At 42.4% G+C, this 1,111,938-nt stretch overlaps 2 protein-coding genes and 3 non-coding genes across 6 annotated transcripts; 4 read left to right on the forward strand and 1 right to left on the reverse strand.

Annotated features, from left to right (window-relative positions):
- Positions 1 to 193,889: 193,889 nt before the first annotated feature.
- On the forward strand, positions 193,890 to 871,707 carry LOC124794862 (Na(+)/H(+) exchanger beta-like). Of its 2 annotated transcripts, XM_047258533.1 has the most exons (23): positions 193,890 to 193,940; positions 354,139 to 354,223; positions 491,897 to 491,949; positions 586,786 to 586,825; positions 680,029 to 680,137; positions 698,800 to 699,093; positions 714,441 to 714,486; positions 724,165 to 724,206; positions 727,763 to 727,882; positions 750,120 to 750,201; positions 750,280 to 750,307; positions 750,609 to 750,827; positions 776,084 to 776,266; positions 783,001 to 783,082; positions 795,560 to 795,655; positions 797,460 to 797,581; positions 801,525 to 801,727; positions 808,382 to 808,471; positions 831,457 to 831,522; positions 847,749 to 847,849; positions 848,058 to 848,307; positions 852,697 to 852,895; positions 869,290 to 871,707. In XM_047258533.1, exons 6-23 carry the CDS (start codon positions 698,832 to 698,834, stop codon positions 869,514 to 869,516), a joined length of 2,418 nt encoding a protein of 805 aa, XP_047114489.1. In that variant the 5' UTR covers positions 193,890 to 193,940; positions 354,139 to 354,223; positions 491,897 to 491,949; positions 586,786 to 586,825; positions 680,029 to 680,137; positions 698,800 to 698,831; the 3' UTR covers positions 869,517 to 871,707. The 2 variants fall into 2 exon arrangements, with proteins under 2 accessions (XP_047114489.1, XP_047114490.1); XM_047258534.1 differs by lacking the exons at positions 193,890 to 193,940; positions 354,139 to 354,223 and adding an exon at positions 363,179 to 363,195.
- Positions 641,962 to 642,035, forward strand: Trnas-cga. Its single transcript has one exon. It is a non-coding gene; the product is annotated as a tRNA-Ser (tRNA).
- Trnas-uga lies at positions 857,054 to 857,128 on the reverse strand. The gene has a single exon. It is a non-coding gene; the product is annotated as a tRNA-Ser (tRNA).
- A 32,308-nt stretch (positions 871,708 to 904,015) lies between the features above and the next one.
- Positions 904,016 to 904,088, forward strand: Trnaa-cgc. The gene has a single exon. It is a non-coding gene; the product is annotated as a tRNA-Ala (tRNA).
- An 89,315-nt stretch (positions 904,089 to 993,403) lies between these two features.
- On the forward strand, positions 993,404 to 1,111,611 carry LOC124795647 (pyrimidine-specific ribonucleoside hydrolase RihA-like). The gene is made up of 6 exons (XM_047259720.1): positions 993,404 to 993,525; positions 1,041,821 to 1,042,028; positions 1,050,131 to 1,050,305; positions 1,076,193 to 1,076,309; positions 1,079,831 to 1,079,988; positions 1,111,294 to 1,111,611. Exons 1-6 carry the CDS (start codon positions 993,404 to 993,406, stop codon positions 1,111,609 to 1,111,611), a joined length of 1,098 nt encoding a protein of 365 aa, XP_047115676.1.
- The last annotated feature ends 327 nt before the right edge of the window (positions 1,111,612 to 1,111,938 follow it).

The raw sequence follows: 1,111,938 nt of genomic DNA on the forward strand, positions 1-1,111,938 counted from the left end.
CGTAACATGGACTCAACAAGTCGTTGGAAGTCCCCTGTAGAAATATGGAGCCACTATAGTCGTTCATAATTGCAAAAGTGTTGCAGGTGCAGCATTTTGTGCACGAACTGACCTCTAAGTTATGTGCCATAAATGTTCAATGTGATTCATGTCGTATAATCTGGGTGACCAAATCATTCACTCAGAATGTTCTTCAAACCAATCGCGAACAGTTTTGACATCATTATTTGGGAACGTACAGTCCATGAATGACTGCAAATGGTCTATAAGTAGCCGAACATAACCATTTCCAGTCAATGATCGATTCCGTTGGACCAGAGGACCCACTGCATTCCATGTAAACACAGCCCACACCATTATGGAGCCACCACTAGCTTGCACAGTGCCTTGTTGACAACTTGGGTCCCTGGCTTCGTGAGATCTGCGCCACACTCGAACCCTACCATCAGCTCTTACCAACTAAAATCGGGACTCGTCCGACCAGGCCACGATTTTCCAACATAGCGTCCAACTGGTATGGTCATGAGCCCAGGACAAGCACTGCAAGCGATGTCGTGCTATTAGCAAACGAACTCGCGACGGTCGTCTTCTACCGTAACCCATGAACGTCAAATTTTGCCGCACTGTCCTAACGGATACGTTCGCCGTACGTCCCACATTGATTTCTGCGATTATTCCACGTAGTGTTGTTTGTCTGTCATCATTGGCAACTCTACGCAAACACCGCTGCTCTCGGTCGTTAAGTGAAGGTCGTTGTCACTGAGTTGTCCGTCGTGAGAGATAATTCCCCAAATTTGGTTCTCTCGGCACACTCCTGACACTGAGAATCTCGGAATATTGAATCCCTTAACGATTTCCGAAATAGGTTGTCCCATGCATGTAGCTCCAACTACTCTTACATATTCAAAGTCTGTTAATTCCTGCTGTGCAACATAATCACGTCGGAAACCTTTTCACAGCTCCTCCAATGCAAATTCACTGGCCTTTTATACATTGCGTAAGCGATTCTACCACCTTCTGTACATGTGGATATCACTATCCCATTTTTGTCACCCCACTGTATTCAATATCATAGCACAAATTTTGAAAAATGTCCGAAAGCGTGAGATATAAAGCTTACGAGAACATTAACTCAACTGAAATTTACAATAACAACTTCATTTTATTCTTATTCAACCATCCAAACACGAACTCTCCAGTTGGCTGTGCAACGCCACACCCAGTTGACAGCTCTCAGCTGATCTGTCGCCTGCTCTCTGTTTTTTCCGTTCACTTGTCTGCGTACGCGCACTACGCTACTCGCGGCCAGACAGCCACGCCCCTCTTGGGCTGACAGTCATATCAACAGTCAATACTCTTCACTGTTTCGTGTCCTGCCCACCGTCACTGCCGAAGTCAATGAATACCAACTGCATCTCTATGAAATCTGACATGAATTTGTTCTTTCCTTTCATCTTCTCTCAATAAACAGTCTTCCACCTTCCGTTAGGGACATATAGCTGATACCACCCAACTGCTAGCTTTACTTGATTTATCAGATTGCTTCTTGATTCTTTTCTCGGGACTGATTCTGCTTCTTTGAGGTAGTAGTACGTACCTGTGTATATTAGGTACCCTTGCTTTCTCACTCACCTGCTCTTCATTGGCTAGCAAATGAGTTTTTGCTGCTCTTTGTGATTCTTATTTACTCACTGAAAGCAATCTCAGTCCTCCAGTTATTGTTGACTCCGTCTGACGAATTTCAACGCTGTTTTGCATTTTCAAATGCATACCACTGCTCATTTAAGTTGCTCCTGCTGCTAATTCTTCCCTTTCTTCATCTTCTACCTTACTAAGCCCCCACTATTTCACTTTTTCTTCGTCTTCTTCCTTCTTCGTCTTCGTTCTTAACATTTTTTCCATCTTCTTTCTTATCCTCCTCCTCATTTTCATTCTTCTACATCTCTTTATGTTCCCTTTTTCATCCTTGCTAATATTATCTTCTTCAGAGAAATAATATCCTTCTCTATTGCTCACTGCACTTTTTAACGTACTAGTTTCTTTATTTTCCTCTGGACCCGCTGCCCCCCCCCCCCTTTCCATATCTACATTTTTGCTCTCATAACATCCAACAACAACAAAACATCAACATTACTGTTGTAAGTAGCCTGTTTATGTGTTCGTGTGTTGGCAGCGCTATAGACTGCATTAATATCACTGACAGCGGTGTGTGCCCCCGGTAAGAGACCCCGTGGCTGGTCGGACTCGCAGTTGGAAGTGAACAGCCAACAGCGATGGCAGTTTTAAGTGTACAGCCAGCAGTGACGGCAGTTGGAAGTGAATAGCCAGCAGTGATGGAGGTTAGAGGTTAATAATTAGCAGTTTTTGGAGGTTTGCAGTATTAGCACGAGCGGACTGTCTGGACGTGTATCCGTCACGGAGATATAATGTAAAATGATAACGGAATTACTGACGATTATATAATTTTTCGAACTGGTTGTCACATGATTAAGGTAAAATCTGCTAAATACATTGTTTGCTGTGCAACAAAATCTGTCCTTTGCTAACCACATGCCTATTAGTAGTTACAGCCTACAGTAGTTAGAATCTTTTTATTTAGCTGGTTGTATTGATGCTTACTGTATTGCTGTAGTTCGTGTAATGAAGGTTTTCTGCGAGGTAAGTGACATATGAAATGTATTGGTTATTGTTAGGATTTCTTCTAATTCAGGGCCATTCTTTACAGTTAATTTTAAGGCAGTCAGATCGCGTTATCCTTGAATATTGTGGGTAATTAATGAATAGGAGAAATTTGAGTTGTGTTTGTCAGGGCAAATTCTGTAGCTCAGTGATAAAATGATAAAGACTAGCAAAGTGACAGTACGTCAGTTTCACTCAGCAGTTTAAGGAGGTTAACTGGCATTCAGTGTCACTCAGCAGTTTCAGAATTAAATAAATTAAGAAGTTTCGCTGTCTTCTTGAAGCAGGCAGGCAGTATACCTTCAGCCGTAAATTTCGAACTCTTCATTCTCTACCTGTTATAATACAATATTGAAACCGGTAGCATAGTGAATATTCGAAATTTATGGCTGGAGATGTACTGCTATTTGCTTCAGATTGACGTCGCAACCACCATCTCCTACAAAGACAGACTTACAAAGATTAATATCTTTTCTCTTTCCGCTTTCTACTATGGCATCTCCTTCCTCTTCATCAGTAGATTTTTCTCACATGTTTTCTTCCCGTATATCAAGCAATCTAACTAATCCCACTTTTATTGTTTCATTTGCTATAACCCCGGGCAATTGCGCTCTTCGCCCGCCGAAGTGGCCGTGCGGTTCTAGGCGCTGCAGTCTGGAACCGCGAGACCGCTACGTTCGCAGGTTCGAATCCTGCTTCGGGCATGGATGTGTGTGACGTCCTTAGGTTAGTTAGGTTTAACTAGTTCTAAGTTCTAGGGGACTAATGACCTCAGAAGTTGAGTCCCATAGTGCTCAGAGCCATTTGAACCATTTTTTGTGCTCTTCTTTACGTTCTTCTCTCATGTCTACTTCTGGTTCTCGTTTATTGTCCTCCAAAATACTAATATTAGGCGTATCGTCTCACCACGAATCGCTACGTTGATTGCCGTATCTGACTAGTTGGCTCCCGTGCCAAATTGCGTGAGATGTCTTTCGTGTACGCGTACAGTTACACACTTTGCGTCGTTTATTTGACATGGATGATTCCTTAAAATATTTCAAATAGTATTGACAGTTGTGTCTGTAGTTCCTGTTCCGAGGCCGGCTGGTGTGGCCGAGCGGTTCTAGGCGCTTCAGTCCGGAACCGCGCGACCACTACGGTCGCAGGTTAGAATCCTGCCTCGGGCACGGATGTGTGTGATGTCCTTAGGTTAGTTAGGTTTAAGTAGTTCTGTGTTCTAGGGGACTGATGACCTCAGCTGTTAAGTCCCATAGTGCTCAGAGCCAGTCCTGTTCCGACACTGATTTCTTGGCGCAGTGAATTACATCTACATCTTCTTTATACTCAACAAGGCACCTTGGCGGAGGATTCTTCTGGTATAACACCTGATTCCTCCTTTCCTGTTCCATTGGCTGAAGGCGCATTCTCGATAAATCTCTGTATCGCTCTAATTTCTCAGATTTCTCGCTGTCGTCGTTTCGCGAGACGTATGTTCGAGGAAGTAATAAGTTGGCAGACTCTTTCCGCATGTCCTCTCTGAGAATTTCAACGATAAACTTCTGCGTGACACGTAACATCTCTTAGCGCTTGCCACTGCATCTGCTGAGCAGCTCCGTTAACGCTCCGCGGCGACTGAACGATCGTTGGCTCTTGCTTATTTCTTCTATTAATCCAATCTGGTAATGGTCCAAGAAGGACGAGGAGTACTCAATAATAGGTCAAACAAGTGTTTTGTGACTTTCAGCACAGTGTCACATTCTACAGCTGACAAACTTGAGGTCTCCTTTATTACAACAGTGTCATGAGGCAACTATCATCATATTCTGCCAGTTCTCTCTGAAGTGCTCTACCCCTTCAGCTTCTGCCATAGGCGGTCTATTAAGTGTCCAAATACCACGTTGGACCCACCTTTAATGCTTAAAATGACCCAGATTATTTCACATACAGAATTCTTTACTGCAATAAATACACTACCACCATTGACGTCTAAACTATCCCTGGTGTATATCACTCTCAGTTTCAACCAGCTTTCTGTTCCTGATACTATCTGGACATTGTGACCTTTAATAAACGACACTAGTTCTGGGACCTTATCATGGACGCAATTCCGAGCCGCCAGGACGAACGTTCTCTGAGAATAATTTGGCCGATCTGTCTTCGATTTCGGATGTAATTCATCACTGAGCCTACTTAGAGAACGAAAGTTCGCTATAATGTGTTCTATAGACCCTAGATGTTCGTCTCAAACACAAAAAATACGCAAGCGCTTAGAAAATGTAGTGAAATATTAATCGAACCAAATAAGCTCACACATAATGTTCAAATCTTGACAGACTCTCATCATTAAAAAAAACTTTTGTACAACGAAGTCTGCCCAACGTTGCTTCGCAATAGAAGGGAAAAAAAACAGTGCGTGGGCGGAGTTTCTGTAGTACGCATTTCTGCCGCTAGGCGTGCATAGCGCTGCCTGTTTTGTCGACCTGGCTTGTTCTGTTCATCTGCAGTGATTGATTTTGATGGCGCTGTTTTGTTTTTGTTTCGTGTTTTGTGATGGCAAGTTTACTCGGTAAAACTGCTGCTGAAACTGTTTTAATGTTGAAAACAGCTTACCATGACGGCGCTATGGAAAAACTCAAGTGTATGAGTGGTTTGATCGATTTAAAAATGGCGACACGTCGATTGATTACAGACTTCTTTCTGGATGTTCATCAACTGCCTGAATTGACGAAAATATTGAAAAATTTGTTCCCCCAGGTCAGACCGTCAATCAGACCTTTTATTTGATAGTTTTAAGAGGATTGCGCAACAGTTTTCGTCAAAAAACACCCGATTTGTGGCAGACAGGAGATTGGTCCTTCCACCACGACAACGCCAACTGCACACATAGCCATCTCTCTTAGACAGTTTTTGGCTAAAAATGGCATGGTTCCAGTGCACCACGCACCTTACTCGCCTGACCTGGCTCTGTGAAACTTATTTTATTTTCACGCATGAAAAGGTGTACGAAAGAACACCGAATTGACAACATATGAGACGTACAAGGAGTCTGTAAGCAGTCACATTTTCAGATTGACAGCGTTTCTTCAGTATCCCGTCAATGAACAGATGTCTGCTACCTGCCTACGTGATCAATCCAGTTCATATCCTCACAAATTGTTATACTCAGGAACTTGAAGCTGTGGCTTCAAAAAAAAAAAAAACCTTGATAGTCGAGATCGCAATTTATTTTATTTGATAACTACCCACGGCTCAGACACAAGCCATCTTCACATTTATAATATAGAAAATTGTATCTGAAAGGTATAGAAGTTCAAATTGTTGATACAATAGTTCCATCAAACGGTACATACCAAAACAATATACACTGATTAACCTGGATCGTTCCTTATGCAACACAACGGAACAATGATGTAATATATCCTAAAACATATTTAAATCGTGACAATAACTTCTACAGTGCAACAATGCATGACAAGGAAGTATAGGATGGAGCTGCCAGTCTTACCCAATGTAATAGTTTGTCATGTGTGATGTATACAGGCAGAATGACGCAGTTTACATATGTGGACACTGTGATCATATTTACCACATCATCTACTCTAAAGTAACTTTAGACGTTGCATATTCGTAGCTAGGACACAAACATCCTGTGTCTCTCATGACGCAAGCCTTCGTAAACAAGGAAGTGTCCATGTCAAAGAAGACAGAAGACTGGTCGATGCTATGCGCCAAGCCTTATAGGAGTTCATTAGACTGTTCAACAAACGAGCCTGCTCACACGAATTATGACGATGTATTCCGCCGTTTGGGAGTGGTACACTAAACAGTGTATGTTGTTTTAGTATGTTTCGTTCGCTGGAATTCTTATATTGACAACTCGGACTTCTATGCCTCTTAGATGCACTTCGCTGTGTTATAGATCTGAAGACGGCGCGTATACAGGGTGGTCCATTGATCGTGACCGGGCCAAATATCTCACGAAATAAGCGTCAAACGAAAAAACTGCAAAGAACGAAACTTGTCTAGCTTGTAGGGGGAAACCAGATGGCGCCATGGTTGGCCCGCTAGATGGCGCTGCCATAGGTCAAACGGATATCAACTGCGTTTTTTAAAATACGAACCCTCATTTCTTATTACATATTCGTGTAGTACGTAAAGAAATATGAATGTTTTAGTTGGACCATTTTCTTCGCTTTGTGATAGATGGCGCTGTAATAGTCACAAACATATGGCTCACAATTTTAGACGAACAGTTGGTAACAGGTAGGTTTTTTAAATTAAAATACAGAACGTAGGTACGTTTGAACATTTTATTTCGGTTGTTCCAATGTGATACATGTGCCTTTCTGAAATTATAATTTCTGATAACGCATGCTATTACAGCGTGATTACCTGTAAATACCACATTAATGCAATAAATTCTCAAAATTATTTCCGTCAACCTCAATGCATTTGGCAATACGTGCAACGACATTCCTCTCAACAGCGAGTAGTTCGCAATCCGTAATGTTCGCACATGCATTGACAATGCGCTGACGCATGTTGTCAGGCGTTGTCGGTGGATCACGATAGCAAACATCCTTCAACTTTTCCCACAGAAAGAAATCTAGGGACGTCAGATCCGGCGAACGTGCGGGCCATGGTATGGTGCTTCGACGACCAATCCACCTGCCATGAAATGTGCTATTCAATACCGCTTCAACCGCACGCGAGCTATGTGCCGGACATCCATAATCTTGGAAGTACATCGCCGTTCTGTCATGCAGTGAAACATCTTGTAGTAACATCGGTAGAACATTACGTAGGAAATCAGTATACATTGCACCATTTCGATTGCCATCGATAAAATGGGGGCCAATTATCCTTCCTCCCATAATGCCGCACCATACATTGACCCGCCAAGGTCGCTGATGTTCCACTTGTCGCAACCATCGTGGATTTTCCGTTGCCTAATAGTGCATATTATGCCGGTTTACGTACCGCTGTTGGTGAATGACGCTTCGTCGCTAAAGACAACGTGTGCAAAAAATCTGTCATCGTCCCGTAATTTATCTTGTGCCCAGTGGCATAACTGTACACGACGTTCAAAGTCGTCGCCATGCAATTCCTGGTGCATAGAAATATGGTACGGGTGCAATCGATGTTGATATAGCATTCTCAACACCGACGTTTTTGAGATTCCAGATTCTCGTGCAATTTGTCTGCTGCTGATGTGCGGATTAGCCGCGACAGCAGCTAAAACACTTACTTGGGCATCATCATTTGTTGCAGGTCGTGGTTGACGATTCACATGTGGTTGAACACTTCCTGTTTCCTTCAATAACGTAACTATCCGGCGAACGGTCTGTACACTTGGATGATGTCGTCCATGATACTGAGCAGCATACGTAGTACACACCCGTTAATTTTGATCACAATAGCCATACATCAACCCGATATCGACGTTTTCCGCAATTGGTAAACGGTCCATTTTAACACGGGTAACGTATCACGAAGCAAATACCGTTCGCACTGGCGGAATGTTATGTGATACCACGTACTTTAACGTTTGTGACTATTACAGCGCCATCTATCACAAAGCGAAAAAAGTGGTCCGACTGAAACATTCATATTTCTTTACGTACTACACGAATATGCAATAAAAAATGGGGCTTCCTATTTAAAAAAACGCAGTTGATATCCGTTTGACCTATGGCAGCGCCATCTAGCGGGCCAACCATAGCGCCATCTGGTTTCCCACTTCAAGCTAGACGAGTTTCTTTCTTTGTAGTTTTTTCGTTTGATGCTTATTTCGTGAGATATTTGGCCCTGTCACTATCAATGGACCACCCTGTATAAGTCGAAACCAGCTATCAAATAAATTAAATTGCGATCTTGATTATAAGTACGATATTGCAATTCCATTGTTGTTTAGAAGTACGATGCAATGTCCCTCTGGACATTCATCCATGGACACATGGTTGACGACGTGTAAAAGTTTGGGTCTGGCCGTGGAGTGTGTCGGTTAGCCAAACGATTAAAGCAACCGCTCGCGATAAGCGGGAAATAGGGGTTAGAGTCCCCATCCGCCACAAATTTTCATTGTCCTCATTCCATCATACACAACTGCGCATCAATTTCATGTATCCGACTACAAAGGTCGCATACCTCCGTTTTGATCATGTCAGACAATAAGACTCAGGAACGTGTTTGAGTTGACTGACTCCAAATGTGACTAACTGATATTGTAGACATAGGACTGCGTACGTTTCGTTTCGTGATGCGAGCAGTTTTACATTTCTGTGCATTCAAACCACGTATCAATCTTTGCACAACTTAAAAACCCTAATATAGTCTAACTGGATATTTGTACAGGTGTTTTTTCAGATAGCATTTAATTCTACGTAACTGCATCATCTGAAAAAAGTATTAGGCTGCTGTTAATATTGTCTGTCAGATCATTATTTACGACAATCACAACGAGTACTGCAGGACACTTTCCTGTGGCATGCCTCAGTTTAATACTCTCGATGACTCTCCATTCAAGATAAAATGTTGGGTCCTTCCTACCCATAAATCATCAATCCAGAATAAATTTGGTTTAATACTCCATTCGATCATATTTTGCAAACCTGTTGTGGCACTGAGGCAAATGCTTTTCGGGAATCAAGAAATGGTTGCCTTGATCCATGGCTTTCAAGATGTCATATGAGAAAAGCACAAGTTGGGTTCAGCATGACCGATACTTTCGCAGTGAATGGCGGTTGCCTTAGATGTGGCCATTCTGTTCGAGATACCTCGAGCACAGAATATTTTCTAATGCCGTATAAGAGATGGAAATGTTTTCTAATACTGTATAAGAGACGGACGTCAATGAAGCTGAATGGTAGTGTGTGCGTGTGGGTGCTATTCTGTTATTCTGCGCAACGGATTAATCTGAGATGTACCCTCTACCCTGTGGCTCCTGCAAGATGAAATTTCCACACCCACACTACTACAGAAGTCAGACAGACGCTCCTAACGTTCTAAAGAGAAATGCCTGAAAAACTTTCAGCAGTAAATATCTTCTGGAGTCGTCCACTGTAAGGAAATGACACAAAAATTCACAAAATTTCTTACATAACTAGTGGGATACTTGGGTACTGGAGTAGTGCTAGTCAGTGTAAGAAAAACATGAAACTAACGAAAATTACTATTTATTTTGCAAAAATTCTGAGAAATCACAATGGCACTTTTAGTTATGAACTGAACAAGTTATTTCCGGGTTCTTTTCGGAATGTGAAGTTACTTCTTAAGGATAGGATTCACTAATGAAATTTCTATACAAAGTTTAAGATTCTTATTGACTTGGCATAATGGCTGAGAGCCACGCCTACTCAACTTGAATAATTACCCGTTAGAATGTTGCTAGGTATGTTTGTGGCTGTCACGTGTGAAATGCAGTGAAGTGTACTGTCGTGGAGGAAATATGGGGCTCGCAAGAGCTGTAGCGCACTATACCGTAAGCTGCAATGACTGCTGTCTGCGCCGCTCGCTGCTGACAAATAACATAACTCTCATTCTATCTGGATTGACCTTCGCCAATCAAACTCTCCCTATGCCTTTATGAAGTCAAGGACTCCTATTCGCCCCTAGTCTAACTGTTGGCGTGGTACACCAGTCAGAGAACCAGTCCACCGCGATGCCACTCAAAAATTCGCTCGCAGGCGTTTAACTATAACTCTGTCTGTTCACACCGCACAAATAAGTGTGGCGGCCAACACAGTGAACAATGCTTAATCGCAAGGACTCAATATAGAGTCGCACTCCGATTCGCTTTCGACAGAGGTGCTCTCCCAGTGAAGTACTGAGGAGAGACTTGTTCCTTGCTCTTTGAGTATACGTACGAACGCACATGCTCTCGTTATGTGTTCTCGCTCCAAGAGCGACAACAGAAAGGCCCCTCTCCATGCCAGACGTAATGGGGTATATCTTTCGGTCTCTTCCGTTACTTCTTCAGCTCAAGGCGTCAGGAATATCGTCTGCCAATCAGCATTGCTCTTCTTAAACGGGAGAATGATGTTTCGTTTAAGGTGATAAATCCGGAAATCTGTAGCATCGGCGTTTGGCGTTTGCTGTCTCCCTGTGAAAATCTCTGAAACTGCGTGCTACATTTGTAAAGAATGAATAGGCTGGACGCTCCCACACAATGTAGCGGAATTTGCTTTTAAGCCGAACACGGGGTCGTTCTTCCTTTCACTCGGGCAAACGCTGTCTGCTCTATGGGTGGTCGCCAACCGACATAGATAGGTTGAGTCGTCCTCTGAAGGGACTGGCCCCCGGCATGCGGTTTGTGTCTCCCGACTAATTTTGTGATTTACTTGTTATTTGCATATCGTTTACATGAATTCATGCAACATTGACTTTATCTTATCGAGTTTGGGTTCGAATGAAGCGTCTTGATGTGCAGAATATGATTGTGAGGGCGGAATATGTAAGCAGTGAAGGTCAGGAGACCACGACGTCTTACAGTAGGTTTGTCGATCATTACTGCTAACGCAATTTGCAGGTCTATTGACTCACAGTCGACACGGATTTAGAAAACATCGTTCTTGTCAAACGTAACTAGCTCCTTACTCACACCAAGTGTTGATGGCTGTTGTCAAGGGGTTTCAAATTGATTCCACATTTCTAGATTTCCAGGTTTTCGACACTGTACCTCACAAGTGGCTAGTAATAAAATTGCGCGATTATGGAATATCGTCTGTTATATGAAGGTTGGAACTTTAATAGTGGCAACTATTTATTTACAGCTTGTACAAAATATATACGTGTTTCAAAGACTTACTGACCTTCAAAGTAGTCACCAGCATTGTGTGTAACCCGTCGCCAGCGATGTGGTAGTTGTAGGATACTCTTAGCAGTGCCAGTTGTGTTGACAGTTCGACAGATGCGGTCTGTTGCCCAACAAATATGTTGTTCATTTTTGGAACACAACCTACGACAAGCTTAGAGACAGAAGTGATGACACTGTCTGCAGGACCTGACCATTATTTTGCAGGACAATGCTCAAGCACGTACAGTGCAAGTTGTTACTGATTTGTTTGACTGATGGGGCTGCTAAGTGCTGTACCACCTGCTGCACTCCTCGTGAGTTCAACTCGATTTGTAAACTGAAGGAAACACTATACGGCATTCGCTTCAGAACTGCTACAAATTCGTCGCGGCGCTGAACTGTCGACACAAGTGGCACGGCCAAGAGTATCCTATGACTTCTACATCACTGGCAATGGGTTATACACAATACTGGTGATTACTTTGAAGGTCAGTAGAACTTTGAAACACGTATCTGTTTTGTACAAGCTGTAATAAATTGTTGCCACTATTAAAGTTCCAACCGTTGTATGACTGGATTCGTGATTTCCTGCCAGTGAGGTCACAGTTCGTAGCAACTGACGGAAAGTCATCGAGTAAAACAGAAGTGATTTCTGGCGTTCCCCAAGGTACTGTTATATGCCCTTTGCTGTTCGTTATCTACGTAAACGATTTGGGAGTCTTAGGTTGTTTGCAGATGATGCTGTCATTTATCGTCTAGTAAAGTCATAAGAAGATCAAAACAAATTGCAAAACGATTTAGAAAAGACATCTGTATGGTGAGAAAATTGGTGATTGATCCTAAATAACGAAGAGTGTCAGATTATCCACGTAGTGCTAAAAGGGACCTGTCAAACTTTGGTTACACAATAAATCAATCAAATCCAAAGGCCGTAAATTCAACTAGACGTCTAGAAATTACGATTACGAACACCTTCAATTGGAAAGAATACACTGAAAATCTTGTGGAGAAGACGTACCAAAGGCTGCGGTTTATTGGTGGGAGACTTGGAAGATGCAACAGATCTACTAAAAAGACTGCCTATGCTACCCTTGTTCGTCCTCTTTTGGAGTACTGCTGCGCGGTGTGGGATTCTTTCCAGATAGGATTAACGGAGTCAGTCGACGAAGTTCAAAGAAGAGCAGCACCTTTTGTGTTATCAAGAAATAGGGAAGAGGTTGTCGCCAACAATATACAGGATTTTGGGTGGACGTCATTAAAACAAAGGTATTTTTCATTGCGACGGAATCTTTTTAAGAAATTTCAATCACCAACTTTTTCCTCCGAATACGAAAATATTTTGTTGACGCCGACATGCATAGGGAAAATCGATTATCATAATGAAATAAGGGAAATCAGAGCTCGCACGGAAAGATACAGGTGTTCGTTTTTACCGCCTGCTGTTCTAGATTGAAACAAAAGGAGCATTATTGTGAACGTGGTTCGATGAACCCTCTGCCAGAAACATACGTGTGATTTGCAGAGTATCCATTTAGACGTAGATGTAGTTTTTCCGTGGGTCCTCGGGGCCTTTTCTAATTTTGCTGACTTCAGCTGTTTCTCCGTGCCATAGACACGCAACAGGAAACAGCATTCACACTAGCTTTCGAGCTCTTTCTCTTTCTCTAGAAAATGTACACACATTACGGGAGTGTGCTTTAGATGTCTGTGTGGTTGTGTGTACGAATTTGTGTAATTTTTCCAGAAAAGGGCAAAAGATCGAAAGCTAGTGTTAATGCTGTTCCGTGTTATGTGTCGCTGTCATCCACTGATTTTCTTGTATTTCTGGATAGTGTCTTCCGCCCACTCCTAGATCTGTTAATATATATCATGACCCAAATATTTAAGTGAAACATTATTTCCTTCTTAACCTTTATAGCTGACTACTGTAAATATAGCGGTCAAAATAAATGTTGCATATTGCCGAAAGTTTAATATTGAACGTTGTGATCCAGAAATGCGTTACGATATGAATACAGTGATTTATTTGTAATTTAATTATAGCTGAAACAGTCCATGTCTCTAACTTGAGGAAGCAGTATGGTCACCTGTAAACGTTCCAGTACCTCTGCTGTGTGTCATTACGGGTTTGTGTTGCATCAGGATCGTTCGGACAGGAAAAACGTACCATCACAGACTCCGTATAGTCACTCTAACGGAGCAGGGAATGAGGCAGGTGGACGTCGCAGATAATCTCATTATGACTCAAAGTGATGTCTCTGGAATCTAGAACCAGTTTCTAGAGACAGGATCAGTTGAGGATTGTAAAAAAATTGTAAATTAAATTTGTGATAAGATAGCCGGTCGATGTGGCCGACCGGTTCTAGGCGCTTCAGTTCGGAACCGCGTGACTGCTACGGTCGCAGTTTCGAATCCTGCCTCGGGCATGGATGTATGTGATGTCCTTAGGTTAGTTAGGTTTAAGTAGTTCTAAGTTATAGGGGACTGATGACCTCAGATGTTAAGTCCCATAGTGCTCAGAGCCATTTGAACCATTTGTGGTAAGATCTTATGGGACGAAACTGCTTAGGTCATCAGTCCCTAAGCTCACACACTACTTAACCTAACTTATAGTAACTTACGCTATGGACAACACACACACCCATGCCCAGGGAGGACTCGAACCTACGAAGGGGGAAGCCGCGCGGACCGTGGCAAGGGGCCTTAGACCGCGCGGCTACCCCGCGCGGCAGTGGAGGATAGTCGCAGAGGTGGCCACAGATGTAAAACAATACCTGTGCAGAACCGATTCTGCTTATAACAGAAGAAAGAAACCCTGAATACAATGTTACGCATCTACGGTGGCAGTTCCAAGGAGCTTCACAAGAGCGTTGTCAACACAAACGACACAAAATAGCTCCACGTGCCAAAAGACCTCTCAAGTCTCTTCCGCTACAAGGCATTTTGAGAGGGATAAGTGTCACGTGGGCACGAAACCACTCGTTCCGGACTTGGCACCGGTGGGACAGAAAGTTCTTTTCTAATTAGAGCCCTATCATCAATACTGATATTCGAGTGTGAAGGCAAAGAGGACAACATTTGCACCCAAACTGTATCATTGGTCGCCTCCCTTATCAGGGTGGGTCAGTCAAGTTTTCGGGTGGAATTATGTGTGACCGCAGAACACCCCTTGCGCCAATACGTGAGAGAATGACATCTTTGCACGCATTGTGGCTCCATTTGGTGAACGTAATGGAGAAGGATTCACGCTGATGGACGACAGTGCACGCTATCTTCGTCACAATCTTGTGAACACCTTCCTAGTGAAGCGTAGAATCAGTCGGATGGAATTGCCTCCATATTCTACAGATTTGAACTGCATTGAGAATGCACGTGCCGTGCTAAAACGAGCGGTTCGCAATCGCCATGTCCCACCAGAGACCTTGCAGGGAAATGTAGAGGCCGCTGTGGACGAATGGGACAATGTCCCACAGGTTTATCTAGACAGTGTGGCAAGGAATATGCCCAACCACATTCAAAAGTGAAAAGAGGACCAGTTGGTTCGTAAATAATGTATTATGGTATTATGCAAGATGACAGTGAGAAGAAACTGTAATGTTTGAAGTGGAACATATTCCGAGGTACTGTTTTTGTTTTTATGTTTGTTTTTATCAATTGGAAACGTGTGACTTTCCAGGTTTTTTTCCGACGGATCTGTTGCAAATACACTTGTATGGTTTGCCGCCGGATTGTACTGTGTAAATCCCACAATGCTTCACCGGTGCAACTGCTCGAAATCTTCAGGTGGTCGTAAATGCTGCTGTTACTAACGCAGTGCTGCACTCCTGCAGTGACAGCAGCAGCTATCACCACCTGAAGACGTCGAGCAATTGCACCGATGAAACATTGTGGAATTTACGCAGTACAATCAGGTGGCAAACCCGACAAGTGTATTTGAAATTGGAAATTTGTTTATCTTTTAGTTTTATTATCTTATGACTGTAATTGACAGAACAAAATCAGTTTTGTCTCCTATTACGTCTGGTATTGACATAAAGCAATATGCAAAATTTATTTTGACCATTTTATTTTTCTTGCATACCTATTTATTGTGATTTGCAGCTCGATATTTTCTTGAATTTTATTCAGTTTTGTTAAAATCTGAGTTTGTCCCAAGCCACTGCTTTAGAATCTTCTGTACAAATCAAACAACACAGGCAAGATCGTGGCCTTCCCTCAGTCCTCGAGTAACTGTTACAGTCTTACTTCCTGTAAATATTATGCCTGTTTGATCACATACAACAATACACGTGTTTTGAATATAAAGTTTAAACGTTATTAGCATTATACTTCTCGTTAAGACCGTGATACCAGCTTCGTTTCTCTATATATAGACTGCACAGCTGTCCTTCACTGCTAACTGGACACACCGATTGTTGTTTCCTCGCAATGCGAACTTTGGTAAGGTCCCTTTAATTGTCAGTTTGTAGCTTGCTAGCCTCTAACCTTGCAGTTGTGTGCATAGTGACGTACATAAGTCTCAGCACACAAAATGCCATTTCTTATCTTACGGTTGCTTGCTGCAGATATTCGTCTGTTTGCCTTACTGTCGAGTACCTACGATGCAAGTTATGCATCTAACATTTGCCTTGACAAACAACATCTCTACAGTACAGGGTGATTCAAAAAGAATACCACAACTTTAAAAATTGTATTTAATGAAAGAAACATAATATAACCTTCTGTTATACATCATTACAAAGAGTATTTAAAAAGGTTTTTTTTTCACTCAAAAACAAGTTCAGAGATGTTCAATATGGCCCCCTCCAGACACACGAGCAATATCAACCCGATACTCCAACTCGTTCCACACTCTCTGTAGCATATCAGGCGTAACAGTTTGGATAGCTGCTGTTATTTCTCGTTTCAAATCATCAATGGTGGCTGGGAGAGGTGGCCGAAACACCATATCCTTAACGTACCCCCACAAGAAAAAATCGCAGGGGGTAAGATCAGGGCTTCTTGGAGGCCAGTGATGAAGTGCTCTGTCACGGGCTGCCTGGCGGCCGATCCATCACCTCGGGTAGTTGACGTTCAGGCGTTCAGGTAGTTACGGACAGATAAGTGCCAATGTGGTGGCGCTCCATCCTGCTGAAATATGAATTGTTGTGCTTCTTGTTCGAGCTGAGGGAACAGCCAATTCTCTAACATCTCCAGATACTGTAGTCCAGTTACAGTAGCACCTTCGAAGAAAAAGGGACCAAAAACTTTATTGGCTGAAATGGCGAACAAATGTACAACTAAATGAAACTTTATAGCTCCCTTAATTCGCCGACAGATAGTGCTTAGCTCTGCCTTTTGTCGTTGCAGAGTTTTAAATTCCTAAAGTTGTGGTATTCTTTTTGAATCACCCTGTATTATGTTCATTGGAGAAATGAGATTCCCGTTGACCAGGTCAGAAAAGTTATTGGTGTGGACAAAAAATGGCTACTCCTCTGATTAGTCTGGTCGTTTATCTATATCTGTTTTCAACCTTCTCACACAACACCAGCTGCAAATAATAAATACAGTTAGATACATAATGACCAGTTTTTAACAACATACGTTCAGTGTAATATGCTCCTCTTTCATGACAACTTACCCAGCTCTGCTTGCGATCTACAGAAACTCGTATAAATTAAAAGATATTGGTAACACTTTCTTTTTCGTTTGTAACAGCAATAAAGTAATCAAATAGAAGGGAGTAATCACGTAAAAGGGCGTATCGTAATGAACTATGATAGTTTCTGTCACTGTGTCATTAGTGAGACGTTCGTTTAGAAAATGCTCTACCCTCTATATAAATCGGTGTTGTATACGTTAGCATCAATGATAATGATGTCAGCTGGTGAGAAACTTGTGTGTGAAATCGTAAAAGGTAGTTGCTAAGCAGTTTTTTTATTTGGACTGAGCACGGCTACCTGAAGCTTCCAACATTTTGGGAGATGTCTAACGTTCATCCCTCGTTCTTCTGTTTCTTTAGGGTTAGAACTGTAGACACTACCAATGAGCTTGCCTCAGTAGCTGCAAGTTCAAAGCCAGCGCTTTTTTATCGAAGAATATCAGGACACACTCTGTTTTACATGTTGTTCTTAGAAACCGCGCTCTTCTGGCTTGTAAACAGTCATTATTATTCTTCGCGATGTATTTATCATTTGTTTTTCGTAGTGCTCAGAATTATTTTTCTATATTTTGTTCAGCAGTGCAGCTGTTATACTTCAGCGAAACGCTAAAGCAAAACTGTGGTCCAGCAAAGGAGGAGTGCAATAATTTCATACGAAGAACTTATTTCGTAACTTTTTGGTGGGATGAATATATCCAGTCGAAGACGAATTTGGAAACAAAACTTCCCTGGAAGAATTCGTTGACAAGTCTGAAGCCACATTGATTATGATACGTAGTAAACTACGTAACCTCTAGTTGCTGAGGGTTTAGCTGGGACCGGACATCAGTCAACTCTTACTGTACCTGCTTACACTGCTAGTTTCTGCATGTCTGGATGCTGCTCATACCGCAGCTGTTGTTCAGTTAATGAAAAGCAGTTTGAGTTGCTTAACTGGAACTTTATTATTGGGGTACTGCTTAAGTACGTAGCGTTTTTCAAAAATTGGTTCAAATGGCTCTGAGCACTATGGGACTTAACTTCTGAGGTTATCAGTCCCCTAGAACATAAACCTAACTAACCTAAGGACATCACACACATCCATGCCAGAGGCAGGATTCGAACCTACGACGATAGCGGTCGCGTGGTTCCAGACTGAAGCGTCTAGAACCGCTCGGCCACTCAGGCCGGCCGTAGCGTTTTTCCGTAAGTTTAATAAACATAACAGTTACACATAAGAGAGGCTTTAGTCGTTAATAACATATTCTCCTTCACTATTTACAACAGTCTCCTGACACTGGGGTAACATTTCGATTCCGCGACTGTAGAAATCGCATGGTTTCGAGGCAAAGAACTCGTCGAGCCATGTTCGGAGCGCATTTTCATCCGGAAAGGAAGTTCCTTGAAGATTGTTCGATAGAGAGTGGAAAAGACGAAAATTTCAGGGCGTAAAGTAGGATGAATAAGTTAGATGCGGAATGTTCTTTGTCAGTTTAGCAGAATGGGAGCGGGCGTTGTGGTGCAGCATCACTTCACGCTGCCTTTCTAGTTGTCGTTCTTGGATTGCGTGTGAGAGATGGCTCAGCTGTTGACAGTAAGTGCCAGCAGTGATGGTTGCATCACGAAGAAGCAATTCGGAGTACATCACACTGTCGCTGCTCCACCAGATGCATAACATTATCTTTTGTGGAGGCGCCGAGGCCTTTGCACGGGCAGTTGGTGCTCTGTGTGGTTTCAGCCACACCTTTCTCATCACTATGTTAGCATAAAGACAGTATTTCTCGTCACCAATAACGATACGAGATGGGAATTGTAGGTATTGTTCAGGATCCAATCGATGACGAGCACGTAGAGATGTACATATGGCCACGCACTGAATTTCGTGATTTGGGCTTAGAACTTGTGGTACCCATACACTCGATTTTTTAAACCTTTCCCATTGCGTGCAAAAGACGCACGATGGTGGAATGATCACAGTTCCTCACGTCTGCCAGTTCTCGAGTACATTGACATGGGTCATTGTGGATCTGTTCGTTGAAACGATCTTCATCAAACCCCAAAGGGCTTCCTGAACGTGGGGAGTCACTAATGTCAAACCGATCCTCCTTAAAACGAGGGAGCCACTTTCTTGCCGTGGTCTGTCCAATGGCGTTATCCCCATACACGGCGCTAATGTTTCTGGCTGCCTCAAATGCTCTCACCCCTCTTTTGAACTCAAAACAAAAAAATCTGTCGGAAATGTTCCGATTTCTCCTTTTAGCACGCCATTTTCTAGCGTCCACAACTCCAGTCACTATTTCCAAATGACAGTATGTAAACTAAAATAGCAATAGTAGACTACAAATAAAAATGACAATCGGTAGAAGTTGCTTCTCTACAGTATAAACTACGTTAGACAATATTTTTGCATTAATAGTGGACATATATAAGCGTTGCTTCTCACCTATTATATAAAATAATTGTATATCTATATTATGCATTACAGTGGCAGTTTCAGATACATTTGATAATGAACTAAACTAAACTAAACTCCTCCCGAACAGGCCATGAAGGCCCAACGGTACCGACCGGCCGCCGTGTCATCCTCAGCCCACAGGCATCACTGGATGCGGATATGGAGGGTCATGTGGTCAGCACATCGCTCTCCTGGCTGTATGTCAGTTTACGAGACCGGAGTCGCTGCTTCTCAATCAAATAGCTCGTCAGTTCGCCTCACAAGGGCTGAGTGCACCCCGCTTGCTAACAGCGCTCGGCAGACCGGATGGTCACCCATCCAAGTGCTAGCCCAGCCCGACAGCGCTTAACTTCGGTGATCTGGCAGGAACCGGTGTTACCACTGCGGCAAGACCAGTGGCACATTTGATAATGACCTAATATAAAACCTGAAAGCTGTAGTGTGGACTTAATGTAGTTCTAGCTAAGTAACAGGAGAGGATTTACATTAAATTCTTACGTTGTAACGCAATCTCCATGTTAAACTCAGATTCCTTTATATCGATTCTTGAAACTCAATTTTAAATTCACAAATGACTATTGTATCTCATCTTTTAATGTATTCTTTATTTCCATTATATGTTTGCGTCTAATTTATTGTTTATTTCGTGGGTATTTGCGTTTAACTTATTATTCATTTCGAGGGCGTTTGCGTCTAATTTACTGTTCATTTGTCTCAAATACTGAAGAATTACTTAATTACTGTCAATTACTATCAACGTTCTAGAATCGCTGAGAATTGTGTCTAAATGCAACGCACTAGAATTTGAATTTACAATACATTCTCCGTCGCAACTGAATCTGAGAGATCATTATTGGCATTTCATCTACTGCACGGTCATTATCTGTTCTCAATTCTTGAGTATTACTGTATTTTACAGCAATTAAGTGACCGCCGTTTTTGATACTGTTATCTCACACACGAAAATGCACAAAATCGTAGAAATACGAGCATCGGGTACAGTTCATGCATCCACTATCTTTTATATTTTTGAGGCAGTTACTATTACACAGCGTCACCGGTTCAGATCCCAACTGTCGCGCTGGACAACAGGTCCCATGTTCATTATATCCAACGTCGTAGCACGTACCACTGCGAGACGCCGCTGAAAATTTTAATTCAAACTCATCGTTTCTTCCAGTCGGCGATCGGATTATGTCTCCGAAGGTTTCATGCATAATCCATGTCCTAAAACCATTACGTAACACTATCACGAAGATATTAGCGACAGTGTTACATTAATCCTTTCCACAGCCATTTCTCCAGTCGCCAGAGCATACGTATACCTTCAACAGCGCACTGTGAAACCTATTACAAAGGATTTAATCGATAGCAGTCAATGATGGATCACAATATGTATTATTTATTATTGGACTTCTTCCCTTTCAAAAAAACAGTTCAGCTAGATTTTGATTTGGAAAAAATCCCGCATGGCACAAAACATGACTAAATCCATCAAACTGAAACTTCAGACACAATGAAAATAAGGCTCCAGCATTTAGACTGAACATATTCTCGAGATGGGTGCAGTTATACTGGGTGGTCCATTGATAGTGATCGGGCCAAATCTCTCACGAAATAAGCATCAAACGAAAAAACTACAAACAAAATGGCTCTGAGCACTATGCGACTTGAGGTCATCAGTCGCCTAGAACTTAGAACTAATTAAACCTAACTAACCTAAGGACATCACACACATCCATGCCCGAGGCAGGATTCGCTCGGTTCCAGACTGCAGCGCCTAGAACCGCACGGCCACTCCGGCCGGCACTACAAACAACGAAACTCGTCTAGCTTGAAGGGGGAATCCAGATGGCGTTATGGTTTGCGCCATAGATGGCGCTGCCATAGGTCAAACAGATATCAGCTGAGTTTTTTTTTTTAAATAGGAACTCCCATTTTTTATTACATATTCGTGTAGTAGGTAAGGAAATATGAATGTTTTAGTTGGACCATTTTTTTCGATTGGTGATAGATGGCGCTGTAATAGTCACAAACATATAAGTACGTGCTGTCACGTAACATTCCGCCAGTGCGGACGGTATTTGCTTTGTGATACATTACCCGTGTTAAAATGGACCGTTTACCAATTGCGGAAAAGTTCGATATCGTGTTGATGTATGGCTATTGTGATCAAAATGCCCAACGGGCGTGTTCTATGTATGCTGCTCGGTATCCTGGACGACATCAACCTAGTGTCCGGACCGTTCGCCGGATAGTTACGTTATTTAAGTAAACAGGAAGAGTTCAGCCACATGTGAAACGTCAACCACGACCTGCAACAAATGATGATGCCCAAGTAGGTGTTTTAGCTGCTGTCGCGGCTAATTCGCACATCAGTAGCAGTCAAATTGCGCGAGAATCGGGAATCTAAAAAACGTCGCTGTTGAGAATGCTACATCAGCATCGATTGCACCCGTACCATATTTCTATGCACCAGGAATTGCATGGCGACGACTTTGAACGTCGTGTACAGTTCTGCCACTGGGCACAAGAGAAATTACGGGATGATGACAGATTTTTTCCACGCGTTCTATTTAGCGACGAAGCGTCATTCACCAACAGCGGTAACGTAAACCGGCATAACATGCACTACTGGGCAACGGAAAATGCACGATGGCTGCGTCAAGTGGAACATCAGCGACCTTGGCGGGTTAACGTATGGTGCGGCATTATGGGAGGAATGATAATTGGCCCCCATTTTATCGATGGCAGTCTAAATGGTGCAATGTATGCTGATTTCCTACGTAATGTTCTACCGATGTTACTACAAGATGTTTCACTGCATGACAGAATGGCGATGTACTTCCAACATGATGGATGTCCGGCACATAGCTCGCGTGCGGTTGAAGCGGTATTGAATAGCATATTTCATGACAGGTGGAATGGTCGTCGAAGCATCACACGGTGGCCCGCACGCTCACCGGATCTGACGTCCCCGAATTTCTTTCTGTGGGGAAAGTTGAACGATATTTGCTATCGTGACCACCGACAACGCCTTACAACATGCGTCAGCGCATTGTCAATGCATGTGCGAACATTACGAAGGCGAACTACTCGCTGTTGAGAGAAATGTCGTTACACGTATTGACAAATGCATTGAGGTTGACGGACATTATTTTGACCATTTATTGCATTAATGTGGTATTTACAGGTAATCACCCTGTAACAGCATGCGTTCTCAGAAATGATAAGTTCACAAAGGTACATGTATCACATTGGAACAACCGAAATAAAATGTTTAAACGTACCTACGTTCTGTATTTCAATTTAAAAAACCTACCTGTCACCAACTGTTCGTCTAAAATTGTGAGCCATATGTTTGTGACTATTACAGCGCCATCTGTCGCAAAACGAAAACAGTTTATTCTTATTTCTTTACATACTACACGAATATGTAATAAAAAATGCGGTTTCCTATTTTAAAAAATACGCAGTTGATACCAGTTTGAGCTGTGGCAGCGGTGATTTTGTTTAAAGTCTTAATCAGCAGACTCGCGTATAAGAAATCTGATGAATACTTTCGGCTACAACGGGTCATCTTCAGATCGAAATATACACAGCAACGACTAAGATAAGAGAACACTGTCAATTCGCAACAGAATGCCAGCTTCTAACTCATACTCGAACCACGAGGAAATCATAAGTACAGACAAGCACTGTTGTCGTGCATACCAAGTGAGACGCACAGTGCAGTAGCCATGCTCTCTGATGACAGGGACAGAGCCGCGCGGAGTGTCCGCGCGGCTAGGGGCGCCATGTAACGGATTGTGTGGCCGCTCGTGCCGGAGGTTCGTTCCTCCCTTGGGCAAGTGTGTTTATGTGTGTTGTTCTTAGCATAAGTTAGCTTAAGACAGTTAAAGTAGTGTGTAAGTCTAGTGACCGATGACCTCAGCAATTTGGTCCCTTAGGAATTCTCACACATTTGAATAGCGACAGTCAGTTTCCACGAGGCCGTCGAACAAAAACTGCAATCCCATATGAGATCTTGGCTAGTATAGCTTTTACCAAAAAAAAATCAAAATTCATTATCCCATTACATCGAAGGACACACTTCTAAACCCTACTCTATCTCAAGAGTGCTGCCGACCAACTGCGCTGCTTCAAGCATTATACCCATTGCGCTAGCGACATGATATCAACGACGATTCACAGACTATTTAGCAGGCAAAGATTTTTTTTTTTTACTTCTTGATAGGGGTTAACCAGTTGTTGCTGCATGACTATCGACACACAATATAAAGCAAGACCAAGAAAGCTTAGAAAATGCTAAAGAAGTAGTGAATTACACGGCCTGTGAGAATACAGAATCCTCACAACGCCATTGTTTGGAAATGAATCAGTGGCCTAAAACAAACGGGGAAAGTTTGATACAGAAACGTTTAGGATGTGGTGTCATACAAGCATCTTCAAAATAATGCGGACTGATACCATAAGAAATGAGGAGATTCTCCGTTAAATCGGTGAGTGGAAAAAATGTGTGAAAAACAGTGACAAGAAGAAGGGACGGGACGTCACGATCTGTGTTCAGACATCAGGAAATGACTGCTATGATACTAGAGGGATCTGTACAGTGTGAAAACCCTAAGGGAAGACAGAGACTGGAATATGTCCAACAAGAACAAATAAATGAGGACGTAGGGTGCAAATACTACTCATGCACGAGAGGAAAAAGTGGCGAGTCGCATCAAACCGAACAGAACAGTGGTGACCAGAAATATGCAGTATTACATAAATGTACGCAGCAGAAAACTAGGCTGTTGCCTTCAAATAACCGTACACAGTCCAGTTATATTAATGTGGCCACCTGTCAAAAGCTTGAATAACCACCTTTTGCAGCGCGGACGTGCAGGAAACAGAGTCAATGAGTTTTTGGAAAGTACCGTCAGGGATGTGGAGTCAAGCCGACTCCAGTGCTGTCGTCAGATGCTAAGGGTTTCGCGGGCAGGGATCCATGGTGCGAACAGCCCGATCGAAGTGACCTCACAGATTCCCGATTGAGTTTAAATCTCTGGTGTTTGGTGGCCAGGGGTGCGTGATAAATTCATCCTGGTGTTCTTCCAACCACGCATGTACACTGCGAGCTGTATGCCACGTTGCATTGTGCCTTGCGGAATGACAAGATCACCGAGGGAATGCCATGAGAAGTCTCCCCTTTCGCTCCTGCGGCTTGGACGCTTCCGATGATTGTTAAAGCAACTTACACGCCAACAGCCATCTGTCCGACAGAGCATAAAACGTAATTCGTCTGAAAATCCATCTCTCACCAGTCAGGGGACCTACTGTTGTGGTATTGGCTTACAAATACCAGCCTTCTTCTTTGATGAACAGCAGTCAGCATGAGTGAGTGAACCAGGAGCCCGCTGCAGGGGCCCATACTATATATCGATGTATATAGGTGATTGTTTTCCCCAATATATCGATATCGAAATGGCAATAACGACTGGAGACATTTTTATTTTATATTACTTTTCCTCAATTTTCGGTAAATATTTGAAATTGTTAATTTGAAACTGTTGTAGAACATAATTTAACTTTCACTGTGTGAAGGAGTCTTACTACTCATCACGTCCAGTCTTTCTCTTTGCCTGTGTGATGCAATCATAGGTGGCACAGTAGAAGTCCGATTGCACTAGTGGGAAGGGGGAGGGGGGGGGTTAAGGGTTGGCAGTGTGAATGGAATGACATGATCCGAAGAAATAGCACATCTGTTGCTTAAAAAAAAAAAAAAAAAAAATTAACGCGACTAGTGAGCTATTCCTTAAAGTCGAAATTCTTCAAAAACAGTTGGTGAAAATGATGAACAAAAATCTCAATGACAAGATTGGTCTTTGGGGTGAACGGAGACGTGCCAGGGAAAATGCTGACGTAATCGGCAATCGGCGCTACCAACAGAAACCGCAACGTTTAGCTTCGCCACACAGTTTTGACACTACAAATGCTAGATCGCTTACGCTGACACAAATGAAAAAACAGGGAAGTCGACGTAACGTGTTCCGGAATAATCTGATATGTTACGAAACCGAACGACGGACCCATAGGACACCTTTTACTGTGCCACTTTCAGACAGTTACCATTGGTAGCAAAGTGGTTATCGCCAAGCCTGAACGTGCATCCTTTTCCTTTCAATTCTTGCTCTAAGGGAGACAGGCAGTCTGCTACCTTGCTGAGGTACAAAATATCTAACAATAAATCAGGACTTAAATATTCAGCTCTAAAACTGGCTGTATATTTACAATGTGAAGACGATATATTTATTGGCCGGTAATTCGACATTTTTTTCGTCTACATATCGATTCTTTTTCTCCATATTTCAAGGTCCTACTATGATATTTTTAAATATCGATATATCGGTTTCCAGATATTTTCAAAAATACCGACAGTCCTAAACCATATGCAGCAACGTTCGCTGGGTCGTTGAAAAGATGTTATTGGTAGCCCCTTGGTTCATCAGGTCCATCTGTTCACCGGCACGTATCTCCACAGCCGTCGTTGAGTCCTGTCATTTATGGCCCATGGTGTATCATAGTTGCCTCGGCGCTGGTTTCGGAGAGCGCCATTTTGCCATCCAAGGTATACTTTAAACGCAGCAGCATGCCAAAAGTTTACAAATTTAGCCGTTTTGGAAAGCACCTACCCTTGACCTGAAAGCCAATGACGTCGAATGAATCGCTCCGTTTCCGCATTACATCGATTGCCCTTCATTACACGCAGTTCAAGGTTCTAAGCGACATAGACTCTATGTGTCGAACTTTCAGCAGAATGCGTGCAGTAGCAGGCTGAAGAGGATGCGAATCTCTTGGAAGAAGCTGGAGACGGCGTAGTCACACGATGTCCCTTTCAGATCCGGCCGCGTGGCCATTCACCTCGCTTTCTCCGGCCGAATTCGCAACCTGGCCCGCTTCTGCCAGTCGACAGCTTTCTCCCACGATAAGAGGCCTCAACCACCTGGCACCTGGCACCCAATGTTTACTTCAGCGTAGCCCGCTCTGAGCTTCATTACAGTCTGCTTACACAGCTCCCGGAAGTTGCTGCTGTAAGGCGCAGAAACCACCCGCACAAATTAAACCTGACACAGCGCTACTCAGCCTCTTTTTGTTGCAGCTGCACACACACACACACACACACACACACACACACACACACACACACACTCGCACATTGCTTTGGAAAATAGATACATCACTTTTCTCTCCGTCATAAGTTGACAGCGGGTAGGAAGAATACTTTACATCGATGAATTTCTCTGATTTGTAATATGCTTCTTCATGTCTTGCAACGTTTGCTTCCGGAATGTTAACGGTAGCATTTTTGTGATGCGCTATCGCTATGTGGTTCTGTCAGAGAGAGGTGGTCGCGGGGGGGGGGAGGGGGGGGGCGGAGAAAGAGAAATAAAATTTTCTGTTGGAGTAAACATAAAAAGTGTTAGTCACTCACCATAGTTCTCCTTTAAAAAAATCATTTCTCTTATCACTCTTTCGGCAGACTGCAATATTTATAAATACGAGTTGGTAACCTAATATTTTCAGGTACTAGCATTAGCACATGACGTTGTTCAGAGAGAGGTCTTGTTTTTAAACGAATGTATGGATGATGTTATTTGAAATTCGCACGCTATCCAAGATGACCACAACGTACCGCAACGGGCGTTTCCTTACTTTCTGCGGCGCTGGTTGTCCTGTGGTTAGACTGAATCATCGTCTCGCATGTCATTACCTGTTTCGCCAGTCTGTTGTTTGACGCATAGAACGAGCCGATATAACCGCTATTTTAGTAATTTACAAAAACCACATAGCTTGCGAGGAAATAAGATGAGGACAAAAGAAGGTATCCTCGCAAATTGGAGCTTCGCCAATGCAGCTTTGTTGCGGAAGTTTTGATGTCCAAGAACTGAATATGATGCTGTATTCACACAATGAAAAGTAGTTACTCTCTGAAATACCATCATGAGTGATAAATTGTTCTCATTTTGAACACTGCAAACTAAATTTCTCAGTGATAATACTATTGACAGAGTATAAAGAAGTATTTTGAGACAGTGAAATTGGAACTGAAGTACAATTTGTTGGTTTGCGCGAATTAAAGCCAGAAAATAAGGTTAAAGAAATGTATCCATTAACATTATCTCCGCCATTTTGAAGAAATATTACAAAAAATCCTTAAAAGAACTGATTCCATTTTCTAAAACTAGAGGTGTGAACCGTGGTTTTCAACTGACTGCTGGATATTAATAATAAATGTTGCAAATTAGCAGCGCATATCGTCTCACTGGCTCTTTATTCCTTTGTTTGATAATACAACAGCATATATGCGTGTTTTACTTCTTTGTGCGTTGACTGTGTATATAGTATGTACGAGGAGCCGTCGTACGCCTATGTCAATACCGTTTATTGTATATTGGAGAACATTTACGTAACAATATCCAGCGAGCCTTTACTTGCATCATCGTGCGTTATACAAAGATCTGTGCGTCCCATGTCCTACATAGTATCTCGAGGAGCATATCAGGCGTTATGCTTCGAAAGATTTCCTTAACTCTTTGGAGGAATTCTTCGTTAGTTTTGAACTGACGTTGAGGAACATGGTACTTCATTATTCCCGTAACGAGTTGTCTAGTAACCTGGATGTTTAGCAAAAAGCAAGAAAACCTTATTCAGGCACAAGAAATGAACTTCCTGGGACGAGTTAAAGTTTACACAGTAGAAGACAGACTAAGGAATCAAGGTACTAAAGAAGAACTAAAAATGTTTAGTCTAAATGATAAAACTGTAGAGTATAGGAGAAAATGGAACGAACATCTAGAGAGAATGGAGAGTGACAGAGTTCCCTTAAATGCTAGAAAATTTAGGTGCCAAGGAAGAAGAGACAGAGGAAGATCCCGACAACGATGAGTACCGTAACAGGCAATTTCTCCAATACCTGAAGACAAGAAGAAGAATAGTTGTCTAGTAGCGTGAGGTTGGGCATTGTGGTGATCATTTCAATAGGGCTGAAGATGCTGCTGAACCACGCCCAATCCAGCGGCTCGAAATTACTCATCGAGGAAAGTGTTATGGCTCTCTTTTTATTGTAACTATACATGATCCATGATTCCCTTGTCTTCGAAACAAGGTACTGAGTACGTTCGTAACATGGCAAAATAAGAATTTCCAAACACGTATCCATCAACAAAAGTAAATCCCAATCATTAGCATAATATGAGGCGGGTTCCTTTACAACTCTTCCAATTAATGGGGATTTGTCTTCGAACAGGAAACCAATTCCTCCAGTGTAATCTGCGATATATTGCACATTCACCAAAAACTAACACTCTTGAGCGAAACACGGCATTTCGAAATTGAGCCAACAAAGCGCGATAGGCTACAACTCACTGCTTTAAATAGTTGTCAGATAATTCGATCAGGAACATCAGTCTAAATCTTACCATTATAATTTTTAATGCGGCTATCCGTTGCTGACCGTGATAATTAAAAGTTCAGCTGCCGTTCTGCGTTTTTTCGAGCGATGGCAACACACATTTTCTCTCGTGTTTTCTTACGTGTACTTCTCGGCCTGCCTCTGGCATTACCTGAAACCAAAGTAGGCTCTCCCGAGCCAAGCAGCACTGATTTACAAGATGATGCCTTGCCAAAGCCATCTCCAAACGCACTCAGTATTCCGTCATTGTTTTCCCTCTCTGTAGACGTTCGTGCACACACAGATACCTATCTAATCGTTCCTGAACAGTGTAACTGTGTCCGCTCACATCATCCATGTTTACACAATTGAAACGTTGCAATACTGAAACAAAGTAACGCAATACTGACAGCACTCCTTTTCGTCAGCTTCAAAACATGTACACCAGCATAACAGCTATTTATTTTCTCAGGTGTACAGAGCCAAGAGGGGTACAGGGACTTCTCAGGCACCTTGCAGTATTTACCTATCGTCATTTTTAAAATAGAAGTTTTAAACAATTTAAGCGAGGGCTTATTAAGGTGTTACGTTTCGTTGGGGCTATTGGCAGACGTCTAATATCGCTCATGGATAACTGGTGCAGAGCTGCTGGCGTAGACGAATCTTGGAAACGAAAGAGGGTGTTGTTAATCAGTCCCTATACTTGTACAATAGCGACGTTTCACAGAACACCTTCTATCAATACCAGCACTTGCAAAGTAGGTTAGAAATCAGATTAATAATGTTGCTCACGCAGCATATGTTCGCTTTATCGGGCAACAACAAAGTTATTGACTGTGGATGGTATGGTCATAATGGAAATAATGAAGTCACTGTAAAAAAAGTCATTAATTTTGGCACTTATCTTGAGTGGATTCCCAAGTAGATTTCGTCGAAATTGTTATGGCTCATCTTGTTGATTCTAGGGCGATTCCACTTTGACTGCTAGAAGGTCCAGATCTGTATTTTAGCAATATTTGAAGACCTAACAAATGCGTTTTTCAGGAAATTCTTAATGATCAAACAATCCCAGATCAGAACAATGGTATGGTAGAAATAATTTTTGACTTGGTGTTCACGATCCACATTTTCATTAAACTTCTTGTAAATTCACATATACTTCTTTTTAACTGTCACATCATCAAGAAAACAGTTTTGTATCAATCTTCATATATTTAATTTCCACTTTAACCAAACACAAGACTTGACTGTTCTTTTACAAAGCGAAATAACAACTTTACTTCTGCAAAGTGAACAAAGACTGCGCCAAAACGGTTACAAGTAAGTCAAAGACAGTCTCACAGAAATGAATACACACAAGAACCATATCACTGTAATATATCGATACATCAGAGTACCTATACATTAATAAAACCAAATGTGAATATTGTCACAAAAATATGTCTGTTACTTCGCAGAAAAGTAGTACGATATTACTGGTATGGAGAACTGGGGTTGGAGTCCCGTAATGGTCACGTAAATAAAGAACCATTTCAACCTGCAGACGTTCCGTTTATAGGGCGAGTCAGGAGGAAAGGTACATGATTTGAGGGATAATAGTATTAGTGATTCTGAACAAGAAACATCGTACAAACAGATGTCCGGTTCTCAACAACTTCAGAGGAAACTAATGAAAACAGTGGAGAGTAGTACAAATACAGATGGTAGTAAATGAAACATTGTGATCTCATGTTTTGTTTTATTGTGTACATTTCTTTACAAACGGTCTTCGAAAAGTCCACCGTCAACTACAATGGATTTTAAAGCCCTTGTAGATAGCTGCTTTGTTGCTGATGGGAGCTCCTTGGTATGGTCCTTTACTTGAGCACACGCATCAAAAATATGAGTGAGAAGTTCCTCCTTTGCGTCCACTCTGCGCTTGTAGACTTCGCTCTTAAGTCAACCTCACAAACATTAATCCACTGGAGTAAGATGGGGCCATCACGGTGGCCGAGAAATGACTCCACGACGACCGACGATTCAACGACCTGCATACGTGTCAGTGAGGTTCTGCGTCACTGGCCGTACAAATGTGCAGGAGCTCCGTCGTGCTGAAAGTACAAACGACATGTTGCCAAAGAAATAGCACCCAAGTAATCTGGTGACATGTTTTGAGAAATCCAGATATCGTGCTCCAACAATAAAGTCGTCTAAAACGATTGGACCGATGAGCTGGTCATCATTGGTACCACACCACACGTACACTGAGAAACGTCGTTGAAATTACGTTTCCACGGAAGAGTGCAAATTTTAATCAGTCCAAAAGTGAGAGCTGCACTGCTACGGTCGCAGGTTCGAATCCTGCCTCGGGCATGGGTGTGTGTGATGTCCTTAGGTTAGTTAGGTTTAAGTAGTTCTAAGTTCTAGGGGACTGATGACCACAGATGTTAAGTCCCATAGTGCTCAGAGCCATTTGACCCATTTGAGAGCTGCACGTGTTATTGATGATGTTGCGTTTAAATTTTGATTTGTCAGCGAACAGAATAGTCGAATGCAGCGTTCATGATCCATTGACAGAACTCCTTTCGTTTGGCAACGTCTCCTACTTTCAGATGTACACTGTGATGATGATACAAATGCAGACCCTGCTCGTGTACTGTCCGCCTCACTCGCCTTTGTGGAATATCAAGCTGTGCAGCAGTTCTTCTAGAGCTTGTACTTGGACTGGTGCTCTACCATTTCAAGAATGTTCTGAGCTTCTCTGTTGATCGACGGGACTTTCAGATACGACATGTAAGCTGGGAAGCTCACGCAATCTGTCGAACATCCTGCTGAATACGCCGCTATCCGGAACTCAGCAATTAAGAAATTGTATTCGCGAACCGCAGCTCTGGAATTACCGTTGCAAAACCCGTAGGCGAAGTTCCAAAGTTCATCTCACGATACTCCACACCTGTACACGTAACAACATCATTATATACTGGTGTATCGATTCTAGTGCTGAGGCGTGAGGTAAGCAAGGTGTTCACTTGCAGGACCCCATGCCCCACCATGCGAAAGTGCAGTGCCCTTTAAAATGGCCAGTAGAGACAACACTACGTCACCTAATGTCACATTGGTTGTGTCGCGGTGAAGAATATGGGACTGACGTACCTGATTTTCAAACAGATGTACGTCAGATATGTCGTTGTTGTGGTCTTCAGTCCTGAGATTGGTTTGATGCAGCTCTCCATGCTACTCTATCCTGTGCAAGCTTCTTCATATACCAGTAACTACTGCTACCTACATCCTTCTGAATCCGTTTAGTGTATTCATCTTTTGGTTTCCCTCTACGAATTTTACGCTCCACGCTCCCCCCCAATACCAAATTGGTGATCCCATGACGACTCAGAATATGCCCTACCAACCGATCCCTTCTTCTAGTCAAGTTGTGCCACAAACTCCTCTTCTCCCCAGTCCTATTCAGTACCTCCTCATTAGTTACGTGATCTACCCATCTAATCTTCAGCATTCTTCTGTAGCACCACATTTCGAAAGCTTCTATTCTCTTCTTGTCTAAACTGTTTATCGTCCACGTTTCACTTCCATACATGGCTACACGCCATACAAATACCTACAGAAAAGACTTCCTGGCACTTAAATGTATACTCGATGTTAACAAATTTCTCTTCTTCAGAAACGCTTTCCTTGCCATTGGCAGTCTACATTTTATATCCTCTCTACTTCGGCCATCATCAGTTATTTTGCTCCCCAAGTAGCAAAACTCGTTTACTACTTTAAGCGTCTCATTTCCTAATCTAATTCCCAAAGCATCACCCGATTTAATTCGTCTACATTCCTTTATCCTCGTTTTGCTTTTGCTGATGTTCATCTTATATCCTCCTTTCAAGACACTGTCCATTCCGTTCAACTGCTCTTCCAAGTCCTTTGCTGTCTCTGACAGAATTACAATGTCATCGGCGATGCTCAAAGTTTTTATTTCTTCTCCATGGCTTTTAATACCTACTCTGAACTTTTCCTTTGTTTCCTTTACTGCTTGCTGAATACACAGATTGAATAACATCGGTGATAGTCTACAACCCTGTCTCATTCCCTTCCCAACCACTGCTTCCCTTTCATGTCCCTCGACTTTTATAACTGCCTTCTGGTTTCTGTACAAATTTTAAATAGCCTTTCGCTCCCTGTATTTTACCCCTGCCACCTGCAGAATTTGAAAGAGAGTATTCCAGTCAACATTGTCAAAAGCTTTCTCTAAGTCTACAAATGCTAGAAACGTAGGTTTGCCCTTCCTTAACCTATCTTCTAAGGTAAGTTAGTATTGCCTCACGTGTTCCAACATTTCTACGGAAACCAAATTGATCTTCCCCAAGGTCGGCGTCTACCTGTTTTTCCATTCGTCTGTAAAGAATTCGCGTTAGTATTTTGCAGCCGTGACTTACTAAACTGATAGTTCGGTAATTTTCAGTTCTGTCAACACCTGCTTTCTTTGAGATTGGAATTATTATATTATTCTTGAAGTCTGAGGGTATTTCGCCTGTCTTATACATCTTGCTCACTAGATGGTAGAGTTTTGTTAGGCCTGGCTCTCCCAAGGCTTTTAGTAGTTCTAATGGAATGTTGTCTACTCCCGGAGTCTTGTCTCACTCTTCACGCAGTATAATATCTCCTATTTCATCTTCATCTACAATGTCTTCCATTTCCATAATATTATCCTCAAGAACATCGCCCTTGTAGAGACCCTCTATATACTCCTTCCACCTTTCTGCTTTCCCTTCTTTGTTTAGAACTGGGTTTCCATCTGAGCTTTTGATATTCAACGTCAGATATATATTCAGGAAAAGGGGCCTGATGCCCATTTCCTGATGTCAGATATATAGTCAGGAAAAGGGCATAAGTTCATTTGAAGTTTTTATCCAGGATCACCCATCTGAGCTTTCCTGTTGACCCATCCTGTATTCTGTCCACGTTCTTTCATTGTAGGTAGCGAAGGTCTGCGTAATGCCGGTTATTCACGAAACTGCCACAAATGAATGGGGCTATGCTGCGCGCCTGGGCTCGACAAGCGGGCGCCACCTGTTTTTCCCTGTGCGCTCGTCTTTCAGGTTGGTTTTTGTCGCTACGCTAACGCATATGTTTCGCAAGCAGCCAAGAAACGCGACGAGGAACACAAAAACAGTCTGGCGTCGCAGCTGTCGTCTCTGGGGCCTGTGTACGACTGCTAAGGCAGACAGCTCTGTCTCACGGGACTGATAAGCTGGGGCACAGGCTTCTCCTGGGTACAACCAGCAGTACCATTACACGAAACCTGGACGAATAACTGGTACATCGAAGCGTAGCCACAATGACATACAACACGAAACGACCGTCTTTTCACAGTTCTCGTCATTAAACTCAGGTGCGATCAGGCAAATTCAACAGTTGTTATAACTTAACGCAAACTGAGCATACATTTATATTGACCGTAGTGGTAAACTGTAGCAGTATTTCCATTTTTTTCTGGCTGTGGAAACCTCAGCTATTACTACTAGAAAAGACGGGTAAGTCGTTATTTTCTTCTGTATGTTTAAAACCAGCTCATTGACATTTAGGTCTTTCATTGCTCTATCATTTTCTTCTTGTACTACGATACCTCCCACCTCAACTTCATCTACGTCCTCCTCCATTTCTATAATTATTGCTTACATCTTCCTTGAACAGATCCTTTTATACTCTTGTCGCCTTTCATCATTTCCTCCTTTGCTTAGGACTGGTTTTCCGTCTGACCTTTTCATGTTCATACAGCTATTTCTTTTTCCCAAGACCCTCTTCAATTTTTCTGTAGGTAGTATCTGTCTTTCTCCTTATGAATTATACTTCCAAATTCCTATATTTGTCCTCTTGCCATTCCTGCTCAGCCATTTTGCACTTACTGTCAGTCTCATCTTTAGATGTTTGTATTCGCTTTCACCTGCTTCATTTACCCCATTTTTGTATTTTTTGCTTTAATCAATTAAATTTAATATCTCCTGTGTTATTCAAGGATTTCTTGTAGGCCTTGTCATCTATTTGATCCTCTGCTGCCTTCACTGTTTCATCTCTGAAAGCTACTATATTCGTTTTCCCTGTTCTAGTCATCCGTTGCCTAATGCTCCCACTGAAACTCTCAACAACCTCACGTTCTTTCAACTTATCTAGGTCCTGTCGCCTTAATTTCCTATTTTTTCGCGATTTTTTAGTTTTAATCTATAGTTCAGAACCAATAGATTGTGGTCAGACTACACATCTGCCCGTGGAAATCGCTTACAATTTAAAATCTGGTTCTGAAATCTCTGCCGTACCATTATATTCGTACAATAAATCTGAAACCTTCTGTGTCTCCAGGTCTGTTCAATGTATATAACCTTCTTTCATGATTCTTAAACTAAGTGCTAGCGATGATTAAATTATGCTCTATGCAAAATTGTAACAAGCAGCTTTCTCTTTCATTCCTCTAACCCAGTCTATATGCACATAGTATTTTACCTTCCCTTACTTTTCCTATTGTCGCATTCCGGTGCCCCATCACAATTACATTTTCGTCTTCCTTAACTATCTGAATAATTTCTTTTATCTCATCATACATTTCTTCAATATCTCCATCATCTGCGGAGCTAGTTGGCATTTAAACTTGTACTACTGTGGTGGGTATGTGCTAAGTTTTTACCTTGGCTACGATAATGCGTTCACTATGCTGTGGTGCTACAGAAGAATGCTAAAGATTAGATGGATAGATCACATAACTAATGAGGAGGTATTGACTAGAGTTGGGGAGGAGATGAGTTTGTGGCACAACTTGACAAGAAGAAGGGACCGGTTGGTAGGACACGTTCTGAGACATCGATGGATCACCAATTTAGTATTGGAGGGCAGCGTGGAGGGTAAAAATAGTAGAGGGAGACCAAGAGATGAATACACTAAGCAGTTTCAGAAGGATGTAGGTTGCAGTAAGTACTGGGAGGTGAAGAAGCTTGCACAGGATAGAGCAGCATGGAGAGCTGCATCAAACCAATCTCAGGACTGAAGACCACAACAACAACATGCTGTTCTTAGCAGTTTACCCGCATTCCTATTTTCTTATTTACTAAACCTACTGCTGCACTACCGTACTTGATTTTGTATTTATAGCCCCGTATTCACCTGACCAGAAGTTCTTTTGCTCCCACCAGACCGCGCGGAGTGGCCGTGTGGTTTGAAGCGCCATATCATGGATTGCGCGGTTCCTCCCGCCGGAGGTTCGCGTCCTTCAAATGGTTCAAATGGCTCTGAGCACTATGGGACTTAACATCTGAGGTCATCAGTCCCCTAGAACTTAGAACTACTTAAACCTAACTAACCTAAGGACATCACACACATCCATGCCCGAGGCAGGATTCGAACCTGCGACCGTAGCAGTCGCGCGGTTCCGGACTGAACCGCCTAGAACCGCTCGGCCACAGCGGCCGGCTCGCGTCCTTCCTCGAGCATATGTGTGTGTGTGTGTGTTGTCCTTAGCATAAGTTAGTTTAAGCTAAAGTAGTGTCCGATGACGTCAGCAGTTTGGTCGCTTGCGAATTCACACATACACACACACACACACACACACACACACACACACACACACAACTCCTACCAGCTAACTTCACTAATTGTCACTATATCTAACTTCAACCTATCCACTTCCGTGTACCTGCCGATATCATTTCTTCCCCTCCTTTTTCTTTCTTAGGCAGTGAGAAGAAGAATCGTTAGCACGCTTACTTATAAAGCAGAAAGGCTCTTATTTTCACCCCCATGCTATTACGCGATTTTTACGTGCAAGGAAGCAGAACGTTTCCGTACTGGGTTTGGGACATCAGTTTTTAGATTGTTTCTGTACGCGCGACTTCTCTCTTAGAACGTCAACGATGAATGTTCACTGAGCGTTTGTGTGACACTCTCTGGCTGACTGCAGAAGCCAGTGGCGAATCATGATTTTCTGCACATACTGCCTGTTGGCCTCTATCTCGGGGTCTTCGACCTATGTTTCATGATTTTTCTGACATTTCGTCTGCACGAGTGGCTGGCATTGCCCCTCAACTGCTGGTGGCGAATTGGAATCGATACCAAGGTGGGAGACTGTATGTACCAGTCACGGCAAAGACTCAGGACCTTTCACTGGTCAGTACTGCTGTGGTTCTTCCACTCGTAATTTGTAACGGTCGTTAGCTGTAGCGCGGGAACCCATGATTCGTTTAGCTTGAGGTTTTCTTCTCGCTCTGGCGATACGTCAGAACAATCTTCAAACAAACGTGGGCAGAGGAACCGGTGACAAAAGCTATCAGGCACTATATCATGTGTCCACGAAAGCGTCAAAAATTTCGTACAAGTTACTCTTTATTAATTCTTCTCTGCCAATTCTGTTGATAGTTTGGTAAGAATGCCAAACAGTAAATAGATCTGTGAGTAATTTCCTACATCTGAGTGGGCCACATTTTTCCTACGGATATATTTCAGTGACAATGGCTCCAGTTAATCTGAGTACATACTCAGAGATATCTGTGACATACTAGAAATTGATCAGCAATAGCTTGAGTGGGCTGCTAAATTCTGCACGACGCGTTTATCATCTGAATATCGTGCTGCGCTTTGCAAGAAATTTCTAATGATACGAACTCCCTGCACGCAACTGAGTCATCAAGCCGCAGAAAGTTACTTATTGTGTCAGTGCTAAAATACTGCTTATTATTTTTCAGTTCAAGCATTTACAGAATACAGATGTATAATTAAGAAATCTGACTTCAAGCAAAAGACGTAATCAGAGTGAAATATAGAAGAGAACATAATAATTCCAACTCCAAAGAAAGCAGGTGCTGAGAGGTGTGAATATTGCCAAATTATCAGTTTAAAAGTCATGATTGCAAAATACTAAGACGAATTCTTTACAGACGAATGCAAAAATTGGTAAAAGCCAAACTCGATGAAGATCAGTTCTGATTCTGAAGAAATATAAGAACGCGTGAGGCACTTTTAGAAGATAGGAAAATAGGTTAAGGAAAGGCAAACCTACATGTATAGCTTTTGTAGACTTAGAGAAATCATGGATGTAGCAGGGGTGAAATACATGGAGCGAAAGGCTATTTATAAATTGTACAGAAACAAGACACGAGTTATAAGAATCGAAGTATGAAAGGGAAACAGTGATCGAGAAGCGAGTGAGACAAGATTGTAGCCTATCTCCGATGTTATTCAACCTGTACATGGAGCAAGCATAAAAGAAACCAAAGAAAAATATGGAGTGGGAATCAAACGTTAGGGAGAAGAATAAAAACTTTGAGGTTATCGATGTCACAGTAATTCTGTCAGAGACAACAAAGGACTTGGAAGAGCAGTTGAGCGGAATGGACAGTGTCTTGAAAAGAGGTTATAAGATGGATATCAACATAAGCAAAACAAGGATAATGGAAAGTAGCCGAATTAAATCAGGTGATTCTGAGGAAATTAGATAAGGAACGAGACTCCTAAAATACTATATGAGTTTTGTTAGTTGGACGGCAAAATAACTGATAACGGCCAAAGTAGAGAGAATATGTAAAATGAAGATTGTCAAAAGAGAAATCTGTCGACATCAAGTAGACATAAGTGTCACGGAGTATTTTCTGAAAGTATTCCTATGGAGTGCAGCCATGTATGGAAGTGAAACGTGGATGTAAAACAGTTTAGACAAGGAGAGAATAGAAGCTTTTGGAAAGTGATGCTACCAGAATGTTGAAGAGTAGTTGGCTATGTCACTCAACTAAAGAGGAAGTACGGAACAGAACAGGGAAGAAAAGAGATTTGTGCCGCAAGCTGACTAGAAGGAGGGGTCGATTGGTAAGACAGATTCTGAGACATCAAGGAATCACCAATGTAGTTTTGGAGGGAAGTGTGTTTGTGTGGGGGGGGGGGGGGGCAGGGGGGAGGAGGAGGTAAAAATCGTCGAGAGAGACCTAGAAGTGATTAGAGAAAGCAGATTCAAAAGGATGTAGGTTGCTGTATTTACTCAGAGATGAAGAAGATTCCACAGGATAGAACAGCACGGAGGGCTGCATAAAACCAGTCTTCGAACGGGCCACAACAGCATCTAACCCGAATCCCGAAGATCTAGACCACAGACATAGTAAAAAGCACAACCATCAGCCGGCAAGTCTGTAATTATCAACAAGCCGTGGAATCCAGTAACAGTGAATATTAAGGAAGAACGAGAACAGAATGGCAGCGGACGTCAGCGGCCCGTTTAACGTATCCGGCAGACATGAATAAATCTACGTAATGTTAGTAGGGAGTACGAAAATGTAGCAAATGATGCAGGCAAAAGGAAATACAATGTCTAAAAATGAAATATGTAGTAAGAGCGAAGTGGCAAAGCGGGAATGATTAGAGGAGAAATGCAGAGTTGTAGAATCACTCTTGGCCATGAGAAAGATCGATTCCATTTACAAGAAAATTAAATATACGCTTGGGGAAACGAGAAGCGACTGTATGAGCAATGAGGACTCAGACGGGTAGTCAGAAGGCTTTCGATACTATTTGCTGTCACAGAGGCCACAGTTCATAGTAACTGACAGAAAGTCATCGAGTAAAACAGAAATGATTTTTTGGCGTTCCCCAAGGTGGTGTTGTAGCCCCTCTGCTGTTCCTTATCTACCGTAAACGATTTAGGAGAGAATCTGAGCAGCCATCTTACGTTTTTTGCAGATGATGCATCGTTTGTCGTCTAGTAAAGTCATCAGAAGATCAAAACAAATTCAAAACGACTTAGAAAATATATCTGTATGGTGCGAAAATTGGCAGTCAACCATAAATAACGAAAAGTGTGAGTGCTGAAAGGAATCCGTTAAACTTTGGTTATATGATAAGTCAATCAAATCCAAAGGCCGTAAATTCAACCAAATACCTAAGAATTACAATTGCGAACAATTTGAATTGGAAAGAATACACAGAAAACGTTGTGGGGAAGGCAAACTAAAGACTGCTATTTATTGGCAGAGCGCTTAGAAAATGCAACTGATCTACTAAAGAGAGCCTACATTGCGCTTTCCTTCCTCTTTTGGAGTACTGTTGAATGGTGTGGGATCCTTTACCAGATAGCGTTAACGGAGTACATCGAGAAATGTCCAAAAACATCAGCACGTTTTGTATTATCAAGAAACAGGGGAGAGAGTGTCACCGACATGATGCAGCATAACTGAAACAAAGACGTTTTCGTCGTGGCGGAATCTCCTCACGAAATTTCAATCTCTAACTTTCTCCACTGATTGCGAAAATATTTTGTTCACACCGACCTACATAGGGGGAAAGGAGCCTCGTAATAAGATAAGGGTAATCAGAGCCCGCGCGGAAAGATATAGGTGTTCGTTTTTTCCGCGCGCTGTTCGAGAGTGGAATAATGAGAATTCTTGAGAAGGTGGTTCGTAGAACCTTCTGTCAGGCACTTAAGTGTGATGTGCAGGGTATTCATATAGATGTAGATGTACTAGAAAAACAAGGGGACGCTGGAAGGAATATGTAGAAGGGTAATACAAAGGAAAGAAAATTAAAGACAATATGGTTAAAAGCGAAGAAAGGTAGATGAAGATGAGATAGATGTGCTACACAGAGAAGAATTCGACAGAACATTGAAAGTCTAAATCGAAACAAGACACTATGAGTAGATGGTATTTCCTTAGAATTATTATTAATTTTGGGAGAGCGTATCATAATACCTGATATGCAAGATATTGGACAGGCGGAAGTGCTTGAGCTGTCCACAATCCAAAGGTTGGTTCAACACATTTGTCATCCTGCACAGTGCGGAGGAAAATGATGTTAATGATCTAAGAACATTGTACTCGATAACGGGGGTGAAAGCCAAAATCAAGCTTGGAAAGAAGAAAAATGCAGTACCATACTGTCAAATGACGGTGTATTCTTTCGAAAAATACTGTATTACTGTGTCTCAGCGCCATCGAAAACTTTTCGGTGAGCAAATTTGCGAGTATCAAAATATGTGACAGAAATAGCCGTATCCGTCGATTGCGTTGACTTAGAAGTTTTAATTTTTTAGACAGACCAGGAACCGTAGACCTTAATTTCAACTTGATTCGTCTGTCTGTTCCTTAGAAAAATAGTTTTTAACAGTCGGGCAGAGATACACATGGACAGACGGACAAGAAAGTGAGGCTGTAAGGGTTCCGTTTTTACCGATTGTGGTACAGAACACTCGAAAAGAAGAATGAAACGAGCTCGTTAAAGATGGAGCACACAGTCGAATCGGTTAAAGGATGGGGAAGGAAACAGGCAGTGTCCTTTCAAAGTAACCATCCCTGCATTTGCCTGGATTGATTTAGGGAAATCAGTGGAGACCTAAATCTCGGTGGCAGGACGCGGATTTGGACCGTCGTCCTCCCGAATGCGAATCCAGTGTGCTAATCACTACACCACCTCGCTCGATAAAAGGAAAGGAGGGAGACGATTTAGGTCGCAGCCGGAAGACATTTAATATCATAAAACGTTCCGTTACTGTGCTAGTCAACACAGGCTGGCAGGTTGTTGGTGCTGGGCTGCAAATTCACATGTGACGTCAGGACACCGGCGAGGCGGTTCATGTTCGCCGTCAGCCACTTGACCTCCAACGCGGAGATCCCAAATTAGTACCGGACCCGAGGAGCACCCAGAGAGCGGTCAAGGATACTTAATGACAATGGCTTGCGATGAGTTACTTCCCCTGAGCACCTACAAAATGCGACGAGAAAAACCGGAGTAAGGTTTAGATTTTCAGATAACGTGAGCTTTCTAGTTGTAAACAAAAGGGGGAGGGGGAAAATAATATATTTATCTTTTAGTATTGTGAGGATACAGGTATTTTTACCTTGATATGCTACAGATGGAGTAGATATTGATACGTTGATGTGGGCATTGTTGGCAGTTTCTGTTATATTACATACATGGGGTGTTACGGTATCCGTGCAAATATTTGCTTTATTTTTAGATGAACAATTACAGCTATTACGAGTAGCATGTTTTTAGGTTGGTTAATACCTCCAAGTACGCGCAGCATGGATAGTCTATCCTGACAGGTTTAGTCCACTTCCCGGTGCAGTTACGAACGTACAGAAAACATCAGGTAATAAATTAAATGATGCGCTAGCGGAAAGATTGTGAGATGCAGAGAAAAACGGTTTACACACCCAAGTTGGCCATTAAAACTGCTACACCACAAAGACGACGCGATACAGACGCGAAATTTAACCGACAGGAAGAAGATGCTGTGATATGCAAATGATTAGCTTCCCAAAGCAGTCACACAAGGTTGGCGCCGGTGGTGACACCTACAACGTGCTATCATGAGGAAAGCTTCCAACCGATTTCTCATACAAAACAGTAGTTGACAGGCATTGCCTGGTGAAACGTTGTTGGGTTGCCTCGTGTAAGGAGGAGAAATGCGAACCATCACGTTTCCGACTTTGATAAAGGTCGGATTGTAGGATATTGCGATTGCGGTTTATCGTATGACGACACTGCTGCTCGCGATGGTCGAGATCCAATGACTGTTACCAGCATATGGAATCGGTAGGTTCAGGAGGGCAATACGAAACGCCGTGCTGGATCCCAGTGGCCTCGTATCAGTAGCAGTTGAGATGACAGACATCTTATCCGCATGGCTGTAACAGATCGTGCAGCCACGTCTCGATCCCTGAGTCAACAGATGGGGACATTTGCAAGACAACAACCATCTGGACGAACAGTTCCATGACGTTTGAGCAGCATGGACTATCAGCTCGGAGACCGTGGCTGCGATTACCCTTGACACTGCATCACAGACAGGAGCGCCTGCGATGGTGTACTCAACGACGAACCTGGCTGACCGAATGGCAAAACGTCATTTTTTCGGATGAATCCAGGTTCTGTTTACAGCATCATGATGGTCGCATCCGTGTTTAGCGACATCGCGGTGAACGCACATTGGAAGCGTGTATTCGTCATCGCCATACTGGCGTATCACCCGGCGTGATGGTATGGGGTGCCATTGGTCACACGTCTCGGTCACCTCTTGTTCGCATTGACGGCACTTTGAACAGTGGACGTTACATTTCAGATGTATTACGACCCGTGGCTCTACCCTTCATTCAATCCCTGCGAAACCCTACATTTCAGCAGGATAATGCACGACCGCATGTTGCAGATCCTGTACGGGATTTTCTGGATACAGAAAATGTTCGACTGCTGCCCTGGCCAGTACATTCTCCAGATCTCTCACCAATTGAAAACGTCTGGTCAATGGTGGCCGAGCAACTGGTTCGTCACAATACGCCAGTCACTACTGTTGATGAACTATGGTATCGTGTTGAAGCTGCATGGGCAGCTCTACCTGTACACGCCATCCAAGCTCTGTTTGGCTCAATGCGCAAGGCGTATCAAGGCCGTTATTACGGCCAGAGGTGGTTGTTCTGGGTCCTGATTTCTCAGGATCTGTGCACCCAAATTGCGTGAAAATGTAATCACATGCATGTTCTAGTATAATTCTCCAATGAATACCCGTTCTGCATTTCTTCTTGGTGTAGCAATTTTAATGGCCAGTAGTGTATTAAGGTACTAATGATCCAGTATCTGTACATAGGCTATAGGGTGTTTGTTTTAACTTGAGACAACTGAATGTCTTGAAAACGTCATATTGTACGTAAAAAGTGTTCTAGGTAAAAAGTTAACTTCAGTTAAGGGGACATCTGTCTGTATTACAACTGGCCACCTTCTAACCCCCCCCCCCCCCCCCCCCACCACCACGACCACCCCAGCGCTGCGTGGACGTTGTCAAATTTGTATTTTCAAATGAGACCTTTCTCCCCTCCCTCCCATTTTAGGATATTCGGGTTCGAAGCCAAAAAGTACGTACTGTTCACTCAAACCATGGTTTCCCATTCGTGGTAGCTGGTCCTTCGTTACTCTTTATCGACATGTGTTAGCCGGCGTGGAACCCAGCAGGCACAAACCTTCGAATACCCCAACTCGAGGACGAGTGTCAGCACTACCAACACAGACGTCCAGTTGAGCAGCAACTTGTTTAATTGTTATCCGCCGATCACTTTGAATGAGTGTGTCCACACATTCAAACACTGCAGGAATCACAGTTGTGTGCGTCAAGTCGGCGCTCGGGAGATCGGATTGATTTGCGCGACCTTGTTGCAATGATGACAGACGCCTCCCCAAACGACTCACTGTGCTTCTGTTCACTGCCAGGTCTCCGTAGACATTCTGCAAGCGCCTATGAATGTCTGCGACGCTCTGGTTTTCCGCCAAAAGAAACTCAATGATAGCTCTCTGCTTCGACAGACGCCATTTTGAAGGCTACAGCTCCGCCACCCATTGGAACTTCACGAAATTATAGGGGCTCAAGCGGGAATATTTATCGATGTCTTACAACAAATTCCGCACTTTTTCAATCGAAAGTGTCCGAGAAAAAATGTTTTGCATTGATTTTTGAGCGCGCCTCGTAGAAAAGAAGCACTTCTGACCAAGAAACTGTCACAACATGCTTGGCAAAGGGAGAGTATGACACTGACATACTAATATCAACATTTGAAAATGTCTCTACTGTGGCGTCTGATGCTGGGGGCTGTTTGAATGCAGAAGTTACGGTGAATATGGAAATGTAGCTTGGGTCATGACGTGCGTACTGTTGTGTTCCACTTTGCTTTGACTACTTTACTGCAGTTGCTCACCTGCGCTTTGAAGACTGAATAGCTGTACAGCACCATTTGGTCAGTAGAAAACGTTTGTTGTTCAGGCAGCGTAATTATTTTAAGCAAAGGGAAATATAGCAACAGGTCATCTCACTGAAATACGTGTGTTTTTGGACCATTTTCCCTTTGCGTTACCGTAGTTCCTCTTTAGACCTTGAATAGGAGAGCATTCAAAGGCTCTTGTGGTCAGACGAGCAGTTTTGTAAAGAGAGTGACACACACTGCTATTTTTGAAAGGAGCGATTTACATTCTAAGCACATTTTCGTGCGGTTCTGACTCTTCGACGTCACGCTCTTCCCTTGCAAGAGAACTTCCAAGTTATTGAGTTCCTTTCCCACGTGCTGCCCCGAACAAATTAAATTCTAGCGTAGTAATGATTATACCTAGGTAAAAGTTTTCTTTCGGAGAGTCTTATTTAACGGACGGAACCAGAATAAAGAGAAGCCGTAGGAACGAGAACAACTTCAACAGAAAAGGAGTCTAATGAGATAAATTGTGAGGCTTGATGTTAATTAACGCAAAACGTTCTTATTTATCCGCCGATTTAACTCCAGGACACTTTTCTGATCGACTTGCTACCTTTTGCATAGTTCGCACGAAATCACGACGGGACAACGTATATCAATTAATTCTCCGTCTGTACTTTATAGCAGTACGTGAGGAAATTTTAAACGTCATATGAGTATGGGCACTTTTTTGGTATTGGGGAAATTTCCACTGCGGTGAAATTTATGTTTTAGGGGCAGTTTACAAGTAAGGTTTACGTTAGAGGTAACTGGGAAACGAACCTTTGAATCAGTAGCCTGATTCAGGAGTAACCGAGACACATGTTTACGAACATCTGTACTCGGCAAGCCGCCTTATGATGTGAGACGGGGCGTAGTTCTAGTCCTATTCCGTTCCATTCACGAACGGCGGGTCGGAAGAATGTGAGTAAACCTCCGTATTAGCTCTAATATCTCGGATTTTTTGTTACGATCATTTTTCGATACCTAGATGGGAGGAAGCACTGTGTTGTCCGACTCTTCCGGGGAAGTGCTCTAAAACATTTCATTAATAAACTTTTAGCGTCAGCCATTGGAGCTTGTTTAGCAACTGTGTTAACGCTCCGTGACATATTAAACGATCCTGTGACGAAACGTGTGACTCCCCGTTGGAATTTCTGTGTATCATCTAAGGGTCGCAGACTAATGAGCAATACTGAAAAGTCGGCCGAACAAGTGTTATGTAGGCCGCTTTTTTTGTGGGCGAATTACACATTCGTAAGATTCTAACAATTAATGCCTGGCAATTGTTTTTCATGCTATTTGTTTTAAATGTTCATGCCACTTCAAGTTATTCCTACAGTTTTACGGTACTTACTGTTTCCAGGGATTTGTCTTCAACAATGTAATCGAACAGTAATGCATCTCTTCTCCTATTCACACCAAGTACGTTTCGTTTATCCGCGTTCAGATTCAGCTTCCAGTCCTTGCAGCTATCATCGATGTTCTGCAACTCATTCTGAATTTCACTACAGTCTTTTTCCGTTGCGACCTTTTTATACAAAACAACATCATCTATGAACAGCCTGATGGTGCTTCTAAAGTTAATCACTAGAGCATTTATAAACCTGTTGTAAAACAATGACAGTTTTATCATACTTCCTTGTCCTGCTTCTGAAATTACATCTGTCACTTGTGTTCCATTAAGGGCGATGTTTGAATGATATCTCCAAGAAAGTCCTGAATCGGGATATGAACGTGGTTCGATAGACGGTAAACTCGTGTGTGTTGATTCACGTTTCCCTTGATACAAGCCGGCCGAAGTGGCCTTGCGGTTCTAGGCGCTGCAGTCAGGAGCCGAGCGATCGCTACGGTCGCAGGTTCGAATCGTGCCTCGGGCATGGATGTGTGTGAAGTCCTTAGGTTAGTTACGTTTAATTAGTTCTAAGTTCTAGGCGACTGATGACCTCTGAAGTTAAGTCGCATAGGGCTCAGAGCCTTTGAACCATTTCCTCTGATACAATAATTGTGGCGAAGTCATTTGAAAATGATCCGCCGAACTTAAACAGGCTACTTGTGTTTGTAAAGATTAATAAAATTAATTTTAGTAGTCGAGGCGATTTTCTTTACAAGGTTTTCCTGCTGTAGTACATCATGCGAATAATGAACACGGGGGCCCTTAAGTGAGTAATGCAACACTTTTTTTCGACAAATATGATTTGAAAAAAAATTGGAATTTGTTGTGGGACATCGTGGAATATTCCCGCTCCAGCTCCTACAGTTTCATTGAGTTACGATAGGTGGTGCGCTTCAGAAAGGCGTCTGTAACGGTGAAGCGTTCCAACCAGAGAGATGTCACTGAGTGTCTTTTGACGGAAACCGGAGCATCACATATATTCATAGGCACTTCCAGAACTTCCACGGAGACCTGGCTGTGAACAAAGGCACCCTTAGTCGTTGGTCGAGGCGGCTGTCACCATCGTAATAAGGTCGCGCACACCCGTCTGATCCTTCTACGTGCCTGCCCGCCGCACACAGCTGTGATTCCTGCAGTGCTGGGACGTGCGGAGACTCCCATTCGAGGTGATGGGCGATTCACAATGAAACACCGCGCTGCACAACTGGACATCTACATCTACATTTACATCTACTCGGATACTCTACGAATCACATTCAAGTGCCTGGCAGAGGGTTCATCGAACCACCTTCACAATTCTCTATTATTCCAATCTCGTATGCCGCAGGGAAAGAAGGAACACTTATATCTTTCCGTACGAGCTCTGATTTCCCCTATTTTATCGTATGTAGGTGTCAACAAAATATTTTCGCACTCGGAGGAGATATTTAGTGATTGGAAATTCGTGAGAAGAGTCCATCGCAACTAAAAACGTCTTTCTTTTAATAATGTCCAGCCCAAATCCTGTATCATTTCTGTGACACTCTCTCCAACATTTCGCGATAGTACAAAACGTGCTGCCCTTCTTTGAACTTTTGCGATGTACTCCGTCAGTCCTATCTGGTAATGATCCCACACCGCGCAGCTGTATTCTAAAAGAGGACGGACAAGCGTAGTGTAGGCAGTCTCCTTAGTAGATCGGTTACATTTTCTAAGTGTCCTGCCAATAAAACGCAGTCTTTGGTTAGCCTTCCCCACAACATTTTCTATGTGTTCCTTCAAATTTAAGTTATTCGTAATTGTAATAACTAGGTATTTAGTTGAATTTACGGCTTTTACATTAGACTGATTTATCGTGTCACCGAAGTTTAACAAGTTCCTTTTAGCACTCATGAGGATGACTTCACACTTTTCGTTATTTAGGGTCAACTACTACTTTTCGCACCATTCAGATATCTTTTCTAAATAGTTTTGCAGTTTGTTTTGATCTTCTGATGACTTTATTAGTCGATAAACGACAGCGTCATCTGCAAACAACCCAAGACGGCTGCTCAGATTGTCTCGAAATTCGTTTATATAGATAAGGAACAGCAAAGGGCCTATAACACTACCTTGGGGAACGCCTGAAATCACTTCTGTTTTACTCGATGACTTTCCGACAATTACTACGAACTGTGACCTCTCTGACAGGAAATCGCAAATGCAGTCAAATAACTGAGACGATATTCCATAAGCACGCAACTTTACTACGAGCCGCTTGTGTGGTACAGTGTCAAAAGCCTTCCGGAAATCCAGAAATACGGAATCGATCTGAAATTCCTTGTCAATAGCACTCAACACTTCATGTGAATAAAGGGCTAGTTGTGTTTCACAGGAACGATGTTCTCTAAGCCCATGTTGACTGTGTGTCAATAGACAGTTTTCTTCGAGGTAATTCATAATGTTTGAACACAATATTTGTTCCAAAATCGTGCTGCATATCGACGTTAACGATATGGGCCTGTAACTTAGTGGATTACTCCTACTACCTTTGTTGAATATTGGTGTGACCCGTGCAACTTTCCAAAATCTCTGTTGGTAGTGCTGAGTCCACCAGTTGGGGTACTCAAAAGGGTGTGCCCACTGGTTTCCTCGCTACGTAACGGAAGACAATAAATTGCAAAGAAAGACCTATCTGTGCGGAGTTGCTTGTTCGTTACGAGGCTGATGGCGAGAATTTTTTGTCGCACATCATCACAGGCGATGAAACATGGGTTCATCACTTCTAACCGGAAACGAGACGGCAATCCATGGAATGGTGCTACACTACCTCTTCTTCGAAGAAAAATTTCAAAGCCGCGCCATCAGCCGATAACGTCATGGCGACGATCTTCCGGGACTCTGAATGGGTTATTCTGTTTGATGTCCACCCTCATGGTGCAACGATCAACTCTGAAGTGTATAGTGTCACCCTCAGAAAAATCAAGAATCGACTTCTGCGTGTTCGTCGCCAAAAATATGCAGACGAACGTCTGCTTCTCCGTGACAGCGCAAGGTCTCACACAAGTCTCCGCACCCGAGAGCAGCTCACAAAATTTCTGTGCACTGTTCTTCCTCATCCACTCTGCATCTCGGATCCCGCACCTCGCTCTCTTTGGCACAGTGAAGGATGCACTCCGCGGGAAGCAGTAAGTGCATAACGGGAAAGTTTTTGATGGACTAAGAGGTTGTTGTTGTTGTGGTCTTCAGTCCTGAGACTGGTCTGATGCAGCTCTCCATGCTACTCTATCCTGTGCAAGCTTCTTATCTCCCAGTACCTACTGCAACCTACATGCTTCTGAATCTGTTTAGCGTATTCATCTCTTGGTCTCCCTCTACGATTTTTACCTTCCACGCTGCTCTCCAATACTAAACTGGGGATCCCTTGATGCCTCAGAACATGTCCTACCAACCGATCCCTTCTTCTTGTCAAGTTGTGCCACAAATTCCTCTTCTCCCCAATTCTGTTCAGTACCTCCTCATTAGTTACGTGATCTACCCATCTAATCTTCAGCATTCTTCTGTAGCACCACATTTCGAAAGCTTCTATTCTCTTCTCGGCCAAATTATTTATCGTCCATGTTTCACTTCCATACATGGCTACACTCCATACAAATACTTTCAGAAACGACTTCCTGACACTTAAATCTATACTCGATGTTAACAAATTTCTCTTCTTCAGAAACGCTTTCCTTGCATTGCCAGTCTACATTTTATATCCTCTCTGCTTCGACCATCATAAGTTAATTTGCTCCCTAAATAGCAAAAGTCGTTTACTACTCTTAGTGTCTCATTACCTAATATACTTCCCTCAGCATCACCCGAGTTAACTCGACTACATTCCATTATCCTCGTTTCGCTTTTATTGATGTTCATCTTACATCCTCCTTTCAAGACACTGTCCATTCCGTTCAACTGCTCTTCCAAGTCCTTTGCTGTCTCTGACAGAATTACAATGTTATCGGCGAAACTCAAAGTTTTTATTTCTTCTCCCTGGATTTTAATACCTACTCCGAATTTTTCTTTTGTTTCCTTTATTGCTTGCTCAATATGCAGATTGAATAACATCGGGGAGAGGCTACAACCCTGTCTCACTCCCTTCCCAACCACTGCTTCCCTTTCATGCCCCTCGACTCTTATAACTGCCATATGGTTTCTGTACAAATTGTAAATAGCCTTTCGCTCCCTGAATTTTACCCCTGCCACCTTCAGAATTTCAAGGAGAGTATTCCAGTCAACATTGTCAAAAGCTTTCTCTAAGTCTACAAATGCTAGAAACGTAGGTTTGCCTTTTCTTAATCTGGCTCCTAAGATAAGTCGTAGGGTCAGTATTGCCTCACGTGTTCCAACATTTCTACGGAATCCAAACTGATCTTCCCCGAGTTCGGCTTCTACCAGTTTTTCCATTTGTCTGTAAAGAATTCTCGCTAGTATTTTGCAGCCGTGACTAAGAGGTAGAAAAAAAATGACGCAGGCTCCGACGTCGACCAATATAGTGGTACCAGGCGGGCATAGAGGCTCTCCGAGTAAGGTGACTTAAGGCTGTCGCATTGAACGGATATTAACTTCGAAAATACGGTTTTGTAGATAAAAGAGTGGGGAATAATATGGTGCATTGCAATCCTGAGCTGCGGTCGCCGTGTTTCCTTTTATAAGTTGGTTCACTCGAACGGCCATTTGTCAGCAATCATCTGTTCCAATAAAGTGGCTAAAAGAAATTTCTTGTGTGGCAGTTGCTGGGCTAGTTAGGCGTGTTAGATAAAATGAGTGCGCGGAAACCGAACGGTCTTGAGTCTGACTCTAGCTTCTCAGTACATGGGATTTCAGTCAATTTGTCCTCCCTGTGCGCGAGATCTTGTACTCATTTCTCGAGGTAGCAAAGACTTACCACAGCGACGCAACCGGAGAAACTCGGCTTTTGAGTCGTTTTTCAGTCAAGACTGAAATATGTAAAGTTTCGTTCTAGGAAATGGTAAGATCCTACTTTCCGCAAACAGTAATTATCTACCCAAATGTATGAGTACTCACCGCCGCCTGTTTAATGACCACAATGAACAAATAACTCACTCACATACCAAATTATCAAGATCCGACACGCGGTTTAGCTTAAAACAGAGGAGCAATCAACTTAATAACGCTAAATTCCTCTCGCCGTCTGAGAGACAGACAAAAAACTTCATTAGTGGCGCATAACCGTGACTTCATTACAAAAGCACGCCAATAAAAACATGTGTTCGGAGGTACCTCTCACTAACGACGTTAATTAAGAACATGGGAAATCAACTGATGCTATCTGCTACCCGTGTTACACTGCAAAATAACATCGTTTTATAAAATGTTGTACTGGTGTAATTTATGATATCTTTTATAAATGTTTCAGAGTGATCCTAACTTTTATAAAAGATTTGTCAGGGACCTTTGACTGTGTAACACGGGTCGGAGGAACGCCGACTGTACCACAGAGCGAGGCGTCTCAGTGGTTGAGGTACTAGGCTTGCACTCGATGGGCCAGGGTTTACATCCCGTACCGATCACCCACATTAAGGTTTTCAGTAGTTTCCCTCAGTTGCTGAAGGGTAGTGCCGGGACTGCTAATGATAAGCAGGAAATTCGAGTTACTGTGTTACATAACGAAATGAACCTGGCAAATCCTGAAAAAGATGGACGCCGTACTAGACGACATACTAAAAACTAAATTATACTCCGTCCGAACAGGACTCGGAAGACGCTGACGGTATTGACCGACCGCCGTGCCATCTTCAGTCTATAGGCGTCCCTGGATGCGGATACGGAGAGGCGTGCGGTAAACACACCGCTCTCCCAACCGGTGTCAGTTTTCGCGATTGGAGCCGTTACTTCTCAGTCAGGTAGCTCCTCGATTTGCCTCAGGACGAGGGCTGAGTGCAACCCACCTGCCAGCAACACACGGCAGACCGGACAGTCACCCATCCAAGTGCTAGCCAAGCCCGATAGTGCATAACTTCGGTGATCTGACGGTAACCGGTGTTACCACTGCAGCAAGGCCATTGGCCTATATGTGAATACCCCACAGAAAAGTAAGAACAGTAACAGTGAGGGGGGAAGCACCTTCACCTCATGACCGTGAGCAGCTGCGTTTGCATAGAGTTGTCAGTGCTATCAGGCCAGCAACACAACCGTAGAAATCAATGTGGGACATAAGACGAACGTATCCTGTTAGGAGAGTGCAGGGAAATTTGGCGCTAATGGGTTATGGCCGCAAACGACCGACACGAGTGTCTTTGGTAACAGCACAACATCGACTGCAGCGCCTCTGCTAAGCTCGTGATCAAATCGGTTGACCCCCAGACGATTGGAAAACCGTTGCCCGGTCAGGTGACTCCCGATTTCAGTTGGTAAAAGCTGATGATAGGGTACGAGTGTAGCGCAGACCCCACGAAACCATGAACCCAGGTTGTCAACAAGGCACTGCGCAAGGTGGTGGTGGCTCCATAGTGGTGTGGGCTGTGATGCATGGAATCAACTGATCACTGACTGGGAATGGTTATGTCCGACTACTTAGAGATCATTTGCAGCCATTCATGGATTTCATGTTTCCAAGCAATTATGTAATTTCATGCATGACAATCCGCCTTGTCACCAGACCGCAACTCTTGTAATTGGTTTGAAGAACATTCTGGACAGTTCGAGCGAATGGTTTGGCCACCCAGATTTCCCGACATGAATCCCATCAAACATTTATGGGGCATAATCGCGAAGTCAGTTCGTGCACAAAGTCCTGCCTGCAACACTTTCGAAATTATGGATGGTTGTAGAGGCAGCATTGTCCAACATTTCTGTAGGGGTCTTTCAACGACTTGTTGAGTCCATGCCACGTCGAGATGTTGCACTACGCCGAGAAAAATAAAGTCCAATACGGTATTAGGAGATATCCCATGACTTTTGTCACCTCAGTGTATAGTACTAAATGTACATTCTCGTCGGGCATGCGATTACATCGTTTCCAAATTGCCTTTCTTTTACGTTCCATTTCTACCGAAAATACGCACGGGACAACATTTTGTGAAGGGGATTTTTGCACACAGAGACTGCAAGGAATCACGCTATGGCGCCCGAGGGCGTCAGTTTTGGTTCACCCTGCATATTCCAAAAGTTTGGAAGAAGGAGATGAGGTACTGGCGGAAGTAGAGCTGTGAGGACGGGTCGTGCTTCGGAAGCACAATTGCCAGAGCACTCGCCCGCGAAAGATAAAGATTAGGAATTCGAATCTCGGTGGGGAACACTGTTTTAATGTACCAGAAAGTTTCAGATCAGCGCAACACTTCTCTACAGAGTGAAAATTCGATTCTGGTAAAGTCAAAGCAGTTCCATACCCGGAGACTAAGGGCTGTGGAGCAGCGGCAAGAATCCTGCGTCGCTATTCTAGGCAATGTGCTAGTGAAGGTGGTTTGCCATTGGGCCATATGAATAAAATCAGGCAATGACTTTTCCTTCGATTTTCGAAGCTTAAGCAAGACTGCAAGAGCTGACAAGTGGGAGAATTATTGCACAATCAGTTTAACGGATCAGAAAAAAGAACTTCCCTCAACACAACCCCTGCCACATCATGTCGCCCAGGAAAGCTGCATACAGAACGATCATACACAGACCAAACAAAATATCTGTGAAAAAAGAATGATTCCGCAGCTCAGTGATAGACAGCATGCAGAAACAAATGAACAGAAAGAAATTCATGGCTCTTTAGGTGGCACCAACAATACAATCAAATGTAAGGCTAGCATACCTTACGTAGGTAACATTTCTCAAAAAATGGCAAACCTACGCAGATCACATAGCCAATGGCCTTGCCGCAGCGGTAATACCTGTTTCCATCAGACCACTGAAGTTAAGCGCTTTCGGGCTGGGCTAGCACTTGGATGGGTGACCATCCGGTCTGCCGAGCGCTGTTGGCAAGCAGGATGCACTCAGCCTTTGTGAGGCACATTGAGGAGCTACTTGATTGAGAAGTATCGGCTTCGGTTTCGGAAACTGACATACGGCAGGGAGAGCGGTGTGCAGACCACATGCCCCTCCGTATCTGCGTCCAGTGACACCTATGGGCTGTGGATGACACGGCAGCCGGTCGGTACCACTGGACCTTCATGGCCTGTTCGTGAGTAGTTTAGTTTTAGTTACTCAGATCACATAAAGCGAAAGTCCACAAACACCAAACTACAACAGAAACTAGTGAACACCTTAAAGAATAAAAAAGATAAATTCTCAGACTTAGGAATACACAAAATAACACATAAAACTTGCTCAAGCTACTACATAGAACAAACTGGGAGGAATTTTCAAATTAGATACAATCAACATACCAGGTGTTCACACCTAACCAATTTACAAGATCAGCAACAGCAACATACACAAAAAACACTGGACACCCAATAGAAAACGTAGAAGGGGACCTTAAGATACTCCACCATATCCAAAAATCTCATACAATTATGGAGGAGCTTGTAATTTTTGTACACCACAGAAAGTAATGAGAAAAAATTTCTCTAATGACAAACTAAATAGTGAATCAGTTAATTTTTTTAATGTTTATCTTGCATATGGTAACAGTAACAATTTTCATAAAAGAAATCGATAATTTTGTAGTCAATAACGGCAAAAATACGCTTTACAATTTATAACCTTATATAAATACATAATGCAATCCAGTAACACTGTAACAACTCTGACTGTACAAACTCTTTGTGAAGCTATAGTGTCGTAATACAGTGTGTCCCACTCAAACCTCCCTGATTTCAAAGACCCAGGAAAAAAACCACAGTAGATACGACAACAAAAAATGCACCACATTGTAGAGCATCTCAAAGAATTTATTTATTTATCATCAACACACCTCTACATGTGAACCATTTGTCGCATGAAGAATATCGAGTCTATATTCAATTTATTGCCAAGTTCTTTGTAACATTTCCTCTGTTATTGTTGCAGTCGCATTAGTGATACGATGTCTTAACGTGGGAATAATGTCCACTTTGGTCGCATACTAGCGGTCCTTCAGGAATCCCCACATGAAGAAATAAAGAGGCTTAATGTCGGGTGAACGTGGTGGCCAGGCAATGGGTCCTCCGCGTCCGATCCAACGATTGGGAAATTCCCTATCCAGGAACTTGCGAACAGCCGTTGACCAATGCAGTGGAGCTCCATCTTATTGAAAAATGATGTTGGGTTGCAAGTCTTGTATCTCAGGTTACACAAACTGCTCCAACATGTCCAGATACACTGACCCATTCACTGTTTGTTCTGCAAAGATGAAAGTTCCAACAATCCTGTCGTGCATTAGCCTGCACCAGACGTTTAGTTTAGGGCTATCACGAACATGTTCAATGACAATGTGTGGATTTTGCGAACCCCAAATCCGAACATTATGCCTATTAACCGTTCCCGATAGAAGAAAGGTCGCCTTATCTGAGATAAACATCTTTCCAGTAAACTGTCATCCATATCAATACCCCCCTATGAACCATGGACCTTGCCGTTGGTGGGGAGGCTTGCGTGCCTCAACGATACAGATAGCCGTACCGTAGGTGCAACCACAACGGACGGGTATCTGTTGAGAGGCCAGACAAACGTGTGGTTCCTGAAGAGGGGCAGCAGCCTTTTCAGTAGCTGCAGTGGCAACAGTCTGGATGGATGACTGATCTGGCCCTGTAACACTAACCAAAACGGCCGTGCTGTTTTGGTATTGCGAACGGCTGAAAACAAGGGAAAACTACGGCCGTAATTTTTCCCGTGGGCATGCAGCTTTACTGTATGCGTAATTGATGATGGCGTCCTCTTGGGTAAAATATTCCGGAGGTAAAATAGTCCCCCATTCGGATCTCCGGGCGGGGACTACTCAAGAAGACATCGTTATCAGGAGAAAGAAAACTGGCGTTCTACGGATCGGAGCGTGGAATGTCAGATCCCTTAATCGGGCAGGTAGGTTGGAAAATTTAAAAAGGGAAATGGATAGGTTAAAGTTAGATATAGTGAGAATTAGTGAAGTTCGGTGGCAGGAGGAACAAGACTTCTGGTCAGGTGAATACAGGGTTATAAATACAAAATCAAATAGGGGTAATGCTGGAGTAGGTTTAATAATGAATAAAAAAATAGGAGCGCGGGTAGCCTACTACAAACAGCATAGTGAACGCATTATTGTGGCCAAGATAGACACGAAGCACATGCCTACTACAGTAGTACAAGTTTATATGCCAATTAGCTCTCAGATGATGAAGAAATTGATGAAATGTATGATGAGATAAAAGAAATTATTCAGGTAGTGAAGGGAGATGAAAATTTAATAGTCATGGGTGACTGGTATTCGACAGTAGGAAAAGGAAGAGAAGGGAACGTGGTAGGTGAATATGGATTGGGGCTAAGAAATGAAAGAGGCAGCCGCCTAGTAGAATTTTGCACAGAGCATAACTTAATCATAGCTAACACATGGGTCAAGAATCATGAAAGAAGGTTGTATACATGGAAGAACCCTGGAGATACTAAAAGGTTTCAGATAGATTATATAATGGTAAGACAGATATTTAGGAACCAGGTTTTAAATTGTAAGACATTTCCAGGGGCAGATGTGGACTCTGACCACAATCTATTGGTTATGAACTGTCGATTAAAACTGAAGAAACTGCAAAAAGGTGGGAATTTAAGGAGATGGGACCTGGATAAACTGAAAGAACCAGAGGTGGTACAGAGTTTCAGGGAGAGCATAAGGGAACAATTGAAAGGAATGGGGGAAAGAAATACAGTAGAAGAATAATGGGTAGTTTTGAGGAATGAAATAGTGAAGGCAGCAGAGGATCAAATAGGTAAAAATACGAGGGCTGGTAGAAATCCTTGGGTAACAGAAGAGATACTGAATTTACTTGATGAAAGGAGAAAATACAAAAATGCAGCAAGTGAAGCAGGCAAAAAGGAATACAAACGTCTCAAAAATGTGATCGACAGGAAGTGCAAAATGGCTAAACAGGGATGGCTAGAGGACAAATGTAGGGATGTAGAGGCTTATCTCACGAGGGGTAAGATAGATACTGCCTACAGGAAAATTAAAGAGACCTTTGGAGAAAAGAGGACCACTTGCACGAATATCAAGAGCTCAGATGTAAACCCAGTTCTAAGCAAAGAAGGGAAAGCAGAAAAGTGGAAGGAGTATGTAGAGGGTCTATACAGGGGCGATGTTCTTGAGGACAATATTATGGAAATGGAAGAGGGGATAGATGAAGATGAAATGTGAGATATGATACTCCGTGAAGAGTTTGACAGAGCACTGAAAGCCCTAAGTCGAAACAAGGCCCCGGGAGTAGACAACATTCCATTAGAACTACTGACAGCCTTGGGAGAGCCAGACCTGACAAAACTCTACCATCTGGTGAGCAAGATGTATGAGACAGGCGAAATTCCCTCAGACTTCAAGCAGAATATAATAATTCCAATCCCAAAGAAAGCAGGTGTTGACAGATGCGAAAATTACCGAACTATCAGTTTAATAAGTCACAGCTGCAAAATACTAACGCGAATTCTGTACAGACGTATGGAAAAACTGGTAGAAGTCGGCCTTGGGGAAGATCAGTTTGGATTCCGTAGAAACGTTGGAACACGTTAGGCAATACTGACCCTACGACTTATCTTAGAAGAAAGATTAAGGAAAGGCAAACCTACGTTTCTGGCATTTGTAGACTTAGAGAAAGCTTTTGACAATGTTGACTGGAATACTCACTTTCAAATTCTAAAGGTGGCAGGGGTAAAATACAGGGAGCGAAAGGCTATTTACAATTTGTACAAAAAGCAGATGGCAGTTATAAGAGGTGAGGGGCATGAAAGGGAAGCAGTGGTTAGGAAGGGAGTGAGACAGGATTGTAGTCTATCCCCGATGTTATTCAATCTGTATATTGAACAAGCAATAAAGGAAACGAAAGAAAAGTTCGGAGTAGGTATTAAAATCCATGGAGAAGAAATAAAAACTTTGAGGTTCGCCGATGACATTGTAATTCTGCAAGAGACAGCAAAGGACTCTGAAGAGCAGTTGAACGGAATGGACAGTGTCTTGAAAGGAGGGCATAAGATGAACATCAACAAAAGCAAAACGAGGATAATGGAATGTAGTCGAATTAAGTCGGGTGATGCTGAGGGAATTATATTACGAAATGAGACGCTTAAAGTAGTAAAGGAGTTTTGCTATTTGGGGAGCAAAATAACTGATGATGGTCGAAGCAGAGAGGATATAAAATGTAGACTGGCAATGGCAAGGAAAGCGTTTCTGAAGAAGAGAAATTAGATAACATCCTGTCAGGAAGTCTGAAAGTATTTGTATGGAGTGTAGCCCTGTATGGAAGTGAAACATGGACGATAAATAGTTTAGACAAGAAGAGTGGAAGCTTTCGAAATGTGGTGCTACAGAAGAATGCTGAAGATTAGATGGGTAGATCACATAACTAATGAGGAGGTATTGAATAGAATTGGGGAGAAGAGGACTTTGTGGCTCAACTTGACTAGAAGAAGGGATCGGTTGGTAGGACATGTTCTGAGGCATCAAGGGATCACCAATTTAGTACTGGAGGGTAGCGTGGAGTGTAAAAATCGTAGAGGGAGACCAAGAGATGAATACACTAAGCAGATTCAGAAAGATGTAGGCTGCAGTATGTACTGGAAGATGAAAAGGCTTGCACAGGATAGAGTAGCATGGAGAGCTGCATCAAACCAGTCTCAGGACTGAAGACCACAACAACAAGAACAATCAATACGCTGCAGCATAACTGGAGCAAATTGTTGTTGGCATAGTTTGTCGTTCGGCGTCAGATGTTGCGGAATTTCCACTTCGTAAGCACACATACGAAGACGCTGGTGAACTACACGATGCTATGTTGATCGAGGTACATAAAGTTGCCTGGAAGCTAGACGAATTGGCTTATGTGGGATCCTGAGAAACGTTTGTGTGATGTCTTCCACTGTCTCTTCTCATACTCCATAACGTGCACTGCCAGAATGTTTCAGAAAACTGCATGTTGCCAGAAACTTCCTATACCATTTCTTAATCGTTTTCACATCAGGTGGATCACATTAATAGATACGACGATAACTTCTTTGTACAGTAATCGGCGATTTTCTTTCGGCAAACCACACTACTGCTGGAGTCGCCATTTTCACTTCATGCGACCATGCTGCACTGTGGCGACGACACTTGGCATTTCTGATGCGGGAATATAAATTCTTTGAGATGCTCTTCAATGTGGTGCATTTTTTATTGTCGTACCTACTGTGGTGTTTCTCTCCTGAGTCCTTGAAATCAAGGAGGTTTGAGTGGGACACACTGTATCTTTGTAGAATGTTTTGTAATCAAGCAGTGTAGTGATGATTTGCGTGTGTGTGATATTCTGTATAATGGAGGAGGCACAATGCCTGTAAGTAGCCAAACAAAAATATCATTTCTAACATCGGTGTTTAAAAACACTCAAAGATTGATTTTGCCCGATTTCAGATACTTCAAAAACACGAAAGAGAGGCAGAAAATCATACATGCAAACATCACCAAACATATTCATGTAAACAATGCACAAATGCACTTGAAAATGAAAATAAATTCCAGAAATGCGTATTGTTAAGCATCAAAAATAAGTAAGTAGTGCTGTTTTCTTTGTTTAAATCATTCATAAAAATTAAATTATTAGTGTTTAACCGTATAGTTAATGAAACAAGTAAAAGTGTTTTCTATGCTACATGTGTTACCAGATTATAACTAAAACTTCAATGTATTTTCCCTAAACAGTGCTACACAGCTTCTGTGTATTTTGAAGAACGCAGTGACAAAATCACCCAAAGCTGCTGTAATGTAACCAGTTTCGCCTTCAAAATCACGGGTTAAAATTGCAACAGGGTAAAGGGAAGTTTCTTGGTGTCAGACACGTAATTATGCAACTGATAATAATTCTGCATCTGACGCCGATGTGCTTCCCTTTAACCTAATGTAATTTTAAACTGTGAATTGAAGGCGAAACTGATCATTTGTAAATAAATACACATTACAGCAGCTCTGGGTGGTTTTTTCATGGCGTTCTTCAGTTAAAAATTCATCCGTGGAATAAAACGGATTTTGCAAAAGAAACTGATAGGTTTTTCATTTCGTCTCGGAGCTGCTAGAACGGCTAGAATTCATGCCTTCTTCGCAATGTATAGCGCACGAGACAGCTAGTGCGGTGTAGCACCACTGATTCGCATGGAAACGCTTATCGAACGATCTGGATCGATTACATACTCTACTAAATTTGTGAAACTACCTTTATAGCCGGCCGATGTGGCCGAGTGGTTCTAGGCGCTACAGTCTGGAACCGCACGACCGCTACGGTCGCAGGTTCAAATCCTGCCTCGGGCATGGATGTGTGCGATGTCCTTAGGTTAGTTAGGTTTAAGTAGTTCTAAGTTCTAGGGGACTGATGACCTCAGCAGTTAAGTCCCATAGTGCTCAGAGCCATTTGAACCTATCTTTATAAGGGTGGCAAGCTTATTCAAGTCAAGAGTCACACTAAACACAAAACACTAGAAATACGCAAGGAAACACATGCAATTCGTTGACTTCAGTTTGTCCTCGGCAAGCTCGTCTCTATTAGTTGCTGCTTCCAGTCGTCTAACGACCCTCCTCCCTTCCGAACACCAGCAAGTGACTAACCGTAAATTCACGCTCCTGCACGGAACCGCGTTTGCGAATTACATGATAGGTGTCCTTAGGATAATTTAGGTTATGTAGTGTTTAAGCTTAGGGACTGATGACCTTAGCAGTTAAGTCCCATAAGATTTCACACAATTCTTTTTTTTGATCACAGACTCCCAAACTGAACAATATGAAACACTTTTAAACATCCCTTTGAGCCCAGTAGACACCTGCCTCCCTCCTACACCCTGTAGCGCATCTGGTCGGATCCTAGATTTTGTGAGTTGCAAGATACCCTGGCTATGTTAAAACATTCAGACGTTTCAGACAGTCAGCTTCAGGAGCAGATTATCGGTGTTCGCATTAGTCATCCACCAGTCCCCGCTATGGTCATTGCTCTACAAATGGTTGCCTCCTTCCAGAAAGTTTCATAATAATACGAGTATTAATGATGACGCCAGAATACCTACGGTCAGCCGGAATGCAAGGGAAATCCTACACTGCCGGAAAAAAAATTTGTGGACGTGGAAAGACGACGTCGATTTTGATCCGATGACAGCATATGCCACATAGGGTATAGCAGATGTACCGATAATGGTTTCAACGTTTTCCGCCACCAGATAGCGTACTAGGCATAGCTACCAGAGCGCCATCTGTTTCTACCCTTTAATAAGGAATGCTCACAGCCCGAAGGCTCAAGATGATGCAAAAGTGTGCAGCAAGCTGGCATCCGTGCCACGGAGAAGCACTCGTGCTTTCTGCAGCCAATTGAGAAAGTTTGAGAGGGGTCAAATTGTCAGAGGATCACTTGGAAGATGGAATGGGGCGCTGTGGTCTTCGGCGATCAAAGCAGATTCTGCCTGCAAGCAAGTACGAAGTAGATCTGGTGCGCGCTGTCTCATAGAATGAGACAGGCGTTATCTACATCTACGTCCATACTCCTCAAGCCACCTGACGGTGTGTGGCGGAGGGTACCTTGAGTACCACTATCGGTTTTCCATTCTATTCCAGTCTCGTACAGTTCGTGGAAAGAAGGATTGTCGGTATGCCTCTGTGTGGGCTCTAATGCTTGACTCCGCGATGAAGGTTTGTTCTCGAAACTTCAACAAAAGCCCTTACCGAGCTACTGAGCGTCTCTCTTGCAGAGTCTTCCACTGGAGTTTATCTGTCATCTCCGTAACGCTTTCGCGATTACTAAATGATCCTTGAAAGTCTCTTCGGGTTTGCTGCCGGATCCTAAAATGAACTTGAGTCGATATTTCGGCGATCCAACTGTTCGCCATCTTCAGGAAAATGCTGAATATGCTGATTAGTCCCGCTGAGAACTGACGCCAGGTTGCAAAGCGACGTCCTATATAGGCCACCGTTCAGTACACGGCGCATGCGCCGCCCATCACAGTTCCTCCCTTCCAAAACAGGAAGGTGGCGCCGCCCTTAGTGAAACACTGCTGGCAACGATATATCGCAATCAAGGCCGCACAAAAGAACGTTCAGCTTTGATGCGAGATAATACAGGATTCCACGTCTTGCTAAGAGGAAACCCATTGTCTCTGTTGATTAAATTATCAGTCAACCTAATTTCAATCGCCTCTTTATACACACTGTTCCGAAAATCGGAAATGTTGTCAAGCACAACAGTTTCCTCAAATTTCATTTTGTGTCCCTCATTTAGGCAGTGTTCTGCTACCGCCGATTTTTCCGGCTGTTGTAGCCTCGTATGTCGGCGATGTTCCACACACCTGTCTTGCGCTGTGCGATTAGAACGGCCAACGTAAGCTTACGTGTACTGTAAACTACTTCCTTTGTTTTCGGATTGCATTTCCTTAGGGTTCTTCCAATGAATCTGTCTGGCATCTGCTTTACCGACGATTAATTTTATATGCTCATTACATTTTAAATCACTCCTAATGCGTACTCCCAGATAATTTATGGAATTAACTGCTTCCAGTTGCTGACCTGCTATATTGTAGCTAAGTGATAAAAAATCTTTCTTTCTATGTATTCGCAGCACGTTTCGCTTTTCTACATTGAGAGTCAATTGCCATTCCCTGCACCATGCGTTAATTCGTTGCAGATCCTCGTGCATTTCAGTACAATTTTCCATTGTTACAACCTCTTCATATACCACACCATCATCCGGAAAAAGCCTCAGTGAACTTCCGATGTCATCCACAAGGTCATTTATGTGTATTGTGAATAGCAGCGGTCCTACGACACTCCCCTGCGGCATACCTGAAATCACTTTTACTTCGGAAGACTTCTCTCCATTGAGAATGACATGCTGCGTTCTGTTATCTAGGAACTCTTCAATCCAATCACACAATTGGTCTGATAGTCCATATGCTCTTACTTTGTTCATTAAACGACTGTGGGGAACTGAATCGAACGCCATGCTGAAGTCAAGAAACACGGCCTCTACCTGGGAACCCGTGTCTGTGGCCCTCTGAGTCTCGAGGACGAATAGCGCGAGCTGGGTTTCACACAATCGTCTTTTTCGGAACCCGTGCTGATTCCTACAGAGGATATTTCTAGTCTCCAGAAAAGTCATTATACTCGAACATAATACGTGTTCCAAAATTCTACAATTGATCGACGTTAGAGATATAGGTCTATAGTTCTGCACATCTGTTCGACGTCCCTTCTTGAAAACGAGGATGACTTGTGCTCTTTTCCAATCTTTTGGAACGCTACACTCTTCTAGAGACCTACGGTACACCGCTGCAAGAAGGGGGGCAAGTTCCTTCGCGTACTCTGTGTAAAATCGAACTCGTATCCCATCAGTTCAGCGGCCTTTCCTCTTTTGAGCGATTTTAATTGTTTTTCTATCCCTCTGTCATCTATTTCGATATCTACCATATTGTCATCTGTGCGACAATCTAGAGGAGGAACTACAGTGCAGTCTTCCTCTGTGAAACAGCTTTGGAAAAAGACATTTAGTATTTCGGCCTTTAGTCTGTCATCCTCTGTTTCAATACCATTTTGGTCCCAGAGTGTCTGGACATTTTGTTTTGATCCACCTATCGCTTTGAAATAAGACCAAAATTTCTTAGGATTTACTGCCAAGTCAGTACATAGAACTTTATTTTCGAATTCGTTGAACGCCTCTCGCATAGCCCTCCTCACACTACATTTCGCTTATGGTCTGGGGTTGCGATAAGCTACAACTCTCGTTCACCTTTATCGGTATGTCCATCTTTTTATAGATGGTTGCGGGACTCGGCTGTTCGATGCAGGATGTCAAATTAAACACCAGTGCAATGCTGGCCGATAGATTTGTCATGTATAAAAAGAAACAACTTATTTTTCTTTACAATAATCGGGATGACCATGGATTGGAGAAATTAGTAAATTCTTTAAATTGAGATGAATGATTGTCAAAAGTTAATTTTTATAAGAAAGATTATTACTCAAAGGTTTTTTTAAACATTTACGTGGGACTTGATATAACGCGATATGCGCGAGGCTGCTATTACCTTATACACATCGCTCAGGCACCGCCATCGCTCCACACGACCGTCCCAGCCAACTCCATACACATGACTGCTAGCTAGCAACTACTTACTCCAGCTGCTACACAGTTCCTACTGCAGTCAACACTGCTCTCCGGTCTGAGATTCTCTTACAGCTTACATACCGCAGGCAGCGTGTGAGCAATCGATCGAAATTACATCTGCTCGAGTGCGCTAGCAATAAATTCCTTAGTCATCGACCTCTTACAAGGTGTTTAATTTGACATCCTCCTCATTCACCTTTGGTTTCTCTGAAAGGGACGCTAACCAGTGGTCTGTTCGTGCAGAATGTTTTGCCGTTCTAGCAGCAGGAAGGTGAAGTGTTGTTCCAACGGGATAATGCTCGAACACATACTGCCCGTGAAACTCAAAGTGCTCTTCAAGACGTGCAGCAACTTCCCTGGCCAGCACGATCTCCGGAATTATCTCCACTCAAGTACGTGTGGGATATGATGGGACGAAAAGTGACTTGTGTGACTCGACAACCACAATTTCTACAGAACAACGTGAACAGGTCGAGCAGGCGTGGCATAACGTATCCCAGGGCAGTAGTCACATCTGTGCAATCGACTGGATGGCAGATCAGCGACCGCATTGCCGCCCGTGGAGGCTGCGCAGCGTACTGGCATTGATGGTTCAGCATGGGTCGGTACCTGGTACCTCAAAACCGCTTACGCTATTGAACTGTAAATGTAATCACTTTACGTTCTCCATATGCATTGTTGCAGAATAAATCTTGAGTGAACTGGAGACCTCTAAAAGGGTGTGCTAATTATTTTCAGCGATTTATAAACCCTAACCGACTCTACAACCAAAAATTCATCCGGTACTGTGTCTCTCCCCTACAACACACAGTATGTGTTCCAAAACCCAATGGGTCAACTACATTACCGGCGCCAAAACGAGCGCGTTCACCTGAGAAGCTCAGCGAAAACCCTCTTGTGGACGACTCTTTCGTCGCTGCCAAAATGAATTACTCAAAAGGCGACCGTCTTTCAGGCCAGTCTCAAAAAGCAAGAAAGCTCTTGCCTCAATAAAGATCCGAAACGGATCATTTCTCGTGAGAACCCTCCCCACAACAGGCTCGCGAATGATTTCAGTTCAAACAGAAAAACTCATAATCTACCAGTCAGGCTTGTCGTATTTCTGTGTACTTTATCGAAGATTTCTGAGGCAAAATATTGAACTTATTTCTAAGCCGCTGACAGCTGTAGTCATAAGAGGTGGAGATCACTTTGTATTCTAGTGTTCATGCTGCAGATATTACGATTCCTTTGGGCTGTTTATGATGAATTTAATTTACACATGTTGCGTGGGGGCTTAATTATTAAGTTTGAAAATCATTTTTAATTTTGGTGGCTGTATATCCGATTACGCTGTGTCTCGTAAACGTTTGGCCCTGACTAGTATTATTACGCAATCTGACTGCATAGAACAACAACAAAGAATGAAATGAAAATTTCCTGTTAACACAATTAATTAATTAAGTCCCCAGCAACTATAAAACCTACGAAACCAAAGCACAAGTGTAATTGTTCTGTGTGTGGGAGTGTGACTCAACGTACACATCTGGCACGGTTCTTCTTAAATAAGACAAGAAATTTTAAATATCATTTATACTGAAGTGATAAAAAAATAGGAATACTATAATTGCTCAAGAAAACCAGAATTACACTCTAATACAAGAACACAAGCCAGATGCTTTGTTGACTGAACCTGTAACGACGCATTATTTAAGACATTGAGATAATAAAAAGAAAAGGAAAATTTTTTTTCTTTTACCTTCATATATTGACGAAAAGCACTCTAATCATTACAATATATCTCCACACCGACTTGCTACTACCACATCTCAACAAGAACTCTCCACCACGACCTCTCGACAAGCACTCTTCACTACCACATCTCAGCAAGCACTCTCTGCTACGAGTTCTCCCCAAGCACTCACTACTACGAGTCCTCGACAGGCACTCTTCACTACGAGTTCTCAACAGGCACTGTCAGTGGAGGCGGCTGAATAATACTCTTTGGCGCAATCTCTGGCGCTGTGGCTCAGTGTAGCCACCTTTCAGTGTACGTTAGAAACTTCATTGTTATATTTACATAGTGCCTTTTGCTACATTAATCGACCGATTTCGTTCAGTTTATGATAATCTTCATGTTAACCATACCATAAAGCGAATGTAGTTACGAAATTTGCATGCATAATGTACACATATGCAGATACACATTTAAATGTATACAGACTGAAACCAAGTTTTAGTAATAGTTATATATGAAGTGAGTCGCTGAGCATCGTATATAAAGTTCTTTTACGAAGTGTGGACCATTCCACGGTATTATAAATACAAAACGGGTTGAAAGTCACGCATAGTATAGTAAAGGTAAATACAACTATTGCACATAATATTCAAGTAATTTTCTGATATTACATCAGCCATCCTGGTAAAACTGCGCGTTTATTGTGAGAGTTACAGATATGCTATTATAGTCTTTTATATTCCGTAGTGAATCACAAACAACCGTCACATGCGAGAAGACCGCTGATCTACCACCACTCAAAAACCATCAGTCACGGGTTAACGTTTTTGTTTTTGGGTTGAAAGATTGCACAGACTTTTAAACTGCGAATAAATTACATTTAATTAATATTAGTTTCTGGAGCAGTCACACTTAATAAAAAAAATACATTTAGTAGCCTAAATAAAAACGAAAGAACATCAGAGTTTAGCGCCTCGTTGACAATGACGTCATTAGAGATGGAGCACAAGCTCGAATTATGGTAGGCTTGAAAGGAAATCACCAGTGCCCTATCAGAGGAACCATCTCGGCATTTGCCTTAAGTGACTTACAGAAATCACGGAAGACCTTAATCAGAGTGGCCGGACGCGGATTCGAACCGTCTTGTAGTCTAATCTGACAAATCATGCAGTTGACCGAAATAGGTTATTTAACAAAGCACAGCTCTGTAAACATGCAACGAAGATTCTTAAATACCTTAAAGCTGTCAATATCCACCCACCCAAACTATTAAATATAAATCTTTTATGAAGGTACCTACTCGAACAGGTGTATTGACATCTTCAACTTTTGTAGTCCTGTCTTCTTCAGTTGCGTGTAATATTACGGTATATTGATAATTTTTACTTATCGACCGTCTGACAGCACCTGAATAAAACACAATTTTAGTGCCATGGCACTAAAATTATCAATATACAGTAATACTCGAACAGGTGCCTACAATATGACTCATTGTTAACATCAAACTTTATTTACTTCTGCTCTCTTTTGTTGTAACTATTGTGGTCCTCAGTCCGAAGACTGATTTAATACAGCTCTCCATGCTACTCTATCCTGTGCAAGCCTCTTTAGCTCCGAATAACTATTGCAACATACATCCTTCTGAATCTACTTACTGTACTCTTGGTCTCCCTCTACGATTTTTTTCCCACACTTCCCTCTAATCCTAAACTGGTGATTCCTTGAAGTCTCAGAATGTGAAATACCAACCGATCCCTTCTCTTAGTCAAGTTGTGCCACAAATTTCTTGTCTCCCCAGTTCTATTCACTACTTTCTCTTTAGTTACATGATCGCCCCATGTAATGTTCAGCATTCTTCTGTAGTATCACATTTCAAAAGTTTTTATTCTGTTCTTGTCTATACTGTTTATCGTCCATGTTTCACTTCCATGCATGGCTACACTCCAGACAAATACCTTCAAAAAAGACTTCCTGACAGTTAAATCTATGTTCGACGTTAACAAATTTCTCTTCTTCAGATACTTTTTCCTTGCCATTGCCATTCTACATTTTATATCCTCTATACTCAGGCCATCATCAGTTATTTTGCTGCCCAAATAGCAAAAATCAACTATTACTTTTAGTGTATCGTTTCCTGATCTAGTTTTCTTTTCCTGATTTAATTCGACTACACTCCATTATCCCTGTTTCGAGTTTGTTGACGCTCATCTTATATCCTCCTTTCAAGATACAGTCCATTCCATTCAGCTCCTCTTCAAAGTCATTTGCTGTCTCTGGCAGAATTACAACGTCATCGGCAAACCTCAAGGTTTTTCCCTGGATTTTAAACCTACTCCACATTTTTCTTTGTTTTCCTTTACTGCTTGCTCCATGTACAGACTAAATAACATTTGGGGTAGGCTAGAATCTTGTCTCACTCCCATCTCAACCACTGCTTCCCTTTTCATGCCCCTCGACTCTGATAACTGCCATCTGGTTACTGTACAAGCTGTAGATAGCCTTTCGCTCCCTGCATTTTATCCCTGCTACGATAATTCCAAAGGGGGTATTGCAGTCAACATTATCAAAAGCTTTTTCTAGCTCTAAAAATGCTACTTATCTTCAAAGATAAGCCGTAGGATCAGTATTGCCTTACGTATTCCAGTATTTATCCGGAATCCAAACTCATCTTACCCGAGGTCGGCTTCAACCAGTTTTTCCATTCTTCTGTAAATAAATCGTGTTAGTATTTCTCAACCATACTTATTAAACCGATAGGTCAGTAATTTGCCCACCTGTCAGCAACTGCTTCCGTTGGAATTAGAATTATTATATTCTTCTTCAATTTTGAGGCTACTTCGCCTGTCTCATACATCTTGCACACCAAATTCTTGCACACCAGATAGAACAGTTTCGTCACAGCTGGCTCTACCAAGGTTGTCAGTATTTCTAACTGAATCTCGTCTACTCCCGGGGCCTTGTTTTGCGAAAGGACTTTCAATGCTCTGTCAAATCCTTCGCGGAGTATCATATCTCGCATATCAACTTCATCTACGCCCTCCTCCATTTCTATAATATTGCCTTCAAGTTCGTCTACCTTTTATAGACTGTGTATATACTCCTTCCGGCTTTCAGCTTTCTTTTCTTTGTTTAAGACTGGTTTTCCAACTAAGCTCTTGATATTCATATCGCTGTTTTTCTTCTCTCCAAAGGTCTCTTTGATTTTCCTGAAGACGGTATCTGTCTTTCCCCTGGTGAAACATGCTTCTTAATATTTACATTTGGCCTCTGGCCATTCCTGCATGCCATTTTCCACTTCCTGTAGATCTCATTTTTTACATGTTCGTTTACATGCTTCATTTACCGCATTTTTATATTCTCTTCTTTCGTTCTTAAATTCAATATCTCCTGTGTTACCCAAGGATTTATACTAGGCCTTGTATTGTTACCTATTTGATCCTCTGCTGCCTTCACTGTTTCATCTCTAAAAGCCATTCTACAGCCTCCCATTGAAACTCTCAACAACCTCTCGTCCTTTTATCTTATCCAGTCCCATCTCCTTAATTTCCTATCTTTTAGCGATTTCTTCAGTTTTCATCAACAGTTCGTAACCAATAATTGTGTTCAGATTACACATCTGCCCCTGGAAATGTCTTACAATTTAAAATTTGGTTCCGAAATCTCCGTCTTCCCATTATATAATCATTCTGAAACCTTTTCGTGTCTCCGGGTCTTTGCCGCGTATATAACTTTCTTTCAAGATTCTTAAACCACGCGTTACTGATGGTTAAATAAACGTCTGTGCAAAATTATACCAGGCGGCTACCTCTTTTATTCCTGCTCTCCTGCAATCAATACTTTCTTTCACAGTGACGAATTACCGATAAAGTAGGCCATAAGATAATAGTGAATGGGAAGATGCCACATATTTCAGTACGTTGAATTTTGTTTCCGAAACTCCCAATCTGATGAAGAGAAAAAGTTGCTGAACTTAGATAAGAATATGTATTTAACAAACTCAACAATAAATTTTCGTAAAAGTATACATCTAAGAAATTTGAATATTCTGCACAATTCACGAACTCCTGTTCATATGCTAAGCTGATGCCACAGCTTCTTGTAAAGTGGAAGACATAATTAGTTACTTGGGCTCAAAAAATGTAATTTCCAAAATTTGTCCCAAAAAATTCTTTGTTCCTTTAACTCTACATACTGAAGATTTCAACAGTAACTCTTTGTTGGTTGAGTTGTAGAGGAATATATATGTTGCTGCGTGTGTGACATTTAAACAGTCCACACTCAGTTCCTCTGTCAGTTTCAAAGTGTTAATTTTCTTGCTGTCGGTTTTTCTTTGATATCTATTTCTCATACTTCTGTGTCAGAGAACGGCACTGTCAGTTTCTCGTACTTGTTAGGCATAGTTCAGTGTTTCAATTGTTAGCCTTAGAACTGTTTGTTGTTTGAATCATACAGTGTTTCTGAGTGTTCCAACTACTGTCTGTAACTGGTATAGTCCGTCTACTGATGTGATAATTTTTTATTTAAAATTGAAATCTCAAAACAGCTTATAAAAATGAAAAAATATGCTTTCATGGAAACGCTTATAGCAATCAGCAATGCAATCGTAACCACACTCCAAGTTCTTTCATGAAAAAAATGAAATCCTTTTTTTTAGTTCTACGGTATCTACAGCATAAAGTGCGAATGTGATTTGTAGTAAATAATTACTAGTTAAGGAAATGAAAAGATGTTTGCGTGGATTCACTCCATATAGTAATAAGTCATTTAATTCCAAAATTTGGAAGATATGGCCAAGGAATGGCTACTTTGGAAGAAAAATAGTGCAAATAGGGACTTTTCATGCTGTGATTAGTTTCAGTGATGGAATGGATGGGAGATTAAAAATTATGTAGGGCAGAATGATCCTCCAAAGAGGCAAGGAAAGCGTAAAAGAGGCTGAAATTACAAAACGAAGCTAGGAATCAATACGAATGTATATTATACAAGTCACCTTGAAATTTTTATTTCATAGAAGTCATCCAAAGGTAAGATAAAGTAACTTTAAATATTCAAAGCTGATTTTCTCGGTTTTCTTATTTGCAAAACGGTCCCTGGTACGTTTTCGTCTAAGGCATGAATCATATTATAATTTTCAGACGATACCCTATCTATGATGGTCTCCAAAATACACTAGAATTTCAGCTGAAAACTAAAAACTTCTATGTCACAAATTTTAATGTGTGTAAAAATGGTACCAAAAATGCTTAAGGAACTAAATTTATTATAAAACACTTTCCACAGGTAGTGTTTTGACGATTCTAGTGAATTATAGCTATAAACAACAATTTGAATAAATGTGAATTGTTTATTACTAGTTGAGTTATCAAGCAAACACAACATTGTTTCAAGAATAAATGTGAGTTGTTACTTAAGACATTTCCATTCCGGTTTTTTATCCAAATGTCTATCTTCCTCACTGCTAGTATGCATATATCTTCATTTAATAAATTTCATTGAACTATCTAGTATTTTTTGAGGAAAAAAAATTAGAAGGTATCCTAACTTTACTGTGCGATAACTGTATCTACTCCCTTAAATAGGCGCATATCGTTAGCAACAGATTTTGTCACATAAGTGTAAGGATCTACAGCATATTATATAGAGATCTACATTAGATTCATGTGTTAACACCAAGTATCCCACGATTTTCGTTCAAAAGTATTACCTGCTAAGACATAGTGGAGTAAACAAGTTGTATAAGATTGCAGAGAGATAGATTTCCCCCCGTCAGACGTAACTTGTGTTGTTAACGACACTGCTACATCACTACCAGGAAACCAAGTCGGTGTTCGCTAGACGCTTCGTTACCGCCAAACGAGATTTTAATTGCGCGCTGTAATATCCGGGCAGTTATTTCCCTTAACGAGGCTAGTCTACTCGCCCTGAGGCAAAGGCGAAGAATGATGACACATCAGTGTACCTCCGGCATTCTGCAGACTACGGGTGCGCCTGGAAGCAAAATTGACCATATTTTGAATTCATGAATCGGACGTTATTCACTGAAGCGCCAAATAAACCGGTATAGGCATGCGTATTCAAATACAGAGACATGTAAACAGGCTGAATACGGCGCTGCGGTCGGCAACGGCTATATAAGACAACAAGTGTATGGTGCAGTTGTTAGATCGGTTACTGCTGCTACAATGGCAGGTTATCAAAATTTAAGAGAGTTTGAACGAGGTGTTATAGTCGGCGCACGAGTGATGGGACCAGCATCTCCGAGGTAGCGATGAAGTGGGGATTTTCCCCTACGAATATTTCACGAGTGTACCATGAATATCAGGAAACTGGTGAAACATCAAATCCCCGACATCGCTGGGGCCGGAGAAAGATCTTGCAAGAACGGGACCAACGACGACTGAAGAGAATCGTTCAACGTGACAAAAGTACAACCCCTCCGCCATCAACAAGTCTCAGTGTGCGAACCTTTCAACGAAATATCATCGATGTGGGCTTTCGGAGCCGAAGGGTCACTCGTGTATCTTTGATGACTGCACGACACAAAGCTTTACCCTCGTCTGGGCCTGTCAACACAGTCACTAGACTGTTCATGATTGGAAGCGTGTTAACCTGGTCGGACAAGTCTATGGCACTTAACATCTGAGGTCATCAGTCCCCTAGAACTTAGAAATATTTAAACCTAACTAACCTAAGGACATCACACACATCCATGCCCGAGGCAGGATTGGAACCTGCGACCGTTGCCGTCGCGCGGTTCCGGACTCAAGCCGATTACAGTTCAACAAACTGAGGGGACGGACATGGGTAACCAACACAAAGTTTCAATTTACGTTGGAGAAAAAGAGCAAGAAGGAACTTAATTTCTGGGGTATGTCAACAATCAAACTGGCGGACGGAACTCTACGCCATAATTTAGATTAAAATCAACAGTCGAGATTGCAATAATATAAACAAATATTATTGCGATCTTGACTGTTGATTTTAACCTAAATTGTTTATATTATTGCAATCTCGACTGTTGATTTTAACCTAAATATAGCACCAGGTCGCTGTAGTCCATGAACAATTTTGTCTAAGTCGACATAAATCTTTTCTGGGTTTGGTACCGCGTCATAATGTAAAAACTACTGCTGCTATAGAAAAGCCAACGTTTCGGCCACGATTGCAGCGGCCTTCCTCTGGGTCTATAGCAGCAGTAGTTTTTACATTATGACGCGGTACCAAACCCAGAAAACTTTTGTGTCGACTGACTCTGGCCGCGGAAGCCTACGCAATTATAAATGTCGTCTAAATTTATCTGTGGCATAAAGTGCACAGGAAAACAACACACGCAGATAAATAGCTCGGTACCTACATAAGGAATATAACCATCTTCAAAGGCAAACAACAGATACAGTAAAAGCATTCGAGGATAGGGCTAGTAAAACATTCTAGTCGGTTTATTTAGAAGAACAACTCAGATAGTTAAGGTCGGCTTTGAAGAAAAATGGTAATTTTAGTAAGAGGAACGTGCACTCCTTGCAAACAGAGAGAATTGCAGGCCTACTAAGGAACAACAGTCGTCCACAGGAAACCAATTCCTTAAAACGGATATTGGTCGCATGGTATTGATTTTGGTCAAGCACGATGTTTTAAACGGCGCAGAACTTAAAAATAATACCTGAGAACAGCAGATTGTTAAGAGGAAACAATAGCAAAACTAACGGGAATCGAACCAAGGTTCTATTAGTAATCAAGCGGACTGCAGTTACGTAAAAAGAAACGGTCGCCAGCCAAATTAGGCAAAATTGTACCTAGTAATAGCATGGTTCATAAAGAAAGTTAAATGCGTGGGTTTACTTTACTTGATAACAAACTTCTGTTTTGCTGATAAAATAGAAGACTGTTGTGCAGTTTAGCAAGTAATATACCAGCGAATTGACTTGAACTACACGGGAGGATTATTAATGCGTTTCGGCAACAGCTGGCTATCAATAACGCTTACTATTTCTACATTACAGCAGGAAGACAATGATAATTATAGGTAAATGATTACTAATGATGGAGCACTACTGACATGGACAAGAGGTTCTTTTGTTAGTTTAATTATAGGAAATTACTACTGTTGAAACAGTTATGAAGTAATTTTACCTTTTGTACTGATTGTTATTTGCATTCTCATGGAATATTCACTACCTTATATTTTTTAGTTCACATGGATTATGTGGCTCCTGGATCTATTACAGCTTGAATAATTGTGGTCAATTGCTTATTCTTGATTGCTGTTATTGTAATATGGTATTTAAATTTGGCTCAACAATTAGCGTGGGGACCCACAAACTAATTTATCGACAGATTCAGACCGTGGCTGAACACTTTAGTCACAACACAATATGGCAAACACTGTTAACTACTTAACACATGACAATGCAAACACTATTGTTTCAATAAAGTGAATCTTTGAACTGAATACTTTAACTGTCCATTTATGAAAATAACGTGGAGTACTTCAGAACTACGCTCACCAAATAATTTTGTACCTTACATCTCCACAAAGTTCATTAACTTTTGTTAAGGTAAGGTAATTGCTTTTCAGTTCAGTAAAATAGCGTACTCGGATTTAACGTAGCATTTGGGATATCACCCGATCTACGTAAATGACTAAGGAGAAAATACGGTCGCTCACACAGAGTTTACAGAACACAAAAATGTTACTGAAAACGAAACCATATAACAGGTCCATGCAGCTATACAGTACTCAACTGATAATGCGAGATGAAAAAAGTGCAGCAAAAGTATCCATGGCTCTTCCTGTGCAACAAGCTCTGAAAATTCTCTTCTTAGCGTCGGATTTTCATAATACAGATCTAACCAACGTATGCCATGAATAATAAGCCCATTACTGCAGCATCTGAGACTATATTATATAATCTTCCAGTTCTTCTCACCTCTTTCAGTTCACAAGATGGGCACTCTTCGTCTGCTAGCTACCGACTGACTCATGCCACACAGGAACCTTGCAGTTCGACCGCCATATCCACCATTTCTATTCTCCCCTAACTAGTTCTGTTGTGGAGGGACTTCCAAGTTTTTTATGATTACAAGCCTACTTTCACTATGCATGAACCAGTAAAATATAACAATTTCATTGTTTTAAGCACATTACTTTTAACATTATACGCCTAGATCAATTAAAATTGTATAAATCATCATAAATAACCAATACAACATTTACATGGGCGTTACATCGAAGAGCATAGTTATACAGAAATCACATTAAGTAAAAACAAGGAAGTTAGATAAAACCATTGCAGATAATATTGATAATAATGTTAAACACGTACGACAAATTTTGTCAAATGACAAACCTCTTGTTTTCAAGATTCGTCTACGGAAACCTACTCTAACACCCAAATATAAATAGACTGGATTGGAGTCTGCTGAAAAACATGTGTCATGGACTTCAAAATAGGAAAAAGTGATTTTGAGTGATGATAAGAAGTTTAAATCATTTGGGACGGATGGATTTCAGTGTTATTGACAGGATCTGAGAACAGAGCAGCAGGTAAGAACGATAGAAATTTAGGTGGTGGAAGTGTTATAATTTGGTCAGCCTTCTGCACTAAAGGCAAATCACGCATTGTTTGGCTGAACACTAGAGCTAACTCTGACTTGTACAATGCGATGCTAGAGACAGAATTGATTAGGATATATGAGAACCTAGGTCACGAGAGTCCAATGCCTCACCAAGATAATGCATCTGTGCATGTTTCTGCTACAACGTGCACGTAGCCCGGATATAGAGCCCGTGGAAACCGTAGGGGAATACTTGCAAGGCATGTTTATCACAAAGGAATGCAGTTTGAGGCCACATGTGAGAAAAGTGCGATAGGAGGAGAATGGCGACAGTTTCAGTGGAAAAATTATAAACCCTAACAAAATCAATGCCGAACAGAATTTTTGAGGTAATTATTAAGAACGGAGGCTAAACAAAGTACTAGCAATTCAATAACACAACAGGACAGTGAGTGCCTTTTTACCAGTTTCCATCCAGGAAATGCAAACGCCTTATTTTGTGACTCATGTTATGACAGAAACCATGTAGTTATGAGATGATTGTTTACGTCTGATATGCATCTACCACTTTTATAATAAATTCGATACAGTATGCTACAGATATTGTACCGTTACTTTTGTAGGACTTTATACTGATTTCCACCACTGTGTTACATCTTGTCACGGAATGAGTATGTAATTCTCCTTTGAATGATGTTCGTTCTTGCCGTTTAATGCCATGCATTTCACAGGTGATTTTTATAGTATGGACGTCGATGTAGATGAGAATGTTTTGTAGTCTTCGTGACCAGAGCATTCTTCCCATCAGATGCTAAAAATATAACGGCAGGTAGCTACGCACATGTATTCACACTTTATTAACATGCACTACAAACAAAACGTTTCAGCAGAAATCAATGTACTACAACCATCCTCTCACTCTAGTCAAAATTTTGGAGTTCTCCATAACATTCCATATAGAACCAAAAATGGATGCGAACAAAAATAACTTAGAATACAATCGATATACTTACAAACCATTTAAATCCAGCAGTCCACACACGGATTCGTATTCAGTAACCTATATGCACGAATACATAGAATATGCGAGAAAACCAACTTCTGTTTTATATGCCGGCCGTTGTGGCCCAGCAGTTCTAGGCGCTTCAGTCTGGAACGGCGCGACCGCTATGGTCGCAGTTTCGAATCCTGCCTCGGCCATGGATGTGTGTGATGTCCTTAGGTTAGTTAGGTTTAAGTAGTTCTAAGTTCTAGGGGACTGATGACCTAAGATGTTAAATCCCATAGTGCTCAGAGCCATTTGAACCATTTGATGAAACCAGCTTCTGTTTCAAGTCATCTCAGATGATTTTTAGGTTTTGACAAGTGACAAAGTGCAACTATTTTCACTTGATAGTGGCCACACGGTCAAATTTGCATTATTGAGTTTTACGTATAAATATTTTTACATCAAAAGGCGACCACGAAGTCGTTTACAAAATTTTACATGACTGTGAACGCCATCTACTAGAAGTTAAGCTTAGCTTTGGATAAATATTTCTTGAATATATTACTTTATGAGGCCATAAAAGGTTTCCGAGTAGTGACGTTACCAGCAGACTGCGAGGCCCACCCATATAGTACAAAAGAAAAATATTAACATCTAATACTCGTATTTCGCAAAGCAAGAATACGGATTTTCACGACATATTTTCCCGTAATCGAAGTTCATTGCTAGGCCACTAGGAGCGGTACCGTCGTCTGTTTCCCTGTCGTAACACGGGTCTTGCATTTCTTATAATTTGGTATTCTGTGATTGCCATACCCACGAACATGTTTCAAGTTATGCATTCACTGCCATTGGTATGCGACACTGCACATCACTCAGATTATTATAAAATTATTTAAATCAGCCAGTCTATTACTGTTCTTACGGGGACACCAAAAATTAAAATAAAAAAATCATCTTGCATCACCGAAACTACCACCAATATTTAAAATCATTACTGCAGACAACAGTGAAATTCATTAGGCAATACAAGAAAATTATCTTCCTATATTAACTCATTTTACACTCTACTTTTAACGCATGTTACTGTTGATAACAGTTACTGTTGATAACAGTATCAGTATTATTATTATTATTATTATTATTATTATTGTTGTTGTTATTTAAAGCCCCACTACAAACTTTACCATACAGGCTGTTGCAAATAATTTAGTGTTACTGGCAGCGAATAAAGGTTTATTTCATCAGCAGCTCGTAGTGATACTCAAATATGATATTATTAAAATGTTCCAATGTAGTACTCAGATACAGATAGGTAGCAATTAAAAGAGATGGTCCAATTATTCTACTTTCTGATCGACAAATATAGATGTCTACGCCCTTCTAATTTCATCCTCTTTCACAAAAATTGCGTATCTTTCTTATGAAACATTAAGCTATTTTTATGCAGGATCTTCACAGAATTGATCATGAACATTTCAGATATGGAGATAGGTAGATAGGTGCAGCATAAAGTTCACATACACGTAAATATTTAGCAGCCATATACCAGAGCTCAATATGTGCGCGAACTGTAATACACAATACGTCTAAACGACATTCCATTTCCTCCCATCTCCGACGGAATTTGTCCTCCTTAAAGTGTCCTCTGACGCGAACTCGCAGTTTGTGCAGGTTCCTCACTGGAGTCTGGAAGACATCATCCTTCACAAAGACCCCAAAGAAAAAAAATATTGTCGTGTTATGTATGAAGGCCCCGAGGGGCCAGGAAATGAATCATCTTCTATTATTCAGCGATTTGAAAATGTGAAATCCAAAGTCTTCCTAACGATCTAGGTCCCAGGAGGAGAGCCACGATACTGCTGCAGCATAATGTCAGGTTGTACTTCTACCTACGGAAATGCAAACTGTTCCAACATATTCCGACACACAAACGAGGTTACTGACTGACACCTCGACAAAGAAAAGCGATGCCAGCGCACTGTCGTGAAGCAGATAACACCACACATTTACCTCTGGACTGTCACGCACAGTTTCCATGCTATATTCGGGGTTTCTCAGAACCTTAGAACCTCACGCTGTGTCGGCCTACCTTCCCCGACGCCCGAAAGGAAGCTTCGTTCGTGGACGACTCACTGTTCAGATGGTATCGATCATTGTCGATGCGACTGAGAAATCAGCAATTGCAAATGTTTTGCGCTCCCGATAAAATTCCTGCTGTGCCCGTTCCACAACTGCATCACTTGCGCTCCGACACTCAGAACTCGTCCTCTTCACGCCACTTTCTGAGTACTTGAACCTCGTGTACCACTGTCTGGTGGTCCGACGTGCTGGTGGTGTGCTTTTGCGACACGTTCGGAAGTTCCGTTGGGCCTGGGTGTCAGATCTGTTCTCGTTTCACACACCATGCCGTCTGCTTGGCTGCTTGGGGGTGGCCAATTTCGTCAATAAGTAAACTGAAAAAAAAAAAGAGTTGTGTGTGTGTGTGTGTGTGTGTGTGTGTGTCAACATTATGACGAAAAGTGCACCTTACTACCCACACACATTTCTTAAATACACGAGACCAAAGTTGTAGCATAGTTTAAAAAATACAGCAACAGATTTTAGACACTTTCATTAATTCAATCTGATTGGAATCCCAAAAACTCGAGCAGTACTCAGTAAATGGTCGTGGAAGTGTTCTATGCGCAGTCTCCTTTACAGACGATCGACACCTCCCTACAGTTTCCCGCATGATCGAAGTCGACCGTTCGCCTTGCCTACAATCTATCTTTCGCGCTCGCTCCATTTCATGTATGTTTGCAACGTTGTATGTATGTATAGTATTCTGCATTGCGGCAGTTCTTGTCATGAGTTAAGCCTTTTCCACTTTTGTCTGTCCATAGCCAGTCTTTTCATTTCTGAATATTTGCCTCCTTTGATATTGATGTCGAATCCCGTTTCGTTTTCTCTGTCTGATGACTTTCAGCATGTTTCCTTCTTCTTCAACTCTTCTTAACCCTAGGACGCCCAAGCCTTTTTTTCTAACTTGGATGTCTAAGGGGAGGGGGGGGGGGGGTTGACGAGCCCACAGGTATTAAATAAGTTTACTGACGAAAAATTACAACTTTCAAAATGGTTTATGTATTTTAACTAAGGCATCGGTTTAATAATGTTGTTAATTGTTATAAATACTGGATTGACTGAATAAAAAATTGACATATTACATACAAAATACAGATGTGTTCATATATAATAGACTACTCTGCAAGAGACACACTTCACAATTTTTTCTGAATGTGTGTTACACACATGTTGATGACACTGCCCACGATACTGTTTTGGTTTACTTAAATTGTTGTACTTGTGCTTCTTTGTTTTAGCTTTTCTTACACAAATATGGCACCGACCCTTCCCTGCAGGAGGCTGACGTGCTTCTGTTGTCGCTTCTTTTTCTTTTGTAGAATAGTCTCCACTGTTTGAACAATTTGGTTAGATGACCCTCTTGCATTGGCACTTCTTTCTTCTACCTGCAATTTCACTAGTTCCATCCCAGCTTGCAGAAGATAAAGTTTCCGTTTGTTGTGTTTCTTCTCATTCCATTTTGGATGTTGCTAGATGAATATGGTGGTTGTATTGATAGCACAAATGTCGATGAGAGAGTAAAATACAGATGGAGGCCATCTCTTTGTTCCCCTCTTGCAGGTGTACATACACGCCATTTGGTCAATGGTATCAATTCCACCTTTAGTGGAATTATAATATTCAGTTATCTCGGTTTTATTCTTCTCTTCTCCAACTGTGCCTTTATCTTGGTGCATTGTTGACAACATCAGTAAGTTTTTACTTGGTTTCCTTTTTGCTGTGTAGGACACCAAAGTTACTGGAGGCCTGCGTGTTGGGAACTGCACTAACTCACTGCAAGTTTACAAGATAAATAACAGCTGACTGACATCAACAATCACTTCCTTTGAAAGTAAACCGATTGTTGTGAATATCAAGAATACCAACCAACAAGAAACTAACTTGCATTGTGTTGTGGACTGACAAGACAGCCAGTCCACAGTGACGGGTAACCGAAAGGCACGCGTTTAACTCACGCAGGCTGGCGTGAGGTCTGAAACAGGATACGTAATGAATGCTATAAAGAAAAGTACGTAGCTGCTGGAATACTTAACTTTAATCCACAATTGGTGAACATTGATCTTGTTACTGTACATGCTTCCTTAGATACATAGCAAAGGATAAATGGCGCCTTGCTAGGTCGTAGCATTTGACTAAGCTGAAGGCTATGCTAACTATCGTCTCGGCAAATGAGAGCGTAATTCTCAGTGAACCTTTCATAGCAACGTCGGCTGTACAACTGGGGCGAGTGCTAGTAAGTCTCTCGAGACCTGCCGTGTGGTGGCGCTCGGTCTGCGATCACTGACAGTGGCGACACGCGGGTCCGACATGTACTAATGGACCGCGGCCGATTTAAAGCTACCACCTAGCAAGTGTGGTGTCTGGCGGTGACACCACACATTGTTGTAGAGATGAGAAATATGAAATCCTACTAAGGGAAATTTTCTATAGCATGGAAGCCTAATGCGGGGGGGGGGGGGGTTGTTGGACCCATAATAAGTTTATTTATTTATTCTTTCAAAGCAGAAATTCTCTATAAAATATATTGAGACTAACGTTTCATAAAATAGTCAACAAACAATAACTCAAAGGGAATATGTAGTATGAAAGTTACTTGGGCAAAAGCAGGGGACATAAAAAAGTTATGGATTCAACGAAACCCCTCACCCTTAGGCGTCCTAGGGTTAATACTTCTTCTTTCTTTACTCGGTCTTCCCACTTGACTTTTTCCATTCTTCTCCATATCCACATCTCTAGTGCCTCCAGTCTTCTTCCATCTTCCTTCCTGAATGTCCAGGTCTCCACACCATATAGTGCAACGCTCCAGATGTAGCATTTGACAAGTCTTTTCCTCAGATCTTTGATTAGTGGTCCACAAAGTAATTTCTGTTTTTCCTCTTGAACCATTCTTTAGCCATTGCAACATCGCGGTTAATAATTTCAGGAGAACACATCAGTCGTTGTTATATGAACCCACCTTGACTATTCGTCGAAGTGAAAATAAATTATCAGTATATTTAGCGTACCGAAAAGTGCTTCGAATAGAGGAAAGGACGCCAACTCAAGACCACGGAAGCCAGCTGTTTAACATCTGCTCGCTCCCTGTTCAACCGAAGGTTGTTAGATACTACTGCTAAAATGTCGCCGAATTTGGGCCACGGAGGAAAACCACTCTGTGAGCCACCGATAGCCACTACCACCTATTAAGAAGGCAAATTGGCGACTGCCTGTCGCACTTTCTGGCCTGGCGAAGCAATAAAGAACAGCAGCTCTCCCCCTCGTCTACTTTCTATCGATAAAACATATCTTGGCAAAAGCATTGCATCTGGCGATACTATACCTTGTGCGGGCTAGATTATCTTGTTTAGTCTTTGTGGTTTTCTGGAAAGTAACTGCGTGGATTGCACGTCTCCTTTTACTGGGGTACCGTCGAGCGCTTTTGGCAATACGGTTCCGTTTCTTGTGGTAGAGGGAGGTCTGTAGGGACGGCAATAGTGAGCGCTCATATATCAAGCGAGTGGGCAGGACAAAAGTGATGTGACGTGACGTTCTAAAATTAAGATTAATGCCTGCGGGCCAGAGATGGAGCGATAGCAGCTGTTATTTAATGCGGCTAATACGTTTCCAAACATTCGCGCGCGAGCTGTAGTAATGTACTCCCGTAGGCGGCTGAAGTACAGAGACTAAGGTTTAAACGAAGTTAGTATCATAAGAGCGGAACTAGAGCCTGAATTACCAATTCGTCAGCTACGTGCTAGTAACGTGGCTTATCACAGAAGGAGAACAGTTATGCTAAAGACTAAACAGTACTAGGGAACGGTGTATTTCTACATCTACATCTACATGGATACTCTGCAAATCACATTTAAGTGTCTGGCAGAGGGTTCATCGAACCACCTTCACAATTCTCTATTATTCCAATCTCTTATAGCGCGCGGAAAGAATGAACACCTATACCTTTCCGTATGAGCTCTGATTTCCCTTATTTTATCTTGGTGATCGTTCCTCTCTGTGTACGTCGGTGTCAACAAAATATTTTCGCATTCGGAGAAGGAAGTTGGTGTTTGCAATTTCGCGAGAAGATTCCGTTGCAACGAGAAACGCCTTTCTTTTAATGGTGTCCAGCCCAAATCCTGTATCATTTCTGTGACACTCTCTCCCATGTTTCGCGATAATACAAAACGTGCTGCCTTTCTTTGAACTTTTGCGATGTACTCCGTCAGTCCTATCTGGTAAGGATCCCACACCGCACAGCAGTATTCTAAACGAGGATGGACAAGCATTGTGTAGGCAGTCTCCTTAGTAGATCTGTTACATTTTCTAAGTGTCCTGCCAATAAAACGCAGTCTTTGGTTAGCCTTCGCCTCAACATTTTCTATGTGTTCCTTCCAATTTAAGTTGTTCGTAATTGTATTTAGTTGAATTTACGGCTTTTAGGTTAGACTGATTTATCGTGTAACCGAAGTTTAACGAGTTCCTTTTAGCAGTCATGTGGATGACCTCACACTTTTCGTTATTTAGGGTCAACTGCCACTTTTCGCGCCATTCAGATATCTTTTCTAAATCGTTTTGCAGTTTCTTTGGTCTTCTGATGACTTTACTAGTCGATAAACGACAGCGTCATCTGCAAACAACAAATACGGCTGCTCAGATTGTCTCCAAAACCGTTAATATAGCTAAGGAACAGCAAAGGGCCTATAACACTACTTTGGGGAACGCCAGAATCGCTTCTGTTTTACTCGATGACTTTCCGTCAATTACTACGAACTGTGACCTCTCTGACAGAAAATCACAAATCAAGTCACATAATTGAGACGAAATTCCATAAGCACGCAATTTCACTACGAGCCGCTTGTGTGGTACAGTGTCAAAAGCCTTCCTGAAATCCATAAATACGGAATCGATCTGAAATCCCTTGTCAATAGCAATCAACACTTCATGTGAATAAAGTGCTAGTTGTGTTTCACTGGAACGATGTTTTCTAAACCCATGTTGACTGTGTGTCAATACACCGTTTCTTCGAGGTAATTCATAATGTTCGAACACAAAAAAATGTTCTAAAATCCTGCTGCATATCGACGTTAAGGATATGGGCCTGTAATTTAGTGGATTACTCCTATTATCTTTCTTGAGTATTGGTGTGACCTGTGCAACTTTCCAGTCTTTGGGTACGGATCTTTCGTCGAGCGAACGGTTGTTTATGATTGTGAAGTATGGAGCTAATGCATCAGCATACTCTGAAAGGAACCTAATTGGTATACAGTCTGGACCAGAAGACTTGCTTCTATTAAGTCATTTAAGATGCTTCACTACTCCGAGGATATTTACTTCTACGTTACTCATGTTGGCAGCTGTTCTCGATTCGAATTCTGGAATACTTACTTCGTCTTCTTTTGTGAAGGCTTTTCGGAAGGCTGTGTTTAGTTTAACTAACATTTCATTAAAAAACTCGGCACTTGTTAGCCATGTTGGGGAGGGATGGGGCTAAAACAAGGCTTACATCTACCTAATACCCAAGCAGATGCGACATACGCTAAGCTCTGCCATCGTGACAGTCCCATGGCTATACAGTGTATCGAGTAAATAGGATGGTAGGCTTCGAATCCAAACGGTTCATGACAGTCGCTTCATTGGTAAACATGACTGCTCGTGGTGTAGCATCTACATCTGCATGGGTATTCTGCAAATCACGTTTAAGTGCCGGGCAGAGGATTCATCGAACCGGCTTCACAATAAATCTCTGTTATTCCACTCTCTAACAACGCGGAGAAAACGAACACCTGTATCTTTCCGCGCGAGCTCTGATTTCCCTTATTTTGTTATGATGGTCGTTTGTCCCTAAGTAGTTCAGCGTCAACAGAATATCTTTATAATCGGAGGAGAAAATCTGTGATTGAAATTTCGTGAGAACGTCCCGTCGCAACGATAAACGCCTTTGTTTTAATGGCTTCCACCCTAAACCCTGTATCACGCCCATGACACTCTCTCCCTCATTTCTCGATAATAGAAAATGTGCTGCTTGTCTCTGAGCCTCCTCGATGTAATCCGTTAATCCTCTCTGGTAAGGATCCCACACCGCGCGACAGTACTCCAATGGAGGACGTACAAGCGTAGTGTAGGCAGCCTGTTTAGTTGATCTGTTGCATCTTCCAAGTGTTCCGTCAATAAATCGCAGCCTTTAGTTCGACTCCCCACAACATCTTCTGTGTGTTCTTTTCAATTTAAGTTGTTCTTAATTGTAATTTCTAGGTATTTAGTTGAGTTTAAGGCCTTTAGATTTGATTAATTTAGCGTGTGACCGCAGTTTAACGGATCCCTTTTAGCACTCACGTGGATGACCTCGCTCTTTTCATTATTTAGGGTCAATTGCCAATTTTCACACCAAACAGATGTCTTTTCTAAATCGTTTTTCAATTTGATTTGTTTTTCTGATGGCTTTGGTTCACGATAAACGACATCATATGCAAACAACCTGACTGTACAGATTATCTTCTAAACCATTTATATAGATAAACATTACCTTGGGGGAAGCCAGAAATCACTTCTGTTTCACTCGATCACTTTCCGTCACTTACTACGAACTGTGACCTCCCCGACAGGAAATCACAGGTCCATTCGCATAACTGCAACGATATTGCACTAGCGCGCAATTTGATTGCAAGCTGCTTTTGAGGAACGGCGTCAAAATATTTCTGGAAATCTAAAAATACGGAATCAGTTCGAAATTCCATGTCAATAGTACCCAAAACTTCGTGTGAGTAAAGAGCTAGTTGTGTTTCACAAGAACGGTGCATTCTAAATCCGTGTTGTCTGTGTGTCAATAGATCCTCCTATTCGAGGTAGTTCATAATGTTCGAACACATTATGTGTTCCAAAATCCTGCTGCATAACGACGTTAATGATATGGGCCTGTAATTTAGTGACCTACTCCTATTGTCTTTCTTGAATATTAGTGTGATCTGTGCAACTTTACAATCTTTGGGTACGTATCTTCCGTCGAGCCAGCGATTGTATATGATTGTTAAGTACGGGATATTGCATCAGTATACTCTGAAATGAACTTGAATGGTATACTGTCTGGACCGACAGACTTGCTTTTGTTAAGTGATTTAAGCTGCTTCACTACTCCGAGGATATCTACTTCCAAGTTACCCAGCCTCTTGTAATGCTCTGTAGGCGTCCTCCCTGCCACAAAATTCATTCACGGTCGACCTTCGAGTATCGGAGTGTCAAAGTCGGAGTTATACACACCCCAGTAAACGAGTCGTCCTTCAATGCTCTCAGCAGCGGACCCCACAGTAATCACTACCGTAATGACCATCGAACAGACTCCCGTTTGGACCATACAGTTATAAGCATCCCTGGCATAGAAAAGTAGCTGAAAGAGTGGAAAATAAATTGGTCATCAGGTCCGGACAAAATCCCAATTCGGTTTTACAGAGTAATCTACCTCGTTGGCCCATTACCACTTTGAATTTATTGCGAATCTCTCGACCAATGCGAAGTCACAAACGACTAAAAAAAAGTGCAGGTGACTCCATTATGTAAGAAATGCAAAAGAACGGGCCCGTAAGATTACAGACCAACATCCCTATCATCGGTTTGCTGCAGAATCCTTGAACATATTCTCAGTTCGAATATTACAAATTTTCTAGAGACTTAGAAGCTTATGTCCACGAATCAACATGGTTTTAGAAAGCATGGCTCGTGCGAAACTCAGCTTACCCTTTTCTCACACGATAAACAACGAAGTATGGATGATGGACAACAGACGGATTTCAAATTTCTAGATTTCCAGAGAGCGTTTGATATGGTGCCCCATTGCAGGCTGTTAAAGAAAGTGCGAGCATGTGGAATAGATACGTGAGTGGTTCGTAAGCTTCTTAAGTTATAGCACCCAGTATGTTGTCCTCGACGGCGAATGTTCACCAGAAATTATGGTGTCGTCAGTAGTTCCCCAGGGAAGTGTGATGGGACCGCTGACATTCTTTATATACATAAATGATTTGGCGGAAAGAGTCGGCACCAACTTCGGTTGTTTGCTGATGATGCTGTGCTGCACGGTAAGGTGTCATCGTTGAGTGACTGTAGGAAGATACAACATGACTTACACAAAATTTCTAATTGGTGTGTTGAATGGCAGCTACCTCTTAATGTAGAAAAATGTAAGTTAATGAGGATGATTAAGAAAAACAAACCCGTAATGTTCGGATACAGCATTAGTAGTGTCATGCTTGACACAGGCAAGTCGTTTAAACATCTAGGTGTAACGTTGCAGAGCGAAGTTAAATTGTACGAGCATGTGAGGATTGCAGTAGAAAATGCGAATGGTCGTTTCGGTTTATTGGGAGAATTCTAAGAAAGTGTGGTTCATCTGTAAAGGAGACCGCTTATAGGACGCTAGTGCGACCTATTCTTGAGTAGTGGTCGAGTGTTTGGGATCCGTACCAGGACGGATTAAAGGAAGACATCGGAGCAATTCAGGGGCGGGCTGCTAGATTTGTTACTGGTAGGCTTGAACAACACGTGTTACAAAGATGGCTCGGGAACTCAAACGGGAATCCCTGGAGGTACGGCGACGTTCTACTCGTGGAACACTACTGAGAAAATTTAGAGAAACCGCATTTGAAGCTGACTGCAGAACGATTCTCTTGCTTCCAGCAGACATTGCCCGTAAGGCCACGAATATAAGGTACGAGAAATCGGGGCTCATACGGAGCAGGAAAGGAAATGACTAGTGGTGGTACGGGTTACTTTACCCCATGCGCCGTAAGATGGATTGCGGAGTATCGGATTAAATGGTCTCTCCGGGGTGTGACAAATTTTTGTCCCCAGGTCTTAAATATCATATGAGATCCTGAATTTTGTGTGCGAATGCTCTAGATATGCCAGCAAGCGAGACAAGAGATAGCGCGATGTGAGGAACAATGTTTGGCTTTCAGCAGCGTCCGTGCTCCAGTTTCACTGCTACACCTGCAGGCAGCTTTGTTCTCGTAAACTGGAAGGCCTCGCGTGACGGGGGAGCTGACAGCTGCCTGCCGGATGTTGTCACCCACTTGTTGATCCGCCGTCGCAGCGCTACTGGACCGGTGGTCTAGGAGTAGCATCTTTGACTATAGCTTTCGGCGGGGGGTACTGGCAGATGCCTGCAAACTCGTTGATGCCGCACTTGTGCCTAATATCACGTAGCGGTCTCTTTCTAATGTTAGAGAATGGCGGAGCTGAGCATCTGTAGTTGCCTAGTTCGAGCGCCGGTAAGGCATCAGTAGCGAGGCGGTGTGTAGATTTTCGCGCAGTTCTGGTTTTTTCCATTGTTTATTGAGTTATTAGTCTCCGCAGTTTGGTTAGAAGTACAAAAGTGTATTTTGTGGTATTATTTGCGCAATTTATTTACAGTGTGGAAGCGCTTGTTCGATTGTAAATGGAAAAGCAGGAAGAAAGAGAGATTTCTCCTGTGCTATGTGAGTCGGGTTTGCAAACAACTCCAACAAGACGCATTTCGACAGCAGGAAGAATGCGACTCACAAAGACAACTGACTATCGACACAAAGCAAATCCAAAATTCACAATGTCTATAGGTATTTAAACATATTGCAAATAATGCTGGTGAACGTTTAGCATCTACTTCCACGCTCATTAGGAAAGATTTGTAAAAGGTAGACATAATCAGCAGCGATGATATCAAGAAATGCAGTGAAACGTTACAGAAAAAACAATATTTGTAAAAAACAAGGGAAAGAAAAAACTTCCTGACGTACAGGCTATTTGTGTTGCAGATTGCGGCGTTGGTTTAAGAACTATCCAGTGTGTGTGTCATGAGGGAAAATACCCAACTTTTGATTCTTCCAGGAAAAGTATTAAACAACACATATTTTTGACAAAACCAAACCACTTTGATAAAGGCGTTGTCAAGCGAACCAACATAGATTTTAAATGGATTCCGATGGAAACTAGTGTGTCAGCAACTGTACGATGTTTTGAAAAACAAGGTAGGTATTTACAGCAATCTGTCCCGTAGTAATCTGGTTTTATTGCAGATCTAGAGTTCAGCTATCTTATAGTTGACATTAGGGCCTTTAGACTACATCGTATTAACTAATTACGCATTTTCGCTAGCTCGATAATTTACTTGAAATTCCGATAGTTATATTCTTTTGTCTTGATATGAATTTTTGTCACTGATTTACGTATATCTACACTTGATATAAATATATAACATCACATGTTGTCTGTAATATTTTACACATTGTAGGCCGCAAATAACGAATTGAATGATAAGACTTCTAAACTGTTTTTAAATTGCTTACATAACAGTATGACTGACATAAACTAAATCAATATTTCACGGAAAAAACGCAATTATCTGCTGTTGTTTGACACACGTGTCTTTCTTTATTGTTACTTTTAAACTCAGTAAAATAGAAGGTGTACAACTTTGCTTCCACCGTTTGCCGATAGGTGGTGACAACGGTAAGTAGCGGTCGAAAGAAACAAATCGCAGACGTCAGACAGTTAGGTTGGACCACGGGCAACATAGCCTCATTCAAACATTAGTTGATTTGTGTCTGCATCATAATGTTGTTCTTGATTGAAAATGTCAGTTTACGAGCCTAACTCTCGTCATTTGCGGGAGGTGTTACTGTTTTGTTTCAATATGAAGAAAACAGCGGATGAGTCTCATCGAATACTCTCGAGTACGTATGGTAAGGACGCTATTAGTGAAAAACGTATCGTGAGTGGTTTCGACGCTTCAAGAACGGTGATTTTAACATTGTAGACCGACATAGTGGTGGAAGAGAGAATGTTTTCGAAGATGCAGAATTGGAGACATTGCTGAGCGCAGACTCGTGTCAGACTCAGGAAGAATTGGCACGATTAGTGGGAGTGACATAGAAAGTCATTTCAAAACGTTTCAAGGCTATGAGCATGATTCAGAAAGAAGGAACTTGGGTCCCGTGTGAGCTGACACCAAGAGACGTTGAACGGCGTTTGTGTGTTTGTGAACAGTTGCTTCAGAGGCAAAAACGGAAGGGATTTCTGCATTGCATTGTGACCGGGGACGAAAACGCAAAAACTCATGGGGATATCCTGGCCATGCTTCCACGTCGACGCCCAAACCGAATATTCACGGCTCCAAGATCATGTTCTGCATTTGGTGGGACCAGCTCGGCGTCGTGTACTATGAGTGAGGTGTTAAAACCAAGTGAAACAATCACAGGTGCTCGTTATCGAATGTAACCTGCGCTTGAGCAGAACATTAAAAGACAAACGGCCGCAATACAGCGAGAGTCACTATAAAATGATTTTGCAGCTCGACAACGCTCGACCCCACGTTGCAAAAAAGGTCAAACCGTACTTGGAACCGTTAAAATGGGAAGCCCTACTCCACCCCCTCGAGAAGATGTTATTGATGTTCAATCCCTGCTAATTCCCTTCTGTTATTTGCATTTTCCTGGTGCAAGAGGCTGTTTTGAATACATATATATATATATATATATATATATATATATATATATATATATATGTGTGTGTGTGTGTGTGTGTGTGTGTGTGTGTGTGCAAAATTACAAGTATATATACCTGTAATTTTGCACACATATCGGCGACCCTTAAAGATAAAGTCAGTGCATAGCTTCGATTTACCACATTAAAACAAGATAGACGCATTTCAGAACACTTGGACAGAGAAAGTGGATAGAATGTTCAAGTGCGTAGCTAATAGATAACAGCCAGGAATTGCAAAGAAGGCAGCTGCTAACGGCAATAGGCTCGTTTTACTCAAATAAAACTGTAATGAATGCGCGGCAACACATGAAGAGACGAACATCCGTAATAAACGATTAATATATCACGCAAACTCACGCAGATAATTTCTAAATCTGACTTGAAATCTATAATTACTATTCTTTAGCTACATACATATCGATCCTTTGGAGGCTGGCAAAAATAAACAACTCATAAGGACGAATACAAGCAGTTTCTTAGCGCACGTACCTTAACGCAGGATGTAATGAAAACTTTGTGACACATTCTTCGTACAGTGAAGAGGCATAAATGTTAAACAACGGCAGGCGTCAGGGAGCGATTTGGTTCCCTGTTTATAACTTTTTGCAACTCTTTATAGTACGTTAATCATGAGAAACGTACAGGAACAGAAAGCACGCACCTACGTAGCATATGAAGCGTTTTTTACAAAAAATGTTCAAATACTCTCTGTTAAGACCGATATACGCCTCAGTCCGTCGTCCCGTTGAAACCCGGATGTGCTGACTTATCCCTGGAGTTTTTCGCATGGCCCCACAGCCTTCCACAGTGCGGACACGAAAACACTCCGCATTCCATAGTGGATTTCAATACCCAAGTGCTTTCAAAAGCCCCCAATAAATACAAGACTGGCGTAAGACCAACGACTTCATTTTTAACTTGTTCATATTATCAGAAACGTAAATACACAGTATTAACGTTCCACAATAATGTTTATTTTGTATTTCGTTGTGAACCGGCTTTCAGCTTTATAGGCCATCATCAGAGAACTTAAAACGGTCCACACAACATCAGAGATAACTTACACATGTACAAAAATGGTTATTTTTAAAAATAAGTGACCATTTTATGACTACAAGACGGAAAACAGCAATTGCAGTGAAACTTCCTGGCACATTAAATTGTGTGCCGGACTGAAACTCGAATTCGGGATCTGTGCCTTCCGCGGGCAAGTGCTCTACCAACTGAGCTACCCAAGCACGACTCACAAGCCGTCCTCACAGCTTCAGTTCTGGCAGTACCTCGTCTCCTACCTTCCAGACTTCACAGAAACTCTCCTGCAAACCTTGCAGAACTGGAACTCCTGGAAAAAAGGATATTGCGGAGACATGGCATAGCCACAGCCTGGGGGATGTTTCCAGAATGAGATTTTTACTCTGCAGCGGAGTGTGCGCTGATATGAAGCTGTGAGGACGGGTCGTGAGTCGTGCTTGGGTAGCTCAGTTCGGTGCCGGCATGGTAGCTCAGCGTGTTCGGTCAGAGGGTTAGCTGCCTTCTTAACAAAAAAATTGAGTTAATCGATCAACAACGAACTTAAACCGATGTCTTACGACGTTCGCCCCAAGCAGATGCAACGAGCAAAAGCGAACAAAATGAGATTAAAAAAAAAAAAAAAAGGTTGGTAGAGTACTTGCCCACGAAAGGCAAAGGTCCCAAGTTCTAGTCTCGGTCCGGCCCACAGTTTTAATCTTCCAGGAAGTTTCATATGAGGGCACACTCCGCTGCAGAGTGAAAATCTCATTGCAGTGCATTCAACTGGCTCTGAGCACTATGGCACTCAACTGCTGTGGTCATAAGTCCCCTAGAACTTAGAACTACTTAAACCTAACTAACCTAAGGACATCACACACATCCATGCCCGAGGCAGGATTCGAACCTGCGACCGTAGCGGTCGTGCGGTTCCAGACTGTAGCGCGTTTAACCGCTCGGCCACTCCGGCCGGCGCAGTGCATTCCCCACTCCCCACAACACAGTGACTTTATATTACCAAAATTATTATTAGGACATTTTTAAAACATTTGGATGACAGTTCAGATACATTACTAGATATGCGCGACGCTGCTTCTTTACCTTATACAACAATACTCCATCTCCAGATTCCCGACCAGAGCAGACTGCAGACGAGCGCAGACTACCTCAGTCAAGCGACTAGCAACAACTAACTGCTACAGTTACACAGTTATTACTGCAGTCAACACTGCTCTCTGGTCAGCGATTCTCATATCGCAGACAGCGCATACCTCTTACAAGCTACTAAAGATTTTTTCTCTCAGAGTTGGGAAGACTATACGTGTAGTGACCCACGTTTAACATTGGGTTTTAAAAGTAATCAAACTGATACTTAGCCGGGACAGTATTAAATAAAAGTAAAACCCTTCAATGACAGTCAATGTGTAAAAAATAAAATCAAACTTTCACCTATTAGAAGAAAAATCGAAACAGAAAAAGGGCTGCTACAGAAGGTCGTCTCCTGAAAATCAGAAGGCTCCACTTTGTCACACCCTTTATGTGACGCACTAGAAATCGCACCCTAACGCCCACTTTATAGAGATTTACAGTGTAGACATGTCGGTAGGACGCACTTCGTAATGCTCTTTTGATAAACAGTCGAATTGTTAAGTTGGTGTGATTAACATTTAGTTATGCGGTATCTGTCCCTAAATGTGATAGCTTCTTTGGCTGCTACAAGAATCCTGCGAAGCGTCCTTCCGGATTCTGACCTCCCTAAGGGCAGACTTCCCACACCTTGCACCTTTCAGCTCGCTGAACTCCAGTCCCCGCCGACAACAGCCTTCAAAAGGGTCCCTGGCCCACGCTTTTTCTCGCAGCACTCATCGCCACCTTCTTTAGCCTTTCCTCGGAAGGCCGCCCACTGCGGGCGCCTCCTCGGCCCCCCTTGTTAGAGTGATTCAGAATGCCCGCCGGAGCTCGACCATCGATAAAAGAGCTCTTCTTAAAGGAGAGTTCTCGGAGCCAGCGAGCAGGAACTGTTCGTTCGCCGAAAGCAGCTGCGTGTCCGATCCCAGAGCCCGGAAAGCTCCAAAAGAAACAGCGCCCTTTTTGAGGACGTCGTAATAGGGTCGCCAGCAGGGAGACACCCGTCGTCCTCAAAGTTGCCACAGTCGGCAGATGGACACTGAGCAGTCGTGAAGCACCTATTCGTGAAGCGACATATATACAAACAAAGCAGAATCCCCAGTCTAAACAACGGGTGGGCAACTGATGACTCGCGAGTCGCACCCGGCTATTCTGCTATCATGGGTTTCACCAGTTTCAGCCATTCCGCGCAGTTCTAACACCGTTGGATTCGTTCCTCTCGTCTGCTATGGTAAAAATACCACACAGAAATTAAGGGGCCCTCATACTCTCAATGTTAATATCAATCACGCATATATAAAATTCGCTTATGGGCCCAATGGGACCACGCGAGGTACAATCCATCAATCTCGCTTTTGATGGTTGGCCTTCAGATTCATCCTTTCTGTTGTGTTGGCATAAGAGCCAACACCGTGTTACTAGAGGAGGCCGAAATACACGCGTTTTAGCTCACGCAGGCTGGCGTGAGGAGGGAAGAACTATACTGCCGTGAGGTCTCGAACATGACAAGGAATTAGAATTCAGAAAGATGTAATTAGTTTGATACTTAACGTTAACCCATTAATGATGAACGTCGCTCTTGACGGAACATAATACACAATATTATCTGTTTCAGAATACATTCATAATAACTGGATATGGCGCCTTGCTAGGTCGTAGCAAATGACGTAGCTGAAGGCTATGCTAAACTGTCGTCTCTGCAAATGAGAGCGTATGTAGACAGTGAACCATCGCTAGCAAAGTCGGCTGTACAACTGGGGCGGATTGCTAGGGAGTCTCTCTAGACTAGACCTGCCGTGTGGCGGCGCTCGGTCTGCAACCACTGATAGTGGCGACACGCGGGTCTGGCGTATACTAACGGACCGCGGCCGATTTAAAGGCTACCACCTAGCAAGTGTGGTGTCTGGCGGTGACACCACACTTTCAGAATGAAGTCTCTTTCTTTCATCAGACTTCGTGTTCCACTCCGTTTTCTACTTTCCTTCTACTTCTCAGCCTATAAGTTCGCCGGCCGGTGTGACCGAGCGGTTCTAGGCGCTACAGTCTGGAACCGCGCGACCGCTACGATCGCAGGTTCGAATCCTGCCTCGGGCATGGATGTGTGTGATGTCCTTAGGTTAATTAGGTTTAAGTAGTTCTAAGTTCTAGGGGACTGATGACCTCGAAAGTTAAGTCCCATAGTGCTCAGAGCCATTTGAACCATTTGAACCTATAAGTTTCTCCATCGGTAATTTTGGGGCCTAATATTTCCCTAATAATCTTTCTTTTTTCTTTTGGATTTCTTCAGTATCCCCCTTTCTATTTAAAATTAAAATTTCTGCTCCATAAAGACATTCAGGTTTGATTACAGTGCTGTAATGCCTAATTTTACTGGACTTAGAAAGTGATTTTTTATTGCAAATATTCTGTGTGAAACTGAATGGAGTTACCATTTATTGAGAGCGATCTTCGTTTGCAGCTTTTTCCAGACAGTTTTCTTGTATGATTTTCCCCAAGTATTTATTTTTCCGTATTTTGTGTTCAAAAACTTTGGTGCTTGTTTGTCGCATGTCATGTATCCCGTTTTTTCGAATGATATTTGAAGTCCTACTTTTTCTGCAACTTCTTTAAGAATTTCAGTTTGTTTTTGAGCAGTGGTGATATGTCTAGTTAAAACTGGCAGATCATCTCCAAAGGTGACGGAATCTACTCTAATATTATTTCTACTTAATTTCGTTTATATATATATATATATATATATATATATATATATATATATATATATATATATCTGTGTGTGTGTGTGTGTGTGTGTGTGTGTGTGTGTGTGTGTGTGGGTGTGTTTGTGTGTGTGGGTGTGTTTGTGTGTGTGTGGGTGGATGGGTTTGTGTGTGGGTGTGTGTATGTGTTTATATGTTCCACATCTCCTGAATTACTCGACTGACTTGAACTTAACTTCGTCCACATATCCCTTACTGTTAGGCAGCAATCGCAACCGCCTAATTGTCATAGTTCAGGACATACGACGCCATAAACAGTTAGATGCGCGAAAAATAGTCGCATCATGCGTGACGTTTAAATGTGTGACTTCTGTGCTACTAACTGTATTCGCAACAAACTTCGCAGGCAGTACTGACATTGCCGCAAAATTGACCTGCAAAAGTATACCATGGTACCAAATGCAGTTCAGGAGATATGACATTATAAAGATTGATATGCGTGAAAAATGACCGCATTATGCAGTACATTAACTGTATTACTTCTTTCTTACTATGTTCGCAACACATTTTCTAGACAGTATTCACATGTGTCGCTGAATGTGCCTAGACAAATATATGATTATGCGAGATATGACGTCATAAACACTGAGATCCGTCAAAAAAATACCACATCATGTATGAAGTCTTAATACATTTATTCTTCACAACTAAGACACTCATACGGTCGAGTCAACTTAAGGAAATCCTTGACAACTGGCAGCGCTTTTGACAAATATCAACTGCGAAGCTGTGGGGGACAACACAAGCCGTCCATAGACCTATTAAGACGCGTTGCCGTAGACGTTTACCAAATCAGCGTTGTAGACATGCGAAACAGCTGCACCCGGCGTACAGAAACTGTTCAGTATCATCTCGCACCGAGGCTACTTCAGAAGTACATGCAAGGTTTCGTCTCTAATAGAAAATTGGCGAAATGAGTACCCGGTAACGCTGGGATTGTCAGCAAGTACGAAAATATAAGGACCATCTGAGAGAGAATATTGTTGTACTGTCAGAAACATTCACGACCAAAATATTTTCAGTATTATCATTGAGTACTGAGCGTGTGAGGGTGATTATTATCAGTTGGACTGTTCGCCACTTCACATTTTTCGCCGGCCTCGGTGGCCGAGCGGTTCTAGGAGCTACAATACAGAACCGCGCGACTGCTACGGTCGCTGGTTCGAATCTTGCCTCGGACATGGATGTGTGTGATGTCCTTAGGTTAGTTATGTTTAAGTAGTTCTAAGTTCTAGGGGACTGATGACCTCAGATGTTAAGTCCCATAGTGCTCAAAGCCATTAGAACCATTTTGTTCACATTTTTCCTGTTTGGCTTCTGCATAATACAGCCGATATTTGCTACGTTCAAGCGATTTACATTTTTAAACTTTTTTTAAAACGAACAATACGTAAACAACTTGTGCTTATGCATTCATTCATCACAAGCATTTTTGGCCAGATATTTAAAAATTCTTTGCTAATGGTATTCGTGGCTATTAACACGCTAAATTTCGAACATGGAATGACCAGCATGTGGCCAAAAATCGCAAAGTCACTCCTAATGGCTTGTCGACTGGGTCTGCCTATCTCAGTGCCGTATTTTGTATTTCTGTTCTTCCTCGTATTAACATTAGTAAATAATCTTTGTCCATTGTCGATGTATTAGAATAGCGCACCTGTTGAAACTAAAGGTAATTTATAATGAATTAGCTGCAACCAGTTCCTTTTATAGGCGTTTATTTTTCCAAGAAGACATTTCAAAGTGCTTGGGATCCCATCTTCAGATTTATTTATTTTTTTTTTTTTTTTTTTTTTTTCGCGCACGTTGAACATTTTTTCTTCACTAATAGCGTTGCAGAATTTTGCCACGAAAATTTTCTAAGACAGCTATTGTAAAACGTTGTAAGTAAATATACAATTATCTGAAGCGTAAATGCCGGCCGTTGTGGCCGAGCGGTTCTAGGCGCTTCAGTGCGGAACCGCGCTGCTGCTACGGTCGCTAGTTAGAATCCTGCCTCGGGCATGGATGTGCGTGACGCCCTCAGGTTAGTTAGGTTTAAGTAGTTCTAAGTTCTAGGGGACTGATGACCTCAGATGTTCAGTCCCATAGTGCTTAGAGCCATTTGAACCATTTTAACACTGCCGCATACTGGATTATATTACTTAAGAAGCCTTCGAGCCAGTCACATATCTGTGAATTTATTCCAAATGCTCGTACCTTCGTTAACAGCCTGCAACTGGGCAGCGTGTCAAATGTTGTGCGGAAATCTCTCTCACCTTCTTTTCTATATAAAATGAGTGGTCAAAAGGCTAGAGGGGCGATCCCATTTGAAAATGTACTGTGTATGACGCCAGAATGTTCAGGCTGGGTGCGGCGCACGGTATCAATGTGAAAAGGATGTCTCCACAGTCTGTTATACACATATGTGGAGCGAACACTGCGGCAATTCACGAGTCAACCGACTTTCAACATCGGATGAAAATCGGTACAATTCGTTTGGCTTATAGCACCATCGAAGAGTACACATTAGTTCAAGTTCTCGAGATCAACGGTACCCAGGATTTGTCTTCAATATGGCAGAAATAATGTTTCCGCACATGCAAACCAGTGCAAACGACGACCACAGGTGTTTGGCTAACGGAAGTCACATCTTATCTGAAGATCTATCCGTGGCGAGACCGCCGCAGATTTGAATTTGAGGCTCTAGGAACCAATTTCACCCAAAAAAAACACACACTTTTTTTAAACATTAAGCCCCATCGAGAAAAAGTTTCCAGTCCTTACACGAACTACTAACGGTATTTCAGGGGCACCTGTGGTCTAAGGGTAGCATCTTTGAATAGCAATCAAAACGCCCTCGGTCCCAGTGCTTAAATTTTGAAGGAGGAAGAATCAGCAGTGATCAACAGCACAAGGATTCAGAAGGCAATGGAAACCACTGCATTAAATACATATTATATATATCCACAGGACATGTGGGATGTAATTCAAAGTGTCATGATAGTCTCTCCATTGGCAAAAGATTCTGCACTAATCCTCAATTCGGATCTCTGTGAGGGGACTGTCGAAGGAGAGATGACCATGAGATAAAGATTGAATAACCAATGAAGGGATAATGCTATAGGAAATGGAGGAGTCTTGTGAAAGCTGAAAGATGGCTTCTTATAGCTTTCCAAGATTCTGTAATAATTCACAGTCAAGTATTAAAACAAATATGAATAAATGAGGAACATTGAATGACACAACAGTATTTCAAGATCTTCAAAACCACACTAATATTTCTCAGTGAACAAACATTTACACAGTGAACCTCTGAATTAATAGCTTTTAATTGGTCATGCTATGTAAGCTTTCACGTCTGGTACTGACGTTACGTAAAACTTTCGGGCTATTAGGCCATGGTCGATGTATAAAACTTTCTCCCAACATTTCCTCTCTGACTGCGAGGAACGTCTTCAGAGGTAAAATGGCGAACTGCAACCAGAACTCGAGGGAGCGCCGAACACATAGGAAGTGTAAAGGGCGCCACAGTCTATCACGTGACGTCGGCTACGAGATTATCGGTGGTAACGCCAACATTCTCGGCTGAAAGTAATCGATTGTCATTCTTACGCTGTAGTGTTGACATACAAATTTTACCTAGTTTAACACCTTCGTCATTTCTGTAAAAAATATTATTGTGTTTAAAACTCTCAGTAGCCTCTCTATAAATACGCCCATGATAGTGAAATGTTTTCAATGTGACTCTCGTCTCAGTGAATTTTATTTCATGATCATCCTCTTGGTAAAGATGTTTTGCTACGGTCGATTTATCCTCCTGTCCCAGGCGTAAATTCTTCTTGCGTTCAACGGTACGGGTGTTAACATTTCTTTTTGTAGTATCAATATAAACCAGTCCACAGCTACAAGGAATTTTACATACCTCGGTGCAACCAAAGGATGTGGTATATCATTTGCCGATCTTAAATATTCTTTTATCTTCCTGGTGGGTCTGAAGGTAGTTTCCACATCGTACTTGCTCAAAACTTTCCCAATGCGACGTGCAATCGTACTGATGAACGGAAGGAAAACATTTCCTCAGGGTGGCCATAGTTCCTCATCGGTTCTGATTCTCTCCCTAGGGCGAAGTGCTCTATCTATTTCCTTGTCAGAATAACCATTCTTCTTGAATGTCGACCTTAGATGTTCAAGCTCATCTTTTAAGTAAGCCGGTTCATAAATGTTGTGCGCCCTATCCACCAAGATTTTGATCATCCATCTTTTTTGTCAGGGGTGGTGGTGGTTAGAATCTTTATGAAGGTAACGGTCACTATACGTGGCTTTTCTGTATGCTCTATAGCTCAGCTTCCCGTCCCCTCACTTGATAACACACATCTCAGAAAGTCAGTTAGCCCTTATTTTCAGTCTTCATAGTAAATTATATTTTCAGATTGATGCTGTTGAGATGTATCAGGAAGGCATTAAATTACTCCGCACCGTGTGTCTATATTACGAAAGTATCATCGCCATAGCGGTACTACCTGGTTGGCCTTTTCCTGGCAGTCTTCAACACCTGTTGTTCAAAGTTCTCCATAAACAAATTGGCAACAGCCAGACTAAGAGGACTACCCATAGTCATCCTACCAATCTTTTCGTAAAAATTATTATTTATATATACAAAACAGGTCGTGGTAAGGCAGTGTCTGAATGACTCCAAAATAATATACAAAATAGGTCGTGGTAAGGCAGTGTCTGAATGTCTCCAAAATATCTGCTGTAAAAATATCAGCTATACGTGAGATAGCTTCGTTCACTGCAATCACGACACAACATCAAAACTAACATGGGTATCACCTTGGCCCAAGTGCATTTCTTATAATTTGTTAATGAAATGAATTCTCAGAAAATTTCACTGCACTATAGCTAACTTCCCTGAAAGCCGTGTATCTGTATCTATTTCATTATTTGATTTAAGATGTCTTTTACATCTTTCTCATTATGCAAATGTTTGTCAGAACGTCGTATTCTCCACAGTAAAACAATGCAAATGCATGTAGTATAAATATCTCGCATTTTGGCATACCTGTGTATTTATTTAATCAACTAATTTTGCTAGTGACTTTATTTAAAACGTTGATTGCAAGAGCTATTAAAAAACTGTGTTAATTTAATAGTGGTCAGTCGCATGTGTTAGCTGACAGTACAGCTGAAAACAGAAACAAAAGATGTTTCTGTCAAGAAGGCATAAATAATTGTTTACACAAAATTGAACAACAGTTCACACACTTGTGCAAGAATGCTGGCTTATTTATTTCCGACCAACTATTACTTACATTTTACGTAAATGATCTGAGTGTAACAGAATGTTTACGACTTTTACATATTATTATAACGTATTAGTTTACTCCAGAAAGTGGTTATGTTGAGTCAGATCATGTCTATAGAGCTTAAGAACGATGTGTTTTTCGTGGGGACGCTCTTCGGCCAATGGTAAAACAGACAATAGCAGAATACTATGGGAGACAAGTGGAGACTGGGACTTTTCGAGTGAAGACCTCAAGGGAGAGATTCGGCAGACATGGATGTTCGTTCTAGAAGAAGGCAGAACTGCCACTACTACCGTGTGGTTTTTGATGAAGTGGGTGAGACATTCTGGGCAGTGAACTGCTGCTACCAATCTTTAGTTTCCCAAGGGGCTTTAGTCCGCAGTTCGTGGTCTCGCGGAAGCGTTCTCGCTTCCCGAGCACTGGGTCCCAGGTTCGGTTCCCGGCGGCGTCAGGGATTTTCACCTGCCTCGAGCTGAATGGGTGTTGTTGTGTCGTCTTGATCATCATCCTTGCCTAGTACAGCGGTGCGGGTCTCCCGCATCGTCTCCTAAGCTCTGTCAAGGTGTATGGGACTTCATCAGCATCAAGGGACTTTATAATTCGAGAGGTCTGAATGTGCTCTAGAGTAGGACTCTAATTTTTTCCGCTGGCATTACAGAATTGAGGATAGAACACTATGAGTTACCATCCTTCGTATCGTGTGTGTGAGTTAGAGAATCATCATGTTGAACAAGAGGGAATAATAAATGTGGAAGACTAAGAACAAAGTGCACATATTAAAAAGAATGTAAGACAGAGATGTAGTCTTTCGCTCCTGCTTTTCGATCTGTACATTGAAGAAGCAATGACGGAAACAAAGAAAAGGTTCTTAAGCAGGATTAAAATTCAAGGTGAAAGGATATCAGTGTTAAGATTCGCTGATGGCAATGCTATCATCAGTGAAAGTGAAGACGAGTTACAGGATTTGTTGAATGGAATAGACAGTCTAAGGACTACAGAACATGAACTGAGAGTAAATCGACGAAAGATGAAGGTAATGAAAAATAGCAGAAAGGAGAAGAGCTAGAAACTTAAAACCATAATTGGTGATCATGAAGTAGATGAACTTAAGCAGTTCTGCTATCTAGGCAGCAAAATAAACCATGACAGACGAAGCAAGGAGAACATAAAAAGCAGACTATCACTGGAAAAGGGCATTCCTGGCCAAGAGAAGTCTACTAGCATTAAACACGGGACTTAATTTGACGAAGAAATATCGGAGAATCTACGTTTGGTGCACAGAATTTTATGAGAGTGAAACATGGACCGTGGAACACCGGAACAGAAGAGAATAGAAGCGTTTGAGAAGAGGTGGTCTAGAAGAATGTTGAAAATCATGTGGGCTGATACGGTAAGGAAGAAGAACTTCTCTGAAGAATAGACGTGAAAAGGAATATTTGGAAAACACTGACAAGAAAGAGGAACAGTATTATAGGACATCTGTTAAGATATCACAGAATAACTTCTATAGCAATAGAGGGAGCTGTAGAGAGTACAAACTATAGGAGAAGATGAGGACCGGAATACATCCAGCAAATAACTGAGGACGTAGGTTGCAAGTGCTGCTCTGATATGAAAAGACTGGCACAAAAGACCAATTCCAGGAGGCCCACATCAAAGCAGCCAGAAGACTGAAAGGAATTTTCCTACGTTCACTCTGTGATAAACAAGTGAACAAGTAGCAGTCATAAACAATTGTTATGCCTGTGCTCTATGAATATGTGCCTTTGCTAGATCCAAACCTTCAACGTTCTCTACACGATTGGTTGTCACCTACAGGGATAACGAGTTAAACAACGTAAGTCGTAGTGTTAATGCCTAACTTGAAGTACGTTTTGCGTTACTGTAAGACTAATGTTTAAATGGATTAAAAATGTTCGTGAATCATTTTGTTCGCTGATTTTATCATTTCTATCAGAATACTTTCACTCTTGCGTCTCAGTTCTACCATGTGTACGCAATAGTGATCCTGCTCTGTTTTTCCAAGTGATTATGGCATATGAATTACGTTGACGGATTATGAAGTACCTGGAGGACGAGAATCGAACATATAACAATCAACGGCTTCCTCAAACAGAGATTTCGAGGAACTCGATTTCCTATGTGGGCCCATGTGATACGCAGTCCCGTAGACAACAACGTCCATGTCCACAGCACTAGGAAACGGTTGAGTAGACGTGTGGCCATGGTGTGACTAAATTGTGATGACACAACATTCATTAGCTCTGGGAAAGACATAGACAAACTGAAACTGGAAAACAAAGAGTGCCTTAAACTGTTTTATACATGGTTCAAAGCAAATGAGCTATCCGTCAATTATGAAAATACAGTGAACGTCATTTTCAGTTTATCAAGCAGTGAAACCGAGTGCTCAACTGTTAAACTACTCGGTATATACTTGGTTCAAAATAACCTTGTGACAAATACAAAGACCAAGTGTGCAAAATCTCTCACGTGTTACCATTTTATTGACTAAACTATGGGCGTATGTAACAACGCCTCTGTTAGTTAACTCCTCCTATGCGTTCTTGCATTGCAATCTACAATATGGTATCCTTTTATGGGGTAATTCTGCAGAGGCCAATAAAATTTTCATCCGTCAAAAAAAGGTTATCAATTCTATCTCTGGAGCTACAAACTCTAAAACCTCCTCCAGGTCAATTTTTAAAGGCTTAAAAGTATTGAAAGTCCCATAACATTTTATGTACTGTCGCCTACTAAGGATTAAAGAAAATTTGAACAACTACATCTCTATGTCTTAAGAGGAGCTGCACACCAATATAATATTAGACAAATGAATAGATACATATGCCCACAGCTAGATTGAAGAAAACACAGCCCGGTTGTGTATACTTGGGCATAAAATTATTTAATATTTTACCTTTACAGACGCATCATGTCTCACATAATGAATTTAAAACAAAAACTGAAAAATGGTTGAAAGAAAAGGCTCTCTACAATATTTCAGAATTTTAAAACTGTTCTAAGAAAGACGTGAGATATTAAATTATTTCTAACCGTATACTATTTTGTAACTACCTTAGTATGTAAATAGTTTAGTTGATACTTCTGTTTATTATTTTCCACGCAATTTAAAATTAAGAAATTGTTCTCTAGTGTATATTTTATGTGCCTTGTATTATTATTAGTATATGTACTGTAACTATGTCGACAACATGTATTTGTACTGTACAGAGGGATTTTCTCCACCGTGTACAAACTCCAGGGACTGATCGGTGACATGAGAGGAACAAAAAAAAGGCCAATGAACTTATGTCCGGAAATGCCTGGTTTCCATGCTAGAGGCCATTTATTCAATCATACTTTGTTACAGAGACTGCAGTGTAATATGCGCTGTACCACGCGGCCACCGTTGTAGGAAGCGTGGTTTCCTCCTAAAGGGTGGTACGGTTCCTGATGCGTTATGCCATAGCGCCCTCTCCTGCCGCAGTAATTGGTAATATTGTGTCCGATTCATTTCTCTTGGCGACTCATCAAGTAGTGGACGTGATACAGCGTTGTACACAATGGTTCCGTATTCGAGTCGAGAGCTTGTCGAAATGGCGTTTACTTACGGAAATGCGATTAGCAACGGGCGACGGGCAGCAAGGTTGTATCAGTTGTATCAGGAGACCTATCCCCGCTGACAACAACCACACCATTCAGTATTGGCAACAGTGTTTCGCCATTTGTTTGAGATAGGGTCGTTTCAGGAAGCAGGAAATCATGAAGATCGTACACGAAATGTGCGGACACCAGGAAAATGTGATAACACTGTGGAAGGCAACCACCGTGAGAGTACCAGGCAGCTAGGCCGCCAGTACAGGGTAAGCCATACGACCGTGTGGAACATTCTCCATGAAAATTGTTACCACCCTTATCACTTACAGCAGGGCCGGCCAAACGCTGCACAGTGTGCAGACGTGCGGAAGTGCTGCACATGTGCGCACGTGTGCGACAGCGAGCGACAGCGACATCTGTTATTAGACATGTGTCCTAAATGAACGGCGGCGGCTGCACTTCCCTGTTTATGTGGTACAAGCAAGAGCGCAACATACCCAGTCTCGTTTACCCCTGGTAACCGTAACCTTAACAGAGAAGTACTGAGCAATGGTAAGTAGTGTGAAAAGCAAAGGACGAGAGATCTATGTTCTCAGTCATTTAAAAATGACTGAGAACTGCAATTCTTTTTTGTAGCCGTTGGTGAAAACCCACAGTGTTTGCTATGCCGCCGAATAATAGGCGGCCAGGGTAAGTTTTCAATTGAAAGACACTACAATACATATCACAAAGACGAGTGTAGTGTACTCAACAGTGAAGGACGGCAAGCAAAATTAAATGTCCTTAAGAAAATGGATGAGACACATCAACTCGATTATCATTTCTCATGACCAGTGATAAACGTGTTTGGATTTATTCCTTTCATAATTAAAAATTATTGTTTTCTGACTGTGCATTAGTGCCTCATTTTGGTCCATGTTACATTATTATCAGGAAAGTTGGTCATTAAACCGATCGTTCCAATCTATACTTACATTTACGGTTTTTTTTAATGTGTGAAGGGCTACGCTCAGCTGAAGTCGATAAAACGTAACATTCATCTAACTGTCGATTTCAGACGGAGCTGATGAAAGATGTAGCAATAATGGTATTGAAATAACAGGTGATCATAGAGAGGTCTGCGGTTATTCTGTTCAGAGGTCAGTGAGACAGAAATTATGTGGGCGTAACTGAGGGCACCGAGAATTAGTTATAGGAAACTTTGCATTAGTTTAATGTTATTTGAAATCATGAATAAGGTTCGTTGGAAGTCGTTAAGTGCTCTCTTTCTTAAATACTAGATCAAAAACATTACTCGTATTTACGTGCCGTCAGTCAAGCTGCCTTAAGAAAAACCCACGGTTGTTAACTGTATTACTTGTCTTACTGGGCTAAACTGTTAACATAGAAGTAGACGTCTCAATGAGTAGACTGTGACAGTATTTTAAATGTTTAATACGCGAAATACCTTCCCATGGTTGGCTTGCAAGCTGTGGAAAGAGCACTAGAATGCGCCATCACAGAGTATCCCAGCAAGTGGATAAAGCGACATCTGTGGGTAGACACATGCACTACATGAACGCTGACGGCTGCGGCGTGCACGCTGTGACCCGGAAGTTGCACATGTGCAGGAGCACCGCACGCGTGCAGAATTTCTGGCCGGCCCTGACTTACAGCGTGTATAGGGCTTGCTAGCGATACACGTTCCACATCGGGAGCAGTTTGGTCACTGGTTTCTTCACCACGCAACCACGATTTGTGGCTACCTTTATGTGGAGTGGTAACTTCAACTTTCATAACAGTTATCTGTGGGATAGTATGTAGAACCCTCCATGGTATGGTGACAGCGAATCATCAGCATCGGTGCAGCCGGGACGTGTGGGCCGGGATAATTGGCGACCTTATTTTGGGACCAGTCTTCCTTCCACGACGCCTAACAGGACGGAACTATCGGCGTTTCTTGCGGGTGGCTTTAGCTCCCCTGCTGGAAGGGGTGTCATTGATGATTCGGAGGGCTAGGCGGCTGCTACATGATGGTGCTCCAGCCTGCTTTGTCGTTAGGGTCCGGACGCATCTCAGACGTGTCTTCCGTGGCCGATGGATCGGACGACGGGGTCCAGTTACATGGCCTCATCACTCACCGGATCCAAACCCGTGCGATTTCTGGTTACGGCGCCACCTCAAAAGTATCGTGTATGCAGCCCTTTCCGGATGTGGAGACAATGGAGCAGCGTATTAATGCTGTCTTCGACACTGTTCGGATGCAGCGTGGCCGATGTGCACGCATGTACACACAAGCGTTGAGGCACATGAAAACCATTTTCAGCACATACTGTAACTGTCGCTACGTCGTACAATGCTTATTAGACCGCAGTCTCTGTAACAATGTATGAATGAATAAATGGTCTTTAGAATGGAAACCATGCAATTCCGGACATAAGTTCATTACACCTTTTTGTTCTGTAGCCTCTCATAGATCATCCCCTAGAGTTTGTATAAGGTGGGCGAAAAATCACCCTACATATGTAAACTCCCATGACGACATAGACTGCATAGAAATGCTCAAAGATGGATCAAAATAAATAAATCAAAATTTTTTCCTCAAGTACTAACCAGATGCTAGGAGTGAGACAATGTAATGAGGCTTACAGTTCCACAAAGTGTGCCAGATAGACCATAGAGAAATGACCTTTGGGAATGAGCAGTATAACTGAATATTTCCTCATTGTAATCAACTTATCGTGGTAACGACCCTGAATATCGCTTAGATCTGGCAAAGTGCGTAAAGCTGTTGCATCTAATCAGCAAGTTTTTATTGCTTATTAAATACATATTTCTTCCATATTCAAACGCATTATGCCAGACGTCTCTAATGACGTGTAAAGTAGCTTCTGTATTTGTGAATAATACATTAATTTATGTCATTTATTTTTTCTACTTCTTTATCGCTTCAGTTATTTTAAATTAATGTAATATTCTGATTTTCCAGTTTACGACAGTCATTTGATTTTGTCTATTGTAAATGGATTTGCTACAGCCTGCGACTCCGAAAACAATGGGTTTGTTTATGTACAACTGTTCTTCTACCAGTCACGATTTTCGTTTAATTACATTTTACACGTTTCGGAAAATAATTCCCATTTTCAAGTGTGTTTTCTCTTTGTGCTACGCCATATTTAGGTAATGTTTTCGATGTGTGAGATTCTGCTTTCTTTTGTTGACCTTACTGCAAGGTATAAAAACGAGCAAGTGTTAGTTAGTTATCGATTTTTATATGTAGATATTGGAGGAATATAAAAGAACTTCCAATCATGGAGAGTCTCACGCATTTTAAACATCAGACACAATTTTCAGTGCACAGTGTACATCGATAATAACTTACATAAACAAACAGTTACAAAAATGTTTTCAGATGTGGTTGACAGAGGTAACACTACAAGTCTTCCACAGAGTATGATATACTTGTATACAGAGGATAATTACATTAACAATATTGATTATAATTTACTTATATCTGTTTTACAATGGTGGTTCTTTAAGTATATTGTCAAAGTATCTGAAGAAATACACTGATTCACTTTCAAGTTTTTCGTTTAACATTTTATCTTCATATTTTCTGTAATGACAGTATATCTCCAGTTCTTCTAACAAATCCATTTTACGCTCTTTATTTACTCGGTGGAGTACTTTGACACTTTTCCCTACTTTTACAAATCGGTGCTCTGTATTATGTATGTGTGTGGCCATTGCTGATGTAATGTGCCTGTTGCGTTTGTAGGCTTAAATGTGTTTTGAGTACAGGGTCGAAATTTCGGCCTGTTTGTCCTAATTAGATCATAGAGAGTCGTGGGATGTTACTTTGTATATTTCGGAGTCTTAGTATGGGTCATCTTTACACTTAATATTACGCATTAGTTACTGTTGTAGTTTGATGTAGAAACCCAACATTTACTTTGTGATTTTTGATAATATTTCCAGTTTTCTATGATATATTGCCAATGTGTGGATGCTAGATATACATTTGTTTTTGTCTTTTTCTTCTGTGGTGCACTTTGTGTTTGGGCCTCTCTTCGTTTTGTCTAGGAATGAGTCAATCATGTAAGCAGTATAATCATTGGCAACTGCAATCTGTTTCACTATATTTATTTCTTGTTGCATATTTTTTCGGTTCAAAGGTATTTTAGTTGTTCTGTGTAGTACCGACCTGTATGCTGCCTGTTTATAGATGTTCAGGTAACATGAGGTTGCAGAGATTGTGGTATTAGTCATTATATTCTTCCTATAAATTTTTATGTGCGTGTATTGTTGTGTCTTGTAATATTTAGGTCCAGGTAATGAATGCTTTTGTCTTGCTGGTGGTGCACTGTAAATCTAATTTTCTCATGTAGATTACTGAAGCAATTTAGAATATCTGTTATGTCTCTGGCTTCCCCTTTCACTAACTGTAGCGTGTCATCTACATATCTCCTATAAAATTAAGTTATCTATGGGCAGGGTCTGGACTGATAAATAATTTTTGTTCCAAGTGATTTATGTATAGTCAGCTATGGTACCTAATATACATGATGCCATTGTGTGTAAAGTAGTAGTAACTTAGAATTAGCTGGAGAATTACCATAAATTCAATCATATCTGTGTATGCAAGTTCTTTATGTTTCATAAGGTTCTTTTGATTTAGCATTACAGCTTCTTGTATGGGTATGTGTAAAGGTTGGTAGTGTCAAGATAACAACTGAGCATCTCGGAGGCCTTTTTGCCATTTAGTTCTTCAGTTAGTATCACGCTTTTTTTATAGAATATGTTATTACATACCTATAAGTTTTAATCAGTATGTTATTCAGTATCTCCAACAGTTTGTATACGGCGCTATTTATATAGGTGCACCATGAGGCTTATCGGATCACCTTTTTTTGTACCTTTCGCTGTGCTCTTAGGTGTAGTGCCATTCTATTCATGCGTGTAAGATATTTCCTTTCAGGTTCTGGCTAATGTGTGTTTTTTAGTTGTTCCTTAATTTTACTCTGAGATAGTTTTGTTGGGTCTTTCTTAATGTGTTGAATATTATTAGCACAAGAGATTCATGCGTTTTGTCTGTGTACTCTTTTTCGTTCTTCATAACTAATGTACTGCGGTTGTCTAACTTTGTAACTATGGATTGGTTGCTTTTCAGTTTATTATTTATGGATTTTAGGGTTTTGTATCATTTATTGCATATTTAGATAAAAAATTTATCTTTCTTCATTTCTTTTCAAGAATCTTGCTTAGTTTGTTACCTCTTGCTGCTTCTAGATTTGAATTTAATTTTGCAGCATCTCCTGCATTTTTAGCTGCAACTACTTTCTGGTTTAGTGTATGGTTATTGAGGTTAGGCTTTATGTTGCATTTCAGCCCTTAGTGGAGCAGATTATTTTCTCTTTGACCGGAATGTATGCCTGTTTTGTTCACCACTCCGCTGTAAAATATGTGGTCTTCTTGTCGGTTATTACAAGGTTGTATTTGTTATTTTGTTTGGATGTCATGGTCTGCAGTTACTTGTAATGTTTACTGCAAATAGTCATGTACTCCTTGACGACTATGTCTTGGATGTGCTTACCTATGTTGTCATAAACTGTGGGTTCCACGCTCTTTGCTGCTTCTATCTGCATGTTGAGAAGATGTCTGTTTAGCAAATCCTTATTCTTCTGTAACAGCCTTATTTCGGTTTTCAGCCACAGTTTTTCTGCTTTGTGCTTTATAAGTTTTGATCAAGTACTGCTTGAACTTAATTTCACTTTTTTGTAATTCGGATCTACAACTAGTTGATGACAGTGCTTTTTGAATCTTATACGTGCAGCTGTTTTTAGTATTTTCAGTTTAAGTTTTTTGTACTTATTTATAGCTTTTACAGTCTAGCTTGGCACTAGTAATCTGATTTTGTCCTTTATAAATGGTTTTGTGAAAGCCTAGGACTATGAAAACTTTTCTGATACCAATCACAATTTTCTTCATTCATATTTCACACGACGCGTTTCAGGAAATGATTCCCGTTTACAAGTGTGTTTCCTCCTTGCACTGTGCCATTTTTTCGTAATGTTTTCGATGTGTAAGGTTCTGCTTTGCTTTGTAACTTTACTGCAATGTATAAAAACACGTAATTTTTAGTTATTTATCGATTTTTACATGTAGTTAATGGCGAAATTTGGAAAAACTTGTGCTTACAGTACTCTGATGGTCCATTTGTACAGAAGAATAAGACAAAAGCATCAATTACCTGGACCTAAATATTACAAGACACAACAACATATGTACATTCAAAATTTATGGGAAAAATACAATGACCAACACCACAATCCCTGCAAATTCTGTCTGGATGATCATCATCATGTATTTCTCTTTCTAAACTAGTATATGAAACATAAGAAGTATATAGCCAAGATAAGCGCCATCAAAAGATATAACGCGTAATACTACTATTGCCTGTCGTGTATCATGCAGTATAGTTTAGAAAGGCACAGCTGACACTCATCATATAGATAGAAACCTGTTATAATGTAAAATTTCCGATGAAAGACTGTTTTAAATTCTACAACTTTTAATCATTAGGTTGCTATATCCTTCACTATGATCGCCTTTTTTTGTTTTGAGGCATTTCTTGCTCCGTCGCAGTTTTACAAGTAAAATGCGGTATATTCCATCTTATTTGACTGCAAATTTTTTTTTTTTTTTTTTTGTTTGGACCAGTCGCGTTTCGCTGTTTTTGAAGCACCTTCTGTGATACATTTTTTTCGGTTTTTAGTATACTGAACTACACTCACACACAACATTCTCCATGTGCACCCCGCTTACTTTATACAAAGTTCACAAAATTACGGGATGCAATCGAAAAAATGTATTACTTGTTCACAGTGGGTAGGTCACATTTAATCGGGAGTAAATAGGCGTTTCAATAAAGAAACTGGGGTTCTTTGCTCAATTTTCAAGCACCGTCTACATTTTAAACCTAGTCAGCACGTTGAACCACAATAGGTAAGATCAGATATGACACAGAGATAGAAAAAAGGCTTCATAATATTTGTTTATACGCGTCCTCAGAAATTTATGCAAGAGAAAAGTGGAGGGGGAGACAAGACTAAGATTACCATTTTTTTTATAAATGAGTTGATCAGTTTCGAGATGTGTTACACCATAAGAACTAAATTTTGTAGGTGATATAAAAAAAATTATTATTTCTCGGAGAATTGATGGTTATCTATAGTGCGTGAGAATTCTTTAATCAATAAAAAGTCTATACTCCAGGTTCCAGGGAGGACTAAAAATGGTTCAAATGGCTCTGAGCACTATGGGACTTAATTTCTAATATCATCAGTCCCCTAGAACTTAGAACTACTTAAACCTAACTAACCTAAAGACATCACACATCCATGCCCGTGGCAGGATTCGAACCTGAGACCGTAGCGGTCGCGCGGTTCCAGACTGTAGCGCCTAGAACCGCTCGGTCACTCCGGCAGGCCCAGGGAGGACTGCTATACTGCTTGGATTCCACATGGAAAATAACTTTTGGAGTGACTGTAACTACTCATGAACCAACATTTTTACTTCATCACTATTGCTAAACATTTTGCCTTCTTGGGTGACACAGACTCAATGTGCAAGATAATGCAGTACGCAGGTTGTGGTAGACAGTCAAAATGAAGTCTGTTATCTGAATCGTCTACTGCAGGGTATTATGCTGCAACACTACTTCAATACTCCGCAAAAAGCATTGTTTCCTGGCGTATTATGAGTATGTTCCTGAACGACACGTCAATGCTCTCTGAAGTTTTAAAGTTGCAGACTCAGGCTATGAGTACGAGTCTGAGTCGTGATTCAAATGGCTCTGAGCACTGTGGGACTTAACATCTGAGGTCATCAGTCCCCTAGAATTTAGAACTACTTAAACCTAACTAACCTAAGGACGTCACACACATCCATGCCCGAGGCAGGATTCGAACCTGCGAGCGTAGCGGTCGCGCGGTTCCAGACTGAAGCGCCTAGAACCGCTCGGCCACTCCGGCCGGCTCTGAGTCGTACATGGACTTTTTTTTAGAATATTGTACTTGGAAGGCGGGCCCTGCTTCTAGTCGCAATCTGAAACGCAGCTTCAATCTTCCACGACGCTTCTAAGGAATGATATCTCCGTGTAATTACGAGTTTCAGATGTTTGTCTAGCGCATCACGGTATGAGCCATTCTTTACTGTGAGTTAAAATTAATTTTAAGTACTGTCACATTCATAACATTTTCGTGAAATTAGTCATTGCGCCAGTATTAGGCAATATTCAAACTCTACTCGCATGTCGAGTGTCTAGGAATCATTGTCTGCCTGCATGCTGTTTGTTCATCGGGACTTGTCTTCGCATTACCTACACAGTTAAACATAAGCCGCTATAGACTTGTTAACTAACGCCTTTAGCGAGGTATGTTGCGTCACTCTAACCTATTTTCAAGAGTAGTTGAAATTCTGCTACCGTGTCACAAATAGCTTCATCGGAATCACAAATTGCTGCTCAGGCTATTTATTGTCGTGAGATGCAAAACGCATTCAAACAGGTCATCATCCGAAATTACGTTCCTACATTTCTTTTCCTCTTGCATAAATGTATACAAACTGTGTCATTGCAACAAACATTCAGTTCCTATTATACTACACACTCACACATTCAACTTGCATCTATTCGTGCGAGCACGATATTTATGGAAGAATTCAAAGGGTCTATGCCCATAATGCATGAAACCGCACTCTTGCACTTACTGCCGCCTCCATGTATTGGCAAATAAAAAACACTACCAAATTAGCATCAGTGGCTGCTACCGTCAACGTCCCCTGAAACTAAAGGCAATCAGGGAGAGCGGTTTATCTTTTCCATTAAACCAATTTAAATTTCTTCAGAAGGTTTTCGATAGGTAGTCTGTATCTTCCTTCAGATTTTCCTGAAAAACAGTTTCTTATTAATTACTGCAATTCTCTCTCTCTCTCTCTCTCTCTCTCTCTCTCTCTCTCTCTCTCTCTCTCTGTTCACAGGTTAAGCTCCTCCGATAGCACTCCTTTCAGGAAAGGTCATTCAACTGTGTATGAAGGTTTTTGTTCTTAATAAGATGAATTTTGCTAGCATCTTTCAACGAACCCAAGCCTCCTGTTTGGATTAGCCCTACGTAGAGAGGATCTCAACGAAAGCTCCGCTGCGTTTATAATCCTATTTCTACTTCTGTGTAACGCTACGGCTTCGCTCGTTCGGTTGTACTTAATTAATTCTGAAGCAAACCAGCTTTTTAAGTTCTTCGAAATCTACATAATTCGGGAAAAAAAGAAACATATCAACAGCTCATTTCCGGCACGCGGCTCCTTACCTTTCTGTCATGTACAGACGCGTCTTGCTTTCCGTCTGGACTATAACATGAAATGCCTTAGGCCGTCATCGACTAGTTGCGTTGAAGTGCCCTCATATCGTACCTCACTGATATCTAAGGAGGGCTGTTGATGTCGTTCTATGTCGTTCTGATTGGTGCATATATGGCAACAGTCTTGACGCCACACAAAGTTCGTGTTTTTTTTTCTTTATTGTTATTTTGAGACCTTTACATGAAAGGTAGGCCGGCAGCGGCCAAACTATGCCGCTCTTCGGCCACATATAACACAGACAATATAAAAAGAGACAGGAAACAAAACAAACACGGTGGATAGAAAGGGTAGACAGACATATTAAAATACATGTAGCCGTTCACAGGCGCATTGTCCGAATAAAAAACGTTCAGCACTTGTACACAAACGGAGAAGACAGAAATGATACACGTGAATGTTGGAGCCCCAAGGGTGAGACACTTAAGCACTAACACAAAGACACACACAAACATTGGCGATGATCTCCGGTGGACGAAGAGTCACTGTTCATGCACAAAGCTGGGGACCTGCCAAAGGGAAGAGGTGTGGGTAGGAGGGAGAGGGGGAGGGTGTTGATGCCAGTGGCAGAGGAGAAGGGAGGGGGAAGGGAGAAGGTAGGGGCATAGTGGAAACCCAGAGGGGAGGGAGGGAGGAAGAGAGGAGGGAGAGAGGGTGCCCTGGGGGAAAACCACGGGGGGAGGAAGGGGAGGATCAGAGTTGGTAGGAGGCATAGATGGAGGGGATGAGGGCATCATCAGGGAGGGGGAATTGGCGGAAGCCACCTTGGGCAAGGGTATGGAGTGTGGTGAAAGGATGGGACAGACAAGCGAGTGAGGGGGATCAAGTTTGTGGGAGGTATAGAGGATCCGTATCTGTTCGAGGAAAAGGAGGAGGTGTGGGAATGCAATGAGGTCATACAGGATCCACGTGGGGTAGGGGAGGCGGATGAGATAGGCGAGGCGGAGGGCATGGCATTCCAGGATTTGAAGGGATTTGTAGAATGTAGGAGGGGCGGAGATCCAGGCAGGATGGGCATAGCATAGGATAGGGCGGATGAGGGATTTATAGGTGTGGAGGACGGCGGAGGGGTCCAGACCCCATGTTCGGCCAGAAAGGAGCTTGAGGAGGTGGAGTCAGGAGCGTGCCTTGGCTTGGATCGTCCAGAGATGGGGGGGGGGGGGGGGGGGGTCCAGGAGAGGCGACGGTCAAGGGTGACGCCAAGGTACTTGAGAGTGGGGGTGAGGGTGATAGGACGGCTGTAGATGGTGAGATAGAAATCTAGGAGACGGATGGAAGGGGTGGTTTTGCCTACAATGATCGCCTGGGTCTTGAAAGGATTGACCTTGAGCAACTACTGGTTACACCAAGTGGTGAACCGGTCAAGATTGGATTGGAGAAGGTGCTGGAAGACAGTGTCATCGGCGTACTGGCGATGTTGTAAGGGAGGTGAAGGCGACGGCATGTCCGCCGTGCAGAGAAGGTAGAGAAGAGGGGAGAGGATGGAACCTTGGGGCACCATGGCGGAGGGGAAGAAGGTGTAGGAATCCGTGTTATGGATAGCGATGACGGTGGGATGGAAAGGAGGCGAGCAGACGGACATAGTTAACAGGAAGGGCGAAGGTATGGAGCTTGAAGAGGAGACCGGAATGCCATACACAGTCGCAAGCTCGTTCAAGGTCGAGGAAGTTCGTGGGAAAGCATCACTTACTAAATGCATGGTGAATGAAACACTAAAGGCATTGACATAGATAAAACGATATTACTTTTTATTTCTACAAAGGAGACCACTATTATGAAAGTGATTAATTTTATCGTAGAGAATACACTGGCAACGAGAGCATTAGTGGTAAAGCTTGCATACCGTGCAGTAACATTAATGTGACCCGAATAATCATTCATTTGCGGCGCGGACGTGCAGGAAGAGAGTCAGTGAAGTTCTGGAAGGTACCGCCAGGAGCGTGGAGCAATGCCGACACCAGTGACATGGTCAGCTGCGCCGGCGCGATAGCCCGATCGAGGTGGTCCCACAGATTCTCGATTGGGTTGAAATCCGGAGAGTCTTGTGGCCAGAGGAGTACGGTAAACTTATGCTGGTGCTCTTCGAATCACGCACGTACATCGCGGCCTATGCGACACGATGCATTGAGCTGCTGTTTACATGCCAAAAAACAAACAGCATGTAGGGGCGGACGTGGTTCCCAGAGAGAGGTGTATAAACGTTTTGGTCCACTGTGCCTTCTAGAACGAAGAGACCACCCAGGTAATGCCACCAAAAATATTCTCCCACGATTTTTACAGGGTGTTTGCTCTCAGACCTTCCACGCCGATGGAGCATAAAGCGTGATTCGTTTGAAAAGGCCACCTGTCAACCCTCAGTGGACGTCCAGTTGCGGCAGTGGCGTGGATATTCCAGCCTTCATCGCCGATGAACAGGTCAGTCTGAGTGCGTGAACCAGGCACCTGCTGAAGAGGTTAGTATGTAAGCAACGTTCGCTGAACGCTTGTTGAGGAGACGCTATTGGTAGCCCCTTGGTTCATCAGGACAGTCAGTTGCACAAGAGCTGAACGTCTATTCGCCCATACACGACTCCAGCCTGTCATTGGTCCGTGGTGCACTACAGTTGCCTCGGAACCGATTTAGGATAGCATCATTTTGCCATTCACGATGTATGATAACCACAGCGACACACGAACAGTGTATACACTTAGCCGTTTCGGACGTCAGATAAATGTTTCCGTTTCCGTATTAAGACAACGATGGTACTGCCTTCCGCATTCCCCGCGACACGCTTTGTATACCCTCTACTGCTAGTGCCGAGACCTGCCATATGTGGGTGGTTACTGCACGTTGACGTCGAACATAGGTAGTGGTCACATTAAGGTGACTCGACCGTGTACATCAGACGATCAGACGATGGGGAGGAAGCGTTCTCATGCAAGAAGCACGATATAAGCACTACTGACGAATGGAATGTGGTAATGAGGTCCGTCTACGTCTATTCTATCTTATATCATATTTACGTATGGGGAGGTGGCAAACTATAGACGTCTTCCGCTAGGTGCGCCGAACGAGGTGGTGCAATGGCTGGCTCACTGGAATCGCATTCAGATTGGTGTAGTGGATAGCGTTGCTGCCACTGGATCACGGGGTCCCGGGTTCGATTCCCTGCCGGTTGGGGATTTTCTCTGCCCAGGGACTGGGTGATAGAGTTGTCCTCATCATTTCATCATCATCATCATCAACATTCGTGACAGTGGCTCGACTGGACTATGTAAAAAATAGGGGTGTGAAAAAAACTGGAACTTCGCACGGGCGCTGATGACCGCGCAGTTGAGCGCCCCACAGACCAAACATTATCTTCATCATCGCATTCAGAGCACCCAATTCGTGTCCGGCCATACTGATTTCGCATTAGGCTGGTTTCCCTAAATAGCACCAGGCAAACGTCCAGTTGGCTGTTTGAAAGGGCATGGCCGATTTCCTTTCCGATCCTTGAACCATTCTGTGTGTGTGCTCTGTCTCGAATGATCTCGATGTCGAACGGACGTTATTCCCTAATCTCCCATCCTGCTTCCTTCCTTTAGCTGGTAACAATGGTGTTATTGTTGTTGTGGTCTTCAGTCCTGAGACTGGTTTGATGCAGCTCTCCATGCTACTCTATCCTGAGCAAGCTTCTTCATCTCCCAGTACCTACTGCGGCCTACTTCGTTCTGAATCTGCTTAGTGTATTCATCTCTTGGTCTCCCTCCACGATTTGTACCCTCCACACTGCCCTCCAATACCAAATTGGTGATCCCTCGATATCCCAGAACATGTCCTACCATCCGATCCCTTCTTCTAGTCAAGTTGTGCCACAAGCTCCTCTTCTTCCCAATTCTATTCAATACCTCCTCATTAGTTATGTGATCTACCCATCTAATCTTCAACATTCTTCTGTAGCACCACATTTCGAAAGCTTCCATTCTCTTCTTGTCCAAACTATTTATCGTCCATGTTTCACTTAAATACATGGCAACACTCCATACTAATACTTTCAGAAACGACTTCCTGACACTTAAATCTTTACTCGATGTTAACAAATTTCTCTTCTTCAGAAACGCTTTCCTTGCCATTGCCAGTCTACATTTTATATCCTCTCTACTTCGACCATCATCAATTAATTCTGCTGCCCAAATAGCAAAACTCCTTTACTACTTTAAGTGTCTCATTTCCTAATCTAATCCCCTCAGCATCACCCGACTTAATTCGACTACATTCCATTATCCTCGTTTTGCTTTTGTTGATGTTCATCTTATACCCTCCTTTCAAGACACTGTCCATTCCGTTCAACTGCTCTTCCAAGTCCTTTGCTGTCTCTGACGGAATTACAATGTCATCGGCTAACTTCAAAGTTTTTATTTCTTATCCATGGATTTTAATACCTACTCCGAACTTTTCTTTTATTTCCTTTATTGCTTGCTCAATATACAGATTGAATAACATCGGGGAGAGGCTACAACCCTGTCTCACTCCCTTCCCAACCACCTTTCATACCCCTCGACTCTAATAACTGCCATCTGCTTTCTGTACAAATTGTAAATAGCCTTTCGCACCCTGTATTTTACCCCTGCCACCTTCAGAATTTGAAAGAGAGTATTCCAATCAACATTGTCAAAAGCTTTCTCTAAGTATACAAATGCTAGAAATCTAGGTTTGCCTTTCCTTAATCTTTCTTCTAAGATAAGTCGTAGGGTTTGTATTGCCTCACGTGTTCCAACATTTCTACGGAATCCAAACTGATCTTCCCCGAGGTCGGCTTCTATCAGTTTTTCATTCGTCTGTAAAGAATTCGCGTTAGTACTTTGCAGCTGTGACTTATTAAACTGATAGTTCGGTAATTTTCTCATCTGTCAACACCTGCTTTCTTTGAGATTGAAATTATTATATTCGTCTTGAAGTCTGAGGGTATTTCGCCTGTCTCATAAATCTTGCTCACCAGATGGTAGAGTTTTGTCAGGACTGGCTCTTCCAAGGCTGTCAGTAGTTCTAATGGAATGTTGTCTACTCCGGGGGCCTTGTTTCGACTCAGGTCCTTCAGTGCTCTATCAAACTCTTCACGCAGTATCATATCTCCCATTTCATCTTCATCTATATCCTCTTCCATTTCCTTAATATTGTTCTCAAGTACATCGCCCTTGTATAGACTCTCTATATACTCCTTCCACTTTTGTGCTTTCCCTTCTTTGCTTAGAACTGGGTTTCCATCAAAGTTCTTGATAATCATGCAAGTGGTTCTCCTTTCTCCAAATTTCTCTTTAATTTTCCTGTAGGCCGTATCTATCTTACCCCTAGTGGGAACGATGGTAGTGACTCTGTCATCGTACCGCCGTTCGTGTCGTGGTTTTCACTTTGCCCATTAGTGATATGAGGGATTAGTGGTTTACGAAGTAGTCTGGAGTAGTGCTGACACAGTAGCTCAGCATGTTCGGACAGGGGCTGACCACCGTCCGTAATAAAAAACTGAGTAAAGGTGTCAAAGTTAGACTCTGAGAGACATCATGGGACGTCCAGACAATACCAGTCTCCTAGGAATAAAAAGAAGAAAAGGGGGGAGGGGGCAGTTGTGTCGCTCACTAGAAATCAAAACGATTTTGAATAAAAATCATAAGCGGATGCAATCAGAGACTTCTGGTATAATATATAATGCGTCTCGTTCTGCCAATGGATTTATCGAAGAGGGCAGTGGAACGCACAGTGTTTCGGGGCAGCCTCCTGCCGTTGATGTGGGAAAGTGCCCCTAAAAGGCGGAAGACTCAGCAATGATCAACGCCACGATGATACAGAGAGCAGTGCAAAGGACTACATTAAAAGCACACAGTGTGTAGCCACAGGACTTGGGGCCTGTAATTGAAAAAGCGTCGTGATATCTCCGTTGGCAGTAGATTATGGATTAGGTCGCCATTCGGATTTCCGGGAGGGGCTGAGGGGATTGCCAAGGGCGAAGTGACCATGAGAAAAAGACTGAATAATCAACGACGGGGTAACGTTCTGCGAATCAGATTATGGAGTGTCAGAAGTCTGAATATGGTGGCGAAATTAGGAAATCTGATAAGGAAACTGTAAAAGTTCAATCTAAATACAGCGCTGGTCAGGGAAGTGAAATGGAAAGAATACAAGGATTTCTGCTCAGACGACTTTAGGGCAATATCAACAATAGAGGAAAGTGGTATAACAGGAGTAATATTCATTGGAAGATATGGCACAGAATGGGGTAATGAGAACAGTTCGGTGAGTGGGTTGTTCTGATCATAATCGATAACAAGCCAATGCCAACAACAAGAGTTCAAGTATACACGCCGACGTCACAAGCAGAAGATGAAGAGATGTTGTTGTTGTTGTTGTTGTTGTTGTCTTCAGTCCTGAGACTGGTTTGATGCAGCTCTCCATGCTACTCTATCCTGTGCAAGCTTCTTCATCTCCCAGTACCTGCTGCAACCTACATCCTTCTGAATCTGTTTAGTGTATTCATCTCTTGGTCTCCCTCTACGATTTTTACCCTCCACGCTGCCCTCCAATACTAAATTGGTGATCCCTCGATGTCTCAGAACATGTCCTACCAACCGATCCCTTCTTCTAGTCAAGTTGTGCCACAAGCTCCTCTTCTCCCCAATTCTATTCAATACCTCCTCATTAGTTATGTGATCAACCCATCTAATCTTCAGCATTCTTCTGTAGCACCACATTTCGAAAGCTTCTATTATCTTCTTGTCTAAGCTATTTATCGTCCACGTTTCACTTCCATACATGGCTACACTCCATACAAATAATTTCACAAACGACTTCCTGACACTTAAATCAATACTCGATGTTAACAAATTTCTCTTCTTAAGAAACGCTTTCCTTGCCATTGCCAGTCTACATTTTATATCCTCTCTACTTCGACCGTCATCAGTTATTTTGCTACCCAAATAGCAAAACTCCTTTACTACTTTAAGTGTCTCATTTCCTAATCTAATTCCCTCAGCATCACCCGACTTAATTCGACTACATTCCATTATGGATAGAAAAAGAATATGACAACACTGAACGAACACTTCAATACCTAAAGGTAAATGGTGCTCTAATAATGATTGTCGGGCTGTAATGCGGTAGTAGTGGAAGGACTAGAAGACAGATTACGGGAGAATACAGGAGTGGTAATTAGAAGGAAATTGGGGATAGACTAATTGAGCTCTGCAGTAAATTTTATCTAGTAACAGCGAATCCACTGTTTAAACATCATAAGTCAAGCAAACGTTGAACAGGCAAATATAGTTATAAGAAAGGTAACGATGAAGAAACCTTGGGTAACAGAAGGAATAATTCCATTCATATAAGGAAGAAGGAAGTGCAAAAATGTTCAGGCAATTACAGAAATAGAAGACACATAGGAATGAAATAAATAGGAAGTGCAGAGAAGCCAAGGCCCAATGGTTGAAGGCAAAACGCGAAGAAATCGAAGAAGAAATGGTCATCGGAAGGACGGATTCAGAATATAGAGAAGTCAGAACAACTTTCGGTGAAATGAAAAGCACGGTGCCAACAATAAGAATGCAAAGGGAATGCAAATGTTGAATACAAAGAAGAGATCAGGTAGGTGGAAAGAGTTCATTGAAGGCCTCTACGATGGAGAGGGCTTGTCTGATGACGTGACAGAAGAAGAAATGGAAGTCGATTTGGAAAATATAGAATATTCGTTACTAGAATCATGGTTTAACTCAGCTTTGGCTCAAATAAGGCAGAAGGGATAAAATAACATTCCTTCGGAATTTCTAAAAGATTGGGGGAAGCGGCAACCAAACGACTATTCAAGTTGGTGCATGGACTATATGATACTGGGGAAATGCTAACAGGATTTCGGAAAAGTAGCGTCCACATAATTCCAAAGACTGCAGGAGCAGGTAAAAGTCAGAACTATCGCACGGTCAGTATAACAGTTCACACATCAAAGAGAGAGTTCTGACGTTGCGCTTGATAATGAAAGCAAGACTTTCGAAAAATCAAGAGACGTTCACAGGATTTGTCGACCTAGAAAAAGCCGTCGACAATGAAAAATTGTGAGACATGCTCGAATGTGTGAGAGAACTGGAATAAGCTGTAGGAAGAGACAATACGTACAAGAACCAAGAGGGAGCAATAAGGATGAAATACCAAGAACAAAGTGCTCGGATTAAAAATTGTGTAAGACAAGGATGCAGTCTGTATATCGAAGAATTAATCATGGAAATAAAAGAAAGTTCCAAAGGGGGGTAACATTGTTATCCTCAGTTTCTGTGGGGGAACTTGAGAAACTGTTGAATGGAATGAAGTCTATTGAGTAAGGAATATGATTTAAGAGTAAAGAGAAGGAAGACGAAAGTAATGAGGAGTATCAGAAATGATATTAACGATGAGCTTAACATCGAAATTAGAGATCACGAGGTAGGCGAAGGATTCAGCTAATTAAGAAGAAAAAAACTCATGAGGACGAAAAAAAGATGACACGAAAAGCCGACTAGTACACGCAAAGGGGGCATTCCTGGTCAATAAAAGTCTGCTAATATCAAACATGGGATTTAATTTGAGAAAAAGATTCTGAAAATCGAACACTGTTATGTGGTATTTGATCGTGAACTATGGAAAAACCGGAAAAGAAGAAAATTGAAACATATGAGAAATCATGTCACGGAAGGACGTAGAAAATCCTGATTAGGTAAGGAATGAGGAGGTTCTCCGCAGAATCGACGAAGAAAGGAACATGTGGAGAACACTAACGATAAGAAGGAATAGTATGATAGGACATGTCTATGTTAAGACATCTGGAGTAACTTCTGTGTTACTAGAGGAGCTGTAGAGGGCAAAGACTGTGGGGAAAGCCGGAGATTGGAATACATCCAACAAATAATTGAGAACGTAGCCCGAAAGATCTACTCTGAGACGAAGAGATTAAATTTGTGGTGGTCCGCATCAAATCAGTCAAAAGACTCAAGACTCAAAAAAACAGAGCTGCATGAATCAATTTTGGGTGACTATGTTCATTTAATGCTGCGTGCTTTCTCCACAATATTTCATTTTCCAAATTGATGAAGACGCCAAGAGACTGCTGGAAATATCAAAGGTTAATTTATAGTGCATTGGATGAAATAATACATCTACTCTGAGCCTCAAACCTAGTTTCCTTTTTCTGTCCTCTATATGTACAGTTTATATTGTATGTAATAAGAAACAGGACCAATGATTCCTCTAGTGCTGTTTAACTTACTGTTGTAATATCGCTTGTAAATAAAGGAACGCACAGAATTTACTTTCTTCTGCGAGCAACGAGGAGAAGCCGTCCCTCTTCGCGCTATCTTTTTTTATTCCAGCTACATTGTGGAAGCATCAATACATTAGCTTCTCATTAACTAATAATATATCGAATTCATTGATCTTTCATTTGAACAGTTTATTTCAAAATCAGACCATATCCTTGTATACTATCTCTGTGCAATTATCAGCTCTTCATCTACAGCTGTTACGTAAAAGGAAACGCAAAATTTCGGATGTGGAACTTGTCCGCCCCTGGCGTAATGTGAAACGCCATTATATCAGGTCATTTTCTTTGACTGTGCACCAATGAACCTGCAGTCTCTCATAAACGAAATACGACACATAATTAACCTTACAGTATAACGTGACTGACCAACCGCGTTATGTCCATACTTTTCAAAATTACAACAGTCCACATCTTTAACTCAGTGAATCCTTCCACTACAATTTTGAGGTAAACTGCAATGATCAGTAGCAGCATTCTTTGTGAGTGATGTTCTTCGTAGTCCGAAACTTTTCCAGAAATTTAAGTGGTTGGCTCCTAAGGAAGCGAAAGTAATTATAATCCTTATTCTTTACTTCTTTTATCTTCCTTCCGTCTTCCCAGGTAGCGTTCAACTCACTAGTTGAATATTTTCGAAGGATGGTGCAGGAAAAAAAAGGTTGGAGCCGTTTAGTTTCCTCCTGCATAGAACTGGAAGATTCCCTTCCAAGGAACCAATACTGAGTCTTCGTTGGACAAGTGTGAAGTTTTAGCACTGGTAGTTCGGCCCTTACACTGTGTGCACAGAAAACTGACATATTTCGGTGTGACTACGTTTTGAATCTCTTAATGTACTTCAGTGTTTCGGCTGAGATGGACTGCCAAAAGCACGTCTCGAGGTGCAATTGCGTAATTTGGAATGTGAAAGAAATACCTACCATCAATAAAACACCTGAATCCATTATCTAAAACAATGCACTGATGAAATACATCTCAACGTTCCTAAGTGTCATCTCACTAAAAATGAAAATGAATCACAATAAAAAATGCTGTCAATATCTTTATTCTATGAAAAAGTATTTAAAGTGAAATAGATGTCATTCGAGGACCACATGCAACATAATGATAATACGCACATATATCTGATATAGCTATTTTAGTTAATTATAATGTATCTAAACATTTTTTGTACGTTATTGTGCACACTTGTAATATAATTTTACTATCGATTAATGAAGCAGCTCTATCACGAGTCCTAGTAAAAGACTCTTTCGCTCCAACGTAAACTGGTATTATGTAAATTCTGTTTTTTCATACGAAGGACATAACAAAAGCACAACATTACTGCTTGCTTGCTGATTCCATATTCACCATGCAAGCCATCTGAAACAGTGTTTGTGATTGCTGTGAGAAATTCATACTTAATGTTGAAACCAGTGAAGTTCATCACTGCATATTTTTCGACCATAAACTGAGTTTCTATAACAACTAAAGATCATAATGGGATGACAGGTTTCATCAGCAACCTGCTCACTTGGCTATTTCCGACATAGTATCACAATTTAACGAGAGAAGTTATGATACAACATTGAAATTCAACTAAACAACTGTTTCCAAAACTAACGTTCACTTATCTGATACTAGAGAACAAAGATGTTTTACACATGCAATTGTAATGCAAGAGTATCAGTTAATTAAAAAATATCAACCATCATGAAATAATACAAATTCAAAAACTTCACTAGACTCATACAGATATGATTTTAAATATATATAGACCGAAGTGGCAAGTGAAAATTGAACCACACTCGTGAATCGAACCCAGGTCCTTTGCTTACTAGGCATGTGCTTTAGCTACTGAGCCACATTGTCACAGTTCTTCACAGAGCTGGCTCATCTCGCTCCTCGATCCAAATTAGTCTATATTCATAAATTCATATCTGTATGAGACCAGTAAAGTCTCTGAAATTGTTTCATTTCATTTCTACACTGAAGCGTCAAAAAAACGTGTAGACATGCGTATTCAAATACAGAGGTATGTAAACAGGCAGAACACGGCGCTGCGGTCGGCAACGGCTATACAAGAAAACAAGTGTCTGGCGCAGTTGTTAGATTGGTTACTGCTGCTACAATGCAGATTATCAACATTGAAGTCAGTTTGAACATGCTGTTAAAGTTGGCGCACGAACGATGGGAAACAACATCTTCGAGGTAGCGATGAAGTGGGGACTTTCCCGTACGACCATTTCACGAGTGTGCCGTGAATATCAGGAATCCGGTGAAATATCAAATCTCCGACATGGCTGCGGCCGGAAGAAGATCCTGCAAGAACAGGACCAACGACGACTGAAGAGAATCGTTCAACGTGACAGAAGTGCAATCCTTCCGCAGATTGCTGAAGATTTCAGTGCTGGGCCATCAGCAAGTGTCAGCTGCGAAACATTCAACGAAACATCGTCGATATGGGCCTTCGGAGCCGAAGGCCCACTCGTGTACCCCTGAGTACTGCACGATACGAAGCTTTACGCCTCGCCTGGGCCCATCAACACCGACATTGGTCTGTTGATGACGGGAAATATGTTGCCTGGTCGGACGAGTCTCGTTTCAAATTGTATCGAGCAGATGGACGTGTATGGGTATGAAGATAACTTCATGAATCCATGTACCCTGGATGTCAGTAGGCGACTTTTCAAGCTGGTGGAGGCTGTGTAATGGTGTAAGGCGTGTGCAGTTGGAGTGATATGGGATCCATGATACGTCTAGATATACTTCTGACAGGTGACACATACGTAAGCATCCTATCCGGTCACCTGCATCCATTCATGTCCATTGTGTATTCCGACGGACTTGGGCAATTGCAGCAGGACAATGCGATATCCCACACGACCAGAATTGCTACAGAGTTTAAACACCTCCGGTGGCCACCAAACTCTCCGGACATGAACGTTATTGAGCATATCTGGGGATGCGTAACAAGGTGCTGTTCAGAAGAGATCTGCACCCCCTCGTACTCTTACGGATTTACGGTCAGCCCTGCAGGATTCGTGATTTCAGTTGCCTCCAACACTACTTCAGACATCAGTCGAATCCATGCCACGTCGTGTTGCAGCACTTCTGCGTGCTCGCGGGGACCCTACGCGTTATTAGGCTGGTCTACCAATTTCTTTGGCTCTTCAGTGTTAAGTATCTGCACTTGGGTTCCAGGCTGGATCCCCCATTTACGTTCGATGCTGAGATGCTATTCCAGAACATGGAGAGACTCGGCAGTTCTATTCATGTGTAAGGGATACTTTAAAGTAGACTGGAGCGGCAGTGAGAATTTGGATCAAGGAGGCAGGCGTGCCAAGATAACCCGTGCAGTTGTGTGAATCACTGTGGCAAGATGGCTTAGTGGTTAACGACAGTAATCATCGTATTAAATTCTCCATAACGTCGGAAACAGTGCAGAGTCGCGAAATGTAACGCCAGTTTTGAAGTCAGCATAAAAATTCCTTAGGACGAGATATTTCACACTCGAAAAAATCAGATTGATTTTATTTCTCTGATTTGGCATAATTACGTAGTTGTGGAAGGAATAGTTGCCTCAAGCGTGGTTGGTACCACATTTGTATACATTTCGATTGATTTAATACACAAAGAAAAGCTCTTTTAGTCATGGACTGTGCGGCTGGTCCCGGCGGAGGTTCGAGTCCTCCCTCGGGCATGGGTGTGTGTGTTTGTCCGTACGATAATTTAGGTTAAGTAGTGTGTAAGCTTAGGGACTGATGATCTTAGCAGTTAAGTCCCATAAGATTTCACACACACAAAAGCTCTTTTGAGTTAAAATTAATATAAACTTAGATAGTGGTGGCCCTAGTCAGCTTAATTCTACTGTAAAGTACACATTTTACCTCCTTTTTGGGACTTCACGTCCCGTAAATTGCTGGGAGCAGGCATGATTATACAGATATTTTTGAAGAGCTGCTAAATGGGCAGTTCTGAGTTTGTGATCGTCTTTCAAGGTTATTACGGAATCTTATTGCGACCTGTATTTTCATAATTTAAGTAATTCTATAAAGACATGTTTTGACTTACTATCTGGTGCTTGGAACACAGCGCATCCTATAACAGAGTACTTCAGGTTTTTTTTTTTTTTTCCTTACTTGTAAAAGTCGCCCAACTATACACGGATAATCCGTACACCGATGGTCTGGAGTTTGCTGTAGTGTTGAAACCGCAAAGCTGTTACACACGAAGGCCGGCTGTTTGGAAGTCTCTTGGTCCCTAATCGCCTGTAGCTATTCATAGTTGCCGAATGAAATAAAGCGAAAGCTTCAAGCTCCACCTCAAGAGAAACTGTACCAGTCCCTGTAAGAGTAACAACACACCTTATCACTCCCAGTAACCCGCCGCTCCATGTGTCAGGGTGGACTGCTGGCAGGTGTCTGGAACGTCGCGACCGCAGCTGACTGCTCCCAAGTGATGGCTGTCTCAGATAACACAACCAGCTCACCGATAGCGGCGCCCCAGAAGTGAGGCACTTGAACGCGCCAGTAGACTGCCTGCTGAGTTAATATCCGCTGTCGGCTCCCGTGGGCTGCGAGTGCGTGTAGTGTCCTCCCGCGACTCTGCAGCTTCACCGCTTCCTGCTGTGCCCTCGAGCGCTCGGACGGTCGCCATGTGCGCCTCACACTGAAGACACTTGCCGACGCTCTTCCCGTTCCAGGCAAGTTGCATATAACATCTAATCTTCAGGCTGTTAGCCGCCTTCTACATTGCTCTCCATTAAATACTGCATTCCCACGAGGGCGGCATGCAATAACAAACAGCTCGGCTTGGATATGCAAACGATTAGCACTTAACTGCGACCGCACAAAGTAACAGATGTGGCATTGAAACGGGAGATCTTGAAACCTCCACCAGCGATACAACTTTATTCACAGCGATGTAAGAGAAGTACAACATGAATTGACTATGAGATTTTCACTCTGCAGCGGAGTGTGCGCTGATATGAAACTTCCTGGCAGATTAAAACTGTGTGCCGGACCGAGACTCGAAATCGGGAACTTTGCCTTTCGCGGGCAAGTGCTCTACCAAGTGAGCTACCCAAGCACGACTCACGCCCCGTCCTCACAGCTTTACTTCCGCCACTACCTCGTCTCCTACCTTCCAAACTTTACAGAAGCTCTCTTGCCAGGAAGTTTCATATCAGCGCACACTCCAGTGCAGAGTGAAAATCTCATTCTGGAGACATCCCCCAGGCTGTGGCTAAGCCATGTCTCCGCAATATCCTTTCTTTCAGGAGTGCTCGTTCTGCAAGTTTCGCAGGAGAGCGTCTGTAAAGTTTGAAAGGTAGGAGACGAGGTACTGGCGGAAATAAAGCTGTGAGGACGGGGCGTGAGTCGTGCTTGGGTAGCTCAGTTGGTAGAGCATTTGCCCGCGAAAGGCAAAGTTCCCGATTTCGAGTCTCGGTCCGGCTCACAGTTTTAATCTGACAGGAAGTTTCATGAATTCACAATGCTTCCAATTCAAAGTGCCCATCACAGTCGTTTACGGAAGTTAGCCATCCCATCTTGCCTGACTCGCACTGAACTCGATTAACCTCCTGCCGAATTCGATCTTTCTGTTGCTGGGTGGTTTGTGGTGGATCACACCAGAAGACCTTAGATTTAAAATCACCCGACAATCACACGCCGAAAGGTCACGTCATCTTGGGAAATAGGACATGAGATGACCAGGAAAAATGTCCTTTATCGCGTTAATTGAATGCCGCGAGGTGGGACATGTGGCCCCGTCTTGTTGGAAGACTGTGTTTGCAGTTACAGGAAGAGCAGCAAGCTGTCGCATTAAGAATGGTTCAATATGTGAACGTAACGTGTTACATTCACAGATGATACGTAGCGCCACACTACCACCACCTGACTGTGGAGTGGCATTTCATGTAGCGTTTCAAGGTTTCCACATGACCGGTATCTAAAGTTCTGCCTGTTAACAAAGCCTGACGCATAAAAATTGGCCTCATCGTTCATGATCAGATTGTCGCACAGGCCTGGATTGTCGTTCATCACTTCCAACAATTCCTGGCAAAAGTGTAGTCTCCTTAGGAGGTCGTCCACATTCCGTTTCTGCATTATCAGAATTTCGTATTGCAGTTCCTTGTGCAAATTTCGCCGTACATTGCGATCAGGTATGTCAAATTTCAGTTCAGGCTTGCGTGCAAAACGCCTGGGAGTTTGACTGAAGTTCTGTACATATACTTTGATAGCATGTGCCGACGGGACTAGGGGCATGGCGTGAGCGATTGTAACGAGCACGAAATACGCGCTGCGCTGCCTGCCACGTAGCTGTTGTTGTTTCTGTAAAACACATTCAGAGCAACAGCACACCTAGACAAGACATCGATATCAGAGTCAGTGGCAAAGCTATGTTGTCCAGATGGCACCACTGCTATTTCCATGGCTACCAAACCGCCCATTTCATTGCCACACCTGTGAGGGCTACAACACCAACATTCTCTATACGAGGAATAATGCACGGTATAATGCATCACTAGACCAACCGCCGTTCATTTAAACTTTATGCTGTGAGTGCATTCTGTTGGGAAACAACATAACCTATATAGAAAAAAAACCGTTGCCATGAAAAACTGGAAAAAACTAAGATCATCATCGCCTATGTTTGATTTTCAGTTTTGCATCAAAAATAAACAAACCACAATCGAAATTGTAGTTCTGCAACAGTAGACCAAGCACCACTTACCAGTCTGCGTCTAATATGTAGCAATGCTGGTTCACAACATCGGCCGTGTGCACAGACCAAGCGCCGGCCGAAGTGACCGTGCGGTTAAAGGCGCTGCAGTCTGGAACCGCAAGACCGCTACGGTCGCAGGTTCGAATCCTGCCTCGGGCATGGATGTTTGTGATGTCCTTAGGTTAGTTAGGTTTAACTAGTTCTAAGTTCTAGGGGACTAATGACCTCAGCAGTTGAGTCCCATAGTGCTCAGAGCCATTTGAACCGCATTTTGAACCACAGACCAAGGAAACAATATCAGGTTATGTATTATAATGTCGTGAATGTTACGATTAATAGATGCGATAATGGATGCTTTCAAAACAAGGACACAACATATTATTGAAAGTACAACAAGGATGTCGAATGGATGTGGAGCTTTAAAGGTACGAAAACATTAGTTTATTTTCAAGGGCAACCTCAAAACTACTCCAAAAAGACCTAAAAAATGACAAAGACATTACGCATTCCGTTCTTCTTCCGTCCATTAAGGGGAATACACATCTTGACGCGTGGACAAGCCACATTCCAACCAAAAATTCCTCTCTGAATGAAAATAACCATAACAATGATTTACTCTCGTGTGAAGTATTGGGTAAGGACTCGTTGATGGGGCTGTAACTTGTTTTGAAGATACTTATTGCAGATCTGGCAGTAACCATGTTGACAATGATGAAAGGGAAATAAACGTAAATGAAGAGATCCCACAGTAGAATGTTTGTACTAATGATGTACAAAATAACATTCCTGAAGCAAATAGATATCATTTACTGAAAGGGAAACCAAAAGGGGACTGAAATGTAAGTATGGAAACGAAACGAAAAATTATTGCATCCAAAACAAGGGCTATTTTATTCAAAGAAATCTCGCCAAAGAAGCTAAAGATATCCTACATTACCTCCGCCGCTGCAATTGTTTGGGTAAAGTAGAAGAGTAAAAAGGTAGTAATGAATTTGAGAAATATTATAATGTTCAATCTCCTGGCGCCCATCGTGCATTGATTTGCTCAATTGTTTCTGAGTTTGAAACAAAACGGAAAAGAGTGGAAACACCAAGAAAAAAAGTTTAGTAGGTCATACGATCTCTGTGGGGTGGGTATACGTAAAACGTTTATTTATTTACTTATTTATTTTTACAAACGTTGAGGATATCAAGTGAATACCGCGCTACGGAGTAAGAAACGCTCTGAAGGCGTTCGTGATTATCACATAGTAGGTGGTGGAAAAAAAGACATTGATGATTCCCGTGTACAAGAGAGAACTGAATACATTAAGAAATTACCTAAATATAAATCTTTAATGTTATTTGCATTATTGCAATTATTTTGTGTTGCATAACTATCAATAAAAGATACGTCCATGCTACAATAACTATACAGAACATAATTTGCTATTTATTTATGTTTCGATACAATAAAGTGACCTTATCAAGCTATATCAGACTCTAAAAGGCACGTGGTTTACTAATACTCTGTTGTTGTATTAGGCCTAATAAACTGTCCAGCTATGCATAATGACACATAAGGACTTTCAAGCCTTTTAAGATAGTCTACTAATGCTTAACAGAAGCTCACAAGCGGCTATTAAGCATCAGTAGGCTAACGACCATTTTCCTATTATTTCATTTGTTTAATTACGTTGAGGTTTCACTGCTGAGTTAAACAATAATAACCCTTCTTCGGTACAAAAAATGGAAAAATTCAACAATAAATACTTTTTAAGGGAATGGAAACCTTGGGCTCCATTATCTCACTTATGTCATTTTGCTGCTTGGTCTTGTGATGCACAACACTGTCAAGATTACAGAGCGAGTTTCTCATTCAGAAATATCATTTGAATGTTGGTTATTTGTGAAAAGATAGTGTTATTCGAGTATGGAATCGATGGGTTCAGGAGGGCCACACGTTGTGTGTGACAGGAGTGATGAGCTGTTTTTCGGATATTTCCTCAGATGGCAATAAATTTATTCCACGTAGGACTGCATCTCTCATGAAAGTTTTCTCTGTACATACGTTCAACTTTGCAGGCACCCTATCCTGCCGCACCACTCATTAAAAGCATGTCTGCAAGTGCCTGTTGCGAGTATTGCTCCTTCGTCGACAACCAGTCAGGAATGGTAAGGAATAGTAAACTCAATCACGGAGTCACTGCTGACAATTGTATAGTGTTTTATGAGGTAAAGTCACACTATGGGGCGAGACTTTCAGAGAAGCAGACAAAGCAGCTTAGATAAATAATGCGACACAAAGAACATAATATGATAGGTAAGGAACAGGATTAACGTGCTCAAATTGATACGCAGAAGGATGAACTTATCCAGTAACGACACACTACAACACAGGTACGATATATTTTATCAGACCAGTTCTTGTGTACGGATCTCAAGTACGGATCGCGAGCGAGACAAACACCTACAAAATTCAACTGAGGGCGTGACCTTGAGTATATATGGGCGACCAGAGCCCAGGGAAAGATATGACTCTTGACTCCATCTATATCTATACAAACGTCGCGCGTCTACAAATCGGATGGAGACAGCTAATGGCTTATGTCGGCCAAAATCGACAAAGACGCTCAAACCTAACAGCTGAGTTACTGACAGAATTCACTGTCGCGCTGCTTTCCCATGTTTACAAATGCCCTACACCCAGCAAATGAAGATGGCCATCCAAGGCTAATCGACACAATGTGGCTCCTACCTGTATTTTAAAACTTGGACAATTTAGTTTGGAAGAAGAACAAGAACAAGAACAAAAATGAGAGCAACAGATCAGTAGAAGAAAACGCCAACTAGTGTAAGAAGAACAATAGAACACATTATAATTGGGGTTATTAATTGAATTCAAAGAGAATTTACTGTAGTATGTCTTCAGAATTTGATACTACTCACCCGATCGTCGAAAAGCAAGAGAGTCACTGTCAAAACGTAAACGTAGAAGTTTTCTATTTTCAAAAAAAAAAAAAAACAAAAAAAAATGGATCAAATGGTTCTGAGCACTGTGGGACTTAACATTTGTGGTCATCAGTCCCCTTGAACTTAGAACTACTTAAACCTAACTAACCTAAAGACATCACACACATCCATGCCCGAGGCAGGATTCGAACCTGCGTCCGTAGCGGTCACGCGGTTCCAGACTGAAGCACCTAGAACCGCACGGCCACACGGCCCGGCTTTCTATTTTCCAACGGCGTACGGCGTCTCCAAAGCATCCATCCATACGTGTTATAAAACTGGATGTGTGTTTGTCTGTGTGTGTGTGTGTGTGTGTGTGTGTGTGTGCGCGCGCTAGCGCGCGCGCGCATATGTGTGTTGCACTTTTCCTCCTAACCAACTGGACCGATTTCAACAAAACTTGGTGCACATATGTACATCTTATTGTCAGGCAACAATTGCTGAGGGGGTAAGAACCACCTACCTGTCAGAGGGGTGGGGGTGAAAAGAAAAACGTATTCCGCAACGCATGGATTCCCAGGCTTCACTCATCAAGTATTTGAGAACAAGAGCACTAAGCGACTTGCAAAAATTTTTGCACGTAATATCAAACCTTTAAAGAAGTTTTTCTCGCTGAAAACCCCTACGAAATTATCGAAGGAAGAATTTTTATTGCCTACTACTTTTCCGCTGTTCATACAGTAAAACTGCCGCATCAGGAATGACGTAATTCATTACTGTTTTTACTACTAACAATTTCCAGACAGTATGCACATATACCACCGAATGGAAAGTGCAGAATTACATCATTATACGACTCATAGTTCTGGAGATGTGACGTCATAAACAATTAGATGCGTGAAAAACTGCTGCATCATGCATGACATTTAGAGATATTACTTCTTTTCTAGTAATTCTATTCGTAATAAACTTCGCGGACACTATCCATATATGTTGCTGAATGTACCTACAAAATCTTATCTTGTACGACACATATTTCAGAAGGTATGACCCCATAAACATTAATCACAAGGCCAGACGCTGCGTGGTACGGACGTGGCCGCACAGCTAGAAGTAAATACCTGCGGAACTCTGGGTTTCTCCGCTAGTAAATTAAACAAAATCGTCGAGAAAGCGAAACCTTGTCGTAAAAATTAACAGGCATATTCAAATGTACACTATGGTGATCAAAGTATCCGGACACCCCCGAAAACATACGTTTCCCATATTAGGTGAATTTTGCTGACACCTACTGCCAGGTACTCCACATCAGCGACGTCAGTAGTCATTAGATATCGTGACAGAGCAGAATGCGGCGTTCCTCGGAACTCACGGACTTCGAACGTGGTCAGGTCACTGGATGTCACTTGTGTTATACGTCTGCACGCGAGATACCCTCACTCCTATACATGCCCTAGGCCCACTGTTTCCGATGTGATAGTGAAGTGGAAGCGTGAAGGGACACGTACAGTACAAAAGCGTACAGGCCGACCTCGTTTGTTTTCTGACAGAGACCTCCGAGAGTTGAGAGGGTCGTAATGTTTAATAGGCAGACATCCATCCAGACCACCACACAGGAATTCCAAACTGCATCAGGATCCACTGCAAGTACTATGACAGTTAGGCGGGAGATGAGAAAACTTGGATTTCATGGTCGAGCGGCTGCTCATAAGCCACACATCACCCCGGTAAATGCCTCACTTGGTGTAAGGAGCGTAAACATTGGACGACTGAGCAGTGGAAAAATGTTGTGCGGAGTGACGAATCACGGTACACAATGTCGCGATCCGATGACAGGGTGTGGGTATGGCTAATGCCCAGTGAACGTCATCTGCCAGCGTGTTTGTGCCAATAGTAAAATTCGGAGGTGGTGGTGGTGTGGTGTGGTCGTGTTTTTCATGGTCTGAGCTTGCAACGCTTGTTATTTTGCGTGGCACTATCGCAGCACAGTCCTACACTGATGTTTTAAGCACCTTCATGCTTCCCACTGCTTAAGAGCTCTTCGGGAATGGCGATCGCATCTTCCAACACGATCGAGCACCTGTTCATAATGCACGGCCTGTAGCGGAGTAGTTACACGACAACAACATCCCTGTAATAGACTGGCCTGCACAGAGTCCTGACCTGAATCCTATAGAACACCTTTGGGGTGTTTTAGAACGCCGACTTCGTGCCAGGTCTCACCGACCGACATCGATACCTCTCCTCAGTGCAGCACTCCATGAAGAATGGGCTGCCATTCCCCAAGAAACCTTCCAGCACCTGATTGAATTTATGGCTGCGAGAGTGGAAGGTGTCATCAAAGCTAAGGGTGGGCCAACATCATATTGAAATCCAGCATTAACGATGGAGGGCACCTCCAACTTGTAAGTCATTTTCAGCCAGGTGTCCAGATACGTTTGATCACATAGCGTATGTTTTGTTTCTATCTTATTTGAAAAGTTATTCGTCTTTAATGCTTCTCAGACAGAATCTTTTTAAAGAACGGTAATTTGGTGATGTGATTCGATCCATCCGTAACACAGTTCCCCCCCCCGCCACTTTTTCTCGCAAGTTAGCGCACTTCACTGTAAGGTGCGCGACCAACTCCAATATTCGTCGTGATTTACGACGAATTAACTACGCGATTCTTTGTTACTGTACACAATTTTCCAGCGTCTACTCCATTAGTATTTCCAGCGTCTACTGCGTCAGGCAGACGGCTTGGTCGTCACACGTAGGGTTACTGCATACTGTGCTGGAATTTCACATGCTCTCCTACCATATATTGCATTCCGCAGTGCCACAGCCTGGTACCCACGCTGCTTTCCAACTCTTCCTTGACAACAACTTGCTAGCGGCGTGGACGTCCAAGACCTTGGCAGTTAGCGGTTTCAGTGTTATTAACCCACATTCGGTAGTAGCTAATGAGCGTTTGACGAAACTCACCGTTTGCATGATAATTATTCCCAGTCAATGGCCGTCGTTATATGCTGACAGTTATACCGATTTAAGAACTTCGCCTATGTCCTCACACATCAAACAGGCAGGATACGGCGCTGCGGTCGGCAACGCCTATATAAGACAGCAAGTGTCTGGTGCAGTTGTTAGATCTCTTACTGCTGCTACAATGACAGGTTTTCAAGATTTAAGTGAGTTTGAACGTGTGCCTTTGATGACTGCACGACACAAAGCCTTACACCTCGCCTGGACTGGCCGCTGTGGCCGAGCGGTTTTAGGCACTTCAATCCGGAACCGCGCTGCTGCTACGGTCGCAGGTTCGAATCCTGCCTCGGGCATGGATGTGTGTGATGTCCTTAGGTTAGTTAGGTTTAAGTAGTTCGAAGTTTAGGGGACTGATGACCTCAGATGTTAAGTCCCATAGTGCTTACAGCCATTTTAACCATTTTTTGAGCCTCGCCTGGGCCCGACATTGGGCTGTTGATGACTGGACACATGTTGCTTGATCGGACAAGTCTCGTTTCAACGGGTGAACGTGTTTGGGTATGGAGATAACCTCATAAATCCATGGACCTTACATGACAGCAGGGGTCGTTTTCAAGCTGGTGGAGGCTCTGTAATGGTGTGGGGCGTGAGCAGATGGAGTCATACGGGACCCCTGATACGTCTAGATACAACTCAGAGAGGTGACACGACAGGTGACACGTACGTAAGCATCCAGTCTGATCGCCTGTATCCATTCATGTCCATTGTGCATTCAGACGGACTTAGGCTATTACAGCAGGACAGTGCGATAGCCTACACGTCCAGATCTGCTACAGAGTGGCTCCAGGAAGACTTTTCTTAATTTAAACATTTCCACTGGCCATCAAACTCTTCAGACATGAACATTATTGAGCACATCTGGGATGCCTCGCAAGTGCTGTTCACAAGAGATATCCATCCTCCGCACTCTTACGGATTTATGGACAGCCCTGTAGTATTCAATTCTCTAGAGCGCTACTTCAGACATTAGTCGAGTCCATGCCACGTCGTGTTGCGGCACTTCTATGTGTTTGCGGGGGCCCTATACGATATTAGGCAGGAGCACCAGTTTCTTTGGCTCTTTAATGTAACTTTAATTTGCGTCACGACGAAGACTAATATGTATATCTTTATGATAAGGAGGATATCTAAACCGTACTGTTAAATTACGAGGTTTCTATAACTCGACGCTTGTACTCATATTCTTGAACTTTTAACTACAAAATTTTTCTCATGTAGTATTTATTGCAAGAAATTCACAAGAATAATTAGTAGGCAGTGCGTAAAAACTGGCATTCTTTTATGTGTCCTGCAGCAGACGTAAATGAAAATATTTTGCGTGTATGACTACAAGAATGGACTGGTTTGGTCCGTTCCTAAAATCACGGAAACGAAACACATTCATTGATAGAAAATCATTTCAATAAGTCATAACAGGTTTAAAGATCTCCTGCCGATCACCAGATCTTGTGTTCCTTTGTGTCTCTCAGTTACCCCTTAAACAGCCGTTAACTCACTTTCTCACCTGAACGGTAGTATTATTTTGTCAGTTAAGTTAGACGCAGTTATTTTTTACACTCACAGTACTCAAGTAAACACGACACTCTCTAAAATTAATGACCGTGGCTCTCAAGCAAAGAAGAATGGAAGACAGGTAGGAAAAAAAGAAGGGAGGAATTTAGGTTGTTGGCCCCGTCAATGTCTTTAGGGACGGACAACAAGCTCGGATTTGGGAAGAAATCGGCAGACTTCTAGTCACAGGGATCAACCCAAATCTCAAAGGCCTGCCGATGATTTGTACTATCGTTCTAGATTATGCGAGAGCGGTTTTTTAACTACTGATCGTGATACTGAATACGACAAGAACATCGTCATTAGTACGTGATGCGCAGCAAGTTAAGAGCAATTGGATTTTTGTGACAACGTCATCATAAAGAACTGCCGTTGAATTTGCAACCTTCCGCCCGAGCTTTGGCTTTCATTGCTTTATGTCAATTACTGAGGGATATTTTTTCAGTCCGTGATTAGTACGTAATGAATTGGTCTAAATTAATGTCTAGCGACTTCCTCTCTATATTTAAAGCTCCGTTATTAGCTCCGATCTTATCTGATTGTGTCTTCAGATGTACTTATTAGGAAGTTTATGAATGTTTCCCGTAGACAGGACGTATCATTTGACAATGGAAGTCTGTAATTTCCATCACAATTTCAACTTACCAGATTACTGCTGTCACTTACTTTGCGATGGGTTCCACTATGAAAGAATCCGCTGGGACTGTAGGCTTTCTCTCAAAGTTACCGTTCGTTAGCTGTTCCGGGCTTGGATGCCATTCTTCAAGAGCCACTGGCACACTAATGGGTCCTTTCTCTTCAGTCAGGCTATAAAACGGCCGATAATAACGACTTGCTTTTTTAAAAACTAATGAAGCAAGCAAAGTAAATCTTTTTGTACATTACTTATTGATTCTTGGACAACATTTTCTGATTTTTTTAAAGAAATTCAGTCACCATTAAGCCCCTCATCTGGAAAGTTTCTCTGTTCAAGATGAGGTGTGCCCATGACAGAAGTCGTGCAGCCTGCAAATATTATCTGAAATCAAAAAACAAACAGTTTTCTTAATGTATGGGATACTGCACACAAAGTAACAACACACTTTATGAAATTTTAAAAAATAATAAAATATCGGACATCTGAAACAAAGCTGTAGTTTTGTCGTGTTGTTGGTCACATTTTTGCAATAACTAAGTTAAAATAAAAAAACAGCCTATTAGTCATTGCGGACATGCCCGAGCAGTAATTAAGCCAAATTTCAGAAAGACATATTCATTAGTGTGCCCGCAATGCATTCCGTTAGCTTGAAATATATGTTAGGATAAATGCGTCAAAAGCAATTCTGGTGGTGGACAGCCTTTAAATGTGAGAGATGTTACACTGACGAACGAGCCGCCTGAGAAAACCTGCACAAACACTCAGATCGATCTTGATAAAATTTTAAAGAGATGTAAATAATTGAGAAATGTAAAACTGGCCACTTCACAAAACGAAAGTAAATTACCAAATCAATGAACTACAGTTGAAACCAGTCAACTCATACAAATACCTGTAAGCAGCAATATGGATGGGCACAAAATGCAATTTCCTCGGTGAAGCAGGTTGAAGACTTCGATTCATTGACAGAGAATTGGGAAAATGCAGACTACGGAAAAAGATGCAGTCTTGCGGTAAATCTTGGAATATTGCTCAAGTACAGTACGTGGGAGTCACATAAGACAGGACCATCAAGGGATAAGAAATGTCTACAAAGGAGGACATCACTAATAGCAACCGCTTTGTTAGACAGGAAGTATCGATATCTACTCAAATGAGTAGTAAGCACGTTATCTTGCGATGTGACTCATATGAGTATTCCAAAAGCATCGAAACCTGCTCATTTCGATACTTGTTAAAAAATTTTATGTGAATGAAGTAATGCTGATTATATGTGACATTTTACTTGATTGCTTACTTTATGTAGTCTAATAAACCATATTAAATACTTCTATTTCTTTGTTATTAATAATCCTTAATCGAAAAGTTTACTTTTGGAAGACTTCCAAAAAAGAGCAATTGTTGTAAATATTTAGGAGACAACTTATTTCGGTTCTGAGTCATAGCTGCACTATTTTTGAAAAAAAATCTCAATAGGCACAGATGTTGCAACGACGATAAGATATTGTGCAGCGTATTTTATACAAACAAGGATAAATGATTTTTCATGTCTTCTCATTCTGTAAATGGGTTGCTCTTTAAATATATTATCCAGGCGGAGCCAGGGATTTTCTCTGCCTCGTGATGACTGGGTGTTGTGTGCTGTCCTTAGGTTAGTTAGGTTTAAGTAGTTCTAAGTTCTAGGGGACTGATGACCATAGATGTTAAGTCCCATAGTGCTCAGAGCCATTTGAACCATTTTTTTAAATATATTACAGTGTTTGACAAATAAAGAGATGCTTCTTCACTGTAGGGTCTTTACTTTCTCTTCTTGCGGCCGTGCGCTATCTGTTTACGACGTATCCAAAAGTCGCATTCCCTTGTTACAGCACACACTACGTGATTCTAAACCACGACAAACAATATGGTCGATGAACAGATTAGAGGACCCGGCGCATGAAGGCCAGCGCTAAAAATCGATTCGATTCAAATTCCATTCTTTCGATAGCCAATATCGAAAGACTGATTCGATTCTCGACATCGAAACAAAAGTATCAAATACTTCATCCGTACTCACAGGAAAGCGTCACAGAGTTCTCTAAAAAAGCTAAGCTGACAGGCCCTAGAAGTTAAACTCCAACATGCCACGAAAGACTGTTTACAAAGTTTCAGAAATCAGCATAAAGTGAGGAATTTATACTACAACCTGCTACGTGTCGCTCCAAATGGACCGCGAAGACAGACCAATCAAGGCGCGAACAGTCATTCATCACGAGCTTCATATGCGAAATGAACGAGAAGGAGCCCAATAAATATTGAAATGGCAAGTACCCTCAGCCAGGCACTTCAGAGCTTTTTGCAGATTGTAGACGTGGATGTAGGTGTAGAAATTTCCAAATACATCAGCAACCAGGATCATACGAACTAGAACAAAGGACTTGTGGAGTCATACTCGGTCATCACACGTGACGAACAAGAAAGTTCACTGGCAGAAGTGGCTTTTGACGCACATGTTCCTAAGTACAGAAGCATTATTTGAAAATGGCTCTAAGCTGGAAACTATCTGTGGTAGTCTGCCTATCGGGAGGTCAATACTGGAGGTTCTTACGCTGTCTGTCTACTTTTACACTACAAATCCTGGACGCTCAGAGAATATTAATCCCCTCAATTGGGTCCTAATATATATCCCCAGTGAATGTGCAACATTTAATTAAAAGGATGGACTTCATTGAAATGATCGGCACCTGAATGCATTAAATTAATTTAATGGAAGCAGATGCCGATCATTTCAGTGAAGACCATACTACACATGGTAATGCTAATTTCACAACAGTTCCCGCAAACGTGACCTCGTTTTGACGTGACGCGCAATATCGACAACCGCATGATGGGTTATCGACTTTTGTTACTGTTAGATACGGGCCTCTAACAAGGTTTAATGCACGCGTGCCGGAGATTTACAAAAACACGTTGTTCTTGGAATGATATAACATAATTATTGCTATAATAAAATGTTACACAATGATTTATCGAGGTTTAGTACCTTCATATAAGAGTGCTCTCTCAGAAGTGAGTTATTATCGTCAATAACTTACAAATTAGCTATGAAACACATTTGTTTTATAATTTTCAGTAAGCCGTTTCAAGCTACTGGAGAATTCAAAATTTATCACAAACTCATCTCATTATCATTAAATGTCACTTCACATCAACGAAAAAAACCTTCAAGAGGGAATATGATAACCAAGACAGGGACAGACACTACTTGATTAAGTGCTAGCGTAGGTTCGCATTCCACTACATGCAATTTTTTTTTTTCATGTTAGCGTTGTTAACACATTCTGGGCCTTTCTTGTGAATGTGATATAAGTATGTTCTGCAATATTCAATTTTATTTACATTCCGCCTGATCTGAAAACGAAGGATGAAATAAACATTTAGCGATTTGCGGGTGTATGGATCGGCAGGGCACTAAGAGTACAGCTTTAAATGCTGCGACTAAGATGAGCTGCAATAAAATCCATATTCTGCCATTTCACAACTATTTTGCTCTTTATTTCCGAATATGTGGCGATTTCTAGTGTATGGTTAAGCAGGAACGTAAGAAGACACCTTAATCTGCAGCGAGTGAATCGAGGAGAAATAACATTCATATTTTTCTTTGTCACAAAGTCGACAGCCGGTCATGCGGTTATCGATATTGTGCGTGACGTCAAAATGGCATCACGTTTGCTGGAACTGTTGTGAAACGAACATTACTTCTTACACACGATCAAGATTTTCTATAAAATCCGAAGGACAAACATTTAGTATTGTTCGGAATTTTTTCTCCACACTGACCTAAATAAAACTGATCAGTTTCAAATCTTATAACGATAATCAGTGCTACTACTATCACTTCATTAAAGTTCAAATTAGGAAACACGCATGGGTCTGACGGGACAGCAACATCGCTGATCAGCGAGAGCCACTGTATGGATTCTCTGTGACTGTTTAGTGAGCGCTGTAACTTTGCCATGTCCGGATGTTCTGTGTCTACTTGCGTCAGTAAAATTGTTATTACTTTATATACGCGTTGTTTATCGAGTATTCCACGCCCATCCGTATTCGAGTTCCTTTTAGTCTAAATGCTGTAAGTAATTGGTTCAAATGGCTCTGAGTACTATGGGGCTTAACATCTGAGGTCATCAGTCCCTAGAACTTAGAACTACTTAAACCTAACTAACCTAAGGACCTCACACACATCCATGCCCGAGGCAGGATTCGAACCTGCGGCCCTAACAGTGGCGCAGTTCCAGACTGAAGCGCCTAGAACCGCTCGGCCACACTGGCCGGCTGTAACTAATTGTTTTGCTTATATTCTGAAATCATCAGATAGCTTATATGAAATGTACCGTATTTCTCCAGCTATCTTGAAGTATTTTAAACTAATTCAAGTTCAGTATTAATACAGTAAAAGACTGGCCTGTCCCAAATTATAACATAACGTCAGATGATCACGAACACATAGCAGGGACTCACTGTACATAATTTCGATCTTCTTGAAGAGCAGCAGCGGCATTGGATACCGGTGTATTATCGCCCTGCTGCAGTTGCTGACGCAGCCGAGAGCAGCTGATTTCACCTTTGGCTCGAGACAAACATTAGGACATGACATTTACCCCACTTCCAGTTTCGCTTTGCAACTCAGCAACATTGATCAATAAAATTTCCTATCTTATGTACATGACGATTAAAATTACATTCTGGTAATCGTCATACGCGAACCCTCATATGGCCAGTCGTGATGAGCCAGTAAACTATGATTTTTGACAAAGTGTCCGGGACCAGTGGAAACATGGTTTTTCATACTATTCGGCGCAGCTAGGCGACAGTTTATGTTCACTCGCACTAACAGTGACAAACAGTGTGACAAACAGTGTAACAAACAGTGGCAGAGACCACAAAGTAAAGTTAAGAGGTTAGCGAAAGACGTTGTAGGCGTACACAGTCCAGGGAGCAATCCGAATCGAAAACATAACCTCAGGTAAGGTCAGTCCCGCTACTATCTTTGGCGCGTATCAAAGGCTTCAGCGAGTAGCGAAAAGCTGCCCGAGAATGTCGTGTCTGCGCATAGGACCACGTGCACGCACGTGGTGGCGACAGAGACCGCCGCGGAAGCAAGTTGCAGCCGTGATACGAAACCCGAGTACCTCTGGCCCTTTCTCCAGAACGAGAATCGGCTGGGAGGGAAATCCGTACCAATTTCTGATATTAAACATGATTTCAACCCTTAGTAGACTACACAGTCCAGTAATGTTAATGTGACCACCGCCTATGTTCCACGTCGATGTACAATAACCATTCACATACGGTGTAAGACGTGGTCTCCTGACCTTCATTGCTTACATATTCCGCCCTCACAATCATATTCCGCACATCAAGACGCTTCATTCGAACCCAAACTCGATAAGGTAAAGTCAGTGTTGTATGAATTCGTGTAAACGATACGCAAATAACAAGTGTACACTGGGGTTGAGATACTCGAGGCTGGTGTACACACACACACATTCAAGACACGACGGTCACAAGAGCTTTTAGTTCGGGAGAGGCGGACTGCACGCTGAGAGGCCAGTCCCTTCAGAGGACGATTTAGCCTATGTCGGACAGCGACCGCCCGTGGAGAGGACAGCGTTTGCCCGAGTGAAAGGGGAGAACGACCCCATGTTCGGCTTAAAAGCAAATTCCGCTACATTGTGTAGTAGTGCCCAGCCTGCGCATTATTTACAAACATAGAACGCAGTTTCAGAGGTTTTCACAGGGAGACAGTAAACGCCAAGCGCCGATGCTACAGATTTCCAGATTGGTCGCCTTGAACGATACGTCATTCTCCCGTTTTAGAAGAGCAATGGTGATTGGCAGCGATGTTCCTAACGCCTTGAGCTGAAGGAGTAATGGAAGAGACCGAAAGATGTACCCCTTCACGTCTGGTGTGGAGAGGGGCCATTCCGTTGTCGCTCTTGGAGCGAGAACACGTAACGAGAGCATGTGCGCTTGTACGTGTACTCAAAGAGCGAGGAACAAGTCTCTCCTCAGTACTTCACTGGGAGAGCACCTCTCTCGAGAGCGAATCGGAGTTCAACTCTGTATTGAGTCCTTGTGAGTAAGCGTTGTTCACTGTGTCACTGTGTTGGCCGCCACGCTTATTGTGCGGTGTGAATGGACAAAGTTATAGTTAAACACCTGTGAGCGAATTTTTGAGTGGCATCGCGGTGACTGGTTATCTGACCAGTGTACCACGCCAATTGTTAGACTAGGGGCGAATAGGAGTCCTTGATTTCAGCAAGGCATAGGAAGAGTTTGATTGGCAAAGGTCAATCCAGATAGAAAGAGAGTTATCTTATTTGTCAGCAGTGAGCCGCGCAGACAGCAGTCATCGCAGCTTACGGTATTGTGCGCTACAGCTCTTGCGAGCCCCATATTTCCTCCACAACAGTACACTTCACTGCATTTCACACGTGACAGCCTCGACTGTACCTAGCAACATTCTAACGGATAATTATTCAAGTTGAGTAGGTGCGGCTCTCAACCATTCTGCGAAGTCAATAAGAATCTTAAACTTTGTATAGAAATTTCATTAGCGAATCCTATCCTTGAGAGGTAACTTCACATTCCGAAAAGAACCCGGAAATAACTTGTTCAGTTCATAACTAAAAGTGCCATTGTGATTTCTCAGAATTTTTGCAAAATAAATAATAATTTTCGTTAGTTTCATATTTTTCCAACACTAACTAGCACTACTCCAATACCCAAGAATCACACTAGTTACGTAAGAAATTTTGTGAATTTTTGTGTCATTTCCTTACAGCACACGACTCCAGAAGATATTTATTGCTGAACGTTTTTCAGACATTTCTCTTTAGAACTTTAGGAGCGTCTGTCTGACTTCTGTAGTAGTGTGGGGGGGGGGGGGGGGGGTGGAAATTGCATCTTGCAGGAGCCACAGGGTAAAGGGTACATCTCAGATTAATCCGTTGCGCAGAATGACAGAATAGCACCCACACGCTCACAGAACGGGAGGCTGCAGCACTAGTAATGGAAGGTACATAAAGCGCGTCGGGGGGATGTAGAAAATTGTGCAATCGTTGTCGTAATGCTAAAACAGAGCGATTTATCTGATGACAAAAGGGTATGATCATTGGCTTTCGGGCAAAGAGTGGAAGCAATTCCGAAACGGCTAAGTTTGCAAACTGTTCGCGTGTCTCCTTTGTTAAAGGAAACAGCGCATTGCGAAATGCCACTATCCGAATGCAGCGCTGAGGCATCTGTGCTGCACCACAAGTCATATGTAACGAGAGTGAATGACGCTTGCGGAGTTAGTTAGTTAGTTAGTTAGTTATGTGTTCCATTGATCAACAGCACGGAAAAGCCGTTATGATGTGGAACGTGTCAAATGCACAAATGCACAAGAAATGCGCACAGGAACAAGGTTTTTTTTGTGTTATAGCCTTGTACCTAAATATCTATCCCATTCCCTTAAATGGCACAAAATGCATATATTATATCTCCAGATTTATTTACTCATATTCATGAATTCATCTATGATATAGAAGGAGTTGTCAAGGAGGTATGATTTCAATTTGTTTTTGAAACTATTACTGCTGTCTGTGAGACATTTTATTTCATATGGTAATTTATCAAAAAGTTTTATTGCAGCATATTTTACCCCTTTCTGTGCCAAAGATAGGTTAAGTAAAGGATAGTGTAGGTCTTTCTTTTTTCTGGTATTGTAATCATTAATGTCGCTGATGTACTGGTCCATGTTGTTGAGAAAAAAATTCATTACTGAGTAAATGTGCTGTGAAGCAGTTGTAAGAATTCCCAACCTTTTAAACAGATGCCTACAAGATGTGCGACTATGAACCCTATACATTATTCTAACTACTTTCTTTTGAGCAGTAAATACCTTTTGCCTAAGTGTTGAGTTGCCCCAGAATATCATTCTGTATGACATCAAAGAGTGGAAGTATGCAAAGTATGTTAGCTTACTAATTTCTACATCCTCAAAATTGGCAATTATTCTGATTGCAAAAGTTGCTGAACCTAGTCGCCTTAGGAGATCCAAAATATGACTGTTTCAATTAAGATTCTCATCTATATGTACACCCAAAAACTTAGTATGCTCTACCCTGGCTACTGACTTCTTTTGATGCGTTATGTTTATTGAAGGAATTATACTTTTTGCAGCAGAAAATTGGATGCACCGTGTTTTTTTAAAGTTCAGAGCAAGCCCATTCGCAGAAAAGCAATTAATGACTTTTCCAAAGACCTTATTTGTATCATTTTCTATCGGACTTTCGTTTACTGGATTAATAATTACGCTTGTATCATCAGCAAACGGTGTCAGTTCAGCATCTTGTTTCACATAAGAAGGGAGGTCATTTACATATATCGAGAACAGGAGGGGACCCATGATCAGGAAATGTGTACTGGTGAATAAACATGCAACTGTTGAGCTACTGACCGTCCAGATGAACCAAGGGGCTACCAGCAGTGTCTCCTCAAAGACCGTCCAGCGAACTTTTCAGCGTTGTGGGCCTCTCCAGCAGGCGCCTGGCTCATGTACTCATGTTCATCGGCGACGAAGTCTGGAATTTGCACGCCAGTACTGCAAATGGGCGACCACTGAGTGACGACAGGCTGCTTTGTCAGCCGAAACACGTTTCGTGTCTCGTCGGTGTGAAATGTCTGAAAGCAAACACTGCAACAATCCGCGGATTGGTCGGTTTGACTGTGGGAGCGTTATGGCCTGGGGAATGTATTCGTGACGTTCCCTGAGTGATCTCGTCGTTCTGGAAGGCACAATGGACGAACACAAGTATGCATCTATCCTTGGGACCATGTCCACCCCTACATACAGTTTGTTTTTCCTCAGCACGATGGCATCTACCAGCAGGACATTGCAACGTGTGTGTGAAATCTTATGGGACTTAACTGCTAAGGTCATCAGTCCCTAAGCTTACACACTACTTAACATAAATTATCCTAATGACAAACAGACGCACCCATGCCCGAGGGAGGACTCGAACCTCCGTCAGGATCAGCCGCACAGTCTATGACTGCAGCGCCTCAGACCGCTCGGCTAATCCCACGCGGCGGACATTGCAACGTTTCAATAGATCTCAGTGTACGAGCATGGTTCCAAGAGCACCAGGATGAATTTTTCCGTACTCCCTTGGCCACCAGACTCCCCCTATCGTAACGTACTCGAGTATCTCTGGGACCACCTCAGTGGTCAGTTCGCGCCACGGATCCTCAACCGAGAAACTTAGCGAAGTTGTCCACGGCATTGGAGTCGTGGGTACCTTCCAGAACCTCACTGACTGTCTTCCTGCACATCTCGCTGCACTCCGCCTGGCAAAAGGTAGTTATTCATGCTTCTAACAAGTGGTTACAGGATTAAGTTGCCCTCCACGTTAGGCAGAAAGCATGCACGTGCTGTAGACCTACATGTGTAAACCACCGAACGAATCTTTGCACCTAAAAACGAGCCAGATAGTCTCTAAAATGTTAATAATGGTAATGTAACAGTAAATAACAATATAATACAAAGCGATTATTTGCTAATTCATGCAAAGCTTAATGAGATAAATGCTAAGACGCTTAACAAATTTATACCAGATCGCTCACCCTGTCTTGAAAATCTTAAATGTTAATGTCTTCTGAATATCGTTTTTACTGACACAACAGTTACGTTGAATGTATGAAGCGCAAGCAGGTATAGTCTGTCTGTAAACCTCAAAAGCGAGCAGCGCTTTTGGTGGGGGAAGTGGCCTTTCCCGGAAGAACGCTGCCACCGGCCTAGAGGGGCACCCAAAATCTGTTGCCTGTTATCTGTCTAGCGGTGTAGATCGGCGTGCAGTGATATTCGTCGTTTCTGTTCGTGGGATCTAAGGTGCCAGTGTCAGTGAGTTAACTTTGTGTACTTACTAGTATACTTCGATATCCGAAAGTGATGGATTATAGTCTAGCATTGTAAGAAAATGTGCACAATACTAAGAAGAGTAACGAGCGTTCGATCGTCTCTAATGTTATTACATCGTGTATTAAAGAGGCGACCCACAAAGAACTGTTGGCTAATATTGCCAGTCCCAATCAAAGGGCTGTAATTTATGCAAACGTCAGCCTCACCCAATAGAACGCATAAGGAAGGAACGCAAAAGTAAGCCGCATGGTTTACTGGAATCGCCACGAAGGAAAACTAATAATTTTGGGAGGAAACCCATCATTATAGACAGTTTCAAAATCACGTAAGACCTTTTTATGCTTATGGAACACTAAATCTCTATCTCGGTCACTATTCACCTGATTCTAAGACATAGTGCTTAAAACATCTGCGCAATAGCTATTCTAAACACGGGTGAAATATCCTTCGAAACATGTACACTGATTCTGGATTTCTAAGCAAACAGCTTTACATACGACGTACGTTCGCATATTAATTTTAATTTTTTGGTAAGAACTTTATTTGTTAATCTACAGCAATGTTATCCTCTTCAAAATATTCCTCGTTACATACTATACATTTATGTCAGTGTATTTTCCAATTCCCGAAACACTTTGGGAACTGTTTCTTTGGGATAGTTTATAGGTCTCTTAACTGTGCATTTTTAATCTCATACATGCTTGTAAAACCGCTGTCCTTAAAGGCCTGCTTTGAAATGTTTGTACCACTTGTCCTCCCTTTGTTTACCCATAACAGGCTCATCAAAAGCAATATTTAACATTTCTAAAAGTTCCATACAATTTAATCCATTCTTATAAGAAAATATAATACAGATTCTCTAATTTATTACCGAGCGAGGTGGCGCAGTGGTTAGCACACTGGACTCGCATTCGGGAGGACGACGGTTCAATCCCATCTCCGGCCATCCTGATTTAGGTTTTCCGTGATTTCCCTAAATCGTTTCAGGCAAATGCCGGGATGGTTCCTTTGAAAGGGCACAGCCGATTTCCTTCCCAATCCTTCCCTAACCCGAGCTTGCGCTCCGTCTCTAATGACCTCGTTGTCGACCGGACGTTAAACACTAACCACCACCTCTAATTTATTTTTATACAAAACAGATAAACGTTGATGCTACATGTAACCTTTCTGACAGCTGACAACAGGGTAAATAACCCGTATGGATAACATTGGATAACATTGTACACATACTTTTGAGGCATGTTTATGAAGACAGTGACAAAAAAGTAGTGCAAATCTAATACAACACATAAAATTATAAATTTCTGCTTACTTTTGAAACACTCTTCATGTTGCAAGATTTGTTAAGTTTCAATGCAGTCCTGTAAACAAAACTTCTACCTTTCAGTAGAAACACAAAGTAAGAACAAGCCTTAAATTCTACAGACTGATTACATTATATGGGGTTCGTTTTACGAATAGCAAGAGAGGAACACACATTCAGATGAACAGGCATTTGGTTCTATGTTTGTAGTAGAATCCTGACTTCCGTTCTTATGTTAATATTATTTATTCTATAATGTTGTGTTTCGGAAGAAGCTATCGTTTTTTTTAATTCCATACGGTCCTAATGCATTTGTATAAAAATAAACGCAGCCGAGATGTATCTATTGTACACGGCATCGCCACAGATTTAAAGCGCGCGCCGCGGCAGGGCCGGTACTATGGGTGAAACGGCCTGTAGAAGCGCCATGTGACGTAGCTGGTTTGGCAGAGTGGGGACTCGCTCGCTCGCTCTTCAGTTTACCAACAAACTACAGGCCAGGCTGCTTGAACCCACGACTAATTGCAGCGAGTGAGACCGCCGTGACGTCACGCGGCGCCACTGTCGCGTCCCACGCGCGTGTGCCGTGACTCACAGCGGCTAGCCGCGCGTCTGCTCTCCTATGTTCTGCAGTCAACAAGTTCCAAGCGCACGTGACCGCTGCACTGCAGCCAAGTCTATTTCCGTCCACAATCGCGTCCGGCTTTGATGCCACCTACCTCTATACCTGTTTCTCCCATTCAACGATGTTTAACCAAAGGCGAGTGCAGCGCCCACGTGCGACCTGTCCTTCCTTTCATGAGGTAAGCATTTCCCCGCATCACTTTCATGACATTTATCGCTGATGCCTCTTTGATCTTCTCAAATTCCTTTTTTCCAACGATTGAGGATGCTGGGTTTCTTTGCTGCTGCAACTTCCTGAAGCCATTTTCCATTTGAATATTAGGTCTTGGTTTTATTAAATTCTATTTCAGTCCTCACAGTCATCGCTTTCCATCTAATTAAGCCACCTTCACACGGGACGGGTTTCTCATCATGGTTGCTACACGCTCCTACGTCTCACGGAACGTAACGTGCTCCTCATCGTGATTTGCGACATTAGCAGTCTCCACCAGCAGCCTGCGGCAATTGGCGCGTAAATCACACAGTTTCTTTACTAAAATCGAAGCGCGCAAAACATCTGCGTTAACTCTGTTATCGATTGTCAAGAAGAGCGCAGGAAACAGCAAAGAAAATTCTCGACTCGTCGATGGCTTGAGCAGCGAATAATGCTGTACAGCGATCTGACATACATACCAATAGAAGTACAGTAGAGCGTCGGTTATTCGAACGTCGGTCAACCGAACGACCGCTTAAGCGAACTGTGTACTCGCTCGCACCTGTTACTCTCCCACCCTACCGTCCATCATCCCCCTCACTCCCAAACCAAGTTTCCCACAGTAGTCGCCGCACTGGGCACAGAAGAAAATTCACAAGGTATGATTGAAAATGACGAACAGAATGATATTTCCGAAATTCTCGGTATGCTAAAAGAAATAGGTTGCCACGAATGTGATGAAGAAGAGGTTCATGAATGGATGAATATCGATGATGCAGATCCAGGACACCAAATCATGCAGGACAGCGAGATTGTAAACGTCGCCACTGTTAAAGATAACGCCGCCAGCATCTCATCAATCAGTGCTCCAGAAAGTGAAGATGAAAGTATACCAACAGCTTCTGAGGCGTTCACTTGTTTAGATACTGCCTTGCGATGGTTTGAAGCCCAAGATGTAAGTGACCAGTTTCAGATATCTGTAATGAAAAAAGTACGTGACTTAGCTGCTAGTAAGCGTGAAGGCTTGCTTAGACAGACCAAAATAAAGGATTTTTTAAACGTTAATTTTGTATACTGTGTGTATTGTTCATGCAAAATATGTATGTAATATGTATATATTTTTGTTTAATAAACTGTGCCACATACTATATATTCCTACTGAAGTTGCCTTTGTATGTTACTTCGTAATACTAAAAGAGATGCCCGTTTTTATGAATAAATTTACTGTACAGTAATTCTTTTAGCAAATAAACATGTACAGTTCGATTATCCGAACAAACCAGTTTTCCGAACACCCATGTCCCCCAATTACTTCGGATAATTGACGCTCTACTGTAATACGTTAACTCAGTTGAATCTCCATCCCATTTTCAGTTTTAGACTGAACATAGTTATGGTGCCTAATTTCAGTTTATGCATGTTGCACTGACTACCATCAGTCTGAAGTAAAGTACTTCATCATATATATTTCCAGATCGAGATTCGTTTCCTAAATTCATTTGAATGGAGGCGGTGATTTTTTCGAAGCGGCTCACCATCACTGAAGAAGATTTTCACCGACAAGATACAAAAAAATCAGGCAGTCCATGTAGCCAAGAGGTAGATATAAGTACTTCACACAAAGTTTCATAAGAGCAAAATCTTCCAGTATGTAACTTGTGTTTACTTTCCGACGGGCTGACAGTTACATTAAGGTTTTTGGCCGCTGGGCAAGCATTCCAGTCGTTGGTCTTTGCAACGAGATTGCAGCAGGTACATTATTTATAATAATACCATTGATTACTGCGGGTAATACTTCTATTAAAATTATAAGAAAGACCCACAATCACAAGATGGAGAAAGGTGGAAATAATTTTTTGAAGCTGCTATCTTTTGCTTCACATCTCCCGACGCTTTCCGCTTAGCTAAAACTTCAACATAGCAGCTGGGCATCCGCATATGGCGCACACTCTCCAAAGACTACATCTGCAGATGTCATTATTTGATATTTAACTATGATAAATTGTATGAAAACGATGTGCTTTTTATAGATCATCGTAGTGCCTTAGAACTGAAACGGTATACTTGAGTAGCACACAAACTACAACAGTAAAAACATCAAATAGAGATAGAGTTTAATAAAATATTCTCGGGTTTCAAGCCGCGTCAAATGGTTTACTGCCCACGAGCTTTCGGCAGGGATCTCCTTGCCATTGCCAAGTCATCCACTTGACAATGGCAGAGGAGATCTCTGCCGAAAGCTCGTGGGCAGTAAACCACTTGACGCAGCTTGAAACCCGAGAATGTTTTATTAACGGATATCGCCGCGAAAGCAAGCATTCGTACAGAGGTAGCCTTTATCTAAAGATACATAGTTTCCTGTCATTTTATTATAACAAATCGTAGCTAGCATGGTACGTTTTCGAGAGACCCTCAATTTGCTGATGCTCAGAAACAGCTTACATTCACACCACGTACACTGTGATAAAGAAAACCCACCAAATACGTAGTTTAACGCAATATACTATGACGGTTCGTAAGTTCTGCTTGTGACGTAAATCAGTGTCGCATCTCATTGGCCACATACCTCTCCACGAGGCAAAAATCTGACATGCCAGAGTCTTCATTTCACGTTCCACGGTGTAGTGGAACGTGCAATTTCACGCTGTGACGTCACCAGCTGCTCGTCCACGTGCGTTTTCACGTCCCATGAGATGACGGCTTTAGCGGATACTGTGCGATGTGACGCAGTGGTTAGACACAAGCTCCCAGTCGGGAGGGCCTGGGTGTAAATCCCTGGGTTGAAATTCCTGTACTGAGATGGTTCCTTTCACATAGATTGTTTCCAGTTGATCCTTTTCCCATTCCAACTTGCGTTTCGACTGTAAAACATTTCTTTGTCGATGGGACATCGAACCCTAATGTTCCCTTTCTCTTCTATATTTACATCAATGCACCACAAGGCACAACACAGTTCATGATTTGAGTACTTAACAACAATAGTATCGATTTTCTGTTGTATTACATTCGCTTATTGAGCGAAGGAAAAATGACTGACCATGTGCCGCTGTGGGCGCCCTATCCTAAGCTTATTCCCATGAGCCTTACGAGAGCCATACGACAGTGACCAGAGAATGGAAAAATAGTGTTCGCGAATACAGGTTCTCTAAATTTAACGAAGAGGATTTCGTGAGAACTGCGTAGTCCTTCTCCCAAGAATTCCCATTTTCAGTTCCTCGAGCATTCTCGTAACACTTCCCTACAGGCTAACCATCCTGTTACGGTTGTAACTGGAGCAATAGAATTTGTCGCACTTATTTCTCGTATGCAAATTTTTTAGAGAGATGGACAGCACTTTTCCAGAACTCTTCCAACAAACCCACTATTCAACTTCCCTATCACTGGTACATCATCGTAGCATTTCATACCGCTTCTTGGTACTACCCCTACTTAAATAATGTGACGTGCCCCACTAACCTGACCTGACTTTTTTGATGTTATCAGGCATGTTCTAAGAATATGCCAAGCCAACACTGAAGGCTATAGCAGAGCGAAAGGTGATATCCTCTCCAAAATTATGAAAGAAAATGAGGTAGACGTACTGGTACTTCAAGAAACACATACCAATGAGAGTGCAACTTACCAACTGAAAGTGCAAGGATTTACCACAGTTGCCTCCAAAGGCCATGAAAAGCATGGAATCGCGATACTTATTAAAAATGAGCTATTGAATAATACTACAGAGCTTCCCATGCCCCCTGATTTTGCCGTAGGGATAAAAGTAAATGACTTAACGATAGTCAACGTGTACAAACCTCCACCCAAAAAGTGGGCATCTCCTGTCCTTCCTTATGTAAGCTACCCAGTAGTTTACAGTGAGGATTTCATATCTCACCAGAGAAGCGCTGTTAGTGGGAGAAGAGAATAGACCACTCCAAATGCTGAATTCTAATTGTGAGGCTGATTGATTGAAAGTGTTTAATATGGAAACAGGTTTGGGAGTTGTGAGGAGCTAGCAAAATCGATGAGTCGGCCAAAAGTTCTCATGGGTTAGGGGCAAATAGTGGATCTTATGAGACAATACATCATGTCGGGTGTGAATGATCCTCAGGGATTAACTAAGTTGTTGAGCCAGTACGGAAAGCTTTGAAATCGTCTGCAACCGTGAAGCTGCGTGTGTTGGCGTATAATTCTAGTTATTCTTCTGGTTTTCTTGGACAGAGTTACGATGTAGTGAGGGGGATATGTCTGCTAGGAAGAGGTCTCATAGCAAAGAGTTGGGCAGTAACTTGCTGGCGGGAGTGTCTTGGTGGGGTTTAATTGCAACAAATAAATTATATTTGCTTTTGGGTAAATCTGAAGGTTGGTGTTTTCGTGTGACTTTGAATTGTTATCCAGTTTCTGTTTCTGTAGGTATTACATATTATCGGGAGACATTTGCCTAAGAGCCAGCTGGAGGCGGAGAAATGCAGAGAATTAATCCGTTAATGATCGTTTACGGGTAATAAGGTAATACGTTGTGTAATTTCATACGTGCACCGCATAGCGCTAAGTCTGCGTGGATACTGACCACGGATGCATGCGCGTGGACGCTATCGACGCTCCGGCAAAGAGGCGAAATGAGCTTTTCAGACTGATGATGTTTAAGATTTGTTCCATTGCCCTAGAACAATATTCACTCTTAGTACATTCGACTGTCAGCAGAAAATAAATCTGCTTCGTATTACTATGCGGTACATCTCAGGTCACAGTCTCTGTGTACATCCAACTTGTTGTGTAACACAGTGATAAACCACGGGGCCAATCACTGACTCATACTAGCACAGTTTTCTTTATTCACGGCACGCCATTCCCAAATGACAGACGTAAAGCAAATATCAGGCGAATCAAACTTAATCTCTTATCTGTCATATCGACAAAAATGTCGGCTTATGTTTCCTCACACGTGATATACGCACATTCGTTTCTGGCCGTGAGCGGCCGTATAAAGATTACAGTAAAATCAGGTCGACATACAGCTCACCAGAAGTGGAGCTCTAACTTTATATGACGACAATGGGGGACGGACTAAGCCACTGCCTTGCTTAAGACTCTATCCTCAGAAACTACTGAGGTGAACCACGATGACCCTAAGTCAAGCTGGCTAGTGGGGATATGAGCCTCGCTTCGCCAGTACGAGTACGAGAAGTTATCCATTGACCATCAAATTGGATTTCAACAGGCGACGAATACCATTAGTTAAAGGTCCTTCCAGTATAACTGTACTATGATCAAGAAAGGAGTAGTTAACATTGATAGCAAATTAAGGCTGCATCATTCTATTTGTGTTGCTGCCCAAACCGAAAAAAATTGTTTGCCGAGTGGTTCGCCCTTCTTTCTTTCTTGTTTTGCTGTTCCCCATCTCTCGCATAAATTATCACCGTCACGTTGTTTGCTGTGTAATCAGTTACCATGGCCACCGTCGAGATGTGAGTCGATGATGTGCATATCACTCCGTTTAGGCTCAGTGATAAGGTAAGGTAATCTTTAGCCCGATGGAGATTATGGCAGTTGTGCAGAGCGACACTTGTGAGATGACGTTGACTTTCTGCGGACCACAAGACACTGCACGCAGTTATTTTTGCTTTCGCATTCGGTGGCTTCGCCGTCTCACAACCAAATTGTCACCTTTCAACTTGATCTAGCCTTCGGGCTAAGGTACAGATCAGCCTGTCACCACAACCAGGTTTTTTGCTTTCATATTCATTGGCTTCGCCACCTGACAATCAAACTATCCAACCTAGTCTAGACCTCATCTGAAGACGGGCAAGCCAGCCTGAAATTGTTGGAGCCAAACTACACTGAAGAGCCAAACGGGTAAACCTGCCTATATTGTGTAGGGTCCCCGCGAGCACGCAGAAGTGCCGCAACACGATGTGGCATCGACTCGACTAATGTCTGGAATAGTGCTGGAGCGAATTGTCACCACGTATCCTGCAGGGATGTCCATAAATCCGTAAGAGTACGAGGCGGTGGAGATCTCTTCTGAACAATACGCAAGATATCCCAGATATGATCATTAGTATTCATGTCTGGGGAGTTTGGTGGCCAGCGGAAGTGTTTAAACTCAGAAGAGTGTTCCTGGAGCCACTCTGTAGCAATTCTGGAAGTGTGGAGTGTCGCATTGTCCTGCTGGTATCGACCAAGTCTGTCAGAATGCACAATGGACATGAATGGATGCAGGTGATCAGACAGGGTGCATACGTACATGTGACCTGTCAGAGTCGTATCTAGACGTATCAGGGGTCACATATCACTCTAACAGCTCACGCCCCAAATCGTCACAGAGCCTCCATCAGCTTGAACAGTCCCATGCTGGCATGCATGGAATCGTTAGGTTATATCCATACTCGTACTCGTCCGATCAGGCGTCTTATTTCCAGTAATCAACAGTCCAATGTCGAGGTTGATGGGCCCTGGCGAGGCGTTAAGTTGTGTGTCGTGCACTCATCGAGGGTACACGACTGTGCCTTCAGCTCCGAAAGCCATATCGATGATATTTCGTTGAATGGTTCGCACGCTGACACTTGGTGGTCCATCATTTAAATCTGCAACAATTTGCGGAATGATTACACTTCTATTAAATTGAACGATTCTCTTCAGTCGTCATTGGTCCTGTTCTTGCAGGATCTTTTTCCAGCCGCAGCGATGTAGGAGATCTGATGTTTTACCGGATTCCTGATATTCACGGTACACTCGTGAAATGGTCGTACGGGAAAAACCCCATTTCATCGCTACCTCGGAGATGCTGTGTCCCAACGCTCGTGCGCCGACTGTAGCACCACGTTCAAACTTACTCAAATCTTGATAACCTGCCATTGTAGCATTAGTAACCGATTTGACAACTGTGTCAAACACTTGTGTTACATTAGCGTTGGCGAACGCATCGCCGTATTTCGACTGTTTACATATCTCTGTATTTGCATACGCAAGCTTATACCAGTTTCTTTGACGCTTCAGTGTAAATAATCGTATAACAAATTCCACTGGTCACAGTTTCCGAACCTGATAATATGTATTAAAACTCATTCGTAATAACACATTTCGTAAATGGTTCAAATGGCTCTGAGCACTATGGGACTTAACATCTATGGTCATCAGTCCCCTAGAACTTAGAACTACTTAAACCTAACTAACCTAAGGACAGCACACAACACCCAGCCATCACGAGGCAGAGAAAATCCCTGAACCCCTCGGGAATCGAATCCGGGAACCCGGGCGTGGAAAGCGAGAACGCTACCGCACGACCACGAGATGCGGGCACACATTTCGTAGAAAACGATTCAATTGTTAAACTGAACAGTGTGCTTTACGGCAAGACAGGAAATATATTCTTAAGTAAGCCTGCATGCTACCTGCGAGAAGCTGCTGATCCCAACAAGAGCCTCAGGCTCCGCAGAAACCACTTTCTGCGGGAGTGTCACTTGGCACAAGCGTTCTAACACCAGTGTCAGCACTGGGCGTGGTCTTTGGCTTCGTCCGGTCTCTGAGCTGACTGACTTACAGTAAGACGTCCACCAGATTGTGGAGTCCGGACCTCGGCAACTCGCTATTTTTCACATGAAAATAATAGCCAGAGTTGAAACAAGCTGCAAGCAATAGAATGACATCCTACTGAGAACTGAACAAAGAGTCTTTAGATTTATAGTCTGGCCCCTGGTTAGCCACACGTCCAGGCATCCAAATAGGGACCTATTCAGAGTCTTTTAATCTTTTCCCAATGCAGTAATCATGGCACTTTTTTGGAGCAGACCACATTTGCTGTGGATACACATTAGATGAGCATCAGTTTGCAAGGACAGGCACTGTACAATATGCCCAAGAAAAAAGCGCGAACAACAGGAATGAGAGACCGAAAGGGGGTGTTTGGATAATCATCTTGAGGTTGAAGCTCTTTTCTTCCGTGTTTGGTTTAACAATACATATGTTTTGGATAGGGTCCGCCTTTAGCAAAACACAATTTATCTACTTTAAGGCATAAGTGGTTGCAGATGACAAACTGTGCAACAAAACGGTCACTGTAGAAGCACAACACATCAGAAAAACCACACCAAGTGGTAAAAAGGTATGAATTCGTAATTTATGTGTTTTTTCAAGTATCTGTAATTACGACTTACAAACTAGTAGCTACATGTATACAAACAGCAAAGAACACTCTTTATCTTTAACAGATGAAAAATAAAAGCCCACTGAAGATGCTGCAACTGCAGTGAAACATGTTTGGGTCAAAAAACAAAATTGTGTTTTGCTAAAGGCGGATCCTATTAAAAAACATACGTAGAAGTGTTTCGATTAAAAAGGGCGTCAGGAAGGAATGGTGTGTTTCTCTATTGCTCAATTTGTGCGTCAACGAAGCAGTCACAGCAAGTTTCAGAAATGGAGCTAGAATTCAGGATACAAGGATGAGTTTTACTGATGACTTTGCTCTTTTCAGTGAAAGGTAGAAAGAGTTACTGGGACCTGTTGAATAGAATACACTGTCTAATGAGCACATAATATGGACCGAGAATAAACCAAATAAAGACGAAAGTGCTGCGAAGTTGCAGAAATGAAATTAGGTATAAATTTAATATCAAAACTGGGAACCACAAACTAGATGAAGTGAAGGAATTCTGCTACTGACGGACAATGCAAAGGCAAAGTGGTTATTCTTCGTAAAAGAACACTGCTAAAATCAAACATTGTCCTTAATTTGAGGTCACAGATTGTGGAAAAACCAGAAAACAGAACTGAAACTGCAGGGTAATGGGATTAGAGCTGTCAGGAGACTGACGATCAAATGAACACGTTATGTGTCTCTATAGCAGTGGTTTCCGTCGACCGCTGATTCTTCACGCTATGTTTTGTAATCGTTCAAATGGTTCAAATGGCTCTGAGCACTATGGGACTTAACTTCTAAGGTCATCAGTCCCCTAGAACTTAGAACTAATTAAACCCAAGTAAGCTAAGGACATTACACACATCCATGCTCGAGGCAGGATTCGAACATGCGACCGTAGCGGTCGCGCGATTCCAGACTGTAGCGCCTAGAACCGCTCGGCCACCTCGGCCGGCTTTGTAATCGTACGACGTTTATTAAAGTAATCGAATTTGTTCAAAACATCTGGCGTGGTGAAGTCACATAAATGCAAACGTAAAAGAAATTTAGCATTTTATGAAATTATTCGTTCATTGATAATTTCTCGTAGGCTATCTACCGTCGTCTTTACAGCGTGTGCAGTAACTCTGCACTGTCTGAGCCCTATCTCCATATCATCTTCGCCCCTTGAGAGTAAGGGTATTTCTAGCATTGTCCCACAAAAAATTCGTACTTTTTTTGTCCATTTTATGTAAGTATGGACGGATAATTTTCTTCGTAACCACTGGTTCAAATGTTCCATTTTTGAGGATTCGGTTGATTATAAGGCTATACTCTGGAATATCGGCACTGAAATTCTGTAGTTTTCTTTGTTGATATAGCTGTTTGCATAAAAATGAGACTCATCGTCCATTGCAAAGTTGTTCAAGTTGGTTCTACCTCTCGCTAGTTTTTGAAATTGAATTGTAAGCAGCAGGCCCTGTGCAGTATCTTGGGACAGTACAGCTTGGATCGTATGGTTCTTGGTTGCAAACATTTTAAAATAGAAATTCAGGACCACCTGACGCAATTGTCAGGCGATGTCTAGTGTGGCAGGAAGACTACAGGTAGAGACAGTTAATGTTTTCAAGGACATTCTTTTGTACAGTCTCGGCCCCTGCGTCAGGCCTCGCTGCTCGCTTAGGACCTCCTCTGGTACGATCACTGTCTTATCCACGTCTTTCAAACTGTGAGATTGGGTTTCGGATCAAGATATCATCTGGAAACACTCTGACATTAAAATGTTGTTGATATCTTCTTCGAATTTCATTATTTGATCTTCCACTCGAATTGCGAAACCATCTACTCGTCCCTGGACATCATAGGTAACCATTTTAACCCTGAAGTCATCCTCTATAACCTTTTACAAAAAGCTTGAAAGTCAATAAAATTACGTAATTTTTTTCCAAACCCCATGTCTTCCATTGATCACCCTGCACATTTCCACCAAAATTTTCCCCGTTTGACACAAAACTTTTCACAGATATTCCTTTTGCTTATGCAAACCAGTTACGCACTCGTCTCACCCTCCACTAATTGTGCCCAATTATTATGTAAATGCGTTTGTAATCAAGGGTAGGTAAAGGTACCAGAAAGGAAATTCTGACGTTGAGGATGATAATGGAAGAAAGAACAAAGAAAAATCAAGAAGCAGTCATAGGATTTGTCGACCGGAAAAAGTATTCGATAATGGCAAATGATGCAAGATGTTCGAAATTCTGAGAAGAATAGGGATAAGCTATGGGGAAAGACGGGTAATATTCAATATGTACAAGAGGGAACAATAAGAGTAAAAGATCAAGAACGAAGTGCTTGGATTATGATGGGTGTAACACAGGGTTGCAGCCTTTCGCCCTTACTGTTCATTCTATACACCGCAGAAGCAATGACGGAAATAAAAGAAAGTTTCAGAAGTGGAAATAAATTCAAGGTGAAAGGATATCAATGATAAGATTCGCTGATAACATTGCTATCCTCAGTGAAAGTGAAAAAGAATAACGATATGAACTGAATGGAATGAACAGTCTAATGGGTACAGAATATGGACTGAGAGTAAATCGAAGAAAAATGAAAGTAATGAGAAGTAACAGAAATGCGAACAGTGACATACTTAACATCAGGCCTGGTGATCACGAAGGAGATGAAGTTAAGGAATTCTGCTACCTAGGCGTAAAAAAACCGTTATGGACTGAGCATGGAGGACATCAAAAGCAGACTAGCACTGGCAAAAAGGGCGTTCCTGTCCAAGAGAAATCTACTAGTATCAAACATAGGCATTAAGTTGAGGAATAAATTTCTGAGAATGTATAGTGGTGAAACATGGACTGTGGGAAAACCGGAAAAAGGAATTGAAGAACTTGGGATGTGGTGCTACAGAAGAATGTTGAAATTTAGTGGACTGTTAAGGTAAGGAATGAAGACATTCTCTGGAGAATCGTACAGGAAAAGAGTATGTGGAATACACTGACAAGAAGAAGGGACAGGATGGTAGGACTTCTGTTCAGTCATAACAGAATAACTTCCTGTAGAGGGAAAAAACTGTAGAGGAAAACAGAGATTGGAATACATCCAGAAAGTAATTGAGGACGTAGGTTGCAAGTGCTAGTCTGAGATGAAAATGATACCACAGGAGAGGAATTCGTGGTGGGTCGCATCAAACCAGTCAGAAGACTGATTACTTAAAAAAAAAGTCAAGCCGAGGAGTTCAGACTCATCGTATAAGTTACGATGTTTACTCGGATTGCTGCAGTAGACGAGGTGATGCAGTCGTCAGCACACTGGACTCACTTTCCGGAGGACAACGGTTCAAATCCTCCTCCGACCATCCACACTTAAGTTTCCCGTGACTTTACTAGATCGCTCCAGGCAAATGCCGAGACGGTTCCTTTGAAAGGGCACGGTCTATTTCCTTCACCACCCTTGAAACATTCCGAGCGCGTGTCCCACGACTAATGACCTCGATGTCGACGGGACGTTAAATCCTTATCTTCCATCCTTCTTCGTGACTGCTGCAATCCGTGACGCAGATTCTAACGTATGACAGATAACCGCTGCTAACTTTTGCCGACAGTGACCCTGTAGAAGTATTCGCTACACTCGAAAAGAGTGACATGACGACTTCACTAGACGAGAATCACACTACCTCTCGGTACCAGGGTAGCTGCTAGAAGTTGCGTATCACAGTGTGTTTACTGGCTTATCGCTGCTAGCGGTATTTCGCCGTTGAGTTGGTAGATTAATCATGCCCTGTTATCTCCAACATCCCCACTCCTCTGGACTGAACTGATATGCAGCAGCTGGCGATTTCATCGTGAATGAATTTTTTACGTCATGCACAAGATAAACAGAGTACCTTGCGACACACGTATGTTAACAACATTCCAAGTAATAGTGCAGTGTCAAATAACAGCTCACAAATCGCCGTGAAGGGTTTCTTCAGCGATAGGGACATGAATTTGATCTGTAATCTCAGTATCATGATTAGACTGTGAAGTAGTACAGACGTCGTCAGCTTCTCCCAAAACTAATACTGTCAAGGTGTAACAAACGACAACAAATCTTCTGGATTATGGTAAGCGTTATGGTTTCGGGCCTATATTCAACGGAAACAAAAATATCATGTGACATTATCGAGCTTTCTAGTACAGGTTAGATTAGATTCAGTTTTAGTTCCACAGACCAAAAAAATGAGATGATTCTCATTGGTGTGGAACAGGTCAGAAAGTTCAATATAAAAAAACACTTGAATGTAATATCTACTACCCTGATCATTTGCCAGGAGATTGTCAAACTAGGTGAATACAATACATTAAACTAGAACAGCCAATATTTACGGAATTAGTACGCTGTCAGAATGAAACATTTTATGCACTAATAATAAATTCATCATACACAAAATACCTAATGTTGACTGGTACGACAAAGTGCTGTCAAAACTTAAATCTAACAGTCATTTTTACTTATGTTGGCCTAACAGTCTCTGTTAAGAATCAAAAGCAGAAGCGACAGACGGATCCAAGGCACTCATTGTTCGGAACTCACACGTATCTATCACGACTGAAATCCGGAAGAAGCTTCCTTCTTAGAACTGCACCAATTCCAAGTCAAGCAGAAACCCGCTGAACTGAGCTGTGGAGAATAAAGTATTCTGGAGGATTAAGAGACTACTATGAGACTGCCATCTCGAATACGGGACCTGGAAAGCGCTCAACAAGTTGAGAACAGAGTAACAAGGCACGAGTCTAATTTGAAGAAGGGGGTACCAGAAATGATCAGTGTTGTGAATGTGGGAAGAGACAGTACTCTGTGTACTTGTTGGTCTCCATTTACCTGAGCGAAAACTGTGACATAAAACTGTGACATGAAAGACTTTTTTTTTCAGCGGATAACCGCGTCATTCTGGTTTCTTAACATTGGACTCATAAAGTGCGAAATTCTCAGTAATTAAGACTAGATTGTCTTTGGACTCAGACAAATAGATAAAATTATAGATGACTACATCATCTGTAAGAGGTCATTAATACACAACGTGAGCCGCGCGGAGTGGCCGAGCGGTTTGAGGCCCCATATCACGGACTGCGCAGCCCTTCCCGCCGGAGGTTCGAGTCCTCCTCGGGCATGGGTGTGCGTGTTGTTCTTAGCATAAGTTACTTTAAATCGTGTGTAACACTAGGGACCGGTGACCTCAGCAGTTTGGTCCCGTAGGACTTCACACGCATCTGAACATCTGAACACAACGTGAACAGGAAGGATCACAGCATAGTTCCCTGGGGCACACACAACAAATCGATGTCAAGGACACTGGACAGTAAATTTGTGGATCGGTTATGACCTGTGCTTTCTACCAACTACTGACACGTTTATTTATTTATTTATTTATTTTGAGGACTCAACGATAAATTACAGTTAGAAGAGGTGCTAAATGAGCATCAAATTCAGTATAGAATCTGTCGGGCCCTGGAACTTTGTTCAATTTTAACGATTTCAGCTGTTTCTCAGCACCACTGAAACTTGTCTCAATCAACTTTTAATCGGTGCGGGGATTAAACTGGGGCAATTCTATTGGGTTTCCCGATTCTGACGTTAAGAGTCCGCGCAATATACGGTGACCGACGCGCAGTGACCGTCCGAAGCTCTGGGCAAATTCACTCGTCTGATCGGAACGGGAGGCCGTCATTGTTTGCTTACTTTAGGCCAGCTGACAACGCGCTGGGATAACAATATCGAAGCGCGCGCCCTGTAATCTTTATTGAACAATTTTACAGATATTATTCGATAAAAAGATTCATTTTTGCCTTACTTATAGCTTTATATGTCAGTTTTATGATGACGTGCCCATCATTTCGTTAATGGTCATAGTTACTGTGATACTGCATATAAATAAGAGATTGAAGGATACTCGAAAAATTTTGCAATGAAAAATAGGGGTCGCTATGGTTTTACGTTTGGTGCATATTGAACAATATGTTCCTGCATATGAGATTTATGTGACGTATTTAATTTTTCCTTAGTCTTGGGTGGAGGTCCCTGTCTGTCACCGATCTCGAGAAAATTGAAATTATGTAGCACACACATTTGCGAACGGCACGCTGGCGATAAGACCAGAATGAAATAGCCACAACCTTCATTCATTGTAGAGCGAGGTGGTGCGGTGATTAACACTCTGGAATCGCATTCGGGAGGACGACGGCTCAAACCCGCGTCCAGCCATCCTGATTTAGGATTTCCGTGATTTCCCTAAATCGCTTAAGGCAAATATCGGGATGGTTCCTTTGAAAGGGCACGGCCCACTTCCTTCCCCATCCTTCCCTAATCCGATGAGACCGATGACCTTGCTGTCTGGTCCCCTGCTCCAAATCAACAAACCAGCCTCCCCCCTATTTCGTAAACGGTTTGAGATACTGAAAAGAGATTAAGGCAAATGATAGCACGCACAGAGGAGAATATTTTGCCATACGGCTGTTATGCATAAGTTCATTACCTACTGTGTTCTTCCACTAACTATAGCTGGCGAAACGAGAAATTCTGTGAATTTTGGAACAGCATAAGTGAAGACATTACACATGTATTTCTGTACTGAGGATGTACTCTTTCGTAAGCTGTTGATCTTACCTTTACTCAGTTCCTCACTTAATAAATTTAATAAACCACTATTTCAGAAGTCCATGTAAACCCTGCTGTGTTTTGTCAAAAGATACAAATTTGGTCGTTGTGACCGAGCGGTTCTAGGCGCTTCAGTCCGGAACGACGCGGCTGCTACGGTCACAGGTTCGAATCCTGCCTCAAGCATGGGTGTGTGTGATGTCCCTATGTTAGTTAGGTTTAAGCAATTCAAAGTCTAGGGGACTGATGACCTCAGATGTTAAGTACCATAGTGCTCGGAGCCATTTTGAACCTAAAAACGTACCAGCAGAGTTCTTCATTAAACGCAAGAAAGTACGGAAAACGGAAGCCGAAGCAGAGGTGACAGTAGATCTTTTTGAATGGTCACCACGCAAGTGTAGGGGTGGAGGGTCTCCACTTAATTTTTACAAAAAATGTGAATGTAGGCATGGGTTTTGAAGGGCACTTCCCCTCCAGTGCCCGGCATTTCTCCTACGGCTCCTGCCAGCAATCCCAACCACTACCTCCTGGCGCTGCAGTCCGGAACCGCGGAACCGCGGGACCGCTCCGGTCGCAGGTTCGAATCCTGCCTCGGGCATGGGTGTGTGTGATGTCCTTAGGTTAGTTAGGTTTAAGTAGTTCTAAGTTCTAGGGGACTTATGACCTAAGATGTTGAGTCCCATAGTGCTCAGAGCCCTTTTGAACCAACCACTACCGCTCTAGCAACTGCGTGTTTGTCGGCCACGTTATTCTGCGCGCACTCAAGGGTCAACTATGTCGAAACACGGGCTCTCCAGTGGCTATAAACGATATTTCATATGACTGTTGTGATTCTGGAAGCAGTGTTGGCTCTGCATTCTCAGCATGGGAAGGCCGAGTGCCGTACCTCGCACCTGGGGCAGACCACGCCGGCGATTCATGGCGGATGTTGTGGCCGGCGCGGCGCTTGTTTGGCGGGTTCGATGGCGATGCTGCGTTAATCGACGACTAATGAACCTGCATCCTGCCAACACGCACAGCCACGGGTAAACACAGCCGCTGTGCTCACACTACCTCCCTACTCTCTGTTGTCAGTAGCAGGAGGGAGAAACGGTTGTTCGAAATTGGTTCTAAGAAATAATGAAACCCCTGTCACAGTATACCAGGAAGAGGCCGGTTAATCCCCTTTCCTGAGAGACACCAGCACTGATACAAATTATCAACTTATCTGACAAGTTTCTAGCGCTGTACAAATGAGCGCTCTGGAGTTGGTTGACACAAGAATGACGCAACCGTTCGGGAAATTTGGACTGCAGCAGTTGTCTGACAAAGCAAAGTGTACTTTAGGCAGTGTGGAGAGCTACTCCGAGCAGAAAGTCACGTACCACTTCAAAGTGTTTTTCATTGTTAGGCTGCAGGATTAACAGGAAAAAAGATTGTGGAAAAAGATTTCGTTGGGAAGCAGTGCGGGTTTGTTACTAACTCTTACAGTAACTGAATATGAGAAGAGGAAAGTAATGATACCGTCGATAAGGAAAGCGACTGAAACGTGTTTGCCATTTTTTTATAAAACAAATGAAGCTCTGCCAAGCGGAATGACTGTTCCCTGTTGCAAAGATGAAGAAACGACAAAATCACAAGAATTATTGCATTGATGGCATGTACAGTCGTTCTATAAAACTGCTGTGACGAAAACAGACTAAAAGTTTAATAAATGAACGATTATTATACAGAGTATCCCAGAAGGGATGGTCATTATCCAGCGATACGACGGGAGCGATCATTCGAAGCAAACATGTCTAGTGAACATGACCTCCGAAATGTATACCTTACGAGCTACCTTGTTTTTCTTCGCTGCTGTAAAATGCATCTCTTCTACGGATCAAGTGCTCATTGTTAAGGTACGAATTTTAGAGCCCATAGTTAATAGTGAATTTTTTCTTGTTTTGATGCGTATTACCTCCTCCCATAATAGAAAACCAAAGAGCTTGCAGTAGAAGAGATTTGTTTCAGATTATCGAAGATGAAGACGTGCTCATAGGTCTTAAGGTATGTATTTTAGAGCCTATGTTTGCTAAGAGTTTTTGCTTCGAGTGATCGTTCCTGCCTTATTCCAGAATATTACGTTCCTCCTAGGACACCCTGTATGTTGAAAATTCCGTTTTAAACAGTGCTATATTATAAGAATGACAATATGAACTGTTATACATAGATGAAAATATCGTCATTGTGGTGAGGTACTGTGTAGGTTGTAAGTAGGCTGTTTAGGTTTTCTTATTGTATGAAAATCACTGGCTGTGCTGTGTGCAGTCTGTGTCTAGTTTGCATTGTTGTCTGCCATTGTAGTGTTGGGCAGCGGCAGCTGGATGTGAACAGCGCGTAGCGTTGCGCAGTTGGAGGTGAGCCGCCAGCAGTGGTGGATGTGGGGAGAGAGATGGCGGAGTTTTGTAATTTGTCATGAACTGCTATATATATTATGACTATTAAGGTAAATACATTGTTTGTTCTCTATTAATATCTTTCATTTGCTAACTATGCCTATCAGTAGTTAGTGCCTTCCGTAGTTTGAATATTTTATTTAGCTGGCAGTAGTGGTGCTCGCTGTATTGCAGTAGTTCGAGTAACCAAGATTTTTGTGAGGTAAGTGATTTGTGAAACGTATAGGTTAATGTTAGTCAGGGCCATTCTTTTGTAGGGATTTTTGAAAGTCAGATTGCGTTGCGCTAAAAATATTGTGTGTCAGGTTAAGCACAGTCACTTTTATAATTGTTCTAAAAAGGGGACGTTTCAAGGTAATTAGGGAATTGCTATATTGAGACTTACAGCATTAAAACCTATGTATGAAAGTGTACTTCGTCAGGGAGACCTTAACTGACTTATAAACCAGCACGTAGCACCGAAAGCAGGCAACAAATTCTCCTCGAATACCAGGACCATAATGTCAGCAACGATCCGCAGAATTTTACACTACTAACTTTAAGGAATCTAGATTAAATGTAGCGCGGCAGTGTGCTGAGCTTCTCGACAAAATTGTGTGCCCATCTCCGTCTCTGCGAATTGTGTGAGAGTAACTTCAAGTGGAGCAATGAATGAAGTAATAAGCTGTGACAGTAAAGCTGTCAACCTGAAGGTTGGTTGAAACATAAGAGTCCCTTCGAAGGCATGGTCTTGTTCGAAGCCCTTGCCTTCCTCCGTCATAACTAGACACTTTAGAGTGGGTCCTAAGGTTTAACATGGACTCGGCACCACTCTGCAAATACTCATGTTTCTATAGACAAGTCATGTCAGAGGTGTCAGAAGCCTTTTGAAACTGAAAAGAAAAAATCTGTACTGTAAAAATAAAAAAAGATAATAACCAAAATAAAGGCAGTCTGTTCGCAAATGCTCATCTTTGAAATCAAGATCTTCTGTTGGGTAATTCAGCGCCGTGTTGCACAACCATTCGGTTGTAAGATATTTGACTCCTCATTGACACGCTGTCCGCAAGATGGCTGAGACAGTGCTATTCAAGCCTGTTCTACTCTTCGACGACAGCCCACCTGAGGTCGAATATGTGCAAAGTCGAATGTGTGAAAAATAGTCCCAAGCCTGGTCAACCGGATTCATGCTAGTAGGTACCGAAGTCATACCTTTTGGCAGATTCCCGCATCTACATAGTATATACACTCCGCGAGCCACTGAATAGTACGTAGCAGGTAGTGCCTCGTACCAATAGCGGCGATTTCCTGTTCTGTTCCATTCGTATAATTGGCAACCGAAAAAATAACTGTCTGCAGGGCTCTGTAAGCACCCTAATTTCAATTATCTTGTTCTGCCGATTCATACCCAGCTATAGGGTGATGGCAGCAGAATAGTCACCTTGCTCTAATGCAACTACTCTAAATTTACCAAACACGGTTTCTCCGGAACTACGTCATCTTCTTCCAAGGATTCCTATTTAGGCTTCCCAAGCATTTGTCTTCAACTTTCAAATCCTCGAAGAAAACGATTTACTGATAAATAGCCAGCAGGGATCAAAGTATGCTGATACAGTAGTTCCATATTCAGCAATTATATACAACCGCTCGCTCACAGAAAGATCCTTACCTAAAGACTGCAAAATTGCTCAAGTCACACCAATACCCAAAAAGGGAAGCAGGAGTAATCCGCTGAATTACAGCCTCATATCACTGAACGTCGATTTGCAGTAGGGTTTTGGAATACATACTGTGTTCGGACATTATGAATTACCTCGAATAAAACGTTTTATTGGTACATAGCGCGGATTCAGAAAATATTGTTCTCGTGAAACGCAACTAGCTCTTTATTCTCACGAAGTAATGAGTGTTATCGACAGGGCACGTCAAACTGTTTGCATATTTTTAGATTCCAGAAGGCTTTTGACACCGTTCCTCACAAACGACTTCTAAATAAATTGCGTGCTTAAGCAGCATCGTCACAGTTTCTGGAAAAATTCTGGATATCGCGTACAGTACGGTTGTACACTATTTGTAAAGAAAATTTTCCAGCTTATGTGCTAAAGCGCGTATTATCCTTGTCAATTAGGTATGACAGCATAAATAGAATGAATTCAGAGACACGCTGCTAGAATCGTAACAGTGCGATCTGCATTTTCATCTACATCTGCAATCCACAGTTAAATGCCTGGCAGAAGACTCGTCGAACAACCTTTAAGCCACTTCTTTACCGTTCCCCGCTCGAACAGTGCGGGGAAAAAACGAACATTTAAATCTTACCGTGCGAGCTCTGATTTCTCTTATTTTACTATGATGATCATTTTTCACTATGTAGGTGCGTGCCAACAAAATATTTTGACACTCGAGGAGAAAGCTGTTGACTGAAATTTCATGAGAAATTCCTGCTGTAGCGAAAAACGCCTTTGTTTTAAAGACTGCCACTCCAATTCGTGTACCCCTATTTAGCAGCCCTTCTTTGAACTTTTTCGATGTCCTCCATCAATCCTCCCTGATGCACATCCCACACCACATACTAATACCCCAGAAGAGGACGGACAAGCATAGTGTAAGCAGTCTCCTTAGTAAACCTATTACATTTTCTAAGTGTCCTGCCAATAAAGCCCAGTTTTTCGTTTGCTTTCCCCACAACATTATCTATGTGATCGTTCCAATTTAAGTTATCTTAAACTGTAATCCATAAGTATTTAGTTGATTTTACAGACTTTAGATTTGTGTGATTTATCGTATAACTGAAATTTAGCGGTTTGTTTTTAGTGCTCATGTGGATGACTTCACACTTTTCACGACCTAGAGTCAATTGCTTGCCATCTTGTCTAAATCGCCGGCCAAGGTGGCCGAGTAGTTCTAGGCGCTACAGTCTGGAACCGCGCGACCGCTACGGTCGCAGGTTCGAATCCTGCCTCGGGCATGGATATGTGTGATGTTCTTAGGTTAGTTATGTTTAAGTAGTTCTAAGTTCTAGGGGACTGATGACCTCAGAAGTTAAGTCCCATAGTGCTCAGAGCCATTTGAACCATAAATCATGATGAGAGAAATATAGGGTGTCGAATAAAAAGACGGAGTGACAGTCGCAAGGTAGAGAGAGGTGTACTAAAGAAAACAGGCTTTAGTCTAAGAAGAAAGGTGCAGGAATAAGAAGAATAAGAATATTCTGAGATCATTGGAAGTCACAATACGCTTCCTTGAGACAACCCCGATGTTACTTCCGTTTCTATTACAAATTTACCAGCCTGTGAAACGTATTGTATTCTAGTAATGAAATATTCGTGTTGTAGAAGCCTGCCAGATGGGGCCTCCTACATGACTGTCGAAGAATCGAGTGCAGGTAAGGTTGTGGAGTCCGTTGGAGTGCCGTGGCGCTATGAAACATCATTGAATTAACAATCATTTATTAGCAAGGGTTTTACACTCACTCCGTCTCCTTCACGGCAGTGCCTGGCAGCGGCATCGCACGAAGGCGCAGAATAGACAGCCTATATAGGGAGAGAGTGGCCAATCGGCCCGTAGCTGCCCTGTTTTTACCAGATCCGCGCGGGACGTGCAATTAGGTAGCGACGCAAGCAGAAAGCTAGCCACTTCACGAGTAAAATAAGGAATGTGTTTGACGCATGAGACCAAAGCAGATCTTCTAGCTTAATACTCGGTACATAATTAAAACAAATGCCACTCGTCTATGTTTCTATAGGCCTAATAAATATGTGAGCAAATGGTAGTATCGTGAAGCAGTGTATTCTTGTTATGCTACACTATCCTGTGGAAGCTTCTTCATATCCCAGTACCTACTGCAACCTACATTCTTCTGAATCTGCTTAGTGTATTCATCTCTTGGTCTCCCTCTTCGATTTTTACTCTCCACGCTCCCCTCCAATACTAAACTGATGCCGGCCGGAGTGGCCGAGCGGTTAAAGGCGCTACAGTCTGGAACCGCACGACCGCTACGGTCGCAGGTTCGAATCCTGCCTCGGGCATGGATGTGTGTGATGTCCTTAGGTTAGTTAGGTTAAAGTAGTTCTAAGTTCTGGGGGACTTATGACCACAGCAGTTGAGTCCCATAGTGCTCAGAGCCATTTGAACCATTTGAACTAAACTGATGATCCCTTGAGCCTCAAAACATGTTCTACCAACCGATCCTTTCTTCGAGTCAAGTTGTGCCACAAACTCCTCCCAAATTCTATTCAACACCTCCTCATTAGTTATGTGATCTACCCATCTAATCTTAAACATTCTTCTGTAGCACCACAATTCGAAAGCTTTTATTCTCTTCTTGTCCAAACTATTTATCGTCCATGTTTCACTTCCATACATGGCTACACTCCACACAAATACTTACAGAAACGACTTCCTGACACTTAGATCAATACTCGATGTTAACAAATTTCTCTTCTTCAGAAACGCTTTCCTTGCCATTGCCAGTCTATATTTTATATCCTTTCTACTTCTACCTTCATCAGTTATTTTGATCCCCAAATAGCAAAACTCCTTTACTATGTTAAGTGTCTCATTTCCTAATCTAATTCCCTCAGCATCACCCGACTTAATTCGACTACATTCCATTATCCTCGTTTCGCTTTTGTTGATGTTCATCTTACATCCTCCTTTCAAGACACTGTCCATTCCGTTCAACTGCTCTTCCAAGTCCTTTGCTGTCTCTGACAGAATTACAATGTCATCGGCGAACCTCAAAGTTTTTATTTCTTCTCCATGGATTTTAATATTTACTCCGATTTTTCTTTTGTTTCCTTTACTGCTGGCTCAATATCGGAGAGAGGCTACAACCCTGTCTCACTCCCTTCCCAACCACTGCTTCCCTTTCAAGCCCCTCGACTCTTATAACTGCCATCTGGTTTCTGTACAAATTGTAAATAGCCTTTCGCTTCCTCTATTTTACCCCTGCCACATTCAGAATTTCAAAGAGAGTACTCCAGTGAACATTGTCAAAAGCTTTCTCTAAGTCTACAAATGCTAGAAATATAGGTTTGCCTTTCCTTAATCTATCTTCTAAGATAAGTGGTAGGGTCAGTATTGCCTCACGTGTTCCAACATTTCTACGGAATCCAAACTGATCTTCCCCGTGTCGGCTTCTACCAGTTTTTCCATGCGTCTGTAAAGAATTCGCGTTAGTATTTTGCAGCCGTGACTTATTAAACTGATAGTTCAGTAATTTTCACATTTGTCAACGCCTGCTTTCTTTGGGATTGTTATTATTATATTCGTCTTGAAGTCTGAGGGTATTTCGCCTGTCTCATACATCTTGCTCACGAGATAGTAGAGTTTTGTCAGGACTGGCTCTCCCACGGCTGTCAGTAGATCTAATGGAATGTTGTCTACTCCCTTGTTTCGACTTAGGTCTTTCAGTGCTCTGTCAAACTTTTCACGCAGTATCATATCTCCCATTTCATCTTCATCTACATCCTCTTCCATTTCGATAATATTGTCTTCAAGTACATCGCCCTTGTATAGACCCTCTATATATTCCTTCCACCTTTCTGCTTTCCCTTGTTTGCTTAGAACTGGGTTTCCATCTGAGCTCTTGATATTCATACAAGTGGTTCTCTTTTCTCCAAAGGTCTCTTTAATTTTCCTGTAGGCAGTATCTATCTTACCCCTAGTGAGATAAGCCTCTACATCCTTACATTTGTCCTCAAGCCATCCCTGCTTAGCCATTTTGCAGACTGTGTATTCAACGTAAAATGTATTTGAAATTCCATCAGAGTCTGGCACCTTGCTAACTTTAAGCAGTCTTATTTGTTTTTTAGTAGCGGGGGTGCATATATCAATATCATTTGTGACCTGTGCAGCGGTAATATCCTCATTCTTAAATACGTTTTTAAATGTGGAGTTAAATATTTCAGCTACGTGTAAACTACGCGACACCACTCGGCCGTGTCTCTTGTCTAGCGCAGCACACAGAAAACCCAGGGCACTGAATTCAGGATTCTCACATCTTTAATTTATATATTCAGTGGCTGCACTGGAAGCTCGTGCCATTGGAGTGCGGAAAATTGTATAAAGACATTCAGCTACTAACCATAAGAAACCAGTTCGTTTTTACACTATGCCTGCTTTGTTGAGTGTGTGTCGCACTACAGATCTATTCCGTCACTTACCATTTCTTTCCCCTTTTGCATTCATCTTAGTACTTGAAAAAGCTAGTTGGATTCACTTGAAACTAAGAATTCCTAAGTAACTGGCTCTATAAGTCGTTTTGATGGAGAGAGGAGGCAAGGACATACCAGCTCGAATGCAATCGAATCGTACCAAGTAAAGTACTGTACTGTACAAACCAATCTTCTGATTGTGGATAATGTTACCTTACTACCAAACAAATAATTGCCTTTACTTTAGTGTAAGACTGTATGACTTCGAGGGATCACCAGTTTAGTATTGGAGGGCAGCGTGGAGGGTAAAAAGCGTAGAGGGAGACCAAGAGATGAATACACTAAGCAGATTCAGAAGGATGTAAGCTGCAGTAGGTACTGGGAGATGAAGAAGCTTGCACAGGATAGAGTAGCATGGAGAGCTGCATCAAACCAGTCTCAGCACTGAAGACCACAACAACATCAAGACTGTATAACACCACACAAGTAAAACATCATGTGTACTTGCAAATTTACCTCCTCTAGCTGATAACAATGCCAACGGCCTTGCCGCTGTGGTAACAGCGGTTCCCGTCAGATCACCAAAGTTAAGTGCTGTCGGGCTGGGCTACTACTTGAATGGGTGACCAAAAGGTCTGCCGAGTGCTGTTGGCAAGTGGGGTGCACTCAGCCCTTGTGAGACAAACTGAGGAGCTACTTGATTGAAAAGCAGCAGCTTCTGTCTCTGAAATTGACATACGGCCGGGAGAGCGGTGTGCTGACCACATGCCCCTCCGTATCCGCATCCAGTGACGCCTATGAGCTGAGGATGACGCGGCGGCCGGTTAGTAACGTTGGGCCTTCATGGCCTGTTCGGGAGGAGCTTAGTTTTTTTAGGTGATAGCGATAAATGTTCTTTATAAAATTGTATAGCAGAATACTTCCAAATGGTCCAGTGGAAAAAAACTACTGGTGTGGTTAAATGTTTTGGGAATTATGAGTACGGAAGAAAGTTAGGATGTTTTTTTCATTTCCCGAAACAGAATTATTGTACAGGCCGTCGCTGGACGTCATTAGCAACGAATGGCGTGTTAATTCGAACGCTTCAAACTGTACGCTTGATAACTGTGGGTGCCCCCAGGGGCTCAGCATTCATTTGCTGGGTACGGGCTTGGCGACCCCGGGGTTCCTGAGCTGGGGACTGGTAAGCGCCGCCAGTCGCCTGTCACCGTAAGCTCTGGGCATACTTCAGCGACCACCGTGCGGCGCGGCGGTGGAGTGTTGTGTGTCTCAGGGAATGGGGATCTTGGCTTGACCGCCTGGATCGCGAGGATGGAATAAACCTCTATCAACAACCCCTCAATCTCAAGGTGTGCTGTGCACTGATGAGATGCATGGCTGTTGAGGTGGAACAGTCGTTAGCGGCAACCTCTGGGGAACCTGCCGCACCTCAGTTGTATAAGGCTTACCTAGGCACGCAGGGCTCTGTCTAGGTGGACTTCTAGTTCCCTAGCTGCTCGTGGGAACGAAATGGAACCCTCGAACTTTTATTCTTGTCCTCCCAGCGGAAAGGGTGGACCGCTGGTGGGTTCTAACACCCAATTCAACAAGAGGGCTCGTGTAGCCAGTCCTCCTGATTCAGTTACTAGTAACAGAACACAAACTGCTTCGCAGAATGTGTTTCTCATAATTAAAAGAAAGGAGGGGAGTTTCGATAAAGTTTCACCATTTTATATACAGAAAGGCTTAGAAGGCATTGCTGGCACCTTAAAATCTGTCAAGCGCTTGCGAAATGGAACCTTGTTTGTGGAAACATCTAGCTTCCAGCAAGTCCAAAACCTTCAGAAAGCACAATTTCTTGGGGAGTTTGCGATAGAGACTGAATTTCACAACACCTTGAACTACAGCAAGGGTGTTGTGACTTGCAGAGATCTCGTTGACATTCCCCAAGACGAAATGAAGGCTGAATGGTCCCAGGAAGGAATTGTCGACGTGCAACACGTTATGAAATGGGTGGATGGTGCTCTCATGAAGTCTGACTCATTTATCCTTACGTTTAACAGCACCAAATTGCCAGAGCATGTGAAGGCAGGTTTCCTACATCTCAGTGTACGGCCGTATCACCCCCAACCCCATGTGGTGTTTTAAATGCCAACACTTTGGACACACTACTCTCGGCTGTAGAGGGGAAGCCACTTGCGGGAAATGTGGTAAAGCCGCTCATGAGGGAGTTGGTTGCTCCACTCGTCCCAAGTGTGTCAACTGCTCTGGGGATCACCCTGTGTGGAGTAGGAAATGCAGAGTTTTCCTTGAGGAACGGAAGATCCAGGAACTTAAAACCACAAAACGCATCCCATATGGTGAGGCAAAGAAAATATACAAGTCCATGCAGCCGCCCACGTTCGCTGCCTCCTTTTCTTTCATTCTGAAACAGCCAGTCTTGAAAACTGATGCCGCTACACAAACGGAGGTTGCTACTGTCAGCACTAGCACCTGCGTTTGTCAATGTACGTGTGCTGCTGCTGTTCCTGTGAAGCCTGCTGCTCCCCCCGCCCCCCACCCCCCTGGCCTTCTGCTACACCCCCTACTGCTTCTGAGGTTTTTGTTCCAGTGCCACCTCAGGCCAACAAATCTAAGCCAAAGCCAAAGGTAAAGACCCACCCACTGAAGGAGACTGAAGTTATACAGTCTGCTGATGTTGTCATTCTCTCTGACGTCTCTCTTGCCTCCTCTTCAGAGGCGATGGAGGTTGATGTCAGACTGGGACAATCATTTCGCCCCAAAACTGAGCCTCCACCTGTTGTGGGCTGTCCTCCCCGACAGAAAGTGAGGATGAAGGTACTCCCACCCTGATAAATGGCTCCCATTATACAGTGGAACATGAATGGATTCTGGGCACATATGGAGGAACTGAACCTCCTAGCACAGCAACGCCCCCTGTGCTTGTGTTTACAGGAAACGCATTTAAAACCATCTGATGCTCCTGTACTAAGGGGCTATACGTTATATTGCAAGGATGACCTGACTGGGGAAAGGGCCAAAGGTGGAGTCGCCATATTTGTCGATAATGACCACCACTCCTCTGCTCTCCCCGTGGATACTGACCTGCAAGCAGTTGCAGTTGAAATTCATTCACGTCGGAGGCTTACCGTTTGCTCCCTTTATTTACCTCCTCTTTCCCAGTGAACTTAGACGCTCTCACAGATCTTATCGAACAACTCCCCTGTCTGTTTCTCCTCCTGGGCGACTTCAATGCCCATCATGTCCTGTGGGGCTCCACTTCTCTTTGCGCTCGAGGTCGAGTTTTGGAGAGCCTCCTGACATCTCAAGTGTTGTGCATCCTCAACACAGGTACCCCGACTCGTTTCTCTACTGCTACAGGGTCATTCTCAGCCATTGACCTATCTTTCTGCTCTCCAACCCTCACTGACTCTGTTCATTGAGAGGTCATTGACGACCTTCATTCCAGCGATCACTTCCCCATCCGAATTCATCTCCTGGATGGTGTATTGCTAGAGCAGAGGCCGCCATCGTGGCTGATTGGCAGGGCTAACTGGCCACTGTTCAGTCGGCTGGCTGTCTTTGAACGCCGCAACAGAGTACAGGAATGGGCGCATCACGTCACACTTGATCCATACCAAAGTCTTCTGGCCCCCTTAAGCGGCGCCTTGTGCCTTGGTGGACAGAAGAGTGCCATTCAGCCATCTGGTACAGGCGTGTGGCTCTTCGACGATTTAAATGCCGCCCAAGAGCAGTCAATCTTACCGCCTTTCGAATCGCGAGAGCCAGAGAACGCCGTGTCATTAAGGAGAGCAAGAAAAGGTCATGGCAGGAGTTCCTGGACTCTATCAACCGTTCCATTTGTTCCACAAAAGTATGGGAAGCCATCCGGAGGATTTCCGGTAAACGCAGCCGTTTACCAATAGCTGCAGTCCTGAACCAGGGATGCCTTCAAACGACACCCAGAGCCATTGCTCAGACGCTGTCAGAGCATTTTGCACAAAGTACTGCCACTGCAAATCAGAATCCAGCGTTTCGTCGCTACCGTGCGACTGTCGAGAGAGCAAACTTGGACTTCCGGTCGAACAGTTCTGAGGCCTACAACTCCCCTTTCTCCATGTGGGAACTTGAATCAGCACTTACTGAGACTTCTGATACTGCACCAGGTCACTACTGCATCCGGTACTCCATGCTTCGTCATCTGCCAACGGCGTCAAAGGAAATCCTCCTCAAATGTTTTAATCTGATATGGCAGACAGGAGTGTTCCTCACCTCGTGGAGGGAGGCAATTCTCATCCCTCTCCTCAAACCAGGAAAGGACCGCACATGTCCCAGTAGTTATCGGAGTATCGCCTTGGCGACCTGTGTCCGAAAGACCCTGGAATGGATGGTTAACTGTCATCTGGTCTGACTGTTAGAAACTAGACAGCTCCTTAGCCGCTCTCAGTGTGGATTCCGAAAATTTCGGTCCACTGTCGACAACCTGACCCTCCTAGAGGTGGCTATTCAGCAGGCTTTCCTCCGTCAGCATCACTGTATCGGTATCTTCTTTGATATCAGTAAGGCATATGATACTACTTGGAGACACTGTATTCTTGCACAATTGCATCAATGGGGCTTTCGTGGCCGCCTCCCCATTTTCATTCGGTCTTTCCTGTCTCAGCGGTTTTTTCGGACCCGAGTTGGTAACACACTGTCTGATCGCTTTGAGCAAGAGAACGGTGTCCCCCAGGGCAGTGTTTTAAGCGTTATCCTCTTTGCCATAGCCATCAACAGTATAATGTCTACAGTGAAGAGCCCAGTACAGTGCTCCTTGTTCGTGGACGACTTTGCTGTTTTCTGTTCCTCGTCCAGTGTTGCAACCGTGAGCCGTCAGTTGCAGCTAACAATGCGGCGGTTAGAGGAGTGGGCTGCAAAGACAGGTTTTCGGTTTTCTGCCTATAAGTGTGTTTGTGTTCATTTTAATCGTTCTCGTCGTCTTTTTACTTTGCCTGCCTTGCATGTGGGGGATACTGTCCTACATTTTAGAGACACAGTGAGGTTTCTGGGCCTAATTTTTGACTCCAGGTTGTCATGGCTGCCACACCTACGCGACCTGAAAGCCAGAATCCTGAAGACACTGAACATCCTCAAGTGCCTCAGCCACAGGTCTTGCGCAGCGGACAGGGCGCATCTCCTTCAGTTTTATCGAGCTTTTGTGCGTTCACGGCTATACTATGGGTGCACAGTGTATGGGTCAGCGAGACCGACTTATTTGCAGATCCTTGACGCTGTCCGCCATGCTGGGATTCGACTGGCCACGGGTGCTTATCGGACCAGTCCCGTACCCAGCCTCTGTGCTGAGGCTGGGGAACCGCCACTTACCATCCGGCGGCAGCTCCTGCTGGTGCGCCAGGCTTGTAAGTTTCTTGCAGCTCCCACCTCGCCTGCTCACCATCTTGTTGCTCATCCACCTCTGGACCGCCTTTTTTCCCACCGTCCCCGGGTTACGTTGCCGTTTGGGATCCGTGTGCAACGTGTGCTAGAGTCCCTCGGTGTGGAGTCTGTACAACCCCAAATCCTGGGTTTTAACCGCCTGCCACCCTGGTTACTGAAGAGGCCCGGAGTGATTTTAGATTTATTGCAGTACAAGAGAGATTGCACCCCTGCCACAGCTTTTAATACAGCATTTTCTGCCATTTTATTTGAGCACTCGATTATGTAGCTGTTTCTACGGATGGGTCGAAACAAGGGGATTCCGTTGGTTGCTCTGTTGTTTTTCCGGATCCTGTCCTCAAGGTCCGACTGCCGCAGACTTTTACTGTCTTTGATGCAAAATTGTCTGCGATCTTGCGGGCACTGGAGCAGATGAGGCATTATTCCTGTCCTAAATTTCTTGTCTGTTCCGATTCACTAAGTGCCGTTCACTCTTTGCAACGTTTGTATCCAGCAGATAAAATAGTCGAGACCATCCAGGATGCCCTCCTCCACCTACAGCGACTGGGGAAGGTGGTGGCTTTCTGCTGGGTTCCGGGGCATGTCGGCATTGCTGGAAATGAAAGGGCAGATCTCGCAGCCAAGGAGGCGTATCTTGATCCACAAGTTTCTCAGTGTGCTATACCCCTGCACGCACTCACCTCGCTGTTGAGCTCACGAGTCATGCGTCGGTGGGAGGATGAGTGGCTGGAAGTGACTGACAATAAGCTGCTATAGTCAAGCCCACAACGCGTGTGTGGTGTACTTCCTTTCAGCCTCGTCGACGGGACGAGGTTCTCCTCACTCGGCTTCGGATAGGCCACAGCCCTATGACGCATGGCTTCCTGCTCCGGCGGGAGGACCCTCCACTGTGTGGTGCTTGTGGCGTCCAGGTCGCTGTGCGCCACGTATTATTGGATTGCGTATTATTTTCTAACCAGCAGGCCGCGGCTGACTTGCCAGCGGACATGCCATCTCTTTTAGGCAACACTCGGACGAATGTGGTAAAAGTTTTAAAGTTCTGTGCCATGTCAAATGTTTTTACAAAGATTTTAGGGAGAGGATCTTAATTTGCTCACTGTGTGGCAACCTCGCCCATATTTTATGTAAGTGGCCAGCCAATGACAATTTACTGTGGCATTCTTGTTGCTACGTTATCCCTTTCCTTACGTTCTACTTTCTTATGTCGCATTTTCCTTCTTTTCCTGCTTTCTTTGCGTGTGTGTTTCAGTTTTATTAGCTATGTCCACATTCGTTCCCTTTAATGTGTGTCAGGGCGCTGATGACTTCGACGTTGAGCGCCCATAAGCCCCAACACACACACACACACACACACACACACACACACACACACACGATAACTGTGGGAGGAATGAGGTCAAAGAAATTCGGAAGATGCGTGCAAAAAAGAGATCGGAAGATGTAAACTGCCCCACCTCCGCTTATGAGCAGATGACCCAGTTCTGGTAGGAATACTGTAACGTTTCTTAATTAATGTATTTTTTAATGGAAGGACTGGGGTGGCGTGCTCTTGCCTGGGTCAACAACTGGTGTCAACGGTACACAGGCCACACACTGATTCATACTAATGTATTGTGACACTGATGTCAACAGTGGGATATCAGTGGTCGGTGAGCAGCGCGTGGGTTTCTGATCCTATTAGTAGAATTATCATACTATTATTATTGAAGTACAAGGGGACAGTGAAATGAAAACGAGACATTTGGAAAAAAGTAAGTAAACCGTTTATTGTTTCAAAAGTAATAACCATAACATTTAATACATTCATCCTAATGAGAGACAAGGCGGTCAATGCCTTCATGGAAAGATGTTTGCGGTTGCCTAGGGGACCATGATTGTATCCCGGCGTGCTCCTCTTCGTCCGAAGCAAATCGGTGACTCGATTGTCTTTCTTCAGGGATCCAAAAATATGAGATTCGTATGGGGAGAGGTCGGGACTATATGGACGATGTGTAAGCACTTCTCTGTGAAACTTCTGCAGCGTGGTCGAAACAGCCGTTGCATCATGTAGGCCCTACAATTCATACATATTTCTTAGAGTAGGCAGGTAGCAGGTTTCGGTTCATTGGTAGGATGCTGGGAAAATGCAGACCATCTACAAAAGATATTGCTTACAAAACACTTGTCGAGAGTTTCACGAAAATATTGATACATTTATCCCACTGGGATAAAGGCAGAATGTCCCGCGAAAGCCTAATTTCAGAGTTTCAAGAACCAGTTTCAAAACAGACATTTAAGCGGTCATTCTCCCGCGCTTCATAGCACAATGCAGAATACGTAGTAAACTGCCAAGAACCCTCTCGCATCCTTTTCACAATGATTTGCAGATTATGGATTTAGATATGGATGTAAAACTGCAGTGCTTGACGTGATGTGATGAGTGGTTAAATCCGGACGTCAATGACGGCTGTTTAACGTTTTTAAGGACATTCGCCAAGCAGTGTCACACATTTTGAGAGGGACTCCGTAAGGGAAAAAATCCGGAACTGTCAGAATTACCAGACCTGTCGAATTGTTAAGGAAAGTAAGCACCATGTTTTTAAAACGAAAAACGTAATTAAATTGTAGTTTCACTGTAGTAAAATGGCACTTTGCAAAATGACAAAGTGGTAACTGCACTGCCTAATTATTTTTAAGAAATTCATTGCTTATTTCATGAAAGAATACTGTATTGGTCCTGAAAATGACAAACTACCCGGCCATCAAGTATAGAACATGCTACTCGCGTATGTCTATAACAAAATGTTTCACTTGAAAATGAGTAATCACATCAAACATAGACACAAATATTGATTTTTTTGCCTGAAATAACATTGAAAACCCGATTAAACCTCTGACATACTTTCTTCATTTGGGTAAAAACTAAAAGAAAACGGAAGGTAGAATCCGAACACAACATTGATTTCGCAAATATGGAAAAATCCGACGACACGAGTTTCAGTATTCAAAACAAATAATTATTCTTTCAGACATTCTTGTGGTGCAGTGAGGATCTAGTAATCATTGCAACTCACATTGTTTCACAACCATTGCAAGTTGCTGCGCCACATAAATGATTTTGTGACACGATGTTGGCATACGTAGAATCCTTGTATGCTCTGGTGCGTCGGGACTGCAGGAGAATATTCTGGTGAAACCAGATCGTAAGTGCCTCAGGCAGCTTCTGTGAGTGTGCGAGCAGGGGATTAAGGGATTAAGACACTGCAAAGCGCGGAGTACGACGGCTTTATGTATCTGGCATGAAGCGATTATATCTCTCTTGCGAACACAAAGCGGAGAGAACACAACGCAAAAGGATTATGCATTGACACGCACTTCTGGAAGCGGACGTTTTGCTTCTGAACTCAGATACCTTTCACTTTCACACGATATAATACGTGATGTTACTTATCATTTACCTGTCGTTTCATATTTCGTCAACATACTCAACATAAACGTAACGTATTGCGAATACATAGACAAAAAGGACTCTTCATTGTCTGATCACATTTCAGAACATCATTGGAAGCAGGATGTCAAATCAAACACCTTTCAGCCGTCTAGTTTCCAAACTTATTTTATTTGGCTACCAGTTTCGGCGATTTACTACGCCATCTTCAGGCTCCTGATCGACGTGTAGGAAGATTGCCGACGTCAGCAGATGATGGTTGAAGTGATCGCTGTAGCAAGCAGAAATCTACTAATACCAGTATTGCTGGACCCGTTTTGACCAGAACCGAGGTGGAATACTCCTACACGTCGGTCAAAGACCTGAAGATGGCGTAGTAAATCACCGAAAATGGTAGCCAAATAAAATAAGTTTGGAAACTAGACGGCTGAAAGGTATTTGATTTGACATCCTGTATCGAACAGCCCAGTCCCGCAACCATCTCTGAAAAGATGGACATACAGAAAATCATGGGAAGCAGTAACTTCCATTAACTTTGCTACGGTACGATTTGAAGTGGAAAGGACAAGTAGAATTAATCGCGAGTAAGGCAGATGCCACACTGACATCCATTGGAGGAATCTTCAGGAAATGTAGTCGACCAGCAAAAGGAAGTAGCTTACAAAACTCTCTTTCGATCAATACATGAATACTGCTCTTCAGTAAGGGAACCGTACTAATACGACTGACAGAGGAGACGGAGAAGATCCAAACAAGAGTAGCACGTTATGTTACAGGTTCATTTACAACAGAAAGCGCGAAAGCATTAAGGAGGTGCACAGCCAATTCCAGTGGCAGAGGCTGCAAGAGAGGCGTTCTGCATCACAGTATGGTCTACTGTTTAAGTTTCGAGAGCGTACGTTCCTAGAAGATTTAACCAAAACATTTCTTCCACCGAAGTATAGCTGGTGAAAGGACCATCGGGATAACATGAGAGATATTCGAGCCCACACGGTGGCTTACCAGCAATCGTTCTTCCCGCAAAACATACGCGACTCGAACAGGAAAAGAGGGAAGTGACACTGGTACACGAAGTACCCTCCACCACACACCATAAGGTGGCTTGCGAATTACAGATCTAGATTATCAAGAAGTATCTTTAGCTTAGAGATGCAGATGCAGGAAACAGAAAAACGGCTTGCTTCAAGGAAGAGTGCTGATGCTATCTTCGTTCAACGTTTATTTATATATGACCAACCTTTTTCTGAGGAAACCCGAAGCTTCATTTTTATTTATGATCGTATCGTCACAGCTCAAGATAAGAAAGTCGAGGTAGCAGAGAAGAAATTACTGATACCCACTCTGCATATTATCAAATGAATCAGTTCAAACTGAACTCACTGGAAACCAAATATGTCTCTATCATCTGAGAATCATGGAGGCAAAAAAAAAAAAAATAAATAAATAAATAAAAAATTACCCTTGGAAGGTAAAACAGCTAAACACCTAGTAGTTCAGGACTCTCTGTCACCCAATACGATTGTCAGTAAATTAATAGTAACAACCTAGGAATGACAGCCATTAGCTGTGACGATTTCTGCTCTAGCACAGTACTACCTTACAAGTGAAAAACCATGTCCTGTATAGTACAGATCCCACTATATCAAAGCAGTGGATGCGGGTATCAAAGAGAAATGTCGCTTGCTATGTACGGTCCATTACTCTAGAGAAGGTATATTATCTCAAAGAAGTCGCAGCTTCCGGCATTTGACTAGGAGAAAGCGAGAGAAAAGAAGACGTAAGTAACAGCATCAGAAGCTCATTCTATCTTTAGCTACCGGCAAGCACGTCCCTACTTGAAGTCGAGAAAGCATTTCCTCTAGAGCAATGGTTCCCAACCTGGGCATAATTACCCACTGAGAGATAAAATAAAATTTTCTGAGGGGTAAAAACCAAACAAATCGATTTTGTTTCAGTCACTAAACTAAATTATTTTCGAAAGATCATCACCATCACAATTTTATGAGGCTCTAATATTGATAGTAAAAGTTACCAATAATTACTTTTTTCCAATTATTAGCGTTAATGCAGTGGAGGTTGCAGGTTCCTCACATCGTCCGCTCACTACACACAAATGTTGTGCTTTGTCCCGTACATTGCCGAGGATACAAGTAAGACGTATACGTAGCAAATGCTAAATATCTCAAGAAAATGTCCTCTCTAAGTTGTAGGTAGTACCTGCCGTAGTCTAGAAATTGCTTCACTACTCGCTTCGAAACAGATAAGTGAATTAATTGACAGCACGACACAGCGGTAACTACGTAAGGGCTGCTATGGTGCTGTAGACAGTATTATTATTATAAATTATTATTAATATTGGAGTGTTTAGACACAAATCGTAACAGCCTGAAGTCGTCCAATTTCTGCCAGTTCAAAAGTAAGGAGTGCAGCACTGAAGTGATTTAAGAACAGTAATATAGTACACACATCTGAACTTCTTAAATTTTAAATGGGGTTGCAGTGTACAGGTGAAGCAAGTGCCGCAGAAGAGAGGAGTAATGCAGGGGAAGCTCGTTTTGTGACAAGTGTATACTCTTACTGTGGATAGTTAGCTTTCTTTTCTGGGAAGGTGTTGTGAGTAGCACTTACGATGCACCACGAATTCCTTTGTCATTCGTTCTAGCACACAAACACACACACACACACACACACACACACACACACACACACACACACACACACACAAACTAAATATCATTCATCTTTCATCATTTTAAAACTAAAAGTGTTCCAATAAAAGTCTGTCATTCTACAGTTTAGTTTGGTGTTCAAGTTGGTGATAATGTGCGGGAGGGGTGGGGGAGGTGGGGGTAGTAGCTAATAGACATAGTGCAAGACAAATGCTGCAGTTATTATAACTGCTGCACGATTTACTTTTACTGTGAGTCCTAAACTCAAACAGGGATATCGTCTTTTTACTATCCCAGGCATTTCTCATGTTTCCACCTGAGGATATACACGTGAGTGTCCGAAAATATTGCTGTCGTGGGCACATCCTGGCCATTTAGGTACGATGTTTAAACATTGACACTTGGTGTCTGAGATCGCTTGTACATTTAAAGAAAACCACCTATGATGAAAACCACCTGTGACGATTTCTAAAAATCTCAGCTTTGTCGCCAGCAGGCGATTTGATGGGGATATGAGTGCGGTCAATAGCACCTGAAACGCCAGGAAAATATGCTGTTTGATAAAAATCACGCTGGTTGTTCGTAACGTCATTTTCATCCATTGGCATTTTGATAAATTCATTTTTCAATGAGGCAATGCAGGCCGATTTCTTATGGATAGCTCTGCAAGCTGTTGCTATGTGTAATTCAACTGATAAGTGAAAGTATCCTCTGGCGTGAAATCTTAGCTTGAACAGCAACTTGCACATTGGAGTCAGTGGCTGGTTTCTTTTGGTTGATTTTATCAGATAGTATACAAGCCTTAGTTCCAACTGCTCTACAGTTATTAAATGGCTTGTTATTCGATTCCAAGAGTGGGTTGACCCTTCCACGGAACGTGTGGGGAGATCGCTGAATCTCGTCGTCGTCATCCTCTGAATACTCAGATATCTGTAAAGTAAACGAAAGGAAACAATGTAATTCACATAGAATAGAGTTGTTGCACACAGAATTTTACCCAACAATGGTCCCGAACGCTCGGAAAACGGAGAGGGTATGGTATGGTTTCAATGGTATGGAAAGGATTGGCGTTGTAATGTTGTTAAAATTATCTTTACGAAGTGGAGAAAGTAGTAACAAACGGAAAAAAAATCTCTGAGATTCGTCGTGGGTTCAAAAACGTGATCTATTGCACAATAGTCACTAATCCAGGTCATGACAGGTATTTCAAGACACGTGTTCGGTCGTTAAAATTTAATATGAATTGCTTAGTTACTGCAACTCGAGCCGAGAGAGAACATATATGAGATGTTGAATAGTTATTGACTGCCATCAAAATTCTCATACTTCTGTTCTCTGCAGACATTTCGACTCTACCTTTCTCACTTTCTGCCAAGTATCTATAAAATACCTTTGAACTAACCGCATTTATTAAGAGTCGTCTCCCAAGTGCTGTTACGAGATTGATCATTACGTGCACATGGTAGCCGGTAATTCCCTTTACCTAACCTTCCAGATTGAAGAAACTATTTCGAGCATCAGCGGGGTGAGAGTGGCTTAGTCACATATTTTCTTACCATTGTTTGTGTTAATAACAACTTTTTTATTATTCTCTACAAAAAAAAAGTGATGGACTGTAATCCCACAACACTAAAAACTACGATTGGAGGTGAACCTGACATTTAACCACGAATTTTCGCCATTCAAATGAGATCCGACTTCACGGCGATACGATCTGGGATTAACGTTTGTACAACGCACTTTCCAGGTTAAGTTTGATCTGAGGTCAGTTTCGTAATCTACGGTTAAATACTTTATACAATCGGTCCTTAGTCGGCGTACTGCATACTGTAATTCAATGGTGACGTCTGTACTATTTATTCACCACGTCTTGAACAAGGCTTCGTTAGTTGCCGGCCCGAGGTGGCCGAGCGGTTCTAGGTGCTTCAGTCTGGAACCGCGCGACCGCTACGGTCGGAGGTTCGAGTCCTGCCTCGGGCATGGATGTGTGTGATGTCCTTGGGTTAGTTCGGTTTAAGTAGTTCTAAGTTCTAGGGGACTGATGACCTCAGATGTTAAGTCCCATAGTGCTGAGAGCCATTTGAACCATCTTTTGAAGCTTCGTTAGTTCTGGTCTGGCAAGTCAGTCGACTTCGCCCCTTTAATGTTTTGTGTCTGGCTGTTGCCAACATTGAAGATCTAACAAAACCTGTGTGTACGGTAGCCGTTACGAAGCGACTATTACGACGTGCAGTGCCAAACCAGCAAGGACACTATGTGTAGTGCATGACAGAAGCATGGGTTGTTCCCCGCACCCCCTTCACCCCCCCCCCCCCAAAAAAATGTGTCCAGATTGCTGGTGGGCTACAGTTATCGTTCTGTGCGGCGAGAAACTGAGTGTTCGGCATGAACAACAAACTGTAAATATCACCAAAAGGTTAATTTGCACCTTGAAACACTTCGTTCTACTACCAGCATAGTTCTAGGTCTCAGTGTATCCAAAACGAAAACACTTCACCTAACACGTTGTTTAATCTGCAGGCTTCACGTGGTAGGCTACAAAAAGAACACACGAATTTGATGTAAGATTCTGATACAGAGTTCGTTACACCACGAACAATTCGTTCACTTGAAAATGTCTTTTAGTTCACAGATTATGTCTGGAGTTGCGCATTCAACTGAGACTTATAATAACAATCAACACGCAAAGCGTATGTGTCCAAAGTTCAGTCAGTTGCACTGCAGAAAATAACTTACCGGAAAAAGTCTTTTAGTTCTGCCTGTTTGCGGAATTCTGTATATTAATCCAGTTACGAACAATAGTAGCAACCGGTGTACAAAGCAGGAGTAATAATAGCCAGTGCAAGAAACACATGTGAATGCCTGGGTTACAGTTCACAGCGCCATTGACATCATACCGCACACGGCACTCCCAGCGCAAACCTTATAAAATAGTAACCAGAGTACAAGTCACATGCAAACGTCCAGACCACAGTTCGTCGCACCACAGAAAATTGTTCACTGCAAAAGGCTGCTTTGATGTCACAGTCTGTTCGTAGTCCTTCACGTAAAAATGCAAGGAGATGTGCATATGACGATAAACAAGTAAACACACTTAATTATGCACTTGTCACTCCGTGTTTTACAACTAAATAAAATGCACTTTCTCATGCGCTGTAACAGTTATTAGTCTAACCACCTCATTACAGACTGGTTTGTTACCGCTTCACATAGCGACCTAACAATACATCACAAAGCTCGACTCTCTCGCAAAATATTACATAAATTACAAACTATTAAATATCTCATGCGAATATACAGTTTTCTACACACAGCAATACAAGGCTACTATAAATGATTCATTCGTTTTCGAATCCCTTCATTTTCCAACGTATAACCTGTACAAATATGATTGATGCATGAATTGAATTCGTAAACTCACCAAGTTTGCATTTTGGTCTCTACAAACCTATGAGTGTCCCTATGGTCAGAAGAAACACGCCCAAGCGTCAGCCAAGTTCGTTCCATACCTGTTGCAGCAACATCCTCCCGATGGACATCACACCAGCATTTATGCGTTCTCTCAGCTGCTGCACTCTTATTGGCAATAGGGGCATGTGAACACGGTCCTTAATGTGACTCCAAAGGAAAGAATCACAAGGCGTTAGGTCAGACGACCTGACGGGGGGGGGGGGGGGGGGAGGCAAGGGAACAGAGCTTTGTTACCTCTCCACCACTATACCCAATACAGCGATGCGCAAGTTCGTCTTTTAAATAGCGACGAACATCGATGCTCCAATGACAGGGCGCGCCGTCTCGTTGGCAGACGAAATTGTCGGAATCATCAGTCAGTTGTGGAAACAAACACGACTGCAACGTATCGAGGTGAGAGGTAGCCGTCACAGTCTTCTCACAGCAGAAAAATAGTCCATATATCTTCGTCTTTGACACTGCACGACCAATCTCGTTCATGCGGCATTAGTTCATGAGGATTTTTCAGTGCCCACTCTCTTACATTGTGGCCATTAACCTTCTCAGATAAGAGGAAGGTTGCTTCGTCGCTGAATGTCAGCTTGGAAGTGACAGTGCCTCAAGTGCTTCGTGCATTGTGGCGCAAAATTGAAGGTGCCGGACATAATTTTCCGGTTTTAATTAGTGCACGAGATGCAGACGGTAGGCTCTGAAATGAAACCAACGTCGCAAAATCTTCCACACAGCTGCTGCGGTATTCGAAGTTCGTGTAGGGTTGCCATTCGTCCCGATATATCGGGACCGTCACCGCTATGTAGCCGCGCGGGATTAGCCGACCGGTCTCGGGCGCTGCAGTCATGGACTGTGCGGCTGGTCCCGACGGAGGTTCGAGTCCTCCCTCGGGCATGGGTATGTGTGTTTTTCCTTAGGATAATTTAGGTTAAGTAGTGTGTAAGCTTAGGGACTGATGACCTTAGCAGTTAAGTCCCATAAGATTTCACACACATTTGCACATTTTTTGAACCGCTATGTACCTTCTTGTCCCGACATCCCGACAAGTCCCAATTTATTCCGATTTTGCAAAATATTGTTACGAGCTTGACGCAAGTTCAAAGAAATGGCTCTGAGCACTATGGGACTTAACTGCTGAGGTCATCACTCCCCTAGAACTTAGAACTAATTAAACCTAACTAACCTAAGCCAGGACATCACACACATCCATGCCCGAGGCAGGATTCGAATCTGCGACCGTAGCGGTCGCCCGGCTCCAGACTGTAGCGCATAGAACCGCACGGCCACTCCGGCTGGCGGAAGAGTGGTCTTTTGGCAACAGAGGACGTAGGGATCAGGGACCATTGTGTGAGATCTGCAGCCGTTTCACCTCAGTAACTCGCAGACCTAAGGCAGATGTGAGGCATCACATTTCTAAGAAGAATCATACAAATAGATTCGCGGTAGGATCAACATCAAAGCCTATTTGCACATTCATGATTAAAGAAGATACCCAAGAAGAATTACTTGTTGCTGCTGCAGAGCCAGCCACAGCTTATAAAGTTGTCAAGCATCATCAGTCCTTCTGTTCTCTCGACTGTACCGTAAAAATGAATGCCGCAATGTATCCTGACTCTCAGATCGCCGCAAAGCAGTCTACAGTCAGGACCAAACTTACAGCGATTGTTAAAAATATTCACGCACCACACTCCACGTCCGATGCATAAAACGATTTGCAAGAAATTTCATTTTAGTCTTAGGGACCGACTCATCGTACCACAAAGCTGAAAAGATGTTTCCTTTAGTTATTCAGTACTTTACTGAAAATGGCGGAATCCAGCAGAAGCTGTTGACGTTTGATTCGCCGAACAACGAAACATGGGGGATAACTGCAAAGTCTTGTCTACACATTTTAAGACAACTGCAAATCATATTAGATAAATTAATTGCTTTTTGTGGAGCCAAAACCAGTACCAACATCGGAGGGCTTCATCGACGCGGCCAGAGGCAAGTGTTTCATCAAATTAAAGAAGAACTAGGGAAAAATGTAGAAGGAAGTGGATGCCCTGGCCGTATTCTCCACATTACCATACCAAGCGCTGCTGGAGTCTTAACTGTCAACATTCAAATAATCGCCATGAAAGTATTTAATTATTCTTCAATATACAGGACAAGGACAGAGAATCTGAAAGAGTTCTGCATATAGGTTCATGTCAATCTCCTATCTCACTCAAAAACAAGCTAACTATCGCTAATGCCTGCAGTTGAGAGGATTCTTAAGCTTTGGATTCCATTAAAGAACTTTTTGATGCCGAAGACTGGCCACCTAAAATAATTTCAAATTTCTTTAGTAGTCCGATCAGTCAAATTTACTTCACGTTTCTGCAGTCAAACTTGGTCCTGTTTGAAAAAATTATAAAAAAAACATGGAGAAGAATAAAGTCTCTATAATCGAAATAAGAAATACACACGTCAAAAAAAGTTCTGCATCATCCCGGTTGCCAGAACTTCGGAAGACAGATGTTGACTGTGGATATTGTAGCGCAGACACAGTCCCTTTGACTGTTCAGAGATGTCACTAAACACGCTCAAAGATGCAAACAACCATGCATGAGCAGTGCCTATTAAACGCAGGGGGTCCGACAGCCGATCAGTTCCAGTCATTCCACCAGGTAGCACGTACACGGCTCGTGTTGTCTTGTAGTTCAATCATGCCTAGACGTCCGCATTGTTACTTTGTGCCAGGAACCAAGCGATGTTGTTCGGACATGGAGGAGATACAGAGAGACAGGAACCGCCCAAGGGCTACTACTGCAGTGGATGATCGCTACTTACGAATTATGACTCGGAGGAACCCACCATGTTGAATAATGCTTTTCGTGCAGCCTCAGGACGTCGTGTTACGACTCAAACTGTGCGCAATAGGCTGCATGATGCGCAACTTCACTCCCGACGTTCATTGCGAGGTCCATCTTTGCAACCCGGTAGAGATGGACCCAACAACATGCCGAATGGACAGCTCAGGATTGGCGTCACGTTCTCTTCACCAATGAGTGTCGCATACGCCTTCAACCAGGCAATCGTTGGAGACGTGTTTGGAGGCAACCCGGTCAGGCTGAACTCCTTAGACACACTACCCAGCGAGTGCAGCAAGTTGGTGGCTCCCTGCTGTTTTGGGGTGACATTATGTGGGGCCGACATACGCCGAAGGAAGGCGCTGTAACTGCTGTACGATACGTGAAAGCCATCCTCCGTCCGATAGTGCAACCATATCGGCTGCATATTTGCGAGGCATTCGTCTTCATGGACGACAATGCGCGCCCCCATCGTGTACATATTGTGAATGACTTCCTTCAGGATAACGACATCGCTCGACTGGAGAAGCCAGCGTGTTCTCTAGACATGGACCCTATCGAACATGTCTGGGATAGATTGAAAAGCGCTGTTTATGGACGATATGGCTCACCAACCACTCTGAGGGATGTACGCCGGATCGCCGTTAGTAGTGAGACAATCTGGACCAACAGTGCCTTGATGAACTTGTGGATAGTATGCCACGATGAATACTGGCATGCATCAATGCAAGAAGACTTGCTACTGGGTGTTAGAGGTTCCGGTGTTCACAGCAAGCTGGACCACCACCTCTGAAGGTCTTGCTGTATGGTGGTTTTGATGAGCAATAAAAACGGTGGAAATGATGTTTATGTTGATCTGTATTCCAATTTTCTGCGCAGGTTCCGGAACTTTCGAAACCGAGGTGACGCAAAACTTTTTTTTGTGTGTGTACACTAATCGACACTCAAGGATGTCTGAATGAAAGGAAGACCACCAATTTGACTGGCACGCAAACGAAGATGAATTTGAACAATTACAGAATTATAGCCCTAACCAAGAAATAATTAATTTGATGTTGAAATTTGAGGAAGAGACAGTAGCTTTCTATATCATATCATTTGATTACTGAGAGAAATGGGCTGTCTTTTAATAAATATCAAGCATTTGACTGGATGATGCTGTCTTAAACTCCAGATTGCGTGATGGCTGAAAACACTACTATATACCTGGCTAAAAATGATGTGAAGATTTCAGACGCCAGTTGTTTTTAGGAATATATGTAACTGAAGAGCTTCTTAGAAACTAAACGTGACTCGGAAGAATGGAAGTCTAAAGCCTCCGTGGAAGAAAGATGGATTTACTTTCTGAAGACAATTGAAAATCCTGAACGCAAATACCAACTGATGAAATTATGAGAGTATTTGTTTTCTATTCCCGCACACGACGCCACTGTGGAAAGGGTATTTTCGTCGATGTCGGCCCCGTGGACTGTTGAAAGAAATCGACTGCTATCAGGGTCTGTGGAGAAAATCTTACAGTGCCAGTTTAACTACCAGCTGACTTGCATGGAGTTTTATAAATACAGAAAGTGGAAAAAAAGACTTGCAGAAAAAGTTGAAATCTTCCGAAAAATATTGTGTACCAACTACCTCTGCTGCAATAAGTTCCATGTAATTGTGTTCTAAATAAAAAGTAATTATAGTAAATAAGTTTTTTACTTCATTTGTACACCCCTTACCTCAGGGTGTCCCGACGATGTCCCAGCTACATATGTCTTGCGCAGACAGTTTATATATACATATACTGCATACGAAAATTTCTCTCGTCCTTTCCACGATTGCATCTGGCACACTTGGTCGAACTGCGCTTTTCTGTTTACAGGGACAACCAGTATCTTTAAATTATCTATGCCAACGCACAATACTCTCTTTGCGTCGCGGTTATTTACCTTTGTTCCTTCTGAAAGCATAGTGCATTGTTGTAACAGATAAACATTTCGTAAATTTGTTGCTTTATCGCGATTTTTTCAAGGCACGCTTTCGTAACGCTAACTGCTGGGCCCAACGCAGACTTGATGAGTTTGTGGTTCTGTTCACGCACTAATCGTATTTGTGTATTTAATACGTTAGAAAATATAGAACTCTGACAATGAATGAAACATTTATAGTAGTACTGTATTTTGTTAGAAAGTAACATGTTAATAACTGTGTAAGCACACAATAGCACAAAATGAAAAATAATAATTTCATAGATGGTAGTTGCAGAACGTATACGGAAATACAAAACCCGAAATTCTGTCTTTGATGTGAAAGAGAATAAAATAGAACATACAGAATTATAATAGTGTCTTCACAGTACCTTCCGCCATGTACTGTATGATAGTTCGCGGAGTATGTATGTAAATTTAATTGTAGATGTAAATCAACCTGTGGCTCCCATTCATTGTCTTGAAATAGTATAAAACTGTTTTTCCCCAATGGATCACGATCTAAAAAATCTTTACTTCAACATTCGACAGTAACTGAATTTCCACCTAGGCCTGCACCATTTTAAAGAAATTGTTTTTACTTTCGAGATACCCGAGCCTCACCCCGTTTGATATCTGCCAACGGGGTTTCCTCCAAGAGAAGATTTTGTGCAGCCGATGTCTGTTTCACTTGGAAAGTTGACCCTTTGTTTTGGCGGCGTTCTGAACCCCACGACTACAGCGTGAAATGGACTGTTATTTTGTTCGTTGTGCCACGTGTAGCATTTGTGTAGAATTCGTAAACCAAACAAGTACCAAACTTCAATGCTTTTCGTCATTGACTTTGTGATTAATATGTTTATAGTGTATATAGTTTCCTCACAATAAAATTTTCAATCTTGTTTGATTTTTAAGTTACTCTACATTCAATCTTTGGGATAATAATGTCAAAATTTATATGATGCAGAATTTAGTATTAAAGTAATTTCAGTATTCACAAAATGCTTCTGGGTTGTAGACCGGATTATGTTATAAAAGGCTGTACCAACATACGGTGTTGACCACTATTACAATTCTCTTTCGTCAGATTATGTAATACTGGTACATCATTTTACAGTAAGATGCAGTCTACATCCCAGAAGAAATATATGGAAATTAACTTGGGCTGCGGAAGCCTAGGAACGTATACAAAGCTAATTTTCACTTCAGCTTTAGTAAACTATAGATAACACATATATTTTTGTCGTCTGATGATAGAGCGTTAGCGACTAGGATAAACAGTACTAACATTGCTGTGGTTCTGCAGGAAAAGGCGCTTCGTGTCACTCAACGGAAGAGCGGGTACTCCCAGAGGGGTAAGTAACCTGTCTGCTGTAGATTCAGACAAATAAATTCTATGAAAATGTAGCAGAAAATGTAAGAAACAACTTTTGTGGATAATTTTTAATTGTGTGAGCACCAATAAAAACTTTGTTGTTTCGTATTGAGTCTCACAGTAATGTAAGAAATAGACTTAAGCAATTTGTTAAGTTTGAGGAGAATAAATACGTTACTCCTGTAAGCGGCGACACAGTGAAGTAAGCTCTGGAAATTTTCAGGCTGGTAACTCTACGAACAGCCTCAGAGGACTCCTCGAAGGTAAGGAAATAAACTCTGTAAAGTCGACACGCGATTCGAACAAGTCAGCCTGATAAAGTTGTACCACAGCGTATCAAAGACAAACTACTCCTTAACTAACGACTCCGTCTTCTATCCGATTTACTGATCGTGAGCAACTGTAGCACCATTTATTACAAAGGTAAAAATGTCTACGTAGTCTAAATACCTTACATTTTCAATAAACTGCATAAGAAAACAATTGTTTCTTTTGTCAGACGGTGCTAGTCATTTAACTCTGGCTGCGAACATTTAGAGGTACTTTGCCTAAGGTACATGTGAGTAATTAATGAAACTCTACAAAAATTTGTAAGTAGGAGACTAGGAAAATTTGACAGATGTACGCCACGGTGTTCAAATAACACAGGGAATTCCAGGGGCGTTTGAAATGTCCGTACAAAGTCCGAGAGATGGCACCACCGGCGCGTATCGAGGTAATGTTTAGTTAGTAGCATCTTTGGAAAGAACGCACACCAAGTTTCAGCCATATTGGTCTATTTCTTTGTGTTTGGCATTCGTGTGAATCAAGGAAGTCGAGTGATTGTCAAAAAATGGACAAAAAAGAATTTCGTGCGGTGATTGAACATTACTTTATAAAAGGCAAAACGCCTCAGGAGACTAAAGAGAAGCTTGATAAACATTATTGCGGTGACTCTACATCTTCGGTTAGAACAGTTTATAAGTGATTTTAAAATGTCCACATGGGCACAAGTGATGCTGAACGTTCTGGACGCCCTGTGGAGGTTACGACTCCAGAAATCATTGATAAAATTCATCATATGGTGATGGATGACAGAAGAGTTAAGGTGCATGAGATTGCTAGTGCTGTAGGCATCTCGAATGAACGGGTACATAATATTTTGCATAAACATTTGGACATGAGAAAGCTATCAGCAAGGTGGGTTCCGAGATTGCTCACGCTTGACCAAAAATGGAATCGTGTGAAGTTTGCAAGGATGGTTTGCAGCTGTTTAGGAAGAATTAAGCATCGTTTCGTCACTGTGGATGAAGCATGTATACATTACTATACTCCTGAGACCAAACAACAATCTAAACAATGGCTTACCAACGGAGAATCTGTACCAAAAAAGGCGAAGACCATTCCTTCGGCTGGAAAGGTTATGGCGACTGTATTTTGGGATTCGCAAGGGATTATCCTCGTCGACTATCTGGAAAAGGGTAAAAGTATTACAGATGTATTTTATTAGTCGTTATTGGACCATTTGAAAACAGAGCTGCAAGAAAAACGCAGGCGATTGGACCGCAAAAAAAGTCCTTTTCCATTACGGCAGTGCACCAGCACACAGCTCAGCAACTGTGGTCGCAAGATTATTGGAAATAGGATTCCAACTCGTTTCACATCCCCCCTGTTCTCCAGACTTGGCTTCCTGGGACAACTATTTGTTCCCCAATTTGAAGAAATGGCTGGCGGGACAAAGATTTTATTCAAACGAGGAGGTGATTGCAGCAACTAATAGCTATTTTGCAGACTTGGACAATTCCTATTATTCGGAAGGGATCAACAAATTAGGACAGCGTTGGACGAAGTGTATAAGTCTAAAAGGAGACTATGTCGAAAAATAAAAAAGGTTTACCCCAAACACATAAGTAGTTTTTATGTATGCACGGAATTTTCAAATGGCCCTCGTATTCTTTAGGGACAGTACCTAGTACTCAATAGGTACAGAGTGAAGCATGGACCCAAACCGCAGGACACCCGTACAGTGTGCGAAGCATTCAGTATCTGACGTAGTGAATATTGTCGTCAGAGCTCTGCTGAAACGATAATACACTCTGGTAATATGTTCAGTTGATTACCTTCATAGGAATTCCTGTACAGACACGGCGAACAGGGGTGGTTTGAGTGACTTATCTTTCGCCTTCCCCCCTCCCCTTCTCTCTTTTTCCTTCGACACTGTAACCCGTGTCAGCTGTCGCTACTAATTGTGACACATATTGAATACGGATTTAGCCCTTGGGCGCCATTCTCAGCTTGGCGAACCAAATGGCCGATGCTAATTGTGATACGATCCGTATAGAAATCTTATGATTGTGGCGCCTTTGACATCCCTCTCAGTTTGTCTCCCAATACGGTGACTTGTGTCGCTTGGGCTTAAACCGACCCTGACAGCGAACTAAATACAAGACGTAAATTTATCAACTGTAACTGGAGTGGTTTTTTGTTAATTCAATAAAAAGTTGTGGTATCAGCACATGGAGAAACTTGTAAATACACAGCAGCCATATGAAAGCCAAAATATCAAATTCTGTCTTCAAATGAACTTGCGTAAAGGAAAATCAGGGAATGTCATTATTCTAGTTCTTCGATAAAATTCTTCAGGGTATCAGACCGCATTGTCATAATTTAAAATGCGCCAACGTTTCGGCCAGCGTTGCAGCTAGCCTTCATCAGGGCCTTACGTTAACGTAGGGCCCTGATGAAGGCTAGCTGCAACGCTGGCCGAAACGTTGGCGCATTTTAAATTATGACGATGCGGTCTGATACCCTGAAGAATTTTATTGAAGAAGACAACGGCCGCGGAAGCCTACGCTTACATTATTCTAGTTGTTTCATCCTCCATTCCAGAGATGTCAAATCAGCCGGCGCAGACGTCGCCTTTGCGGCTAGGAGACTCTGGCAGCAAGCCTCCACCCCCCCCCCTTCCCCCGCCACCCCATCCCCCACCGCAAGTCGTCAACCACGATAATCTACATTACTATCACTTGTAACCGGCGTCGCTCCATTTGCCGCCCCGCTGTCATTCGGGAGTCTTGATTGTTTGAGATGACCATACTATTCGCATTTGTGGACCAGGGTACGAATCTGATTTGGTTTTCTCACTAATTGTACTCAGTGCTGCGGCACCCACTGGCTATCTTGGTTGTTTCCGTATCCAGAACTGCCATATATGTTACAAAGGTCTTTGGTACTACAGCCATGTTTAAATTAGTTGGCAGTTATTATCTCACAAGGGGAGGCCGCCAATTGTGAAATTCAGATTCGATTCATACTGCGCATAAAATATACACTCCTGCAAATTGAAATAAGAACACCGTGAATTCATTGTCCCAGGAAGGGGAAACTTTATTGACACATTCCTGGGGTCAGATACATCACATGATCACACTGACAGAACCACAGGCACATAGACACAGGCAAAAGAGCATGCACAATGTCGGCACTAGTACAGTGTATATCCACCTTTCGCAGCAATGCAGGCTGCTATTCTCCCATGGAGACGATCGTAGAGATGCTGGATGTAGTCCTGTGGAACGGCTTGCCATGCCATTTCCACCTGGCGCCTCAGTTGGACCAGCGTTCGTGCTGGACGTGCAGACCGCGTGAGACGACGCTTCATCCAGTCCCAAACATGCTCATTGGGGGGCAGATCCGGAGATCTTGCTGGCCAGGGTAGTTGACTTACACCTTCTAGAGCACGTTGGGTGGCACGGCATACATGCGGACGTGCATTGTCCTGTTGGAACAGCAAGTTCCCTTGCCGGTCTAGGAATGGTAGAACGATGGGTTCGATGACGGTTTGGATGTACCGTGCACTATTCAGTGTCCCCTCGACGATCACCAGTGGTGTATGTCCAGTGTAGGAGATCGCTCCCCACACCATGATGCCGGGTGTTGGCCCTGTGTGCCTCGGTCGTATGCAGTCCTGATTGTGGCGCTCACCTGCACGGCGCCAAACACGCATACGACCATCATTGGCACCAAGGCAGAAGCGACTCTCATCGCTGAAGACGACACTTCTCCAATCGTCCCTCCATTCATGCCTGTCGCGACACCACTGGAGGCGGGCTGCACGATGTTGGGGCGTGAGCGGAAGACGGCCTAACGGTGTGCGGGACCGTAGCCCAGCTTCATGGAGACGGTTGCGAATGGTCCTCGCCGATACCCCAGGAGCAACAGTGTCCCTAATTTGCTGGGAAGTGGCGGTGCGGTCCCCTACGGCACTGCGTAGGATCCTACGGTCTTGGCGTGCATCCGTGCGTCGCTGCGGTCCGGTCCCAGGTCGACGGGCACGTGCACCTTCCGCCGACCACTGGCGACAACATCGATGTACTGTGGAGACCTCACGCCCCACGTGTTGAGCAATTCGGCGGTACGTCCACCCGGCCTCCCGCATGCCCACTATACGCCCTCGCTCAAAGTCCGTCAACTGCACATACGGTTCACGTCCACGCTGTCGCGGCATGCTACCAGTGTTAAAGACTGCGATGAAGCCCCGTATGCCACGGCAAACTGGCTGACACTGACGGCGGCGGTGCACAAATGCTGCGCAGCTAGCGCCATTCGACGGCCAACACCGCGGTTCCTGGTGTGTCCGCTGTGCCGTGCGTGTGATCATTGTTTGTACAGCCCTCTCGCAGTGTCCGGAGCAGGTATGGTGGGTCTGACACACCGGTGTCAATGTGTTCTTTTTTCCATTTCCAGGAGTGTATATATATATATATAATTCCCGGCAATCAGTTGCAACAATTGTGTATATAATAAGTTGTTGAAAGTCGTTTGTCGTGGAAAAACTGGCGACTTCGAACATCATTATGTTTTCCGCAAACAAAGTTGTATTTCACAAATCTTATTAATTGTCTTCATAGTGTTAACCACGTATAGTTAACGGAAGACGTAGAAACGATATTCCGAAACGAATACGTATAGCGTAAGTCAAACGTTCGAATTAGAATAGAGACCCCACGAACACAAATTTGCTGTGGCAGGTATGAAATATAAACTCTGTTACTCGCTAGTTACACTTGAAGGACAGATGTTGAATGGGCCGAAACGAGCCGCCGCATAACAGTGTAGTTGCCTGCTAACTTCCAAAGAAGGTAGATGCGGTCCCTAGCGCAACTTATAACATCGTCGAAAATCAGTGCGGACGGGAGAGCTTTGGTAGACCCTGTTAAACAAACGGAAAAATGGAGGCGGTACAATTGGAGAGCGATCCGCCTTCACCAACATGCATAAGCAATTCATATATATATATATATATATATATATATATATATATATATATATATATATTGCAGTAGTTCGAGTAACGAAGATTTTTGTGAGGTAAGTGATTTGTGAAAGGTATAGGTTAATGTTAGTCAGGGCCATTCTTTTGTAGGGATTTTCGAAAGTCAGATTGCGTTGCGCGAAAAACATTGTGTGTCAGTTTAAGCACAGTCTTGTACAATTTTTCTAAGGGGACGTTTCATTATATATATATATATATATATTATATATATTTTAATAACAAAATACTAATAATTAAAAAAAACTGCATGGCGCGAGATTCGCTCCGGCGACCTTCGGATTACGAACCCGAGCGCTTACCGCTGCACCAAGACGCTGTAGAAAATTACTAATCGTAGAGAGTATTTGACCGCAACGGTTTCTTTTAACTGTCGATTTTCACGACAACGGCTGAGAAGTGCATCTTGGTGCTTTGCCACATTACACCTCTGGCCATGAGCTTTTATTATGCGCAGTATGAATCGAATCTGAATTTCGCAATTGGCGGCCTCCCCTTGTCAGTTAAAGATATACCCGTAAAGAAATGGCGTTTGCTTTATTCTATTATCAAATAATGGAGTAGAAGCGCTACTTTGGAGTCACTTAATAAGTTCACGGCCGTTTTCTGTATACACTGAGGTGACAAAAGCCAGGGAATAGCGACATGCTCATATACAGATGATGGTAGTATCGAGTCCACCAGGTATAAAAGGACAGTGCATTGGCGGAGATGTCATATGTACTCAGGTGATGCATGTGAAAAGGCTTCCGACGTGATTATGGCCGCACGACGGGTATTAGCAGACTTTGAGCACGGAATGGTAGGTAGAGGTAGACGAATGGGAATTTCCATTTCCAAAATCGTTACGGAATTTAATTTTTCGAGATCCACAGTCTCAAGAGTGTGGCGAGAATACCAGATTTCAGTCATCACCTCTGACCACGGACAACGCAGTAGCTGAAGGCCTTCGCTTAAGGACCGAGAGCAGCGGCGTTTGCGTAGAGTTGTCGTTCCTAACAGAAAAGCAACACTGCGTGAAATAACAGAAGAAGTTAATATCGGACGTACGATGAACGTATCCATTAGGACAGTGCGGCGAAATTTGTCGTTAATGTCCTTGGCAGCAGACGAAGGACGCGAGTGCCTTTGCCAGTTGCACGACATCACCTGCAGAGCCTGTCCTGGGCTCGGGACCATATCGGTTGGATTCTAAATTAAGCCTGCCAAGCCGTGGCCTGGTCAGATGAGTCCTGGATTCAGTTGGTAAGAGCTCACGGTCTGGTTCGAGTGTGACACAGATCCTACGAAGCCATGGACCCAAGTCGTCAACAAGGCACTGTGCAGGCTGTGGTCGCTCCATAATGGTGTGGACACTGTTTACATGGAACGGACTAGATCCTCTCGTCCAAATGAACCGATCATTGACTGGGAATGATTATTTTCGGCTACTTGGCACCGTTTCCAGCCAATCATGGACTTCGTGTTCCCAAACATGTCACCAGTCCGCAGTTGTTTACGTTTGATCTTGAAACGGTACAGTAGTTTCCGCTCCATAAGCAGCAGGTTTCGCTGCTCGCTCGCACCGGGAAATACAAACGGAAGCGGCTCCGCCGCCAATTTTATTGCACGCCGCGGCCGGCCGCGGGTGGAACAGAACCCATGTGGACGGGTGGAAAGAAATGCGTCAGGCTTCATAATACGTACAGGGTTATTACAAATGATTGAAGCGATTTCACAGCTCTACAATATCTTTATTATTTGAGATATTTTCACAATGCTTTGCACACACATACAAAAACTCAAAAAGTTTTTTTAGGCATTCACAAATGTTCGATATGTGCCCCTTTAGTGATTCGGCAGACATCAAGCCGATAATCAAGTTCCTCCCACACTCGGCGCAGCATGTCCCCATCAATGAGTTCGAAAGCATCGTTGATGCGAGCTCGCAGTTCTGGCACGTTTCTTGGTAGAGGAGGTTTAAACACTGAAGCTTTCACATAACCCCACAGAAAGAAATCGCATGGGGTTAACGCGGGAGAGCGTGGAGGCCATGACATGAATTGCTGATCATGATATTCACCACGACCGATCCATCGATTTTCCAATCTCCTGTTTAAGAAATGCCGAACATCATGATGGAAGTGCGGTGCAGCACCATCCTGTTGAAAGATGAAGTCGGCGCTGTCGGTCTCCAGTTGTGGCATGAGCCAATTTTCCAGCATGTCCAGATATACGTGTCCTGTAACGTTTTTTTCGCAGAAGAAGAAGGGGCCGTAAACTTTAAACCGTGAGATTGCACAAAACACGTTAACTTTTGGTGAATTGCGAATTTGCTGCACGAATGCGTGAGTATTCTCTACCGCCCAGATTCGCACATTGTGTCTGTTCACTTCACCATTAAGAAAAAATGTTGCTTCATCACTGAAAACAAGTTTCGCACTGAACGCATCCTCTTCCATGAGCTGTTGCAACCGCGCCGAAAATTCAAAGCGTTTGACTTTGTCATCGGGTGTCAGGGCTTGTAGCAATTGTAAACGGTAAAGCTTCTGCTTTAGCCTTTTCCGTAAGATTTTCCAAACCGTCGGCTGTGGTACGTTTAGCTCCCTGTTTGCTTTATTCGTCGACTTCCGCGGGCTACGCGTGAAACTTGCCCGCACGCGTTCAACCGTTTCTTCGCTCACTGCAGGCCGACCCGTTGATTTCCCCTTACAGAGGCATCCAGAAGCTTTAAACTGCGCATACCATCGCCGAATGGAGTTAGCAGTTGGTGAATCTTTGTTGAACTTCGTCCTGAAGTGTCGTTGCACTGTTATGACTGACTGATGTGAGTGCATTTCAAGCACGACATACGCTGTCTCGGTTCCTGTCGTCGTTTTGTCTCACTGCGCTCTCGAGCGCTCTGGCGGCAGAAACCTGAAGTGCGGCTTCAGCCGAACAAAACTTTATGAGTTTTTCTACGTATCTGTAGTGTGTCGTGACCATATGTCAATGAATGGAGCTACAGTGAATTTATGAAATCGCTTCAATCATTTGTAATAGCCCTGTATTTACATGTGTCGTGTATTATGCATTTCTTATACGTGAATGTGAATCTGCACACGAACTTTCCTAATCCTTCTCACACCTTTCTATAAAGCGTGGCCAAATCTTAGTTGGGAAGTAGTTCTGTAATATAGTAGTGCCAACCTTACTCCTGGGTAGGGGATCAGAGAGACAGCACAGGCAGGTAAAAGTCAAAGACGTTCCAGTGTCACAAGATTTGGGGTGGAGAGGTTGGTCACGGCCAAGTGGTTCGACCATCCCCTCCACCAGGGCCCAGGAAGACCTCTGGGTTTTTGGACAACATGGTTGTAGAGATGAAGCAGCAATTAGTATGATTAATCAATTATTCAAAAACAGTCTTAATGGCATTTATTATTATTATACCGCCAACCGGTTTCAACCCGACTTGGGGGTCATCTTCTAGGCGTTTACACCATTGGTCGACTGCTGGTGGCAGGAACTATGCTGCCGTTATGTAGACAGGAGTGGCATCACCAGCAGTCGACCAATGGTGTAAACGCCCCTACGTCGGGTTGAAACCGGTTGGCGATATAATAATAATAAAAAATGCGATTAAGACTGTTTTTGAATATTGGAGACCTCCGGGTGCCCGCGATATTCTGGGAGTGTTACAGAAGACGGGTAAGTGGGCAGATATGCCCTCAGTGCGTCTGTCTCGATGTTTACGCGTGGAAGAGAGGTATTTGAATATTTGCACTAATTCTTTTATTTCCAGCTTCGGATTGTGTAAGGAACTGAATGTTCTCGTTTAATTTCGTAAAGTTGAGTCCCCTGTGTTAATGTATCTGGTTCCCAGTTTGCCAGTTATCCTCCTCACATAGTGGATGTCCTATGCAAAAATTGGGAGACTTTGGTGGTATACATTCGGCCAACGCAATTCCGTCTTGCCCGTAGAAATTTGCGTGCAGGTTAGTATATAATATACCCGAGCTGTAAGTTGTAAAATTGTAGTATCTGTAAACTGGAACAATTGCTGCAATCGCTGTAAAGTCGAGTGATAATGCTTAAAATAAATAAGTAATCAAGTGTCTTCAATCTTTAACATACGCTAAAAATCACATAGGAGTCAAGTTAAAGGAATTCATTTAAAATAAAAGATATAGAATGCAGGGACCCACACATCAGCGTGTGAGCCCTCCAGCCCCTTGCCTAGTATCGTACAGAAAGGGCACGCTCTCTAAGTAGCGCTCACAAGCTCCCCTCCCCAGTTATCCGTTGCGCAATTTTCATTCAGGGCTTGACGACATCAGCTTTCATCTGGCGTCCCAAGGCAAGGAGGTTTGACGGTAATCTTTCAATCTGAAGAACATTCTGGAGAATTCGGGGTAATGATTTCGGCATCCAGATCGGCCGACGTGAATTCCATAGACCATTAATGCGACATAAATGAGATATCAGTTCATTAACAAAATCATGCAGTGACGACAATTTCGCAGTTATAGAGGGCAAAAGAGGCAACATGGCTCCATACTTCTGCAAGGGACTTCCAACGGACTGCTGAGCCCACGCCACGTCGAGTTGCTGCACTGCGCCGGGCGAAACGAGGTCCGACAAGACACACTACTGGCCATTAGAACTGCTACACCAAGAAGAAATGCAGATGATATACGGGTGTTCACTGGACAGCTATATTATACTAGAACTGACATGTGATTACATTTTCACGCAGTTTGGGTGCATAGATCCTGAGAAATCAGTACCCAGAACAACCACCTCTGGCCGTAATAACAGCCTTGATACGCCTGGGCGTTGAGTAAAACACAGCTTGAATGGTGCGTACATGTACAGCTGCCCATGCAGCTTCAACACGATACCACAGTTCATCAAGAGTAGTGACTGGCGTATTGTGACGAGCCAGTTGCTCGGCCACCATTGACCAGACTGTTTCAGTTGGTGAGAGATCTGGAGAATGTGCAGGCCAGGGCAGCAGTCGAACATTTTCTGTATCCACAAAGGCCCGTACAGGACCTGCAACATGCGGTCGTGCATTATCCTGCTGAAATGTAGGATTTCGCAGGGATCGAATGAAGGGTAGAGCCACGGGTCGTAACACATCTGAAATGTAATGTCCACTGTTCAAAGTGCCGTCAATGCGAACAAGAGGCGACCGAGACGTGTAAACAGTGGCACCCCGTACCATCACGCCGGGTGATACGCCAGTATGGCGATGACGAATACACGCTTCCAACGTGCGTTCACCGCGATGTCGGCAAACACGGATGCGACCATCATGATGCTGTAAACAGAACCTGGATTCATCCCAAAAAAAGACTTTTGCCATTCGTGCACCCAGATTCGTCGTTGAGTACACCATCACAGGCGCTGCTGTCTGTGATGCAGGGTCAAGGGTAGCCGCAGCCACGGTCTCCGAGCTGATAGTCCAAGCTGCTGCAAACGTCGTCGAACTGTTCGTGCAGATGGTTGTTGTCTTGCAAACGTCCCCATCTGTTGACTCAGGGATCGAGACGTGGCTGTACGATCCGTTACAGCCATGCGGATAAGATGCCTGTCATCTCGACTGCTAGTGATACGAGGCCGTTGGGATCCAGCATGGCGTTTCGCATTATCCTCCTTAATCCACCGATTCCATATTCTGCTAACAGTCATTGGATCTCGACCAACGCGAGCAGCAATGTTGCGATATGATAAACTGCAATCGCGATAGGCTTCAATCCCACCTTTATCAAAGTCGGATACGTGATGGTACGCATTTCTCCTCCTTACACGAGGCATCACAACAACGTTTCACCAGGCAACGCCGGTCAACTGCTGTTTGTGTATGAGAAATCGGCTGGAAACTTTCCTCATGTCAGCACGTTGTAGGTGTCGCCACCGGCGCCAACCTTGTGTGAATGCTCTGAAAAGCTAATCATTTGCATATCACAGCATCTTCTTCCTGTCGGTTAAATTTCGCGTCTGTAGCACGTCATCTTCGTGGCGTAGCAATTTTAATGGCCAATAGTGTATTAGAAGGTATGCCACGACTTTCGTCACCTCAGACAAGTGCATCTGACGGAGCGTTCATGAAGCACTACGAATGTATGTGGCCGCACTGTGATGCGCTTACTGCGAGTGATACTGACAGGCGTACGTGCTGTCCGGTGCTGGTCGCGTCGACTTCCCGAGGAAGCGGCGGGTGTTGCAGCCACTGCTGGGACCGCCGCACCGGTCAGATAAGACACCTCGTCACGCGCTGAGTCGCCGCTATTTTAGACCTGGCCTCGTCTGGCGCCTCTTCCACAGCTGTAAGTTTTCGATGCGCCACGTCTGTTCTCTGCCACTGCATTTTCGGCGCCGATAGTTTTCTTCTTTTCTTTATTTCACTGCTTTGCTCAGTCGCCTTGAAGGGGACCACACCGTGGATCAGGTAAAAAAAAATCGATTTTCGGTTTTTATCATATCTCGATAGATTAAGGCTAATTAAGTACTCTGAACAGGATTTTGCTGAAAAAATTTTTTTCGAGCATTTAAAGAGCATTTTCCTACCACGTGTGTTTATGTGCCACGACCACTTTTCTGTCACCCACAATTCTGCATATACCGGATGATCAGAAAGTCAGTATAAATTTGAAAACTTAATAAACCACGGAATAATGTAGATAGAGAGGTAAAAATTAACACACATGCTAGGAATGACATGGGGCTTTATTAGAACCACCCCCCACTTTGCTAGACGCGTGAAAGATCTCCTGCGCGCATCGTTAGGTAATGATCGTGTGCTCAGCTGCCACTTTCGTCATGCTTGGCCTCCCAGGTCCCCAGACCTCAGTCCGTGCGATTATTGGCTTTGGGGTTACCCGAAGTCGCAAGTGGTATCGTGATCGACCGACATCTCTAGGGATGCTGAAAGACAACATCCGACGCCAATGCCTCACTATAACTCCGGACATGCTTTACAGTGCTGTTCACAACATTATTCCTCGACTACGGCTATCCTTGAGGAATGATGGTGGGCATATTGAGCATTTCCTGTAAAGAACATCATCTTTGCTTTGTCTTACTTTGTTATACTAATTATTGCTATTCTGATCACATGAAGTGCCATCTGTCGGACATTTTTTGAACTTTTGTATTTTTTGGTTCTAATAAAACCCCATGTCATTCCAAGCATGTGTGTCAATTTGTACCTCTCTATCTACATTATTCCGTGATTTATTCAGTTGTCAAATTTATACTGACTTTTTAATCACCCTGTATTTTAGATCTTTGTATCCTTTACATTGCAAGTTAGGCATTTTTTTCACTTCCGAGTGTGTTACCTATCCTTGGAATGCAACTGTCGGTATTCTTTTGTTTCTGCTGTTTGTAAAATTGTTCGTAAAATTGTTGACCGGAGCCGGCCGGAGTGGCCGAGCGGTTCTAGGAGCTTCAGTCCGGAACCGCGCGACTGCTATGGTCGCAGGTTCGAATCCTGCCTCGGGCATGGATGTGTGTGATGTCGTTAGGTTAGTTAGGTTTAAGTAGTTCTAAGTTCTGCGGGACTGATGACCTCAGAAGTTAAGTCCCATAGTGTTCAGAGCCATTTGAACCATTATTTGTTGACCGGACAGGGTCGGTTAACTAAAACTGAAATAGAAAACTTGCAGGTATACTATAGGCAGGCAATTAGGAAAAATAAAGAAAATCTGGAGGCAATGAAGAGAGATGTTTTGCCATATTTTTCCATAAGTCTCCTACTGATGATAAGGCATGTCGTGGATTGTGTCCATCAGAAGAAAATTCGTGGTGCAAATACAATGGGGCCCAGGTAACTGGAGAATCTTATTCTTACCAGCATTCTCGTCCTGCTGCTGTTATTACAGCAATGAAACCTATTTTCAGAGACTTGGCTCATCCTGACCTTCTAAGGAAATGTCTCAATGGGCAGACACAGAACCCAAATGAATCTTTCAGCAGCATAATTTGGAACCGCCTTCCTAAAACTGCATTTGTAGGCAGGCATACAATGAAACTAGGAGTTCATGATGCTGTTATTACATTCAGTTGTGGCAATATTGGAAAGTGTTGGGTACTGAAACAGATGGGAATTAATCCTGGTGAAAATATGATCACTGGGCTGCAACATTGCGATACATGAGGATAGCCGATGCAGACAGGTCTGCACCTAATATGGCAAAGAAAGCAAGACAAACATCCAGGAAGGTGAAAAAGGGAGCTGGGAGACCTGCTAGAGGCCAAAGAAGGGCCATAATATGCAACAGGACAGTTTTCATTAACTGTCAGTAACGAATTTCAAAAGTTTTTTCTCTGAAGTCAATTTCCCGCAAACTAAAATTTCCAGTACATATGCCCCATTATATCAGAAACTATCATAGATAAATGAATGAAATTTTGAGAGACTCTTCATAACATAAAAAGCCACCTCTGGTACTACGTTCATTAATATTTCCCAATTAGGAAGTACTCAAAAACATATTTTCTGCAGAAAAAACTTAATATTTTTTGTTAATAAATTTTAAAAAGTATTTCTTAAAAACTATATAATGGATAGATTGGGTTTTAGTACAGTTGTAATATCCAGTAAAAATACTAAGGTCCTGCATCAAATAGTTTTTTTCAGAAATGGGACAAATACTTGCCTAAATTAACACAGGTTAGATAGGCAGGGTGGGGCCCCCTTAACTTGCTTGTCTTCTAACGTGTTCTTATACTCTCTCTTTACGTTATAATCTTCTCTTGTTAATCTCTTCTCATCTTCTGTATTCTCATTTTCCTCGGTACCCACTTCATCATTTTTCTGTCTCCTTCACATACTCGACGCTACACGACGTACAGTGATAAAGCAGAACATTATGACCACAGCCCATCGCCCTAGTGGTGCTGCAGGCATGTGACGCGGTAAGTTAACTATACTCTATGAGAAAGAAAGAAAGAGAGAGAGAGAGAAAAGGAACAAAAGACGCACTACGAAGGTACTAAAGAAATTATCCGAATGGGACGGAAGTCGCTAAATGTAATATACGTGAACAGAGAAACAAATTATTACAGTTTCAGAAAAAATTGAATGTTTTATTCAAGAGAAAGTGTTTTCACTAATTGAGCAAGTCAGTAATGCTTCGGTCCACGTCTTGCACTTATGCAAGCAGATATTCGGCTTGGTACTGACTGACAGATTAGTTGGATGTCCTCGTAAGCAATATCGTGCCAAATTCTGTCCAGTCGGTGTGATACACTCCTGGAAATTGAAATAAGAACACCGTGAATTCATTGTCCCAGGAAGGGGAAACTTTATTGACACATTCCTGGGGTCAGATACATCACATGATCACACTGACAGAACCACAGGCACATAGACACAGGCAACAGAGCATGCATAATGTCGGCACTAGTACATTATATATCCACCTTTCGCAGCAATGCAGGCTGCTATTCTCCCATGGAGACGATCGTAGAGATGCTGGATGTAGTCCTGTGGAACGGCTTGCCATGCCATTTCCACCTGGCGCCTCAGTTGGACCAGCGTTCGTGCTGGACGTGCAGACCGCGTGAGACGACGCTTCATCCAGTCCCAAACATGCTCAATGGGGGACAGATCCGGAGATCTTGCTGGCCAGGGTAGTTGACTTACACCTTCTAGAGCACGTTGGGTGGCACGGCATACATGCGGACGTACATTGTCCTGTTGGAACAGCAAGTTCCTTTGTCGGTCTAGGAATGGTAGAACGATGGGTTCGATGACGGTTTGGATGTACCGTGCACTATTCAGTGTCCCCTCGACGATCACCAGTGGTGTAAGGCCAGTGTAGGAGATCGCTCCCCACACCATGATGCCGGGTGTTCGCCCTGTGTGCCTCGGTCGTATGCAGTCCTGATTGTGGCGCTCACCTGCACGGCGCCAAACACGCATACGACCATCATTGGCACCAAGGCAGAAGCGACTCTCATCGCTGAAGACGACACGTCTCCATTCGTCCCTCCATTCACGTCTGTCGCGACACCACTGGAGGCGGGCTGCACGATGTTGGGGCGTGAGCGGAAGACGGCCTAACGGTGTGCGGGACCGTAGCCCAGCTTTATGGCGACGGTTGCGAATGGTCCTCGCCCATACCCCAGGAGCAACAGTGTCCCTAATTTGCTGGGAAGTGGCGGTGCGGTCCCCTACGACACTGCGTAGGATCCTACGGTCTTGGCGTGCATCCGTGCGTCGCTGCGGTCCGGTCCCAGGTCGATGGGCACGTGTACCTTCCGCCGACCACTGGCGACAAGATCGATGTACTGTGGAGACCTCACGCCCCACGTGTTGAGCAATTCGGCGGTACGTCCACCCGGCCTCCCGCATGCCCACTATACGCCCTCGCTCAAAGTCCGTCAACTGCACATACGGTTCACGTCCACGCTGTCGCGGCATGCTACCAGTGTTAAAGACTGCGATGGAGCTCCGTATGCCACGGCAAACTGGCTGACACTGACGGCGGCGGTGCACAAATGCTGCGCAGCTAGCGCCATTCGACGGCCAACACCGCGGTTCCTGGTGTGTCCGCTGTGCCGTGCGTGTGATCATTGCTTGTACAGCCCTCTCGCAGTGTCCGGAGCAAGTATGGTGGGTCTGACACACCGGTGTCAATGTGTTCTTTTTTCCATTTCCAGGAGTGTAGATTGTCAAAATCGCGAGCTGGTTGGAGAGCCCCGCCCATAATGCTGCAAACGTTCTCAGTTGGAGAAGGATCTGAGACCTTGCTGGACAATGTAAGATTTGGCAAGCACGATGGTAAGAAGCTCTGGCCACGTGCGGGTGGTAATTATCAAATGTCTCTGACCACTATGGGACTTAACTTCTGAGGTCATCAGTTCCCTAAAACTTAGAACTGCTTAAAACTAACTAACCTAAGGACATCGCACACATCCATGCCCGAGGCAGAATTCGAACCTGCGACCGTAGCGGTCGCGCGGTTCTAGACAGTAGCGCCTAGAAACACTCGGCCACTTCGGCCGGCTGGTAATTATCTTGCTGAAATGTAAGCCCAAGGTGGCAATAAAACGGGGTGTAGAATATCGTCGACGTACTGCTGTGTTGTAAGGCTGCCGCGGATGACGACCAAAGGCGTTCTGCTCTGAAATGAAATAACACCAGAGACCACCATGTCGGTCTGTATGGCGGGAAACAGTCAGACTGGTATCCCACCACTGTCCACGACGCCTCCATACACGTTTTCGGCCTGGAAACTCACTGACTTAAGAGATGAGTGCCGCTTCAAAATGATTCAAATGGCTCTGAGCACTATGGGACTTAACATGTATGGTCATCTGTCCCCTAGAACTTAGAACTACTTAAACCTAACTAACCTAAGGATATCACACAACACCCAGTCAACACGAGGCAGAGAAAATCTCCTGACCCCGCCGGGAATCGAACCCGGAACCCGGGCGCGGGAAGCGAGAACGCTACCGCACGACCACGAGCTGCGGACAGTGCCGCTTCAAATTGAGCCCAGGTGACCAGTCTCCAACCATCTCGGGACTCTGACGACCTACCACAGCAGTAGCATAGGATTTGGCACGACACCGATCGGGAGAACATCCAACATATCTGTCAATCAGTACCAAGCCGAACAGCTGATTGCACAATGACCAGAGGTGGACCAACACGTTACTGACTGCCTAACTTGGGAAGCTCTTTCTCTTGAATAAATCGTCCAATTTTCTGAAATTGTAATCATTTGTTTGTCTGTACATGTACATTATATCTACCGATTTCCGTCTCATTCGGATAATTTCTTGGTGACACGTGTCTATAGCGACGATATGGGCCACAGTGTACATTATGTACTGGCAAAACAGACTTTGCCGAAGGGCAGATAGTTGTGGTCCGGAGTCTTCGAACGAGGATCTCGGAAATGGCAACGCTTCTCGACTATCAGCGTACTACTGAAGGACAGTCAGACCACGCGTAAGCGACAAGGCATTCTACGTCAACACCGCATAATGGAGCGGGAAGGTCGGAGGCTTACCCCCTCCGTAAAGTAGGACAGGGGGAGATCTGCGGCAGATCTGACAACAGCGTGCAATGTTGGTACATGTGCTTCGAGGAATACATTTCACTGCATATTACTCGACATAGTGCTCCGCACCAGACGACCTCTATGAATTCCAAGGCTGACTCTACAACATTGTAAATTCCATATACATGAAGATGGTATCTGTTCTTTCGGACGTGCCCGAAAGAACAGATACCATCTTCATAACCGAGCGAGGTGGCGCAGTGGTTAGCACACTGGACTCGCATTCGGGAGGACGACGGTTCAATCCCGTCTCCGGCCATCCTGATTTAGGTTTTCCGTGATTTTCCTAAATCGTTTCAGGCAAATGCCGGGATGGTTCCTTTGAAAGGGCACGGCCGATTTCCTTCCCAATCCTTCCCTAACCCCGAGCTTGCGCTCCGTCTCTAATGACCTCGTTGTCGACGGGACGTTAAACACTAACCACCACCACCACCATCTTCATATATATAGTTAAGGCTCACCGACCATTTGACCATCTTCTTCCGTGCAGATGCACAAACAGTGCCCGAACTCTTACGAGAATCGGCAGTAAAGCCGCGAGTTGTGAGTATAATGGGCAGGGACACTATGAATATAGTGCCAGACAATAAGTTGCGAATTTGGGTCCCACGGGAGGCGTGCCAGAGATAAGTCCCTGCAGTAGCACTATCGTCTGTGCCCTCGGTGGCTCAGATGGTCTGCCGGCACGGTAGCTCAGCGTGTTCGGTCAGAGAGTTAGCTGGCCTCTCTAATAAAAAAAAAAAAAAAAAAAACTGAGTAAATGGATCAATAACGAACTTCAATGGGCGTCAGGGGACGTCCGCCACGAACAATTGCAACGAACCATAACGAACAAAATGAGATAAAAAAAGATGGATAGATCGTCTGCCATATAAGCAATGAGATCCCGGGTTCGAGTCCCGGTCGGGGCACACATTTTTCAACTGTCCGCGTTGACTTATATCAACGCCTTTATGCAGCCAGAGGTATTCATTTCATTGTAATTTCATTGTAAATTGCGACTGCAGTGGATACGAGATCATCGAGTTTCGACCATGGATCAATCGAAAAGTGTCACTTGGTCGGATGAATCACATTTCTTGAGACACGAAGTTGACGATCATGCCCAGATACCCTGTCATCGAAGTGAATGGCTGCTCGAAATAGGCCGATGAAGGCGATGTTATGCTATGGTGGACGTTCACTTGGCAGCCATGCAACGTGTGGCAGTAGTCGAAGGCACTATGCCAACAGTGAACTATATGAAGTTAATGAGGACCGTTTGCATTCCTCCTCGCAGAGTCAACGAAACCTCTCATGAGAACAGTCAGAACAACTGTCCTTGTCGCAAGGCTACAGTTGTTTCAGGAGCGTTATAGTGAACTCACTTTGATGTCTTGACCACCAAGTTCGATACATCTGAACCCGATGGAGCACATCTGGGACGCTATCTGGCAGCGGCTTCGCGGTCAAAAAACACAGGCCCATAATTTACGAGAAATGTGTGACTTGGCGTAGACGTTTCATACGGTATACCGCCGGAAACCTTGAAAGGTCTCTGTTGGATTCCTTTCATGTTTGATTTCTTAAATCTGTTGTCATTTATGGAATAAATTCCTCTTCTAAATTTACTGTGGCGTTTCTGACTATCTGGGAGAAGACTGAGTAGTGGAACGTGTTACTTTTACACGTAAACAAGAACGATCTGACACACTACTACACTTTAAAACACAGTTTATATGTAATTCATGTCACACAGTCTCATACGGAACCTACACCCGCTTTCTGTTATATACTGTATATGATAAGATACTGTCATCCCCCTTCCCTTCTGTGTGAGAGGATGAATGATCAAATGTGTTTGTAGTTGCATGCTTGAGGGTAGCAGACAAGGCTGTCTGCTAGAGAACAGTAGGACCAACGTCGGAACAGGTAGCTACGCTTCCTAAAAGCAAAGGGTTTCTATCCTTAGTATGGTCCTGTCCGTCCGTTGTCATGTTGGTATAGGAAGCTGCCCCTCTGGCCACTTCCGTTGGTCTTTGTGAGCGACCCTCAGGAAGCACGCTGGGCGGTAGACAGTTGCAGTCTGGCGGTGGCGAGCGTCTGAAGTGGTAAGATCTCCGGCTAAGCGCGTGTCTGCTAAGTCCATAGGACAATGGATTTGTTAAGTTCAGCCTAACTGAAAATTTAATCATCTTTATCTCGGGTTTAGCTCTAAAATATCTAAGGTTATCTTAAATTGCAGCGTAGTGTAATTCTCGTGTGAAGTTCAGATTATTTTGGGGTAGTTGGTTTGTCATTACTTTGCGAGTAAAGTGGAACCACGTGTTGATCAGTAACTCTAACTAAGTTCATCAATCTTAAATGTGAATGCTTGTGTGATTATAACGTCTCGTCTGGACAATATTTTACAATATAGCAACTTTTCTTTATGCTTTTCTTTATGTTCAACCCACGTGGAGTGTACTTTGCGAGACCAGTACCACGTGCTTATATAACTGTTTGACCCATCAGGTTAATAGTAAGACGTTAGTAACCAGTTCAAGGTTTTGCTTTTGTCAATTGCTTTTCGATCTAATGTATTTTAATTATCAAAATTATTGTGGAGTTGTACGCTTTGTGTAAACCAAATTGACCACGTGGAGCATGTGGTGTAATCATCAAAGTAGCCCTCAGCTATTCTTTTTGCGAAGACTTCACAAAGAGTTAATATGAATTTAGTATACCAGTGTGTGGTAATTACATGACGGACAGGATTGTGGTATGAACGTAATTTCTTTGGGTATAAAAACTGAATCTGTTGGTTGTGGTTAATTTCTTCTTGCTTATGTTTCAATGTTCTTCGTGAGTTATTTTATGAATGCAGTGTCGTATGCAGTCTCCCAATCTTGGCTCCATATTTTATGTGTTCCGTAAGATTACAATCTCACATTTTTCAATCGTAAATAAGGCACCAGCTCAGTTATAACTCACGTATAATATGCTGAAATTTCAATGAACAATCTTAAAATAAATTTCCAAATATAAACTGATTTCTTTCTTTTTATTTAAATTCTCTCTCTCTCTATATATATATATATATATATATATATATATATATATATATATATATATTACCGGTTTTGTATGACTATTAAAAGATTATCATTAATGTTAGTCTGCTTGGTAAACCTAGACTAAATATCTGATGAAACAGTTGCCCAGTAATCCACGGTTAACGTCCCCAGACAGATCACGGCTTTTAACGCACTTTTATTCTACTATTAGCACCCGATTTCAGCATAGCAAAATTCATGTAGCAATATTACAACCTACCAAGGACTTCTAGTATTCATGCCACGCAGAATCGCTGCTATATTGCGTCCATAGGTGGATCTTCATATTGTTAAACATATGGTCATAATTTTTTAGCATATCAGTGTCTATGATCAACAGTCATCTACTCCAGTCCACCAGACAATTACAATTAAAGTACCTCTGTACAGGCACACCACTCAAGAGTGTCAGTGAGGTAGATTTGCATTAGGTCGTTATTAGATATGGAAAAGGAAAAAATTATATATTGTATACTGCCTGTAATTAGGATTCTGACTTGTAACTCTTCAAGCTTTCCCGGCTATCTAATGACATCTTGGGTTGTCGGGTGTTCTGCCGGATATCAGCGTCGTACTTGCACGATATTTCGGTCACGTAGCTCGTAACCTTCATCAGGTGCGACCTGAGACTGCTCCTCGAGCTGCGTGGCTTCTTCGCGAAGAAACTTCATTCTTCGAGTAAAGCGGAGTTCACAACATATACATGCTTTGCCTCCCATTAATTCTGGTGGTGCGTCTTCTAGGGGTGATTGGCTTCTGGTTGTTTCCACTCTTGTTTCTTCTTCAGTGACAGCCTATGCTGTAAGGAGCTGGGGCCAGCGTGTGTTGGCAATGCGCCGTATCTTCTGCCCCAGAGAGCGTATGTACCGGTTCTCGGATTGCCGCGCCTGTTCGTAGAAGCGGCGGGCAACCGTACGGACGTGGTCCTTGACTTTGCGGACCTCAGCGAGGTCGTGCAGTGGTCCACATGGGAAGTCCCGCGGCAGGTGCAGCGCGAGGCGGAGAGCCCTGTTCTGCAGAGATTGTAGTTTCTTCAGGTGGTCGTCTGCCGCATTCCCCCAGACGACAGCCGTGTAATCGAAGACAGGGCGGATTAGCGCCCAGTACAACGTGACGCCCAGTCGCGGAGGAAGAGTCGACGTCGGGTTGAACAGGGGGTAGAGCTGGAGAAGTCGACCCCTTGCTTTGTTTACGACGCCCTTCACGTGTGGGCCCCAGGTGAGGCGGCGATCTATGGTGACCCCAAGATACTGCGCTGTCGGTCGCCAGTTGACAGGACTGCCTCCAACGACGAGTGGGGGCAGAGCGGCTGGGATGACACGACGGGTTGCAATGAAAAATTGCGTCTTGGCGCTTTTGAACTGCAGTTTGCACTTGACGGCCCAATCGGCTAGGGTGGCGACAGCGTGCTGCAACCTCTGGCGAAGTGTGGCCGCGCTCATACTACGTGAGTAGAGCGCAGTGTCGTCGGCGTACAGTGCTAGGTGCACACGAGGGACCGTCGGCGTATCAGCCGTGTAGAGCGTGTACAGGATCGTCCGCAAGACCGACCCTTGTGGCACGCCTGCTCTGATGGGACGGACTGTCGACAGGCCAGTTTCTGCACGGACGTGAAAAGTCCGTCCATCGAGGAAGGACTGTAGCAGACGGATGTGGGATCCAGGGACCCCCATTTCGAGAAGTTTGAAGAGCAGCCCATCGTGCCAGACGCTGTCAAAAGCGCGCGAGACATCAAGGAAGACTGCTCCGAAGTATTCGCGCCTCTCCAGGGAATCGAAGGCTTCTTCCACGAGATGGAGAAGTTGGTGCTCCGTAATGTGGCCCTTACGGAAGCCGAACTGGGCATCTGGGAGTAGAGCTTCGGCGGTGACGTGTTGCTGTAGCCTCTTCAGGTAGATGCGCTCGAAAACTTTCGAGATGGCAGGCAGCAGACTAATTGGGCGATAGCTCTTCGGCTGCCGGAGATCTTTTCCCATCTTAGGAATAGCCACGATCTCAGCATGCTTCCACTGCAGGGGAAAGTGACCGGTGCGAAAGATCTTGTTGAAGATCGCAGCCGGGTAAGTGGAGGCGTCCTCAGGCAGTTGTTTCAGCATGGCAGTGGAGACGGCGTCAGGGCCTGCAGCTCTCTTTGGATTGAGGGCCTTCAGAGCCGTCGAGACTTCTTCAGGAGTTGTGGCCTCAATGTCATCATCGCCCTCCGTTTCCAGATAGCGAGGGAGCCGGTCGGCGACCATCTCTTCATGTTCTGCGTCCAGTGGATCCTCTACAGGCTTGAAGTTCTCTTCAAAAACATCGGCGAGGGCATCAGCCTTCGCATTTGGTTCACAGACAGTTCCGGTTGCAGTTCGGAGAGGCGGCATACGCTGCGTTCGCCGTAGGAAGTGTTTCGTGGTCCTCCAGGCAGACCCGTCGTCGAGCTGAAGAGTCGCCACACGGTTAGCCCACTCCCGGTTGCGGTGATTGTCCACAGCCACCGTGATTTCGCGTCGCATACGGTTGAGTTGCCGTTTGGTGGCGGGGTTCCGTGTACGCTGCCATTCGCGGTACACCCTGTTCTTCTCGGCAATTTGTGCAAGGAGATCGGGGGGCAGCTGTCGAGAGTGGTCCTGGCGCTCGCGTCTGGGCGGAGCCGCTTCTTCGACTGCGGCGAGGGCGGCGTCCGTGAAGTGGAGGAGGGAATCTTCAACTTCTGCGTCGTCTACAAGTGGCATCCTAGCTAGGGACTCGGTCAGGGTGCGGCGAAAGAGATCCCAGTTGACTCCAGAGAGTGACACCCCACGCCTGGGTAACTGCAGTGGGTCGAGATCGACGTCAAAAACAACTGGCACATGGTCAGGGGAGAGAACATTACGGGTCGAGACGAGGATGCGGTGCGGAATGCCTTTCACGACCGCGAAGTCGACGATGTCCTGTTGTCCATTAGCGGGGAAGATGGTGGGATCATAGGGACCCACTACTACGGCGTCATTGCGATCCACGATTCGTAGGACGCGGCGTCCGTCTCTGTTGGTGAGGCGTGAACGCCAAGCGACGTGCTTGGAGTTATAGTCTCCAGCGATGAACAGCTTGCCTCCGATGGAGAGAAGAGATTCTAAGTCCGCATCTACCCATGGATGCGACGATGGTTTGTAGATGGCAATGAAGGTTATGGCTCCCGCTGACGTGTGCGCGACAACTCCAATCGCCTCCAGAGTCACGAGCGGCGGCAGTTGAATCTGGTGGTGACGGATCCCATTCCGTATGTAGATGGCCATTCCTCCACCGGCAGTTGGCCTGTCAGCACGGTAACAGGAGTAGTTCGGCGCTTTGACTGCAATGCCTGGTTTAAGGCGGGTTTCGCTGAGCAGACAGAAATTCGCCAGCTTGTGTGCGTAGACAGAGGGTGTTCCACGCGAAGACCGTCAGTCCTCTAACACTTCCCATAATGAGTAGTGGAGGAGCGTCTGGTGGCTGCCGGAGCGGCAATCTTCTGTGCAGCGGTCAGGTGCTGCGTGAGGACATCAAGCAGTTTTGTTGTGCTCGCCACAAGTGCGGTGAGTTGAGTAATCAGGCTTGCGATGTTCGTGGCGGAGGCGGCAGGAGCCGTATCTTCTCTGGCGCCGATGGGAGTGGCCACCTCTTCGCTATTGTAAGTGGCTTCTTCTGGAGCGATGGTTGTGCGACCCCCCATCTTGCGCCGGCCGCCGCGGCGTTGGGGGCGTGCACCAGACGTCACGGGTAGGGCAGCAGAGGAGGGGCCCGGTTCCGGTTCCGACGAATTCTGCACAGGTGGAGTGGCGCAGGTTAGTAGTGGATGTCGTGCCCCTGCGTCTTCAAAAAGATCGCGGGGTTGTGAGTCTTCACTGCGGCGACGTGCTTGTGGGCCTGCATGGTCGGCGTCGTCGCTGTTGGGTCGGCGGGGCGCCAGTCCTCTGGCGACAACCGTGGCGTGGGAGATTGTAGGTTCAGCCTTGGCAGACTTCTTCTGTTTTGCGGCGACTGGCTGGCCTCGCTGACGAGCACTGGCGCGTCTCCAACCTTCACAGCCGCGGCAGCTGGCAACGTGAGCGCCCCCACAGAGGGCGCACGTTGGCTGCTGCTTCCGAGGGATGGGGCAGTCCTTCGCTGGGTGTGCACCGGCACATTTCACAAATTTTTCAGGCATGGAGCAATGCCGGGCGACATGGTTGATGCCCTGGCACCGGTAGCACTGAACAGGGCCTCTCTTGGCGCGCAAGTCTTCTGTGATCACCGAGACGTTGGCGAGTCGGGTGAGCTGGTAGAGCTTCCTGTTCTCGATTGTATCCGTCGCGATGACAAGAAACAGGGGCATTTAGTCACGTGATTTGGGCTGCTTCATCTTGACCACAGTTCTGACACTGAAGTCGAGCGAGTTCTTCTTTAATGTGATCCGGCTCCATGTTGAAGGGCAGATGCCGGATGACAATCTTCAGGACGCGGTCCGGTGTGGTGGCGTGAGTGAAGAAAGGGATTGCCCTTTCAGACGCCTCCTGCGTTACGCGTCGGTAGTCGTCTGCTGAGCGCAGCGTAATCTTGTACATGTCTCTTCCGGCGACCTTCACATTGTAGACTGCCGTCGTCCAGCTATTGAGAAGCTGTTGCAGCTGCCGGAAGGTCCCTTCGTATTTCAGAACGATCGGCGGAAGTGGCGCATCCCTCCTTGGCGCCGTGGAAGGGCGCGGTGGGTCCTCTGGGGCATCCTCAAGGGCAGCAAAAGTGTTGGCGGTGGATGCCGGCTCGTGGGTGGACAGCACCTGTCGTCGCGCTGTATGGCGTCGCTTCGGGCGAGTGAATCCGTCAGCATCGTCAGCAGGCGTTTGTTTCGATCGCTTCTCAGCCGGTGAGCTGCGCACGCCGGTAGGGGGTGTATCTTCTTCTCTCCTGCTTTTGCCGGATTGCCGACGAGGTGGTGGTACGGCAGACGGCTCGTCTTCTTCCGACTCCGGAAGCGGAACTGTAAGCGCATCCATAGCGATATCCATCATGTCCTCATTCGTTGCGTGGTCCGTCATAAGTGGGGGGCCAGATGGGGCCGCCGACGTAGCAAGCTCCGCCGGACGGCGATCTGCCACACCCTTCGCAGTACGTAGCTCCGCTCGCTTCGACATCTCTCGCGCGAATGCCTTGCTCCTAGAGTGGACCTGGTCCAGTATTTATGCCTATGGCCTTCCCCCTCCACCAACTGCTGCAGGCGCTTCCTCTGTGGTCCGCGCCCATTCCCTGCGACTTGCTGGAGCGTTGCTGCTCCGTTTTCCGTCCGCTGCGGTTCTAGGTGTTCCCTCTGCGGTCCGCGCCCACCAAACCCGCTCCTGGGGGTTTCATATACGGTCTGGGGTACCAAGCGTTCCCTCTGCGGTCAGCGCCCGCTCACCACGACCTGTTGGAGCGTTGCCGCTCCGTTTTTTGTCCGCTGCGGCTCTGGATGTTCCCTCTGCGGTCCGCGCCCACCAGTCCCACTTCCGGGTGTTCCATCTTCGGTCTGGTGCGCCTGGCAGTCCGTCAGGGGCTCGTTTTCCATCTCCATGTCTCTGGTTCTTCCGTTTGTGTAGTGTTGCAGCTGGCCCCGTTGCTCCTTTAACAATTCCAGAGCCGGATCCCAGGCTCTGCTTAGCTGGTACCCTGTGCCACGGTTCATAAGATCGTCAGCCATTTTAATTTCTATCGATTCTCTTATAACACTGTCCCAAAATCTGGGTGTTTGTGCTAGAATCTTGGTATCCTCATACTTCATGGCATGATCTAGTTCTAGACAGTGTTCAGCAATGGCTGACTTAGTCACCTGTCTTAATCTAGTGTGCCTCTGATGTTCTTTGCACCTGATCTCCACAGTTCTTGTCGTCTGGCCAATGTAGGACATGCCACATTGACAAGGTATATTGTAAATCCCTGGTTTTCGTAACCCCAGGTCGTCTTTGACACTCCCCAAGTCCCCCAATCTTGTTGGATGGATGTTTACGGAGGATCCTACTGATTCTGGCAGAAATAGAGCCAGCATATGGCAGATATGCCACCTTCTTTGCTTCATCTTGGTCTTCTTCAGGAACCTGTGGTATAGTGGCTGGTTGGAGTGCCCCCTCAATTTGTCTGTCCGTGTATCCATTCTTGGAGAAAACTGTTTTGAGACGTTCTATCTCTATAGGTAGATTCTCTTGGTCTGACAGGGCCCGTGCTCTGTGGACCAAAGTCTTCAGAACCCCATTCTTCTGTGCAGGGTGGTGACAGCTGCTGGCCTGCAGATATAAATCAGTGTGTGTTGGTTTTCGGTACAGACTGTGGCCAATTGATCCATCTGCTTTCCTCTGGACTAGTACATCCAGAAATGGCAGCTGGCCATCTTCTCCAGTTCCATGGTGAACTCGATATTAGGGTGGCATGAGTTAAGATGTTCAAGAAACTCATTGAGCCTGTCCATCCCATGTGGCCAGATCACGAATGTGTCATCCACATACCTGAAGAAGCATGTGGGTTTAAATGTGGCTGTCTCCAATGCCCTCTCCTCAAAACTCTCCACAGGGGACAGTGGGCTGCCCATAGCTACACCTTCAGTTTGCTCGTAATATTGGTTTCTGTACAGGAAATACGTGGATGTCAGTGTAAGACTGAACAGGTCCAACAGAGCACCGTCAAATTTCTCTGCAATCAGTTCTAGTGAGTCCTTCAGTGGGACCCTGGTGAACAGCGATACCACATCAAAACTAACCATGATGTCCGAATCTGTGATGTGCAGTTGCTTGAGGCGTTGCAGGAAATCTTCTGAGTTGCGGATGTGGTGAATACATTTCCCCACATATGGAGACAGGAGACCTTTCAAGTACTTGGCTGTTGTGTACGTAGGTGCCCCAATATTACTGACAATTGGACGTAGGGGCACGCCCTCCTTGTGTATTTTAGGCAGACCATACAGTCTAGGTGGCACTGGCGCTTTTTCCCGTAGTTGTCTGATGATCTTATCGGGCATCCCTGTTTCCTTCAAGAGAGCACTTGTCTTCTTGGCCAACTTGTCCGTGGGGTCGCACTCCAGAATTCTGTATGCAGGGTCCTCCAGAAGTTGGCGTACTTTCTCATCATAATCCACCCACTGCAAGATGACAGTGGAGTTCCCTTTGTCTGCTGGCAGTACCACAATGCTGTTGTCTTCCCGGAGTTTCTTGAGTGCAAGCCTCTCCTCGGTTGTGGTTCTCGATTTCGGCGGCCTGGCCTTGGTGAGGGCCCTGCAGGTCTCTCGGTGGACTTCCTCTGCCACATTAGGTGGAAGTGTGGCTGCAACTTGCTCTACTGCACTGACGAAACCTGAAATGGGTACGTTTCTAGGGGTCGTAGCAAAGTTGAGACCCTTGCTGAGTACGTTTAAGGTTATATCATCAAACTGTATGCCACTCAGATTCGTCACAATGCTACGAGCTACGTGACCGAAATATCGTGCAAGTACGACGCTGATATCCGGCAGAACACCCGACAACCCAAGATGTCAGGATTCTGACTTACTATCCTATCAAATTAAAGTTTAACTTTCTTATATGTCTGTATGATCACCTTTCTCCTTTGATTTCAGTTCTTTCCAAAATGTATCTCGTCTTCTCACTACTCTCTGTTCTGAAACTTTCTTCGTATAATTGATACGTACCCTACAGCCACATCACTGCCACTAAGTCTTCCCTTTCCACCTGCGTATTTACTGCAGCGATGTTTCTGTGTCACGGCGTCCGCGTGGTTCCTGAGGACACTGGTCGGCAGGATTCACCACTGGCTAAGTTTGCTCCTCTTCGGGGGTACAATTCTTCACAGGGTGTTTTTTCTAGGCTAGATTTCGAAGCGACTTATGCTAGCTACTTTGAATTACGCGCTGTTTAGTCTGCAGGTACAGTCTGCGGCGGGTCAAGCCTCTCTGAAAATGAAAAAAAGGCGTAAGTCCCTTGAAATTGTGACAGCTAGCTGTTACAGAACGTTGGAGAAAAAAAAATCTGAACCATTATGTGCGTTATGCTATAGATTCACATGCACTTTAGGAACCTTCATCTTAAGCTATGCCACAGACTACGAAAATAACTCAGATCGTTAAAAAAAAGGATCCAGCAGCTAACAACTCAACCCGTGTGCTACCAGACAGAGGAGTATTAACATCACTTTGTATAGCACAATGGCACAGATAAATAAGACGAGTTAAACTAAGTATACAAAATTATTAAGGCTTTCGTGGCCACTTGTTGACAAACTGCCTATTGGCTTCTGTCTCGGGTTCTTCGGCCGACGTTCATCTAATGATTTTTCTGACGTTTCGCCAGCACGAGTGGCTGGCATTGTCAAAGCTTCACCCTCCATTGCCGGTGGTGAACCTCGCGGCCGCAGACTATATGTACCTGGCGCGCCAACGTCCGAGGGCTTCTCCGCGGTCATTTCCGGTGCGGTTCTCCTCTTGCTACCTGCGACGGTCGTTCGCTGCAGTACGGGAAGCCAGTATCCGTTGACCTTAAGGCTTTTCTCTTTCTTGTTCAAACTGTTCGCGTGTTTATGTATTTCTACAGCTTCTCTGAACAAGCGCGTGTGATAGTGCTTCTCTACAGCCAGAACTTCCGTGTCGGCGAATTTTATTACGTGGTCGGTCTCATTGAGTGCGTGCTCTGCCACGGCCGATTTCTCCACCTGCCCCAACCTACAATGTCGCTTATGCTCGTTGATCCTGGTGTTGATGGATCGTCCAGTCATTCCGACATAAACTTTTCCGCATGTGCATGGTATACGGTATATTCCCGACATTGCAAGTGGGTCTCTTTTCTCCTTCGCCAATCTAAGACACTCTTTGATCTTCCTTGTCGGTTTGAAAATCGTCTTTACGCCATGTTTGCGCAATATACGGCCGATTCTGCCCGTCAATCCGGGAATGTATGGCAGAAAGGCCGTACCCGACATTTCTTTTTCTGGTTCCTTACTTCGCCGAGTGTTTGGCTCTGTTACACTTCTAATATAATTTTTGGAGTACCCATTGCTCCTCAGGACAGTTTCCAGGTGTTGCATTTCTCGTTTGAGGTGTTGCGGCTCACATATTCGTCCTGCTCTCGTTACGAGCGTACTAATCATTCCTCTTTTCTGGCTCGGGTGGTGGTTTGACAGTTTGTGCAGGTATCGGTCCGTGTGTGTCGGCTTTCGATGCGCGCTGTGTCCCAGGTTTTCGCCGTTCCTTGTGACCAGCACATCTAGAAGTGGCAATTTCTTGCCCTTTTCTACTTCCATGGTAACTGTTATGGTAGCATGGAGGCTGTTCAAGTGTCTTAGGAAGTCACCGAGCTGTTCTTCACCATGGCTCCACACCACGAAAGTATCATCGACGTACCTGTACCACACCTTAGGTTTGCAAGCCGCCGAGTCCAGTGCCTGTGCTTCGAATTGTTCCATGAAGAAGTTGGCCACCACTGGACTGAGAGGACTACCCATGGCCACGCCTTCCAGCTGTTCGTAGAAATCGCCATTCCACGTGAAATAGCTCGTGGTGAGACATGCATGGAAGAGCTTTCTGATGTCCTGCGGGAAAATGGAACCGATGTGCTCCAGAGCGTCACTGAGTGGCACTTTCGTAAATAACGAAACAACATCAAAGCTGACCAAGATGTCATTTGGTGCAAGTTTCAGTTTCTTCAGCTTCTCAATGAAATGTCCTGAGTCCTTAATGTATGTGTCGGTCTTCCCCACGTGTGGCTGGAGCAGAGAGGCCAAGTGTTTTGCCAGTTTATATGTCGGTGATCCAGGAGCGCTAACGATCGGTCTCAGTGGAACGTTGTTCTTATGAATCTTGGGTAAATCCATAAAGCCGAGGTGGTAGGGCTTCTGTGTTGCGCAGGTTTCTCTGTATGTCCGTCGGCAGAGAAGACGCCTTGATTAATCGATTCGTATTCCGTGTGATTCGCTGCGTCGGATCTGCGCTTAGTTTTCTGTACGTCGTCGGATCTAATAGGTCTCGGATCTTTTGCTCATAATCTTCGGTCTTCATTACGACGGTCGCATTCCCCTTATCGGCAGGCAGCACCAATATACTCTTGTCGGCGTTGAGATTCTTAATGGCTTGTACCTCTTCTTTCTTCAGATTGCAAGCTGGTGGTTTTGCTCGGCGCAGTATCCTGGCTGTTTCCGTGCGTATTTCCTCTGCCCTTTCACAAGGAAGGGTCCGAATGGCTGCTTCGGTGTTGGCAATGATATCCTCCATAGGTATAGTTCTCGGGATGATAGCGAAATTCCCTCCTTTTTGAAGAACAGACACTTCCTCTTCGGTCAATTGTCGTTCAGTGAGGTTGACCACTGTGTGTGACATGTCGGGAATCGCCTTGTCGGTCTGCTTCCGGCATCTTTCAAACTTTTTCTTCTGTCTCTCGGTGCAGCGCTCGAGTTCGTTCTGCGTGCTCCTGTGAGTGATGCTGTCGATCTTGTCCCAGTCGTCTCGATGCATTCTGCTATTTAGTTGATAGAAAATGTCCAGAAGTTCCTGATCCGTTCTTGCCAAGTCTCTCCGTGTTGTATGTATTCGCTCACGAAGAAATGCTCGTTCCATTCTGTCGTAGATACGATGCGCTTGGGCGGTAGTGAATAGGCCCTTACACCTCAAGAACTTTGGTGTAGCACATTCATCTCGGCACCGTGACAGAAAGGGGAGAGAGGACATCAGTCGCGCTTTCTTCTTCCGTCGTTGGTCAAGGCGTCGGTACAATCTGCAAATCTCCTCCCCGTAGAGGCGTAATACAAAATTGTTAAGGCTTTCGTGGCCACTTGTTGACAAACTGCCTATTGGCTTCTGTCTCGGGTTCTTCGGCCGACGTTCATCTAATGATTTTTCTGACGTTTCGCCAGCACGAGTGGCTGGCATTCATGTACTTTATAAGTTTGGCTCGGTGGGTAAGCGTTAGACTACAACATCAAAAACCCGAATTCTACCGCTAGTCGCTGATTTCAACTTACGCAGTGATTTGCGTATGTGAAAAATTGGAAGTTAATGTCAAGCGAGTATGTATTCTGGTATGAATTTTGAAATATTTCCTTCATTCTTCTGGTAGATGTGAACTTCGTCTGATGTTATGAATTACGATGTGTGCTTCCATGTAATTTAGATCTATATTTTTAACTTTTTAGATTCGAGTTGTTTAACGATGACAATTGTTCAGATATGTGATTACATGGTTTGTAATGTTACTATCCTTTACTCTGTCAATCACTGCAACATTTTTTTATTCCTGTGATTCAGTAGCTAATATGAGTTTTTGAGTTCATGTATTTTTTCTGCACTCAGACGCTTGAAAATGACTGACAAGGTCATAATCACTTGTGATGCAATGATATAAAGGACTGTAATGTTTCCAGCCTTTAGTGTTCTTCCATAACATCTCTCATTACATGCATTAAAGTGTTTAGTGAATGCTATCATGAAATTTGTCTTTCGTAATTGGAAAGGAGTCTAAATTCTCTGAGATTTTGAGGAGATTGTATTAAAGTCAGGTTTTTGCTACAGAAAATTAGTTTGAGGAGATGGCTGTGTTATGTAGAGGCAAAGACAGAATTTTGCTTTGTTCAGAGCGGCTATTTGTGCTATGTTGTTCAGACTTAAATGAGAATGCATGCAGTGACTGAAGAGACTGTAAAGCAAACAGAGACTTTGACTGTCTCTACGTTTATCTGCATGTAGCAGATATGATACAGTCGAAAAAACGAACATCACAAATATACCACACATAAATGGTTGAACCGCCAGTTCCATATTTCGTGAGCTAACCTATGAAAGCTTTTGTAGAACATCACCAAAATCAACAATACTACAGATTCGACTAGTTTCATTTTAAGTCAAAGAAACCTGTAGTGCATGGAGAGATGGAGCAGTACGAGATATCGCTCGAAATTTAGTAAGGCACGCCTCATTAGTGACTTTTTTTTTTTAAAAAAAAACTTCATCCCCTATTTCATCCCCTCAAGGTTGGAATTTCGAAAAATCGTTCTTAACCAACGCCTAAAGTATAAGATCCACAATTTTCTATATTTCAAGTTTGTGTCCTTAGCGGTTTGTGCTGGGCGATGATGCGTCATTCAGTCAGTCAGGACATTGTCTTTGATAGATAATGACAATGAAAATTTGTGCCGGATCGGGACTCGAACCCAGATTTCACATTTGACTTGAGCGGTCGCCTTAACTGCTTTGGCTATCCGCGCGCGACTCACGGCCATACCCAAACTTCCATGCGTCGTCGTTCCTGCGTCACAACCTGCTCTCGTACCTATTACGTATTTCCCATGCATGAGGAGGTCATTGTAATTAAAAGTCGTTGCCTGATATCGGCGTATAGTGCAGTACCTGTGTTGTTAAGAAGAACATGCAACGTTTCTTCTAACATGTATGCACGACCGAAGGAACACAGCAGCGTTCTTCTTAACATCACAGGCACTGCACTATCGCACTTTTGAAATATGTGTGTTGTGGTCTTCAGTCCTGAGACTGGTTTGATGCAGCTCTCCATGCTACTCTATCCTGTGCAAGCTTCTTCATCTCCCAGTACCTACTGCAGCCTACATCCTTCTGAATCTGCTTAGTGTATTCATCTCTTGGTCTCCCTCTACGATTTTCACCCTCCACTCTACCCTCCAATACTAAATTAGTGATCCCTTGATGCCTCAGAACATGTCCTACCAACCGATCCCTTCTTCTAGTCACGTTCTGCCACAATCTCCTCTTCTCCCCAATTCTGTTCAGTACCTCCTCATTAGTTATGTGATCTATCCATCTAATTTTCAGCATTCTTCTGTAGCACCACATTTCAAAAGCTTCTACTCTCTTCTTGTCCAAGCTATTTATCGCCCACGTTTCACTTCCATACATGGCTACACTCCATACAAATACTTTCAGAAACGACTTCCCGACATTTAAATCTATACTCGATGTTAACAAATTTTTCTTCTTCAGAAACGCTTTCCTTGCCATTGCCAGTCTACATTTTATATTCTCTCTACTTCGACCATCATCAGTTATTTTGCTCCCCAAATAGCAAAACTCCTTTACTACTTTAAGTGTCTCATTTCCTAATCTAATTCCCTCAGCATCACCCGACTTAATTCGACTACATTCCATTATCCTCGTTTCGCTTTTGTTGATGTTCATCTTATATCCTCCTTTCAAGACACTGTCCATTCCGTTCAACTGGTCTTCCAAGTCCTTTGCTGTCTCTGACAGAATTACAATGTCATCGGCGAACCTCAAAGTTTTTATTTCTTCTCCGTGGATTTTAATACCTACTCCGAACTTTTCTTTTGTTTCCTTTATTGCTTGCTCAATATACATATTGAATAACATCGGGGATAGGCTACAACCCCGTCTCACTCCCATCTCAACCACTGCTTCCCTTTCATACCCCCCGACTCTTATAACTGCCATCTGCTTTCTGTACAAATTGTAAATAGCCTTTCGTTCTCTGTATTTTACCCCTGCCTCCTTCAGAATTTGAAAGAGAGTATTCCAATCAACTTTGTCAAAAGCTTTCTTTAAGTCTACAAATGCTAGAAACGTAGGTTTGCCTTTCCTTAATCTTTCTTCTAAGATAAGTCGTAGGGTCAGTATTGCCTCACGTGTTCCAACATTTCTACCGAATCCAAACTGACCTTCCCCGTGTCGGCTTCTACGAGTTTTTCCATGCGTCTGTAAAGAATTCGCGTTAGTATTTTGCAGCTGTGACTTATTAAACTGATAGTTTGGTAATTTTCACATCTGTCAACACCTTCTTTCTTTGAGATTGGAATTATTATATTCTTCTTGAAGTCTGAGGGTATTTCGCCTGTCTCATACATCTTGCTCACCAGTTGGTAGAGTTTTGTCAGGACTGGCTTTCCCAAGGTTGTCAGTAGTTCTAACGGAATGTTGTCTACTCCGGGGGCCTTCTTTCGACTCAGGTCTTTCAGTGCTCTGTCAAACTCTTCACGCAATATCATATCTCCCATTTCATCTTCATCTACATCCTCTTCCATTTCCATAATATTGTCCTCAAGTACATCGCTCTTATATGGGCCCTCATCAATTAAATTCAATACTCCTTCTGTTAGCCAAGGGTTTCTGCTAGCCCTCGTCTTTTTACCTATTTGATCCTCCGCAGGAAATATCGAGCTAGCCTCAATTTTAGACCCTTGCGGAAATTTGGATCACTTCCTCTAATACTAGTTGGAATTTGATTTAGTTTTATGTAAAACGAAAGCTGGTATCGTCGCAAGTCATGGTTTTCTGTAAACTTATGTCCGTTCATTACTGCTTACGAGTCTGTGTGCGACCTGTTCGATTTAAATACACTGTAAGTAAATTGCTTAATTGCTTTTACTCTACATTATTTTTTTTTGCATCCGTTTTCAGTAATTTCTCGCGTTTAATGGAGAACTCTGCTGGTAGGTTTTGAGGGACTTGATTGCATCTCGTCCTGGAATGAGTATGTAATGGTGCTTTGAAGATGCTGCATTTTTCCACTGAGTGCCATGCATTTCACAGTGGTTTGCAGAGTATGGATGTAGGTGTAGATTAGTGATTTTGACTACACCATTCTTCCTTGCAAATGCTAAAAATGGGGCAGTAGCTACGCAAATGTATTCACACGTTATTAACGCATACTATATACAACACATTTTAGCAGAAGCCAATGTACTAGAATCATCTTCCCAAAGGAATCCCCAGCCTTACTCATCCTGGATAGGGATTTCACTAATACCGTAATGTCGTTCTCACCGATAATGTAAGAATTAATAGCGTGGTTATTGTGTCACTTCACTCACTGCACATACAAACTGCAGCCCCTAAACAAAACTTTAAAAGTTTACTATAGCGAAGAGGTAAGGCAACGGCTTCGCCATTCAAATGACCACTAACAATTTACGAAATGTTGGAGCTGTTTGGAAATCATATCAGAAATTGAAAACAAGAGAAATTGTGGTCGATGATTTCCCAGACACAGGGATACGTCCTCTTAACAAAAATATCTTTGCTGAAGCTGACTACTTGGAGCCCACGAATGAAGCAGCGAAAAGTTGTAGCTCGTTGTGAGTACCTCAGCAAAACAACGAACAACAACCTTCTCAAGAACTCAATCCAATTTCGCTTAGTCTACGCCGGATAATCACGCGTATCAGCCCCTTTAATCCAGGAGCATCAGCCAAACAGGTCTACCTCATCGGCTATTGATCCTTCCGAAATTGCTCCTGTTCCTAAAGCAACGAAGGACGTAAAGCCATAGGATCTGCCCTGATAAATGGCATGCCGTACAAAACAATGTTCTAAAAATGTGCTACACCTCCTGAAGAAAAAATTTCTGCCAATTCTCCCAAAGGAGACGCCGCGAAAAATAAACTGAAGTTTGAAAAAGAAGGTGGAATCTCATTGAAGAAAGAGAAGGCTGAGAAAAATTAAAGAAAAAGAAACTCTAGAAATGTAAATGGACGAAAAATGCAAGAAGATAGTTCAGATTACTCACAGATAGATGAACTGACCACGCCAACCATTGATGACGACTAGCATGATTATACTTCCTGCTGGAAAAAACAAGCCAGACACTGAAGATGAAAAATGTAGTTTTTGTAAAGGAAACTTTTCTGATGACGTTCAAGGAGAGCTATGGGTTATGTGCATCGTGTGTAATATGTGGCCACACAACGAATGTGCAGGAGCTGATAAGGAAATTTGTCGATCGAATAGAATTTTTATGTTATGTGACCTCATTTTTTAATGTACGACTGTGATTTAAAAATAGAAACACATTATTTTTCAGTTACTTTATAAAATGTATTTCAAACTGATTTTTTAAATAAATTGTTTGTTCTTCATTTCACTGAGTTTTCTCTAGGATATCTCAATATTTTTAGGACTAGCCCAATTTAGACCACGCCTCAAAATAGTCAGAGTGTGTTACATTACATCATAATGATTTAAATTAGGACACTTCAAAGTCTTGTTTACAGAAACATTTGGAACAGATCTTTAAATCTTTAAAAGTAAATGGGAGCCCAAATTTAGACCACTTTCTCGACAAATGAAGGCAGAATTAAGTCAGGATATGGGCAACATATTCACAATGCAATTCAAAGATTGCAGTATACGCAAGAAGTATTAGAAGCAAAACGTGGTGAAACCAACTTCCATTAACTACGAAACAAAAATAAATATGAAAGACTACAAATCACCCCATAAGACTGCGAGACGATGAACTGATAAGCATGTAGCGCTCCAAGTGGCCTGACAGCGAACCACGGTCGTGTTAGCGGAAGTTACTATATGAGTTTCACAGTTTCACCCCCCTGGTCTGAAGCACAGAACGCCAAACAACAGAAGGGCAAGGACCATGTTACGACACGGAAACATGAACCGACAGTAGCGCTCATACTGGCCTGACAGTAAACTTCGAATTCAGGAAAATCTGGCGCAATAATATGCGTTCTTTCTTCGCGAAATACAACTGTTAGATGATAAGACTTTTCATGTATAGGTTATGGTTAGGTCTGGTAGTCTGGTGGTAAAGTGTATTTATTTGTAGAACCCTGTATTGCAGTTTCGACCAGATGGATGTTGTCAAGTGGAAATTATGTTCCTGATTGCGATCTTCTTGAGTGTACTGCACACTTTGAATTACGTTGTAAGTATGTTGCTCGTATTCTGCTCATATTTTTCATCTCATCCGTAATACTGGTTGGGGTAAATGATTCCATATTGGTTTTTGTTACATCAAACAGAAGCAGGTTTCTTCACTGGGTATTCTGTAGACTCCTTGCAACGAGCAATCAGAATACGAGCAACATACACACATCAAAAAAAGTTTTGCATCACCTCGTTTCCGAGTGTTCCGGAACCTGTACAGAAAACTGGAATAGAGATCAACATAAACATCATTTCCGGCCTTTTTATTGCTCATGAAAAGCACACATTGCATGTTCTACCACCATACAGTGAGACTTTGAGAGGTGGTGGACCAAATTGCTGTACACACCGGTACCTCTAATACCCAGCAGCACGTTTTCTTGCATTCGTGCATGCCTGTATTCGTCGTGGCATGCTATCCACAAGTTTATCAAGGCACTGTTGATCCAGATTGTCCCTCAACCGCGATTCGGAGTAGATCCCTCAGAGTGGGCCTGCCGAAGTGGCCGTGCGGTTCTAGGCGCTGCAGTCTGGAACCGCGAGACCGCTACGGTCGCAGGTTCGAATCCTGCCTCGGGCATGGATGTGTGTGATGTCCTTAGGTTAGTTAGGTTTAACTGGTTCTAAGTTCTAGGGGACTAATGACCTCATAAGTTGAGTCCCATAGTGCTCAGAGCCACTTGAACCTCAGAGTGGTTGGTGGTTCACGTCTTCCATAAACCGCCGCTTTCAATCTATCCCAGGCATGTTCGATAGGGTTTATGTCCGGAGAACATGCTGGCCACTCTAGTCGAGCGATGTCGTTATCCCGAAGGCAGCCATTCACAAGATGTGCACGATGGGGGTGCGAATTGTCATCAGTGAAGACGAATGCCTCTCCAGTATGCAGCCGATATGGTTGCACTATCAGTCGGAGGATGGCACCTACGTATCGTACAGCCGTTACAGCGCCTTCCTTCAGCGTACGTCGGCCGCACATAACGCTGGACAGTGTGTCTAAGGCGTTCAGCCTGACCGGGTTGCCTCCAAACACGTTTCCGGCGATTGCTCGGTTGAAGGCATATGTGACACTCATCGGTGAAGAGAACGTGATGCCAATCCTGTGCGGTCCATTCGGCATGTTGTTGGGCCCAATCTGTATCGCGCTGCATGGTGTTGTGGTTGCAAAGAAGGATCTCGGCATGGACGTCAGGAGTGAAGTTGCGCACATTCAGCCTATTGCGCACAGTTTGAGCCGTAACACGACGTCCTATGGCTGGACGAAAAGCATTATTCAACACGGTTCCCGTGCTGTCAGGGTTCCTCCGAGCCATAATCCGTAGGTAGCAGTCATCCACTGCAGTAGTAGCCCTTGGACGACCTGAGCGAGGCATGTCGTCGACAGTTTCTCTGTATCTCCTCCATGTCCGAACAACATTGCTTTGGTTCACTCCGAGACGCCTGGACACTTCTCCTGTTGACAGCCCTTCCTGGCACAAAGTAACAATGCGGTCGCGATCGAACCGCGGTATTGAGCGTCTAGGCACGGCTGAACTACAGACAATGCGAGCTGTGTACCTCCTTCCTGGTGGAATGACTGGAGCTGATTGGTTGCCGGACCCCTCCGTCTAATGGTGCTGCTCATGCGTGATTGTTTACATCTTTGGGGAGATGTAGTGACATCTCTGAACAGTCAAGGGGACTGTGGCTGTGATGCAATATCCATAGTTAACGTCTGTCTTCAGGAGTTCTGGGAACTTTTCTTGATGTGTGTATTTACGATACAATTCAAAGGGTGCAATGCACACGAGAAATCGTAATCAGAAGCGCAGTGTGGTGAAACTGCCTTCTGTTAAGTACAAAACGAAAACAAACATGGAAGACTAAAAATCAGCCAGTAAGAAAGCGAGATGATGGACTGATCAATTTGCAGCGCTCCAAGTGGCCTAGCATTGAACCAATGTCGTGTCACCGGAAGTCCCTATATGAGTTTCACCCCCGTGGTCTGAAGACCCTTATCTGACGAGACGAAAAGAAACAGTAAACAAAAGTGCTGCCACCTACCTGTGCTGTCTGGATGCTAGAGCGCTCCGATGTGTGTGGAACAGAAGGCAGTATGTGTTGGCAGCTAGTCAGGGAGCCTGTGCCTGCAGCGCGGCGTTGTTTTTTCACCGCGGCCTCAGTGGACGCAATTACGGCTTTATGGGCGCCCCTGCTTCTCGGAACAGACGAGGTCACGTCCAGCCTCCGGCCTACCCGCGGATTGGGCCTGCACCCTCTTAATGGCCCCCATTAATTGTGCGGAGTCGCTGTCAAGTATTTCATTTACAGCTGTACTTGCTGGCAACAAGCGCGGTAAGCTATTCAGTCGGGTGCTGTTTACTACCGAAAATGATCTCAGTAAAGACATTTTTATGGAAAAGCTTGATTGGCCTAAAGCAGTGGTTCCTTAGCTGGGGGCTAATTACCCCCTGAGGAGTAAAATGAAATTTTCTGGGGGGTAAGAACACGAAGATTCACTCAGTAACGAAACTGCTTAAAAAAATCAATTTCACTGCCTCATTAAACTAATAACTTTAAGATGGGTTGCTAATTCTAGAAGTGTCAAAAATCAGTATTAGCGAGTGACGGTACATGGCGGAGGCCAACGTGACTGTGTTAACGACAAACATTATTTTATCTTTATCTTCGCGCGCAGTAGGCGAAGACAAGTAGTTGCAGGAGTTGCCTGTATCGTTGCGGCAGTTCATTATTTACTCCACTAAGTTCATTGGTCAGTTGTTAGCTCGCCAACCAAGTCGATGGACACGGAGTGAGTGTCTCCGATTTCACTACGTTCTCAAAGTATTTCGGACTGAAACGAGAAAGAGAAGCAGGTGCGTGGAGTTTTTCCTGTTCAAGCGCTAATTGTTTGGTAAGAAATTCCTAATGAACACCACTGCCTTTCGTTTACTACTGGACACAAATAGCTGAGTCGATAAGATATAAGTAGGTGTGTAAGTTTCTTTTTTATCGTTAGTTCTGTTGCCACTGAACAGTAATCCTAAAAAAAGTTACTATAAATGAAGAACACAGCTATAATCTAAGACAGTAATGGATTCAGAATGTGCCTCAAGCTGACTTTTTCAGTGCAAAATGAACTTTGTAGAGACAGGTGATGATTTCAGACATGGGCATAATCGTTATCACAAGCTTGTGAGTCGAGGAAATATCGGGCGAGAAAAATCCTTTTAGAAGTGTACGAGACGTATTTTGTTACAACTTCCATTAACATAAAAAGAGAAAGTAGTCATTGTCATCATAGTGTGATGAATGGCTTCGCTGGAGATCAAGGCTACAACAGATATGACATACGTCCATGTTTCGAAAGAAAACGAACACTTTGCGCTACATACTGCCGTCTCCCCTCCAACATTTTTTCCAAATGCTTGTGCTCGCCAAGCTGCCTCCTGAAAACGCCTGATCGAAGTATGAACAAAAAAGGTGACAGCACTGCTCCCGTGAATGGCAGTGCGCAGTGGTTCACTGTTCAAACTCATTGTCACAGTTCTTTCTGACAAAGGTTTTCGTCATGCCACGTAAAGAATTTAAGTTTGATTCAAGGAAAGCACAAAGCTGAAAGCTTAGTCATCTGTTGCGCAGCTTTAAAAAAATCTTTGTTTAAAAGAACAAAATCTGCATTACTCGGTCAAGTAGTTTTCTTTCGGAAAGTGATTTACTTTTTGCATAAAAAATTAAAAGCGACAATTTTTGAATTCGCAAGTTTTTTCGCTATGCATTCGTTGTCAAACTACTGCAGAGAAACTATTCGAACCATTCGGTAAAAATGTTTGATTCTTTTGCATCTTAGTCTCATATCACAATCTGATGATGACGTGACTATGTTTTCATTAGTGGTCATATATATTACGATTCTTCGAAGTCCAGTAACTCACTTCCTGTTGTCCGAAGAACATGCAGTGAATTATGGGTGTATGCAAAGTGCGACTGCTGATCCGTGGGAGTCAGTAATTGGAAGTCTGAAATTGCCGTCCTTTATTCGAAACGCAACCATCTCTACAAGCATTTCGGAAACTTTTGCAGTCACCCACAAGTAATTTCTGAATGCCATTTCATCCTCCATTTTTTATGTATCTAGAAGATAGTGTAGTTTTGTATTATCGCAAAGCCGGGAGATAGTACCACAGACCTGATACGTGGATTGGAGTTGCAGTCATTAAAGCAAAGGTGTTCTTCGTTGCGACGGGATCTTCTTATGAAATTTCAGTTACCTGTTTTCTCCTCCGATTGCAAAAACATTCTGTTGGCACCCACCTACATAGGGAGTAATGATCATCACGATAAAATAAGAGAAATCAGGGCACGCACAGAAAAATTTAAGTGTTCATTTTTCTCGCGCGCCGTTCGTGAGTGGAACGTTAGAGAGACAGCTTGAACGTGGTTCACTGAACCCTGTGCCAGGCACTTTACTGTGAATAGCAGAGTAATCACGTAGATGTAGATGCAGATGAGTTTTATTGGTTGAACGTTGGTAAAATGTTGTGTATTTTCCTGTAATTTTAAAAACTGGAACGTTGAAATCTTTTTCTTTCAGTAATAATGGATTAAGGATGGAGGTCTGCCTTGCAAGCATAAAATTGGTTTGTTTTACTACCCAGACATGTTTCACCACAACTGCGACATCCTCAGTGGGTTTTTTCAAAAATGGCTGTGAGCTCTATGGGACTTAACATCTGAGGTCATCAGTCCACTAGAACTTAGAAATACTTAAACCCAACTAACATAAGGACAACACACGCATCCATGCCCGAGGCAGGATTCGAACCTGCGACCGTAGCGGTCGCGCGGTTCCAGACTGAAGCGCATAGAGCCGCTCGGCTACAACTGCCGACCTGGTTTTTTTTTTTCTTTTATTGTTTCTTGCCATTTACACTGTGTGAGTCCTTGTGGCTGTTTATGGAAATTGTCCACAGGTCTAGATTAGTAAACTATATCACACTTGTTGAATTTGGATTGTCCTGAGCTGTGGCGGGATTGTATTTTGTACAAACTGTGCTTTTGTTGGTTTTGTGTTTTCGGAACGACGTTTTCTTCTGCTTGTTTGTGAATAACTGAGTCTTGTTGTCATTTCACTCTCAACTTTAGTTAGAAGCTTAACTCAGTTAGGGGGTACTGGTTTCTATATGATCTCGTTCAGGGGTAATTGTCTCAAAAAGGTTGGGAAGCATTGCTCTGAAGTGACATTCGTTTTTTCTCTTCAAGCATTACGCAACACGTTTTGTAGACAGAAATGTCATCATAGTAAAATCATGTGTTAAAATAATAGCTATTAAGGTGTGGTTCGTCTAATAATGTAACTAAATGAAAGTCTGTTTGTATTGTGCCAAACGCGTTTCACTTCTTTTTATTTGTGATGTTTCTCCAGTAGCCTGTAGAACTTGTTTGTTTTAGTACACAGGGTGTTACAAAAAGGTACAGCCAAACTTTCAGGAAACATTCCTCACACACAAATAAAGAAAAGATATTATGTGGAAATGTGTCCGGAAACGCTTAATTTCCATGTTAGAGCTCATTTTAGTTTCGTCAGTATGTACTGTACTTCCTCGATTGAAGGAAGGTAATGTTGACTTCGGTGCTTGTGTTGACATGCAACTCATTACTCTACAGTACTAGCATCAAGCACATCAGTACGTAACATCAACAGGTTAGTGTTCATCACGAACGTGGTTTTGCAGTCAGTGCAATGTTTACAAATGCGGAGTTGCCAGATGCCCATTTGATGTATGGATTAGCACGGGGCAATAGCCGTGGCGCGGTACGTTTGTATCGAGACAGATTTCCAGAACTAAGGTGTCCCGACAGGAAGACGTTCGAAGCAATTGATCGGCGTCTTAGGGAGCACGGAACATTCTAGCCTATGACTCGCGGCTGGGGAAGACCTAGAACGACGAGGACACCTGCAATGGACGAGGCAATTCTTCGTGCAGTTGACGATAACCCTAATGTCAGCGTCAGAGAAGTTGCTGCTGTACAAGGTAACGTTGACCACGACACTGTATGGAGAGTGCTACGCGAGAACCAGTTGTTTCCGTACCATGTACAGCGTGTGCAGGCACTATCAGCAGCTGATTGGCCTCCACGGGTTCATCCAACAATGTGTCAATCCTCATTTCAGTGCAAATGTTCTCTTTGTGGATGAGGCTTCATTCCAACGTGATCAGATTGTAAATTTTCACAATCAACATGTGTGGGCTGACGAGAATCCGCACGCAATTGTGCAATCACGTCATCAACACAGATTTTCTGTGTACATTTGGGCAGGCATTGTTGGTGATGTCTTGATTGGGCCCCATGTTCTTCCACCTACGCTCAATGGAGCACGTTATCATGACTTCTTACGGGATACTCTACCTGTGCTGCTAGAACATGTGCCTTTACAATTACGACACAACATGTGGTTCATGCACGATGGAGCTCCTGCGCATTACAGTCGAAGTGTTCGTACGCTTCTCAACAACAGATTCGGTGACCGATGGATTGGTAGAGGCGGACCAATTCCATGGTCTCCACGCTCTCCTGACCTCAACCCTCTTGACTTTCATTTATAGGGGCATTTGAAAGCTCTTGTCTACGCAACCCCGGTACCAAATGTAGAGACTCTTCGTGCTCGTATTGTGGAAGGCTGTGATACAATACGCCATTCTCCAGTGCTGCATCAGCGCATCAGGGACTCCATGCGACGGAGGGTGGATGCATGTATCCTCGCTAACGGAGGCCTTTTTTAATATTTCCTGTAACAAAGTGTTTCAAGTCACGCTGGTACGTTCTGTTGTTGTGTTTTTCCATTCCATGATTAACGTGATTTGAAGAGAAGTAATAAAATGAGCTCTAACATGGAAAGTAAACGTTTCCGGACACATGTCCACATAACATATTTTCTTTCTTTGTGTTTGAGGAATGTTTCCTGAAAGTTTGGCCGTACCTTTTTGTAACACCCTGTATAATAAGTATTTCATAAAATAATAATTGCAGATTTGTTTCTGCACTATGATTTTTTGTTATTCCTTTGTTGTTAGGCGAGAAACAACTTCTTGTAGTATACTTCCGTGAGGTAAATTACTATTCGTTTCTACTTACCATTTGTGATCGCATTGGTGCATATGTGGTGTCCAGGAGTTGTACTTAGTCTTTGTACTCAAGATGTCCGAGTTTCGGCGTTTTAAGAACACTTTTCGACTTAACACCTCACTTACACTGTTTTCTGTGTTGGGATTTGTTGTGTTTGCTGATGCACTGTTGTCCACGGAACATCAAAATATCAGAAGCGAAAGGCCCGTTACGACACGGAAACAGGCAACAACAGCAGCGCTCCTAGTAGCATGGCAATGAACTTTGAATACGGGAAATGTGACGTGGAAACCCGTATTATTGCTTTTGGAAATACGAGTACTAGATAACAATATTTTTGATTTACATTTTATGTATGGATCTGGCAGTCTGGTGGTAAAGTGTGGGTGTTTGTAAAACACAAAATTACAATTTTGACCGTGTGGATGATGTCAAGTGGATATTACGAGGTGCATTCAAGTTCTAAGGCCTCCGATTTTTTTTTCTCTGGACTGGAAAGAGATAGAAACATGTGCATTGTTTTAAAATGAGGCCGCATTCATTGTTAATACGTCCCAGAGATGGCAGCACCGTACAGCAGATGGAATTTTACCACCAGCGGCGAGAATGAGAACTGTTTTAAATACTTAAAACGGCGACGTTTTCCTTACTTGAACAGCGTGCAATCATTCGTTTTCTGAATTTGCGTGATGTGAAACCAATTGAAATTCATCGACAGTTGAAGAAGACATGTGGTGATGGAGTTATGGATGTGTCGAAAGTGCGTTCGTGGGTGCGACAGTTTGATGAAGGCAGAACATCATGTGACAACAAACCGAAACAACCTCGGGCTTGCACAAGCCGGTCTGACGACATGATCGAGAAAGTGGAGAGAATTGTTTTGGGGGATCGCCGAATGATTGTTGAACAGATCGCTTCCAGAGTTGGCATTTCTGTGGGTTCTGTGCACACAATCCTGCATGACGACCTGAAAATGCGAAAAGTGTCATCCAGGTGGGTGCCACGAATGCTGACGGATGACCACATGGCTGCCCATGTGGCATGTTGCCAAGCAACGTCGATGCGCAACGACAGCATGAGTGGGACTTTCTTTTCGTCGGTTGTCAAGAATATGAAAGCAATTGCGGAGCGACGGAAAATAAAAAAAAATAAAAAAAAAACAACACTGTATTCTTTACAACTGTACTCCGCACAGGTCCGGTTGAAAGCAGCACTGATGAAATGTGGGGTCCTTATTCAACAATACGTACTCATTTTTCTTTTTAAATTTGTTTTTATTTTCATACAAAATGTGAAAGTAAAGTCTAATAAAATTTTATGTACCTTGATTTTTGAACAGTTATCTGGTGACACAATCAACATTATGAATGTCACTAAAACTAACAGTCACAGTTGACTCGTACTAGTATTATTCACATAACAAGGTTGAGATCACCTCTCTCCATGATAAAACTGAAATAAAATCATATACTACTACCTACTTAGGACGCGTAAGCAATAAAAATGGTCAAGTGACCTTACTCTTGGTAAGTTTCAGTGTTCAAGGTTTCTTCCATTGCTCAAATTACCGACAAGCAAAACTGACAGTTTCCCACCGTTGCAGGCGCTGATTAACGCAATATATCTCGAAAACTGATTATAAATTATTAAAGTTTTCGATAAAAAGTAAAAGACATCGTATGGCCGAGCGATTCTAGGCGCTTCAGTCTGGAACTGCGCGACCGCTACGGTCGCAGGTTCGAATCCTGCCTCGGGCATGGATGTATTTGAAGTCCTTAGGCTAGTTAGGTTTAAGTAGTTCTATGTCTCGGGGACTGATGACCTCAGATGTTGAGTCCTATAGTGCTCAGAGCCATTTGAACCATTTCCTGGTGCAGTGAACCATTTACATCAGCGCAAGCTTTTCCGACCAACGTGACAGAGTTGCCGTATGCGCGGACCAGTAAATTACAGGCCAATATCGTAAACATCGGTTTGCTGCAGAATTCTGTAACATATTGTGAGTTCGAATATAATAAATTTCCTGGAGACCTAAAAGCTTATGTCTACGAAGCGGCACGGCTTTAGAAAGCATCGCTCGTGTAAAATTCAGCTTACCCTTTTCCCATATGATATACTGCGATCTATGGATGACGAGCAGTAGACAGATTCCTTATTTCTAGATTTCCGAAAAGTATTTGACACGATACCTCACTGCAGACTGTTAACGAAGGTACAAGCATACGGAATAGGTTTCCAGATATGCGAGTGGCTCGAAAACAAGTAATAGAACCCCTCGACGGCAAGTATTCATCAGAGACATGGGAATCGTTGGACTGAAGGCGACGTTCTTTTCAAGGAACGCTACTGAGAAAATTTAGAGAACTGACTTTTGAAACTGATTGCAGAACGATTCTACTGCTGCCAAGGTACATTTCGCGTAAGAACCACAAAGATTCGAGAAATTAGGTCCCATACGGAGACATATAGACAGTTTTTCCCCCCTTGCTTTATCTGCAAGCGGAGCAGGAAATGAAACGATCAGGTGGTACAGGGTACCCTCCGCCGCTCCGTACGGTGGTTTGAGGGGTATGTACGTAGATGTAGATGTACACAACAGGGCGACCTCATTCAGCATGAAAATAGAGGTAGGTCACTTGGACGATGAAACTGTCAATTTGGAACTTTAATGTGCCGCTGACAACCACCGTTTGACAATTATTTAGGACATAACAAGTTCCAAAAAGTTCAACAGTCATATTAAATATCACAAATATCACTTGTTGTGGGGCCAGTATTGACAAATAGACTATTGCAATCCATTACTGCACAGAACCACAGTCAAAGACTGAATTGGCTGTTTGGCACCTCAATTGCGGAGTTTCTGCTGCTTATATCTACATCTACATCTACATCCATACTCCGCAAGCCACCTGACGGTGTGTGGCGGAGGGTACCTTGAGTACCTCTATCGGTTCTCCCTTCTATTCCAGTCTCGTATTGTTCGTGGAAAGAAGGATTGTCGGTATGCTTCTGTGTGGGCTCTAATCTCTCTTATTTTATCCTCATGGTTTCTTCGCGAGACATACTTAGGAGGGAGCAATATACTGCTTGACTCTTCGGTGAAGGTATGTTCTCGAAACTTCAACAAAAGCCCGTACCGAGCTACTGAGCGTCTCTCCTGCAGAGTCTTCCACTAGAATTTATCTATCATTTCCGTAACGCTTTCGAGATTACTAAATGATCCTGTAACGAAGCGCGCTGCTCTCCGTTGGATCTTCTCTATCTCTTCTATCAACCCTATCTGGTACGGATCCCACACTGCTGAGCAGTATTCAAGCAGTGGGCGAACAAGCCTACTGTAGCCTACTTCCTTTGTTTTCGGATTGCATTTCCTTAGGATTCTTGCAATGAATCACAGTCTGGCATCTGCTTTACCAACGATCAACTTTATATGATCATTCCATTTTAAATCACTCCTAATGCGTACTCCCAGATAATTTATGGAATTAACTGCTTCCAGTTGCTGACCTGCTATTTTGTAGCTAAATGATAAGGGATCTATCTTTCTATATATTCGCAGCACATTACACTTGTCTACATTGAGATTCAATTGCCATTCCCTGCACCATGCGTCAATTCGCTGCAGATTCTCCTGCATTTCAGTAAAATTTTCCATTGTCACAACCTCTCGATACACCACAGCATCATCCGCAAAAAGCCTCAGTGAACTGCCGATGTCATCCACAAGGTCATTTATGTATATTGTGAATAGCAACGGCCCTACGACACTTCCCTGCGGCATACCTGAAATCACTCTTACTTCGGAAGACTTCTCTCCATTGAGAATGACATGCTCCGATCTGTTATCTAGGAACTCTTCAATCCAATCACACAATTGGTCTGATAGTCCATATGCTCTTACTTTGTTCATTAAACGAATGTGGGGAACCGTATCTAACGCCTTGCGGAAGTCAAGAAACACGGCATCTACCTGTGAACCCGTGTCTATGGCCCTCTGAGTCTCGTGGACGAATAGCGCGAGCTGGGTTTCACACGATCGTCTTTTTCGAAACCCATGCTGATTCCTACAGAGTAGATTTCTAGTCTCCAGAAAAGTCATTATACTCGAACACAATACGTGTTCCAAAATTCTACAACTGATCGACGCTAGAGATATAGGTCTATAGCTCTGCACATCTGCTCGACGTCCCTTCTTGAAAACGGGGATGATCTGTGCCCTTTTCCAATCCTTTGGAACGCTACGCTCTTCTAGAGACCTACGGTACACCGCTGTAAGAAGGGGGGCAAGTTCCATCGCGTACTCTGTGTAAAATCGAACTGGTATCCCATCAGGTCCAGCGGCCTTTCCTCTTTTGAGGGATTTTAATTGTTTCTCTACCCCTCTGTCGTCTGTTTCGATATCTACAATTTTTTCATATGTGTGACAATCTAGAGAAGGAACTATAGTGCAGTCTTGCTCTGTGAAACAGCTTTTTAAAAAGACATTTAGTATTTCGGCCTTTAGTCTGTCATCCTCTGTTTCAGTACCATTTTAGTCACAGAGTGTCTGGACATTTTGTTTTGATCCACCTACCGCTTTGACATAAGACCAAAATTTCTTTGGATTTTCTGCCAAGTCAGTACATAGAACTTTACTTTCGAATTCATTGAACGCCTCTCGCAGAGCCCTCCTCACACAACATTTCGCTTCGCGTAATTTTTGTTTGTCCGCAAGGCTTTGGCTATGTTTATGTTTGCTGTGAAGTTCCCTTTGCTTCCGCAGCAGTTTTCTAACTCGGTTGTTGTACCACGGTGGCTCTTTTCCATCTCTTACGGTCTTGCTTGGCACATACTCATCTAACGCATATTGTACGATGGTTTTGAACTTTGTCCACTGATCCTCAACACTATCTGTACTTGAGACAAAACTTTTGTGTTGAGCCGTCAGGTACTCTGTAATCTGCTTTTTGTCACTTTTGCTAAACAGAAAAATCTCCCTACCTTTTTTAATATTTCTATTTACGGCTGAAATCATCGATACCGTAACCGCTTTATGATCGCTGATTCCCTGTTCTGCATTAACTGTTTCAAATAGTTCTGGTCTGTTTACACCAGAAGGTCTAATATGTTATCGCCACGAGTCGGTTCTCTGTTTAACTGCTCAATGTAGTTTTCAGATAAAGCACTTAAAAAAATTTCACTGGATTCTTTGTCCCTGCCACCCGTTATGAACGTTTGAGTCTCCCAGTCTATATCCGGCAAATTAAAATCGCCACCCAGAACTATAACATGGTGGGGAATTCTACTCGAAATATTTTCCAAATTATCCTTCAGGTGCTCAGCCACAACAGCTGCTGAGCCAGGGGGCCTATAGAGACATCCAATTACCATGTCTGAGCCTGCTTTAACCGTGACCTTCACCCAAATCATTTCACATTTCGGATCTCCGTCAATTTCCTTCCATACTATTGCACTTCCTATCGCTATAATCACCCCTCCCCCTTCACTGTCCAGCCTGTCTCTGCGGTATACATTCCAATCTGAGTTTAGGATTTCATTACTGTTTACGTCTGGTTTCAGCCAACTTTCTGTCCCTAGTACTATATGGGCGTTGTGACCGTTTATTAATGAGAGCAGTTCTGGGACCTTTCTATAGATGCTCCTGCAGTTTACTATTACCACATTAATATTGTTATTCCCTGTTGCATTTTGCCTGCTCCTACCTTGCCGCGTCTCAGGAGGCGTTTTGTCGGGCCTAGGGAGGCAATTCTCTAACCTAAAAAAAACCCATGTGCACTCCACACGTACTCCGCTACCCTTGTAGCCGCTTCCTGCGTGTAGTGCACGCCTGACCTATTCTGGGGGACCCTACATTTCTCCACCCGATAGCGGAGATCGAGAAATTTGCCCCCCAGATTTCCGCAGAATAATCTGAGCCCCTGGTGTAAGCCTTCCACTCGGCTCCAAACCAGAGGACCGCGATCGGTTCTGGGAACGATACTACAAATAGTTAGCTCTGATTCCACCCCGCGAGCGAGGCTTTCCGCCTTCACCAATTCCGCCACCCGCCTGTACGAACTGAGGATGACCTCTGAACCCAGACGGCAGGAGTCATTGGTGCCGACATGAGCAACAATTTGCAGTCGGGTGCAACCAGTGCTCTCTATCGCCACCGGCAGGGCCTCCTCCACGTCTCAGATGAGACCCCCCGGCAAACAGACAGAGTGAACACTGGCCTTCTTCCCCGACCTTTCTGCTATTTCCCTAAGGGGTTCCATCACCCACCTAACGTTGGAGCTCCCAATAACTAATAAACCCCTCCCCCCGTGTGCCTGCTCGGACCTTGCTGAAGGAGCGGCCACGTGTCCAGTCACAGGCAGAGCGGGCGATGCCACACGGCCAGCTTCCACATTGACCCTCCGCCTCGTGCGCCGCGAACGCCGCTGAACCCGCCACTCCCCTTGGGGAGAGGGTGGCCCAACCGCGCCCGGTACCCGCGAAGATGTCTCGACAGCAGGGACAGTGGGTGAAGCATGTAACACCTGGGGTGTACCATGCGACGCACCAGACTCCCCACTGCCGCTACACTCCGAGGCAGCAGCCTGAAGGCGGCTGACCGCAGCCATCAACACGTTCAGCTGTTCGCGAACAGTGGCCAGCTCCTCCTGCGTCCGTACACAGCAGTCACACATCCTATCCATCCTAAGAAATCAATTTACTGTAGAGAGTTAATCAACTTTTAACTAGACTGCTAATTCACTAAAGGCGGCTGATAGTTGACTAAACTGTGGTTGCTAGACACTTCTTGTAGAAAACAATGAAAATAGCACTACCTGTCTCTGGACTGTATTGAAAACAAACACTAGCACTACTGGCACTATGGTTGACTGTATTCAAAACAAGCACGAAATCTATGAAACACTATAACTAGCACTCGACAATTAAAGCTTCCTAAAAGCAAAAACACACGGAAGAAGAAGTGACAAGTAAGAAAAATACAGTTAATACTTAAACTAACGTAGCTCGCTGCACAGCAGACGTGAAGCAGACGGCAGTTACGACGACACTGATACTACTAAGCACAAGTTGGTGCTTTGATAATGCCCTCGGCCATCACGCTACTTCATCGTCATTATTATTCCCGTACCAAAAACCAACATGTTGAATACTGGTAAACAGATCGTACGATTTTGGACCACAACCTGGGCCGCGCGGGGTTGCATATCGTTCTACATAACTAAGTAACTATATGCATACCCGTGAAAATTTGTTGATATGGAATGGAGAGTTGAGTATCAGTTCTGCGTGACAATTTTCTAAGCCAGCAGAATACAGGCAAGATAATCCCAGACGTTAGTGAGTCATAATTGTGTATTATGCGATTTAACGACAAAGACTTAGTTGATGTGGGACAGGATGGTTCAAACTGAGCGACGGTTCAGACTGAAACGTAACCTACTGTTTTTCTTTCGTATTTTTTCCATAATGTGGGCCACAGTCATAATATGTTTTTTTACAGTCAGTACCGCCATTAGACTTGTTTTTTATTTGCAGTGCTACATTTACACCATCATGATTTCGGCTTTAAAGTGCCATTATCAAGTGTTTTAATGTTATACAGTGCTAAGATGGCAAAATGTCGTACTTTTCTTTCGGAGCCGGCCGCGGTGGCCGTGCGGTTCTGGCGCTGCAGTCCGGAACCGCGGGACTGCTACGGTCGCGGGTTCGAATCCTGCCTCGGGCATGGATGAGTGTGATGTCCTTAGGTTAGTTAGGTTTAAGTAGTTCTAAGTTCTAGGGGACTAATGACCTAAGATGTTGAGTCCCCTAGTGCTCAGAGCCATTTGAAGCATTTTTTTCTTTCGGATTAATGAACTTGAAAAAACTTATTATAAACAGCGTTAGGGTGGTATCGTCCTGGAGAACTCAAATGTTCAATATGAACTCAAAACAGTTGTACCATTCTCATTTTCCCTGATATTTCGTGATGATCCAAACAAGAAGATTTTCTTTCCTGGCCGATGTGAGTCCCACGCTAACGCGTAGGCGATGGTGATGAAACATGCATCGGTCAGAATTAGCCTAAATCCGGGAAAATAATCTACGTAGACAGTCAAAGCATCTGAATATGTGCCCCAGGGCTCGAAATGCATCGTGCATTGAAATAAAATCACGATTGTAATTGAAGGCGGTTGTTCTTTATTTTACGAAGGTAATGTAGTCACGGAATAAACACTGACAGAAATGGATAAAATCAAAATATGGAGTAGTAGAATTTACGATGCTTTAGTATCAATTTTAACATTTTCCTTCCTTTAGTGTTACAGCTTCAACCAAAGTGCTAATAGTGTACAGTAGTGATGGATTGCATAGGAGAAAAGAAATGGAAACTCCAGGGTTTCCTCATAGATAAACGAGTACGATTACAAAACGGATTATTTGTCCCAGACTTGTGCGAAGCGCAGAAAAACAATCAGAAATACGTTTTTGACACTGCGTCAATTAACAGTTTATCTTTCTCGGTACTGAATCGGGCTTGTAGCTTTTCGGCACACTTTTTAAACGTTTTCCACACGTGACTTCCCGCAACTGCTTCACTAGAACACAGTGTACGAGAGGAATTGGATTCGTCCTGAACCAATTGGCCTGTCATACCTGACATAGAGCGCTGGCACGCTACGCATTGCGCCCTGTCGGGAAACGCCGTCACTATTTCGTCACTGTCGAGGAGGGGACGACGCATTACGCCAGGCACGTTGCGTGTAGAGCGGCGCAAAATTCCTGGTCCTTGGAAAACCCGCCGTAACATTTCAGTCCGGTAAAGGCACACATTCACTGACTGTCAACAATAATTCCGACACGATTCGTGGCTTCACAGATAATTGGCAACCCACAGGAAATGGGACAAGGTAAGACAGAAGGGAAAGTTCCTCCATCAAGGAAACGAAAGAAAAAAAGCACTTCCCAAACGGAGGAGCAAACGACAGAAAGAGATAGTGTTCCTATCATTTACACGCTCGCACCAGCAGACTTGCGTTCATAATCGTAGTGCTAAGTGAAAGTCTGATAATGTTGAGTGCAGTCGGCCTGGGTGACCGAGCGGTTCTAGGCGCTACAGTCTGGAACCGCGCGACTGCTACGGTCGCAGGTTCGAATCCTGCCTCGGGCATGGATGTGTGTGATGTCCTTAGGTTAGTTAGGTTCAAGTAGTTCTAAGTTCTAGGGGACTGATGACCTCAGAAGTAAAGTCCCATAGTGCTCAGAGCCATTTGAACCATTTTTTGCTACGTGTTTCTCAATAACAATTTCTTACTAACCACTGATTCAAACTTCTTCTTCTTATTATTATTATTACTATTATTATTACATTAAAACGTTTAATACGTGGTACTTAAAATTTTCTAGACACTTTAAAGTCCACGTAAAAAGTGTTTGCATTATGTTAAGGTATTACATGTCACATGTTTAGAAACAGAAACTCAGGAGTTTACTTATTTATATATTTTACAGTGATCTCGAGCAATATGGCTGCCACAGCAATAGAGAACGCATCTTCCGTTGATCTACTCCAGCAAGAGCGAGTTCGCAACCACATATCAATGCAAAACTGTTTCCGCAAACGTGTGTCGCCACTGTTTCATTTGCAGGATTTTTCTCAGCACCCACCAAACGGCTGTCTAACTTCGATGTCGCGCCTGGCACGAGACGTTGATTTTTTTGGACTTTGTGAAATGTTTCCTTCATCAGGTCAGGTTATTCCTCAGATGTTGTTGGCTGCACTGAGCTTTTCCCCTTACAAAGATATGCTGTTTCATTAAACGTCTGTATTGCCTGGTAGTTAGAGCCTCGTTAAATATGGTCCTCACTTTCCGACGTACTGGGTTTTGGATTCCCTGTTGCAGAACTCCCATGACACAAGACGCCATCTACGTTGGTTTGGCAGCCATGTTGCTGGAGATCACTATAATACAAAAAGGTGCTTCTTGAGTTGCTGTTTCAATACACATAATCATATAATATCTTACATCCAGACAAACATCTTTTACAACCACTTGAAAGTATCTGGTTCATTTTCAATAGCCCCGTACACGTCCTTATTATTAAAACCATAATAGAAAAGATCGGAGTAGGTATTAAAATCCATGGAGAAGAAATAAAAACTTTGAGGTTCGCCGATGACATTGTAATTCTGTCAGAGACATCAAAGGACTTGGAAGAGCAATTGAACGGAATGGACAGTGTCTTGAAAGGAGGGTATAAGATGAACATCAATAAAAGCAAAACGAGGATAATGGAATGTAGTCGATTTAAGTCGGGTGATGCTGAGGGAATTAGATTAGGAAATGAGACACTTAAAGTAGTAAAGGAGTTTTGCTATTTGGGGAGCAAAATAACTGATGATGGTCGAAGTAGAGAGGATATAAAAGGTAGACTGGCAATGGCAAGGAAAACGTTTCTGAAGAAGAGAAATTTGTTAACATTGAGTATAGATTTAAGTGTCAGGAAGTCGTTTCTGAAAGTATTTGTATGCAGCGTAGCCATGTATGGAAGTGAAACATGGACGATAACTAGTTCGGACAAGAAGCGGATAGAAGCTTTCGAAATGTGGTGCTACAGAAGAATGCTGAAGATTAGATGGGTAGATCATATAACTAATTAGGATGTATTGAATAGGATTGGGGAGAAGAGAAGTTTGTGGCACAACTTGACTAGAAGAAGGGATCTGTTGGTAGGACATGTTCTGAGGCATCAAGGGATGACCAATTTAGTAATGGAGAGCAGCGTGGAGGGTAAAAATCGTAGACGGAGACCAAGAGATGAATACACTAAGCAGATTCAGAAGGATCTAGGTTGCAGTAGGTACTGGGAGGTGAAGGAGCTTGCACAGGATAGAGTAGCATGGAGAGCTCCATCAAACCAGTCTCACGACGGAACACCACAACAACAAGAACAAGCATCTGTTGTACGCTAGAAGTTAATAGTGAGTCTGATGGCAAGCTATGCTAGCGGCTAAGAAGGAAAGAGAGATAGTAACAAACGGCGAAACACCCCAGAACCGAACCCTCGACCCGCGCCTGGTCCTGTTAATTGTTTTATTGTTTAACGGTTGCACAAAACAATGGCGAAGATGGCGCGCAGCATCTACCGTATACAGTTTGATTCAGCGATGTCAGATCTACTGTTTTTGCAGGAGATTTCCTACTTTTTAACAAAATCTATTGCTCTGCTACTGAAAAGTAAATAAAAAGGTAAATCTATTTTTTAGTCACATTCGTGTTTTTTCCTTCAAAGTAATTTTTATTTTGGTGAATTTTGTTATTTCTTGAGATATTAATTCAGTTTCGGACCTCCCTTCTGTGAATTCCTCACTCCCAGAGACTTTTCTTTCATCAGCTCCAAGCGCTGAGTGAATTTGCTCTAAGTTACTCCTCGCGTGGATGTTATTTAAAACCTCCGTTTATCTGTTTATAATTTCCCAAAGAAAGCAGCTGCTGACAGATGTGAAAATTACCGAACTATCAGCTTAATAAGTCACGGCTGCAAAATACTAACGCGAATTCTTTACAGACGAATGGAAAAACTGGTAGAAGCCGACCTCGAGGAAGATCAGTTTGGATTCCGTAGAAATATTGTAACACGTGAGGCGATACTGACCCTACTACTTATATTAGAAGATAGATTAAAGGAAGGCAAACCCACGTCTCTAGCACTTTTTGACTTAGAGAAAGTTTTTGACAATGTTGACTGGAATACTCTCTTTCAAATTCTGAAGGTGGCGGGGGTAAAATGAAGGGAGCGAAAAGCTTTTTACAATTTGTACAGAAACCAGATGGCAGTTATAAGAGTCGAGGGACATGAAACGGAAGCAGTGGTTGGGAAGGGAGTGAGACAGGGTTGTAGCCTCTCCCCGATGTTATTCAATCTGTATATTGAGTAAGCAGTAAAGGAAACAAAAGAAAAATGCGGAGTAGGTATTAATATCCATGGAGAAGAAATAAATACTTTGAGGTTCACCGATGACATTGTAATTCTGTCAGAGATAGCAAAGGACCTGGAAGAGCAGTTAAATGGAAAGGAGGATATAAGATGAACATCAACAAAAGCAAAATGAGGATAATGGAATGTAGTCAAATTAAGTCGGGTGATGCGCAGGGAATTGAATTAGGAAATGAGACACTTACAGTAGTAAAGGAGTTTTGCTATTTGGGGAGCTAAATAACGGATGATGGTCGAAGGAGAGAGATATAAAATGTAGACTGGCAATGGCAAGGAAAGCGATTCTGAAGAAGAGAAATTTGTTAACATCGAGTATATATTTAAGTGTAAGGAAGTCGTTTCTGAAAGTATTTGTATGGAGTGTAGCCATATATGGAAGTGAAACATGGACGAAAAATAGTTTAGACAAGAAGATAATAGAAGCTTTCGAAATGCTGAAGATTGGATGGGTAGATCACATAACTAATGAGGAGGCATTGCATAGAATTGGCGAGAGGAGGAGTTTGTGGCACAACTTGACTAGAAGAAGGGATCTGTTGGTAGGACATGTTCTGAGGCATCAAGGGATGACCAATTTAGTATTGGAGGGCAGCATGGAGGGTAAAAAACGTAGAGGGAGACCAAGAGATAAATACACCAAGCAGATTCAGAAGGAGGTAGGTTGCAGTAGGTACTGGGAGATGAAGAAGCTTGCACAGGATAGAGTAGCATGGAGAGCTGCATCAAACCAGTCTCAGGACTGAAGACCACAACAACAACAACAATATGTGCCTGTACAACGATAACCCACGCTGTGCTTGACTGCGTGAAGTGAAACAGATTCTTATATCACATTGTAATAACTCATAACAGAGTAAGTTGAAATTAAAACATGCGTCATTTATTCCCCTTATATTATCGAAGTATGTTTGCAGTAGCCTCTTCTTTATTCTTTCCAAGAAACTAAAGCTTTTCACATAGTATCTCAATTTTTGTAGCTAAAAATTATGCGAGAAACGTGGGTAACAATAACTGAGATGCTTGCAAAGCTGTGATATCGTAGTTTCATAGAGTAATGACGATGATAAAATGTGTCACTTGGTGTCAGCTATCGCGAGTTATTGGAAATGTGGTGTCACCGCCAGAAACCACACTTGCTAGGTGGCAGTTTTAAATCGGCCGCAGTCCATTAGTACATGTCGGACCCGCGTGTCGCCACTGTTAGTGATCGCAGACCGAGCGCCACCACACGGCAGGTCTCGAGAGACGGACTAGCACTCGCCCCAGTTGTACGGACGACTTTGTTAGCGACTACACTGACGAAGCCTCGCTCCTTTGCCGAGCAGATAGTTAGAATAGCCTTCAGCTAAGTCCATGGCTACGACCTAGCAAGGCGCCATTAGCCTTACATAGCAATTGATACTTATCGTATAAAGCATGTCTCATCAAGAACGATGTATACAACAAGGATGGATTAAAGTTAAGTATTCCAGAAGCTACGTACTTTTCTTTATAGCATTCATTACGTATCCTGTTTCGAACATCACGCCATTCTTCGTGTGTTTATAGCGTGCATTGCGGTCCCCTCAAATCACACTGTGTCGGCACTTCTGTCGACACATCAGGAATGGTACGTGGGACGAATTTGGAAACGTAAATAACATAATCGGCTGTCGCTGTGCGTACTGCTAACGGTTACTGGCTTACTGTGTTTCACTGTTGAGTTTAAGATGCCTCAGTTCGGTGTTAGTTGTGGGTGCTGTATTTCTAGCCCTACACTTGGTGCACGAAGGTTTGAAACAGTTTTCGTGAAGTTAAAACGGGGGAAACGAGTGGATCCAGAGCTCGGGAAATACGATAAGTACACAAAACTACAAAAGTAAGTGGGAAAATGAAGCTAAATTTAAGTGTTATCTACAACGTGTAAAAAGAGCGATAATTTTGGGTATTTTAAGCTGAGTGGAAGTGAAATAAATATTTTTCGGGAGGAAAAACTACCCTTGTTAGACAAGTAGAAATGCAGAAGCATGTGCAATGTGCTGCAAGAGTGGTAGTGCAGAAAACTTAACTTCATTTTCATTCCTGACTCAAACGTGAAGATCAAAGTTGAAGAGTCGGAAATAAGACTCAATGCATTTTTAGCTGAACGCAGTGTATATTTCAACGGGTGTTTATAGTTGAACCCAGCGTATCTTTCAACGTTATAGGGCATTTGCCTGCGTTACTGAAGTCAGTATGTTCCGATTCAGAAATTACCAGAAAAGCTATATGTAGTATAGCGAAGGCCATTGCTGTTGTGAAACACGTTACAGCTGGTGAAAGTAAAGACACGCTATGTAGTTCGCTTCTCAGACATGAGTTTTCAGTAATTGTTGATGAATCAGCTGATCTCAGTAATACCAAACAGTGGTGCGCTGTCGCTAGGGTGGACCTAGGAAGTATTAGAACAGACGATGCATTTTTCAATCTCATTCCTGTAACTGAGGCCAATGCTGTTTATATAACAGTGCTGTCTCCCGACAGCGAGGAACAGTAAACACACTTTTCAATCTTCTGTGGCAAAATTTCGTGACGAATGTAAATGATGAGTGATTTTTATCTGTTTTCTTACATTGTTGATATTCTAAGGGCAATAAGTATTATTACAGACATAACTTTTAACCATATTGTTTAATTATATGAACAAGTAAACGCGCCTGCTGAAGAAAAATTCAATAAATTATGTGTAAAATGTCTCATAAAGCGCAATAATGAAAATCATGTACAGTGACACTTGCGCACTTATAGCGCCGAATCGTTATATATTATTGCTTCTGTGTGCATCTCATTAAAGAGGTACTTAGATTATTTGTGACATCCCTAGAGTAGTAATTTTCTAATTTAGCGCAATTTTTGCTTATTATCATACTTATTAACGTACAACAGCCGAATATTAGCATCGGGAGTAGGCTATCTAGTATCTGCTGCTACTTCCTGGTTTTTCGAGTATACCTACTGATTTTTGTTACGTCTAGCAACACTGGTTTGATTGGAGTCCAAAAATAGAGCAACGAAATCTGCGGCCACAAGGAAAATTATCGAAATGTTGTGATAGGGACAATGAGAAGTCAGCTGAAAACCCAAAAGCTTGTAAACCATAAATGCATTGTTCGTAGAGAGACCCTCGGGGGAGCAAGGATTTGTGTGAACAGGTGGAATAAGAAAAGTAGGAGAATGAGGTATGTGCGACGGTAGAGCGAGTGTAGGGAGCAGTAGGGACTGCCACAGAGAGAGGGCAAAGGGCGGGGTCTGTGAGAATGCGGGTGCCGGAGGGGGAGGGGGGGGGCAGCTTCTCGGAACGGAGAACAGGCAGCGGGTGCCCGCGCGTAACGGGCCACGGGAGGCCGGGACATCATGTCAGATCACGGCCCAACCCAGCTCCGTGGGGGACCCACCGCAGCACACTACACCCACACCGAGCATAGCGTCGTCTTTTTACAGCACCTGAACCGTAAGTTCCGATATTGATACTGGCGACATTGTGGTCACCATTGTCGTTGTTGTGGTCTTCAGTACGAATACTAATGGGACAGATCTTTCTTCGCTAGTCTACCATGTGGAAGCCTCTTCATTTTCGTAACTTTTACAGCCTACAGGGTGGGGGAGAATTCCCTGAACCGCGGTAACCCCTATTTAGAGTCAGATGTTACACTAGTGGCCATTATGCTACACCAAGAAGAAACGCAGATGATAAAGGGGTTGTCATTGGACAAATATACTAGAACCGACATGTGATTACATTTTCACGCAATTTGGGTGCATAGATCCTGAGAAGTCAGTACCCAGAACAACCACCTCTGGCCGTAATAACGGCCTTGATAGCCTGGACATTCAGTCAAACAGAGCTTGGATGGCGTGTACAGGTAAAGCTGCCCATGCAGCTTCAACAAGATACCACAGTTCATCAAAAGTAGTGAGTGGCGTATTGTGACGAGCCAGAACCTCGGCCACCATTGACCAGACGTTTTCAGTTGGTGAGAGATCTGGAGAATGTGCTGACCAGGGAAGCAGTCGAACATTTTCTGTATCCAGAAAGTCCCGTACATGTCCTGCAACACGTGGTCGTACATTATCCTGCTAAAATGTAGGGTTGCGCAGGGATCGAATGAAGGGTAGAGCCGCGGGTTGCAACACATTTGAAATGTAACGTCCACTGCTCAAAGTGCCGTCAATGCGAACAAGAGGTGACAGAGACGTGTAACCAATGGCACCCCATACCATCACGCCGGGTGATACGCCAGTATGGCGATGACGAATACACGCTTCCAATGTGCGTTCACCGCGATGTCGCCAAACACGGGTACGATTATCATGATGCTGTAAACAGAATCTGGATTCATCCGAAAAAATGACGTTTTGTCATTCGTGCACCCTGGTTCGTGGTTGAGTACACCATCGCAGGCGCTCCTGTCTGTGATGCAACGTCAAGGGTAACCGCAGCCACGGTCTCCGAGGTGATAGTCCAAGCTGCTGCAAACATCGTCGAACTGTTCCTGCAGATGGTTGCTGTCTTGCAAACGTCCCCATCTGTTGACTCGCGGATCGAGATGTGGCTGCACTATCCGTGATTCGAGGCCGTCGGGATCCAGGACGGCGTTCCGTATTACCCTCCTGAACCCACCGATTCCATATTCTGCTAACAGTCATTGGATCTCAACCAACGCGAGCAGCAATGTCGCAATACGATAAACCACAATCGCGATAGGCTACAATCCGACCTTTATCGAAGTCAGAAACGTGATGGTACGCATTTCTCCTCCTTACACCCGGCATCACAACAACGTTTCACCAGGCAGCGCCGGTCAACTGCTGTTTGTGTATGAGAAATCGGTTAGAAACTTTCCTCATGTCAGCACGTTGTAGGTGTCGCCACCGGCGCCAACCTTGTGTGAATGCTCTGAAAAGCTAATCGTTTGCATATCACAGCATCTTCTTCCCGTCGGTTGAACTTCGCGTCTGTAGCAATTCATCTTCGTGGTGTAGCAATTTTAATGGACAGTAGTGTTATGCAGGTTGATAGCTATGTTACTTCTTCTTATCAATTGTTGGAATTCATATTTACATGTTTTCGCAGTCGCAGTCGAGTTTCAGTTTGTAGCCGTTGCACATGCAGGTCACAGTCACACTTTTGGGGGGCGCTTAGTGACAAGTGTGTGGCTGTACGCACGACAACAGTCAGGACAGACAATGAGAGAGATTATGGGAGCATTCCGGGAAAGATTTAATAAGGCTCCACCGCGAATGGCTACACTTGTGGACTGGGAAAGGTATACTTTTACTTTTGGCAGTGTTAAAGGAGAACCGCTGAGTGGCATGGAGAAGAGACGAGAAAACTCTCTGCTCCGATTGGACAATCTCCTATGAAGTCGATACGTAAACGCGCTTCGGAACTCGGTATACCGGAGATTAAAATGCGAGATCACGAGAAAAAAGATCTTGAGGTCAGACTTTTTCTGCCGACGTTCGTAAACGAGTAATCGGATACAGATCGGAATGAGCACGTTTTAGCATTCCGCGCTTTATTAACTCATTTCTCAAATGCAGTGGTCCGTGTCAAGGTTATGTTTTCAGATGAATGTGCCTTTTATCGCAGCTCACGTGCTAGAAATATTGCCGTTCGTGCCAAAGAGAATCCTCTTTACATAGTCGACATAGATAGGAGCCTGCGTTAAGTAGTAATATGGACTGTGATAACATGACATCTGCCTGGGTAGCACGTTTTTGAAGAGACTCTGAATGGCTCATGTTGTTTACACATGGTACTGTCAACTGTGTGTGAAATCTTATGTGACTTCACTGCTAAGGTCATCAGTCCCTAAGCTTACACACTACTTAACCTAAATTACCCGAAGGACAAACACACACACCCATGCCCGAGGGAGAACTCGAACCTCTGCCGGGACCAGCCGCACAGTCCATGACTGCAGCGCCTCATACCGCTCGGCTAATCCCGCGCGGCGCACATGGTGCAATCATTATTACTACCTCAGCTTCAGGAAACGGACCTCACGAAATGCATACGATTACAGCAGGACTCCTCACTACGCTCTTGCAGTACGCGAGTTTCTAAATGAACACTGTCCAGGACGGTGGGTAGGTCGTCGTTCATCAGCAACAGCAGCTTCCTTAAAATAGCAACCAAGAAGTCCTGACTTCACCAAACTGACAACTCATTACGGGGAGTCATTAAGGCGCATGTACCTGCAAGTCGTTATGCTACAAACGAAGAACTGTGCAATGCTGTTGAGGATGCATTTCGTACTGTAAAACCAGACATGCTCAAAAATATGTCAAGAAGAATATGGAGACGCATGTAAATGTGTTTACAGTATAAAGCGGAACGTACCGATATACTGGACACTTATTACGTAAGTAAGTACTTGTGTTAAATCAAATCAGATCAGTTAGCATTCGATACTTGGGCGGTGAGGGAGAGGGGGGGAGGGGGCGGGGGGGGAAATCAAATCTCTAACATGTTTGACCCCCCCACCATCAGATGGTTCATATGGCTCTGAGCACTATGGGACTTAACATCTGAGGTCATCAGTCCCCTAGAACTTAGAACTACCGGGTGATCAAAAAGTCAGTATAAATTTAAAAACTTAATAAGCCACAGAATAATGTAGATAGAGAGGTAAAATTTGTCATACATGCTTGGAATGACGTGGAGTATTACTAGAACCAAAAAAAAGCAGAGTTCACAAAATGTCCGACTGATGACGCAGGACAGCAAAACGTCAGTAACTGCGGGTGACAATCGTGTATAAAAGGAGCTGTAATGAGAGAGAGAATCAGATGCGCCAGCAGTCGCAACATGTTGACGTTACCTAAAAAGGCGCTTTTAGTGAAGCTGTATTACCCGAATGGGGAATGTGCTAGTTCAGCGTTACGATCCTATCGCCATAGGAACGGCATTCGAACGGGTAAAGTTCCGTTGACAAATGCAGCTGTGGCGAGAATGATTTCGAAGTTCGAAGCCACGGGTTGTTTAGACGATAGACCCCGTAGTGGCCGACCGAGCACAAGGCGTAATGCTGCTGAGACACTTCAGGAAGAATTGGAGACTGTAGCGGGATCGTCTATGCACGGGGAAGTCAGCGCTCGTGCAGTCGCACGTAGCACCGGCATTCCATACACTACTGTTTGGTTGGCACTTCGGCGTACCCTCCGATGCTATCCGTACAAAATCCATCGGCATCATGAACTGTTACCTGGCGATTTAGTGAAGTGGAGGGCATTTGCGGTGTGGGCGTTTCAAAAGATGGCAGGAAAAGACGTTTGTTTGAGTAACTTGTTGTGGACCGACGAAGCTCATTTTACGCTCCGAGGGTCTGTCAACGCCCACAACTGCAGAATTTGGGCTTCCGAAAATCCTAGAACTGTCGTGGAAACTCCATTGCACGACGAGAGAGGTGCGCCGATATGTTACAGAATCGCATCATCACCAGCTGACTGATAAAACACCTGCTGGAACGTACGATGTTTATCAGAATGACGCTCCACCCCATATTGCTAGACGCGTGAAAGATCTCTTGCGCGCGTCGTTTGGTGATGATCGTGTGCTCAGCCGCCACTTTCGTCATGCTTGGCCTCCCAGGTCCCCAGACCTCAGTCCGTGCGATTATTGGCTTTGGGGTTACCTGAAGTCGCAAGTGTATCGTGATCGACCGACATCTCTAGGGATGCTGAAAGACAACATCCGACGTCAATGCCTCACCGTAACTCCGGACATGCTTTACAGTGCTGTTCATAACATTATTCCTCGACTACAGCTATTGTTGAGGAATAATGAGGGACATATTGAGCATTTCCTGCAAAGAACATCATCTTTGTCTTACTTTGTTATGCTAATTATTGCTATTCTGATCAGATGAAGCGCCATCTGTCGGACATTTTTTGAACTTTTGTATTTTTTTGGTTCTAATAAAACCCCATGTGATTCCAAGCATTTGTGTCAATTTGTACCTCTCTATCTACATTACTCCGTGATTTATTCAGTTTTCAAATTTATATTGAATTTTTGATCACCCGGTACTTAAACCTAACTAACCTAAGGACATCACACACATCCATGCCCGAGGCAGGATTCGAACCTGCGACCGTAGCGGTCGCGTGGTTCCAGACTGAAGCTCGTTTAACCGCTCGGCCCCACCGGCCGGCTCCCTCCCCCCCCCCCCCCCTCAACACCACACACAATCCATTCATAATGAAACTTACTATTTCTTCACGCGTGATCCCTCCGTTTCGCCAAGTAGTTTTATAGCACCCATTTCTGCCCAATTCGATTCGGTAACTATTCATTAGTTGTTCAGAAGTTTAGGATTTAACCCTCCGTCAAAGACGACGTCATTAAAGACGGTATAAAGCTAGAATTTTAAGTCCAGTGTGGTAACAGCTGCACAATTGGTGCACCATATGGCTTTGTGACCTCCCATATTTTTACATCAACAGAGAAAATTTTGCATTATCTTTGAACATTTTGTTCTTGGTTCTTTTAGAATGCTACACATTTTCCACATTTCATGCGATGCTACACATTTTCTGAATTTCTTGTGCTATCTTTCCGGTCCTGCGTTCCCATAACCTCACTTCCGTAAAGCAAAGTTTACAGGACGTCTACCATTACAAACAGGTATCTGGGCGCCATTTCGCAGCGCCACCCTACCCAGAAGCAATCCACTCTCAACATACCGTCTTCGCGTGTATTCCGCATCGGCGACAATCAGAACTTAAAGATGGGAGCTAGCTTTACTTAGCGAAACATCGATGGGCAACTGCTGTGATGACCTTTCCGCAAACTGGATCTCCAAAAGCAGTGGTAATATAAAGCATATTTCTTAGGTAGGTACCGCTTTGAAATAAAAATATAGCATGTAGACGTTTCTTGGCAATTTCATTTTTACATGAAAGCTTGTACGTTAATCTACTTTTTGATGTAATTCCCACCAACTTTAAGGCACTTACCATATCGTATAACCAGCTTATGAATATCTTCCTCGTAGAAGTCTGGTGCCTGATTAGGCAAGAATTGCATAGAGCATATTTCTTGAATCTTGAGGAAACTCATCACATAACGTCGAAATCGTAAAGCGTCTGTTCTCTCTCACTTTTTCATCAACTTTCTGCCCAAATCGTTAGTAATGACTGAAGATCGCCCACTTGTTTCCTCATTGTGCACATTCTTACGGCAAATGAATTTCAGTAGCCTTCAAGACTTTAGCGCTAAGACAACGAATCACAGAGCGTATTTCACAGTCGGCGGGATTCTCAATCGGAGGAGGCATTTCAAATACGAACAAGGAAACGTAAACACACCTAATATTGGTAGGACATATTTAGAAAAGCAGATTAAAGTACAGGTTTTCGTGTTAAAATAAAACTGCTTACAAAAATCCACTTGTTTCATTTTAATTTCAAAACAGTTCTTACTTTTAAAAAAACACACCTCGTACTAACAATGTAAACACGAAGAAGAACCTACCGCGCAGTTTGTAATATTCCGGTTTGTTTGCTAGATTTACGGACCGCATAGACTGCATTCCCCGAAAGAATGCCAGAAGAACTGTTTTTTCCAACACAAAATACTTCTTCCAACCTACACCAGACGTGCCCCACCTCCGCCGTAATAAGTGAAATTGGAAGGACAACAAAAGAATACGGCACACGCATTTAAGACAATCTGTAAAATCAGCAGTAGCGGAGCACCAAGAAGAATGTGATTAGGTTATTAATTTAACACTACGACAAAACTAATCATTCACAAGAACAGAATCACCATCACTTTGCCGGAATCACTTGAAAACACTACCGTCTTAAGTTTTGCTGCCGGCCTAGTGACGTCACTGTCACTGGAATCGCCCTCAGAACCACATAGATATTCATTCACACAGTCTTACGGATCTTTCTTACGGATCTTCCTTCTCAATAGGTAAACATCTGAACGGTCATGTCAGAAATCACCGAGATTTGTTCATTTCCTTCCGTTTGCTTAACAGGGCCGTCTTTAAAAGCAGGAATAATTTCAAGACGAAAATGGTAACTACACTCCTGGAAATTGAAATAAGAACACCGTGAATTCATTGTCCCAGGAAGGGGAAACTTTATTGACACATTCCTGGGGTCAGATACATCACATGATCACACTAATAGAACCACAGGCACATAGACACAGGCAACAGAGCATGCACAATGTCGGCACTAGTACAGTGTATATCCACCTTTCGCAGCAATGCAGGCTGCTATTCTCCCATGGAGACGATCGTAGAGATGCTGGATGTAGTCCTGTGGAACGGCTTGCCATGCCATTTCCACCTGGCGCCTCAGTTGGACCAGCGTTCGTGCTGGACGTGCAGACCGCGTGAGACGACGCTTCATCCAGTCCCAAACATGCTCAATGGGGGACAGATCCGGAGATCTTGCTGGCCAGGGTAGTTGACTTACACCTTCTAGAGTACGTTGGGTGGCACGGGATACATGCGGACGTGCATTGTCCTGTTGGAACAGCAAGTTCCCTTGCCGGTCTAGGAATGGTAGTACGATGGGTTCGATGACGGTTTGGATGTACCGTGCACTATTCAGTGTCCCCTCGACGATCACCAGTGGTGTACGGCCAGTGTAGGAGATCGCTCCCCACACCATGATGCCGGGTGTTGGCCCTGTGTGCCTCGGTCGTATGCAGTCCTGATTGTGGCGCTCACCTGCACGGCGCCAAACACGCATACGACCATCATTGGCACCAAGGCAGAAGCGACTCTCATCGCTGAAGACGACACGTCTCCATTCGTCCCTCCATTCACGCCTGTCGCGACACCACTGGAGGCGGGCTGCACGATGTTGGGGCGTGAGCGGAAGACGGCCTAACGGTGTGCGGGACCGTAGCCCAGCTTCATGGAGACGGTTGCGAATGGTCCTCGCCGATACCCCAGGAGCAACAGTGTCCCTAATTTGCTGGGAAGTGGCGGTGCGGTCCCCTACGGCACTGCGTAGGATCCTACGGTCTTGGTGTGCATCCGTGCGTCGCTGCGGTCCGGTCCCAGGTCGACGGGCACGTGCACCTTCCGCCGACCACTGGCGACAACATCGATGTACTGTGGAGACCTCACGCCCCACGTGTTGAGCAATTCGGCGGTACGTCCACCCGACCTCCCGCATGCCCACTATACGACCTCGCTCAAAGTCCGTCAACTGCACATACGGTTCACGTCCACGCTGTCGCGGCATGCTACCAGTGTTAAAGACTGCGATGGAGCTCCGTATGCCACGGCAAACTGGCTGACACTGACGGCGGCGGTGCACAAATGCTGCGCAGCTAGCGCCATTCGACGGCCAACACCGCGGTTCCTGGTGTGTCCGCTGTGCCGTGCGTGTGATCATTGCTTGTACAGCCCTCTCGCAGTGTCCGGAGCAAGTATGGTGGGTCTGACACACCGGTGTCAATGTGTTCTTTTTTCCATTTCCAGGAGTGTATTTGAAACATCAAAATACTAAATCTGCAAAAAGTAGGTGACGGCAACAAAGTTTGACACACTGACTGCTGGTGTAAACATGTAAATCAGCAAAAGGTAGGTGACGGCAACGAAGTTTTATACGCTGACTACTGATGTAAACATCTAAATAAACGAAATAGCTAAAATATGTATACCGCAGACAGCGTGTGGAAAACAGGGTAATACGAGCTCTAGCCAGAGGAAGCAATATTTACAAAAGGAAAGTGCAGCAGATGAAATCCCAAAGAAAGTGCAATTGCAATAGAGATGATGGCTGCAGCCTACAGGCGCGACTTACAGCTACCAGTAAACAACCGAGCGACACAACGATAATATTTTGGATTCCGTCTCTCATTCAGTATTACCCTACCAAGATATTATTGCGCTTGGCCTTGTAAAGACATTACTTTCCCCGAAAGTCGATAATATTTTCTTTCTTTTGTGCATTACCTTGTCATAGTACGTATGTATCATTTATTTCAACTATTCTTTATTTGTTAATACGTCACATTGTTCCTTCATTCATGTTACTACTGTCTTATATTTCATATTGTACGATTATGAATGTTTTGGTTTTATATGTTTTGTAAATCTTTGGTTAGGCTACGAGAAGTATTGTGTCAGAGAGAGAGAGAGCGAACGACTATCGATAGAGAGCGTGCGAGTTGTTGTGGTATTGTGGCCAGTTCGCGGATGGAGAAACGTTGAAAAGTTCGGCGTGAAAGACGGTGATACGCGGAGGAACAATTAATTACAGTGCGTCCGCTGTGTTAATAGGAGATCGTGCATTATTAAGTGAACAGTAAAACCTGAAAAGTATATCGAGTGTTTGCGGTGACGATTTTACATACTGTGTGAACTTGTGACAATTAGCCGTGAACCAGACACCATTATCGTGTGGAGACACTAACTGGTAGAATTGCGTGAAAGTGGAACAAACCAAAATGTTAAGTAAAAGAACAGTGCTGTTATTTGATCAAGAAAAGTATATTATATCATCCAAACTGTCTTAAAGACGACGACGTAAATTGAACTGATGTTTAACGGACTGTTATAGTGATAAACACATGTGACTGTTTTTCTGTGGCAACACGGTGAAAGAACTGTACGAAGTATTGGCATTAACCGGCTATATATCGTAAATACTAAAGATATTGCACAATTCCGACCTACCCGCACCGCGTGACTAACAAACTTTTAATAATAAAACGTCGCGCGCGTAACGACAACGCACACACTGAAACTATTATTATCGCGCCAGTGCTGCCAGCTGATTCGACTACATCGGAGACGTTGACCACCGCCGTAACTGGAATATTAATGAAAATGGAGGATCCATCATTATCTTCACGCCACGAACCAGGATTAACTTCACACATCGTCCGCGCGGACCACCGCTGACGTCATCGCACTGCCTGCATCAACAGTTAAGACATTGAAAGAAAATTATTACGCTCTCTCTCATTTCAAAATTAAAGACAATTGCAGTAAATTATCTATTTTAGAAATACTGTCACAATATCAAGGTTCAATTATGGCTCTGAGCACTATGGGACTTAACTGCTGAGGTCATCAGTCCCCTAGAACGTAGAACTGCTTAAACCTAACTAACCTAAGGACATCACACAAATACGTGCCAGAGGCAGGATTCGAACCTGCGACCATAGCGGTCGCGCAGTTCCAGACTGAAGCGCCTAGAACCGCTCGGCCACACGGGCCGGCCACTCTATTCTACAAAGTCGTGCAGATAACTGATAACAGCCGCCATGCAAACGACGCAGTTTCTAACCATTTCACTTCATTCGGCGTCATATACACTAATGAAAAGGAAACTATTAGTTCATCTGGAAAGATGACGTCGATTTTGATCCAATGACGGCATATGCAACCTGGGGAACGGCATATGTGCTGATGACGGTTTCAACGTCGTCCGCAACCAGATAGCATAGTGGTATAGGTGCCAGAGCGCCATCTGTATCTACCCTGTAACAAAGAATGCTCACGGCCAGGCGGCTCATTGTGGTGCAAACGTGTGAAGCAAGTAGACAACCATGCCACGCAGACGCACTTGTGCTTTCTACTGTCGACTGAGTTAGTTTGAGAGGGGTCAAATTGTGGCCTTGCGGGATGGCCCTTTTGGAGAACTGCCACACCATTTGAGCGTACTGAGTCAGTCGTGCAAAGATGCCGGTATCGGTGGTCACGTGAACATTCTCACACCCATAGACGAGGTGCCAGACGTCCGTGCAGCACAACGCTCGACAGGATCGTCGTATTGTAACGGCAGCAGTGGCAGGTCGTGCACTATCACATCACAGATAAGACGGATTGTGAGCCCAGACGTGTCAACACAAACTGCTGCGAACCGGGTACTAATAGTGGGACTAACGGCACTTACACCTTAGCCCGCCGGCCGCGGTGGCCGAGAAGTTCTAGGCGCTTCGGTCCTGAACTGCGTGACTGCTACCGTCGCAGGTTGGAATCCTGTCTTGGGCATGGATGTGTGTGATGTCCTTAGGTTAGTTAGGTTTAAGTTAAATCTAAGTTCTAAAGGACTGATGACCTCAGATGTTAAGTCCCATAGTGCTCAGAGCCATTTTTTGAACCTTTAGCCCGTCTTCCACTCACGTCACAGCATCGAGGTGCGCGGCTGGGCTGGTGCCGTCTCAGGATCACTTGGAAAGTGGAATGACGCGCCGTGGGCTTCAGCAATGAAAGTAGATTCTGCCTACATGCAAGTGATGGTCGTTTGCGCGTACGACGTAAGCCCGGGGAGCGTTGTTTCGTAGAGTGAATTCGTCCAAGACACACTGCCTCCCCTCCCCCCCATACCTTATGCTCTGAAGTGAGATAAGTTACAACTATCGCTCACGTCTGGCGTTTCTGGAGGGGATGCTAACCAACGCTCGGTACGTGCAGAATGTTGTTAGACCCATATTGGTTAAAAACAGTCTTGGTTGAAATTTTAGTTTAGTTTTTTTATTTTTCAACTACGCGTTTCGCCTTATTTAGGCATCTTCAGGTTATCTTAATTTGGTATTTCCTAGAAGGATCCTTTAGTCAGTGTAGCCAAAGGGCATCGTCGAATATATGAGGCCAAAATCGCCTTCGTTAAAGTCAGTAAAAACTTTTCTAGAACACTGACTAAAGGATCCTTCTAAGAAATACCAAATTAAGATAACCTGAAGATGCCTAAATAAGGCGAAACGAGTAGTTGAAAAATAAAAAACTAAAATTGCAACCAAGACTGTTTTAACTAATACTGTTAAGCACTGGTTTGCTGTACGCCAGATATGGATTGGAAGAATTTCTCTTGTTACACCCGTTCTTTTGCCATTCTTGCAACAGAAAACTGATGAGTTGTTCCAAGAGGATAATGCTCTTCCACACACGGCCCGCGAAACTCAATGTGTTCTGCAAGACGTGCAGCAACTTCTCTGGCCAGCACGACTCCGGAACTGTCTCCAATCGAGCACATGTGGGATATGATGGTAGGGGAAGTCACTCGTGAGATTCGTCAACCAACAACTCTTACAGAACTACGAGAACAGGTCGAGCAGGCATGGAAGAACGTGTCCCAGGACAGTATTCGCCATCTTTAAGGTCGACTGGATGCCACAGTCAACGCCTGTATTGCTGCACACGGAGGCTACACCGCTTACTAATACGGGTGTTTCAGCATTGGTCGATATCTGGTACTTCAGAACCGCTTGTGCTATTGATCTGTAAATGTAATCATTTCATGTGCTCCACATGCACTGTTGCAACAATAAATCTTGAATAAATTGTAAACCTCTGAAAGGATGTACTAATTTTTCTCCGGCACTGTAGAATACTTCGGAGGGCGGTTGTCTGATAATCTTCTCATTGGAACGGTAGGTATTAGCTGTGCGTTGAGTCTCCCTCTGCCTGTTCAATGAAACAAGTTGTTGTCATACGAAAGCGGGCTTAGAGCACAAACCATTGTAGGAAGTTAAGTCCAGGCGCCCACAAAAAGTGAAAGATTAATTACATTTGGAATGAGCATTTGTATATCACGCAAAAACTCCATACGGGATCAACGCTTACCAAGAGGAAACAGTGATGATGTTAAAACGCGATAAATTCTTGAATAATTGCAAAAGAAGCGTAGAATGTACCCAACTGAATGAGAAAAGAAAAGACACGGAAAAGAAGAAATGTGAATTAGCTTTCTAATCCCTAACTTGTATTCCGGACGGAGTGCGTGCAATCGGTCCACGCTGTTGTAAGCACGGAAACGCGACAATGCGGCCGGCGGACTTCCCAGCGCCTACTGTGTTACCGCTCTCCTTGACCGCCACGCGGGGAATGGGCGACTGCCCCCTTCCCCACAGCCCCTCCCCTGCCCCCCCACCCCAGCTGTCTTCCAAAGCCGCTAGGCATTCTGGGAAGCGGTTCCTGATGACGTCTCGCTGCGCCTGCTGCATAAAACAAGACGGAGCAGTGCCCCCTCCCCACTCACTGTTATCTCCTCCGCGAGTGTCTGGAATACTGAGGCAAGTCGCACCCAAACACTTTCTAGTGGCGAGGCTCGCTGTTGCTTACAGACTGTACGCCGTCCCACAGGTGCCTTACCACAGAGTGAGGCTTCTAACACAGCATATACTGGACCAGGGAACGCGGTAACAAGCGGCAGCAACTGATGTCATGTTAGTGTTGCGTAGAGTAGGAATATCTGTGGAGTGAGTACAAAGTACACCGCATGTCGTCAACATCATACGGGAATTGTCACTCGACTTGAATGAACGCTGTCTGTTACACAAAATTAAATCGCACAGCTCCAGCAATTGCATGTATCAGTTATCTTCTCATCTCTGATGTGTATGACATCTTTCTGTAAAGTAAACGCCTCACACAAAGTGAAGAGCACCTGCGACAAATAACAGTGTCCAGCATCTACTTCGCCTGTAAGTACACATTTACTCTTGTACAGTGTACCCTTTGAAATTTACCCACGTGGAAGACTTTCTCCTCTCGGACACTGGGTGTTGAGTAGTCCTTAGTTCGTATCATCATAATTGACATTCCATACTGAGACGGCTATATGGGCACATCCAGAAAGCCAATAAATTAAAATAAATAAATTACTTAAAATAAATCTGGAATAAAAATTATTGCCAGCCAAAGACTACACCTCCATCTGATGATGATGGTATGAACCATCGAAACACACAGTAATACAATAAACTGATGCAGAAAACTGTTTTATTTATACGAGGGTTGGAGCTTTAATAGTGGGAACTATTTATTACAGCTCGTACAAAATAGATACGTGTTTCAAAGTTTTACTGACCTTCAAAGTACTCACCAACATTGTGTATAACCCGTTGCCAGCGATGTGGAAGTCGTAGGATACTCTTAGCAGTGCCAGTTGTGTTGACAGTTCGAGCGGCGCGGTCTATTGCCCGACGAATTTCTAGCAGTTCTGAAGCGAATTACGTGAAGTGTTTCCTTCAGTTTAGAAATCGAGTTGAACTTACGAGGGCTTAAGTCAGGGGAGTGAAGTAGGTGGTATAGCACTTAGCAGCCCCATCAGTCAAACAAATCAGTAAGAGCTTGGACTGTACGTGCTTGAGCATTGGCCTACAAAATGATGGCCAGGTCCTGCAGAAAGTGTCATCACTTCTAAGCTGGTTGTAGGTTGTGTTCCAGAAATGAACAGCATAGAGACAGAAGTGATGACACTTTCTGCGGGACCTGACCATCATTTTGCAGGACAATGCTCAAGCACGTACAGTGCTTGGACTGTACGTGCTTGAGCATTGTCCTGCAAAATGATGGCCAGGTCCTGCAGAAAGTGTCATCACTTCTAAGCTGGTTGTAGGTTGTGTTCCAGAAATGAACAGCATAGAGACAGAAATGATGACACTTTCTGCGGGACCTGACCATCATTTTGCAGGACAATGCTCAAGCACGTACAGTGCTTGGACTGTACGTGCTTGAGCATTGTCCTGCAAAATGATGGCCAGGTCCTGCAGAAAGTGTCATCACTTCTAAGCTGGTTGTAGGTTGTGTTCCAGAAATGAACAGCATAGAGACAGAAATGATGACACTTTCTGCGGGACCTGACCATCATTTTGCAGGACAATGCTCAAGCACGTACAGTGCTTGGACTGTACGTGCTTGAGCATTGTCCTGCAAAATGATGGCCAGGTCCTGCAGAAAGTGTCATCACTTCTAAGCTGGTTGTAGGTTGTGTTCCAGAAATGAACAGCATAGAGACAGAAATGATGACACTTTCTGCGGGACCTGACCATCATTTTGCAGGACAATGCTCAAGCACGTACAGTGCTTGGACTGTACGTGCTTGAGCATTGTCCTGCAAAATGATGGCCAGGTCCTGCAGAAAGTGTCATCACTTCTAAGCTGGTTGTAGGTTGTGTTCCAGAAATGAACAGCATAGAGACAGAAATGATGACACTTTCTGCGGGACCTGACCATCATTTTGCAGGACAATGCTCAAGCACGTACAGTGCAAGCTGTTACTGAATTGTTTGATTGATGGGGCTGCTAAGTGCTATACCACCTACTGCACTCCACTGACTTAAACCCTCGTAAGTTCAACTAGATTTCTAAACTGAAGGAAACGCTTCACGGAATTCGCTTCATGTGTGAAGGTTTTACAGTGTGTAGATACATCCTTCCCGCTTGTTTTCAAATTTAGTTCAACCTGTTCCCGTGAGTGACGCCGTCACAGCATGGCTTCAAGCTGGCTGCTACACTTGACGTTCGTCAGAAGCAACGTGCTGTCTTAGAATTCCTGTGCTGTGAAAACGAGACAGTGGGAAACATCCACAAGAGGTTGAAAAAGGTGTATGGAGATGCTGCTGTCGATCGTAGTACAGTTAGTCGGTGAGCAAGCAGGTTACGTGTTGAAAGCGGGCACGGCAATATTGAGGATTGTCCTCGCAGCGGCAGGCACACACTCCACACAATGTGCAGAGAGTTAACGAATTGGTGACTGCTGACAGACGCATCACAGTAAACGAATTGTCACGGTACGTTGGGATAGGGAAAGGAAGTGTTTGCAGAATACTGAAAGTGTTGGTGTTAAAAAAAGGTTTGTGCCAGGTGGGTTCCCAGGATGTTGACAGTGGCTCACAAAGAAACAAGAAAAACGGTATGCAGCGGACTTTTGGAACAGTACGAGAATGGTGGAGATGAATTTCTTGGAAGAATTGTGACAGGTGATGAAACATGTCTCCATCATTTTCCACCAGAGACAAAGAGGCAATCAGTGGAGTGGCATCATGCAAATTCACCCAAGAAAAAAAAATTCAAAACCACATCTTCTGCTGGAAAAGTTATGGCTACGGTATTTTTCGATTCCGAAGGACTCTTGCTTGTGGACATCATGTCAAGTGGCACCACCATAAATTCTGATGCATATATGACGACACTGAAGAAACTTCAAGTTCGACTGAGTCGTGTTCGACCACATCGGCAAAAGCAGGATGTTTTGCTGTTGCACGACAATGCACGGCCACATGTCAGTCAAAAAACCTTGGAAGCGATCACAAAACTCGAACAGACAACACTGAAGCACCCGCCTTACAGTCCTGACCTGGCTCCAAGTGACTATCATCTCTTTGGGAAACTGAAAGACTCTCTTCGTGGAACGAGGTATGAAGATGATGACTCCCTTGTGCACGCTGCCCAACATTGGCTCCAACAGGTTGGTCCAGAATTTTACCATGCGGGTATACAGGCGCTGGTTCCAAGATGGCGTAAGGCAGTTGAGAGGGATGGAAATTATGTGGAGAAATGAAAATATTGTTCCTAAAGGATGTATCTACACACTGTAAAACTTTCAAACATATAGAATAAAAGATGGATTTTTTTTAAAAAAAATAGTGTGCATTTCTTTTGGAGTGACCCTCGTATATGGTCTCAAGCTTTCAGCGACGTCGTTATACAGCCTCGAGCTTCTGGCCAAGTGTTACGCGGCCACAGTGAAGTGGTAACTGAATGTCGCGTGGTTCATAAGAAGTGGAGACCACCAAGCTACTGTCGCCTCTGCCATGTGGCTATATTCAAATGTAGGCTTCACAAGGGCGGGTCTGTATGTTGTCCGTACGTCTGGGCACGGTCTCTCACTTATGTGGTCCCAATTAGGAGACAGTTGACGGAAAGCTATTGAAGGATAGCGGTTTTAAAGCCAAAGGTGGCAAAAAAGTGCCATGGCAAGTGCCATGGAAAAAAAACCTGTGCGATGTTCTGGGTGGATACTAGGACTACTCGCGGGTTTGTACCAGTAGCGACATTTCAAGCTTGGGTTTTAGGATACTTTTAGTGCAGGGGTATTACCGTTGTAGCTGGTCACAAACGAAATCTCCTGGGCCAGCTGCAGCATCAGCGTACCTGTACCATACCAAGTCGTCATCTGAGTGGTCAGTTAGACTGGCGGCTCGTTTTGTGGAATTGTGTGGGGTTTGTTTCTCTTCTGAGGATTCGGATTCCCTGTCTGAGCCATCTGCTTGGCTTTATAAGTACAGCTGGCAGTGCCAGTCAGGTTTGCTTCGTATTACGGGAGTTCGTCTATACAGCGTCGTTGGTATGCTCAATTTAAGGCTTCCGTAGGTGATTAATTTTCTCCAAGGAAAAATGTTTTTGGCCTATTATGCTTTCACCTGTCGTTGTGGTCGAAGTTCCCAAAATTTTAGGACGAAGAGGCTGTTTGACCGACTGCCGTGTGGTTGCTGGTCTCCTTGTACAACCGTGGTACGGCTATAACGTTACTGGTGCTAAGACCATTGCCTTATCAAGTCTACGGAACGGAACGTCAATACATTCCACAGTGCATTTCATACGACAAACTGCCGGAATTGAACGGGTCAGACGGCACGTCAATGTCAAGATTTCTCGGGAAGAAAGATTTAATGTTGACATTGATGGGCGGTCGGTGGCGTCCTCTGCTAACATTGCAAGTTAACCTGTTATCGGCCTGCTCACTCGCGTTATGGTAGCGGATCTCGGGGAAGGGGTGCTACAGAAAGAGCATCCGGCCACTCTCTACCACTAACATTGCCAAATCCAAAAGTAAGTAATGCGACGCATTTTCTTTGTGAAATCAGGTTGGTTTCATGAAGGATTCCAGTACACCATATTATTCCCCACTCTTTTCGGTACGAAACCCTATTTTTGAACATAATCTCCGTTCAATATGACTGGGAGATACCCGCATGGTACCACTTTACTGGTGGACACCGGAGCCTACTTTTTGTGCATCAATAACCTCCCCATCTTCCACGCACTGCCTTTCGCGGAGTGCATCCTTCATTGGGCTAAACAGATGGAAGTCGCAAGGTGCGAGACCTGGGCAGAGTCCCAGGAGACCGTAACCATGACTTTCCGTCATAGCTAAGGCGTGGCTTTGAACTTTTTCTTCGGATGAGAGGTGGTGTGGCGCCACTACATGGACAGCCGTTTTGTTCCAAGTGATGAACCCATGTTTAATCGTCAGTGATGATCTTCGACAAAAATTATCACGATTAGACGTGTAATGGGCAAGCAATTCCGCTCAGATGATCTCTTCATGGTCTTTCGTCAGGCGGCGAGAAACACAGTGGGCACACATCTTTAAGTACCGTAATTGGTGAACGAATTTGTCAGCAGTACCAACAGAGGCGTCCAATTGCGGAGCGCGGTGTTTGTGACCCGTCGTTCACCTCGAATGAGAGTGTCCGCACGCTCCAACATTGCAGGAGGCACAGCTGTGTGCGGCTGGCCGGCCAGTGGCATATCGGACAGGTTCGCAAGAAACTTGTTGCGCTGATGACAGACGCTTCGCCCAACGACTCGGCGTGCTTTTTTTCTCTGTCGGGTCCCCGTAGACATTCAGCAAACGTCCAGGAATATATGCGATGCTTTGGTTTTCCGGCAAAATAAACTGAGCTCTCTCCTTGCAACCCATCTTCGTTACAGACGCCATTTTGAAGGCTACGTATAGTGCCGCCACCAGTCTGAACTTCATAAAACTATAGAGGCTGAAGCGAGAATATTCCGCGATGTCCCACAACAGATTCCGCATTTTTTCAGCCGAAATTGGTCGAGAAAAAAAATGTGTTGCCCCGTGTAACATGCCGATCCGGGCGCGGGATAGATCCAGGAAGATCAAGGAAAACTCTGAAGTTAATTACTTGGCTTTGCCGGCCGGTGTGGCCGAGCGGTTCTAGGCGCTTCAGTCTGGAACCGCGCGACCGCTACGGTCGCAGGTTCGAATCCTGCCTCGGGCAAGGATGTGTGTGATGTCCTTAGGTTAGTTAGGTTTAAGTAGTTCGAAGTTCTAGGGGACTGATGTCCTCAGATGTTAAGTCCCATAGTGCTCAGAGCAATTTGAACCGTTTTATTTGCCTTTGCTTAACAACTTCTGTGAGTATTTATTTGCTTTAGATTTCAATAGATGTATTTCTGTAACCGATAAAAATTACACACATGCAATATTCATTTTTAATCCCAATTAGTCTATACTACCACCTCCTAAAATGTTTACTTTTCGTCCCGAAGCCAGACGCAAGCCTAGTTTTTCGCGGCAATATTCTTGACAAATCTGACGCTGCAAAGAGTTCCGTGAAGTATTTATTCAACATCCTGTGTGTCTGAAATATTCCAATCAGCTGTCTTTACTTATGACGTTCACATTTAGACCTATAGTATTTTACAGTTCTACTCCAGCCTCGGAAGCCCACAGGACTGTCCAAATCAATTCGCCATGGAGCACAACGCAGTACTCCATGACCGTGTGATATGGACAGTCATACGTGCGTTGAGCCGGACCTAGGTAATTCCAAAGAAAAAGAACGTATTTGTTATGTGAACATGATAAATGAAGACAGCTGGCTGGAATATTTGAAACCCAGAGAAACTGTTAATATTGAATACTATAAATAAAAATTAATAATGAAATTACAGGATACCCCATTTCACTATCAGTTCTACACTACTGGCGCCGGCCGTTGTGGCCGAGCGGTTCTAGGCGCTTCAGTCTGGAACCACGCTACCGCTTCGGTCGCAGGTTCGAATCCTGCCTCGGGCATGGATGTTGTCATGTCCGTAGGTTAGTTAGGTTTGTGTAGTTCTAAGTTCTTGGCCATTAAAATTGCTACACCAAGAAGAAACGCAGATGATAAACGGGTATTCGTTGGACAAATATATTATACTAGAACTGACATGTGATTACATTTTCACGCAATTTGGATGCATAGATCCTGAGAAATCAGTACCCAGAACAACAACCTCTGGCCGTAATAACGGCCTTGATACGCCTGGGCATCGAGTCAAACAGAGCTTGGATGGCATGTACAGGTACAGCTGCCCATGCAGCTTCAACAAGATACCACAGTTCATCAAGAGTAGTGACTGGCGTATTGTGGCGAGCCAGTTGCTCGGCCACCATTGACCTGACGTTTTCAATTGGTGAGAGATCTGGAGAATGTGCTGGCCAGGGCAGCAGTCGAACATTTTCTGTATCCAGAAAGTCCCGTACAGGACCTGCAACATGCGGTCGTGCATTATCCTACTGAAATGTAGGGTTTCGGAGGGATCGAATGAAGGTTAGAGCCACGGGTCGTAACACATCTGAAATGTAACGTCCACTGTTCAAAGTGCCATCAATGCGAACAAGAGGTGACCGAGACGTGTAACCAATGGCACCCTATACCATCACGCCGGGTGATACGCCAGTATGGCGATGACGATTACACGCTTCCAATGTGCGTTCACCGCGATGTCGCCAAACACGGATCGCGATAGGCTACAATCCGACCTTTATCAAAGTCGGAAACGTGATGGTACGCATTTCTCCTCCTTACACGAGGAATCACAACAACGTTTCACCAGGCAACGCTGGTCAGCTGCTGTTTGTATATGAGAAATCGGTTGGAAACTTTCCTCATGTCAGCACGTTTTAGGTGTCGCCACCGGCGCCAACCTTGTGTTAATGCTCTGAAAAGCTAATCATTTGCATATCACAGCATCTTCTTCCTGTGGGTTGAATTTCGCGTCTGTAGCACGTCATCTTCTTGGTGTAGCAACTTTAATGGCCAGTAGTGTAGATACTGAAATACGGGTTCGGACTAGCGTTAGTATCTAAAAGGTCCAATAGAAGACTGTGGAACTAATATTCGTGTCTAATGCCAACTAATACATTGACGGAAGTACGTTTTTTAATTGATCACCTAATCTTGAAGACATTCTGTAGCTCTTACAACACGGCGTACAACTGCAAAACTGTCATTCATGTTTGGCAACAGTTTTCGCGAAAGTAGTCCGGAAATTTACTGTATTCGAGGACATCAGCATGCTACGAGCCTCATTATACTACATTTACATGACAATGTATGTAAAACTGTTCTCCACAGTCGGATTTAGCCCTCACGTAAGGCACGCTCCATGATTATTTTCGTCGGAGAATTCTTTGAATACTTTAAAAAGGATTGTATAACTGTGGCCGTCTTTGCTGTAATTCTTAGGTTGCAGGAGAACAGCAGACTTTTTGAACATTGGTTACAAATTTTTGTCGTATTTCTACATTTTCTTTGAGAATATACGTGGTATTATCTGACGGCAGTTTCATTGTAAACCATTATTTTTCATTATTCGTTGTTGTCTGGGATATGTCCCGTGCCCTATTGCTCTATTTAAGAGCCCGAGTATCACAAGGAATAGAAAACCAAATGAAAAGGCCGTCACCAGATTTTTGTTATTCAAAATTTATCTCTAATTTCGTAAAAGGGTGTAAAAATTTTTGTGATAGAAGTAATTACCTGAAAGCTATTTACCTTAAAATCAGAAACACTAAAAATTATAATGAAATAATGGCAAAAATATTTTAAAGAATTTTTAATGTTAATTATTTTGCTATATACGTGTACTGTGCCTTATGTATTGTTTGGCATGCAGTATTTAAGTTAATTTTGTGATGTCACTTCAGAACCGATTGTTACGATAAGATTTTATCTGTAACAACCTTAGCTCCCGTTGCTTCGCTCACAAAAACTGTACGAACAGTACAGATTTATTTTCTTCAATCGATTGCGGCACCTTCTAAATTTTTCACGTTAATTTAAGTCACAACGGCATAGTTTCCGCTATGTACTTCTGACCAAAAAGCGATTCTGGTAGGTGGAGTCCAAGGCTTTATTTCATCATGCCTATTTCTATTCCAATTTCTATAAATCTACCCGAAACGTGAATTATCAATTTTCAGAGATTTAGTTTTACAAATTTCTTAATATAACAGAACACTTTCTTTAAAATTTTCATTCTCTGTTTCACCCCATTTGGGGTGGAATTTCCAAAAACAGCGAAACACGTATTTTTTAAATTCTAACCGATACGCCAATGATTTCACAATCAAATATTTTCATAAAACGTTTCACACCCTATTTTATCTTCTTATGAGTTAAAATTCCAAGAACAGTGAAATGCATATTTTTTTATTTGTAACAGAGAAATCAAATATCAGTACTCGTAGATGTAACTTTAAAAATTCAGTAGCAGTTATTTAATATTGATTTTAAAATACTTTCACGCACTATTTTACCCTCTTAGTGGTTGAATTTCCATAAATGCTGAAACTGGTATTTCTTTATTTTTGACCGAAAAACCAAATACCAATTTTCGTAGGTCTAACTTCAAAACTGCTTTAATTGTGACATAACATTAAAAATAAGAAAAAGCCTTTCATCCTTTGTTTAACCCCCCTTTGGACTCGAATTTCGAAAAATCCCTTCTTAAACGACGCCTGCAGTGTAAGAGAAATAAGTCTTCAAATTTCAAGTTTTTATCTTTAGCGGTTTCGACTGAGCGATGATGATAAGTTAGTCAGTCAGGAAATTGCCTTTTGTATAAATAGATGACACTATTACATTGTTACGTGACAGTATTCACATTCAGTATTAATGGTACAGCTTGCTAGTACATACTTCTTTCAAAAGTCACTGTCTCTGAATCCAGCTTTGAGATTTTGAGATTATTATTATTAATTATTCAGATTTTTTGCGTCGAAATAGAGCATGAAGAGAGTAAATCAGTACAGTCCCAATTTCAGAAAGCTGCCGGAGGGATTACTGCCGTATACAACAGTAACTTATACACGTTCCCTACTTAGATTCGACTTAAAATAACTTATACCAACAGGCCAAGTTGTTCGAGTATTTCAGGCATACAAAAAAATTAAAATGAAAATACTGTAACATCAGTATGACCTTATTGTAAAGTTGTTTTTCTAATGCCATTTAGCCTCAAGATGAGGTATAACCCTCGAAACATGTCGCTAAATAAATAAGTAATACAGTAGTTGGCAAAGTTTGTGATTGGTAGCGGTAATTAAAAAAAAAAACTTAACATAAAGCTTGTTTCCTACCCATTCGGTGGACAATCAAATGATTTTTTGATTAACCTGTCGGATCTACACTGAAGCGCCAAAGAAAATGGTTGGTTGGTTGGTTGTTTCGGGGAAGGAGACCAGACAGCGAGGTCATCGATCTCATCGGATTAGGGAAGGACGTTGAAGGAAGTCGGCCGTGCCCTTTATAAGGAACCATCGCGGCATTTGCCTGGAGCGATTTAGGGAAATCACGGAAAACCTAAATCAGGATGGCCGGACGCGGGATTGAACCGTCGTCCTCCCGAATGCGAGTCCAGTGTCTAACCACTGCGCCACCTCGCTCGGTAAGAAAATGGTATAGGAATGCGTATTGAAATACAGAGATATATAATCATGCAGAATAGGTGCTGCGGTCTGGCGCAGTTGTTAGATCGGTTACTGCTGCTACAGTGGCAGGTTATCAAGATTTAAGTGAACGCGACGTCCCAGTCGGCGCACAAGCGATGGGACTGGGCATCTCCGAGGTAGCGATGAAGTGTGGATGTTCCCGTACGACCATTTCACGAGTGTACCGTGAATATCAGTAATCCGGTAAAACATCATATCTCCGACATCGCTGCGGCCGGAGAAAGACCCTGCAAGAACGGGACCAGCGACGACTGAAGAGAATCGTTCAGTGTGACAGAAGCGCAACCCTTCTGCAAACTGCTGCAGATTTCAGTGCTGGGCCATCAACAAGTGTCAGCGTGGGAACCATTCGACGAAGCATCACCGATATGGGCTTTCGGTGACGGAAGACCACTCATGTACCCTTGATGACTGCACGATAGAAAGCTTTAAGCCACGCCTGGGCCCGTCAACACCGACATTGGACCGCCGATGACTGGAAACATGCTGCCTGATCGGACGAGTCTCGTTTCAAATTGTATCGAGCGGGTGGACGTGGACGGGTAAGGAGAAAACCTCATGAATCCATGGACCCTGCATGCCAGCAGGGGACTGTTGACGCTGGTGGAGGCTCTGTAATGGTGTGGGTCATGTGCAGTTGGATTGTTATGAGACCCCTATTATGTCTTGAAACGAATCTGACAGGTGACACATGCGTAAGCATCCTGTCTGATCAGCATTCATGTTCATTGTACATTCCGACGGACTTGGGCAATTCCAGCAGGACAATGCGACATCCCACAAGTCCATAATTGCTACAAAGTGGCTCCAGGAACACTCTTCTCTGTTTAAACACTTCCGCTGGCCACCACACTCCCCAGATATGAACATTAATGAGTATCTCTGAGATGCCCAGCAACGTGTTATTCAGGAGAGATCTCCACCCTCTCGCAGCCTTATGGATTCATGTACAGTCCTGCAGGATTGATGGTGTCAGTTCCCTCCAGTACTAGGCGCTACAGTCTGGAACCGCGCGACCGCTACGGTCGCAGGTTCGAATCCTGCCTCGGGCATGGATGTGTGTGATGTCCTTGGGTTAGTTAGGTTTAAGTAGTTCTAAGTTCTAGGGGACTGCTGACATCAGAAGTTAAGTCCTATAGTGCTCAGAGCCATTTGAACCATTTTTGAACCTCCAGTACTATTTCAGCCATTAGTCGAGTCCGTGCAACTTCGTGTTGCGACACATCTTCTTGCTCGCGGGGGCCCTACATGATATTAGCCAGGTGTACCAGTTACTTTGGCTCATCAGTGTAAAAGGATTACGTTACAATCTCAAGGAACCAGACTGTAATCACTTTGTCAAAATGTGCAGCAGCTTCACCCGCCCTCCGCAGTTTACTGTTGCAGAAAGCCCAGAGCGACGTGAAACGCAAGCGTCTGGCACAGCAACGTGCCAGGCGCTTGCGTGCCCGGGCGGTTTCGACACGGCGCGCCTGCCATTCGGTTCCCACCTCGCCTGCCTCTGTTGTGGCGGGCACTCCCTCTGCACGCTATGGGTCTGCCCTGGTGCACACACAGTCAAGCTCTGTGACGCGGCGGCCTCGCCCGCCATTCACTGTGCAGCTGCACAGCGGAGCAAAACACATCTGCCTGCTTTTTACCGCAGAGAGTACTAATATATAGATTTACCAAGTACATTCACAACACACACACACAAACACACACACACACACACACACACACACACCCAAGCACACACTGTGAGGTGTCGACTGTGCTCTTTAGCAAACCCCTGAGATGCTGCACAACGGCTTATCAATTAGAAACTACACTACTGGCCATTAAATTTGCTACACCACGAAGATGACGTGCTACAGACGCGAAATTTAACCGACACGAAGAAGATGCTGTGGTATGCAAACGATTACCTTTTCAGAGCATTCACACAAGGTTGGCGCCGGTGGCGACACCTATAACGTGCTCACATGAGGAAAGTTTCCAACCGATTTCTCATACACAAACAGTAGTTGACCGGCGTTGCCTGGTGAAACGTTGTTGTGATGCCTCGTGTAAGGAGGAGAAATGCGTACCATCACGTTTCCGACTTTGATAAAGGTCGGATTGTAGCCTGACGCGATTGGGGTTTATCGTATCGCGACATTGCTGCTCGCGTTGGTCGAGATCCAATAACTGTTAGCAGAATACGGAATCTGTGGGTTCAGGAGGGTAATACCGAAGGCCGTGCTGGATCCCAACGGCCTCGTACCACTAGCAGTCGAGATGACAGGCATCTTATCCGCATGGCTGTAACGGGTCGTGCAGCCACGTCTCGATCCATGAGTCAACAGATGGGGACGTTTGCAGGACAACAACCATCTGCATGAACAGTTCGACGACGTTTGCAGCAGCAAGGACTATCAGGTCGGGGAGCTTGGCTGCGGTTACCCTTGACGCTGCATCACAGGCTGGAGCGCCTGCGATGGTGTACTCAACGACGAATCTGGGTGCACGAATGGCAAAACGTAATTTTTTCGGATGAATCCAGGTTCTGTTTACAGCATCATAATAGTCGCACCCGTGCTTGGCGACATCGCGGTGAACGGACATTGGAAGCGTGTATTCGTCATCGCCTTACTGGCGTATCACCCGGCGTGATGGTATGGGGTGCCATTGGTTACACGTCTCGGTCACCTCTTGTTCGCATTGACGGCACTTTCAACAATGGACGTTACATTTCAGATGTGTTACGACCCGTGGCTCTACCCCTCATTCGATCCCTGCGAAACCCTACATTTCAGCAGGATAATGCACGTCCGCATGTTGCAGGTCCTGTACGGGCCTTTCTGGATACAGAAAATGTTCGACTGCTGCCCTGGCCAGCACATTCTCCAGATATCTCACCAATTGAAAACATCTGGTCTATGGTGGCCGAGCAACTGGCTCGTCACAATACGCCAGTCACTACTCTTGATGAACTGTGGTATCGTGTTGAAGCTGCGTGGGCAGCTGTACCTGTACACGCCATTTAAGCTCTGTTTGACTCAACGCCCAGGCGTATCAAGGCCGTTATTACGGCCAGAGGTGGCTGTTCTGGGTACTGATTTCTCAGGATCTATGCACCCAAATTGCGTGAAAATGTAATCACATGTCAGTTCTAGTATATTATATTTGTCCTATGAATATGCATTTCTTCTTGGTGTAGCAATTTTAATGGCCAGTAGTGTACTAGGGCTGACCCCGTTAAACATGAAAGTGTGAACACCGCACCTCACATAGGCATTTTAATAACGGGATCCACCAAACCGTGAAAGGAAACTATTACAATCTGGTTTATTACCAAGAGATATAACAAATGATTTACCCACTAAATCAAGAATACAAACATTTAACAAGTGGATTGTAGCCTTAGCACTGCTGGGTGGATACACAACAGCGATATAAAACGATGTTACAAATACAGCCAATCATTGTGGGAAAGGTAAATGATTTAAAAGAACATGCCAGAGAAGCATCAACGAACACCAGTTCTCTTGCCTAAGCGCATGATGAGTGCAATTAGCTGGCTATGAAACTTAGATCTTCGAAATGAGACCCTTATGCGAATTGGCTTCATCCTCGCCTAGTCTGTATGGCTGCGAGGGCAGAAGAGGCTGCGGTGGTGGCTGAAAATTCTAAGTTCAGTTCGGCCTTCGCATTCGGCTGTAACTTGGGACATTTTACTGTGCAGCTCTAAGACTCACCGTACTTGTCTTAAGCTTTGGAGTAAGTGTCGTCTGCGCTGCCGTCGAACAAGTGTCTACAAAACATAGCACAGCTTAGCTTAGCCAGCATCGGAATCTCGGCAGACGTAGCAAGTTCTGACCAACGATAAATTAATAAACAATTTCCTGATAATTAACAGTTTCCTACTCTTACGGATTTAGTCGTGGTTAACGAGCAAGATATGTTTCTTCCATGGTGCAGGGAAGAATGCAGAAAATCTCTCCCACTACATGGGATATTTCAAGTATTTCGAATCAGAAGACATCCAAGTACACACGTGTGAGAACTCGCCACCGTAAAGAAATAATTACTATGAGTAAACCAGAGAACCACCTAAAAACATTCCAGCCACCTCCGCTGAGTTCAACAGCGGTTCCCACATTATACAGCTTCATGTTTTCTCCTGTCTACCAGGTCATTACCTTAATTAAAAAGGATTCCTTTCACTTTTCGCACAATGAAGTTTTATGGCGCACTGGCTGTTCTCACTCCATTCTCCTGCTGGGCTGGGATGGCAGACTGTGTCCTCTTCTGCTGTAAACCTGGTGTTCTCAGCAGAAAACATCTTTATTCGTTCCCCGTGAGTGAATGTTCCCTTTCATGAGCCAATTCAAAGCCTCAAGGCTGTCGTAGTTACAACACCCCTCACCACACCATGAGGAAAGGAGATATAGAATTAATTAGAAATGCAACCATTCGCAGTAGTGAATATTCCTTGCAGTTCTCATGTAGTATTAGTGATTTGACTTTAATGGCTATTGAGAGCTGCGAATGAAATTCTACAACAGGTTACAAGACAGTTTGGCAATAAAGTGCGAAGTAACAACACACAATTTTAAGTTTTTCTTGACAGTGTTGGAATAAGTTAAAATGGTTCCAATCCCAAGTTTCAACCGAGGTCTTAGGAACGTTTCCCTCATTTCGAAAGCAAATGGCGGAACCATAAATCCGCCCCCCCCCCCCCCTCTCCAAAAAAATTCCCAACAGGCAGACTCCCTTTGCTCCTCTACCAGATCGAGTGGTATGTACGAGTGTAGCTTCATAAGACGATTATGGGGGAACTACAAGACATACAAAAAAAATAAAACATATGAATGGACACATCGTATCTCCATGTTTCTATTCGTAATAAGCGAGGCAACTTGGTTGCAGAGCACACACTTACCATGTAGACTTGTCAGAACAAGGCATTTTGAGCCTTGAATACGCTAAATGTGATTCAGCTGTGATACAGCTCATACCGTGAGACTGGTTTTGAAGAAAATAGGCTAGCTAGGACTGTCATCAGGAAAGGTAGAGAGTGTGCGAGTATCATTCGTCAGTAACACGACTCGTTCAAGCAGAGAACTGCAGATAAGGCAGTCAACCATCTGGCGTATTCTACGTGAATTGCTGCGTGAAACCGTACCGGCTGCAGTTGTTACAAGCGCTGCCTATTCAGGGCACAGAGTTTCGCTCTGACTTCTGCAATGAACGGCAATGGCTACTGGAGAAAGACGGCTTTTCACAGAAGTTGGTTTTCAGTGACAAAGCCACTTTTCATGTGACTGGAAAGATGAATCGTCATAACTTGCGTATTTGGGGTACACATCAGCCTTACTGTAGAACACATTCGTGATTCACCTTAAGTCAACGTCTTTTGTGATACGTCTTCTTCAAAAGTTTATGGACCATTTTTTTTTTTTTTTTTTTGCGGAGAAAACTGTGAGTGGTTTGGTGTAACTAGGCGCGCTGCAGCAATGGCTTGCTATAAGGCGGTGCTCCACCATACTTCTTTCAGACGTGTGTGATTACCTCAATGTTGAACTGCCTTAGGGTGGGATTGTACGTGCTTCATGACACTCCTTTTCAGTGGCCTCAGCGGTCACTTGAGTTAACCACATATGATGCCTTCTTATGCGGTCAGGTCAAAAGTAGTGTGTTCCTGTCTCCGGTGTCATTTTACTTGAAAGAACTGCAAGAAAGGACAATTAATATGGTTACTGATATCGACTATGATGCGTGGCGACGTGCACTGGTTTGAGGTTTTCTTCGTCACAAACGGTACCTGTGTTGAGCATCTGTAATGTGGGCTAGAAACTTGCAGACAGCCTCTGTCCACTGATGTGTCTCTCTTTTCTGTATGTCTAGCAGTTTTCGAGCAGTAGTCTTATGAAACCCCAGATGTTCTTATGAGCAAGCCTGTACATAATTTTCCTTTGCTGAGTTATCAGTCTTCTGGCTGATTTGATGCCACCTGCCACGAATTTCTCTCGTGCGTCAACTTCTCCAGCATTTTAGACCCAACGTTGTCAATTACTTGTAGGTTATATTCCAATATTTGTCTTCCTGTGGCACAGTGGTTAGCACACTGGACTCGCATTCGGTAGGACGACGGTTTGAACCCGCGTCCGGCCATCCTGATTTAGGTTTTCCGTGATTTCCCTAAATTGCTTCAGGCAAATGCCGGAATGGCTCCTTCGAAAGGGCACGGCCGACTTCCTTCCCCATCCTCCACTAATCCGATGGGACCGATGACCTCGCTGTTTGGTCCCCTCTTCCAAATCAAGCAACCAACCAACCCATCTGCGGTATTTAACCTCTACAATTCTCTCTAGCACCAGGGAATTCTTTCCATGGTGTTTACTACAAGTCCTATCATCTGTCCCTTCTTGTCAATGTTTCCGCGAGTTCCTGTCTTTGTCGATTATGAGGAGAACTTCCTCATTCCTAATCTTAACAGTACACCTAATTTTCAACATTCTTCTGTAGCAACACGTCTCAAACGCTTTGATCTTTTCAGGTTTTCCCGCAGCCCTTGATTTACTTCCACACAACGCTGTGCTCCGAACTTTCATTCTCAGGAATTTCTTCCCCAAATTAAGGCCAATGTTTGATACCCGTTGATTTCTTTTAACGAGTAGTACCCTATTTGCCTGTGTTATCCTATGTCTTATATTCTGCTTGCCTTGTCCGTCATGAGCAATTTTCCTTCCCAGATAACATATTTCTTTCACACCGTCTATTACGTGGTTTCCCATTTCATATGTAACGTTCAACGCTAATCTGATTTCTGTTACTCGTTATTACTTCCATCTTTCTCCGGATTCTTCTCATAATCTGTGCTCATTAGACTGTTCTTGCCATTTACAGGACTTTTATTCTTCAGCGCTTTCACTGAGGATGGAAATACTTTCAGCAGATCTCATAATTGGTATCCTTTCACCCTGAATCTTGAAACTTCCTGGCAGATTAAAACTGTGTGCCGATTCGAGACTCGAACTCGGGACCTTTGCCTTTCGCGGGCAAATGCTCTACCAACTGAGCTACCCAAGCACGACTCACGCCCCGTCCTCACAGCTTTACTTCTGCCAGTAGCACTCCTGAAAGAAAGGATATTGCGGAGACATGGCTTAGCCACAGCCTTGGGGATGTTTCCAGAATGAGATTTTCACTCTGCAGCGGAGTGTGCGCTGATATGAAACTTCCTGACAGATTAAAACTGAATCTTGTATCCTACTCCTAAACCTCTATTTTATTTTCGTTATTATTTCTTCAAAATATACATTCAACAGTATCCCTGTCCTCTACCTGGCCTAAGTAGAGCACTTCATTCTCGGTCTTTCATTATTCATGTTTCTTTTTGGTTCTTGTACATATCGTGTATTACTCACCTTCCCTACAACGTACACCTCTTCTTCTTCTTCTTCCTCTTTTTTCTTCTAGAATGTCGAACGTCCTACACTTTTATTCCCTTTCGAACGCTTGTTATAGGTCAACAGATCCTATTAAAGTGACTTGATTTTTCTTCAGTGTGGCTTCCATTATCAAACACAACGTCAGAAATGCCTCTTTAGTGTCTGTACCTGTCCTAAAGCGAAACTGATCGTCATCTAACAGATTCTCACAAGGAACTCCTTGAGTGCAAGGTCGCAAGTTCAATCTTCAGTAAGGCTCATTGGAAAGCGTTAACAGTTATGACAGGAAAAATATTAACTGCACGTACAGCTACTGTTCGTAGTTCATTGAGCTGGGGTTACTCGACCCACGTCTTCTTGGGTCTGGGAGTAGGGTTTATTGGCAGAGCTGCCTTCAAAGTCTAATCCATTCATCAAATTTCAATGGATGTTTCTCAGAGTTTTTATTATTAACAGGTATTGGCAACCTGAACAGATTCTGGGATCCTATGCCAACCTTTCACCGTTATAGACAGAAAAGGAAAATGAACGACACCCTCAGGCCTCGAAACCTAATATCATTGGGGTCGAAACGAGCAAGAATTGGCCATAGGAGGCCGACAGAAAAGAACAATATAAAAACAGAAGAAGCGTGACACAAGTAAGTGGAAGTAATTTCAGACTTAGTTAGGGGTCCATGTGGTTGCCACCCACATAGTCCCTAGAAGGGAGCTCCCTAGGGGGCTTCGGGATTGTGTGGACGATATTTGTTCTAAAGTCTGGTGGTACGTCTCTAGCCTCTTAGTTTCTACACACCAACTTGAACAGTCGTCTGGTTACCACTTCCCACAACGATTTTAGGAAATCCAGAGGGATACTGTCTGTCTGTCCTGCCTTATTTGATCGCCGCGAGTTTTACAAACTTTGAAACTGTGGCTGCAATACTCAATCACTTACGTCTTCCAACTTTAGAGGATGGTCATAAATTTATGTAAATAGTTTTCGTTTGATTGCAGGTACATGGCTGCATTCCTGGCAGTCACTGGAATCCGTCACAGTAGCGTAGTACCCACTAGAGGTGCCAAAACAAGTCGCACAGCGCACTTCCACTCAATTTTGAAAAACAGTTTGTTCACCAAAAGCGCTCCAGGTCATTTTTATACCTGATTATTCCTTTTGCAGTGCCCTTGATTTCAGTGGTCCCAAATATTAAAGCTTTGTCACTTGCTTTACCTTCCTAAACTCCCAAAACATTGCCAAGTCTTCACGATGTTCCCCCAACTATTCTGTTATCCTTTAATATGGTTTTCGTTAGTTGTCTTAGCTGTGACGTTTTCTGACACATTAAAAATGTATGCAGACCAGAACACGAACCAGGTCCAACATGAATATATTCAGTTTTAAATACAGCTAAAATCTTTGAACTATATGAGAAATATGACATGATAAAGTTAAATAAATTTCTTAACCCAATCTTTGGTTAACCATGTAAAACAAAATTTTTTATCTCTTCAGTGCGCACTTACAAACCTCTCTCAGTTTTAAGTCCGTGTCATATCAAGAGAAGTATACAAGCTTTCAAGAGTTGTCACCACCATTGCCATTAAAAATATAGTTATTTACAGGGGGCATTGCGACAGTTTCCTTCTTTATAGCTAAAACAGCAGAATCTAGAATTTTCATTACATTTACATTAAATGAATTATATTTCATGAATCTCCCAGGGAAAGGTATCTGAGATGTGAAAAATACGTAAGGATGTACAATTTATTTGGATGCGCTGCTAGGGACTAACTAAAATGAATGTAAACTACACTATTACAATGTTAATATACAGATTGAATAACACCGGGGATGAGCTATAACCCTGCCTCACTCCCTTCTCAACCAATGCTTCCCTTTCATAAGAGATGAGAGGCATGAAAGGGAAGCAGTGGTTGGGAAGGGAGTGAGATAGGATTGTATCCTATCCCCCATTTTATCCAATCTGTATATTGAGCAAGCAGTAAAGGAAACAGAAGAAAAATTCGGAGTACGAATTAAAATCCATGGGGGAGAAATAAAAACTTTGAGGTTCGCCGATGACATTGCAATTCTGTCAGAGACAGCAAAGGACCTGGAAGAACAGCTGAACGGAATGCACAGTGTCTTGAAAGGAGGATATAAGATGAACTTCAACAAAACCAAAACGAGGATAATGGAATGTAGTCGAATTAAATCCGGTGATGCTACCGCAATTAGATTAGGAAATGAGGCGCTTAAAGTAGTAAATGAGTTTTGCTATTTGGGGAGCATAATAACTGATAATGGTCGAAGTAGAGAAGATATTTGTAATGTAGACTGGCAATGGTAAGGAAAGCGTTTCTGAAGAAGAGAAATTTGTTAACATCGAGTATAGATTTAAGTGTCAGAAAGTGGTTTCTCAAAGTATTTGTATGGAGTGTAGCCATGTATGGAAGTGAAACGTGGACGATAAATAGTTTAGACAAGAAGAGAATAGAAGCTTTCGAAATGTGGTGCTACAGAAGAATGCTGAAGTTTAGAAGGGTAGATCACATAACTAATGAGGAGGTTTTGAATAGAATTGGAGAGAAGAGATATTTGTGCCACAACTTGACTAGAAGAAGGGATCGATTGGTAGGGCATATTCTGAGGCATCAAGGGATCACCAATTCAGCATTGGAGGGCAGCGTGGAGGGTAAAAATCGTAGAGGGAGACCAATAGATGAATACACTAAAAAGATTCAGAAGGGTGTAGGTTGCAGTAGGTAGTAGGAGATGAAGAAGCTTGCACAGGATAGAGTAGCATGGGGAGCTACATCAAACCAGTCTCTGGACTGAAGACCACAACAACAACAACAACATGCAATGGCATGATGTACTATAGCAGCACACTAAAAGTGTTTCAATTGAACTTCTCTTCCCTATGTCCTTGACATTAATGCTACCAAGTTTGCTCGTCGTACGGTAATAAGTTTCCGTGTTATAAAGTGTTAAATAGGGAAAGTTTCATTATAACCATCCGCTGTGAATGGTACAAGTTTCATCGAGCTATGTTTCACGTCAGTGACACATCAAGCAAATGTTGCTTGGGTCCTAAATTTTTGTGCGCTAGTGTATTAATATACATGCGTAGAAAGCGTATAAAATAGTGTTCAGAGCAGTTATGATAAAGAAGAGTGGACGAACGGCGACGCAGTCTCTACTTCTATTATACCATCACATATTTTAGCGGAAAGCGACGATCGCTGTCTTCAGAGGGAAACTAGCAATCGCATTCACGAGAATGTGACATGTATCCCGTCTTGTGAAACAAAGTTCTGTTTTGAGCAGACCTGATTGCGCGTGGCTTATGGCCTGTACAGAGCAGACCCTATACGCTCTTACAGGAGAGATCGCAATTTCAGTCGCTCGCTGACGGGTTCTCTCTCGCTCTGTGCGGACGGCTGCCAGACTGTACGAGAGCCAGACCACCGTCCCAGGAGGGCTGCCCGCGCGGTTACTCTGCCGGCTCCCTGTTCAATTAGACGAGCACGTGACCCCCCATTAAACTGCCAGTCAGTCTGTCAGCGGCGAGTAGTCTCCGCATGTCCTCTCTACCAGCGGGATTTGTGCAGCACGTGAGACTACCGCCCTCGTGAGTATAGCTGCCATTGAGTAATGGAAAAGAACGAAGGTAAGCCACTTTTTCAAAGAACTCAGGAAACGAATTTTTAATTTCGAAACGGGATAAATACTTCTCGTACAAAGTAACGTTTGAAAGGCAAGTCTCGTGTTTGGTGAACAAAATAAGATGGTTTTTAAAATGTGTAGCATCAATAATACGAAACTAAATCAGAAAATTCACTCAAACTACCAACTTTTCTGGAAAGAAACCTTGGAAGTCTCGTGAAACAGAAATGCAACCAAGCATGATTTTATTTGTATGTGTCAATGTTTCACCATCATTTCAAACTTTTTTACTATCATTTCTAGCATTATTAGTATCATTTATGATATTATTATTAACGGTTCTAATATTTTTGTTGTAGCCATGGAAATTCACAGTGATCTTCCAAGTTACCAGTCATGTGACAATCCATAGAAAACCTTCTTTGCTGCCTGGCCTCAGAACTTCATGAGACTCATTAAATCCTAGTATTTGCTGTGCAAATACATTAGCGACTCCTGGATAATAGAAACTTCTGTTACATATTTTTACACATAAATAATTTTAAACAAAAATTTGAAGGATAGCGTTAGTTAATATGTCTACTCGAATTGCTCTGCCTTATGTCCTGATGTACCTTTGTCAGACTTTCTTATGATGCAGGATACCATGAATCCACTACGTGTGTCTCTCTCCAGTTCACATACACATACACACACACACTTACACACACACACACACACACACACACACACAGACAGAGAGAGAGAGAGAGAGAGAGAGAGAGAGAGAGAGAGAGAGAGGTATACATTCGTCATCATATCATTGGCGCAACAGCCCTCTGTGAGCCTTGGCCTTCTGTAGATGGCCATTTCATTCTTCCCTGTTTAGTGCCAAACTACTCCAATTTTGAATTCCAATTTTCTTTCCTTATACCTCCTCTGACACCCTCCTCCCATTTTAGCTTGTCTTCCAACTCTCCTGGTTCCCTCGGGCTGTGCACTGAATATCTCCTTAACCATTCTATCGTTTGTTCTCAGTATATGTAGTGCCCATTCCAGACTTTAAGTCTTAATGTAGCTGACAGTATTTGGTTCATTATACAGATTATATAACTTGTAGTTGAACCTGCTCCTCAATACACCATTATCTTCAACTGCCTCAAGAATTTACCTCAAGATCTGTCAAATATACCCAGTTGCTTCTCATCAAATTTTGTCAATGTCCATGTTTCAGCACCTTCCTTACTAAAACTTTATACAACATAACTTTAGCTTTCCTGAACAGCGACTTAGATTTCAGATACTTTCTAAGGCCGTCGTAGCATTTGTTGGCGGATAAAGTTCGTTTTTTGGATTGCAGAGCTGATATTGTTCTTACAGTTTACTTCTGATCCAAGGTAAGTGAAACTTCGCACGGCATCAGACTAATATGAACCAATTTCTATGGCTGGGGGCTCTTTTGGATAATCTTTCTTAGCTACAGGTATATACTTAGTTTTTCTTTCGTTTATCTGTAGGTTCATCTTTCTAGCTGCTCTTTAAAGACTTATAAGGGCTTCCTTCATTGCTCTTTACGTTCTTGCAACTAAATCAATATCATCTGCACATGCCAGCACGTGATCTGACTTGTACAGGATAGTCGCTCTAGTATTGACACCGCATCTCTTATAACCTTTTCCAAGAGTAAATTAAACAGAAGGCAGACTAATGCGTCACCCTGTCTTACTCAATTTTTTGTGATCATAGCACTTCATAATACTTTCTATATTCTGACTCTGGATATTTTCCGTAGTAGCTTCCATTAAGGCGATCAATTTGTTAGAAATGCCTAACTCTTCCATTGATGTATACAGCTCCCTTCTGTCAATACTGTCGTAGGCTCATCTGAAGTCTATTAAGAGGTGATTGTCAGTCCTAAAGCCTTTGCATTTTTCTATTATTTGTTGTGTCGTGAAGATATGATCAACAGCAGATCTTCCTTGAGGAAACCCACATTGATAATCACCAACAACATTTTCATCATAGGGATTAAGCCTATTAAAGAGGATGTAGGAGAATATTCTGTATGCTGTAGCTAACAGGCAAATTCCCCTGTAATAAGAGCACACCATAGTATTGCTTTTCTCGTGTCTTTGGACATGTGATACCTATGTTCCATTCATCACGGATACTTTCAGCTATCCAAATCTTAACTATAAGCTTGTGGAAATATTTGACAAATTCCTTTCGTGCATTTTTAATGAGATCGATTTCTTATTATTCTTCAGCTTCTCGATGGCTGCCTCTACTTCCTCAGCAGTTGGTACTTGCTCCACTGTTTCTGAGGTCCTTGTATTTACAGAGGGTAAGATTCCTTGGTTCTTAGCTGTATCATCATTCAACAATTCGTCACTATTCAAAACTGAAACATCTGTATTTCTACATAACTTCGTCCTTGGCTGGAAATCCTTTCGGCTCTTATTTAACTTCTGATAAAAAGCTGTCACTTCATACATCCCCTTCAGCTGTTCCAGTTCTTCCAGTTCTTTCCATTCATACTCTCTTTTTGTGCAGCCTCTTTACTTCTCTTCTTGATGTTCTGTGATCTTCTACAGGTCTTGGGGTATGGTTTATCTGATGCATTCTTTTGTACACTTCATTTTTAATTGCTGCTTCTAGTGTGCACTCTTCATCAAACCAGCCATTGTGTACGGCCCGATCTACTCTTCCTAGCCTTTTGTGAGGGTGCCTTGCATAATCCCCTGTATTTCCTCGGCACCCCCACTGTCGGGAAAGTGTGATCGGTCTTCCTCGAGAGGGTCGGAAAAACTTTGAGCAGACTCGATCGTGTTCGCAATGCTGGACGCACCCTCAAATGGCGAGAGGTGGTAACACGTAATGTACCGAAGAACATTGTCGAGCAGGTTCGTTTTGGTAGTCAGTTGTGGTGTGCGGAAGCATACTGTTGCACTGGCGTGCTGACCTCCAAGTCTTTGAACACAGTACACTCATTGATCAGTGTTATTGTGACATGTACTGTACTGTACTGTCTGTACTGTACCTAGCAGTTGTTTCTACATATGGTCCAAGTTTCACAGAGCTATGTTACTTGGCAATGACACATCACGCGAAAGTTACTTCCGTCCTTAAGTTTTGCACGTCATTCTATTTAAAGATCACCATGTGCTCCTGGATTTCACCACTAGCCTTGTAATTGGGTACTCACGGATTCTTTCTGTGTGTGCAGAGTAGGTGCGGCAGTAACATAATCAAATTTCGCGTAATATGCTCTCTTTTCCGAAGTTATTAGTGTTTGATTATTTCTCCCTAATTTATGTCTGACCATCACAAAGTATTCCACGATGCTTCATCTGTAGTAGATACTTCGTAGGCATTATCGTGTGTCTACCGCAATCGTGATAAATTTTTAACAACTCTAGCTGTTACGCAGGGCGCCCGTAAATCATAGCTAGTGAAAATAGTGTTAAAATTACTTAGCGACTCTTTTACCGAGATTCTCTTTACTTTCGTCTCTCACAGTCAGACGTAAACAGCAAATTAACTCTATCCCTAACCGCTCATGCGATGTATGAAATCACAACTGCAGTAGAATCTGTTTCAAATTTTCGACCACGAGAGTGCAATGTGATCGTCGTTTATTCGTAGCCCACCTATACTACGTCACGGAAACGCTTTATTTCAAGGGACTGTTCTTAGACCACACGATGATTCACTGAACCCAAAGTGCACTGGTATGAATTTTGTTGCCGGCCAGAGTGGCCGTGCGGTTCTAGGCGCTACAGTGTGGAGCCGCGAGACCGCTACGGTCGCAGGTTCGAATCCTGCCTCGGGTATGGATGTTTGTGATGTCCTTAGGTTAGTTAGGTTTAAGTAGTTCTAACTTCTAGGGGGCTGATGACCTCAGAAGTTGAGTCCCATAGTGCTCAGAGCCATTTTTGAATTTTGTTAGCAGATTTAATAAAAAATGAAGGAAATCTCAGATGACTTAATTCGTTAAGCTTATATAGGCTGACTCTTACACAGAAGAAAACATCAACCAGCCACATTATACAATGCTATTTATTTATTTAAATAGCACCGCTAGCGGTTTCGAACCGACAGGTTCATCTTCAGAAGGCTAGTTCACGTCTGAAGATGAACCTGTCGGTTCGAAGCCGGTAACGGCCCTATTTAAATAAATAAATAGCAGTGTGAAAAGTGGCTGGTTGTTGTTATCTGCTCTGTAAGAGTCAACCTATATTTTGTACACAGCCGCGGGTTCAAAATGTCAGTTTTTGACAAAATAGCGTTAATTGTTAGGTGGACCTGTATTAAAACAACAACTTTGCACTGCAGTGTATTTAATAACAACAAGGTATATAAAATGTTTGAATATAACAACAAAAATTTGCTTAGATCAGTATTTAGAATATCACTTTAGGATGACTTTCAAGAAATTGCAATTGAGCGAAATACCCTTTAAAAAATATTTGTTCAAACAACTGAGAAGTAAATGTATCAAGCAACTCACTTAAGACCTGTAACACCAATAGACGCGAACAGCGTCATAATTTACAAATATAAAATCGAAGTGTGCGCTCACCGTTATTAGTATGAGGCGTGTTTTTTTAAGTAAGGCCCGTTTGAACATTACTACACAACGAAAGGTTATTTCAAAAAAGAAAATTTATTTTCAGGAAGTACATACTTCACCCTATTCTTCGACTTAGTTGCCAAGTTTGTTCAAACACGTATCATACCTCTCAACCAATTTTAAAATACCGTCTTTATAAAAACTTGCCGCCTCCTCCGATAACCAAGAGTTCCCTGCCGTTTTCACGTCGTCGTCATCATTGTAACGGTTGCCAGTGAGGTGTTGTTTGAGGTGGAGGAACAGATGGCAATCGCTCGGCGCAAGACTGTACCGTGGGTGGTCTAGAACTTCCCAGCCAAAACTGTCCAATAAATCGAGGGTCTGACCTGCAGTGTGAGGTCTTGTCATGGAAAAGGACAATTCCCTTCGTCAGCATGCCGCAACTTTTGTTTTGAATCGCTCTGTGCAGCTTTCTCAGGGTTTGGCAGTATGCTTCTGCATTGATAGTGGTTCCCCGTTGCATGAAGTCGACCAACAAAACACCATGCCTATCCCAAAACACCGACTCCATGATTTTGCGCTGGGACAGAGTCTGTTTGGCCTTCACCTTTACAGGCGAGTGTGAGTGTCTCCTTTCCGTGCTCTGTTGCTTCGATTCGGGTGTGATATGCGAAACCCATGTTTCGTCTCCAGTTACGATCTGACTCAAGAAGCCGTCACTTTCTTCGTGATAACGAGTCAAGAACTTCATCGCACACTCAAATCATTGGTTTTTGTGATCCTCTGTTAGGATTTTCAGGACCCAACGGGAGCACAGTGTCCTAAACTTTAAGTGTTCAGAAACAATGTTGTAAAGCACTGATCTCGACATGTCAGGAAATTCGTTTGAGAGACCTGTTGTTGTGAAGCGCCTGTCCTCACGAGTCCTTCAGCTGAAGCCACCAAATCGTCTGTAATCAAAGAAGAGCGACCGGAGCGGTCCTCATCATGGACGTTGTCACGGCCATCTTTGAATTCTCGTACCCACTTACACACATTGCTTTCACTCATAACAGTATCACCGTACACTTCGCAAATCTGTCGATGAATTTCTGCAGCAGACAGGTTCCTTCCTGACAAAAACCGTATCACTGAGCGAACCTCACACGCGGCCGGCGAGTTGTCAGTCTCAAACATTTTGAAAGCACAGAATAGAGCCGTACAGGTTAGGTACAGAGCTGAAACTGAGCACAGTTGTTCCCGAGGCATGCCGGTACATGACGTACGCGCTCGTTGCGGTATGCACGCGAACTGCTAGTGTCTACAACAAAAAGGACCTTACTTAAAAAACACGCCTCGTATTTGTCAAGTGTAAATGGGGAGAACGCTGTTTGTTTCAGTCGTTTCCGTCGATTCGAGGGCAGCCAGTCATTCCCTTATTTTTGTCTTACTTAAGTATCTTTACCTTTCTGCGTTACCTCACTTAACTTCCTGTGGCTTGCGGGTTCCACCCGTCGCCTCACAAACCGTTGTCGACGGCAGATACGGTCAGTCTGTGAGCGGCCGCCCATGCGTGGCGGCAGTGTTATCTTCTGCCGGCCACACCACAAACATTCTGACGTGGGCTAGCTTCAGACTTGCAAGTAAAAGGCGTTTCGCTAAACACAATTTATAATTTTTCAGAATTTTTGCAATTTTCGAAATTCTTAACTTCCACGCCACTTTATTTATTTATTTATGCATTCATTTTACCTGGCAAGATTAGGGCCTTCAGGCCCTCTCTTACACCTAACCAGGCAAACTCAGATTGAACGAATTACAGTTTCTACAGAACATTAAGGACATATAACGTGTTATACAGTATTGATGATAAAGAAAAAAAATAGAGATTATAACAGTAGTACAATGATAATTATAACAATCAAAAAAATAATTATAACAATCAAGAATAATAATAATTATTATAATAGTAATAGTAATGACTATGTATATGAAAATAAACATATTTTTCTTTCATGAATGTCAGTCCTATTGCTAGTTGGGAATTTTCTCGTTATGTTCTTGCAGCTTGTGAGTTATTCTCATCGAGTAGAGACATAAGACGATAGAGTGGGGTGAAAGAGATATAGAAGAGGTAGATAGGTTAGAGGAAGAGAAATAGAATGGTAAAATTCGAAGCTATGATGGAGAGGAGAAAGAAAGAGATGACAGAGGCACAACAGTGGTGGCTACACCGTCCCTAATATGTAAGTTTTGAGTTCCCTCTTGAATGTTGAGTGGTTCTGTATAAGACGCAGATCACAGGGGAGCGCGTTCCATAGTCGTATGGCTGAGATGGAGAATGACACAGAGAAAGATTTTGTGTTATGTGAAGGTACAGCCAAGATGATAGACGTATCCGATCTGGTATTGCGGTAGTGGGATGATGATAGGTGTTTAATGTGAGAAGATAAGTATTGAGGGCACCAGTGGCTAAGAAATCGATGAAGTAAGCACATCGTGTGGAGATCGCGTGCCTTATGTGGGCGTATCCAACCTAGCTGGGAGTATGAAGGACTGATATGATCATACAACCGTATATTGCACACGTATCTAACGCAAGCATTCATCACTAGCTCGAGGCATCTTGAATTTTCACTATTTGTGCCGTGTTGAACTACATCACAGTAGTAAAGATTAGGCAAGACTAGTGTTTGGACTAATTTTTGTTTAACATGGGTTGGAAATATTTTTCTAAATTTTTGAATTGCATGTAGGGAGGAGAGCGATTTCCGGCAAGCTGTCACTGTTTGTTCTTCCCAGTTTAGGTGTTCATCCAAGATTATTCCAAGGTATTTTACTGTTTTTTGGTACGGTAGTTGGGTACCATTGAGGAGTATTTGAGGGACTGTTTCGCGAAAGTACCGGCTGATTAACTTTGGATGAGATATAAGTATGACCTGGGATTTCTTGGGGTTTAGTTTCAGACCTAGGTTCTGTGCCCATCGAGAAACAGAGCAAAGATCTGCGTTCATACTCGCTACTGCGTCAGCAATGTTCTTGGGGCTTGCACTTATGTACAGTTGGATGTCGTCGGCATATAGATGGTAGTTGCAGGAGTGAATCACTGAAGAAATATCATTAATCTACAGTGAGAAGAGTAATGGACCAAGGACGGAGCCTTGGGGAACTCCAGAGCGCACGTTTTTCCATGATGACTTTTCCGACCCACAAATTACTTGTTGACTTCTGTTTTTGAGGTAGCTGTCGAACCAGTGTATTGCGCTGTTTGAGAAATTCAGCTGTTTCATTTTAATTAGTAATATATCAAAGTCAACTGTATCAAAAGCCTTGCTAAAGTCAAGCAGTGTTAGGATGGTAGCTTCACGTCTGTCCATAGCATGTTTAATGTCATCAGTTACTTTGAGTAATGCAGTTGCTGTACTATGGTGCTTTCGAAAGCCTGACTGGTATTTGTCGTGGATGTTATGAGTTTTGAGGTAATCCGTCAGCTGTTCATGGGCGATGTATTCTAGGGCTTTAGATATTGCAGGTAGTATGCTGATCGGCCTGTAGTCACCTGGCGACTTAGGGTTGTCAGTCTTGGGTATAGGTGGAATTAAACTTTGCTTCCACTCAGTGGGATATGTACTACTGACAAGAGACAGGGTGAAGATGTCTGTGATAACTGGAACAATAGTGTCTACGACGTTCTTAATCATGCCAATGCTCACTCCATCATTTCCTACTGCCGCGGAAGAGATTCTGATAATTGCCTTGTGTACTGTGCCGGTAGTGACATGTTTTAGGAAAAACTTGTCTCTCGAGAGATTGATATCTTGGGGCTGGTAATTTGTCGCTGCGTGGCAGTTTAGAGCTGTTGAGAAGAAATCGTTTAATTCATCTGCAGACGGTTGATAAACAGCGTCAGATCATCGCTTCCCTATACCGAAACTGCACAGCTTTTTCCACAGTGCAGCAGGTTTTGATATGCCGCATACGACAGAGCGGGCATGTCTGATTTTGGCATTCCTCACGCTTTGGTTGGTTCTGTTTCGGAGTTTCCTATAAGCTTCGTACGCCTCGGGAGTTGGGTTACGCTTGAAGGCCCTATGTGCAGCATCACGTTTATTCATTAACTGGCGTAATGCAGTGGTGAGCCACGGAGCGGGAGCTCTCTTTACCTTGACAGTGCGTTGAGGAGCATGTTTATCATACAGTGCAATAATTTTGCGACATAAATCCCGAGTTTTTCCGTCTAAAGTCGGTTCATTGCTTACATCATGCCAAGGGATGTCTGAGCAATCCTTTTGAAGAGCGTCATGGTTAACATTTTTTGGGTTTCTGTAGGTTACCAGGTGAGATTTTTCTTTGGTAGTATGCATTGAGTAATTTAAGAATATCACAAATTCTGAAAATGGTACACGTAAAAATATAAACACTTTAAGCTGAATGTTCTTTGGAAGGGGGGGGGGGGGCTCAACGCCAATGTTCACTCTCGCTCCAATTCCCTTAGGAAAAATATCGATGTCCCAAAGTAAGGACTCTGAATAATTCACACAAGCAAACTAGCGGCTATTACACCTTTCATCAGATAAAACTTTCTCCTAACACAGACTAACACAGGCTGACCGTCTCCAACGTCGTCTGAAACCGCGGCTCCCCTCCAAAATGCCGCTGTTCACCTAGGAAACCTCGGTGAAGCACCACTAAAGTCAGCTAAACTACTGAACACGAAAAATGCTGAAATTCTTAATTTTGAGCTTTCGTACATATATGATACATCAAATCACATGGAAATTTTCCGAGAAATATTTTGCTGTTATCAATTTCTTTTATTTGCCATAGGTTATTTACAAATAGTAATTTCTATGATTTTCCTTCGTTTTCGGTTTTATAAGGGTAAATATTAACAATTTAATTTAATAATAATAACTACATTAAATGATTTCCTATTTATCTAAAGGTTATAGTACTACCGCTAATTTCTCCATTTATTTAGTAAGAAAATCTGTTTTTTATCTGTACAAAATCCACTTTTCGGTCTCTAATTTAAATCTGTAAATAATTTCAGTAAAACTACTGTCACAGTCCGAGACAGTTCTATCAGATGTACCTGTAGATACCTCATTTGTTGCAATTGGATAATGTGTTGCCGAGATATTCAATTTCACCGTTCAGGAAATATTTATAACATTTAACTTACAATAACTTATAAACTAATGCGAATACCAAAGGCTTGTCCGCAACGCGTAATCGTCCATCTTTTCTGCTTCAAATGAGACTACTGGCTCTTCAGTGACACATATGTTTCAATAGTCATTGATTTTGGGATAAGCTTTAATTTTGCACTCGACGGGAAAAGCGCCCACGAGAAACGAGCAGCCATTGTGCTCCTCAGCGGTAGGGTTTTTCCTCTCACGCGGTGACCTTAGCGGCCGGTGGAAGTCCAGAGACAACCCATCCGTAGTGCATAGTGTGAAAGAAGCCCCGCACGTGCTCCTGTCAAGCTGATTTCAGCTGTCAACACGAACATGGTCCGATATTAGCCGCCGCCTCTGCGTCCGCGGTTGCGTGTTTGTGATTGAATAAAGTGTCTCTTCCCTTTACAATAGGCTGCCGTGTTTCATGCTAAAGACACCACATTATAACTGCTAACGTTGTTTTCCAAGAAGTTTTGTGAAATAAAGAAGTTTTAAAAAATAAAATTGATCTGACAAAGGCACTATCTGCTTTTTATATGTTTTGCAGTTAACCATATTGTATTCTATAATACCGAGTTTTTACAGTGAGGCCAGTCCTTGTTGTTACTACTCGAAATATAATACCCTTTATTAATGAATGCCGCATTTACCTATTTCTCCATTACAATTTTACCTACTCCGAATTTTCTTTTGTTTCCTTTATTGCTTGCTCAATATACAGATTGGATAACATCGGGGAGAGGCTACAACCCTGTCTCACTCCTTTCCCAACCACTGCTTCCCTTTCATGCCCCTCGACTCTTATAACTGCCATCTGGTTTCTGTACAAATTGTAAATAGCCTTTCGCTCCCTGTATTTTACCCCTGCCACCTTCAGAATTTGAAAGAGAGTATTCCAGTAAACATTGTCAAACGCTTTCTCTAAGTCTACAAATGCTAGAAACGTAGGTTTGCCTTTCCTTAATCTTTCTTCTAAGATAAGTCGTAAGGTTAGTATTGCCTCACGTGTTCCAACATTTCTACGGAATCCAAACTGATCCTCCCCGAGGTCCGCTTCTACCAGTTTTTCCATTCGTCTGTAAAGAATTCGCGTTAGTATTTTGCAGCTGTGACTTATTAAACTGATAGTTCTGTAATTTTCACATCTGTCAACACCTGCTTTCTTTGGGATTGGAAGAGACAGCAAAGGACTTGGAAGACCAGTTGAACGGAATGGACAGTGTCTTGAAAGGAGGATATAAGATGAACATCAACAAAAGCAAAACGAGGATAATGGAATGTAGTCAAATTAAATCGGGTGATGCTGAGGGGATTAGATTAGGAAATGAGACACTTAAAGTAGTAAAGGAGTTTTGCTATTTGAGGAGCAAAATAACTGATGATGGTCGAAGTAGAGAGGATATAAAATGTAGACTGGCAATGGCAAGGAAATCGTTTCTGAAGAAGAGAAATTTGTTAACATCGAGTATAGATTTAAGTGTCAGGAAGTCGTTTCTGAAAGTATTTGTATGGAGTGTAGCCATGTATGGAAGTGAAACATGGACGATAACCAGTTTGGACAAGAAGAGAATAGAAGCTTTCGAAATGTGGTGCTACAGAAGAATGCTGAAGATAAGGTGGGTAGATCACGTAACTAATGAGGAGGTATTGAATAGGATTGGGGAGAAGAGAAGTTTGTGGCACAACTTGACTATAAGAAGGGATCGGTTGGTAGGACATGTTTTGAGGCATCAAGGGATCACAAATTTAGCATTGGAGGGCAGCGTGGAGGGTAAAAATCGTAGAGGGAGACCAAGAGATCAATACACTAAGCAGATTCAGAAGGATGTAGGTTGCAGTAGGTACTGGGAGATGAAGAAGCTTGCACAGGATAGAGTAGCATGGAGAGCTGCATCAAACCAGTCTCAGGACTGAAGACCACAACAACAACAACAACAATTTTACCTACCAGTGACTGATCAGGATAAAGTGCGAATTATTTGCATTGATCGACTTGTTAAGTTTATTAAGATCCATCCAGTGAATCTCACTTTTGCTTAAGCCTTTCCTATAATAAGTTGTGTGTGGTCATTCCACCTTATAAAGCTTCGACTTGATGCTTCGAGATATTTATCAGTTATTACTATTTATAGTAACTGGTCTACAGCCACTTAAACAAAAGTGATCAATAAGATCATTCTGGATTTGTAACTGTCCTATATACACTGAAGCGCCAAGAAACTGGTACAGGCATGCGTATTCAAATACAAATACAGAGATACATAAACAGGCAGAATACGGCGGTGCGGTCGGCAACGCCTATATATCAGACAAGAAGTGTCTGGCGCAGTTGTTATAGCGGTTACTGCTGCTACAATGGCAGGCTATCAAGATTTAAGTGAGTTTGAACGTGGTGCAGTAGTCGGCGCACGAGCGATGGGACACAGCTTATCAGAGGTAGCGGTGAAGTACGGATTTTCCATTATGAACAGTGTACCGTGAATAACAGGAATCCTCTAAAACATCAAATCTCCGACATCGGTGCGGCCGGAAAAAGATCCTGCAAGAACGGGACCAACGACGACTGAAGAGAATCGTTCAATGTGACGGAAGTGCAACTCATCCACAAATTGCTGCAGATTTCAATGCTGGGTCGTCAGTAAGTGTAGCGTGTGAAACATCATCGATATGGGCCCACTCGTGTGTCCTTGATGACTGCGTGACACAATGTATTACGTCTCGTCTGGGTCACCAACACCAGTATTGGACTGTTGATGACTGGAAACGTGTTGTCTGGTCGGAGAAGTCTCGTTTCAAATTTTATTGAACGGATGGACGTGTATGGGTATGGAGACAACCTCATGAATCTATGGACGCTACTTGTCAGCAGGGGACTGTTCAGGATGGTGGAGGCTCTGTAATGACGTGGGGCGTGTGCAGTTGGTGTGACATGGGACCCATGATACGTCTAGGTAGGACTCTGAGAGGTGACAAGTACCTAAGCATCCTGCCTGATCACCTGCATCCATTCATCCCACTGGCATTCCACACGTACTTGGGCAATTCCAGCAGGACAATACGACACGTCCAGAAGTGCTACAGAGTGGCTCCATTAGCACCTTTCTGAGTTTAAACACTTCCGCTGGACACCAAACTCCCCAAACATAAACATTATTGAGCTTATTTGGGATATCTTGCAACGTGCTGTTCAGAAGAGATCTCCACCCCGTCATAATCTTACGGCTTTATGGACAGCCCTGCAGGCTTCATGGTGTCTGAAGATTCCCTCCAGCACTACTTCAGACGTTAGTTGAGTCCATATCACGTCGTATTGCGGCACTTCTTCGTAATTGCGCGGGCCCTACACGATGTTAGGCAGGTGTACCAGTTTCTCAGTGTACGATAACATCGTAACCGGTAGCACTCCTTTGGAGTGGATCCGAAACAACTTTCGCATATACAATATTTCCTCGTTAAGAACGAACTGCTGAGTTATACTGCTTCGGAAGTGTTTTATGCACTCACAAATCCGGTCCGTCATTCCATAAACGTATTTGGTTTAACCTGTGACGGTTTGATACGCTACGAACTTTTCCCAGAAGTCAACGAACATAGCATCATCCTAGTCGTCTTTATCTACTGCCTTCTGAATCTCACGAATGCACAGAGCGTGAGGGATTTTCAAAAAATGGCTGATTACGCAGATGAAGTTTATTCTTCGGGGAATGTTGTCGATCTCCAAGCCCCATTCTACGCGAGCTTAAAACTACGAGGGGATTTTAATAAGAATGCAACATTTTTTCTCGGCCAATTTCGGTTGAAAAAATGCAGAATTTGTAGCGGAACATCGTGAAATATTACTGCTTCAGCCACTGCAGTTTCACGAAGTTCCGATAGGTGGCGGCAGTGTATGTAAGCCTCTAAGTGGCGCCTGTAACAGAGGTGCGTTCCAAGCAGGGAGCTGTCATTGAGTTTCTTTTGGCGGAAAACTAGAGCGTCGCAGATATTGATACGCTCTTGAAGAATGTGTTCGGAGACCTAAAGGTGGAAGAATCAGCAATGATCAACGACATGAGGATGCAGAAGGCAATGGAAACCACTGCATTAAAGACACGTAACGTGTATCCACAGGACATGTGGCCTGTAATTGAAGAAGTGTCGTGATGATCTCTCCATTGGCAAAAGATTCCGGAATAGTCCCCCATTTGGATCTCCGGGAGGGGACTGCCAAGGGGGAGAGAAAGATTGAATAATCAACGAAAGGATAACGTTCTACGAGTCGGGGCGAGGAATGTCAGAAGCTTGAACGTGGTAGGGAAACTAGAAAATCTGAAAAGGGAAAAGCAAAGGCTCAATCTAGATATAGTAGGGGTCAGGGAAGTGAAGTGGAAGGAAGACAAGGATTTCTGGTCAGATGACTATCGGGTAATATCAGCAGCAGCAGAAAATGGTAAACAGGTGTAGGGTTCGTTATGAATAAGAAGGTAGGGCAGACGGTGTGTTACTGTGAACAGTTCAGTGACCGGGTTGTTCTAATCAGAATCGACAGCAGACCAACACCGACAACGATAGTTCAGGTATACATGCCGACGTCGCAAGCTGAAGATGAACAGACAGAGAAAGTGTATGAGGATATTGAAAGGGTAATGCAGTATGTAAAGGGGGACGAAAATCTAATAGTCATGGGCGACTGGAATGCAGTTGTAGGGGAAGGAGTAGAAGAAAAGGTTACAGGAGAATACGGGCTTGGGACAAGGAATGAAAGAGGAGAAAGACTAATTGAGTTCTGTAACAAGTTTCAGCTAGTAATAGCGAATACTCTGTTCAAGAATCACAGGAGGAGGAGGTATACTTGGAAAAGACCGGGAGATACGGGAAGATTTCAATTAGATTACATCATGGTCAGACAGAGATTCCGAAATCAGATACTGGATTGTAAGGCGTACCCAGGAGCAAATATAGACTCAGATCACAAAATAGTAGTGATGAAGAGTAGGCTGAAGTTCAAGACATTAGTCAGGAAGAATCAATACGCAAAGAAGTGGGATACGGAAGTACTAAGGAATGACGAGATACGTTTGAAGTTCTCTAACGCTATAGATACAGCAATAAGGAATAGCACAGTAGGCAGTACAGTTGAACACGAATGGACATCTGTACAAAGGGCCATCACAGAAGTTGGGAAGGAAAACATAGGTACAAAGAAGGTAGCTGCGAAGAAACCATGGGTAACAGAAGAAATACTTCAGTTGATTGATGAAAGGAGGAAGTACAAACATGTTCCGGGAAAATCAGGAATACAGAAATACAAGTCGCTGAGGAATGAAATAAATAGGAAGTGCAGTGAAGCTAAGACGAAATGGCTGCAGGAAAAATGTGAAGACATCGAAAAAGATATGATTGTCGGAAGAACAGACTCAGCATACAGGAAAGTCAAAACAACCTTTGGTGACATTAAAAGCAACGGTGGTAACATTAAGAGCGCAACGGGAACTCCACTGTTAAATGCAGAGGGGAGAGCAGATAGGTGGAAAGCATACATTGAAAGCCTCTATGAGGGTGAAGATTTGTCTGATGTGATAGAAGAAGAAACAGGAGTCGATTTAGAAGAGATAGGGGATCTGGTATTAGAATCGGAATTTAAAAGAGCTTTTGAGGACTTACGGTCAGATAAGGCAGAAGGGATAGATAACATTCCATCAGAATTACTAAAATCATTGGGGGAAGTGGCAACAAAACGACTATTCACGTTGGTGTGTAGAATATACGAGTCTGGCGATATACCATCTGACTTTCGGAAAAGCATCATCCACACAATTCCGAAGACGGCAAGAGCTGACAAGTGCGAGAATTATCGCACAATCAGCTTAACAGCTCATGCATCGAAGCTGCTTACAAGAATAATATACAGAAGAATGGAAAAGAAAATTGAGAATGCGCTAGGTGACGATCGGTTTGTCTTTAGGAAAAGTAAAGGGACGAGAGAGGCAATTCTGACGTTACGGCTAATAATGGAAACAAGGCTAAAGAAAAATCAAGACACTTTCATAGGATTTGTCGACCTGGAAAAAGCGTTCGACAATATAAAGTGGTGCAAGCTGTTCGAGATTCTGAAAAAAGTAGGGGTAAGCTATAGGGAGAGACGGGTCATATATAATATGTACAACAACCAAGAGGGAATAATAAGAGTGGACGATCCAGAACGAAGTGCTCGTATTAAGAAGGGTGTAAGACAAGGCTGTAGCCTTTCGCCCCTACTCTTCAATCTGTACATCGAGGAAGCAATGATGGAAATAAAAGAAAGGTTCAGGAGTGAAATTAAAATACAAGGTGAAAGGATACCAATGATACGATTCGCTGATGACATTGCTATCTTGAGTGAAACTGAAGAAGAATTAAATGATCTGCTGAACGGGATGAACAGTCTAATGAGTACACAGTATGGTTTGAGAGTAAATCGGAGAAAGACGAAGGTAATGAGAAGTAGTAGAAATGACAACAGCGAGGAACTTAACATCAGGATTGATGGTCACGAAGTCAATGAAGTTAAGGAATTCTGCTATCTAGGCAGTAAAATAACCAGTGAAGGACGGAGCAAGGAGGACATCAAAAGCAGACTCGCTATGGCAAAAAAGGCATTTCTGGCCAACAGAAGTCTACTAATATCGAATACCGGCCTTAATTTGAGGAAGAAATTTCTGAGGATGTACGTCTGGAGTACAGCATTGTATGGTAGTGAAACATGGACTGTGGGAAAACCGGAACAGAAGAGAATCGAAGCATTTGATATATGGTGCTATAGACGAATCTTGAAAATTAGGTGGACTGATAAGGAAAGGAATGAGGAGGTTCTACGCAGAATCGGAGAGGAAAGGAAATTGTGGAAAACACTGATAAGGAGAAGGGACAGGATGATAGGACGTCTGCTAAGACATGAGGGAATGACTTCCATGGTACTAGAGGGAGCTGTAGAGGGCAATAACTGTAGAGGAAGACAGAGATTGGAATACGTCAAGCAAATAATTGAGGACGTAGGTTGCAAGTGCTACTCTGAGATGAAGAGGTTAGCACAGGAAAGGAATTCGTGGCGGGCCGCATCAAACCAGTCAGTAGACTGATGACCAAAAAAAAAAAAAAAAAACTGACATGTGATTACATTTTCACGCAATTTGGGTGCGTAGATCCTGAGAAATCAGTACCCAGAACAACCACCTCTGGCCCTAATAAAGGCCTTGATACGCCTGCGCATTGAGTCAAACAGAGCTTGAATGGCGTGTACAGGTACAGCTGCCCATGCAGCTTCAACGCGATTCCACAGTTCATCAAGAGTAGTGGCTGCCGTCGGTTGGAAACTTTCCTCACGTGAGCACGTTGTAGGTGTCGCCACCGGCGCCAACCTTGTATGAATGCTCTGAAAAGCTAATCATTTGTACGTAACATCATATTCTTCCTATCGATTAAATTTCGCGTCTGTAGCACGTCATCTTCGTGGTGTGGTAATTTTAATGGCCAGTAGTGTAGCTTGCGCGTCGCGAGGCTGAAGGTGGTAATTTTTTGTTGAACGTCGTCACAGGACACGAAACACGGGTTCATCACTTGCAACTGGAAACAATACGGCAATCCATCGAGTGGCGCCACACCACCTCTTCTTCGAAGCAAAAGTCAAAGCCACACTATTAGCTGATGAAGTAATAACGACGGTCTTGTGGGACTCTGAAAAGATTATTCTGTTTAGTGTTCTCCCTCATGGTGCAACGATCAACTCTGAAGGGTATTGTGCTACCCTCAGGAAACTATAAAACTACTTCAGCGTGTCACCCCAAAAAAATGCAAACGAACTTCTCCTCCTTCATGACAGCGCAAGCCTCATACAAGTCTGCGCATCTATAAGGAGCTCACAGTACTTCATTGGATTGTTCTTCCTCATCCACCATACACCGCGATCGCCTACCTTCCGACTTCCATCTGCACAGTCCAATAAAGAATGCACTCCGCACAAAGCAGCACATCGATAGTGGAGAAGTTATCGATGCAGCAATAAGTTGGCTCCGAAGTCGACCAGTAGAGTTGTATCGGCGTACAGGATCTCCCAGTAAGGTTGCGTAAGGCACTCAACGGGGAATATGTTGAAAAATAGAGTTTTGTTGCCAAAAGAGTGGGGAATAACATACGAGAGTAATCCCAAAAGTAAGGTCTCCTATTTTTTATAAGTACACTACTGGCCATTAAAACTGCTACACCACGAAGACGACGTGCTACAGACGCGAAATTTAACCGACAGGAAGAAGATGCTGTTATGTGCAAATGATTAGCTTTTCAGAGCATTCACACAAGGTTGGCGCCGGTGGCGACACCTACAACGTGCTCACATGAGGAAAGTTTCCAACCGATTTCTCATACACAAGCAGCAGTTGACCGGCGTTGCCTGGTGAAACGTTGTTGTGATGCCTCGTGTAAGGAGGAGAAATGCGTACCATCACGTTTCCGACTTTGATAAAGGACGGATTGTAGCCTATCGCGATTGCGGTTTATCGTATTGCGACATTGCTGCTCGCGTTGGGCGAAATCCAATGACTGTTAGCAGCATATGGAACCGGTGGGTTCAGGAGGGTAATCCGGAACGCCGCGCTGGATCCCAACGGCCTCGTATCACTATCAGTCGAGATGACAGGCATCTTATCCGCATGGCTGTAACGGATCGTGCAGCCACGTCTCGATCCCTGAGTCAACAGATGGGGACGTTTGCAAGCAACAACCATCTGCACGAACAGTTCGACGACGTCTGCAGCAGCATGGACTATCAGCTCGGAGACCATGACTGCCGTTACCCTTAATGCTGCATCACAGACAGGAGTGCCTGCGATGGTGTACTCAACGACGAACCTGGCTGCACGAATGGCAAAACGTCATTTTTCCGATGAATGCAGGTTCTGTTTACAGCATCATGATGGTCTCATCCGTGTTTGGCGACATCGCGGTGAACGCACATTGGAAGCGTGTATTCGTCATGGCAATACTGGCGTATCACCCAGCGTGATGGTATGGGGTGCCATTGGTTACACGTCTCGGTCACCTCTTGTTAGCATTGACGGCACTCTGAACAGTGGACGTTACATTTCAAATGTGTTACGACCCGTGGCTCTACCCTTCATTCGATCCCTGCGAAACCCTACATTTCAACAGGATAATACACGACCGCATGCTGCAGGTTCTGTACGGGCCTCTCTGGATACAGAAAATGTTGGCCTTCTGCCCTGGCCAGCACCTTCTCCAGATCTCTCACCAACTGAAAATGTCTGGTCAATGGTGGCCGAGCAACTGGCTCGTCACAATACGCCGGTCACTACTCTTGATAAACTGTGGTATCTTGTTGAAGCTGCATGGGCAGCTGTACCTGTACACGCCATCCAAGCTCTGTTTGACTCAATGCTCAGGCGTAGTAAGGCCGTTATTGCGGCCAGAGGTGGTTGTTCTGGGTACTGATTTCTCAGAATCTATGCACCCAAATTGCGTGAAAATGTAATCACATGTTAGTTCTAGTATAATATATTAGTGCAATGAATACCTTTTCATCATCTGCATTTCTTTTTGGTGTAGCAATTTTAATGGTCAGTAGTGTACATAGACTTGTTCATTTCTACAATGGTTAACATCAGTTTACAGCTTGAACATTTAGCTATTTTTCGACATTATCACCATTTCTGTCGATGCATTTTTGTAGACGCTGTGGCAGTTTTTGTCTGCCCATGTCACACCAGCACGCCGCCATGCTGTTCAGAAAGTTATGAACTTCTTCTTTCATCTCGTCGTCGGGGCTGAATCGCTTTCCGGCCAAATTTTCTATTAACCTAGGGAACAGGTGATAGTCACTGGGTGCCAAGTCAGGTCTACAGGGTGAGTGGATGATTATGATCCACTGAAACTGTTGCAGGAGAGCGTTTGCCGAGCGATGTGTGGGCGAGCGTTGTCATGGGGAATGTGTCCGCCCTTGCTCAACACTCGTCTTCGCTGGTTCTGAATTGCCCGTTTGAGTTTTTTCAGAGTTTCACAGTACCTGTCAGCGGTAATTGTGGTCCCAGTGGGCATAAAGTCGACCAACAATACCCTTTTCCGATCCCAAAAAACAGCTGTCATGACTTTACCGGCAGACTGTGTTTGTTTGAATTTCCGCGGCTTTGGCGAAGAATGATGCCGCCACTGGCGTGATTGTTCTTTGGTCTCAGGTGTAAAGTGGTATGCCCAGGCTTCGTCACCCGTGACAATTGAGTCCAGAAAGTTGTCCTGTTCGGCTGCAAGGCGGTGAAGAAATGCGCAGGAAGCATCAACTCGCCGCATGTGGTCCTCAGTCAGCATGCGTTGCACCCATCTTGCGCACACCTTCCGGTAGTTCAATGTTTCCGTTAAAATTCTGTGAGCGGTGCTTCGAGAAACCTCAGGAACCATCGTGCATTGTGATCCGCTGATCTTCACGCATGCTTTACTCACCCTTCAACACTGTCTCCTCAGAAACTGACGGTCTCCCGCTCCTTTGTTCGTCGTGAATTTCGGTCCGACCAGCTGCAAACTCTCTACATCACTTACGAACATTTTTGACATCCATGCACGACTCACCATACACTTCCGTCAATTGGCGATGGATTTCAATCGGCGAAGTGCCCTTTGCGTTCAAAAACCGCACTAGGCGGTAACGGAAGCTGCATTCCCAACGGCTGCCAAGCCAAGACTGAGCGCCTCAGCGCGGCGTGCCAATGTTTACACACAGCGCGTGAAGCACCCTTCATAACAGTGTGACCAACTGCCACACAAACAGAGTTCTGTACTTATAAAAAAAAGCAGACCTTACTTTTGGGGTTACCCTCGTAATGTATTGCAATCCTGAATAAAACCAGCCTGCTGTCAGAGAAAAAATTGTTGCGTTAGCTATTGATCGCCCCTAATGCAGCTCATCAAGAGTAGGCGCCTCGCCTCAGTTGAGCGATGTCAGCTGATTTTTCTACTCTGTTGTGACATATGTCAACTTACGTGACTTTGGTTTCATGTGGCTTTTAAAGAAAATGTCCTCACTATGATTTCCCGCGATGCTGCTGTTTTAGAAGGCCCTTTCCAGAGCTTTGGCTCTGAGACATTGTCCGTTTCGGTGTTAGTATAGACAGTGAATGCCCTGAGAGGTAACAAGTTTACGCTGTTTATGGGAAACCAATAATTTGGAGAGTTTTCGTCAGAAAATTTGACAGACATATGTTTTCCGATTCAATGAACGCTCACGTAATACTTTAGCTTCGTTTTTTTCTTCCTGCGACCTAGGGTGTAATGTGTGAAGAGTCCAAATGGCCTTTCATTGGTTCTCAACTTTCAGAAACAATGTTAGCTGTAATAGGAGATATCGCTTTATTCAATACAAGTGATTGCGTTTTGTTACAGTAACCCAGTTTGTTGGAGGTGACTAATGACGGTAATTTTAAGAATCAATGTTGCTTGCTAGCTTTCTTGCTACGTGTTTGGTGTCAGTGGCATGTTCCAGTACCTGGAATCTGCGACAAAATGACTGGAATTACTTCAGTTACTAATTTTCTGCGGATGCTCCAAGCTATTTAATCAGCCGCTTTGTTTTGATGATTGCCGCTAGTCCTCAGTAGTACATCAGATATCTTTATCCTCCATATTTGCATTGGTGCAGAATTTGAATCTTGGCAGAATTTTTAGGTTTTCATTTTGCAAGGGACATTTCAAAACGTAATTTTAAGAAATTAAGTTTTTTTCTGCTGTTGTCTATTTTGGCCCCGCTGACGTCATTGTGCACATTTCGATGTTTTGTAACGTCAGGATCGAGTAGAAGGCATGTAGTAGCTAGCGTGGAACCGGACGAAGACTGACGTGACGTGTGGCGTGTGTGAAGTTCCCGGCCAGGTCGTGGTGGCACTGGCAGAGACATCTAGCGGCGAACGCGTTGCCGCATTCCGCAGCTCCACAGTTCAGCTGCCGCGGCCGCAGCAGCAGCTGTGGCAGGTGTGGCGAAGCGGGCGCGTATGGAAATGTACCGCTGAAACGGGAGAAACTAAATCCGCTCTGCGGGAAATTCGTTATACGCAGGGCTACCGAATTATGTATTTCGCAATGGTCTTGAACTGCCGGCCGGTGTGGCCGAGGAGTTCTAGGCGCTTCAGTCTGGAACTGCGCGAGCGCTACGTCGCAGGTTCGAATGCTGCCTCGGGCATGGATGTGTGTGATATCCTTGGTTAGGTTTAAGTAGTTCCGAGTTCTACGGGACTGATGACCTCAGATGTTAAGTCCCATGGTGCTCAGAGCCATTTGAACCATTTGGTCTTGAACTAGCCAGTTTGTAGCAATAACAGGATACATTTGTTTCATCGACTGTAAAATGGTGGTTTGGAACTATTAAAACAATGGTTTTATTTGTTATACAGAAACTTTTGCCGCAGCCAATCATGATTGTTCTTTGTTTTTCGCGCTACATGTTTCGGGACATTATTTACGTTATCTAGCGCGTTTTTAGGGTCTCGTACTTAATAGGTAAAAACGGAAGCCTTGCAGGATTCCTTCGTTGTCCATCTGTCTAATAGTTAGTGCGAATGTTAAGACCCCATTTTCTCAGGAACGGGCACACATATCAGCTTGAAATTTGTGTCACATATTAAAGGCTACGGTCCCTTGTCGGTGAAAAAAATTTAATCTTCACGACAATGCAATCAAAAGACACGGCCATTTGTGTTACATACTGTATTCTGATATCTTGCCAGTATCGATATCGATAACAGGCATAAACTGTCGAATTTGTGTATTCCTGGGATGAATGAATCATCTATATACACAGTTAAGTTCGTACGGAACCCTCGGTGCGCGATTCCTACTCACACTTAAACTTTTTTTTTTTTTTTGCCGTATAGTAAAACATTTCTGAGCGTGTTGTTCGCGATGTGTGAGCTGCTGCATTATTGTGGTGATTGTGCTGTAAACTTGCATTATCTTGTAATTACTACTGCACATTTATCTACACATACATCGACTTTGGAAGTACAACTCGGCAAAGCGAAACGTATAGCCGGTAGTAGCGGGAACCAACAAGGTCACGTGACTGATACAGGCGTAGCATCGTTGTAGCTAAAGTGGCGCACGCCGCTACCAGGCAGCGGAAGCTTGCCGGTAACAAAATTAAATTTACTGGCGGTGAGAAGGAGAAACTATTGGCATGCAGGTGGCAAGGAGCAAGCAGTGTGTTAAACCTGAGCAAGTCGATAGTGTGCAAATTACGGAAGGGGGAGGGGGGGGGGGCGTGCTGAGATGAGTCGCACTGGAGTACTCAGTAAAAAAATAAAAAACAAAAAAGAAACAAAAATAGAAAAGCAAAGTGCTCGCAATATGTTTTGTTTGAGCAGATGTGGATAAATGTATTATCCGAAAGTAATTTATGCGATATTATGAATGTGGAAATACAAACTTTATGTCGTAAAAAACCGATCGTCAAAGCTAGCCAACTTACTTTAAAGGCTTGTGGTCGCGGACAAGGGCGTACCCAAGATCTGAACTAAGGGGGGAGGGGGGCGGGGCAGGTCATACTAGTCTCAGGAAACAAGGACTCGAGACAACATACAGCACTTCTTATTAAATAAAACAGTAAACTAGTGAAAAACTGCTTTCAATAAACATTTTAAATATAAGAATGCACTTGTTTAAAAATACAACTTTTTAATTCAGTAATAATCTTCTAGGATTTGCCGACAGTAACGTGCCGAAGATGAAAAAATTACTCCCGGATCTGCGCGAACGAGTTCGAATATCTTCTAGGGGTGGGGGCACCTTCCCCCCCCCCCCCCCCTGCCCCTCGCTGGGTACGCCCATGGTCCCGGATGAGGTGCGGACTGAATAGTAATGTGATTTAAAGTACCTAGTATCTAGTATCTTACCCAAAAACCATTCATCATATTGAGGTTTCGTCCAGAGCTGATATGCTACTACGAACTGATTTTTCTTTTTTCATCTCTCTTTTTCTTTACTCTTTCTCAACTTTCATTTTCTATGACAGTTGGAAACCGAAATTATTGCGTTGATTGCAAAACTGATGCCAAAGAGATAAAATACAATTGATTTCATATTCAATATACAGGAGGCGCACACGAACTTATTTTTTAGTGTTATGGTTTATAACTTTTAGAGTTGTAACCGTCAGAGAGACATTAAGGTAAATTACTTCTGCACCACGAACAGTTGAGTAACTGAGAACAATCAAAGCCCGAAGCACAGAAACTAAGTTTTGAGAAAAATATATGTTCGTGAAAAAGTCAAGTTTATACACAAACCATCCGTCTCATAGGTCTGAATGGGTTTTTAACCTCAACATCCCATACTGCCTATAAAAATAATATGTCCACTGTATCTTATGAAATATTAATTAATATTTAAGAGTATATTTATTGTTAATGTTTATTCACAAAATTATCGTTCAAATGGTTCAAATGCCTCTGAGCACTATGGGACTAAACATCTGAGGTCATTAGTCCCCTAGAACTTAGAACTACTTAAACCTAAGTAACCTAAGGACATCACTCACATCCATGCCCGAGGCAGGATTAGAACCTGCGACCGTAGCATTCGCGCGGTTCCGGACTGAAGCGCCTAGAACCGCTCGTCAACGCGGCCGGCCAAAATTATCGTATATAGGCTAGTGACGGTAGTATATTTCGACAGTTGTAAAGTTTGTAATTAATATGAAACTAGAATCAGAACATAAAGCACCACAAACACAGTTATGACCTGTTCAGACACTTCATGGTCTTCGTTACCATCATGTTCACATTCTGTGGCTTGAAGTCGAGATAAAACTGCCGATACGACTCAGATTATGGAGTATTACTATTGTGTACATGATGTAGACACAAAATTATGCCGGCCGAAGTGGCCGTGCGGTTCTAGGCGCTGCAGTCTGGAACCGCGGGACCGCGACGGTCGCAGGTTCGAATCCTGCCTCGGGCATGGATGTGTGTGATGTCCTTAGGTTAGTTAGGTTTAACTAGTTCTAAGTTCTAGGGAACTAAAGACCTCAGAAGTTGAGTCCCATAGTGCTCAGAGACATTTGAACCACAAAATTATGTTGTCAATCCTAGATAACAGCTGAGCAGTGCAGATCAACAAAATTATACTTTGTACTTTGGCCCTATATGGAAATAAATATCCGAGAAATCGGTGAGACAGCTTTCGGTGAATGTTCATGTACGCAGTGTAGGGTTAAAGATATAAACACAGCTAGTTTACCATAACATCAACAGATATTAGGAGCACACACGTATCTACATCTACATCCACACTCCGCAAGCCACCTGACGGTGTGTGGCGGACGGTACCTTGAGTACCTCTATCAGTTCTCCCTTCTGTTCGAGTCTCGTATTGTTCGTGGAAAGAAAGATCGTCAGTATGCCTCTCTGTGGGCTCTAATCTCTCCAATTTTATCCTCGTGGTCTCTTCACGAGATACACGTAGGTGGGAGCAATATACCGCTTGACTCTTCGGTGAAGGTATGTTCTCGAAACTTCAACAAAAGCCCGTGCCGAGCTGCTGAGCATCTCTATCGTAGAGTCTTCCACTGGAGTCTATCTATCATCTTCGTAACGCTTTCGTGATTACTAAATGCCGGCCGCGGTGACCGTGCGGTTCTAGGCGCTGCAGTCGGGAACCGCGGGACTGCTACGGTCGCAGGTTCGAATCCTGCCTCGGGCATGGATGTGTGTGATGTCCTTAGGTTACTTAGGTCTAAGTAGTTCTAAGTTCTAGGGGACTGATGACCTCAGATGTTAAGTCCCGTAGTGGTCAGAGCCATTTGAACCAATTACTAAATGATCCTGTAACGCAGCGCGCTGCTCTCCGTTGGATCTTCTCTCTCTCTCTTCTATCAACGCTATCTGGTACGGATCCCACACTGGTGAGCAGTATTCAAGCAGTGGGCGAACAAGTGTACTGTAACCTACTTCCCTTGTTTCCGGACTGCATTTTCTCAGAATTCTTCCAATGAATCTCAGTCTGGCATCTGCTTTACCGACGATTAATTTTGTATGGTCATTCCATTTTAAATCACTCCTAATGTCTACTCCCAGATAATTTATGGAATTAACTGCTTCCAGTTGCTGACCTGCTATATTCCAGCTAAATGATACATTGAGATTCAATTGCCATTCCCTGCACCATGCGTCAATTCGTTGCAGATCCTCCCGCATTTCAGTACGATTTTCCATTGTTACAACCTCTCGATATACTACAGCATCATCAGCAAAAAGCCTCAGTGACCTTACGATGTTATCCACAACGTCATTCACATATATTGTGAATAGCAACGGTCCTACGACACTCCCTTGCGGCACACCTGAAATCACCCTTACTTAGGAAGACTTCCCTCCATTAAGAATGACATGCTGCCTTCTGTTATCTAGGAACTCTTCAATCCAACAACACAATTGGTTTGATAGTCCATATGCTGTTACGTTGTTCATTAAACGGCTGTGGGGAACTGTATAACATGCGTTGCGGAAGTCAAGAAACACGGCATCTACCTGGGAACTCGTGTCTATGGCCCTCGGAGTCTCGTGGAGGAATAGCGCGAACTGGGTTTCACACGATCGTATTTTTCGAAACCCATTGCGATTCCCAAAGAGTAGATTTTTAGTCTCCAGAAAAGTCATTATACTCGAACACAATACGTGTTCCAAAATTCTACAATCCCAAAATGGGTTGGTTGGTTGGTTTGGGGAAGGAGACCAGACAGCGTGGTCATCGGTCTCATCGGATTAGGGAAGGATGGGGAAGGAATTCGGCCGTGCCCTTCCAGAGGAACTATCCCGGCATTTGCCTGGACTGATTAGGGAAATCACGGAAAACCTAAATCAGGATGGCCGGACGCGGGATTGAACCGTCGTCCTTCCGAATGCGAGTCCAGTGTCCAAAATAGGTGACGGTGTGCTTAGGCTCTTATGGTTCTCATGGTTCTCAGCACCTCCATTGTATGAAGGAGACTTCGCCATAGCAGCATTTAACTGCCAATAAATTCAAGGGGGAATTACGTCCTGAACATTCTGCAGTAGTGGTTTCTCATACTAATTTTGCAGCCACAAATCACCGTCTGATTTAAATTCAACAGTAATCACCCATTACTTTCCTCATACACAACAACACACTTCGACATCATTAAAAGTGCAATACTTTTTATACGACTAGTATCAAACTTATGTCTTATGTCGCATCAGTTTGACACTGCAGGCACACTACTATCTCAGTACTTATAATTAATTCGGATGCTGTTGTTGTGAATGGTAGGTAAACTGACCTCGTCCGGTTATTGAGAATGAAGCGCCTGGCCTCTTCAGGCTAAACTGTGAGGTAGTTAGCACCTTGAGAGAAATCACTAATTAAATCGTTCTCCTATCTCACCTTGACCTCTTCCTTCACTTGCGAGAGGCCACACATCTGTACGTCGTTCTCTCTACGAAATTTGTTTTTAAATTATGCCCCAATTAACAAGTTATCATAAACAAACGAGACGAAGATTACTTTTCCTTGTGCCTGTGTCCTGAATCTGCGCAAGGTCAGCATCGTTACTGACGGTTTGGTATGGTTACTTTAGGGTGTGCCCTTCCTATCGCCATCCGTTACCGGGCGAGATGCTCGTGCTCACAAAACCAGTCCTGGACGATGCGAGCAGTGTGCATACCTGTCGCCTTAGAACACAGCATCACCATTGGGGATCAAATATTTTACCACGGGATGCACCTGATCCTCCAGAGTACTTACATAATCATTGGCAGTAATGCGATCTTGCAGAGTAGCCATGGGGCCCATGGAATACCACGACGTGGCTGCCCAAATAGCCGCGCGGAGTGACCGTGCGGTTTGAGGCGTCATGTCACGGACTGCGCGGCCCCTCCCGCCGGAGGTTCGAGCCCTCCCTAGGGCATTGGTGTTTGTAACTCTAGGGACCGATGATCTAAGCAGTTTGGTCCCTTAGGAATTCACACACATTTGAACATTTTGATGCCCAAATCACTACCGAACCCAAGCCATGTTTCATTCTTGGGGCGTAAATTCGGTCATAAGTTGAAAATAATGTGAAACGAGATTCATCAAACGAAATGAGATTCTTCCATTGCTCTATAGTCAGGTTTTATGGCTTCAGCACCACGGTATCCTCTTACGGGCATTTGTGACACTCATGAGTGGTAATGGAATACCAGTTCGCCCTGCAATCACTTGCTTACGGTCCTCTCTCCGCGTTGTTTTGGTGCCAACAGTGTTCGCGAGTTCGACATTCAGTTCTGCAGTGACTTTTGCAGCTGTCGTCCTCTTATTCTTGGTCACATTTCTCTGCAATGACCGTCTGTCACTACCACTCAAACACGCACTTTCGTCCGCGCTCTGACTTGGCGTATGATGTTTCTCCGCTTTCCCTGTATGCGATGTAAATTTTCGACACGCTGCCCTCCGAAACACCAAGCACCCCCAACAATTTGGCCACGTTTGAATTTTAGCTACGACATTATGCACTCACAAAGACACAGAATACTGGTGTAACTACGACCGACATTTGTAGCGTATTGAGAAGATTGTACAGGTGTCGTTCGAGGACAATTCGACAACGCGAGCTTCAGCCTTGGCTAGCATCTGCTTTTATGTTCAAGGGTGCAGTCCTCGCTGTCTTTTCATATATTTGTCCCACCCCTGTAATTTTACCTGTTGCTACACGACCTGCGCTTTCTTATTTCTCATCTAGTTCTTTTCGGCAAAGAGAGCTTTAACTTCGTCATTTTCGAATGTACAGTGAGGGCCATAACAGCGCTTAAGTTTAACCCGAGTTGGATATTATGTTTTAGGGCTTTTTCTACAAGTTCTCTTTCATCGTTGTTAAACACTATATTAGTAATCAAAAGTGTAGAAAGCATCAGGTGCAGTAAACAGTGTCAACCGAACTATTTAGGAAAAACAGAGCATCCCTGTTTGCAATATGCGTAGCTGAGTACGAAACAAAGAAATGTATATGGAGGCTTACGACATATCGCTTGACGCGAAATAAAAGCCGAAGACAGCTGCTTCATGAAACGTAACGGAAGAGGTAATGCCGATAAATAACAACCGCAAACTGGGGCATTGCGGACTCTTGGGTTTCAGTCTTTCATACAGTGTCGATTGCCCCCAGCAGTAGGCCACTGTGAGAAACGGTGCAGGGGATCACTATTTGTGGCCTGGCGCTCGTGTACGGGACTCTGCCCCCAAAATGGACATATCCACCGATCGGTAAACTGCCAGTAAACTTTCGCTAATGTTTTTAGACACGTGCGGCAGAATCTTTCTCTGGGTTGGGTTGCTACTCGTGTTAGGTACTGTGACTTCGTTAAAAGAATGAAGTAGAACTGCTAGCATTGCAGTCAACTTCAATCGAGATCTAATAACACTTATCGGCAAGTTTCGTTGATGTAGTTCCGATGATTTTTCACGACTGTTAATTCAACTTCCCACGTGAATTGGCCGTGTTCGGAGTTTGGAACAAAGTTATTTGCAATGGTGTGGTTGGCAAAACGGACCTGCTCGTCTAGATAAAGCCCGGTGTGCTGTGGCGACTTGCTAGTCGGGGTAGAGAGACAATTACGTATTCAATCAGAATAACGAGCATTGATTGGCGACTTCATGGAGTGTTCTGTGCACCACGACCAAATAGTGGATAGAATTGGAAGGAGAATCAGCATTGGTCGTATTTTTTGTTTTGTTTTATTATCCGCAAAATCGATTTTCGGTCACTTAGTGACCATCGTCAGTGCTACAAGTTAAAAATTTCACATAACGATCACAGAGTATAAAACAGAAAATCACAACTACACCTGCGTATGAACATAACAGTTGGTAGCAACATACCTGTAATATACAATTAAAATTGGTAGGCACTGGTATCAACAAGCTTAGAGCGATCACATAAACTGAGGCCGCTGTTTACATGCACCTGTTCAGCAGACCTCGGTGTGACAGGGCTTGGAGCGCCGTCTGTGTGACGTGTGTCACGTGAAGACTTAATATTACTGGTTTTGCAAGATATTAACACAAAATAACTCTTGTGCATTTGTGAATCATGAAGTAATTCAAATTTAAAATGTACGTAAAAAACATAGCAGACGAAAGGGGAAGGAAACATCTAAAATACATTGGTGTATTGTTTTTAAAAAACCAACTTACAAAGCATAAAACAGATCGATAATAAGTTGTCAGAGTGCAGGACAAGTAAAAGAGAAAAAGACAAGGAAAAAGAATAATATATGAATAACATGAAATGAGGTATAACACAGGTTTTTAAAAAACGTAATACCAACCATCTGGCGTGGGAAGGTAGAAGTACAACGTTCGTGATTTACGTAAAATGTTAAGTTAAGACTAAGGAGTCAAATATATAAAATATATATAAAATGTCATTTTCGTACTATTACTATTTTTTATATACACTCCTGGAAATGGAAAAAAGAACACATTGACACCGGTGTGTCAGACCCACCATACTTGCTCCGGACACTGCGAGAGGGCTGTACAAGCAATGATCACACGCACGGCACAGCGGACACACCAGGAACCGCGGTGTTGGCCGTCGAATGGCGCTAGCTGCGCAGCATTTGTGCACCGCCCCCGTCAGTGTCAGCCAGTTTGCCGTGGCATACGGAGCTCCATCGCAGTCTTCAACACTGGTAGCATGCCGCGACAGCGTGGACGTGAACCGTATGTGCAGTTGACGGACTTTGAGCGAGGGCGTATAGTGGGCATGCGGGAGGCCGGGTGGACGTACCGCCGAATTGCTCAACACGTGGGGCGTGAGGTCTCCACAGTACATCGATGTTGTCACCAGTGGTCGGCGGAAGGTGCACGTGCCCGTCGACCTGGGATCGGACCGCAGCGACGCACGGATGCACGCCAAGACCGTAGGATCCTACGCAGTGCCGTAGGGGACCGCACCGCCACTTCCCAGCAAATTAGGGACACTGTTGCTCCTGGGGTATCGGCGAGGACCATTCGCAACCGTCTCCATGAAGCTGGGCTACGGTCCCGCACACCGTTAGGCCGTCTTCCGCTCACGCCCCAACATCGTGCAGCCCGCCTCCAGTGGTGTCGCGACAGGCGTGAATGGAGGGACGAATGGAGATGTGTCGTCTTCAGCGATGAGAGTCGCTTCTGCCTTGGTGCCAATGATGGTCGTATGCGTGTTTGGCGCCGTGCAGGTGAGCGCCACAATCAAGACTGCATACGACCGAGGCACACAGGGCCAACACCCGGCATCATGGTGTGGGGAGCGATCTCCTACACTGACCGTACACCACTGGTGATCGTCGAGGGGACACTGAATAGTGCACGGTACATCCAAACCGTCATCGAACCCACCGTTCTACCATTCCTAGACCGGCAAGGGAACTTGCTGTTCCAACAGAACAATGCACATCCGCATGTATCCCGTGCCACCCAACGTGCTCTAGAAGGTGTAAGTCAACTACCCTGGCCAGCAAGATCTCCGGATCTGTCCCCCATTGAGCATGTTTGGGACTGGATGAAGCGTCGTCTCACGCGGTCTGCACGTCCAGCACGAACGCTGATCCAACTGAGGCGCCAGGTGGAAATGGCATGGCAAGCCGTTCCACAGGACTACATCCAGCATCTCTACGATCGTCTCCATGGGAGAATAGCAGCCTGCATTGCTGCGAAAGGTGGATATACACTGTACTAGTGCCGACATTGTGCATGCTCTGTTGCCTGTGTCTATGTGCCTGTGGTTCTGTCAGTGTGATCATGTGATGTATCTGACCCCAGGAATGTGTCAATAAAGTTTCCCCTTCCTGGGACAATGAATTCACGGTGTTCTTATTTCAATTTCCCGGAGTGTATTTGACTCCTTAGTCTTAACTTAACATTTTACGTAAATCACGAACGTTGTACTTCTAACTTCCCACGCCAGATGGTGGGTATTACGTTTTTTAAAAACCTGTGTTATACCTCATTTCATGTTATTCATATATTATTCTTTTTCCTTGTCTTTTTCTCTTTTACTTGTCCTGCACTCTGACAACATATTATCGATGTGTTTCATGCTTCGTAAGTTGGTTTTTTAAAAACAATACGTCAATGTATTTTAGATGTTTCCTTCCCCCTTCGTCTGCTATGTTTTTTACGTACATTTTAAATTTGAATTACTTCATGATTCACAAATGCACAAGAGTTATTTTGTGTTAATATCTTGCAAAACCAGTAATATTAAGTCTTCACGTGACACACGTCAGACAGAGGGCGCTCCAAGCCCTGTCACACCGAGGTCTGCTGAACAGGTGCATGTAAACAGCGGCCTCAGTTTATGTGATCGCTCTAAGCTTGTTGATACCAGTGCCTACCAATTTTAATTGTATATTACAGGTATGTTGCTACCAACTGTTATGTTCGTACGCAGGTGTAGTTGTGATTTTCTGTTTTATACTCTCTGATCGTTATGTGAAATTTTTAACTTGTAGCACTGACGATGGTCACTAAGTGACCGAAAATCGATTTTGCGGATAATAAAAGAAAAAAAAAAACACGACCAATGCTGATCCTCCTTCCAATTCTATAACGAGTATTTATTTGCTACACGGGCTGGCATAGCTGATTTATTTTGTCAGTAACCCACACTTTACTCCGTAACTGCAGAGCTGGACTGTATCCGCCGTCCTAGAGAAAAAAAAGAAAAAATGCAGATGGTTCAAACAGCCAGAACAAAGTTTACACGATTTGCTTAAAGATGAGGTTCTACAGTTGCCGTATCTTGTCAAAATTAAAAAAAGAAAGGTTATCGACACCCACTACACACCTTTTCGACTTCTGAAAATATTCAAGTGGAACATAAAATATAATATGTGCCGAATTTATTCAGATGAGAACTAACATGTAAGTAAAAACTTTAAAAACATAAAAATGGTAAGGGCAAAAAATACTTTTCAAGCAGTGTCATTAAAACTTACTTGTTTATAGGTGCAAGATTAACATTTCAACAGTGATCACTTTTCGCTTTGGCAACGTATTGTTTGTGGGAAGAAAACTTTCGCAACTGCGTACAGTCAGCAGGCAAAGCCAGTAACATGCATACACAACGTAGACGTTATTTATGCCCATGTACAAAGCGTTACTTTGCATCGACAGGAGTGTTGATACGTATATCAGAGTTCATTCATCGACTCGTTTATTATATGTAGAACTGACAATGTTCCAGATTTTCAAGGGACGCTCATTTCCGCCAGCGCACATGGAAGAAAACTTCCGCAGCGACAAAGAGTTCCGTTTTGTCAGCATGTTTTTGACGTTGTCTCTATGTAGCTGCTAAAGTTTCTGTTGATGCATACGTACGATATAATAAAAACGTAATCATTTCAGAAATTCTATTGCGCAAATTTGTTTGGTAGTAACTTTTAATGACATAACCTGAAACTTATTACATGCCGTGAATATTTTTATTGCCTTAACATTATAGCTTACATATTTTTTTACACGTGGATGCATTCGATGTATATTTTTGATGGTTTAAGTACACTTGACAAGAGCTCAAAAGCTGAAATAGATCTGTCATGGTTCTTAATAAATGTTTAATTTTGGCCAAAGGTTACAACCCCGCAAGAGAAATCATGTTATTAGCAGTTGTGGAAATCAACGTAAAGCAAATGACTGGCTTACCGGAAAGAGCCTGAGGAAGTATGGTCCATCTGCTGAGGAGATCGTCTACGAAACGTATGTCCGAATTGTTCCGTAGTTCGTCCGTGTAAAGCTCTTACAAGGTTACTTTAATAAAAGAGATGAAGAAGATTCTAGAAAGAGCTTTTATGTTCGTCATGGCTTTGTTTAGTCAGCCTGACAGAGCCACAGAAATGGTCAACAAAATCCAGTGAGACACGCTATCGTAAAGGCATATCGGGAAGAATATTTCGCTCCGCAGCGGGGCGTACATTGCCTTGAGACTTACTGTCAGTCTGAAAGGGTCAGCCGGCCTGAAGATCAAATCCAGGCAGTGCTCCTACCGACTGAGCTAGCAACGCACAACGCAGTTTCAGGTTAATCATCTTTTCAAATTACACAGCCTGTCGTACAAACTTGTTGGCTTAAAGGAAACATAATTCTGTTTCATCCACCATAAACGATGTGTTTGGAAGACCTGCAATTGTGGCAGCAATGATTTAAATACTGAGGTACTGCATCAATTACGTTTTTCATGCATACAACGATGTGTTTCAGTAATTTTGTTCCATTTTGTGAATTAGTTAGTTGTATAACAGTTGATGTGTTCACTGTACCTATTATGAATAGCTTGAGCAAGTTTTACATGTGATTTTGCAGATACCCGAATATAAGAGTTGTTATGTGTTAGTGTGTAAGAATACAGGGGAAGTTTACATGGTTATTGTACGTAGTGTCTGCGTGTTTTTGTTCTGCCTTTCCTTCCAATCAGTCATCTTTTTAGGATCTCAGTGTATTTTGAATACAGGAAAATATAAGTCTTTGAGAAGGAATTGGACAGCATAAAGCAAACTGAGTTGGCCAATGACTCCTCTAGTTCAGTGACAGATCAACTGCTGCAACAAACAGGAAGAAGGAACGAAAATCCTAGTTCCGTGGAAGAAACTAACGATACAATCAAATATGTGGCCAGCATTCCTTTTGTAAACAACATTTTCCCAAAAATAGAAAACCTGCTTAGTTCACGTTAACTGGAAGTACCTATTTCCACAAAGATATTTTTAAGGCTTTCACACTTTCACAAAGTCGCATGCAGTGGATCTAATGGAGAAATTAGAATTTTTTGTTCACAAAGATCCGTAATGACAAATAGTGAATCGATTATTTATGCAGATGTTACTCTTGAATATTATTCCACATTCACACATCTCTTTCGTATATAGCATATATAGTCACAGTGAAAAAAGATCTTTTGCAACAGATAGAATATAAGGCATAATTGTTACTGAAGATAGTTTTTGTTGTTATTGAGCGCAGTTATCAGGGGCAATTTAATGTAATGTTTTTATATTACGTTATGAATTTATGCAAACAAACACTACGAAAGTGAAGTGTATGTGTTTCAACGTGTAAGTGATACTGGAGGCAGGATACTTGTAAGCATAAGGAACTCTAACCTTCAACATCAGCATCCAAACTCCAAGATTTGTGTTTTCCGTTTTAAGATGGCGGTGACAACATAGAAAGGCCACTACAGGAAACATAGGCAGAACTGCAGACACGGACAGATATCACATTCAGTACTCACAACAACAGAAAATGTGAATAAATTTCTGAATCGCGATATGCCATTAAAACATATAGTTATTGTAGTACCTATTTAATTATTTAAATCAATATAATCTGCTTCTGCCGCAGTGTTATTTATTAAAGTCTATCGGATTGAAGTATCAAACTTCGGGCATTTGATCGCGGACATTTGAAACCACATGGCGTGGGATGGGTTACCAGCCTCCAGTTACATGCGCGGTGGCATTAGGAAAGCTGTTTATGAATCCACATATACAGGGTGGTCCATTGATAGTGACCGGGCCAAATATCTCACGAAATAAGCATCAAACGAAAAAACTACAAAGAACGAAACTCGTCTAGCTTGAAGGGGGAAACCAGACGGCGCTATGGTTGGCCCGCTAGATAGCGCTGCCATAGGTCAAACAGATATCAACTGCGTTTTTTAAAATGGGAATCCCCATTTTTAATACATATTAGTGTAGTACGTAAAGAAATATGAACGTTTTAAGTCAAACAGTTATCAACTGCGTTTTTAACATGGGAATCAGCATTTTTATTACATATTAGTGTAGTACGTAAAGAAATATGAATGTTTTAGTTGGACCACTTTTTTCGCTTTGTGATAGATGACACTGTAATAGTCACAAACGTATAAGTGGTATCACGTAACATTCCGCCAGTGCGGACGTTATTTGCTTCGTGATACATTACCCGTTTTAAAATGGACCATTTACCAATTGCGGAAAAGGTCGATATCGTGTTGATGTATGGCTATTGTGATCAAAATGCACAAAGGGCGTGTGCTATGTATGCTGTTCGATATCCTGGACGATATCATCCAAGTGTCCGGATCGTTCGCCGGATAGTTACGTTATTTAAGGAAACAGGAAGTGTTCAGCCACATGTGTAACGTCAACCACGACCTGCAAAAAATGATGATGCCCAAGTAGGTGTTTTAGCTGCTGTCGCGTGGTGCACAGTTCTGCCACTGCGCACGAGAGAAATTACGGGACGATGACAGATTTATTGCATGCGTTCTATTTAGCGACGAAGGGTCATTCACCAACAGAGATAACGTAAACCGGCATAATATACACTATTGGGCAACGGAAAATCCACGATGGCTGCGACAAGTGGAACATCAGCGACCTTGGCGGGTTAATGTTTGGTGCCGGCCTGTGTGGCCGAGTGGTTCTAGGCGCTACAGTCTGGAACCGCGCGACCGCTACGGTCGCTGGTTGGAATCCTGCCTCGGGCATGGATGTGTGTGACGTCCTTAGTTTAGTTAGGTTTAAGTAGTTCTAAGTTCTAGGGGACTGATGACCTCAGAAGTTAAGTCCCATAGTGCTCATAGCCAATGTATGGTGCGGCATTATGGGAGGACGGATAATTGGCCCCCATTTTATCGATGGCAATCTAAATGGTGCAATGTACGCTGATTTCTTACGTAATTTTCTACCGATGTTACTACAAGATGTTTCACTGCATGACAGAATGGCGATTTACTTCCAACATGATGGATGTCCGGCACATAGCTCGCGTGCGGTTGAAGCGGTATTGAATAGCATCTTTCATTACAGGTGGATTGGTCGTCGAAGCATGTTCACCGGATCTGACGTCCCCGGATTTCTTTCTGTGGGGAAAGTTGAAGGATATTTGCTGTCGTGATCCACCGATAACGCCTGACAACATGCGTCAGCACATTGTCAGTGCATGTGCGAACATTACGGAAGGCGAACTACTCGCTATTGAGAGGAATGTCGTTACACTTATTGCCAAATGCACTGAGGTTGACGGACATCATTTTGAGCATTCATTGCATTAATGTGGTATTTACAGGTAATCACCCTGTAACATTATGCGTTGTGGGAAATGATAAGTTCACAAAGGTACATGTATCACATCGGAACAACCGAAATAAAATGTTTAAACGTTCCTACGTTCTGTATTTTAATTTAAAAAACCTACCTGTTACCAACTGTTCGTCTAAAATTGTGAGCCATATGTTTGTGACTACAGCGCCATCTATCACAAAGCGAAAAAAGTGCTCCAACTAAAACATTCATGAAACTTCCTGGCAGATTAAAACTGTGTGCCCGACCGAGACACGAACTCGGGACCTTTGCCTTTCGCGGGCAAGTGCTCTACCAACTGAGCTACCGAAGCACGACTCACGCCCGGTACTCACAGCTGTACTTCTGCCAGTACCTCGTCTCCTACCTTCCAAACTTTACAGAAGCTCTCCTGCGAACCTTGCAGAACTAGCACTCCTGAAAGAAAGGATATTGCGGAGACATGGCTTAGCCACAGCCTGGGGGATCATTCTTAAAACATTCATATTTCTTTACGTACTACACGAATATGTAATAAAAAATTGGGGGTTCGTATTTAAAAAAACGCAGTTGATATCCGTTTGACCTATGGCAGCGCCATCTAGCGGCCCAACCATAGCGCCATCTGGTTTCCCCCTTCAAGCTAGACAAGTTTCGTTCCTTGTAGTTTTTTTGTTTGACGCGTATTTCGTGAGATATTTGGCCCGGTCACGATCAATGGACCACCCTGTATTCTGATAGGCGTAGTCCACTTACAAAGGGGCTGTATAAACTGCCCCTCACCGATTTGATTCATATTGTCAGGGTGTGTAGGCCAAGACGTCACCACATGTAAATAGCAAGATGCAACTCCCACATTATACTTGCCACACATGTAGATAAAACAATATAAATAAAATGAATATTGTGATTGAAAGCCCTTGCGTATCCATTTTTTCAACTCTCATTACGAAAATTTTCTTCTTCGTTTGGATGAATATTATGAAAATAATAAATGAATCATTCAATAATGACCATCTGCAGAGAGGCAATAATTACTTGAAAGAAAAAAAGGAAATGCAGGCAGGGATATTCGATCCATCGACGTGGCGCTTATGAAAGTAAGCGATTATTTCACTGAAGCATCAAAGAAACTAGTTCAAAATGTTCAAATGTGTGTGAAATCTTATGGGACTTAAGCGTTAAGGTCATCAGTCCCTAAGCTTACACACTACTTAACCTAAATTATCCTAAGGACAAACACACGCACTCATGCCCGAGGGAGGACTCGAACCTCCGCCGGGACCAGCCGCACAGTCCATGACTGCAAAAGAAACTAGTATAGGCATGCGTATTCAAATAAAGATATACGTAAACAGGCATAATACAGGGCTGCAGCCTGGGTCCGACAGCACCGGCATTGGACTGTTGACGACTGGAAACATGTTGCCTGGTGGGATAAGTCTCGTTTCAAACTCTATCGAGCAGATGGATGCGTATGGGTTTGGAGAGAACCTCATGTACCCATGGACCCTGCACGTCAAAAAGTGACTGTACAATCTGGTGGAGGCTCTGTAATGGTGTTGGGCGTGTTCAGTTGGAGCGATACGTCTAGATATGACTGTGACAGGTGACATGTTCGTAAGCATCCTGTTTGATCACCTCCGTCCATTCATGTCCACCGTGCATTCCGGGGGACTTGGGCAATTCCAGCAGGACAATGCGACACTCCACACGTCCAGAATTGCTACAGAGTGGCTCCAAGTACACTCATTTGTGTTTAATCACTTCCACTGGCCACCAAACTCCCCAAACATGAACTTTATTGAGCATATCTGGGAGGCCTTGCAACGTGCTGCTCATAAGAGATCTCCACCCTCTCGTACTGTTACGGATTTATGGACAGCCCTGCGGGATTGATGGTGTCATTTCCCTCCAGGACTACTTCAGACATTAGTCGAATCCGTGCCACATCGTGTTGTGGCACTTCTGCGTGCTCGTGGGGGCCCTATACTATATTAGACAGGTGTAAAAGTTTGTTTGGCTCTTCAGTGTATTCCACAAACCCAGTGACAAAAATGACTAGCTTATAATGAAACTAGGCTGCATACGTATATCAGCGAACATACAAAATATATAACACGTCTAAAATTTTCTCAGCGATGGTTGAGAGTTGCATCTTCCTGTTTACATATGTTGAAGTCGTAGTAGTGCCCTACATATCCTGTGAATATGAATTAAACTGGTGCGGAGAAGTTTATAGGCTCCCTTTGTTAGTGGTGCAATTACGGGCATGCCGAAAACATCAAGTCGTAAGGTTTCTGACATGTTGTGGGAAGACTGTCCAATGCAGAGGAATGACAACCAACGCACTGATATGTCCACATATTAAGGTTGTTGTTGTTGTTGTTGTGGCATTCAGTCCTGAGACTGGTTTGATGCAGCTCTCCATGCTACCCTATCCTGTGCAAGCTTCTTCATCTCCCAGTACCTACTGCAGCCTACATCCTTCTGAATCTGCTTGGTGTATTCATCTCTTGGTCTCCCACTATGATTTTTACCCTCAACGGTGCCCTCCAATACTAAATTGGTGATCCCTTGATGCCTCAGAACATGTCCTACCAACCGGTCCCTTCTAGTCAAGTTGTGCCACAAATTTCTCTTCTCCCCAATTCTATTCAATACCTCCTCATTAGTTATGTGATCTACCCATCTAATCTCCAGCATTCTTCTGTAGCAGCACATTTCGAAAGCTTCTATTCGCTTCTTGTCGAAACTAGTTATCGTCCATGTTTCACTTCCATACATGGCTACGCTCCATACAAATACTTTCAGAAACGACTTCCTAACACTTAAATCAATACTCGATGTTAACAAATTTCTCTTCTTCAGAAACGCTTTCCTTGCCGTTGCCAGTCTACATTTGATCATTTGATATAATATCTACTTCTACCATCATCAGTTATTTTGCTCCCCAAATAGCAAAACTCCTTTACTACTTTAAGTGTCTCATTTCCTAATCTAATTCCCTCAGCATCACCCGACTTAATTCGACTACATTCCATTATCCTCGTTTTGCTTTTGTTGATGTTCATCTATTCTCCTTTCAAGACACTATCCATTCCGTTCAACTGCTCTCCTAAGTTCTTTGCTGTCTCTGACAGAATTACAATGTCATCGGCGAACCTCAAAGTTTTTATTTCTTCTCCTTGGATTTTAATACCTACTCCAAATTTTTCTTTTGTTTCCTTACTGCTTGCTCAACATACAGATTGAATAACATCGGGGAGATATAAAAATATCTGCCCTTATAAACGTTACACGCTGCATACTACAGCCCCCTACGTATCGCTCCCATAGAGATCGGGAGGACAAGGTTAGTCACAGAGCGGAAAGCTACATTTAAAGGCAGTCTTTCGCACTTCATACGACAATGGAACGGGAAGATGGACTAATTAGTGGTAGAATAGGAAGTGCCCTCTGCCCTGCACGTCACAGTGGTATGCAGAGTACGGATGTAGGTGTAGGTTGCGGTGGCACTAGCGCAGATGTACGAAAGAGTGGTTGGTGTCGTGGGAGTGGCAGAGCCAGTGGCGCGTTGCTGGTGGCGCCAGCAGACGGCTGTGGCACCTACACGCACGGCTGCAGCGCGGCCACGACAGTGGACTGGTGGCTGGTGGCTGGTGGCCGGTGCCTGGGGGCTCGTACTGGCACGGGCTGCCTTCCCGTTAGGCGGCAGAGCGCGGCCGCATTCTGGGTCAACGACACGCCGGCCGCGGCTGCGGCTACCTGTGCTACCGTGCCGCCGCACCGGCGTACGCAAACAAGCTCGCGGTACACCGCGCACGACGTCCCCATCTACACAGATGAATGCCGGACATTTGCCACACTTGCCCCTTCGCCAGGTAACGATCCCTCAGGTAAGGGACGCCCTTCTTCGTACTTCTTCTGTCCGCTTTCATACCGCCGTCTCCACATCTCACTCGATGCAACCATTCCGTAAGGGACCTTCTTCTTCGACACCTTGGCCAAATACAGAGCTTTTTTTCCGAAATCGAAATATTTATAACTTTTGGGAAACGAGAGCAATACCGACGATTATGTCAGTATGTAATTAGTTCTACCAAGTATAAATATAGATCCCTCTGTCTGTTCGGTAGCTTCCTTTCACGCTTACTGATTGCGATAGAAACAGTCCATCGCTATGGGAGCAACAAGAAAGGAACGATGTAAACAGAATGCGAATGTACGCTAGTCATTTCTTTTTTACCACTGCATTTGTGCCTACTTTAATTACTACAACTGCATGCCCAAAAGACAACAAGGAAAGAAGAAATGGGTATGTGAATGTTTGAAAAGAAGTACGACATACTCCATGTTAAATGTACTCTCTAAAATGCGATATCTGTTGCGGCGAAACATTAGTGTAGCGGGACAATGCTCAAAACATGACTGAAAATACGTTCACTAAATAGAGATAACAACATCTATGACTGACATGTCACCTGAAGTCGACGTACAATTTTAAAATGTTAGAAATAAGGAAATGAAGTAATACAGAATGCTATGCTAGTAACGTACGCTGTTGTTCTACATTGTTTAGCTCTGGTATTTACAGGGTCACAGAGAAAGCGTGCTAGGTTTTGGAGGGAAAAGCCGTAATTGTAATGATCTGCACTAGAACAGAAACAAGAAGCACAACTTAAGGAAAAATAATGTAATGTGTGTTCCAGCTCACAAGCGACATTGAAGCACGTAGTTCCTGTGACTTAGTATGGGCAGAGGTTATATTCGACAACCGGAATAAATTTATAACTGGCTCCTTTTACCGACTCCTGGTCTCAGATGAAACAGTTGCTGAACAGTTCAAAGAAAACTTGAGTGTCATCACAAATAGGTTGGCAGTGACTTCAATCTACCTTCCGTTTGTTGACAGAAATACGTTTTCAGACCCTATTGTAGATAGAAAACAACTTCCATAATTGTTCTAAATGCTTTTTTAAAATTATTTTAAAGAATTACTTCACGAGGCCATTCAAATTCTAAATGGTTATGAAAGCATACTTGACCTCTTAGTCACAAATAATCCTGAGCATCACGACGGACACAGGGATTAGTGAACACACAGTCGTAGCGAGGCTCAATTCCGTAGCAAAGAAATTCACCAAAACCAAAGGCGAAATATATCTATTTGTAAAAGCAACTAAAAATTCGGTTGACATCTTTCTAAGAGACAGTCTCCTCACTATGTAAGTGAAGACCATACGTAGCTTAAGTTAGGGCCGGCCGAAGTGGCCGTGCGGTTAAAGGCGCCGCAGTGTGGAACCGCAAGACCGCTACGGTCGCAGGTTCGAATCCTGCCTCGGGCTTGGATGTTTGTGATGTCCTTAGGTTAGTTAGGTTTAACTAGTTCTAAGTACTAGGGGGCTAATGACCTCAGCAGTTGAGTCCCATAGTGCTCAGAGCCATTTGAACCATTAGCTTAAGTTCAAAGAAATAGTATCAACCGCACTCGAGAGATTCACACCAAATAAATTAATAAGAGACGGGCATGATCCCCCATGGTACACAAAACACGACAGAAAGCTGCTGCAGGAGCATCGAAAAAGGCAAGTATAATTTAGAAGAACGCAAAATCTCCAAGATTGGCGAAGTTTTACTGAGGCTCGAAATTTGGTGCTGATTTCAATGCGAGATGCATTTAATAGTTTCCACAACGTAACTCTCTCTAGACATGTGGCGGAAAATCCAAAGAGACTCTGGTTCTATGTTAAGTAAACCAGCGGAAAGGCTCAGCAAGTACCTTTACTGCGGGTTGGGCGGCAGGTGAGGTGGAGGAGGAGGAGGAGGGGGGGGGGGGAGGGGGAGACAAGGGACCCAACCCGTCGGAGCAGGTAAAATCGTGGCAAATGTCCGGCGTGGCAAATGTCCGCACACCACACAGATACTCCGCAAGCTACCGTACTGTGCGTGGCGGGGAGTAAACTGTACCACTACTCCACAATGAGATTTTTACTCTGCAGCGGAGTGTGCGCTGATATGAAACTTCCTGGCAGATTAAAACTGTGTGCCGGACCGAGACTCGAACTCGGGACCTTTGCCTTTCGCGGGCAAGTGCTCTACCATCTGAACTACCCAAGCACGACTCACGCCCCGTCCTCACAGCCTTACTTCTGCCAGTATCTCGTCTCCTACGTTCCAAACTTTACAGAAGCTCTCCTGCGAACCTTGCAGCACTTTCCCGCGAAAGGCAAAGGTCCCGAGTTCGAGTCTCGGCCCGGCATACAGTTTTAATCACCCAGGAAGTTTTGTACCACTACTAGTCATTTCCTTTCCCGATCTACTCGCAAATAGAACGGGTGGAAAACGAGTGTCTGCATGCCTCCGCATGATCTCGTTATCTTATCTCCGTTGTCCTTACGCGAAATGTATTTTGGCGACAGTAGAATCGTTCTGCTGTCAGCATCAAATGCCAGTTCTCTAAATTTTGTCAATACTGTTCCTCGAAAAAAAATCGCCTTCCAACCAAGGATTCCCATTTGAGTTACTGAAGCATCTCCGTAATATGTGCATATTGTTCGAACCTGCGCCTCTGAACTGCTTCGATGTCTTTCTTTAATCCGACCTTCTGCGGGTCCCAAGTACTCGAGCAATACTCAAGAATCGGTCGCACTTGCGTCCTATACGCTGTCTCCCTTACTGATGAACCACACTTTCCTAAAATTCTCCCATTAAACCGAAGTCGATCATTCGCCTTCTCAACCAAAATACTAATATGCTCGTTCCATTTCATGTCACTTTGCAATGTTACGCCCAAAACATTTAAACGACGTGAATGTGTCAAGTAGCGCACTACTAAAGCTGTATCTGAACATTATGGGTTTCTTTTTCCTGCTCGTCCTCATTAACTTACATTTTTCTACATTTAGAGCTAGCTGCCATTCATCACACTGACTAGAAGTTTTCCTTCGTATATCCATAAATGAACGGACGACTTGGGACGTCAGCTAGTATAATATATGTTAAAAAATGACGAAATTCCTCCATCTGTATTAAGGTGTTGGTTTTATTGGCAACTAGTTTCGATGTTGATACATCATCACCTTCAGGCCCATACTTGTTGACAGTAACCGTATGTGTCTAACACTGGTAGTCAGTGGTGAGATAGGTGTGTTCCATGCGGAAGGCAGGTAGTAACTGAACTTCATATCAGTTACTACCTGCCTTCCGCATGGAACACACCTATCTCACCACTAACTACTAGTGTTAGACACATTCGGTTACTGTCAACAAGTATGGGCTTGAAGGTGATGATGTAACAACATCGAAAGTAGTTGCCAATAAAACCAACACCTTAATACAGATGGAGGAATTTCGTCATTTTTTAAAATAGACTAGGAGTTTTGTCTAAGTCATCTTGTACCCTACAGTCATTCAACTTCGACATCTTCTCGCATACCACTGCATCATCAGCAAAGAACTGCAGACTGCTGGCTACCCAGCCCGCCAGATCACTTAAGTGTATAAGAAATGACAGCGGTCCTATCACGTTTCACAGGATCGCACCTGGCGATACCCTTGTCTCTGATGAACACTCGCCGTCGAGGACAACGTACTCGTTTCTATAACTAACGAGTATTCGAGCCACTCAACTATCTGAGAACATATTCCACATGACCACTCCTGCGTTAACAGTCTGCATTGGCGGAATTGATACCTGTTGCCATTCTGGAGGAGCTTTGCGAATCCTTACATGACGATAAGAGAGAGAGAAATAACAATCAGCGAAGCCACAGCTTTATTTTTCATACAAGTGATGTGATTAATTGATGGGGTGTGCACTGGATTAGCCGGCCGCTGTGGCCAAGTGGTTCTAGGAACTTCAGTCCGGAACCGCGTTGGTGCTACGGTCGCCGGTTCGAATCCTGCCTCGGGCATGGATGTGTGTGATGTCCTTAGGTTAGTTAGGTTTAATTAGTTATAAGTCTAGAGGACTGATGACCTCAGATGTTATATCCCATAGTGCTTAGAGCCATTTGAACCATTTTGCTCTGGATTAAATAAGGTATACTGATTGCTCTTTATACTAAAAATATATTTTGATTAAAGGGATCGTAATTCGTGGTTGGATGTTTGCTTTCAGTGGAATTTTTTCGATGCAAGTGTTCTGTTCATCTACTGCAATACTAATACGAACAGTATACTTCGAAGACAGATCACCTGCCTCAACCGTTAGAGAATAATATCCCTGCACAACTTTTGACAGAAACTGCCATCAGCTGTTCGTTTTATTTATCGATATTCAGGTAAAAAAGCTAACGGAACCACACTTTCAAGAAAAACTTGAAGCAAAAGTCCTCTCATGACCAATCTAGTAATTTTATTTATTTATTTAGTTTGTTTTATTTGTCATCAGTCAATACGTCCTCCCAAGAATTCCTCTCTTGTGCTAACCTCTTCATCTCTAGAGTAGCAGTTGCTCCTTACGTCGTCACATATTTGTTGGTTAATTCCATTCTCTGTCTTCCGTTCTAGTTTTTACTCTCCACAACTCCCTCCAGTACATTGGTTCCCAACCTTTCTGCGACCATTACCCCTGTCCGTCAACAATAGCGCCTAACTAAAGTGTAGAATAAAAATAACTTTCGTTTGAGCAATTGTTATTTTAAAAATAGGCCAAAGATAAATGACATTTAGTTTTGCAAGTGTTTCGCTAACCCACGATCTAACGAGTCAATGAGACCTTTGGTACTGCTTACTTCTAAAAAAAATTTGTTATACAACGATGAAGCAGTTCTAGGTGAGTCGGGAGCGTTACGTACAATTCTTTCTCAGAAAAGAAAGCTTGAGGATAGACGTTACAAAACATGCCTCTTCTCCACCATTCCTCTTCCTAGTGACACTTTATTCACCCACACCCTACACCCCCACATAAAATCAACCAAGTTAAATGGTGTGCATTGCACTTCTTGTTGGTAAATCACTCGATTCGTGGACTCTTCACTTTTAAACAGACAGGAAGTGGAAGACTTCAGGCACCCATTCCCTTGTGTCCGACCATTTCCACTGATAATAATAGGTTCGCTATTGATCTGATGGCGGTCCAATCCTCACCCTTCGTTCTTTAATTTCTTTTCCTCATCTTTTATTCCCTCCAGGGAAGGAGAGGGTGGGCCCTTCTGAACTCACTTCTTCTGAGGAAACATTGTTGCAAGTACATCTATATATGTTAAATACAATGAATACTTGTGAAACAAATTATGTGAACTAATTGTGTATACAGCTTCCTTTTTTTCCGACACTAATTCGCAGTCCCACTGAGTGGCTTGCAGCGAACAGTACTACCAAGTCTGTACACCTCTGGCATAGGCCGTATAACAATGTTGTAGCCGTTAGATAGTTACAGTTCTGTTGTACTGTCAATTAGTTCGTTCATCTGGTGCGAAGTGAATACTGAAGCAATTTCTGGTCCATTGTGGGTGTCACCTTCAACTCGTCGAAGACATTTTCAAAGGATATTGAACTATATGTGACATATGTCTCAGTTTTTGTGGAACCACAACCAACAGCGGGAACGCCTTGGGCTGCGGATCGGAGCCGCCAGGCGGGGAAGCCGCCGGAGGTGGAGCACGCACCACCGGGTAAACACAGGACGAGTCGGACGACAGACCAATGACAACTGACAACAACCGACCACGACCGACTATGAACGACACAACGAGGAAGAGATAACCAACGGAGGCTTGTGGAAACCACAACACCAAACACCAAACGTAAATCCACTCGGAACCAGAGCCAGGCAAATGTCAACAACGAGCAACGACTAGAATGCAGTACCGCCGAGATAGAAACGAAATCCAGAGCGAGTACCAGACTGCTGGACTAGGTTTTTTTTTTCTTTATTGTAATTTTAAACACCTTATACAAAGGCTGCTTTTCAGCCTTGAGTTTGACAATAAGTATTACAGATAGGTGGCACTGAGAATACAGTCAAAACGGCGGGCAAAAAATGTAGACATTAAAAAAAAAAAAACATGGAGCCGTTCACGCTGGACGAGAAACATCACTGACACTAGTTGACACGGCGCACATAACATGGATGATGGCGACGGCAAACGTGAACACAGGTGACGTGACGGCGAACAAACACTAAACGCAAACGAAGGCACACGCACGAGACACTGATGGCGATGATCTCCGGCGCGCGAAAGTCCACGTAGCGTGTGCGAGTCCGGGGACCTGCCAAGAGAGGAGGAGGAGGAAGGGGAGTGGGAGAGTGAGAGGGGAGAGCAGAGTTGCCATGGGCAGGGGAGATAGGGGGAGGGAGGAAGGGGGAGGGGAAGCCCGGGGGAAGAGGGGTCGAGGGAGGGGACAGGGGAAAAGAAAAAGAAAGGAAGGGAAGAGAAGGGAGGGAGGGTGCCTAAAGGAAAGGACACAGGAAGTGGGGGGGAGGTTCAAATGGTTCAAATGGCTCTGAGCACTATGGGACTTAACAGCTGTGGTCATCAGTCCCCTAGAACTTAGAACTACTTAAACCTAACTAACCTAAGGACATCACACACATCCATGCCCGAGGCAGGATTTGAACCTGCGACTGTAGCAGTCGCGCGGTTCCGGACTGCACGCCTAGAACCGCGAGACCACCGTGGCCAGCGCGGGGGGGGAGGGGACGGGGGAGGGTCAAAGTTGATAGGAGGGGTAGATGGAGGGGAGGAGGACATCATCAGGGAGGGGGAGCTGGCGGAAGCCACCTTGGGAGAGGGTAAGGAGGGTGGAGAGATGGAGACCGGGTGGGACGTGGGAATACAGGTGCGGCAGCGGGCAGGGGTGGGAGAGGATGGGTGAGACAAGTGGGTGAGGAGGATCGAGTTTATGGGAAGTGTACAGGATCTGTATCCTTTCAAGGAAAAGGAGGAGGTGGGGGACGGGGATGAGCTCGTACAGGATCCGCGTGGGGGAGGGGAGACGGATGCCATAGGCGAGGCGGAGAGCATGGCGTTCGAGGATTTGGAGTGATTTATAAAAGGTAGGGGGGGCGGAGATCCAGGCCGGATGGGCGTAACAAAGGATAGGGCGGATGAGGGATTTATAGGTGTGGAGGATGGTGGAGGGGACCAGACCCCACGTACGGCCGGAAAGGAGCTTGAGGAGACGGAGTCGGGAGTGTGCCTTGGCTTGGATTGTCCGGAGATGGGGAGTCCAGGAGAGGCGACGGTCGAGGGTGACGCCAAGGTACTTAAGGGTGGGAGTGAGGGCGATAGGACGGCCATAGATGGTGAGATAGAAATCAAGGAGGCGGAAAGAAGGGGTGGTTTTGCCTACAATGATCGCCTGGGTTTTGGAGGGATTGAACTGAGCAACCACTGGTTGCACCAAGCGGTGAACCGGTCGAGATGGGATTGGAGAAGGTGTTGGGAGCGCTGCAAGGTGGGGGCAAGGGTAAGGAAGGCGGTGTCATCGGCAAACTGGAGAAGGTGGACGGGGGGGTGACGGCGGCGGCATCTCCGCCGTATACAAAAGGTACAGAAGGGGGGAGAGGACGGAGCCTTGGGGCACACCGGCGGAGGGGAAAAAGGTGTAGGAGTCGCTGTTATGGATGGTGACGTAGGAAGGACGGTGGGAGAGAAAGGGGCCGATCAGACGGACGTAGTTAAAGGGAAGGGCGAAGGTTTGGAGCTTGAAGAGGAGACCGGAATGCCATACGCGGTCATAAGCTCGTTCGAGGTCCAGGAAGAGGAAGATTGCGGAGCGACGGGAATTAAGCTGTTCGGAAAGGAGATGAGTGAGGTGAAGGAGAAGATCGTCGGAAGAGAATGACGCCCGAAAGCCACACTGGGTAACGGGAAGGAGGCGGTGCTGGCGGAGATGCTGGTGGATGCGGCGGGTGAGAATGGATTCCAGGACCTTGCTGAAGACCTGGACTAGGGCAGAGCGGGTCGCTATACACGAAACCGGAGGGAGCAGCTATTGGCCGCTGTCTGCACGTGGCTTAGCGGTGGCGCCCTCGCTGCGCGAGAGCCGCTGCGCGAAATAGCCGCCGCGGAAGCGGAGCCCTCTATGGGCTGACCACGTCCATTTGTTCTGCCACGTGTTCGACTTCCGCGGCGGAAGGTACTAGAGTTTTACTGTTATGTGTGGTTCAAAGTACAAAGTAAGTGTTGAGTGGGTGGATTGTTAGGGAAATGATGCTCATACATCCGTTTGAGAAGCTGTAACCTGCTCCACATTGTGTCACGCGTTAATATTATTATCAACAAAAATTGTAATTGTTATCAACTTATTTTATCAGTATTAGAGTCTTACGAAATAGCGACAATAATGATGATCTTTTAAAAATAACCTAGTTTCGTGACCGAAACACCTTCGAATCATTTTGCTTTTTCCTCTCCGAAAATTTTATTTTACCCCTCAGGGGTAACTACCCCGTAGTTGCGAACCACTTCTCTATCACGACGTGGTAAGGAATGCCCTCTGCCTAGGCTGATCTGCCTCATGTTCTGCTTGCTTCGCTAGCTAAGTGTTTTTGTTTCTGAGGTAGCAGGATTCCTTAACTTCGTCTTCGTCGTCGTCCCCAATCTTGATGTTAAATTTATCGCAAATCTCATTTATGATACTCCACATTACTTTCTTCTTCGGTTCACTCTCAATCCATATTCTGTATTGATTAGACTGTTCATTCCATTCAACACATCCCGTAATTCTTCTTCACTTTCACTGAGGGTAGAAAAGTCACCAGAATATTATCACTGATAGCCTTTCACCCTGACTTTTAATTCCATTCTTGAACCTTTCTTTTATTTCCGGCATCGGTTTTTCATTGTATAGATTGAACAGTGGGGGAGGGGGGGGGGCGAAAGACTACGTCACTGTCTCCAGTCCTTTTCAATCCTTAATCCTAGCACTTTGTTGCTGGTCTTCCATTCTTTCTGCTATTTAGCCTATTCGACCACAAAAAGTAGTCGTACAGATACGTTAATTATAATTCTTTTCTCCTGATCAGTCCGTCTGTTCATAAATTAGTTAATTCCAACTATTCACTGGTTATTTATTTACTGATAACTTATTTGTGCTAAATAAATGGCACAACGTGTGTTAAACTACAGGTGTATACGCTGAATGCAGTGAATGTCGTTTACACCCTGGTACCACATAGCAACGAGCGTAATATTAAATTTGCAATTAAACAGAATTATTAATTAAAATGCCAGTCATAAAGAAAGGAGATTAACAGCGACGAAAACTTCATCGCAGATTCGACTTTCAAGTTGTCGAAATTTTTTAAATACATGTATACCAATTCTCCCTGTTATGCGCTCATAGGCAGCACACCGCGCGTGGCAAACGCGGCGCTCGGGGCCCACAGCACAGCTACGACACCTGAGGATGGGCTTATAACAGTCCGAAACTGGTCGTGTGAAAATAGAGAAATCTATAACTGAAGCGGTATTTTCAACATCTGCTATACCAATTTAAGCAATAGCGAAAGTTCCTAACATGACAAATTTGAAAGTGGGCTTGAAAATACATTATAAGACTAAAAACCATACAAAGAACACATCGACAAAAAAATACTACGACATACTAACGACGTTACAGAACGAGTTGATAAGCCTCTGTATACAGGACAGCTGAAGTGTACGACTAAACTGACAGGAAAAGAAAAATTCAGGAAGTGGCCATAAGTGCTTTTGGTAAATTAAATAGGGTTTTCAAAACTAAGCTTTCACTCTGTCTGAAAAGGAAAGATTGCCGTCATTGATTATTACAAGTTTCGTCTTGTGGTGTGAGACAAGAATATGGAACGCTAGCAACCGAGAGACAGGCAAGAGAGAAACAAATCGGTCTGCAATCCTACTGGAGCGGCGTGCGTAATTACAGTTGTAATGAAGATGAAACACAGACTTTGGGAAAATGTAGAGAAGCAGATAGGTTTTAGACAGACCAAAGAAACCCTTTGCTGGATTCCTGGAAGTAACAAAAGACAGACACGACGAAGTAATGGGAGGAGAAATATGCGCACAGCTGGAGACAATGAAAGCCCTGAAGATGCCTTTAACCACTATTAGATGTGAAATTGATGGTCAAATCTTTGCTTTCTGTTAGAAAGGCAGGGAAGTTCTTCGTGAGTTCTAGTTTACTGCTGAGATAAACATCTGACCTGAACGCGGAACTTAAAGCGCAGAGCCCTGCATTGTTAGGCAGGTAGGCGAGACAGACGGTTGTTGTTCTGAGCCACCAAACAGCCTTTGTGTTGTTTTTAGGCGTTTTTCTACCGCTCATGAACGAAAGAGTTTAAATTAACTATGTCGGGATAGAACTGTCCGGAGTGGTCTTTCTTCTTTTACCCTTCGTTTCCCTACCTGCTGGTAATCAGAATGCACATCCACGAATCTCCCCTCCCTTGATACTGAATACGCCCCACTCCAGGACGCAAACATCCTAAATTCTGAACTCCTAACGGTAAACTGTGCGAACTGCGTCGCATCGGAAGACCGAAACCGTTCCGTTGATTCACTTTTTTATTCCTTATTTACCCTATGTCTAAATATTTTTAGCATTGTAGGAAGTCATTTTTGTGAACTATTAAATAAGTTTTTCTTTTTTCCAGATACCATCAGATAAGAAAGAAGTAGGAAGCCCTTGATAACAATTGGAATAATTTGATCTTTAGTGGTTCCCACTACCCAGGTTCCCTAAGTAAAGGCTTGGCTTAAGACTGAAATGGCTCAACCGATTCCAACAAAGAGATTGCACGTAAAAAAAGAAAAAACTAAAAAAAAAAAAACTTGGAAATTAGCACACTGGGTTTGTTTCTTGGGGTCATTCAATTTCTGTAGGCAGTAAAATTTTGATTCGTGATTTATTGGTTTAAGGGTTTTTCTAAGCGGTCTTATTTAACGGTATTTTAACATAAAAAATTAAAAGAATGTTCATTTGAACAAGTTCATCAGTTTAATTCAATAAGAAGAACAATCTCAAAAGGAATGGTTCCGTAAAAACAACGACTTAGACCATCTCTCCTCTCTGTTCACGCTTACGCTAACTCACGAGTGTAGCGACAGGAAGGTCATCAGGCCATAACGTGAAAATAAATTTTCCGTATCATCAAAAACGGAGCGAACCCCGTAGACAGGATGAACGCAATGGGAGAGACTGCTGAGATAAAACAGTTACATCTTTGTAATTGAGCGTTGGGCACTAACATATCGTGCACGTAGTTATATTTTGGAATACATTATCGATTACGCTAAAATAGCTGTGCTGCTGTTAATTATCGTCTGTCCATTCAGCAAAGAATTTTTCATGACCAGTAACTTTTTAACCAATCATTCTTTAACGCAGAACAGCAGTTAATATTCTCCTCAGATATTAATATACGTAGAATACTTTCAGGCTGTACACCGTTCAACATACTCCTCTATCTTTCAGCAACGAGTTTTTAAACCTCTAGAATCCAATTAATCTGTTTCTAAGAAGAATGTTTTTCCTTTGTCGCATCAGATACGTAGTGGATTTCCGCAATATGCACAGTCATATTGGCAGAATTATTAGCCACCCCTTGGTATTAAGTGTAACGACAGAATTAGCAAATTACAACAACTGTTAGTCGCGTAAACTAAATTCTATGTATTATCGTGTTTCGGCTGTCTAATATTTCCTGAGGCGGAGATTGGGGAGCAGCCCAGCCTTTGTTGTTAATCGTACAGACGGTAATATGTTAATATTTCTTGGCTGGGGTTCACAGTCATAAAAAAACTTTTCGAAAGACGTAATGGTCGCCTCTGATTCTTAAAACTATATATCTCTTAATCCTTAAAATTTCATCAATCGCTGAAGAGAGAGATTTTGGCTTCTTTCCATTTGAAAATGGCTAAGCAGCTGAAATTACAGTAGTAAATTTTATAAATAAGAAACTTTTTTCAAACATGTAATCAGGTAAATGCACTAGTTGCACTTCTATTTGTACTGTAAGTGCTATATCTCCACAGTCGTGCGAGTAAATAAATTACATAATAAAACAAACAAGGTGATTATTTACACAAAGTACAGATTTCGATAATGTTCTACTTGTTATGTTACAAAGGCATCGCCTGGGAGTCTTCTGATTTACATTGCTTTGCTGTCAGTCACGTGGATTCTTCCTCTCAATCAGCTGTAAACTTCAGTACGACGGCGCACAGCTTCCATGACATATGCAAGGGAAAATAAGAAATTAAAAAAAAAAAAAAACTTGTGTGCAGGCTTGTAGCTCAAACGTCTTGTGCGCCAGTTTGAATGTTTCCTGCCATCTCTCTGTAGACGGGCCTATCAGTGCACCACCCACGTCATATCAACATGTTGTCTACCTACAGAGCACAATTGAAAATTTTTGTTGGGTCCAGTTAAATGTTCTTGCAATATACGTATCAGTGTTTCCATAAGAATCGATAACATCACATAGATTCCCGAAATACAGTTAACTAGTCTCAGTTGTTGAGGCATAGAACTGTGTCTAGTGATCACTTTCACAGTAATGGACTGTGCGGCTGGTCCCGGCGGAGGTTCGAGTCCTCCCTCGGGCATGGGTGTGTGTGTTTGTCCTTAAGATAATTTAGATTAAGTAGTGTGTAAGCTTAGGGACTGATGACCTTAGTCGTTAAGTCCCATAAGATTACACACACATTGATCGCTTTCATCCTCTCAGAAAACTCTTGATTCGTCCATTGCATCAAATTTCAGTTGAACTGGCTGTTACTTGCGATCAGCACCCAACAACCTCCAGAGAGAAATGTCGTGAGATGACAAGTGAAAACACTTCATCCTCCAAAGAGACTACAGCAAACCTAGTCATGTTCCTTCCATAGACTAGATGCCTTTACAAGCTTGCTCTTAGCTATACAACCTATTGTGTCAATGCCACCGAAAACTGACGTAATAGGCCTGCATTTCTGCCCACACGTGGCTGATGACAAACTAGCGCACTTCTTGGAACTAAATCTTAGCTCTGGTATTTCAGTACTCATTTTTGCATCCGCAGCATGCAAAATCAAAACTTACGAGATACTTGCACCTCATCTGTTCGCCATGCACGGGGAGGGGTGGTGGTGTGGTGAGACATTAGACTCGCATTCGGGACTTAAATCCTCACCCAGAAACAGGCGTTTCGGATTCCTGTGGTTGGTTGATCAATTTGGGGGAGGGGACCAAACAGCGAGGTGATCTGTCCCATCGGATTCGAATAGGATAGGGAAGGAAGTCGGCTGTAACCTTTCAAGGGAACCATTCCGGCATTTGACTGATTTAGGTAAATCATGGAAAACCTAAATCAGGATGGCCGGGCGCGGGTTTGAACCGTCGTCCTTCCGAATGCGAGTCGAGTGTGCTAACCACTGCACCACCTCGCTCGGTGATTCCTGTGGTTTCCTACATTCGTTTAAGACGAATTCACTGGTCGTTCCTTTGAAAAAAAAAAAAATCGGCCGACTTCCCTCTCCACCCGAATTCTACTGCATCTTCCGCCTCTAAAGAATTCATCGTCGACGGAAAGTGAAACGTATAACTTCCTTCCTTCCTTCATTCGCCTCGCCCTGCAGGGCGCCAACCCTGTCCGCTTCACTCCGCAACACACTCCAGCTCCTTGAGTCCGGAAACTGTCCAGCTTTTACCCTTTCACCGAATCATTGCATCCATACTCAGCAGATCGCTACACGATGCGTGCGGAGGTTACTTCTGCTACCGCTAACATTCTCTCTGCCTCCCCCCCCCCCCCCCTCCCCGGTCAGCTCCCACCCATCCCCAGTTTCCCCTCCTCCACCCCCCCCTAACAATTACCACTTTTCCTCTACCGTGCGAGAATGGCTCGTGGGATGACCGACTGACGGTAGCCCTCTTTATTATCTCGCATTCTCTGATTCTCCCTTTATGGCCATTTCGAGAGGTGAATGCGAGGAACTCTTCTTGGAACGGTAAGCTCTCAGAATTTTAACAGTAAGCAATCAGTAAGCCATTAAACGTCGGTGTGGTTCACAATGCCTGCCTTGTAGCGTCTGCCACTGAAATTTGACGAGCATCTCAGCGTCTCCGTGAAAACCTCGCCCTTACTGAATTCTGCTATTATTCTGCCTGGCAAGTGTCTTAATGTAACAATCAGTTCACAAGAATCGTAAAAAACAGAATTTGCAACCAACCTCTATCTTGGATGGGTTTCGTTTTCTTAGGACTCTATCAGTGAATCTGGTGTTCTAGTTTTCCTCTCAATCAATTGTTCTATTCGTGCACCGTAACTTTGCACTTCACATGGGAACTACTGGTAACGAATGTTATTAATTCGTATCATGTTCCCCGTTGACTGTAGAAAACTATTTCACTTCACTATTGCAAGTTCGTCCTTAGGGCCACTATCAAATAGTGTGGCAACATACTTTGCTTTAGCGCACGTCAGACGTTTAAAAACCTCCGACACGTATATATGTCATTGTCAAAGCTAAGCTTTTCACTATAGCAACACAGTAGCATCAAACGAGTATTTCTACAGTGGAAAGGCTTAGCCTTAACGATGAATGGTTACGTTCGGTTACTTGGAGACCATTTTCAGCCATTCATGGATTTCATGTTCCCGAACAACTGTGTCATGTCACCGGTCTACATGTGTTCGCTGTTGGGTTGAAGGACATTCTGGACAATTCGAGTGAATGATTTGGCCACCCATTTCGCCCGACACGAAACATAATCGAGAAGTCAACCCACGCACAGCATCCTGCACCAGGAACATTTTAGCGAATAACTGCGAAAGTGTTGCCAGTGCAGGATATTGTGCATGTGACTGCTATATAGGCTGCATGGCTCAATACTTCTGCAGTGGACTTCCGACGTGATGATACCCCGCCACATCGGAGTGCTGCGCTACGCTGGGAAAAGGGAAGGTCCGACATGATATTAGGAGGTATCCCAAGGCTTTTGTAACCTCAGTGTATTACGCAGGAATAAGTTAAGATGAAAATCAGTATTCCACTCACAGCATGCAAGCGCAAGTGCAATGAAATAAAAAAATCTAATTTCTCCTGTTCTTATCCGGACGATGTAGTTAGGCTATATGGTCCCATGCTGCGGTATTTTAATGAACTGCCAGTAGAAGACCAAGTAGTAGAGAATACATTTTCCCGCAGTTGTGTGTTCTTTTTCACCGTGAGGGCGCTGTAACTCTGGACAAGCCATATAAAGTTCCACTGTCCTTTCGCAAAATGTAGATGTAATCATCAGGCTCCGAGTGTAAAATTTCCTTTAATAGGTTTTCATGTGTTTATGACGGTTCAATCCCGCGTCCGGCCGTTCTGATTTAGGTTTTCCGTGATTTCCCTAAATCGCTCCAGGCAAATGCCGGCATGGTTCCTTTGAAAGGGTACGGCCGACTTCCTTCCCCTAATCCGATAAGACCGACGACCTCGCTGTCTGGTCTCCTCACCCAAAAATAACCCAGATATGCTCAATAATGTTCATGGTTGGGGAGTTTGGTGGCCAGCGGAGGTGTTTAAATTTAGAAGAGTGTTCCTGGAGCCACTCGGTAGCAATTCTGGACGTGTGGGCTGTCGCATTGTCATGCTGGAGCTGCCCAAGTCGTCGGAATGCACTATGGGCACGAATGGATGCAGGTGATCAGACATATGTGTCACCTGTCAGAGTCGTATCTAGAAAAATCAGGGGTCTCATACCACTACAACTGCACACGCTCCACACCATTAGAGCCTCCACAGCTTGAACAGTCCCCTGCTGACATGCAGGGTACATGGATTCATGAGGTTATCTCCATGCCCGTACACGTCCATCCGCTCGATACAATTTGAAACGAGACTTGTTCCGACCAGGCAAGGTGTCGGTGTTGACGGGCCCAGGCGAGGCGTAAAGCTTTGTGTCATGCAGTCATCAAGGGTACACGAATGGGTCTTCGGCTCCGAAAGCCCATATCGGTGATGTTCCGTTGAATGGTTCGCACGCTGACACTTGTTGATGGCCCAGCATTGAAATTTGCAGCAATTTACGCCAGGGTTGCACATCTGTCATGCTGAACGATTCTCTTCAGTCGCCATTGTTCCCGTTCTGGCAGGATCTTCTTCCAGTCCCAATGATGTCGCAGATTTGATGTTTTACCGGATTTCTGATATTCACGGTTGTTGTTGTTGTGGTCTTCAGTCCTGAGACTGGTTTGATGCAGCTCTCCATGCTACTCTATCCTGTGCAAGCTTTTTCATCTCCCAGTACCTACTGCAACCTACATCCTTCTGAATCTGCTTGGTGTATTCATCTCTTGGTCTCCCTCTACGATTTTTACCCTCCACGCTGCCCTCCAATACTAAATTGGTGATCCCTTGATGCCTCAGAACATGTCCTACCAACCGATCCCTTCTTCTGGTCAAGTTGTGCCACAAACTTCTCTTCTCCCCAATCCTATTCAATACTTCCTCATTAGTTATGTGATCTACCCATCTAATCTTCAGCATTCTTCTATAGCACCACATTTCGAAAGCTTCTATTCTCTTCTTGTCCAAACTATTTATCGTCCAGGTTTCACTTCCATACATGGCTACACTCCATACGAATACTTTCAGAAATGACTTCCTGACACTTAAATCAATACTGGATGTTAACAAATTTCTCTTCTTCAGGTACACTCGTGAAATAATCGTGCGGGAAAATGCCCACTTCGTTCCTACGTCGGAGATGCTCTGTCCCACCGCCCGTGCGCCTACTATGAAACCACGTTCAAACTTACTGAAATCTTGATAAGCTGCCATTATAACAGCAGTAACCGAAGTAACGATTGCATCAGAGACTTGTTGTCTTATATACGCTTTGCCGACCACAGCGTTGTATTCTGCCTTTTCACGTAGCTCTGTATTTGCATGCTCATGGCTATACCAGTTTCTTTGGCACTTCAGTGTAATAGGGAAACAACCGAAATATGCTGAATCCAGTATGGCGGCTTAGAAGTAGTAAGCAAGGGACGCGACAACTGTGCGATTTCAGCGGAATGCCAGACACACTTCCGAATTTCAGTCAATCGTGGTGGCATGGCGCGGCGAGCGCCTTGCAGCACCTGACAGGTGGAGCTACCCGCAGAGCGGGGACAGCAGCGGGTGGCGGCTGCAGGTTCCGGTGTGAGTCACCTGGAGGCGCACCCAGCACAGCGCTGGCAACGCCCAGGTCAGCTGCAGGCGCAGCCGCGGTCCAGCTCTGTCAAAAGCTTCGAACAGCGCGCCCGCTTCACGTTCAATGTAAGTGTTGTTATCGGTAGAGGAAGAGCAAATCTACAATAATTTTCAAGAAATTCATCCTCAGTAGAATTGATTAACACTTCGTATAGAAAACCAGTTGTATACATAGAAGAACCCTGGAGATACTAGAAGGTTTCAGATGGGTACATAATGGTACGAAAGAGATTTAGGAACCAGGTTTTAAATTGTAGGACATTTCCAGGGTCAGATGTGGACTCTGACCACAATCTATTGTTTATGAACTGTAGGTTAAAACCGAAGAAACTGCAAAAAGGTGGGAATTTAAGGAGATTGGACCTGGATAAACTGAAAGAACCAGAGGTTGTACAGAGTTTCAGCGACAGCATAAGGGAACAATTGACAGGAATGGGGGAAAGAAATACAGCAGAAGAAGAATGGGTAGCTTTGAGTGATGAAGTAGTGAAGGCAGCAGAGGATCAAGTAGATAAAAAGACGAGGGCTAGTAGAAATCCGTGGGTAACAGAAGAGGTAATAAATTTAATTGGTGAAAGGAGAAAATACAAAAATGCAATAAATGAAGCAGGCAAAAAGGAATACAAACGTCTCAAAAATGAGATCGACAGGAAGTGCAAAATGGCTAAGCAGGGATGGCTAGAGGACAAATGTAAGGATGTAGAGGGTTATCTCTCTAGCGGTAAGGTAGGTACTGCCTACAGGAAAATTAAAGAGACCTTTGGAGAAAAGAGAACCACTTGTATGAATATCAAGAGCTCAGAAGGAAACCCAGTTCTAAGCAAAGAAGGAAAAGCAGAAAGGTGGAAGGAGTATATAGAGACTCTGTACAAGGGCTTGAGGAAAATATTATGGAAATGGAAGAGGATGTAGATGAAGATGAAATGGGAGAAACGATACTGCGTGATGAGATTGACAAAGCACTGAAAGACCTGAGTCTAAACAAAGCGCCAGGAGTAGACAATATTCCGTTAGAAGTACTGATAGCTTCGGGAGAGCCAGCCCTGACAAACCATCTGGTGAGCAAGATGTATGAGACAGGCGAAATTCCCTCAGGCTTCAAGAAGAATATAATAATTCCAATCCCAAAGAAAACCGGTGCTGGCAGATTTGAAAATTACCGAACTATTAGTTTAATAAGTCACAGCTGCAAAACACTAACGCGAATTCTTTACAGACGAATGGAAAAATTGGTAGAAGCCGACCTCGGGAAGGATCAGTTTGGATTCCGTAGAAATACTGGAACACGTGAGGCAATACTGACGCTACGACTTATCTTAGAAGAAAGATTAAGGAAAGGCAAACCTACGTTTCTAGCATTTGTAGACTTAGAGAAAACTTTTGACATTATTGACTAGAATACTCTCTTTCAAATTCTGAAGGTGGCAGGGGTAAAATACAGGGTGCGAAAGGCTATTTACAATTTGTACAGAAACCAGATGGCAGTTATAAGAGTCGACGGACATGAAAGGGAAGCAGTGGTTGGGAAGGGAGTGAGACAGGGTTATAGCCTCTCCCCGATGCTATTCAATCTGTATATTGAGCAACCAGTAAAGGAAACAAAAGAAAAGTTCGGAGTAGGTATTAGAATCCATGAAGAAGAAATAAAAAATTTGAGGTTCGCCGATGACATTGTAATTATGTCAGAGACAGCAAAGGACTTGGAAGAGTAGTTGAACGGAATGGATAGTGTCTTGAAAGGATGGTATAAGATGAACACCAACAAAGGGTAAACGAGGATAATGGAATGTAGTCGAGTTAAGTCGGGTAATGCTGAGGGAATTAGATTAGGAAATGAGTCACTTAAAGTAAAGGAGTTTTGCTGTTTGAGGAGCAAAATAACTGATGATGGTCGAAGTAGAGAGGATATAAAATATAGACTGGCAATGGCAAGGAAAGCGTTTCTGAAGAAGAGAAATTTGTTAACATCGAGTATAGATTTAAACGTCAGCAAGTCATTTCTGAAAGTATTTGTATGGAGTGTAGCCATGAGTGGAAGTGAAACATGGACGATAAATAGTTCGGACAGGAAGAGAATAGAAGCTTTCGAAATGTGTTGCTACAGAAGAATGGTGAAGATTAGATGGATAGATCACATAACTAATGAGGAGGTACTGAATAGAATTGGGGAGGAGTTTGTGGCACAACTTGACTAGAAGGGATCGGTTGGTAGGACATGTTCTGAGGCATCAAGGGATCACCAATTTAGTATTGGAGAGCAGCGTGGAGGGTAAAAATCGTAGAGGGAGACCAAGAGATTAATACACTAAGCAGATTCAGAAGGATGTAGGCTGCAGTAGGTACTGGCAGATGAAGAAGCTTGCACAGGATAGAGTAGCATGGAGAGCTGCATCAAACCAGTCTCAGGACTGAATACCACAACAACATAGAAAAGCATTAGTGGCAAACAGTTTATATATGAAAAAGACTGTCAATTGAAGAGTCTTTATTTGTCTCGACTCAAGATCTACTAGAAACAATACGGTACGAGGGTACATCAGCACTTCATAAAACGCCCATAAAGGACCAAGTGGAAGGACTGGACATTGGGGGGGGGGGGGGGGGGGAATTTCGTTCACCTTTTATTGCAAGCAAAGTTTTATCCATGCAAAGAGTTAATTTAAATAACATTTCTGATAAAAAAAATTCCAAATGAGAGGTTGCCAGATGTCTAAACAGGCACAAGTTTGACCTTGAGACAATAATTATGTTGCAGATAGAATCAGTAAATGCAACAAACCAGGTTTAAATAACTACACTCTGAACAGCTTGTCGCTATATTGATTACTAGTTGCACATCAGATAGCAGTAGCCGTAATACTCTAATGCAACTTTCACTGAATTATTGTGCCATGATTAACAGTAGAATGATAGCGATCAGTGGTTACAGATCAAACGGCAGAAACCAATTTACATTAATGAAAATTTCATTGGATTATAGTAATGCGATTACAATAACATGCTTTCGATGTTAAGCATCTCGAGGACTAGACTGAGGACAAACTGAACATTGACAAAATTATTTTTACAAACAATAAATGACACACTTGGCAAATGCATTCGTAACTAAATAAATAGAATAAGTAACTTTAAACATGCAAGTCTTTCTTCTGAAGCACAACTAGGCACACACCTGGAAAGGATAGGCAAGAACTACATAAACAGAAATTCCTTTTAAGTTTGTGAACCTCGGACCACTAGACCACACTTAAGTCCGTGTCCAACAGCGTCGGAAAGGTAGCCCACGAGTCAGGACCCGCAACAACATACACTGCAGAGCCAAAGAAACTGGTGCACCTGCCTAACATCGTGTAGGGCTGCCACCAGTACGCAGAGGTGCCGCAGCACGACGTGGCACGGACTTGACTAATGTCTGAAGTAGTGTTATATTGAATTGACACCACGAATCCTGCTGGGCTGTCCATAATTCCGTAACAGTACGAGAGGGTGGAGATCTCTTCTGAACAGCACGTTGCAAAGCATCCCAGATATCCTCAATAATGCTCATATCTGGGGAGTTTGGTGGCCATCGGAAGTATTTAAACTCGTAAGAGTGTTCCTGGCGCCACTCTGCAGTAATTCTGGACTTTCAGGGTTGCGCATTGTCCTGCTAGAATTGCCCAAGTCAGTCGGAATGCACAACGAACATGAATGGATGCAGGTGATCAGACAGGATGCCTGCGTGCGTGTCACCTGTCAGAGTCGTATCTAGACGTATCAGGGGTCCCATTTCACTCCAGCTGCACTCGCCCCACGAGCTTGAACAATCTCCTGCTGACAAGCAGGGTCCATAGATTCATGAGGTTGCCTCCATACCCGTACACGGCCATCCGCTTCATACAATTTGAAACGAGACTCGTCCGACCAGGCAAACATATTTCCAGTCCAGTGTTGGTGTTGGCGGGTCCAGGTGAGGGTTAGTGTTTTGTGTCGTGCACTCGCCGGCCGGTGTGGCCGAGCGGTTCTAGGCGCTTCAGTCCGTAACCGCGCTGCTGCTACGGTCGCAGGTTCGAATCCTGCCTCAGGTATGGTTGTGTGTGATGTCCTTAGGTTAGTTAGGTTTAAGTAGTTCTAAGTTCTAGGGGACTGATGACCACAGATGTTAAGTCCCAGCCGGCCGAAGTGGCCGTGCGGTTCTAGGCGCTACAGTCTGGAACTGCGAGACCGCTACGGTCGCAGGTTCGAATCCTGCCTCGGGCATGGATGTGTGTGATGTCCTTAGGTTAGTTAGGTTTAGGTAGTTCTAAGTTCTAGGGGACTAATGACCTCAGCAGTTGAGTCCCATAGTGCTCAGAGCCATTTTTTTTGTTAAGTCCCATAGTGCTCAGAGCCATTTGAACAACTTTGTCATGGACTCATCAAGGGTAAACGAGTGGACCTTCAGCTCCGAAAGGTCATATCGATAATGTTTCGTTGAATGTTTCGAACACTGGCACTCGTAGATGTTCCAGCACTGGAATCTGCCGTAATTTGCGGAAGGATTACACTTCTTCACGTTGAACGATTTTCTTCAGTCGTCGTTGGTCCCGTTCTTGTAGGATCTTTTTCCGGCCGTAATGATGTCGGAGGTTTGATGTATTACCAGATTCCTGATATTCACGTTACACTCGTGAAATGGTCGCACGGGAAAATCCCCACTTCACCGCTGTCTCGGAGATGCTGTGCCGCGCTGAGTGGCCGCACGGTTTAAGGCGCCGTGTCACGGATTTGGCGGCGGTTCGAGTCCTCCCTCGGGTGTGTGTGTTGTTCTTTGCCTAAGTTAGTTTAAGTAGTGTGTAAGTCTAGGAACCGATGACTTCAGCAGTTTGGTCCGTTAGGAATTCACAGACGTTTGAAAATTTAGACGCTGTGTTCCTTCGTTCGTGCGCCGACTATAACACCACGTTCAAACTCACTTAAATCTTGATAGCCTGCCACTGCAGCAGCAGTAACCGGTCTAACAACTCTGCCAGACACTTGCTGTCTTATATAGGTGTTGTTGACCGCAGCGCCGTATTCTGCCTGTTTACATATCTCTGTATTTGAATACGTATACCTATACAAGTTTTATTTCTTTTTTTTCTTTTGGCGCTTAACTGTAGGTACTCCCCAACAAACCCACGGTGCGTGGAGCCGGTCGTGGTGGCCGAGCGGTTCTAGGCGCTACAGTCTGGAACGCGCGACCGCTACGGTCGCAGGTTCGAATCCTGCCTCGGACATGGATGTGTGTGATGTCCTTAGGTTAGTTAGGTTTAAGTAGTTCTAAGTTCTAGGGGGCTGATGACCTCAGAAGTTAAGTCCCATAGTGCGCAGAGCGATTTGAACCACGGTGCGTGGTGGAGGGTACCCTGCACCATGTTCCATTCGCAAATAGAACGAGGGAAAAACAACTGTCTACATGCCTCCATATGAGCCCTAAGTTCTCGTATCCTATGTTCGTGGTCCTTACGCGCAGTGGACGTTGGCGGCAGTAGAATCGTTTGGCAATCAGCTTCAAATGCCGGTTCTCTAAATTTTCTCAGTAGTGTTTCTCGAAAAGAACGTCGCCTTCCCTCCAGGGGTTCCCATTCCAGTTCCCGAAGCATCTCCGTAACAGTTATGTGTTGTTCGAACCTACCGGTAAAAAATCTAGGAGCCCGTCTCTGAATTGCTCGGTGTCTTTCTTCATTCCGACGCGGTACGGATCGCAAACACTCGAACAGTACTTAAGAATAGATCGCACCAGTGTCATACATGCGGTCTCCTTTACAGGAGAACTACTCTGCAGTAAAATTCTCCCAATAAACCGAAGTCGACCATTCGCCAATACTTTGTAAGACGCATGTTGTAATATTTAGTAAAAATGGTTCAAATGGCTCTGAGCACTATGGGATTTAACATCTGTGGTCATCAGTCCCCTAGAACTTAGAAGTACTTAAACCTAACTAACCTAAGGACATCACACACATCCATGCCCGAGGCAGGATTCGAACCTGCGACCGTAGCAGTCGCGCGGTTCCGGACTGAGCGCCTGAACCGCTAGACCACCGCGGCCGGCAATATTTAGTAGCTGATGTGCTTATGTGTACCTGACAGTGCACTGAATAATATGGAAAATAAATGACGATGTACATTAAAAGTGTTCTATCTCGAAAACCATTCAGAATAGGGTATATGTTTATAAAACGTTTTTTGCTTCAGATGATAGTTCCTGTCTTATCCCTGAACATTGACGATTCCTTCTGGGAACCCTGTACAACTGTGTCTCTGAAAGGAAGAGGGCGGGTCTGGGGAAGAAGTCGTTGCGAACCGCCCAAAACCAGGCCGATGACAAAAGAAAGAAAGGCGTTTTAGATGTTGGCACACTATGTTGGCACGGTTACACTGCCGGCGCATGGCATGACGTCACAGAGCGTCCGGTGGACTGTGTCGCATCGAGACCTTCAGTCACAGAGCCAAACGTGCTATGATTTTTCCGTCGGTTTGTTCCCCGACATCAACACAGTTTCTTGTGTGCAAGTAGTTTTGCGTAAGGACTGAAAAAATTGTCTTTCGTGGAACCTAGGCTGTAAATCAGATTGGTCGATGGGTTAGTCGAGTAATGATTCAACGATCTGGCCGTTTTCGCTAGTGTAAGACCTCGCATATAAGTAAATTTAAGTACGTAATGGGAAGTGTATTTTGTATCACTTTTTCATAATCTACAACTTCATTTCTACGTGGAGAAAAACTCGTGTCAGTGTGTATGGGACATCAAATAGAGCGTAATTTTCCAGGTAACAATAAATCTGAAATGTGCCGTTTTTTAATCACGGCCACAAAACATACCCAATTATCGACCAGTGAGCGGAGATCGACAGTCTTGACCTCAAGAATTTTAGACACCGTGCCATATGACAACTTCGTAGCATTAACTGTAAAGAGTAAATGATATTTTGAGGAAACAAAATTGTTTAAAATTTAATTTTCGATTGCTTTTCCATCAGTAATTACAGTTACTGATCTATCGTAATAATTCATTCCTGCTTTCCGAAAATTAGCTCAAGTTAATACACTTAGCCTTTAGATCTTATTATTAAAAGTGTTGCACTTTACAATACCTAATGTTGACCGTTTTACTGTCAAGCTATAGTGAAGTTTATTTAAAAAATCAATGAAATTAGATTAATTATAGAGTAGTTGATTTAAAAGCTTTACTCAGTAAAGGCCACAGAAAAACTGGTAACATTTTAAAAACACTGCTTGAGTTTTGCAGAGGACACTTTTCGTAATCGTATTTATTTACATAAATAGCGCGAGCTGCCGGTTTCGAACCGACAGGTTTATCACCAGATGGCTTGTTCACTTTAAGATACATTTATCTTGCAGTTTACATTAATTTTATTCCCTCATATGACGAAAATTCCTTGGGGTGCTGGTGCTCTACAACCAAAATATGATGTGCGAAACTATTTAACTGTAATTTGCCTCATAACGATTTCAGAAGATGTAAACAATTTATTAAAGTGAAAATGCTTTAGTTGCTTAAGTCCGCGCCGCTCCTGACACACCATGAATAGCCGATTTTGAACAGAACGTCGCTTATTTAAACAATGAAGTAAAAAAAAACTTCTGTCAGAAGGAAAGACTGTAAAAAGGCCAAATCCCACGGTGAAGAAAATGCTGCATTACATAAGTAGCCATTCATATCATAATGTGTAACAAAAAGGTTTTAGGTTACATGGTCTCGAGAATTTGCAGAAAGGGCTTCAGTTTCAAAGGGTGCGGGACGAAAACAGGAAGAGGGTAGACATAAGAACAATAAATATTGTAGTTGTAAACTGTCGCAGCATTGCTAAATAACCGTAGCACCAAGCGTTAATAGAAAGCATTGAATCTCAAATCGTTATAGGTATGGAAAGCTGACTAAAATCGGAAATAAGTTCAGTCGAAATTTTTACCGAGGACCAAACCATATTCCGGAAGGATAAAGTACAGTTGATGGTGGAGTATTTATTGCCGTCAGAAGTAGTTTACGCTATAGTGAAATTGAAGTAGATAGTTCCTGAGAGTTAGTATAGTTAGAGGTTATACTTAACAACTAGAATGAATCAATAATTGGTTCCTTTTACTGATCCACGACTCAGATGATACAGTTGCTGAAGACTTCAAAGGAAACTTGAATCTCATTTCAAATAGGTACCGCACTCATATAACTGTAGTTGGTTCGTGACTTCAGTCTACCCTCGATAATTGGCGAAAACACATGTTTAAATTCTGTGGTAGACATGACACGTCATCCGAAATCGTACTTCTCTGCAAGCATCAACCCGTATTTTGTACACCGCCAGAGGCTCAAAATGTCAGTTTTTGACAAAACAACAACTTTTGAGGACTTCGAGAGTTCAGCTGAAAAAATTAGCTTGGGCTAATGTGATCAGTAATTGCAGTCTCTGGGATAACATGTATTCGTTGGGGACTGTTAGGTTAAAAGCACACATTTTCGCGCTATCGTTACTGATTACTTGTGATTTTGTGGTTGTAACACGGCAACGGTGCATTTGTGACCTTTCGCTGAGTGTTTGCTGTTACTAGCTGCAATAACCCCTTCCCTGATCTCGCGTCGGGTTTTTCTTTCTGCACGACTTTCTGTATGGCTGTAAGACCTGAGTATATCTGACAGACACGATGTTGAACTGCACTAAAATTTTAGAATTGTTCAGCGAATCAGACCGTGAATAACATTCGCCGTTTATTTGCAGGTGCTTCTGCTGTGTATAGCAGACGGCGCAGTTACAATATTTCAGCGCCAGTTCTCAGAGGCACAAGTGCATGAAACTTTCCACTGTAAGTATTGAACCACTCTTAACTATAGAACATCAGCGCTGCTAGCGACACAATTTAGTTTTGTACCTTCTTACAGAAAACAACACTGTAATTGTTCGATGTTACTAGATTGCAAATATACGCTGTGCGTTTATCTTAGGCAATTGTTTAACTATGTTTATCCACTGTTGTACAGACTCGTGTAATATTAATGTCTCCGTGTATTATATTAACTATGTTTTATATCCTGACTTCATTAAAGGTGGATTATTTTAGAAATTGTATAACTTTACGCACCAGTGCAATGTTTCTAAACAGTTTTTAATTGCGCTGTTGATGTGACGTTTTTTTTTAGACGCTCGCGTATGTCACTGTTTCTCATGATAGATTTGTGAACAGGACGAGGCGCCTAGCTTTTCATTTCTAACTACTTTTTACCCGTTAAAGGCATCTGTAATTTGGTGTGGCGTTCGCTGTGTTATTCGGTGGTTTGGTATTTAACTAATTTGTAAATGAAAATGATAATCTTATTTTATTACACTGAGTAATTACTAAATAATTTTTCTCCCGGCTAAAGATTTGATCAAGTTGCTAAAGAACTCCAAGTTAACGTCGTGTTGAAGTGTTGTCTGCAAGTTGTGTAAGTGTCACTAAATCACAGTTCACACAACAGATTCTATACAACTATGGATTATGATGGAAACAGTTATCTTCAGCAAAATGATCATTGAAACCACCGAATATCAGCCGCGCACAACACTGACGTATGTTACCTGAAACAATATTCTTCGCAACTCGTGCGTAATTAATTTCGGCTCCATACATCAGCTAGAAAAGTTTGCTATAACGATCGTGCTATGAGCACTATTTTTAAAGAACCAATCTGATTCGAATCATTTTCATTAAAATGAGTTCGGAACCACCGGTGCACATTTATTTTTACACATTTGTGTTACGTTCGGCATTTATGTCTGCAGAGTTGTGTAATTTGAATTTGCCGCTGAGATAATTGTTAAGATGGCGGCAGACAATTAATAGAGACTTTCTATTGTTAGACCAAATAAGTAAGTATTTGAAATGATTATTAAATTCTATAAACTATACTTTCATATTGTGCACTATTTAGACCTCATCAAGCAAACATTTGATTTGTTTCTAAGGAAAACACAAACAAAAACGCGATACAAATAGCTATCATCAATGGCTGCACTCCTTGCAGCGGAAAGAAATAATTAACACAGATAATGCTTACTGAGAGAGGAATTAAAGTTACAAATAATTATTCACTCATATTTATAATAATAATGAACTCTATTTTCAAGTAATAATTAACAAATAATTACAATTTCTTAACAGACCTCAGTTTGATATGCGTCCGCAACTTACAAAAGCCAACCAACGAAAGGTAAAAACAAAGGAAGACAAACGCAGATCATAAAAGGAGTTTAGAATTATCATTGTCTTTGTATGATACACAGTCTAATTACATCATAGAATATTATATAAATAATTAATATTTATAAGTTTTCACTGTTTTTTCATACGTCGAATACATAATGTTTATAACTGTTAGAGGCATAATTTCCTCTCGTCGCACGGTAGCCAAAAATTTATCACGTGGATGTTACATTGGTTTCAGCCACGCGAATAGTGACCAGAGGCTCATGAAACAAACAGCAGTGCGCTCTCGCAAATTCGCTAATAAACGAGAACAGGTATCAACTTCGATTTTGAATAGAACTACGCTATTTTTGCCGCCAGAATAGAAGATCTCATGAGACGAATTCAGTGGTATCTCTTTTATAGATCTAGCAAGAAGTCACTGAGTAGAAATACATTTGACTTTATGGACTTACGTGGCATTGTTGAATACTCCACCACCCGGAAATTTAAGTTTAGGCCACTCTCCAAGGATACAAGTGGCGCCGGATTAAGGAGTAACGTCATGCCAGTGCGTTAAGCTTTACGAAAGTTGAAACATCTTTCGTACCACAGAAAATGTCAGCATTAAGATGAGACAGTTATATTCATGTGGTACAAATTTACTGTAAAAGAAGTGCCGTTTGCTTTGTGATTAGTGCACGCTGCAGTCAAAACTTCTTTTCCAGCATTGTTCTCCACACTGTATAATTAATAACACGAGCAAGCTGAAGTTTTAGACCATAAACAACGCTTCATAAAAATTCTGTGAAAAGTTAAGCGATCAATTAGAAGTTACGGGGTGACAATTATTGAACTATATGAAATAAAATCGTCATAACTTCTCAACGGTTTGCGTTAGCATGCTCAGACTGTATGGTTGGTCGTGGGACATGGGAATTAGTATGCGCTTGCGCACGCACCTTGTTGTTGTCGGTCATTTGAACGTGAATATGTCACGGTACAGCGTACCTGAGCGTATAGCGCTTGTGAAGGCCTACTATGCAAGCAATAACAGCCGGATTGCGACTGAAGGGAAGTTTGCAACCGTGTGAAGCTGAAGGCAACCGGTCAAAGTCTGCTAACAATCAAGAATTTGCTTCGCAAGTTTGAGAGAGCGGGTAGTGTTCGTGATGACACTGTAGGCAACTCCGGTCGTTCAAAAAGGGTGAAACCGCCTGAAAACATCGAGAAGGCACGCGCTGTGTTTGAAACCAACCCCAGGAAATCGATCAGACGAGCTGCACAGCACGTGGAAATAAACCGAGAAACATTGCGACAAATTGTTGTTGGAGTCGTGCATCTCTTCCCATTCAAAATTCAAACTCTTCAGCCATTAAACCCTAGGACCATGGAACAGCGGTTCCGATGCGCCTACGCTAATGTCCACAGAATTGACGAACAGGACTTGTGAATATTGTTTGGTTTAGCGACGAAGCCCACTTTCATTTGTATGGGTTCGTCAGTAAGCAAAATTGGCACATTAGAGGGGCTGAGAATCCGCACTTTGCGATCGAGAAGTCTCTTCACCCTCAACGGTTGACTGCGTGGTATGCAATGTCCAGTTCAAAAATGTTCAACTGTATGTGAAATCTTATGGGACTTAACTGCTAAGGTCATCAGTCCCTAAGCTTACACACTACTTAACCTAAATTATCCTAAGGTCAAACACACACACCCATGCCCGAAGGAGGACTAGAACCTCCGCCGGGACCAGCAGCACAGTCCATGACTGCAGCGCCCTAGACTGCTCGGCTAATCCCGCGCGGCCAATGTCCAGTCACGGAATAATCATTGCGATATTCCTTGATGGCACGGTGACTGTCGAACAGTACGTCAAGGTTTTGGAGGATGATTTCATCCCCATTATCCAAAGTGACACTGATTTCGACGAGATGTGATTCAGGCAAAACGGAGCTCGACGCCATCTAAGGAGGAGAGTATTTCATGTCCAAGAGGAGCACTTTGGGTACCGCATTCTGGCTCTGGTTTACCCAGAGGCCACTGACATGGGCCTCGACTGGCCGCCATATTCTCTGGCTATGAACACATGCGACTCCTTTTTGTGGGGCTACATGAAAGACAAGGTGTACAGCAATAACGCCAATCGACAGCATCGATATTCCGGAACTTCAGCGGTTTATGCACAGTTTCGCTCTTCGTCCCCACCACATCAACGATGATGATGGCAGTAATGTCGAACATGTCATAACCTAAATCCGAATATCTGTAGTGACTTTTACATGTTGAACAAAATGTAACCACGCCATAGTTTATAACTAATTTACGCTTTTTTCGTGTAGTTCAATAATTGTCGCCCCGTATAACCATTTATTGATGACATAGAGGGATGCCATTCCTGATGTGAAACGTTTTATCTGTTGTGTTCGTTTCAGGTCGAATGGTGATAATAGTTCGAAAGACTAAAATTATGTAATGTGCTTCAATTTGCAAACTCCAGTGGACATTGCATGTACGTTTAGAATCGTTGCAAGATAATGAAGATGTGCATCGCGTCCGAAACAAGTAATTCGAGATAAAAATTAAATTTGGTTCTTTTCATCACATAACGAGAGACAGTAGTGGTGTCCTACCTGGCCATTGTGGCAAGTATAACTTAATAACGGTAGATTCCTAGTAGTACAGTAAGACAGTGTATTCTGTTTGTGATCTATTTAATGATGAAGCATATTTATTCTAGGTTTGACGCCACAGTGTATCAAGAATTTGATAGGCGTGACAAACACTGTTGCTGACAAAGCGGTCGGTCATTACCATCAGCAGTGTTCTCGAGAACGAGTAGCCGTTCGACCGTCCTAAGTGCATTTAAATGCCGCTAACCAAAGCTACGCAAGTAACTGGGCTATGGTAACTTTCTGGAGTCATCTGACCACTTTACGCCTTCGTACAACGCCTCACAACATCTATCTTAAATTGTCTCAAAGTTCATGTATTGATGCAAGTCGGTACCATTGCAATACATTAGCATAGTCTTTGTCCTCCGTTAATTTCGCCTTCAAGCCTTAAACGGTCATTAATAATACTGACATGTTCGGCACTTAAGTTTCACCATATGGCATGGTCAGTGCCTACGAGTGCAGGATACAGGGTTGGTTAACAGAAGCCTGTCGAAGTGACACAGTGATTAACCACTGCGTCCGCCTATGGGGGCGACCAAATACCCCACATGTCATGATGATATGGATTTTCTGTGAAATCGCTAAACTGATTAAGTTAAATACTAGGATAATACTTCCAAAAAGGACGCCACTGGTCTCCGTCCACATCCTTGTCTATCCCTTTGCGAGCACACGAATGTGCACAGAGCACAATTTAATAACAGCTGACACATGCTTTAAGAATCTTGAAAGGAAGTTGTATAAGTGGAAATTTTCAGATAGATTGTTTAATAGTAATAACATATTTCTAAACCAAATTACAAACCGCAAAACATTTCCAGCTGTAGATGTGAACTCTGGCCATAATTTATTTGCTGTGAACTACAGACTAAACTGAAAATACAGCTTAAAGGAAAGGAATTAAATAAATGGGAGCTGAATAAATTATATGAACTAGAGGTTGCTGAAAATCACGAACACAGCATTAGGCAACGATTGACTGAAACAAGGAAAAGGAATACAGTAGAAGATGAATGGATAGCCCTGAGAGGTGAAATATTGATGACAACGGAGGATCAAATAGGCAAAGAGACAGTACCCAGTAGCAATTAATGTGTAACGAATTTTACTGACGAAAGGACAAAACACATAAATGGAGCGAATGAACCAGGAAAAAGTGAATATAGATGTCTAGAAATGACACTTACAGAAATTGCAAAATGGTAATGCAGGAATTACAGGTGCAGAAATACAAAACTGTAGAAGCATGCATGAATACAGGAAAATTAATGAGAGAGGAGAAGCACCTGTCCGAATATTAACAGCTCAAATGCAAGCCAATATTAAGCAATGGTGGCAACTCTACAAGGGGTAAGGAATATGTAGAAAGGCTATACAGAGAAAACGAACGTCAATACAATATTATGCAAAGAGAAGAGAAGCAGATGTAGGTGAGATGGGAGATGTCACTCTGAGAAAAGAACATGACAGACCACTGAAAGACTTAAGTCGAAACAATGCACCTGGAGCAGAGGAGATTCCCTCGGATTTATTGATATCCTTTGGAGAACGTATTCAAGTTGGTATGGTAGGAGACAGCCAAATGCCCACGTATTTCAAGAAGAAAGTAATAATTCCAGTACAAAATAGACAGGCACTGACAGTTAATTTTTTCGTAACATCAATTTAAGAAGTCGTGATTTCAAACTATTGAAATGAAATGTATATGGAAGAACAGAAAAATCTCTTTAGCTCACTGCGTCTGGATACACAGCCCTTAGTGTGAGAGGGGACTTTCAGTGTCGAACTCCATGACTTTACTTAGGAATGGCTATTAAAAATATACATCGATGTTTTTTTCAATGCAATATATCGCATCGAGCACCGATTTTATGATGATATAAATATATAAAAGTATATGTAACTGCCCGCAGCTCGTGGGCGTGCGGTAGCGTTCTCGCTTCCCACGCCCGGGTTCCCGGGTACGATTCCCGGCGGGGTCAGGGATTTTCTATGCCTCGTGATGACTGGATGTTGTGTGATGTCCTTAGGTTAGTTAGGTTTAAGTAGTTCTAAGTTCTAGGGGACTGATGACCATAGATGTTAAGTCCCATAGTGCTCAGAGCCATTTGAACCATTTTTTTATATATATAACTGAATATTGACATGGTTTAGATAAGCGTGAAACTGAAAAATCTGTTCTCTCCTAATGTCCAAAACATTGCATTATAATTTGCAAAGACATTTATAACAAAAATCCAATTATTAAACAATCCTAAGCTGTGAGCTACATCGTCATAGTTACAGCCCTACCAAGGAACACCGAAGCTTCGAAAATTAATCCATGAAACTCTGTTGGAAGTCTTAGGTTTCAGGTACGGAAGGGTTGAAATATTTCAGACCACTGGCTAAAAGTAATGCCTTTAGTGTCCATAATTCTTTTTATGTCGTCGTTGATATATCACTAACATGCTTCTTCCCCCACACTTAGCTCACTCGTTTGAATTACATTCCGCGTAATTCAATTTAATTTTTCAATTTGCTATTATCGCTTATGACTGGACACGATCGAGCGTGGTTATTTGAAGGGCTTATTTCAATAGTGGTACAAGTCCATTGCCTCCACTTTTCTGTCTATAATGCTTGTGAAATTAATGAGCCAAACAAACAGAAGGAAAGGTTCATCTCTAGCAAGAAGCCATATGATTGAATATTTCTAGTACCTTAACTGCAGATTTTTCAGCGCTTATTTAACTTGAGGACTCTGTATCTCAATATGAACAAAAATGGACTTGTACCACTATTGAAATAAGCCCTCCATTGAAGCCTCGGAGTTATGCGAAAAGTTGGACCTAACCACTTAACAGGTAATGCAGAAAGATATATATTGTAACGTTTACATCTGTGTTAAGTTTACGATAAACAGAGTGCACGTAATTCAAATTTTCAAACAGAATTACTTATAATTAAATAATGAAATGGCCACTTACGGATTTCAAAACAATTTGCACTTGTGAACAAGCTGACAGAATCGGAAATAGGTGAAGATAGTAACAAAATTCAGCAATAATACATACTTCTCAGTTATGAGTTTTGCTTTGTCTTCGGCTTGACGCATGCGGATTTGGGACGGTAGCTAATTTGTCGCGTTCTGTCAGGCGACGAAAAAGATTTACACTACTGGCCATTAAAATTGCTACACCAAGAAGAAATGCAGATGATAAACAGGTATTCATTGAACAAATATATTATACGAAAACTGACATGTGATTACATTTTCACGCAATTTGGGTGCATAGATCCTGAGAAATCATTACCCAGAACAACCACCTCTGGCCGTAATAACGGCCTTGATACGTTTGGGCATTGAGTCAAACAGAGCTTGGATGGCGTGTACAGGTACAGCTGCCCATGCTGCCAGCTTCAACACGATACCACAGTTCATCAAGAGTAGTGAGTGGCGTATTGTGAGGAGCCAGTTGCTCGGCCACCATGCATCAGACGTTTTCAGTTGGTGAGAGATCTGGAGAATGTGTTGGCTAGGGCAGCAGTCGAACATTTTCTGTATCCAGAAAGGCCCGTAAGGACCTGCAACATGCGGTCGTGCATTATCCTGCTGAAATGTAGGGTTTCGCAGGGATCGAATGAAGGGTAGAGCCACGGATCGTAACACATCTGAAATGTAACATCCACTGTTCAGAGTGCCATCAATGCGAACAGGAGGTGACCGAGACGTGTAACCAATAGCACCCATGCCATTATGCCGGGTGATGGGCCAGTATGACGATGACGAATACACGCTTCCAATGTCCGTTCACCGCGATGTCGCCAAACACGGATCCGACCATCATGATGATGTAAACAGAATCAGAATTCATCCGAAATAATGACGTTTTGCGATTCGTGCACCCAGGTTCGTCGTTTGAGTACACCATCGCAGGCGCTCCTGTCTGTGATGCACCGTCAAGGGTAACCGCAGCCACGGTCTCCGAGCTGATAGTCCATGCTGCTGCAAACGTCGTCGAACTATTCGTGCAGATGGTTGTTGTCTTGCAAACGTCCCCATCTGTTGACTCAGGGATCGAGACGTGGCTGCACGACCCGTTACAGCCATGCGGATAAGATGCCTGTCATCTCGACTGCTAGTGATACGAGGCCGTTAGGATCGAGCACGGCGTTCCGTAATACCCTCCTGAACCCACCGAATCCATATTCTGCTAACAGTCATTGGATCTCGACCAACGTGAGCAGCAATGTCGCGATACGATAAACCGCAATCGCGACAGGCTACAATCCGACCTTTATCAAAGTCGGAAACGTGATGGTACGCATTTCTCCTCCTTACACGAGGCATCTCAGCAACGTTTCAACAGGCAACGCCGGTCAACTGCTGTTTGTGTATGAGAAATCAATTGGAAACTTTCCTCATGTCAGCACGTTGTAGGTGTCGCCACCGGCGCCAACCTCGTGTGAATGCTCTGAAAAGCTAATCATTTGCATATCACAGTATCTTCTTCCTGTCGGTTAAATTTCGCGTCTGTTGCACGTCATCTTCGTGGTGTAGCAATCTTAATGACCAGTAGTGTAAGTTAAAACGACAAAACAACTACAAAAGTAGGATCGCTGTCGATGCATCGAATAAAATATGAAATATCCATGCACCGAATATATCGAAAAGTTAAGAGTTCACAGTTTCAATTCGATGCATCGTTACCATACATCGAGTGTTTTGATACATCGACGTACGAGTGTGTGGTCCAACTGCAGCCTAGCTAATGTCTGCCTGGCCGTTCCCGACCGTTGTGACGCGCCGGCCGCTTCTTCTGGCAGCGGCGCAGCCACGCCTCCGTGGTGGCACAGCGGCGGAGCCTGCCAACTCAACAGCGCAGAGGAAGCGACCTCGCTAATCGCCTCAGTAGTGCACAGCGCCCACACCTCGCGGCCACGCAGCCGCAGGTAAGTCAGTCTCTCGCGGCGCGCGCTCGGCCTTCCTCTGTAGCAACACTAGCAGGCAGGCTATACGGCAGGTCCACTACCTGCTATGGGGATTGCGCAGTTCCCTACGAAGGAGGTCAGCACTACGTCATCTACATCTAGAATTCTCCGTCCGCGAGGGAGGTCGCTTCAAAACACTCGTGCCACGAAAGCTATGGGAACTTTAGGTGCCGCGCGGGATTAGCCGAGCGGTCTAAGGCGCTGAAGTCATGGACTGTACGGCTGGTCCCGGTGGAGATTCGAGTCCGCCCTCGGACATGGATGTGTGTGTTTGTCCTTAGGATAATTTGGGTTAAGTAGTGTGTAAGCTCAGGTTCAAAATGGTTCAAATGGCTCTGAGCACTATGGGGCTTAACTTCTGAGGCCTTCAGTCCCCTAGAACTTAGAACTACTTAAACCTAACTAACCAAAGGACATCACACACATCCATGCCAGAGGCAGGATTCGAACCTGCGACCGTAGCGGTAACGCGGTTCCAGACTGTAGCGCCTAGAACCGCTCGGCCACCCCGGCCGGCTAAGCTTAGGGACTGATGACCTTAGCAGTTAAGTCCCATGAGATTTCACACACATTTGAACTTTTTTTTAAATTTTAGGTAAACCAAGTGCGAAAAGTCACGAGAAGATTTGCCCCTATTGAAGATGTGCCGAGCTGTTCCCTGTTCCGTAAGGAAACCCATTTGACGCAGTTCACCACGCTGGTCTATCCTGTGTGAGTATTTCGATTTCCCCGCGCCCCTCCCCCCCCCCTCCCCCCACACACACACACTGCTCTACATTATTAAAATTGGCTATTGACTGATGCCTCAGGATATGTCCTATCAGTTTCTCTCTTCTTTTTGGCAATATTTGTTATAATTTTATTTCTTTCCCATTCTTATTCAGTACCTCTTCGTTAGTTACGCGATCTCCCTACATAATTCTCAGCTCTCTTCAGTAGCACCACACATCAAAACTTTTTATTCGCGTAGCCGCGCGGGGTAGTCGCGCAGTATAGGGCGCCTTCCAATGGTGCACGCGGCTCCCCCCGTCAGAGGTTCGAGTCCTCGCTCGGGCATGGGTGTGTGTATGTGTATTGTCCTTAGCGTAAGCTAGTTCAAGTTAGATTAAGTAGTGTGTAAGCCTAGGGACCGGTGATCTCAGCACTTTGGGCCCATAGGAACTTACCACAAATTTCCAGTTTTTTTTAATCGGCCGGCCGTGGTGGCCGAGCGGTTCTAGGCGCTTCAGTTTGGAACCGCGCGACCGCTACGATCGCAGGTTCGAATCCTGCCTCGGGCATGGATGTGTGTGAAGTCCATAGGTTACCTAGGTTTAAGTAGTTCTAAGTTCTAGGGGACTGATGACCTCAGAAGTTAAGTCCCATAGTGCTCAGAGCCATTTGAATCATTTTTTCTTTATTCGCTCTTGAGGGTATGCTGAAAAATGATGCCTCTGAATTTTTTATGTGAATATTGTTAAAGGTTTTTAAATAAAATAAACGTTATTAACATTCGTTTCGTGCATAAAAACCGCCTTTTCTTGCTGCAATGTATTTTATGTCTTCCAGGCGCGTTTCGCCTTTTACCTTAAGTCATCGTCAGTGGAATCTAGAATGACACAGTGATGTTTTTAATGTAATTAAGTGATTGCTTACAGTTCTCATTTATGTAAAAACGTAAGATGTGAACTGCTTTACTACCTACAAATATCGCGTATTAAAACAAAACTGTATCATTCTAGCGTCCACTGACGATGCCTTGAAGTAAACGTTGAAACACGTCTGGAAGAAATAAAATACATTTCAGAAATAAATGACGGTTTTTATGTACAAAGCGAATATTTCCGTTCCTGCTTCGGATGGTGACCAAACAAACAAACTTGTTACTAACATTATACGTAATTATTTTTCACGTGTACAAATTTGCACTCCTCTGCCGCTAGATGGCTCCGAATTGCAGCGTGTAGCATGGCGGTATTTAACATAACTATGTTGGTGCATGAAAAACAGCGTGCTGTTATCGAGTTTCGAATTCGAAGAGTTCGTCCACACATGGAGCACCGTCTCTCAGCTTGGCAATGCCGGGCCACACAAGAGCGCTACGACAACAGTAACAATCCTTGCCTTGGGTTCACTGTCGTTGATCATTCTACATACAGTCCCGACTTAGCCATATCCTGTTTTTATCTGTCTGCAAAACTTAAGAGACACTTTCGAGGACTTCACTTAAAAGATAGTGATGAAGCAGTGCAAGCAGAGGTGACAACAAAGTCAAACATTCTACAGTGATGGTATCATCAAACTGGTCTCTAGTTGGCAAAAATGTTTTCGTCGCTAGTGTGTCTAAGTTGATAAATAACTATAGATATGAAGAATGAAGACGTAGAAGAAGGTTAATAATGTTTGTTTTATGTAAAAAGGTTCAAGAGTTTTCACATGAAAAATTCTGAGGCATTGCTTTTCATTATAGCATCGTATTTATCATTCACGTTTCTTCTCTGACTACAGATTTTAAAATCTTTTATTCGTATCTTGACTGAACTTTTTATCATTCACGTTTCACTTCCGCGCAAGGCCACCCTCCGGACAAATAGCGGCAGAAAGGGCTCCATAACACTTAAATTTACTCGTATACTCAATGTCAATAAAAGTCTCACTTTCAGTAACGCTTTTCTTGCTATTACCAGTGCGCATTTTACATCATCAGCATCAGTTACTTAGCTGCTCAGACAGTAAAGCTCGACTACTACCAAATCAAATGGTTCAAATGGCTCTAAGCACTCTGGGACTTAACATCTGAGGTCATCAGTCCCCTAGACTTAGAACTTCTTAAACCTAACTAACCTAAGGACATCACAAGCATCCATTCAACGACTATCTTCAGAATCTCATTTCCTAATCTAATTCCCTCAGCATCGCCTGATTTGATTTGACTAAATTACTTTATTCTCGTTGTGCTTTTGTTGATTTGTATTTTATAATCTCTTTTCAAAACACAGTCCATTCCGTTTAACTGATCTTGTAAGTTCAATGCCATCTCTGAGAGAATTACTATATCATCGACAAACCTCCGAGCTTTTATTTCACCTCCCTGAACGTTGATTCAGTTCCAAAATATTCTTTGACTCTCTTTTAGTTTGTTTAGGGTACAGATTGAACAACAAGTGGACTGGCTGCAACTATCTATCAGTCCTTTCCCTTCTCAACCACAGAGTCCCTTCCACACGCTGTATGAGCAGGCAGTTACAGCCGGGTGTGCGATAGACATGGCACCGTGTTGGCACTTTACCGACTACGAACGGCGCAAGACGCGTGGGTCACAACGTATCATAGATGATACGGGAATCAGCGTTTCCGAGCGTAGTGTTGCCTTTTTGCTTGCCGCCCTTTCCCGCCGCAATTTAGCAGCAATAAGCAGGCGAGAGCAATGGAAGTAGGTGCCAAATCTCATCGTCGTATTCACTACACTGTTTCGGAGTGTCACTATTTACGGACATTAGTCATTTGCCTTACTGCACAGCTATATTTGTGACCTGTTCTTGCTAGGCTCTCGTGGAGTTAAGCCAACGCGAGGACAAAACATTCTTGTCGTTAAAAATTCCATTTCGTCTTTTTGAGTAATTTGTAGCTACGAAAGGGTACAGTGATTCTCTTGCTTTTGCTGCGCCAAAGATATCGCTAAGATCATAACGTATTGCCAACGACGTGTTATTATTAATGTTTTGTTTGTACAAATTCTGCTGCTGATTACAGACCTCGGACGTATCTTAGTAATATAAATAGGTAAAAATATATATCGTGCACTATTCATTTCCAATCCTTCGTTAATATTGCTTTAATCGCTGTAAGATTGATTCACTAATCGAGCAAGTTTATATAAAAATCAGTTAACCATATAGTTCATTTAAACACTTCAAACTTTTTCTGAAAAATGTTTATATTGTCTTTCGCTTTCAGAGGAGGTTCCACCCAAAAGCTTAACTTTTCTTCCTCTTTGCCGATTTCAGCCAAACTTTAAAATCATGCTACCATGTAAAGGTGTAGCCATATCCAATTTATGAAGTCCAAAACTTCAATGGCCTTTGAGTTCTTAATATTTTATATGATTGCATGGGTATTTTTCAAAACCAACTTTTGGTACTCAGACCTCAGTTTCCACATTCCTGACTTTTTCTGTGCATTCAAAACATAGTTCAACAGTTCTATGCATTCATTTTTTTAAAAACTGTCGTTAATTTATTTTCAGTTTTTTTTCATATTTCTTACTTACAGCGTGGCAATTACTGAACTATTTGTACTATATGAAATAAAAGCGATGGGACTTCTGAATGGTTGCGTTAAGACTTTCAAACTGCGCGGTTGCCCAAAGGACACGATGAAATCAGTATGGTTTGTTTTAGCGACGATGCCAACTTTCATTTAGATGGTTCGTCAGTAAGCAAAATTGGCGCATTTGGGGGACTGAGAATCTGCATTTCGCGATCGAGAAGTCTCTTCACCCTCAATGGGTGACTGTGTGGTCTGCAGTGTCCAGTCTGGGAATAATCGGTGCGGTATTCCTTGATGGTACGGTGGCTACCAAACGGTACGTGAAGGTTTTGGAAGATGATTTCATCCCCGTTATCCAAAGTGACACTGATTTCGACAAGATGTGGTTCATGCAAGACGGAGTTCCACTCCATCGAAGCAGGAGAGTGTTTGATGTCCTGGAGGAGCACTCTGAGGATCGTGTTCTGGCTCTGGGGTACACAGAGGCCACTGGCATGGGCCTCGATTGGCCACCATATTCTCCGTATCTGAACACATGCGACTCGTTTTTGTGGGGCTATATTAAAGACAAGGTGTACAGTAATAACCACAAAACCATTGCTGAATTGAAAACAGCCATTCAGAAGGTCATCGACAGCATCGATTTTCCGACACTTCAACGGGTCATGCACAATTGGTCTGCGCCACATCATCGCCAATGATGGAAGGCACATCGAACAGGTCACAACGTAAATCCGAATATCTTTAGTGAAGCTTACATTTTGAATAAAGTGTGTGCACGCCGAAGTTTGTAACAAATTTACGTTTTTTTTCCCTCCCTATAGTTCAATAAGTATCACCCTGTAAATTTATTTCAACTATCGGAACACAAATGTGATGACAAAATAGACAAACTACAAAAGTATGAAAATACTTCAGAACTACCTCCTGTAAAAATATCATTGTAAATGTTTAATATTTATGACAAAAATTTGGACATTGAACTTGTAGAAACAAAGTTACGGCAGAATGGGTTTTAAATTTTTATTAAAATGTGAATACTAGTGCAAGACATATATCCATTAAAATTCACCAGCACCATACGTTTTCCTTTCCTTCTCTTGTAAGACTTCTTGTATTTTCAAGATCACGGTATCTTTTTTCTTGAAATTTTCCTTCTCCAGGCGGAATCTTATGACCTGCTTCGTTCATCTCTATATAAAGAGATCTTCTTCTGTGAAGTTGATAAAGGGCTTCTGGAACCGCTCCTCTCTTCGGTCTTCAAACTTCCCATACTTAACAGAGAAACGGCTTTTACAAGACTGAAAGTATCTTCTTTTTAGACACAAAAATTTCTTTGGGACGACTGGACAAATGACACTGTGCGAACTTTCATTTTCGTTCTGTATGTTGGCATTAGCGCATCTTTGCAGTAGTGTATAAGATGCAAGTCTCCGATAGAGACGTACTATCTCCACCACAGCATCTGTACTAACGGTAGTGTGAATATTGTCTCCATGAGGTCGTGGTACATCACATACCCAAATGGTTAACAATCCAAAGATATGAAGTAAACACTTAAATAAGCAGTTTCACAATTAAACAGCCTGCCGGTAATGCTACCCACAAAAAAAAACTCTTCAGTTTCTTTTATGTCATTAATAAGAAAAGTAGGCCGGTCGTTGTGGCCGAGCGGTTCTAGGCGCTTCAGTCTGGAACCGCGTGACAGCTAAGGTCGCAGGTTCGAATCCTGCCTCGGGCATGGATGTGTTTGATGTCCTTCGGTTAGTTAGGTTTAAGTAGTTCTAAGTTCTAAGGGGCTGATGACCTCGGATGTTAAGTCCCATAGTGCTCAGAGCCATTTGAACCATTTTTTGAATAAGAACAGTCCTTCAGCTTGTGTGAATAGCCAACTTCATTCCTTACAGGATTCTACTTCATTAAATAAAACTCTTCTCGTCGTATATGGTAAAAATGTTGTGAATTAAATTCATTATACTCTTCAAAGGTAACCACGTAGCCTACAATGTACAAACACTTTCTGCAGCGATAAAATGTTTGACTTCTTGCAGTACATTTAGTATCTCGGCAGATAACTTGAGACATTACCATTCGACAGATTGACACAGACAAACTGATTTGTAATGTACGAAAGCATTTCATCCATTACACGATCTTTCTTTTTCCTTTAGCACCGTACAATAGATAAATATCAGCGACACTGACGACTCCAGTGACATCTTCATCTTCCGATGACTGATCATAGGCGGAAAGTTTTTCCAAGACAAAGGAATTATACAACACTGGCCTTCTCTGCTCTCGGTTGGTGATGTGCAGCAGACCAAATAAACACAATTACGTAGTTTGATTTATTAGTTTGGCCCTAATACATTAGTGAAGTTACTTGACAATAGCACAAACTCACTAAATGTCAGTCAGCTCTCCAGGAACGTAGTACGCCGAAAAGTTTGACACTCTGTGACAGAGAACGTTGTCTAATGTGGATCTTGTGTCACAGACAGTGTTTTCACACTCGTAAGTCGCTGCACAAGACGACCTGACGAACGGGTATCACATCACCTGCTGCGATCAGCGATCTACTGCAAACCAGATCGACACCGAGTTGAATGTGGGCCGTCCGGAACCCGTTTCACTAAGGACCGTATGGAGAAAGATGGACCGAATAGACCTCAGTAATCGACTAGCGAACATCAGTCCAGAGCCTCCTCTCTACTTTTGGTCGCTTATTGTGTCCGGCGTAACAGAACGAATAAAGATTACACAGAGAATAAAAATTAGAAAATGAATATAAAGTTCAAAAGTTTTGTGAATTGATATTTCTAAAAATAAGAAATAAAATAGATTAGAGAGACATTTGACGCACCATTGAATGACGCTCGAAACGAAGTACAGCAGCTGAGATGCTCATATGTTAGTGAAGTAAGAACACTGTGTGAAATATCATCCCTTTACTACTGTTCAAAATTCTAAGAATTTTAAGTTAAATATACTATGAAAAGGATAGACTGCTACTCACAGTAGAGATAAAGCCTTGAGTTGCAGACAGGTACAAAGAAAACACAGTTACAAAAAAAAATAAAATAAAATAAATCAAGATCAAAGATCAAAGAAAGAAAAATATTGAGAAAAATTTTAGGCCCCAAATTTCATAACGACAAACTAATTCATACCAAAAATGAAACACTCTACAAAACCACAGAAAAACTTTCGGGTACAATGAGGAAAAGAAGAATTGAGTTTTATGGGCACATTCTCAGAATGAACCCAAATAGACTTACAAAAAGAATGTTTGACTACTTCAGGAATAAAAAATCCAAACCAAATTGGTTTATCCAAACAGAGAAAGACTTAAGAGAACTTTTAGACAAATCATTTCACAAAACATTTGACTAGCTTTTCTTGGAATTTCTTTAATTGGGAAGTTTTGTTCAGAAAGCATGAAATATATTTAAATATCCATCGGTAGTCTGTTATCATTAAGAGTATATACATATTCTAATATGATATTTCTTACGATTTAGGCCGTACATAGATAGCTCTGAGCAGCAGTCTGTGAAATATTTCAGTTTCCCCGAAAATTGCTAATTAAGTTTGACTTAAATTCTCCGATCACTTTTAAGCAGTTAAATAGTTCTTTTTTTTCTTTTTGCAAAACTAGATCTCATGCTGGTCACTTTCATATTCTCATTTGATTCATTTCTGATTCTTCGTCTGACTATTCGGACAAAAATCCATTGTGTAATTTATGTGCAGTCTTGTTTTCTCACTGCTCAAACATTTCACCAAAAAAGGTCGCATCGTATTGCGACGCAGAGCCGTGTTGTGTCTGCTAAACCTATTCAGAGATTGATCATATTCGATTTTGCACATCAGAGGATACTGCATTGCTGATAAATTAAAACACCAGCAAAAGTTAGTAAGTATCAATCTTCAACATTTTTTATATATATGTGAGTGACGATTTAGTAAGATAAGAAGCTTCAGAACGTCTTATGTGGCTAAGTCAGTAAGTGTCAAACTACTGAGTAATCCTGAGTTGATCCTAGGATTTTTCTTGTCACATCACTTCATTTACCCCTGATAATGAGTTACGTACGTATCAAATGGCCAAGCAGCATCGTCCTTCAGACGCCAAGAGATTCTGTAGGTCCTGCTATAAACGACTGAGGGGCTTAGTTCAAAGCTTGGAAGAAGAGAACAATGCCGAGTACAGCATTGTGGTGTTGAAACCTACCTTCGTGTTGAAAACGGCCTTAATTAGTTTAGGCTTCTTAAGCAATTCGGTTAGTCAGTTTCAGACATCGTACCACTGCATGTGTTGGGGAGAAACAGATTTGTAACTTAACTTACAATGTTTGTTTTTATTCAGTAAAACAGTATGGAAATTGTATTTCCACAAGGAAGAAAGTTTTGTAGTCTTGTTTCAGGTTACCTTCTTTTCGTCCTTCAAAAACAAACTAAAAAGGTTTGTTCCTTTTTCCATTACAATTTACATAAAATCTCGTAATAGTAAGAAAATTATAGCCTTTGACAGCAATTTAGGCTCTCCAGTGTCGCATAACCGTAGAGTAGATCGTCTATAAACGAATATCATTAGTCACTTAGAAAGTCAGTTTTTTTTTCAATTTTGCTTTCTTACGTTTGTGATGATATGTGTACAATAAAAAAGCAAACAATCTCGAGGAATTTCTCATGTGAGAACATGCAGGTATTGTATAGCCATATACACTCCTGGAAATTGAAATAAGAACACCGTGAATTCATTGTCCCAGGAAGGGGAAACTTTATTGACACATTCCTGGGGTCAGATACATCACATGATCACACTGACAGAACCACAGGCACATAGACACAGGCAACAGAGCATGCACAATGTCGGCACTAGTACAGTGTATATCCACCTTTCGCAGCAATGCAGGCTGCTATTCTCCCATGGAGACGATCGTAGAGATGCTGGATGTAGTCCTGTGGAACGGCTTGCCATGCCATTTCCACCTGGCGCCTCAGTTGGACCAGCGTTCGTGCTGGACGTGCAGACCGCGTGAGACGACGCTTCATCTAGTCCCAAACATGCTCAATGGGGGACAGATCCGGAGATCTTGCTGGCCAGGGTAGTTGACTTACACCTTCTAGAGCACGTTGGGTGGCACGGGATACATGCGGACGTGCATTGTCCTGTTGGAACAGCAAGTTCCCTTGCCGGTCTAGGAATGGTAGAACGATGGGTTCGATGACGGTTTGGATGTACCGTGCACTATTCAGTGTCCCCTCGACGATCACCAGTGGTGTACGGCCAGTGTAGGAGATCGCTCCCCACACCATGATGCCGAGTGGTGGCCGTGTGTGCCTCGGTCGTATGCAGTCCTGATTGTGGCGCTCACCTGCACGGCGCCAAACACGCATACGACCATCATTGGCACCAAGGCAGAAGCGACTCTCATCGCTGAAGACGACACGTCTCCATTCGTCCCTCCATTCACGCCTGTCGCGACACCACTGGAGGCGGGCTGCACGATGTTGGGGCGTGAGCGGAAGACGGCCTAACGGTGTGCGGGACCGTAGCCCAGCTTCATGGAGACGGTTGCGAATGGTCCTCGCCGATACCCCAGGAGCAACAGTGTCCCTAATTTGCTGGGAAGTGGCGGTGCGGTCCCCTACGGCACTGCGTAGGATCCTACGATCTTGGCGTGCATCCGTGCGTCGCTGCGGTCCGGTCCCACGTCGACGGGCACGTGCACCTTCCGCCGACCACTGGCGACAACATCGATGTACTGTGGAGACCTCACGCCCCACGTGTTGAGCAATTCGGCGGTACGTCCACCCGGCCTCCCGCATGCCCACTATACGCCCTCGCTCAAAGTCCGTCAACTGCACATACGGTTCACGTCCACGCTGTCGCGGCATGCTACCAGTGTTAAAGACTGCGATGGAGCTCCGTATGCCACGGCAAACTGGCTGACACTGACGGCGGCGGTGCACAAATGCTGCGCAGCTAGCGCCATTCGACGGCCAACACCGCGGTTCCTGGTGTGTCCGCTGTGCCGTGCGTGTGATCATTGCTTGTACAGCCCTCTCGCAGTGTCCGGAGCAAGTATGGTGGGTCTGACACACCGGTGTCAATGTGTTCTTTTTTCCATTTCCAGGAGTGTAGTTTGGTTTTACGAGCACTCATGTGGCCCGAGCTCCCAGCTGGTGCATATCGACAGCGCAGAAAGATACGTATATAGCTTCTTTTCTGTGTTTACTTCGAAGATTCCTACTTAAATTGCGTTTGAGTTTCGTATAGGAGGTGTAATTTCGAGTTTTAGTTACTGTAATCGTAAATTCAGGCAGATTGCAGCGCAGTCGTTAGGCATTTGTACAGGTTAGTTCATACATTCTTTGCGTATTTCCCTTGCGTTATCTAGGCACGTACTCGTGTTTCAGTAACTGTTGTTCAACATCGATTAGAATGGACAGGGACTGTGATTGCTGTGTTCGGATGAGGGCTGGGCTGGCATCCCTTCGCTCACAGATGTAGGCGGGACTGACTTCGGTCGCGCAGCTTGTGGCTGTTGCCAATGGGCACCACTGTGGGGAGCCGGACTTGGGTATCATGGGGATGCCAACCTCGTCCTATCTGTCCCCAGATCGATCTGCCGCTGTGGTTGAGCCCTCGCCTGTGGTTGGTTGGGAGGTCGTTCCAAGGCGTGGCAGGCAGCGAAAGACGTCCCCGGAGGCTGATCAGAAAGCCTCCCCGGTGCGTCTGACAAACAGGTTTCAGGTACTGTCTCTGGCTGAGCCAGATGCAGCTGCCTGCCCTGTTTCAGAGGATGATTCTCAGCCTTCAAGGTCCGGGCAATCGCAGAGGGTGGGGTTATTGGCAGTTGGGAGCTCCAATGTTAGGCGCGTAATGGGGTCCCTTAGGGATATGGCGGCTAAGGAGGGGAAGAAATCCAGTGTGTACTCCGTGTGCATTCCGGGTGGAGTCAGTCCTGATGTGGAAAGCGTCCCTCCGGACGCTATGAAGAGCACAGGGTGCAGCCAGCTGCAGGTGGTGGCACATGTCGGCACTAATGACGTGTGTCGCTTTGGATCTGAGGAAATTCTCTCTGGATTCCAGCGGCTATCTGATTTGGTGAAGGCTGCCGGTCTTGCTTACGAGATGAAGGCAGAGCTCATCATCTGCAGCATCGTTGACAGAACCGACTGCGGACCTTTGGTGCAGAGCCGGGTGGAGGGTCTGAATCAGAGGCTCAGACGGTTTTGCGATCGTGTTGGCTGCAGATTCCTTGACTTGCGCCATAGGGTGGTGGCGTTTCGGGTTCCGCTGAATAGGTCAGGAGTTCACTACACTCAGCTGGCGGCTACACGGGTAGCGGAGGCTGTGTGGCGTGGACTGGGCGGTTTTTTAGGTTAGAAGGCCTCGGGGAACTACGGGGTGGGCTGCAATCTCAAAGGGTGCATAACAAATACAGGACGTGCTTGGATCAAGGAACAGTCGGAATTGTAGTTGTAAATGGTTGTAGTTGTGCTGGGAAAGTCTCTGAGCTTCAAGCGCTAATAGAAAGCACAGAAGCTGAAATCGTTATAGGTACAGAAAGCTGGCTAAAGCCTGAAATAATTTCTGCAGAAATTTTTACGAAGTCTCAGACGGTGTTCAGGAAAGATAGATTAGGCAGAATTGGTGGTGGAGTGTTTGTGTCTGTCAGTAGTGGTTTATCTTGTAGTGAAGTCGAAGTAGAAACTCCGTGCGAATTGGTATGGGTGGAGGTTATACTTAACAGCCGAACTAAGTTAATAATTGGCTCCTTCTACCGACCCCCAGACTCCGGTAATAAAGTTGCTGAACAGTTCAGAGAAAATTTGAGTCTCGTAACAAATAAATACCCCACTCATACGGTTATAGTTGATGGGGACTTCAACCTTCTCTCGATATGTTGGCAAAAATACTTGTTCAAAACCGGTGGTAGGCAGAAAACATCTTCCGAGATTGTCCTAAATGCTTTCTCCGAAAATTATTTCGAGCAGTTAGTCCACGAACCCACGCGAATTGTAAATGGTTGCGAAAACACACTTGACCTCTTAGCTACAAACAATCCAGAGCTAATAGAGAGCATTATGACTGATACAGGGATTAGTGATCACAAGGTCGTTGTAGCTAGGCTCAATACCGTTTCTTCCAAATCCACCAGAAACAAACGCAAAATAATTTTATTTAAGAAAGCGGATAAAGTGTCACTAGAAGCCTTCCTAAGAGACAATCTCCATTCCTTCCGAATTGACTATGCAAATGTAGACGAGATGTGGCTCAAATTCAAAGATATAGTAGCAACAGCAATTGAGAGATTCATACCTCATAAATTGGTAAGAGATGGAACTGATCCCCCATGGTACACAAAACAGGTTCGAACGCTGTTGCAGAGGCAACAGAAAAAGCATGCGAAGTTCAGAAGAACGCGAAATCCCGAAGATTGTCTAAAATTTACAGATGCGCGAAGTTTGGCACGGACTTCAATGCGAGGTGCCTTTAATAGGTTCCACAACGAAACATTGTCTCGAAATTTTGTAGAAAATCCGAAGAAATTCTGGTCGTATGTAAAGTACACAAGCGGCAAGACGCAGTCAATACCTTCGCTGCGCAGTGCCGATGGTACTGTTACCGACGACTGTGCCGCTAAAGCGGAGTTATTGAACGCAGTTTTCCGAAATTCCTTCACCAGGGAAGACGAATGGAATATTCCAGAATTTGAAACACGAACAGCTGCTAGCATGAGTTTCTTAGAAGTAGATACCTTAGGGGTTTCGAAGCAACTCAAATCGCTTGATACGGGCAAGTCTTCAGGTCCAGATTTTATACCGATTAAGTTCCTTTCAGATTACGCTGATACAATAGCTCCCTACTTAGCAATCATATACAACCGCTCGCTCACCTATAGATCTGTACCTACAGATTGGAAAATTGCGCAGGTCGCACCAGTGTTTAAGAAGGATAGTAGGAGTAATCCATCGATCTACAGACCTATATCATTGACGTCGGTTTGCAGTAGGGTTTTGGAGCATATACTGTATTCAAACATTATGAATCACCCCGAAGAGAACGATCTATTGATACGTAATCAGCATGGTTTCAGAAAACATCGTTCTTGTGCAACGCTGCTAGCTCTTTATTCGCACGAAGTAATAGCCGCTATAGACGGGGGATCTCAAGTTGATTCCGCATTTCTAGATTTCCGGAAAGCTTTTGACACCGTTCCTCACAAGCGATTTCTAATCAAGCTGAGGGCCTATGGGGTATCGTCTCAGTTGTGCGACTGGATTCGTGATTTCCTGTCAGGAAGGTCGCAGTTCGTAGTAATAGACGGCAAGTAATCGAGTAAAACTGAAGTGATATCAGGTGTTCCCCAGGGAAGCGTCCTGGGACATCTGCTGTTCCTGATCTACATAAATGACCTGGATGACAATCTGAGCAGTTCTCTTAGGTTGTTCGCAGATGATGCTGTAATTTACCGTCTAGTAAGGTCATCCGAAGACCAGTATCAGTTGCAAAGCGATTTAGAAAAGATTGCTGTATGGTGTGGCAGTTGACGCTAAATAACGAAAAGTGTGAGGTGATCCACATGAGTTCCAAAAGAAATCCGTTGGAATTCGATTACTCGGTAAATAGTACAATTCTCAAGGCTGTCAATTCAACTAAGTACCTGGATGTTAAAATTACGAACAACTTCAGTTGGAAAGACCACATAGATAATATTGTGGGGAAGTCGAGCCAAAGGTTGCTTTTCATTGGCAGGACACTTAGAAGATGCAACAAGTCCACTAAAGAGACAGCTTACACTACACTCGTTCGTCCTCTGTTAGAATATTGCTGCGCGGTGTGGGATCCTTACCAGGTGGGATTGACGGAGGACATCGAAAGGGTGCAAAAAAGGGCAGCTCGTTTTGTATTATCACGTAATAGGGGAGAGAGTGTGGCAGACATGATACGCGAGTTGTGATGGAAGTCATTAAAGCAAAGACGTTTTTCGTCGCGGCGAGATCTATTTACGAAATTTCAGTCACCAACTTTCTCTTCCGAATGCGAAAATATTTTGTTGAGCCCAACCTACATAGGTAGGAATGATCCTCAAAATAAAATAAGAGAAATCAGAGCTCGAACAGAAAGGTTTAGGTGTTCGTTTTTCCCGCGCACTGTTCGGGAGTGGAATGGTAGAGAGATAGTATGATTGTGGTTCGATGAACCCTCTGCCAAGCACTTAAATGTAAATTGCAGAGTAATCATGTAGATGTAGATGTGGATGTGTTTCTTACATTTTTTAAATAGAAGTTCATTGCATTTCAGGAAGAATATTTAGAATACTATAAAAATTAATTTTAACTTTTAACATTTATTACTGTTCACTGAAATTAACTATAATTTATAAATAAGTGCATAATGCTGCGACCATATTCTTTCATCATATACCCAAAGATATTAAATTCCTTAAGGATAGTGAGGTTAAATTTTAAAGTAAGACAAGGATTTCGTTCTGGAAACTACATCCATTCCACAGAAGAATTTTTAATTGGAAAATTACCTCTGCTGCCAAACGGAATATTACTTTTATTTATTTATTTATTTATTTGCTACGTGAACCCCTCCGTAAATAATCGTATCTAAAAACAAATTATGGATTATCGTGGAAGTGATTCGTGTAGAGAAAATTACCTAACGCGGTCAGCTGAGAGAATGACTAAGGGTATGTTTATCTCGAAACTGCGATAAATAAGTAGAGCGTCTACGCTAGCGAAACGGCGAAAAGAGTAAAGATAATTCCAATATATTAGTAGTATTCATACTGAAGCATCTCCCTGAGCCGCGCTATTTAATTGATAAGCGATAAGATAGTCGATAATCCCTGCTTGAGGTTTTTCTCTAGCGTTGAGTACGGATGTCAAGAGTTTGCGAAATACTTGCGAAACCATCATTGTGGAGCCGCCAAGATAAAAGGTATCTGAAAAGTAATCAAAACCGAATAAAGCCCATGCACATTAATCATGAATTTGTAGTTACGCATTGCAGTTTTCAAGAGTATTGTTAATCGAGCATCCTTTGTACTGCTACAGTACGAAATGAATGAAAAACCTTGCGTAATAAGATCATATTTCTTTGGCTTACATTCCAGAGCCAACATCTGTTGTTAACCAATCAACATAAAAAGTTTTTCTTCTTAAAGAAACAGTTCACCCCTAGAAAACATAGTAGCTATTTCTTCGAAGGATATGATGTTGACTGTACCTCTGAATAATCCAACAATGAACTGCAGGACACAAATGACAGCGATAACAAAATCGGAAAAGAATTATCATTGTAAGAACACAATAACAATACAGCATCTTCGTCCCGACCTAGAAAACAGTTGCAAAACATTCAGCGAAAGAAGATGCAAGCCAAGTATAACAGCAAACTGAACAGGAAAAACTGCGATATGTAACGGAGGAACATGGGGCTAGTTCAGGCGAAGATGATTTTTTTAATTCTCCGTATGTCAACATTTTCCTCTTACGAAATAATGGAGTACCAAATAAAGTTAAGGAAATAACTCAACAAATTACTGTGCGTCGCAATTATGAGAGACAGTTATACATATAAGTATTAAATTCATATGAACTGAATTCATAACAAAATATTTTAAATTCAAAAAAATGTTTCCGCAGTACATGACCTTGTTATAGGCCAGGTGCAGCAACAGCCGAAACATTGATTTTACCAACAACATGACGACTCGGACAAACCCAGAAATGTATTACTAAGGACGAAATTCTTGGCAGAATGTCCTCTTAGGTTTACTTCATTCGCATACGGGCAGTAAATTTTACTGGTTGCTGCTCTATTTTCCATTCATCAGTCTTCTGAATGATTTGATGTGGGCCGCCATGAATTCCTCTCCTGCGCCAACCTCTTCATATCACAGTAGCACTTGCAACATGCGTCCTCAATTATTCGCTGGATAAATTCCGGTCTCTGTCCACCTCTACAATTTTTATCGTCTATATCTCCGTCTAGTACCTCGTAAGTCATTCCGTGATGTCTCAACAGATGTCCTAACATCTTGTCCACTGTTCTTGTCGACGTTCCCAAATATTCCTTACCTCTCCGATTGTTCGGAGAACCTCATCATTCTTTGTCAGTTGACCTAAGTTTCAACAATCTTCTGAAGCGCCACGTCTCAGATGCTTCGATCCTCTTCTGTTCCGCTTTTTCGACAGTCAGTGTTTCACTACCACACAACGCTGTGCTCCAAAAGTACACTCTCAGAAATTTCTTCCTCAAAGTAAGGTGTATGTTTGATACTAGTAGAGTTCTGCCAGTGCTAGTCAACTTTTTATGTCCTCCTTGCTCCGTCCATCTAGAATTACTAGATTTGGGTAGATCTAGGTAGCAGAACTCCTTAATTCCCATCTGCTATGTGATCGTCAATCATGATATTAAGTTCTAGCTGTTCTCATTTCTGCTGCTTCTCAGTATTTCTCAATCCATATTCTGTACTCAGACTGCTTACTCATTTTCACTGAGGATACCAATGTCATCAGCGAATCTTATCATTGATATCCTTGCACATAGAATTTTAATTCCACTCTTGAATCTTTCTTTTATTTCCCTCATTGCTTCTTCAAAGTATAGATTAAACAGTAGGTGCAAAACACTACATTCCTGTCTTACACACTTTTCAATCGAAGCACTTCGTTCTTGGTCTTCCACTCTTATTATTCTCTCTTGGCTCTTGTACTCGTGCATATTATATATCCCTTTCCCTATAGGTTACCCCTATTCTCCTCAGAATTTCAAACGCCTTGTACCATTTAACGTTGTCAAACGCTTTTTACAGGTAGACAAATTCTATGAACTTGTCTTCATTTTTATTTAGAACTGTCTTTACCTTTCCTAAAGCCAAACTAATCGTCATCTAACTCATCCTCAATTTTCTTTTCAATTCTTCTACATACGAGGGTTGTCCAGAAAGTAGGTTCCGATCGGTTACGAAATGGACACCACAGTGAAAACCCAATGAAGCTTTGCACAGATATGTTGGGTAGTGTCTCGAGTATGACCGTCGGTCGCATCAAGATGCTCTTTTCAGCTGTGAGTGCACTGTGAGTGAGTATAGGTGCCTAGAACAACGATGTTTCCCGCCAAGTAGGGGGGGGGGGGGGGGGGGGCACTGAGAGGCATCGCCTTAATGAATGCAGCCCACCTAACACAACTGCCATGCACTTCCTTCTTCATGGCAATTCTCAGCTGCACTCACCAGGGGCAGTGAAGACTCTCCTGCAGCCTTTTCTGTGGGAAGTGTTCGATCACCCACAACACAGCCCTAATTGGCTCGTCCTGAGTATCATCTCTGTTCACATGAAATGCTGGACACAAAGACAACACTTGGCCGCAGGCTGCGCGCTATAGACAAGCGTAGAGAATTATCGGAAAGCATAGGCGGCTGCCTTCTATGACGATGGTGTTGTAAATTTGGTATAACGCTCCGACAAATGTCTAAGTCGGAGCGGCGACTATGTAGAGAAATATCTGGCAAGTGTAGCCAACTCTTGCAAATAAAATATTTCTGATTTTCATTGTGGCTGGCATTTAGCGACCGATCGGAACTTACTTTCTGGACAACCCTAGTATTATTATTGTCAGCAACTTGGATTTATTGACTGTTATCTGACTGAGCAATAATTCTAGCACTTGTCAGCTCTTGCAATCTTCGGACTTGGGTGGATGATGCTTTTCCGAAAGTTAGTTGGTATAATGCAATCTATTCCTTCTGCTGTTTTCGATTTTAAGTTTTCCAAAGCTCTTTTAAATTCTGTGTGCAATATTGGATCCCCTATCTCTTCTGTATCGACTGCTGTTTCTTCCTTTATCGCGGCATCAGACAAGTCATCTCTCTCATAGAGGCCTTCAGTGTACTCTTTCCACCTATCCGTTTTCTCGTCTACATTTAACAGAAGACGTCCCATTGCACTTTTGATCTTACCACCCTTGCTTTTAATTTCACCGAAAGTTGTTTTGACTTTTCTGTATGTTGAGTCAGTCCTTCCGACAATCATTTCTTTTTCGATTTTTTCAAATTTTTCATGGAACCATTTCACCTTAGCTTACCTGAACTTCCGATCTATTTCAGTACTAAGTGACTTGTGTTTCTGAATTCCCTCAAACATTTTTTAACTTCCTTCTTTCATCGACCAGCTGAAGTATTTCTTCTGCTACCAATGGTTTGTTTGCAGTTACCTTCTTTGTACCTACGTCTTTCTTTTCAACTTCTGTGTTTGCCCTTTTTAGAGATGTCCATTCCTCTTCAACTGAAAAGCCTATTGTGCTATTCCTTAGCACAGTATCTACAGCCTTAGGGAACTTCAAGCTTATCTCTTCATTCCTTAGCACGTCCATATCTCATTTCTATGCGCATTGATTTTTCCTGACTAGTCTCTTAAGCTTCAGCCTACTCTTCATCACTACTAAATTGTGATCTGAGTCTATGTCTGTTACTGGATGCCCCTTACAATAGAGTATCTTATTTCTGAAACTCTGCCTGACCATGATGTAATCTAACTGGATCTTCCCGTATCTCAATCTTTTGCAAGTATACCTTCTTCTCTTGTGATTCTTGAACAGAGGGTTCGCTATTACTAGCTGAAATTTGTTTCATACCTCAATTAGTCTTTTCCTCTCTCATTCCTAGTACGAAGCCCATATTCTCCTGTAACCATTTCTTGTACTCCTTCCCCTACAACCTTGTTCCAATCACCCATGACTATTAGATATTCATTTCCATGTACGTACTGAATTACTCGTTCAATATCCTCATGTAATTTCTCTATTTTTTCGTTTTCAGCTTGCGACGTCGGTATGTACACCCCTATCGTCGTCGGGGTTTGCTGTCGATTCTGATGACAAGAACCCAATCACTGAACTGTTCACAGTAACTCAATCTCTGCCCTATCATCACATTCAAGGCGAATTCTACTCTCGTTATACCATCTTCTGCAGCTGTTGATATTTCTCTGTACATATCTGACCAGAAATCCTTGTCTTCTTTCCATTTCACTTCACTGATCCCCACTATATCTAGACTGCACCTTAGCATTTCCTTTCTAAGATTTTCTGGCTTCCCTACCACGTTCTGACTTCTAACATTCTTTGGTTGTTGTTGTTGTTGTTGTTGTTGTGGTCTTCAGTCCAGAGACTGGTTTGATGCAGCCCTCCATGCTACTCTTCCTGCGCAGCCTTCTTCATTTCCAAGTAACTACTGCACCCTACATCCTTCTGAATCTGCTTAGTTCATTCATCTCTTGGTCTCCTTCTACGATTTTTACCCTCCACGCTGCTCTCCAGTACTAAATTGACGATCCCTTGATGCCTCAGAACATGTATTACCAACCGATCCCTTCTTCTAGTCAAGTTTTGCAACAATTTCCTCTTCTCCCCAGTTCTATTCAGTACCTCCTCATTAGTTACGTGATCTACCCAACTAATCTTCAGCATTCTTCTGTAGCATCACATTTCGAAAGTTTCTATTTCCTTCTTGTCTAAACTAGTTATCATCCATGTTTCACTTCCATACATGGCTACACTCCATACAAATACTTTCAGAAATGACTTTCTGACAAATGTATACTCGATATTCTTCAGAAACGCTTTCCTTGCCATAGCCAATCTACATTTTATATCCTCTCTACTTCGACCATCAACAGTTATTTTGCTCCCCAAATAGCAAAACTCATCTACTACTTTAAGTGTCTCATTTCCTAATCTAATTCCCTCAGCATCGCCTGATTTAATTCGCCTACATTCCATTATCCTCGTTTTGCTTTTGTTGATGTTCATCTCATATCATCCTTTCAAAACACTGTCCATTCCGTTCAACTGCTCTTCCAGGTCCATTGTTGTCTCTGACAGAATTACAATGTCATCGGCAAACCTCAAAGTTTTTATTTCTTCTCCATGTATATTATTTCCTACTCCATATTTTTCTTTTGCTTCCTTTACTGCCTGCTCAGTATACAAATTGAATAACATCAGGGATAGCTACAACCCTGTCGCACTCCCTTCCCAACCATTGCTTCCCTTTCATGCCACTTGACCCTTATAACTGCCATCTGGTTTCTGTACAAATTGTAAATGTTGTGGACTGGCAAGACAGCCAATCCACTATGACAGGTAGCCGAAAGGCACGCGTTTAAGCTCACGCAGGCTGGGGTGAGGTCTGGAAAATGACAAGGAATTGAGACTAGCAAAAAAAGGTACGTAGCTTCTGGAATACTTAACTTTAATCCATAATTGGTGAACATCGGTCTGACGGTACATGCATCACAAGATAAATAGCAAATGATAATGGCGCCTTGCTAGGTCGTAGCAAATGACGTAGCTGAAGGCTATGCTAACTATCGTCTCGGCAAATGAGAGCGTAATTTGTCAGTGAACCATCGCTAGCAAAGTCGGCTGTACAACTGGGGTGAGTGCTAGGAAGTCTCTATAGACCTGCCGTGTGGCGGCGCTCGGTCTGCAATCACTGATAGTGGCGACACGCGGGTCCGACGTGTACTAAAGGACCGCGGCCGATTTAAAGGCTACCACCTAGCAAGTGTGGTGTCTGGCGGTGACATCACAGTAAATAGTCTTTCGCTCCCTGTATTTGGCCCCTGCCACCTTCAGAATTTGGAAGAGAGTATTCTTGTCAACATTGTCAAAAGCCTTCTCTATGTCTACAAATGCTAGAAACGTAGGTTTGCCTTTCCTTAATCTATCGTATAAGATAAGTTTCTTTGGTTATTTAATCTTTTTCCCATGGTCACCTCCCCTTGGAATTCTCCTCCCGGTTGTCTGAATAAGAGAGTATTCGGAATCTTTTACCAATGGAGAAATCTTCATGACACTTTTTATGTTACTTACCACAAGTCTTGTGGATACACATTATGTGTCTTTAATGCAGTGGTTTCCATTGCCTTCAGCATCTTCATACCGTTGATCACTCCTGATTCTTCTCCCTTTAGGGGCAGTTTCCCATCGCAAGGACAAGAGTGTGCCCTGAACCTCTGTCCGCTCCTCCGCACTCTTTGGCAATGCCGTTGGCTGAATGAGGGAGAATTCTTATGCCGGAAGTCTTGGGTCACCACTGCTGATGATTTTTATTCAAAATTTAGGCGGTGGCGGGGTTCGAACCCGGGACCGAGGACGTTTTTATTGTTAATCAAAGACACTACCCCTAGAGCATGGGTGCACTAAAGCGCTGTAAAGATGGGTAAATTCCCCAAACATTGTACTTTTCAGTTAGTACAGGGGGCACCTTCGTGCTCCGTGTGCATACACGCATGAACAGTAGCACTTTAAGTCAAAAATGTTTTCTCTTTTCTGGAATCGCTCATTTTTACTGTCTCCTTCAACTAGATTGCTTAGACTGAGCTCCACTCTGTTATCAAAGTTCCGACCTGAATGCCTCATAAAAACTTAGAGCCACACTTTCTTCAGTCGCGGCTCATTTCGACACTCGTATCGTTTTATCACGTCCCCGACGTACATACCGCTTAAGACACTCGGCTGGCATCAGATGCATGACACCGTGTCAGTCGGCAAATAGGAGGGAGACGTTTCGTCGATATCAGGGCACTGGGGCTTAATCGCGTGTGGTCTGTGGCGTCCGAGTGATACATGTGACTGTACAATAGGGAGGCTAAATGGAGAAGTGTGTGACACCGGTGACCGGTGGCAGAATTATTTGAAGCGTTTCAACCAGCTAAATATTAAAGACTAAGGCGAACGTAGTACCCGACAAGGAATCTGCAGGGGCGGGCTCTGTCGTTGCGTGTGGTTAGTGCCGAGGCCCTGTCGTGAGGGATCCGGTGATGGCGCGTCGCTACAGCTGTGGCTGTGGACATATGTCGGAACGTCGGCGATCTCGTTGAGTGAAGTTGCACTTAAGCTCGGCACCAGAAATCTGCATGCCCATGCTGTCGGTTGTCAAGAGGGTGTCTAGTCAGAAGACCCAACAGTGACTCTAAGGATATCCCGAGCGGCGGTCCCAGCTTACAGCCGGTAAGGCGATACTTTTACTGTCCAGGAGTAGCACCACTGGTGTCCTACTCCCAAGTTGAACAATTCGCAGATGGGCATATCGGTCCTTCATCCACGGAATATTGGCTTGGCCCTCAACTTCAGTCAGTCACCGTTGTGACCGGCAGGAATGCAGCTAGCAGAGTGGACTCCTAGAAGTGGACTCCAAGATGGCGGAGGCTGTAAACACTGTGTTGTATTCAACAGGGCATCCGGCAGCTAGTATAGCTGACCTTCCGTCGGTATCAGTAATGCAGATGGAGTGACGTAACTCTGAGAGTGAATGAAAGGAAGGCGATGGTTTTATAGCAGTCGTAATACCCCCCATACTGGTGACCGAATATGCTCCTGTTTTCCCAGTCTGTCACTGCTCTCGGCTGCCCTAATGTTTAACTTTAGGGGTCGCAGCACTTTTTTATGCAAAGTTTGCAGCTTCAAAGGCGTTCTCCTGTCATCCCTAGGTGAAGTTACTAACGTAGCCCCATTCATGTCTGCTCTGCACTGTTTAAGTGCTGAATCAGATGTCCTTGATACACGGCGGACGTGTTCCACTTAGCATCAACCCAGCCGATTCCAACAAAATTTACTATTCTGCTGTGCAACAACATCCATTGGGCACATTTCCTTTGCCAAATGTGAATGTTGTGTTGAGTCTTTGATCAGTGTAACTATGGTGAATGTATGATTGGGTAATGCAGTATCGAGTCGTTTTAGTGCTTTTCATTATGATGAAAAAGAAGGGCCATGACGAAACCCAGTGCTGGCATATATCTACCTCTGTCGATTAGCACCGTGGAGCCGCTTAGTTTAACTTACCTGTGCCACATACTTTGACCATTCACAGTACCGGATGGCTTTACTCCCTGAGACACTGCGGATACGTTTGTAACTTAATCCTTGAAACTGTCACGCAATCTGGTGATGCGGTGCCATAAACCACCATTTCTCCTTTCCGTTACGACCAAATCTTTCTGGGAAAAATTTCTTCCTCCAACACGATTCAAACTGGTTACCCTAGAGTAGAGCGCTGCGGCACAGGCGAGTTCGGAGATGCTTTTTGCTGTGGTTTCTCTGTAGGTAACCTGTTTATGGATCATGTCTTGTCAGTACTCGTAAGACAGCGCTTAGTTCCGTCTGACCCATCTGAAGTTCTCTCCCTGACATTTGCAAAGAAGCAGTGGCAGAAGAAGTTCATCTCTCCTGCGATAAATCCATAATATGCTCTCTAGAGGAGTTGCTGCTGTCTTGGGATTACATGTTTCATTTATTCATGTGTCCTGTCATTCTTCATCCACTGAATGGCAGCTTTTCCTTCTGTCTTACGGATCGAGAGGCAGGACTCCAAACACTACTTGCAACAAGTGAGTTGATGTTGTGGCGATGCATCCGAGCAATGCCGTAGAACCAACGCTTCACCCACACCACCAGTCTCAATCTTTGCGCCCATATTCTTGCACCACAAACCATCACAGGGGATGGGCAAAAATGTGGAAACATCAGAAGCGTAATACAATACCGAGCCTAATACAGTGTACCGTTGACATTCTAAACAGCTTCCATGCGTTTCGGAATGGATAAATACATGCCTGGTATGAATTTAAAGGTAATCTCATACCGTTCTTCCTCTAAAATAGCGGAAAGATCCGGTAACGATGACTGAGTTGGACAACGGTCAGGCATGCTTCTCTCCAAAGTAGAGATCGAGCGAGGTGGTGAAGTACTTAGCACACTGGACTCGCATTCGGGAGGACGACGGTTCAAACCTGCGTCCGGCCATCCTGATTTAGGTTTTCCGTGATTTCCCTACATCGCTTCTGGAAAATGCCGGGATGGTTCCTTTGAAAGCACACGGCCGACTTCCTTCACCATCCTTTCCTAATCCGATAGGACTGATGACCTCCCTGCTTGGTACCCTCCCCCAAATCAACCAACCAATCCAAAGGAGACCACAAATGCTCAATAACATTGAGATTTGGTGACAGTAGTGAACAGTAGAGATGCGACAATTCACCCTGGTGCTCATAAAACCATGTGAACTATCTGAACGATGCGAGCTATCTGAACAGAGACCCTGTCGTCAATGTGAAACATTTTTCCGTGGAATGAACCAAAATGATCACATAAACCTTTGCAATGAGGCGACCCTGCAGAGTAATCACTGGGCTCATGGAATACATCAATATGGTTTCCTAAATCGTCCTCCCGTTGCTGGGCCCAACTTCGAACATGGAACACGTCTTCGGATGTAACGCGTGGTTGATCCACCTGCGAGCCCTATCTCTTCGCTCACAAGAGAATAACAGAGTAACGACCACAAATACTAGCTAGATCCGAAAGGAACCAGGATGCAGTGGGTCGCACCTTAGTTAAGGACAAAATTACTCTAGTTACAGAAAAGTGCTCACCATCAAGCCTACAATATAGGCACGCAACGGTCCCCTGAGCGTGCTCGCTTCCTCCAACGGTCAAGTAGCTGATAGTTAAAACTACAATCGGCGTGGTGGCACCAACAACAGTCCACAGGCTAGACTCCCACCTCCCAGCTACGTTGGGCCCAACAGAGCGCTCACACGTCCTACGTGAAACCGGACCACCAACTCTCCATACTGCTGCCAGAAAGTCACTTTCATTCCGCTTGCCGCACACGACCCTGTATTCCATCCCCCGCTGATAATGCATTCTCTTGCAAACCGGCGTCCTCCAGTTTCCCAGCAGTGGAGCAGAGATATACATCGGGCAGATACTATCTTAACCGAGCGCCGAGGATGCTGCAAGCGCACGGCACACATATTCTTGATACATTCTGTTCAGTTGCAACTTTATCTATTAATTACTTTTCTGCAGAATATTTACGCAAAATTTGAAAGTCAAATTAAGTGTGAAACTGACGACACACACGGCTTACAGTTTCACTGGCAGGAAACGGTGTTATTAGGAAAGAGACTTGCATTAAGCTATCAGGCATCATCCAACTGTTTTACATGTGGTGTCCCACAAGGTTCCATCTTAGGGCCCTTACTTTTTCTTGTGTATATCAATGACCTTTCAACTGTAACATTACCAGATGCCAAGTTTGTTTTGTTTGCCGATAATACAAATACTGCAATAAATAGCAAATCAAGTGTAGTCTTAGAAAGATCGGCTAATAATATATTTGTGGATATTAATCACTGATTCTTAGCAATTCTTTGTCACTAAACTTCGAAAAAACACACTACATCCAGTTCAGAACTTGTAAGGGGTGTCTCACGAGTATATGCCTAACATATGTAGACAAGCAGATAGAAGAAGTGCACAGTATTGAATTCTGGGCGTTACAGGTTGATAACAAATTCAACTGGGAGGAGCACACCACAGAACTGCTGAAGTGTCTAAACAAATATCTATTTGCAATGTGAATTTTGTCAGACATAGGGGATGTAAAATGCTGGCATACTATGCTTACTTTCACTCCATAATGTCATATGGGATTATTTTTTGATTGTACTTATTCTAGCCAAGCTAAAGTTTTCTGGGCACAAAAACGAGCAATAAGAGTTATGTGTGGTGTGAACTCAAGAACATCCAGCAGAGGCCTGTCTGGGGAACTAGGGATACTAACTACTGCTTCCCAATATATTTATTCCTTGGTGAAATTTGTCATTAAAAATATATCACTTTTTCAAACCAACATCTCAGTTCATGGTCGCAATACTAGAAATAAGAATAATCTTCACAAGGATTTAAAGTCACTTACTCTTGCACAAGAAGTTGTGCATTATTCAGGAACACACATTTTCAATAACTTGCCAGCAGTCATAAAAAGCTTAACAATCAATGAAATTCAGTTTAAGAGAAGCCTATAGGATTTATTGATGGCCAACTCCTTCGACTCCATTGAGCATTTCTCAGTAGAACCAACTGATTTTGTGTGTGTGTGTGTGTGTGTGCGTGTGTGTGTGTGTGTGTGCGCGTGTGTGTGTGTGTGTGTGTGTGTGTGTGTGTGTGTGTGTGTGTGTGTGTGTATATAAAGTCCAATCTAACTTCTGCACCATTTCAGTGCAGTAACGTGTTCATTGTAAATAAGTATTGTAGTAGTTGTATGTTTATTACCTTATAAATAAATAAAACATTTTTTTAAGTTTTAAATTCAGTGCATTAATGCAATCTTAGTAAATGAGTGTTCATTAAAAAAAATGACGATCAGTCCAGTTGGGACCTGTGGCTTATTTGTTTTAGTTGTAAATATTTGTCATGCATTATTGTTTTTCTGACATGTTCTACATCCTGGAGGACCTCCTCACTACGGATCAGTTGGAATGAAAGTAAATCTAATCTAATCAAAAGTTAGTCATATAGTTCATTGGTTAAATTTACTTTCAATTGCCCTAATTAACGTGTTACATTTGTTAGTATATCATGAAATAGCCTATATCTCTTAAACAGCATTAAGGGAGCCACTAAGTTTAATGTCACCAACCGATGAACAGGTCGTCATTAATAGTGCCACGTGCCCCAACTCCATGAGACACTGTGGAGAAGTTATAAATGTAATCCAATACATTCTCATAAAGTATACTGAACAAGAATTTTATGCCATCATCTCTTCTCGCCTCCCCTACCTGATACTGACAGTGAAAATTTCTTGTACCACCAGGATTCGAACTGACCACATCCGAGTCGGGCGCCACTACAAAAGCGTGCGTACACGAGCTCAGCAACGGAGGAGGGCTGCAGTTCGGAAGTCCTGTCGTTAGCAACGCTTAGCGAACACCACACTACCTTCCTGCTGACGTAGCGAACGTCGTTTATCATCTCTCAGTGATGAGTGAACGTGAACTAATTATTTCGCACAGGAAGCTCGCAGGCTTTGCATTATGGAGGGGCTAAAACTGTGGGCGTGGCACGAGAATGTGGCACGGGAAGGGTGCAACAGGAAGGACCAGTTAGCATACAAGATGCTAACAGCGACAGCATCATGTCGTCCGTAAACACTGGGTAGCTTACTATGCACGAGGCAGCCGATGCTGTCTTCTCCACGAGATTCGCTGTGTTGTGTCTCTCACCATAAACATTTTAAACATTGTCTAAATGTACAGGGTTTGAACAAACCAGTGTTCATCCCAAACCAATATTGTTTAGCTCCGTAACAATCAAAATACTACTGCAAATCGTTGCATGTAAAACTTGAAAGATCGGCTGAGAGATTTTACGCCCTTTTTACAACTCCTCGTGGCATTGTAAAGGAGCGACAACAGATTACAGAAACTCAATAATACTAAGATCTTTCAACTTTCGAGACTAGAAATAAAACGTGTTATTTGATATCTACGCTCTCCAAATGACCTGGGACCATTCCCGCCTTTTGGATGAATGGATGCTTCACCGCTTGGCAGATTCAATCCTTCCCCAAGAGAAATGTTTTCTCCAGTGAAAGAACATTACAACTGAAACGCGTTCGCAGAACTTTTAAGTTACAGTACAGTTCTGAGTTTCGCTACATGACTATATAAAAAGTATTATACCACCGTCTAGACTACTGTAGAGACCTCACTATGCTTCACAGGTAGAAGGCATTCTTGCTCATTTGCTTCTTCCAAAATTTTTCACTCGTAAACATTTCACACAGTAGGATTTTAAGTAAAACTTAATTCATCTGATCACATCAGTCGGTAGTCCAGTTCTTATGCTCCTTTCACCATTGAAGCCTCTTATTTGCACTCGTCATTATGAGGTTTGGAAACAACAGCTCCAGCAATAATGTTTCGGTTATGTAGTTCCCATCACACGTCTCCACTGTGTAATGTCGCGCTTCAGTTTTTCTTATATTACGCCGTCATTAGTAGTTCTCTGTGTCTCCTTCAATCTATATGATTTTTTTTCCATCATTCTTCTGACTGGTTTGATGCCCACCACGAATTCCTCTCCTGCAGCAACATCTTCATCTCAGAGTAGCGTGTGGAACCTACATCCTCAATCATTTGCTGGATGTATTCCAATCTCGGCCTTTCTCTACAGATTCTATCCGCTACAGCTCCCTTTAGGAATTAGTCCCTGATGTCTTAACAGATGTCCTACGATCCTGTCCCTTCCTCTTTTCAATGTTTTCCATGTAGACCTTTAGTCTTTGATTCTGTGTAGCCCCTCCTCATTCCTTACCTTATCAGTCCAACTAATTTGCAACATTCGTCTACAGCACCGCATTTTCAAAAGCTTCGATTCTTTTCCGGTCCTGTTTTACCACAGTACATGTTTCACTACCGTACAATGCTGTGCTCCAAACGCACATTCTCAGTAATTTCTTCCTCGAATTAAGGCCTTTGTTTGATACCAGTAAACTTCTCTAGGCCAGGAATGTCCTTTTTTCTAGTGCTGGTCTGCTTTTGATGTCCTCCTTGCTCCGACCGTAATCGGATACTTTGATGCCTAGGCAGCAGAATTCCTTACCTTCATCTACTTAATGTCCATCAATCCTGATATTAAGTTTCTAGCTGTTCTCATTTCTGCTGCTTCTCGTTACTTTCGAATTCCTTCAATTTACTCTCAATCCATGTTCTGTACACATTATGTTCATTCCATTCAGCAGATACTGTAATAATTCTTCTTCCCTTTCACTGAGGATAGCATTCATCACGAATCTTAATTCGACTCTTGAACCTTTGGGTTATCAACGAAACATCCTCTGATCTATCTTGCTGCCCTATAGTATACTGTTACTGTGCTTTTGATCGGCGCCAACACAGGCAATAGTAGCTAATGAGAACTTACCAGATTCAGTAGTTAGGATTAATTATAACACCAAATACCGGTTCCGCTACTTATATTCTTCGAAATATGCATGTTAACACACATTCCACTACGAATAAGGAGTGCGACTGAACATCCTACACTGACCGAAACTCCTTTATTTCGCTGTTCATGGGCGTCACTTCATGTTATCTTCACCGTCTGAACAGTCTAGCGTACAGAAAAAGCGTTGCATTTCGTTAGCCGACAGATGATGTCGGCTTACGTATTGGAGGACATAGCAAAACGTGTTCGTTTCGTAAAGTCACTGCATAGTGTTGTACAAACTGCAAGATGAACGTAATCAGAGAAGCGTATACAGGAGGACGAGCAGGAAAATCTGGAAAAACATACATAAAGAAGGTAGAGGGGAAAGATAATATAAAGCAGAAGCTGTGCACCTGTTGACAGTCTGACAGTGTACAACACTTGTACGTTCAAGTAAAAAAATTTCACATGAAACTGACACATTGTATTTATACAGTGTGAGTCAAAAGTCACGAAGGGGCTATAACTACGAATAATTTTTTTATTTATCATTAGTTTCCAACCGGCCGGTGTGGCCGTGCGGTTCTAGGCGCTTCAGTCTGGAACTGCGTGACCGCTACTGTCGTAGGTTCGAATCCTGCCTCGGGCATGGATGTGTGTGATGTCCTTAGGTTAGCTAGGTTTAAGTAGTTCTAAGTTCTAGGGGACTGATGACCACAGACGTTAAGTCCCATAGTGCTCAGACCCATTTGAACCCTTTAGTTTCCATTGATAGACATACAGACCACCAACGAAAGGAGTAAAGAATAAATGAAGTTATTCACACTTATAATCCCATCTTAACATTTGATCTGCGATGTACAATGATAAATCCTTGTTAATTACATATTATGAGTTACTCACTTCGACTACAACTGGTTTCGAAAATATGGGGTTAAGTGGCGTATGAAACTGGCAGCAACAAGCAGAACGCTGACCAGCAACATTCAGACAATAGAAATGTACATTTTGCCGGTAATTGGGGAATATAGGGCTTCATAACCCTGTAATTGTTCGAAGTCAATTTGCTGCTCCAAATGACGCAAATTCTTCCCCGGACTGCGGTTGGCAGATACTGGTAACGACTATGCAAAGTGCTCATTACTTGCAACTGCAGCTGAGCTTATCCTTTCGAACTGACCACGTTTACCCGAATCGCAATAAAGCATACTTAGGCGATGAAAGCAGCTGCAGTCGTCGTTAACAAACGGTGATGTTTGGCACAGGACGTGTACGTCGCATCCAGACTTCGCAGAAAACGGCAGACTGCTTTATTACTGTGTCTGTCAGGGAAATAATGGATAGTGAAACTACCATACAATAATATACTCTAATTACATACATATGCGTCGGTTCGTGTACGACAAACGTAATGCTAAACAAAGCTAACTCGCACACGTACGGTCAGCCAGCGGACACCCAAGTCGCTTTCTTTCTATCTCCGTTGTTCTGGAAGCTAATTGTTTCGACATGGTCATTTATCGATGCATTATTGGTTTCCACTCTCCCTCGGCAAGGAATTATATCTGCAGATTACCTATTTTTAATTACCTTTACTACCGAAAGTTTAAATGAAGAGAAACATTTCAGTAATGACAAAACCATATTCGTCAGTTTGTGCATATTCGTCGCCAGGTTATGTGAAGTGTTCGCAAGTAAATATAGAGATGAGGCTAATAGCTTCGACATAGATCATGTTACAATAAAATTAAAGGTCATTTAAATGCAGCCAGAGACAAATCTATTATTAAATATTCCCAACACACCAATAAGATCAGATAAATAACTTGCTTCGGTTTACAAGCCCGCATTTGTCTGCCAACAGTACGAAGTTCCATCATCAGGCCCTCCCGTCGCTTTAACGTCAAGCTCGGATACGCAAGAAGGCGTATCATACGCATGATGATGGCACGCACTGCCGAAACCTATAGTCAGTTGGCAAAATAAATGTGACACTACAAACTAAGGAAGATAATTTACCCAAATTCATTCTTACTCTCAGTTTGTCACACGATTGCATTCCTGTGACTCCATCAGTCATGGAAAGTTTAAATACATTTGAAAGACGCAAATATAAACCAAAAATATTTTCACAACAGCGTCGAACGTCCTTGCAGTCTGACCTCTAATCCGAGAGAGATACAATTTTTTACATCATTTTGAAATGTCTTTTTCTTCCTCTTTAGATGACAAATGAAAACGAGCCAGTGGCAATGAAATAAATTCTCAAATGAGCTCCCAATCGGTAAGAAAATGCGCCAAGACGGAAAAAATGTAAACGTTACTGTACCTTATTGTAAGTCACATAACTAAACGGATCTATTCAATATATCCATTGTGGATGAGAAACCGCGACTGTGATTTAAAATAGGGGTTATGTAGGTTACGCGCAACCAGTCGCTTTTTGAATTTCATAAGATTTATTGATAATAATTAGTTTTTCAGCCGGTGTGTTATTGGATGGAGGTGTTACAGCAACATTATTATCAGTACCATGTGCAGACAAACGATAGCGTCGTGGTGTTTACGCCGCCTCGTGGTATCGGTGACAAATTAAGTCCGATACATTACATTTCAGCCAGGTGAACACATAAAATCAGTATTTATGTGGTGTTGTTTCACACTAAACAAACACTGTTTTTTTACACGAGATTGTGTGTGTGTGTGTGTGTGTGTGTGTGTGTGTGTGATCTGAAGGACATTATACCTGTAAAATCTCCATCTATTGATGAGTCTGCAGTGGCTCGGAAACTAGTTAACTGTACCATAAATCGCATCACATTTCCAAAGCGAAAGGCTGCATATAATGTACAGTCCTACACGAACTGCCAATATGAACGAATTTACGTCATAGGTGGTTGAGGCATAATATGGATAAATGAAAAGAACGAGGAGGATCAAAGAAACGGTGAACACTCAATGAAGATATGGATATCATGGCGGTTGATAAAATTCCGATGTATCGATAATTTTTCCGAGAGGCATCGAACATAGCGGCGACATATTAAACACTGATATATCGATATCTAAACGACTATATCGAGTGCTGATATTTTTATTTCACATCATATTTTTTCACAATTTTCGGAAAATATTTGAAATTGTTCTATTGAAATTGTAGAACATAATTTTACTTTCACAGTGAACAGTTAACTTACTACTTTTTGAACTTTTATCACATTCATTCTTTCACTTTGACTTGTTCAAGCAAGTGTAGGTAGTACAAAGAAGAGGTCCAATTGCTCTGGGGAGTGGCGCTGTGAATAGAATAACAAGATTTCCTATGTGAAGAAATAGCACATCAGTTCCGTTAAAAAAGCAATTTTAACGCTACTAGTGTGCTATTTTTTCTCATCGGCATTCTTCGAAAACAGTTGCTGAAAATGGTGAACAAAAATCTAAACGACAACATTGGTCTTTGCAGTGGGTGGAGACGTTTGAGGGGAAATGCTGACGTAACCGGCGCTCGGCGCTACTAACAGAAACACCAACGTTTAACTTCACCTCAAAATTTTGACAGTGAAACTGTCACGTTGCTGGCGCTTGCAGAAATGAAAAAAAAGGGCAAGTCGCCTAGAAGTATTCAGGACAAATCTCATATATGACGAAACCGGACGACGACGCAGTCGGACACCTTTCAATGTGCCACTTCATGCAGTTCCCATTGTTAGCAAAGTGGTTATCGCCAAGCGTGAACGCGCATCGTTTTTCTTTCAATTCTTGCTGTAAGGGGGATAAGCAGGCTGCTAACTCGTTGATGTACAGAGTATCTACACTACTGGCCATTAAAATTGCTACACCACGAAGATGACGTGTTACGGACGCGAAATTTAACCGACAGGAAGAAGATGGTATGATAAGCAGACGATTAGCTTTTCAGAGCATTCACACAAGGTTGGCGCCGGTGGCGACACCTACAACGTGCTGACATGAGGAAAGTTTCCAACCGATTTCTCATACACAAACAGCAGTTGCCTGGTGAAACGTTTTTGTGATGCCTCGTGTAAGGAGGAGAAATGCGTACCATCACGTTTCCGACTTTTATAAATGTCGAATTGCAGCCTATCGCGATTGCGGTTTATCGTATGGCGACATTGCTGCTCGCCTTGGTCGAGATCCAATGACTGTTAGCAGAATATGGAATCGGTGGATTCAGGAGGGTAATATGGAACGCCGTGCTGGATCCCAACGGCCCCATACCACTAGCAGTCGAGATGACAGGCATCTTACCCGCATGGCTGTAACGGATCGTGCAGCCACGTCTCGACAGATGAGTCAACAGATGGGGACGTTTGCAAGACAACATCCATCTGCACGAACAGTTCGACGACGTTTGCAGCAGCATGGACTATCAGTTCGGAGACGATGTCTGTGGTTACCCTTGACGCTGCATCACAGACAGGAGCGCCTGCGATGGCGTACTTAACGACGAACCTAGGTGTGGCAAAACGTCATTTTTTCGGATGAATCCAGGTTCTGTTTACAGCATCATGATGGTCGCATCCATGTTTGGCGACATCGCTGTGAACGCACATTGGAAGCGTGTATTCGTCATCGCCATACTGATGGTATGGGGTGCCATTGGTTACACGTCTCGGTCACCTCTTGTTCTCATTGACGGCACTTTGAACAGTGGACATTACATTTCAGATGTGTTATGACCCGTGGCTCTACCCTTCATTCGATCCCTGCGAAACCATACGTTTCAGTAGGATAATGCATGACCGCATGTTGCAGGTCCTGTAGGGGCCTTTCTGGATACAGAAAATGTTCGACTGCTGCCCTAGCCAGCACATTCTCCAGATCTCTCACAAAACTGAAAACGTCTGTTCAATGGTTGCCGAGCAACTGGCTCCTCACAATACGCCAGTCTCTACTCTTGATGAACTGTGGTATCGTGTTGAAGCTGCATGGGCAGCTGTACGTGTACACACCATCCAAGCTCTGTTTGACTCAATGCCTAGGCGTATCAGGGCCGTTATTACGGCCAGAGGTGGTTGTTCTGGGTACTGATTTGTCAGTCTCTATGCACCCAAACTGCGTGAAAATGTAATCACATGTCGGTTCTAGTGTAATATATTTCTCTAATGAATACCCGTTTATCATCTGCATTTCTTCTTGGTGTAGCAATTTTAATGGCCAGTAGTGTAATAATAAATCAATACCTAAATATACAGCTCTAAGACCGGCAGTATATTTACAACGTACAGCCGATATTTTTATAGGTCACTACTTCGATAATTTTCCCGTAGATATATCGATATACCGATTACTCCCCCCGATATATCTATGGTCAATTATGATACTTTTTATGTATCGATACATAGGGTTTCTGATATTTTTAAAAATATCGGCGGTGCTAATGCTTTTTACGAAACTATTTCTTATCTTCAGGACAACGTGAGGAAGAAGTAGAAGAAACCAATTCTCCAAGACCCAGTACGAGTCCACTTATCATGAGGGCTGAGCATCTCGTCTCGTCCGGGTGCAAGCACTGACTCTTTAGGAAGGGTGTCATGAAGCCGTTTTGTCCTCTCCTGAGACAAACAGCATCTTAGATACTGGCAGTGGGACGGAGTTCACGTGGAAGTCGGTCAAACACATGCTCCATCGGCGACAGATCTGGCAATCTTGCTGTCCACGGTGGTACCTCAAGGTGACACAGACATTTCATAGAGACACGTGCCATGTGTGGACGAGTAGCGCCCTCTCTGAACCTTGCACCACCATACTGTCACATGATAGGTAAAACACGAGGTCGCAGGTTGTCTGTGACGTAGCGATGAGGCCCTAGATATCACCCAGTAACTTCCAGCCATCGCCTGAAGTCATACCTGGTGAACCCCACGCCATGACGCCCACAGTAGATTAGATTAGATTAGTACTTGTTCCATAGATCATGAATACGAAACTTCGTAATGATGTGGAACGTGTCTGGTTAATAAAAGGTGTCTATACAAGATATTACATTACACAAAATATCACATGACACTTAATATTTTTATTTTTTTTCGTGGGGGTTGGGGAAATTACCCACTTACTATATCCAAAAATTCATCTAATGAGTGGATGGAGTTGCTATTAAGAAATTCTTTTAATTTCCTTTTAAATGCAATATGCCTATCTGTCAGACTTTTGATGCTATTAGGTAAGTGACCAAAGACTTTTGTGAAGCATAATTTACCCCCTTCTGAGCCAAAGTTAGATTTAACCTTCAGTAGTGAAGATCATCCTTTCTCCTAGTGTTGTAGCCATGTACACTGCTATTACTTTTGAATTCGTTCATATTGTTAATAACAAATTTCATAAGTGAATGTATATATTATGAGGCTACAGTCAAGATCTCTAGCTCTTTAAATATGTGTCTGTAGGATGATCTTGGATGAGCTCCAGCAATTATTCTGATTACACGCTTTTGTGCAATGAACCCTCTTTTACTCAATGATGAGTTACCCCAGAATATGATGCCATACGAAAGCAGAGAATGAAAATAGGCGTGGTAAGCTTATTTACTGAGATGTATATCGCCAAAATTTGCAATGACCCTAATAGCGTAAGTAGCTGAACTCAAACGTTTCAGCAGATCTTCAGTGCGTTTTTTCCAATTCAACCTCTCATCAATGGATACACCTAGAAATTTTGAATATTCTACCCTAGCTACCGATTTCTGATCGAAGTCTATATTTATTAATGGTGTCATTCCATTTACTGTGTGGAACTGTATGTACTGTGTTTTGTCAAAGTTTAATGAGATCCCATTTGCAGAGAACTACTTAACGATTTTCTGAAAAGCATCGTGTACAATTTCACCAGTTAATTCTTGTCTGTTGGGTGTGATAGCTATACTTGTATCATCGGCAAAAAGTACCAGCTTTGCATCTTCGTGAATAAAGAATGGCAAGTCATTAATATATATTAGGAACAGCAGAGGATCCAAGACCGAACCTTGCGGCACAGCATTCTTGATTGTTCCCCAGTTTGATAAATCACCAGTTTTTTGCATATTATGTGAAATGCTTATTTCAACTATCTGCACTCTTCCAGTTCGGTATGATTTAAACCGCTTGAGCTGTCCCATTCATACCACAGTACTCGAGCTTATCTAGAAGTATTCCATGATTTACACAATCAAAAGCCCTTGAGAGCTCACAAAAAATCCCAACTGGTGACTTTCGGTTACTCAGAACATTTAATATTTCATTATTGAAAGTAGATATAGCATTTTCCGTTGAAAAACCTCTCTGGAAATCAAACTGACATTTTGTTGAAACTTTATTTTTGCAAAGGCATGAAGCTACTCTACAATACATTACTTTTTCAAGAATTTTGGATAAGGCAGTCAGGAGAGAGATTGCGCTGAAAACAGTGCAAGAAAGTGACTTTTACCCATGTCGCCACCATACTCGCCGATAATGGTGACCTGGGGTACCACAGAACCGCAATTCATCGCTGAACTCTGTGCGATGCCATTCATCAGCAGTTCACGCAGCCGTTTGTGTTTTGGTGTTAACGGCAGCCTACGCATGGGCTAGTAATTGCCTATCATGGCTGCTGCTAGTCTCCCGTCAGGGGTGCGGGGAAAAACAAAATGTTGCAGAGGGTAAATAACTTGTTTCAGATGACCCATTATTAAAGTGGATATGGGACTGCGGATGGTCAAAAACTTGTAGGAATAGTGAATGTCCAACATCGGTCAACTGCCTCATCGGAGTACCCCACATATCTGGATACTTCATGATTATACCATTTGGCCAAATGGAGACCTACAATGAGCCACCTTTCAGAGTCTGCCAGAACCTGATAAAACGGTCTCATACGAGAACGCGGCTTCAGCGTGTCCTTCCCAATGATCACTCAACATCCGACGGTGTTCACATCCCTTACACGAGGTGCGATCCAAAAATAACGGGACTTCTAGTTTTTCTTAAAGAATCTGTATTTATTCATCATCATCAGCACCTTTCTCCCCTTCAAAGCATTCCCCCTTAGATACAATACACTTGTGCCAGCCCGCTATCCAATCTTCGAAGCACTTCTATAACTCAGTTTTCGTTATTATGTTTAAATCCTTCAGCGATTCTGTTTTTACCGCATCATTGATGGCGAAACGACATCCTTCCATGGTTCTCTTCAGCTTCTGGAATAGAAAGTAGTCGCAGGGGGACATTTCCGGCAAATGCGCTGGCTAAGAGAACATAGCGGTTTTTTTTTTTTTTTTTTTTTCGGCAAAAAATTACGAACAAGCATTGCCTTCGAAATGCTTCACGCAAACGGCGCGTAACTTCGAGGTAGTATTTCTTATTGACCTTATGACCATAAGGCAGGAACTGATGATGCCCTCTCCCGTTGTAATCAAAGGCAACAGAGAGAGACGAACCTTCACGTGTGTTCGACCTTGTCGAATTCATTTCGGTGTTGGCTCTTCAGGTAGTTTCCATTGAGACGATTGGGCCTTGGTTTCGACATCTTACCCGTACACCCTAATTTCGCCATCTGTTATAACCTTCTTTAGAAGTCCGGGATCGCTGTCGCAGTCATGCAGCAGTTCCTGAGAAATGTCTACATGACGTCGTTTTTGGTCGAAATTCTACAATTTCTGAACAAACATCGCTGTTATACGTTTCGTGCCGTAAACATCCGATAAAATTGCTTCGCATGAGCAACAGGATATGCCGGCATCATGAGCAACCTCTCTGATGGTGATTCGGCGATTTTCCAGAACTATTTTCTTTACTTCTTTCACATCGTCGCCAGTAGTTGCTGTGCTTGGGCGATAGCTGTCTTCGACGCTTTCTCGAACCTCTTCGAAGCGCTTGTCTTACTCATAGTAGATTCGCCAAAAGCCACAGTAAACAACATCTCCAATGGGGTGCCGCACTTTATTCCATTTCTCAAGCAAAATTTAATGCAAATTCTGTGATCCACCTTTTTGGACGTTACACTACTGGCCATTAAAATTGCTACACCAAGAAGAAACGCAGATGATGAACGGGTATTCATTAGGCAAATATATTATACTAGAACTGACATGTGAATACATTTTCACGCAATTTGGGTGCATAGAGCCTGACAAATCAGTACCCAGATCAACCACCTCTGGCCGTAATAACGGCCTTGATACGCCTGGGCATTGAGTCAAACAGAGCTTGGATGGCGTGTACAGGTACAGCTGCCCATGCAGCGTCAACACGATACTACAGTTCATGAAGAGTAGTGACTGGCGTATAGTGACTAGGCAGCTGCTCGGCCATCATTGACCAGACGTTTCCAGTTGGTGAGAGATCTGGAGAAGTGCTGGCCAGGGCAGCAGTCGAACATTTTCTGTATCCAGAAAGACCCGTACAGGACCTGCATTATCATGCTGAAATGTAGGGTTTCACAGGAATCGAATGAAGGGTAGAGCCGCGGGTCGTAACACATCTGAAATGTAACGTCCACTGTTCAAAGTGCCGTCAATGCGAACAATAGGTGACCGAGACGTGTAACCAATGGCACCACATACCATCACGCCGGGTGATACGCCAGCATGGCGATGACGAATACACGCTTCCAATGTGCGTTCACCGCGACGTCGCCAAACACGGATGCGACCATCATGATACTGAAAAAAGAACCTGGATTCGTCTGAAAAAATGACGTTTTGCCATTCGTGCACCAAGGTTCGTCGTTGAGTGCACCATCGCAGTCGCTCCTGTCTCTGATGCAGCGTCAAGGGTAACCGCAGCTATCGTCTCCGAGCTGATAGTCCATGCTGCTGCAAACGTCGTCGAACTGTTCGTGCAGATGTTGTTGTCTTGCAAACCCATCTGTTGACTCAGGGATCGAGACGTGGCTGCACGATCCGTTATAGCCATGCGGATAAGATGCCTGTCATCTCGACTGCTAGTGATACGAGGCCGTTCGGAGCCAGCACGGCGTTCCGTATTACCCTCCTGAACCCACCGATTCCATATTCTGCTAACAGTAATTGGATCTCGACCAACTCGAGCAGCAATGTCGCGATACGATAAACCACAATCGCGATAGGCTACAATCCGACCTTTATCAAAGTCAGAAACGCGATGGTACGCATTTCCCCTCCTAACACGAGGCATCACAACAACGTTTCACCAGGCAACGCCGGTCAAGTGTTGTTTGTGTATGAGAAATCGGTTGGAAACTTTCCTCATGTCAGCACGTTGTAGGTGTCGCCACCGGTGCCAACCTTGTGTGAATGCTCTGAAAAGCTAATCATTTGCATATCGCAGAATCTTGTTGGTATCGGTTAAATTTCGCGTCTGTAGCACGTCATCTTCGTGGTGTAGCAATTTTAATGGCCAGTAGTGTAAAAATGCTCCAAACTCCAGAAAACACGTATTACCTTTACAACTGTCAACAAGAACTAAATATTCGAAGCAGCTGAAAATGCAAACATACATCCCGGAACATGTGTAGCAACAGTATAAAAAATATGAAAATCGGATATATAAAGCCCGCGAAATTAAAAAATTCCCATTACTTTTTGAACACACCTCGCGTATCCTATCAGGCCACGAAAGAATCCTGAACACGAACAACACCAATGCATTTTAGTGGCCATTCTACCTCATCATCATCATCATCATCATCATCATTTAAGACTGATTATGCCTTTCAGCGTTCAGTCTGGAGCATAGCCCCCCTTATAAAATTCCTCCATGATCCCCTATTCAGTGCTAACATTGGTGCCTCTTCTGATGTTAAACCTATTACTTCAAAATCATTCTTAACCGAATCCAGGTACCTTCTCCTTGGTCTGCCCCGACTCCTCCTACCCTCTACTGCTGAACCCATAAGTCTCTTGGGTAACCTTGCTTCTCCCATGCGTGTAACATGACCCCACCATCTAAGCCTGTTCGCCCTGACTGCTACATCTATAGAGTTCATTCCCAGTTTTTCTTTGATTTCCTCATTGTGGACACCCTCCTGCCATTGTTCCCATCTACTAGTACCTGCAATCATCCTAGCTACTTTCATATCCGTAACCTCAACCTTATTGATAAGGTAACCTGAATCCACCCAGCTTTCACTCCCATACAACAAAGTTGGTCGAAAGATTGAACGGTGCACAGATAACTTAGTCTTGGTACTGACATCCTTCTTGCAGAAGAGAGTAGATCGTAGCTGAGCGCTCACTGCATTAGCCTTGCTACACCTCGCGTCCAGTTCTTTCACTATGTTGCCATCTTGTGAGAATATGCATCCTAAGTACTTGAAACCGTCCACCTGTTCTAACTTTGTTCCTCCTATTTGGCACTCAATCCGTTTATATTTCTTTCCCACTGACTTTACTTTCGTTTTGGAGATGCTAATCTTCATACCATAGTCCTTACATTTCTGATCTAGCTCTGAAATATTACTCTGCAAACTTTCAATCGAATCTGCCATCACAACTAAGTCATCCGCATATGCAAGACTGCTTATTTTGTGTTCACATATCTTAATCTCACCCAGCCAGTCTATTGTTTTCAACATATGATCTATAAATACACTCCTGGAAATTGAAATAAGAACACCGTGAATTCATTGTCCCAGGAAGGGGAAACTTTATTGACACATTCCTGGGGTCAGATACATCACATGATCACACTGACAGAACCACAGGCACATAGACACAGGCAACAGAGCATGCACAATGTCGGCACTAGTACAGTGTATATCCACCTTTCGCAGCAATGCAGGCTGCTATTCTCCCATGGAGACGATCGTAGAGATGCTGGATGTAGTCCTGTGGAACGGCTTGCCATGCCATTTCCACCTGGCGCCTCAGTTGGACCAGCGTTCGTGCTGGACGTGCAGACCGCGTGAGACGACGCTTCATCCAGTCCCAAACATGCTCAGTGGGGGACAGATCCGGAGATCTTGCTGGCCAGGGTAGTTGACTTACACCTTCTAGAGCACGTTGGGTGGCACGGGATACATGCGGACGTGCATTGTCCTGTTGGAACAGCAAGTTCCCTTGCCGGTCTAGGAATGGTAGAACGATGGGTTCGATGACGGTTTGGATGTACCGTGCACTATTCAGTGTCCCCTTGACGATCACCAGTGGTGTACGGCCAGTGTAGGAGATCGCTCCCCACACCATGATGCCGGGTGTTGGCCCTGTGTGCCTCGGTCGTATGCAGTCCTGATTGTGGCGCTCACCTGCACGGCGCCAAACACGCATACGACCATCATTGGCACCAAGGCAGAAGCGACTCTCATCGCTGAAGACGACACGTCTCCATTCGTCCCTCCATTCACGCCTGTCGCGACTCCAGTGGAGGCGGGCTGCACGATGTTGGGGCGTGAGCGGAAGACGGCCTAACGGTGTGCAGGACCGTAGCCCAGCTTCATGGAGACGGTTGCGAATGGTCCTCGCCGATACCCCAGGTGCAACAGTGTCCCTAATTTGCTGGGAAGTGGCGGTGCGGTCCCCTACGGCACTGCGTAGGATCCTACGGTCTTGGCGTGCATCCGTGCGTCGCTGCGGTCCGGTCCCAGGTCGACGGGCACGTGCACCTTCCGCCGACCACTGGCGACAACATCGATGTACTGTGGAGACCTCACGCCCCACGTGTTGAGCAATTCGGCGGTACGTCCACCCGGCCTCCCGCATGCCCACTATACGCCCTCGCTCAAAGTCCGTCAACTGCACATACGGTTCACGTCCACGCTGTCGCGGCATGCTACCAGTGTTAAAGACTGCGATGGAGCTCCGTATGCCACGGCAAACTGGCTGACACTGACGGCGGCGGTGCACAAATGCTGCGCAGCTAGCGCCATTCGACGGCCAACTCCGCGGTTCCTGGTGTGTCCGCTGTGCCGTGCATGTGATCATTGCTTGTACAGCCCTCTCGCAGTGTCCGGAGCAAGTATGGTGGGTCTGACACACCGGTGTCAATGTGTTCTTTTTTCCATTTCCAGGAGCGTAATATGAACAACAGTGGAGACAGGTTGCAGCCTTGTCTTACCCCTGAAACTACTCTGAACCATGAACTCAGTTTACCGTCAACTCTAACTGCTGCCTGACTATGCATGTAAAGACCTTTCTACCTGTGACAGAGAATTTGCAGCTGCGCTATGTACGGGTCTACGTATGCTGTTTAAATACACGAAGTTACCTTGACATCCAAACACGTCCTTGAGTGCTTCCGTTTTTTGTTGCAGAGTCTATTTAGAATGTTGTTTATGCAGTTGAGTGACGGGCGAGTGTTCCCAGATGAAAGTTTAAAATATAGGATCAACTATACGTCTCTATGACGGACGTCCTTGTGATGGCAAAGCATCAACACATCACCTTTCGCAGAGTGTTGACGCGAGCCCCGACAGCGGCCGGCCGCGCCGGCGGGTCTATTTGTCCGCCGCCCACGTCCCACGCAGCCGCTGGCGCTGCTGAGGAGTGCTGGCGACTTCCCAGAAGCCGCCGCCGCCGCCGCCGCCACCGCCGCTTAGGGCCGGCCGTTGCACCCGCGCTCACCTCCCGGACGCCTGCCGCAGCCCTGCCCGGAGCGCAGTTCCGGGACCGCACTTTGCTCCCAGCATACCTTACACTGAGCTGACAAAAGTCGCCCATAGCGACGTGCACATATACAGAAGGCGGCAGTTTCGCGTGCTCAAGGTTTCAAAGCGCAGCGGAGCTGTCACGTCTTATACTGGGGTGATAAGCACGAAAAGGTGTCCGACGTGATTATGGCCGCTCGACGGGAATTAATAGACTTTGAACGCGAAATGTTAGTTAGAGCTAGACGCTTGGGACATCTCATTTCGGAAATCGTTAGGGAATCATATCCCGAGACAGCAAATCCTAGGAAGTTCTGCTCTTACGTTAATTCAGTAAGGGGATCGAAACAGCATATCCAGACACTCTGGGATGATAATGGCATTGAAACGGAGGATGACACGCGTAAAGCTAAAATACTAAACACCTTTTTCCAAAGCTGTTTCACAGAGGAAGACCGCACTGCAGTCCCTTCTCTAAATCACCGCACGAACGAAAAAATGGCTGACATCGAAATAAGTGTCCAAGGAATAGAAAAGGAACTGAAATCACTGAACAGAGGAAAGTCCACTGCACTTGACGGGATACCAATTCGATTCTACATAGAGTGTGCGAAAGAACTTGCCCCCATTCTAACAGCCGTGTACCACAAGTCTCTAGAGGAACGCAAGGTTCCAAATGATTAGAAAAGATCACAGGTAGTCCCAGTTTTCAAGAAGGGTCGTCGAGCAGATTCGCAAAACTATAGACCTATATCTCTGACATCGATCTGTTGCACAATTTTGGAACACGTTTTTTGCTCGTGTATCATGTCATTTCTGTAAACCCAGAATCTACTCTGTAGGAATCAACATGGATTCCGGAAACAGTGATCGTGTGAGACTCAACTCGCTTTATTTGTTCATCAGACCCAGAAAATATTAGATACAGGCTCCCAGGTAGATGCCATTTTCCTTGACTTCCGGAAGGCGTCCGATACAGTTCCGCACTGTCGCCTGATAAAGAAAGAGCCTACGGAATATCAGACCAGCTGTGTGGCTGCATTGAAGAGTTTTTAGCAAACAGAACACAGCATGTTGTTCTCAATGGAGAGACGTCTACAGACGTTAAAGTAACCTCTGGCGTGCCTCAGGGGAGTGTTATGAGAGCATTGCTTTTCACAACATACATAAATGACCTAGTAGATAGTGTCGGAAGTTACATGCGGCTTTTCGCGGATAATCTGCAGCGGATAGGCACTTGGTGCAGGGACTGGCAACTGACCCTTAACATAGACAAATGTAATGTATTGCGAATACATAGAAAGAAGGATCCTTTATTGTATGATTATATGATAGCGGAACAAACACTGGTAGCAGTTACTTCTGTAAAATATTTGGGAGTATGCGTACAGAACTATTTGAAGTGGAATGCTCATATAAAATTAATTGTTGGTAAGGCGGGTGCCAGGTTGAGATTCATTAGGAGAGTCCTTAGAAAATGTAGTCCATCAACAAAGGAGGTGGCTTACAGAACACTCGTTCGACCTATACTTGAGTATTGCTCATCAGTGTGCGATTCGTACCAGGTCGGGTTGACAGAGGAGATAGAGAAGATCCAAAGAAGAGCGGCGAGTTTCGTCACAGTGTTATTTGATAAGAGTGGATAGCGGTACGGAGATGTTTAGCAAACTCAAGTGGCAGATTCTGCAAGAGTGGCGCTCTGCATCGCGATGTAGCTGGCTGTCCAGGTTTCGAGAGGGTGCGTTTCTGGATGAGGTATCGAACATATTGCTTCCCGCTACTTATACCTCCCGGGGAGATCACGAATGTAAAATTAGAGAGTTTCGATCGCGCACAGACGCTTTCCGGCGGTCGTTCTTCCCGCGAACCATACGCGACTGGAACAGGAAAGGGAGGTAATGACAGTGGCACGTAAAGTGTCCTCCGCCACACACCGTTGGGTGGCTTGCGGAGTATAAATGTAGATGTAGATGTAGATGATTTACAGTGTCAAGAGTGTGCCGAGAATACCAAATTTCAGCATTATCTCTAGCACGGACAATGCGGTGGTCGACGACCTTCACTTAACGACCGAGGGCAGCAGCTTTTGCGTACAGTTGCCAGTGCTAAAGACAGGCAACACTGCATAAAATAACCGCAGAAATCAATATGGGGTGTACGACGAACGTATAAGTTAGGACAGTAGGGCGAGATCTGGGGTTGGTGGGCTATGGCAGCAGACGACGACGACATTACTTGCAACGCTTCTCCTAGGCTCGTCACCATATCGCTTGGAACCAAGACGACTGGAAAACCGTAGCCTGCCCGGATGAGTCCCGATTTCGGTTGGTAAGGGTTCGAGTGTGGCTCAGACCCCTCGAAGCCATAGACCCCTATTGTCAAGAAGGCACTGTGCACGCCGGCGGTGTTTCCATAAAGACCTCGCCTGTGTTTCCATTTAATTGAGTAGTCCCCTGGTCCACCTGCACCGATCGTTGACTGGAAATGGTTACGTTCGGCTACTTGGAGACCATTTGCAGCCATTCATAATTTTTATGTATGATAATGCGACTCGTCACCGGGCCACAATTGATTGAGCGAATACACTACTGGCAATTAAAATTGCTACACCACCAAGATGACGTCCTATAGACGCGAAATTAAACCGACAGGAAGAAGATACTGTGATATGCAAATGATTAGCTTTTCAGAGCATTCACACTAGTTTGGCGCCGATGGCGAGACCTACAACGTGCTGACATGAGGAAAATTTCCAACCGATTTCTCATACACAAACAGCAGTTGACCGGCGTTGCCTGGTGAAACGTTGTTGTGATGCCTCGTGTTAGGAGGAGAAATGCGTACCTTCACGTTTCCTGCTTGATAAAGGTCGGATTGTAGCCTGTCGCGATTGAGGTTTACCGTATCGCGACATTGCTGTTCGCGTTGGTCGAGATCCAATGACTGTTAACAGAATATGGAATCTGTGGGTTCAGGAGTGTAATACGGAACGCTGTGCTGGATACCCAACGGCCTCGTATCACTAGCAGTCGAGAAGACAGGCTGTAACGGATGGTGGAGCCACGTCTCGATCCCTGAGTCAACAGATGGGGACGTTTGCAAGACAACACCAATCTGCACGAGCTCTTCGACGACGTTTGCAGCAGCATGGACTATCACCAGGGAGACCACGGCTGCGGTTACCCTTGACGCTGCATCAGAGACAGGAGCACCTGCGATGGTGTACTCAACGGCGAACCTAGGTGCACGAATGGCAAAGCGCCATTTTTTCGGATGAATCCAGGTTCTGTTTACAGCATCATGATGGTCGCATCCGTGTTTGGCGAAATCGCGGTGAACGCACATTGGAAGCGTGTATTCGTCATCGCCATACTGGCATATCACCCAGCGTGATGCTATGGGGTACCATTGGTTACACGTAACGGTTACCTCTTGTTCGCATTGACGGCACTTTGAACAGCGCACGTTAAATTTCAGATGTGTTACGACCCGTGGCTCTACCCTTCATTCTATCCCTGCGAAACTCTACATTTCAGCAGGGTAATGCACAACCGCATGTTTCAGGTCCTGTACAGGCCTTTCTGGATAAAATGTTCGACTGCTGCCCTGGCCAGCACATTCTCCAGATCTCTCACCAATTGAAAACGCCTGGTCAATGGTGGCCGAGCAACTGGCTCGTCACAATACGCCAGTCACTACTCTTGATGAACTGTGGTATCGTGTTGAAGCTGCATGTGCAGCTGTACCTGTACACGCCATCCAAGTTCTGTTTGACTCAATGTCCAGGCGTATCAAGGCCGTTATTACGGCCAGAGGTGGTTGTTCTGGGTACTGATTTCTCAGGATCGATGCACCCAAATTGCGCGAAAATGTAATCACATGTCAGTTCTAGTATAATATACTTCTCCAATGAATACCCGTTTATCATCTGCATCTATTCTAGGTGTAGCAATTTTAATGGCCAGTAGTGTAATTTGACCACCCGAATCGCACGACTGAATCCCATCAAACATTCATGGGACATAATCAAGAGCGAAGTTGATGCACAAATTCATGCACTGGCCATGCTTTTGCAGTTATGCACGACAATAGAGGCAGCATGGCTGAGTATTCCTAAAAGGGACTTCCAACGTCTTGATGAGTCCATGCCACGTCGGGTTGTTGCGGAAGGAGGTTCTAAACGGTATTACGAGATATCCCACGGCTTATGTTATCTCAGTGTATTTCACTCTAGATCTAACGGGAAGGTGAAAATTTGTTCACTGACACTGACAGACCCGTTTTTCCTACAGCTCAAAAATGTTTTTTTTTCTTTTCTACGTGTTCTCCTTTTATATCTGTCTTCACTGCCTGCTCAAAAGTATCCGGACACGCCTATGTAACGCGGAACTGACCGGTAGATTTCGCGAGTCACGGACCCGGCAGCGTAAAACAAGGCGGAGAGTGTTGTGTTATCAGCAGAGAAGTACTAACAGCACAACACCACAGCGACTTCTAACTTGGACTAGACATTGCACGATACCTGAGTAAAAAATCCGTCAGGGGCATATCGACACTTCTGAAGGTGCCCGCGTCAGCTATTACCCACGTGATTGTGAAGTGGAAACCCGAAGGAAGACACACAGCTAAACCAAGATCTGGCAGAGCCATGTATTGACGGACAGGGAACGTCTACCACTGCGAAGAGAGTTTATAGTTAGTCACATGGAATCAGCGGAGGAAATCGCTTGTGGGTTCCAAAATGTTACCCGCAGTCCAGGTAGCGCAGGGAGTTAGAACGAATGGGTTGCAATGACAGAGCAGCTCCTCATAAGCCGTTGGGTCGTTTTTTGGGAGAGGAGGCCAGACAGCGAGGTCATCGGTCGCATCGGATTAGGGAATGATGGGGAAGGAAGTCGGTCGTGCCCTTAGAAAGGAACCATCCCGGCATTTGCCTGGAGCGACTTAGGGAAATCACAGAAAACCTAAATCAGGATCAGGGATTGTACCGTCATTCCCCCGAATGCCAGTCCAGTGTGCTAACCACTGGTCCTCATAAGCCACACATTTATGAACCCAATTTAAGAGCGTCGCTATTGGACAGTAGATGATTGGAAACGAGATATTTGGAGTGTTGGATCACTCTATAACCTCTGGAAATCTGATGTAGGCATTTGGGTTTTCCGAATGCCTGTAAAAATTACCTGTCATCATGTGTGGCGTCAACAGTGAAGTACAAAGGTGGTGATGTTGCGGTGTGAAATATTTCTCGTGGTTAACGTGCAGTCCCCTAACGGCGCTTAAGAAAGCGCATAATGCGGAAATATGAACAGAAACTGCGAAACTGCAAAAAGGTGATAATTTGAGGGGATGGGACCTGGATAAACTAAAAGAACCAAAGGTTGTAGAGAGCTTCGTGGAGTGCATAAGGGAACGACTGACAAGAATGGGGGAAAGAAATGCAGTAGAAGAAGAATGGGTAGCTTTGAGGGATGAAGTAGTGAAGGCAGCAGAGGATCAAGTAGGTAAAAAGACGAGGGCTACTAGAAATCCTTGGGTAACAGAAGAAATATTGAATTTAATTGATGAAAGGAGGAAATATAAAAATGCAGTAAATGAAGCAGGCAAAAAGGAATACAAACGTCTCAAAAATGAGATCGACAGGAAGTGCAAAATGGCTAAGCAGGGATGGCTAGAGGACAAATGTAAGGATGTAGAGGCGCATATCACTAGGGGTAAGATAGATACTGCCCACAGGAAAATTAAAGAGACCTTTGGAGAAAAGAGAACCACTTGGGTCAATATCAAGAGTTCAGATGGAAACCCAGTTCTAAGCAAAGAAGGGAAAGCAGAAAGGTGGAAGAAGTATATAGAGAGTCTATAGAAGGGCGATGTTCTTGAGGACAATATTATAGAAATGAAAGAGAATGTAGATGAAGATGAAATGAGAGATGTGATACTGCGTGAAGAGTTTGACAGAGCACTGAAATTCCTAAGTCGAAACAAGGTCCTGGGAGTAGACAACATTCCATTAGAAATACTGACAACCCAGGGACAGCCAGGCCTACCAAAACTCTACCATCTAGTGAGGAAGATGTATGAGACGGGCGAAATACCCTCAGACTTCAAGAAGAATATAATAATTCCAATCCCAAAGAAAGCAGGTGTTGGCAGATGTGAAAATTACCGAACTATCAGCGTAATAAGCCACGGCTGCAAAATACTAACACGAATTCTTTACAGACGAATGAAAAAACTGGTAGAAGCCGACCTCGGGGAAGATCAGTTTGGATTCCGCAGAAATGTTGGAACACGTGAAGCAATACTGACCCTACGACTTATCTTAGAAAATACGTTAAGGAAAGGCAAACCTACGTTTCTAGCATTTGTAGACTTAGAGAAAGCTTTTGACAATGTTGACTGGAATACTCTCACATTCTTAAGGTGGCAGGGGTAAAATGCAGGGAGCGAAAGGCTATTTACAATTTGTACAAAAACCAGATGCCAGTTATAAGAGTCGAGGGCATGAAAGGGAAGCAGCATTTGGGAAAGGAGTGAGACAGGGTTGTAGCCTATCCCCGATGCTATTCAATCTGTATATTGAGCAAACAGTAAAGGAAACGAAAGAAAAATTTGGAGGAGGAATTAAAATCCATGGAGAAGAAATAAAAAAAATGGCTCTGAGCACTATGGGCCTCAACTGCTGAGGTCATTAGTCTCCTAGAACTTAGAACTAGTTAAACCTAACTAACCTAAGGACATCACAAACATCCATGCCCGAGGCAGGATTCGAACCTGCGACCGTAGCGGTCTTGCGGTTCCAGACTGCAGCGCCGTTAACCGCACGGCCACTTCGGCCGGCTAAGAAATAAAAACTTTGAGGTTCGCCGATGATACTGTAATTCTGACAGAGACAGCAAAGGACCTGGAAGAGCAGCTGAACGGAATGGACAGTCTCTTGAAAGGAGGAAATAAGATGAACATCAACAAAAGCAAAACGATGATAGTGGAATGTAGTCGAATTAAATCGGGTGATGCTGCGGGAATTAGATTAGGAAATGAGACGCTTAAAGTAGTAAATGAGTTTTGCTATTTGGGGAGCAAAATAACTGATGATGGTCGAAGTAGAGAGGATATAAAATGTAGACTGGCATTGACAAGGAAAGTGTTTCTGAAGAAGAGAAATTTGTTAACATCGAGTATAGATTTAAGTGTAAGGAAGTCGTTTCTGAAAGTATTTGTATGGAGTGTAGCCATGTATGGAAGTGAAACGTGGACGATAAATAGTTTAGACAAGAAGAGAATAGAAGCTTTGGAAATGTGGTGCTACAGATGAATGCTGAAGATTAGATGGGTAGATCACATAACTAATGAGGAGGTACTGAACAGAATTGGAGAGAAGAGAAATTTGTGGTACAAGTTGACTAGAGAAAGGGATCGGTTGGTAGGGCATATTCTGAGGCATCAAGGGATCACCAATTTAGTATTGGAGGGCAGCGTGGAGGGTAAAAATCGTAGATGGAGACCAAGATATGAATACACTAAACAGATTCAGAAGGATGTGGGTTGCAGTAGGTACTGGGAGATGAAGAAGCTTGCTCAGGATAGAATAGCATGGAGAGCTGCATCAAACCAGTCTCTGGACTGAAGAGCACAATAACAACACGTTACAGCGTTGTGCACTGCATACAGTAGACTAAATATTCTTAGATGATAACTGTTGGTATCTGCATGATAAGGCACTCTGTCATAAAGCAGCTGCTGTGAGGCACTCATTTCTCGACAATAAAACCCCGGAAAAGGACAGGTCTGCCCAGAGTCCCACTGTGAACCCAATGTAACATCTTTGGGATGAGCTAGAACGTCGACTTTCTTCTAGGTTTCAGTATCGAACATCAGTACCTTTTCTGGTTTCGGCTCTTGAGAAAGAATGGGCTGTCATTCTTCTACAGACAACCAGACTCCGCATTGCGAGTGTCCTCAGCAGAGTTCAAGCTGTCGTTAAGGAGGAGTGTGGACACGTTCCACATTATGTCCTCTAACAGGTGTCCAGATACTTTTGATCAAGTAGTGTACAGTGAGTTAACTGTAAATTGGCCGATTGCCTAAGCAGGTTGAGGGCAACGGGGAACGCAGATCCCATATACGAGGTATGGCTGTAACATTGCGGGACTATTGCTGTAAGACATTTTATTTGAAGAACGTACGTATTTAATTATTGTCACCCTCAATATACCTTCCTCCTCTATCCCTACAACGTTTCATGCGAACGTTCCACTCATAAAACACTGCTGGTAGTCTTCCTCTGTGAGCTCCTTGATGATGCGTGCTGCTTTCTCTTTGACTGCTTCAGTGGGCAGAAATCTTGTACCTTGGGGAATGGATAAAAGTCATACGATGCTAGGTCATGCGAATAAGGCAGGTGGTCTAACACTGGCATGCCGAACTTCGCTAGAAACCTCTTAATAGACAATGCCGTATGAGCAGGTGCGTTCTCTTGATGCAGAATCCATGACTTGTTCTTCCACAGCTCGAGCCTTTTTTTTCTTATTTTCTCACACAGATTAGCAAGAATGCAAGCTAGTAACGTTGGTTCATGGTTTGACATTCGCGAACTCATTGAAAATACACAAATCTATGAACATCGAAAAAAAAAACAATCATCATCGCTTTGTATGTTGATTTGCTCATTCGAGCTTTTTTCGCTTTCTGTGAAGTTAGGTCCTTCCAGGGCATGGAGTGGCACTTACACTCCTGGAAATTGAAATAAGAACACCGTGAATTCATTGTCCCAGGAAGGGGAAACTTTATTGACACATTCCTGGGGTCAGATACATCACATGATCACACTGACAGAACCACAGGCACATAGACACAGGCAACAGAGCATGCACAATGTCGGCACTAGTACAGTGTATATCCACCTTTCGCAGCAATGCAGGCTGCTATTCTCCCATGGAGACGATCGTAGAGATGCTGGATGTAGTCCTGTGGAACGGCTTGCCATGCCATTTCCACCTGGCGCCTCAGTTGGACCAGCGTTCGTGCTGGACGTGCAGACCGCGTGAGACACCGCTTCATGCAGTCCCAAACATGCTCAATGGGGGACAGATCCGGAGATCTTGCTGGCCAGGGTAGTTGACTTACACCTTCTAGAGCACGTTGGGTGGCACGGGATACATGCGGACGTGCATTGTCCTGTTGGAACAGCAAGTTCCCTTGCCGGTCTAGGAATGGTAGAACGATCGGTTCGATGACGGTTTGGATGTACCGTGCACTATTCAGTGTCCCCTCGACGATCACCAGTGTTGTACGGCCAGTGTAGGAGATCGCTCCCCACACCATGATGCCGGGTGTTGGCCCTGTGTGCCTCGGTCGTATGCAGTCCTGATTGTGGCGCTCACCTGCACGGCGGCAAACACGCATACGACCATCATTGGCACCAAGGCAGAAGCGACTCTCATCGTTGAAGACGACACGTCTCCATTCGTCCCTCCATTCACGCCTGTCGCGACACCACTGGAGGCGGGCTGCACGATGTTGGGACGTGAGCGGAAGACGGCCTAACGGTGTGCGGGACCGTAGCCCAGCTTCATGGAGACGGTTGCGAATGGTCCTCGCCGATACCCCAGGAGCAACAGTGTCCCTAATTTGCTGGGAAGTGGCGGTGCGGTCCCCTACGGCACTGCGTAGGATCCTACGGTCTTGGCGTGCATCCGTGCGTCGCTGCGGTCCGGTCCCAGGTCGACGGGCACGTGCACCTTCCGCCGACCACTGGCGACAACATCGATGTACTGTGGAGACCTCACGCCCCACGTGTTGAGCAATTCGGCGGTACGTCCACCCGGCCTCCCGCGTGCCCACTATACGCCCTCGCTCAAAGTCCGTCAACTGCACATACGGTTCACGTCCACGCTGTCGCGGCATGCTACCAGTGTTAAAGACTGCGATGGAGCTCCGTATGCCACGGCAAACTGGCTGACACTGACGGCGGCGGTGCACAAATGCTGCGCAGCTAGCGCCATTCGACGGCCAACACCGCGGTTCCTGGTGTGTCCGCTGTTCCGTGCGTGTGATCATTGCTTGTACAGCCCTCTCGCAGTGTCCGGAGCAAGTATGGTGGGTCTGACACACCGGTGTCAATGTGTTCTTTTTTCCATTTCCAGGAGTGTAGTTTCTGGATCGGAAGTGAAAAACCAAGATTCCACACATGTTATTACTCTGACACGAAATGTATTTGCCACCTTCGCCTGTATGTATTACCACTCTTTCCAGAAATGGGAGCCATTTTCAATGGTGTTCAAAGTCTCAGTAAAAACATTTTCGTGAGCTTCGTTTTGTTCGATCGTGCGAATTTTCGGGACCAGTTTCGCACATACTTTGCTCGTGTTAAATTGGATATGTAACATTTCCCTTGCGCATTCTTTGTCAGTTCCTGCAGTTTCAGCAATCAGTCAGATATTTCCATCCGTTTTTGACGCTGAAGGGCGTCCCGGGCGTGAATCACCTTCTGCGTCTTCTCGTCCATCTTGGAAACACTTTAACCACTCAACAACTCACGTCGTGATAAACAGTGTTTGCCATATGCTTCTTTTAGTAGGTTTCAGTAGCTGTTTTTCCAAGTTTCATGTGAGATTTCACAATTGGCTGCTCTGTTATTACAACTATCGTTTTTCTGACAGCCAAATAACAGCTCTTGCACAAACGAAAGCCACGACCACTCTGATTTGTCACACATACCAGAGATGCTGCATTCGACTGAAAAAGCTTCACGCTTCATATCTATTGGTCGTTCATCTTTGGCGCATGCGTAGTTACTCTGTGGCAGCAGAAGTCCTGTTATTTTATAGCCACACCTCGTAGACCGCCAATGGTGAGGATCGGTGCGGTGGGAACAGGCCACGCCTATCTGCTGTAGTCGAGGCAACTTACCTATGGTTCGTGCTTCCGCAAACCCACAAGACATGCACGAAAGTAAAAAACGCTTAAATTTTTTTCGTGAATTCACATATTGACATGTTTACTACAGGTGTAATTGGAACAGACACTACGCTTCTCACAAGGAAAGGATACAATGCAAAACATGGTGAAGTACAAAAGAGTAACAAAGAAGACAATAATGGCAATCTCACACAGACCTCACAAATGACTACCGGCGGAAGCCTTCCGACTTCAACGATTCAGGTCTAGGGAGCTGATCGAGAAACATCCAGTTCACGCACCTTACCTTTGTTCAAGGAAATATGAGCTTAGAAGTTTGACAGTGAGAAGTCTTCCAGACGTACACTTAAAAGATAAAGCTGTTATCAAACGGAAGGCTAGTTTGAACAGCACACTGCTTCACTAGGCTATCGTGTATCATAGGAAGTCTGATCTTTCTTTCCTCCGCCGTATGAAGTGACTAACCTAGTCAGTTGTCGGGGACCTACATTTTAACGTGGATTCCGAATCACGGCGCAGTTCGGTATTTTTCACATTAGAAAACTCTTCCAGCGGTGAATGTATTAATAAGTGACTGTAAAAAGACCTAGGATTCACCGGAATTCGAACGCCAGACCTCTAAATCTGTAGTCTTGCTGTAAACATATGAAAGGTTTATGTATCATAGAAATGGCAGTTTGCTTGAAATGTTTGTCACTATGAGCGTCTCTGGATGCCGCAGCACTTGAGTTCTTTGGCTACCAGGAGTTGTATTATTAGTAGAGCACGAAAGACTACTTGAGTCAGTTGCAGAAAGTATATTCAGTCATCACTGGGTGAGGAACTTTAATGGCGGACGTGCTGAATAGAGAATAAATTTTATTCGAGATGCTCCCTAGCGTGATTAACGATAGAGGATGATTTTGACATGGTGTTACAGGCAGATGAACTTTTGGAAAAACGTAATATGCAATGATTTTTATTTCCTGCAACCACTAGCTGGATAATTATTTTAAAGATAACATTGTATTTAATAATATCTACATTTTGATATCCAGGGCGAATTTTCAGTCATGTGTTCACAATCTTAAGTATTTTTCTTCATCCTATACCTTTAGCTGAAAGTATAGCATTACAAAAGGAAAGAATAAATTTTACGTATTTTAAATGTTTATGTGAATTAATTTTTGTGGTGATAAAATTCCCTCGGACTTCCAGCCGCGTCAAGTGGTTTAAAATCCAAGAACTTTCGGCCGAGTACTCCATAGCCACTGTCAAGTGGTGACTGCCTTCGGTGACGTCACTACTGCCTAATCCATTGCCGTGTTGGTAATGTTTTCGTTGCGCGCTTGCCGCGCTCTCTTCAGCCTTCCGATGGCCAGGTTCCATGGTGTGATAAGCCACAGGTTATTCAGCGTGTTGTCACAAATTTTTACCTCGATCGGTCCTTTCATGACATTTCCCAGAACCTACTACCTCGTGTAATAACAGATGTATTGGCGAATGCAACACGACGTCCGTTTTCTAGAGCATGTTCTGCTACCGCTGACTTCTCAGGGTACCGTACTCCCCCCGTCGGTGGTTGAGTCCTCCCCGTCGGGCATGTGTGTGTGTGTGTGTGTGTGTGTTGGCCTTTGTGTAAGTTAGTTTAAGTTAGGTTAAGTAGTGTGTAAGCTTAGGGACCGATGACTTCAGCAGTTTTGTTCCATATGATCTTACCATAAATTTCCAATTTGCAGATTTGCAGGATACCGTAGGCGAAAGCATCTCTCGTGTTCTACGAGGCGTTTCTCAATAATACGCGTAGTGTTTCGGACATGAAACTGTCCACATCCACACATACATATAATCTGGGCGTTCTGAGGCCTACATCGTCTTTCATAGGCCTCATTACTTGTCGATTTTTTGCTGAGGCCCTGACGACAGAATCGATTTTGTGCCTCTTTAGGAGCCGGCTAATCGTTCCTGTTATTGAGCCACAGAACGGCAGAAGCGCAAGCTTCTTCTTTCCTCCTCAGCGGCCTTCTGCTTACGTTTCTTCGGCAAAGTGGCTTGCGTAATCTGGAGGTCGTTGTAGCTCTCACTTCGAAATATTCGCACACCGAGAAACATTAGTGACTAGAGCGTTTATTGTCCAATGAAGAGGTTACTGTAACTGTCAGTTTTTATCTCGGTCGCCCAGTGTTGAACTTTTACGCTTAAACTTAATAATAATAAACTGTGTGTGCCAAAACCTCTCGTAAGTACATCCAATTACATTGTCGCCCCTGTATGCTGATCTAGAATGGCTGTAGCTACGCTACTTCTGAACACAAACTTATATATGTAAATCAGTTTTAATGTGTGTGATGCGATTACAGTAAATCCAACTATTCGTAAATTAAACTGAATGCAAAGAATGGTTATCAGTTCGAAATGGTTCAAATGGCTCTGAGCACTGTGGAACTTAACATCTATTGTCATCAGTCCCCTAGAACTTAGAACTACTTAAACCTAACTATTCTAAGGACATCACACACATCCATGCCCGAGGCAGGATTCGAACCTGCGACCGTAGCAGTCGCGCGGTTCCGGACTGAGCGCCTAGAACCGCTAGACCACCGCGGCCGGCGGTTATCAGTAATATGTTGAATGGTTTCCTCACTAAACAATCACACACAATGACTAACTGCTGCGAAATGAAACTGTTGCCTGTTAGAAAAACGCATCTACTGAATAATACAAAATTTGCAAATGAATACAGTTCGTAATTACATCTGGGAGAGGTCGTTTAGGCCCTACGATTGATTCTTACCTTTTCAACTGATAACTCAGCCCTGCCCTGTCAACATACTGCAGGAGTATGAAGTACTAAACTGTATGGCCCTCCAATAAATCACTGCGAGGCTTTTTGCCTTATCTTACTTTAGCCTGCCTTGCCAAATGAGAATTTTCCTATCTTTCCAAAATGCAGCTAGCTGTCCACGCAATAGCGCAAGGTGTGACACTGCAGTAAAGTTACGATTGCATTCAAACTGTGAGGATAAGATTCAGTGAAATATTTGCAAACGCATAAAAGAGTACTCTGAAATTATATTAAAGCCCTTTTAATTACACAGTAGTGACTCGTACTAACATGAGCTAAGTTTTTCTTCCTTAGCATTTTCATGTACCACAAAAATTTGCGAATGCATAATTTCGCTACGACGTATACTGATAATATTCTCTCGGGCTTCCAGCTTCGTGCAGTCGCTTACAATCCACGAGCTTTCAGCCGCTTTCTCCTCGGCCGTTGTTGAGTGGTGACTGTCGAATGTTTGCCGCTGCCGTCGTTACATAGCCGCGCTGCCTTCAGTGACGTCACTGGTGCTCGCACTAGCGCCATACATGGTAATGTTTTCGTTGCGCGCTTGCCGTGACCGCTGCTACTTTCCGACGGCCTGATACCAAGCTTTGCTTAGCTGCAGTTTGCCGTCTTCATTGAAGGTGTTATCAGGAATTTTTATCTCGATCGCTCCTTTTATGACGCTGAACTATTAGTCCGTGCAGCATCAGCTGTCTCGGCGAATCCAATACGGCGTCAGTTTTCTAGGACACGTTCTGTTACGGCTGTTCTCTCAGGATACCGTAGGCGAAAACATATCTCGTGTTCTACTCGGTGCTGTCCAATATTGCCCGCAGCACGTCCAACATATCTGCATGCTACCAGCAATTACCACCCTTCGCAGAAATGTTCTGTTCTGATGAACTCGGTGCATCGATTGGAAGCCGTTTCAGACGCCGAAAACCTTCCGAAGCTACTGAGACACTTACAAAAACTAGTCAAGGAAAACGGCGACAATGACCTCCAGATTACGCAAGCCATTTTGCCGAAGAAACGTAAGCAGAAGGCCGCAGAGGAGGAAAGAAGAAGCTGGCTGGATGTTCCAAATGTAAAGTTTGGGAGTACAATAAGAGAGTTGTATGAGACAGTTACTGTTCAAAAGTCAGAAAACAGTAGCAAAATGCAGGTAAACTGGCAATGGAACGATGACAGTTGAGCCTGAATGAAAATAGTGTAACGTGTTGCGGATAAAAAGGGGAAGAGAGTCATGTTCTTCGATTAAACTACTAGCGTAAAATTACTGGAAACAATTACTAGTAAAATCATCAGACAGTCGATTCCAATTACAAAATGATATAGAGAGAATTTCTGTATGGTGCGAAAAGTCGGAATTGGCACTAAACAAAGAAAATTGCGAGATCATCCACATGGGTACTAAAAGAAATCCGATAAATTTTGTATATACGATAAATCGCACAAATCTAAGGGCTGTCAATTCGACTAAATACTTCGGAATTACAATTGTGAGCAACTTAAATTGGAAAGACCACATATATAATATTGTAGGGAAGGCGAAACAAAGACCGAGCGGTTCTAGGCCCTTCAGTCTGGAACCGCGCGACCGCTACGGTCGCAGGTTTGAATCCTGCCTCGAGCATGGATGTGTGTGATGTCCTTAGGTTAGTTAGGTTTAAGTAGTTATAAGTTCTAGGGGACTGATGACCTCAGAAGTTGAGTCCCATAGTGCTCAGGGCCATTTGAACCATTTTTTGAACTGTTAATACGAACAGTACCGAAGACTGGTGTGGTTTCTCGATTTGGTTACGTCTATTTCGTCACTGTTAGACAAAACAAAACAGGCCTTTCTAATATTGCAGCAATTGTAACACACGCCAAATAAACGAGACTGTTTTGGAACAAATAGCTATTTTTATGTGCCTCATTTACATAAATAATACGACATAATATAATGCACACGGAACCAATATCAAATGCCTATTAGACCTACTACAAGCAAAAGGTTTTATGTTAGAAAATAGTTTCACATGTCATTCATATGTGCCAGTTTCTCGAGCATGAGATCGAAAAGTAGTAGTACGAAATTTTTATGTAAATTTGAAATCTTCATATCCTTCCATATAATTTGTGAGATGTCCCCGCTTCTTCTCCTTCCTAGTTCTAACAAATAGTCTTGGCATCACTAATTGTGTAACTATTCCTGAAAATTTCAGAACTTATTCTCTGGTTAACTTCACAAACCCTGTCCGAATCACCGGGGTTGGCGTTATTACGTTTTTACAACGCGTTTGCGTGCTATTCCGAGAGTAGAACTCAGAAGCGGCGGCTAACAGGGGAGTGCACAACTGGTCCTTAGTAGTGTAGCAACCTGACAAAAATCTTCTGTCAAAATTTCATTTTCTTGGTTACACCGAGAAGATAATACGTAACCATCCTAACCTTTTATTGCTGTTAGTCGTTTATTTCCATTCTGGTAGTCTGAATCTATGGATTTCGCTAATAACTGCAACAACACTGATCATTCACTCGTCCAGTCAACCACATAAACAAACAGCGATTGGCATTTAGCCGTCTGGGTTTACTTGGCTCAGCTGGTACAGCCCATTCCCCTTTTGTTTGCGGTCAAGCTTTTTACTTCTAGATGCGCGGGGATTCCCCTGGCAGAGACATCACAAACACTATGCACGTATTCAAAAATCAACTTCCGATTCGTTCAGATATCAGCGTAGAGTGTGTTCTAAAACGTTGAAAAACCAACTAAGATGCGTTTCAACATCTTACGAATAATCGATAGACCAACGTGCGCTGGATGCTAGGCGCTTTGTGAAACAAGTTTTTTTTCTTCAAGAATATGAATTTGGTACCCCCTGGAATTCCCGCCCGGGGCCAATAACCCGGTTTGCCCCTCCCCACCTCCCTTCCGTGGATCTGGGCCTGATTAGAAGGCAGCTCTAATAGGTAATTGGAAGAAGACTGCGTATCGGTTGTCTGATACCTGTCACACTCTGACAATTTGCTAAGTGACTGGTGTCAAACGCTCGTTGGTGATTGTAAAGCAACAGCAAATGGGCAGCTTGTATCCGGGGGGGAGGGGGGGGGGGGGTTGTTTCCTGCAATGAGGCGTTAAAGTCCGCTCTCTACGCTGCCAAACACAGGTCAAGTGGAAAGACTACGCGAAAGAACTTGATCCCCTTCTAACAGCCGTGTACCGCAAGTCTCTAGAGGAACGGAAGGTACCAAATGACTGGAAAAAAGTGCAGGTAGTTTCAGTTTTCAAGAAGGGTCGTCGAGCAGATGCGCAAAACTATAAGCCTATATCTCTGACATCGATCTGTTGTAGAATTTTAGAACGTTTTTTGTTCGCGTATCATGTCATTTCTTGAAACCCAGAATCTACTCTGTAGGAATCAACATGGATTCCGGAAACAGCGATCGTGTGAGACCCAACTCGCTTTACTTGTTCATGAGACCTAGAAAATATTAGATATAGGCTGCCAGGTAGATGCCATTTTCCTTGACTTCCGGAAGGCGTTCGATACAGTTCCGCACTGTCGCCTGATAAACAAAGTAAGAGCCTACGGAATATCAGACCAGCTGTGTGGCTGCATTGAAGAGTTTTTAGCAAACAGAACACAGCATATTGTTCTCAGTGGAGAGACGTCTACAGACGTTAAAGTAACCTCTGGCGTGCCACAGGGGAGTGTTATGGGACAATTGCTTTTCACAATATATATAAATGACCTATTAGATAGTGTCGGAAGTTACACGCGGCTTTTCGTGGATGATCCTGTAGTATACAGAGAAGATGCAGCATTAGAAAATTGCAGCGAAATGCAGGAAGATCTGCAGCGGATTGGCACTTGGTGCAGGGAGTGCCAACTGACCCTTAATATAGACAAATGTAATGTATTGCGAAAACGTAGAAAGAAGGATCCTTTATTGTATGATTATATGATAGCGGAACAAACACTGCTAGAAGTTACTTCTGTAAAATATCTGGGAGTATGCGTGCGGAACGATTTGAAGTCTAATGATGATTTAAAATTAATTGTTAGTAAGGCGGGTACCAGGTTGAGATTCATTGGACGAGTCCTTAGAAAATGTAGTCCATCAACAAAGGAGGTGGCTTACAAAACATTCGTTCGACCTATACTTGAGTATTGCTCATCAGTATGGGATCCGTACCAGGTCGGGTTGACAGAGGAGATAGAGAAGATCCAAAGAAGAGCGGCGCGTTTCGTCACAGGGTTATTTGGTAAGCGTGATAGCGTTACGGAGATGTTTAGCAAACTCAAGTGGCAGATTCTGCAAGAGAGGCGCTCTGCATCGCGGTGTAGCTTGCTCGCCAGGCTTCGAGAGGGTGCGTTTCTGGATGAGGTATCGAATATATTGCTTCCCCCTACTTACACCTCCCGAGGAGATCACGAATGTAAAATTAGAGAGATTCGAGCGCGCGCGGAGGCTTTCCGGCAGTCGTTTTTCCCGCGAACCATACGCGACTGGAACAGGAAAGGAAGGTAATGACAGTGGCACGTAAAGTGCCCTCCGCCACACACCGTTGGGTGGCTTGCGGAGTATAAATGTAGATGTAGATGAGCCCCTGGACTGCAGGCGCCGGCAGCCAGGCCGTAAGCAACTGTAGCCATCATCAGTGTTCGTGTTGTTAAGGGGTTTAATTATTTCAGTAGTCTCTGTTATTTTCCGTTGCTGCATCCACGGCTGCCGAGCAAGCACGCGAGGTTCTAAAGCTTTGATAGGACGGCCACACTCCTGGTGGTGTTCTGCTACATCTGAATTGTTGTTCTGTCCCAGTCGTTCAACGCAGATTTCGCGATCACCTCACTAGCTTACACAAGAATATACAGTTCACGCCAGAATTAGAAAACAGCGGTGCGATTTCTTTTCTGGATGTGGAGGTTTACAGAACATCTAGCGGCAAACTACGCCATAAAGTCTACATGAAGCCGGCGCACAACTACAGATAGGTACGCGCAGATTCGCACCATCATCCAGTACGTTGACAAGCCGAGCTCACCGGATTAGTGACACCAAACGCATACAACAGGAAATCAACGAGCTGAAGACAACATTGTGTGCGAATGGATACAATAACGGTCATACAACGAGCTAAGGAGTAATGCGAAGACAAAATAGACAAAGATACAGAAGATGCTCTTCCTGTTGCCCTCATACCTTATGTGAAAGGCTTCAGCAACCACTGTAGACAGGGTTCTGGGTCGCGCGGGCATCAGACTTATATCTCAGAGTGATTGCAAGATCCGAGATTTGTTGAGGCCCACTAAGGATCCCGTGAATGCTCTCCAAACTGCTGGTGTCTACGAAGTTCGGTATGAACACTGGGCGAGGTCTGTATTGGTGAAACTGGGAGACCCATTAGCACTCGCGTTTCCTAGCATGAACAGGGACAGGACAATAAGTCAGCTATAGCAGAATATCACAAGGAATGTGACCGTCCTATCAATTTTGAAGAACCTCGCGTGCTTGCTCGGCGGCCGTGGATACAGCAACTGAAAAGCAGACGGGCTATGGAAATAATTAAACCCCTAACCGCATGAACAGGGATGATGGCTACGAGTTACCTGCGGTCTAGTTGTTGGCGACTGCAAGCCGGCAGAACGCGTGTGTTCGCCTGCCGGCGGCGACACTCGACCAGCTGCAGTAAAGCACCATCCCCTGGATACGAGCTGCCGATTTGCTATTGTCTTCCAATGACAAACGATAGTTTGCCACCAATCACTTAGCAGAATGGCACAGGCAACAGACTTTCTACCGATCACCTACTAGATTTGCCTTCCAATTAGCCACCAGGGTACCACAGACAATAGCTTGTCGTACAGCCACCCCTCCATAACGGCGTCTTCACGGTCAAATGGCTCTGAGTACTATGCGACTTAACTTCTGAGGTCATCAGTCGCCTAGAACTTAGAACTAATTAAACCTAACTAACCTAATGACATCACACACATCCATGCCCGAGGCAGGATTCGAACCTGCGACCGTAGCGGTCGCGCGGTTCCAGACTGTAGCGCCCAGAACCGCTCGGCCACTCCAGCCGGCTTCACGATGTCCTGCGACATCTCAGATATGTGACGGTGGTAGCCTCCAGATAACCGAGAATGATAGTGTATAAAGGAAGACATTTACCAGTACACCCCCCTGAAGACGACCGCAGCAAGTCGATCGACACGTCGACGATTTGGCTGTTTTCGTAGTTTACAAAGACCCTGCCCAATACCCTAAGTTATTTTGTCCGAGATGAAACCGGCTGTGGAGGCCTAGAAGCTTATAAAAACCTCTTGTTCGGTTTATTTTGTTGAGTACCGCAAATTAGTCTTGCGCCGTCACCTCAAGTGGGTTAATTTAAGAGAGAGAGTGTGTGCGCGTGCGCGCGTGTGTGTGTGTGTGTGTGTGTGTTATGTGTGAGTGAGAAAGAAAGAGAGAGAGAGAGTGAGGGGGGGGGGGAGGGAGACAGAGAGAGACAGAGAGACCGACACAGAAAGAAAGACAGAGAAGCTCCAACGAAGATCGACGCGTTTCGTCTCAGTAAAGTTTAGTCGCAGCGAGGACATTATGGAGACGCTCAACAAATATCAGAGGCAGACGCTATAGCAAATGCATTGTGCACCACAGAGAGATTAAATGCTGAAATTCCGAGCTCGGACGTTCCAAGAAGAGTAGAGCAACAGAAAGCTGCCTCTCACAAGCGTTGTGCGAAATGCCCAATAGGAGAAAAATCAGAGAAATTAGAGACCATGTGAAGGTTTATTGACACTCACTCTTCCCAAAATGCGTTCGCAAATGGCACAGGGAAGAGGGGAAAAGGTAGTGTTACAAGAAGTACTCTCTGTCACACACCCTAAGGTGGCCTGCGAAGCATATAGATTGTCCCAGGAGGAATGGTCAATGTTCATGAATATGACAGGAACAATCACTCGAAGGAAAAAAATTCTACTAAACATGAGCTCTAAAATGCACATCTTAAGAGCTATGAGTACTTGTTCAGTAGAAGGGAGGTGGTTGACATTAGCGAAGTTGAATAAGTGCTCATAACTCTTAAGGCAGGCATTCTACAGTTCATGTTTACCTGACCTTTTTGCTTCGATTGATCGTTCCTGTCACATCGCAGAATATTGACGACCCCTCCTGGGACATCCTAGAGATGTAGACGTGAATCGTTGTGCGCTGTGTTTATCTACCATCAACAGTCGCCCTACAATCTTCCAAAGCGTAAAGTGTCAGAACCTGCTTCGTTGGTTCATTCGCACAATCAGCCTCACATTTACTGCAGGTACCTATAGATTGTCTGTTCTCACGACATCACAGAGAGGTCGTTAGAAAACGTCGTCACCCACGACATCGTACGAAAACTAAAACTTGCAGATGGCTTTAAGGTAGTTACTTAGTTTCATGTTCCATGGATCATTTGCACGATACATTCTAATGATGTGGAACGCGTCATTTTACATGCACATCTAAATTAATTTTTAAATTCAAGAGGGAATTAGAGAGGGTTGCCAACTTATTAAGAGGGAACCAAAGAGAGTCTTTGTTTTCAGCAATATCACTGCCACGTGAGTGAGTGCTAAGTTTAGTTTGTGCTGTAGAGGAATTATGTCTTCCTGCGTTTCGGTAGAATCTTCCAGCGTTGCAATCTACCTACAGGCAACAGCACCGTCCACGAAAAGCCACACGCAGCCTCGAATGATGTCCACTAGATTATTATCATTTGTTGTAAATTGTAACGTTCCTGTGACACTCTCTCGGGATACTCCAGAAATTTCCTTGCAATTATCGATTTTGGTCTGTGGCCTAGTCAGCACGGTATCTCAGCGTGTTCGGTCGGAGGGCTAGCTGCCTTCTGTAATTAAGAAAAAAAAACCATGTGAACAACAAGGAGTGTCGTATTAAGTCCATCCAGACCAAATGATGAAGAAAAAATGGAAGGTAGCGTCTTTACTTGTAACCTCCCCCTCACTTACCGGCCTTAATGACAGTGAAAAATTAAACCGCGTGTACCTAATGGTAATTTTGGAAAAGCAATCGTCACCGAAGTTAACCTGTCGGTAAAGAGGGAGGAAAGGGTTACATCTAAATGAAAGGAAAAATGCAAGTGAAACTGGTGGAAATTAATTTTGAAATAGGGATAAAGTTAATAAAGAAAGTAAATGTGCGGCCGTTACGTTAACAATTAACTAGCGGTAATTAGATATTTGAGATTTGGAGGAAATCACGGTCGCCAGTCCTAAGGACAATTGCTATAGTAACTGAAAAAGTAAGGTTATTACACATATAATTAGCACTAGAAGCGTGGCAACTGAAGGTTGACACGTGTAGTGTGAAAACTGAAAGTTTGTCAGAAGTAATAAATTTCGCTACACTCTGACTTAATTTAGCAGAAGAATTAATAAAACCAGAAAACTGAAAGTTAATTTAGTGACTGAAATTAATAAGAAGCTTTCTTTCTGAAGCACATCGAAATCCAGTAAAATACGGTTAGTCTTGGACTACCTCAACAATCATTTCAAAAACTACTTGAATCTACGCAATTTAGAAATAAGAGATTTAACTTTGAACTTGAATTAAACGATTCTGAACAATTAACAATAGTAAAATTTAGTACGTACCAAGCTGAGCTGCAGTCACAGGTAAGCTAAAATACGGTAACAAAACTCGCACTCTTAATTTGTGCTTGTGTAATCTAACTATTGTAGCCAGCTAATGCTTGAATTGAACTTTGAAATTAAAGCAGTGAAATGGAATTATGCTGGCGTTTGAATTTCAACGACACTCGGGTTCATTTCGGAAAAGGAAGGGACCCTGCTTGGCAATGCAACTGGGACAATGAGCAACAGAGGTTCATGCTAAGTTGCTGTAATTTTGCGAGGCAAATGGAACAATTTGAAAAGCTGAGGTCTGCCATACAGTTCTGAAACTTTACGTGCTTTTAGTCTTCCTTGTTGGTTGATTGAAGGTTTGAAGCCGTCGATCGAGGAGGTGGCGACAGTCACTCATTGTCGGCCGTCGCTGTTGCAGAAGCTGGATGTTGGCGCGCCTTCTTCTCGACACGGTCACCAGGCGAAACGGGCTCTTGATGTGCGCCAGCTAATGCTTCCCGTCCGCGACACCATGTCAGAAACTATCATCGCGAGTCGAGCGCAATTACATGCTGCCAAACCCCGAAAGCGCGGCAACTCGCGGGAGCGTCACACAACACACCTGCTCCACTCGCTACCCCAGCCAGACTCTCACTCTTCTGCCCGCGCTCCACGCGGCAGAGTTAACACTACCAAAGATCCTACACACTTTGATTCGTCACACGACCTATCGACGTAATCGTTCGATAGCAGTTTTCCCTAGGCAAGACCCAGCGTAAAAATACAAATAATATTTACGAAACAAACCAATTATACATCGACATGAGTGCATAAATATATATATACAAACAGTAAAACAATTACAATATATAAAGAGACAGAAATGTCATATCTTGAGGTAACAAAACAAGGAAAAAAAATAATAGTACAATAGATGGAAATAGGAGTATATGCATTTCCGGCGTTACACGTGCCCCACATTGTCTGAGGATGTTCGTGTAACGTAAACAGACTCAGAAAATGTCCCAAAAAAGAAACAGCGGAAATGCATATGCTCAAAACATCAATAAAATTTAGCAATCGTCTAATTAATCATAAATCAATTTTTAGACCATAATAATTGAGTGGGGACACTCCTAATCTTATTCCACTCTGTCATCTCGCACAAAATAAAACAGGTTGACAACATATTAAAATTCATAGAAGATATAGAAAATGGTTTAGCTATTCCAAAATCATTAAAATTCGTAACACTATGAGAAATGGAATACTATTTGCAAAATTAATCAGAGTACATGGTCATAAAAACAGGTAGATCAAAATACGCAAACTAATAATTAATTACATAGAATACACATTTTTACATAACCTTTTCATAATTAATATCTCGTCATGAGATTCCACTTAACGCTAAACAAGAAAATAATATTCAGTAGATCGAAAAAAACATAAATATTGACAGCAGAATTCTTTCACATCAGCTGTCCGGGAAGAAAAACTATTCCGCCTTTCATACTCGCAAGTACAAAGAATGCCGACAGCGGCCCAAGAGCCAACAGCGGCACAAGAGCCGACAGCGGCTCGCCTCGCCAGTATTGTTGCGCCCGCGTGTGCGGCACGCTTGATCTCACTCGCCCTTGTGGCGGCGTTTCCAGAACGTCCGTTTCACTGAATTCTTTAGGAAAAACTCACTCCCGAGTAATCTCAAGGAGTCCCTTAATACTATCACAGTGGATAACTCAACACTGTCCATCATCACACGCATGTACTAGCCTGAAACTTAAAACAGCGTCTAAGTACATCGGCAATGACTAGTAAAACACATATTCATGAAATCTTACAGCTAGTTACAAAATCAGAAATCTTACAGCTAGTTACAAAATCATATTTACGTTGCTTAATCTACTGTGACTCGGCTGAAAACTTAAATTAGCAGCTTGGATTTTTCAATTGATAAATAATCATGATTAAATTGATTAAAATTAAATTGATTAATCAAAACGCGCTTTAGTGTCATGACGACGTATGCGAGCATCGGCTTTTAGCTTCATTACTTCTCGCAAACGATCCTTTTTCACACCAATACTAATGTCAATCCGTGGAGGGAATTTGATTCTCTCTTCCACTAAACTTTCTACACTATTGTCAATGCCGAGGTTCCTCACATTACAGTAGTTCAAATTCATACCTACGTCAATACCATTCGGCCAGTTAACAATGTGTATAGGCTGGTATTGCCTATGCACACCGTCTCCTGCCTCGTCAAAACTAACTACTATTGTTTTATCTTGGGACGTACATGTCAACGTGTTGCTTTCGCAGTTAATCACTGCACGGTACTTTAACAGCCAATCTAACCCGATAATTACTTCCGTAGTTAAGTCTGGCACGACGACAAACTCTTGTTCAAATCGTGCCCCACATATCTCGAAGTTGACAAAAATCTGTTTTGTGACCGGTTTACTGGCCTTCCCAGTAGCACCGATAATTTTCACTCCTGTTACTGGCATAACTACGATGCCAGGTCTGTCTTTCAGTAACTCAAATATTTTCCCAGATACAGCACTCAATTCTGCACCGGTGTCAATCAACACGTTTAGTTGTAGGTCGTGCATATTAACAGACACTACTATCTGTCTACACTTGTCCTCGACTGTTTCTTTATTTTCCCACAGTAAACCCTCGTCTATATCCAGGTCATTCCAGAAAAAACCATCCGGCTTTGATCCTAAATCCGATTTATCTGGCGGCTTTTTCAGCCTCTTTTCACATACAGTTTTAATTTCAACACGTTTGTCCTGAGGCTTAGTCTGTAGCGTCGCCTCCAATACCGAAACCTTTTCCTGTAACTCGTCAACTAGTGAGTGTTGCTTTGCTATCAATTCACTAATTGTCACCTTCGTTGATTCCTCTTTAGTCAGATTGATCTCATCTGCCAATCTACCTGGAGGAATGTGCCCAGTAGTATCTGCAATTACTTCCTCTAGATCTGCGCAACCCACACTGTTATCGTCTGACCGTATAACGTCAGCTCTAACCTCATACACTCTGTAATCTGCGTGCTTTTGTACCAATCGTGTCCGGCTATCACTAAAATTTTCATAATCTTTCTCCTTAATACTCTCGCAACGTTTAAACTGGAGGTTTGCGTCAGATGGGTCGGCTACTTCTATCACTATAACTTTCGGTAAAGTCTGCCGGTTAGGGCCAGAACTTTCCGTTACTACTTCACCATTCAACTCCTGCGGGACGAAACACGACGCATCTTGCTCGTGCTCCCCATTAACATCAACTATTTCTGGTAAAGTCTGCCGGTTAGGGCCAGAACTTTCCATCACTTCACAAATACTACCTTCCTGTGGGACGAGACGCGGCAAATTCTGCCCGCGCTCTCCATAAATACTTCTCCCGTACAGGCCCCTATAATCTCTTAGTTCGTCGTATAAGCGACCGAACTGCCTTAACCAGACCTCATCCCTCTCTGCATCCCCTCGCTCAATGACGGACGTGTTATCCGACATCTGATCTTCTCTCAACAATTGCGAATCATTCTTAAACTCAATCTCCAGTTCCGCTGTGGGTATTACAGCTGGCACCTTATAATCGATTTCCGGAACACTACTTAAATTGTTCTCACTGACAGTGAATGTACCTTCTACTGCCGTGTATACAGCTGATCTACTACTTGTGGGCGCACTCCTTTCTCTTAACACTGGCACACTCTCCCGCCGTTGATTATTCCACACGGAATTTTCATACCGACGACACCTGGGTTTTCTCCTGCTATTGGGCCGCCAAAATTTCTCCACGCCCGGTCGGCCCCTCACCGGCGCGGCTAATGGTTTCCCTGTCTCGTCCCAGCAGATACGGTCCCCGGATGCTGCTGAGGCGGCTGATCACACCCTCTGGCGTTATTACTATTCTGTGAAGCCCGTATCACGTTAGTATGATACTGGTTTCCGTCATTCCTGTTATTATTTGCATTGTACCGATTGTTATTACGATCCGAACCATTATTGTTATTGCTGCCATGGTTGCGGTATGCATTATTCCCATGGTTATCGTTGCTGTGGTACCCGTTGTTGTTACCACGGCCTCTACCACTGTCGCGATTATTGCGCCAATAGTCCTCGTCCTCAACTCTTCCCAGGAAATCATTGATTGTCCTGTGATTGCTCCCTACGTAGCGTTTTGTATCATCTGGAAGCTTTTTGTAGAGTTCCCAGACTATTTCGGATTCCGTGCGGCGATCACGCAAGTATTCCAACTTGCGGATCCAGCCCTCACAAAACTCCTTCATCGAACCGCGCGAATTCGCATCGAAAGGCCTCGATACGACAAATTCGCGCCAGACACTTTGCTGTTTTTGCTCTGACCAGTATTCAGCCAGAAACAAATTTTTAAATTCGTCAAAAGTCAGGTCCGTAATGTTGAGCTTTAAGCCCCAACGCTTGGCATCACCAGCCAACACATCAATAATCGCATTAATTTTTCTCTCATTAGTCCATGATCTGGGTAAAACTCTTTCACAATTTTTAATGAAATCCGTCGCATGTATACCGCCTTTTTTCAAGGGGTCGAACCGCTCCTCTTTCGTCAACAATTCCGAACTATGTGCACAGATTGGCACATAGCTCTGTTTTTCGTCAAGTTTCTTTTCTAATTCCGACACTCTCGTAATTACTTGGCAAGTGGTTGTCGCAAGCGTTTCTACTTCCTTTTTTTGTTCTTCGCAGGTATTAGCCTGCTTCGTCACTTTGGTATCTACTTCGGATACTAAAGCCTTTAAAGTTTCCACCTTCTTTTGATCCTCTTTTTTCACTAATTGAATTTGTTCCGTCACCTTATTCTCGATGATCGAAGCAACTGATTCTCCTACACTTTTCTCGATTCTGCTAATTTCAGAATTAAAACGAGTATTTATGCTCGCAATTTCCGCCTGAACGCCTATCATTTCCTGTTTAAGATTACCGATTTCGGTATTAATCACGACAATATCGTCTTTGATTTTATCAACTTTTGTGTTAACAACTTTAATAGCTTTGTTCTGACTGTCTAGCTTTCGTTCAATTTTTTCAGACTGAGCTTCTTGCTTGGCCGATTGACTCTTGATTTCGCTAATCAAAACATTCAATAAATCAGTTAAATTCCCGGAAACTACCGGTTTTACTTCCGTAGCGGCTTCCTCTTTAATTGTCCCCCCGTATTCGTCATCAAGGGATTCAGATTTAATTTTCACTTCCGATTCCGAAACATTTTCTAAAGTTTGGAATTCCATTTCTGCTCTTTGTTGCGTTTCGGCGGTCGCGTCTTTCATGTTCGCCGCCTGCCCCTGAACAATGGGTACCGCGGTGCGCGTTTCCCACTGTTCGACCGATTGTTCCGTATCCAAGTCTACCAAATTTTGGTAATTGTTGCCTTCACTCATTTTAATAATTTTCAATATAAATGCCAAATCTCAAATCTAATTAGGATTCCTCACACTAATATTCTCGCTGACGTATCGACCATTTCGTAACCAGTACTTTGTTACGAGATTTGTACAATGCAAAATTCGTATCCAGAACAACCTCAAATTTGAAGATTGTCCTGTCACGAGGTCGCCACGTGTAACCTCCCCCTCACTTACCGGCCTTAATGACAGTGAAAAATTAAACCGCGTGTACCTAATGGTAATTTTGGAAAAGCAATCGTCACCGAAGTTAACCTGTCGGTAAAGAGGGAGGAAAGGGTTACATCTAAATGAAAGGAAAAATGCAAGTGAAACTGGTGGAAATTAATTTTGAAATAGGGATAAAGTTAATAAAGAAAGTAAATGTGCGGCCGTTACGTTAACAATTAACTAGCGGTAATTAGATATTTGAGATCTGGAGGAAATCACGGTCGCCAGTCCTAAGGACAATTGCTATAGTAACTGAAAAAGTAAGGTTATTACACATATAATTAGCACTAGAAGCGTGGCAACTGAAGGTTGACACGTGTAGTGTGAAAACTGAAAGTTTGTCAGAAGTAATAAATTTCGCTACACTCTGACTTAATTTAGCAGAAGAATTAATAAAACCAGAAAACTGAAAGTTAATTTAGTGACTGAAATTAATAAGAAGCTTTCTTTCTGAAGCACATCGAAATCCAGTAAAATACGGTTAGTCTTGGACTACCTCAACAATCATTTCAAAAACTACTTGAATCTACGCAATTTAGAAATAAGAGATTTAACTTTGAACTTGAATTAAACGATTCTGAACAATTAACAATAGTAAAATTTAGTACGTACCAAGCTGAGCTGCAGTCACAGGTAAGCTAAAATACGGTAACAAAACTCGCACTCTTAATTTGTGCTTGTGTAATCTAACTATTGTAGCCAGCTAATGTTTGAATTGAACTTTGAAATTAAAGCAGTGAAATGGAATTATGCTGGCGTTTGAATTTCAACGACACTCGGGTTCATTTCGGAAAAGGAAGGGACCCTGCTTGGCAATGCAACTGGGACAATGAGCAACAGAGGTTCATGCTAAGTTGCTGTAATTTTGCGAGGCAAATGGAACAATTTGAAAAGCTGAGGTCTGCCATACAGTTCTGAAACTTTACGTGCTTTTAGTCTTCCTTGTTGGTTGATTGAAGGTTTGAAGCCGTCGATCGAGGAGGTGGCGACAGTCACTCATTGTCGGCCGTCGCTGTTGCAGAAGCTGGATGTTGGCGCGCCTTCTTCTCGACACGGTCACCAGGCGAAACGGGCTCTTGATGTGCGCCAGCTAATGCTTCCCGTCCGCGACACCATGTCAGAAACTATCATCGCGAGTCGAGCGCAATTACATGCTGCCAAACCCCGAAAGCGCGGCAACTCGCAGGAGCGTCACACAACACACCTGCTCCACTCGCTACCCCAGCCAGACTCTCACTCTTCTGCCCGCGCTCCACGCGGCAGAGTTAACACTACCAAAGATCCTACACACTTTGATTCGTCACACGACCTATCGACGTAATCGTTCTATAGCAGTTTTCCCTAGGCAAGACCCAGCGTAAAAATACAAATAATATTTACGAAACAAACCAATTATACATCGACATGAGTGCATAAATATATATATACAAACAGTAAAACAATTACAATATATAAAGAGACAGAAATGTCATATCTTGAGGTAACAAAACAAGGAAAAAAAATAATAGTACAATAGATGGAAATAGGAGTATATGCATTTCCGGCGTTACATACTGTCCTCGTTGCTTCTTAAGTTTTGAGTAAAAATCATCAGCAATGGCAGCCGAAAATTACCGGCATAAGAAGTCACCGCGTTATGTGGATAAAGCGGTCAGTCTACCAGGGGTTCATGTGTGGTATGGACTATCATCCAGGGGTTTAGTAGGACCCTTTTTCTTTGATGCTGTCACTGGAGAAGTGTACTTGGAAATGTTATGCACATCAATTTTGCCAGGCATACGTGCGCTTTATGGAGCTGACGAAGAGGTCTTCTACCAACAGGACAGGGCGCCACCACACTACCACCTAGCTGTACGAGCTTCCTGGATGACAATTTTCCGGAGCATTGAATTGGACGAAGAGGGCCCATTGAGTTCCCTCCACGGTCGCCAGATCCAACACCTACGGACTTTTACTTGTGGTGAACTGTGAAAGATAACGTCTATGGACGTAAGCCACGCACGCTGGAGGAACTTCGCCAGAGGATTACAGCGACGTGTGCAGCGATCTGCACTGTAACACTGACTGACATAGTTGCGGCGACCGCTCGTCGTCCTGTTATGTGTGTAGCCGCCAACGGTGAACGTTTTGAACATTTACGGTAACCATGCGCTAAACTGAAGGTTGTACAATATGTGTTCTGAGGTGTCACCGCCAGACACCACACTTGTTAGGTGGTAGCCTTTAAATCGGCCGCGGTCCGTTAGTATACGTCGGACCCGCGTGACGTCACTATTAGTTGATTGCAGACCGAGCGCCGCCATACGGCAGGTCTAGTCTAGAGAGACTCCCTAGCACTCGCCCCAGTTATACAGCCGACTTTGCTAGCGATGGTTCACTGTCTACAGACGCTCTCATTTGCAGAGACGACAGTTTAGCATAGCCTTCAGCTAAGTCATTTGCTACGACCTAGCAAGGCGCCCTATTCAAGAATGTATTATGAACAGATAATATTGTGAATCATGTACCGTCAAGAGCGACGTTCATCATTAATGGATTAAAGTTAAGTATCAAACTAATTACGTCCGCTTTCTGAATTCTCATTCCTTGTCTTGTTCCAGACCTCACGTCACTATAGTTCTTCCCTCCTCACGCCAGCCTGCGTGAGCTAAAACGCGTGCATTTCGGCCTCCATTAGTAACACGGTGTTGGCTCTTCTGCTAACACAAAATGTTCAATTATTAACTGTAAAATAAAAACATAAGTAATAGTTTCCTTCCTTAAAGTGTGTATACATTTTTCTGGTGGGGCTCTGTATAAGGGTAAACTGTTCTAACAGTTAGAGCCGTGCACAAACGCAGCCGTAACTACAGGGTTATTACAAATGATTGAAGCGATTTCACAGCTCTACAATAACTTTATTATTTGAGATATTTTCACAATGCTTTGCACACAAATACAAAAACTCAAAAAGTTTTTTTAGACATTCACAAATGTTCGATACGTGCCCCTTTAGTGATTCGGCAGACATCAAGCCGATAATCAAGTTCCTCCCACACTCGGCGCAGCATGTCCCCATCAATGAGTTCGAAAGCATCGTTGATGCGAGCTCGCAGTTCTGGCACGTTTCTTGGTAGAGGAGGTTTAAACACTGAATCTTTCACATAACCCCACAGAAAGAAATCGCATGGGGTTAAGTCGGGAGAGCGTGGAGGCCATGACATGAATTGTTGATCATGATCTCCACCACGACCGATCCATCGGTTTTCCAATCTCCTGTTTAAGAAATGCTTCTGCTTTAGCTTTTCCGTAAGATTTTCCAAACCGTCGGCTGTGGTACGTTTAGCTCCTTGCTTGCTTTATTCGTCGACTTCCGCGGCTACGCGTGAAACTTGCCCGCACGCGTTCAACCGTTTCTTCGCTCACTGCAGGCCGACCCGTTGATTTCCCCTTACAGAGGCATCCAGAAGCTTTAAACTGCGCATACCATCGCCGAATGGAGTTAGCAGTTGGTGGATCTTTGTTTAACTTCGTCCTGAAGTGTCGTTGCACTGTTGTGACTGACTGATGTGAGTGCATTTCAAGCACGACATACGCTTTCTCGGCTCCTGTCGCCATTTTGTCTCACTGCGCTCTCGAGCGCTCTGGCGGCAGAAACCTGAAGTGCGGCTTCAGCCGAACAAAACTTTATGAGTTTTTCTACGTATTGTAGTGTGTCGTGATCATATGTCAATGAATGGAGCTACAGTGAATTTATGAAATCGCTTCAATCATTTGTAATATCTCTGTACAGCAACGACACTATGGGCCAAATATAACATTGCTTGTACCCAGAACCATTGTAGCATAACATATCGATTGTTGAAAACTGTTCGAAAAATATCCATCATAGAGATATGGAGCATGACACATCGAATGAAAATAGAGCTTACGTCACTTTTCCTGAATACTAAAAAGAAGTTAGAAACCTTACGAGGTAAGTAAGGAAACAAAATCCGTAAATGAGGTGCATATAGCGGGATGTTTTTAATACTTTGCCCAGCCCTTGTAAGTGACAGGCCCTCATAAATACCACTGCAAGGACTGGAAATTAGTTTGCCACAGAGGACGTAAAAGGGCCACCACGAGACGACAAGTTAAGCTGACATAAAGGGGCTGCGGTAATCACTTGGTTGCGCGGTCTTCTGATTGCCTCCCGCGGCGTTCGCCGGGCCGCGGCCCCCAGTGGTTCCGGAGAAGGCTGCGCTCGGAAAACGCGCCGTCAGCGCTTTTTAGGGGATCTCGCCTGTCGCCGCCGCCGTGGCTGCGCTTCTCGTTACACCTCCAAAGGGCGCGTAACGAGTCGTGTTTTCTGTTTGCTCCCTTCTCCACGCTAAGCTGCCAGAGTTTCGTGCGCCGGCGACCGCTATTATGTCGGAATGACCAGGCGGAAACCGACCGTCCTATCTCAAACACGACAAATCTCCGAGACCCGCAGCTTCCGAGAAATTGTGGAGCCTCCCAAGCTCGCCAAAAGGTCCCGCGTGTTTCTCACTGAATAAGCTCTTTCAGGAGGAACGCTAACTACATACGCGGGTTGCTATGTGGAAGATTTCGAGTTAAAAGGTCATATACAATTTTCAGTGTGTGTGTCTCGATTTATTACTCGACCAAGCCCAGTGTATTACACCATGTTGGTCTACAGCCGCATTACAGTGAAAAGTGTTACGAGTTGTTACTTCGCATGGAAGAGCATCGACAGCGATCACAGAAAATGCTATAGGCACAGCACTCTCTTGACGTATTAGTTCACGACGAGAAAAATACACTACTGGGCATTAAAATTGCTACACCACGAAGATGACGAGCTACAGACGCGAAATTTAACCGACAGGAAGAAGATGCTGTGATATGCAAATAATTAGCTTTTCAGAGCATTCACACAAGGTTGGCGCCGGTGGCTACACCTACAACGTGCTGACATGAGGAAAGTTTCCAACCGATTTCTCATACACAAACAGCACTTCACCGGCGTTGCCTGGTGAAACGTTGTTGTGATGCCTCGTGTAAGGAGGAGAAATGCGTACCATCACGTTTCCGAATTTGATAAAGGTCGGATTGTAGCCTATCGCGATTGCGGTTTATCGTATAGCGACATTGCTGCTCGAGTTGGTCGAAATCCAATGACTGTTAGCAGAATATGGAATCGGTGGGTTCAGGAGGGTAATACGGAACGCCGTGCTGGATTCCAATGGCCTCGTATCACTAGCAGTCGAGATGACAGGCATCTTATCCGCATGGCGTAACGGATCGTGCAGCCACGTCTCGATCCCTGAGTCAACAGATGGGGACGTTTGCAAGACAACAACCATCTGCACGAACAGTTCGACGACGTTCGCAGCAGCATGGACTATCAGCTCGGAGACCGTGGCTGCGGTTACCCTTGACGCTGCATCACAGACAGGAGCTCCTGCTATGGTGTACTCAACGACGAACCTGGGTGCACGAATGGCAAAACGTCATTTTTTCGGATGAATCCAGGTTCTGTTTACAGCATCATGATGGTCGCATCCGTATTTGGTGACATCGCTGTGAACGCACATTGGAATCGTGTATTCGTCAACGCCATGCTGGCGTATCACGGGGCGTGATGGTATGGGTTGCCATTGGTTACACGTTTCGGTCACTTCTTGTTTGCACTGATGGCACTTTGAACAGTGGACGTTACATTTCAGATGTGTTTCTACTCGTGGCTCTACCCTTCATTCGATCCCTGCGAAACCCTACATTTCAGCAGGATAGTGGACGACCGCATGTTCCAGGTCCTGTACGCGCCTTTCTGGATACAGAAAATGTTCGACTGCTGCCCTGACCAGCACATTCTCCAGATCTCTCACCAATTGAAAATGTCTGGTCAATGGTGGCCGAGCAACTGGCTCGTCACAGTACGCCAGTCACCACTCTTGATGAACTGTGGTATCGTGTTGAAGCTACATGAGCAGCTGTACCTGTACCCGCCATCCAAGCTGTGTTTGACTCAATGCTGAGGTGTATCAAGGCCGTTATTACGGCCAGAGGTGGTTGTTCTGGGTACTGATTTCTCAGGATCTATGCACCCAAATTGCGTGAAAATGTAATCACATGTCAGTTCTAGTATAATATATTTGTCCAATGATTACCCTTTTATCATCTGCATGTCTTCTTGGTGTAGCAATTGTAATGACCAGTAGTGTAGTACATGAACAAGAGCATTAGTTCTTCTAATATTTCGGCTGTATATCTTTCAGCCATCTTCATAGAGAGCCGTACGGCTCTCTCTGAAGATGGCTGAAAGATATACAGCCGAAATATTAGAAGAAGAAGCAGAATTTATGCGGCTGCATTCCCGAAATTTAATGGAGCAGTCTTTGCGCCGCGAAAACCTGAAGATTCACAAGAGCATTAGTTGGTTACATTGTCTGTTAGAGAGTTAATGAGTTAGTTAGTTAGTAGTTGGTTGGTTGGTGGGTATGACTGGTGTACAAATTTAGCAACAAAATAAGCATCTTTCTGTACTGTGCCACACATGCTAACAGCGTTTAAATAAATATTCTTTTATGGAATAGTAGTGGTAGAACAGAACTCTATAAACATAATGTGGGTAGTATAGAATAGCAGATAATGGAGTGAGACAGGGTTGTAACCTATCTCCGACGTTATTCAGCCTGTACATTGAGCAAGCGGTAAAGGAATTGGAGTAGGAATTAAAGTTTAGGGAGAAGAAATAAAAACCTTAATGTTTGCCGATGACATCGTAATTCTGTCGAAGACATCAAAGAATTTGGAAGAGCAGTTGGACAGAATGGAAATTTGTGGTAAGGACTCTACTTAATCTAAATTAAACTAACTTACTCTAACGACATCACACACACCCATGCCCGAGGGAGGACTCGAACCTCCGACGGGGGAAGCCGCCTCAGACCACGCGGCGGATAGAATGGACAGTGTCTTGGAAGGACGATATAGGCTGAACATCAACAAAAGCAAAACAAGGACAACCTACAGTAATTTTGTACGATCCTCCTGCGTTAATGGTTTCTTAAATGTGAAATTCAAAACTTCAGTTTTTCTTTTGCTGTCTTTTATTGCCATTCCCGACTGGTCGACGAGTAACGGGATAGAAAAGCTACAATAATGATGAAAGCAGAAGAAACGCATCAAAATCCTTCGACCCGCCTAGTGATTCTGCGTACGACCACAATTTTCTAGGGTTCTCGGAAAGATCTTTCGCTAAGGTATGATCATCAGCACAGACATTTGTCTGATGATAGTGCACTAACCGAAAACGCTAAAATCATTAGATAAGCTCGACTGAGGCCGTTTCTTACAATCAAAATATTTTTGTGGTGCCATATTGAAGTATTCTGACTCAATGCCAGGTAGCACAGAGTAATAGCGAATTTTCTGTAGTGTTGTAGCACTGGGAAAAATTAAGCTTTTAGATAAAATGAAACAAGGCAAACCAATCAACAAGTTTTCGATTTTCAAGAGAAGTTAATACATACATTACATAATTATCAAATTGACTCCTTGTCAGATAGCACCGTTAGTTGAATATTAATTGTTGCTCCATCTTCTAGATATTACAAAGCTTTACGCTTGGAAACAACAGACTTAGAGATAAAATAAAACTTCTCCTAACGAAAAATGAATGTCCTAGGACTAAAATATCTGTGAGTCACATTTGGAGTTATTTCACTCAAACAAATATTTGGGTATAGCAGTTTGTAAGGATATGAAAAAGTATGATCAAATAGCTTCAGTAGTAGGCATCCTACACACATCAAAAAAAGTTTTGCATTACCCCGGTTCCCAGAACTCCTGAAAATAGACGTAGACAGTGGATATTGCATCACAGACACAGTCCCTTTGACTGTTCAGAGATGTCACTAAACCCGCCCAAAAATGTGCGCAACCATGCATGAGCAGCGCGTATTAGACGAAGGCGCTCCGACAGTCGATCAGTTCCAGACATTCCACCAGGAAGGAGGTACACGGCTCGTGTGATCTGTAGTTCAACCATGCCTAGACGGTCAATACCGCGGTTCGATCGCGTCCGCATTGTTACTTTGTGCCAGGAAGGGCACTCAACAAGGGAAGTGTCCAGGCGTCTCGGAGTGAACCAAAGCGATGTTGTTAGGACGTGGAGGAGATACGGAGAGACAGGAACTGTCGATGACATGCCTCGCTGAGGCCGCCCAAGGGCTACTACTGCAGTAGATGACTGCTACCTACGGATTATGGCTCGGAGGAACCCAGACAGCAACGCCAATATGTTGAATAATGCTTTTCGTGCAGCCACAGGACGTCGTGTTACGACTCAAACTGTGCGCAATAGGCTGCATAATGCGCAACTTCACTCGCGTCGTCCATGGCGAGGTCCATCTTTGCAACCACGATACCATGCAGCGCGTTACAGCTGGGCCCAACAACATGCCGAATGGACCGTTCAGGATTGGCATCTTGTTCTCTTCGCCGATGAGTGTCGTATATTCCTTGAACCAGACAACCGTCGGAGACGTGTTTGGAGGCAACCCGGTCAGACTCAACGCCTTAGACACACTGTCCAGCGAATGCAGCAATGTGGAGGTTTCCTGCTGTGTTGGGGTGGCATTATGTGGGGCCGACGTACGCCGCTGGTGGTCATGGAAAGCGCCGTAGCGGCTGTACGATAAGTGAATGCCATCCGTTGACCGATGGTGCAATCATATCGGCAGCATATTGGCGAGGCATTCGTCTTCATGGACGACAATTCGCGCCCCCATTGTGCACATCGTGTGAATGAATTCCTTCAGATAACTAAATCGCTCGACTAGAGTGGTTAGCATGTTCTCCTGACATGAACCGTATCGAGCATGCCTGAGATAGATTGAAAAGGGCTGTTTATGGACGACGTGACCCACCAACCACTCTGAGGGATATGCGCCGAATCGCCGTTGAGGGGTGGGACAATCTGGGCCAACAGTGCCTTGATGAACTTGTGGATAGTACACCACGACAAATACAGGCATGCATCAATGCAAGATGACATACTACTGGGTATTAGAGGTACCGTTGTGTACAGTAATCTGGACCGCCACCTCTGAAGGTCTCGCTGTATGGTGGTACAACATGCAATGTGTGGTTTTCACGAGCAATAAACAGGGCGGAAACGATGTTTATATTCATCTCTGTTCCAATTTTCTGTACAGGTACCGGAACTCTCGGAACCGAGGTGATGAAAACCTTTTTCTATGTGTGTATATGAAATAAAATGATCGTAACTTCTAAACAGTTTGCGTTAGGAAGTTCAAACTGCACGGTTGGCCGCGGGTCATGATGGGAATTAGTATGCGCTCTGTGGTTTGGTTTAGCGATGAAGCCCACTTTCATTTGGATGGGTTCGTCAATAAGCAAAACTGGCACATATGGGGGACTGAGAATCCGCATTTCTTCACCCTCAATAGGTGACTGAATGCTGTGCAACATCCAGTCACGGAATAATTGGTGCGATATTCCTTGATGGGACGATGACTACCGAACGGTACATTAAGGTTTTGGAAGATTATTTCATCCCCATTATCAAAAGTGACTGATTTCGACAAGACGTGGTTCATGAAAGACGGAGCTCGACCCCCATCGAAGTAGGAGGGAATCGTCCTGGAGGAGCATTTTGGGGACTACATACTGGCTCTGGGGTAGCCAGAGGCCACTGGCATAGGCCTCGATTGGCCGCAATATTCTGAGGACTCCTTTTTTGTGGGGCTACATTAAATATAAGTGTACAGCAGTAGCCCAAAAACCATTGCTGAGTTAAAAACAGCCTTTCAGTAGTTGATCGACAGCATCGAGGTTCTGACGCTTCAGCTGGTCATGCAGAATTTTGCTATTCGTCTGTGCCACATCATCGCCAATCGAACATGTCATAACCTAAATCCGAATATCTGGAGTCACGTTAACATGTTAAATAAAGTGCGTGCACGCCGTCTTTCAATAATTGTCACCCTGTACACACGACCTAGCTTGCCATGTAGTATAATTAAAAGATACTTTGATTTTGAATCATACGATAGATGGACACTCATTATCGCTAGTGAACAAGGCCATAGATAAATTTAAACTATTTGTATATCGATAGCATAATCGAATATCGTCCATCCCTTATTTAGCCAATACCAACTACTGTACATCGTTGACCTTACTTGAGCTCAGTTGTTCTTCTGTTAATCAGTTCAGTTATTAGTTGCAGTTAAATTTGATAGTGTTGCGTGCTGTTGTGGTTGTTTCTAATTACGGATAAGTTTGTAACAAGAAAGAAGAGGAAAACAAATTTTGAATCACCCACTTGCATAACAACAAGATGAAAATTCGAGTATGTATGCACTACTATAACAGCCTAATTACCTATCTACAGCAGTTAAATGTTAGCACTGGAGTCCTTATTTCGAGGCTGCTAGAACTTTGGAGTTGCAATAATTCAGTATTTCATGAGGCTGCGGAGCGGTAAACAAAATTACAGTTAACATTGTATTTAAATTCAGTGCATAAAAATTCATTTAGTTTTGCCTGTGTCGCCCAGGTGCGCGCTGATCGCCAAAAATTTCGCCTAGTTATTGGTGGTTGTATTTATTTAAAAAAAATTCTTCAATATTCTATCATTAGTAGCCTAAACGGCAAAACATCGCCCAATTTCGTCACACAGATGATACTCAATTACAAAAACCAATTTTGAAATGGATGGCGAGAAGTTTATGGAGAGGTGAAGGGATATGTAATGTGCGATGATAGCACATTCTATAGTTCGTTTGTTTGTAAAAGATTTTTTCAGTGGTCTGCTTGAATTCGTTTGATCAGACTGTGACGTGACCCCCCCCCCCCCCCCTCCTCTCGTCCAAAATCTATTTACGCTCTTGTAATGCTGTGCTAATTGAAGCCAGGAATTCCATGCACAATTATATCTCAAAATATGCATGCATTCATGCAGTATCAGATAACTAGACATCCATAATTAAAGGAAAAACATGTGACATCAAAATTCCTTCTTTACTTGTGATGCATTTTTTTGTGCTTTAAACCAATGTACCATAACCAATTTCTCTAAATTCTGCAACGACCAGTGTAGATCTGCAGTCTGAGGTGCTGAGCTAGCATCCGTGGATTTGGGAGGCAATGTGGTTCGAATCCATCTGCCAGCAACCTTGAAAATGGGTTGTTGTGGTTTTCCGTTTTCACTTTAGGCAAATACCGTTGTTGGTCTCTTCACATAGGCCACAGCCGGTTCTTTCTGAATTCCGTTCTTTTCTGATAGGTACCAGTTCTCTGAAAGATGCAGCCTCACTGCTTAAATGAAAAGAGCTCCATTGAAGGTGAATAGAATATCTCGTCAAAGACTCCCAGAACTAAAATCCACATGACAAACTGGCACACATGCCACACCAAGTGCTATCTAATATGTTCCAAAACTCTGTACATAAAAATTGAATTCTTCCACGGCTCATAGCTTGGGTTGTGTTGCTGATAGAATGACAGGGTCAAGTGTATACCCAACAGAAGGATCGTCTTAGTGTCACTGTCCTGTATTGGATGTGGTCTACAATGAGCCTTAAGGTGCTTATGGAGGCACCGTTAGTTCACAGGGGTTCCATATGTAAGGTGTCAAACAAATAACACAGCTTACATTGAATTCTTCAAATGATTCCGGTTAACTCGATATGTCACATGAGACAGTTACGTGAAAATGTACTAATTTTATTGATAGGCAAAGCGAATAAACAAACCGACATTTCCTGAATATAAGCCACAAACACTCACATTAGTAACTGCAAGCAAGTAATTTCCCAGACCCGAGCTACGAGATGCAGTTCTGAGGGAAGGAAAATTTTTACAATTGAGTGGCTGTCCTGCGTTCGGCTGGAACTTTCACAGCGGGACACCTAGTGGACACAATAAGATGCTGGAGCCACTGCGTAGGCCGCCATCAAAAGCAGCCCTTGTCTCTGCTTTTAACGATGACCCATCGGAAAGCCTTTCAACAGCAACGAATCAGGAGATGTCAGATAAAAGTCCAGAGCAACCCAAATCAAAACATTGGTGACTCACTGTAGCCACCTGTGTTAAGACTCACAGTGTTACTTGGCAGAAGTTAAACTCTGCCCTACAAAAGAAACGACGCCTGTGATAGGATACAAAACCTCTAGCGCATGGAGTTATAACAAGTACGAATGCTCTGACTGGCCATAAAGAAAATGCCTGGCCACCAGATTTGATATAGGTAAATTGCACACAGAGTAATTTGCTTCTTCTCTTGCAGCAAATTGTCGAATGTTTGAGCAAGCGACTCGTGCCAGACTGAGCCGACTGCGAGAGTCATTCTGTGAATACATGTTCACAGGCTCATCTTAACTCGTAAGGAGTTAAAGTGCAAAGTCTCCTAGTATGGAGAATCGCACCAAGCACTGAGTGTTAACACTTCGGGCGATTTGAGGGCGACGACAAACGCACTATCCCAGCCAAGTACAGTGTACTATGCCAGTTAACTTAGCTAAGGAAGAACCAGAAGTCTCGGCTTCACCGAACACGTAGGAAATGTATCCAACTGGTGTTTAACAGTTGAGAAAGATTTAGAATAGATTCTCAGGTTCACAGCTCGCACTGACAGCAACCACTGCCACAGCTGACAGAAGGTAAACACGCGTGCTTGTGCTGCGCCATTCACGATTGTCGGGCTTGATTGAAGCAGGAACGCGATATATCCGATTTAACGAAAAGAACTGATCAGTCACGGTAGAGTGCTTTATACTACTAAGTTATGGAATTGTTTTAACTGTGTACTTCTTTTTGAACGCTCTTTACTGACCCTCATTCAATTTTGGGTATTTCCATTGTGCATTTTAGCATAACTGATATCTCTGGCTCCAATTGTATTTGATTTGTTTGTATTTTTGTCGACCCCTAGACATGGTTATCAACCATCTTACCGTTAAAGAACCTTATAAGAGTTAAGAATTTCGCTTCACAATTGCGAACACCCAGTATCAACATTTTACCATCCTGTACGTAGTTTTACTAACATTGATATGTCGCGAATTCATACTTAGACTAAAAAATGAACCCTAATAACGATAATCTAAGATTTTCATTTTTGTTAACTTATAGTTATGTCTGAACCTGTACACTAATTTCTGTTAGCGATAACGTTTCCTTTACATGGAGGATAGTGGAACCGACATTGAGATCATTGTCTGATTACATTACTGTCTGTACTGCTGAACTCTGCATGCATGAGATGGTATCTTCCTATCTTGCAGGCCAGAAGTTCAACACCAATTACCTAAACCACTCACAGAGCGTCCTCGCGTAACGATGGTAGGAAGATGAATCAGAACCAGTCTCATGCCTGTTAGACATAGGAAAAACAAGGTATTTCATCATTTTTTCGAACCAAAATCGAGCCGTGGATTCGAAGACGGTAATGCACACCAAATGGCTGAAACTGTTATGATATCTTCCTAATATCCCGATGTCATATAGCGTTGAAAATTTTTTTGATATCTTCATCCGTTTCCGAGATACAGAGGCTCAAAGTTACCTTATTTGTACATATAAAATATGCATGTAAAATTCGGTGCGAAGCGAAATCTGAATAATTAATAATCGCAAGAAATTGCTCAAATTTTTACTTTGTACTCTCTAGACATTCATGTAGAATTGCCAGAAATCTTTGTGTATTATCGAGAAACACTCCAAAGACATGGGTTTTGGGTACCAAAGCGGAGTCACAGATTCCAGGACGGCTATGCACAGCAAATGGGTGTAATTTTTACTGTTTATTCCTAAGATCCCGATCTCAATTTTCTTTATGTCTTTATCTGTTTCTGAGATATACAGGTTCAAAGATATAGTAGTTGTAGACTGAAACACACATGTAAAATCCGAGGTGAGGCAAAAACGTAGTTTATAAAGTGACGTATGCAGGAGAATATGCTGTAAAGCATCGTCATTATCATCAGAATGATTCTGGGAACCATGTACTGAAACGCAAGCAAAATTTTTGTGCACGGAAAATCCCGACTGAGGTGTAAAATTAGTTTTGCGGTATTAGTTTCAAATAAGTAAACTACTAGGATTTTACTGAGCCATCCAGTTCTTTTTATATGAATGGCGTGCCCTGCTGTACCAGGGAAGAGAAGGAAACCAGAGAAAAAATGCTTCTATCGGAGCACAAAAAAGGCGAATATGTTCTGAATGAAACGTTCGGTTACCAGATGTCTCATTGTACCTTCCTCAGCACCTTTAAAACCTTCTCCAAAAGTTTGGTATGTGAACATATTCACGCCTTTTTATACTGAGAGAGGAGACAGTGGTAATGGGAGAGGAATAAAGAGACGGAGAAAATGGAAATAGGAGAGAGACAGTGGTAATCACAAACAGAGTCTACGATAGTGACAACGAGAAAGAGCGAGATAATAACAGTGAGCAGAGACAGCAGCAGTAGGAAGGAATAAATGAGATATTAGGAGTAAGAGAGACCAAGAGAGAAACAGTGACAGTGAGAGCAGACAGTAGTAGTAGGACAGAAAAAGGAGACTGTGGCTGTGAGACAGCTACACTTAGAGAGACAGAAAGACATAATGAGTTAGACTGAATGAGTGAGTGAGAATGGACAAGTGGGAGTGGATATGAGCAACATACATCGATGGAATAGTGGGTGTGAGCGAGTTGCAGTTGGGGGAACTTCTGGGAATGAGAGGTGAGTTGTATGTTAAACAGAGCGCGGGTATGTTCGAGTACCAAAATGTATGGGAAAATTTTTAAACGTGCTGAGGAAGGTAGAACGAGGCAGTCGTTTCCTCACTTTTCGGTCAGAGTCTTTCAAACAGAAGCATATCCGCCTTTTTTATGCTCCGATACAAGCATTTTTTCGCTGGTAAATAACGGTCTAAATTCTCCTTATTCGAGCTGATGCGTTTATCTGCAGAAACTGATCTTTCTCCATTGCAAGAAGCGACAGATGAATACTTAAATTAGGAAATTTGCGTAAGCGTAATGTTGAATAATTCCAGATACTTTGCATTTTCGCCACCAAAAATTTTTCTAGTTTCTCTGTCGAACACAACAATCTCAAATGTATTTATTCCGACAATCCTGTTGGTCATAATAATGGTGCCCTATAATTTCCTCAGCTCAAATCCAGATTGAAAGAAGAAGAGTGTATGTAAAATAACCTTGGAGGGTGAAGGGAGAGCATGGGTATTTCTCAACGGTTTGCCAAAATACAACACTCCAAAGTAGCGAGATTATATCTCTGCTTGGTGAAAACTCAGAGATCATTGTCGACGAAAACGGTTTACCGTTCTTTATGGAAATTTCATATTTTATGGGATGAAACTGACAAAATGCACTGTTATACACAAGACTGTAACATTATGCACTAAAGGCAGGGAAAGGTGATTAATATGCAGAATTAAAGTGTATAATATGCCATAAGTATAAAAAATCGTTATATGCAATACGTTTGAATTTACTTCCTAAAGGGTCAAAATATGCAAACATGCACGAGAGGACCCTGAGGCTGCCTTTGCAATTACATGGCACGAATGATATTGATTTGTTTAAAATGACTGAATTTTATACGACCCGCATGGATAGCCGCGTCTATTAGCACCCCGCTTCCGGGATTCTGGGAGGTGATAGTGAACGGTGTATTAGAAGACTGAGCTGTGTTTTGATAGCGAAGAGGCAATACATTATATTAGAATTATAATTAGCTTGGCAATAGAGTAAAGTAATCATACTGCCAAATAAAGAAATATTTAATTGTGCATTTGGGTAATGTTATATACTGTTGAGAATACATGTTATACTTTTTTTTTTAAAAAAAATAGCCTTTTTGCTTAATTTTATAGACCAAATACTATTTGTATGAAGTCCTCTCGTGAGCAAAGTATGAACATAAAATTTTTAAAAAATTGTGTTTTCAGGACAAATGAAACACATGAGCCCGTTTAAGGTCCTCTTTAAAAAATCGAACCCCCCACTTCACAAAATTCTGACTATGTCCTTATCCGCAGCTCATAAACGTTTGATGAAACAAGTCACAGTTGAGAACCAGGAAGAACCACTGATAGTATAAACCTTTATTCGCTACAATTTCGATCGGAACGGTCATCATAAGGCAACATAATATTATTACAGCTGCCCATACGGAATCACACTTATTGTTGCGTTAATAGAAATAAAATTATAAAAAGCATTTCTGTATCGCTGTCGTCAAAAGTGAAATACATTTATAAAGTTAAATAATGTTAGTACAGTGTCCATTTCCAAGTATCCTGCTCTGGAGCGCACAACCGAATCGCAGCTCGTCAATATGCAGAGCGCACATTCCCATAGCAGCAGCTATCCTGAAAATGGACTCTGTGCTAAGGTGACAGAACTTTATAAATGCATTCTACTTTTGATTAGAGTGGCTACAGCCTTACAATTGTCAGTAGCGTAGCCAGCGGGGTACGCTCAACACTAGATCCAAGCTCCTTGAGGCTCACAAATCGAGTTGAAATTTTTTTTTTATTAAACTTCCTGGCAGATTAAAACTGTGTGCCCGACCGAGACTCGAACTCGGGACCTTTGCCTTTCGCGGGCAAGTGCTCTACCATCTGAGCTACCGAAGCACGACTCACGCCCGGTACTCACAGCTTTACTTCTGCCAGTATCTCGTCTCCTACCTTCCAAACTTTACAGAAGCTCTCCTGCGAACCTTGCAGAACTAGCACTCCTGAAATAAAGGATATAGCGGAGACATGGCTTAGCCACAGCCTGGGGGATGTCTCCAGAATGAGATTTTCACTCTGCAGCGGAGTGTGCGCTGATATGAAACTTCCTCGGTCGGGCACACAGTTTTAATCTGCCAGGAAGTTTCATATCAGCGCACACTCCGCTGCAGAGTGAAAATCTCATTCTTTTTTTTTATTATTTTTTTAGGGTATTCGTTTTACTGGTTCTTGATCCCTGTGTCTGTGTATTGCACTACGATAAAAATTACAAGAATCAGACGCAATTTTGTTTTTATTTATACCAATACGTCTTTCGGGTGTAAAACTGGTTTCTGTATTTCCTTATATTTATGCATTCCCTTATATTTATGGGAGCTTATGGACTGAGCCTGACCCTTTTGCGTGCATGGGCTCATTTAACCACTAAAACAGAAAGTAAACAAAATGTATTCTCACAGAATACTTGAGACAGTGATGCCAATGATCTTGGAGAAGCTAACTTTGCATCAGGATCTTGGAAGGTCAATGTCAGAGTGCGTCAATAGATTTCTACAAGAAATCGATACACGTTGCAAAACCACGAAACGTCCATCAGATCGTTTTGCTGTTTTCGTGCGCAGTAATCTGATTAAAGACCTCAGAAACGGAATTTCCCACTACTGTAAAAAGTTCAGTTCACAATTACAGTGAGTTTTGTGAAGATGGTATTCTTTCAGAAATTTCACTCTTGAGATGATTTCTGCAAGCTGCCAAAGTTCCAAAAGAAGAGTCCCTTGTTTGGATATCTTTAGCATTCTTACTTATCGAGCTTTAACATGAATATTCCAAATCTGCTCTCAACCTCATTCTCGGTCCCCCCCCCCCCCCCTAACTTTGTATGTTCCTGCAGCGTCATCTGAGCGGAGGTTTTCGAAACGTAAAGTAATTGAGAATTATCGTAGGTCCAGTAGGAGTCAAGAGCGACTCTAGTTTGGCAATTTTGTCAATCGAAAACAGTGCAGATAAAGTGATAGATTTTGATGACACAATTTCAAAATTTGCAGCAGAAAAATTTAGAAGGAAGAGATTCTAAGCTACATCTGAAAGTCACTTATCACTGCGAATATCTTTGTTATTTGTACAACTTCACTAGTATTTAATCAGCTTGCATTATTTATAAAATGCTTGTTACTTATTTTTTTACGTTTATAATCATCGTTTACAAGCTAGTTACATTATGGTTTTCTTACTTAACCACTTATATCAAATAGCTGCTACCCCCAAAAATTCATGTTTTTGTGGGTTTAGTGGGGGCGAGGGTGACAAGTCAAAACTCCACACGGGTGCCAAATGAGTACGCCACTGACACTAGTGCCTGGGGCCACTGCACAGCATGGTTCACAGCAAGTCGCAGAACCGTGACACATCTAAGCCAGACGTCGCGCCTAGGACGTAAACGCGACCGAGCGCAGAACGCACGCTTCCTGAGGTCAGAAGTCCGACCCAGTCCTCCCTCTCAAAGGAGTTACCTTCGTCCTACATACATGGTGCTAGTCGAAGCTGTAAAATATTTTTCGTGTCTTTCGTAAGTAACCAGGAAAAACGGTTTTGAGTATTGCATACCGAGGCCAAAAGGAAATGGGGTTTTGTTGCTCACTTGCGAATTAGTGGTTTTTGTACCAGTCCGTGTAGCGTCATACAGTCTCCACCATGACGAATTGTCTTACACCTTAAAAGTATTCAAACAATTACATTTTTTGTGTTTTAAAGTTCCATACCTCAATCGGTAAATACAGATCCCTTACACATATATATTTAAAAAAAAACACACAACACCTTGATGACTAGAGATAGACCATTCATATTCACAGGACATATACATTAGTATGATTAGCATTTCAGTCACCTCGGTTCAGCATGTGTCCTGTTAGTAGGCACGGGGTCCGACGAGTGCCCTGTTCTATACACGATGGCATCGACTCGTATTAGGCGCGACAGGCATCTTGTCGTATAGCCATCTACGCTGCATTCACCTGGTTCCAAAGTTCATCTGCGTTGGGTCACAACGCTGCATTCGTTGTTTCACCATATCTCACACATTCTCGGTAGGTGACAAGTGTGGTGATTTGGCGGGTCAGCGCAAAAGGCTGACATCATGTGACACCAAGAACACACGTGTTCGTACAGCAACATGTGGCCATGCGTTGTCTTACTACAAAATTGGAATCTGGGGTGTTGTGCAGAAAAGATATGCCTGCAGGTCACAGGACGTCATTCACATAGACCACACTGGTCACAGCACCATGGACAACCACCAGCTGTGACTTGTGGTTGTACCCAACAGCTCTCCACACCATAAGGCCTTGAGTTGGCCTGTACGTCTTGTGCGAATTCAGTCACTGTGACACCGCCACCCCCCCCCCACCCCCCCCCCCCCCACCCCCTCTCTGCGGCGACCCAAAATGCTTCCATCATTTTCAAAGAAACAGAACCTGGACTCATCCGAAAACGCTATCTGATGCCTGTCCTGTCCCCAGTGACGTCGTCACCCACACCATTACCGTCCAGCGTGTTTCTGCACATTCGTCACATAACCCATGTTGTAATAAACGGCGACAGACTATCACCACCCCTAATGGTGTACGATGTGTTACAGTGTTCCACCAGAGCCTAGGAAGCCGGCCGAAGTGGCCGTGCGGTTAAAGGCGCTGCAGTCTGGAACCGCAAGACCGCTACGGTCACAGGTTCGAATCCTGCCTCGGGCATGGATGTTTGTGATGTCCTTAGGTTAGTTAGGTTTAACTAGTTCTAAGTTCTAGGGGACTAATGACCTCAGCAGTTGAGTCCCATAGTTCTCAGAGCCATTTGAACCATTAGAGCCTAGGAGGACGCAGATCTTTCCTGCAATGCCATTCTGATGAGGTGTTGATCTTCTCGTTGGGTGGTCCGGGTGGTGCGATCTGACCCATTTCGTTTCGTTCTACGGCCATTCAGCACACTCTCGTTGCACTGCCGAAACACTTCGTCCCGGATGGATGCATCGTATTCTCTCATGCCAATAATACTCCCTCTCTCAAACTCACTGATTGGACGCTACGGTTTGCACATACGTTTGCGACGGTTCATGCACGTATGCTGAAGTCACACTGATCCATTACCTTCGGTTTATAGCGACAATGGGAGTCGTGGGCACATTTTGCCAGTAGATGGTTCAAAATGGTTCAAATAGCTCTGAGCACTATGGGACTTAACTTCTGAGGTCATCAGTCCCCTGGAGCTTAGAACTACTTAAACCTAACTAATCTAAGGACATCACACACATCCATGCCCGGGGCAGGATTCCGGACTGAAGCGCCTAGAACCGCTCGGCCACAGCGGCCGGCCCTTCAATGTCTGATTGAAGGGGATAATTTTAGACTTGGATTATCACAATTGTTGAAAAGACATGCAGAGAAGATGAATTTTTCTTATCATTCAACAGGTAAAAAACCATTTGATTCTAATGTCCACTAACAAAATATGTCGTAGGTAACTGACAAAAGAAACTCTGCATAATTCTTGAAAGTTTCGATCAACATATATTGTGCCACACTGACTAAGTATTTTGAGGTTTTCAGCTTCGCAGAATGCTACAATGTTTTTCTCAGTAACAACAAATTCACTCCAACTGTAATTTTCACACTTCATGTATTTAGAATGACATGAATCTCCTGAATACCAATCAGTAACTTCGACAGAATTTTCTGTCCAGCTTTGTAAAAGAATTTATATAAGCTGTCGACGTGTTTAATAGCTATTTCATCCTTATTTTCTCCATTCAGTTGATTGTATATTAGTTCTGATGGTCTTTCATGTATATATCTTCTGTAACTTTCGTTTTCAGATCGCAAACTATTTTCTACCCCTGAATTTTGCCACTGGCTATTTCTGCCTGGTTGTGGTCCTCTTGACCCTCGAGCAAATCTTTGTCCTCAATGGAGGCAGTTTTAGTGAAATTTTTTGCAACTCTTAATGTTGCTCTTCCATAGTGCAACGGCACTTTTTGAAAATTTTTGAAGTTCGAAAACGTACATTTCTCTACCCGTTCTATTCACTCCAATCACAGTCGCGATAGAGGACACGTTCGCTATGAAATGATCTGCGGAGAATGGAACATAAGCCCACAAATCACTACTCCGAGGACTTTTGAAGAGCTCAGCGCTACTAGCTGCTGGTAATTAGACTGGCTTCTGAGGCATGGGTTCAGCTACCTGCTAAGCGTACCTAGTTACCGGAGAAGTGGGTCATGCACCTCACCCAACAGTCTGCGTTATCAATGAAATTACAAACTGCCATAACCACTCACATTTATTATGCTTCCCATTACCTGTTTTGCCGTCGGCAGGTGGATGATATGTGATGTCACAAAGACGGTTTACCAAAAAATCGCACACCCACTGTAACACTTACGTTCGAGATCAACTCAAAAATGGTTCAAATGGCTCTGAGCACTATGCGACTTAACTTCTGAGATCATCAGTCGCCTAGAACTTAGAACTAATTAAACCTAACTAACCTAAGGACATCACCCACATTCATGCCCGAAGCAGGATTCGAACCTGCGACCGTAGCGGTCGCTCGACTACAGACTGCAGCGCCTAGAACCGCACGGCCACTCCGGCCGGCTCGTGATCAACTATGCCTATGTCATGTAACCTCTATGTTTTTTTATGCTTGATATGATATCTGTACCACTATGTTCTTTGGTTCAGCCTCTTTATAAATAATTGTTCTTATTTGCTGTCAGTTATTTAATAAGAATAGTAAACTGAACATGAATAAAACCGCAAACAGCTGTTACGTGATGATTTAATCACAACCGGTTTCGCTGCGTTAAAGCAGTATCTTCAGGTGGTTCTAAATAGTAAGGAAAGCATCCTTGTGATCTATACATTTAAAAAATTGATTATGGACAGCCAATAAAAGTAAACATAAATAAAATCACTTAACAGTAGTGTCACATAGATTAGGACACGGTGACGCCCCCAACGTTCGTAGTCACAGAATCCAACGCCATGAAGAGGGGAAGCCGTCGACAAATAACAACTTGCAGAGCTTTTTGGAGAACAGTAAAAGGGATGAGGACTATGACAAAAAAAACTAGGTTAAATTAATAAATATGATATAAAGTGTAATACTAGAAGCATAAAATAAGATACCATCAGCCTTTACTACAACGATAAAAACTCCAGAAGCATAATAAGACACAACCTTTAAAATCGGAATCGAGACGTTAATTAAATTGTTGCGCCTACATGTGCATCGGTTCGCAAACTGAATGCAGAAGATGCATAATGCGTTAAAAAACCTTATAAGATCATAAATTTTATTTAAGTCACCAAAAACTAGTAAAAACTGAGAATGAACTTCAGCTAATAGGGAACCCCATTTACAAAGCCAAACCTAGAAACCAGAAGAACAGATTGATGAACCGTCTAACATAACTTGAATGTCCAAATATACCAATACACGAAATTTACATACCCTGTAGTCGGTCAGCACTAGAGGTGGTCAGCTTTATACTAAACCGGCGGGGGTGTGCATCTACACCTATATAGATGCTACGCAAGCCAAAATACGGTGCGTGGGGAGGGTACCATTTACCACTAACGGCCATTCCCTCCACTGTTCCACTCGCAAATAGAGCGAGGGAAAAACGACTGTCTGTATGTCTCCGTAGGAACCCGAATTTCTCGTATCTTATCTTCGCTGTCCTTACTCGAAATGTGTGACCACTACCGTTCATTCCCTCCGTGTTCCGCTCGCAAAAAGAGCGAGGGAGAAACGACTGTGCCGGCAGTTGTGGCCGAGCGGTTCTAGGCGCTCCAGTCCGGAACCGCGCGATACTTCGGTCGCAGGTTCAAATCCTGCCTGGGCATGGATGTGTGTGATGTCCTTAGGTTAGTCAGGTTTAAGTAGTTCTAGGGGACTGATGACCTCAGATGTTAAGCCTCATAGTTCTCAGAGCCATTTGAGAAACGACTGTGTTGTATGTCACCGTATGAACCCTAAATTCTCGTACCTTCGCTGTCCTTACGCGAAATGTATGTTGGCGGCTGCTGAATCGGTCAGCTGTCACCTTCAAATGCCGGTTCTCTAAATTTTCTCAGTAAAGTTCCTCGAAAAGAACGTCACCTTCCCTCCAGGGATTCCGAGTTCCCGCAGCATCTCGGTACACTTATGTGTTGTTCGAACCTTCCAGTAACAAATCCAGTAGCCGCCTCTGAAGTGCTTCGACGTCTTCCTTCAATCCGACCTGGAACGGATCCCAAACACTCGAGCAGTACTCAAGAGTAGGTCGCACCAGCGTCCAATACGCGATCTCCTTCCTAAAATTCTCCCAATAAGTCGAAGTCGACCATTCGCCTCCCCTACCACTGTTCTCACGTGCTCGTTCCTTCTCATACTGCCTTGCTACGTTACGCCAGACATTTAAATGACTTGATGGTGCCAAGCAGGACATTAGTAATACTGTATCCGAATATTACAGACTTATTCTTCCTACTCACCCGCATTAGCTTACGTTTTTCCAGATTTAGAGGTAGTTGTCATTCATCACACTAACTACAGGTTTTGTCTAAGTCGTGTTGTATTTTCCTACGGCCACTCAACTTCGACACCTTACCACACCACAGCATCATCAGCAAACAACCGCAGATTGCTGCCTACCCTGTCCACAAAATCATTTATGTATATAGAGAACAGGAGTGGTCCTGTCACACTTTCCTGGGGCACTCCTGACGACACCCTTGCCTCTGATGAGCACTCGCCGTCGAGGACAGCATACTGGATTCTGTTACTTAAGAAGTTTTCGAGCCACTCGCATATCTGTGAACTTATTCCATGTGCTCGCATCTTCGTGAACAGCCTGCAATGCTTTCCGAAAATCTCGAAATATGGAATCTACCTGTTGACCTTCATCCATTTTTCGCCAGTAAATCATGTGAGAAAAGGGCAAACTGAGTTTCGCCAAAGCGATGCTTTCTAAAACAATGGTAATTCGTGGACATAAGCTTCACATTCTCAAAAAGTTTGTTGTATTCGAACTGAATATGTTCAAGGATTCTGCAGCAAACGAAAGTTGGGGATATTGGTCTGTAATGTTGTGGGTCCGTTCTTTTACCCTTCTCATACACAAGGAGTCATCTGCGCTTTTTTCCAGTAGCTTGGAACTTTGTGCTGTGCGAGAGAAACACGATAAGTGCAAGCTAGGAAAGGTTCAAATGGCTCTGAGCACTATGCGACTTAACTTCTGAGGTCATCAGTCGCCTAGAACTTAGAACTAATTAAACCTAACTAACCTAAGGACAGCACACACATCCATGCCCGAGGCAGGATTCGAACCTGCGACCGTAGCAGTCCCGCGGTTCCGGACTGAGCGCCTAGAACCGCTAGACCACCGCGGCCGGCACTAGGAAAGGAGCCAATCCCGTACAGTACTATTTGTAAAACCGAAATGGGATTCCATCCGGACTTGGTGTTTTATTTTCTTTCAAATATTTCAGCTGTTTCTCTACGCCAGAGATGCGTATTAGTACGTCGTTCATACGGGAAACCGTCCACTGGTCAAGTCATGGTGTGTGAACGAATTCTGCTGGGTGAACGAATTCTTTAACGTGAAATTTAAATAGCCATACGAACGAACGCGCCAGTGAACAATGGAAGACCACAACACATGATAGGCGCGGTGGACTTTCACAGGCGTTTGCGGCTTTACTCAAGTTCAAATTACTATGAAATTCGACGGCTATGGCTGCCCATATTATAAAGTAGTATATATTTAAAAATAATTAATTTGTGCATGTATTTTTGAAAATAGTCCGCAGCTCGTGGTCGTGCGGTAGCGTTCTCGCTTCCCGCGCCCGGGTTCCCGGGTTCGATTCCAGGCGGGGTCAGGGATTTTCTCTGCCTCGTGATGACTGGGTGTTGTGTGCTGTCCTTAGGTTAGTTAGGTTTAAATAGTTCTAAGTTATAGGGGACTGATGACCATAGATGTTAAGTCCCATAGTGCTCAGAACCATTTGAACCATTTTGAAAATACGTGAGTGAGTCAATAAATAAGTCGCGAAACTGGGATAGAGACTTCAGAGCCGCGTGTACCAGCGTGATATCTATTTTCCTTTTCAACATGCTCCCGTGGTAAACTTAAACACTTGTCATATCGTTAGACAAGGCGTTAAAACTCTGCAGCATAGAATTCTTGTGGCGGCGATCGCATCTAGCGAGTGATCTCTCGGAATGTAACATGTTTATTTGGGTCCTTAAAATGCTGCAACCCACGTGACCGATGTGTCTTGGGGGTAGCGACATACACATAGACGCGGAAACAGTGTGCCATCACAGGATAACCATGACGTCCCTGACACTCCATGTCTGTGATTTTTTCTTCTCTTTTACTGAATTCCTGTATCCGATTGAACATAAGTTTCCATAAAATACATTTCTTACCATGTGGGACGAATTTCGCTATGGACATGCTTTGCGGACCGTCCCTCGGCTCACAAAAATCGCGTTGTTCCAGTCAGGTACAAACTCGTAGAACACCAGTCACCTTAGCCATTGGCCGCGGAATAGTCTGTATCGGCTACATTCTACGTAACATATGCTGTCACCATCTAGATACGTACAGGTGCGAAATTTAAAACGATATACGGTAATCTCACGTTTGCGACTTATTTATTGACTCACCCTCAAATGTCGTGTTAAAATATCAAAATAATATTTGTAGAGCAGATTCATGCGTAGGGCACATAGATTGCACACATGTAGAACCTTGAGGGAAGTCCCTCTGCCACGAAAAACTATAAGCGGGAACAGAAAAGGTGGATTTGGTGGAAGAACCGCCAGGAGTCTTTGTGACATTGTCAGTCGGTAGCCAGAATTGAAACTGGTCTATCTCGCATGCTGAACGAGACAAGGAAATCAGCACGACTGAGTAATAATGCCTCGAGTGTGGAAGTTTACTGAACAGTGATTTATGGCAGTTATTGGTTGGCTCTGAATCATAAAAGTCCGACACCACGAAACTAATTTTCAGAGCACTTACACTTCATGAGCCATATTATGTATGCCGTTTTTATTTTTGCCACAGAAGATCGCCACAGTCACCACCTTCAGCTCAAGTCAAAGCTTAGTACTGTATTCACGTGAACCAGTTCTTTTCTTCAGATGCGAATAATAAGCAGTTTACTTTCAATTTTGTATGGTGAACCTTGAATCACTCGTTAGTCTTTTTACCTAGATAGGATACTTGTATTTGTGATGCATTATATCCGAGTGTCCTATTTTACTGAGACTATTTATTGTTTTGTTAGTGCTCAACAACTTTTATGGAGTAGTAAATTTCTTTTAAGTGAACAGTTTTGATTCTGAAACACTCCACGTGATTTGTGTAGGTGAATATTTAAAGTTTTGTTAAAGTGTCAATACAAAAAAAAGAACAGATTACTTTTCTTAAATTTCATTCTTGCCAAAATCATGGTTCAGTATTAAAAACAACTGAATAAAACAGTGATAAAAGAAAAGCGATTCTTGATCGATACAGTTTAAAGGCCTACGTGATGATTTCCTACTTCATATGTTTGTAAAAGTGCTGTGTTTATTCATGTTTTTGTGTTTATATGTATCTTGTCTTGCCATAAGTGTTTGATTCCGAACCCAGTCAACAGATAGAAAATTTTATAGGGCTCCATAATAAATGTAGAACCAGTTTTATAATCATTATTATACTGAAAGTGCCTATGAAGTGCAGTAATCATATTAATACCTGTGTGTTCTTGAAAGATTGACTGGTTACAACGTATTCACAACGTAACAGATTTAGGGCCCCCTTGTTTCATTTACGCTCTACTAATTCAAAGAAGTATATGTTCTAAAAGAAAACATATAGCAATCAAGTTTGTTTGTGTGGCAATCCTCCGCAGCAAGCATATAAATACTTGTTTTGTAAATAAAGCTGCCTTTTACTGCTGCTAGTTACTTTATTTATCCCATACGCGTTTCGCCTTCTCCTCTTCTAAGGCATCATCAGTGGGATCTTTAACGATACTGTTTTGTTAGTTTTAGATTATTAAACAATTGACTTCGCCATTTTTTGTAAAAAAAATAATTACTTACGATTTGCTGACCTGCGTTTCCCCACATCTGGTCTGGATGTCGGACTACCACTTTTATGACTGGAGCATGTGTCGAAGTTCTGCTTGCTTTTGTGCGTGTAGGTGGTTCGAGGATTGCGGAATGACAATGTTCGTTGCTGTGTGTTTACGGTAAATTTCAAACATATGCTTATTGTTTTGTTTTTTGATTGTTATATCCAGAAAGTTAATTTGGTTGTTATGTTCTCTTTCAATTGTGAATTTTATATTTTTATGTATCTTGTTGGTGTCAGTATCATAAACAGAAATTAGTCTCGAAAATATACTTCGTTAGGTTAGCAACAAATAGGTAAATATACCAAAGAAGATGAAACACGTATTGGAGTCACAATGTTTACGTTGTGAAAAGCAGTGTACGACGAAATAGTTGTATCGAGTGACAAAAGAACAATTGTCCACTACAAAATAGTGAAAAATACGGTGAACAGTGTGTGGAAGGCGAGAACACAAAGGTGTGATTATATGGCAGTAATAAAAGTGGTAGTGCGACCTCCAGACCAGATGTGAGGAAACGCAGATCAGCAAATCATAAGTAATTACTTTTTTACAAAAAATGACGAAGTGAACTGTTTAATAATCTGAAACTAATAAAACTGTATCGTTATAGATCCCACTGTTGATGCCTTGGAACAGGAGAAGGAGAAACGCGTATGGGGTAAATAAAGTAACTAGCAGCAAGAAAAGGCAGTTTTATTTACAAAACAAGTATATAGCAATCATATCAGTTGACGTAACAACTTTGACATCATCTCCACCTCAGTGTTTTTCAATAGCACAGAGATGAAACCTCGTCATGACTAATTTAGTTGTGCTCCTCCCTCACGTAGTGTCACTATGTTACGAATATTAGCTTTCTTGCTTTGAATACGGATAGTATAGGTTAGTGAGAAACAGTTTGTAGCCAAAACGGTTTAAATTTCTGTCTGCTCGTGGCGAATTACTTTTCTAATACTTGCTAGAGTGTGCTACTGTTTTCTGTTCAATTTGCAAACCAAATTCCAGTAAAAAGCAAAGCACATATAGTAGTTAATTTTCTTAATGAACAGCATAATTACTTGGTATCACTTTGGCTAATTAGACTGGCCACCGTTTCCCTTTCCTTTAACAACAGTTCGCTTTGTAACTACCATAACCTTGCTCTGATTCACTCTAATTTAACTACGGCTCCCTATTAGAATTAATCGTTCGAGTAACGAAATATTAGCATGATCACTGTCAAACCTACATTCCTCTCATAGGAATAACATTATCCGTGAATTGCTCTTATAGTAGAAGCCGGTAATATTACGCCATGCTTTATTACCTGACGATGGAAGTACATTACTCCGAAACACGCAGTGCAAACTAGAACAGAAATGACTGATTACAGTTATTTGTCGTTTGATTTTCATAACGGTCACGGCCAAGCCTACCTTAAATTGTTCGCATTTAACGTCAGTCTTAGTTAGTTGAGAGCGCCAGCAGAGAGGTCATGGATAAGGATGACTCTCCAAAGCTTTCGATAGCTCGAGTCCATGCCACGATACTTCGCCGCCGTCATTAGGATGTAAGAAGGTGCTGCACGTTATAAGGCACGCGTCTATAATCTATCGTGAGTGCACAATGAAAATCTTTCGGCCGATGCTACATCATTCAGAGAAATCTGAACTAGCATGAATCTCGTAAACGCTTGAAACACTGATCATCGAAAAATAACTCAAGCTTTGCGAAAACAGACATAATGTCTGATGGGATAACCTCAATCAGTGGTTTTACAATGTTAATTATAATCCGTCTTGACTGCATAAAATGTTATTTCGCATGACCGGTTTAGGTTCCTCTAGAACCATCTTCGCGACCGCTACGGTCGCAGGTTCGAATCCTGCCTCGGGCATGGATGTTTGTGATGTCCTTAGGTTAGTTAGGTTTAAGTAGTTCTAAGTTCTAGGGGACTGATGACAATAGCTGTTAAGTCCCATAGTGCTCAGAGCAATTTGAACCATTTTTTTAATTAACATTGAAAATAACTCAAGTGCGAGTAAGACTCGCCTCTGAGTGTACTTTACAAATTTCATTACATATATAGATAACAACAATAACAATAACATTAGTAATAGTAATAATAATAATAAGAATAAGAATAATAAGTCAGTGTGGCCCAAAGGTCTGGTGCCCTTATTTCCATTGGAAGCCACTTCGTTGACTTACTTGAACCAAACCTACCCCAGTTATCCAACCGGGGAGAGGAGACCCAGAGTTTAACTTGGAATCCGAACCACATGCTGTTCGTGGCGACTCCTCCCATCGTTGAGAGGTGGAAGGATGGGTTCAAACGAAGGTTGAAAAATCTGTGGTCCGACCGAGATTCGATCGTTTACACCCCAAGGTAGCGTAAACGTTAGTATCTGACATACGTTTCAACATGATACGTCAATCCTTTCCTGAGAAAAACGGGTCTTTACAGACAGATGGACAACAATTGCCCAAAAAACATTTTTTCAAAACAATGTTCAAATGTGTGTGAAATCTTATGGGACTTAACTGCTAAGGTCATGAGTCCCTAAGCTTACACACTACTAAGAAGAAACACACACACCCATGCCCGAGGGAGGACTCGAACCTCCGCCGGGACGAGCCGCACAGTCCACGACTGCAGCGCCTGAGACCGCTCGGCTAATCCCGCGCGGCAAACGTTTTTTATATGATATGATTTCAAATTAAGAATTTTGAGGGTTTTCCTTTACTTGTACTGTGGACACCTTGCAACTTGCAATTTTCGTAATTCTAAATGGCCCTGAGCACTATGGGACTTAACGTCTGAGGTCATCAGTCCCCTAGAACTTAGAACTGCTTAAACCTAACTAACCTAAGGACATCACACACATCCATGCCCGAGCCAGGATTCGAACCTGCGACCGTAGCGGTCGTGCGGTTCCAGACTGAAGCGCCTAGAACCGCTCGGCCACACCGGCCGGCTCGCAGTTCTACGTCAACGGGAAATAGTCGATAGGTTTTGATGACTTAGTTTGCGAAAAAGTGACTAAATGTCCGTTTTCTTAATGCATTGACTTTAAAAGCTTAAATTTTTCACACCGTCACGGGACTGTAAACCTTTTTATGTGACATGTATTGCAACTTGGTACAACTACCCGTTCATGAGAAAAGTTGGCCTTAACCATCGGGCAGGTAGGCAACCGATCAACACAGTGATCCTATACGGATTCCGTTTATACCGTTGAGGTACGGAATCCTAAAAATGTCAGCTAGACCGTAAGCTAGCTGAATTTCCTGAAGTCACAAAGGTGTATGCGGACACAGGTGAAAAATATCGTGACCTGTGGTTTGCCGATGACATTGGGATGTCGTTTACCACTGACGCCATGCCGCAGACAACATAGACTTGCCGGGAGTAGAGCTAGAGTCAACTGGGACATTGGATGGTATTCTGTGGCGTTCAGCGATGAATCTCGCTTCTGTTTGTAGGGATCAGATTGACGCTAAAGTCCCCGTAGACGACGTAGTGGGAGGTCAAAGGCAGCAGCGATACTCGAGACCTGTAGCTCTCCAACTCTTGGAAATACGGCGTGTTGAACTGCTGGATATGCAAGCAGGATTAATTTCGTGACTGTTAAATGGAGACTGAATGCTCGCCGGTATGTAGCAATATCCTTCGTGACCTGGAACACCGAATGACATGTTCCAGCAGCCGGAAGCTGTTATTTCCACCACAAACGCCTTAAGGGATGTACGAATCCTTGACTGGCCTTCCTGGTCCCAGAAATTGTCACCTATAGAGCATATATATGATGCGATAGGAAGACCCATACTTTGATACCAGCCTGCAGCCAGCAGTCTTCATGAACTGACATTGCATGTGTTTCAGGCGTGGTAAGAAATTCCTCAAAATCACTTTCGGAAGTTGTCTGTTTTTCAGCCACAACGAACATAACAGTGTATTTCTGCCCATGCGGGCCCACCGCATGCCGATATTGATGATAGGCGTCAATTCCCAATGAAATGAAAGTTTAATCATTTAATACTAGTTATGCAGTGAACATCCACAAAATTTGATAAACATCGGGCTGGTGCTTCATGAAGTAACACTTTCACTCTTCCAGTGCATATCTAATGATGATTTACAGGGTGTTAAGGGGTTTAGGTGCAGATATTATGAAAACTGGTACCTTAATACGTACTCAGTTCAGTCTGTTAATTGTTTCTTCTTTGCTTCTAAAAGTCTTCATGCAAATACATAACATAATTTACACTATTGCGGTGATATGTAAATGATTAACTTTTCAGAGCATTCACACAAGGGTGGCGCCGGTGGTGACAACTACAACGTGCAGACATGAGGAAAGTTTCCAACCGAGTTCTCATAAACAAACAACACCAGTTGACCGGCGTTGCCTGGTGAAACGTTGTTGTGATGCCTCCTGTAAGGAGGAGAAATGCGTTTCATCACGTTTCCGACTTTGATAAAGGTCGGATTGTAGCCTGTCACGATTGCGGTTTATCGTATCGCGACATTGCTGCCTCGCGTTGTTCGAGATCCAATAACTGTTAGCAGAATATGGAATCGGTGGATTCAGTAGGGTAATACGGAACGCCATGCTGGATCCCAACGGCCTCGTATCACCAGCAGTCGAGATGATACGCATCTTATCCGCATGGCTGTAACGGATCGTGCAGCCACGTTTCGATCCCTGAGACAACAGTTGGGAACGTTCACAGGACAGCAACCATCTGCACGAACAGTTCGACGAAGTTTGCAGCAGCATGGACTATCAGCTCCGAGACCATGACTGCGGTTACCCTTGTCGCTGCATCAGAGACAGGAGCGCATGCGATGGTGTACTCAACGACGAACCTGGGTGCACGAATGGCAAAACGTCATTTTTTCGGATGGATCCAGGTTCTGTTTACAGCCTCATGATGGTCGCCTCCGTGTTTGGCGACATTGCGGTGAACGCACATTGAAAGCGTGTATTTGTCATCGCCATACTGGCGCATCACCTGGCGTGATGGTATGGGGTGCCATTGGTTACACGTCTCGGTCACCTCTTGTTCGCAGTGACGGCACTTTGAACAGTGGACGTTACATTTCAGATGTGTTACGACTCGTGGCGCTACCCTTCATTCGATCCCTGCGAAACCCTACATTTCGTCAGGATAATGCACGATCGCATGTTGCAGGTCCTGTACGGGCCTTTCTGGATACAGAAAACGTTCGACTGCTGCCCTGGCCAGCATATTCTCCAGATCTCTCATCAATTGAAAACGTCAATGGTGGCTGAGCAACTGGCTCGTCACAATACGCCAGTCACTGGTCTTGATGAACTGTGTTATCGTGTTGAAGCTGCATGGGCAGCTGTAGCTGTACACGCCATCCAAGCTCTGTTTGACTCAATGCCCATTCCTATCAAGGCCGTTATTACGGCCAGAGGTGGTTGCTCTGGGTACTGATTTCTCAGGATCTATGCACCCAAATTTGCGTGAAAATGTAATCACATGTCAGTTCTAGTATAATATATTTGTCCAATGAACACCCGTTTATCATCTGCATTTCTTCTTGGCGTAGCAGTTTTATTGGCCAATAGTGTACTACTCGATGCTTTCTGCATGGTCGTAGCTGCGCCGTGAAGTGGAGGCGTCAGTACAATCTATCACTGCCTCCATGCATCTGCATCAGTACTCCAGAAGCCGCGTGACAGTGTGTACCGTACCACTAACTGATCTCCCTTCCCTGTTCCACTCGCGAATGGCACGTGCGAAGAGTGACTGTCGGTAAGCCTCTGTATTACCTCTAATTTCTCCAATTTTTTCGTCGTGATCATTTCGCGAGATGTATATGTGAAGAGGTAATATGTTGTCCGACTCTTCCCGGAAAGTACTTTCTCGAAATTTGAATACTAAACTTTCCCGTGATGCACAATGCCTCTAATGTAGCACCTGCCGCTGGAGTTTGTTCAGCATCTCTGCAACACTTTCTCTTCGATTAAACGATCCCGTTACGAAACGGGCCGCTCTTTATTGGATCTTTTCTATCTCTCCTATCGCTCCTATCTGTTCCAAATTGATGAACAATATAAAGGAATAGATCGAGTAAGCGCCTTGCAAGCCACTTCTTTCGTGGATGAGTTACACTTCCTAAAGATTCTTCCTATGAATCTGTCTGGCGTTTGCTTTTCCTACTATTTGTTTCATGTGGTCATTCTACTTAAGCTCGCTCTGGATAGATACTTGTAGATATTTCAAGATACATGCTATTTCCAGCCGGCCGTTGTGGCCGAGCAGTTCTAGGCACATCAGTCTGGAAACGCGCGACCGCTACGGTCGCAGGTTCGAATCCTGCCTCGGGCATGGATATGTATGATGTCCTTAGGTTAGTTAGGTTTAAGTAGTTCTAATTTCTATTGGACTGATGACTTCAGATGGTAAGTCCCATAGTTTTCAGAGCCATTTTTTAATTTTTTTCCAGCAATTTATCATCAGTAGTGTAGCTGAACAGCAGTGGATTTCTTTTCCTATGTACGAGGCGCAGTACGTTACATTTGCCTACGTCCAGGGTCAGCTGCCAGAGACTGTACCATTCATCAATCTTCTGCAGTTCATTTTGCAAATCGATACTGTCTTCTGGAGTGGCTACCTTCTTGTAGACAACCTCATCATCCGCGAACAATCTGAAAGAGCTTCCGAACTTCGTTACTTTACCTGCTGCCCAGAGGAAAATTAACTACACTACTGGCCATTACAATTGCTACACCAAGAAGAAATGCAGATGATAAACGGGTATTGATTGGACAAATATATTATACTAGAACTGACATGTGATTACAAAAAAAAAGAAACGGTTCAATGGTTCTGAGCACTATGGGACTTAACATCTATGGCCATCAGTCCCCTAGAACTTAGAACTACTTAAACCTAATTAACCTAAGGACAGCACACAACGCCCAGTCATCACGAGGTAGAGAATATCCCTGACCCCGCAGGGAATCGAACCCGGGAACCCGGGCGAGGGAAGCGAGAACGCTACCGCACGACCACGAGCTGCGGACGACATGTGATTACATTTTCGCGCAATTTGGGTGCGTAGATCCTGAGAAATAAGTACCCAGAACAACCACCTCAGGCCATAATAACGGCCCTGATACGCCTGGGCATTGAGTCAAACAGAGCTTGGATGGCGGGTACAGGTACAGCTGCCCCTGCAGCTTCAACACGATAACACAGTTCATCAAGAGTAGTGACTGGCGTATTGTGTGGAGCCAGTTGCTCGGCCACCATTGACCAGATGTTTTCAATTGGTCAGAGATCTGGAGAATGTGCTGGCCAGGGCAGCAGTCGAACATTTTCTGTATCCAGAAATGCCCGTACAGGACCTGTAACATGCGGTCGCGCATTATCCTGCTGAAATGTAGGGTTTCGCAGGGATCGAATGAAGAGTAGCGCCACGAGTCGTAACACATCTGAAATGTAACGTCCACTGTTCAAAGTGCCGTCAATGCTAACAAGAGGTGACCGAGACGTGTAACCAATGGCACTCCATACCATCAGGGCAGGTGATGCGGCAGTATGGCGATGACAGATACACGCTTTCAATGTGCGTTCACCGCAATGTCGCCAAACACGGAAGCGACCATCATGATGCTGTAAACAGAACCTGGATTCATCCGAAAAAATGACGTTTTGCCATTCGTGCACCCAGGTTCGTCGTTGAGTACACCATCGCATGCGCTCCTGTCTCTGATGCAGCGACAAGGGTAACCGCAGTCATGGTCTCGGAGCTGATAGTCCATGCTGCTACAAATGTCGTCGAACTGTTCGTGCAGATGGTTGCTGTCCTGTAAACGTCCCCAACTGTTGCCTCAGGGATCGAGACGTGGCTGCACGATCCGTTACAGCCATGCGGATAAGATGCGTATCATCTCGACTGCTAGTGATACGAGGCCGTTGGGATCCAGCATGGCGTTCCGTATTACCCTACTGAATCCACTGATTCCATATTCTGCTAACAGTTATTGGATCTCGACCAACGCGAGCAGCAATGTCGCGATACGATAAACCGCAATCGTGATAGGCAACAATCCGACCTTTACCAAAGTCGGAAACGTGATGGTACGCATTTCTCCTCCTTCCTCGACGCGTCACAACAACGTTTCACCAGGCAACGCCGGTCAACTGCTGTTTGTGTATGAGAAATCGGTTGGAAACTTTCCTCATGTCAGCACGTTGTAGGTGTCACCACCGGCGCCAACCTTGTGTGAATGCTCTGAAAAGTTAATAATTTGCATGTCACCGCATCTTCTTCCTGTCGATTAAATTTGGCGTCTGCAGCACGTCATCTTCGTGGTATAGCAATTTTAATGGCCAGTATTGTATAATCACTTGTTGGTGCCATACTCATTTGACGGTACTAACCAAACTAAAAACATTCTACTCATAATATCTATTATTATTAGTCTGTGAATGAAGTGAATACTGATATAATGGTGTTCAGTACATTGCCCTCAGTCACAAATAGAAATATCTACACTTATACCCCAAACACCGTGTACATGTGAAATCCTGGTTCAGGATAAAGTTACAAAACTTGAAGGTACACGAAGTTGAATTACAAACTTTTCCAACCACTCTGCAGACCACGTCTTCATTCACAACCACGTATGTGCTCCCGCCTCGTGTGAGGGTTGCTTTGAGCCGGCCGGAGTGGCCGAGCAGTTCTAGGCGCTACAGTCTGGTACCGCGCGATCGCTACGGTCGCAGGTTCGAATCCTGCCTCGGGCATGGATGTGTGTGATGTCCTTAGGTTAGTTAGGTTTAAGTAGTTCTAAGTTATAGGGGACTGATGACCACAGCAGTTAAGTCCCATAGAGCTCAGAGCCATTTGAACCAGGGGTGCTTTGATGTTGCCACACAAAACGTTATGAATAATATTTTCGACTTTGTAAACCCCAATAAGCCGCGCACAATGGACTCAGACAGACGAATTCTCTTGTTGATTAATTCACCCTCGCAGACAGTATAGACCTGGCGCCTCCGGTTAATAGTAACGTCTCCCAAAGCCTGCAGGATGAATGTCCAGAGATTGGCTCGGCCGTCCTGTCAGGTTTCCGATGGAATGTCGGTGGCAGAGCACGCATTGTACGGTATTCCTGGACTGCAGCCGGCAAAAGGGAGCCGGGCCTTCACTCGCTCGCGTGTTGCGCCTCATTGTGCTGTGTGCTGCTGTGGCGAAAACTGAAGGCTCGCCTACCGCATCCATTAAGCGACTCCACTCAGAGCCTTTTGTCTGCCTCAGCTCCGTGCCTTCACAAAGGCAGGGACACGCGGATGGCCGCCCACTTTGCGAGCGGCCCGCCAGCTTGCTGGAAATGCAGCTGCCACCAATTGTCTGCGCAGTTACGAGCACCAGTGGATCGTAATAGCACCAGGTACAAGTTCTCCGTTGTCACCGGCTGCTCTGACACGTAGATTCCATCAGCACAACACAGTGTCTAGAGTGTTTGTCATTTGTGCTGAAAATATTTTTAAAAAGATTTTCTTTCGCAGCAGAAAAACGGAACATCTCAAAAAAAGTATCGCTAGCAATGACCACGTTTTAAAAGAAATATTGTAAAACGGAAACGTTAACCAGTGTAAAGAGTACTTTGCAGATGACATAGCAATAGTAAGTGAGACGGAAGAGGACGCAAAGACACAACTCGACAACTTAAGTAAGGTAGCCACAAATGTGGGACTGAGGATCGTCTATAACAAGACAAAGACATTAAATACCACTGCAGACTGAGAAACACCTGAAGGCACTGTGCAAATGGTGGACAATTTTAAATACGAGGGAGAATTTATAACAGGAAGGAACAGGAGCAAGGAGGGAATAACAGAGAGGATAAAGAAGATGAGGTCAGCCTTCTACATGACGAGAGAGATATACAGTAAAAAGGAATATACCTACAGAGGCAAAGATAAGCCACTACAAGGCAACAGTGAAGAATGCAGTATTATATGCTGCTGAGACTATGACACTAGGAAGAAATGGGACAGAACAACTAGAGAAAGAAGAGAGAAAAATACTGAGAAAAATACTAGGTCCCAAAAGAGGAGGAGAGAGATGGAAGCGAACACCTCGGGAAGAATTGTACCAGAACTTGAGAACAATATCCAGGGAAATCAGACTCAAAAGGGCAAGGTTTGCTGGGCATTTAGTTAGAATGAGTATGGACAGAATGACGAAGAGAGTGTGGGAAACAAAAGGGAGGACAAGGGGAAAGACAGGAACCAAGTGGGTTGTTAAACTTCGGAAGGACTGGTTGGAATTGGGGATCAAGATCGAAGGAAAGGAAAATTGGAGGAACAAATATACACCGACAAATATGCCGGAGATCAATGACAGAGAAGAATACAGGAAAAGATTAGAATGTCACCAGTGGAGCCGCCAGGAGAAACGGAAACGGAAGATCTCGGAAGAAGAGTGGGAGAGAAGAAGAGAAAGAATGAAGAGGTTCTGAGAGAAGAAGAGGAAAATGGAGTCCACGAAGAGCCTACCCGTGGTCCTACAGAGGTCGTAACGCAAGAAGAAGAAGAAGAAGTACGTTACTTACTTATCAGAGTTACGACAGTGCTGATAAACCCTCATCACTTCCCGGCCGGGTCAGAGATTTTCTCCTCTCGGGGATTGAGTGTTCCGTTGTCCTTACTTTCCCTTACATTCGTATAGTCATAATTGACACGAAAGTCGCCGCGTCTTTTCTCTACTGAGATGGCTGTATTCTCACGACCCGAAAGCCAATCAACTGAAATTTAAAAAAAAATCAAGAAAAATATTTGAGTTTTAAGGACATCGATCGATACCGTTTTTTATTCGCATGACCTTTTCCAGGACTGTTAAGACCTTGGAAGAACTAACCCTCACCGAACTATTCCACCCAATATACTAGAAACACTGAACAGGTAAAATACGCGTAGACTTCAAGAGGAATGTAATAATTCCAATCTAAAGGAGGAGGGGCTGATTGCTTTAATAAATCATTGTTGCAAAATACAGAGAGAATAGCAACACTGGATGAGCCAACTTCGGGGAGGACCAGTTTGGCTTGCGGAGAAATGTAGTACACGTGAAGATAGACATTTGTAAATTAAGAGAAAGCTTTTGATAATGTTGACTTGAATACAATGTTTATGACTCTGAAGATAGCAAGTATGTAATACAAGGAGCGAAGGGTTACCTGCAATTTATACAGAACCGAGACTGCAGTAATAAGAAATGAAAGGGACGCAGTGGTTGAGAAGGGAATGAGACAGGATTGTAGTTTATCTCCGATATTATCCAATATGTACACTGACCAGGCTGTCAAGGAGACAAAGGGAAAATTTGGAAAAAAGATTAGACTCAAAGAGAAGAAATAAAAACAACATATAGAAAAAACAAAAGATTTCATCTCCTCTAACAGTATGACAAAAACAGCACCTTTCTAGACATACAAAAAAAAAAAAACTCAAAACCAACAAACACTTAATCACAGAAAACAGAAACAACACATCACAGAGAAGAACTCCACAGCACCAACACTCAGAGCCCAACCCAAGGTTCTCAAACCCCTTATTCCGTTGAGGCCTTTTATTAATTTCAAGAATGCACCATTGTACCATGTTGCGAAAACACATTAGCAAAATCATAATGCAACATTCTGAAACGAAGAACAGCAGAACAGTGAAAAACACAAATGAACTCATAACACAAATAGAAAACCTACACATCCACAAACAGCTTCACTCATATCTTTCGACATACAGAACATGTAACCTCAATACCCACTGCAGACACAATAAAACTAATTGAAGAAAACTTACTGACATACAACAGACTACCAGCAGACAATATTAATGAAATAACTAAAACTCTCAAAGAAATCACATCCCAAAATTACTTCCAATTTGAAAAGTAATTTTACTTACAAGAAGAGGGGCTTCCAATGGGTTCAAATGGTTCAAATGGCCCTGAGCACTATGGGACTTAACTTGTGAGGTCATCAGTCCCCTAGAACTTAGAACTACTTAAACCTAACTAACCTAAGGACATCACACACATCCATTCCCGAGGCAGGATTCGAACCTGCGACCGCAGTTGTCGCGCGGTTCCAGACTGTAGCGCCTAGAACCGCTCGGCCACTAGGGCCGGCCTTCCAATGGGTGCCCCAGTATCAGGAACATTGCGTTCATATTCATCAACCACATAGAAAACAAATCTTTGATTCATTCATCGCAAAGAAAGGATACAAAGTTGTTTACTGCTATAGATATGTGGATGACTTATTCTGTATGCTAGATGAACCAACAGAGAAAATTGATAAACTTCGTACAGATATAAACAGTATACATAAAAAAATTCAATTCACCATGGAAAAAGAAACACAAAGGTAAATACATTTCTTGGCAGTAACAATAAAGAGGGACAACAGTGAACACATATTTGACATCTTCAGGAAACCAACAGCCACAGACACAATTATAAATGCTTCATTCACCCACCCAAAAAATCAAAAATTAGCAGTCCCATGACACGTGTTCAGACTATATAATATCCCACTCAGTAAAGAAAACTAGGGAAAAGAATTACAAACAATGCAACTCACAGCTACAGGCAATGGGTACAACATTCATATAGTACAAAAACTCAACCAAAAAATCGAAACACAACTAAAAAAATTAAAATAAGCAGAGAACACCGACACCAAAGAACACCACGGACACTACAGCGCGCACGTAAACACAAAACAGTAACATTCATGACATGACTAACAGAAAAAAATGGCACACTTCAACATACATACACAAAGCAACACACAAGATAGCAAATATATTAAAGAAACGAAGACTACACATTCCATACGGGAGAAGAAACGCACTCCTGGTCATAATGCTGCTTTACATCGATTTTAAAAGAGCTATTCTCCACTTTAAGCACTGTGCCCGTAAGTGTAAGGGACGTTCCATAAGTAACACAATACATATTTTTCTCGGCCACTTTCGGTTGAAAAAATATGGAACTCGTTGTGAGACGTCGAAGAATATTCCCTCTTCAGCCCCTGTTGTTTCATGACGTTCCGATAGGTGACGGCGCCTTACGTAGCCGTCAGAAAGGCGTCTGTAACGAAGGCGCGCTCCAAGCAGAGAGTTGTCATTGACCTCTTTTTTGGCGGAACACTAAATCATCGCAGATATTCATAGGCACTCGCAAGATGTCTACGGAGACATGGCAGTGAACAGAAGCACGGCGAGTCGTTGGGCGAGGCGTCTTGTCATCACCGCAGTAAGGTCCCCCGCGTGCCGGCCGGCCGCGCACAGCTATTGCTTTTGCAATGTTGGAACTTGCGGATACTCTCGTTCGAGGTGATCGACGGATCACAAACACGTCACTGCTCAACTGGACTCTCTGTTGGCAGTGTTGACACAAGTCTGCACACCCGAGAGGACCCCTCGAAACTTCATTGGACTTATCTTTCTCATTCACCCTACAGGCCATATCTCGCACCTTCCGCCTTCCATCTGCCTGGCCCAACGAAGGATACACTCCGTGGGAGGCAGCATGTGGATGATGGGGAGGTTATTTATGCAGCAGGCCATTGACTCTGACGTCGACCAGTAGAGTGGTACAGTGCGGACAAAGAGGCCCTCCCAGTAAGATGGTGTGAGGCCGTCGCATTCAACGGAGATTACGTGAAAAAAAACAGGATTTTTTTAGCCAAAAGAGTGAGGAATAATGTGGTGTATTGGAATCCTGAATAAAAACCACCCTGCTCTCAGGAAAAAGTGTTGCGTTACTTATTAAACGCCCCTCGATTATAGGCTTGCGTTTAAAACTACAGGAAACTTAACATTTTGTTATTCCTCTGCAGACAGTGCACAGTTTGCACGTCCCTTGCACTACATAATGTCGTCTGACAGCCACATTTTACCGCGAGCACTCATCTACTCAGTCGGCGTGCGAGTGCGAGCGCTTGTGCTTGCCTAACTTCCCCCTGAATAGGCCTGATCAAGTCAGACAATCGTTGTCTAAGAAACTGATGATAAAGGTAAATGGAAGGGAAGAATCACGATGGATGAGCCGCGTGCGGCTCGCGCTCATGCCGTTTGTTCTTTGGCATTTTGTCACATCGAGTGGCGTCTTGTTTCTTCCTTACTTACTGGCGTCAGGAAGTTGCTGGCTTGCCTCCTTGAGTGGCAGCAGCAGCGCTTATCGATACTAGTACTGTCGTACTATCTTTGGTGTGACCGCTAGTACAGGGTGATTACAAATGATTGAAGCGATTTCACAGCTCTACAATAACTTTATTATTTGAGATATTTTCACAATGCTTTACACACACATAAAAAAACTCAAAAAGTTTTTTTAGGCATTCACAAATGTTCGATATGTGCCCCTTTAGTGATTCGGCAGACATCAAGCCGATAATCAAGTTCCTCCCACACTCGGCGCAGCATGTCCCCATCAATGAGTTCGAAAGCATCGTTGATGCGAGCTCGCAGTTCTGGCACGTTTCTTGGTAGAGGAGGTTTAAACACTGAATCTTTCACATAACCCCACAGAAAGAAATCGCATGGGGTTAAGTCGGGAGAGAGTGGAGGCCATGGCATGAATAGCTGATCATGATCTCCACCACGACCGATCCATCGGTTTTCCAATCTCCTGTTTAAGAAATGCCGAACATCATGATGAAAGTGCGGTGGAGCACCATCTTGTTGAAAGATGAAGTCGGCGCTGTCGGTCTCCAGTTGTGGCATGAGCCAATTTTCCAGCATGTCCAGATACACGTGTCCTGTAACGTTTTTTTCGCAGAAGAAAAAGGGGCCGTAAACTTTAAACCGTAAGATTGCACAAAACACGTTAACTTTTGGTGAATTGCGAATTTGCTGCACGAATGCGTGAGGATTCTCTACCGCCCATATTCGCACATTGTGTCTGTTCAGTTCACCATTAAGAAAAAATGTTGCTTCATCACTGAATGCATCCTCTTCCATGAGCTGTTGCAACCGCGCCGAAAATTCAAAGCGTTTTACTTTGTCATCGGGTGTCAGGGCTTGTAGCAATTGTAAACGGTAAGGCTTCTGCTTTAGCCTTTTCCGTAAGATTTTCCAAACCGTCGGCTGTGGTACGTTTAGCTCCCTGCTTGCTTTATTCGTCGACTTCCGCGGGCTACGCGTGAAACTTGCCCGCACGTGTTCAACCGTTTCTTCGCTCACTGCAGGCCGACCCGTTGATTTCCCCTTACAGAGGCATCCAGAAGCTTTAAACTGCGCATACCATCGCCGAATGGAGTTAGCAGTTTGTGGATCTTTGTTTAACTTCGTCCTGAAGTGTCGTTGCACTGTTGTGACTGACTGATGTGAGTGCATGTCAAGCATGACATACGCTTTCTCGGCTCCTGTCGCCATTTTGTCTCACTGCGCTCTTGAGCGCTCCGGCGGCAGAAACCTGAAGTGCGGCTTCAGCCGAACAAAACTTTATGAGTTTTTCTACGTATCTGTAGTGTGTCGTGACCATATGTCAATGAATGGAGCTACAGTGAATTTATGAAATCGCTTCAATCATTTGTAACAGCCCTGTATTTGCGGGTGGTGGTGGTGTGTGTGGTAGTCAGTCAGTTGGGACGGAGCAGCGAGCAAGTCTCCAAGGCGCGAGGCCAGCCCGAGACCGCTGGCAGCGTGCACGCACTGTCGTATTGTTAGGCGCTAGCTGCGAGAGCGACAAAGTCCGTTGCCCACCAAACCTGGACACTGAAGTTGAGTGATCAGTTAACCCGTTACGAAACCTCAGCTATTGTGACATCTCTTCGTTCATTTGCGCGTTGTTGCTCCCTGGGCCGTTCGGGATAGCAGCAACGTATGATGTATTGGGAGTCGGCGAAATCTTGCAGCTGTCTTCCTATATTGTGATTAATTATTAAATTGACTGTTACTTACCACTGAAGTTCACCAGCGGTATTTTCTGCGCTGTGGCCATTAACGCCCCAGTTACCTGCCCTGGTCGTTAGCGTAGATTTCTGGCAGTGTGCCTTTCCTTATCGTGTTGATGCTGTCTGGCATGGTGTGTAGTTCGACAGCCTTTTAAATTGTTTGGTTCATATTTTACTTAGAGTGGTTATTGTTCCCGTGGCTGTTTTAGACGCCAATTTCTGAAATCGTAGTGCTGTTCGTATCCTCGTCCTCGGCCGATATTTTCCATCGTTCTGCCGTTGGTCGGACAGAAGGGAACTGATTAAATTGTTGGTCGGTCCTTGGGCCGTCCCTAGTTTGGGTTGCCATCCGATTATTTAACTTCAGCTCTTGGCTGCCTGTCTCACCTCACCTTACGTTTGAGCTACATTCTCAGGCCGACCCTTGGAACACTTCTGAGCACCATTTGTTCTGTTTGTTTTAGATTCTGATTTTCATGTTAGTTTGAAGTATTGTACAAGGCCTTTGGCTGTCTATTAATTCAGTTCTTTTAAGTTTTGCTTAAAGGCCTTCAGCCGTGTTAAATTAAAATTTTGAATATTGATTTTATTTTATAAAAAAGATTTCCTTAAAATTGGTTCAATCTGAAATTGTTTGAAATCCAGGCCCTAAGACGTTAGTTGTTCGATGTGTCATGTGTGGTCTTCAGCCGAGGATTTATGTGAACCCCTTTTAATAAGGCCTTCAGCCATGTGTATTCCTTAAAGGAAATTTTTTTATAAGAAGGTAGGGGTTTATTTTAAATTGTTTTTTTCTGACTTGTTGTTCAGGCATTTCAGCCGTTGTTTCAAATTTGTTTGTGGCCTTCAGCCGTGCAATAAGTTAATATTTCTTTAATTAGTCTTTTGACCGTTGTAAGTTTAAAAGGAAATTTCTTGGTTAGTAAAATCGTTTATTAATGTGTTTTCATTATAGTTGTCCTTCAGACGTGTAGTGTAGGCCTTCAGCCGCAAATTGTTTCAACTAAAGGTTTTTTTAAAATTTCACCTTCTATATTTAATTGCTTTTGATTTCTGAGCCAGGCCTTCCGCCGTTCTTGGTTTTGGTGTGTTTTTGGGCCTTCAGCCCAGAAAGCATCTCAAGTTTTCTTCAACTAGGCCTTCAGCTGTATGTGTAAATAAGTGGTTTTTCAACTCACAGTAACTGTTTACGGCCCCATCCACAACTGCAACATTATCCTGTGCGCTCTCTGAGTACCTACCAACAAGGATCTAATCGAAATGTTAAGAAAAATGGAAAAATTCTCGACCCTCTAAGGTCCTGCCTGCTGACAAAACAGTATTGATGGTGACTGGTGTTTCTGGTTTCATACGGACAAGCGCAAAATTCTCCATATGCTCTGTCTGCTCTATCGTGTGAGCGAAGTTCATAGTGTTCCCTAATGCCCTCGACCTCAACACATTTTTCGGAACAGTACAGCACAAATACTCGTTCCCCTCAGAACAAAGCCTTTACTGACCTTCCCCATTACGTAACTGCCTTCTCGGAATTCCTCCGTAACAGTATCACAGTAGCGGAGAACTGAATCTCAGCTCTAGTTAGCGTCACTGTAGGGGGACATTGGCAATGTCGGGATGACACTCGTCGAAATGTCGCGGTATTTCAGTAATCTACTACCACCTACCTTGGAAAGTTGACAACTTTTCATCAACACTGTTGACCGGGAAAGTATATTTCCACGTATAAACTAATGACCTGTTGCTTACAGCTACAAATATTTCTTTTCTTTGTGCTGAGACACATCCTTACCCTTGATAACGGATTCCTATACACAATAGCCCCTAGATGAAACGATTACCTTTCCTACAACTTTGTGTGCCATAAAATTCGCCGGCCGCGGTGGCCGAGCGGTTCTAGGCGCTTCAGTCCGGAACCGCGCTGCTGCTACGGTCGCAGGTTCGAATCCTGCATCGGGCATGGATGTGTGTCCTTTGGTTAGTTAGGTTTACGTAGTTTTAAGTCTAGGGGACTGATGACCTCAGATGTTAAGTCCCAGCCGGCCGGAGTGGCTGAGCGGTTCTAGGCGCAACAGTCTGGTACCGCGCGACCGCTACGGTCGCTGCTTGGAATCCTGCCTCGGGCATGGATGTGTGTGACGTCCTTAGTTTAGTTAGGTTTAAGTAGTTCTAAGTTCTAGGGGACTAATGACCTCAGCAGTTACGTCCCATAGTGCTCAGAGCCATTTGAACCATTTGTTAAGTCCCATAAAATTCGTAGTTTTGTAAACTTTTCTCACTTTTACATTAGCATTTTCTTGATTTACTACGATAATAGTAATAATAAAATAATAATAATTGTGTACTTCATTCAAGTTTAAGCTTATTGACAGAAAAACAAATATTAAAAATTACTCTACAAAGTAGGAAAATTAACTTCACGTTGTATTGAAATTATATTTGTTGTCAACCAAATACAGTTATTTCTTCAGGAAAGTGGGCAAAGACATTATTGATTCCTAATACTGTACCTTTCTTTGTCAGTTAGAGCTACCATTGTTCAATATTACTACGCGAATTAATAGAAAAATTAGGAATGCATTTAGAATAAACGAGGAGAAAGGGAAAACGCGTTTTATTTCGACACAACTAGAGTCCCGGGTTCATAGATCTGTTGAAATTTGCCACACATAGTTGGATAGTTAGCTGTTTCGTATTCCAAATATCATGTTGTCAATATTTTGCACTGTTAGCTTAAACAGTCTTATCAGGTTGGTTCTGGGCGACTTCATCACGGTAAACCGAGTCTTATGGACTATACAGTCTGTTTCTGAAGTTCATGTTTTTAAAAAAATGTGTGATATCTTAGCTAAAGCAAAACTGCCTGTATCCAGTGTCGCAGTACCTCATAGTTTAAAATGTGTAACTCATGCAATAACCTGTACAAATAATTGCATGTGTAGAGTAGATGTAAACCAACCATTACTACAGTTTGTAACTTTTCATTACATGATTATCAAATTTGTTACAAAAGTTTAAATGGAGTAGAGTTGCAAGTTACAAAACCAACAAGTAAAAAGATTTTCTATTCACCGTCTTGTGTACGATATATGCACTGGGAAAATCTGTTATGTGGAGATATGAATAAATAAATTAAAAACAACTTACAATTGCAAAGAACGTGAAGGTTGTCTTTGACATCACTTTATTCACTTCTCTTATTGTTTGGCGTATGTGTGGTCTCTGGATCATTTCTCATTGTTTAGTCGTTCTTAAACATGGCCAGCAGTTTAGAGATTTTCATCTGGGCGCAAATACTCAGTGTGTGCAGGAAATTTCGGTTGAAGAAATACTTTGTTCAGGTTGTTTATTTAAATGTCAACACCAACTTGCATCCTGTTATTCTGCTTCTAACACACTGATACCCTACCAGCATTGAGTCACTGAGACGTCTGGTTTTGTCCCGCCTACATCTGACCAACACCACGGACAATTACGGAAAAAACACTTTCTGTATCGCAGGTTGCACAAGACGTCACGCCATTGTCAGAAATAGTGCTCAGAATGAAAGGACATCGTTTCGTAAGAGCTGATCGATGACTCTTTCTTCTTCCAGTCTTTCTATTAGTGCTCGGTTTGCACCTGACGCTTCCCACGGATCTCGTACTCGTTCGTGTGCCCTTCCCGAAGTCACAACTACGCCTAGATGTGAGTGCAGAAACTTCGTGTGGGGGCCCTCTATATTTGTGAATCGGGCAGAACGTGTCAGCGGGCAGACCTCGCGCCCTGCGCAGCTGCACGCGCCGTGTCTGCGGCTCGAATGAGGAAACGCGCCGGACTGCTCGCGCTCCGCTTCCTGGAAGGCTAACCTTGTGAAGGTCAAGGCTGCGGCCGCTGCAACGGCGCCTGGCGCGCACACAACCAGCAGACACGTGCAATGCTCCAGGATACGGGACGCTCCCACCGATTGCATTAATCCCGCCAAAGCAAGAGTAGTTCCAGATCTCGTCGATGCCTCTCCTGGCAATACAGCTCTTTTTTTTTTTTTTTTTTTTTTTTTTCAACAAACGATTCGTCCAGTTTTGCTAATCTATTTATGGAATTTTTCGAACAACAAGTGCTGCAGTCGGCCAATAAAAGCCCTTTGAAATGGTAACGATACATGGATGACACCTTTGAGATATGGAATCATGCTGAAGAGGAACTGAGGATTTTTTGGTGCACATAAACAGTTTCAATCCAAAGATACAATTCGCCATAGAAAAAGGGAGTAATGGACAACTAAATTTTTTGGATGTATTGGTTAGTAAACGGGCAGATGGGACTTAAGGGCACAAGGTGTGTAGCAAAGACACACACACCGATCGTTACCTACACAAGGATTCGAATCGTCTTCCTAGGCAGAAGAGAGGAGTCATAAAAACTTTAGTGGACAGGGCTGATAACATCTGTGAGCCAATTTTTTTGCAAGACGAATTAAGCCATTTGCGAACGGCTTTCAACAGAAATGGGTATACTGACAACGAGATACATCGAGCACTCCACCCTAGAAAAAAAGTGTCCGAAAATACACAACAACAACAACCGTCGGCTGGAAAAGTTTTTCTTCCATTTATTCATAACATCACGGACCGTATTGGGAAAGTTTTGGCAAAGTTTCAAGTGGAGACAATCTTTCGACCTACAAAGAAAATTAGTGAAAGTTTAAGATCGGTGAAAGACGCACGACACCCCTTAGCTACCCACGGTGTGTATAAAATTCCGTGTAGCTGTGGCATGGTTTATGCTGGAACAACAAAAAGGCGTTTTAATACCCACCTAACGGAACACAAAAGGAACTGTAGATTGGGACAAATTGACAAAATGGCTCAAATGGCTCTGAGCACTATGCGACTTAACTTCTGAGGTCATCAGTCGCCTAGAACTTAGAACTAATTAAGCCCAACTAACCTAAGGACATCACACACATCCATGCCCGAGGCAGGATTCGAACCTGCGGCCGTAGCGGTCGCTCGGTTCCAGACTGTAGCACCGAGAACCGCACGGCCACTCCGGCCGGCACAAATTGACAAATCAGCTGTAGCGGAACTCGTTTTCAAAGGCGGTGATCACGAAATAAAATTTAGTGAGACAAACGTGATAGGTAGGACCTCACGTTATTATACCTGCATGTATAGAGAAGCTACAGAGATCTACAAGCACGAAAATAATTTTAATAATAAAAGAAGAAGGATTAAAACTAGACAAGATGTGGCGGTCGACTTTACTCCAACGAAGTGACATTCGTTTACCTGTAATAGAGAGAGATGGCACTAGCCAGAGAGTTTTAAAGTCGAAAGCACGTGATGAGTGGTGGCCCCATCTAAGCGCTCTATATAAGCGGGACCTCCAGCGCTTGGCAGCCAGTCGCCGAATCGCCTCGGAAGATGTTGCCCGCAGTAAGCAACGAAACGTCAGGAAGGAGAAGAAGTTTTATATATGGACCACGGGAATTCAGTCCGGAAGTTTTAATTAATGACTATATCTTCTATATGAATAAAGATAAAAAGGAGTAAATTATAACTTACTTGCTGCCTTCATCGTAAATCTCGCTTTAACTATCCTGATAGCCTAAGGACGTCCTCGAGCGGGACTTCAAAAAACCAACTCGCACTTTTCTCATATGATATACTGAAGGCTTTGGACAAAGGCGATCAGGTAGAAGCTGTGATTCTTAATTTCCGAGAATTTCACTCGTACCACGCCTACAGTTATTGTCAAAAGTACCATCATACGGGGTATCATGTGAAATTTGTGACTGGATTGAGGACTTTTTGGTAGCGAGGACGCAAAATGTTATTTTGGATAGAGAGTCATCGTCAGATGTGGAAGTAACTTCGGGTGTGCCCCAGGGAAGTGTGCTGGGACCCTTGTTGTGCGTGTTGTATAATAATGGCCTTGCAGACAATATTAATAGTAAAATCAGGCTTTATGCTGATGATGCAGTTATCTATAATGAGCGGAGCTTTCAGCACCACGTCACTAGAGGCACTTTGTTTTGTGGTGGGGACCTGCCCTATAGACATAACAATACGTTACAGAGCTGCACTTTACTGGCTTGAGAGGGACAGGCCCGATAAAGTCACCGAAATTACAGCAACCAACATTATGATCAAAACACAAATGAAGCAATGGTGGATTCATACGTGGCAGAGAGACTGGGATGAATCCGGTAAGGGTCGCCGAGTACACTCTTTCTTTCCTGATGTACACGAAAGACTACAACTGAAACATGTCGACCCAAGCCGGGGATGGTCCATTTCCTGACAGGCCGCAGGCCGTATCCGGCACATTCAAACCGTATGGGACTAACTGACGATGAAGTATGCGTATGCGGAGAAACTGGGACACCAGAAGATGTCACACTGCTGTGCAACACGCTAGCACAAGTGAGACCTCTACAGAACGACAATGACATCGCCAGAATAATACGTAATCCCGATGACTGGAACACAATAAATAGCGTAGCCGATATTGTATCGAACACTCTGCACGAAGAATACAAGCGCCAAAACCCATATGGAAGGAGGTGTAGACAAGCACAAACAACACAACAAACCACATGGGAGGACACAAACACGACCACAGATTCCGAAACCGAGGAAGGAAAACTAAGTGAACATGACTCAGAAGGGATCAACATGCATGGGACCAAAACCAACAATGTGTGACACTGCATGCCATAACACAGTCACAAACAACACAACAATCATAAAACAAATAAACACTTGCACCACATACTAAGACTGTAGTAACAGGGTAATGTTGTTTGGGAGGAGAAGGCTCGAAGGACTTTTATTCCGAGGCTCCTTCTCCCCAATAGCATCCTGCATCGTGTTTCAAGTATACTGCACACAAGCAGTTATGAATTGCTCGTCTTATTGTGTACAGACAGAAGTATATTCTGTTCTCTATTCAAAGCTTTAATCAATAAATTTCATATATCAGAAATGTATTAAGTTATTTAAGGAATGATGCATTCAATTAGCAATGAACTATATTATATTTCAACTAACAAGCTACAAACATAAGTGTATTTCTCATGTGAAGCTAAAATTCATGTATTCCATGTATGAAGTGTTCAATCAGCAATTAATCTGTATAATATGTGTAAATATACATTAGCGCAAACCATTTCAGTTGAGAATAGCTCGAGGTTGTACCGAAACCTTCTCATCTGAAATAGATAGAAATAGGCCATTACTATCCAACATGCTACTTAGACTGTATTACTCATCCAAATACAGCATATCAGTTCCCTCTTTATATTACAAATTATTCTTAACCACGCTCATTGTGTTACATTTTCTTATTTTTTATATTTATTTGACATTTGTATTGTATAAATATTCTCGTCAACTAGGTAGTAAAAAATTATATGGAACCAATTTAACAACTGTTAAGCATTCAGTTCGCTTAACCTCAGAGTAATCTTTATATATTATGTTCTTTATACTATTTAAAAAAAGCATTAACAACTGTATACCAATAAGACTGTAACAATGAGAAGTCTTTGCTATTAGTTTCAGAAGTATCTGACCCACCTTACATTTCAAGGCGGTGGGTTACTCTGTACTGCTAATGAAATAAATAAATGAGATAAATATCTATAATGAAGTACTATCTGAAAGAAGCTTCGTAAATATTCAGTCAGATCTTGATAAGATTTCAGAGTGGTGCAGAGACTAGCAACTTGCTTCAGATGTTTACAAATGTAAAATTGTACCCTTCAAAAAATGAAAAAAAAACGTAGTATTGTATGGCTGTAACATCAGTGAGTCACTGTTGGAATTAGCCAACTCATACAAATACCTGGGTATGACAATTTGTAAGGATATGAGATGATGTGATCACACAGGTTCACTGATGGGTAAAGGGGATGGGAGACTTCGGTTTATTGGTAGAGTACTGGGGAAGTACAATCAGTCTAGAATGGAGACTGCTCACAAATCACCCCTGCGTGCCGTTCTAGAATATACTACTTTCCCCTAGCCGGCCGGTGTGGCTGAGCGGTTCTAGGCGCTGCAGTCCGGAACCGCGCGCCTGCTACGGTCGCAGGTTCAAATCCTGCATCGAGCATGGATGTGAGTGATGTCCTTAGGTTAGTTAGGTTTAAGTAGTTCTAAGTTCTAGGGCATTGATGACAGATGTTAAGTCCCTTAGTGCTTAGAGCCGTTTTTCTTTACTTTCCCCTACGTACTGCTAGCATAGGGACCGTGCGGACACTATGAGAATAATTACTGCACTCTCAGTAATCACTCTTCCCGCACTCCATACGTCAGAAGGAAATCGTAATAACTGACACAGTGGGAGATGCACTCTGCCATACACCTCACGTTGGTTTGCAGAGCATGGATTAGACGCAGATGTGGAACGCACGTGGACGAGGAGCTGGTGACGTGATAGCGTCGAATGTTTCACTACAGTGTGGAGCCTGAAGTAAAGAATCTGGCGTGTTACAATTCTGCTTTGTGGAGAGGAACTTGGTGTGACACGTTTCTAACTCGCAAGCAGTACTGAGCCACCATATTTTATAGCGTTAAAAGTCGTATTTAATGGGTTTTCTTTCTCATAGGGTTCGTTGTGTAAATATAACCAAGTATCAGCAAATTAAGGCTCTCTCGAGAACTCGTTACTTTGTTGTTGTGGTCTTCAGTCCTGAGACTGGTTTGATGCAGCTCTCCATGCTACTCTATCCTGTGCAAGCTTCTTCATCTCCCAGTACCTACTGCAACCTACATCCTTCTGAATCTGCTTAGTGTATTCATCTCTTGGTCTCCCCCTACGATTTTTACCCTCCACGCTGCCCTCCAATACTAAATTAGTGATCCCTTGATGCCTCAGAACATGTCCCACCAACCGATCCCTTCTTCTGGTCAAGTTGTGCCACAAACTTCTCTTCTCCCCAATCCTATTCAATACTTCCTCATTACTTATGTGGTCTACCCATCTAATCTTCAGCATTCTTCTGTAGCACCACATTTCGAAAGCTCCTATTCTCTTCTTGTCCAAACTATTTACCGTCCATGTTTCACTTCCATACATGGCTACACTCCATACAAATACTTTCAGGAATGGCTTCCTGACACTTAAATCTATACTCGATGTTAACAAATTTCTCTTCTTCAGAAACGCTTTCCTTGCCATTGCCAGTCTACATTTTATATCCTCTCTACTTCGACCATCATCAGTTATTTCGCTCCCCAAATAGCAAAATTCCTTTACTACTTTCAGTGTCTCATTTCCCTATCTAATTCCCTCAGCATCACCCGACTTAATTCGACTACATTCCATTATCTTCGTTTTGCTTTTGTTGGTGTTCATCTTATATCCTCCTTTCAAGACACTGTCCATTCCATTCAACTGCTCTTCCAAGTTCTTTGCTGTCTCTGACAGAATTACAATGTCATCGGCGAACGTCAAAGTTTTTATTTCTTCTCCATGAATTTTAATACCTACTCCGAATTTTTCTTTTGTTTCCCTTGCTGCTTGCTCAATATACAGATTGAATAACATCGGGGAGAGGCTACAACCCTGTCTTACGCCCTTCCCAACCACTGCTTCCCTTTCATGTCCCTCGACTCTTATAACTGCCATCTGCTTTCTGTACAAATTGTAAATAGACTTTCGCTCCCTGTATTTTACCCTTGCCACCTTTAGAATTTGTAGGAGAGTATTCCAGTGAACATTGTCAAAAGCTTTCTCTAAGTCTACAAATGCTAGAAACGTAGGTTTGCCTTTCTGTAATCTTTCTTCTAAGATAAGTCGTAAGGTCAGCATTGCCTCACGTGTTCCAGTATTTCTACGGAATCCAAACTGATCTTCCCCGAGGTCGGCTTCTACCAGTTTTTCCATTCGTCTGTAAAGAATTCGTGTTAGTATTTTGCAGCTGTGGCTTATTAAACTGATTGTTCGGTAATTTTCACATCTGTCAACACCTGCTTTCTTTGGGATTGGAATTATTATATTCTTCTTGAAGTCTAAGGGTATTTCGCCTGTCTCATACATCTTGCTCCCCAGATGGTAGAGTTTTGTCAGGACTGACTCTCCCAAGGCCGTCAGCAGTTCTAATGGAATGTTGTCTGCTCCGGGGGCCTTGTTTCGACTCAGGTCTTTCAGTGCTCTGTCAAACTCTTCACGCAGTATCATATCTTCCATTTCATCTTCATCTACATCCTCTTCCATTTCCATAACATTGTCCTCAAGTACATCACCCTTGTACAGACCCTCTATATACACCTTCCACCTTTCTGCTTTCCCTTCTTTGCTTAGAACTGGGTTTCCATCTGAGCTCTTGATGTTCATACAAGTGGTTCTCTTTTCTCCAAAGGTCTCTTTAATTTTCCTGTAGGCAGTATGTATCTTACCCCTAGTGAGATAAGCCTCTATATCCTTACATTTGTCCTCTAGCCATCCCTGCTTAGCCATTTTGCACTTCCTGTCGATCTCATTTTTGAGACGTTTGTATTCCTTTTTGCCTGCTTCATTTCCTGCAGTTTTAAACTTTCTCCTTTCATCAATTAAATTCAATATTTCTTCTGTTACCCAAGGATTTCTACTAGCCCTCGTCTTTTTACCTACTTGATCCTCTGCTGCCTTCACTACTTCATCCCTCAAAGCTACCCATTCTTCTTCTGCTGCATTTCTTTCCCCCCATTCCTGTCAATTGTTCCCTTATGCTCTCCCTGAAACTCTGTACAACCTCTGGTTCTTTCAGTTTATCCAGGTCCCATCTCCTTAAATTCCCACCTTTTTGCAGTTTCTTCAGTTTTAATCTACAGGTCATAACCAATAGACTGTGGTCAGAGTCCATATCTGCCCCTGGAAATGTCTTACAATTTAAAACCTGGTTCCTAAATCTCTGTCTTAGCATTATATAATCTATCTGATTCGTCACTTTAGCTACGATTTTTTGTAATAAAATGACAAGAAACTACAAATCAGTACGCAACGGCTTCCTGTAGTTGATGTTTTTAGTGTTATAACTTGTGTGCTAACAAGGAGAGGTCCCCAGTGGTGCGAAACTACCTATACAGTGATGTACGTTAAGATCCCAGGTATCACCCACTCTGGTGGAACCTCGTTTGCGAGTAATTGACGAAAATTAGGAATTTTGTGTGATAATAGCGTTACAAAAGTCGCATTACACGTATAGTCTGGTTGTGTGGTATAACATATCTACTTGGGGAGGGGGAGAGAATTTTCTCAGCTAATGTCTTATCCTATCCTGGACAAGTAACAGTTTGAAAAAACATGCTTTCGGTGGACTTTCCTTGTGAGGCACTACTCAACGGAAAGGACGGAACTTTGGGAGAACAGAGAGAGTGAAGATAGCATCCACATGGAGGGACTATGAAACGTCTCTGTCAGATTCGATTCATACTGTTTAACTTGTATTTCGTGCTTTCACGCTCAATTATTTGTAATATTAGTTTTGTACTTCGTGTTTGTCTCCATTTAGTGGTACACACATTAAAGTATCAATTTTTCCAATAAGCATTCAAATCTATGTAAATTACCTACATTTTGTGCTCCCAAATGTCCTTTCTCTCTTCATCATCTGTATGAATGAGTGAGTGAGCGTTATGTTGAATTTGTCTTACATATAGTAGCAGAGCAGCATCTGTCTGTCTGCTGTGGTAGCAACAGTGTAGCCAACGTAGCTTTCTCAGTCAAGACAAAGGAATTTTTACCCCCTCCGCTGTATGTATGACCGTTTCTCGTGTGTGTGTGTGTGTGTGTGTGTGTGTGTGTGTGTTATTTCTTCCACCTTTCATTTCGTTTCAGTTTTCAGATTGTGTACCTTTTCTGATACCACGTGGTGGTGATTTCACGGTGTGTAATTTCAGTACCATCTTAAATAAGTGTTATTCTTAATTACGCGTCATATTTTGTTGGTACTTGCTTCCACACGGTTTACATCTGCGTTCTTGAAGTCTTAGTAATATTCTTCAATAAAATTCTTCAGGGTATCAGACCGCATCGTCATAATTTAAAATGCGCCAACGTTTCGGCCAGCGTTGCAGCTAGCCTTCATCAGGGCCTTACGTTAACCTGATGAAGGCTAGCTGCAACGCTGGCCGAAACGTTGGCGCATTTTAAATTATGACGATGCGGTCTGATACCCTGAAGAATTTTATTGAAGAAGACAACGGCCGCGGAAGCCTATGCTTACATCTTAGTAATATTGCTTCGTTCATGAATATTCACGGCATTTGCGAATGTTTCACTGCAGAATACCTTAGTTTCATGTGCAAGGTGATGGGCCGGGCAGAGTGGCCGTGCGGTTCTGGGCGCTACAGTCTGGAGCCGAGCGACCGCTACGGTCGCAGGTTCGAATCCTGCCTCGGGGATGGATGTGTGTGATGTCTTTAGGTTAGTTAGGTTTAATTAGTTCTAAGTTCTAGGCGACTGATGACCTCAGAGGTTGAGTCGCGTAGTGCTCAGAGCCATTTGCAAGGTGATGCAGATAAATTTCTTTGTCGAAAAGTGTTCTATAATATTCTTATTACAATAATTGAATCACACCGACAAGGATGAACTTCTGACCCTTTGAAGTATTGTGATGGGCAAAATTCTTTTTGTCTCTATTCATGTATATTTGAACGCGTATGTTTGTGTGAACTTTTCCCTTGCGCGTCTATTATTTCCTTTTCATTTATCACCGCAATGTACCTCAGTCGTCAATATAACAATAAAGTGAGTGAGTTTATTAATTAAACAAAAGGCAACGGCAGATCATAGTTTAGAATTAATTTGTGTATTTTTAATATGATGTTTCATTTTAATAAACTATGTTAAACCATGATGACTGTTTCTGAGACAAACTTGACCCCTTTTGTAAGATTATCAATAATACATCCCACCCAGCGTTTCTGAAGTGCAAAAGGCAGGCCTTATGTTTGTAGATTTTGTCTCATTGTATTATTCTTTTTGTTGAGGATTAATCTCCTGCATGCTCTGAATTATTTGATTTAACGGTGGTATTTAAATTGTTCCCTTGTGCTCATTCCATATATTCACCTGGATATTTTCATTAATGTTAACACATTAGTTACGCTTACCAATTCAGTAATTATTTCAGTTCTTATAAAGTATATTAAATTTTCCCAATTTCAATTAAATTGGGTGGCGACGCAGAAAAAAATTTGTGGGACACGGAACTTACAGTAGAGAGTTCGATATTGCTAAGTTCCCCCAGTTTCTGTTTGCAAATTACTCTCCAGATAAACATTCATCCATTAATAACTATTTAAATAATTGGACGATGTCACACTGTCAGGTCGCGTGGGGTAGCCACGAGGTCTAAGGTCCGCGCGGCTAACCCCGTCGGAGGTTCGAGTCCTCCCTCGGGTATGGGGTGTGTGTGTTGTTCTTAGCGTAAGTTAGTTTAAGTTAGATTAAGTAATGCGCAAATATCTCGGACTTTACAACTGCACACCGATAATGACTTAGTGGATAGGCAATTTCTAAGTAGAAAGCAGATTAAGATACCCTTAAACAGTACTTGCAGCGATTTTCTGTAAAGGCTAGCCCGGTGCCAGGGGCATGCCCAAGGGGACTAGCTCGGTGGGCACGGCCGAAAAGTAGGTTTATACATTCACTGGCACGCCTGTAACGCTGCAGGAGGTAGTTACATTACAGTATAGAGACTAGTTCTTACCCATTGAATAACTAACATCTCACATCCTGTAGCATGTAAGAAGGTTAAAATTAGAATTAGTAAATGCTGCTAAATGTTATTGAATGTATTGTAGATCTCAAGACCCACTAATGTATGAAGTGGTGGGGTTATCATGTACGATACTATTGCTTTGACTAAAGAAATTAAAAAAAAAAGACTAGTGCGTAAGCTTAGGGACCGATGACCTCAGCAGTTTGGTCCCAGAAGACCTTCCCATCCGACGAACGGATAATGGTCAACAGTGTCACACGTCCTTAGTTCATGAGACACTGTAGAGACGTTTGGAATTTAAGGCATGACATTGGCACAGAGTCTGCTGATTAGGAATTTAACGCCACCGCCTCTCCTCTATTCAACGCCAACTTTCTTCTTCCTTCTCACAACAATCGTGTTTCTCGCACATGCAGATAGATGTGTGCATTGTGTCCATGTGAGGGACAACCACAAAACTTATTCGTCTTTGAACGGCACATCAGGTAGACTACTGACAACTTGAGGACTGAGCGATACGTGGAACAAAGCAGTACAGAAGGGCAGAAGATCAGCTCTGAGAAACGAGGGTTCTCTCCCACGTATGGACCTCCTTGGATTCCGAAATAAAAGCAGCGGTAGAAATTTGCGCGTGCAGCAAGAATTTTAACAGAGGCGGAGGTTATAATCTGAGCGGTGCCTGGAGTCGAGCACTTGAAGCGGAGCGCCTTCAGAGAAATACAACCGAACATCAAACTCTTAAGGGGAGATGTGATGCTGGGGGCCCCTCAACCGCTGCCCGATGGGGCAGAGCTCGGGGGTGGTATACCTCCGCATACCCACTTTCGCACATGCGAATCCCGCTCGCCAGGTGACGTCACCACCAATTGAAGTTAGAATTCCAAGCAACGTCTCCCGACCAGTCACAGTCTTGTAAACCACGGTTTCAATCTTCGAAACCTCGAATATCAACTCCAATTTGACGGGATTTGAATACCGAGAAGATTTTAAACAAGGAAGCAGCAGTGGAAAACTTGGATGTCGTGACATCAAATGTATTTCATAAGAATATTCAAAAACAGTTCAAATGGCTCTAAGCTCTATGGGACTTAACATCTGAGATCATCAGTCCCCTAGACTTAGAACTACTTAAACCTAACTAACCTAAGAACATCACACACATCCATGCCCGAGGCAGGATTCGAACCTGAGACCGTAGCAGCAGCGCGGTTCCGGACTGAAGCGCCTAGAACCGCTCGGCCACAGCGGCCGGCTAAGAATACTCTTTGAATAAGCTAGATGTTCTACAAATGAGATGATTAACTGCACATTTTTCCAGTTCATGAAACAAATCTTTTTTTTAAAAAAAAAAAAAGAAAACCAAGCGATACGGGTCTTTTTCAGATGATCAGTGGTAAAAACTTTAGTTGGCGCCATGTAGGCAGAGATCTAAAATATTACTCATGAAAAATTTATTTACTGATACCGCAAGAAAGATTGCTTTCATTCTCTGAAACGTACTTTATCTTTACAGATTTGGATGATTTAAACTGCTGTTGGAGGAGAACGGCTGTACAGCTCCAGAAGGTATGTGGCCATAATCTCCCGTATTTGTCCTGATGTCGTGCATTAGAATAACCTGAAAGTACTCAATGACATATTTCACCACTATTATTAATTCATTTCGATTCTATGAATCAATGTTTTTCAAAATGCAAAATATGGTGTTAATATAAGATACCCGACAAAAAAAGTAAGGCACACAAAGACATAATCGGATGTCAATATAACTTCGTTCATTTGCACAGCGTTGGTGGGTGTGCAAATGATTAGAGCTGCAATTGTCCGCGAGAGGTGGAAAGCCCAACGCAGTGTGTTAGTGTTGTTAGTGTTTAATACTGCCTGATAGGGTATACACTGAAGAACCAAAGAACTGGTACACGTGCTTAATATCGTCTAGGGTCCCACGCGAGGACGCAGAATTGCCGCAACACGACGTGGCATGGACTCGATTTATGTTTGAAGTAGTGCTCGAGGGAATTGACAGCATGAATCCTACAGGACTGTCCATAATTCCGTAAGAGTACCAGGGGTGGAGATCTCTTCTGAACAGCACGTTGCAAGGCATCCCAGATATGCTCAATAGGGTTCAGGTCTGGGGAGTTTGGTGGTCAGCGGAAGTGTTTAAACTCAGAAGAGTGTTCCTGGACACACTCTGTAGCAATTCTGGACGTGTGGGGTGGCGCACTGTCCTGCTGGAAATGCCCAAGTCCGTCGGAATGCACAATGGGCATGAATGGATACAGGTGATCGGACAGGATACTTACATACGTGTCACCTGTCAGAGTCGTGTCTAGACGTATCAGGTGTCCCATATCACTCCAACAGCACACGCCCCACACCATTACAGAGCCTCCATCAGCTTGAACAGTCCCCTGTACCCTGATAGCATGCAGGGTCCATGGATTCATGAGGTTGTCTCCATGCCCGTACGGGTCCATCCGCGCGATACAATTTGAAACGAGACTCGTCCGACCAAGCAACACGTTTCTAGTAATCAACAGTCCAATTTCGGTGTTAACGGGCCAGGCGAGGCGTAAAGAGTTGTGTCGTGCAGTCATCAAGGGTACACGAGTGGGCCTACGGCTCCGAAAGCCCATATCGATGATGTTTCGTTCAATGGTTCGCACGCTTACACTTGTTGATGACCCACAATTGAAATCTGCAGCAATTTGCGGAAGGGTTGCACTTCCGTTACGTTGAACGATTCTCTTCAGTCTTCGTTGGTCCCGTTCTTGCAGTATCTTTTTCCGGCTGCAGCGATGTCGGAGATTTTTACGTTTTACCAGATTCCTTATGTTCACGGTACACTCGCGAAATGGTCGACCGGGAAAATCCCCATTTCATCGCTACTTCGAAGATGCTGTGTCCCATCGCTCGTGCGACGACTATAACAGCACGTTCACACTCACATACCAGGTGTACCGGTATGAAATGAGCGTTTTTTTTGTGAAAATGAAACACTAATTTTGAATTGAAAGGTAAAAACATTTTATTCAAAGTACTGACCATTGCTTTCTATACATTTGGACCACCTTTATGGCAATTTGTGGACACCACGCCAATAGAAATGTTCGTCTTTTGAAGCAAACCAATCAGACACCCAATTTTCGACTTCTTCGTAGGAATCGAAGTGTTCCTCAGCCAATGCGTGTCCCATTGATGAAAACAAATGGTAGTCGGAAGGGGGCAAGTCTGGTGAATACGGCGGGTGTGGTAGCAGCTCCCAGCCAAGTGTTTTGATTGTATCCTGAACCAATTTTGCTTTGAGTCTAGGTGCATTGTCGTGTAAAAAATTACTTTGCAATGTCTTGTGGCCCATTCTGATGTTTTTTCGATCAATGCACAGTTCAAATTGATAATTTGTTGTCTGTAGCGATTAGTATTCACAGTTTCACCGGATTTTAGAAGCTCATGTTACACCACACCTTTCTGATCCCACCCAGTACAGAGCATTGTCTTCTTGCCGAATCGATCTGGTTTTACAGTCGATTTTGATGGTTGTCCCGGATGAACCCATGATTTTTCCGTTTAGGAATCTTAAAATAAATCCATTTTTAATCGCCAGTAACAATTCGATGCAAAACTGATTTTCTTTCATGTCTTTGAAGCAAAATTTGACAAATGGTTTTTCGGCTTTCCATCTGTCTTTCATTCGATTCATGTGGCACCCATTTTCCACACTTTTGGATCTTTCCCATAGCTTTCAAACGGTCAGAAATTGTTTGTTGTGCAACACTGAGCATTGCTGCCATTTGCTTCTGACTCAAAGTATCATTTTCATCCAACATTGCTTCCAATTCGGCGTCTTCGAACATTTTTGGTGATCTTCCACGTTCTTCACTTCTTACATCAAAATCATTATTTCTGAACCGTTAAAACCATCTTTTGCATGTTGCTTCTGATAGAGCGTGATCACCATATGCCTCAACAAGCATTCGATGCGACTCTGCAGAACTTTTTTCCAAATGAAAACAAAAAATTAATGCTATCCGTAAATCATCACTTTCTGGTACAAAATTCGGCATTGTTAACACGATGATAACATATGATGTTGTTTGTTCCATGACTTGATGTATACTAAATATCTTTGAGAGATGTCATACCAACCAAACAAAAAAAATTAAGGCTCGTTCACAACAAATGTTCCTTATCGACACATTTGTATCTTAACGCTTATTTCATACCTGTACACCTAGTAAATCTTGATAACCTGCCATGGTGGCAGCAGTAACCGATCTAACAACTGCGCCAGACACTTGTTTTATATGCGCAACGCCATATTCCGCCTGTTTGCATATCTTTGTATCTGATACGCTTGCCTATAAAAGTTTCTTTGGCGCTTCAGTGTATAAGGAACATGAATTCCGTCAGACGATGCGTGATCACCGTAAAGGACAAAGAGACGCCGCATGCTAGTGTGAGACAGATTTTTCAGGATCTGACAGAGTTTCAAAGATGCCTTGTTGTGGGTCTTCATTTGGACGGTTGGTTGAATCGTGCAATATCTAGATTTGTGACGCGTTATGATCTGCCAGTGGCCCGATTTTGGGCTGCATATGAACATGAGGGCGGCCATATTTGTCATCAATGTTCCGATATTGCATTGTGCGCCAAGCGCATCGTAACACCAACCCATCTGCTCCTGCACCATTGATCAGAGACTAGCAACAGTCAGACGAGGGAATTACCACGCCGTGCTTAGGTTGCCGGTAACATCATAACACAATCGTCTGCATTAGAAATTGTGTTATGACTGGGAAGCATGGGCTGCTGATAAATGGCGTCTTATTGTATTCAGCGATGAGTCATGGCTCTGCTCAGCCCTAGATGACAATTGTCGGCGAGTATGGCGCGACCTGGGAACATCTTATAGTTGGAATGTTTTTGTCTCTATGAACTGTCTGCTTGAGATTGAGGTACTCCCATGGCCAGCAAGACTGCCATATGTATCTCCGATAGAACGTGCGTGGGACCATCTTGATCGTCAACTCTGTCCCAGTGCCAGTAGCCGGGATATCAGACAGTTACAACAGTTGTAGGCCAAGTTACCTCAGGAGAGGATACAACGGCTTTATGACGCTCTTCCCAACTGAAACAGGGTACGCATCAGGCCACACGAGGTGCTCAGCTGATAAGTGGGCTCATACTGCCAAGTTCTTTGTAAATTCAACTCTATTTCGTAATCACTGAAATAACATCACATACTCACTAACCCCATCAAGTTTCATTTCGTCCGCTGAGAAGCTATAGCTACGAAGATACTTTTAAACTTAGCAATTGATCTATTCAGTCATCTAAATATAACAACAGTTAATGTAGTAAATATACGCTACTGGCCATTAAAATTGCTACACCACGAAGATGACGTGCTACAGACGCGAAATTTAACCGACAGGAAGAAGATGGTGTAATACGCAAATGATTAGCTTTTCAGAGCATTCACACAAGGCTGGCGCCGGTGGCGACACCTACAACGTGCTGACATGAGGAAAGTTTCCAACCGATTTCTCATACACAAACAGCAGTTGACCGGCGTTGCCTGGTGAAACGTTGTTGTGATGCCCCGTGTAAGGAGGAGAAATGCGTACCATCACGTTTCTGACTTTGATGGAGGTCGGATTGTAGCCCATCGCGATTGCGGTTTGTCGTATCGCGACATTGCTGCTCGCGTCGGTCGAGATCCAATGACTGTTAGCAGAATATGGAATCGATGGGTTCGGGAGGGTAATACGGAACGCCGTGCTGGATCCCAACGGCCGCGTAACACTAGCAGTCAAGATGATAGGCATCTTATCTGCATGGCTGTAACGGATCGTGCACCCACGTCTCGATCCCTGACTCAACAGATGGGGACGTTTGCAAGACAACAACCATCTGCACGAACAGTTCGACGACGTTTGCAACAGCAAGGACTATCAGCTCGGAGACAATGGCTGCGGTTACCCTTTACCCTTGACGCTGCATCACAGACAGGAGCGCCTGCAATGGTGCACTCAACGACGAACCTGGGTGCACGAATGGCAAAACGTCATTTTTTCGGATGAATCCAGATTCCGTTTTCAGCATCATGATGGTCGCATCCGTGTTTGGCGACATCGCGGTGAACGCACATTGGAACCGTGTAATCGTCAACGCCATACTGGCGTATCACCCGGCGTGATGGTATGGGGTGCCAATGGTTACACGTCTCAGTCACCTCTTGTTCGCATTGACGGCACTTTGAACAGTGGACGTTATATTTCAGACGTGTTACGACCCGTGGCTCTACCCTTCATTCGATCCCTGCGAAACCCTACATTTCAGCAGGATAATGCACGACCGCATGTTGCAGGTCCTGTACGGGCCTTGCTGGATACAGAAAATGTTCGACTGCTGGCTGCCTGGCCAGCACATTCTCCAGATCTCTCACCTACCGAAAACGTCTGGTCAGTGGTGGCCGAGCAACTGGCTCGTCATAATACGCCAGTCACTACTCTTGATGAACTGTGGTATCGTGTTGAAGCTGCATGGGCAGCTGTACGTGTACACGCCATCCAAGTTCTGTTTGACTCGATGCCCAGGCGTATCAAGGCTGTTAATACGGCCAGAGGTGGTTGTTCTGGGTACTGATTTCTCAGGATATATGTATCCAAATTGCGTAAAAATGTAATCACATGTCAGTTCTAGTATAATATATTTGTCCAATGAATACCCGTTTATCATCTGCATTTCTTCTTGGTGTAGCAATTTTAATGGCCAGTAGTGTATCAATAATACTGCTACCCATGAGAGAATCCATTCGCTTTGAATGCAAAATGATTTAAGTCAGAGTCTACATTTTCTGATTTCGTCTTCTGTCTGACAGATATTCCTTCCCTTGCTGATCAGCTATCCAAGTGGTCATTTCTACCTCTAGAAACTTTGTCTCCCAAGAAAAGGCGGTACAAACTGACCAATCAGGAGCCTCCTTCTCCTGCATTAAGCTGTTTTTCTATTCTTACTTCGTCATTTTTTTACAATTTTCGCTACCAAATTATGACTTTTGCAGCAAGTTGGAAGTCAAAAATGTGAGAATGAACTACTTTTTTCCTCCATATTCTTTTATTCGTTTATTTGTAATTAGTGATGATGACTTTTTGCCATAGCCGTTTCCTTACACACAGGCCGTTTCAGCCTCTCTGATTACCTCGCCTGATGGCAGCATGCTCCGCGCCCGCTTCGATGCTTTACGAATATGAGAGCGAGCGACGGTCTCGCACCTGTCCTGGTGGCCACCAGCTCTCGCTTCATCTGTGAAAGCCTCCAAATGCCTTCTTCACCTGGACAGATTAAAATCTCCAATTCCTTGACTTTATCTTATTTTGTCCTCTTATTTTGTGATTCGTCACAGTGTCCTTCATAACGTTACAACTTTCGAAAATGTTGGCACAAAATCGATTATAGTTTAGGAAAATTGACAGCTTTGCTTTAGTGGATGAACTCTCTGAAATTTCACAATAGCTGTACATATCATTTCCTAGTCATAGTTGTGTGCTCTTCCTGTGGTTATTGCCTACGACAGGTTCGGTTCGTTGTGGAAGGAAGCTTTCTTCAGCCTGCACTTGATGGGACGGTTTGTCCTCAATCTTCTTAAAAGGATAGTGATCGGTGACGTCTAGGCTCATCTCAAGGGCTATTAATTCCCGTCACGGCCTGTGTTTGCCAACATTCACAGGGAAGATTCTAAAAGTGCACGCAAGAAGCAGCGCCTTAGAGAAGGTGTCAAACAAACTGCATGCAGTCAGGAGTCTAATCGGTCGGAAGCCTGAATATTCAATGACGTTGTGGAGCTGTCTGGAGCTCGCGAAATCTAAGTCAGCCGGCGGCATTCGTGGGGTTGAGGTAGCTTGCCGTGGTTATCTTGTCGTTGACTTGGAGTTAATGATCGCGATCAATGAGATTACTGTTTTGCGTAACGGAAAATTCGAAAGTACGTCCCCCTGCGCGGGCTTGAATTTCTGGCTAGGCACTTTGCCGATTTTAACGACGAGTGTTGAGGACTAGTGAGCGTGTAGTAAGCCGTAGGAAAAGGCCCCAGAGCAGAGCTTGGAACCACTAGTTCGCTGCAGGTGGTGTTGGATAAAAGTGATGGACATGCCTAGGATGTCTTTCGTTTACATGCAGTTTGAGTGTGGTGTTTGTGTGTGACGTTTTCCTTATTGACAATGAACTGTAAGTTGAAGACGGCTGCAGTGGCTGGGGCAAGTAAAGTAGCCACTTTCTTTCATTATCTTGGAGGTTCCTGTGGCCTATTAGCGAACATTTAAAACTAATCACAGAGACTTCTTTGGATTTGTCAGCGAGTTTCGTGGTGATAGCTGTGCGCGCTAGTCTACAATTTTCTCTGCGTCCGAAGTAAGGTAAAGTGGCAAATTAATTTGCATGTATTGAAAAAAACATATACTCTGACAGTTAATTGCCACTATACTTGTAAAACTTTATGTTTTAGCATTCTAAACCACGTGTTCTAAATTGCCTAGGATATGTAATTTCGGTTTCAGACAAACTTTACCGTAATGGCGTCCAGTCGGGCATAGTGGCCAATCGCCTGACAGGGCTAGGTGCACAAGTGACCATTGTGCGATAACATATATATTATACCTTGTACCGTGTTTCAAGACAATGGAATTGACAATAGGACAAGAGTATTTCATAAAATAAGTACACTTAGATATCAGTATCTTTATAACTTGGTGAAAAACTATGTTCCCTTATTACATGTGTATGTTAAGATGCGATCAAATTATTTAAGAAAATCACTTCAGCAAACATAGGATTCCTAAACTATGCATCATGCATTAGACACCGCAAGAAAAGAAAATATGCCGTCTGCTACAGCCAAGCTGTACTGTGTCATAAGAGACACACTTAGAAGGAGAGTTCTTAAAAATAACGATGATGCTACTGAAAACAAGAAGATTCTCGGGAACTTCAAATTTGTATTCAATCCAAAGAAAGAGGGAGAGCTCCTTAACTATATTTTTGACATGGAACGCAGATGTGATGGCGTATAAGTAACTGGTTTGCAGCACTTGGTGGAATCTACCATAATAGAATAGAAATATCTACCATAATAGAGTGGAATAATCTACCATACCTATTCAACAAAAAGAAAAAGGTGGCAGGTGAGGACTGGATGACACTGTTTAAGAGCAAACACCCAAACATATGAACCAGAAAACTAGATTCCACTTCATCTGAACTTATTTTTCCTTCAAATGGCTCTGAGCACTATGGGACTCAACTGCTGAGGTCATTAGTCCCCTAGAACTTAGAACTAGTTAAACCTAACTAACCTAAGGACATCACAAACATCCATGGCCGAGGCAGGATTCGTACCTGCGACCGTAGCAGTCTTTATTTTTCCTTGTATTTGTCTCTGGCCACTTTGCCGTACCTACCTGGCAAAAGAGCCTCTTTGCAAACGTTCACTTAACAACAGTTTTCTACTACGAGAGGGGAATTTCAGTAACAGTAGTAGCGTTTTATAGTCACAGAAAGTATACTGCTTATACTGATATGTTACTCGTGCACGTGACATGATGTTAGTGAAAATTACCGTTTTCTTAGAGTGGCCACTTTATCCCGTTTGCTCCTTTTCCGGTTTTTGTTGTTGTGGTAACCAGCTGGAGGCAGTGCATTGATCTATTATCGGTAAACATACACTGAGGTGACAAAAGTCACGGGAGAGCAACATGCGCGTATACAGATAACGGTAGTATCGCGCACACAAGTCAGAAAAGGACAGTGCATTCGCGAAGCTGCCATTTGTCCTCGGGTGATTCGTGTGAAAAGGTTTCTGACATGATTATGGCCGCACGACGGGGGATTAATGGAGTGGTAGTTGGAGGTAGACGCATGGGACATTCCGTGTCGGAGATCGTTGGGAAAATCAATATTCCGAGATCCACAGTGTCAAATGTGTGCAGAGAATAACAAATTTCAGACATTACCTCTCACCACGACCACGCAGCGGCCTTCACTTAAAGACCGAGACCAGCGGCGTTTGCGTAGAGTTGTCAGTGCTAACAGATAGGCAACACTGCATTGAAATTACTGTGGGACGTATGCCATGCGGCTTTTCGCGGATGATGCTGTAGTATACAGAGAAGTTGCAGCATTAGAAAATTGTAGCGAAATGCAGGAAGATCTGCAGCGGATAGGCACTTGGTGCAGGGAGTGGCAACTGTCCCTTAACATAGACAAATGTAATGTCTTGCGAATACATAGAAAGAAGGATCCTTTATTGTATGATTATATGATAGCGGAACAAACACTGCTAGCAGTTACTTCTGTAAAATATCTGGGAGTATGCGTACGGAACGATTTGAAGTGGAATGATCATATAAAATTAATTGTTGGTAAGGCGGGTGTCAGGTTGAGATTCATTGGGAGAGTGCTTAGAAAATGTAGTCCATCAACAAAGGAGGTGGCTTACAAAACACTCGTTCGACCTATACTTGAGTATTGCTCATCAGTGTGGAATCCGTACCAGATCGGTTTGACGGAGGAGATAGAGAAGATCCAAAGAAGAGCGGCGCGTTTCGTCACAGGGTTATTTGGTAACCGTGATAGCGTTGCGGAGATGTTTAATAAACTCAAGTGGCAGACTCTGCAAGAGAGGCGCTCTGCATCGCGGTGTAGCTTGCTCGCCAGGTTTCGAGAGGGTGCGTTTCTGGATGAGGTATCGAATATATTGCTTCCCCCTACTTATACCTCCCGAGGAGATCACGAATGTAAAATTAGAGAGATTAGAGCGCGCACGGAGGCTTTCAGACAGTCGTTCTTCCCGCGAACCATACGCGACTGGAACAGGAAAGGGAGGTAATGACAGTGGCACGTAAAGTGCCCTCCGCCACACACCGTTGGGTGGCTTGCGGAGTATAAATGTAGATGTAGTTGTAACACGCCCGGGAGTACAAATGGGTGGGGGGGGGGGTACTTTGAAACTATTGTTTCGACCGTTGCTTGACCGTGCGCCCTGCCCACACCACGTACCTGGTAATCCCGCAGCGATCGTACTGTTCTGCTGCACACTGCTGCTGGCTTGCCTGAAATTATCTATCGAAATATGCAAGTGGGTTTAGGGGAGCCACTCAAAGTCAAGCACAACACTGTCCTACTCTGGTATGAACATCTATATTCTGAGACGATAAGGAATCACAGGTTGCACTGTTTACGTTCTAAGTCGTTAATGTTTATCCCAATTAACAATCTTGATGATTATCTGTCCACAATATCATTCAAGACGAGCGTACGCGTAACCGACACGACGCTGGTGATTGTTGATGATGCAGAAGCCGAATGATCGAACGAAAGTTCTTACGCTCGTCACACATACAGATATCTGGTAATAGTCCTCCTTGACACTAGTAATGATATGACACTGTCCGTAAAGTTAATTTTTCAGTTTCTTAGTTCTCACTTGTATGCGCGTGTGCGTAACCGTCGCGGCGCGGCTGATCGTTGATAAATGCGGAACGCGATGACCGAACGCACGTCCTCAGGCTCGATACAAGACACTGGCACTTGACTGCACTCTTTTATGGTAACTAATTCCTACTGATTCACATCAGTTCATTCCGGGAGACCGAACACGGCGCGGATGATCGATGCTGTGCGACACGCAACGAGAGGATACACAAATACGTTATTGACGGCACTGCTCATTCTTAATTACTTCTTGACGCACTTTCCTCTGAACCATTTCCATATCAGCACTTAACTATAACAGCACTTGTAGCAACACTTCAGCCTGAATACTAACAATGCCTCTCACATGCAGAGCTACCCTCAACACAACATATCATTTCCGTGTCCCGCGCTCGACTGTCTACAGACACGGCTGCCCGCAAAGATACTCCACAACTAAGCCAGCGATATGACAGTACACTTTACAGTATCAGTAGGACAGTGCGGCAAAATTTGGCGCTAATTGGCAGCACTTGACTGACGCTAGTGCCTTTACTAACAGCCGGACAGCACGTGCAGCACCTCTACTGAGCTAGAGATCGTATCAGCTGGACGTTAGACGACGGGAAAACCGTGGCCGGGTAAATGAATCCTGATGATAGTTGATGAGAGCTGATGGCAGGGTTCGAATGTGGCGCAAATTCCATGAAACAAGTTGTCAACAAGGCACTGCGCAGGCTGATGGTGGCTCCGTAATTGTATGGACTGTGTTCACATGGAATGGACTGGGTTCTCTTCTCCAACTCACCCGACCACTGACTGGAAATCCTTATGTTCGGCTACTTCTAGACCATTTTCAGCCCTTCCTGGACTTCATATTCCCAAACAACGATAGAATATTTGTGGATGACAATGCGCCTCGTCACCACATCACAGTTGTTTGCGATTGGTTTGTGGAACATTCCGGACAATTTGGCGAACCAGATCGCCCGACATGAATCCCACTGAACATTTATGGCACTTAATCGAGAGGTCAGTTCGTGCACAAAATCGTGCACCGGCAACACTTTCGTAATTATGGACGGCTTTAGAGGCAGCATGGCTCAATTTTTCTGCACGGGCTTCCAACGATTTAGCACACACCACATCGAGTTGCTACACGACGCCGGGCTTAAGGAGGTCCGACACGATGTTAACAAGTATCCCATGACTTTTGTCACCTCAGTGTCTTCCAGTTCAGGGGCCTGACGTCGGAATTTCTTCTTGAGAGCTGTTAGATAACTACAGGTATTTTAATTATCGAGTATGGACTTGTGAGAATCGCAATCCTGTCTCGCGGGTCGAAGCGAGGCTGCTGACCCTTATGTAGATATATTTTATTTGTGTATCAATGGAGAAAGTTTATCCAGGTGAGCCAATAAACGTTTCCGAGTAAATCCGCGGAGCAGTAAATCCCGTAATTTGTCTCGCACACCCCACTTCGCCAAAAGTACGTAGATTCAGGCAATGGCGACGCCGTGAATCTCCGGGGCATGGAGAAAATGAAAGTGAACGTTTCATAGCAAAAGAGAAGAGTGTGTGTAAGCCTGATGTGAGGGACATACAGGTTGATGTTGAAACCTTCCCGTCCCCTCTATATCTCTTTTGTTAATGATAACCTTCCCTTCTACGGTAACCTATGATACCTTCCCTTAGGATTTCTGTCTCTTGCTTAATAATAACAAATTAAATCTTTCCTATGAAATTTATTCTCTATCTCAATCTTCGCCTACAAATTTAATTGCTGCTTATTAAAAGTGATTTTCTGATTATTTCGACGAACCGTAGAATGTGTCGTCGTCGTGGCTCTCAGTCGTTATCTGCAATAACCCAAAACTGTTCCTTACCTTTTTTACTGTTATTGCATCGCCATCTGACTGTTACATCGAACTGTGACATGAATATACTTACTCTGTTTTACTATACTTTATTAGCTGATGGTGGGCTGTCATAATAAGTGGCTGTATTTATTACCAAAGCTGACGTTATTCTTTAATACCAAAGCTGATGTTATTCTTTAATTAATTTGACTGACGTTACGTAATTCATAGTTAAACTTTTTCTTGACAACAATAAAATTTCGCAAAGTTTTACGTTGATGGTTTTTTGGATGGATTATAATCAGTAATGCAATATTGCTGGCAAAAATTCATTATATTCTGAATGAAATGATTTAACGAACGTTCAAATGGGACTTACTTTTTACAATAATCTTATAACTAGCATTGCGCAAAATACCTTCAGTAATCTTGAGTTTCTCAAAAAACTAATTCAATAATATTAGTTCCTCTTATGACAATAGTGAGCTGATGTCTCTGTACATTCGATTATAATCTCTTGTAAATCGTAGCTGGTGGCTGGCAGGCACACCGCTCCTCTCAACCTCTCGCTTCAGACCTGCTACCGACTCGCTTCACTTCTCGCTTACTACTGACTGCCTACGAACGCTAAAGTGCGGTCTCTCCCGCCAACAATGCTTTCTGGTACAGACAATCCCTGCTACCGTTACAAAATGTATCAATGCACGGTCTTTCCCTGCCCACATCTCGTGGTCGTACGGTAGCGTTCTCGCTTCCCACGCCCGGGTTCCCGGGTTCGATTCCCGGCGGGGTCAGGGATTTTCTCTGCCTCGTGATGGCTGGGTGTTGTGTGCTGTCCTTAGGTTAGTTAGGTTTAATTAGTTCTAAGTTCTAGGGGACTGATGACCATAGATGTTAAGTCCCATAGTGCTCAGAGCCATTCAACGGTCTTTCCCGCTCTTTTCTTAAAATGTATCCATACGCGGTCTCTCCCGCCCTTTTTAAAATTATATCAATGTGCGGTCTCTCCTGCCAACAATACTTTGGTGCAGACATTCCCTGCTACCACAATTATTTCCAACATGACAAATATTAATTATTCCTACTTAATCCTACTAATAAAATATAAACATCTTACATAAATTGTGGTTTGACAGTAGACAATAGAAATATACACGTCTTACAATGGCAATGTACCCCTCTGCCCCCCGGCGTAAGGAATGATGCACCCTTTGAAGCATACTCAGTTGCTGTATCTGCTGGCACGCATTGAAGGCGCGACCCTGTAGCGTCTCCACATCGTTGATTGGCGTGGCGTGGATTAATTCCTTCAAGTATCCCCATAACCAAAAGTCTAGGGAATTGGGGTCTGGGGAACGAGCAGGCCAAAGTGTGGGCCCCGCCCTGACCAATCGAGCGTTCGTGAAATGTCTGCGTCGGATGTTCGCACACATTGTGATGAAAGTGTGCTGGTCCGCCATTATGCATGACATTTGTATTCGTTGCTGCAATGGCACAGCCTCCGGTAAGATTGAGTAGGCGTAACTTCTACGTTACATTTGCGATATGAGTACGTACGTTATCATGAACCTGGCGCATCATCCCACAACGGTGGTCTAGGACAGACATGCTGCCCCACACACATTCTTCATTCTCCAATGGACGTGTACCATTGTACCGGGTGATCAAAAAGTCAGTATATATTTGAAAACACCACGGAATAATGTAGGTAGAGAGATAAAAATTGACACAAATGCTTGGAATGAAATGGGGTTTTATTAGAACCAAAAAAAGCACCCCATATTGCTAGACGCGTGAAAGATCTCTTGCGCGCGTCGTTTGGTGATGATCGTGTGCTCAGCCGCCACTTTCGTCATACTTGGCCTCCCAGGTCCCCAGACCTCAGTCCGTGCGATTATTGGCTTTGGGGTTACCTGAAGTCGCAACTGTATCGTGATCGACCGACATCTCTAGGGATGCTGAAAGGCTACATCCGACGCCAATGCCTCACCATAACTCCGGACATGCTTTACAGTGCTGTTCACAACATTATTCCTCGACTACAGCTATTTTTGAGGAATGATGGTGGACATAATGAGCATTTCCTTTAAAGAACATCATCTTTGCTTTGTCTTACTTTGTTATGCTAATTATTGCTATTCTGATCAGATGAAGCGCCATCTGTCGGACATTTTTTGAACGTTTGTATTTTTTTGGTTCAAATAAAATCCTATGTCAATCCAAGCATGTGTGTCAATTTGTACCTCTCTATCTACATTATTCCGTGATTTATTCAGTTTTCAAATTTATACTGACTTTTTGATCACCCGGTATGTCTTCGGCAGCCAAGAAAAGAATAACAGCATGGTGGTTCTGTTTGGACACATTTGCTAATAACGTTGCCACAGTTCACGTTTCCGCACTTGCCGCATTCACATCGGGAACCCACGAATATCATACAAATCTCTTGCCTACACGTCGGCCCTTACATACCCGCATCGGTGTCGCGCTATGTTGCATATACGCTGCAGCAACCCCGCCCCCCTTCCAGCTCTCCCCCTCTCCCCCTAAACGGAAACTTTTTGACCGCCTTTATATGTTAGTATTGGACAAGAACCAGAAAAGGAAAGTGGAAGGAACTCAGAGTCGAACTACTAGATTTCTAACCTTCCACATGATTCAGTATAACAATGTTAAAGAAAAAAGTAAATGGTTGAACCAAGGCCCTCTGCGTGGGAGTCAGCCATTCTGAAAACATTTTTTCTATATTTCCTTTTTAATTTTTTAGTAATAGCGTTCATGACAACCAAAATGTTTATTTAAGACTGAATTCGCAGATTGCGATTATGATTCCACATCAGCTGCATAATACTTAAGGACAAATAAAAATTTGTGTTGGAGCACGACACGAACCCGAATTTCCTGCTTGTCCCGAGTGTTCGCCTTAACATTTTTTTTTTTTTTTTCAATTAAGTTACAGAGTTATAAAGTTGTGGGGGGTGGGGCAAAGTGGACAGGGGTCGCAAACCGAGGCATTGCAATGTTGTCGCGTTCTTCCACTCAGAGCTACGAAGGGTGAGGAGCATAGGGTACAAGAGAGCTAAAGGAATAAAGAATTTGAAACTTCCTGGCGGATTAAAACTGTGTGCCGGACCGAGACTCGAAATCGGGACCTTTGCCTTTCGCGGGCAAGTGCTCTACCAACTGAGCTGCCCCAGGCTGTGGCTAAGCCATGTCGCCGCAATATCCTTTCTTCCAGTAGTCCTAGTCCTGCAAATTTCGCAGGAGAACTTCCGTGAAGTTTGGAAGGTAGGAGACGAGGTACTGGCGGAAGTAAAATTATGACGACGGGTCGTGAGTCGTGCTTGGGTAGCTTAGTTGGTAGAGCATTTGTCCGCGAATGGCAAAGGTCCCGAGTTCGAGTCTCGGTCCGGGACACAGTGTTAATCAGCCAGGAAGTTTCAAAATCAGCTCACACTCCGCTGCAGAGTGAAAATTTCATTCTGAATAAAGAATTTCTTTAGCCGCCACTAGTGTGTTGGAAAGCCCGTTCTGTGAAATGCCTCATAATACCGAGTGGAAGGTAAATGAAAGCCGATCCTCGTCGGCTACCAAACAGGAAAAAAAAACAACAGAGGTCGTGTCGTTACGACCACTCAGCCACAGAGGCGGACAGTGTTAAAGATGTGGTGTGGATCTTTTTTCGGAATCTCGTTTTCGCGGAACGACATTGGCTAATTTAAAGAAACACTATTTGAAACGAACTATAAGTATTGTGCTGCTTCTCTTGTGCAGCCCAGAGAAGGACCATAAGAGGAGACCTAAGACAGATTACAGAGTGTGCATAACGATACAATCGTATCTCCTGCATTACATTCTGGAATGCCGCTGGGAAGCGAGGAACAAAATGGGCACGAGAAGTACCCCCAGCCCATCCACTACGGAGTGGCTTTCGGAGTATTAATGTTGACGCTAATGTGGAGGCACTATAACGTGAAGTAAATGGGTCGTTCCGCAGATTCACTATGCAGAGACAGTAACAGTTGGGGAGTCGAACGCAGCTGACAGGAAAGTCGATAACAGCTCCCGGAACGATAGCATAAAGCTGAATGATGAATGGGGGAGCGGTGGGCGGTTCCGTGGCGTCGTTAAGCAAGCCCGCGGTGATTGATGACGCAACGAGGCCCGAACGGCAGCCGAATAACTGGGCGCGGTTGTTAGCACAGCGGGGAGCCGCGGGGATCGGCAAGGGTAAAAGGGCGGCCCGCACGATAAATGAGGTGCCCTCGACTGGCAGACTTGCATAAACAAAACACAGGAAGACTCGAGTTTGCTGTGGAGAGAGACTGACAGAGTGTCTGCCTCGCGCTGTCAGGCTGACATAGCGAGAAAGGAAGCTCTCCAGTGGGAAGTCAGAGTATTTCTCGTTTGCAACACCGTAATCTCACATTTTAAAGTCACCAGTCGTATTGCTTTGATTCTGTTGCGTACCTACCTCACCTAACGCTATCGACCGGCTGTGTTACATTTTTCTATACCTTACAGTTCCACAGTCAGTCACAAAAATGACATTCCTCTCGAATCCTGCCTCGGGCATGGATGTGTGTGACGTCCTTAGGTTAGTTAGTTTTAAGTAGTTCTATGTTCTAGGGGACTGAGGACCACAGCAGATAAGTCCCATAGTGCTCAGAGCCATTTGAACCATTTCAATATTCCTTTCAGTATAAATAAAACTGTTCCTTTATCGCAATATTTATACAGCGTTACTCGTAACTACATCACTGGCAGAAACTCACTATGTGAAAACTACAAGACATACAGAAAATTATACACTACTGGCCATTAAAATTGCTGCACCACGAAGATGACGTGCTACAGACGCGAAATTTAACCGACAGGAAGAAGATGCTGTAATACGCAAATGATTAGCTTTTCAGAGCATTCAAACAAGGTTGGCGCCGGTGGCGACACCTACAACGTCCTGGCCTGAGAAACGTTTCCAACCGATTTCTCATACACAAACAGCAGTTGACCGGCGTTGCGTGGTGAAAGGTTGTTGTGATGTCTCGTGTAAGGAGGAGAAATGCGTCCATCACGTTTCCGACTTTGATAAAGGTCGGATTGTAGCCTATCGCGATTGCGGTTTATCGTATCGCGACATTTCTGCTCGTGTTGGTCGAGATCCAATGACTATTAGCAGAATATGGAATCGGTGGGTTCTGGAGGGTAATACGGAACGCCGTGCTGGATCCCAACGGATTCGTATCACTAACAGTCGAGATGACAGGCATCTTATCCGCATGGCTGTAACGGATCGTGCAGCCACGTCTCGATCACTGAGTCAACAAATGGGGACGTTTGCAAGACAACAACCATCTGCACGAACAGTTCGACGACGTTTGCAGCAGCATGGACTATCAGATCGGAGACCGTGGCTGCGGTTACCCTTGACGCTGCATCACAGACAGGAGCGCCTGCGATGGTCTACTCAACGACGAACCTGGTTGCACGAATGGCAAAACGTCATTTTTTCGGATGAATCCAGGCTCTGTTTACAGCATCGTGATGCTCGCATCTGTGTTTGGCGACATCACGGTGGATGCACATTGGAAGCGTGTATTCGTCATCGCGATATTGGCGTATCACCCGGCGTGATGGTATGGGCCCCCCATGAACCATGGACCTTATCGTTAGTGGGGAGGCTTGCGTGCCTCAACGATACAGATAGCGTACCGTAGGTGCAACCACAACGGAGAGGTATCTGTTGACAGGCCAGACAAACTTGTGGTTACTGAAGAGGGGCAGCAGCCTTTTCAGTAGTTGCAGGGGCAACAGTCTGGATGATTGACTGATCTGGCCCTGTAACACTAACCAAAACGGCCTTGCTGTTCTGGTACTGCGAACGGCTGAAATCAAGGGGAAACTACAGCCGTAATTTTTCCCGAGGGCATGCAGCTTTACTGTGTGATTAAATGACGATGGCGTCCTCTTCGGTAAAATATTCCGGAGGTAAAATAGTCCCCCATTCGGATCTCCGGGCGGGGACTACTCAAGAGGGCGTCGTTATCAAGAGAAAGAAAACTGGCGTTCTACGGATCGGAGCGTGGACTGTCAGATCCCTTAATCGGGTAGGTAGGTTAGAAAATTTAAAAAGGGAAATGGATAGGTTAAAGTTAGTGGGAATTAGTGAAGTTCGGTGGCAGGAGGAACAAGACTTTTGGTCAGGTGAATACAGGGTTATAAATAAAAAATCGAATAGGGGTAATGCAGGAGTAGGTTTAATAATGAATAGGAGTGCGGGTAAGCTATTACAAACAGCATAGTGAACGCATTATTGTGGCCAAGGTAGACACAAAGCCCACGCCTACTACAGTAGTACAGGTTTTTATGCCAACTAGCTCTTCAGATGATGAGGAAATTGAGGAAATGTATGATGAGATAAAAGAAATTATTCAGGTAGTGGAGTGAGATGATAATTTGATAGTCGTGGGTGACTGGAATTCGACAGTAGGAAAAGGAAGAGAAGGAAACGTAGTAGGTGAATATGGATTGGGGCTAAGAAATGAAAGAGGAAGCCGCCTGGTAGAATTTTGCATAGAGCATAACTTAATCATAGCTAACATTTGGTTCAAGAATCATGAAAGAAGGTTGTATACATGGAAGAACCCTGGAGATTCTAAAAGATTTCAGATAGCTTATATAATAGTAAGACAGAGATTTAGGAACCAGATTTTAAATTGTAAGACATATCCAGGGGCAGATGTGGTTTCTGACCACAATCTATTGGTTATGAACTGTAGAGTAAAACTGAAGAAACTGCAAAAAGGTGGGAATTTAAAGAGATGGGAACTGGATAAACTGAAAGAACCAGAGGTTGTTCAGAGTTTCAGGGATAGCATAAGGGAACAATTGACAGGAATGGGGGAAAGAAATACAGCAGAAGAAGAATGGGTAGCTTTGAGGAATGAAATAGTGAAGGCAGCAGAGGATCAAGTAGGTAAAACCACGAGGTCTAGTAGAAATCCCTGGGTAACAGAAGAGATACTGAATTTACTTCATGAATGGAGAAAATACAAAAATGCAGTAAGTGAAGCAGGCAAAAAGGAATACAAACGTCTCAAAAATGAGATCGACAGGAAGTGCAAAATGGCTAAGCAGGGATGGCTAGAGGACAAATGTAAGGATGTAGAGGCTTATCTCACGAGGGGTAAGATAGATACTGCCTACAGGAAAATTAAAGAGACCTTTGGAGAAAAGAGAACCACTTGTATGAATATCAAGAGCTCAGATGGAAACCCAGTTCTAAACAAAGAAGGGAAAGCAGAAAGGTGGAAGGAGTATATAGAGGGTCTATACAGAGGCAATGTTCTTGAGGACAATATTATGGAAATGGAAGAGGATGTAGATGACGATGAAATGGGAGATATGATACTGAGTGAAATGTTTGACAGAGCACTGAAAGACCTAAGCCGAAACAAGGACCCGGGAGTAGACAACATTCCATTAGAACTACTGACAGCCTTGGGAGAGCCAGGCCTAACAAAACTCTACCATCTGGTGAGTAAGATGTGTGAGACAGGCGAAATTCCCTCAGACTTCAAGATGAATGTAGTAATTCCAATACCAAAGAAAGCAGGTGTTGACAGATGTGAAAATTACCGAACTATCAGTTTAATAAGTCATAGCTGCAAAATACTAACACGAATTCTTTACAGACGAATGAAAAAACTGGTAGAAGCTGGCCTCGGTGAAGATCAGTTAGGATTCCATAGAAATGTTGGAACACGTGAGGCAATACTGACCCTACGACTTATCTTAGAAGAAAGATTAAGGAAAGGGAAACCTACGTTTCTAGCATTTGTAGACTTAGAGAAAGCTTTTGACAATGTTGACTGGAATACTCTCTTTCAAATTCTAAAGGTGTCAGGGATAAAATACAGGGAGCGAAAGGCTATTTACAATTTGTACAGAAACAAGGTGGCAGCTATAAGCATGAAAGGGAAGCAGTGGTTGGGAAGGGAGTGAGACAGGGTTGTAGCCTCTCCCGATGCTATTCAATCTATATATTGAGCAAGCAGTAAAGGAAACAAAAGAAAAGTTCGGAGAAGGTATTAAAATCCATGGAGAAGAAATAAAAACTTTGAGGTTTGCCGATGACATTGTAATTCTGTCAGAGACAGCAAAGGACTCGGAACAGCAGGTGAACGGAATGGACAGTGTCTTGAAAGGAGGATATAAGATGAACATTAACAAAAGCAAACCGAGGATAATGGAATGTAGTCGAATTAAATCGGGTGATGCTGAGGGAATTAGATTAGGAAATGAGACACTTAAAGTCGTAAAGGAGTTTTGCTATTTGTGGATCAAAATAACTGATGAAGGTAGAAGTAGAGAGGATATAAAATGTAGACTGGCAATGGCAAGGAAAGCGTTTCTAAAGAAGAGAAATTTGTTAACATCGAGTATTGATTTATGTGTCAGGAAGTCGTTTCTGAAAGTATTTGTATGGAGTGTAGCCATGTATGAAAGTGAAACGTGGACGATAAATAGTTTAGACAAGAAGAGAATAGAAGCTTTCGAAATGTGGTGCTACAGAAGAATGCTGAAAATTAGATGGGTAGATCACATAACTAACTAGGAGGTATTGAATAGAATTGAGGAGAAAAGGAGTTTGTGGCACAACTTGACTAGAAGAAGGGATCGATTGGTAGGACATGTTCTGAGGCATCAAGGGATCGCCAATTTGGTACTGGAGGGCAGCGTGGAAGGTAAAAATCGTAGAGGGAGACCAAGAGTTGAATACACTAAGCAGATTCAGAAGGATGTAGGTTGCGGTAGGTACTGGGAGATGAAGAAGCTTGCACAGGATAGAGTAGCATGGAGAGCTGCATCAAACCAGTCTCAGGACTGAAGACCACAACAACAACAACGATGGTATGGGGTGCCATTGGTTACACGTCTCGGTCACCTCTGGTTCGCACTGACGGCACTTTGAACAGTGGACGTTACATTTCAGATTTGTTATGACCAGTGGCTCTACCCTTCATTCGATCCCTGCGAAATCCTACATTTCAACGGGATAATGCACGACCGCATGTTGCAGGTCCTGTACGGGACTTTCTGGATACAAAAAATGTTCGACAGCTGCCCTGGCCAGCACATTCTCCAGATCTCTCACCAACTGAAAACGTCTGGTCAATGGTGGCCGAGCAACTGACTCGTCACAATACGCCAGTCACTACTCTTGATGAACTGTGGTATCGTGATTTCTCAGGATCTATGCACCCAAACTGCTTGAAAATGTAATCACATGTCAGTTCTAGCACAATTTATTTGTCCAATGAATACCCGTTTATCATCTGCATTTCTTCTTAGTGTAGCAATTTTAATGGCCAGTAGTGTACATCAGCAGAAAGAGCATTTCTCCAAGATGTAACTCACATTACAGGTGCTAAATACTTCTGACGTGACAAAAGTTATAGCGATATCCACATATACAGATGGCGACAGTATCGCGTACACAAGGTATAAAAGGGTAGAACATTGGCGAAGCTGTCATTTGCACTCCGGTGATGCATGTGAAGGATTTCCGACGTGGTTGCGACCGCATGACGGGTACTGACAGACTCAGAATGCGGAATGGTAGACGGAGCTAGACGCATGAGACATTCCGTTTTCGGAAATTGTTGGGGAGTTCTATATTCAGAAATCTACAGTGTCAAGAGTGTGCCGAGAACATAGTTTTCAGGCATTATCTCTCAACATCTTCAATGCATTGGCCGATAGCCTTCACTTAACGTCCGAGACCAGCTGCGTTTGCGTAGAGTTGTCAGTGCTGGCAAACAAGCAACAAGGCGTGCAATAATGGCAGAAATCAATTCGGAACGTACGACGATCGTATCCGTTAAGACAGAAATCCCTGCGCTAGCAGGACAGAGCAAATGCGGTTGTATGTGTGGAAAGGGGCTAAAATAAGTTCCTGTCAGTTACACTCAACATATAAATTTTACTTATTAAAACACACAATCACACGAGCAAGAATCAAATCTCTCAAGGTTTTAACGAAAGATCTCCTTTGATTTAATTTAGATCGGCTGAAGGCCACATCGAAAATTCAAGGCACAAGGCCTAAGCCAGGAATTGAGGTACAGGAGTTCTTCTGGAGGTTTCACTTCTTTAGAATTTTTTTTTTTTATCTTCAGTATAAATAGGCTGAAAGCCTTAGCTAAAATTTTTCCCAAAGAACTCGGCAGAAGTCCTCACATTAATCAAGGACAGTGTTACGGCTTAAGGCCGAGACAAAGATTTTCAAAGTTTAATCTAAATAGGCTGAAAACTCGGCTGAAGGCCGCATATCAACAAAACAATTTAAGGGCTTAAGGCGTAGGAAGAAGAGCTTTCAATTTGAAATGGCTGAAGGCCTTATCTTAAAATATTTCGTGTAAAACTCTGCTGAAGGCCTCATACTAAAGAATAACAATCTTATGACTTAAGGGCAAGTCAAGGAATTTGAATTTTTTATTTAAGGGAGATTAAAACTCGGCTGAATGCCACCCACCATGCAGAAAACAATTTTACGGCTTATGGCCTAAAGGGAAGTGCCTCTAAATTTCAACTAAAATAGGCTAAAGGCTTTATCCTAAAATGCTTCACGTAACTCTCGGCTGACGGCCACATACGCAACTCAAACAGTCTCATGGGTTAAAGCCCATACAAAGAAATTTCCAATTTTTAATTTAAGCTGGAAAACTCGGCTGAAGGCCACATACTAACTTGAAACCAATTTACCGCTTAAGGCCTAGGCACAAGGAATTCTCAATGTTAATCTTGAAAGGCTGAAACTCTGCTGAAGGCCGCATACCAAACAAGAAACAATTTTTTTATGGCTTAAGGCCTAAGAAGAAAAGCCTTGCAGTTTTAATAAGCTAAGACTCAGCTGAAGGCCACACAGATTACTTAAGACTAAAAGGGAAATCACTACGTAAAACACAAGGAGTGGCGCTCAGAAGGTTCCAAGGATCGGCCTGGGAAGGCAACACTAACGCACGTTTGGGTGAGACAGGCAGCCAGACCGACAACCTCTTGATCAGAAGGCAACCCAACCGAAAGCCAGCCAACGAACCAACTAACAAGATCAGTTCTGCACGACCCAACCAGCAAAACGACAACAAGATGTCAATAGCACAACGTTCTGGGTACTGGTACCCAGTCCAGCCAAGTCAGAATAAACGCCCAAAACTACCAACAACGCCTCAGCTGTCGAACTACACGCCGTGCTGGACAGCATCAACATGACGAGGGAAATACACTGCCGAAAACTACGACAATGATCAGGGCAGGTCACCGGAACGTCAACGGCCACAAGGCAGAAGATACCACTGGTACACTTCATTAATGAAGGAATGAATTAAATTAAGTTAAACACCACCAGGCCCCCACAACCGCACGAGTGGTCGACTGTGAAGAGTGAACAAATTGAATAGCTGGCTGGCGGCCATTAGAGTGGTAAACTGACACGCGGAGTTCGAATGTTTATTCATTGCTTTTGGTTATAAAATGCCTTCCCTTGACTTAGGTCACAAACATAATGCCTCATTTAATACGTTACAATATACTTTTTAATTTATGAACAAACAGCAACTAGTCACTGTTTATGAATTTATCTTACGTACTACATGGAATCTGCGTAGCTAAAAGTTATGGACTGGACCCCTAGCATTTTTCGTAGTTCATTTATGATAGATGTACGCAAAATGCATCAAATTACTCGTAGATTTGCCCATTATATTAATAGATATTTTCTGACTCTACCTTTCTTTAGATTTTATGACGAGAAGTGCGTTATATACGGCATAGTGCTTTGGCAACTCACGACCAAATTATCAAGTTTCAACCTAACCTAGACCATGAAAACACTACCGATCAGCCAACTATCTTCAAAATGATCAGAACATATAAAATGGTATTCTGTCGGTCGGAAATCTTGCCTCCTGACAGCGTGTAACCATTTTGTAACTGCTGTGGTTTTGAGAAAGGAAACCTGCAAATAGATGCACAGACATTATGCTAATACCGTGTTACAAAAACATTTATTAAGCAAGTGCACCGACATAAAAAACAACTTAAAATATCCACATACCTGTGAAATGTAATATTCGTTCCTTTCTCGAATTTATTTGTACAATTAATCGCTGCACAACTCTTCACCATTGTACTTCTTTTCATTGGGACGTACAGACAGTAGAATTACGACTAACAAATACTGTATGTACGCCCCAACAAATATACAACGTTGAATCAGGGTCTTCATAAACAACAATACTACACAACACATCAGACTACAACCACTATAATGGCGTCCAGCCGAAGGTTCAAATTATCCCGCGACTGCAGCGCCATAAGTGAGTCTAGTTATTTTTTACAAGGTCTTTGAACACCACACAGGAAGATGGCTACAATTCTAGCCGACCTCAATGCACACACATTGTTGCTCGCGGAAATCTCCCAGAAAGCGACAACCAGGATCAAACGAAGAGATGTAATAGCAGTTGAGGCTTGTTAGTATGAGCACTCTACTTGAGTGTCCAGGATCGGTGGGCGACGAACTATCGATACGCTCTGCTGCTGCAACTCACGGGCAAGTAAGGCACGAAGTTAGTGAGGCCAGTAAATGGAATAAGAAAACGAGGCGGCAGTACTATAATAGAAGGTGACAAACAACAAATGTCATGAAGACGAGCAGTGCACAGCTCAAGGATACTGCAGCGAAATTTGGAGTTAATGGGCTATGGCAGCATACGACCGAAGCGAGTGCCTTTGCTAACAGCACGACATGGCTTGAAGCGCACTCCTGTGCTCGTGATCATACCGGTGGAACCCAGACGGCTAGAAAACGGTGGCCCGTGGTCAGATGAGTCCCTATGTCAGTTGGTGAGAGCTGATGGTAGGACTCAAATGCGTCGCGGACCCTACGAAGCCATGTACCGAAGTTGTCAATAAGGCACTGTGCCAGTTGGTGGTGACTCCATAACGGCGTGGGACGTATTTACATGGAATGGACTGGATCTCTGGTCCAACTGAACCGATAGTTGACTGGAAACGGTTATGTTCGGCTACCTGGAGGTTTTTACAACCCTTTATGGGCTTTAAATTCCCAAACAACGATGGGATTTTTATGGATGACAATGCGCCACGTCACGAGGCCACAGTCGTTCTCGACTGGTATGAAGAACATTCTGGACAATTCGAGCTAATAATCTGGACACCCACGTCGCCCGACACGGATCCCGTAGAAATTTTGTGGGACATAATCGAGGATGAGTTCGTGCACAAAATCTTACTCCGGCAACACTTTCACAGTCATGGACGGCTATAGAGGCAGCGTGGCTCAATATCTCTGCAGAGGACTTCCAACGATTTATTGACTCCCTGCGACGTCGAGTTGCTGCCCTACTCTGAGCAGGAGGAGGCCCGACGCTAAGTTAGGAGAGATCCTGTGACTTTTTGTCACCTCAGTGTATTGTCACAGTTTATGACACGGGAAACGTCAATCCGTGCTTGCAGTTCAAAAAATGATTCAAATGGCTCTGAGCACTATGCGACTTAACTGCTGAGGTCATGAGTCGCCTAGAACTTAGAACTAATTAAACCTAACTAACCTAAGGACATCACACACATCCATGCCCGAGGCAGGATTCGAATCTGCGACCGTACCGGTCCCTCGGCTCCAGACTGTAGCGCCTAGAACCGCACGGCCACTTCGGCCGGCACCTGCAGTTCACTGAAAGCTGCCCGGGAAGGTGTGACAGCAGCCCACTTTGGAATCTGTCCACTGGATTGCCCGTGTGCAGACGCGAACTAAGTCGATGCGACAATACAGAGCGAATTATTTGTCTACATGGTCTGACACGCCTGCATCCAAGTGCAACTAAGCCACAGCACGTATTACGAATCGAAATTTGAAGAGATACTCTAGTCACTAACATGCGTCACTTTTCTGTATGCCCACTATTTTCCCACATTCTTCTTATGAAACCCCAAGGTACCTATGAACAACGCTGTATATACCCAGCACAAAATGCTAACGGGATGATGACGCAAACTTTCGGCGATAATGGAGAAGGGCAAGGACGGTATTGGCTCAAATACAAGCAGCACTTTTTCTCCAAAATTTGGCAACGGAAATTTAGAGCATGGATTAGTACAAATACTTCTATATTTTCGATTACCGACGTTCGTCCACCATTTTGAAATAGGGCAACAATATGACCAGTGTTTCGAAATTAATTTTAGAATATCATGTAACAATGTAATCGTTTTTACATTTTTGTTAGGTAGTGACTATTATTATGCCCACAGTTCCATTATTTTACATGCAGCAAAAGGTACAGTTTTGCGATATTGCAGTGCCTCTTTTCTTGAGAACGAAGGAGCAGGCACAGCGGCGACAAGAGCCGTTAGGAGATACATGAAACGTATTCGTAGTTGTGAATACGAACAACCATCAGCTGCCTAAGGAAATGACAACAGTGAAATTTTGTGTTAGATCTGGACTCGAACCCGGATTTCACGTTTTACGCCAGCGGTTACCTTAACTGCTTTGGTACAAACTTACGTATGTTGTCGTTCCACCGTCACAAGCTGTACTCGTACGTGCGTTATGTAATTCCCTTACAGGGGAGGACATTTTAATTGAGAGTCACTGACTGGTATCGTTAGATAAATATGATATTCATGATATTGCAGTGCCTGTGTCGTTAAGAGAAACGACGTAATGTTCCAGTATCTACATCTACATCTACATCCATACTCCGCAAGCCACCAGACGGTGTGTGGCGGAGGGTACCTTGAGTATCTCTATCGGTTCTCCCTTCTATTCCAGTCTCGTATTGTTAGTGGAAAGAAAGATTGTCAGTATGCCTCTGTGTGGGATTTAATCTCTCTGATTTTATCCTCATGGCCTCTTCTCGAGATATACGTAGGAGGGAGCAATATACTGCTTGACTCCTCGGTGAAGGTATGTTCCCGAAACTTCAACAAAAGCCCATACTGAGCTACTGAGCGTCTTTCCTGCAGAGTCTTTCACTGGAGTCTATCATCTCCGTAACGCTTTCGCGATTACTAAATGATCCTGTAACGAAGCGCGCTGCTCTCCGTCGGATCTTCTCTATCTCTTCTATCAACCCCGTCTGGTACGGATCCCACACTGGTGAGCAATATTCAAGCAGTGGGCGAACAAGTGTACTGTAACCCACTTTCTTTGTTTTCGGATTGCATTTCCTTCGTATTCTTCCAATGAATCTCAGTCTGGCACCTACTTTATCGACGATGAACTTTATATGATCATTCCATCATAAATCACTCCTAATTCCTACTCCCAGATAATTTATGGAATTAACTGCTTCCTGTTGCTGACCTGCTATATTGTAGCTAAATGATAAGGGATCTTTCTTTTCTATGTATTCGCAGCACGTTACACTTGTCTACTTTGAGATTCAATTGCCATTCCCTGCACCATGCGTAAATTCGTTGCAGATCCTCCTGCGTTTCAGTACAATTTTCGATTGTTACAACCTCTCGATATACCACAGCATCATCCGCAAAAAGCCTCAGTGAACTTCCGATGTTATCCAGAAGGTTATTTATGTATATTGCGAATAGCAACGGTCCTACGACACTCCCCTGCTGCACACCTGAAATCACTCTTACTTCGGAAGACTTCTCTCCATAGAGAATGACATACTGCGTTCTGTTATCTAGGAACTCTTCAATCCAATCACACAATTGGTCTGATAGCCCGTATGCTCTTACTTTGTTCATTAGACGGCTGTGGGGAACTGTATCTAACGCCTTGCGGAAGTCAAGAAACAAGGCATCTATCTGGGAACCCGTGTCTCTGGCCCTCTGAGTCTCGTGGACGAATAGCGCGAGCTGGGTTTCACACGATCGTCTTTTTCGAAACCCATGCTGATTCCTACACAGTAGATTTCTAGTCTCCAGAAAAGTCATTATACTCGAACATAATACGTGTGCCGAAATTCTACAACCGATCGCCATTAGAGAGATAACTTTCAATTAAAATGTCCTCCCCTGTAGGGGAATTACATAACGTTTAGACGAGTACAGGCTGAGATGGAGGAAATATGACATACGGAAGTTTACGTGTGGCCGTGAGTCGTGCACGAATAGCCAAAGCAGTTAAGGCGACCGCCCTCGTGAAGTGGGAAATCCGGATTCGAGTCCCGACCCTGCACAAATTTTCATTGTCGTCATCCCATTACGCACCTAATGGTTCTCCACATTGGCACCTCCGAAAACATTTCATGCATTTCATAACGGGTGTAGTCGCCTCAGTATGCGTCTCCGAAGAAATATTGTATCGTGCTTCGGAACAACACAGGCACCGCAATGTCGTAAAAAGTACGATGTAAATTGATCTGATTTGCGGCGTAGGATTACATTGGAGAATAGTCTGTGGAGGAAATCCTACGCAGGGCCAAAAGTTGGGAAATACCCTTAACTGTAAGATAAGGATCTTTCCTTTGTTCAGGATAAAACAGTTCAGGTAAAGGTCTTGGAAATACGAAGACCTAAACATACAACAGAAACAATTCCATGGCAGAATCTTTTGGTGCCGCAAGTGTATGCGCGGAAATGATCTCTCCACCCGAAGAAGTACTTCACTAGCACAGAGACTGCCAGAGGATTTCACCAGGAAACTCGTCAGTTGAGACAAGTAATCCACATGCGGCAGCTGCCCGCTTACCCTCTCCACCAGACCTGCAAAGCAGATGAGACACACGTCTTTTCGGACACGCCGGGCAGTACGACAGTGGAATACAATCGGGTGGAAACTACACTGCGCAACACAATTAAGGGATCACTTTTTCGAAACCCCGCAATTCTCTCCCACTGTGAAGCAGAAGTTTCGAATGTGGCTCAAAGGTCCCTACAACCTTCCTCTGAAGCGGCTCAAAAGCGTGGCGCCCTGTGACGTCACCCTTGGGCTCGACGACGCTGCAGACAGCAAGGTGTCGACGCATGCGGAAAAAAGGCAGAGCTCAGAAGTCTATATGACATCTGAGGTGGGTTAATAATATCACATTGTCACCAAAAATCATCACAACTCTGCCTAGTACCAGCGTCGACATGTCACATGACGTGAGGGTCGTCATCCTGTAAAGAAACTAGATCGCTACTTCTAAAAAAACCCTTTTAAATAATAAAACATGACCTATACAAGGAATCTGGCTTCCCCTGTTAGTCTTGGACAAAAAAAAATTGGCATAGTCTTTGTCAGATCGTGCAGAATCTTATGTGGGGCCAATAAGACGTCAATTTTAATCTAAATATGGTATTCCAATGTTTACATAATTAAAAAAATAAATCAGGTAATTCAGTACAGTTATTATATAGATGGGATAAATCACTTTAATGGGGGCCAAATGAACAATTGAAGTCAATATAATTCCAGTAAACCTGCAAAAGTAAAAAAAAAAATTGTTGTCGGGGCCTACATAGATATCGCTCATCTGCTAGATGTCCACGAAATACGTAATTTTGTTTTGAAGCTGACAGCCAATGAGAAAATAGGTGCAAAAATACTATTGGTCAGTTTTCAAGCAGTAATGGCGGACAGCATCAGCTGGTAATATACGTAATTTTATGGTAGCTAATTTTACTGCACAAAAATAAAATATGTACTCCCTCCAAAAGAAGCTACACACAAACATTAAAATAAAATTATGATGAGCAGCAAAATGTCTTGAGAAGAATTTTGAAAGAAAATTATTAATTGAACTTTAATTTGGCGGGTTTTCAACACTATCAACAAGACGAAATAATAGAAAGTATATTTATTGGAACTAAACAAAATTGAACCTTAATATTGTGACAGTATTTTTAAAACAGATAATTTAACTGCAATTGTTTTTAATTTTGAAATGAGAGAGAGCGTAATAATTTTCTTTTAATGTCTTGCTGCAGGCAGTGCGATGACGTCAGCGGTGGTCCGCGCGGACGATGTGTGAAGTTAATCCTGGTTCGTGGCGTGAAGATAATGATGGATCCTCCTGTTTCATTAATATTCCAGTTACGGCGGTGGTCCACGTCTCCGTTGTAGTCGAATCAGCTGACAGCACTGGCGCGATAATAATAGTTCCAGTGTGTGCGTTGTCGTTACGCATGCTACGTTTTATGATTAAAAGTTTATTAATCACGCGGAGCGGGTAGGTCGGAATTATGCAATGTCTTTACTATTTACGATATATAGCCGGTTAATGCCAATACTTCGCACAGTTCTTTCACCGTGTTGCCACAGGAAAACAGTCACATGTGTTTATCACTATAACAGTCCGTTAAACATCAGTTGAATTTACGTCGTCGTCTTTAAGACAGTTTGGATGATATAATAAATGTTTCTTGATCAAATCACAGCACTGTTCTTTTACATAACATTTTGGTTTGTTCCACTTTCACGCAATTCTATCAGTTAGTGTCTCCACACGACAATGGTGTATGGTTCACGGCTAATTGTCACAAGTTTACACAGTATGTAAAATCGCCACCGCAAACACTCGATATACTTTTCAGGTTTTAGTGTTCACTTAATAATGCACGATCTCCTATTAACATAGCGGACTCACTGTAGTTAATTGTTCCTACGCGTATCACCGTCTTTCACGCCGAACTTTGAAACGTTTCTCCACCCACGAACAGGCCACGATACCACAACAACTCGCTCGCTCTCTGTCGACAGTCGTTCGCTCTCTCTGTCTGACACAGTACTACTTCTAGCCTAACCAAAGATTTACAAAGCATATAAAACCAGAACATTCATATTCGTACAATATAAAATATAAAACAGTAGCAAAATGAATGAAGAAACATTGTGACGTATTAACAAATAAAGTATAGTTGAAATAAATTATACATACGTACTATGACAAGGTAATGCACAAAAGAAAAAAAATATTATCGACTTTCGGGGAAAACAATGTCTTTACAATCCCTGTTTCTTTTTCTTTTTTGTTTTTTGATGCCTCTGAGATGGGTGTCACAGTTCCGACGTCCGGCTTTGAAATTATTCGATTTTCTTATATAGGCGGCGGAGGAAAATATTTCAGACACACCGCCACTGAGTACTGATACGAAAAGGTCTCAGAGGGTGGCAAAAAGGGCGTCAGTGAAAACACACCCTGCTTTGGGTTGTTGATTCCCACACATTTGGCGGTCGTAAACGACAGTTCGCAGTGCGACGAGCGACAGGACGACGTTCTAGTCAAACCTTTGATACTGCTGACAGCGTCGGTCGTTTCAACCATTCTCTAATGACAGCGTGGGCCTGCAACCCCATTGAAAGGGATCATACCTCTTGGTGGAGGTAGCGTGGCCTCAATTTTTGCTCTGGTACACAGGATGGAGCCCATAAGGACCCTTCAGGGATATTCAACTAGCAAAGTACGTAATCACTGGACATGAGTCGGCGGGGGCGTGGATTCAGCTTTGCCAGCAGTGAGCAGTGACAAAGGTTGTCATGGACGTCATCCTGTGACAGACACATCTTTCGACATCCATTAGATTACGCATGCTACCAGCGGGCGCTAATCCAGCGACGTAGCACCACTCCGCTTAGGGATGTCGAGTTGGTTGCCGTTACGCCGGCGCCTAGTAATCAGTTAGTGTACAGCTACATTTGTAAAGCGCTCAACAAAGGTGGGCGGGTGGCACTGAGGGTGTTGCTGAAATGGGGGGGGGAGGGACAAATCATGTTGAAGTAGATGATTAAAGGGTTCAGACCATCCCTCATATTTGTACTGTGAGATGACTGTCACATGTTGCTATGCTATATTGTTTCAGTTTGCTGCCACAGTTTTGTTGACAGTGTTGGGCACGTTTGCTTGGGAGGAAAGATTTGCGTTTTTCTTGCTGGGAAGGTGCGCCCCGGAGTGGTCTCTAGTTCTTGTTTGACAGCAGAAGGCGGTAAGGCAGTCTCGTTAAGAGGGCCGATCATCCTCGAGAAGCTGAGCAGTTTCTCCGAAGTGGAGCCTTGGCCTGCTCTGTGCTTTCGTTGGCTAGAGCCGGCACCTGTTCTCACTGAGGCAGAGACTGTAGAGCTGCCCCTGCCGTCCCCAGAGAATAGTTGAGCATTACAATTTTGCCTTTTCTGTACGGACATCAAAGGACAGAACGCCATGGTTCTGCATGGGCAGTGCGAACGAGTCACTTGCTTTTGATTCAAACGTTTGTTGTATACAGTTAAATGAGTCGCCCCCATCACCACACTTGGCGCAAAGAGGCTGACAAATCGGTGGCACATGGAATCAAGCCAGCAACAACTTTTTCTTTGCTAATTTTCGTTTTGTATGCCAAGAGTGGGATGTTTCTGCTGTGTTCCCTTTTTCCGTGGAATAAGGGATATTCAGGTTTGTCACATTGGCAATAGAATTGCGTCCTCTGCGACGCAGTTTGTGTTGCCTGGTTGTTTATATTTTTTGATCTCTTTTGCCTCGTTGACTTTGAATTCCCAAGTTGCTCAGATGAGGAAATCTTGCTGTGTTTTCTCCATACTGTCTTCCATATGATTTATCACAGTCAGTTCCACAAGAAAGTGTACGCCATAATTTTAAATGCAACGTCCGCAGCTACATCACTGGTAGCGATCTCAAATCTGTAATCGATGCGCTTTTGCACAGTGTATAGATAAACAGTGCGGTAGTTGAATGTTTTGTTTTCTCGGTTGCATTTCAAAATGAGTACAAAATATCTGAAACGTCACGAGGCAGTGTTCCTTGTAAACCATCGTTTTGGGCCTGGTCTCCTCTTTCAAAAGCCTGGAAGTGTGAAATGTTGCTTCAACAGACTGCCAAACACCCGGTAAAACTGCCTGTTTGAGGGTGGTTCTCTAAATAGGTTTTTGGCTATTTTCACTTCTTTACAGCCAATTTAAGAACTTAAAGATGTGCAATGTGTATCAAAAATGCCTTCTGAGGTCCCTTAAGAAGCTGTTTGGTTCAAACGAGGCAAACTGGGCACTTAAAGAGGATAATGATCCGAAACATCGGAGCCGTCTCTGTGCAGAGCGGAAACAAACAATGGTGTGTCCACGATGCTCTGGCCTGCATGTTTCCGGTTGCAAATCCAATCGTTAATGTTTGGTCGTATATTAAGATGAAGCTTAAAGGAAAGCCAATATATACTTTGAATCAGGACAATATGAAGACCATTACCGAGAGAGTTTTCAGAAAATCTTGTGAAAAGCGCCCCAAAAATGTGCCAAGCTTTAATCGATAATGGTGGCGATTGGATTAACTGCTAGGTAATTGTGCAATTAGTAATAACATGTATTTCATGTAAACATGTATTTTAATAGTGTCATTTATTTCATACAGATAACGGCGTACACTTTCTTGTGGAACTGACTGTACATTCCATAGTGATTGTATCAGTTTCTGTAACTTCTTTTGAGATTTTCAAAAACTTTGCTCTCTGTCAGTTTTATGCAACTTGTGTACATCCTAAAGAATAAATACAATATTTTATAATTTCAAGTGTTCCAGCCCTGGATGTTTTCCTATATTGTAACAGATTACATTTTAGTTTTTGGATTGTTTCCTGTACTGGCACCTTGCTGCATAGACTAGTGACATCAACTGAAACAAATTTACCATTAAGTCTTTTTTGTATGTCTTTTATATCTCTTGCCAGAGTGCGCGAATTTTTGATTGTGTACTTTCTGTTGAAAGTATAAAGTTTTGTTATTAGTGTGTTTAGTTTTTTGCTTATCAAATATGATGGGCTATTTATGTAATTAATTACGGGCCGAAGCGGAACCCTCGTTTTTTTTTTTATCTTTGGTTGGACTCGTAATTTTGGTGCAGCTGGATTCATTACCGTGTATGTTCTTGCTTCGTGTCCAGTGAGAATGGTATTACAGTTTTTAATGGGTTTCTTTATTTTAGCTGCAAACCTGTTGGCAGGCTTGCGTGGCAGTTCTGTGATATTGTTAGAGTCAAAGAATGACGTGACCTTATCTACGTGTATAGTCGTTTCTGTTAAGTATGACCACACTATTCCCTTCATCAGCTTTTAATGCACAAACAGTGTTGGGAGGGTGGTAAATTCTAGTGAATGGGGAGTTATCACAAAGGGAATCCCACAGGGTTCAATTTTAGGTCCATTCCTGTTCCTTATTCATGTGAATGACCTCCCACTTAACGTTCAGCAAGCGGAACTAGTACTTTTTGCAGATGACACGAGTGTTATAATAAATTCCGTTCCAGAAAAAGCAGCTGAAGATATTATTAAGGACGTCTTTCAAATAATTATTAAGTGGTTCTCAGAAAATGGACTCTCCCTCAGTTTTGAAAAAACTCACTATATCCAGTTCTGTACACCGAATAGATTCATACCGACAGTTGGTGTGGCATATGAACAGGGCTCCGTTAACAGGGTAGATTTCTCAAAATTTTTGGCCGTTCACATTGATGACAATTTGATCTGGAAGAGGCATATTACTGAGCTTCTCAAACAACTAAGTTCAGCTTCTTTCGCTATTCGTATAATCACTAGTCTTGGTAATAAGCAGATCAGCCTCCTAACGTACTTTGTATATTTACACTCAATAATGTCTTATGGAATAGTTTTCTTTGGTAACTCACCACTTAGACATAAAGTATTGATTGCACAAAAGAGAGCAGGGAGAATAATTAGTGGTGTTCACCCAAGGACGTCATGTAGGTACCTTTTCAAGGAGTTAGGTATTTTAACGGCACCATCAGAGTCCACATATTCGCTAATGAAATTCGTTACAAATAATCCTGTGTGGCTGGTCCCGGTGGAGGTTCGAGTCCTCTGTCGGGCATAGGTGTGTGTGTGTTTGTCCTTTGGATAATTTAGGTTAAGTAGTGTGTAAGCTTAGGGACTGATGACCTTAGCAGTTAAGTCCCATTAGATTTCACACACACACACACACACACACACACACACACACACACACACACAAATAATCCATCTCAATTCACGAAGAACAGTGATGTTCATACGTACAACACTATAGGGAAAAATGACCTTTCCTATCCGTTATTAAAGCAGTCAGTTGCTCAAAAAGGAGTACAATATTCAGCAACAAAATTCTTTAATCATTTGCCCAACAACATAAAGTGTCTGGCAAGAAGCAGATCAAGTTTTAAATCTAACTTGAAATCATTTCTTTTGGACAACTCCTTCTACTCCATGGACGACTTTGTGTTTCAGAAATGGTACAAAAAAATGTATCTCAAAATGTAGTTGCATGTGTGAAACTAAAAATTTCACTAATATTAATATTAGCGCTATTCATAAGATATATGTATATATATTTTGTAATCTGACTTGTTCCACATCATATCGATAAAATAATCGGGAAAATGATCAACGGAAAATGACATAACTAAAACTTAAACTAAAACTATAGCATCATTTAATAGCAGTTTATGGTTTATGTTATTCCGAATTTTCTGTTCTGTCTTGGGCTGATACTTGTATGTATTGTGTTTGCTTAAATCGCTGTCTACAATGTTTTTTTATATTAACTTTAATTTCATTTTGTTTTCTGTGTGAGAGGTTACCTTCATCTACTGCAACCTTAGCAGTGGCTATCAAATGCTTTACAGAATTTTTCTGTAATGTTCGGGATATGTTGTATTTCAGACCTTTTGTAAGGAGATTTGTTTCGTTATCTGTAAATTCTGTATTTGTGAAAGTTTATAAACGCAGGTAAAACTGAAAATCAGTCGCTTGTGATGCTAGATGTCTAAAAGTTTTGTGAGTTTCTTGTTATGGGTACGCCGAATATGTTTGCTTGTGTTCCATATATATCTGCCTACAAACTATCCTATATACTCAAAAGTTAAAGGTGTGCTTTATGTGTGCTACATAGAGTTCTTGATTCACTGTTTCTTTTCAATGTAATTTGTCCTGTATTTCTTGTCTTATCCACAATCTTGCTGCATATGTCTTGATTTGAGGTACAAGATCTGGTCTTGCTGTCATTTTTATGAAGACATATGTAGGAATGACATTATATCGAAGACAACGCTTGTTATATTTGATGCCTTCAATTATCTTCACCGTTGACTTTTAAGTAATTCGCGTTCTCTGGCAAGAGATATAAAAGACATACAAAAACCACCCAATGGTAAATAATTTGTTTCATTGATGTCACTAATCTATACACAAATGAACCAGTACAGAAAACAATCGAAATAATAAAATATAACCTGTTAGAATATAGGAAAATATCCGTGGCTGGAACACTTGAAATTATAAATCTTTTGGAAATAGTATTAGAACAAAATTATTTTGAATTTAACAAAAAAAAAATTTTACATTCAGACTTGACTTAGACTCCAAGATCACTCAATTCTTTTACAACTCCCCCCCCCCCCCCCCCACTTTGACTTTCAGTATAATAAGCCATCTGGTACATTGCACCCACCCGACGCACATTAAGGTCTTCCACTATTTCATAGAAGACTACTTTTACGAAGCGATGAACCGGTTGTGGCGCCTCTGCAGGTAGACAGAGCATTTAGGAGAGGTATTAGCGTCCGTGGTACTCATTAGCCGTCCGTGGATTCGCAGAACACAAGCCAGGCACCTGTCGGCACGGCGGAGCAACAACACGCTTATTTTCCCTTCCTTGCGCAGTGTAATAATGTAGTACGGCTTTGCATACGCTACGTGACGTGGGATTCAACGAACGGTAAGTATTCATCTGCAACGACAGCGTGCAAGCAGCAAGGCATTTCTGCTTTCGCCGTGTCTGAATCCGCCCTGTCACTTCCGTGAAGAGAGATCTCAGGATTCTTCTTCCTCTACATTTACGGTATTTTATGTTTCCTTAAGTTATCGGAGAAGCATCAGAAGAACGTTACAGCACTTGAGTAATTTATGTACCTTAATTATTCGTAACTTTTTTGGTCGTAATCGAACATATTTCTAAAAAAAATCTGTGGGCTATTTATTCATAGTTAATTTATTCCATAGCACCGTCAAAAAACAAAAATCTTCTGAGATGTGGAACGAGTCAAAATAAACACCGACAACACTTAATGTCTACGATGTATTAATAATAAACTATCATTGCACCGATTAATGCTATTTGCCTTACGCAAATAAAAAGGTCTTGTTCGTTGATTAAGTAGTTGTTTATCTTGTATGATATTTGTATGATATTTACCAAATTCCATTGGTATTTCTGAGAGAAAACAGCTATCTGCACCTCTAAGAAAGGACTGTTTTCTGTTTACGAAACACTGCTACTATTCGTGCAGCTTTTCAATGAACGCTACTATCTGTCACATAGCTAATAGAAATTTTCAATTCTTGAATTTGGATAATCAGATAAGCTACAGAAGGAGAAGTATCTTTTGAATCTGCAAGGATTTCCCACTTTCTTGCTGTATAATAGACGGGGACTCTTTGCATACCTATGCTCTGGACTACTTAACTCCATTCTGTACTCAAACCAAGGAGTCAGATCTGCTTGATACAGATGCTTTGCTAAATTGTGATTTTTTTTTCGTGGATTGTATTGTTGATTAAATATGTAATCTTTCTGGTCTTGTATCTCAAGCGCTCTCCAAGAAGAAACGTTTTCAGCATTATATTTCGTAAGTTATACATGAAAGAAGTCCGACAAATACTGAATGCATCTCATTGAAGTATTTTCATTATTATTTTAACGATCTTGGCATTGTTACTTTCGTTTTCGGCCTTCTCAGTACACTGATCCATTTGACGATTTGTTATATCGAAGTAATTTTTTACAAGTCTGCAAATGACGGCGTTCGTTTTTGTAATTTATTGAATTAGGCGGGCGATAAACATCAAATCATCACCTGTAATTCATTGTAGTGTTGACACTGTTCCGTTCGGTGGAGTTTTCTAATAACATCTTTATTATATAGAGTGTAACTGGATTCTCTTTACGGATTTCGAGGACAGGTTTGTTATACCAAAACAACAACAAAATATCTTGTAAATGTGGGCTCTAAAATGCATACCTTAAGAGCCATGAGCACTTGCTCATCTTCGATACTGTGAAACACATTTCTTCTACTGCAGGCTCTATTGTATCCATATTTTGGGAGGAGGCAGTATGGATCAAAATAAGAAAAAAACCTTCAATACCTATGGGCTCTAAAACGTATATCTTTAAGAGCTATGATGTGTTTCACAGCAGCGAAGATAAACAAGTGCTCATAGCTCTTAAGGTATTCATTTTAGAGCCCATATTTACCAGACTTTTTTTCTTGTTGCGGTGTAAGGAACCTATCCTAGAAGTCTGTAAAGAGAATTTAGTTACACCCTGTACAGTGGGTCTTTCTACTTGTTATTTTCACTCCTCCGTGTAAGACATTCTATTCGATCTTTCCATACTTTCATTACCTTGCTTTTTAGTAGAGTAATATGACAGTGTTAGTCTTGTTTTTATTATACCATCTTTTATTATACCGTCTTTGTGTGCCATCTCATTTCCATGACCTTCCACATGGTATGACATTACTGAAATATTACTTCTTTTCCTTTCTTTCGTAATGAGTTAACACTAGATATTAATTTGATGAAAATCCAACATTTTCGGATGTTCGTATGAAGATATGGCTCGAAAAGCTGATGTTGATCACTTCGGTATCACTAGTCTCTGAAACTCATTGGTCCCTACATAAATGGATCAACACAACTTCGAGTGCGTAACTGCAGAATCAAAGTTCCTGTAATACCTGCCAAGGTTCTTTCCATTACAGAGTCTTATCTGTAAACATTCAGCCAATGATCTGTTGAGTACCAGCTACCAGTTATTGAAACGTTCGTTTCGTTTCTTATTCTGAGACGTCGTAGCATCGTGCGAAGCGTCAACGCCATCATGGTGACAATCCATGCACTGAGCTACAATGCCTGAACATAACTTCAGATGCTGTTATACTGGACCATGTACGGCACATGTGCAATGTTCTCAATACGTTGCAAGTCTCAGCCGTTAACAGGAGAGTATTCTGTGTAGTGGTGAGTGCATTCTGTCAGAGCTAAGTGAGTTGTAACGTAGACAAATTGTTGGTGATCGTATGGTGTGTTCTTCCTTAACCATGGTACCATAACTGTTTCAAGAGGAACACATCGAAGATTTACACCGCATACAGGGAAATCGCAAAAACATCTCCCCCTAAGTAACAATGCGGACGAAACCGTACGTTGAGTGATCGTGACAGACGTGGAAGAGGATGGTGACGAAAAAGAAGAGAACGACAGATGCAGAAGTCAGTGCAGAACTGAATGTTGCACTCGCGAACCCAGTCGGCACCAAGGGAGCTCGAAGTGAGTCAAAAACCATCCATCACTGATGCAAATGCCTGTAGCAGGAGAAAATGGTTCCGAAGTCGTAAAAACTGGACTACAAAGCAATGGAAGAAAGTCATTAGGTCGGATGAGTCTTATTGCACACTGTTTACATGTTTTGTGAGAGTTCACGTCCCAAGAGTGATACGTGGCACGTTTCGGTGATGATTTGGGCACCCATATCGAGGTATTCCATGGGCCCCATGCTTACTCTGCGGGGTCGCATTACTGCCAGGGGTTATGTAACCGTTTTGGCTGATGAGATCCATCCAGTGGTACAGCATTTGTTCCCCTATGGTGATGCAAAGTTCCAAGGCGACGGGGTCCCTGTTCACGCAGGCCGCATCGTCCAGGACAAGTTTTATGAGCACGAGGATGAACTGTCGCAAATCCCCTGGCCATTATAGTTATCCGACCTCGTGGAAACTGGGTGTATAGTGGTTTAGTGTGAATTTTTTTTTCCTACTGACTTCGTTCTCCTGTTTTGGTTTTTGGTGGAGATTATCGGCAGAGGTTGCTAGGAGATAGTGGGAGCGGTGTATGAACGGTTGGCCGTGTCCAGTGGTCGGGACGCGGGATCTTTGGACCAAATTGCTAAGGTCATTGGTCCCTAGGCTTACAAACTACTTAATCTAACTTATACTAACTTAAGCTTAGGACGACACACACACCCCTGCCCGAGGGAGCCCCGCGAACCGTGGGAAGGTGCCCGCGCGGCTGACAAGTTCAATCCCGTCTCGCGAATCAAAGCGAGGCTTGCACGATCCTTATTTAAACTAGTTTTAAAAATATAGCAGTACTGAGGGCTGATACGGGTCTGCCAAGAAACACTTTCCTGAGTGAATCTGTGGAGCGATACGTCATCTAATTTATATCGCGCCTCGCACATTGCTAGAAGTAGATTCTGACCCCGTGCGTAGGTGGAACTTTGTGCCACGGACGAAAAGAACGTTTCATCAGGCTCTGCCTTCCCTATATCACAACACTGCATGTCTTTTGCCAATGTACTTTCAACTTTCTTTCCCTCCCATATAAAGTACCCAGCGTCTTCCATTTCGGATGAAGGCCCCATCTCACCCTTTCTATATCTTCACGTTGTTACACTGCAAAACACAATGAAGTACATGACATAGACTACTTCCCACAGTACACGCCCTTTCCAATCACATATGGAGCTCGGGAAGAATGACTGCTTAACTCCGCACTCCAATGAATCTGATCTTGTCTCCGTGCTACGTAGGCTGTGATATTTTCCTAGATTCCTTATTTAATACTGGTTCCTTATACTTCGTAAGTAGACACTGAAGGGATAGTTAGTGACTATATTAAAGCCTCTGTCTGCGAAATATCGCGGCACTCTCCCGTGAAACAAGCAAATCTGTGATCATTGACTGAAAATTGATAACTAACTTCTCATGGTTAGCGCTCACAGTCATGTAGATTTTTTTTAAAAAACGTCATATTCGCTGTTGACTGCAGACATTATTTATTTCCCTATTCCTATTTCGGCCACTGGACCATTTTCAAGTGGTTCTGCAAAAGATTTTGCTTCAGCACGCGTCAAACTTCAAAATCCGCCGACATTCATACAAACCTATTTTTGACGGTGACATGTATACGTGTACGACGATTTTAAAATCTGACATGTGCTGAAGAAAAAACTTTTGTGGTACCATTTGAAAAGGGCCCAAATGTCGAAACTGCAGTAGTGAAACAAATAATTTCTACAGTCAATTCCGAATATAATTTCCTTTTAAAAATATACTGATAATGCGATTTCTTTACAAAAATATTGTCGTTTCCGGTTTCGAACCGACAGGTTCATCTTCAGACGATTGTTCACGTCTAGATTTACATTGGTTTTTGGCTCTTTATTACACGTTGTGGTGAAAGATCCTTGGGATGGTGGTGCTGTCATTTGGTTGTAATGTTGTTTGCTTGTCTTCGCGACATATTTAACCGTATATGAAGCACTTATTTTGTTTAGAGGGTTCCGAACTGTAGCGTGTAACATGGCGGTATGACACAAATACGTCACTGTTTTTGAAACAGCATGGTGTAACCTAGTTTCGATTTAGAAGAGTTCGTCTTCACACGGGGCACGCACTCGTTCAGCATGACAATGCCACACCACTCACGAGCGCTGCAACGTGTACAGCAATCCGACACCTTGGATTCACTGTCGTCGATCATCCTCTGTACAGTCCCGACTTGTTTCCATCCGATTTTCAGCTGTTTCCAAAACTTAAAGAACAACTTCGAGGATTTGATAGTGATGAAGCGATACAAGCAGAGGTGAGGTTGTCGCCCCGTCAACGAAGTCAAACATTCTACAGTGACGGAATCATCAAACCAGTCTCTCGTTTGGAGAAATGCGTTCGCCTACAGTGTGACCATGTTGAGAAATATATCTGTAGGCATGAAGAATAAATATGTAGAATGTTAACAACGTTTGTTTTATTTAAAAAGCTTTAAGAGTTTTCACATAAAAAATTCAGAGGCATTGCTTTTCAGTACGCCGTCATATATCCATGTAGTGTAAGGCACTACACACACAGACCAAAAAGTTTTTGTACAAAGATGGTGATATCACAACCGTCAACTTTGTGTTTTGTGCAGAGCCATAGTCTCAAAGTTGCAGTTTTCGACAAAATAGCAAACCTCCGATCAATTTCATGCTGCTCTTCTTTCATTATGTTCAATATCCTGTGTTGGTACTGTTTCGTAAGGGTCCCATGCAGTTTAGCAATACGCTAGGATGGAGTCTTTTGAAAGCAATCTCCTGACTAAAAATTACCTGTCGCGTGATTGGACATCCAATCCTTAGGCTAAAGCAGTTAAATTATACTACGTAATTCAATGGATGCTAAATACTCGTTGAAAGTTATCTAAAACATTTCGGAAAATATCTTTGATTCTGGAAATTACAACGAAAAGAATGGCCGAAGAAGGGTACCTGTTACGGAAGTGTGAACCAGTCGCATAGTTTTTCAGGCAGCGCATTGTCACTCCAACCACAAATTAAAGCTTTCATCTGTCTTGCCGTGTCACGATATTCACTTCTCTATATATGGCTCTATGTAACGTCCTCCCTTCAAAAACTTTCATGGGGGCGACACAATTGAAACCATTTTCAATGCTTGTTTTTTTTTCAAAATCTTTCGCTTTGCAGTATTGTGCACGTCGTGATGAAATTTCCTGAGGGACTCAAAATGTGTGCCGTTCCAGCACTGGAATTTGAGATTGGGCCGCTAACTGCTAACGCTCTTTCTTTCCTGCTGGCTGCTGGTCGATAAAAGGAGAGGCTCTGGTTTCGAATCCGGCACAGTCTTAATTCTCCCGGTTTCATTTCCAGTCGCCGCAGTCCTTTTGTTCCTAATTTCAACATTGGTTTTGGGATCGAAACGAGTTCTCCCAGCGTAAAAGTTGCAAGTCGGAAGAAGAAGAGAATTTTCAACACACATCTTTATGTATGTAAAAAGGGGATCTTGGAGTTCAAGAGGCAATAGAAAATGGAACTGTGACCTTAAGCTCTCGGATCTGCCATAATTACCTTACGACCTCCAATAGAGAGTAATTTGATTGATTACCGTTATTGTGCTTACCTCCCTTGTTTTCCTACCAAGTGCTGTGTTTATGTGAAACGTACCGTCCATTACATTGATTCACTGTTACAGAAAAAATAATGACGCAACGAGAAGCGAGCTTCTTCGCTGAATTACCCATCAATGTAAAATAATAAATAACAAAAAATACACCTTTGAGTATTAAAGTTGCAACAGCATGAAGATAGCACGCAACAAATATAAAATTGGGATAAGTGTACTACGTGCTTTGATATGCTAAGGATTGGCACTTCAGCGTAACTGAACGAAGTTGGTAAGAGTTACGTTGCCTACATTCTGTGTATAACGGAACTAACACAGCTGGTTTCTCATTCAGATATCGCAATTTAATTTTGTTTGTTTGTGAGAGGATCGTGTTGATTCTCGTGTAAGAGGGACAAACGTCCAGAAGCACGTCTCGAAATTTGAAAGCGATATGTTCGTGAACTATGAAGACTGCGATTTATCGGTCAGTGATATTCCTACTCGCGTTCGTCGGCACTCTCTGACTGTTGTGTGAATATGGAATCAGTGGGTTCAAGAGGACTATACTCAGCGCCATTCAGGATGTCAATGTCCCCGTGAAACTATCGCGTGAGAGAACGTCATCTGTGATAGGAGTATGTTTGTCTTTCATCAACCTATCTTTTAAGATTAGTCGTAGAGTTAGTATTGCCTTGTGTGTTCTCCGGAACACAAACTCAGCTTCCCTGGCCTTGGATTCTACCACTTTCTTTTTCGTTCTTTCGTCTTCACGCTAATCTGGTATTTTGTCTAGATGCGTCTATCTTCCTACAGTTCTTATCGGCAGTCTCTTCCTTGTTGATAACAGCATCACCTTCAAAAGTCTGTGGAAGCAGTTAACGCTCTCTTCCCCCTCATGGAGGCCTTCAATCTACTCCTTTCACATATCCGCCCTCTCCGCTGCGTTTAACAGCGAAGTTCCCATTGCACCCTTAATGTTACCACCCCGGGTTTTTAATTTCACGGCCGGCCGCGGTGGTCTCGCGGTTAAGGCACTCAGTCCGGCACCGCGCGACTGCTACGGTCGCAGGTTCGAATCCTGCCTCGGGCATGGATGTGTGTGATGTCCTTAGGTTAGTTAGGTTTAAGTAGTTCTAAGTTCTAGAGGACTGATGACCTCAGAAGTTAAGTCCCATAGTGTAGAATCAGAGTTCGGTAATTTCAGGTCAAAATTATAGTATGTCAGCAAGTAGTTTAACGTGTAAGTACAGCAAAGCCACGGAAGCTCCGTCATGGAGAAGGCAATGACGTTAAACTCTTTTGATGAAAAACCTATAAAAAGGCCTGATCGTCATTATTACCGCCTTTTTTCCTTGATTGTTTCGTTAAACGGCGGGGAACCCGTCTCAGTCAGCGAGCCAATAATTAGATTGGACTTTATCGTGTTAAGATTCACGATAAACTGTTAGAATATTACGTAGATTAAAAGTGATGTAGCGTACGATCTCTGACTGTTGGTAGCAACGGAGTATTAAGGGGATTTTAGGACTTTAGTGCTAGATTGGAACTTTACGGATGTATAGACGACAGAAACTCAAATTATCTGCTGATTCGAGTGAATTTAGAGGTACCGGTATTCAGATATTAACGTGTGGACTTTTGAAAGTGTCGTGTGCCTTTAGTTGCAAATCTGGACGTAGAGAGCGTGCATATCGGCATTTTTGGACTATTTAGATTCCTCCAGGCTAGGAACCTTTTAAATTGACCATCATCCATCACCATCTTAATCCTTGAACATAGAGTGAAAGTGAAATACAAGAGTGTTGTACTTATTTCATTTACCTAGTACTAATCAGTGAAGGTTTTACGGAACCAAAGCTATTCAGCAGTAAGTCAGCACCATCAAGCGGAAAGCGTAGGCATTAACTAACAAGCTAACTGAAGTGAACGTTTACGTGTTTTACGGACTGCTTAATATGAACTTTTGTGACTCTTTGACGTCCCCGCTCCCTCCGAAAGGTGGCGCAGGCTGTCTTAATCATAAAAGAGGAGAGTTTTAGCCGGGAAAATTACCAAACAAAAGCGATATTTACAAGACTCGCAGTGATAGCAAAACACAAGGCCCGCACCTCATCGGAGAGTCGTCGCTGTTACGTCGGGAAGTAAAGCCGGAAAACCTACCGACGATACGTATCTACGAGCAGACGTCGACGTGGAGTACCTAAAAAGGGAACCACAAGAGAGTTGAGGATGCTTCACCACCCTACCACTGCAGGTTCACGGAACACGTGCAGGCGAGACCTGAATGTGGCGGCAACCTTACGCCCGCTGCAAGGCGAGAAACGCCAGGCTCGCCGCTACGGTGAGACTTTACGGATGCACGGTACTTGTGCTGAAACAATTGATATCAATTAGCATTCGATGCTAGGGGGTACAGAGACTTCTCGCACACTCTGTGCATTATTTAGGAGGTGACTGTGCGGCACTAAATGCGACGCTTCTCGGAATGCAGGAACGCGGATGCCACCCGATCGGCACGTCGCTCGATTTATTTCTGGCTGTAGAACCGTGGAGACATTTCTGAACGGGCAGCTTATTGATTCTTTACTGCGTCGGTCGAGGCCACCTTTGGAGGGAAGAGGCAGTCTGTTTGGCAGCGTTGAGTACGCCGGCGTCGACGTCGGCGGAAACGCTCAGTCTGTGCGTGGCACGCGTGGTTTGCGTTACGCATCGGTCGCTGTCCGTGCTGCGTGTCATCTGGCTGTGCGTCTCTGTGTTCGCGTGATACGGCGCGAGCGCGCGGGCAGCTCTAGCGTGGAACACGAACGACCGAGGCAGAGTCCGCTGTACACTCAACTAAGCAGAAATAACCGACCGATTCGTATTACAGCAAGAGCTGACGCTGTTACGCTCAGTTCTACCTTAATTGCAACCATGTGAATCAAAGGCAGGCAGCAGATCTCTGGCGCAGTTCCAAGTACCCTGCACGGACGTCTCCCTTATAGCAATAGGAAAGGGAGCTCAAAGAAGTTCTGCGCGAACGGTACCGAGTTACACTGTCGCCGCAGTGGAAAATTTCTGAAAATGGTCAATGACTGTGAAGATGAAAGGCGCCGGTCGTCTCGTAAAAGGGTCTTGGCGGAATTTAGGGAGATAGTCTTCAACGATAAATTTGCAAATACTTTGCTCTGCTGCAAATAGCTGTCGCCTGAATCGTTGCGAAACAAAAGGAAATTTCAGCTGCTGTTTTAATACTATTCTCTCGGGTTTACGCGTGTGTGTGCGGAACTTTTTCTATAAAAAAGTAGAGATTTTCTGTATTACGTAACGAAACTTTAAGAGAACATTAATTGATGGGAAGACTCGTTCGTTTCTACTACAAACGTTATTCCAGATTCCTCTGCAATTACGAACGAACCTGAAAAATATTTGACACTTGTCTGCCTGCATGGTGGCAACAACATTGTCAGAAAAGTGTCAAGTACGCACGGAATTGCGTGTGTTATTCAGCTTCAAGCATCTTCATCTGCATCGGTGTTCTAGTTAGTTATGACTTACTAATGCAGACTGACTTCTGCATTTCCGTCCATAGAACAATCTCCAAATGCGTGTGCCGATGTGAAGACTTAACTGCTCTAAAACACTCTAGTGTCGTCTTCCTTAAGTGGTCACCTGTTGCAATAGGGAGCAGTTTCAGGTAAGAAGAATTCTGAATGGTGTTCGATTCTCCTGTGCTCTGTATCAGGTGAACAACACTTTTATCTTGCATTATTTTCACGAAATACGACACTTAATACCGATTAACTACTCGTGACTAGGATTCACAGTCACGCGAAACTTTTTAAGAGGCGTTTTGGTCCCGTTTTATTGCAAAAACTATTTACTCATAACATCCATTACAGTAATTTCGGCAGTGCAGCTATTATCATCAGGTACTGTGCTTCACTGCATGTCAAAGCTTTAGAAATATCTGATATGTACACGTGTAATCATGACGTCCACAGGCTGAGTACTTAATGCTACGTAAAAGATGACAACAACGTCAGATTCTCAGCATATGGAAATGATGATGCCATATGTACATGTCAGATATTTTTGAAAGTTTAGACATGCAGTGAAGAAGAATTTTCGCAGACTTACATAAATTTCATGTTTTTTAAAAAATTTTGACGTATACTGTAGCGTTCTTTTCACAATACTTCTCTTTATAATTGCCACACGTCTGAAATTACAATAGTGGGTTGTATGCTAAGTAGTTTTTACAGTCTCAGGCAACCATCATATCACTTAAAAAACGGAATTTGTACATTTACCTCCATTGTTAGTTAACAAACGTACTAGTACGAGGTATTTAGTCTGCTTGTTGCCCTTTTTTTGATATACCTTAATCTTCAAAATAACAATCGTTATTCTGGTCGTAGATGTTCGTTGTGATTAGCAGTGGTCAGCTGGCAATAGTAACATGCTGAAGTAGGTATACTCTCTCGATTCTTAGAGGCCGGTGCCATGTTGAAGTTCTTATATCACGGATTAAATATCCATAATGTGACAAAAATATATCACAATACGCACAAAAAATTAACAAATACCTAAATATTTCATCCACAAAGGACGGCATTATGAGGTCTGCCACTGTTGATAAATGCTAATAAAAGTTTTCTGCGTCAGTCACTTATTTATTTTGCCAGTATGCGTTTCCCTGGATCGCACCATGCTCTTTAGGTGGATAGCTGTTTAGTTACATGACTGGTGTTAGTGAAGAGCACACACGTATTTTCACAGCAGCAGGCCAAGGGCAATGTAGGTTATGCTGCGTCTTTTGATGATGATAAAAACTGTTTTCTTAAAAAAGGCATTTCTGCGGTCAAAAAAGCGTGAATTTGTGACTGTAAATTGTACTTACAAGGACAAAGTCTGCATATTGTATGAAAGAAGTCCGCATATTCTTGTATGTGTTCTCCATTGTACATTATGTTTACCGTGTCACTTCAGAGATGTAAATGTTACAGATATGTTTGCTTACAATGGGTACGAAGATAGTTGAAAGGTGCAACAGCTGAAGCTCGGCTATTCATTACTCTTATTCTACATCGTAATTCAATTATTATATTAAAAGTTTCTATGCATAAATCTGTTTTCTCTTATTTTAAAAATATATTTGGCTGCAACAGAGTACGAACATGTGCGCTTCCTTTATTACTTTAGAAGGTTATATATACAGAAATATCTTTCTCTTTTATTTTAAAAACATGAGTGGACTGCAACATAATAGGCACAGGTGCACAATCCAGTTATTACATTAAATGCTTATGTATAAAAAAGATTACAACAGGTTATATATATACGTCTGTACGCGAGATTTCCACACTCCTAAACATCCCTGGTCCATTGTTTCCGATGTGATAGTGAAGTGGAAACGTAAAGGGACACGTACAGCACAAAATCGTACAGGCCGACCTCGTCTATTGACTGACCGAGACCGCCGACAGTTGAAGAGGGTCGTAATGTGTAATAGGCAGACCATCACACAGGAATTCCAGACTGCATCAGGATCCACTGCAAGTACTATGACAGTTAGGCGGGAGTTGAGAAAACTAGGATTTCATGGTCGAGCGGCTGCTGATGAGCCACACATCACGCCGGTAAATGTCAAACAACGCCTCGTTTGGTGTAAGGAGCGTAAACATTGGACGACTGAACAGTGGAAAAACATTGTGTGGAGTGACGAATAACCGTACACAATGGCAGGGTGTGGGTATGACGGATGCACGGTGAACACCATTTGCCAGCATGTGTAGTGCCAACAGTAAAATTCGGAGGTGGTGGTGTTATGGTGTGGTCGTGTTTTTCATGGAGGGGGCTTGCACCCCTTGTTTTGCTTGGCACTATCACAGCACTGGCCTACACTGATATTTTAGGCACCTTCTTGCTTCCCACTGTTGAAGAGCAATTCGGGGATGGCGACTGCATCTTTCAACACGATTGAGCACCTGTTGATAATGCACGGCCTGTGGCGGAGTGGTTACACGACAATAACATCCCTGTAATTGACTGACCTGCACAGGTTCGTGGCCTGAATCCTACAGAACACCTTTGGGATGTTTTGGAACGCCGACTTTGTACCAGGCCGCACCGACCGTCATTGATACCTCACCTCAGTGCAGCACTCCGTGAAGAATGGACTCCTATTCCCCAAGAAATCTTCCAGCACCTGATTGAACATATGCTTGCAAGAGTGGGAGCTGTCATCAAGGCTAACTGTGGGCCAACACCATATTGAATTCTAGCATTCCGATGTGGAGGGCGCCACGAACTTGGAAGTCATTTTCAGCCAGGTGTCCGGAAACTTTTGATAACGTAGTAGGCTGATCCATTGATAGTGACTGGATCAAATATCTCACGAAATTAGCATCAAATGAAAAATTGAGAGGAACAAATCTGTTCGAGCGTGAAGGGGAAAACAGATGGCACTGTGGATTGTGGATGGCCCAATAGATGGCGCTGCCATAGGTCAAATTGATAAAAGCTGCATTTTTTTAAAAAAGTAGGTACCCCCATTTTTATTACATATTCGTATCGTACATAAATAAATAGGAATGGTTGATTTGGAACATTTGTTTTGCTTTGTGATGGATGGCGCTGTAATATTCCAATACTTAAAATATGCCTCACCCATTTACATGAACAGTTGGTAACAATGTGGTTTTTTAAATTAAAACACGAAAGGTAGTTACGTTTAGACTTTATTTCTGTTGTTCCAGAGTGAAACATTTATTTTTGTAACCTTACCATAATGCATGGGAATGCACGCTGTTATTGCATGAGCAACTGTTATGACCTCATTGCCGGCCGGTGTGGCCATGCGGTTCTAGGCGCTTCAGTCTGGAACCGCGTGACCGCTACGGTCGCAGGTTCGAATCCTGCCTCGGGCATGGATGTGTGTGATGTCCTTAGATTAGTTAGGTTTAATTAGTTCTAAGTTCTAGGCGACTGATGACCTCAGAAGTTAAGTCGCATAGTGCTCAGAGCCATTTTTATGACCTCATTAATGTAATAAATGCTCAAAATAATGTCCTTCAACTTCAATGCATTTGGCAATACGCGTAGCGAGTAGATTGCCTTCAGTAATTCTTGCAGATACATTGACAATGCGCTGACGCATGTTTTCAGGCGTTGTTGGTGGATCATAATAGCAAATGTCTTTCAATTTTCCCCAAAGAAAGAAGTCCGCAGATGTAAGGTCCTTTGAATGTGCAGACCATGGTATGGCACTTCTATGACCAATCCACCTGTTGTTAAATATTCTATTTAATACCACTTCAACTGCACGTGTGCTATGTGTCGGACATCCATCATGTTGAAAGTACATCACCATTCTGTCGTGAAGTGAAACATCTTGTAGTAGAATCGGTAAAACATTAATTAAAAATCACCATTTAGATTGCCATCGATAAAATTAAGTGACAATTAGATGTCCTCCCATAATTCCACACCATACATTAACCCACCAGAGTCGCTGATGTTCTACTTGTCGCAGGCATCGTGGATTTTCCGTTGCCCAATAGTGCTTATTATGCCAGTTTATGTTACCTTTGTTTGTGAATGACTCGTCACTAAATAGAACTCTTGAAAAAATCTGTTATCGTCTAGTAATTTATTTTGTGCCCAGTGGCAAAAATTTACATGACATTCAAAATCATTGCCATGCAATTCCTGGTGCATAGAAATATGGTAAGGGTGAAATGTTTGATGATGCAGAATTCTTAAAACCGACATTTTTGAAGTTCTCAATTCCCACTCAATTAGCCTGCTACTGATGTGCGGATCAGTCTCAACTGCAGCCAAAACGCTTATTGGGGCATCTTCATTGTTGGAGTTCTTGGTTTCGTCTTCTTCTTTGGCCGAACACTTCCGGTTTCTTTAAACACATTAACTATCTGACGAAAGGTCCGGTCACTTGGATGTTGTCTGTCAGGATAACGATTAACATACATAGCACAAGCTTGTTGGGCATTTTGATCAGAATAGCCATAAATAAATACCATGTCTACTTTTCCTGCGACTGTTAAACGTTCCGTTTTAATAAGATTATGTCTTCCGCGTCATTATTATGAGTGGACAAGCGTTTTTTTTCTTGATTGTAATTTCATTCCCATGACGCATTTAGGCAGGGGAGGGCTGGCAGCGGAACAGTACACAGCTCTTCAGCCAACTGGCTTTACAAAAATATAGACAGGGGAACTCTTAGTGGACAAGCGTTTTCTTTTTTTTCCTTTATTGTGTTTCAGTGCCCCATCTGGGGCGGGCTGGCAGCAGCATATGCGCTGCTCTTCAGCCGAAAGACAGTAATTATACAAGGAAGACATTTAAAATAACAGAAAGGAGAAAATATGGTGTACATAAGTATAAAAATGGGGAACAGTACATAGGAGAACAGACAAAAAGGGGGGAGACTGTAAAATGGAGATAAAAACCTAAAAAGCTGTATATTTTACTCAGAACCTTTCTGTCCCAAATGCTAAGGATCCTTCCCTCATTTGCAGTCATGGTCCATGTTTCGGCACAGTACATAATAACTGGTCTTATAATTGTTTTGTAAATGAGGATTTTAGATTTTCGTGATAGAAGTGAAGCATGGGTAGTGTGGCAAAGTAGCATCTGTTGCCTGCTGATATTCTAGCTTTCACCTCGCTGCTGATTTCATTTGTCTCTCTGATAGTCGATCTGAGGTACTTGAAGTCTCTCACCCTTTCAAACTCCTTGTCAGCTATCCTGAGATTTGGTAGGTTTTGCTGGTTGGTCATTGCCATGTTATTTGGTCTTTTCGACATTGACTACCAGGCAAAGTTCCCTTGCACCTCTCTCCAATTGTTGATAGACACCAGCCAGCACAGTGATGTTTCGTGCGAGTAATGCCACATCATCTGCGTAAGCCAGATACTGCAGTGACCGATTAAAAATGGTTCCAACTCTATTTATGTCTATCTGACTTACGACTTTTTCTAGGCAGAAGTTGAATAGCAGTGAGGAGATATTGTCACCCTGTCTCAGTCTTTCATCAGATTCCGCAATGTCACTCTTGAGATGCTATCATAAGCTTGTTTAAAATCGATATAAAGCTGATGTATGTTTATTTGAAGTTCATAACATTTTTCAAGTAGTATGCTTAATGTGAATATTTGGTCAGTTGTTGACCTATTTCTTCTAAAGCCACTCTGATAGTCTCCAATTCTCTCTTCCACATAGGGAGTAAGCCTCCTAGTTAGGAACTTGGAGAGTACTTCATATGTAGTATTTAGCAGGGATATTCCTCGGTAACTCCGGCAGTTTTTCTCCTTTTTTATGTATGGGGCACATAATAGCCGCTTTCCACTCCATTGGCGTGCTCTCCTCCTGCCAGATGTTCAGTATTATTTTATGTATTGCTTTTCACAATGCTTCCCCACCATATTTGAGTAGTTCCGCCTGGGTCTGATCTTGTCCAGGTGCTGTTATTTTTTAAGGTCTTAATGGCTTGTATCAGTTCCCCTAGTGTGGGTTCTGGTATTAAGACCTCTGGTCCATAATAAATTATTTCTTCCATTTCTTCTTGTTCTAATCCTTCTGCTTCTGGGTTCAGTAAGTCTTGGAAGTACTCTGCCCATCTGTTTAGTATTTTATTACTCTCCCCTATCAAATCCCCTTCTTTATTTCTATGTATATTTGTTCTGGCTTGAAACCCAGCCATTCCTTCTTTAATCTTTTGGTACATTTCACGTACTTGCTTCTCTTCTCCTAGCTGTTCAATTTCTTCCAATTTTTTTCTTATCTAGTGCACTTTTCTTATTTCTGCAAACCCTCTTAGCTACACGGCACTTCTCATTATATTCATTCAGATTTGCTCTAGTTCTTCTCTGAAATAATTTCATTCGTGCCATGTTACACTCATCAATTCTTCTCATACATTCTTCATCAAACCAATCTGCCTTCCTTTGAGCCCATACATGTCCCAAAATCTCTCCAGCTGCCTCGAGGATTGCAGTCTTACATTGCTTCAACATTATTTCTATATGTTCATTTGATGTGTTGGTGTCATTCTTAATCCCCTGTTCTATTTTCGCCTGATATGCTCTCCATATTTCTTTTGACTTTAGTTTCTTAATGTCAAAACTTTTGTGTTTGTGGCCTTTTTGTTTACTCAATAGTGAGATCCTTTGCCTGCACTTAATTCTCACTAGATGATGGTCTGAACTGCAATCAGCCCACCTTGGCTCCTAACATCCATTATGTCTGATACAGGCCTCCTGTCAATCAATAAATGGTCTATCTGACATCTAGTTTGTTCATCTGGTGACATCCATGTTTCCTTGTGTATATTTTTCTGTGGAAACCATGTACTGCTGACAGCCGTGTTTTTACTTATAGCAAAATCTACAACCCTAACTCCATTGTCATTTGATATTTAATGGAGCCTATGCCTTCCTATAGTTGGCTGATAAGCTTCTTCTTTTCCTATTTTTGCATTCAAGTCTCCTATTAAGATCTTAACGTCATGCTTAGGAGCCTCATCATACAACTGCTCTCCTTTGCCTTAAAACTCATCCTTCTGTTGTTCATCTGCCTCCTCTGTGGGTGCATAAACATTTATAATTATTATGTTGAAAAATTTTCCCCTTAATATGGATATCCGCTCATTGACTGTTCCGAAGCGCATTATAGAATGTTTCAATCCTTTAGCGACCACAAAATCGGTACCAAAGATATTTGACCTCCCGCCGCTATAGAAGATTGTGAAATATCCTGAGTCCATTATGTCAATTCCCTTCGACCTAATCTCCTGGAGAGCCAATGGCTTTATACCATAGCTGTTTACTTGTGTTAGCAGCTGCCGCAGCGCTCCAGCTTGGTATTGGCTCCGCACATTCCATGTTCCTATGTACATATCTCTTATCCTTTTTTTGTTTGCTGGGGTCGTCATCAAAATATCTGTCCTGTTTATTCCTTTGTTAGCATTCGCAACAAGTGATTTTTCAGGGAAAGAGTGTTAATCTTCTGCCCAACCATTTGACGGGTTGCCTTTGCAGCTATCTGAGTAGATGGTTCCATTTTCAGAGGAACATCCTTAGCCTTTGTAGATCGCTCTACTGACCACAAGGCAGCAATTGATGGTTGGGGGCTCCTCTGCCTTTCTTCCAAGCCATTGGCCCTCATACCTGCTGGTTTTGGTCCACCCCAGGCATTTTATTTCCCTGGTACCCTCCATATCTGGAGGACATTCCCCTGTCCGCCACTTGGGGAGGTGCCCGATGGGGGACCAGCAACCTCATATGGGGTACAAGTCCAGCACACAATTAAAATCACAGCTCTTGACACAAAGGCGAACAGCACCTCAATGACAATAACAACAGGTTGAACCTGTTGTTATTGTCATTGAGAAGATTTTCTCCATTTCTACACTGCGCAACAAAATTAAAATAACACGTTTTCGAGACCCCATAATTGTCTCCCATTTGATGCATAAGTTTGAAATTGGTCTATAAGTTGCCTCAACCTTCCTTTGCAAAGGTGCAAAAGCGTGGCGCTTGTGACTTCAGCCACCGAAACAGTAAGGTGCCACACATGCAAAAAAAAAAAAAAAAAAAAAAAAAAAAAAAAAAAAAAAAAAAGCCGCTGCATTTGAGAAGACCATGTGAATTGTAAGTTGGGTTAAAGATGTCACACTGGCACCAAATTTCGCCACAGTTCTGCGCAACGCCACACGTGTTACACGGTGGGAGGGTTGCGGGTTGCCACAACCCCCTCTTACCCACATTTCACTCTTTCTTTCGACGGCTCTACGATGGAGATCAGAACTCCGATACCCAGCTTTGAATTCACACCGTTTTGTTATAGGGGAGACCGAGGAAAACATTTCAGACTGAAACACTCCTATATAAACCCAGTTATTGGCTAGTGGATTATAACCTAACAGTTTAAAATGGTTTGACCGTGTGCAACTTGTAAAGGCTGATCGGTTAATGGTTCAAATGGCTCTGAGCACTATGGGACTCAACTACTGAGATCATTAGTCCCCTAGAACTTAGAACTAGTTAAACCTAACTAACCTAAGGACATCACACACATCTATGCCCGAGGCAGGATTCGAACCTGCGACCGTAGCTGTCTCGCGGTTCCAGACTGCAGCGCCTAGAACCGCACGGCTACTTCGGCCGGCTGATCGGTTAATATTTGCACGGGATTTGTTTCGTATCAGAGCCAAAAAGCTAATTGGGATGTCAGTTAGCAATAATCAGTACGTACTTTGTTGTCATTGTTGTATATCTATTGTCTAAACAGGACGAATGAGGCAGTTACTCCTTCGTCTGACAAAGTAATGACGGTTAACTCACCACAGGTTGCCTGTTAGTGTTATCACACGCCAATATTCTTCATGTGGCACTGAACACACAATCCTCACTGTAATCCAAATCGTGGGTGTTCGGCGCGGTTGTCGCGTAATCACTGTGCACAAATTAACACTTAAACACATCGAACAAACCACTTAATTAACGCCATTTACGTATATGCTGGAGGTCAGGCCCACGGCTGTGGGTGACCACGCAGCCGTTAAACAATTGTAAACGCGGTCGGCCGTCCTGCCGAAATCAGCCCTGCTCGCTTAGCAGGAAACAACTTACTTGCTCGGAGTCTCAACACTGACTACTCTCTGGCGCACTGGACGCTCGACTATCGATAGTACCTACTGCGACCTGCGTGAGGCAAAGATATACTCTTCTCAATACGTAAGTGGCGGTTGACCCCTTACAAAACACACCGCCGCTCGGTGTCGACAAGAAAAGGCCTCAGGGGATGGCACAAAGGGCGTCAAGGAAACCACCCCTTCCCTTGGAGAGTCGATACCCACAATTTCGCGGTCGATAACGACAGTTCACAGTGCGGTGTGCAACAGGACGACGCTATTGACAAACTTAGCCATTGTCGCGACTCCCATAGGCATTTCTACCCTACGCTAAGGATATCTCGAGCCTGCAGCCCTATGAATGTTATCTCACCCCTTTTAGTGTAGGGTGATGGCAATTTCTACTGTGCCGTACAGGATGGAATGACTAGGGACTGTTCAAAACTCATTCGACGAAATTTGAACGTTGTCCGAAGCAGTAACTTGTTTTTATGCTTTTTCATTCCTCCTATTTCGGGCCTCCTTTGGCGTGATCATGGGAGGGTTCGACTTTGACACATGCGTGAATAAACTGGTAAAGTGTCCGTCTAAGACAACTCAGTCCTGCAGCACCGTCTGTGCCACGCACGCACTTTCTTGCGCACGTTAAAAATGTACCTGTGACAAACTTCGATACCAATGCAGCCACGAGGTTGCTCTTGCGCCTGAGAGTTAGGCAACTCCTTCGACAAGGTCCAAAACCTCCAGTGACAACGCTACAGGATGGGGCAAAAAAGGAGGAATGAAAAAGCGTAAAAACGCTTCTCTGCTTCGGATCACGTTCAGTTTTCGTCGAATGGTTTTGAACGGTCCCTAGTGGTTCCATACTGTATTACACAGCAAAAATTGGTGTCACGCAGCACGTCAACGGATATATAAAATAACACTGAAGGGTCACTTGTCCTTTTTGCGTCCGCACTTTGTGCTACAATGCCATATGATTGCTTAGAAGAAATGTGTTATTAAGGTTAAAAGACAGTGTTATTGCAATCCGGATTAAGTTACATCGTACAAAGTGTAGAGCTATTATCAAGAATGTTCTTTGGCCCTATTTTGCGAAAAATCTGAGAACTGGCGTTGATTATGCTATGTACAGTATTTTGACAAACCAACTGATATTAGTGTCACTAAACGTCAAGCAATACCTATAATTTACCGCAGTAAAACATCTCATAAGACTGTGTCGACATTTCTTACGCTAGTCGACGTTGAAAAACGCAATGCTGAGTCTATTGTACTGGCTATTAAAGAGCCGTCGAAAGAGATAAGATTTTAAAAAATTGCAGGGAATAGGAACAGATAACGCAAGTGTGATGTTCCGTATTAATAACAGAGTGTATGAAATCTTAAAATGGAGGTTACACATATGATACTTATAAGGTGTGTCTGTCATTCCATCCAGTTGGCAGCCTCTGCAGCAGTTGCAGAATGTCTTCCAAGAAATTTGGTCTTTTGGTTAGGGAAAGTTGCAACTGGTTTTCTCGGTCTTCTTCACGACAGCTCTTCTGCCGCCAGATTTTTGTCAGTCCTAAATGAGGAGGAGGAACCACCAAAAATCCCCCAAGCTCGTGACACGACGTGGTTATCTATTGAACCTGCAGAATATAGAATAATTGATTAACGGCTCGGGTTAAAAACTCCTTCTGAAATTGTTAGGCTAAGCGAAAAATACTGTACAGCAGAAATGTTCTATTCGATGTTCAGTGACGAACTTAATTTAGCGTATTTGCTAGTTTTGAAATCTATTCTATCATGTTTTCGGGGAGTCAATAAGGAATTCTGGTCAAATGGTGTTGACCCATACAAGTTATTAGATGACCTGGCAGTTCGTATTTAATCAGTTCGTATTCAATCTCTTCTTAAGGAAGTTGGCATTCTCAGATATCCAGTTCGGAGAAAATGTCTTGGCAATGATTTCGAAAATCACCTAGGTCCAAAGCCATATCTTGGATATTACTTTGAAAAAAAAAAAGGAAATTAGAAACAAAGTAACCGAAGAAGAGGAAAAAAAAAATAGAGGAGGATGTGTGAAATTTGTTTGTGCACTTGTCAATTACGGCAAAGATTGCCTGATAACATTGAAGTATTAAGAAAATTATTTCTTCTTGCAGTTTCAAAGACGCTTGTAGTGACAAATGAACTCTTAATTCCTCCGTTAGAAAGCTCTTAATTGGATAAAGATACAGTTACAAGAATTAAATTCCGCTGGCATAAATGGACCGACGTCCAATGGAATAACGTTAACAATTCTGTCGATTTCGGGTGTTAGGTTTCCAATTACCAAGACGCCAGCGGTGAAAATCCTTTGAAAGGGCTTGCAGATTTGCATTATCTAGGTTCGTGCTTATTTGGCCGAAAGGAGAAATAAACAGACTATACAGCCAGTTGAATATCGTGAAGCCGAAGTTAAGGAGTCAAATGCACACGGAAATGGTGAACGCCATATTAGGGATTCGTGCAAGTCTTCGCAGAAAGAATCGGTGCTGCCATATTTACGTACTTCCTGAGTTAGTTTCCAAAAAAATTATGACAACTGAAGCATATAAATCGAGACCATCAGTGTGTATTACAGCTTCTCCTTCCCATGAGGACGATGTCGATAATGATGAAGACGATATTATTAGCCAGTGTTAGGTAAGTTTAGTCAAACAATATTATTTATACAGTTTATTTCTCGAGTGAATGGGGCTCCACTGTCGTTTCCATGCCGGTGAATAAAAAAATTAAAATCTAGGTCTTTTAAGGCATTTGTTAGTTTTTTCCACTCTCAATCTGGTTGTAAGATGTTACATACTGTTGGAAACACTGTTAAAGAGCATAAACTACTGGAATGAGATTTTCACTCTGCAGCGGAGTGTGCGCTGATATGCAACTGAGCTACCCAAGCACGACTCACGCCCCGTTGGTAGAGCACTTGCCCGCGAAAGGCAAAGGTCCCGAGTTCGAGTCTCGGTCTGGCACACAGTTTTAATCTGACAGGAAGTTTCATATCAGCGCACACTCCGATGCAGAGTGAAAATCTCATTTGGAAACATCCCCCACGCTGTGGCTAAGCCATGTCTCCGCAATATCCTTTCTTCCGGGAGTGCTAGTTCTTCAAGGTTCGCAGGAGAGCTTCTGTAAAGTTTGGAAGGTAGGAGGCGAGGTACTGGCAGAAGTAAAGCTGTGAGGACGGGGCCTGAGTCGTGCTTGGGTAGCTCAGTTGGTAGAGCACTTGCCCGCGAAAGGCAAAGGTCCCGAGTTCGAGTCACGGTCCGGCACACAGTTTCAATCTGCCAGGCAGTTTCAGCATAAACTACTGTCTGTAATTTGCAGTCCTGCAATTTAAATGACAAATGTAGAAAAGCGTCAGTAATAGATACGATGATGAATGAAGTCAGGTTTCCAACATCGTACTAGGGCAGTTCAATAAGTAATGCAACACATTTTTTTTCTCGGCCAATTTTGGTTGAAAAAACCGGAAATTTCTTGTGGAATATTTTCAAACATTCCCGCTTCGTCTCGTATAGTTTCATTGACTTCCGACAGGTGGCAGCGCTGTACGGAGCTGTTAAAATGGCGTCTGTAACGGATGTGCGTTGCAAACAACGGGCAGTGATCGAGTTTCTTTTGGTGGAAAACCAGGGCATCTCAGATATTCATAGGCGCTTGCAGAATGTCTACGGTGATCTGGCAGTGGACAAAAGCACGGTGAGTCGTTGGGCAAAGCGTGTGTCATCATCGCCGCAAGGTCAAGCAAGACTGTCTGATCTCCCGCGTGCGAGCCGGCCGTGCACAGCTGTGACTCCTGCAATGGCGGAGCGTGCGAACACACTCGTTCGAGATGATCGACGGATCACCATCAAACAACTCAGTGCTCAACTTGACATCTCTGTTGGTAGTGCTGTCACAATTGTTCACCAGTGGGGATATTCAAAGGTTTGTTCCCGTGGGTCCCTCGTTGTCTAACCGAACACCATAAAGAGCAAAGGAGAACCATCTGTGCGGAATTGCTTGCTCGTTATGTGGCTGAGGGTGACAATTTCTTGTCAAAGATTGTTACAGGCGATGAAACATGGGTTCATCACTTCGAACCTGAAACAAAACGGCAATCAATGGAGTGGCGCCACACCCACTCCCCTACCAAGAAAAAGTTTAAAGCCATACCCTCAGCCGGTAAAGTCTTCTGGGACGCTGAAGGGGTTATTCTGTTAGATGTCCTTCCCCATGGTCAAACGATCAACTCTGAAGTGTATTGTGCTACTCTTCAGAAATTGAAGAAACGACTTCAGCGTGTTCGTAGGCACAAAAATCTGAACGAACTTCTCCTTCTTCATGACAACGCAAGACCTCACACAAGTCTTCGCAACCGAGAGGAGCTCACAAAACTTCAGTGGACTGTTCTTCCTCATGCACCCTACAGCCCCGATCTCGCACCGTCGGATTTCCATATGTTTGGCCCAATGAAGGACGCAATCCGTCGGAGGCACTACACGGATGATGAAGAAGTTATTGATGCAGTACGACGTTGGCTCCGACATCGACCAGTGGAATGGTACCGTGCAGGCATACAGGCCCTCATTTCAAGGTGGCGTAAGGCCGTAGCATTGAATGGAGATTACGTTGAAAAACAGTGTTGTGTAGCTAAAAGATTGGGGAATAACCTTGTGTATTTCAATGCTGAATAAAACAACCCCTGTTTCGGAAAAAAAATGTGTTGCATTACTTATTGAACTGCCCTCGTATTTTTACTTTGTTAGTCGACTGAAAGAAGTAATGCTCTAATGGAATAGTACACCTTTACAACGGCATTCAATCGCTCTTTAAGAACGATGGCAGTGAAGTAACGCTTGTTCTAGCGCTGCGACTTCCCTGTACGTAACAGATCATCTGCCAAAGTCTCGTGGACCTCCCGCCGATATCCACTAGGTCATTCATATGTATTGTGAAAAGTAGCGGTCCTATTACACTCCCTTGAGGCACACTCGAAGTTGCTTTTACATCTGAAGATTTCTCTCCGTTAAGAATCACATGCTGCGTTCTGTTTGCGAGACTCTCTCGAAACCAATCACGCAGCTGTTCTGATATTCTGTACTCTCCTATTTTGATCATTAGGTGGCAGTGCGGAACTGTATCGACGCCTTCCGGAAGTCAACCTGAGCGCCGGTATCTGCTGGTTTGTCGGTCTCGCGGACGAACAGAGCGAGCTGGCATTCACACGATCGTTGTTTTCATAACCCGTTACAAAAAGTGTGCTGATCTATAAAAAGAAACTTTACTTATTACAGTCTCTTAGCACATACAAAAATTAAGAGTAGCCCATGAAAGAGAATTATCGCCCACTCTGTATGATTTGTCGATACCCTCGTTTCGATATCTCGAACCATTCAGGACATGAAAATGGCGTTACGTGTTAAGTGTCTGATCCTGTATATCAGACTCAGTTCTGTGACCTGTCGCTTCCTGGCGTAATACGAGGGTCACTCCAAAAGAAATGCACACTATATTTTTTTTTAAATCCGTCTCTTATTCTACATGTTTGAAAGTTTTGCAGTGTGTAGATACATCCTTTAGGAACAATATTTTCATTTCTCCACATAATTTCCATCCCTCTCAACTGCCTTACGCCATCTTGGAACCAGCGCCTGTATACCCGCACAGTAAAATTCTGGACCAACCTGTTGGAGCCACTGTTTGGCAGTGTGTACAAGGGAGTCATCATCTTCAAACCTTGTTCCACGAAGAGAGTCTTTCGGTTTCCAAAAGAGATGATAGTCACATGGAGACAGGTCAGGACTGTAAGGCGGGTGTTTCAGTGTTGTCCATCAGGGTTTTGTGATCGCTTCCATGGTTTTTTGACTGATATGTGGCCGTGCATTGTCGTGCACCAGCAAAACATCCTGCTCTTGCCGATGTGGTCGAACACGACTCAGTCGAGGTTGAAATTTCTTCAATCTCGTCACATATGCATCAGAATTTATTGTGGTTCCACTTGGAATGATGTCCACAAGCAAGGGTCCTTCGGAATCGAAAAAACCGTATCCATAACTTTTCCAGTGGAAGGTGTGGTTTTGATTTTTTGTTTTCTTGGGTGAATTTGCATGATGCCACTCCATTGATTGCCTCTTCGTCTCTGGTGAAAAATGATGGAGCCATGTTTCATCACCTGTCACAATTCTTCCAAGAAATTCATCTCCACCATTCTCGTACTGTTCCAAAAGTTCGCTGCATAGCGTTTTTCTTGTTTCTTTGTGAGCCACTGTCAACATCCTGGGAACCCACAAACCTTTTTTAACGCCAACACTTTCAATATTCTGCGAACACTTCCTTCCTCTATCCCAACGTAGCGTGACAATTCGTTCACTGTGATGCGTCTGTCAGCAGTCACCAATTCGTTAACTCTCTGCACATTGTCTGGAGTGTGTGCAGTACGAGGCCTGCTCCTGCGAGGACAATCCTCAATATTGCCGTGCCCGCTTTCATCACGTAACCTGCTTGCCCACCGACTAACTGTACTGCGATCGACAGCAGCATCTCCATACACCTTTTTCAACCTCTTGTGGATGTTTCCCATTGTCTCGTTTTCACAGCACAGAAATTCTATGACAGCACGTTGCTTCTGACGAACGTCAAGTGTAGCAGCCATCTTGAAGACATTCTGTGACGGCGCCGCTCACGGGAACGGGTTGAACTAAGTTTGAAAACAAGCGGGAAGGATGTATCTACACACTGTAAGACTTCCACACATTCAGAATGAAAACTGTATTTTTACAAAAATAGTGTGCACTTCTTTTGGAGTGACCCTCGTATATTGGTTCTAAAGTATGACGGCTTATTATTTTAAAAATACGTAGTCTGAATGAATGTTATGCTGATGCTAGGCTAGCAGGACCTGTGCGGGCAATTTGCTGTGAAGCCGCCACTGACCTACACGAAGGGAGTAGGAGACTCGTGCAGCTGTACAGTTAGTTGACGGCGAGAAATCGATGGCCGCCGCAGGGGGCGTCCCCGTGGCAGCAGGAAAGAGCCAGAATGAACTCTACCGCCGGTCCGCGCGCTCACGGATCGATTCCCATAATAATGGGCCTCCGCCGAACACGCCGGCTAATGCGGCAGGACGTGCTCTTCGCCAAGGCCTCTCTGTTTAGCGTCCGACCTCTCCAACAGCGCAGTTCTTTCTGTACAGATACAGAAGCAGCGACAAAGCAAATGCAGCTGGCTTAACGCGATTCGAACATTCTAAATGGAAGACTTCTGAGAGGATTTGCCTAAGGCCACCCGAAATACACCAACGGAAAAAAAGTAATACACCTGGAAGGACGGCATATGCCACGTGGGGGGATAGTAGACAACATAACGACATAGCTACCAGAATGCCATCTTTGCGCACCCTTTAAAAGGAAACGCTCAAAGCCAGAAGGCTCATGTGGTGCAAACGTGTGAAGCAAGCAGGCCACCACGCCAGCGAGAGGCACTAGTGCTTCCTGCAGCCAACTCAACGAGTTTCAAAGGGGTCAAATCATGGCCTTCAGAGTGGCCGGTGGTCCACACAGTAGATCCAATTTTCTGCTGCAAAAAGTATAATTCCTTCAGTAAACATAACACATCAAAAGAAGTCAGTAGCCAGGGTGGAGCATACTAAGTTTTTGGTGGACATATAGATGATAATCTTAATTGGAAAATTCATATTTTGGATCTCCTAAAGCGACTAGGTTCAGCAACTTTTGCGATCAGAATAATTGCCAATTTTGAGGATGTAGAAATTAGTAAGCTACCATACGTTGCATACTTCCACTCTCCGATGACATACGGAATAATATTCTGTGGCAACTCAACACTTAGGCAAAAGGCATTCACTGCTCAAAAGAAAGTAGTTGGAATAATGTGTGGGGTTCATAGTCGCACATCTTGTAGGCATGTGTTTAATAGGTTAGGAATTCTTACAACTGCTTCACAGTACATTTACTCAGTAATGAATTTTTTTTCTCAACAACATGGACCAGTTTAAAATCAATAGCGTCGTTCATGATTATAATACCAGACAAAAGAAAGACCTATAGATGAAATAAAATGTCTGACAGACAGCAGTAATAATTTCAAAAACAAATTGAAATCATACCTCCTTGACAACTCCTTCTATACCATAGATGAATTCTTGAATATGAGTAAATAAATCTCGAGATATAGTATATGCATTTTGTGCCATTTAAGGGAATGGGATAGATAACAGAAATATTTAGATATAACACTATAATGTAAACAAAAAAAACTTATTCCTTGTGCATTTGACACGTTACACACCATAACGGTTTTCCGTGATATTGACCAGTGGAACATGTAACTAACTAACTAACTTTCGGAGAATTGCCATACAAGTCGGACGTACTGCGTCACTTGTTCTACGTTCTGATATCAGTGGTCACGTGAACATTCTCACACTTGTAGACGAGGTTCTGGACGACCAAAATATATGGGAAACAGAAACTATGCCAGATAATTGGAAAATTAGAATGATAATCCTCTGTCAGAGACAGCAAAGGACTTGGAAGAGCAGTTGAACGGAATGCACAGTGTGTTGAGAGGAGGATATAAGATGAACATCAACAAAAGCAAAACGAGGATAATGCACTGTAGTCGAATTAAGTCGGAGGATGCCGCGGGAATTAGATTGGGAAATGAGACACTTAAAGTAGTAAAGGAGTTTTGCTATTTGGGGAGCAAAATAACTGATGATAGTCGAGGAGAGAAGATATAAAATGTAGACTGGCAATGGCAAGGAAAGCGTTTCCGAAGAAGAGAAATTTGTTAACATCGAGTATAGATTTAAGTGTCAGGAAGTCGTTTCTGAAAGTATTTGTATGGAGTGTAGCCATGTATGGAAGTGAAACATGGACGATAAATAGTTTGGACAAGAAGAAAATAGAAACTTTCGAAATGTGGTGCTACGGAAGAATGCTGAAGATTAGATGGGTAGATCACATAACTAATTAGGAGGTATTGAACAGAATTGGGGAGAAGAGGATTTTTTGGCACAACTTGACAAGAAGAAGGGACCGGTTGGTAGGACATGTTCTGAGGCATCAAGGGATCACAAAGTTAGCATTGGAGGGCAGCGTGGAGGGTAAAAATCGTAGAGGGAGACCAAGAGATGAATACACTAAGCAGATTCAGAAGGATGTAGGTTGCAGTAAGTACTGGGAGATGAAGCATCTTGCACAGGATAGGGTAGCATGGAGAGGTGCATGAAACCAGTCTCAGGACTGAAGACTACAACAAGAACAATAACAATCCTCATTTATAAGAAGGGGGACTGACAGCATGTGAAAACTATAGAGATATAACACTCCTAAGCACAGCTTAAAAGATCTTCACAAATATATTAAACGAAAGGATACAGAAGTGTGCAGAAGGCATACTGGGGGAATATCAATGTGGCTTTCGATCAGACAGAGGAACAATTGATCAAATATTTGTGATAAGACGAATGATGGAAAAGTACTATGAATACGATATAGATTGCATTTCCTATTCATCGACTTCAAACATGCCTTTGACAGCATAAATCGCCAAGAACTGTATAGAGTACTGAAAGAGGTTGGTATATGTGCTAAACAAATAAGACTAATCAGAATGACAATGATAGAGACAAGAGCAAAAGTAAAGGTCCTTAGCAGAACACGTGAAAGCTTTGACTTTAATGAAGGTGTGAAGCAAGGTGATAGTCTCTCCACTGTCCTATTAAATATAGCACTGCATAGTGTAGTAAATAAAATCAACAAAAGAGGCTCCATATTTATGAAAACTAGCCAGATATGTTCATACGCTGATGACATTGCTATAGTAGGAAGAAATACCAATACAACCTAGAAACATACCGGGCGATGGAAACAGAGGCCTTAAAAATTGATCTCATAGTAAATGAAAACAAAACAAAATATATGGTAATGTCACAATCTGAGGCCAGAAGAACCCCTAAAGATCTAAATGTCAATGGGAAATGCTTCAAAGGAGTGTCCTCTTTTAATTACTTGGGAGCCCTAATAACAAATGATAACAGTATTGGAAAGGCTATAAGGGAAAGAATACAAGCAGGAAACAGAGCTTACTTTGCAAATATACAACTTTTAAAAAATAGCCTTGTTACAAGAGGGACAAAACTGCTAATATATAATTCCCTAGTCCGCCCAGTTATCACACACGGATCAGAGGTATGGACGTTGACAGAACACGATAAAAATGCACTAAGAACCATTGAGCGGAAAATACTGCGCAAAATCCATGGGCCAATAAGGGAGGAAGAAGGGTGGAGAATACGCTACAATACCGAATTTCTAGAGTTAATACAAGGCAGGGACATAGTAAAATTTGTGAAATCACTGCGAATACGATGGCTAGGACACTTTGAGAGAATGGCAGAGGACAGAATTCCAAAGAAAATGATGAAAGGTGTGATCCATTCAGCTAGGCGAAAAGGGAGACCTAGAAGAAGATGGACCGACGAGGTAGTAATGGATATCACCAGTATGAGAGTCCGGGGGTGGAAAACAGCAGCAAATAACCGAGAAGTATGGAGGAAGGTTGTTGAAGAAGCCAAGGCTCACCAAGGGCTGTAGAGCTACTGAAGAAGAAGTTGAGCACGTTCTTTTGCGGTTTTTGCAATAAAAAGCTGACGGGTTGTTCCAACAGGATAATGCTCGTCCACACACTGCCCGCGAAACTCAACGTGCCCTACAAGACTTGCAGGAAACTTCCCTGACCAGCACGACCTCCGGACTTGCCTCCCATTGAACACATGTGGGATACAATGGGACGATAAGTAGGCTTGTCCGACTCGTCAGCTAACAACTCCTACAGAACTACGTCAACAGGTCGAGCAGGCGTGGCATAACGTGTCCCAGGACAGTAGTCGTCATCTTCAAGGTCTACTGGATACCACAGTCGACGCCGGCATCGCTTCACGTGGAGGCTACGGCACGTTCTGATATGAGTGTTTCAGCACGGGTCGATACCTGGTACCTCAGAACCGCTTGTGCTATTGATCTGTAAATGTGATCATTTCAGGTACTCCACATACACTGTTGCAACACTAATTCTTGCGTAGGTTGAAAACCTACAAAAGAATGCACTAATTTTTTTCCCGAAGTGTATATCCGGACAGCGGAAGTACGAGCGTGAGTCAAATGAAAACCTTAAATATTTTTTTGAATATTATTTATTGTCAGAAATGGTACAAAGCTGCATCACTTTTCAACATAATCTCCCCCTCGCTCAATGCAAGTCCTCCAGCGCTTACAAAGTGAATAAATTCCTTTAGAAAAAAATTCTTTTGGTAGTCCGCGCAACCACTCATGCACCGCGTGGTGTACCTCTTCATCAGAACAGAAATTCTTTCTTCCCATTGCGTCTTTGAGTGGTCCAAACATATGGAAATCACTTGGAACAAGGTCTGGTGAGTATGGTGGATGAGGAGGACACTCAAAAAGCAGGTCTGCGATTGTTGCAAGTGTTGTACGGACAGTGTGAGGCCTATTGGCATGCTGCAAAAGAACACCTGCTGACAGCAATCCACGTCGCTTTGGTTTGATTGCAGGCCGAAGATTATTTTTTAGGAGATCTGTGTATGATACAGTGGTGACAGTGGTCCCTTTAGGCATGTAATGCTCCAAAATGACGCCTTATTCGTCACAAAAGAGGGTCAGCATATCCTTCCCTGCTGATGGTTCTGTTCGAAACTTCTTTGGTTTTGATGATGAGGAATGGCACCATTCCTTGCTCGCTCTCCTCGTTTCCGGTTGGTGGAAGTGAACCCAGGTTTCGTCCCCAGTAACGATTCTTGCAAGAAAGCCATCACATTGTCGTTCAAAGCGCCGAAGAAGTTCTTCACAAGCATCAACACGTCGTTCTCTCATTTCAGGAGTCAGCTGCCGTGGCACCCATCTTGCAGACACTTTGTGAAACTGGAGCACATCATGCACAATGTGGTGTGGTGACCCATGATTAATCTGTAAACAGGCTGCAATCTCATTCAGTGTCACTCGGCGGTTTTCCTTCTCTATGGCTTCAACTGCTGTAATGTTCTGTGGATTCACAACTCGTTGTGCCTGACCTGGACGAGGAGCATCTTCCACTGAAGTCACACCTTTTGCGAACTTCTTTCTCCATTCCTAGACCTGCTGGTGTGACAAACATGCATCACCGTACTGAACCTTCATTCGTCGATGAATTTCAATAGGTTTCACACCTTCACTACGCAAAAACCGAATAACAGAACGCTGTTCTTCCCTGGTGCAAGTCGAAAGTGGGGCGGCCATCTTTATACTGATACTGCGATGGTATGTGTGCATCTGCACTATGCTGCCGCCTACAGGCCATTCTGAACGCTGTTTGTTGCACGATTACCAACTTACAGGATAACGGCGCGAAATTTCGATTTGTTATTGCAAATTTAAGGTTTTCATTTGACTCACCCTCGTATGTCAGGGTGCAGTTTCACTAAGTTCTGAAGGGCAATGCCCCAAATTTTTTGACGTATGCAAGTAATTTTTAATGTCTATAGCTACCGTTTTATGACGTCGACTGTCTTTTATACACTATCAGTCCAAGAAGTTTCGAGACTGATTTAATACACTTCTGGAAATTGAAATAAGAACACCGTGAATTCATTGTCCTAGGAAGGGGAAACTTTATTGACACATTCCTGGGGTCAGATACATTACATGATCACACTGACAGAACCACAGGCACATAGACACAGGCAACAGAGCATGCACAATGTCGGCACTAGTACAGTGTATATCCAACTTTCGCAGCAATGCAGGCTGCTATTCTCCCATGGAGACGATCGTAGAGATGCTGGATGTAGTCCTGTGGAACGGCTTGCCATGCCATTTCCACCTGGCGCCTCAGTTGGACCAGCGTTCGTGCTGGACGTGCAGACCGCGTGAGACGACGCTTCATCCAGTCCCAAACATGCTCAATGGGGGACAGATCCGGAGATCTTGCTGGCCAGGGTAGTTGACTTACACCTTCTAGAACACGTTGGGTGGCACGGGATACATGCGGACGTGCATTGTCCTGTTGTAACAGCAAGTTCCCTTGCCGGTCTAGGAATGGTAGAACGATGGGTTCGATGACGGTTTGGATGTACCGTGCACTATTCAGTGTCCCCTCGACGATCACCAGTGGTGTACGGCCAGTGTAGGAGATCGCTCCCCACACCATGATGCCGGGAGTTGTCCCTGTGTGCCTCGGTCGTATGCAGTCCTGATTGTGGCGCTCACCTGCACGGCGCCAAACACGCATACGACCATCATTGGCACCAAGGCAGAAGCGAGTCTCATCGCTGAAGACGACACGTCTCCATTCGTCCCTCCATTCACGCCTGTCGCGACACCACTGGAGGCGGACTGCACGATGTTGGGGCGTGAGCGGAAGACGGCCTAACGGTGTGCGGGACCGTAGCCCAGCTTCATGGAGACGGTTGCGAATGGTCCTCGCCGAAACCCCAGGAGCAACAGTGTCCCTAATTTGCTGGGAAGTGGCGGTGCGGTCCCCTACGGCACTGTGTAGGATCCTACGGTCTTGGCGTGCATCCGTGCGTCGCTGCGGTCCGGTCCCAGGTCGACGGGCACGTGCACCTTCCGCCGACCACTGGCGACAACATCGATGTACTGTGGAGACTTCATGCCCCACGTGTTGAGCAATTCGGCGGTACGTCCACCCGGCCTCCCGCATGCCCACTATACGCCCTCGCTCAAAGTCCGTCAACTGCACATACGGTTCACGTCCACGCTGTCGCGGCATGCTACCAGTGTTAAAGACTGCGATGGAGCTCCGTATGCCACGGCAAACTGGCTGACACTGACGGCGGCGGTGCACAAATGCTGCGCAGCTAGCGCCATTCGACGGCCAACACCGCGGTTCGTGGTGTGTCCGCTGTGCCGTGCGTGTGATCATTGCTTGTACAGCCCTCTCGCAGTGTCCGGAGCAAGTATGGTGGGTCTGACACACCGGTGTCAATGTGTTCTTTTTTCCATTTCCAGGAGTGTAGAAAGCAGAGGAATGTTGAGATGGTGGTTTTAATGTTTCAGTCTACATAGTCTCCTCCCACCTGAATATAATGCACAGAACGTTCATACAACCACGTGAAACTGGGATGTTGTTCAATTCGCGCGTCACCATCTCACGCGCTTCGATCTTGGCTAACCATAAGAGAACCTTTCCGCACTTTGTTGTTCTGTGGTAAGTTCACATTGATAACGCCAAGCGTTGTCACCCGTGATGAATTTTTACCAAAAAAGAATCGTCCGCGTTTTTCTTTTCAAGCAAACTACAGCAGACATCGACACATCATTGTTTTCTGTTCGGCAGTCAAGATCTGTGGGACAAATTTTCCACACACTTTTCTCTTCTTCAAAACATTCTGGAGTCTGTCTAGAACACTTGATTTAAATATGTTCAGTTAGTTGTTCCATTATGATTCATGACAACAGCGTTAACACATTATGGTCGTACGTTGCGACGTAACCGCCTTGTTGGGGATAAATTTTATCGACAGAAAAAATTCAAAGTAAACTTCTTTACAAAATATTTATTTTGTCAACGTCAGCTGAAATAAATGTTCTCGAAGTTTGGGGGGTGTAATTCCATTCGTTCAAAATAATAAACATTAACCATAACTTACCTTCACTTCGTTGCTTCGCTGCAACTGATGTTTTCTGTAAGTTTGTTAAGTGAAAACGGGCCAGAGAACACCATGGTTCTCAGATGAAGTGAAAAGTCATTATTGTTTCAGCTGTACAACTTTTACGTCACAGAGTGCTGCTCAAGGTGTTACATCAAACCTGGCCTCCCACACGATTTCTCTCGTCTCTTATATACTCTTACTAACAATTGATGTATTGTTGCGTATAGTAAATTCACTAATTACAATTACAGACGTTGTAGATAATTAGGCAAAATGTTATTTTCCTGCGGTTAGAGCTGAAATGCATGGAATGTGATAGAAAGACGATTACCTATCTCTTGTTTTTGTGGAAAAATAATTGATATGGTCCGAATAAAAGAAGCTGATTACATTTTTTAAAATTCCACTGGAACTATATTATCCCAAGTACTCCTACTACGTTTGCTGTTTCTTATATGAGTACATTATTTTTGAGTGTGAACAGAATTTCAATATATGACACAGCAGTTCAAATAAACAGTTTGTTTACATTGTTAATCTGATTTCGTTTTATGAATTACAGTAATTACGGGGTAATTAGATGTTGTTTAAGTTGGCCAATAGCACAGCAAACTGACAGTGTGATAAACAGGGTTGTTACCGGTTTCAAACATTATAATTACAGTATATACTCTTTTGTTAATCAATTGTTCATAAATGAAAAGTCGGTCGTTGTGGCCGAGTGGTTCTAGGCGCTTCAGTCCGGAACCGCGCTGCTGCTGCGGTCGCAGGCTCGAATCCTGCCTCGGGCATGGATGTGTGTGATGTCCTTAGGTTAGTTAGGTTTAAGTAGTTCTGAGTCTAGGGGACTGATGACCATAGATGTTAAGTCCCATAGTGCTCAGAGCCATTTGAACCATTTGAATAAGTGAAAAACCATAATTTCAGTTAAAGGAATTGACAATACATGCTTGCGTGTGTGAATTCCTAAGGGACCAAACCGCTTAGGTCATCGGTCCCTAGACTTACACACTACTTAAAGTAACTTATGCTAAGAACAACACACACACACACACACACACACACACACACACACACATACACATGCCCGAGCGAGGACTCGAACCTCCGGCGGGAGGGAATATATACTCCTACCAATGGATTGAAGTAATATTAAGTGAGTACTTTGACATGAAGTTGTTAAAAATTGCTTGCAGAGCACTGAACATGTGTTTTGTGAAAATATGGCACTTGGAACGTTTCTCATTTCCGCTCTCCGTACGTGGAAGTTCGTCAGCGAGCAAAGACCAGAGTCCTGCCGTCAGGAGAAGACGTCATGTTACTTATATGGGTCCTACCTAATTCCACAACAATTAATCATACATTCCAAATTATCTTCAAAATTGTATGAAAAATACGCTGTTACGTTTCAACGTCCACTACTTAACACTGCCGGCTACCAGCTGAGTGGTCGAATGCTCATCTGTTGTCTCATTTGTTAGTTCAAGCTCATCACAGTTACTCCACTGACATCTGTTATATGCTAAGAATAAAATCAGTCTCGGAACTTTTTGTATAGACAGTGTATACTTTTTCTATGGCATTTGGATAGCCTTCGTGGAGAACTTCAGTGGCGTAACATACGTGTAACTTGATCTAACATTAACACCGCCTAAAACCTCTGTCTCGCCATCAGGATAAAAGGCCCACAAACGTTTTCCTCACTCTACGAAACGTAAGCAAACACGTAACTCTAGGCCTCGTTAGTGTATTTATAGATGACTACCGTTCCAAATGCACAGAATATTGATCTTGAGCATCGATCATGCTATAAAGCGATTCTGGACAACCAATACAGAACGGGTAATTTGATCTGGAATCGTCGCAGCACAGGTAGTTCTTATACGCCATTTCACGGTTTCAGGAGTTGTCGGCATAACCTTGTAGAATTTTCTTTGTAGAGTTTTCATAACAGACAAAACTCTCGAGATATTAAGTCTATTGACGATGCAGCCTATATTGTGTTCCCCGAACGATGTCCAAATGTTCTGATGAAAGGGTCTGTATTTATCTATGCAGAATGGGAGGGCATCCGTCATATTGGTTTCAGCTGTATTACATGTTTGCTTACATTTGGTACAGTACGAAGACATTTGTGGGGCTGCTTCTCCCGAAGTCGGGACACTGGGTTTTGCTCTCTGATCAAGTTCCACATATGAAGAGCGTAAATGTGAAACATACCATATTTTCACAAAATGCATGTTCAGAGCTGTTGCGTTCTCGGTAGTGTGTTGCATAGACTTGTTTCAAGTGCCATACCAAGATTCTTTTTTATGTTAGTGCCAAGTACTGCTTCCTTCTGTAGTCCCAATTTCCATGCGTCAAAATCTTTCTTCCACGAGACTATTGGGTCAGCCAAAGCAGAACTATAGACCTCTATCTCTAACGTCGATCAGTTGTAGAATTTTGGAACACGTATTATGTTCGAGTATAATGACTTTTCTGGAGACTAGAAATCTACTCTGTAGGAATCAGCATGGGTTTCGAAAAAGACGATCGTGGTAAACCCAGCTCGCGCTATTCGTCCACGATACTTAGAGGGCCATAGACACGGGTTCTCAGGTAGATGCTGTGTTTCTTGACTTCCGCAAGGCGTTTGATACAGTTCTCCACAGTCGATTAATGAACAAAGTAAGAGCATATGGACTATCAAACCAATTGTGTGATTGGATTGAAGAGTTCCTAGATAACAGAACGCAGCATGTCATTCTCAATGGAGAGAAGTCTTCCGAAGTAAGAGTGATTTCAGGTGTGCCGCAGGGGAGTGTCGTAGGACCGTTGCTATTCACAATATATATAAATGACCTTGTGGATAACATCGGGAGTTCACTGAGGCTTTTTGCGGATGATGCTGTAGTACATGGAGAGGTTGTAACAATGGAAAATTGCATTGAAATGCAGGAGGATCTGCAACGTATTGACGCATGGTGGAGGGAATGGCAACTGAATCTCAATGTAGACAAGTGTAATATGCTGCGAATACATAGAAAGATAGATCCTTTATCATTTACCTACATTATAGCAGGTCAGCAACTGGAAGCAGGTAATTCCATAAATTATCTGGGTGTAGGTATTAGGAGTAATTTAAAATGGAATGACCATATAAAATTAATGTTCAGTAAAGCAGATGCCAGACTGAGATTCATTAGAAGAATCCTAAGGAAAAGCAATCAGAAAACAAAGGAAGCAGGCTACAGTACACTTGTTCGCCCACTGCTTATATACTACTCGCCGGTGTGGGATCCGTACCAGATAGGGTTGATAGAAAAGAGAGAGAAGATCCAACGGAGAGCAGCGCGCTTCGTTACAGGATCATTTAGTAGTCGCGAAAGCGTTACGGAGATGATAGATGGAAGACTCTGCAGGAGACACGCTCAGTAGCTCGGTACGGGCTTTTGTTGAAGTTTCGAGAACATACCTCCACCGAGGAGTCAAGCAGTATATTGCTCCCTCCTACGTACATCTCGCGAAGAGACCACGAGGATAAAGTCAGAGAGATTAGAGCCCACACAGAGGCATACCGACACTCTTTCTTTCCAAGAACAATACGAGACTGGATCAGAAGGGAGAACCGATAGAGGTATTCAAAGTACCCTCCGCCACACACCATGAGTGGCTTGCGGAGTATGGATGTAGATGTAGAAAGCTATAAGACCATTCATGCAATTCCAAGGTATACAACTGACTTCATTAGCTTTAAAAATGTTGCTGAAACATTGTTGACAATTCAGGGTTGTACACCTCCAACAGCAGTATGATAAAGTATTTGTAAATTGAAGATGGGAGGGGGGGGTGAGGTGGAATGGAAGGGAAAGGGATTAGTGACGTCAGTTACATCCGGACATTACACGGAAACAGCGGCGACAAGTGAAAAAGTGTGCCGGACCGTGATTCTAAACCGGGATCTTCTGCTTATTAGGCAGCTGCGTTTACCGCTGCGCCACCCGAGGTACACTGCTTATTGCACATGAGCGGAGTATCGGCACGCCTCACACCCGACCTACAGTCCTAACGAGTGCCTCCTACCCGCAGTCCATTTCTGTCAGTTCCCTCCATGCTCGCTACTCTGAGATTCCCGCAGGAAGTCCGACGTACTTGTGCATCCGCACTGAAGAAGGTGTACCCATTGCCCATCTAGGAGAAGCAGTTATATGAATGTGTGGTGCCTGTTCTTTCGAACATGTCCGGAAGAAAATACACCACGCATTCATGCAAGCATGGTAAAGGTGTCTCATACTCTTCCGTTTCAAACAGCTGTTAAAAATTGTGACACTAAAACAGAGTAAGTAAAAATATCAATGTATTCAAAAGAGGAAAGACCATCGTTGATGTATGCCATGCCGTACTTCGTCTGAAAGACCAACCATGTTTATCAGACTTTGCAAAAACACAAAGACCAGTTGACGATGTTGACACTTCTTCCTCAACAATACACGGAGATCTACAGTGAACTTTGAGACATCTGATCCCAAGAATGGATTTGTGTAAGAAACAGAAGTCAATACTGAGAGATTTCTTTGAATTATCTTTATTATACTCTTATAAAAGAGTGTGTATGAAGTGCCGGTCGTTGTGGCCGAGTGGTTCTAGGCGCTTCAGTCCGGAACCACGCTGCTCCTGCGGTCGCAGGTTCGAATTCTGCCTCGGGCATGGATGTGTGTGCTGTCCTTAGGTTAGTTAGGTTTCAGTAGTTCTAAGTCTAGGGGACTGATGACCTCAGATGTTAAGTCCCATAGTGCTTAGAGACATTTAAACCATTTGTATATGAAGTGAGAAATGTCTTTCTTGACTACAGTTGTTTGGTTACAATGTTACTGCTGTGTTTCTCTACTTCCATTATCATAAATCAAACGCAGTGCCTCAGTCTTAGAGGAATTTGAAACAAAAGCTTCTTTGTTGGCTCTTAGAACTAGTCGGTTCCCTGAAATGACGTCTACAGCGTTGGTAACAAATTATTTATCTTCTAATTTTTGTCATTTTTTTCAGAGACGAGTATAGGAGCATAATTCTGTTATATCATAATACCTTCTCAGCATCTGCATATTCCCTTGACAAATGTGAGGTTTGGCGCTTCTAACGGCTGGTGTTTCCATTCCTCATAAGTTGTATCATTAATGTCCTCTTCTAAGTCTTTCCAGTGCTGCATACTAATTGAGCAGCTATAAACGTAAAAAAAAGTATTTGTATACGTCATAAAATTCGGCATATTGTCTGCTATAACTTAGCGAAAACCTCATCTCGATGTGTCTGCTGGCTCCGGGTATACAAGGTAATTCAAAAGTCACGCCCTATACGACAAAGTCTGTATTCATGATTCAATAGTTTTGGCCCATAGGACAAGGTCGTAATGAGTGGAGATATCCTAAACTTAAAGAGGAAATCGCATACTGCAGGTGTTAACGAAATTTTATTCGCAAATTGCGAATCCAAATTGACTTCAGTGGTACTATTTGTTGGTGACATGAAAATTTGTCCTGGACCGCGACTCGAACCTGAATTTCCTGCTTATCGCGAGCGGTCATCTTAACAACTTTGGCTATCCGTGCACGCTTCTAGGCCTCCCCAAAACTCAGAATGTCGCGCTTGTCCACATTTTCCAATGCTCTCTCTCTCTCTCTCTCTCTCTCTCTATCTCTCTCTCTCTCTCTCTCCCTCCCCCTCCCTCTCTCTCTCTCTCTCTCTCTCTCTCTCTCTCTCTCACACACACACACACACACACACACACACACACACACACACACATTATGTGATTCCCGCAACAAGGCAGGACAAACCCGCCGAGGCATGTAATACTTATTACTTTAGTGTACAATATCTGCGTTTACAATTCACATTATACAATGTTCCTTGACACATGTATGAGTCCAGTACCACGCCCAAGAACAGCTTCATCCAGAAAAGACTTCCTAATACCTTAAGTTATATTCGATGTTAACTGACTTCTATTCTTCAGAAGTGCTTTTGTTACCTTTCACATTCGCCAATTTACATCCACTCTACTTCGACCATCGTCAGTTATTTTTCTGCCCAAACAACAAAACTCATCAACTACTTTTAGTGTCTCCTTACTTAATATAATTCCATCAACACCGCCTCATTTACTACATTACATTTCATTACCCTTGTTTTCCTTTTGTTAATGTTCTTCTTACAACATTTATTAAAGGTACCTGAAATGCATTTTTGCATATTTGAAGAAGGGGACTGTCAAACGTTGTAACTGCCATTTTTTCATAAAAACAGGTTTTAGATCTATTGTGTTCTCGGTACTCTTTTGCATGTCACTAGACTCGTTGCGAGTGCCAAATCACGGAGAAAATGTTTCGGAGATTCGTACTAGATGACGCTTCGTCTTTGTGATAAGTTTTGTTGTTTGGGCAGAAAAATAACTGACGATGGTCGAAGTAGAGTGGATGTAAATTGGCGAATGTGAAAGGTAACAAAAGCACTTCTGAAGAATAGAAGTCTGTCATCTGGTTTCTGTACAAAATGTAAATAACCTTCCGGTCCCTGTATTTGACCTCTGCCACCTTCAGAATTTGAAAGAGAGTATTCCAGTCAACATGTCGAAAGCTTTCTCTAAGTCTACAAATGCTAGAAACGTAGGTTTGACTTTCCTTAACCTATCTTCTAAGGAAAGTTGCAGGGTCAGTATTGCTTCAAGTGTTCCAACAATTCTACGGAATCCAAACTCCCCAATCGTATTCCGCTCTCCTCATTACTTACGTGATCTACCAATCTCATCTTCAGCATTCTTCTGTAGCACCACATTTCAAAAGCTTCTATTCTCTTCTTGTCTAAACTGTTTATCGTCCATATTTCACTTCCATACGTGGCTACACTCCATAAAAATATTTTCAGCAAGAACTTCGTGACACCTAAATCTCTACTCGACGTTAACGAGCTTCTCTGCTTCAGAAACGCTTTTCTTGCCATTGCAAGTCTACATTTTACATCCTCCCTACTTCGATCATCATCAGTTACTTTGCTTCCCAAATAGAAAAACCCATCTATTATTCTAACTGTCTCAATTCCTAATCTAATTCCCTCAGCAACACCTGATTTAATGCAACTAAATTCCATTATCCTCGTTTTGGTTTTGTTGATGTACGTCGTACAGCCTCCTTTCAAGACACTGTCCGTTCCGTTCAACTGCTCTTTCAAGTCCTCTGCTCTCTCTGACAGAATTACAATGTCGTCGGCGAACCTCAAAGTTTTCGTTTCTTCTCCATGGATTTTAATACCTACTCCGAATTTTTCTTTTCTTTTCTTTCCTTTACTGCTTGCTCAATATACAGATTGAATAACATCGGGGAGAGGCTACAACCCTGTCTCACTCCCTTCCCAACCACTGCTTCCTTTTCATGCCCCTCGACTCCTATAACTGTCATCTGGTTTCTGTACAAAATGTAAATAACCTTTCGGTCCCTGTATTTTCCCCCTGCCACATTCAGAATTTGAAAGAGAGTATTCCAATCAACATGTCGAAAGCTTTCTCTAAGTCTACAAATGCTAGAAATGTAGGTTTTACTATCCTTAACCTATCTTCTAAAGAAAGTTGCAGGGTCAGTATTGCTTCAAATGTTCCAACATTTCTACGGAATCCTAACTGATCTTCCCCGAGGTCGGCTTCTACCGATCTTTCCATTCGTCTGTAAGAAGTTCGTGTTAGTATTTTGCAACCGTGACTTATTAAACTGATAGTTCGGTAATATTCCCACCTGTCAACACCTGCTTTCTCTGGGATTGGAATTACCATATTCTTCTTGAAGTCTGAGGGTATTTCGCCTGTCTCATACATCTTGTTCACCAGATGGTAGAGTTTTGTCAGGACTGGCTCTCCCAAGGCTGCCAGTAGTTCTAATGGAATGTTGTATACTCCTGTGGCCTTGTTTCGACCTTGGTCTTCCATTGCTCTGTCAAATTCTTCACGCAGCATCATATCTCCCATTTCATCTTCACCTTGCCCTCTTCCATTTCCATAATATTGCCCTCAAGGACATCGCCCTTGAATAGACCCTCTATATACTTTTTCCATCTTTCTGCTTTCCCTTCTTTGCTTAGTGCAGGTTTTCCATATGAGCTCTTGATATTCATACAAGTGGTTCTCTTTTCTCCAAAGGTCTCTTTAATATACTGTAGGCAGTATCTATCGTACCCCTAGTGAGATAAGCCTCTACATCCTTACATTTGTCCTCTAGCCATCCCTGCTTAGCCTTTTTGCACTGCCTGTCGATCTCATTTTTGAGACGTTTGTATTCCTTTCTGCCTGTTTCATTTACCGCATTTTTATATTTTCTCCTTTCATCGGTTAAATTCAATATCTCTTGTGTTACTCAAGGATTTTCTTTGTACCTACGTGATCCTCTGCTACCTTTACTATTTCATCTCTCAAAGCTACTCATTCTTCTTCTACTGAATTTCTTTCCCCCGTTCTTGCCAATCGTCCCCTATTGCTCTCTATGAAACTCTCTACAACCTCTGATTCTTTCAGTTTATCTGGGTCCCACATCCTTAAATTCCCACTTTTTTGCAGTTTCTTCAGTTTTAATCTATAGTTTATAACCAATAAATTGTGGTCAGAGTCCACTTCTGCCCCTGGAAATGCCTTACAATTTAAAACCTGGTTCCTAAATCTCTGTCTTACCATTATATAATCTGTCTGAAACCTTCCAGTGTCTCCAGTCCTCTTGCACGTACACAAACTTCTTTCATGATTCTTAAACCAAGTGTTAGCTATGATTAAATTATGCTCTGTACAAAATTCTACCAGGCGGCTTCCTCTTTCATTCCTTACCCCATTCCATATTCACCTACTACTTTTCTTTCTCTTTCTTTCCCTACTATTGAATTTCAGTCACCCATGACTATTAAATTGTCGTCTCCCTTCACTATGTGAATAATTTGTTTTATCTCATCATACAATTCTTCAATCTCTTCATCTGCTGAGTTAGTTGGCATATAAAGTTGTACTTCTGTAGTAGGCTTGAACTTCTTGTCGATCTTTGCTACAATAATGCGTTTATTATGCTATTTCTAGTAACCTACCCGCGCTCCTATTTTTTATTCATTATTAAACCTACTACTCCCCTACCCCTATTTGATTTTGTATTTATAACCCTTTATTCACCTGACCAGAAGTCTTGTTCCTCCGAACTTCACTAATTCCCACTACATCTAGCTTCAACCTATCCATTTCCCTTTTTAAGTTTTCTAACCTACCTGCCCGATTAAGGGATCTGAAATTCCACACTCCGATCCTTATAACGCCAATTTTCTTTCTCCTGACAACAACGTCCTCATGAGTAATCCCCACCCGGAGTTTCGAATGGGGGACTGTTTTACCTCCGGAATATTTTACCCAAGAGGATGCCATCATCATTTAACCATACAGTAAAGCAGCATGCGCTCGGGGAAATACCATTTTGGTTAATATTACAAGGCCAGATCAATCATCCAGACTGCTGAAACGGCTGCTGCCCCTCTTCAGGAACTATACGTTTGTCTGGCATCTCAACAGATACCCCTCCATTGTGGTTACACCTGGAGTACGGCTATCTGTATCGCTGAGGCACACAAGGCTCCCCACCAACGGCAAGGTCCATGGTTCATTGGAAGGAGTATATGACCGTATATACACTACTGGTCATTAAAATTGCTACACCACGAAGATGACGTGCTACAGACGCTAAATTTAACCGACAGGAAGAAGATGCTGTGATATGCAAATGATTAGCTTTTCAGAGCATTCACACAAGGTTGGCGCCGGTGACGACACCTACAACGTGCTGACATGAGGAAAGTTTCCAACCGATTTGTCATACACAAACAGTAGTTGACCGGCGTTGCCTGGTGAAACGTTGTTGTGATGCCTCGTGTAAGGAGGAGAAATGCGTACCATCACGTTTCCGATTTTGATAAAGGTCGGATTGTAGCCTATCGCGATTACGGTTTATCGTATCGCGACATTGCTGCTCGCGTTGGTCGAGATCCAGTGACTGTTAGCAGAATATGGAATCGGTGGGTTCAGGAGGGTAATACGGAACGCCGTGCTGGATTCCAACGTATCACTAGCAGTCGAGATGACAGGCATCTTATTTGCATGGCTGTAACGGATCGTTCAGCCACTTCTCGATCCCTGAGTCAACAGATGGGGACGTTTGCAAGACAACAACCATCTGCACGAACAGTTCGACGACGTTTGCAGCAGCACGGACTATTAGCTCGGAGACCATGGCTGCGGTTACCCTTGACGCTGCATCACAGGCAGGAGCGCCTGCGATGGTGTACTCAACGACGAACCTGGTTGCACGGATGGCAAAACGTCATTTTTTCGGATGAATCCAGGTTCTGTTTACAGCATCTTGATGGTCGCATCCGTGTTTGGCGACATCGCGGTGAACGCACAATTGGAAGCGTGCATTCGTCATCGCCATACTGGCATATCACCCGGCGTGATGGTATGGGGTGCCATTGGTTACACATCTCAGTCATCTCTTGTTCGTATTGACGGCACTTTGAACGGTGGACGTTACATTTCAGATGTGTTACGACCCGTGGCTCTACCCTTCATTCGATCCCTGCAAAACCCTACATTTCAGGAGGATAATTCACGACCGCATGTTGCAGGTCCTGTATGGGCTTTTCTGTATACAGAATATGTTCGACTGCTGCCCATTGTTCACTAAGAGGTGAAACCAGAGAAACTACTGACGTTGGACCCTGGGATCTGGAGAGGAAATTGTAACTCACCCTAAAGGCGTCCAATTAGGTTCATGTCGGAACTCTGGGGAAACCACACTACTGGCCATTAAAATTGCTAGGTGGACATGACAGAAAATAAGGGTGAAAGCCGTTGAATTTAAGTAGTGCGCTGGTTTATAATGTGAACCCTCGACCACGTCACCATTCAGCACATTCTCCGATACCGATCCGGATCCCATACCCACAACAGAGTTACTTTTCTGTCTTCCATTTCTGTACGACATAGGCGGTGACGTTCCGATGAATTTGGTATATCCTTGTTCTGTTCATGATATCGCAGGAATTGCTGCAAAGTAGCACATTCAACAACATCGTCAGTGGCATGTTTCCGATGTTTCCTTGGGGTAAATACTTCAGTTCCATTAATCTCCACACGATCGACACATTCAGAGTTATACATTTTCCGTCTACTCTGCCACTGCTTTCCCCTTCTCATCAGTAATAAAATTCGACGATAGGGTCCGGCAGTATACCAGAGAACCACGTAAGCAAATTTAATTTTGTTAACAGCCAGATTCCACTACCAGACAGCAATACACAGTAGTTTCACTGGAGCGTGGCTGCACCTAGCCGCATAAGCAAGACAGCACCCGCTACTGCAGCTTTATGAGTCACTTTGCAGAGCAAAACGTGGTGACCACCAGCAATAAGCAGGGTAGATTCCACGACGAGAAGTAGTGCGAACAGTAGGCGACTCCGAGCAAACAGCATTAGCTCGTTTAGATTTCATTCGCGGGTACTGGCTGGTCTTCTGCGAATCATCAAAGGAAACTCGCGTGCTCTCGGGTTTGGCGCTCGAAGCATGGTGCATTCACCTGCTGTTCAGTTCGCGAACTGCTTTCATTACCAAACGTGGGTTACGTGAGCGATGGAGTGTTCAGAAGAGAATGTACTGTCCCAGTGGAAGAACACAGGTATCGTAGTTCTTGTAGGATCCAGTACATGTATAGCAAAAAATACCGAACACTATAAATTAGCTTGTAGACAGTTACCGTAGCACTCGAAGATCCAAAAGCATACATGTAAAAGATGATAAATTAATTACTTTTTCCCATCAGGCTGGAACTTAGAGAAGAGACACAAGAATTTGTAGTTGTTTTTGTTAAAAAGGAACAGACCAATAAATTTCCATGAATGTAAGCAAATACTAACATGTAATAACTGAAAAAAACTCGCTTCCTTTGGTCATTTTTTCATTTATGTTCTGAAATGGAAAAAAGTGCACTTAATCATCTCACTTGAAAATCATTTAACTTATTCAAACTATACTCTTAGAAATTACATTTGGCGTTTTGCTTTCAGGTAAAAAGACGACTACGTCTTGTGCTACCCTAGTTATCCATGCAAGAAACACGATTCTTTCAAATTCACCCTTGTGCTTTGTTGGTATGCTCTACGCTAATCGTACCGGAAAATGGAGCCTTTTCAAAACTAATTTAATTGAAATGTGTAGAATTCGTGGTGTAAATACTGACTTGCCTTTTCCTTCTTTAGTTAATAATTTGGCATTTATGATATTTAGAAACTTTTTGTGAGAGTGTAAAGGGAACATTAGTGAATATAGGAATTCTGTTGGGAAGTTGACGCTTTCGTCTTGGTGTATCATTGTATTTTGTCCTCGTATCATAAACTGTGTCACTTTTTGTTGCGACAACTGTTCGCTCATCCAACCATTCTTTGTTTATGTAGTTCTTCTGTATGATCGGACACACTCTCTCCATGAGTAATTTCTCCTATCGTAACTACATTTTATCACTCGTCGATTAAGACGATTTTGTCGAAATTCGGGTCAGTGCGATATCGGCCGATTCTGATTTATATTCTAGAACGTTTGAAAATATTCCATAACATTCCAAAAAATTCCTAGAAGGTTCAAATGGTTCAAATGGCTCTGATTACTATGGGACTTAACGTCTGAGGTCATCAGTCCCCTAGAACTTAGAACTCCTTAAACCTAACTAACCTAAGGACATAACACACATCTATGCCCGAGGCAGGATTCGAACCTGCCACCGTAGCGGTCGCGCAGTTCCAGACTGTAGCGCCTAGAACCGCTCGGCCGATATCCTAAAAGGTTGAAAACATTATAGAATATAGGGCTTTACACACACAGAAGAACTCAAGAATATTTTTTGACGTATTACAAGTGCTCCATATGTGTCCCTCTGCTGATTCTGAAGATATCAAGTCGATAATTGAGTTCGTCCCACATTCGATGCAGTACATCCCCATCAGATTGTTCAAAAGCACTGTTGTGCAAGCTCGCAGTTCTATTATGCTTGCTGGTGGAGACGTGTAAACATTGAATCTTTCACATAACCCCCATACAAAAGAAATCGCATGAGATTAGGTCAGGAGAACGTAGAGGCCATGACATTAACTGATGACCATTAGCCCCACCACGACTTATCAACTGGTTTCTTATTTTTTTTTTTTGTTTAAAAATTTATGAACATCATGATGAAAATATGGAACACTATTCTGTTGGTAGATGAAGTCCGCATTGTCGGTCTCCAGTTATGGCCTGAGCCAGTTTTCTAGCATGTCCGGATACTCGTGTCCTGAAACGGTCTTTTCACAGGAGAAAAAGGGTGCGTAAACTTTAAAACGTGAGACTGCACAGAACAAACCAGCTTTTGGTGAATCTCGAATGTGCTTCACAAAAGCAGGGGGATTCTCTGTCCCGCAGATCTGCACATTGTGCCTGTTTACTGTCGCATTCACAAAAGAATGTAGCTTCATCACTGAAAGTGAGTTTCTCATTTTTCCTCTTCTGTTACAGCCGCCCCGAAAATTCAAAGCGTCTTTCTTTGTCACCGAGAGTCAGGGCTTGTAACATCTGCAAACGGTAAGGCTTCAGCTTCAGTCGTTTCCTTAAGATCTTCCAAACGATTTGTTATGGTATGCTCTGGTATTTGTTTGATCTGTTCGTCGACATCTGTGGACTGCCGCGCGGAGTGGACCCGCGGTTTGAGGCGCGATGTCACGGATTGCGCGGCCCATCCCGCCGGAGATTCGAGTCCTCCCTCCCTCGGGCATGGGTGTGTGTGTGTGTGTGTGTGTTTTGTTCTTAGCATAAGTTAGTTTAAGTAGTGTGTAACTCTAGGGGCCGATGACCTCAGCAGTTTGGTCCCTTAGGAATTCACACACATGTGAACATGTGGGCTGAGTGTGAAACTTGCCCGCATGCGGTCTACCGTTTCTTCACTCACTGCCGACCCATTGATTTCCTCTTGCAGCGACATCCTGAATTTTTAAACTGTGCACCATAGCCGAATGGAGTTGGCAGTTGGTGGCTCTTTAGTCAACCTCGCTCTGAAGTGTCGTTGTACTGTTACGGCAGACTGATGCACTTCCAGCACAACATACGCTTTCTCGGTGCTTGTCGCCATCTTGTCTAAGTGCTCACTGCTGCGCTCTCATGGCAGAAATCAGAAGTGTAGCTGCGACAATACAAAACTTTTTGCATTTTTCTACACGAGTGTTGAGTTTTGTGACAATATGTCAATTAGTGTAGCTGCAATGAATTTATGATATCGCTTCAATAATTTACAATGACGTCTTATGTATGTGTGTGTGTCTACTTTAAAATATTACAAATAGTTCATTTGTGATTTACGCTGTAACTGTAAATTATAAATGTACATTGACATATTCAGAATCGCACTACAAAGCGTTCGAAGGAAAAATGAGGAAATAAATACACTGAAGAGCCAAAGAAACTGGTACACCTGCCTAATAGCGTGTATGGTTCCCGCGAGCACATGACATGGCATGGACTCCACTAATGTCGGAAGTAGTGCTGGAGGGAATGGACACCACGAATCCTGCAGGGCTGCCCGTAAGTCCATAACAGTACGAGGGGTGAAGATCTCTTCTGAACTGCACGTTGCAAGGCATCCCAGATGTGCTCAGAATATTCATGTCTGGGGAGTTTGGTGGCCAGCGTAAGTGTTTAACCTCAAAAGAGTGTTCCTGGAGCCACTCTGTAGCAGTTCTGGACGTGTGAGGTATCGCATTGTCATGCCGGAATTGTCCAAGTCCGTCGGAATGCACAATGGACATGAATGGATGCAAGTGATCAGACAGGATGCTTACGTACGTGTCACCTGTCAGAGTCGTATATAGACGTATTAGGGGTCCCATATCACTCCAACTGCCCACGCTCCACACCATTACAGAGTCTCCACCAGCTTGATATGCAAGGTCCATGGATTCACGATGTTGTCTCCAAACCCGTACACGTCCATCCGCTTGATATTACTTGAAACGAGACTCGTCCGACCAGTCCAATGTCGATACTGACGGGTCCAGGCGAGGCGTGCAGTCATCAAGGGTACAGGAGTGGGCCTTCGCTCCGAAAGCCCATATCGACGATGTTTCGTTGAATGGTTCGCATGCTGACACTTTTTGATGACCCATCATTGAAATCTGCAGCAGTTTGCGGAAGGGTTGCACTTCCGTCACGTTGAACGATTCTCTTCAGTCGTTGTTGGTCTCGTTCTTGCAGGATCTTTTTTCCAAGCGCAGTGATGTCGGAGATTTGATATTTTACCCGACTGTCGTACGGGAAAATCCCCACTTCATCGCTGCCTTGGAGATACTGTGTTCCATCGCTCATGCGCTGACTCTCGTTCAAAGTCACTTAAATCCTGATAACCTTCCATTGTAGCAGCACTAATCGATCTAACTACTGCGCCTGACACTTGTCTTATAAAGGCATTGCTGACCGCAGCGCCGTATTCTGCCTGTTTACATATCTCTTTATTTGAATACGCATGCCTACACCAGTTTCTTTGGCGCTTCAGTGCAAATGAACAAAGGTGCAAGCTTAGTGATGGGTACACTACCTAGGCGTGATTCACGTTTGCGTAAAAATTCAGACAAATACTTTTCATCCAAACCATTTTCCTGTCTTTTCTACCCGAATAACACACGTTTGCGTCGCGGCTAGAGCTACCGTTGTATCCAATGAATCCTGCTTGCCAATTACTGGCACACAAAAAAAGATTCCGGCGCGGTCAATTTTTCTCCTCTAGGGGACTGGGTGTTGTGTTGTGTTGTCCTTACATTCGTATTGTCATAACTGACATTACACTGTTCAGAAGACTGAATGGGCACGACCAGAAAGCCAATACATTGAAAAATAAATGTCAGAGCATTCGTAGGGCTGGTGCGGTATGGCCGTTCACTCGTGTCTTCCAATCCCTGCAGTGCAAATGCTTGTTCACAGGTTCAATCGAATGATAGTGAACACTGGCAAATTGTCTGCGACTGTTCGTTTGCTTCCATTCCTTCCGGTGAAAACGAACCTTAATGAATAGAACAAACACCAGTCCAAGTTGTAAATATTTAATTTTTCATTCGATGACTAGTTTCAGGCCGAGACCCATTCTCAGACCAACATAATAAAGTCGAAAATGGCATTTCCGAATATATCAACAAAATGTGTAATACACATTCAAAGTGCATACAGATAACTACTGAAAAAGAAATGTCAGAGCGTTCATAAGGTTATCTATATGCACTGTGAATGTACATTGCACATTTTGTTGACATCTTCGGAAATACCATTTTCGACTTTGTTATGTTGGTCTGAAAATGGGCCTCGGCCCGAAACTAGTCATCGAATGAAAAATAAAATATTTGCAACTTGGACTGGTTTTTCGTTCTCTTGATTAACAGAAGTTGCTGACCCAAGTTACTCCAGCATGCTGGAAGTTCGAAACTTAAAGAGCTAGAGAGGCTTAAGCCCGCTTTCAATGAGGGATTTTCTGGCCGAAACCGACTAATCGAACTCCGTGCGCCTTTCAGTTCTGCGTGTAAATCGGCAACCAACCACGACACGAGTGTGTCTACGATGTCAATAATCTATAGATTGTGTCGAGTGTGGAGTTCTATAGCGGAGTCTGCTAATATCGGAAGTTAAACTGTTCTGGCCGACGTCACTCCTGTTACAGAATTGGATTTTGTGCTTTCGTCTTATCTTAATCTTTTTTGTGTTGTTTGCTTTGTTTTCGTGACACATTGAAAAATTACACAAGGTCATGGTATTTTTTTCCTTCCAGCGTTCTCTTACGAGAGAGACAACATACACTGCAAGAGAAAAAGCCGACACACGACGATTATAACGGAAATCACTTGATGTGAGGTGCACGTACAGACAAGCAAATGATTGCACTTTCAGAAAAAAAACGATGATTAATTCAAGACAGAGAGCTTCACAAATTCAGCAAGTCAATAACGCGTCCGTCCACCTCTGGCCCTTATGCAAGCAGTTTGTCATTGATTGACAGAGTTGTTGGAAGTCCTGCTGACGGATATCGTGCCAGTTGACACGTCAGATCGTCAAAGTAGCGAGCCGGTCGGAGGACTCTGCCCATAATGCTCCAAACTTTCTCAAATGGGGAGAGATCCGGAGACATTACTTCCCAAGTATGGCTTGGCAACCACGAAAACAAGCAGTAGAAACTTTCGTGTGTGCGGGCGGGGGCTACCTTGCTGAAATACAGGCTGGTCTATTGATCGTGACCGGGCCAAATATCTCACTAAATAAGCGCCAAACGAAAAAACTACAAAGAACGAAACTTGTCTAGCTTGAAGGGGGAAACTAGATGGCGCTATGGTTGGCCCGCTAGATGGCGCTGCCATAGGTCAAACGGATATCAACTGCGCTTTTTAGAAATAGGAACCCATATTTTTTATTACACATTCGTGTAGTACGTAAAGAAATATGAACGTTTTAGCTGGACCACTATTTTCGCTTTGTGATAGATGGCGCTGTAATAGTCACAAACATATGGCTCACAATTTTAGACGAACAGTTGGTAACAGGTAAGTTTTTTAAATTAAAATACAGAACGTAGGTACGTTTGAACATTTTATTTCGGTTGTTCCAATGTGATACGTGTACCTTTGTGAACTTATCATTTCTGAGAACGGATGCTGTGACAGCGTGATTACCTGTAAATACCACATTAATGCAATAAATGCTCAAAATGATGTCCGTCAACCTCGATGCATTTGGCAATACGTGTAACGACATTTCTCTCAACAGCGAGTAGTTCGCCTTCTGTAATGTTCGCACATGCATTGACAATGCGCTGACGCATGTTGTCAGGCGTTGTCGGTGAATCACGATGGCAAATATCCTTCAACTTTCCCCACAGAAAGAAATCCGGGGACGTCAATTCCGGTGAACGTGCTGGCAATAGTATGGTGCTTCGACGACCAATCCGCCTTTCATGAAATATGCTATTCAATACCGCTTCAACCGCACGCGAGCTACGTGCCGGACAGCCATCATGTTGGAAGTACATTGACAATCTCTCATTCAGTGAAACAACGTGTAGTAACATCGGTAGATCATTACGTAGGAAATCAGCATACATTGCACCATTTAGATTGTCATCGATAAAATTGGGGCCAATCATCCTTCCTCCCATAATGCCGCACCATACATTAACCCGCCAAGGTCGCTGATGTACCACTTGTCGCAGCCATCGTGCATTTTCCGTTGCCCGGTAGTATATATTATGCCGGTTTACGTTACCGCTGTTGGTGAATGACGCTTCGTCGCTAAATAGAACGCGTGCAAAAAAATCTGTCATCGTCCCGTAATTTCTCTTGTGCCCAGTGGCAGAACTGTACACGACGTTCCAAGTCGTCGCCATGCAATTCTTACTGCACAGAAATATGGTTTGGGTGCAATCGATGTTGATGTAGCATTCTCAACACCGACATTTTCGAAATTCCCCAATCTCGCGCACTTTGTCTGCTACTGATGTACGAATTAGACGCGACAGCATCTAAAAAACCTACTTGGGAATCATCATTTGTTGCAGGTCGTAGTTGACGTTTCACATGTGGCTGAACATTTCCTGTTTCCTTAAATAACGTAACTATCCGGTGAACGGTCCGGACACTTGGATGATGTCCAGGATACGGAGCAGCATACATAGCACACGCGCGTTGGGCATTTTGATCACAATAACCATACATCAACACGATATCGACATTTTGGTAAACGGTCCATTTTAACACAGGTAATGTATCACGAAGCATATACCGTTCGCACTGGCGGAATGTTACGTGATACCACGTACTTATATGTTTGTGACTATTACAGCGCCATCTATCACAAAGCGACAAAAGTGGTCCAACTAAAACATTCACATTTCTTCTGTTTTAAAAAACGCAGTTGATATCCGTTTGACCTATGGCAGCGCCATCTAGCGGGCCAACCATAGCACCATTTGGTTTCCCCCTTCAAGCTAGACGAGTTTCGTTCTTTGTAGTTTTTTCGTTTGATGCTTGTTTCGTGAGATATTTGGCCCGGTCACTATCAATGGACCACCCTGTATAAACCCAGGGTCGCTTGACATGGAGAGCTACATAACGGGGCGTAGAATGTCGTCGACATACCACTGTGCAGAAAGAGCTCCACGGATGACAAGTGCAGGGCAACCCAGACCATCACTCCAGGTTTTCAGGCCCTGCAGGGGGCGACATCCAGTTTGGTATCCCACCGCTGCCCGGCGCCACCAGACACGCCTTGGCCATGAATCTCACTGAGTGGAGTAGAACTGTCTTCAGTGGTGAGTCCCACTTTGAACTGAGCCCCAGTGACCACCGAAGACGTGTCTGGTGGCGCCCTGGACTGCAGTGGATTACCAACATGACTGTCGCGCGCCATACGGCCCGACAGTCTGGGCTGCCGTTTATTTTCATTACAGGATCCCTTAGGTTATCATTCGTCGCACCCTTGCAGCACAGCGGAACGACGACGATAATTTAATCGCCTCTTCTTGGCAAGCCACCCTGTGCTCACATTTAAGGGAGACAATGCCCGCCATCAAACGAGATTTCTACTGCTTTTCTTCCTGCTTGCCAGAACCTGCTTTGGCGGCCAGAGTCGGCGGTTCCTTCTCAATTATGAACGTATGGAGCACTATGGGCCGGTCCCTCCAAACAGCTCGGCATTTTGCCTATTTAACGCGCCAGTTGGGCACAATTTGTCATGACATCTACATCTACATCTACATCCATACTCCGCAAGCCACCTGATGGTGCGAGGCGGAGGGTACTTTGAGTACCTCTATCGATTCTCCCTTCTATTCCAGTCTCGTATTGTTCCCGGAAAGAAAGATTGTCGGTATGCCTCTGTGTGGGCTCTAATCTGTCTGATTTTATCCTCATGGTCTCTTCGCGAGATATATGTAGGAGGGAGCAATATACTGCTTGACTCCTCGGTGAAGGTATGTTCTCGAAACTTCAACAAAAGCCCCTACCGAGCTACTGAGCGTCTCTCCTGCAGAGTCTTCCACTGGAGTTTATCTATCATCTCCGTAACGCTTTCGCGATTACTAAATGATCCTGTAACGAAGCGCGCTGCTCTCCGTTGGATCTTCTCCATCTGTTCTATCAACCCTATCTGGTACGGATCTCACACCGGTGAGCACTATTCCAGCAGTGGGCGAACAAGTGTACTGTAACCTACATCCATCGTTTTCGGATTGCATTTCCTTAGGATTCTTCCAATGAGTCTCAGTCTGGCATCTGCTTTACCAACGATCAACTTTATATGATCATTCCATTTTAAACCACTCCTAATGCCTACTCCCAGATAACTTATGGAATTAACTGCTTCCAGTTGCTAAGCTGCTATATTGTAGCTAAATGATAAAGGATCTTTCTTTCTATGTATTCGCAGCATATTACACTTGTCTACATTGAGATTCAATTGCCATTCCCTGCACCATGTGTTAATTCGTTGCAGATCCTCCTGCATTTCAGTACAATTTTCCATTGTTACAACCTCTCGATATACTACAGCATCATCCGCAAGAAGCCTCAGTGAACTTCCGATGTTATCCAAAGGTCATTTATGTATATTGTAAATAGCAACGGTCCTACGACACTCCCCTGCGGCACACCTGAAATCACTCTTACTTCGGAAGACTTCTCTCCATTGAGAATCACATACTGCGTTCTGTTATCTAGGAACTCTTCAATCCAATCACACAATTGGTCTGATAGTCCATATGCTCTTACTTTGTTCATTAAACGACTGTGGGGAACTGTATCAAATGCCTTGAGGAAGTCAAGAAACACGGCATCTACCTGGGAACCCGTGTTATGGCCCTCTGAGTCTCGTGTGGACGAATAGCGCGAGCTGGGTTTCACACGATCGTCTTTTTCAAAACCCATGCTGATTCCTACAGAGTAGATTTCTAGTCTCCAAAAAAGTCATTATACTCGAACATAATACGTGCTCCAAAATTCTACAACTGATCGTCGTTAGAGATATAGGTCTGTAGTTTTGTACATCTCTTCGACGTCCCTTCTTGAACTCGGGGATGACTTGTGCCCTTTTCCAATCCTTTGGAACGCTACGCTCTTCTAGAGACCCCACAGGATAAAACCCAGCAACTCTGTCAATCCCAAGCCGATTAATTGCTTGTAAAAGGGCGAGAGGTGTACCAATGCATTATTGATACGGTCAGTTTGTGAATCTTACTGTTGAAGAACTTATCTAATTTTTCTGAAATTTTAATCATTTGTTGGCCTTTACATGTACATAACATCTACCGATTTCCGTCCCATTCGTATAACTCCTTCTTAGTGCGTCATTTTTGCCATACGTATATGACGAAAATTTTCTACCTTGTTTGGCAGTTAGCAAGAAGACAATATACGAAGGGTAAAGCAAAAAGGCGTTACTTACTGCGGTCCAGATATTGTTTGATGTGTTTGCAAGTACATAGTTTCTCGAGCAAATAATTGTATGTCTTCTGCAATGAGTGTATGACACATGTTCTATTCTTTCAGTTCTGAGGAGTGTAAAGAATTTTCCAGAAGATCTCTGACGAGAATTTCACTGTGGTAGCTAATAAATTCTGTTATCATTCCTGGTTCCTACATTTCGTTACTACATTTCCATATTGTCGTAAAAGGAGTAGTTCATGAGCTCACATTCACTGTTGAGGTGCCAAACTGCACAGCGGGCAGCTCTCACGACACACGTGATTCTGGCGTTAAGTCAGTACAGGAATAAAACGCCAGGGGCGCTGCAGTAGACTTACTTGTCTCGAGTAGTCAACAGAGAGAAAAAGTCGATCGTGCAAACGGGGCCTTAGAGAAATCTGCGTGGTACGCCCGTGTTTAAATTCCGGTATCCGAGCCGGAAAGAGGGGTCTGTGGGTGCAGGCAGACGGTGGCCCGGCCTTCCTGGAAACGTGTACCCCGCGCTCGCACCTCCTACGGGATTCATTAGCGGCCGCGGGACGGGTTTTAAACATACGCCTCGCTTTATGACATCATTACTCTCACATCCGCAGCCGGTTCTCGGAAAACAGACGAGTTGGACCGCGGGGTAATATAGAATTCATCAGAGGGCCGCAAGCGAACAGCAGGAAAAGGCAGTCACCGGCTTCAAACGCAGGTGGCAAACCATAACCGATGAAGACTGGACTGCCTTGTCTTTCAGAGGTCGTCCTGTCGTGTTGACTCAGTGTTTGGATTTAAAGAATGAATAGTCTAAAGGACTCTGCTACACATTTATCGGATGGTGTGGTGTATACACGCTTTGCATTTCTTTGTCGATAGTGTAATACAATGATTAATTCGTTTTCTTATTTATGCGCTTTGTGTCTTCCAAGATTCGTCTAATCGGCGTTTGATATCAGGCACTTGCTGTTTGCGTATTTATTACAACATTTTTGCTAGGTCACTTCCTTTTTTTTGTGTCTATTCGCTACAAATTTTGCAATTGATTTTAAACTGTCTCGCCATTGAGCTACAGGCTCCAAGTTTTAAGCATTTCTCACAGGTGGATGACAATATAATATTAACTCGCTTTCTCGTCTGTCTGATCCATAGCGGAGGCGTTGTTGATGAAAAGGGTTGGTAACGCCTGACTTGTCAGCTGCTCTGCAGGACTGCCATGATGTGCGGGCAGGGTATTGTCGGAATCCGTTCCAGATGGAATGCCAATGGACAGAGAAAGGAGGAAGAGGATATGGACATCGCGTTCTTGTCTGTCTCTGTCTGTTCGGTACAGTTCATTTCAAATTAACTTTCTGATGAGCTAAACACCTGAAATTTTAGACATAACTCAGAAATGGATGACAATGCAATATTAACTCGTTTTCTAGTGTAGTAAGTGGCGGAGGGTGCTTTGTTTACCATTGTCATTTCCCAATCAGCTAGAGACCTCAAACATTCACTGTAGCCCAGAATTGGATGACAATGCACTATTATTCGCTAGCTTGTGTGCTGTATAATGGGGAGTACTTCTGTGCACCCACCTTTACTGGGGAAAATGATTGCTGATAAGCTTCCATATGAACTCGAATCTCACTAATTTTTATCTTCACGATCTTTTCGTAACATACACCCAGGAGCAATCTATACAAGGTGTGATAAAAAAGGAACGGAAATTTTTATTTTTCTTAACAAATCGTTGTTTATTTATCAACATCAACTTTGTCCCCTTCAAAATAATCCCCCTTATATATAATACACTTTTGCCAGTGCTCTTTCCAATCTCGGAAGCACTTCTGGATCTCACTTTTCGTTATGGTGTTCACCTCCTTCAGCGATTCTTTTTTTATATTTTCAACGGTAGCAAAACGACGACCTTTCTTGGTCTTCTTCAGCCTTGGGATTAGAAAGAAGTAGCAGGGGGCCATGTCCATCAAATACGATGGCTGCGACAGTAAAACAGTTTTGCTTTATTGCCAAAAAATTGCTAACAAGCATTGAGATTTGAGCAGGACCATTATAGTCATGCAATTTCCAAGAGTGGTTTTGCCACAGTTCTGGTCGTTTTCTTCAGATTGCTTCTCGCAAACGGCGCTAACTTCCAGGTAATGGCCTTTATTTACCTACGGTCACAATGCAGGAGCAAATGGTCCACTACCCCATTGTACTAAAAAAAAACTGCGAGAAAAACCTTCGCATGTGATCGAACCTGTCGAATTTTTTGGGTCTTGGCTGTCCAGGTATTTTCCATTGGAAGATGCGTCCTTTGTTTCGAGGTCATACCCGTATACTCGTCTTTAGTCACCTGTTAAAATCTTCTTTAGAGCTTTTTGAATAGCTGTCGACTCTATTCAGCTATACCTGAGCGATGTCTACGCGGCGTCTTCTTGGTCGAAATTGAACAATTTCTGAGGCAACTTTCAAACTTGGTTACTACACGTTTCATGCCCAAAACTTCCGAAGAAATTGCTTGCGAATAGCGAAAGAATAAGCCTACATCATCAGTAACCTCTCTATGGTGATTCGGCGATTTTCGAGAATCATTTTCTTTACTCCTTCCACGTTGTCGTCAGTAATTGATGTGCGAGGACGTCCAAGGCAATCGTCGACATCTACATCTTGTCGACCCTCTTTGAAACGTTTATATCACTTGTAACCTCTTGTCTTACACTTGATTCGCCAAATGTGCTACACTTTATTCCTTTCTTCAAGCAAAATTTAATGCAAATTCTTTGATGCATCTTTTTCGAAAGTAAAATTCGCTTAGCACTCGAAAACATGTATAATATTTTCGACTGTCAACAGTGAACTAAATATTCAAAATAGCAGAAAATGCAAACATATGTCAGGAACATGTGTACAAACTGAAATGGCCTTTCATTAGTGGCGGCAGGAATTCATGGAAGGGCAAAGCGTTTGCAATGGAATGAAGCGAAAAGCCAGTTAACAAGAACCAATAATCATAGAGCGCCAGAAGGCCTTATAAATTTGCTTTAAAATTTGTCCCCTTTTTATAAAAAAAATGTGTGTGAAATTCTGCTCCTATAGTAAACACCTAGACCTTAACAGCAAGTAAAATCTTAAAATGTCTTCATCCTTTCTTAGAACCAAAAGTTATTTACATTTGATTAAAATGTACTAATAAAGCTCATAAATTAAGTAAGCATTTCGTTTTCGCAGATTCAGTAATTAATAATGTTGTTTCTCCTGTTTCAGAGATATAAAATATCAACGTACGAGACAGATTGTTTATAAGGTAAGAGGAAGTACTATATTTCTTTCAGTTAAATTGTCAGTAGTGCTAATTACTTTGTAGTAAGAGAAAAAATATTTTGGAAAAAGCTAAAGACGCTAAGGTGGCGAAGCACGTTGCTGAAGATCAGAAAGATTTCTCTATTAGTTTAAATGAGAGCATGCCACTGTCGTCTAGACTGGAGTCTCTAGTTTTGGAAGTATTTCCCTAGAAAGTTCAAGTAATATGTTAGCGTTTCTTTCATTCCTTCCATTCACTTCATTCTTGTTGCTATTGCCCAATTATCAGCATAGCAAAATTTTCTGGATTTTGATGTGGATAAGTCATCAAAGTAGCACCGAGCGGGGTAGCGCAGTGGTTAGCACACTGGACTCGCATTCGGGAGGACGACGGTTCAAACCCGTGTCCAGTGGGATGGTTATTTCGAAAGGAAACGATCGCTTTCCTTCTCCATCCTTCCGTAACCCGAGCTTGTGCTCTGTCTCTAATTACTTCTTTGTCGACGGGACGTTAAACACCAACGTCCTCCTACTCCAGCAAAGTAGGAGAGGAAACGACTGGAGCTGAAACTGAACCGTCGAGAAGGCAGTTATTGAGTTTCTTCAGGTCGCTCAGTGAATTACCCAGGACAACATGAAAAATCGTATTATTCAAAATATTGTCGCCTAATATGACAGTTATTTTACAGAGTATTTCACGGAGGAGTTTGTAGAGCAGTTCTTGTTTCCAGACAGTATTGTATGCTGCAGAGTGGCCAATGAATGTAACTAATGTTTGTGGCTTTTCCTGGTGTTGAACTTCTACAAACGCTATCTGATCAAAAGTGTCTGAACAACTATTTGTGGGCATTTATGTAGGGCGTGGGGGTGACCAACCTTCTTCATTATAACGGCTTGAACACTGCTGGAAAGAGTTTCAGTGGGGAATGGGAGCCCGTTCTTCCTCAGGAGTCGAAACTATAGTGGATAGTGATGCTGAACGCTGGGGCCTGAAGCAAAGGCGACATTTTGATTCACTCCAATTGTGTTCCACTGGGTACAGATCTCTGGGCTCCGGGCTGGTCAGTTCATTTCAGGAATGTTATTGTCTACGAATCAATGCTTCACAGACATTGCTGTATGATAAGGTGCATTGTCATACGAACATTGATGTCTCTGAGCTGCCCTTCTACTGTGTGTGGTACATAATGCTGTAAATGTATTCATGTCCTTCATCAGTCAGCATTTTCTTAAACGCAACAAGGTGATCACAAGCTAATCATAGCATAACACTACCTCCTCAATGTTTCAGTTGGCACTTCACGTGAGAACATGTAAATTTCTCTAGGCATTCACTAAACCAAACCCTTTCATCGGATTGCCGCAAGGTATAGCGTGTTCCATCAGGCCGAAACCCTTTCGTCTGAATGCAACAGGGTACAGTGTGTTTCATCATTGCAAATGACTCTCTTACAGTCATCCGCTGTCCATTGACGTCGCTCTTTACGCCACCTCAAGCGTCTCTTAGCGTTGACTACAGAAACAAGTGCCTTATGAGTAGTTCAAAAATGGTTCAAATGGTTCTGAGCAGTATGGGACTTAACGTCTGAGGTCATCAGTCCTCTAGAACTTAGAACTCCTTAAACCTAACTAACCTAAGGACATAACACACATCTATGCCCGAGGCAGGATTCGAACCTGCGACCGGAGCGGTCACACGGTTCCAGACTGAAGCGCCTAGAACCGCTCGGCCACTGCGGCCGGCCTTCTGAGTAGTTCCTCGACCATTGTACCCCGTTATTTTTAGCTCCCTACACACAGTCTACAGCTACATCTACGTGATTACTCTGCTATTCACAATAAAGTGCCTGGCAGAGGGTTCAATGAATCACCTTCATGCTGTCTCTCTACCGTTCCACTCTTGGACGGCACACGGGAAAAACGAGCACTTTCCGTGCGAGCCCTGATTTCTCTTATTTTATCGTGATGATCGTTTCTCCCTATGTATGTGGGTGCCAACAGAATGTTTTCGCAATCGGAGGAGAAAACTGGTGATTGAAATTTCATGAGAAGACCCCGTCGCAACGAAAAACGCCTTTGTTTTAATGATTGCCACTCCAATTCACGTACCATGGCTGTGGCGCTATCTCCTCTATTTCGCGATATTACAAAACCAGCTGCCCTTCTTTGTACTTTTTCGATGTCATCCGTCAGTCCCACCTGATGCGGATCCCACATCGCACAGCAATACTCCAGAATAGTGTGGATAAGTGTGGTGTAAGCAGTCTCTTCAGTAGACCTGTTGCACCTTCTAAGTGTTCTGCCAATGAATCGCAGTTTTTGGTTTGCTCTACCCACAACATTATCTATGTGATAGTTCCAGTTTAGGTTATTTGTAATTGTAATCCCTAAGTATATAGTTGAATTTACAGCCCTCAGATTTGTGTGACTTATCGCGTAATCGAAATTTAACTGATTTCTTTTAGTACTCATGTGAATAACTTCACACTTTTCCTTATTCAGGATCAATTGCCACTTTTCACACCATACAGATATCTTATCTAAATCATTTATCAAGTCGTTTTGATCATCTGATGACTTTACAAGACGGTAAATGACAGCATCATCTGCAAACAATCCAAGACGGCTACTCAGATTGTCTGCTATGTCGTTAATATAGATCAGAAACAATAGAGGGCCTATAACACTTCCTTGGGGAACGCCGGATATTACTTCTGTTTTACTCGATGACTTTCCGTCTATTACTACGAACTGTGACCTTTCTGACAGGCTGTGCGGCTGATCCCGACTAGGTTCGAGTCATCCCTCGGGCATGGGTGTTTGTCCTTTGAATAATTTAGGTTAAGTAGTGTGTAAGCTTAGGAACTGATGACCTTAGCAGTTAATTCGCGTAAGATTTGATACACATTTGAACATTTTTTTCTGACAGGAAGTCACGAGTCCAATCGCACAACTGACGCGATATTCTGTAGGCACTCAGTTTGATTAGAAGACGCTTGTGAGGAAGGGTGTCGAAAGCCTTCTGGAAATCTAAAAAATGTGCTAAATGCACTGCTGGTTGGTCTTTGGAACTCACGTGTGATTCCTTCTGATGATTTCATCCGCTTTACTCGACTGCCCCTGTCCGTCAGTACATAAGGCCTGCTTGGCCTTTGGTTCAAATGGCTCTGAGCACTATGGGACTTAACATCTGTGGTCATCAGTCCCCTAGAACTTAGAACTACTTAAACCTAACTAACCTAAGGACATCACACACATCCATGCCCGAGGCAGGATTCGAACCTGCGACCGTAGCAGTCGCGCGGTTCCGGACTGAGCGCCTTAACCGCGAGACCACCGCGGCCGGCCTGCCTGGCCTTTGTTTGTCTGTAGTTGTGCTAAATACTAGTTGGAGTGATTATTTCATTAACTGTCGTCTGACTCGTGCGTGCATATGTGAAATGCCACACTACTCCTCTCGAGCTGAATGTCTGATAATCCCGGGCAAGGATCTGAAAACCGCATCAAAAGGAATGAATCTGACTCTGCGACTTTGAGTTTAAGATCTGGCATTTAGTACAATTTACTGATGCTCCTAACTATTTATAACAACGCATCTGACTTACATGAACTGAATTTGGCACCTAACTTGCATGAATTTAAATTCAGTAGTTCTTCATAACGTATCTGACTTACGTGAATTGAAATTGGTGCTTCTTTCAATTTGCTTTCATAACACCCAAATTTCAAGGATGAATGGTGCTACTATTTGAAACAACATATTACGTTCAATGAATACCATTTATTTTCACTTCATAAAATTGCACACGGAAACTGATTTAAACGCTGCTGACTACATTAAACATGAAGCATAAGCTCCCCCCCCCCCCCCCCCCCTCCACCATGAACCATAGACCTTGCCGTTGGTGGGGAGGCTTGCGTGCCTCAACGATACAGATAGCCGTACCGTAGGTGCAACCACAACGTAGGGGTATCTCTTGAGAGGACAGACGAACGTGTGGTTCCTGAAGAGGGGCAGCAGCCTTTCCAGTAGTTGCAGGGGCAACAGTCTGGATGATTGACTGATCTGGCCTTGTAACATTAACCAAAACGGCCTTGCTGTGCTGGTACTGCGAACGGCTGAAAGCAAGGGGAAACTACAGCCGTAATTTTTCCCGAGGGCCTGCAGCTTTACTGTATGGTTAAATGATGATGGCGTCTTCTTGGGTAAAATATTCCGGAGGTAAATTAGTCCCCCATTCGGATCTCCGGGCGGGGACTACTCAAGAGGGCGTCGTTATCAGGAGAAAGAAAACTGGCATTCTAAGGATCGGATGGTGGAATGTCAGATCCCTTAATCGGGCAGGTAGGTTAGAATATTTAAAAAGGGAAATGGATAGGTTAAAGTTAGATATAGTGGGAATTTGTGAAGTCCGGTGGCAGGAGGAACAAGACTTCTGGTCAGGTGAATACAGGGTTATAAATACAAAATCAAATAGGGGTAATGCAGGAGTAGGTTTCATAATGAATAAGAAAATAGGAGTGCGGGTAAGCTACTACAAACAGCATAGTGAACGTATTTTAGTGGCCAAGATAGACACGAAGCCCACGCCTACCACAGTAGTACAAGTTTATATGCCAACTAGCTCTGCAGATGACGAAGAAATTGAAGAAATGTATGATGAAATAAAAGAAATTATTCAAGTATTGAAGGGAGACGAAAATTCCATAGTCATAGGTGACTGGAATTCGACAGTAGGAAAAGGGAGAGAAGGAAACATAGTAGGTGAATATGGATTGGGGCTAAGAAATGAAAGACGAAGCCGTCTGTTAGAATTTTGCACAGAGCATAACTTAATCATAGCTAACACTTGGTTCAAGAATCATAAAAGAAGGTTGTATACATGGAAGAATCCTGGAGATACTAAAAGGTATCTGATAGAGTACATAATGGTAAGACAGAGATTTAGGAACCAGGTTTTAAATTGTAGGACATTTCCAGGGGTAGATGTGGACTCTGACCACAATCTATTGGTCATGAACTGTAGATTAGAACTGAAGAAAATGCAAAAAGGTGGGAATTTAAGGAGATGGGACCTGGATAAACTGAAAGAACCAGAGGTTGTACAGAGTTTCAGGGAGAGCATAAGGGAACAATTGACAGGAATGGGGGAAAGAAATACAGTAGAAGACGAATGGGTAGCTCTGAGGGATGTAGTAGTGAAGGCAGCAGAGGATCGAGTAGGTAAAAAGACGAGGGCTAGTAGAAATCCTTGGGTAACAGAAGAAATATCGAATTTCATTGATGAAAGGAGAAAATATAAAAATGCAGTAAATGAAGCAAGCAAAAAGGAATACAAACGTCTCAAAAATGAGATCGACAGGAAGTGCAAAATGGCTAAGCAGGCATGGCTAGAGGACAAATGTAAGGATGTAGAGGCTTATCTCACTAGGGGTAAGATAGATGCAACCTACAGGAAAATTAAAGAGACCTTTGGAGAAAAGAGAGCCACTTGTATGAATCTCAAGAGCTCAGATGGAAACCCAGTTCTAAGCAAAGAGGGGAAAGCAGAAAGGTGGAAGAAGTATATAGAGGGTCTATACAAGGGCGATGTACTTGAGGAAAATATTATGGAAATGGAAGAGAATGTAGATGAAGATGAAATGGGAGATATGATACTGCGTGAAGAGTTTGACAGAGCACTGAAAGACCTGAGTCGGAACAAGGCCCCCGGAGTAGACAACATTCCATTAGAACTACTGATAGCCTTGGGAAAGCCAGTCCTGACAAAACTCTACCATCTAGTGAGCAAGATGTATGAGACAAGCGAAATACCCTCAGACTTCAAGAAGAATATAATAATTCCAATCCCAAAGAAAGTAGGTGTTGACAGATGTGAAAATTACCGAACTATCAGTTTAATAAGTCACAGCTGCAAAATACTAACACGAATTATTTACAGACGATTGGAAAAACTGGTAGAAGCCGACCTCGGGGAAGATCAATTTAGACTCCGTAGAAATGTTGGAACACGTGAGGCCATACTGACCTTACGACTTATCTTAGAAGAAAGATTAAGGAAAGGCAAACCTACGTTTCTAGCATTTGTAGACTTAGAGAAAGCTTTTGACAATGTTGACTGGAATACTCTCTTTCAAATTCTAAAGGGGAAAGGGGTAAAATACCGGGAGCGAAAGGCTATTTACAATTTGTACAAAAACCAGATGGTAGTTATAAGAGTCGAGGGGCATGAAAGGGAAGCAGTGGTTGGGAAGGGAGTTGTAGCCTCTCCCCGATGTTATTCAATCTGTTTATTGAGCAAGCAGTAAAGGAAAGAAAAGAAAAATTCGGAGTAGGTATTAAAATCCAGGGAGAAGAAATAAAAACTTTGAGGTTGGCCGATGACATTGTAATTCTGTCAGAGACAGCAAAGGACTTGAAAGAGCAGTTGAACGGAATGGACAGGGTATTGAAAGGCGGATATAAAATGAACATCAACAAAAGCAAAACAAGGATAATGGAATGTAGTCGAATTAAGTCGGGTGATGCTGGGGGAATTAGCTTAGGAAATGAGACACTTAAAGTAGTAAAGGAGTTTTGCTATTTGGGGGGCAAAATAACTGATGATGGTCGAAGTAGAGAGAATATAAAATGTAGACTGACAATGGTAAGGAAAGCGTTTCTGAAGAAGAGAAATTTGTTAACATCGAGTATAGATTTAAGTGTCAGGAAGTCATTTCTGAAAGTATTTGTATGGAGTGTAGCCATGTATGGAAGTGAAACATGGACAATAAATAGATTGGACAAGAAGAGAATAGAAGCTTTCGAAATGTGGTGCTACAGAAGAATGTTGAAGATTAGGTGGGTAGATCACGTAACTAATGAGGATTGGGGAGAAGAGACGTTTGTGGCACAACTTGACTAGAAGAAGGGATCGTTTGGTAGGACATGTCCTGAGGCATCAAGGGATCACAAATTTAGCTTTGGAGGCCAGCGTGGAGGGTAAAAATCGTAGAGGGTAAAAATCGTAAAGGGAGACCAAGAGATGAATACACTAAGCAGATTCAGAAGGATGTAGGTTGCAGTAGGTACTGGGAGATGAAGGAGCGTGCACAGGATAGAGTAGCATGGAGAGCTGCATTAAACCAGTCTCAGGACTGAAGACCACAACAACCACCGTGAATTTCAGTAATCTGGTAAAACATCAAATCTCCGACATCGATGCTGCCGGAAAAAGATCCTGCAACAACGGACCAACAACGTCTGAAGAGAATCGTTCAACGTGACAGAAGTGCAACCCTTCCACAAATTGCTGCAGATTTCAATGCTGGGCCATCAGAAAGTGTCAGCGTGCGAACCATTCAACGAAACATCATCGATAAGGGCCTAAGGAGCCTAAAGCCCACTCATGTACCCTTGATGATTGGACGACACAAAGCTTTACGCCTCGCCTGGGCCCTTCAACACCAACATTGGACTGTTGATGACTGGAAACATGTTGCCTGGTAGGACGAGTCTCGTTTCAAATTACATCGAGCGGATGGGCGTGTATGGATATGGAGACAATCTCATGAATCCATGGGCCCTGCATGTCAGCAGGGGACTGTTGAAGCTGGTGGAGGCTCTGTAATGGTGCATTTGAAGTGATATGGGACCGCTGATACGTCTAGATATGACCGTGATAGATGACACGTATGTAAGCATCCTGTCTGATCACATGCATCCATTCATGTCCATTGTGCATTCTGACAGACTTCGGCATTTCCAGCACAACAATGCGACATCAGACACCAGAATTACTACAGAGAGTCTCCAGCAACGTTCTTCTGAGCTTAAACACTTCCGCTGGCCACCAAACTCGCCAGACGTGAACATTATTGAACACATCTGGGATGCCTTGCAATGTGCTGTTCGGAAGAGATCTTCGGCCCCTCGTACTCTTACGGATTCATGGACAGCCCTGCAGGATTCATGGTGTCAGTTCTCTCCAGCACTACTTCAGACATTAGTAGAGTACATGCCACGTTGTGTTGCGGCAATTATGCGTGCTCGTGGGACCCTAGACGTTCGGAGATCGCTCAGGACATGCTGGATACTGTGAACTGTAATCCAGGATTTCTTAACGCAGTGATCCTTGGTGATGAGTCTTACATTTTATGGTATGACTCAGATACAACGTTCCAGTCATCTCAATTGAAGCGTACGTCTCTCCCAAGACCCAAAACAAGAGAGGCAGGTCCGCAGAACCGTACAAGTCATGCTAATCATCTTTTTTGGCTCTAATGGTGTGGTCCATCTCGAGTATGCCCCAGAAGGTACTAGCGTCCATAAGGAGTACTACAAAAAGGTTCTGCGTCGCTGTCGTGAAGGAGTGAGACGAAAACGGCATAAATTGCGGGCGGCGGACAGTTGGAACCTTCACCACCATAACACATCCGCTCATTACTGGCAGTTAATTCAGAGTCTTTTGGTCAAACACAACACGGCTATGGTTTGTCAGATGTGTAAGCCCGTGACCTACCACCGAGTAGCTTCTGGCTTTTTCTTAAACTGAGAAAGACTCTGAAAGGAACCAAACTTCAGAACGGGGATGACATTATGCACAATACGACGGAGCAGCTGCACACCGCGCCAAAAGAGGGTTTCGAGTGAAGCTTCCAGCAGTGGCAGTAGCGCTGTGGGAGGTGTGTAGACGATGAAGCGAACTAATCTGAAGGTGGCTAGTGTCAAACAGTTTTATCTGAATAAAGACTGATTCTATAAATAAAAGGCGGATACTTTTTGAACGGCGATCGTGTTAGTCGCCTGGGATGGGAGCGCTGTTATACAGCGAGGCGACGCCATCAGGAAATTATGTTCTACTGTTATTGTTGTCGCTGTTATTGTTGTTTTCAGTCTAAGACTGGTCTGATAGACCTACTCTACTGGCCATTAAAATTGCTACACCAAGAAGAAATGCAGATGATAAACGGGTATTCATTGGACAAATATTTTATACTAGAACAGACATGTGATTACATTTTCACGCAATTTGGGTGCATAGATCCTGAGAAATCAGTACCCAGAACAACCACCTCTGGCCGTAATAACGGCCTTGATACACCTCAGCATTGAGTCAAACAGAGCTTGGATGGCGTGTACAGGTACAGCTGCCCGTGCAGCTTCAACACGATACCACAGTTCATCACGAGTAGTGACTGGCGCATTGTGACGAGCCAGTTGCTCGGCCACCATTGACCAGATGTTTTCAATTGGTGAGAGATCTGGAGAATGTGCTGGTCAGGCAACACTCGAACATTTTCTGTATCCAGAAATGCCCGTACAGAACCTGCAACATGCGTTCGTGCATTATCCTGCTGAAATGTAGAGTTTCGCAGGGATCGAATGAAGGTTAGAGCCACGGGTCGTAACACATCTGAAATGTAACGTCCACTGTTCAAAGTACCATCAATGCGAACAAGAGGTGACCGAGACGTGTAACCAATGGCACCCCATACCATCACGCCGGGTGATACGCCAGTATGGCGACGACGAATTCACGCTTCCAATGTGAATTCACCACGATGTCACCAAATACGGATGCGGCTATCATGATGCTGTAAACAGAATCTGGATTCGTCCGAAAAAATGACGTGTTGCCATTCGTACACCCATGTTGGTCGTTGAGTACACCATCGCAGGCGCTCCTGTCTGTGATGTAGCGTAAAGGGTAACCGCATCCATAGTGTCCGAGCTGATAGTCCATGCTGCTGCAAACGTCGTCGAACTGTTCGTGCAGATGGTTGTTGTCTTGCAAACGTCCCCATCTGTTGACTCAGGGATCGGGACGTGGCTGCATGATCCATTAGAGCCATGCGGATAAGATGCGTGTCATCTCGACTGCTAGTGAAACGAGGCCGTTGGGATCCAGCACGGCGTTCCGTATTATCCTCCTGAACCCACAGATTCCATATTCTGCTAACAGTTATTGGATCTCGACTAACGCGAGCAGCAATGTCGCAATACGATAAACCGCAATCGCGATAAGCCACAATCCGACCTTTAGCAAAGTCGGAAACGTGATGGTACGCAATTCTCCTCCTTACACGCGGCATCACAACAACGTTTCACCAGGCAACGCCGGTCAACTGCTGTTTGTGTATGAGAAATCGGTTGGAAAATTTCCTCATGTCAGCACGTTGTAGGTGTCGCCACCGGCGCCAACCTTGTGTGAATGCTCTGAAAAGCTAATCATTTGCATATTTCAGCATGTTCTTCCTGTCGGTTGAATTTCGCATCTGTAGCACGTCATCTTCGTGGTGTAGCAATTTTAATGGCCAGTAGTGTACTACGTTTTCCGTTAATAAAACTTAAATCGATTGGTAACTGTCATTACAGCGTACATTCATCTGCAGAGTGAATGATTGTTTCTAGAAACGACGTTGTTATCATCAACTGCCCACTTGTTTGTCATACAACAGGCGGAAAGGCAAAACGTAACGATGTTAACAAATACGTAATTGTGTTCAGAGGAACCCGATGACGTCTTCATTCCCTTACGTGGCTAGCACGATTTCTTCTAAATTCCATTCCTGTGAGCTGATCGGTATTTTCAAAGAGTGCGATTACCAGTGACGACTAATCTCTGGTGCGTCGTGCTATCGTTACACGACAGATAAACTTACGTTAAGCCTGAGAGTCGCTTGGCAAACACGACTGCCGTCACGGCCGATAAGCTGTACGTATCTCGACGGTCGTCTGAGAGTGAAGTAACCTTCAGGCAAGATAAGGTTACGCGTTCCAGTGATGCTCGCACTGCTCTTCACGTCCCTCCCACGCAAGAATACTCAGCAACCCTAAATAACAGACTGGAAGCCTGCAACCCAGCTAGACAGAAGACGAGCTACATATTGCTTTACTGTTGCTCAGCAGAGATACCTCCGGAGAGAGAGTTAGGGAATCAAGACGAAGTGTGATAGCTCTAGTCTCTGTTCACCTGTGACAACTCTCCCTGTTAAACCAATATTTTTCACTTCAATTTTGAAAGTATCCATATTACTTAACTTCTAAATCCATTTATAAAACTAGCCTGTCTGTTTTACATTACTCTTCCCTGACGACCTATGTCTTATACCTGTCGCGGGAAAAGCCACATATAACGCTAACTTGCCACGTATAACACACAAGCGTACCGTAAAACAAGCTAATGTTACCCTCTAAGAGGATTTTGAAGTTTTGACTGCGCCTGTATCTAACGGATAAAGCTATCAGACTATAATTTTGAATGTGATGAAATCAACAGAAAACTAAATGAACTTTAACCTTGGGAGTTAATGAAAGTGGTAAAATCCATATCAGAATGAAAAAAATGAACGGTCGCCAGCCCAATTGGGCACATTAATTTGGAAAGATATGTTTAAGAAAATTAGATAATGATGATTAAAGTTACTTTCATTAATATTTCCCTTTGAACAGCGCACAGGATACAAACTGACATAGGATGCTCTGAGCTGTGTGTAGCAGCAGTTATCAATAATGCATAAAATGGTTCAAATGGCTCTGAGCACTATGGGACTTAACATCTGTGGTCATCAGTCCCCTAGAACTTAGAACTACTTAAACGTTACTAACCTAAGGACATCACACACATCCATGCCCGAGGCAGGATTCGAACCTGCGACCGTAGCGGTCACGCGGTTCCAGATTGAAGCGCCTAGGACCGCACGACCACACCGGCCGGCCTCAATAACGCACATTCCAGTAATTATGGAAAGCAAATTTTCACTGACCTCATACTAATAACGACTACATTCAAGGTCATAACTTAAGTTAATACTGAAATGTTACAGCACGAAGTGCAGAACTAAATTTGGACATGAGGGGCTTCTATCTTAGCTGACATGTAAAAACACAAATAAAGATCAATAATATCAAATTACATCTACATCTACATGGATACTCTGCAAATCACATTTAAGTGCCTGGCAGAGGGTTCATCGAACCACCTTCACAATTCACTATTATTCCAATCTCGTATAGCGCGCGGAAAGAACGAACACCTATTTCTTTCCGTACGAGCCCTGATTTCCCTTGTTTTATCGTGGTGATCGTTTCTCGCTAAGTATGTCGGTATCAACAAAATATTTTCGCATTCGGAAGAGAAAGTTGGTGATTGGAATTTCGTGAGATGATTCCGTAGCAACAAAAATTACCTTTCTTTTAATGATGTCCTGCCCAATCCTGTATCATTTCTGTAACACTCTCTCCCATATTTTGCGATAATACAAAACGTGCTGCCCTTCTTTGAACTTTTTCGATGCACTCCGTCAGTCCTACCTGGTCTGGATCCCACACAGCGCAGCAGTATTCTAAAAGAGGACGGACAAGTGTAGTGTAGGCAGTCTCCTTATTAGATTCATTACATTATATACAGGGCTATTACAAATTATTGAAGCGATTTCATAAATTCACTGTAGCTCCATTCATTGACATATGGTCACGACACACTACAGATACGTAGAAAAACTCATAAACTTTTGTTCGGACGAAGCTGCACTTCAGGTTTCTGCCGCCAGAGCGCTCGAGAGCGCAGTGAGACAAAATGGCGACAGGAGCCGAGAAAGCGTATGTCGTGCTTGAAATGCACTCACATCAGTCAGTCATAACAGTGCAACGACACTTCAGGACGAAGTTCAACAAAGATCCACCAATTGCTAACTCCATTCGGCGATGGTATGCGCAGTTTAAAGCTTCTGGATGCCTCACGGTTTAAAGTTTACGGCCCCTGTTTCTTCTGCGAAAAAAACATTACAGGACATGTTTATCTGGACATGCTGGAAAATGGGCGCATGCCACAATTGGAGACCGACAGCGCCGACTTCATCTTTCAACAGGATGGTGCTCCACCGCACTTCCATCATGATGTTCGGCATTTCTTAAACAGGAGATCGGAAAACCGATGGATCGGTCGTGGTGGAGATCATGATCAGCAATTCATGTCATGGCCTCCACGCTCTCCCGACTTAACCCCATGCGATTTCTTTTTGTGGGGTTATGTGAAAGATTCAGTATTTAAACCTCCTCTACCAAGAAACGTGCCAGAACTGCGAGCTCGCATCAACGATGCTTTCGAACTCATTGATGGGGACATGCTGCGCCGAGTGTGGGAGGAACTTGATTATCGGCTTGATGTCTGCCGAATCACTAAAGAGGCACATATCAAACATTTGTGAATGCCTAAAAAAACTTTTTGAGTTTTTGTATGTGTGTGCAAAGCATTGTGAAAATATCTCAAATAATAAAGTTATTGTAGAGCTGTGAAATCACTCCAATCATTTGTAATAACCCTGTATATATATCAGATTTCCGTAGCAGCAGTAATGATCCAATTATCTATAGGGATCCATAAACTAGTATAGTGTCACTAGCCAAACTCTTTTATTATTTCATTAAAAAAAAGCAAATTCAAACAAAGCTAATCCTTCCCTTCACTTGGAGTAGTGTATAATTCATTTGCAAGCCAAATCGATTCAACAATGAGCTTAATTGACCTACAAAAAAAAGAATCATTCATGATAGTAATCAAGACCTCATGTTGGTAAAATCAGCTTATCTTATTTACCTTTTTTCCTCACCTGTGAAGCAGGTGTTTTAGGCCTTATCATTTACACAATCTGGTACTGTGTTCTTGCAAAACCATACTTTGCAATAAACTGAGAGTACTTTGGCAAAATCCTATCTGACTTCACTTTTGTGGTTTTAACTTTAACTTTTATTACTCCCTTCACATTTGACAAACATAAAGAATCCACTTTGAAAACACTTGTAAACAAGAATAGTTCGTTTAAAACAGAATACTCAATTTTAGTAACTCTTAGGAGAGGACCCTGCATAGGTTCGTGATCAGGATGGAAGATTATTAAAACCACTCACACAAATTAACTGGTCCATGCCCACATACATATCTGGATGCATGAAGTTATTGTAGAAGTGGCGAAGTTTTGGTGGCAAGCGTCATGGCGGCTAACTGTACTCACAGCTCTTGATGTTCGAATGCTCTATGAAATCTCTTCTTGGCGTCGGATTTTCAACATATTAGAGCTATTCTTTTTGCCGAAAATACCAATTAACAGCCAGATCCACACCCGAGGCAAAAATTCCTTGCAAAGCAGCTTCCAATTGCCTCTCCTGGCACCGTCGAAGTCTACCGTGCTACCGCTAGCCACTTGCTGCGTGCCGTTCATACCAAGGAGCCGCCCAGTTCGATCGCCAAAACCACCTTTTACATCGCGCCATGTCACTTCCGCTGCGGAGGGACTTCACTACATCTTTTACATTTTCAATACAAGTGCCCTAAGCATGAACCAGCTTTCAACAAAGATTATCTTTTTTACAATCTTTTTTTTTTTTTGGTCATCAGTCTACTGACTGGTTTGATGCGGCCCGCCAGGAATTCCTTTCCTGCGCTAACCTCTTCATCTCAGAGTAGCACTTGCAACCTACGTCCTCAATTATTTGTTTGACGTATTCCAATCTCTGTCTTCCTCTACAGTTTTTGCCCTCTACAGCTCCCTCTAGTAACATGGAAGTCATTCCCTTATGTCTTAGCAGATGTCCTATCATCCTGTCCCTTCTCCTTATCAATGTTTTCCACATATTCCTTTCCTCTCCGATTCTGCGTAGAACCTCCTCATTCCTTACCTTATCAGTCCACCTAATTTTCAACATTCGTCTATAGCACCACATCTCAAATGCTTCGATTCTCTGCTGTTCTGGTTTTCCCACAGTCCATGTTTCACTACCATACAATGCTGTACTCCAGAAGTACATCCTCAGAAATTTCTTTCTCAAATTAAGGCCGGTATTTGATATTAGTAGACTTCTCTTAGCCAGAAATGCCTTTTTTGCCATAGCGAGTCTGCTTTTGATGGCCTCCTTGCTCCTTCCGTCATTGGTTATTTTACTGCCTAGGTAGCAGAATTCCTTAACTTCATTGACTTCGTGACCATCAATCGTGATGTTAAGTTTCTCGCTGTTCTCATTTCTACTACTTCTCATTACCTTCGTCTTTCTCCGATTTACTCTCAAACCATAATGTGTACTCATTAGACTGTTCATTCCGTTCAGGAGATCATTTAATTCTTCTTCACTTTCACTCAGGATAGCAATGTCATCAGCGAATCGTATCACTGATATCCTATCACCTTGTATTTTAACTCCACTCCTGAACCTTTCTGTTATCTCCATCATTACTTGCTCGATGTACAGATTGAAGAGTAGAGGCGAAAGGCTACAGCCTTGTCTTACACCCTTCTTAATACGAGCACTTCGTTCTTGATCGTCCACTCTTATTATTCCCTCTTGGTTGTTGTACATATTGTATATGACCCGTCTCTCCCTATAGCACACCCCTAATTTTTTCAGAATCTCGAACAGCTTGCACCATTTTATATTGTCGAACGCTTTTTCCAGGTCGACAAATCCTATGAAAGTGTCTTGATTTTTCTTTAGCCTTGCTTCCATTATTAGCCGTAACGTCAGAATTGCCTCTCTCGTCCCTTTACTTTTCCTAAAGCCAAACTGATCGTCACCTAGCGCATTCTCAATTTTCTTTTCCATTCTTCTGTATATTATTCTTTTAAGCAGCTTCGATGCATGAGCTGTTAAGCTGATTGTGCGATAATTCTCGCACTTGTCAGCTCTTGCCGTCTTCGGAATTGTGTGGATGATGCTTTTCCGAAAGTCAGATGGTATGTCGCCAGACTCATATATTCTACACACCAACGTGAATAGTCGTTTTGTTGCCACTTCCCCCAATGATTGTAGAAATTCTGATGGAATGTTATCTATCCCTTCTGCCTTATTTGACCGTAAGTCCTCCAAAGCTCTTTTAAATTCTGATTCTAATACGGGATCCCCTATCTCTTCTAAATCGACTCCTGTTTCTTCTTCTATCACATCAGACAAATCTTCACCCTCATAGAGGCTTTCAATGTATTCTTTCCACCTATCTACTCTCTCCTCTGCATTTAACAGTGGAATTCCCGTTGCACTCTTAATGTTACCACCGATGCTTTTAATGTCACCAAAGGTTGTTTTGACTTTCTTGTATGCTGAGTCTGTTCTTCCGACAATCGTATCTTTTTCGATGTCTTCACATTTTTCCTGCACCCATTTCGTCTTAGCTTCCCTGCACTTCCTATTTATTTCATTCCTCAGCGATTTGTATTTCTGTATTCCTGATTTTCCCGGAACATGTTTGTACTTCCTCCTTTCATCAATCAACTGAAGTATTTCTTCTGTTACCCATGGTTTCTTCGCAGCTACCTTCTTTGTACCTATGTTTTCCTTCCCAACTTCTGTGATGGCCCTTTTTAGAGATGTCCATTCCTCTTCAACTGTACTGCCTACTGCGCTATTCCTTATTGCTGTATCTATAGCGTTAGAGAACTTCAAACGTATCTCGTTATTCCTTAGTACTTCCGTATCCCACTTCTTTGCGTATTGATTCTTCCTGACTAATGTCTTGAACTTTAGCCTGCTCTTCATCACTACTATATTGTGATCTGAGTCTATATCTGCTCCTGGGTACGCCTTACAATCCAGTATCTGATTTCGGAATCTCTGTCTGACCATGATGTAATCTAATTGAAATCTTCCCGTATCTCCCGGTCTTTTCCAAGTATACCTCCTCCTCTTGTGATTCTTGAAGAGGGTATTCGCTATTACTAGCTGAAACTTGTTACAGAACTCAATTAGTCTTTCTCCTCTTTCATTCCTTGTCCCAAGCCCATATTCTCCTGTAACCTTTTCTTCTACTCCTTCCCCTACAACTGCATTCCAGTCGCCCATGACTATTAGATTTTCGTCCCCCTTTACATACTGAATTACCCTTTCAATATCCCCATACCCTTTCTCTATCTGTTCATCTTCAGCTTGCGACGTCGGCATGTATACCTGAACTATCGTTGTCGGTGTTGGTCTGCTGTCGATTCTGATTAGAACAACCCGGTCATTGAACTGTTCACGGTAACACACCCTCTGCCCTACCTTCCTATTCATAACGAATCCTACACCTGTTATACCATTTTCTGCTGCTGTTGATATTACCCGATACTCATCTGACCAGAAATCCTTGTCTTCCTTCCACTTCACTTCACTGACCCCTGCCATATCTAGATTGAGCCTTTGCATTTCCCTTTTCAGATTTTCTAGTTTCCCTACCACGTTCAAGCTTCTGACATTCCACGCCCCGACTCGTAGAACGTTATCCTTTCGTTGACTATTCAATCTTTTTCTCCCCCTTGGCAGTCCCCTCCCGGAGATCCGAATGGGGGACTATTCCGGAATCTTTTGCCAATGGAGAGATCATCATGACACTTCTTCAATTACAGGCCATTTGTCCTGTGGATACACGTTACGTGTCTTTAATGCAGTGGTTTCCATTGCCTTCTGCATCCTCATGTCGTTGATCATTGCTGATTCTTCCGCCTTTAGGGGCAATTTCCCACCCCTAGGACAAGAGAGTGCCCTGAACCTCTATCCGCTCCTCTGCCCTCTATGACAAGGCCGTTGGCAGAATGAGGCTGACTTCTTATGTCGGAAGTCTTCGGCCGCCAATGCTGATTATTTATCAAAATTTAGGCAGTGGCGGGGATCGAACCCGGGACCGAAGACGAATGTTATAATAATTTATCCTTTTAACAATTCATTTAGCTTTTTCCATATATACATTGCAAAACTCTTAATTTCCTGTCACAAGTCAATGACTTTAACCAACGAAGAATACAATCTCCATAACTGCAGATACACAGTTACATAATATAAACCTACTTCTAATCGATTTAAGTGTTACACAGTCACTTCGAGTTGCAGGTTGCCTGTCTAACTGCTGCCAGGAACAACAAAAATTTGATTTCAGTATTTCATGCAGGAACTCAATTCAAAAATTGTAAACGGTGTCATAATCCATTCATTACGAGGTACAGCCTTGCTTTTAGAAACTGTGTGTATGTTTTGCGACAGCGTAACTCTGTATTTATTCTTTCGGGCAAAGGTGCGTAATTGGTTGATAAATCTATAAGTAAGTAATTGATTACACGTGAACAATATAACAATAGCAGCTTCATTGCATTAGGATTCGTTGAGAACATTTAAATTAAAACGCAACAATGGACCTAACTCGGTGATGTTGTTGTGGTCTTTTGTCCAAAGACTGGTTGGGTGCAGCTCCGTGTTGCTCTATCCTGTACACGCCTCTTCATCTCCGAGTAACTACTGCAACTTACATACTGTATTCATCCCTTGGTCTCCCTCTACGGTTTTTACCCCCCCCCCCCCCCTCCCCACGCATCCCTCCACTACTAAATTGGTGATCCCTTGACGCCTCAGAATGTGTCCTACCAACCGATCCCTTTTTTTAGTCAGGTTCTACCACAAATTTCTCTTCTCCCCAATTCTCTTCGGTACCTCCTCATTAGTTACGTGATCCACCCATCAAATCTTCAGCACTCTTCTGTAGGACCACATTCACATTTCAAAAGCTCCTACTCTCTCCTTGTCTAAACTGTTTATCGTCCATGTTTCACTTTCATATATGGCTACACTCCACACAAATACTATCAGAAAGGACTTTTCACACTTAAATCTAAACACGATGTTAACAAATTTCTCTTCTTCAGAACCGCTTTCCTTGCCATAGTCCATTATCCTCGTTTTGCTTTTGTTGATGTTTATCTTATATCCTCCTTTGAAGACGCCGTCCAATCCGTTCAATTGCTCTTCCATCTCCTTAGCTGCCTCTGAGAGAATTACAATGTCATCGGCAAACCTCAAAGTTTTTATTTCTTCTCACTGAACTTTAATTCCTACTACAAATTTCTCTTTTGTTTCCTTTACTGCTTGCTAACTATCTTGGTGATAAGGATAGCTAATTTGCTAATATGGATTCTTAACTTGGTGATTCATTAACATAAGTTATAAATAGGATGAAATTATTTATATATTTCTGAACTTTTGTTTACACAATCATAAGTAACATACTGAAGCAGGAAGGCTAACAAAAATTACATATTTATGATGAAAATAACTTCGGTACAAATACCAAGTAAATTGTTCAGGTTCAAAGTTAACATGAATTAAAGAAAAAGATCTGAATAACATTAATTTAACAGCACACATTAAAAAACTCGCTTGCTTATTCTTGTCTTAAACAATATCACTGCAGTCATTTGTGCAACTCTGGAGATCACACACGTAAATATGTGTCACACAGAATATCCACTTTGGCAGAGTACACGGAAGCGAGAGAGCCAGGATAAGCATAGCACCCTTTTCTTTCCATTTTTTTTCTCTTTCTCTTTGGTCAGTTGAGCCTCTACCTATGCCAAACGTCCAGTCGCCGCAATTGGAAATATTTTTTTTTACTATCTTTTTTCCCCTTGTCCCAGAAGGTCCAGATAAATCAGAAACAGTACTTCGTTTCTCTTTGATAGTTCATGGACCCCTCAATAGCAGAGCTCTTGGTTCGTATCCACTTACCAGCCTAATCTTCGGGTCTTCTTGTGGCCTTTCTTCGTACATTACCTGTTGGTGTTTTTAGGTTTCTGTCAACTGGAGATAATTATGTTGCTAGAGTTCGTGGCATTTCCATAGCTGTTCACGCAGTAAAACTTAAGTGTTGGTTTTTGACGTTTTCACTGTTCTATGGGTAAATAACGTGGAACAAATAAAACCCGTATAATTACCGCTTTGCATCTTCAACCATAAAGGTTTTCCATGCTTAACATCAAATATTTAAGACAATGACTCTTCTGTGAAGTAATCAGACATCTGAACCTGTTTTGTACATGGGAATTCGATTTTGTAACTCTTTACGGAACCCGGGGACCGGGTTACCGCTCGCTTAATATTTGGCAGCTTCAAGTCGTTCCAATGTTTGACGCCGTGTGGCGTTAAAGTATTATAGTACTGTCATTGAGTTTATCAGCTGTCTCGTCGCTTTGTAAAATATTGTTATGTATTTCTCGCAGGTGGTGAGCCACAGCACATAGCCAAGAATTTGAAAAAAGTCAAAGTTCGGAATCGCCAATATATGATGAAAAAGTAATTCTTTATTAACCACCGAGTCAATCATCTGATCATCTTCACGTATCACAGAATTGTTTGCAACAACCTGCGTGTCAATGTTCTTACTATTTCGTCAAAAGAAAAGTCACCCTACTACACGCCGTCGGTAGTAAAATCCACCAAACAGTCAACAGTGCAGTGCACAGTCAGGTTCAACCTTTTCGTGTGGAGTGCGCCTTGCATACAGAAATGGATTATTTCATGAGCAGCTCTTGGCTGTTATGAAATGTGACTGTTACCAAAAATTGTAACTTATAGCTGTAATTAATTTTTACTCACAAGTAGTAAATTTTTCAAACATCGATAATTTGTGGTGTACTGACAAAGAATCCTTGCCAGTAAGGAAGTTTTAAGGGTCCAGAAGACGAGCAAAGATGCGGTCGATATCGCCTAAAATCGGTCGGTCGCCGATGCTGCCACAGTCGAGTGATTTACTACGTAATTTCACGCAGTGTCTCGAACGATATTGCGTGACCTTCTGCTATAGAAAATGAACTGCTATCTTTAGCAGCAGTGGCAGTCGATCTCCGTATGTTGGCCAGATCTAAATTAAAGGCTAGTTTAAATGTAATAAACTTGTTTTGGAACTTTATTTCCGGGAAACGTACGCTATGTTGCAGAACACACCTTTTTCACTGACGTTAAGTGCGTTGTGCACATAATTTCAAACTGTATTTCGCATACACGTCTCAATATCCTCTATTCATTTTTGATGAAGCTAATAAAGTTGTAGTTCGAGTACAAATATGTGCTCAATGTCTTAGCAATCTCGCTGTGTCAAGATTAGCACTCGTGTTCTAAATTGTATGAGAGAGAGATCAGATGAAATGTGAAGGGACCTAAGTATAGATCTATAAGAGGTATTCCCTAAACATTTAAATTAAAAGCTCTATTTAATATGGCCTCATTCAGTTTGTAAGTTAAAAGATTTAATAATGCGTCTAGTTTTTTCCGTAACTATCGATAACTCAAAATCACCATTTGGAGGCAAGTAAATCGTGACTATCATATAAACTCCCCACGAATGTCTACTTCCTCAGCTCAAAGTTCAAAGCGCTGCTAACTGCAAAACCCATTACTATCGAAGTTTATAGATTTGAATTTCTTCTTAATGTACGTGGTAACTACCTTTCACCTTCACTTTTCATAGTTGTTCGTGATCTCCGAATAACTGTAAATTTTAACCTAACGGTGTTACTTCGAGTGAGCACAGTGGAATTAAGTAGAACTTCATGGGAAGTCAAAATATTTTTTTATTATTTACAGTAATTTACACGAAGAGCCAAAGAAACTGGTACATCCGCCTAATTTCGTGTAGGGCCCCAGCAAGCACGCAGGAGTGCAGCAACACGACGTGGCATGGACTCGAATGACGTCTGAAATAGTGCTGGAGGGAACTGAAACCATAAATCCCGCAGGGCTGTCCATAAATCCGTTAGAGTACGAGGGATGGAGATCTCTTCCGAACAGCACATTATAAGGCATCCCAGATACGCTCAATAATGTTCATGTCTGGGGAGTTTGCTGGCTAGCGGAAGTGTTTAAACTCAGAAGAGAGTTGCTGGAGCCACTCTGTAGCAATTCTAGACGTGTGTGGAGTCGCACTGTCCTGCTGGAAATGCCCAAGTCCTTCGGAACGCACAATGGACGTGAATGGATCCAGGTGGTCAACAGGATATTTACGTACGTGTCACCTGTCATAGTCGTATCTAGAAGTAACAGGAGTCCCGTATCACCCCAACTGCACACGCCCCGCACCATTACAGAGCCTCTACCAGCTTCAACATCCCCTGCTGACACGCAGCGTCCACGGATTCATCTGCTCGATACAATTTGAAACGAGACTCGTCCTACCAGGCAACATGTTTCCAGTCATCAGCAGTCCATGTCGGTGTTGAAGGGCCCAGGCGAGGCATAAAGCTTTGTGTCGTGCAGTCATCAAGGGTACACGAGTGGACTTTCGGCTCCGAAAGCCGATATCGATGATGTTTCGTTGAATGGTTTGCACGCTGACACTTGTTGATGGCCCAGTATTGAAATCTGCAGCAATTTGTGGAAGGGTTGCGCTTCTGTCACGTGGTTCACTCTTCAGTTGTTATTGGTCCCGTTCTTGGAGGATCTTTTTCCGGCCGCAGCCTTGTCGGAGATTTGATGTTTTACCAGATTCATGATACTGACGGTACACTCGTGATTTGGTCGTACGGGAAAATCTCCACTCTACCTCGGAGATGCAGTGCCTCATCACTGGTGCGCCGACTATAACAACACGTTCAAACTCACTTAGAATTTTGATAACCTGCCATTGCAGCAGCAGTAGCCGTCCTAACAACTGCGCCAGACACTTGTTGTCTTATATAGGTGTTGCCTCGACGCGCAACTCGCCGAAGCGGCGTCAAATCGAAAGACTTGCACCAGGCGAACGGTCTACCCGACGGGAGGCCCTAGCCACACGACATTTCATTTCATAGGTGTTGCCGACCGCAGCGCCGTATTCTGCATGTTTACATACCTACACTCCTGGAAATTGAAATAAGAACACCGTGAATTCATTGTCCCAGGAAGGGGAAACTTTATTGACACATTCCTGGGGTCAGATACATCACATGATCACACTGACAGAACCACAGGCACATAGACACAGGCAACAGAGCATGCACAATGTCGGCACTAGTACAGTGTATATCCACCTTTCGCAGCAATGCAGGCTGCTATTCTCCCATGGAGACGATCGTAGAGATGCTGGATGTAGCCCTGTGGAACGGCTTGCCATGCCATTTCCACCTGGCGCCTCAGTTGGACCAGCATTCTTGCTGGACGTGCAGACCGCGTGAGACGACGCTTCATCCAGTCCCAAACATGCTCAATGGGGGACAGATCCGGAGATCTTGCTGGCCAGGGTAGTTGACTTACACCTTCTAGAGCACGTTGGGTGGCACGGGATACATGCGGACGTGCATTGTCCTGTTGGAACAGCAAGTTCCCTTGCCGGTCTAGGAATGGTAGAACGATGGGTTCGATGACGGTTTGGATGTACCGTGCACTATTCAGTGTCCCCTCGACGATCACCAGTAGTGTACGGCCAGTGTAAGAGATCGCTCCCCACACCACGATGCCGGGTGTTGGCCCTGTGTGCCTCGGTCGTATGCAGTCCTGATTGTGGCTCTCACCTGCACGGCGCCAAACACGCATACGACCATCATTGGCACCAAGGCAGAAGCGACTCTCATCGCTGAAGACGACACGTCTCCATTCGTCCCTCCATTCTCGCCTGTCGCGACACCACTGGAGGCGGGCTGCACGATGTTGGGGCGTGAGTGGAAGACGGCCTAACAGTGTGCGGGACCGTAGCCCAGCTTCATGGAGATGGTTGCGAATGGTCCTCGCCGATACCCCAGGAGCAACAGTGTCCCTAATTTGCTGGGAAGTGGCGGTGCGGTCCCCTACGGCACTGCGTAGGATCCTACGGTCTTGGCGTGCATCCGTGCGTCGCTGCGGTCCGGTCCCAGGTCGACGGGCACGTGCACCTTCCGCCGACCACTGGCGACAACATCGATGTACTGTGGAGACCTCACGCCCCACGTGTTGAGCAATTCGGCGGTACGTCCACCCGGCCTCCCGCATGCCCACTATACGCCCTCGCTCAAAGTCCGTCAACTGCACATACGGTTCACGTCCACGCTGTCGCGGCATGCTACCAGTGTTAAAGACTGCGATGGAGCTCCGTATGCCACGGCAAACTGGCTGACACTGACGGCGGTGGTGCACAAATGCTGCGCAGCTAGCGCCATTCGACGGCCAACACCGCGGTTCCTGGTGTGTCCGCTGTGCCGTGCGTGTGATCATTGCTTGTACAGCCCTCTCGCAGTGTCCGGAGCAAGTATGGTGGGTCTGACACACCGGTGTCAATGTGTTCTTTTTTCAATTTCCAGGAGTGTATGTATTTGAATATGCAGGCCTACACCAGTTTGTTTGGCGCTTCAGGGTATGAAAGACCAAGACTCATTATTAAACTTTTAAAATTCTAAACAGAATTGGGGTAATATGAAGCGGAAATTTTAATTTGAATGTTCAGGCCACACGTCTTTTACAGCTATACATAAATCCCTTGTCATTTCACATAGTCTCTTTCTTTCTTTCTCTCTCTCACCTTCTCTCTGTCTCTCTCTCTCTCTCTCATGCAATTTGTAATAAGAGTTATGGGAAAGAGCAGTACTCCTTTTGATGGGATTTTGACAGACACTTCCATATTATATACCTATTACGTAGCTACATGTAGCTAAGCTACATGACTAATAAATGAAATAGGAATTTAAGCCATTAAAATGTATTGAGAAATACAGACCGGAAAGATGTACCCAGCATACTTGGAGACGATGAAAAAAATGGAATGTGGTCTGTAACATAGTTACCGAGGGAAGCGTTCTAAATAAAGTCTTTTAATTTTACGTGCGTTTTTTTAAATTTTTATGCATTTATTTTTTCTTGCAAATATCATTTGACATCGGGAAATCGGCTGCCACTAAGGCTCATTTTCGATAGCAGAATTTTACGACAAAGTGGCGTTCGAAGTACCGGTTGCAATTCTCCGGTAAACCGCTCGTGTGTGGTGGGGTCGAAGCGTGCGATATATTGCACGTGATTGCACCATCGATAAGTCGATCGTAAGTGTGGCCCTTATGAGGGATCGGCGATCGATCGCTGCGATCTGCCCATACACATGCTATCCACCGCTCTTTACGGGTCTCTTTACGTACGTGTACTTACGATACGGTTTGTTTACTCGGCGATATTGTCCGAGAAAAACGAGCCATTATCAAAACCGCGAGCGCAGTTGGCGTGAGCCGGGCACCTCGGAGTGTGAGAGCCGTCGTGACGAACTAATGCGTCTGAGGCGCTTGGCTGCTGGCAGTAACTGCGACGGGCCAACTCGCAGGTCTGTGAGAACAGTGGCCGGCCCGAATGGCATCTCTTTCTGGCGAAAAAGCTCTGTGTTCTCATATGACCGTAGGAGGGAGACAACGTTTGCAGACATCTACATCTACATCTACATCTATACTCCGCGAGCCACCTTACGGTGTGTGGCGGAGGGTACTTATTGTACCACTATCTGATCCCCCCTTCCCTGTTCCATTCACGAATTGTGCGTGGGAAGAACGACTGCTTGTAAGTCCCCGTATTTGCTCTAATTTCTCGGATCTTTTCGTTGTGATCATTACGCGAGATATATGTGGGCGGTAGTAATATGTTGCCCATCTCTTCCCGGAATGTGCTCTCTCGTAATTTCGATAATAAACCTCTCCGTATTGCGTAACGCCTTTCTTGAAGTGTCCGCCACTGGAGCTTGTTCAGCATCTCCGTAACGCTCTCGCGCTGACTAAATGTCCCCATGACGAATCGCGCTGCTTTTCGCTGGATCATGTCTATCTCTTCTATTAATCCAACCTGGTAAGGGTCCCATACTGATGAGCAATACTCAAGAATCGGACGAACAAGCGTTTTGTAAGCTACTTCTTTCGTCGATGAGTCACATTTTCTTAGAATTCTTCCTATGAATCTCAACCTGGCGCCTGCTTTTCCCACTATTTGTTTTATGTGATCATTCCACTTCAGATCGCTCCGGATAGTAACTCCTAAGTATTTTACGGTCGTTACCGCTTCCAATGATTTACCACCTATGGCATAATCGTACTGGAATGGATTTCTGTCCCTATGTATGCGCATTATATTACATTTATCTACGTTTAGGGAAAGCTGCCAGCTGTCGCACCATTCATTAATCCTCTGCAGGTCCTCCTGGAGTACGTACGAGTCTTCTGATGTTGCTACTTTCTTGTAGACAACCGTGTCATCTGCAAATAGCCTCACGGAGCTACCGATGTTGTCAACTAAGTCATTTATGTATATTGTAAACAATAAAGGTCCTATCACGCTTCCCTGCGGTACTCCCGAAATTACCTCTACATTTGCAGATTTTGAACCGTTAAGAATGACATGTTGTGTTCTTTCTTCTAGGAAATCCTGAATCCAATCACAAACCTGGTCCGATATTCCGTAAGCTCGTATTTTTTTCACTAAACGTAAGTGCGGAACCGTATCAAATGCCTTCCTGAAGTCCAGGAATACGGCATCAATCTGCTCGCCAGTGTCTACGGCACTGTGAATTTCTTGGGCAAATAGGGCGAGCTGAGTTTCACATGATCTCTGTTTGCGGAATCCATGTTGGTTATGATGAAGGAGATTTGTATTATCTAAGAACGTCATAATACGAGAACACAAAACATGTTCCATTATTCTACAACAGATTGACGTAAGCGAAATAGGCCTATAATTATTCGCATCTGATTTATGACCCTTCTTGAAAATGGGAACGACCTGCGCTTTCTTCCAGTCGCTAGGTACTTTACGTTCTTCCAGCGATCTACTTAAAATTGCTGATAGAAAGGGGGCAAGTTCTTTAGCATAATCACTGTAGAATCTTAAGGGTATCTCGTCTGGTCCGGATGCTTTTCCGCTACTAAGTGATAGCAATTGTTTTTCAATTCCGATATCGTTTATTTCAATATTTTCCATTTTGGCGTCCGTGCGACGGCTGAAGTCAGGGACCGTGTTACGATTTTCCGCAGTGAAACAGTTTCGGAACACTGAATTCAGTATTTCTGCCTTTCTTCGGTCGTCCTCTGTTTCGGTGCCATCGTGGTCAACATGTTCGCAGCAGTCGAGGTAATGCCGCAATAACGCCGCTATCGCTACCCACAGGACTAGTTTAGACATGTATTGACCGAAACTACTCATGTAGAACAGTAATTTTTTCGTACGCACTTCGATGAACTTTGATTGCACGTCTTCCATGTCAAGTTTGGTCTTAGCTGCTATCCTTTAACCTCTGCTGACTGATTATAATTGCAATAATTCCGATTAATAATGGTTTTAAAATCATGAAATAATTCATTTTGGCTCAATCTTCTTATAAAGCAACACTATTTAAAAGCATTCTTCGCTGCACTGCACTCAATATAGCCATCGATATTAAGTTCCGTGTTCAACGGTGTCTAGTAAACTTTGGTAGAGGTCACAGCTTTCGCACTCATACGATCTGCAGACGCTGCCAGTATCTTACATAATTTTGACAATGTGTCTGTGTGGTCTCATTCATTAGTGTTAAATGTATTCTGCAGCTTATATATCCAGCTGTACGTTTTTTATTCTTCGTGTTGTAGGTTTGATTTTACCTTATATCTCAGGCACCTGAAGCTGCTATCTATCGCTTCGTCATCAGAGTTCATCATTGTTCTAATTGTAAGCACCTCCTGGAAAGCCATTATTTTCGTCTTTTGTTTTGACAGTTTCATATCGCATTTTTTTATAAACCAGTTTCAGCTGTTGGGGTGCACCTTGCAGGTCATTTCCATTTTCATAAATGATAATTTTACCATGACTAATACGAAGACATCTACACCAGTAACAGAATATCTGTGTTGGGTAAGTCTCCTTGTTCTTCTCCATCACCTCTCGTTTTAGGCTATTTATTGTCTGTCCCTGTTCCATGTTTTTCTTGGGTTTCCAGGGTTTCGGTTCCATTTCAGTTTGCATTTCTTTTTATTTTTACTGGTAGTCAGTCGTGATTCATCTTTGAAAATGTTCATTTACCTTCCCTTATGTTTAACTCAACTTTACTGATCTATGAGTTCTTTTACATATCTTGACATTTCCGTAACATATTTTATTCAGTTAATTAACTGCCACTTCCAAGCCATTTTCTTTCCTGGAAATAAGATCTCCAGCATAAAGAAGTGCTTTCAATATTGAAACGTTGTCGACTCAACTTTAAAACTTTCAAAAAAATGGTTCAAATGGCTCTGAGCACTATGGGACTTAACAGCTAAGGTCATCAGTCCCCTAGAACTTAGAACTACTTAAAGCTAACTAACCTAAGGACATCACCCACATCCATGCCCGAAGCAGGATTCGAACCTGCGACCGTAGCGGTCTCACGGTTCCAGACTGACGCGCCTAGAACCGCACGGCCAAATGGCCGGCTTTAAAACTTTATTCTGTCAATTTCGTATTCATCGTTAATGAAACAAAACGTAACGGAAGCACTGGTTTTGCCACAAACAACGTTCGTTTAATACTGCCTCTCCAGAATTAGGAATGTATACACTTCTACCACAGCTATGCGCTCTGACATCTACACCTGTATCAGAATAGCAAAGTGATGGAAGGAGGAAATAACCTGTTCGCCGATTCGCGAATGAGCAATATGGCTCCGGCAACATTGGTTGTGAGGTTCCGTTCTGAGTTTGCTTATACATTCCCCGTTAAGGTGCAGTATTGAGTTCGCTTTGCAGAATGACAATGGTCTTATCACTTTCCTATGCAATTTCACAGCTGTCTTCACACATTCCAGAAAAGAAACATGCCGCACAGACAGACGAAGCATGAAAGTACAAACCACAACAATCACGTTAAAGACAGCAATTGTCGTCAGCAGCTGACCGCTACCCGCCAGCTGAGGTAGCAGAGCGATATGACTACTTTGGAGACGACCGGGACCCTCAACTTTGTGGACCTTCTTGGCTCGACAAGACCCAATTTTCTCCCTATTTTGCAAAACACTGTTACGAGCTTGGCCCAAGTACTGAAGTGACGCCATCTGTTAGAGCAGCATGTAAACGCAGCCCCATTGTCAGTTAGTTTTATTTATGTCAACAAATTTATGACGGCAAGGTTGTCTCACAGATGGCGTTGCATGCTGCGTATCCTGTATCGAACAATACCAGACGTCTCCAGTAGCACGGGCCTGGAATTGTTTAAGCTGCGCCACGCGGAATAATCGGGCAGTTCCCATCTGAATAGCGACCTGATACGATCTCTCGAAATGTAGCACAAACAACGAGTGCAAGTTAGTAATGTCTTAAGTGTTTACTGCGGGTGTATAGGGCAGGAAGTGTATTGTGACGTGTACTTCGGTGACTAAAGCTTTGTTATCGACTGTTTGCTGCCTGATAAACTTATCTTACCAAAGTTACGAATATACTTCAGGATGGAAAGGAAATGGCTCTGAGCACTACGGGACTTAACTTCTGAGGTCATCAGTCCCCTAGAATTTAGAACTACTTAAACCTAACTAACCTAAGGACATCACACACATCCATGCCCGAGGCAGGATTCGAACCTGCGACCGTAGCGGTCACGCGGTTCCAGACTGCAGCGCCTAGAACCGCTCGGCCACCTCGGCCGGCTGATAGAAAATGTCACTTTCCGGAAGATTACACAAAAGAATGGTCCTTTGTCAAGAAAGGACTTGCGGATCAGGAAGCTTTGTGCGCGATTTGTATCTTTTTCATCTCAGTAACTCACGGTGGTAAGGCAGATGTGAGGCATCACAATTCTACGAAGAATCATACAAATAGATTCGTGGTAACATCGACAATCCTAGCACATTCCTACATTCGTGATTAAAGATGATACCTGAGAAGAACTACTCGCTGCTGCTGCAGAACTAACAACAGCTTATAAAGTTGTCAGTATCATCAGTCCTTCAGTATTCTTGACTGTACCGTAAAACTGAATGACTCTGTGTATTCTGACTGCAAAGTACTCGCAAAGCAGTCTACAATCAGGACCAAAGCTACAGCAATTGTTAAAAATATTCTCGCACCACACTCCGTGTCCGAAAGCATAAAACAATTGCAAGAAATTTCATTTCACGGCGTAGCATCGATGCATCGAACCTCAAGGCTGAAAAGATATTTCCTTTAATTGTTCAATACTTCACTGAAACTGATGGGATCCAACAGAAGCTACTGAAGTTGTTTTCGCTGAATAACCAAATATCGGAGACAATTGCAAAGTTTTTTTTCCAGACACTTTAAGACAACTGTAAATTCCATTAGATAAATTAATTGCTTTTTGTGGAGACAATACCAGTACCAACTTCCGAGGGCATCATCGCCGGGACAAGCAGAACGTGTTTCATCAAAATAGAGAAGAACCAGGAAAATATGTAGAAAGCATTGGATGCGCCGCCCATATTCTTCACAATACAATATCAAGCGCTGTTGGAGTCTTTAACTTTCGACACTAAAATAATAATCATCATAAAAATATTTAATTATTTTTCAACATACGCGGTAAAGACAGAGAAGCTGAAAGAGTTCTGCCTATACGTTGATGTCAATCATCCAGACTCTTCTGTCTCCCTCAAAAACAAGATGGCTGTCGTTAATGCCCGGATTCCATTAGAACAATTTTTTGACTCCGAAGACAGGCCACCAAAAATAATTTACATTTTTTTTCAGTAGTCTGATCAGTGAAATTTTCTTCGTGCTTCTGCAGTTAAATTTGACTGTTCAAAAAATATATAAAAAGCGTGGAGAAGAATAAAGTCTCGGTAATTTAAATAAGAAATATATTAATCGACTCTCAAAGATGTCTGAATGAAAAGAAGACTGCCAATTTAATTGACGTGCAAACCAAAATGGATTTGAACAAACCAATAAATAATTAATTTGATTTCGAAATTTGAGGAAGAGAGAATGGCTTTCTATACCACAGCATTTGGTTACTTAGAGAAATAGGCTGTTTCTTTTAATACATATCAAGTATTTGACGCTGTCTGAAATCCCATATTGGGTGATGATTGGAAGCACTATTACATACCTGGCTAAAAATGGTGTGAAGATTTCAGGCCACAGTTGTTTTCTGGAATATATGTATCAGAAGAGCTTTTCAGGAAGTAAGCGTGACTCGAAAGAATGGAAGTCTAAACACTCCGTGCAAGGAAGGTGGATTTACTTTCTTAAGGAAATCGAAAGTCCTGAACGCTAAAATTATGCGAGTAATTGTTTTCTGTTTCCGCACACAGCACCACTATGGAAAGAGTATTTTCGCTAATGTCGATCGAGTGGACTGATGAAAGAAATCAAGTGCTGCCAGGAGTTGTGGAATCTTACAGCGCCAATTTAACTACAAGCTGACTTGCAGAGAGTTTTATAAATACGTAGAAGGAAAAAAAGACTTGCTGAAAAAGGTGGAATCTTCTGAAAAATATGGTGTACAACTACTTCTGCCTCAACAAGTTCCATGTAATTGTGTTCTAAATAACAAGTAATTATATTAAATAAAATTTTTGCTTCATTTCTACACCCCAATCTCAGTGTGTCCCGACGAGGTCGTAACTACACTCCTGGAAATGGAAAAAAGAACACATTGACACCGGTGTGTCAGACCCACCATACTTGCTCCGGACACTGCGAGAGGGCTGTACAAGCAATGATCACACGCACGGCACAGCGGACACACCAGGAACCGCGGTGTTGGCCGTCGAATGGCGCTAGCTGCGCAGCATTTGTGCACCACCGCCGTCAGTGTCAGCCAGTTTGCCGTGGCATACGGAGCTCCATCGCAGTCTTTAACACTGGTAGCATGCCGCGACAGCGTGGACGTGAACCGTATGTGCAGTTGACGGACTTTGAGCGAGGGCGTATAGTGGGCATGCGGGAGGCCGGGTGGACGTACCGCCGAATTGCTCAACACGTGGGGCGTGAGGTCTCCACAGTACATCGATGTTCTCGCCAGTGGTCGGCGGAAGGTGCACGTGCCCGTCGACCTGGGACCGGACCGCAGCAACGCAAGGATGCACGCCAAGACCGTAGGATCCTACGCAGTGCCGTAGGGACCGCACCGCCACTTCCCAGCAAATTAGAGACACTCTTGCTCCTGGGGTATCGGCGAGGACCATTCGCAACCGTCTCCATGAAGCTGGGCTACGATCCCGCACACCGTTAGGCCGTCTTCCGCTCACGCCCCAACATCGTGCAGCCCGCCTCCAGTGGTGTCGCGACAGACGTGAATGGAGGGACGAATGGAAATGTGTCGTCTTCAGCGATGAGAGTCGCTTCTGCCTTGGTGCCAATGATGGTCGTATGCGTGTTTGGCGCCGTGCAGGTGAGCGCCACAATCAGGACTGCATACGACCGAGGCACACAGGGCCAACACCCGGCATCATGGTGTGGGGAGCGATCTCCTACACTGGCCGTACACCACTGATGATCGTCGAGGGGACACTGAATAGTGCACGGTACTTCTAAACCGTCATCGAACCCATCGTTTTACCATTCCTAGACCGGCAAGGGAACTTGCTGTTCCAACAGGACAATGCACGTCCGCATGTATCCCGTGCTACCCAACGTGCTCTAGAAGGTGTAAGTCAACTACCCTGGCCAGCAAGATCTCCGGATCTGTCCCCCATTGAGCATGTTTGGGACTGGATGAAGCGTCGTCTCACGCGCTCTGCACGTCCAGCACGAACGCTGGTCCAACTGAGGCGCCAGGTGGAAATGGCGTGGCAAGCCGTTCCACAGGACTACATCCAGCATCTCTACGATCGTCTCCATGGGAGAATAGCAGCCTGCATTGCTGCGAAAGGTGGATATACACTGTACTAGTGCCGACATTGTGCATGCTCTGTTGCCTGTGTCTATGTGCCTGTGGTTCTGTCAGTGTGATCATGTGATGTATCTGACCCCAGGAATGTGTCAATAAAGTTTCCCCTTCCTGGGACAATGAATTCACGGTGTTCTTATTTCAATTTCCAGGAGTGTATATATGATAATCTTTGGTGTGGCGAAACTCGTGCTGACTGGTTGTTGCTGTGGTAGTTGTGCTGTGAACAACTAGCTGTCAGTCACTTTGTTATTTTGATCTATGTTATTCTGCTTGCTGTTAAATTCGTAGTGTGCTCCCCTGCTTCTGCAGAAACGGTCTTCTATTTTGCGGCGCCTCCGTCTCGTTTCATTTCCGTGCAGTGCCGTCTTTGTGTCACAACAAACGACCCTTGAAGGCCCTCCTTGGATTCACTGCTGTCGTTGGGGCGGATTTACGAGCTAACCATCCCCCGTAACGAGCGCAGCGAAGTGTTTTTTTCGGCTGCCTGCGGGGCATTCATAGCTGGCGAAAGTTTACACAACATGCACAACATTTACGAGCAGCTCCGTAAATCTGTAGGATCTCTGCCGCCCTCGCTGATCCGGAGTCTCACTTGAAGAAATAGCTATGTGTCGTGTCACACGGATGACGAAAACAAAAAGAGAAAAAAACTGTATTTTTCGGAAGGAGGATTTATCGTCGTCAGCAGCAGGACAATCAGAGATGAACTAATTTCTAGCCGCTTCTCCCTCAAAATACTTATTTACTTCTGTTGTCCAGCCATATGTTTCTTGATCTAGCAGCTTAGCGTCTTTGGTATTCTGGTATCACTAACTCTTGCCAAGTGTTTCCTCAATTTAGAGTCTAGAAGTATATGATAATCTGTTAGGGATAAAAACTGTGTATTTTAAATCTCAGAGAAGGGGAGGGGGCAAGTGTTTCCCCAAGCAGACGCCTGTGGTTCTTACCACGTAATGTTTTGTTCTAGTTGTTGTTGTGGTCTTCAGTCCTGAGACTGGTTTGATGCAGCTCTCCATGCTACTCTATCCTGAGCAAGCTTCTTCATCTCCCAGTACCTACTGCAGCCTACATCCTTCTGAATCTGCTTAGTGTATTTATCTCTTGGTCTCCCTCAACGATTTTTGCCCTCCACGCTGCCCTCCAATACTAAATTGGTGATCCCTTGATGCCTCAGAACGTGTCCTACCAACCGATCCCTTCTTCTAGTCAAGTAGTGCCACAAACTCCTCCCCAATCCTATTCAATACCTCCTCATTAGTTATGTGATCTACCCATTTAATCTTCAGCATTCTTCTGTAGCACCACATTTCGAAAGCTTCTATTCTTTTCTTGTCTCAACTATTTATCGTCCACGTTTCACTTCCATACATGGCTACACTCCATACAAATACTTTCAGAAACGACCTCCTGACACTTAAATCTATACTCAATGTTAACAAATTTTTCTTCTTCAGAGACGCTTTCCTTGCCATTGCCAGTCTACGTTTTATATCCTCTCTACTTCGACCATCATCAGTTATTTTGCTCCCCAAACAGCAAAACTCCTTTACTACTTTAAGTGTCTCATTTCCTAATCTAATTCCCTCAGCATCACCCGACTTAATTCGACTACATTCCATTATCCTCGTTTTGCTTGTGTTGATGTTCATCTTATATCCTCCTTTCAAGACACTGTCCATTCCGTTCAACTGCTCTTTCAAGTCCTTTGCTGTCTCTGACAGAATTACAATGTCATCGGCGAACCTCAAAGTTTTTATTTCTTCTCCATGGATTTTAATACCTACTTCGAACTTTTCTTTTGTTTCCTTTATTGCTTGCTCAATATACAGATTGAATAACATCGGGGAGAGGCTACAACCCTGTCTCACTCCCTTCCCAACCACTGCTTCCCTTTCATACCCATCGACTCTTATAACTGCCATCTGCTTTCTGTACAAATTGTAAATAGCCTTTCGCTCCCTGTATTTTACCCCTGCCACCTTCAGAATTTGAAAGAGAGTATTCCAGTCAACATTGTCAAAAGCTTTCTCTAAGTCTACAAACGCTAGAAACGTAAGTTTGCCTTTCCTTAATCTTTCTTCTAAGATAAGTCGTAGGGTCAGTATTGCCTCACGTGTTCCAACGTTTCTACGGAATCCAATCTGATCTTCCCCGAGGTCGGCTTCTACCAGTTTTTCCATTCGTCTGTAAAGAATTCGCGTTAGTATTTTGCAGCTGTGACTTATTAAACTGATAGTTCGGTAATTTTCACATCTGTCAACACCTACTTTCTTTGGGATTGGAATTATTATATTCTTCTTGAAGTCTGAGGGTATTTCGCTTGTCTCATACATCTTGCTCACTAGATGGTAGAGTTTTGTCAGGACTGGCTTTCCCAAGGCTATCAGTAGTTCTAATGGAATGTTGTCTACTCCGGGGGCCTTGTTCCGACTCAGGTCTTTCAGTGCTCTGTCAAACTCTTCACGCAGTATCATATCTCCCATTTCATCTTCATCTACATCCTCTTCCATTTCCATAATATTGTCCTCAAGTACATCGCCCTTGTATAGACCCTTATATATACTCCTTCCACCTTTCTGCTTTCCCTTCTTTGCTTAGAACTGGGTTTCCATCAAAGCTCTTGATATTCATGCAAGAGGTTCTCCTTTCTGCAAAGGTCTCTTTAATTTTCCTGTAGGCAGTATCTATCTTACCCCTAGTGATATGCGCCTCTACATCCTTACATTTGTCCTCTAGCCATCCCTGTTTAGCCATTTTGCACTTCCTGTCGATCTCATTTTTGAGACGTTTGTATTCCTTTTTGCCTGCTTCATTTACTACATTTTTATATTTTCTCCTTTCATCAATTAAATTCAATATTTCTTCTGTTACCCAAGGGTATCTACTAGCCCTTGTCCTTTTACCTATTTGATCCTCTGCTGCCTTCACTATTTAATCCCTCAAAGCTATCCATGCTTCTTCTACTGTATTTCTTTCCCCCATTCCTGTCAATTGTTCTCTTATGCTCTCCCTGAAACTCTGTACCACCTCTGGTTCTTTCAGTTTATCCAGGTCCCATCTCCTGAAATTCCCACCTTTTTGCAGTTTCTTCAGTTTTAATCTACGCCTACAGAATTTCTCGATTTCATTTCGAGAAATGAAGCGATCAGGCACAATGTCATTGAATGACCTATTCATGCAGTTCTTGCTATTTTTCCTTCATCTCCGTTTATATGACGGCGCAAATTTTTTAAACAAACTATATACAGTATTGCTTCTTATACAGAGGAAAAAAAAGCTTTCTGTACGTCGTTATAATACAAAGTACTACTCCCTTTTGGGAAAACAGAGGGCAATGAACACTAAACATTTACATTTGTTAGAAGAGACCAAATGCAATTCAAGGAAAACAGGTATTCTAAAAGCTGGGCCCAAGTCACCTGTTCGTCTTCGTCTTCAGCGTATATGGATAGTGAAAACAACAACTAATTATCGTTACATCATATGAAAACGAACAGCGGATGCTGTAAGTGGCCTTTAAAAACTGTTTTAGCTGTATAGTCATTTAAATATGAAAGAGGGTGTATGTTCAATATGTTTACCTAGGATGCTTTGCCAATAAAGCGCAACATGTCTGTTGAAAAACACCCGGTTTAGGACGAAAACTAGTTACTGATAAAATGTTTGTTTTGTTTACAATGCATATCTTAAAATCATTCTCCGGTTATTTACTGGTACGGGTGATGTTTAGTGTACTGTCAATATAAAATGTTGGTACATGCGACAACGTTGTCGTTTGCTTCACAGCTTGCACGTGGCTACAGCTGTCAACAGTGGCAAGTCCTTCGAACAAACATACGCTCATTAATGGGAACGCACGCCAGCGGCTCGCTTATCAGCAAGTCGTCAAACGAGCGTCTGAAGCAGTAACGTCTGTGCGATGAAAAACTGGCTCGGTGCTGCCATCTGTTCGCGGCATTCATGGCGCGGCCTTGGCGTATTGTGATGACATCACCGCCCAAGGCCATCGTCGAAACAAAACACGTCCGCAGCGCATGCGCACGCGCTAGGCGCACTCAATGGCCGTGCCTGTCATTACGCTGGGAGGGGCAGCATAAGCTAACGGGAGTCTGCGCCACGCTTTCCAAGAAAAGTATAAATGCTCTTCAGAGTCCCAACCGCACATGCAGTGACTTTATTGCATGTACGCTATTATTAATGCTATTGGTGGTCCTGTTGTCATTGTTACAGACATGCTGATAGAAACAGTAAATCGCAGAATTGGCCGTTAAAAGCCTGCTCTGTTTTCATTAAGCGACCACAGAGTGCGGCAATAAGCGATACAGGACGTAAGTTAAACGAAATTATGATTTCGTGTCCTCTTCATAATAGAGCAGTGGTTATCTGTCCACATTTGTCGTTATCGATGAAATAACATCGTTTGCATTGAAATAGGTTGTTATATTGGAACAGACCGCATTGTGTAACAATAACAACATTTTACCTACAGGCCAATTCGAAAACTCAAAGCAGAACGGACCGAGAGAGGCGGACGAAAACCACGTCAGTCAACGCCAAGCATTTATCATCTTTCGTTTTCGTATCATGTCATCCAAAGTCACCTGGCTTATTATGTGAATCTTTTTCTACTGAGCTAGCTTCCGAAACGTACCGAAACTTATACAGTGTACGCTATAGGCCTACGAAGGCTCTTTCCTGGATAGTTATGCAAACTTCCTTCGATGATGGGAGAAAGATAAGGAGTACCGATTCGAAAGCGGCTTCCGACTCTGGAAACTTCGGTGAAGTGCATGGTAGACGATATTTCGCATTGTGTCACGTGTTACGGTTTAATCCCGTAGCCGTCCCGTATGGAACACAGGAGAATGCCTATACGCCTCTGTGCGCGGTGTTTTATTTATTTATTTATTTTTGTTGTTGGCTTTCGGAACGTGCCTTTACAGCCATCACAATACTGGATCTGTTATACTTCAGTTTGTTTTGACAGTTCAGAGAATACATTAGTTTAAGTCGTACCTGGTACAAAGTTATATGGGCTTAACAAAGTACAGATTCCGACATAAAACAGGTTTTTACACCCACAGGATACTGAAAAGAGTAAAGAAGAGGAAAATGTAACGCAAATTACACAGAGAGGCACCATGCTATCAAAACCTCGCTGGTAACACAATATGAAGTGGTAAATCGCCATTGGTACACATTTGGGACATTCAGTCCATATAAAGACTTTTTATCTAAAGTAACAATAACATGCTCTTTTGTATTTCCTGTAAGACTTGTTTCAAAGGCTGCGGATAGGGAATTGAATATTTGTGCAAGTCTATAAGTACCATCTAGACAGAATATGAGAACAGTATACAATAACTGTACTTGCTTAGTACAGCCACACATATAGCTTCATCAGTATTCAGACACATACATACAGAACGTACTTGGTGGCAGAAGTTTATAGGCTAAGCGTTCCATAGCTCGCTGAGTAACACTTGGGAATATAGTTTCCTTTGCTTTCGTCTTCTCCTGGCATCCTAATTACTAAGAACATTACATTAGCAGCGCAGGGAGCTATATCGGGATGTTGGCACCGTTGGATACTCCACAGCACCTCTACGGCCTATCCATCTTCCGTAGATTTTCGTCGAGATACTCCCTAACACGATTTTGGTAGTGGGCTGGGGCACCATCTTGTTGAAAGTAAACTCTTTCGTCTCCATACAAGTCTCTGATGGCAGGTAAAATGGATGACTAAAGCTTCTGACGATACACCTCACCGGTAACTGTGCCAGTGGACGATGGATAGGCCGTAGAGGTGCTGTGGAGTATTCACCACGTTCCCCAGACCTAACTCCTCTGGACTTTTACCTGTGGGGAACACTAAAAAGACGTCGTTTATCGACAAAAGCCACGCACATTGGATGAACTTCGAGAATCCATCATACATTTATGTGCAAATATCCAACTGAACACGTTGCAGTCAGAAGTTCGTGCTGCAGTTCGGCGGCATCGTTTGTGTGTGGATGTTAATGGTGACCATTTCGAACACCTACAGTGAAATCTTTAAGTTGGACTTTAAGCTGCGCTTTCACCAAAAATGAGACAACTCCGTCAATTAGTTTGCCGGTTATGGACTTTTAAACAATGGATACATTTTTTGGACCCCTCTGTATAATGCAGCTCACAATCGAAACAACTGCCACAATCAGTTCTTGTTAACTCTATTTTCGTAATTCAAACAAAACTTTTAAAAATATATGGCACTTCCAACATTCGAACACGCGACCTCTTAATATGCTGTCGCATGCGCTATCCAACATATTCGTATGTCCAGCATATGTAAACAGTTGTGCTATTGTGTACCGTGTTTCTATGATGCAACAAGCAATTGTGATCAAGATGTGTATGCACACAGACTGTTGCAGAAGGTGCTTTAAGTTGTTAAATACTTTAGCGATGACAAACCTTTTATAATGTGCTATTGTTATCCACCTGACATCTTTTGCGTGAGGTCAGCGTAAAATTAACATGTTTTACAACAAAAGATCTTAGGATCTGAAGATGACAGAGTAGTCTGTTCAAACCGAGTGTCTTAAATAAAAAAAAGTGTTTTATGCGATCTTGGATGTTGAATGGTTTTCAGTATTTTAAAAAATCTGTGTCTGCCACATTTATTTTTCCCATGACGAGTTTCGAAGACACTTCAGGTGGATCAGTGGGACATTATTGCACAAATTTGTAAGTTGAACGTACCCAGTTGTCTCTTTTGAGTTACCTTTTGAAGATACTCCAGTAGAAAGAACACTGCGAGACGTCATAAATGTACATTTCCATTTTTAGATGTCATACAAACACGAGCAACAACATAAACTGTCCAGAGAGTGTACCTAAAATCGCGTCATGGGAAAAAATAAAAGTGGCTGACAAAGATAATTGCTCTGATTGATAATTTCGTAGTTTCCAAACCACAATTCAGCGTGGACGATATAAGGTGACTGCCGAATATTTGCGATGTGGATACAGTGTGATCATTTTCTGTATAAGTGTCATCTTGAGCGCGTTTCATGTAAACAGCACAACTAAATATACAGGTGGATGTAGGAATGAAGAAATCGATTTGCATATTAGTGCTCTATTGTAGACGAATATTTCTTGTTTGTGTAAAGCGTAACTGAGGAGGAAACGCTCATCCAGTGCCCATAAGCTGACTAGCAGAACCGACCTGGGAGCTAAACTGGACAGCACTCGGTTACACTATCTGACACAGGGCCCACGAGAAATACGGGCCTCGCAACGGAGCTGTGGCACAGTCTAACATAACAGTCGCGACACTTCGCCTCGATTTTGTTGCCTTCAGCGCCAGCAGCGCTCCAAGCGGCCGGTAGGTTGAACTGTGAGTTCGGCGCGATCGTGAAAGCGAATAGTGATTGTTTATTTTGATTTATATAATGGTTTTTACCATCGGGAGCGTTTGTAGCGCAATAAATTGCAGCAGCAATAGGAAGAAGACACCACAGCTGTCTTTTTTAGGTTTCCTAAGGATCCTGAGAGGTATATATCATCATGTTACTAAACTGTATCGTCACGATTCATTTGCAAATGTATGTGTATAAATCATGAATGTTTCGTTTTAGGAGGAAATAAATGGCTAGTTAATAGCAGACGAGAAGACCTTATGAAGAAAGACCCAGTTTACCTGAATAATAATATTAGGTTTTGTTCGCTACATTTCGAACAAAACCAGCTCATGAACGCAGACAATAACAAACTCGTGTGGAATGCAGTATCCACACTGTTTGAAAGTCCAAATAAGTCACCTCAACTGACGATTAAGTAGAAACTGCCACAAAGATTCGACAGTCAATCTAAAGCTGTAAAACAGTCCTATGGCACAGAAGCAGCTAGTTCAACTCTCCATTTATTAGTGCCAGATTCGTGAGAATCATCAACACAAGACCTGCTTTGACGATGAAGTGGTTAGATTAAGTGCAGCTGTTCGTGTCTTACAAAAGCGTGTGAAGTGTCAGAATGTGCAGATCGCTAGACTTCGAGCGAAACTATTATGGGACAAGGAAAGTGCCTACAGACAGATTGTTTGAAAATTATTCAAATATTTGGTTTTTCGTGAAATGTAATGTAATCAGCTCATTGTGTTTTCAGCATATTTCTCCCACTATTTGTCAGTTGCTTGTCCCACTTAGAATAATAGTATAAAGATGAAGGTCGTGGAAACAAGTGACAATGACAAACACAGTAGGCCTACAGAACGATAAACGAACTGTCCATCGCTTTTGCATGTAGAGGTACATGTCTGTGCTGCTTACATGTGAATCTGTGTGTTTATATTCTTTTGATATCAACGTGGTAAGCTGCAATTCTGTCCAATGTCACAAGTGTTTCTTCACGAATGTGTTGTAGCTTGCCACTCTATTCATGGTTTTTGTCCATACTTGCTTATTTTAGAATCATTTTTTAGAAACAATTATGGCTTCTGATACTACACAAACTCTTGGAGGCAAGAAACTAACTCGAATAATTCGGAAATTACATAGGAAATGGATGCAAACAAACACTACGCTTACGACGCGTCTGACGTTCACCTTACCTGTCGCTCCATCTGTCAAACGGCAACAAATTTTACAGCAGTGAGTGTCGCGACTGTTATGTTAGACTGTGGCTGTGGCGTCACACTAGTCGACTTGTTCGCCACACTTCGCGAACGCTGCGCTCCGTGCAGCGCCCACGGGATATCAATATACGGGGTGTTCAAAAAGTCTCTCCGCAGTGCCGTATGATTGTTAGCCGAGCGTGCCGTATGATTGTTCGCCTGCCTGGGTTACTTCCCTTCAGGTGGACTCTCCCAACATTCCACTGTTTCGTTTATCTCAGCCAGCGGCAGTAGTATCGTTGGTGTGTGTCGTTACGTGTTGACGTGAACATTTTAATTCCTTTGTACGTTTGTTTCGTTTTTGTCACTGTTAAAATGCTAACCATTGTAGTACGTGTGTTTTAGTCGAACAAGTGTTCAAAGCTGGCGGTAAAAACACAGTTTCAGTTCGTCAAACATTTAATTCAGTTTCCCCGGATACAACACGCCCACATCGCGATACTGTGCGAGATTTGATTAACAAATTTCGAAGCACGGGTTCAGTGACAGATGCACCGAGAAGTGGTCGTCCTAGCGTTTTGTCTGAGGATAAACTACTCGATATTTTCGATAAAATGTCCATGAGTCCGAACAAGTCAGGAAGAAAACTCGGAAATCGATGTTAGTGTCGGAAAGGCCCACACAGCTGTAAGGAAAAAATTAGAACTTTTCCCACACAAAGTGTCAGTCATGTAAGAATTGAAAAATACTGATCATGGCAAGAGAATGCATTACTGCAATGGTTCAAAAATTTTGTTCAACAAAATGGAAGGGATATTCTTAATGAAACGTTTTTCACTGATGAGGCGTGGTTTCATTTATCCGCGTACATGAACTCGAAAAATTCTCGTATTTGGAGTACTGCAAATCCATTGTGTATTCATGAGGAACCACTTCATTCTGTGAAAATAGCAGTCTGAATTGCAATTTCTAGACGTCGGATTGTGGGTCCCATATTTTTCAACGAAAAATAAACGCACAACGATACTGCAGTGATATTCTGTACCCATTCATAGGAGAACTTGTGTTAAGTTAAATACTGAACGGTTATTTTCAACAAGATGGTGCAACCGCGCATACAGCTCCCGTTTCAATGTCACTGCTTGCTGATGTTTTTGGTGATCGCATAATTTCACAGGGACTTTGGCCTCCACGATCGCCTGACCTAACACCACCTGACTTTTTCTTTTAGGGTGCAGCGAATGCGCCTGTCTATAAAAACCGTCCAGAATCCATCGATGAACTGAAAACTGCAATATCCACTTTCATTGCTTCTGTCACAGAAGAAATGTTACAGCTTGTGTTTGGAAACATTATTAGACGAATTGAATTGTGTATTCGACAAGAGGGGGGACACTTTCAACATTTAATGTGACAATTTGTAAGTAAAAATCAATATTCAATAAATTAATAACTCGTATTTCACTGAGTTTCATTTCGGTATATTCACTGCGGCATACGGCACGCACGGCTAACAATCGTACGGCACTGCGGAGAGACTTTTTGAACACCCCGTATAATTGAAATGTACCCACTAAATGTCTTAACTTCGCCGCGTGCTATCGAGAGCTTGCACGCATTTAAACGGGCAGTCAATTGTTGTTAAACTCGTCTGAAAATAGTTACTAGCCCCCTGTCGGAGACTCGTAAGATCTGCAGTTGGTTCAAATGGCTCTGAGCACTATGCAACTTAACTTCTGAGGTCATCAGTCGCCTAGAACTTAGAACTAATTAAACCTAACTAACCTAAGGACATCACACACATCCATGCCCGAGGCAGGATTCGAACCTGCGACCGTAGCGGTCGCTCGGCTCCAGACTGTAGCGCCTAGAACCGCACGTCCACTCCGGCCGGCTAAGATCTGCAGTGTCCCGTGCTGTGACGTATGTACCACGGCCTGTTTTTGTTGAGGGCCTCGATATGGCTTGGTTCAAATGGCTCTGAGCACTGTGGGATTTAACATCTGTGGTCATCAGTCCCCTAGAACTTAGAACTACTTAAACTTAACTAACCTAAGGACATCACACACATCCATGCCCGGGCAGGATACGAAACTGCGACGTAGCGGTCATGCGGTTCCAGACTGAAGCGCCTAGAACCGCACGGCCACTCTGGCCGGCTCGATACGGCGATCGCGACGTGCTTCTACGTAGCATCTCGGCGGTTTAACAGGGGGTGCGAAATTGGGGGAGACATTTGTCTATGTGATTGGCTGAAGAGACGTGTTTCCTTGCTACGTCAGTGGAGCTAATAAAATCAATTGTGACGAGCAGCTTTAGTGTTTACTACGTTGGTAAAACAGTGATTCAAAACTCCAAGTGCACAACAACAGTTATCGCTGAAGTTAGTGAAATAAAATGTTTCTATACGTTTCCTTTACATATGACATGGATATAAAGTTAACACGTTTAAAAAATCGGAATATATGTTGTGCTGAGTATGGGACCTACATGGACGTCAAACAGACCATGCGTACCACCCCACTCAGCTTGGCATTTCTTCACATATTCAAATAATTCCCAGGACCATAAGTGACAGAACAAATCTGGGACTGACCGTAGCTGAATCTCGTACGACTGTATTTGCCGTCTGACACGTGCCTTCGTAGTGCAAATGAAATGTCGTGTGACTAGGGCCTCCCGTCGGGTAGACCGTTCGCCGGGTGCAAGTCTTTCGATCTGACGCCACTTCGGCGACGTGCTCGTCCATGGGGACGAAATGATGATGAGTGGGACAACCCAGTCCCTGAGCGGAGAAAATCTCCGACCCAGCCGGGAATCGAATCCGCGCCCCTAGGATTGGCATTCTGTCGCGCTGACAATTCAGCTACCAGGTGCGGACGCCTACTTAGTAGCTGAGACGCTTTTAAAATGATAATCTCGCAGTTGTTGCCTATCTTCCAAAATAATCAAGCCTTGCTAACATCGAAAGTTACCGCACTAACGGAAGCCAACTTTCTAACAAAAAATTTAAAAATACTTATCTTAATCATTGATAAAATGGTTTCGAACAGCTCCATCATTACGGAGCTATAAACGCCAGAAGTAGTGCAAGTTACAGATTTTAGCTCTTCGACACGTACTTACACACACGCCCCCCCTTCCCCCCCACACACACACACATACACACACACTAAGAACGATTGTGTGTCAGGATTGAGATTTTTCGACTACAATTATTCATCATTAGTCGGTATCATGAACTCTTTCGTGTCGGTTCAAAACATTAATTACACCACCACTCACAACGAAGCGTAAGTGCCCCTAAATTTATTGGTCCACTGGAGCCGTTTTCTCGCTAAAGTTTCACTAATACTGACGTTGAAACCCCGTTCTCGCATAGTGGGGTGGTTATTGCCGCGAGCAGCTGAACAGGCATGTAAAAACGCATGTTGCTGGCTGCTGAAGATGACTGGCCACTTGAAGCAAGTTATGCATTTTCAAATGAAAAACAGCAAAAAAATGGAATGTTTGCGGTAAAATATTAAAACTTGGAATAGTCAAGGAGCTATTTTCAAGTCCCTAATGGGTGAAAATAATATTAGTTCGTTCCGTGGCCCCGCTCAAGGTTTTAGGCAGGTTTCCCTTGATAAGGCAAATGTAGAAACTAGAAATTCTCCCCTAAAATTTCCTGTTGGGAAACGATTTGACGGACTCCTAACGTACCAACATGGCAGTCTGGCAGTCTCAATTGCAGTTTTCAAAGTACACTCCTGGAAATGGAAAAAAGAACACATTGACACCGGTGTGTCAGACCCACCATACTTGCTCCGGACACTGCGAGAGGGCTGTACAAGCAATGATCACACGCACGGCACAGCGGACACACCAGGAACCGCGGTGTTGGCCGTCGAATGGCGCTAGCTGCGCAGCATTTGTGCACCGCCGCCGTCAGTGTCAGCCAGTTTGCCGTGGCATACGGAGCTCCATCGCAGTCTTTAACACTGGTAGCATGCCGCGACAGCGTGGACGTGAACCGTATGTGCAGTTGACGGACTTTGAGCTAGGGCGTATAGTGGGCATGCAGGAGGCCGGGTGGACGTACCGCCGAATTGCTCAACACGTGGGGCGTGAGGTCTTCACAGTACATCGATGTTGTCGCCAGTGGTCGGCGGAAGGTGCACGTGCCCTTCGACCTGGGACCGGACTGCAGCGACGCACGGATGCACGCCAAGACCGTAGGATCCTACGCAGTGCCGTAGGGGACCGCACCGCCACTTCCCAGAAAATTAGGGACACTGTTGCTCCTGGGGTATCGGCGAGGACCATTCGCAACCGTCACCATGAAGCTGGGCTACGGTCCCGCACACCGTTAGGCCGTCTTCCGCTCACGCCCCAACATCGTGCAGCCCGCCTCCAGTGGTGTCGCGACAGGCGTGAATGGAGGGACGAATGGAGACGTGTCGTCTTCAGCGATGAGAGTCGCTTCTGCCTTGGTGCCAATGATGGTCGTATGCGTGTTTGGCGCCGTGCAGGTGAGCGCCACAATCAGGACTGCATACGACCGAGGCACACAGGGCCAACACCCGGCATCATGGTGTGGGGAGCGATCTCCTACACTGGCCGTACACCACTGGTGATCGTCGAGGGGACACTGAATAGTGCACGGTACATCCAAACCGTCATCGAACCCATCGTTCTACCATTCCTAGACCGGCAAGGGAACTTGCTGTTCCAACAGGACAATGCACGTCCGCATGTATCCCGTGCCACCCAACGTGCTCTAGAAGGTGTAAGTCAACTACCCTGGCCAGCAAGATCTCCGGATCTGTCCCCCATTGAGCATGTTTGGGACTGGATGAAGCGTCGTCTCACGCGGTCTGCACGTCCAGCACGAACGCTGGTCCAACTGAGGCGCCAGGTGGAAATGGCAGGGCAAGCCGTTCCACAGGACTACATCCAGCATCTCTACGATCGTCTCCATGGGAGAATAGCAGCCTGCATTGCTGCGAAAGGTGGATATACACTGTACTAGTGCCGACATTGTGCATGCTCTGTTGCCTGTGTCTATGTGCCTGTGGTTCTGTCAGTGTGACCATGTGATGTATCTGACCCCAGGAATGTGTCAATAAAGTTTCCCCTTCCGGGGACAATGAATTCACGGTGTTCTTATTTCAATTTCCAGGAGTGTAGTTTTCAGACGTTAAAGAAAGTGAAAAAGTGCCGAAACTTTTTCGGATTAGAATAACTGCCTTTTGCAAAAACAAGCGGAATCTACTGTCATTACTCTTTATTCTTTCTCTAAATTTCTCCCTATTGAAATAACTCCCCCAGTGCATAGAATTTCGGGGCCGGAGCCTACATCAATAAAATTCTTCTGTGTGTGTAAGTGTAGGCTAACACATAACAGAAAAATTACAGGCGTTTCGGCTAGTTTTGGACCTACAACATTCCATGTTTTCTTCCCCTGGTTCAAACTGTAATGTGAAACTGTGTCGTCGGAAAGACATCCTCGTGAACGACTTTTACAACTTAAGAGCCACGCTAATACATCCAGAATCTATTCAGATTTGCTCAGTGGACATTCCTAAGTTCCAGAGGCTCCGAGTAACTCAGTTCGGACGTTTCCCCTACCTGCCAACCACCGTTACTGCTTCCCTGTGTTGACATCTCAAGACAACGGACAAAGACTTCGAAATCCTCGGACATCCGGTTCAAATCGGATTATTTCCTCTGACACATATAATCTGTCGACGGCAAGTAGGCTGTAGTCGAGACGGAGTAAGAAGCTCCCTGACAGCTCGTAGCGCTGTTGCCAGCTTCCAACTGCAAAGCGCTGAACGGCTGCAGGCGAAAACAGTGGCTGTGTACAGAACTGAGACAACACTCATGCGTTGCCATAGAGAAATTTACAAGATGGCGTTATGTTATTGCTCGAGGCAGGCACGCGAAGCTGCCGCGCCCAGCCCATTGCAACTGTCAGAGATCAACTTACACCGACCCAAGTGCTCCACGGGCAGTGAAGACATGAGAGGGGGAGTGTTTCCTCGTTTGCCTTTCAGTGCTAACAACGCCAGCGCGTGCGCGCTTTGTACCGATCAGCAACTGGGATACAAATAAAACCACGACGAGTGAAAAAATCTTAACGAACATTAATATCAACTTATCTAAGTCGGCGTACTGCAGTGTCGATTTTTTTATATTGGTGGCAGGACGTATAGAGTGAAATGTACTCTTGCACAACTGATGTGCTTGCTAACTACAGTCTAGTAGGTAGGGCGGCGACGCGCTGCATGCAATAATCTATTGTCGGCGTCCGCTTATTGTTCTAAAAAAAAAACAATTAAAAAGAACTGGTCGCTCATTGGTAGTAGCTCTTTCAATCAGGCAGCAGCTGCCGGCTGAGCAACAGCAGCGTAACCGATTTCGTAATATTTTACGAGTTCCTAACCAGGAGCGAATTACACTATTGGCCATTAAAATTGCTACACCACGAAGATGACGTGCTACAGACGCAAAATTTAACCGACAGGAAGAATATGCTGTGATATGCCCATAATTAGCTTTTCAGAGCATTCACACAAGGTTGGCGCCGGTGGCGACACCTACAACGTGCTGACACGAGGAAAGTTTCCAACCGATTTCTCATGCACAAACAGCAGTTAACCGGCGTTGCCTGGTGAAACGTTGTTGTGATGCCTCGTGTAAGGAGGAGAAATGGGTACCATCACGTTTCCGACTTTGATAAAGGTCGGATTGTAGCCTATCGCGATTGCGGTTAATCGTATCGCGACATTTCTGCTCGCGTTGGTCGAGATCTAATGACTGTTAGCAGAATACGGAATCGGTGGGTTCAGGAGGGTAATACGGAACGTCGTGCTGGATCCCAACGGCCTCGTATCACTAGCAGTCGAGATGACAGGCATCTTATCCGCATGGCTGTAACGGATCGCGCAGCCGCGTCTCGATCCCTGAGTCAACAGATGGGGACATTTGCAAGACAACAACCATCTGCACGAACAGTTCGACGACGTTTGCAGCAGCATGGACTATCAGTTCGGAGACCATGGCTGCGGTTACCCTTGACACTGCATCACAGACAGGAGCGCCTGCGATAGTGTACTCATCGACGAACCTGGGTGCACGAATGGCAAAACGTCATTTTTTCGGATGAATCCAGGTTCTGTTTACAGCATAATGATGGTCGCATCCGCGTTTGGCGACATCGCGGTGAACGCGCATTGGAAGCGTGTATTCGTCGTCGCCATACTGGTGTATCACCCGGCGTGATGGTATGGGGTGCCATTGGTTACACGTCTCGGTCACCTCTTGTTCGCATTGACGGCACTTTGAACAGTGGATGCTACATTTCAGATGTGTTACGACCCGTGGCTCTACCCTTCATTCGATCCCTGCGAAACCCTACATTCGAGCAGGATAATGCACGACCGCAAGTTGTAGGTCCTGTACGGGCCTTCGTGGATACAGAAAATGTTCTACTAATGCCCTGGCCAGCACATTCTCCACATTTCTCACCAATTGAAAACATCTGGTCAGTGGTGGCCGAGCAACTTGCTCGTCACAATACGCCAGTCACTACTCCTGATGAACTGTGGTATCGTGTTGAAGCTGCATGGGCAGCTGTACCTGTACACACCATCCAAGCTCTGTTTGTCTCAATGCCCAGGCGTATCAAGGCCGGTATTACGGCCAGAGGTGGTTGTTCTGGGTACTGATTTCTCAGGTTCTATGCACCCAAATTGCGTGAAAATGTAATCACATGTCAGGTTTAGTGTAATATATTTGTCCAACAAATACCCGTTTATCATCTACATTTCTTCTTGGTGTAGCAATATAATGGCCAGTAGTGTATATAGTTTCATCTGTATGCTTTGGTAGTTTGGTTTTTGAATTTTTGCGTGTCGATTTAATATATGCTAGAGACAGTTCCCGCGGTTTCGTTAGTGTTCCGAAGCACATGGTGATAGTCGTTTGTTTGTCTTTGCAGTGTAGTTTTCCACCATCTTCAGTATGGGTAGGGACTGAGATTGCTGGCTGCGGAAGCAAGCTGCGTTAGTGACACTTCGCTCTCAGCTCCAGTCTATGTTGGCTTCAGTTACACAGGAAGAAGCTGCAGTGGATGGGCATCACTGTTGCGGACTGGCTTTGGGGATCCAACGGAAGTCGAACTCGACCCATGAGTCTGCCGATCGGCCCGCGAAATTGGCCAGCCCAGTTACAGCTCACATTGATGTTGACATCTCACCACCGCTCGAGTGGATGGTCACCTAAGAGCGTGGCAGACTGCGAAAGAGTTCTCCAGGGGCTGGACTTAAGACCTCTCTGTTTAGTCTGACAAACAGGTTCCAGGTGCTCTCTGTGGCTGACAATGTCCCTCAGCCAGATGCAGTCGCTTGTCCTGTTTCAGAGGAAACTCCCTACCTGCAAGATCCAGGCAGTCAAAATGGGTGGGGTTATTGGTAATTGGGAGCTCCGGTGTTAGGCGCTTTATGGGGCTTCTTAGGGAGATGGCTGCCAAGGAGGGTAAGAAAACAAGTGTGCACTCCATTCCATGTGCAAACCAGGTGAACGGGTCCTTCTGGATGCTATGAAGAGCACAGGGTGGAACCAGCTGCAGGTGGTTGGCTCTGAGCACTATGCGACTTAACTTCTGAGGTCATCAGTCGCCTAGAACTTAGAACTAATTAAACCTAACTAACCTAAGGACATAACACACATCCATGCTCGAGGCAGGATTCGAACCTCCGACCGTAGCAGCAGTGCAGTTCCAGACTGAAGCGCCTAGAACCGCTCGGCCACACCGGCCGGCTGGCGTGGACTGGGCGGTTTATTAGGTTAGAGGGCCTCGGTGAAACACAAAAAGGGCTTCAGTCTCAGACGGTGCATGTCGAACACGTAGACCTAGGAGGCATCAGTATAACAATAAATTCTCATAGCTGTGGTGGAAAAGTACCAGAGCTCCAAGCGCTAATTGAAAGCACTGATGCCCAAATCGTTATAGGCACTGAAAGCTGGCTAACACCGGAGGTAAGTTCAGCAAAAATTTTTGCAAAAGACCTAACGTTGTTCAGAAAGGATTGGTTAAACACATTTGGCAGTGGCGTAATGGTTGTGTTAGAAGTAGTTTATTCTGTAGCGAAACTGAGGTAGATGGTTCTTGTGAGTTAGTATGAGTAGAGATCATTATTGACAACCGGAATGAGATAATAATAGGATCCTTTTACCGACATCCAACTTAGATGATACAATTTCTGGAAGGTTCAAAGAAAATTTGAGTCTAATTTCAAACATGTACCCGATTCATACAGTTATAGTTGGTGGTGACTTCAATTTACCCTCGATATGTTGGCGAAAACACATATTCAAATCTGGAGGTACGCATAAAACATCGTCCAGAATTGTGCTAAATGCTTGCTCTGAAAATTATTTCGGGCAATTAGTTCATGAGCCCACTTGAATAGCAAAAAGTTGTGAAAACACACTTTACCTCTTAGCAACAAATAATCCTGAGCTAACAACGAGCATCCAAACGGACACAGTGATTAGTGAACGCAGGTTTGCCGTAGCGAGACTGAATACCGTAACTCCCAAATCCACCAAAAATAAACGAGGAATGTATCCGTTCAAAAAAGCAGATAAAAATTCACTTGACGCCTTCCTGAGAGATAATCTCCACTTTTCCCAAATTAACAATGTAACTGTATATCAGACGTGGCTTGAATTCAAAGAAATAGTATCGACAGCAGTTGAGAGATTTATATCAAATAAATTAACAATAGATGGAACTCATCCCCCATGGCACACAAAACAGGTCAGAACATTGTTGCAGAAACAACATGCCAATTTTAAACGAAAAGAAAATTCCCAAGATTGGCGAACTTCCAGAGAAGCGTAGACTTCAATACGAGATGCTTATAATAATTTCACAACGAAAGTTTGTCTCGAAACGTGGCAGAAAATCCAAAGAGATTCTGGTCGCATGTAAAGTATGCTAGCGGCAAGACACAGCCAATGCTTCTCTGTGCGATAGCAATGGAAATGATGTCGATGACACTGTTGCTAAAACGGAGTTACTAAACACAGCCGTCTAAAGTTCCTTCACCAAAGAAGTCGAAGTAAATATTCCAGGATTCGAATCGAGAACAGCTGCCAACCTGACTAACTTAGAAGCAAATATTCTCGGAGTAGTGAAGCAACTTAAATCAATAAAATCAAGTCCTCCGGTCCAGATTGTACACCAGTTAGGTTCCTTTCAGTGTATGCTGATGCAATCGCTCCATACTTAATAATCGTATACAACCGCTCGTTCGACTAAAGATCCGTACCTAAAGACTGAAAAGTCGCACGTACCACACCAATGTTCAAGAGGGGCAATAGGAGTAATACACCAAATTGCAGGCCCGTATCATATTGTTGTTGTTGTTGTGGTCTTCAGTCCAGAGACTGGCTTGATGCAGCTCTCCAAGCTACTCTATCCTGTGCAAGCTTCTTCATCTCCCAGTACCTACTGCAACCTACATCCTTCTGAATCTGCTTAGAGTATTCGTCTCTTGGTCTCCCTCTACAATTTTTACCCTCCACGCTACCCTCCAATACTAAATCTGTAATCCCTTGATGCCTCAGAACATGTCCTACCAACCGGTCCCTTCTTATCGTCAAGTTGTGCCACAAACTCCTCTTCTCCCCAATTCTATTCAATACCTCCTCATTAGTTATGTGATCTACCCATCTAATCTTCAGCATTCTTCTGTAGCACCACATTTCGAAAGCTTCTATTCCCTTCCTGTTCAAACTATTTATCGTCCATGTTTCACTTCCATACATGGCTACACTCCATACGAATACTTTCAGAAACGACTTCATGACACTTAAATCTATACTAGATGTTAACAAATTTCTCTTCTTCAGAAACGCTTTCCTTGCCATTGCCAGTCTACATTTTATATCTTCTCTACTTCGACCATCATCAGTTATTTTGCTCCCCAAATAGCAAAACTCCTTTACTATTTTAAGTGTCTCATTTCCTAATCTAATTCCCTCAGCATCACTCGACTTAATTCGACTACATTCCATTATCTTCGTTTTGCTTTTGTTGATGTTCATCTTATACCCTCCTTTCAAGACAGTGTCCATTCCGTTCAACCGCTCTTCCAATTCTTTTGCTGTCTCTGACAGAATTGCAATGTCATCGGCGAACCTCAAAGTTTTTATTTTTTCTCCATGGATTTTAATACCTGCTCCGAACTTTTCTTTTGTTTCCTTTACTGCATGCTCAATATACAGATTGAATAACATTGGGGAGAGGCTACAACCCTGTCTCACTCCCTTCCCAACCACTGCTTCCCTTTCATGTCCCTCGACTCTTATAACTGCCATCTTGTTTCTGTACAAATTGTAAATAGCCTTTCGCTCCCTGTATTTAACCCTTGCCACATTTAGAATTTGAAAGAGAGTATTCCAGTCAACATTGTCAAAAGCTTTCTCTAAGTCTACAAATGCTAGAAACGTAGGTTTGCCTTTCCTTAATTTTTCTTCTAAGATAAGTCGTAAGGTCAGTATTGCCTCACGTGTTCCAATATTTCTACGGAATCCAAATTGATCTTCCTCGAGGTCGGCTTCTACCAGTTTTTCCATTCGTCTGTAAAGAATTCGTGTTAGTATTTTGCAGCTGTGACTTATTAAAATGATAGTTCGGTAATTTTCACATCTGCCAACACCTGCTTTCTTTGGGATTGGAATTATTATATTCTTCTTGAAGTCTGAGGGTATTTCGTCTGTCTCATACATCTTACTCAACAGATGGTAGAGTTCTGTCAGGACTGGCTCTCCCAAGGCCGTCAGTAGTTCTAATGGAATGTTGTCTACTCCCGAGGCCTTGTTTCGACTTCGGTTTTTCAGTGTTCTGTCAAACTCTTCACGCAGCAGCGTATCTCCCATTTCATCTTCATCTACATTCTCTTCCATTTCCATAATATTGTCGTGAAGTACATCGCCCTTGTATAGACCCTCTATTACTCCTTTCACCTTTCTGCTTTCCCTTCTTTGCATATCTACGTTCTTTCAAAGAGAACCACTTGAAAGAACGTAGATATGCAGCAGGATTTTGGAACATATGTTCTGTTCGAACATTATGAATTAATTCAAAGAGAACGGTCTATTGACATATAGCCAACACGGATTTAGAAAACATCGTTCTCGTGCAACACGCCTAGCTCTTTACTCACACGAAGTGCTGAGTACTGTCGACAAGGGATTTCAAATTGATTCCGTGTTTCTAGATTTCCAGAAGGCTTTTGACGCCGTACCTCACAAGCGGCTTGTAATAACATTGCATGCTTGTGGAACATCGTCTCAGTTATGCGACTGGATTCGTGATTTCCTGTCAGAGAGGTCACAGTTCTTAGTAATTGACGGAAAGTCATCAAGTAAAGCATATTTCGTTTCTGGTGTTCCTTAATTTGGTGTTATAGGCCCTATGCTGTTCCTTATCTATATAAACGATTTAGGAGACAATCTGTGCAGCCGTGTTGGATTGTTTTCAGACGATTCTGTCGCTGATCGTCAACAGAAGGTGAAAACCAATTGAAAAACTGTTTAGGTAAGATATCTGTGAAAATTGGCAATTGACCCTAAATAATGAAAAGTGTGAAGTAATCCACATTAGTTCTAAAAGGAATCCGTTAAATTTCGTTTACACCATAAATCAGTCAAATCTAAAGGCCGTAAAATCTACTAGATACGTGGGAATTACAATAACGAACAACTTAAACTGGAAAAAAACATATAAAAATGTTGCGGGGAAGGCAAACCAAAGAGTGCGTTTTATTGGGAGAACACTTACAAGATGAAACAAATCTATTATGAGACTGCCTACGCTACGCTTGTCCGTCCTCTTCTGGAGTAGGCCTACTGGTGCACGGTCTGGGATTCTTACCAGATGTCATAACAGAGCACATCGAAAGAGTATAAAGAGGAGCAACACGTTTTCTATTATCGAGAAATAGGAGTGAGAGTGCCATTGACACGATACAGGATTTGAGATGAAAATCATTACAACAAAGCGTTTTTCGTTGCGGCGGGATCTTCTCACGAACCGTCGGTCACCAACTTTCTCCTACGAATGCGAAAATATTTTGTTGACGCCGACCTACATAGGGAGACACGATGATCATAATAAAATGAGAGAAATCCGAGCTCGCACGGTAAGATAGAGGTGTTCGTTTTTTCCGTGCGCTCTTCGAGAGTGGAATAATAGAGAATTAGTGTGAAGGTGGTCCGATGAACCCTCTGCCAGGTACTTAAGTGTGATTGTCAGAGTAGTCATGTAGATGCAGATGTAGATGAAAGAAGTAGGGAAAGGTGTTTATAGGAAAGCGTCTAAGTATGCTTGCCGTTGGTTTTATAATATAAAACACACGAAAATAACTGCCAGCCATTTCTCATTTTGTGAATTTCAACTATGATTTATTAAAATGTATTTATTTCCAATGAATCGAATTTCTCCCCACACAAAAAGATTCAGTTTTACCCGAGACAGCTGTTTCTCTCTTTCTCCCTCCCCCTCCCCCCCCCCCCTCCCTTTCCTTGAAGGACGCCAGAAAGACTTGAACAAATCGAGGGACGTATGACAAGTCTTACTTGTGACGGATCAGGCTTTTGTTATACTGTTCTCAATGGCGACTAAATGTAAACATCATGTTCTCGTTGTTTTGGGATGAACATAAAATAACAGACCAGTTTCCAGAATGAGATTTTCACTCTGCAACGGAGTGTGCGCTGATATGAAACTTCCTGGCAGATTAAAACTGTGTGCCGGACCGAGACTCGAAATCGGGACCTTTGCCTTTCGCGTGCAAGTGCTCTACCAACTGAGCTACCCAAGCACGACTCACGCCCCGTCCCCACAGCTTTACTTCTGCCAGTATCTCGTCTCCTACCTTCCAAACTTTGCAGAAGCTCTCCTGCGAACCATGCAGTAAAGCTGTGAGGACCGGGCGTGAGTCGTGCTTCGATAGCTCAGATGGTAGAGCACTTGCCCGCGAAAGGCAAAGGTCCCGAGTTCGAGTCTCGGTCGGTGCATACAGTTTTAATCTGCTAGGAAGGTTAACAGACCAGTTGAAGAAATACGAAAATGGACCAACATCTTCCATTAAAAAGAACAATTGCAAAATTTGCGAGTGCAGTAGAAAGGGTGTCAAGAAAAACGATGAAATTTGTGGAGAAACAGGACTTAAATACTACAGTTTACAAGTGGTTCATGCATATGCATACCCAAGGACAAGCAATAAATGGCCCATTTATCTGTGAAAAATCTCTTAAAAGGAACAAGAAGAAAGGGGTTGACACTGATATTAATGCGCCTACCGGCTGGTTTAGGGCTGTGCGTTTCAAATCTATAGATGTGAAATTAGACACACAGGGTCTGAAGGAGCTAAACATTTCAAAGCATCTTTTAAAAAAACATGACTGATAAGAAAGGCTACAAAAAAAAGCGAATGCCTGCAAGGCAGACGAAACTGATTTATACTGGAACAAAATGCCAACAAAATTGTTGCAGATCACCTGATGAGGAAGTCTTTGATTGCTCTGAGACGGCTATTAAGTGGTTAGAATAATAAGAATGTGATGCTGTCCATTTGTCGTCTTTAAAACGTTTGCGATATTTACAGATGAAAAAACAAGAGCTAACGGGGTTTGCACTTGTAAAGTAAAAACAGATTATGGACTTCTTTTCCAAATTGTAGGCTTACTTCTGGCCCTCTAGAATGTCTGAAACTAGGCTATACAGTCAGTTCTGTATGTTATTTCTGCGACCTGTGGCGCAAAACGTATAGTATACACTAATGAGCTAAAAAATTCTGAACACCTACTTAATAGCTTGTTTGTCCGTCTTTGGTTCAAATGGTTCAAATGGCTCTGAGCACTATGGGACTTAACTTCTAAGGTCATCAGTCCCCTAGAACGTAGAACTACTTAAACCTAACTAACCTAAGGACATCACAAACATCCATGCCCGAGGCAGGATTCGAACCTGCGACCGTAGCCGTCGCGCGGTGCCAGACTGTAGCGCCTTTAACCGCTTGGCCACCACGGCCGGCTGTCCGTCTTTGGAACGAAATACATCATTGATACTGCGTATCAGGGATCGGACATGTCCGAAAGAACAGATACCATCTTCATATAGTTAAGGCTAACCGGCCATTGACTTTCTTCTGCGCAGATACACACGCATTGCCCGAACTCTTACGGGACTCGGTAAGATTGTCTGCCGCGAGTAATGAGTGTAATGGGCAGGGGCGCTACGAATGTAGTGTGTGGACATTAAGTCGGTAATGTGGGTCTCACGGGGAGCGTGCAAGGGATAAAACCCTGCAGTCGCACTATCCTCCGTGCCCTCGGTGACTCAGATGGAGAGAGCATCTGCCATGTAAGCAGGAGATCCCGGGTTCGAGTCCCGGTCGGCGCACACATTTTCAACTGTCGCATTTGATGTATATCAACGCCTGTCGGCAGCTTATGGTCTTGATTTAACTATCATTTCGTTTTGCTGGCAGGCTTGGGGAGATATGTGGCAACAGATGTCTGCGTACAGATCGTGTAATTCGCGTAAATAACAGTCCGCTGATTTGCGTACGCGGTGACGGCGCCCGATAACGACCCAGATGGACATCAGGCGAATTTCGTCGGCGTGAGTTCACTATAAGGATCCACAAACCACTGTAGCACGATTCTGGCTCTAAAACACGGACAGTTACACTGCTGAAAGATGACATCGCCGTCCAAGCATGGAGGGAGGCAAGTAGTGCGCAGCTTTCAGCGTGTATTCCATTACTACCGCAGGTTCCATGCAAGCACAGGAGAGTGTCTCCCATAGCGTAATACTGCTCCCACCAGCCTGCATCCGTGTCGCGCTGCACTTTTCGAGCCGCCGTTAACCTCGATGATGGCGTTTGTGGAGACGACCATCGATCTAGTGTAGCAAAAATTGATCTATCCGAAGAGCCGACACGTTTCCATTGATCGATAGTACCGTGCCCACTGCAATCGGAAATGACGATGTCGATGGGTCAACATGTCAACACGTAGGGGTTGTCTGCTGCAGGGGTCCATAGTCAACCATGTACGTTGAACGGCGTGCCTCGAAACTTGTGCGTGCACCAGCATTGTGCTTTTTCTGCAGACACACCGCGGATCACCATCTAACAGAGCGGACAAGACACTAAATCCCACGTTCTGTGAAGAGCCATGGACGTCCAATCATTTAGCATTTAGTGTACGTTTTTTCTACTTCTTTCCGTAGACTAGCACGTGAACGTTCGGCCAGCTTCTCCGTTTTCGAGATTGTCGTTCACAGCCTCTGTGTAGTAATAATGTGCCCTTTATGAGAGTCGCTTATCTCAATGTATTGTCCATACCTTCGCCAGGGTGACCCCTCGTCCGTGTCTGCTCCGCTTACATACCGGGTGATCAAAAAGTCAGTATAAATTTGAAAACTGAATAAACCACGGAATAATGTAGATAGAGAGGTACAAATTGACACACATGCTTGGAATGACATGGGGTTTTATTAGAACCAAAAAGATCCAAAAGTTCAAAAAATGTACGACACATGGCGCTTCATCTGATCAGAACAGCAATAATTAGAATAACAAAGTTAAGACAAAGCAAAGATGACGTTCTTTACAGGGAATGCTCAATATGTCCACCATCATTCCTCAACAATAGCTGTAATCGAGGAATAATGTTGTGAACAGCACTGTAAAGCTGGTCCGGAGGTATGGTGAGGCTTTGGCGTCGGATGTTGTCTTTCAGCATCCCTAGAGATGTCGGTCGATCACGATACCTTTGCGACTTCAGGTAACCCCAAAGTCAATAATTGCACGGGCTGAGGTCTGGGGACCTGGGAGGCCAAGCATGACGAAAGTGGCGGCTGAGCACACGATCATCACCAAACGACGCGCGCAAGAGATCTTTCACGCGTCTAGCAATATGGGGTGGGGCGCCATCCTGCATAAACATCGTACGTTCCAGCAGGTGTTTACCAGCTAGGCTGGGGATGATGTGATTCTGTAACATATCGGCGTACCTCTCACCCGTCACGGTAGCAGTTACAAAACCAGAATCACGCATTTCCTCGAAGAAGAAAAAAAAAAAGACCCGATAACGGTAGATGTCGTAAATCCAAATCATACCATGACTTTTTTCGTCGTGCATTGTAGTTTCCACGACAGTTCTAGGATTTTCGGTAGCCCAAATTCTGCAGTTGTTGGCGTTGACAGACCCTCGGAGCGTGGAATGAGCTTCGTCGGTCCACAACACGTTACTCAACCAATCATCATCTTCCGCTATCTTTTGAAACGCCCACACCTCAAATGCCCTCCGCTTCACTAAATCGCCAGGTAACAGTTCATGATGCCGGTGGATTTTGTACGGATAGCATCGGAGGGTACGCCTAAGTGCCAACCAAACAGCAGTGTATGGAATGCCGGGCCGACGTGCGACAGCACCAGCGCTGACTTCCCCGTGAATAGACGAACCCGCTACAGTCTCCATGTCTTCCTGAACTGTCTCAGCAGCATTACGCCTTGTGCTCGGTCGGTCACTACGGGCTCTATCGTCTAAACAACCTGTGGCTTCGAACTTCGAAACCATTCTCGCCACAGCTGCATTTGTCAACGGACCTTTACCCGTTCGAATCCCCTTCCTATGGCGATTGGATCGTAATGCTGAACTAGTTCATTCCCCATTCTGATAATACAACTTCACTAAAAGCGCCTTTTCAGGTAACGTCAACATGGTGCAACTGCTGGCGCATCTGGTTTCTCTCTCATTACAGCTCCTTTTATACACGATTGTCATGCGCAGTCTCTGACGTTTTGCTGTCCAGCGCCATCTGTCGGACATTTTGTGAACTTTTTTTTGTTCTAATAAAACCCCATGTCATTGCAAGTATATGTGTCAATGCCGGCCGGAGTGGCCGTGCGGTTCTAGGCGCTACAGTCTGGAGCCGAGCGACCGCTATGGTCGCAGGTTCGAAACCTGCCTCGGGCATGGATGCGTGTGATGTCCTTAGGTTAGTTAGGCTTAATTAGTTCTAAGTTCTAGGCGACTGATGACCTCAGAAGTTAAGTCGCATAGTGCTCAGAGCCATTTGAACCCTTTTTTTGTGTCAATTTTTACCTCTCTATCTACATTATTCCGTGATTTATTAAGTTTTCAAATTTATACTGACTTTTTGATCACCCGGTACTTTCGTTGCGGCTTCACGTGCCCGCAACGGCATCAGGCGGCTTCCAACGTCGCCGTGGGCAGTGGTCATAATGTTTGGGCTTATCAGTGTATGTACTTCTTGTGTTACACACTTCTGTGAAGGCTGGTGAAATTTGTTTTCGAAAAATGATCTGACAACCAGAAAATGAGTTTTCCGAACACCCCCGTCCACAGTTTTTTCGGAAAACCGATGCTGTGCTGTAGCTGGGAAGTGCCCTGTGTGTGTGTGTGTGTGTGTGTGTGGACCTGAAGCCAGCAGTGGAGCGTTTCCACGAAGTGCCGACGCTGCGTCTGCCGTATGCCTAGCGGGCAACTCGGTTCAACTGTGCGCCGCCAGGTAGCAGCACCTGCCGCTCCGTTCGCTGTAGGGCAGCGCGGGGCGCGAGAACTTACTTTGGAAAAACGATTACCATGTCAGAATAGTCGGACAGGAAACAAGAACGCGTCGTGAGAGCGATCTAGCTCTCACTAGACGTGGTCGTCTACGCAATGTTGAAGCTCAGTCCAAGGAAAGTGTGTTCGCGTTGTACCGTAACGACCTTGCAGACGACATTTATAGTAACATCAGACTTTTCGCAGATGATGCATCTGTAATGAAGTAAAGAAGCTGCACAAATATTCACTCAGATATTGATAAGATTTCAGGCAGGTGCAAACACTGACAACTAAATTTAATTGTTCAGAAGTGTAAAACTGCACGCTTCACAAACAGCAGATATGTGGTACCCTATGATTACGTTGTCAATGAATCACAGTTAGTATCTGCCAACTCATACAAATACCTGGCTGCAACAGTTTGTGGGGATACGAAATGAAATGATCACATAAGCTCACTTATGGGTAAAGCAGGTAGCAGCCACAATTTTATTGCCGGCCGATATGACAGAGCTGTTCTAGGCGCTTCAGTCTGGAGCCGCGCGACCGCTACGGTCACAGGTTCGAATCCTGCCTCGGGCATGGATGTGTGTGATGTCCTTAGGTTAGCTACGTTTAAGTAGTTCTAAGTCTACGGTATCAAGGTATCAAATAGATTATATAATGGTAAGAGATTTAGGAACCACGTTTTAAATTGTAAGACATTTCCATGGGCAGATGTGGACTCTGACCACAATCTATTGATTATGAACTGTAGATTAAAACTGAAGAAACTGCAAAAAGGTGGGAATTTAAGGAGATAGGGCCTGGGTAAACTGAAAGAACCGGAGGCTGTACAGAGTTTCAAGGAGAGCGTAAGGGAACAATTGACAGGAATGGGGGAAAGAAATACAGTAGAAGAAGAATGGGTAGCTTTGAGGGATGAAGTAGCGAAGGCAGCAGAGGATCAAGTAGGTAAAAAGACGAGGGCTGGTAAAAACCCTTGGGTAACAGAAGAAATATTGAATTTAATTGATGAAAGGAGAAAATATAAAAATGCAGTAAATGAAGCAGGCAAAAAGGAATACAAACGTCTCAAAAATGAGATCGACAGGAAGTGCAAAATGGCTAAGCAGGCATGGCTAGAGGACAAATGTAAGGATGTAGAGGCTTATCTCACTAGGGGTAAGATAGATACTGCCTACAGGAAAATTAAAGAGACCTTTGGAGAAAGGAGAACCACTTGCATGAATATCAAGAGCTTTGATGGTAACCCAGTTCTAAGCAAAGAAGGAAAAGCAGGAAGGTGGAAGGAGTATATAGGGGTCTATACAAGGGCGATGTTCTAGAGGACAATATTATGGAAATGGAAGAGGATGTAGATGAAGATGAAATGGGAGATATGATATTGCGTGAAGAGTTTGACAGAGCACTGAAAGACCTGAGTCGAAGCAAGGCCCCCCGGAGTAGACAACATTCCATTAGAACTACTGACAGCCTTGGGAGAGCCAGTCCTGACAAAACTCTACCATCTGGTGAACAAGATGTATGAGACAGACGAAATACCCTCAGACTTCAAGAAGAATATAATAATTCCAATCCCAAAGAAAGCAGGTGTTGACAGATGTGAAAATTACCGAACTATCAGTTTAATAAGTCACAGCTGCAAAATACGCGAATTCTTTACAGACGAATGGAAAAAACTGATAGAAGCCGACCTCGGGGATGATCAGTTTGGATCCCGTAGAAATGTTGGAACACGTGAGGCAATACTGACCCTACGACTTATCTTAGAAGAAAGATTAAGGAAAGGCAAACCTACGTTTCTAGCATTTGTAGACTTAGAGAAAGCTTTTGACAATGTTGATTGGAATACTCTCTTTCAAATTCTGAAGCTGGCAGGGGTAAAATACAGAGAGCGAAAGGCTATTTACAATTTGTACAGAAAGCAGATGGCAGTTATAAGAGTCGAAGGGAATGAAAGGGCAGCAGTGGTTAGGAAGGGAGTGAGACAGGGTTGTAGCCTATCCCTGATGTTATTCAATCTGTATATTGAGCAAGCAATAAAGGAAACAAAAGAAAAGTTCGGAGTAGGTATTAAAATCCATGGAGAAGAAATAAAACTTTGAGGTTCGAGATGGCATTGTGATTCTGTCAGAGACAGTAAAGCACTTGGAAGAGCAGTTGAACGGAATGGACAGTGTCTTGAAAGGAGGGTATAAGATGAACATCAACACAAGCAAAACGAGGATAATGGAATGTAGTCGAATTAAGTCGGGTGATGCTGAGGGAATTAGATTAGGAAATGAGGCACTTAAAGTAGTAAAGGAGTTTTGCTGTTTGGGGAGCAAAATAACTGATGATGGGCGAAGTAGAGAAGATATAAAATGTAGACTGGCAATGGTAAGGAAAGCGTTTCTGAAGAAGAAAAATTTGTTAACATCGAGTATAGATTTAAGTGCCAGGAAGTCATTTCTGAAAGTATTTGTATGGAGTGTAGCCATGTATGGAAGTGAAACATGGACAATAAATAGTTTGGACAAGAAGAGAATAGAAGCTTTTGAAATGTGGTGCTACAGAGAATGCTGAAGATTAGATGGGTAGATCACATAACTAATGAGGAGGTATTGAATAGAATTGGGGAGAAGAGGAGCTTGTGGCACAACTTGACTAGAAGAAGGGATCGGTTGGTAGGACATGTTCTGAGACATCGAGGGATCACCAATGTAGTATTGGAGGGCAGCGTGGTGGGTAAAAATCGTATAGGGAGACCAAGAGATGAATACACTAAGCAGATTCAGAAGGATGTAGGCTGCAGTAGGTACTGGGAGACGAAGAAACTTGCACAGGATAGAGTAGCATGGAGAGCTGCGTCAAACCAGTCTCAGGACTGAAGACCACAACAACAACAACAAGTCTAGGGGACTGATGACCTCAGATGTTAAGTCCCATAGTGCTCAGAGCGGTTTGAGCCATTTGAACACCATTTTATTGGTAGAACAGAGGGGAAATGCATTCGTCCTGCATAGAATGTTGCTTACAGATCACTCATACGGTCAATTCTGGAATATTGGTGATGATGTTTGGTTTGATTTATGGGTCACTCCAGTCTAGCTACTGGCTAATGATGAGGACAACACAAATACCCACTCCCCGCGCAGAGAAAATCCCCAACCCGGCCGCGAATGGAACTGAGGACCCCGTGATGCAAAGGCAACAACGCTAGCCACTAGAGCATGTGCTGCGGGCTTCTAGGATATTGCTCAAGTGTGTAGGACCCACATAGGACTAACAGACGACGCTTTACATGGGTGGTTGCCGTAATCACCTCGACAATCCGACCACGTGTCCAGGAGCTACCTCAAACTCCCATCTCTCCTGGTGTCTACGTCCCATGTGCTCGCACACAAATCTTGTGATTCCGCGCAGGGAGATACATTATTTTACTGGTCGCATTGCCTTGCTTTGGCATGAAATACAGACACTAAAAAAATACCGACATTGCGCTACTGTATTTCGTGGCAAAGCAAGGCAATGTGACGAGCAAAATAATGTCTCTCCCTGCGCGGGAATCACACGATTTGTGTGCGAACACATGGGATGTAAACACCAGAGAATGGCAGCAAGAATGGTCGTAGTTTTTCTTGACCCGTTAAACAAACTGAACTGGCAGACTCTTGAAGATAGGTGTAAACTATGAAAAGATTATGAAATGCATTTGCAAACTGTGAATACGATTGTACAACAGCTATACCATATAGTAGTAATATATGAAAATTTGTGCTGGGCCAGGACTTGAACTGGAATTTCCCGCTTTACGAGAGCGGTTGCCTTAACTGCCTCGACCATCCGTGTGCACTTCCAGGACTTACCTCAGGCCGGCCGGTGTGGCCGTGCGGTTCTAGGTGCTTCAATCTGGAACCACGTGACCGCTACGGTCGCAGGTTCGAATCCTGCCTCGGGCATGGCTGTGTGTGATGTCCTTAGGTTAGTTAGGTTTAAGTAGTTCTAAGTTCTAGGGGACTGATGACCACAGATGTTCAGTCCCATAGTGCTCAGAGCCATTTTGAACCTGCCTCAGACTTCCACATCTCCTAGTGTCTACGCCCCATGTGCTCGCTCACAAATCGTGTGATTCCCGCTCAGGGAGAGACATTATTTTACTCGTCACATTGTCTTGCTTTGCCACGAAATACAGTAGCGCAATGTCGGTATTTGTTTAGTGTCTCTATGTCATGCCAAAGCGAGGCAATGCGACCAGTAAAATAATGTATCTCCCTGTGCGGGAATCACACGATTTGTGTGCGAGCACATGGGGCGTAGACACCAGGAGAGATGGGAGTTTGAGACAGGTCCTGGGCACGTGGCCGGATTGTCCAGGTGATTACGGCAACCGCTCATGGAAAGCGGGAAATTCCAGTCGAGTCCCCGTCCGGCACAAATTTTCATATGTTACAACTAAATGTTTGTTATAGCTGTAGTACAATCGTATTCGCGGTTTGCGAATGCATTTCAGAGTGTAATACGGCTGTCTATCGTCAACAGTAGAAGAAACATTGCATCAAACAACATAGGTACTGTAAAATACAGTACTGTCCTGTCGCCTTCCTTCTAAGTTTCAAGAACCACCTTTACATGATAACTCTAGAAATATGCAACAGCCTCCTACGTATCGCTTCCATAGGATTAAATTAATTTACGCACAGAGATATTTAAACAATCATTTTCGCGCTCCATATGTGAACGGAACGGGGAAAAGCCCTACTAACTGGTACAGTGGGATGTACTCTCTGCCGTGCACTTCACATTGGTTTGCAAATTATGGATGTAGATGTACATAAACGGTTGAACGTCTACAGCAGTGAAGTGCATGGCATAGGGTACTTCTCATAGTACTACATACTAGGTTGTTTTTTATGTTCTGTTTACCGAGCGAGGTGGCGCAGTGGTTAGCACACTGAACTCGCATTCGGGAGGACGATGGTTCAAACCCGCGTCCAGCTATCCTGATTCATGATTTCCTTGATTTCCCTCATTCGCTTCAGGCAAATTCCGGGATGGTTCCGTTGAAGTGGCACGGCCAACTTCCTTCCCCATTCTTCCTTAATTCGATGTGACTGATGACGTTGTTTAGCCCCTCCCCTGAATTAGCCAACCCTATCAACCACTAATCAACCACTCTGTATATGTCCAATATCACCTTTTAGTCCTATGTGATACGTGTTCCACACATTTGAGTAAGAATGTAGGATGGATCGCACGAGTGTTTCGTAAGCAGTCTCCTTTGCAGATTGAGTGTATTTCCCCACAGTATTCTATCAATGAACCAAAATCTATCGTCTGCTTTTCTTATTCCTGAGACTATCTGATCATTCTGTGTCATTTCTTCACAAATGATTACACCCAAGTATTAGTATAAGTTGACTGATCCCAACTATGACAAACTGATGTTATAGGTAAGAAATACTTTCGGAACTAAAGCCTTTTTACATGAGCGGCGTATTTGTCCAATTCACGTACTCTAGGCAGGTTTACGTGCCTGTTGGGCCCGTACCGTCAGTGTTCAATTGCTGTTCTAAAACTCTGAGTAAATGGGAGACAGTGCATGCACAGACTCACCATCTTTATTTTCACTCGACGATCACAAAAGCCGCGTGGTAGCTGCTGTTGTTTGAATCATGGGAACTCGTGTAGAGGGTCTTTTTTGTGTCCCGCCTGGAAGGCGGCGCGTGGGTCTGCTCCTGAAAACTGAAAGGTTGGCCGAATGAAGGAAGCGAGTAGGAGCAGGTGAGGTAAAAAACGTCGGTACTGCAAGTAAGTTGGTTCAAATGGCTCTGAGCACTATGGAACTCAACTGCTGTGGTCATTAGTCATCTAGAACTTAGAACTACTTAAACCTAACTAACATAAGGACATCACACACATCCATGCCCGAGGCAGGATTCGAACCTGCGACCGTAGCAGTCGCACGGTTCCGGACTGCGCGCCTAGAACCGCGAGACCACCGCGGCCGGCTGCAAGTAAAAGTGGTTTACTGGTGCATGAATATATACAGAGGCATACATAACTCTGTACGGATGAGCACGTAGGTGCAAAGTCTTAGACCCGTCGTAAGTAGTTCAAAGTCTCTATATGAAGCGAAGTGTCCCGGCCGTCTGCTCTTGATCAAATGGGCTGATTCTCGAGCGACGCTCGTAGAGCTCTACAGCGCCGGCTCGAGGGCGCTGTCGTCGGTGTCTGTCGTAGTGCCAACCTAAGAACTTGCACCTACGCCGTGGCATCGTAGCCATCGATACCACAGTCTTCATCGTCATTTCTCGATAAATTTGCTCCATTTATTGTCATAATTGCAAAAGATGGACAGTGGCTTGTAATTTTATAATTATGTTGCACATTATGCCATAGAAACGGGATGGTCAAATAATGCAAAACTAAACATCAGATACCTACTTTTGTTGTCGGCGTGTGAACACAAACGATCATCGGCGACAAGTGGCTCCAGTGCAGAAATAATACACTCACTTAATAACGAAGGCAAGTAGCTGTGCAGCAACATAGCCCACCACGAGTACTCAACTGAGACAAGAAAGGGGCTTTAGTTTCTGAAAAGTCACACTGTGGATATTCTGCTGTATGAGCGATATCCCTAAACCAAATGATTTCTTTAAAATAAGAACCAAACCTTCTTAAGGGCTCTCGAGAACCATTGAAAAGTGGAGTGTAATTAATTACGCTCGTAACAGTTTCCAGTGGAATGTTTTGCAGAAAAAGAGGAGGAGATCGCATGAAACAGGAAGATCAAGATATTTATCTCGCAGATAACATTCTCGTTTCATGACCACCTTTGTTTTCAAACAAATATGTTTTGGATTTGATTCTGATTTGAGCACAGCAAACTCAGTTGTCTTCTTTTGTCAGTCATACGCGTTTTTGGAGTTTCACAACGACCAAATGGTTCCTTTTATTTTTCTGAATGTCGTATATGGATGCCTGACATCTGCCAGTAAAGCTGGCAGTTCGTCATCAGCGATGTTTGTTGTTTCCACGTCGTCATGTTTCTATTAAACTGTAATTGCAAATATGCACTGTGTCTGCGACTACAGGCTACAGATCAGTTTAATGTCCGAAACTTGGTATCTTTCTGAATGTAATTACATTGCTTTTTCGTGTCATCAGTCTTCTGATTGGTTTCATACAGCCCACCGTGAATTCCTTTCCTGTGCCAACCTCTTCATCCCAGAGTAGTAGTGGCAACCAACGTCCTCAGTTATTTGTAGCATACACTCCAATCTTTCATCCCCTACAGTTTTTGCCCTCTACTGCTCCCTCTAGTACCGTGCAAGTTATTCCCTGATGCATTGACCCATGTCCTAGCATCACGTCCCTTCTTCTTGTCAATGTTTTCCATATGTTCCGCTCCTCGTCGATTCTGTGGACAACCTCCTCATTCCTTACCTTATTAGTCCACCCTAATTTCCAACATTCTTCTGTAGCAGCACATCTCAAATGCTTCAGTTTTCTTCTTTTCCGATTTTCCCACTGTTCATGTTACACTACCATCAAATGCTAAGCTACAAACGTTCATTCTTAGAAATTTTTTTCAGAAAATTAATACCAATTTATGATACCAGTAGATTTTTTTGCCCAGGAATGCCCTCTTAGCCCGGGGTAGCTTGCGTTTTATGTCCTCCTTCCTTCGTCTGTCATGCTTTATTTTGCTTCCAAGTCAGCAACACTATACTGTTCATTCAATTAACAGACCATGTAGTTCTTCATCACATTCACTGAGGATAACAATGTCATCAATCAATCTTTCATTGATGTCCTTATACCCTGAATTTTAACCCCACTACTGAAGCTTTCTTTGATTTCCGCCATTACTTTGTAGACATGCACTGCTCAGTCAGAACATTATGACCACCGACCTGCTATCGATGTAAACCCTTCCAGGGGAAAGCAGCGTCACCTGGCGCGGAATGATTGCTCGTCAGACGTATGCGCTTTGCATCTACACTGAAGAGCCAAAGAAACTGGTACACCTGCCTAATTTCGCGTAGGGCCCCACGATCAAGCAGAAGTACCGCAACACGACGTGGCGTGGACTCGGCCAGTGTCGAAATAGTGCTGGAGGGAACTGACACCATGAATCCAACAGGGCTGTCCATAAATCCGTAAGAATACGAGGGCTTCAGATCTCTTCTGAACAGCACGTTGCAAGGCATCCCAGCTTTGCTCAATAATGTTCATGCCTGGGGAGTTTGGTGGTCAGCGGAAGTGATTAAACTCAGAAGAGTGTTCCTCGAGCAACTCTGTAGAAATTATGGACGTGTCGGGTGTCGCATTGTCCTGCTGGAGTTGCCCAAGTCCATCGGAATGCACAATGTACATGAATGGATGTAGGTGATCAGACAGGGTGCTTACATACGTGTCACCTGTCAGAGTCGTATCTAGACGTATCAGGGGTCCCATATCACTCCAACTGCACACGCCCCACACCATTACAGAGCCTCCATCAGCTTGAATAGTTCCCTGCTGACTTACAGGGTCCATGAATTCAAGAGATTGTCTCCATACCCGTACACGTCCATCCACTCGATCCAATTTGAAACGATTGTCGTCAGACCAGGCAACATGTTTCCAGTCGTCAACAGTCCAATGTCAGTATCGACGAGCCCAGGCGAGGCGTAAAGCTTTGTATCGTACAGTCATCAAGGGTACTTGAGTGGGCCTTCGGCTCCAAAAGCCCTTATCGATGATCACACAATGAAGGCTTTCACGACCGGATGTTTCAGCTGCCGAGAATTCTTCCGGGTGGTATGGCCGTGGTCCATGGAACTCTTCTATCCCTGACGTTTCGTCCAGAGCTACGTTGGACATCTTCGGAGGTGTTCTTCGTTGTGCTGAGTCTTGCCGATGTCGTGGTGTTAACGTCGGCACATTAATGCGTCGTCGGGTGCGGAGGCCCATCATTAGGAATGTTCGGCGACTGTGTTCAGACACACTTGTACTCTGTCTGGCATTGAAGTCTGATTATAGTCCGCCACAGTTCGCCGCCTGTCCTGTTTTACCAGTCTTCCCTCCTATCACGTGAAATCCAGACCACGCCCACTTTCCACGGTATTTAGGCCGTTCTTCGACATCCGACTCGTCAGTCGGCAAGACAAAGCACAACCAGGAGCACCTCCGAATCTGTCCAACGTAGCTTTGGACGAAACGTCAGGGGTAGAAAAGTTCCATGGACCACGGCCATACAACCCGGAAGAATTCTCGGCAGCTTATCGATGATGTTTCATTGAATGGTTCGCATGCTGACACTTGCTGATGGCCCAGCATTGAAATCTGCAGCAATTTGCGAAAGGGTTGCACTTCCGTCACGTTGAACGATTCTGTTCAGTCGTAGTTGGTCTTGTTCTTGCAGTATCTTTTTCCGGTCGCAGAGATGTCGGAGTTGTGATGTTTTACCTGATTCCTGATATTCACGGTACACTCGTGAAATGGTCATACCCCACTTCATCGCTACCTCGGAGATGCTGTCCCGTCGCTCGTGGGCCGACTATAACACCACGTTCAGACTCACTTAAGGCTTGATAACCTCCCACTGTGGCAACAGTAACCGATACGACAACTGCGCCACACACTTGTCTCATATAGGCGTTGCCGACTTCAGCGCCGTAATCTGCCTGTTTACGTATCTGTGTATTTGAATACGCATGTCTATACTAGTTTCAAAAATGGTTCAAATGGCTCTGAGTACTATAGGACTTAACGTCTATGGTCATCAGTCCCCTAGAACTTAGAATTACTTAAACCTAACTAACCTAAGGACATCACACAACACCCAGCCATCACGAGGCAGAGAAAATCCCTGACCCCGCCGGGAATCGAACCCGGGAACCCGGTATACTAGTTTCTTTGGCGCTTCAGTATAGTATCAATGAGCGTGCTGTCCGTGTGTAGAACGGGTAAGGTTAGCAATCTACTGTTTTCAGTTTTACCGACGGAAGATTGTGATGGCCCGGAGGCTCGGCACGAGCATTTCGGAAACTATACGACTTGTCGTCTGTATGAAGAGTACTGCGGATAGTGTTTTCAACAAGTGGCGAAACCAATGTGAAACCATGTCCAGACGTCGTGGGGCTGGGCGGCCACACCTTACTGCACATGTCTGACGCTGTAGGCTGGGAAGACTGGTAAAACAGGACAGGCGGCGAACTGTGGCAGACTATTATCAGACTTCAATACCAGACAGATAACAAGTGTGTCTGAACACACAGTGCACCGAACATTCCAATGATGGGCCTCCGCAGTCGACGACCCATGCATGTGCCGACGTTAACACCACGACATGGGAAATTACGACTGAACAATGCATGTGTCCATCCATACTGCACGTTAGCGCAGTGGCAGGATGTCATACATGGTATGATGAATTCCGATATGTTCCTCGTCATGCCGATAGGAGGGCGCGAATCCGTTGCCTTCCAAGAGAACAACCGAGCGCGGTGGCGCAGTGGGTGGTACACTGGACTCGCACTCGGGAGGACGACGGTTCAGTTTCAATCCAGCGTCTGGCCATCCTGATTTAGGTTTTCCGTGATTTCCCTAAATCGTTTCAGGCAAATGCTGGGATGGTACCTTTGAAAGGGCACGGCTGACTTTCTTCCCCATCCTCCCCTAATCCGATGGGATCGATGACCTCGGACCTCGCTGTTTGGCCCCTTCCCCGGAATCAAACCCCCCCCCCCCCTCCCCCTCCGCTGTACAGCTCCTTGACAAGCTGGCAGCGGCTCCATTATGCTATGGGGAACATTCACGTGGCCATACATGGGACCAGTGGAGTTCGTGCGAGGCACCATGACGGCCGAAGAGTGTCGCACACTGTTGCAGATCACATACACCCCTTCATGACGATCATGTTTCCTGAAGGCGGTGGCATTTTTCAGCAAGATAATGCGCAATGTCATAAGGCCAGGAGTGTGATGGAGTGTTCCGGCCGTTGTGCCCGAGCGGTTCTAGGCGCTTCATTCCGGAACCACACGGCTGCTACGGTGGCAGGTTCAAATCCTGCCTCGGGCATGGATGTCTGTGGCGTCCTTAGGTTAGTTAGGTTTAAGTAGTTCTACATCTAGGGGACTGATGTTAAGTCCCATAGTGCTTAGAGCCAATTGAATCATTTGCGATGGAGTGTTCTGAGAAACACAGTGTTGATTTCCAGTTGATGTGCTAACCCCCCAAATCTCCAGATTTGAACTGATCGAACAAATCTGGGATGTGATTTAAAATGGCGTCAGAGCTCATCGCCTCTCTCCCCGTAATTTTCAGGAATTAGCTGACTTGTGTTTGAAAATGTGGTGCCAGCTTCCTCCAGGGACCCGCCAAGGTCTCACTGCTTCCATGCCACAACGCGTCGCTGCTGTTATCCGTACCAAAGAAGGTGAACATATCGCCTATTAGTTGGGTTGTCATAATGTTCTGGCTGACCGGAATATAGATTCCTTCTTATCCGAACACTTCGTTCTGAAATTTTATGGTAAGCTCCTAAGGGACCAAACTGCTGAGGTCATCGGTCCCGAAGCTTACACACTGCTTAAACTAACTTACGCTAAGGACAACACATACATTCATGCCCAAGGGAGGACACGAACATCCGACGGGGGCAGCCGCGCGGACCGTGAGAAGGCGCCTTAGATCGCGCTGCTTCTTTCTTAGTCTTCCATTCTTATTACCCCTCTTATTTGTTAGTTTATTTATATAATCCCTCCAGCTTACACCCATTTTCCTGAGAATTTCAAACATTCTGCACCATTTTAATGTCATCGAACTCTTTTTCTAGGTAGAGAAATCCTATGAATGAATGTCGATTTTTCTTACGTCTTGCTTCCATTATCGAAGCTGATATTTTTGCGATGATACATCTCCAGACTCATAGATTCTCTACGTCAACTTGAATAGGCCAAGTCCTCCCCTTCACTGAGGGCTTCTGTGTATTCTTTCCACCAGTCTGCTCTCCCCTCTGCGTGGAATTCTTCATGCACCCGTGATTCATGCCCTCATTTTTAATTTCACCGGAGGTTGTTTTGACTTTCATGTACTGAATCAATCTTACAGATAGCTATTTCTTTTTTAGATTTGCTCTTATCTTTCTTGCAGCTCTTTTGCTTTGGCTTCCCTTAATTTGCTATTTACTTCATTCCTAAGCGAGTAATATAGCAGTATTCGTATCTTTTTCTAAATGTTTTTCTACTGATTTCTTTCGTGTATCAAAACGAAGTATTTCTTCTGTTAAGCAAGATTTATTCGCTGTTTCTTTCCTTGTACCTGTATTTGTCTGTCCTACCTCTGTGATTGCCCTTTTTAGAAATGTTTTCAAGTGAACTGCGTATTTCAGTATTCTTATCGCTGTACCTATAGCGTTAGAGATCTTCAAAAGCACTTAATCATTCCTCAGTACCTCAGTCTCATCCAGCTTTCCACATTCATTCTTCCAGAGGATATCTGTCAAAATCATTCTATTCTTCATCATTACTGAATTATGATCTGAGTTTACCGGGTGATCGAAATGTCAGTATAAATTTGAAAACTTAATAAACCACGGAATAATGTAGATAGAGAGGTAAAAATTGACACACGTGCTTGGAATGACATGGGGTTTTATTAGAACAAAAAAAAAAAAACGAAGTTCACAAAATGTCCGTCAGATGGCGCTGGACTGCTACCGTAACGCGTGAGAGGTACGCCGATATGTTACAGAATCGCATCATCCCAAGCCTGGCTGATAAACACCTGCTGGAACGTACGATGTTTATGCAGGATGGCGCTCCACCCCATATTGCTAGACGCGTCAAAGATCTCTTGCGCGCGTCGTTTGGTGATGGGCGTGTGCTCAGCCGCCACTTTCGTCATGCTTGGCCTCCCTGGTCCCCAGACCTCAGTCCGTGCGATTATTGGCTTTGGGGTTACCTGAAGTCGCAAGTGTATCGTGATCGACCGACATCTCTAGGGATGCTGAAAGACAACATCCGACGCCAGTGCCTCACCGTAACTCCGGACATGCTTTAGAGTGCTGTTCACAACATTATTCCTCGACTACAGCTATTGTTGAGGAATGATGGTGGACATATTGAGCATTTCCTGTAAAGAACATCATCTTTGCTTCGTCTTACTTTGTTATGCTAATTATTGCTATTGTGATCAGATGAAGCGCAATCTGTCGGACATTTTTTGAACTTTTGTATTTTGTTGGTTCTCATAAAACCCCATGCCATTCCAAGCATGTCTGTCAATTTGTACCTCTCTATCTACATTATTCCGTGATTTATTCAGTTTTAAATTTATACTGACTTTTTGGTCGCCCAGTATATCAGTCTCCAGGCATACCTTTCCCTGCTACAGCATTTCGATCACCCATGATTATCACATTTTCATTACCTTTTTCGTACTATTTCTATCTGTTCATCTTATCCGTGATGCCTGAACTATTTTAGTTGGTGATGGTTTGCTGTCAGTTCTGGTAAGAGGTATCCTATCATTGAACTGTTCACAGTAACTCACTCTCTGCCCTACCTTCCTATTCGTCATTAATTATACCTAATCATGATGATTCCTACTTCCATTACCCCATTTCATGATGCTGTTGATGTTGCCCTGTATTAGTCTGACCACAAACCCTTACCTTCTTTCCATTTCGCTTCATTTACCGCCACTATACCAGAGTGAACCATTGCTGTAGGGCTTTAATGATTGGTTTTGAAGCACCAACAAATTTAGCTCTGTTTCCGAGGCTATGACAGAAGGAACGTTTCTCCTCTAATTGATCGAGATCCCCGGGAAAGGGGAATTAGAAAAAATATATAAAAGCACGTGAGTTTTAATTTTCAAAGATTTTCCATGACGTTAGCCTCACTTGGGCATTGAAATGAATCTATGGTAACCAGTGAAAATACGAGAGAGGCTGGAATTCGAACCCTGTTCTCCCCCCTAACGCGAGCGGTCGCCTTAACTGCCTCCGCCATCCGAGCACGCTTACCAGCCCACCTAAATTCTTACCCTGTTGCACTACTAGCGTAGCGTCACCTACCCATGAACCGCTCCACTCGCCATTATTCAATTTCTACAAGAGATCGGGCCTGGTGTACATCTGCATCGAAAGAATGGATCTTTGGCCGTCGCATATACAGGGTGTTCATTTTAACTGAAGACACTGAAATATCTCGAAAACTACACATCGAATCAAATGAAAGTTATAATTTCAATTTGTTTGTCTCGGAGGAGGACATCCAACGACAACATACTCGACCTGCCACCCCAATGGGAACCCTCGTTTTTTAATCCAGATTACGATTCAATGACAAAATCTACATACATTTTCTTCATTTCACCTCAGTTGGCTCTTTAATCTGAGGAATAGAAATGGGTACACAATCGTAATTTACAACATGCTCCTCAATGGCCCTTGAATATCCAGTGGCACATGGGGACACCATCTTCATGCTGCGAGGGTAGGACAGGCCAGTATTTAATAACTCCTTGTTGTATTCCTTCGTCATATCGAACGCGCCACAGTGACCGTGTAACGAAATGTGACGTATTGCAACAAGTAGTACTTGCAACTGGAGCTCACAAATCGTGCATACATAGGATAGAGGCTCTAGACATTACAATAAGAGTGCGGTGTTTATTGGCTGCACACGTACCTATCATTTTTTTTTTGTTTTTTTTTAGCAGTCTTCTGACGTTTGATGCGGCCAAAAGTAAAGGACGCAAACTTGTTATAGTTAATGAAATAGCTGTAATAGCGGCATTGCACCACAGCCCAGCCGACGGATAAGCAGCTAGCATTTACACCGCGATTCCGGTACGTCCGCAGGTAGTATTGTCACAATACCGCATCGTCGTGTCATCCATACCATATGTCACTGCATCAAGAACTTCATGGCGCCGATTCCCGTAACCGGGTAGTGTTTTGTGAATGGGTACTTCAACAAATGCGAAAGAGCCCAATGTTCTCTCCCGAGGTACTATTTTCTGATGAGTCTATATTCACAAACCATGGTAGAGTTAACCGGCGTAACATGCATTACTGGAATATAGACAATCCCCACTGGTTACGGCAAGCTGACCATCAACGTCCTTGGTCAGTTAACATATGGTGTGGCATCATGGGTAACAATCTCATTGGTCCGTATTTTATGGACGGCACGTTAAATGGGCGCAAATATCAAACGTTTTTGGAACAGGAACTACCGATACTATTGCAGGATGTTGCTCTGGACGTTCGACGACGATGTGATTTCATGACAGTTGCCCAGTGCAGGACGCAATTGAAACACTGGACCGTTTTTATATCGGTCGGTGGATCGGCAGAGGTGGTCTTATTAATTGGCCCGCTAGGTTGCCGGATTTGACTTACCAGCAAGTTCCAACAAGCCGTAAAGACATGGTCCACCGCATCAGAAGCACCTGTGCTGACATTCCTGCAGACATGCTTTTGTCCTGTGTATGCCCATTTGAAAAGCGGATCACTTACTCCAATTGGAAAAGTAGAGTAGCGTTCTCCTCGACGCACGGCCACAGTGACGCGTCGAGTAGTCCCCTGTTCGAAATGTTGGACAAACACAACATTGCGAATGGGGATTCCAATTAGAAGTTATCAAATGCTGGCCTGTCCTATCCTTGCAGCATGGAGGTGGTGTCTCAGGTGCCACTGGATATTCAAGGGCCACTGAGTAGCATGTCGTAAATTGCGACTGTGTACCCATTTCTATTCCTCCGATTACAGCGCCATCTGTGGCGAAACGAAGAAAATGCTTCAGACAAAAACGTATGTAGATTTTGCCGTAGAATAGTTATCTGCAAAAAACAAAGGTTCCCACTGAAGATTTCAAAGTTGCGTCCCCGCCACCCACGCTGTGGGGTGGGGGGTCGAATGTGGTATCATTGGATATCCAATTCCGTAAAAAAAAAAAAAGAAAATGAAATAATAAATTTTTTAATCAGGTGTGTACTTTTCGAGATATTTCAGTGTCTTCAGTTTAAATGAACACCCTGCACACACACACACACACACACACACACACACACACACACACACACACACTTACTTGTATATATGGGTATCCGCAGAAATGTATCAGGGAAGGGATTGTGCCAGCAAGCTACTAAAATTGCCATTTTTATGTAAGTGAGATGGTCAGTTTCAAGATGTGTCAAGCTACAAGAACTGCATATACTGCTCATATGGCGAAATGGCTGCACCTATGAACTCGTTCTTTTGGCTATTGTGGACGCTAGAGCGTTCTACGGATCGGAGCTTGGAATGTCAGATCTCTTAATCGGGCAGGTAGGTTAGAAAATTTAAAAAGGGAAATGGATAGGTTAAAGTTAGATATAGTGGGAATTAGTGAAGTTCGGTGGCAGGAGGAACAAGACTTTTGGTCAGGTAAATACAGGGTTATAAATACAAAATCAAATAGGGGTAATGCAGGAGTAGGTTTAATATTGAATAAAAAATATGAGTGTGGGTAAGCTACTACAAACAGCATAGTGAACGCATTATTGTGGCCAAGATAAACACGAAGCCCACGCCTACTACAGTAGTACAAGTTTATATGCCACCTAGCTCTGCAGATGATGAAGAAATTGATGAATGTATGATGAGATAAAAGAAATTATTCAGGTAGTGAAGAGAGACAAAAATATAATAGTCATAGCTGACTGGAATTCGAGAGTAGGAAAAGGGAGAGAAGGAAACATAGTAGGTGAATATGGATCGGGGGTAAGAAATGAAACAGGAAGCCGTCTGGTAGAGTTTTGCACAGAGCGTAACTTAATCATAGCTAACACTTGGTTCAAGAATCATAAAAGAAGTTGTATACGTGGAAGAATACTGGAGATACTAGAAGGTATCAGATAGATTATATAATGGTAAGAAAGAGATTTAGGAACCAGGTTTTAAATTGTAAGACATTTCCAGCGGCAGATGTGGACTCTGACCACAACCTATTGGTTATGAACTGTAGATTAAAACTTAAGAAACTGCAAAAAGGTGGGAATTTAAGGAGATGGGACCTGGATAAACTGACTAAACCAGAGGTTGTACAAAGTTTCAGGGAGAGCATAAAGGAACTATTGACAGGAATGGGGAAAAGAAATACAGTAGAAGAAGAATGGGTAGCTCTGAGGGATGAAGGCAGCAGAGGATCAAGTAGGTAAAAAGATGAGGGCTTGTAGAAATCCTTGGGTAAAGGAAGAAATATTGAATTTAATTGATGAAAGGAGAAAATATAAAAATGCAGTAAATGAAGCAGGCAAAAAGGAATACAAACGTCTCAAACATGAGATCGACAGGAAGTGCGAAATGGCTAAGCAGGCATGGCTAGAGGACAAATGTAAGGATGTAGAGGCTTATCTCAGTAGGGATAAGATAGATACTGCCTACAGGAAAATTAAAGAGACCTTTGGAGAGAAGAGAACCACTTGTATGAATATCAAGAGTTCAGATGGAAACCCAGTTCTAAGCAAAGAATGAAAAGCAGAAATGTGGAATGAGTATATAGAGGGTCTATACAAGGGCGATGTACTTGAGGACAATATTATGGAAATGGAAGAGGATGTAGATGAAGATGAAATGGGAGATACGATACTGCGTGAAAATTTTGACAGAACACTGAAAGGACTGAGTCGAAACAAGGCCCCGGGAGTAGACAACATTCCATTAGAACTACTGACGGCCTTGGGAGAGCCAGTCCTGACAAAACTCTACCATCTGGTGAGCAAGATGTATGAGACAGGCGAAATGGTTCAAATGGCTCTGAGCACTATGGGACTCAACTGCTGAGGTCATTAGTCCCCTAGAACTTAGAACTAGTTAAACCTAACTAACCTAAGGACATCACAAACATCCATGCCCGAGGCAGGATTCGAACCTGCGACCGTAGCGGTCTTGCGGTTCCAGACTGCAGCGCCTTTAACCGCACGGCCACTTCGGCCGGCACAGGCGAAATACCCTCAGACTTCAAGAAGAGTATAATAATCCCAATCCCAAAGAAAGCAGGTGTCGAGAGATGTGAAAATTACCGAACTATCAGTATAATAAGTCACAGGTGCAAAATCCTGACACGAATTTTTTACAGACGAATGGAAAAACTAGTAGAAGCCGACCTCAAGAAAGATCAGTTTGGATTCCCTAGAAATATTGGAACCTTACACCGGCCGGTGTGGCCGAGCGGTTCAGGCACTTCAGTCTGCAACCGCGCGACCACTACGGTCTAGGGGACTGATGACCTCAGATGTTAAGTCCCATAGTGCTCAGAGCCATTTTTTTGACCTGACGACTTATCTTAGAAGAAAGATTAAGGAAAGGCAAACCTAAGTTTCTAGCATTTGTGGACTTAGAGAAAGCTTTTGACAATGTTGACTGGAATACTCTCTTCCGAATTCTGAAGATGGCAGGGGTAAAATACAGGGAGCGAAAGGCTATTTACAATTTGTACAGAAACCAGAGGGCAGTTATAAGAGTCGAGGGACATGAAAGGGAAGCAGTGGTTGGGAAGGGAGTGCGACAGGGTTGTAGCCTATCCTCGATGTTATTCAATCTGTATATTGAGCAAGCAGTAATGTAAAAAAAGAAAAATTCGGAGTAGGTATTAAAATCCATGGAGAAGAAATAAAAACTTTGAGGTTTGCCGATGACACTGTAATTCTGTCAGAGACGGCAAAGGTCTTGAAAGAGCAGTTGAGCGGAATGGACAGTGTCTTGAAAGGAGGATATAAAATGAACATCAACAAAGCAAAACGAGGACAATGGAATGTAGTCGAATTAAGTCGGGTGATGCTGGGGGAATTAGATTAGGAAATGAGACACTTAAAGTAGTAAAGGAGTTTTGCTGTTTGGGGAGCAAAATAACTGATGATGGGCGAAGTAGAGAAGATATAAAATGTAGACTGGCAATGGTAAGGAAAGCGTTTCTGAAGAAGAGAAATTTGTTAACATCGAGTAGAGATTTAAGTGTCAGGAAGTCGTTTCTGAAAGTATTTGTATTGAGTGTATGGAAGTGAAACATGGACGATAAATAGTTTGGACAAGAAGAGAATAGAATCTTTCGAAATGTGGTGCTACAGAAGAAGGCTGAAGATTAGATGGGTAGATCACATAACTAATGAGGAGGTATTGAATAGAATTGGGGAGGAGTTTGTGGCACAACTAGACAAGAAGAAGGGACCGGTTGGTAGGACATGTTCGGAGGCATCAAGGGATCACCAATTTAGCATTGGAGGGCAGCGTGGGGGGTAAAAATCGTAGGGGGAGACCAAGAGATGAATACACTAAGCAGATTGAGAAGGATGCAGATTGCAGTAAGTACTGGGAGATGAAGAGGCTTGCACAGGATAGGGTAGCATGGAGAGCTGCATCAAACCAGTCTCAGGACTGAAGACCACAACAACAACAAGAGCTAGTTTAAATTATACAGAGGGAAGGAGACTTTGTCCAGCGTGGAATGACTCAAGCTTTTCCTGATCCTTCTGAAAAGGGCGTGGCTGGAACCTACTATGCTCGCTTCAAGGATAGTGACTTTGCCATGATGATAGGTGTTTCCAGTACCTTTTCCTGGCAGCAAGCAGAAGTGATGTTAAGCGGTGCAGGAACAGCCCAGTGGAAATCCCTGGGTTTTGCTCCTCAGCTTGGCTGACTGAAAGCTTGAGTATCTGCAGAAACGTAAAAAAAATGGCTCCAAGCACTATGGGACTTAACATATGAGGTCATCAGTCCCCTAGACTTAGAACTACTTAAACACATCGCACACACCCATGCCCGAGGCACGATTCGAACTTGTGACTGTAGTAGCCGCGTGGTTCCCGACTGAAGCGCCTGGAACCCCTCGACCACAGCGGCCGGCTGCAGAAATGTATCTGGGAGGGGGGAGGGACAGCAAGATGCTAAAATTGCCATTTTTGTATAAATGAGTTGGTCAGTTTAGAGGCGTGTCCAGCTACAAGAACTGGTGAAAAAATAACGTATTACATCCCAGAGAACTGAGTTAACCACATACGTCTAGACATGCATGAGAATTTTGTAATGAATAAAAAATTTCTGAGCTCCAGATTGCAGGGGCAGATGTGGGTCAAACACCGAAACCTCATCCCCCAAACACCCCTCCTTGCCTTGTAGGCGCCTATGGCCGAAGACATAAACGTTAAAACAAATTTTGTGGAACAGCTGGGAGATTGCGAATCGGGGAGTCAGTCAACACTAACAGCCCTCGAGCATTTAGGGAGGCAAACAATGGGCCCTGTGGGGTGGAATTGACATTTGAAAATTGTTTCAAGCTGGGGATGAGCGATCCTCAGTGATCAGTAAAGTTGTTCATCCAGTTCGGAAAGCTTTGAGAGAGTTCGTGAGTGTGTTTTCCGTGGGACTGGAATTTTTAATATTCCGCTTTTCTCGGGTACTGCTGTGGTTTAATGAGCGCGCGCGTGCTCCGTAGCAACAGACCTCGTATCAGAGTGTGGAGCCATTAGCTAGGTTGATAATAAATTCAGTTGGGAGCAACATACTAACGAACTGCTAAACAAGTTTGTGTTTGCAATGCGAATGATGTCAGACATAGGAGATATAAATATTAAAAAACTGGTATATTTTGCTTATTTTCACTCCATTATGTCATATGGTATCATATTTTGGGGTAACTCTACAAGCAGAGAAAAAATTTTTAGAGTACAGAGGCGTATAATAAGAGTAATGAATAGTGTAAATCTAAGAACATCATGTCGAAACCTGTTCAAAGAATTAGGCATATTAACCGCAGCTTCTCAGCATATTTATTCCTTAATGAAGTTTGTTGTAAATAATACATCTCTTTTTCTAACTAACTGCTTAGTACACAGTATCAATACTAGGAATAAGAACAATATACATAAAGATTTAAAATCACTTACTCTTGCCCAGAAAGGAGTCCAGTATTCAGCAACGAATATTTTCAATAAGCTACCAGTAACCGTTAAGAGTTTAGTTTCAGACAAGGCACAATTTAAACATAATTTACAAGAATTTTTGGTGGCCAACTCCTTCTATTCCATCCATGAGTTTCTCAACAAGTGCAGTAGGCCATTTTAATGAAAATTTATTATACTTTAATTTTTGACAATACTTGGTTGTAACAGCCAAGTAACTACCTGCTGTGTGAATGATGGATGCATGGAAAGCAGATGTAAGCCTTAAGTCTGTAAATAGTGGAAGTTTAATTTTAAATCTTGTACATAATCTGACTGTTCTTAACTGAGGATCACTGAAGTGAATAATTTACTTTAATTTTTGACAGTACTTGGTTGTAATAGCCAAGAAACTAGCAAATGTCTGAATGATGGATTTAATGAAAGCAAATGTAAGTACTAAACCTGTAAATATTAGAAGTTTAAATTTAATTCATGTACATAATTTTACTGTTTATTGACTGAGGATCAATAAAATTAACGAAACTCAAGTTTTTCTAATTACATTTTTGTAATGTGTTTGTCTGACATGTTCCACATCCAGGAGGATTTCCTCTTTTGTGGGTCTATGGAATGAATAATTAATCTAACCTAATCTAATCTAGGTCGAGGTGGGGTTTGATAAACATAGCGTACTCGGCGTTGTGTAATTGGAGCCAACAAATTAAGTTTTCGTGGAAACTTTGACTTTTTGTTTCTTTCTGTATCATTTTTTTTCCTTTTGACTTTGAAATGTAATCCTGCTTTGTTTTGAAGGAGCTTATTGGTGGCAGTTGTTAGAAACCAGATGAGTGCGATGCAGTGACTGATTATGGTGTAGATTGTCCAGTCTAATGCTCAGTATCTGGGAGTCGGTCTGAAAACAACTAGGTTGGTGCATGACATTTGTTAGTGGTGTAAAAGCAGTGACAATTTTAACGCTGTCTCCGCAGTTTTAGGGAGTATAGCGACCGTTATTTAGAGTCATTTAATACTTTAATAGTGCAGATGTTTAATGTGGGTCCGCCAGTTAACGGTTCCACGTAAATGTGCGGAGCAATATGTTGTGCAATTTGGATCGCGCGCAGCGCATTGCTAATGGGTTCTGGACGAGACTGGGAGTGGCGCCGGGTGCTTATAATTGAAGTGCGGCTCTTCACAGAGATCCAGCGTGGGCCGTAATTATCGTATGAGGGCGAAACTTGGTGTGTATTCTAATGCGCTAATGCGGAGCCGATTTACGCTGGGAAAAAATTAGTTCCACTTTTGGCCAGTGGGTGCAAATCTGGTGCTGTGAATGCAAGAAAGACGTATAGAAATGTTTACATGTGCAACGGGTTAGGAACTGGACGTGAGCAGAAAAGATCAAACAAGTGATAAAGGCATAATCTTGATTTTATTATTAACTGTCACTTACGCAATTTGTTCAATAAGAGCACCGGAGACGCCTACTAGAAGCCGTACAGTGCCAGATCTGCACCTGGTGGCCAAAATTATATGTGATTTTTTTCTCCAGCGTAAATTGATTGCGCATTAACGAATTAGCGTATCTGCCAAGTTTCGCTCCAGTGATAATTACGGCTCACTCTGGACGTTCGTGGGTAGCTGCATTTTAATTATAACCGTCCGTTACTTCACACAATGCTACGTCATCTTTGAGGACGAGCCGAAAGATATGTTTTAGCCCCCTCAACATACTATACTGGAAATATATTCTCATTTCTTAATTATTGTTAATTTCCGAACGCAAGTGTAGTTCCTTATTTCATGTATCTCGGTCGCGATAGCTCCTGTTGATGCAGTATATGCCAATTTTTTACGTAAATAACATGTTTCCTCGTTGAAACTTCCAGACAGATTAAAAGTGTGTTGAACGGCGAAGCGGATCCTCTGCATCTTACTGGCAAAGACCTCACAGTCCCACTCAAACCGTTAGTCTGCCAAGATTAGAAGTATCTGAACACCTACAATGAAGTGATAAAAAAAAAATGGTTCAAATGGCTCTGAGCACTATGGGACTTAACTTCTGAGGTCATCAGTCCCCTAGAACTTAGAACTACTTAAACCTAACTAACCTAAGGACATCACACACATCCATGCCTGAGGCAGGATTCGAACCTGCGACCCTTAGCGGTCGCGCGGTTCCAGACTGAAGCGCCTAGAACTGCTCGGCCACCACGGCCGGCCGTGGCAAATGTCATAGGATAGCGATGTACACATATACAGATGGCGGTAGGATCGCGTACATGAGGTATAAAAGGGCAGTGCATTGGCTGATATGTCATTTGTATTCAGGTGATTCATGTGAAAAGGTTTCTGACGTGGTTACGGCCGCGTGACGGGACTTTGAACGCGGAATGGTAGTTGGAACTAGACACTTGGAACATTTAGTTTCTGAAACCGTTAGGGAGTTCAGTATGCCGAGATCTACAATATCAAGAGTGTGCCGAGAACAGTAACCGACACCACCGATAACACAGTGGTCGATGGCCTTCACTTAACTACGGAGAGCAGCAACGTTTGCTTAGAGTGGTCAGTGCTAACAGACAAGCAACAATGCATGAAATAAGCACAGAATTCAATATAGACGTACAACGAACGTGTCCGTTCAGACAGTGCAGCGAAATGTGGCGTTAATGGGCTATGTCTGCAGATGACTGCCGCGAATGCTTTTGCTAGTTGTACAACATTGCCTGCAGCAACTCTCCGGGGATTGTGGCCATATCAGTTGGACCCTAGACTACGGGAAAATTAAAGCCTGGTCAGACGAGTCCCGATTTCAGTTGGTGAGAGCTGATGGTAGTGTTCAAGTGCAGCGCAGACCCCATGAAGCCATGGACCCAAGTTGTCAACAAGGCACTGTGCAAGCTGGTGGTGGCTCCATAATAGTGTGAGCTTCGTCTACATGGAACGGACTGGCTCCAACAGAACCAGACATTGACTTGAAGTCACTACGTTTGGCTACCTGGAGACCATTTGCAGCCATTCATGAACTTCATGTTCCAAAACAATTATGGAATTTTTTATGGATAACAATGTGCCATGCCACCGGGCCTCAACTGTTCACAACTGGTTTGTAGATCATTCTGGACCATTCGAGCAAATGACTGGCTATCCAGATCATCTGACATGAATCCTATCAAACATTTATGAGGCATAATCAAGAGATCAGTTTGTGCACAAAATCCTGCACCAGCAACAGTCACGCATTTATGGGGGCTATAAAGGCAGCACGGCCCAGTATTTCTGCAGGGGACTTCCAACGACTTGTTGAGTCCAGGCCAAGTTGAGTAGCTGCACTACGCCAGGCAAAAGGAGGTCCGACATGATACCAGGAGGTATCCCATGACTTTTGTCACCTCAGTGTGTTAGTGGACATTAATAGGAGACATGTCCACCCTTCACCTTTGTGATGCCTTGAACTCTACTGGGGATAGTTTGAAAGATTTGTCTGTATATCTATGAGGAATGGTAACCCATTCTTCCTTAGAGCCAAAACCAGGGAAAATTGGGATGCTGGGGTCTGGAGCAAAGTCGACTCATCCCAAAAGGTGTTCCGTTGGCCCCAGGTTAGGACTCAGGGTAGACCTGTCCATTTTAGGAATGCTATTATTCACAGTGCATCATATGTTGAACTTGCTGAGCTCCCAACAGAAGTAAAGGACATTAGTCTGTCAAATGGATTATACATTTATCTCAGTAACTTAAAACTAATAATAGCCAATTGAAGACTACAGGTCCAACACACAGGTCAGTTAAAAGGACTGGAAGTCCTACACTCTTTCATCTTTCTTGGAGCAACCATCTGCCATGTGGAAAGTTGTGAAAATGATACAAGCAGATGGATCATACTAGGGCGAGTGGCTATGAAAAAGCTCACCAAGATGTGGCAGAACAGACTGTTACGAAACTTCCTGGCTGATTAAAACTGTGTGCCGGACTGAGACTCAAACTCGGGACCTTGCCTTTTGCGGGCAAGTGCTTGGGTAGCTCAGATGGTAGAGCACTTGCCTGCGAAAGGCAAAGGTCCCGAGTTTGAGTCTCAGTCCGGCACACAGTTTTAATCTGCCAGGAAGTTTCATATCAGAGCACACTCCACTGCAGAGTGAAAATCTCATTCAGAAAACATCCCCCAGGCTGTGGATAAGCCATGTCTCTGCAATATCCTTTCTTTCAGGAGTGCTAGTTCTGCAAGGTTTGCAGGAGAGCTTCTGTAAAGTTTGGAAGGTAGGAGATGAGGTACTGGCAGAACTAAAGCTGTGAGGACGGGTCATGAGTCGTGCTTGGGTAGCTCAGATGGTTGAGCACTTGCCAGCGAAAGGCAAATGTCCTGAGTTCGAGTCTTGGTCCGGCACACAGTTTTAATCTGCCAGGAAGTTTCATATCAGTGCACATTCTGCTGCAGAGTGAAAATCTCATTCTAGAATAGACTGTTAACAACCAGTACAAACATCAAGCTTGTTGAGACACTAAAGTTTTCTGTCTTCTTTTGCGGTTGCTAAATATGGATCCTTAAGGTCAGAGACAAGCTGGTGCAGTATGCAGCATATAAAATGGACCAAAAGGGCAATGTATCCATTACTGAACAACTCAGTATTTCCAGGCTTTGTGTTTGTCTGTTCTCTGTGCATTCACTAATGGTGTACAAGAAGAACAACTTTTGCTGAGACCCTGCATAAGCTTAAATTTCTATATTTTCCCATTATGGTCGTTTCATAGGACGATGTGGATGGATGTAATAAAGTCACTGACTATTTCGTAATGTACATCCTAAAATTTTAAAAGTCAGTATCTTGTGATAAACATCATCTGTCTTGTACATCAGTCATAATAGTAAATAGCATGATCACAATGTTTCTCTCTCTCTCTCTTTTATTAATCTAATCTCAAAACAATTTGGACTGACGGGTTTTTACTCTCTCAACCTGTGCAGGTTCGTATTGTTTGCTGCTTACCTTTTTTGCCAGCCAGTGTCTCCCATGAAACTTTGCCTTGGAGTGTGTCCATAGACACTTTTAGCATCTGCCTATTTCTCTCTCCCAAGAACAATGTGCTGGGCTTTATCTGATAGGAAGTACTGGCTCCAACCATAAACTGGCCTTTTAAATTTGATAAATTTATATTTTATACAGTAGGCATAGTACTGTATTTAATACCTTCTGGAAGTTAAGGAACACAACGTCATACTGGCTGCTGTTATTACTGCCTTCTTGATATCATGGACAGAAATAGAATTACTTATCAAATAATTATTTTATTTTATTTTTTATTATTTTTTATTTATTTTTTGCTGAAACTATTTCTGTTGTGAATCAGCACCTTTAATTCACTGGGAATGTGGATCAGTATTTATATCAGTATTCATCTTGCTCTTTTGTGTCTTGGAGAGTGGTCAAGTTATGAAGAGTGGTGGATTTTTTTTGTGCTAGTGTTATATTTGATGAACTGTTGTTGTTTTCTAGTTGTAGCTGATTCTTGACAGTAAATTTCATGAGGCAAGAAGTATTGTGAAACTACTGTAATTATGCTTTATTACTTAGTTGGCAGTGGCAGTAGGTTTGAGCATGTAGCCTATATCACATTATTCTTACTGCATCTTTTTGAGCAAAGAATAACTTAACATGTAGAACTGTCAAACAAAAATTAGGCCTATTACTTCTTAGGTGATAGAAAGATCAAGGGAATGGGAAAAAACTAAATTTGCACCATGGGTGCTCTACTCTGTATAGTGCCCAGGATCTCCACTGATGTCACAAATGGAAATGGTCAAGAAAATCTACTATGCTATGCTGGAGAAATCCCAAGACAATATTCATGCTGTGATGAAGAAACATAGTAATGTAAATCCATATTTAATATCATGTGCTTCATTCCATTCATCTTTTGATGATTAGAGTAACACTAAAAAGGTACAAATAGTAAATAATATACACTTACGAGCAGTGTTGGGTAGAAAAAGTTCCTGCCACCACAGCAAATCAAATAGTTCAGCATGTCCCACAACTGGGATGTTGTCAGATGCTGCACTAGCCAGTGATGCGTCTGCTGAGTGTAGGTTCTGTGATACTGTCAAATTTGATTTCAGATGGACTGTGGGTGCTCCACATATGAGACAGTTCATCTCTGTGTGTATATGCAGACACTGTACCTCTCACTTGTGACTGTGTCAAGGATGCACCATGAGTATTTCTATTTCAGGAAAACCACTTGTTCTGGAGTCAATTGCCTTGAGCAAGAACATATTATTAACAGGAATCACCATCAACTGTCATGAATTGTAGCGTTGGATAGAGGGGCCCATTACGCAGCAACTCGCTCTCCATTTTAATGTTTAATGTTCAACAATAGCATTAGGGAATCAGCTATATTAACCAGAACCACTTCCTTGTTATAGGGTGCAGGAGGTTCAGTCCAACAATTGTACCTCTGCTTGCTCCCTGTCACAGATCATAGAATTAGAAAGTCATAGGAACACTACCATTAAACTATAGAAACATGGGAAAAGTTTGCCTGGAATTATGAGCTATTGTACTCATTCATATATGCTGATGTGGGTGCAAATATGTTGAAAATCACATGATGTGATGTTTCTCATGTGCCAACAGGCAGGTGGTGGAGGTGTTCTCAATATGTGTCATAATTCGATCTGATTTATGCTTGTAGCAAGGCAGTGCACCATCCTATCATTTGTGAATGTTATAGGAATGGTTTGATGAACTCTCCATGGATTTCACTGGTCTCCTTTCTGTTCTTGGCTGCATGGTATGAACAAAGAGGAACTTACCTCTCTGATCCATAGGTCACTTACTTTGAATGGCAGAACTTATTCCTCACATGTTGTAATATACCTTTATGAAGTCATGAAAGAAAAACTACATAGATAGTACCTGCTAAGTAGCAGCAAAATCTGAGGTTCTTTCATACAACAAAAGTGAAGAAACACTTGCCAAAAACATTATAGGATTTATGAGTAAGTGAATGAGCTGACTGTTTGTTGACTGAGAAGAGAGCCATCCCAAAAACTTCATCATAGAAGACACAACATCACTTTAAGAGATGAAAAGTAACAGTAAAATACTATTAACAGATGACAAATTCCTGAATGTCAGAAGGTGTAGACAGGTAATCAAAGGATGTACTGAAACCAGAAATATTGAGACTAATCATAAAACATGGAGAGAAGAAATAAATCCTGGAGAACATTCCAAAGGGATAAAAAGATGACATCAGCAGAATAAAAATGAAAAGGACGGACTGCATGAAAATAAATGTAGAGGAGTGAATGTAAATGCAAGGTATGGAGGGGGACTGCATAGGGGAGGTGAAGAAAGGTGAGTAAGAACAGGCAATCAGTATAAGGTGAGCCCAGATAAGTCACAAGAACCAAGCACACACTCTAAAGTACTTCCCACTCAAAAAAATTCTGAGGAGATACTCCCGTTGCAAAGGTTGTTATGATATTAACTACAGGCCTCAGATATAAATTATGATGTCATATTAATGTGCATGGCCTGCTAATTGTGTTGGACTATTCTAGCTGACTTTCATCAGTCATAATTGTGAGGTAGTACTGAATAAGCACTGCTTTGCCTACAGCAGATGACAATGCTTGAAGATATAATTTCAATTCTAATATCACTATGAAATGAAACGTCGAATGTCCCATCAGTCTGTCACCCTTTACCGTTTTGTATTAGGAGTTCACAATTTAACACTGTTTTAAATTCATAAGTTAGAACAGACTATTGAAGCAGATTTGATTAATTCAGAACCAGCTGAATGATATATACATTTATCTAATGTATTTACATTTTCAAAACATCCACGGGTGTGCTGCCGGTCTATAGTGTCCAACGGGCACAATATTTCGGCGATCATACATGTCGCCATCATAAGGTGAACTGACGGACTGAGCTCCTGTGAACGTGCCGGCACGGAGATCCGTACGCTATGGCTGCTCAGAGGGAGCTGGGTTCGGTCGCGGCGGCGGCAGATTTAAATACCCTCCGCCCGCGGCGCGCTCCCTCCGCCGTCCGCGCCCCGCGCCACGGTCGCGCGGTGGAACAGATTGCGACGGCGTCTGAGATGACGTCGGTGTGATGGCTCTGTCCGCCGTGGTCGTCACAACTATACGTTTGCTCGGTTTACTCTTGATTAACCCGATCGCTGGTTCCCAAGCCTTGCTAAGATTATAGCCACAGTCACGGTTTATGAGGTCGTCATTGGTGCGAATTTCGATGGCCTCTCTAACAACGCTGTCCCAGTATCTCGACGTCTGTACCAGAATCCTCGTGCGGTCATACTCCATGGCGTGATTTTCTGACAAACAATGTTCAGCGACCGCTGACTTGCTCGGATACATCAGACGAGTGTGCCTCTGGTGTTTACGGCATCGATCCTCGACGGTACGCATCGTCTGACCAATATACGACTTGCCACATTGACACGGAATCTGGTACACGCCGGCCTTCCTCAAACCGAGGTCATCTTTGGCGCTCCCCACCAGTGCACGAGTTTTATTTGGAGGACAAAACACAGTTCCGACCCGGTGTTCCTTCAGAATGCGGGCGATTTTCCCCGAGAGTGCGCCTGTGTATGGAATAAATGCAGTGCCTACCTCCTCCCTCGTGATCTCATCCATCTCAACAGGTTGTGCTGCAGTGGTTGGGCGGAGAGCACGTTGAATCTGCCACTCTGAGTACCAATTTTTTCGAAATACAGTTCTCAGGTGTTCCAATTCCTGGGGTAGACTCTCTGCGTCAGAGATAGTGCGCGCCCTATGTACTAGAGTTTTAAGTACCCCATTCCTCTGTGAAGGGTGGTGGCAGCTGTCTGCGTGCAAATACAGATCAGTGTGCGTAGTCTTCCGATACACCCCATGACCTAGGGTGCTGTCAGCCCTTCTCTTGACCAAGACCTCAAGGGAAGGTAATTTACCCTCCGTTTCAGTCTCCATAGTGAATTTGATGTTGGGGTGTATGGAGTTTAGATGTGTACGGAAGTCAAGGAGTTTATCCATACCATGTGGCCAGATGACGAACGTGTCGTCCACGTAACGGAAAAAGCAAGTAGGTTTCAATACGGATGACGACAGGGCTTCCTCCTCGAAGTTCTCCATGTACAAATTCGCTACCACCGGTGAGAGTGGGCTACCCATGGCGACTCCCTCCGTTTGTTCGTAGTATTCTGCATTAAAAAGAAAATACGTGGAGGTCAAGACATGCCTAAAAAGTTCAGTGGTCTTCTCGTCAAACTTCTGACTAATTAATTCTAGTGGCTCTCTCAGGGGTACCCTCGTAAACAAGGAAACGACGTCAAAACTCACCATGATATCTGACTCATCCAACCTGAAGCTATCAAGGCGTTTAACAAAATACACGGAATTACGGATGTGATGAGGGCATTTACCCACATAAGGACTTAATATTCCCGTCAGGTATTTGGCCAACAAAACTGTAGGTGCCCTGATGTTGCTGACAATGGGGCGTAATGGTACCCCCTCTTTGTGAACCTTCGGGAGTCCATATAGTCTAGGCGGTACCGGACCTTGGGGTAACAATTTCTTAGCGTCACCCTCCGGTAAATCTGCGTCCTTGAGAAGCGCCCTCGTCTTGTTCTCCACCTTCTTTGTAGGGTCAACGCTGATCTTCCGGTAGGAATCGTCATTTAGCAGGCTCTGCATCTTATCAGTGTAGTCCTTATGGGAGACAACAACTGTAGCATTGCCTACCTCGGTTTGAGGAAGGCCGGCGTGTACCAGATTCCGTGTCAATGTGGCAAGCCGTATATTGGTCAGACGATGCGTACCGTCGAGGATCGATGCCGTGAACACCAGAGGCACACTCGACTGATGTATCCGAGCAAGTCGGCGGTCGCTGAACATTGTTTGTCGGAAAATCACGCCATGGAGTATGACCGCACGAGGATTCTGGTACAGACGTCGAGATACTGGGACAGCGTTGTTAGAGAGGCCATCGAAATTCGCACCAATGACGACCTCATAAACCGTGACTGTGGCTATAATCTTAGCAAGGCTTGGGAACCAGCGATCGGGCTAATCAAGAGTAAATCGAGCAAACGTACAGTTGTGACGACCACGGCGGACAGAGCCATCACACCGACGTCATCTCAGACGCCGTCGCAATCTGTTCCACCGCGCGACCGTGGCGCGGGGCGCTGACGGCGGAGGGAGCGCGCCGCGGGCGGAGGGTATTTAAATCTGCCGCCGCCGCGACCGAACCCAGTTACCTCTGAGCAGCCATAACGTACGGATCTCCGTGCCGGCACGTTCACAGGAGCTCAGTCCGTCAGTTCACCTGATGATGGCGACATGTATGATCGCCGAAATATTGTGCCCGTTGGACACTATAGACCGGCAGCACACCCGTGGATATTTTGATTATCAAATACGCCGGGAGAAACTCAAGAGTCATATTTACATTTTAGTGAACCTTAGCTGTGGTCACTGACAGTGTCTGGTGAAGTGCAATGTTATACACAAAGCCAGTTTGAATTTTAATTGTGCAAGAATTTTTTATCATTACTATTAGGTCAACAAGGGAAGGAGAAGTGGTGGTGCAAAGTTAATGATCACTGTACTTCATTCCAATGGCCTGTGTTCAATCACAAACATCTCCACTAGGTCTCATGGAGTGAGGGCAGGTAACACAACTAATGGTGGTTCATCAGTTTCATGGAAATGTTAAGTTTTGCATACCCATTGGTACCATTCTAGAATAATTGTAATTCCACTGTTAAATGCAATGGAAAGAGCAGATAGATGGAAAGAGCACATTAAATTCTCTACAAGGAGGAGAAGACTTGTCTGATGATGTGATAGAAGGAGAAATGGGGTTTGTTGTAGAAGACAAATGGATCTAATGTTAGATTTTTACGATCTTTGGAAGAATTGCTGTCAAATGAGGTGGAGGGGATGGGTAACATCCCATCAGAATTTTGAAAATCCCTGGTTGAGGTAGCAACTAAATGACTATTGACACTGATCTGTAGAATCTATGAGACTGGAATATACCATCAGTCTTTTAGAAAAATATCATCCACATAGTCCTGAAGATAGGAGGGGAAGATAAGTGTGAGAACTATTGCACAGTCAGTGCAACAGTTCATGTTCCCAAGTTACTGACAAGAATAATGTACAAAAGAATGGAAAAGAAAAGTGAGGATCTATTACATGATGGTCAGTTTGGCTTTAGGAAATGTAAAGACACCAGGGAGGCAGTTGATTTTGCACTTGATAATGGAAGCAAGACTTAAGAAAAATCAAGGCACATTGGTAGGGTTTGTTGATGTAGAAAAATGGTGTGAAAATGTCAACAATTCAAGATAATTCAAAATTCTGGAAAAAATAAATGTAGGTTATAGGGAAAGAAGTGTAATATATGGTACATACAAGAACCAGTAGGGAAAAAACCAATGAAAAAGCAAGAATGAAGTGCTCAGATTAAAAAGGGTGTAAGACAGGGATGCAGTCTTCTGTCCATATAGTTGATTCTATACATCAATGAAGCAATGATGGAAATAAAAGATGGGCCCAGCAGTGGGATTAAAATTCAGTGTTTAATGACATCAATGGTGAAATTTGCTGATGTCGTTGGTGAAAGCGAGGAAGAATTGGAGAACCTGTTGAATGAAATTGACAACCTATTGAGCACGCACTATTGTTTCAGAATACATTAAAAAAAAGGGAGAAGTAGTGAGAAGTGGCAGAAATGAGATTAGTGATATACTTAACATCAAAGTAAGGGATTGTGAATTAAAAGAATTGTGCTATCTTGTTAACAAAATAACATATGACAAATGAAGCAAGAAGAATATAAAAAATATTTAAGTGCAGGCAGAGAGTAACTTTCTGTCTCATCTCTGTTACTATTTTACTCCATCTTAGCTCATCTGCTGTTTCTATTTCTTACTTCTTTATCCTACTTTCAATCCTCCCCCTTCTCCCTGCACTCTCCCTTTCTAATATTTCTCTAAGCAGCTCTCTAACCTGCATATTTCACTACACCACAATCCTTTATAGGCCCATCCTGTTCTGCTCCTCTCTCCATACCCTTTCCATGTCATCACCACTCACAACAGCTGAGACTGCTACCTATTTCAATTTGGGCATTTGGGAAGCAACACTGGGAGAAAAAATTTGCTTTGTGTGCGTGTGTGTGTGTGTGTGTGTGTGTGTGTGTGTGTGTGTGTGTGTCCAGTTACCTAGACAGATGGAGGAAGCAACCATACTTGGAATATACTGAGACATTTTGAATGGAAATTTAATTGCTTGTGTGTTTCAGGAGTATCAAGTAACAGGAAAAGTAGCAACAGAATTGCATAAATGTACATGTGAAAGCTACTATATTTATTTAAAATTATATTCTTTTCTAGAGAATTGTAAATGTAGCCAGTACTGGCTAGATAAATTTGTAGTAGTTCATTATTTCTTTAAAAATATGTGTTTTCTTTATCTTTGTAGGATTATTCCAATAAGTTAATGCTGAACATCTGCTAAAAGAACTGATGGTCTACAAGAATCATATCAACCAAGAAGTTATGAAGTTTATTTTCAGACTTGTATTCAACAGGTAAATTTTCTTTAAAATAACATGACCAGTATTCTGTACCTATGAAATGTAACTTTATACCTGCATATTTGTATATTTCCTGCATCATTATCAGTATACTTTCAGTTCTTCATTATTGATTTGTGATACACCTTCTTATTCAAACTAGTTTATACTCACAAGCCTAATCATCAGGACTATCCTTCTAATGTGAGTATGAGCATGATTGTGTCACATGGAATGCAGGAAATCAGCTATGAAACATATGTAGGGTCACAAACATCCGATTCATGCAACTCGGTGTTCAGAGACCTGCAAAAAGTTCTCCTTGAAAAAAATCAGTAAAGACGGCTGGGAATGAGTACCACCAAAATAGATGCACACTGCTAATACCTATTGAAAGTGAACACCATTATTAATATGATATTATGCAATAAATTACAGACTACCATCAAATGACATATGCAATAATATATGTTATGCTAGCCATGTGATGGTTCATTCTAATTAAAAACATCTTGCAGGACAGTATAAGGCTGAACTTCCTTCAGTTTACGTGAATGAAATTCAGCTCTGTATGGCTTTACAAGATATGTTTAACTAATATGAACAGTCATGTGGCTGTTGTAATGTATGTTATTGCACAGTTATTGTATGATTTGATAATGAGCTTAGGCTTGAAGAAAGTCATCAAGTAATAAAGAAAATTAATATTGGAACTTCAACAGTTCTCTGCAGTTTATTGGATAATTTGATTGACCATACAGCTGCTGATGTCATGCCTTCCATAATGCTGGGAACTAGTTGACACTGTTGATGACAAGGTACTGGGAATCTGTAATTCATATGAGACGATGAATTATCTAGGTGATTAGATGCATGTCTTCCCTAGGTGAATAATTGATTGATAACTTGTCTGATCCAAACTATACTCAAGGAGAAAAAATAATTGTTTTACTTTCAAACACTTGAAAATTGCATCATTTCAGATTCTATCAGAGTGGATGGATTTTAGAAAAATGAGCTCTTAAGTCATGGTTCATTACAACTTGAAACAAATAAGTTTGTACTTTGACCTGCACATGGGTACAATAACATACAGGAGAAGTCAGTATGGAATGAGAATGATAGGATAACGTGTTGCAAATAATATTATCGCTATGATCCCATTGCCTTTCCTAGAGCTGAACTAACATAAAATTCTCAAGTTTCCAGTTGGTTAAGTTCTTCAGAATGCTTCAGAATGGTTTTTCATTTAGATAAAGGATACTCACCAGAGTTTTGTACCATTTCAGTGAATTTACATGACTGGAAACTAAGAACTTTTTGTTAATGTTACAAATTTATTAATAGGGTAAATTAAATTTTTCTGCAGTAACCCTTGTTGTCTAAACCAGACGCAGATGTGCATACTGATGGTAATAAAAAGTGGCTTAGAAAGCTTCAGTTTTTTTCTTTTTTAAATGGCCCACACACTAACTAGATACTGCTTAAGTTTATACTGTAGATAGGAAAGTAATATAATAGTGGAGAGTCATAGGTTCTCACAGTATTTAACAATGGTAATTAAATATATATTAACCATATATAGCACACAGAAGACTAATACCATAATGAAACAATCCAACTCTCTCACATTAGTTATTTATCAACTATAGGATACAGACTTTATTACTGGATAGAGGTGTAGTAATCACCATGGTTGTTGAGGCCTTATCCCACCTTGGCTGGAGATGATGAATGCCCTGGAAGAAGAACTGCTTGGGTTGAGTATGGAACCAACCTGTCACAACTTGCTGCTCTTCTTCATCTGACCCACAGTGGTGCCCTCAGAGGTGTTTCTTGAGTGGCCCAAAAACATGGAAATCACAGGAACTCAAGGACTATACACAGGGTGGTCTAGCACTTCCCACTTCGACAATTCCAAAATAACCTGTGTTTGTTTGGCAACATGAGGCAATGGAAAATCCAGATGCTATTTAATAATATTACAAAAAACAATATTGTGATCATAAGATGGTTTTATTTTTTGTACTAGCTGCTTTTCAATGTTATAATTTTCTTTATGAACAATATAACGTACAAAATTTAGGAGCGTAGAAGAGGAAATGCTTGTTCCCCACTTTCAATTTTCCTGTGTCCACTACACAAACAATTTTGTGGCATTCGTAGTTGATAGTCATTTACCATATATGACAATGGTAGGAGTCAAAGACTCTTTGTCTATACAGTATGTCGATGCTTGGTAATCATCTTTTCCTTATTTATGATTAGGCGGATGATGGGAAACCACTCTGTGATATGTGGTATACAGATTTTTATTTCATTTTCTTGTTCATCTACAGGCATCCCCTAATTAAAATGTAAGTATCATCTGCAAATTTAATACCTTTTTGGTATCAGGTGGCAGATTATAAATCATATATATGTAGTAGGAATAATGGTCGGTTTAGGATGGTATCTTCAAAGGCACATAGTATTAACAGTGTGTACTTTTTTTTGTTACAGGTACATACTGGGTCGCTCTTGATACTTGACTTCTGTGTTTGTTATTGGTGCAGTAATCCATTGGTGTGCTAGTACCCTTAGATCAGGATGTTCCAGTTTTAAGGATACAAGCTTGCACTTTATTACATAAAATGTCTTTTTGAGGTAGAGATGGGAAAAATGTGACTGATTAAAACTGATACCAGTAAATTTAATTCTGAGAAACTCATATTTTTCAGTATTTGTTTGGTCACAGTTATAAAAGATGTTTTTGTTTTCTACTACAAGGGGCATTCAAAAAGAAATGAGCTGGAGGCATAATTACAGAAACCAGCACCTGTATGTTAGAAGTATTGACCCTGGCTGTTGAGACACTTGTACCACTGTGACACAAGGTGGTGAATGGCTGTCTCATAAAATTCCCAGGGTTGTGATGTTAACACTTACAGCTGGACATCATCATCTGAGGTGAATCGTTTGCCCCTCAGAGCCTTTAAGGGGACCAAAAATGGCGTAATCACAGGGAGAGAAGTCTGGACTGTATGGAGGGTGGCCGAGAGCCTCCCGTTTGAATTTCTGCAGGAGTGCCATGACAGTGTTGGCCATATGGGGCTTTGCATTCTTGTGGAGCAGAATGACTCCACGGGTGAGATTGCCTGGTCATTTTCATTTGATCGCTTGGCAAAGGGCGGTCAAGCTTTGTGAGTAATGCTGGGCATTCATTGTTGTCCTGTGCTGCAGAAAGTGAATCAGAAGGGGGCCATCTTGGTCAAAGAAGAACATCAGCATAGAGGCAAATGATTCACCTCAGACGACAATGTCCAGCTTTATGTGTGGAAATGGTTAACGTCGCAGCCCCATGAATTTTATGAGACAGCCATTCACTGCCTTGTGTCACTGTGGGACAAGTGTCTCAACACCCAGGGTCAATACTTTTAACATACAGGTACCGGTTTCTGTAATTATGCCTCTGGCTCGTTTCTGTTTGAACGCCCCTTATAATAACCAAGTAAAAAATCAAAATATCAATTGGCCACAGCAGCCATGCTAATATATCTCGTTTTTAAATAAACCTTTTTTTTCATTTTTTTTTAAAAAAAAAGACTAATTTTCATTTATGCACAACAAAAAGAAGTGCGTTTTTATTGTGTCTATCTGTGGCCCAGCATCTCTGCTATATGGTGAGTAGCAACTTTCCTTTTTGTAGCATTGTTACATTCCATCCTGGATTTTCCATTGTTTAATAATTTTCATTTGTAAGATTTACATTGATCTGAAATTTTGTGTTATTATAGAAAATGGGAATACCAATGTGTGCTATTTAAATAATAGTGCTGACAGAAATAAGCAACAAATGCATGACTTAAGAATTGGTACAGCATTTCATTATTGAGACAATAATGCCATTGGTGCCATGTGCTGTGGCTTAAGGTATGCATGTTCGTGGAATGTGCAAGACTTGCCCATATCTGATCTACTTGCCCATACCTGGCTTATAAAGTACTTTCTCGCTGTGCTTGCCAGACATCTGTTGTAATTGCAGAATGGCACCAGCCCTAGTCTGGAAATATTTTTAAGAAGTAAGATAGAAACAAAGTATAATGCTCCAGTTGCTTTAAAAGATTAAAGATTTGTCTGCCATTTCTATGAAATAATGAAATACAAAGAAAATTATTGTAGCAGTAATAAACTAAAGACCTAACATTTCATTCATAGTATACAACACAAATAGAAAGTAGCTGGTCTGTAGCCTGTGTCTACATAGTGTGCCTTTATGTACTTGCAGCACTCAAAATTGGACATATTAAAGTGAAAAATAGAGTTCTGAAACCTCAGTTTTCACCCTTTAGCACTATTTATTTGGTATGCCCAAATAATGGTATGATCCCCAATAACAACATGATTTTTGAGCAAAGTTTCAAAAAATTAGAATCAACAGGAGAATACCGATGTTTTTTTGTAGTATTCAACCACTGCACTGCCCAGTTGTAACAAAAGATGCCCTCCCCCCACCCCCCTCAAAATAGACAGAAACCTCAGCATTCTAACAAGTGGTACACCACTCCAAAGCTTGAGCAAATAAGGACCCTGCTACTTATGCACAAAAATAAGAGTGAGGAAGCAAGGCAACACTGTATTACCAAGAAGCTGTACAAATACGAAACAATATCAGCTAAATGTAAAGTAAATTATGAATATATCACAGGTTCCAAAGAGTCGTCAAGCAGCTTGTAGTATTATAAAAGGTGACATCAATATGGGCAAAGGGAAAACCAGAGTCCTAATAGATTTTAATACAATTAATAAATACTTTATAATCAGTAACAGCTCCCATTCTTCATTTACTGCAAATGATTCTATGAGTTGTTGAGCTGCTGTGTCTCTGCTTAAGCAACTAAAACCAGAAACCAAACAATTCTCTTGGTCAAAAATCACCTCATGTAACATCATAAAACCTATAAACAAACTTAAAAACTCAAAAACAGAGGATTACTATGAGGTTAGTAACAGTATTATTAAACACATAGGCTTTGAAATCATGATTCCACTAACATATCTGCAAATCATATTCTCAATGAAGGTGTGTTCCATGAATGTCTCAAAATGACAGTCACACACCCAATTTACGAGGGCTGTTCAGAAAGTAACCTCCGGTTGATTTAAAAAAATACACCAAGTTAAATAAAAATATTTTAATATATACATCTTACAACTACATCTTTGCACTATTTTTCTACATAGTCTCCACAGCGATTGAGGCACTTATCATATCTCTTCACAAGATTTGAAATTCCTTCTGCATAAAAATCACCCGCTTGTGCCTGGAGCCAACCTGTGACCGCATCTTTGAGCTCTTCGTCGTCATCAAACCGCTGTGACCCGAGCCATTTCTTCAAATGCATGAAGAGGTGATAATCACTTGGCGCCAGGTCTGGGCTGTAAGGTGGATGGTTGATAACGTCCCACTTGAAGGACTCAAGAAGTGCCGTTGTTCTGCGAGCAGAGTGAGGACGGGCGTTATCGTGCAAAAAAACGATACCGGAAGTCAGCATACCACGGCGTTTGTTCTGTATAGCCCGTCGTAACTTTTTTATTGTTTCACAGTACACGTCTTGATTAATGGTCGTACCACGTTCCATGAATTCAACCAACAACACCCCTTTGGCATCCCAAAACACCGTTGCCATCAGTTTTCTGGCAGAAAAATCTTGCGAGGCTTTTCTTGGTTTGTTAGGCGAAATTGAATGTGCCCACATCTTTGATTGTTCTTTTGTCTCAGGGTTCACGTACTTAATCCAGGTTTGGTCACCGGTCACGATTCTGTTTAACAATGGTTCTCCTTCGTCCTCATAACGTGACAGAAAGTCTAATGCAGAGGCCATTCTTTGAGTTTTGTGGTGGTCGGTAAGAATTTTGGGCACCCATCGTGCACAGAACTTACGGTAACCCAATCTTGCTGTCACTATCTCGTACAAGAAAGTCTTAGAAATCTGTGGAAAACCAGTAGACAACTCCGACATTGAGAAACGTCGATTTTCACGAACTTTTGCATCAACTGTCTGAACGAGTTCGTCAGTCACTAATGATGGTCTACCACTCCTCTCTTCATCATGAACGTTTTCTCGTCCACTTTTAAATAAACGTACCCATTCACGGACAACTCCTTCACTCATAACTCTTGGTCCGTACACGGCACAAAGCTCAGGATGAATAGCTGCTGCAGAATATCCTTTGGCTGTAAAAAACCTTATGACAGCACGCACTTCACATTTGGCGTGGTTTTCTATTGCAGCACACTTTTCAAACTGCCACAAAAACTAAACTAGCACAGGTACGACGTTCACTCGACCACGGCTTGATGCCGACTGACCTGTTGAGTGCGTGAACGCACAGATGGCGTCGCTACTCCCCCCACAACCCGCACTGTGACCAATCGGAGGTTACTTTCTGAACCGCCCTCGTATAAGGAAGGTGAAAAAAAATGCCAAACAATTATAGACCCATATCAATAGTTCCCATTATATGAAAACTTGTAGAAAACAGTATGCATATACAAATTTACAATTTTTTTGAAAGTAATAAATTACTGAGTAATAGCCAGTTTCACTTTCAATCTCAGCTATCAACAACAAAAGCAGTAGAGTTTCTCCTCAGTAACATATATGAAGGATTTCAGAACAAGAAACTCAGTTGTGCAACACTGCTGGATTTAAGTAAAGCCTTTGACTCTGTCACAAATTACATAACGATAAAAAAGCTAGAATATTATGGTCTTGTAGATAAGCCATTACAACTATTTGAGTCACATTTAAGCAGCAGGATACAATTAGTAAAGGCAAACAACCAAATATCGGCACTCATGAAATTAAAGAGAGGAATCCCACAAGATCCAGTGCTTGGGCCTTTCCTGTTCGTTGTGTATATCAACGGCTTCCCAAAGAATTACTTGCCATGTGATGATATAGATGGTATACGGTATGCTGATGTCATAATGCTGATTACAAATCGAGACAATCAGCTACATGTCTTAAAATGCAAGGAAGTAGTAACTGAAATGAGCAGTGACAGGTGCAGTGCCTATCTTTTATCCATAAATAAAATAAAAACTGAAGAGATTTATTTCAGCCTCAAGATGTTTAAATAAGACACACACAGTGTTAAACTACTGAGATTGCATTTAGATCAAAAACTCATATGTGATAAGCATACAGATTATCCATGTGGCAAACTTGCTCATACTCTCTTCCTATTGCACAAGCTGAAACACATTATTTGCAAAAAAATTATTATTTTCTGCATATTTTGCATTCTTTCAATCACAACTGCAGTATGGAGCACTACTTTGGAGTTACTCAATAAGTTCAAGTAACATCTTCAAGTGCCAGAAGAAAGTAGTTAGACATATATTAGATCTAGCACCAAGACAAAGCTGCAAAAACACTTTAAAGAACTTAAGATAATGACACTGTCTAATATGAATATCTACAACTGTTTAATATATATGCTTATGAAAACAGAAGCAATTTTACCTTAAGATACCAAGTCAGTGGCCATAATACCCAAAATAACGGTAACCTAGATCTTCTGTATACAAGACTGGCATTAATACATAAGAACTATAAGTACCCATGTTTGAAATTCTGTAACAAACTACCAGAGACAGTGAATGATCTACCAATGAATAGTTTTAAGCATACTATAGAAATGTGGTTCAAACATATGCCATATTATTCAGCTGGTGAGTTTCTAAACAGTGATACACAGGAGGTATGCAGTTAGCAGCCAGTAATTACATAATGAAGTATCCCTACATCTGTGTGACAATAATTTATAAGCATTCACAATTTTTTTCTACGTGGTACTTTAGTTAAAACATATTTATATACAATAATGTTGTACAATATATTATTATTATTATTATTATTACTGTTATTATTATTATATTAACACTGTGCAATACCACAGTATGTATGATTATTTTATTATCGCCCTTGTTTTAGCATATGTATCTCCTTGTCCTGCATATGAATATTTATGTAACTATATTTTATTGACTTTCACATATTCAACACACTGATGAAGCCAATTGTATGGAAAACATACCAAACAGCAAATAAAGATTCTGTTCTATTCTATTCTGTTCACTTATCACTTTTTGTGAAAAGCAACAGATGGTGGATGGACTAAGTTTTCTTCTATTTGCCTATTTAATTTAATATTTTGATTCTATGTACCCTGAAACTCTCACTGAGTCAAAATTCTTCAATCTTTTTCTGATTTCTATGTTTATTACAGGAAATAATACAAATAGAAAAATGAAAATTATTTATTTCAGAATCCAGTTGTCTTGAGAGGTTTTAACAGTCAGCTTAAACTGGTGTGTGTGTGTGTGTGTGTGTGTGTGTGTATATATATATATATATATATATATATATATATATATATATATATATATATATATATATATATAAAAACAAAGATGAGGTGACTTACCGAACAAAAGCGCTGGCAGGTCGATAGACACACAAACAAACACAAACATACACACAAAATTCAAGCTTTCGCAACAAACTGTTGCCTCATCAGGAAAGAGGGAAGGAGAGGGGAAGACGAAAGGAAGTGGGTTTTAAGGGAGAGGGTAAGGAGTCATTCCAATCCCGGGAGCGGACATATGTCTGCTTGTGTCTGTATGTGTGGATGGATATGTGCATGTGTGCGAGTGTATACCTGTCCTTTTTTCCCCCTAAGGTAAGTCTTTCCGCTCCCGGGATTGGAATGACTCCTTACCCTCTCCCTTAAAACCCACTTCCTTTCGTCTTCCCCTCTCCTTCCCTCTTTCCTGATGAGGCAACAGTTTGTTGCGAAAGCTTGAATTTTGTGTGTATGTTTGTGTTTGTTTGTGTGTCTATCGACCTGCCAGCGCTTTTGTTCGGTAAGTCACCTCATCTTTGTTTTTATATATAATTTTTCCCACGTGGAATGTTTCCTTCCATTACATATATATATATATATATATATATATATATATATATATATATATATATATATATGGGGAAACATTCCACATGGGAAAAATTTATCAAAAAACAAAGATGATGTGACTTACCAAACGAAAGCCCTGGCAGGTCGAAAGACACACAAACAAACACACACACACATATCCATCCGCACATACACAAGCAGACATTTGTAAAGGCAAAGAGTTTGGGCAGAGTTGTCAGTCGGGCGGAAGTAAAGAGGCAAAGATGTTGTTGAAAGACAGGTGAGGTATGAGTGGGGGCAAATTGAAATTAGTGGAGATTGAGGCCTGGCGGATAACGAGAAGAGAGGATATACTGAAGGGCAAGTTCCCATCTCCAGAGTTCTGACAGGTTGGTGTTAGTGGGAAGTATCCAGATAACCTGGACGGTGTAACACTGTGCCAAGATGTGCTGGCCGTGCACCGAGGCATGTTTAGCCACAGGGTGATCCTCATTACCAACAAACACTGTCTGCCTGTGTCCATTCATGCGAAAGGACAGTTTGTTGCTGGTCATTCCCACATAGAAAGCTTCACAGTGTAGGCAGGTCAGTTGGTAAATCACGTGGGTGCTTTCACACGTGGCTCTGCCTTTGATCATGTACACCATCCGGGTTACAGGACTGGAGTAGGTGGTGGTGGGAGGGTGCATGGGACAGGTTTTACATCGGGGGCGGTTACAAGGGTAGGAGCCAGAGGGTAGGGAAGGTGGTTTGGGGATTTCATAGGGATGAACTAAGAGGTTACGCAGGTTAGGTGGACGGCGGAAAGACACTCTTGGTGGAGTGGGGAGGATTTTGTGAAGGATGGATCTCATTTCAGGGCAGGATTTGAGGAAGTCGTATCCCTGCTGTAGAGCCACGTTCAGAGTCTGATCCAGTCCCGGAAAGTATCCTGTCACAAGTGGTGCACTTTTGGGATTCTTCTGTGGGAGGTTCTGGGTTTGGGGGGTGAGGAAGTGGCTCTGATTATTTGCTTCTGTACCAGGTCGGGAGGGTAGCTGCGGGATGCAAAAACTGTTTTCAGGTTGTCGGTGTAACGGTTCAGGGATTCAGGACTGGAGCAGATTCGTTTGCCACGAAGACCTAGGCTGTAGGGAAGGGACCATTTGATATGGAATGGGTGGCAGCTGTCATAATGGAGGTACGGTTGCTTGTTGGTGGGTTTGATGTGGACGGATGTGTGAAGCTGGCTGGCCATTGGACAGATGGAGGTCAATGTCAAGGAAAGTGGCATGGGATTTGGAGTAGGACCAGGTGAATCTGATGGAACCAAAGGAGTTGAGGTTGGAGAGGAAATTCTGGAGTTCTTCTTCACTGTGAGTCCATATCATGAAGATGTCATCAATAAATCTGTACCAAACTTTGGGTTGGCAGGCCTGGGTAACCAAGAAGGCTTCCTCTAAGCGACCCATAAATAGGTTGGCGTACAAGGGGGCCATCCTGGTACCCATGGCTGTTCCCTTTAATTGTTGGTATGTCTGGCCTTCGAAAGTGAAGAAGTTGTGAGTTAGGATGAAGCTGGCTAAGGTAATGAGGAAAGAGGTTTTAGGTAGGGTGGCAGGTGATCGGCGTGAAAGGAAGTGCTCCATCGCAGCGAGGCCCTGGACGTGCAGGATACTTGCGTGTAAGAAAGTGGCATTAATGGTTACAAGGATGGTTTTCTGGGTTAACCGATTGGGTAAGGAGTCCAGGCATTCGAGAAAGTGGTTGGTGTCTTTGATGAAGGATGGGTCGAAGGTGTTGATCTAAATAGGCAGAGATACGTTCTGTGGGGGCTTGGTAACCAGCTACAATGGGGCGGCCGGGATGATTGGGTTTGTGAATTTTAGGAAGTAGGTTGAAGGTAGGGGTGCGGGGTGTCGCTGGGGTCGGGAGGTTGATGGAGTCAGGTGAAAGGTTTTGTAGGGGGCCTGAGGTTCTGAGGATTCCTTGAAGCTCGGCCTGGACATCAGGAATGGGATTACCTTGGCAAACTTTGTATGTAGTGTTGTCTGAAAGCTGACGCAGTCCCTCAGCCACATACTCCTGATGATCAAGTACCACGGTCATGGAACCCTTGTCCGCTGGAAGAATGATGATGGATCGGTCAGCCTTCAGATCACGGATAGCCTGGGCTTCAGCTGTGGTGATGTTGGGAATAGGATTAAGGTTTTTCAAGAAGGATTGAGAGGCAAGGCTGGAAGTGAGAAATTCCTGGAAGGTTTGGAGAGGGTGATTTTGAGGAAGAGGAGGTGGGTGTCGCTGTGACGGAGGTCGGAACTGTTCCAGGCAGGGTTCAATTTGGATAGTGTCTTGGGGAGTTGGATCATTGGGAATAGGATCAGGGTTATTTTTCTTCGTGGCAAAGTGATATTTCCAGCAGAGAATATGAGTGTAGGACAGTAAATCTTTGACGAGGGCTGTTTGGTTGAATCTGGGAGTAGGGCTTTGGATAGGACAGAGTTTTCAGATTGGGAGAGAGGTTGGGAGGTTGGGAGGAAAGGTTAACTACTGAATTGGGGTGTTGTGGTTCCAGATTGTGTTGACTAGAATTTTGAGGTTTTGGGGGGAGTGGAGCTGGAAGTGGGAGATTGAGTAGATGGGAGAGACTGGGTTTGTGTGCAATGAGAGGAGGTTGAAGTTTGCTGGAAAGGTTGTGGAGGGTCAGTGAGTTGCCTTTCCGGAGGTGGGAAAGCAGGAGATTGGATAGTTTTTTGAGGTGGAGGGTGGAGTTGCACATCTGGTCATCCATACATAATTGTGCATTTGTCATTACTCCTGTTGTCTATGGTCTGTGGTGCAGCACAATTGCTTTGGTGTCAGTTTCAGGGAGCACCATTTTGCCATTCACAGTATACTTTGACCACCACAGCAGGTGAAGAGTTTACAGACTTAGCCATTTTGGAAATGCTTCCACTCTTGGCCCAAAAACCAAGATCGTGACCTGGATGTCACGTAAATTGCTCCATTTTCACATTACAACAAAGACTGCACTGTTTTCTACCCCCCACCCCTCCCCCTTGATGGGCTTTATGTATCCTCCACTGCTGGTGCTGCCACCTGCCATGTGTGAATGGTAGTTGTACATTGATGTTGAACATATTTAATGGTCATACTAATGTGACTGGACTGTGAACAATGTTTTTCATGTATTTTTTTATTTATTTATTTATTGTTTGTCCCGTAGATCAAATCAGTACAATGGCTTGTACAACTGATACGGGATAAGTCAATACAAATATACAGTTTACAGGAGTCGAAAATAGTAAACAAGAGTATAGAAGAAAGATTATTTTACATTACCTACCAAATTATGTTACTTAAAGTTACAGCTTTACAGAGAATTGTTACATGATGTGACAAGACTGACTTAATAACATTCAGCTTTGATACATTATCATGCACTAAGACAATTTTGATTCCAAATATTCCTGGATGGTATAAAAGCATTCTTTTATTAAAAGAGATTTCACTGCCTGTTTGAATTTATTTATTTCTTGGATTTCTTGTATAAAAGTTGGAAGATGATTATATAATTTTATTCCCATGCACTTGACACCATCACTGTACAGTTTTGTTGAGTGGGGAAGTATTCTTAGAGAGGTTTTTGATCTTGTGTCATAATCGTGGTAGTCCATATTTTTGCTAATTTTGTTGATACTTTTTTTGGTAAAGAATAATAATTCTAGTATATATTGGCATGGGAGGGGCAAAATATTTAGTTTCTTAAATAATGGTTTATTAGTGTCTCTCTGTTTTTTGAACATAATTGTTCTGACTATCTTCTTTTGCAGTTTGAATATCTTAATTGATTCAGAATTTTGGCCCCAGAAGATGATTCCGTAGTTAAGTACAGAGTGAAAGAGTGCATGGTACATTGTGGTTAGGGTCCTTGTGTTAGTGACGTTCCTTATTGATCTAATCACGAAGCATACTCTACTAAGTTTTGTGCTGGTAACGTCAATGTGCCTTTTCCATGTGAGCGTATCAGTAATAGTGACCCCCAAAAAATTTTATTTCATTTTCAAGTTTAACATTATTTTTTTTCCAGTGATATAGTTGGTAGTAATGGATTTCTGTTTTGGGCAGTGTGAAAGGTTATTCCAATTGTCTTTTTTGCATTAATCAGCAGCCTGTTACTTTGAAGCCATCGACTTATTTGATCTGTGGTTCTGTCTATATTAGATTGGAGAATTTGTTCGGGCGCAGATATGAGTATAGAGGTGTCGTCAGCAAATAAAAGGGTTTTTGTGTTTGGTAGGCTGTGAGGAAGGTCATTTATGTAAAGTAAGAACAGCAAAGGGCCCAGGACGGAGCTTTATCCTACAATGACATATGTTGCTTTCAGTTTGTTTAGAGTATTTAGTATCAGAGTATTTAGTATCAGTAATTTTGCTTGGATTCTGTTTGTACATTTCAAATAAGCCTCAATATGTGGTTGTTTCCTTCTCAGGTTCAATGGTTCAAATGGCTCTGAGCACTATGGGACTTAACATCTGTGGTCATCAGTCCCCTAGAACTTAGAACTACTTAAACCTAACTAACCTAAGAACATCACACACATCCATGCCCGAGGCAGGATTCGAACCTGCGAGCGTAGCGGTCGCTCGGTTCCAGACTGTAGCGCCCAGAACCGCACGGCCACTCCGGCCGGCTCCTTCTCAGGGTATACCCCCGTACATAACTTATGTATTAAAATTTCATTGGTGCTTCTGCTCTTACAAACTTCCTCCAATGGTTCACATAGCAGCCCTCAGTTTTTAAATGACTTTTGATGCAAAAAGCACTTGAAAAGCTATGGTTCCTCATTGGGCAATGGAGAGACACTTGTTGGGAACTGTTTTGATCAGGAAACAGACTAGTATGAAAAACTAAATTATGACTGTAATGAAAATGAGATGGACATGTAGCCACAAGAATGGATAGTAAATGGGACAAGAGTGTTCTTCACAGCATTTAAAGAAATAAGAAAGTCCATGACAATCGCCAATGTTAAATGGCTAGAGGACAATAGAAAACATGCAGGAACAACATAGATGCATATAACTGAAAGTAGTGTCTGACAAATTCTGGAGGAGACGCTTATCCTGCAGAGTGTGATTGTTATGACAGCTATTCCTGACATAATCCAATTACTCCTTTCATTTAGGCTCATCTTTTTCAAAGTAACAGCGTAATGTGCTAAGTAATGCATTATGCTTTTCTTTGTGCTCCTGCACTTATATGCTTCCCACATGTTACGATGTCGGTAATCTGTGCAGGGCAGTCCATTACTGGGACATATGACACAAGTGACACCCAATCACCTGACCACGTTCGAAGTCCATGAGCGCTGCAGAGTGCCCCATTGTGCTCTCTCACTATGTCTAATGGTTACGGAGGTGTTGATATGGAATACCTGGTGGTAGGTGGCAGCACAATGCACCTAATATGGAAAATGTATGTTTTGGGGGTGTCTGGAGACTTTTGATCACATAGTGTATTTATATTTGTTAATATTCTATCAATGACTGAGGCTGGTGTCATTGTCATTCATGTTGTGATGTCTATCATAGGTTTTAAATTAAATGTTTATTGCAGGTTCAGAGGACCAATTTTTAATTTTGGTTCTTGTTTAGAAGTCAGTATTATAAGCCCAACATATATAAGAGGACTATTCAGAAAATAACAGACATTTTGGTCTGTCGCGGCAGTGAGTGGGTCTACAGCCACCACCTTGGTGCAATCATGTTCCTACGCTCAGTACGTCTTCAGCGTCCAGAGGTCTAGGTCTCTGCTACTTTGCTTTCTGTGACACATTAAAATGTGCACTGCAATAGAAAATCCCACCACTTGTGAAGTATGTTCTTTGATTAGGTTTTTGTTGGAAAAAAACTGCAAACCAATCGAAATTTATCATGACTTTTGCAATGTGTATGGAAGAGGAATAATGAGTGAAATAAAAGTGAGGCAATAGTGCATACCAGTGTTCACAGTGATGACCACATTGGTAGGCCTAGCCTTGAGTCTGATGAACTGGTGATCAAAATCAATGACTAAATTAATGAAAATCATCATTTCACAATTAAATAACTTTCACAACATTTCCACCGAATTTCACAGAGTTTAGTACTTGAAACTGTGGCAGAGAAGAATGGTTACCACAAATTTTGTGCTAGGTGGGTTCCAAAACTCATATTAGAAGACCACTAAAAACAGAGACTGGACGCAACACCAATCTTCCTCAAATATTACAAACAAAATATTAACAAAGTTATTGACTGCATCATAACTGTGGATGAGACTTGAGTGGAGCATGTCAATTGTGAAACAAAAAGGCAGTCAATAGAATGAGGACATAAATTATCTCGAGGAACCAAGGAAGTGTTTGCAAACACTGTCAGCAAAAAAGACCATAGCTGCTGTGTTTTGGGACACTGAGAGAGTGATTCTCATCGATTTCCTTCGATGCACAAAAATTACCTCAGAGAGGTGTTGTCAAACACTCCCAAAGTTAAGGTGGATGATTCAAAACAAGTGTCATGGAAAACTTAGTGCAAAATGCATGTCCACATATGGCTAATTGTACCTGAGAGTTCCTACAGGCATTTGGATGGGAGCTGTTTAATCATCCACCATACATTTGGTGCCAAGCAACTACTACCTCTTCCCGACAATGAAGACGTGGCTCACTACACAATGCTTTGATATGACACCGATCTGCATGCTGGTATAAACCAGTAGTTGTGATCACAGGCAGCAGAGTTCTACAGAGACGGTACTGGGAAAACTTGTACCATGGTATGATAAGTGCCTCAATTTGAATGGGAGTTTATAGTTTATATAGTTTAACAGTATGTCTTTAAAACGTATATAATAAAATTTGGTTTTTCAGTATTGATAATTTTTTATTTAAAAACATCTGTTACTTTCTGGATAGCTCTAATATTTTTTCAACTTGTGCTCACTTCAGTCCAGGCCTCTCCTTGCAAGCCTAATAAAAGACAAGCTACAGGTTTTTAGCTGAGTTATAGAAAGCCAGTTGGCGTTAAGAACCCAACTCAGCCATAAGCAATAGCTTGTGGCCAGCAGCATTTCACAGTTTGATTGTAGTCCAAACTCTGAGCACCTTGGATATTGTAATTTGCAATATTAAAGAAACGTATGAGTAGATTACTTGTTGAAATATTGTAATCCACATGAAGTCATGGAACATTGTATCGTGATAATCTACTAGCGACTCGCCATGACTTTGCAAGGATGGTACAAAGTATCTATGACTAGATGAAGTATTTATAATATTTAGTGATATACACAAGCCTTCACTATGAATCAGTCTATCTATCCATGAAAACTATATCAAATTCCCTCCAGCAGTTCCTGAGATTAGCCTTCACATAAAGACAGAAAAACACAGTGGGGGCTTTAGTTTATAATACACACATCAAAAAAAATTTTGCGTCACCTCGGTTCTGAGAGTTCCGGAACCTGTACAGAAAACTGGAATAGAGGTCAACAAAACATCATTTCTGCCCTTTTTACTGCTCATGAAAACCACACATTACATGTTGTACCACCATACAGTGAGACCTTCAGAGGTGGTGGTCCAGATTGCTGTACACACCAGTACCTCTAATATGCTGTAGCATGTCCCCTTGCTTTGGTACATGCCTGTATTCATCATGGCATACTATCCACAAGTTCATCAAGGCACTGTTCGTCCAGACTGTCCCACTCCTCAATGGTGATTTGGCATAGATCCCTCTGAGTGGTTTGTGGGTCACTTCGTCCATAAACAGCCCTTTCCAGTCTATCGCAGGCATGTTTCACAGGGTTTGTGTCTAGAGAACATGCTGGCCACTCTATTGGAGCAATGTCATCATCCTGAAGGAAGTCATTCACAAGATGTGCATGGTGGGGGGTGCGAATTGTTGTCCATGAAGATAAATGCCTCACCAGTATGCTGCCGATATGGTTGCACTAACGGTCGGAGGATGGAATTCACATATTGTACAGCCATTACGGCACCTTCCATGATCACCAACAGCATACGTCGGCCCCACATAATGTCACCCCAAAACTGCAGGGAACCTCCATCTTCCTGCACTCGCTGGACAGTCTGTCAAAGGCATTCAGCCTGACTGGGTTGCCTCCAAACACGTCTCCGACAATTGTCTGGTTGAAGGCATATGCAACACTCATCAGTGAAGAGAACATGATGAAAATCCCAAGCAGTCCATTTGGCATGTTGTTGGGCCATCTGTACCACACTGTATGGTATCATGGTTGCAAAGATGGACTTTGCAATGGACGTTGGGAATGAAATTGTGCATCATGCATCCTGTTATGTACAGCTTGAGTCATAACATGACATCCTGCAGTTGCATGAAAAGCATTATTCAACATGGTGGCTTTGCTGTCAGGCTTCCTCCAAGCCATAATCCATAGGTAGCAGTAATTCATTGCAGGCCTGAGTGAGGCATGTCATCGACAGTTCCTGTCTCTCTGTATCTCCTCCATGTCCGAACAACATCGCTTTGGTTCACTCCGAGGCGCCTGAACACTTCCCTTGTTGAGAGCCCTTCCTGGCACAAAGTAACAATATGGATGTGATTGAACTGCAGTATTGACTGTTTAGGCATGGTTGAACTACAGACAAACGAGCCGTGTGCCTCCTTCCTGGTGTAATGACTGAAACTGATCGGCTCTCAGACCCCTCTATCCAATAGGCACTGTTCATGTATTGTTGTTTACATTTTTGGGTGGGTTTAGTGACATCTCTGAAGAGGCAAAGGGACTGTGTGTGTGATACAGTATCCACATTCAACCTCTATCTTTAGGATTCTGGGAACCAGGGTGATGCAAAACTTTTTTTGATGTGTGTATATACGGATAATACACAAACCTTCCTCATGAATCAATCTGTCTAGTAGTGGAAACTTATCAAAATCCCTCCATTAGCTCCTGAGATTAGTCTTCATGTACAGGCATAAAAATACAGCAGGGGATTTTAATTTATCATATGTATAGATTCTAGTGAGGTTTCCCTATAATCTGAATTAGCTGATAGCTCCAACACCAATTAAATATGGATCAGATAAAAATACATATATTAATAACTCATCATTACATGAAATAATTGGTTATGCCTCTGCCGTAAGTTCAGTACTACCATTTATTTCAGTTATCAGACAAGTTATTGACCAATTTTTCACCTGCAGCATGTTGCAAGTAAGTCATCATTAGTTTGTGGTAATAAACTATACACACAAATCTTCCTAGTGAATCAGATTGTCTGTTAGTGAAAACTGTATCAAAATCCCTACTGTAGTTCCTGAGCTTAGCATGAACATGCAGACAAAAACCATGGCAGTGGAGTTTAATTAATAACATATATAGATCTTCACTCCTACCTTGGTATGATGTATAGTCCAATTTTGATATAATACTGACTAGCTTAAGGTATTACTTTCTGCTCTGTTTAACACCATTTTCTCAGACGTTCCAAATTTCATTTTATTCATCAATGTGCATATAATTTTAAATGCGTGAGCTGAGATGTCTCTTGAAACAATTAAATTATAGCTTTATCATTTTTTCATCCACTCTAAATGGCCAGAAATGGTTACTTTTAGTTCCAATTTATGCATAACGTATTTTTGTTTTTGTAGGAGTGATAATTTTATAAATTAACTAAAAAAGTATTTATTTTGCAGCTTTAACATTGAAGTTAATTGAAAATTCAAAAATGATGGGAAAATTCACTTACGTACTAGTAGTGCTGGTTTCGCTGCAATCATCAGTTCAAGGAAGAGCATACTATGAAAAAGAAAGCTATGGAGCAGCATCCAATCATGTTGAGAATTTGACTGAAGGAAATTTCTCCTATGTTGCTTTGGAGGAAGTGAATGCTCACCACGGAGTACATGTTGCTAGTTGGCGTTGGGATGAACTAGGCTTGTTCTTCACTTTTACAATCTTTATTGTAGTTACAGGACTAGCAAAAGTTGGTGAGTATTACTTAATGTTTTACTATTCTCAGCAATTAGTACATGTTTATATGATATCACCTTCTTGCTGTATGGAAGAAGATCCCATTCATTGTTGTTGTGGTCTTCAGTCCAAAGACTGGTTTCATGCAGCTCTCCCACTACTCTATTCTGTGCAAGTCTCTTCATCTTTGAGTAACTACTGCAACTTACATCCATTTGAACCTACTTACTGTGTCTGTCTCTTGGCCCCCTTTACAATATTTACCACCCACACTTTCCTCGAATATTAAACTGATGATTCATTGATGTCTCAGAATATGTCCTACCAAACAATCTTCCAGTCAGCAGGTGATGTTTGAAGAGATTACTGGCCCCTATTTTGAACATAACCAAGGTAGATTCTTCCTGCACATTGGTCAGGGGCCTGAAGATGTTGTAATAAAATTCTGAAACTGGTTGCCAATTAAAATAAGGTTGAAAATTGGTGCCTGAAAGGTATTTAATTTGACATCCTCTATCAAAAAAGTGAGACCTGCAATCATTTTTAAAAAAGATGGACATACAGAGTGACATTGTGCCAAAAAGTTCTTTCCTCCCCATTTCTGTTCAGTACTTGTTCATTAGTTATGTGATCTAGGCATCTAATGTTCAGCATTCTTCAGTAACACCATATTTCAGAGGCTTCCATTATCTTCTTTTGTGACCTGCTTATCGCCTGTGTTTCACTTGCATAAAAGGCTACACATCAGACAAATACCTTCAGAAAAGACACCCTAAGACTTAAATTTATATTCAGTGTTAACAAATTTCTCTTCTTCAGAAGTTCTTTTCTTGCCAGTGCCAGTCTACATTTTATATCATCTCTACTTCACCCATTATCAGTTATTTTACTTCTCAAATAGCAAAATCATCTACTGCTATTAGTGTCTCATTTCCTAATCTAACTCCCTTAGCATTTCCTTTATGTACAGTTCCAGAAATAAAGTGTTAACATTAGGAAGTTGAGATGATATTTTTTTTTTTTTAAATAAAAATTAATACTTGTATTAATTCACTAAAATGTGTTCCGCTGCATGCGTCAGAAGAAGGAAAAGCATATGAGTCTATACTATTTACAGGCCAAAGTTATAAAATCTATACTTTTATGCTTGTAGATTGATATTCAATGTAACACCAATGCACAGTTGACATGTAGATGCCTCCTTATTGAAGGCAGTCCCTCATGTTGGTATGGACCTTCCAGTCAAAGTGTTGGATTCATGAACATTTCACAAGATCCCACAGATCTTGGGGACCTTGTAGTAGGATGTGAAGTTGTACTATTTTGCAGTTGTACTAAATACGATTGAGACTCTAAGGTTGTTGACCAGTTACAGTGCATCATATGTCTTGTTGAATTTCATCTTCTTCCTATCATTATATGATGTTGTTATCAGTTATTAAGTAAATCTACAGATCACTGTCAAATTTACTTTTTTTCTCTTTATATTTATTGATACTCAACTCAGTCATGATGAATAGCTTTCCTTGTAATGTATTACTACAGGTTTTGAAACACATACTGGTAAGCTATGTGGACTATGAGTGGTCTCACAAATCCACAGATGCCAAAGACAAACAAAGTAACTATACATTTTGACTGCTCATCCACAGTTAACTGCTGCTTTGTGTGTAACACCTGTTTGAAGATATGCAAAGGACAAATGTCACAAAATATTAAAATACACAGCTATGATGATTCATATGTTAATAGCAAATACAGAAAAAGTAAAAAATACTAATATATATTCAACTGAAACACAGTTTGGTTTAACTACAGTTTGGATATCCTTCAGTTGGTGTAAATACTGGTTTGTCTTGTACAGCACAAGTTTTGGCATGCACTTGGATCTGCAAAAGCCCACCAAGAAATTTCTGAAATGCTAAGCTTTCTGATTTGAATATTTCATAAAGTAAGATGGGAAGTCCAGGAAGTTGTCACAAACCAAAATATTATTTAAATAAGAGTATACATTTTTGGAAATGGAAACATTGGGACTACAAAACAATAACAGTGGAATTTTGACAAGATCTCTTTCCAAGATTCAAAAATTTTGGTAAAAAAACTAATCACTTTCTAAAATATTAAGTTTAAGGAAACAGTAAGATGTTCATTGCAAAGTGGAGAATGAGGACTTTCAAATGAGGTATGGCAATGCCAAAACAGAGTGTTATTTCATTACTCTTAACAGAAATCTGTAAAATATACTGTGAGTAATTAAGTTACACAAGATACAGCATGATTAAGGAATTAGTTATTTTATGTAATTGTGATATATGCATTAAGAACGCAAAGTGACCAATAAAAAAAGTTATAGAGTGGAATTTTTGCAAGTGGGGCCATTCCACCTTACTATATGTCAAGACTGAGAGACTTCAGGGTGTTTACCATTCTAATAAAGAGAAATGTCTTGCTGGAAGTACAATTCCATGGCAGGATGCTTTGACTGTGTCAGTAGGTTCACATTACTTGCCAGTAAGTCCCTGTATTGTTAGCCCATTAACAGCAGTGACACATATGCCAGGGGTTCCATTCCATTACCAACATGAAGATATTTTCACTGACCTGAACTACAAGAGGAGATCAATAAGTATCCACAGTATGAGTGAAGATAACATTTTTGTTTTAAACATAATTTTTATTTGTCATCATAATTTCTTTTTAGGGATATAGGCCATGCTTTTTCCTAGTATTCGGATCAGTTTCTAATCCCTTCTAAATTATAAATTGTCAAGCTCTCTAAAATATACCCCTTTGTTTCAGTGACGATCTCTTAATTTGAGTAGAATTTTTTACCTGTGACACATTTCTTCATATTAGAGAACATGAAGAAACTACAGGTAGCAAGGTGAGGTGTATGGGAGGGGGAGGCTGCAGCTCACCGAGAAATTCATGCAGTTTTTCAGTGACAACTCCAGTTCCATGTTCTGGTCATGGTGAAACAGCAGTTTCTTGTTGAGGTAGTCAAATACCTCATTGGAGTACCACCCAATGAGCATTTTGCTTTTTTCTGAGTGTTCCATGGGTATGACACTCATCACATCCCAAAAAACATTGCCATAACTTTTCTGGCCAGCGTGACCATCTTTGCATTCTTTGTAGTAGATTTACTAGAAGCAACCTATTGTTTTCATTGTTCCTTAGTTTCCAAGTGGTGACAATGCATATTAAAAAAATTTCAGGTCTCTCTAAAACTGCTCCAAACTTAGGTCTGAAGCTGAAAGTGAAATCTGCCTGTTGTCAAACTTCAGCAGTCAAAGCACTCATTGGGCTGACAAGATTTTTTATCAACAAGTTGTCATGTAAAATAATGTTTGTCATTCCCCTTTGCTACTTAATACCCTTATGGGAATAGGATTGGTAATCAGGATACAGAAAACTTAATTCCTAAATATGTTGTAGCTCGCATATATTTACACTTGACACTGCATCCATACAGAATGAAGTGTAACGAAGAACTGACTAAAGTAAAGTTAAGGTGGAGGCTCGACAGAGCACCTAGAGTTCACAGATATTAAGTTTCATGGTCGATACGAACTATCGACGACACACAGCCTCTTGCATGAATATCAAGAGCTCAGACGGAAACCCAGTTCTAAGCAAAGAAGGGAAAGCAGAAAGGTGGAAGGAGTAGATAGAGGGTCTATACAGGGGCGATCTTCTTGAGGACAATATTATGGAAATGGAAGAGGAGGTAGATGAAGATGAAATCGGAGATATGATACTGCATGAAGAGTTTGACAGAGCACTGAAAGACCTAAGTCGAAACAAGGCCCTGGGAGTAGACAACATTCCATTAGAAATACTAACAGCCTTGGGAGAGCCAGTCCTGACAAAACTCTACCATCTGGTGAGCAATATGTATGAAACAGGCAAAATTCCCTCAGACTTCAAGAAGAATATAATAATTCCAATCCCAAAGAAAGCAGGTGTTGACAGATGTGAAAATTACCAAAGTATCAGTTTAATAAGTCACAGCTGCAAAATACTAACGCAAATTCCTTAAAGATGGATGGAAAAACTGGTAGAAGCCAACCTCGGGGAAAATCAGTTTGGATTCCATAGAAATGTTGGAACACGTGAGGCAATACTGACCCTACGACTTATCTTAGAAGAAAGATTAAGGAAAAGCAAACCTACGTTTCTAGCATTTGTAAACTTAGAGAAATCTTTTGACAAAGTTGACTGGAATACTCTCTTTCAAATTCTAAAGGTGGCAGGGGTAAAATACAGGGAGCGAAAGGCTATTAAAATTTTTACAGAAACCAGATGGCAGTTATAAGAGTCGAGGGACATGAAAGGGAAGCAGTGGTTGGGAAGGGGGTGAGACAGGGTTGTAGCCTCTCCCCAATGCTATACAATCTGTATATTGAGCAAGCAGTAAAAGAAACAAAAGAAAAATTTGGAGTTGGTATTAAAATCCATGGAGAAGAAATTACAACCTTGAGGTTTGCCGATGACATTGTAATTCTGTCAGAGACAGCAAAGGACTTGGAAGAGCAGTTGAACGGAATGGACAGTGTCTTGAAAACAGGGTATAAGATGAACATCAACAAGAACAAAATGAGGATAAATGGAATGTAGTCCAATTAAGTCGGGTGATGCTGCAGGAATTAGATTAGGAAATGAGACACTTAAAGTAGTAAAGGAGTTTTGCTATTTGGGGAGCAAAATAACTGATGGTGGTCGAAGTAGAGAGGATATAAAATGTAGACTGGCAATGGCAAGGAAAGTGTTTCTGAAGAATATAAATTTGTTAACATTGAGTATTGATTTAAGTGTCAGGAAGTCGTTTCTGAAAGCATTTGTATGGAGTGTAGCCATGTGTGGAAGTGAAACATGGATGATAAATAGTTTGGACAAGAAGAGAATAGAAGCTTTTGAAATGTGGTGCTACAGAAGAATGCTCAAGATTAGATGGGTAGATCACATAACTAAGGAGGAGGTATTGAATAGAACTGGGGAGAAGAGGAGTTTGTGGCACAACTTGACTAGAAGAAGGAATCGGTTGGTAGAACATGTTCTGAGATATCAAGGGATCACCAATTTAGTACTGAAGGGCAGCATGGAGGGTAAAACTCGTAGAGGGAGACCAAGAGATGAATACACTAAGCAGATTCAGAAAGATGTAGGCTGCAGCAGGTACTGGGAGTTGAAGAGGCTTGCACAGGATAGAGTAGCATGGAGAGCTGCATCAAACCAGTCCCACAACTGAAGACCACAACAACAACAACAGCATCATCATGCAGCATGACGTGGGAGCAGTCTGAGAGGATGGTGGGAACATAATCCTCAGGCGGTGAGTGACTAATGGGCGAGTGCAAACGTGTGTTTTGGAAATGCGTGTGCATCCAGCTACCGAAATCTGGTGAGGGGGGAAATCCTCGCTAACCTGGGGTAGAATATGTTTCCCCGGTAGGACTGGATTCTTGCCAAAAACAAATTCAGATATAGTCCCCTGTAGGTTATGATCATAGATCGAACATAGACCAAGTAGCACCCATGGGAGAGCTTCCAACCAGAGACAATCATGGCATTGAAGGGCCATCCTGAGGGTGCGGTGCCATCTCTCCACCAACCCATTGCTTTGTGGTTGGTAGGTGGTAGTGTGTATTTTTTAATACCACAGATATTGCAGAGGATAGTGGAAAGGGAGGATTCAAACTGTCAACCATGATCAGTGCCGATAGCGCTCGGGCATCTGAAATGAGCTATCCACGAGCCAATGAAAACCTCGGCTACCATCTCAGCAGTAATGTTAGGGAGAGGGACAGCCTCAACCCAGCAAGAAAAATGGTCAATAGTTGATAAGATATATCTATGGCCCTCTGAAGGAGGAAGAGGCCTGATCAGATAAATATATAAGTGACGGAATCGTCCTGTGGGAATGTCGAACTTGCCCAGAGGCGGGGAGGTGTGGCAGCTGATCTTGTTGTGCTGACAAGTGATGCAGCTGTGTGCCCAGGTTTGGCAGTCCCATTTGATATTCTTCCAAACAAAATGTTCTGACATGAGATGTGTGGTGGCTTGAACACCTGAGTGGGCTAGGTTATGCAGGGCACCGGAAACCTGTCAGCACAGGTTGAATTACAGCTCCTCTTGCACTCATACTGTCCACTTGTTTTCGGCCTGCAGGAAATGAATTTATGCCCTCACAGTCACCTTCTCCTCCCACATTTCACTTCAGTCCATTTTGAATTTCCCGATGAGGTGGGAATTCTGGCTCATGGTGGAGTCATGTTGCTCATTTGACATGATGTCTATAGTCACACAATTCCCTTTCACACCCAGCTTCAAACTGTTGCTGTCCATCTTTCCCATTCTGGCTTCACCTTCTCTCTTTTTGCAACGTCTACCCAATCTCATCTTCTGCTATCACCAGAGCAGATATTTTGCAACTTATTGCTGAATTTCCTCCTCCATTTTTGCTGCTTGATGACTTCAGTGCCCACCTTCCCCTTTGGGGCTCTCCATGCCCCTGTATGAGAGGCTGAGAGGCTCTCTTCCCTTTCTCTTTTTTTTTTTTTTCATCAGTCTTCTAACTGGTTTGATGCAGCCCGCTACTAATTCCTCTCCTGTGGCAACCTCTTCATCTCAAAGTAGCACTTGCAACATGCATCCTCAATTATTTGATGGATGTATTCCAATCTCTGTCTTCCTCTACAATTTTCACCTCTTACAGCTCCCTCTACTACCATGGAAGTCATTCCTTGATGTCTTAACAGATGTCCTATCATCCTGTCCCTTCTTCTTGTCAGTGTTCTCCACATACCCTTTTCCTCCCCAATTCTGTGAAGAACCTCCTCATTTTTTACCTTACCAGTCCACCTAATTTTCAACATTTTTCTGTAGCACCACATTTCAAATGCTTCGATTATCTTTTGTTCCAGTTTTCCCACAGTCCGTGTTTCACTACCATACAATTCTGTGCTCCAAACGTACATTCTCAGAAATTTCTTCCTCAAATTATGGCCTATGTTCGATACTAGTAGACTTCTCTTGGCCAGGAATACCCTTTTTGCCAGTGCTAGTCTGCTTTTGATCTCATTGCTTCATCTGTCACTGGTTATTTTGCTGCCTAGGTAGTAGAATTCTTTAACTTCATCTGCTTCATGACCATCAGTCCTGATGTTAAGTTTCACACTGTTCTCATTTCTGCTACTTCTCGTTAGTTTCATCTTCCTTCAATTTAGTCTCAATCCATACTCTGTACTCATTGGACTGTTCATTCCATTCAGGAGATCTTCTACTTCTTCTTCACTTTCATTCAGGATAGCAATGCCATCAGTGAATCATTTCATTGATATCCTTTCACCCTGACTTTTAATTCCACACTTGACCCTTCTTTTATTTCCATTATTGCTTCTTCGATGTACAGATCGAATAGTAGGGGCAAAAGACTACATCCCTGTCTTATACTCTTTTTAATCTGAGCAATTCATTGTTTGTCATCCACTGTTATTATTCCCTCTTGTACATATTGTGTATTACCTGTCTCTCCCTATAGCTTACCCCTATTTTTCTCAGAATTTCGAACAACTTCCACAATTTTACATGGTCAAATGCTTTTTCCAGGTCAACAAATCGTATTAAAATGTCTCAATTTTTCTTTAATCTTGCTTCAATTATCAATCACAATGTCAGAATTGCCTCTCTGGTGCCTTTTCCTATATTAAAGACAAGCTGATCATCATATAACACATCCTTGATTTTCTTTTCCATTCTTCTGTACATCATTCTTGTAAGTAACTTTGCTGCATGAGCTGTTAAGGTGACTATATGATAATTCTTTCCAGTCTTTGGAATTGTGTGGATGGTATTTTTGTGAAAGTCACGTGGTATGTTGCTAGACTCATACATTCTACACACCAATGTGAATAGTCATTTTGTTACCACTTCTCCCCAACGATCTTAGAAATTCTGAAGGAATCTGTCTCTTGTGCCTTATTTGACCTTACGTTCTCCAAAGCTCTCTTAAATTCTGATTCTAACACTGATCCCCTATATTTTCTAAATTGACTCCTGTTTATTCTTCCATCACATCAGACAAATCATTGCCTCATAGAGGTCTTCAATGTACCCTTTCAATCTATCTGCTCTCTTCTCTGCACTTACCAGTAGAATTCCTATTGCACTGTTAATGTTACCACCCTTGCTTTTAATTTCACTGAAAGTTGTTTTGACTTTCCTGTATGCTAAGTCAGTTCTTCTGACAAGCATTTCTTTCTTGATTTCTTCACATTTTTCATGCAGCCATTTCATCTTAGCTTCCCTGCACTTCCTATTTATTTAATTTCTCAGTGACTTGTACTTCTGCATTCCTGAATTTCCCTGAACATTTTTGTACTTTATTCTTTCAATGATCAGCTAAAGTATTTCTTCTGTTACCCATGGTTTCTTCACAGTCACCTTCTTTGTACCTAAGTTTTTCTTTCCAACTTCTGTGATTGCCCATTTTAGAGATGTTCATTCCTCTTCAACTGTACTGCCTACTGAGCTATTCCTTATTGCTGTATCTATAGCCTTAGAGAACTTCAAACGTACTTTGTCATTCCTTAGTACATCTGTATCCCACTTCTTTGTGTATTGATTCTTCCTGAATAATCTCTTAAACTTCACCCTACTCTTCATCACTACTACATTGTGAACTGAGTCTATATCTTCTCCTGGGTATGCTTTACAATCCAGTATCTGATTTCGGAATCTCTGTCTGACCATGATGTAATCTAACTGAAATCTTCCTGTGTCACATGGCCTTTTTAAAGTATACCTCCTCCTCTTATGATTCTTGAACAGAGTATTTGCTATTATTAACTGAAATTTATTACAGATCTGAATTAGTCTTTCTCCTCTCTCATTCCTTGTCCCAATCCCATATTCTCCTGTAATCATTTCTTATACTCCTTTCCCTACAACTGCATTCCAGTCTCCCATGACTATTAGATTTTCATCTGCCTTTGTGTACTGTGTTACCTGTTCAATATCCTCACATGCTTTCTCCATCTCTTCATATTCAGCTTGAGAAGTTGGCATGTATACCTGAACTATTGTTGTTTGTGTTGGTTTGCTGTTGATTCTGATAAGAGTTACTGTATCACTGAACTGTTCACAGTAACACACTCTCTGCCCTACTTTCCTATTGATAATGAATCCTGCTCCCATTGTATCATTTTCTGCTGCTATTGATATCTCCCTACACTCATCTGACCAGAAATCCTTCTCTTATTTCCATTTCACTTCACTGACCCCTACTATATCTAGATAGAGCCTTTGCATTTTCTAGCTTCCCTGCCACTTTCAAGCTTCTGACATTCCATGTCCTGACTTCTAAAATGTTATGCTTTCGTTGGTTATTCAATCTTTTTCTCATGCTCACCTCCTCCTTGGCAGTCCACTCCCAGGTATCGAAATGGGGGACTATTCCAGAATCTTTTGCCAATGGAGAGATCTTCACGCCACTTTTTCAGTTACAGGCCACATATCCTGTGGATAATACACACTGCATGTCTTTAATAAAGTAGTTTCCATTGCCTTTTGCATCCTCATGCTGTTGATCATTGATGATTCTTCCACCTTTAAGGGCAGTTTCCACAAGGACATTTTGATTACTAATCAAAGACACTACCCCTAGATCGCAGATGATCTTCTAGTAAATATCTTCAACCAATTCAATCTAATGTGTTTGTACACAGATACACCCACATTTCTTTCCAATTTGACACACTCCTTTTCCCACTTGGAACTTTCAATCTGTACTACTCAGCTTTCTCATCGTATCGGGTGGTCCATTCTCTCCGACACACACTTGAGTGATCAATTCCCTTGTGTCACTCATTTGCTGATGTCTATCCCTCTGTGCATCCAACCAACTGGCAGCTTTTCAAAGTTGACTCGCAGCTCTACTCCTCACTGGCCACTTTCGATGAACACCATTTCCCCTGCATTGGTGACCATGGAATGTTCCATACCTTACACCTCTTTCTCGTTATGATGTACCCCCATCCCCTGGTAGATGGAGGCATGCCACAATGCAATCCTTGCATGGAGACAAGCTCTCCACATTTTTAAACATCACCCCACTATGGCGAACTGTGTCGTTTATAAACAGCTACATCCACAGCGTCACCACATTTTCAGGAATAGCAAGAAAGCTAGCTGGCTTTCTTTTCAAAGCTATTTTAACAGTTTTACTCCCTCTTCTGTTGTTTGGAGTAAACTCCACCAGCTTTCAGGAATTGCCGTTCATTCCCTGGTTCCTCATCTGACCATAGCGAACAATGTCATTGTAGACCCTGTTGAATGTCTCCAACACCTTGGGCCAATATTTTGCAGACATTTCAAGTTCCACCCACTACCATCCTGCCTTTCTCTGTCTGAAACATGTAGTGGAGGCAAGGATGGTATCTTTCTCCTCCCAGAATTGTGAATGTTACAATACTGCGTTTATTATGAGGGAGCTTAAAGGTGCAATCTCTTTGTCCCAGTCAAGTGCTCCAGGACCGGATGGTGTTCACATTCTGATGTTGGAACACCTAGTTCATGAAGGCCTGTGCTTTCTCCTCCATACATATAACTGCATTTGGATGGATGGCACATTTCCCAGTCACCAATATGAGGCCATTGTCATTCCCATATCTAAGCCTGTTAAGCACATATACCTTCCTTCCAGCTACCACCCAATTTCCCTCACCAGTAACATCTGCAAGGTGTTCGAATGTATGATTAATGGTCAGCTGGTGTGGTGGCTCAGCTTTCAGAATCTCCTGACGAACACTCAATGTGGACTCCATAGGCACTGCTCTGCAGTTGATCATCTTGTTACCTTTTCCACTCATGTTACAAACAATGTTTTGCAGAAGTATCAAACTGTGGCCATGTTTTTTTGATTTGAAGAAGGTGTATGACACCTGCTAGAGGATGGATATCCTTCGTATTATGTAAGAGTGGGGCTTCCGGGGTTGCCTGCCCATTTCTATCCAGGAATTTTTAAAAGACCATGTTTTTAAGCTAAATGTGGGATTGGCTTTGTTGGACACTTTTATTCAAGAGAATGGAGTGTCTCAGGGTTCTGTGCTCAGTGTCATTTTATTTGCCATAACCATTAATACTATTATGGATTGTTTCTCAGTAGGTATCTCGGGTTCTCTTTTTATTGATGACTTTGCAATCTATTGCAGCTGTCAACGAACCTGTCTACTTGAGTGGCATCTTCAGTGACGTCTTGATAATCTTTACATGTAGAGCATCAACAATGACTTATGATTTTCCACTGGCAAGACTGTCTGTATGAACTTCTGAAGGTGCCAGTAGTTCCTTCCCTCAACCCTATGTCCTAGCCCGATCCTTCTTCATTTATTGACACAACAAAATTATTGGGACTCATGTTTTATAGGAAACTCTGTTGATCCTCCCATGTCTCTTACATGGCAGCTCCTACTCTTGCTCTCAATGTTCTATGTGTTTGATGTGGTATCTTGTGGGGAGCAGATCAGACCATCCTCCTCTGTCTATACCAGCCCCTTGTCTGTTCAAAACTGGATTGTGGATGTATCGTATATTCATCCACACATCTGCCTGTCTTATGTTGTCTTAATACTGTCCACCATTGTGGGCTATGTTTAGCTGCTAATGCCTTCTATACCCATTGACTAATATGTTGAGGATGCTGACTTACCATTGTCCTAAAGGCAGGATGTTCTCCTCAGTTGTTAAGCGAGCCATCTGTCTTCTCGCATGGTCACCCATCCTATGCTCCCATTTTTGACTATTTCCTTGACTGCTAGTATGGACTGCACCCATCTTTTCTGTTGCCTCCCGGAGTTCACTTTTATTTGCTGTTTTGACAGTTTTATACTCTCTCCCACATTCCCCATGGGTATGAGCTCTTCACTGCCCTGGTTTTGCCCCAAGCTAACTGTACACTTTCAACTTCATCTGGATCCTAAGGACACTACTCCTAGCCTGGTGAGTTGCAGTGAGTTTCTCGCACTTTGCACACAGCTTGGGGACAGTGTATCCTTCTGCACCAATGGTTCCAAAACTCACAATGGTGTCGGGTGTGCCTTTGTACTTGGCAATGATCGGCTTTTGATCAGTGCTCGATTTTTACCACGGAGCCCTACACCCTTTATCAGGATACCCAGTACATCCTGTGATACAGGCTTCCAATTGTATCACCTGCTCAGATTCTCTCAATGTTCTTCAGAACATTCATGTGCTTTTCTCAGTCCCTCCCTCAGTACAGTAGATCTAAGAATGCCTCCGTTCACCCTATGGGGAGAGCCAGTGTGGTGTTCCTTTGGGTTCTTGGTCACATTGGCATGCCAAGGAATGCGGCTGCTGTTGCTGTTAAGGTTGCAGCTCTCTTCCCTCGGCCTGCTAATCATTCTGTTCCCTCAGATGATCTTTGTGTCAGTGTTTGTTGGCATGTTGTATCACTTTGGTGTACACAGTAGTCTTCCCTCCAGCAGAACAAACTCCAGGACATTAAACCTCTCACTACAGCCTGGTTGACTTCCTCTTGCCCTCACATCATGAGGAGGTCATTTCAGCCCAGCTGTGTGTAGGACACAGTTGTTTTAATCATTTATTAAGTGGTGACCCTACCCCTCTTTGTGCCTACTGCTCTCAACCCTTGACAGTGTGTCACTCTCTGATCCTGTGCCCATTTTTTAACTGTTTACTTTTATGTCTATGTCTGCTGTCTACTTTGTCAGATGTTTTACCAGATGACAATCATTTGACAAAAGAAACTCCTACATTTAATTTATTGCCAGCCGCGGTGGTCTAGCGGTTCTAGGCGCTCAGTCAGGAACCGTGTGACTGCTATGGTCGCAGGTTCAAATCCTGCCTCGGGCATGGATGTGTGTGATGTCCTTAGGTTAGTTAGGTTTAAGTAGTTTTAAGTTCTAGGGGACTGATGACCACAGAATTTAAGTCCCTTAGTGCTCGGAGCCATTTGAACCATTTTACATTTTATTCGCTGCAGTGGCATGGTGAAGCAAATCTGATCCCCCCACTAGGAACCTCCACCATCTCAATGACATTTTGAGAAATTTTCCCTAGGGACATCCTTGTCCTTAGCTGCTCCTTTTTCAAGCTGCTTGACTGTGTTTCTATCTTTTCCACCCTGAGGTTTTTATTAGTACTCTTTTTTTTCCTTACATTATAACACCTCAGCATTTTTGTGTCCTAAAGCACCAACCAACCAACTATTAATCACTTTCATTTATGTTTTAGTCTCACTGGTAATACCATCTGGTATAACTGTCGACATCTGTCTTCAAACAAGGGTACTTACTGAACCACCCTTGTAGACCGTACTGACAAGAGCTTTCTACAACTTCATATTCTTTTCAACGTCCTTGTATCCTGTCATTGGCATAAGCAAACATGCACCCTGACTCATAAGTTCAGAAGGAATCATCCATGCTTCTAGATTCAATTTGCAGGGTTTATGCTAATCTCTGCGCTCTGATACTTGTGTGGGATAGCACCTTTTGCATTCCACAGTGCAGAGATGATTCTGAATAGTATGATTATTCAGATGAGTGGGGTTCAGTAAGTAGTGCGACACTTTTTTTTCCTGAAAGCAGATTGATTTTATACACCATATTATTCACCATTCTTTTTGCTACAATAACCTATTTTTCAACATAATCTCCATTCAATGTGATTGCCTAATGCCACCATACTGGGAGGGCCTCTATGCCTGCATGGTACCACTCTAGTGGTAAGTGTAGGAGCCAACATCTTGCTGCATTAGTAACCTCCCCATCATCCATATACTGCTTCCTATGGAGAGCATCCTGCATAGAACCTAACAGATGGAAGTCAGAAGATGCAAATTCTGGGCTGTGAGGTGGTTGGGGAAGCACAGTCCCATGATGTTTTGTGATCTCCTCTCAGCTGCACAGACTTGCATGAGGCCTTGCATTGTCATGGATAAGGAGAAGTTTGTTTGCATTTTTGTGGTGACAAACATGCTGAAGTTGTTTCTTCAGTTTCCTGATGGTAACACAAAACATTTCAAAGTTGGTGATTGCTCCATGAGAGAGGACATCATATAGAATAACCCCTTCAAAGCCCCAGAAGACATTCACCAAGAGTTAACTGACTGTGGATGCAGCTTTGAACTTTGTCTCCTGAGGGGAGGTGGTGTGGCACCACTCCATGGATTGCCATTTTGTTTGTGGTTCGAGATTATGAAGCCATGTTTCACCACCTGTGACAATCTTCAACAAAAAATTGTCACAGCCAGCCTCATAATGTGCAAGCAATTCCACAAAGATGGTCCATCTTTGCTCATTATGTTCTTCTGTTAGGTGTCGAGTAACTCAACGGGCACACACCTTTGAGTACCCCAACCGGTAGATGAGTGTGTCAGCACTACCAACAGAGACATCCAGTTATTCAGCAAGGTGTTTGACTGTGATCTGTTGATCGCCTTGAATGAGAATGTCTGCATGTTCTGACGTTGCAGGAGTCTCGGTTGTGTGTGGCCACACAGCATATGGGATATCGGATTGGTTCGTACAACCTTTTTGCGATGATGACAGACACCTTGCCCAATGACTCATCATGCTTTTGCTCACTGTCAGATCTCTGTGTTGCAAGTGCCTATGACTATCTGTGGCACTCTGGTTTTCTGCCAAAAGAAACTGAATGACAGCTCTCTGATTGGAATGCACCTCAATTACAGAAGCCATTTTGAAGGCTGCATATAGCACTGCCATCTATCAGAATGCCATGAAACTATAGGAACTGAATCAGGAATATTTTACAATGTCCCACAACAAATTATACATTTTTGCAAGCAAAATTTCCCCTGAAAAAAATGTGTTGCATTACTTTTTCAACACCCCTCATGTGTTGCACAATACTGAATTGTTAAGTGACTTACTGTATGTTCCTGCCACTTAGCATTTACAATGTATGCTATTTATTAATAACCTTTATCATCTCCATGTGGTTGAACATAAAAGCATTGTTTGTTGTATATGTGGAAACAGAATACTGCCTGACTCTAAGACTAATGCTAGCTATGTCTGCTCCTGGTTATCTGATGAAAATCAAATATTTTTGGAGATATTGTGCCATCCGTATAGTGTGCACAGATTGGACTGTCAGTGGAATTTTCTTTGATATTGAGATCTTATGCCTCAGCCGACTATACCAACTATCAAATCTCCATCACCTGCAGCAGCCCTGTTCATCATGACAGTTATCTCTAATTTAGTTATTTATCTTAGTGTGCTTTTGAATAGTCTGCCCATATATTTTAAACACCAAGGCAGTTATTTTTAATTTTTTCTAAAAATTTCAGGATTCCATCATGCCCAATGGCTTTCTTCACGAGTTCCAGAGTCTTGGTAAGTATAAATTGTTATATTACTAATCCAAATGAATCAAAGCTGTAGATATGCTATAGCCAGCAGGAGAAGGAATGGAAAGTTTATGCCAACGTCTTGAAATAGACTTACACATTATGAAGCATGCCACTCATTACATTGTTAATTCTGTTGGCTATGTGTTAAAAGTCATAGGTTCAAGTTTCCAGACATCAAATGATGAGGTGGGTCTTCTTTCTTGTCTGAATATTCTGGTCTGTCCCTTAATCAAATGAAATGTTTTACAACTATCTGAAATCTGAGAGACTGATAGTAGAAAATTTAACCTTCCATGTATGCCCCACTGTAAATGTGACTGAGTGTACCTTGAAACAAGGCCTGCTTTATGTAGTATTCTATCAGGAAAGATGTTATTTAAATATTGGTAAACTGTGATACGTAAATACATTGACATTTCTTCACATAACATTCATGAACCTGATCACTATGTATCATTTCAACTGTGAAGAAGTCTGATGACAGAAAGTTAAGAATTGTGATGTCTTGTCACAAACCATAAATGTAACATTTAGTTCTAATGAACAACGCAAGACATTGATATATTTTTTGAAAAGTGACAGCATATGTCTCACATGCTGTATGTGATATTTTGTTTGTTTCTTTCACTTGTATATGTCACTGCAATGTCTGTTTACATTATGTCTCGATTGAGTATATCTTGGGGAGATGGCAGTACACTGAGGGTAGAGTTGCTTGTATCAAGCTGTTTACTGTACCTTTATAGGATGTGATGACCTTACCCCATAGCAAAAATAATTGTCAAAATCTGAACTGTGAAGTCACCAAAATTATAATTGGAATACCATACTGTTTGTGTAGTTCTCAATTGGTCACAATCCCACTTTATATACGAACTGAAACACCAAATTTTTATGAGAAACTGCTCTGGAAATAACCTGGGTCAACGAAATTGTTAATAGTTAATATACACTCCAAAATTCAAAAACATCAAAGACAGTATTTGACAGAATTTACAAAAGGTGACAAAATTAGCTGAATCACATACAACACTGTTAATAATTACATGAACACTGGGGGGAATTCACCACAAATCTACCCACTTTTGTGTATAACCTGCACCTCTCAATACTGCAACTCATAGCAATACAATATCAAAGCATTTAATACTGTACAAGCATCCCCCACATGTCTTGACAGCTGACATATATGATTTATGCTCACAGCAGTAAATGTACCGATAGTGAAATAGCAGCTTTTATGTAATTGGTCGGATCTCAGGCAACTAGAGCGGCCACTGTAATTTATGTGTGCAGCCTTATTTCATGACAAAATACTCTTATTAGTCACTGTCACATTCTGTACACATAACAGTGCATAACATCATCTAAATTAATGTGGCTGCAATAAGAGAACTAGTTCTAATGAGAGGAAGAAGTTTATATTTATTGGTGTTTCAACAATGACTACCATGCAACTATTCATTCATTAATGGTACCTTTATTTTTGATAGCAGAAAGCAAACATAAACAAGCGAAGAACTGATTTGAATAGAGTACATAATTCTACTACTTTTAATAGCAAAAGAAACCTTTTAAATTAGGGAATAGCATTCGGCAAAATATCTTAACTTTTTGTTGCATAAGAAACTTTGCGCTAGGCAGCACGGCATCAGCGGGCTACAATGTTCTGAGCTTGTTAATCTTCTCTGGCAAAATGTAAACAAAGTTTCTGCACAGCTTTATCAGTAACCCAGTGGCAAATAACAAACCACAAGATGCTGGTATGTGGCCATTGTTGTCATGTCCCCTCTTGCAAAGTACATTAAGTAGACAGTGTTTGTTTATACACTTTGTGCACTGTCCGTGATGCTTTCATCCATAGCTACACACTTTGTCACATTCATATAGCTGTAGACACAAATACACAGTTCATAGAATTGTTCTTTTATGTGATGCACACCATAAACAATGTCCAATCTGTTCTCGGAGTTCAAACTTCTGTAACATCATTGAAAGTCAGATATACTGCACAGTTCATTAAAGCCTCCATTTTCACGGCTTGATAGATTGCGAAAGACAACAGTTCCACCACCTGAATGTCAATGCCAGCAAAGTTCATTCACATAAAAGTACTGTTTGTGTCAGTCACAACAAAGTCTTATTAGCAGCACTTTCACAGTCCAGTATGTTTGCTCCTAAAGTTCACTGGTGATGGCATTACGTGCCACAGTGGTAAAGTGAATTGACATTCTCATAGTTTGGTATCACTGTCCATACAATTCCAGGTGCTTTTCATAAAAACATAGTATCATTTTTCCTCTCACGCTTCATAGATGCATCACCCACCATACCTTCAACTACACATCCTCTGTTTGGCTGTTGATACGGCTATCACTGTCCCCTCTCTACAGATGTTATATCATTATCATAAATTAAATGAATCTTTATAAATATTCTTGACAGCATTTTTGCAATTAATAATATACCAAAAAAGAAATTTACAAACTTTTCCACAGTTACAAATCAAGAAATATATTTATCAATTGACAAATGAAATAATCATAATTAAATCTTTACATTTAAAAACCATAGTAGCATGTTACATCATCATAATTACATATGCTGGTAAGAACAAAAGAAAAAAGTAGAGAACAAAAGAAAATCATGGCAAAAAATTCTATGTGTGTAATTGATAATGCCTTTACAAGGTCTGGTGCAATTGACAAGCCTCTGGGAGAGGATCTTCGTAAACACCATGTTGTGTTCTGTACCTAAAAGGTTGTAGTATATATGGTGATCCATATAACATTATTTACAGATTGTGGCAAAATTCAGCTAATTTTGTAATCATTTTTTCATTTAATGATTTAAGTTTTTGGGGCCAGTATCCCTCCAGAGGATCAATGATAATAATTGGTGTGCTGACAAGCCTGGATGTGGCTTTTAGATGGTTTGCCACTTCCTATAAGGTGAATGCTGAGCTAGTACCTATGTCTCACCTCAGTTACATGAATCAAAAGTGTTTTCGAAATGTTCACATATTTTCACATGGGGTGGATGCACAATGACGGGGTACACAGATTCCATCCTGAGGGGAAGGCTGGTGGAAAGTAGGGCATTCAGCCAGCCTCTACCACTAACATTGCCACATCCAGATACAGGATGTATGCAGAAAAAAAGTGAAGCATCTAGAAGACAGGGTTGGATACATACACATAATTCACATTTGACAAATAAACCACTTTTAGCTATACGTAAACCTTTATTTACTGGAACATGACTGGTTTCATGATATCAAATCACATCCTCAGGTGTACATCTGAACAAGACACTAAACATACAGTTGACATTATGATCCAAAATGTGGACACCTATCGTACTAATCTGATCCATATGACAACCAATATGAAATACTCACTTGTCAGTGAAATATTGAACTCATAATTTGGGAAAGAAGGGGACTCAGTCTTCTCAAAATAAAATACTGATACTTGCAGCAAACAGGTCATCACAGATCAGATTCTCAATTTGAAAAACTCATGTAAGATCTGTGTTAACCTTTGATGAAAGGACAAAATAAGAAAGAGTCCCAGTTAGCAATGTTGAAAGCCCGATTGTTAAGAAAATTCAGATCATACCAGGAAACAGTGAATAGCATCCCTCTGACTACATTGCTGCAAAAGACTACATTGCTAGTCAGTGTAATCATAAGTGTCACAGCATAGAACACTAGTGCCACCACACACATAACTGATGAAAATTCCAAACATTTCTGTACATGTGCAAATATTATGGGAATTAATGAGGCCCCTGTTACACAATACTACCTCACAAACTACAAAATATGTCACCATTAAAAAATAGATACAATAAAATGGACAAGATGCAACAACACATAACATGAAACCCAGGATGAATAATTAAGAAAAAGTAAATAAATAAAATAAAATAAAAAATTATTACATTACATCCTTTAAAGACAATCAAAACTTGGATAGTATGTTGTAATTTCTTAACTCCACCTGTCTATTTAGGTTGTGTCAAGGGCATAACTTTGGACTCAGCATATTTTTAATCTCATCTAGAATGTTTATGGTCTTCCCCTTTCTTCTCTGGGTAAGACTTTTAAATTATTATCTACACAGTATACATAGAGCCAAAATCACAAAACTGGTTGCATAAAAGCAGACTTCAAATTCCTCAGACTTTCATTGTTTACCATAGGAAACCATACTTTGGCACAATTTCACAAAAAGTAGACAAAAATCTTAGGACAGAAAAGATAAAGCCAGCATTCTTTATTCCACAGAATCTTGGCTGAAGACTTTTACATAGAGAGAAGTTTGCTTGTGGAAAGTACAGTGCTACTAGAGCATATTGAATCAGTTGTGACAGTTGTCCTGCAAGGTATATGGGGCAGGCTCACAGGGAGTTTGGGTTAGGTTTACATAATGCCAATGTCTGAGGAATTCAAAGTTAGGTTTATATAATGCCAATGTCTGAGGAATTCAAAGTCTGCTTTGAGTAATCATTTACATGAGTTTGGCCATTCCATAATATGTATTGCTAATAATTTAAAAGTCTTACACAGATAAGAAGTGAGGCAGACCTTAAACATTCTTGAAGAGATGAAACTATGTGGAGTCTAAACCTATACCCTCAACACACTCTTAATACTGAAATGGAGTTAAGACATTTCAATGTATTATCCAGCTTTGATTGTCTCCCAAGGATGTACTCTCATAGCTTTTAGGATTCCTCGGTTACTGACCCTGGGTTTGTTGTTATGTACTCTTGCATCTGGTCAGTTTGGGTATATCTATTTTTGTACTGTAGTATTTCATAGTTCATACAGTAGTACTGTGTAATGGGGGCCTCACTCATTCATGTGATATTTGGACACACTTGGAAAATGTTTGGAACTTCCCCATTTACATGTGTGGTAGTGCTACTGCCCTCCACTGTGACACACATGTGTACATTGACTAGCAGTGTGGCCGTGCACGGCGAGGCAGTTGGAGGGATGCTGTCCGCAGTTCCCTGGTATGATCTGAGTTTTCTTAACAATCAGGCTTTCAATATTAGTAGCTGGGACTTCTGTTATTTTGTTCTTTTCATTGTGGGTTAATGTGGCATTGACATGTCAGTTATTAAACAAGTGAATTTGATCTGTGATGTCCTGCTTCATGTGGGTAACAGCATTTTATTTTGAGAAGATTGAGTCCCCTCCTTCCCATATTACTGGCTTAAAGTTTCACTGATGTATGAATATTTTATATTGGTTGTCATATGCCTCAGATATTAGGATATGTGTCCATTTTTTGGATCATAATCTCAACTGTAGGCTTTGTATCTTGTTCAGATGTACAGGATTTGATATCATGAAACTGGTTATGTTCCTGTAAATAAAGCTTCATATACAGCTGGAAGTGGTTGATTTGTTAAATATGGACTACTTCAGCTGCAGCTGCCCACAACATGAAACTATTTAGTAATCCACACTATTGATGGGTATAAATGATTAGAGGAATTACAATTATGAGCAACTTAAATTGGAAAGGCCACATAGATAATATTGTGGGGAAGGTGAAACAAAGACTGCACTTTGTTGGCAGCACACTTAGAAGATGCAACAAACCCACTGAAGAGACAGCCTACATTACACTTGTCCATCCTCTGCTGGAATATTACTGCATGGTGTGGGATCCTTACCAGGTAGGATTGACGGAGGACATTGAAAAAGTGCAAAGAAGGATAGCTCATTTCATGTTATCACACAATAGGGGTGAGAGTGTCACTGATATACGTGAGTTGGGGTGGTAGTCACTGAAACAAAGGCGGTCTTCTTCGCAGTGAGATCTATTTACGAAATTTCAAACACCAACTTCCTCTTCTGAATGCAAAAATATTTTGTTGACACCCACCTATGTAGGGAAAAATGATCATCATAATAAAATAAGAGAAATCAGAGCTCAAACGGAAAGATTTAAGTGTTCATTTTTCCCACACACCATTCGAGAGCGGAATGGTAGAGAAGTAGTATGAAAATGGTTCGATGAACTCTCTGCCAGGCACTTAAGTGTGAATTGCAGAGTAACCACCTAGTTGTAGATGTCTCTGCTACACATGAACTAGCCACCAGGTTGTATTATTATTGTCTGTGTTAGTGTTGTTACCAGAGTTGATAGGGTATAAAAGAGCCATGAATAGTGTCAGATGTTGAGTGCTCACTGTGAAGTGTACAGAAGAGCCACTTACTCATGCGAGATAGTGTTATCAGTACCTGACACACTTTGAAAGGTGCCTCTTTGTCAGTCTTCATTTGCCTGATGGTTGAATCATGCAGTATTCAGATTTGTGAGGCATTCAGATGTGACAGAGGCCCTACGTACTGCATGAGGTGTGAGGGCAGGCATATTTTCTATCAAGGTTCCCACTGAGCACCTCTGACCACCACAAGGTAGGATCACTGTATTGTGCACCAAGAACACTTTAACCCATTCACTTCTGTTCCTGCCATCCGAGAACAAGTGTTGGACTCCCTGCAACATTCTGCGTCATCCTACACCATTCGTTGGAGACTAGCAGCAGCTGGACTGGGGAATTACCAACCCATGAGTAGTCTGCCACTAACTCAACAAATACAAACTGCTCTACTGCTGTTCTTGGAGTGGTTCGAAGACCGGGAAGCATGGACAGTTGATGAATGGCATCATGTTGTGTTCAGTGGTAATGCATGGTTCTGTGTTACCCTGAACGACCACTCTCAGTGGGTATGGCGGTGACCTGGGAAGATGTCCCATTCTTCCAACATTTTGGTGAGGCACAGCAGTGTTACTCTTGATGTCGTAATATGTGGAGCCACCAGGTTTGTTGTCAGGTCATGGTTGGTTATAACTGAGGGAACTCTGACAGCTCAGTGGTACGTAATGGACATCCTGAGTTAACTCTCATTTGACAGTATCAATGTGACATTTTTCAACAGGACACTGCTTGCCCACACATTGCAATTGTCTCTACGAACTGTCTGCCTAATGTTGAGGTACTTACTTCTGTGGCCAGCAAGATCCTAAAATCTGTCCCTGATAGAACATGTAGGTGACCAGCTCAGATGTCAATTCCATTCCAGTGCCAGCATCCAGGATATCAAGGGTCAGTTACTACAGTTGTGAGCTCTCTTGCCTAAAGGGGGGATACAGTGGCCTTATGACACCCTTATAACTAAGCCAGTGAATGTATCCATGTCAGAAGTGTTGCAACAGTATCCTGAAGTTTTGGAATTGCAGAGAGGCACAGTGAAAAAGAGTGCTGGAAATATTCAGCTTTTGGACTAACTCCCTCATAAGAAGTAGAAACCTCACACACATTGAAAGGTTAGCAGCAGTCCAGCAGGGGTGGGTAGTGAGGTTATGATAGGGCCTTCCTCCCCCCCCCCCCCCCCCTCATCTCTCTCTCTCTCTCTCTCTCTCTCTCTCTCTCTCTCTCTCTCTCTCTGCCTCTCTCTACTCAATATTTTTTTTAGATTCTGCTGAATTGGAATTTGAATGTTTTATCTGTCAAAACCCCCCCCCCCCCCCCCATTCCTATGGATTTACTGTTAGTTTGTTGGCTTCTGCTTTAGTAATGCTTTTGTGTTGTTCATGACATCAAATACTGATTGACTACTAAGGCTCATCTGTACACAACAATGATGATGCCATCAGTCTATTGGCATGATACTGGTCATCTACTAATCACAAACATTTCTCGTGATGGAAAATTTACTCGAAATTATCCTTTGACAAGATCCAAGAGCTACACATAGTATTGATTTACATGTTGGGTAAGTAATACATTCCTTTTGGATTAAAGGAAACCACTCACTGAAAAAAAGGAGCACTGAGTTGTCAATAGGCACACAAGAAAGAAAAATTGCTAGATTTTGGAGTTGTCCATTGACAAGCTAGAGTAAATGTCAGGATGTGAATTGGAATGAGATGACAGAATAGAGGAAGGGGAAACTTTTGTGTGGAGTGTTTAGGGAAGGTTGATTACCTTAGACTGAATCCAGGAAGATTACAAGAGTGGAGGATGTGTTGTAAGGGGGACTCCCATCAGCATAGTTTAGAGAGGCTGGTGGTGGAGGGAATAATCAAGATGGCATGTTCTGTGAACCCACCATTGAAATTGAGCAAGTTGTGATCAGCCACATGTCATGCCACTGGTCAACTTTGACCACGTGGTGCTACATCATGCAGCTGAGTAAAATGTGTTCAATGCCAGTGGCTGCTTCACCAGCAGCACATGTGGCTGAGTGCAACACATGCTCAGTTTCAATGGCTACTTCACAACCGATGCCATCCTGATCCTTCCCTCCATCACCAGCTTCTCTAAACTATGCAGATGGGATTTATCTTTACGACACATCCTCTGCTCTGATAATCATCCTGGTCTGTCACAGTTAACCCACTGTCCTGCACCATCCAACCAAATGTTTCCCTTCCTCTGTTGTACCACCCCACCACCTCACAGTCACATGTCACCTTCAGTGTGTGCTCCCCAATGGCCCCTACAATCATGCATTACACGCCTAGCCCATATTCTTGCCACCCCTCCCTCCTGCACTCCTAGCTGACAAACCAACTGCCTCCCTCTGAGGCACTAGACAGCTATCCCTAATCCCTCTACCTGCCTCCCAGCTCCCTCTCTGTCTACCCTCCTCACCCAACACTACACCCACCACAACCAGACTGCCCGCTGAGAAGGAAAGCATTGGCATTGTTAGCCCTTAAAGGCAACATGTAGGGGAGAGGCATGTGTGTGTGTGTGTGTGTGTGTGTGTGTGTGTGTGTGTGTGTGTGTGTGTGTATGTGAAAACTGACATATTTTCCTTGTCCAGTCCTTATATTAAAGGACCCAAAAATACCATAACAATTTTATATTTTAAGCAATAAGGTCTATTTTGGTACAATTCTCAGTAAATTTGATGAACCTGCTGATGGTTTTGGTACAACTGGCTTTCTGCAAATACCATCTCAGTCTGTTTGCAGTCCAGTATTGAGTCACTGCTGACTAAATTCATTGCACAACCAATCTGTAACAATGATGCAACTGAAGGAATAAAAATATTTTCATCTGCAATGAAAAATACACATCTCTGGAGACAACTTTATGTTAAAAATTGTGTTCCTTTACTTAAAAATATTGTTCCATATCTGTCAGTATTGGACTCCTAAAGTTGATCTCTGTAGTCACATTCACATTGTATTCCTTTAGCAGATTTGGACACAATAGAGATGTGTTTTTGTTGTGAGCTTCTTAGGAAACGTGAAAATGAGTACATTTGGTTTTCAACATATGTACTTTACAAATGTAGATGCATCTCATCAACTACAAAATTTTTGGGAGACTGAGGTTTATATGATGATAGTGTGAAAATTCTTGCCTGCTGAACAGAGATGTGCATTACATTCTATAATGACACAAAAGAAACACAGGGACTTATTTTTGTGCAAACTATACTATTACACTTGACATTAGTGACCTTAAAACAGTGCACCACATGAAAGCAATGAACAAATTACACATGGAGTAATCAATGTAAATATATTAATAATATGTTTTTTGTTATGTGTTTGTAAGGCTATTCTCTTACACATTATAAACAAAAAATATAATAACTACTTCTGTTTTTTTCCAGCCTTATGATTGTTGTGGGTGTGACAGTTGGAGCAATCATTTAGTGAGTAAATTAATTATTAATTACATGACCTTTACATGTTATATATACTGTGTTTCAGATCATATATGACTGTTTTTGATAACATTACTTGAATTTCTATAATTACAATTTTTACAAGAGCAGTTACATTATGAATAACAGTTCATACTTGGAAACTGAAACAAAAATAGGGCATTCATTCAGTACACTTTACATCAGAAGTTCTTCTTAGAAACTAAATTGCAGTAAATAGTAGTTGACGAACAGAAGGAACTTAGAATCCACACAGGCATAAAATTCATGCTGTTATGTATGTATATCCATAGTTCACATTACATGATCATGCCAGAAAGAAGAACTTCAAATGATTAGTAATATATCAGAAAAAATAATTGCGATGATCTGTTTTTAGGCTTTAATTACTAAATCAGTATTATTGTCTCAAATCAAATGCTTATCATTTCGAGGTTTTTATCATTAAACCAGATTAGTTTCTTGCATAAAACACTACTCATATAAAGAGGATATTTTTAACTTCCTAATAAAGATTTATGATACAAACAAACAAAAAACCCAATAGGCTCATAAAAATTTTGATCTTGATTTATGTCATCTATGGATGACAGAGGGCACTTTTCACAGTGCCTAATGGTAAGGCTTTCTCCCATTCCTTTTGTGAATGAAGTGTGGGAATTAAACTTAAAATGAAGTAATACTAAGTGGAGATTTTAATTTAAACTTTTTAGAGTATTCATATTCTATATTATACCTAAGCCCCTTGTCATTAAATCCAATGTAACTCACCTCATACAATTTGCAACAAGAGTTACAGAAACTAAGAGTACTGCTGTTAACCACATTGTTATAGGTGCACTTAGATTGCAAATTTGTGGTGTAATTCCTATAGTTAATAATCTCTCAGATCATGATGATCAACAGCTGATGTTTAATAGCAAATTGCAAGAGGAAAAATAAATGACGACTTGAAGAAGCATTTTAAAAATACAGTGGAGAAATAAATCCACAATGCACTTGGCTGTACTGAAATATTTAACATAGTCACAGGCTGCTCTGAAAATGGTTTTCCTTAGAAATCAGGCTATTAAATGGATTAAATGCTTCTAAACTGTGTGTTACATAAAAAGCCAGAGTATCATGCAAAACTATGAAAAGGTCAAGGAATACATTATGTACTGTATTACAAACTGCAGTGACAAATTTTTCACGTGTCTGTAAAGCTCTTACAAGTCAATCAAACCTGAGAGTGTTTTTGCAGCTCTTCTTTGTAAATGATCAGTATCCTCTGTTGGTCCTATTTTATATGGGTCCCACTTAAGCAGTATTCTAGGAAGGGCTGCCCAAGGTTTTGTAAGCAATCTTCTATGTAGAAAGACTTCATTTTCCCAGTGTTCTGTGATTGAACCAAAGTGTGCCATCTGCTTTATCTATGACTGTGACTATGTGATCATTCCATTATATATCCCCACAAATTATTACACCTAAGTATTTATTTGATTTGACTGATTCGAAATGTGATTCAATGATATTGTAGCCATACTAATTTTCTGCATTTTGTGAAGTGACCAATTTTACATTTCTGAACATTAAATGCAAGTTGCCAACTTAGGCACCACTTCAGATTCTTTCAGTATCTGACTGGATATTTGTGCAGTTTTCTTTTTGGATAGTACTTTGTTGTAGGTAATGGCATCATCTGCAAAACGTCAACCATGTCATAATACACAAAATGAACAGGGTGTGTCCCAATACATTTTCCTGGGGCATGCCTCAAATCATTTCTAAATTTTTTGATGACTCTTCTTCCTTTCTTGGGGAGAAGTGAAAGATAGTTTGGGAAAGGTTAAAAGGGAAGACAAATCACTCATACCCCAAGATAACTGGAAGATCCTACCTCCACAAACATTGTGATTTTCTTTTTTGGGAAGAGAGTGTGGGGGTGGGGGGAGTTGATTGTCCGAAAGGTGTAGAAGGGTTGATACATCTCACTAGAAACCTTACACTTTCCTTGTGATGGATAGTTTTTAATTTTCAATTGAATATCTACCCAGAACAATTTTGCTGTATTGGGAACTGATCATGAAATCATACACTCATAAGCTGCTGAAGCAATTAAATGTTTTTTGTTATGGTAGTAATGACAGGTCACTCTATAAAGGAATCTCTGATGTTAGAAATGTTCAGTTAGTCATTATTGAAAACACAGTAGGAGTGGATGTGTGACACTGTTGTTATACAGATTATTTTTCTGTAATCTTTACTGTGAATTTACATTTGATCTTAGCAAAGATTGGATGATCCTACAAAATTAACCCCATAGTTCAAGTGAGGTGGAGAATATTGTAACCTTCACTTTAGGGCCACCAATCATTCATTGAACACAAAGTTAGATTTCTGCAACAACATATAGTCTGTTAGTCTATAAAACCAAACATTAATTGTTCCTGGTTGAAATTAGTAAGCCCAAGCATGAGTACTTTGTTTTGCACATGTATTGCAGTTATATTACTATGCATATTCCAAATAAGTCATATGGTGATGGAAACCACATCCTCATCAAACATAAGCACTGTACAGAAATGTTATATCAGTTTGTAGAATGCAAGTAACAGGACCCTTTCTCTGATCATGCAGTAAATCAGAAAACACAACAGTTACTATCCAACACAACTCCAGTCTAGTCCATGTAGTTCATTTCATAGTGGCAGAGCTGGATAATAGCAGCTAGCAAAGGAGAAACTGAGGGCATGCTGGCCACCAGGTAGCCTTATATTTGGCTGCTACAGAATTTTATGTAACCAGCCTGTGATATCAGTGGCCTCTCCACTGGAGACACTTTCATGGATGTGAGTGATATTATGCATGTCAGTAAATTTGTATCGTCTGTTCTCATTTCTAGTGTGGCTACCAAAGAGACTTTGAAATATGCAATACAACTTCCAGTGTGGTTTTATTTCTGTTACAATCCGAAGATAAATGCAGATCATTCCTACCAAATTTGCTGTTTAATTCTTAGCCATTCTGAATTAATTTTAATGACACAACACTTATAAAAAGTAGAATTGCACAAACTGTCAGCTTTTTGTATAATTGGCAGACTGACAGTGATGGGTACACTCTGGTGTCTTCTAACACTTTGAACAAGTAGCACAATATTGGAATTGACCTTTCCATCCTTGGTCTTTCAGGATTTTCTGATTCTGAGAATGATAAGTGTGAATATTTTTCCCTAACTTATGGAATCTTTCAGCTTCATGTTCACCCACTGGAGAGACAGAGAAGTTGTTACATTGTTGCTGCTCCAAATTTTTTGAATTGCTCTGTACACACCTCTTAAGTGCACAGATTAACAAGTTGATTTTTCCCCCTTTCTTCAGTAGAGCTAACACTGTGATTCATCTGAGACTTCACCTAACATTATTTAAATTGTTATATTACCTGCATATTGGAGAGGAAACATAGATCATGAAATTTGCTGAAGTAAATACATATCCATTTCTGTGATGATTTTGTTATTAAAATTTGTGTCTGCTGATAAAAATATCTGTTCTTTACACAGTTCAACTGGTGTACGGATTCCAGAAAATGTTGAAGATCGGGTTGTTCTGCAGAGTGATGTCAGCCAGCTTGCTCTGCCAACATTTACACCTCGGCTGTTTTTCTTGATTCTGTTACCACCGTAAGTGCACACCTTGTCAAATGTGAATTATTGAACTTTTTTGCTTGTCAGATTCAATAGAATGTAGCAACTAAATTATATTCTTAGCAGGCAATGTGATTTAATTAATGAGCATAAACTATTTTCTGTTGTACAATAGTCTGTCAAACATTTTCATAGATAAGGGACCTATGAACAAAAATGATGCATGGAGGTAATGTGTGCGCTAAAATGTGCCTTGGAGATATTACTGTACATTATACAGTGGTGCAGAAATTAGGCATATGAGAAATCTGGTACTAAACTTTTACTGGCAATTACTGTGTGAAGTACAAGGTATACAGCTTTGCTTCTGCCGTTTTCTCCCCAACATTTGAGGCTTTAATGAAGCAAATTGGTTACACATGTATCATTCAAAGTATTTTCCATTGCTGGCCACTACTTTCTCCCATCTTTTGGGCAGTGTATGAATCCCGCATCGCAAAAATTGTTCATCTCTTTGAAGCGATCCACAAATCGATCCAATTTGTGACTTCTTCATGAGATCAAAAGTGTTGGTCAGCCAGGCCAAGCGCCATTGATCTAAACAGGTGACAGTCATAGGGAGCAATGTCTGGAGCATATGACGGGTAGGGTACGACTTCCCATTTTAACGTTTCCAAGTATGTTTTGACCTCTTTTTTGCAATATGGGGTTGAGTGTTATCATGCTGTAAAATCACTTTGTCATTCCTCTCACTTTATTGTGGTCATTTGTCTCTTAATGCTCTGCTCAAACACATTAATTGTATCTGATAACAAGCACCTGTGATTGTTTCACTTGGTTTTAACACCTCACAGTACACGACACCAAGCTGGTCCCACCAAACGCAGAGCATGATCTTGGAGCCGTGAATATTCGGTTTGGCCGTCGATGTGGAAGCATGGCTGGGATATCCCCATAATTGTTTGCATTTAGGGTTATCTCAATGAAACCATTTTTCGTCCCTAGTCACAATGTGATGCAGAAATCACTTCCCTTTTGCCTCTGAAGCAACTGTTCACAAACACACAAACGCCGTTCAATGTCTCTTGGTTTCAGTTCACACGGAACCCAAGTTTCTTCTTTCTGAATCATGCCCATAGCCTTGAGACATTTTGAAATGGCTTGCTGTGTCACTCCCACTAATCATGCCAATTCTTCTTGAGTATGATGTGAGTCTACACCCAGCAATGTCTCCAATTCTGCATCTTCGAAAACATTCTCTCTTCCACCACTATGCTGGTCTGCGATGTTAAAATCACTGTTCTTGAAGCATTGAAACCACTCACAACACATTCTTTCACTAACAGCATCCTTACCATATGTACTTGAGAGCATTTGATGAGACTCAGCTGCTGTTTTCTTCATACTGAAACAACAGTAACACCTCCCACAAATGATGAGAATTAGGCTCTTAAACTGAAATTTTCAATCAAGAACAACTTTATGATGCAGTCACAAATTGACTAATGTTTGAGTGAGGTTATGTTGACCAAGGCCCAAGCTAACTGCATGATGTCTGAAATCTGTTTCTTTCTACTGCTACTTACCATTGTCGCCACCTATTGGCAAATGGCGGATGCAAAGTTTTACACCTTTTATCTTTCTGTTTAGGACCTACAGAATGTCGATGTGCAGTTTGATGGATATATGGAAATACAGGGTAAATACTATGGATCAGTCCATATAGCATGGCTTAAAGTAAGACCCCTACTACTGGACAAGTCCCCTACACAGCTAAGTAATAGCCTGTGGTGGTGTTAGGGCTGCAGTCCCTTGACCTACAGTGCAACATGAGTGTTCACTCGGATTTAAGACTGCAGAGTAAACTGACCTCTACAGCAGTTTAATATTGCAGGTACTTGTCCATCAGGTCAGCTATACACTGTCAGGCATTTATATCAACCTGATTGAACCAAAGTCCATATTCACCATAAAAAGATGCACATAACGTTGCATGATATCATCCCTGTAAGTTACAGTGATCACAATATCTCTGTTGTATATTTATGTATTTATTGACTATGCTCCATTAAACTGTATTATTACATGACACAATATCCCTAAGAAAAGCATTTAGTGGAATGTATGCTTCTAAAATGATGCTGCCTAAGATGAGAGTATTGGCATCATCACAATGGTTTCCTTTTCCCAAACGTGCTGAGATTGTAAACTGTCGCAGTGGTATAACAAATGAACAGGCAGTGAAAATCACTCTCCAGGTTGAACTGTGACTCATCCATGGGGATAACACTACTATTATTGTGTCTGCTTATGCATGTAAGACACCACTTCAACAAGACACTCAATATCTTTGTTCCTGTGAAATGTTTCTAGTGCACCAACAAGAAAATACAGTAATCTTTTGAAGCTGACAGGGCATAGTCTTATAGGAGACATGTAACTGAGAGACTGCCATGGGGGCCCTGCCTATTCAGGGCAGATGCTGCTCTGGTTGGATGTTTTCAGTCACATGAAGATAGACAATATTCTTAGTTGTGGGTTGTAGGATACAGTCAACCCTGTCTGCATTGATGTTGAATGTTTTCTCTCTCCAAGAGTCTGCCTACAGTATGAACTGACACTAAGGGGAATGCCCCACTTCCAGCTACGTCATGTGGATTGTGCAAACTCTAACTTTCCAGTATTTCAGCTGTATGCAGTAACATCACAGAGTGTTTGTTGTACCAGCCTGCTTCTCCACAGTTCATATAACGAGTACATGCTTCTCAGGTCTGCAGCTGTATCAGGCTGTGTAAATTCCACAATATTTCTATGAGGTAACTATTAATCTTCTTCAAGAAATTGCTACTGGTGGCAGATGCTTGCACTGTGGCAATCTTCTTGTGATTTCATGTCTGCAAGACATGCATGCATCAAAAGTTTATATCAAACAGATGATAGCATTGTGTCAAAAGGCCCCTAACAAGAACTGAGACTTGGTCTTATATGCCTGTTGAGGATCATTGGTGCAGTTGCTCTGTGTCACTTTGGTTTTGAGCTGAACCAAAATTGCTTGCTATGTGCACCCTATGTGAAATGTAGCCAGATGGAACAGACCTCCTTCTCTGGTATCACTTCTCACCCACAAATAAATCTGTGATACAGATAGGGGCACCTGCATGGAACCATCCTATGGTAATTTATTCATGGGTTATCCAGAGAAATTCTTCCTAATCACCCAGAATCCCAGATCTCTCATGTGGTTCAGATTCATTAATAATATCTTCAAATCTGGATGAAGAGTTAGCTTATCCAGAGAAATTCTTCCTAATCACCCAGAATCCCAGATCTCTCATGTGGTTCAGATTCATTAATAGTATCTTCAAATCTGGATGAAGAGTTAGATTACCCTACCAACATTCCTCCAGAACCTCGACACCTTCTCCCTCATTTACTTCACCTGCTCCTCCTCCGCCCAACAAGCTACCTTCCTCGATGTGGACATCCAGCTCACAAATGGCTCCATCAGTACCTCTGCCTACCTCAAACCTATCAACTACCAACAATACACTACAGCTCCCATCAATTCCACATCAAGAAGTCCCTCCCATACAGCCTAACCACATGTTGTCATTGCACCTATGGCGATGAGCAGTTACTCACCAAACATATTGAGGGTCTCGCTAAGGCCTTCACACACTGAAATTACCTCTGCACCTTGTCCAGAAACAGATCTGCTTTGCTTTGTGTCCCGTCACCCACCACCCTCACACACACACTGACCAGCCACAAAGTAGCATCCCGCTTGTAACTCAGCACCACCCGGGACAAGAGCAGCTGAATTACATTCTCTGCCAGGGTTTCAACTACTTCTCATCATCCTCTGAAATGACAAATAACCTACCCACTACCACTAAACTTTCCATAGTGGTATTCTACCACTAATCCGAACTTGTCTGTCCCTATTCCACCTCAGCTCCTAACCCCTTGTCTTGTGGCTCGTATCCCTGTGAGTTTTCGCCTTCCTTGCTTCTCTTCTCTCCCCTTTTCCCCTTCCAGCACTGTGACTAGCAGCCCACCATCCTGTCCTGTCATCATTACACACTTCTACAGGCAGCACTACAGCATCTTCCCCCACCCCTACCATTGCTACCCTTCTTTCACCCTGCTCCACACCTCTTCTGTACTCCCACTACCCACCTCAGCTGAGATTGCTACTGGAGATGACACTGACCATTTGTGTGTGTGTTATGCCTGCATGAATATGTGTGCATTTTTCTAAATCTGATAAAGGACTTTGTCTGATAGCTTAGTATACTTTTAAATTGTCCTGTGTGCTACTCATCACCTTCTCTAACTGGTCAGTACCCAACTATCCTAATTCATATTGTTATTCAATCCTGTATTTACAAGGGCTATCCACAAAGTACATTACGTTTTGGAATTAAAAATAAATAAAGTATTGAATTTTTTTTATTATATACAGATGAAAGCCACACTTAAATACTACTTTTCTACATAGTTGCCATTTAAATTAAGGCACTTATCGTAGCAATGGACGAGCTTGGAAATTCCTTCGTCATAAAATTCGTCCGCCTGCGCCTTCAACCACGTGGTGATTGTCTTTTGGGACAGAAAAGGTGTGATTTTTGTGGATTTCCTGGAAAGAGGCACTACAATAAACTCTCAAAGGTATTGCTAAACTCTGCACAACCTCAGAAGAGCAATACAAAACAAGTGCAGGGGAAAGTTGGGCTCAAAGATCTTGCTGATTCATGACAACAGGGCCCACACGGAAAATGCCACTCATGAAGTTCTCGAATCTTTTAAGTGGGAGTTGTTTCCTCATCCACCGTACAGTCCCGACCTGGCACCAAGTGACTTCCACTTATTCCCAACAATGAAGAAGTGGTTGGCTATGCAGCGTTTTGATGACGACGCACAGCTTCAAGAAGAGGTAACCACGTGGTTGAAGGCGCAGGTGGCCAAATTTTATGATGAAGGAATTTCCAAGCTCATCCATCGCTATGATAAGTGCCTTAATTTAAATGGCAACTATGTAGAAAAGTAGTATTTAAGTGTGGCTTTCATCTGTATATAATAAAAAAAAATTCCAATACTTTATTTATTTTTAATTCCAAAACATAGTGTACTTTGTAGATAGCCCTAGTACATTCTTGGAAGCCTATTTAAAATATATCTTACAGAGTGTTGCACTCTTTTTTTTTTTCAGCAGTACTTAAGGATGTGAGCACAACATATAGATAACTTTTCTGTTTTACAACCATTAAATAAATTCTTCTATTCCATTAAATTTGTTAGGAAAAATCTCATTCACAAGTGGATTTACTGTCAGTGTAAAACTTTTCAGCTTGTTGAATAGAGATATACATGAAATTTGTGAAATAATGTCAAGTGTGGCAATGATGGATTGCTTTTGAGTGAAAAATGGATTGCCCAAATTTTTATGCATTATGACATCAAACAATAGAAAATAAACACATTCAATTGTATCACTTATGTTGTCTATAGAAATATCGAATCATAAATTTATAATGTAAATGGATAGAAAAAAACTCTACTCGCCAAGTGGTGGCAGAGGAACACACACATAAAAAGGTTTAACTTTTACAAGCTTTTGGAGCCAGTGGCTCCTTCTTCTGGCTGAAGAGTTGAAGGAGAAGGAAGAGGAGTGAAGGAAAATGACAGGAGAGGTTTAGGGAAAGGGGTACAGTTCAGAAAAGCCACCCGGAACCCCAGGTCAGAGGAGGCTTACCGGACAGGATGAGAAGGAAAGACTGATTGCTGGGGACAGCTCTAGACAAGATTTGAAAACCTGAGAGCTTAAAAGTTGAAGACTAATTAGTATGACCAAGGTTACTGCTAAAACATTGTGCATGAATTAATCAGAGTGAAAAGATAAATGCACTGTATGTAACAGAGGTGGGAGTGGAGACAGTGAAAAATGAAAGATGTACAAAACTGAAATGGAGTGAAAAAAGGAGTAGTTACTGTAAAGAAATGCCGAGATGGATCAATAATCGAATATTTCCATTGTTATAATTGTAAATGTAGTTACATTTGGCTTATGTGAGTAGATATGAATTGTATATTCAGTGAAAGTCCCTAAATTCCAACTTGTTCTGCATGAATAGACACAAAACATTTGTAGGAAATCAAGTTTGGCAAACAGTAATTTTAAAAAATGGTATATTGCTTATTTTCCAGTTTCAATTGCATATTCACAGTGCTAAAAAATGAGCAACTGACAGTGGAAAATGACAATAACATATCTGTGGAAGAACTAGCAGCTCTCCGGTCCCTTAGAGATGTCCCTGATATAACAACCCTACCAGTGGACAAAGGAAACACTACAGTGCTATTAAGTACTGCTGAGTACCGGCAGAAAATAAACCTGCTGCTACAAGATGAGGCCTACAAGAGGCTGAAGAAGGACCCAACCTTGATGATGAGTAGAAAGATGATAGCTCTGCTGAAGAAATCTGGCTTACCTGAGCCAGTGAAGAAGCGGCTGCACACCAGAGTGCCAGCAATACCATGCCTCTATGGACTCCCCAAGATCCATAAGGAAGGGGTACCTCTGAGCCCGATTGTGGACTCCATCAACGCTCACAGTTATGGACTAGCCAAATACCTACTGACACTGCTCCCAACCCTTATAGGACACTGCAGCCACCATGTGAGAAACTCAGTCGAATTCGTAAAAATACTCAGGGAGATGCGACTACCAAGGTGGGACCTACTTGTGAGCTTCAATGTGACACTGCTTTTCATAAAAGTGCCCCTTCAAGATTCTTTGGCACTTTTAGCTCAGCACTTTGAACCACAAACAGTCAGCCTTTTTGAACATGCACTAACATCAACCTACTTCCAGTGCAATGTGGAATTCTTCGAGCAGATTGATGGTGTGGCCATGGGCTCCCCACTGGCTCCTGCGATTGTGAACCTCTATTTGGAATATTTTGAGGAGGTAGCCCTTCAAACAGCCAGACAGAAACCAAAGCACTTCTTCAGCTATGTCGGCAACACTTTTGTCATGTGAGGACATGGAAAACAGGCACTAGATGAATTTCTGGAGCACCTCAACAGCATCCATCCGAATATCAAATTTATGATGGAAATGGAGGACAATGGATACCTCCCCTTCCTTGACATACTAATTAAGAGGAAAGTAGATTGTTCACTAGGCCATGCAATACATAGGAAGAAGACACATGCAGACCTTCATTCAACAAGCTGCCACCATCTCGCACAAAGACAAACAGTACTGACCACCCTGGTACACAAGGTGGATGTCGTCTGTGACAAAGACATCCTAGCATCCGAGCTGCAACACCTGAGGGAAGTCTTCTACCAAAATGGCTACAGTGAAACACAGATCAGCAGGGTGCTTAAAAGGAAGAAGGAAGCAATGACAACCTCAGAAGAAGAAGAAGAAGAAGAAGAAGAAGAAGGAAACAAACGACTCATGCTCCTACTGTACATGGGTCCACTCTCGGCCAAAATTGGAAGACTTCTGGGCAAATACAATATCAAAACCATTCTCTGCTTACTACCAAAGATGAGGGAGCTCCTAGATTCTGCCAAAAACCTGCTGAAGCTTAACACAGCAGAAATATACAGCATACCATGCGAATGTGGTAAACAATACATTGGACAAACACAGCGCTGTATATCTAAATGCTGCAAAAAACATATCAGATGTGTGCAACTAGGCCACACAGAAAAATCAGCCATAGCAGGAACAGCACAAATGAAGAACACACCTTCAACTTCGAAAACACAAAGGTGCTGTGCTGACCATCTGGCTTCTGGGAAAGTATTATCAAAGAATCCCTAGAAATAAGGATTCATGACAACCTGGTCAACACGGATGAGGGATACCAACTCAGTGCAGCATGGAACCCTGCAATACTGGCAATCTGTCGGGAGCTCGCCTGTCATCGTCCTCCACCGTGTACACAGACAGAATGCTTTCATCGAGAACTGAACACGGCCTCCAGGGCCAACTGCTACCCCCACCACCGTGTGCATGCTGCCAGTCCACTGCAGCCTCCTGAGGTCTAGTGGATGGGGGTGACTGTGCATACAAACACCCTGCTCTCCACGAATCTCAACACTTTGCCAGAAGATGGGTAGTATGACACTTCACAAAACGTCACGGTATGTCAACACTACCACCCAGCCTGAGACCCAAGAAACCTTCATCCACAGTTTACACCAGGAAATCCAACAGTCACATAAACAATGTATAATTTTTTTTCAATATCAGTATAGTTGCAGAATTCTCTCATGATGAATATGTCAGTTCTAGTGACAAATAATGATGTTTAATACATATGTAGAATGGTGTCAGTATGACTACAGGCTTGTTCAGCTCACAATAGCACATACAAGAAATGCTGCATACTCTGAAATAGAAATCTGAGATATTTAGTGAGTCTTGGAATGTTTATCAGAAAGACAGATTATATGCCGTAGGAGAGGATTGTTCAAAGCAGTTGATAAAAGTATTGTCTCTACTGAGGTTGAAATTGAGTGTGATAATGAAGTTACCTGGTTGTACAAACAGGTCTAGGTGAAACCAAGTTTCTCAATGATTTTACTGACCACCCAACTCTGCTGTTACAGTTCTAGAGTCAGCCAAAGAAAGTCTATGGTCAATTGTGCGTAAATACCCAGATCATATGATACTAGTTGCTGGTGACTTTAACCTACAGAATACAGACTGGGATGTGTCTGTATTCATTGCAATTGGTACAGACAGACAGTGTTGTGAAGTACTTTTGAATACATTTTCTAAAAACTGTGTAGAGTAGTTAGTTCAGCAGCCAACACACAATGGAAGTATCCTGGATCTTGTAACTACAAATGGGTCAGTCTTTATTGATGGCATCATTATAGAGATGGCAATTAGTGATCATGATGTCATCATAGTGTCTATGGTTACGAAAGCTAATAAACTGGTCAAATGGGCTAGGAGAGTGCTTCTGCTAGAAAGAAAAGATAAGCAGTTGTTAGCATCTTACTTAGACAATGAATTGCAATCACTTAGTTCTGGGATAATGGCCATAGAGAAATTATGGTCAGAGTTTAAACAGAATGAGATTTCACTGAGCAGCAGAGTGTGCACTGATGTGAAACTTCCTTGCAGATTAAAACTGTGTGCTGGACCGAGACTCGAACTTGGGACCTTTGCCTTCCATGGGCAAGTGCTCTACCACCTCAGCTACCCAACGCATGACCCATCCTCACAGCTTCAATTCTGCCAGTCCCTTGTCTGCTATCTTCCAAACTTCACAGAAGCCCTTCTGTGAAGAGTAATAGTCATGTGAATCAGCAGGCGCACAACCGGAATTTCCATCACGGTCGAGGCGGAGTGTGGAGGTGGAGTGACTGGCGGCAGGTCCGCCTCGTAGTCAGTTAACCAGCGGGGCTGGATGATGTGTCGAATTGTGCAAGAGCAGGTGTGTGGAACAGCCTGCGGTGTGGTGCAGGTGTGGCTGCCCTGTATGCAGATCGAGCCATCCAACGAGATGAATGTGCCAATTTCTAACAGGTCGCATTCGCAGGGGAGGGACAGGCTATGCACCACACTGGCATTTAACTGCCCGTTGGATGGCGAGGCCGTGGTGTCTGTTAGGAGCACAAGCACACAGTCATTAAAGGTGATGATTGACACTTCGTCCACATGGTGTGGTGGCATGTTGCAGCACACATTGAATGTGGGAGAGCGAGTCTCCACTGATGGTGAAGTGGCGGCAAAACCCGCACATGGGGTGGATGGCGACATGCCTGGAAAACTTGCGAATGGTGACGATGAATCATGGGCTGGAGAAAACAGTGCCATGGGATGAGACAAAGCATTTTCGGGCTCTGTGGTGGAAAAGTCACCAGGAGTGTCCAACTAAGATGGCAGAGGGACGTCAGAGTCCACGAAAGCAGATTTGAGCCTGTGCAATGAAACAATTTGAGGACGATCTTTAACCATAATGTCAAACATTGTCTCACCCTACTGGAGTACTTTAAAGTGGCAGAGGTAGAGTGATTGCAAGGGTTGTGTAATGGAATCATCCCTGAGCATAACATGGGAGCAAGTGTTGAGTGCAGTTAGCATGTAAGCGTCCGACGAGAGTGGCTGATAGGCAGGTGTAGCCATGCATGTTTGAAGTGAGTGCGCATGTGACTAATGATATCTGGGGAGGGGGGAAAATCCTCGGGTGCTTGAGGCAGGATAAGTTCCCCTGGTAGTCTGGTTTAAAGGTCGAATGGAGGCCGAGTAACACCCATGGAAGCACCTCATACCAGAGGCAGTCGTGGCACCTGAGGGCAGTTTTGAGGGTGCGGTGCCAGCGCTCAACTCACCCATTTCTTTGCGGATGGTAGATTGTTGCATGAATTTTTTTAAGGCCACAGATGTTACATAAGATGGTGAATAGGGCAGACTCAAACTGCTGACCTTGGTCGGTGGTGATGGTGGTCAGTCAACCGAACCTGGCAATCCATGAGGAGACAAAACCCTTGGCCACGATTTCAGTGGTGATGTTGGGTAAAGGAATGGCTTCCACCCAGCGAGTCATGTGGTTGATTGTGGAGAGAATATATCTGTGGCCCTCTGACGGTAGTAGTGGACCGATAAGATTGATATGCACATGACGAAACCGTTCTTGCAGAATGCCGAACTTGCCTTGTGGAGGGGTGGATTAGCGGCCAATTTTGTTGCATTGACAGGGGACGCAGCTGTGTACCCAGGTCTGACAGTCCCATTTAATATTTTTCCAAATGAAATGCTTGCATACGAGCCATGTAGTGGTGTGGACGCCAGGGTGAGCGAGGTTACGCAAGGTGTAAAAGGCTTGCTGGTGCAATGTGGGCAGGAGCAATGGCTGCAGGGTGCCAGTAGAAGAATTGCACTGCATCTCATCCAAAATGTTGGGGAACTTGGCTTTGGTAGACATAAGAGATGTTTGAGGATCTGTGAGGAGAGTTTGAGATTCCTCATCGGAGGCCTGGAGAGCGGCCAGGTTGTATAAGTCGATGATGCGTGAGACAGTATTGATCTGGGAGAAAAAATCAGCGGGGATGTTTTCTGTGCCTTTGATGTAGCAAACGTCTGGTGTGAATTGAGAGACTAAATCAAAGTGGCAGAAACGCCAATGGGGTGGGTCCTTGGGAGGGTTGCAGAAAGTGTCTGTTAGTGGTTTGTGATTGTTGAGGATGAAGAAAGAGTGGCCCTCGATGTTGGGGCGAAAGTGTTTGACAGCTTCATAGACTGCCAGAAGTTCCCTATCAAAAGCAGAATGTTTCTTCTGAGCTGTAGACAGATTTTAGAGAAGAAATAAAGGTGAGAAACTGTGTCGCCCTTGCATTGCTGTAGTACTCCACCCATCGCGATGTCGCTGGAATCCGTAGTGATGAACAACTCGGCTGATGGGTCAGGATGGGCAAGTGTCACAGCATGAGCTAAGGAAGCTTTTAGAGCCTTGAAGGCCTCCAGCATAGATTCAGTCCAGCAAACTGGTTTAAGGCCTGAAGTCTGTTTGCCTGACAGCGAGTCTGTCAGCAGGGCCTGCACAGCAGTGGCAGAAGGCAGATGCCAACGGTAGTAATTAATTGTACCTAAGAAAAGTCAGAGTTCTTTGTAAGTAGCCAGAGGCAGCAATGATGTGATGGCCTGCACGCAGGATTTGGGAGGCTATATTCCATCTGTGGAGACGGTGTAATTCAAAAATGTGACAGAGGACTGGCGCAATTGGAATTTGTCCTTGTTGACCTCAACACCATTGGAGTACAAGGTCTGGAGTACCTTGTATAAATGATTTTCATGTTCATCAGCCAAGTTACTGAAAATGAATATGTCATCCAGATATGCAAAGCAAAACTTGAACTGTTGTAAGATTGAGTGGATGAAACGGTGCCATGTTTGTGCCACGTTTTTCAGGCTGAATGACATGAAGTTGTATTGGAACAAACTGAGCGAGCAGCTTGATAATAGCAGTCTTTGAAATGTTGTCTGGCGCTATGGGAATTTGGTGATAGGCACATTTACAGTCAATCTCACTGAAGATTGTGGCGCCCGATAACATATGAGTGAATTCGTTTATGTTCAGCATGGGGTAATTGTCCATGATGGCACAAGTGTTTAAGCATCTGTAATCACTGCACATTAAAAAAAAACCGTCGTGTTTGGGGACGAGGTGAATCGGTGAAGACCAGTTGCTGTCCAATGGTTGTAGAATACCTGCCTCGAAAAGTAAGTTAATTTGCTGTCGGGCCGTGCGCAACATAAGGGGGTTGAGACATCTAACCCTGTGCCTAATAGGAGGGCCGGCAATGGTAATTATCTTGTGTGTAGTTCTGTCAGTGATGGAAGAAACTGAGAACTGCACACAAGACTGAGTAACGTCCTGACATGAAGTTTTTGGACAAGTGGGGCATGATGAGGTGTAACCGTTAGTGCGGGTGGAAAGAGGCAGCACGAAAGTCACATGCCTATCACATTAGCGCAGCGCACACTTGTTTGGAGAGGTCAGCTGCACATGCAGCACAGAGTGGGTCAGGACATGCAGTGACTGTCTGTTGTCAGCCTTGCCTTGGGTAACCAGCGCGGGGGAGAGAGACGCTGGCGTCGCGCGGGGAACAGCGATGACCACTGAGTCACGTGGTTGGCGTGCAAGAGAGGGGGATTGTTTATCAACATGCCGGGCAGCTGCCTGCATGGTGGACGTGGTTGTATTGCACATGTGACTGTCCTTAGAAGCACTGTTTGAAACACATGACACTCAAAGAGGCGAGCGTGTTGTGGATGTGGTGTCTACCTGACGTGAATTGTCACACACAATTAATGTTTTTGGACTAACTTGTTGAGTGTCTGAGCTGGTGCCTGCTGGAGAAACAAGGTTAGGTGGCAGCACTGTGGACTGCAGTTTCAGTAGTGAGGTATGAGCTGTGACAAGCTCGTTGTAAATATGTGCTATTCGTTGTTTCCGCTTGTTGTTTTCCCAGCTGAGTTGTGCCATGGAGTCAGCAGTAGGTTAGTGACCCAGGTCACAACGTCGCCCATGAGGGTGGAACACTCGCGCACTAACTCACATGTTGCAAGAGAAACAGAAATTGGAACGTAAATACAGGAGCACAGTATCTGAGTGTTAGTGGGATGGTGTAGCATCGAGCCCTGCACCACATTTGGAGAGAGTTTGTAATGGGACAAAAAATCCATACCGAGAATTGGTTCATCAATGTTGGCAATGTAGAAAGTCCATGGAAAACACAAAGAAGGATATAGGTGCACCATAACTTTGCCAGAGCTTGAGGTTTGTAACATTGATGCATTAACAGCTCGCAGAAGTGACCTCGTTGGTGAAAAGATGGGGGGAACCATCCATTATGATAGACACATCAGCACCAGTGTCGACTAGGAAAACGAGACGTGATGAAATGTCAGTCTCGTACAAATGACCACTTGGCTGGGTGGATGAGTGGATGGAGTGCAATGTATGGGGATGCCTGTGAGGTTCCCTGCAGGACTCGGCATCTTCTAGATCCTGCAGTCAGCTTGGGTGCTGTCAAGTAACCGGCACTTCTTAGCATTATCACTGAAAACCTTGTGGGACCAGCAGTACAGATGAGCTGGATGTGGTGGTGGTGGTGACTGCGGCCTGGCATGTATACCAGCACATATTGTGCATGGGCGATCTTAGAATGTTCAGATGGTGGAGAGAGCAAGCAGATACTGCCAGGTAGTGTAGAAAGGTGGATGTGGAGCGAGCTCTGCCTCTGCCAGCAGACGGCTGGTAAACAGGAGCAGTTGTGCCGACCAGCGGTAAGTGGTGAGCTGGTTGGTGTTTTAGTAGCAATGCATACAGCTGGTCTGCAATGCGGAGACAAGAACTGATTGACTTGAAGGAGTGCAGTAGCAGGTGAATCTGTAGGTCGCTAGGCAATTTGGTAGACCATACTGCCCACAGAGTGACGTTCAGCATTGTATGCTCACTCACGAGTAACCAAAGGTGGCACCAGAGTTGTGATGGAGTTTGGTCCCCCAGATGTTCCTTGTACATGATCTTGATGATTAATTCTTGTGGTGAGCAGGCAAGTCAGTCCATGATCATTTTCTTTGTGAACTCATACTTTGGTGGAGGTGGTGGTGAGAAGAGTAGATCACAAATTATGTCTGAGTGATCATGGAGGTGCATGATGAGACACAGGAATTTAGAGTTGTTGTTGGACACATGATGCAACTCGAAAACAAGCACAAACCATGATACAGTGTTGTCCTCATATAAAGGAGGCTCCAGCATATGACCAGGGGGAGGGCATGAAGGCAGCTTTGGTGTCCCTTGGAAAACCGGCTGGTCCGTGGTAGGAGAGGCCATACAGCAGACTGCCACAGTAGGCATAGGTGTGTTACTGGCAAGCACATCCGTATCAACAGCGGGTTGCATTGTCCTTGACGTGTCATGAAAACAGGACATGGCTGGCACAGTCAGTACCGTGGGAATGAGTGGTTGCACAATACATGTGGGGGTCCCATAAACTGGAGTGGAGATTACAGGTACTGAATTGAACTGATCCACCATGGACATTACGCAGAAAACCAGCGCAGCAGACACAGGTGGTGCTGTGGGAAGGCGAGCAGCTGACTGACCGAAACCAGGGCCTCCTGTGAGTGAAAGGGGGGGGGGTGTCGGTAACTCGTATGACCAAAGTTTAAGTTCTTCTTAAGTGAGCATGGAGAATTGTGCAAACTGAAATGTTCTTGATTAGTTTGCCAATGAGGCAAAATTGTAACAGGTCGTGGTTGATAGTGGGCAGGTGAATTTTGCAATAATGGCTGTGCTGCACACGGCATGACCGTAACTATTGTTGTGGTCCGTTGAGAGTCAAAGTATGTGTGTGAATGTAGATCACTTTGAGCATTATATGATGAATCAGTAGGTACACTGTTCTGAATATTATTCACGTCACACTTCACATGTTGGCGAGCACAGTCTGGTGGCACAAAACCCAAGTTATTGTTCGTGTTAGTAGCGTAGTACCCGACCATTGTAGAGTGACAAAGTTTGAAGTTAACGTGGCTGGAAATCTCGAATCACAGTGAATTAATGTAGAACCAGCCATTGGTGAAGGAATGAAGAATGAAGTCATCCGGTGATCATTGTTGTGCTTCCAAATCTTCAAACAATGCATTTGGTGAGGTAGCCATGGCATCATGTGCATAACCTGTTGATTTACAACACCTGGCACGGAAGTCATGGAAGATGTAGAAACTTCGGGGTCACCGGCATGGGAATGGGATACAATTATCAGTTGAATGCAATAACTATCCCCATTAAATTCTACATAGAGATATATTTCACCGTAAGTCATGTATGTGTACACAGCTTGAGATACAGAACAGAATTAAAAGCTAACATGGAAGCTCGGCAGAGCAATAAGAGTCCAAAGATGGTGTTAATCATGGTCAATATGACCTATGAATGCCACACAGTAAAATTAGACTACTAACAATGAAGTACCATTTTTCTTTGATCTGTGGATAACTCCAAGTGCACTGACAGAAAAAAATCACAACACCAAGAAGAAGTCATGCAATGCAAAACAAAGGTTGATAGGTGTGGTTTTACATCTGAAAGATGATGTCTACTCAGATTTTGTGCTAGTTGTATAAGGTTGGCATTAGTACTGCCTCTATGAGGATGCAAATCAGGTTTGCTTTAATTAAATGCTGTAATGGTCATGAGGGTCAGTTATATTTTAGACTGAATGTAGTGCATTGATGTTAGTTGAGAATGCTTCTAAAGTGACAAAGACACCATTATCAACAGCTCACTGAGTTTGATAGGACTATGAGATGACGTAATAGGGCTATGAGAAACTGGATGTTCCTTTTGCAATATTGCAGAAAGGCTTGGCAGGAATGTACCCACTGAACACGATTGCTGGCAGTGGTGGCCATGAGAATGCATGGCCGCAAAAAGACTGGGCCTGGACGACCCCATTGCACTGTCGAGAAGAGAGACCATGATATTCAGCTTATGGGTCTGGCACATTTTGGTGCACCTGCAGTAGCAATTTGAGTGGGAGTTGGCACCACAGTGACACAGTGAACTGTTACAAATCTGTTACTTGAAGGACAACTATGCAACTATAGTTTGCATTCCACTGACTCCAAACCACCACTGTTTGTGCCTTCAGTGGTACCATGTGAGAGCTCATTGGAGAACAGGATGGAGGTCTTTTGTATTTTCTGATGAAAGCTGGATTTTCCTCAGTGCCAGTGATGGCTGTGTGTTGTTTGGGAGGAGGCCAGTTGAGGACCTGCAAACAATATGTCTGTGTGCTGGGCACATTGGACCTACACCTGGAGTTATGGTCTGTGGTGCAATTTTTTATGACAGCAGGAGGTCTCTAATGATTATCCCATGCACCCTGACTGAAAATTTCTATGTCAATCTAGTATTTTGATCTGTTGTGCTGCCATTCATTAACAGCTTTCTGGAGGGTGTTTCCAACAGGATGACACTCGCCTACATACTACTGTTGTAACCCAACAAGCTCTACAGAGTGTCAGCATGTTGCCTTGGCCTGCTTGATCACCAGATCTGTCTCCAATGGAGGATGTACGGGACATCATCAGATGACAACTCCAGCACCATCCACAACAGCATAAACCATCCCTGCATTGACTGACCAAGTACAACAGGCATGGAGCTCCATCCCACAAACTAACGTCTAGCACCTGTACAACACAATTCATGATTGTTTCTCTGCCTGCATTCAACATTCTGGTGGTTACACAAGTTATTAATGTACTAGCATTTCATTTTCCTATGGCTTATCTCGCCCTTAAATTAACTTGTGATCATGCAATGTTGCTAACTTAAATAGATTACCTAGACAAATGTGTTCCTGAAATGTCATTACCCTACATTACTTATTTTTTGGTGTTGTGATTATTTTCTTCAGTGTATTTATGATGAGATTATATTTATAATAGTATAACTGTATCTCCAAAAACATTTGTCAAAAGATAAATAAGCATCCAATGTTCAGCATTAACAGTCTAAGAAAAAGATAGATTACTACTTAACATAAAGATGAGACGTGAAATTGCAGTCAGGCACAATTAAAAGACTCTTACACATTAGCTTTTGATCACAGCCTTCATCAGAAAAACAAAGAGAAACACACAGCATTGATTCACACAAGCAAGCACACTTCACACAAACATGACCACCAATTCCAGCAACTCAGACTAGAATGCAACTGTCACATGGACTGCAAACAGCAGTGTGGAAGGGGTGGGGAAGGGGAAGGTTGTCAGTGTGTGGGTGGAGGGAGAGAGGGACGCTTTCTGGCAGAGTGTGAAGGGACTAGAGTGCCAACAGGCAGAGTGTCAGAAGGCTGTGGGGCAGAGAGGTGGCGAAAATGGAGTGAAAAAAGAGAGGAATGGGGAAATATGAGTGAGTACATTGATTGGCAGAGGGCGACAAACCAAGAAGGTGGGAGATGAGTATAGAGAGGAGGTGATAGGACAGAGGAGCTGGAAACTGTTGGGTAGAGGGTGTGGGAACAGTATGTTACCTTAGGTTGAGGCCAGGATAATTTCAGGAGTGGAAAATGTGTTGTAAGGATAACTCCCATCTGCACAGTTCAGAAAAGTGATTCTGGAGGGAAGGACCCAGATGGCTTAGGTAGGCCTAGTGATTCAGCCACTGAAACCAAGTATTTTTATGCTCAGCTGCTTGTTGTATCACAGGGTGGTCTACTCTGTTCTTAGCCAGAGTTTGGTGGAGGCCATTCATCCTGCTGGATAGAAGACTGGTAGTCATACCAGTACAAAAAGCTGTGCAATGGCTGCAGCAGAGCTGGTAAATGACGTGGCTGCTTTAACAGGTGACCCAGCCCCTGATAGGATAGTATAAACCTGTGACAGGCTGGGTTCAAAATGGTTCAAATGGCTCTCAGCACTATGGAATGAGGTCATCAGTCCCCTAGAACTTAGGACTACTTAAACCTAACTAACCTAAGGACATCATACATATCCTTGCCCGAGGCAGGATTCGAACCTGCGACCTTAGCAGTCGTGCAGTTCCAGACTGAAGTGCCTAGAACTGCTCGGCCACAGCAGCCAGTGACAGGATGGGAATGGGAAGTGCTGTGTAGGTGGACTGGGCAGGTCTTGCAGATGGTTTTTGGACATGGATATGATATTTGTGGCAAGGGGTTGGGATTGAGGGTGGCATAGGGATGAACTAGGATGTTGTGAAGGTTTTATGGGCAAAGGAACACCACTTTAGGAGGGTAGGAGGGATCTTGGGTAGGATGTCTCTCATTACAGGGCATTATGATAGGTAATCAAAGGTCTGATGAAGAATTTGATTCAGTTGTTCCAGTCTGGGGCGGTACTGGGTGACGAAGGGATGAAGGGGGCACTCCTTTATTGCTGTTTCTTGGGGTTGGTGGGAGGATTAGGGGTGAGAGGGGAAATGGCACAAGAGAGGAGGAGGCCAACATCTAGGAAGGTGGCATACTGGGTTGAGGAGGACAAGATGAAATGGATGGGAGAGAAGGTATTGAGGTCATGAAGGAATGAAGATTGGATGTCTTGGCCCTGAGCCCAGGTCATGCAGGTATCTTCAAGGACCCTGAATCAGACTAAGGGTTTGGCATTTTGGGAGGCTAGGAAGGTCTCCTCTAAATAGTCCATAAACAAGTTACAGGTTGGCATATGAGGGCACAACGATGTTGCCCACAGCTGCACCACAGATTTTTTTGTATACTGTCCCTCTGAAGAAGAAGTAGTTGTGAATTAGGATAAAGTTAATAAGGTGTATGAGGAAGGAGGTTGTGGGTTTGGAGTCTTAAGGAAGCTGGAAAAAGTACTAGGTCTACAACATTGCTTCCACTATTTTTTCTCAAAGTTCAAGACTTTATTGTGAAAGACTTACAGAAAATTCATGATTCAAAGTATTGGCCATCGTTGGTCACTGCTTTCTTGTAGCTTTAGGGCAGCATACAAATCTTTCAGTGTATAAACTGGGCATCTTTTGAGGGGAGCGATGAATCGATCCAATTTTGCACTTGTTCATATGAGCGCAAGTGCTAGTCAGCTAGGTCGTGTGCCATTGATCGAAAAAGGTGGCAGTCAGAGGGAGGAATATCTGGAGAATACAGTGGGTGGGGTAGAACTTCCCATTTCAGCATTTCCAAGTATGGTTTGATGGGATTTTTCACATGGGGTCATGCACTGTCATGCTGCAAAATCATTTTTTCATGTCTATCATTGTAGTGTGGCCATTTGTCTTTCAGTGCTCAGCTCAAACACATCAGTTGCTATGATAATGATCTCCTGTGATTGTTCCCATCAGTTGCAGTAGCATCAAAAGCTTTCTCTCTTTCACAACCATGCCAGTGTTCAACATCAAAATCACCATTCTTGAAGCATGGAAACCATTTTCTGCAAAGTTCTGTCACTAACAGGCATCTCATCATAGGTCTTACCCAGCTTTTTATGAGCCTCAGCTGCAGATTTCTTCATACAAAGCAGAAAATTAAAACCGCCCGCAGATGATGAGAATTGGGCTCATAAGTTGACATATTCATTCGAGAATAGCTTTATGATGCAATCAATAATCAACTGATATTTTGATGGCATTATGTTCTCAAATGCCTAAGCTTACTGTATGACGCTTATGACAAATGACTGGCACCACTACTTTCCACTACTGCAGTCTATTGCAAAACAGTGGAAGCAAAGTTGTGAACCTAATAGTATTCAATAGCAGTAAGATCATGGTCATGAGGAATGCTGGTGTGAAGGGAGGTGGCATCAACAGTGATGAGTAGGGATACAGGAGGTAAAGGGATGGATATGGTGGAGAGTTGGCAAAGGAAGTGGTTGGTGCCTTTGGTGTGGCAGGCTGTATTATGGGCAATTGGTTGTTGATGTTAGTCAATGGGGACAGAAATTTTTTTGGTGGTAGCACTATAACCAGTCACAATGGGGCATCCAAGATTGTTGGGTTTGTGGATTTTGGGGAGCATTGGGAATGTGAGGGAATGGGGTGTCACAAGGGTGAGGAGGGAAATGGATTCACATTAGTGGTTCTGAGAAGGGCCTAAGGTTTTAAGCATGGATTGGAGGTTGTGCTAGATTTCTGGAATGAGATCATTTGGGCACAGTTTATAAGTGCAGGAGTCAGATAATTGGTAGAGGCCTTCTGCCAGGTGCAAAATGTGTGACTGGGCCTTAGCTAGGAAAAGGTATACTTTTCAGGAGCAGGTGTCCATTGTGGCAAGAATGGCATAAAGGGAACAGGAATGACGCTGAATGAGCAAAATAAAGTGTTGATGGTTGAAAGGGATGGTAGATAAGAGAAAATATGCATAGATACATAAAAATGTGAATAAATATGCAGAAATGCATGAAACTGCATGAAACAATGAAAAATAAGCACAAGTACATTAAAAGTGTACAAAGCTGTTAGAGAAAAGGAGTGGGTGAGGTATGGGAATATGTGTGTGTTGCAATAAGTGAAGAGAGGGGATGGGTTAGGTCAAGGATCACAAATTCTTGTTGCATGGGCAGATGTGGAAAATAAAACACTAAAGTACATCAGGGTGAGGGATGAAGTAAGATTAACAGGAAGAAATGTAATTATCAGAGGGACGAATTTAGGACATCAGATGCTGCATCAACAATCCACACAGTCACAAAGGTGTTTGCTGTGTGTGGACGATTGTTGATACAGTGTAGCTCATTAGTTGATATTGTATGGAAGGTGGTGAATAAACATAGGAAAGAAGAGAAAGAATGGACACTGACAAGAGTAATGCTATAGAGAATAGTAACAAAGGAAAATGTTACAGGGTTGAGGGATGGAAGAAAAGCTGTTTGGCAAAATCAAACAATGGAAACTCCAGTTTATAGTGTCAGCAGTGTAAGGAAAAGATAGTTTGCAACTTACTGTAAATATGACACATTAAGCTGCAGACAGACACAATTAAAAGACACATACACATTCGCTTTCAGCTACAGCCTTCATCAGAATGAAAGAGAAACACACAGCATTCATTCATGCAAGCAAGCACACCTTACACATGTATGACCTGCCAGCTCCAGCAGCTCAGACCAGAATGCTGTTGTCACATGGAATGGAAGCAGCAGTCTGGAAGGGATGGGGAAGGGGTAGGGGAAGGGGTAGCAGTATACAAGGGGGGAGGGGGGGAGGGGAGGGGGGAGATGGGAGCACTGCCTGGCAGAGTGTGCAGGAACTAGAATGGCAACAGGTGCATAATTTGGAGGCTGTGGGGCAGGGAGGTGGGGAAAATGGAGAGAAAAAGAGAGGTGTGAGGATGATAGGTGAGTGCATTGCAGAGGGTAGCACACAAAGAGTGTGGAAGATGAGAATAGGGAGAAGATGATGGGTCAGAGGGTGTGAAGGGTATGAGTAGAGTACATTGCCTTAGGTTGAGGCTGGAATAATTTCGGAAGCAGAGAATGTATTCAACATTAATTGTAAGAAACAGCTTTGCCAGCAAAGCTTTATTTCAGAAGTAATGACTTGCTAAAGCAAAAAAACTTCAAGTTATCCCACAGTTCAGAGGCCATGTTAAACAGTAGATCCCCCTGTAAGTGGTTGGGTGAGAAAATTCAAAGTTCAGAGTCAATAACATACCACCTCCAATATGATAAAACCTAGTGGAAGCATTGTGGTATTCAAACCCACCTTTGGATTAATGACAGCTGTACTGGGTTCTCAGATTCTCAGGGCTGCATTTATGCTGTGTAATAGTCACTGATCAAAACAATATTTATTTTTATATAGTTTATTTAGTTTACTTCTGGCAGCTTCATATGTAAAGTTTCTTCTATTTATTTATTCATTCACAGTGTTCTAGAAATCTTAAAGAAGTACTTTGGAGTGAGTCACCCATATATTAACAAACAGAATTCACTGTTACTATCTACAGAATTAATTTTTGGATTAAAAAACTTCCCCTACTCTGATATGTTCTATTCAAGTTGATTCTGAGCAAATGTAACATGGTAACATTGGCAGGAGAGTTGTTACTTTAAACTGATAACTGCTGCTTACTCCACATATGTATGTCTTGTAATGTTTATCTGTTTTCTGCAGGGCTTCAGTGTGTGCTACCTAGCTGTTTTTTTTTTTTATTTTTTTTTAGATTTTCCTTTTTTTTCTTTTTAATGAAAAATATAATGTATAGTGTAAAAAGCCATTTTTCTGTTTGTTTTTTCTTCCAGAGTTATTCTTGAATCAGCCTATTCACTTTATGACAGAGCATTTTTTGACAATTTTGGGACTGTAATGCTGTATGCTGTTGTGGTGAGCAAACATACTTTTCATTTCTGTACAATTTTGTCGAAGTATTATGTGGTAATGTATATTTCTTTCTGTTTCTAGGGAACTTTGTTCAACACCTTCACAATAGGTGAGACATGACCTGTAAATATTTATACTTGCATCACAGAAAAATAGAACACACTACGAAAATAGGAAAGCAGATCCTGTTGAACAAAGTATATAAATGCATAACATCTGTGAATTTGTAACACCAAAATAGCAACACTTCTAAGAAATTTATAAATCTGACTAAATTTTGATGCACCTTATGAACAAATTAAGTTTCTGGCACACAACTGCAACACACCCACCTGGTTAATCAGTAATATTGAATTAAGTCAATCTGTGTTAAGTGACATTTCTTATATAGGCACTCTCTCATTTTCCAGGCCCGATACTATTTGGCCTTTCAAAGGCTGGTGCAATGGGGGATATCTACATTCTTCAGGGAAATGCTCTGGGACTCCATGACCTAAGTTTGATTGAATGCCTGGTGTTTTCTGCTCTCATCTCAGGTGTAGATCCTGTAGCTGTTCTGGCAATATTCCAAGAAATTGGTGTTAACAAAGATCTGTATTTCCTTGTATTTGGTGAATCATTGTTTAATGGTAAGTGTTTAGTGTCTTATAAAATCTGTTACTTCTGTATTTTAATGAAGTGGTGGAAACAACATTTTTATGTTCCTTAGATACACTATAATGTTGTCAATTGTTAATTCAAATATTTTATCTTAATAAAGAGTTTAAGAAATTAGATTCTGTCCAGTGGATCTAGTATGTATTTATTGAAGATTATAAGTGAAAGGAAAGAAATATCAGAAACTTCACATTACTATTAAAACAACACTGATTACTACAGCCCAATAAAGATTTCAAGTATCTGCATATGGTCTTAATTTAAATGATAGAAAGTAATCAATGTTTAAGACACTCTTAATCATCCTTCATGTACAGCAAATCCTCTTTTTTTCCTTTTGAAGAACAAACAAATGCCTTTCATTCATATACTTCGTTTTGCACATGGTTAATACATAGGCTCGTAAACAAGTTGGATGCAGGCTGACTGAATACATGTCAGTTTGTACACCAGAGGAAGGTGGTACCAGAGCTTTTCATGATGTCTTTGCCAAGGCTACAGTGTGATACATTAATAATTGTTGTTGTTTGTGTGCATCACATTTCCAACTTATTTGATCCTCATTTTGTAATTCTGGGGCATCATCTACAAGAAAATTTTTGTATCAGTGTCAGAGCTTGTATGGGAGCTATGAGAGGTAATTTGCAACATTAACCATCTTCGCTGGCTAGGGCCTTTCCACCACGTGAATTATATGGCACCTGAGGGTAGCACAGTTCAAGCTGAAATTCATACTGTAGTGTTCATAGTAAACGTTACATGCCCAAAGATGGTGCTACCAAGTGTGAAAATTGTTTTAAGAATTGTTGGAAATGGACAGGACTTCGATCAAGAATCTCAGAATTCACAATGTAACATTGTTGTATATGACCATCGACATACTTCATAGTTGAAAAGTTTACTGAATTAACAGAAGAAACTGAAGCAGTTTTCTGCTGAAATTGAAACAGTCTTAATACATTTGCAATTTTTCTAAGATCAGTCACATGCTGAAATTGGAAAATAATAAAGTTGTAATGTGAACTAAGGACACAGAAAAAGGAGAAGTTCTGCGGTTGTTGTAATATCTCACTGTCAAATATTCTGTAATGCTTTCAAACTAACCATAAATTATAATTACATAACTTAGGCCTGTGAAGACATAAGGCAGTTAAAGCACATGTACTTGTAGTTACTAAACTAAATATCATGGACAGAGCAGACAAAAATACAGAAGAGCTACTGATGAATCATTAGCTATAGCAGCTGTGCTGCAGAAATGCATAAATGGCAGAACTACAGCTACAGCTAGCACAAAGCGAGTGTTAACCGACATCATCTGGCAGAAAGATTTACCGGTATGCCAAATCTTGGCAAGGTATGGCATGTGCACTGGAGTGAAACAAACAAAGCAGTGTGAGCTGAGGAAAGGTACCACATGGGCTCATGTTCTTGAGTCCGATTATTCTAGCCATGGATGACATGGGTTGAGCTTGACACAAGCTTGAGCTTGACACAAGCTTCCCACCTATGCATATGGAAGTTCATTTGATGCTGTTCATTAAATTTAATTTCATTTCATCTTTCTTGTGTCTGCAAAAGGCATGGCACCCTGTGGGTTGAACAGGAAGCTGTTTGTTTCAGAGATGAACCCATTGTTTCTCACGAACATATGATCGGGTGACATGCCCGTATCACTGTGGAGTGTATATACTGAAATGTTCCAGTCAAATTATTTGTGCAAAACTCATTGACTGTGATCACCAGTGCATAGAGCAGAACTTAGTGTCAGTTGTTTAAATACTGATTTTCTACAAATAAATGTATTATTTGTCAAACATACTCTTTATCATTTCCTGCCATCATAGTCTCTTCCCTGAACATAGTGCATGATTGCAGCACTAATGCCAGCTCATTGCATGACTGACTTGTAAGTGATGATCCCCACATGCTCCTGCTTCACTGGTGATCTCAACATGGTCTGAGGCTAACATGCGGTAACGAACTTTCATCGGTGACAGTGATGTGGAACCACAAGTGGACTGACACTTACATCCTCACATATAAATAGTGACTGAGTAGTGGACAATCCATTAAGTTTTTTTGTGTGAACAATTTTTTTATTTATTGTGTGTACTTCACTCATGAACTCTGCATTGTTCATGAACTTTCTAGTGTTATCTTCCATGTGTTATATTATTTTTGGTGAGAACTTTGTTCTAAAGCAAGATTCAAAAGACAGTATAAGAGCTGCTACCATGCAATCAGAGAGTGCAGAGCAAGTTGCAGGCACACCCCAAATCCACAGAGCTAGTTCAAAAAAACTTACACATGCAAAGTGCCAACACACCCACAATTCCTGCTGTTGCTAGAGCAGTGACATGTAGAGGACAGGTGTCATTTAAGTTGCTGCCCATTTGGTCCTGTGACCATTTGTGTGGTTCAACCAAGTAGTAATATCACCTGCAACCTCACCAAATTTGGACACATTGTAAGCCAGCTCAACCAAAACTATGCTGCCAGAGTTCAGGACATAATCACTGCCACGTCGATGTACCTCTCATGCAAGCAACTGAAGGAGGAGTGAATCTGGTGCATTTCATTGTCACAGGAACAAGAGGGCCATCAACTACTGCAACAAGATTAATGCAGCAACAGGAGGTCATCTCAGTTTGTGTGCCATTTTTGGAGACTCATGCAGTATGGTATGGTTCCAGACTTGCCATTGCATTTTATCTGGGTGTGCAGCATCCCAGCTCAAGTGCAAACCATCATTACTGTGTAGACAGAAATGCAGCTGGATGCCATAGTGGACTTGGCTGATATGGTGCATGATGCATTGGAAATGGTGCCCAATATTGCAACTGCAAAGGCCTATGACACCTTAGTCCCACAAGAAAGTTGTACTCTATGGTGACACATGTTGCCTGCAGCCCCACTGCAGATACTGACCAGCACTGTCTAGTTCATAACTTGGCCACCCCACTGGCAGCATTAAGTACAGTGATCAACTGCTTGATGCAACCCCTGGGTAGAGGGTAGCAGGTATCATAGCAGCAGTGGGCCTAGGTACAGCAAACTAGCTCATGCAATCAGCAGTATAGCACCAACCATTCTTATGGTACTCAGCCAATGCCAAAACAGCCACTGATCAGCTTTTGCTGGTGCTGTGCCAGTTTCTGTAATGATGCGGCTAAGTGCCTGCTGCCCAGTGCATACCAAAATACCAGCTGTGCCAGAACTAGATGCACCCAATTCCAGTGAGATGTATATGTGTCTCTTTGTAGTGCAATGACAGGCACCATAAAATACCTAGTTGACACAGGTTCTGACCTGCCTACATTCCTGTGCACTATGCTGAGGGAGTGCAGGACGGCCAAGGCACTGTTTCTTACAGGTGCATACAATTTCACCATTATTTCACCATAAAAACATGTGCCACAACATTTGCGTAGATATTTAATGCAGTTATGTAAACTAGCCAATCCTGGGTGCAGATTTCCTCAGCTGCTACAAGCAGTTTACTGATATCACCAAAACTATGCTGCCAGATTTCCTCAGCTGCTACAAGCAGTTTACTGATATCACCAAAACTATGCTGCCAGAGTTCAGGACATAATCACTGCCACGTCGATGTACCTCTCATGCAAGCAACTGAAGGAGGAGTGAATCTGGTGCATTTCATTGTCACAGGAACAAGAGGGCCATCAACTACTGCAACTCAACAATAAGTTTGAAGATAGCATGACAGCAGCAGTAAGCCACTTTCTGTAGCATAAGATGCATGATGTGCCCTGGATCATGCACAGACATTCTAGAGAAATTTCTGGAGCTCATCCACCTAGCACACTGAGGGATGTCAGAAATTCAACAGTCCACACACTGTAACTATGTCTGGTCCACCCACCTTGTGCCATCCATGTCAACTCATGCCCAATAAACTCACTGTAGCAAAGGCTGATTTGTGGCTACCCTGTAACAGAGCATCTTTGAATATCAAACAGTCCATCGTGCTCTGTCCTGAACTTAGTTCCTAAGAAAGATAATTTGTGATTCCCACATGGGGACTATTGTGCCTTAAATGCATAAAAGGTGCCAGATTGATATCCAGTACTGCACCTGCAGGATTTTAGACATGCCTTGGCAGGCTCAATTATTTTTAGCAAAATTGACTGTGAAGGCTTTCACATAGACTACTGTGGCACCAGGAGGCAGTCATAAAACAGCAGTTATACACCATTTGGACTTTTGGAGAGCATATTCATGATGTTTAGCTTCCATAATACTGCCCAGACCTGGCAGCAGTTCCTGGGTGGTGTCTTGCAGTGCTTCTCATCATGCCTCATATACTTTGATGACATCCTTGTGCTTTTGAAGTCACCAAAGTTCCAGTGTCTCCTCCTAACAACCTCATCCAGCACCTGAGTTAAGCAACAATCAACATTAACCCTTTAAATTGCTTATTTGGAGTGACTGAAATGGATTTTCTCAAGCATTTATTCTCCCCTAGTGGATTCATGCTGCTACCAGAGGAGTTGCAGGCAATAGTGAATTTGTGTCCACAGATGCACAAAAAATTATGCCACCACCTCTGCATGATAAACTTTTATTGTGCCATCTGCATGATGACACTGTTACACAAGAAGCATTGACTTCAGCGCTACATGGTCCCAGCTCCAATGGAACAACACCTGTGTCCACACTGGAGAAAAGCATTGTGGGATCCACATGGAACCTTGCAGAAACTACATGGCTTGCTCACTCAGTGCGTGGCACTGAATTAGCCATGTTTGTGAATGCCAGTCAGACTGGCATAGGCACAGTGCTTCAACAATGAGCCAGCAACAGCTGGTAGTCACTTTGGTTCTCCTCATATAAGCTAGAGTCTCAATGAACTAGGAATGTTTATGACTGTGAATTGCTTGCAGTATTTGAAGCAGTGAAATACTTCTGTTTGTCTGTGCAATCCTGTCCCTTCATCATTTTTAACAATACACTTCTTAACAACCATACCAAGAGTTTACCACACTAGTTTTGGCATTTGGAGTATGTGTCCCAGTTCTCCACAGACACGGAACATAATTCTCTAATAAACAATACTGTCACCAACTGCTTGTCCCATCCTTGAGCCATTGTCTCTCCTTCTATGAACTTTGAGATCATTGCCCAAGGACAGCAGAGCAATAAGCAACTTGTAGTCTTGACCACAACACCTTCAGTAGCCTACAACTTGAGCTAGTCCCCATTTACAGTTCTACTTACAAGATTCAGTGTGAAATTTCCACAGGTACACACCGCCCATTTCTTCTGGAGAAATTTTGGTGCAGTGCCTTTGACCCTGTCCTTGGACCAACACACTCCAGTATCAAAACCAGTTTGTTGCTCATGGCCTCCACATTTTGTCTACAGAAAGACTGCCTTCAATAGGCCCACACTTACACTGCCAGCATGCATGCAACAGTTGTGAGGCACACCCATGTGCCTGTCAGCACCTTTCCCAATGTAACACACAATTTTGAACATGTCAGTATGAGCATCCCATGGCAAGCATTACTTGCTGACAATGGTGGACTGCTTCACTCACTGGCTGGAGGTGACCCCCATAGCTGACATCACCACTGAGACCATTGACATCACCTTTGTCAACACCTCGGTGCGCACTTCAGCTGATCCAGTCGCATCTCAATAAACTGCAGCCACCGGTTTGATTATGCACTGTTCATGTATGTTGCTCCACTGTGCAGCCTGCTGTTACATAAACTACCAGCTACCACCCAGCATCTAATGGCATGGTCGAGCAGCTCCACAGGACACTGAAGGCCTCTCTAACTTGGCATGACACTGCTTGGACAGAAGCACTCCTGCTAATACTCCTCAGGCTGTGAGTAACACTGAAGAAAGAGATTGGTGCTTCATCTGCCAACCTTGTCTATAGACAACCACTTACCATTCCTGGTAATTTTGTGGAGGAAATACCACCAACTTATAATGCCTCAGCCCTAACACTGGCAGAGCATCTGTACATCCACAACACAGCCTGCCCCCAAAGGCATGCTCATACATGGCATGGCTCTGGCAAAGCACTGTACATACAAATCATGTTGTGCACTGATGCAGATGCAGCCCCATCTTCAGCCACCCTACTCTGTAGGGAAAGAACGCTCAACATCAAATGCAATAGCAAGTTGACTACAGTCTCAACTGGCTTACATCTTGACCATACCAGTCATTATTCAGTTCTTTGACCTGGAGGAAGACTACCTGTTGATGGATGACACATTTTCTACCATCAGACGGGGAAGCACTTCAGCAGAGCCTGCACCTGTAGTTACCAGTGATGCACAGATGCCGTCAACGGTCATTGTGCTGCCATGCATGCTCCAGTCTCATCCCACCTCCCTTATACAGTAGTTGCAGCTCCCAGGACTGCACCCACCACAGGCACATAGACCACCCCCACCACAGCCACCAGTGGACTGCATCATGCTCACTAGTGTGACATGCAGGGGAGCAGGGCCAAAAAAGCAGTGCAAGCTGAGAACGATACTGTGTAGACATGTGTTCTTGACTTTGATTCTTCTAGCTTTTGACCAAGTGGGTTGAGCATAACACAAGCTCACCATTAATGCATATAGATATTAATTTGGCAATATCCATTTCATTTTGTTTTGTCTTTCTCATGTCTGCAAAAGACATGGTGCTTTGTGGGTCAAGTAGGAAGCTGTTCTTTTCACACTGATTCCTATGGTCACATGAATGGGCAGTGCACTCATATCACTGTGTATGTTCTCCAGGATCAGTGACTGAGCCAAACTGTGTGTAAACACCATTTACTATGATTACCAGTGAATAGGTATGATAAGTAAAACTTATTGTCAGTTTGTCATGTACTGATATGTTACAAATAAATTTATTATTTGCCAAACATATCCTTTATCAATTCCTGTCACTATCCCATTCCTGAAGCCTTTTGTCTGACTAAAGTGCTTCAGTGTGATAGTAAAACCAACTCACCCTATAGCTGACTTGTAAGTGGCGATCCTCACACATTCCTGCTTTGGCTTCAGCCGCTACCAGCTAAAAGGATAAATTAAAATGAATGGCAACAGATGAAAATAGTGAACAAAGAAAAAGTGCTCAGAATTCAGGTTACAGAGTGATACAACAAGATGGGCAAAATGATTGAGATGTAAAATGGATCTAAGTCTGTTTTTCACTCTTCATTATGTATACTTCTTTCCTTCACCTCTTATTTATTCCTCTCATTGATATTCTTCCCGGCTGGTCCCGGTGGACGTTCGAGTCATCCCTCGGGTATGGGTATGTGTGTGTTTGTCCTTAGGATAATTTAGGTTAAGTAGTGTGTAAGCATAGGGCTGATGACCTTAGCAGTTAAGTCCCATAAGATTTCACACATGCACGATATTCTTCCAAAGAGTACAAAACATTGTTGCAAGAGGGATAGATACATTGTCTTATATTATGTTTCTTCTGCAGTCCAGTTTAAACTGTTGTTGAGAATGTGTTTTCATTCTGCCTTACCGGCAGTGGAGAGGGCTATTATTTTTGCTACAAGGATAGTACATCACATGATAGGCAATAAAGTCTCATTTTATTTATGTAATAATTTACTCAAAGGTCCTAAAATGAGATGAATATGAGTTTACTGCACATATTTTATACAGAAGTTTGGCAGTATTTTTTTAGTCTGTGTATGAGAACTATTGGGTGACTAAATATCCAGATCTACATCTGAAAGCATAGTTGAACTTCTCTTCCAAGTACACCACATTTTCTGCCATTTAATAGAGTTTTGGCCAGTTTTTAGTGTAAGACTATTAGGGATTTATCCCCAGTGTTTGGCTTTATTTTAGTAAAAAGTTTACAAACTAGAACCCCATTTTTTAGAACTCTTTCACACCAACATACAACTGTTTTTCATTAACAAAACTTAACCTATGTAACAGGCAGAGCACTTATTGAAACAAACAACTAAATGTTGAGGCAAACAGAGATACCTCAGATCCAATTCCACCTCAAACTTTATAAATTCATTTCACTTGTGATAATTTAAACAAAAAAAAAAATGGACATAGATGTGTGTAGTAATTGATGTCAACAAAAAATTTAACATATTGATTGACACAATGGTCCTTACTTCAAAGAAGCATTTACATAAAAGACAGTGAGGTTAAATTGCAGTAAGAAAAAGAGAATAGGATTACACCAGCTATAAAAACATCCTGCCAAAATAATAGAATACTGCATAAGCTGTGCAAACAATAATTACTCATTGAATGCTATATAAATTATACATGTATTCTAAGAAAGTGGTAATACAAGCTAAAAGGATGCACAGAAAGAGGACACTGACAAATTCAACAATAAGGTAACAGCAACATGGTGCAGCAAATTCAGTATTTGGATGGTAGTTATGTATAATAACAACTAACAGGTTGTACAGTACCATACAAATATATTCTATTGTCCTACAATGTGCAAGACATGTTGTCACAAATGTTGATCAGAGTGAACTAGTGAACTAACCTCACATCCAGAGAGGTTAGTTATCTACCTCAGGGCAGCAATATTATTCTGGGTGACTCCACAGAGGTATGTCCCTATAGAGACCCCCCCCCCCCCCCCCCCTGTAGTGTGAACCAGTGGGATGTTGTTGTGTATCATAATCAGTGAGGTGCATCAATAGGTGCAGTGCACAGCCAAAGTGCAAAGTGAGAGGAGCCACAGGAGGCTGAGGAGAGGGAAATGGCAGTTCGGTGTAGGCAGTTTGATGGTCCATGACTGGCAAGACAGCAGGAGGTGTGATGTCATCACTGGCAATGGAGGAGGGTGCAGCAAACCTGGTGTGATGATTAGAGGCTGAAGAGGTGGTGGTAGAGGTGGTGTCATCCTCAGCATTGGCAGTGGGAGTGGCGTATACAGGGGCGGTGATCAGGATGACTCTGTTGGTCCTGAAGCAAGATGTTAAACCCTCTGTATTGACAAAGAAGGGCAAGGGCATAGCATGTTCAATTGACCTGGAGATACACTGGGGTCTGCCTACCTATTTGTGAAACTGGTGGGGATGCCTAACAGTGAGTCTCATAGAGTGACATTGATATCTTCCAGCAGGAAGTCACTCATATTTAGTTGTACTTTAAAGTGAGTGTCCATTGGCTGCAGAGGCACCAATGCAGGGCATGCCACTGGAGAGTTGACTAAAGTCCATTTATGTTTTAGTCTGCTTAAGGACAATGAACTTGTCTTTCCCAAGATGATCTGTGTGCAGCATACCATGGAAACAGATGTTGTAAGTCCTTGTGAAAAAATATCATAGGCTTTATGTGATGGGTAGTTGGTGCCACGCAGATGTTGCATATATGCTCATGCACTCCCTACACTAGTTCCAGCAGGTCATGGTCCAGTGTAGCTACACCTCGAGTGACAAATTCCGCAAGGAGGCAGAGCGGTTCACCATATACACCTGTAAAAATTGATGACTCTGAGTAAACATCATGGTTCTTGATAGTTTTGAAAAAAAAAGCTGGGAATGTTAATGCACATAGATTCACTGGCACTAGAGGTGTCAATGGGAATAAGTGTAATTATCTCCTGCGTGGAAGATCAGAGCACTATGTGTGCTGATGAATGGGGTGGCAGCAAGGTGCGTTTGCCTGGAATCACATTTGTTGTAATAGCTGAATTGCTAGGCTAATAGTCACCTGGCATCATTACAGTGCTGTCACTCATATGGTCAATCTGAGAATCTGACACACATCATTGGCCAGTTTGGCCTGAAGTGGTGTGAGTCTGGAATGGTAGATGTGAAGCAATGGAAGCGTTGTTGTTGGTTTACTAAACACATCAAACTGGACACTTTGCCCAAGTTTTGACAAAATTGTATCAAACTCAGGCACAGAAAGTGGAATTCACAGGCACTGACAAAGACAAGAGATTAACACCCCACACAGCAGGAAATGGCTGAGCTGGAGGTAGCTGCAGCATTATAGGTCAGTGGACCAACATGGGAGATTTTACATTTTCGACACGATGTGGTTGAAATTTCAGTGTCGCCACTGTAGGAAGTTTGGTCCTCAGCATAGTGCTTATGTACAATAACAACTAACAAGTCATATGATTCCATAGAAATATATTTTATTGTTCTACAAGGTACAAAGCATATTGTCACAGACATCGATCAGAGTGAACTAACTGTAGGTCCAAAGTGGTTAGTTCAGCTGCCTCAGGACAGCAATATTGTTCCGCATGACTCCAATGAGTTATGTCCGCACAATGGAATATTATAAAAGGAAAAGAGGGAAGACAAAACAATGCACACAAGCATATAAACTAAATACAACAATTAAATGATAAGTAAGCCTTAAGCTGTAGAGACCATTTTCAACAAATACTTTACAAGCATTGCTGAAGATTTGGATATAAATGACACAAACACAAAACATCAACCAGTAAATTGGAAAATTCACATGTTCACAGGGTTAATATTAATGGTACGGCCATTGAAGATGATGATGTAAATCCCCCTTGAGGATTAAAAAATTCTGACACAGTTTGCATTTATGGTATTCCAGCAACTGTCATCAAGAAATGTGCACATACTATTACTGAAACACTAACTCACCTCTGTGACTGTTTTTTTTTTTTCAGACACATGCTTTCCCAGAGTCACTGAAAATCAAAAAAAGTAATTCCCATTTTTAAAAAATGTGGAAAAAGGCATGAACACTTATTGGCCTATCACAATTTCATACTGCTTCTCTAAAGTTTCTGCAAAAATTAGGCACAAAAATCTTTTGGGTTCCATTGACAAAAGGTGTACTGCATGTATCTCAACAGGGGTTTAGGCAGAACAAATCTGTGCAAATGGCTGTATAAGACTGCATAATTATGGTAATAGATTTCCTGGACAAAAAAATAATAATAATAATAATAATAATAATACTGGCAAAAAAAAAATGGATAGCATAATACCTAAGCAATCATTTGCATAGGTCATTTTGATATTCAGAGACAGGTAACACAATTCAGTAACTGAAATTATATATGGAAGTAAAGCAGTAAAGCAAGGTGTGGTTCAGGGCTCAGTAATGGGACCTCTACTATTCCTTCTGTCTGTCAGGATTTAAGCCTGAGTCTAGATGCTCACAGAACCATTATATTTACAGATGATACACATCTACTCCTCAAAGGGGACAACAATGTATGGAATATGCCATACCTTTAATTTCTTGATTACCCTGTACTGAGTCCTCATATGTGCATTGTCTTGCAGCAATCTGGAATTATGATGAGTTCTAAAATAGTGCACACAGTCAGAATTTAGTTAATTTGACTGGTTTTCACATTAATTTCTCTCATAGCAACATGGTGATCAGCTAATGATAAGATTTCACAAAGAACATTATTCACAGGTAGACGCTTCGAATCAAGAACGTCCATATGATAGTTTGTGGGGTGGGGCCCAGACCTGGGGTTATGAAGTATTTTTAATATATTGGAAGATAAATGCCAGTTTGTAAGCAGCTAATATCGAAGCAAAGTCTTTATATGTTAATATAGAAAACAAACTACAAGCACACACCTCATTAGATTGGTTGGTTGGTTGATTTGGGGGAGGGGACCAAACAGTGAGGTCATCAGGCCCATCAGATTAGGGAAGGATGGGGAAGGAAGCCAACCATGCCCTTTCAAAGGAATCATTCTATCATTTGCTCTAAATAATTTAGGAAAATCCTGGAAAATCTATATCAGAATGGGCGGACACGGGTTTGGACTGTCATCCTTCTGAATGTGAGTCCAGTGTGCTAACCACAGTGCCACCTCATTCAGTACCCCATAAGATTTTACAGTGGTACTGATATAAAAAACAAACTGTAAGGTAAAAACAAAGATGAGGTGACTTACCGAACAAAAGCGCTGGCAGGTCGATAGACCTGCCAGCGCTTTTGTTCGGTAAGTCACCTCATCTTTGTTTTTATATATAATTTTTCCCACGTGGAATGTTTCCTTCCATTAAACTGTAAGGTAAATTATTCTGCATAGGTTAGTTTATGGATTTGAAACTAATATTTATCTGAAAAAGCAAACTTTAAATTTCTTTTCTTCTTACTGTAAAGTCAATCACTTTGTCCTCAAAATCAGGGTTTTTCACTCTTTTCCTGTGGACACTAAGAAAGGGCACAAGCTTGAAAGACAGTCCACTTCTCAGCCACATCTTCACTCTACACAATGTGCTCGATGAATGATGAATACTGTATGGTGCAAGTTGTGAAGTCATGAGTGTGTGTGTGTGTGTGTGGGGGGGGGATTGGCAGAATATAAACAATACCTTACTGTTGAGTAAACTATAGCTTCTGCTAGTACATCATGGAGCTTTGTTTTTTTTTTCCAAACACCCCTTATTTGTCCACCCTATATACTGTAATCTGGCTTCTGCTTCTAAGCTGCAAATTTGATAAAAATATTGCTGTTTTTTATGTCTCTCATGAGTTCTTCTTTCCTCTTCTTTTTAATTAAATTATGGTGAAGAATTCCACCTTTGAAAGGAACTTCTTTATTTTTTCAACTCTTGTGATAAGTGTGTGATTATGGAATCCATGTACGGATTATAAACTGCCACTTTGAAATAGTCTTCTGGTAATGAGCATTGGACATACACATTGGATCTGTGAGTCTGCCTTCCAGCCACTATTGGATTGTCAAGTTCCTTGCAGTCTTCTTTTACTGCCTCAAGAGTATGTACTTGTCATTACTTTATCTCTGCTTTTGATAATTGGCTACCAGGTCAGTGTTCATGTAGCTGTAGACTAAGTGGAGATCCATATCAGTATACCAGATTTTGTTTACCATTGGTTCTAGATTTGAAGACCATTTGGTATAATGTATAGACAAATAATAAATGTAGCTGATGATATGCTGTCTACTAGGCTAGCATGTTATCTAGTGTCTTGATTGTTTCCACTGTAATTTTGCAAGGTGTTTGGAGGTGTATATTTATGTGACCACTTAGTTTCACTGAACACAGGAATGCTTGGTATTACTTTCCTATTCATTAGACTTTCTCTGAAGAACCTAATAACTTCGTATATGGTTCTGACAGTGTTACAAATTTCCTGGGCACTGTTGCTGTCAATGACAATTACTTTTCTCTAACCCTAGCTTGCACTGCATTGTAATGGCCTGCCAATGTTGAACAGCCACTAAAGCTCAAAACAACCGACTTTTTCATATGATCCAAATTTTCAATAAATTTTAAAACAGATGGAGAAATTCCCTCAGTATCCAATTTAGTTAGCTCTGAAAACCCTAAAAATTTGTCTTTTACATCAAAAAATTGTATTCCCACTGACAATTGTTCTTTCCTACTAATGTCAGCTGTTCTAGCAGCCAATAATGAAAATGTTGGTGATCTGTGTATCTTATCAACAATCTTGTATTGTAACACAGAACTACATGTACTTATTAAATTGTTATGAACTCTGTATGATGTATATTTTGCTTTTACACAGTGGTTTTGTAAATGAGCCTCCAACACTATGTCACCTGCACTTACTCTAAACAATAGCAAATCTTGAGAAAATTTCCTTTAGTTGAATTCTTTCTCTAATGGATGTATAATGAGTGCTACAAAATATTGAACTAACACAAATTGATTTCACTGTTTTTCTGTTGCTATTTACAAGCTTTTATTGTAAATAAACTCAGTTTTTGAGTTTGATAACAACTATAACTAATTTCAAAACATTTTAGGAAACTAGTAATTTCTACCACAGGTTTTTGTGTTGCCTTAATACAAATCTTATTTTATGTATCTGCTTCAGTTCTTATAGGGAATTAGAAATTTTTGGCTCAACAGATTAAATGACAATCAGCAGGTTTAATTTAAAGTCCTTCATTCACTGCCCTGTAATACATTGCACCAGCCAAAATGCAGCCCCACTGAGGAAGCTTTTCTCAAACACAGGATGAGTTGATTGACATTCGTAAGCAGCTGGAAATCATCCTGACTATTGTCAAATGATTGACAGTAGCTGTGAATTGGTGTGTTGAAGGAGCTCCTGAGAGTCATGTACCTTTGATACCTGTACAAGAGGTACCTCGAGTACTAACTAACCTCTCCTGTGGATCCTGTCTCCTGTGCAGAAAGTACAGGATCTGTCATTACTTGTCCACCTGATGATAAGTGGCATGTCAATGGTAGATCTAGGCATCCTGTACAGCATGGACACGTACCAAGGAGAACTCAGGGTTTGTACCAAACCCCCTAAACAACAAGTTTGAGGTGCTGTCTTTCAATGAAACTAAAACTGAGCCAATGTGACTCACATCACCTGATTTTGGAAAACTTGTTTTGTCCAGTGTCAGGAGGAGGCAAACACAAAAGAGTAATGGTCTATCAGTTGTTGGAAGTTCAGATGTATGGAGAATGATGGTACCTCTAAGGGAAATGGCAGCAAGGCACAGGAAAGGGCACCAGGTGCAATTAGTGTGTATGCCTGGGGGCCTCATTCAACAAGTTGAAGAGGCTATTCCAGCAGCCATTTAGGGAACAGGATGCAACCAATTGCAGGTTGTGGTGCACATTGGAACCAATGACGCCTGTTGTTTGGGTTCTGACATCATTCTTGGATCATTTCAGTGACCAGCAGAGAAGAACAGCTATGCACATTGAGTTTCAATGAAGCTCACAATTTGCAGCATTGTCAGAGAACTGATAGTGCCCCTTTGGTTCTGAGTCAAGTGGAAGGTGAATAGTGAATAGTGTTTTATTCATCTCATAACATACAATTTCTAATCATATGATTAGTGTACAGGAAACACGTCAAAGGAATGGATAACACTACTTAGGCCTAATTGGTACAAAGAATTTTAACATTAATATAAACTTTTATTTTTCTTTCCTCCCTTTTCTGAAGGACAGCTACTATATGTAAATTTATCCTGCTCAAATGTTCAGTTCATCCTTCATGAACTCCTCAACAGTGTAGTAGCAGCATTTGACAAGTATATCATATAGCTTTGTTTTCAGTGTCTCTAGGTTCATACTCAGAACATTCTTTCCTTTTAGCTTGTTATGAATTTTCATTGCCATATACTGAGGAGACTGCGCATATAGGTTTAAGCGATGAGTGGAAAGCATAAAATTGTCTTTGTTTCTCGTGTTATACGCGTGATTGAAACAGTTTTTCTCGAATAACTCTAAATTGCTATGTACAAAGATGATAATATCATAGATGTATAAGGAGGGAACTGTTAATAACTGTTGTTTTTCAAATAGTGGGCGACATGATGTCCTTGGATGGGCAGTACACATGTTCCTTATTATTCTTTTCTGTAACTTTAGTATGCACAATATACTGCTAGAATTTCCCCAAAAAAATAATACCATACCTTACAACTGATTGAGAGTAGCTGTGGTATGCAATTTTCCTTGTATTCATGTCTGTTGCACCAGCTAATATTTGCATAGCAAATGCAAAGCTACATAATTTGTTTAACAGGTAGTCAACATGTTTATTCCAATTTAAATGTTTTGCTAGGTTTAACCCTAAAAACTTCACAGAATCTACTTCTTCTATATCCTGATTTTTATGAGTTATTTTAATTTCTTGGGGGTTTGACTGTTTTGTTCTGAACTGGACCATTTGGGTTTTGGGGATGTTCAATCTTAATCCATTCAGTTGGAACCATGTTTCTAGTTTGCTGATTGTGTTTATTATGTAGATAGGGATGTTTTCTGGCTCCTGGTTTTCAATTAATACAGATGTGGCATCTGCAAATAAAATCAATGGAGCATTTATATTGTTCGGTAAATCATTAACATAGAACAAGAACAAAATAGGTCCTAGAATCGAGCCTTGAGGGACACCTTGTGCTACTGTTTCCCATTTTGAATAGTAATTTGCTGCATTTGATGTGACAATCACTCTTTGTTTCCTATTTGATAAGTATGAAGTAAGCCAATTTAGAACATTACCCATGATACCATACTTGTCAAGCTTATAGATGAGCAGTGCATGATTTACAGAGTCAAAGGCTTTTATGAGATCACAAAAGATTCCTGCAACTTTATTATGGTTATCTAATGATTTGCTGATCTTGTCGATAAACTTGTTAATTGCATCAGTAGTACTTTTGCCACGCTGGAAACCAAATTGGTTTTCCGTAATAATATCATATTTCTCCATAAAATTTCGAATTTGATTAACAGCAGCATTTTCAATGATTTTTGATAGGACTGGAAGGAGGGAGATGGGACGATAATCCCCCATATCCTCTCTTGACCCTTTTTTGAGCAACGGTTTTACTTCTGCATACTTCAGCACCTCTGGGAAGCTTCCTTGTTCAAAGGATTGGTTTATTATTTTAGATAGTGGGTATCCTATTATTTTACACACAAATTTAAGGACTTTTGCTGGTATTCCATCCCAACCTGCAGAATTTTTGTTTTTTAGTTTTAATATAATTTTTTCTACATCTATTGTTGAAACTGTTTTGAATTTTGTGAGGCATTCAGAATTATGATTTAGTCCAAAGGGGCATACATTGTTCTCATAATCTGCAACATTAACCTCTGGTTTCACTACATTAATGAAGAACTTATTGAAGCATTCTGAAATTTGAGCCGGATTTACAATGATCTCATCTTCAAGCTTAATTGTACTAATTCCATGTCTAGAGGCTTTGATACCTAATTCGTGTTTTACAACTGACCACACTGCCTTTGATTTATTCTCATGTTTTAAGATTAATTTATTATTTGTCATTTGCTTTGCTGCTTTAACAACTTTCTTAAATGTACTTTTCAGGGTGTATAGGTGGACAAGGAAAAAAATTCCCGGATTTTTCCCAGATTTCCCGGTTGAAAATACACTTTTTCAGTGTTAAATGACAGTATACTTTTCCTCAGCACTGTGAAACTTATCAATTCTTTGAATGTTCATGATTTTATACACCAACGTAGAATTTCCCGGCACTTTAGAAAACGAAACTCTGGGCGGAAAAAACACGTTTTGGAAGATCTTTGATGTGCAGCAACATGTACGCTGCATATTTTCATGTTACAAAGGTATAAATTCGAATTCCACCAGAGACCGCATGTCACTTTCCGAAGCATAGAAATCGAGATTGCGATGCGGCCAGTGATCTCGCCAGCTGATGACAGCATAGGACATGTGATGTAGTCAGCCAATAGCAATATCACCCTTAAGTAGCGTGAACACACAAAAAGAAAAGTTAATGGTTTAAATTAATATACATAGTTTTGCTAGAAGAAAAACAAAGCTTTCACAAATAATATTGGTCTCGAAGATTAATAAGCTGCAAGAGAAGCTACGCTTCCACATATAATGCTGATCATTTTGCGCGTGTTACACTTTAAGATAAACATCACACAACTGTGCCAGTAAAATTTTTAATAACGATGTAAATGTCTGATCTTCTGGGCTCGAATTTCTTCTAGACGGTCATCCTCAAAGAGTTGATTTTTAAATGAGAGTTAAACACTCTGTGATTTAAGAAATTCGTCGTACATTCTCGCACATAGTTCATCTTGCGTAAAAGGAAATATACTTTGAAAACACTTTTCAAACCACCATTCACAATATTTTCCCATGACCTGTTAGAAATTGGTTCGTTTCAGCAGTTGCCAGAGAGCGCCAGATAACAGGCATCACTGCACCTGGGCAGCTACGATGGCGCAGGAAGCCCGCATGTTTGTACGTGTAAAATATTAAAAGATCTTGCATTATGTCATAAAAGAAACAAGACATCAAAGGATACTTAAGGAGCATCGGAATTTCGTGAACCATACTAAAATGCATAATTCGGCTTAAAGTGCACAATCGTATGTCCGGATTCGGATGTAAATTTTCTTGAGTACCGGTACTGTATTATCTCATGTTTGGTTATTTATTATGGCATAGTGCCATATGAGCTAGAAGAGGGAAAACGTGCACTTGAAATGCAGCGAACAGTTGAAACTAGCCAACAGTGTGAAATTAAACACTTCGTTTCAAATAAATTGACTGCCTCAGGGCAAAATATTAATAAAAGCCAAATCTCTTTAGCAAACCGACAAAAATAACTTCCTTGTTCTGCAAGGTGATTAATGCTTGACTGTCAGATAGGTGGAAATAAAACCTGAAACTAACAATATATTTTATCCTCCCGTAATTATGCGAATGTATTTTAAATCTGTTTTGTTTACATTTAATGTGGGAGCAATAAACGAAGAGGAAACAGCAAAATCACTAAACGTAAACACAGGTCACATGGAGACTACCCTCCTCGCCACTACAGCTCAGATTGCTCTGTGCATCAGCCCTGGATCTACGATATTTCTGAACCGGAGCAATTTAGATAGTGGCGCCCAGCCGCACATCTGTAGCCAGAAGCGGGAGAAGGTACTACTCATAGGCAACTCACAGAGCATGTGCAAGAGCCCGCCCGCAACTGCTCAAATGAATCAAATGTAAACAGCTGTCATGTCACGCTCATCGGAGGCAATTTGTTGTTAGAAAGCACTGCATATTCTTCCTAAAGCCTTTGACACACTGTGGTTGGCAGACGCTTGTATGAACACTATGTTGTGTTGTTGTATACGGCGCATTTCCTTTGTGACATAAGTTTTATTTTATTTTATTTTATTTTTTCTCTTGTTCATGTTTTTTTGCTGCAGCATTATTCTGCAGAAGCAGGATACAGTAATATCCTTCGTTAGAGTATTGGTTCTTACCAGTCAAAATCACAAAAATTTAACTGGTAACTAAAACAAGGAAAAGTTCCCAGAATTCTAAAAAATTCTCGGGTTTTTCCCGGTTTTCTCCAGGACGAAAAAATTCCTGGGTTTTTCCCGGATCTCCCAGATGGCCCAGGTCGTATGCATTCTGACTTTTGTATCGTTTAACATATTCAATAAATTCAATTTTTTTATTATGTCTTAGTTCCTTATGTAGCTGCCTTTTCTTAGCACTGGAGATTTTTATACATTTAGTGATCCATTTTAGTTTTGTAATTTTATTAAAATAAGTTTTTTGTGGAAACATTTCATTGAAAATACTTAGAAAATCCCTTAGAAATGCTTCAAAATTTGTCATACATGAAATATTTTTATCAAAGTGCCTTTAGCTTATCATGGAATAGAGTCAAAGTTTCTTGGTTGAAGATCCTTTTTACATAAGCTTTTTTACATGGGACATCTCTACCTGCTCTGGGTAGCTCAATGAATAATGCTGAATGATCAGAAATTCCTAGATCTAGACAAAATTTATATCCATCTTCAAATATGTAATTCGTTAAAATATTGTCAATGCATGTAGCTGACTGAGCATTTTCTCTTGTAGACTCAGAAAAATTTAATTTGAAGCCACATTTTTTTATTAAGTCTGTAAATTTTGATACCTCAGATGTTTCATTCAACACATTGATGTTAAAATCAGCAGCAACCACAATTTTTTTCCTCTTTTCTTTACTGAGGTATTCTAACAAACTCTGAAATTTACGCAGGAAATGCTCAGTTGTCACCTTCCCTGGGATTCTATAAATTGATATTATAACATTTAAGTCCTTTAACTCAATAAGGCAACTTTCAAAAATACACTCTTCATTAAAACAATTGAAGTCACATCTTACATGGTAATCTAAATCAGAATGAATGGGTATGCATGAACCTCCTCGTGACTTATTTATCTTACAAAAGCTGGTAGCTACCTTGAAGTTTTCAATTTAATTTAAGATTTTTATGGTATCACTACTAAGCCAGTGTCCATTTAAACAAATTACTTTAACATTTAGAAATTCAGATAAAAAAATTTGTAGCTCATCTAACTTAGAGCTTCTGTCACATGAGTATTCAGCACTTAAACAATTTATATTACAATGCATTGTATAGTTACTACTAAGATCATCAATTTTATTTTTTAAAGACCTAATATTTAATAATGAGCCATCTTCACAAAAGGGTAGGTCTGGATTCCTCTGTAGCAGCCCATCAGCTTGCTCTCTTGGCTTGTACATTTCTTTGTCTCTTTGATATTGTGTACTTACATTCTTGATGGCACTGGATCTGGATGGTGCTGAAGTGACTTCCCTGGTGCCAGCCATAAAAAATCACTGTTCCTCTCTGGAGCTTTCCTTGTTCTGGAAGACACACGTTCAGTAGCTTGTTTGCCTTTAAGTATTTTTGGGGCTTGCAAAATTTGTGCTTCTTTTCTTTTTGGCTTGAACCATTTCGTAATTTGTGTTTGTTTCCCAGCTTGAATGTTACTTTCTGGCCTATTGGTTTTAAACTATTTTGTGGTTTGACACTGATTGATGGCTATATTGTTTGCTGCATGAAAAGAACGCTTTGTTACTTGCGATCGATTTCCACTTGTCCTGGGTACTTCATTGCTCCGCGAAATACGAGTAAAAATTTTTTCCGTAAGTTCCTCCTTTCCTAATGCATTCAAATGAAGACCGTGAACTGTATGGAGCCTTCGCTCCAAACTGTTTATGTCAATAATGTCTGTATTTATGAAGTGAGTACATATTTCACTGAAACTCTTGTTTGTGGCATGAATTTCACTGTTTACACACAACCACCTCGGTAAATTGTGACAATGTGGGATATTTACAACGAGTACATTCGTGTGAGATAAATTATTGAGGCATTTTCTCAATTCTGTGCTAGCCTTGAACGACTCATTTCTATGTACATCATTTGCTCCTCCCAGCAATACAACAAAGTCATCCTTACACAAACTAGTTACTTCACGTAATTTTGTAAGGTTTTTCAGTTCACTTAATGGAGCCCCAGGCTTCACGAAACCATTTGCCCTGTAATTGTATTTTTCCGTTAGCACTGCGGCAATTCCACGGCCGTGGCTATCGCCTAACACATATATTTTTCCGTATTTTACAATGTTAGCAGTCGGAAGTTCACCGTGCAACGGTTTGTTTACTTTTTGTGGTTCGTTTCATAACTTTTCGACTTCGGCTGGCGTGTTCATTGAATCTTCAGTAGTGAATACTCCCACAAGGTCGTTATACGTTCTAGTTTGACAGTTTTTATGCATTAAAGTTTCACTGTTTATACACATTGAAGTTTCACTGCTGCTTTGAGATTGTACTTTCTGAGTGCAATTTTTATGCATTAAAGTTTCACTGTTTATACACATTGAAGTTTCACTGCTGCTTTGAGATTGTACTTTCTGAGTGCAGTTTTTATGCATTAAAGTTTCACTGTTTATACATACTGAAGTTTCACTGCTATTTTGGGATTGTACTTTCCAAGTGCAGTTTTTTCCCATCATTGTTTGCCACTTGTGTGCAGAGGTCAAGTCTTCTTGCTTCTTCAGTGACTCACGTTTTTCTGCATGAAGTTTCTGTATGTCCAGCTTTAAAGCACCGATTATCATTTGTAAACTGGATATTCGTTCGTTTAGCTTCGAGATCTCGTCCTTACAATTTACACACGTATTCTTTTTACTACCAAAATTTACATTTTTTCGCGGGGATGCCTGAATTACTTTTACACTCTCTGCCTTCTTGGTTGTCAGAGCTCTGAACCAGAGGCTTTGAAAGTTCTGTGAAAAGCCAGGCTGCAACTTCCTGGGCTTGCGAGTAGTGTTGAGAACTGTGGAATCTCCATAAATAGGTCAGGTATGCACTAAACATCAGGGGCTGCTACTCAGGTAGATGACTGTGTGAGGGGTGCACACAAGAGTTTTTTAGATTAGGTGATTATCCAACTAATCCCCAGAAGTATCAGTATAAGATCGAAAGAAATGTCTCCCACAGGTGAGAGAATTAAAATCCTTATGGTAAACTGCCAAAGCATTCATAACAAAGAGTGAGAGTTTGAGGCACTCATGTAAAAACAGTGAAGCTGACATAATACTAGGTACAGAAAGCTGATTCAAACTGAAATTGAGAGCAGTGAGATTTTTGGGGAAAATTTAAATATGTATCAAAAGGATATATAAATGGGAAACGGAGGTGGTGTATTTATCACTGAAGACAAAAAACTCAGATCCACCAAGGTGGAAATTGAAGCTGCACATGAGATTGTTTGGGCAAGACTCAGTATCAGGATGGACGTAAAATGATAATTGGATCCTTCTATCCCCTACTCGACTTACTTCCTGATGCAACCAAAAACTTTGGAGAAAACCTTACTTCACTTGCTCGTAAGTTCCTCAGCCCTACCGTAATCGTTGGTGGATACTTTATCATCCAACAGTTAATTGGGAAAATTACAATTTTGTTAGTGGTGGGTGTGATAAGACATCCTGTGAAACTTTACTAAATGCCTTCTCTGGAAACTACCTAGAACAAATAGTTAGGAACCCCACTCATGATGGAAATATACTGGATCTAATGGCAACAAATACACCTGACCTCTTTGAGTATGTCCACATCAAAACTGGTGTCAGTGACCATGATGCAGTTGTGGCAGCAATGATAACCAAAGTACAAAGAGTAACTAAAACAAGCAGAAAGATATATATGTTCAGTAAACTATATACAAAATCAGTAATGTATTATCTCTATGAGGAACTTGAAACTTTCACCACAGGTCAGGAGCATGTAGAGGAACTTTGGCTCAAGTTTAAAAGAATATCTGACAAAGCACTGGATAGGTATGTACCCAGTAGAACATTTCATAATGGAGGGAATCTCCATGGTATACAGTCACTGTAAAGAAACTTCTGAAGAAAGAGAGATTACTGAATAACAGGTGTAAAAAAAAGTGTAGAGCTATAGATAGAGAGAAGCTGAATGAAAAATGTTTGGCTGTCAAGAGAGCAATACATGATGCCTTTAATGACCAGTATAGCAGAATATTGTCAAATTACATTTCAAAAAAATTCAAAGAAATTCTGGTCAAATGTAAAGGCTGTTTGTGGCACCAAAGTTAGTATTCTCTCCCTAGTGAATGAGACAGGAACTGAAATTGAGGGTAGCAAAACAAAAGCTGAAATGCTGAATTCTTTTTTTCAAATGTTCCTTTAGAAAGGGAAACCCAGGAGAGTTCCCCAATGTAATCCTCCTACCACTGAGAAGATGAATGAAATAAGTATTAGTGTCAGGGTGTTGAGAAACAGCTGAAATTGTTGAAACTGAACAAAGCTCCAAGCCCCAATAGAATCTCTGTCAGATTCTATACTGAATTTGTGGCTGAGTTAGCCCCTCTTCTCACTATAATATATTGTAGATTCCTCAGACAAAAAAACCATGCCCAGTTCTTGGAAAAAAACACAGGCCACACCTGTTTACAAGAAGGGTAATAGAAGTGATCCATAAAGCTACCATCCAATGTACTTGACATCAATTTGTTGAAGAATTTTAGTATATATTCTGGGGTTACATAATGAGGTATCAAAGAGAATGACCTCCACAACAGCTACCAGCATGGTTTTCAAAAACATCGATCATAAGAAACCCAACTTGCACTTTTCTCACATGACATACTGAAACCTTTGGATGAAGGCAACCAAGTGGGTGCAGTTTTTCTTGATTTCCAAAAAGCATTTGATTTAGTACCACACCTACACTTGTTGTCAAAAGTACGATCGTATGAGCTATTAAGAGAAATTTGTGACTGGGTGGAGGACTTTTTGGTAGCGAGGACACAGCAAATTATCTTGGATGGAGAGTTATTGTTACCAAATTAGAATCTATATTCTTCTTCCATAACATTTCATACCACTAGCTATGTCAAACCTTACAGTGCAGTCAAGTTTTCCTGCGATAATGAATTACATACACAGGAAATAAACTGTTACCTTAGAATAACTTACAACTTGGTTTAGCTATCATCTGAGCTATGTATCGAAAGTTTGAGTTTGGGCTCTTGATTGGTATACTTGCCAGTGAATATTAGTTTTTGAACAACCCTTTAAAGACTCCACAATAAAATGGTTAACATCACTGACTACTGTGTGGAAGTATCCAGGTTCAATTCTTGGCAGCTTCTCAGATTTTTTTCTGAGGTGGCGAGGTCTGGTACAGAATCCAGTCAGCCCTTGTGATGGCAAATGAGGCGCTGCTAGAATAAACAAGCAACGTCATCAGGATTCATCTACTGGCAATAACAGCTGAAGGGATTGGCAATGTGTTGATCACATACTCCAGACCATATACCATCCCTCGTACTGCCATGTAGGCAGTAGTCATCCAGTTGGAATAAGCCTGAGGCTTAATCAGTGATTGATATTTGCATTATGTTACATTTTAAAGTCATTTAAAATCATTTATGTAGGTTAGGAACAATATTGGGCGCAGGAATGTGCCTTGTGGGACCCTACATGTTTTATTTTTCTAATTCTGAGGTTACTTTCATGCTTGTGATGCATTATGTCTATGAGACCCTCTGTTTTTTACTACAGTAATGCCAGTAATGCAAAGAAGAATTTTATGATCCACACAGTCAAAGACCTTCTGTTAGGCCACAAAATACCAATAGGATATTTTTTCATGTTTATCCCCACCAGTGCTTCACTTGAGCTAGTTAACAAGCTCTGCTCAGTTAAATGCATCAGTAGTCAGTCATACAACACTTTCTCAACATAATGAAGAGACTGGAAGGAGTGAAACAGTTGGTGATTAGAGGCGCTTGGCTTATCTCCAGTTCTGCAGGTGTTACCATAGATGTTTAAGTGTCTTAGGAAATATAGACTGATGGGAAATATACTCTGAGTCATTGATTGATTACAAAGATAGCTTACAGGATAATAATATCTAAATTTCAATATTCTGGTAGGAACACCATCACAGGCAGCAGAATCACAACTTTTTAGTGACCTGATTAATTTTGTAATCTTCTTTAGAGATGTATTTTTGAAAAAAATGTTTTTTGGTGATGCATTCAGAGAAAATCATGCTGGGACGTGGATTGTGTTCTAGGGGCAGTTTTTACCTGTATAATTTAGAGGAGCTTGTGTTAGGCAAGAGAGGATTTATATAATATAAATCATCAACATACAATTGAAAACCTCTGCATTATACAATATTAATCAATGAGATCTAAGGACAATAAAATCTTCTCTTCATAATTTGCAAACTTTGGCAGGGCCTCTCTTTCAAGTGGATAGCTTGTACTGGTGATGCCCTCATGGAATGCTTGAAAGTGCACTAAAAGATGATCACTTATATTTTGGAACAGACAGAATGTACAACATGTATATTGTAATATTAATTATCTGATGCACCTTCCTGTAATATTAATTTCATTCCCCAATTTCAGATGCTGTGACAGTGGTGTTGTACAATACAATGGTCACATTTTGTGAGATGCCAGTTGTTCCACCTGAACAATTTGCTCTTGCAGCTCTTGCCTTCTTCACAGTCAGCTTGGGAGGTGCAACTGTTGGTATTATCTTTGGCCTAATCACTGCTCTTCTGACAAGAACCACAACAGATGTCAGAGGTTTGTTTTTCTAGTAATATTTATGTATAGGCTTGTTCATAAATGAGCAACAATATTTTCAGTATGTTATGATACTCTGCACAATGAGTTAGTGGTCACAGTCACTTTTTATAGAAGACAGATTCTTTACAAAATAAAAACAAAACTAAAAAAGGAATTGGGAAATCAGCACTATGGAAAGAAGCAGCACACAACTGAGATCTCAAACCAGGGTGTCCCAGGAGTTCAGAGATATGACAGGAATCGTTATTTAAAGCAAAAAGGTCTAGTAAACTTGGACTCCAAAGTGACCATATAGTGAAGATGCTGAGTTGCAGATGAGCACAACAAAAAGACTGTCAAACAAAGCTTTTGAGCAAACAGGCCTTCATCAGAACAGACAACACACACACACACACACACACACACACACACACACACACACACACACACACACAAATGCAACTCACACAGCTGAGCACAGTCTCTGGCTGCCAAGGCCATACTGCGAGCAGCAGTGCATGATGGGAGAAGCAAACTGGATGGTAGGGGTAAGGAAAAGGCTGGGGTCGGGAGGGTGAGGGATAGTGGGGTAGTGGTGGGGGATGGTAAAATGCTGCTTGTGGGAACATACAGGGACAAGGTGAGGAGATCCTGGATTGCCCATTGTTTGATTTGAGCTTTAAAATGCATACTTTTGTGAGCTATGAGCATTTCTTCATCCTCAATATTCTGAAACAGTTCTCTTCTGCTACAAGCTCTTTGCTTTCAACATTTTGAGAGGAGGTAGTATGGAACAAAACAAAAGAAAATGAGGTCTAATAAATGGAAACCTTAAGAGCTATGAGCACCTGTTCAGTAGAAGAAATGGGTTTCACATTAGTGAAGGTGAATAGGTGCTCACAGTCTTAAGGAATGCATTTTAGAGCCTGTGTTTATTACACTTTTTTTGCTTTGAACGATCATTCCTGTTGTATCCCTGAATATTAATCAAGCCTCCTGGGACCCCCTGTATACCTAAAGTACAGCTGTTATCAATCCAAAGTTGTTTTCAACAGCACAGTGCATCACTAGTCATTGTTCTAATGGATTGCCATTGACTTCTTCCAACACTTGACCTGACTTACTCAATCCACTTATTGGGGGACCTAAAATTTAATGTGGATTCCAAACCATGGTGTAATTTGCCATGTTTCATGTCAACAAACACTGCCAGAGGTGAATCAAGTGATAAGTGACAGACATAAATTCTGTGACTGAACGGAAGACCTTTGGATTTGTGGTCAGCATTGTACCACTGAGCCCCCTAGCCTTCAGTAGTTATTTTGAGGTATGAAAGAGGCAGCATTTGGGAGATAAATACTAAAAATCATTACGCTACAAAAAGTGAAACATAGATTTTGCAGAACTCCTTGTAACTCTAATATCTGTATCATATTTGAAAATGTACTTGTTTTGCTTACTGATTATGAATCATATATGTGTACTATGCATTTGTAAATTTCAATTACATTTTACTTTATTGACACCGACAGATTTATTCATTTAGGCATCATATTGCAATACGATTATCAGTTGTTCATGAAATTTTCCATTGTATTTAATAAGGCTATGTTATTGTTGATTCTTGTTGGTTGATTGATTTTATGAAATATTACAAATTAAGAACATTTTAAATTTATTATTATGTATTTCAGCCTCAAAACAGATGGTATCACTATCAGTTTTGACTTATTTTCAAATTATCATCAGATAAACTCGTCAACTGAAGAGGCCTGGAGAGGCACTTGCAGGGTAAACAATCTGCATTCTGATTCATGACTATCAGTGTGTAGAGATGTTTCTCTCTGAGTAGCTCTCCAGGCCACTTCAGTTACTGAGTTACTATGTAACACAATTAAATCAATGGTGATGATGTGGTAATATATAAAAAATGGTAATGATACCATTTGTGCAGCCTTAGGCTGAAATACACTCTTTACTGCATGACCACAAAGGAACTGCCAGAATAGGAAGGTAATTGATAGATATGATGTACATGCACATACAAACAAATGATTACAATTTCAGAAAAAAATGGATGATTTATTAAGGAGAAAGAGCTTCATGAATTGAGCAGGTCACTCTTGCATTGGTCCATGTGTAGCCTTTATGCAAGCAGTTATTCAGCTTGGCATTGATTAGCAGAGCTGTTGGATGAGCTCCTGAGGGATACCATGCCAAATTCTGTCCAATTGCCACTTTAGATTATCAACATTCTGGGCTGCTTGGAGGGCCCTGCCCATAATTCTCCTAAAATTCTCAGTTGGGAAGAGATCTGGTGACCTCACTGCCAAGGTATGGTTTGGCAAACATACAACTAGCCATAGAAACTCTTGCCATGTGTGGGAGGACATTATCTTGCTGAAATGTAAGCCCAGGATGGCTTTCCCCAAAGGGCAACAGAACAGGGCATTGAATATTATCAACATGCTGCTATGCTGTAAGGGTACTGTAGATGACAACCAAAGCAGTCCTGCTAGGGAAAGAAATGGCACCCAGACTGTCTAGGGCATCTCCAGACATGTCTTCACTTTAAATCTCATTGACTGGAGGATGTAATCAGTGATAAGTCCTGCATTGTACTGAGCCCCAATGACTAGCAAAGATATGTCTGGATACATCTTGGACAGCAGTGCCTGATTTCAGTCATCTGCTAACAGAGTCCAAAAGTAAATATATGTAAACAGATCGGCCAGCATACAATGTCACTGTATAAGTAATGTTTCAAATTACATATGCCTCAGATTGGCACTAGGCCAGCTTAAATGCAGGATTCTGGCATGGTACTCCAAATGACAAGTGCCACCTGAGTAGTGACACAAAAACAGCCCCTCTGGAGCAAGAGTTTGAAATTATGCATGCAGTCCTCTGGAATTGTATCCAAAACCAAGATATATAGCACAATATGGAATACCTTGTAGTAGATGATCCATAAAACACTAGAAAATGCCAGGGGATGATGAGATAATGATAGACAACCAGTTATAATAGTAGAGACCATATGGTGCATTGAGCACAAGGTACACTTGTGATCCTGTATTTGAGAGAATTCAAAAATATTCCACTGCAAGGTCAGTTTTACTGAATAAAGTTACTCAGTTTGTACACTGAGCAAGTGGTAAAACAAACCAAAGAAAAACTTGGAGAAGGAATTAAAGTTCAGGGAGAGGAAATAAAAGCTTTTAGGTTAGCTGATAATATTGTAATTCTGTCAAGAGACAGCAAAGGATTTGGAAGAGCAGTGAAATGGAATGGACTGTGTCTTGAAAGAAGGATCTCAGATGGATATTAAGTAATGAAATATAATGTTAATGAAATGTAGTAGAATGAAATCAGGTGACGCTGAGGAAATTAGATTAGGAAATGAGACACTAAAAGTAATTGATGAGTTTTGCAATTTGGACAAAAAAATAATTGATGATGGCTGAAGTAGGGAGGATATGAAATGTAGATGGGCCATGACACTAAAAAAGTTACTGAAAAAGAGAAATTTGTTAACATTAAATATAGATTAAGTCTTAGGAAGACTTTTCTGAAGCTATTTTTGTGGAGTGTAGCTAGCATAGTATGGATGTGAAACATGCACTATAAACACTTCAGACAAGCAAAGAACAGAAGCTTTTGAAAGTTGGTGCTACAGAAGAATGCTGAAATTAGATCAGTATATAAGGTACTCATTAAGGGAGCACTGAATAGTATTGAGGAGAAAAGAAATTTATGCCATAACTTGACTAAAAGAAAGGATTAGTTTATAGGATGCATTGCGAGACATCGAGGGATCATCAATTTAGTATTGGAGGAAAATGTGTGAGGTAAAAATTGCAAAAGGAAGACCAAGATATGAATACAGTAAATAAGTTCAAAAGGATGTTGGTTGCAATGAAGACGCCTGCACAGGATAGAGTAACATGGAGAGTTGCATCAAATCAGTTTTTGGACTGAAGGCCACAACAAAAGTAGCAGTAACACTTAATCCCTGTAGGCTGGTGACCCAGTCTGCATAGGGGGAGTGGGGCCCTTTTTCTGTTGCCAAATTCTTTTCTGTCTGCAATAACATGTTTCCTCATAAAAACATATTCTTGTAATTAAGAAAGTACTCCAGGCAACTCAAGTGCTACAGAATATGTTAAGGGTTCAAGTTTTCATATCAGATGATACAGCTTTAGATATCCTGACAAGAATGTAGCCTTTTCTATTCCTGTGTCAGAAATCTGACAGGCTGTAAAATGGAATTGCAATCACTAGCACTAAGCCTCTTACTCTTATCTTCATTTGTTAAATGGTGAGAAAGCTGTAAATATGGGTGGCACAGAAAACATTCCTGTTACAATTGCTAATGTTTGTTCTGTCTGCAACATTGCTATCATTAGCTCCTGATAACTCTGCAGGGACGACTGTACAAGCGCGTTATCAGGATGCAAGAGCCGTCAATTGTCTCGCCACATTTCAGGCCATTTCCTTCTCACAGGATTTAATGACATGATCCAAGTGAAATGTTACATTCTTCTGCCAACTCTCAGACAGTCAGCCTTCAATTGGCACACACAATTTTGTTTACATTCCTGATATGTACCCTGTTGACAAACGTCTAAGGACATTCCGAACGAGGGTCATCTTTAACTTACATCCAGCCATTTTTAAACCATGTTAACCATTTGTAACACCAAATACAGCTTAAGCACTCATCACCACAGGTTTCCTGTATCATTTGGTGTGTCTTTGCAAAGTTTTTCTTGAGTTTCATGCAAAATTTAATGCAGTAGCATTGTTCCACTAACTCTGCCACCTTGAAATTTGCAGACTGAGTAACACATCATTCTACTCAACACAGCACTGAACAATAACTAACAGACATACAACAGAGAAACTTCTGACAGTTACTCATTAAATATGGGTGTGTGCAAGGATATCAACCACATTTTGCTCCAGCACTCCATTGGTGTGAAATTATGAAAGTTCCAGAATTTTTTGAATGGACCTAGTATGCAGATTTTGGCAGGGTCCCATCAGAGTGTACTCCCGGTGAAAAGCCCCATGTAGGTAATGGCACCACAGTGATTGACAGTAATCTTTCTCCACCCACTCAGTTTCCAGAGTGATGCAGGTCAGAACCATTACACATATCTTAAAGATTTTTTTCCCCAGAATGAAATTTTTCACTCTGCAGCAGTCAGCACTGAGATGGGTCATCTTAACAACTTTAATGTGTACACCACACCACTACTCTTATAAGAATTTCAGTATTATGAAAAGGCTAGTTGCTACTCACCATATAGTGGAGATGATGAGTCATAGATAGGCACAACAAAAAGATTGTCAGAAAATGAGCTTTCAGCCAACAAGGCCTTCATGGGAGACAGAACACACACACACACACACACACACACACACACACACACACACACACACACATGCACACACTTGAGCACAGTTTCTGGCTGCTGAGGCCACAATGTGAGCAGCAGTGCATGATGGGAGACACAACCCAGTGGTGGGGATAAGGAGGAGGCTGGGATGTGAAAGGGGAGAGATGGCAGGGTAGGGGTGGGTTCGAAACATTTTTGCTTGTTGTAGCATATAAGAATGATGTGGAGAGAGGGCTAGGTGCAGTCAGGAGCTTAGACAGAGGGTGGGGTGTTAGTGGAAAGATCAGTGTGTGTATATTCTCCAACAGAGGCCTTGTTGACCGAAAGCACATTTTATGATAGCCGATGTATGACTTAGTATTTCTACTACATGTATGACTCAGTATTTCTACTACATGCTGAGCAGCAACTACCCTTTTCCTAATATTGTTACATTCTATCCTGGATTTGCCATTGTTGAATATTATATAGTCAGTAAACTTCCAATAAAGTTATGCTCACAGAGTACAAAAAGTTTTCATTTTCCACAATCTCTTGTACACATTTTCAAACCCATAAGGTTTTGTTAATTTTTCAACTCTGTCATCTTTGAGAGTAAGCACACCAAGCAAGGGAACATAATGGTAACGTGCTAGACTCATATTCAGGAGTAGGTTTCAAGTCATCTTCTTGCCATCCCTAATTTGGGTTTCTTTAAATCAGTGGACATGATTACTGGCAAAGTTCATCAGAAATGGCTTTAAATATTTCATGCAACCACTCCTCCCGCTACTGTCTTGACCTGAAGCTTCTTTAGAGATTGCTTGTCTGGGAAGATGCTTAGGTAACTCTAAATATAATGATGCAGTGAAAATGACTAAATAAGTGGCACCAAAGCTCCCCTCATTTATGTCTTTCTCAAGACTTATTTAGCAGAACATTGCACTTCTAATGTTAGGCTTCATTCTTGTGATACAATATGTAAATATTGTATTTTGTATACACATTGAATTGTATAAATATGTATTTTGTGTACACATTCATTTCTAAATTTGGAGTGTGAGTTTTGCTGGGGGTTTTCACATGTGCATGGAGCATATAGCTGCACCAAAGGTATGTACAGTGTAGGGAAAGATGGATTGCTATGTACCACAATGAATATACATTAAGTTGCATACAGGCACAATTAAAAGACACATGTTTATTTTATTTTCTTATTTCTTGTTGTTAATCTATGTAGAGTAGAGCACAGCATAAAATATTATTAGGGAACAATAACTTTCAAATATGTAGTTCTGTTCATATATTTACAGAAAGGAAATTGTTGGGTGTCTACATTAACATTATAGAATTTATTTTGATTTTCAGTTGTGGAACCTCTTGCTGTGCTGGGAGTAGCATACCTCTCCTACATTACAGCTGAATTAGTGCACTTTTCAGGAATCATAAGGTAAGAACAGGTCATAAATGTTGCATTGCTTCTTGATTGTTTCCAATTTATGACCTTCTTGTGCTACTTGAGAATTTAGAAGATGTGGTCAGTTCCATCCATGAGAGAAGGCGGACTATATTTTCTTCTGTTGTGGTTTGATAAATGATTCTTTCCTTTCCGACCTCAAATAAGTTATTCAATAAAGTATGCCATTTGCATGGTACTAATAATTAATTTGTCACTAGTAATTTGTTAAGGATTGCACAGTGATCTAAACAATTTATTTTCTGCTATCCAGATTATTTAGAAAAAAATATCTTTTGGCTGTAGTAATTAACATTGAAGTTTAAGACACTAAAAATTAAGTTGATCTAGTAAATGTGTAGTTTATGAGAAACTCATTTCATTGTTTTTGCATGCCTTTATTTCATGAGCTTGCTGTACTACGGTGAGGTGTAAAAATTTTAAAAGCTTTTATTGCAGATTGCATAATCCTTCTACATGATTTTGTGTGGGCAGGAGATACCTACTGAAAATTATTTTCTGTCATAGTTTCATAATTCCTTGAAAAAAATTTATTGGATCAATTAGTGCATTTACAGAAACAGCCTTAAAATCTCTAGAATCATAAAAACAAATCACTGTAATATTACAAATAACAGATTCCACAGAACACTTACAGAACTCATTTTTAGTTGCTGAAAAAGTTTACCCAGTCTTGGAGAAATTCCTCTGAATATTATTCTGTAATAAGGCAAAGAATTAAAACAATGAAGTTGGATGTCCTACACATCAAATCAAATAAAATGTTACAGTGTGATCTGTCTGTATTTAATACTGTGTTACATGGTTACTTGAAGCATATCTCTTACACTTGTTTGCATTCTGTCAACTCCCATTTCTGTCTCTTCTCCTCCCCATTCCACCTCCCCCCCCCTCTCTCTTTCCCACTCCCTCCCTCCCTTCTCCCCCCTCCCCCATCACACTCTATTGCTTCCCCCTCCCCTACCCCCCACACCCCTCCATCAACACTACCCTCATTTCTGAACTTGGGTGAAGGATAAGACCCTCTTTTCTGAATTTAGGTGAAGGATAAGCACAACAAAGATAAAAGTTGTAGCTGATTATTTATTTCAATCGTGGTTGCAATTTAATAAATGCAAATACTAGTTTTGGCCATTGTGGGTTACCTTCAGATGTTTTCAATTTTGTTACACTACAACTCTTGAATTTTTCCACTGTATATTGTTGCCTTGGCATTAAAATGCTGCTAAGACTTTTACTACAAGAAGGGGCAGATTAAGGGGACATGTTCTAAGGCATCTGGGAATAGTTCAGTTGTAAATGGCAAGAGATGTAAGGGGAAAATTGCATTAGCAGACAAAGATTACAATAAATGTGTGGTAGGTGCGATAAACATACAAAGGAGGAAAAGATTAGTGTAAAAAGGTAAGAGATGGAAAAGACAGTTTTTCAATGCTATACCTAAAGGAAACAGAATTAAAATTCTTGAAGTTTATATGTCACCATGGATGCTATACCCTATACATGAATATCACCATAAACATGATATTGCTGTCATAGAACACTATCTTATTATTACAATACCAAAACTATCACATTCTTCCTAATCCACATTCCAACCCATAGTTATTCCTCCTTTGAAGGATAAATCTACAAAAAATTGTGGAAGAGCCTTGGGTACTTACGTGGCATCTTTCTGTGTGAACCTATGTGTGGGCCACCATTAATAATCCATCCTCTCAGACCAATGCCTTAAATTCCTCAATTTGTTGAGATTCATTGGTGACATATTTATGATCTGGACATATTGCAAGGATGACCTCAACTCTTTGTTTCTTCATAACATCCAATTATACTCTCAAATTCACTTACCTGACTCTTCTCATTTTGATGTGTTAGTCCCTGGGTGTTGGTTTGCACCTCTCAGATGCTGCCATGAAAAGCTCTGTATCAAATGTACCAACCACTATCAATACCTCAAGTTTGACAGCTATCATTTATTCTACATTAAAAAATATCTCCTCTATAGCTTTGACAACTGTTGACACCAATTATAGAGTGGGAAGCAGGAGTTATCCTAACACACTGATAAAACTGAAGAATCTTTACAGACCGATGAACAAACTGTACTTTCATCTTGATAGTTGATAAATGGATTTTCTACTGTACAATAGTCACAGGCATTTTCCTTTTGATGAAATGTAGGGCTATGTGTGAAACCACTCAAATCAGATGTCAGTGTTGCTGATATTACTGTGCTATATTATATATGGGAAGACAACCTGCCAGTTGTCTACTGTTCACTGTCATTTTCCACACTATTCCTCTTCTGTCCCAACATTATACTTCTCCTTGCATAATCTCTCTCTCTCTCTCCCTCTCTCTGATTCCACCCTGTTAATTTTGTGACCATTATAAAATAAATCCCAATGCCTCTGTCTGTCTTCTCCTGTCACCTATTATTCTCTCCCTCTCATAGCCACACATGTCTCTCTCTTCCTTAATGCACGTCTGACTGGGCAGTCCCTGGTAAACAGTCAGTGTAGTCACAGTGGCACAGGTGTGTACAATGGAATCTCATTAGCACATTCCTCATTACCAATTGCATTAAATGCATATTAAAATGAATTATTCATATGTTCTCCCACACTACTTAGTGTGTTCAAATTTTGCAGTATTATTACCATTTGGTAGCTGTCATCTTTGCTGCAGAGAGATCTAGGAATGGTTGGAGTAGGACATTTGCAGCCATGGGGTGAGGAAATGCGTGGTGACCCTTTACTGTTCAGTGCTGGTAACTTCATGTGTCGTATGTATCATTTGCTTCAGTAGATATGACATATGAAACTAGTTTGAATAAGTTGGTGGTAGCTCTGATGGCTTCTGAGATCTACCAACAAGTACCAATCTTTGGCAGGCATGAAGTTGTAGCAGTCAGACAATAAACCATATATTTATCATTGTGTAAGACAGTTTCTAATGTTCCTTGTTCATCTTTAGTGACTGAATCTCAGTGCATGATTTTTTTGTGTCGTACGGTGCAACAATATAGCATTGACAAAAAGACAGTGAGACAGTTAATAAACAAAGAAAAGTGGACCACTATTCAGGAAGTGGGCAAAAATTCACAGATGAAGTGTATTGATATTCCAAAAAAACTAAGCATTCCTCCATATTAAATACAGTAGTGAGCAAACAAAAAATAATTAAAACAGCATGTCTGGAGAAGAACACAGTAAACAAAAGTAAGTATATGAAGGTCAGTTTCCAGAACTGGAAAACATGCTAATCAAGTGGGTAAAACAATCTCATGCTTCAAATATTTCAGTTGATGGTACTTTGATTCTTGCTAAAGCAATATACACTGGTGTGCAAAACTTATAGGCATATTGCCTCCTTTCACCATAAGCAATGTACCCAGGAACTTTAATGAACATGATTGTTTTAGTGGTTTCAGTGTTACGATATGGAGAGGCATAATGTTGAATGGGTGTATTGGCCCCCAAATCTTTGAGCACAGTACATTCACTGCTCAGTGTTATTGTGACACTGTACTCCTTCCCCATGAGCTTCTTTTCAGGGTTGCATTTTGCTCTGATTTCATTTTTATGAATGACAAATTGCAACCAAATTGGACAGTGCAAGTGGAGAAGGCGTTGGAACCAGAGGATATTTGGCAAATGGACAGGTCTGCTCACTGACCCATTGTGTATTCCATTAAGCAAGTGTGGGATGCATTGGGAAGATGTATTGCAGCATGTCTACATGCACTGATGACTATCTAACAGCTGTCAACCAGACTGCTGGAGGAATGGAATGCCCTACCATAAGAACTCTTTACCAACCTCGTAACCAGCATGGTTTGCTGTCTGTGGTGGTCACACACTCTATTAAGATTGATGTCTCATCTTTTATAATGTCCAGGAGACCATTATAAATTGAGATGACTTCAGTGTAATTATTGTTTGTGAATAAAAGTGTAACTCCTGATCATCTTATTGAGCATTTCTTGCAGTTACCTTCTGTACTATAATGCAGCAGTTCTTTCTATGTATAGTCCGAGTTTCATTGAGCTTTTTTATTTGGCTGTGACACATCTTGTGAATGTGACTTTCATTCTTAAGTTTCACACGTTAGTGTATTTGGTACAAAAGGTGGAACTCACAGATTTCAGAGTATCCAGTGGTTATATTGAAAGTTGCTGACACAATTTACTGAAGAAATATGTTCAAGGTAATCCTGGAAGTGTAAACATTGGCACTGTTCAGTCATGGAAAAACACTCTTCCATCAGTTATAGAAAGGTACAGCCCCAAAAAAGTTTGTAATGCATATGAAATGGACTATTTTTTCACCTTCTGCCTGGCAAGGTGCTAAATACTATGGGAGAAAATTTAGTAAAAAGTGTCTAACTGTCTTATCATGTTATATTGAAAGTCAAACAGAAAAACTGGTGCCACTAATAACTGAAAAGGTGAAGAGTCCATGATGTTTTAAAAATTTGTAGATATTTCCATGTAAATATGCATCTAATGCAAAAGCATTAGTAACAACAACTATATTCAAACATTTCTTGCATGCCTGGGATGTGAGGCTGTATGTTAGAAATAGGAAAGTCATCCTGTTTATTGATTAATGTGCAGCGCATCCCTAAATTAAGTCACAGCTATGCAATACAAATGTGTCTCTTCCTCCCAACTGTGTAAGCTACTTTCAGCCATTTGACCAAGGCATTATAAATTGACTGAAAGAAAAATATAGGAAGATACGTGTGCCTTTCTTTGTTCTGCAATGAGAAATGTAACGATCTTGAACGCTATGTATTTTGTAAGAAGTGCCTGGGATTTCATGCATGAATCCACAATCTCAAACTGCTTCAAGCCTGGCATTCATCAGATGCTTACAGAAGATATCACACCAGAAGAAAAGGTATTACAACTGAACAAGGCAGCAAATAATTGGACAAGAAGAAAACTCTGAACATTAGCTTCAATGCATATGTTGCATGTGATGGACGTATTGCCATCTGATGGTGCATGACAAGTGATGAAGTCCTGCAGGAACAGATGGTGGAGAAACAAGAAGAAAGTGAAGATGAACCACAATCTTTACCAGTTCCTACAATATCAAAAGCTGTTGAAGCAATAGACACTGTTAAATATTATGTGTTGAGCTTTGAAGTCAGTGAAGAAGTGAGGAATGTATTAATTAAGAGGGAGAATACTGTATTCAAATTAGGTCTAAAGAAACCATAAACTATTGATGTTGTTGTTGTTGTTGTGGTCTTCAGTCCTGAGACTGGTTTGATGCAGCTGTCCATGCTACTCTATCTTGTGCAAGCTTCTTCATCTCCCAGGACTTACTGCAACCTACATCCTTCTGAATCTGCTTAGTGTATTCATCTCTTGGTCTCTCTCTATGATTTTTACCCTCCACGCTGCCCTCCAATGCTAAATTTGTGATCCCTTGATGCCTCAGAACATGTCCTACCAACCCGTCCCTTCTTCTTGTCAAGTTGTGCCACAAACTCCTCTTCTCCCCAATTCTTTTCAATACCTCCTCATTAGTTATGTGATCTACCCTTCTAATCTTCAGCATTCTTCTGTAGCATCACATTTCGAAAGTTTGTATTCTCTTCTTGTCCAAACTATTTATCATCCATGTTTCCCTTCCATACATGGCTACACTCCATACAGATACTTTCAGAAACGACTTCCTGACACTTAAATCTATATTCAATGTTAACAAATTTCTCTTCTTCAGAAACGCTTTCCTTGCCATTGCCAGTCTACATTTTATATCCTCTCTACTTCAACCATCATCAGTTATTTTGCTCCCCGAATAGCAAAACTCCTTTACTACTTTAAGTATCTCATTTACTAATCTAATTCCTCAGCGTCACCTGACTTAATTCGACTACATTCCATTATCCTCGTTTTTCTTTTGTTGATGTTCATCTTATATCCTCCTTTCAAGACACTGTCCATTCCGTTCAACTGCTCTTCCAAGTCCATTGCTGTCTCTGACAGAATTACAATGTCATCGGCGAACCTCAAAGTTTTTATTTCTTCTCCATGGATTTTAATACCTACTCCATATTTTACTTTTGTTTCCTTTACTGCTTGCTCAATATACAGATTGAATAACATCGGGGAGAGGCTACAACCCTGTCTCACTCCCTTCCCAACCACTGCTTCTCTTTCATGCCCCTCAACTCTTATAACTGCCATCTGGTTTCTGTACAAATTGTAAATAGCGTTTCGCTCCCTGTATTTTACCCCTGCCACCTTTAGAATTTGAAGGAGAGTATTCCAGTCAACATTGTCAAAAGCTTTCTCTAAGTCTACAAATGCTAGAAACATAGGTTGCCTTTCCTTAATCTAGCTTCTAAGATACGTCATAAGGTCAGTATTATTCTACGGAATCCAAACTGATCTTCCCCGAGTTCGGCTTCTACCAGTTTTTCCATTCATCTGTAGAGAATTCGCGTTAGTATTTTGCAGCTGTGACTTATAAAAACTGATAGTTCGGTAATTTTCATATCTGTCAACACCTGCTATCTTTGGGATTGGAATTATTATATTCTTCTTGAGGTCTGAGGGTATTTCACCTGTCTCATACACCTTGCTCACCAAATGGTAGAGTTTTGTCAGGACTGGCTCTCCCAAGGCTGTCAGTAGTTCTAATGGAATGTTGTCTACTCCTGGGGCCTTGTTTCGACTCAGGTCTTTCAGTGCCCTGTCAAACTCTTCATGCAGTATTGTATCTCCCATTGGATCTTCATCTACATCCTCTTCCATTTTCATAATATTGTCCTCAAGTACATCACACTTGTATAGACCCTCTATATACACCTTCCACCTTTCTGCTTTTCCTTCTTTGCTTAGAACTGGGTTTCCATCTGAGCTCTTGATATTCATACGAGTGGCTCTCTTTTCTCCAAAGGTCTCTTTAATTTTCTTGTAGGCAGTATCTATCTTACCTCTAGTGAGATAAGCCTCTACATCCTTACATTTGTCCTCTAGCCATCCCTGCTTAGCCATTTTGCACTTCCTGTCGATCTCATTTTTGAGATGTTTGTATTCCTTTTTGCCTTCTTCACTTACTGCATTTTTGTATTTTCTCCTTTCATCAATTAAATTCAGTATCTCTTCTATTACCCAAGGATTTCTACTAGCCCTCATCTTTTTACCTACTTGATCCTCTGCTGCCTTCACTATTTCATTCCTCAAAGCTACCCATTCTTCTTCTACTGTATTTCATTCCCCCATTCCTGTCAATTGTTCCCTTAATCTCTCCCTGAAACTCTGTACAACCTCTGGTTCTTTCAGTTTATCCAGGTCCCATCTCCTTAAATTCCCACCTTTTTGCAGTTTCTTCAGTTTTAATCTACAGTTCATAACCAATAGATTGTGGTCAGAGTCCACATCTGCCCCTGGAAATGTCTTACAATTTAAAACCTGGTTCCTAAATCTCTGTCTTACCATTATATAATCTATCTGATACCTTCTAGTATCTCCAGGATTCTTCCATGTATACAACCTTCTTTTATGATTCTTGAACCAAGTGTTAGCTGTGATTAAGTTATGCTCTGTGCAAAATTCTACCAGATGGCTTCCTCTTTCATTTCTTACCCCCAACCCATATTCACTTTTGTTTCCTTCTCTCCCTTTTCCTACTCTTGATTTCCAGTCACCCATGACTATTAAATTTTCATCTCCCTTCACTACCTGAATGATTTCCTTTTATCTCATCATACATTTCATCAATTTCTTCATCATCTGCAGAGCTAGTTGGCATATAAACTTGTAATACTGTAGTAGACATGGGCTTTGTGTCTATCTTGGCCATAATAATGCGTTCACTATGCTGTTTGTAGTAGCTTACCCACACTCCTATTTTTTTATTCATTATTAAACCTACTTCTGCATTACCCCTATTTGATTTTGTATTTATAACCCTTGTTCCTCCTGCCACCGAACTTCATTAATTCCCACTATATCTAACTTTAATGTATCCATTTCCATTTTTAAATTTTCTAACCTACCTGCCCGATTAAGGGATCTGACATCCCACGCTCCAATCCGTAGAACGCCAGTTTTCTTTCTCCTGATAACGACGTCCTCTTGAGTAGCCCCGCCCGGAGATCAGAATGGGGGACTATTTTACCTCCGGAATATTTTACCCAAGAGCATGCCATCATCATTTAACCATACAGTAAAGCTGTATTGATACATTTTTTAAATCTCTGTGAAGACAGGAGTGTATACTGAGTCTTATTGCATTGTAGAGTATTTAGGTTAAGTTAGTTCATTAAAGTGACAACTTTGATTACAAATCACATTCTCCTGTGTCTACTGGTTCATAAGGTAGCTAGTGGTGGAGGAATGTATCCAGATGGATTCACTTCACCACCAGCTTTTCTGAACTGTGCAGATGGGAGTTAACTTTACAACACATTCTCTGCTTCCAAAATTATCCCAGCCCCAACCTACAGTACATATTGCCACCATATTCCCCACCCAACAGTACCCACCCCCTCACCGTATCACCCACTCCACTCTCACATTCCCTCACCCTTTTTGTGCCACCCTCTGCCAATGCACCTGTCCATCCTTTCCCCTTCCTTGCTCCCCTCCTTTTCTGCTTCCCTCCTTTTCCATTCCCTTCCTTTTTTGCTCTCCTCAGTTTGCTCTCCTCTCCTTTTCTGCTGTTCTCTTTTTCCTTACATCCCATCCCATCTTCTGACACTGTGGCTGACCATCTCTCATCCCTGCACGCTCTGCCAGACAGCACTTTTCTACCCCCCTCCCCCTCCTTCCCCACCCACTCCAATGATTCAGTCCTATGGGGCAGTATTCTGCACTTCCATGGAACCTGAGATAGTAATCAAAGGTATCAAGACAGCCGTGGACAGAGTAAGAATTATTGTGTACCACATCCATCATATCATGCTTGATGTCTTCCCAACATTGATGGTACCTTCCAGCAGGAGAACTATCCACATGACAGTCACCTTCCAGTTGGAGTTGCCAGTTGTGGTGAACAAGTGTGCATGAGGTGTACTTGCCTGTATGAATGTGTTTACATTTTCTTTTCATTGTGCCTGTCCACAACTCAATAGGTCATCTTTAAGATGAGTAGCAATCTATCCTATTCCTAATATTGTTATTCCAAACTGGAGTTTCCATTGTTTGACAAAGGGCAGATTGTTATAGCCTGGAACATGGAAATGAGCATCTTAGGAACAGTGAAGCTGGTCAGCTGTTCAGGTACTACTGTCATGAGTATCAATGAAAAGTAGTTGATTGAAGTCAGGAGAACCACAAGTAGGTGCCAAGCCACTAGATGTCTGTTCAGCTCACTTTGTTGAATGTGAGGCTCCTCAGCAGACAACACCTTTATGATCTAATGTTGACCAAATAACATCATAAGTCAAAATTGCAGTGGGCATGGAATCATTAAGACTCAGCTGTGGATCAATGTAAATGTTTCACTTGGTCAGATGAATTGTATTTTTTGTTGCATCCAGCCGATACTTGATTTCAGATATTCCATGATCCAGGTAAGTAAATGCTTGACACATCCATTGCCCCATGATTCAGTCCTATGGGGCAGTATTCTGCTGCAGGGACTTCATCTGCACTTCCATGGTATCTGAGATAGTAATCAAAGGTATCAAGACAGCTCTGGACAGAGTAAGAATTATTGTGTACCACATCCATCATATCATGCTTGATGTCTTCTCAACATTGATGGTACCTTCCAGCAGGAGAACTGTCCACATCACAAAGGTTTGAGGAACTTGATAGTGGACTCACATTGATATCTTGGCTGCCAGATCCACCCGATTTCAACCCAATGAAACACAATCGGGGTGCAATAGGCTTCCAGCTCTGCACTTACATTTACAAGAATTGTCTGTCCTGTGCATAAACATCTTTTGCCACATACTTCCAGAAACACCAAGGACTTACGAAATCTGTGACACACAGAACTGTTGCTGTATTGCATTTCAAATGTAGACCAAAGCACTAATAAACTGGTAGTCATGATGTTCCGGTTCATTAGTGTCTATTGCTTTTGAAATGATTGGCATAAATGTATTCCAACATAAAGCTATTTTTTAATCACTTACAGGGCCTGTATCAGTAAAGAATGAATATGCCAACATGCCAGAGAGTATTATCCTACTGATAGTACTGAAGCATGTGAAAAATTTTAGTCCTTCATTTTTCCCTGGTGTGAGTGTGTGTGTGTGTGTGTGTGTGTGTGTGTGTGTGTGTGTGTGTGTGTGTGTGATATGGTTTTTCAAGTTCTTTCCTCTCTGAAACGAAGAAAGTATTTCTGAATTCCTAAATGTAATTTAAAGTTGTGTGTGTTTGTGGTGATGGGGGAAGGGGGCGGGAGTGACAGGCCACCTACTGTTACTCCTGTCTAGGTAACTGATAAATAATTACTGCTTTACTACTACACATTCTATTTAAATTTATAATTCTTCCATGTTTCTCACTCTACTTCCTGTGATCCAAATATAAAGCATAAATAATATCTTCACTGTTCAAGTGCTCAAATTTTTTGCACATAGTCATAATACCAACAATAAAAGTAATATGAATCTGTTTTGTCAAGCTCTGTTTAATTACATAACTTTTTATATATGTTTACCATGTTATGAGACATGTCTTTGAATTTTCAAGCTATATTTTTGTTATCTTTATATGTTACCTACAGCAACTGGCATGAAATATAAAAAATTATGTATTTAATCAAAGAGTAGCATTTTATTCTCCATTTTTAGACAAAATATGTTGACGATAATTTATTGACATTGCTTTGTGAGTAAACAGTGAAGCATTGGTATTTGTCACATAACCTGAAAAATACATTGCTGGATGTGAGGCAGTAATGTTTTTCTGCTCTTTTATTGCTTATTTTTGTTCCTTGTATTTCTCACCTTTCAATCACACATGTCTATAGAATTTTTCTGTGATTATTGTGATCAGCTTTTTAGAGTAAACATGCTATTAGGTCCTGAAATTGCTGATAAAGCTACTGCTTAGGTGGAAAATGGCTGCAGTATGCATTATGTAGCAGTGAGAAATACACTTTCCATGATGTCCAGAACCATAAGAAGGCACAAGGAAACTGGAGGCTCTGCAGGGAAACCTGGAAAAGGCCTGAGAAGAGCAACATCAGAAAGACATGACCACTACTTACCGTTCTTCTCCACCATCATTACACTAAGGCCACTAAAGCATGAAATAAACTCCACCAAGTCCAAGGGGTCAATGCTAGTGAGACAACTGTCCAGACAAGACTGGAAGAAGACAATCTTCTATACAGGAAACCTGCTATAGGTGACAGAATCACCATAGGGCATCACACAGCTTGACTAGAGTTTGCATGTGAAAATAGAGGTTGAAGAGTGCAATGATGGGAGAAATTATTGTTCACCAGTGAGTCACAGTTTGCCCTGTGATCACCTGATGGTAGAGAGAGGGTCTGGATAAGGCCTTGGGAAAGGTAGCCACTGGCTCATTTTCATTGAAGGTGCCTTTTTGGGATTGTTCTCTGATGGGGCGGGCAGGAATTAGTATGACTGCAGAGATGGATTTGATCCTCATGCAGAATGGGGGCCTTATAGTAATTCAGCATGTGGAGCAAATCCTTTTGGAGCATGTTGGCCTTTCAGTCCATTTATCAGTAATTGTTTTACACAAATGCATGATAGCAAATGCCCACATGATGTAAGAATTGTGTGAGAGTTCTTGGATGAAGTGGATATTCCTGCTATGGCTTGGCATGCTCAAAGCCCTGATGCAAATACTATTGTCAGTAGGTAGGATTGTGGGGAGAGAAGGACTTTGCAGAACTATTCAGAAACCCTGAAGGGCTTATGGGAGCCCCTCCTGAAAGAATGGAAAGTTATTCAAGAATAGGTAATGAAAACTTTTGAAGGTGTAAAGAGAGATCTGTGAAGTGAAGCATGAGATGCAGAAAACTAAAACAGAGGAATGTTACCTTCATGAACTTTCTCAAAATTTGCTTGAAGTGGCTGTGTGTCTGAATTACTTTGTTTAGAATCAGTTTTTTATTTCATTGTCAGACACCTAGATGCAACTGTACCACAATATTTTATCATAAAATAGTAGATTAGTATCACAGAATTGACTCAACTTTAAAACGAATTTTTAAGAAATTGGGGTTATTTTATTTTATTTTCTAATTTTTTGCCACTCAGTGCATTAATATGTGCCACAAAAATGTGATGTATAGTATGTAAGTGTAACAGTTTTTTTTAGTGTTGATTTCAATGTGGGCACGTTATTACATGGTATATAAAAATACTTATTTTCCCCTCCTTCCACAAATTATTCCTTTGGTTAGAAATCATTTATAAAGTCTCTGAAACATGTGCCATGTAATGATTTTAAGTCACTGATTGTCAGTAAATTATTGTTTGTTACAGTATTACTTTCTGTGGTCTTGTGCAGGCTCACTATGCTCTCAAGAATATTTCACGGAAATCATACACAACAGTTAAATATTTTACAAGGATGTTGAGGTAAATTATCATCATTTGTGTTACATTAAACTTATTTGCATAGCTTAAGATAGAAACTGAGTGAATGTAATTTCAATAAACAATAGAATGACTAAAGACAATTACTCACCATGTAGAGAAAACATTGAGCAATTGATAGGTACCCAAACAACAAATTAAGCATGTAGGAGTAGGATGGGTTATCAAATTCTGAGATGAGTGGTTGTCTTATATGAAAAAGGTAGAGTGTAAACAGTTGAGGGAAGCAGAAAGAATTGGTAAAAGCTCTTTCCACTGTTGTTTAATTTCGAAGTAATGTATTTCCAAGTAGCCATTTATACAGAATGCAATAAGATTATCTGCCTAGAATCACCATGAACTTCTGGAATATGCTGTGCAGCCTTCTCCAAGAAGTGAAGAAGAGAAAGAAATTTCTGTTGAAATAACTATGTATCTAACATGTTAACAATGTAGAAAAAGATAGATTGCTACTTACCATAAAGATGACACATTAATTAGCAGACAGGCACACTTAAAAGACACTTACACATAAGCTTTCTACCACAGCCTGTGTCAGAAAAAGAAAGAGAAACACTAACACAACCAAGCACACCTCATGCTCACATGACCAGAAACTCTGACAGCTCAGGCTAAATTGCATTCTGTGTGTGTGTGTGTGTGTGTGTGTGTGTGTGTGTGTGTGTGTGTGTGTGTGTGATCTTTACAGTAAGCAGCAATCCATCTTTTTCTACATTGTTGATGTTCCTACCTGGAGTTTCCATTGTTTTCTAATGTGTTTGTAATATTATAGTTAAATCAAACTATTCCATGACAAAAACAGCTCATGGAAGAAACAGTCTTAGCAAGGCTAATGAGACTATTTATTTTTTTAAATGCTTCATGGTGTATCACAACAAAAACAAAGGTTGCAAACACTGTCATTCATCTTCTGAGAAGGACTTGCTTAATTCAGAAGTCCAAGAATGAGAGTGATATTAACAAATGTGGAAGTAATTTTGAAGGCACCCAAAGAAATATTATTGGACCATCACAGTAAACTGGTGCATAATGTCAGAAGCTCTTTGAAGTTGCTCACTTTAACTTGCTGTGCAGAAAAATGTGAGAAGACCTATTATTGTTTGATTACACTACTGGTGATAATTCCCTGAAAACTGTAACAACTATGAAATACCTGCGAGTATTGATCCTGAGTGACCTAAAATGGAACAATCACATAGACTTAGTCATAGCAAAAATGGATGCCATACTGAGATTCATTGGAAGAGTCCTAAGGAAATGTAGTTTACTCAAAACTCCCATTCAACCAGTTCTTGATTATTGCTCTTCAGTCTGCAACCCTTACCAGGTAGGACTAATAGAGGAGAAAGAGATGATCCAGAGAAATGTAAGTATGAGAGTGGCCAGGAGATGATCATTAACCTTCAGTGTCAGTTACTAAAAAAGAAGCTTCACACATCATGGAGAGCTTTACTGTAAAATTCTAAGAGTTGGAGAAATTTGAGCCTCAGCAGATGCTTACTGAATATTACTCTTCATGCAGCACATTTGTAAATGGAGCAGAAAAGGCGAAAATTGATGTGCTATCAGAAATATTTATAGAATGAGATTTTCACTCTGCAGCAGAGTGTGTGCTGATATGAAACTTCCTGGAAGGTCCTGAGTTCGAGTCTCGGTTCGGCACACAGTTTTAATCTACCAGCAAGTTTCAGAAGTATTTATATTTAAATTAAAAAGTGACACTATTAATTGTTTTCCAACGTGACACATCACTGGATATCAATGTAATTTTTTTTCTTTGTTTCAGTTCCACAAGTGATGCTGTTATTTTTCTTTTCTTAGGAATGGTACTAGTGAGTGATCGACATATATGGCATACAGGCTTTGTTATGTGGACACTTGTGTTATGTTTAGTTTGCAGGTTTCTTGGTAAGTTTTAAAAAAATGCTTATGGATAATAATTTTTAACTCTTATGCTGAACAATTATGTTTTTTTTAACAAAACTGTAAATATCATTTCCAATAATAAAAAAAAAACAGGTACAGAACAATAATAACTGGTAAAATTTCATGTCAATACAATGATAATTAAAAAACTAGCAACTTTAAACATAAACCTACTGCACCAATTAATGGTATTAAATAGGTCAGGCTACCCTAGTTTACTTATGAACCATTTGGTTTTCATACATTGCAAAGATCTGAGAAATAAGTCTGTGTTGATGTGACACTTATGTCCTCTATTCCTCCTGCAAATTTTGTGGCAGATATCGTGTCTTCTATTGAAGTCATTCCTGTCCATCACTACAAGAAGCTAACAAGTTTGTCAGTCCTGACCAGTCAGTTCATGTGTCCAACATATTCTATTTATTGATTCATATTTATCTTGAAAATCAGTCAACACATAAGTCTGCAGCATACAGTATTATATATAGATCTTGAAAAGTTTGGAGAGAAGTAAGATCAAATTAAATATTCAAATCATGTGCTGCACTGTCTGTGAAAGGTTTGGATATGGATTCCAATCCAATACTGATCATATATAAGAAGTGGATTTGAAGATATTGGCTGGAACACTGTAAATTTCCTCCAATTTGCACACTCTAAAAATTCTGAATTTTTCTACAAATGTGAAGAACAATGTAGGCTCTTCACATCATCCCCCTTCAAAAGTTTGAAAAGATGCATTGTTATAAGTGTTACTTGAAAATTGTTTAAATATATCCTCCAGCTAAAATCAAAATTTAGAATCATAGTATGCTAGGAGAGAGCATCGCAGTTTGGAACACTTTTCAGACTTTTGGCACGAATGAGCCCTGTAATAGAAGCTTAATATATTATCATCATCCACTTTGAACTGATAGCATTCACTTTATGTTTGCTGCAGTCTATTCCTGAAATGTAAAAAAAAAGTACTCCAGAAAAGTAATGTTTTCCAAATGTGGTAAACTGTTCCAAGGTACAACATGGCCATATATCTAAACACAAATATTCTGTAGGAGCTTTGCCAGTGGTAGCGCCTACAGAGAAGATCAGATTTTCTCACCAGCATGGCAGCAGCTGTGAGTGGAATATCTTGAAGGAGGTTAGTGTATTTTGAGCTTCACATCTATGTTGATGCATAGCAGGTTGTACCATTGTAAACAATAAAGTGCATTTTATCCATAACCATGCCACTGTTAGTAATTCAGTTTATCCTTTCCTGGGGTAAAATCCACGTTGATGACCTGCAATGACCAGAGGCAACAAATTCAAACCCTTAAGCTTTCTGTGAACTGGCTACTGTCTGTTGACAATGGAGTCATCTTGCAACTATAATGTTCTGGAAATGGTATGACAAGACAGTGACTTTCATAAAGCCCATTCCATGCTTCTTGTCAACATGTTCAGCGATGGCCACTTGTGAAACAAGCAAATAACATGTTTCAGTTTAGTGCCACTGGTCTTGAAAATGCTACCAAACAATGGGTACCCATGGACGACCTATTGAGTACCTTTGTTCACGAATGTAAACAAAGTCCAACAGACTGCTGTAAATGCAAATTACTATGTTCTCCAACTTTATCAAGTCCTTTGTGCTGTTTACAGATCCAGTCAACCTTTTCATACTGCACTGTATGATCCATCTAGTTGGATAATTTATGGACATCCCCAATGGAGTTACAGCCATGCCACATTGGGAAATTGCCTTACTCATCACTGACATGGCCACTAACACACCCACACACCAGTAGCATACCCTTATACCTTTGTTCAACCTCGACTTACAACCATTCTGTCCAGACCAAACAATGACGCAATTCATGATCACTGACTGCATATTTACCACCCGCAAGATTTCTGATAACAGTGAAAAATTTGTCACATTACTGTGACACCTACGCAAAAATGCAGACATTATCAGTGACATCATTGTGGCAACCACAAATAACAACAAATAAAACTCTGTGAAGTCAGCACTATTCCAGCACCTTTCACAGATGCTGGAGTAGCAATTAAAAAAATTCTACAAAGAACATCTGGGAACCAGGACACCTTCACAACTTTGGTGCCAGCTACATTCGCCTGCGAACATTAATGTCAGATCAGATCACACACTTTGGACTCTGTACATCATCAAACTACAACCCCAAGTGCAGATAACAGTCATCTCACCTGAACGCAAATCACTGGACAGAATTTAATATTGGTAGATATGATTTTTACAGTATTGCAAGATTTACAATGTATCAACACCACCAGCAATAATACCCTGCACCAGGACACACACAAGCTCTGCTGCACCAAACAACAGCAAGCTGCCAAACTGACCTGACAATGCCTGACTGCCTCCAAGGGTGACCTTAACACCCCTCCACCCCACCTTACCCCTCCCTCCAATAGGGCATCAACCTCCAGTCAATCAAAATAACACTCACGCAGCTCAAACCAAGTGGAAACATGCAAGCTAGTGATAGTATGCTTTGTCAGTGTCAAAGGGCACAATATCAGCATGTGAGTGAATCTGAATGGAGCAGAATGATTAGTGTCTGGAAAATAGGTTTGTCATACCTTGATATTGAAGTTCACACAGGCCGTGCTGTTATGACAGTGATTCCTATGTGGAATTGGTTGACAGAAGAGGGTCACAGACAGAAATGAGCATGTGCTGGATAACACAATGTGATCACAGTGCAGGATGATTGACATTTCATCCATGTGGCAGTAACTAACAGAGCAGCTTCATCCAAAGGCCCAACATTGAAGCTTTGCAACAGGTATGGACCTGTTGGCATTAATGTTTGACACCATTTACTGAGGGATGGACTGTTGGCAAGCATCTAATTGCATCAGCTTCCATTTACCAAAAACCAGTAATGTTTTAGACTGGCGTGGTGAATGACGAAATGTAGTGTTTTTGGATAAGTCCCCTCCATCTTGTCCTACAGTGATTGCAACATATGTGTTAGACTTTACTGTGGTGAACACAGTCAGGCAGACTGCATTGTTGAGCAGTATAATGGACAAATGCCAAGTATGATGGATTATGGCACCATTGGCTATAACATGCGATTTTGTCTCCTATGTATCGAGGACAGTCTGAACAGCAACTGATATTTCAGGGAGGTTTTATAGCCCAAGGCATAGTCCCTCTCGCAGGCATTTTACTTGCCACATTTCAGTAGGCTAATGCATGACCATATGTCGCACGGCATGTACAAGTCTTCTTCAAAGAAAAACTGGCGCCATGGCCCCCCCGGCTGGTATTTTCACTTGACATATGGTCCACTGACATATCTGAGATAAGGTCAGTCAACTGCCTCAATAGACTACTAGCATATATGAAGGATGCCTGATAGAAAATGATTATATTCCATACCCATATGCAAAATAATTTCTTGTTACAGGAACAAATGTGGAAAACAATATTTTTCCCTCTCCAGTGTCTGCTGAAGGAAATTGTCTTAGTACATTATTATGAATTTGATTATTACCATTTCAATTTGTACCAACTTACTAATGTGATAACAATCTTCAGCTCCATGAGACAAACATGACATGTAATAATCATGTGTCGTATTGCACACATGAAGCAACAGTTAACATAGACTGTTGGTTACAAATGGCAACTGGTAGCATGGTCTCTTTCATCCAGCAGACACAAGAGTGTGCGATTTGCAATCAAAGTTGCAACTAAGGAAAAGAGTTTCAGTTTTCGGACTGCCATTCTTGTATAAATTTAAACAAAATTTATGTTTAGTATTTAATATTATATACAATGAAATATATTGAAGAACTTCAGAGTATTTTGATGTAACAAAATGTTAAATTTTATGAAGATAGATTCCACTGTAACAACATAAATGAAATGAATACAATTACTGCTCCACAGGGGTGTTTTTATTAACAGCTACAGCAAATCCTTTGCGAGTGAATAAAATTAATGCACATGAACAGTTTATTATGGGATATGGTGGACTCCGAGGTGCTGTGGCTTTTTCTCTGGCAGAGATGCTTGATAAGAATGTGATTGCTCCTCGTCAAGTATTTGTGACTACCACCCTTGTTGTTATACTCTTCACAGTTTTTATACAAGTGAGTTGTAAAATAAATTCAAGTCAATATCAATTATATATTTGATAAGTTCATGGTTTTGCAGTTTTTACACTCTTTACTTTCTGCTGTAGGATAAACAGTTCTGAGTTTATTGTTTCACTGCATGCTGCAATAATTAACTATAGCATAATGAAAATTAATGTAAAATGTTTATGATTTTAAATACTTCAGGATTATAGGAGGACATTCACTGAAAACTAGAAATGGTGAGTTGTTGATAAGCATACACAAAAGAAAGAAAACTGATAGCTATCAAAGTTACCTTTTGACAAGTTATAATAAAATAAAACACGCACACACACACACACACACACACACACACACACACACACACACACACACACATACATGCATATACATGACTATGCCCCTACATGGTGCTGGCTAGATTGACAGTGGTAATACTACTTTTCAGCAGGTGGTCTGGTTGTGGTGGGAGTAGTGTCGGGTGGGGTGGGTTGAGGAAGAGGGAGGTAGTAGGCAGGTGGAAGGACTGGGAGTGGCTGCCACAATTGCAACAGCTGGTGGGAAGAGACACATGCTGAAGGCTGTGTGGGGACGAATTTGAAGGGGGTGACTGGACAGACAAAGGGCAAATTGTTGGATGAAAGGTGCAGGGATACTGGGTCATCTGAGATTGAGGTCACAATGATTTTGAGAGTGGAGGACGTGTTGTAAGGGTGATTCCCATCTGTGTAGTGTCAGCCCATATATCTGCCACCTCTCCCTCCCACATTCCTGGGCAGCAAACTGGTCACCTCCATCCAACCCACTAGCCACCTAACTCCAGTTCCTCTCCTTGCCTCCCATCTTCCTCTCCCTCTACCTACGTCACCTGACACTAATCCCGCCACAACCAGTTCACCTGCCGAGAAATAGCAGTGGCACTTTCAGTCTAGGCGTATGACATAGGATCACAGGCATGTGTATTCATGCATGCATATGAGCATGTGCCTGTGTGTGTGTATTGTATTTTACTCTAGTTTGTCAAAGAATAACATTAAAAGATTGCAGTTTTCATTCTTTTGTGTGCACCTATCAACAATTCAAGGCTTTCAGTTTTGGTGAATGGTCTCCTTTAATCCTAAAGAATTAACGTTCTACAAGAACTTTCCTACAATGTTTATGGTTTTCTCATTTCTATTATGTATTGTACAACTTTTAGACAATACCCAACAATTAAGCTGTACTGAAATTTTATTATTTTTCTTTAGTAACTTTTTGTAATTATGTTGTGGGTACTATAATTGACAATTGGGTAAAGATGTTGTAAGTCCTGTACATTTTATTACCACAATAAATGCAAAAATCAAGGAACAAAAACTCAGGAGAAAACCAGAGGGATAACTCAAATGAATTCATTAAACATAACCAAAGATACCATTAGACTGTCATCACACAGGCACAAATGCAGTCCACACTTCCAAGTACATGTTCAACTGTTTTCATCACCACATAGTGACTCCCCCCCTGCCCATAGAACGGAGCTTCTGGGATAAAGAGAAACTTGTGTTGAATTGTTCTGCCAGCTCTCGTGTGAACCAGCACTGGTATCATTGAGTGAGTGCACTTGTTGAGAGGAGAAAGTGCCTGGTGACATGTGAGCATCTGTGGCAGCTGATTCCATTGGTAATGACTGCAGAGTGGCCAGTGGGGCTGGCAGAGTGGAGACCTGATCAGCAGGGAAGGTCTACAAGAGCACATGTCTGGCTGAAGGCTGCCATTGTACAGTGTCGTCTGTGGGGAGGAGGTATGCTGGTATTACCCATTCAATGAAAATCCTACTTCATTTGACTTTAATTAAGATCATCATTGTGTGAGCTTCTTTCCAAGGCTGGAAAGGGACTGGTTTAATGTGGTTGTAAAGGTACTTAAATGAGATCCATGCGTAGCATGGTATGGGTGTATTGAGCAAGGTCTTTATGCCTAAAGAGTGGCTTTACATAGCCAGGCACTGTTGAAGTTTGGTAATTTAAAATACAGTTCTTCATTTGTAGCGTGACTGAGTGAGGTTCTTCAGTGTGGCCTTTTGTTGCTTGGAGAAAAAAGTTTGATGGAAATCTCAAGGTTTCATCGTACAAAATTTCTGCTGCTGAAGCACAGAGGTCAGTTTTGAATGCAGTCCACATAGTAAATAACACCAGTTGCAAGGCAATCAACCAGGAAGACTTGTGAAATATTAACACTGACCTGAGTGTCTTGGACAGCATTCCACCATGCTGTTGTTTGTTGGATGGTAGCTGATGGAACAATGATGAGTGAACTCCCATAAAGTAGCTAGTTCATTGAACTAAAAGGACCTAAATTATTGATCTTGGTCCACTGTTACATCTGTTTGGCACCCAAACCTTAAAATCCATTTAGTGCAACTGTCTCAGGAGAAATGTCCATTTCAATCAGCAGGTAGACCTGTCAGTAGCCTTAAGAATATAATTGAATCATTGTCCAGAGGATACTTGAGAAATATGGCACATCACTTCTCAAAAGGAACTGAGAGGCTAATGAATATGGACAATGACTTTCACTGACTGAGAAGGTAACCAGGTTTTAGCCCACAAATGACAATCACATTTTACTCCCAGCCAGTAGCATCTGTCTGTTACCATATGAAGAGTCATTTTAGGTCCAGAATGTGTGGGGCCACAAATTTAGTCCAAAACCTGTTTTGTACAATGGAAAGGTACACTCATTTCATCCATCTGTTCTTCATCTACCCCCTCTTCTCTTTCTGTAGTATTGTCCTCAAGTTTGCTACCCTTATATAAAACCAGTTTACAGAGAGATTCCGTGATGATATTACAAACTTTCAGAGATGATGGAGTATGGTCTGAGGTAAGTGACCCTGGGCCTGAAATGATAGAGTTGAAAGTTATAAGCAGAAATCATTCTAATACCTCTGACAGTTGGTAGTTGGTAATGAAGTGACGAATGGGACACTCCTTTGAGGCTGGTTCTTAGGGGCGGTGTGAGGATTGGGGGTGTGAGAGGAAATGGCACAGGAGATCAGTCTTTGAACTAGGTCTAGGGGTTAGTGCCTGTCTATGAAGGTTTGGTGAGATAATCAGCATATCCCTTTCCTTCTTCGCCATCTCCAGGTTGCTACTGCCATCCCACATGATAGTTGCATTCTGGTCTGAGCTGCCAGAGTTGACAGTCATGTGTGTATGAATGGTATGTATTTCCCCGTTTCTCTTTTACTGATGAAGGCTCTGCCTGGGAAGAAGCAACCTATCTTTTCCTACATTGTTAATATGAGATATAAGCAACATCCATATATATCGAAAGATAATATGCATTCAGACTAAAGTTCATGAACTGGTTCGGGAAAAGATTATCATATGTATCACATTTGTGTTTATGCATGAATTATGCAAAGAAAGGACAAAAATGAAAGATGGAAAACATCTACATCTACACGGTTACTCTGCAATTCACACTTAAGTGCCTGGCTGAGGGTTTATTGAACCATTTTCATACTACTACTCTACCATTCCACTCTTGAATGGTCCGTGGGAAAAGGAACACCTAAATCTTTCCATTCAAGCTCTGATTTCTCTTATTTTATTATGATGATCATTTCTCCCTACGTAGGTGGGTGCCAACAAAATATTTTTGCATTCGGAAGAGAAAGTTGGTGATTGAAATTTCATAAATAGATCTTGCCACAAAGAAAACCGCCTTTGTTTCAGTGACTGCCAACCCAACTCACATATCATATCAGTGACACTCTCACCCCTATTGTGTGATAACACGAAATGAGCTGCCCTTCTTTGCACTTTTTCGATGTCCTCCGTCAATCCTCCTGGTAAGGATCCCATACCATGCAGCAATATTCCAGCAGAGGACGGACAAGTGTAATGTAGGCTGTCTCTTTAGTGCGTTTGTTGCATCTTCTAAGTGTTCTGCCAACAAAGCGCAGTCTTTGTTTTGCCTTTCCCACAATATTATCTATGTGGTCTTTCCAATTTAAGTTGCTTGTAATTGTAATTCCTAGGTAATTAGTTGAATAGACAGCCCTTAGATTTGTGTGATTTATCGTATACCCAAAAGTTATTGGATTTGTTTTAGTACCCATGTGGATGACTTTGAATTTTTCTTTGTGTAGTGCCAATTGCCACTTTTCACACTATACAGAAATTCTCTCTAGATAATTTTGTAACTGGAATTGATCGTCTGACGATTTTACTAAACGGTAAATTACAGCGTCATCTGCAAACAATTTAGGGGGGCTGCTCAGATTATGACCGAGATCATTTATGTAAATCAGGAACAGCAGAGAGCCTATGACACTACATTGTGGAATGCCAGAGATCACTTCTGTTCTACTTGATGATTTACCATCTATCACTATGAACTGTGACCTCTCTGAGAGGAAATCACGAATCCAGTCACACAACTGAGACGATACTCCATATGTATGCAATTTGATTAATAGTTGCTTGTGAGGAATGGTATCGAAAGCCTTCTGGAAATCTAGGAATATGGAATCGATCTGAGATCCCTTGTTGACAGCACTTATTACTTCATGAGAATAATGAGCTAGCTGTGTTGCACAAGAACAATATTTTCTGAATCCGTGTTGGTTATGTATCAATAAGTCATTTTCTTCAAGGTGATTCATAATGTTTGAGTACAGTATATGCTCCAACATCCTACTGCAAATTGAGGTCAGTGATATGAGTCTATAATTCAATGGGTTACTCCTATTTCCTTTCTTGAATATTGGTGAGACCTGTGCTACTTTCCACTAGAGGATGAAAAATTCTGAGAACAAATCTGAATGTACATTAACAAATAACAAACTATCTATTTGAGAACAGAAGATGTACTAGAAACCAGAAAAGGTAAACAGACCAAGAAGATGTATGAAACTGGAATTTTTGAAACTTTGTAAATGTTGTAAAGAAGAAAAACAATAAAAGTCCAGGGTGGAAGACCAACGATATTATGAAAAGGATAGATTGCTACTCACTATAAAGATGACACTGTGAGTTGCAGACATGCACAATGAAAAGACTATTACACATTGAGCTTTCAACCAAAGCCTTCGCCAGAAAGGAGACACATACACATTCACATAGCAAGTGCACCTTGCACAAGGGGTGTGTGTGTGTGTGTGTGTGTGTGTGTGTGTGTGTGTGTGTGTGTGTGTGTGTTTCCTTCATGAAGAAGGCTTGGTCCAAACTCAATGTGTAAAAGTCTTTTCATTGTGCCTGTTCACAACTCATTGTGCCATCTTTACCGAGAGTAGCAATCTATCCTTTTCATAATATTGTTTTAAAGAAGTAATTCAAATTAAATCAACATTGTACAAATTCTGGACCAAATATCTGGCATCTGTTAATAATGTTAGCTGATTTTAGTATATACTTATGTGATTTGTAATACACTTTCAATCACATTTTGTATACCAGTAAAAGCAGTTTGTCAGTGATTTGCCAAAGAGACTCTTATGGAACTAAAGTTTAAGTGATCAAAGCTGGCTCTTTTAACATGTTCATTATCCAATGGATATTTCTACATACAGAGTGGTGGAATTTCATTTTATTTACTACTATGCACAGACTTTAATCTCATCACCCTGTGTTTCTGTGTGAATTTCTTTATTTACTACAAATTTAGTGTATAAATCCACCAATGTCTTGGGAGGTAGTTCCATTGCAGATTGCATTTCTAGGTGCATAATGAGCTGCCTCATATTTCTGCACTGTTGAAAACTATCTTGACTGTTGTCATGCAGCTAGGGGTGCTGCAAATGGCTGTGTAGGGTGAATTACCCTGAAAAATATACTTGAGGTATCCCAAGTACTAACGGTACCCACAGAAACTCCTTCTTTTTTAGAAAAAGCCAATTTGTCTGTAAACGGTGTGTCCATGGCAGGACTAGATGATCTTCACAATGGAAACAGTGTCAAGGAAGATCTCTGAGTTTTACATCCACCCCCACTGCCAAAGAATATGCAGTGGAATCTGAAACTTGTTTTAATCCAGTGTAACACCTCATCTGCTGGACAGCTAACAACAACAATTATCAGGATTCAGAAATTATGAAAAGAGAATGGTCTGTAGATAACTGATAACCCTTAGAGCATGATGGAAGTGTACACTCAGTATCTGTTCCTAGATGACACATTCCAAGTACTGATGAGGGTGCCTCAGCAGCTACTGAGGATGTGGGGTACAGATGCTTGTGGCTTTTGGCATTCTGTAAAATAAACACTGCCTTTTGTCTGGGATATAAGGTCATTCTTGGTTCGTTCCTGTGGCTGGCAGAGGAGGTTGGAATTACTGGTTTTGTGCATGGTGTTATTACAAAGCCTTCTGTCAAATGAATTGTTCCTGTAAGGCCATTGATATCTGGGTTGGAGCAAAGTGGAAACTTTGAAACAAAGACTTGGTAATTTTATAACAACTTAGGGTGTGATTTCTTACAGTGGAGTATGTTTTTCAGGGCAGTTTACACTATACACTGGCTTTCAATTGCATGGCAACAGTGTAGTTTTCAACAACACATAATAGAGATTAAAGTTATAGGGTTCTGTTAAAAGTCTCATGGGTGCAGTACATGCTAGATTTTTATTTCAGAAGCTGTTGTAGCGTTTATTTTATTTTTTTATTTTTATTTTTTTTCAGGGCAGCACAATAAAGCCACTGGTGAAATTACTTCACATTAAACTTTCAAAAATGGGTCAATCATCTCTTAATGAGGAGCTTAATAATACAGTAAGTACAGAATGAAACTTATAAAAATATAAAATTTACATATAAGGTAGAATTTTTCCATGAAGTGGCATAGTCTAGGTTGCAAATATGCACAGCAGCTACTAATAAATAATTCAGCTTTACTGATGTTGGATATTGATTCTCCCATCACTTTTGGTGCTGTATGTTGTTTCCTTGTACTTGTCAAAATAATATTTTTGTATCAATACCAGAGAAGGAAAGTTGCTACTCACCATATAGCGGAGATTCTGAGTCACGATAGGCACAACAAAAAGATTCACACAATTATAGCTTTTGGCCATTATGGCTTCTGTCAGCAGTAGACACACACACACACACACACACACACACACACACACACACACACACAAATGCAACTTGCACACACATCTGCAGTCTCAGAGAGCTGGTGTAGTTTCAGCTCTCTGAGACTGCAGACGTGTGTGCAAGTTGTGTGTGTGTGTGTGTGTGTGTGTGTGTGTGTGTGTGTGTGTGTGTGTGTGTGTCTACTGCTGACAGAGGCCTTAATGGCCGAAAGCTATACTTGGGTGAATCTTTTTGTTGTGCCTATCGCGACTCAGCATATCCACTATATGGTGAGTAACAACTTTCCTTCTCTGGTAATGTTACATTCCATCCTGGATCGTCCATTGTTTAATATTTTTGTATGTTGTATTCATATAACATTTGTAATCAAATATCAAAAGACCTGAAGGCTGTGTGCACAATGGACTCTGCAGACATGTGGCGAAGAAAATGTGCTCATGTAGAATATCTCAGTGCAGTAAACCCAGTAAGATGGTAAGATTATTATTTTTTCTTTCTCTTCTAAGAAGTTCATATAAATTTGGCAATATAGGCAATAGAGGATTTTGAAAAAAGACTCATTCTCTTCCAATAAATTACTATGTCATTGTGTAATTCATCAGGCAAACAATTGCTGATCATAGTTATAAACTCGTTTGTAATCATATAATGTAGGCTCTCGTGGCAGGTATCTGCAGTATTCCTGATATCTGATTTATGGACATACGGTTGCAGTCCAAGGCATAATTCTCTGCCTAATGTTTTGTATTCCACTGCTGGAGACTTCATCAGAGGCTTCGCCAACTAAGAAATCGGTTACAGACTCAAAATAAGCTCAGGAAGCTGAACTGTTTCTGAAACAATGGAAAATCCAGGATGGAATGTAAAAATATTATTAGAAGGAAAGTTGCTACTCACCATACAGCAGAGATGCTGAGTCACAAATAAGCACAACAAAAAGACTTTCATAATTAAAGTATTCAGCCACTGGCCTTCGAAACAATTGACAAATGTACATATACACACACCCTCAAGCAAACACAGCTCGCACACATGATTGCTGTCTTAGGCCTGAGACTTCAGTCATGGGTGCGAGTTGCATTTGTGTGTGTGTGTGTGTGTGTGTGTGTGTGTGTGTGTGTGTGTCTGTCTATTGTTGACAAAGGCCAAAAGCCAAAAGCTTTCATAGTGAAGGTCTTTTTGTTGTGCCTGTCTGCGACTCAGCATCTCTGCTATATCATGAGTAGTAACTTTCCTTCTCATAATATTGAACTGTTTATGTTTACCTGTGCAACAACCAGTCTGTGAGATCATAAGACCACTCCCTAAGACTGCAGGGTCATGCTGACGTATACTATGGAGCTTGCAGAGGGGTAGAGTTGGTACTGTTTCTTTTATTTAGTACTAGGACCTACAACATGTTTAATTTCAATTCTTCTTCATTTTTGTTGAAATTGTTTTTGTGGTTTTGAATTTCTATGGCCCCTCTGTACATCCTAACATTAGATCTTGCTAAAACCACAGCGTTAGAAAAATAAATTTTGTGGCTCCCTGGCCCTAGTGCATGATGTGCTGCTGCTGATTTATCCATCTAGCCCAGGCAACAATTGCTCTTATGTTCCTTGTGGGGAGTGTTAATTCTTCTTTTTGTAGTTCCTACGTACGCTTGGCTACAAGCACTTGGTTTTTTTATGTACCGCTGCAAAGGACCTATGCCTGCTACTTGCCACAACAGTTTTTCTATAGTACTTGATGAAAAACAAAAAGAAAGATTCTTCTGCAATGTTGCCCATCAAAAACAATAAGTTGAATATTCCATTTCAATATTAGCTTACTGTTGTTTTAAATAACGGTGAAAGTTTATCCTTCAAATGTTTTTTGCAAGCCAAAATACATTTAGGTACTCCTGCCAATGAAGCTATAATATTTCACAGAAACTAAATTTATGTTCTACAAGACTTCCTGCATCTAATGCTGAAAGTTTGTTTTCCACAACAGCAAAACAGTTTGTCTCAGTAATGGAATCATCTATGGGATTTTTGTAAAAACTGTCTACTTTATTCAAAAGATGAATATCTTCCATAATATTGTCATTCACATGTGACTTCACAGTCTTTCCTGGCATAATAAATCATGAAAGTCTTTTTAGGTTTGCTGCTGGATCCTAAAACCATCTTGATTCAATAATTCAGTGATCTGACTGTTAACCATCTTCAGGCAAATGCTGCTGCTGCTGAGTCTCACGAATCTACTCATAACCTAGTGAAGAATTTAACATCTGTTCTCAGCCCATATATTGGCAAGTGTGAATACTATATCTCCAATTCAATGGATTTTATGCAACAGTTAAAACCTTTGAGGCTGGATTCTTCAGATTTGCTAGTGAGTTTTGATGTGGTATATCTATTTACACAGTCCCACTGGAAGAGTCCTTGAGTATGATTAGTGAAAAACTAGATGAAGAGTTGGTGAAGTTTTGTCATCATGTGTATGACATCCATGTGTTTTTCATCTAATGGCAACATTTTCAAACAGAATGATGGAGTGGGTATGGGTAGTCCTTTATCATCCATAGTCACCAATTTATTTATGGAGGACTTTGAGGATACAGCACTGAGAACTTCAACCTTGCAACCAACATGCTTCTGGAGGTACTAGATGATGTCTTTATCATCTGGCCTCATGCACATGATACTCTCAATTGATTTTTGGACCACTTCTACTGTCTTCATCCCAGAATTAAATTTACAGTGGATGTTGAATGTGGTGGGGTGCTTCCATTTTTGGATGTCATGGTTTAGAAAAAACAAAATGGTAGTCTGGGACATAGTGTTCATCGAAAGCCAACACACACCGATAGGTATCTGCAGGCCAAGAGTTGCCATCCACCATACCCACGAATTGGCATCCTTAGGACTCTGGTACAAAGAGTAAAGGCCATTTCTGACAAGGACAGTTTAATACAAGAACTTGCAAGTTTGATGGTTGTTTTTAAGGAAAATGGATACTCTGAGAAGCAGATTCATTGGGCTATGGTGTCTGGACTGTCACTGGAAGTGAACAAAAGGAGCACGGATCTGTGGCCTTCCACCCTTATGCTGGGGGCATATCATTTAAGACTGGAATAATTTTTAGTAGTTTTAACATTAAGAGTGTGTTCTGTCCACCTTCTAAGATTAGGGCACTACTTGTCTCTGTGAAAGATGATTTGGGGCTTACAAAGCCTGGCATATATAAATGCCCAAGACAGTGTGGGAAGGCTTACATCAGCCATTTGAATTCACACAGTTCAGGACAGGTGCATAGCACATCGCCATCATACAAGGTTACAACAGCCGGAAAAACTGGTTGTAGCAGAACATCGCTTAAACGAGGGACACAGAATGAAATTTGACGAGACAGTGATAGTTTCCAACACTTTCAGTTTCTGGGACAGTGTTTATAAAGACATAATTGAAATTAGTTCGGCAGACAACTTGATTAATAGAGACACTGGCTTTTCTCTTAGCAGGGTGTGGAACTCTCTAGTAGCCTGCATTAAAACAAAACATTCTTCTATGTAGCCAGTCCAAGTGTGAAAATAGTCTTTGAGTGTGATATATTGTTGCTGCTATGTTCTATTAAAGGTGGTGCCACCTGCCCTCTCTTGGAGGGCAGCAACTATGATGGGTGGCACATGTGCCATGTATGGTATGAACACCTATATAGGAAGATGATCTGCAGCCTTGGTATCAGTTTTCAGCAGGACTCAGTAGCAGCAGCATTCTCCTGAAGATGGTGAATAGTTGGATCACTGAAATATCATGTCAAGTTGGTTTTTGTGTCTGGCAGCAAACCCAAGGAGACTTTCAAAATTGTTATTCACAGCTTACAAATTTACTAAATCACCTTCAACATTATTGCTGTATTCTATAGTTATGGCTGTTGGTGCTACAATTACAGTTCTGTTTGTAATTTCCCAAGTTTCTGTAACTATTGTTTTTATGTCTTGTCCAAAATTAGAGATTTTTTGTGAAGGTGTAGTGTAGATTGCTCAAGTGATTTTTCTGTTGCTTTAAACACTTTGTCATAATTTTGCTTCCATAACCTTTGAGCATTCCTCACCTCTGGATTTTGCCTTAATTTTTTGTCTTTTGTTCTACACACAAACAAGAGAAACAAAAGAGAATAGTAATCACTACTTAACTTAAGTGCTGCACTGATTTTGTTGGTTAGGCCAGTGTGTTTATTGTCTGTAATAATTATCATTCTTTGTTTGGAAAACTTCCTTTTTATTTCAGTTAACAGTTTTCCTTTTTTCCTTGATGCCTTGTAACATACATATCATTTCAGAACATATCTATGTTTGTTTCTATCCCAGACATTGAAACACCAAGTTCTAACCCAGCCCTTGCTCTGTTGACTACAATAACTGTAGTCATAAAGATATTAGGAAACTCCACAAACTACTGACTTTGTATGCATTTGCATAATAAAAACCTATTAGGATGAGCAAGTGCAAGTGGAATAATCAAAGTTTATTACTTCTACTTAACTTTGTGCTCATTAAAATTTTTGTTTGTTTGGATGTTTGTCTAGATGGTAGATTCTCCTTCATGTGAGACATAGTTGGGTGGTTACTTGGAAATACATATGTTGAAATAATATTATGATGCAGATTACTTTCTTCACATCAGCTTTTTAATGAACACATCCAACTAGATTTGACAGTAGGTAACATACACTGTAGCTTTACAACATAGTTTGCAGATTTAACATTCTTTCGTCACAGACCAACCAACACAGACTGACTCCATATTACATGCTATTCCTAACTGACCAACAAACAGATTCTTGATACAACTGACATTTCTTAACCAAGAAATACAGTCAATTAATATTTCATAAACAAAAGCATTTTTTATCAGTTTTAACTTTTTGAATAACTATGGGAAGCAGTATCATTATAATACTGAATTTAAATATACTCACTTTTAAATTGTATTGTATTGACTTCTTCAGTACTTCATGGAAAAAAGAGGTGTGTTGAGCAGTTCCATTGCAATGTCCAAGAGGGTGCAGTGATGGGTGCTTTTCAAGCCACTCTGCTGCACTGTGGTTTTCAATCTGGGGGCCCTATAAGGCATTGGAAGACCACAGAGGACAAATAATATGGTGTTAACCATCATTTCCTTACAGATGATGGCTGAGATATAGTCCTTCATTAATGCAAGTCAGTGTGCTGAAGGTTTGAACCCCAAATATGTCAATGATGGTCGCATGAAGGAACACTTGTGAACACTGTATTTTACTCTTTTTCCATCATGCTCTAGAACAAAACTTGAAATTGTGATGATGGAGTCACACCTGTGACCTAAATGTTGTCATGGTATGTGACACACCTGATAATATGTGATTCATAAAAATCTGAAATATGGTAGGGACTGCAGAAATTCCAAAAGATAAACAATTATAATGGTAAAGGCCATATAGCAAACTTGGCATGAGATAAGTCTTTGATGTTGCATCCAAGTGAATTGCAAGATTAGTTTTACTGAATTAAGTTCCGTGGTCTAAAAAAATTTGCAGAGAGTTCATCCACAGATGGTAAGGGTTAAGTTTCCATTTCAGCCTGTACATTAACTGTTACTTTGAAATCACCACAAAGTCTCAAGGTGCCAATGGGTTCTCCTACTGTTACCAAGGGAGTGGCTGATTCACTATGGGGAATAGGTGTTAACACATCTTCGTGAGTAAATGAATCCAGATCTGTTTTGGGGGCATGGGGTGAGCTTTGAAAAAAATGGGGGTAGCTATCGAAGAAAGACATGAGCTTCAAAATCAGTTGTCTTTTCCAGTACAGGTGAGAAGGATTGAGCATATCTATCACAGAGAGTCTTTAAAGTGGTGCAAGGCTCTTCAGATTGCATGATATGTTCTGTTTCATGAATCATGAATCCAAAATACATGGAAGGAGTCTGTCCCAAATACATTGTCCACCTTTTGATCAGCTACCACAAGAAAATTTACTCATTGACTGACTTGTTTGTGAGTAAACTGTAAGTATTCCTTGCAAGGTCACCTGATGATGTGGTCCAAAAATTTATCCCAGCTGCCTGAAAAAGTGGTATAGCAAGGGCACAGAAGCACCTGTGTCTGACAGAAACCTCACAAGGTGGTTGGCAATCAGCATATTTAAGTATTTTAGCTAAACTGTGTTCTGTGAATCTACCCTTCGATAGATTTATCACTGTCACTCACTGGGTACACGCCCATAGGTTGCGACATATGTGCATAAGAACTGCTACATTTTGCATTGGAATTTCTACAACATACCTCCCGCAAGTGCCTCTTTTTTGTGCATATTACATGTTGTACACTGATGGGGGTACATGCTGCATGCTTGGTGAAGGAAACAATGTGCAGCCAGCCAATGGCGCTGCTGCTGACATGGTGGCCCATAGCCATGGGTGTTTACAAGATAATCCAGACCATAGGACAACTGGGGGGCTCAGATAGAGTTGGTATGACATCGTGCATGACTGCTGCCAGAGAGTTGACTGCCATGACATCTTCTTATCATGCACAAACACTGAGCTGCATGAACAGTTTTATAAGCCTCACCTATTAGCATTAGCATTGATTTCCTCAGTGTGTGGTTACACACTCCTGAGTTGGAGGTAATACACACTGTGCCATCACTGATTAGAAAGTCTGCACAATTATACCCACACAGACATTTAAAACTACTAATCCCCATATCATGTCTCAACATCTCTGCTGCCTCCATGGAGTGGTGCCTTCTGTTTCAAATAATGGCTGCTGTTCCTGTTCTATCCTCTGTCATTTCAGACAGTTGCAAGTCACAACCTCTTGTAGGTGCTACAGTCAATTAGTAAAACCTATCAATTCTTAATCACATGACCTACAAGACCCCACACCTGGCACCAAATTTACTAATATTTGTGTCTCGAGCATGGATCTTGCAAGGGACTGACCAGAGGGGTTCACGTTAAAGGGATTTCAACCAGTTGATGGATGTGAGAGAGAGACTTGATTGTCTGTCATAAATTTCCTAAGCTGGGTTTTTATAGCATTGGAGAATTATGAGGAGAATAAGCAATTCAAAAGATACAATTATTGTGAATCTGATATTCCAGAGTTACTTTCATAGCTGATGTGTCTATTCACTAAAGCCAAGACCTTACACAGAGACACTGACTGTTTATCATTGTTCTATCTGCTTACTGAAATTCTTGTATGGAATTTAAGATCAGCAGAGTCTTGCAGGTATCTAATTCATCCCTGGCAACCCTAGCACTCTGGCTGCCTTTGTTCACAACTGTTTCTTATTTCTAAACTGTACTCTCTCCATGAAACTCTGCCTGCATATATCTTTGATGACTGACTCTTTCTGGACCCTGATCATAGCACTTTGTTTGCCTTCTCCTTTGACCCCATCAGCCTATGACATTAGGAAGTGTCAGAGGCTTCACACTGCCTTACTGGCTACTGTTGTGCATTATTCTTCTATTATCGAAGAGGGTCTGAGTGGAGGGGATAGGAAGCCATTCCCTACAAGATACAGAACTACATTCTAAGTCTTTCACTGGCTTCTTATGTCACAGTGTCTATCCCACCACAAGCTATCAACCTTTCCACCTCACAGCTCCTGCTCTCTGCCTCATTCCTTTATTGCCTAAGGACCTTATTTATCTTTATCATCTAACAATATTGTTTCATTAATTCTGTCACCTTTTCCATTCCCTTATTGTCTCAGGCACTTGCTTCACAAATCTTGTCAAATAACCTATGCAACGGTCCCCTTACCACATCCTGTGACTTGACTGTATGGACACTGAAGTTGCATCTGCTGAGCCCTAACTCAATCTTTAATTCTACTTAACTTCAGTATGATGAACTGGACTTCCCTCTTAGCTGTGGCAAAGACACCCATTAAGTTGGTGGCCCAGTGTGCTTATTATTGGTTGGGGATCTTTTTCGGCAGCCAAAAGTCTACCCTGGCTGCAATAATACTTTTCTTCACTGAAAATGTTTTTGTAATACATAAAATATTTTTAACAACTCTGATTACACTGGATTCATTAACAACTCCAATTTTTGTATATTATATTATAAAGTTTGTAGTTTTCAGACAAGAACATGGCCTTTCATTTTTCTGTACCAGAAATTGTACAAGCTGAAAAATATAACTGCAGTCTTTGGTGGTGAGCATCCCACTCGTCATGTTGTTATTTAAACAATACAAAAGGTATAAACACACATGACATGGGAGATGTTTCTGCTACAGCTGCTAATGCTTTCACTGTTGTAATATAGTTCCCATTAGCTCCTGATAAACAGGTGAGGTTTGTGTTAGTGGTTTTTGCCTGTCCTCCAAGGTTGACAAAAATGTTCAAAGTTGGATTTGTACTGTCATGGGTCTCAAGTTGTCTCTACTTTAGTAAAGTTGAGTTATGCTTGAAATAACGGGATCTTGCCCCAGTTTATTAACAGCAAGAGATATGTTCAGAATGCCTTTTTGAAATCAGTGCAACGTAATTTAAGTTCATATTTGAAAGCAAAGTCCAGTCCAAGCCATATCAAAATTTGAACTGTGACAATCAGATTCCACAATAGTCACACTTTGGCTCAACCAGTAGCACTCAACCAGTAGCACTTCACAAATCACACCACAAGTGACTCAGACCAGCCACAGGAAAGTTTACATACTGGATTCTGGTTCGGTCCTGTCAGAGAGTGCTCCTGATCACAGTGCTCTCTGGGTAGTGGTGCCACAGTGGTTGACAGTAATGTTACACCAAGTATTCTGTTTCTGTATTGACTCTGGTTGGTGCAAGTACACTTACTATAATTCATACCATGTAGTTAAAAACAAATTCAAATTATTTACAGGTGAAAAGAGTAGGGGAAGATGAACATTCACTAAATGAAACTACTTGTGTGAAATTCCTAGGCATCCTGTTGGATAACATAGCGACACCTAGACATGGATAAATTAACCCAGATTCTCAATTCTTCTTGCTTAGATATGTCTCTCTGTGTCTCAGCCTCCAGACCAAATTACTAGCGTACATTTTATACTTGCACTTGATACTATCCTATGGTACAATCTTCTGGGGCAATGCAACTAAGATTAAAAAAGTATTCATTTTACTGAAGTGTGCAGTAAGGCAATAACCTGAATTTATCTTGCAGAAACCCCTTCAGGGACCTCAGTATTCTTACACACAGGAGCAAATACACTCCTGGAAATGGAAAAAAAGAACACATTGACACCGGTGTGTCAGACCCACCATACTTGCTCCGGACACTGCGAGAGGGCTGTACAAGCAATGATCACACGCACGGCACAGCGGACACACCAGGAACCGCGGTGTTGGCCGTCGAATGGCGCTAGCTGCGCAGCATTTGTGCACCGCCGCCGTCAGTGTCAGCCAGTTTGCCGTGGCATACGGAGCTCCATCGCAGTCTTTAACACTGGTAGCATGCCGCGACAGCGTGGACGTGAACCGTATGTGCAGTTGACGGACTTTGAGCGAGGGCATATAGTGGGCATGCGGGAGGCCGGGTGGACGTACCGCCGAATTGCTCAACACGTGGGGCGTGAGGTCTCCACAGTACATCGATGTTGTCGCCAGTGGTCGGCGGAAGGTGCACGTGCCCGTCGACCTGGGACCGGACCGCAGCGACGCACGGATGCATGCCAAGACCGTAGGATCCTACACAGTGCCTTAGGGGACCACACCGCCACTTCCCAGCAAATTAGGGACACTGTTGCTCCTGGGGTATCGGCGAGAACCATTCGCAACCGTCTCCATGAAGCTGGGCTACGGTCCCGCACACCGTTAGGCCATCTTCCGCTCACGCCCCAACATCGTGCAGCCCGCCTCCAGTGGTGTCGCGACAGGCGTGAATGGAGGGACGAATGGAGACGTGTCATCTTCAGCGATGAGAGTCGCTTCTGCCTTGGTGCCAATGATGGTCGTATGCGCGTTTGGCGCTGTGCAGGTGAGCGCCACAATCAGGACTGCATACGACCGAGGCACACAGGGCCAACACCCGGCATCATGGTGTGGGGAGCGATCTCCTACTGTTACCAAGGGGTGATCATCGAGGGGACACTGAATAGTGCACAGTACATCCAAACCGTCATCGAACCCATCGTTCTACCATTCCTAGACCGGCAAGGGAACTTGCTGTTCCAACAGGACAATGCACGTCCGCATGTATCCCGTGCCACCCAACGTGCTCTAGAAGGTGTAAGTCAACTACCCTGGCCAGCAAGATCTCCAGATCTGTCCCCCATTGAGCATGTTTGGGACTGGATGAAGCGTCGTCTCACGCAGTCTGCACGTCCAGCACGAACGCTGGTCCAACTGAGGCGCCAGGTGGAAATGGCATGGCAAGCCGTTCCACAGGACTACATCCAGCATCTCTACGATCGTCTCCATGGGAGAATAGCAGCCTGCATTGCTGCGAAAGGTGGATATACACTGTACTAGTGCCGACATTGTGCATGCTCTGTTGCCTGTGTCTATGTGCCTGTGGTTCTGTCAGTGTGATCATGTGATGTATCTGACCCCAGGAATGTGTCAATAAAGTTTCCCCTTCCTGGGACAGTTAATTCACGATGTTCTTATTTCAATTTCCAGGAGTGTATATTTACTCACCAACTGTATTTTGTGGATTTCACAACCCTCATACTAGAAGTAAAAATAACCAGTTGGGAAATGTTCCTCTCAAAGCAGAAAAAAGGCAAATATGCTGCTCTTTGAAAGACTGACAGAGAAGTGGGGAGCCAGCAGCCTTAATCCTCATTCCACCCTCCTCACCAGTAATTTTAGACAGCAAATATATTCATGCTCTTTTAACACAGATCATTCTAAATTCTTTTACCCTATCACTCTTTGTAGTCAAGTCTTCATACACAGCATCTCCCTCTCACTGCCAATGTCTAGATATGTCTCTCACCCACTTTTCTTTTTCTCCTGTTGGCACTAACTCCTGCCTCTCCCATTATCACTATCTTAATCCCTTTCTCTCCCTTACAACTGTCTCCTTTCTTCCACTTCCATTGTCTCTCTATCCCACTGCTATTGTCTTTGTCCTATTCTTTTTCTCATCCATCGCCACTGTCTCTTTCTTTGTTACTTACAGTCTCCTCTCCCAACATGTCCTTGGGGATGGTTTGCTTGAGGTTTGACCCCTGGACTGGGAAACTTTAAAACGTGGTTGTGCAAGTGTGGAGAAGTGGGCAAATTTTTTCACTTTAAAGTTAGCCAGTCTGGAAAGTGGGGGTTCAGAGTCCCAAACCTACATATGGTCTCCATACATCTCTCTCTCTTTCATTTCCACTGTCTCCTCTCTCTTTTGCTCCCACTGCTATTGTCTTTATCCATCTATCTTCCTCTTTCACTGCCAGTTCCCCCCCCCCCCTCCCCCCCCAAACCATCACTGTCTCTTCTCTCTCTCCCACTGGCTATGTGTCCTCTCTATTCCACCTTCATTCTCTCTCTTCACTACTCCCTTTCAGCAAAAAAAAACACCAATGTTTGCATGTCAAAATTTTTGGTGAGGATTGCAGATTGAGGATGTAGGCAGCTGGTTTCTCACTTTTTTATCAGTGGCTTTTAAGGAGGAGCATATTCTCCTTTGTTGTGCTCTGACAGGAGCATTTTTCAACTGGTTCCGTTTTTTACCTGTTACAGCAGGTTGTGCTGCTTATATGAAATGAATTCTGTAACCTAGTAAAATTTTGACAGTTTATTTACATACTTTGCCAAACTTATATACTTCGATACATATCAACAACAAAGAATTACACATAATATAATCTTAAAACAAAATCGTCTCCCATCCAATGCAAGCTCACTTTATGCTACTTTACATAAGGATTTCAGGCTACACCTACAGTATACAAAAAAATGTGGTCTTTGGTTTGCAAGCACAAAGAATCGCATATGACAAAACAATTTTTTGTAAGGTACTTGCACCACCAGATGGCACCATTGAATAATTTCCAGTTCAAACAGCCCTATAGGCATGAAGTGTCCATTATACAGAAACAGCATGTCATAAATTTTCATTGTTGGAAAGAAGGCAATAAAAAAATAGCTTGGAGACATCAGAGCTCCTTCCAGTGTCCCCAGGACTCTTGCCGTGTGCTCCCTACATCAGTTAAAATTACATTTAACCCTCAGACCTGATATTATATGCATATTTTACATGCATAAGTATGGTAACTTTGAATCTCTGGATCTCAGTGACTGATATTGAAGAAAATTTTGAAGCTTCCTGAAAACATCATCTTAAGAGCATATGGTAAAAATTTTGATGATTTACCACAAACAGAAATTACAAAAGTAACCCTCCCCACAATTGCTGCTTGTGATGCCCTTTTTTTTTTGAGGGGGGGGGGGGGGGGGGAGGTTCCGAGTATCCACCCTAGAACAAATGGTGCTTTTGCAAACCATCTAAGGCTCATCATAGACCACACCTAATTCCACAGAACCAAATGATTTGCTCAGTGTGCCTGGGCTGGAGGAAGTGTGTAAAGTTGAAATTTTGACTCCATACTGTATGATAGCTACAGTATTCCTGTTCTTCTGATAGGTATACAAATGATCACTAGCCAAGGGCTATCCAAAACACTTGACCCCTTATCTCTATGATCAATAGAATCCAAGGTATGATCCCCCTGAAAAGTAACATTTTCATGTGCCATCATATGGTACCGTGTACTGTCGAGCACAGACTGATTTCCACAAAGGATGTATAATGGAGTTTTATATTCCAGCGAATATACAGGTTGCTGACAGACTTAAGGCAAAAAATTTTAATCTGACATACAATAAAAATAAATTAAAAGAATAGCATATTAATGTCTTATTTATAAAATTTATTAAAACAAAATTTATCAGTATATTCTAACTCCAGGATGTCAATTATAATTAATAAAGATATCCACATTAAACAAGTTTTACCTTCTCCATTATATAAAGAGCGTTCTCTGAATTCAGTAAAGTTACACAATTGTTACACTTAAATTTTATGTCCAGTGAACTGGGAACTTCTGCATATTTAATCATCCATCTAAGGCAAACAACACAGAATCTGCTGAAACATAATATGTATCCACACATAAATCAATTGTAGCCTGTTGAAAACTGCACTTTCAGCACTACCTCATTGCTCTTGAATTGTGTAGAAATGTTCAGTGATTGCACTGTACAGTCCAGCTACCTGGTTGGTCCCAATTTTCTTAAAAAAAGTACTCATCGTAGTCTGACTGCTTTGAAAACATCTTCATCTTTTTGATATTATGTACCAATATTTTTAATCCTGTATATCAAATGGAGTCAGTAACTTGCTTATTATATTCTGTGTTTTTCTTACTCTATGTACGGCCCTGTGTGTACAGTTCAAAGGTACCAGTTCTTTCATGAACTACCACATCAAATACTAAATAGTCTTTTCATCTAATAAATTTTCGGTAGTTCCTTCTTTGTCTATTCTTCATTGCATCTCTCTATTTTGTGTTATATTTGTTTTGCAAGATTAACAGGTAAACTTGTCAAACAACATTCTGCACATACCAAATGATGGTCACCATTCCCTCCACAGACGCCAAAGATAAACAAACATTTAGCTTATCCCTCCCAAGACCACAAGGCCTGAAATGGGAAGAACGTCCCCTGCACAAAAGCACTCTCTGAAACAGAACTCACCAGATCTGTGTCATATGCGTGAATGACTTTCAGTTGCATGCAGACAAGATCTGCATTAATCTCTGCAGACCTTCAATTTCATCCTCTGGTGACACTGGTCAACCCATGTATGTTGATGCTGTGCTGTGACTGGAAGATGAGCTTGAGGTGTGCGTGCCAACAGTCCCACTGTTGGCAACTGGTTTTCAACAGTTCATGAAGACATTTCTGGAATTATAACTGCACTTATTTATGCTGTGAAAGCTGTAAAGTGTTCCATTACTGCCTTTATGAAAAGATGATCTTGCTGTCTGTCAGATGACCTTGCTGTCTGTCTGTGATCCATGGTTTCCCAAAATCTCACCCATAAATGTGAGAATGTCCACTGTTGCCAGCATTGTTGCACAACCAATGTGACAGGTCCATCTTCTGTGGCATTATCTAAAAGGACCATCCTGCCACTCAGGAGGGCACAGCTTGGCTCTTCTCAAACTTGCTCAGTTGACTTAGAAAGCACAAGTACATCTCCATGGCTTTGTGTCTGCTTGCACTAAATATTTGCAACAAACAAGCATTTCCTTTTTGAAGAGTAGACACAGATAGCACACTGGTAGCTACATTAGTACACCACCTGCTAGTAGATGACTTTGAAACCATTATCACTACTTTTATTATTCCCCTGGTGGCATGAACTGTCATCAGATCAAAATTGATTTTGTCTTTCCAAATGTTCTTATCCCTCTCACTCTCTGCACTCAGCAGTGTGTAATACATTTATTTATTTGTCATATGGCTTTTACACACAATATTAAATACAATGCAAATAACAACACATAACAAGGAAAATAATAAATTATTGACAATGTAATATAAATGGATAGATAAAAAAATCTAGTCACCAAGTGGCGGCAGGAGAACACACACACATAAAGGTTTAACTTTTACATGCTTTCAGAGCCAGTGGCTCCTTCTTGTGGCAGAAGAGTTGACGGGGAAGGAATAGGGGTGAAGGAAAAGGACTGGAGATGTTTAGGGAAAGGGACACAGTTTAGAAAATTCATGCAGCACCCAAGGTCAGGGGAGACTTACCAGACAGGGTGAGAAGGAAAGTATTCAGTCACCAACATGGACCTGCATTCATTTATTCATCATTTTGTTGTGCAAATGAAAGCAAGCCATCTCTGTCTATGTTGGATTTGGTTTCATTCTCCATCTCCAAAAATAAGTTCCCATATTTCCAAATCAGATGTTAAGCTGACTTCCGTTTCTTTGAAATTTTGATATCCCACAGCCAGCACCCACTCATCAGCATATCCAAACTTATGAGACGTAGTTTCAGGCATAATGGAAATGTACAGACTAAACAGTAGTGCAGCAAGGGGAGATCCCTGAGGTAGTCCATCATTTAACACCCTTGAAGAACTTATCCTGTTGTGCAGTATGAGCTACCAACAAACATGCTACTAATAAGCTTGACTGTTTTCCTGCATGGGATTATTTAAATGACTCTGCAGAGAAGACTGTGGCTCTGTGTCGTAAGCTGCTGAGAGATTTATAAATGCAGTAGATGTTTTGAGTTCTTTTGAAAGCCTGCTTCTGTGTAGGTTGTGAGTGATATTATCTGGTCTATATAGCTTCTTCCTAGATGAAAACTAGCTTGTTCAGTCAGAATTTTGTCAACTATTATAGCAGAGATTCTTTTTCGGATGACTGTTTCAAGAAGCTTGTATGTTGAACTAAGAAGGGCTATTGGGTGATGGCTTTTCAGCTCGTTGCTTGGTCTTCGAGGCTCAAGGATAATGATAACTTTGGACTGTTTCATTCCTCTCAATCTGATATCAGTAAGGAACTCTGCTAGCCATTTTTTGGTACATTGACCACTGTTCAGCATCAATTCAGGACGATTTCCATGAGGTCCTGGTGTGTTTCCTGCTTTAACTTCTTTGAGTGCCATTGTTATTTCCTTGACACTAAATGACTGCAAAATACTGTCTGGTGGGGGATAGGTGTCTTCAGAGCTGTGAATTAATGACTGATACACATGGTATGTGCTTTGTCCCATGGGGTTCTTCAAGTAGTCACAATGTACAAATATAAATACAAATGTTTTATTCCACCTTTGAGCATATTTACTTGCAATTGGTGTTGTCAGTGTTAACACTATAATAATAACTTGGACAAACATCATTAATCACAATATAATAATACAAGATGGATACAATAAATATTTATGCAAATAATAAAATTATAAACAGCCGACCAGTTGCATTGGATAAAGAATTCTTTACCTAGGTTTCAATAAATTTAAATTTGTCTTCTTCAGAAGGTGGCCTAAGGACAATGAACATCATAGCTTACATTAGAAAGGTATGAAACTTAAATCAAGAATAGATTTTAACACAAATTAGGGAGCTCTTGCATTACAAAAATATGAGAACGACGTCTGGTACTTACAATTTTACATTAGTATGGACTGATGTATCATCGCCGTTTTTACAAATGTCGGCATAGATCCATTTGTCAAAATTAAAATATAGCCCTAGAAATAGGGTTTGTCACGTAAATATAAATTAGTACATGGATGTTGCAGAGCTCACAACCGACTGAGTGTAATCGGCCAGCGTAGTTACTCTGCGGCCAGGGCAGGTGGCACTCATGGTGCGAACCATGTGCCGATTGGCGTACAAAAGCAACGTGTAAATTATCAGTATTAATAGCATCCCTAGATAAAGTAACAATAAAAAGAAGGAAAGCATTTAACACTCCCGTTATAATGGTATGGGAGCCTTGGTACAATTAATGTAGTTATACATCAAAAAGTCAGGTGGCGCTTACGCCGAGAGAGTTACGCACAGTGGGATGTACAGCCAGAATATAAAAAATTATGTTACTATATTAGTGAAGCCCACACACGGTATATATGTCAGACTTTAAAATTGACAATAATGGCTCTTAAGACAGAATTGCGAACCCTGGTCCACAATCCAGTTAATACATATTCGCAGGGAACCAACATTTTAGAGCCAGACAAAATCACATAAGGGCCGATGTAGTGGCAGCCATACATCGTGAGAAAACCACATTACATAAAGGGTAGTGAGCTTAAAGAATTGAAAGTGCATCATCATGCAAATGTCAATAACAACAAAAAGTCTCCTAACAGATCAATTACAAGATAAATGACAGACAAATAATGAAACAGATAATTGACAATAAATACATGAAACAGTAATAAAATAGTTGCGCAGTGTGGTGTATGTATAGTTTGCAGCTAATTTGTTGTTCATTCTCATAACAAAAGTGCGTCACATACTCAAGGAATTCTTGAGCAGAGTAAATTACTTTACCTTTCACCCACTTCAGAAGACTAGTTTTGAATTTATTTACTGGCACTGTGTAGGCATTTGTAGGAAATTTGTGGAAGTAGACAGGACCAAGATATTTGTAACTGTTATGTGGCTTTGCAAGCCTAGCATATGGCATTTTAATTGTATGTCCACTTCTTATGTGATGGTCATGAACTATCTTCCTAAGTCAAATTTACTCAAATTCTCTTTAACAAAGATAAGGCACTTGTAAATATACAGGCCAGGCACTCTCATTATATTTAATTTCTTAAAATAATCTTGACATTATTCATATGGGCTAAGTCCTGCTATGCACCTTATGGCTTTCTTTTGCCATTTAAACACTAATTTTGAGCCTATGGAATTGCCTCATAAAAGTATTCCATAACTCAGGTGGGTGCAGAAGAATACAAAATATGCATATAGCAGAAGTTCTCTACTGACACTGCTCCTGATCTTGTACAGCACATAGATGACACATGCCAATTTTCCATATAACTTCCCTGTGTGGGTATTCCAGCTGAGCTTTTGATCTATATGAATTCCTAATAATTTTACTATTTCATTATCATGACTGAGCATTCAGACTGAATACAATTGATTCAGTTTTAGTATCACTCTTCTGCAGTACATTTACCTCAAACCAAGTAGTGCATCTCTTCATTGCCACTGCCATGCCGTGTTGCACATTTTCAAGGTTGGTTTCACATGTGATGAGTGTTGTGTCATCAGCATATAGCACTGCATCACATGGTACAACTGCAGGTAAATCAGTCATATAAATAATGAGAAGGAAAGGTCCAAGAACAGATCCTTGAGGTACACCCTTTACAACTGGAAGACATTGTGACATTTGATTATTTACCTTAACTAACTGTTTTTTGTTGTCCAAGTAAGACTGAATTAGGTATAGAGGATTCTCTCTCACTTCATAGTGGTAGAGCTTTTTTGTGAGAATATTGTGGGAAACCACGTTAAAAGCTTTCCTGAGGTCCAACAGTGTTGCACAGATAATATCTTTATTTTCAATACAATTGTATATTTTTGCTACCATACTCTCAACTCAACTGCTTTGACTGTGAAAAGGCTGGATCTGAAACCATACTGTGAGGAGGTAAGTATATCATTATGTTCAAAATATTGACTCATTTGTTTATGCATGCAGTATTCTATTATTTTTGATATTATAGGTATAAGTGATAGTGGTCGATAGTTATCTGGAGATGCTATATCTCCTTTCTTATGTACTGGTTTAACTAAGGATATTTTTAATCATTCTAGATATTTACCTTCATTTAAAATTTTGTTGATTATTTTAGTCAGTGGCATTACAATTTCATGTCTGATATATTTAATAACGTAATTTGAGATACCATAGTACTCCTCTGCTCTAGAATTACTGAGCTTAGCTATTGATTCATTGAGCATCTTTTCAGTTATATGAGTCTAGTGAAAGCTGTCTGTCTGCTTACTTTTCATTTCTGACAGCAGTGCCTCTGCCTTACTCACATCTTCCAGTATGCTGTTATCTGATTGAGGACTGACAAAATGTGCATTTAGAATATCAGGTGGAATTGGTGTCTGGTATACTTTATCATCACAGTTTATTTCTGTTTTAATAATTTCCCATGCAGCTTTGCATTTATTCTCTGAGTTTAGTATATATGTATCATTTGCTTTGCACTTAGCTGCCTTGGATTCAGTCCTGTAAATCTTTTGCACTTTCATATACATTTCCTTGTCAGCATTATTGTGCTGAGAGCTATCATGACATAGAAGCATTATGATCCTTATTCTACTTAGATGTGGGGTGTAACAGCTTTTTAGATTTTGTGGATTGGTGTAACGATTTTGCTTTGATATTTTCTTGCAACGTTTTGGACAACATGCTTCAAAATTTTCAGTTAACAGTTCTAAAAATTTGTTGGTAGATTCATTTGCACCTGCAGTGGTTATTATTTTACCCCATTTTATTAAATTCAATACTTATCAACTTGTTCAGCTTTGATTCATTAATTGGTCCTATAATTTTTCTTCAGTCTGCGGAAGTTTCAGTTGCTTTACTGTAAAGAGTTTGTCTGAGACAAAGTCCCTCATGATCTGAAATGCCTGGCTTGACAGTGTCAAATTCTGTTTTCTTTAGGTAAAAATTACATATTATGTTATCTATGTTTGCTTCCTGTCTTGTGGGTTTGTCATTTATGCAACTGAAGTTAAGGGGTCTTCACGTATTTAGCAAGTGACCAGCATTTCTATTACTAAATCTAATGTGTATATTGATATCACCAAACATTATTATTCTGTAATCTTTGTATTTGAATAACAAGAGTATCAATTTCTCCAGAAGCTCCTCAAACAGGTCTTCACTGAGTTTTGTGGGTGGCATACTGAAGCTATTATAATTTCCTGTTTTGGCAACATTATGGTTGCAGCTTCAAATTTTGCTTCTATGTATAGTCCACTTACATCTTTAGGTTCATACTATTTTTAACACACACAGATACACCACCATGTTTAATACTTGTTCAACAGTAGCTGGTTGCCAATTCATATTCAAAAGTTACACTTAATATTAGTTCCTCATTGCTAAGCCAGTTTTCATTTATTGAAATCACACTGCAATTTAAGTTTTCCAGCCAATAGTGAAGTTCATTAAGTTTATTCTTAAGAGACAGCACATTAGTATGTAAGTACATTACAACTGTACTTATCCTACTATGGTTTTCCTGCAGCCCTTCAGCAAAAAATCTTCCTCAGTATACGACCATTTGATGATTTTTCCAAGGTTGGCTGCTCCTTCAGATGGTACACTAAGGGGATGAGTGGCTCCTACTACTTCTGCTAGTGTTGATGCAGCATTTTCCGTTATTGGTGTTGATTCTTCCCTTGTGGCCTGTGTTTCTGTTAATAATGATTCTGGGGATGCTGCTGCCACTGGTGACTGTGGCTCTGCTGCTGTTGCCAATGGTGGTGGTGGTGGTGGTGGTGGTGGTGGTGGTTAGTGTTTAACGTCCCGTCGACAACGAGGTCATTAGAGACGGAGCGCAAGCTCGGGTTAGGGAAGGATTGGGAAGGAAATCGGCCGTGCCATTTCAAAGGAACCATCCCGGCATTTGCCTGAAACGATTTAGGGAAATCACGGAAAACCTAAATCAGGATGGCCGGAGACGGGATTGAACCGTCGTCCTCCCGAATGCGAGTCCAGTGTGCTAACCATGGTTGTTGCTGCTGCTTCTGATAATAGTTTTGTTTTTGTGTAATGCTGATTTACCTGCTGCTGGTGTTGGTTCTGCTGAAGTGGCAGTAGCTGCTGCAGTAGGTGATGCCTACTGTGCTATTGTTTGTGATTGGCATCCTACAGTTGGTTCTGCTACTTTAGACACATCATTTATTCTTTTGCTAGCTGTGATCAACATTTCCAGAATTTTATAGCTGAGAAGTCTCTTACCTTTCCATTTATGTGCATTCCATGCTTTGTGAAACTGTCTCTGTGCAGGTAGTCAACAGATAGAAACTGAGTGTTTTGATACATTTTGCATACCTCCTCAAACTGTTTCATGGAATAAATAATTTCTCTATTTACACATGAGTCTTTTATGTCATATTTAAGTGGTATTTCAATGATGATCATGTGTTTGCTGTTATTAGAGTCCAATACCACCTTCAGATTTTGGACATCACTAGACAAATCACTCCTACAGACATCGTTGGCAATGTGATCACATTGTGATTTGCAATCCTGTTTGAGTGCAAGGCCACCTCACCTCTAGCATCCTTATGACTTCTGCCTAATTACTGTAAGCCCAGGCTTCTCTGCTAGATCTTTTGAAGCCCTGGGTCAAAGCTGTTTCTGTCCATTTCTCATGTCAAGCCATGTCCAGTATGTATAGCAGATCATCAGCTATCTCCCTGAGCCTTCATTGGAGGAACTCTGTGTATACACAAGAAACTATCAGCCTCAATAGAGGCTCAATTATTTGGGCTGAAACCTAGGTAAAGGTTGGTTTCATTACCGCAATCGAGACTGATAGTTTCTTATATATTAGATTATCACAATTGCTGACTGTGCTACAATGTTGAAAGTGCAACTCCTCGTATAGTTCTTCACACTGAGCATTCCATCCTGGTACTTACAACTTGCAGAATAATCTATGGATGGTCTTTCTTGCTGATTCAGTTATTGCTCATGTTAACCTTTGTTAGCTTTTGATAATAGGTGGAATCCAGCCTACATAATTATCAAGGTGATTGGATAAGTTCTTCCAGTCTGTCTTCTTAAAATTCCATTTTGGACAGGGATAGAACCTGATCAAGGGTATGCTTGGACCTGACCAGGGGATGCCTTTTCATATTTCAATTAGGCGAGGTTGATGTTGGCTGTGTGGAAAGTCTTGAAGTGTTGCGTGTGTCTCTTTCAGCAGTATGTTCTCATTGTTTTGGCTTACAAAGCACAAATCAGGGTCATATTCTAGGTTTTAATCTGTTGATTTAAAAGACCCGTTCTCTCTTTGCATCAAATAGCAGAAACAGATTGTTACCATCATCCCAGGATATTAGTGTTTCTCCATGGCTAAAGTTGGTTCTTTATTTCCATTGTGTGTGAGGATTGTTAAAGTTGCCCACATAAATTGTTGGGTAGGGCAGTAGAGGTAGAGTGTCAGGTGTCCAATCAGTGGCAGGAGGTTTACATACATTACTGATAGTTATTTCTCCCAATTTGATGATGATTGTGTTAGCGTTGTTGGTGATGGCTGTCTTAATCAGGTGGGTATGTTCCACAGAGGAGGTCCACCCCAATAGCTGAGTGGTCAGCGTTGACGGATTGCTGTCCTGTGGGCCCGAGTTCGATTCCCGGCTGGGTCAGGGATTTTCTCCACTCAGTGACTAGATGTTGTGTTGTCTTCATCATCATTTCATCCCCATCTGGCACGCAGGTTGCCCAGTGTGGCATCAAATGTAATAAGACCTGCACCAAGGCGGCCAGACCTGCCCCATAAGGGGCCTCCCTGCCAATGGCGCCAAACGCTCATTTCCATTTTCCACAGAGGAGCAGACAAATATAGCAGGTCCATGCATATGATGATATTTGGCTGGTCATATCCTGGTATTTTCTCTGTTTTGGTTACCTGGTCTTCACAGTAAAAATGGTTTTCCTAAATTGCTAAGATGTCAATATCATTATCTACCAGAATTTTATGCAAGACCTAGCATTTGGCCCAGCTTATCCCTTCTGTGTTGAGTTGTCAGATCTTGATAGATGGTCCAAGATTTCTTGTCAGAAGGCCCTAAGAAGAGCTAATTAAATTCTCTGTAAAGATAGGCATCATGTTCTTCAGCCAGGAGATCCAAAAATTGTCTGGCAACCAGTGTTTTCCATTCTTTATTATTACTCAGAGCACATGTTGCATCCCTGAATAATACAGACAGTAGACAGTAAGTCAGCTTTTATGATGAACCATTATTAAGTTAAACTGTGGTGATGGCTAAATTTAGATACTTGTTTCATTGCTATATGCAGTCATTTGCAGCTAGCTGAGCAAAAATCCTATACACAATAGTTACACTTAAAACTGTGAATCACAATATTGACAAAAAAGTAATCCTTTTTTGTATTTTTGTTTAGGTAATAACAAACCTTATGGCTGGAATTGAGGAAATAACTGGAGTGAGAGGAGACTTTTATATCCGGGTAAGTCTCTAAACTTCGAATAGTCTCCAAAATTATTTTGTTGGCTTGTGATGACCTGTTTCAGCCACACACTTGAAACATGGAAAATTATGATGTGATTGATTTCCTGGCAGCAATAGGAAAATTAGCTCTTACATTCTGCATCTGTGTTTTTATACACAACAGTGTAGGAAAAGACAGATTGCTACTTACCATAAGAAGACACGATAAGATGCAGGCAGGTGGGAAAGTATCTTTTAATTGTGCATGTCTCCAACTTACCATATCTTCTATATGGTAAGTAGCAATCTGTCTTTTACTACATTTGTATGAACTTTGAGTATGCTTGAGTAGCTTGGGTCAGCAACTGGTGTTAATCAGTAGAACAAAAGAATCAGTTCAAGTTGCAAATTTTTACTTTTTATTCATTTGATGACTAGTTTTGGGCTGATACCCATTTTCAAATCATCATAACATAGTCAAAAATGGTGTTTCTGAAGATCCCAAAAATGTGCAATGAATATTTACAGTGCATACAGGTGACAGTGTTTTTCATCTGGCTGGTAAGTAGTTACTGTTGTATTTGCATTTTAGTTTTGATTTAAAGGCAAAAGTAAAACATCCACTATCATAAAAGAAATACTGTTTTAATGTGGTAGCTTCATTCTCTTGTTACAGATATTTTTTCCTGTAGTAGATATCTTTCCATTTTCTAGCAATTGAATGCTACCACACTACTTCCAAACACTGCATTGATAACAAAAATAGAAAAAAGAAAATATTAGAATTGAACTTTCAGCATACAACATACTTGCCTTTTTACAGATCTCTGTTAAGCTTTTGATCACTGTAAGAGAGGTTCTATATCAGTGAAATAGTGCAAAATACACAATATTAACTCTACTGGATGTTGACATAAATCTCACCTTATTCTTATCTTTTCAAGCACCAGTGGGAGGTTCTACTGAGGTTGCATTTCCTAATACTTGGAGCTAGGCTATGGAGTTAGTACAAAGAGGGCAGAAGTATTGTAGATATTGATATTCCTCATAAATACTCGTTTATTTGTACAGTTACTGCAAACTCATTTGGCCTTTTAAGTAGGGTAAAAAAAAAACACTGTGCACTATGGGCTTTCAATTACTGGTACAAAAGTGTTCATAACTCATGCTTCTGTGGTTCTGAGAAGAGTGCTTTTACACCTCCCTAGGCACATTGTCTCACTGAGTTGCTTTCACATGGATTTAATTTGAAGTTTCATCAGGAAGAAACAAAATGGTGCCCACATTTACAGGTACATTTCCAGACTGTTTTTCATAGTCATTCTGCTGTCAAGCTCCTATAGATTCCAAGGTCCATACAGAAAATAAGCACAAAAGTCATTTCTCACTGGCTAGTAGTGAAGTCAGCAACTGTGACAGACTCCAGATGTGCTTTGCTCTTGCCCAGTCTGTAGGTGGAGGGTCTGGGTTGACAACAGCTGAGCCAGGTAACATGACACACTTGGCATCAACAACTGTTGGCGTTATGCCCTTCTCTTGGTACATGGTTAGGAGCCTGTCTAGTGCTTTCAGACCTTTGTTGTTAACATTCCTTTCGACATCAAATTTTCCTACATTTAATAATGTATCCAAAATCTGTCTCTAGTTGGAGGCAATCTTTTGCAGCCCAATCAATATGCTGTTTATCAAGATGATTGTGCAGCAACAAAAAGAAATATGTAGCATTATTTCAGGATACATGACAGCCTTTTACTTCCCAAGAGGTGTCCTTGCAGAGTAACTACACAGTATCTTTTCTTCCAGCTAGTGTCCTGCCTGTGGACTCCAGGAAAACTGCTATGGTGCCCAACTTGCCTTCAAATTGCCATCTTGGCTATTTACTTACTCAGGCCTCTGCCATATTAGATGATGAAAGTTGGTCAGTTAATATATACATCAATAGAAACCACTTTGACTACTACAAATAACTTTCTCCACAAGGATTCCAATTAAAATTTACAGTAGGTCTCATATTTTAATAATATTTACATCAGTTCTAAATAATACAAACTGAATAAACATATTACTATTATTCCTGGAGGTATGTTCATCTACGCAATTAAATGAAAGGCAGTTTGTTTTTCGCCATATGCATTTCACATCTTTTATTTATGAAGCATCTTTAGCGGCCTTTAATATGTTTCTTTTTATTACATGTAATAAATTTATTATGTAGTAACTATATAACACATTACTATGTTACATTTTGTCATGGTTTTCTCTTGTTTTGAGATTAGAAAGAACTTTTGTAGCACAGATTTTGTTAGGTTAAATTATCGTTTCACGTTAATTATGATATCCAGTGTTGTTACTCCACATGTGTGGTCCTGGAGATGTGTCTATTGGGTCCCCATGCTCCAGTTGGCCAATTTCTGGCTCCTTCTTCACTCACATTTATTCCAGCAAATCACTTGCACTTTTCATTTTATGTTTAACATGTGTAAGTTTACAGTGTGTAGTGTTGCCAACTGTCCTGTCTTTTGTTTGTGTTCGTGAGTGTGGTTTGCTATTTTTCATTTATATTTTGTGTGTGTGTGTGTGTGTGTGTGTGTGTGTGTGTGTGTGTGTGTGTGTGTGTATTTTGTTATATGCGGCTGTGTCATACCTTGTGAGAGCCTGGTTCTTTTTTTTAATTGGACTTGTGTGTGTGTGTGTGTGTGTGTGTGTGTTTGTTTGTGTGTGACAGTGAGTGAGTGAGTGAGTGAGAGAGAGAGAGAGAGAGAGAGAGAGAGAGAGAGAGAGGAGGGGGGAGAGGAAGACTAATTAATTACTTACTTACTCTGGTTTGTTTTAGTTTGCTGCTTGTTATTGTTTTACCATCTAACATTATCAGTGAGTTATTGCTTATATTGATTTGGTCATTTATTATTTTCTTTTCCATTGTGAGGGCTCTTTGTACCTGGAAGTTTTCTTGTAATGTTGTGATTGTTCACTCTAATTCCATGTTTGGTGGTTCACGTCCATGTTTTATCAAGTGGTCAGCAAAGGTAGAATGGCTATTTTCATACTTCCAGCTTCCTATATGTTTGTAGGATTTGGGTAACAAACATGATGTTCATGATGTGTAATGACTGTCAACGTTATCGATTCACATACACAATATGTGCCTCAAAGGCATGGAGTGATGAAGTCGTGTTGTGGTGTGGTGCAGGTCATCTCTTGAGATGATGTCTAGCTTGTACTTGTCTAGATGCCTTAGTTGGCACAGCAGTCTGCCTGTTCATGACGTCAGTACTGGCCGAGTAGGTGGTACTGGAGGTGCCATCATTAGGTCCTCCACTGGTGGTTGTATGTGATCCTGTGATGGGGATGTAGGCTGATCCTCTGTCTGGTTTTCCATGTTGTGGTCTGGGGCTGACACATGCAGGATGCCATCCCTGAATAGCACAGATAACAGTGCAGTTGCATCAACTGACTGTGGTATTGGTGTGGATTGGTACAATAATCGTGACACCCTCCTGTGGCTGACCTGTCAGTTTCATATATGGCTGATACCACGATTGTTGTATCATGTAGAGACACTGTAATACCTTCTGGAAGGTAGTGCTTGACATCAACTGTGATGGAAAAGGGGGTTGTGTCGTGGTGTGAGGTCAAAAGGGTGGTATTGTTCCCCTGGTTTCACTCTAAAGACAGGCACAGTGGTGGTTTTGCTGGCTAGCATGATTTTGAATGTATTGGGTCTCGGTCTTAGTACTTTATATGGTCCATTGTACACTGAATGCAGTGCTGGCTTGATGGCGTCTGTGCATAGCATTACATGAGTGCAAGTCTGTAGGTTTTTGTGCACAAATATAGTGGGTGTTGTGTGGTGAGATGGCAGTGGGACTCTGATGCTCTGTATCTGTTCTCTAACCCATCATAAGAGGTCCGGAGGTACTCATTGTCTTCATCCGTTATCTGTGGGACAAATTCTGTTCACAGGCTATTCACTTTGCCATAGAGGATCTCTGCTAGCGAGGTGCTGAGATCCTCTTTGGTGGGCCGTTCTGATACCCAGCAGCACCCAGAGTAGGGCCTCTGACCATTCGTTGTCATGGCACACCAGTGCTATTTTCAGTAGGCGGTGCCACCGTTCCACTAGACCATTTGACTGTGGATGGTAGGCTGTAGTATGGAATCGGTGGCAGCTGCAGAGGTGGCACAGTTCTGTAAACAGGGTCAATTTGAATTGTCTGCCCTGATCGGTTGTTAGTGACTCAGGGCAGCCAAGTCTCGCTATCCATAAATCAATAAATGATCTCGCCACAGTCTCCGCTGATATGTCCCTGAGTGAGGTGGTCTCCACCCACCGAGTTGTTCAGTCAATGACCAATAGGATATAACAAAATCCACTAGATTCAAGGCGTGACCCCACTAAATCTATATGTGCATGGCAAAAATTACTCTTTGGTACAGGTAACCTCCCTAACGATGGCTGGTTATGTCATCCTGTCTTTGCCTTCTGGCAAGGAATGCACACTCATATCCAAGTAGCATCATGGGGCCCGCTTGGGGGTGAGCCAAGTTATGGAGCAAGTCAAATATTGTTCAGCAATAGTTGGCAGGGACAAAAGGTCATTGCCTCCCCATTGACACATCACACCAAGCTAGTTTCCTGGTCCCAAGCACTGGGCATTGTTGTAGTTGTAATCTCGTGTCACTGCCTGACAAGAATCATTCCAGGTTGGTATCTGTTGCCTGTGCATTTGCGAGGTTACCAAAATCCAGTTGAATGGTCATGGTCACTGGGCAGGACAGGTAGTCTGCAACCATATTGCCCACTCCGCGCATGTGGCGAACATCTGTTGTGAACTGTGAGATGTGGTCCAAGTGCTTAATCCTGCATGATGTGGCGTTGGCAGACAGATTCTTTATTGTGTCAGCTAATGGTTGAGGGTCTTTATACTTTGTGCGCGGTTAGGCGGTGGGGATGGTGGCATACAGGAGGTCCCAGAGTCATATTAATTCTGGGGACAGTGCTGTCCGTAGCTATGCTAACTGTTTTGTTCGGTAGAGGTGGTCCAGGGGACAGAATCCTGTTGTCTGATCTATCCGCAGGTGTGGTAGCCTTGTCAATGGGTAACCCGCTTGCACCGTATCCATTGCTGGCATGGTGGTTGTAGATAGGTGTCCTGGCACTCATTAGTGTCCTGTGGCATGCAAGTGCCAGCATCCTATCAGCCAGTTGTAGGTGTGTCTCCAATGGTGTGTCTGCATGTACTAGAAGTGCTGGCTGTATTTCCTCTGGGAGCTTAAGTAACCATAACGACTATAGGGCCCGGTCTGGTAGCAGGTTATTATCAATTTTCAGCCGCAGTTTGCACCATAACGCCGATGGTGTGTCGTCGACCAGTGTCATCTCATTTACAGTCAGGTGCAGTTGTTGGTCCAGTGTGCATGATAATCATTGCAATATTAGTGACTTAACCATCTAATACTTGTGCACAGTCAGGAGCATTTAGCAGTAGATCGCTGACAAGATCCTCTTGTTCACTGATGTGGTTGAGAAGTAATAACAGTCTTCTCTGGTCATCCTCAATCCCTGCTGTCCTCATGATACATTCGCATAAAGCAATCCACACTTCTGCTGAGTCTGTGTGAATGGGCGGCAGGTGAATTTGATAGACAGTAGGTGTTTCCTGTAGTGGTCATTTTATGTTGGTCCCACTGAGTTGTTGCTGCACAGTAGTTGCATGGTGTTGGTTGGATTGACTGTGGTGGCCTGATGAAGTATGGCCACTGTTTGTTGTACCTGTTGGCATGGTGTGGTGTGATATTCTGGTTGGAGCTGTGGTCCAGCGTGCAGCCTGGCCAACCAGGTGGTGACATCACACCTGTGGAGTGGTGAGTGTCCCGGCACAGGTGATATCTCTGTGTCATCACCCATGTGATGTATGGAGGCATCGGTGGACTGCAGAGAAATATTGTTCTGTTGAATATCACAGTATTCAGGCAGTGTTTGTCCATGTGTCCACTATGCACACTGTTCCATTAGTCGTGTCACAGTTGTCGTGGTTGCTGTGCTGGTGTGGGTGTAACAAAATGTAGTGTGTGGCACGGCTGGTGTAGCAATTAAGTTTGTGTTAATGATGTTGCACCCCTTGGTTGTAACGTGCATCACAGTAGGGGGACTGAAGTCACGGTTAGTTGGAGGCCACCGTGGCGTGGGAGGTCCGTGCAGTGTGCCCACAGGATTGGCAGAGTGTCATGTAATCATCGTCGGCTGGATAAATTTGTGGTAGATCATTGGCCCACGTAGTATGATAGTATGGTGTTCATTGTAGGCATGGCGGTGATGTCTGGTTTGAACTTGATGCCCTTAATTTTCAGTAGCAGTCAGGTTGTAATTCTGATATCCATCCTGTGGTTGTAGTGCTGTTGATGTGTCTGTTGTGGCATCCTGGTAGCTGTTGATGTGTGGTCGTCATAAAACAGTCATATCATGCGTCTATACCAGCACACGGTTTTACATCTGCATGCAAACTGGAGTGTGGGAGGTGATGTGGCAGGCAGGGCGTGATGTCATACGTGAGGTGTAGCTTGGTATGTGGCACAGTGCCATGACATCACCTGCATGATGTGTGAGAGTGAAAGCGGTTTATGGAAATATGCCATTCTGTTCAAAATCACTGTTAACCAGCACTATCTGTCCCTGAGACCACCAAATACACTGACCTGCATGTTTGTTTGTTGTCACTGGTTGTTTGGCATTTGTTATGTACTGTGATTGGTGTCCGTTATTAGCTTGTTGATGCCTGACATCACAATAATGGTAGAGTCACTCGCTGGTATGGAGACTTGCAAGTAGCATTAGTACTAGCTGAATGTATATCAATTGGAATACTGCACTCAAGAATGGCAGGGGCGGCAAGGCAGTGCCATTGTTCATTACCGCTGATCATCGTTGTCACTTCTTTATGTAGTCTGACAAGGTTAGTGTCCATACAGGCACTCAGGACTATTTTCCATGTTCGTTAAAGGCACCATGGTTGATCAAAGTTCAATCTTGTAGTCCTGATGTGACAATGGTTGCATTGTTGAGCAGGCATTAAACATGGAAGTATTTCAGTTTCCATCTTGTAGTGGTGAAAAGTCATTAGATAAACACTTGCAACACTTGCTGTCATTGACTGTAACTGGCTGACCATTGGTGTGTGTAGGATCCACAATGGCAAGGTGTTGGATTCTCATGTTGGGTAGAGGTGGAGCAACGTGTCGCATGAAAATGTCACGGCATGGTTGGCAAAAAACTTGGGGTCACCAATGTAGGATTTGGGTAATGAACACAATGCTCACAATGTGTAATGACTGTCAATGTTACCAATTTACATACACAATTTTTATTTATACACATTATATGGACTGATACAACTGAAACACTTGGCATCTCAGAACACACTGCCCAAGGTGCAGAGTTACCGTTTTTGCAGTGATATTCTTGGGGACAGAAGTCCATAGAGCTTGTGTCCCAACATGTTCTTTATACCAAGTTTGGAAATTCCTGCATGTCATCCCCAGACATACTGAGTCACATTCTTGGCATACAGACATAAACAGTATACTTAAAAAAATTCCATTCATCAAGGAAAAAGAAACACAAAAGCAAATACATTTCTTGGATATAACAATAAAGAGAGCCAGCAATAAGCACACATTTGACATCTTCAAAAAGCCAACAGCCATGGATACAATTATACATGCTTCATCCAACCACCCCCCAAAATAAAAAATTAGTGCCCCTATGATACATGATACACAGACTAAGTAATATCCCATTCAGCAAAGAAAACTGTACAAAAGAATTACAACCAATAAAACTCATAGCCACAAACTGTGAATACAATATCCACAAGACTCAACCAAAAAATTAAAACACAACTAAAGAAGAATGAAAACAACCAGAGAACACAAAACACCAAAGAACCCCATCGACACTACAGCACATGCCAAAACACAAAACAAAAACACTCATGACATGACTAACAGAAAGAAATGGTATACTTTAACTTACAAACAGAAATCAACACACAAGATTGCAAATATATTTAACAAACAGAGATTATACATTGTTTACAGAACAAGAAACACACTCCAGTCACATTTACAAATGGCAACAGACAAATCAGATAAATACTAAGGATCAGGTATACACCAGTTAGAATGCCAAGAATGTGAATCAGTATGTCTGGGGATAACAGGCAGCCATTTCAAAACTAGGTATAAACAACATATAAGAAGCTTGAAGTATGAAAATAGCCCGTCTACCTTTGTGGAACACATGATAAAACATGAGCATGAACCATTCAACACACACACACACACACACACACACACACACACACACAGGCACAAAGCAAATGAGAAATAGCAAACTACACACACAACACAAACAAGAAAGATAAACACACAGTGACAGTTGCCAATACTACACACTGTAAATACATGGATGTTGATCATAAAATGAAAAGTGCAAGTGATGTGTTGTAATAAACATGGGTGAAAAAGTCCCACAAATTAGCCAGCTCGAGCATGGGGACCAAATGCACACATCTCCAGGATCACACATACAGAATAACAACATTGGAAATTGTAAGCAATACCTAACGATAATTTAACCTAACAAAATTTGTGCTACAAAAGTGCTAATCTGAAAAACAAGAGAAAACCCTGACAAAATGTAACATAGTAACATATTATAACTACAACATAGAACATTTATTATATGTAAAAAAGAAAACATGTATTACAGGTCACTGAAGATACTTCATAAATAAAAGAAGCAAAATGCATATGGCAAAAAACAAACTGCCTTTCATTTAGTTGTGTAGATGGAACGTGCCTCCATAAATTTAGAAAGCAACTAAGGAATGATGGAAAATGGAAAAAATGAGGATATTACTAATAAATTGTAGAGTGATTAGGAAAGTATTTGTAGGTTTGGCACACCAAGTATGACAGGTTAAGGAAATAAAACATGTAATTGGTATAAAACATTACTTTCCTATGAAAGGACAACAACTGAACCAACACATAGACACATAAACCAAGAATCATAGTTTAGCATGTACTTGGACACATTTCTTTGAGCCTTAATTACACCACTGGAGGACTAGCTTATGTTGCACACTTTAACTCAATATTGCCTAATGAATTATCTTCCATGGCAATGTCACTAAAGTAAATAAAATGTTTATTTAGGAACAGTTAGGAAACACATCTCTAAGGCAGCTTTTGAACTATAGCTATAGATGCAGAGTAACAACAAAACTACTCACAGTAGATAACTGCATTTACCAGAGGCCCACCCAAAAATGTTAGAATTATTTCACACACTTCCCAGTTTTTACCTCTTCATAATATTTGTGTGTAATAATAAAAATCAGTTTTTGCATTAGTTTACACAACCAGTATACAAGACACAAATATGTTTTTCATTTAGAGTTTGCATCCTTATCTGGGATTCTGTGTTTATTCGCTAAGGTATTCAACCACTTCATATTAGATATAATGCAAGAAATTTGGAATGCTCTTTTTATTAATCTGTCTGCTGACTGGTTTGATATGGCCCACCATGAATTCTTCTCCTGTGATGACCATCAACTTTTTCATCTAGCACTTGCAATCTAAGTTCTCAATTATTTGCTATATTTATTTCAGTTTCTGTCTTCATCTAAAGTTTTTACCCTCTTCAGCTCTCTCTAGTACCATGACGTCTTAATAGATTTCTTACCATCTTGTCCTCTCTTCTTGCTAGTGTTTTCTATATATTTCTTTCCTCACTGGTTCTCTGGAGAACCTCATCATCTTGAACCATCTGACACTGGCAAATGGTTTTTTCCAGGCCGACAAATTCTATGAACGTGCCTTGATTTTTCTTTAGTTTTGCTTCCATTGCCAACCGCAATGTCTGAATTGCCTCTCTGGTGCCCTTATCTTCCCAGAATCCAAACTTATTGACATCTAACAGATTCTCAGTTTTCTTTTCCATTCTTCTGTGTTCTTGTCAGCAACTTGGATGCACATGCTGCATAGCTTATTGTGTGATAATTCTCTCACTTGTCAGCTTTTGCAATCTATGCAGTTGTATGTATGACGTTTTTCCATAAGTCAAATGGTATATCACTGGACTCATATATTCTACACAGCAATGTGAATAATCATTTTGTTGCCACTTCCCCGAGTGATTTTAGAAATTGCAGTGGAATGTTATCTATCCCTTTTGTCTTATTTGATCTTAAGTCTTCAAAAGTTCTTTTACATTCTGGATCCACAATCTCTTCTATATTGACTTCTATTTCTTCTTCTTGTCATGTCATCGGTCAAGTCTTCCCCATCTCTCCACTCTCTCTTCTGCATTTCACCCCCTTATTTTTATTTTAACTGATGGTTGGTTGACTTTTCTACATGCTGAGTCAGTCCTTCTGACAATCATTTTCTTTTTCAGTTTCTTTACATTTTTCATGCAGCATTTCAGTCCCTACAAATTTGAAAGAAAATTAATGTTTATTGTGAATAGTTCTGTACAGCATGTCAAAAACTATTATTCTTTAGTATGTGTCAGTATACTCATATAAATGTTTAGCTGAGAGGAGGAGATGATCATAAGTTGTTCACTATAACTAAGGAAGCAGCAGCTTTTTTCAAAATAATGATTTTTATGCTAATTTTAATATGTTCATTTTAACTGTTGTGGAAATACAGATGGTATACAGAAAACAGTGATTGTTAGGTACTGATACAGGATACAAATTTAATTTCTGACAGTTGCTTCTCTTTGCTAAAGTATATCCTGATGCATACCGAACTCCTAAAAATTCTAATGCTTAATGGGACCTGTGGAACATCACAATAGAGTGAAGGAACACAGAAACTGTTCACTGAAATAACAGCGTATATTATGTGAAGTAAATCTTTTTCTTTAAGATGATGCACAATGTCTGTGTAGTATTCTTGGAAGTGAGAGAGCATGTGTTATCTTATTTTTAACAAATGGTTCTCATCAAGATTTTATGCTGAACTTGCTTCTGCACAACAGGTAGTAGAGAGTAATTCTATTTCGCTTAGCCATCAGTAACATTGTACTGGGTAAACAAACTAATTTGTTCTTTCCTGACATTAAATACAGAGTCTTCAAAATGCTTTGTCCATAATAAATAAAATATAAATGTGAATTTTCAATACCAACACTTCACAATATGAATTTCTGGCTTCCATCATTTTCACTGCTGCACCCTTTACATTCCTTCACATCATTCCTTTATGTTTTCTGGCTGTACTTGTCCATGTGCCCCTGTCTCTTAAAATCTACTTAATTTACACCCTCTGATATCTGACCACAATCTTTCTTTTACTCAAATGCTCTCCCTGCCCCCAATTCATCAGCCTTTTGACTGATTTGATGCAGCCCACAAGTAATTCCTCTCTTGCACAAAGCTCTTCATCTTAGAATACCCTTCTCACCCAACATCCTCTATTATTCATTGGATATAGACCAATCTCTGTCTTCTTCTACAGTTTTCATCCTCTACAGCTTCCTCTTGTACCATGGAAGTTATTCCCTGATGCTGTAACACATGTCCAACCATTATGCCTCTTATTCTGCACATTATTTTCTGTATTTCCTTTCCCCACTCCTTATCTTATCAGTCCACCTAATTTTCAACATTCTTCTTTAGTATCACATATCATACACACTTTGATTCTGTTCTGCTCCAGTTTTCCTACAATCCATGATTCACTTACATACAATGCTGTGCCCCAAACATACTCTCAGAAATTTCTTCCTCAAATGGAGGCTTATTTTTGATACTAATAGAAAGCTTGTGGCTAGCAGTACCCTCTTTGCCTGTGCTAGTCTGCTTTTAATGTCCTCCTTGCTTCATCTGTCATTGGTTACTTTGCTTTCAAGACAGCATAATTCCTTAACTTCACCTACATTCTTATCACCAATTCTGATGTTATGCTTCTCATTATTCCCATTTCTGCTATTTCTCATTACCTTTGTCTTTCTCCAGTTACTCATTGGACTGTTCATTCAATTCATTCATTCAATTCAGCAGATTCTGTCATTCTTTTTCACCTTCACTGACAACAGCAATCTCATGAGCAAATCTTATAATTGATATCCTTTCACCTTTGATTTTAATCCCTCTCTGGAACCTTGCTTTTATTTCTGTCATTGCTTCTCCTACATATATACTGAACAGTAGGGGCAAAAGACAGAATCCTCTCTTACACCCTTTTTACTGTAACACTGTATTCTTGGTGCTCCAATCTTATTGTCCTCCCTTGGTTCTTGAACATATTGTATATTACCCATCATTTCTATAGGGAATATCCTATGAACATACTTTGGTTTTCTTCAGTCTTCCTTCCATCATCAAGCACAACATCAGGACTATCTTTCTTAACCCTTTACCTTTCCTAAAGCCAAACTGATTCTCATCTAACACTCTGTTTTCTGTTCCATTTTTTCACACGTTATTCTTGTCAGCAATTTGGGTGCATGAACTGTAAAGCTGCTTGCATGATAGTTCTCACTCTTATCTGCTCTTAGCATTTTTGGAATTCTTTGGATGTCATTTTTTCTGAGAGTCTGATAGTATGTTGCCTATTTCATACGTTCTACACACCAACCTCAACAGTCATTTGGTCGCCACTTCCCCCAAGATTTTAGAAACTTCATTGTAATCTTATCTACGCCTTCTGCCTTATTTGACCTCAAGCCTTCCATAACTCTTTCAAATTCTGACTCTAATACTGGATCCCCAAATCTCTTCCATATTAACTTCTATTTCTTCTTCTATCACATCATCATACAATTCCTTTCCCTCACACAGGTCTTTAGTGCACTCTTCCCACCTACGTGCTCTCTCCTCTTTAGATTTCTTCGTACTTTTCCCACAGCCATTTCACCTTGGAGTGCCTGCATTTCCTGTTTATTTAAATCCTACATGATTTATATTTCTGTATTCTTGTCTTCCCCAGAACATTTTGTATTTTCTTGTTTTGTCAATCAAATGAAGTATTTCTCCAGTTATCCAAGGTTTTTTTCGCAGTTACCTTCTTTGTAACTTTGCTTGTCTGTCCAACATCTGTGATTGCTCTTTTTAGAGATCTTCACTCCTCTTGTATTCATCTGCGTACCTTGGTATTCCTTATTGCAGTATCCACATTTTTAGCGAACTTCTAACAGATCTCGTTTCTCGGTATTTCATTATCCCACTTCCTTCCACACTGTTTCTTCTAAGTGATTCTCTTCAACTTCAATTTACTCTTCTTCATTGCTAAATTGAGATCTGAATCTATAACTACTTCTGGGTACAGCTTCCAATCCAATATCTAATTTTGAAATCTAGGTCTGACCATGATAAAATTCAGATGGAATATTACAGTGTCTCTTGGCCTCTTCCAAGTATACCTTCTCCTCTTGTAATTCTTGAACAGTGTTCACTATTGCTAGCTGAAATTTATTGCAGAACACAATTACTCTTCTCCCCTTTCATTCTTATTACCAAGCTCATGTTCTCCCATAACTCTTTCTCCTATTAGTTCATCTACAACCACATTCTGTTCCTCCATGACTCTTATATTATCATTTTCCTTCACTCACTGGATTACCCATTCAGTATCATATACTTACCCTATTTCTTCATCTTCTGCCTGTGATGTTCATATGTATATCTGAACTGTTGTTGGTGGTGTTGGCTATTCTTAATGAATCCTACTCCTGTTATACCATTTTCTGCTGCTGTTGATATTACCCAATGTTCTTGTAACCAGAAATCCTTATTTTCTTTCTATTTTGCTTCACTGACCCCAACAATATCTAGATTGTGCATTTACATTTCCCTTTTCAGATTTTCTAGCTTCTCTACAATGTTCAAACTTCTGAAGTTTCTTGCTCCAAGTTGTAGAGTGTTAATCTTTTATTGGTTATTCCATCTTTTTCTCATGGTCTCCTCCCTCTTATCAGTTCCCTTCTAGGGAATCTTATGCCAATGGAGAAATCATCGTGAAACTTTTTCAAATTAAAGGCCACATGTTTTGTGGAAATACCTTATGTGTCTTAAAGCAGTGGTTTTCATTGCCTTCTTCATTCTCATACCACTGATTATTAATGATCCTTCCTCCTTATAGGCACAGTTCCCCAAGTGCAAGGTAGTGGCCTGAACCTTCGTCCATTCCTCCACCCTCTTTGGTAAGGCCATTGGCAGAACAAGGGTGACATCCTGTGCCAAAAGTTTTTGACTGCCATTGCTGATGATTATGATTTAAAATTTAAGTTGTGGCTAGGTTCAGATGCAGGATATTTGGATTACTAGTCAAAGATGCAACACCTAGACTACTACTATTCAAGTGCATATACATTTTTCTCATGTTCATCTATTGCTCAAAAAAGAAGAAGAATCAGGAGGCTCAAGAGTCAGATTCTGCAACTCTGTAAATCTTTAGTATTTACTTCTTCTTATCTTTGTCAAAATTTCTGCAATAACATACATTTTCTATCACTCTGGGCTTATTTGAACACAGATTTATTTCATTTTTGTGCTACTGATGCTTTGAAAATGCACTTTTATATTGACTTTGAAAATGCACTTTTATATTGACTATACACAAAGAGAACTTACAATTTTAAGATAAGTAAATCAATGACTATTGTCATTTTATTCTGGAACTATATATTTAAAAAACCATAACTAGAATGTATAAGAAATTATTTAGTCATATGTATGGTTTTGCAAAGCGTAATTCCAATATTTCATACACTATCACGACATTGCAACAGCAATGAAAACCCAGATGTGGACCCAGTGGAAGTACCTGAACCTTCATAAGAAGAAATTAGCATTGCACTGAAGACCCTCAACAACAACAAAGCTCCAAGAGGTAGTTGTATCACAGCTGAGATCTCTGCTTGGAAGTTGAAACATTCATGGATGTATTGAAGCTGTTAATATCTAATGTTTGGATGGCAGAAGTAATTCCTGAAGAACAGGAGGAAGCAATTACATGTTCTATCTTCAAGAAGTATCCAGCTACTAAGGGATTCATTACTTGGAAAAAGTAAGCCATGACACTTGTCAAATAAGAGAAATGGAAATGGTGGGAGCAGACCCAATCCTGGCATTTGCTGAAGATGTGATTCTTGGCAACACCCTGCAGAAAGTATGCACCATACTTCCTGATTTCTCCACAATGGCAAGTGACGAGAAAACAAAATATCTTGTTTTATCATACTGTCAAGTTTTTCTTCCCTCCACTGTTGTTGACAGGCATACCTTTGAATGAGTTCAAGAATTCAAATACTTGGGAACCACACTGACTGACAAAAGAGAAATGACAAAAGAAGTACACCAATAAATAATAAACACTAACTGCATCTTTTTTAGTCTGAACAGTCTATGCAAGTCATGTCTAATATCATAGAAGAATCAGATCCATCTGTACATGACTCTAGCATAGATGATACTTTTATATACTTGTGAAACCTGTGCAACATCAGCAACACCATGCCTTCGATTGGAAGGTATTTTTAAAGACCTTTGGACCTATCTAAAATACCATAGGTGGCAAATGGAAACTAAGAACAAAAGAATACCTGTACCAGCAGCTTGGAAAACCATCAACTGGCCGAACATCAGGCCAGAAGTGGCTACAGTGGTTTGATCACGTCTTTTGAACTGATAGATCCCGCCCTAATCAAATCTTCCATTCTCAACCTGCTGGAAAATGCGAAACAGGACATTCAAGGATGTGATGGAAGGATTGAGTGCTAGCAATCCTTAAACAAGTGGAGCTAAGAGCAGTGGAAGATGCAGTAGACATCTCCTCCACTGTGACTGACTGCATACTCTTTTTTACTGTGGTTTATGTAATGTGTTCCTGTATAATTTTTTAATGTTTGTTGTGAAATATGTTTTTTTTTTCTTTCTGTAGTGGGTCTTAAAGGTCCATTAACACAATAAATGATGATAATAACAATGAAGCAGTGATGGACTACCATCTGCAGTAGATATCCTCTCCATTGTGACTGACTGACTTCCATCTTTTATAGTGCTTTTTGTAATGTGTTCCTGCATAATTTTTTTTAGTGTACAGTTATTTTCCTTCTGTAGTGTGTTTTTTCTGTTGTTTTCTGCTGTAGATCTTAATGGCCCATTAAAACAATAAATGGCAGTGATAATGATGAATGTATGTACAATCCTTTGCTTTGGTTTTCAGAAAAAATTCGATACTATAGATGACATGTATCTCAAAAGAATATTCCTTCACTCAGGAGCAGAACATGACTTCACTCGACTGTATGAGAAATTGACATTAGCGTAAGTAAATTTTCCCATACATTAATAACTTTTTAGTTGTAGTGAAGTGCAAACTTTTAAAAGAAGTTAAAAAAAAGAGAAAAAGCTAACAATGAAGCGAAAACATTTTGCTATCTTATATTGTTCATATGAAAATCAACGCTGCATAATTATATTTTTATCATATAATTGTAACCATAATTTGTAATAAATGTGTTTTATGTTGCAGGGAGCATTACGCTCATTTATACGGACCTGTGACAATTGTTGAATCTAAGAAAGCAGAGATGATGAATGGCGATGCAATGTTCATTGCACCAGCAATTGCCAGAGCTGTTCACCTTTCATCACTTTTTCCTGGTGTTGAGTTACGCCATTCTTTAAATTCTGATCATCAGCCACCAGCATCTCCTGACAGCACTACTTCCTCTGATGCTGTGACATTGAGAAGAGCACTGCGTAGTAATCCATATCAAAAGGTGACCAAAATAAAATTAATGCACTTTTTCATTGACAACAATAAAATGCTTTGGTGTGCATATTTATTAGATCATGAATGGAAAAATAGCTTATTAAGGATCACCCTAAATGCTTAAGTTCAGTACATGATTTCATTTGTGACAATGGAAACAGTTATCTAACTTTTCACACTTTTATTCATTACTGTCATAATAAACATTGTTTAGGGACAATCTCACACAAGTTATTCATTGTACAGAAACTAATTGTAATGATAATACACAGTGTAGACTTGTGAACCTCATGCCTGTCTGCAAATTAATTCCTGCTCTATGTGGTGAGTGGCAGTCTATGCTAATCATACTATTGCTGTTATTCCTCATGCGCATAAGTATTTAAAAATATATCTAAAAACAAAGATGATGAGACTTACCAAATGAAAGTGCTGGCAGGTCGACAGACACACAAACATACACACAAAATTCAAGCTTTCGCAACAAACTGTTGCCTCATCAGGAAAGAGGGAAGGAGAGGGAAAGACGAAAGGATGTGGGTTTTAAGGGAGAGGGTAAGGAGTCATTCCAATCCCGGGAGCAGAAAGACTTACCTTAGGGGGAAAAAAGGACGGGTATACACTCGCACACACACACATATCCATCCACACATATGCAGACACAAGCAGACATCTGCTTGTGTCTGTATATGTGTGGATGGATATGTGTGTGTGTGTGAGTGTATACCCGTCCTTTTTTCCCCCTAAGGTAAGTCTTTCCGCTCCCGGGATTGGAATGACTCCTTACCCTCTCCCTTAAAACCCACATCCTTTCGTCTTTCCCTCTCCTTCCCTCTTTCCTGATGAGGCAACAGTTTGTTGTGAAAGCTTGAATTTTGTGTGTATGTTTGTGTTTGTTTGTGTGTCTGTCGACCTGCCAGCACTTTCATTTGGTAAGTCACATCATATTTGTTTTTAGATATATTTTTCCTACGTGGAATGTTTCCCTCTATTATAACCATAAGTATTTTAAAAAATTCACAGTTGTATCTACTAACAACCACTTCACAAAACATTTCACCTGCTCTGAAATTTATTGTTAAAAATCAGTTGTAATTTAACCTCAGAGACAGAACCATCTGCTTCCGCCCATTGCTCTAGTTAGTGGTCAGCAAACTCATTAATCAGCAGAGCCAAATATCAACAGTACAATTGTAACTTCTTTTGAGAGACATTTTTTAAAACTTAAACTAAACAGTTTGAAAAATTGTTAGTAACTCAATCAGGGTACTGCTACTGCTAAGACTTCCTATGCCCCCTCCTACCACCACCTACATAGTGCCAATAACTGGCAAAACATAAGACTATCAAAGGGAAAGGCAACTATGAAATGACACATGTTGATACCAGATGATATTTAAACACTGTTATGTAAACTTTGTTTGGCCTTTTACTTTGGCTTGATTGCCACCAAGTTATCAGCTAGGATGAACGGGCATAGGCAGAGAGTGTATACTGGAAATGCATGCTCTGCAACATTACAGTCAAGAGCTCAGTGCCTGTTTCCCTATATGTGCCATCTGGATTCTTCTCTTAGACACCAATTTCTCAGAATTGCGCAAATGGGAACCGATGCTATAAAATGTCTTTGGTTTTCACCAGCCCCCTGGCCATAATTCACATTTAACATCTTTGTCTCAGCATTTTTTCACACTAACTATTCCTTTCTTCACTCCCTTTTTGTTTTTTATATCTTTGATTTTCTGACCTGCCTATTTTTGCTACCCCCCTCCTCCCACCTCTATCACATACAATGCACTTAGTGTATCACTCTTATAAATTCCTGCATGATGTTTTGGTAGTAATCCTTATCTTGTGTGTTACACTATCATTCACCTTTAAATTCTCAGGTTTTCAAATTTTGTCTGGTGCAGTCCTCCAACCATCAGTCTTTCCTTCTCATCCCATCTGGTAAGCCTCCCCTGACCTGGAGTTCTGGATGACTTTACCTCTCTTCCTTCCCTTTCAACTCTTCTGCCAGAATAAGGGGCCACTGGCTCTAAAAGCTTGCAGACTTGAATATCTTTTAAATGTGTGTTCTCCTGCTGCCGCTTGGTGAGATTTTTTTATCTATCCAATTACATTATATGTTCGAAAAATTTATTATTTTTGTTTATAAATCTATTTCAGATAGACCAATTTATTAACTTTGTTAGGGTGCTACAGAGCTGGCCATTGCTAAAAATGTCATCAGTCAGTCTGAGGCAGATCTGTTCCATCTCTCCCATCCACACACATCTTGTATAGTTGTTTCATCTACCTCCTCTGTATGTCCAAACCATCTCAATGTATGTTTCTTAGTACTCGATACCACATTTCTTTCATTCCCCAATACTTTCTAAAATTAAATTAATAAACCTTACTTGAAGTTTTAAGTCTTAGTTAAATTATCATTATGTTGAATAAAACTTGTTATCATACTCATTAATGATATTATTTATTGATAAAAATAAATTTTAAGCTATCCATCAAATTAAATTGTGACAATAACAAACACTAATATGAACAACTGACATTGTATCTCCTTGGAATGTTTGGGTAAATCAGGTTTGTGTGTTGTAAACTTTAGGCATGGTGTCAGGTTCTCATTAAACAGACAAAGTCTAAATTTACTTTTGATAAGGTTCATGCTTGAAAATTATTGTTTGCATGGACATATAGATCTGAATTAGGGAACAATAGTAAGCACTAGTAGCTGGTTTTGTGAATTAGGAATTCTATTCTAGGTGTTAAAAGTAACATATCTTCCTTCTCCAGGTCTTTCAAAACAGACTGCTTTTGCTGTGAATTTAGTTCACATATGTTTTTCCCTGTATTTCTATATCAGCACAAAGACCAAATTTCAAGCTTTGCAATTATTTGTTTGTTAACTCCAGCAATTGTATTTCAAAGTTGCCAATGTCAGTAGTATAGGGAGAAAAATTATGTTACAGTAGCATTAAGAGGTGTTTTAGTAAAGGGAAATGTCACTCCGCTGTTTCTGAATTCCTGAAATCTGCTGAGAAAAGCTTTCCTCATATTTAAAAGTGCTGTTTAGAAATAGCAAACGTCAGTATCAGAATTATTTTCTTGGCAATGTTTCAATAGGCTGGGAAGGTGAATCAGAGTTTCTCTTACAAAATCTAATGTAAGTTAAAAATTCTCATGCACCTGACTTTGAAGCATTATGCACCAACCTCTTTCAATGGTAAGCTACGAGAGTGATGCTGGTGAGCATGAGTGGACATGGTCTGAGTACCAAGAGAGATTGGCAATTTCATCTAATGCTAATTTTTCAAAATAGACTAAGCTATGCTGAAACTGACTTCTACATATGAACTACAAAGTTTCAGTTGAGCTGCAGTGTGAGCCCAGAGCCACACCCGAGGGGACAAAGAGCTGCATGTGATCCGTGAGCAGCAGTTTGTTGAACACTGCTTTATTGTTGAACCCACATTTTGTGCAGAATAACACTGACATACAAAATTTGTTGAATTCTCTTTAAAATGGTCCAAATATAACTGAGGAACCATTTATCCATTTCCTTTTTGCCAGAATTCACTTTGCACAAAGGTCTCTTGTGGAATATTCTTCGTATAGAAGGTATTCTAATTATGGAATCAGCTATTTGATACACGTTTTCCTGCTGTTCATCTGATACAATATTATTAATCTTTTTAATTTTTTCATCAGTAGTTGCAGTTTCATATCTTACATTGGTGATCTTGTTTCAGTTGAAGTCAGCCACGCATTTTTAGCTATTGAAAATGAAAGAGTAGATTACTGTGGCTATATACGAATTTCCAATGGTCGTAAATCACTGAAAAACTAAGAAATTTATTATGATATGGTATTAAAATTTACTAATTTATCAAAACAAGCACAACATGACTACTCCCATAAAGCCGCATGGAAAGTTATTTTGCATATCAAATTGATAATGGAGTCATGTTACTGTGCATTTTCCCAACGGAACAAGAGCAACATTTCATTGATATATTCACCCCTACGGGAAACTAAAAAAAAATTTATCCTCTCTTTGTAGACATACAAAATATTACTTAAAAAAACGCTAAAATCTTCAGCAGACAGAGATGAACTTCTTACTTTCATTATTACTTCTGGATTCTGGATTTTAGGCTCTAGTTTCCATTTCTTATTACTTGTTTTTCCTGTACCAACTTCTTTTTTAAATTATGTAAAATGTCAGTTTATTATAAAGTTTTAGACTACAAATTTATATAGCTTCTGTCACACCGAATTTTTTTATTTCCCTGTTTTTGGAGACATGGTATTTGGAAATTTAACAGCTGTTGATGTAAAAACTAATATTAAAATATTGTATCATGTTACACGAGATATTTAAATTTTTTTGCAGTTCCATGAGAGGTTCAATAGGAACCTAATAAATGATGACTGCCAAGAGCTTGAAGAACAACTGATGCGTCGGCACTTAGTAGCACGCACAATTACGCAAATGGCGGCAGCAGCAAATCGTCGCTCAGCTCTGTCAGACCCATCATCATCACCGCAACTGGGAGATGAGCCCAGATTTCCCAGACGTCGGATACAATCCCGTAAGCCATTAGCTGATTTTCAAATGAATTGCACTTTTAACTCTAGTTTTTTGAATACAGCACTTTCTTGTCATTAAGCAGTGGCAGTTTTAATGAGAATTTTTGTACTTTAAATTGGTAAAAGAGATAAAAGTGATTGATGAGTGCCTTATGCGCTGGAGAAAAATTACTTTCTTCAGGAATGTTACCAGCCAGAAAGAACTTGCCTCAGGAATAGTGTCAGCTGATTATACAACAAAATTATATTTATGGCTGCATAACTAAACCATGTTTTTCTAGGGTATCAAAACAAGTTGCAAACCGTTGACAACAGAAAACTATCAAAACTAATGAAAATGATGCAACAGGAGGAGAGAAATGGTATAGTATAAAAAGAAGATGACATGAATATTGTAAATAAGTTTTATTAGCCCATTATGAGACAAAATCATACAAGTGATCTATGGAACATGGAATTAACTAATTCACTAACTAACCAATGAACTAACAAAAAACAGGGATGTTCAGTCTTCAGATCACAAGTTAAGTACTCATATGAAAGCATCCAGCAGTCCACTAAAAGCTTGCCATTGTGTATATGATCCCTGCTTTGAGCATGCATACAACAGTGCAGTATTGTGTTGTTTAGGTTTTCTGGTTGAGTAGTAGCAATGTGCTGTAGTTGACAAAAAATGTTTCTTCTAGTCTTCTTTCCTTACAACTTCCATTCAAACCATAATAATATTATTCATATCTGCAAATATTATTTATCAAAATGTGCATGGTACATGAAAACTCCACAGTATGACACTAAATTTAGTTAGCATACTTTCCACTTCCGAATTCCTATTTATTGACTTAATTCCTCCTTCTTTGTGCCCTCTGGCCTTTTCCGAAATAATTCTCTCCATTTAGTTTTCTAATACTGTCTTTTTTATGATCTTGACTGGGTCTTTTTTCCAAATATATTCCCCGGTATCTTCTTCATGCTTGTATCAGAAAATTGGACAAATGTTACTGTCTTTCTAAATTTTCACTTGATAAAAGTCCCACATTAAAATAATAATAATAACAATATTTTTCAGATCACTAAATCAAAGTGCTGGCAAAAACTCAACATTCTTTAATCTACCATGAGTTGCATTAAGATCTTTTGTACAATGTGGTACCATACTGTAATATACTAGATCTCTTAATCAGATAGTTGTTTTGTAAATATTTTGTACACAGCATGTCAGTGCTTTTTCATTTTTTCTTTATACCAGTTTCCCTTTCTTTCTCTTGGAGTTTCTGATTTAGCTGCTGTTGATATAATAGTTTTATGCTCTCTTCTTGTGATGTGTGTGTTTATAGATTACTCATTTACTCTGATTCATAGATTACAGCTTCCACCTGGCACCTATTATATTCTACATAAAAAGTCCATAATTGCTTGAAACCTATATTTTAGCCTCCATATACAGCAACATTTGCCACTGTTTCTGCTGTGATTATTTATTAATGATGATGTTATCTGTTACTGAACTAAATTCTTTTACAGTCTATATAGTTTATGAGTAACTCTTTTTCTAAAAGAGAAATTCTATTTATTAATCTCAATGAAGCTTAAACCCTAGCAATTCTTTCACTACAATGATACACATTTGTGGAAGGGGTACATGGCAAACAGTTGCTGTTCTCTAGGTCATCTATACAGCATCCATCAAACATTAAGCTCACAACAGAACTACAAGGAAACAGATGTCTTCTTCTCCTCGATATCTTAATTAGGAAGAAAGCAAATTATTCACTAAGCCAAGCAGTTTACAGGAGGAAGACACATATGGCTCTGTACTTCCATGTTATTTAACACAGCGGCATATAGCGATAATTGCCTTGTTGCACAGGGTACAGACTCATACTACCTCCCAGCCAATTTGCAGCATCTGAAAAAAGTGTACCATCAAAGTTCGTTTGGGAATCCCAGATTACAAGTTTCCTCAGTAAGAAAACGATGGTGTCAACTATGCAGAAGGATGCAGACAAGAAACTTTATGTAAACTCAATGTATCAAATACATCATGAGTGCATGTGGAACAGAAAGAGAATTCAGCAGTGGCAGAACTTGATGAAGATATGCCAGAGATACCCCCAGGAGTGGTTGACAGTTCAGGCAGTTCAGTATGCCCACGGAAGTAATGAAGTGCAGCCACTAGCTCCCCCTCTACACCTCTTCCCCACCAAGAGTACACATTGTGCCATGGCGCACACACACCCAGGGATATAGGGCCAACTGCCCCTCACATATATAAATAATGGGAACATATCCTACATGGTGATACTTTGCCAGAGGATGATGAGTATGACACTTAGAATGTTGAGTGTCCTGCATCCAGCTGTTTTAGTGGCAAACACATTCATTGCGGGAAACTATAATCATGCCTTTAATTATTGTTGTTGTTGTGGTCTTCAGTCTTCGATTGTGTTATTTAAGCTGGGTGATGATAACTCTATTAGTCGTACACATGACCATATGTACAAGGAATTTAGTATATTCCTACCACAGCAAGTGGAGAGCACAGGTCCTCTTAGACTTTTGACACTGACAAGATGACATAACAATTCAGCCACTGCACGGCAACAAATAAACAGTTCAGAAATTTCAGCTAGCTTAGCAAGTATAATGTAGATTGGTTTGCTTTTTGAAGCAGTTTACATTGGCAAATCAACTACCTACATCTCGAGCTAAGCAGTTTACACTGGAGAATCAACTACCTACATCGCAACTGATCCTGAGTATGTCTCCCATAGTAGGAGACAAAAGTCAGGCACAAACATATTCCTTATATCACATCCTGAGTCCTAGAAAACTTATATCACCCAAAGAACACTTTCTTTGGTCTGTGCTTTGCTAGACAAAGTAACTCACGTGATCAGGTATAACTAATGACTACAAATTACACTACACCATGTTTATTGAAAATACTTTGAACATTATCAAATTAGCTTTCGAACCATGTTTCTTTACTAAGTACATGTTACCCTAGCTTAGCCCAAAATATAGTTACAATAAACCATTGTATGATTCTAGCATAAGAGCCAGCAATACAGAATTAGCACTTAGCTCAGCAGCAAGCAGACAGTTGGCTGTACTGTCCCTCCACAGACACAGAGCTCAACCTGACAATCAACACTGTGTACTATTGACATTACAGGAGTTATACTGAAAACTATCCATTGTTGACACACTGCACTAACATTATTATTAACTATGTTTTTTCCTTGTATCTTCATGTCAGCCCATTAGGGACCATGTCAATTCACCTGTCCCATTTTCATAGCATTGAATGTTGTCCAGTGCATCAGCACTTGTTTCTCGTGTTGTACCTTTTTCTCTGGATCCATGACTTGCCTGTCTTCAGTTTCAACTCTTCTTTCAAATACTTCAGCATTCATAATTTCTCCTTAACTGGATCAAGCTCCAGGATATCTTTAGGAATAGTTTCCAGTCCTCATAAATCTTTTTGACTTCTATGAACCAAGCCCCTTTCAATTTCTTATCTTCAAAGTAGGTTAATATCAAACTTCCTGGCAGATTAAAACTGTGTGCCCGACCGAACTCAGGACCTTCGCCTTTCGTGGGCAAGTGCTCTACCAACAGAGCTACCGAAGCACGGCTCACGCCTGGTACTCACAGCCTTACTTCTGCCAGTATCTCATCTCCTACCTTCCAAACTTTACAGAAGCTCTCCTGCGAACCTGCAGAACTAGCACTCCTGAAAGAAAGGATATAGCGGAGACATGGCTTAGCCACAGCCTGGGGGATGTTTCCAGAATGAGATTTTCACTCTGCAGCGGAGTGTGCGCTGATATGAAACTTCCTGGCAGATTAAAACTGTGTGCCCGACCGAGACTCGAACTCGGGACCTTTGCCTTTCGCGGGCAAGTGCTCTACCATCTGAGCTACTGAAGCACGACTCACGCCCGGTACTCACAGGTTTACTTCTGCCAGTATCTCGTCTCCTACCTTCCAAACTTTACAGAAGCTCTCCTGCGAACCTTGCAGAACTAGCACTCCTGAAAGAAAGGATATAGCGGAGACATGGCTTAGCCACAGCCTGGGGGATGTTTCCAGAATGAGATTTTCACTCTGCAGCGGAGTGTGCGCTGATATGAAACTTCCTGGCAGATTAAAACTGTGTGCTCGACCGAGACTTGAACTCGGGACCTTTGCCTTTCACGGGCAAGTGCTCTACCAACTGAGCTACCGAAGCACGACTCACGCCCGGTACTCACAGCCTTACTTCTGCCAGTATCGAGTCTCGGTCGGGCACACAGTTTTAATCTGCCAGGAAGTTTCATATCAGCGCACACTCCGCTGCAGAGTGAAAATCTCATTCTGGAAACATCCCCCAGGCTGTGGCTAAGCCATGTCTCCGCTATATCCTTTCTTTCAGGAGTGCTAGTTCTGCAGGTTTGCAGGAGAGCTTCTGTAAAGTTTGGAAGGTAGGAGACGAAATACTGGCAGAAGTAAGGCTGTGAGTACCGGGCGTGAGTCGTGCTTCGGTAGCTCAGTTGGTAGAGCACTTGCCCGCGAAAGACAAAGGTCCTGAGTTCGAGTCTCAGTTGGGCACACAGTTTTAATCTGCCAGGAATTTTCATATCAGCGCACACTCCGCTGCAGAGTGAAAATCTCATTCTAGGTTAATATCATTTTAGATACCCTTCATGGGCTCATTTGTGTTACATGACCATAAAAAGCAATCCTTTTGTGAGACATGTCATTCATTTTCTCCACCTGTTTATGTAGTTCATGGTTGTGACCCTTTGTGCACACATTATTTTCTTTGATGAGATCCAGGATGTTTCTCAAAATATTTCTTTCTTTGGCCTCATGCTTCTCCGTTAGACCTTTCTTGTTCATCTACCACATGCAGAGCCTTCAATATAATAACAGTGCAACAGTGTCTAATTCTGGCATTTAAGGATGTCAGTCTCTTATTGTAGATGCCTTTAGTTAGTTAACAGGCCATTTGCATTTTGTTAATGCATGATACAAAGGCTTCTATGTTTCATAGTTTATGCTGTGTCTGTTAGCTTAGGTATTTAAGTTTTTCTGCCTACTTAGTTTTTCTTTGCCTGACTTCCAGTTCTCTTGGTGCTGATTTTATTTTTGCCATAAAGTATGTCTTCTCCAATGAGAGCCTTCACTGCCTGTGTTTTCAGTTGGTTACAATACTTTGCTGCCATATATATTGGGTCTTAAAAGATCACTGGATCATCCACAAAGGCTCAACAGGTGATTGCAAATTTCATATACTTCTAGCGAGGCCTTACCCCATTTTCTAGACCTTTTCTAAAACACTGTTGAAGAGGAGAAGTGATTGTCCATCTCATTATCTCATGCCTATCCTATTCCAGAGGCACCAGACATCCCTATGAACTTCACTTCAGAGCTGGTGTCGGTTAGGCTTTTCTGGATAATCACTTCTCTGTTGTTATGTAGGCCAAACACTTCATGGATTTTAAACAGGCTGGTGTGATCAGCTGAATTGTATACATTTGTTAAGTTGATGTAGGTACCACAAATTCTCTGTTTCTGAGTTTCAGGTGTGAAATAATGGAAATAGTCTGTTCAGCACGCGATTATTCCTTCCTGAAACCCCTTGGTATTCCTCCAGTTGTGGATCAATTTGTTGTTCTGCCCTATTGTGTAGAGGTTTTTAGAGGATCTTGCAAATTGTTGGCAGGAGAGAGGTGCCACAGTAGTTGTTCATATTTGTTCTGTCCCTTCTTGTGTAATGGATGAATTAAGGCAAAGGTCCACCCACATGGAAATTTTTTGCTTTCCCGAAGTTCAGTAATTGCAACAAGTTCACTGGTTGCCTTATTCCCTGTATGCTTCCATAGTTCACCAATTATCTGACTTCACCTGATGTCATGTTGTTCTTCAATGCTTGGATGATTTCCCTGGTTTCATCCTTCATAAGAGGAGATGAATCTGGGCACATGTTTGGATTGGTTTCATAAATGAATGAACTCTCTAGAGCCTCATAGCTGGGGAGACATTCAAGACCGTGCACTGTATTTGCTTTGGAATCATTGAATTGTAGGCTTATGGGTTTGTATTTGTTAAGATTGTGCATGAAGGTTTTAGGCACAATGTGTGTTATTTTTTGGAAGTCTTGCAGGGTGTATACACAGACAAGGAAAAAAATTCCAGGATTTTTCCCAGATTTCCCAGTTAAAAATACACTTTCTCCTGCGTGAAAACACACTTTTTTCATGTTAAGTGACAGTATATTTTTCCCTCAAAACAGTAAAACATATCAATTCTTTGAATGGTTATGGTTGTATACACAGGCATAGAATTTCCTGGCACTTTAGAAAACAAAACTCAGGGAAAAAAACACATTTTGGAAAGATCTTTAGATGTGCAACAACATGTATGCAGAATATTTTTGTATTACAAAAGTATAAATTTGAATTCCACCCAACACTGCATGTTACTTTTCGAACATTGAAATCAAGATTGTGATGCATTTCTGTAAGCGTCATAGCGCATTGCACATGATCTTGCTAGCCAATGACAGTGGATATTCAGAGCACAGGACATATGATGTAGTCAGCTAATAGCAACATCACTGTTAAGTAGTGTGAACACACAAACAGGGAAAGTTAATGATTTAAATGAATATACATAGTGTTGGTACAAGAAAAGCAAAGTTTTCACATATCATGTTGGTCTTTAAGGTTAATAAGCTGCAACGAAGCTAAGCTTTCACGTATAATATTGATCTTTTTTTCGCATGTTACACTTTAAGATATGTCACACAAATGTTCCTGTAAAATTTATTATAACGGCGTAGTGTCTGATCTTGTGGGCTCAAAATTCTTGTAAATGGCTCATCACCAAAGAGTTGATTTTTAAATGAAAGTCAAATGCTCAATTCATCATAGTTCAACTTGCGTAAAAGGATATTTACTCTGAAAGTAATGCTTTTCAAACCACCATTCACAAAATTTTCCTGCAACCAGTTAGAAATAGGTTCGTTTCAGCAGTTGCCAGAGAGCACCAGATAACAGGCACTGCCGCACTTGCACAGCTACAATGGTATAAGAAACCCACATGTTTGTACATGTAAAACATTAAAAGATCTTACATTATGTCATAAAAGAAACAAGAATTAGAGGATACTCAGAGAGCATCAGAATTTCGTGAACCATAGTAAACTGTGCACATTTAAAGTGCATACTTCAAGTGCACATTGGGATGTCCAGATTCCCAATAAAGTAGGCCTCAACCTGATATTAAGCTTTTCAATGTGGTTTTTGGGATGTAAATTTTCTTGGAGCACCAGTACAGTATTATCTCATGTTTAGTTCTTTATTATGGCAAAATGGCATATGTGCTAGAATATGAAAACATGCACTTGAACTGCAGTGAATAGTTGGCACTAGCCAATAGTGTGGAATTAAAAACTTCATTTCAAATATATTGACTGCCCCAGCGGAAAAGATTAATAAAAGCCAAATTTCTTTAGTGAACTGACAAAAATAACTTCATCGTTTTGCAAGGCTATTAATGCTTGACTGTCAGGAAGGTGGAAATAAAATAAAATCTGAAACTAATAACATATTTTTACCTTCCGTAATTATGTGAATGTATTTTAATTCACTTGATAGCTCCTGGCCACAGAAATACATTTTGTTTTCATTTGACACGAGAGCAGTAAATGAAGAGGAAACAGAAAAATCACTGAATGTAAACACGGGTCATGTAGAGACTGCCCACTTCCCCACTGTAATTCAGACTGCTCTGCACATCAGCCCCAGATTTATGATATTTTGAATATTCAAAAATTTTTGTAGTGCACATCTTTCTGATGTCAAAGTGCAGTGCCTCTTCACACAACATTCTTCTATCGTACAGCACTGTATTTTGTTCTGTGGAATTGAAATGGGTATATTTTGTAATGCATGCCATCAAACTACATACACTCCTGGAAATTGAAATAAGAACACCGTGAATTCATTGTCCCAGGAAGGGGAAACTTTATTGACACATTCCTGGGGTCAGATACATCACATGATCACACTGACAGAACCACAGGCACATAGACACAGGCAACAGAGCATGCACAATGTCGGCACTAGTACAGTGTATATCCACCTTTCGCAGCAATGCAGGCTGCTATTCTCCCATGGAGACGATCGTAGAGATGCTGGATGTAGTCCTGTGGAACGGCTTGCCATGCCATTTCCACCTGGCGCCTCAGTTGGACCAGCGTTCGTGCTGGACGTGCAGACCGCGTGAGACGACGCTTCATCCAGTCCCAAACATGCTCAATGGGGGACAGATCCGGAGATCTTGCTGGCCAGGGTAGTTGACTTACACCTTCTAGAGCACGTTGGGTGGCACGGGATACATGCGGACGTGCATTGTCCTGTTGGAGCAGCAAGTTCCCTTGCCGGTCTAGGAATGGTAGAACGATGGGTTTGATGACGGTTTGGATGTACCGTGCACTATTCAGTGTCCCCTCGACGATCACCAGTGGTGTACGGCCAGTGTAGGAGATCGCTCCCCACACCATGATGCCGGGTGTTGGCCCTGTGTGCCTCGGTCGTATGCAGTCCTGATTGTGGCGCTCACCTGCACGGCGCCAAACACGCATACGACCATCATTGGCACCAAGGCAGAAGCGACTCTCATCGCTGAAGACGACACGTCTCCATTCGTCCCTCCATTCACGCCTGTCGCGACACCACTGGAGGCGGGCTGCACGATGTTGGGGCGTGAGCGGAAGACGGCCTAACGGTGTGCGGGACCGTAGCCCAGCTTCATGGAGACGGTTGCGAATGGTCCTCGCCGATACCCCAGGAGCAACAGTGTCCCTAATTTGCTGGGAAGTGGCGGTGCGGTCCCCTACGGCACTGCGTAGGATCCTACGGTCTTGACGTGCATCCGTGCGTCGCTGCGGTCCGGTCCCAGGTCGACGGGCACGTGCACCTTCCGCCGACCACTGGCGACAACATCGATGTACTGTGGAGACCTCACGCCCCACGTGTTGAGCAATTCGGCGGTACGTCCACCCGGCCTCCCGCATGCCCACTATACGCCCTCGCTCAAAGTCCGTCAACTGCACATACGGTTCACGTCCACCCTGTCGCGGCATGCTACCAGTGTTAAAGACTGCGATGGAGCTCCGTATGCCACGGCAAACTGGCTGACACTGACGGCGGCGGTGCACAAATGCTGCGCAGCTAGCGCCATTCGACGGCCAACACCGCGGTTCCTGGTGTGTCCGCTGTGCCGTGCGTGTGATCATTGCTTGTACAGCCCTCTGGCAGTGTCCGGAGCAAGTATGGTGGGTCTGACACACCGGTGTCAATGTGTTCTTTTTTCCATTTCCAGGAGTGTATATTCCAGACAGTGGAAATTAAAATGTCCTGTGGTGCCTCTCCTGCCCCAGTCGGTTGGTTTATTATTCTGCCCCTCACAATTAATAATTAATACTGGATGAGATTATTTGTAATTGGGAGAACAAGAACTCTTCAGAAAATTTCCACTCTTTATTGCCTATCAGCTTTGTGTGACAAAATTAAATACAGGGTACATAAAACCAGTAAAGACAAAAGACAAGCAAGACAATACACATTTCTTTAATCCTTAGCTCCTAGCATTTTTTTCTCTAATCTTGCTACAGCATGACATGGCATACTTTCCTTTCTGCAAAAGAATCTATTACCTCATTAAAATTTGTCAAATGTTTTGCTATATGAAAAATCGAAATGCTGTTGTCTAATACTGAAAAAGCTGTTAATACAAATAGTACCCAAGACTGGTGTTGTTTCTCGATCTCATTATGTCTATTTTGTCACTTCTGCTAGATAAAACAAAACAGGCCTTTCTGATACCGAAGAAATTGTAACATACACCAAATAAACAAGACTGTTTTGGTACAAATGGTCATTTTCATAACACACCATAATTCATGAAGTATCAATATCAAATGCGTATTAGGCCTACTACAAGCAAAAAGCTTTATGTTAGGAAATAGTTTTACATTTCATTCATACGCTCCAGTTTCTCGAGCATGAGATTGACCTACCATTGTCAAAACTTATTCACCGGTTAGCTTCACTAACCCTGCCAGAATCACCAGTTTAGTTATCCTGTGACTATTCTCTGATTAGGCATTGTTACATGTTCGTACAACGTGTTTTCCGGGCAACTTCCAGTATAGAACTTAAGCAGCTGCTAGCTGGGGACTGTATAACTGGCCCTTACTAGTGTAGTGGTCTGGCCAAAAGTTTTCTGTCAAAATTTCATTTTCTTGGATGAGAAGATAATACATAATCTTTCTTACCTGTTAGTCATTTATTTCCACTCTGTTAGTCCGAATCTATGGATTCCGCCAGTAATTATAACAATGCTGACCATTTGCAAACCCAGTCAGACATATAAACAGCAATTGGCATTAATCCATTTGGCTTTATTCTGCTCAGCTTGTATAAACCTGTCCCCTTTTGTCTTCAGGAAAGTTTATTTCTAGATGTGATGAGGATTCCCCTAACAGAGACATCACATACACAATGCACACATTCAAGAATCAACTTATGATTCATTCAGAAATCAACTTAGAATGTGTTCAAAAATGTTCAAAAACCAGCAGGGATGTGTTTCAAAATCATATTGATAATCAATAGACCAACATTCACTGGATACTAGGCTTTTTTCCTCAAGAATATGAATTTGGTGCCCCCCCCCCCCCCCCCTGAAATTGCCACCCAGATCAGATACCTCAGTTTGCCCCCTTGACCCCCAACCCTCCCCCAGTCCTAGATCCAGGCCTGCTGTGCATGTGTGAATCTGGCGGCTTGGGCGTACCAGTAAAAGTTTTCCCAGTAGCATCTAGGTGCTTGCTGTGACTCCTTACACAGCCAACAGCCATATGTCTGCAGCCAGTAGCAGAAGAAGGAATTTTTCATACTCAATTCAACTGCACCTGCACATGAGCCTACTTGTAACTGCTAAAATGAATTTAATGTAAACAGTGGCAATGTGATGCTCACCAGAAGCAGTTTGTTGTAATGAAGCAGTGCAAAGTCTTCCTAAAGCCTTTGACACATTTTGCTGTTGGCAGATGTTTGTATGAGCACTGTGTTTTATTGTTGTATATGGTTCATTTCCTTTGCAATTTAAGTTTTATTTTCGTTTTTATTTTTATTTTTTATTTTTTTATTTCCCCCTCCCCTCGTTTATGTTTTACGGCTGCAGTATTATTCTGCAGTAGCAAGATACAGTAAGATCCTTATCAATTCTGATTCAAATCTGTATCAATTATCATTTGTCAAAATTACAAAAATTTAAGTGAAAACTAAAACAATGACAAATTCCCAGAATTCTAAAAATTCCTGGGTTTTCTCCCGGATGAAAAAATTCCTGGGTTTTTCCCAGATCTCCCCATTGTCCCAGGTCATATACACCCTGTCTTGCTCAGTATGTACCAACTGGTTCTTAAGTAATACACACTTCATCCCATGGAGGATTTTTTATGCAGATTTTTGTGCATTAGGAAGTTCATTTCGTTTTTCGGGCAGTTCCATTTCTTGCTGAATCACATCATTTATCACAAAAAGTACACTTTCTTGATTTCGTGAGTGGGACTGTCTCCTCAGCTACTCTGACTATAGGCTGCTGTAATTGTTCCAAGTTCTCTGGATTTGAAGTTTCCAACTTCTGGGTGAGTTCTTGTCTGCTCCTTAGCTTGTCTCTGTTGAACTCATATTTTTTTTCTGGGAGTAACCCTTTTGGTATTTCTTGGAATTAGTCTAACTTTTTCCTTCAGATGGTAGTAGTCTCTCTTCATTATAATTACTTCCCCTAAGAGCTGGGTAGTTTCCAGTAATCTTGTGAGTAATTTTTTGATATTTTCTGTCCTTGTCAAGCTGGGCAACAAAATTCCCATGCAGAGTGATGCTGCCTCGTCAGCTACTTTTCAGAGGATGTCTTCAAGCTCCTCCCACAATGCATCTGTTCTTTCTGGGTCCTTATTATTCACCTGATTGATTGGTCCATGTACATTCACCATTGTGCAAACTCCATTTGTACACCAAAAAGAGAGGGTAATGACTTGGCTGTTGAGAGAGGTGAAGTCCATAATTGAGCCTACCTTCCTAAATGCAATAAATCCATGCCTGAGTGTGGGATGGTTTTTACAACAAATCTTTAAAGTTTCTATAACCCTGTGACTTGAAGCAGTTTTCACGAGTGAATCTAGTTTCCTGAACTTCCTCAATCAGCATCTGATATCACGACAAAGCATCGGTAACTTGTTTCAGTTTGCCAGTCTTAAGAAGAGAATTTGTGTTGAAAGAAGCAAAAAAAGTTCAGAATTTGATTCTGATCTTCCCTGGAGAGTCTAATACCTCAAAGCATGTCAGTGCAGGTTCCCTAGAAACCAAAAGCCTGCTTGCGTCATTCAAGATGATGGTGCACAGGTTATCACCTGGTGTAGCAGATACTGCTTAACTTTCCTCCGTGACTGAAACAACTGAAAAAATGTAGGTTGTGGCCAGTGATGTTTCACACTGACCATTATACTGCCAAGGTTGTTAGCCTTGAAGGAAGCCTAAAGTTTGGCTTGGGTTGATGTATTTGGTCTGCAAAAACTATTTTATTTTACTCAAGTCCACCAGTAAGACAATGTTAAATTCCCTGTTTGCCACTGGGGCTGTACCATGTGGGATTATCATCTCCCTCCCACCTCCTTCCGCCCCCACCCCCCTGCTATGACAGTGTAGTAGGATATGAATGAGATGAATTAGCAGTGGTTAATGTTTTGAGGATCTCTCCATACATGCACCACTAATTGGCCGATAAAGAACATAATCACTATTGCCATTCTGCATAACTGTCTGGGAGTGTGTCATCTGACTGTCCACCTATGTACAGTAAGTTACTGAAATTACAACTACTTGATTCTTTTTCTGATGTAAGTTTGACATGTCATGTTCTCGTATTTATTTGGGTTTCAGTTTTATAACTGTTTATATGAATCTGTCTTTGGGCGTTAGCTGGATGGAGTACAGTGATTTTAAAAAAAATATGTCATACACACATTTTCAGCTCCCACCTCAGTTACTTTAATGAATACTGATAAGAACATGTGAACCAACCTCATCACTTATTTGTTATGTGTTATAACAACCTGGCTTAAATTACTCCATTTATAATGAAATTCATGTGACTACCAGTGTTGCTGCTTATTTAAATTCCTTTCAGATTCTAGCCAAAACAACAAAAATCATTATTATTGTTATTATTATTATTATTATTATTATTGTTATTATTATTATTATTATTATTTCTTTGTCTATACGAGACTATATGTTCCTTTACAAAGGAAAACTCTGGAGAATTGCCCCAATTTAATAATCGTACCACTGAAAAGATTAATGAAATAAGTATTAGTGTCTGTGGCATTGAGAAACAGTTGAAATCATTAAAATTGAAAAGAGCTCTGTCAGATTCTATAATGAATTTGTGGCTGAGTCAACCCCTCTTCCAACTATGCACTACCGTGGATCCCTTGAACAAAAAACTGTGCCAAGTTCTTGGAAAAGGAGGGTAGTAGAAGTGATCCACGAAACTATCATCCAATATCTTTAACATTGATTTGTTGTAGAATCTTAGAATATATCTGAACTCAAACATAACAAGGTATCTTGAACAGAATGACCTCAGTGCCAATCAGTATGGATTTTGAAAACATCGATCATGTGAAATCCAACTCGCACTTTTCTCACATGACACACTGAAAGCTTTGGATCAAGGCAACCAGGTAGATGCAGTGTTTCTTGATTTCCAAAAAGCATTTGCCTCTGTACTGCATCTATGCTTATCATTGAAAGAATGATCATATGGGGTACCAAGTGTGATTTGTGACAGTATTGAGAACATTTTGGTAGGGAGGACACAGCATGTTATCTTGAATGGAGAGCCATTGTCAAATGTAGAAGTAACTTTGGGTGTGCCCCAGGGAAGAATGTTGGGACCCTCACTGTTCCTGTTGAATATTAAGGACTTGCAGACAGTATTAATAGTAAAATCAGGCTTTTTGCAGATGATGCAGTTATCAATAAAGAACTACTATCTGAGAGAAGCTCCATACATTTTAGTCAGATCTTGATAAGATTTCACTGTGGTGCAGAGATTGGTAACTTGTTCTAAATGTTCAGAAATGTAAAATTTTGCACATCATAAAATGAAAAAACATAGTATCCTATGACTTTAATATCAATGAGTTACTGTTTAAATGGAAAACTCATACAAATACCTTGCTGCAACACTTTGTAGGGATATGAAATGGAATGATAACATAGGTTTAGCTGTGGGTAAGGCAGGTAGTAGACCTTGGTTTATTGGTAGAATACGGGGGAACAGCAGGCAGCTACAAAAGAGATTGCTTACATATCACTTGTGTGACCAGTTCTAGAATACTGCCAAAGTGTGTGGGAATCATACCAGATATGACTAACAGAGGATATTGAACATATAGAGAGAAGGGCTGCGTGAATGGTCACAGGTTTGTTTAATCTATGGGAAAGTGTCACAGAAGTAGTGCATGAATTGAAGTGCCAGACTCTTGAAGAAAGCCTATTAAGAAAGTTTCAAGAACCAGCTTTAAATGATTACTCTAGGGATGTACTACAACCCCCTATATATTGCTCACACAGGGATCATGAGGATAAGATTAGAATAATTACTGCATGCACAGAGGCATTCAATCAATCATTCTTCCCACATTCCATACATAAATGGAATAGGATAAAACCCTAATAAATGGTACAATGGGATGTATCCTCTGCCATGCAACTCATGGTGGTTTATCATGTAAATAGTCACTACGCACTTAGCTTAATTTATGGCATGCTTGAAGTATCATACTGGTACTCTAGGAGACAATAGTGTCAATATTGTTGTCATGATCATAATGTAATCTTGTACTTTACCTCATGTTCCATGGATAGCATGGTTTGACAATAAAATTTTCAATATTACCTTTGCAAGGTGAAGTCTCATCATGAGAATGAAAATTGTTATGCTACATAGCTCAGAGAAATTCACCTTTTGCTGAAAATTGTCTTTTATGTGATTGGTATCTGGGTGCTGATAAATGTAAAGAGAAAGATTAAAAACATTAAACACTTTGCCATACACACTGACACGATATTATTTCATTAATATGTTTAATCTATTCTTGAATTTTTAAAACTGTATACAATATTGAGAAATAAGGGAAGAACCAACTCTGAAATGGATCCAAATGTGAGACAGCAAAAGGCACTTGATCTGAAGCTTTTGGAAGTAGTGGTCCCTTGTTGTGAACTTCAGTGAAGCTTTCACTGCTTGCTGCTACTCTGTTTCACAGACGCTTATAAAAATATATGCTTTGTTATCTTGAAATGAATGCTGATTCTGGCATTAAACAGCTGAAACTGCTGATACTTTTTTCTTTTATTATTCATAATTATTATGCCTGACAATTTTATGCTTTACAGATTTATTTGGTGCCCAGTGTTATCATTTATATGTTTATTGCATTTAGAACATGCTCAGTTTGTATCTTCTACCTGCAGTAGTTATTATCCTCAATGCCCACAATATTGGTTGCTGACACATTTTTTGCCATTACATCAATACAATTACCATAAAATGCCACCAGTGGTTCCATACATTAGCAGAAGTAACTTGTGCACTTTTTTTTCCGGTATTCAGTACTCACAGGACATTGCACAGCAATTTGTTTACGAACACTACAAGACACCAAGTGCTTTTATGTAGCCATTCTGTCACAAGAAGCAATAACAACATTAAAATATGCTCCACATTTCACCGGCATTAAGTGTGCAGCTATAAATTAATGGTATGCTGTTCACTGCGCCTTGCCTGTATAAATGCTTCAAACTCACAACAACTACTGTCTTCTCAGTATGTTAAACTTGTGAAATATAATTGAATTCACTATTTTGACTATGCCTCCCCTCTCTTCCCTCACTTTTTCTTTTTCTTCTGGGACTGCATCAAATTGATTAAATTGATTTGCATCAGCATCTTCCATATCTTACACAAGTGTTGTTGGATGGGTGTAGTTTTGTCATCAGTTTTGAAAATAATCCTCTGGAATTAGCCCACCCCCCATTTTATCATTATTGAAACTTCACCTCTAAAAATCAACTGAGGTGAGAACAACAGTTATTTAAGTTTTAAATCCAAAGGTATTACATAGTTGTGCTTCTTCTTAAATATATGGTTTTAATGTGACTAATGCAAATATATTAAATGTGGAATAAAATCATTGCTCATTCTGATTAATGTGTTCCAGTCTGTTTGCTACAGACATTAAAAATAACACTGAAATGTGTTTCAGAACTGGAAGGCTACTTTCCTGAAGAGTTGGAGGGAATTGATGCCATATTTGAGAGAACTGGTCGCCGCTTAAGTAGGCAGTTTTCTGTACGTAGTGCAGATGAACCCCACAGCCCAACAGCTGCCTCACCACTATTGCGTGGAAACAATCTCACTGGCATCCGAGAAAGAGATGATGCATCTGACAAGTCAGACCGGGACTCCCATGTTACGGAATCGTCACTTTGAATATATGCAGTATGTGAGCAAATACGTTTTAGCACAACAGTTACTCTTATTTCTGTGTAGGATATGATCAAAAACCACTTTTCAATATTGTGTCATCTTAAGATTTTCAGATCTGCAGACAGAAGACAAATATACTGTTTATTTATCTATGTCTATCAAAAATCAGGGCTGTGAAATCAAGAATGAAATACGGTACAGAGAAACAGAAAATTTGAAATAATTTTTAAAAAATTAAGGAACATTACAAAATTTTACTTGAGTTCAAAATATGTTGTTCAGCACTGGAAATTGCATCAGGCACTACATTTAAAAAATTACATCAATCAGATGATAATCATGTTGTTACATACATTCAGTATGTTTTGGATAGTGTGGCACAGTTAGTCATCTGGGATGTTGGTGATTTCCTCTTCAACCTGTAACTCGATCTAAGCTGTAGGATTCTTCGTCTGGTGTGGTACATGATACTCTGCAGATGCCCCCATAATAAGAAATTACAAACTGGAAGACCTGGATACAAAATCCCCAAAAATGTAATGTTGCATTAAACTAGCAGTGTATGAGGTGGTCCCAGCAAGTAGAAACCAAGTGTGCTGGATGTCAAGATCTGGAAAAGTATGGAGTTTTGGAGCCAAAAATGTCTATAACAGTTGACATAATGTTTATACATCACAGTGTGGTTCGTTCACACTCAGAAACCAAAGGGCGTCTCACCTCACAGGACAACACTGTGCACCATATGGAAACTTTGTTACCATGAGATGGTCACTGGTGAAGCACAGAAGGGTTTCCTTGAGTACAATAATGGAAATTCTACTTACTCTTGTAACCACATGAGTGAAAATAGGCTTCATGTATATCCATAGATTTTGAGAAAAGTTTGTATCCTCAATGACTGTAGCCAACAATTTGCCAGTGCAAGATACATTAATTATGATTCAGTTGTTGCACTATCTCAAGTTTGTACAGGCAAAATTGAAGCTGATGGAGTATTCTTTGAACACACCATTGTTGAAACTGTAACAATGAGACAAGTTTTGATACTGAATGATAGGAAGCACTTTCGATGGCAGATTGCACGGCATGGGTACATTCAGACCACGTAACCCCACTAGGATTTCTCTTTAAATGTGAACCAGTCTTTTAAAAATGCTTGTAGCAATTGCATGTAATGATGGAACTTAGCACAAGGATCTAATAGTGACACAAAACTCTCATAGCACAGATGTAAAACTGTCAACATGTCAGTAAATGGACAGATGGCAAATACTGCTATTGGACAGATGGCAAATACTGCTATGCACTGCTCTATGGCAACTAAACGTCTGTTACTGCTACACAGTTTGATATCTTTACCCTACTTCTGGTACTGTTGCAGAGCTGCCAACATCAGCTTCAAATATTTCTGTTTCTCTGAGCCACATCATAGAAATGTTTTCAACATCAAAGTTTTGTACTGCAGTTTGGGTACATTTGGTATGGATTTCTTTTATATGGATCAATGTATATACTTCTTCTGGACTATTTCCTTACACTATGTAAGGATTACTAGAAATAGTTCCTAAGTTATTCTGTTCGTTTATGAATAACAGTATAAATGGCAAATTAGCAACATCATTTTGTGTACAGCATATTTTCTTTTGTTCAGTATTACCATGACATCACTTGATTTTTTGATCCAAATAAGTACCAGTTTTTTTAAATTACTGGCACTGTTATGCAATACGTACTGTGAAAACAAATAAAATGATGTAAAAAATTTTTCTCTATGGACTGGTAATCGAATAAGACAAAGTCCATCGTAATAATTACTATTTTACATCTTTCTTACCTCAGGAAATAAAATAAATGCAACTATTTTTGTAATATATTTGTACATCACTTCAAGTGTTCTATTGACTTCTCAGAGACTGAAGTTAAATGTCTTAGGTTGTATGTGGATTATTTATTCACTGAGAAATGTACAACTTGTTTTCCACTGTCTCCCAGATTGCTTAACATGTCAATTACATTTGACTATGATAGGCTGACTTTTATATATTTACACTTTTAATATTTATGTGATATGTATAAGAAACTTGACACAATGTATGTGCAGTTGTTGAAGGCAGCTAGTAAGGTGACAGAATTTTTGTTAATTCCATGTCACGTAACTGTGACCGTCTTGTATTTAAATAAATGATATACAGACTGTGAATTTTTTATTCTCCATACAAATAAACCAACACTGATGAAGTCCCTTGTGTCAGACAGTCTACAACAGTACATTCACTTTTAAATGTATGGAAAAAAGAATAGTGGCGTATTTAACATAAATCCATTTTATGTCTATAAGGCTACTTGTTTAATTTTCCATGAGCGGAGCACATTGAAAGAAAACATATAAATCTATAAACATCATGCAACATTCCTTTATTTCCTAAGTGAGCTTTTATGTGGTCCAAGTCATCACAGAATATAAGTATCTAATGTTAATATGCTGGTCGATGTACTGTAGATCATTCACATCTGCTGTGTTTTCAATTGCACAAATCCAATCACTTTCTGTAAGTACCAAGTGCATTATTTTATGGGATTTGGTACTATGTCCACATATTAATGTCCTGTCTAGTTGATTATTTGAATATTTAATTTTCTATTTTCATTTTAAAAATATTGGGATTAATTCATATAGTATCTTTGCAGTTTTGAACTTTAATTTTTGTCATCCAGAGATGAATAAATTTCCACATATAAATGTTTTATTAGTCTAATGGCTGATGAACATTTCAAGCTGCTTATCATATGACATCATAAGATGAAAGGCATTGCTATCCCATGCAGGTTTGCTAGACAACACAGCGAGTCACGAGTCTGGTTACAGGAGGAAATAGTTGGGGAGGTGGTATATTGGAGCTGACAATGTTGAGCAGATGATAGCTGAACCACTGCTACTAGTGGGACATACCAAGCACAAAGTAGACCATGGACCATGGCTGTCATGTGGGCAGCTGGTAAACTGAAAAGATATTGTATTTGGAGTTCCTCAATGAGGGGCTGTGTATGATACGATGGGCTCTAATGGTGGAAACTGAGGAGGTTGGGAATTACTTCATAGCCACGGCAAGAATAAAATCATTACTAGTAAAGCTACATAATAGAAACAGAAGCACATGAAAGAGAAAATTGAGGTGAAGAAACATGTTTAAAGAACCGTTCTATAGGTGGAACAGAACATTAACTATAGACGATTAAAGGTGTAGATCCACATTTGCGCTTTTCGTAATTTAAAATGTGATAACTTAAAATTGCCTAAATTGATATTCTGATAAGTATGTAGCTGACAGTAGCTGAAATCTGGGCAGAAGTTTCAGGTAGAGAATCACCATGAACCATTGGAAAGAGATTACTGGAAGCGGGGTTGCGAATTTTCATTGTTATGCATCGTTCCCCCCCTCCCCCCTGAACCATGGACTTTGCTGTTGGTGGGGAGGCTTGCATCCCTCAACAATACAGATAGCCGTACCATAGGTGCAACCACAATGGATGGGTATCTGTTGAGAGGCAAAACAAACGTGTGGCTCCTGAAGAGGGGCAGCTGACTTTTCAGTAGTTGCAAGGGCAACAGTCTGGATGATTGACTGATCTGGCCCTGTAACAGTAACCAAAACGGCCTTGCTGTTGTGGTACTGCGAACAGCTGAAAGCAAGGGGAAACTACAGCCATAATTTTTCCCGAAGGCATGCAGCTTTACTGTATGATTAAATGATGATGGCGTCCTCTTGGGTAAAATATTCAGGAGGTAAAATAGTCCCCCATTTGGATCTCCGGGCGGGGACTACTCAAGAGGACGTCGTTATCAGGAGAAAGAAAACTGGTGTTCTACGGATCGGAGTGTGGAATGTCAGATCCCTTAATCGGGCAGGCAGGTTAGAAAATTTAAAAAGGGAAATGGATAGGTTAAAGTTAGATATAGTGGGAGTTAGTGAAGTTCGGTGGCAGGAGGAACAAGACTTTTGGTCAAGTGAATACAGGGTTATAAATACAAAACCAAATAGGGGTAATGCAGGAGTAGGTTTAATAATGAATAAAAAAATAGGAGTGCAGGTAAGCTACTACAAACAGCATAGTGAATGCATTATTGTGGCCAAGATAGACATGAAGCCCATGCCTACTACAGTAGTACACGTTTATATGCCAACAAGCTCTGCAGATGAAGAAATTGATGAAATGTATGATGAGATGAAAGAAATTATTCAGGTAGTGAAGGAAGATGAAAATTTAATAGTTATGAGTGACTGGAATTCGACAGTAGGAAAACGAAGAGAAGGAAACGTAGTAGGTGAATATGGATTGGGGCTAATAAATGAAAGAGGAAGCCAACTGGTAGAATTTTGCACAGAGCATAACTTAATCATAGCTAATACTTGGTTCAAGAATAATGAAAGAAGGTTGTATCATGGAAGAACCCTGGAGATACTAGAAGATTTCAGATAGATTATATAATGGTAAGACAGAGATTTAGGAACCAGGTTTTAAATTGTAAGACATTTCCAGGGGCAGATGTGGACTCTGACCACAATCTATTGGTTATGAACTGTCGATTAAAACTGAAGAAACTGCAAAAAGTTGGGAATTTACGGAGATGGGACCTGGATAAACTGAAAGAACCAGAGGTTGTACAGAGTTTCAGGGAGAGAATAAGGGAACAATTGACAGGAATGGGGGAATGACATACAGTAGAAGAAGAATGGGTACCTTTGAGGAATGAAATAGTGAATGCAGCAGAGGATCAAGTAGGTAAAAAGATGAGGGCTAGTAGAAATCCTTGGGTAACAGAATAGATACTGAATTTAATTGATGAAAGGAGAAAATACAAAAATGTAGGGATGGCTAGAGGACAAATGTAAGGATGTAGAGGCTTATCTCACTAGGGGTAAGATAGATAGTGCCTACAGGAAAATTAAAGAGACCTTCAGAGAAAAAGAGAACCACTTGCATTAATATTAAGAACTCAGATGGAAACCCAGTTCTAAGCAAAGAAGGGAAATCAGAAAGTTGGAAGGAGTATATAGAGGGTCTATACAGGGGCGATGTTCTTGAAGACAATATTATGGAAATGGAAGAGGAGGTAGATGAAATGGGAGATATGATACTGCATGAAGAGTTTGACAGAGCACTGAAAGACCTAAGTCAAAACAAGGCCCCGGGAGTAGACAACATTCCAATAGAAATACTGACAGCTTTGGGAGAGCCAGTCCTGACAAAATCTGGTGAGCAATATGTATGAGACAGGCGAAATACCCTCAGACTTCAAGAAGACTATAATAATTCCAATCCCAAAGAAAGCAGGTGTTGACAGATGTGAAAATTACTGAACTAACAGTTCAATAAGCCATGGCTGCATAACACTAACATGAATTCTTTACAGATGAATGGGAAAACTGGTAGAAGTCGACCTCGGGGAAGATCAGTTTGGATTCCATAGAAATGTTGGAACACGTGAGGCAATACTGACCCTACGACTTATCTTAGAAGAAAGATTAAGGAAGGGCAAACCTACCTTTCTAGCATTTGTAGACTTAGAGAAAGCTTTTGACAATGTTGACTGGAATACTCTCTTCCATAGTCTGAAGGTGGCAGGGGTCAAATACAGGGAGCGAAAGGCTATTTACAATTTGTACAGAAAGCAGATGGCACTTATAAGAGTTGAGGGGCATGAAAGGGAAGCAGTGGTTGGCAAGGGAGTGAGACAGGGTTGTAGCCTCTCCCCGATGCTATTCAATCTGTATAATGAGCAAGCAGTAAAGGAAACAAAAGAAAAGTTCGGAGTAGGAATTAAAATCCATGGAGAAGAAACAAAAACTTTGGGGTTCGCTGATGACATTGTAATTCTGTCAGAGACAGCAAAGGACTTGGAAGAGCAGTTGAACGGAATGGACAGTGTCTTGAAAGGAGGATATGAGATGAACATCAACAAAAGCAAAACAAGGATAATGGAATGTAGTCGAATTAAGTCAGGTGATGCTGTGGGAATTAGATTAGGAAATGAGACACTTAAAGTAGTAAAGGAGTTTTGCTATTTGGGGAGCAAAATAACTGATGATGGGCGAAGTAGAGAGGATATAAAATGTAGACTGGCAATGGCAAGGAAAGCGTTTCTGAAGAAGAGAAATTTGTTAACATCGAATATAGATTTAAGTGTCAGGAAGTCATTTCTGAAAGTATTTGTATGGAGTGTAGCCATGTATGGAAGTGAAACATGGATGATAAATAGTTTAGACAAGAAAAGAATAGAAGATTTTGAAATGTGGTGCTACAGAATAATGCTGAAGATTAGATGGGTAGATCACATAACTAATGAGGAGGTATTGAAAAGAATTGGGGAGAAGAGGAGTTTGTGGCACAACTTGACTAGAAGAAGGGATCGGTTGGTAGGACATGTTCTGAGGCATCAAGGGATCACCAATTTAGTACTGGAGGGCAGCTTGGAGGGTAAAAATCGTAGAGGGAGACCAAGAGATGAATACACTAAGTAGATTCAGAAGGTCGTAGGCTGCAGTAGGTACTGGGAGATGAAGAAGCTTGCACGGGATAGAGTAGCATGGAGAGCTTGCATCAAACCAGTCTCAGGACTGAAGACCACAATAACAACAAACAACATGCATCATTCACCACTGACACTATACCTTAAAATACAGAGATGTGCATTGTGTAGAGGCACATTCTAGCAAGTAAGTAAGTAAATCAAGTCATTTTACATTCACTTTATAAATTAATTTGTAAATATGGCTACATGCTAAATATTGATAAGACTATTTTATACATACAGATATGAGTTAGTAATTCCTTCCTCCACCACCTTCCACACATTACAATAACAGAAACTCTTCCAAGGAATAGAAGGAGCTATTAAGGAGAAACTTTTTCAGTTTGTTTTCAAATTTTACTTTGCTGTGTGTCAAACTTTTTATATCACCTTTCTTTGCTAAAGACAACCTTAATGAGGAATAATGGATGACATTTTCCCTTCTGAATTATGCACATCATTATTCCTTGTGAACTGCAGTGGATTATTTACAATAAACTTCATGAGGGAATAAATATACTTTGAAGCTATAGCAGAATGTCCAACTCCTCAAACAGATGTCTACAAGATGGTCGTAGGTGAGCACCACATATTATTCTTACAGCACATTTTTGAGCAATGAAAACTTACTTTCCTAAAGATGAGTTTCCCCAGAACATTATTCCATATATTATTGAATGAAAATATGCAAAATGTGTCAACTTGCTGGTATGTGTCTCCCCAGGATTTGCAATCATTTTAAATGCAAACTGTAGTTGAACTAACATGTTAAGTTGTTTTAGGATTTCCAGTACATACTATTTCCAGTTTACATTCTCATCAGTGCGTGAAATAGTCTTTCATTGATGGCGGTAGCAGGCATTCATGGAAGGGCCAAGCCCAAAGTTTAGCACCACTTAAGGCTGGCAACATCCAGAATTATTTCATGAAAACATTTAAAATTTTCCTTTGCAACGAAATAAAGCAAAAATCCTGTTAACAACAACCAATAATCATAGAGCGCCAGAAGGGCTAAAAAATTGCTTTTAAATTTATCCCTTTAAAAATATTACAACAAGATCAATGACAATAATCACAGGGTTCCAGAATACTCAGAATTTATTTTAAAATTCTCCCTCAAAAAAATTTAGAACAAGATCAAAATCAATGCTCACCAAGTGTGAGAAGGCTTAGACATTGCCTTGAATTTTTTAAGTATTACAACAAGGTCAAGATCAATACAGAGCCCCAGAACCTTAGAAATATTCCCTTAAAAAAAAAAAAAAGAACTACTTTAACAGAAAATAGATAAAGATATTTTACAATTCTTCCAAAACAATTTAAGAGAGTAAATGACCCACTTAAAAACAACTAGGCTAAAATGGCAGCTACCATGAATACAACAAATGTAAAAACAGTGACAGCAAGCAGGTCTGTAGGGGCTTAAACATTTGGTAAATTGATATGGTGAACTAAACATCCGGTAGTGTTTAATTGGTGAAATTTAGTAACTCTCTGATGGCTTGTGACCATCCTATTTACACAATTTTGAGGCTTGATTCTGCAGGGAGAGGGGGGGGGGGGGAAGGCAGGCAAGGGCAGATTTAACAAGGAACAGAAAATTAAGAAGATCCCCAGGACAGAGTGTCACAATAAGCATAAGAACTTAATTTAAGTGACCAATGACCCACAACCGCAACTCGGCACAGAATAGCAGTCCCCATGAGGTCCTAGTACGGACCTCTGCCCAGAGTCACACCCACAGCTTCTCATGTCATCAAGTCTGCTGGCTGGTGACGCACACCAGACCAATTTGTTGACCAGTCATATACCTTGGAGCTGGGTCAGTATGCACTACAGTGAACTAGCCCAGCCTGTAAAACTGACAACTTGATTTTAGTGTTAGATCAACTTAGACAGTAACCATGAAAATACAAGAATAATTCACCACTTGAACCTTATGCGTATTTGTTCCCTCTAAAAAAAAAAAAAAAAAAAAAAAAAAAAAAAAAAAAAAAAAAAAAAAAAAGAGATAACTCTTAGATAAGATTATGACACTTAAGCCCAAGAAATAATCAAAGATAACTGTAATTAAACAATTATTTGTCCCCGGAACTCTGAAAACACACACACACGCACATTTAAACAAGAGTGTAATATTTTAACACAAAATTAATCCAAGGTAATGACAAAAAGTTGTTTGCACAAATCCAGTACTTGGACAGCATTAAGATTGGCTGCTCATTCAAAAATTTCATTAGATACAAATACTGCGCCTTGCCAATAATACAGGCCATTCATCAACAGTCCACTGTGTTCTCTGTGCATGACAGCCATCTTCCTGTGTGGATAGGGCTAAGAGGCACCCGATTGGGTGGCCAATGTAATTCTAAAACACCACACAAAAAAATAGTTTAACAACTCAGTGCAATAATTTCCCTGTCCTTGCCAGTAGGACTCCTAATAGTTGCCCCCTTCACAGAACCACCAAATTACAAGCACCTCAAACAATACTAAATCCAGTCACTGTGGAGCAACAGGGATGAACTGCAAGTAATCAGGGTTACACAGAACCCAGAAGCAGCCAAAAGACCCAATACACACCATCTGCTGAGATGAGTGACCAATCAGCCAACGGTCGTCCCCAATGAAATAACAGGACAGGGAAAAGTTTTCAAGTGAATTGTCAACTGACAGCTTGTTACCAAGAAGTCACTTCAACAGGTGGCAACACAATGGGTAGGGGTGGCAATGCATTTTGAATGGAAAACCAATAGCCATCAGCTTCTCGTGGAATGGAGACTTTGGTCACTACCTGCATGATCGGCCAGCCATCGTCCCAACTACTTCAGCTGAGAGCCCCAACTTCCTCCCACCAGTGTCCAAATGAGGCTTGCATGCCTCAAATTTCAGCCCACTGGCTGCTGCATGGTGGCAGCACCACCGGATGACCAGAGAGGAAACCAAGCAGAGCGAGTTGCCCGGAAGAGAAATCGATATGAGCCGACACGGCTCAGTGTGGACACCTAAAAATTTGAAGGCTCCACCCTAATTATTATTTTCTCATATGTATTGCACTTATCACCAATGTAGTAACCATAGATGTGCATAACTGAATCAGTTGTGGTTTTTTTTTTTCTTTTTTTTTTTTCCCCAGAAAACCAGTCATATGGGGACCAATAGAGGACCTAAGATTGAGCCTTGGGGACTACCATAGGTGATTTCTCCCCAGTCAGAATAATGTCCTTGATTGAATCACTAAGTACAACTTCCTGCATTCTTTTGGTTAGATATGACATCATCCATTTGTTGGCTGTACCATCAATCCCATAAAACTTCCAATCATCTAGGAGAACACTGTGATTCACACAGTCAAATGCCTTAGACACGTTACAGATAATACCAAATAGAGCTATTTTATTATTTGATCCTTGTAAAATTTGGTGAATGAATGTTTAAATGGCATTCTCAGTAGAGATATTGAATGGCACTATATAGTGTTTACCAATGAGTCTCAATTCTCCAGTAGAGATATTGAATGGCACTATATAGTGTTTACCGATGAGTCTCACTTCTGTCTGTGGTAGTTCCACTGATGCCAATGTGCCTGTAAACAGTCTGGTGAAAGGTCACAGGATGCAATGATCCCTGAGACCCTTACCTCTCCAACTCCTGGAATCATGGTGTGGGGAGGTGCTGGATATCACAAAAGGACTGATTTGACATTTATTGAAGGAAGGGCGAATGCTCACTGTATGTGGCAAGGATCCTAAACCCTGTTGTCATAACCTTTATGAATAGATTATTCAATTGTATAGATAAAAAATCTACACACCTAGCAGCAGCAGAACACTCACATAAAAATGGTTGTAATTAGAAAGCTTTCAGAACCAGTTGCTCCTTCTCCAGGCAGAAGGGCTGAAGGGGAAGGAAGAGGGATGAAAGAAAAGGACTGGAGAGGTCTAGATAAAGGGGTAGATTTTGGAAGTCACCCAGAATTGCAGATCAGGGAAGACTTACCGTATGGGACGAGAAGGTAAGATGCTTTTCTGGGACTTCACGAGCAGCAATTTTCTGCCATGTGTGCTCAGTTGCGTCGACATGGAAAATTGTGGTTTGACAGATGATGAATTGCTCATGAGTTATCTTGTGATTCTGAAGAAAGTGATATTGATTTTTCAGAGGATGATGATCTGCATGATTCTGATGATGACATAGACTTTATTCAAGAAGAAATTGGTGAGTGTCCAGGTAAGGAATGCAGATAACAAAATAAGCAATATTTTTATTCAGATATCAATTGAAGGAGCTTTCAGTATGTAATTACTGTAGGAAGTGATTTTATTTGCAAATACTGCTATAGTGGTAGATTCAGATGAGAAGACCATGCTTCCAAGTTCTTCAGAAACATGTATTGCCATTATTCCTGTTCTTACTATGCCTGTAGAATGCGGAAGACCAAAGGCGAGTATGAAGCTGATAACTTCTCGCTGTACCGATTCTGAGGAAGGCTGGATGACTAGACTACTGATCATATATCAGACATCTAGCTATTCTCAGGGCAGTCTGGAAAGTGCAGTATCAGTTTAGTCCAAAACAGTGCAACTCTAGATTTCTTTTCATGTTTACATGTGGACATTACAGTTAATCAAGTAAAGCAGCAAACTAACCTGCATGCACAACAAAGTATAATGAAATTATGAAGCACAAATTCCCTTTCACTTACATGTTCACTATCAAAGTGGAAAGGAGTTACTCTCATAGAAATAAGAAAGTTTTTGGCAATTATATTCCATATGCGTGTAGGTGTGAGACCCCCATATATGAGAGCACTGGCCCAAGAATCCTGCTGTGTTGTGTAATTTCTGTCCAAACAGCTTGAGCCATGCCAGGTTTCTTTCCTTTTTGAGAAACTTTCATATCAATGACAATTCAGTAGCTAAGATAAAAGTAGAAGCTAGCTATGATCCACTACACAAGATGAGACCCCTCCGGGATATGGTGTCTGCTGATTTCCAGCGTACATATACACCATTCAAAATATTACAATAGATGAAGGCACATGCACATTTCATGGCCATGTGTATTTCAAGCAATACATGCCACAGAAGCCAAATAAATATGGGATAAAAGTGTACATGTTGTCAGAGTCAGACACAAATCATGTTTGGAATTTTTCTGCTTACACAGATGAAAGGTCTGACACAGTGACACTTGTGAAAGCATTGCTTGGGAATCTGTAAGGGAAATGTTTGTTTACAGGCACATTCTACACCAGTCCTGACCTTGCTTCAGAACTGGAAGATGCAAAAACTGCTCTTGTGGGAGGTACAAGAAAATCTAGACAGGGATTACTTTGTGATGTGAAGGATCCAACATTTCAATAAGGTGAACTTCTTTTTAAGCACAAAGGAAATATCTTAGCATTGTGCTGGGAGGACAAAAAAGCATGCCCATGATAATTAAAGGCACACTGGTGAGATGGTAACCTTCACTGATAAGAGAGGCAAGGAGAAGTCAAAGCCAGTCTGTGTGATGGACTGTAATAAAAACAAGTTGGGTGTTGACTTATCAGACCATCAATTGTCAAGTAGGAGTGATTTCCACATTGAACTGTGAAGTGGTGGAGAAAGTTTGCATTCCACATAATAATACTTCATGACAATTATCTGTGCAGATCTTGCAGAAAGCAGAGGTCTCGAACTGCGACCTAGTACATCAGGACTCTCCAGACTATCAACTGGAAACCATTTCCTGGAAAAGATTCAGACAGAAATAGGGAAGAAACAGAAACCAAAAAAATGTGAAGTGTGCTCTCTGAGAGACAAAAAAATTACTGGAAAAGTGTGGCACAAAGACACAAGACCAAAACTGTATCTTTAAATAAAGTCAAAGGAGGTTACTTTATATAAAACAAGCAGTGTACATCATTATTACAAATTTTGTGTAAAATAAATGTAGTTCTCTTCTGGAAAATTAAGTGCCTATATCCTTGACCAATTTTTCCTCCTTCCAAAAACAATGTTATAATTAAAAGTTTCTTGCAAACATAGGTTAATTAACAGAACAAGGTAGTACAAGTAGTTTCAAACTACACTGAAGCGCTAAAGAAAATGGTGTAGGCACACTTATTCAAGTGCAGAGATACATAAAAAGGCAGAATATGGTGCTGTCATTGGCAATGCCTATATAAGACAACAAGTGTCTGATGCACTTGTTAGTTTGGCTACTGCTGCTACAATCGCAAGATTTAAGTGAGTTTGAATGTGGTGTTATAGTCGGCGCACGAGCGATGGGACACAGAACCTCCAAGATAATGATGAAGTGGGGATTTTCCCTTACGACCATTTCACGAGTGCACCATGAATATCAAAACATCAAATCTCCAACACTGCTGTGGCAGGAAAAAGATCTTGCGAAAATGGGACCAATGGCAACTGAAGAGAATAGTTCAACATGACAGAAATGCAACCCTTCCACAAATTACTGCAGATTTCAATGCTGGGCTATCAACAAGTGTCAGCATGTGAACCACTCAACAAAACATCATCAATATGGGCTTTTGGAGCTGAAGGCCCACTCGTGTACCCTTGGTGACTGCATGACACAAAGCCTTCACCATGCCTGGGGCTGTCAACACCAATGTTGGACTGTTGATGACTGAAAACATGTTGCCTGGTCAGACGAGTCTCTTTTCAAATTGTATCAAGTGGATGGACATGCGTGGGTACAGAGACTAACCTCATGAATCCTTGGATCCTGCATGTCAGCAGGGGACTGTTCAAACTGGTGGAGACTCTGTAATGGTGTGGAGCCTGTGCTGTTGGAGTGATATGCAACCCCTGATACGTCTAGATATGACTGCAACAGGTGGCACATTTGTAAGCATCCTTTCTGATCACCTGCATCCATTCATATACATTGTGCATTCTGACAGACTTGGGTAATTCCAGGACAATGCAACACCCTACACATCCAGAATTTCTACAGAGTGTCTCCAGGGACACTCTGCTGAGTTTAAACACTTCGGTTGGCCACCAAACTCCCCAGACATGAACATTATTGAGCATCTCTGGGATGTCTTGCAACATGCAGTTCAGATGAGACCTCCATTCCCTCATACTCTTATGGATTTATGGACAGCCCTGCAGGGATGATGGTGTCATTTTCCTCCAGCACTACTTCAGACATTAATTGAGTCCATGCTACACTGTGTTGTGGCACTTCTGCATGCCCACAGGGACCCTACACAATATTAGATAGGTGTACCAGTTTCTTTGGCTCTTCAGTCTAGAATGCCTAGGTTTTTTGATAATGGTATTGTCATTACTATAACAGAAACCATTTAAGAATTGTAGTAGTTTAAACTACATTAATAACAGCAAAGCCTTTTGGTAGAGATTCATGCACTACAGCTCAAGACCCGAAGTGTTAAACCAACACTGTCTCGTCAGCTCACATTATTCTGTGACCCACTGTTTGTAAGATTGACCAGACTGCTATTTTAAATCAAAAGACTTGTACCTATCAGTTGCCACATAGATCAGCGAATCAAAATACTCTGACAATTTAGATGCTAAGTCATCGTGCAGTATTTCATCTGGATGAACATTTGGGAAAAGTTTCACAGTTCCCCGGTACACTTCCGTTTCTACTGTGGAAAGAAAATATTCTTACCTGTGATGTTAGAGGCATGGAAATATGCTGTAAGCTGAGCAGAGTACTCCACCTGGTTTTACTCTTTACCATTATATGCTCTGAATTTTGGTGTATGGACAATGTCATGCACTGGCTGCACTGACACTGGGGTTGGATGTTGCTATGGTGTGGCAGTGAGATCCATTACTCCTTGCAGATTTCGAAGCAGCTGATCAAAATGTTGGCTCTGCAACTGAACAATCTGTGTCAATGACAAGTCCAGCACCTGAGCAGGGAGATACATGATACACACTGTATATCTGTATATACTGGCACACAAAACAGAAAAACAATTGACAGTAATCCTCATCCGCACTGTTGTGATGGGTAGTCACAAATGAACTGGGTTCTAAATGGATGATAAATGACAAGAGAGACACACAGTCAAAATGAACACTTATCTTTTGTTATACAACTCCTTTGCTGTGACTGTGGGTCAGAGCACAGGTACACTTATATACCTAGATAGAACAAGTCTAACACTTGTGATGAAATAGACTATCACTGTTAATACAACACAAAGCATTGTTCGATAAAAACTTATTTTTGTAGCACTGTTCAAAGACAAAGTTCACAAACATATGCAAGGACTTGCATATTAATTTAACTAACCTGGCATAGGACTGCTCTCATATCTGTGTATCAGTCAATTTCAGGACAGGCCACCAATGGCGACACTGAGAACTTTTGTGAACCTGTCTTAGTACTTAAGTCTCCCTGGTGTGGTCAGCAATGCTCCAATAGCGAGGAGCAGCTTTGTGGCACTGGTAGCAGGTGCCAGAGCTAAGTATATCAACTACACCACAACAAGCACTGGTTCCATGCCACCCAGCTACAGCAGTGCATTCTTGATATGAGCATCTGCATTCTGCTTCACTGTAAACAGTTGCGCATCGATTTCAAAGACCAGCAACTGTACAATCCCATGCAATGGATGCTAATCAGTGCACAAAAGTCAGTTATCTGACAGTCAATGCTATACAAGCTCAAATCTCTCTGAATAACTTTCCTACAAGGCTTGCACCTCCCATGCCGCCTGTGTGCCATGACCTTGAACTGCGCATATCATAATGCCACAACAGGGGACATGTTATGGGCATCCTCACCCTCACAGAACTCCCATATATGAGCCCCATAAGCTTCACCTTCAAAGAATGTTAACTACTCAAAACTGCCACCATTTGACAAAGACTGCCCAACACTGTGGTCTGCCATGGCTGAAAAGTGTTTTTGAGCCATCCAGAATCTTTAATCGAACCACAAAAAATGTGAACATCCTCTGTGATTTGTGCAAGCAGGTAGAGCTAATCAGTGATATCATCCTGACACCACCACAGATGACCCCTGAATAACAACACTGTGAGGCACTCTATGAACAACATCCACAGGTTGACAGATCTTCACAGCACTATCACTAGCTATGAATGAGTGCTGAAACTGTCCTAATATCTGACACAGCTCTATGGAATCTATGGCTCATCAACATGTTGATGGACCTGCAGCTGTTCCTGATAACACACACTACTGAACCACTTGAGCAACGGCTCCTGCTGGCAGATTGTCTGTTCTCAGCAATCAGTCATTGTAACATCATTAACAGACAGTGCTCAAATGCACTCTGCACCACCCAAACCCCTGTGAACTTCTATGACAGCTGACGAAGGCCACACCATATGGCAGCTGCCTCTAATGCCATGCCCTCCCACACAACTAACACCCTCATAGCAAGCAGCTATCACATTGAAAGATCAGTAAACTGTCAAAATATTCATAATACAGCTCCGACATTTACTGCCCTCCAGGAAAGTTCTTGCACTCAAATTATTCTTGGGACTGAGAGCTGGCTGAAATCTGAGGTGGAAAGCTTTGAGATATTTAGCAAGTCATGGTACGTGTATCAGAAAGAGAGATTAGAGGCAACAGGAGGGGGAGTGTTCATTGCAGTTGACAAAAATATTGTCTTGAGTGTGACAGTGAAGCTTTCTGGTTGCATATAACAGGTATAGGTGAAACCAAGTTAATTTTTAGATGTTTCTAAAGGCCACCTGAGTTTGTTGTGACAGTTCTAGTGGTTCATGGTGTGGGTTCCTATAGTCATGTCCTAGTTCATGAACCAAGGGCAACATATGAGTGGCACTGTCTGTTAATGGTGTTACAATGACTGATTGCTGAGAACAGACAATCTGCCAGCAGGAGTCGTTGCTCAAGTGGTTCAGTAGTGTGTGTTATCAGGAACAGCTGCAGGTCCATCACCATGTGGATGTGGCCAAGTAAGTGGTCCCAACAGTCGGGATACCAGTTACTTTGGAATAAGGCTGGGCATTTCGGACATATTCTGAGTCGTGGTCACCTTTGTACTCATACGGCAAAGACTACCAAATCCACCAGTTAGTCCCTCAACCGTTAGGGGTAAAACCCAATGGGACTCAGGGCAAGTAAGGCTAGCAACCTGGTTCCCTGGTACTTTAAATATGATGCTGGCAACAATAAGAGCAAAATGCCTCGGACCTTTGGAGGTGACGGAGTCCCACCTCTAACTGACAAACCAGGGACTCCTAAGATACAACTTGGCAAACAAATGGTAATGAGATGGGGAGCTATTAATATCAATGAGGGCTACTCTGGGAAGAAGGTAGAGCTGGCAGAGGCTGCAAGTAAGATGGGGCTGGACGTTTTAGCTGTTAGTGACATTCGGGTAAGGGGTGAGAAAGAAGAGGAAGTGGGAGAATACAAGGTCTACCAGTCAGGAGTCAAAGCAGGAATAGCACAATGGGGTGTAGGGCTTTACATCAGGAAAGAAATGGAACCCAGCGTAGTTGCAACAAGGTATGTAAACGAACGACTGATGTGGATAGATTTGACAGTGTCTAGCAAGAAAATTAGGATTGTGTCAGTATATTCGCATTGTGAAGGGACAGATCAAGATAAGATGGATAGCTTTATGATGCACTCAGTGATGTAGTTGTTAGAGTAAAGGACAAGGACAGTGTTCTGCTCATGGGTGATTTTAACGCCAGGATTGGAAATCAGACAGAAGGCTATGAAAAGGTTATGTGTAAATTTGGAGAGGATATGGAGGCCAACAGGAACAGGAAACAACTCTTGGATTTCTGTGCCAGTATGGGCTTAGTAATCACAAACTCCTTTTTTAAACATAAGAACATTCACCGGTATGCTTGGGAAGGCAGGGGAACCAGATCTGTCATTGACTATATAATAACAGATCAGGAATTCAGGAAGGCTGTGAGGGACACACATGTATTCAGGGAATTCTTTGATGACACTGATCATTATTTAATCTGCAGTGAAATTGGGATTGTGAGGCCAAAAGTGCAGGAGGTCAGGTCCATATGTAGGAGGATAAGAGTGGAGAAACTTCAGGATAAGGAAATCAGGCACAAGTACATAACAGCGATCTCAGAAAGGTACCAGTTAGTTGAATGTAGTCAATTACAGTCATTGGAAAAGGAATGGACAAGGTACAGGGACACAGTACTAGAAGTGGCTAAAGAATGTCTTGGAACAGTAGTGTGTAAAAGTAGGATGAAGCAAACAGCTTGGTGGAATGACACAGTCAAGGCAGTCTGTAAAAGGAAAAAGAAGGCGTATCAAAAATGGCTACATACTAGAACCCAGGTAGACAGATAAAGTTATGTTGAAGAAAGAACCAAAGCCAAACAGATAATTGCAGCATCCAAGAAGAAATCTTGGGAAGACTTTGGAAACAGGTTGCAGACTATGGGTCAAGCTGCTGGTAAATCATTCTGGAGTGTAATTAGCAGTCTTCGAAAGGGAGGTAAGAAGGAAATGACAAGTATTGTGGACAGGTCAGGAAAACTGCTGGTGAATACTGCGGATGCCTTGGACAGATGGAGGGAATATTTTGAAGAGTTGCTAAATGTAGGTGAAAATACGATCAGTAATGTTTCAGATTTCGAGGTAGAATGGGATAGGAATGATGATGGAAATAGGATCACATTTGAGGAAGTGGAGAAAATGGTCAATAGATTGCAGTGCAATAAAGCAGCTGGGGTGGATGAAATTAAGTCGGAACTCATCAAATACAGTGGAATGTCAGGTCTTAAATGGCTACACAGGATAATTGAAATGGCCTGGGAGTCGGGACAGGCTCCATCAGACTGGACAAAATCACACCGATCTTTAAACATGGAAACAGAAAAGATTGTAACAACTACAGAGGTATCTCTTTAATCAGCATTGTGGGTAAAATCTTCTCAAGTATTGTTGAAAGGAAAGTGCGCGTATTAGTTGAGGACCAATTGGATGAAAATCAGTGTGGGTTTAGGCCTCTTAGAGGTTGTCAGACCAGATCTTTAGCTTACGGCAAATAATGGAGAAGTGTTATGAGTGGAACAGGGAATTGTATCTATGCTTTATAGATCTAGAAAAGGCATATGACCGGGTTCCTAGGAGGAAGTTATTGTCTGTTCTATGAGATTATGGAATAGGAGGCAAACTTTTGCAAGCAATTAAAGGTCTTTACATGGATAGTCAGGCAGCAGTTAGAGTTGATGGTAAATTGAGTTCATGGTTCAGAGTAGTTTCAGGGGTAAGACAAGGCTGCAACCTGTCCCCACTATTGTTCATATTATTTATGGATCATATGTTGAAAACAATAGACTGGCTGGGTGAGATTAAGCTATGTGAACACAAAATAAGCAGTCTTGAATATGAGGATGACTTAGTTGTGATGGCAGATTCTATTGAAAGTTTGCAAAGTAGTATTTCAGAGCTAGATCAGAAATGTAAGGACTATGGTATGAAGATTAGCATCTCCAAAACGAAAGTAATGTCAGTGGGGAAGAAATATAAACGGATTGAGTGCCAAATAGGAGGAACAAAGTTAGAACAGGTGGATGGTTTCAAGTACTTAGGATGCATATTCTCACAGGATGGCAACATAGTGAAAGAACTGGAAGCAAGGTGTAGCAAAGCTAATGCAGTGAGGGCTCAGCTACGATCTCCTCTCTTCTGCAAGAAGGAAGTCAGTACCAAGACTAAGTTATCTGTGCACCGTTCAATCTTTCGACCAACTTTGTTGTATGGGAGCGAAGCTGGGTGGATTTTGGTTACCTTATCAACAAGGCTGAGGTTACGGATATGAAAGTGGCTAGGATGATTGCAGGTACTAGTAGATGGGAACAATGGCAGGAGGGTGTCCACAATGAGGAAATCAAAGAAAAACTGGGAATGAACTCTATAGATGTAGCAGTCAGGGCAAACAGGCTTAGATGGTGGGGTCATGTTACACGCATGGGAGAAGCAAGGTTACCCAAGAGACTCATGGGTTCAGCAGTAGAGGGTAGGAGGAGTCGGGGCAGACCACGGAGAAGGTACCTGGATTTGGTTAAGAATGATTTTGAAGTAATAGGTTTAACATCAGAAGAGGCACCAATGTTAGCACTGAATAGGGGATCATGGAGGAATTTTATAAGGTGGCTATGCTCCAGACTGAATGCTGAAAGGCATAATCAGTCTTAAATGATGATGATGAGTTCTAGACTCATTCAGAGAAAATCTACAGTCAGTAGTGTGTATATACCTAGATCATGCAGTATAGTTGGAGGCGACTTTAACCTTATGAGCATAGACTAGGACATCTACGGATTTGTGGCAACACTGAAGTGCCATAACATCTCTGGTGCACAAAAACTCTTTGGGCCAAGGTGGCCATTATGTTATGTCTATGTGATACTTTCGATGTGTAATGATGTACGAGGGCGGTTCAGAAAGTAACCTCCGATTGGTCACAGTGCGGGTTGTGGGGGGAGTAGCGACGCCATCTGTGCATTCACGCACTCAACAGGTCAGTCGGCATCAAGCCGTGGTCAAGTGAACGTCGTACCTGCGCTAGTTTAGTTTTTGTGGCAGTTTGAAATGTGTGCTGCAATAGAAAACCCCGCCAAATGTGAAGTGCGTGCTGTCATAAGGTTTTTTACAGCCAAAGGATATTCTGCAGCAGCTATTTATCATGAGCTTTGTGCTGTGTACGGACCAAGAGTTATGAGTGAAGGAGTTGTCAGTGAATGGGTACGTTTATTTAAAAGTGGACGAGAAAACGTTCATGATGAAGAGAGGAGTGGTAGACCATCACTGGTGACTGACGAACTCGTTCAGACAGTTGATGCAAAAGTTCGTGAAAATCGACGTTTCTCAATGTCGGAGTTGTCTACTGGTTTTCCACAGATTTCTAAGACTCTCTTGTACGAGATAGTGACAGCAAGATTGGGTTACCGTAAGTTCTGTGCACGATGGGTGCCCAAAATTCTTACCGACCACCACAAAACTCAAAGAGTGGCCTCTGCATTAGACTTTCTGTCACGTTATGAGGACGAAGGAGAACCATTGTTAAACAGAATCGTGACCGGTGACGAAACCTGGATTAAGTACATGAACCCTGAGACAAAAGAACAATCAAAGATGTGGGCACATTCAAATTCGCCTACCAAACCAAGAAAAGCCTCGCAAGATTTTTCTGCCAGAAAACTGATGGCAACGGTGTTTTGGGATGCCAAAGGGGTGTTGTTGGTTGAATTAATGGAACGTGGTACGACCATTAATCAAGACGTGTACTGTGAAACAATAAAAAAGTTACGACGGGCTATACAGAACAAACGCCGTGGTATGCTGACTTCCGGTATCGTTTTTTTGCACGACAATGCCCGTCCTCACTCTGCTCATAGAACAACGGCCCTTCTTGAGTCCTTCAAGTGGGACGTTATCAACCATCCACCTTACAGCCCAGACCTGGCGCCAAGTGATTATCACCTCTTCATGCATTTGAAGAAATGGCTCGGGTCACAGCAGTTTGATGACGACGAAGAGCTCAAAGATGCAATCACAGGCTGGCTCCAGGCACAAGCGGGTGATTTTTATGCAGAAGGAATTTCAAAGCTTGTGAAGAGATACGATAAGTGCCTCAATCGCTATGGAGACTATGTAGAAAAATAGTGCAAAGATGTAGTTGTAAGCTGTATATATTAAAATATTTTTATTTAACTTGGTGTATTTTTTTAAATCAACCGGAGGTTACTTTCTGAACGGCCCTCGTATATCTGAAGTGTGACAACAAATGTGCTCATTGTTTTAACAAGTGGATCAACGGGTTGTTATTTATAAACCTAAACTCCCACATTGGTGACCCCGATGACAGTTTGTGATGCTCTTCCCGTGTTCTACCTTATTTCAATAACAATCATGTGTGTACGAGTGAACCACCTGTATTGTCATGTAGCCTATGCAATGAGGTGTACCGCCGTACAATTTCTGCGGTCAGAATCCGACCACGCCACCCACCTGCACTATGCATGGACTCTATACATCGAACATTTCGAGGCCCTCCGACCTGCAAGTGGATTGCAGTACCACAACACTCACAGACAACGCTTACATACCACCTGACATCTTGCCTCTTTCGAACATACAGGACAAAGTGTGAAAAGAGATCCGGACATTCCACCACTAACATCGCACGCTCAGATGTGCGCAACCCCCCTCAGAACTTTGCACCAACTTTTGGAGCAGTACCACTGCACGGCTGCTACATCATCCGCGCCATGAATCAGTTCTGTGCCTGGCTACGCACAGCCTCAATTTTCTGATTGAACTGAACAGTGTATAGTGAATGCAACCTCTCCTAGTACCTCACCCACATTTGCTAGACATCAGACAATAACGACCGATCTGAAGGGTGTAACAGTTTACAGGCCCCCGGTCCTACCCCCCCTGGCAGACGCCATATTGACTGCTCCCACACCTGTGGCTCTTACACACCCAGTGGTCATGGATTCCAAACCAACTAAGTTACCTAAACTGCCGACTTTTGCAAAAACGCAGCCCAACACATGGTTCGCATTAGTCAACTCTATTTTCGCCGCCCCAGGCATTGACTCAGAAGAATCACGCTTCATGTGTTTGGTGGGACATTTGCATGACCATTTGGATTCGATTAGAGACATTGTGATCAGCCCGCCACCTTCAACAAAATATTCGAACGCAAAAAGACTCATTTGTGAAAGACTTTCTCGAGCTCCGGACGAGATTATTCATCATATCATTCACGAGGAACACCTGCACGACCTCACCCCATCGGGCCTATGGCGACTCCGCACTCTCGCACCTGTGGATTTGCTACCTGATGCAGTGTTATGGTCGATGTGGCTCATCAAAATGCCGGAAGCATTACAACTACAGCTCCTGCCGCTCACCAACAGCACCTTCGACGAGAAGCTTTCGGTCGTGGATCAAGCTTTCAGGATTATTAACAGGCGAGCACACAGCATGAAGAGAGGGGGTAGCGATCTCAACAGCACGCCACCCCCCCTTCCCCCTCCAGGATTCAGGCGAGCTCGCTTCCTCAGCGATCACGCTACGACAGTGGTGACATCTGCCCGCTGTCGCGGGGAACCAGATACGGCCTGCACGACATCCGCCGTGACAACTGACACCACACTGCAGCGCTCCACATTGGACACAGCCGACACCAGGAGCTCTACATCGTCCCCGCCTAACGCAGCCTGGCCGCTGTGTTGGTTCCACGCCAACTTTGGCGACACGGCCAGGAAATGTTGCAGCCCTTGCACGGTGGGAAATGCAGCTAGCGAGGCGCCATAGGCACAGTGTCTCACACACAGGAAAAAAGACGCCTTACAGCAGCAACATCATCTAAGATGGTAAGCGTCGACGGTTGTCTATTCGCTCTTGACCTCGTCTCAGGAAGTAAATTCCTCGTTGATAGTGGTGCTGATACGAGTGTAATACCCCCAGCTCTTACACCTACCGTGTTAACTCCCTCGCCCAGACTGTTACACGCTGTTAATGACTCTCATATCAAAGTGTTAGGTACGGCGCTTTTAACGCTCAAACTGTCAAAAGACTTGAGGTTTTCGTGGACTTTTCATGTGGCACAGGTGACTTGCCCGGTCTTAGGCATTGACTTTCTACGACACCACAAATTTTCGCTAGACATTCCGCGAAGTACATTAGTCCACCAACCTTCACAAAAGACTATCGCCCTTATGGCCACTGCGTCTGTATCACCCATTCGGTCAACAAACATTGACATTTCACTATTGCAGACCAAATGTGCTCTTCTTGCGGCCAAGTTAACTAGGAAAAGTTGTGACATGCTACTACAACGACAAGAAATCAGGGAACTCAAGCAAACACAGGCCAAGCTCACCTCCCTTATCGAGCATACCGAACAGACATTACAGTGCACAAAATCCGAACTCGCCTCACTTCAAGGTATTCGCTCTTCACACAAACCGGCGTGCACTCAAATCATTGACTCATTGCACGAGTGTTCAAACACTAACGACGCATCCCACGTGCGTAGCATGTTATCAATCACGAGCGGCGCATGTCACAAACTCAATACGACTGAGGGCCCTCCTGTCAGACACCGACCACGACACCTGAATCCACACAAACTCAAAGCGGCGAAAGCAATCATCTCGGACCTATTAAAAACAGGCATTGTACGCCCATCTTCCAGTGACTGGTCGTCACCGATTCATCTCACACAGAAGAAGGATGGTTCCTACAGACTCTGTGGCGACTATAGACGCCTCAATGACCTCACAATCATGGACAATTATCCAGTACCGAACATTCAGGATTTCGCTTCTCAGTTGGCAGGCGCTAAAATTTTCAGTGTGGTAGACTGTGAGAAAGTGTATCACCAAATACCAATGTACAAACAAGATATCCCTAAAACGGGCATCACCACACCCTTCGGCCTCTTTGAATACGTTTACATGCTTTACGGATTGAAAAACGCCGCCAAAACCTGGCATAGATTCTTAGATACAGTGTTACGACCCCTACCTTTCTGCTACGTGTACCTGGACGACATTTTGATCTTTTCTTCCTCTCGCGAGGAACACGAGCTTCACATCCGGGCGCTGTTTGACACATTACAATCCCACGGTGTGATCGTCAACAAAGACAGATGCAAACTGAGACAGGATTCTGTTGTTTTTCTGGGACACATAGTTTCTGCTGATGAAATAGATATTATCAAACAGCTGCCGATACCAGAAACATACCATGAACTCCGCCAGTTCTTGATCAATTTTTTCCGCCACCACATTCGAAGCCCCGCTGAACTACAGGTCCCCGTCACAGATGCACTGCGCGGGCCGCAAACGTCAGGCGACAGGTGCGTGCCGTGGGCAGAGGTCATGCGTGCGTCTTTCAAAAAACTCAAAACCGCACTCGCGGAAGCCATCACACTTACCCATCCACACCCGGATGCAACACTTTCGCTCACCACGGATGCTAGCGAAATATCTATCGGCGCAGAACTTCAACAGCACAGAGGAAAGGTGGTGCAACCTCTTAAGATCTTTTCAAAACACTTTCTCCCTCTCAGTGCAAATGGTCCACTTTCGACAGAGAACTCATAGCTGTCTACATAGCCATTAGATATTTCGGCGAAGACGTCGAGGGACGCCCCCTCACGATCTTTACAGGCCACAAACCTCTCCCCCAAACACTCACAAACCCTCCAGCCGACCCAACTTCTAGGAGGTTCCGTTATTTCGACCACATTTCACAATACACAACTAATGTACAATACGTTCGAGGATCCGACAACATAGCCGCCGATTATTTCTCCCGGATCTCAGGCATATCTTCCTCAATCAACTTCGACGCTCTTGCTCGAGCTCAAACATATGATGACTCCTTGGCGAGCCTTTTATCTGACAATAATCACTCTCTGCGCCTGGCGTGCAAGACGATCCCCGGCACACGCTCGGAGTTATGGTATGACACTTCCACTGGCGTGCCACGCCCCCTCGTACCCTCCTCTTTGCGGCACTCGGTGTTTGACGCACTGCACAGTCTCGCCCACCCGAGCATTCGCGCAATTACATGCATCATCGCCGAGCGCTTCGTACGGCCTTCACTTGGCAAAGACTGTCGCGACTGGTGTCGCACTGGTACTTCGTGCCAACAGTCCAAAGTCGGACGCCACTGCACGCCCCCCTCAGGCATCTTCTGCTCTCCTTCTGGCAGACTCTGCCACATCCACATCGACATTGTCGGCCCCCTTCCCCAGGTGGATGGTTACTGATACCTGCTTACTTTTATCGACAGACAAGTAGATGGGTCGAGGCAACCCATCTAGCCGATATTTTGGCCGAAACAGTCACCAACGCTGTCCTCTCCACATGGGTCAGACATTTCAGCTGCCCCGAAACCATTACTACAGACAAAGACCGTCAATTCGAGGCTCTTCACAAAAATGTGCGAGCTCTTTGGTGTCGGCCACATTTGCACGACAGCCTACCACCCCCAATCAAACGGCTTAGTGGAATGATGGCACCGCACATTAAAAACAGCACTAATGTGCCACAAGGAATGGTGGTTACACACCCTCCCTTGGGTACTGCTAGGCCTCCATTCTGTGTGTAAAGATGACCTGCAGTGCTCAGTGGCCGAACTGCTCTATGGCGAGCCGTTTACCCTACCAGTCGAGTTTGTCGACCCTTCCCACTCCAAGATACCATCGAACACCCCACGCTAATCAAGAACATATGACAGACGATATGAGCACAGAGAGCACCTGCTCCGAAAGCACACACTCCACCTAAAACATTCGTGCTCCAGCAGTTAGACACATGTGAAGCTGTGATGCTTAGGGACAATACAGTGCGCCCCGCCCTGCAACCCCCATACGCAGGCCCTTACAGGGTACTTACGCGCTCGTCAAATACATTCGACATCTGTATCAAAGGCAGTGTCAGTGTGTCGACTCAAGCCGGCGTGGGTCACCGCAGACGACAACACCTCCAGCGACCCGACGCCACCGACCACGATGGTCGACGACCTCCACACTGCCACCTCCTCAAGGGACAACATGCCAGCCATGCCCCCTTCCCCAATGCCGAGAACCCTCACTGGGCGGAGTCCGGGGTCCACACCCTTCACCCCACCCTCTCCTGCTATGCCCGTCACACACTTCTCAGCTGACATTCAACAACCCACTACCGTCTCCATCGACATCTCACACTTTTCACTGTCTGACACCTGTATAACTACCACAAATGATTCTCTCTTACTCATCCACGCTCCCCCCCACTTCGCCGACGATGACACCTTCCAACTTTCCATTCTCCACTCCTCACCGATCCCCAATTCCTTAGATTGTTCCCTCATTCAATCTTTCATTGACACCACGGGGACACTGTACGTGTTCTACCCCGTGTCTCCGTCTATTCCCCCCACCCCCTCTGTCACCTCATGAACCAGTCGCCGCATACTCCCACCAGTGTGGCACCGTGATTACATTTTTCCATCCAAAAGGGCTCAAACCCCGGTCCCGCCCCACCCAGTTCCCCCTCTGGACAAAGACGGCGCGACACCTGCACCCTCCCCCCACAACAGCCAGAGCCTCATGCTCCGCACTGCAGGAGGGGGGCTCTGTGGCAACACTGACATGCCATAACATCTCTGGCGCGCAGAAACTCTTTGGGCCAAGGCGGCCATTATGTTCTGTCTATGTGATACTTTCGATGTGTAATGATGTATATCTGAAGTGTGACAACAAATGTGCTCATTGTCTTAACAAGTGGATCAACGGGTTGTTATTTATAATGATAAGGACCCAAACTCCCACAGATTCATTGCAGGGGGTACAGACAGACAGTCATGCAAAATACTTGAGAACACATTTTCTGTAAACTGTCTTGAGCAGCTAGCTTGGCAGCCCCCATGCAATGGAAATAGCTTAGACCTTGTTGCTATAAATAGGCCAGATCTTAACTACAATGTCAGTACAAAAATGGAGATTAGCAATCATGATGTCATTATAGCAACTATGATTACAAAAGTTAATAAATCAGTGCAGAAGGCTAGGAGAGTGTTTCTGCTAGACAGAGCAGATAAGCAGCTGTTAGCATCTCACTTAAGACACTGAATTGACATCATTTAGTTCCAGTAATACGAATGCAGAGAAATTATGGGCAAAGTTTAAAGAGATTGTAAATTGTGGTCCAGTAAGTGGATAAAGGATGGAAAAGGTCCACTATGGTTTAATAATGAAATTTGGAAGATGCTGAGAAATCAGAGGCTGTTGCACTCTCAGTTCAGAAGAGGATACAAAAATGATGAGAAGCAAAGGTTAGAAGAGATTCATGTGACTGTGAAAAGATCTACATGGGAAGCATACATGAACTATCACCACTATTCCTTAGCAGAAGATCTGGCAGAGAACCCAAGAAAATTCTGGTCCTATGTAAAATTTCTAGGAAGCTTCCATTCAGTCCCTTGTTGACCAGTATGATATGGCAGCTGAAGATAGCAAAACAAAAGCCGGAGTTTTGAATTTCACTTTCAGGAATTGGTTCACACAGGAGAATCATGCAAACAACCATCATTTGGCCATAGGACAGACTCCCATATGGACGACACTGTATGGACATCATAGCAATAAGCTTCCCTGGTGTAGAGAAACAATTGAAAGCAAATGAGTCACCAGGTACAGACAGAATTCCAATTTGGTTTTACAAAGAGTACTCTATGGCACTGACCCCTTACCTAGCCTGCATGTCTCACCCAGCCACAAAGTCCCAAGTGACTGCAAAAAAAGTGCAGGTGACTCCAGATTATAAGAAGGGTAAAAGAACAGATCCACAAAATTACAGACCATTATCCTTAACTTCAGTTTGCTGCTGAAACCTTGAACATATTCTCAGTTCAAATACATAAACTTCCATGTGACTGAGAAGCTTATGTCCATGAATCAGCATAGTTTTAGAAAGCATTGCTTGTGTAAAACTCAGCTTGCCCTTTCCTCACATGATATAGTGTGAACTATGGATGAAGGGGAACAGGCAGATTCCTTATTTCTAGGTTTTCTGACAGTATATGACATGGTGCCCCATTTCAGGCTGTTAACGAAGGTATGAGCATATGGAATAAGTTCATAGATATGCGAGTAGCACAAAAACTTCTGTCCTTGTCAGAGAGTGTTAATCAGAGACAAGGGTATCATCAGCGGTCCTATCAGTGTGATACGACCGCTGTTGTTCTCCATATACATAGATGATTTGTCTGACAGCTTAGGCAGCAATCTGTTCTTGTTTGCTGATGATGCTGTGGTATACAGTAAGATGTTGAAGTTGAGTGACTGTAGGAAGATACAAGGTGACTTAGATGAAATTTCCAGTTGATGTGATAAATGACAGCTAGCCCTAAATGTGGAAAAATGTAAGTTAATGCTGTTTAAATATCTGGATGTAAAATTACAAAATTATGTTAAATGGAAGGAGCATGTGAGAACTCCAGTTTATTGGGAGAATTTTAGGAAAGAGTGGTTCACCTGTAAAGGAGACCACATATAGCACACTGGTACAACATTTTCTTCAGTACAGCTTGAGTGTTTGGGATTTGTACCAGGCTGGATTGAAGGAAGACATCAAAGCAATTCAGAGGGACCAGCTAGATTTGTGGTAGGTTTGAACAACTCATAAGTGTTACGTAGATGCTTTGGGAAGTCAATAGGAATCCCTGGAGGGAAGGCAGCATTCTTTTCGAGAAACACTATTGAGAAAATTTAGAGAACTGGTACTTGAAACTGAGTGCCGCACGATTCAACTGCCACCAACATACATAACACATAAGGACCACAAAGATAAGATATGAGAAATTTGTGCCCATCGGACACATATAGACAGTTGTTTTCCCCTTGCTCTATTTGTGAGTGGAACAGGAAAGGAACTGAGTAGTAATGGCACAGGGTACCCTCTGCCATGCACCGTATGGTGGCTTGTAGAGTATCTATTATGATGTAGAAGTCGATACAATCAGAACTGACTAATCGGTCTGTTGAGTACGTCACCAGTTCAGGCAAGCTGCAAGTAGGTGCTATGCCTCTGCATATACAGGGTGATTCAAAAAGAATACCACAACTTTAGGAATTTAAAACTCTGCAACGACAAAAGGCAGAGGTAAGCACTATCTGTCGGTGAATTAAGGGAGCTATAAAGTTTCATTTAGATGTACATTTGTTCACTTGAGGCGCTGTTGACTAGGCGTCAGCGTCAGTTGATGCTAAGATGGCGACTGCTCAACAGAAAGCTTTTTGTGTTATTGAGTACGGCAGAAGTGAATCGACGACAGTTGTTCAGCATGCATTTTGAACGAAGTATGGTGTTAAACCTCCTGATAGGTGGTGTATTAAACGTTGGTATAAACAGTTTACAGAGAATGGGTGTTTGTGCAAAGGGAAAAGTTCTGGACGGCCGAGAACGAGTGATGAAAATGTAGCACGCATCCAGCAAGCATTTGATCACCGCCCAGGAAAATCGACTCGCAGAGCTAGCAGAGAGCTGCAAATTCCACAATCAACTGTATGGAGAGTCCTACGAAAAAGGTTAGTTATGAAACCTTATCCCGAGGCAATGGATCGGCCGCCAGGCAGCCCGTGACAGAGCACTTCATCACTGGCCTCCAAGAAGCCCTGATCTTACCCCCTGCGATTTTTTCTTATGGGGGTATGTTAAGGATATGGTGTTTCGGCCACCTCTCCCAGCCACCATTGATGATTTGAAACGAGAAATAACAGCAGCTATCCAAACTGTTACGCCTGATATGCTACAGAGAGTGTGGAATGAGTTGGAGTATCAGGTTGATATTGCTCGAGTGTCTGGAGGGGGCCATATTGAACATCTCTGAACTTGTTTTTGAGTGAAAAAAATCTTTTTAAATACTCTTTGTAATGATGTATAACAGAAGGTTATATTATGTTTCTTTCATTAAATACACATTTTTAAAGTTGTGGTATTCTTTTTGAATCACCCTGTATTATCCAAACGCCAACCACAGGCGAAATTAGATGCTAATGATCAAACAAGTCTATGCCGCTCTGATATTGCATGGATAGAGGACACTCCACTGATGTAACCATGAGGATGTCATTTAGACTTTGAAATTACCAACTATACGTTCTTCCTGGTGGATTCAGGGTCAGACATTAGCTGACTCTCACTTCAACCAACATTATTCTTCTGCCTCTGCTCAGCTAATGATGCCAAGTTACAGGTGTATGGCATGATGTCAACAAACATTAGATGTCAATGCAACTTCCACGTAACAAAAAACACAGGGCCGGTCTTGGGAACTGATTTACCACATGCCAATCAACTTTTATCGGCATCTTATGGGCCCCTCTCACACAGCATATGACAGGATATAGTGTGGATGGTGTCATCGCAGCCTCCCCATTTATGATCCAATGTGATGTGACCTGACCATCAGAACATCAATTATTCCTATGCGGAGACCCTCTGTAAATGCACTCACACAATAAACAACATCCTTACAGACGTATGAATGCATTCTCAAATGTCAATTGCAATCACAAAACCTACAACATGAGAATTCTTCTCTTACATGTCACTTTGAAACCACCACTTCAGCAGTCACATCGGCATGCAGCCATCTGTGATCCTTATCCTCATAGCAGGTGGTTGTTACCAAACCATAATATTATGGAACTTGACCTCCTGCGGCCATTATCAGAAATGTGCCATGGCAGAACAGTAAACAAAAGCCACATCAAATTTCTCGAGTTGTATACACTGTGGAAGTCCAAATAGCTTTGTGAGCAAATTGTCAAAATGGTTCAAATGGCTCTGAGCACTATGGGACCCAACTGCTGAGGTCATTAGTCCCCTAGAACTTAGAACTAGTTAAACCTAACTAACCTAAGGACATCACAAACATCCATGCCCGAGGCAGGATTCGAACCTGCGACCGTAGCAGTCTTGCGGTTCCAGACTGCAGTGCCTTTAACTGCAGGGCCACTTCGGCCAGCAGAAAATTGTCTGGGCTTCAAAACAGCAGAGCACATTCTGATTGGCCTGACATGGACAAGTGAACACATGAACCAGCTGAAGTGCCCTCTTTCCTAGGCAAACAATATTGCGATCAGCAAATACATCAAACCCTCACAAACCCCGTCGTCTCTGTCCAGTGGACCTGCAGATCATGAAGACTGCTATTGATTAACTGTTCCAATTGGGGACTTGGCAACTGTCAGGCAGTCCGGGGTCCCCACGACCAAACTTGTCCCAAAAAAAGACAGTACCATGAAGCTCTTTGGTGATTACAGGGCTCTTAATTCAAGGACAGTTCATGACAGTAACCCACTTCCGAACATGCAACATTTTTACTTACACACTTGCGTGCACCACAATGATCAGTGGCATTGACTGTAAACAGAATCCTGTGCACCCAGACAACATTGCAAAAGCCGCCATTATTACCCCATTTGGGCTCTTTAAGTACTATATGTACCATACAGCTTGAAGTATGCACCTCAAAGGTGCAGCATGGACTCCTACATATTTGAGTGATCTATTAATCTGCTCCACTAAACCTCAAAGACCACTTGATTCATTTAGAGCAGGTCTTACTCATCTTCCTTGAAAAGGAGGGGGGGGGGGGGGGGGTTATAATTAACAAAACTAAAAATCAGCTCATACAATCCGAGGTCACATTCCTGGGACACATCTTGAACGTGGATGGCATCTATCCCATGGCAGACTGCATGTGGCCTCAAACACCACGTGGAATTCTTCCGCGTCCTCGATGAAATCCTTTTCTACTCACTCAAGGTTACTTGAGCATGTGATCTCTTTTACTGCTGACCTTGTTGCTATGGTCAACTAGTATTATTTTCTCAACTCTTGATATCTAGTATGTCTTCCTGATAGATACTGCCTACATAAAAAGTAAAGAGACCTTTGGAGAAAAGAGAACCACTGAATATCAAAAGCTCAGATGGAAAACCAGTTCTAAGGGAAGGTAGAAAGGTGGAAGGAGTATACAGGGGGTCTATACAAGGTGGATATACTTGAGGGCAATATTATTGAAATGGAAGAGGACATAGATAAAGATGAGATGGGAGATACGATACTGTGTGAAGAATTTGACAGAGCACTGAAAGATCTAAGCAGAAACAAGGCCCCAGGAGTAGACAACTTTCCATTAGAACTGCTGATAGCCTTGGGGTTGCCAGCCCTGACAAAACTCTAGCATCTGATGAGCAAGATGTATGAGACAGGCGAAATACCCTCAGACTTCAAGAAGAATATAAAAATTCCAATCCCAAAAAAAGCACGTGTTGACATGTGTGAAAATTACCTAACTATCAGTTAAATAAGTCACGGCTGCAAAATAGTAACATGAATTCTTTACAGACAAATGGAAAAACTGATAGTAGCCAACCTCGGGGAAGATCAGTTTTGATTCCATAGAAATGCTGGAACACGTGAGGCAATACTGACCCTACGGCTTATCTTAGAAGGTAGATCAAGGAAAGGCAAACCTACATTTCTAGCATTTATAGACTTAGAGAAAGCTTTTGACAGTGTTGACTAGAATACTCTCTTTCAAATTCTGAAGGTGGCAGGGGTCAAATACAGGGAGCAAAAGGCTATTTACAATTTGTACAGAAACCAGATGGCAGTTATAAGAGTCGAGGGGCATGAAAGGGAAGCAGTGGTTGAGAAAGGAGTGAGAGAGGGTTGTAGCCTATCATCGATGTTATTCAGTGTGTGTATCTAGCAAGCAGTAAAGGAAACAAAAGAAAAATTTGGAGTAGGAATTAAAAGCCATGGAGAAGAAATAAAAACGTTGAGGTTTGCCAACGGCATTGTAGTTCTGTCAGAGACAGCAAAGGACCGGGAAGAGCGAGCAGCTGAACGGAATGGACAGTATCTTGAAAGGAGGACATAAGATGAAATGTAGATGAGTTTTGCTATTTGGGGAGCAAAATAACTGATGATGGTCGAAGTAGAGAGGATATAAAATTTAGACTGGGTACTGAATAGAACTGGAGAGAAGAGGAATTTGTGACACAACTTGACTACAAGAAGGGGTCGGTTGGTAGGACACGTTCTGAGGCATCAAGGTATGATAAATTTAATATTGGTGGGAAACACAGAGGGTAAAAATCATAGAGGGAGACCAAGGCATGAATACACTAAACATATTCAGAAGGATGTAGGTTACAGTAGTTACTAAGAGATGAAGAAGCTTGCACAGAATAGAGTAGCATGGAGAGCTGCATCAAAACAGTCTCTGGACTCAAGACCATAACATCCTTTGCACGCTGTATGATTCTTCAGTGGATATAGGAGCGAAGAACAGATGGCGTTCATGAACAGAGACTTTAGATATTATTTATTCCGCATCTAATATCAAATAGTAAAAACAATACAAAAATTTGTTGCTGTATTTGCTGCGTCAGTTTCTAACAGCAGATTTGAATGCAGAAATACATACGAATACAAAATATTTATAAATCTGTCGCCCTTCAATACAATGGTTATTCAGAAGATGGCAAATCCTAGGCACTGCGAAAGTCTGTAAACGTTATTCAGCTGGCGAACGCACAAAATGGGGTCAGTGCACTAATATGCACCCGCCACTGGAGCTTCGGAGAGGGGATGCTTGCATCTCATTGGCAGCGGCGTAATCGTTCGTGGTAGCGCCCCCGCCCCACAGTGGCGGTTGTAGGAAACGCGGTGGCGTAACTGACGGCGCGCGTATTTGAAAGTGCGGCCGATTGGATGGCGGCCGATACTGCAATATCAGTTAGCACTTCTTCGATCTTAACCAGATTAAACCAATTTCTTCTTAACTATTGGAATTAGTTTAGATAACACCACTTCGTGTGCCCGTTTATTGTCTCAGTTGTCAACTTGGGTTGTTCTGGACAACGTCGTATCTTCGGCCGTTATTTTCATCGAAAGCCTTGAGAATTCTTGTTGTTATTATTAGAGCTCTCGTCTTTTAAGACCTCTAAATAGCGTCTTGCACTAGAGGCCAAGATGGAGTGTTGCAGGGAGACAGTTTTGGGTTTAAGATGCATCCCCCTGCTGACGTGTATGCCAACTTTCACATTACAAGCATCTTGCGGTCGCCGTTCTCGAAGTTATTTTCTATAGTGGACTTGCTACGCAGTGCCATCGACTATGACCTGCGATTTCTTCACCTATAGTAGCGGGCGGGTGCTGAAAAAGAGCTCCGATACATTCAGGCTACTAAAATAATGTCATCAGTTTTCTGTATTATAAGCGCAATGTTTACCCTGCACAATTGTATTCACAGTTGTGGATGACACAGATCGCTCATAACTTATAGCTCACAATAAATCATAACTCTTAGTGCTGTACTCAGTTGACATTACAGCATGACCAAGAGTTCTCGTTTACCGAGCGAGGTGGCGCAGTGGTTAGCACACTGGACTCGCATTCGGGAGGACGACGGTTCAATCCCGTCTCCTGCCATCCCGATTTAGGTTTTCCGTGATTTCCCTAAATCGTTTCAGGCAAATGCCGGGATGGTTCCTTTGAAAGGGCACGTCCGATTTCCTTCCCAATCCTTCCCTAACCCGAGCTTGCGCTCCGTCTCTAATGACCTCGTTGTCGACGGGACGTTAAACACTAGCCACCACCACCACAGTTCTCGTTTATTTTTCATTTGTTCTCGCGTTTGAATTATCACCGGCGCCCTTTTCTCCACGACTTCCAAGGCACTGCAAAGTCGCGACCCCAGAGCATAAGTAGGCCTCCACTGCAGGTGGAGAAGCGCATTCGCCGTCGTGCCCTGTCGATATGGTTCATTATGACTTCTTTTGTGTCAGTATGCACTACAAGACGGAGCGCACACAGTGTGATGTTCCACTACCTAAACAACGTCTTGCTTGTCTCGAACAGCCTTCGTTTTCCTAAGTGATTAGAAGTGGAACATCTTTTTCCGCAGAATCGACATGTTACACCACAAAGTGTAGACCAGATGTGGCTTAAATTCAAAGTAATTTTATCAGCGACAATTGAGAGATTTATACTGAATAAATTAATAAAATATGGTGCGATCCCCCATGGCACAGAAAATAGGTCAGAACATTGTTTAAGAAGCAACGAAAAAAGGTGACCAATTTAAAAGTACACAATAATCATAAATTGGCGATGTTTTACTGAAGCTCGAAACTTAGCGCTGACTTCAGTGCAAGATGCTTCTAGTAGTTTCCACAAAGAAACTGTATCGAAATCTGATAGAAAATTCAAAGGGATTCTGGTCGAATGTAAAGTAAATCAGCATTAAGTAACAATTAATACCTTCGTTGTGCAATACCAATGGTAATAGTAACGATCGCAGCGCCGCTAAAGAGGAGTTATTAAAGACAGTTTTCCGAAATTCATCCACCGAAGAAGACGAAGTAAATATTCCAGAATTAGAATAAAGAACAGCTACCAAAATGAGTTACTTAGAAGTAGATATGCTAGGTGTAGCGAAGTGGCTTAAATTACGTCATAAAGGCAAGTATTTCGGTTCAGGTAGTATAATGATTAGGTTCCTTTCCGAGTATGCTGAGACAACAGCTCCTACTTAGAAACGATACCGTACCGAAAGGCTGGAAAGTTGCACAGGTAACACCAGTAATATAGAAAGGAAATAGGAGTAATCCGATGAATTACGGACAGACATCACTGACGTCGATTTGCAGTAGGATTTTTGGAACATATTCTGTATTCGAACATTATGCGTTACCTCGAAGGTAACGGTCTATTGACACATAGCACAGATTCAGAAAATGTAGTTGTTGTGAATCGAAGTAATGAGTGCTATCGACAGGGAGTCTCAAGTTGATTCCATATTTCTAGAGTTACAGGCGGATTTTGCCACCGTTCCTCACAAGAAACTTGCAGTTAAATTGCGTGCACATTGATTATAACTTCAGTTGTGCCACTAGATTCTAGAAAAACAGAAATGATATCTGGCGTTCCCAAGGAAGTGTTACATAGGCCCTCTGCTGTTCCTAATCCATATAAATGATTTAGGAGATAATCTGAGCAGTTCACTTGATATTGTTTGCAAATGATGCTATAATTTACCATTAAGTAGTCACCAGAAGATCAAAACCAATTACAGAATGACTTAGACACGATATCTGAACGGTGCGAAAAGTGACAATTGCCTCTGAATAAGGAAAAACTGAGATCATCTACTCGAACACGAAAAGAAATTCGTTAAATTTCAGTTACTACTACTACTACTACTACTACTACTACTACTACGAGATCAGGCCCAGTGGACCGCACGCATCTACAAGTTTTCTCCTCCACTTATTCTGTCCATTGCTGCTATCCGCCACCCTTTCACATCTATTGGCACTTGGTTTAAATCTTCATGGAGTCCATCCCTCCAACGCTTCTTGGGTCTCCCTGGCGGTCTCTTTCCTGTAGGTGTGAAATCCAGGAGCTTCCGGGGCCATCTGTGATCCCCCATCCGGGCCACATGGCTGGCCCACTGCATTGGTTTGGCTTTGACAGTTCCTGCTATGTTGGGCTGCTAGTATAGTTCCTCAAGCTCTTGGTTGTACCTGATCCTCCATTCCCGTGTATCTGCATCCAGAACCGGACCGAAGATCTTCCGAAGCACTTTCCTCTCAAAAACAAGGAGCTTATGGAAGTCCTGTTTCCGGATGCTCCATGTCTCACAGCCATATAGAACAACAGACTGGATCAGGGTTATGTACAGTCGAATCTTGAACTGTCTGGAGAGATATCTGGACCGATAAATCACACAAATGTAAAGACTGTCAGTTCAAATAAATACCTATGAATTACAATTACGAACAACTTAAATTTGGACGATCATACAGATACTGTTGTGGGGAAGGAAATCTGTTTTATTGGCAGAAAAATCAGAAACTCCAACAGGCCTACTAAAGAGACAGCCTGTATTACGCTTGTCCGTCCTGTGCTAGAGTATTCCTATACAGTATGGGATCCTTAACAGATGGGATTGAAGGAGGACTTCGCACAGAAGGGCAGCTCGTTTTGTATTGCATCGTATTTCTGAATAACAAAGGCACTGCAGGATTGTATTTATCCTCTGACACCGGGCGAGCTACCTTCAATAATAAAAAAAAAGTCTCCCCCTTACAGGAATATACAAGTGAATACACGAGTGCAGGCTGTACACACATGGCTGACAACATATGAAAATTTGGGTCTTCCCGTGAGCTGAGTCGTGCTCGGATAGCCTAATGGTAAGGCGACTGCTTGCGATAAGTGAGAATTCCAGTTTCGAGTCCCGGTCAAGCACAAATTTTCATTGTAATCATTCCATTTTACAGGGTATTCAATAAAAGGTGTCGAATATATATAGACGTGGTAGCACTCACCGAAACAAGAAAAATAAGTCCAATAATCATGGGTGCGCAAGTGCGTACTTTGTGACGTAAGTCCAATAAACATGGATCCAGAAATGCATACTTTCTGCGATGAACATGAGTTTACAGAAGGTGTTCAACGTGGAGTCCATTCATGACAATGCACCCCTCTGTCCTGTGGCGTAAGGAATGACACACCCTTTGAAGTTTACACGGTTGTTACTGTATCTGCTGAACGCATTGAAGGCGCGACCTTGTAGCGTCCGCACATGATTAATTGACGTGGCGTAGACCAGTTCCTTCAAGTGTCCCTATAACCAAACGGGATTAAGGTCTGGGGAACGAGCAGACCAAGATATGGGGCCCCCGGGCCAATCCAGCAGCCCTGAAATGTCTGCGTCAGATGTTTGCGCACATATTGACGAGTGTGCTGGTGCGCCATCATGTATGAACCACATTTGTATTCTTTGCTGCAGTGGTACAGTCTCCAGCAAGGTAGGCAATACATTAATGAGGAAGCCCAGATAGCACGCCGCAGTTCAACTTCGTAGTAGCACGTATGGCCCTATTAATCTACCGCCAAGTACGCCTGCCCATACGTTGATTAAGAATTGGTGTTGCCCCCTTTCGTCAAATGTTTGGGGATTTACATCTGCCAATACACGCTGGTTAAGGAAATTCTCAACTCCGTCTCTTCTTAAACCTGCGTCATCGGTAAATAAAATCTTGGATGTGGACAGTGGACTTGCGGCACTTCTGCAACAGCCATTGCCATCACCGCCGACTGCCACAATGGTCCTGTGGTCTTAGTTCAAATGGTTCAAATGGCTCTAAGCACTATGGAACTTAACAATTGGGGTTATCAGTCCCCTAGACTTAGAGCTACTTAAACCCAACTAACCTAAGGACATCAAACACACCCATGCCCGAGGCAGGATTCGAACCTGCGACCGTATCAGCAGCACGGTTCCGGACCGAAGCTCCTAGAGTCGCTAGGCCACAGCGGCCGGCTGCGGCCTTAGTTGCTGAATGCGCTGTAGATGACATGGATACCGCAATTGTCCATGAAGCATCCTCAGATAAGAGAGTGAGACATGCCTTTTGGTGTTGCTAATCTTCGCACACTGGTCCCTGGGGTTTCTTCCACCGAGCGTAGCACATGCTTCTCCATGTCGGGCTCCTCCATGACTGTGCGGCGCCTTCCACTGCCAGTCTTCCGAGGCGCAACGGTACCTGTGTCCTCAGACGCTGGAAAAGCCTGCTAAACAGCTTATCAGAAGGCACTCTGCACTGTGGATACTTTTCAGCGTAGACGGTATGAGCTCGCAGGCTAACGTAACAGAAAATCATATCCGCCATTTCACTAATCGAGCGGTAGGCTCCCATAGCTAACAAATGGTGGAACAGAGGAAATGTAAATGTACTACATCATTTGTACGTACAAACAACGCAATAACAGTAAACACGTAAGTGAATCCGCGTTTGGAAGAAGGTAAAACACCATGATACATACCCAGGGTTGACAATACTGTACAATAAGGCCCACAAAGGCGACGAATACTTACGTAGCCTACAACACCACTCGAACCACATAGCTGACTGCAGACCACCCAATCGTAAGTAGAGTACTGGGAATAATACGCTACTGCCCATTAAAATTGCAACACCAAGAAGAAATGCAGATGATAAACGGGTATTCATTGGACAAATATACTAGAACTGACATGTGATTACATTTTCACGCAATTTGGGTGCATAGAAACTGAGAAATCACTACCCAGAACAACCACCTCTGGCCTAATAACAGCCTCGATACGCCTGGGCATTGAGTCAAACAGAGCTTGGATGGCGTGTACAGGTACAGCTGCCCAAGCAGCTTCAACACGATACCATAGTTCATCAAGAGTAGTGACTGGCGTATTGTGACGAGCCAGTTGCTCGGCCACCATTGACGAGACGTTTTCAATTGGTGAGAGATCTGGGGAATGTGCTGGCCAGGGCAGCAGTCGAACATTTTCTGTATCCAGAAAGGACCGTACAGGACCTGCAACATGCGGTCGTGCATTATCCTGCTGAAATGTAGGGTATCGCAGGGATCGAATGAAGGGTAGAGCCACGGGTCGTAACACATCTGAAATGTAACGTCCACTGTTCAGAGTGCCGTCAATGCGAACGAGAGGTGACCGAGAAGTGTAACCAATGGCACCCCATACCATCACGCCAGGTGATACACCAGTATGGTGATGACGAATACACGCTTCCAATGTGTATTCACGGCGATGTCGCCAAACACGGACGCGACCATCATGATGCTGTAAACAGAACTTGGATTCATCCGAAAAAATGATGTTTTGTCATTCGTGCACCCAGGTTCGTCGTTGGGTACACCATCGCCGGCGCTCGTGTCTGTGATGCAGCGTCAACGGTAACCGCAGCCATGGTGTCCGAGCGAACGTCCCCATCTGTTGACTCAGGGATCGAGACGTGGCTGCACGATCCGTTACAGCCATGCAGATTAAGATGCCTGTCATCTCGACAGCTAGTGATACGAGTCCGTTGGGATCCAGCGCGGCGTTCCGTATTACCTTCCTGAACCCACCGATTCTATCTTCTGTTAACAGACTTTGGAACTCGACCAACGCAAGCAGCAATTGCGCGATACGATAAACCGCAATCGCGATAGGCTACAATCCGACCTTCATCAAAGTCGGAAACGTGATGGTAAGCATTTCTTCTCCTTACACGAGGCATCACAACAACGTTTCACCAGGCAAAGCCGGTCAATTGCTGTTTGTGTATGAGAAATCGGTTGGAACCTTTCCTCATGTCAGCACGTTGTAGGTGTCGCCACCGGCGCCCACCTTGTGTGAATGCTCTGAAAAGCTAATCATTTGCATATCACGGCATCTTCTTCCTGTCGGTTAAATTTCGCGTCTATAGCACGTCATCATCGCGGTGTAACAATTTTAATGGTCAGTAGTGTACATCATAATACACTACCGACGCATTTGACGGAGGGCAAATGCAACGGCTTCGTTAATATCCGCAACCAAGCGTCGCGCAGCCCCTCCTATACACACCCGTTTATTTTGGGAAGTACGCGTTTCCGGACCCATGTTCAATGGACTTATTTTTCTTGTTTCAATGAGTACTACCACCTCTCAGAGTATTCGAAACTTTTTTTTAAGCACCCTGTCCAAATTCGCAAGTGCGAATGCATTTAATGTAAACCAGCAAGATGGTCACAGAACGTTTCGTCTGACGTAACGTGAAAGCTGACTACAAAACATGGACACATACGTGCATCAGCTGCCAGCGCAGCATGGTCGCGCGTCTCGCATTCCCCATACGTGGCAGATAAATGATACCGAAGGGACGTTTGCAACACGTACATCTCGACCTCGTGGGAAACCTATCCGAGTCTAACTACTAACGTTACATCCTATCACCAACATGGTAGCGGCGAAGCCTTTGCTGGATATGACAGCAGAAAGTACAGTTAAGGCACTTCTGTAAGTTTGGATAGTGCGGTTCAATTCTCCTACAGTCATTCCCACAGAACAATGGCGCCAGTTCGAATCAAAATAATAGTTCTCTGAACTGTGCAAACAGCGTGTTGTCCAATGAATTAGGACAGAGGTTCCCATCCTTGGCATACGTACGCCATGAAGTGCAAAATAAAATTTTTTGAGAGGTAAAAACGAAAAGTTTCGATTCTGTTTCGGTCTCACTAAACTAAATTATTTTTAAAATATCATTACGCTTTTCAGTATTGCATACTGTAATATTGATTACGTAAGCTGTCAATATTTGTATGTTATTTTCAAATATTAGCATTAATGCACGACTCCTTGTGGTGGAGGTTTCAAAAATGGTTCAAATGGCTCTGAGCACTATGGGACTTAACATCTATGATCATCAGTACCCTAGAACTTAGAACTACTTAAACCTAACTAACCTAAGGACATCACACAACACCCAGTCATCACGAGGCAGAGAAAATCGCTGACCCCGGCGGGAATCGAGCCCGGGAAGGTGGAGGTTACAGCTTTTGAAATAGATGTATGAACATCTTCCTCACATAGTGCACCCAATACACGTATACTTTATACTTTCTACCACGCATCTGTGACAGTAATATTGAGATGGTATTCATTGCATATGCTAAAATATCTCATGAAAGTGCCTTCTGCAGATTGCAGGTAGTTCCCTCACCGGACCAGATACACCGACAGATACACGAACTAATTGACTGCACGACACAGCAGTAGCTGTACAATGCCTGCTACACTGCCGCAGAGGCCACACAGTGTTATTATCACACTACTGGCCATTAAAATTGCTACACCACGAAGATGACGTGCTTCAGACATGAAAATTAACCGACAGGAAGAAGACGCTGTGATATGCAAATGATTAACTTTTCAGAGCATTCACACAAGGTTGGCGCCGGTGGCGACACCTACAACGTGCTGACATGAGGAAATATTTCCAACCGATTTCTCATACACAAACAGCAGCAGACCGGCGTTGCCTGGTGAAACGTTGTTGTGATGCCTCGTGTAAGTAGGAGAAATGCGTACCATCACGTTTCCGACCTTGATAAAGGTCGGATTGTAGCCTATCGCGATTGCGGTTTATCGTATCGCGACATTGCTGCTCGCGTTGGTCGCGATCCAATGACTGTTAGCAGAATATGGAATCGGTGGGTTCAGGAGGGTAATACGGAACGACGTGATGGATCCCAACGGCCTCGTGTCACTAGCAGTCGAGATGACAGGCATCTTATCCGCATGGCTGCAACGGATCGTGCAGCCACGTCTCGATCCCTGGTCAACAGATGGGGATGTTCGCAAGATAACAACCATCTGCACGAACCGTTCGACGACGTTCGCAGCAGCATGGACTATCGGAGACCATGGCTGCGGTTACCGTTGACGCTGCATCACAGACAGGAGCGCCTGCGATGGTGTACTCAACGACGAACCTGGGTGCACGTATCACAAAACGTCATTTTTTCGGATGAATCCAGGTTCTGTTTACAGCATCATGATGGTCACATCAGTATTTGGCGACATCGCGGTGAACGCACATTAGAAGCGTGTATTCGTCTTCGCCATACTGGAGTATCACCCAGCGTGATGGTATGGGGTGCCATTGGTTACATGTCTCAGTCACCTCTTGTTCGCACTGACGGCACTTTGAACAGTGGACGTTACATTTCAGATGTGTTACGTCCCGTGGCTCTACCCTTCATTCGATCCCTGCGAAACCCTACATTTCAGCAGGATAATGCACGACCGCATGTTGCAGGTCCTTTCTGGATACAGAAAATGTTCGACTGCTGCCCTGGCCAGCACATTCTCCAGATCTCTCACCAACTGAAAAAGTCTGGTCAATGGTGGCCGAGCAACTGGCTCGTCACAATACGCCAGTCACTACTCTTGATGAACTGTGGTATCGTGTTGACGCTGCATGGGCAGCTGTACCTGTACACGCCATCCAAGCTCTGTTTGACTCAATGCCCAGGCGTATCAAGGCCGTTATTACGGCCAGAGGTGGTTGTTCTGGGTATTGATTTCTCAGGATCTGTGCACCCAAATTGCGTGAAAATGTAATCACATGTCAGTTCTAGTATAATATATTTGTCCAATGAATACCCGTTTATCATCTGCATTTCTTCTTGGTGTAGCAATTTTAATGGCCAGTAGTGTATTATCAACAATATTAACAGTATCGTTATTTTTTCTGGCAGTGGTCAGCCACAAAGTGTTAGCAATTAGAAGTCCTCTTACTTCTGACCTGACAGATATTGGGAGGCCAGTGTGGTTAACGGATATCAGCGGCAGTTATTTCAGGAATCTTACCGCCCTAATGTGTGCATGTGAGAAGATAAGGTAATCGTACGTTAACAATCAAGTTATTGCATTCCGATTATATTTTCTTATTCAAATGTGTTGTTCTGATAATGTCTATACATAAATGTTTATTTCTGTTCGCGTCAAGTCATGGGGAAGAGTGTCGCAGTGCGCCGATGGTAGTATCTTCGTCGCTGCTGCCAGACGTAATAAGCCGACAACCCGTGCCACACACTGACCGACAGCCAGTGCGAAGGAGACGTTCTTGCCGGCAACTGTTGCCGCTGTTTGCCCTCAATTGAATTACTATTTGAAAAATAAATGAATACCATTGTGTTAGCTGACTAAAATGTAATGAAATAACGATCAGCATGCTGATTCACGTCTTACTGTCAAGAGCTCTTACACATTTGTGTGTAACAAAGTCCGCAAGAAATCGAAATTAAACGTTCAGCTTATCATTCCATAAGCAGACGGAGATTGCTTGTTTACAATACCAAGCAGAAAGTTACTCTAACTGTTGATTGATAATTACTGTGAAGAATAGAAGATAGTTTGGGACTGATGATTTACGCATATCTGACATTTCACCCAGAAATTAGACTGATGGGGAAAAAATCGAAACATCAAGTAGCAGTTGTGGCAGATAAACGGAAGTTGATAGGCGTGTTCTACACTAATTTCGCACCGGTCGCATGCTCTAGTAGCGGTACTATGAGGATGCAAGTCAGGTTTGCTTTAAATACGCGCTGTAACGTTCGTGAGTGTTAGCTACCTTTGAGATTGATTGTGGTGAGTTGATGCTAGTCAACAATGCATTTAAGGCGACAAAGACGCCATTATCAACGGCTCACTGAGTTTGAACGAGGTCGTCTAATAGTGCTACGAGAAGCCGGATGTTCCTTCTGCGATATTGCAGAAAGACTTGGCAGGAATGAAGCCACTGTACATGATTGCTGGCAACGGTGGTCCCGAGAATGTACCAGCATTTCACAGTTACATTAGTTTATCTAGCACTTACATTAACCTGGGACTTTGCAGTGTTAATCTCTTAAATATCTTTCCTAGACAGAAGTATTCGCAAAATGTCAGCGTTCTACATCAATTGCATTTTGATGTTGCGATTTTTTTCGGTCAGTGCTTTCACGGCGCTGCCCATGCCAGAGAGCTTTGTCACTGATAATTTTCGATGAAGTTAATTTTCCACCAGGACAGCTGCAAGTGCTTTTGCTGCGGGCAGGGTCTTTCGACGTTCTAATCTGCTAATTGATTGTCTGAATACTTCAAAAATTTAGTTGTGGCTTACACTGTGCGTAACAAAATACGAACACGGTCAAAAAAGATTAAATCAAATATTTAGCTGAGTACAAGGCTGATTTAATCGAAAATTGATCTTCTGCTATATACACTCCTGGAAATTGAAATAAGAACACCGTGAATTCATTGTCCCAGGAAGGGGAAACTTTATTGACACATTCCTGGGGTCAGATACATCACATGATCACACTGACAGAACCACAGGCACATAGACAAAGGCAACAGAGCATGCACAATGTCGGCACTAGTACAGCGTATATCCACCTTTCGCAGCAATGCAGGCTGCTATTCTCCCATGGAGACGATCGTAGAGATGCTGGATGTAGTCCTGTGGAACGGCTTGCCATGCCATTTCCACCTGGCGCCTCAGTTGGACCAGCGTTCGTGCTGGACGTGCAGACCGCGTGAGACGACGCTTCATCCAGTCCCAAACATGCTCAATGGGGGACAGATCCGGAGATCTTGCTGGCCAGGGTAGTTGACTTACACCTTCTAGAGCACGTTGGGTGGCACGGGATACATGCGGACGTGCATTGTCCTGTTGGAACAGCAAGTTCCCTTGCCGGTCTAGGAATGGTAGAACGATGGGTTCGATGACGGTTTGGATGTACCGTGCACTATTCAGTGTCCCCTCGACGATCACCAGTGGTGTACGGCCAGTGTGGGAGATCGCTCCCCACAACATGATGCCGGGTGTTGGCCCTGTGTGCCTCGGTCGTATGCAGTCCTGATTGTGGCGCTCACCTGCACGGCGCCAAACACGCATACGACCATCATTGGCACCAAGGCAGAAGCGACTCTCATCGCTGAAGACGACACGTCTCCATTCGTCCCTCCATTCACGCCTGTCGCGACACCACTGGAGGCGGACTGCACGATGTTGGGGCGTGAGCGGAAGACGGCCTAACGGTGTGCGGGACCGTAGCCCAGCTTCATGGAGACGGTTGCGAATGGTCCTCGCCGACACCCCAGGAGCAACAGTGTCCCTAATTTTCTGGGAAGTGGCGGTGCGGTCCCCTACGGCACTGCGTAGGATCCTACGGTCTTGGCGTGCATCCGTGCGTCGCTGCGGTCCGGTCCCAGGTCGACGGGCACGTGCACCTTCCGCCGACCACTGGCGACAACATCGATGTACTGTGGAGACCTCACGCCCCACGTGTTGAGCAATTCGGCGGTACGTCCACCCGGCCTCCCGCATGCCCACTATACGCCCTCGCTCAAAGTCCGTCAACTGCACATACGGTTCACGTCCACGCTGTCGCGGCATGCTACCAGTGTTAAAGACTGCGATGGAGCTCCGTATGCCACGGCAAACAGGCTGACACTGACGGCGGCGGTGCACAAATGCTACGCAGCTAGCGCCATTCGACGGCCAACACCGCGGTTCCTGGTGTGTCCGCTGTGCCGTGCGTGTGATCATTGCTTGTACAGCCCTCTCGCAGTGTCCGGAGCAAGTATGGTGGGTCTGACACACCGGTGTCAATGTGTTCTTTTTTCCATTTCCAGGAGTGTATATACACTACTGGCCATTAAAACTGCTACACCAAGAAGAAATACATATGATAAACGGGTATTCATTGGACAAATATATTATACTAGAACTGATATGTGATTACATTTTCACGCAATTTGGGTGCACAGATCCTGAGAAATCAGTACCCAGAACAATCACCTCTGGCCGTAATAACGGCCTTGATACGCCTGGGCATTGCGTCAAACAGACCTTGGATGGCGTGTATAGGTACAGCTGCCCATGCAGCTTCAACACGATACCACAGTTCATCAAGAGTACTGACAGGCGTATTGTGACGAGCCATTTGCTCTGCCACCATTGACCAGACGTTTTCAATTGGTGACAGATCTGGAGAATGTGCTGGCCAGGGCAGCAGTCGAACATTTTCTGCATCCAGGAAAGCCCGTACAGGACCTGCAACTTGCGGTCGTGCATTATCCTGCTGAAATGTAGGGTTTTGCAGGGATCGAATGAAGGGTAGAGCTACGGGTCGTAACATATCTGAAATGTAACATCCACTGTTCAAAGTGCCGTCAATGCGGACAAGAGGTGACCGAGACGTGTAACCAATGGCACCCCATACCATTACACAGGCTGATACGCCAGTATGGCGATGACGAATACACGCTTCCAATGCGCGTTCAACGCGATGTCGCCAAACACGGATGTGACCATCATGAGGCTGTAAACAGAACCTGGATTCATCCGAAAAAAATTGACGTTTTGCCATTCGTGCACCCAGGTTCGTCGTTGGGTACACCATCTCAGGCGCTCCTGTCTGTGATGCAGCGTCAAGGGTAACCGCAGCCATGGACTCCGAGTTGATAGTCCGTGCTACTGCAAACTTCGTCGAACTATTCGTGCAGATGGTTGTTGTCTCGCAAAAGTCCCCATCTGTTGACTCAGGGATCGAGACGTGGCTGCACGAACCGTTACAGCCATACGGATAAGATGCCTGTCATCTCGATTGCTAGTGGTACGAGGCCATTGGGATCCAGCACGGCGTTCCGTATTACCCTCCAGAACCCATCGATTCCATATTCTGCCAACAGTCATTGGATCTCGACCAACGCGAGCAGCGATGTCACGACACGATAAACCGCAATCGCGATAGGCTACAATCCGACCTTTATCAACGTCGGAAATGTGATGGTAAGCATTTCTTCTCCTTACACGAGGCATTACAACAATGTTTCACCAGGCAACGCCGGTCAACTGCTGTTTGTGTATGAGAAATCGGTTGGAAACTTTCCTCATGTCAGCACGTTGTAGGTGTCGCCACCGGCGCCAACCTTGTGCGAATGTTCTGAAAAGTTAATCATTTGCATATCACAGCGTCTTCTTCCTGTCGGTTAATTTTCATGTCTGAAGCACGTCATCTTCGTGGTGTAGCAATTTTAATGGCCAGTAGTGTACATCGGAACCAGGGGCTTAACGACGCACTAGGAATCAAATGATTTACGGACAGTAATTATAGTGCACACTTGTTAACTTCATTTTGAATAGCGGTGTAGGGTGGGGTGAAACAACTGTTGTTAGGTGTAGGTGAGATATAGAGGAAGCAGGTTTTGCAACGACCGTCTGCATTCAGTGTGGATAGTTAGATTTCTTTCCTGAGATACAGTTACTGGTAGCAATCGCGATTCATCTCAAAATGCTTTATAAATAAAATAAAATGAAGGTTGTAGAAATAAGTAATAGCACTTGTCTCATTGACTTGTTGGTTGTTCGCTTAATAAAACACTAAATATCGTTTATCTTTCGCCATTTTAAAAATAAGAGTATTCGAAGAAAATTCTTTCTCAGTCCAATGCTTAGTTAGAAACTAATGTTTTGATGGTGGGCCGAGGGATGGTGGAGGCTAGGGTTACTAACTAGTATCTGATTACGCTCAGGGATAATTGTCTCAGAAAAGTTGGGAAGCACTGGTTTAGGACAATGCCTCACTGTCTTCAGAGCAAAAGTCCCGCAAGGCATTGGCACTGCACCATTAAGGCGGCATTCATGTGCCACAAAGGTCAGTGGACTCAGTGGACGGAAGCACTGGCTAGCGTGCTTCTTAGGGGCTCGATCGGCCTATCGGCCTACAGAGAAGACTAAAAAGCATTCTTAGCAGAAATTTTATTTGGTGAAAGCTTCACTCTGACCGCAGAATTCGGAATCCCTGTAACACAGCCTAATGACACGGAGTTACCGGACTTGGCGAGGAAGGTCAAACAACACACTGTCCGTGTCCGTACGCCCCTTCACAACCTCATGGGGAGCAACGCGTGTTCATTCATAAGGCACTGGTAGATTGTGTACATATTTACTATACATTTCTTATAATTGTAACAGTCTACAGATCATCTCTGTAGAACTTTCATACGAGGGTAACCCCAAAAGTAAGATCTCCTACGGTTTTATAAGTACATTGACCTGTCTGTTTCTGCAATGGTTTACATCAGTTTACAGCTTGAACATTTAGCTATTTTTCGACATAATCACCATTTCTGTCGATGCATTTTTGTAGACGCTGTGGCAGTTTTTGTAGCCCATGTCATACCAGCTCGCCGCCATGCTCTTCTTTCACCTCGTCGTCGGAGCTGAATCGCTTTCCGGCCAAAGGGAACTGGGCCCCAAGTCAGGACTAAAGGCTGGGTGGATGATTATGTTCCACTAAAACTGTTGCAGGAGAGCCAAGGTTTGCCGAGCGATGTGTGGGCGAGCGTTGTCATGGAGAATGTGTGCGCCCTTTTTCAACATTCCTCTTCTCCGGTTCTGAATTGCCCGTTTGAGTTTTTTCAGAATCTCACAGTACCTGTCAGCGTTAATTATGCTCCCAGCGATTCAGCTCCGACGACGAGGTGAAAGAAGAGGTTCATAACTTTCTGACCAGCATGGCGGCGAGATGTTATGACATGGGCATACAAAAACTGCCACAGAGTCTACAAAAATGCATCGACAGAAATGCTGATTATGTCGAAAAATAGCTAAATGTTCAAGCTGTAAACTGATGTAAACCATGGTAGAAATAAACAGGTTTATGTACTTATAAAAAAATAAGAGACCTTGCTTTTGGGATTACACTCGTATATTTATAAGAAATCGAATGCATTATTGAGTTACCTGTTAGATGAGAAGAAACAATTAGCAGTTTATGGAGATCTCTTAAAGATTCTGATAGGAATTTGTTTAGTTCAATCTGACTATTTTTTTAGTTAATTCTGATTTCAGTAGAGAATTTTCTAACTCGCGTACAGCAAGATAGTAAGACCCTGGCTGATAACATTTTTATTGGCAGTGCTCACTAATTCAATTAAAATGTGTCAAATTGTTAACGGACTCTCTGATCATGATACGAAATTAATAGAAATAAACAACGTAGCGCCTTACAGCTCAGACATGGTCATACAAATCACTGTTGATTATTAATGAGAACTAGGTACAATGTTTTAAGAATAAGTTAAAAGAGATTGGCATGAGATGCTAATGTGAAATTAAATGTATTCCGTAATAAATTTATATCTGAAAGTAAGTGACCTTAAAAGTTATCTAGAAAGCCGATTAAAAAATAAGTAAGCCATGGGTAACCGAAGGGATTAAAATCGCATGTTACATGACAAGGGAAAGCTATAAGAAGGACACACTACGTCAAGATACGACATTACTTGCATGCTAAGAATACTACTGTAATATTTTAAGGAAAGTCACTAAAATGTGCAGAAATATGAGTGTCCTGCACCGAAATTAAGAATTTGTTTTAATTTAATCGTATGGTTGGGGTCTCCCGTTGGGCAGACCGTTCGCCGGGTGCTGGTCTTTCAATTTGACGCCACTTTGGCAACCTGCAGTCGATGAGGATAATGATAAGGACAGCACAACACCCAGTCCATGGGCGGAGTAAATTCCTCGACCCAGCCGGGAATCGAAACTGGGCTGAGCTGATTGATAGTCCGTCACACTGAACATTCAGCTACCAGGGGCAGACGAAATTAATAATGCAGATAATAAGATTAAAACTGTGTGGGATTGTGTGAAACAGGAGTCGGGATAACCAGTCAGTGTACAAGTTTCCATAACTATCAAACTAATAGAAAATGTATGACTGATAATTCACAAGCTGAAAACATTTTTAACAATCATTTTTAAATGTCGCAGCAAAAGTGAGATTAAATGACAGAATTGAGAAAGGAAGAGAATACATTAATAATGTCATTCCACAAAACTACTAGCAGCACCAACATTGTAAAAGTTCTAAAAAATAAAACCCCTAATGATGCTGAAGGAATTTCTGACTGAGTTCTGATAGGTTGTTCTAACTTAATAACGTTCTTAATTAAATATACTGTCACAGAAAATTTTTCTAGACATTTTAAGACACGCAATCGTCGAACCTCTTTATAGGAAAGGTGACAAGAAAGACTCCAGTTCCTCTCTGGCGCCATTTTCCAAATATTCGAAAAATTAATGTAGTCTCATATTTAAATAGAAACAATTTGCTTAGTATACAACGGATTGAATTCCAAAAGGGTTTCTCGAATGAGAACGCTATTTATTCATTCACTCACCAAATATTACAAGCCTTAAATAATAAAGTGTCATCAGTCTGTATTTATTGCGATCTTTTCAAGGCATTTGAATGCGTAGATTGCGTTACTCTCATAGAAAAACTTAAGCTTTATGGAATTGATTGCCTTTGAATCACACTTAACAAACAGGGTGCAAAAAGTTGCACCGAATAAGTCAAATAATACCCTAAGGAGATAAAATTTTAGTGACTAAGGAGAAATCACGAAAGGAGTCCCACAGGGTTCAGTTTTGAGTCCACTCCTTTTCCTTCTACACACAATTGTGGAATGTTAGGATGAAAGCAACTTTCGCATGGTGTGTCACCGTCAAGTAAGAACACTCTATAAAACTTGGATTGTACATAGAAGGATCTGCTACATTGTAGTACAGAAGGGAAATGGAAGGAATATCCAATAAGACCAACAGAAAAGACACACTTGTACAAAGACAATAATTACACTGAAGACACGGAAATTGATGATGGTCCCCTGCACATTACAAATGGTGGGACATGTTCTTTAATCGCGGATGTGATCACCACGAAAGGCAGTGCATGTTCTGCAACGTGCTCACTTTCTGGCTACAGGGCTGGAAAGAAGATCTTGTGGTAAGGCTTTCTATTCTTCCGCCAACGTGGTTGACAGCTGCTGGATGTCATTGGTCAATATGAACGTACTGTAGTATATCTCCTGAACGTATCCCAAACGTGCCCAATGGGATTTAAAATGGGGGAACGGGTAGGCCAGTCCATTCGCCGATCATCCTCTCATTCCAAGAGCCCCTCCACCTGCACTGTTCGATACGCTCCCACATTGTCATCCATAAAACTGAAGTCAGAACCTGAAAAGACACAAATGTGGAAGTAGCACAGTGTAACAATGACTTCGACAGGTGAATGTACCACGTTCAAAGATTTGGATGTCAGTACGCCATTGCAACATAATGCCTCCCTACATCGTAACACCTGGGCCACCAAAACGGGTATGTTTCACTATGCTGGACGTGTTCTCGTATATATGCAATGCATCCAGGAATATTGTCGAACTTGGCGTTTTGGTGGTTCATTAATGTTAACAGCACTAATGATGTATAAATATCACTAAACTGACTCGTTCCACATCATATCGATAAAAGAATGGTTCAAATGGTCTGTAGTATATGTAATTAACTAAATTACAAGGCAGAGAGAACTGAAGAGGAACACATAAAAAGACACTAACTCAGCGTATTTTATATTTTATGTGCTTGAGTTGTATGTGAAATATAAGCGTATTGTAGAAATCCCTCTAATCTTAAACACCACTGCAATCGATGTAACTGTTTACAGTCAGTAGCTAGTCAATCTCTCAGTTCCTAAACGTAAATTTGCGAGAGTCTATAATATTATTTACTATAAATAGGTTGTTAGTGACCTCTAAACAAATTGTTTGATGACGCTGCAAATAAATTTAGCGCGAGTGTAATATGTCTGATGACGCTGCAAATAAATTTAGCACGAATGTAACACTGTTAAAGGGTAAAACATAAAAACTCCAATAACGCATGCAGCGCAAAGTTGCTGATTCAAAAACTAAATAGTTTGTTGGCTCTGTAGTCTTCCCATGACAGAAATGTCTATGTGTGGTACTAAATTTAAGAGTGAAGTGATTTAATATCAGATGATTATATTTGGTTGTGAGTTGATTACAATCACTGATTGAGGTCCTGTTTACGATTCCAGCCACAACTGCAGTTCGTGGGAAAGAAAGGTATACAGTTAAGACAAGAAGAGATATACCTGGAAACCTGCTGTTAGCTGTTTGTTGACGTCCGGCTTTGCATATCCACCTAAGCCACGGAGAACGACTGTGGCAAGCTGGATCACACACACCTAATGTGTTACTGGACAATAACCAGTCGATGGGAATTTGTCCTTCGTAGAAATAATTCAACTTTTCTGTGCCCAGAAGCACGTGGCAGACAAAATGAAAATTCCGACTGTTTCTTGTTTCTAGGGGAAATTGTTTGGTGGATGAAGAAAGTCACAATAAGACGACCTACAGCAAGCCATGAGTTTGTAACATCTCATACCAATAGATGGAGATCATACAATGGATGAACCAATGAAAACAAACCGCTAGAAAAGAAAGGAAAGGAAGAAGAATACTTTGGGAAATATTTCCATTCAGTTGCAGCCTCGGTGGAAGAGACTGGGCGATAAGGTACTGTTCGACTGGAATGCTGGAGAGAAATGCTTGGACACATGATATTGTTCTGTTGGAGTTTTCGTTGTGCCTCACTGGCTGCTGCACCTTTTGAGATTGTTAGACCATCAGTGAGAGAGCACTTTGAGTTCCTGCTGCTAATAAGCCGAGTACATGGTTTGTTTGTTACATATTTTTACAAGCTTCAAACAGGAGTGACTTCAGTAATGGACAGGAACTGTGATTGCAGTGAAGAGATGCGAGCTGAGTTGGTGACCCTTCACTCACAGCTCCAGGCTGTGTTGGCTTCCATCACACAGCTTGAGGCTGCTGCCAAGGGGCATCACTGTGGGTGTTGGACGTAGGGATGCGACAGACGTTGAACACCTCCCACATGTCCTCTGATCGGTCCACTGCTGTGGCCGACCCGGGTACTGCCTACACTGAGGCTGACCCCTCATCGTGGTCGAGTGGGAGACCATTCCAAAGTCTGGCAGGCAGCGAAAGACTTGCCGAGAGACCGAACATAGGGCCTCCCAGTTTCATTTGACGAACAGGTTTCGGACGTTATCTGTGACTGACGAAGTCTCTAAGCCGAATGCAGTCGTCCACCCTGTTCTAGAGGAAGCTTCTCAGCTCGAAAGGTCTGGCGAAGGGAAATGAAGCCAGTGCGCACTCCGTGTGCATACCGGGAGCAGTCATTTCGGATGTGGAAAGGGTGCTTCCGGATGCCATGAAGCGTAGAGGGTGCAGCCAACTGCAGGTGGTGGCTCATGTCGTTACCAATGACGAGTGTCGCTTTGAATCGGAGGAGATTCTCTCTAGTTTCGGGCAGCTAGCGGAAATGGTGGAGTCTTCCAGACTTGCTTGCGAGATGAAGGCGGATCTCACTAACTTTAGCATCATCGATAGAACCGACTGTGGTCCTTTGGTGCAGAGTCGAGTGGAGGGTCTGAATCAGAGGCGCAGGCTGTTCTCTGACCGTGTAGGCTGCAGATTCCTTGACTTGCGACATCGGGTGGTGGGTTTCTGGGTTCCACTTAATAGGTCAGGAGTCCAATACGCACAGGATGCGACTACACGGATAACAGGGACTGTGTGGAAGGAAGTAGGCCGTTTTTTAGGTTAGAGGGTCTCAGGAAACTACAGAAAGGGTGCCCGTCTAAAAGGGGGCAGTTAAAACACAGTAAGGTAATTGTAGAAACGATCGATATTGTAGTTGTAAATTGTCGTAACTGTGCTGGGAAAGAACCAAAGCTCCAAACCCTATTAGAAAGCACTGACGCTCAAATAGCTATAGGTACAGATAGCTGGCTAAAGCAGGAAATAAGTTCAGCTGAAATTTTTTCAAACGACCTAACAGTATTCAGAAAGGATAAATTAAATAAAGTTGGTGGTGGAGTATTTATTTCTGTCAGAAGTAGTTTACCTTGTAGTGAAATTGGAGTAGATAGTTCCTGCGAAATAGTATGGGTAGAAGTTGTACTTGACAATCGGACTAAACTATTAATTGGATCGTTTTACCGACCCCACCCCCACCTCCCCTACGTAGAAGACATAGTTGCTGAACAGTTCAAAGAAAACTTGAGTCTCATTTCAAATAGGTATCCCACTCATACAATTATAGTCGATGGTGACTTCAATATACCCTCGACATGGTGGAAAAACTGTACGTTTAAAGCCAGCGGCAGGCATAAAACGTCATCCGAAATTGTACTGAATGCTTTCTCAGAAAATTATATTGAACAATTAGTTCATGAGCCCACTCGAAGCGTAAACGATTGCAATAATATACGTGACCTCTTAGCAACAAATAATCCTGGACAAATAGGGAGTATCGTGACGAATACAGGCATTAGGGGCCACAAAGCATTTGTTGCTAGGCTGAATACCGTGACACCGACAACCGTCAAAAAGAAACCCAAAGTATATCCATCTAAAAAAAGCAGAAAAAATGCTCTTAACGCCTTTTTAAGAGACAGTCTTCACTCCTTCCGATCTGATCATGTAAGCGTAGAAAAGATATGGAATGATTTCAAAGAGATAGTATCGACGACAATTGAGAGATATATACCACATAAATTAATAAGTGATGGTACTGATACCCCACAGTACACAAAACGGGTCAGATCGCTGTTGCTGAAGCAACGAAAAAAGCACCCCAAATTTAAAAAAAATCCAAAATCCCCAAAATTGGCAATGTTTTGCAGAAGTTCGAAATACAGCGCGTACTTCAATGCGAGATGCTTTTAATAATTTCCACAACGAAAATCTGTCTCGGAATCTGGCAGAGAACCCAAAGAGATTCTGGTCATATATAAAGCACACCAGTGGCAAGACGCAATCAATACCTTCAGTGCGCGATAACAACGGTGATGTCACTGATGAAAGTGCCACTATTGCAAAGTTATTAAACACGGTTTTCCGAAACTCCTTGTCCAAAGAAGACGATGTAAATTTTACTGAATTCCAATCAAGAAAATCTGCCAAGATGAGAAACATAGAATTAGATATCCTCGGTGTGGCAAAGCAGCTTAAATCATTTAATAAAGCCAAGACCTCCGGTCCAGATTGTATACGAGTCAGGTTTCTTTCAGAGTATGTCGATACAATAGCTCCATATTTAGCAATTATATACAACCGTTCGCTCACAGAAAGATCCGTACCTAAAGACAGGAAAATTGCTCAAGTCACACTAATACCCAAAAAGGAAAGTAGGTCCATATCACACTAATGTCAATTTTCAATAGGGTTTTGGAAAATATACTGCGTTCGAACATTATGAATTACCACGAAGAAAACAATTTATTGACACATAGTCAACATGGATTCAGAAAATATCGTTCTTGTGAAACACAACTAGCTCTTTATACTCACGAAGTAACGAGTGGTATCGACATGGAATGTCAGATTGATTCGATATTTTTAGGTTTCCAGAAAGCTTTCGACACAGTTCCTCACATGGGCCTCCTAACCAAACTCCGTGCCTATGGAATATCGCCTCAGTTGTGCGACTGGATTCGTGATTTCCTGTCAGAAAAGTCACAGTTCGTAGTAATAGACGAAAAGTCGTGTTGTTGTTGTTATTGTTGTGGTCTTCAGTCCAGAGACTGGTTTGATGCAACTCTCCATGCTACTCCATCCTGTGCAAGCTTCTTCATCTCCCAGTACCTACTGCAACCTACATCCTTCTGCATCTGCTTAGTGTATTCATCTCTTGGTTACCCTCTACGATTCTTACCCTCCACACAGACCTCCAAAACTAAATTGGTGATCCCTTGATGCCTCAGAACATGTCCTACCAACCGATCCCTTCTTCCAGTCAAGGTGTGCCACAAATTTCTCTTCTCCCTAATTCTATTGAATACCTCCTCATTACTTATGTGATCTACCCATCTAATCTTCAGCATTCTTCTGTAGCACAACGTTTCGAAAGCTTCTAATCTCTTCTTGTCCAAACTAGTTATCGTCCATGTTTCGCTTCCATACATGGCTACGCTCCATACAAATACTTTCAGAAACGACTTCCTGACACCTGAATCAATACTCGATGTTAACAAATTTCTCTTCTTCAGAAACGCTTTCCTTGCCATTGCCAATCTACATTTTATATCCTCTCTACTTCGACCATTATCAGTTATTTTGCTCCCCAAATATCAAAACTCATTTACTGCTTTAAGCGTCTCATTTCCTAATCTAATACCCTCAGCATCACCCGATTTAATCCGACTACATTCCATTATCCTCGTTTTGCTTTTGTTGATGTTCAACTTATATCCTCCTTTCAAGACACTGTCCATTCCGTTCAACTGCTCTTTCAAGTCCTTTGCTGTCTCTGACAGAATTACAATGTCGTCGCCGAACCTCAAAGTTTTTATTTCTTCTCCATGAAATTTTAATTCCTACTCCGAATTTTTCTTTTGTCTCCTTTACTGCTTGCTCAATATACAGATTGAACAACATCGGGGATAGGCTACAACCCAGTCTCACTCCCTTCCCAACCACTGCTTCCCTTTCATGCCCTTCAACTCTTATAAGTGCCATCTGCTTTCTGTGCAAATTGTAAATAGCCTTTCGCTCCCTGTATTTGACCCCTGCCACCTTCAGACTATGGAAGAGAGTATTCCAGTCAACATTGTCAAAAGCTTTCTCTAAGTCTACAAATGCTAGAAACGTAGGTTTGCCTTTCCTTACTCTGTTTTCTAAGACAAGTCGTAGGGTCAGTATTGCCTCACGTGGTCCAACATTTCTGCGGAATCCAAACTGATCTTCCCCGAGGCCGGCTTCTACCAGTTTTTCCATTCGTCTGTAAAGAATTAGTGTTAGTATTTTGCAGCCATGGCTTCTTAAACTGATACTTCGGTAATTTTCACATCTGTCAAGGAAGTGTTATAGGCCCTCTATTGTTCCTGTTCTATATTAACAACATAGGAGACAATCTGAGTAGCCGTCTTAGATTGTTTGCATATGATGCTGTCATTTACCGTCTTGTAAATAGGCCCTCTATTGTTCATGTTCTATATTAACGACATAGGAGACAATCTGAGTAGCCGTCTTAGATTGTTTGCATATGATGCTGTCGTTTAACGTCTTGTAAAGCCATCGGATGACGAAAACGAATTGCAAAATGATATAGATAAGGTATCTGTATGGCGCGAAAAGCGGAAATTGACCCTGAGTAAAGAAAAGTGTGAAGTTATTCATACGAGTATTAAAAGAAATCCACTAAATTTCGATTATGCGGTAAGTCACACAAATCTTAAGGCTGTAAATTCAGCTAAATGCTTAGGGATTACAATTACAAATACCCTAAATTGGAGCGATCACATATATAGTGTCATGGGTAGAGCAAACCAAAGACTGCGATTCATTGGCAGAACACTTAGAAGGTGCAACAGTTCTGCTAAAGAGACTGGTTACACCACGCTTGTCCGTCCTATTCTGGAGTATTGCTATGCGGTGTGGGATCCGCATCAGGTAGGACTGACGGATGACATCGAAAAAGTACAAAGAAGGGCAGCTCGTTTTGTATTATCGCGAAATAGATGAGATAGTGCCACAGACAGGATAGGTGAATTGGAGTGGCAATCATTAAATCAAAGGCGTTTTCCGTTGCGACAGGATCTTCTCATGAAATTTCAATCTCCATTTTCCTCCTCCGTTGGCGGAAACATTCCATTGGCACCCACCTACATAGGAAGAAATGATTATCACGATAAAATAAGAGAAATCAGGGCTCGCACAGAAAAATTTATGTGCTCGTGTTACACGCGCGCTGTTCGAGAGTGGAACGGTAGAGAGACAGCTTGAAGGTGGTTCATTGAACACTCTGCCAGGCACTTTATTGTGAATAGCAGATTAATCACGTAGACGTAGATGTAATCTTTGCCACTGTTGCTCGGTCCTGAGGGTGGACTTTCCACCCTCTATCATCTCGCTGTCGGGCAAGTCTGGTAGCAGTCCACTGCTTTTCTCAATCTTCGTCCCACTGTAGAAAAGGACTGGTAATCCTATGTAGCATTTGTATTTAGTTTTACACAAGCAAAATGTCGTGGGAGGTCGTTGCTGTCAGAGCATCAGATAAAAAATTTTTTTACCCAAGTTAGTAATTCAGGAAAATATTATATCATGCTGTTTACGCTCTTTTCAGATGGTTCAATAGAAGTTCTTGGCAACTTTAATTCTTCTTTGCCACGTACCCTACATTTCTGTACCACTATCCCGACATTTTCTCTTTCAGAATTGTATGCGCACTTTAGCACTTTTAATTGACTTACAGCAGCCAGCCTGGCACCTAAGTCAATGAGTTAATTGAATCTTAAGCTTAAACTAACCCAAAAGAATTAATTATCCTTTAAATACAAGCCTCAAGGTGCATTTTATTAAAGTAAAATATATTTATTTGTGGGAAAGACATAACTTACGGCGTCCAGCATGGGAAGGAACTTGATACCTATTACTAAATGCAGAAACGCATGTTAAAGAGTATTTTGGCAGTTGATGCTGAGAGAAGACAGCATTTCTAACAGTTTAGTCGACGGCGTTGGGACATCTATTACCGAACTGTGATAAGCTGACGGCAGACTACACTACTCGCCAATAAAAATTCTAAACCACGAAGATGATGTGCAACAGACGTGAAATTTAACCGACAGGAAGAAGCTGCTGTCATATGCAAATGATTAGCTTTTCAGACCATTCAGACAAGGTTGGCACCGGTGGCGACACCTACAACGTGCTGACATGAGGAAAGTTTCCAACCGATTTCTCATACAAAAACAGCAGTTGACCGGCATTGCCTGTTGAAACGTTGCTGTGATGCCTCATGTATGGAGGAGAAATGCGTACCATCACGTTTCCGACTTTGATAAAGGTCGGATTGTAGCCTATCGGGATTGCGGATTATCGTATCGCGACATTGCTGCTCGAGTCGGTCGCGATCCAATGACTGTTAGCAGAATACGGAATCGGTGGGTTCAGGAGGGTAATACGGAACGCCGAGCTGGATCCCAACGGCTTCGTATCACTAGCAGTCGAAATGACAGGCATCTTATCCGCATGGCTGTAACGGATCCTGCAGCCACGTCTCGATCCCCGAGTCAACAGATGGGGACGTTTGCAAGACAACAACCATCTGCACGAACAGTCCGACGGCGTTTGCAGCAGCATGGACTATCAGCTCGGAGACCGTGGCTGCGGTTACTCTTGACCCTGCACCACAGAGAGGAGCACCTGCGATGGTGTACTCAACGACGAATCTGGGTGTACGAATGGCAAAACGTCATTTTTTCGGATGAATCCAGGTTCTGTTTACAGCATCATAATTGTCGCATCCGTGTTTGGCGACATCGCGGTGAACGCAAATTGGAAGCGTGTATTCGTCATCGCCATACTGGCGTATCGCCCGGCGTGATGGTATGGGGGTGCCATTGGTTACACGTGTCGGTTGCCTCTTGTTTGCATTGACGGCACGTTGAACAGTGGACGTTACATTTCAGATGTGTTACGACCCATGGCTCTACCCTTCATTCGATCCCTGCGAAACCCTACATTTCAGCAGGATAATGCACGACCGCATGTTGCGGGTCCTGTACGGGCCTTTCTGGCTACAGAAAATGTTCGACTGCTGCCCTGGCCAGCACATTCTCCAGATCTCTCACCAATTGAAAACGTCTGGTCAATGGTGGCCGAGCAACTGGCTCGTCACAATACGCCAATCACTACTCTTGATGAACTGTGGTATCGTGCTGAAGCTGCATGGGCAGCTGTACCTGTACACGGCATCCAAGCTCTGTTTGACGCAATGCCCAGGCGTATCAAGGCCGTTATTACGGCCAGAGGTGGTTGTTCTGCACCCAAATTGCGTGAAAATGTAATCACATGTCAGTTCTAGTATAACATATTTGTCCAATGAATACCCGTTTATCACCTGCATTTCTTCTTGGTGTAGCAGTTTTAATGGCGAGTGCTGTAGTTATCGCAACTATTGTGTAGTGAAGCGATAACAGTAGGTCTACATTGCAAACATAACTACGTTCAACAAAAGGATCAGTATGTCACACACAGCTATATAGTTCGCAGTGTGAACAGGGGTGCGAGGAGACACGTGAGGGAGGATGAAGATTAGCATACACGTGGATAACCTACGCAATACACTTGTGTCATAAAACAAGAGACAACTCGCTCATGAACTCTTATTTTATCATCATTTGTACAAAATAATAATTCTTCGAACCCACTATCTTAAGCCCTCCGTCTACCACCAAGAAAACAGATGGAGATTGATTACATTGTTATCTGAATACGCAGCAGAAGATACAGATGATACAGAGGGATAAGACAAGCATCGATGATCTGTTTTGCGACTGGTGACGAAATATTAGGTACTTGAATTAATTCTCGCTGTTTGTTGAACAGAAAACACATGCTTACTTTAAACGAATGGTAGAAGATAATACACTGAAAGTAGTGTCCTTCGGCTAACGCCTTTTCCCACAGTTCGCGTAAAAAAGGTTTCCACGATAAAAAAAAGTTCAGGTTATTTTGAGGCGACCCACTCATGGAGCCAATTTTCGAGATAGTTAAATATGTAAGATGTTGGTCAGAAAGTCCATGCTTCTTGGTCCGAAAATAATGGTAATCGCAGGGGTGGTGTCTGGTGAATATGATAGGAGGGTACGACATCATACTGAATTCCCTTCGAGGTTTTCTTCATATGATTTTGTCATATCTCTGAGCATATTTCGGGCATTTGTCTTAAAGTGCGCGATTTATATTGAGAAATTGTGGCTCGTAGCGTTCAGCATTCAACATTTGATCTGGTTCATAGTGGGCCAGAATTCTGAAAACATGGCCAAAATTTCAAATATATCAAATATGAAACGGAAAACTTCAAAATGGCGGATCCAAGATGGCGAAAAGAATCTGGAGAAAGTATTAAGGCCAAAAATGTTTTTGGTGAACGTTTATAACTTTAATGGTAAACTTTATTACAAAACTGCCTCTACTATTGTATTTATTACAGAAAATATAAATTAGTAACAACAATTGGAAGTTTTATTTTTCTTAATCTTCTTCCTCTTGTGCTTCTTGTTCTTCATCTGCAGTTCTTTCTTCGTCTTCTTCCTCACCGGCATTTGTATCCTCTTCATCATCCGTAGCTTCTGATTCCTTGTAATCCATTGCAGTGACTGCCAAGAGGGCAACACTTCCGACGACAAAATTTTTACATTCCTCGGAGACAGTTTCCGCAAAGAAGAACTATAGGGATCGGTTGTTGCCAGAAGTCTCCGGAACACATCTTTCATATTTTTCACGCGAGAAGATTTTCTGAGAAAACTTAAGCGATATTCTGTTATTAATTTTTTTTTTTATTCCTGCTCAACTTTCGAGAGCTGGCTTATTGTTAGAAGTGTAGAAGCAATTATGTCCATTCTGTGGAGCAGTCTATGGGTTGCTGTTGGCATATTTTGCCACGAGAACTTTTTGACATAAAGCTTGGCTGTTGCAAGAGCGTAGCTTCGAAACTTTTCGACATCAGTTTCTATTTTCTCAGCGTAAATAACGGCATTCTGCAATTGTCGCTTAAAAAATGATTCATAGGCGGAGTGGCGGCTAGTAGGTGGATTTTAAGGCTGATTCGCGAATATAATAGTACATAATTAAAAAAGAAATGAAGAAGAAGGTAGAATGTCGTGGAATATAAAACTTACCTCTTTTTTTCGCTCGCGTTTTACAATTTTCTTGTTTGCATTCCGGTAAGAAGTTAATTAACGAAAACTAATTAATAATTAAAGATTAAATAATGAAATATGTGTTCATAATTAAGTACAGACGCTCTGGAATAGCCTACATTTAAAAAAATTGCGGTCTGATTTCACTGGACAAAAATATTTCATCCGAACGACGCTGTACTTTTCCATTCCGCCTAGCTCGGTGAACGGCCCACAAATGAATGCCGCGTTCGATCTGAAATTTAACATTGTGTAGAAACAGCTGGCCTCTTTAAGACCTGGGTCCAGTAGTCCCAACATTACTCTAGCCAACCTATCAAGCGAAACTTCTTAACTGCGAACTTTTTTTTAAATTTATGGCCACATTTTCGGGATTATAACTCAATGTGCGGTTGCAGTAGCTCACGGCACACCAAACCGACCAGGACGCTTTTTTTCACTCACATCAGAATTGTAGTCTTTGAACCCTCGCAACCAGCCTCTGCACTTCCTTTTCGACAGAGCCTGTTCTCCATATGCTTGCACTAGCAAACGATGACTCTGCGCAGCAAATTTCTTAAGATGAATGCAGAAGAGTAATACTTTGCTAGAATGGTGTTTTGTATGTACACACTTGATACGTTTAGGGCAGTAAGTAGGTATATTCTTTTCACTCCACTCGAACGTCACACACAGATCTGAAAGACTAATGTTTCTTCTGTTAGATAGGCCGCTGTCCGCTCTGTTGCGCTAGTACAACTACTGCCCACTCTTCGTCAACAGCGTGAATTAATTCAAGCTCCCAATATTAAAAAAGTTCAGTCGGTGTGACTGCACTATACAAATGTAGTGTTTTTGAAAATTAATGTAGAATATGAAAACTGACGAATGTGAGGCACTAACTTCAGATGTATTCAGATATATCATATGCTGCATGTGTGACCTTTTGGGCATTGTTTTGGAACTGAATATCACAGAATTCGAAAATGTGACCCTTTTTCAGTGTTAACTATAGCTTCCCAATGAGACGTTGTCTCGAAATCTTGCTGGAGCGAGTGCAATGCTCGCTATACATTAATTTAAACAAATTATGCAACATCTTCGAAGCGTGGGCACCTGTACTGTAACGGAAATACCGTCACAGTGAGATAACAAATTATAAAGCAACTAACTATTTAAATAACTTTGTTATTTGCATGTCACCTAGTTACGATTAGTTGTAGGACAATCGGATTTACAATTGCAAAGTAAGAATGCACTGAACTATGTCGGTTTATTGTGAATAAAGTTCTACATGAACCAAAGAAAATGACTTTAAAGCAATTACAATCGTGAATATAATCAATTCTCTCAACAATAACTGCAAAAGGTGGCTCATTAGAAGTTTATTTGTATCTGAATATGCCCATAACACATTGGAAGATACGTCGAATCTAACTGCTTGGGAAGCGCAGCAAGAACTTGCACAGCTCGCAAGTGCAAAGCAAACGAGTAAAAAACTCGCGAAATAAGAGAAGTAATAAAGCAACCCAAGTTGCGCTGCAAATCCTGCAGATTGTGAGGTGCACAGATAATGATCGGCACTAATGGCCAAATGCCAAACCTACTGGAGCCGGGTTCACACACGCAAATAATGTGACGTCACAGCTTGTGGCTTTCTGTAGTGGCACCGTGAGCTACCGTTCACACAGGGCGCCACAGATTCTATTTAGTTTCAGATCTCCCAACATGGCGCAACTAAAATCATATGGGCGGGCATTAATGTTATAGTGCAGGTTATGGCATTAGAACTGTGACAAGAGTTGAATACAAGGAAGACAAAACCCAAATGTTAGATCCGAAAACAGATTTTGCTCAGGGTTTAATCAGAGGCCACAAACGCATTTACAAAAGAAATAACGCTCGAAGACGGAAATGCTGTCTGATATAGCAAACTAACCAACAGCTGGCATGTATCATCTGCACAAACGTCACTCTTCCAAGATTTTAGAATCTTATTGTATCTGTTGATCCACGCATTTTGGATAACTAAATTTTTATGAACCACATTAAACTCAGGGGCTATTTCCCTTATACAATCAACAATTTATACAGTGCTTGTTTTCACAAAACACGAAGTTTATACGATTCGCTTTTTTGGTTACATATTAATTTTATTTATTTATTCGTCCCAGCCAACAGTGCCATACGATCATTTCATTTTTCCTTTCAGGATTGTAGGCTACATCACTGACCCACACACACACACACACACACACACACACACACACACACACACAAAGAAACATTGCTACAGAACATTAAACATATGCTGTTCTTCATGTAGTTCCAGAAGATGCCAAAGAGTACCTGCCGGCCACTCTTTTGACTTTCTTCAGTAATAAGAAACCAGATGGCAGTCATAAGAGTCGAAGGGCACGAAAGGGAAGCAGTGGTTGGGAAGGGAGTGAGATGGGTTGTAGCCTACCCCCGATGTTATTCAATCTCTATTTTGAGCAAGCAGTGAAGGAAACAAAAGTAAAATTCGGAGTAGGTATTAAAATCCATGGAGAAGAAATAAAAACTTTGAGGTTCGCCGATGACATTGTAATTCTGTCAGAGAAAGCAAAGGACTTGGAAGAGCTGTTGAATGGAATGGACAGTGTCTTGAAAGGAGGATACAAGATGAACATCAACAAAAGCAAAACGAGGATAATGGAATGTCGTCGAATTAAGTCGGGTGATGCTGAGGGAATTAGATTAGGAAATGAGACACTTAAAGTAGTAAAGGAGTTTTGCTATTTGGGGAGCAAAATAACTGATGATGGCCGAAGTAGAGAGGATATCAAATGTAGACTAGCAATGGCAAGGAAAGCGTTTCTGAAGAAGAGAAATTTGTTAACATCGAGTATTGATTTAGGTGTCAGGAAGCCGTTTCTGAAAGTATTTGTATGGAGCGTAGCCATGTATGGAAGCGAAACATGGACGATAACTAGTTTGGACAAGAAGAGAATAGAAGCTTTCGAAATGTGGTGCTACAGAAGAAGATGAGATGGGTAGATCACATAACTAATGAGGAGGTATTGAATAGGATTGGGGAGAAGAGAAGTTTGTGGCACAACTTAACTAGAAGAAGAGATCGGTTGGTAGGACATGTTCTGAGGCATCAAGGGCTCACCAATTTAGTATTGGAGGGCAGCGTGGAGGGTAAAAATCGTAGAGGGAGACCAAGAGATGAATATACTAAACAGATTCAGAAGGATGTAGGTTGCAGTAGGTACTGGGAGATGAAGAAGCTTGCACAGGATAGAGTAGCATGAAGAGCTGCATCAAACCAGTCTCAGGACTGAAGACCACAACAACAACAAGAGTAATAAAATGAAAACAGAGCAATTATTCCACGATTAATAGTAACAGAATCTCGTGTTTCGAAATACAGCCATCAGGGAGCAGTGGAGGAAGGAAAGTGCGTAACAAAGTACATTGAAGTATAACTTTTTTGTGGCATGACAAAAGCTGCGTCTTTTAAGTTGCTCCACTGAAAACTGAGTTCACACATGCCACTGCAGTATGTCACTAACTGTGGCGGCACTGTTATTCCGTGTGTGAACCCGGATTTACAGTCCGCAGGTCGTGGTCTAGTGGTTAGCGTTGCAGCCTCTGGATTACAGGGTCCAGGGTTCGATTCCCGGCCGGGTTGGGGATTTTCTCCGCTCGGGGAATGGGTGTTCGCGCTGTCCTCATCATGTCATCATCATTCATGAAAGTGGCGAGATTGGACTGAGTAAAGATTGGGAATTTTGTACGGGTGCTGATAACCGCGCAGTAGTGCGCCAGACAAACCAAACATCTTCATCGTCCGGATTTAGAACTCAGCGGACACGAGACCCAACGCACAAGTCAGCACCGAATGCAAAATTGCTGAGCTGGCGGCCGAAAAAGCTTCCTCTGATGTCAGGATATGTCCAAAGGACCTCTCCACGGAATAGCCGTATGTCCACCCCTCAAAAAAATCAACCTGGAGGGGAGGATCCCCATCCATTGCCACAGTAACAAGCGAGAATTTCGCTTTCATCTCCACAACACAGAGGAAACTTTCACAATTTAGTATTCTTGGCTCACTGGATGAATTTAGTATATAGGAGGTTGGTATTGACTCCTAGCCAGGTTCCACGTATTGGCCGAGTCCTTCGCGCCAAAGCACCTTGTCGAACAAGATTCACATGATTGGATAACCAGAATTTGGGGGGAAGGCAACGAGTTTTCGCATGTACTGCGTTATATCGTTCTCTTTTACGTTCTGTGTACCTGAAGGTGAGCTCGTCACGCATGGCAATTCTCTGGGGGCTAGTAAGCAACTTCTTTCAAAGTAGAAAACCATATTCGTAGCCAGACTGGACAGCGAGCGGCTTACTGTAGACGTTTCTGTGAAAAGCAGAAGCCATGACAGAGTCCGCTCTCCTTCCACCAGAGCCTTCGTGACAGACCTCCGATCACGCCAGAACCGCTACGCGGCCACTAAACCTGCTCTCTTTCCACCAAGGCAAACTGAAACCTTCCTCCATTGCTAGCTAGCCTCGTGTTTTCCTCGAGCATAATCAAAAATGAGAAAATAACGAGACAAACATCTCTTAGCGACATATGACTGCTGTGTCACAGATTGTCTCCTCAAGCTAAGAGCTAAAGACGTTTTTTCGAATGCAGGACAAGGAAGGAGCCAACTCCAGTCCTGTTAGTTACGGAAACCTGATAAATTTTGGGACGCTACAGTTCTTATGTTGCCTAGACTGAAATGTTTTGCGTAGAAAGAAGGGAGCATTGTGGTCCTCACTTCACTGGAGCGTCGAGGGCTGTTTTGATGAAGACTGAACTTTATGTGAAGAATATATCTTCCAAACCCACCATTCCGGTCAGATAAAAGAATGGAATATGACTGGAACGAATGTGGTGCCAGACAGGTGGACTCCATGTCCTTTAAATCTACATTATGTGATCCTTGTTGTAGAGTGATCTTTGCTCCGATATTGGTGATTTTCTATCCTAATACACTGGCATACTGACCGAGAAGAAAAAGAACCATATGCGTTGGCAGGTGCCTTATCACACGCATCTTATTTTTATCGTCCCTATGTAAGTAGTATAATGAATGCAGCACAATTGTTCCTCAGTGTTGTTTGAATATCAGTTCTGTGCACTTACTGAATAGGGTTTCGCGACAGCAGAGACACTTTTCTTCCAAAGATTCACAATTAAGTCCCCTGAGCATCTTTGTTACGCTGTCGTATGGACTGTAGCAATTTGGTGCCATGGCAGCAGCGCATCCTGCAATTCATTCAATGTCTGGTGTCATGGGTACTTCGTAACTACACCTAGGATGCTGTATGTGGTTTGTTTTAGAGAGGCATTGTAATTTTTCAAAACCCTTCCAACAAATTCTAGTTTTTCCTACTATTGAATATGTGTGTTCTTACTATTTCATATCGCTACTTACAGGGGACGGCGAGGGGGGGGGGGGGTGGACAAAATATGGAAACACCAAAAACGCAGCGCATTACCCTGCTTAAGCAGGCGTAAGGTCCGCCCCGATAGCTGAGTGGTCAGCGTGACGGATTGCCGTCCTACGGGCCCAGGTTCGATTCCCGGCTGGGTCGGGGATTTTCTCCACTCAGGGACTGGGTGTTGAGTTGTTTTCATCATCACTTCATCCCCATCCGGCGCGCAGGTCGTCCAATGTGGCGTCGAATGTAATAAGACCTGCACCAAGGCGACCGGACCTGCCCTTTAGCCCGCATCTCGTGGTCGTGCGGTAGCGTTCTCGCTTCCCACACCCGGGTTCCCGGGTTCGATTCCCGGCGGGGTCAGTAATTTTCTCTGCCTCGTGATGGCTGGGTGTTGTGTGATGTCCTTAGGTTAGTTAGGTTTAAGTAGTTCTAAGTTCTAGGGGACTGATGACCATAGATGTTAAGTCCCATAGTGCTCAGAGCCATTTGAACCATTTGAACGTGCCCTGTAAGGGGCCTCCCGGCCAATGACGCCAAACGCTCATTTCCATTTTTACCAGGCGTAGGGAAACGAATGGCATTCAAAACAGCTTTAAATCGTCTCGGAATGGATAAATACAGGCCCTGTGCGATTTTCAAGGAAGTCTTATACCATTCTTCCTGCAAAACACTGACAGGTTCAGGTAACGACGACGATGGTGGATAGTGATCACGCAACCTCCTATGTAAAACAGACAACAAATGGCCAATAATATTGAGAACTGCAAACTGTGGTGGCCAGAGGAAATGTGACAATTCATTCTCGTGCTCACAAAACCAGTCCTGGACAATGCGAGCTGTGTGAGCAGGGCCCCTTACGTCTAGGAACACAACATCACCATTTGAGAACGTTCATGGGATGGACGTGATCAGACATAATGGTCACGTAATTTTTGGCTGCAATGTGACCTTGCAGAGTAACTACGGGGCTCATGAAGTACCACGATACGGCTGCCCAAATCATCAGCGAACCCCGCCTTGTTTCACTCTTGGGACGTAAACTCGACCAGCAGTTGAAAATAATGTGAAACAAGACTCATCCAACGATACGCTTCCATTGCTGCATAGTGCAGGTTTTATGGCTCCGGCACCACGTTTTCCTGTTACAGCCATTTGCATCACTGATAAGTGGTTTTGGAATTCTTGCTCGCTCTGCATTTCCCTGCTTATGGAGCCCCCTTCGTGTTGTTTTAGTGCTGACAGGGTTCGTGAGTGCGACATTCATTTCTGCAGTGTCTTTTGCAGCTGTGGTCCTCTTAGTTTTCATCGTAATGCCCTTCAATGACCGTCCGTCACGATCATTCAACACACAGTTTCTTCAGCATAGTGACTTAGTGGATGATGCTTCTCCTCTTTCTTTGTGAGTGGTATAAATCTTTGGTACAGTCCCTCTTGAAACACCAAACACTTCGGCTTCTTGATTACGGAAGCACCCGCCATACGACCATATGCTGGAATTCACTTGGCCCCAGTAGAATGCACTCATAACTACACGGAACACTTTGAAAGTATCTGACCAAAATTGTATCCTTTTTCATTTGTGAAAGTACCAATGATAAGATTGTTCTAAATTAATTATTCAACAAACCTGCATCTGACTGCGTCTCTGAACCTGTTTGTTGCAATCCTCCATTTTGCAAGAAATGCAACATGTATTTGACTCAGCAATCAAGTTTAAGAGAATAATGCCGTTTGTGCAATGGCATTAAGATGGTACTGGAAAATTAACTTTTGGCCCTGATGTTTACTTAATGAAATTATATCTTTACTTGAATAATGGCAGTTGTGCAATGGCATAAAATTAGTTATTTGAAATAACTTTGCTCTGATAACGTTAGTTATACCGAAATCGATTTCAAAACATGAACTGTACGTATATATTGCATAGAGGCCTCATTTTCTTTACTTTCTTTCATTGGTGGGTAACTTTACTTTACTACTCATTTTCATATTCAATACAAGTAAAGGATGTTGATTATGGTTCAAGCTGTTAGATATAAACACAATGATGATCTCAATATATATTTTGTTAAAATTTTAAGTCATACACAAAACCTACCATTTCCAACATTTTTGTAGCACGAATCACTCTTACAAAAAATTTTTACAAAACGCTTACTGTGTCGAACCTTGGACATACAAATCCTAACTCTGAACATTATCTAACAAAAACCAATTTGAAATCATTATATATCTTCTCTCATTTATGTGCTAAAGTTTTCTTAGGGTAGATGCGCATCGAGCGCAACTCCTACCTTAAAGCTGTGTGCACACGTCTGCTTCCTCCAGGCACCTACCTGCGACTCCACAGTTTTTTACTGAGAGCACCTGGCTCTCTTAACCATCAAAGTTCCTCTTACTCAAAGATATTATACTCTTTCCACCTTGGGGTTGGCAACTACCGACTTTATTTTCTGGATCTACCCTGATCAGACCTTAGCACATACCTTTCAACTTCTGACTACCATTGACGTCATTTTGCTGAGAGTCGCAAGAACAGTTCATCATACCTTATGGAGTCGTGGTACAGCACAGTTAAACAATTAAAATTGTAGTTTACAATCTTTACTTTGTCTCGAATGACTGGAAGGATTAGTTGTACATCAGGCAACTTGGGTTTATTGTTATTTATCCAGCACACAAATTGTGGCACACTGAACACAGCAACTGTTCTATAAGTTGCCTGATAATTTACTCCACATTAAACCAATTGGGACAGAACACATTGAAAGGTGGCTACACTGAGTCACAGCGCCAGAGATTGCGCCAAAGATTATTATTCCGCCGCCTCCACTGGTGCAGTAGTAGTTCAGAGGTTGCCGTGGGCAGTACTTGTTGAGAATATGTCGAGAGCAGTATTAGTTGAGAGCATGTCATGTGCAGTTGTTGTTCTGTTGGGCGAGACAGTAGATGCTGTTCGGTTGGTGTAATGTATAGATGGAAGATGTTGCAATGATCACATTGTATTTTTCGTCAATATATATGAAGGTAACAAAAAAATTTTATTTCAAATTTCCAAAATAACATTGCCTCTTGGTCACAGGTTCAGTCAACAAAGCATCTGGCTCGTGTTCAGGTATTAGACTTGTAATTCTGGTTTCTATGTGCAATTATAGTATTTCTGGTTTTTCAATTAGTTCATTGTAAATGGTGTTTAAAATATCTTGTCGTATTGAGGAAGAACCGTGCCAGATACGTGTACATTGAATCACACTACCACACACAGAACAGTTACACTTGTGCTTTGTTGTTTCGTAGCTTTTATAGTTGCAGGGGACTTAATTAATCAATTGTGCTAACGGAAATTTCCTTTCATTCTTTATTGTTATTTTATGCAGTCAGATTGTGTACTTATACTAGTCAGGGCCAACCGGTTACGAGACTTCGTAACCGGACACACAGCTACTAAAATTATTGCAATTTAATTAAGCCCCCATGCACATGGCGACCGCTGCTTCGGATCGTCCCTTGGAATTCATCTGTAGTAAAAATAGCATACAGTAGTATTGTTGTAGTAATTTGTAGTTTAGTAATTGTAGTCTATATTGCATGTGTAGATTTGGTAATTGAACATTTGTAGTTGTCTTATCATTCTTCTAATCGTATTTTGCAGAATTTTATTTTTGATGTCTCGTATATGGCTTTGACAATTTTGTGCAATTATGAAGATTTTAATTGTTCGTTAACCGTTTTTGTCGGGAAGCATTTCGTGTGAATGGTATTGTTGGTGATAAAGTGTTATATTGTGTGTAATTTTCGTATAGTGACGAGTTTTGTATGTTTTGTAAATGATTACGCGATCGATGAAAAAGGCAAAAATGATGGATAGTCAGAATAACGAAACTGTTAACATGGCGAACTCGCCAACACAGGAGAACATTATGATGAATAATGAAGTAGAAAACAATTTAATAAGCCGGGAAAATAGTCCGGAACCAGTTCAAAATTTTTCACAATCAAAGAATTCACAGAATAAGAGATTAACGACAGAAGATTCTGGAATAGTATCGAACACAGATAGCTTTACAGCTATGACGAAGGAAGTTAGTGTTACGGGAAATGTTAGAGGCGAAAAGAATTTCGAACCAGTTAATAAGGAGCAGTTGATGAGTGCAATATTAAATTTGGGATCACAGTTAGGATCTCAATTAAAAACAGAGATGGGAACAATGGAAGCACGGTTAGACTCACGAATAGGGACATGTTTTAAAAACATGAAAGATGAATTAAAGAAAGAAATTAGAGAAGAAGTACAACCGATTTTGAATGCTCACAATAATAGATTAATTTCAATAGAAATTAGACAAAAGGAATAGGATAGAGAACAGGAAGAAAGAGATCGCGTGATAGTACAAAAATTTTCAGAGTTAAATCTTCAATGTGCACACAATAAGGTAGAAATATTTGAAAGAATCGAGGAATCCGTACCAAATGACAGAATAAATAACCTAAGACAACAGTATGAACAGTTAGCTACTAAATGTGTCAATGTCAATACTGAAACCCGAGTCGCGACACTTACGGAAGACGTAAATAAACAGAAAGAACAAATAGGTGACTTATCGCAAAGAGTTGAGGAGATTTCAGATAAATTGACAAATCTTAGTTTAAATGGGGACAGAGATTCAGATGATACAGCTCCATTGCCATTTGCAGAAACAGAAGATTACCAGAATATAAATAAACATGTTGAAAATCAGGGAAAATGTAATGAACGCTTTAAAAGGGAATTTGAGGCGTTGTGAAAGCAAGTTAAACAAATTGAAAGCGAAATCGTAGGAAAAGACAGTAGAAGAAATTTGGAATTACCGATAGCAGTGGGTTTTGAAGAAAATAATTTATTTCATTTACGAGATGCAACAAGAGAGCGTCAGGCGCGCGAACTTGACAATAATCGACATTCGGACTGGGACAGATGCGGTAGGTCTTTGTCGCCACGAGGCGAAAACTTTGACTATAACACTTTTTAACTGTTCGGAAATTTAAGATCTTTCGCAATTCTAATAATGACATACATCCATGTTCATGGGTAGATCAATTTATGTACGCACTTCCGCCAAGTCGGCCACTAAGTCACAAACAGGAATTTATGTGTGGCTATTTAGGTCCTCGGGGGATTCACTACGCTAAGTGAATATGTGCCGTAGCGTGCACAGGGCCCCGAGCTGTAGTAGTGCTATTTCCGTTTTAGTTTTCTGCACTGCTGCCTACTCTTTTACTATTCTTCGTATCTATCAAAACAACTCTTCAACTATCAATCTATCTAGAAAAGGAGTCGGTAAAGAATAACCGGATATGACAATTTTACCCAAAAGTGATTTCGGAAATTACCATTTGGACTTACTGTATCTTCAGCAGCATTCATTCGTGGTTTAAACGAAATTTTACCTGTCTATCTTCATAACAATATTACTTCATATGTTGACGATATTCTTATTCCTAAACGTTCTTGGAGTGAGCATAACAAAATTTTGGATTCATTATTACGTATTTTTGCAAGAGTTGGCATTACAGTGAACTTGGAAAAATCTGAATTTGGTCATTCTCAGGTGAAATTTCTTGGTCATATTATTTCTACAGAAGGTATTCTTCCTGATCCAGAGAAACTAGACGCTATTCATAATTATGCTGTTCCTACCACTAAACGTGATGTTTGTAGTTTCCTTGGTGTCTGTAATTTTCTTAGATGCTTTGTTAGATGGGACAATTTGGCCACACCTCGAGTATGTGAACTATCTGGAAAGAATTCTAATTGGTTTTGTGATGAGGAAGCTCAATCAGAATTTGAACAACTTCGTGATGCTTTAGTTGCTGCTCCACTTCTTTCACATCCAGATTTATCTAAAGATTTTTGTTTGGCGACGGACTCATCATACACTAGGTGCACACTTATTTCAAGAGATAGAAGAAAACGGCGTTGTAGTACAGAAAACTATTGCAGCCAGAGCGAGAGCACCAGCAGCAGCGAGTACTGTTTGTATAAAGCGTTTATTTTGCATTTTGTTTACGACCTTCCACTAAGGAAGGGATTCTATTTGTGTTTATCTGCTCTGCATAGTAACTAACAGTTCTTGATAAAACTTTACGTAGTTTTCGTGTTAGATTTCTTAGTGTTTTCTTGATCGTTTAGAACAGAAAGCGCCCTAAAACCGGCTTTTGTTTGTTTCGCGGCCGTTAGCCACTAGTCACTTGAATCAGCAGTTGTCTTGTGACAGCCAGAGCGAGAGCACCAGCAGCAACGAGTACTGTTTGTATAAAGCGTTTTTGTACTTATTTGCTGCGCTTAGCTTTTAAATAGTTTTTCTGGGAAAACCTAGCGTAGTTTTCGCGTCTCGTATTTCAGTGAGTGTTTCTTGATTATCAGAGTAGCTCATCAGAAGATTATCTTGGGAATTTGTCACCGTATAGAGTAGGATAAACATAGTCATGTGTAGGGACTGTGGTTGTTGTGAGCGGACGCAAGGAGAATTGGCCACTCTTCGGGGGCAGGTGGAGGCTTTGTCTGTTAGGCTCATCGAGCTCGAGGCGCAGGCGTCGGCTCGTAGTGGCGTTGGGGCAACTGTGGTGAGACCTATGCCTACTTCGGTGGCCTTGGAATCACATGGAACCCCTGATGTCGCTGCGTCTTCCGGCAGTGAGCATCTTACCGGTCAGCCATCACTCCAGGGTGAATGGCGGACAGTGGTGGGCTCGCGCGTGCCTGGCCGAAAGGCGAAGGTGGGATCTGGCCGCGTGGCAGCTGCCTTACCCCTTTCCAACAGGTGCGGGGTGCTTCCTAGTGGTGATGACATCGTTTCCGAGCCACCACAGGATACCTCGCCTGTTGGGCCAGTGGCCGATTCTCCGGCAAGGTCCTGACAGTCACAGAGGGCGGGCCTATCAGTTATAGGGAGCTCCAACGTTAGGCGGGTTATGGAGCCCCTCAGGAAAATAGCGGGTAGGTCGGGGAAGAATGCCAGTGTGCACTCGGTGTGCTTGCCGGGGGGTCTCGTCCGTAATGTGGAGGAGGCCCTTCCGGCAGCTATTGAACGCACTGGGTGTGACCGGCTGCAGATAGTAGCACATGTCGGAACGAATGACGCCTGCCGCTTGGGTTCTGAGGCCATCCTTGGTTCCTTCCGGCGGCTGGCTGATTTGGTGAAGACAACCAGCATCGCACGCGGAGTGCAAGCTGAGCTTAATATCTGCAGCATAGTGCCCAGAGTCGATCGCGGTCCTCTGGTTTGGAGCCGTGTGGAGGGTCTAAACCAGAGGCTCAGACGACTCTGCGACTATAATGGTTGCAAATTCATCGACCTCCGTTATTGGGTGGAGAACTGTAGGGCCCCCCTAGACAGGTCAGGCGTGCACTACACACCGGAAGCAGCTACTAGGGTAGCAGAGTACGTGTGGCGTGCACACGGGGGTTTTTTAGGTTAGAGGGACCCCCCCTTGGGCGAAACGATAAAATACCTGACGGCTTACCAGAGAGGACATTATCATCATTGATAAAGAACGTCCGTCCTCAGAGACCAAAAACAGGAAAAGTTAACGTAATATTGGTAAACTGCAGGAGTATCCAGGGCAAGGTTCCTGAATTAGTATCTCTTATTGAAGGAAATAGTGCGCATATAGTATTAGGAACGGAAAGTTGGTTAAAACCGGAAGTGAACAGTAACGAAATCCTAGACACAGAATGGAATATATACCGCAAGGATAGGATAAACGCCAATGGTGGAGGAGTATTTATAGCAGTAAAGAATTCAATAATATCCAGTGAAGTTATTAGCGAATGCGAATGTGAAATAATCTGGGTTAAGCTAAGTATCAAAGGTGGGTCAGATATGATAGTCGGATGCTTCTATAGACCACCTGCATCAGCAACCGTAGTAGTTGAGCGCCTCAGAGAGAACCTGCAGAACGTCGTGAAGAAGTTTCGTGATCATACTATTGTAATAGGGGGAGACTTCAATCTGCCAGGTATAGAATGGGATAGTCACACAATCAGAACTGGAGCCAGGGACAGAGACTCTTGTGACATTATCCTGACTGCCTTGTCCGAGAATTACTTCGAGCAGATAGTTAGAGAACCAACTCGTGAAGCTAACGTTTTAGACCTCATAGCAACAAATAGACCGGAACTTTTCGACTCCGTGAATGTAGAAGAGGGTATCAGTGATCATAAGTCAGTGGTTGCATCAATGACTACAAGTGTAATAAGAAATGCCAAGAAAGGAAGGAAAATATATTTGCTTAACAAGAGTGATAGGGCACAAATCGCAGAATATCTGAGTGACCACCATCAAACGTTCATTTCTGAGGAAGAGGATGTGGAACAATAATGGAAAAAATTCAGAAACATCGTCCAGTACGCCTTAGATAAGTTCGTACCGACTAAGGTCCAAAGCGAGGGGAAAGATCCACCGTGGTATAACAATCATGTACGAAAGGTACTACGGAAACAAAGAAAGCTTCATCATAGGTTTAAGAGTAGTCGAATCATAGCTGATAAGGAAAAGCTGAACGAAGCGAAAAAGAGCGTAAAGAGAGCAATGAGAGAAGCATTCAACGAATTCGAACATAAAACATTGGCAAATAATCTAAACAAGAACCCTAAAATGTTTTGGTCATATGTAAAATCGGTAAGCGGATCTAAATCCCCTATTCAGTCACTCGTTGACCACGATGGCACCGAAACAGAGGACGACCGAAGAAAGGCAGAAATACTGAATTCAGTGTTCCGAAACTGTTTCACTGCGGAAAATCGTAACACGGTCCCTGACTTCACCCGTCGCACGGACGCCAAAATGAAAAATATTGAAATAAACGATATCGGAATTGAAAAACAACTGCTATCACTTAGTAGCGGAAAAGCATCCGGACCAGACGAGATACCCTTAAGATTCTACAGTGATTATGCTAAAGAACTTGCCCCCTTTCTATCAGCAATTTATCGTAGATCGCTGGAAGAACGTAAAGTACCTAGCGACTGGAAGAAAGCGCAGGTCGTTCCCATTTTCAAGAAGGGTCATAAATCAGATGCGAATAATTATAGGCCTATTTCGCTTACGTCAATCTGTTGTAGAATAATGGAACATGTTTTGTGTTCTCGTATTATGACGTTCTTAGATAATACAAATCTCCTTCATCATAACCAACATGGATTCCGCAAACAGAGATCATGTGAAACTCAGCTCGCCCTATTTGCCCAAGAAATTCACAGTGCCGTAGACACTGGCGAGCAGATTGATGCCGTATTCCTGGACTTCAGGAAGGCATTTGATACGGTTCCGCACTTACGTATAGTGAAAAAAATACGAGCTTACGGAATATCGGACCAGGTTTGTGATTGGATTCAGGATTTCCTAGAAGAAAGAACACAACATGTCATTCTTAACGGTTCAAAATCTGCAGATGTAGAGGTAATTTCGGGAGTACCGCAAGGAAGCGTGATAGGACCTTTATTGTTTACAATATACATAAATGACTTAGTTGACAACATCGGTAGCTCCGTGAGGCTATTTGCAGATGACACGGTTGTCTACAAGAAAGTAGCAACATCAGAAGACTCGTACGTACTCCAGGAAGACCTGCAGAGGATTAATGCATGGTGCGACAGCTGGCAGCTTTCTCTAAATGTAGATAAATGTAATATAATGCGCATACATAGGGGCAGAAATCCATTCCAGTACGATTATGCCATAGGTGGTAAATCATTGGAAGCGGTAACGACCGTAAAATACTTAGGAGTTACTATCCGGAGCGATCTGAAGTGGAATGATCACATAAAACAAATAGTGGGAAAAGCAGGCGCCAGGTTGAGATTCATAGGAAGAATTCTAAGAAAATGTGACTCATCGACGAAAGAAGTAGCTTACAAAACGCTTGTTCGTCCGATTCTTGAGTATTGCTCATCAGTATGGGACCCTTACCAGGTTGGATTAATAGAAGAGATAGACATGATCCAGCGAAAAGCAGCGCGATTCGTCATGGGGACATTTAGTCAGCGCGAGAGCGTTACGGAGATGCTGAACAAGCTCCAGTGGCGGACACTTCAAGAAAGGCGTTACGCAATACGGAGAGGTTTATTATCGAAATTACGAGAGAGCACATTCCGGGAAGAGATGGGCAACATATTACTACCGCCCACATATATCTCGCGTAATGATCACAACGAAAAGATCCGAGAAATTAGAGCAAATACGGAGACTTACAAGCAGTCGTTCTTCCCATGCACAATTCGTGAATGGAACAGGGAAGGGGGGATCAGATAGTGGTACAATAAGTACCCTCCGCCACACACCGTAAGGTGGCTCGCGGAGTATAGATGTAGATGTAGATGTAGAAAAGAATTATTTGATTACGGAACTTGAAGCTTTGGCTGTAGTTTGGGCATTCACAAAATTTCGGATCTTTTTGTATGGCAGACATACTCAGGTTTACACCGATCATCGAGCTCTGGAATTTCTTGTCACCAAAATTAACACATGGAAGATTGTCACAATGGGCGCTGTATCTACAGGAATTTGATTTTAGTATTGTTTACATACAGGGTTCTTCAAATATTATTGCTGATGCTTTATCACATGCACCTATGGGTTTGAAACAAAGTGCTGAGGAGGACTGCAAAGAAAACAATTATTGTTTGATGTATATTCAAGGTGCTGCGTTTGAAAATTTTATTTCGTTTTCGCTCCAGGACATCGCTAAGGAGCAAAACAAGGACCCAATCTGGAAGGACATTAAGGAGAAGTGGAGGAGAAAGGAAAGCCTAACGATTAGACAGTATTATTTAATTAGCAATGATATTCTTTTTAAACGAAAATCGGTTGACAACTCTGTTTGGTTAGTTTGCATTCCTGATGTGTGGGTTAATAAATTGATTTGGTATACACATTTCAGTTATGCACACTTCGCTCCCAGAAAATGCTTTCATAAATTACAAGAAAATTGCTACTTCAGTAATATGGAAAAACGTATTCGATTTGTTCTTGCCAAAAGCAAATTATGTCAAAAGGCTAAGCCGCCTACTATTTCCCACAGAGCACCATTGTTTCCTATCATTCCAGCGAAATTAAAGGACATGGCTGCAGTCGATTTGTTCGGTCCAGTGGTTCTTTCTACTAATGGTTTTGTTTACATTTTGGTAGCAGTGGAATTGACACCAAAATATATGTTTTACACCTTTACATAAAGCAACAGCTCGTTCAGTATCTAAGGCATTCATCAAACATTTTCTTAAAGAAGTGGGTCATGTTGATAAAGTTATATCAGATAATGGATCACAGTTTCGCTCTAAAATTTGGCTTCATACTCTACGGCGTCGTAAGATTAAACCAATTTTCACTTCACTTTTTCACCCTCAATTTAACACTTTAGAGAGATGGATGAAGGAAATCAACAAATTGTGTCGTCTTTATTGTCATCAGAATCACAGAACATGGGATCAGTATCTTCATATTTTTCAAAACATTCTGAATGAATTCCCTAATGATTCAACTTCTTTGCCGCCTATATTGATATTAAAAAATAAAGCACCGAAAAATCGCATTTCTGAAATCGTTCCTTTTCCACTTACACGGAAACTGCGACATTCTGAAGTTGTCAACCTGGCTCTACAAAATATTGCATCTGTGGCTGCTAGAAGAGAGAAATCAGCTAAACGTCCTGGTCGTTTAGAAACTTTGTCAGTTGGTCAAAAGGTATTAATTAAGTCTGATCGTTTGTCTCACAAAGGAAAATGCTTGTGTCGCAAATTTTTTTCTGCTTTATAACGGTCCATATAGAGTTCGCAAAATTATTCATGATAACACCTTCGAAGTAGAAACTCTTAAATCACGACCCTCTATGGGAATACATCATATATCGAACGTTAAAATTTTTGTGGAATGACATACTTTTGAGAAACTAACAGTTACACGTAAACACGCAGAGAGTACAAGGATACCGCGCCGTGTTTTGGCGGCGGCGCATACTCAAAGCGACAGTCAAGTCTGCGCGCCGCACAAGGCAGTCGTTGACCGCAAACAATTACTTCCTACGCTGATCGAGCGCTCAGTGCGAATGCACTGACAGCTGTAAACAAATGCATAGTCTAATTTCTCCTATTAAATTCAGTATAAAGCTATAGTGACTTGATAAATTATGTTATTAACGTTCAGGTTTTTCTGGATACAGTTGTATAAAATATTTAAGAACTTCAGGTAAATTCTGTGTGTGTCCGACGTTACGAGGACTTGCTATCGAGAAAATTTCAAGAAGAATGTAATTTCGAAGAAGAAAGTAATAAACGAAAAAGGTAACTATTAATTGAGTTTATTTTTCAGGTAACATATTTCTACTTAGGTATGTACTTTATATGTAATTTGCTGCTCGCGATTACGTGATTTATACTTTGTGTTAACTGATTTTGACAATGATTGATCAATGAACAGGGATGTTACTTATGTATATTATGCATCGCTTGGCTGCTCTGCTTTTTCGCTGATGTCATATTTTTTATTATGTGCCTGCTGTGCTTATTTATTTAAATTATAATTGTCACCTGATTAGTTGTGCTGATATAGTTATGTATGTAAGTCATACTTCGTGATTTATCTGCTTGCGCCTTCATGTTTACTTATTAAGATTACATATGAACATTTATTTGCTTATGCTGATATGATGCTAATGACCTGTTTATTATGTAAGATACATACTTGCTGCTTTACGTATGGATTGCATATTTACACATTTCTGTTTTGTTGTCATAACTACTCTTTGATTTGGTATATAGAAATGCTGATATACTGTGTACAAGCATGGAGTTTAGGTCACACTATGGTATTAATTATAGATTGTTCGCTTGGCAGAGCCTCGTTGTAGGGATTGTGCTACATCCACTTGTTGACATTCTGTTCTCTACTGGTATATTTACTCGCTATTGCATGTTTTGCTTACGCTCACTGCTTTATATTTTAAGACAAGAAAATGAACTGCTATAATTCTACGAACGACATTGGCACAAGAAACTTCATTGAAGTCACATGAGCTGGAGGTTTATGGAAGCTGTATAAATTTATGCTAATAGAAAGGAAGCTAACGAAATGAAATACCAACACTAGGTTTAGACCATTGACAGTTATTACACTGCATTCTTCGTGAGCAATTAAAATAGCAAGTGACACTTGACACAAAAAAATACTCCACATGTTTGCTTCTGTTTTGCCATGATTCTTGAAGTGGTGTGCACACTGTGAAATATTACGATTTATTCATTCAAAGTCTTATGTAATCATTTATACTCCATACTCGTACTTACTGAAAGTTATTCAAACTAAAGACTATTAGAGGTCATGTATGCATTTCTTTTATTTTATGATGGGCAAGGTAACCAAAATGTATTTTATAATTAATAATGAGTAGAAGATTTGGGTCAGGTGGATCACACAGAGGTTGTGTGTGGACATTGTGTCTTCAGGTTGTATGGGATGATGAATTGAAGTTTGCACTAGGATTTTATCTGTACCTGTTCGAGGAGACTGACTAGAGAAAAGAGTTGTTATGGAAGTGAAATGATATTGGTGATAAGGTTTATATGTATCGACGTATTGAAGAGGTATTATTGAGGTATTGAGATTGTGTGATGTTGATGATTATTGGAGTTCTGGTGGACAAGAGGTAAGGTAAATGATATTGATGATAAGGTTTATATGTATCCATGTAAGAGGTATTATTGAAGTATTAAGATTATGTGATGCTGATGATTATTGGAGTTTTGGTGGATAAGAGGTAAAGTAAGTGAGGAGCATGTTTTTTTTTTTTTTTGGTTTATATGGAACAAGGAGGATGAAGATGGCAGACTAGAACACTCCAGTGGAAGGAAGATTGTCTACACACACACTTTGTTAAATCAATAAGCAGTATGTAGTTTTTTTTTTTTTTGGAGAGAGAAAGTATTTGCATATCTTGGCACACTGACAGTTGTTCAGCAACCGTACATTTGATTTGGCTTGGCAAACATTGGTCTTGACATGATGACTATGACGTTGACTAACTATTATTGACTGTTATACACTGCTGCCACTACTACTTGATACACATGTTGAACATCAAATTTTGACAGAATTGCATTTACACAGTTAACACTATTCGATTACAAAGATGAATGAGTGCGTTTTGTGTGTTTTCCTTTACTAATCCCAAATAATCGGTGCCGATATACCTCCTAAATATTATTTTGCTTGTTTGTTGTGGCTTGCACTGACACCCATAAATATTATAGGTTTACTGATATTTGTGTATTTGTAATAGTTAATATGAGAATCATCTGATATCATTTGTGTGTTTATTATAATTTGTATGTTTAGTGTGAGAGCATTGATAATAATTTTGTAAAAGCAATTGTGTGTGCATTCAAACTGTTGTTCGCGCTTGCACCTATTATCATTGATGGGTGCCACTTGGAAATGTTTAATTACTGCTGATGAACTCTGATGAACTGTTTAATTATTGATCGTGAATATTATGGACTGTTACCTGCACCTGTTCAACATTAATGGGTGCCACCTGGAAATGTTTAATTTCTGCCTGAGAAACTCTGATGATATTATGGACTGTTACCTGCACCTGTTCAACGTTATCGGGTGCCACTGATGGAACTGCTTCTACTGGGATAATGTCACTTGTTGCTGTCTGCACCTGTTCAACATTACTGGGTGCCACTGATGGAACTACTTCTACTGAAATGATGTCACTTGTTGGTGTCTGCACCTGCTCAACATTGCTGGGTGCCACTGATGGAACAGCTTCTACTGAGATAATGTCACTTGTTGCTGTCTGCACCTGTCAACATTGGTGGCTGCCACTGACGGAACTGCTTCGACTGAAATGATGTCACTTGTTGGTGTCTGCACCTGTTCAACATTGCTGGGTGCCACTGTTGGAACTGCTTCTACTGAAATAATGTCACTTGTTGCTGTCTGCACCTGTCAACATTGGTGGCTGCCACTGACGGAACTGCTTCGACTGAAATGATGTCACTTGTTGGTGTCTGCACCTGTTCAACATTGCTGGGTGCCACTGTTGGAACTGCTTCTACTGAAATAATGTCACTTGTTGCTGTCTGCACCTGTCAACATTGCTGGGTGCCACTGATGGAACTGCTGCTACTGAGATAATGTCACTTGTTGGTGTCTGCGCCTGCTCGCCATTGCTGGGTGCCACTGTTGGAGCTGTTTAAATACTGCTGATGAAATGTTATGGGACTGCCATTTGCGCCTGTTGACCATTGATGGGTACTACTGTTGGAACTGTCAACTACTCTGAGGAGTGCTACTTGTTTATTGAACTATTGAAAACATTTTATGTGAATATTTGTGTAAACTGATTTTTTGTGTATTTACTGTTTATGAAATGCTATGAGACTCTTACCTGCACCTATTCGTCATTGCTGGTGCCATTGATTGTATTGTTTAACCACTCCAATAAATGATACTTCTGTAAACTATTATGTAAAATCACATGTACGCAAGCATTTGTATTCCTTACCGTATTTTATATATTAGATTATTGAAGGGTCAGTGAAAAGCCAAAATTTATTTAGTTATGTGATATTTACTTACTAATATCATCTTTTATTTTCGTCTGTATTTTTTGGACGAATTTGGTGGTATTTTCACCACCAATGGTGACAAAAATACCATCAAATTCTAGCCCGTGGAGGAGGGGCATATGAAAGGTGGCTACACTGAGTCACAGCGCCAGAGATTGCGCCAAAGATTATTATTCCGCCGCCTCCACTGGTGAAGTAGTAGTTCAGAGGTTGCCGTGGATAGTACTTGTTGAGAGGATGTCGAGAGCAGTATTAGTTGAGAGCATGTCTTGTGCAGTTGTTGTTCTGTTGGGCGAGACAGTAGATGCTGTTCGGTTGGCGTAATGTATAGATAGAAGATGTTGCAATGATCACAGTGTATTTTTCGTTAATATATATGGAGATAAAAAAAAAATTTTATTTCACATTTCCTTAATGACAATGCCTCTTGATCACACGTTCACACAACAAAGCATCTGGCTCGTGTTCAGGTTGTTGTTGTTGTTGTTGTGGTCTTCAGTCATGAGACTTGTTTGATGCAGCCCTCCATGCTACTCTATCCTGTGCAAGCTTCTTCATCTCCCAGTACCTACTGCAACCTACATCCTGGTTTCTATGTGCAATTATAGTATTTCTGGTTTTTCAATTAGTTCATTGTAAATGGTGTTTAAAATATCTTGTCGTATTGAGGAAGAACCGTGCCAGATACATGTACGTTGAATCACACTACCACACACAGAACAGTTACACTTGTGCTTTGTTGTTTCGTAGCTTTTATAGTTGCAGGGGACTTAATTAATCAATTGTGCTAACGGAAATTTCCTTTCATTCTTTATTGTTATTTTATGCAGTCAGATTGCGTACTAATACTATTCAGGGCCAACCGGTTACGAGACTTCGTAACCAGACACACAACAACTAAAATTATTGTATTTTAATTAAGCCCCCATGCAACATTGGAGTATACTTAAATACTGTTTATTTGAAATTTAATACAAGTAGTAGGGTAAGGGCTTCAAGAGCGCAGTTTTGATATCGATTTCATACGCAAATTAATTAAATTTGTTAATCAATTACCCACCACCCCACCCACACCCACCCCCGCCCCCACCTAACGTCATGTGTTTTCCTCAGCAGAATTTGGGTTCCCTCGACCTCCCACCCACCTTCCCCTCTCCCTTTCACTGCCTATCCTATTGGTGGGAATTTCGAATTTCGGCAGGAATTTCGAATTTTGGCAGGAATTTCGAATTATGGTAAGGAATTTCGAAAATGGTGGGAATTTTTTGTCCCAGGGCTATGCTGACGTCTCACTCTACCTACAACCCGGGAAATGACGGGAAATTAAAAATCGCGGTGCACTTTCCAGGATTAGAACCCTGGTACTTCTGGGCAGAAAGCCCAAGTGCACCTATAACACATGGAAACTGCCCAGATGCAGGAGAGGAAGGTTAGGTTAGCGTAGTTCATTTATTTTCGTTGGGAAACTGAAGTAAAGATCGGTCTTAATTACATAGTTAATCATAAAGATAGGTCCTAATTACTCAACTATATGCATAGTGCTACATAAGGAGCGCCTAAAAGCACAATACAGCTCAAAATGGACGATGCCATACAACTGGTGTTATCTTGCTGGGAAAAAATTCACAATACCACTCAAAACTAGTGGCAGACGTACTCAACCTGTACCCTTCACCTATTAGCTGGCTGGAAAAAGGGTAGAGTGGAAGGAACTATATTTATTTTTTGGCGTGAAATATGTTCAACTGACGAAATGCTGGTGTTGGGCTGAGAAGAATTTAATAAGTGTATTACCTGTAAGCATACGGCAGAGAACTGTATCTATCGCTGTTTGAATTCAGAGTTCACTACCGACGCCTTCCCCTGCATTGCTCGACAATCATTATGCATCCCAGGTAATCGAGGCCAATACACACCACCACAGCTGATGGAAAATGCTTCACTGTTCTAATTACACACCGAAATTGTCGTAAAAAAACAGCACCCATAATTAACAGATCATAATGCAACACATGTCTGGGGGAAAATTTTCGTAATGACACAACTATCTCAAAAACTGGCCTCACCCCACAAAATTGCCTCAAGAGGGGGTGGGGGGGGGGGGAGGATGGGGGGTGTCGGGAGTTGCAGCTGTGTCCTAATCGATGACCGGTTATGAACTAACCATCTTAGAGGCAGTCCTAGCCTCTTACCGCTACCACCCCTCATCCTTCCCTCTCTTCACCATACATAGGTATAGAGGCTTGGTCTATCTTGTAGCTGACGGTGCACAAAGAGATCCTTCTGGTGGGAATGATGTACTGTATCCAGTATGAGAAAATCAGTTACAGATATAGAAAAGACAAGAACCTCACGCTTCATGCAATCTCTTGGACTTATTTATCGGATATGCAGAACCCCCTGGAACAACAACGAAATTTCGGAGAACTCTCCAAATCGCTTTTTAAAATGTCCGCTGCTTGGAGAACAGGCAGCTGCCATAGCCTTTACCAATCTCAACCCCCGCCATTTCTTCGGTCAACTGCTACTATGCACACTCTTTGGGGCATACTGACATCCTGCAGGCAGATGAGCTGGCAGCTGCTTACTACACCTGGGCCACTTTGGGGCGACAGGCACCAGCACTTCGCTAACCAAAAAGGCGTAATGCCTTTTAAACAATGTGAGATAAATGATGGACACCCCAAGTGCAACTTACTTGTTTGTGTAAAGTGTACACTACTGGCCATTAAAATTGCTACACCAAAAAGAAATGCAGATGATAAACGGGTATTCATTGGAGAAATATATTATACTAGAACTGACATGTGATTACATTTTCACGCAATTTGGGTGCATAAATCCTGAGAAATCAGTACCCAGAAAACCACCTCTGGCCGTAATAATGGCCTTGATACGCCTGGACATTGAGTCAAACAGAGCTTGTATGGCGTGTACAGGTAGAGCTGCCCAAGCAGCTTCAACACGATACCACAGTTCATCAAGAGTAGTGACTGGCGTATTGTGACGAGCCAGTTGCTCGGCCACCATTGACCAGACGTTTTCAATTGGTGAGAGATCTGGAGAATGTGCTGGCCAGGGCAGCAGTCGAACATTTTCTGTATCCAGAAAGGCCCGTACAGGACCTGCAACATGCGGTCGTGCATTATCCTGCTGAAATGTAGGGTTTCGCAGGGATCGAATGAAGGGTAGAGCCATGGGTCGTAACACATCTGAAATGTAACATCCACTGTTCAAAGTGCAGTCAATGCGAACAACAGGTGACCGAGATGTGTAACCAATGGCACCCCATACCATCACGCCGGGTGATACGCCAGTATGGCGATGACGAATACACGCTTCCAATATGCGTTCACCGCGATGTCGCCAAACACGGATGGACCACCATGATGCTGTAAACAGAACCTGGATTCATCCGAAAAAAATGACGTTTTGCCATTCGTGCACCCAGGATCGTCGTTGAGTACACCATCTGAGGTGCTTCTGCCTGTGATGCAGCTTCAAGGGTAACCACAGCCATGGTCTCTGAGCTGATAGTCCATGCTGCTGCAAACGTCGTCGAACTGTTCGCGCATGTGGTTGTTGTCCTGCAAACGTCCCCATCTGTTGACTCAGGGATCGAAACGTGGCTGCACGATTCCATATTCTGCTAACAGTCATTGGATCTCGACCAACGCGAGCAGCAGTGTCGCGATACGATGAACCGCAATCGCGTTAGGCTACAATGCGACCTTTATCAAAGTCAGAAACGTGATGGTACGCATTTCTCCTCCTTACAGGCATCACAACAACGTTTCACCAGGCAACGCCGGTCAACTGCTGTTTGTGTATGAGAAATCGATTGGAAACTTTCCTCATGTCAGCACGTTGTAGGTGTCGCCAACGGCGCCAACCTTGTGTGAATGCTCTGAAAAGCTAATCATTTGCGTATCACAGCATCTTCTTCCTGTCGGTTAAATTTCGCGTCTGTAGCACGTCATCTTCGTGGTGTAGCAATTTTAATGGCCAGTAGTATACTTCTTTTCTAAGTCTTTCCTGAATACAAGGCGATCAGTTGGTATAAATGTAATATAAGTGTTGTTACATTCGTGGAAGTTTTAGTGAAGTGTTAAAGAAGATTAAACGGGGTAAGAAGTTTATTTTACTTCTCGTGCCTATAGCACGGATTTTAGGCTCAATTTCACGCTCAGGTATCGTAAGTAAACAGTGACTTAAACTTATATGTAATGACCAGTTTTTTTATTCATTACTCTTTCAATTTATTTATATCTGCCTGAATAGTTTCTAGGGTCGTTTGTTTATGTTTTAGTCAGTACTTAAATCAGTTTATACGATTTCTGTTTTTACCATGAGTGAGAAGTGTGTGACATGCCGTAGGATCGTTAGTTCCCAGGTATGGTGTGATGGGTGCTGTAGTTTCCTTCATTGGGGCGAATGTAGTGGCGTGGGAAATGGGGACATAAATGAGGCTCACCAGTGGTATTGTACGATCTGCAGTAGAGATAGGAAAATACTGGAACAGGAAGGGAATATTGCAGCTCTTCAAGTTGACCTAGACAAGGCAAGGGAGGATCTGGACAGGTTAAAGAGGGAGAAGTGTGAACAGAGGTGGGAAGTGGTAACAGGTAATAGGGGGAACAGGCAAAGGAGAGCATCACACAGCTTTGTCATAAATCTTGAAAATAGGTTTGACCTGTTGCCTCAATCAGAATCGGATGAGCCTCATGTAGCTTGAAGCTGTAGAAAGGGCACAACAAGATTTCAAGGAATTGAAAAATGTAGGGGAATTTGTAAAGAGAAAGAAAGTTCTGTTGTTAGTTAGGTCCCATGGTAGAGGTGTTGGCCAACTACTGCAGGAAAATCTAAGTCCAGAGTACCAGGTCACAAACTTTTTCAAGCCTAGTGCAGATCTGGGTCAGGTAACAGAGGATGTAGGTTCTTTATGCAAGGATTTCACAAAGGAGGATGCCGTGGTTATAGTGGGTGGTCCGGGAAATAGCATTGACAGAGACTCTGATTATTCCATAGAGAGTGACCTGGTTAAGATAGCATCAGCGACAAAGCATACGAGTGTGGGATTTGTGTCTGTGTTGAGACGCCATGATCGGCCTCATTTGAACTCTTCCGTAGGGAGGGTGAACTTGGAGTTGGAGTGGTTGCTTAGGACAGGCACAGGGTCCCATATTGGTTTGATTCTTGTGGATGCTATCGATAGGTGGGGCTACAGTAGACGTGGCCTTCACCTTAATACGAAAGGGAAGGGAAAACTGTCTGGGTTGATTACAGAAAACTTAAGGGGGGACACTGTCACAAGTGGTAAAATACCAGTGGTCACAGGTGTCAGAGGGATGCCATTTTTAGGATAGGGAAGGGGGAAAGAAAACGAGTTTTAAGAGAGATTGGCAGATATCAGTTTGAGAAAACAGATGAACAGGAGTCAGATTTTAGCATACAGCCTCCATTTAAACAATGTTTAACAGAAAGTAATCAGAAACTGCCAGTTCATTTTCGCCAAAGCAGCTATAATCCCATTAGTATGCAGTATCAGTTACCTTTATTACACCAGAACATTCCGGGGATCAGAAATAAAGTTGACGAACTATTCATTTGTATCGATGAAATGAATTCATCTAACCAAACTGACATAATCTGCCCCTCTGAACATCAAGTGACCACTGGTATAGATATGTTAGACATTTCAGGATTTAAGCTAGCTTCCTACTTCTGCAGAGTAGATATGGATGGAGGAAGAGTTGCCACATTTATTAAAAACTGCCATAAATTCAAGAACATTGACATTAATAAATTCTGTTTAGAGCAGCATCTAGAAGCATGTGCAACAGAATTAGAGTTCCATAACAGATCCTATATCATAGTAACTATTTCCCGAGCACTTGCAGGACATTATAATCTATTCATAAATCATCTAGAAGCTCTTTTGGGTTATTTAACAGGAAGAAACAAAGAAATTTTGATTGCTGGTGGCTTTAATACAGATTTTCTAATGCAATCTTCCACTAAACATTTACTGCAGTTAGTAATGTTGTCTTTCAATCTAACTCTCACTGTAAACTTTCCAAATCTTCAAGGACAGCCATTGATAGCATTTTTTATAGACAAATCAAAGGAACAAAATCATATCTTAAAACCTGTTGTAAATGGACTATCAGATCATGACATGCAGCTCCCTGTTTTAGATGTAAATTCGAAGCAGATTATCAAGACTGCTAAATCTGAGTACAGGAGAGTAGTCAGTCAACCAAAAATTGAGTGTTTTAGAAAACTGCTCAAAGATATGAACTGGAAAGATGTTTATAGTGCTCATGACATGAATGAAAAATATAACACATTCATGAACTATGTCAGTACCATGTTTGAAAATTGTTTTCATCAAAAAGTTACTCAAAGTAAACAGAAGTCTATAATAAAACCATGGATTACACAAGGAATAAAGATTTGCTGTAAGACAAAAAGAAAAATGTATCTGTCGACCAATAATAGCTCCAATGCTGATGATTTTAGCTAAATACAAGGAATACTGTAAAATATTTAAAAAAGTAATTCAGACATGTAAACAAATGCACTACGAGAAGAAGAAAGCAATGTCAGGGAACAAAATACAAACAATATGGGATATAGTCAAAGAGGAGACTGGTAGAACCAGAAAGGAAAAGGAGCAAATAGCACTAAGGGTAGATGAGACATTAGTAACCGATGGACATAGTGTGGCAAATCTATTTAGCAAGTACATTATATCCATTACTGATAGAATGGGATTGTCAGGATCAGTAAATAATGCCCTTGAATATCTGAAACTAGCCTTTACAAATAGCTTCAGGTATATGAATATGTCACTCACTTCACCAAAAGAAATAACTTCCATAATAAAATCTTTAAAAACAAAGCATTCTAGTGGTTACGATGAAATATCAACAAAGTTAATTAAGGCATGTTCTTGTGAGTTTAGTACAATTCTAAGTTACTTGTGTAACCAGTCAATTATAACTGGTACATTTCCTGACTGGCTAAAATATGCAGATGTTAAGCCTCTATTCAAGAAAGGGGATAAAGAGATACCATCAAACTACATACCGATTTCACTTTTGCCAGAAGAAATTTTAGAAAAAGTAATGTACAGGCAGCTTCTCAACCATCTAACCACAAATAACATATTATCAAGAACACAGTTTGAATTTCTGAAGGGTTCTGATATCGAGAAGGCTATTTACACCTACAGTGAAAATGTACTTAATGCATTAAATAACAAGTTACAAGCAGTAGGTATTTTCTGTGATTTGTCAAAGGCATTCGATTGTGTGAACCACAACATCCTTTTAAATAAATTAGAATTCTATGGTGTCACGGGCAGTGCTGCAAAATGGTTCAAGTCATACCTCGCTAACAGGAAACAAAGTGTGTCAGTGCAAGGGACTAGTGAATTAAGTCATCAGTCATCATCAGAATGGGAAGAAATTACATGTGGTGTCCCACAAGGATCCATCTTAGGGCCATTGCTTTTTCTTGTGTACATTAATGTTCTCTCATCAGTTACACTGCCAGAAGCAGAGTTCGTTTTGTTTGCAGATGACACAAGTATTGCAATAAATAGTATGTCGAGTGTAGTTCTAGAAAGATCTGCTAATGATATTTTCATGGATATTAATAAATGGTTTAAAGCCAACTCACTGACATTACACTTCGAAAAGACTCACTATATGCAATTCAGAGCCTGTAAGAGATTCCTACCCAGCATATGCATAAAGTATGAAGAAGAGGAGATAGAAGAGGTTGACAGTCTTAAATTCCTGGGATTACAACTTGATAATAAATTAAGTTGGGAGGAGCACACCACAGAACTGCAGAAACGCCTTAACAAATCTGTATTTGCAATTCGAGTGTTAGCAGACATAGACGACATAAAAATGAAAAAGCTTGCATACTTTGTCTACTTTCATTCCATAATGTCATATGGTATAATATTTTGGGGTAACTCTTCAAGTCAAACAAAAGTTTTCAGAGTCCAAAAGCGTGTAATACGTATTATTTGTGGAGTAAATTCATGTACGTCCTGTAGAAACCTCTTCAAAGAACTGGGTATACTAACTACTGCCTCTCAGTATAATTACTCCTTAATGAAATTTGTCCTAAATAATATATCTCTTTCTCCAACAAACAGCTCAGTTCATACATACAATACCAGGAACAAAAATGATCTGCACAAGGACTTAAAGCACTTACTTTAGTTCAAAAAGGGGTCCACTACTCAGGAACACTCATCTTCAATAATTTGCCAGCAAACATGAAAAATTTAGTTACAAATAAAGATCAGTTTCAAAGGAGCCTGAAAGACTTACTAGTGGCCAACTCCTTCTACTCCACTGACGAATTTTTTAATAGAAACAAATGATGTATTGTATATATTCATGCTATTAGTATTGTTATTACAGCTTTAAAAAAAATTAACGTGTTCCACACCACGAGGACCTCCTCAGCACGGATCTATGGAACGAAAAGCTAATCTAATCTAATCTATTTATAAATGCCTTCTCAAATTGTTCACAGGTGTAGGTGGTTTCAGCTGCATCTGTCGCCCATAGAGCAGGATCTCTTACTATGTGCGAAACAATAAACTGTATCTTTTGTTTCTCGGTCCATGCTCTGGGCAGTATTTTTCGAAATCTCCTCATAAATACAACCGGGTGAATCTTTTTCTTGTCGGTTGAGAAGGTCTGGAAAGGGTGGTGTTTAATTAAACTCTCTTCCATCGTTATTGAAGATACAGTGGACACAGTCCCCGCACCATTCAACGGTTCACTGTTAGGACTACACGTTCCTATCTGTACCCCGCAAATTCTATTATAAGTGGCTGAGAACGGCGGATTTTCGTGTGAAACATGCGAAGCAGGTACATAATTGTCCTCCATTCTCATGTTATTTACTCTTTCCTGTTCTGTCTTATTGATCTGACTAGTCGAGTGAACTGCACGAATTGCGCTTGTCACTTCTGTTTGTATTTTCTCGTCTATCTGTTTCTCCATGTTATTTATCCATTTTCTACTTTTTTTCGACTTTATTAGTACGTTCCTCGAGGCAATTCTGTATTCCTTCCTCATTTCCCATCTCTATATTTTCTACCCACTTCGTTATGTTCTGAATATCTTCCTTTATATCATTATGCTCTGTTTGCAGATTTTGTACGTCTGTTGTTAAACTAGCTACAAAATTTGGTAATTCCTGGTACGCTTGTTTTGGACTGGCTATGTCTGCTTTCGTGACTTTTTAACTTTTAAGCTGTTCATATATTCTGTTTTCCATTTCTCTTTCTCTTTCTTCCCTCTCTTCTTCTCTCTCGTCCTGCTGTCTCTCCCTTTCTAACTGTATTCTTTCACTCTCTCTATCTCTCTTCTCGTGTTGCTTCTGGAATTGATGTAACTTCATTTGAATTGCAGTTACGGCGTCGTAACCAGGTTTTAACTTAACAGTTTAAGTGTGCTGTACATCTGCCTACAATATTCTTAATTTTCTTTCCCTTGCCAACTTGTCCATTGAAGTCACAAAGAAGTATTTTATTATTGTTTATAGGTATGTTGGAGATTCAAATTGTAAGAGGTCTTAAAACTGATTTATTTTCTTCAGATTTCCTCTGCTGTCTTCATTTAGAGGTGGATGGCAGTTAATAAGGGACCTCCTTATATTTTGCTCTTTAGCATTAAGACGCACATCTTTCTGAATATGACTAAAATATGCTGTGCGATCTACGATTTTTTTTTTACATAAAACGCTGATCCAAGCTTTTGCATGTTTCCCCTTATCCTTGCTACTTGTTGCCCTCTATAAATTTTTTGGTGTTGTGTATCAGCTACAGCCTCCCCTAGGAATCTCGTTTCCTGCACTGCTAAAATGTGTTTATCGTTCGTCTGTAGAAGTAATTCCATTAAAGTAGTACTTAAATTTCCTGCGTCTATGGTCACAAACATTTTGTTCACAGATTACCAGTTTCGGTCTACAACGACCATCTTTAGATCTGTGTTTTATAAAAACAATGTCCTACTGTACTGCAGACAGTGTCAAATGTTAAATGCAAAATCAGCACCAGCATCATCAGACATATATAAATAACAGAATATGCGTGAGTCATGTTGTCATTAACACTACTGTTCAAAACGATTTTGAATGCATATGCTGTTATATATATATGACGATGCTGGTGCTGATTTTGCATTTAACACTTGACGTTGCCATTATGGCTGCAGTACATTAGGACATTGTTTTTATAAAACACAGATCTGAAGTTGGTCATTATAGATCGAAACTGGTAATCTGCAAACAAAATGTTTGTGACCACAGACGTAAATTAAAGGAAATTAATTCTATATACAGGTCACCGTTTTATTCGCGACAATGTCACAGCTTGTGAATGTAGTACTTCTTTAACTTTAACTTAGCTGGTATTTCTGTGTATTCCGTTTTTTCGTCACCACTGATGTTTGGACTCCTCAAACTCTCAGGTGTCAATGCATTAAAAGACGTTACAGTGAATTCTGCATCTGAGTTACCACCTGGAGTAGTATATCCATTATGTGAGCTTTCCATTTTGTGACCTGAAGTTGAAATTGGAGAGAGCAAGAAATCCATGGTCATCCCTGGCTTACCAGGTTATTAGTGATACAGATCCTTAACATTTCCATTGCCTTGTGTCAACATCCCGGCTGCCGCTCTAATGACCCAGTCACGCCACCTGGTCATTGGGTCTTCCCCTCAGTAATGGTCCTCAAGGTGCTGTTCGCCGTCAGTTGTTGATTTTTAGGTGCTTCCCCACAGCTTTTCCCACTTCAACGACGTTGTGATCTTCTCCCATTGTTCACATTACTTACGAGACTTCATGCTTTCAAGAAACGAGCACATAAACGTATTGATTATATATATATATATATATATATATATATATATTGCGGCACAATGCAGAATGTAAATGGTATAAGCTCCCAAAAAACTCCTGTTAGTAGAACGCAACTAATTGTCTCAGAAAAAAAAACTGTTCATCTGGGGACAATGTTTCTTGGAAAAGCAGACATTACAACTGCGCGTATTGACATCGCGAGCGTGGGTCGCTACACGGTTATTGCAACTCTGTAAACCTTAGGATAGAAGGGAGATTACCTACCACTGAACTATGCGACATTCATTTGATTTATGGCGAGGCAAAAGGTGTTGCGAGGCAGCTGCACGAATTTTTCGAGAACGCTTCCCACTAGGAAGACTTCCTGCACGATCGACGTTTATCGCTGTTCACCATAGGTTTGTATCAGCGGAATTTCCCTACTTTTATTCGATTATTTTGCGATTCATTCGTAACAAAGTGCAGTAGCTATTTTTAACTCTAATTCTATATGCGAAACGTATTGTCTGTTCTAATATGCTTTCATTTTATTAATAAGTAAATCACCACAGAATATAGCTTAGAAGTCCATATTAATTTTGCATAGATTGAGAGATACTGGTTCTTTACTACTATGCGCGGAAGGCAGAGGCCCACAACGCGAAGAACGTACGTTGGAAGCTGAAGAACAAATTCTGGACCCCATCCACGAAGATCCTACACAGAGTACTACAAGCATTGGCAGCCAAGTGGGCGTATCGGACACTCTGGTTCATCGCACTTTGAAAGAGGAACGTCTGCAGCCTTACCATATTCAAGGCGTACAAGCGTTGGAAAAGCAAGATTTCCCTCCGCGACGAGAATTCTCACAGCGCTTTTTGTTACAAAGAGCTATCACGGTATAAGTGTATATTTTTATTTTTATAATTATATATTTTATGGTTTTGGTTGGGGTGGCTTTAAATATTGTGGGCTAGCATGAGACTTTTAATTAACTTATACCTAGCTAGACGCCGCACAGGGTCGTTGTACACATCCAGTGTTGGCGTTGGTCTGGTTCGACCGTTACCTTTCTCTGCCTGCCGCGTCGATGTCGGCAATACACAAGCAATCTGACAATGAAACAGAAATGCGGCTACTATCAAGTTGCAAATAATTTTCACAAAAACAAAAATAAAAATAAAATGCGGGATACCCGACGTTTCATTAGGGTTTTTTTTTTTTTTTTTGTGAATGACACCGGGATGTACCGTGAGCATAATTTGGCAGCTTATACCGTTTACACCCTGTATATAACTTATAAAATTTCTTTGATTCTCCTTTCGTGGATTTTCCATACGATGTTTTTAGAATGAAATCGTTGATTTTGTATTTGGGTGTTTTTATAAACTTTTGTTAGTCTTATATACGTGGACCAGTCAGAGCGATTTAGCTGTGGCCCGGAAATATGGCTTTCATCACAATCATTTGGCTTCTTTTCTAGCTTTTTTTTCCTTGACTAATGCAAAGCATTAAAATCCATTTTGATTAATTGAAAATTATTTGCGGTGGACTAAGATTTTCAAAACACACCTTAATATCCCATGAAAATGTACTATTAGACGGAATTAAACTATGATGGCGTATGTTCCGGGCATGTCAGCAAACAGTTACACAAGACTTAAAAACTATGAAATATAGACAGCTGAGAGCATTGCTCTGTTGCAATATAGATGACATCAGCAAAGGCCGTTGACATATACGACGCGGGACGAGTGAAAGCAAACACCCTGAAACCAGAAGGGAGCGTTGAGGTTTGGGGAACACTTTCGTGGCATTCCCTGGTGATCTCGTCATTCTGAAAGACACAATGGATCAACACAAGTATGCATCTGTCTTGGGGACCATGTCCACTCTTACATGCAGTTTGATTTTCTTCCACAAAATGGCATCTACCAACAGGACAATGTCATGTGTCACAAAGCTCGCAATGTACGTGTGAGCTTCGTAGGGAACCAGGATGATTTTATTGTACTCCCCTGGCCACCCCCAGATTTAAAGCCAGTCGAGACACTGTGGGATCACTTCGATCGGGTTGTTGGCGTCTTGGATCCTCAACGGAGAAACCTAGCGCAGCTGGCCAAAGCACTGGAGTCGGCATGGCTCCATATCCCTGTCAGTACCTTCCAGAATTTAGATGACTTTTCCTGCACGTCCCACGCTACAAAAGGCAGTCATTCGGGGCTTTGACAGGTGGTCATTAATGTGACTGGACAGCGTTCGAGGCCATGGCGAAGTAGGCCACCGGCAAGGGCGCAGATACAGAGGGGCACAGAGACTGACAAAAAAAAAGGGCTATTCAAAAATTACCCGGGAGATGCAGCCTACGTGAGTTCTTCGCCCGCATCTCGTGGTCGTGCTTCCCACGCCCGGGTTCCCGGGTTCGATTCCCGGCGGGGTCAGGGATTTTCTCTGCCTCGTGATGGCTGGGTGTTGTGTGCTGTCCTTAGGTTAGTTAGGTTTAAGTAGTTCTAAGTTCTAGGGGACTGATGACCATAGATGTTAAGTCCCATAGTGCTCAGAGCCATTTTTTTTTGAGTTCTTCAAATCCTTGTGTTCTCATTTTCTGTCTGTGAGAAGGCCTTCCCTTGGCCTGATACTGTAAACGCACGCTGTTGTCATTGATACACCTGCCGCCTACTCAATTGGTCATGCTTAACAATAGTGTATTGTTGCTACTTCGCTACGGTATTGTAGCTAGCAAAGGTTGGCATACAGGAGCTGAAGTAGTTACGCTGTTTGAGGGAGGGCTTCCAATTCTTCCGATTCCATCCAACTGGGGACTGGAGTGAGACTTATTAAACAAGAGTTCTTCAAAGTATTTGATAAAATGGCAATGGCAAGGAAAGCGTTTCTGAAGAAGAGTATAGATTTAAGTGTCAGGAAGTCGTTTCTGAAAGTATTTGTATGGAGTGTAGTCATGTATGGAAGTGAAACATGGAATAAATAGTTTGGACAAGAAGAGAATAGAAGCTTTCGAAATGTGGTGCTACAGAAGAATGCTGAAGATTAGATGGGTAGGTCACATAACTAATCAGGAGGTATTAAATAGAATTGAGGAGAAGAAGAGTTTGTGGCACAACTTGACTAGAAGAAGGGATCGGTTGGTATGGCATGTTCTGAGGCATCAAGGGATCACCAATTTAGTATTGGAGGGCAGCGAGGAGGGTAAAATCGTAGAGGGAGACCATGATATGAATACACTAAGCTGATTCAGAAGGATGTAGGCTGCAGTACGTACTGGGAGATGAAGCAGTTTGCACAGGATAGAGTAGCATGAAAAGCTGCATCAAACCAGTCTCAGGACTGAAGACCACAACAACAACAGTATGTGATATGGGAAACACGTCTTACATGTAACACACCATTTCATCTCACTTTAATATATTGTCGGGGACGCCTTGAAAGAAAGCTCTGTATGTTATTTTTCAAAATATACAGCAGATTTTAACGATAAATGTAGGAGAAATATCGACACAACTGAGCTATCTAAGCGAAAAAGCGGCTTTCAAATTCTGGTTGAAAGAACGTATGAAGCACAGACATAGCTTCCTATTTTTTTTCCCAAAGTGTGGCACACGAGATGATTGTCTAAATATCGAAATAGCTTTGAGAATATTTATGATAATTCTAGTGACTGCAGCATCTTGGCACTTTCAGCGGATTAAATACTTGGGGCCGAGCGTTGCTGAAGCAGACGGTCAAATCAGTTATCTTGTCGATAGAATACGACCCAGATGCTGATTTGACTTTAGTGCAATAATCTATGTGTTTTCTTTGCTCGAAGCAAGGAAATGGCAGGTAAAGCTATATTAAAACTGAATTCTTCGAAAGGAATGTGTTCTGAACACTTAATTATAGACCGTATTCTTTTATTTCGAATTAATGGGTTATGCACATTAGCATTTTATGAGGGGGCAAATAAAATGTCCTTTATTGTACATCATACTAAAATACACTAGCTGCCATAAACAATTTTTTAGTTAACTATACAGTTTACAATTGATTTATTACAATGATACATAATAATGATAATAATTAGACATAAATTATTGGGTGCAATATTTTTTATTTATAAAGCTCATTTAAGTAATATTTTTCAATACCGCTTCATCTTTATTAAGCCTAGCACACAAATCACAAAGTTTTCTAAATAGGAGTAGAAAAAAATTGTATCCAAGACGGGCTGGGGGGGGTGGGGGGGTGGGAAGGGTACGCAGCTTTGGCAGTTATGTCAAGATCGCGAAGTCACCTCGGTACAGCTCTGGTTTTACACTTTAATAAACAATCACGCAAACAATAAAGGAAGTCATGTTGGCTACGATCGCTAGTATTGGCGCCACACTGACGTACTTGGCTACCTCTGACTACAATGGAACGTATGTTGATAGCTGTAAGAAGCAGAACGATGACCACCAAGAATGTTCCAAATAATTACTTATCTACATTCTAGAGTAGCTGAATTAGAAGGGAAGGAAGCAGATGGGTCTAGCTCCCCATCGATAACGAGATCAACAGAGGCGGAGCTTCAAGCTGCTGTTCGACAAAGGTGGGAAAGATAATCTGGCATACGACTGTCAAGCAATATCTAGTCACTTACCTCAAGCGATTCACGGAGCCCAGAGCAAAAGTTAATTTTAGATGGTAGGGTTTGAACGCCGTTTCTCCCGAGAGCCTACCAAGCGAATGGCACAGTGGCAAGAGGCAGGCCTCGCTCTCAGAACGTCGGCTGTTCAGATCCCCATATTTTGGTTTTCTCTCAACTCACAGCAGATTCTGGGACTGTTACTTTGACGAGTATGCAGCTGATTTCGCTCCCCAACCTTCGGCTCATGACACGTGTCTACTATCATACATGGGACGCTGATTCCCAAACATCCTTCCTGAATGAGACTTTCATGACGAAACCGCGGAGCCACCGAGCTCGATCATTTGAATTAGAGAGAGCTGTGGCGTTGGAAAAGAAGCGCTGTTGCCAAGGTTAATAGAATAGTTCTGCAACTCACGTGACAGACCATTGGCTGACAGGATCACAAGTCGTATAACTGCGGCACCTGCCATAATAGGTTCATCTTGGGGCCTCCACACTTGTGAAGTACTCCAGTTCTGCAATCCTGTAGGCACTAGACTTTCCATTTGCCATCATGTCAATCGTGTACTGGAGTATTGTTCATGAGTTTGGGATCGTTAGCAGGTTGGATTAATAGAAGAGATAGACAAGATCCAACGAAGAGTGGTATATTTCGTCACGGTATCATTCAGTAAAGGCGATAGCTTTATGGAGACGTTCAACAGACAGTGGCAGAGGCTACAAGAGTGGTGTTGTGGATCATGGAGAGGTTAACTATTGAAATTTCGACAGCGTAATACGAGGTGCGACAATAAAGTAATGATAGTGATTTTCTTTGCAAGATGTGGCATCCCTGCAGGCTTGCGTAGGCACAATATCTTTGACCTTGGTCTATAAGCTGCTTCTAGTCCAAGCGGCACATCAATGCAGCTGCTCAGTCGTGAGTAGTGCTGTAATAAGTTAACATGAGTTTTGTCTCTCGTCACGGAAATGAAACCGCATAATATTGCGCAACAGTATGCCATTTCTTTTTGCGTTAAATTGGGCGAAAACGCGACGACAACTTACGATAAGCTTCAGAAGGCTTTTGGAGAGAAGGTTATGTCAAGTGCTCAAGTTTTTCGTTGGCATAAAATGTTCATTGAAGGCAGAACGCAATGGACGACCATCAACCTCACGGACGGATATCAACTTGGGTGCGTGAACTCGTACGATCTGATCGAAGATTATCGATGAAAATGATTGCAGAAGAACTGAGCATCAATCGAGAAACGGTTCGTCTAATAATAACTGAAGATCTTGGTATGAGAAAGATTTATGCAAAAATGGTCCCCAAAAATCTCACACCACAACAGCGAGAAACACGGAAAAATGTGGCAGCCGATCTGTTAGAGCAAACGGAAATCAATCTAGAATTGTTGAGCCATGTTATCACTGGTGACGAAAGTTGTCTTTTCTGTATGATCCAGAGAAAAAACGCCAAAGTTCGTAATGGTGCTCAAAGACCAAAAAAAAGCTCGCATGTCAATTTCAAAAGTGAAATGCATGCTTGTGTGCTTCTTTAATTCCAAGGGAATCGTGTATAAAGAGTGGGTGCCTCCTGGACAAACAGTTAACCAATATTACCACAAAGAAATAATAGAAAGACTTCGTAAAAGGAATTCTTCGTGTCCATGCCAACATTGCTGATAACTGGATTCTGCATCACGATAATGCGCCATCCCATACTGCTCTGTCAGTACAGCAATTTTTAACCTCAAAACAAATTTCAGTACTACCACAGCCACCTTATTCACCAGATATCACTCCGTGTGACTTTTTTCTATTTCCAAGAGTCAAAACGACGGTCAAAGGGCCCCATTTTCAAACAACACAAGATGTCCAAAAAGCTGTAACGAGGGTTTTGGAGGATATTACAGGAGATGAGTTCCAGAAATGTTACCATCAATGGCAGAAGCGCTGGAAAAAGCATGTACAATCAGAAGGGAACTACTTTGAAGGAGACAACACTAAACTTGACTAAAACGCTAAGCAACATTTTTTTCACATAAGTCTCATTACTTTATTGTCGCACCTCGTAAGTTCTAAGAAGAGTCGGAAATCAAATAGCTTTCTCTCACACCTATCTCGCGAAATGACCACGACGAGAAAGTCACGGAAATTAGAGCTTATACGGAGGTTCAACGACAGCAGTTCGCGAGTGGAACAGGAAAGAGGAGGAAGGGCTGACAGACTATAAACATAGATACAGATCGGTTTCTTGACGAAGCACAATTTAACACGACGGTACACTCATCTCATGGCTCGTACTACTCTTGGTGAAGACCAAAATTGGTAGAAATTTAAGGATGGACCTGAAGGTAAGTTACACTGCCAGAAAAAGACAATCGCAACACCGAGAGGGTGTTGTGAGACATAGCGAACGTTGGCTGGCGTGTTTCTACATCTGAAAGTTGAAGTCTACTCCAACTTCGCGCCACTCGCTTGAGAGTGGCGGTAGTAGCGCCTCTACGAGGATCCAAATCAGGTTTGCTTTAAATACGCGCTTTAACGGTCGTGAGTGTTAACGACGCTGTGCCGCACAACAAGCTCCGTGCGGCCACAGAAGACGCAATAGCGGACCTCAAAGCTGCATTCGCGGCAGAGAGGACCGCCCTACGAGACGAACTGGCCGCGGCGCACGGGGAAATCCAGCGGCTGCGTGCTGAAGTGGCTTCTGCTACGAAAGCCTTGCGCCCCCCCCCCCCCCCCCCCACAGAGAACATGGACACTACGGAATCGGAGCCAGATCCAGTCCTGCCGCCGTCCAAGAAGAAGCTGGCGGTGAGGATCTCCAAGGACCTACAAGGGTAGCTCTAATTGGCCGCCTCCCAAAAGGTTGAGGCAGCCACCAAGCTGATTGCAGCCCCGACTTCCGTTGAAAATCGGAAGAAGGCTGCTTCACAGCAGCCAACAGCCATCCGATTCTCACCACAAGACGCCGGGAACGACGACACTGACCGCAAAGCGTGGTCATGCGTGTTCACCGAGCCACAACGTCATCGGCACGTTGGGGCGCAGGAAGCCAAGAAGACGCCGAAATCCGACCATATCCCATTCCCAGAAAAACCCATACCTTAGAAATCCAAGCTGACCACAGATTCACGACACTTAATCCCATCAGTCCGTTACCACTATCATCAGACAAAAGGCAGGGATGACAGAAGTCGATCCGATCCTTTGACTACAGGGGTATCTACACCCATCAGAAAATCTAGTCTGAGTATTAGTTACCTTTGAGACTGGACGTGGTGAGTTGATGCTAGTCACGAATACCTTTAAGGCGACAGAGGCGCCATTATCAGCACCTCACTGAGTTTGAATGAGGTCGTGAAATAGGACTACGAGTCACTTGATGTACCTTCTGCGGTATTGCAGAAAGACTTGGCAGGAATGTAGGCACTGTATATGACTGCTGGCAGCGGTGGTCACGAGAATGTACGGTCGCAAGATGACAGGGATCCAGACAACCATGTGGCATTAACGAGAGGGAAGACCATCGTATTCAGCGAACGGCTCTGGCACATGGTACTGCATCTGCAGCAACAATCTGAGTATCAGTTGGCAGCGCAGCCTGACAAAACGAACTGTTACAAATCGGTTACTTCAAGGACAGCTCCGAGCCCTGTAGCGTGTCTTCCATTCACCCCAAACCACCGCCATTTGTGACTTTGGTGGTGTCAAGAGAAAGCTCATTGGAGGGTAGGGTGGAGGTCTGTTGTGTTTTCTGATGTAAGCTGCTCCCGCCTCGATGCCGTGATGACCTGGACAGTTGAGGGTCTGCAACCGACCAGTTGTGTGCTAGACATACTGGACCTATACCTGGAGTTATGGCCTGGGGTGCGATTTTGTATGACAGCAGGAGAACTTTCGTCACTATCCCACACACCCTAACTGCAAATTTCTACGTCAATCTGGTCATTCGACCTGTTGTGCTACCATTCATGAAAAGCGTTCCACTGGGTGATTTCCATGACGATAACGCTCGTCCATATACTGCTGTTGTATCCAAACATGCTCTACAGAGTGTCGACATGTTACCTTGGCCTGCTCGATCACCAGATCTGTCTGCAGCTGAGCACATAAGGGATACCACCGGACGACAACTCCAGCGTCATCCACAAACAGCATGAAACGTACTTGTATTGACTGACCAGGTGGACAGGCATGGAACTCCATCCCAAAAAGCTGACATCCCGCACTTGTGCGACACAATACATGCACGTTTGCATGCTTGCATTCAACATTCTGATTGTTACATCGGTTATTAACATACCAGCGTTTCACATTTGCAATGGCTTATGTCGCGCTTACATTAACTCGAAATCTTGCAAAGTTAATCTCTTAGATATGTTACCTAGACAAATGTATTCCCGAAATTTCATTACTCTACATTAATTATTATTTGGTGTTGCGATCGTAAATTCTGCGTAGCTGATGTCACTCTATTGCCTGTGTGAAACATTTGTTACGTGAGCTTAATTTCAGCACAGAAAAAAGCCTTTCCTGCAAATGAAGAATGATATGAGTGTATGATGGTTACTGGGTGTGTCTAATGTTACTATAATTTTGAGGTGTAGATCGCAATACAGCATTCCCAGAGCACATCAGCTTATCACCAATTATCAGACTTAGAGAAAGGTCAAATAATTGTCATGAGGGACATGGAGGCACCATACGGACAATTCGCACAGGCAGTTAGGTGTAGTCCAATGACTATAGAACGAGTAGTGGCGACGTCGACTCAAGTCAACAGTGTGGCAACAAGAATATGCAAGAGATCTTCCAGAAAGACTACACCAGGAGAAGTACATAGGACTGTTCGATTGTTTCTAAAAAACAAATGTGCGAAAGCAACTGAAATCCAGGCTGAGATTACTGGTAGCGCGTCACCACTGACAATCGCGAGCAGATTACTGGAAGCTACATTGATGCCTCTTGCTGCCGCACATCGTTTACCACTGACATCATGACACAACAGAGGGTTGAATGTTGAACGTAGAGCCACAGTCAGCCAGGACGCTGAGTGGCACTATGTGGTTTTCAGCGATGAATCCACTTCAGTCTGTGGCGTTTAGATCCGTGTCAGCGTGTCCATAGACGACCTTATGAGACGTCAGAAGTTGCAACTACTCTCGAGACCCACAGCTCTCCAGTGCGGGTGATGTCAAAGGACGGAAATCCATGCAAATGTGTGTTTTTACAGCATCACTGGGAACAACTCAGTCTTAGTACATATCCATTTTATTACTTTCTGGTTAAAAATATGTATACCTTTTCCGTGCATATACGCATATTTTGACCTTTTTAGGGATGAAAATATGCATAATGCATATGCACTGTCGGAAAAAACTGTAGAACTAAAAAAAAATTAATGCAGAGCAATGAAATTTCGGAAATCATTTGTCCAGGTAATATATTTAAGTGATTAACAGTGCGAGATCAAAGATTAATGTAAGTATGAGTTATGCCGTTGCAAATGTGAAATGATGGTACATTAATAACAGGTGTAATCGCCACAAGCGTGTAAACGTACATGCATCCTGTTGTACATGTGCCGATGCCTGTTGCACTTGTTCGGTCAACACAGAGACGGTTCATGCAGTTTGTAGATGACGCTGGAGTTGTCGTCGGATGATGTCCCACATGTGCTCGACTGGAGACAGATGTTGTGATCGAGCAGGCCAAGCCAACATGTCGACACTCTGTAGAGCATGTCGGGATGCAACAGCATTACATGGAAGAACGTTATCCTGTTGGAAGACACCTACTGGAATGCTGTTCATGAATGGCTGCACAACAAGACGAATCACCAGACTCGAGTAGAAATTTTCAGTCAGGATACGTGGGATAACCACCAAAGTGTTCCTGCTGACATACGAAATCGCACCCCAAGCCATAACTGCAGGTGAAGGTCCAGTGTGTCTAGCAAGCAGACAGGTTGGTTGCAGACCCTCAAATGTCCTCCTCATAACCGATATAGAATTATCACTGGGACCGATGCAGAACCAGTTTTCATCAGACAGTACAACAGATCTTCACCCCGTCCTCCATGATCTCTCACTTATCACCAATGAAGTCGTAAATCCGATGATTTGTCGTCAGTGGAACGCATGCTACAAGGCGTCTGGCTCGGAGCTGTCCTTGAAGTAACCAATTCGTAACAGTTCGTTGTGTCAGTGTTGTGCCAACTGCTGCGCGAATCGCTGCTGCAGATGCAGTACAATGCGCCAGAGCCATACACCGAACACGATGGGCTTCCCTGTCGGTACTATCACGTGGGTGTCCGGAGCCCAGTCTTCTTGCGATTGTACGCTCCCGTGACCGGCACTGCCAGAACTCATGTACAGTGGCTAGATTCCTGCCAAGTCTTTCTGCAGTATGGCGGAAGGAACATCCAGCTTCCCGTTGTACTATTACACGACCCCATTCAAATTCAGCGAGGTGTTGATAATGGCATCTTTGTCGCCTTAAAGGTATTCTTGACTAAAGTACGCGTCATATATCTTGGCGGCTGAGTTTAGGTTCGTTCTGCGCATCTGACGTCACAAAACACAGTCAGCCAATGAACAGAGAACGACGTTGCCAGATCTCGACTGCAGTGCAGAGCACGGACGAGTGTCTTGAGTTTTAGAAACGTTCAGTCATAAATAAAGTAATAGAGCAAAAGCAATGTCTTGATAGCAGACTTTCTTTTACAGAAAGTTTGGAAAAAGCATTCTTTATACCAATTGCTTCATATTCTATTAATTAATTAAACCAAACAAGCAATAAGACTCCTAATTCAGGCGATAGCAAGGAAAGGTGTTTGTTTCAATCTCACGAACTGCTTTTTCGCAATAAAGAACAGCGGTAATTGTTTATTTCCTATTGTACTTCGACGAAGCGTGAGTAATTCATAGTCATACCAACAGTGTTTGTAAGTAGTTGCGTGAGGTGTTAGAGTCCTTATGAAGTTACGCTGTTCGATGAGCAGAGGTAGCGGAACGGTTAAGGTGTTGGGCTGCTTCGTGAAAGGTTATGAGTGCAAACCCTGCGCGGTGCTTAATATTTTCTTTATTTAAAAACAATATTGGAGTGCCTTACTTCACGAATTTTATTAGTTTGAATGAAATTTCTAGTGCTTTGCCTCTTCATTAACTTTTTCGCTGCTGCAGACACGTGCTCCCCGCATTCCGCGCTGTGCGCGATTTTGTCATCACTGCACTTCTCGCCTGAGCAGACACATGGTGTTCCCACTGCTTTGACACACTTATCATTCGATTTCACAAAAACTATTTGGCCAAAGAATTTGATTTTTCCACGTCTTCTTGCCTGATACCTTCCACCCATAAATGACTTAATTTTGTTTTGATGTGCAGCATTAAATGTAGTAAACCATTGCACGAAATTTTGAAGAGTTTGCAGAGGTAAAAGTCCATAGCGTATACTTTCCGTATGGTCGATTTTAGTTGCCACAATGTTGAGAATGAAATGTGGACAAGATACCTAAATTTCATGTAATATTTACTGTATAACAATATCTCATTTAATTTAAATACCACATAGGTGTTGTATGTAATATTGAGAAATATTCCGTCTTTCGCGACTGTAATAAAAGTTTTATTTACACACGGCGCGTTTGGCTTTATTTTAAAGCACTTCCATCGGTGAAAGGTATGGCACATACACAATGGTATTCATGTTCTATTTCTTGTTTCTGTTCCACAGTCGCAGTTTTACCAATGGTATTGAAATATATCCCTCTTCTGCAACTGTAATAAGCGACTTATTTAGACCAGACCCGTTTCTCTCTTTTCAAGCATCATAAGAGGACTGTATTTTGTGTCCTCCATTGCCAAGTCACCTTTCGTAGTTTTGTGCTGCGGTAGCACAATATTCAACGTTTGTGTTGGCTCATCAGTGTTTTAGCAAATAAATGCTGTTTGTGAGTGCCACACACAAAATTATATTTGACATAACTCTGAGCACTTCACTGACAGACGGTATATTCAAGTCCTAATGTTTTTCTAAGTCCACAGTTTTGTTTAATGTATTTTGTCTACTTCCTTTTGATTGATTGAAGTACTTTAAAATAAAGCCAAACGTGCCCAGTGTAAGTAAAACTTTTGTTACAGTCGCGAAAGGTGGAATATTTCTCAATATTACATACGACACTTATGTGGTACTTAAATTAAATGAAATATATAGGTATCTTGTCCACATTTCATTCTCAACATTGTGGCAACTAAAATCGACCATCCGGAAAGTATACTCTATGGACTTTACCTCTGCAAATTCTTCAAAATTTCGTGCAAAGGTTTACTATATTTAATGTTGCATAATAACTGCGTTGAACATCGAAATAAAATTAAGTCATTTATGGGGGGAAGGTATCAGTCAAGAAGATAGGTAAAAATCTAATTTTTGAGCCAAATAGTTTTTGTGGAATCGAATGATAAAGAGTGTCAAAGCAGTCGGAACACAATGTGTCTGCACAGGCGAGCAGTGCAGTGACAAAATCGCGTACAGCGCGGAATGCGGGGAGCACGTCTTTGTAGCAGCGAAAGGGTTAATGCGGCCGTGATGGCTTTACTTCATGAACTGCGCGCTCCCCCCTAAACGTAAGCTTGCGAACTATGCTATACTATGGCGCTGCTTCTCTTGGCTCGTGCGTCGTGTGCAGCTGGCAACGCAGCAATCTCCCGCGTCTAGGCGGGCATGCGCGAGCCGCCAAGATAAAAGAATTGAACTATAGCGTTAACTCACCACGTACAACCTCAATGGTAACTAACCATCATGACCATTGAAGAGTATACTTAAAGCAAACCTCATTTACATCCTCATAGTGGCGCTACAGCCGCCACTCTTATGCGACTGGCGCGAAGTTGGAGTAGACATCAACTTTCAGATGTAAAAGCACGCCAACCAACTGTCTGATGTAGAAACATTCGTCGACGTCGCACAACTCTTTGTTGATGTTACGATTTTTACGCCCAGCGTATAAGTGGCAGTCGTCAGACACAGAGAATTCGCATCCTGCAGTCTTCTAGCTTCTTCAAATGGTTCAAATGGCTCTGAGCACTATGGGACTTAACATCTATAGTCATCAGTCCCCTAGAACTTAGAACTACTTAAACCTAACTAACCTAAGGACAGCACACAACACCCAGCCATCACGAGCCAGAGAAAATCCCTGACCCCGCCGGGAATCGAATCCGGGAACCCGGGCGTGGGAAGCGAGAACGCTACCGCACGACCACGAGATGCAGGCTATCTTCTTCCAGTTCAGGAGTAAGGTCTTGAGTAACCAAGTGATTTACAAACGGGACGCCTAATTATAGCTAAAGCACTTCAGTCCGATTGATTTCAAAGTGGGTGCAAGGTGAATGTGAAGTAAGCGTCGCTACTGAGAGGTGTGGTGCAGCGGGAGAATATTTTGTAATAAGTGTTTACCCTGAGTGTCAATAGTTACCTCTCTTCTCTGGGAAGGAGTTGTAGGTAGCGCTAGCGATGGACTGAGAATTGGTTCATCAATCTACAAAATATGTTCGGTAGAAACAAGCAGTACCAATTATCTCAGTGAGTCATTAGATCGTGAATTAATATAATTCCAACAAAAACTATATGCCGTTTATGTTTCGTCATTTGAAAACCGAAAGTCATCAAAGCAAACTCTTTTGCACTCTAGAGCATTCGTTTCCAAACTGCGTGGCGCGCCCGCCGAGGGGGGTGTGGGGACGCATAAAAGAGGGTGCCACCGAGGCAAACGGCACCAACGCATTACTTTATTAAAAAAGTAGCTATTTAATCAAGACAAATGTGGTAGTATTTACGACGAACTCTCTGCCGGGTTCCCAGTGTTTCCTATGTACTCTGAGATTCATTTTCGTTTTAGATCATCAGCGTGAATGTAAGCGCAGTAACTGACCATAGCCAATCCGACCGCTGGAATTCGTAGCGTACGAGTACAGTAGGTGTGCGAAAACTTGGCCAATCGTCGCACACTTCGAGCCAATTGTCTTCTGTATAGGTTTTCTCGCAAACTCGACGACATACGTATTAATTGTTGCCAGTAGTGGCTCCGTTTCTAAGCAGCATTGGCGCTGGAGTCTTAGTCGGACTGAGTTTTTCAATCAGTATCCATCCAACAAGCAGTTTAGTCGTGTGTACTTTTAAAGTGAACGTGAACTATCGACTTGTAAAGCAATTTTTTTCTTATTTCGTCTTGAGTTTATCGAAAAAAGAAACGGTTATACAGTGATGATTACACTGAATACCGTTTTGTTACCGTACAAAACAATGGTGACGACGAGCCGCAATGTGTTATTTGTTATGAAGTACTGAGCAATGATGCCATGTGACCTTGTCGTCTCGGACGGCATTTGTGGGCTAAACATAGCGCTTAAAAAGGTAAGCCGATGGTGTGAAGTTGAAAAGTACTGATCCATTGCTCAGTTTTCTGAAAAAGCGATCCTTGCTTGCTATGAGTTACCGTTACACATCGCAGTCTATGAAAAGTCGTATTGTCGGAGAAACACTTGTCAAACCCTGTTTGTTGAAAGCCGCTGATGTTCTTGGACCAGAAACTTCCACGGACAGCACTTTCTGACAAAACTGTGGAACGTCGCATTGATGATATGGCCGAAGGCGTAACAAATCAGGTACTGCAGGCCTTGAAAGAACCAGAATATTTCGCAATACAGATGCTATAAATTGTTGCCAACTGTTAGTTTTCCTTCGATACACACAAAAGGAAACAACTAAAAACGAGATGCTATTTTCTACAGAGGTAATGACTACTTCAAAAGGAATTCATCTAATGACAGCGATATCTGAATTCTTTTGCAACCCCAAACGTGAACTGTCGTGGCAAAATCTGATCGGCGTATGCAAAGACGACGCCCCGTTCATGCTTAGATCTCGCTCACGATTCGTGCAGATGGTCAGAGAAAAGAATCCCAATATTATTTAATTCACTGCGTTAAACGCCGACAAATCTTGGCAGCCACATCTACATGGATACTCTGCAAATCACACTTAGGTGCCAGGCAGAGCGTTCATCGAACCACTTTCACAGTAGTTCTCTCTTATTCCAATCTCGAACAGCGCGCGGAGAAAAGTGTTATGATTCTCGTCGTCAGTTATTATAATGACAGGTGGCCAATGCTAAATAGAAACATATTGCAGGTTTGGCAGTGAAGTCGGTAAGGAACTGGTTGCATTGTCTGTAATTGCAACGTCTGAAATAATTAGTAGTTTGAATGGGGTCGTGTAGTAGCACTTGTGTTACAGGCTTCTTCATATGCTGCATACACATAATTACAAACAGATATCTAGAGAGGCATTACTTACGCCATACTTGACTAAGCGCCTTGTTAGAGGTGGCTTCCTACCAGCTGAAGGCTAAGCTACATTCCTAGTTGACGTCCTGAGCAAGAGTGGACGAGAGCTCGCTAGATACTTGTCACAAGCCACGGAGCGGTGCTAGCTGCACTGGTCGCGACTCACGGGTCCAGCGATATCTATTACGGATCGCGGTCGATATCTGCAACCTCTAACAAGTGTGGTATCGAACGTTGGTACCACAAAAAGAACACCTATATCTTTCCGTGCGAGCTCTGGTTTCCCTTATTTTATTATGATGATCGTTTCTCCCTATGTAGGTCGTAGGTCGGGGTCAACAAAACATTTTCGCGTTCGGAGGAGAAAGATGGTGATTGAAATTTCGTGGAAAGATTCCACCGCAACGAAAAACGCCTTAGTTCTGATGACGTCCGCCCCAAATCCTGTATCATGTCAGTGACACTCTCCCCCCTATTTCGCGATAACAGAAAACGTGCCGTTATTCTTCGATCTTTCTCGATGTACTCCGTTAATTCTATCTGGTAAGGATTCCAGACCGCACAGTAGTAGTTCAAAAGAGGACGGACAGACGTAGTGTAGAGAGTCTCTTTAGTAGATCTGTTCTTTCCAATTTAAGTTTTTCGTAACTGTAATTCCTAGATATTTAGATGAATTTACAGCCTTTAGATTTTATTGATTTATCGTGTAGTCGAAGTTTAACGGATTCCTTTTAACACTCATGTGAGTGACTTCACGCTTTTCATTATTTAGGATCAATTGCCAATTTTTGCACCATACAGATATCTTTTCTATATCTTTTCGCAATTTGTTTTGATCTTCTGATGACTATATTAGACGATAAACGACAGTATCATCTGCAAACATTCTAAGACGACTGCTCAGATTGTTTCCTAAATCGTTTATATAGATAAGGAACAGTAGAGGGCCTGTAACACTATCTTGGGGAACGCCAGAAATCACTTCTGTTTTTCTCAATGACATTTCGTCGTTTGTTAATTTATTTGGTATAAGTCTCTCAATTGCTATCAATACTATTTCTTTGAATTCAAGCCACATCTGGTCTACACTTACATTGTAAATTTGGAAGAAGTCGAGATTGTCCTCAGGAAGGCGTCAAGAGAATTTTTATCTGATTTGTTGAACAGGAATATTCGTTTATTTTTGAAGGATTTGGAGTTACAGTATTTAATCTCGCTACGACAACCTAGTGTTTACTGGTCCCTGTATCCGTTTTGATGCTCGTCATTAGCACAAGATTATTTGTTGCTAAGAGGTCAAGTGTTTTTCATAACCGTCTACTATTCGCGTGGGCTAATGAACTAAATTCTCAAAATAATTTTCAGAGAATACGTGTAGCACAATTTTTATGCGTAACTCCGTATTTAAACATGTATTTTCGCGAACATATCGGGAGTAAATTAAAGTCATCACCAATTACAGTTGTATGAGTCGGGTGTATGCTTGAAATTAAACTAAAGTTTTCTTTGAACCTTTCAGCAATTGTATCATCTGAGTTCGGAGGTCGGTAAAATGATCTAGTTATTATTTTGTTGCGGTTGCCAGGGATGATCTCTGTCCATATTACCTCACAGGAACTACCTATTTCAATTTCGCTACAAGATAAACGGTTTCTAACAGCAACAAACACGCCACCGCCAACTGTATTTCTCCTATCCTTTCTGAACACCGTTAGGTCCTTCGCAAAAATTTCAGCTGAACTAATCTCCGGCTTTAGCCAGATTTCAGTGCCTATAACGATTTTAGCATCAGTACTTTCTATTAGCGCTTGCAGCTCTGGTGCTTTCCCCACAATTTCTGCTACCCGTGTAGCCGCCTCCTGCGCGTAGTGGATTCCTGACCTATCCAGCGGAACTCGAAACCCAGCCACCCTATGGCGCTAGTCGAGGAATCTGCATCCTACATTGTCACAGAAACATCTGTGCCTCTGACTCAGACCCTCCACTCGGATCTGTACTAGAGGTCCGCAATCAGTCCTGTCGACTATGCTGCAAATAGTGAGGTCTGCTTTCATTTCACAAGCAAGATTGGCAGCCTTTACCACTTCTGTTAGCCGCTCTTACCCGGAGAGAATCTCTTCCGATCCAAAGCGACACACATGATTGGTACCTACGTGAGCCATCACCTGCAGTTGGCTGCACCCTGTGCTCTTCATTGCATCGGGAAGGACCCTTCTTTGTCTGGAACGACTCCACGCAGTATGCACACGGAGTACACATTGGCTTTCTTCCCCTCCTTGGCAGCCATGTCCCTAAGGGGCCCCATAATGCGCCTAACACTGGAGTTCCCAACTACCAATAATGCCACCCTCTGTGTTTGCCCGGAACTTGCAGACTGAGAGGTTTCCTCTGAAACAGAATAGGCGACTGCGTCCGACTGAGGGACAGTGACAGCCACAGCACTTGGAACTTATTTGTCAAACTAACCTGGGAGGCCTTACGTGCAGCCCCCTGGGAAGTCTTTTGTCGCCAACCACAACCTCCGACTAGACCACAGATGAGGAGTCAATCTCAGTGCGAGCAGTGACTGAGCTGGTCAGCGGTGCGGACCGATCGGTGGACTCACTGATGGCCATCCAATGCAGCTTTAAGCTGTGTAACCAAAGCCGTCACAGCCTTGATCTGAGAGTGAAGTGCCACCAACTCGGCTCGCATCCACAGGCAGCAATCACAGCCCCAGCCCATACTAAAGACCTTGGAAAAATTTATAAGGGATACAAATAATTTTCTTAGTTTCAATGGAGATGTTGCAAAAACTTACACAGGCGTAATAGGTACTCTCTTTTTCTCAAGTGAATTACGACCAACTTGAAGATTACGTAAAATTTATGTTAATACGGTTGAATTAATTGTTATTTTAGGACTGAAAATTTTTGGATATTTTTGGAGGGCTTTATTTCATATAATTCTGTGAAAAATACAATACAATACGCCTAAATCACTTTCTTCCCATGTCTATGTTAAGATGTTAGTCGACAAAACAAAAGTGTTTCCTCCTCACCCGCAAAGGAAAGTGGCTAAGGGAAGTACACTACGCACGTTTTTAGTGGCATGTCAGAACTAGTCTGAACATTTCGTATCGATAAACCTTTTTTCCGATTGGCGCCTTCGTCAAAGTCTTACTGTTGTGGCACTAAAGATGCGAGGCAAGTGGGGCGGTGTCGTGATGAATTGTCTGGCGTTGGTAATTTAAATAATAAGGAAATGAGCAATTAACTACTAGCGGTAATAACTACGTGGATTGACTGAAAAGTAATGCCTCCACCTTCGTAACTCTTCAACAGTTGGCAGCTTTGGTATGCAGCAGGTACTGACTTGTTCCGTAGCCTCTTTTCTACAACTCCAGTGGGCGGAAAGCCTTAGCGTTGAACAGTTGTGTTGTTACAGTGTAAAGTATGGAACCCTGTGCAGACGGTCGGTCGATGCGATTTAAGCAACGTGCAGTCATTGAGTTCTTGACAGCAGAAGGCATAGGGCCTGAGGGAGCCAGAGCCTCAATTATTGGTTATATTATGCTTTGTAAAATCACAGAATTATGTTGGAACTTTTTATTTTCCTTGTTTGACGATAGTTACCTTTTAAAATACATTCAGTAATGAGTTAAAAGAAATAATTATTACGATAGTAAGCAGGGCAACTGAAAACGAGTGGCGTGAATCATGACAGTGTTACGGTGCTGCAAGCACACTTAGAATTTGTCCCAGTGCGCGCACCTTTGGGTAAAGTCTGGCGCCAGCGCTGCGGCCGCGGCGACATCAAAAGGACTGACGCAGAAGCGCCCGGAACCCTCTGCCTTGCGTCGCCTTGAGGCTTCGAGACATTACGATGCCGCGGCTATATAAAGCCCACCCTACTGTCGCAGTCATTCAGTGTAGATAGTTTCGTTGCAGACGTGTTTAGTGTTTTGACTTTAGTGTCTAGTGGACTATTTTATATGACTATATTTTATTCGTTTACTTTAGTCTCTTAGTGTATTGTGAGTTAAGTTTGCAATGGATTAATTTGTTACCAAAAAGGCGCGCTTGGATGTTGATGATACGGCAAGTCAACCTCCAGCAATTACTGTGTCGTCAATTGTTTCGTCGTCTTCAGGCGAGAACCGTTCACAGCCGAAACCTGGACAATCCGGGAAGGGAAGATCATTTCAGAAGTCTTGGTTGATCAAATATACGTGGCTAGAACATGAAGCATCTACCGAAAAAGTTTTTTGCAAAACCTGCAGAGAAGCAGATGCTAAAAATCTATAACAATTTTCTCCAAAAAAAAAAAAAAAAAAAAAGAAGATGCATTTACTTCTATAGGGTTTTCTAACTGGAAAAAGGCTTTGGAAAAATTCTGTCTTCATGAAAATACGTTTACGCATATAGAAGGTGTTCTGAAACTAAATTCTATCGCTAACCGAAGTGTGGCCTCGCAATTGAATGAACAGTTAGATAGTGATATGAAGAAAGGCCGTTTAGCTCTTGAGACAATTTTCACTACCGTGCAATTTCTATGCCGACAAGGGCTAGCAATTAGAGGAAAGAATAACAAACCTGAGTTTAAAGATTGGTTAGGGCGTTCGAAAGTCTGTGTTGAGAAAGGTATTGGCTTGTCAAGAAGACGGAACATTTTTCTATTATGGTTGACGAAACAAGTGATCCTTCGATTCACGAACAAGTGTCATTTTGTATTCGTACTGTCGATGATTCCTTAATCGTCAGCAAAGACTTTATTGGCTTATACGAAACCCCCAACACTGAATCACAAACTCTGATTAGTATTTCAAGAGACGTTTTTGCTCGTTTTGATTTGTCAATGGATAACTTAAGAGGACAGTGCTATGATGGTGCCTCAAATATGAGAGGTAAGTTCAAAGGACTAAAGAAGCTAGTTTTGGATATACAACTAAAAGCACGTTATGTGCACTGCACTGCTCACAGTTTAGATTTGTCAGTTGTAGACTCCGCCATCTTAGGGATATTATGGCTTTAGCCAAGGACTTCATAAACACCGTAATGGAATCCAACAAATGGATGGGACTTTTCAGAAACATGCGCTGTGAGAGCGCCAATGACCAAGCTAGTCTACGACCCCTTTGCCCGACTCGATTGGACTGTGCGAGCTTCTAGTATCTTGAGAATATTGAAAAACTTTGAAGAACTTCTAGAGTTTTTTTAAACTTTTCTGCACAGGACAAAACAGAGGCAGGTTACAAATGTGCAGGCTACCTTGAGTCAATGTTACAATTCAAGACTTATTTCTTTTTACGTCTTTATTGCCATGCAATGAACCCAGTTGAGGATGTCAATGAAAAAATGCAATGTCCTCATCTAAGTGTTGCTGATCTGGAAAAAATATATGACGGCTTGATTTGTATATTGAATGAAAGACGTGATAGTTTTGAACACTTTTGGGAATTGTGTTTAAAAGAAAAACCTTCACAAGTTGATGGTCCTTCGCTTTCTCGGAATCGAAGTATACCAAAGAAGTATGGAAACAACGAAGCCAGCTCATCATACACTTTCAAAACCCCAAAGGAATGCTACTAAGCTATTTACATTGAAGTTTTGTGAAACGGTGCAATCTTGCATTACTGATCGGTTTGCTTCAACTGGACTCACACAGGTCATTGCAGTTGAACAAGAGTGCTTGCTTTTAGTAAACAGAGGTGAAACAAATTTGGAAAAGTCAACAGTTTTTCAAAAATGACCTACACATTGAGAGACTTCGCTTACACTTGAATATGTTAACCGATATCGCTAATAAAACACAACTGGTCTTGAAAAACATGTGTGATGTATGAAAGTACATTACACAACAGCCTGCAGTTGGAGAAACGTTATGTGAAGTAGTAAAGCGCATTAAGCTTCTGCAAGTAGTTCCAGCCACCATAACAACAGCAGAACGGTCATTTAGCGCCTTTAGACGTTTGAAGTCATATCTCCGATCAACAATGGGACAGAAGCGATTGAACAACTTGGCTGCTCTTCATGCCCACCGAGATGTTTTGGATGAATTGGATATCTGACCAGTCATCAACGACAACATATTCCGTAATCCAATCAAACGGTCGACATTTGCACCTTTCTAAAGACACTCTAGCCTAATAATGGCATTTAGAGCAATATTAAAAATCCTTATAAAATAAAGCATTAAATACATACATAATGTTAAACTTTCAGTTTCGAAATATTAGTACTAGTTTATTACTGTATTAGTATATTACTATAGTACTGCATTAGTTATTTTCAAATACTTAAATATTTTTTGGGCGTAAAACCCAATGAAAACCCGCTATGTACATACTTTTTGACTGAAAGTATTTGGCACACTGTATTAACTTTATTAACTGTATTAAAGCATTAACTTTGAGATATTGTTTTTATTTAATGAACCCTGAGCCTTATTCAAAGTAAGCTTAAATTAGCTATTTCACTTATTAATCATAGTGCTATTATTGTGCGACTGCAATATTTTATGTTTTTTTTCTTTTTATGATAGATTAGGATTTATTTAAAGATAATTTCAGTATTTTCAGAGCTATATATTCACTGCTATGTAATAGTCTATAAGCATGATTATTACTGTAAATTAAATTTGCTTTTTACGAAAATACCATGTGTGTTTATGTTTTGTTTCTTTTTTCAAAGGCAGAAAATGTGTCAGGCTTGTCGAGTTTCCCGGAGTGTTGAGTTATCGAGAGTCTAGTTTTCGGGGTTCTAATGTTGATCATATGACTCTAAAATACTTTAAATAGCTTTAAAACTCACTATTTTTAATCTAAAATTATGAACATTCCCCCCCCCCCTCCCTCAATATTTTTTATAAGTCGGCGCCCCTGGCAGAAGGTGTCACCCCCAAGGAGATTCATCAGAGAATGAAAACGGTTTATGGTGATTGTGAGATGTGAGTACTGTGCGTCGCTGGGCGAGTAAGTTTACTGATGTCTGACCTGCGTAACAAACAAAGATTTGGACGTCCTGTGACAGCAACCGCCGAGTTTCACAGGAAAAATGTTGACAGATTCATTGAGGACGATGGTCTTATCACTCAGAGAGAAATTGCAAGCACAATCGGCATTTCACAAGAACATGTGGGCCACATTATTGCTTTGCTTGGCTATCGGAAGATCTGTGCACGATGGGTACCCCGGATGCTGACTCCTGAAATGAAAGCGCACAGACTAGAAATTTTTCAGCAACTCCTCTCGCGTTACGAGAATGAATAAGGCATTGAACGATGAGAATGATGAGGACGATGAGAGAACTGTGAGACTGTGGTTGCGGAAATGGAGTGTCGATTTCTTACGTGACGGCTTCAGAAATGTTGTTCATCGTTGGCAGAAATGTAACCAATTGGCTGGTGATTATGTGGCAATGTGAATATTGATAATTAAAGATCACATTCTAAGGAATATTTATGCGTTTGATTTATTAAGATATTCCCATCCAAACCAAATTAAAGAAGGTGGAGGCATTACTTTTCTTTCAACACTGATATATTTATATGACCTAAAATGCTCAATACGTTTTTGAAATGTCGTTTTTCTCTACTAATTGCTTAGTGCTACAACACCTTTAAAACAGTTTCTCTTTTTTTTTATACATGTGAGCAACGTATTTAAAAATAAGCGTCTATCTGTAAAACGCGCAATCCCTCATCTATGTTTCTTCTGTGTCAAATTCATACGATTGCAGCTTTTTGGTATAATGCGCTTGTCGGTTTCAGCTCGGAACCGGAGACATAAGCGTTCCCCCTCTCACATCACCCCACACCGCAGCGACGCTGGTACTCTCCCGCTTTCCTCCATGCGCATGCCCTTGAGATAAAACACTAAATTCTATTGTTCGTACTTTAACAAATACTCTACCGCTCATAATCCAATGAACACATGAACATCAGTATAAATTTGTGTAGAACTGTGAAGTGTACTCATCGCACTTACCAGTATTGCAAGATGAGATTTTGTCCCAGAACGAACTGAGGAAACAATTTTTAAGAACGGACATTGTTGTTATGATTGTTGGACGTGCAATTGTAGTGTGTGGCTTACCTCAAAGGCGTGCGTGATGCAGATGTACAGTTGTTTAGCTGCCATGTTTATGAGAGAGCGAATGTTCACTTTGCTCCACATCGGTGCTGCCAACCCACCGCCTACGAAACAGGACTGGAGCCCGTCGGCCAAAGCCTATTACCTACCATGGGAAGTGTCCTCAGTTTTAAACGACAACAAGAACAATGCTGTAATTTTGTGTGGCGTCAGAACTCCTGCCCAAATCGACCGAAGGGAGATTATAATGTGTTTATGGATGAACGGTTAATAGTGAAATCACCAAGCCTTTTTTACACAGTAAACTGATTTATCAATACTTTAAATGTATGACAATAATATGTTCTAAGCTCAAACATAATGAGATATTTCGAACTGAATGATCTCCTCCTTGGCAACCAGCGTGTACTTCGAAAATATCTGTCATGTGAAAATCAACTCACACTTTTCTCACTTGACATACTGAAAGCTTTGGGTCAAGGCAGTCAGGTAGCTGCAGCAGTTTTTGATTTCTAAAAAGCATTTGACTCATTACCACATCTGTCCTTATTACAAAGGTACTGTCGAATTGAGTATCAAGCGAAATTTGTAGCTGGTTTCAGGATTTCTTGGTAGGGGCGACAGGAAGTTATCTTGGATGGAGAGTCATTGACAGATGTAGAAGTAACTTTGCGTGTTTCCAGGGAAGGGTGTTGGGACTGTTGCTACTCATATTATTTATTATTGACCTTGCGGACAATACTGACGGTAGCCACAGGGTTTTTTGCACATGATACAGTTATCCAAGAACCAAACAAATGTAAGAGGACCTGCGTAACGTATAAAAAAGACAGAAAGAACTATTATAATGAGACAGAAAATGAATTCTTTGTTATAGGTGACTCATTGTTGAAAAACATAGTCGTTCCAAACTCCGAAATCGTCGTTCGACCAGGAATCAGGACGCATCAATTGCATACACACCTAAACAACGTCTTAAACTCAACAGAGAATGCAGCAGGTAAGCGTAACAGAAATCCAAAAGGTGTTTTTATCTATGTGGGAACGAATTCGCTTTGAAGCAACAGCGAGGAAGCGACAGTAAACCACACAAGGAACCTCATCCGAACAGCCAAAAGACTCTACTCGAATTCCGGGATAATAATAAGCGGCGCTGTGCACAGGAGATCGGTGAGTGACAGCTATATGCAGAGAATAAACAGCAATATCAAGGAACAGTGCAATAAAATAGGAGTCGTTTTCATTAATCCCAACAAATTTCTAAGTGCAAAGTGTCTTGCCTAAGATGGTGTCCATCTGAATACGTTGGGCTAAAAAATATTCATTAAGATTAACATAGATACTTGCCAGGTCATAAAAAATAAGGGAAACTGATAAGTAGTGATGGGGGTGAAAAAACTTGTGTAGCATTAAGGAAGACAAAACCAAACCATTATCTGCCAAGAAATGTGCTAAGGCCAATAACTAATAGTTAAAGTAGATATGTTATCCACTGGAATATAAATAGTTTAAACACTGAACTTCAAGCAATAAAAGATCCAAAATACACGAATTGGAAATCATTCTGCCAGAATGTGCAAATATTAGAGTTGTTTGTTTAAATGAGCACTGGTTTACTGAGGACCCAATTAAAATTCTGAACAAAATAGGGAACTTCAGATTAGCAAGTAGCTTTTGCAGAAGAAACAAGTCATGTGGAGGCTATTGTATACTTCTACATAGTGATATAAATTATGAGGCCAGAAATTGTTTTGATTATTTAAATGAAGAATGCGTGTTTGAAAGCTGTTATGCAGAAATAGTGGACTCACTAGTAAATGTTATAATAATCTCAATATACATAATTCCAGGGATGTCAACAACAACACTGTTCTGACGTAAGCTTCAGATTACACAAGAAGTCCTTCGTGGAGGAAAAAAAGAAAAAAATGTAATAGCTGCTGATTTTAATATTAATATCACATGTGATAGTAGCTACTCTTCAAGATCCACTGACTTAGTTACGAAATGTGGTTTCAATTTGAAGTTCTTTCAATCTGCCAGAGACAATGGGTAATCAGCAACATGTATTGACAATATTCTAACTAATTATGTACATGAAGATGTGTATAAAGTTTGTTAGATCTAGGTATTTCAGATCATTGCATATTGTTTCATTGAGGTTCCACAGGCAGACAGGAACATTTCATGTATGAAAACCCAAATGAGCAGTAACTTTAACAAAGAAAATTTGCTAACATTTAGTGTGAAGCTAAAAGAGAAAACATAGCCTTTTGATCATTGTAACTCAGGTGATGAAAACGTTAAGAAATTCCTAATTAGTTTTCTTGGTGCCTTTAATGAAACATTTCCACCTAGACTCTGCAGCAATAAAACAACAAATAAATTAAAGTGGATTAACCAGGGCATAAAAATTTCCAGTGTAAGGAAAAGGCAACTGCACAGAGAACTAAAATATAATAAAGATATTGATGTCATTAAGTGCGTCAGACTCTATAAAAACATATTTAAAAGAGTTGTCAGGGCAGCAAAACAACCGCCAAATAACAGGCTAATTTTAAATCATAAAAATAAGACGTGCTCTGTGTGGTGAGTCATAAAGTCTGAGTTAAAGTCTGTAAGCAAGAAATTTCAAAAACTGACATTGAAGGAAGTACTAAGGTAAGTCCAACTCAAATACCAGAGTACTTTAACGAATTCTTATTAAATGTTGCAATGTCTGATGTATATGCAACAGATTATCACAACAAAATAAATCCCTTTGGCCTAGGTGAAAAATCGGAAAACTTTACAAAATTCTTAAAAGTTTCTGTGGAGGATGTAGAAAATGCTATTCTAACATTAAGAAACAAAACATTAAGAAACAAAAATTCTGCAGATTGTGATAGAATACCCACCAAAGTTATTAAAATGGTACACAACAGAATTGCAACCCACTAGCTCAAATAGTAAATCAACATTTTGAAGAAGGCTGATATATGTGGAAGTCAATCTACTCTTCAAGAAGGGGTCAAGTGAAATCATGGGAAATTATCGTCCTATCTCGATTCTCCCAGTCCTATCTAAAATATTTGAAGAACCTGCTGTTGCACAAATCCAAAACTTCATTGCAAAATATTCTGTTATTCTAAACAATCAGTTTGGTTTTCAGCAGGGGAAAAACGTCATAGACGCAGTAAGCAATTTCACTGAGAAAATAAGTACATCGTTAGACAAGAGAAACAAGGTGGCAGGAATTTTCTGCGACGCCACAAAGGCGTTTGACTCTGTAAACCATGCATTGGTTGTTTACAAACTTGAAAAGTAGGGCATTAGCGACAGTGCCCTACAATAGCTTGAATCCTACTTATCAAACAGAAAGCAAAGAGTTAGCGTCTCTATAAATGGCGCATATTATTTTTCTGACTGGAAAAAAAAATCTCAGGGTGTTCCACAAGGCTCCATATTACGCCCAGTCCTATATCTCTGCTATGTTAATGACTTGCCATTAAATATCAGCTTCTCATCAGTTCTGTTTGCAGATGATACTTCTGTCTTAGTTGAAGATCAGGATTCAGAAAAAATTCCCAAATCTGTGATCAGTAGCCTCAGTACCTTAGAAACTTGGTTTCAGCTAAATGGGTTGAATCTAAACATATCTGAGACTCACATAAAGCTGTTCAAAACCAAACAGTCAAAACGTGAACAGTTTAAGATTTTACATAACAACCAAGATATAGAAGGAGTTGACGCAGTCAAGTTCTTAGGTTTAAATGTAGAAAAAAATTTGAGCTGCCAGGCACACACCATTGAATGCCTAGCAAACAAACTGAGCAGCTTTGCATTTACACTTCAAATATTATTAACTGCAGCTGACATGGTCACATGGAAAGTAGCATATACAAGCTACTTTGAGTCCATTGTTAGGTATGGTATTGGTTTTTGGGGTAACTCAACAATCATAGTGTGAATACTAAAAATACAGAAAAAAATCATTCGAAATATATGCACTGCAGATCACAAAGAACCATGTCGACCATTATTTAGAAAACTTAAAATATTAACTCTGCCATCCTTATACATATATGAGATTATTATATTTTTGTACACCAGATGTGAATTATTTGAGGGAAACCATTTTGTCCATTCACATGATACTAGCAACAAAGAAAATGTTACCCACCCATCGTCTCAGAATGTATGCCCAGGGACCTCAATATATGGGAATGAAAATTTGTAGTAAATTAAAAGGGAACAAGTTGATGCAAATGAATGTAGGTTCACTTAAAAGAAAGCTATATGAGGTACTGACACTGAAGTGTTATTACTCAGTTGATGTATTCATGCACGACAAACTGGAAATTTGAGCTGGATACAATTCGTTACATATTCCAAGAAATATCCTTATAGTGTTATTATTGATTGTAGTGCTATTAGTTATTAATGTAAAATTCATTGTAACTGCATTATAAATTTTTGACATGTGTCCTGTATGTAAACCAAATGGATTGACAATGTACGTCATGAGATCAATAAAACACAATTCCATAATGAAGCTCTGTCTGAACGAAGCTGCATAAATATTTAGTCAGATGTTGATAAGATTTCAAAATGGTACAAAGATTGGCCACTTGCTTTAAATGTTAAGAAACGTAAAATTGTACGCTACACAAAGCAAAAAAACGTTTGGTCCTATGACTGTTGTATCAGTGAGTCAGTGTTCGAATCGACCAACTCTTACAAATACACTTTGAAGGGAAATGTAAATGGAATGATCACATAAACTGAGTCGTAGGTAAAGCTGGTGGTAGACTTTGGTTTATTGGTAGTTGACTGGAGAAGAACTATCAGTATACAAAGGAGATTGCTTACAAATTACTCACACGACCCATTCTGGAATATTGCTCAAGTGTATGGGACCCATATCAAATAAGACTCCAAGGGATATAGAACGTATACAGAGAAGGGCAGCACGAATGGTCACTGGTTTGTTTGATCCATGGGAGAATGTGACAGTGATGCTGAAGAAACTGAACTGGCGGACTCTTTAAGACAGACATAAACAATACTGAGAAAGCCCAACTTTAAATGATGGCTCTAGGAATATATTACACCCTCGGCGTATCACTCTCGTAGGGATCGTTTGAGGACAAGATTAGATTAATTACAGTACACAAGGAGGCATTTAAACTATCATTCTTAACTTTCCATACGTCAATGGATCCCTAGTAACTGGGAAAGTAGGACCCCCCCCTCTTTGCCATGTACTTCACAATAGCTTGCAGAGTATAGATGTAGGTGTGTGTGCAATATTATTAAGTATTGTATTTTTGGATGGTATATTTGTTTTTCATTTTAATAATAATGACTACTCATATCGCTTAAGTAAGAAAGGGTACTGATGACACAATGAATAGAATGCAAGTTTAATCATGTAATACGCGTTACATAGCGAACATCTACACAAAGTTTGATTAATATCGGACTGTTACTTCCATTTTCGTCAGTGTACTAATAAAATAAGCTTAGCCACTGCGCACCTTATTTGGATGCAACGTTTAGTTAAAAGAAAGTAGAGAGATACGGTGGTGGCCAAGTTTTCGGCGACCCAGAAGGCATGGCTATTTCGACCGAAGGACTTCGTCACGACTAATGAAATATATCTCTCGGCGGCAGCCCATTCCGAGACGTTCGTTATCAGGCGTGCGCGTCGTGGTGGGGGCAGAAGCAGAGGTGCGAACTACACATAGTGCACAGAGACGCCGAGGCGGAGGACTCTGCAAGTTACAACCAACAACCATGCAAGGCGGAGCGTTGGCACTGCTGATCGTAGGAGCGGCCGTCTGCGTGCTGGCCGGCGCGAGAAGACTGCGGGGGTGGCGGGGGCAGCTGCCGACCGCCGCCGCACACCACATACCGGAGTAAGTGCTGCCTCTCCAATACAGGTCACTACAAAACATTACTACCCAAGCCCATGGTAACGAGCCAGCGAAGTAGCGTGCATAAAAATGTCATATGCGAGCTCTAAATGCGCAGTGTATCAATCGATCACTCGTCGAAGACGCTCAATTTGGTGGCTGATAGCTGCTGCTGTTTAGACAAAAGTCGAAAGACGTTATGTGACTCTCAACAATATTCACTTGTTTTTTGTTGCTACCAGACACAGTTTTCAATACTACGGGTAAAGAGTATGTTCACTGAACATATCAGAGTACTTAAGACCGATGACCTCACTGTTTGGTCCCCTCTCTCAAATCAACCAACCAAGGTGTTTAAACTGCAATGACGGAGAAAATCACAACACCAAAGAGTAATTAAAGTAGAGTAATGTAATTTCGGGAATGCATTTGTCTAGGTAACATATTTAAGTGACTAACATAGCAATATCACAGATTAATGTAACCGCGAGACAAGTCATTGCGTATATGAAATGCTGGTACATTAATAACTGGTGTAACCGCCAGAATGTTGAATGCAAGCATATAAACGTACATGGATTGTGGTGTACTGGTGCCGGATGTCAGTTTGTGGGATGGAGATCCATGTCTGTTCCACTAGTTCGGTTAATACAGGAACGGTCAATGCTGGTTGTGGATGACGCTGGAGTTTTCGCCCAATGATGTCCCATACGTGCTCGATTGGAGACAGATCTGGTGATCGAGCAAGCCAAGGCAACATGTTGACACACTGAAGAGCATGTTGGTTTATAACACCTGTATGTCGGCGACCGTTATCCTGTTGGAAAATACCCGCTGGAATGCTGTTATAAGTAGCAGCACAACACGACGAATCACCAGACTGACGGAGCCAGGGTGCGTGGGCTACCACGAGAGTGTTCTTGCTGTCATACGAAATTGCACCCCAGACCATAACCCGAGGCACAGATCCGCTGTGTCTAGCACGAAGACAGGTTGGTTGCAGGCCCTCAAGTGGCCTCCTTCTAGCCAACAAAAGACGATCACTAGTACCGACGTAGAACCAGTTTTCATCGGAAAATACCACAGAGCTCCACTCTGCCCTCCAATGAGCTCTCACTTGGCACCACTAAAGTCGCTAACGGCGGTAGTTGGGTTCAGTGGAATGCACGCTACAGGGCGTCTGGCTCGGAGCTGTCCTTGAAGTAATTGATTTCTAAAAGTAATTGATTTCTAACAGTTCGTTGTGTCACTGTGGTTCCAACTATCGTTCAAATTGCTGCTGCAGATGCAGCACAGAGCTATGCGCCGAACAAAATGGTCTTCCCTCTCAGTAGTGCCACGTGACCGTCCGGAACCTGGCCTTCTAGCGATCGTACATTCTCGTGATCATAGCTGCCAGAAGTCACGTGCAGTAGCTACGTTCCTGCCAAGTCTTTCTGCAGTATCGTAGCAGGAACATCCAGCCCTATTCCACGACCTCTTTCTGACTCAGTGAGGTGCTGACAATGGCGTCTTTCTCGCCTTACAGTCATTCTTGACTAACATCAACTCTCCACCTCCAATCTCAGATGCAACCGGTACAGAGTGTATTTAATGCAAGCCTGATTTGCATCTTCATCGTGGCGCTACTAGTCCCACTCTTAAGCGACTGGTGCGAAATTTGATAGATATTTCAGATGTACATACATGCCTACCAGCTTTCGTTTATGTCGTATAACTCCGTCTTGGTGTTGCGATTTTTTTTTCGTCAGTATACTTCAAGCTCACAAGGAAACGACATCAACCTGACCTCATATTTTAAGGATAAAATAGCACACTAGCAAGATATCAGCCACAGAAATCGATTCCTCCCAAAAATTTGGGCCATGGTTCTGGCAGTACGCCATTATAACCTGAATGCAGAGCTTTTAAACATGCGCGCACCTACTGTCACTCGCTCTGCCCCACTTAGCCGCCTAAGGCACGAGAGCCAAGGCTGTACAATGGAGTGAGTAAGAAATTTGTGAAATATTGCTTTAACATGCCCTGTTCACTGAGTCAAAGTGTGCGATTTTTGACCTGTAGATAGCGCCAGAGATCTCTTTGCGATGAACATTTTTATGTTTCGATTCTCCAATGCAGTGTAAATGAGTGAAACAAATGAGTGTGTCATAAAGACGTAGCATAGCGGTGTTTAGTTATTAACATCGCTGTTGTGCATTATTTTCTTGGATTTTAAACCTGACTCTGTTAAAGCGAAGTTCATTTTCGGGAGAAGCACTATTCTTCAACACGACTGGCATCATTAAATTGTAATCGAAAATCGTTAAATACATTTCATAATAATTCTTCAGTTGCTCGGGTTTATTCATTTTGATTTTGACGCGTATATGTAGCTGCAGACTATTAACACGAGAGTACTGTTAAAATAATATTGGATGTGTATTACTTACCTATTTTTTGCATACATTAACATACGAAAAGATTCCAGAACACGTTGGGCAGATATGTCCATCTCCCTCTTCCTATTTCCTCACCTTCGAAATCACGCGAATAGGAGCCAGGAGGCCTCCGGTTATTCCGATCCACAGTTCTCTGCGGAGCGAGTGACAAACAACCTGCGCCCGCTTAAGTTTAAAACCTGTACAGCAGACGGTCAAATTACGGCCCACAGTTTCGTGCGAGGTCGATTTCTGGGGCTGATACGTTGCAAATGTGCTTTTGTTCTTTAAAATATTGAGTCGAGCTGGTGACGTTTCCCTGTCAATTGCATACAATATTTCTCTGATCTTTAACTCCGAATGTTACGTTTAATTCGTTTATGAGTACGTAGACGTAATGAACACAGTGTTGTCTACTAAGACTGACTAGGTTAGTTGTGCATTGAAAGCCGTCGCTACCGACCGAGGCCATTCGACTTCTACGGGTACAGATACTCCTTTAACCCACCCGACCGATAGCCTTCTTACAAGGAACGCCTTCTTTGTACAGGCGCTGACGAACGCGCAGTTGAGCGCCCCACAAACCAATCATCATCATCAAGGAACGCCTTAAGTGCGAGGATCGTAAAAGGCCAGTGATGTGTACGGCATTCGACGCCCGCAATTTGTCTACTACGCAACCACAATGTTGGTTCCTAATGGCAAAAAGGGGAGGGACTGGAGGTATTCAGTGGCGAGCACAGTGTGAGGCCACGGAGCGCAGTTGAACTGCTTAGTCGACGAAGAATAACGGTGCTACAGTGTTGCAAAGCAGAGCAATAGCAACGATAAGCAAAGCGAACATTTCATTAAACACTACTGGCCATTAAAATTGCTACACCACGAAGATGACGTGCTACAGACGCGAAATTTAACCGACACGAATAAGATGCTGTGATATGCATATGATTAGCTTTTCAGAGCATTCACACAAGGTTGGCGCCGGTGGCGACACGTACAACGTGCTGACATGAGAAAGGTTTCCAACGGATTTCTCATACACAAACAGCAGTTGACCGGCGTTGCATGGTGAAACGTTGTTGTGATGCCTCGTGTAAGGAAGAGAAATGCGTAACATCACGTTTCCGACTTTGATAAAGGTCGGTTTGTAGCCTATCGCGATTGCGGTTTATTGTATCGCATTGCCGGCCAGTGTGGCCGTGCGGTTCTAGGCGCTTCAGTCTGGAACCGCGTGACCGCTACGGTCGCAGGTTCGAATCCTGCCTCGGGCATGGATGTGTGTGACGTCCTTAGGTTAGTTAGGTTAAATTAGTTTTAAGTTCTAGGGGACCGATGACCACAGATGTTAAGTCCCATAGTGCTCAGAGCCATTTTTGTATCGCGACATTGCTGCTCGCATTGGTCGAGATCCAATGACTGTCAGCAGAATATGGACTAGGTGAGTTCAGGAGGGTAATACGGAAAGCCGTGCCGGATGCCACCGTCCTCGTATCACTAGCAGTCGAGGTGACAGGCATCTTATCCGCATGGCTGTAACGCATCGTGGAGCCACGTCTCGATCCCTGAGTCAACAGATGGGGACGTTTGCAAGACAACAACCATCTGCACGAACAGTTCGAAGACGTTTGCAGCAGCAGGGACTATCAGCTCGGAGACCATGGCTGCAGTTATCCTTGACGCTGCATCACAGACAGAAGCGATGGTGTACTCAACGACGAACCTGGGTGCGCGAATGGCAAAATGTCATTTTTTCGGATGAATCCAGGTTCTGTTTAAAGCATCGTGATGGTCGCATCCGTGTTTGGCGACATCGCGGTGAGCGCACGTTGGAAGCGTGTATTCGTCATCGCCAGGCTGGCGTATTACCTGGCGTGATGGTATGGGGTGCCATTGGTTACACGTCTCGGTCACATCTAGTTCGCATTGACGGCACTTTGAACAGTGGACGTTACATTTCAGATGTGTTAGGACCCGTGGCTCTAGCTTTCATTCGATCCCTGCGAAACCCTACATTTCAGCAGAATAATGCACGACCGCATGTTGCAGATCCTGTACGGGCCTTTCTGGATACAGAAAATGTTCGACTGCTGCCCTGGCCAGCACATTCCCCAGATCTATCACCAATTGAAAACGTCTCGTCAATGGTGGCCGAGCAACTGGCTCGTCACAATACGCCAGTAACTACTCTTGATGAACTGTGGTATCGTGTTGAAGCTGCATGGGCAGCTGTACCCGTAAACGCCATCCAACCTATGTTTGACTCAATGCCCAGGCGTATCAAGGCCGTTATTACGGCCAGAGGTGGTTGTTCTGGGTACTGATTTCTGAGGATCTATGCACCCAAATTGCACGAAAATGTAATCACATGTCAGTTCCAGTATAATATATTTGTCCAACGAATACCAGTTTATCATCTGCATTTCTTCTTGGTGTAGCAATTTTAATGGCCAGTAGTGTACCTACAACACTTGCTGAAGTTGACATTTCGACCGAAAGGCACCCAAGGAATTTCGTAGAGCGACAAAGAAATGACAGATGATGTATTAGCTTCTCTGCAAGATGAGTCAGTGGAAAATGTGATTCATATACACTTGACTTGTGGACAATATACGTGAGGAGTACAATGATGACGATACGTGCTTAAGAAGTGAGAGTGATATTGAAACAGGTGTCAAGCCATGTAGTTCACCATCATTGTCTGACAGGGAGCCACAAATCCCGTCTCCAATGAAAATTAGTTAAGGACAATCGTTGTCCAAGCAGCGGGTCCTAAACATAATTACGTATATGGAAGATTATCCGCAGTATAGTAAACAAACAATTATGAACAGTTTTCGAATAAGTCCGCAGTAATATAAGCATGTAGTGCCCAAGAAAAATTACGGACATTCAAGGGACAATAAGGGGTATTTGTTACCAAAACTGATGTCTGCGAGTTTCAAGGATGTTGTTGTTGTTGTGGTCTTCAGTCCTGAGACTGGTTTGACGCAGCTCTCCATGCTACTCTGTCCTGTGCAAGCTTCTTCATCTCCCAGTACCTACTGCAACCTACATCCTTCTGAATCTGCTTAGTGTATTCATCTCCTGGTCTCCCTCTACGATTTTTACCCTCCACGGTGCCCTCCAATGCTAAATTTGTGATCCCTCGATGCCTCAAAACATGTCCTACCAACCGATCCCTTCTTCTAGTCAAGTTGTGCCACAAACTTATCTTCTCCCCAATCCTATTCAATACCTCCTCATTAGTTACGTGATCTTCCCACCTTATCTTCAGCATTCTTCTGTAGCACCACATTTCGAAAGCTTCTATTCTCTTCTTGTCCAAACTAGTTATCGTCCATGTTTCACTTCCATACATGGCTACACTCCATACAAATACTTTCAGAAACGACTTCCTGACACTTAAATCTATACTCGATGTTAACAAATTTCTCTTCTTGAGAAACGCTTTCCTTGCCATTGCCAGTCTACATTTTATATCCTCTCTACTTCGACCATCATCGGTTATTTTACTCCCTAAATAGCAAAACTCCTTTCAAGGATACTCAACACAATTTACAGGATGTGCAAGATAGTGACCTACTACGTTATGCACATCAAACTGCACGCGACATACTCAATGTGATCGAAAGTATCCGGACACCTGTCTGAAAATGACTTATAAGTTCGTGGCGCCACTCATCGGTGATGCTGGAATTCAGTATGGTGCTGGCCCGCCCTTAGCCTTGATGACAGCTTCCACTTTCGCAGGCACACGTTCGATCAGGCGCTGGAAGGTTTCTTGGGGAAAGGCAGCCCATTCTTCACGGAGTGCTGCACTGAGGAGACGCGTTCCAAAAAATCCCAAAGATGTTCTACAGGATTCAGGTCAGCTCTTTGTGCAGGCTAGTCCATTGCAGGGACGTTATTGTGGTGTAACCACTCCGCCATAGGCCGTGCATTATGAACAGTTACTCGATCGTGTTGAAAGATGCAATCGCCATCCCCGAATTGCTCTTCAACAGTGGGAAGCAAGAAGGTGCTTAAGACATCAGTGTAGGCCTGTGCTGTGACGGTGCCACGCAAAGCAACATGGGGTGGAAACCCCCTCCATGAAAAACACCACCACACCATAACACCACCGCCTCCGAATTTTACTGTTGGCACTATACACGCTGGTGGATGACGTTCACCGGGCATTCGCCATACCCACACCCTGCCATCGGATCGCCACATTGTGTACTGTGATTTGTCACTCCATACAACGTTTTTCCACTGTTCAATTGTCCTATGTTTACGCTCCTTACATCAAGCGAGGCGTCGTTTGGCATTTACCGGCGTGATGTGTGGCTTTACGAGCAGCCACTCGACCATGAAATCCATGTTTTCTCACCTCCCGTCTAACTGTTATGGTACTTGCAGTGGATCCTGATGCAGTTTGGAATTCCTGTGCTATGGTCTGGATAGACGTCTGCCTATTACACATTACGACCCTCTTCAAATGTTGGCGGTCTCTGTCAGTCAACAGACGAGGTCAGCCTGTACGCTTTTGTGCTGTACGTGTCCCTTGACGTTTGCACTTCACTATCACACCGGAAACAGTGGACCTATAGATGTTTAGGACTGGGGAAATCTCGCGTGCAGACGTATGTCACAAGTGACACCCAAACACCTGACCACGTTCGAAGTCCGTCAGTTCCGCAGAGTGCCCCATTCTGCTCTCTCAAGATGTATAATGACTACTAAGGTCGCTGATGTGGAGTACCTGGTAGTTGGTGGCAGCACAATGCACCTAATATGAAAGACGTATGTTTTTGGGGGTGTCCGCATATTTTTGATCACATAGTGTAGATTACAGTTATTTCAAGGGTGCAGTGGATGGTTGCATAACTTCAGACTGTGCTACGCAAATGGAAGACTTACGATAAAAACTAAGCGTCAAACTGACGATGCAGAGTAAACCGTGGAATCGCCCAGAAAATTTTTGGATGACATAAACAAACTTATTCCGTCGTTCACTAAGAAATTTGTTTTCACCTTCGACCAGTCGGGATCTGAAGAGGAAATGCACGTAAATGGTACCCTGGAAATTAGAGGTATCAAAAGAGTTATATCACGATCGACTTAACATCAATACCTTAACGCATTCGTATACAATTATGCTGACTTTCAATCCGGGTGGTATATTGCCTGGAAAGTGCTGCGAGTAGTTGGAGGTACTCTGTCCCCTAACATTCATTTTCGTGTGCGTGATCTTCCAAAGGCAGTAGGAAACATTTACGTCACTGCAAGAGTGGGAAAACGGGCGTAAGAGAACTACAACTATGGTACGAGCACTGTTTTTGGCCAGTAATTGGTTAAAATAGCTTGCTTTTGCCTGATTTCTGGTCTGCATATAAAAATGATCATCCTTGATAGCAAACTATCTCTCCTCAAAACTGTGTGACATTGCAGTTCATACCACCTGACCCACTGGACAAATTCAACCTCTGGATGTTTTTTCTGTACCTATAAAACATATTGTCGCACTATCTGCAGCTACGTCTTAAATGATAGACAGTTTCACGATAAGCTCCACAACAGACTGTTTCGTATTCGGTTACATGCCATCATGTTCCATCAGTTCTCATCACTCCTTTACACAAGTATGTTTCTGTATGCAAGCCTTAGGAGTCAACACCTAGCTGAACGTTCTGCATGATTTGCAGCCCACAAGGGGTTATCCTTCGATCTTGCTTTGCGATCAATGTGGCGCGTCATTTTCATTCGATGTTCGTGGTGCAAGTTAATGGTTTGTTTTGAACATTTCTTGTAAGCCAATGATATTCGTTTTCTAAAGTTTAATACACACAGCCCATACAAAGTTGGTCTCTGCACCTTCCGGACACATTTTCTGTCTCCCTTCTGATGCACGTGGTGAGTCATTAGCGGCTAATATTTTTCCTGTCATAACTGTTAACGCAACACTTTCAAATGAGCCTTACTAAAGATTGATTTTGCGACCTCGTACTCAAGGGGCTGACTATTTATATTCCGCGTATTGTAACTTAAACAAGGGAAATTCCCCTTCATACTCCCATCAGCCCTCCATGAACCATGGACCTTGCCGTTGGTGGGGAGGCTTGCGTGCCTCAGCGATACAGATGGCCGTACCGTAGGTGCAACCACAACGGAGGGGTATCTGTTGGGAGGCCAGACAAACATGTGGTTCCTGAAGAGGGGCAGCAGCCTTTTCAGTAGTTGCAGGGGCAACAGTCTGGATGATTGACTGATCTGACGTAACATTAACCAAAACGGCCTTGCTGTGCTGGTACTGCGAACGGCTGAAAGCAAGGGGAAACTACAGCCGTAATTTTTCCCGAGGACATGCAGTTTTACTGTATGATTAAATGATGATGGCGTCCTCTTGGGTAAAATATTCCGGAGGTAAAATAGTCCCCCATTCAGATCTCCGGGCGAGGACTACTCAAGAGAACGTCATTATCAGGAGAAAGAAAACTGGCATCCTACGGATCGGAGCGTGGAATGTCAGATCCGTTAATCGGGCAGGTAGGTTAGAAAATTTAAAAAGGGAAATGGATAGGTTAAAGTTAGATATAGTGGGAATTGGTGAAGTTCGGTGGCAGGAGGAACAAGACTTTTGGTCAGGTGATTACAGGGTTATAAATACAAAATCAAATAGGGGTAATGCAGGGGTAGGTTTAATAATGAATAAAAAAATAGGAGTGCGGGTTAGCTACGACAAACAGCATAGTGAACGCATTATTGTGGCCAAGATAGACACAAAGCCCATGCCTACTACAGTAGTACAAGTTGATATGCCAACTAGCTCTGCAGATGATGAAGAAATAGATGAAATGTATGACGAGATAAAAGAAATTATTCAGGTAGTGAAGGGAGACGAAAATTTAATAGTCATGGGTGACTGGAATTCGTCAGTAGGAAAAGGGAGAGAAGGAAACATAGTAGGTGAATATGGATTGGGGAGAAGGAATGAGAGAGGAAGCAGCCTTGTAGAATTTTGCACAGAGCATAACTTAATCATAGCTAACACTTGGTTCAAGAATCATAAAAGAAGGTTGTATACCTGGAAGAATCCTGGAGATACTAAAAGGTATCAGATAGATTATATAATGATAAGACAGAGATTTAGGAACCAGGTTTTAAATTGTAAGACATTTCCTGGGGCAGATGTGGATTCTGACCACAATGTATTGGTTATGAACAGCAGATTGAAACTGAAGAAACTGCAAAAAGATGGTAATTTAACGAGATGGGACCTGGATAAACTGAAAGAACCAGAGGTTGTAGAGAATTTCAGGGAGAGCATAAGGGAACAATTGACAGGAATGGGGGAAAGAAATACAGTAGAAGAAGAATGGGTAGCTCTGAGGGATGAAGTAGCGAAGGCAGCAGAGGATCAAGTAGGTAAAAAGGCGAGGGCTAGTAGAAATCCTTGGGTAACAGAAGAAATATTGAATTTAATTGATGAAAGGAGAAAATATAAAAATGCAGTAAATGAAGCAGGCAAAAAGGAATACAAACGTCTCAAAAATGATATCGACAGGAAGTGCAAAATGGCTAAGCAGGGATGGCTAGAGGACAAATGTAAGGATGTAGAGGCTTGTCTCACTAGGTGTAAGATAGATACTGCCTACAGGAAAATTAAAGAGACCTTTGGAGAGAAGAGAACCACTGAATATCAAGAGCTCACATGGATAACCAGTTCTAAGCAAAGAAGGGAAGGCAGGACGGTGGAAGGAGTATATAGAGGGTCTATACAAGGGTAATGTACTCGAGGACAATATTATGGAAATGGAAGAGGATGTAGATGAAGACGAAATGGGAGATAAGATACTGCGTGAAGAGTTTGACAGAGCACTGAAAGACCTGAGTCGAAACAAGGCCCCGGGAGTAGACAACATTCCATTAGAACTACTGATGGCCTCGGGAGAGCCAGTCATGACAAAACTCTACCATCTGGTGAGCACGATGTATGAGACAGGCGAAATACCCTCAGACGTCAAGAAGAATATAATAATTCCAATCCCAAAGAAAGCAGGTGTTGACAGATGTGAAAATTACCGAACTATCAGTTTAATAAGTCACAGCTGCAAAATGCTAACGCGAATTCTTTACAGACGAATGGAAAAACTGGTAGAAGCCGACCTCGGGGAAGATCAGTTTGGATTCCGTAGAAATGTTGGAACACGTGAGGCAATACTGACCTTACGACTTATCTTAGAAGAAAGATTAAGAAAAGGCAAACCTACGTTTCTAGCATTTGTAGACTTAGAGAAAGCTTTTGACAATGTTAATTGGAATACTCTCTTTAAAATTCTGAAGGTGGCAGGGGTAAAATACAGGGAGCGAAAGGCTATTTACAATTTGTACAGAAACCAGATGGCAGTTATAAGAGTCGAGGGGCATGAAAGGGAAGCAGTGGTTGGGAAAGGAGTGAGACAGGGTTGTAGCCTTTCCCCGATGTTATTCAATCTGTATATTGAGCAAGCAGTGAAGGAAACAAAAGAAAAGTTCAGAGTAGGTATTAAAATTCATGGAGAATAACTAAAAACTTTGAGGTTCGCCGATGACATTGTAATTCTGTCAGAGACAGCAAAGGACTTGGAAGAGCAGTTGAACGGAATGGACAGTGTCTTGAAAGGAAGATATAAGATGAACATCAACAAAAGCAAAACGAGTATAATGGAATGTAGTCTGATTAAGTCGGGTGATGCTGAGGGAATTAGACAGGAAATAAGACACTTAAAGTAGTAAAGGAGTTTTGCTATTTAGGGAGTAAAATAACCGATGATGGTCGAAGTAGAGAGGATATAAAATGTAGACTGGCAATGGCAAGGAAAGCGTTTCTCAAGAAGAGAAATTTGTTAACGTCGAGTATAGACTTAAGTGTCAGGAAGTCATTTCTGAAAGTATTTGTATGGAGTGTAGCCATGTATGGAAGTGAAACATGGACGGTAACTAGTTTGGACAAGAAGAGAATAGAAGCTTTCGAAATGTGGTGCTACAGAAGAATGCTGAAGATAAGGTGGGTATATCACGTAACTAATGAGGAGGTATTGAATAGGATTGGGGAGAAGAGAAGTTTGTGGCACAACTTGACTAGAAGAAGGGATCGGTTGGTAGGACATGTTTTGAGGCATCGAGGGATCACAAATTTAGCATTGGAGGGCACCGTGGAGGGTAAAAATCGTAGAAGGAGACCAAGAGATGAATACACTAAGCAGATTCAGAAGGATGTAGGTTGCAGCAGGTACTGGGAGATGAAGAAGCTTGCACAGGATAGAGTAGCATGGAGAGCTGCATCAAACCAGTCTCAGGACTGAAGACCACAACAACAACTCCCCTCAGATTTAGTAGTAAGAGTGTCCAGTGGACAGCTTGTCAAAAACTGTACAGAGATGAAGCTTGAAAACAGGAAGAAAGTTTGCTGAACTCTGGAAAAAAAAGCCAAAACAAGCTGAAGATGCGCAACACCCAGTGGATTGGAAGAGCCTCGGCGTCGTGGTTATACGGTCACGGTGTTGGATTGCGAAGTAGGTGATCCCTGTTCAAATATCGCTTTTTTCCCTCGTCCCATTTTTTTCATAAAATTATGAATTGTCCGTCCGATCACTAACGTCTCTGTTCTCTTTTTGTATTCTTGGCAGTTGTCATACTATACACTGCGAACAGAATATGAGTCATTTGGTAAGAATATACACTGAAGACGCAAAGAAACTGATACACCTGCCTAATATCATGTAGGGCCCACATGAGCACGCAGAAGTGCCGCAACACGACGTGGCATGGACTCGACTAATGTCTGATGTAGTATTGGAGGGACTGACACCATGAATCCTGCAGGGCTGTCCCTAAATCCGAAAGAGTACGAGGGGGTGGAGAACTCTCCTGAACAACACGTTGCAAGGCCTTCCAGAAATGCTCAATAATATTCATGTCTGGCGAGTTTGGTGGCCAGCGGAAGTGTTCAAACTCAGAAGAGTGTTCCTGGAGCCACTCTGTACCATTTCTGGACGTGTGAGGTGTCACATTGTCCTGCTGGAATTGCCCAAGTTCATCGGAATGCACAATGGACATGAATGGATGCAGTGATCAGACAGGATGCTTACATACGTGTCACCTGTCAGAGTCGTGTCTAGACGTATCAGATGTCTCATATCACTCCAACTGCACACGTCACACACCATTACAGAGCCTCCACCAGCCTGAACAGTTCCCTGCTGACGCGCAGGGTCCATGGATCCATTAGGTTGTTTCCAAACCCGTACACGTCCATCTGCTCGATACAATCTGAAACGACACTCATCCGACCAGGCAACATGTTTGCACTCATCAACAGTCCATTATCGGTGTTGACGGGCCCAGGCGAGACGTAAAGCTTTGTCATGCTGTCATCGAGGGTACAGGAGTGGGCCTTCGGCTCCGAAAGTCCATATCGATGACGTTTCGTTGAATGGTTCGCACGCTGACACTTGTCGATGGTCCAGCATTGAAATCGGCAGTCATCTGCGGAAGGATTGCATTTATGTCACGTTGAACGATTCTCTTCATTCGTCGTTGGTCTCGTTCTTACAATATCATTTTCCAGCCGCAGCGATGTCGCAGATTTGATGTTTTACCGGATCATGATATTCACGGTACACTTGTGAAATGGTCATAATGGAAAATCCCCACTTCATCGCTCCTCGGAGGTGCTGTGTCCCACTGTTCGTGCGCCTACTATAACACCACGTTCAAACTCACTTAAATATTGATAACCTACCATTGTAGCAACAGTAACCGACCTAACAAATGATAACACTTGTTGTTTTATATAGGCGTTGTCAACCGTATCTCTGTATTTGAATACGCATCCCCATACCAGTTTCTTTGGCGTTTCAGTGTACTTACACGTCTCAGTACAGACGTTCCACGTACTTGCTCTTACATATACCATAGAAGCAGTAGCATCCAATGTTGCTAACACTTAGAGGCCCTAGCGGTGCAAAGTGGCCTTTTATTAGAAATAAAACAGTCTGTTCTGATCCAGTTCGGAGTAGAAAACAGTTTAAAAGAATTAATTTCTTGTCTGGGACAATTTTGGTAAATTTATCAGAGCTGTTACGTTACAATCAGTCACAGAGGATCAGGATTTTGAATCCATTCGAGTACTATGTGGTGTTTATATGAGTGATTCAATAGAAGAAACGAAGTAGAGATGTTAACGTCATCGACACTCCACAGATGATACTGATGGATGGTCTGTCATGGTACAGCCATGGCCTCGCAAATGTAGTCGCCGTAAATGCGCTTTATGGTCACTCAGACGTCAATCACACATCTGCATTTACATTACTCAGCAGTTCAGACTTAGTATTTGGGTCAAGAACTAACCGTCAGTGTTGATAAGCTCATGACCATTTTCACGTTATGTGATGAGGCATGGAGACCCAGTACCTTGTTGCCTATTCGTGGTTTCACAATTCTTCAACAACTTTTCCACAGACGTTCCAGTCGCACTGATCCGTGTGGTTGGAAGAAAGTGCTACTGTGTGACTGGCGCCCATATGCATTCCTTTGGTATAAACAATGATATCTTGTAGCATATAATCATTCGTGACCGACCACCCATTTCATATTAGTTACTCAAAGGTCACATTTCCACTATAAAATTTTAGTTCTCACTAATTTTTTTTTTAGCATTTTAAGTTTGTGTAGCAGAAACAGTAATTTCAAGATTCATAAATTCATTTTTCATGTCTCAGCTATGTATATCACTTATCAGCACCTTGAGGCGAATTTGTTAGAGCTACGCACAAACGTAAGTTACAGACTTGAAGGAAAAACATGGTGACCATCTGGATGACATCAAGCATGAAGGGATGCAGATGGTCAGCAGTAATGCTCACGTTGGCTACTCCTGTCAAGGTACATTCAGTTATTACAGTGGATCCCATGGAAGCCCAGATAAATGTCCCCACATAGCACAATACTGCCCCCACTGGTCTGTGTCGTGTCGCAGTAGGTGCATATTTTGGACAGCCGTTCGCCTCTGAAACGATCTATCTTGACCCCGACAATTGACCATTGACAAGTAACATCAAACGTCCAGAATGAAATTTTCACTCTGCACGGAGTGTGCGCTGATATGAAACTTCATGGCAGATTAAACCAGTGTGCCGGACCGAGACTCGAACTCGAGACTTTCGCCTTTCGCGGGCAAGTGCTCCGTCGACTGAGCTACCCAAGCACGACTCACGACCCATCCACACAGCTTTAATTGTGCGAAGGTTCGAGTTCGAGTCTCGGTCCGCCACACAGTTATAATCTGCCGGGATGTTTAAGATTAAACTGATTCATCCGACCAAGCGACGCGTTTACATTGATCCACGGCCCAATTTCGATGATCCCATGAGCCCTACAGTCGCAGTTGACGACGTCGTTGAGCTGACATGCAGACTCCTAACTAAGGTACGAGCATATGGGACTGGTTTCCAAATATGTGAGAGGCTCAAAGGTTTATTAAGTAATAGAACCCAGTACGTTGTCCTCGATGGTGAGTGTTCATCGGAGGTGATGGTATCACCTGGAATGCCCCAGGGAAGTGTGGTAGGTCCGTTGTTGTTTTCTATCTACATAAATGATCTTTTGGATAGGGAGGATAGCAATGTCCGGCTGTTTGCTGATGATACTGTGGTGTACGAGAAGGTGTCTTCGTTTAGTGACTGTAGGAGGATACAAGATGACTTGGACAGGATTTGTGATTCGTGTAAAGAATGGTAGCTAACTCTAAATAAAGATGAATGTAAATTAATGCAGATGGATAGGAAAAAGAATCCCGTAATGTTTGAATACTCAATTAGTAGTGTAGCGCTTGACACAGTCACGTCGATTAAATATTTGGGCGTAACATTGCAGAGCGATATGAAGTGGGACAAGCATGTAATGGCAGTTGTGGGGAAGGCGGATAGTCGTCATCGGTTCATTGGTAGAATTTTGAGAAGACGAGGTTCATCTGTAAAGGAGACCGCTTATAAAACACTAATACGACCTATTCTTGAGTACTACTCAAGCGTTTGGAATCCCTATCAGGTCGGATTGAGGGAGGACATAGAAGCAATTCAGAGGCGGGCAGCTAGATTTGTTACTGGTAGGTTTGATTATCACGCGAGTGTTACGGAAATGCTTCAGGAACTCGGGTGGGAGTCTCTGGAGGAAAGGAGGCGTTCTTTTCGTGAATCGCTACAGAGGAAATTTAGAGAACCAGAATTTTAGGCTGACTGCAGTACAAAGACCGCAAAGATAAGATAAGAGAGATTAGGGCTCGTACAGAGGCATATAGGCAGTCATTTTTCCCTCGTTCTGTTTGGGAGTGGAACAGGGAGAGATGCTAGTTGTGGTACGAGGTACCATCCGCCACGCACCGTATGGTGGATTGAGGAGTATGTATGTAGATGTAGATGTACGTTGAGCTCGACTGCTGCTAAGCCCCACGTTCAACAATGAGCGCTGAACGCTCTACTCAAAAACACTGATGCCTACACCAGAACTGCGCCTCGTCGCCAGATGTGCAACAGATCGCCGCCTATACTGCGTTATAGACCGGGCAAACCACCGACCTCCACATTCAATGATGAGGCATGAAGGCAAAACGTCTTGTTGCCTACTCGTGGTGTCATTATCGTACAACCACTTTTCCACAGATGCTCGCGGCAGGAACCCGAGAACAGCCGGTCAGTTTCTCTGAGATGGTTGTTCTCAGGCGCCAGAACTTAGCAATCTTCCCAAGTCGCTCATGTCAGTGGACTTCCCCAACTGCGGCCCATATCGTGGCTAGAACGATTCCCCATTCGTCCCTTTTTCGCTTATGCAGGGTGTCCCAGGATGAATGGTCAATATTCAGGGGTATGATAAGACCGTTAATTCGGTGCAGAAACGTCTGCTAAACATGGGTTCTCACACGCATACTTTAAGACCTATGAGCACTTCCTCATCTTCGATACTGCGAAACAAATCTCTTCTACCACAAGCTCTTTGCCTTCCAGATTTTGGGGAGGAGGTGGTATGGACCAAACCAAGAAAAAATTGTCAAGTAAACATGGGCTGTAAAATGCATATCTTAAGAGCTATGAGCACTTGCTCGGTAGAAGAGATGTTTCATAGTAGCGAAGATGAACAAGTGCTCATAGCTCTTACCGTATGCACTTTAGGGCCCACTTTTACTGGTTTACTGGACACTTTTTTCTTGTTTTGGTCCATACTGCCATACCTCAGAATATAGAAACCAAAGAACTTGCAGTAGGAGAGATTGTTTCATAGTATCGAAAATAAAGATGTGAGCGAGCTATTTTAAACTGTGGGCGACTGCAGCCAAATTTTCACATTTTGAATGAAATGATAAACACTGGGTGTAAAGTACTTTTATTAACAGCAACGACAGGTTTCGCATCAGTTGTGAACGCATCCTCAGATGATCTACACAAAAATTGACAAATAAAAAAATTTGTGCAAGGAATTCTTAACAAAGGTCTGAAGAATAAAGTGATACTGAAAAAGAGGATCTTTAGCAATAGTTGAAGAGAACTCGCAGAAATTCTTTGTAACAAGTCAGAGCGGTAAGGTAACCACCTTAGCTGACAACATAAGAAAATGTAAAAAATATTCAATGACAAATTTTCATTAACTTACGAAGAAGAGGTGTGCTAAATTTATGAAAATGATCTGCTTAGAAGAGGTGCACCATCACAACAACGCTTGCCAATAGCAGACAAACAACTGTGGGAATGTGTTCTCTATGACTCACCAAGTAATACAGGCTGACATGTACTCATACAACCAGCACCATGTGTTGCTGTAAAGTGGCACTATCTCCACAGAGCATAGAACCTTGGTGGCTCTGTTAGTAACAAGTGGAGAAACTTTCCATCCACCCTGTATGTTTAACAGAACTGAATATAGTATTTTTCTAAAATTTAGAGAAAGTTCATTTTCGAAGAATTACTTAATAATTCTTTGGGAAAATCATTAACAATCACTTCTGTGGCTTTCTCCCTAATGAGATACAGGTACATCATAACAGTGATATTGTCTGCAGAAACTACCAATATTAAGTGTAAGGTCACTCACACACATATATATACAATGTGTGTGTGTGTGTGTGTGTGTGTGTGTGTGCTCGTGTGGTTCAATGACCATGAACTTACTATTCAACAAGTAGAATTGGTACTTTCTGCGGACTATATATACAGGGTGGTCTATTGATAGTGACCGGGCCAAATATCTCACGAAACAAGCAACAAACGAAAAAACTACAAAGAACGAAACTCGTCTAGCCTGAAAGAGGAAACCAGATGGCGCTATTGTTGGCCCACTAGATGGCGGTGCCATAGGTCAAACGGCTATCAACAACTGCGTTTTTTTTTTAAATAGGAACCCCCATTTTTTATTACATATTCGTGTAGTACGTCAAGAAATATGAATGTTTTAGTTGGACCATTTTTTTCGCTTTGTGATAGATGGCGCTGTAATAGTCACAAACGTATAATTACGTGGTATCACGTAATATTCCGCCAGTGCGGACGGTATTTACATTACCTGTTTTAAAATGGACAGTTTACCAGTTGCGGAAAAGGTCGATATCGTGTTGCTGTATGGCTATTGTGATCAAAATGCCAACGGGCGTGTGTTATGTAAGCCGCTCGGTATCCTGAACGACATCATCCTAGTGTCCCGACCGTTCGGCGGATAGTTAAGTTATTTAAGGAAACAGGAAGTGTTCAGCCACATGGGAAACGTCAACCACGACCTGCAACAAATGATGATGCCCAAGTAGGTGTTTAAGTTGCTGTCGCGGCTAATCCGCACATGAGTAGCAGACAAATTGCGCGAGAATATGGAATCTCAAATGGGTTCAAATGGCTCTGAGCACTATGCGACTTAACTTCTGAGGTCCTCAGTCGCCTAGAACGTAGAACTAATTAAACCTGACTAACCTAAGGACATCACACACATCCATGCCCGAGGCAGGATTCGAACCTGCGACCGAAGCGGTCGCTCGGCTCCAGACAGTAGCGCCTAGAACCGCACGGCCACTCCGGCCGGCATGGAATCTCAAAAACGTCGGTGCTGAGAATGCTACATCAACATCGATTGCTCCGTACGCTATTTCTATGCATCAGGAATTGTATGGCGACGACTTTGAACATCGTATACAGTTCTGCCACTGGGCACAAGAGAAATTACGGGACGATGACAGATTTTTTGCACGCGTTCTATTTAGCGACGAAGCGTCATTCACCAACAGCGGTAACGTAAACCGGCATAATATGCACTACTGGGCAACGGAAAATCCACGATGGCTGCGACAAGTGGAACATCAGCGACCTTGGCGGGTTAATGTAGGATAATTGGTCTCCATTTTATCGATGGCAATCTAAATGGTGCAATGTATGCTGATTTCCTACGTAATGTTCTACCGATGCTACTACAAGATGTTTCACTGCATGACAGAATGGCGATGTACTTCCAACATGATGGATGTCTGGCACATGGCTCGCGTGCGGTTGAAGCGGTATTGAATAACATATTTCATGACAGGTGGATTGGCCGTCGAAGCACCATGGCCCGCGCGTTCACCGGGACTGACGTCCCCAGATTTCTTTCTGTGGGGAAAGTTGAAGGATATTTGCTATCGTGATCCACCGACAATGCCTGACAACATGCGTCAGCGCAATGTCATGCATGTGCGAACATTACGGAAGGCGAAATACTCGCTGTTGAGACGAATGTCGTTACACGTATTGCCAAATGCATTGAGGTTGATGGGCATCATTTTGGGCATTTATTACATTAATGTGATATTTGCAGGTAATCACGCTGTTACAGCATGCGTTTTCAGAAATGATAAGTTCACAAAGGTACATGTATCACATTGGAACAACCGAAATAAAATGTTCAAACGTAACTACTGTTCATCTAAAATTATGAGCCATATGTTTGTGACTATTACAGCGCCATCTATCACAAAGCGAAAAAAGTAGTTCAACTAAAACATTCATGTTCCTTTACGTTCTACACGAATATGTAATAAAAAATGGGGGTTCCTACTTTAAAAAACGCAGTTGATATCCGTTTGATCTATGACAGCGCCATCTAGCGGGCCAACCATAGCGCCATCTGGTTTCCCCCTTCAAGCTAGACAAGTTACGTTCTTTGTAGTTTTTTCGTTTGACGCTTATTTCGTGAGATAATTGGCCCGGTCACGATCAATAGAATATATATATTGCGCACCAAGATCTGCTGAGAAAACAATGGACTACGCTAAGACGCAAAATTGGGTCTAGTGCAGCAGGGTATACAACCCGTCGGCTTTGAACAATGACGTCATTCCTTAGTCATAGATAGTAATGTCTTCACTTCGAGGCATAGATAATAAAGCAGTTCTGTGTTCTAATAAGCGCTATCATTAAAATAATTGAATGTGAATCTAAAAGCGATCGCTTGATATTAGATACAGATGCTTCAGTAGCTGATAGGTGTCTTTTGGCTTTAAAAAAAAAAAAAAACTCTCAGGAGATAGAATAAACTGATGCTACTTTATTAAGCAATCAATAAAAAAACTAAACTAAAACATAACAGCAAAAGACAAGTGAAACACAAAGGTTAAATAAACAATCAAAACATATAAAATGAAACAGGCTGCAAATGTAACGTACGTGTATTTCCACATATTCGTAAGTAGGATCAGTTTATTCTATCTCGTGAGATTTTTTTTTTTAAAGCCAAAAAACACTTATCAGCTACTGACGCAACTGTATCTTAGGATCAGTTTATTCTACTGAATTTTTTTGGCTTTAAAAAAAATCTCACGAGATAGAATAAACTGATACTACTTTATGTTAGTAATAGCGGAGACGAAATAAACAGCACATCTACAATTTGTATCCCGTGTTCCACTTAGGGTTTACTGAAGCGGAGGATACATAGTTCAGGTGAAGAACAGGACAGTAATGCTAGTGAAAACGAAGAAATCGCCTTACGACAAACCCGTATTCCGGACTGTACTTAAGCAACACACTTCGAATGAGCTTTTAATTTGTATCGGGTTTCATTTGCGGTTTAGTGAAGCAGGGGATACATAGTTCAAGTGAACAACAGGACAGCAATGCTAATTGAAACTAAGAAATCGACTACGCTGAACTTGTATCCCGTACTGCACTTAAGCAATACAGTTCGAAAGACTTTCGAGATACAACTGACATACATGTAACGTGATGCATTCTTTGCTAGTAATTTCCATTTCTTTCCATTGTATTTTGCGGAGAAATACTAAGATACAAACACGCGATATCGTTAACGTGAAAATACTACTGGCCCTTACATATGTGAAATAAAGTTTATCTCTCTCGCATTCCTTTGTTTCTCAACATTCTCCTCAGCTCTTTCACCTTTGTAATACATGCTCTCTGGCGACTTGTGACGTCATTGTTCAAAGCGACGGGTTGTATCGCCTGCTACACTAGACCCCAAAATTGTAACGATATGTCAATTTGTTCCAAAGATGTTAACTATCAAAGAGCGTCTACATTTTTCTGGGCCCCTACACACACACACACACACACACACACACACACACATATATATATATATATATATATATATATATATATATATATATATATATATATATTTGTGTGTGTGCATAGGGTCCCAGAAAAATGTAGACGCTCTTTGATAGCTAACATCTTATATATACACTCCTGGAAATGGAAAAAAGAACACATTGACACCGGTGTGTCAGACCCACCATACTTGCTCGGGACACTGCGAGAGGGCTGTACAAGCAATGATCACACGCACGGCACAGCGGACACACCAGGAACCGCGGTGTTGGCCGTCGAATGGCGCTAGCTGCGCAGCATTTGTGCACCGCCGCCGTCAGTGTCAGCCAGTTTGCCGTGGCATACGGAGCTCCATCGCAGTCTTTAACACTGGTAGCATGCCGCGACAGCGTGGACGTGAACCGTATGTGCAGTTGACGGACTTTGAGCGAGGGCGTATAGTGGGCATGCGGGAGGCCGGGTGGACGTACCGCCGAATTGCTCAACACGTGGGGCGTGAGCTCTCCACAGTACATCGATGTTGTCGCCAGTGGTCGGCGGAAGGTGCACGTGCCCGTCGACCTGGGACCGGACCGCAGCGAGGCACGGATGCACGCCAAGACCGTAGGATCCTACGCAGTGCCGTAGGGGACCGCACCGCCACTTCCCAGCAAATTAGGGACACTGTTGCTCCTGGGGTATCGGCGAGGACCATTCGCAACCGTTTCCATGAAGCTGGGCTACGGTCCCGCACACCGTTAGGCCGTCTTCCGCTCACGCCCCAACATCGTGCAGCCCGCCTCCAGTGGTGTCGCGACAGGCGTGAATGGAGGGACGAATGGAGACGTGTCGTCTTCAGCGATGAGAGTCGCTTCTGCCTTGGTGCCAATGATGGTCGTATGCGTATTTGGCGCCGTGCAGGTGAGCGCCACAATCAGGAATGCATACGACCAAGGCACACAGGGCCAACACCCGGCATCATGGTGTGGGGAGCGATCTCCTACACTGGCCGTACACCACTGGTGATCGTCGAGGGGACACTGAATAGTGCACGGTACATCCAAACCGTCATCGAACCCATCGTTCTACCATTCCTAGACCGGCAAGGGAACTTGCTGTTCCAACAGGACAATGCACGTCCGCATGTATCCCGTGCCACCCAACGTGCTCTAGAAGGTGTAAGTCAACTGCCCTGGCCAGCAAGATCTCCGAATCTGTCCCCCATTGAGCATGTTTGGGACTGGATGAAGCGTCGTCTCACGCGGTCTGCACGTCCAGCACGAACGCTGGTCCAACTGAGGCGCCAGGTGAAAATGGCATGGCAAGCCGTTCCACAGGACTACATCCAGCATCTCTACGATCGTCTCCATGGGAGAATAGCAGCCTGCATTGCTGCGAAAGGTGGATATACACTGTACTAGTGCCGACATTGTGCATGCTCTGTTGCCTGTGTCTATGTGCCTGTGGTTCTGTCAGTGTGATCATGTGATGTATCTGACCCCAGGAATGTGTCAATATAGTTTCCCCTTCCTGGGACAATGAATTCACGGTGTTCTTATTTCAATTTCCAGGAGTGTATATGTGTGTGTGTGTGTGTGTGTGTGTGTGTGTGTGTGTGTGCGTAGTGGCCCAGAAAAATGTAGACGCTCTTTGATAGTTAACATTTTTGGAACAAATTAACACATCGTTACAACTTCGCGTCTTTGCGTAGTCCATTGTTTTCTCAGGAGATCTTGGTGCGCATTTTTCAGCAGATGACAGTGCAGCAATGGATGAGTAAGATTGTCGTTTGAACAACGCAAGGCCGTGTTGAAGAGGTACTGGAAGCACGAAAACATGATGGAGGTACAACGGCAATGGTGTAATGTGTACGGAACTCAGCCACCAACATGTACAAGAGTTTAAGGTATTCGGGATAAATCTGAAGCCGACGGTTCTGTTCAGAATGTGCATAAGGACAGGTCTGGCCGACCGAAAACATTAACAAGTCCAGCTTTCCGCCCTGCTGTGTTGCAACATTTTACTAGGTCACCTCAAAAATCTGTGAAAGCGGGGTAAGCCGATCAAGCCAATTCTGGAGACTGCAAAGTGGAAAGTTTACAGTTCATGATCGCTGCATGGCATGACTGAGTATGATCCGGATCGAAGGATGGAGTGCTGCCAGTGATATGAACGCATGCTTTGTGTGGATGAACAATTTGCAGAGATGGTTACCTGGTATTTTGGGCACAATTCAAACTGAACGGTAGTGTAAACCGCCACAACTGTGTGTACTGGACTCCTCAAAATCTTCAATTTCACGTGGACAAACATACTAATCTACTGGTGTGGGTGGTGTGGTCTGTCATCATGCAGTTTGATTGGCCCGTTATTCTCTGAAGGTACCATAACTGGTGAGGTGTATCTTCATATGCTGGAAACATCGATTTTTACCTGCCACCTGAGACTTGTTTGGAAATTAGATTTTTACCTACAACAAGATGGCGCTCTGTCTCACTACCACAGAGATGTCAGAGCCTACTTGGATGAAAATCTGCCTGGACGATAGATAGGTCGAATGGGAGCTGTCAGGTACCCACCACTGTCTCCATACCATACACCTCTTGACTTCTAACTATGAGGGACCTTGAAAAATGAAGTTTATCAACAGAAGCCAATTACACTAAACGAGCGGCAAGAAACCACCGAGGCGTCCTGTGTGGCCAACACACCAACAACATTGACAGCCATAGTTCATTTTGCAAAAACAGACATAATGTCTTATGGGATAACAGCAATCAGTGATTTTATAATGTTACTTTAAATCCGTCTTGATTGCAAACTTTTTTATTATTCATATGACCGGTTTCGGTTCATTCAGAACCATCTTCAGATCTGATATTTAAGTTACAGGAGTGACGTAGCATGTGAAAGTTGCTGAATTGGACGGGTTACTCAGGTAACTTAAATATCAGATCTGAAGATGGTTCTGAATGAACCGAAACCGGTCATATGAATAATAAAAAAGTTTGCAATCAAGACGGATTTAAAGTAACATTATAGCCATAGTTCAGTTAACATTTCAGCGTCATTGGCTTTGTTGGCTGCTAATGGCGATCACTTTGAATGCAAGAATTGTAAATTGAACTCTGTGGGACACCGTTTGTAATTTCTCCCCAATTACTAAAATTTTCTACCTTGCTAACAATGTTCGAATTTTTTAGCACAACTTCTATTATTGTTTTGTTAAGCACGATTCAAACCAGCTGCATGTAAAACCATCGTTTCCATATTGTTTGAGTTTTTCTAAGAGTGTTCACGTGGTCGGTGGGTACAGACCACGCAGGAGGGGTTGGAGCCAATAGCTAGCTGGATTTGAGCCGTTACTTAACTGGAAGGAATAATGAACGCAGCGGGCTTGGCTAGGTATAATTGATGGAAATAAATACGATTTGTCCTCGTGGAAACTTGAAATATGCTGCTTAAGTGGTTTTTTCCTACATTTTGACTACGAGTTGTTATTCTGTTTTGTTTTTTGGGAGAGACTGTTGTTGGATGTTGCTAGAAACAACCTGGAGGCGATGTAATGATTGTTTGCGGTTTACGTTTTCCAATCTGATGGCTAGATGTGATTCTTTCTGAAAGTAGTTTGATTGTTAGAGGACATTTGTTAATGCTAAAGCGTAATGAGAATTTTAATCCTGTCTCACAATTAAAGCGAGGCTGGTGATTCCTTTCTAGACTTCCCGTTATTGTCTTCCCCATTTGATTAACAACGTGATAAATAAAATGCCATTTAACTCCTGTTCACTCTCTTTCGATGTCACGTCCATCTCTCACTTTAATAAATATTTCTAGTCACAACTTTATTTACAAGAAGGTCGTGCAAATTTTATTTGAATGTGAGAGCACAAAAAAATGAAAAGTATTTTGTAGCTGTTTCTTGGGCTTTGTTGTATATTTATTCAGTTTTGGACTCTTTCACATGATATTTGTCCTGTAATATAGTGGATACTTATTACTTCTTTTTCCATAACAAAAAATACTTAACGTTTGGGCTTTGTCGCTTGTCACTAGCTTCAAATCAAGATCATTCCAAATATCAAGTAGAAACTATTCACCGTGAAGTGAATAAGCAAAATTCATGGTACTTTTGAATGGGATCTGTCTGTACTAGTGATGTAATGACGCTCAAAAATCAGTAGACCGCTTTATGCGCAAACTACGCCATACCAGAGTCACGTGAGCTGCGTGTCTGTGTGTTGGGGACAATAATTCTGTTCTGTGCATCAGAACTCCACGTACCTAGCAGCTCAGTGATAACCACTAAGAATAGTTTCTCTACAGAACTGCATTGCTAAAAATTCGCGTGAAATGACATGTGACTATTCACGCCCGCGTCCAAATGACGACATAATTCCCATATAGTTCGATACTATCTTGGCCTAGGGCATCCCTTTCATGGATATTTGATGGATGAAGACAGGTTCATTGTCTTCACACTGCGTTTGGCCGTTTTATTACTAACCCATGAATAAAGCAAACCCTTTTTCATCTGCAGTCCAGTGCACAAGTTTGGCTGCTCACTAAAAATTCCTATTTTTTTTACTCTTGGACCTAACAAATACATAAATAGACAAGTATGTGCACAAGTACCCAGTAACTTTTAAACGTTGGAGAGACCAGTAGAGTGCAAAGCTGTAGGAACAAACTAATATTACAATACTGGTTCCTAAAACAGCTTATGAATAGGTACGTAAAACTGGAAACGGTAGGAAGAGATGGACAGTATCATGCCAATTGCAAAAAAGTGGCACATTTCCGTAAAGATCAGTCGTGAGTTGCATGTTTTAATATTTCTCGAGTATCGCTGCAATATATAACAATTTCCTTTTATTTTCATGAGGCAAGCACTTAATATTTATGCCAAGCACATAATAAATTGGATCGACTTGCTCTCCATGATATTCGAAATGTACCATTTGGCATGATAGAGTAGTAACAAGTGACGGAGGCACAAGGTAAAGATGAGTATGTTATCTAGAGATTCACCAGATTACACCAAAGCCAAGGTGAATGAATCTCCTGATGATGAAGCGGTGGGTAGTTAGTATCCTCTTTGTAGAGATAAGATGGTTTTGTCTGTCATCATGGATTAAGAAATGAAAGATGGAGTTGCTTCAGTACCTAACATCTGCATTTGGAAGACAGCTGAGCAAACACCGAAACTCTCCAGTCGTATGTTATTGCAACATTTGTTGCAATCACAAGGCCAAGAACACATCTCACGTGTATGCCAGAAATTACTCTTTGTTACAGAATGTTGTTAGATCAGGACTTGCGTGTAATAACATTAGATGCATATTTCCGATTGTTGCAGGTGACTACAAAATGTTTTCCTGACAAGAACAAGGAAGTTGTCAGCAATATTCTGTCTGAATGAGTGCTGAAGCTTGCAGTGTGGACAAGTAACATACAAAAGTGGGTCCTCATAGTCTCTTCCCCACGTGACCAACAAGGCGATACAAAGGTTGTTGCAAAATTCTGGACACTATATAGACAAACGTAAACTGACGGAAAAAAGTCACAAGTCCAAAAATAATCAATGCAGAGTAATTAAAATTTGGGAATACATTTGTCTAAATAACATATTTAAGTGATTAGCTTTACACAGGTTAATGTAAATTAACTGATCACAGGTTAATGTAAGTGCGAGGTAAGCCTTTGCAAATGTGAAATTCTGGTACATAAATAACCAGTGGAACCGGCAGAATGTTGAAATGCAAGAATACAAACGTGCATCCATTGTGTTGTACAAGTTCATTATGTCATTTTGAGGGGTGCAGTTCCATGCCTGTTGCAACTGGTGGGTCACACAGCAATGGTCAATGCAGTTTGAGGATGACGCAAATAGTAGGGTAAGAAGACACCACCCCACTCTGCATTGTTGTCAAATTTATTCAAGATGGAATGGGAGCGCCACGTCACTCTTCACTGTTGCCCAATTTGTTCAAGATGGAGTAGGGGCATCACCCCACTTTGCATGATATCAAAATTGTTAATCCCTCGTTGACCTGGTGTTCTGTTCAATGTCACTCCTCCCATTCCCCTTAACCTATTGTCCAGTTCTCACTCCACTCCGCATGGTTGCCAAATTTATAATCCCCCTTAACCTATTGCTCTGTTAAGTGGTTTTCCATGTCACCCCCTCCTCCAGCCGGAAATGCCCATCCTTTCTCCACCACAGAAACCCTGCACATTTCTAATATCGAATTAATTGACTATTTAATTATATTGATCAAAAATTGGTGGGAAATACCTCATACACTCTGATGACATTATGGGTTGTCCTCTCACAGTTAGGTCAAAATCGTTACTATCTCCACTGGGAATTACCCCAGCCCTAACCGCCCTCCCCCACTCCCCTGTACCCTCCTGCACCTGGAAACTGGCGGGAAAAAGACTCAATCTGTAATGGAGAGAAAGGAGCTCATGATACAAAATTGAAATGTGTCAGTTATGTAGCAGAGGATACACTGTTTATTTATAAAATTCAATTTCAAGGGTTGTATCTCTCTATATGGCGGGAAAAGCTCACATCTAGCAACTACATCTCGTAATTATATAATTACACTGCTGCAGGTGGAGGCATTGTTTTCTTGGAAAATTTTCATATGTGTGTTGTCCGCCCCTGGTAGCTGAGTGGTAAGCACGACAGACTGTCAATCCTAAGGGTCGGGGTTTGATTCCTGGCTGGGTCGGAGATTTTCTCTGCTCAGGAACTGGGGGTTGTGTTATCCTAATCATCATCATTTCATCCCCATCGATGCGCAAGTCGCCCAAAATGGCGTCAAATCGAAAGACTTGCACCAGGCGAGCGGTTTACCCCGTCACACGCCATTATTATTATTATTATTATTATTATTATTATTATATGTGTTCACCTTGACATGAAGTGATCGACTGAGCTAGTGCACAATGCCACCATCAGAGGACGTCCCACCCCCTATCCTTCACCTCCTCCCTCTCCACCCCTCACACAATAAAACTGGCGGGAAAAATCGCTCAATCCGCGCTCAGTTGACGGACTAGAAGAATCTCACGACAGGAAATTGAGCAACATTGCAGAGGATACAATAAAATAATGTTTATTATAAAGTTCGATTTGCATACCAATTCACAGGGGTTGGATCTCTTTATTTGGAGGGAAAAGGACGTCCTAAGGGGTGAATAGCTTGGACAACGATAGCTATAAGGGACATGAAAGATTTTATGTGGAAAATTATGTCCATTCATAAGAAGGATATAGATTTACGTGAGAAATTGATATTTCCAGAGCCACAGTCATTGGGAGGAGGTATATGCACTACTTCACTGATTGTCGAACGTCACCAGATGGCGCTGGTAAGTATGTGGCTGGTTTCTTAAGACGACACTGCTTTGTGTCTGGGTGCATGGTCATGGTGGAGGTAGAAAGAGGCCAGCTTAAGATGCAAGCTGACACTGATACTTCTAGACCGGTGAGGTGGGGTGCAATGATGCGGTTAACCTGATCATATTTTTCTCTGGGCAGGTGAATAGCGAACTAATACTCAGGTTGTGTTGGGCAGCCTTCGTGATCACATGTGTTACCAGTGTTCTTCGATTTTTACGTGAAAAAGTGAGAAGATTCAATATGTCGAGTGTTTGCACTGGACGATTATTCCCCCCCCCCCCCAACCCCCACATAACAACTAATGTAAATTGACCGGTTGACAGCCGGGTGATCATGGCAGTGGTCTCTGTGTCCTCTGAGCATCTGGGAGATAAAACGTGCAGCTGCCAGCATAGCCAATGCGTGGCGGTGGCTCACGGTGGTCTACAGAAGTTTCTGCGATCTCTGACATCTGTCCGTGACAGCTACTATGGAATGGATTGTGGTTTAAGTGTATGTGTTTACTAAATACCCTGTCCACATGGCGACACGGCTGTGTGTGGCTTTGAGTGCTTCTCAATACTTCCCAGGGGACTCTGTGTTAGAGAGGAAAGGTGAAATGGTATTTGTTTAAATAACGGTGGATTTGTTGTTGTTACTATGCTATCGCACAGTAGCCCCTTTCCCCCCCATCTTCTACCTGGTGTAGCTGAGAGAACCAACTTGGAAATTCTATAGTACTTTAAAAAATACACAGTGAACCTGTAGGTGTTTGGGAATTACACAACCATGACAGTATGAATTCCCGTCGAAATACGTAGTTAAAACTATCATTCTATATAGCACTGCTTCCAATCAAGGCCTCAAATTCCCGATTGATCAATTTATTGTTTCGGATAGTCGTACTGCGAGCACACTCCAGTCAAACTCCTGCCCCATCTCTTGCAAATTGCTTAAGGTCATAGCGCAATTGACCTGAAATTTGAAATTCTCTCTACCATTTTTGTCTACCTCCAACGTAATGGATTTCCCGCGAAACAACGTAACTGTGCCAATATCCTCCATTAGAAGACAAGGAAAATCCAGGAGGAGGAACAGTAGGGCTTAGAAACTGGACAGCTGAAGGATCGAATCCTGGATAGCCCAGAATTTCCAGGCAAAAATGCCAGTAATAGTATCCACCAATGGGAAGCAAGAAAAACTGCCCCACACAAAGGGTATCGATTTAATTAATTAGTCAATCGATTTGATTGAGTGGGGTAGCACAAAGGGACTATTTCCAAGACAGTTACAGCCCAGCATTTGGGGTGGGGTGGGGTGGGGTGGGGGGGGGGGGGGTAGACAGGGGATTTGCCAGGTATCAACTACTTTGTTCAGAACTTGAGAGAGAGAGAGAGAGAGAGAGAGAGAGAGAGAGAGATCATTTGTTTCGACAGGAATTTCCGAGGCATCAGTATCAAAGGGTTGCTGTAACCTGATGCTTTGTCCAATAGGAAGTAACCCAAGGGGCGAGGGAGGAGGGGATTGGAGGAAGGAGGAGTTGAGAGGTCACTTATACGAGCATCCTCTGCTGGTGGCATTGTGAACTAACTCAGTCAGTATCCACACAGCAGGGCTAGCACACAGAGCAGCTGCATCCACTGTCCTGGTGTGTGGAATGTGTGTGTTTGGTACCAAAACAGGGAAGCCAACATCCATTGTCATGCATTCCTTCACATCCGACCAGTGCCAGTCCAGCACTTGGGACTCAAAGTGTTGCCAGAGGTCCCAGTGCCTGTGGTGTGGTGCCGCGCATGTGAATACATGGTTGGGAGGTTTTTTGCCAGATATGTTTAGTGTGATCCATATAAAAAAAACTGTAGTTATGTGTGGTGAGTGTTTTATGTTGATGTCAATTTCATGACAGTAATCCTTTTCGATAAAAAAAAAGTGATTTACTTAAGTATTTAAGCATGTCTTTTCGATGTATTTTACAAGACCTGCATCTTCCAAAATCAAGTAAACTGTGGAGAATGACGAGCTTTTCCCACCAAATAAAGATATCCAAATTCTGTGAATTCGTATGCAAATTGAATTTTATAAATAAACAAATATTATTATGTCTTCTGCAATGTAGTTCAATTTCCTGTCATGGGATCTTTCCAGTCTATCCACTCAGCACAGATTGAGCGATTTTTCCCACTAATTTTTTTGTGTGAGAGGTGGGGGGGGGGGGAGGGAGGAGGCGAAGGATAGGGGTGGGATGTTCTTTGGTGGTGGCATTGTGCACTAGCTCAGTCGATCCCTGCATGTCAAGGCGAGGACACATATGAAAATTTTCCAACAAGACAATGCCCCCAATCCACAGCAGTGTAATTACATAATAATGTAGTTGCTGGATGTGAGCTTTTCCCGCCAAATAAAGAGCTCCAACCACTGAAAATTGAATCCTCTGCTACATAACTGACACTGATTTAAATTTTGTATCATAAGCTCCTTTCTCTCCATCACAGATTGAGTCTTTTTCCTGCCAATCTCCAAATGAAGGAGGGCCCGAGGGAGTGAGGGAAGGAAGTGAGGGCTGGGGGATTTCTCAGTGGAGGCAGTAAAAATTTTTACCTAACTGTGTGAGGAAAGTCCTTGACATTGCAAGAGTGGATGAGATATTTCCCACCAATTTTTGATCAGTTTAATTAGTTAGTCAATTAATTTAGTATTGGGAGGGGTGCAGGTTTTCTGGAAGGGAGGAAGGCTGGGGATTTCCGAGAGGGGGAGTCGGTGACATGGAAAACCACTTAATAGATCAATAGGTTAAGGGGGTTATAAATTTGGCAACTATGCAGAGTGGGGTGAAAACAGAACAATAGGTTAAGGTGAGGGGTGACATGGAAAAGAACAATCAGTCATGGGGGATAATCAATTTGGCAACCATGCAGAGTGGAGCAGTGCCCCCATTCTGTCTTGAACAAACTGGCAACAGTGAAGAGTGAGTTGGTGGCTTCATTCCATCTTGAATTAATTTGACAACAATGCAGATTGGGGTGGTACCCCAGTCACCCTACTACTGGCACTGGAGTCGTTGTCTGATGATGTCCCACATGTACTCAATTGGAGACACATCTGGTGATCGAGCAGGCCAAGGCAACATGTTAACAGTATGTAGAGCATGTTGCATTACAACAGTGATATGTGGACAAGTGTTATCTTGTTGGTAAACTCCGCCTGGAACATTGTTCATGAATTGCAACCAATCGCCTTGAAGGTATTTCTAACAAACATCAACTCACCATGTCCAGTCTCAAAGGCAACTCATGACTGATACAGCATGTATTTACAGCAAACCTGATTTGCGTCCTCATAGTGGCGCTACTAGCGTCACTCTTATGCGATTAGCGCGAAATTTGAATAGACATCATGTTTTGGAAGTAAAAACACATCTAGCAACTTTCATTTATGTCACACAACTCCTTCTTGGTGTTGCGTTTTTTCCTTATTTTTTTACCGTTAGTATATATTGGCACCAAATTTCACCACAATTAAGCCCAACGCCCTCTGTTGATGTGTCCAACGTTGGGAAGGTCGTTACACCCCATCTTGCTAACATTTCACCCTTTCGTTTGACGCCTCCGCGCTGCAGGGCAGAACCATGACACCCAGCGTTGAAATCACGCATGTTACTAATGGGTGGTCGAGAAAAACATTTCAGTCACATTGCCACTCAGAATTGACATGAAAAGGCCTCATGAGGTGGCATAAATAGCGTCAGTTAAATCACACCTTCCATTGAGGCATTGATTCCCTTGGTGGCACTGGACAAGTCTCTGATGAAATTTGGTGACAATGTGACGTCATTCACCCACTTTACACTTCACGTGATCTTCTGAGCTGTGGCCTTTTTCAGATGTGTCGAGACCATGCTGTCTGAAGAGCGCCGAGCTCGAGGGTGACGTAACAGGACGCCACACTTTAGTACCATTACAGAGGGAGGTTGTAGGCAGCTTAGGGCCAAATTCTATTGTTACCTTCCATTCAGTCACTGATAAAGGTGGAACAGTACTGCAGCTACTCTGCATGAGTGCACATGGTCAGAGTACATAGGAAACGCTTTCCCCTCTCACAACACCCATTTTTTCCTTTCTTTTGTGGCACTTGCCAAGTTCCGTAGTGGGTTCTTACACCGTTGCATGTGCGTTTGTAATTTTCCTTTCTTCAGAGCTCCTGTAGCTTTTCACCATGTCCTACTTGCTTCCTCGTTTAGAATTGCACATTGTTAAGCCCCCTTTTTAAACGATCGAATTTATTGTCTGTATTGCTTACTCAGACAAATGAGTCTATTGCAGCGACCATAGTATTTAAGGCCAGTTCACACTGGTCGTCACGGCACCGTCACATCACAGAACTGTCATGTCAAGGTGTATTCAAACTGCCCGTCAAATCAATTCCAGTCACGTGATCTCTGCTCGCATGGCTGTCCTCAACTGCTTTTTTTTTCCGCAGGAATTGCAATTTTCGCAAGATAATTTTCAACTGTTTTTAAGTGCGAAGAGCACATACGCAACGTGGTAGCTTATATGCATGGATGCTGCAGTCCACTTTTGCACAAAAATGAAATATATTGGACTCAAAAGGTTTGCATCTTGTAAGGGTGGCTTGTATATCAGAGAAGGAAGACAGAAGGGCAAAACAACACAAAAAAGAGTGTGGGTCCGAAAGAAGTCATTACATAGGGCAGACAGGGAATTTCACACTACACAAAGATCTCTAGGAAGAGGAATCTTCATTTTATATTTTAGAATGTCGAAGGATTAACTTTTTCATTTGTAACGTCAAACTACAACCAAAATTACTAAAAGAAACACAGTGTTACGAGCTGCCATCAGATCCCATGAAAAATTGGTTTGTTTGAATAGGACTGGGGAGAAGAGACGTTTATGGCACAACCTGACTAGAAGAAGGGCGGTTGGTAGGACATGTTCTGGGGCATCAAGGGATCACCAATTTAGTATTGGAGGGCACCGTGGAGGGTCAAAATCGTAGAGGGAGAGCAAGAGAGGAATACACTAAGCAGATTCAGAAGGATGTAGGTTGCGGTAGGTACTGGGAGATGAAGAGGCTTCCACAGGATAGAGTAGCATGGAGAGCTGCATCAAACCAGTCTCAGGACTGAAGACCACAACAACAACAACAACAAGGTTAAGTTTTGTTGTTAGTCCAGTGTAATTTTTTTTTTTTGTGACAGTCATATCTCCCTCAATACCTTTCCCTTTAAGATTTATAGGTTTTCTTTACTTAATGTATTTGGCTTTTAATAGTTCAAGTGCCTTATTTGTACTGTGTTAGTTAGTGAAACCATATAAATATTGGCCATTGATGCATGTTAAACTGTTTCACACACATCCCGTGAAGTACTTAACAAAAAAGAAGCCTGCCACAGGTACATATTTAAACGATTTGCAATGTTTGAAAGATTCAGTCCATTTCTTTGTAAACGCTACAAATGCCTGCCAACATATAAATAAATTCCACCTACTAATCGATGTGATTCTACCCATATTACATTTTTCACTTCAAGTTTCAGTTATATTGCAATGGCTTTTATTATAAAATATTAAATAACGTACCACTATGTACCAAAATCCACTTTATAAATGTAGTAAGAGCAGTTATGGGAACTGTCTGCTGTGCAGTTTGGCAAACTGAGGTTATGAGGGGCTATCCTTTTTGTGAAAAAATCTAAACACAGTAACAATATGTAGGAACAAGCAATGATAATAGACTTTATTAATGACCAAAACAAAATCCATAGTGGATGTTCTTGTGAAAAGTCGTGTAGTGAATTCTCTATAGGCCTACTCATGAGAACTTGAAGTATAGGGAAAGTGTCTTCCATACATTTCAAAACACATACATTTAATTGCTCAAGAAAGTATATACGACCAAGCACATCAAACATACTCTAGAACTCAATATAGCGTCTTTTTAATTCATTCTTTATCGTTTGTTTTCTTGCTGTGAAATAATATCAAAAATAATTTTTCCTGTCAAGTAATTCTGTCTTTTTAACTTTTGAAATAATTTTCATTAAAACACGTTTATCTATTTAGGTTCTTATTCATGCTACTGTAGGCTATTTCTCTACAAAATGCAAATACCTTTTTGCTTTCAGATTTTCGTCTTTCTTGTAGGAGGACACTGCAGGGATAATACCAAGGCCTTGTGCAACCTTTGTAATGCGTCATGAAAACAAAGCAAAGAAAACAAGAAAGATTAAGAACAAACGAAGGCACAATATCCATTTCTACAATACGTATGAGCTCGGCCAGAATAGGTGCACTTCAAGCGTTAGCAGACGCCGACACTTTCCGCTGTTACTGTGCATGTGCAGCGTGCAACATATTCGGAAATAGAACTCCACACTCGGCACAATTATTGACGTCACAGAAACATTTGGTGCTAATATAGCGGGCACGAAAGGTGCATGCATTTCGAGTAATCGATTTTGACCAGAAAGTCGGTAAAACGGGTTTTAGCAACCTTTTCCTGGCTCCTGAAATACACTGCGGAAACAAACTTTTGCCCCAGAGGTCACGTGGCTCCTACACCCCTCAAGGGATGCCGGCTAACTTCCGGATTTCGTGAACTCCAGACGTCTCCATGGAATTCTTTACATTCAGGCCTTCCAGTGCATCCAAAACATGAGCAGAATGAAGGCATTTTCATTGGCCATTTCCAGCTCCCAGTAATAAGCTTGAATTTCTAAAGTCATTGGGGGAAGAAGCAACAAAACAGTTATTCAATTAGGTGCATAGAATCTGACAGACTGGTGACTATCACCAGACTTCCAGAAAACTATCATCTACACAGTCCCAACGATAGCCAGGGCAGTTATGTATGAGAACTACCACACAATCAAATTTACAGTCATGTATCCAAGACAAGAATAATATACTGAAGAATATTGAGTATCTGTTAGATGATGGTCGGTTTCACTTTAGGAAAGATAAAGGCACCAGAGAGGCAGTTTTGACATACTTTGTCATAATGGAAGCAAGACCGAAGATAAACCGAGACCAGAATTTGTCAGTCTAAAAAACGCATTCAACAAAGTAAAATGAAGCAAGATGTTCGAAATTCTGAGAAAAATAAGATAAAGCCATAGCAATGGGTGAGCAATATAAAATATGTACAAGAACCAAGAAGGAATAATAAGACAGGAAGACCAAAAATGAAGTGCACGGATTGAAAAGGGTGTAAACAGGGATACAGTCCTTCGGCCGTGCTGTTTAATCTACAAGTCAAAGAATCAACGATGAAAACAAAAGTAAGGTTCAAGAGTGCAATTAAAATTAGGGGCTGAAAGGTTATCAATGATAAGATTCATTGATGACATTGCTCTCCTCACTGAAAGTGAAGAATAATTACAGAATCTGTTGAAATGAGTGAACAGTCTAATGCGTACACAATATAGACTGAGGCTGAACCAGAAAAAGACAAAAGTAATGTGAAGTAGCAGAAACGAGAACAGTGAGAAAGTTAACGACGGGATTGGTGATCATAAAATAGACAAAGCTGGTGATCATGAAATAGACAGAGTTAAGGAGCTCTACCTCCTCCCATGAATCATGGACCTTGCCATTGGTGGGGAGGCTTGTGTGCCTCAGCCATCCAGATAGCCATCCCATAGGTGCAACCACAACAGAGGAGTATTTGTTGAGAGACCAGACAAACATGTGGTTCCTGAAAATGGGCAGCAGTCTTTTCAGTAGTTGCAGGGGCAACAGTCTGGATGATTGACTGATCTGGCCGTATAACATTAACCAAAACAGCCTTGTTGTGCTGGTACTGCCAAATGGCTGAAAGCAAGAGGAAACTACAGCCATAATGTTTCCCGAGGACATGCAGCTTTACTGTATGGTTAAATGATGATGGCGTCCTCTTGGGTAAAATATTCTGGAGGTAAAACAGTCCCCCATACAGATCCCCGGGTGGGGACTACTCAGGAGGACGTCATTATCAGGAGAAAGAAAACTGATGTTCTACGGATTGGAGCATGGAATGTCAGATCCCTTAATAGGTCTCGTAGGTTAGAAAATTTAAAAAGGGAAATGGATAGGTTAAAGCCAGATATAGTGAAAATAATTGACGTTCAGTGGCAGGAGGAACGAGACTTCTGGTCAGGTGAATATAGGGTTATCAATACAAAATCAAATAAGGGTAATGCAGTAGTAGGTTTAATAATGAATAAAAAAATAGGAGCGCAGGTCAGCTACTACGAACAGCATAGTGAATGCATTATTGTAACAAAGACAGACAGGAAGCCCATGCCTACTTCAGTAGTACAAGTTTATATGCCAACCAGCTCTGCAGATGACGAAGAGATTGAAGAAATGTATGATGAGATAAAAGAAATTTTTTAGATAGTGAAGGGAAACGAAAATTTAATACTCATGGGGGACTGGAATTCGATAGTAGGGAAAGGAAAAGTAGTAGGTAAATACGGAATGGGGGTAAGCAATGAAAGAGGAAGCCACCTGGTAGAATTTTGCACAGAGCATAACCTAACTAACACCTGATTTAAGAATCATGAAAGAAGGTTGTATGTGTGGAAGAGGCCTGGAGACACTAGAAGATTTCAGATAGATTATATAATGGTAAGACATTTCCAGGGGCAGATGTGTACCCTGACCACAATCTATTGGCTATGAACTGTAGATTAAAACTGAAGAAACAGCAAAAAGGTGCGTATTTAAGGAGATGGGACCTGGATAAACGGAAAGAACCAGAGGTTGTAGAGAGTTTCAGAGAGAATATTAGGGTACAATTGACAACAACAGGGGAAAGAAATACAGTGGAAGAAGTATGGGTAGCTTTGAGAGATGAAACAGTGAAGGTAGCAGAGGACGGAGTAGGTAAGAAGGTGAGGGCTAGTAGAAATCCTTGGGTAACAGAAGAGATATTGAATTTAATTGATGAAAGGAGAAAATATAAAAATGCAGTAAATGAAGCAGGCAAAAAGGAATAAAAATGTCTCAAAAATGAGATTGATAGGAAGTGCAAAATGGCTAAGCAGGTATGGCTGCAGGACAAATGTAAGGATGTAGACACTTATATCACTATGGGTAAGGTAGATACCGCCTACACGAAAATTAAAGAGACCTTTGGAGGAAAGATCACTACTTGTATGACTATCAAGAGCTCACATGGATAACCAGTTCTAAGCAAAGAAGGGAAGGCAGGAAGGAGTATATAGAGGGTCTATATGAGGGTAATGTACTCGAGGACAATATTATTGAAACAGAAGAGGACATAGATGAAGATGAGATGGAGATACAATACTGCATGAAGAGTTTGACAGAGCACTGAAAGACCTAAGTCGAAACAAAGCCCCAGGAGTAGACAACATTCCATTAGAGCTATTGCTAGCCTTAGGAGAGTCAGCCCTGACAAAACTCTACCACCTGGTGAGCAAGATGCATGAGACAGGCGAAATACCCTCAGACTTCAAGAATAATATAATAACTCCAAAACCAAAGAAAGCAAGTTTTGACAGGTGTGAAAATTATCGAACTATCATTTTAATAAGTCACAGCTGCAAAATAATAACACTAATTCTTTACAGACGAATGGAAAAACTAGTAGAAACCGACCTCGGGGAAGATCCGTTTGGGTTCCATAGAAATGTTGGAACACGTGAGGCAATACTGTCCCTATGACTTATCTTAGAAGATAGATTAAGGAAAGGCAAACCTACATTTGTAGCTTTTGTAGACTTAGAGAAGGCTTTTGACAACGTTGATTGGAACACTCTCTTTCAAATTCTGATGGTGGCAGGGATCAAATACAGGGAGCAAAAGGCTGTTTACAGTTTGTACAGAAACCAGATGGCAGTTATAAGAGTCGAGAGGCATGAAAGGAAAGCAATGGTTGAGAATGGAGTGAGACAAGGTTGTAGTCTATCTCCATTGTTATTCAATCTGTATATTAAGAAAGCATAATGGAAAAAAGAAAAAATGGAGTAGGCATTAAAATCCATGGAGAAGAAGTAAAAATTTTAAGGTTTCCATTGATTGATTGATTTATTCATCCATTTGGATTTTTTTGTTAATATTAACAGTTTTACATATAATAAACCTTTGTACATAATAACATACATTAATAGATCAATTAATGATGAATACTTAAATATATACAGAGACATAAAATACAAATGTTCTTCTGAATGAGACTACATTGAGTAAACACACAAAAATTTAGCTTTGTAGGTATTCATTTGCTGTGTAAAAGCAGTGATCAACCAAATACGACTTCAGTTTACATTCGAAGTGACCAATGTTTTGTATGTGTTTAATGGTATCTGGTAAGGCATTGTATACTTTGATACTAGGATGGATAAGGCTGTTTTGAAATAACTTTGTGTTGGCGCTTTGAACATGTACATCCAATTTTTGTCTTGTATCATAGCTGTGTATTGTGTGATTTTGCTTTAAATACATTATATTTCAAGTATATATATACAAGGAAGTGGTAGGATCATCCTTTTTTGAAACAATGGTCTACATGATTTGCGATTATTTACCCCTTGCATTATTCCTATATTTTTTTTTAAATTTTGAATGTTTTGATGGCATCTCCAGAATTTCCCCAGAACATAATCCCATACCAGAGGTGAGAGTGTACAACTGCATAATATACACACTGAAGGGTGTTGTAGCTGGTACAATTTTTTAATGTACACAGCACAAAACAAGAAGTACTTAATTTTTTGTTCATTTGCTCAATATGTGCTTTCCATTTCAAGTTGTCTTGTAGATGAAGTCCAAGAAATATCAGATATCAGATTTTTTGTTTCTGCTGTGTGTATATCCACAGCTACACTTTTTCTGTGTTTATTGTTAAGTCATTGTCATCAAAGTAACATGTTAGCCTGTCAGTGGCTACTTTTATGTTTTTTACAAGAGTTTCTTCTGAGTTTTCTGTAATTAGAACACTTGTATCATCAGCAAATTGAAATATTTTACTGCTATCATTGCTTATGTTTAGGTCATTTACATAGAGTAAGAACAGAACAGGACCCATTACTGATCCTTGTGGCACTTCATATTTAACAGTCACTAGCTTAGAATTATATTTCCTAATGACATTGTCCCTTTATTGATGTATTTCCACTTATTGTTCCCCGTTCTTAAGATAAGAGCTGAGCCAGTTGTTAGCTGTTCCCCTAATGCCAAGATTTTCTAGCTTGTGTAGCAATTTGTAATGATTTATGGTGTCAAATGCCTTTGACAAATCTAAAAATATGTCCATGGTAAGTTTTTTGTTGTCTAATGCTATCAGCGCCTCTAATAGAAAGGAGTGAACTGCTGATTCGGCTGAGTGGTTAGCTCTATGTTGCTATTCTGACAGAATGCCGTTATCCTCTAAGAAGTCTGTTAGCCTCTCATTGAAAAGCCTTTCTAATATTTTCGAGAAAACAGACAGAAGTGCCAGTGGTCTCTAGTTGGAAATATCATCTTTGTTTCCTTTCTTGTATAATGGCTTTACTTTTGCTATTTTCAAACATGAAGGAAAAGTTCCTGTAGCAAAAGATAGGTTACATAGGTGGATTAAGGGCTCAGTAATCAAGTCCCCACACTTCTTTATAATGAAACCAGGTATATCATCTACACCTGCAGAGTGTTTCATTTTGAGACTTTTTATTGTAACCTGTACTTCTTCTACATTTGATGGGTACAGAAACATTGATGTGCTTGAGACTTCTTTCCATGTTTCTGTATGCTGTTTGCAGACAACATTGTGATTCTGTCAGAGACAGTAAAGGACCTGGAAGAACAGTTGAACAGAATGAACAGTGGCTTGAAAGGAGCAAAATGAGGATAATGGAATGCAGTTGAATTAAGTCAGGTGATGCCGAGGGAATTAGATTAGGAAATGAGACACTTACAGTACGGTAGTAGACGAGTTTTGCTATTTGGGGAGCAAAATAACTGATGATGGTCGATGTAGAGCGGATATAAAAAGTAGAATGGTAATGACAAGGAAAGCTTTTCTGAAGAAGAGACGTTTGTTAACATCGAGTGACAAGAAGTCGTTTCTGGAAGTATTTGTATGGACTGTAGCCATGTATGGATGTGAAACATGGACGCTAAATAATTTGGACAAGAAGAGAACAGAAGCTTTCGAAATGTGGTGCTACAGAAGAATGCTGAAGATCAGATGGGTAGATCATGTAACTAATGAGGAGGTTCTGAATAGAACTGCGGAGAAGAGGAATTTGTGGCACAACTTGACTAGAAAAAGAAATCGGTTGGTAGGACACGTTCTGAGGCATCAAGTGATCATCAATTTAGTATTGGAGGGAAGTGCGGAGGATAAAAATTGCAGAGGGAGACCAAGAGATGAGTACACTAAACAGATTCAAAAGGATGTAGGTTGCAGTAGTTACTCAGAGGTGAAGAAGCTTGCACAGGTTATAATAGCATGGACAGCTGCATCAAACCAGTCTCTGGACTGAAGACCACAACAACAACAAGGAGCTCTTCTATCTTGCAAGCGAAAGAAACCGTGACAGGCAAAGCAAGGTGGAGATAAAAAGTAGACTAGCACAGGGAAAGAGGGCATTCTTAGCCAAGGGAAGTCTGTTGGGACCAAACATAGGCCTTAATTTGAGGACGAAATTTCTGAGAATGCATATTTGGAGTGGTAGTTGATCGTGGACTGTAGGAACAGTAACACAGAACTGAAGTGTCTGAGATGTGGTCCTACAAGAGACCAAACATAGGTCTTAATTTGGGTATGAAATTTCTGAGGATGTCCTACAGTGATGTGGATGGCTGAATGCGTCCTGAGTCGCCAACATCTCACTGCCATAGGTGAGTTACTTCCATATCACAGATAATAAGAAAGCTTCGAGAATTTATCATACATCATGTGTGCCACATTGCGTGCTATCATTTGCAGGTAACTTCGTTTCAATGTCGTGAATCTTTTATGAGATATGACGATGGTTATGTCCACTTGATTAGCGATGCGTAATGACGTGATTGGGCGTGTCTTGCGGTACCGTCCTTCGGAAATAAAACCAATTACTCGGCAACGAAATGAGGTATCCTTCTGCTCTCAGTTTTAACTAAAATTTCGATATTATCTACTTTTCATTCACTGCACTGTATTAGCTACAATCAACTATGCATAAAATTAGCGCAATGTGTTTTTACCTTTGCAAAATCTTTAAACTTTTGCACAATGTTTTCCGTAATTTGATGCAGCACAGTAACTATGGCATATAACGAATAGAAATTCAGTCCTTTATCAGTCGAAGTTATTAAATTGTGAGATGTGCAAAAATTAAATTTTTTCACCTATAGTTTTCAAAAAATCGGATGATAAGTACTACTTCATATTGCCTGGAACGCTGTCTCTCAACGAAGGCAATGAGTTATTTAATTTGATGCAGCACAGCAGTGTGCGATTTGCTGGGGGGGATGGGGGGATTTCCCCCCTCTGCATCAGACCATCCCCTCCTCTGGTTTTAGTTTATGCATCCCGACCTGGGATGTTTATTTCCCACGCTCTGGAATAAAACTTTACATATAATTTAAATTTGTGGAGCCGAACACTGAAAGTTTTTAGTAAGTCTTACTATTAATACTATCAATATGTTTCCGTTTTCTAACATCAGAATAAGTACAGCTTTTCACAAATGTGCCTCTACTTTTTGAATTCCTCTCCTATACCTGTAAATAAGCTTTACCTGTAATGTACTTTTAAAGATATAACAAGGGATGGCTTTTCTGATAGTGCATACGCGTGAATAGTGAGTTTCGGCATTAACATATATTTATAAATAGCTGTTTTAGCATGCGTAACGCCACGGTCCAAGCTAGCAACATATATAATTCTACTAACCCCCTAAGACATCCCCCCCACTGGTAAAAGCACAAATCGCACCCTGCAGCACAGTAAGTATGATGGACAGCGAAAAGAAATTCAGTTGTTTATCGAGTGAAGATATCAGACTGTAAGATGTACAAACATCAAATTTTTTTCACTTAATAGTTTTCGAAACATCGGGTGATAAGTATTTAATATTGGTCGGAACATTGTCTCTCATCACAGGCAACTTTTTACTTAATTTGATGCAGTGCAGTAAGTATGACGGATAATAAAAGAAATTCAGTTCCTTACCGAGTGAAGATATCATATTGTAAAACGTGCAAAAATCAAATTTTTTCATCCAACAGTTTTCGAAATGTCGAACTATAAGTGTTTGATATCGGCAGGAACGCCATCTCTCAATACAGGCACCAGTATTTGGTGAACAGTGTAACCATTAACAAAAACATGCTCAGTACGGAATGCAAAGAGCGTGCCTGCAGTAGTGAAAGGGATAAACCATGATGGACGAAGGAAGGTGGACGTACAAAACAGACTTGCACAGGGAAAGAGGGCATGCCTGGCCAAGAGCTGTCTGCTGGGACCAAACATAGGCCTTAATTTGAGGATGAAATTTCTCAGAATGCATATTTGGAGTGGTAGTTGATCATGGGCTGTAGGAAAAGTAACACAGAACTGAAGTGTCTGAGATGTGGTCCTACAGAAGAACGTTGGAAACTGTGAATTGATAGTATGTTAAGGAATGAGGCGTTTATTTTATTTTTTTTTTCAGAGCTGGGAAGAAAGGAACGTTTGGAAAACTGACAAGGAGAAGGGGAAGAATGATAGGACATGAGTTAGAACGTCAGGGAATAACCTCCATGGTACTGGTGGGAATTGTAGAGGGTAGAAACTGTAGGGGAGAGACTTAATACATCCAACAAAGAATTGAGGACTTAGGGTGCAAGTGCTACTATGAGATGAAGAGTTTGGTGCAGCAGGGGAATTTGTGGTGGGCTGTGTGCATCAAACCAGCCAGAAGGTTGATGACACAAAAAAAGTGCTGCTTCTTGGCAGGACTTTTATAAATTTTCTGTAACCAGTGTCAGAAAAAACTGACCATCATGGGGAAACTACTTGCCCTCGAAATCAGACTGATAGGCTCTGACTGTAATGCATTTAGGAGCATCAGGGAAAGCCTGGCCTGTCATCTTCCCCATGCAACCAGGAACTGGCTGAGGTGACTACAATATTGCAAAGAGTAGCAATTACAATAGTGCATAGAGTAGCACACATGGGTCATGAGGAAAATATAAGTTATACATTCCCTAAATTACTGTGAGAATTCAACAATGATTCAGATTTCACAACACAATCTGTTTTCAACAGTCGAATCGACAATATTTTCAAGTATGTAAACCTTCATGCTCCTTATTCCCACGAATTTCACCAGACCTTCAGCTTCAGTTATTGATACTATGGATGACGACAGATTAAGCCATACATTTTTTTTACCCAATTAATGGGTCAGAGGTAGCCAGTTCTCCTGCAAAAAGTTCTGTGTAAGCTTGTGAGTGCCCTATTTACTTACTATTGCAAATGGTTAGCAGTTTACCATCCCTGCTGGTATGACAGTAAATTGTTCTGTCTGTGTGTTTGTTAAATTCACTCACCCTAGCATTGTTTCAAAGTGCAGCCGTATGCCACATCTCTTCCTTACATTACCTGCAATTTCACTATGCTATACAGGTGGATGGTGTGCTAAACAACATTCCACAAATTGTGAAGTTGGTTATATTGTAGAAGTACTCAGTTATACCATTCCCAGTTCTATAAACAACACTTTATTAGCTTTATAAGTGGCTAAAGCAGACTGTTGGCAAGCCATTGCAGTAGATATCAGCCTCAATATTTCATGATAGTTACACAAGCATCTCCGCAAACTGGCTGAAGGAAGACAACAATGTGTTGGATGTCCATGCCTTGTCACAGAACATGGAGCTTGGAGGACTGCCTGCTCTGTGAAGTAAGATTGACGGTATTCTGTGGTTGATTTCACACAGTAAAGTGCTGGTGCAGCCACAAGTGTTCTACAATTAAGCCTTGTTGAACATGGGGCTCCACATTGTATGATCCCTACATGTTCCCATGTTGACCCAATGACATCATCAATCATGACTGTAGCTGGCTTGGGATCATTGGCATTGCACTGTGGGTTAATAGTAACATGTCACTTGGTTGGATGAATTATGTTTCTTGTTATACCAGGTTAATGGTCATGTCCATGATATGCTGTCATCCAGGCAAATGGCTGCTCAACACATGCATCAGGTCACGCACACGAGCCGTGGTAGACATTCACCTGGTATTGCATGGCATTGTGACAATTGTGCACTACATAAACATTGTTGCAGACCACCTGCATCCCTTCATGCTTGATGTCTTCCCGATGGTGATGACATCTTGCAGCAGGATAACTGTCTGTGTTACAAGACCAGAATCATGCTACAGTGGTTTGAGGAGCATGGTAGTGAACTCACACTATAGTGTTGGCTACCAAATTTGCCTGATCTGAATCCGATGGAACACATGTGGGATGCTATTGGACATATAGGGGACCAGCACCTAATTTAGGAGAATTACATGACCTGTGCATAGACATCTAGTCACACATGCCTCCATAAATCTACCAAGGACTTGTTGAATCCTTGCAATGCAGAATTGCTGATGTATTGCATTCCAAAGGTGGATGAACACTATTTAGCAAGTGGTAATAATGTTTTGGCTCATCAGTGTAGGAAACCAAGGAGAAATTTGGAAAGGAGGCTCAAGTTCACAGAGAATAAATAAAAACTTAAACGTTTGCCAACTTTATTGTGATCTTGTCAATGATGGTAAAGGTTTTGGAAGAGCAGCTGAATGAAATGGGTGGTATCTTCAGAAGAGTTTACAACATGAACATATACAAAAGTAAAGCAAGGGTAATGGAATGTAGTCAAACTGAACCAGGTGATGCTGTGGGAATTAGTAGTTTAGAAAATGGGGTGCTAAATGTAGTAGATCAATTTTTCTATTTGGGCTCAAAATAAATAATGAACAAAGTAGAGAGGACGTAAAATGCATACTTATATTAGCTGGAAAAGTATTTTGGGAAAAAAGCAGCTTGTTACAAAGGATATAAATTTCAGTGTAGAAAGTATTTTCTGAAGGTGGAGTATATCACTGTATGGAAGAGGAACTAAAACAATAAACAGTTCAGACAAGAAAAGGATAAGAGTGTTTCAGTGCAGTGCTGCAAAGAACGCTGAAGATTAGATGGTGGATAAAATAACTAATGAAGTGAGGAGAAAAGAAATATTTGATTCAGCTTGACTACAGAAAACTATCATTTGAAAGGACCCATACTGAGTCATTACAGTATTGGTTGTTTGATAATGGAGGAAGTTTGTGCTTCATATAGCGTCTATAAATTTCTAGACATCAAGGCTGTAGGAAACTTGATGTAACATCACATAACTTCAACTTTTTTGTATTAATTTCCTTTCTCATTTTTTATGGTCATAAAATGTTAGTTTACTTGAAGCTGTCAAGTACTTTTCCTGTAAATAATCAGCTTTGGTTGACAGCTCTAAGTAGAGAACAGAGTTAACTAATTACATAAACCATCAAACTTCATAATTATTAAGTCAGAAATGACTATCTTTCAATGACAGTATAATCAAAGTTTAGCGGTATTGGAGAATAACATTTTCAGTCAAGATATTTAATATTTGCATGTATATGAAGTTCATTCATTTCAGATGCAGGTTTCTGAAATATTTATTGTTCATGAAATAAAATATCCACACAATATTTTTCTCTAGTAAATCTTCTCAGGTCAATGTTTATTGTCTGCAAGATAATTCCTCTATGAGTATGACTGCATAAAACACCAATATACTCTGTGTGAAATGGACATCTTCCATTAACCAATGTTTTCATTGCATCAATTACAGGTCCAATTAGGAAGATTTTGATTTCAATATTTTTTAATTACTAAAAAGCACAATGAGGTTCTTGATAATGCAGATCCCACCTTCTCACTTCTGCTGGCTGTAGGTTCAAACATGGCAGTGACCTGCACAGCTAAGTACCATTTTCACAGAAAACTACAATGCCACATTGTCGCAACTCCAAATGAAACAGAAAATAAAATTGTGCGTTCATTTGGAAATAAATGTAACATAAACACATTGAAATAATATTTTATAAGTATTTACTTGATGTAACTCACATGGGGAAGACATCAGTGTTGCTATCAATAATTGTAACAGCACAAAATGTAGAGGATAAAAATTGTTGTATGTGGAAATTCATCTTAAGGCTTCACTACTGTAAGCAAGTTAAACTGGATGTAGGTTACAGCAGTCATTGAGAGACAAAACGGCTTGCACAGGAGACCCCAGCCACAGACTAACATAAACAGTCACTACAGACACTGCTGTGGAAGTTATTATTGTTTGACTGTTGGAACAACACTAGCATTCTCGCGGTGAGAAAGCCAGCTGTAAGCTTGATGTTTGTTTTTACTTATATGTGTACTTAATTAAAGATATAATCACTATATTTTTGCATTCCAGTCATCAGTAAATTATCAAGAGATGCAAATTGATTGTGACATAAGCTACAGCTTATTCATGAAGAAATACTTTTGAATATGTGTACAGTAGCATCTAACTCAGCTGAATGCAATGTAATATAAACACAGCATTTTATGAAACTTCCTGGCAGATTAAAACTGTGTGCCCGACCGAGACTCGAACTCGGAACCTTTGCCTTTCGCGGGCAAGTGCTCTACCAACTGAGCTACCGAAGCTTCGGTAGCTCAGTTGGTAGAGCACTTGCCCGCAAAAGGCAAAGGTTCCGAGTTCGAGTCTCGGTCGGGCACACAGTTTTAATCTGCCAGGAAGTTTCATATCAGGGCACACTCCGCTGCAGAGTGAAAATCTCATTCTGGACAGCATTTTATGCTTGACAACTGTACATTTCTTCTGCTGGCTGTTCTTAGTATGATAGCCACCTTTTTTGATGTGGAGCTTTTTTGTTTGGAGTCTAATGATGCACACTTTTTTGCACTTTCTTACACTTCACTCTACTTTCTAATATACAAATATTTTTGTAAATGTAATTATTCTTTCTCTTCAAAAGATGGCTGTGTTGAAGTTCTTACTGTTTGCGCCTTAGAGGTAGCAAGAAATGGTTTCTTCTGTGTTGGGAAACTGTATTATCGCTTTTGACATTTAATTATCGTGTGTGTGTGGCCTTTTTTTTTCAGCTACAGTTATGGTTGCTTATTTGGTACATTAAATAACATAAGTATTGCATTCCATACAATTTTCCTACATGTCACATTCATTGATTTTGCTGTTAATGTAGTTAGCAAAACTTCACGTTGTTGGGTAGATATACAATGTCTTTCTGCAAAGATTAAGACAATCTTATATTTACTAGTCAGTTTTTGTTCTTAAAGGGGAAAAAAACATTCTTCAGTAAATATTTGTATGTTACAAATGCATTATAATTAAACTGTTCTGTAATGTAGTGTGTCATAACTCACAGGGTCCTCAGGAAACTAAAGAGGGACAAATGCTGTGTAATTTTTTAGCAACTGCCAATTTTTATTATACTTCATATGTTACTTTTTGTAAAAACTATGTTCCAAATCAATGTAAATGATACTATTTGCACTTACCTGATATCATATTCAGAAGTGTAGCTTACTGTCCGTTTGGAGCACTGCTGTCTCAGTGTATAACAAAAATGAACAGGAGTGTTGTGACTGCATGCATCAGACTTGGTCTAACATAGACAGCTGAATCAAACCAGTCTCCAAACTGAAGACCACAACAGCAACAACACCACCACCTTATGGTTATGACCGAATGTTGAAACACAACCCATGACTTGTAATTGATTATACAATGAAGAATTTCATCGCATTACATTGTGTTGTTTGCAATGGCCAGTAAAAATGCCATTCTGAAAACTGAGATGTGTGCTTGCACTCTTGTCAGGCTGGTGCGGCAGCTGCACCAGACAGATGGGCCAGTGCAGCTGGTGGTGGACACGGATGCCGGTGCTGACGATGCGGTGGCACTGCTGATAGCACTGGGCACACCAGGTGTCTCTGTGGAAGCCATTACCTGTGCCAATGGCAACACAATGCTTGACAACGTGGTCGCCAACGTCCTCAAGACATTAGACACCGCGGGCAGGCTCGATGTAAGTACACTTAGGCCAGTTCCTACAGCCCATCTTCCCAGCATACAGCAGAACTCTTGCTCAATGCAACCTGTCTTTGCTGCACAGGCAGGAAGTCCCACATTTGGTAGCAGAACTGCTGCCTGTCTGACTGTTCTCAATGTGGACCTTTTCATTTCCATAAAGTTTCTCACTCAGGGAGCAGTTGTAGTTGCTGCAAGTGTTGTAAATGTGAACAAATTCAAAATACAGAAAACAAAAGAATTGTTTCTACACAATATCTATTTCTGTCAATGACACCATGTTTGCACTTACTTTTTTTGGTTTCCAGTCCTCCAAGTAGTTTGATTAGGGCCATCACAACATCCTCTGCTATGCCAGCCTTTTCATCACAGAGTAGCACTTAAACATGATGTTTGCAATTACTCATTGGATGTATTCCAATCTATGTCTTCCCCTTCAGTTTTCACCCTCTACAGGTAACCCTAGTATCATGGAAGTTGTTCCCTGATGCCGTAACACATATTTTATCACCCTGTACCTTCTTCTAGACGCACATTCCTTTCTTCACCAGCAACACAGAGAAGCATCACATTTCTTATCAGTTCCCCAAATTGTCAACATCTTTCTACAGCTCTATGGCCTAAATACTGTGATTCTCTTCTTTTCCAATTTCCCCACCTTCCTTGATCCACATTGATCCAATGCTGTGCTCAGGATAAATATTCTCAGGAATATTTTCAATATGTTCATGCCAGTGTTTTATACTAGTTGATTACTTTTATCTGGGAATGCGGGAATGCTTTCTTTGCATGTGCTACTCTGCTTTTTATGTCCTCCTTGATTTTTCCTTTGCTTCCAGGCAAGAGAATTCCTTTATTTCATATACTTTGTGGTCTCCAATTTTAAGTTTATCAGCAATTTCATTTCTGCTACTCCTCATTACTCTTGTCTTTCTTCAGGTTACTATTACACTGTATTCTCTGCTCAGCAGACAGTTCATTTCATTCAGTATGTCACATAATTCTTCCTCACTTTCACTCACTCAGTATGTCAGGTAATTCTTTCTCACTTTCACCTAGGACATAAATGTGAACAGAGAATCTTATTCATTGATATTGTTTTACCCTGAATTTTAGACCCATTCCTAACCTATGTCTTATTTCCATCATTACTTCTTTGACGTATAAATTGAACTGTAGGAAGAAGGACTGCATGCCTCTCTTATATACTCTTTGATCGGGGCACTTCATTCTTGGTCTTCCATTCTAATTCTTCCGTCTTGATTCTGGTATATTACATGGCTTTCCCTACGGTTTACTCCCAATTTTCTCAGAATTTCGAACATCTTGTGCATTTTACGTGGTCAAACACTTGTGATATGTTGACAAATCCTATGAATGTCTCTTGATTTTTCTTAAATCTTGCTTCCATTATCACACACAGTGTCAGAACCGCAGCTCTAGTGCTAAACTGATCATCAGCCAGGAGCTCCGCAGTTTTCTTTTCTATTCTCCCATATAGTATTCTTGTCAGTAACTCGGTTGCATGAGACATTAAACTGGTTGTGCTCTAATATTCACACTTACCTGCCCCTATTATCTTTGGGATTTTGTAGATAACATTCTATCTGTCAGTATGTCATCAGGCTAACATATTCTACATGTCAACTTGAAAATTCACTTGATAGCTGTTTTTTTCAGTGATCTTAGAAATTCAGAATCAGTGTTATCTTTGCTTTCCTCCTGATTGGATCACAAGTCTTCCAAAGCTCTCTTAAACCCATACTCTAATATTGGTTCCCTTATGTCTTGTCTTACATTTCGACTCCCACTTTTTCTTCTATCGTTTCATCAGAAAGCTCCTCCACCTTGTGGAAGCCTTTGATGTATTTTTTCTCTTGACTGTGTTTAACAGTGGAATTCCTCTTGCATTTTTAATGTTGACACCCTTGCCTTTAATTTCATTGAAGGCTGTTATGACTTTTCTATATACTGAATTTCTCCTTCCAACAATCATTTTTCTTTGGTTTCTTTACATTTTTCCTGGAACCACCTGTTCAGCTGCTGTGATTGTACTTTTTAAAGACATCCTTTCTCTTCATATGAACTGTTTACTGTGGTCTGACAGCATTTACAGCCTCAGAAAATTTCAAACATACATCATCATTCCTCAGTACTTCAGCATTCCACTTTTTTCCATGTTGATTTCTCCAGATGATTCTCTTTAAAATTCAACCTACTCTTCATCCTTGCTAAATTGCAGTCTGAGTCTGTGTCTGTTAGTTGGTATGCCTTACAATCCATTATCTGATTTTGGAATCTCTTCATTACCATTGTGTAATACAGTTGGTATCTCCTCATGTTTCCAGGCCTTTTTCAAGCATTCCTGATCCTCTTCTGATTTTTGAAGAGTTATTCCATATAACTGACTGAAGTTACTGCAGAATTCTACTAGACTTTCTCCTCTCTCATTTCTACTACCAAGCCCATATTCTTCTGTAACTGTGTCTTCAGTTCCTTTTCCTATGACACTGCTCCAATCTCCCATGATAATTAGATATCATGCTACGTTACCTGTTCATTCCATTCATATTTTCTCTATCTCTTCTTCTGCTGCTTTTGGGATCAGCATGTACACCTCAAATAAGACTCCCAGGCTGGTCGCAAACCTGGTCAATGTTTATTGTATTTATGGTAGTTGCCATTATAATAGTGTTCACTCAGTTCCAAACAGCAATCATTTTCTTGCATGGATATGTGTGTTCCATGTTCATTTCAACACAATACATTTCTCATAATGCTGAGGGGTCAGGTTAATTTATATTTTTTAGCAAGAATTGGTTAGGTTTTGGTGATGATGTCTACCAAGAGTATAATGCCTAACTAGAGTCTCATACCAAATTTAGTGTTCATAGCTTTTACTCCAGGGTCAATCTCAATCTCAACCAAATGTCAATAAAACACTTACAATTTCCAAATTATTACCCAAAAGAGCACAAAACTCAGACTCCTGGCATGTCTAGTCATCCAGAATACAACAGCTCTATCAAACTGAGAGATCAGTATACAGTAAAGTTTAAATAATTGGAAAAATATTTTAAGTGGTCCTGCAAGGTGGGCAATGGCTTACTGATTGGCTGTGGCTGTAGAACACTCCTGTACTAATGGTCAAATAGGCATCGTATCCTCACAGGTAGACATTCAGCACTTAGTGACTGATATGGATCAAATGAAAAATCTTTGCTCTGAAAGACAACCAGGTTGAAGATATGAAGAAGGCACAGGGAGACACTCTGAGGCTACCACAAGATCAAGGAAAGAGCAAAACTGCATGTAGGTTCATTGTTGGCTTACTTATATTTACTTTTATATTTATCTTATATTCTATATTTATGCAGAAGAAAACCAACACACACACACACACACACACACACACACACACACACAACTCTTCATCAGAAGTCAGCACTCCTTCATTGGTACCAAGGGCACAGTCACATTGTCCCAACCACCATCAACCATTTGACATCCACTGCTCAATAAAGTCTTCCTTCAGACATCTTCAGGCATTGCAGTCTTCAGTTTGTTGCTTCTACCAAGTTTTCTAATGTCACCTACCAGCTTCTGCAGTAATCCATCTGCTCATCTTATACTGGTGCCACTGTCATGATTAGCTCAACATTTTGTGAGCTGCCAACATGACCCACTGCCATTCAATACACCCATAGCATGGGGCTGACCGTCAGGTGGTGGCACGATCAAACACCAGAAGACCACACCGTCATCAGTCCTGCACGTTCCGATGATGACCAATGCCACCTTGAGACACTGAAAAAATTATGTTCATACAGGTATAACCCCAGAGCAGAGCAGTCTCTCTCTCATTTCACTATTTTATTTCCGCATAGTAACTTGACTCTGCTCCCTGGACGCATTGTGATTTGTACTGTGGACATGGCCAGGCTTCGTACTCTAGACCTGTATGGAATAATGTAACTGTATTTGCATTAAAACGTTTAGAATTTCTTGCAGGTTCTTATTTGTGTGGTTAATTACAAAATGAGCAGTGACAGGAGCAACTGGACCTTTCACACGTTTCTTGCTGATTTGATGATGGCGATCAGTGCATTCCTGGAAGTTGTGCGTCAACATTTGCTGCAGCAGCAGCAGCTGGGAAGTCAGCAGCATTTGGAACTGCAACAGTAGGAACATATGGCATTGTTGGTCAGAGTACTAGCAAAGTCACACCAACTGCCAGCTCAAATTGGTGATCCCTGATGTCTCAGAATGTGTCCTATCAACTGATCCCTGATCTGTGCCACAAACTTCTTTTTTGTGTTCAGTACCTCCTCATTGGTTACATGATCTATCCATCTAACCTTCAGCATTCTTCCATAGCACCACATTTCAAAACCTTTTATTCTCTTCTTGTCTGAACTGTTTATCATCCACATTTCACTTCCATACAAAGATACATTCCAGACAAATACCTTCAGAAGCAACTTCCTAACACATAAATCTATATCCTGTATTAACAAATTTCTCTTATTCAGAAACGCATTTCTTGCCTTTGTAAATCTACATTTTATGTCCTCTCCACTTCTGCTGTTGTCAGTTATTTTGTTGCCCAAATAGCAAAACACTTTTAGTGTGTCATTTCCTAATTAACTCCACTCAGTTTTTGGCCTCACTTCATTTTGGGTGGGTAAGCAGCTTGTCTTGGCTACTGATGCATTCCAGTTTTGGATAGCAGCTGTGCTGCACCATTGCAAACTCGGTTCAGAGCGGCTGATAGTCTTCACCTCAAAGATGCTCAAAGTGGCACAATAGAATTATTCTCAAAGCAAGAAGGAGGCCCTTCCTATTATTTATGCAATCAAAAAGTTTCATGTATTTTTGTATGGTGCACAGTTTCGTCTTGCCACAGACCAAAAGCCATTAGCCTGTCTTTTTGGCACCGCTGCCCACTAGGCAGACAAGATCGCCCAAGGAATGCAATGATGGGCCATGTTCCTCAGTTGCTACCTTAATGATATTCACATCCAGCTGACAGCCCAGCACACCAACATGGATGCTCTTTCACATCTTCCTATGGGTCCCAACCATGGCTTCAACTGGGAGGAAGTTCTTTGCTTTTATCTTTATGAGAAAGCTCAAAAGGCAGAGGATGGTTTTGCTATTATGGGCTCTCATACCTCTCATAAAAGCAGTCTGGATCCTATTTCACAACATGTGCAGAAACACATACATTAGGGGCGGCCTGAAGATTTCCGGCCTTAGTTTCGGACCCTGTCCATGATTATTTTGTGTTGTGCCACAAACTGAGTCATCGATGGGATCATCATGTTGACGACAAAACATGCCTCGCCACAGGTAGTCATTCTTGGTTCCCTCCAGTGAAAAGTCCATTGGCTCTTACACCACAGTCACTGGGTGACTTCATGGACAAAGAAGCTTTCTTGCCTCTATGTCTACTGGCTGTGTGTCAAATAGGAAAAGAAACACTTAATTGCTGTGAATCCCAAGTGTACAGGTCATCTGGCTGCCCCAAGGCAATGTTACTCACTGTGGCCAGCACCTAGACAGCCATAGAAACAGGTCTATCAGTATTTTGTGTGCCCCTTCTTGGATGCACTTTGGTTGCTTATCATTGATGCTTACTCCCATTCCCCATACATTGTCAACCACTGTTCTGTGATGATGGAGTCTACTGTGTATGCCCACTCCTGGATCTTCTCTATTGAAGGTCTTCCTCTTACCCTGATGACAGAAAACAGGCCACAATTCACCTCTTAGACCTTTTAGCATTTTTGTTCCAAGTCTGGTATCCAATGTGTCAGGTGCCCCTGTTTAACACATAGATCAGTGGGGAAGCATAACATCTTATTCAGGTCTTCAATATTAAGATGAAGTAGTACATCAGAGACACTCCAGCAGAAGCCATGCTTATGCATTTTCTAAGTTCTACAGGGCTACTTCTATTAATGAGAAGGGCCCAGCAGAGTTGCTGCAGGGGTGCCTGCCATGCATGGTTCTTCACCTCTTACTGCTGAACCCTCAGCCGCTTCGTACACTTCCGCTGCTGCACTACACACTAGGGTCCCCCACCAGGGCTTCCACTTTTGGCCACCATGAGCAATGGATTCTGGCAGTCTTCACAGTCAGCAGGATCAGGGAGGTGACAGGCTGGTGGTCCACCAATGCAACCTCCTGCTGTCAACATCTAACCCTCCTCACTTGCCTCCATCCATTCAGGTTCCCTCACCTGGTCTTGCACTTTTGTCTGCAGTGAGCATTCATAAGAGTGAGCATACATAAGAGTGACAGGTTGTTGGGTCATTATCGCAACCAGTTATGCCCACAGGTGGTGGGTCGGACTCCAATGCCCCCACATGCGCCTTCCAATCCAACCACCTCTTGGAACCAGATTTTCTGTCCTATCCTCAGCCTCATGGAGCAGCTCCACTTTCTTTGGTTCTGCCGTTCTCCTGCACTGTACTCCCTCTGGTCCTCAGCCCCCTCATCTGCTGTCTATACCAGCCCCTTGCTGGATCATCAGCGGCTGGTATTGAACAAGGTTCTAGCATGGGCAGAGCTGCCAGGTGGACTGCAGGAGCCACCCCAGCATGTTCCCACTCCTGCCCCTGAGAAGCCGGACATTCACATGGCTCCCATCTGTGACAGCATTAGTGCTCCTGATGGCTGACATCATGCTGCAGGGCATCTGACCACAGCAGGATCACCACTAGGGTCACTTCCAGCCCTACCCTCCAGTTACTGCTAACAGGGCACTTCTGTCAGGGCCAAGGTTGGTGGTCTTGGTCTTTGAGGCCAAGAAGGCCACGGATGTTGCCTTCTTCTGTACCATGAGATAGGCCCCATTGTGGGGTAGCGAGGCCAGTGTCACACTGACTCACCTTCACTAACCCCCTTACCGCCCTCAAAGGGAGAGGACTGTGGCAACACGCTGTGTTACCACTCATCTTGTACCAGCGCCACTGCTGTGGCTGCAACATTTCTTGAGGTGCTGAGACAAGCCACCACTATTCAACTTGCTCGTACCAGCACCAGACAGCATGACACCACCCACAAGGCAGCAGCACGATAAAAAATCAAAATACCACACTGCCTCAAGTTCTATACGTGCCACTGATGGCCAATGCCACCTCAAGATACTGATCAACAAACTAATTTCATGTAATTCTGGAGTAGAGCAGTCTCTCTCTCATTTCACAATTATATTTCCTTGTAGCAGCTTCACTTTGCTTTTGGGTCATATTGTGATTTGCATTGTGGAATAGGTCTGGCTTTGTACTTTGGACTTTTTTATGTGGGTAATTATAGCACCTACCATTGCCTCAACCATTTATCATGTCTTAGAATCCCATGAATAACTTTCTTCATTCATGTAAAACCCATACATCAGATGCATGTTCCACAACCTCCATTCCATTCTCATTGTGGTCAATAATTACACCTTCCACTCCAGTTTTTCCCTGACATTTATTTCCCTGTCTCTTCTAATAATTCTCAATGTGTATCTGCTCATTTTTGAAAGATTTTCACTTTAAAAGTCCATATCTAATTGCCTTAAGTCAGAACTGGTAATGCACACTGATTATTAACTTTACAGTTCAGACATGAAAAAATCTCTTGGTGATTTTTACTCTTTGATCCTTTTCTTGCCATCCATTCAGTCGATTTCCTTGACTGTCATGAAAACACATTTCCATAACATGCTCCTATAGGGCTATAGTTAATGTGTACTATTTGGCTCATAGTGTGCATCATACATTATTTTATTCTTATTGCAATTGATGATCAAGCCTACTTCCAAATTTGTTCTATCATGTTGCACCACAATGATAAGACTATTAATGAAGAATGAACACATTGAGAATAAAACTGTACATATTAAAAAAGATTCATCTGATTTCGCTAAATAGTTCATGCAATATTAATGTATTATTTGCCAATCACAATCACAGTCTATCTTTTCCTCTTCCCCGCCTCTTGTCTTCACTCTCCTGGCTGCTCCTCTTTCTTATGATCCATGTGATAGTGAAGAATTACAATACACAGCTACAAACAAGCAGTCCTCCGTCATGGTTACTGTTGCAGATTCCAGTGTATGCGGGTGCCTCACAGTCTATTCTGGAGACACCTGAGTCAGACAACTACTTCGGCGAGGATGGGTTCGGTGACATCGAGTACCCAAATGCACCAGACCCTGCTGAGTACTTGCAGAAGGAGCATGCTGTTGACGCTCTTGTTAGGATAGTCTCAGAGAATCCAGGTAAGCTTATCATCCTTGTTCACTCAAGAACTTGAGAAATAGGATGTTGCCTGTCACTAGCGTTTCTGTTCTGAACAAGACAGTCACAGGATTAATCATCAACCAGATGATAAGTGAAACAGTGGGGAAAATTATTCACACTCTTTTCCTTTTCCAGCTTAATTAATTTACTCAGCAGCCATTTGATGTCCCATTATTACAAATGATATGTGTTGCATGAGTATCTGGTGTTATTATGATTGTACAGTTTCATTTACTTGGAGTTATTTACTGCTTTATTTGAATGTGATATAGCAGAATATAATAGCTAAACAGATTTTTTCCCATTTTGCAGAATAACTCATTGAGGATATAAAATAGGAAAAGGCTAATCTGTTAATTATGAGTAATATGTTACAATATTCCAGTTTCAAAAAGGTGATATGTTTCAGAAACCTATTCATTACTTGATAGGTTCTAAGTATGCCATGAGGCACACTGAAACCTCTGAAACATGAAAGCAAAAGGTAAGTATGTGAATGCTGAATTAGGACTGCTTATTACAGTTGAAAGCATCTGACTGACTACAGATACATGTGTCATTGTCATCATAGGGAAGTTAATACAAGTAGGCAAACCCAAAATGATGGTTGACAAATGACACTTTATTGACTGAGACTGCACAAGCTAAAAGCACATATTTACAATTCAATAGCCAGACTCAGATGGCTGGAAGCAAAGAATGTATGGGTAAGCGTTGTAGGGTTGCCGAATCCAATGATGCACGCTACACCACGTGTAATAAACGCTATTTTTATTTCTCGTAAGCACACATATACAGTTGTTTACATTCTGAATTCTCGGTACACGTCCGTACGCTTTCGCGCGCGACCACAGACTGGGGCAAAGAGCTTCCCAAAAACAAAGATATTAACCGCGACTTGGTCGATAGTCGCCACATTAGCCCCCCCCCCCCTAGAGTGTGGAGCACAACCATAAATATTGGGGCATACATGTAAAGGGAACACCCAGGGGGGAGGGAGAGGGTGTTTAATCAGAAACCATACCTTACATTACATTACATTAGTAATTGAAGTCTTCGAGCCAGCGAGGGGGGCGGATGGTCCTGCCTGACCGGGTGAATTCTCGTACAGCAGTTGAGGGATCTGGGGAGGGGATGGTGGTTGTGAGGGGCCAGGGTAGCGGATCTGAATGCCTGTGGCGGTACGTAGGACTTTGACCGTTGATGGGTCAGTACCAACAGGCAAGGGGACAGACTGGAGGAGATGAATGTGAGTTAAGTTGTCACTGGGGAAGCTGGCTTGTTCGTAGAAGATGTACACATTACCCGGCTGCATAACAAAAAACACATTAGAGCTGCAAATAAGATCTGTGTTGACATTCACTACCACTTCCTGATACGGGTTGACAGAATCTCCACACGAGTCGTCATCGGTGACATCACATGCTCTGAGGCTGGTCCCTGATACATCACTGAATCCTAACAGGGGAGAGGCGAGGGGCTGCCTGTAGGAGGGTAAGTCATCACACGCATCACTCTGCCTAGGAATGTCACACGCACCTGTAGCACTGTCACACGACTGGGAGTGGGGAACGTCACACGTGTGGGAATGGGCGTCGCTCATCCATGGACTGTCGGTAGATGCCTCATGCGAGGTGGGTGCAGCAGGGGATGGGGTCTGACTGGGAGGGGTATCGGGCAGTTCTCCCAGAGTCCATGCAGGTTTGAGGCGGCAGACGGATACCGTTTGAGGCGTGCTGTTAATGAGTACTTCGAACGTGTTGGTACGCCGTGATATGACTCTGTGCGGGCCCGTATATGGAGGTCTGAGTGCCGGTCGGATGGTGTCATCACGCACCATGACGTGAGTGCACGACGCCAAGTCCTTATGCAGAAATACGGGAGGGGGCGTGTGTGGTCGAGGAGGCGGCACGCGGATGTTAGCAATTAGCTCCTTGACCTGCCCGACGAATGTCGAGTCGCAGATTTGATCTGGAGGAAGTGAAGGCTCAACTAACTCTGCTGGGAGTGTGAGGGGTTCTCCATACAGTACCTCTGCCAGGGATGCACCAAGGTCCTCTTTGTACGCGGCCCGAACGCCTAACATTACCCATGGTAAGGCATCGGCCCACTCACCTCCGTGGCACATCAGGGAAGCTTTAAGCGTTCGGTGCCAGCGTTCCACAAGCCCATTGCTCTGGGGGTGGTATGCTGTAGTCCTAAATCGTTTCACCCCACACAGTTCACAAAGCTGTCGGAAAAGGGCAGACTCGAACTGGCGGCCCTGGTCGGTGGTGACAGAGACTGGGCAGCCGAAGCGCGAGATTCACATTAACAGCAGGGCTCGGGCCACTGCATCGGCTGTGATAGTAGTGAGAGGAATTACCTCTACCCAGCGGGTAAACCTGTCAATTGCGGACAGTATGTAACGGAAGGGGCCTGAGGGGGGTAAGGGCCCAACGATATCAATGTGTATGTGCTGGAATCTTCTTTTTGCCACATCGAACGTACCCATGGGGGGCTGTGCATGACGTCCTACTTTTGCGCGCTGACAAGCCACACATGCTTGTGCCCAACTGCGACACTGTTTTATCACCCCGGGCCAAACAAAACGTTCAGATACCAGACGTGCGGAGGCGCGAATGCCAGGGTGTGCCAAGTCGTGGATACTATTAAATATGTCCTGGCGGAGAGGTGCAGGAATCACCGGGCGTATGCGTCCTGTTGAAATGTCGCACCAGATGGGTGATGAAAACCCAGGAAGTGTCCGTAACTCTAGTTTGAGTCCTGTTTTGATATCGGAACGCAATGCTGCGAGTTCAGTATCCTCTGTCTGCAATTTAGGGAGCTCACTGAGGTCCAGTTGTGAAGATAAAACCGACACCCGAGACAGAAAATCAGCGACGACATTGTCTGCGCCTCTGACGTAACGTATGTCATTCATAAACTGACATATAAGGTCCATATGCCTAAAACGTCCCGGGGATGAGTCCTTACCTGGATTACGGAAAGCGTAAACCAATGGCTCATGGTCGGTAAATACCACGAGATGGCGACCTTCGATATCGTCTTGGAAATATTTGATAGCAGCGTAAATAGCAAACAGTTCCCGGTCGAAGGTCGACCATTTACGTTGGGAAGCGGTCAGTTTGTGGGAGAAAAATCTGAGCGGCTGTACAACAGAACCCACGGATTGCTGAAGTACTGCCCCCACTGCTGTATCACTTGCGTCTGTAGTAAGCGAGATGGGAGCATCAGGAATGGGGTGAGCAAGCGTAACAGCTGTCTGTAAGGCTGACTTTAGATTATCAAATGCGCGACGCATATCTGGAGTCCACGTGACCGCCCGAGACCCTGATGTGTTTTTTCCTGCGAGGGCATCCGTCAGTGGGGCTTGTATGTCGGCAGCGCGGGGAATATGTTTACGGTAGTAATTTACCGTTCCAAGGAAGCGGCGGAGGCCCGTACTAATGGCACCGTACTAATGGCCTCCACCCGTTCAGTTAGGGGGCGGATGCCGTCGCCCGAAACTCTGTGGCCCAGAAAAGTGACACTGGTGCGGCGGAGTTGTGACTTAGTATTGTTTACTGCGATACCGTTTGCTTTTAATAGTTGGAGCACTGTATTTAAATGTTGTTCATGTTCCTCGAGGGAGGAAGAAAAAATTAACAAGTCGTCCAGGTACGCATATGCAAAGTCCAGTTTTCCAACCAGCGAGTCGATGAACCGTTGCCACATCTGTGCAGCATTTTTAAGGCCGAATGGCATAAACAAATACTCGAACAACCCGAACAGGGTGATGATAGCGGTCTTTTCAACGTCCTCAGGTGCTATTGGCAGTTGGTGGTACGCCTTATGACAATCGACTACACTGAAAATTTGTGCCCCATGCAGCTGGGAAGCAAAGTCTTGAATATTTGGGACGGGATAATTATCTAAAATTGTTCTGGCGTTAAGCGCCCGATAGTCACCGCAGAGGCGGAAAGTGTCATCTTTCTTAGGCACCAAATGAATGGGTGACGACCAACAACTAGAAGAAGGGCGGATAGTCTTATTATCTAAAAGTTCCTGAACAATAGCTTTGGCGTGTTTAAGTTTTTCCGTATTTAAACGCCTAGCCTTTGCACGTACCGGTGGGCCTTCTGTGGTATTTATTCTGTGGACAGTACCGTTATTGATCGCGAACACCGATGGGGATGCTGGACCAGCACCCGTTGCACTGTGACTAACCTGTAATGCACACGTGTGTGTGTGTCCAAGGCCGGCAGTTCAGCAGCAGTGGCGGTGATCCACTGGTAGTCCTTGTCGAAGAGCTCGGTGGGGTACCTGGTAGCGTCGCGGGTACAGCTTCCGTCCGGCAGTAGAAATGTCACGCAGCGTCGGCTGCAGGTGCGAGGAAGTGGTGCGGGGGTTGGGGGCGTGGCCGTGTGCGACAGCTGGGCGGTCTGCTTACGCGCGTCCGTGAGCTTGGCTTGCACGGCGGCGATGCGTAAGCGGAGGGCCCCATTGCTGTCCCGAAGTTCGTCGTTGTGTGATCTAAGAGAAAGCACTGCAAAAGCAGTTTCCGCTAGCTCACACAGCAGAATGGCGCTTTCGGATGAGAGGGGTAAGATATCTGAACCGGTGGTACGGTCTCCCGAGTTAAAGGTTAGTGTACCTCGTTGTAGGTCGGGTGACAGTGCGTGGGCTAAGAGAAAATCTACCCCAAGCACGGGTTCATCCACATCCGCGATAACGAAAGTCCACTGTAAGGGCGTATTAATGTCCTGCAGTTTAAGGCTTAAATTCGTTATTACATGAGAGCGGATCAGGGAATTATTGGCGGCTCGAAGCGGGGGGCAAGGCTGAAGCTCGAATTTAATACCTGCGGACAAAGGTATCACACTAACCTCGGCCCCCGTGTCGACTAGAAATGAAAGGCAAGACACTGCATCTTTCACGTACAAGCGTCCTGGCGCGTGAGGAGAAGAAGTATTTAGTGATAGGCGTCTGTGCGGTTCAACGCGGCCCGTAGCGCCTGAATTGAGTCGTGTTATTGGTTTGGGAACGCGCATGGAGAACGACAGTTCTTAGCCGCGTCGCCAAAGCGGGAGTGGAAATAACACCAAGTGGGGCGGCGCGTGGCGTCGCCCGTCGTGCTGGTTGAGGTCGAAGCGGCAGTGGAGGGGGACTTGTTTGTAGTTCCCTCCGATGGCGACGCTGCAGTAGTGCTGGTAGGAGAGGAGTTACTGCGGCGGTTGCCAGGCGGTGTTGGCTCCGCGCGCATGCGTGGAGCGAGTCGTGCGCACTCTGTACTGCAGGATGGGAACTGCCGCGCAGGTGTGCCAACCCCTGAGGCCTGAGGGCACCCTGGGGGGGCATGCGGGGGGGGCAGAATGTTGTAAACCTGGTCTGCGATCTTCAGTTTGGCATCTAGTGGGGCCGAAGTTACATGTAGAAGGTGAAGTTGAACTTGCGGGGGAAGTTTCAGCAGCCAGATGATCCAAAGGGTAATGTCCGGCATGTGATGCGTGTCAATCATAGCGCGGAGATGACGCCAGAGTTGCGACGGGGACCTGGATCCCAGCGATTCCTGACTGATGAGGCGGATAGCTTCCTCTGTCGATGTGGATAGTCGCTCGAGGATGGTGCGTCGGGCGAACGCATATTTGTCCATAGCGGGGGGCGAAGCCACAATGTCGCAGATCAGATCCAGTTCGTCATGGAGGTGACACAGTAAGCATAGGAACTTCGAATTGTCGTCGGCGACGCCGTGTAGCTGCAGGACGTGGTCGACCAAGGTAAACCATGTGCGTGGGTGATCCTTGCGAAGGGGTGGTAGCTTCGGCCAATGGGTGGGAAAGTCTTGACATAAATGTTTATCAGAAACTGTCTCTCCCTGTCCATAGTTCTGCAACGTAATTGTCTCGGGTGCAGTAGCGGTGCACCAGCTTCCGCCACTGTCAGTGGCACGCGGCACGGTAGGCGCGGCTGGCTCGACCTTGGTCGAGAAATCAACGAATCGAGCGGTCGACGGAGTAACGCCGACGGGCGTAGAATGGACCGGCGCGGTAGAATCGACCGTAGTCGGCCGATGTGCGGCGAACGACGGAATACAGTTTCCGGGCCCCTCCCCTACAGGTGCATTAAAATAGTTAAAATCACCTAATGTTTGTGGAACACACGCGGCAGGAACGGCGTGTGCCGTCGGAAACAGTCGTAAAGCGGACGCTGGTGGTGTAGGGGGGGTTGGTGCAAAATCCGGAGTTCCGGCAGAAATATGAACTCTCCTGTCTTGAGCGTCCGGCTCGATTTGTACAGTCACTGATTCGGGTGGAAAATTCACACTTGCACTTTGGGAAACCTGTAAACATAGTCACTGGGGTTTGAGCACATTGTGTCGGCTGTTGAGCACTCGGAACATGTGGCTGTGGAATTGTATAAACACTGTCCTGTTGAGTACAGCTAATCGATGTGTTCGGAAACTGCGTAGAGCTATTGCGGACGCCCAGTGGATAATTGTAAAACCATGCCGAAGCGTCCGTTGGAACACTTAGTTGGCACGTGGTCGGTGTAGCAGGCGGCAAGCGCTCCATTGTGTACTGTTCGACGGTATAAGATTTCGTTGTAGCACTCGCGAACAAAATTCGGGGTCACCAGTATGGGTAAGCGTTGTAGGGTTGCCGAATCCAATGATGCACGCTACACCACATGTAATAAACACTATTTTTATTTCTCGTAAGCACACATATACAGTTGTTTACATTCTGAATTCTCGGTACACGTCCGTACGCTTTCGCGCGCGACCACAGACTGGGGCAAAGAGCTTGCCAAAAACAAAGATATTAACCGCGACTTGGTCGATAGTCGCCACAAATGTCTGTGTTAATCTGCCTTAGGTGGACATCAGAGAGTTTACTTTGTCAGAGGTTGTGCATTTGTAACATTTTTGACTGTTTTGATCCTGCAGTCCCCATAGTGTGACACCCCTCTCTCCCCCTCCCCCCATGGAGTACAGTTGATTGGGGGGGGGGGGGGGGGGGGGTAAGCATGTTGAGTCCAGAATGTAATCCTATAAGTGCCAGTGCATGGGGGAGCAACACAGGAGCACTATTCATCAACCGGATGCATGGGTATGGGCACAGCTGGAGGCAACAATGTTTGTTGTTTAATGGTTTAATGCAGGGTGCTGAAAAGGGTTGACGTTCCCCTGGCATGTCCACCACAGTGTCTGGAGTATGTGTGAATGGATCATCATGAGTATTCAGGATGGTTTCAAATGATGAATGGAGGCTACTGTTGGCTTGTCATGCAGTAAAGTGACAAATGTATTGTCTCCCTGTTGGAGAACTTTGAGTGGTCCTGAATATGGGAGTTGCAGTGTTGATCTTATGGTGTTGTCTCTTAACCTTAGGTAGTCACAACATGTGAAGGTATTATGCACAAAAACTTTTGGTACAGCATGTGGTATTGTCTGTAGTGTGCAGATCTGTGAAATGTGTTTACATGCTCTGCTGACTAGTTCCAGTAAGTACAACACGTTTGATGGTTCAACAGGTTTAACAAATTCTGCTGGGAGATGTAAAGCTTCACTGTACAAGACTTCCACTAGTCATGCCTGCAAGTCCTCTTCGAAGGAAGTGCATATGCCCAACACCACAAAAGGAAGTGCATCACACCATTGTCCACCATGGCACATTAAAGCTGCCTTATGAATCCAATGTCACCATTTCACCAACCCATTCCTTTGGAGGATGGTAGGCAGTGGAGCAAAAGCATCTGATGCCACAAAGCCTGCAGAGTTACGTGAACAACACTGACCCAAATTGACAACTCTGACCAGTGATAATCACACCCAGGCAATAAAATCTAGATATCCACAACTGAATGAATGTTTTAGCTGTTAATTCTGTGGTGATTTCTGCCAATGGTGCTGCCTCCACTCACTGTCTCACACAATCAACCACTGAGAGAATATGTCTACAATCATCTTACTCCACAAGGAGCACAATCAAATAAAAGTGAACATGACACACTTCACATACTTCTGTCTTGTGTCCACTTTTTTCGTTACTTCTGGCCTCATGAAACAGATTGTTACCAATTTCGTTGAGGGCCATATCCTGTCCTAGGTGAAACAACTGGTGCAAGTGATTGAAGATGTGTTTCCACATAGTAAAAGGAACCAATGGATGAGCCCTGCCCTGCAAAATGATGCAGCCAATCTGATTCTCCAATCCGGTGAGCAAATGATGTTCAAGCTTAAGGCTGGTGTTCACACTGTGCGAAAGCTCTTGGATTTGTGGGTATCATTCCTGTGCCACTGCAATCTCCTCATAACCTATGTTCTTGTACAATGCATTGATTCATGACAGTCAGCCACAACATTTTTGTCTCCTCTGATATGCTGTCTGTCAGTTGTGAATTGATCGATGTAGTCAAGATTTTGAAATCGTCTTGGTGAAAAGACACTGCCTGAATTTCTTATTGCTTCTGCTGGCAGGCAATGATCTGTATGGGAGCTGCGAGTTGTCTTAATTTATTACTACTTTGTGCTGTTCTAGCCTATTAAAAACCATGTGGAGGAGATCCTCTTGTTCATCTGGGGAAGATGAGAAAACTAGGATGTCATCTAGGTAAACAAATTGGAGTAATAACTTGTCAATGAAGCGCTGCTAGGTCTGTAAAACATTTTCTAACATGTACAGCATAAACAGAAAGGGATGACAGCCATTTTTAGCACATCTTTGCTCAGCACAGGAATCTGCAAATATTCTTTCTTGCAGTTAAGCTGAAAATTGTGGCACCTGCCAATGCATGGGAAAAGTCTTGGATATTCAAGATTGGATATCTTTTGGGTATTGGCTATGCATTCAGAAGCTGACAGGCCAACAAAGTATGTATAAACCACCATGTTTTTGGTATTAAATTTATGGGCAAGGCACATGAACTGTCCAATGACTACACTATTTTTGCACTATTTCCACATGCAGTAACTCATCTGTCAGTTTTTAGCCACATGCAGTCTATGTGGCACTAGGTGCTGCAGTTTAAAATGCACCAGCCATCCTGGTGTAGCGTGTATACAATGCACAGAACTGTGTTTGACTCCCCACTGTGGACCCTGTCCATGTTGCGATTGTTTGATATGAGCATTACGTAATGGGGAGACTTGTACACTTTGAATACATACTGACTGACTTGAATTCTTCTTCTGCTGTCTGTATTTAAGTTTTAAGTGCTGCATTTTCTTCCAATAGTTGAATTCTTTCACAGTTGACTGTTTGGTATCTTGCAGTCATATCCAGCAGTATGAGATTCGGTTTTCCCGCAGGAGGAGAAGCCTGTAGATTCAGTGTGTGAAGTTCTTCTTAGGAACTGGCATATCCATTTACAATTTCACATGAAGTGGTTTGCCTAAGTACTTTTGTCACCGAGTCCAGCACAAGGCGAAAATAGTCAAGGAAATCTGCACCTAAGATTGATTCAGCCACGTCTGCTATTATGAACAGCCATGTACACTTTGTCGCCAGTCAAAAATCTACTATTAATTTAACAGTTCTGAACCGTCGTACTGATATTTCGTTAGCTGCTCTCAGTTGTGTATGTGAAGATACTGCTGTCAATGGTGGAGATCTGCCTGGGATGACACTGCCGATCCTGTATCTGCCAATAACTTTTTCTTTGACATGTGAACAAATACGTGGAGTTGGGCATCGTCTGTAGGAATAGGCAAACTGATGTGGCATTTATCCTCATTGTTTAGGCATCTTCATTTTGTTGGGTGGTCCAGTGCTTCTACTGTGGACCACTGTCAGAGTTTGAGAACTCGCAAGACTTGAACAGTTGCGTGCTCTCCTGCTGAATCATGTATGAAACCAGCAAAAACAAGGCCATGCCCCCACGTCAACTGTCACTCTGTTGTTGTTTACAGTAGGAATGGGGATGAGTTGCATGCATCTGCATTTTGCATCCTGCACTCGGTTGCTGTCAGTGGTGCTTGTGCTTGGTCGGTGTCCAGTGTCATTGTGCGTTCATGGCTACTGTGCGGGGATGGATTGTTTTGAAGTCCAAGGCATTGCTGTGTCTTGAAATTGCTTTTTGTTGTCTGTGTAGGACAGCTTTATGACTGTCTGCCAAATTTAGCTTAATATCAATTGAGACCCATTCCCTCAATATTAGCATTGACTGTAGTGAGGGAGGTAATCTTAATATCCAAACAGACCACAGCACAACATCTGGGATATTGCTACAGTCAACTACCGCTTGCAGATGTCCCCAAAATTGCAAATGTGTTTTTGTGTCAATCTTCTTTTCATACAAAACTTCACTTAGCTGTTTTTCCAGTGTTTTAACGAAGCACTGTAGAAGTGCACCTTTAGCTGCGTTGTATCTGCTGGTAATGTATGGTACACTTTTGACGTCACTGACCACATACATGTACTCAGAGATGTTGCTCAATAATGCTGCAAATTTTGATGTGTCATCTATAATGCCATGGCTCTGTAGGATTTCTTCAGCAATATGGAACCACATGGCTGCCTAGTTGGGTTGGAGAACTAATAGTAGATGAGTTTTGTAACTTTTGCTATTTTGGCATCAAAATAACTGATAATGGCAAAAGTAGAGAGGATATAAAATGTATAATGCAATGATGAGGAAAGCATTTCTGTAGAACAGAGATTAGTCAATATTGAATGTATATTTCAGTATTAGGATGTCTGTTCTGAAGGAATCTGTGTGGAGTTTAGGCTTGTTTGGAAGTGAGATGCAGACAATAAACAGTTCAGGCAAGAAGAGAATAGAAGGTTTTGAAGTGTGATATAACAGAAGAATGCTGAAGATCATGTTTGCCAGTTATATCATGTTTGCCAATGAGGAGATACTGAATAAACTTGGGAAGAAAAGAGATTTGTGGCATAACTTGACAAAACAGGGATCGGTTTGTTGGACACATTCTGAGGTATCAAGGGATCACCAGCTTAGTACTGAAGGAAGTGTGGGGGTAAATACTGTAGGAAGAGACAAAGATATGATTATAGTAAGCTCATTCAAAGGATGTAGGTCACAGTAGCTATTCAGAGATGAACAGGCTTGCCAAGGATAGAGTAGTGTGGAGAGCTGCATCGAATCACTCTTCATACTGAAGATCACAACAATGATGATGATGATGATGACTACAACAACAACAGAATCTGATTACAACAAAGAAGTGGAGAAATTATGTTAAAGTTGCCAGCATATCTTTAATATTTAACTTAAATTTAACCAATTATCAGTGAACTGCACAACGAAGTCACATGTAAAAAAAAAAAAGGGGTTGACTTTGGAGAGGAGCATCATGTTTGGCCTGAAGAAACAGGAAAATGAGTTGCTCATCAGATGTGTTATGAGAAAGATGTGTTCTGCAATTTCTATGTATGTTAGGTTGGTTGGTTGGTTTGTTTGGGGAAGGAGACCAGACAGTGAGGTCATCGGTCTCATCGGATTAGGGAAGGACGGGGAAGGAAGTCGGCCATGCCCTCTGAAAGGAACCATCCCAGCATTTGCCTGGAGCGATTTAGGGAAATCATGGAAAACCTAAATCGGGAAGGCCGGATGCGGGATTGAACCGTCGTCCTCCCGAATGCGAGTCCAGTGTCTAACCACTGCGCCACCTCGCTCGGTTTCTATGTATGTTAATTTGTTGCATAATTTTAGTGCCCATGTTGAAACTTTAATGTGGTTGATCCACAAGTGGTGTAAGAAGTAAAACACAGTGAGGAAGATTGCTGAAATTAGTTGCCTATTCTTAATTTCTTACAATTAACATGATAAAAGCCATTAGGGAAATTTCTGCAAAGCTGCAATTGCAAATCTGGGGATACTAATTGCACAGTTTTGACTCCTATGAGATCTTCAAGAACAAAGCTAAGTATGTTGTGCTCCCTTATTTTCTTGGGATAGAAATGGAGTCCATAGTGCTGAACCCATGTCAGGCATGATGACACATGCAAATTTCAGTGAGACTTTCAGGGGAAGTCACAATTATCCTCTGTAGACTCAGATGGATACAATTCATGACTCACATGTCTTCTTCCCCAAACGTAGCTTGTGCTGTCAAATGAATACTTTGTAATGAATATGTATGTCAACAATATCAAATATACACTCCTGGAAATTGAAATAAGAACACCGTGAATTCATTGTCCCAGGAAGGGGAAACTTTATTGACACATTCCTGGGGTCAGATACATCACATGATCACACTGACAGAACCACAGGCACATAGACACAGGCAACAGAGCATGCACAATGTCGGCACTAGTACAGTGTATATCCACCTTTCGCAGCAATGCAGGCTGCTATTCTCCCATGGAGACGATCGTAGAGATGCTGGATGTAGTCCTGTGGAACGGTTTGCCATGCCATTTCCACCTGGCGCCTCAGTTGGACCAGCGTTCGTGCTGGACGTGCAGACCGCGTGAGACGACGCTTCATCCGGTCCCAAACATGCTCAATGGGGGACAGATCCGGAGATCTTGCTGGCCAGGGTAGTTGACTTACACCTTCTAGAGCACGTTGGGTGGCACGGGATACATGCAGACGTGCATTGTCCTGTTGGAACAGCAAGTTCCCTTGCCGGTCTAGGAATGGTAGAACGATGGGTTCGATGACGGTTTGGATGTACCGTGCACTATTCAGTGTCCCCTCGACGATCACCAGTGGTGTACGGCCAGTGTAGGAGATCGCTCCCCACACCATGATGCCGGGTGTTGGCCGTGTGTGCCTCGGTCGTATGTAGTCCTGATTGTGGCGCTCACCTGCACGGCGCCAAACACGCATACGACCATCATTGGCACCAAGGCAGAAGCGACTCTCATCGCTGAAGACGACACGTCTCCATTCGTCCCTCCATTCACGCCTGTCGCGACACCACTGGAGGCGGGCTGCACGATGTTAGGGTGTGAGCGGAAGACGGCCTAACGGTGTGCGGGACCATAGCCCAGCTTCATGGAGACGGTTGCGAATGGTCCTCGCCGATACCCCAGGAGCAACAGTGTCCCTAATTTGCTGGGAAGTGGCGGTGCGGTCCCCTTCGGCACTGCGTAGGATCCTACGGTCTTGGCGTGCATCCGTGCGTCGCTGCGGTCCGGTCCCAGGTCGACGGGCACGTGCACCTTCCGCCGACCACTGGCGACAACATCGATGTACTGTGGAGACCTCACGCCCCACGTGTTGAGCAATTCGGCGGTACGTCCACCTGGCCTCCCGCATGCCCACTATACGCCCTCGCTCAAAGTCCGTCAACTGCACATACGGTTCACGTCCACGCTGTCGCGGCATGCTACCAGTGTTAAAGACTGCGATGGAGCTCCGTATGCCACGGCAAACTGGCTGACACTGACGGCGACGGTGCACAAATGCTGCGCAACTAGCGCCATTCGACGGCCAACACCGCGGTTCCTGGTGTGTCCGCTGTGCCGTGCGTGTGATCATTGCTTGTACAGCCCTCTCGCAGTGTCCGGAGCAAGTATGGTGGGTCTGACACACCGGTGTGAATGTGTTCTTTTTTCCATTTCCAGGAGTGTATGTTGCTGTTACAGACTTCAGTCTGAAGGCAGGTTTGATGCAGCTCTTTGCGTTAGTCTATCCTGAGCCAATCCCTTCATCTCTGAATAACTACTGCAACTTACATCCATTTGAATCTGCTTACTGTATTTGTCTCTTTGTCTCCCTTTACAGTTTTTAACTCCACATTGTCCTCCAGTACTAAACTGATGATTCCTTGATGTCTCAGAATGTGCCCTATCAACCAATACTTTCGTTTGGTCAGTTTATGACACAAATTTATTTTCTTCCCAGTTTCAGTTCTCCTTTATTAGTTAGACAACCTACCCATTTAATGTTCAGCATTCTCCTGTAACAGCACATTTCAAAAACTTATATTCTTTTCCCGTCTCAACTACACGTCATCCATATTTCATTTCTGAATAAGGCTGCAGTCCAGAAATATACATTCAGAAATGACTTCTTAAATGTTAAATTTATATTGTATGTTAACAAACTCAGCCTTCTTGGTAATTTTTGCTTATTATCACCAGTCTAAATTTTCTATCCTCTCAATTTCAGCCATTACCAGTTATTTTTCTGCCCCAACTCTGCATGTACTGCCAAAACTCATTTACTGTTTTTACTGTCTCATTTTGTAATCTAATTCTCTCAGCATCAGGAAATTTAATTCAACTACACTGTATTTGCTCATTGTATAGGTTGAATAGCATCAGGAACAAGATAAACTACCTTTTCAACCACTGCTTAACTTTCTTCATGTTCTTCAGTTTTTATACCTGCAGTCTGGATGCTGCACAAGCTGCAGGTTGCCTTTTGCTCCATTTATTTTGTCCCTGTTACCTGCAGAATTTCAGAAAGTGTAGTACAACCAACAATGTCAAAAGCTTTCTCTATATCTACAAATGTTATAAATGTGGAGTTACCTTTCTTTAAACTAACGTCTAAGAGAAATCTTAGAGTCAGTATTGTCTTGTGGGTTCCTACATTTCCCTAGAACCCAAAATGATCTTTCCTGAGGTCAGCATCTACCAGTTTTTCCATCCTTCCATAAATAATTTGTGTCAATATTTTGCAAGCATAATTTATTAAACTGATAGTTCAATGGTATTCATACCTGTCAGCACTGGAATTGGAATTATTACACTCTTCTTGAAATCCGAGGGAATTTCACCTTGTCTCATGTAACTTGTATACCAAGTAGAATAGTTTTATCATGGCTTGCTCTCTCAAGGATCTCAATAATTCTCAAGGAATGTCATTTACTCCAGGGGCTTTGTTTCCACTTAGGTGTTTCAGTGGTACACAGGTACAAAATTTATTCATTACTTTTACAATCCTAGTTCCGACCTAGTACACAGACACAGCCAGGGTATATTTATATTTCATTAAATGTGTTAACACCTCACAGAATACAGAAATTAGTAGTTAACATAAGGAATGCTTGAAACACACATGGCGGAATCAACCTAAATCACTACATGCTGTATTGCACTACTAGATAGGAAACTGATTCTTAGTGCGCCTATAAGCAATTGTAGTGTTATTCTGGGAAAGCCCACTTCCCACACCACAAGCACTGCTCACTCTCCAATTGGCAGACTGATTATAACTGTCACTGAAGGAACCAACACATTCAAAATGGCTCTGAGCGCTGTGGGACGTAACATCTGAGGTCATCAGTCCCCTAGAACTTAGAACTACTTAAACCTAACTAAACTAAGGACATCACACACATCCATGCCTGAAGCAGGATTCAAACCTGCAACCATAGTGGTCACGCGGTTCCGGACTGAAGCGTCTAAAACTGCTTGGCCACAACGGCTGGCTCCAACACATTCAAGTTACAAGTTACACCTGCCCAGTTGGGCTATTGGTGAGTCACAGCTGCCGCATGGGATGGTTGGGATGGAATGTTCAGAAGGAACAAAGACACTACAGGTGCATAAGTAACATCCAATGTTTTGTGGCTGCAGAGTGTAGTGGCTGCAATGGAATGTTCTGAAGGAACAACAGCGTTGGAAGAACACAATCGCTGACCACAATCGCCCACCCCTAATACAAATTACTTGGAGAGCAATTCTATTTGCTACTTTGTGTGAGGCAGAAGGGACGTATTCAGCCTTACTCATGTATTCATAATAGAAATAGACCACTACTTTTGAACACTATGCAGAACTTTTATTATTGAAACACAGAGATGACAAACACTTAAAATTTTCCATTCAATAAAAACTTAAATTTTGACAGTCACATAATATTAGTAGTGTGTGTAGTATAGTGTGAATAAACTTATTTAATCAACAGTGCAAGAGACTGTGATGATTTAATGACAAGAGATTCTACAAAATTTGAAGAATATTTTACAGTATGAATAATACTCTTAACTACTTTGTCTACCAAGAGTGAGAGAACTATAGTTTTTTTTAAATGAATGAGGTCCTGTCTTATCTTTCCAGTCTCCCACCACCTCCCAAAGTCCCACAGTCTGGCCACAGAGGAGCATTCCCCTTGTAACTCAGTACCATCCGGGACTGGAGCTACTGAATTACATTTTCCGCCAGGGTTTTGATTACCCTGAAATGAGAAATGTTCTGCCCACTATCCTTCCCACCCCTTCTACCGTGGTATTCCGCTATCCTCTGAACCTACACAATATAGTCATCCATCCTTACATTACCCCTGCTCCCAATCCCTTACCTCATGGCTCATACCCCTGTAATAGATCTAAATGCAAGACCTGTCCCATACATCCTTCTACCACCACCTACTCCAGTCCAGTCACTAACATCACCTTCCCATCAAAGGCACCTATCCCACCAAAGGCAGAGCTACCTGTGAAACCAGTCATGTGATTCACAAGCTAAGCTGCAACCTCTGTGCTGCATTCTATGTAGGCATGACAATGAACAAGCTGTCTGTCCGCATGAATGGCCACCAACAAACTGTGGCTAAGAAACAAGTGGACCACCCTGTTGCTGAACACGCTGCCAAACATGATATCCCTCATCTTAATGACTGCTTCACAGCCTGTGCCATATGGATCCTTCCCACCAACACCAGCTTTTCTGAATGTGGGAACTTTCCCTGCAATACATCCTATCTTCCCGTAAGCCTCCTGGCCTCAAACTTCATTAGTCACTGTCCTCACCCATCCAGCTCCCTCCCTGTTCCCATTCCAGCACTATACAGCCATCATTTCACTGCCACACCCAGTCTTTTAATTTCTTTTATTTCTTTTTTTTCCGCTACTTACCCCCTCCCCCCTCCACACCTTCTCTCCTGCCCTCCGTCTAAACTGCAGCACTTGACTGTCCGCCACTCCCACCATACTATCCCTCCCCCTCCCTGCCCCAGCCTCCTCCTTACCCCAATCCAGTCGCCACTCCCATCATGCACTGGTGCTGCTGTTCGCAGTGTGGTCTCAGCTCTCTGAGACTGCAGATGTGTGTGCAAGTTGCGTTTATGTGAGTGTGTGTGTGCTTGTGTGTATCTACTGCTGACAAAGGTCTTAATGGCCGAAAGCTTTAACTGTGTGAATCTTTTTATTGTGCCTATCGCGACTCAGCATCTCCGCTATATGGTGAGTAGCAACTTTCCTTCTCTGGTATTGTTACATTCCATCCTGGATTTTCCATTGTTTGATTCATATAGAGGGAAATACATTCATAAAATGCAATACCAGCCCGCTAGGTACTGTAATACTGCATTATTGTGTTAAAACATGGGCCATTACTTTTTCTTGTGTACATTAATGATCTCTCATCAGTTACACTGCCAGAAGCAGAGTTCGTTTTGTTTGCAGATGACACAAGTATTGTAATAAATAGTATGTTGAATGTAGTTCTAGAAAGATCTGCTAATGATATTTTCATGGATATTAATAAATGGTTTAAAGCCAATTCACTGACATTAAACTTCGAAAAGACTCGCTATATGCAATTCAGAACCTGTAAGAGGTTTCCACCCAGCATAAGCATAAAGTATGAAGAAGAGCAGATAGAAGAGGTTGACAGTCTTAAATTCCTGGGATTGCAACTTGATAATAAATTCAGTTGGGAGGAGCACACCACAGAACTGCAGAAACGCCTTAACAAATCTGTATTTACAATTCGAGTGTTAGCTAACATAGGCAACATAAAAATGAAAAAGCTTGCATATTTTGCCTACTTTCATTCCATAATGTCATATGGTATAATACAGGGTGATTCAAAAAGAATACCACAACTTAAGGAATTTAAAACTCTGCAAAGACAAAAGGCAGAGCTAAGCACTATCTGTCGGCGAATTAAGGGAGCTATAAAGTTTCATTTAGTTGTACATTTGTTCGCTTGAGGCACTGTTGACTAGGCGTCAGCGTCAGTTGATGCTAAGATGGCGACCGCTCAACAGAAAGCTTTTTGTGTTATTGAGTACGGCAGAAGTGAATCGACGACAGTTGTTCAGCGTGCATTTCGAACGAAGTATGGTGTTAAACCTCCGGTTAGGTGGTGTATTAAACGTTGGTATAAACAGTTTACAGAGAATGGGTGTTTGTGCAAAGGGAAAAGTTCTGGACGGCCGAGACAGAGCACTTTATCACTGGCCTCCAAGAAGCCCTGATCTTACCCCCTGCGATTTTTTCTTATGGGGGTATGTTAAGGATATGGTGTTTCGGCCACCTCTCCCAGCCACCATTGATGATTTGAAATGAGAAATAACAGCAGCTATCCAAACTGTTACGCCTGATATGCTACAGAGAGTGTGGAACGAGTTGGAGTATTGGGTTGATATTGCTCGTGTGTCTGGAAGGGACCATATTGAACATCTCTGAACTTGTTTTTGAGTGAAAAAAAAACCTTTTTAAATACTCTTTGTAATGATGTATAACAGAAGGTTATATTATGTTTCTTTCATTAAATACACATTTTTAAAGTTGTGGTATTTTTTTTGAATCACCCTGTATTTTGGGGTAACTCTTCAAGTCAAACAAAAGTTTTCTGAGTCCAAAAGCATGTAATACATATTATTTGTGGAATAAATTCACAGACGTCCTGTAGAAACCTCTTCAAAGAACTGGGTATACTAACTACTGCCTCACAGTATATTTACTCCTTAATGAAATTTGTCCTAAATAATATATCTCTTTCTCCAACAAACAGCTCAGTTCATACATACAATACCAGGAACAAAAATGATCTGCACAAGGACTTAAAAGCACTTACTTTAGTTCAAAAAGGGGTCCACTACTCAGGAACAATCATCTTCAATAATTTGCCAGCAAACAAAAAATTTAGCTACAAATAAAGATCAGTTTAAAAGGAGCCTGAAAGACTTACTAGTGGCCAACTCCTTCTACTCCAATGACAAATTTTTTAATAGAAACAAGTGATGTATTGTATATACTCATACTATTAGTATCGTTATTTCAGATTTAAAAAAATGATGTATGGTATATACTCATACTATTAGTATTGTTATTTCAGCTTTTTTTTCTTTTTTTTTAAACCAACTGACATGTTTCACATCCATGAGGATCTCCTCAGCACGGATCTATGAAACAAGAAACTAATCTAATCAATCTCTAATCATGACATTAGCTTGGATAATCTTAAGTTCTGCATCTAGATATCCACTTAAAACATGGACACATTCTCTGCATTCTGATAATGAACAACATATGACTACATAGATTATCTTTTCATATATGACCTCACAATGCATTAAAAAGGTACCCTACCAATGACAAGAATTTTATAGCTTACAGCCAAAGCCTTCTTTGGAAAAGGAAACCCCCCCCCCACACACACACACACATTCATTCGCACAAGAAAGTATACCTAATGCAAACATGACCACTATCTCCAGTAGCTCAGATCGGAATGCTGATCACGGTATGATAGACACGGAAGGCACTATCGGCACAATATCTGATTGCATGAAAACCAAATGTGAACTGATGTCGAAAAAGTCAGTGTGGGGTCAGCATGCGAGTCCATTAATTAAGGCTCTGATGGTGGCCATTATTGAGTCCCAGTAACTGTATTTTGTGATGCGACATTTGTGCTCCTTACTGCTCCATATTCCACACAGTTTTTAGATGAAGCCAATGGCTGCACTACACTGCAGTCAATGTTGATGAATTAATAGCCACAGAGTCAAGAGGAACTATCCATTGTTAATTTGCTATAGCATGGAAAACAACAATATTTCATAAATAATGGGGCATTCTCTGTTTTGGGGGCACCATTGTGGAAGTACACCTCTGCACAGTAGAAAGTGGCATGTAAGTAACACATAAACACCAATGTGTCTAAATAAACATTTATTAACTTCATACAATCCACCACATAACATCACTTGATGCGAACTGGCATCCAGGGTGCAGAGGATCCATGCCCACGCTAAGCAGCACTAGTCAGCAATTCCCTTTGTCTCAATGTCTCCATAATTGTAAAAAATTGCTACTTGATCTCTTTGGAAGTCTTTGTGGACACAACACACGACATAGATAAATCCATGGATGCCTTCAAAATAGAGATTTATCAATTGACAATTATTTTGTGTCCTCTTGCTTTGTTGTCTTAACCGCAGATCATTTTTTACTGTGAGGTGGGTTGAAATCAACATTATCAGAAAGCTTTTCACAGTTGTTTTCAAGATTCAGTACATCTTTTGCAAACAGATGTAGTGGTGTATCAGTCTTTCCTGTCACTTCAAATCCTTTTGAAAGTTTATTTTCACTCCACAGAATAAGGTATTGATGTTCTTGACCTTTGTGCAATGTCAATGATATGCTCCCAGCTCCAACCATCCTGTAACTCATAGGCCCAGCACTGGTCGTACCTTTCCATTTAACTCAGGCAGTACAACCATTATTGGATTCACAGAATAGTTCAGAGCTGCACGACAACTGAAACTCCTACCATTCCAACTTGATGAAGTGCCATTGTGTTTCACAATGGCTGAGTGTACATTCACTTCACTAGGCACTTCCAATGACATTTCAAAATTTGTGTGTTAATCCAGAATCTCGAGGAACATGCAGAACTAATAAGTGATATTATCCTTTCCCCTTCACCACACAACAAGTGCGATGAAGCAAAAACAGCATTATTACAATGACTTGCCCCCACTTCTGAACAACAGGTGTGGCAAGTCATTTATGAGGAACAGCTCACCAAGAAAATGCCTTCACAATTCTGGAGTCATCTACATTTGCTAGTCAATCTCACACTAACACTAGACTCAACCCTTTGGACATTATGGATTGTGAAACTTCCATCCCAGCTACAGCTCACAATTACTGTGGTGCACGAGTTAGAGCCACTCAGAAGGAAGTTGGTACTAGCATACAGATTATATTCAGTGGCTCAACACAGGCAGAACATTAATTTTGGCACTCCTGCCTCCTCTGCTCAGTCAGTTGGCACATGCTCCAAAAAATCAGGCTGCTTCCTGACCTCATGCTAAGCTAATGTTGTGAACTCCCTGCCAAGTCACCAGGCATCCAATCCATGACACAGCTGGTCACTGAGTGATTTATTTGGTTGGACGTTAAACACAACTGCTGCGACTGGATGAGCATGTGCCTCAACTGTCAATGAAGCAAGATGGGCTGAAACACACAGGCATCACTTGGCAGTTTCGAAATACAACATGGGTGCTTCTGTGACTTATACCTAGACCTTGCAGGACCTCTACCACAGTCAGAGGGCTACAGATATCTCCTACCCATGACTGACAGACTTTCACACTGTGTAGAAGCTGTTCCTAACTTCTGTAGCACCTCTCACCATCATACCATGGCACCGCACAATGAAGACAGCTCTTATGTGCCTCAGGGGCACATGGATGGAAGCTCTCCTATGTGTTCTCCTTGTCCCAACCCACTGGATCTTCCCTTGATAGTGCAACATGTGAAGAATCACACTAGAAATTCAATGGTACCTCATCTGTTTGCACAGCCCCCAAACTATTCACACAAAAGAGACTGCTGAAGTGCACACACATCATGCTATGTGATGATACAGTATGAACAGCATTATGACCATCCTACAACAGCCCATTCCAAGTGGCCAGACTGGGACCTCACATGTTTGATACTGAGGTCAACAGAAGCACCAAGGCAGTCTCAATCAACACACTGAAACTAGCATGGACTCTTATCAGCAAAGACAACATGAATAACCTACAGAATCATGACGACCTGGACGTCCCTCATCTGAGTAAATCATGTCCTGTGCAACTAGAAATAATCATGACTGATGTAAGAGACTTTCATCTGGAAGAAACAGCAGTCAATTTGGTCAACAGTAACCTACACTTACAAGCAAAACACACAGCTCCATAGATCACATCAAAGGCAATCGCTACCACCTCCTTCGGACCATCCGCATGCCAGTGATGATGGATTTCACAGCAGTGTTGTCACAACTCTCGCTTGTCAGCAACCTATCAGCCTGCCCCTTAATACCATGACCAGTTTGTCTCGCCTGAACACACTCCTGAATCACACCACATCAGCCAACAATTCAGTGCTGCTCTCAAAGTGGAAGAGCCACTCCCTCTTCCCACTACGGTTAGCCATATCACCATCCTCTTGGGTTTGATCTGTACCAGATGTTCACCATCCGTGCACTACAGCAAGCGCCAATGATCATCAGCTTGCATACCTCACAGACAATGGTTTTCCAGCCTCCAGTGCTTTTCACTCCAGGTGGAGGGGGAAGGGTTCTGTGGGGAAGTCAAGACAAAGAGAATCACTGACTAGCACTGTGAAGTGGAGGTGAGGATTCTCTGCAGCCTGGACGCTAGTTCATACAAAGCAATGTTAGATGGTGGATGCCTCCTGTTTTGTCAAAGTTAACAAATGTTTATTAAGACATATCAGTTTTTGTGTGTTACTTACACATCACATTGTAGTGTACGGAGGTATACGAGGTATACTTCCAGGCAATAATGCTTAGTTTTTCACCAGAAACCTCTTCAGTTATTGTTATTAGGATATTGTACTATCTCTCAGTCATTCACGACAATGAATAGAACCATACTTTTATTTTACTGAAAATTAATCATAAATGTACGAGGGTTGGAACTATAATAGTGACAACTATCTATTTACAGCTCATACAAAATATATATGTGTTTCAAAGTTTTATTTACCTTCAAAGTAGTCACCAACATTGTGTATAGCCTGTTGCCAGTGATGTAGAAGTCATAGGATACTCTTAGCAGTGCCAGTTGTGTTGACAGTTCGAGCGGTGCGGTCTATTGCCCGACGAATTTGTAGCAGTTCTGGAGCAAATGCCGTGAAGTGTTTCCTTCAGTTTAGAAATCAAGTTGAACTCATGAGGACTTAAGTCAGGGGAGTGCAGTAGGCAGTATAGCACTTAGCAGCCCCATCAGTCAAACAAATCAGTAACAGCTTGCACTGTACGTGCTTGAGCATTGTCCAACAAAATGATGGTCAGGTGCTGCAGAAAGTGTCATCACTTCTGTCTCTATGCTGTTCATTTTTGGAACACAACCTACAACCAGCTTAGAGACAGAAGTGATGACAATTTCTGCAGGACCTGACCATCATTTTGCAGGACAATGCTCAAGCACGTACAGTGCAAGCTGTTACTGATTTGTTTGACTGATGGGGATGCTAAGTGCTATACCACCTACTTCACTCCCCTCACTTAAGCCCTCATGAGTTCAACTCAATTTCTAAACTGAAGGAAACACTTCATGGCATTCGCTTCAGAACTGCTAATAATTCATCGGGCAGTAGACCGTGCTATTTGAACTGTCAACACAACTGGCATTGCTAAGAGTATCCTACAACTTCCACATCACTGGCAATGGGTTATACACGATGCTGGTAACTACTTTGAAGGTTAGTAAAACTTTGAAACATGTATCTATTTTTTATGAGCTGTAAATAAATAGTTGCCACTATTAAAGTTCCAATCCTTGTAGTAAGTTAAAATATATAAAAAGTTTGAAAGACTGCATCTCTGTAAGTGATATCACCCCACACATGTTGCATAGTGTCAACTGCATGGTTTGTCAGCATACATAGCAGCTTAAGGAGGTAATACCTGTATACAAATAAAAGTTACAAATTTTAAATGCTAAGCTTTTTAAAGAGATGTGGATAATTCTAAATTTTCATCACATACTTTTATGGACTGTAGTGGAGACCAAGCAACTCTTTAAATAAGAACTCATACCTGAAAGCATTCCATTTCTGTATTACAAGATCATGTAAAATAAAGTGGTCGAAATAATATACAGATCATTTTTTTCTCCAAAAATTTAGACGTCATATATATGAAGATGGTATATGTTCTTTCGGACATGTCTGAAAGAACAGATACCATTGTTGACCATGCAGCTCGTTCATATATAAGGCTCACCAGCCATTTGACCATCTTCTTCTATGCAGATGCACAAACAGTGCCCGAACTCTTACAGGAATCGGCAGTAAGGCCACGAGTAATGAGTACAATGGGCAGGGGCACTATGCATATAGTGCAGGACAATAAGTTGCGAATGTGGGTCTCACGGGAGGCATGCCAGAGATAAGTCCCTGCAGTTGCACTATCCTCTGTGTCCTCGGTGGCTCAGATGGATAGAGCATTTGCCATGTAAGCAGGAGATCCCGGCTTCGAGTCCCGGTCAGGGCACACATTTTCAACTGTCCCCGCTGATTTATATCAATGCCTGTATGCTGACAGGGGTATTCATTTCATTGTAATTTCAATTTAGACTCTGTCTTCCTTCCTTTACTATTATTGGAACCCAGGGTGATATAATCTTCACAGCAAAGATTTCCTTAAGACATAAAAAAGGAAGTACATACCTCTAAATTTCTCACACTATTGGATCTGATTCTTTTTTGCCACTTTCTATGATGTAAATAATGTATTAAATTACTTATGCACTTCTCTTTGTGAGGACTAAATGTGGAAACACGTGCCCTGTGTTTCACTTTTATCACACTGAACAGCACACCAAAGGTCACACACCACTGCCTGCCACTGGTAATTTAACTATCATTGAAGCTGGACAGTAGTCTGTGAAGCATACAAGAGTAGGTTACAGAAGTTCCTTTTCTTCACTAATGACTCATTCCCTTTCCCGATATGTTTTTTCATAATGAGAACTACATAACACAATATACATCTACATATATTCTCTGCAAGTGCATAGCAAAGGGTACTTGCATGATACCACACATTAGGATTTCTTCCCCATCCAGCTGCAAATGGAGTGTGGGGAGAATGACTGTTTAAATGCCTCTGTGCATACTGTAATTAGTCTAATCTTGTCTTAGCAATCCTTACATAAATGATATAAGCAGGTTGAACAACATCTCTAGATTCTTCACTTAATACTGTTTTTCAAAACTTTGTAAGTAGGTTTTGGTGGGATAACTGGCACCTATCTTTAAGCAACAGTCAATTCTGGTTTTTCAGCATATGTGTTTAAAATCAATGACTTCCGTGTCACCATAGCTGTTCATGACCATCCACTCTTCTTGATGCTGACTGTAAAAGAATGTTATGCTGGTATTCAGTAACCATATCTATGAAGCTTACTTCTGTACATCATTTCATTACTATTCAGAAGATATCTCTCAATTTCCAGATATATGATTCTTGAGTCCAGAGAGGGAAATAGATTTTCTCATGAGTTGCTAGATCTGAAGCTCTAACACAAGGTACATCATGAATGTTGTGTGTGTTCATAATTCAAAAACCTTATAAATCATGGAACAAATGGTGTCTTCACACATGAAACACCTACATTAAACCTGCTTGCCTGAAAAAGTGAAACAAATACTTGAGTGGAATATGACATAATTGTTACTTTGGAGAATGCTGTAATAAAAAAATTATTTATTTCTTTTCTCTTTTGCTGAACCAGATGAAAAGTGTATGTGCTACCACGTTACAAGGTTCCTTATGCTGTGGCACACTGATCTGAGGATGGCTCTAGTGACAGCTGGCTCAAATGGCTCTGAGCACTATGGGACTCAACTACTGTGGTCATAAGTCCCCTAGAATTTATAACTACTTAAACCTAACTGACCTAAGGACATCACACACATCCATGCCCGAGGCAGGATTTGTGACAGCTGAAACCAATAATTCCAAAAGTAAAACTATTAATCATTGTCTAGTTAAATAAATGAATAAAAAATAATCAAAATATATTTTTCATTTAGAGTTCTTTCTTTAGTTTCAGTATGTGACATCTTCATCTGTTTTTTATTGTTAATTGCTGCAATTCTGTGCTGCTTTTCTCTCTTTGTGTATTCAAAAGCTTACTTGAATGAATAAGTTAAAATGGCTGTTTTATGATTTCATTGAAACTGTTCACAGGGAACATCACACTACTGGCATTAGCACCTCTGACCAACATTGCTTTAGCGATACGAAAGGATCCTAGTTTTATTCAAAATGTGAAACAAGTGGCTGTTTTGGGAGGCAGTGTTGAGGGTAAGATATAAAGAATTTGTATTTAAAGTACAACAGACAATTATGAAATAGTTGTAATTAGTACAGGTGTTGTACTAAAGCCAACAATAGCACGAAAATTTTAACAATCCTCAGATTTACACCCTTTTTCTTAAGGAATTAAGCAAAACAGGAAAGAGAGCAGCAAAGTAAGAAAATAGTTAAGGATAAGTCACACAAAACTGGCATTTAAGTAGCGACATATATATGAAACACACTGCACAAGGTTTAAGTTTGGAAAAAATAAAGCTAAGTTCTTTACAAATAGTGTGAGGATACATCATCATTCACTGTAAAGAGGAAGCAATGAGTAACATACAAGCATATAAAAGGGAAGCTTAAACACAAGGCATGTGCAGAAAGTAAGTACCATTTTGGAAAAAATAAAAAACTCATAAAAACATTTTGACTTGCAGTCAGACACAACAAAAAGACACTTATACATTAGCTTTTGTCCAAAGCCTTCTGCAGAAAACAAAACACACACACATTCATTCACACACTGTGAGCATACCTCTTGCACACATGTCTGCCATGTCTGGCAGCTTGGGCTGGAATGCCAGAGATAGTGGTCATGTGTGTGTGAGATGTGCTTGCTTGTGTGAATGAATGTGTGTGTGTTTCCTTTTTCTGAAAAAGGCTTTGGCCAAAAACCAATATGTAAGTGTCTCTTTGTTGCGCCTGTCCACAACTCAGTGTGCCATCTTTATGGTCAGTAGCGATTTATCTTTTCCTTATATTGCTGATATTCCAACTAAGATTTTGCATTGTTTAATAAAAACATCTTTTCAAATAAAAATTTATTTCTACAAGAGAGAGCATTTCTTAAACTATTTTTCTACATATCTGCCACCATTGTTCAGACATGTGCCACAGTGGGGAATCAACTTATCTATACCCTCTTCATAGAAAGGTGTCACCAGTAAGACAGTTGCTGCTGCAGTAAGACAGTTGCTGCTGAACTCAATTTTTGCATTGCCATCACTGTTAAAGTGCCTTCCTCCAAAATCACGCTTCGAATACAAGAATAAGTGGTAGTCAGAAGGTGCAAGATCAGAGCTGTGTGGTAGGTGAATGAACAGTTCCCAACTGAATTGCAGACGAAAGTTTTGAGTGACACCAGTAGAATGGTGATGGGCTTTGTCATAAAGCAACACAATGTCTTGACTGAACGTTCTATGCCTTTGTTTTGAACTGCATGCTGAGGTTTTGTCAGTGTTTCACAGAATCATACAGAATTGATAGTTTCACCTCTGCAAAAGAACTCAGCAAACAGAAAAGTCACAAAAAATGGTATTCAATAGTAGCTGTCTTCACAGGCAGCATCTTTCTATGAAAAAGACAATGAAAAGTCAATTTCCTGCTACGACAAATGTTTCAGCAATGGTGACAACTACACACATCAAAAACAGTTTTGCATCACCCCGGTTTCCAGAACTCCTGAAGATAGGTGTTGACTGTGGATATTGTATCACAGACACAGTCCCTTTGACTGTTCAGAGATGTTACTAAACCTACCCAAAGATGTAAACAACCATGCATGAGTGGTGCCGATTAGACGGAGGGCGTCTGGCAGCTGATCAGTTCCAGTCATTCCACCAGGAAGGAGGTACACAGCTCGTGTTGTCTGTATTATAGCCATGCCTAGATGGTCAATACAGCAGTCTGATCACATCCACATTGTCAGGAAGGGCTCTCAACAAGGGAAGTGCCCAGGCATCTCGGAGTGAACCAAAGCGATGTTGTTTGAACATGGAGGAGATACAAAGAGACAGGAACTGTCGATGATATGGCTCGTTCAGGCCACCCAAGGGCTACTACTGCAGTGGATGACCACTATTTATAGATTGTGGCTTGGAGGAATTCTGAAAGCAATGCCACCATGTTGAATAATGCTTTTTGTGCAGCCACAGGACGTCGTGTTATGACTCAAACTGTGAGCAACGGGCTGCATTATGTGCAGCTTCACTCCCGACGTCCATGGCGAGGTCCATCTTTGCAACCATGACACCATGCAGTGTGGTACCGATGGGCCCAACAACATGCCGAATGGACCACTCAGGATTGGCATCATGTTCTCCTCACCAATGAGTGTCGCATATACCTTCAACCAGACAATCATTGGAGACATGTTAGGAGGCAACCCGGTCAGGCTGAATGCCTTAGACACACTGTCCAGCAAGTGCAGCAAGATGGAGGTTCCCCGCTGTTTCAGGGTGGCATTATGTGGGGCTGACATATGCCGCTGGTGGTCATGGAAGGCACCGTAACGGCTGAAAGATACATGAATGCCATCCTCCAACCAATACTGCAACTATATTGGCAACATATTGGCGAGGCATTAGTCTTCATGGATGACAATTCATGCTCCCATCATGCAGATCTTGTGAATGACTTCCTTCAGGATAACAACATCGTTCAACTGGAGTGGCCAGCATGTTCTCCAGACATGAACATTATCTAACATTCCTGGGATAGATTAAAAAGGGCTGTTTATGGACGACGTGGCCCACCAACCACACTGAGGGATCTATGCTGAATCACCATTGAGGAGTGGGACAATATGGACCAACAGTGCTTTGATGAACTTGGGGATAGTATGCCATGACAAATACAGGCATGCATCAATGCAAGAGGATGTGCTACTGGGTATTAGAGGTACCAGTGTGTATAGCAATCTGGACCACCACCTCTGAATGTCTCACTGTATGGTGGTACAACGTGCAATGTATGTTTTTCACGAGCAATAAAAAGGGTGGAAATGATGTTTATGTTGATCTCTATTCCAATTTTCTGTACAGGTTCCATAACTCTTGGAACCAACATGGTTCAAAACTTTTTCCGATGTGTGTATATAGAAAAATAGTTTAAGAAATGCTCTTTCCTGTAAAAATAAATTTTTGTTTGAAAAAAATTTTATTCTTTCACTTTCACTCTCTGAACTTTACATTTACCAGCTTCTTCTCCTCCTGCCTATTGTCATACCCACTCCAGATTTGAGACCATTACTTTCTTCATTTAAGCTGAAGTATCATTCCCCCCTCCTGTGCCCACAGAGATACACACAAAAGCCAAGTAACACTCATCACTCTTACTACATGCCAGTCTATCACTTTAAACTTCCTCTAAATGATGAAAGACAATTTATCTTTATTTGCAAATTAATTCCATATTTCAGAAAGTTGAGTTTATTATGTTACATCATGTTATGATTATCCTCCTTTGTTTTTCTCCAGTATTATGCTTTAGTCTGTTATTCAATCTGATTTACTCTCTACATTAAATCTCTGTACTCTTAATGTACCATTTTTCTCATGAGATTTGTTTAGAACATAAATAAAGTCATTAGTTCCATAAGTCTGAGATTCAAAATTGTTTCTTGTTGCCAAAGATAAGTATATGGACACCATGTTCAGTGAGTAATGACTGTAGTAAGCTCTATCAAAACTGTGGCTTTATATGCTTATGTCTTTTGAAGATCTGTCTAGAGCATCTACTTTCAGGTGTTGGTAACAGAAAACCAGGTGTTGAGTTCAACATATTCATGGACCCTGAAGCAGCAAGCATAGTTTTCAGTTCATTAGCTGAGAATACATCGGAAAGCAAACAAGTCTTATTAACACCATGGGAAACAGTTAATATGAGAAACTATATCACAATGGTAAGTAGTCACACATATAAAAAGTGCCAAATTTTACTCATATTTATCATATGCTTGTCCTCACAGTAAATGCTCCTCCCCACAGATCGAGGGTAGAAAAGTTAATGTGTTATTACTAACCTGCAGGGGTGTCCATATTAAGGTCCCAAATTAGTACCACTTATTGAAGGTTATAATGCCCAGATAGTATTTGGAACAGAAAGATGGTTGAAACCAGAAGAGAATACCAATGAAATCCTAAATTCAGGCTGGAATATTTATTGTAAGAATAGCAACAATGTAGGAAAAGATTGTAAGTAGCAATCTGTCTTGCTACTTACTGTAAAGAAGACATGTCAAGTTGCAGAAAGGCACAATTAAAAGACATTCACATATTAGATGGACAACTGGGCTAGAAACCAAAATCTAAATTTAACCTTTGTAAGGCCCAAAAGAAGTGAAAGCATTTGTTGACAAATAAACCAAGGATTGAAGTGAAAGCATTTATTGACATAATAAACTGAGGTTGGAAACTGGTCTCAACTGTGATACACACCATTCATACACACAAGCAAGCACACCTCACGCACACACGACCGCCAACTATAGCATCTGGGCCCAAGATGCTGGAGTTCATGTTCATGTGTGTGTGAGGCACGCCTCCTTTTAGTGTTTGTGTGTGTGTGTGTGTGTGTGTGTGTGTGTGTGTGTGTGTGTGTGTGTGTGTGTCTTTAACTGCTGAAGGCTGTGACTGAAAGCTATATGCGAGTTAATTGTGCCTGTCTATAACTTGACGTGTCTTCTTTATGGTAAGTGTCAATCTGTCTTTTCCTACATTGTTGATATTCCTATCTGGAGTTTCTACTGTAAGGATAGGTTAGCCATCAATGGCAGTGGTGTATTTATTGCAGTGAACGATTCGATACTATCTAGTGAGGTTATCACATATTCTGAATGTGAATTAATATGTGTGAAGTTAACATCAAAGGTCAGTCAAAAATGGTAATCGGTGCTTTTATACACCACCTGGGTCAGGAGCTATAGTGGTAGAGTCTTTAAGAGAGAACTTGCAGAATATTGTTAATAACTTTCTTTAACTTTCCTCCCCATGAAGTTGAAGTTAAATTAATAGTATCTAGTTACTTGAATGGAAACTTCCCTAATATTTTAACACAAGTATCTCCCACACTCCTGGGCATAAATTTAGTTACTATTTTGAATTCTTAAGTCAATAAAACAAAATGATTAGACAGTTACAGTTCATAATCATACTCTGTCTGCCCCTCAATGTTGAAGTCAGCACCTGGAATAAAATCTCTGTGGCTCTGTACAATTCTGGCAGATGTTGGCTCTGAAAATTCTTAAAATGGTCAGAGGCACAATCATACATCATGGGGAAGCTGTATTGGGTGCTATGACATACTCACCCTGCAGCATGGGAATCAGTGTCCAAATTTTGTATTAATTTCAATAAAAGTCCAAGATTTAATCTCTCAGAATAGAGCATAAATGACTGTGTTGCAGGCTCTACTGATTTCCCAGGATACAAAGTTCCCTACAAGTTATGATACACCAAATAATGTTCTGAGCCACAGACAACAGAGAACTTAAAATAACCAAAGAATTAAACGTACCTTTTCCATTCATGACATTATATTTTTCCGTAAATGATTTTTGTAGCTACATTTCTGCATACCCAATCTTCTTGTATGAAATGAAATGTTATCATTATTAATCAAATTACATTCAGTATTCAAAGTGGCAGCTTAGAACAATGGCGCTCATTACAGTTCTGCTGTGATCCTACTCTCTGCAATTCTAAAACAGAAGTAAGTCACTCCACTGTACTTGTAATGTTTCACATTATATCCACAGAGTTTTATAACATGACTTAGAGAAAATCTGCCACTCACAGTTGTAATAAGTCTTTGAGCCATATAAATAACTTGCTCAGTTACGAAAACATTGACAAAAAAGGTCATACTACATTTATTGATCATGCTTTTGTGATAGAGGGATCGCTTCTTCTTGCCAGGTATAGATTGGGAGAGTCATGCTATCAGAACTGGCACCAGAGACAAGGACTCACCCAACTTTATTCTGAATTGTTTGTCTGAAAATTACTTTGAGAGAACCAACTTATGAAGGCAATGTCTTAGACCTCATAGCAACAAACATACTTGAACTTCTCAAATCTGTTAATATAGAGGAGGATAATAGTGATCATAAGGCTGTGATAGCATCTATGACTGAATGTCAAGAAAACTAGGAAAATATTTTGCTTAGCAAAAGTGACAGGATACAAATTGCAGAGTATGAGAGCAGACAACATCACATATTCAGTGCTAGGAATGAAGATGTGGAGCACAAATGGAAAAATTCAAAAGCATTGTTCAATGTGCATTACACAAGTTTGTTTCTAGTAAGGTCTTGAGGGATGGGAAGGAGCCACCATGGTTTAATAGCCATGTCAGAAAACTGCTATATGAATGAAGAGAGCTACATCACAGATTCAAGAGAAGTCAAAACCTAGCTGACAAACAAAAGCTGAACAATGTTAAAATGAGTTTAAGGAGAGCAATGAGAGAAGTGTTCAATGACTTTGAAAGTAAAATTTTGACAACTGAGAGGTTTTGATCTTACGTAAAATCAGTAAGCAGTTCAAAATCACCTATTCTGTCATTCTGTGACCATAATGGCACTGAAACAGAAAATGACAAAGAGAAGGCTGAAATACTGATTTAGTCTTTCAAAACTTTTTCACTGTGGAAGAACGTAATACGGTCCCTCCTCATACAAATTTTGAATTGGTTGGTATTGAGGTAAGTGATCACAGGATATTTTATAAATGTTATGTAAAAGAACATGCTCCCCTTCCACCAGCAGTTCACCACAGGTTGCTAGAGCAACACAGGAGTTGTAAGACAGATGCACGTAATTACAGGTCTATATCGATGTCAGTCTGTTGAAGAATGAAGTGACAGGTTTTACGCTCATGTATTATGACATTTTTAGAGAATGGAAATCTTTTCTATAAAATCAACTTAGATTCTGCTAACCTATCCTTACAATAGAAACTCCAGATAGGAATATCAACAATGTAGGAAAAGACAGATTGACACTTACCATAAAGAAGACACGTCAAGTTGTAGACAGGCACAATTACAAGACACTCGCATATAGCATTCAGTCACAGCCTTCATCAGTAAAACACACACACACACACACACACACACACACACACACACACACACACACGCACATAACAAGCAAGCACACCTCACACACACACACACGACCATCAACTCCAGAATCTTGGGCCCAGATGCTGGAGTTGCCAGTCATGTGTGCGTGAGGTGTGCTTGCTTGTGTGTATGAATGGTGTGTATCACAGTTGAGACCAGTGTCCAATCCTCAGTTTATTTTGTCAATAAATGCTTCCACTTCAATTCTTGGTTTATTTGTCAGAGATCCTGCAATACTCAGCTTGCTCTGTTACTTCATGAGATCCACAGTACTTTCAGCAGCAGTGTTCATGCTGATGCAGTGTTCCTCGAATTCAGGAAGGCATCTGACATTGTCTTGTAATGCCGTTTATTGAAAAAAAATTATAAGCTTACTGATTATCGGGCCACATTGGCGACTTGATTCAAGACTTCCTTGTCCTTAATGAAACAAATTCAACATATGTAAAGATAATTTTGGGGTACCCAAAGGAAGTGTGATAGGACTGTTACTGTTTACAGTATATATAAATGATCTAGCAGAATATGTCAGAAGCTCTTTAAAGCTGTTCATAGATGATGTGGTTGTCTATTGTCTATAAGTAGGTAGCAAAGCCAATGGTGCAGGGACTGGCAATTGATCATGAACATAAACAAATATAACATACACTCCTGGAAATTGAAATAAGAACACCGTGAATTCATTGTCCCAGGAAGGGGAAACTTTATTGACACATTCCTGAGGTCAGATACATCACATGATCACACTGACAGAACCACAGGCACATAGACACAGGCAACAGAGCATGCACAATGTCGGCACTAGTACAGTGTATATCCACCTTTCGCAGCAATGCAGGCTGCTATTCTCCCATGGAGACGATCGTAGAGATGCTGGATGTAGTCCTGTGGAACGGCTTGCCATGCCATTTCCACCTGGCGCCTCAGTTGGACCAGCGTTCGTGCTGGACGTGCAGACCGCGTGAGACGACGCTTCATCCAGTCCCAAACATGCTCAATGGGGGACAGATCCGGAGATCTTGCTGGCCAGGGTAGTTGACTTACACCTTCTAGAGCACATTGGGTGGCACGGGATACATGCGTACGTGCATTGTCCTGTTGGAACAGCAAGTTCCCTTGCCGGTCTAGGAATGGTAGAACGATGGGTTCGATGATGGTTTGGATGTACCGTGCACTATTCAGTGTCCCCTCAACGATCACCAGTGGTGTACGGCCAGTGTAGATCGCTCCCCACACCATGATGCTGGGTGTTGGCCCTGTGTGCCTCGGTTGTATGCAGTCCTGATTGTGGCGCTCACCTGCACGGCGCCAAACACGCATACGACCATCATTGGCACCAAGGCAGAAGCGACTCTCATCACTGAAGACGACACGTCTCCATTCGTCCCTCCATTCACGCCTGTCGCGACATCACTGGAGGCGGGCTGCACGATGTTGGGGCGTGAGTGGAAGACGGCCTAACGGTGTGCGGGACCGTAGCCCAGCTTCATGGAGACGGTTGCGAATGGTCCTCGCCGATACCCTAGGAGCAACAGTGTCCCTAATTTGCTGGGAAGTGGCGGTGCGGTCCCCTACGGCACTGCGTAGGATCCTACGGTCTTGGCGTGCATCCGTGCGTCGCTGCGGTCTGGTCCCAGGTCGACGGGCACGTGCCGACCACTGGCGACAACATCGATGTACTGTGGACACCTCACGCCCCACGTGTTGAGCAATTCGGCGGTACGTCCACCCGGCCTCCCACATGCCCACTATACGCCCTCGCTCAAAGTCCGTCAACTGCACATACGGTTCACGTCCACGCTGTCGCGGCATGCTACCAGTGTTAAAGACTGCGATGGAGCTCCGTATGCCACGGCAAACTGGCTGACACTGACGGCGGCGGTGCACAAATGCTGCGTAGCTAGCGCCATTCGATGGCCAACACCGCGGTTCCTGGTGTGTCCGCTGTGCCGTGCGTGTGATCATTGCTTGTACAGCCCTCTCGCAGTGTCCAGAGCAAGTATGGTGGGTCTGACACACCGGTGTCAATGTGTTCTTTTTTCCATTTCCAGGAGTGTATTTTGCACACATAGGAAAAGAAATACACTACTGTACTACACTATTGATAAGAAATTTCTGGAAACAGTGACAACTGTAAAATATCTATGGCTCTCTATCCGGACTAAACTTAAGTGTAATGACCATCTAAAACAAATAGTAGAAAAAGCAAATGTAAGACAGAGATTCATAAGATGATTCTTAAGGAAATGTACCTCAGAAGAGGCTTATAAGGTGTTCGTTCAAATGATTCTTGTGTATTGCTTATCAATCTGGGACCCTTATCAAGTAGAACTGATAAAGGAGATACAGATGATCCAACTAAGATTGGTGTGTTTAAACATGGAATAACTAAGTTTGTGCAAGAGTGTTATAGCGATGCTCAACAAACTCCAGTGGCAAGATGCTGCAAGGGAAGCATTGTGCATTACAAAGAGCGTTACTATTGAAATTTTGAGAGAGTACTTTCTGGGAAGGGTAGGACACCATATTACTTCCTCCCACATGTCTCACAAAATGACCACCACAATAAAATTTGAGAAATTAAGAGCTAATACAGAGGCTTATGGACAATCGCTCTTCACACATGTCATTCACAAATGGAACAGGGATTGGGGAAGGGGGGGGGGGGTCAGTTAGCTACCAGAAGTACCCTTTGCCACACACTGTCAGGTGACTTGTGGAGTAATGATGTACATGTAGACATAGGTAGATGTGGATGTCATCTCGGGAAATTGTATTCCGCTCCACATCCACATTTCGTGACAGTTAGCTGCTAATAATGCAGATTTGACTAAGTGTGGATCCATCAAGTCCCACACATGCTCAGTGAGGGACAGGCTATGTGATAATATTCATAGGACAGAGTATTTCCTAGTGTGTAAAGTGAGTGTACAGGCACTGTCTAGCTGGAGAGTACACCTACTTGAAATTATGGGAATATGAACAATAATGGATTGGATGATGTTCTGGTTGTTCTCTAAATTGTTCAGAGTTCCCTCAACAAACATAAGAAGAGTAGGAAAACAAAATAGACAGGGGAAGGTCATGCTGTCCTTATCAGTCAGAGGATGTAAGATAGAGCTCCAAAAATTTGCCTTCTCCCTACTGCCCACAGATAAAGATCATAATGGATGTGATCCTTCAGTTTCTCCCATCATAATAGGTGACAAAAATATTCACGAGTGTTTGGCTGGATCTTGGTGTCCAATGGGCATAACATTTTGGGAAATGATGAAGCTGTGCTTAACAGCTGTGCTGATGAAATCATCGTCACACCTAACAATCCCAACTTGTTTGTTTGCCAAGGTTATGTGGTTGCTGGACATATAAATCAGGCTGTAAATCTCTGAATTATTTGTACATTGATTGTAATGCAACTGTTACATTTATCCACTGGATTTACACTGTTGGACATAGATCTTCTGCATATGCATTGATGTTGTATGTTTTCTAATGTCATCTACCTGGCTGTCATTAGGTCATTATCTTCTTTTCTTCTTTTTTCTTAGATTTCAGCAGAGAACTACTTTGTTTTATCTATCATTCATTCACCTGCGTATGTTTTAAACCTATCCCCATTTCATTTTCGTTATAGTCGTAATTGCTTCTTTTAGTCCAGTTTGTTCCTCAATATACTTGTTTGTTTTTCTGCCTCTCCAGTAATTTTAAACATTCATCTCTCATTGACTTGTACTGAGTGAGATGCCACAGTGGGTATTTGTATTTGGGGGGGACAGCAGTTCAAATCACTATCCAGATTTAGGTTTTCTGTAGTTTCTTTAAATCACATAATGGAAATACCAGAAAGTTTCCTCAATTTGTTTGTGTATCTTGTCTAAATGAATTTGTTAGTCACAGGATATTAAGCCCCGAGCATACTTTGCACACTGAACAAACCTCATTTTCTGAATGGCTTTTGCAATAAAGGTCTGTGTCTCACTGTCTGAAGCTAAAACTGGAAAGATACACAGGCTGTGAATCTTCTTTTTCCATACACATCAAAAGCTGCTTTGAAAATTATGTTTTGAATAGCAACCCATTTTTAATCTATTTCTTTTGTTGCCCATATAGGTGTTCTCTTCAACTGCTGTAAACAAAGAACCCCATTAACAGAACCTATGATTTCATTGTTAACTGATCAGTTTTGTTTTCATATTATTTCAGTCTTATAGAAACTAAATTTTCAGTTCTACTCTCAAACTGGGTCTGTTAAGTTAGTCCTTTTTTTAGTTAAGGAAATTTATATGCACTAGAAACAAAAGTACAATGTCACCAGAAGAACCAAGGTGGTTCTGGGATGTTTTAGTATCACATATCACTTCATGTTTCTCCACGTTTTGGGATCTGAGAGTGTCCTGAATGCTTGACTCTTGGTTGAATTTCAAAAGTTCCATGATTTTGATTACTATAATGTAAGCTGTAGCACTGTTATATACATTTTTCAGTACATCATATAGTTGAAATGTTGAGCAGCCAATAGACCCATGAACAAAATTGGAAACATGGCTGAGATTTTGGGCAATGTCCTTACTAAGAGCTAACTTAATAACTAAAACAAACAAACACACACACACACACACCCACACACACACACACACACACATGCACACAACACAACACAACACAACACATTGACCTGGTTGAATAAAATAAAAAAGTGTTGAATCTCAACTTTTGATAGAAAATGACTGGGTTTGAACTCTGATAATATAAGACTTTGAAGAATAAACAGATATAATTACTGAGCCCTTGTACCTAAAATTTTTCATAGTCATACGTCAAATTTGTATTCTGCTTTGTTGTCAGTTTCATGTTTCATGGATCATATTGCACGATAAATTGTAATTATGTGGAGTAAGTCATTTTACATTCACATCACAAACTAATTTTTAATTATGGCTTTATGCTGAATGTTTATAAGTTTTTTAACTTTATTACACTTTATTTTTATTTTTTAATGTGTAGCTGTGAGTTCGTAATTCCTACCCGCCACCTTTTACACATTATAATAACAGAAATTCTTCTACAGAATAGGAGTTGTCAAGGAGAAACATTTTCATTTTGTTTTTAAATTTTACTTTGCTGTCTGTCAGACAATTTTATCATTGGGCAAATGTACAAAAATTTTTATTGCAGCATTGTGCACCCTGTTTTGTATTAAAGACATCCTTAAATGGAGTAATAAATGTCCTTTTTCCCTTCTGGTATTGTAGTTATGTACATCACTGTTCCTTTGGAACTGTAGTGGATTACGTACAACAAATTTCCCTGAGGAAATGTATTGCAAAGCAGTAGTCAGAATGCTCAATTCCTTAAACAAATGTCTACAAGATGATCACGGGTGAGCATCATATATTATTCTACAGCATACTTTTGAGCAATGAAGACTTTTTCTCTTAAAATGAGTTACCCCAGAACATTATTCCATATGACATTATTGAATGAAAATATGCAAAATACATCAACTTACTGATTTGTCTTTCACCATGATTAGCAATGGTTCTAAGTGCAAATGTGGGTGAACTAAGTTGTTTTACGTGCTCCAACATGTGCTTTCTCCAGTTTAAATTCTCATCAATATGGACACCTAAGAATTTTTAAGTTTACTCCCTATTTATTATTTCCTCACCATGTGCTACACTTATCATTGTTGTAGTACTCCTAGATGTGCAGAACTGAATAAGCTGTGTCTTTTTAAAATTGAGGGTGAAACCATTCACAGAAAATCAGTCAGTGACACTTTTAAGAACATTGTTTACCAGTTCTTCTGTTTCTGTATGTATGCTTCGATTGGTTACAATATTTGTGCCATCTGGAAAAAGAAGTAATTATGCTTGTTGCTTATTAAACAGAAGATCGTTCACATATATGAGGAACAATATTGGACCTAATACTGAGCGTTGAGAAGCCCATATGTGATTCTCAGTAGAGTCACTCTTCTAAAACCCAAATTGTGATTCGCTAAGGGTATTATTGTTGCCAAGGTGAGACACTATTCCAAAATATATCACCTTCTTGAAAATTATGGAAAATGGTGTCAGCATTGAAACAGGTCATTAGCTGTTGACATCTCTCTTGTCACCTTTCTTAAAGAGGGTTTAACAATGGTATATTTCAGTCTCTCTGGAAAAATGCCTTGAATTAGTGATGCATTACGTATTTCATATACAACTGGGCTTATTATATGGGAACAAATTTTTAGTACTCTATTGGAAACACCACCAAAACCAAATGAGCTTTCATTTTTGACAGAATGTATAATTCTCTTGTTTTCAGAAGGAGACGTTGGTGATACATTCATATGATTGAATTTTATGAAAGTTACTTTTTCCATATACTGCTCTGATTTTTCTCTTGACCTGTTTTCCCTATGCTTTCTTCTATGTTTAAAAAATGACTATTAAATATATTTGCTACGTATGACTCATCATAAACAGCCCTTCCATTCAGTTCAATACCATTGTTATCCTGTTCTGTGGCTGCTTATACCATCTCTTGTTTCACTACATTACATATACTCTTAAGTCTGTTGTCAGAATAACTGACTTCAGACATTATGTGCATTTATTTGATTTTTTAAAATAACGTTTCTTAGTAAATTTGAGTAGTTTTTGTACTGTGCAACTGAAATATGATATCCCGGCTAAGACACAAAGTTGAAATATGCTCACTATTTTTTATTTACTTAAATTTGGCATATTTCGTGGCAGTACCTTTTCCGTTAGATGTTTACAAGGCGATATTGGTCTTGGCTTCAGTTGCCTAGTGGAAGTATGATCCCACAATTGCAGTTTTGTCGGCTGCAGAAATGACCTGGTTCAATGCGTTTGCCTCATTTTTGGTGCTTCAAATACCATTTTTTTGAATGTAGTTTCTTCTTAAAGTTTATATAAAAAACGATAGTAACATAATTCGTTCTTTCTGTTCACTAACAAATTGTTTATGATGGTGACCTGCACATTGTTCTACCGTCAACACACACCAAGAGTTAACTGCCGACTGACTATAGTCAAAGACGACTCCAGCGTCAAAGACATTTTACACAACACACAAGCTTCCACTTGTAATCAGTCTCTTTGCTATTCTTTGACACATTTACTAATAGTAATCAATATGCTGTCACTCTCAAAAATATAAGTAAATTAACATAAGATAAGGCAAATTACAGTAAAAAAATTCTGACAAAAAATATAAGAAAACATTTACAATTTGGTATCGACAAATCCGGTAGAAAATGACACATCTCCCAGATCCATTACACAACTACTGCAGGATCTCTATTTGTTCTTGACAACAGATACATTCCCTTTTCCTTTCAAAAGGTACTTTAATCCCTCTAGTGAGCTATGGTTTTTCACATGGCTGTTTAATTTCCTTTCTGATTAGCATATATGGAAAGCTATTTTTAACTAATGATATGAATTTATCATGGACAGATTAAATTTTATGTTAGCATTTGGTTCATTGCAATTTCATTCCAGAACATCTCTTGTAAACTATACCTCAAAACATTTGTCCTGGAGCCATATTTGTCCTAGAGCCATCAACTATTCTGATTTCCATTGGGGAGTATCCATACTGTAAAGAACTAGTTCTTTATCCCAACTAACTGTGCATCATGATCAGAGAGAACATTTGTTACTTGGTAAACAGTTCCATTAAAACTTCGTTTACATGTTTTTCAATGGACTACAGAAAAAGAAACGTGTAAGTGTGAAAAATGTATATATAAAATATAGCACCATACTATCAAATTAATTTGTAAACACAAATGAAAAATCCAGTAAATAAAAAGTTACATTCTACAACATGCTATATATAGGCTTACTAGGTACCATACTTAACAAAGATCTAAAGAAAAATGTAAACCTCTACACATAAGAAAACGCCATTTCATAAAAAAGTCCATAATTTTTGCTTGTTTTTCTTTGATTAGGCAATAGCATGCACTGTACCCTCAAAACGTGATAACTCTGTCATTATTTCATCAGAAAAATTGTGGCGCATCACAAATAGTTTGATTATTTCTAACACATTTACTGCATCGTTAAACGTCACGGAGGAATGCTGAGGCTCTTCTGTACCACCCCTCACAGTCAGTTTCTTGCTATGGGAGCTGCAAGTTGAGGATGTAAAGTCACATGAAAATCCCTTTGGGAATGGACGAGAGTACATTTCAATATCCGCTCAAGAAAGCAGGTCCTCATATTATGAAGCTGAACACTCCCCTTGGAAATGCTACATCTGCGCAAGACAGACTTACCATAATACTATGATTTTTAGTTACTCTAGTTTACAGTACTGGTATAGCACTCAATGCTGCAGTGCACATTGATGAAAACAATACCAGAACCATTTGAAGCTATTTATAATGCACTGAAGGTGGAATATGTGAAGACAAATAAATTTAATACATACTGCAGTCATGAAAAATTTTTATTTCCACAGAAGTTGTAGATTTTCTCCTTTATAGTCTTGGTATATCCTGGCCATACTTCACAGCTAATAGCATCCGCAATTTTTATTATAGCTCTCACTTTTTATTCTGTTTTTGTACTCAGTAAGTCATAAGCTACACAGTGCTTCGTCGGCCTCAAATATTTCTATCAATTTCGTTGTAAATTTCGTTTTATATGCTATGCACCATGTAAATTTGGGAGTCATATTGATAAACATTGTGGGTCAGACAGCTGCAGCGATGCTAGTGCTCCAAGCAGTTGATTTTCCCATGCAGTAAACAAGAAGAACACTTCCTTTCGTCAGATCTAAGGCAAGGTGCTAGATTTGATCAAAGAAAATTTGACCAATGCCTAACTTTGACAAAGTTCCTTATTACACTATCAAATTTTATTATAGTCTAATATCGGCCTTACCAATCCACTATCGGCAACCCAATCTGAAACACTGCATCATAACTTGTGCACACCGTGGATATTTTGCTGGGAAAAAAACCACACATATAAATGAAGTTTTACTGTATTTTCTTGGTTTGACCTTCACCAAGGAATACATTATCAATTGGAATCCTAATTTCTTTATCCAACTGTGTTGGAATGTTAATTACTGAGATCAAAGTATAGGATCCAAATAAGATTTCCAGATCATTTTCCCTATCAGAACCCTTTGGAAAATCTACATTGAAGTATCATAGGTCATTAAATGCTTGCTGCTTTCTGACAGCTAGCACAGTAAGGAATCCAGGCTCCTCATAAAAAGTTCAAAATTTCACAGTGGGGTTTATATACAGTATATACAGGATGTACTAGTCAAAGATGTGTAAAAAAAGGCATCTTGGAGCATGATGTTTGCCGATAATGTTGTAATCCATGAACCCACCCAGGAGGCACTTCAAGACCAGCTTGAACAGTGGAGAAAAGCTCTAGAGAAAAGGGAAATGAGAATTAGCAGGGTGAAAACAGAGTATATGTGTACAAAGGATGCCAAAGATATATATATTAACCTGCAAGGAGAACAACTGACGCTGGTCAAGAAATTTAAATACCTAGGCTCTTACATGCAAAGTGATGGAGGACTGGAGGCCGAAATACAGAACAGGATAAATAGTGGATGGATGAACTGGAGGAAACTGAGCAGAGTACTGTGTGATAAGAAGGTTAGCTGCAGACTGAAAGAAAAGCTTTACAAGGCTGTGGTGAGGCCTGTGATGCTGTATAGTGCAGAATGAGTGGGGTGACTTGAAAGGATATACTAAGGAATGAGTACATCAAGGGAACAGTGAAAGTAGGGCCATAGGGAAGTTGATCCAAGAAAATAGACTAAGATGATATGGACATGTGCAGAGAAGAGGGGAGTACTACATGGGGAGAAGAGTTGAAGACCTAGAAATTGAAGGATCAAGGAGAAGAGGAAAACCGAAACTGAGATGGAAAGACAAGGTAGCAGGGGACCTTCGGGAGAAAGGATGGCTCAGAGAAGACGCACTGGATAGGCATTAATGGAAGAGAAGCGTCCAGCAAAGCAACACTGACCCCACATGACGTGGGAAAAGGCTGAGATGATGATGATGATTATACACAGTGAAAATTGAACCATTTTTCAGTATTAATTCTCAAGTACACACTTATATGTGCTGATCACTACAAAACTTCTGTTCCATCTTAATGTATGTACCAACACCTCCTTTTTCTCGTATTAGTTCTGCATGAGTAAGCTGATAGAGTGCAATATTTTATATGTAATTTATTTAACCCTGTGGTTATATGGTGCTTAGATAGGATGTCTATGTTTTCAGAGCTGTCTAAATTTTCCAAACAGACAAGAAGCTCTTCTACCTTATTACCCAATCCTCTAATATTTTGATGAAATAAGCTAAATCTATTTTTCTGTGCATACTTTAGCATTTTGTGGGGCTCTTCTATTATTGTGAATTCTTTCAAAACAAGGTGCCTGAATCCTGATTCTAACCTAAAAAAGATGCATCTATGACACCAGTAACCACAGAGATCTTGCTTGGTGTGATGGTGCCCCCTGTATATTATCTGCAATAAGCTCAGTCAACCTACCTTTCCCTCTCTTATTCATGTGTAGGCCATGTCTAGAATAACCTCATCTCCCAACTGTAGCAACAGGCACTGCACTCAAATGAGATATCATTTCAGTCAGCAGTAGCCTGCTGAACTCAGTGTTCACCCAGGGCTCATCACGGCACTGCAGGAACTTCACAAAACTCACATTTGTGCATGTAGTTGCTACTCCAGTTTCTTCGAGGTCATCCCTATGAGCTCTAGAAACAATGGCACTGGTACCCCAAAGTAACTTAATTTTATGTTAATGAACTATGGATCAAAATAAAACACAAACTATTGATTCAATAATTCATTCTTCATGCTACACCAAAAAATCATTCTCATTAAATACACAAAGACCACAAAAAAAGTATAAAAATAAACTGTCAAGTTCTACAGTGTATTTTCATCCTAAAGGGAAATTCTGAAAATGCTGTAACAGTCACTGACTGGAAATATTTGTTTATTCAATTATCTATTTCGATCTTTTTTTTTTATCTTCAGACTGATCTAAATACAGCAACATGCAGAAAAATGTACACAATGGTAGGCTATCAACTGCAATAAGCAGTACCATAATGCACTTAGACTGAAAAGTTAGCAAAGTGAAGTTAACAGAAAAACTGATCAAAATGTATAGCCATATGTGGCATTGTCACAGAGTAAATTCATGATAAAATACATGTCCCTGCTTGGGTCATCGCTTGCATACTGTGCTTACATCATCAGTTCAAACAGCTGAGGGGGCATGGCAACTACATATCATTGGCTAACTGCAGTTTACAATGGTGTAATACAAATTTAGAAATGTAATCTTAGACTATGTCTGCACACAACTTAATTGAATACCTTAAAATTCAATTAAAAGGGCTTTACAGTCATGAGTCAAAAGGGAAATATCAGTTTAAATTCTAAGGGGAACTGCAAATAAGTGTATGTGCCATACACATTACAATAAAGTTAACTGACAGCAATTGTCAAATGATAAAAAAACTGTGGGCACAGTGGGCATACCTAAAACAGAACTGAGGAACTGCTGGCTGCACAAGGTGAAGACATTATTAAAATGGACAGAACGAGAAATAAAATTAATAAAAGCACCAAGACTAAAAAAAGTATGACAAAAACCTATAGTTAAAATCATAAAAAGTTAAATTCTAGGATTTAATAAAAGATAATTGATTTTTCATCAAGCCATTCATTCCAGCCACTAATTAAGAAACTAATTATTGTGTTACTTTTGCACCATCAAAATACATTGCTCTTTAAAATTTGAGCATGAAATTTTAAACCTTAATTTAAAAAACCTAAAATAATTATAAAATAAAAGAACTAATGAACTAAAATGCAATAAAGAGGATAAGTGGTATATTATATTCAGTATTTAAGGAAATATATGTTTCCCACCTGTATATTTTATCTCCAAAATAGTAAATTTGTGAATATATCAATTTAAATACTTAAATGAAACAAAATAGTCATAACAAATCATATTTTTTCTAAAGAAACTAGACACCTTAATAATAATTAACATTTCTTTTCTACAATTAATTCTATAACAATTATGAAACCTCAACTATGAATTAATTGTAAACCAACCTACAATGATATTAGCAAAATAAATACAAAAACTTTGATTTGACACAAAAGATACACTGAATAAAATTTGTTTTATTGAATTTAAATCATTTATAGTATTTTATAATCCACAAGCACTAAAACTATAGCAAAAAATTCAGTTATACAAAGTAGAGGATACTATGACACAAATTCATTAACATCATTTTTCTGTATAAAAAATAAGCAATCAAGATATCCTAATTTGCACAGAACAGTTTTCAGTGCAAGTGAAATATTACACTCACATGTCATGCTGCAGCACCAGTACAATGTGGTCAGCTGAGATGATGTAACCATGTGACTGAGTGCATTTTTGTATTAATTAGCTCTGAAGGAGGAGATTGTCTTACAGTTTAGCTATGTTTACAGTGTCACTGTCTCAAATTTATGATAAACTGAACTTTTATTTCTTCAATACCTATATTCCACTCAGGACTTCCCATTACCATATTTCTTCAGCACACAAATGAAGAATAAATGCCTCATTTCAAGAGGGCACTTAGTACGTATTTAGTTGAAACTGAGACAAAAATTTTCTCAAAATCTATAAATTCCTGTAGCATTGGTAAATCATACTAACTGCTATATTCAATAATATTGTTCACAAAACTGCAAATGATACACTGAGCTATTTCTGCCCCATTCCTCAGTTAAAATATTCTTTCCCTTTTTTTCTTTCTAGGGAGTTCTTTCAACAATTATAAAGTTTAGTAACCATCTTGTACATTATGGAATAGACAAAAGATTTATAGTTTTCTACATGCAAACATTAACTTTCAGCCTGAAGATTGATTTGCTGCAGCTCTCCACACTACTCTATTCATCTCAGAGTAACTACTGCAACTTACATCCTTTTGAACCTGCTTGATGTATTCATCTCTTCATCTCCCTCTATGATCCCCCTCCCCCTCCCTGCACACACACACACACACACACACACACACACACACACACTTCCTTCAAATACGAAATTGGTGACCTTTTGGTGTCTCAGAATGTGTCCTGTCAACCAGTTCTTTCTTTTAGTCATGTTATGCCACAATTTTCTTTTCTCCCCAAATATATTCAGTACATCCTCACTGGTTGCGTGATCTACCCATCGAAACTTCAGCATTCTTCTGTACTACCACATTTCAAAAGGTCCTATTCTCCTTTTTTCTGAACTGTTTTTTGTACACATTTCACTTTCATACAGTTCACATTTCACTTTCATACAAGACTGCACTCCAGACAAATAACTGCGAGAAGGACTTCCTAATACTTAAATCTACATTCAATGTTAACACATTTCTCTTCTTTGGAAATGATTTTCTTGCTACAGCCAGTCTACATTTCACATCCTTTCTACTTTGGGCATCATCAGTTATTTTACTGCTCAAAACTCATCTACTACTTTTAGTGCCTAATTTCATAATCTAATTCCCTGAGCACCACCTGATTTAAATTGACTACATTTCATTACCTTGTTTTGCTTTTGTTGACAGGACACTGTCCATTTTGTTCAGCTGCTCTCCCAAGTCCTTTGCTGTCTCTTAAAAGAATTACAATGTCATTGGCAAACCTCAAAGTTTTTATTTCTTCTCTCTGAACTTTAATTTCTTCTCTTAACTTTTCTTTGGTTTCCTTTATTGCTTGCTTAATGTACAGATTGAATAATATTGGGGATAAACTACAACCCTGTGTAATTCCCTTCTCAACCACTGCTTCCCTTTCATGACCTTTGACTCTTATAACTGCCACCTGGTTTCTGTAAAAATTGTGCATAACTTTCACTCCCTGTATTTCCCCCCGTTACCTTCATAATTTCAAAGGGTGTATTCCAGTCAACATTTTCAAAAGGTTTCTTCAAATCTATGAATGCTATAAATGTAGGTTGGCCTTTCCTTAACTAACCTTCTAAGTTAAATTGTAGGGTCAGTACCACCTCGCATGTTCCTACATTTCTCCAGAATCGAATCTGATTTTCCCCGATGCCAGCTTCCACCAGATTTTGTTGATGGTGTTAAGACAGAAACCAGCCAAAAATTTACTTTCAGTTCCTTTATTCAAAGGATACCGTTACCGGTTTCAAATCGTTGTGATTCATCCTCAGACGGTTTACACGCTTTCTTTATGATATGTGGTGCGTTTTTACAGATTAATTGTCGTGAAATGTCAGTTTCGACTGTTTGTTTTCATAACATTCATCCAACAGATGTAAATGCATTCCCACTGCATCCTCGTTGTTGCACAAGTAAATAGTTCTCACTGAACACTTTAGATTTGTTGCTGAGATCATTTCTACCATGCACCACGTTTTGATACATACATGTATTTTACCTCTGTAATATTTTATCCAAGAGGATGCCATCATCATTTAACCATACAGTAGAGCTGCAGGCCCTTGGAAAAAAAGGCTGTAGTTTCCCCTTACTTTAAACTGTTCGCAGCATTAGCACAGCAGTGCTGTGCTGGTTGATGTTACAAGGCCAAGTTAGTCAAACATCCAGACTGCTGTCCTTGGAACTGCTTTGTCAGGCCTTTCAACAGATACCCCTCATTGTAGTTGCACTTACAGTACAGCTCACCACCAAGGCACATTCCTTGGTTTATGGGGTATTTCTCTCAAAAATTCATTTATGAATAAGTTGGAATCACTTGTTTTATTTTGTTATACTTATTTTATTTACCTCAGCTTAGTTTACCTTTTGCATTGCACACAAGGTTTAACTTTGTGAATACTGCTTAAAATGAAAATAATTCCAGCAGTGACTCTAAACAGTGGGCGACAGGTCCTACCTGGTGATAACGCAGTGGCGCCATACCCTGGTTCCTCAAGTGGACTTCAGATTGGTCTGATGTTGGTTGTTATATGAAGAAATCCAGCAACAAGAACAAATATCTGGAATTCGGAGTCTGCAAATACAACTGCCACAAAACTGTGGAAGGTTTTGTATTGGTCAGACTGAAAGGATTTTCAAGGCTCACTCCAAGGAACACACATACAGCCAAAATAAGAGCGTATTTGGTACTCATTTGGTAAGGGCAGTAGTAGGAAATATGCAGGATAATATGGAAGACCCCCCTACGAACCATGGACCTTGCCGTTGGTGGAAAGGTTTGCGTGCCTCAACGATTCAGATAGGCGTACCGTAGATGCAACCACAACGGAGGGGTATCTGTTTGAGAGGCCAGACAAATGTGTGGTTCCTCCTGAAGAGGGGCAGCAGCCTTTTCAGTAGTTGCAGGGGCAACAGTATGGATGATTGACTGATCTGGCCTTGTAACACTAACCAAAACGGCCTTGCTGTTGTGGTACTGTGAACGGCTGAAAGCAAGGGGAAACTATAGCCGTAATTTTTCCCGAGGGTATGCAGCTTTACTGTGTGATTAAATGGTGATGGCATCCTCTTGGGTAAAATATTCCGGAGGTAAAATAGTCCCCCATTCGGATCTCCGGGCGGGGACTACTCAAGAGGACGTCGTTATCAGGAGAAAGAAAACTGACGTTCTACAAACGGATCGGAGTGTGGAATGTCAGATCCCTTAATCGGGCAGGTAGGTTAGAAAATTTAAAAAGGGAAATGGATAAGTTAAAGTTAGATATAGTGGGAATTAGTGAAGTTTGGTGGCAAGAGGAACAAGACTTTTGGTCAGGTGAATACAGGGTTATAAATACAAAATCAAACAGGGGTAATGCAGCAGTAGGTTTAATAATGAATAAAAAAATAGGAGTGTGGGTAAGCTACTACAAGCAGCATAGTGAACGCATTATTGTGGCCAAGACAGACACGAAGCCCACGCCTACTACAGTAGCACAAGTTTATATGCCAACTAGCTCTGCAGATGATTAAGAAATTGATGAATTGTATGGTGAGATAAAAGAAATTATTCAGGTAGTGAAGGGAGACGAAAAATTAATAGTCATGGGTGACTGGAATTCGACAGTAGGAAAAGGAAGAGAAGGAAACATAGTAGATGAATATGTATTGGGGCTAAGAAATGAAAGAGGAAGCCACCTGGTAGAACTTTGCACAGAGCATAACTTAATCATAGCTAACACTTGGTTCAAGAATCATGCAAGAAGGTTGTATACATGGAAGAACCCTTGAGATACTAAAAGGTTTCAGATAGATTATATAATGGTAAGACAGAGATTTAGGAACCAGGTTTTAAATTGTAAGACATTTCCAGGGGCAGATGTGGACTCTGACCACAATCTATTGGTTATGAACTGTAGATTAAAACTGAAGAAACTGCAAAAAAGTGGGAATTTAAGGAGATAGGACCTGGATAAACTGAGAGAACCAGAGGTTGTAGAGAGTTTCAGGGAGAGCATAAGGGAAGAATTGACAGGAATGGGGGAAATAAATACAGTAGAAGAAGAATGAGTAGCTTTGAGGGATGAAGTAGTGAAGGCAGCAGAGGATCAAGTAAAAAGACGAGGGCTAGTAGAAATCCTTGGGTAACAGAAGAGATACTGAATTTAATTGATGAAAGGAGAAAATACAAAAATGCGGTAAATGAAGCAGGCAAAAAGGAATACAAATGTCTCAAAAATGAGATCGACAGGAAGTGCAAAATGGCTAAGCAGGGATGGCTAGAGGACAAATGTAAGGATGTAGAGGCACATATCACTAAGGGTAGGATAGACACTGCCTACAGGAAAATTAAAGAGACCTTTGGAGAAAAGAGAATCACTTGCATGAATATTAACAGCTCAGATGGAAACACAGTTCTAACCAAAGAGGGGAAAGCAGAAAGGTGGAAGGAGTATATAGAGGGTCTATACAAGGGTGATGTACTTGAGGACATTATAATGGAAATGGAAGAGGATGTAGATGAAGATGAAATGGGAGATATGATACTGCATGAAGAGTTTGACAGAGCACTAAAAGACCTGAGTCGAAACAAGGCCACGGGAATAGACAACGTTCCATTAGAACTACTGACGGCCTTGGGAGAGCCAGTCCTGGGAAAACTCTACCATCTGGTGAGCAAGATGTATGAGACAGGCGAAATACCCCCAGAATTCAAGAAGAATATAATAATTCCAATCCCAAAGAAAGCAGGTGTTGACAGATGTGAAAATTACCGAGCTATCAGTTTAATAAGTCACAGCTGCAAAATACTAACGTGAATTCTTTACAGACGAATGGAAAAACTGGTAGAAGCCAACCTCAGGGAAGATCAGTCTGGATTCCGTAGAAATGTTGGAACACGTGATGCAATACTGACCCTACAACTTATCTTAGAAGAAAGATTAAGGAAAGACAAACCTACGTTTCTAGCATTTGTAGACATAGAGAAAGCTTTTGACAACGTTGACTGGAATACTCTCTTTCAAATTCTGAAGGTGGCAGGGGTAAAATACAGGGAGCGGAAGGCTATTTACAATTTGTATAGAAACCAGATGGCAGTTATAAGAGTTGAGGGACATGAAAGGGAAGCAGTGGTTGGGAAGGGAGTGAGACACGGTTGTAGCCTCTCCCCGATGCTATTCGATCTGTATATTGAGCAAGCAGTAAAGGAAACAAAAGAAAAGTTCAGAGTAGACGTTAAAATCCGTGGAGAAGAAATAAAAACTTTAAGGGTCGCCAATGACATTGTAATTCTGTCAGAGGCAGCAAGGGACTTGGAAAAGCAGTTGAACGGAATGTACAGTGTCTTGAAAGGAGTGTCTAAGATGAATATCAACAAAAGGAAAACGAGGATAATGGAATGTAGTCGAATTAAGTCAGGTGATGCTGAGGGAATTAGATTAGGAAATGAGACACTTAAAGTAGTGAAGGAGTTTTGCTATTTGGGGAGCAAAATAATTGATGATGGTCGAAGTAGAGAGGATATAAAATGTAGACTGGCAATGGCAAGGAAAGCGTTTCTGAAGAAGAAAAATTTGTTAACATTGAGTATAGATTTAAGTGTCAGGAAGTCGTTTCTGAAAGTATTTGTATGGAGTCTAGCCATGTATGGAAGTGAAACATGGACGATAAATAGTTTAGACAAGAAGAGAATAGAAGCTATCGAAATGTGGTGCTACAAAAGAATGCTGAAGATTAGATGGGTAGATCACATAACTAATGAGGAGGTATTGAATAGAATAGGGGAGAAGAGGAGTTTGTGGCACTACTTGACTAGAAGAAGTGATCGGTTGGTAGGATATGTTCTGAGGCATAAAGGGATCACCAAGATAGTACTGGAGGGCAGTTTGGAGGGTAAAAAAAAAATGGTTCAAATGGCTTTGAGCACTATGGGACTCAACTGCTGAGGTCATTAGTCCCCTAGAACTGAGAACTAGTTAAACCTAACTAACCTAAGGACATCACAAACATCCATGCCCGAGGCAGGATTCGAACCTGCGACCGTAGCGGTCCTGCGGTTCCAGACTACAGTGCCTTTAAGCGCACGGCCACTTCGGCCGGCGGAGGGTAAAAATCGTAGAGGGAGACCAAGAGATGAATACACTAAGCAGATTCAGAAGGATGTAGGCTACAGTAGGTACTGGGAGATGAAGAAGGTTGCACAGGATAGAGTAGCATGGAGAGCTGCATCAAACCATTCTCGGGACTGAAGACCACAACAACAACAACAACAACAATATCGAAGAGTTACATAGGTCATCACAAGGGCAAATATTAAAGCTACTTGAGGAAATGGAGATCTACACCCATAGAAAATGGCAACCAGGATTACTGCTTTATGTACAGTGAGAACCTTGACGCCTACTTTGATCTATTCAGGAACTTACTTGAGTGAACAGTGTCAACCACCACAGCAGCTTGGCATGTAGCCGTGGACAAGAGACAATGGCGGTACGGAGATTGGGCTTCATTCCACAAGCAACTCCGACTATCGACTATTGGGACATTACTCTAATAATTATGCTTTTATTGTCCATCTTCACATAAGATTGAGCTTTGTACACCTTGTCATACTAGAAAGTTTTCTGTTAAGATTCTACTGTATATTACTTTTTACATCTTTTGTTCTGACTTCCACACAGTGTTGTATTATTTATATTATAATATCAGTAGGCTTCTATAAATAATCTTTTGCCACTGACATGTATTTTAGTTCTACATATCGTATTACATTGTTAAGACACACAGTCTGCCATATGAAATCATTTTAATTAATTATCATGCATATTCTGTTTTAATTTACTGAATTTATGATACTGATTACTCATGTACTGCAGCACTAGCAGCACTGGCATAGTTATATTTGTGTAAATATAGGTTCCCCCAGACTGTTACCAGCACTTTTTACGTACCCACTTATACAGGTTATTCAACAATGATATTCTTATCTGAAGACTTTTAATGGTATGTGTGGTTGGTATATATAGCTGCTAAACAAGTTATATTTTTATGTATTCCTAGGTTTTCTGTACATTTAGCCTTGTCACAGTACTGTTTCATCTATTTTCCGGAACAGATGATGATGGTAATAAGCCAAAACCAGAATGTGAGTTGTACAACATGTATGATAAAGGCAGGCATTTATAAATAAATATATTTGGCTGCCTGGAAAGTACACAAATGTCATTTAATTCTACTTTTTTGCTGCAGTCTTTCTGGTGTTTGGTCACTACTGATCACTTGTGCTGCCCAAGTCAAATGTAGTGCACATGGTTGCAGATGTCTGTTGCTGCTGGCATGTCACTTTTACTACTAAGTATTTCTTCAGACTTGCAAGCCCACAGTGTACAGAGAACAGAGAACCTTCCTGTTTTTGGTGCAGGCGAATGCATCTTGGATCTTATGCATGTTGTAGAAGCTGGATGGAACACCAATCAGATGAAGATGTTTTCCTGTTATGTGTCGTATAATCTGTGGTGCATCAGGATGGCTATAGACCTGGTAAGCTATATGGGATTTACATGTTGGCTGTGGCAGCCTCAGCAATGTTCCTCACAGCTGTGTTCATCTGGCTGGTATCCCAGACTTAATGGACAGCAGATACCCACTTCCATTACTCATATCAACTAATTCTTCCACTGCTTCATGGAATAAATGAAAAGCATAATACTGTGTATGTTACATAGGATTAATTTATTTAGTTAACTGGTTTTCGGCTTGCAAGGCCATCATCAGACTTTAACTATCATCATCGAAGAAGTTACAATATTTGTAAACAACAATGGAAAAGATGTTACTCGTCTAGACTGAACCACAAACACACAGTAAAAATCATCTTTGAGACTACAGTGGTAATTCGATGTAAAGATGTAAACAGTTGAACACTAAGTAAATATAAAAGGAGCAAACCAGGGAAAACATTAACACTAAACTTCAAAAACAGTGTCTACATAACAAACAATGAGAAATCCAGGATGGAATAATGAAAAGGATAGACTGTTACCATATAGAGGAGATGTTGAGTCACAGAGAGGCATAGCTGAAACACTGTTACACATGTGAGCTTTTGGCAAAAAAGGTCTTCTATGAAAGTAGACAACACACATATTCATGCAAGCCAAACTCACACACACATGGTCACTGTCTCTGGCCACAGAGAGCAGCTGTCTTTTTGCTGTACCTGTCTGTGACTCAGTATCTCCTCTATATGGTGAGCAGAATCTGTCCTTTTCATAATACTGTCTATAAAACAATTTACATTAACTTAACAATCCCAATAAAATAAAATAATTATTTGATAAGATCACTAAATAATAGCTTGAAGAGGTATTCAACATGGAAAATGATACAGAAACACAATAAAAGTTAGAATTGACAATCACAACAGGTAATACGGAATACACAGGCAATCACAATAAAATAAATACAGGAAAATGGAGGAATAGAAAGGAACAGACAATATAGTACGTAATGGAAAGCTGAAAGGATTTAGTCAAGAACAGGAGAGGGAAGTACTGAGCTGTTTGGTCATTCACTATTAAATCAGGACTTTGGGCCAAATGGTTGTTGATTTCCAGGGCTTACAACAAGTTGTGTTTGTGGCCTTTGTTTGCTAAGTGAAGGATATGGGACTGTGGCTGGCAGCTGTGGTCCTCACTCATTACATTCTCAGAAAATGTGGAACCTTAATTCTGAAATCTTCAGTTGCACTGATTTTCAACCAGCCTAATTGCTAAGTCTCTGGCTGATTGACCAATAATCGATATTCCATAGCATATCAATTACTGAGAACAATATGGAAGAAATAAAGAAAATGGTAATGCAAAACTACCAAATCAGCATCAGAGAGGTTGCTGATAATGTTGACATATCCTTTGGCTCATGACAAGCAATTTTTTCAGATGTTTTGGGCATGAAACATGTAGCAGCAAAGTTATTTATGAAATTAATGATTTTCAACGAAAAACGATATTGCATAGACATCACTCAGGAATTGCTGAATGAAGTCAACAATTTTCCAGAACTTTTAAACAAGGTGACAAAACAAGAGTATATGGGTACAATGTTGAAACCAAGGCCCAATCATCCCAATGAAAACTGCCTGAGGAGTCGAGACCATAAAAAATTCAACAGGTTTGACCACATGCGAGGGTTCTTCTCACTGTTTTCTTCACTTACAATGGGATAGTGGATCATTAGTTCCTGCCTTATGGTTGTACGGTCAGTAAGGTATACTACCTCAAAGTTATATGCAATTTGCATAAAGCAATCCAAAGAAAACGACCAGAATTGTGGCAAAACCACTCATGGAAATTGCATCATGATAGTGCTCCTTCTCACACCTCAATGCTTGTTCATGATTTTCTGGCAAAACACAAAACCATTATGTTGCCACAGCCACTGTATTTGCTGGACATGGCCCCCTGCAACTTCTTTCTACTCCCATGGCTGAAGAGAACTGTGAAAGGACGTCATTTTGCCCCCACTGATGAGATACAAACAGAATTGCTAAAGGAGCTGAAATTGTAATGAAAATTGAATTGTAGAAGTACTTCTAAGATTGGAAGAAGTGCTGGCACACATTTATTATATCAAAAGGGGATTACTTTGGAAGGGACAAAGTTGATGTTGATGAATAAATAAAGATTCTTTAACAAAATCGAAAATTCCCATTACTTTCTGATCAAACCTCGTATGCAACACCTCTCCCAACAAGTCTTTAGTAGTATGTCAAGTACTAATTTGTTTTAAATAGGATTGTTAATTTGATATTAACTGTCATATGGGCAGACTTTTCAAGTTTAATGCTAATGTTTTCCACAGTTTCCTGCCTTTATTGTATAACTTTTTACCATTTTATTGAATTACCACCAAACTGTCAAAAATGACATTTATTCTGTCTGTGTCTCAGTTCAGATGAGTGACATCTTTTCCACTGTTGTTTACAAATACTGTAGCTTCTTTGTTGACAGAACTTGTAATCTGATGATAGCCTTGTAAGCCAAAAACAGGTTGCCTAAATAAATTAATCCTGCAGGACATAAACAATATTGTGCTTTTCATTTAATACATATACTCAATACTGTATGCAGTACAAGACAAGACTGGAAAATGCCTATCCATATACAGCAAGATGTTTAATGGTCTAGTCCATTTAACTGACAGCTTGATGCCTCCAATGACTGTGATGACACAATGAGTGGAAGTGCCAACAGAGCATTCACTGTATCTTGCGGAAGCAAGTGACAGACCATTACGTGTCCTCCCTTCTATGGAAGAGCATTTACACTGCACTTGGGAATTTGTCAAACTGACTGGAGAGGGCACAGAAAACATCATAATAGGGAACAATAATTATGGGGAAAGGCATTGTAGCCCAGGACTGACAGTTGCAGTTCTCTTAATGTGTAATGGGAGAGTGGTTGTTTAATACAACTAAAGGAATGGTAAGAGTACAATCACACAACAAAATAAAAAGTAGATGACTACACAGAAAAGAAACAGAGTAGCTGTCTAAAGTCTATGAGGGATTACACCTATGTTGCAACAATAAACTTAAACTTTTGAATGTGGTTGCAGTTCCAGATTATGGTTGCACGTGTTCTGTAGCTGGTGTTCTCCTTGTTCATTTGTCTAGCTTACCGAGTGCAAGGCACCCTTGCTTTTACATATTGCTCAACTTCCTTATTCATGTGTTTCCACCAGTAATAAAATTCTGCAATGTGACAAACAGCCACACCTCTCTCGCTGTATCTTGCAAAGACTGTATCATGGCTTGATATAGCACCTCACCAGACAAACTGTCTGGGACCACAATTTTCTGACACTAGTATGTTTCCTGCTTAGGTATTACACTGTGTGTACTGAATTTTGGATGCATCACAATCATTACTGTTGTGAACCCTTGCACTGTGGGTGCTTCAATTGCTTCTCGCTCAAACTGATTTGCTACAATGCACACACATTCCAACTTGCAACATCTGCATTACCATTTGCTTTCCCTGGTACATTGGTTGTGCATTTTCGGTGAGAATCTGGCATTGCTGAAAGTTATCTACTGGCACTGAGTACTATTAATACTCAGGGAGTAGTGCAGCCAATTTCCCTGAGCATCTTGTGGCAAATACACCACTTTTCCCAGGGGGGTATAAAGGGTTTTTCATATCCAGGCATGCAAGAATGGGGCCAGTAACTCCTTCGGTCATACAAGAGATTCTTCACACTCTGCAATGCAATGAATTTGGCACCCTTTTTCAGCAATTACAATTTCTGCAGTCAAGCCCATATTTTCGATTTTTATTTGCCATATTTTTATTTATTTATTTTTATTTTTGAAGACTGGAATTCTTTTACCATTTCACATATTGTGGATGTTGTGGACAGCTTTGACAAGCTGCAGATTGGATTCTGCTTCTCTCTGAATAATGATATGACATAAAGACCGAGCGACCGCTACGGTCGCAGGTTCGAATCCTGCCTTGGGCATGGATGTGTGTGATTTCCTTAGGTTAGTTAGGTTTAAGTAGTTCTAAGTTCTAGGGGACTGATGACTTCAGATGTTAAGTCCCATAGTGCTCAGAACCATTTGAACCTAAAGAGCAAAGCTCTTTCTGGGTGAAGTGACATTTCTACAGGCTAGGGTGAAGTGTGCAGCCCTCAGTTCTTCTAGCACATTCTGAAACATTGCACTGTGACATCAATGTTCCTACACAAAACAAGAATGTTATCTATATACATTGGCCAAAACGCCCTCTAGCACATGTTGGGATGTCACCATGGCAGTTTTTCATCAAAAAGGCATGCACCCTCATTCTTAGGTGCAATAACTATTGGTGTTACCCTTGAGCTCTCACTCTCCTCTATAATTCCATGTTGGAGCTGCTGTGTCTTCAACTTCTCCAATACTAGTTTAAGATGGTGCAGTATAAATTATAGCTTCTTGTACATTGCCTGCACATCTTTGGTGGGAATCTGACAGTGCTGAAGTGGTCCACTGAGACTAAATACTTCTATATACTCATTGAGTAGCATAACAATTCTTTTCTGAGCATCTTTAGGCAAATAAGCCACTTTCCCATACTAGCTTGTCGGCAGCTTTCCCTCACTGTGGGCCACAGAAACCTTCTTCCTTTCCTAACCCTTCTTCTTTTAATGATTACAAGCTTGCAATCACTGTTCAACAAGCTAATTTAGCTTCCACTTCTCCAAAATTATCCATTCTGACAGGAAGTACACAATGTTCATGATGATTTTGAGCATACAACATACAATGCTCTATTTAGTTCATGACTGTACACCAATGGCTCCACAACATACAATACATCAATCAGCAATGTGGCCCCAATGTCTGTCCTGTTCTTTCCAAAGTCCTATCAGGGGAATTTAGCTTGAGACACTACAGTCGCAGTTTAGCAATAGTGTTAATTCCTTTAATATAACCCCACATGAATGTAATATCATCAGCTGTGGCACCATTTGGGAATGGATCACGCACCGAACATCACAGTATGCCACTTTCAATCAACTACAGCACAATGCAAAGCCATGTAATCCAGTGAGAGGACAGTTTCATTATTCCTGCCTAAGTTATGACATATTTCAAGAAAAATGTGGAAACAGGATCTAAGAAATGGTTTTTGACCAAACCAAGCTTATAATAACAAATTTTTTTGCATTGCCATCATCCACAACATTCGTCTTGTGAAGCAAAAACTTATAATACTTCCTTCTACTTTGCCTAATTTACAGCAAGACAGGGTTATGTTGTCTATCATGAAGAACCTATGGCTACCTGCAGTCTAGGGTGTAATAAAAGTTTTCCTCCATGCTCTTCTATATTGTTGGTTACACAAAAGTCTGCCACTGACATTGTTTTCTGCTGACCTGTGGCTGCATTCACCAAAAAGTGCTGTTGTCACTGGGCAGTGAAAGCACAGCTCACTCATCTGTTTAATGCGCACATGCTGTGCTACATGAAGACATTTACTATTGCTCACATCCTGTTATTCAGTGGCCCGACTGACTGCCATTTCCACACTGTAGTGCCTTGAAATACCTACTGCATGTGATCCAAGTGGTGTGATTGATAACTTCTCACTTGAGATCCAAACTCATTCCTCCATTCCCATGGTTGCTTGTTGGATTCCATTTCTGTCAGATGTGTTGTGGATGTGCTACTCTAATTTTTAAAGTATTGGGGAAATCTGGTCAGACCTTCTTCGGCACATCACTTGGTAGTCTGGAGAGAAATGTGTGCAAGCTCCTTGGTCTCTTGGATCACTATGTGATTCACTGCTGGATTCTGTGTTAGAATGTATGGATTTGTATTGATTTCGTGAAAGTTTAAGTGTCCTCCTGCCTGCTTCATAGATATGCTTTTAAATAACTCTCAGTGCTGCTTAGTGGTACTTCCTGACTGGTAGCATTCCAACAATCTAGTTATCAAACCTGTGAAAGTTTACACACATCTTAATTTCTCATGACATGTTACAAAAGCACACTCAAAAATCACCTGTGAACTTAAGCCATCCTAAGTTAGCAGTTAGTCCTCTGACCCTTGTTCAAGGTCATTTCAGTCCCCAGATTTTAACTTCTTCCCCAGGTTTCCTCCCAAAAACTGTTACCAAAGGGGATATGGTTAAGTAAACAGTTGGGAAAAAGAGACTGCATGGTGAAGGTGTTTCCACCCTTCTGGCTATCCTCAAGATATTTAGCGCTTCAATCCAGCTCTGTTTATCTACAACCATCTTTGCAGACTCATTTAACAGCTGTTACATCACCTCTTGTATGGTAACTTTATTGCCCACAAACATATTCTAACTACTGGGTAGTAAGGATGGAAAGGCTTAAGCAAATAGACTGTGCATGCCACAAAGCTCACCCATTAATATTTGATGACCTCAGCCTCCGGCATCAGTTGGGCAGCATTTCTGCACCTGATATGTCAGGATGGTCAACCTAACATATACCTGGTGAGCTGTAAAAGTTAGCATGTCAGCGATACTGGCCTACAGTTGCATCTTTTTGCACTACCAGTTGCTGCAGTGGCAGCTCCAGCAATGTTCTCCACAGTTGAGCTCACCAGTTGGGATCTCAGGTTCCATGGACTGAGTCCACCAAATAACCAAGGCCATGATGATTTAAAAACATTTATTCAGTGCTGTGTAAAATATAAGAAAAGACTAGCTCTGGCCTATCCATGTACACCCAGACATCACAGTTCTACAGACCAATGTTACACTAATGGATGGGTTCCAAAGCCAGCTTCCTAACGACATGTCATTTTTCAACTGCCAGCTGCCATCTCTAGAAGCAGTTGTGAAGGCCCAGTCAGTAATGATGGCTAATTTTCTGTGTTCAGCTGACAGCATAACCACAAGAGATGCAGTTTATGACATAGTGCCGAAATGGCAAGTTCCAGCAGATAATACACCCCTACACTTTGGGGAAGCGAGGTAAGTGCACTGCTGAAGGCGGTTTACCTGTGTCCTGCCTGTATTTCTTGCTTTCATTTTGCCCATTGCTCTGCATATCAATTTGAGGCTACACACACTGACCGGGAAAGTTTTTCATGGCCTCTTAAGCTCATATGTTGTATTGTGAGCACCACGTAGCTGCTATAGGTGAGTGGTCAGTGAGCAGATGACCAAGTTCTTCAGCACTGGGTGATGGTGAGTTGTGCGTGGTTCATTTCAAATTGAACCAGCTGGTCAATGTATAAAACTGTCTCTTCCTTTATGCATTGTATAATATTTGCAGACTTCTTCATGAAGAAATCTGTTTTGCCAACTATAAGTTGTAGCTTGTATGTACGCAAGTGAATCCTATTTGCTATTGATCTGAAAGGGCTGCTTTCTTTGTGCTTGTTTGGCACTTCATAAATTTTAGATAAAATTGGAGTTTTGTGCACAAGTTTTGATTGTATAAGCATCAGTTCTTGTGAACTTGATTAAAGTCTTCAGCTTTTTAAATTACCTCAGTGATGGGATCCACTCTCAGTTCTTTGTACAGACAGGCAGGACATAGATAAACAGTACTAGTCTCTACCTTATGTAAAAGGTCTCAGCGATCAAACAAGCAAACAGCTTCTCTGGGTTGGTCTCCAGCCCATTTTTTACAGCATCTATAAGACACAGAATGGATTAAGTTCCACAAAGGGCAAGATACATGCCCTATGCACTGTAGGCATGTACAAGGTGGACTGTGAGTGTGGAGAAGTGTATTTTGGTGAAACTGGCAGACCGGTAGCAACACACATCCAGCGCACAAATGCCTCTTTTGTCTTGGGTACTAAGGTACCACAAGAAATTGTTCGTACTTGTCAAGCAGCCAGGCAATTAAATATGGAAGTATTGGATCAGGGATGCTATTTAAGTACTGAAACACCCTATATGAACAGAGAAATAAAAGTTCCAAGCACAGATTTTTTTCAGTCATGTTATGATATTATCATTTTTGGGAGTACTGCTTTTCTAAATATTTGTACATACAGTTTTACAAGCATTTACATGTAAGACCAATATGAATTTACACTGATTTTGAAACTTTGTTTTTCAGGACTGGCGAAAGAATGTACTGGGAGTGGCAAATAGTTTACAGATTTCTTTCCTTAATAAAATAGAACATTACCAACTGGAAGCTAATGAAACATATTGGATATGTGCTGATGCACTTTCTGCTGCAGTTCTTCTTAATCCAAACCTGATCACAAAAGCTAGCTCGTATGGTGTCTTTGTGGAAGTCCAGGGGAGATATGGAAGAGGTGCATTCTTTGTGGATTATGCTGAATCTGAAGAGCTCTCCAAGAACGCCTTAATTGTACAAGAAATTAATGTTCAATCTTACAAGGAGTATCTTCTAACAACTCTAGCTTAAAATAGTCACTACAAATTAAATGAACACGGAGTCACTGTGATGAAATGTGTGAACAACTTATTTGTTATATTTTAAAATTATAGTGAAAGTAGCAACCCACCACATCTTCACAGACACAGCACTAAGTATCTAGAGCAATAAAGCTTATGAACAATAATAGGCAAGTGAATATCATCACTTTTATGAAACTTAAACAATTTAAGGAGTGTACACTAGGAAAGTTCCTAGTAGGCACAAATGTTATCTGTTCTACTTTTAATAAGCATTTGGAGTGACATCTCACGGCAATGATGGGAGCTGCAAGCTACCGTACCCCCATCTGCCTGA

Source organism: Schistocerca piceifrons, chromosome 4 (genome assembly GCF_021461385.2).
Source record: "Schistocerca piceifrons isolate TAMUIC-IGC-003096 chromosome 4, iqSchPice1.1, whole genome shotgun sequence".
In the NCBI taxonomy this organism is placed as follows: Eukaryota; Metazoa; Arthropoda; class Insecta; order Orthoptera; family Acrididae; genus Schistocerca; species Schistocerca piceifrons.

Bases quoted from the DNA above. Each gene is read 5' to 3' on its own strand.
- LOC124794862 (XM_047258533.1), top strand. From the start codon at position 698,832: ATGATGGGAAAATTCACTTACGTACTAGTAGTGCTGGTTTCGCTGCAA. The intron at 797,582-801,524 runs GTAAGTTTTAAA...ACTGCTCCACAG, and splicing joins TTTAGTTTGCAGGTTTCTTG to GGGTGTTTTTATTAACAGCT. The intron at 801,728-808,381 runs GTGAGTTGTAAA...ATTTTTTTTCAG, and splicing joins TCTTCACAGTTTTTATACAA to GGCAGCACAATAAAGCCACT.
- LOC124795647 (XM_047259720.1), top strand. From the start codon at position 993,404: ATGCAAGGCGGAGCGTTGGCACTGCTGATCGTAGGAGCGGCCGTCTGC. The intron at 1,050,306-1,076,192 runs GTAAGCTTATCA...AACTGTTCACAG, and splicing joins GATAGTCTCAGAGAATCCAG to GGAACATCACACTACTGGCA. The intron at 1,079,989-1,111,293 runs GTAAGTAGTCAC...TTTGTTTTTCAG, and splicing joins TGAGAAACTATATCACAATG to GACTGGCGAAAGAATGTACT.